Source organism: Carcharodon carcharias, chromosome 2 (assembly GCF_017639515.1).
Source record: "Carcharodon carcharias isolate sCarCar2 chromosome 2, sCarCar2.pri, whole genome shotgun sequence".
Classification (NCBI taxonomy): domain Eukaryota; kingdom Metazoa; phylum Chordata; class Chondrichthyes; order Lamniformes; family Lamnidae; genus Carcharodon; species Carcharodon carcharias.
The window spans coordinates 83,312,396-84,426,435 of NC_054468.1; the positions used below are offsets into that span (position 1 = coordinate 83,312,396).

At 43.2% G+C, this 1,114,040-nt stretch overlaps 4 protein-coding genes and 2 long non-coding RNA genes across 12 annotated transcripts; 3 read left to right on the forward strand and 3 right to left on the reverse strand.

The window, feature by feature from the left end:
- The first annotated feature begins 18,569 nt into the window (after window positions 1-18,569).
- Window positions 18,570-56,132, forward strand: LOC121287690 (core histone macro-H2A.1-like). The gene is made up of 5 exons (XM_041205621.1): window positions 18,570-18,964; window positions 35,636-35,777; window positions 37,184-37,340; window positions 55,773-55,864; window positions 55,965-56,132. Exons 1-5 carry the CDS (start codon window positions 18,570-18,572, stop codon window positions 56,130-56,132), a joined length of 954 nt encoding a protein of 317 aa, XP_041061555.1.
- A 12,672-nt stretch (window positions 56,133-68,804) lies between these two features.
- Window positions 68,805-107,451, reverse strand: plekhb2 (pleckstrin homology domain containing, family B (evectins) member 2). 4 transcript variants are annotated; one of them, XM_041215569.1, is made up of 8 exons: window positions 107,367-107,451; window positions 101,017-101,074; window positions 99,954-100,106; window positions 99,224-99,326; window positions 98,378-98,417; window positions 95,041-95,127; window positions 82,045-82,165; window positions 68,805-74,167 (listed from the first exon to the last, which is right to left on the reverse strand). In XM_041215569.1, exons 2-8 carry the CDS (start codon window positions 101,051-101,053, stop codon window positions 74,037-74,039), a joined length of 672 nt encoding a protein of 223 aa, XP_041071503.1. In that variant the 5' UTR covers window positions 101,054-101,074; window positions 107,367-107,451; the 3' UTR covers window positions 68,805-74,036. The 4 variants fall into 4 exon arrangements, with proteins under 4 accessions (XP_041071503.1, XP_041071522.1, XP_041071512.1 ...); XM_041215588.1 differs by lacking the exon at window positions 107,367-107,451 and adding an exon at window positions 107,209-107,229; XM_041215578.1 differs by lacking the exon at window positions 107,367-107,451 and adding an exon at window positions 106,791-106,811.
- A 33,762-nt stretch (window positions 107,452-141,213) lies between these two features.
- LOC121290688 lies at window positions 141,214-147,052 on the reverse strand. The gene is made up of 4 exons (XR_005945863.1): window positions 146,862-147,052; window positions 144,760-144,888; window positions 142,076-142,446; window positions 141,214-141,699 (listed from the first exon to the last, which is right to left on the reverse strand). It is a non-coding gene; the product is annotated as an uncharacterized LOC121290688 (long non-coding RNA).
- Window positions 147,053-147,073: 21 nt separating this feature from the next.
- Window positions 147,074-180,231, forward strand: fam168b (family with sequence similarity 168 member B). 3 transcript variants are annotated; one of them, XM_041211507.1, is made up of 7 exons: window positions 147,074-147,199; window positions 162,834-162,918; window positions 163,611-163,694; window positions 166,674-166,816; window positions 170,753-170,930; window positions 171,975-172,106; window positions 174,875-180,231. In XM_041211507.1, exons 2-6 carry the CDS (start codon window positions 162,849-162,851, stop codon window positions 172,085-172,087), a joined length of 588 nt encoding a protein of 195 aa, XP_041067441.1. In that variant the 5' UTR covers window positions 147,074-147,199; window positions 162,834-162,848; the 3' UTR covers window positions 172,088-172,106; window positions 174,875-180,231. The 3 variants fall into 3 exon arrangements, with proteins under 3 accessions (XP_041067441.1, XP_041067432.1, XP_041067449.1); XM_041211498.1 differs by having other exon boundaries at window positions 172,042-172,106; XM_041211515.1 differs by having other exon boundaries at window positions 163,614-163,694; window positions 172,042-172,106.
- Window positions 180,232-420,586: 240,355 nt separating this feature from the next.
- Window positions 420,587-907,039, reverse strand: LOC121288298 (rho guanine nucleotide exchange factor 4-like). 2 transcript variants are annotated; one of them, XM_041206830.1, is made up of 15 exons: window positions 906,392-907,039; window positions 818,603-818,638; window positions 594,533-599,950; window positions 587,272-587,601; window positions 585,717-585,852; window positions 505,031-505,170; window positions 471,298-471,477; window positions 469,494-469,688; window positions 467,729-467,908; window positions 455,546-455,778; window positions 452,734-452,863; window positions 449,606-449,737; window positions 447,038-447,281; window positions 442,678-442,755; window positions 420,587-427,478 (listed from the first exon to the last, which is right to left on the reverse strand). In XM_041206830.1, the coding sequence occupies exons 1-15, from the start codon at window positions 906,578-906,580 to the stop codon at window positions 427,318-427,320; spliced, it is 7,782 nt and encodes a 2,593-aa protein (XP_041062764.1). In that variant the 5' UTR covers window positions 906,581-907,039; the 3' UTR covers window positions 420,587-427,317. The 2 variants fall into 2 exon arrangements, with proteins under 2 accessions (XP_041062764.1, XP_041062773.1); XM_041206839.1 differs by lacking the exons at window positions 505,031-505,170; window positions 585,717-585,852; window positions 587,272-587,601; ... (1 more) ...; window positions 818,603-818,638; window positions 906,392-907,039 and adding an exon at window positions 478,307-478,355.
- Window positions 907,040-1,043,096: 136,057 nt separating this feature from the next.
- Window positions 1,043,097-1,055,143, forward strand: LOC121288311. The gene is made up of 3 exons (XR_005945364.1): window positions 1,043,097-1,043,145; window positions 1,054,247-1,054,409; window positions 1,054,508-1,055,143. It is a non-coding gene; the product is annotated as an uncharacterized LOC121288311 (long non-coding RNA).
- The last annotated feature ends 58,897 nt before the right edge of the window (window positions 1,055,144-1,114,040 follow it).

The following is a 1,114,040-nucleotide window of genomic DNA, read 5'->3' on the forward strand; positions in this document are numbered from 1 at the left end:
AATACTCAGCAGGTCTGGCAGCATCTGTGGAGAGAGAAACAGAGTGACCGTTTCGAATCCATATGACTCTACTTCAGAGCTGAAGAGAGCTAGAAATGTGATGGGTTTTATGCTATTGAAGGGAGGGGGTGGAGCAGGAGGAGCAAAATAGGTCAGGAATAAGTGGGAGCTAATGAGAGATTGACAAAGATGTAATGGACACAAGACAGATAGTATTAAAGTTAATGATAGTATTAAAGACTAACACAGGTTCTAATAATGGCATAAAGGTCAGATTGCAGAATGTGTTAATAACAGAACATGGGTTAGCTCTCTGAAAGCAAAACATAAGAACAAGTTACAGTGTGGCCTGTGGGCGGAGGGGGTTGGGAAATAAAATCTATAATAAAGAAATGGAGGACAGAGTTCATGATCTGAAGTTCTTGAACTCAATGTTATGTCCAGAAGGCTATAAAGTGCCTGTTCTGTAGATGAGGTGCTGTTCTTCCAGTTTGCATTGGGCTTCACTGGAACATTGCAGCAGGTCAAACCTGGAAATGTGAGCATGAGAGCAAGATGGTGAATTAAAATGGCAAGCAACAGGAAGGTCGTGGTCATGCTTGTGGACTGAGCGAAGGTGTTCCGCAAAGTGGTCACGCAGTCTGCGTTTGGTCTCCCCAATGTAGAGCAGACCACATTGGAAGCAACGAATGCAGTAACTAAATTGGAAGAAATGAAAGTGAATTGTTGCTTCACCTGAAAGGAGTGTTTGGGCCCTTGGACGGTGAGGAGGGAGGAGGTAAAGAGGCAGGTGTTACACCTCCTACGATTGCATGGGAAGGTACCATGGGAAGGGGATTAGGTGTTGACGGTGATGGAGGAGTGGACCAGGGTGTCCCAGAGGGTACGGTCCCTACGGAATGCTGATGGGGGGGTGAGGGGTCGATGTGTTTGGTGGTGGCATCATGCTGGAGTTGGTGAAAATGGTGGAGGATGATCCTTTGAATGCGGAGGCTGGTGGGGTGAAAATTGAGGACAAGGGGCACCCTATCATGGTTCTGGGAAGGAGGGCAAGGGATGAGGGCAGGAGTGCAGGAGATAGGTCAGACACGGTTGAAGGCTCAGTCAACCACAGTAGGGGTGAGGGGGATCCTCAGCTCAGGAAAAAGGTAGACATGTCAGAAATGCCAATTTCAAAGATAGCATGATTGGAATAGATGTGACAGAGGCGGAGGCCCCTTTACCTCCTCCATCCTCACCGTCCAAGGCCTCAAACATTCCTTTCAGGTGGAGCAGCGATTCACTTACATTTCTTTCAATTTAGTCTACCGTGTTCGCTGCTCACAATTGTTTTTTATTATTTTTGTCCATCACTGGCTCAGCCAATCCTTGATTGCCCTTGAGAAGATGGTGGTGAGCTGCCTTCTTGAACTACTGCAGACCATGTGGTGTAGGTACAGCCACAGTGTTGTTAGGAAGGGGGTTCCAGGATTTTGACCCAGCAACAGTAAAGGAACAATGATATATTTCCAAGTCAGGGTGGTAAGTGGCCTGGAGGGGAGCTTCCAGGTGATGGTGTTCCCATATATCTGTTGCCCTTGTCCTTCTAGATGGTAGTGGTTGTGGGTTTTGTAGGTCCTGCCTATGGAAGCTTAGTGAGTTCCTGCAGTGCATCTGTAGATGGTACACACTGCTGCCAGTGTTCGTCAGTGGTCAAAGGAATGAAGGTTTGTGGATGAGGTGCCAATCAAGGAGGTTGCTTTGTCCTGGATGATGTCAAGCTTCTTGAGTGTTGCTGGAGTTGCACTCATCCAGGCAAGTAGAAAGTATTCCATCACACTCCTGACTTGTGCCTTGTAGATGGTGGACAGGCTTTGGGGAGTCAGGAATTGAGTTACTCTCTGCAGGATTCCTAGCCTCTGACTTGGTCTTGTAGCCACAGTATTTATATGGCTAGTCCAGTTCAGTTTCTGATCAATGGTAACCCCCCAGGATGATGCTAGCTGGGGATTCAGTGATGGTAATGCAATTGAATGTCAAGGGGCAATAGTTAGATTCTCTCTTGCTGGAGATGGTCATTGCCTGGCACATTTGTGATACCAATGTTACTTGCCACTTGTCAGCCCAAGCCTGGATTTTGTCCAAGTCTGGCTGCATTTGTACATGGAATGCTTCAGTCGCTGAGGAGTTGTGAATGGTGCTGAATATTGTGCACTTCCCCACTTCTGACCTAATGATGGAAGAAGAGTCATTAATGAAGCAGCTGGAAATGACTGGGCTGAGGACACTACCCTGAGAAAAACCTGCAGTGATGTCCTAGAACTGAGATGATTGACCTCCAACAACCGCAACCATCTTCCTTTGTGCTAGGTATGACTCCAACCAGCAGAGAATTCTTCCCTTGATTCCCAATGACCCCAATTTTGCTAGAGTTCCTTGATGCTACATTCGGTCAAATGCTGCCTTGATTTGAAGGGCAGTCACTCTCACCTCAATGTCGCCTCCTCTACATTGGGGGGTCTAAACACAGAGTGGGTGACTGCTTTGCAGAACACCTTCACTCAGTCCGTAAGCATAACCCCAATCTTTCTGTCGCTTGCTATTTTAATTCACCACCCTGCTCTCATGCCTGTATTTCCATCCTTGGCCTGCTGCAATGTTCCAGTGAAGACCAATGTTAACTGAGGGAACAGCACCTCGTCTTCTGATTAGGCACTTTACAACCTCCTGGACTTAACATTGAGTTCAGCAACTTCAGACCATGAACTCTGTCCTCCATTTTGATCACTTCTTATTTTTAGATTTTTTTCCCAAAACCCTCCCCCACAGGGCCCTCTGTAACTTGTTCTTAAGTTTTGCTTTCAGGGGGTGCTGACCCTTGTTCTGCTATTAACACATTCTGTAGTCTTACCTTTATGCCACTATTAGCACCTTCCTTAGGCTTTAACACTGTCATTACCATTCCCTTTGGCTCGTGTCCATGAAATCTTTGTCATTTAATCTCTCCAGAGCTCCCAGCTATCGATGTCCTTCTATTTTTTTCAACCTGCTCCAGCCCCTCTCTTCAACAGTATAAAATCAATAACATTTCTGCCTCTCTTCAGCTCTGAAAAAGAATCATATGGACTTGAAACATTGACTCTGTTTCTCTTTCCACATATGCTGCCAGACCTGCTGAGTATTTCCATCATTTTCTGTTTTTATTTTAGGATTTCAGCCAATATCATCTCTGCTCAAAGCCTGAAGACATGCTGAAGGATTTGGAGGGCCTTCTCTCTCTCACTCTCTCTTCGCAATTTTCCCCCTCCCACCCTCCCAAAGGGTTTGACTCCTTGATGATACCACTTCTGCAGACAGCAGTTACCCTTCAGTATCACAACCAAGTAGTCTCTATTCATTTGTGGGCTATAATACTGAAAGTTAATTGACTATTCCATTTTGTGGAGCATCAAATCTCAGGATGTTCCACTCCTATTTCCATTCACACACATTTACAGTGTGGGGCCAGTGAACAGTGACTGAGAGCAGGAATTCTGGCTGATGTTCCCTTCACCACCTCAAGGGCATTGAAGCCCTTTACAACAAATTCAACCAGTGCTACCTTGGCAAAGATCAGCCACATTTACCACAAACTAGGGCTCAAATCTGCTCTCTTCATTTGGAAAAACTCAGCAGGTCTGGCAGCATCAGCGGAGAAGAAAAGAGTTGACGTTTCGAGTCCTCATGACCCTTCGACGGAACTTGAGTCCGAGTCCAAGAAAGAGTTGAAATATAAGCTGGTTTAAGGCGCACCTTAAACCAGCTTATATTTCAACTCTTTCTTGGACTCGGACTCAAGTTCTGTCGAAGGGCCATGAGGACTCGAAACATCAACTCTTTTCTTCTCCGCCGATGCTGCCAGACCTGCTGAGTTTTTCCGGGTAATTCTGTTTTTGTTTATGTTTTGGATTTCCAGCATCCGCAGTTTTTTTGTTTTTATTTTTTTGTTTTTATTTTTGCTCTCTTCATTTGCTTGTACGGCTCAGAAACTCACTTGATAAACTCTGCAAAGCACTAGGGTAACAGCCTGCATGGTTTTAACACATAACTACTGGAATGACTGAGAATGTGGCCTTTCTGTGCTGTCCAAATAGTGCACAACTGACCAAAGTTTAGGTGACATCCTTACCCTCAGCATCAATATCTCCCTTATGACAATTTATTTGGCGTCATTCAGAAAGCTCTCAGATGTGCATGATTTAAATATGCAGACATGAAATATGAGTAATAAATTCAAACAGTGCAGATCTTTTCTATGGGTATTTATATTTCTAACCATATGAGTGCGCATTAAATTCCTCATTACTATGTTATGTATCAGCCAACATTAATTTATTTAAACTACAGATGGTAAGGGACATCAATCAGTCCGAATGTGTAATTCTGCAACGTCTAAGTAGTTCATGTGGAAAATGTTGTTAAGTATTTATGTTGAGAGTTAATTATATTGTGGTGACAAATATATTTTGACTCTGAATCACCCCCACATAAAAATGACTCAAACAAGAGAAAAGATAACAGCTAACCAATAATATGATTATAATGTAGCTCTGACAAGAATTACCAGTTAACTCTTATTTCAATTGGGAGGCAGCAAGGCTTTGCCTGGATCTTCATATGCTAATAAATCCCGATGAATTTAATTGCCATTTTTATATCTGTGATTGTGTGAGAAAAGCAAGGCAATAATTGTGACTTATTGTGGCCAGTCTGAATGAAGGGCCAAGATCCATAATAGGGTCTAGCAGTAAGGTTGAAAAGAGAAGAGAAGGCAAGCTGCATCGACAAGGAGTAATTAGGTGTTGTCGAGTTTGGCTTTGAAGGCCTGAAATATAGGGGAAAAGAGAAGATTGAGGGAGGTCTGGAAATGCAGACTTTCAAGGACCCCCGGAGAAAAATTCAGAGACTGTGAAAATAGTCTTCTTTTCAACACAGTGTAGATGCAAGAAAGAGAAGGAACGTGTTGGATGCAAATTGGAAAGATCGGGAGAGGAATAAGAGGGGAACTGCCTGTAAAAGAATTTAGGGGAAAAAGGTTAAGAAGAAAGAGATTTGGAGGCTTGACCTAAGAGAATTAGGCCACTTAGAATCATAGACCAAGATCAGGAAGAGAAGGTTGGAGTTTCTTGGGCGTATAATAAGAAATCATAATTTAGAAAGTCTTATGCTGATGGGAAAGATTGATGATAAAGAATGATCTTTCCAAAATGCCTTGCGAGCTGGATGAATGTACCACCAAAAAAGTTGATCCACGCCTCCAGAGAAAGATTAACATGGAGATCCATGGTCGCCAGTGACCTGTTAGGGCATGGTGCCTGAAGACACAGAGAGAATCATACAACAATACTTTTGGCCCATTGTGTCTGTTTCAGCTATCCAATTAATAACAATCCCCTGCTCTTTCCTCATAGTTCTAGCTTTCCCCCTTCAAGTATTTATCCAGTTCTTTCTGATATTGAATCTGCTTCCAATACCTTCTCAAACAGTGCATTCCACATCATAAAAACCTGCTGTCTTAAAAAAAAATTCCTCACATTGTCTCAGGTTCTCTGCCAATCATAAATCTATGACCTCTGGTTACCGACTCTTCTTCTTTACTCTATCAATGCCGTTTGTGACTTTGAATACCTCCATCAAATCTCATTTTAACCTTCTCTGCTTCAACATGCTAAAAACAACTTCAATTTCTCCAGTCTCTCCACGTAACTTCATGCCAGTGAATGAAAACAGAAAATGCTCAGCATGTCAGGAGAGAAAAAGAGTTAACCTTTCTGATAAAGGTCGTTCATCAGAACTGGAAAGCGCTAGGGATGTGTAGTAATTAGACTGGTTGTCCCTCCCTCCTGTCAATCAACCAGAGGTCAAAAGCTAAGGGAGGGGCTCCCGGTAGAAAGATGGCGACAAGCGTTTAAGCATCATGACATCTGTCCTCAGTAAAAGTTAAGTTTATCTGCACAAAACCCACTCCTTCCTCAAGTTATTACAGGATGTAACAGGTTTTAAGCAAGTACTAAGACAGGGAAATAGGGAAGGTGAAGAATTTGGAAAGACCTGTGATAGGGTGGAAAGGCAGGAGAGATTAAATGACAGAAGGGATGATGGTGCAAGGCAAATGTAAGTGGCAATGGGATGGGAAAAGAAATAAAAAATGAGTCCAGAGGAGCTGAAAATGGCAAAAGCAAAATGCAAGAATGCCAAATTTTAAAGGGATCAACAATTTATATGGCACGAGAAAAGGGTGCTAATTAGTTGGCAAGTCGTCTCTAATTATTCAAGGCGTTGCCATGGAGAGTGCACCAGGGATCTATTACTCCCCATGCGTTTGTTTAATTCGAAAATGGTGCAGTGCCTGGCCATGTTCCTTTTTTCCTGCAGAGGATAGGTCCCTGATTTGGTTGACCTTATCCCCATTCCGGTGTCAAGCTTGCATGGTGAGCAAATGGCTCAGCAATGATCAGGTCATGAATAGGCCTAAGGACACCAACTTTCAGACCTGAAAAGTGCCCAGTCTACCTCAAATTACTCTGGAAAGGTAAGGCATCTCAAATAGTTGAGCAACAGGTGAAGCTAGCCATTTCACACTGCTACTATGCAGTAGCAACACAAGTGGTGTTTTCCACTAACATGATGTTGCTGTCAAGCCAAAAAGATGTTCTGTCTACCATACAAGTGAGTAATGTGGTAAATGAATTTTAGTGCCAGTGCCAGGACAGGTACTTAGGCCATACGTCCCATGATTGGTGGATTGTATCAAACAGCATGTCCCTTCGGCTGCCCGCAATAGGCAAAGTACTGACAGTACTCAACCAGACCATGCTTGGTAAAACTCAGAACATAATGCCTAGCATTAGATGTGATTCTGTGATTGGACAGCACTTGCTGAACAATCCCGAGTGTACTAAGAATTACACTGACAACAAATTTAAGATTATCCATCAGGATCAGAATGTGGCTCACTTACACTTGCTAGGAGTTACATAGATTCATATATGGGACCTGTCCTCTGCAAACAAAAGGAACATGCCTAGGCATTGTGCCTGTTTTGAATTAAACAAAAGTGTGAAGGACAATCACTCCCTGATGCATTCTCCATGGCAACGCCTCAGCCAATCAGAGTAATCTTGCAAACCAATCAGCACCCTCTTGCAGTACAAATTGTTGCCCCCTTTGAAGTTTGGCATTCTTGTGCCTGTCCTGATGAATGCAAGACAAAAATCTTTGAAAGAATGTCTCTTTTTTCAGCAATTCTCAAGATCTGTACTACCAAGCAACTAAATGTAAATCTTCTCTGCTCCTTTGTCAGCTTTCCTAAAGTATGGTGCCTAGAACTAAACACAATATTCCAACCGAGGTCTCACCAGTATTTTATTAAGGTTTAGCTTATCTTCTTCACTTCTGTGTTCTATTCCTATACTTATAAAGTCCAGTACCCATATGCTTTCTTAACAGCCTCTCAGCTTGTCCTGCCTCCTTACATCTCTCTTTTCCTGTACCCCCTTTACAATTGTACTTAGACCAATTTAAAATTATACAATTTAGTTTATATTGCTGCTCCTCATTCTTTATACCAAAATGGATCGCCTCACACTTATCTGTGTTAAATTTCATCTGCTCATTTCCCTGTCTATCTATGTTCTTCTGAAGTCTGTTAACATTGTCCTTACTGCATTTTTGAGTTTCACGTTACCTGCAAACTTTGAAATTCTGGCCTATACACTCAATTCCAGGCCATAAATACATATCAAAAAGAGCAATGGTCTCAATACTAGCCCATAGCCAACACTACTGTATATTTCCCTTCAGTCTGAGAAGCAACCAACACTACTCTCTGCTTTCTGTTCAACAACAACTTGCATTCATATAGCACCTTTAATGGAAAAAACATCAAAAGATGCTTCACAGGAACATTATAAAACAAAATTTGAGACATATGAAGCTTTGTTAAAGAGATTGGTTTTATGAAGCATCTTTAAGGGGGAAAGAGATGTAGAGAGGCAATGAGGTTTATCATAGAAATCATACAATAGTTACAGCATAGAAGGAAACCATCCTAAAAGCAATGGCTGTTGTTTAGCCAAATTTGTATCTCTGCTGCCACTGTCTATTTACTCCCTTGGGTTTTATAATTTTTCTAACAAGCCTATTTTATATGGCGTTTTGCCGAATGCTTTCTGAAAATCTGAGTGGACAACACCAACCACAATATCCTCATCCTTCCCCATCAGTATTTCAAATAATTTCTTCAAGTTTGCCAAACATCATTTGCCTTTAATAAACCTGCTATTAAAACATTCTGTTTTGCTTTCAGGCATTGTTGACCTTCATTTGACCATTAACACCTACTCTGGACCAATGCTTTGTGGCTTTAATACTACTGCTGCCACTCCCTTTGCCCTGTGTTCCATGACATCTTTGTCATTTAATCTCCCCCGACCTGACCTTCTCTTTTGCTCCACCAGCCCCTCCCACTTTTATCAACAGCATAAAACCCATCACGATCCTATCTCTCTTCAGTTCCGAAGAAGGGTCATGCTGGGCTCAAAACCTTAACTCTGTTTCTCTCTCCGCAGATGCTGCCACACCTGTTGATCTGTGTTTTCTGTTTTTATTTCAGATTTCCAGAATCCGCAATATTTTGCTTGTATTTCAATAAACCCATATCTACTTCATTTATTTGCCCACATACTTCTAAATGCCAATTCATTTTGCCTTAGCTTATTGTTCCTAAACATTTCCCCAACAGTAATAAAGGGCTGAATGGCCACTGGTTGTTAGGTTTAACCCTTTCCCCATTTATAAATAAAGAAGTGAAATTTGCAATCCTTCAGCTCCGCTATCATATTATAACACTTCCTTGTATCCTATGTAAATCTTACAAAGGAGCAAAGAAAATGATTCCCAGAAATATGAATAAGATTCTCGTTAGAGACTTTAGATTTTATAAGTGAAGGAAATGTTTTTTTCTGTATATTAGGTTTATCACACAAGCATGTGTCAGGATGACTTTCCCTTTGGGACAAATGCAATGAACAAAGGATTTTTTTCCCGTTGAATCAAAGGTTATTGAGGGTAAATGAAGTTTATAGAATTAAAGGGGATTCAAAGGGCGAAATTATAAAGAGACGTTACACAAACCAGGGTTGCATTCCCCCTGATTTAGAATGTTAAGAGGTAATTTGATCCAAGTTTTCAAGATATTGGATGGGATATTCTGATCCCGCCAGCAGTGGGCATCACGGAGGGCAGAACTAGAAAATTTGGAGTGCAGCCATAAGTTAGTTTCCCACCGGTGTAAAAATAGTTTAAAATTTTCCACTCACAACTGTCACGGCAGATCGGGTTGCCTGCTGCCCCATGTTAGGAACCTGTATTTGAATATCATGAACACTCATTAAAAACCTAGCTCAGCAGAATCACCCTCCCCACCCCCTCTACTCCGGGTCAAATAGCTACGCTGACCGGCATGAATCACAACCGGACATAAGTGACGTGCACCTGGTGTACAGCACTTCACTCGCGACCTCGAAGTGTATGCATACAGTACTCGCCTGCCTATTAGTGTGCTGCAGCCATCGATGCTCCGACTCCATGCCAAGACTGCTCAGGCAAGACCAGCATGAAGCTGGAGAGAAGGGGCGGTGGCAAAGGCTTGACTGTGTGGGGTGGAGGTGTCCGCAGGGGAAAGGGTGCAGAAAGACACATGACTGGAGGGGATGACTGAGAAAGAGAACACAACGACACATGACTGAGGGGATGACTGAGAAAGAGGACACAGAGACACATGACTGGGGGGCATGATGACTAGGGATGAGAGAGCACTGAGACACATGACTGGGGTGGGTGGATGACTGGGAGAGAAAACACGGAACAAAGACACATAAGCTGGGGGGTGTGAGGAGGTTGGGGGGTGGAATTAGTTGGGGCTAGAAAGCATAGTCAGTCCTGGGGATTTGTGTCACAATTTTGGGGGCTCTGCTTGGCACTCCTGTGTTGGTCCCAGTCCAGGGAGGAGGAAGATCTGTCAGTCCTGTGTCAGTTATGCCCAGCAAGGTGTGCAGGGCATGATCAGTCCCTAGTACATGTCAGTCCTGGCAATTAGTGGATTCATACTGGGCCGTAGGCGGCACATTCATTCAGGGCAGGCATTTGCAGCCTGTAGATGGGGAACAGGTAACGAAGAGGGGATGGTACTCGAAGGTCTCATGGGGGAAGGGGGGACAGGGGTGGGAAGCAGCCTAGGTAAGTCACAGTGCAATGGGCCTCAAGGTGGGGAGGGGTCAGCTCTACATGGGGCATTGGGACATCAACATAAACCATTCAGGGCGGAGGACAGGGATATCAATGACAATGACTATGGGATTAAAGATTAGAAGGGGAGGAGGGGAGTGATTGGATGGAGATAAACCTGCACATGATGCTCTTCAAGCACAACGGGTGGGTCTCCAATGGTCACGGGAGGGGCTGGAATCTGGTCTTGTAATAAAACCTCAGCAACACCATTTTTCAAACTGATCCAATGATACAGTCAGGGGTTGTGGAAGGAGTCGACTGCAGCAATTTTGGGCCAATTGAAGGAGTACCCGACTAATTTCCGCTTTACCAAATGGGGAGGAAGGCACAGCTGAGAAATGTTAGTAACAGTCAAATGCCAATTAAGTGACTGTGCCACCTTAACTCATGTTGCGCATTCTTGAGAGAGCCTATTCCGAACTGGGGGCATTTTTGGATTGGCTTCCAAAGATCCTTTCTCCCTCTCATGGCAAGGGTCAGAAGGAACCACCTATAAAGGGGCAATAGCCAAATGCATATACCTAATGGCCCAAATACCTCACAGCTGCCAGGTTCAGGCTTTACCCACACCTACCCCACCACTAATACCCCTCCCCCACCAACCTCCAAATACTGTCATAATATTACTGCAAGTTAGGGCTGCTGTGTGATCCAAAGGATACAGTCTGACAGTGCCCTGACTGCATCAATCCTGGTAATCATGCAAGTGAGGAAGAGGGGAAGAAGGACCTGTCACCGCCTGGCTGGGCAAAGGGAAGAGCCTTGCCCTGGTGAATAACCGCCAATGGGATACCCTCAAGACCCCGAAGTTGGGGCTCACTCACCCATTCAATGGAGGTGTTTGGCATGACCAAGGGTGTGCAGGAGATGCTTCTCACAGCTACAGATGAGCGAGAGACAGTGCCGTAGATGCCTTTACTCATCAAGGGGTGTGGTGTCTCACATCTGCCACATTCTCTGGGAGAAGCTGATGCCAGAGGAACTGGGAGGTCACCCAATGCCAGTGGCTGTTAAGGTGAGCACTGCGCTGAACTCTTTTGCAAGTGTCTCATTCCAGGGCTCCACTAGGACCTCTGCAGGATTTCTCAAGCATCTGCTCATAAATGCATCCAAGAGGTTATCGACGCCCTATTTAGCAAGGCACACAATTGTTCCTAGTTCTCCCTAGATGAAGCCAGCCAAGCTGCCAGAGCAGTGGGATTTGCAGGATCTCTGGGTTCCCACAGGTGTAGGGTGCCATCAACTGCATACATGTGGCTTTAAGAGCTCTCTGGCAGCAACCACTACGATTCATCCATAGGAAAGGGTTCCACTCTCTTAAGGTGCAGTTGGTCTGCAACCACCAGATTATACAGGGATGTGTGAGATACCCCAGAAGATCCCATGACTCCTACATCTTCAGTCACTTGCAGATGCCACAGATTTTCAAGGGTCCTTAGTGCATCCAGGGTTACTTCTTCAGTGACAAAGGCTACCCGCGAAAGACGTGGCTGATGACACCCCCGTTCAGTGGCCACAAGGTGTTTCAGATGAGAGGTACAATGCGGCTCATTCTGTAACACGTTCATTGATTGACAGACCATTGGCATCTTTTAGATGTCTGGACAAAAACATAGTAACATAGAAAATAAAAGCAGGAGTAGGTCAGTCAGCCCTTTGAGCCTGCTCCGCCATTCAATATGATCGTGGCTGATCCCCTATCTCAACACCATACTCCTGCTCTCTCCCCTTGATGCCTTAAGAGTCCATTAATCTATCTATTTCCTTCTTAAATATATTCAGTGACTTGGCCTCCACAGGCTCACCGCCCTCTGAGTAAAGACATTTCTCCTCAGCTCAGTCCTAAATGGTCTACCCCGTATCCTGTGACTATGACCCCTTGTTCTAGACACCCCAGCAAGAGGAAATATCATCCCAGTATCCAGTCTGTCCATCCCTGTCAGAATTTTATACGTTTCAAAAGATTCCTCTCATTCTTTTAAACTCCAGTGAATACAGGCCTAATACAGGCCAATCTCTCCTCACAAGACAATCCTGCCATCCCAGGAATCAGCCTGGTGAACCTTCGGTGCACTCCCTCTATGGCAAGCATATCCTTTCTTAGGTAAAGAGACCAAAAATGCACACAATACTCCAGGTGTGGTCTCACCAAGGCCCTGTACAGCTGCAGTAAGACATCTTTGCTCTTGTACACAAGCCCTCTTGCAATGAAGGCCAACATGTCATTTGCCTTCTTATTTGCTTGCTACACCTGCATGCTTTCTTTCAGTGATTGATGTAGAAGGATACCCAGGTCCCTTTGTACATCAACATTTCCCAACCTATCACCAATCTATCACAGGTCAGATGGCACTTTCCAGTACTCTCCCCAGGCAGTCTCCCATAGCATCGTGGCTTGCTGCACTCTACACAATCTGCTCAAAAGGGGGGATGACTTGGCAGAATAAGAGATGGAGGAGCTGTATATCTCCTCCAATGAGGGTGAAATCAAGAGGGCTGAGCTCAATGAGGGCGAAGAAGCTGAGGCTGTAGAGGAAGAGTCCATAGAATGGGCCAGATGAGGCATCATGCATGTGAGATATTTACATCCATCAGGTTCCCTGAGGATGATGATGACTAGCTCATACGAGCTTCATTCACCAGCTCCTTCCATGTTGGGTCCACCTTATCACCTTTGTGATCCTCATCAATGCACTGAAGCACATCAATATCTGAAAAAGTAGTTATACTCTTGCGTCACAATGACCTCATCCTTGGAAGGCATGACAACCTTTGGAACATGTGGCCTTTCTATTATGGGATAATAACTCCAGCAGCACTTTTTGTGAGCAGGGTAGACATGGTGCAGCCTCTTCAAGCATCTCGCCAACATTCCAAATGTCTAAGGCAGCATTCAAGAAGCAAGATCGAGGACCACTGAAATCCTCATTGCACTCATAGCAGTATGCCTGCAGTGATGCAAGGTGCCTCAAGGAGGACAATTATCACTCAGTAGTTCTCGCCTTGATGTCAAATCTAAATCTGCACTGCGGTATTTCTGCACAGGCAGTCGTTCATGCAAGACAAGTATTCAGGCCTCATCATCATACTGAGCACCCAGCTTGAGAATGATCTTCAGGGCACAGCCATCTGTAACTCTGTAACTACCTGCTCTTCAGTTCATCTTTCAATGGACTGTAGAAGCTTCAGCAGCATCTTGGTCCGATCTCCATCAAGCACTCATGACCATGCCTCCGTTTGGCATCTACCAAGCTCCTGTACAGCCTAGCCTTGATGCCTGTGGGCCTGAAAATGCTGCTTGTGACATACTGTAATGTTTGATAACAAAAAGCACATATCAAATGTACTGGAGCTTCGCTCTGATCCCATCTGAGGCCTCCACATTTTCATCCCACTAGTCTGAATATCCACACAGAAACCAGGCAAACCGATGCTATTGTAATGACCTCATAACCATGGCGACTGACCACCTGAGAGCTGGCATAGGGTTAATGTCAAGAAACACTAGCCTGACCTTCTGGCCCAGCGCGGCGTCTCCCATGTCAAAGTCCGGCAGCTGTGGCCTTTACGCATACCTCCGACCTTACACAGTTTCAGCCCTCTAGCAGGAATCACAAGGCTCAACATGTGTCAGCAACATAGCTCTGCAGCGTGCAGGTGGAAAAGTGGAGACCACTATTGGGGTGATCTTTAGATGTACGTACAGACATGAGATAACATGCCGCCAGGAGCACCTGAGAGCCCTGAGTTTTGGTGGATATGTAAACTACACTCAAGGCTGATGGACACTACATGAAAGCCAATGAAAGATGCACTGAATGTGAATGACTGCAATGCGCATCGCCATTCAATCTTTAAGATCCCCATTGAGCACTCTTAAGCGCAGAAGCATCAGGAGACTAAACCAACCTGCAGCTTCTAAACTCATGATGCAACATGATATGAATCTCTGAAGCAGGTCTCAGAGATGCAATGCCCAGCCACCAAGTTCTTAGAGCCAGATGCATCATTCATGCCGCTACTACATATAGAACGGTCAGGCACTGTAATGAAATGGTGCAGAGATAGTGCGAGACACCATAGGCTGGGGTACAAGATGGAACATCTGTGAGGAGCAGGGGGGCGTTGGTACACTTAACTGGCCACAGGGGATATCATCAGATAGAAGAGATATATACTAGATGAGAAGTTGACAGGAACAAATTCTATTTGCAAATTATATACAGATTGTGAACATCTGTGCCACCATTGTGTTCTCAATATTTCTTCATTTTTCTTGCTCTACCATTATGTCTGGGTGCATCCCCAATATCCACAGCAGAGGTGGAGGCAGCCTGCTGATTGCTGCGCCCTGTTGTCGTGATAACTTTGGCAGGCGACCTCTGGAAGGCCGAAGCCTGGGGGCCCTTGGCCTGCTTTGGGTCTCCTGCTGTGGGGTGGGTGCACCCTCCCTGGCCAGTGGAGCTGGTGCTGATGGGGTCACAGGCAGAGGAGGTTGGGAGCAGTTGGACACTCTCAGAGTCACCTGGGCAGGTGGCCCTGGGATGACCGGTTAATGCTCCTCCCCGCTTTGGGTACTCAATGGGCCCCTGCTTGAATCCTTGAGGAGAAAGGACACCTGGAGTGAGGTCAAGGTGCCCTATCCCCCTCCCACTTAGCCACTGATGGATCCCACCTATGCCTGAGCGACGGAGTGCAGGTCCAAGCGTAGATCTGGCACAAAGTTGTGAACCATGGCAGTCGCCCTCCTACCAATGTTGACCTCAGTGTGCTGGCATGTCAACACAATGACATCAGACTGAACGCGGATGGAATCCTCCATCCTCTGTTCTAATCTGGTGACGGCACCTGACAACCCCGCCTGATGCTCCCACGTCTGTCTTTGCAGCTCCAACATTTGTGTTCGGGCCGAGTCCCGAGGCTCATTATCTGATTGAGACTCAGCAGAAGTCTGGCCTTCAGCAGTCCTACGAGTGCCAGTGACCTTGGATGACCCTGCCTCCACCTACTGTGGACCCGAATCTGTGCTGTGTTCACAAGATTGTGACCCCAAGCCTGCTTTAAAACTAGGTCCCACCGAAGTGTGTGTCTCTGCGCTGGTGGAGGGCACAGATGAACACTGTGATGGCTCTACATCTGGTGTGTCCTCAGGATCCTCATCCAAGGTGGTCTGGGGGCTGGGGCTGATGAGCTGGCTGCCAGTGGCCCTCTTCCTCTTCCTGCTGCTGCCTATTAAAGAGAGAAGAGATAATGAGTCATTGGCTGCATAGTGACCAACATTACAAAGCGCTCACAGTTTCTGAGGAGCTGCTAATGGGTCGTCACTGTCTTGGGAGACACCAATCTCACCCTTGGCGCAGGCACGGTCCCGATCCTTGCCAGCCAGCTCTGCCACCTGCTCTTCAAATCTATTGAGTGGTCTGAGCTCCGGCATCCCCCTTCCAGTCTGGGATCTCTCCCTTTCGTTGTGGGCGATCTTCTCCTGCATAAAGATATATTGACAGACTGCAAGCAGGACAGATGCCACAGCAGATGATAAGCTTGCCTGTCTTCTGTGGGTGCTGATTGGACCTCTGTAATTAGGGCTGTGGGTGTGAGACGTACAGGATGTGACAAGAGATGAAGATGTTTGTGAGAGAAGCAGTAGTAATGTCCCTTGTGCTGGCAGTGTGTGAGATCCCTGCAGACTGCAAATGCCTGATGGGATTGCGAGAGTGAGTGAGAGATTGAGGAGAGGTTGGACTTACCCTAGCGGAGCAGATGAGATCATTCATCCTCTTCCTGCCCTTATGTTGGTTCTCCTCTGGAGTGTATTAGCACTGACCACACTGGTGACCTGACCCCAAGCCAGCCTGGTGAAGTTGGTGAACCTCCGGCTCCCATCGCAGGGAAAAAGTATGTACCGCCGGTCCCCTACTGCCTGGAGGAGTGCCACTACTGCGGTGTTGCTAAACGTCGGAGCAGCGTACTTTGTTCTCTTACAGGCCATTCTACTGGTTGACACAAGTCCTGGGCTGCAGACAGTGATGTATGCACTAGTGTGGTTTAAATATAGTGCCTGGAAATATGAGTTGATGAGGTAATGGCAGAGTGGACAAATCCCACCCATTTTATTTAATAAGCTGAAAAGCAGCCAATCTGGTGTGAAAACCCACCACAACGGCTGACGGGTTTGGTGCGCTTTTCCCGCCCGCCACCGCACTTAGTCTCCAGAGCGGAAAATTCCGCCCATTAAGGGAAACAGGTGAGGCAGATAGAGATAAACTATTGACCTTAGTTGAGGAGTTTGGAGCTAAGGGTATAGTGCTTCTTTGCATTAAAGTTGCTTTCAATATGCAAATAGAACATCCTACATGCTCTTCCTCTTCCTTGCAAAAGCTTTGAATCAAGGCCCAGAATCCAACGCAATTTATTCTTTCCCAGGACTTCAACTTGTAGAATTTCTTGCCTCCCTTACCTGCAATTTCATCTACAATCTTTAGACATTTAGGTTCCACACTTAGTGCCAACTAATTACCACTTCCACCTTTCAGCCTTGGAGATGTCCAGCACAATGGGGCTTTATTCTTTCCCTATGTTCCTTAATATAAAGTAAATTATGAGCTGAGAGGTAGTTGCGTCAGAATGAATACAAAGTTCAATAGGCTGAATTTTTTTCGATGCACGGTAAAATAGCAGGTCTGACTGAATCAAGGTGTAGAAGCAAATATGGGAGAAGGGGATGAGTGAGTTTAGAGACCTTGAATTTCAATTATAACATCAGATATTTCATTGGCACAAATAACAGAGAGTGAAAGCGTCAGTTTAGCAACTCAGAGCTCTCAGAAAACACTGTCCAAGATAACTGCTGTATAGTACAAAACAAAATGGCATGTGATTGACAGTAGGATTAAAATGACAACAATCTACATGTATCACCACAACAAGAGAACAGGGCAGCAGTTCCTTGCAATCCCCCCCAAGCAAAGGTTCAGTTCGGGGCCCCTCCATTTTCCTGGGCAATAATACGACTTGCTTAATCAGGTATCAGATCTGCTCGGGGTTACTGACTAGTGCAAGCCCCTGTGCAATTGGATATGCCCAACTGCCCTCACACTGCTCCTGCATCCTCTGCTGAAAGACAAAAGATTTGTTGGAGCAATTCCAATTCCCTGGCAGTGATTAACAATTAAATCCATTTGTTCCCTCAACATGATGTTAAAAATATCACATGGGAATCATTCTAAAAGCAAATTCTTCAGTCTTTTTTTTAAGGAGGCTGTAGTTATCTCAGTGATGTTATTAATGCCTTTCAGATTCAAATAAAAGGCATTTTAGATGCTGCAATGCAAACTGGTATTCAAAGGTATTTAAACCTGTTCTAACTGGAACTGCTTTTGTCTACGGTGAAACAAACCCTCAAAAGGTTGTCACTCAATTTAATAAAAGAAAAATCACAATTCCTGGCTAATGAAGGAAACTGAAGACAATGGCATCCACCTGATAGCTTCTCACCTGCTCTGATTGGCTGTCAAATAAACTCCATGAGAGATGCTTGTACAATGGATGGCAGTATTGGAACAGTTTAATCAAGAAACTATGTGCAGTGTGTGAGCTAATTTCATCAGGAAGGTTCAATGCCAGGTTGTAGCATGTTAGCTGAGTTCAGACCAAACAACAATCTGTATTTATATGACGCCTGTATCATGGGAAAATTTGCCAAGCGGCATCACCAGACCATAATCAGATAATTGGTATTGTGCCAGATAAGAAGAGGAGGTAAATTTTAAAGGGTTTCTTAAAGAAGAGAGGTCTAGGAAGGGAATTACAGAACTTAAGGCCTCAGGAGCTAAAGGCACTGCCACCAATAGTAGGGCGAAAAGAGTAAGGGCTGCACAAGAGGCCAGAGCTGGAGTAAAGCAAAGTTCTTGGAGAATTGTAGAGCTGGAGGAGGTTATCGAGATAGGTAAGTCAAGGTCATGGAGGGATTTGAGCACAACAGTAAGAATCGTAAAATGAAGATGTTGGAGGAACCAGAACTAATGTAAGCCAGTGAGTATGGGGATAATGGATGAGCTGGACATGGTATGCGTTAGGATATAGGCTGTGAATGAACTGAGGTTTATTGAAAAAGTCAAGCCTGGGGGTAACAAAAACATGGATGAGGGTCTCAGCAGCAGATGGGCTCAGCCACAGGTTGAGAAGACTGATATTATGGAAGTGAAAGTAGGCAGTTCATGTGATGATGAAGAGATGGGATCAGAAGTTGCCAACCCTGAAATATGTCTGGACGCAGTAAAACTGAAGGGAAAGGGCAGGCCAAGACCAAGACTTGCTCCTCCAGAACCGGTCTCCAGTTCCCCGTCGGCCGCATCCATTGGCTGCTGCGCAAGGGTCACTATGCTGAGTGTTTCAGGGCCGGAGCCCCTGTCTACTTGGCCGCCGTCCTCGAGTACCTGACGGCCGAGATCCTCAACCTGGATGGCAACGTGGCCCAGGACAATAGGAAGAACGGCATCATCCCCTGCCACCTGCAGCTCACCATCCACAATGTCGAGGAGCTCAACAAGCTGCTGGGGGGGGTCACCATACCCCAGGGTGGTGTCCTGCCCAACATGCAGGCTGTGCTGCTGCCCAAGAAGACCAGCCACCCCAGCGATCAAACAGGATGCCGAAGGTGCAAACAATTTTGTTTCACAACAGATGATGGGCAGGGAGGGGGATAGAATCACTGGGGCAGCGTCAGAGGCTGGACGAAACTGAAGGCAATGGCTTCCTCAATTGCGACTCCTTCAGGACTGAATGTCATACAAGCTGTCTGACAACACACAGGCAGTGGGGGGGGAGGGTGAAGGGGGTGATTGTGAGATAGAGCTGGATGTTGGCAGTATACACCTGATTCCTCATATCAGACCTTTAGTGATAATGATGTGTGCAAAGGTAGGTATGGAAAAAAAATCAGTCACATTGCGATTGCTGATGGGCATTCAATGAGACTTGTTAGAAAAATCATTTATATACCTGTATCAAGCAAGATCAGATTCATTTTTTTATATCACACAGACTTATTTCAATAAAAAACCTAGAGCTTAAGATTGAAGCTGTATCTCCTCATCAAGATAACTGGACAAACACCCAACAAATGAACATACTATATTGGTAGGCAAGAAAAGACCAGCTATCTCATCAAGCCCCACACTCATGTTGATTGGACAATCACAATTAAATACTTAGAGATAAAAACAAAAAGATTAAAAAGAACTGCGGATGCTGGAAATCCAAAACAAAAACCGAATTACCTGGAAATTTTCAGCAGGTCTGGCAGCATCGGCGGAGAAGAAAAGAGTTGACGTTTCGAGTCCTCATGACCCTTCAAAAGAACTGAGTGAATCTAAGGAGAGGGGTGAAATATAAACTGGCTTAAGGTTGGGGGGGGTTGGGTGGGGGGAGAGAAATGGGGGGGTGGGGTGGTGTGGTTGTAGGGACGGCAAGCAGTGATAGGAGCAGATAATCAAAAGATGTCACAGACAAAAAAACAAAAGAACACAGAGGTGTTGAACATTGAAAGTTTAGATAATATCATCACCTTCAACGCCTCTGTGTTCCTTTGTTCTTTTGTCTGTGACATCTTTTGATTATCTGTTCCTATCACTGCTTGCTTGTCCCTACAACCACACCACACCCCCCCACTTCTCCACACCACCACCCCCCCCAACCCCGCCACCCCCCAACCTTAAACCAGCTTATATTTCAACCCTCTCCTTAGATTCACTCAGTTCTGTTGAAGGATCATGAGGACTCGAAACGTCAACTCTTTTCTTCTCCGCCGAGGCTGCCAGACCTGCTGAGTTTTTCCAGGTACAACTAAATACTTCCTTATGTCAACCCCCAAACCTCCACACTTTGTGGGCTCCGTGTTGAAGAGGCAGCCACAATTGAAGCCCCAACCTCGTTTGCGTTGAGATGGAAAGCTGCTGGTTACCAGTGGGGTGTCCTCAATGCCACTCACTGGATTAAGGCTGGACATTATTGGTCTAGCTCATGAGTAGCAAAGTAAGTGTGGTGGAATGCTGGGATTGTGGATTGGTGGCCCCACAGTGGCAGCAATCCAGATAATAATTCCAAATTTACCTTTGATGGTGTATGTTTCAACTAGTTCCAGCCTACAAGTTGCAATTGGGGTCGTAGGATTTCGTAAACTCAAGATAGATGGGCACTTTGGCCACTGGGGACATAAACACTCAGGCCCAAAATCACTGAATGGTTTCAAATGTTGAAAGCAAGTGATTTTACACTTTTGCCAGCCAATTTTTTTTCTCAGCTGATACACAGGATCTCATGATCCTGTTAACCCAACAATATTACTAACATCAAAGGATTTCCCCAAGGGGAATTCTCTGGCCCTAGCTGAAATGTTCAGAACACTAGGAGTTATGAACAGAGGCTGGGCAAGGCAGTTAACCCAGAGGTGAGTCCAATCCCTCCCTCTGAAACCTGCACAAACTCACCTACAAACTCGGTGTTGATGGAGGTTCATCTTCTCAAAGGGAAATTCTGCCAGCAGGTCCTCACACCACATCCCACTCCCCACAATGATGGCATCACTGCAATATGTGATCACCCAACTAATCATTAATCTTGAATATTTCTTCAGAATCACCCAACACAGAAGGACATGTTTTACATGATATGTGCACATGAAGCCATGCCAACCTCATCAGGAACCAGCACTGCCGAATTCACCCAAGTTGCCATCATGGCATAGCCACCTCCTGCCATAGACCTTGAGGACAAATTTTACAAGGCCTGGATCAAGAGAGACACAGAACAGTGACATATGCTGCACAGTGACCAGCAGCTCAGGGTTTGCAAATGCGATGGGAATGGGCAGCTCGGCATTGGTGCAGCTGCTCGTAAGTATTATGCTGCCCTATGAGGATGGTATCGTAGAGCGGCAGAGAGGGGAACTCTACACATAGGCATCACGTTCAGTACCACCTCTAATTCAGCAGTCACCAAATCAGGAGTGGAATATTGGCTAGGTCTGCCAACGTTTGTCTGCAAACTCTTGCCTCCATCTCAGGTCTCCTTTTCTTATCTTTCTCCCCCATCACTTTTTCATCCCTTGTTTCTTCAGACTTATTGGCTCCTAATGGATGAAGATGCCTTTGGAGGTTCCCCAGAAGGAAATTTTTTTCCTCTATTGTTTAGATATTAATTGTTCCTTCAAATTTGATTTCAATGCAATGTTTCTCCCACATTACCTAGTATCCTCCCTAGACCCAATCGATCATTATACAAATGGTCTTCTACTGGAGAACTGAGTCATATTTGCCTTTGGTCTTTCAGATGGAATTTGCACCAGTGCTGAAGAACTAAAGCTGACCTGTGAACAAAAATGAGACCCTGTGTGTAATGATAAACAAATCAAATGCCTTTGCTCAGAAAGCAATTAATTGCTTTAGTGGCTAGAATGGCTTATTTGAACTAATTTATGCAAATGGACGAACAACAATATAGATGATTCTATTCTTTCTGAATGCTAAACCATTAGGGGAATTGATTGGAGTGTGAAACTCAATCTGGAGAAATGCATAATGGAAATATGCGGACAATAAAACTTCACCTCACAGTGTATAACTCTGCCTGTTTCCTTAAAAAGAAATGTCTGTAAACTGAAAGCAATTGCCATGGAGTGAATCATAGCTCAGGATATTAAGGTTTTACTTTGACAAAGGCAGTGAGACTCAATGGGCTTGTTGGAATTGGGGGCAGTTGCTTGAAAATCTGTGAAGATCTACAAAGGGACTATTTAATACAATAACCCTGCAGTTCATCAAGCTCCAAAATATACCAATACATTCTTTAAAATAGTACAAGAACAGAGTTTCTTTCTGATTATAAAGTATTGTGACATTTAAGACCTTGCTGGGTTTTTGGCTTCTGTGTATTTTTTCATGCGCAATTAAATCTGATCAAGTAGATTTAGCCTGCACACATTGATTTGTTGTCACTGGTTCTTCTATCTGTGGACTCTAGGCATGGTAATTTGTTAGCAGACAGACTGTAGTCATACTCTGGTATCTGCTTAACACTTGTTTATTAGTACTATTTTAAATAGGCATGCTGTTCCTTGACATGGTGTTCCAACCTCTCTCTATTGAGTGCAACACATGACCGACTGATGTCAGTGGTTTATCATCATCTACATCATACATTAGCATATCGCATCTGTTAACCCTTTATCCTATCGTCAAGATACTTTCCACCTTTCAAAGGCACTGGAGAATGTGAACATTCATATATTGTCTAGTCAACAAGACAGCTTAATTAGAGAGTAATTATCCCATGTTTAAAAGGTGCAAGTTCTGACTCATCAGAGTTGCAATCTGCACAGTGTTGGCTTTCACAGTTAAAATGGGGGAAGGAAAAGCTGGAACTGTAAGTGAAAATTGGTAGAATTAGAATCAACCCTTAGCACAATGGACACTTAAACTCCCACCTCTACATCCAGGAATAGTTGGCCAAGGAAACAGCATGACTAGATTGCCCTGCAGCCAGAGATTTTTTTAACCTTGCTGAATGAAGTTGGTAACATTGAACTTCATGAAGGGGGTGCTGAAAACTAAAGCTAACAGATTGGCCATCCAAACACCCACCCTCGGGCAGAATTTCAACCATGTCAGGCAGGCTTGGCAGGGAAGGGCAGGGGCAGTCAGGAGCCGACTGCCGCCCACGATCACGGTCGGAAGGCAATTTCATGCTGGCAGGCAAATTAAGGCCCGCCCGGCGTGAAACACGAGATTCAGTGCTTGGCACTGGCTATGTGGGCCGGGGGTGGGGGGAGTGCGAGCATGGCTAAAAATTTTACCCCTGGTTTCAGACAAATATGGGTGAATGCGATCCGATTGCACCAGTTTTCTGACACCACTAAACCCCGGACTGACATCTTGGGGCCACTTCAATTTTCAGCAATAAATATATATGATCATGATAGGAATTTTCAAAGAATATAATCAACCTACATTATAGTACTTCTAAAGTACTTTATTAGCTGTAAAGTCCTTACTATTATTCTAAGGCCATGAAATGCATTGTATAAATTCAAGTTCTTTCTTCTAATTAAAACTGAAACCCAAGGAACAAAAAAAGGATTTGCATTTATATAGCACCTTTCACAACCACAGGATGCCCCAAAGCCCCTCATGGACAACGATTCAAAGCATTATCACAGTTGTAATGTAGAAAATGTGGTTGCCAATTTGTGCATTGCAATTAATGTCCCACAATAGATAATAACCAGATAATCTCTGATGTTGCTCGAGGGATAAGTTGCATCCCGGCACCTGAGAGAACTCCCCTACTCTTCTTTGAAAAGTGGCACAGGGTCTTTTGCTTGCTGCTGAGTAAACACACAGGCCCGACTCATCTGAAAGACATTAGGCATTGGAATTGAATAACCGTACAATGCTGTTAAACTAACAAAAGTGAAAATCCCCTTTTCTCCCCCCTCCCTCTTCTGAAACATTATGTAGTTAGATTTCAATATAGGTGGAGCCATATCCTCTGTATCTCATTCTAAATGAATAAAATATGATTGATCTGGCAAGCTTTGTTGGTGAGTATCCAGGGTTCTAACCTCATCCAATGTCCACAAAAACATGCTGCTACAGAGGTCAAACCCACCCTCGGTGGGGGTCACTTTGTTCAGCAGAGGCCTCCTTGATTTTCTTCTTGCCAAATCCAGGGCTGCTGAGGCCAGTTTCATCTGAGACCAGCTGAAACAGGCACAGACCATGGATCAAAGCTGGAATTTGCACATTTTGTGTGGCTCAGCTACTCACTGGATAATCTAGGGGAACTCTGGTTTTATGGATTTTTATTGTCCTGCTGCTGCTCACTTCTTGGATTGTTGCTTCCACCGAAGAAAATTTCCACCGATCTGGGTAGTGTTTTGCTGACACCTAGTGTCAGTAGTGGGTATACCAATAGAAATACCAAATCATACAGTGAATCAGTGTTATGTTTTACTATGGGATCGCTTTACTCGCAAACCGGTTGTACGCTTATCTGTCGGCAGGCGAATCAATTACGATATACTGCAATCGTGGAGACCAATATGAAATGAAGCACATGTTATTTATTTACACAAACAACAGAGCATCAATATAATGTGTGCTTCTCTAACCAGACCCCATGTGAGACTAACATTAATATGGTAGCCGCGTTACACAGCTATTGGGTCTTACAGTCACGTGGTCAATCTGCTCACATTCTCTTAAAGGTATATTACACCTAAGATTACCACAATAAGGGTAAAAATGTGATGTTGTCACATAGTGATGAACAATTCATATTGTTTTCTTCTTTTATCAGCGTTCTTTTTTTATTCGGTCATGGGATGTCAGCTGTGCTGGCAAGGCCAGCAATTATAATGCATCTCTAATTGCCCTTGCATTGCAAGAAGTGAACCACCAACTTGAACATCTGCAATCCATGGGGTGTGGTATATCCACAGAGCTGTCAAGTAGATAGTTTCTGAGTTTTGTCCGAGGGATGAAGGGAGACTAGTAGTTTAGGTTGAAGTCAGGAAGGTGATTGACTTGGAGGGGAACTTGCAGATGGTGGTGTTCTCATGCAGCTGCTGCCCTCATTCTTCTAGAGGGTAGAAGTCATGGGTTTGGTAGGTGCTGTCAAAGGAGGCTTGATGAGTTGTTGTAGGGCATCTTTCAGATGGTACACACTGCTGCTATTGTGCATGGGTGTTGGAGTGAACGTTTAAGGTGGTGGATGGGGTGCCAATCAAGCGAGTTGCTTTGTCATGAATGGTGTGGAGCTTCTTGAGTATTGGAGCAGCATTCATCCAGGAAAATGGAGAGTATTGCATCACAATCCTAGTTTGATGTGAAACTATGTAAACTTATATTTCTTGCAGGAATTTCTAGGCTATGTTTTACTGTTATGTGTATCCAAAAATATCCTTCCAGCTTTCATATCATGCACTTTGTCATGTGTATGTTAGTTTGAAATCATTCTTTGCAGACAAATTGGAACCTTACCTGCTGGATATTGAGGCCCTGCCCTGTTGATCTGATAAATTCCACATAAAATTTCAGGAAATAATTCACATTACAAGAATAAAATAGACACACAAGGTGGTAAATAGATGTTTAAGTTCCAGTGATATTAGGAAGCGTTTAGGTCAGCAAAAAGCCCCCTCACCAAAAAAAATAATTACTGCTGCATATCTCATTGCTAGACATCCATTGTCAACCTATTTATAAATCTTATGTAAAGAGGATGAAATAAAATGTGCCACGAAACCTGTTTTTTAACATTTTATCTGTCCAGTTCACTTGTAAGAAAATATCTTTTTTTAACTTTTGTGACTTCTACAAAAACTGATCGGGCCCCATAAGGAGGAGAAAACTCAGCATCAAATTATTCCTCTAACTGTGGCAAAAGATGTGTTAAAGGCCCAGAGGAATCCACCTCCAGTCAAGTCCATATCAACAAGGCTTATAAAGACATTGGTTTAAAATCTCAGCAAGGGGCAAATTCACCAATCTCCCCCTTTTGGAGAGGAGCTGTACTCAAAGGAAGCATGGGCCAGATTTAGGACCACAATACTGTTCCATCAATTCTATGACTCACATCACCTCTAAGCTTACAGAGCCATAGGGAACCCACTGTTGGTGATCTCAGCACATGAATGCCAACCTGAAGATGCAATCTTGCAGGTTTAAAAATATAAGTGAATTAAGCTGAAACACTGACAAAGAGATAAAAACATACAGAGAGAATTAAAATAGAAAAAAAATAACTGTATGCAGGAATAAAAAATGAAGCAGGCAAACATTGAAGAAACCGAACGAAAAATGAAAAATCAAGAAAAACAGCTTCCAATAAATGTTTTGATAAAACTATCAAGAATTCTGGTAGAGATCTATATCCAAGATGTTAACGAGTTCCTCTTTCCTCAATGTACACTTCCACCATTTTCCAGATTTTAATTCAGATATTTTGAATATCTGCCCCAGCATTTCTCAGTTCACTCACATTTGCTCATTGTGGCTGTTCTCTGGGAGCCACTCAGAGTTATCATTGGTGACAAACAAAGACAGACTTGCATTTATGAGCACCTTATCTGTCCTGAAGTGCTGCATGATAAGTTATTCATTAAGCAAATGGGCCATTGTTATGTGGGCAAGTAACATTCAATTTGCACCGACAAGATCGGAAAAACAGCGACTGAATAAGTAAGTAGTTGGTTTTGCTTTGGGTGGTGTCCTTTTGAGGGCGAAATACTGGTAAGCCACTCAGAGTTTTCTTGGCATTCCTTCAGAAACTAGTACCGTGTCACGTTGAACAGTCAGACAGGAGCTGAATTTATCACCTCACCCAAGTGATGGCACCTCCAATAAACCATCAATATTTCACTGAATCAGCAATTTAATTTATCTGCCCAAGTTCTAGAGTAGGACTTGAACTTATAACTTGCTAATACCAAGCCAAGAATGCTACCTAATAATCCAAACTGGCACATCATCCACATTCCTCCCTTAGCCCTCAAGGATTTGTACCACATTTGACTGCCTTAGAAAACTTTATGTTCCCCCTGGAGTTTCACAATTCCCATGACAACGCCAATTGTGTTTCTGTGTTGATGCAATGATAGTTCTTCCAAATTAACTATGCCACGGGGTGAATAGTGGCCCTATTAATGGATCTATCCCACCTATCACCTCACAGCTCCACTTCAGGAAAAGCAGCCATTTGGAACAAGCTGAGATGCCTTTGCTGCTGCTGAAGTAGAGCTCTAGAGACTTGAGTGAAATCATTAATCGGTTTGTCTCCTGCTTTTGGCACACAAACATGAGCAAGCTTGAAGATTGTGCACATTGAATATGCAGGGCTTGGCTATAATCACACTACATTTACCTTCCCCATCCACAACCTGCTGTATGTCAACAACAAATCTGCTTCTCTCATGTTCCTTTTGGGCTGTAACTTAAAACCTGATGATCTTAATCCTGAACTTTATTTGTTAATTATTTAAAGAATTGCTTTCTGATAATTCTAAATTGTGCATGATCAAGAATGAACATCAAGCTGCCAGTTAGTAAAAAAGGACAGCTGATCATTTAAGACATACTACTATTAAGTACTAAATACTAAGAAAATGAATTCAAGATATTTTTAAAAATCAAGTGACTGTAAATGTGTGGTAGGGTGCACTTGATGTGCATTTTTGCTTTATAGAACACTGCAAAAAGCCTTATGCCTAGGGCTTGGTTGGTGAAAAATGCTTTCAATTACCTACTTAAAACGGAACAGTGCACAGAAAAGCAGCCAGTTCTTGAGATGTCTCTGCGAGCGTCTGCAGAAGCCTGTGGCATAAAAGATGAAGGCAGTAGTGAGCTACAAGGTGGTCATGCAATGAAGGTGGCTGGCTGGGTCTTTGTGGGCCATGAGGCACACTTTGATCACAGTCTCTCTGCTTGGCCTGCCAGTGAACAGTCTGAGCAAAGAACAACAGTTGCTTGGCACCTCCTACTCATGAACTCAGCTAATTTCAGTGAAAAAGCAAATTTGAATGAAAAGAGGGAAATGTTACCCATCACTTATGATTGCATTTTGGAAGTTACTCTGAGAGTCAGTGATTTACATAGAAATTACATCATGGAAACAGATAAGTTCTGCTCAATGAGTCAGTGCTGCTCCTTGTCCTTCACAAAAGCAGTGTCTTAACTTGAGGTGCCTCCTCTGTCTTATATCCTCTTTACACCCAATTCCATCAACCAACTTGCTTCTTAAATGTCTCTTTTTCAGTCACTAACTCAGATAGTTCAGCAGCCAACCAACTCTGCAAAAATGGTTTCTCAGCCCTTGTTATTGAACTAAATTATTAAAGTAAATGGAACTATTAAATGTCTGCATTTAAACTGAGTGATGTCCTCCCTCTGGCCCTCAACCACTGGAAATGACAGAATTGTTACGGCACAAAAGGAGGCCATTCGGTCCGACATATGTGGGAAGACTCTCCGAATGAGCAACACACCTGGTGCCAGTCTTATGCCTTCTCCCCGTAACCCTGCACATTCTCCCTTTTCAGTTAATAATCCAATTCCCTCCTGATTGCCTTGACTGAACTTGCCTCCAGCACCCTCTCCGACAGTGCATTCAGGGTGTCCAACTGTCCTTTCTTTTCCGGGATTGTCCTGTAATTGAGCCCAATGTTCTGTGTCCTGGATTGTATGCATCTGGGTTCTGTTTTTCACCTCATTTTGGCCTTTAAATCTCACGCATGTGTTGTAACCACTCTCCTCCAGCTTTTGCCCTCTTACAGCTCTGGCATCAACCCCTATACCCTCACAACCCCCCCCCCACTCTCTCACAGCTCCAGCTCTCCATCCCCACCCCTTACCCCGGAACCCCCCCCCTCCCTGCCAGTTCTCACAACTCTTGCAGCAACGGCCCCACAATCCCGATCCCTGCAGCCCCACTGTTCTCACAGCTCTGGCAGCACACCACCGCAGCCCCCAACCCCCACAGCTCCACCAGGCCCCCATGTCAGAGTGCCCCTTATTTTTGTCTGTGAGAGTTGGCAATACGGAGTGTATTCCAGATCTTAACCATTCGCCGCCTGAAAAAGTTTCTCCTCATGTCGCAACTGTTTCTTTTGCCAATTACCTTAAATCTGTCCTCTTGCTCTCAATTCTTCCACCAATGAGGACAATTTATCCCTCTCTACTCTGTCCAGATCCCTCATGATTTTGAATGCCTCTCTCAACTCTCCTCTCAACCTCTTCTTTTCCAAGGAAAACAGTCTCAACTTTTCCAATCTATCTAGGTCACTGAAGTTCCTCACCTCTGGAATAGTCTGTTTCTATCTATGCTGTCTCATCCCTTTATAACTGGTTAACAACAACATAAAGCACAGGAAGATCCGAACTCAATTTGTGATTTGCATTAAGTTTGCTGACTTTAGCTAGGGGAGTTGGTGGGTGCAAGTTATACAATAATGATACTGTCCTTGGCCTCAGAACCCTGGATTAGAAAGAAAAACTTGTGTCATCTCCCTGTTGCTGATCACTCTCCACTGCTGGAAGCATGTGGAAAGGGTCAAGATTGGCTGCAATTCCCGTTATGGTCAAACCCACACTCAATATCCAGGCGCATGTGCAAAAATAGCCCCTTGGGCTTGGTAATGGATGATGTATAATACATGTGGATCAGTACCCCAGCCAGCAATCACCACTTTGAGAAAGAGAGAATAAAAAATTATTGGGAACAATATTAAGTTTACAGACAGCCCACTCAAAATTATGGACAGAATCTTGTGCCCCCACAGAAGGCATGGAAGGAGGCGGGAGGTCATGAAAATTAAGTGGGTAGGTGTCAGCGCCGATACTCAAAGCCTTCCTGCCTCCACCAGATGTATGTTCTGGGCGGGAAGAACCATGGTCCACCTTCCTGCCCTGCCTTCACTTGAAAACTTTAAGTGGCCAATTAACAACCACTTAAGGGCCTCTTCCCAACTGCACTGCAAGTTTTTCAGCTCCAGGCATGCCAGCCAACATGCAGTCTGCACAACTGGTTAAACTAAGTGGGTTGCATGTCACTTGGGGTGAGTTGGGGGGAGGCGGGCAGGGTGTCCCTTGATCTGCACTAATCTGTGCATGTTCAAGGGCATGGGACAGAGGGATGGCCGCAGACAGCCACCCCTCCTGCTCTTGCTGCTGACCCCCATGCAGTCCCTCTCCCCGCGACCCCTGCCCCACGAGAACCCCCTCAACAGCACTTATCTTTTTCTTTGGTCACTCTGCCATCCTGGGATTGCAGAGGGTTTTGTTCCTGCAGCAGCCACAGCCTCTGTGGCACAGCCAAGTGCAAGAACTCAGCCTCTGAATGGCCGGCAACTCTGGGCAGGCAGAATGTAGTATCCCAGCATCCTCAGTTAGGAGGAAGGCCTGTCACTGCCATCTTAACAGCCTGATGAGTAGGTGGGCCTTCCTCCTTAGAGTCAGTGTGAATGTCTCACCGCTTTTTCAGGCAACATGTAAGATACCTGCCAAGAATGGAAGAACCCTATATTCCCTGCTTCACTGGTGGTTAGGTAGCAGCATTATTTAAAGCAGCTTTGAATATTTTTTATTTAAGAGCTCAGAAGATTGTTTCACACCGAATGCAATCTGGACCTTCACCTTGTCTCTTTTTATACAGAAGAAACTTAGTTTTCATGAAGCCAGTGCCCCTTTAAGAAAATAACTTGCACAGAGCATGGCAAGTCTGAAAAATTGAAGACGACTTTTATTTGAAAGCAGCCAAGCATCTTGTGCTAAAGATGACTCATTGCCAGCTTCCTGGGGATTATAAATAGCACATTTTAAAAGCTATTGTCGTGAGAGTGAGTCATTAATGGGTGATTAACTGAGGGGTCTACCAGACTAAATTACCTGCAATGCAGTTGAGAAACAACTTTATTTCCAAGTATGTAGTAGTGGTTAGGTTACTGCAGTAATCAAGAGAATGTGACAAGCCCATGAAGTGGTCAGATTGTCATATGAACCCAACTGTCTCATTAATGTCCTTTCGGGAAGGAAACTCGTCTTCCTTATCCAGTCTGACCTATTTGTGATTGTAATCCCACACCAAGGTGTCTGACTCTGAAATGCCCTCTGAAGTGGCCTAGTAAGCCACTAATCACTATAAAATATAGCATTGGCAGTGGCTGGAGCAGGCCAACCGCCACCTTCTGTGAAGAATCAGGGGTGGGCAATAATGCTGTTTTCAACAGCGACATCTTTATCCCAAGAGTGAACAAAAGAAAATTGCGCACAGTACAATTAAAACTAGACTTGTGCAAAGTAAAACAACCTACATTTTCCTTTTTACCAAATCCTCTGTTCGCAGCTGTTATTTGGCAGCACATGATAAGTGGGTAAAGGGGAAGCGATGGGACCAGGAAGGGAAAATGATAGATAGGTGCCACCCATTGTAGCATCTCATGCCTTTACTTTGAGGTCTCAGCCCAGTGAGGTCAACACATCATCTTGAAGCTTGACCTACAGTGATTGCTATGTTGCGGCGGGAAATCCAGAGGATGAGAAAGGCAATATATAAATGCAAGTTATTTCCTTTTTCTCCTATCACAGTAAATCCATATCTGAACCATTCAGTGATGCAGCCTGAATGTCATGGCTCCCTGTCAGTTAGTGGCAGCACAAATTATGGTCCAACATTGGCTGTATATCTACTTTCACTGGATAATTAAGTAAATTAATTATAGTAAGCAATTATGTATCATATACCAGTGGCACCAAGGATAAGCTGTCCCATTGAAAGATGGGGCTTTAGTTAAGTTCTGCAGTAATGGAGCAATGAAGGCCATTCAGGAGCGAAACTAGACAAAATATTTTGAAGAGAGAAGGAAGCGCATCCAAAACTAATGTGCCCTCGATGAAAATGAAGCAGAGGTTTAAATAAAATGGAAAAAGTGAGTTTATGACAAATATCAGGAGCAAAATTCAGTCAATAACCAGGAAGATTGTGGAAAATACAGAAGGGAATTTGAAAAGTTAATGTGGAAAGCAAAGCAAGCTTACAAGGAAAGATTAGCAGGCAACATTAAATTGAACGGGAAAATATTTTATAAACATATGGGGTGATGTGGGGAGAGGTTGGACAGGTTGCTGGGCTCGTGATGCACGATTAACTCACACCTGTTCATTGTGATTCAAGCAGTACACAAATTTTGTGTTGCCTGTTAATTTAAATAATAGTAGCGACAGCCCAGCACCACACATGCTGCTGCAGGGCTGCGTGCCTCATCAGGGGGCCCAAGGTCATGTTAGGTTAGCCCCAGCTAAAAACTAACCTACATGACTTAAAGCCAACCTGCGTCTCTTGTAGGAAAGGTGTATCTGGCTGCAGCAGAGGCTGGAACTGATTACAGAAGAATTTCTGAACAGGAGGAGGAGTGGAAGTGGCACAAGCTGGAGAGATTCAAGGTTCCCCAAAGCATTGCTCAAGGCCTTGGTGCAGTTGTACAGGAGAAAAGGTGTCTTCTTTCCTCAGTGGGGTGATAAGTCCTCCAGACAGACCCTATAAAGTCAGTGGAGCAGATAGCTGTCACTGTCAGCACCATCAGTCTAGCTCAGAGGACCTGAATGCAGTGCCACAAAAAGTTCAATGATCTCACATGAATGGTCAAGGTCAGACGAATGCGTCTTCAAATGCCATAAAGCTTCCCAATAAATGACTAGCCTTACACACTGCTCCATTCACCCTCCTCTTCATTCACTTACCAACAATCCCTATCAAGCATGACACAGATACATGGTAGATGTTGAGAAGATGTTTCCACTCATGGCGGAATCTCAGGATATAGTTACAGAATAAGGGGACACTCATTTAAAGCTGAGATGCAAAGGAATTGCTTGTCTCAGAGGGTAGTGAATGTCTTGAATTCTCTACCCCAGAGAGTTGTGGAGACTAGATCACTGAAAGTATTTAAAGAGGAGGTAGATAGAATTTTGAAATATTGGGGAGTTGAGGACTATGTGGAGCTGGCACAAAAGAGGAGTTGAGGCCTGGGGCAGGTCAACCATGATCTTATTGAATGGCAGGGCAGGCTTGAGGGGCCAAATGGCCTACTCCTGCTCCTATAGCTTATGTTCTTACGTTCTAACATTCATAGCTTCATCTCACACATTTATCTCTGCTGCAAGTCTCACTTAAATCCCACAGCTTTGCACACACTGCAGCTATTCAACCATGACAGGTAGATCACTCAAACACATTGCACCACACACAGGCCACATAAGAACATAAGAAATAGGAGCTCCTTTGGAGCTAAATTAACTGCTTTGTGTGTGCCAAGAATGCAAGTATGTAGATTCTGGAATTTAAAAAGGGATCATATTTGATTCATTATTTTTTCTCTCCAATTCCTCACCTATTTATGCCTATAAAATGTAACTTGCTGTTACACTTGTACCGCACCCGGCAAGGAATTCGGAATTACATTTTGAAACTAGTGGGATTTTTTTTATATCATTCAGACAACACAGTACAGTGCATTTAAGAGATCCTGGTAGGTAACTGTTGATTGTGATCTTACAGACTTAAATTTAAAACATGCAACTTTGAAAGCCCTCAATGGAACGGTTCCCAATACTAAATGAAAACAGTTCTTTTTTTTTAAGGAAGTGAATAACTGATCCTTGGGCGATTGCTGCTGTTCTTTTATACATATGGATGGTTTGTGTTATGGGAGCATTTTATAAAAGCCAAGCAGGGTAACACAGGCCATTGTTTAATGAATAAAAGTGCACTGCATTCCCCTTTGAAGCTGTGGTACAGTTAATCATAAAATTCATTACATGGATAATTTATCCGATGTAGTAATCCACATTTTAGATTTTGTGGGGTATGGCTCTTTTTGCGTGGAAGGATTGTTCCTGACTCCAAATTACAAAGGTTTAATCTTATAAATTACAGTTTTTTAAAAATTCATTCCTGGGATGTGGGTGTCACTGGCTAGGCCAGCATTTATTGTCCATCCCTCATTGCCCTAGAGAAGATGGTGGTGAGCTGCCACCCTGAACCGCTGCAGTCCATGTGGTGTAGGTAGAACCACAGTGCTGTTAGAGAGGGAGTTCCAGGATTTTGAACCAGTAACAGTGAAAGAACAGCGATATGTTTCCAGGTCAGGATGCTGAGTGTCTTGGAGGGGACCTTCCAGCTGGTGCTGATCCCATCTATCTACTGCCCTGGTCCTTCGAGATGGTAAAGGTCGTGGGTTTGGAAGGTGCTGCCTAAGGAGCCTTGGTGAGTTCCTATAGCGCATCTTGTAGATGGTACACATTGCTGCCACAGTGCGTCGGTGGTGGAAGGAGTGAATGTTTGTGGATGGGGTGCCAATCAAGCGGCTGCTTTGCCCTGGACAGTGTCAAGCTTCTTTAGTTTTATTGGAGCTGCACTGATCCAGGCAAGTAGGGAGTATTCCATCACACTCCTAACTTGTGCCTTGTAGCTTATGGACAGGCTTTGGGGAGTCAGGTGAGTTACTCGCCACAGGATTCCTAGCCTCTGACCTGCTCTTCTAGCCATAGTATTTATAAGGCCAGTCCAGTTCAATTTCTGGTCAATGGTAACCAGGATGTTGATAGCTGGAGATTCGGCAATGGTAATGCCATTGAATTTCGAAGGGCAAAGGTTAGATTCTCTCTTGGTGGGGATGGTCATTGCCTGGCACTTGTGCAGCATGAATGTTACTTGCCATTTATCAGCCTGAATGTTGTCCAGGTCTGGCTGCTTTTTGGCATGGACTGCCTTGTATCTGAGGAGTCGTGAATGGTGCTGAATATTGTGCAATCGTCACTGAACAGCCCCACTTCTGATCTTATGATGGAAGGAAGGTCATTGATGAAGCAGCTGAAGATGGTTGGGCCTAGGACATCACCCTGACAGATGGAATACCATTAGCCATCCTTTGAGGATATGAAATCAAAGATTCAATTGTTCAAATGATTTCCAGAAAGACTTTTGGAAGTTACACAATGTGATCAGTAGGCCCAGAAACAGGAGAAATACTAGGGCCTATTATTTCTTTCCCAGTCTCTGCAGTGCACACTCATAACATCCCCATTAATGAGCTCAGCAAGATGGCATCCAGTAAGGGCTGCACCAGACATGTTATGTAGTTTTTTTTTTCTTTTTCATTGCTAATTGATTATTTGGAGCTGGAAGTTATGGCCAGAGCAATAGATAATAAAAGATACACTAAAAAGATTACTGGAAGTGTTATAAATGCAAGGTTTTGTGGATGGCTATGTTTTGGGACTGCCTCTTTAATTCAAGATTATTATTATTCATATGGCTGGGATAGCAGTTATAGTTCAATGTTGAGGTTAACAGTCCATTCAACAGCTTCAGCTGATGCAGTGTGAATGATTGTGATGCTACCAGGAATGGATTCTCAGGACAGGGGTTCAAGTTTGTGGGCAATGGTCTGACTTGGATGCCCACAGTCACAATTTGAGCTGTTCCTCATGTTCCACTCAAATTGTGACTGTGGTCATCCAATTCAAGGTAAAATGGAGTAATGAAGAGGGTCATGTGATCTGTTATGAATTCTGCTTGGTGAGCCGGGGCCGCTGGGTTACTGTGGGGACCGCAGGCCAAGGTGAGAGCAGATGCAAAATGTTCACACCTGAAACAAAGGCAAGAATAAGTGGACTAACTGTGAACAGACTTTTTGACTTGGAGGTTTTTTTGGACAGAAATACAGAGAGAGAGAGATCTCAGAAAGACACAAGACTATAGCCAGTGTGGTCAACAGAGAGGAGTATGCTGTCTTTCTGTGGACTATCATGCAGAATGTGGGAAGGAACAAGATCTCTGGTCAAAGTGACGCATCCTGTGGCAAGTTAAAGTCTCAGGAAGATTTGTCCTGGCCTGGCTGGGGGAAGGAATCATCGGCAGTAAGCCTTACTGCAATATTCAGTTTAGGATTTTACCAGAAACTGAGAGAAGCACCTTTTGATGGTAATTCAACATTGCAATTCAGCAAAATGGGAAGAAGCAATGCCATTAGAAGCTAGGAGTGATGTTGCACTTGTAAAAAATGCAATACTGTGGGAAGTGGTAGTCCGTAAGGGGAAAGTGGTGGTATAGGTCCCAGAGTTGGCTCAGTATCATGGAAGCAAAGGATGTTGGTGAATAAGGGCAGAAGTTTCAGCCTGTCAGGTGGGCGGAACAGGAGCGGCTATGGGTGCGCACGGACCTGATGGGCGCCCACGATCAGGGCTGCGCCAACATTTTGCGCAGGCAGGCCAATTATGACTCACCCAGTGCATTTCTGACTCCCGTGGGTAGCAGGAGTGTGCGGCTGCGGCAGGAGTGCACAAACCGCCGGGTCCAATTAAAGGAAGGCCTGGCAGCCTCCTGTAGGCTGCTCACAAAAGCCACTTACAGGTCACATCGCAGGGGGTCGGCTGAGCAGCGCACGCTGGAGGGAAGGGCAGAGGAGCAGGGCAGGCTGCAGGGTAGGCCAAAGCGCCCCTCATTTTTCTGATGACGGCCTTGCTGCCCTCCTCGAGGAGGCAGCACAGCAGAAGGTGTTGGTTCCCCAGGATGGGAGGAGAAGACCCCCTCACATGACCAAACATGCCTCGGAGGAGGTGGCAGAGGTGGTGAGCTCCCGTGACGTGGTGCAGTGCACCTGGATCCATTGCCATAAGCACTTCAATGATTTGCTGCACTCTGGGAGGGTGAGTACCATGTTGGCATCGGGCGTTTAACCCAGCAGGTAGCCTTAACCTTTGAGGCCCCCCCCCCACCCTCCAAGTCTTACTGTCATGACTGCGTTGAATCCTGTTGGGCATTTCTCATACGCTGGGTGAGCAAGCAGATAATGCCCATACTTACATCAGCCTCAGTGGTTCATGAGGAGATGAGTTTCTCCACCGCACCATGTGTTGCTGTTAGTCGCACATAGCTAGTCTGGGGGCAACCTGCAGGAGATGCAGCTAGGCGCATACTCAGAACTCCAGGACATGTCCTATTCACGAGGATGAGATGGTGGAAGGGGAGCCTCAAGGTCTCGTGGCCAAGAGCCATCTGCTGACCTTGACGCCGCATCTAGTTGCGCCTCCCTGCTATGGGCGCTAAGACCGTGTGTTTCTGAAAGTGATGGACGCAGAATGTGTCCAAGGTGGCTGTTGCAGGGGGTTGGGAGCCAGCGTACTATATTTGTGTGACTGATCAGCAGTAGCAGGGAGAGGGAGCGCTGAAGGCCTGATATTGGCCACTATGGTTGGGGTGTGGCGTGCGCGTGCAGAGTCCATGTGCGAACTGCCACAATGATTGGTCTTCTCTGTTTTTTCAGGAGAAGAATGCTCACAATGCCTGTGAATGTTCATGGACTGGAGGTGGCCAGGCCAAGCTTATGATGTTAAGTTGTTTCAAGCAAGAGGCCCTGGAGCTTGAGAGGTGCCATGTGCCTAGGTCAACTGGCGTTGGTGAGGCTGGAGTGGAACGGCCAGGTATTTGAGGCCAGCAGTGAGATCCGCAATGTCCTCCCAACATCCATAGCACTGATGATTGTTTGATTTGTTATTGTTGTAAAATTGCTCAGTCACAGACTGATAGGGCAGAATTTTGCCGTCGGCGAGCAGGGGGCGGGGCCCACTCGCCAACACATAAAATGATGCGGGATGATGTCAGGCAGAACTCCCAACGTCATCCGCCCCATTTAAATTTTCAGGAAGGTGGGGGCTCAGCAAAATCAGCTGCGGGCCCACTGACCTGTCAATGGCTAATTGAGGCCATTGACAGGATCATTTATACAATTAAAGGACCTGCCCATCCAACCTTATGGTTGGTGGACAGGCCAGGAGCCCCAGCGGCAAATAGAGAAAACATGAAACCTCATCCAGCAGCGGGATGAGTTTTTATGCAGGGTTTCAAAAATTTTAATAAAGATATTATATAAATGTAAATTATGAACATGTCCCATCTCATGTGACATTGTCACGTGAGGGGGACATGTTAGGGAATTTTTTTTTCTATTTTTAATATAATGCAACATGGAAGCGATCACCCTGAGGCAGTACGTTGACTCAGGGAGATGTGCGCTCTTTCGTGCACTCTCACTTTCAGGGAATCCAAATTGAAGAAAATCCAAATCCAGCATCGAACTTCATCACGTGCGCGCCAGCTCGCCCGACGGCACCGCGCGGCATTTTACGCGCTGACATGTGGGGCCCGCCTCCCACACGTCAAGCAGAAAGTTCTGCCCTAAGCGTTTTTCAGACTGAGAGGTGATTTGCAGCTGTGTTCCCTGAGGGTAAGTTTGTGTCCATTACTCTTCAATTTTTTAAAATTTAAACTGATTCCTGGGATCAAGGAGCTGTCTTATGAGGAAAGGTTGATCAGGCTGGACCTGTACTCATTGGGACTCAAAGAAATGAGAGGTAATCTTATTAAAACATTATTGAAACATATAAGATTCTGAGGGAGCTTAACAGGGTAGATGCTGAGAGGATGTTTTCCCTCAAGGGGGAGATCTAGAACTTGGGGCCACAGTTTCAAATTTAGGGGATTCCCATTTAAGATGGAGATGAGTAAGAGCTCCTTCTCTCAGAGGGTCGTTTATCTTTGGAATTCTCATCCCCAGAGAGTAGTAGAGGCTCGGTCATTGAATACATTCAAGGCTGAGTTAGACAGATTTTTTGATTTACAAAGGAGTTAAGGGTTATGGGGTCAGGCAGGAAAGTGGAGTTAAGGCCACATCAGATCAGCCATGATCTCATTGCCTTGCAAAGCAGGCTTGAGGGGCCGAATGGCCTACTCCTATTTCTTATGATATTATGTAGTTATATTCTTATGTAAATGACCTAGACTCAGTTGTAGGGCCAGCATTATAGATCATACTAAGCTTGGCAAAGTAGCAGATCATGATGAAAGTATCAACCTGTAAAGCCCTAAGGGGGAAGTAGGATAAATATCAGAGGAGGGAAGGAACAGATCCGGCTTAACTACTTCACAAGGTAGTAGGTAAATGCTTAGAATGGCCTGCCGAGAAGGTAATTGAGCCTGGCAACAACAATAATTTTTCGAGGGAGTTGGGCCAGGATTTGGTGAGAAAATCAGTTGAACTCTGGGGCCAGTGAAATGGTCTGGCCCATTCCAATCCTTAAAAATAATCACTTCCAAAAAGATAAAAAGTGCGCCAAGCTTCACCTTATCACAAAAGATAATGAAGCAAAAACTGAAATACGAATCTCATATCACATCGTACGGTACTCAGTCTTGACCAATTACATTTCATAGTGGACATGATGCCTGCAGCACAGGAACTATTGTACTTCAAAACAATTTACATTTATATATCACCATTAACATGTTAATAAAACATCCTAAAGCACTCCATAGGTACATTAATTATCAAACAAAATCTGACACCAAGCCAGATAAGACGATATTAGGGCAACTGTCCAAAAGTTGCTGAAAGAAGAGGTAGGTTTTAAGAGGTGCCTTTAAAAGGTAAAGACAGCACGTGAGGCAGACGTTCAGGGACAGAATTCCAGAGCTTAGGGCCAAGGTAGCTGAAGACACGGCCTCCAACAGTGAAGTGATTAAAACTGTTGATGTTCAAGATTGGAGGAAGACCAGTATCTTGGAGGGTGCAGGACTGGAGGAGGTTACAGAGGTAGGGAGGGGCGAGGCCACAGAGGGATTTGAAAACACCATGTATCCTGCCAATGCAAAATGGCCATGCAAGATGGCCACCAATACCCATCTTTACCTGCATGCGCAGAAAACCAAAGACATCACTCCACTATGCCCAGCCTGAGGCAACGCCAGCAAAAACGTTGGGAAAAGGACAGCATTGTTGCCAACCAAGGCCCAGGGTGAGACTGTGAGTGGGTTAAACCACTGAATCAGGGTAAGGGTCCACTGTGGGACAAATGTTGTTGGGCGCAGTGGGAGTTTTTTTTACTGGTTTGGAGACATGGTCTTGTCTGGTGTTTTCTTACAGCGTCGGCATTTGCTTAAAATATCTTTCAAAATTCATGGGAAAACATCCTTAATTACTGTTGCTAAGCATCTCTGTTCCTGGCTGCTGCCTACTCCATCACTTGCAATGATGTAACAGAGTAAACTGTATGTTTACAGCATTGGCAACAAAGTGAAAAATCTGAAAACAAGGACAAGGCTTTTAAAATCGAGGTTCTGTTTAACTGGAAACCAGGTCAGTGACCACAATGGGTGAATTGGACACGAGCAGTAGAGTTTTGGGTGATCTCCATGCCAGCTAGGGTTGCATTGGAATAGTCATGTCTAGAGATAACAAAGGCATAAATGAGGATTTCAGCAGCAGATGAGCTGAGGCATGCACGAAGAAGTGATGTTGCAGAGGTGGAAATAGGCAGTCTTAGTGATGGCTTGGATATATGGTCGGAAGCTCATCTCGGGGGAAAAAATAACACCAAGGTTGTGAACAGTCCAGTTCAGACTCAAGCAAGGGAGTGTGCCATGGCTAGAATCAAAGACAATGGCTTCATTCTACCCAATATTTGGTTGGAGAAAATCTTTGCTCATCCAGTCCTGGATGTCAGACAAGCAAACTGACAATTTAGGTGACAGTGTCTCTCACCACCACGACCATAAGCGATGTGGTGGAGATGTAGAGTTGGGTGTCATCAGCATACAAGTGGAAACTGAGACTGTTCTAGGACGATGCCCGGAGGGGCAGAATGTAGATGAAAAATAAAAGGACACAAATGATGGCTGCTTGGGAGGGGCACTAGAGGAAAGAATGCAGGGGCAGGGAAGAGAAACCATTGCAGGTAATACTCTGGCTATACTGGATAGACAAGAATGGAACTAAGCGAGTGCAGGCTCACTCAGCTGGACAACGGTGGAGAGATGTGGGAGGAAGATGATCTGGTCACCCATGTCCAAGGCTGCAGGCAGGTCAAGAAGAATGGGGAGGAATCGTTCATTTTCATAACAGTCACATAGGGTGTCATTTGTGAGTCTGATGAATACCATTGTGGTACTGTAGCAAGGGAGGTAAGCTGATTTCAAGCAGTGATTTCCAGGAAAGTTGGGCACAGATTTGAGGAGTAAAAACACACTCAAGGGAAGGAAAATGAGCTTGGAATGGTGGAGGTTGCGAGGATGGAGGGTCAAGGATTTATTTTTGAGGAGAGGGGCGAAAACAGCAGATTTGAAAGAGAGGGTGGAAGTGCCTAGAAGGGACAACAATATCAGTTAACATGGGAATCAAGAAGGAAATTGAATTCCCAGCGGTTTAGAGGGAATAAGGTTAAGCGAGCTAGATATGGATCTCATGGACCAGCTGAGTTTAGAAAGGGCATGGGCTAAGATAAGACAGAAATGATGGAATGATGTGAGTTCAGAGATAGGGTAGAGAGGAAACTTCAGGGAAGTTTGACATGGTGAGCTAGTGGGGAGGCTGGAAAATGGCAGGGGAAATCTGATTGAATGGTCTCAATCTTTGTGACAAAGTGTTCATGAACCACTTGCACTTGTTGTAGGTGAGGGTTGAGGATACAGAGGTGAGAGGTTTAAGATTATCTGCAGTAGACTAAAGGCAGCAGAGGTTATATTGGCATTCCACAGTGATCCTGGAACAGTAAGCAGTTTTTGGCAGATTTTTGGCAGGACCTGATAGTGCTTTATGTGATCCAGCTAGACCTGTTGATGAATGGATAAACCAGCTGCCCACCTTATGCATTCCATTCTGCCTTTCTTTGAGCCAAGGCAGCAGGGATGAGGACTCTACCGAGGCACGGCCAGGGTCAGAGAATGTAATGGTTTTAAAAGGGGTTAGGGAAAAGGTTGAGGTGAGGTAATGTTTGAGCAGATCGGTAGAAATGTTATGCTGTATGGAGGGCCAAAGGTTAGATTTTTGAAAGTATTGTTCTAAGTTCATTGTGAGATTTTTTTTCAATGTACACACAGAAGTAAGTAAAGTTTGGAGTGGGAAGGGGCATGTGAATGGAAAATGATACAAGGAAGTGATCAGAGATAGTCTGATCTGTGATTGATATAGCGAGATGGCAAAGTCCAGCTGATGACTATGAATGTGGATTGTGGGGTTTACACAGACAGAGAGTTTAGGGAGGAAAAGAGACCAATGAACTCAGAGGGTTGACAGCATGATGAACTGAGATGGGGACTGAAATCACATAAGATGTGAAGTGCAGAGTCTGAGGGAGGTAAGCATAGGAAAGTGAAGATATCTCAGTGAGAAAATGTTTTGTGTTCTTAGGTGGGTAGGAAAGAACAAGGATTTTAAATGAGAAGGGCAGAACAAGGTGAGATGCTCAAAGGCGGAGCAAGCCCCAGAAGTGTAGCGGACAGACCAAGGTCTGACCTGGTGATAAGAGCCACACCACCACAACAGTCTGACAAATGGTGGAAGATATAGCTAGATGGGGAGGCGTCATTAAGGGGAAAGTCATCACCCCTCAGCCAGACTTCCGTTAAGGCCATGATGTTGATGCAATAATCCACAATAAGCTTATGGATGGCATAGGCCTGGTTCCCAAACAAACATGCTAGAAAGAAATGCAGAGATGGGTAGTGAGCGCTGATCCACTGGCAGAGTCCATGCAATTAGCATTGGGAATGGATTGGCAAGAGCAGCCCCAGTGGGCATACTGGGTGGGAACGTCAGTGAGAGGATAGAATGGGGCAACTGAGATTGCTGCTTGTTGTAATGTTTTGGGAGTCTTTGTACCTCTTTAAGGCAGGAACAGACTTGGCAGTAAAGCTATGTTCTAAATCCATTTTATTGAGACAATGTCAGGCCAGCTTATTAAGTTCTCAGATAAACTATGTCAACAAACTTGGATGGTGATTTACAGTTTAATGTGGAAAATGTCTTAAGGTCTGGACATCAGAGTGTACAAAATGGTTTCTCTCACAGCGTTGGTCTTTTGGTCTTTCAGCCTTTCTCTCCCTTGTCTCTTGTCTTGTTTTGTTCTTGTCTCTGGTTGGTTTTTCTCTCTGCCATGAAGAAGGCAAACTCAGGGCATCCTTTACTTTGGCTGTGATCTAATTAACCCCTCCTTCAATTCAATCATCAGCCTGTGTGTGAGCACACTCTCCTTGACCAAACCAGGAATAGTTTGTGTGGCTGACCTAACATATTTACGTAAGAAATGTCCATTGTATCTCAGTGCCTTTACACGTTATGGTTCCCTAAGAAAGATATCTACATTCCATTCTCACACAAACAGTTTTTCCACAGGCAGCCTTCAAGTTCTTATCCATTTTTGCTGCTCCTTATAACTTGACATAAACTCCCAGAACCTTGGCATCTTTTCCATACTGTGCCCTACATATAAGTTTTCTGACTGTACTATCCTGCAAAGAAGCTAGGGTATCTATAAAGTCAAGTATTAGTAAACTACAAGGTTACATGTTTGTTTCTTATAATAAAGTTAGATTTTAACACTTCGTATTCTTGTAAGTAACCTAATAATCTTACGGGAGACAGTGACAAGGGCTTCAATGGCTGCGCCCTCTGAAGGGTGCCAAGAGAAGAACAGAGGTAATAAATAGGTTTATCTAAGAGGGAATCAAGCCTGGGATGGTGGCAGGAAAATAGAGAAGTCAAGGAATACTGAAGGGTTGGAATAGAGATTTGGAAAGATAGAGTATCCAAGAGGGAAGAAATGAAAGGAGGCATGATGACAGGAGAGAGGAATGCAGGAGCGATAAAGAGAAAAGGAGCGAAAAGCTTGGTAGAAAAAAAGTGGAAATAAAAGTGATGGGCTCAAATCTCGAGTGGCAGCCAAAACAAGCACACAAACAGGGAAAATTCATGCTACATAGGTCTTCTTACATAGTAATTATTAGGATACATGATCATTCATAACTAACTTATTTCAATAATCATCAATTCCATTTATTGCCAGGTATTCATTAAACTTATGTTGAACGTGTTTGATCAATACAACATTAACTGCACTTGAAGTAAATCTATTCTGCAACATCAAAAGAACAAATGGAAGAAAAAGGCCATTCACTTCCCTTTGTTTAAATGCTAAGTGCATTGCAACTTCTAACAGTTTGGATTACATTCCACATAATATCTGATTACTGCTATTTTTAATCTTTTAAACCTGCTATTACTCTGCAGGAAAAATCAAACATTTCTATTCTCACTTAATACGCATCACATTCTTTAGTTCCAATGACTGCATATGTTCAATCACTTGGCCACTATCTACATGATTCATGAATTTTTGGATTTCAAAGATCTGGGTCATGTTTTCTTCACAATCTTTGATCCAATGAGAACACGTCCAATATTGTCAATACAGCCTCTTAACTTTTCCAAGCTTCAAATCCCTGAATATTTTTGTTACACTTCTTTATTTCTGCTTCATTGGTTTTGAGTTCTGTCGAATATACTGCATCCAACATTCCCAACAAGACCTCATGTTAGAGAGTTAAAACAAATGGGTTTCAGCATACAATCAAAAACCTATGAAATACATCAGTAATCGATTAATCTCAGTACAATACATTCCAATTACACTCGAAGACAAGAAGCTCTGGATCTATAATCTACAAATCTATAAGCTTACAAGAGGAGCAAACTTCAGCCACTGATATTTTCTCAGTATAAAGTGCAGAATATTCTTTTAACATATACAACAACTGTTCTTATTTTGGGTAGATCGTCCAAGTTTTCCCATGTTTCCCCATTTTAAATCCCATCTTACACCTGCCACTTCTCAAACATTAAACCTTTGAGCATTTCCTTTTCCTTCCATCCCACCAACTTGAAATATTCCCGCTGTTTGGAACAGTTTGCCACAACTCCATTCCTCCAGGTTGCTTCAAACCTCTTCAAAAGATTCCTTATAAGATGTACCTGCCTCTTCAGCCACCTGTGCTAGTATCCCTTCTCCTGCTCAGGCCTGAATATTGAATGATATCTTTCCTATATTATAAACGCAACATCAATGTGATATTTTTTTACAGTATAGTGTTAAAGGAAAAGATAGGTGCAGGTAAATATTTTGAATGCAAATTATCCTATTGGCTGAACCATCAGTTTTATCTGTAAAAAATATTTCCATAGAACAAGAATAATTTCTTTTTGTATGCTTTTTTTTTCTCCTGTGTTGTATTTTATGTTCTTCCCTCTCCTTGCATTCTCTTAAACACACATCAGTCATGGCCTGTTTGAGAAAGGCAAGCAGTTTTTCAATGCTGCTGTGCGGCTGCCTGCTGAAAGGTCACCTGAATGTCCTTCCCTGTGGTGAAGCACCTGGCCTTCAATCAGCAGCTCTTCATGTTAGGACAGTCAAGATTAGGAAGTCATTCTGTGGCCACTCCATTTTTTAAAGGGCTCTTCCATGTTCAGTGTGTCATTGAAGCAGACAGGTAGCATTACTGACATCAGGCACTATCCTTGTAGACTGTGGTGTTTGTTATTAAGCTCAGTTAGTAACAAAATAGAAAAGACGGCAAAGCTTCAAAATTTATGCTTTATGTACTCATCGAATTTCTCTGCAGCTGTCAGTCCTACAGGTTATTTCGGGCCAGAGGAAAACAAACAGTCAGAAAACTTCATGTTCTTAACAATAAACTGTTAAGGTCAATTTACACACATATGATTTCCCTATCCACCCTCATCAGCTTGCCATTGCCTAAAAGAGACAAAATAAAGAGATAGCAAAACTCCAAGCCAATTTAAGGGGAAAGAAACGTTTTAAAATTCCCCCCGATCACCACCCCAACCCTCCAAACACCAAAAGAAAGACTTTCATTTACATAGCCTCAAGACGTCACAAAACATTCTAAAGCCAATGAATTACTTTTGAAGTAGGGTCACTGTTGTAAAGTTGACAACATAGCAAGCTGTCACAAATAATAATGTAAAATTACCAGATGATCTTTTTTGTGTGATGTTGATTAAGAGCTAAATATTGGGGGGGGCGCAGAGGAAAACATTCAGCCCTACCCCCATTCTTCTTCAAAATAATGCCACTGGATCTTCTACATCCTCCTGTGTAAGAGACTCAGTTTAACATCTGATCCGAAAGATATGCCCCCAAGAGTGCAGTACTTCCTTGGTACGGCACTGGAGTGTCAGCCTAGAATTTGTGCTCAAGTCTCTGAAGTGGGAGTTGAATCCACAACCTAGTGACACAGAGGTAAGAGTATCATCAACAGAGCCATAGCTGACACCAAGCTTATTGTTAAAGTGTCAATAAACCACAGTGACAGGGATATAAATTCCTTAATACCAAAATTACCCTTTATGCACTGCAATGTCAGTGACTATAGGGAACATTCAATTTCCCTTTCAATGTTTACAGCAAATCTGTATGAACTATCAAATTCTTCCAAAGGTTAATATATCTCTGTGAACAGAAAAGCCTCTTGGCATCTAACCTAGTCTATGCTTCTATAACTTAAGTGCATTTTCTCTGAACTTCCCTGACCTCTGTAACTCAAATGGACTTAATCTAATTCTTTCATTAGTTTAAAGATCTTAAGCAAATTTCCTCAAAGTCTACACTTTTCTAAAGGAAACAAAACAGCTCTGTATGGTGTGAATGCTAACTTAGAACGTTTTCATTAGATATCAATCTATCAGCCCTGCTCGGAATCTTTTCCAGGGCCCCAATATCACCCATCATATGAGTGAAACTAAACTGGACACAATATTCCAGTTGAGGCCTAACCAACATCTTAGTCACAGCTAATACAGTATTTTCTTAGCAGTACATCTTAGCAGTACATCCGACCACTCCAGTTCTTTTTGCTATAACCTGGTTGTGACACTGCAGAGATTCATGGTCTGTGACACCTAGGACTTGCTCCTGTTCAGCAGCATTAAGTACTCAACCCTGCATGTTGTACAGATGCTTGGTATTAACCTTAACCACATGCATAACACTACACCTTTTCTACATTACCATAGTGATGGCACTTCAAAAATCCTTCACCAGCTGTGAAGTCCTTTAGGACGTGGTGAGGTTGTGAAGGGCATTATATAAATGCAAGCTCACTCTGTTTACATAAAATGGCACCTGCAGACATGGGGTCATTTCCCTATCACATCTCAGATGTTTTTGGAACTACTTTTTCACCCATCTTCTTAATGCACACACAAACCATTGTATCATCCCAAACAGCTTTCAACCAGATCATTAATAAAGATGGTGAGCAGCAATGGCCATAACAATGGTTCCTACAGGACTTTGTCAATAACAGCTCTCCACAAGGGCAGCAGATACATGCGAACACCACCACCTGGAAATTCCCCTCCAAGCCACTCACCACCCTGACTTGGAAATATATCGTCATTCCTTCACTGTTGATGGGTGAAAATCCTGGAACTCCCTCCCTAACAGCACTGTGGATGTACCTACACCACATGAACTGTAGCGGTTCAAGAAGGCAGCTCACCACCACCTTCGCAAGGGTAATTAGAGATGGGCAATAAATGCTGGCCTGGCCAGCGATGCCCACATCCCCTGAATGAATAAATAAATTTTAAAAAACAAAATCTTATGACCACAGAAATTAAATCAAGTCCAATATCTGCCCACTATTCTCACAGGACTCTATCTTACTGAATAGGCTATTGTGTGGCACTTTCCCATCTCAATTTCCAGAGACCAGCAGCATGTTTACCCACTTATTTGGCAGGATTTTCTGCACCTGCCCGCCTCCGCGATCTTCCGGTCCCACCGCAAGTCAATGGACTTCTGGCTGGAGCACTGCCTTGCCCACAGTGGGTCCCACCCACAACAGGTCCAGAAAATCCCGGCCCTTGTCCGAAACCAGCAGGTTAATGAGGCCTGGTAGTTAAAATCCCCATGGCTTCATGCCATCATTGGCAAGTGAAACCAGTGGTTTCCTACCAGAAACCTGCTGGCTGTCAGGATTCCAACTGCTCCTCCAGTCACCACCCACCACCCCCTCCACACCCCCACCACCCTACCCACCCACATACAGTTGCATAGGGTCAAGGGAAGTTCCTGGCATCTCTCTTCCTTGGCACCCCCCCCCCCCCCCCCCCTACTGTGCTGTCCTCAATCAACACGATTTCTCTTCCAAATGGCTCCAACTACACCACCTAAGATTTCATTTTTGAAATGTTCTGTTTGAAATACAATAAACCTGCAGCAGAAGACCAAAAGGTCAAGTATTCAAATGATTTACAAAATGTATACATTTGTCTGGGGATTAGATTGACTTGTCCCAAAAACCATGAAAATACGTGGAAATACCCGAGACAGGTGTGGATTCCCAACCCACATAAAGATGATTTCATCAAAGAATCTGTCATAACAGCAGGTGCCTATAGAGGAAATTCCTTATTGCACAGTTAATAGCATTTATCGCATGCAGCAACACATATATGGAATATCCTGTGAAACATGTTCGAAGAATGTATGCAATACAGTAATGGATGGCCAAACTAGGCACAGGGTCACTGAAATTCAAAGAACAAGCTTGAGCCTGCTTGGAATTTTGGTTAATTATGTTTCCCAACAATGCACAAAAGAAACATCACTTTGCTGTGGCCAGGACTAACTGGTGGTGAGGAGAATGTTTCTTTGTAACCTCACTTTGTTTTCAATGCACATTCATGTCATTCATTTCCCACAGTGAGCGTATGATTTTCATAACAACCTAGCGGTTATTTTTCAACAAAATGCATTTCCACCTGTAGAGTAAGGACAAATGAAGGCTTTAAGTTAAGGGCTTATCTACAATTCTGTTGTCAGCTCGTATTATTCATTATAATGTATTAGGGAAGTGGTTCCATTTGATGTCATGAAAAGCACCTGAATCATCAAATCATGTTAATAAATTTAGCTTCCATATTTAATCCAACAGGACTAACTAAACAAATAATATATGCAGGTGGCTGAAGATCCTCCAAATTATACATTTGCAAGTCTAAAACTCCAGCAATTTATAAAGGATTATTGAATTGATATAACCTGTTGGGGCAATTCATTCTCTATGTTTGCCAATATGTAAAGCAGGTATTTTCTCGTACAACTGGTTTTAACAGGGGGAAATGGGGTTGTCTTCAGTTGTTCAATATATTGCCTTTAGGAATATTACTCCACTGCGCTATGAATGGAAACATTTTTTTTCTCCTTAAAGGGAACTGCTTTCATGAAAATCTGTTCAATGCTTGCAAATGAACAAGAGGGACATTGATCAGGAAGACCACTGGCTTATCTGTTGGTGCAATACTTCTTTAATTTACTTGACAGAAAACCTTGCATCCTGGTTTCATTTCAACCCTACCATGACTCACTGAAAGACTATAATTAAAGAGCTTCCTAGCATCGATCTCTGTTTCTCAACAACGAGTTTTAACCAGGTGCAACATAGTTTCAAGAAAGATTTGATTTGGTCACATTCAGCAATTGCTAATTTTATCTGATACATTTATCAATTGTGGAATGTTACAAAATGATCAACTCACACTTTGTTGCCCAATTTATGATTAAATTAGGGTTTTTCTCCTTCCCCTCTTTCTGCTGATGTCCTGATTTGCAGTATCCTATAAAAATTTCACAACCCCAGGACATCCCAAAGCACTTCACATGCAATTAAATGTTTTTGAAGAGTAGTCAGTGTTGTAATGCAGGTGTTATAAAGCCATGCTTTATATCAAAAATGACTTTATGTATTTACTGGCTGAAAACCACTGTTGAGTTTTAAAATATGTCAGGAAGATATAATAATTTTCATGTTATTGGAATTTATTTTAGAGTAATAGTGGTGTGTGTGTGTGACTTAATTGAATTAAAGGCAGCTGGTCTGAAGGCTTTGATGTATCAGAAGATAAGCTAGGTTTGAAATGTTAAGTAGGTAAGCATGGGGGAAGTTTTAGAATGTAAGGTGTAAAGGGAAAATTTGCATTTTTAAATAAACCAGGCGAGCTTGATTTTAAAAGGGGGAGTGAAATGTTACACCTAGCCAGGAGCAGTTAAGAAACAGTGGGCAGAATTTTATGGCAGCGGGATTTTACGTTCCCGGTGAAGTCAACGGGGATTATAATGGCTTGCCGCATTTTACAGCCCCATCCCTGCCAAAACGAGGCCATAAAATTCTGCCCAGTGTGTTTATTTTTCCCAAATATTATTGGTAAAATTGGTACTATAATTGATTTTATTATTAGACAGGTAAAGTCCAAAGAAATAGTGAAACAATGGGAATTTGCATTCAAGGGGGAAAATTTGTACAAAGGAGCAAAGGTTGTGTATAAGGACAGGAATTCTAAGATGTAACACAAGTGTGGGAAACCTCCAGCATCTAAGCCTCAAGATGCTGTCTACAAAGAATGAAGCTGAGGAAAAACTCACTTTGAATTTGACTGTTCAGGGTATTGCATGTTACTTTGCCTGGGTCTTTTAGAATCTATGTGTATCACTGTTGCCTTAACGAAAGTATAAATGGGGTTTAGATTAATTAGGGGATTTAGAAGTTTTAATAGTGGTAATTTGTAGATCTATGTATGTGCTTAAAATCATTTCTTCTATTAATAATGGTTTAATTTGGTTCTGTCAGAAACCTATAAGACTTGGTGGCTTTCTTTTCACTGAATTCAAAGCCTGCATCTCAAAATAAGTACAAATTGCAACAGTTGCGGCAGCTGCTTCAAGTCTCCCTCTGGGATTCAGGTAGCTTGGCATTTCCATCCGTCTGCCATAACAAACAACATTTCAGTGACTTGAAACAGCAGGCTGAACATAGGGGGATAGTGGTATAGTGGTAATGTCACTGGACTGGTTGTCTGGTGACATGGGTTCAAATCCTGCTGTGGTGGCTGGTGGAATTTAAATCTAAATTCAATTAGTAAAATCTGGAATTGAAAGCTATCCTCAGTAAGGGTGGCCATGACACCATTGTCAATTGTCAAAAAACTAACCTAGTTCACTAATTCCCTTTAGGCAGGGAAATCTGCCATCTTGTTTACATATGACTCCAGCTCCACAGCAATGTGGTCAAACTTTAACTGTCTTCTGAAATGGCCTAGCAAGCCACACAGTTCAAGGGGCAATAATGGATGGACCACAAATGCTGGCCTTGCTAATGATGCCTGCATCTCATGAAAGAGTTTTTTTAAAAGTTGCATCACTGTACCTTACAAATTCTAAAGCCATTAAAATGGAGTCAACCTGTCTGCTGGACCCCAAAGATAGTCAGCTGAGAGGAATGTGAATGAGTCACATCTCCTGACCCATTCACAGAACATCCAGAAAACACCTGGAGTGGGGTACAAGCTATCAGATGTAATCACTTCAGACTATGGATTCTGGCTAAGATATGAGCACTTTCAGCCATAATTTAATCAAGTAGAAACTATGCACCTGGAATTCACTAGCCATGATCATATTTAGGTAATTGATTAGTTGACGAGAGAGGGTCAAGTGACAGCCCACTAAGCCGCTACTGTGTTTAAGAAATTACTTTTCTCTAGGCCACAGAAAATAAGCAGAAGAGATGCTGAAGAGGTGGGACCACCAAGAAGGACGAATCTCTCTCTCTCTCTCCATCCCGCCTGCAAGTTTTAAGCCCCATCTTTTGTTCAACCACCCACATGCCACAGACAGATTTTTAAGGACCAACTAAGTGGCTGACAACTCCATCAGAACAGAGAAATCATCCAACAACATGTTTAAATTGTATCAATGCCAAATCCAGAGGGACTCTCAGGCTCAACCTGAAACCATCCATGTCATCAGTCTACAATATCCTTATGGCTTTACTTTTCATCAGACTCTAAAAAGATTGCTTAATCTAGCCTTCCATTCTGTAACTTACTTGAGTGTGTGTGTGAATCTGAATGCATGTGTGCATGAAAGTCAGATCACTTTTATTATTTTTATTGGACTGATTTAAGCACAATAACTACTATTCTCTTTTATTTTTTAAAAAAATGAAACCGGTGTATCTTTTACAGTCACAGCATGTAAATCATTAAACACTCACTGAATTGACAAGCAAATCGGTTTTTTAAAATTATTGCAATCAAATGAGGAGAGGGAAAGGATTGGAGCCATTCTACCCCTCCTCACCTGATTGTAACACTAGAAATACAACAATCAATTTGCACACAGCAAGCTCCCACAGGTATCAGTAAAATAAATGACCAAATCATCTGTTTTACTGATGATGATTGAGGGAAAAATGTTGGCCAGGCACCAAGAGAATTCTCCTGCTCGTCTTCAAAACGTGCTATGGGATCACTAGTGTCCACCTGAGATGACAGATGCGATCAGTTTAACATCTCATCAAAAAGATGGATGGGAACAATAAGATACGATCGTAAGAATTAGGAGCAGGAGTAGGTCATTTTGGCCCATTGAGCCTGCTCCACCATTCAGCATTATCATGGCTGATCTGTTTGGCCTTAACTCCACTTTCCTGTCTTCTCTCCATAACCCTCGACTCGCTTGTGGATCAATAATCTAACTCAGCTTTGAATAAATTCAGTGATTCCAAAGATAGCCGGCCCTCTGAGACAAGCAAATTCTCCTCATCTCCATCCTAAATGGGAGACCCCTTAAATTGTAGTTCTAGAATCCCCCACAAGGGGAAACACCCTCTCAGCATCTACCCTGTGACCTCTGTGAATCTTACATATTTCAATAAGATCACCTCTCATTCTCCTGAACTCCAATGAGTATAGGCCCAACCTACTCAACCTTTCCTCATAAGACAACTCCTTCATCCAGGAATCAGCCTAGTGAACCTTCTATGAACTGCTTCCAAAGCAAGTATATCCTTCCTCAAGTAAATAGACCAAAACTGTACACAGTAGTCCAGGTGCAGTCTCACCAATGCCCCATACAGTTGTAGCAAGACTTCCCTACTTTTATACTTAATCCCTCTTGCAATAAGGGCCAACATTCCATATGCCTTTCTAATTACTTGCTGTACCTGCATTCTGACTTTTTGTGTTTCATGTACAAGGACACCCAGATCCCTCTTTACTGATGCATTCTGTAGTCTCTCTCACTTAAATAATATTCCTTTTCTATTCTTCCTGCCAACGTGGACAACCTCACACTTCCCCACACTGTGGTCCATCAGCCAATGTTTTTCCCACTCACTTAACCTATCTACATCCCTTTGCAGACCCTTTGTATCCACCTCACAAGTTACTTTTGTACCTATCTTTTTATTATCTGCAAATTTTGCTGCAATACGGTTGGTCCCTCCATCCAATTCATTAATATAGATCGTAAATAATCAAGGCCCTAGCCTTGTGGCACATCCACCAGTTACAGTCTGCCAATATGAAAATGGCCCATTTATCCCAACTCTCTCTTTCTTGTTAGTTAACCAGTCCTCTATCCATGCTAATGTAACACCTGCAACATCATAAGCTCTTATCTTGTGTAGTAACTTTTTATGTGGCACCTTATCAAGTGCCTTTTGGAAACAAGGAAAATACGTGGATGTGTTTTCAACCTCCAGACCATTTCATTCTGATTAATTGGTTGACATTTTTGTAGTTCCCTATTAACTACTCAAGAGCTTGATGACATTTAAGGGAACATAAATGTTTTTGAATCCAGAATATTACTGTCAACCTCCGAAATTTTTAAAACAGATGCAAGTGCAGCAATGTGAACTTTTCCAATCTGATCCAATAGTCCTGAATGGGAAATGCACATGGAACTGTTCTATAAACAATGTTTGGAGCCCAAGGTCATTCACATAAAAAGCTATTTGTGTGCAAAAATACTGACTTGCATATTTCCCAGCATTGGGAGTAACTGATTATAAATCAGACTTGACAACAGTGATGTATGAGCAGACTTGCTTGCTGCTGTTTTTCTGCTGTGCATCAATAGATTTAACAATACAACCTGCCCTTCATTACTATCATTTGCTGTTTATTGTTACTTATTTTTTTAAAGCAACAATTCTTTTCCATTTTTTTTCTAAATTGTCAACTCTTGCTCAGAACACTTTTTAAATGAAACATTCAGCCTAAAGTGCACTCCATCATTTTGTCACAGCAGCTTTCAGATGCAAGTGATGCTGCAATTTTTGAACGGCCCAGTGTCATCAGGAACACCACGACTCTGCGGTATCAGTCACTGAAAAGACTGTCTGACTTGTCGCATCAATTTTAATACAGAATTGTTCCGCTTGAATGTTGCTTCAGAAGGAAAGTGAGATAACCTAACCAGCCAGAATGCCTTTTACCCCGAACGCGAACAGCCAGAATTAGACACAACAAAAATTGTTTCATTTTGTCTGCTAAATGACCTGAGCCAGTGCTAATTCTCTGCAATTGATATCTTTGGAGACCAGAACAAAAGGCAGAGCATTTCCACTGCATGGACTAAAGCATTTTGGTTTCTCAAAGTTGAGGTAATATTGCACTTCAATACTGAAAAAAGCGATAAAAGCTTTCCTTAATGTTGCTTAATTTTGGCCAGTTGCACAATGTATGTATTGACTGCAAGTTTTCTAATTGCAATTAGTAAATGATGATCCCTCAGCTTATAGGCATGAGCTCAAATAGGCTTTAATGGCCTCAGCCTCTAGTTTTATACATTACTTCATAAAACATGTTGACTTCTCTAATACCTGGTTTGACGATTCAATCCCTACTTTCAATTGTTTATTACAAGGGGAATTCATCAAGGTAGCATCCAACAGAAATGTGATTAACCCATGAAGTTTTTCAACTGACTGTGAGCTGAAATGTGATAGCACTCTCATTTCTGAAGGTTGTGGGTTGAAGCTTTACTCTGGGTTTGACTTTATAATCTGTTGTATTTCTATGTTTACTTAATACAAACTTACCAATCTCACACAGGACACACAAACTAAACATCAGTTTGGTTTATTTGAAGATGTAGTACACAATTGCTCACCAGACAGATTGACTATCAAGAATCAACAGCTATTGTTAATAGGAAAGCACAGCTGCAACTCCTTCACATCACATGCTGCTAGCTAAACTGAAAACTACTCTGAACAATGCCTGTTGGTCACATGGTTTACATCCTGGCTGCTTACTCACAGCATATTCTCACGAAGTGATATCACAACATCCCCTTTTTTGCCAAGATAAAATTACATACAATAAGAGTAAAAATACATAGGCGTTAGGGTAATAGTAAAAACTATTTACACAAAAAATAAAGTTCAAGAATTTAAGGATTTATAAACTTAAGAGTTTAAGAGTCCATTTAACATGTAGATGATCTAAAAATCCTCCTGGATCTTGTAATTGTATGACCTTCCCGAGATCTACACTTAACACATGGGTGTTCTTGACTTGCAGGTGTACTGGTATCTTGTGTTTTGTTGGGGTGCTGATTGTTTTCATGGTGATCTTCCAGAATTTTATTCTGAGTCCATCTTTGGATGTATTCTAGACACAGTTGGACTGCTAGGCACTATACAGTTGTACAATTCCGTCAGCTGGCCTCTGTTCCTTCATAACATCACTCCACTCATTGTTGGTTCTAGGCTCATTGACACTTCGCATACTTCTGCGGGTAACCAAGTTCCCTGGGTAGGATGTATCATTTGAACCTTTTATCCTATGTGCAGACTAGATAGTTCTGCACCTGGATGTTGGTCGTACACCTTCTTCATTCTCCGTTGTTTTGCGAGATGTTTCTCTTGCACTCCTGAGAAATGAGACAGGTGACAGTTTGGTAAAATTGTCCTAACCAGCCTTCTGAACTTGATTTTCATTGGTGACGGTAAACCCATGTCTAAAGGTGTTGCTGTTAAATGTAACATGACAATACAGTGATCTTATTTTCTTTCCCTGCACTTTATGATTAATGACTTAATAGTGTGAACCATTCACTCAGCAAGACTGTTGGTTCTAGAATAGCATGGTGAGGCTGTCACATGGTTTATGCACCATTTAGCATACATGTCCTTAAAATGTCTACCAGTTTACTGTGACCTAGTGTCTGATATGATCTCTTCAGGCATACCGAACAAGCTGAAAATTGAACTCGTTGTGTCTGCCGGGGGCACACTTGAGGTATCCTTCAAATGTTTGATGATTGGAAACGTGGAAAAGTAATCAGTGAGTAGGAGAAGGTTGTTGCCATGGATAGTGAATAAATCTGTTGCGAATTTAGATCAAGGCTACCATGGAGCTCCGTGAGGGTGCAAAGGTTCTTAGCGTTGATGCGGCTGTTGTCCCTGACATGCGTCGCACATCCTCACTGCCTTCTCAATATCGTTGTCGATCCCTGGCCAATGCACAATACACCCTTCCAGGCACTTTGTTTGCTCTATGCCCATAGGCCCCTGGTGTAACTATGACAACATGTCCTGGCAGAGAGCTTCAGGTACAAGCACCTGTTTCCCCTTGAAATGCCTAGTTCATCTCTCTATGGCCAAAAACATCCAAGGGTGTCTGGCACTGCTTGTATCTTATCAGGCCAACCTTGTACTTTAATTATCCATAATGCCTTTAGTCATGGATCATTTGTTGTTTTCTCCTGAGGACAGTTGCACTCGTGTTAACCAAAATTCATCGAGCTTGAGTACATCTTCTATGTTAAAGTCTACGTCGTCTATCTGTAGGTCTAGTGAGACATCAGCAGTTCTTTTGGATTGGGTAATCTGTTCGTGTGTCTGAAGTAGACATTTTGCTACCAGGTTTGTAATGGATTTCAAAGTCATAGCCCTGTTTTTTATCAGAAATCATTGTAGTGCACTTGTCAGTGACTTGCGCCAAATCATTTCCAATGGTTTGTGGTCAGTTTCCATAATGAATTGTTTAGCAAATAGGTACATGTGGAAGCTTGTAATACTGAATATCAGAGCGAGCGGCTCACACTCAATGTTCAAATAATTGGATTATACTTGTGATAAACCTTTGGAACCAAATGCAATTGGTTTGCCATCTTGCATAATACAGGCTCCCAGCCCTTCTTGAGATGCGTTGATCTTTAAAATCATCTCCTTTCTTGGGTCATAGTGTTGTAGAACACATGTCTCTCCTGACAATGGCTGTTTAAGTGACTCAAACAGATGTTGATGGTCTTCATGCCATACATATGGAACATCCCTCCTTAGCAGTTCTCCAAATGATGATGCTCCAGCAGCAAATTTGGTTATGTTTGGTGCTAGTTGAAAAATCTAAGACATCTCTGCAAGTCCTCTTTGTCCTGGGGAGCAAGTGTATCTTGTACATCTTCAGGTTTGCCTGGGTCCGAATGGATTCCAGAAATTGAACATATCGGACCGATAAAGTCAATCTGACCCACATTCACCTGGCATTTCTTACTGTTGAAGACAAGGCCTTCACAATGAGCTGCTGCCATCAGTGAGTGTAGATTTTGATAATTCTCTTATTTGGTTTTGTCCATCAACGCAATATCATCAACAATGCATACACATCCTGGGATATTTTTTGTAACTCTGTCCAAATACTGCTGGAACGATTCTGACTGATGGGTAAACCAATGAAAGCAGTATCTTCTGAATGGTGTCCTGAAAATAGTGATTTTTTGAGATCCCTCTGCCAGATGGAAAGATCCATATCTGCGTTTGGTGTCCAACTTGGAGAAAAACAAAGCTCCTCTAAACTTGGGATTCAGTTCCTCTAATATTGGAATCTTGTGGGGGCACCCATCTAGTGTGCGCTTTAGATGTCTTAGGTCTATGCATACCTGAATTGTGCCATCTATTTTCAGTATGCACGTAATGGAACTGCACCAGCTGGTACTCGACAGATAATGCCATTACGCTCCATGTCATCCAACTCACTCTTCAGCTTCTCCTGTAGGTGCACGCTGAACTTTCTAGGCGAGTCAATGGATGGAATTGCATCTTCTTTGAGCTGTTGTACAGCATCAACCCTGAAGTTCCCTATGTCATCAAATCTGCCTGGGTACATCTGTGGTAGGTCGTGGAATGCAATTTTTCTTGGCTTCTTCTGCTGCGGTTGATATCTTGATGATCTCATGTTTGGTCACAATGTTGAGTTCTGTATGGCAGTAACCATGCTACTGCTGGTCCGCTCATGTCCACCAGGTAGAATACGTGAGGTTTCCATGTAGACTTGTATTGACAGCATTTCAATGTCAATGTACCTATTTAATGAATGGGTGACCCATTGTACACAGTTGGTTTGTCTGTGGTAGGTTGTATCATTGACTTCCAACGATCCAGATGCATAACCTTCAGGATTCCAACTGGTAAGATATTCGTGCTTGCAGCCGGTGTCAACTGTAGCTATGGCTGTGTGTTTGCTACTTTTGTTTGGGTATATTATGTTGATAGTAACTTAAACTTCTAACTGTTTAACTTCAGTCACACTTTGTGTTGCATTCACAATGTGGGATGCCAGTTCATTTTCTAATTGACAATCTTCCACTCTGAGTCTTCACCATGGTCTGTCTTTTTGCTAATCCCATGTTTGTGCTTGTGCTTATGTGGGCCTCAGGTGCACTCCCTGTTATTATTGCCAGTACATGACACATACTTTGTTTTGTTGCATCTTATCTCTCGTCTCACCTCCTGTACTGGATTTCCTGCATAGGTGAGCCCAATGTCCTTTTACAGTATATAACGTACAAAGATTTTGAAACACAAATGAAGTTAAGGGATAGGTCAATAGAGAAGCAGTGGCAGATATTTAAAGGGATATTTTAAAATACTCAGAAAAGATACTTCCCAAGGAGAAAGAAAAATTCCAAGGGGCAGATCCACCTTCCGTGGTTAACTACAAAAGTTAAAGACAGTAACAACATAAAGAAAAAGCATATAATTGCTCAAGGATTGGGTGGCAGGTCAGAAGACTGGACAGATTATAAAAAACAGCAAAGAAAGACGAATAAGGAGGGAAAAAAATAGAGTATGAGAGGAAGCTAGCTAGAAATCTAAAAACAGAGGGCAGAATTTTTCATATGACAGGCGGGCTGGGTGGAAGCATGCACGCGAAATAGCACTTCAATCTCCCTGTGGCACAGCGCTGCCTCGGGGAGATTGAACCAATATTAAAATTATTAAATAAAGGTGCAAAAATTTATTTAAACATGTCCCCTCAAATGATTGTGTCACATGAGTTGGGACATATTTTTATATTTATGATAATTAATTTATTTATTTAAAAAGGCCTTCGGAAACCTCATCTGGCTCATGAATGAGGTTTTGTAAAAAACGCAAAGGCTGCTTAGACTTTTTGCCTGCCCACCAACCTTAAGGTTGGACAGGCAGCGTTCACATGTACGTCAATTAATTTTTTAATGGCCTTAACAGGCCAATTACATTTCAGCAGGCATGCAGCCGACTCCACGCCGAATGAAATATCCCGGGACTGCGCGATGACATCAGAACGTTCGCCCCAACATCATTGCATGTAATTTTACGCGTCGGCGTGTTGGATCCACCCCCGCATGCCGACTGAAAATTTCTGCCCAAAGTTTCTATAGATATTCAAACACGAAAAGAGTTAACAAAGTGAGCATTGGTCCTATAGAAAGTGAGTCTGGGAATTAATAATGGAAAATAAGGAGATGACAGGTGAATTGAACAGGTCTTCACTATAGAGGGTAAAGGTAACATCCCAGAAAAAGCTGGAAATCAGGAAATAGAAGGGAGGAAAGAACTCAGGAAAATTATAACCACCAGGGAAGTGGTACTTAGCAAATTGTTGGAGCTGCGGGCTGACAAATGCCTGGGTCCTGATGGAATAAAGAAGAAGCATGTTATCTAGATGGTAAGAGATTGCAGAGCTCTGAGATTCAGAGGGATCTAGGTGTCCTGGTGCATGAATCACAAAAGACTAATTTGCAGGTACAAAATGGTCTGCCCAATTCGCCATTGATCTGGCTACTCCACAAACCAGGTGTTCATTGCTCTATAAAACATTGTAGATGGAGCCTGTCTTCTGGGGACTTCAATGCTTATATGGTTTTTTTGCAGCACAAAATCTGTGGCTTTTCCTGTGATCTTCAAATCTTCATCATTTTGTTCAAGAGGAGCTGCTGCTGCTCACCATGTTGTATTTCAATGTTTGCTTAATGCAAACTTACCAATCTCACACAGGTTTGGTTTATTTGAAGATGTAGTACAGGATTGCTTAGCAGATAGATTTACTACAAAGCATCAACAGCTATTGTTAACAGGAAAGTTCAGCTACAACTCCTCACGCCACATGCTCCACCATAGAATCGGATGAACAAGTGGCAAAAATAAAATTAGCTATGAGGTGTTGCACAGAGTCAACATTCAGGGCCTGTCTGAGGAGGGTCGGAGGGATCCTGCCAAGCTGTGGAACATGCTGGAGGATCAGCTTCATCAACTGTTGTCAGCTCACAAACAGCAGCCACAAGAATCAATCAATCAGCTTCTCAGCAGGTGTCATGATCAGGGCATGGGCTGTGAATTCTCGGAAGCTGAGCTGTCCAAATGAATAATGGAGCTCATTATAGCTTCAATGCCAATTGAAACATTCCAGAAAGATCTTTTGGAGAATAAAAAAGGTCACAATATTGACATGCTGCTAAAAGATGGCAGAAAATATGAAGCCATTGTAGCTGGACAACAGCACCTGCAAGCATTAGGTACAACTACCAGGATTGGCACAGTAACAGGATGCAGAAAGCAAGCAATGGTGTGGGATGTGTGATCTACTGGACGTACTGTGAAGCTGTCCTGCATTATGAACATATGAAATAGAAGCAGGAATAGGCCATTTGGCCCCTTGAGCCTGTTCGGCAATTCAATAAGATCATGGCTGATCTGATTGTAACTTCCCGCCTACCCCCAATTACCTCTCTATCTAACTCTGCCTTAAAAATATTCAAAAACTCTGCTTCCACGGCCCTTTGAGGAAGAGAGTTCCAAAGACTCATGAACCTCTGAGAGAAAAAATGTTTCCTCTTCGCTGTTTTAAATGAGCAACCCCGTATTTTTAAACAGTGACCCCTAGTTCTAGATTGTCCCACAAGAGGAACCATCCTTTCTACATCCACCCTGTTAAGAACCCCCCCCCCCCCTCCCCGCCACCAAGGACCTTATATGTTTCAATTAAGTCGCCTCTCACCCTTCTAAACTCCAGTGGGTACCAGCCTAAACTATCCAACCTTTCCTCAAAAGGCAACCCGCCCATTCCAGATATTTGTCTAGAAATACTTTCCCTGAACTGCTTCCAATGCATTTACATCCTTCCTTAGTAATGAGACCAAGACTGTACACAGGACTCCAGATGTGGCCTCACTAATGTCGTATATTACTGAAACATTGTCGCCCTACTTCTGTATTAAATTCCCCTCACAATAAATGATAACATTCTATTAGTTTTCCTAATTACTTGCTGTGCCTGCATGCTAACCTTTTGTGATTCATGCACTAGGACACCCAGATCCCTCTGCCTCTTAGAGCTATGTAATCTCTCACCATTTACATAATATGCTTCTTTTTTATTCTTCTTGCCAAACTTGGGCAATTTCACATGTTCCCACATCATACTCCTTTTGCCACATATTTGCTCACTCACTTAGTCTATCTATATCCCTTCATAGCTTCCATATGTCCTCGTCACAGCTTCCATATGTCCTCTTCACAGCCTGTAGTCCTGTTAGTTTCGGTAGTATTTTTCTCTAGTGATAATGATTTTTTTTAAGTTCCTTGCTCTCTTTATCCTCCTAATTTTCTACTTTTATTGGGATGCTTTTAATGTCTCCTACCATGAAGACAAATATCAAATAGTTGTTCAAAATCTCTGGCGTTTCATTGTTTTGCATGATTAAAACCCCTAGTGCCAAGCTCGCTGGGGCAAACATTTGGGAATGCTTAAGGATGTGAAAGACTATATGCAAATGCAAATTATTTCAGCTTGAAAAGTGAAGTATGACCATAATTAGATTGAGACCTACCAACATTCCTGTTTTCTTCATGGATCTGACACACTCAGTTGTTAAGAAACACCACTCACCACCCTCCCCTCACCACCCTCCGCCCAACTGCACAAACTTGAGTTTTCCCAAGTCTTCTCATCACATCCCTGCGAAACATAGGTATTCGTAGGGGAGAGATGGTGACATAGCAGTAATGTCACTAGACTAGTGATTCCAAGGCCCTGACTAATGCCCTGGGAACAAGGGTTCAAATCCGTCAGAGCGCCTGGTGGAATTTAAATTCGATAAATTGAACTTGAATTGAATTGAAAGCTAGTCTCAGGAATAGTGACCGTGAAACTATCATCGATTGTTGTAAAAACTCATCTGGTTCACTGATATCCTTTAAGAAAGGAAATCTGCTGTCCTTACCCACTCTGGCCTACATGTGACTCCAGACCTGCAGCAATATGGTTAACTGTTCTCTGAAATGCCCTTGCAAGCCATTCAGTTCAAGGGCAATTATGGATGGGAAACAAATGCAGGCCTTGCCAGCAATACCCACATCGAATAAAAGAAAATTTGGGCAACAACAACCTTTATCTAGCAAAGCATCTCAAAACACTTCACAGGAGCATTAAGAATCAGACTTTGACAGCGAGCCACATAAGGAGATATTAGGGTTGGTGACCAAAAGCTTGGCTAAAGCGTAGGTTGTAGTAAGACTGGAATCAATTTTCACAAAAACTTACTTGCTTGTATGCTAATCTTCTGTGATGTCAACAGCTCATCTACCACAGCAAATAATCAGGAAATTTCTAGGCAATGATTCATCCAGACTGATTTTCCGCACGTACAATGCTAGACATTAAATGAATTTATGTAGAGATGTACTCTCCCAGAATAGGCACAGAGGTTAATGGACAATCTTACCAGGACAGGTCCTTCAAGTCAGTTGCTGGTCCTCAAGTGCCTACCTCAGTTTAGCTGCAAAATTGCCACTCAGTCGCACTTGTACACGTTTAAAAAGTTTTGACAACTGCATCAGGACAAGAAGAAAAATGGATAAAAAAATGTAATTTTGTTAGGAGAATCACACTGTAGTCAGTTTAGACCTGGACAGTACAGTGAGGCACTGGTTCCTAAACGTATCTTCAATCAAGCTAGAAAGGCTAGGAGCCAGCTGTTAAAAGCAATGCTTACTGACAGTTTGATTTGAACGTAGAGCATTAAAGGAATACAAGGAGCGATCAATCATTCCTAACTTTATCGTGTTGTCCAAATAAGATGAAACGTTTTAATCTTGGGTCACTTGTTCTGCTCCAGAAAGACAACTGATGTTCTCAAAAGTATTTTTTTTATTTACTCCTTCACAGCGTGTGGGTGTCGCTGACTGGGCCAGCATTTATTTCTCATCCCTAGTTGCCCTTGAGAAGGTGGTGGTGAGCTGCCTTCTTGAACCACTGCAGTCCATGTGATGTAGGTACACCCATAGTGCCTTTAGGAAAGGAGTTCTGGGACTTGGACTCCATGACAGTGAAGGAACAGGATATAGTTCCAAGTCAGGATGATGAGGGACTTGGAGGGATGCTTGCAGGTGGTGGTGTTTCCGTGCTTCTGCTGCCCTTGTCCTTCTAGGTGGTAGAGGGTACTGGTTTCGAAAGTGCTGTCAAAGGAGCCTTGGTGAGTTGCTGCAGGGCATCTTATTGATGGTGGAAAGAGTGAACTTTTAAGGTGGTGGATGGGGTGTCCATAAAGCAGGCTGCTATGTCCTGATTGGTGTTGAGCTTCTTGAGTGTTTTGGGAGCTGCATTCAGGCAAGTGGGAAGTATTCTATCACACTCCTGACTTAAGTGCTTTGTAGATTTGTAGATGGTGGACAAGATTTAGGGAGTCAGGAGATAAGTTACTTTCCGCAAAATTTCCAGCCACTGACCTGCTCTTGAAGTCAGAGTATGTATATGGCTGATCCAGTTCAGTTTCTGGTCAATGGTAAACCCCCAGCATATTGATAGCAGGGGATTCAGGGACGATAATGCCAATGAATGTTAAGAGGAGGTGGTTAGATTCTCTCTTGTTGGAAATGGTCATTGCCTGGCATTTGTGTGGCAAGGACATTACTTGCCACTTGTTAGCTCAAGCCTTAATGTCTAGGTCTTACTGCATATGGACATGGACTGTTTCAGTATGTGGGGAGTTGCAAATGGTGCTGAATGTAGAACAAGGAGCAGGAATAGGCCATTCGGCTCCTTCAGCCTGCTCTGCCATTTAATAAGATCATGGCTAATTGGATAGTAACCTCAAATCTGCATTCTGCCTACCACCAATAACCTATCACCCCCCACATCCTTACCAAGAATCTATCCATCTCTGCCTTAAAGATATTCATAGACACTGCTTTCACCGCCTTTTCAGAAAGAAAGTCCCAAAGACTCACTACCCTCAGAAAAATTTTTGCCTCATCGCAGTTTTAAACAGGCGGCCTAGTTCTAGATTCTCCCACAAGAGGAAACATCCTCTCCATGTCCGCCCTGTCAAGACTCCTCAGGATTTTGTGTTCAATCAAGTCGCCTCTTACTCTTCTAAACTCCAGGGGATACAAGCCTAGCTTGTCCAACCTTTCTTCATAAGACAACCCACCCATTCCAGGTATTAGTCTGGTAAGCCTTCCAACGCATTTACATCCTTCCTTAAATAAGGTGACCAATTCTGTACACAGTACTCCAAATGTGGGCTCACTCATGCTCTGTATAACATGAAGCATAACCTCCCTACTTTTGTATTCAATTCAGCTCGCAGTAAATGATTACATTTGATTAGCTTTCCTAATTACTTGCTGTACCTGCATACTAGCCTTTTGCGATTCATGCACTGAGACACCCAGATCCCTCTATCTCAGAGCTTTGCAATCTCTCACCATTTAGATAATATGCCTCTCTTTTATTCTTCCTGCCAAAATGGACAATTTCACCATTTCCCATATTATACTCCAGTTGCTTGATCTTTGCCTACTCACTTAACCTATCTATATTTTTTGTAGCCTCCTTATTTCCTCTTCACAAATTGCTTTCCTACCTATCTTTGTGGCATCAGCAACCATCCCATCAATCCTTCATCCAAGTCATTTATATAAATTGAAAACAGTTGAGGTCCCAGCACTGATCCTGTGACACACCACTCATTACATCTTGCAAAACTGAAAAAGACCCATTTATGCCTACCTCTCTGCTTCCTGTTAGCCAGCCAATCTTCTATCCACACCAATATGTTACCCCCCATACCATGAGCTTTTACTTTTCGCAATAACCTTTGATATGGCACTTTATCAAATGCCTTCTGGAAAGCTAAGTACATCCACTGCTTCCACTTTATCTACACATGATATTTCTTCAAAGAACTCCAGTGAATTGGTTAAACATGATTTCCCTTTCACAAAACCATCTTGACTCTGCCTGGTTACCTTGAACTTATCCAAGTGCCTTGCGTTAGCTTCTTTAATAATAGCTTCTAATGTTTTCCCTATGATAGGTGTTAAACTAACTGTCATTTTCCACTTTCTGTCTCCCTCCCTTTTTGAATAATGGAGTTTTGTTTGTTATCTTCCAATCTACTGGAACCTTTCCCAAATCTAGGGAGTTACAGACAATTAAAACCAGTGCATCAACTATCTCACTGGTGGCTTATTTTAAGACCCTAGGAAGAAGTCCATCAGGACTGGGCTCTTGTCAGCCCATAGCTCCAACAATTTGTTCAGTATCACTTTTCTGCTGATTCTAATTTTCCCCTAGTTCCTCCCTCCCTTCCATTTCCTGGTTTAGAGCTGCTTCTGGGATGTTACCTGTATCCTCTATAGTGAAAACTGATGCAAAATACCTGTTCAATTCATCTGCCATTTCCTTCTTTTCCATTATCAATTCTCCAGACTCACTTTATATTCGGACCAATGCTTACTTTGTTAACTCGATCCATTTTAATATATAGAAACACTTACTATCTTTTGTATATTGCTGGCTATCTTTCTCTCATACTCTAATTTTTGCTTCTTTATTAATCTTTTAGTCATCCTTTTCTGTTCCTTATATTCTGTCCAATCATCTGGCCTTCCACCTACCTTTGCACAAGTATATACTTTTTCTTTAAGTTTGATACAATCTTTAACCTTTCTAGTTAACCGCGGATGTTGTTGTTGGAATGTATCTATTCTGAAACACCCCCTTAAATGTTTGCCACTGCATCTCTACTGACCTGTCCCTTAACCTAATATGCCAATTCACTTTAGCCAGCTCAGCTTTCATGCACTCATAACTGCCCTTATTTAAGTTTAAAAACAGTCTCGAACCCATTCCTCTCTCCTTCAAACTGAATGTAAAATTCAAGCATATTATGGTTGCTGCTACCTAGGGGCACTTTCACTATGAAATCATTAATTAATCCCATCTCGTTGGCTCAGAACGTGCTGTTCTAAAAAACTATCCTAGAAACATTCTATGAAGTTTTCATCTAGGCTACCTTTGCCTATCTGATGTTTCCAGTCCATATTTGGATTAAAATCTCCCATGATTATCACCGTGCCTTTCTGACAAGCTCCCATTATTTTTTCCTTTATGCTCCATTCTACCATGTGGTTACTATTAGGGGGCCTGTACATGATTCCCACACGGGACTTCTTGCCTTTACCATTTCTCACCTCTACCCAAACCGTTTCCACATCCTGGTTTCCTGAACTTAGGTCATCCCTCTCTATACTACCGTCATTAACTAATAGGGCCACCTTTCCACCTTTTCCTCGCTTTCTGTCCTTCCTAAATGTCCTAAACCCATTAATATTCAGGTCTCAATCTATGTCCTTCTGCAATCATGTCTCTGTAATGGTTTTCAAATTGTACTTATTTCTGTGCACTTTCAGTTCATCTGTTTTGTTTCAAATGCTTTGTGCATTCACAATCTTTAGTTATATCCTTTTATTCTTTTTCTAACCTCTAGTCTCATGTTGATTTACTGTTAGATTTGTACTCTCTGTCCCTTCCTGTCTCCATCTGTTTTTCATTTCCCGTAATAATACCTTTTTCTTTTGCCTTATCTCTGCTCTTTGATTTACCACATCTTCCCAAATTTGATCCCTTGCCCCCACTACTTAGTTTAAAACCCCCTCTACTTCCCTAGTTATGCGGCTCACAGGAATACCAGTCCCAGCATGGTTCAGGTGTAGACCGTCCCAACGGTACAGGTCGTACTTTCCCCATATTGGTGCCAGTGCCCAATAAACTGGAACCCACTTCTCCCACATCAGTTTTTAAGCCACACATTCATCTCCCTAATCTGATTTGTCCTATGCCAATTTGCACATGCTCCGGTAATAATCCAGAGATTATGACCTTTGAGGTTCTGATTCTTAATTTGGTGTCAACTTCCTCATACTGACAATGCAAAACCTCCTCCTTTGTCCTGCCTATATCATTGATACCAACATGGATCACGACAAATGTCTCCTCCCCCTCCCACTGCAAGATCCTCTCCAGCCCCAAGCAGATATCCTGAACCCTGGCACCGGACAGGTAACACAGCCGTCTGGACTCATGCTATTTGTACAATCACCAGAAAAGTTCTGACTTTATGATGAAAGGAAGGATATTGATGAAGCAGCTGAAGATGGTTGATCCTTGGACACTACTGAACAATATCCTGGGACCTCTAACACCCTTAATCACCCTCCTTTATTTTAGGTATGACTCTAATCAGCGAAGAACGATCGCCCTAATTTCCATTAACTGATTTTGCTAGGACTCCTTGATGTCATACTCCATCAAATGCTGCCTTGATGTCAAGGGCAGTTTCTCTCACCTCACCTCTTTTTGTCCACGTTTAGACCAAGGCTATAATGAGGTCAAGAGTTGAGTGACCCTGGCGGAACCCAAACTGGGCATCAGTGAGTTGGATGAGAACTTCTTGCTGTGAAGCAAATGAGAAACTATCATCCAGATCTAGTTATGTACATAGAATTTGCAACACAGGATCAGGCCATTTGTCCCAACTGGTCAATGCTGGATTTTATACTCCCCATGAGCCTCCTCTCACCCTAAAAAAGGAAGCAGATGCTGCAAATAGGAACAAAAGGCCATTTCACTCCATGAGCCTTTTCCTCCCATTGAATGTGATCATGGCTGATCTGTCGCCTAACTCCATATACCTTCTGCTGTCCCTTTTCACTGAATTTGAAATGGAAACAGCAGAGAGAAAGAGAGTGTTAATGTTTCAGGTCAACAATTTTTCATCAGAACTGCATCACCCTACTTCAACTAACCCCATCAACATATCCATGATATTGGAAGAGAGCTCAGGAAAAAAGCTTCTTTGTGGTCTTGTAAAAAGAGACCAAGTGTATAAAGTACTAATACAAAGGAGGGAACGTTTCCAATTCTGTGCAAGGCCATCAACCTGAAACATTAATTTTGTTTCTCTCTCTCCACAACTGCTACCTGACTAAAGATTTCCAGCATTTGCAGTATTCTGTTTTCATATTAATTACATCTTTTCATCAAGAACACTCCATGTTCAATAGTTTTGGTTTGCAGCCTAAACATTGGTCTGATGGTGGATGTTCAATCCATTCTTTCGACTGGAAAAGAGGAAAACGCAAGATAACACCCAAAACATTCTGGCAAATCAAAGCATTATGGCAAGGCCATCCCCTGATCTCGCTTTTACTTATCTAGATAACGGACATATGAAGGCACATTCTGGATCATGCGAGACACTTATGGGAGTAGTCAGTGATGTTGACTGAAATGAAACACTTAGAGCAATGTCCATCAAGAGCACACAGCCTCCCTATAGTTGAACCCTGCCAACACTCAGCAGCAAAGCTCAGAGGTGAAAAATGACCATTTGAACAAGGTGCTGGGATTTATCAACACCCAACTGCACTGAATCCCTGCAACATGCCAATCCGTTCACGAGAGAGGGAAGAGGAAAAAAAAATAACAGGTGAGAATGTTCTAGTGCTTATGCTGATGTACATTCTGTGGATGGGAGTCTAACAGTTCACCACCGGAATTACCACCATAATTAACTCAATTTGTTAAGATTTTACCTCTAGTTTAGAAAAACTAACACAGGACAGTTACACAGCAATTAAATCAGTTTATTTAAATACGCAATCTCATTCTACTGAAACAATTTTTATGGTACAATTAGCAATATTGAGCCACAGAACTTAGAATGTATCCTATTGTTTTTGATGAAACATTTTTAAAAGCATTTTTAGCAGCTGATCATTAATCAGAGTTTAAATAAAGTATTAAAAATTAACATCTACACACAAAGACATTCTATAATTTCACTGCAGAGATGTGTCTCTAAATATCAGTGCAGCAAATAGGAGTAAGGCAAATAAAGGAGTGTCCTGTTATTTGATGGAGAGAGAGAGAGAGAGAGAGAGAGAGGGGAGAGAGAGAGAGAAACTGCAGTGAGCACTCAGTTGAGGAAAACTGCCAGCAACAACCAACTAAAATCATTCTCCAAATCCACACACGATTCATTTTAACCACTTAACAGTTCACATCACTGCATCATTTCACCCAATCTTGGCTACGTTCAAAACCAAAATTCACTTCAACTTCTAGTGCTTCCCTCACTCTCCCAGTGTTTCTCCTCTGCTTACATTCTCATGTCTAACCTATTTGTTCATCTTATTGCTCGTGACTCACTGCTCCACACTTGATTAGATACTTTTTTCCTTCTCCTTCAAGGTGGTCATTAGCCGACCTTTATAGGCTATGAAGATTTTTTCTTTTAAAATACGTAAAAAGCTGCTATGACTGGGCAACACTGGTAACCTGCTGAATAAGAGAGAACACACTGGGCAGCTATGAGTTAGAAATTATTATAATGGGTAAGACTGGGTCACAATGTCACCAGTACTTTAAATTCATTCAGATAAATCACAGAAAAACAACCCTTAGCAGCTTCTCAGTTAACAAAACTGCCTCGAAGAGGAACATCAGGCCTGAGCACCATGTGGAATCTTCACATACCTCCACGTTTCCCCCAGCCCTCAAAATAACAAGTGGCTTCTTCTAGGTTGTTAATTTCTTGTGGGCAACACACCAGTACCAATCCTCTCCTCCACAACTATTCCAAACCAAAAAGATGTATTGTCTGATGAAGAGTCATACAGATTCGAAACGTTAACTGTCTTCCTTTCCACAGATGCTGTCAGACCTGCAGAATTTTTCCAGCAATTTTTATTTTTGTTTCAGATTTCCAGCAAACGCAGTATTTTGCTTTTATCGAGATGTATTCTCTGCTGGTTTTGTACATGTTTGCATAGAAACACATGAAGAAACAAGCTCCATGGGCACTCCATGGAACAAAAAAGGATGGGGCCAAGGCACGTGGTGGGACAGCAAGTGTCATTCTCTTGGTTCCTTCCTCATTGATGAAGACATTAGACAGCAAAAGCCAAGGTAAACTCAAGATCTAATAGGTGGTAAATTCAGGAGGCGGAGACATGCTGCTCAGCATTAATCAGCAAACACCAAAGACTCCCTACAGTACTGGAACAGGATCACGCCAATATAAATCCAGGGCTTTCCCACACAATCTCCTAACATGGAAAGAAATGCTTGGAGGGGTACAAATTTGCCTCAAAAATTAGATTTATTTTTGATTCCCTCTGGGGTAAGCTGACTAGCCAGCTTTGACAGCAGAAACTGAGATGTACAAAATAGGTGGGATCCATTCAACTTTACCCTACCATGCTGAGGGAAGAGAGATTGCCAAGTTCTCAGTTGATTCCAGTCACAAGGTAGCAAGGTCCCCTAAATACACCAGACTTACTGAAAACAAGAATTACAGGCAGCCTAATACAAAATACATTTGAATACCCAAGAATTAAAGACCACCCCCCATCCCCACAATTAGCACCAACTGTTTTTTCCTTCCTTCATGTGTGTGGAGGGCAAGTGGATTAGATCAATAAACTTAGCCTTCACTCCACACCTCCTGATGACAAACAATACCTCACCCAGAGAAGAAAGTTCCAGGCACAAGGCTGCTTGCATTAACGTGATTCAGTGCTGAGCTCTGAAGTGCTACAACAAGCAAATGAACTGTTAAAGCTGTATGCAGTTGAAAGGGGATAATGCTTATTACTAACAACTTCGTGATGCTGAAGTTCAAACTGCTGCTGCACGTTTCCTGTTTTATGGACGGGTTAAAATTTCCAGGTTACTTTGGATAAACAACATTCCAATGCAACACTTTAAACCAAAACTCCGATACTGACAAACAGTTTCAAAACCAATAGCACACTGCATTATCCAGAAGTAGTTTAAAGTTCAGTCAATTCAAGGAGAGGCAGGGCAAATTCAAAGCAATTTTTCTCTTTTATGGAAATGCTTTCCCCATGGCCTGCCTCCTTCGTTTGCTTTGCTTCATGTAACAACACCCTTCTAACCTCCTGTTCGGGCATCTCCAAATACTCCAAAGCAGCTTAGGAATGCACTTGGATATACTGGTAACCAATTTATTCTTTCATTGGTGCAGGGGTGGGAAGGGAGACAACACCATTGCCCAGTTTGTCTGGAGAATACCATGCAGGAATCAATAGTCTGGTCTCAGTCTCCAGAACTGAGTGAGAACTGCATGGAGTTGAAGCTTCATACTTAAAATAGAACCTGAAAGTTACAGGCTACACAAGTAAAAAAGAAATGTATTTGATTGGTATGTCAACACCCAATAGATGACACAGGTGAAGCAACTCAACAGTTCCTTTAAAAATCTTATATCCTACCACAGCTCTGAAATAAAATGCTTCCTAGCCAGAATAAGTATTCACCAGTTAGCTTTGTACGGGCCACGCTAATCTTTCAGGTCCAATGTCAGCCCTATTGATTTCCACTAAGTTTGCTTCTGGATTTACTGCATCCTTACATTCAAGGATACATTCAGCACAAACCGCACAGCAAGGCTCAGGTCAAAGACAAAAGTATGTATATTTGTTAACAACAGTATAGACAGAATTGTGGAAGTGGAGGCCAAGGGTTGGTCCCAGCTGACAGAGAGCAAGAGAGGGGGCAAAGCAAGCAGGGGGAGGGTGGGGGTGAGAGCGAGTGCGTGAGCGAGAATACTTATGAAGAATCCGTTCAAACAGCAGCAAATTAAATATAGGAAGCACAATACAGGAAGGTGAAAAATAAGACAGCATAATTTCAGACTTCAAAAAGGTTGCACCACTTTTGTAGCCTCAAATATTTAATGCTATAGCCATTGGCTAGCTCCAAAGCTTCAGATTGACATAGAGGTGTCAAAGGTGGAAGCTTCAGAAGGGGAAGTAAGGAAAGTGATTAACTGAGACCTCATTGATCCAATGCTCATGAAATGGCTCCATTCAAACAAGTGAAAAGTAATGCAATTTAGCTGGCAAATGGTAGCTGAAATTTAATTTGGATAGATGTAAATTATATTGATGTAAAAGTTGTGCATTTTAGGTGTCCAGCAAATAGAACCGATTTGAAACAGGGCCACGTAGACACAGATTTTTAGAAGCTACTTTTTTATGTTGAGGCAAAGTGGTGAGCTAACTACACAGTAAATTAAACACTGGGATGTGCAGTATGAACAATTGGACACAAGCAGTGCAGTCTTTATGATGCTATTGTTGGAATCCATGCACAGCACTGTCTTCATGTCAGGGGGCAATGACACAAGGGAAAACTAGCATGCATTGGAAATGATTAAGTATTAAGAAAATCAACAAGAATGATCCCAAGTATAAAACTGTGAGGAAGGATTAGAGAAGTACAAACTCCACACACTGCCAGGAGGCAGTTCTAGTGGAAATCTCAACTCTTAGAAATCTATAACAGTGCAGATTAAGAAACACAAAAGATTAATTTTAAGCAAGCCAGGGAAACAGAATCAGAGGACATTTGAAAGGACTCAAAATATTGAAGTGCACAGGATCTGTGAACAGAAAAAAAAGATTGGTCAACAGGTTCAAGTGTAGAAGGTCCTTTTGTGCAGATAGACTTCTGCTGTTTTTTCAGCACCTTCTGTTTTGGCTGAGTCAAACCATAAGTCTGAACTCGAAAAGAAAGTGTACACCGATGAGAACTTCTTTATTCAGTGATAAATGCTTGGCCTCGATGAAGGTATACACAATTAGGGCACTCAATTAGGTGCCAAAGTGAGAGAGTTAGGGAAATGCAGAGATGGCTTTCATCAGACTGGATGGTCTTTCCTCATCCTTGATTTTACTCATGTTCTACAAGGTGTTTATTTGGGATAGGAACAAGCATTAAAATAGAATATGGACAACCTGCACATTTTTCTGTTAACATTTCTCGGACAGAATTTTCCAGTGCCTCACATCGGCGGAACCTTCCGGTCCCACTGCTGTGAAAGGAGATTTCGATGGCTCGCCAGCCCCACCATGGAGAAACCTGCTAGGGCGGGAGGAGAAATGCATGCTGAACAATTCCAGCCCTTATGTTTTGTCCTGGTGATGGAATCTACAGTTGGACTGCAACTTGCTGAGATTTTTTTTTCTTGGGGTTAGTAACTAATGCAAGGCATTTGAATTGGTACCAGTGCAATTTTGCAAATATAAAGAACAGCCTTAACCGCAAAATTCAGGCAGAGAAGTCTGACAATGCTTGAAAATCCATTTTGTAACCATGGCAGTAACTTTGCAATACCCTGGAGTACAAAATAGATTATCCTTGCTAACTAGCTGCTAAACAGACTGGTAATGTAGCTTGAAATTGCATTTTCCACCAAAGCATCATTTTTCACATGTCACACCTGGAACCGAGATGGGCGCAGGCTAATTTGCAACATTCACTCGCAATAAACTCAGATTCAGCTGAATTTATGCAGAAGAAACATTGGATTGTTGCAAGTCAAAAAGGGAGGGGATGCAAAAGCTCTCATCCTAACATCCTGGACTGAATTCAAAATCGGGGCTCCAAGGGAGTTACAACCCATTCCATCAACTTCACTACAAATCTTTCCTAGCATGCTGTCACATTTTCAAAAATAATTTTGGAAGCTATAAAATTAGAATTAGAAAAACACATGGTGCTTTTATTCATGGCATTCTTGAAATAAGTTAATTATAATTTTGCAATATATATTATATATATATTAATAGATGTGCTATTTAACTTTGCTGCAGAAATGTCATTGAAGATCTCAGGATTTGCTTTAATAAGACTAAAGTGCCATGTAATAATGAAGCAAGTGTACAACTGCAGTATGTGTTAGGGACGTAGAGTAAAGTGCAAGCTGCAAGGAGCGAGTCTACCAGGAAAGTGACGGCGATGTAAACAGCGGATGAACTCAGCTATTGGGGTTCTAGAAGGCCCAGAACAGTGACCCCAATGCCATGCCAGTGGCAGCTCCTGCCACCATACCCAGTGCAAGGTCCCCATCATCACGCCGTCGGTCTTGAATAATCACGTGATTAGTTGCTGGTGGGTAAGGACCTGTGGGGGAAAGAGGAACACAATCAACAACTTGCATTTAACGAAGTAAAACATCCCATGGTGCTGCACTAGAGGAAGGCAATCAGATAAAATTTGACACTTGAGCCCCGTAAAGAGGTATTATGACGACAGATCATAGATCCTGAAACATTAGCTCTGCTTCTCACTCCACAAATGCTGCCTGACGTACTGAGCAGCTCCAGGATTTTGTGTTTTTATGTCAGAAGATATTAGTACAGGTGACCAATAGTCTAGTCAAAGTGGTAGATTTTTAGTATGCCTTAAAGGAGGTGTGTGTTTGGGGGTGGGGGTGGGGGTGGCAGCTGTGATGTTTAAGAAGGGACCAGTGTTCTGGCAAATCATATAACTAGGGTGGTAAAGAAGGCTTTAAATTAAACATTGGGGGCAGGGTGGGGAGAAGGGATCATGCGAGAGGAAATATGATAAATTAAAGGGAAATGGCAAGATAATAGAGCAGATTAGTAATTTGGGTAATGATTACCGGAATGTGGCCAGAAGGACAGCGTATACAAAGAGGGTATCAAAAGATAAGGCCAGAGATTGCAAAAATAGTAAAAAGACAGAATTCAAGCATCTGTATGTGAATGTTTTCAGCACTTGTAACAAAATGGATGAATTGTTAGCACAAATGGAAATAAATGTTTATGCCCTGATAACTATTACAGAGACATGGCTGAAAGGTGATCAGGGTTGGGACCTGAATATTGAAGGGTATTTAACAAATGGCCATTTGGGCAAATCAGATTGGCAAAGGTAGCCTCGAAAATGAGTTCATAGTGTATTTGGGACAATTTCTTGGAGCTATTCTAGACCTCAAAGTGCAATGAGACCGAATTCATCAACCACCTTATATTAAAGGAGCCTCATGGCGACAGTGATGATAACATGACAGAATTTCATGTTCAGTTTGAAGATGAGGAGTGTGTGGATCTAAGATTAGTGTTGAAACCTAAATAAAAAGGTAATTATAAGGATATGAAGGCAGAATTGTCTAATGTGAACTGGGAAGCTAAGTTGAAAGGTAGGGCATTAGAGATGGAGTGGCAAACTTTTAAGGAGATATTTAATAACTCTCAGCAAAGATTTATTCCAGTGAAAAAGAGACACTCTGAGAAGGTGCATCACCTGTGATTAGGTAAGGAAGTTAAGGATAGTGTCAAACTGAATGAAACCACTGAACAATTCTGTAAAAGTTAGTGATAGGCCAAATGGATTTTAAGAACCAGCAAAGAAAGACTAAAAAAAGGAGAAATTAAGATTATGTGAGAAGGCTAGTTAGAAATAAAAAAGATAGTAAGAATTTCTGCAAGTATTTAAAAAGGAAAAGAGTAAGCAGTGAGTGTTGGTCCTCTACAGCGTGTCTATTGAGAATTAATCATGGAAAACTAGAAAATTTTGGAAGCATTGAATAGGTATTTTGTATCTGTCTCCACTGTAGAAGGCTTAGAAGATTGTCAAGTATCTTTGGGAGGTTAAGATATGAAAAGGAGGAAGGAAGTTAAAACAATCACTTTCAGAGAAAAGGCACAGGGAGAACTATTAGATCTAAAGGCTGACAAGTCCCCAGGACCTGATGGCCTGCACCCTGGAGTCTTTTTAAAAGTGGCTGCAGAGATAGTAGCGGCATTGGTTATAATCTTCCAATATTCCTTAGGTTCTGGAACAGTCCCAGCAAATTGGACAATAGCAAACATAACACCTTTATTCAAGAAACAAGGGAGGCAGAAAGCAGGACACTTATATGCCAGTTAGCTTAACATCTGTCATAGAAAACTGCTAGATTCCATTATTAGGGAGGGTATAGCAGGATACTTAGAAATTCATAATGGGATCAGACAGAGCCAACATGGCTTCCACAAAAGGGAAATCATGTCTACCTAATTTATTTGAATTCTTTGAGGAAGTAACAAGCAATGTGGATAAAGGATATACTGTATATGTGGTGTAATTAGATTCCAAAAGGCATTTGATAAGGCATCACATCCAAGGTTACTACAAAAGAGAGCGTTCATCCAGGTGAAGCAGCAATTTACTTGTACTTATTTCAATTTAGTCTATTAAATTTGCTGCTCGCAATGTGGTCTCCTCTACACTGGGGAGTTCAAATGCAGACTGGGGTGACCACTTTGAGGAACACGTTTTGCTCAGTTCACAAGCATGACCCTGACCTCCCAGCCACTTGCCGTTTCAATTCACCATCTTGCTCTCATGCCCACATCTCTGTCTTTTGCCTGATTCAACATTGCAGTGAAGGTCAGTGCAAGCTGGAGGAACAGCACCTCATCTTCCGATTAAACACTTTACAGACTTCTCAATTCAATATTGAGTTCAACAACTTCAGACCATGAACTCTGTCCTCCATTTTGAATTTATTTCCCCCAAGTGCCAATCCAAAGCTGGTTCTTTGCTTTCTGAAAGCCAAAAACATATGACCTTTATTCTGCTATTAACACCTACTCTGGACGTACCTTATGTTCTTTATTACTATCATTACCACTCCCTTTGCATCATGTTCCATGACATCTTTGTCAGTTAACCTCCCCTGCCCTATAATCTAGCCCTGTCCTTCAATGTTGCTCCACCTGCCCCTCTCCCCGCTTTTTTATCAGCATAAAACCCATCACATTTCTGCTTCTCTTTGGTTCCTAAGAAGAGTCATATTGGGCTTGAAACATTAACTCTGTCTCCACAGATGCTGCCAGACCTGTTGAGATTTTACAGTACTTTGTTTTTATTTAAGAGCTCATGGTGTAGGGGTAAAGTATCAGCATGGATAGAGGATTGGTTAGCTAATAGGAAGCAGTGAGTAGGGATGAATGGGTCATTTTCAGGTTGACAAGCTGTAACAAGTAGAGTGCTCCAGGGATCAGTGCTGGGGCCTCAACCATTTACAGTATACATCATAACTCATTGATGTGCGAGGGGATCAAACGCATGGTAGAAAAACTTGCTGATGATACCAGGCAGGTAAGCAAGTTCCCAAGCAGGTTGAAAGTCTGCAAAGGGATATAGATAGGTTAAATGAATGGGCAAAAATTTGGCTAATGGAGTATAATGTGGGAAAATGTAAACTTGTTCACTTTGGCATGAAGAATAGAAAAGCAATATACTATTTAAATGAAGAAAGATTGCTGAATTTGGTGGTACAGAGGGGTCTGGGTGTCCTGGTGCACGAAATCAGGAAAAGTTAGTATGCAGGTACAACAAGTGATTGGAGGCACAATAAACGCCAGCATTCTATTTAAGGAGAATTGAATATAAAAAAGTGGGTAAGTGTTACTGCAGCTGTACAGGGCATTGGTGAGCATCAGGAATACTGTGTACAGTTTTGGTTTCCTTATTTAAAAAAGACTATAAATGCATTAGAATTACTTCAAAGAAGTTTCCCTTCACTCATTCCTAGGATGACGGGCTTATCTTACGAGGAAAAACTGAAGAAATTGGGCCTATGCCCATTGGAGCTAAGAAGAATGAGAGGCGATCTTATTGAAACATATAAAGATCCTGTGGGGACTTGATAGGGTGGATGCCAGGAGGATGTTTCCTCTTGTGCGGGAGACTGGAACTCGAGGACCTAGTTTAAAAAAAGAGGTCTCCTTTTTAAGATGGAAATTAGGAGAATTTTTTCCTCCGAGGGTCCTCAGTCTGTGGAATTCTCTACCCCAGAAAGTAGTGGAGGATGAGTCATTGAATTTATTCAGGGTAGCGTTAGATAGATTTTTGAAAGACAAGGGAGTCTAGGGTTATGTGGGAGGGGGTGCGGCAGGCAGATCAAAACATGGATTAGAGACCACAAATCAGATTTGCCATGATCTTACGAATGGTGGTGCAGACTCAAGGGACCAAATGGCTGACTCCTGGCTCCTCAGTCCTATATTCTATGAATTCCAGAGCAAATACAATGCTCGAAGCTGTCTAATATGCTTCCGATTGCCTCAGCTATTACTGCAAAATTAGACTTCTTACCAAACTACCTTCCATTTCAAATAATATTTCTTTCTTTATATAAAAAAAAAATCAAATTAGTCTTCATTTATGACTTTAAGCTTTCACTTGTTGAAACACGGTTTTGACGTGTTACTACAGTCTTACCCTGCTTAGAAGCACAAAGCAGTTTACAATAATTTGCCCCCAGGAATAGTTCCACATCAAAAGCGTTTTGATAGCTGGTTTCCAACAAGTGTTTTTAGTGGTAGCCTTCTCGCCTCATAGGGCTGTGGAATCAAGCCAAACTCCAGATACCTCAGCACATAATCCAGGCTGGTGCTTTAGTGCAGCACTAAAATAGTGCTACATGGGTGGAAGTGCTGTCTTTTGGGTGAGATGGGATCCCATTACTGCTCAGGTGTATGTAAACTATTTCATTTGAAAAGATACAGGCGATTTTCTCCCCCTGGGGGCCAGGCCAAATATTTCTTCCTTAACCAACACCATACAAAAAAAAACTGATGACTCCTCTCATTGCTGTTTATGGGACCTTGCTGTGGGCAAATTGACAACTGTTTCCTAGATTACACTTCAAAAGTTACTTCAGTGGCTAGGAGGCATTTCAGAACCTCATGAGATTAGTGAAGTACTATATAAAAAAGGTGCTGTTTAGTTCAGCACCTATATTGAATAACAAGAGTAGTCAGGCCCAAGTTACTGGCCTGACTCATGAAAATTAACTGCAGTGCAATGTTGGCATTTCTGAGAGGGGGTGGGAGCAAACAAGAGGGGGTGAGTGAGGTGGACGGCATAAGTGAAAGGGAAAGAGACAGTGCAAGCCGTTAAAGCTCACATAATGACAAGATGGGTGTGACTGGAAGTTTCAACAGTGAGAACAGCTAAACTTTCATGCAAGTCACAGTGGGTGTCTTATGGGGGCAGTGCTGCTAAGGAAAGGTATGGCAGAGGAGGAGGAATAGACAGGCTGTTGTCAGCAGACACAAAAGAAAACAGCGCTTCACGAACAGGAACACCAACCAGTGCGCGGACAACTCTGTGACGGAGTGCACGGTCAGCATGTGAGGGCTGGGGCTGCATCTAGGAATGGGGCACAAGCTAAAGGAAATGAGAAGGATCGTGGCAGAATGGCACTGTGTTGACTATGGCAATCATCCTGGATAATGTGGTCAAGGTGAACAGAGGAAGGGAGTAACCTCCTACAAAAGGATAGTGGTTTGACCTCAGCACAAGGCAACTATTAGGCAACAGCTGAGACATAGCTGAAAGTATTTGCGCTACAACACAAGGTTGAGAGAGCAGTAAGGTTATTAGTTATGTGAATCTGGAATCTGGTAATGTCAACCAAACTCTCATGCACCACTATTGTGCCCATTCATAACTGCAGCAAATAAAAAGGCAGCCTTTTTTTCCATCCACAGAACATGAGAAATTGTGATTTCTTTCTTACAGCAGGGAAGATTAATAGGAGATTTAACCGAGGTGTTCAAAGTAATGAGGGGGTCAGATAGCATAAACGAGGAGAAACTGTTTTCACTGGCAGGCTCGGTAACCAAAGGACTCCGATTTAAGATCGGTGGGAAAAGAACCAAAGAGGAGAAATGAGGAAAAAAAGATTTCACACAGCGGAGATGTCAGCAATAATGTCGGAAAGGGAATTGGATAAATATCTGAAAGAGAAAAAATTGCAAATCTATGGAAAAAGAGGAGTGGGACCAATTGGTTCTCTCTATCGAAGAGTTGGTACAGGGACAATGGGCCAAAAGGGATCCTCCTGTGCTATTAGCGTCTAAGAGTCGAAAAGCAAATGAAAAACAGTATTTCACAGCAGTGCCGGTAGGTTTGGCAGAAAGCCACCTCGACTGGACCTAAAGACACTGGCAAACGCAGGTGCCCCCTACAAGCGAACACAGATGAGAGATGAGAGGTGTACACGGCAGATGAATGAAGGAATGGATTGGAGCGGTGTAATGTGAAAGACCAGATGCCATGCTCCTAAGCATTTCCTCAATAATGGATGCTCTCCATGGTCAGCTCATATTGACAGTTTACATGGCTCATTTGTGAATGCAAAACTGATTCAGCCCAGGAGGGAAGGACACAGTCAAGTGTACGGCCTGCATGTGAATGTAAACAAAATCGAGAAAGCTTTGGCAGTCACACCACAACACGGATTTACTTGGGAATTTATAACTAATATCAAACTAAGAGGCTGGACAGCCTCAAACCCCGCAGTGTATATCGGACACGTAGCAGATCAGAACAGGCTCAATTATTTGGGATATTTGTAAAAATGTGGGATCTACAGAAACATGGATGGAACTGAGGGTTTCCCAGCAGATCAAATCTCTCATTATTCATCGTGGACAAGGGATTAGGCCTGAATACTACAATGCACTTGTTTTAATGGCGAGAACTTATCCCAGAACCCATGTCGGCTTCTTTTTTAATATATAAAATGTTGGGAGGGTAACGGGATTTTCGACAGCTATCAAGGAGCGTGTTATGAATTGTACAGTTCTCATTACAAAATATCAATTGAAGTCATCTCTAACATTGAACATTTGTGTTGTCTGTGGATTGGAAAAAGGACTTTGGAAAATTGCCCAATGGTGCCATCATGTGCCCAGAGCCTGCATCTACATAACTCTCGACAGCAAAATTGACAATATTGCAGATGCTGGAAATCTGAAATAAAAAAAAAAACATGAAATGCTTTAAATACTCAGCAGGTCTGGCAGCATCTCATGCTGCTTATAAATTTCAATGCAATAGAAGGAAGAACAGGGAGTTATATGCAATATGATAGCACAACATCCATCAGTTTCATTAAAATCTAAATGTGTTAAACTAATGCTATCTACAATAATGTAATGATTGCAAATGTTAGATGTCTAATGAAAGAATGCTTTGTTAATGGAGTTGTGTTTAATGTAGCATGCTCTGCCAATTCCACTGCTACACTGTCCAACATTAAGACCTGGCTATGAAGTTTTCATCTAATTGTCAAAAAAAAAACCGAAGCCAAACTGCCCAAGTCCCACCTACACCCATTTCTCTGGATTTAACCCCTCCAATCTTGCTGGCTGATATTTCAGGCCAAATTCAACTGTATGGAACCGCGACTTGCAGTTCAACCCCTAGCTCAGGCTCCTTCTTCCACATCAAGTCTTGTACTGACTGCTTGGCTTTCTTCCAGCTCAATACTGGCCACCTCATCCTCAGCACATCCACTGCTAGTCTCCTAGTGCACCATTTCATCACACCAACTTCTCCAATGCTTTTTTTTTTAAACTGGCATCTACAAATTACAACTTCACCAGTAAGCCGTGGCATGCACTCTCACCCACGCCAAGTCCCACTGCCTAACCATCACCCACTGCCCTGGGAACAAACTTCAAATTCCTCCGGGATCTCACTCCTACTGACAGCTCTGGCTAAGGATCATCACAGCCCAAAACGTTAACTCGGTTTCTCTCTCCATAGATACCATCTGGCCTGGAGTATTTCCAGCATTTTCTGTTTTACTTCAGGATTTCCAGCATCTACAGTACTTTACTTTGGTATCTGTGAACTCGCAGCTGGTTCTTGCCTCGCTGCCGGATTTGGCTGACCTCCGAAATCCATGGAGAAATCCATCAGCTTCCATGCGGCGGGCGGCACATTTCAGTTTTCATGTGCCGCAGACTGCCAGCCACAGCTTTCTTTTGAAATGACAGAAGTCACAAAATGTTATATTGAACAAGGGTCACCTCCTGGAACTGGGAAGCTGCACTTTTAGCCCATGATTTTCATTCTCAAATCAAACAGCTTTGCCTTCCCACTAGGGAGTATCTTACAGGCAACTCGGAGTCATGACTTTTGTAAACATGAAGCGAATGGAAATCACTGCTGCCGATACAGAGACTCACCTTGGTAGGGATACTGATAGGCCACGGCATAAGGCTGTCCATTAGATGTGTAGATTACTTGCTGCGAAGCAGAGGGCGGCTGTGCAGTATAAGCATCACTATACGAATTGTAACCATAAACCTGAAAAATTCCAAGCCAATTGTTCAGCACATCCAGTATTAGCAACCTACAGCACCAGCAAAATGACGCACTGGCATTACAACAAAAGACAAATATCTGCAGCATTACCAAATACAGTGCCATATCTACAACTCTCATCCCCCTTTTTCATTCAACCCATACCCTCCAAACGGGAAGGGGAAGATGCTGAGAAAAATCACGGACTGACAACTACATTTGCTTCTCAACTACTCATCCCTCAGCAATCAAATAAGGCACTCAAATGTAGAGTGAAGTTACGTTTCCCTAAACATCTGAAGGTACAAAAGAATAACAATTTTTTTCTATATTATATGCTCAATGAGACCACAGGAAGCTACCTGGTTAAACAACTGCTCCTTTGGTCTCCTCATGCCTTGACTGGTAAAGACACTGTAATTGAATCACACAGTGAAATCCTAGGTTCAATTCCCAATTGGTCATCTGGCCCTTGGTGCAGGGGACAGTTGGAGATGGGGCAAGGTAGAGGTCTGGGGCCGGCGGGGGGTTGCGCTTGCAACAACAGACGCTCCTTTCCAACACTCAACTCACGCAGGAGAAACATCTTTAAGCAGACGCACACATCTGCCCTTTCCGAAGAATGGGAAGGTATCACATTATCAGAACATGAAGGCAAATTTATTTATGAGAATTAAGGTCATCACTGAAGCAAAAAAAAAAAGACACAAATGAACTCAAAACAGAGGTTGAACACAAATAGTTAATATATTGAATGAATACTTCCTCCAAGTATTCAGCAGGGGGGACACGACTGCATGTCCTCTGGAGAGAAAAGCAGAAATAAATTTAAAGAGATTATAACCAAATGGTCAAGTTTCTGGATGATAGCAGGCAAGAGGGGCAGTTAAATCTGAGCAGGCAGCTCAGAAATTACAAAACATCTAAGTGGGCAGAGCAACAGTAGATTAAAATTTAATGCAGAGAAGTGGGAAGTGCTAGACATAGGAAGCAAAATGGATGACATGCAGACTCCACGAATGGTGCTGAAATCAGAGCATAAAACTGAAAGGCTGAGGTGTCCTAGAAAATTCAACAGTAAACATCACCAATCAATGCAGAGCAATCAACAAGAACTTATATTTATATAACAACTTTAATATAATGAAATATCTCAAGGCACTTCACAGGAGCATTACAAACCAAAGTTTGACACCAAGCCACAAAAGGAGACACTACATCAGATGACCAAAAGCTTGGTTAAAGAGGAAGGTTTTGAGAAAAGTATCTTAAAGAAGTAAAGCAAGGTAGCGAGGTAGAGAGGTTTAGGGAGGAATTCCAGAGCTTGGGGCCAAGACAACTGAAGGCACAGTCACTAATATTTGGAGCAATAAATATTTGGAATTCACAAAAGGCCAGATATTAGAGGAGTGCAGACATCTCTGAGGGTTGGGAAGTTGGAGGAAATTAGAGATAAGGAGGGGCGAGCCATGGAGCAATTTGAAAACAAGGATCAAAATCTTAAAATCAAGGCATTGCTTGACGGAGAGTCAATATAGTTCAGCAAGAACACAGGCAGTAGGGCAACAGGGCTACAAGTTTAGACATGGACAGCAGAGCTTTAGATGATTCAAGTTTATGGAGGGTACAATGTGGGAGAGCAGCCAGGAGGGAGTTGGAATAATCAATAAAGTGAACACGATATTGAACAACATTAGTGAATATTAGTGACATTACAAGTTAGAGGTGGTTATCATCAAACTTCCTAGTTTTCTAGGCAGACCAACACCTTGAATGTGTGTCCAGTTCTGGTCACTGAAAATTAAGAGGCAACCAAGCTCTGGTGGCAGCACACAAAAGATCCAGAGCTAATCCCAATTTCTGGAGGATAAGCTATGAAGCTTCTTTGACAGCACCTCCCAAACCCAACCAACTTGCAACAAAGTTGAGTAAATGGAGCTCAGGCACAAACCAACATTAATTTTAATTGAATGATGAAATAGGCTTGAGGGCTGAATGGCCTGCTCATATGTTTGCAAAGTGCTTTGTTTCATGTCAATAAATGTCTTCCAAGAAAATGATGGGCTGATGTGCACCCCTGTGCTTTCCACTGATAGAAGTAATTATTAGAATTGCTGGCCTGTTGAGAAAGTGCCAGAAGTTTCTTCAAAGGATAGGCTGAGTGTTACTCAACCAACTAGAAGGATAAGGCAGTAGGGAACACCATCATCTGTAAGTTCCCCTCCCAAGTCTCACACATTGTGACTTAAACATACATAGTCATCCTTCATTGCCTTCAAAATCCTGCGGCTTCCTAACTAAGGGCACCACGGAAGGACTGCAGCGATTCAAGGAAGACCACCACTACTGACTCAAGGGCAACTAGGGACAGGCAATAAAGCTGGCCTGGTCATTGACAATCATACCCCAAGAATGAATGAAATAAAGACTGGAAAATCTGGGGTTTTCAATCTAAAAAGGAGGCCCCTGGAAGATGCTCTGCCAGAGATCATGTTCACCCAGGTTACTACTTTAATTAAAATACAGGGGCAGAACTCAGACTGACTTCAAACTAATAAAATGTAATTTTAGGACTGATGTCAAGAAATTCTTCTCACACACGGATCAAAACGTAAGGGGCAAGAAGTTACAATTTCTTTGGATTCATGGACTAAGATGGGATGGGTGTATAATTAACAGTAGTCAGGAATTAGCATTACTGATGCTTATAAAAAAAAAAGAAAAAAAAATACCTGAGCCCACAAGAATTTAAAACAATCCATACTCTGAAGCATGTTTCTTCACAGCCCAGCAAGTTGCCAAGCCTTCCTGATATGGCGTCTGTACGTGAGCCTGGAGGCAGTTCATGCCTTTGCCTTGCACTCAAGTGTAGTCTTTAACAAACTAACCAACAGCCTGCGGAATGTATTTAACCCGAAGGCCTACGGAGCACAGAGCTGTCAATCACGTGGGATCAAGGGAGTTTTTTTTCAAACGCTCAGCCTATCCTTTGAAGAAACCTCTGGCTCTTTCTCAACAGGCCAGCAATTCTAATAATTACTTCTATCAGTGGAAAGCACAGGGGTGCACATCAGCCCATCATTTTCTTGGAAGACATTTATTGACATGAAACAAAGCACTTTGCAAACATATGAACAGGCCATTCAGCCCTCAAGCCTATTTCATCATTCAATTAAAATCAATGTTGGTTTGTGCCTGAGCTCCATTTACTCAACCTTGTTGCAAGTCCCTGAACACCCTTCCAGAAGAAAAAGCCATTAACCTCAGTATTGAGATTTTCAATTGACTCTGGAAACTACTGCCCAATCTGTCTAAGATCAGTAGTGCAAAAACTTTTTTTTAAAAACAGGATGTGAGCATCGCTGGCTGGGCCAGCATTTATTTCCCAACCCTAATAGCCCTTGAGAAGGTGGTGATGAGCTGCCTTCTTGAACCATTGCAGTCCCTGTGGTGTAGGCACATCTGCAGTGCTGTTCGGGAGGGAGTTCCAGGATTTTGACCCAGCAACAGTGAAGGAATGGCGATATACTTCCAAGTCAGGATGGTGAGTGGCTTGGAGGGGAATTTCCATGTGGTGGTGTTCACATCTATCTGCTGCCCTTGTCCTTCTTGATGGTAATGGTCATGGGTTTGGAAGGTGCTGCCTAAGGAGCTTTGGGAGTTAGAGGCCATTGTTAAAGAATAAGATAAGTCTTACTTGGGAGAAATATGGACTACTAAAGGACAACCAGCAAGACTTTTGCTAAAGGCAAATCACATCTAGCTAACCTGATTTGAGTTCTTTATTGAAGTAACAGAGAGGCTCAATGAAGGTAAAGCAGGAGATGTATATAGGGAGCTTCAAAGGCAGTCGTTAAAGTACCACAAAGCAAGATTTCATGAATTGTACACACAAGCACCTAAACACCTTTGCTCCTTCACAATTCCATGTCTCTCATCTTTAGGAAAACAGTACAATTGGTCTCCCAGGTCCAGTGGATGACCTCACAATTCTCCACACTGAACTCTTATTTGGCATAGGGATTTTGATCACTCCCAGTTTGGCCAGACGTGGGTGGAGGTGGATGAAGAGATCAGAACAGATTAGCTCTGGCTGCCATTTCCAATCACAGCTCCTGTGGTTCGGTTGGACAATGTACATCTGTGGACATCAGACAGAATGTCTCTTTTTCATTTTCTCCATTCATGTGACATAGGCGTCAATGGTAAGGCCAGCAGCATTTATTGCCCATCCCTACTTTCCCTCAAGAAGGTGGTGGCAAACCTTCTCAAACAGTTGCAGTAGGTACACCTATAGTGCTGTTAGAAAAAGAGTTCCAGGATTTTGACCCAGTGACAGTGAAGAAACAGTGATATAGTTCCAAGTCAGAACAGTGTGGGGCTTGGAGGGGAACTTGCAGGTGATGGCATTCCCTTGCATTCGCTGCTCTTGTCCTTCCAGGTGTATAGGTCCCAGGTTTGGAAGATGCTGTCAAAGGAGCCTTGGCAAGTTGCTCCAGTGCATCTTATAAATGGTACACACTGCTACTACTGTGCTGGAGGGAGGGAGGGAATGTTTAAGGTGATGGATGGGGTGCATTGTCCTGGATAGGGTTGAGCTTCACAAATACTGCTAGAATTGCACAGAGGGAAGTGAGGAATATTCCATCATACTCCTGACCTGTGCCTTGTTAATGGTGGGCAGGTTTTGGGGAGTCAGGGAGGGAGTTACTCGCTGCAGAATTTTCAGTCTCTGACCTGCTCTTGTAGACAGTATTTACATGACTGGTCCAGTTCAGTTTCTGGTAAAATTCAGCGATGATAATGCCATTGAATGTCAAGGGGCAATGGTTAGATTCTCTCTTGTTGGTGGTCGTGTTTGCCTGGCACTTGTGTGGCACAAATATTACTTGCCACATATCAGCCAAAGCCTGAATGCTGTCCAGGTCTTGCTGCACATGGGCATGGATTACTTCAGTATCTGAGGAGTTGCAAGTGGTACTGAAGACCAGCAAACATCCCCACTTCTGACCTTATGATGGAGGCAAAGTCATTGATGAAGCAGCTGAAGATGGTTTGGCCCAGGACACTACACTACCCTGAACTCTCGCAGCAATGTCCTGGGACTAAGATGACGGACCTCCAACAACCGCAACCATCTTCCTTTGTACTAAGTTTGACTTCAACCAACAAAGAGTTTCTGTCCCACCATCTTGCATCCACTTCCTCTCACCAGTCTCCCGCTGATTTCAATTTTACTTGGGTGCCTTGATGCTACACTTAATCAAATGTCACCTTGCTGTGAAGGACAGTCACGCTCACCTCACCTTTGGAAGCTGTTTTGTTCACATTTGGACCAAGGCTATAATGAGGTTTGGAGTTGAGTGTTCCTGATGAACGCAAACTGAAGTTGTTGCCAAATAAGTGCCACTTGATAGCACTGCTAATGACACCTTCTATCACATTGCTGATGAATGACAGCAGGGTGATGGGCAGTAATTGGCCATATTGGGTTGGCACTGCTTTTTGTGGATAGAACATACCTGGGCAACTTTCCCACATTGTCAGGTAAATTCCCAGCGTTGCAGCTGTATTGGAACAGCCATGCCTGCGGTATGGCTAGTTCTGGAGCATAAGTCTTCAATACTGCAGCCAGGATGTTGTCAGGGCTGATAGGATTTGGTGCATCAGTATGGTCAGCTGCTTCTCAACATCACATGGAGTGAAATGAACCAGCTTAAATCTAGCATCAGTGCTGGTGAGGACTTCAGAGGAGGCAGAGACAGATCATCCACTCCACACTTCTAGTTGAAGATAGTTGCAAACATCAGCCACTTCTTTTTGCACTTGTGCTCATACCCACCACCATTTAGGATGGTGTTGTTTTTGGCGCCTCCTCCTCGTTAGTTGTGTAATTCTCCTCCACTATTCACGACTATATGTCCAGACTCCAGAGCTTCAATCTGATCTGTTGTTATAGGATTACTGGCTCAGCCCATAGCATGCTGCTTCTGCTGTTTAAATGCATGTAGTCTTGTGCTGTGGCTACACCTTGTTTCCAAGTACATCTGTTGCTTCTCCTGGTATGCCCTCCTCCATTCAATGAACCAGGATTGATCCCCTGGCTTGATGGTTATGGAAGTGGGGGATATGCCACACAATGAGATTACAGGTTATGGATGAATACAACTCTGCACTTGCTGATTGCCCACAACGCTTCATGGATGCCCAGTTTTGAGCTCCCCACCCAGAGTACATTCTGTGCCCTTGGCGCTTTTTCTAATTGGTGTTCAACATGATTCATCAGCTGAAGGAGGGCAGCAGATGGTAATCAGCAGGAGGTTTCCTTGCCTTTGTTTGGCCTGTTGCCGTGAGACTTCATGGCATCCAGATTCAATGTTGAGGACTCCCAGGGGCACTCCCTCCTGACAGTAAACCACTCTGGCGCCACCTCTGGTGAGTCTGTCCTGCCGATAGGACAGGACATACTCAGGATGGCAATGGAGTAGTGTGTGACATTAGCTGCAAGGTGTGATTCACTGATTATGACTTGCCAGACTGGTGTTTGACGATGGTATACGGTGTTAGATCAGTCTATGAGGCAGCTCTTCTAATTTTGGCAGAAGTCTCCAGATGTTGGCAAGGAGGACTTTGCAGGGTCGACTTGTCAGGGTGTGCCTCTGTTGTGTCCAAATTCAATGCTGAACAGTCCCTCAGATTTTATTCTCATTAATTTTTTGCAGCTGTTTAATATAACCGAATAGATTTTTAAGCTATTTCAGAGGGCAAGTAAGAGTCAACCACTTTTCTGTGGGTCTGGAGTCACATATAGGCCAGACCAGGTAGGCTTCCTTCCCCAAAAGCATTAGTGAACCAGCTAATGTTTTTTTTTAAAACAACAATCCAAATAGCTTCTCTGTCATCATTTCCAATACTGCCTTTTTATTTCAGATTTATTTAATGAACAGAATTCAAATTCAGAAACTGCTATGATAGGATTTGAACTCCTGTCTTTGGATTATTTATTCAGACTTCTGAATTACTAGTCAGGTAACATTACCACTATGTCACCATACCCCGTAACCTCAACTCTGATCCCCGCATGGTCAAATATTTTATTTACGTTCCCCCTCTTGGCACACACAGGATGACCAGTTGTTGAGTGCAACCTGATGCCTGTAGAATGGCAGAGAAGTCAGAATCAAAATATTGATGAGAGAAAAATTAAAACCCACAAAAAGTATGATTCAGTTGCGCTATCAAAATGAACCATTTTATGAGTACTACTTTAAAAAAGAACACAATTATTTAAAAAGGCAGCAAAGAAGAGAAACATCAAGAGGCTCTCTTTAAATAAAGGTGAGGAAAGTTCGATCCATTTGCTCAAACTTTTAAATAAGCAAACGTGTTGTCCTATTTTGTTCAGAAACCTATCCAGGAGCTGATGGTTGCTATTTAACGGCTGGAAGCAGAATGTCCTGCAGAATTTGTTGAGCATCGAGAAAGGATCGCAATCTTTGAAAAGTATTAACTTGGGACAAAAACTACACTTCAGATCTGTTCAACTGGACTGTTTCACTTGTTTGATGCTCATTCAATAGTGTACTCAAAATACATGTGCAATCACTCAATACAGATATTGGATTATTTCATATTTATAAATCTGGTTAACTTTTATTGACTATTAATGCCAAGTGCACAGAAAGCAATAATCAGCTATTTCTAATGCTGAAAAGCAAAAGTATAGACACTATATATACTCATGCTTAAAGTGAAAAACGCAAATAGAATAACAGCTATGTTTTACATGTGCTGCACATTATACAACTGAAACTAACTTAGGTTATAAGAACTTGCCTTAAAAACATGAGAGGGGGAGGAGTAAGTCATTTGGCCTTTAGTGCCTGCTCCAGGATTCAATAAGATCATGGCTGATCTTCTACCACAGCTCCCTCTTCCCCCAGTACCAAAAATCTATCCATCTCAGACTTAAACAGACTCAAATGGCTGACATCCACAACAGCTTGGGGGAGAGAATTTCCAAAGATTCACAACCCTTTGCGTTAAGAAATTTCTCATCTAAGTTCTAAATGGCTGACTTCTTATTCCAAGACTATGACCCTTCATTCTGGACTACATGGCTAGAGGCAACATCCTCCAAACACCTACCCTGCAAAGCCTCTTCTTTGAATTAGATCCCCTTTCATACTTCCAAGTATGTCCAACAGGCTGATGTGATCTGTCTAATGTGTGGGTGAAGAGATTTAGCATGCTTCCCACCTGTGGTAGCTTGCTTCTCATTTTCACCAACGCCACTGGCTAGCAGCAATGCGAAAAAGAGAACCAAGTCTATACCCCTGTTCATACTCAGCCTCTCCATCTGCACCTGCAGCCCCTCAGCTGTGCCTCCTTGTAGCAACACATGGAAACTGGGTTCCTCGGAGTCCAACCTAAAGTTTCACAGGAACTTCGAGAAGGTTTGGCCCCCAGATCAAGTGTGCATCTCCCTTCGACCTCATCAGCTGTCTCCAAAGGAAAGCAAAGCACTAAGTTTTTAAGTTTGGTTGTAAGAGTTGCCTGAAAGAAGACATATTTAGATATCAGTCCATATTTGGGCCCCATTCCAGACTTTTTTTGGTCAGGGTTAGCCTTAGCCTTCAACTCTCGAGGTATCAAAAAGACACAGTGGGGCTATTCACTATTCACATGGGAGTTTGGTTCATGTGTGCCAGGGTACATCCACATGCCAGTGGGACTAAGGGCGTAAACTCTGAAAAGATCTGGAGTACAGTCCAAAGGTGGACTAATGCCCAAATGTCATCTTTCCAGCAACTCCTGCAACCAAACCACTTGCCTGGATGAGAGCAGCTCCAACACTCAAGAAGCTTGACACCATCCAGGATAAAACAGAATCACAGAGCAGAAGAGGCCCTTCAGCCCATCAAGTCTGCACCGACACGTGAGAAACACCTGACTAACCGACCTCATCCAGTTTACCAGCCTTGAATGTTATGACGTGCCAAGTGCTCATCCAGGTACTTTTCAAAAGGATGTGAGGCAATCCGCCTCCACCACCTTCCAAGGCAGTGCATTGCAGACCGTCACCACCCTCTGGGTAAAAATGTTTTTCCTCACATCCTCCCTAAACCTCCTGCCCCTCACCTTGAACTTACGCCCCCTTGTGACTGACCCTTCAACTAAGGGGGACAGCTGCTCCCTATCCACCCTGTCCATGTCCCTCATAACCTTGTACACCTTGATCAGGTTGCCCCCTCAGTCTTCTCTGCTCCAACAAAAACAACCCAAGTCCACCCAACCTCTCTTCATAACTTAAATGTTTCATCCAGGCAACATCCTGGTGAATCTCCTCTGCACCCCCTCCAGTGTAATCACATCCTTCCTATAATGTGGCGACCAGAACTGCACACAGTACTCCAGCTGTGGCCTCACCAAGGTTCTATACAACTCCAACATGACATCCCTACTTTTGTAATCTGTGCCTCGATTGATAAAGGCAAGTGTCCCATATGCTTTTTTCACCACCCCACTAACATGCCCCTCTACCTTCAGAGATCTATGGACACACACGGCAAGGTCCCTTTGCTCCTCAGAACTTCTTAGTGTCGTGCCATTCATTGAATACTTCCTTGTCAAATTACTCCTTCCAAAGTGTATTACCTCACGCTTTTCAGGGTTAAATTCCATCTGCCCATTTGACCATCCCGTCTATATCTTCCTGTTGCCCAACAACTCAACCTCACTGTTAACCACCCGGCCAATCTTAGTGTCATCCGCAAACTTACAAATCCTACCCCCCACATAGTCATCTATGTATAAATGACAAATAATAGGGGACCGAGCACAGATCCCTGTGGTACGCCACTGGACACTGGCTTCCAGTCAATAAAGCATCCTTCTGTCATCACCCTCTGCCTCCTACAACTAAGCCAATTTTGAATCCACCTTATCAAATTACTCTGTATCCCATGTGCCTTTGCCTTCTTTATAAGTCGCCCATGTGGGACTTTGTCAAAGGCTTTGCTGAAATCCATATAAACTACATGAACTGCACTACTCTCACCTACACTTGATTGGCACCACATCAACAAACATTCACTCCCTCCACCAACACAGAGTAGCAGCGTTATGTACCATCCACAAGATGCACTGCAGGAACTCACCAAGCCTCCTTAGACAGCACCTTCCAAACCCACAGTCATGACCATCTGGAAGGACCAGGACAGCAGATATACGGAAACACCATCACCTGGAAGTTCCCCTCCAAGCCACTCACCATCCTGACTTGGAAATATATCGCCGTTCCTTCACTGTCGCTGGGTCAAAATCCTGGAACTTCCTCCCTAACAGCACTGTGGTGTAACTACACCACATGCACTGCAGTGGTTCAAGAAGGCAGCTCACCACCATCTTCTCAAGGGCAATTAGGGATGGGAAATAAAATGGCCTAGCCCATATCCCATGAATGAATAAAAAGTTATGAGTAAACCACAGGACTCGAAGCACTCGATGAGAAGGATGAACCAACCTGTGGTTAACCTGTGGTTAACAAAGGCTGTCAAGGAGAGAGTCCAATCAAAAAATAAGGCATATAAAGCGTCAAAAACTAGTGGTGGGCCAGAGGATTGGGAATTTTTTTTTTTAGGAACCAGCAGCAGATGACTAAAAAGCTAATAAAGAGGGAGAAAATTGATTATGAAAGTAAATTGGCAAAAAATATAAAAACAAACAGCAAGAGCTTCTACAGGTATATAAAAGAGAGTAACGAAAGTGAGCGTGGGACCCTTAGAGAATGCGACTGGAGAACGGATAACAGGGAACAGGGAAATGGCAGATAATTTAAACATCCCAAAGATATCAGACAAGCAAGGAGCTAATAGGAGGAAAGCTCTTTTAACAGTCTCTATCACGAGGGACGAAGTATTTTACAAACTAATCGGACTAAAGGCAGACAAGTCACCAGGACCTGATGGCTTGCATCCAAGGGTTTTAAAGGAAGGGCTGCAGAGGTAGTGGAGGCATTGGTTGAAATATTCCAGAACTCTAGATTCTGAGAGGGTCCCAGCAGATTGGAAAACCGCTAATGTGATCCCCTGTTCAAGAAGGGAGACAAAAAGCAGGAAAGTATAGGCCAGTCAGCCTAACATCTGTCATTGGGAAAATTCTGGAGTCCATTATTATGGAAGAAATAGGACATTTAGAAAAGTTTAACACAATCAAACAGAGTCAACATGGTTTTGTGAAAGGGAAATCATGTTTGGCAAATTTACTACAGTTCTTTGAGGATAATAACAAGTTGTTAAAGGCGAACTGGTAGATGCAGTGTATTTGGATTTCCAGAAGGCATTCGATAAAGTGCCACATAAAAGGTTATTGCACAAGATAGGAGCTCACAGTATTGGAGGTAATATATTAGCATGGATTGAGGATTGGTTAACACACAGAAGACAAGAGGGTTGGGATTAATGGGTCTTCTTCAGGTTGGAAAGACATAACTCGTGGAGTGCCACAAGGATCAGACCTAAGGTCTCAATTATTTACTATCTATATTAATGACTTGGGAGGAGGAGGAAGAGTGTAATGTATCCAAATTTGCTGATGATACAAAAATAGGTGGGAGGACATGTTGTGATGAGGACATAAGGAATCTGCAAGGGGACACAGACAGGTTGAGTGAGTGGGCAAAAACTTGGCAGATGGAATTTAATGTAGGAAAGTGTGAGGTCATGCACTTTGGTAGGAAGAATCAAAAGGTAGACTATTATTTAAAGAAAAGAGAGACTCCAAAAAAGTGTAGCACAGAGGGATCTGGGTGCTCTTGTGCATGAAACACAAAGTTAGCATGCAGGTGCAGCAAGTAATTAAGAAGGCAAAGAGAATTTTGACCTGTATTGCTAGAGGGTTAGAGTTTAAAAATAGGGAAGTCTTGTTACAACCATACAGGGTGTTGGTGAGACTGCACCTGGAGTACTGTGTACAGTTTTGGTCCCCGTATTTAAGGAAGGATAAGCTGGCATTGGAAGCAGTTCAAAAGAGAATCACTAGGCTGATTCTTGGGATGAAGGGGTTGACTTATCAAGAACGGCTAAACAGGTTAGGCCTTTATTCATTAGAGTTTAGAAGAATGAGGGGTGATCTTACTGAAACGTATAAGATTCTGAGGGGACTTGACAGGGTAAATGTTGAAAAGGTGTTTCCACTAGTGGGGGAATCTCGAACTAGCGGACAGTCACAGAATATGGGGACACATTTAAAATTGAGATGTAAAAGAATTTCTTCTCTTAGAGGGTAGTGAATGTCTGGAATTCTCTACCCAAGAGAGTTGTGGGGACTAGATCACTAAAGTATTAAAAGAGGAGGTAGATAGATTTTTGAAATATCAGGGAGTTGAGGGCTATGAGGAGCTTGCACAAAAGAGGAGTTGAGGCCTGGGGCAGATCAGCCATGATCTTATTGAATGGCGGGGCAGACTGGGGGGGCCGAATGGCCTACTCCTGCTCCTATTTCTTAGTCCTTTGTTCTTACATTGCTGTGGATCTAGAGTCACATGTAGGCCAGACCAGGCAAGGACGACAGATTTCCTTCCCTAAAGGACATTCGTGAACCAGATGGGTTTTTATGGCAATTGATGATAGTTTCATGGTTTCCGTTACAGAGACTAGCTTTGTATTCTAAATTTTTCATCAGCTGAATTTAAATTCCATCAGTTGCTGTGGTGAGATTTGAACCGATGCATCCAGACCATTAGCCTGGGCCTCTGGATTACTAGCCCAGTGACATCACCACTACATCACCATCTCCACAGCAAAAAAGCATGCGCGAAACAGAGATGAGCGTCCAATGCAAAGGGCAATGCCAGTTTGTATGGTGGCTGCATTTACCTGTGCTGGTGCTGTGGGATAAGTTGTGTAGGGTGGGGGAGCAGAGGCATAAACAGCATCATCCAACAGAATTTCAGGACCAGGGTTCTGTAATGAGTCACAAGGTTTATTCTTAAAATTCGTTAAGAGACTAAAATTCCATTAATGTAACAAATGCTACAACAAAAAAGTGCTAAAAAATAACAGTAGTCTGATGATTTTTAACCCTCTATAGGATCCTCTTTAAAAACTACAACCAGTCATTCAGAGCCATAAAAACAAAAAAACTGCGGATGCTGGAAATCCAAAACAAAAACAGAATTACCTGGAAAAACTCAGCAGGTCTGGCAGCATCGGCGGAGAAGAAAAGAGTTGACGTTTCGAGTCCTCATGACCCCTCGACAGAACTTGAGTTCGAGTCCAAGAAAGAGTTGAAATATAAGCTGGTTTAAGGTGTGTGTGTGGGGGGCGGAGAGAGAGAGAGGTGGAGGGGGGGTGTGGTTGTAGGGACAAACAAGCAGTGGTAGAAGCAGATCATCAAAAGATGTCAACCGCAATAGAACAAAAGAACACATAGGTGTTAAAGTTGGTGATATTATCTAAACGAATGTGCTAATTAAGAATGGATGGTAGGGCACTCAAGGTATAGCTCTAGTGGGGGTGGGGAGAGCATAAAAGATTTTAAAATATTTAAAAATAATGGAAATAGGTGGGAAAAGAAAAATCTATATAATTTATTGGAAAAAAACGGAAGGGAGAAACAGAAAGGGGGTGGGGATGGGGGAGGGAGCTCACGACCTAAAGTTGTTGAATTCAATATTCAGTCCGGAAGGCTGTAAAGTGCCTAGTCGGAAGATGAGGTGTTGTTCCTCCAGTTTGCGTTGGGCTTCACTGGAACAATACAGCAAGCCAAGGACAGACATGTGGGCAAGAGAGCAGGGTGGAGTGTTAAAATGGCAAGCGACAGGGAGGTTTGAATCATTCTTGCGGACAGACCGCAGGTGTTCTGCAAAGCGGTTGCCCAGTTTACGTTTGGTCTCTCCAATGAAGAGGAGACCACATTGGGAGCAATGAATGCAGTAGACTAAGTTGGGGGAAATGCAAGTGAAATGCTGCTTCACTTGAAAGGAGTGTTTGGGCCCTTGGACGGTGAGGAGAGAGGAAGTGAAGGGGCAGGTGTTGCATCTTTTGCGTGGGCATGGGGTGGTGCCATAGGAGGGGGTTGAGGAGTAGGGAGTGATGGAGGAGTGGACCAGGGTGTCCCGGAGGGTGATAGACTGTCCACCAATATCCATTACAAATCCACCAACTCCCACAGCTACCTCGACTACAGCTCCTCACACCCCGCTTCCTGTAAGGACTCCATCCCATTCTTTCAGTTCCTTCGCCTCCGTCGCATCTGTTCCGATGATGCTACCTTCAAAAACAGTTCCTCTGACATGTCCTCCTTCTTCCTTAACCGAGGTTTTCCACCCACGGTCGTTGACAGGGCCCTCAACCATGTCTGGCCCATCTCCCGCGCATCCGCCCTCACGCCTTCTCCTCCCACCCAGATACATGATAGGGTCCCCCTTGTCCTCACTTATCACCCCACCAGCCTCCGCCATTTCCGCCAACTCCAGCATGATGCCACCACCAAACACATCTTCCCTTCACCCCCCCTATCGGCATTCCGTAGGGATCGCTCCCTCCGGGACACCCTGGTCCAGTCCTCCATCACTCTCTACTCCTCAACCCCCTCCTATGGCACCACCCCATGCCCACGCAAAAGATGCAACACCTGCCCCTTCACTTCCTCTCTCCTCACCGTCCAAGGGCCCAAACACTCCTTTCAAGTGAAGCAGCTTTCACTTGCATTTCTCCCAACTTAGTCTACTGCATTCATTGCTCCCAATGTGGTCTCCTCTACATTGGAGAGACCAAACGTAAACTGGGCAACCACTTTGCAGAACACCTGCGGTCTGTCTGCAAGAATGATCCAAACCTCCCTGTCGCTTGCCATTTTAACACTCCACCCTGCTCTCTTGCCCACATGTCTGTCCTTGGCTTGCTGCATTGTTCCAGTGAAGCCCAACGCAAACTGGAGGAACAACACCTCATCTTCCGACTAGGCACTTTACAGCCTTCCGGACTGAATACTGAATTCAACAACTTTAGGTCGTGAGCTCCCTCGCCCATCCCCACCCCCTTTCTGTTTCCCCCTTCCTTTTTTTTTCCAATAAATTATACAGATTTTTCTTTTCCCACCTATTTCCATTATTTTTAAATATTTTAAAATCTTTTATGCTCTCCCCACCCCCACTAGGGCTATACCTTGAGTGCCCTACCATCCATTCTTAATTAGCACATTCGTTTAGATAATATCACCAACTTTAACACCTATGTGTTCTTTTGTTGTTGACATCTTTTGATGATCTGCTTCTATCACTGCTTGTTCGTCCCTACAACCATACCCCCCCTCCACCTCTCTCTCTCTCCGCCCCCCACACACACACACACCTTAAACCAGCTTATATTTCAACTCTTTCTTGGACTCGAACTCAAGTTCTGTCGAAGGGTCATGAGGACTCGAAACGTCAACTCTTTTCTTCTCCGCCGATGCTGCCAGACCTGCTGAGTTTTTCCAGGTAATTCTGTTTTTGATTCAGAGCCATAGCCAACTCACTCATCAGTTACCCTCTGTTTCATGCACAAAGCCCATACAGATATATTGCACATAAACCACAGTGGAGCATCAAATCCCCTAAAGATCGCAAGTTTATAAGATATTTGAGCTACTGTATAAAATTACTCATGATCAGTGGCCAACAGGTCCTATGTACACACACCAGTGCTAGCCACTCCCTTGTGTACACTGTTATGACTCATGCCATTTTGTTTCATCCCAACTGAGGCCATGACTGATTTCACAGTCCCTGCACTTAAGATGGAAAAAAACAAGCCCAGGGCTCCTACTTACAAAGCATGGATGTTGGGAGAGCACAGCCTCATATTCAGTAACTATGGTAAAAGAGCTGGCTGACACCCATCAAGTAGCCTAGTGAATGAATTGTGGGCACTTGGCAAAAGTAGCGTGTGCCGGAGTTGCGTTGATAATGGAGCCATATGCCTGCCGCTGTGTGAGAGGTAGAAGGAGGAAACAAAATATTCAAAGTATTCAAAGCTAAAAGTATTTTGCTACTCTGGCACTCCTATATGCTATATGAGCAAAGATGGCCAACCAAACTGCTTGAAAGAGAAAAGGTTTAGGGGGCATTTTTGTGTCACAAGCAAAATCTTTGATGGTTCCCACATACTCCTATTACTCAAAGCTCTGCCCAAAGCAGATTATCACGAGCCCAAATGATTTTCAACTTACTGAGTTTGTCTGTGCCTCTTGAAAAGCAAGTTTCCAGGCCCTGCATAAACCATGAACACAGGCATTAGCAGAGAGTTCAAGAACATTCAAATCAGTTTCTATTTCACAAGCAACTAAAATACAAGTAATTTGTGATTGAGTAAACCCCTGCTTCATTAATGCAATATTCAGAAGTTTTAAAAATTACAAATTAAGTCACATATCTCCCGTGGTGTAGCTCAAAGTTAGTCAGAAAGGGTGCAGCTTCTTAATAGGTATGGAATGTTATGCTATTTAACACAATGTGCACTTCTGCTGCACAGCTGTCCCCTTTGAAAGTCACAAAGTCTAACCGCTGCAGATACACAGAGCTTTTAAAGAAAAGCTCGAACTGAAGTCCACTAAAGATCGCAAGTTTATAAGATACTTGAGCTACTGTATAAAAATACTCATGATCAGTGGCCAACAGGTCCTATGTACACACACCAGTGCTAGCCACTCCCTTGTGTACACTGTTATGACTCACGCCATTTTGTTTCATCCCAACTGAGGCCATGACTGATTTCATCCTGATCGCATAACAGTCACTCGCCTACAATTTTCAATATCCCTCTTCAGGGAAGAGGCGAGAGGGCATGAGCAACACACGAGAGAGAGAGAGAGAGAGAGAGAGAGAGAGAGTAGAGTGCAAACAAGCGAGAGTGACAGCAGTGCGAGCGCGAGCTACACAAGGGAGGGGGAGAAGAAACAGAGAGAGAGAGAGAACTCAAAAAAGGAGAGATTTTGTGTTGAGATTCCAACACAGAACAAATCAAACTTTTCACAAAAAATGTTGAGAATAGGGGTAAAATGTAAAATAAAACTTACAGGCAATCATCAGCACTTTCAGCACAGAGATTGATGGTTCTTTCATCCCTGCAAAGAATCTGGAGTAAACAATCTCTTGGTTTTCCTTCTGGAGGGTGGAAGTCTAATTTGGGAACAAATAATAGCTGAAACCAATGCACAATCCAAAGAAAACTAAATAGAAGTGAACTACTTCACTTAAAAGCTACAGCAGGCAGTTCAAGGCTCTTCCTGGCTGGTATCTACTTAAGTGTTTACACTGTAGCTTAGTCTTTTTTCATTGAAAATCTGCAGAAAACGCACGATCAAAACTCTAGGGAAATACAGTCCCACTGACTTTCAGTGACACTAGTTACCTTGTTTTTCAGAGTAGGCCTGAAATCAACCAAAATCCAAGCGTTTAATGTGGCAAAGAAAAATCCTTCCAAGTGCCTAGCTGGACCAGTCCCAAAGTAATCCAGACTCAGAGGTAGCTTTTGAGAGTAACAACTTCAAGTTCACAGCAGCTAAGCTGCAATTGGATCATGTGGCAGAGATGCCAAACTGATTGTCCGGGTTGTGTTACAAATGGGTGACACCTTGACTGAGCTGAAGGCGATATCAAGCGATATGGGAAGATGCATGGCATAAAACAAATACAGATGGGCAACTTTCTAATAAACTTAAAAATGGAAAATTAATGGCAAGTGCAGCTTTAACACAGGACTGACTAAACACCCTTGTCATGTTGAAGTCGATAAACTGGAAATACCTCTGCACTCATATCCAGACCGGATGTTAATACAATCCACTTTCATATGGATCTTATCTTCCATGTCTTCCCGCAACTGATCATCATAGTAAAAGAGCTGGCCATTGGACCACAGGTCAAACCAGTTGTTCTTCCATCGCTTTAAAATAGTACCTGAAACAAGTTAAAATAGAAAAATCAACTGCTGACGTTTTTCTCATCAGTGTTGCTTACTCAAGACCAAACAGCCATAAAACATTTATTTGGTCCAGGAGGACGTGAACAAACCTAACAAGCATTACAATGGCGGCCCCATCCCAAGTACAAGAATATTGATCCAAACCAACTTATCACACGCATCCATGCCAACCTCTACAATGCCAAGATTCCTAAGAACGCTACATGCCTATGATACTCCTGTTCCAACAGTCATTTAAACAACATTCAAAATACAGAAAAACACCGTTGTCAAAAAACAAATAATTTGTCGGATTGTTAGTAACAAATTGCACGAGGGGACATATGGGCAGCAACTTGTTGTAGAATAATAACTATCTTTATAATGTGTGCCTTTCAGCATAAGATGTATCACACAGCTGCCATTGATAAACTATAATATCCCACATTCAAACAATATCTTTCCAAAGGTTCCAAGAGAGGCAATTGCAAATAGTACAAAAGCAAGTTCATTTCCTAACGGTCCTCCAAATAACCCAACAGGAAAGGCTGGCACGGATAATGCAATAGTACAGAGGGGCCTGAATAGCATAGGTTTTCAATTAGTGTTGACTTCCAGAGCTATCGCAAGCGTGGAAGTGTCTAATGAAGGAGGGAAAGAAAGAAGGAAACAAAGATTTCCAATAGAAATATTAGATATTGAATAGCATCAAAATAAACATGTTCAAGCTATAAAACCTCTAATGCCGATTGAGCGGTTTAAAATGGTTGGTACCAGTCAAATCTGGTTTAAATTTCTCTCCAACTACATTTGCTCTTTCCAATCAATCCTACCAAAGCTCACAATCTACAGTTAAACATCAACATCAATCACTTTACATCATACAGGTTGGTAAGTATAACTCACTCTGCCGAAGCAGCCATCCACTCTTAACGTAGGCCATGTCTGGAATAATAAAAAGGGTCTGTGGAAAGAAATGAGAAAGATTGAAAATGAGAAACATAAAAGCCCCACCTTGCCATATAATGTTTACTAGGCACATGAAAATATGTGGCATGGAGAAGCGTGCATTCTTATAACAAACAACTTGTAGCTTTATCTCAAGTTAATCAATATGGAAGCTGAAAAGCTGCAAATAGCAGAAACCAGGACAAAAATCAGAAGATGCCAGAGATGCACAGTACAAATAAAGAGGAGAAGAAATGCAAGAGACATAACACTTGCCCTTTTACGCCCTCATCACCCAAGGCCCCAATTACTCCTTCTAGGTCAAGTATCTTTCAATTTAGTATAGTATATTCACTGCTAACAATGTGGTCCCCTCTACATTGCAGAGACAAAATCCAAATTTGGTTCCAGTTATGGGACACCTCAGTTTTATTCGCAAGCATAACCGAGTTTCCGATGGCCTGTCATTTTAATTCTCCATCTTGCTCTCACGCTGACATCTCTGTCCTCGGACTGCTGTACTGTTCCAGTAAGGCTCAGCATAAGCTACAGGAACAGCACCTCATCTTTCAATTATAGCCTTTTGGATTCAACATTGAGTTCAACAATTTCAGACTGTAAACTTGGTCCTCCATTTTGTTTCCTTTTCTTTGTTTCATTTTTTTCTTTTTCTTTCAGCCAAAACCACACCTGCTCTAGGCACATTTTTTGTTTTTCTTTTCCCATCACATTCCCTTTGGCCCTGTCAGATCTGCTCTTCTGTCATTTAATCTCTCCTGTCTTCCACACTATCGCAGACCTTCCTTTTGTCTTTGCCCCACTCACCCCTTGCTCAAAACCTTACACGTCTCTAACTTTTCCAAGTTCTGATGAAAGATCACAGGCCCGAAATGTTATCTCGTTTCTCTCTCCACACTGATGCTGCCTGACCTGAGTTTTTTTTCAGCATTTTCTATTTTTATTTCAGATTGCCAGCATCTGCAGTATTCTGCTTTGCAAATAAAGAGAGCATGGCTAAGAGAGGTCAGCCTCATTATATGTGATATCAACACTATCTGTCCAAAGTAGGTAAAGAAAGTCTGGCTGCAACATATTGGACGCCTTATAACAACAGTGACCACCATTGATACTGATTGAAACAATAGTGATTGTGTAATTCCATCCCCAGCTTGTTTCTGTGATTGAATACAAAGTCCAATTTCTTTAAAGCTTTGAAGAAGCCAATTTAGTCAAAACTTATTTGATGGCAAGAGAACGAGGCCATGGTTCCTTCAACTGAGATATGGGAAACAGGGTCAAGTCTACACTATTTCTAGCAGTCATTCCCTTCCTAACAGCACTGTGGGTGTACCTACATCACATGGACAGCAGCTGCTCAAGGCAGCAGCTCACTACCATCTTCTCAAGGCTAATTAGAGATGGGCAATAAATGCCGGCCTCATTAGTACACCCACATCCCATGAAAGAATAAAACAAAATTAGTTTTGCAACTGGGTTGCTTGCCAGGTCATAACAGAAGGGATTAAGGGTCAACCATGTGATATGGGGTTAAAGATGCATGTCGGCCAAGCCTAGGAGGGATGACAGATTGCCTGCCTTGTTGAGCATCTTTCTTGAGCACAAGTCCTGATTGTCATTTTGACGTCTTCCCTTTTGTGTTTTTTAAACTATTATTTACACTACCCTTTCCATCTGACCCTCCCCCTAAATTTAGGAAGAATTGCAGGTTTGTATGAAAGTTAAAATCCTCCCAGGTGCAAATGCAATCTACAGGATATGACATGGTAGACATTATTGAGACATGCCTACAAGATAGTCAGAACTAGGAACTAAATATACCAAGTTATAAAGATCAACAGGAAAGATAGGGAAATGGTAGAGGGGGAGGAGCAAGTAGCCTTAGTAATTAAGGATGAAATCATTTTGAAGGCGGGTATAACAAGATGTAAACAGGCAGTGGAGATATTATGGACAGAATTAAGAACAGGAGAGGATTTAAGACTGTAGTGGAAGTTGCATATAGGCCCCCAACAACTGTACAATAGTTGATTGTATAAATGCAGAGATTAGACAAGTAAAGGCAGAATGGTTTTATGGGGGGGGGGGGGGGGGATTTTAACTTTCATACAAGCATGCAAATGAGGAGGAGTAGGCCATTTGGCCCCTCGAGCCTGCTCCACCATTCAATATCATGGCTGATCTGATTGTGGCCTCAATGCCACCGTACTGCCTAACCTCAATATGCTTTGACTCCCTTGTCACAGTTTGGAACAAGTAGACTTCAACATGCCCGAGAGGTAGTGAATTTCCTGAGTGTGCCCAGAGTAGTTTTCAGTAACAATATATCTCAGAGTCAACAATAGGTCGGTTAGATATTAGATTCAATGAGTAATGAGCCAGATTTAGTTAACAGCCTTTCGAAGCATGAACTTTTTTCAAACAGCAATCACACGATCGATTGCAACAGTGTTTAAAAAGGGACAAACGCAAAACAGCTACTAAGATTCTAGATTCAGGTTACGCTGACTTGTATTCAATGAGACAGAGACTACCCACAGTAAACTAGAAATGGACAAAATGTCAGATCAGTGAGAGGTGTTCTAAAAACAATGTAGATGATACAAAAGTAGGTTAATATTTGTCTATTCACAAAAAGTGAAAACTCAATTCATCCCATGGCGAATGAATGTACTTATCAAGTTCGTATTGGAGAATTTTGCTGTTCAAAAGAATGATGTTTGTGCAGGCGAGTTGCCAACACAATTCTAAACTAATCCCATTGTCCTTTGCTCCTCCCTGGAGTCTTAAAGCATCATCTGTTTCAACTATTTATCCTCTAAAGGTTATGACAGTTTCTGCCTCAAAATACTCCCCAAGGCAAAGCACAACTTATTCTGATAACCTCTGTCTACATAAATTCCACAACCCCAACAACTTCTCCCTTCACTCGGTGAACTCGTACTTCAACAAGAAATAGTATTTCCCTATTCACCCGACCAAAGCTCAAATTTTAAAAATCTGTTAGATCTCCCTTTAGCCAAATCCCTTCCGGTGCAAGGAGTCCCAATATCTAACTCTTCAAACCTGTTGTTTCTTAACTCAGATTTTGGGATTCCCTACAGTGCTCTATGGATTAACAGTGTCCTTGTGCAGGAGTTTATCAACTGCTTCACTAAAAGATTTGCCTTTATACTTTCCTGGACCACCCATAAAAATTCTGTAGTAAGTTTCAGACTGAGGAGTAACTCACCTCCTGTCAGCCCAAAACCTGTCCACCATTTATAAGGTACAGTACAAGTCAGGAGTGTGATGAAATACTCTCCACTTGCCTGGATGAGTGCAGCTCCAACAATACTCAAAAAGCTGGACCACATCCAGGGTAAAGCATCCCACTTGATCTGCACCCCATCCATCATCCTAAACATTCACTCCCTCCACCACCAGCGCACACTAACAACAGTTGTGTACTGTCTACAAGATGCTCTGCAGGAGCTCACCAAGGCTCCTTAGACAGCACTTTGTTAACCCACAAACTCTACCATCTAGATGGACAAGGGAGCAGGTGCATGGGAACACCACCACCTGCAAGGTCCCCTCCAAGCCACTCACCATCCTTCTCTGTCACTGGGTAAAAATTCTGGAACTCCCTCGCTTACAGCACTGTGGGTATTCTACACCACATGGACTGCAGCAGTTCGAGAAGGCAGTTCATCACCATCTTCTAAAGGGCAATTAGGGATGGGCAATAAATGCTAGTCTTGCAAGCGACGCTCTCATCCCATGAACTAATTTTAAAAAGCACCTTTCACAATTTCAGGACATCCAAAAGCACTTTACAGCCATTTAAGTAATCACTGTTACAATGGAAGAAACACAGCAGCCACATTGTGCACAGCATGCTTCCACAAACAGCAATGTTAATGACCAGATAACCGGCTATAGCAATGTTAGGTGAGGGATACTACCACTTTCAAATGATGGGAAAAGCTCATAACGAGGTGTCTGGTTTTTCCATCCGTTGGATGGCCACTTGAGATGGTGAATGATAAAATGAGATGCCTTCTGAAGAGATCTTAGTGGGCAGGTTGTTGTAATGTGTTTTATAGTTAGGAGCTCATGGCCACCATGCACTTCGGGCGATTCCCCATCTTCCACTTATGCAGCAGGTGGCTGCACCATCCATACCCTGTGCACATTAGGTTGACTATTCACTGTTGAAGGTGGTCAACCAGAGACCTTCGCTTTTAGGTCAGTGATGAGGTTTTTTTATGCAGTTCTGTCCATCTGGATAGTGGCTTGTTACCAGCTGTATGACTACTAACTGCCATTTCCCCAGAAAGATCAGTACAATTTTAAGCACTTTCTTGGTATGTCCAGTTAAAAATTAGCCCCTGCTCTTCTTTGGAAATTGCAGAGGAATGTTTTACATCCACCCGAGTTGGTGGTTGGGTTAAACGTTCATCTGGAAGGCAGCACATGTCACAGTGCAGGACCTGTTCAGAAGTGCACGGCATTATGTCGTCAGATCTCTAGACTGGGACTTGAACACACAACCTTCTGACACAAAGGCAAGATTGCTATCACTAAGCCAAGGTTAAAATCCCTCTCCCTAATTCTGAAACTAAATATGCTGCTGTCTGGGTCTTTATAAACCTATACACTCAAAGAAAGATGCATCTGACCTCCTGGGACTCTCCATCAAAAGCCTTCAGCACCGCCTCACAAGAGTATACTTCAATCATATTTTCGAACCTCAGTCTCCCTGCATGTGCATACACAAGTTGTGTTTTCAATGTGTTAGCCAATCTACATCCTCCTGAAGCCTTTTGTAGTTTCCCCCCTCACCAGTTATCAAACCTCCAAACTTTTGTAGTTGCAGATTTTGGCACCGTCAACCCAACATATCTGACACAAACCCAAGATTCCAAATTCAATATGCAAGTGCTGAACAATAAACTTCTAGCCTGATGCTTTAAAGATATTTTTAAATATGTAACTGATTCTCAGCTCGAGCATTCAGCCTTGATATCAACCATTGATAAAAGTGCATATTCTATTGCTCCAACATCACAGATTTATTCCAACTAATGCTGATGTTCAAAACCGTACTAACATAAAATGCCGGTAGGTCACTGTTACAGGATGTGTGCGGTAGTTGATTTTTTGAGTTCCGGATTAAGTGTGGAATTTCTAAGGGATGAATGCATGCAGTAAAAAGCGATAAATTAACAGTTGCTTTTGTGACACTGGGGATAAGTCACATTTGGGTCTAGTGATGGGTAGTTTGGCTCTGCATCGGCCTGGATCACAAATGATCTACGAGTGACTCATGCTAGCATTTGGTGCCCAGAGTCAAGGTGCCTTCATCTCCTTCCACTTACGTTATTCAATCATCTCGATTAAAAAGCTGGCTTGATAATGATAAACAATTATAATGGTTATGAAGTTACACTGTGCATTAAATAAAACAAAACCAGACTGACAACTATTTATTCCGGGAGTGAATCTATAAACTGGTCTAGGTGACACCATGGTGAACTGTTCGTTCCTCACAGTTTGCACCCGATTCCTAACATTACATCAATTTCTTGAAATATAAAAACACAAAAACATCTACATCATGTGGTATAAGAAATAAACACTACATTTACAGTTTACTTTTTGGGGGAAGGAGGAGAAGAGGTGGTGGGGAAATTATATTTGTTTCTGGGAGAAAAATTATCCAGACTCACATGACATCGTCACATGACGACAGTCACACAAATAGAGCCAAGCGCCTTCTTCCTCCTCGTCCTTGTGTCATAATAAAGCTCCATCAAGCCTGGGTCAGTATTTTTTTAGAAGCGTAGGAGGAAGTCAATCAGGCCCTGGAGCCTGTTCTGGGACCGGATAGCCCATTTTAAAGTACACACAGAACGCGTAAATCCAAAAGGGATCAGTTCGCATGTGTAAGAAGTGAAATCAGTCCGCCTGCTTTACGAGTCGGCTGGACGAACAGATACGTAAATACAAATTCTGGCCTCTGACCCCCTCTTATTGCTGTCGATTTGCAATGATGATGATGGAGGTGGGGGAGGGGGGAAGAGAGAGCGAGAGATACTAGAAGCAAAAACAATAAAATCTCAATCCATACATTAAAGACCCCTTTACCAAGCCTTGAACGCGCTGCGAACCCGGCGCGCTTTTGATACAGTAACAGCTGCGAGCCCGTAATTGACACAGGCAGGAACATTCCAAATTAGAACCCTAATACGCCAATGTAACGCCATTCTGTTGCCGCCGCTTCCCCTCATTCAGCTGCTCCTTACCCTGTCACAGCCTAATGCAGCCACTACCACTCTCAACCTTTAGCTCAACTTGTGGCGTTTCACTTATGGCAAGTCACGTTCCCCCCCCCCCCACCCCCCCCAAGGCCGCAGTATCCTCTGGGAGTTGTAGTCTGCTCCACCCAGTTCCCCCCTCGCCGCCAGGGATAGAGAGACTACATTTCCCAGCCAACGCCGCGAGACCTTCCTCCGTGGTTTGAGAGGGTGAGGGAAGAGTGCTGATGATGTTTCCAGCTCAATGTTAAATAGCTGCCCTCTTTTGGCGCCTCCAGGAGGTGTTTATATTTTGGGACGGATATTTCTCCTCTTCGGAAAACTTGCCTGAGGCCTCTATCAATTTGCCTATAGATGCATTTCAGGACAAGCTAGACAAGCATGTAAGGGAGAAGGGAATAGATGCTTCCAATGGTAGGTTTAGATTAGGAAATATGGTAGGGGCTCGAATGGAGCATAAACACCAGCATAGACTGAACAACAAGTTTCTGTGCCATATTTCCTGTGTAATCTAGTAAGAACCTGGATCTGGGTTCCAGGTGTTTATGGGCCAATTAACACACCGCTATGGATATATGTGTGAACCGCATACATTCAGATTCAGCCTCCTGTCCGTATTACAAGCGACCTTCGTGATTCCATGGGATAAGAGCAAACCATCTTCCTGACCCGGTGGTGCTGATCCATTTAGATAAACCAGGTGTAGAAGGAGAGAAAATGCCATTAGGTATTTTAAAGTTCTTATTGAATAGTGGGAATGCTATCAAAAAGCCCCAATTGGAAGTCTTGAGGGATACTCATCTATATTCCAGTACCAAGCCAGAAAAGACAACCTTTTCCAATGTCACCAAGGCACTATGGTGGCAGTCTCAGCTTCTGTGCCAGATGAGCAGCCAGAGGCTAATATAAAAAGCAGAACCACAAAGGTAATGATCTCCGGATTAATAGTTGAGCCAAGGCCGAATTGGCATAAAATCAGAATGTGTGGCTCAAAGATTAGGGAATTAGGAAAAATCTTGGGAAAGAGGGAGTTGTACCATTGGTACACACCTGAACCGTGCTGGAGCCAGTTTACTGGCGGATCGAATAACTAGGCAGGGCATTAAACTAAATACTGGGGGAGGGTTCATGTGAGGGGAGATTTAAGTTAAAGTGAAAGGACAAGGCTATAGTGCAAGGTAATGATATGGCTAATGATAATCAAAGTGCGACAGGAAGGGACAGAGCATACAAACAGGAGAATGCACCAGCAAATAAGGTCAGAGTAGAGAAAAATGTAAAAAGTCAGAATTAAAGGCTCTTTATCTAAAGGCACACATCATTCATAACAAGATGGGTTGAATTCATAGCACAAATAGAAATAACTGAATAAGATATGATAGCCATTATAGGGACGTGGTTGCAAGGTGAACAAGGCTGGGACTTGAATACTTATGGGTATTTGATATTTCAGGAGGAAAGGAAAAAGTGGTGGGATAGCTTTGTTGATAAAGTATGAGATCAGTACAATAATGAGAAATCTTATTAGTTCAGAAGATCAAAATGTCAAATCAATTTGGGTGGAAATAAGAAATAGCAAAGGAAAGAAGTCATAGGTGGGAATAGTTTATATGTCCCCTGACAGTAGCCCGCTTGATTGGCACCACATCCACAAACATTCACTCCCTCCACCACCGACGCACAGTAGCAGCAGTGTCTACCATCTAAAAGATGCACTGCAGGAGCTCACCAACCCTCCTTAGACAGCACCATTCAAATCCATGACCACTACCATCTAGAAGGACAAGGGTTGCAGTTGGTTGGGAACACCACCACCTGGCAGTTCCCCTCCAAGTCACTAACCATCCTGACTTGGAAATATATCACTGTTCCTTCACTGTCGCTGGGTCAAAATCCTGGAACTCCCTTCCTAACAGCACTGTGGGTGTGCCTGCACCACATGGACTGCATCTGTTCAAGAAGGCAGCTCACCACCATTTTCACAAGGGCAACAAGGGATGGGCAATAAATGCTGGGCCAGCCACCGAAGCCCACTTCCCATGAATGAATTAAAAAAAAGACAGAGTATGCATCAATGCATCAAGAAATAATGGGGCCTTGCAAGAAAAGTACTGCAATAATCGTGGGTGACTTTAATCTTCACAACGATTGGACAAATCAAATTGGCAAAGGTAGCCTTGAAAATGGGTTCATAGAGTGTAATTGGGACAGTTTCTTAGAACAATACATTCTGGAACCTACCAGGGACAGGCTATTTTGGACCTGGTAATGTGTGATGAGACAGAATTGATAAAATACCTCATAGTAAAGGATCCTCTAGGCAAGAGTGATCATAATATGATACCATTTCACTTTCAGTTTGAGAATGAGAAATGTGGATAGAGATTGGTTAGGTGAGTAGGCAAAAATGTCGCAGATGGCATATAATGTGGGAAGAGATAAGGTTGTCCATTTTGGCAGGAAAAATCAGGATATTATTTAAAAGGAGAGAGACCACAGAATGCTGCAGTGTAGAGGGATCTGGGTATACTTGTGGAATGTTAGCCTTTGTTGCAAGGAGGGTGGAGTTTAAAAATAGGGAGGTCTTGCTACAACTGTATAGGGCATTGGTGAGACCACAACTAGAGTAGTGTGTACAGTTTTGGTCACCTTACCTAAGGAGAGGCTTTCTTGCATTGGAAGCAGTTCAGAGAAAGTTCACTAGGCTGATTCCTGAGGGCTTTTTGTTTTGAGGAAAGGTTGAGCTGGTTGGGCCTATACTCATTGGAGTTTAGAAAACTGAAAGATGATCTTATTGAAACATATAAGATTCTAAGAGGGCTTGACAGGTTGATACTGAGAGAATATTTCCTCTCATGGGGGAATCTAGAATTAGGGGACATAGTTTCAAACAAAGAGTCTCCCACTTAAGGTGGAGATGAGGTGGAATTACTTCTTTCAGAGGATTGTTAATGTTTGTAATGTTCTTCTCCAGCAAGCAATGGAGGCTGGGTCACTGAGTATATTCAAGGCTGAGTTAGAGTTTTGATCGACACAGAAGGTAAGAGTTCTGGGGGACAGGCAAGAAAGTGGAGTTAAGGCCGTAATCAGATCAGCCATGCTCAGAATGCAAGCTTGACACTGAAATTGGGTGCATCGAAACTACCCTGCAGGATAATAGCTACCCTGATCAGATCATTGCTCCCTGTGTATAGCAGATACTCCCAAATGGGCCTAAGACTTGAAAAGTACCTCAAATTATCCTGGAAGGGTAAAGTAACTCAAAAATTTGAGCAACAGGTGAAGATCACTGTTTCACGCTGCTACTCTCCAGTGGCAACAGGAGCTGTGTTTTCCTCTAACAGGATGCTGCTGTCAAGCCAAAAGGACATTCTGCCTACCACATAAATGAGTAATGTGGTATATGAATTTCAGTGCTGGTGTAATGCCAGGTATGTAGTCATATGTCCTAATGACTGGCCGGATTGTATCAAACAGCACACCCCTTCAGCTGTTTGCAATAGGCAGACTATTGACTGTACTCAACCAACCCATTCTTGCAAAACTCAGAACATAATGCCTAATGTTAGGTGTGATTCAACGATTGGACAGTATTTGCTAAACAATCCTGAGTGTGCTAAGAATTACACTAACAATCAATTTAAGATTATTAGTTGGCTCAGAAGGTCAGGCTCGTTTATACTTGCTAGAAACTACATATATCCATATGCAGGGATCTGTCGTCTGCAGGCTAAAGGAATATGTCCAAATGTTAGACCTTTATTTGAATAAACAAAACTATGGGGAACAATAGCTCCCTGGTGCTTTCGCCATGACAATGTCTCAACCAATCAGTGCTGAATCAACCAATCAGCATCCCTTTTCTCGTGTAGTATAAATTGTTATTTCCTTTGAGATTTGACATTCTTGTGCCTGTCCTGATGAGTGCAAGACAAAAAGCTTTGACAGAATGTCTCTTTTTTTCTGCAATACTCAAGTTCTGTACCACCAAGGGACTATTTCTTTTTACCAACCCTTTCTTTCTCCTCTCCTTCCTTGATTTGATGAACACATTTTGGCCTAGGACCATACACCCCTCTTCAGTTTCATTCAGTTCTACTCTCCATTATAGAAGAATACAATAGGTACACAGCACAGAAGGCGGCCATTTGGTCTGTCATATCTGTGCTAGCTTCCTGCAAGAGCAACTCAGCTAGTCCCCATAGCCTAGCATATCTTTCTTTTCAGAAAATTATCCAATTTATTTTTGAAAGCCATGACTTACTTTCCCTCCATCATACTCTCAGCAAGTGCATTTCATATCCTAAGCACTCGCTGTGTGAAAAAGTTTTTCTTCATTATGATTCTGGTTCTTTAGCAATTTCTCTACTGAAACACTTCACACCACCACCACCACCCCACCCCCCAACCCCCGATCCCTCTCTGCCCTTTGTACAATTGCAATCATAGATTTTATTAGGGTAATTAAAATTTCCCCTTAGAACTACACTCTCATTGTTGCACCTCTCTGTAATTCCCTTGCAAATTTGTTCCTCTTTTTCTTTTTCAAGAGCTGGTGGCCCAGTGAATACATCCAGTAGTGTAATGCCATCTCTACTGTTACTTAGCTGTAATCTAATGGCTTCTGTCCTTAACCCCTCTAAGACATCCGTGTTCTCCAGCACTGTAATATTTTCCTTGATCAATACTGCTACCTCTTTTCCTTTCTTCCCTTCCCTAATTTTCCAGAACACATTGGGCCATAACTTCGAAGCTCCAGGGCAGCGTGTGCAGAGGGTACCCCAAGGATGCTCTCGGGAACCCCCCCAACTCCAGAAGCTCCCAGGTAAGGATTGCACAGCAATTGCCTTGGAAGTTTAAACTTCCTTTGGGCAATTGCCCTGCATTGGGAATCATCCAAATATACAATTTAAATATGCAAACTTGTGATGGGTCTGACCGTCATTCAGGACTAGTTGTTCAGAAAAAGTTAGAAGAATTAAATTCACTTCTATCTTCTGGGGAACTATAGCACTAACCCACCCCGATTCCCCACAGGACAGCCCCATGCCCCCATGGGGCTCCCCCCATGTACCCAGCAACCCCCCACTATCAACCCCAACTACCCCCACTCTCCCACTATCCCCCAATGACTTTCCCAACTACCACACCCCCCTTCACAAAGCCCCAATGGGACACCCTCCCACCCCACCCAGACTACTTTCCCCAGCAACCGCCCAAGCCAACTCCCACCAGCATGACCCATCCTGCCTGCATCCCTGGGCCCAACCGGACCCCATCCCCCTCACACACCAGCGCCCCCCCCGGCCCCACGTTTGCACCAAATCCTACACTTACCTTCTCCCTGGCTTGTAAAAGTGGCTAGACTTTTAAACTTATCTGCTTTATGGCAGCTAGTGCTGTAAAAAAGGGGGAGTGGCTTACTTGTCTTCGACTCAGCTGCCCTTGACTGTAGACCTCAGGAACCCACTGCGCTATACAGATCTCACCTGGCCTGAGTCGGAAGGTTGGGTGAGATAGGATTGGCTGTATTTCAAGGTAACTAGTTATGAGTGAAGTGGCAATCCGACTCAATTGCCACTCCACTGCAAGTTACGGGCCATTGTATCCAAGAAAATCTAGTACCCATCCTGCCCCATATTGAACTAGGTTTTTGCCATGACATTATATTTCCAAGTGGCTACCTGTGCCTGCAACATGCCAGCCTTATTTCACCACACTCTGTATTCTCACATACATGTATACTAAGCCCTTATTGCAGTCCTTCTTACTCTAACATCATCTTAATATTCCTTACTCTAGTGCTTTCTGTCTCTCTTGATCCTTTGGGTATCGTATTTTCTTCCTTTTCCATGGTTAAATCCTGCTTCTAAACCCCTACCAAATTAGTTTAGACTCTCCCCGATAGCACTAGCATCTCTGTTGAGTTGCAACTCTTTTTTATTCATTGATGGGATTTGGCCGGCACTGGCGATTTATTGGCCATCCCTAATTGCCCTTGAGAAGTGGTGGTGGGCTGCCTTCTTGAACGCTGCAGTCCATGTGGTGTAGGTACACCCACAGTGCTGTTAGGATGGGAATTCCAGGATTTTGCCTCAGTGACAGTGAAGGAACGGTGATATAGTTCCAAGTCAGAATGGTGAGTGACTTGGATTGGAACTTCCAGGTGGTGGTGTTCCCATGCATCTGTTGCCCTTGTCCTTCTAGATGATAGCAGTCATGGGTTGTCTAAGGACGGTTGGTGAGTTCCTGCAATGCATCTTGTAGATGGTACACGCTGCTGCTACTGTGCGTCAGTGGTGAAGGATGTTAATGTTTTTGGATGGAGTGCCAATCAAGTGGGTTGATTTGTCCTGGGTGGTGTCAAGCTTCTTGAGTTGGAGCTGTACTCATCCAGGCAAGTGGGGAGTATTCCATCACACTCCTGGCTTGTGCCTTGTAGATGTTGGACAGGCTTTGGCGAGTCAGGAGGTGAGTTACTCACCTCAGGATTCCTAGCCTCTGACCTGCCCTTGTAGCCACAATATTTATATGGCTAGTCCAGTTCAGTTTTTGGTCAATGGTAACCCCCAAGATGTTGATAGTGGGGGATTCAGCGATGGTAATGCTATTGAATATCATGGCGTTATGGTTAGATTCTCTCCTGTTGGAGATGGTCATTTCCTGGCACTTGTGTGACGTGAATGTTACTTGCCATTTGTCGGCACAAGTCTGGATATTGTCCAGGTCTTGTTGCATTTGGACACGGACTGCTTCAGTATCTGAGGAGTCGCGAATGGTGCTGAACATTGTGCAATCATCAGCGAATATCCCCACTTCTGACCTTATGATGGAAGGAACGTCATTGATGAAGCAGCTGAAGATGGTTGGGCTGAGGACACTACCCTGAGGAACTCCTGCAGTGATGTCTTGGAGCTGAGATGATTGACATCCAACAACCACAACCATTTTCCTTTGTGCTAGGTATGACTCCAACCAGCGGAGAGTTCCCCCCTGATTCCCATTGACTCCAGTTTTACTAGGGTCTCTTGATGCCACACTCAGTCAAATGCGAAAGCCAATCCCAACGCCCCAGGAAGCTAAAGCCTTCTCTCCTGCAGCATCCCTCCAGCCACATATTTATCCTCTCAGCCACCTCAAATGGTATCCACAGTTCGAAAGTTCTGTTACTTCCTCCCACAAAAGTTTACTCTGCCCACACTGCAAGTTTGTGTGTGTGTGAAAAGAATGGCATCATTCTTCTGGAAGTAAGTTTTTATTTGGAGCCTTGTTCAGATCTCAGTATGACAACAATATGTGCTGCAAGCTGCAGTTGTACTATGCGCTCTGCTGCAGTATGGCCATCTACAGTCAGCAATCTCAGAACTGTCAAAGTGTTTTACATAGATCAACAGTTAATGCATTTCAGATTTGGAGGAAACAATTGGGACATTTATACTTTGCTCTGCTCGGTACAGGGAAACACCATACAGCTTGACGTTCAACAGCATTACTATCACTGAATGCTCCAACATAATCATCCTGAGGGTTACCATTAATCTGAAGCTTAACTGGGCCACATAAATACTGTAGATACTGGAGCAGGTCAGAGGCTAGGAATTCTGCAAAGAGCAGCTCACTTCCTGACTCCCTAAAGCCTGTCCACCATCTACAAGCCAGGAGTGTGATGGAATACTCTCCACTTCCATGGATGATTGCAGCTCCAACAACACTCAAGACAATTGACACCATCCAAAACAGAGCAGCCTGGCACCCCATCCACCGCCTTAAGTATTCACCCCCTCCACCAACAGCGCACCATGGCTGCAGTGTGTGCCATCTATTACCATATACATCGATAGCTACTTGCCAAGCCACCTATGATAGCAACTTCAAAACCTGCAACCTCTACCAACCAGAAGGACAAGGGAAGCAGGTGCATGGGAACACCACCAACAGCAAGTTCCCCTGCAAGTCACTCACCATGCTGACTTGGAACTAAATCGCCATTCCTTCACCGTCACTGGAACTCCCTTCCTAACAGCGCATGAACTGCAATGATTCAAGAAGGCAGCTCACCACCACCTTCTCAAGAGCAATTTGGGATGGGCAACAAATGCTGGCCCAGCCAGCCACACCCAGATTCCGTAAAAGAATTTTAAAAAGCTTAACCTCCGCAGCCTTTATCAAATTGTGAAACCATTTGATAAATTACTCCCATATTCTTATTATGTTTCTGTCCCCTCTGCCCCAACCCATCATGATCTGTGCCGAATTAACTGATCTCATCTGGGGTTGGAGAGGTAGTAATACCCTCAGCTTCCTGGATGAAGGAAGAAAACACCACTCTGCTTCCTCCCTTGATCACTGTTTAGTGACCCCTTCTGGAAGTGTGCTGCATGAATGCCAGGAAATGACAGCTCAGGCTTGGCTCTGATTCCAATAATGGACAAATCTATTACAATTAATTTTATATCACTGTCCCCCCGTTTTAAACCCTTCAACTGTTGGAAACAACCACAGTCCTAGCCCTTCATAATTTGAAATGCTTCTATTATAACACTATAATATTCTCTGTTTTAATAAAAGCAGTCACAATTTTTCAAGTCTGACTTCGTATTTGTATTGCATTGCCTTCTGCCAAGCAGCATCTTTGTGAATCTGTGCTGTTTTCTGCAGAGAAGTTACTTCTGGTCTACTTGAGAAAATTTAACTGGACCATTCATTGGTATTATTTACATGTACATTTATACTTTGCTCATCTGCTTGATTCTGATTTACAGCAGTTTTCTCTTTCGCTTTCCTATATTTCCCTTAGTTCTGGATAAAAATTAAGGCTGATCTCATCTGGGGTTGGAGAGGTAGTAATACCCTCAGCTTCCTGAATGAAGGAAGAAAGCTCCAGTCTGCTTCCTCCCTTGATCACTGTTTAGTGACCCCTTCTGGAAGTGTGCTGCATGAATGCCAGGAAATGACAGCTCAGGCTTGGCTCTGATTCCAATAATGGACAAATCTATTACAATTAATTTTATATCACTGTCCCCCCGTTTTAAACCCTTCAACTGTTGGAAACAACCACAGTCCTAGCCCTTCATAATTTGAAATGCTTCTATTATAACACTCTATAATATTCTCTGTTTTAATAAAAGCAGTCACAATTTTTCAAGTCTGACTTCGTATTTATATTGTATTGCCTTCTGCCAAGCAGCATCTTTGTGAATCTGTGCTGTTTTCTGTAGAGAAGTTACTTCTGGTCTACTTGAGAAAATTTAACTGGACCATTCATTGGTATTATTTACATGTACATTTATACTTTGCTCATCTGCTTGATTCTGATTTACAGCAGTTTTCTCTTTTGCTTTCCTATATTTCCCTTAGTTCTGGACAAAAATTAAGGCTGCAGCTCCAGCCTTTATAACTTACCAAGTGTGAGAAATGTTTCATAAACTCAGAGAGTCACCTGCTGGTGCAACAAGGAATTAGACTGTTACCTGAATAAACTATGGACAAACATCTAGATAACAACACAGTAGCAGCACAGCTGTTATGCATGCCAGTCTCGCACAGGTCTTGTTTTTAACATCATTTTAGCTCTTTAAAAATAAAGACTTGTAGCACCTTTCACTATATCTCAAAGCAGTTTATAGGCAAAGAAATATTTTTTGAAGTGTAGTCAGTATTGTAAAGTAGAAAACGTGGCAATCAATTTGCACGCAGCAAACTCCCAAAAACTACAATTTGATTACGGTCAGATAATCTGCTTTCATGATTTGGCTGAGGGATAAATATTGACCAGGACACCAGGGAAAATTCACCTGCTTTTCTTCGAATAGTGCCAAGGAGTCTTTTACGTCCACCTAAGGTAGTAGACAATGCTTCAGTTTAACATCTCACCCAAAAGCCAGCATCTTTGACAGTGTTGAAATCCCTCTGTAGTGCACAGGCAAGTTAGCCTAGATTTTGTTCTCAAGTCTCTGGAGTGTGAACTGAACTCACAACCATCTGACAGATACAAGAGTGCTATGCACGGAGTCATAGCTAATGGCTAATACATAATTTTGATTCCAAGTTTTGTTTACTTGAGGTTCCAGCAGACAAAGGTAATTCACAACCTCAAAGCACTTTGTCAAGGTCTGGAAAGTGCATCGATTGTACTTGTGGTTCATGTTACAGATGGACTGCTGGGAGGGTGCTGGATCATTATATCTTAAAGAAGTCTCCATAATCTTCTATAGGTTAAGTGCAAGTGTGAGAATAGATGCTTTTTAAAATAATACTTTTAGGGAGTATTGTGTTATTCTGTGAAGAAGACTGTCTGTGTGTGTAAAAGATTTAATTAAGCTGGGGAAAGGTTAATAGACAGGTTGTCTGGAAGGTTAAGATATGAAAGGATACAGGCATTGAGTGTGCATTTGCAATAAGATATCATGGTGGATTTGAGGCACAAGTAAATAGGTTGGATCTAACATTTGTATTTTTAGATAAGTTGAGAGTTCGTTTGAATATCAAAGGGAAGTCAGAGATAACAAGAAACATTCTTGCATCTTACAGTAAACAGAAGACTTACGTTTTATTGACCTGAAAGCAGAGACAAAATAGAAACATGAAAGATTTTATATTTGGAAGGATTTGGGTTTCAAAGAGGTGTGAGAAAAATTAGAACCTGAAGTGAAAGGAGGGGGGGGGGGGGAGGTATTTTAGAGTTACTGTTGAGAGTTTAGGGATTGGCTGTTGGTGGTGTGAGGAAGATCTCCTGGAAACAGCTCTAGGCTGGAAGAAGATGTAGTTTGAATCAGCCATCCAATCAAGACAGAAAAGTCTTTGGCTGCAAAAAGTAATCTTGTTCTGAAGTCTTGGAATTCCACAGCAGAATGGAAGAGAGTTTAAGAGGTTGTGTGTTATGCCTTCAGTAAAGCTACAGCAGTATGCCTTGGGTAATATTACAGGGCTTTTATAGTTAAACATCTATAAGGGAGTATTGTCTGGAAGGTGCTTACTTTTGGGTCTGACTAAGTAGGGGGTCTTTTGGGTGAATGCTTTGTAAGACTAATTTTAACTGTGTAACTGTACTCTTGTGTGTTTAAGTTTTCTTTTCTTCTTGTTAATAAAACTTTTACTTTTAATTTTCTAAATCCCAAAAGTGTCACTGGATTTCTTGCTGCCGAGATTTGTACATTTTCTTCTCGTTTTCAGAATATAAAAAAAAGAGTATGGCCTGTAAGCCAAGTTTTGTTCTGGGATTTGATTTGCACAGCAATTAACATCTGCTGTGGTCATAACATAAGGCTTTATTAACTACTAGAACTATTTACAAATGTACCGTAAAGGGTACGGGCTAGGAGTTGTCTCCATTCCGAGGACTATACACATCTCTGCTCAACATCACACTGACTCCTGGGCCTGGGTCATCTGTCTCTTATATCACTGCATGAGTGATACTGTACTCCCACGATAACCCTGTATGTGCCAGACCCTTATACTACGGGGACAAGACTGCAACTGTTCACTCAGCAATAATCACAACACATCATATTGGGACCTGGCTCCTTATAACATCCATACTATTTACGAATTTTCAAATGTCTCTAGGATGCTCCATAAATCAGTCCCATCTGTCACCAGAAAGTGGAATGCATTCTGAAATACTGTTTTTTGGAAAAAGCAAACCATAGGATTTGGACGCTAGGTCTAATTTATACCAAGGACTTTTAAAGGTGTTCCATGTGCTCCAAACAGAATGCAACTGATTGCATAAAGCTTACTTTTTTCTAATGACAGTCACTACTGTACTTTAAAAATTATCAATGTCTCTTTACATGCTTATTTTACAAAATGTATGTATGTATGAATGGAAATAGGCAACAGCATCCACCTTTCCTCTCCCCACTTCCAAACATGGTGCCCTGTACCAGAGAAACATCTGGCCTATTGAAATAATGTAAACCTGGAAATTCATGGAAGGAGGAGGGAAAAGAAGGTGGAAATTCACCCCCATCACATTCAATGAATATTACAAAAGGTTTCAGTTCATCAGTGTGTCCCAACCAGCCTAGATGTTCATTAACAAGATCAAACTGGCACAGGATATTATTGGCTCTGTCCTGGATCCTTAGCTGCCCAGAGGCAAGCGGGAGATTGGTGAAATTGAGCATATCTTGATTGAATTATGTTTAGATAAACAATGTCTTCAGTAGTTTCTATGCTAAGTATGAGTCACTGTTGTTGAATAAAGCCCTAGAATAGTGTTCTAATGAAGATTTACAACCAAACATTAGCCTGTCTCTTCTGCTGTGAAACATTTCAAATATTTTTTGTTTTTAAAACCATAAAACAGATTAAGCTGGAAATTATGGTTGGCAAGAATAGCAAGTGTGTGATTAACAGGTTGATCTGACGTTCCTCCATCTGCTAGTTTTACAAATACATTAATTCATTTAAAAGAAATAGGATAACATAGACAGACAAATCTCATACAAACATCATTTTAAGCAGTCATCCGCTGTTATCACCAAGAGTAATGTCTAACTCCTTGGATCCTGTGAAAAATCATTTTACGTTCTAGAAAATCCCCTACAGATTTTTTTTTTAAAACTCAAATGTGCCTGAAAATATAGTTTGCAGGAACAGTCATGAATTTTGTGCTCTCAGGTAGATTAAGCTGACAGCCTTTAGTCTGGTTTTGCTGCCTATCACACTCTTATTGATTATTAATGTTGCTCCTCAGATTGCCTTGTTGAAATTGTCTATGTTTATATTCTATGCAGGCTGTCTCCTGGATACAGCATGGTAAAAAAGTGATCTCTACCGCATGTGCAAACGCAAACTGAAAACACTTTCAAAGTGACAGAAGAGAATTGGGTTCCATAACTCACATCATGTTTCATACATCACAATCAGACAATGCAGCAAATTAATAGATAAAAGAATGTCAGCATCGTTTGAAAATTATGAAAAACCCATGACCATCTTAACCCCAATCCCCACCATTTTGTTCCCAAACCAACAATTCCACAAGTCCAGTGGCAGATAAGCTTAAATAAAACTAGTCAATGCATCCTCACCCTCTCTCTCTCAAAAAATAAACCCCTTACTTTAGGTAACAGCCATGTGTGCAGAAAAAGTTACTCTGAGGAAAGTAGGTAGCACTTCACCAGCTTATTTTCAAATGCAACATCCTTGCAAACACAATGGGCTAAAATTAACTGCCAAAGAAACAATGAGGCTAACAGCATTCACTGTTATTTCTGGTGAGGGCAGATATGAAATTCCAGAAGGCGTTGTTGAGATGTGCAGCTCCACCATTAGCATCCCAAAAACTGTCTGATTCACTACTGAAAAGTATTGAATGGCACAAAATTTCTGTACTTTTATGGCAGATATGAACAAAACTCAGTTAGGTTGGCTGAGTTAGAAAAGTTAGGAAAATTAAGTTTGGATGGAAGGTCATCAGCCTGAAACATTAACTCTTCTCTCCATAGATGCTATGTGCCCTGCTGAGTACTTCCAGCATTTTTTTTATTTCCAGAAAGGACCTGTCCATTTCAGTCTACATACCCTTTGTAATGATGTGATGGATGTTAATTACTGCCATACTCGCTGGCACTGAAAAGAAACAATGGAGTCTCATTCTTCATTGTTATTGGAGGTTTTTTAAAAAATAAAACATTGGGGCAGGTTTTTCTGGTCAGCGAGCAGGGGCGGGGCCCGCTCTCCGACTTGTAAAATGACGCGGGGATATGTCGGGCGTGCGTCCCAGCGTCATCCCGCGTCATTTAGATTTTCAGCTCGGCAGGCATGCGGTCGAATTGGATGCGAACCCACCAAACTTTCAATGGCCTTTTAAGGCCATTAGAAAACTAATTAACCTCATTGATGGACATACCTGTCCAACCTGAGGGTTGCTGGGCAGGTCGGGAGCACTGGTGGCTTCGGAAAAGCACAAAGCCTCATCCACAGCCAGGATGAGGTTTCATGAGGATATTTAAATCTTTAAGAAAGATTTCAATAAAACTTATGGACATGTCCCAATTCATGTGACAGTGCCACATGAGGGGATATGACAGGGGAAAATTTTAAACATGTTTATTTTAAAAGTTTTAAATTGGAGCCAATCTCCCTGAGGCAGCACTTTTGGCTCAGGGAGATCTGTGCACTCTTTCACGCGCATGCGCAAAAGAGCGCATTCCTGGCTGAGGGAATCCCCCGCCCGCGCAGGGAGCGCATAGCACTTCCTGACGGACGTCACATTGGGTGGGCCAAATGGCTGCACACCCCCCCGCCTCTCCCCACCCACTGGGGGCGCCGATTGGAAGGCCGCCTGCCAGCGCCCGCTCCCGCACTTCCCCCACAACAGGGGGAAAATGTTGCCCATTATTTTTGCTTTCTGTCTCTTTCTTCTCTCTCACATAATCAAATATTTATTTCCTGCTTTTTATTTCGCTTTCTGCTCCTGATTTGAACCTGACTTTGCTATTCTAATTTACACTTTCATACTCCATACTGGTCATTCCCCAACCTGTGGCACCAATTTAGGAGGTGAAACTGGTTGGTGTCTCCTCCCTCTGATAGTGATATGGGTTAACACATACTTCATTCTTTCTAAAATTAAAAGCATATTTGCAAATTTTAATGGCTTGAAGCTCATGGTGACTGTGAAGATCAGGCCATCACCATAAGTGACAGTAAATAACATGAGGTAAGCCTTTGTGATGTGAAACCTGCAATTGACCATCAAGTGATCTGGTTTGCTCAGGAAAGCGGAAAGGCCTGTTGTATCCCACTGATCTGGTGTCCCAAATTTCAGAGCACATGCTAGTGGTGAGCACACACATAGGCCAGAATTTTATGCTGTCTGTGTGGACGCATGCCCGACCTGGAATTGCACGCATCAGGCACGCATCCTGACATCATCGCGCTCGTGTGCAACATTACAGTCGGCGGGCACGTGCGGGAGTCAGGAGCGCGCCCGCCAACAATTAAGTGGGCAATTAAGCCCATTAAGGAGCCACTTGTCAGTGATTTTACATGGCCTGTCCACTCTTATGATTGGCAGATAGGCCAAATGGCCAGGCAGTCTTCACATTTTCATTACAAACTACATCCATGATGAAATGTGTGGGGTTAAATAAGATACAAGAAGATGTTTGAGGGATGATCTGCTACGTAGTCTGCTACCAGGTGCTTGCATTTACAATATTGTCACAGTTTGCAACATTTTATTGAGCTCCCTGAGGTAGCTCCACAGCAACAGTCAGCCTTCAGGGAGCGCAAGCCCACGGCCTCCCTTCGCTTGGCACCCACCCTCTTCCTGCACCCCCCGGCAACGCTGAGCCTTTCTCAGCGCGCATTTCATGCTGCCTGGCCGTTAAATGGCAGCCATTGTGAAATTGCATTCAGGGGCTGATAGTGAGCAGAAGCGCATTTCACATCGCTTCCGGACTTGCTGATTGCGCACACCCTACAAATGTAACATTCAAGCCTTAGTGTTGCAGCTCTGGATAGTGATGGCCTTCTCCGGCTCATCCAGCTGCCCCATTTTCTTGAGCTTCTTCACCAGGCTCTTGGCGGTTTTCTCACACCATTAGCCATTCTCCCTGTCCTCCCTACTCACACAGATCTCAAAGGTTCCCTGTACAGAGCACCTTGCCATTTCAATCTCCTACTTGTAGCAACTTGCAACGCAAAGTCTCATGGAAATCAAGCGAACAAGGGCCGTCCAATGATCAGTGACTGCTGTTTGTTCACAGGCTACAGTAAATACGGGGAGGTACAGGCATAGTGGTATTGTCACTAGACAAGTATTCCAGAGACCCAGCTTAATGTTCTGGGAACCTGTGTTTGAATCCCACCACAGCAGGTGGTGAAATATGAATTTAATAAAAATCTGGAATTAAAAGATCCCAGGTCACCTGCTGATCATCATGAAACCACTGTTGATTGTTGTAAAAACCCAGCTGGCTCACCAATGTCCTTTAGGGAAGGAAATCCGCTGTCCTTACCTGGTCTGGCCTACATGTCACCCACAGCAATGTAGCTGACTCTTAAATGCCCTCTGATCAAGGGCAATTAGGGATGGGAATAAATGCTGGCCTAGACAGTGATTCCCACATCCCATGAACGAATAAAAAAAAAATTCAGACCCATTACAGATCAGCAGCTGTGATTCTTTGAAAACATCAGATTGCCTGAAACTTCCCTGCCTGAGACTTATATACAATCAAAAGTGAGATAAAGGGTGGGACTTTCCCCGCCCACCCACCGTCACGATCTTCCGGTCCTGCCACTAGTCAATGGACTTCTGGCTGGGGCGCCGCCTCGCCTGCAACGGGGCCAGGATATCCCAGCCAAAGTAATGCTTTATCTATGTCTCCTGGTTCTCTAAATTACAACTGTGGCTGCATTTGAAAAGTAAGCACTTCATTAGCTGTAAAGCACTTCAGGATATCCTGAAGTCATGAAGGATGCTATCTAAATGCAAGTCTTGTTACAATCCACATTGAGACCTTTAAGAAAAGGAATTCAAACTCCCAATGAATGACTGAAAAGATCACATTGCAAAATTTCAAGTTTTAAGACTTTTACTGTAACAAACAAGCTAAATGTAACAATGACTAAACACTATTTCAGTAGGCAACTTATATGATAAACTACAGGAAATATCCTTATTTAAAATGACCAAAAATCTCTCTCCATTATTATTCTTTACTCTATCCCTTAATTCATTCTCAGGAACCAGATCAAAGCTATCCTGAGCTCCTTTTTCCCTTTTCCAGCCAGATAACTCCTATTCCCCAAACTGTCTTTCACAGTGAGGGTCGAAAATTGGAGATCCCTCCCTCTAGCCAAAACTAGACAAATCTCCCAGCTTCATTTAACCCCTCACAAACTTGGTCTCTTCAATTTGAGCATTGAGCTTCCAACTGCATCCTGTGTTGTGAGCAATAGAGGCTTGCTGCCTTTATCTCTGCTCTCTCTCAGATTCTTGCAGACTGATCCTAAATTAAAGAAATGCTCCCAAAACATAACAATCCTACAAAGTCCATATTTGTAACAGTCTTTTGTTTTACATTACTTCTCAAAACTTACTAATTGGTTCCAATTGCCTGCTGTTTTTTGCCTTTCAAATAATCTCTTTTGACCACCTCCAATCTTATTGAAAAAGTTTGATTACTTTTGTGAAACATTGGCAAACACCCACTGGGATTGAGGTTCTGGCTGTCAGTTTAAAACAGTAATGCTTGGCATGAATACTGCAACATTATATTTAACGAAAAAGATAATTACAGAATCAAAGATTTTTCTTGACAACCATGACAGGGACTTAATCACGCATAATATTCTGAGCTCATGATTAAGGTTTTCCTATATTCTGCATAGATTTTCACTGAATCATAGAATGGTTACAGCACTGAAGAAGGCCATTCAGCCCAAAGAATCTGTGCCAGCACTGTGCAAGAATAATTCAGCTAGTCCCACTCTCCTGTTCAATCTCAGTTGCTCTGCATTTTGCTTTGCTTCCTTCAGGTTTTTATCCAATTCTCTTTTGAGAACCTTTATTGACCCTATTTTCAGGCAGTGCATTCTGGATCACAACCACTAATTGCATTAAAAAGCGGTTCCTCATGTCACCTTTGTTTTTATTGCCAGTCGCTTTAAATATGTGTCCTATGGTTCCCAACCCTTCTGCCAATGGAAACAGTTTCTCCCTATGTACTCCAGACCCCTCATTACTTTGAACACCTCTGTCAAATCTCCTCTGCTCTAAGGAAAATAACCCCACTGCCGTCTAGTACCACTCATTCAAGTTCTGGATTATTGCACTGCTTCCTTGTAGAAACAAATAAAAATAAGCACAGAAACAACAAAATTTGGATATTTTTGAATATGGCACCATTTTGCTGTTTCATTCTCCTGCCATCTATACTCATTTTTTGTGCTGCCCTGCAGATGTAGGTAATAGTGTATGTACAGTAACGTGGGAAACTATGTGATTATTCACTTGTGGCACAACACTTTTCTACTTGGTGTCAGGCTAAACTTGCCCCTCCATCACATTGGAGATATAAAGTGCAAAGTGCCTTAGTAGACTGGCTGCAGTTATACTGTAATTTTTGCATTGCGCAGTGCAAAACTGATAGTTTAATTCCAGAGTCATTTATTACTCCAACGTGGAGATTAAAAGCAGATTTAAAAATTCATTCAAGTGTTTTTAAGGCACAGTTGTTCCTGTTTGCATTCTCCCAACAGTTAAAATTTTACATTTGGAATTGGAGATCTGCAGCTCCCAGTCTCAATTGAATATAAATGCTGCATACTTTGAAAGGGATAGTATGTTACTCCAGCGCCCTTTTGTTTTTAATGGACCCCTTGCCTTCATTCCACAGTTTTTCTGTTCATTACCCTTTGTTGGTTAAATCTACCAATCCCTTTTGTCAGTCTATGTTTGTGGTGACCTGATTTTTTAACCAACATTAAGATCTTGTGCAAAAACAATTCCACCTTATTTTCTGAGAAAGTTCATCCACTGGCAGTTCTCCTCTGCCTTGAATAAATGGTCCCCATATCTGCATAAACTATACATACAAATGGCAGTAATTTGCCAAACATACCTGCAGATTTTAAAATTTGTTGTAAAATGTTGAAGAAGGGTAAAATAATCAGTAAAATAAATTTGTGGGCTAGAAATAGAGCCTCCTTGTGTAAAACATGGACAACCAGGGCCAATTTCAGGGATCAGTGTCCTGCATCCCAAGAATGCCCCAAAACTTCCCTTGGAAAATTGTGCTGGGCCATTTCTCAGGCACGCCTGGCTGCCTAAATGATTCCCTTAAATAATTAAATGATGCACCATAATGCCTCACTGAAATTGCAGATCAATGAGCCAATTAGTTGTCAGTCCTCTGCACAATATTCTTCACTGGCAGTCAAAGAAAACACAAGTTTATTTTTAAAACAAATGTACTACGGAGCTACAAGGAGCGGGAGTGCTCCTGAGACACTCCACTTGTGATCACCAGCATCCAACCTCTCCTTGCCCACTCCAACACACCCTCATGAGATTTACCTGTGGGTTGTTCCAACAAGAGAAGTGGCCTGACATTTGTGCTGTTCATGTGTGTAAGCTGCCTGTGGAAGCACAATGACACTCGCATATAAAATGTTCATGAGGTTCACGCCCAATTTCAGGCCAGCCACAGGCACTCAGCCAAGCGATATTCTGCCTTTCTGGCACTGAGTCTAAGCCCTGAAAACAGGATCAGATGTATTTTTCCCGTGTCTCTTGCATCATTTGAAGAATTGACAGACATAAGCACATTTCTAAGAAGCATCTCAAAAATCTTATCATCTCAAACAAAATATGGTGACTGAGACACCATGGCCCATTCACAATGTATTCAAACACATTTATTCACTCTATGCACATTTGAAGGACATAACTGATGCACACTCACAAACTGATTAAGTCTGGCATCTGATGGATTCATACAACAACGAAGGACCATTAGGTTTGCATTGCTCCCTGTGAAGCAATAGTTACATTTTTAGATTTAAAATGAAGCTGAATAATATCATGCAATAAAAACTCCTTGGCCAAGCTTGGGCTGATTGGACTTCCCTCAGCATCAGTGAATATATTACATTGTTAATGATCATGTTGTGCATCTCTTGGAGATTTACAAAGGATCAATGTTGTAATATGAATAATTTAAGGATGTAAAATGAATTTAATTCAAACCAAAATAAATACAAGTGAAAAGCAAACTAATAAAATTAGGAATGGGTATGAGCAAATTACCAGAGACATTTGACTTACCTTTTCCAAAGGCCACCTGAAAGATCAGTGACAAGCGTTAATACAAAAAACTTGACAGCAATGTATACAAGGACAAAGGTTGCCTAGTGTGTAATGTCTCAAAGAAAACCAGTGAATGAATTGCACTCTTGTTTGCTCCCAGCAGCGGAAACATAGCCAAGGCAGTTCTTGTATTTTTAATTGGTACGTAGCAAGTTAAGTCAAGATCCAACATAGCAGGTTGTTAATTAACTTCAAGCCATAAGTCCCCTTCAATAATTCAATGCCTTACCGGAATGTGAAGAAGTCCCAGCTTATTTAATGGGGCAACAACAGTAGCAAGTCCAGTTCTCATGTGTCAAGATAGGAACCATTATAAATATTTGACTTCTGGCCTTATGTTCCTTTATTAGGTTTTTCCTTGTACTCTATGACTTGTGGAGAATTGTATGCAGCTACACATATGCATATATATTTGTATATTATATGTGTATTATATATATATATATATATATATATATATAAACCTATTATATATACACACACATATATAGATACAGATATAGCTATATACATACGTACTATAAAACCTGGCAGCCTCCCACCCACATCCCACTCCACCACTGGTGGTATTTTTCCACTGAAGGCAAGATCTGTCAGAAGATTATGAATTTTAGATTAAATACTGCAATCTGCTCAATTTAAAAGATTTTTTTAACTTAACAATTAACAATTTTTAAAATAGAACATTATTGTTAAAATAAATGAAATTTGGATTTATCTATCCTCATTAGGCAAATAGACTATCTTTTCCCCAAAAGCCACTTTAATGTCAGTCATTTCTTCATGGAAGTACTTCCCTCACAATTGATAAATGCACCTTTCCCCTTCACATAGAAATGAACTTCTTTTCAGACACTTCCTTCCATCATTGCCTCCTGCCTTCAGCTGATGATGACACACTTCCCCCTACAGCACACGTCCCCCCCCAAATTAGTAGAGGCACTAGTCTCTGCTCCTTACATTGCTCCTATCTGAGATTCCTGCTGCTTTCCAGAATTGGTTTTGGTGCTGTAGACGTGAACTCTTAGAAAAGTCCAGCACCAGGAATGAGCCAGCAATATCAGGTCTGAGTTGCAGCCAGAATACCAATGAATGGATCAGTGCAGTAATTTCCCAGCCACGTGAAATGGGGCAGCAAATCAGCTAATGTTGGGCAAGCTTATACTTCATCAGTTAATATCCTGCAATTTTTAAGTGCTTTGTTGTAATCGGATGGGAGTCTGAATGTGTTTGTGATTATTTTGCTGTTAGAAAATTTACATTTTCAGAGGCTGCCAGGTTTTATAGTACGTATGTATATAGCTATATCTGTATCTATATATGTGTGTGTATATATAATAGGTTTATATATATATATATATATATATATATAATACACATACACAGGGTCTGTGAGGTAGAGGGGAAATATCCTCATAAAGTTTTGAAGTACTGACCATCGTACTGTTTTATTCACTTTTTAAGAATAGATATGCCATAGATATAATTCCCTTGTGGACTGCTTTTGTTTTGATTTGTATCTGCGTACATGTAACCAGGTTAGGCACACCACTCTGGATTAGTCAGAGTGTGATGGACAAGCTTGAATCCATCTTATCCATCATTTACAGGCAGGTGATCTGTGAAGTTTGGTTATGTTCCGAGTGAGCAGGAATGTGTAACTACAGCCCGTTCACTCCACCTATGTCTAAAAATAGTTCCCCTTATAAGGAAGCATGCATGCCAACCTTTTGGACACTTATAATGTTATTGTTATACATATATACTTCTGCCTACAGGTGCAGCACTGCAATTTAAATGATTGCTGACTATGACGAGGGATTAAACAGAACATTATGGATGGTGAAAGTGTAAAACCATAGTACCATAATTTAAAATGTGAGCCTTGTTTATGACTTTCCACCACACTCTTTAAAGCAACATAGTGCATCATGAAATTTTAATCCGTACTAGTTGCATGTCACTTTTATTTCTATTTTCTGAATCATTCTGAGCTCTAAAATGTGCTGTTCATATTAACAAAATACTCAGGAATTATAATTAGAAGTCTATTCTACGGGCAGAATTTTTTGGGTGGCGGGGAGGCGGAGCAGAAGCTAGTGGGCGTGGACCTGATCGTCACCCCCGATCGGGGCCGCGTTGCTATTTTACGTGGGCGTGCCAATTAAGGCCTGCCCAATGTGACGCACACCTGGAAACGTTGTGTGCTCCCTGCATGGGTGGTGGGGGGGGATTCTCTGAGTCGAGGCCTGCACTTTCTCACGCATGCATGTGAAAGAGTGCAGAAATCTCCCTGAGGCACATCCGTGCCTCAGGGAGATTAGTTTAATTTCAGAAAAACTTAATAAAGGGAAAAAAAAAATTAAGCACACGTCCCTTCATGTGAAACTGTCACATGAGCTGTGACATGTCCATTAAATTTTTCAAAATTTTTTATTTAATTAGTAAATCCTTCATGAAACCTCATCCCACCCGTTGATGAGGTTTCATGAAAAATGTGAAGGCCGCCAGGGCTATAAGGCTGGACGAGCAGCATTCTTAACAACTTTAATTACTTTCTTAATGGCCTTAATAGGCCTTTGACAGTTCGGTGGGCACACAGTTGACTTGGCTGCGTGCCCGCCGAACTGACAGTTACGTTGGGATGCATGCCCGACATCACCACGCATCATTTTACGTGGAAAATTCTTCCCTATATATCTGTCTAACAGCTAGACATACCCAAATGCACTTGTGCTTGGTTTGCTCAGGTCTGCCCATTAATGTTTCAATGCCACCTCAGAATGGTCCTCTTTACGCCAGGTTGGCTCTGATTGCTGCAATTGTGCAATCCCCAGGACCAAATAAGTAGCACCGCTCCTTTAAAATTCAGGTGATAGGGTCTTATGTGTTCCTAAGGTATGACTCTAAGTTGACATGACGGACTACAGCCAAACTAAAGATTATAAAAACAAACTTTTCTCCACCTCCATCCCAAACTCTCCCCTCCCCACCCCACCACCCCCAAACTCTGAACCCCCCAGTGCTGGCATCACCTCTGTGTTTCAGTTTGATCAATGTTACAGCAAAGATCTCATTTTGCCATTGCATGCTGACCGGCACGGACTCATTCAAATTAGTATAAAATCACGATCTTTTAAAATTTTTGACAGCCGCAAAAGCAACTCAAATTAGTATATGCTATCTGAAAAAGGACAAGATATTTTACATAGATTTTTTTCTGCTCCAAAAACTCAGATGCCCACTGAGGCACAATAATAAGTAGACATATGGATGGCACATTTTCATTCTCCATCCTTGCCAGGCACCCAATAGAAAGCATTTGAAACGTCTCCAGATGGAAAATAAGTGCTGTTATTACAGTAAATTAATGTGATAATTTGTATTCAGAGAATGAAGATCAGTGATCAGTAAGGAGACTGAGCAGAGAACCTATTTGATTTGAGTGACCACAGGATTACTGGCTCTCTAGTGACAATTTCTGCCAATGATCACGCAGAACTGTGAGCTCAATGTCACAAACAATTTTTAACCCCTGATTCTGCACTGCTGCAAGGCAAACCTTTTCAGACCTGTTTTATTTTTCTTTTAAGTCACGCCATGTTTACCTTATCCACAAGGGAAGAAATAATTATGGGCTATTGCAGTTTTGAGACATGCCCTGTGCAGCATCTCAGTGTATTGATGCACTGCATCAAGGAGTGTCGAGTGTCAATCCTCAATCAGCAATTGCTCATGTGGGGAAGTCTTAAGCTGAACCAAGTCGCATAGAAAACAGGGGACAGAGAAATAAAAAAAACAATCAAAGGACACGTCATGATAATTCATGAGAGTTTCTTACTGATTTTATACAGAAAAAATAGCTTCCACCAGCTGTGCCAAGGGGGAGTGGAATGGGCATCCCATTTTTCTGTGGCAAATTTGGTAGTATTCAAGTGTTTCACCTGAATATTTTCCAATAAGTGAACTGCCAACATTTAACATGTATAAACACTTAATGTGCTTGTATTACATTCCACTGTGCATCAATTCTTTTTCTAGGCATTAATCTGTTTATTTCAATTCATTTATATCAGCCTGCAGATAGCTGACAATCAGACCTGGTCATTTTGTGCAATAGAAAATATCTGTCCTAGATCAGTTTTCTTTGTTGTTTTAAAACCATTATTCAAAAACAAATTACTTCAAAAGTGGCATGGTAATTGGAGCAGCTAAGTTCAAAAGTTAATATGTGAAGATTGTCAGAGAGTGAAAAGGAAGATTCTGATGTTATTGAGTGTTAAGCCAATAGTGGAATTTACAGATGAATGGTAATATCTTGACAGCAATAACTCACCCCACAGGATTGAAATATTACTTGCAGTCTATTTGTTTACTTTGAAGACATCACTAAACTATAAAAACCATCCAATATCACAGCTCTGGTTACAAAGCTTTAGTTCTGTCAGGAAATCTGAGCGTCATAGATAAGCTGGATAGATGTAAGACAATATTGCACCTTCAAAAGTCTATTAAGAGACAAATTTTTCCATTTCACCTGAAAATCCTATTGCTTGACAGACCCTGTAAGGAACACGTGCTACAAAGAGACTGGTTTTATTTTAGTTGTATTTTAAGTATGTTGCAGTTTCAGTAACTGACTGAGCCGTAACTTCTGAGCTCGCCAGCGTCAGGTTGTAGGGGTACTCCAAAGATACAATACAGAATCCCTCTCGGAACTTCACAGATAAGCATTAGCACGGCAATTGTCCAAAAGTGCCAACTTCCTCCGGGCAATTGCCCTGTGCTGTGAACCACCCCAAAAATGCAATTTAAAATGCAAAATTCAGATGATTCCGACAGTGTTACACCAATAGTTATTCAGAAAACGTTAGAAGAATTAAAACCTCTTCTAACTTCTGGGTAACTATTGTAGAGACCCAATCCGATCCCACCACAGGACTCCCTCAACACCCCCGACCCCCGAGAGCACTCCCTCACCCATGACTAACCTCCCCTCATGGTATTTCCCACCCCTGACTCCACTGTGGCATTTCCCCCCAACTGCATGGGAGTCCTCACCTGACCCCCCCCACCCCGTGCAGGCCGAACTCTCACCCCCCCGACCCGACCATACCCTGCTCCCAGCAGGCCCAATCCTTATCCCTGACCCGACCCAAACCCCACACCACAGGCCCAATCTGACACCACCCCCATCCCCGAGGTCCGAACTCCACATTCCCTCAAATGTCTGACCCCCCCTACCTCCCTGAATGTCTGATGCCCCACCCACTCCCGATGTCCAACCCCCCAGCACTCCCACCCCTCCCAATCTCCGATTACTCACTCCCTCCCAATGTCCTAAAATCCCAACCCACCACCCCTCCATCCCAACTGTCTGGCCTGTTCCACCCCCTCCTGATGTCTGAACATACCAAAATGTCTGACCCCCCCAACCCCCAATGTCCGACCCCTCCCGCCCGATGTCCGACTTCTCCCACAGCCCCCGGATGTCCAACATCCTCCCCCCATCCCCACCCAACCTCTGATCCGCTTCACCCCCCAATTCCTATATACTTACCTTAGGCACTTACCTACTCCCTGGCCTGTCAATTTCAATCGGACCCTTAAACTTACCTGGTTTACAGCAGCTAGTGCCGTAAAAAAGAATCGTGTCCTCATTCAGTTCAACTCTGCTGGACTGTGATGCTGGATTTCAGAGACAGCTGAGCTGTTTGGATCTTGCCCGGCCTGAATCGGAAAGTCGGGCAAGACAGGCATGGAATAAATTTGGCGTAGGTAAGTGGGCACAGAATGGCAGTCCGACATTGATTGCCGCTCTGAGGAAGTTATAGCCAATTGTATTTAAGTGCTTCATTGTATCATTTAACCTATAAATAAATATTACCCAGTAATTTTAACCCATGTGCTAATCTAACGGCATGTTATTTTCTGCGTTTGGGACGAGATAAGGGGAGATGCTGGACATCATGCAGTGATGTTTTTTGATTAGTCTTAACCTAAGAATGCTAACCCTTGCACAGCATATAACAGGACAAGGGTTCCAATTCACAGGAAACTGCCTTTCATTCCTGATTGTTACGAACACCAGACTTACCTTAAAATCGAGAGCAAATGTCAAGAACTCCAAGTCCCAATGAACCTCAGAGTTGCCACGAATGCACAGACCAGGAGGGGCTGCACATGCATAAGTCGGCATTTTGATTCTTTTGGGGTGAGGACTGGCCCAGCGTGCCAGCGTATGAAGAAAAACGGTGAGAAAAGCAGGGTCATATAACTGGGAGTGAACACCATTGAAAACAAGTGTCCCAAGCAGGAGACAGAGGTTCAAAAGGGAGAGGTCCCAAAAGAGTCGCTGACAGGGCAAAGGGACAGGAGAGGTCTCAGTTCAGTTAAAAAGTAGGAAAAATGCTGCAGTTAGCAGACTTTAAATGAACTGGGCTCAGGAGAAGCTCTGGCAATTGAAGAGGGCTCGGCAGAAACCCTGGCAAATGAAAAGGGTTCAAGAGAAGCCCTGAAGATCCAAGAAGGCAGCAGAATGTTGGTGAATCCGTGTTGCAGCTTTTGGGGTGAAGGTACTCTTTTAGAGTAGTAATGTTGTGCTCTGCGTGGTGGAAGAGCTGAAGTTGGGCTTGTAGTTGGTGCTTTTGAGTGCAGGTTCATGAATCCAGAGGAATGGAATCTCAGGAGATGAGGTTGAAACCCTGTGAGGTGCAGTATCTTTAAGGCCACCTGAGTTAGAGCAATTTTTGGGGAGAATTCCCAGGCTAGAGCCTAAAAAGTGAAGACTAGAATCCCTCATGAGAAAGAGACAGAGTTTCAGTGAAATTGGCTGACTCGTGGTGCTTTCTGACGTCTGGGTGGGTTGTTGAGAAATATGTGAACTCCGCCTTGGTCGCATTTGCCATTTATTGTGCAGTGTGGTGTGTTCGACTACAGTTTGCCTGTTAATTCACAGGTACTTCATATTAGCCATGAATGTTAGAATATAAGATAGATATTGTAAATAGTTTTATCTTTCTGTCCTTGTATAGTAAATTTTATTTTTGTTTGTTCAAAACCTGTGAAATGTTGTAACTTTATTCATTGAGAAAGTGTCTTGAGTCTCAAACTTTGTCTATTTTAAACAAAATGTTATCCAGTTCTTATCAAAATCTTGGGGGTCTGGTCTAGGATCATAAGGCAAAAGTGTTGGGAGAAAGCCCAAACGATGAGGTGGTGGTGAGGTTGGCGGGGGCGGGGAGGGGCGTTGGTGCGGGGGGCATGGAATCAATGAGCAGATCAACTCATGATATTCAGTCTTTCTGTTTGCCTTAAATTTCATTTTGGCTAAAACAACTATTTGGTCTGTTTTGCACTCCATATGCAACATTAGATTCTTTACCCTATGAAAGTTGGACATTTACCTCAGTTCAGACAAATGCTGGATGTAAAACATTGAAATACACTGCAATTGTCACACAGTTTGTCTTCCATAATGCTACATCATGTTAAGATTTTCCTGTATATAGCAGTTTTGCCACCTCCAATCCTTAACACGCAAATCACTAGTTACTTAAATTGCTGGTTTGCTCAGTGTACCCCAGAATTAAAAGAACGTCAAAGTTATTTATGTTTGCAGCATACAAGAATTATTTAAATTCAGGAAAAGCTACCCTGATGTTCTGCATTCCCAGCTGAGCTTGCATCTTTCTTACTCATTCATGCTGAATTTCAGTAATGATAAGTAGTCAGTGGCTTACACATTCATAGTTGAAATTTCAAACCACAATGTGTTGACTTGGATCTTCTGGTGGCTCATAAGCTACATGGTATCTCTGGCATCTCAGGTACCATAATGCATCAATGATATATTATCTGACTTGTAATGAGGAAATCAGGTTGACCATCATTTCCATTGAAGATTCACCAGACTTATCCCCGGGATGGCAGGATTGACCCATGAGGAGAGATTGAGGAGACTGGGCCTATATTCTCTAGAATTAAGAAGAATGAGAGGTGATCCCATTGCAGCACACATAATTGTTACAGGGCGCGACAGGGTAGATGCAGGAAAGATGTTTCCCCTGGCTGCAGAGTCGAGAACTGGGGACACAGTCTCAGAATAAGAGGTAGCCAATCAGGACTGAGATTAGGGGGAGTTTCTTCACTCAGGGGATGGTGAATCTTTGGAAATCTCTACCCCAGAGGGCTGTGGAGGCTCAGTCATTGAGTATATTCAAGACTGAGAGAGATAGGTTTCTAGATATTAAAGATATCAAGGGATAAGGGGACAGTACAGATAAATGGCACTGAAGTGGAAGATCAGCCATGAGAGAGTTGAATGGTGGAGTAGGTTCAAGGGACCAAATGACCTACTCCTGCTTCTATTCCCTATGTTCCATCGTAAAAATATTGAAATAAAAAGAGATGCTGGAAACACTTGGCAGGTTAGGTAGCATCTGTGGAGAGAGAAAGAGTTGGTGAGCAGAAGCTTCCCGTTGGCGCACGGGGACGGGCCCCGCATGTCGACGCATAAAATGATGCACGGTGACATCAGGTGTGCATCCCAATGTCACCGTCCCCCATCGTGATATTTCGGAAGGCAGGCATGCTATGAGTTTGGAGGCACACCTGCCATCAATTAACAGGCCAGTTAAGGCCCTTGAGACAGCAATTGATCTTGATTTTTTGCAGCCCATGCGATCTTCAGGACATTGCACGGGCTTATCGGGCAGGCGGGTAGGAGAAATTTGTAAAACCCTCATCCACAGGCAGGATAAGAGGGTGAGTGGGGTCGCAAATGTGATCTTTCAGGTATTTAAGTGTGAAAGTTACTTATACTTGTCTGTGTGGGCAGGAAAACTTCAAAACTCATACCAGCTGCTTGAAGTAAAGGCCTTGGTCAGGACTATACAGTAAAGTGCATTATTGGGGCCTGCAGCTTTCAGGAATCCTTCCCTTGGCCTGGGAATGGTAGTCCTGCTCTCCACTGGAGGCACCTCCTCTGCTGAGGAAGGGTGGGCCGGAAGGGTGGGCCAGACGGGGGAGGAGGCCAAGAGTCCACATTCAGCTTCCAGGGGAGCCACCTTTGGGAGGAGAGGTGCAGGCACAAGGGGCGCAGGGCCACATGAAGTCCAAGGCAGAAGTGGCTGCAGAAGACACCACTATCCTGCTGCCAGGGTATACAGGCGGTGAAGCAGCTACCTCAATATGTCTGAGGTGCAGTGCCAAAGGAGGCTTTGTCTCTCAAAGGAAACAGTCACCTCCATCTGTCAGATGATAGGCCCTGAGATCTCTGCTAACTGTGTGGGTGGGTACCCCATGCCAGTGCTCTAAAGGTCACAGCTGCCCTCAACTTCTATGCCTCCGGCTCTTTCCAGGGATCAGTGGGTGATCTTTGAGGAGTCTCCCAATCAGCTGTCCACAGTTGTATCAAGCAGGTGACGATGCTTTATTCAGGCATGCATTGACTTTCATTCACTACCGCTGGGACCAGGCCAGCCAGACAGAGTGAGCCTGAGGCTTCGCAACGATTGCTGGCTTCCCTTGTGTCCAGGGTGCAATAGACTGCACATATGTGACCATCAAGGTGCCAGTAGGTGAGCCCAGTGCCTTCGTCAACAGGAAGGGCTTCCACTCCTTGATTCTGCAGATAGTGTGTGATCACAGGATTCAGATTCGGTAAGTCTGTGCAAGATACCCAGGCAGCTCCTATGACACTCAGATACTCCCAGATGCCGAGGCTCTTCAGTGCTCCAGCCCGGCTTGATGGATGGCTGCTGGGTGACAAGGGCTATACCCTCAGAAGGAGGCTCATGACGCCTCGCTGCCATGCCATCCAAGAACAGAGCCTGAGCAGCAGTACAAGGAACCACACCTCCACAAGGGCTGTGGTGGAGAGAACAATCGGTCTTCTCAGGATGCGCTTCTGATGCCTGGACCGCCCAGGGGGTGCACTCCAATAGCCCCCAGATCGTGTGTCGGTGATAGTGGTTGCACGCTGTGCTCTCCACAATCTTGTGCTGGAAAGGGGCGATGCAGTGGAAGAAGCCGTTGACGCAGTTGCTCCGGATGCACACGATGAGTCCAGCAGTGAGTCTGAGGGTGAGCATGCACAGGAGAACACTGAGGGGGTAGATGCTGACCCAGGTATGCTCCACGGAGGCAGATACACCTGGGAGGCTTTAATCCAAAGAACCTTCGGCTAGCACACCTTCAGCCAGATGGACCTTCAACATATACGAGGGCTGCAGGTTCCATACTCGATACCTGAGTGCTGAATCAGCCTGGATACTAACATTAACTAAGGCCCTTGTCAATAAAGCTCAATGCCAAACAACTCACTCATAACATCATGGGTTCCCGTCCACTTGCAGAAGTAACTTATCAACCTGAGGCATGGCAACATGTCAAAATTTATTGAGGGAACAAATGTAACTTCATAAACCAAAAAAAAAGGTGTCGGGCATCACACCAAGTCTTCATTAAACTAATATGGGCCAACATAACAGCTCCAGTGAGAAACCCATGGTATGCCTAAGGTGCTTTATATTTACGCTTAAGGGTGCTACGTCTAGGTGCTGTCGCCTCGCTGGCACTGGCATCTGAGACACTGTGCTGACGTGCTGGCCTTGATGATCTTGGCGGACATCCTATGGCCCGTGGAGCCTTTGATGGCCCTGCCTGGGAGGGAACCACCAGTTCCACAGCTGGTATCTCCCCAGTGGCTGCAGCCTCATCGGATACCACAGTCACTGGCAGAGGTGGGGAAGGAGCTGCCACCCTCATCCGGAGCACCCTGAAAGGAGCCCACAGAGATGACAGGCAGCTGCTACGCTGATGTGAGGTCGCTTCAACCTCCTTGCTCACCGTAGATGGGTGGGCACTGAGCTGGGGTACTTGGTGCCCAAACCATCTCCCACACTGGCACTGACCAGCTGAGGTCAATGCCTCTGTGAGGGCTTGCAGGTCCGAGCGCAACCCCAGGAGGCCCTGATTGTCCTCCTGGAGGAGCCTTTCCACGAGTCGCTGCCCCCTCCATGCAGGAAGCATCGCACTCAGCCATGAGGCTCATTGCATCGGTGAAGCTCTGTGTGGACTCCTCAAGCATGAGCACCATGCCACACATAGCCTCATGTATCTCCGCCAGATCGTCCTGCACACCCTGCTGCACTTCAGCATCTGCTGCCTCACGGATGACTCCAGAGTACCTGGTCCCCAGCCGTGCTCCTACTGCCAGCACCCTAGGCACTCTCTGTCTCTGCCTGCACCTCAAGTGAGTGGGAAGTTCCCTCACCGCCATGCCCTGGAATACTAGCCGAAGATCTAATTCCCACCAAGATGCTAGTATCTGCACTGGTGCCTGCCTGGCTGAGATGGTGTGACCTGGTGAGTAGATTTCCTCTGGGGCCTCAGGGTTGAGAGATGGGCCCTCCGTCTCCTCCCAGCCCTGCTCCGGTGATGCTGAAAGGAAGAAAAAGGACATTTGATTAGTTACAGTGCAGACAATGTCAACTTGCACGTCACTCCTCCATATCATTATGCGCTCACCCTCCCATAATCAATGGTCAACCCATGTTACTAACTTCAATCACTGAGCATTCAGCAGTGCCATGGCTTCTGGGACATACATGGTGACCTGAATGCTCGCCAAACATACCTCCCTGTGGCACCCCAGCCTCATTGCCACCGGTGGACCTGGGGACATGACGCCTCTCCAGATCCATGGCTTGCTGCTCATAAAATGTTAGGATTACCTACTGGGCCTGGCCTCTGCCAGTCCGCATCCGTTCTGCAGAATTGTGTACAGTCTTCTCCTGAAAAGGAGAGAGGAGCATTGATTAGTCCAGCCTGCTCCTGAATTCCCATCGCATCCCTGCCAACCCAGCCAGAGTGGGACATTGCAGGACTCCAGTTCTTCATCACCCCGCAGCTGCTGCACACTCACCCAAAGAAGGCAGGGCTGAGCCACCCCATTGCCCAAATACTGCCTCCTTCACATGTGGCACCACAAGGCATTACTTTGCTAAGCAAGGAGGCACAAGCACTTGGAGCACAAAGACCAGCACATGGATTGGTGCCCCGCCAACTGGAAGCTCCCCTCCCAGCATGTTAGCACCCTGACTTCGACATGCTTCCAAGTTTCCAAGTTCCAGTTCTCTGCCTAGGTGCAGATCCTTGAGTTTCAATCCCTTTCTGTGCTCTGGGTGTCGGTGTCACACATGCTGTGGGTGGAGAACCCGTCCTAGTTCAATCCTCTCAGTGTGAACTAGGCATGGGCAATATCTGCTGGTACACCCAGTGAGGGATCCATGCCAAGAAGGATTCAATGCTGTTACTGTACTCAGAGTTGGTAGGGGTGGTGGTTGGGTGGGGGGGGAGTGTGGTGGGGGTGGCTGGTGGAAAGGGTGATGGCTGCATGAAGTGACCTGAGGCAACATGGTACTCACCCTTCCCGAGCACGGAAGGTCATTGAATCTTTTGTGGCATGGACCAATGTGCGCCGCACCACATCATGGAAGCTGACATTCTCGGCCACCTCCTCCCATGCATGTTTGGTCAGGTGGAGAGGCCTCCGCCTCCTGTCCCTCGGAAGCAGGACCTCCCACCGTGCTGCCACCTCCTCCAAGAGGGCAGCTAGTCACTCATCGGAGAAACGAGGGGTACACTACCCCGCTGCCCTACCCTCCGGCCTGGCCTGCCCCGATGGTCTACCCTCCAGACTTGCAAGGTGCACATTACCCCTCTATGCTTTTCTCCTGGCCATTGACAGCAGCCTTGCAAAGGCTGCCAGGCCATCATTTAAACAGGCTGCCAGGTCACCATTGGACCTGGTGGTCAGTGCATACCCGCTGCCACCCACCCACTCCTGCTATACTTGGGAGTCGTGAACTACACTGGGCGAGCCTGAAATTGGCCCACCCGTGTAAAATGGCGGTGTGGATCCAAACAGGGGCAGCGATCGGGTCCATGCCTGCCCACGCCCGCTCCTGCATGGCCCGCCCGACATGGGGAAAATTTTCCTCAGTGTTTCAGGTCAATGACCTTTCATCCGAATTTTGCTCATGTCTACTGTCCTGAATTTGGAAATCAATTCCATCAAATTCAGCACTGCTTTAACAGAAACTGTATTTTTGGTGGCTGATGGGGGTGGGAAGAGAGGCGGGTGGGTGCACAATTTCACACCAGTGGCTGGTGTATCAGTTTCACTCCTCTGAGCTGGCTCCTCAGCAATCAAAGTAATCTGTTAGAGGGCAGGTTACTGGACCTCTGTGATATTTCACGAGCCATTTTGAACTGTGTTTCACAGCCTTGATGGCGGCAGTGTGAGCTTGCATGGCAGCAAGCTAACCTCCACGACTTCAGCCTGATCTTTCACCGTGGCACTCAAAAATTGAGTGGCTGCTGTTTGTGCTACAACTGAAGTTGAGACATCGCCCATCAGACAAATTCTAGCTGTGTCCCCAACTGTGTGAATTCAGTTGGCTACATTTCAATGCCAGAAAAAACTGGTCTCTAAGCTCTGCACAAAGCCCTATACCAAGTCGGTTCGGGACTCTTTCATGCACCTTGAATTGTTGCAGATTTTCTGGCAGGCTTCCCAAAGCACGGAGCATATTATTGTGCTCTCAGCCTTGTTTTGTAGGCTGTCCCATCAAAGTGCTCATCTGATTCCTATGCAGCAGAGCTTGTATGCGACCTCACCCTTGATTGAGCTGGCAGCTGAGCTGTATTTTCCCCTGACTGGCTGCAGGTCTCAGGTGCCTAATTTCTCACCATGTGCATATCCCACCTCTATGTTATTCTCTAAATTATGTGCAGTGTCAGAATCTGAGCTGGCGGCATCAAGTGTGTGTTTCACGGTGTTGCAGACAGGGGAGGAGAGATAAACTAAAACCCCCAATTCCCTTCCCTTCTGTTTGTAATGACTGTGATTTTTTTTTGAAAAGGTAGATGTGTGTTTCTAAGCCCCCATTAGTTTGTGGTCAATTTAAAAAATACTAGGAGTAGACTTTCATATGTTTAGAGGATTATTTATTCACACACTAAGAAAGATCTAAATGCTACATCAGTTACACAACACACTTAAGAAAGATACAATTAAACAATATACAATACAAGAAATTGTTGAACAAGTGCACTTCTACAAGTATTAAACCAAAAGAATGGTTAACAGTTCACGTCTTTGAGAGTCTAGGGAAGCTTTTCCCACTTTTAAATTGTAGGTCAGGTAAATTGAGATTGCTGGGATCGGACATTAGGATTACTGCTTTGTTCCTTCGAAGAGGAAAACATTCAGCAGGTCATGAAGTCAGGCACTTGTGACTGTTGTAGAGGAGGTCCAATTTCTTTACAGTTGAACTCGGAGCATTGGAGTCAGGCTGAGAGGCTTTTAAAAAGGCTTTTAAGCCTCCCAGGTCTTAAAAGGCAAAAGGTGGTACATCCTTTCTCTGCAGCTGTTGTCTTGTTGGTTTTATTCTGCAGATTGCCCTAGGTCTCTTCTGACTTTTGGGATGAAAGAATTTCAGTATCAAAGAACCAGTTTTAGTCACATGGACAACAGCCATTAACATACAATAGAAGGTAGATGGTGCTCTTTCACACTTAACTTGTGGAAAACTGGTCTCATCAGCTTTTCTTTGTTACATTGCAAACCTGGAGACATAGCGTCTAGGAGTCCATTTACTCTGTGTTTTGAAGTAAGGTTTGAACAATGGCAGGTGTGAATTCCACAAAGAAGTGCTGTCTAGGCATGTCCATTCAAAGGGGGGGGGGGGGGGGGTACCCAGTATGATCAGTATCCATTTTTAAAGAAATAAAGGCAATTCCAGAAGCTTCCATACAAGTACTGTCATTGTTTAAATTTATGAAAATGACATACCTTTACTGGCATGACAACTGCTTTCCTGTTGCTCCTGCACTGCCTGGCTGGGCTGTATATCTTCAGTGTCTGAAAGGAGAAAGGCACTAGAGTAAGAGTAGTGAGAGGATTGGGGCAGGTAAGCTGTGGGTGCTTACACCATCTGCAGCTTGTAGATTAGAAGAGATTGTGGGATGACAGTGAGGTGGGATGTGAGAAGGAGGATTATGTATGGATACTGATAATCTTTGATGATTTCAGCCCCACTGCTGGCCACTGTCTCCAATGGAAATTCCAATAATGGTCAGCACTATTTCGTCCATGACTGTCAGGATATGCAGGTCTGCTTGTCCCCCTCTGATTAGCTCTTGCTGCCTCCGATTATGCACCTCCTGAAAGAGAAAGACAAGTGTATCAGTGAGTGTCATGCGTTTTCTTTGGGTGGCTGTCATGGTTGAATTGCTGACACTGTATGCAAGCTAAGAGGTGTGGGTGTGAGGCTTACAGCAGTGCTAAGTGTATGCAGATGTGATGTATCTTATGAATTGCAATTACATTATGAGTCGGGGTTGATAGAGATTGCTGGCTCTTGGGATTGAATCTTGGCACTGATCTCCATAGTTAGCTATTCTGATTGCCTCCTGACCTTGTGCCTGGAGGTCATCTCCTCCCTTGAACCTCCTCCACCAAGGCCTCCAGTGCAGTGTCCAAAATCCTTTGGAGCCTGCACTTTCACATTTTGTGTCATTCTTCTGTCTTTCCCAGGTCAGATTCAGCTCTCACAGGACTAAACACCTGCACTAGCCACATTGCACCTCACTTTTAAGAAGCACAGGCTAGCTTTAAACATTTTGGGCTAACTTTAAGTGGTACAACCACTCGTGATGTTGGCCCTCAGCACAGGCATTCAGCCAATCAAAAGTGTGGTTTTCACTGGCTGGACACTTAATTTAAAACTGCAGACAGCATGAAGTTCATGTGCTTCTGTGTTTCAGTCAATGAACGCATGTTAATCACGCCAGTTTTGGGAGTACTGAATTTTGCTCCTAGGAACACCAGAGAGACATTTAGTTAATTGGGACAAGCACAATCCATTCTTGAGACAAAAACTGGTTGGAAGATGATCAATATTGTGTTTTACCACTTCCCAACTTGTTTTAAATACATTAAAATTTTACTCTGAAAAATTATGTACAAAGAATAAAATAAGTGATTTATTTGGAGTGATATTCTTTTCTGCTAAATTCCCCCAAACCAGTTAACATTATAAAGGGAAAGACTTGCCACTTTTCTGGTGTATCTCAATCACTCCTTTTACTGCAGCTGATATTTAAAACGTTGAATTGGTGGCAGCCAAGGAGCATGCATTTGGGCATATTGCCCTTATGTTTCTTGTTGTTCAAGAGCAGCACCATAGAAATAATAAGTTACTTCTGGAGTGATATGGATTGCAAGTACGATTAACCAAGTGGGTTTCATTTTTAAGGAGCAAAATGCCTGAAAATAGAGCATTTTAGTTCCAAATAAAGCAAGGATTTTTTGTGCTAAGATTATTGGTACATCTAATGACCAGTTGAGTATACATGATATAATTTCCAAGTTAGCAGATGATACAAGGCTCAGAAAAGTATTTTACAATGAGGATAGTAACACAGTTTAGAAGGGCAAAGACTGGAAAAATGGGCAAACATGGATGAAATTTGATACAGAGAAGTGATATGGTTTAGTGGGGAGAATGAGAAGATGGGTCCAATTTTAAAGGGGGTGCAGGTATGTACAAAAATCTTTGAAAGTGGCAGGATATGTTGAAATGAGTGTTAAGAAGGCATATGATTTTGTGGCTTAATTAATAGAAACATAAGAGTAGAAAACAAAGTTACACAGGACCTTCAGAAAACTGATTTGGCCTCAGGTGAGTACTGTGTTCAGTTCTGAGCACCATACTTCAGGCAGGATGTCAAGGCCTTGAAGAGATTTACTAAATGGTACCAGGGATGAGGGTCTTCAGTTATATGAAGAGACCGGAGGAGTTGGGATTGTTCTCCTTAACCAGAGGTTTAAGATCAAAAGAACCAGAGGCAACATGAGGAAATGTTGGTTTATGTGAGTTATTGTGTTCTGGAACACACTGGCTAAAAGAATGATGGAGGCAGCTTCAATTGTGACATTCAAAAGAGAATGGATAAATATTTGTAGGGACAAACCTGAAAGCCTACGAGGAAAGAACAGAGGAGTTGGATTAATTGGATAGCTGTACAAAAACCTGGCACAGAAATGATGGTCCAAATGGCCTCATTATGTGATATACCATTCTTTAATCTTGGTGTAGGATTCAAAGGGGTTTTTCTTTTCAGTAAACTCAGTAACATTCTATGTTAAAACCACCTCCTGCAGTCTACCAGGAACATTCATTGTAAAAGTTATATAAGAACTGAAAAATGTTTGGGAACAAGAATGGCCATGAAACCCCAAAACATTGAGTACCTTTCAGAGTCCATTTACACCTATCCACCTGGCCATGTGCATCCCTGCTAACTGAGGTGTACAAGATTATACAAAATTTTGACAGGTTTGGAGAAGGTAGACAAAGAAAAACTGTTCCCATTAGCTGATGGCACAATGACTAGGGGGCTTTAAGGTTTTAAGTACGAGATGCAGGGGCAGTGTGAGGAAAAATGCTCTTTTACATAGTGAGTGGTAATGACCTGGAACTTGCTGTCCATGAGGTTGGTGGAATCAGAGACGATAGGGTTGCCAGCTCTGGCCAGACATATTGCAGGAGATGTCGGCAGATGTGGCGTCACAGAAAGCTGGCGGCATGGCACAAGCGGATTCTAAGGGAGCATGAAAAAGGAAACTAATTAGCTTTAATTAGGCAAATGGGCCAAGTTTGCAGCGAGCAAATGATAAGTGTTTAAAGGGAAAAACAAGCTCTGCTCATTCTAATGCAAGATCCAATGCCATGGTTTCAAACAGGGATATTAAAAGCTGCTATAACTGAGGAGAAAATAATTTTTTCTCTCTTGCTCTCCATCTCCATGCTTTTAATGAAATGAAGTGATCCGGATTTCAGCTGCAACCATTACACTCAGATTAAAAACAAAAAACTGCAGATGCTGGAAATCCAAAACGAAAACAGAATTACCTGGAAGAACTCAGCAGGTCTGGCAGCATCGGCGGAGAAGAAAAGAGTTGGCGTTTCGAGTCCTCATGACCCTTCAACAGAACTGCAGTTCTGTTGAAGGGTCATGAGGACTCGAAACGTCAACTCTTTCTTCTCCGCCGATGCTGCCAGACCTGCTGAGTTCTTCCAGGTAATTCTGTTTTTGTTTTACACTCAGATTAAAACTTGCTGCTCGTGCACAATCCCTCAACTTCAAACTCCACTGATCCCATCGCAGCTGCCAAAGTCTCAGCCAACCAGAGTCCTCTTGACATTTTTAGTTTAAGGTTTTGATTTGATTGGGTGGCGCTGTACAGGATGTGATGTCACCATGTTGCAGTGTCTCATAATGATGGGAGTTGCAGTTTCTTCTTCTAGCTGATTGCTGCTAACAAATTATGGGATTGATTTGTTTAAAATATTGTTTTAAAATCTCTTGGATTGCATTCTTTGGCCACCGGGAGATTGATGCTGATTCTGGTAGACTCCTGGCCATTTTGTGAGGGTTGGTAACCCTAAGAAATGGTCAATGATTTCAAAAGGAAATTGGATGAGCACTTGAAAGAAAAAAAAGACTAGCTGGGCTATGGGGATCAAATGGAGGAATGGGATTGACTGGATTACGCCATGGAAAGCTGGCACAGATTCGAAGGGCCAAATCTCCTTGAGTGCCATAAATAACTTAATAACTCTGGCAGTTATCAGATTGTCAATGAGCCTATGTGCTACAATGGGCTACCATCTTCAAGTTCCCCTCCAAGGGAATTTGAACTTACAAAAGCATCCTGACTTGGAATTATATCCTCCACTGTTGCTGGGTCAAAACCCTGGAACTCCCTTCTGAACAGCACTGTGGGTGTACCTACACCATAAGGACTGCAAGCAATTCAAGAAAGCAGTTCACTACCACCTTAAGGCCTGCACTTAGGGTTGGGCAATAAATGCTGGCCTAGTCATCGACACTCACATGCCATGAACGAATAAATCAAACAAAAATTCATCATCTGAAAAATACATCCTATGCATCCTGCTCCCCTTGATTTTTGACCTGTTGGATACAGGTTAAGCCATGAAGAAGCCCGGTTGTTGTTGCTGTCCGCAAGCATTACCCAGACCTCCCTGTCCCTTGGCATTTCAACACTCCACCCTGCTCTCATGCCCACATGTCCGTCCTTGGCCCGCTGCAATGTTCCAGTGAAGCTCAACGCAAACTGGAGGAACAACACCTCATCTTCCGACTAGGCACTTCACAGCCTTCCAGACCGAATATTGAGTTCAACAATTTTAGATCATGAACTCTATCCTCCATCCCCACCCCCTTTTTTCCGATAATTTATATAGATTTTTCTTTTCCCACCTATTTCCATTATTTTTAAATATATTTCCATCCATTGTTTTATCTCTACCTTTCAGCCTATTTCGATCCCTTCCCTCCGCCCTCACTAGGGCTATCTGTAACTTGCTCATCCTGCTTTCTACTTTTAATGTCACCTATTATCACCTTCCTTAGCTAATATCACCAGCTTCAACACCTCTTTGTCCTTTTGTCTATGACATCTTTTGGCTATCTCCACCTATCAGTGGCCCTCTATCCAGCTTCTACCTGTCCCACCCCCCTCCCCCTTAAACCAGCTTATATTTCACCTCTTTTCTATTTTTCCTTAGTTCTGTTGAAGAGTCATACGGAATCGAAACGTTAACTGTGTTCCTCTCCGCAGATGCTGTCAGACCTGCTGAATTTTTCCAGGTATTTTTATTTTTGTTTTTATATTTCTGTTGTTGCTGCTATCGCCCTCCCCACTAGCTTCACCATCCTGACGTCTTCATGCCGCTTGCGTGGTGACTTTGCGGCGTGACCGGAAGTGAGGTGCGGTCTGCCGGCCGGAAGTGACGGCGTGGGCTGGCAGTTGCTGCGCAGCGTCGCTGATGTGAGGCGGAGAGAGAGGGAGTAGAGGCTGCATCACTGGAATCGCTCAGTCAGGGTGGGTGCCGTTCCCCGGGCCGCGGCTGCGACTAACCCCTCGACACCCCTACCTTCCTCCGAGACTCTCACCTGCGCCCCCCAAGCCATCCCGTGTCGCCATTGTTGGGCTCGGGCTTTATTATCATCGTTTGACGCCGAGGCCTGGCGAGCTCGGCCCCCTTCCCTAGGAAGATGGGCCCCGGGCTCTGCGCATCGCTGCACCCCGATCCCCGGGGAGGCGTTGGCGGCAAAGCGTTTGCTAACTCCCCTCTACTTGTTTTGGGAGGTGGGTGGTTGTGTCGGCCCGGCTGGAGGGAGGTGGTGGGTGGGTGGGGGTGGGGTTGGTGTTTCCCTGCAATATCCGCGCTGCCTCCAGAGTCTGTTGCAGCCATTGACAAACGGCTGCCTCCTGCTTGTCACATACAGACCCAGAGCAGCATCGGGCTCGCAAGCTGCGACCAGGTGATGGGTGAAATAAGAATGACGAATATTATAGGCGCTTTCAAGAGGGTTTTGTAGTTGCAGCATGAATATTGGCCCCTGGTTTTTTGTGTGTGCGCTTTGCTTTGCTATTGTCAACAGTTCCATGTCTTGTAAAGTGAGATTTTAAGGCGCATATTCGATATTTTAATCACATCGCTATCTTGATCCTCTCTGGTTTTGAAAGAGCACTGCTACTTATAGTAACGAGGAAAACACTTAATTTACTGTCGAGAAAAAAGGGCAATTTGAAAGCTCAGGCATAAACTTGGAACTGGAACAGAAAATGCTGGAAATAGTCAGGTTTGACAACATCTGTGGAGAGAAACGGAGTTAACGTTTCAGGTCAATAACCTTTCATCAGAATGTTCAAAATTGTTTCACACTTGATAATAAAATCCCCTCCTTGAGATTTATATACCATTGCTTTTCATTGTGATGCATTCTTGATTCAGGTAAAGGGATGGATTTATTATTTTATAGCAACTGCAAGACCCTTTTTAAAAATTGTGTAGCCAGTTGTGTCTGCCATTAATAGGTTTGAGATATAAATTGCAACAATAGTGAAAAATAAGTTCAGAATGTGTTCTTCCTGAAAACTCCTCTCAAAATTGTGGGCACCCCACCAGTACTCAAAATTACTCAAAATCCAAGTTCTCAGTTTGGTGTTGCCCTGAACCCTGTATAGGAACATGGGCCTGTCTGTCATCCTGTCAAACAATCTCCACTATTCAGTTTGATCCTGGCTGATCTGTACCTCAATTCCATCTTAACTCCATATTCCTTAGTACCCTTACCTAACACAAAACTATCAATCTCAGTCTTGGAAGCTCCAATTGTCCATCATCCACAGCCTGGCAAATTTGAGATTTTAGCTTCCACTGGGTTCATATTGTGTTGCTTATTTACTCTTGTTTCATCACCACACATTTCTGCCATGACTGGAGACAACTGAAACCATCAATACTTTGCTTTTGCCTTGGTGCTGACTTCAAACAAATTCTGTAGTTTTTCTACAGCTCTAGTTGACATAATGCCACACACTGTTGTGTGCCACTGAAATCCCAGTGGCAATGCGCGTAATTCACGGTCAATTTTAAATTCAAATTCTCCCTCATCCTCGTAATTAGCAAGCTTATGTGGTAAGAAAATAAGAACTCTTGTGTTTGTGTCTATGATTTGACTCTTGGGCCTATTTATTGATGTAATGTAGAAGGCAAAGTGAAGGGTAGGTTGCCTTTGCGATATGACTTGATTTTGTTTTGTGTGCTTTGGCCCCTTCTCTCTTCCCTGAAAATATTTGATTTCCAACCCACATTCATTGAGGCCTTAAATAACAGTATTCCCTGAAAGTTTAGATGATGCTTGGAATAAGTTGATTGACTTGTGTGAAATGTATATTTGTAAAGCTTCAGTTTCACAGGGCATTTGTGAGGCTGCATCTCGAATACTGTGTGCAGTTTTGGCCTCCTTATTTAAAGAAGGATGTAAATGCGTTGGAGGTAGTTCAGATGAGGTTTACTAGTTTGTAACCTGGAATGAGCGGGTTGTCTTATGAGTATAGGTTAGTAAGCTGGGCTTGTTTCCATTGGAGTTTAGCAGATTGATGTGTGACTTGATTGAAGTATATAAGATCTTGAATGGTCTTGACAAGGTGGATGTGGAAAGCACATTTCGCCATGTGGGTGAGTCCAGAATTAGGGCTCACTATTTTAAAATTAGGGGCTGCCCTTATAGGACAGAGATGAGAATTTTTTCTGAGGGCCATGTGACTTTGAGACTCCACTTCAGAAGGCAGCGGAGGTGGGTTCACTGAATATTTATAAGGCAGAGGTAGTTAGATCCTTGTTAGGCAAGGGAATCAAAGGTTATTGGGGATAAAAGGGAATGTGGAACTCCACACATGATCAGCCATGATCTTATTGAGTGGCGGAGCAAGCTCAAGGGGCTGAATACCTACTTCTGCTATTTTGTGTTTGTATGTTCATAATTTAGAATAAAAATGTGAAGAAATTATCAGACTTGTGTATTCAGTGTGTGAGATAGGTACTGGCTGGTTGACTTGAATTGTATGCTCTAACATTTAGTTTCCGTATGCTATTACTTTATTGAATATAGTAGTCATACTTAGATTATGTGGCAAGGTGCAATGGGCAGACTTGCAGCCTTTGTTTCATTGGTATTAGTTTTCCTGCTGCCAACAACAATGCAATAAGTAACTAATGTTCAGTATAAATGTAATAATTCTTTTTAAAAATTAATTATGCTAGGCTGCAGTTAAACTAGGATTGGCTTTCGTGACATAATATGTTGAATGTGTAGTACAGAACCATAGGCTTTGCATCATAGTTGAATTGTGTTCATTATGCAAGTGGCTGGCACTGAATTTTGAAATTAAAAAAACAAGGAAAATGGTCCAATCAGGTCTTTTTTCTGGCAAGTGAAATTTCACTTGCTGATAGAGGTCACTGAAGAATGCCCTGTGCATGGCTTGATGATGTGTGCATTGAGTTCTGATTAATCTCAACAGCAATAAGAACAATATATAACTTTATTTACTTGCTTAGATTGTTACTTAGGAGGCTTAAGACCATGAACTGGGACTTTAGCTGTACCGTACATACTTAAATTACAGACCCACTTTAAGTTGTAAAATTCCAATTGTGCATCCACATCCCATTTATATTATGTACTCAATTGATACAGGAGAAGGACGTGTTTGAGTTTGCACAATTTTAGATTGTGACTCAATCTACCCAGTTGCTGAGATTCAAATTTTGATATGGGTGTACATGGCTGAGTGACCCTGTGCCATAAAGCATTGCTGGCATCATTGCAGTGTTTATATTGTAATTAGAAGGGATATCTACTGTTTTTGGAGTTGTCTGCAAATTGCCTCTCCTACCCAGTCTTGGGTCCTCAAAGCTGCTTTGTTCATCAAGCCACCAGTATGACCTGGATCTGATGTGCACTTTGCATTTGATTAAATACTGCATGGCATTGGGTATTGCCTTACCTTACCACTGACTTCATATTCACAAAGATCTTAATGGCTTCCTATTTAGTATCTTTGTGTTGCAGTACAGTGATACAATGAAACAAGAAGTGACATGGGTTGTGCATTAGTGATTTGCATCCCAAATTTGTTAAAGTGGCCATGTTTGCAAAATCTCAAGCTGCAACAGTTAATTCCTTTGTTTTCCCCTGTCGTATCATCCCATAAATCTACAAAGCTCCCTTACTAGAAAATACCAGTCATTGCTGAGTATGCATTTGGTCTGTTTTGCACAATGTAATTGGCAGGAGTAAAGCAAAAATGAATGTCTTACTGAGGGAGAGTAGTAGAGCCTTCATTATTACAGTGGGCAAAAAATGTGTATGTGACTTCCATTTGAAGTATTATCCATACCGACGTGAAGTGGACTTGTTTCAGGATTGCTGTTTTCTTTCAAGTGCAGATGATGACTGCCTTGAATTCACTATTCATTCTTATTCACCTTTATAAAAGATGAAAGCTACTGAGTTGTGTTCTTATTGCCATTGTACCTGATGTAATTTTATCAACTATGACCTGTCAGTCATGCGGAAGGATTTCAGTTGTTGCTTCCCACTGTAATAATGGTTGGATGTGTGGCACCAGTTCCCGACATTTGAAGTGAGCTAGACTATGGGAGACCTTGGAGCACTTGAGTGTAGATAATTTAATGGGCAAGCATGAAATACCAAATCTTATGATTGCTATACTTCCCTATTGTTATAGCCTCTCCCTAACCATTATCCCAACCCTTGGTCATTCTGTAGAGTGTGCTATCTGGGCTAGTGTGCAAATGGTTCACTGTGAAAGCTAATAGTCATATGGAGTTTAAAATGTATGAACCAATAAATACCATGGAAATGTTTTCATTTTCTTGGATCCTCTTTATGGGTATGGCGCCTCACTTGAACCAATTTAACTAGCAGTTGTACTACACAGGTGATGCTGTTTTAATTTGGAGTTGTGAAAAACCTTTGAATTCAAGGATTATAAATTGACTTGCCTCCCTGTGTTAAAGAAACTGGTTGTGAATGGGAGTTCTCATACTGAAATTCCATTTAATGACTTAAAAATTCAAATCAGCAGACAGCAAAAACTGCCAATACAAAGAGTGGAAGGGTAACCAAACAAATCATTTTTTTTAACTCAAACAAATCATTTTTTTTAACTAAAACAAACTTTTTGGTCACAATTTACTTAGCTGCTATGTGAATGCAGTATAAATGCATGAATAATGTAAAAAGCTGGCCTCAGGCCAGATCGGTTAGAACAGTGATTGTGTACCTACCTCTCAGCACTGCCAAACTACAAAATCCTTCTGACCTCATATTCTAGTGCTGCCAAGTTCTGGAGTTTCCCTACTTTCGGCATGTGGTCTGTGAACTCTTTTTTTTTCTAGACCAATTCCGCAAAACCAAGAACCTTTCTTGAAACCCTGCCACATCAAAAAACCTTTTCTCCAATGGCATTAACCCAAGAGGCACCAACTCCCACTCTCAGCATTTAAAACTGAGGTTGCTAACCTTTACATTGCACCGTACTGTAATGCACTTAGCGTAAGGAAAGACACAGCAAATTAAAAGCACAGCTTCAGTTCAAGGGATATGGTGTACTAGCGCCACTGAGACTTGGGCACAAGCTGGGCCTGACTTGTATTAAATAAATCAGCTTATACGTATTTCGATAGTATGAGGAAATTGGAATGGTTAAGACCATTAGGCAGAGTAACAATTTTGATAAAGGATATTATTATAGCATTAGGAAGTGAAGATATCAAAGGCAGCCATGGACTTTCTCTAGGTTGAACTGAGTGGTAGAAAAATATTTGAGTTTGCTGGACCAGACCTGCTAGTAGTGATGCAACAAGATGTATATTTGTGGAGATCAGAGGAGTTTGTTGCAAAACCAGTGGTTACAAAGGCAGACTTGAATTTTCACAGTTTAGAAGAAAAACAGCTCGAGTCCCAAAAGCAGCAAATTCCTTAAACATTTTTGAGAAAGTTTTCTTGACAAGAGATTGGATCGTATTAGAGATACTAAGTCTGAATTAGTCAACAATCTAATGGAAAAGGATCTCCATAAATAATCGCAGTAACCGTAACATAATTGAATTTGATATTAGAGTTAAGGGTGAGTCACTAATTAAGGTTTTAAATTTAGTTATTCCTGTCATCCTATCATTTATTATGGAACAAGTCCACCTTGTGTTGCCGAAACCAGAACCAGCCACCAATGTTGTTGAAGCCTAACTCTGCTTCAAAGCCCCACGATCCTGTATCTGTTACTCCAAAACTCCAACTGTCTCTCCACAGAATGTTATCTACCAACTTCTTGTGTATCTTGACATTTGAAAATAAGATAGTTCAAATGGCTGTGATAGCTTACAATTGTAATACTGGAGTAGCAACCCAGAGACTGAGAGTTCAAATCCCACCCTGGCAACTTGTGAAATTGAGTTCAGTCAATGGACTAACAACAAAGTGACAATGACTACTGCTGAATTCTTGCTACAAGCCCCCTAAATCTTTAGAAAACACAAAAGAATAGATGAATGTATTCCAATCAATGCCATTAATTTACAATATTCATAAGTTGTCATGCAGAATTTGATCTTTATAGGGCTGGTAAATGTCCAAATCTGGTACACTTTTTAAGTGTCGTACTTCTTTGACCTAACTACTATGCTACCATACTGATTTAGTGTTATGTTACTCAGCTAGTAATCCAGGAAATTGGACTAAATCCAGAGATGTGAATTCAAATTGTATGTGGCAGCCGGGGAACTTAATTCCAGATTTATTTAATGAATTTTTCTTTGTGAAAAACTTGTATCAGTAATAGTGACCATGTAACTGCCGAATTGTAGCTAAAAACCCATCTGGTTCACTTAATGTTCTTTAGGGAAGGAAACATAGGAACAGGAATAGGCCATTTGAGCTCTTCAAGCCTGTTTCACCATTTGGAGATCATGGCTGATATACGAACAAACTCCATGTACCCACCCGTTGCCCATATTCCCTATATCTTTGATTAATGTAAATCTGTCAATATCAGATTTAAAATTTGCAATTGATCTAGCATCAGTTGTAGTTTGCGAGAGTTCCAAACTTCTGCCACCAATGATATGTAAAAATGTTTCTGAATTTCACTGCTAAATGTCCTGGCTCTCTTTTTTAAACTATGCCTCATGGTCTTAGGCTCCCCAACCAGTGAAAATAGTTTCTCTCTGTGCTTCTCTTAATACCCTGAAAACTTCAATCAAATCACCCTTAATCTTTTAAATTCAAGGAAATATACTCCTAATTTGTCTAATCTTTCCTTGTAATTTGACTCTTAGAGTCCAGGTATCATTCTGGTAAACATATGTTGCACTCCCTCCAAGGCCGATATAACTTTCCTAAGGTGTGGTGCCCAGAACCAGTCACAGTACTGCAGGTGTGGTCTAGCCAGGGCTTTGCATAGCTGAAGCATGACTTCAGCTTTGTATTCTAGTCCTCTGGATATAAAAGCCAACATTCCATTAATCTTTTTGATTATTTTCTGTACTTGTTCATGGCATTTTAATGATCTATATAGCTGAGCTCCAAAGTCACTCTGGACCTTCACTGTTTCTACCTTTTCACCATTTAGAAAGTGCTCTTCATCCATTTTGGACCCGAAAAAGATAAACTCTCATTTGCCTACATTGAAATCCATTTGCCACAGTTTTGTCCATTCACTTAACTTATATCCTTGTAATGTTTTGCTTCCACCTGCATTACTTAAACTGCTGCCTATCTTTGTGTCATTGGCAAATTCAGAAATGTGGATTTCAATTCTACCACGTTGTCATTAATAAATATGATGAATAGTTGAAGCCCCACCACATCCTTGTGTCACACCACTAGTCACATCCTGCCACTTAAAGTACCTGCCAATTATGTGTACTCGCTGAGTTCTTCCTACCAAGTCAGTAATTTGCATTCAATTCCATGGACTTCAACTTTATCTAACAGTCTCTTGTGAGGAACTTTATCAAATGTCTTCTGGAAGTCCATGCAAATAGCATCAATAGACATTCCCCTGTTCACTACTTAAGTCACCCCTTTAGAAAATGTAATTTGGTTTGTCAGGCATAACCTATGTTAGTTCTCTCTGACCAGCTGACATTTTTCACTGTGATCATTCCTGACATTTTTCACTATGATCATTCACCATCATCTTAATTGCAGACCAATAGCTTCCCAAGGACAGTGTCAAAATAACTGGTCCATAATTCCCTTGGTTTTGCTTTGTCACCTGTCTTAAATAGTGTAGTTCTGTGTGCAGTTTTCCAATCTTAAGGGAACATTTCATGAATCAAGAGAACTTTGGAAGATTATAGATGGAGTATCTGCAATGTTCTCACTATTCCTTTAAAGCCCTGGGATGGGAACCATCTGGACCTGAGGATTTAGCACTCTTTAGTGTCATTTTTTTGTGATTGTTATTTTGTTTATGTTGATTTTGATGAGCCCCTGTATTTGATTCAATAATAGTTTCTTTGGCTTTTTTGGCATGCTGACCATCTCCTCTACTGTAAATATTGATGCATTGTAATAATTCAGCATGTCTGCCATTCCTTATTTTTATTGATAATCACTGTTGTCAGTTTTTAAAGGGGTCTCACATTGCTCCTGATCATCATCTCCTGAATAAAAATTGTTTTAGATATCCATTGCAATTTTTTTTTTATACTCCCTTTTTGTAGGTCTTACGATCTGTTTTGTCACCCTTTTCTGTTCTGTGTGTCTTTCCCATTAGCTAGGATCTGCACTACTTTTTGCATTTTTGCAGACTTTTCCTATTAGTACTGTGTTGTCTCCTGCCCTTTGAGTTGTTTATGGCGTTTTAATGGCAAGTAGAGCTCTTGCCCCTTAGCCTGGTTAAACACTAAATTATTTTTTTTAGCACCTCCCACTGACCTTCTGTTACTTTACCCATTAATAGCTTTGTCTATCTTAATGTGGACAATCTCTGGCCCGGCTCATTGAAATCAGCCTTGTGTAAATCTAGAATGTTAGTAGTTGTTTTGTGCTTCTTCCTTTCAAACACTAAGTTGAATTGATCATATTATGATTTACTCTGCTGTTCCTACCCCGCCTGGCTTATATGTGTCTCCAGATTCACAGCGATGACTCTTAATTGCACTCTGAAATGGCCTAGCAAGGCATTCGTTTTAATCAAACGCTACGAGAAGGTTGAAGACTGGAACCAGATTGACCACCTGGCATAGGCCTAGGCACACACAATCTCACCAACCCTGCAAAATCCTCCTCACCAACATCTGGGGGCTTGTGCCGAAGGTGGGAGAGTGCACCTGCAGACTAGTCAAGCAACATCCTGACATAGCCATACTCGCCGAATCTTACCATAAGATCAATGTTCCAGACACCCATCAATATCCCTGGGTATGTTCTATTCCATCAGCAGGACAGATTTCAACTTCAGACCATGAACACTCTCCTCTATCTTTACCCGTTTAATCCAATTTTTGAAAAAAAATAATTTTTGTTTATTTTAATTTATTTATTTTTATGTATTTTTTTTTAACCCTTTTCCCAAAACACCCCCCCCCCCCCCCCCAAAAAACAGGGCCATCTGTCGCTGGTTTCTATGTTGTGCTTTCACAGAACACTGACCCTTGTTCTGCTCTTAACACATTCTGCTATCTTACCTTTATGCCACTGTCAGCACCTTCTTTAGTCTTTACCACTATCATTAATACTCCCTTTGCCTTGTGCCCAGGACATCTTTGTCAATCTTTCCTTAGCTCAGCTACCCCTGACCTAACTTGTTCCACCTGCTCCACCCCCTCTTAAATATTATAAACCGCATTTCTACTTCTCTTTAGCTCTGAAGAAGAGTTATATGGACTCAACTTTAACTCCGTTTCTCTCTCCACAAATACTGCCAGATCTGCTGAGTTTTTGCAGCATTTTTTGTTTTTATTATAGCAGGACAGACTTGCCAGAGGTGGCAACAGTGATAAACAGTCAGGAGGGAGTGATCCTGGGAGTCCTCAACATTGATTCCAGATCCAAAGAATTCTCACTGCAACAGGTTAAACAAAGTCAAGGAAACCATCTGCTGATTGCCACCTACTGTCCTCCCTGAGCTGGTGAATTAGAAAACATGCAGAATATGTTCTGGGTGGACAGGCTACAATGTCCATTATCTGGAGTTGCTTGGCAGCATCATTACTGACTGAGCTGGCAGAGTCCTGAAGGATGTAGCTGCCAGACTGGGCCTGCAGACACTGTGCTCCAGGCATAGTCTCACCTCGAACAAATCTGTTCCAATACAGCTACAACATGGACATCTACCCAACAATGAAAAACTAAAATAAAAAATGCTAGAAATGTCCACAACTGCCAACGTCTGTAAAGAGACAAACAGTGTTAACATTTCAGATCAATGACATTTCAACAGAGCAGGAAAAGAATCAGAGATGTAACAGGATTGATGTATGTGCAGAGGCAGGGAAAGGAGGGAAAGAACCAAGGGGAAGGTCTGTGATAGGTTGGAATACTCTTCACTTGGCTGAACGATTGCAACTCCACTAACACTCAAGAACTCAACACCATCCTGGACAAAGCAGTGTGCTTGATTGGCATCCCATCCACCCACCTTAAATATTGACTCAATCTGTTGCTGGTGCAACGCTGCTGTAGCCTGTAGCAACTTACCAAGTCGTCTTCAACAGCACCTTTCAAACCTGCAGCCTACAATCTAGAACAATAAGGGCAGCAGGTTCATGGAAGCACTACTGTTTGCAAGTTCCCCTCAAATCATTCTGATTTGGAAATATATCACTGTTCCTTCATTTCACTTGGTCAAATACCTGAAACTCCTTAACTAACAGCACTGCGGGTGTACCCACACCTCACGATTGTAGAGGTTCAAGAAGGCAACTCACCACTTTCCTAAGGGCAATTAGGGATGGGCAGTAAATGCTAACAATGCCTACATCCCATGAATGAGTAAAATAATGTATCCTGTTGCACAGAACTTTTAAGCCCAATTTCATTCACAGATACTGTTAGGTTAATATTTTGGAGAATTTCAGTTTATTGAATTTCTGGCTTACAATTGAAATGCAGAGCTCCTGAGATTAGACTTAACCGTGTCAGACAAATTTAGACCTAGTTGGAATATTTGGAGTTTATAGCATTAGAGACAGTTATCAGTTGAATTGCTCTGGTAGAGCAAGTGCAGAACAATTGAAAACCAATCCCACTATCCTCCGAGGTCATATTTTTAAATAGATAAAAAAAGTGGTTTTACCTTAGATATTTTCGATTTATGTATTGAAGCTTTTTAATTAATATGAAAATCAAATTGTAATTTGCTGAAAATGAACTTCAAAGTATTTTTTTATTAATTCATGGGATGTGGGCCTCACTGGCTAGGCCAGCATTTATTGTCCATCCCTAATTGCCCTTGGGAAGATGGTAGTGAGCTGTCTTCTTGAACCCCTGAAGTCCATGTGGTATAGGTACACCCACACCCACAGGGAGGGCGTTCCAGGATTTTGACCCAGCTACAATGAAGGACCGGCAATATATTTCCAAGTCAGGATGGTGAGTGGCTCGGAGGGGAACTTGAAGGTGCAGGTGTTCCCATGCATCTGCTGCCCTTGTCCTTCTAATGCATTGTGGATTGTTTTAATAGGTATTCATTGGAAGTAGCAGTCAAAAGCAAGTTGGGTTCCCAGGGAGCAAAATGGTGAGGGGGCGGAGGCTGAAAATTGAGGCATCAAACCAGTTGTAGACAACCCACGGCAATGGGTAAAGGGATTTTGGTAGAGACCTAGAAGCTATTAAATATAGCACTCGTGGCTTTTTTCCCCTTTGAGGGGAGAATTATCGATGTAGAAAAATATATTGCGAGTGCATTAAAAATGCACTTATTTAGATAAGCTGGACTAGTTTTAGAATTTGGTATTCCTTTCACTGCTGTATAAAAAACACGTATTAATTTTTAAAATGCACTCAAAATTGCCAAGTACACTGTAGCTCACATTAAATTGCTATATTCAATTGCAATGAACCTTGGACCTGCTTGTAAACTCAGTTAAGTCAATGAAGTGTTCTTTGATCATGTGCTGCAATAATTGCTCTAAGATTGCTCCTGACTTATTACTCCAAAGTGATTGGAAATGGCGCTAGTAAATCTCCCCCAACCTGTCATTCTGATCAGACAGTTGATTGCCCAAGAGGGAAGTTTTGATTTATGATTCAGTGACGCACTGTACAGCAATGGGAATAAATGTCACTCATAAAACAAATCATTGTAATATATATCATGAATTAGATTTTAACTTTTGGTGAATATTGACACAAATAATAATTCATGAGGCTTTCCATGGAATTTCATGTGCAGTTTTAGATCCTGGAGGGCAAACAAGATGCACAGAGAACTGGGAGAGACAGATAGCATTAAAGAAATAGTAAAGTGTTAAGTAGGGTCAGAGTAAGCGCGAGTGTAATAACTTCTAAACTAGGTTTACTATTCATGTACGTCAACGCATAATAGCGTGGTGGACCGCAGGCACTTCTAGGTGGCAGAGATCGCGGGTTTGGAGAGTGATGTCAAAGAAAGCTTGGCGAATTGCTGCAAGTGTATCTTGTCGATGATACTGCTGCACTGTGCCCTGGCACTCATGGGAATGAATGCTTAACGTGGTGAATGGGGTGCTGCTGAAGCACGCTGCTTCGTCCTAGATGCTGTTGTGCTTCTTGAATGTTGTTGGAACTGTGCTCATCCAGGCAAGTGGGGAATATTCCATCACACTCCTGACTTGTTCCTTGGAGATGGTGGACAGGCTTTGGGGAGTCTGGAGGTGAGTTACTCACCATAGAATTCCCAGCCTCTGATCTGCTCCTTTAGCCACATAACTTATGGGGCTGGTTCAGTTAAGTTTTTGTTCAGTGCTAAGTCCCAGGATAGTGATGGTGGGGGATTCAGGGATGGTTGAATGTCAAGGGGAGGTGATTAAACTCTCTCTTGGAAATGGTCATTGGTTGACACTTGCGTCATGCAAGCGTTACTTGCCACTTAGTGGCCCAAGCTTGGATGTCCAGGCCAGGCTGCATGCAGGCATGTTCCACTGCAGCATCTGTGGAATTACCAGTGGAATTCAACAATTTGCAATTCCCACTTCTAGCCTTATGACAGAAAGAACGTCATTGATGAAACATTGATGATTGGACCTAGGACCTTACCCTGAATAATTCCTATGATGTCTTGGGTCTCAGATGACTGTCTTCCAACCACAACTACTTTTCTTTGCACTAGGCATGACGAGTGGAGAGTTTTGCCCCAATTCCATTGTTTTCAGTTTCACTAAGGCTCCTTGATGTCCCACTCTGTCAAGTGTTGCCTTGATGTCAAGGGCAGTCTCTCTCTTCACTTTTGGAATTCAAACCCTTTATCCTTGTTTTGACCAAAACAGCTATATGATGGCAGTTTGGGATTTGCTTTGGCAATCCTGTTCACAGATGGTGATGCATTTTCAATGCGTTACTATGTAAGTGCATTATTGTGTGGTGCATTACAAAAACGTATAGACCAGGAAGGACTTAGTTGCTATCCATTTTTTTTGCAGAACATTTTTTCTTGGTCACAATAGTGCAAGGACTTTAAGTGACCCCTAACTCTGGGCTAGCAAGGGAAGACTCAGTCAGGGTCAGTGTTCCTGATAATCCAGTAATGCTGGGAGGAATGCATTTGTCAAATGACAATCAGCTCAGGTTCTGCTAAAGGTGTACTAACTTGAAAAATGGTTCCTGAGACAAATGTTAGAAGGCATCTGGAGATCTCTCAATTCCAGGAGGAGATTGCACAGCTAAGCTGATGTCCCTCAGTACGAAGTTTGCACCCAGTGACTGACTATTCTACCCTAATTCCTTGACTCCCCTCCCCAGCCACTCCCCTTTTTAAAAAAAAGAGAGAAAATGAATACTTAAATCATATTTGCTCCAAACTGCATGTGATTAGCTGGTATTAATTTGAAGTTTTAATTTTAAAATTAACAGGGAGCTACACAGAATAAAGATTTCAAGTTGTACTGCAGCAGACTTTTGCTATCTTGGGGAAGAAAGTGTCATAAAATTTAGTTGTTTATAATGGGAAAATAATTTCATTGCAGGTCAAGGTTATCTCAAGAAAATTTGGCAAGCAGTGTGCTTCATTTTTAATGCCTCCTCCTCCTCCAAGCCTGTTGTTGGTACTGTAGTTTTTGATTTGATGCACTCAGTCCAAACTTAACAAAAATGTCAAAAACATGTTTTTGCCAAGTGCTATTACAGTCCTGTTGCCATTATCCACCTTCTGTGTAAAAGAAAGAAGTGACATTTTTAGTGCATCCTCAACAGAGCAAATCCTAGTTCATTAAATCTGGAGTTGGGCTTTATAATACTTAGCTGAACATTCTGCCTACCTTGAGAATAGTGCACTTAAATGCACTTTTAGATTTTTAAATTTACTGATCCTGCAGTAATTCATAAGGATTTGGAAATTAGTTGCAGAGTTGACCCTCAATCTATAATTGCTCACTACACTGAAATTCTACTTCAATTTTACTTGAACTTGACATGGCAAAAACCTGAGTCTGATTGTATGTGGTAGCTATTTAACAATTGGCAGAGTTTGTTTTGTCATACATATATTCACACATTATGTATATATGCATATATAAATACATATATACACACATGTAGACACATGCTTTAAGAAATCAGTCTTTTGTCAAAACACTTTTTGTATAGAAGTTTAACCCTCGCAGTTATCTGAACCAAAATATAGTGAAGTTGCTGACTTGTCTGTTGTCACTTGCTGGTTCTTTATATTGCAGCATCATATGGATTTTCAAACCTTACTGGAAAAGGGGGTCCACTTGTTAGTGTTCTCCTGGGTTCCTTTCTCTTACAGCTTTTCCCATGTTACGTAGGGTCGCCACAATGCTGGTTTATCACCTTCATATCAATCATCATTTTCGGATTTAATGGATGTCCTCTGTCTTTCCTGCCGCTGACCCTCCCCATTTATCCAGCCAACATTGATATATGCTGGCTTGCCTGCACCAGTGGCTGGGTTTTTATTATTATTCATTGGATGTCAGTGTCTGGCTGGGCCAGCATTTATTGCCCATCCCTAATTGCCCTTGTTCAGAGGGCATTTGAGAGTCAACCACATTGCTTTGGGTCTGGAGTCCGTGTAGGCCAGCAGATTTCCTCCCCTAAAGGACATTAGTGAACTAGATGGGTTTTTATGACAATTGGTCATCGTCAGACTTTTAATTCCAGATTTTTATTGAATTCAAATTTCACCATCTGCTGTGGTGGTATTCGAACCCAAGTTCCCAGAGCATTATCCTGGGTCTCTGGATTACCAGTCTAGAGACAATACCACTATGCCACCACCTCCCCTTAAATTGAAGTCCTGGAGTGGGCTTTCAGACTCGGAGGCACAAAAGCTATGTGTCCCAATCTTTGAAAATTGTCAGGTACCCAAAAGAATACATTGCAGAAAGTAACATCTTGGCATACAGCAACTAAAGTAACATCCTGGTCAAGCAACAAAAATATTTGAGCATCTCATATATCCCATCGGGTTTGAGGACCCCTAGTTTCGCAACATAATTTGAAACTGCTTTGTAAGTCAGGCTTTATGATTAAATTAAAAGTAACCCTCCATCTTCCTTTTTTTGTTACTTGAAAGTTATTTTGTGCCGTTTTTAAAAAAAAGTTATTTTTGTGTTTGAATGAGCCAGTCATTGTTTGCTATAGATGGTGAGAAATGGGTTAGCCATAGCCCCATCATTATGCCAGCTCCTACTAATAGTGAGATTTACTTATTCTAAAACTTATATTTTTAAAGGACAAACCATTTTGTTTTGCAACTGTTGCTCATCTGAAATTGTTTCACTTTGCCTTGTGCTTTGCACATAGAGGAACAACTTACAGGAAACAGTATCACAGGAACAAGAAATATATTTTTTTCTATTTTGGTTTAGTTTTGACCAGAAGTTTTGTTGTTTGAAAAAATGGATACTCCATTGTTTGCATTTTTACAATAGGAACAGAAAAGTGCTGAATATGTATTTTTTGTTGCACAGCTCCTGAGAAACACCATGAACCCAGTATACAGTTCAGCTGCCTCGGGGGTACCATATGCAAATCCAAAAGGAATTGGATACCCAGGTAAATTGATGAATTAATGTTTCAAATATGACTGGTTAGGAAGAAATATAGCTAATTATTGTTGGGAAGTGAGGGCGACTAATGGAAAAGATTAGATGATGTATTGAGTGCCCATGACTTTCTTTTAGGAAATACATTGGACCAATTAAGCAGCCTGACTGCAGGAGCATCACATTCATGTGTCCTGTTGAAAGACTGGATAAAGTACTGTTGTTACTGTTGTTTCTGGGGCTGGATTTGAAACAGGCTATTACAGAGTGAAGTTTCATCGCTGTGACTTTAATCTTTCCATAGTCATGTTCATGGCTCATATTCAAGTGACCTTGACACTGTCAACTTCAGCTATTTCCTCCAACCTCATCTCATTCTAGTCCACCCTGTCATCAGCACTTGGAGTTGGAGGAAATATGCTTGAAAACAAGGATGTTAGGTGACGATCATTGAAATGTTTATTAAGGGGAACTGATATTCATTTTTAAATCATTGTTCCTCCTCAGTCGGCAGTGATTCTGAAATTGTTCGAATATAGTAAGTGGCATAGTCTAGTTTTATATTGAACAGTATTTAAATTTTGGGTCTGTGGGAAATCAGTTTCTGTGTAATGAGTTTGTGCGTACGCATAGCTATTGGCTCTTTGATAATCAGTCTGATTCTTTTGGCTAATTTCAAATTTGATCTCTTTTTAAACAAAGCAGGTTTTCCAGTGGGTTATGCGGCAGCTGCTCCTGCCTTTTCTCCTACAATGTATGCTGGTACAAACCCAGCCTTCCAGACAGGTATCACACTTGTTAATGATTACATTATGCAAAAGTGGTCACGTGCAGCAAAAATACCTGTATAACATTGCAACATTAACTGACTTACAAAACAGATAACTATTTCTTAGTACAGACTGGAGCTGAGTAATTTGAAGCATTCTGCGAATATGTAGGTTCAATCTTTAAAGATTAAAAGCAATGAGTAAATGGTCACATGTTTCCAAATCATTAAAGGCAGCATTGTTTGTGAATTTATGTACCAATTTAGTTGAGGAATGTCAGCTCAGTTTGTTCTGCTTTGACATGTAGCTTAGCCCCAAATGTAGGAGGCCTCTACCTCATGAGTGAAATTAAAAGTTTTCATCCAAAACAAGAATTATGGTGAAGTGCACTAGCAGCTCTGGGCAGAAGCAGCAGCAATTTTATATAGTCATAACCCACAAATAGCAGTAATGTGTGATAATGGCCAGTAAATTTTATTTTTGACAGTAATGGTTGGGCCAGTAATGTTAGCAAGAGCACTGGGAGAACTCTCTGCACCTCTTCAAATAAATGTGCCGCTTCCTTCCTACTTTGCTGTAATTTAAGTCTTGATTATGTTCTGAAGTTGGGGTTTGAACCCACAACCTACTGATTCAGACCAGAGAGCAACCAATGAGCCACATGAACACACTTCAGAGTTTTTCATTTCTTACATCCTTGGATCATTGGGTAACTGCAACCATTGCTGAGTAGAAACTGGGTTGAGAGCACTCCCAGTCAGCTTGCTGAAGAAATTTGCAGCAGTTAAAGGAATTTCACCCTAATTCAGTTGTTGGTTCTGCTATTAAAAGGACTAACCTACAGTACCCCTTGGTGAAGTTTATATGAACCCCACATACATTAGAGCTGTGTACTCCGAAAGGAGAAACAAACAGTTTTGTGAATGGGTATGTGTTCTGAATTTCCAAGCTGAACGTTTCTATAATTCCAATAATTTGGATTTGTTTAACCCTCTTAAATTGGTATATATACTGAAATATGGAGGTACTGAGCAGTAAACAAGAATTAGGGAATACAGATACTTGAGATCAGGGAGATATTGAAATAAGTGTTGAGGGTAAAACATTGTGGTTTTAGGAAGTTAAAATGTAAGATTTGTTAGAGATATTAGGTGTTTCTTCATCCCAATGTTCATTTGGATAGATGAAATGAGAGTTGCCTACTTGTTTGTGTACAAGGCAACTACATGTGGCCGCATAATAGTTTGCAGACTTATGATCTAAAGCAGTGTGTTATTTGCTTTGGAAGGGGGGAAATTGGAGAATCGCTGTATATCTTCATGTCTTTACAAAAGAGGGAACGATGCAGACATTGTGGTTGAGTGTGAAATATCGGATGAAATTAACATAGTGAGATAAGACATATTAAGGTGTTACCTTTCGAAGTAGGTATATCACTGGCCTGGCTGAATTATATCCCAAGCTTCTAAAAGAAGCAAGAGAGGAAATGGTAGCACCTCTGAGCATCATTTTCCAATCCTCTCAGGCTACATGATGCTGGAGGACTGTTAACCTTGTGCCACTGTTTGAAAAAGAGAGGAAGGGATGGATCAGGTCAGTCAGTCAGCCTAGCTTTGGTGGTGGGCAAATTCTTGGAAAAAATTTCTGAGTAACACCATAAATCATCATTTAGAAAGACAAGAATTACTCAAAGACAGTCGTAGATTTGTCAAGGGAAGGTCGTGTTTTCCTAACTTGATTGAATTTTTTGAGGCACCAAGAGAGGTTGGTGAGAGTATTGTGTTTAATGTATGGATGCCTAGATTTTAGCAAGGATTTCTACCTAGTCCCAGGTCCCTCAGCGATCCTTGGACAAATGGAAGGTTGGATCCAAAGTTGGCTCAGTTAGAGGGAGCAGTGGGTTATGGTTGGGTGCCTTTATGACTAGAAGGCTGCTGCTTGTAAGGTTCTGCGGGGATCAGTACCGGATCCCTTGCCTTTTGTGATTTATATCAATATTTTAGACTTAAATGTAGGCAGCATGATTAAGAAGTTTTCAGAGGATATGAAAATTTGTTATGTGGTTGATAGTGAGGAAAAAAGTTGTAGACTGCGGGAAGATATCCATGGATGGGTCAGGTTGACAGAAAAGTGGCAAATGGAATTTATTCTGGAGAATTGCGAATTAAAGCATTTGGAAGGGGAAACAAACACAAATAGGGTACTGAGAAGTGTAGAGTAACAGAGGGACCTTGGAGTGAGTGCCTGTCCACAGATTGCTGAAGGTAGCAAAACAAATAGACAAGGTGGTTCAAAGGCACACTTGCCTTTGTTGGCTGAGGCATAGAATATTAGAGCAAGTTGGTTATGCTAGAACTATATAAAACGCTAGGCCACAATGAGAGTACAGCTTACCATTCCGGTCTTGGCATTGTAGAAAGGATGTGATTGTACTGGAGAGGGCACAGAGCAGATTTATGAGGCTGTTGCCAGACATGGGGAATTTTAGCTGTAAGATTGGATAAGCTGGGGTTGTTTTCTTTAGAATAGAGGCAGCTGAGGGGAGATTTAGTTGAGTTATGCAAAATTAGGTGGGCCTAGAGTGGATAGGAAGGACCTATTACCCTTAGAGGAGAGGTCGATAACTAGGGGGCATAAATTTAAAGTAATTGGCAGAATGATTAGAGGGGAATTGATAATTTTTTTCCAGAGGTGGTGGGGATCTGGAACACACTGCCTGAATTGGAAGTAGAACCAGAGATCCTTATTGTAGCTAAAAAAAAAATGTGGATATGCACATTAATTGCTGTAACCTACAGGGCTATGGACCAGGGGCTGGAAAGGGATTAGGCCTGGTAGTCATTAATTAACTGGCACAGACACAATGAATCAAATGGAGGCATTCTGTGCTGTAAATGTTTAATGTTTTTATCTCCACCACAAGCTTTGCTTCTTAGAGTTACTTGTGAGCCCCGGCAGGTAATTGTTCTAACCTTACTGGATTGTTTTATTTCAGGTTATACACCAGGCACACCTTATAAAGTCTCATGTTCTCCAACCAGTGGAGCGGTGCCACCTTACTCCTCCTCTCCCAACCCATACCAGACAGCTGTATACCCGGTTCGAAGTGCCTATCCACAGCAGAACCCTTATGCACAGGTCAGGAGTAAGCCATTTGCTTAACAAATCTATTAGAAATGACATGCCATTCAAAATCAACTACTTAGGCTTTGCCATTCAATAACATAATTAAGATCTCTGTTAAAGAATGGACCAATTATTTTGCTGTGGCACTCTCAAAATACAACTTGGTTTGTGCAGGCTGGTCATCTGTTGCTGTAATGCACATATTCTTGATTTGTCCTTAGTTTTGAAATCTGCATACAGGCTTAAAAATATAATTTTGTTTTCAACTGTATAGATTTCCAGCTAAGCATTTTTTTCACCCCTTGGTTTATGCAATTTAGAAATGTTGCAGAAATCCTGAACATTTAATTTGTAAATTCAGTTCCAACACATTACCCAAATTTTCAAGAGATGCTTCTTAAATATTCGTCTCTCAAATCTGTCCTACTTTGTATTGTTAAGGTCTAAGGGAATAAATCATTGTGCTCAAGGCAGGTATATTACTAAAGACTGATAAAATGGTCACCTGTAATGGTGTTATTGTATTACACACGAGGTCTTGAGTTCTCACCAAACGTTAATTTATTCAAAGTTAGCTGATTAACCAGTATCTGATTTTAAAATGCTTCACGGTAGACCCCAGAACGGACCACATGCTTTGACCATTGGAAGATGAGGAATGTATTTAATTCGTAAATAACTGTATTCACCTTACTGAGAGTTGGCTGGTTGTGTGCTGCCTGACATCATCCTTGTGGTTCATGGCTGGGATGTAGAAATGTGAGCAGCTTCAGACTCTCAATTCCCAGTACATCTACTTATTGAGATTTTCTACAATCAGGAATTCAGGAATATCTTAATGTGTTTTTTTAAATAGAGAAGTAGCCAGCCAGCATATGTTCCAACAAATGATTTAAGCTAAGCCTTTGGGCATTTCTTCAAATCTATTTTGGGTTGTACTGAGTTAGTAGAATTCTTGAGTAGATTTAATCCACTTACGTTGAAGACTCATTTAATGAATTTTCCTTTTGCATTAACTTGGGTGGAAAAAAGACCAGGCAGTGTCTGCAGCTTAACTTATTTAAGTTGCTGTGCAGGATCATAATTGATATTAGCAAAATACTACAGATGCTGGAAATCTAGAACAAAAACAAAAATACCTGGAAAAGCTCAGCAGGTCTGACAGCATTTGACAATTCGAGTCCGTATGACCCTTCATCAGAACTAAGACATATAGAAATGAGATGAAATATGGGGTGGGACAGGAGAGCTCGATAGGGGGCCAGTGATGGGTGGAGGCCAAGAAGAGACTGCCAAAGATGTCATAGACAAAAGGACAAAGGGATGTTGACGGTGGTGATATTATCTAAAGCAAGAGCTAATGGGGACATTAAGGGAAACAAGCTAGTGGCAGATGGCCCTTGTGCGGGTGGTTCATTGCGCACTAGGGCCATCTGCCATTAGCTTGCTTCCCTTAATGTCCCCATTAGCTCTTTAGATAATATCACCACTGTCAACACCCCTTTGTCCTTTTGTCTATGACGTATTTGGTAGGCTCTTCTTGGCCTCCACCTATCACTGGCCCCTTATCAAGCTCTCCTGTCCCATCCCCTTCTACCAGCTTATATTTAATCTCATTTCTATATGTCTTGGTTCTGATGAAGGGTCATATGGACTCGAAACGTCAACTATATCCCTCTCTGCAGATGCTGTCAGACCTGCTGAGTTTTTCCAGGTATTTTTATTTTTGTTCATAATTGATTTTGTTGGCTGTAACCATTGTATTTGGAAATTGGCAGTGTTTCTGCCCTGATTCTTAAAATTCACTGATGCGGAACAGTGGTGGGGCACTACAAGAGTTAGCAAAAATATTCTGGGTGTGCTTGCACAATTAGCTACGTCTACAGTGGTATAGGCATAGGCCTGCCATCAAGGCATATGTCTCCTGTGTCAAACCTAGTAAAGGCATTTAATATTCATAACTTTATACATGGACCGAGCTCATAAAGAAGCCTTTTGGAACTGCCTTTTATTTGTTTAAAATGGGCACTGATGAGTTGATAAGATAGCTGCCAATGGGTCAGCTGACCTTTGCTTATTCAACATAGACTATCAAACTTCTGGAAAGTTCCAAAGTGAATAACCATGAGTGGGGTGCCTTGCCCTTGAATGGACATACCAAGACAAATGTTATGTGGATAACCTGCCATTGTTTGAATCTTACGCAAAACAGAGTCTTGGAGTCCATTAACTCTGCCTCCAGGTTTGTAGTTAATAAAAATAAAGCTGACAAGACCAGTTATGCATCAGTTAAGTGTGGAAGACCACCATCTAACTATTATTGTCTATCAATGGACTTAGCTTTTAGCCATTCTGGGAGAACAGTGGTTGTTGACCATGTTGCCGAAACTGACTTCTGAGACTGAAATCCTTTATTATCCCAAAACCCAGAAGAGAACTGAGCAGACGGCAGAAGAACCCCAACAAGACAACAGCCGCAGAGAAAGTCTGTGCCACCTTTGCCTTTTAAGAACCATTAGAGGTCAGCCTGTCTGAGAACCAGACTCTAAAACTAGGTATAAGTCATCAGGCAGCCAAATTAGCTTGTTGCAATTTCAAAGTTCATCTGAGAACCAACCTCCTAGATATTTGACTACAAGAAGCTTTAGGACTTGCAATGAACCCATTGCTTATAAGACCCTCACTTCAGCCTTTAAATACTTGAATCCCTTCAGGAAACAGTGGACCTGCCACGTGGGAGACCAGAAGTTGTAAATCAGCTGTAATCTGTATAAGTGCACTATCTGTATCTAAACTTTGTGCGTATGTGTGCATGCGTGAGACCAGGTGTGTGACATTGAGAGATTAAAATAGCTTTTATTTAAAACTCTCAAAAGTTTGCTGCTGAATTATTTAATTGGAATACACACTCCAAGAGTAAGAAAAGATACACCTCTTTCAATAAAAAACATACTGTTTACGAATAATAAGAGAGCAAATACATTCTGTCCATGACACCTGCCCAGGTCAGGAATTCATGCTGCTGTTCATGGACCTAAAAGTATGTTGAACAGAAAATCAAGTTAAATAGTTCATAGTAAATCACCTTACTGTAACCAAACGCAGTTACCCTCCTGAACCAGAGGATTGTAATAATCCCTGGATCTGAAAAACACAGAAGAATACCGAATCTTCAAACCATTAGGAGCATTAAGCCATTTAAATCCTGAAATCCAATTTTACAATGACAGGTGAAATTTAGAATCTATGATTAATAAAACAGGATTTTAAATGACACCTGCTGAATTTACTGTTCTGATTTGAGAATGAAACGTGTTAGGAAATGACTGTTCTCATTTCGTTCCTGTTGCTGATAGGAACTGAACCAATATTAAGGTGTGGTTTACATACCTCCAGATTAAAATTCAAAACATTCCATAGAATTTGTGAAATATGAAGTGTTTGCAAAGAAATGGGATAAACAAGAGCAGCATCATTGAAGCAAAATAAAAACTATCCACATACAATTCGTTATGTAGTTCCTAGACTTTGAAGCTGATCAGAAGTGGGTTTCTCATCCAATCCATTCTTCTTAAGCTGTTCAAATCGAATGAGAACAAGAGTATGAGGAGTTTAATTACAGATTAGAGGCACTTGTTAATACAAACATTCCTACCTTCAAAAGCACCTCTATGCTCCAGAGTATAGAATTTACTCTCTGTAGACTTTTTTTCTGGTTGAAGTAGCTGCATTAGAGTATCATAGTTTAGAATGCGACTGGGAAACAGGTTGTAGTTACAAACTTCGCATGCTTGTGTTGCACTGTCTGCAATGTAACATTTCTGGTTTTTTTGTGGCAAGATATTTGAAAGATAATTGTGTAGTTTGGGATGCAGTTTGAAGTTTTTAATGTATCATGAATTCCACCCGTTGTGCTAATTTGTTTACTTTTTCTCCTCCTCATAACAGCAAGGCACTTACTACACACAGCCACTATATGCAGCACCGCCTCATGTAATTCATCATACCACAGTTGTTCAGCCGAATGGAATGCCTGCTGCCATGTACCCACAACCAATTCCATCACCCAGAGCAAATGGTGTTGCCATGGGAATGGTAGCTGGGACCACTATGGCAATGTCTGCAGGTGAGTGTCAGCATAAGCCAGACTGTTTACACCATGGTTATTAAAAACAAAAAAACTGCGGATGCTGGAAATCCAAAACAACAGAATTACCTGGAAAAACTCAGCAGGTCTGGCAGCATCGGCGGAGAAGAAAAGAGTTGACGTTTCGAGTCCTCATGACCCTTCGACAGAACAAAGTCTGTCGAAGGGTCATGAGGACTCGAAACGTCAACTCTTTTCTTCTCCGCCGATGCTGCCAGACCTGCTGAGTTTTTCCAGGTAATTCTGTTTTTGTTTTGGATTTCCAGCATCCGCAGTTTTTTGTTTTTATCTCTGTTTTTATCTTAAAATCTACATCTTTGACGAAGCTTTTGACCATCTGTCCGAATATCTCCCTTAGTGGTTCAGTATCAAATTTTATTTGTAACCCTCTTGTAAAGCACCTTGGGACGTTTTACCATGTTAAACACTTTATATCATGTGAGTTGCTGATCCGCTGTTGTAGTTGGAATTTGCCATATGAATATGTATGAACTGCTTGAGTTAGGCTTCTGGCTCCTGATAGGAGTGTTTATAATCTGGTATGTCAGATTTTGCTTGCATGTGCCAGCTTGTTTCTGGAAGCTGAACCAGCCTGATTTCCTGACTCTGAAAAATTGTGGCCAAAGATAGTTAAGACAATTGCTTACTTTAAAAAACTAGCCATATAATTTTTGAGTGATAAACGCAATTGGTTTCCATCAAATCATTTAATTTTCTTAATCCTTGGGCTTCAGTTCTTGATCACTTTGAAAAGCAGGATTGATTTAAATGTAAGACTTATTTCTCTTCCACGCTCAAGGATATGTCAGTACGAAACCTATGTTAAAAGTTTGTTTGTGGAGGGAGGTAAAATGTGTAGAAATGAGTATTCATTTTGTTTTACAGTTGTATTTTCTTAAATTTATCCATCATGTCAGCTTTCTGAAGGTTAAGATTTTTTTGTAACGCACTGCTTGAGCACTTTTGGTGCTTGAACTGAATCTGGCATTGAGGCTAAACTTCATTTAAAATACTTTCTTTCAGGCACTTTGTTGACGACTCATTCCCCAACTCCAGTAGCTCCTCATCCCGTTTCCTTGCCTGCTTACAGGACTCCAGGAACGCCTACCTACAACTATGTACCCTCGCAGTGGTGATCAACCAGTCACTGGAAATGCAAGTCTGCCTTCTTTCATTTCTTTTTGAACTTGAGCAATAACAGCTGATTAAGAAATCGAATGCTTATGGTTATACTAGATGTCAAATCAGATTTGGGCTTAAAGTTCATTTGAAATTCAACTTCAAGAGCAACTCATTCAGCCAGAAATAGATAATTCTTGGAATTTTGCAATTCTGCCTTCACTGTTGTGTCTGGACATTGAATTGACAAGAGATTCAGTTCTGTTGTTGGTCTGTCTCTTTTTGGTAGACTCTAAGCTCACTCTATTAAAATGAGAATGAGCACTTCCCACCTGTGGCTCCGTTTTCCATGTACACTAGTTGATTACCAGTGCCGTTGCACACAGGGAATTTCAACCAAGTATAGACATCAAGTAAAATGGGGTTAGAGGGCAGGGGATGAGTGGAAAGGACACACTGATAACATTCAGTCCTCCATTTTTAAGTCCTACATTCTGAGAACTGGAAATAGTTGAAAGCTCATGCAATAGTAATGGTACATGTATGGCTTACAGCATAACTATAATGTGGATTTTCCAGGACATGGGGCATGAATGATTCAGGCTGTGACTTGTACCAGCTACACCAATATTTCTTGGGTGGCCCTCCTGTGTGAACCTTGTCAAAGTGTGAATAGAATTTCCTTAACTCCACCCCCAATAAAATCAGTAGTGATGCCCAGTTTGCTGGATTAATACACTTTTGGTCATGGCTGCCACTTGAATTGAACCAGAATGTTGCTGTTCACCTAGCAGATGTGTATTTTATTGTTCCAAAATTGCTTCCCCCTGAATATATTTGGCTTTTTATCAAGCTTTGCTGATTTATTTAGCTAGCAGAAAAGAATTGACTTTTGAAAATGCTGACTGAATGTGTTCAGTGAAGTGACATTTAATTTTTAATATCTCTAACATTTGTGTCCATTCACTGATCTCTAGTTCCTTAACATTATCCTTCGCTAATTTAGAATATTAAACTATTCAAATTAAGATGACAGAGAACATACAGCTGCTCTGAAGTTAAGGGCAGCGATATCAGAAATTAGCTGCATTCAGAGGCTGCATTAAGTTTTTAATATATTTCCCCTGAAATTAATGTACCCATTAACATCTGGAAATGATTACAGTTTAGAAGCCTTAAGTTACCTTGGGTACCTGCAGCTATTAGTGCTCCCCGTATTACACCCAGAAATTGCATTTACCCAGCTTTAGAAAACAACATAAATAACCTATCAGCTTTGTAGCAACTTCATATATTGGGGCCTGCCAGTCAAACACGTGCTTTTATAAACCAGAATAAAAATTGGGCGAGTACTGCACTATTGCTCACATCGTCAAAATCGTAGATGATGGTGAACAGTCTCAATTTGGCACTTGCAAATCATCACTACCCTCACTGTGGCATATCCTGATGATTTCTGAGGCAAATTCTGCCACAGATTTGCTGCTAAAGAATCAGGGTGCTCAACAATGTAGCAGCGTGCAGGGCTAAATTCACCACTCAGGCAAATTCTATGCTTCTGTTTCTATTTTTATAATACTTGAATTTACATTCTTTAATTAAACAGTAGATTTTGATATTCTTGGCAACAGAGCATTGGAGTTTCTCTAGGGCATAATTTGAAAACCTGGAAGGTACAAAACTGAAACAGCACTACTGCTGGTGTAAGGGTGCAACTACAGCAAGACAAATTTACATTGGCACTTATTGTTATAATTGTGGACATCGAAATTTTAGTGGAAAAATTTGATACCAAAGCGTGGGAAGTATGTGGCAACACAAAGGAAGGGTTGGTGAGACGGGAAATAGGCACATGTACAATTTTAACACGGTTCACACACAGGATATTCTCCTCCCCGAGACATGAGCTTCATTGTTTAGAGGCATTAGCTGAGTTAAATTCAAGCTTCAGAACAATTCTCCTGTTCAGCAAAGTTAGAGATTATTAATTACCTTGCACTTTCTGAACCTTTCTTAAGCACTGCCCTTCTTCAATTTGATATTTTCAAATATGCAAAGGAAAACCTCAAGTGTATCTAAGATTACGCAATTCTAATTTACCGCCCACTGTGATAGCCAATTCAACATAGCCTGGGAATCTAACCTGAATTTTGCTGATCTATATGGCTTGTTGCTCAATTAAACTATTTGAATATACGCCAGTTTTAAGAGCCTTATTTTTGGATGGCAGCGATCAATCGGTATAGAAAAAATTATTTGCTAACAGACAAAGATTTGTATATCCAACAAATATATTTTGCTATTGTTGGTAACTCTACCTTGTATTTGCTGACACAGCCTTCTGACTAAAATGTAACTTCACTGGTTGACATTTTCTATACTTAAGATATTTGTAATGTTTACTGAGTGGCTTAGTTAACTATTTAATCCCTAAAGTTTGGCCTTGTGAGCTGGCTTGTGAGAAACTCTCTAGTGAGAAGTTCACATTTCAGTTTATTAATATACCCTGATGTTTTTAGTATTGCAACATGTGTGTGATTAATGTGGATAGATAAATTCGTGTTTTCTCAAATGGTGTTGCGTAGAATATTTAGATGAGAGTCACCCATACTAGGGATTAACTACTGTATTTCAAATAAATCAAGCTCTGAAAATTTTTCAATAAGTACTTAACATATAACAAGTAATGTAACTTCATAATACTTTTCAAAAGGTGGCCCCTATGTACAGTGGTTGTGGATCAACTTTGACTTGGACACTGGAAGAAAATTAAGAACTAAGTATTTAAAACTCTCTTTTCACAGGTTGAAAGGTGGGAGATATGCAATCAAACAAGTCTTAACACTTGGTGCTGATTCCCACATGCCTCCAACCAGGATCCTTCCTTCCAGTACATCAATGCTCTCAACACTTGCCAAACACTACCAAAAAAAAATCTCGAAAGATTATCATGGCTGCATATCTTGCATCTTGGAACTCAGCAGTACTCAAAGTCTTATGGCAAAACCTGTTTTGTGGACTGTCTTGCAATTTTATAGATTACACGAAAGGGAGTATAAGCATATTTGGATTCATATCTAGTTCAATGCATGTTACAAAATGCTTGCTCAAATCTACCTGCAGTGACTAATGCAAAGCACCATATGCAAAATCCAAAGGAACTGAGGTTCAAAAAATATTTTGCAACTTAATTTCAATAATACGGAGTCTTATTGTATGTAATGTTTAAAAAAAAAGAGTTGTGCAAGTGAATTTCTATAACTCAGCAGAAAAAAAAACCTCCTGGCTGATCTGTCTGACTTGATGTTTTTTAACGGGAACAGTTAAATTTCTTTAGCCAGATTATTCATTTACATTCTTGAGTAGCAGATGCATTTACAGCACAGCGCCTGGAGGTGGTGTTCAGGTAGGCATGAAATGAAGCCTGCAGGCATTGACTTGACAGTCCTTTTTTCATTTTAAACTGCATTAGATTCAGTGTAATAGAGAAAAAGGCAGCAGTAGAGATTAAAGTGAGATGAATGGAGGAAATGTGCAGGCATTTTTTTAAATGAATTTGGAACAGCAGGTAGTTGTTGGGGAAAATAGAAGTATTTTTATATTCTTTGATTTAATATTGCAGTAACATGTTATGAATGCCTCTGACTTAAAATCATGACATTTGATGGCTTATAGGCTTTTAGTTCGGCAACCCATTATATTTACATTTTTCTCCATATCTCAAGTTTTCCATAGGTTTTTGTAGAGTCCAAATCACTGATTATCATTTGGGATAGTAGAATAAAATATAAAACATTTTTTTTCAAATTTGTCTATTTTTCACAGAATAGGCCTCATTTTTTTAAGCATTGGATGTGTGATTGGATGCTTCCCAGTAGTGGACACATGTAATATAGGTGACATTATTTTTAAGTCAACAAACAATTTTCATCATTGTCTTATTTGATTTGTTCCAGGTTGTGTGTCACATAGGATGACTTCATTGGTCAAGCAAGGTTGAATAACATTTTTGAAGGCATTTATGCTAATGCTTTTGAATATTCAAACTGTAGTATGAAACCAAAGGAGATAAATTTCTTAATATTGGTTTAGGGAATCTGTCCATTACATAATCCCATAATTTTAATTGGATTTTTATAGGATTTGGTTTCTGCAGCAGTCATGTTTGAATTGTGTAACAGACTGCTCCTTAAATGGGAGAAGAGGCAGATCCCCTTTATTCAGCATATGTTCGGAGCTTTCTCCCCAATCTCTACATGCATTTTACTGAGAAATAGCTGTTCTTAGTTCCCAGACCCTGGGTAATGCCATTCTTGAGCTTGCTGTTAGGAGATACAAGCAAATAGTGTAGGTTGACTTATCCTTCAGCTTTTCCTATTTGGGCTTATTGCCTTACCCAGGTGGCTTGGCTAAGATCTGACCTCGCTATATTGGATGAGGAATTGCAGGGAAAACAACTTGAGAAGCTTGAGTTATGGTATCCAATGTAAAAATCCCATGTTCCACTTGCATTTTTTTTGCGTTCTTTGCTGTAAAAAGAAGTCAATAATGTAGATTGAAAAAGTCAAGTGGGCAAATTGGCTGGTATTTGTTTATAATGACCAGGTTATTTTGGTTAGGAATCTCTTTAGTTTTTCTTTTATGTTTCATAGCCCCTAAATACTGCACAAAAATTTTAATGTATAGGATGCTTATTCTTTTGCAACAATAGGAAACAAGTTGATAAAAGGGAGTAAGGCACTGCCCATCTCAAGTTCGAGTCCAGTTTAGAAATTGGTAATAATCACAGCCTTCAATTACCGTGAAAGTTCATTGCAGAAACGACCCCTGATCTGTGGTGAAATCTGATTGTGTCTGTGGATTAGGATTGTCTAGCAGTGCAGTTGAGAGCATTCAGTTGTCTTCCTGGCCGTGTTTGTGATATGAGTAATACAAGGAGTATTTTGGATTGCTGCTGGCACCATACATGATGCAAGAGGGTCCAAATTCTCGAGTTACTTTTTTTTCTAGACTCTTGTCAAATTTTATCTGAATTAGCACAAATTGAGGAAAATAGTTGTGGAAACCATTGAACAGCTTAATTTAATGTAGAGGAACTAGTCAGTCTAATGAATTAGAATTGTTTTTGATAGTAGCTAGCAAAGAAATATTCAAGGGGAACAAGCACACAACTTTTAGAATTCGTATATTTCCTATTCCATTTTTCTATATTGAACTTTTATAATGGATTTAGCAAGTATGTTAACTTCATTTTAAAATACTCCCACGACCAATTATTAACCCATTTTTGGATAGCCAGCAGCATTATTGCTGGGAATAGTAATGGTCAAGACATTTAACTTTAAAAAATGGAGCAGTCTGAAATTTACTGGGTTGTTTACTGAACATAAACTCCTTATATCAGGTTGCACTAATTGCAATTTGTGTGTCCAATGTAGTAGCTTTGCAAAAGGTTTCACATAGTGGTGTCCTGCAGGCCCATAGAGTAGTTCCATTTCAGAACAGCAGTGTGTGCTTCGACTGGCACTTCTGAGGATGTCTTTTGCAAACCCTGCATTAAAATAGCATGAACAAGGAAGGAGTTTTAAAATTGAAAGTGTGTTCATAATCTTCTGATTCCTCTTCAGTTTGAAGTGAGTTAGGTTGTGAATTCTTCACTCATTTTCAAAGTAAAATTGTGTCCAATGTTACATCTGGAGGGGGTTGTTTTCTGACCTGGCATTTACAGAGCTTGGAAAATTTCAAATGCTTAGGAGTACTGTAATATGGGTTTTCAATCTTCAAACATACACTTTGACAGACTACATTGACATTCTAAAAGATTCCCAAAAAAGACACAGGTTGCAATTTTAACACAAGTTATAAACATGACTATAAGAGAGAAATTTTAAAGAACAAGTGTATTTGTTGATAGCTCCTTTAAAGATTTACAAGTTGCAAATCAGGGCTTGGTATTAAATGAAAATTGAACCTAAAGTGAGTAACCTATAATCAACACTGTACACTGGACTAATGCTATTTGTTCAATTTCCTTTTGTAAACTTGATCTTTTTACATTCTTCTCCCTGCTTCAGCTCGCCTGCTATGCTGTGATGTACACTGAAATATTTTCAATACTGGCATCAGTGTGGACTGTGTAACTGAGTGCAGCATGGAAATTTTATTGATCAGTGGTTTTTCAAATATGCAGCCCTTACTCACGTCACTTGGAATCAGTTGTACTTCTGTACTGTAGCATTACGGAAGTTAGTGGGTGATCAAGCAGTGAAGGCTAAATCATCAGTGCAAAGCTGCTGAGACAGCATTCGTAGCCAGCTTGCACAATTCCTTTTCTTTTAATGAATGTTTTAAGGAGAAAATAATGGGTACTGAGAATAAGAAAAATCAACCATGGAAACCTGCCATGGACAATGTTTAATATAAAGCACTGTTTAAATCTGGGAGTTTCTTCATGTTACACTGCTGTACATGCACTCATTTGAAATACAGCAATTTATGTTGAGTTTGAAATTTAGTTGCTTTTTGTATTTTTTAAAAAAGACTTGGTAGACCAAATTATGCTTTGTTGCACAAATTATGATGAATCATTCATTTGCAAATCACTCATTTGGTGCTTTAGCCACTTAGTGTTCATACTGGTTACTTTTTGCATTTCAAGTAGTTACTTGAGATGACTACAGTTTTGTTTCTTAAAATGGGTGGAAGAGAATCCAAAATTTCGTCTCTTCACATCCAGAAACTTGTGGGTGCCCAAGTTTGAGATTCACAACTGGCCATCCAACTTTCTGCACTTTGCAATGGGAGACATGCAGTCTGGGCTGGTGTTGCATTTTTGAAGGAACATGCAAGCTTGGCATACTAATTCTATTTGATCTCTCTTCCAAAAGCTCAATTTGGAGAAGGTAATTAACTGATTTGTAGAGTTACATTAGGGATAAAAACGTACTGAAAAATCTGTAACCTCATGCAATTTTGACAGTTGCTTTAGAATATTTCCAAGCTGCTTAGGGGGCAACATATGCCATATGCTCAGGGACTGATTGAGAATGACCAATTTGTATTGAGCTAAAGAGTGTGCATTTCACCACGGTCCATAAATACTGCTTGTAATTGAAGTGTATTTTCTATTAAACCTAACACCTCAACAATTTTCACACTCCATGTGTTCCTTCAGTGCAATTCAATGTTCAACTAAAGTAATTTGTAGTGACAATATCTGTTTTGAATATTGGGTTGGGGCAAAGGAAAAGAGCTGTACAATAAACATAGCAATCAGTATGGATCAATGTGCATGTTTGCATGTTCTTTTAAAGCAGTTAATAACTGGGTTGACTAACCTTGCAAATGTTAGATCCCTGCCAAGCAACAAAATGCTATTTTTCTAATTCTTTTTGCAGGGACGTAGAGGTTCTGCTTCTCCCCCCTCCTTTTACATTATGAATGTTTATTGGGAAGCAAACAACAAAACCTAATTTGAATTGAAGGATCATTAAAACACCAAAACATAAAGGAGCTACCCATCTGTTCTCAGAATTCTCAACAACCCCCACCCTCTCCCCCAGCTTGCATTCTCATCAGACCCCAGTGTGAGTCAGTGTACTCGGTCAACTGCTCAGCAGTAGTCTAGGTGGATATAATCTGTACTATTTCCCTGTTTAATAAAAAAAAAATTGGGATTTTGAATTGCAGAATCTTACAGGATGAGTAGATTGTGTTTGTTGGTGTGCAGTGTAGTTCTGTATGACAGCTTTTCTGTTCAAAATAAAATGAGCATATGCAACACATAGGCACAGCAGAATCACCCCAGTGAGAGTTAAGTACATTTTTGTTAGAGGCACACTTTTTAAAAAATTTGACTTTTGAACACTATGCTTAATAAAAAATATTATTTTGGTACTTATTTAGTCTCGGTCAGTGTTGTCTTCCGGAAATCAGTTATAAAGCACCGTTTTACATTGGATAACATAAACCTGAAATTCTGACAATTCCTTTCTGAGCCAATTCAATTATGTGTAAATTCATACATTGTTATTTTTTTAAAAGCAATCTGACAAGTAGATGAGCTCAGATTTAAAAAGAAACTTCAAGGCATGTTTATTGTAACAAGAATTGTTATGTATTAATACTTAAGTTTTCAATAAAGATTGACTTGTGTTGCTTATCTTGTGTTGTGAACTTATTAATGCTTTGGTTCACAGAACTGACTTACAGTCCATTAGATGGCCTTTGCAGTTTGAGGACAAAACTCATTACAAGTCGTTAGATCAATCAAACAAAGTCCAGATTGTATAATTTCAGATACCAAGGATAAGTCAACTTGTTGGTTTTATTAATAGTAATCGGGGATAGAAAGTATAAGCAAGTTTAGCCTGCACACTTAGTATAATATTGGATCTGTGAACGAATCAATCCAGTTAAGTTCTTGGCATGAAATGCCATAAACCTTAAATGTAGAACCAAGAAGCCCATTCCATTTCTCTGTCTTGTGTTAAATTTGTCTTATGCCAGTTTGGATCTTTGCCTCCTTGTTCTGCTGTATAATTTAAATAGGTATTGTTGTAGATTTACCTTTTCCATTACATGATTCCTGTGTTTCAATCTTGCAATAAGACAGGAAGGTAAAGACTTTCCCCGCTTTGGTCTTTGGATTTTCAGACAAAAACTGACGCAATAGTCAGATATGGCACAATTAGAGCACTATGGTTTGAGCATGAATTCCTGTGACGTGCTCAGATTTGGCTAAGTCAGTGAGCATTATATTTGCTCCTTTGCAATGGCAGTTTTCAGTTCTAAATATTGTGAGAGTAATGGTTCTTCTGCAGGCAGAGCCAATTCCAAATAACACAGTTGGGTCAGCTGTACAGGGGAGCATGAGAAAGAATGGGAAAGCAATAGTAATAGGGAATTCTATAGCTAGGTGAACAGACTGGTATTTCTGCAGCTGCAAAAGTGAATCCAGGATGGTATGTTGCCTCCCTGTGCCACGGTCAAGGATATCACTGAGCAGCCGCAGAACTTTTTATGGGGTGGGTTAACAGTATGTGCTTGTGGCCCATATCCATTCCAATGAGACAGGTAGAAAGAGGGAAGAGGTCCTGCTGTTAGATTTTAGGGAGTTAGGAAGGAGACTAGGGAGCTGGGAAGAATTCACAAACAAGACCTCAAAATTGGTAATTTCTGGATTACTGCCAATGACGTGCTAATGAGTATAGAGAAAGGAGGATAGAACAGATTAATGCTTGGCTCACAAGATGGTTTAGGATGGAGGGCTTTGAAGGAGAGGTGGGACCTGTACAGACAAACTGGGTTGCATCTCAACTGGGCTGGGACCAATGCCCTTGCAGGGGTATATGGTCGTTCTATTGGGGAGGATCAGGGTGCAATGTTAGAAAGGAAAAACAAGGTGCACAATGTGAGAGATAGAACTAGATAAATTGGAACCAAAGATTGGCAGGCAAAACTTTAATGGCTGCCTTTAAAGTGGAGATGGTTCAAGTAAAATCTCCTGAGGGGAAAGATAGGACAGAGCCAGAATTCCCTGGATGAGAAGAGAGATGGCGAATAAGATGACGAAGAAAATGAGTGCATATGATAGATGTCAGGTTGATAATACAAATAAGTGGCTGAATATGAAGTTCAGAAGGGAGTTGAAAAAATCGTAATGAGAAGTGAAAAACTGAGATGAGACTGGCAGCTAAAATAAGAGGGAATCCAAAAGTCTTCCACAGGCATATAGATGGTAAAAGGTTAGTGAAAGGAGGGATGAGACTAATTAGGGTCCAAAAAGGGGATTTAGGCAGAGGATATGGCTGAGGTACTAAATGAGCGCATCTGTCTTTACCAAGGGAGAAGATGCTTCCAAAGTCATAGTAACTGAGACACTGGGCTAAAAATTGATAGAGGAATTATTAGGCTGAATGTACTTGAGTTCATATGTTACTAGAAGTGGACGAGATGCATCCAAGGACAGTGAGGGAAGTAAAGATGAAGATTGCAAAAGCACGGGCAATAATCTTTCAAAGCTCCATAGGTACAGGGGTGGTGCTAAGGGATTGGTGAATTCAAATGTTACACACTTGTTCAAAAAAAATAGAAGCCTAGCAACTACTGGGCAGCCAAATTAACTTCAGTGGTGGGAAAGCTTTTGGAAACAATAATCTGGGACAAAATTAACAGTCACATGGACAAAATGTGGATTAATTAAGGAAAGACAGCATGGATTTGTTACAGGCAATCATGTTTAACTAATGAGGTTTTTTTGAACTAACAGGGTTGATGAGGGTGATGCAGTTGAAGTCGTGAAACTCTTTTTGAGAATAGAAGAGGATGGTTTTGATTCATCGACCTTTGGGCTATGGGCCCAGCATGCTTCTGCTATGCCACTGTGCTGTGTGGTCTTTTGGAAGTCCACACAGTTTGATAGTGTCACATAATTTGTGAACAAAATCCAAATCCACGGAATAAAAGGGACAGTGGCAGCACTTGGATGAGTGACAGGAAACAGAGTAGTGGCGAACAGTTTTTCAAATTGGAGGAGGGTATATAGAGGGGTTCCCAGGTGTCAGCGATAGGACCACTGTTTTTCTTAATCAATATTGACCTAGACTTGGATGTGCAGGGTGCAATTTCAAAAATTTGTGATTGGCACAAAACTTGGATAGTAATAGACTTCAAGAATATAGACCAGCTGTTGGAATGGGTGGACACATGGCAGATGAAACTTAATGCAGAGAAGTGGTGAGTGATACATTTTGGTAGGAAGAATGAGGAGAGGCAATATAAATTAAAGGGTACAATTCTGAAAGAGGTGCAAGAGCAGAGGGACCTTTGGGTGGCAGGGTAGGTTGAGAAAGTGGTTAATAAGGCATATGGCATCTTGAGCTTTATGAAAGAGGCATAGAACACAAAAAGAAGAATGTGATCATGAACCTTTATAACCCTATTATCGGCTCAACTGGAGTATCGTGTCCAATTCTGGACATCACACTAAGGATGTAAAGCCCTTGGAGAGGGTACAGAAAAGATTTATGTATGCAGGGATGAGGGACTTCAGTTACGTGGATAGCTTGGAGAAGCTGGAGCTGTTCTCTGAGAAGAGAAAGTTGAGAGGATATTTGATAGAGATGTTCAAAATCATGAGGGGTCTGGATCGGGGAAACTTCCCATTAGTGGAAGGATCGAGAACCAGAGGGTACTGATTTAAGGTGATTGACAAAAGAAACTCAGGAAATATGAAGAAAAATATTTTTTAAGCAGTGTGTTTAGGATCTGGAATGCACTCCCTGAGAGTGGTGGAGGGAGATTCAATTGTGGTTGTCAAAAAGGAATTGGATAATTATCTTTAAAAAAAATTGCAGGGCTATGAGGAAGGGGCAGGGGAGTGGGGATAGCTGACTTGCTCTTGAAGAGAGATGGCACACCCCAAATGCCGTATGGTCCTCTGTGCTGTAGCCATTATAAGATTCTATGAATCTTATAGTATGTCTAACCCTAGTAATTTTCACCTGCTTTGCCTGTCTGCAAGTTATATGAATTCATTTTGTAAATTACTCATTGCCTATTCTAGTTCAGTTTTCTCCCATCCAAGTTTGACCACTTTGCAATGAGTTTAAAATCTAGGTTGTTAATATGATTTAGAAATACTTGAGTGTTACAATCAAATGTATCCTTGTAGTCAAATGGTCCCATATGGGAGAAAATATCAAATGTTGTATTGGCAGTAAATCTCCCATTATCTTTGGGGGCAGTCAGGTGAAGAAAGAAGGAAAGCTAAATACAGTTTTTTTAAGTGATTGCATATTTCTAAGCTGAATTGTGTATACGACAACTTGAATTTTGCTTGTGGCATGACTGCCTTGATGGAAAGAAAATGGGAAGTACTTTTTCCTGTGCTTGGATGCGTCTCTATTTACTCCTTGATGCAGTGCAATGAGTCTATTTCAAGTTTTTACTCCCAACTCTAATAACATCTGAAGTATTGAACTGAAAACTGCCATCTGGAACTGAATATTAACCAGTAGTGGTGTGGAAGGATATAATTAATCTTCTGGGATTCTTGTGATGGTGCCAGATGCCTGGCAACACACACATTACGGCAGCCTTGAAATATTTTATAATTTAAAGATGCTATATAAATGCAAGTTGTTGCACCTCTAGGTTTGAGTCTTAGATTCTAAACATTGAGTCAAAAGACAGTGATTACTGCTTAATTTCATGTGTGTTTATTTGCACGCACGTTTTAGCTACCACTCCAGATCCAAGCGCATTGCTTATAGCTCCTAATTTTTTCCCTTCTCTTGGTCATTCTTGGCCCAGCTTTCCTGTCTCCTTCCCTTCTTATCACCCAATCATGTCCCCTTTTCTTACCCAAATCCTTCCTATTCTGTTGCCACTATTCCATGCTTGAATCCCCTTTAGGAACTTTTTGTTCCTCAGCTTTCTTTAAAGGTCCTAGTAAGCAAGCAACCCCAACCATGCCATGCACTCTCCCGGTGTGCATTTTAAAAGCTTCTCTTGCCAACTTTTCTGACTCACAGCCCAACCTTCATTGGTTTTGAACTCTGCCAGCAGACCGACAATCACCACCCCACCCCCCCAACAAAATGTCCTCCACTCAGTAAGGCACTTGCCATCTACAATCTTGATGTGGATATTTGCATCAGCATCCTAACTTTGGCAAACTTCAGTCACAAATGGCAAAATTATGACCCTTTCTGAAGCAACTCCATCTACTATACTATTTCCCAAATCACTGCTTGTGGCCATTTCACCAAATCACACTTTTGTCACTCTCTCTACAGCTCTTTATAATCTCCTTTGATCGCTATCTTTTAACTATTGCTCCTCCCTTCTCATACTGTCCCTTAGTTTGAAAACTGCTGTTATCAACCCCCCTCCACGCACCACCACAGCTCCCCCCCCAAACAAAAGGCCTCACTTCCATCTTCAACCTTTGTGCCCACCTCTCATTATTCTATGTTTGAATCCCTCATCAGGTTTTCTTCCCTGCACAGCGCTTAAATGTCCTTAATCAAAGTTGCAAATGGCATGCTTTGACAGCAGTACATCACTCTCCTCAAACATAGAGAATTGATGGGCTGAAAAAAATATCAGCTGGTTCTAAACTCATGATGATTGGAGCATTAAGATTAGACACAGCCCGCATTCCTCTATCTATACCTCTTTGCATTCTCCTCTCAGCTTCCTTTCCCACAGAACTTCATATTATCAGCAGTCTTAAATACATTACATTTGGTTTTCTCATGTATATAATTGATGTATAGTTCAAATAGCTGAAGCCCAAGCACTGATCCTTGTGGCACACCACTAGTTACAACCACTAACCTGAAAATTATCCACTTTTCCCCCACACTTTTATATAAAATTTAATTTATATTTATTTATGTAAATTTACATATATAAATTGAACTTTTTATATTTTATATTATACTCCTATATTTCTAACTTGTTAATTGACACCAGAACCTTCAATATTCAGTTTGTATCTGTGTAGTACCAGGATAAGAGAGCTCTGTTTCATAAATTTCAGTGAAAACCTTTCTCCTGTATTTCTACACCTTTAGTATGAAAAATATCCCAAGTCACTTCACTGAGGCATAAGCAGGAAAAAGATGGACATTGACCAAAGAAGGAGATGCTAAGATTATCAAAAGCTAGGTCAAAGAAATGAGTTTGGAGAAGGAGGTGGAGAGAAACAGGGTTTGTGGGAGACAATTTCACAGAGTGGGACCTAGGCAGTTGAAGGCAATTGGTGGGGGGGTGGGGGGGGTTGGTGGATGCGAAGAGCAGGTAATGCACAAGGGGCTAGAGTTGAAGGAACAGAATTTGGATAAGGCTGGAGAGGTTACAGAGGTATGAAAGAATGAAGGCTAAGAAGGGATTTAAACACAAGATGAAAATGATAAATTTGAGCTATTGGCTGGGAACTTCTGTAATTCAATAATCACAGGGGTGATGGGTGAGTGGGGTAGGAGATGGACAGCAGTGCTCCCGGTAGTTTATCTTTGCATTGTACAGCCTGCTGGTTGTGTTGTGTGGGCCCTTTTATATTACCATGTGGATGTGCATGAGTGCAGCTTAGAGGGAGGATATGAGCTGATGTTTATGGAGCTCGAATAATGGGAAACCAGCCAGGAGGCTATTGAAATAGTTGAGTTTAAAGGTGGCAAAAGTCATGAATGAGGGTTTTAACAATAGTGGAGTTTGCTGATGTCGTGGAGTAGGTAATATAAGAAACTCAGCTTAGATTGGAAAAGGATGGCAAGATTGTGAAGGCTGGTTCGGCCTGAGACACTGATCACAGTTGGACATTAGTGGCAGGGGTATGGAGGAACAGGCAACGGCTTCAGTCTTCCTAATATTTAAATGAAGGAAATTTTGGTGCATCCAACTCTGGATGTTGGATGAATAGTGTAACAACATTGAGACAGTAGAGAGGTCAACAGAAGTATTGGAAATAAGAGCTGGGTGTTGTCAGTGTACATGAGGAAGCTAACCCCAAGTCTTGGGATGATGTTACTAAGTGGCTGCTTGTTGATAGGAAAAAGAAAGGACCAGGGTAAGCTTGGAGAACTCTGGAGGTATGCTTGCTCTGTCATGATTGAATAGGACAGTGGAACAAAGGAGATGGAAGTTGAAGTCACCTAGAATGTCTAGTCTGAGAAAGAAAAGGAGGAAGGTTACCTTGGAGAGAAATTTGTGGGCTGGCAGATAATGTGGGTTTTATAAAGACTGGAACAAGGTTAGGGATGCCAAGGTATTAGAGGAATAGGCAGAGAAACTGAGTTGTAGCTTGAAGGGCAGGTCCACATCACTGCAGCAGTTTGGGTGAGGCAGCTGATGGAAGGTTTTGTCAGACAGGGAGCAAAGTGTAAGGCGTTGCCACTCATGAACCACGTTTCACCCAAAACCAAAATAGCAATGCAATTACCCACACTAAGATCAAGAATGGCAAAAGCCATGTACATGAGTGAATGGACATTCTGGAGTGAAATCCAGACTAGTTATTTGACTGGATGTGGATGGCCTAATCATATGCCTTGATAATCAACTTATCAAATGCAGTGAACATCAGAAATTACTCTCTGGAATATCTCATGTTGCTGGGCTGCCATTTCTTCAAGGGAACTTTAAGCATACAACATCATGAGCCTTTGAATACCAGCACCTGTTGTGGCTAAGTCACTTATCCATGTTCATGCCTAAAAGATCTGTAACTGGAAGAAACAATAGGGGCACTAGAAGCTCAACCAGTGTTTCTCCTGTATGTGAAATTCCCCAGGTGCTAATTTGAATGTATTTTGTCACTTGCTGGATGATCGATAGGGTTTGGAAGATGAGAACTGTCTGGTAAACCAGCATCTCTCTGCTATCAGCAATGATTGGGCATCCAATTCAATAGACTTCTGCTGATATTATCTCAGATTGTGTACATTTAATTGCATGACAACAATGTGAAATAGCCAACTTCTTTTGCATAGGTGCAAAAGCAAAATGCTGCAGATGTTGGTAATGTAAAATAAAAACACAAAATAGCTCCAGTTTTGATGAAGGGTCATCGATCAGAAATGCCAACTCTTTCCCTTCACAGATGCTGCTGACTTGCTGAGTATTTGCAGCATTTTCTGTTTTTATACCTTTTTACACAGTTTCAGCTGCACTACCACTGATGTGCTGTGGGTGTCAGCAAATAGTTGGCTGATTAGCCATGTTACAGGGTAGAGATACTGTACTGAGAGACAAGCAGTTATCTTGAATCCACCATCATGTCTAGAAAATGATGGCTGCAGAAGCTGATGCTGAGGAAAACCTGCTGAGAGTTGTATAATTCATAGAGTGGCATCATTTAGCGTTGCATCTAACATACATCTTTGATAAATATGACTAATTGGAATTGTAGCTGTGGAACTGACTGCCAAACTAAACAACAACTATTTCCGTTTACATAGTGCCTTTAACATAGCAAGAAGCCTGAAGGCACGTCACGAGTGCTATTTGACAAAGAGTCATAGAAGGAGGTATCAAAACAGATACTTAAATGCTTGGTCAAAGAGGTAAATTTTAAGGAGCATGTTAAAGGAGTAGATAAGGTGAAGAGAAGAATAAGTTTAGGGAGGAAATTCCAAAGCTTGGGGCCTGTATAACCAAAGACACATGCCAATTATGCAGCAATTAAAATTGGGGATGCACAAGAAACATAGAAAATAGGAGCAGGAGTCTGTCATTTGGCCCTTCGAGCCTGCTCCACCATTCAATATGATCATGGTTGATCCTCTATCTCAACGCCAAACTCCTGCTCTCTTCCCATACACCTTGACGCCTTTAGAGCCCAGAAATCTATCTATTTCCTTCTTAAATACATTCAGTGACTTGGCCTCCATAGCCTCCTGTGGTAGAGAATTCCATAGGTTCACCACCCTCTGAGTGAAGAGGTTTCTCCTCGTCTCAATCCTAAATGGTCTACCCCAAATCCTGAAACTGTGACACCTTGTCCTAGACCCTCCAGCTAGAGGAAACATCATCCCTGCATCCAGTCTGTCTGGCCCTGTCAGAATTTTATATGTTCCAATGAGATCCCCTCTCATTCTTCTAAATTCTAGTGAATACAGGTCTAGTCAGCCCAATCTCTCCTCATGACAATCCTGCCATCCCAGGAATCAGTCTGGTGAATCTTCGCTACACTCCCTCTATGGTAAGTATATACTATCTTAATAAAGGAGACCAAAACTGCACACAATACTCCAGTTGTGGTCTCACCAAGGCCCTGTACAGCTGCAGTAAGACATCTTTGCTGCTGTACTCAAGTCCTCTCGCAATGAAGGCCAACATACCATTTATCTTCTTAGCTGCTTGCTGCACCTGCATGCTTGCTTTCAGTTATTGGTGTACAAGGACACCCAGGTCCCTTTGCACATCAACATTTCCCAATCAATTACCAACTCTGCCATTCTGGTTTCCCTACCGAAGTAGATAACTTCACACTTATCCACGTTATACTGCATCTGCCATGTATTTGCCCCCTCACTCAATCTGTCTAAATTGCCTTGAAGCTCTTCACACTTTCCTCACCGCTCACATTCCCACAAAATTTTGTGTCATCAGCGAACTTGGAAATATTACATTTGGTTCCCTCATCTAAATCATTGATATATATTGTGAATATTGTGAATAGCTGGGCCAAGTATTGATCCCTGCGGTACCCCATTAGTCACCACCTGCCACTCCGAAAAAGACCCATCAATTCTTACTCTCTCTTTCCTGTCTGCTAACCAATTCTCAATCCATGCCAATATATTACCTCCAGTCCTATGTGCTTAAATTTTACACATTAATCTCTTATTCTGAAAATCCAAATACACCACACCCACTGGTTCTTCCTTATCTATTCTGCTAGTTACATCCTCAAAAACCTCCAGTTGGTTTGTCAAACATGATTTACCTTTCATACATCCATGTTAACTTTGTCTAATCCTGTTGATATTTTCTAAGTGTCCTGTTATCACATCCTTTATAATAGACTTTAGCATTTTCGCTACTACTGATGTTAGGCTAACCGGTCTGTAATTCCTGTTTTTTGTCCCTCCCTTCTTTTTTAAATATTGGGGTTACATTTGCCACCCTCCAAACTGCCGGGACTGTTCCAGAATCTTCAGAATTTTGGAAGATGACAACCAATGCATCCACTATTTCCATGGCCACCTCCTTTAATACCCTGGAATGTAGATTATCAGGCCCTGGGGATTTATCGACTTTTAGTCCCATTAATTTCTCCAGCATAACTGTTTTAATAGTACTAATTTCCTTCAATTCTTCCTTCTCACTGGACCCTTGGTTCCCTAGTATTTCTGGAAAGTTACTTTTGTCTTCCTGCATGAAGACAGAACTAAAGTAATTATTTAATTGCTTTGCCAATTCCTTGTTCTCTATTATAAATTCTCCTGTTTCGGACTGTGCCTCCACTATATTTGCCTTCACTAATCTTTTTCTTTTTGCATACTTGTAGAAACTTTTACAGTCCACATTGATGTTCCTTGCAAGTTTACTCTCATACTCTATTTTTCCCCTCCTAATCAACCTCTTGGTCCTCCTTTGCTTAACTCTAAACTGTTCCCAAACCTCATGCTTGCTACTTTTTCCACAACTTTATGTTTGATTTTCTGAGCCAATATCCTCTCTCACTATCGCATTGATTTCATCCTTAGCTAACAATGCCATGCCACCTCCTTTTCCTTTTTGCCTGTCTGTCGTAAATATTCAGGACCCTTGGATATTCAGTTCCCAGCCCTGTAACAATGTTTCCATAATCTCAGTCATATCATACTCGTTTACATCTATTTGCGCTGTTAATCCATGCATTCAGATACAGTGCATTTAGACTTATCACTTACCCATCTTTTGTTGTACTATGTCCCTATTTACTGCTAGCTCTTTTTCTGCCTTCTACTTTTCTGTCTTTCTTTCCTATCTTTATTTCCCTCTCTTGTGTCTCCCCTCTCAGGTTCCCATCCCCCTGCCACTCTAGTTTAAACCCTCTCCCACAGTACTTGCGAATACCCCTGCGAGGATATTGGTCCTGGTCCTGCTGGGGTGCAACCCGTCCAGCTTGCACAGGTCCAATCTTCCCCAAAATCGGTCCCAATGCCTCAGGAATCAAATCCCTCCTTTCTACACCATGTCTCCAGCCACACAATCATCTGGCCAATTCTCCTATTTCTGATCTCGCTAGCTCATGGCCCTGAGAGTAACCCTGAGATGACCATGTTTGAGGTCCTGCTTTTTAATTTATTTCCTAGCTCCCTTTATTCTGCTTTCAGGACCTCATCCCTCTTTTTACCTATGTCATTGGTACCGATAAGGACCATAACCTCTGGCTGTTCACCCTCCACCTTCAGAATGTCCTGCAGCTGCTCAGTGACATCCTTAACGCTGGCACCAGGGAGGCAACATACCATCCTGGTGTCACATCTGCAGGCACAGAAATGTCTATCTGTTCCGCGTATGTTGGAATCCCCTAAACTATTGCTTTCCCATTCTCACCCCCCCACCTCCACTCCCCGCCACCCCCATGCAGCCAAGCCACTCATGGTGCCACAGACTTGCCTCTTGCTGCATTCCCCTGAGAAACCATCTCCCCAGCAGTATCCAAAATGGAAAACCTCTTAGAGAGGGAGATGGACCCAGGAGACTCCTGCGCTATGTGCCTAGTGTTTTTACTCAGTCTGATGGTCACCCATTCCCCTTCTGCCTTTGCACTCTACCTGCAGTGTGACCACCTCACTGCATATGCTATCCACGAAGATCTCATCGTTGCAGATGCTCCACAGTGACCCCAGCCACAGTTCCAGCCCTAAAACACTAATTTCAAGTAGCTGGAGACACTTCCTGCACACATGGTTGCCCTGGACACTGGAAGTGTCCCTGACATTCCACATCGCACAGGAGGAGCATTCCACTTAACCGAGCTGCCCTTCCATGACTTACCCTTAAATTACTTCCTTTACTTTAAATAATATCAAGGAAAAAAGATGGCTCTTTTTACTGAAGAATGGTGAAAAGTGAAAGGATCACCTCCTTCCCTCTTCACCGAACTCCCTCTCTCACCAAATTCCAACTGAAGCACTCTAATGCAACCCAAAGCAGCACTCCAGTGACTTGACTAGAATTAGAACAGATGAGAGATATTGAAGGGTTGTATGGCTAGAGGACATTACAGTGAGGAGGAGGGGCAATTGAGGAGAAGGAGGAATTTGAAAACAAAGATGAGAACTTTAAAATTGTAGCATTGCCAGACTGGTAGCCATTGTTGGCCAGCACTTGCAGGGTTGATGGGTGAATGGAATTTGATGCAAGTTATGATGAGAGCAGTGGAGTTTTGAATGAACTTTGGTTTGCTTGGTAGTAGGTGGGTGGCTAGCAAGGAGAGAATTGGAATAGGCAAGTCTAGCCAGAGGCAACAAAGTCATGGTTGGGTTTTTCAGCAGCAGATGAGCTGAGTGAGGGGCAGAGTCAGATATGTTATGAAGGTGGATGTGTGCAACTTTGGTTGTGAAATGGAAATGTAGTCAGAAGCCCATCTCGGTGTCAAACACAACACCAAACTTGTGAAGGGTCTTCTTTAGCCTTAGACTGTTGCCAGGGGGAGGGTTTGGAGGTGGTAGCTAGGGAATGGAGTTTGTGGTGGGAACTGAAGACAATGGCTTTGGTCTTTCTAATAGTTAGTTGGAGGAACTTTCTGCTCATCTAACACTGAATGTTGTGTCAGGCTGTGCGGCATAATTGGTCAGCACGTTTGGCTGTTTAGCAAAAGATTGGTGGTTCGAGACCATTCAGGGATGACACCCTCACTGCTTTCTCTACATCAGCATTCATTACCCCATAGTTCTATGATGTTTATGAATAGGCAGTACAAGAAGTCAGAGATAGTGGAGGGGGCGGGAGAGGTGGTGTTGAGGTAGAGCAGTGTCATCAGCGGATATGTGGAACCTGACGTTGTGCTTTTGGATGATGCTGCAGAAGGACAACATGTAGATGCAAAATAGAAAAGGGTTAATGGTAGCTCCTTGGGCAACTTCAGAAATAACGGTTTTAGAGTGGGAAGGTGAATCTTTGGCTTCACGTGAATAGTTAAGCAAAGGCACTCTCTTAGGGGAGCCAATGGCATAGTGGTATTGTTACTGGAGTAGTAATCCAGAAACCCAGGGTGATTCTCTGGGGACCTGGGTTCAAATCCCACCACAGCAGATGGTGGAATTGGAATTCAATAAAAATCTGGAATTAAAAGTCTAACGTGAAACTGTTGTCAATTGTTGTAAACACCCATCTAGTTCACTAATGTCCCTTAGGGAAGGAAATCTGTCATCCTTACCTGGTCTGGCCCACATGTGACTCCAGAACCTTAGCAATGCAGTTGACTCTTTATTGCCCTCTGAAATGGCCTAGCAAGCCACTCAGTTATATCAAACCACTACAAAGGAACAAAACCGGACAGACCAGCATCGACCTAGGCACCGGAAACAAAAACGGCAATCTCAGCCCTGTCGACCCTGCAAAGCCAAAATTGGGAGAGCTGTCTCACAGATGAGTCAAGCAACAACCTGACGTAGTCATCTTCACGGAATCATGTCTTACAGATAATGCCCCAGACATCACCACCCACTGGCAGGACAGGCCCAGCAGAGGTGGCGACACAGTGGGTATACAGTCTGGAAGGAGTTGCCCTGGGAGTCCTCAACAGTGACTCTGGACCCCATGAAGTTTCATGGCATCAGGTCAAACATAGTCAAGGAAACCTCCTGCTGATTACCACATACCACCCTCCTTCAGCTGATGAATCAGTGCTCCTCCATGTTGAACATCACTTGGAGGAAGCAATGAGTGTGGCAAGGGTGCAAAATGTACTCTGGGTGGGGGACGTCAATGTCCATCACCAAGAGTGGCTCGGTAGCATCACTACTGACGAAGCTGGCCGAGTCCTACATGACATAGCTGATAGACTGGTTCTGCAGCAGGTGGTGAGGGAAACAACAAGAGGGAAAAACACATTTGACCTCATCCTCATCAAGCTGCCTGCCGCAGATGCATATGTCCATGACATTATCGGTAGGAGTGACCACCGCACAGTCGTTGTGGAGACGAAGTCCCACCTTCACATTGAGGATACCTTCCATCGTTTTATGTGGCACTACCACTGAGCTAAATAGGATAGATTTCGCACAGATATAGCAACTCAAGACTTGGCATCCATGAGGCTCTGTGGGCCATCAGCAGCAGCAGAATTGTATTCAAACACAATATGTAACCTCATGGCCTGGTATATCCCACACTCTACCATCAAGCCAGGGGATCAACCCTGGTTAAGTGAAGAGTGCAGGAGGGCATGCCAGGAGCAACACCAGGCAAACCTAAAAATGAGGTGTCAACCTGGTGAACTACTTGCATGCCAAACAGCATAAGCAGCAAGTGATAGACAGAGCTAAGCGATCCCACAACCAACGGATCACCTCTAAGCTCTGCAGTCCGGTCACATCCAGTCATGAATGGTGGTGGACAATTAAACAACTCACTGGAGGAGGAGGAGACTCCACAAATATCCCCATCTTCATGATGGAGGAGCCCAGCACATCAGTGCAAAAGATAAGGCTAAAGCATTTGCTACAATCTTCAGCTAGAAGTGCCGAGTGGATGATCCATCTCGGCCTCCTCCGGAGGTCCCCATTATCACAGATGCCAGTCTTCAGCCAATTCGATTCACTCCAATGTAATATCAAGAAACGGCTGAAGGAACTGGATACTGCAAAGGCTATGGGCTCTGACAATATTCCAGCAATAATACTGAAGATGTGCTCCAGAACTTCCCACACCTCTAGGCAAGCTGGTCCAGTATAGCGACAACACTGGCACCTACCCAGCTATGTGTAAAATTACCCAGGTATGCCCTTTACACAAAAAAAAAGGACAAATCCAACCTGGCCAATTGCCGCCCCATCAGCCTACTCTCCATCACCAGTAAAGTGAAGGAAGGGGTCATCAGCTGTCAAGTGGCACTTACTTCGCAACAACTTGCTCACTGAGGCCCAATTTGGGTTCCGCCAGGGCCACTCAGCTCCTGCTCTCATTACAGCCTTGGTTCTAAAATGGACAAAAGAGCTGAACTCCCAAGGTGAGGTGAGAGTGACTGCCCTTGACATCAAGACCCCAATTGCCCGAGTGTGGCATCAAGGAGCCCTAGCAAAACTGGGATCAATGGGAATCAGGGGGAAAACTCTCCGCGGGTTGGAGTCATAGCTAGCACAAAGGAAAATGGTTGTGTTTGTTGGAGGTCAATCATCTCAGCTCCAGGACATCACTGCAGGAGTTCCTCAGGGTAGTGTCCTCAGCCCAACGATCTTCAGCTGCTTCATCAATGACCTTCCTTCCATCATAAGGTCAGAAGTGGGGATGTTCGCTGATGATTGCACAATGTTCAGCACCATTCGTGATTCCTCAGATACTGAAGCAGACCATGTCCAAATGCAGCATGCCTGGACAATATCCAGGCTTAGGCTGACAAGTGGCAAGTAACATTCGCACCACACAAGTGTCAGGCAAAGATCATGTCCAACAGGAGAGAATCCAACCATTGTTCCTTGACTTTCAATGGCATTATCATCACTGAATCCCCACCATCAACATCCTGGGGGTTACCATTGACCAAAAACTGAACTGGACTAGCCATATAAATGCTGTGGCTACAAGAGCAAATCAGAGGCTAGGAATAATGCAATGAGTAACTCACCTCCTGACTCCCCAAAGCCTGTCCACCATCTACAAGGCACTAGTCAGGAGTGTGATGGAATACTTCCCAATTGCCTGGATGAGTGCAGCTCCCATAATACTCAAGAAGTTTGACACCATCCAGTACAAAGCAGCCTGATTGATTGGCTCCACATCCACAAACATTCACTCCCTCCACTACCGACACACAGTAGCAGCAATATATACCATCTACAAGATGCACTGTAGGAATTCACCAAGGCTTCTTCAACAGCACCTTCTTAACCCACAACCACTACCATCTAGAAGGACAAGGGCAGCAGGTAGATGGGAACACCACCACCTGGAAGTTTCCCTCCAAGTCACTCACCATCCTGACTTGGAAATATATCGCCAATCCTTTATTGTCACTGGGTCAAAATCCAGGAACTCCTTTCCTAACAGCACTGTGGGTGTACCTACACCACATGGACTGCAGTGGTTTAAGAAGGCAGCTCATCACCATCTTCTCAAGAGCAACTAGGGATGTGCAATCAATGCTGGCCCTGCCAGAGAAGCCCACATCCTGTGAATGAATAAAAAAAGACTCAACTGGATGATTCAGAAGGAGAATTGTGTGATCAACTCCATCAAAGGCTGCAGATTAGGAAGGACAAGGAAGGATAGTTTATATAAAGAAAGGCACAATCAGAGATTGTGCCATTTGCGGCTTTGTTAAAGGCCGTTTCAGTACTGTGGTTGGAGCGGAAACCTGATTGGATGATTCAGACCATGGAAATGCAGGAAAAATTGGTGTGAATTTGGGAAGCAACAACACGTTCAAGGACTTTCGAGAGGAAAGGGATTTGGATATGAGGGCCATAGTTTGCAAGAACAGAAGGGTCAAGGAGTGGATTTTTTAAGGAGAGGAGTGTTGATGAAATGGTCTTTTCATTTTGGACTCTAGATGTGGGACTTGCTTAGACAGACTACAGATGTACTCTGGTATCTGCTTAACACTTGTTTAGACATGGTATCAATAAACAGGGTTCAGAGTAAGCAGTTGCTCTTGGGCATGATTCGAAACTTTCTTGAAACTATCACATGACTGACTATCAGTAGTACATCATCATCTATGTCATACATTAACATATCCCACCTGCTAACTCTTTATACTACACCTCCCCACAAGTTTGCTGTGCACTTTTCAACAGCAACATGAAAATATATCTTTTATTATTTACATTGGATCTCTGTACCTCCCCTTTTACAACTCCAACTCCTATTCTTTCCCCCCCTCAAATCACAGTCCTGGAGGGTTCAATCTTCCACAGTATTCTTGGCCTTCAGGGAAGATGTCTAAGAAACATGAAGGTTTTCTTCTGCACCTGGAAGGACAACATTTTAGCAGCATTGCTGGGAAGCAAAGTGTAGGTTGCAGGATGACTGACTTCAAGGACAACAAATACTTTTCAATAAAGGACTGATCCAAGACATGACTGAAATAGCAGTAGGGAAAATGTTAGGGTCTATTGCAAAAGATGTGACAACAGGACACTTAGAAAATACAATGGGATTAGACAAAGTCAACATGCATTTATGAAAGAGAAATCATGTTTGACAAACCAACTGGAGTTTTTTGAGGATGTAACTAGCAGAATAGATAAGGGAGAACCAGTGGATGTGACGTATTTGTATTTTCAGAAAGCTTTTGATAAAGTCCCACATAAGAGGCTAATGTGAAAAATTAAAGCACATGGGATTGGAGGTAATATATTGGCATGGATTGAGAATTGGTTAGCAGACAGAAAACAGAGAGTAGGAATGAATGGGTCTTTTTTGGACTGACAGGTGGTGACTAGTGGGGTACCGCAGAGATCTGTACTTGGGCCCCAGCTATTCACAATATATATCAATGATTTGGATGAGGGAACCAAATGCAATATTTCCAAGTTGCTGGTGGCACGAAACTTGTTGGGAATGTGAGTGATGAGAAGGATGTTAAGAGGATTCAAGGCAATTTAGACAGGTTGAATGAGTGGGCAAATACATGGCAGATGCTGTAAAGTTTGGATAAGTGTGAAGTTATCCACTTCGGTAGAAAAAACAGAGCGGCAGAATATTATTTAAATGGTGATTGATTGGAAAATGTTGATGTACAAAGGGACCTGGATGTCCTTGTACACCAATCACTGAAAGCAAGCATGCAGATGCAGCAAGCAGCTAAGGCAGCAAATGGTACATTGGTCTTCATTGCGAGAGGACTTGAGTACAGGAGCAAGAGTCCCTTACTGCAGCTGTACAGGGCCTTGGTGAGACCACACCTGGATATTGTGTGCAGTTTTGGCCTCCTTACCTTAGAAAGGGTATACTTGCCATAGAGGGAGTGCAGCGAAGGTTCACCAAACTGATTCCTGGGATGGCAGGATTGTTGCATGAGGAGAGATTCACTGGAATTTAGAACAATGAGAGGATATCTCATTGAAACATATAAAATTCTGACATGAATGGACAGACTGGATGCAGGGATGATGTTTCCTCTGGCTTAGGGGGTCTAGAACAAGGGATCACAGTCTCAGTATACCGGATAGGCCATTTAGGACTGAGATGAGGAGAATCCCCTTCACTCGATGGTTGGTGAAACTATGGAATTCTCTACCACAGAAGGTTGAGGAGGTCAAGTCTCTGAATATGTTTAAAAAAGAAATAATCCTGCCTTTTATTGGAAGGTCTATGCCACCTGGACCTTGTGACTTGATGTCTGATGAATGTAGGTTCATTGGCTGAAGGCAGTTGAGGTCATCTGGTCATCAGCTAATATGCCAACAACAATGCCAGTATCAATTTTAAAAGTAGTATTGAGACCTTGAACTTGAATTGTCATGGACCAATTGCCTGTATTAAGACTATCAACTTCTCCTCCTAGTTCCCCTAGGAACAGCATAATTTCATCTTTTTCTTGACTTTCCATTTCTTGGATGGAATGTGTTTCATAAGTACTTGTCTTCAAATTCGATTAAAATTTCTGGATTTACAGAAACCTTTGAAATGTACAGTTTTGCCATGCTACATTCACAGTCCTCTTGGGCGATGTTGGCTTCAATGCTGGGTTTTCCTGCCACAACGCAAGCATCTCAAAGTGGCTGCGGGTGTGATGTTTCCCACCCTTTTGCCCAGTTTTGCAGGGTGGGGTCACTGTTCCTTGGTCTACCCAGTCAACAGAGTCATTTGAAACCTCAGAGTCGTGCTGAATTACAGCCCTGATGCTTTAAGCTCGGCCTGCCTTGCACACTGGACTGCTTGATCCAATGTAAGATCATCTTTAGTCTGCAAAAAGTCAGAGAGTTCCAGATCCTGGACACCCATGATTATGCAATCACAGATAAACTCATCCTTCTGTGCCCTATTTCCACAAGAACTAGCTGGACAATATAGGTGGGTAAAAATAATTGAAATCATTCCCCAGGTCATTACAACCACTGGTTAAAAAGTGCTTGCCCAATTACCCAATTTAGCTTTGGGCTAAAATAAGTGTCAAAGGCTTTAAGAATGGACTCAAAGTCCATGATGGACTCCTGGACCCTTGGATCCCTTGCCTTAGAAGAACAACATCTGCTACTGGACCTACTACGTAAAGAAAGGAACTAACTTAAAGCTTCTGCTCCTTTTTGTGAAGACCTGATTCTGCTTAGTACTGGAGAAAATGGCATTTCCAGAACTCCCTCTCTGCGGGCCCTCAAGGCAGTCAAACAGGTGAGCCAAGGGCAGGGTCTGCTCACCAGATACAGTCATTGTTACCTCTCTCCAGTGTGCCACTTCCTTCTGCTGAATTTTTTACGAGCTGCTTTCAAAGTTTTTTTCACTTTGTGGTTCATTCAATAACACCGATGTGTTTTTTACATCGATGTCTCCACTGCTACCACCGTGTTCTGAGGTGCATCCTTCCATCTTGAACTGTAGACGTGGGAGCTAGTTAGTAGACAGACTGTAGACATAAGATAAAAGCAAAATACTGCAGGTGCTGGAAATCTGAAATAAAAATAGAAAATGCTGGAAAAACTCAGCAGGTCTGACAGCATCTGTGGAGAGAGAAACAGAGTTATCATTTAGAGTCTGTATGACCCTTCTTCAGAGGTAAAGAGAAGTAGAAATGTGACACATTTTTACTTCTCTTCAGCTCTGAAGAAGGGCCATACAGACTGTATAAGTTAACTCTGTTTCTCTCTCCACAGACTGTAGGCATACTCTGGTATCCGTTTAACATTTGTTTATTGGAACTACATCTAAGTGGAATAGGCTTGTTGCTCCTTGGCATGATTCCAACCTCTCTCCCGAGAGAGAGAGTCCAACACATTACTGCCTGATGTCAGGAGTTTATTAGCATATCCCGTCTGTTAACCCTTTGTACTTCAATGACAGATTTAAAGATGGAGAGATACTTCCTGAGGAGAGGGAACATCTACAGTATCAGCTAACATGGGAGACAGGAAGGGAAGTTGGGTGGTCAGCAGTTTAGAGGGAATAAGGTCAAGGGAGCAAGAGTTGGGTCTCATGGACAAATGACCTTGGAAGGGGTATGAGGGAAGATAGGAGAGAAACTGGAGAAGGATGCAAACTCAAGGCTAGGGCAGGAGGCAGCTTTAGAGGAAGTTTGGCCCAGTGGACTAGGGGATGGGAGGGATGCAGCAGAGGCAGCTGAAGACATGGGCTCAATATTTGTGACAAAGGTGTCCAAGAACTTCTCATACTTGTTGATAGAGGTGGGAGATTTCAGAACACTGTAGTGGAGAAGAGAAGCCAATGGTTCTCTTCAACCCTGCATGATTTTGAAAAGTGAGCAGATAAAGCAAAGGAGAGCAGGATCCAATAATGTTTTGTATGGTTCTGCCAGACCTGACAATAAATGGTTAATCCAGTTGTCCACCAGACAGGGGAAGTCTATATCCCTTCAACCTAAGGGAGTGAAGATGAGGGCTTACCGGGGGGAAGGCCAGGTAGGGAGTAATGGTGTTAATGGGAACAAGGGCATCCAATGTAGAAGAGTCTGCGATTAAGCAGATCGCTAGCTGCAGAAATATCATAAATGTAGAGCCATCGATTCCAACAATTCAGATTTTGAAAGTATAGTTGTAAGTGACTTGAGGGACGATATTTTCAGGCTGGCAAAAAATGTAATAGATGATAGATTTTCCCATCAAGCTGCATCAAACTTTGAGTTGCAATGTCTTAATGATATGGCAGCAGAGAGGAAAGAAAAAGAAGCAGATCCTGCACATTGGATCCCACTACTTCATAGAGCATCCTGCCCCAGCTGCCCAAAGATCCACATGCTGAGAATCAGCCTCATGAAGACTCATGGCAGAAATTAGCAACCCTGAGTAGACATCATCCTCAAATCAAGGGGTAGCTGCCAATCATGCATACTTTCTGAGCTGAACTTTCACCACGGTGGTGGAAAATGTGAGCCAGGATTGTTTTCAGGTCAGAGACCTGCCTTGCCTGCTGGAAAACTGATTAAAATTGAGGTTTTCACTGGATGGGTGGGGGGGCGGGTGGAGGTGGGACCTCAATCGAGTACATAGAAACTGTTTCGCAGAAAAGGATTGTGCTCAGATACTGTTTGAAGGATCTCTAATTCCACTGTACTCAGAGAGGTCAGGTTGTTGCTTGTGGTCATTCTGCAGACTTCTCCATTGTAACTGGTTGGTGATAAATAGGGATCCCTGGTCATCATAATAACATTAACCCTGCACACAACAAACTCAGCAAGAGGAAGCACAAAATGTTTGTAGTTTCTCTGTCTCAATTTTAAAATGTCTCATCCCTGTTTTCAAATCCCTCCTAGCCTCTCCCCTCCCTATCTCTGTAATCTCCTCTGAGATATCTGGCCTCTTACAGTCCTCTGTTTTTAATCACTACACCATTGGTGACCATGCCTTCCACTGTCAAGGCCTTTGGAATACTTTTCCTAAACCTCTTTGCCTCTTGACTGCTCTTTCTTCTTCAAGAGAGTCCTTAAAACCTACCTCTTTGACGAGGATTTCGGTCATCTGCCTTAATATATCATTAGGGGGCTTAGTGTCAAATTTAGTTTGATAGCACTCCGGTGTAGCATCTTGGGGTGTTTTTCTACTTTAAAGGTGCTACATACAATGCCAATTGTTGTTGCAGGACCTTGGGTCAATGTCACATTCTAGTGTTCTACTACTTGCTGCTGGAGGAGCAAGAAAAACAAAGACAGCTACTGTGAATCTTACTAATAGATGATCTGAAGATTGTACACCCAACACAGAAGCATATCTGTGCTTACCACAGGTACTGAATGACCTGTGACACGGTCAAAATATTTTCTCATTTTTGTTTCAGATCTACAGTAATTTGCTTACTGTAATTTTCCAGATATGATACATCCAAAATATAATATGCACTCAGTCTTTCATCAATGAGATCAAAATTGCCTTATCACCATGTATGCACCTAGACCTTTGCAATACGGCAATCGAAGTCTTGTTATTCCTGGGCCCATGGCAGGCCAGTTGCAAGTGACACATGTCAGCTGCAGCAGGCTGGGGGAGACCTGCTTGGGAGGTCCAATCTCCCAGAGGATTCCTGCACTGCCTGTCTCGTACATGTTTTATTATATTATATACCAACTAACAGGCCTGGAACATTAGTTTCAAAATAGTTATCCCATAAAAGGTTTAGGATGACATTCTACTCTTTATGATGCCAGTTGGGTCCTTTGGTGGAAGCCTTGCAATCTTCAGATGGTAAAGGAGTGAAAGAAACACTACAGGCTACACAGTTTAACCCTGTTGCAGTCTAGACTTCCTGTTTCCTTGTGAGGGTTTCCATCCTTCTCCCCTTATAGACTCTCAGGCAGAGAGACTGCAATCTGACCTGAGATGCTCTGTGGATCCAAGAAAAGGACCTGAGCCTTTGCTAGGGGAAGATAGTTGATCCCAAACAGCATTTACTACATTCCCCATGAGGCTAACTTACTGGATGCAAAAAAAAAACCTTGACTTGTCACCATGTATACTATGCAGCCTAACTTTGAGATTAATTTTTAGGGAAAAAATATGTATTATATTTGGAAAATTACAATATTAATGTTACACCAATATCTTGGTGTTCCATTTTTAAAAGTTGCATTTATTTCTGCTGCAACACTACAGGGAGAAGGTCTTGCACATGTGCAGCTGCAATGTCAGCCCCTAGGATATCAACTGACAGTGATGTCCTAGGCTGCTGCCTGCATTAAAATGAACAAAGGCAGAAAAGAAGACCCAACAATATCCTGGTGTACCCCCATGCCACCATTCCCTGCAGATCCCAGCACCTTGCTGATACCCCTCACTGCCTCAGCCTCTGCAGCCTCCCACAGCTTCCCCTTGCATTTCCTCATGACCCCTCAACACTCCCTCTCATCCCCATTCCCTCCCGCTTCCCCTGCGAAACCTTGGCACTCTCCTCTCTGCTTCCTTGCATCCCTCAGTAAAACTGTGGATTTGATCATTTACTTAATTAGTGAGGTTGAAAGATTTCTGTTAACAACTTAACCTATAAGGAATATTACTGCAGCAGATTTTAGCTAGTTGCATTATCCTTTATCTGGATTGTATATCTCACATGGTTCAGAAATTCATGTAAAATCCTTGGTGACATCACAAAAGGTGTCTTGGTTACCATTCTGTCTTCATCAATGGGTCAATAGCTGCTTTATTTTATTGTTGTATATAAAATGGACCTAGTTGCTTTCAATAAGTTCATCTGCAGGACAAGCATATGGATATTTTAACAAAGACCAGTTTCTTAATAGCAAATTTGGCCCTTTTTAATAATCGAGCGAAAAGGTAAGATGGCAAAACTGTAGTATTATTTGATGGAATGTCAAATGATGAAGTCTTCAAACATTGGGAAAAATCACATGTTTCCTAAAGTAAAATGAGCATATTTTAAAGGACAGTTTGATATTTGAATTGCAGTAAAATGCCCATGAGTACAAACAAATAAATGCTTTGCTCAATAGAAGAGCCATATTGGAAAGAATATGGAAAAGGTACAAAAGCCACTGCTTGTTAAAATTAATTTTAACATATAAACCACCTGGTTTGGAATGTTTCCTCTGTGCATGAAGTCCAGATAAGTTGTAAACACAATAATGAAATACACATTTGCAATTTCACTGCACATTGATCACAAAATTCAGCTCCGCAGCTCCCATCTTGTGGGTATTTTTGCCTGGCTTATTGCTCCAACACAGTGCAGCCCAGTGGCTACACCATGACTAGTGGAAGGCTGTTGACTTTGATTGGAGGAGATTGCAGATTGTGTCTTTAGCACAAGACCAGGCTTCGGACTGCACCATCTTCAGCAGCAACAACCCGGGCTGGCTGGCTGACAGACAACGAGAAAGGGCACAGGTGGAGTGGCAGTGGTTGGCTCACGAATGCTATCATCCTGAAAGAGGACAATAGGTTCCTGCTTCACAGAACCACTGCCACTCCCCATGGCAGCCCCTTAGCAATCTTAGTTATCTGCTGGAGCACTGACTGCTGGACTGTTGTGAAAGTCTGCATGTGCGTTTGAGCACAGATACCTGCAGCCATGATGGCAGCTGTCTAAGTCTGATGGCAGCAAGCATGGCTATTCCAACCTCAGCCTGAGTTTCCATTGTAGCACTAAAATGTTGGGTGGCTTCTTTCTACCTGTGCTGCAATGGAAACTGAGAAATTGGCCACTAGCTGGGTCTGCAAGTGCTGTCATGGAGTTGGCTGCCACTTCCCTGCTTGAAAGACTGGGCTCTAAGCTCTGCATGAAGCCCTGCACCATGTTACAGCCAAACTCCTCCATGCTTCTTGACAGTGACAGGTGGCTCTATGGCAGGCCTGCCAATGCATCAATCATCTCAGTGTACATGATCAACAGTGTTCTCCTGTAAGCTGTCATTCTGAGAGAGGATAGAAGGTTTGCATTCTGTGGAGCCACTGCTGTTCTCCTTGGGCAGTGCCTCAGAATCCTAACAATGTATTAGGGGACAGATTGCTGGTCTGCTGTGACATTATGCAAGCTTCTTTGAGCATTGGCATCAGCAGCCATGATGGGAGCACTCCGAGCTTGCCTGACAGCAAAGCATGTCCTTGCATTACAGCTTCCACTGCAGCACCCAGATGTTGGAGAACTTCTCCTGGTGCTGCAATGAAAGCTCAGACATTCGCCTGTAGACATTGGTTGGGTCTGCAAGTATGCAAAGGAGATTGGCCTCACTTCCACATTGGAAAGGATGGACTCCAAGCCCTGTGCAGAATCCTGGGCCAAATCTGTGCTGTTTCCTCAAAGCACATTAATGCAGGCTTTATGGCAGACGTACCAATGGGCCAAGCATTTTATTGTACCCACCTATTAGCCCATGTTGTCTGCCTCATAGATACATAGAAACATAGAAAATAGCTAGAGTAGGCCATTCGGCTCTTCAAGCCTGCTCTGCCATTCATCATGATCATGGCTGATCATCCAACTCAATAGCCTGCTCCCACTTTCTCCCCATATCCTTTGATCCCTTTCTCCCCAAGAGCTATATCTAATGCCTTCTTGAAAACATACAATGTTTTGGCCTCAACTACTTTCTGTGGTAGAGAATTCCACAGGCTCACCACTCTCTGAGTGAAGAAATTTATCCTCATCTCAGTCCTAAATGGTCTACCCCATATCCTCAGGCTGTGACCCCTGGTTCTGGACTCCCACACCATTGGGAACATCCTTCCTGCATCTACCCGGTTTAGTCCTGTTAGAATTTTATAGGTTTCTGTGAGATCCCCCCTCATTCTTCTGAACTCCAGCGAATATAATCCTAACGGACTCAATCTCTCCTCGTATGTCAGGAATCAGTCTGGTAAACCTTCGCTGCACTCCCTCTATAGCAAGAAAATCCTTCCTCAGATAAGGAGACCAAAACTGCACACAATATTCCAGGCATAGTCTCACCAAGGCCCTGTATAATTGCAGCAAGAAGTGATCATCTGCAGGATCATTGAAGCGCTCATCTGCAGCAGAACCTTGTTTGTAACTCCATCCCAAGGTGATCTGACATTTATGCTTATCCTCTATACTGGCTGCAGGACAGTCATGCCCGCTAGCTCACCATGTATAGGAGTTATCCTCTACATTATGTGCAGTTTTTGTAACTATGCCAATGGCTACGAGTGTGAAATCAAGTGACAGTGTTTCTTCTTCTTTGCTGTTTTCCTGCTCTTCCACCACTTCCTGGCCAGGCTGCAGTTCTAGGGTAACTGAAATGTGAAGGTCTCAAGGGTAGGGTTGTGGGGAAGGGACGGGGAAAGTAAGAGGTGCCTGTTTCCACCATCTGCAGCTTGTAAATCAGAAGAGATTATTCTATGAGGGGAAATGGAATGTGAGAAGGAGGATTAGGTATGAGGATACAGTTATCTTCAATGGTTTCAGCCCTATTGCTGGCCACAGTCTCAGCAATGGTCACTCTAGTAATGCGGTCATTGTCTCCTCCATCTCTGGGTGCTGCAGTGGAAGCTGTAATGCAAGGGCATGCATTGCTGTTATGCAAGCACATGGCTGTGGATACCAATGTTCAAAGGACATGCAGCTGGAGTCTACAATAAAGGATGTAATAGCAGAGCATTTAGAAATACATAATCTAATCAAGCAGAGTCAGAATGGCTTCATAAAAGGGAAATCATGCTTAACAAATTTATTAGAATTCTTTGAGGAGGTAACAAGCAGGATAGATAAAGGGGAACCATAATATATTTGGATTTCCAAAAGGTGTTTGATAAGGTACTACATATAAGGCTACTTAATATAATAACAGCCCATGGTGTTGTAGTACATTAGCATGGATAGAGGATTGGCTAATTAATAGAAGACAGAGAGTTGGGATAAGGGGGGCATTTTCAGGATGGAAACCTGTAACTAGTGGAGTGCCATGGGGATCAGCGCTGGGGCCTTACAACATATATTAATAACTTAGACGAGGGAAATGAATGCACTATCGCCAAGTTTGCAGATGACACAAAAATAGATGGGAAGGCAAGTAGTGAGGATGACACAAGGAGCCTACAGAGGGACATAGGCAGGTTAAGTGAGTGGGCAAAACTTGGCAGATGGAATATAATGTGGGAAAATGCGAGGTTATGCGCTTTGGCAGGAAGAATAGAGGAGCTGAATATTATTTAAATGGAGAAAGACTGCAGAAAGCTGCAGCATAGAGGGATTTGGGAGTCCTTGTGTATGAACCCCAAAAAGCTAACATACAAGTTCAGCAGGCAATAGGAAAGGCAAATGGAATGTTGGCTTTTATTTCAAAGTATAAAAACAGGGAAGTCTTGCTAAAACTATACTAATTAGACCACACCTAAAAGACTGAACAATTTTGGTCACCTTATCTAAGGAAAGATATACTGGCACTGGAGGCAAATGTTCACTAGGTTCATCCCGGGTATGGAGGGGTTTTCTTATGAGGAGAGGTTGAGTAGATTGGGTCTGTACTCATTGGAATATAGAAGAATGAGAGGCAACATTATTGAAACATATAAAGTGCTTGGGGGGCTTGGCAGGGTAGATGCTGAGGTTGTTTCCCCTTATGGGAGAGTCTAGGACCAGAGGACATAATCTCAAAATAAGGGGGTGCCCATTTAAAACAGTGAAGAGGAGGAATTTCTTCTCTCAGGGGGTAGCCAATCTATGGAATTCCTTTCCACAGAGGGCTGTAGAGGAAGGGTTGTTAAGTATATTCAAGGCTGAGATAATCAGTAAGGGAATCAAGGTTTATGGGGAAAAGGCAGGAAAGTGGAGTTGAGGATCACCAGATCAGCTATGATCTCAATGAATGGAGGAGCAGACTTGATGGACCGAATGGCCTATTTCTGCTCCTACGTCTTATGGTCTAATGCATTATCAGAGAATTTTGGAGCATGCTTTCTCCCCTATTGCACCATAATTCACTCTTCCTCCTTCCCAGACTCCCACAAGCAATTCTGCTATCTGTTTCAGCCAGAATGCATCTCCATTTTAGGAGTTAACATTCTGACACTAGCCTCACACTAACTTGAGCCCCATGCTCAACGGTGTATCTAGCACTAGCTGCACACAGCAAATTAGAAACACTATCTACAACTTGGTAGCAGCATTCAAGACTTTTTGAAAAATTGAGGGTCCATTAGATACAGCAGTGTTGCAATTGGAAGACTTTTCAAGATTCTACATGTTTGAAGATCGCAGCACAAGAACAGCACTTTGAGTTAGAAAACCTACAGCTTTTCAAAGTTGGGAACTTCAAGGAAGCAGAGAACATCAAAAGAACATCAGATTCAACTTGGGACTTCATCAGCAATCAGTGAGGGAAGCAGAATCTGCCAACAGAGCTCCAACAGGTGAAACATTATCTGTAGGAAGCAGTGAGCAATGGGGACACTGGATCGATAGCAAAGGGGTGCAAAGAGTCATTTTGGATCAGGCTAGAGCAGGTCAATTCAAAGACAGGCTGAAAGAGCCACTGCAACCATTACAGCTATTTGGAGTGTCATGGTGCCATTCATGCCAAAATACCGCTTCTTGGGCAGGGCCTGAAAAAGCACCCACAGACCCGCAGTGCCATAGAGTCCAGAAAGAGGTGTGGCAAGTGAAAGTATTGCAGGCAGCTAGATCTGAAATACATTGAAACATTGCTGTGGAGGAAAGCAGGAAAGCTTCTTCTTACTTCAGAAATCATGGAAAATCCCCGGAATGTCAGCATGCTGTTTGTAAAACTCCCGTGTATGAATTTGAAAGCAGCATATATTGTTTCTAAATTCAAAATTTTCAAACAAAGGATAGAGCTGTGGTTCTTTGATTTGGTCATTTGAGCAAGGTAAACAAGCAATTGGAATTAAGATGGCTTTCAGAAATGAAGGGCTTCTTCGGTGGTATGCCTCAGGTTTATCTGAAGATGATAAGGAAGACACTTTGAACATACGGACAACACTAGAAGACCAATTACGTGTGAAAATCAATTTCAGGATACATCCATTGGAATTTCTGACATAAAGGCAGCAACCAAAGGAATCAATCAACCAATTTGTCAGTCACTGCTGGGACAAAGGCAGGGACAGCGACTTCTCAGAAGCTGAGTTATCTGAAAGAATGACAGAGCTGGTAATGGCAATGATACTCACTGAAGCTTTTCAAAAGGATCTCTTAGAAAAGCCAAAAAGTCATGACATTGAATCTTTGTTAAAAGATGGACGTAAGTATGAAACTAACCTTGCAGACCAAGTTTGCAAAGATGAGGTGAGGCTTCAGCTATTGGCACGGTAGACAAGATGGTGAAGCTGAAAAAGCTGTGTGGAGAATGTAGACTTCTTTAACCACCAAGAAGCTGTCCAGCTAAGGCATATGGTATTAAAGGGCATTGGGCATGCATATGTAAGAAACCCAATTCAGGGGAAGAGGACACAGCAAGCCGCAGCTGAGTAAATAACATACCCAGCACACTGGCAGCAACAAAGAACACGCCAGGGATAGAAGTGAATGCATACACAGTTGCCAACAAATGGAAAATGATAATGGCCAAGTTCTTACAAAGGAGAACAAGCAAGCATTCCACATTGTAAACATTACCAGGTCCAAAGATGCGATCACACGACTAGAAACATTTGCAACCATTAATATTGTGTGTCCTAGGAAGATTGGAAAGCACACATTGAGGGCCAAAACTGATACCGGAATGAGAGCCAATGTCCTTCCCCTAAGGATACTAAAGAATATGTACCTCCAACATTGGAAGGCAATGTTACAACCAATTAAAGCTAAGTTAATTGCATAGTATAGAATGTATTGGTATGATAACACTGAAATTCAACTACAACCATTCGGCATGTTCATTTCAGGTCTTTTATCTCATTGACACACAAGATCCAGCTATAGCAGGCTCACCAGCATGCAGAGACCTTGGACTCATTATTATTCATGGGGCCAACAAGGTACCAGTGGGGATACCAGATATCAAGAACAACCCTGTTGAGTCAGTCCTGGAACTTGAAATCTAAATACTCAGACTGGTTTGAAATAATCGGCAGTATTAAAGGGGATGCAGATTTGCATCTATGAAAGTATGCAATTGTGCCAATAACCCCTCCAAGAAAATGTAGCATTCACATCCAAGACAAATCAAAAATCGAACTGGACAAAACGAAGCAGAATTTCCAGGTGGCAATGCTACATCCAAGAGCAACACCACTGAATGCAAGTTTACCTTTACCAGCTGAGCTTATGTTTGGGAGTCAAGTCTGAAGGACTATTCCAAGACATCACCTATCCAAGTTTCCAGTTTGCGTGATGATTTACTGGAAAAAATGGGAGGATGAAAGATATGCATGATCAATGTGCAGGTAAAGAATTGCCAAGTTTGGCCATAGCAATAACAGTTTGGTTTCCACATCGGACAGAGGGAACCACCTGATTTCCAGCTGAAATAGCAAAGGTTTGTTGAGAGTCAAGATCGTATAAAGTGGTGATGACACCAAATGGAGCGACATTATGCAAAAAGCGATGGGGGGATGTCCCATTATGCAACACCCAGTAACCATATTGCAAATGGAACACATTTAAAGGTGAGAACTGAACATAGCACTGTGGAAGGTAATGGTGAAGACAGGCACTGCAATTTCGTCGTGCAAGAAAGCAACTCACCTACAGGTCAAGACCATTGTGATAACAGTTAGAGATCTCAAAGAATTTCACTATGACCAGATTGGGTCATATTAGCAACCCACCTTTATGCTTCAGAGACTCATGGCAGCTGCTTCCGGCACGGTCCACGCAGCCTGCTATCTTGAGAAGGGTGCCCAGGTGAGTGCCTCTTTCATGCACTGGAACAGCTGAACTGGTGCTATCCTGGTGTCATGTAGCCCGACTGGCTGACATGTAACCCCATTGCTGAAATTTGCTCAACGCAGGCCCATTGTATGAATTTGCGTGTCACTCAACCAGGATCAGGCATTCCCTTGCATTAGGGGCCCTGCATTCGTGTTACTTAAGGGGTAAATACCCAATTTGGTAAGGTGATCTAAAGTGCTGTGGAGTGTGTGGCCCGGGTTGCTGCATCCTCACAGAGAGGGAAGAGGGGCAGGTGAGTAGGGGTAAGGGAGTACTGCAATAGGTATGAGGACTGCAGGGCGGTGGAGCACAGGCTGTGGAGAAGGTAAACTTTGCATGATGCTTTCCGCCAAGTTGGAGCCAAACTCCTCCGCACTCTTTGATAGCGATAGGGTCCTGTCTGGCAGACCAATCAATGCACATAACATCTTGGCATGTATGCCCATCAGTACTTTCCTGTATGTTACCCCATTAAGGCCCTCATCCGAGTCTCCAGAACAGGACTGCTCTATGACATCATCCTCTGATCAGCTGGCAAACAAACCATCTTTTACCCCGGGCCTGGTTGCAGGCCTCATGCCCGGTAACTCATTGTGTGCTGATCCCAACTCTAATACCAATCTCCAAGAAATGTGAGGTGCCAGTATCTGAGCTGGTGGCTGCGAGTTTCAGATCAAGTCAGACCAAATGAAGATGATGCATCTTCATTCGTGCTGTGCTGTTGTTTTCTCTGCTCCTCCTGGAGCTCCTGTGGCTGGACAGGCAGCAATTCTTAAGTGTCTGAAAGCGGGATGGCAGAAGGGGTAGGATAATGTGATGGAAATAGGTTTGGAGTGGGAAGCAAGAGTTCCATCGTCACACCATCATCAGCTTGTTCAACATGCCAAATAGCAGAGTGAGATTGAGCTGGCAGTTGAGAAGCAACATAACTCAGGAACTTACCATCATCATCAATGTTCTCACTGATGCTAGATGTCACAAGTTCTGTTGTAGCTGGCCTCATGATGAGAATCATCTGCTTCATAGGGTTTAGGTTTGCAGGCATCTTTGTCCTTTTCTGCTCATCTCCCTTCTATTGTGTACCACCTTGTCTTGCAAGAGACAGGGCAGAAACTCTGATTATGTAGCACTGTGCTTAAGTAATGTACCTGCTGTAGCTGAATAGCTAGAGATATTTGTAGGCGACGGAGGGTGGATGTGAGGCTGACAACATTGGTTTGTTTATGAGGGTGAGTTGGAATATCTGGATGTTAGGTGTGACTCCTAAGTGCCAAGCAATGCTGTTGGGTGAGTATTGAGATTTTGGTGTGGTGAGCAGCGAGAGGTTGGTTGTGTGGTAAGCAGGAGATATCATGAAGATGCATTCATTACATATGGCCACCCATGTGCAGACATTAAACTTGTGACACTGCCAGGTCCTCGACTAGACTCCAGAATTTGACCTTTCTGATCACCTGCTCCCTCTACATTCTGAGGAAGGTGCTTGAGGGGCTCCTGGCACCCCGTGTGACAATGATATCTCTCCAGCTTTCTGGTCTGGTTGTGGAACATGTTTCATTCTTCAGAAGGTCAAGATCAGCGACCTGATCGTTGGAATGCTAGTGATATAACAGTCTGAGAAAAGTAGGAAAGTTAAAATTGTGGGAGACCATGGACTGAAGGGAAATCAAATCAGATCACACCTAATGGGGTCCAAATCCCTTAGCAGCATTACTGTCTATTCTCTTGCTTCATGTAGCATCTTTGCTGTCTGAGGGTTGCTAATCATGGCACATTTCTATGCCATAAAAACACAATGAGGCAATCAGGAGAGGTAGGCCCCAAAAACTACCTCAGCTGGCATGGGGACTGAACATATGCTACTGACGTTTATTAAGCATCACACTCCAGCCAACTGACCTAACCAACCCCCTGACTGTCTACTCATATGGTTTAAATTTCCAGGTGCCTTATTTGAATTTGGATGTCACTTCAAGTTTATAAAATAGTTCCTGACCTACAATCAATGATAGGCTGCAATAGCAGCCTTCCCGCACCAGCTGAATTGTTTATGCATAAACAAAGATAATCCTGCTTTGTTTTGTTCTGGGACCTGCCCTTTGTTGGGAAAATATAATAATTCTCATAATATTATTGGAATTTATTGTAAAATAGAATAATAGTGGGATGTGCCCATGTGTCTATGTGTGTGAGACTTAATTGAATTAGTTTGGGTGCTTTGATGTAAGAAGAGAAGTTAGGTTTGAAATGTTAATTAGGTAAACAAGGGAAAATTTAGAAGCATAGGTGTCAAGGGAATGTTTGCATTTTTAAATAAACCAGACTAGATTGTTTTCGAAAGAGGGAGTGAAATGTGTCACCTAGCCAGGTGAAGTTTAGAAACAGTGTGTTTATTTTTCCCAAAGATTATTGGTAAAACTTAGTGCTATGAGAGGGTTTTATTATCAGGAAGATAAAGTCCAAGGACATAGTGAAACAATGGGTATTTGCATTCAAAGGGGAAAATATGTATAAAGGAGTGAACACTGTGTGTAAGGGTAGCATTTAAGATCTTAAAAGTGTGAAAAAACCTTCAGCATCTATGCCTAAAGCTTCTGTCTTCAAAGGACTGAAGTTAAGAAAACTCACTTTGAATTCAACTTTTTCAGGGTATCATGTTTCTTTGCCTGGGTCTTTCAAAATCTATGTGTCTTACTGTTTGCCTTAACAAAAGTGTAGCTGGGAGTTAGATTGATTAGGGGATTTAGAAGTTATCATAGTGTAATTTATAGATCTATGTATATGTGTTTAAAATCATTTCTCTTATTAATAAATGTTTAATCTAGTTTTGTAAAAACCTATAAGACTTGGTGGTCTTATTACTACTGAATTCAAGGTATGCATCTTAAAATTTATACAAGCTGCAAAACAAGTAGTGGCAGTTGTTTCAAGTTTCCCTTTGGGATTTGAACTCATCAGTTGTGTCATAACACCTTTATTATCAGGTATAGTATTTTACAGTTTACAAGATATACCCACAGATGTGGACTAATTTGAAGTTTGTTATTGCAGTCTCCATGATAACAGAATGGAGAGACACCAAATTCACGTATGTGCAGTTACTATGATTGGTTTAATTATGGGCATGACAAACTGTTAATTTTTTTTTTGAATGAAGATTGGCCAGACCCCTGGTTGTGGGGGAGATCTGGTTAGGGACCAATAATGTTTTGTTTAAAGTATCAAAGTTTGAGATTCAAGAACACACACAAAAGTAAATTTTACTATACAAATTCAGAAAGATAAAACAATTTACAATATCTATCTTATACTCTAACAATCAGGGTAAATACACAGGAGTTAACAGGCAAACTGTGGATGAACGCACCACACTACACAATAAATGACAGATGCAAACAAACCCAATTACATGGATTTCTCAACAACCCATGCAGATGTTTGTCAAATTATAAACCAGCTAATCTCACTGAAACTTTGACTTTCTCACAAGGGTTTCCAATCTCCACCTTTGAAGATCTTGTCTTGGAATTCACTCCAAAAGTTGCTCCCACTCAGACAATGCAAACTTTGCAGGGTTTCAATCCTGCCTTCTGAGATTTATTTTCCCCCTAGATTTCTAAGTATGCTCAATCATCCTCTTACAAGCACACTTTCAGATCTATGGCTAGGCCAAGCAGAGCACCACTGCTTCAAAGGGGTACCCGTGCCCCAACAGCCTGCAGCACAGAGCCACCAGCCTTCAACTGCCTTCTTGGCTTCAGGGCTTCGCTTGTGCTACTTCACTTAAAGTCTGTTCCCTTAGTTCTTTCTTTAAATTGGAGCCTATTTTTCTGCTCCTTTCTATTAACTCAACAGGACCTATTTCTTTCCCCTGTTTTTGTGCCTTGCCTGGGACTTCCATTTGTGGACCTCTCTCTGTCCCCCTCCCTAGTTTGGGACCTTTCCCTGTTCATCTCCTGTGTCCCATTCCCTGGGACACTCAACAATAGAGCTCCATACCAGCCCATCTGACCTGCCCTTTCACACAGGTGTGCAGGGCCGGTTCCCAGCATGAAGAATGTAAAATACCCGGACTGCCAATGTGCAACTGGTTCCCTGCCATTGCAAAAGGCCTGTGGTTTATTGGGAATCCGAGTACCCAACCACCAAACTCAGCAAGCTAAGTACAGGTGTCATCACAAGGTGGCAGCTATGAATTTGTAGGTAGCCTTGGCATATATGAAAAGGAATAAACTGGAAAGAACTTTTGAGTCAAAAAGATTAATGTCTTTGCAGGAAGTCGAACAGCTATCTCCCACAACCCATTAAGGATATGAAAAGGATGGAAGCTGAACATGCAAATTTTGTTTATGGAAGAAGGGTTTAAGATATAGATGGCAATCTTTTGCAGCTTTCCCTTTCAAGGCAATGGATAATAGAATTTCTCGCATAAATACAGGTAAAATATCATTACTAATTCACTTCATTATTCAATTTGCTTAACATTTGTAAAACTTTACAGCAAAAATTGCAATTCTATTATCAGAACAGAAAATGTTGAAGCCCAGCAAATCAAGTTAACAATAGTAATGTAGATATTTAATTTAGTAAAAGCACTTGATAATAAGAAGGCTAACTAGAATGAAAGGATTTTTGAGAGAACTTTTGAAAAAAGGGAAATAGGCGATAAGTAATTTTGTAAGAGAATGCCAGAAAGTAATAATTTGAAGGTTTACCCCCTTAGGTGGTGAGGTTGAATAACAGTTCAGAGTTGGAGAAACGGTGGGTGCAAGTGTAACAATTGGGCAGAATTTTTCCGGCGGCGAGTTGTGGGGGGGGCCCACTCGCCAATGCGAAAATGACACGGGATGACTTTGGGAGGAACCCCTGACGACATCCCACTCCATTTAAATATTCAGGAAGGTGGGGCACAGCGTGATCAGCTGTCCGCCCGCCAACCTGTCAATGGCAAATTGAGGCCATTGACAGGATCATTAAGCCAATTAAAGGCCCTGCCCGTCCAACCTTAAGGCTGGTGGGCAGGCCAGGAACCCCAGTGGGCTTCTGAAAAAAACATGAGACCACATCCACTGGCGGGATGAGGTTTCATGTCTGTTTTTAAAAAGTTTAATAAAGTTTTTGTCATTTATTTACATGCCCCAAGTCGTGTGACATTGTCACATGAGGGGGACATGTTAATTTTTTTATTATTCTATTTTTGAAGTTTGAAGCACTGTCAGTGATCTCCGTGAGACTAATTGCTGCCTCAGGCTCTTTCGCGCAAGCGGGAAAGAGCGCGCTCTGACAGTTGGGGAATCCCTCCCCTGCTGCACAGGAAGTGCATAGCGCTTCCCATTGGGCAGCCCACTGGGTGGGCCTTAATTGCCCTGCCCACTTAAAATAGTGGCGGGGCCCGTTTCGGCGGCGGCGATCGGCTGCCCGCCCGCTGCCGAGCCGGTGGGGCCCGCCTGCCCATCAAGGGCAAAATTCTACCCAATAGGAATTTGAAAAACAGGATAGGAATTTTGAAATATTTGCTGGGTCAGAGTGGAGCCACAAGGATGTGGCTGAGAATGTGAGGGTTTTGTGCATGACAACTCTTAGCATCTGAAGGTGAAAGGTACCAGGACTGTTCATTTGATCTGCCTGATCATCCTGCTGTGCATGTCTAGTGTTTTCTGATGGTGAAACAGGGCCTGAAAACCCTGGACAGAGTAGGCCAGTTTGCAGATTTCATGAAGTGGCTGATAAATGTGCCTTGTGCATCCCCTACTTCCTTTGCCCCACCATTTCCAGCCCGGCCTTCAGGCCCCAAGCATTGGAACTCCTTTCCCAGATCTCTCTGCCTCATTCCTCCTTCAAGGTCCTCCTTATAACTTAGGTCTTTAACCTAGGATTTGGTCTAATGTCTAATGTTCAGTTGGCTTCTTTCATCTTCATTTATTGTTGCTGCTTTGTTGGGTTGTCAACAATTTGCTTCAATGACATAGCTTAACTGTCAGAAATAAATAGTAATACATGGTAAACCAGACTTGATTTTTATTGGTGGCAACAGATGGAGAATTGCATTCATTAAGACCTTTGAAGCATAAGCTTAAAATGGAAATGTACTGTACTGAATTACCACATAATAAATGTTGCTATGAGGGAGATTATGCTGAATTCATTAATGTGCACTCAGGTGTGAGCAACACTGCCAATTCTTGATGTAGCTGGAGTAGAATTTCAGGAAGTCACAGGTGGGGATATCTGCTCTTAGGCTGTTTCTTAACAGTAAAGTAAGTGTACAGGCATCTCTCTGCAGCATTTGTTATGGGCGATTCATTAGAGTACATTTACTTTGTAATATTTGTGAAGAAATTGTGGAACTGAAACAGACAGATGTGAGCTCATGATAAAACCTCCACAAAGTGGAAATCAAAATTACAGAGTAAAAACTGCCCCAAAACGATAAATAGATTGTGTGTATCAAGATCACTGCAAATATCTGTACTTTAGGATGTAATATTAATTAGGGGCAGCAAGAAAGGAGATGGACCACATTTAATATATTTGGGAAGGACAAAGATAAACAATGCACTGTGCAAAAATTACCAGCAGAAGGTAAAGTAGATGAACTGCTTCACCTGATAAGCAAGGAGAAGAACACATCCATGCAATTCTGATATGGCTCAACAACTTTGTTTTACCTTGCATGCCATTCACATTATTGAACATGCTAATTCCCATGTACTGTATTCATTTCCCCTTTTATCTGCATTCAGATATTCAGGCAGACATTCAATACAAAGTATTTTGGTGTCAATTTTTTAAAGCAGAGCAAAACTTCCTTGTTATTGAACACTGCGGTTTTAAATCGCATCAGATTCTGTTTCCAGGTCTAACGATGTTGACGAATCTGTGCTGCTTGTGCATGAAGAGGAGCTGGAGGAAGAAATCTGGGCCGACACTGAATAATTGTGTTGATGAGGGCAGGTTGAAGCTTTTACTGACATTTGCTCACATTCAGAATCCAAATGGCAAAGGTGGGGCTGTTCGGCCCTTCCTATTTATGAAAGACACAGGTAAAAGCATTAAGTCAAAAGATACTTCCTCATTATCTTTGTTACCCACTTACCCATTCTAAACATATAGGTCTTGAGACAGAAGATCAGGGAGTATGTCAAACTTCTCACCATAATCCTTCAATTTCTTCTCTACAAATTGATCAATTTTGCATTCCAAACTATTTATAATTGTTTGAACCAATTTTACTGATAACTTATTCCACAATTCTTTTATCCAATGTGTAAAAATAAAAGTTCTTCCTGATTTTCTGCTCATTCCTACCTTAAAAGTTTGTAAGTCCTAAATGTCTGTTCATCGTGGCAAAGACTTGAATTTGCTCCGAAAAGCTCCTTCAAAATGTGGAAAACTTCAATTAGGTCAATTGTAATTCTCCACTTTTCCAAAAACAAAAAGCTCAACTTTATCTTCCATCTAAACAAATTCCTTGTAACTGAGAACACCTTTGCTATTTGCCTCTGAATGCTCTTGATAGCAATGATAATGGTCCTATATACAGAGAACAGAATGACGCACAGTGCCCTAAGATGGGGTCTCACTAGTGCTTTATATAGCAGTAATACAATGTTGTTTTATATTTGTAAACTGTGTCACTCACCAATGTAACCAAGTAGCTTAACTGTCCTTTAAAAAAATGCAGCCAAACATTGATTGTTCCTTGTGAAAGTAAGTGTTTGAAAAATGTCTAATACCACAAAAAAATATATTTGAATAAACAATGGGCCACATGGTTTAAAAAATTATTAATTCAATTCATTCCATTGATGCAATAATTCAGCAATAAAGGTAAGTACACTTTATTAAAGTTGATACTTATTATTCATGTATCACGCTAACACATGGGAATTGGTTTTACAGGGAACATGTATGCTATTTGTAATGTATATTCCTTGAATGACAGTTATAAACTGAGGGTCTGGCTAGATGAGTGCAAAGACTACTTGTCTCCAACACTGACTTCATTGGTATGAGGGGATTACACAATTTGTGGTCAGACAAACAGTAGGGATAAAGATCATGATGTAAGTAAGGCTTTTACACAGTAGGGGGTGTAATTGAACTGAATTAAATCAGAATGGTAAAAACAAAAAAACTGCGGATGCTGGAAATCCAAAACAAAAACAGAATTACCTGGAAAAACTCAGCAGGTCTGGCAGCATCGGTGGAGAAGAAAAGAGTTGACGTTTCAAGTCCTCATGACCCTTCGACCGAACATGTTCGGTCGAAGGGTCATGAGGACTCGAAACGTCAACTCTTTTCTTCTCCACCGATGCTGCCAGACCTGCTGAGTTTTTCCAGGTAATTCTGTTTTTGTTTTAAATCAGAATGTGTTTGCTTATTTCTCCAAATTGAAGAAGGCTTTATTTTGTAAAGCCTGGCCTCAAAAAGAGAGTGCAAGATAGGTTAGATTTTTAATAAAAATGAGTATGTTCATCGGGTATGATTCTTAACTAAAAACTGCAAATTATGGCCAAATTGTTCTAAGTAGACATGGTTATTAATAGCTTATGGCTGGCAGATTTTCCTGGTCTTTCAGGTTGGATCACTCCATGATAACCTGGCCAACCACTAGGACAATACCTAAAGTTAGAGGATTAGCTCAGCAATCCTTATGGATAAATAATCATGTCAATTAATAGTACAGATGAGGGATATATGCAAAGACAGAGTGCACTGAATCTTCAAGGCCACCTCAGTAAGTAAGAACTAGTCCTAATTAATTTAGTTTAGTGTAGCATTATAGATCCAAGTATAGTAATGCTATAGGAGCCAGGCAAAAGTTCCTTACAATATGCACAATGTGCATATATGTATGATGAGTACATAATACACCAGTGAGTTGTGTTGCTGAGGGAGAGGAAATGCTGAGCTAGAGGAGCAGCTGGTCACAGTCTGTCACGTATTAGAATTGGAAAAAGTTCTAGAAGACAAGTTCCAGAGAGATGGAAGAACGACATAGGTCTTGGCATAACTTACTGGTTACCCTGTTCAAGAAAAGTCCTGGCCTATGATGTCCAAACTCTTCAATTTATGAGAAAGAGAAGATGTATTGATTTGAGTAGCCTTTGTTTAGTCAGTGAAGGCTTGTTTGGAAATAAGCAGAACTCCTCACCATTAGTCAGAATCGTGATCAAAATCTAAAACTTTGATTGTCAGGGCTGGGTGGGTCTTTGTCTAATTTTACAATCAGCATTTGGATGACACTGTAACTTGATTAAGATATTTAAAATGCTGAAAAGCATAGAAAATTGAATTCATAATTGAAAATTAGGAAACGTGCTTACAATATTGGCAACTATTTTCCCATAAAACATTTGAACAGAATTCCAATAAAAGTAGCTCATGTTGATATTAATGTCAGGTTAAATAATAATGACCATTCAAAGAGTGACTTGGCAGAGTACCTGTACTGTGACAACTTTACAAGAAACAACATAGACTCAGGCAAGAGGATTCTGTTTGACAAGCAGTTCATATTCCCTTAGGTATTTCAAATAAAGTAAATGATGGAGCTTTGTGTCATGTGCTTTATTTGCACTTGGAGAGGTTCAATTAAATGGGAAGTTATAATAATCAGGAATGGAAATCAAGACATAGTTTCCTTTTCTCTCCATATTTTAACCAATATTAAAATGTTGATGGGTTGGCAGTGAATTATGTATCACAGGGGTCGATGCTTTGACATCTTTGGTTTTTAATCTACATAAATAATCATTGTCAAAATGACTAAGCATTTCAGACATTTGTAGACAACATTAAAGTAGAGAAACAGATGATGCACATAATGACTTAGAGAAGAATTTAGATCAGTTATACAATTGGAAAAACAAATGAAATTAATTTTGCTATCAACAACTGTAAGGTATGTAAAATTGTAAAATATTTCAACAATAAATGGTAAATAAATAATGGAAACTTGGAAAGGTACTTGGGAATAAAAGGCTTGGTAGTGTCAATGCTCGATTATAAGCTCCCAAACTGGGGAGTGCTCCCTGTGAAAGGGCATGACAGGGTTATCTTGAGGTGTAAAGACAATGCTGGACATAATGGCAGGGAAATTCCTCCAACTCGCTCCCACTTTACCAATGCTAGCTTTGCCACAAATACACCGGAAGCCCCATTTACACTGCAGCTTCAAATATGTGTGTCATCCTCTGGGGTTAAGTGATGATCTATTCATTCAATTAATTAGTGAGAGAGCTACATACAGTGTTCATTTACATTTTAGCAATGGTAAGCATTCAATGTTCCACTCCTCTATGAATTTAGTATTTTTATTGTGTTCAACTCCCATGTCATTCAAGTATGTACTTTTCCCACTCACTTACTTTTAATTGTGAGGGATCTGCACATGGGACATGAGTATCCCAGGAGGAATCTAGCAAAAAACCTAAAAAATAGGTTTAGGAATCTGTGGTCCAGACCATATGGAGGAGCTAATAGATTGTTGTGATGTATAGCCAGGACAGTGGAGTACAAGCTAATGCTAAGCTTTTTTGTCCACCGGTCAGGCTATACCTGGACTACCATGTTCAGTTTTGATCACTACACTCTATAAAGGATTTGCAGTCATTGGAAATTGTGCAGGGAAGAACAACAGGTTTGATGTTAAGTATAATGGGGATGAGCCATGAGGAAAGACTACAGAAGCTCAGGTAAAAGCAAAATACTGTGGATGCTGGAAATCTGAAACAAAAACAAAAATAGCTGGACAAATTCAACAGGTCTGACAGCATCTGTGGAGAGGAAGACAGAGATAATGTTTCGAGTCCGTATGACTCTTCATCAGAAAAATCATCATCAGAAGCTCAGGTAGTTCAGTCTAGAGAGAAGATTGAGATGGACTTTTTCAAGTTGTTTAAAGGAAGTGACATTGATCTAGGCCAGCAAGGTGAAACCTGCTTGCTAGCGAATCAGCAGTTGATTTTTCACCATGTCTAATCTATTTTCCACTAAGGTTGACAGAACGATGGTTCAAACTCTTTGGTGACTGGTTTCCTAGTCCCACTGTCACTTTTACTTGGTTTGAAATTAGAAACCGTGGCAGTATTTTCTAAGTCAATGGAAAATAAAAACTGGCACAGTGTATAAGGGGCTGCCAATTTATCATGAGCCCATAACGAGCTGCTGGTCTAGACCAATTCCATGTCCTAAATGGTTAAGATAAAAGTATGGTGTAATTTAAAAGTAAGCCAAGTTAACATCACTAGAGAACATAAATTTGGAATAATTTTGTTTATAATAAAGTAATAAGATTGAAAACATACAATTAAATGTATGCAAATCGAATGCTATTCTATATTAGAGAGATAAGCATCAGTGGACCCAGTGACAATTTTCTTGTCCATTACTGTTCTTAGGTTCGTATAATTAAGGGGAAATGATTGTCATATTCTGACAGCAGCACCGCAAAATAAGCCAAGCCTTATGGGCCAGAGTGGGTCAACCTGCACCTCTTCTTGGTCAGAATAGAAGGTTGTAGAAGGTAATTCTACAAGTGCCTTTTCTTCTCTCCCAAAGCGACCATCCATTTCAATGAAAGAGTGAATAATGAGAATGAATTGTAATTCTTAATACCAATCTTCAAAGACAAACTTTCCCACACCCCTTATCGAGCTTTCATAGTATTCACTCCAGACACTGGAAGAGAACGTTAACTGTGCTTTTTTTTACCCCTGGTGGAACAGGCTCTCCTGACTACATGGTGTCATAGGCAGACAACTTTAACTGTCCATGTCACTCAAACCTGGTGGTAGTATTGCTTTTTTGCGTATTAATAATAAATTGCTTTTGTTTCTATAGCATAGCTCTTGAGTACTTTAATATAGCAAGCAGTGGAGAAAGGGCTTTATGATGAATTTGACCAAAGCCTATCTTGACAGGAAAAAAAAATGCCAGCCTTCTTACTTCATTTTCTGCAATTGCTTCTTTGTACACAGTAATATATTGTCCAACATGATTAAATTTGACTTTTGCTGCTTTCTCTGTTTCAGTTTTGGTGGTTGTTTAGCTCCATCATTCCTGTTCCTCCTTATACTTAATTGTTTTTAGGTATGGATTTCCAAGGCAGTTGTGTATCTCCTGTACTCATCATGGGTTAGACGGTGTAGTCTGAGGCTGGGCCTGAAAGGCAGATAGCAAAGGGTGGTGCTGCAATGGGAGGTGTCAGTGTCACCAGCCAAGCCCCATATGGGTTGCTTTGGGGGCTGCTATTATAATTATTTAAGTGGGACTTAGAGGAGAGAATATTACTTCAGGTAGTTAAGTTTGCAGACGACACATAATAGTGTAATGCTCAATGGAAATTCAGAAATTGGCTATGCCAATTGGCAGAGGTGCGAATGGAAATCAACAGGCAAGTCTAAAGTGGTGAGATTAAAGAGGGGAGATGTGAGTACGAAATACACTTTAAATAAAACTTAAAACAAAAATCAGAGGTTAGGGAGTTTTGTTAACTAGGTTATTAAATGCCAGTTCATTGCTAACAGGCAGTCATGAAAGCAAATAAAATGTTAGAATTTGCAACAGAGACTGAGATTTATGTCAAAAGGAGTGATATTGAAATTTTATATGGCCTTGATGAGAACACATCCAGAGTACAGTATTCTGTTTCGATCTCCATTGTACAGAATGCTTGTAGAATTATCGTAGAGAGTTGAGAGATAAGCAATGAGGCTGATTATTGAAGTTGGAGGCTGAGTTATCAATCTCTCAAGATTTTCAAAGGTATCAGGGAGTTAGGCCCAATAAAGTTGTTTGTAGAATCAGGCACCATTGAAATTTCACTGTTGAAATTTACAATTGCATGCACATTTTTGATTCTATTATGTCAAATAAAGACACACAACGTAGATCGGTTGTATGCAACTGACAGATGTAAATCGCTGTTAAGTTTCCACCAGTTTGGTGCCACATCCGCTTTTTCACACAGGTATCAAAAGTGTCCATCAGACTGCAGCTAACAAAATTAAAAGTATTCCCTGTAACTTTATTTAAACATGCGCAAAGTTTCCTTGTCCTCTGTATATAGTTTGCTCTAGTTTGTCTACCCATTATAAAATGGCACTCCAGGAGGATAGGGTGTGCTGCCCATGGAAGTGCATTTAAAAAATCACAGTAAAATTTGGAACAGCACTTTGAGATTATTTACTAATCCTTTTTCTTCATTTTTTTTGGTTCCCTTCCTACTCCCATTTTGTTGCTTAGAAAACTATTACAAATGTTATTTTTGGACAATCACACTATTTAAACCATGGATTTTCCAGTGGAAGTTAATCTTTACTCCATTCATAAAGACCTTCTGTCACCGTGCACCCAAACAATTTTCATATCCACCTACAAATACAATCTCTGCTGGTCTTTTGCAAAGAATCAACAAACAACTCTCCTAGATTTCTACAAAGTATCTTATCAAATACCTTACTAAAACCCAAATGATATCACATCTGCATTCTTATCCCTATTCTGTCTACAAAATATCCCATTAAACACCTCTTCCATGACTTCTTTTAGCAAACTCATTGACTCTTTTCAATTAGATTTCAATCTGCATGAGTTTTTTTTATCAGAATTCAGGGAGCCGAATATGCTCTGTCACACCAAAACCTGGTTAACCTTGGACATTTCAGACAACACAGTTGATATTGATGGATTTGATCTATTATGCCAGGATGGATCCACTACTGCTACAAATAAATCCCGTGGAGGGGGACACATGTATGTGAATAAACGTCGGTGCCGAAATTTGCAGGTTAAGGAACATATTTGCCTCACTAACATTGAATCACTGTGATTTTAGATCCTTCTATATGCCCTGTGAATTCAATCAATTACACATTACTTTGTTATGCATTCCATTGGATGTCAATGCGAAGAACGCAGGAGTTGTTTATGAAACAGTCCAAGAAATGGTAGCTGCTTCTCCAGATTCACCACTTTGCACTGGGTGCTGTCTTGGGCTGCATTTGAGTGCTTCAGTTAGAGTTTAGTGAGTTAGGGAGTCTTAAGGGTTAATTTAATTTAAGGGTTAATTTCTATCTACAGTCTAGTCTTTCTTTAATTAAGCAATTAACTAAAAGTTGATCTTTGGGTTGGGAGAAGATGAGTTTTAGTCCAGCTTTGAAACAGGGCTCAAACAGGCTCTGCTTGCAGCTAGTTAATTGGATAACTGGCTTATACATGTTTTCAGAAGCTAGATAGCAGAAAGGGAATGGGTGACTGCCAGATAGAGTAACGGCACTAAGCAGGTAGTGCAGGAGTCCCCTGGGTCCATCTCCCTCTCTAACAGATTTTCTGTTTTGGATACTGCTGGGGGGAGATGCTTTCTCAAGGGAATGCAATAAGAGTCAGGTACGTGGCATCACAAGTGCCTCAGCTGCATGGGGGTGGAGGTGGGGGGGAGAAAAAAGAGTGGGAGAGCAATAATGATAGGGGATTCTATCATAAAGGGAACAGATAGGCATTTCTGCGGCCACAGACATGATATCAGGATGTTATGTTTCCTCTCTGATGCCAGGGTTAAGGATGTCACTGAGTGGCTGCAGGACAGTCTGAGGGGGGAGGGTAAACAGCCAGAGGTCATGGTCCATATCGGTACCAATGAAATTGGTAGAAAGTGGGATGAGGTCCTGCAAACAGAACATAGGGAGCTAGGAAATAAATTAAAAAGCCAGACCTCAATGGTAGTAATCTCAGGATTATTCCTGAATAATTGGAACAGCATCCAACAGAGGGCACTGGTGAGAAGTGACTGAAGCATTCTGGGAGAAGTCACCGCAGCCACTGTGACTCAGGAGGTAATCGAGGAGACGGACTCTTGCACTCAACAGGAGGAAGAGCATCCAACAGAGGGCGCTGGTGAGAAGTGACTGAAGCATTCTGGGAGAAGTCAGCGCGACTCAGGAGGGAATTGAGGAGGACCCACTGTCAAAGAACAGAATAGCCCCAAACATTACATTGTTGTAGTGTTTCCATCCCTCCCGCCTCCTCAAACCCCCCAAAAAAAGAGAGAAAGAGGCAGTACCTTCAGGAGTGCACAAGACCTGCGGGGGACACTCTTCTGAAAGTGGATTTTAAAGAAAAAGCAGCTGATTGGTGAGTAAATCCTGGGAGCAGACTTGGAGGGAGGAGCACCAGAGTGGTGACCTCGGGGCACAGAGTAACTGAACCCAAAACTGAAAAAGTGACATCACAGGAAAGCTGTGACCTGATTGGTTGGTAGGAAATCTGCACCAAATTTGAAAAAAAACACTGCAAAGCTAATTAATAAATTAATTATCTAAGTAGAGATGGCTGGGCAGGTGATGTGCAGTAGCTGTATGATGTGGGAACTGGCAGATCCCATTGCGAGCCGCAGTGACCACATCTGCAGCAAGTGTTGGTTGCTGGAGGAACTCCGGCTCAGAATTGATCAGTTGGAGTCCGATCTCCGGACGCTGCGGCACATCCGGGAGGTGGAGAGTTACCTGGATGCTTTGTTTCAGGAGGCGGTCACACCCGGTAGATTAAGTACCTCAAGTTCGGTCAGCGGTCAGGGTCAGCAGGGTGTGACTGCAAGTGAGGCAGGTAGAAAGATCCTGTTCAGGAATGGAGCAGCCTCAGTTCTTGACCTTGTCCAAGAGGTAGAAGGTTCTTGCTCCCTATGTGGATGAGGAACAGGGCTGTAGGGAGGATGAGCCAGCTGACCATGCCACCGTGGCACAGGAGGCCATTCAAGAGGGGGGAACAAAAAGACAAGTGGTAGTTGTAGGGAATTCTATAATTAGGGGAATTGATAGCATCCTTTGTAAGCAGAATCGAGAGTCCCGCATGGTATGTTGCCTGCCCGGTGCCAGGGCGAGGGACATCTCTGACTGGCTTGAAAGGATATTGGAGAGGGAGGGGGAGGATCCAGTTGTTGTGATCCACGTCGGGACAAATAACATAGGTAAGACTAGGAAAGAAGACCTGTTTGGGGATTATCAGGAACTAGGAACTAAATTAAAGAACAGGTCCTCAAGGGTTATAATCTCTGGAATACTACCCGAGCTACGTGCAAATTGGCATAGGGACGCGAGAATAAGGGAAGTAAACATGTGACTAAAGCAGTGGTGCGGAAAAGAGGGGTTCCATTTCGTGGGGCACTGGCATCAGTACTGGAACAGGAGGGATCTGTACCGTTGGGATGATCTCCACCTGAACTGATCTGGGACCAATGTTCTAGCGAAAAGGGTAAATAGGGTGGTCAACAGGACTTTAAACTAGAAAGTTGGGGGGGAGGGAAGGGTAAAACTCCAAAAGTATGACTAATGGGAAACAAAGCAGCAGGTTAGTAAGTGGGGGGTTGGATTCAACTTCATGGAAAATTATGAAAAAACTGAAAAGAAAGGAGAGCCCAGGAGAGGCTATTAAAGTCCCCAGAACACAAAATAGGACAGAGTGTTTGGAAAGGGCTAGGAATCTAACTTCAAGCATATCAGATAAAGGGACGACAATGAGAAAGGGGCGGGAAATACATGACTGAAGGTGTTGTATCTCAATGCACGCAGTAAACGAAATAAGGTAAATGAGCTTGTGGTGCAGATTGAAATTGGCAGGTATGATGTGGTGGGCATCACGGAGACATGGCTGCAAGGGGATCAGGACTGGGAGCTAAATATCCAAGGATATACATCCTAACGAAAAGATAGGCAGGTTGGCAGAGGGGGTGGGGTTGCTTTGTTAGTAAGAAATGAAATTAAATCGATAGCAAGAAATGACGTAGAATCTGTATGGGTAAAGTTGAGGAACCGCAAAGGTAAAAAAAACCATAATCGGAGTTATATACAGGCCTCCGAACAGTAGTCAGGATGTGGGGCACAAGAAACACCAGGAGGTAGAAAAGGTGTGTAAGAAAAGCAAGGTTACAGTGATCATGGGGGATTTCAATATGCAAGTAGACTGGGAAAATCAGGTTGGTAGTGGATCCCAAGAAAAGGAATTTGTAGAATGCCTACGAGATGGCTTTTTGGAGCAGCTTGTGGTGGAGCCCACTAGGGAACAGGCAATTCTAGATTTAGTGATGTGTTATGAGGCAGATTTGATAAGGGAGCTTAAGGTGAAGGAACCCTTAGGAGGAAGTGACCATAATATGATAGAATTTACCCTGCAATTTGAGAGGAAAAAGCTGGAATCAGATGTAATGGTATTACAGTTGAATAAAGGAAACTACAGAGGCATGAGGGAGGAGCTGGCCAGAATTGACTAGGAGATGAGCCTAGCAGGAAAGACAGTGGAACAGCTTTGGCAGGAGTTTCTGGGAGTAATTTGGGAGACACAGCAAAAATTCATCCCTAGGAAGAAGAAGCATACTAAAGGGAGGACGAGGCAACCATGGCTGACAAGGGAAATCAGGGACAGCATAAAAGCTAAAGAGAAAGCATACAATGTGGCGAAGAGCAATGGGAAACCAGGGGATTGGGAAGCCTACAAAGATCAACAGAGGACAACTAAAAAAAGAAATAAGGAGGGAGAAGATTAAATATGAGGGTAAACTAGCCAGTAATATAAAAGAAGATTGCAAGAGTTCTTTTAGATATATAAAGGGTAAGAGAGAGGCAAAAGTGGACATTGGGCTGCTGGAAAATGACACTGGAGAAGTAGTAGTGGGGAACAAAGAAATGGCAGGGGAACTGAATAGGTACTTTGCGTCAGTGGAAGACACGAGTAACATCCCCAAAATTCAAGAGAGTCGGGGGGCAGAGGTGAGTATGGTGGCCATTACCAAGGAGAAGGTGCTAGGAAAACTGAAAGATCTGAAGGTGGATAAATCACCTGGGCCAGATGGATTATACCCCAGAGTTCTGAAGGAGATAGCTGAAGAGATAGTGGAGGCGTTAGTGGTGATCTTTCAAGAATCACTGGAGTCAGCGAGGGTCCCAGAGGACTGGAAAATCGCTAATGTAACCCCCCTGTTTAAGAAGGGAGTGAGGCAAAAGACAGGAAATTACAGGCTGATTAGCCTGACCTTGGTCGTTGGTAAGATGTTAGAGTCCATTATTAAGGATGAGATTTCAGAATACTTGGAAGTGCATGGTAAAATAGGGCAAAGTCAGTATGGTTTCATCAAGGGGAGGTCATGCCTGACAAATCTGTTAGAATTCTTTGAGGAGGTAACAAATAGATTAGACAAAGAAGAGCCAATGGATGTTATCTACTTGGACTTCCAGAAGGCCTTTGACAAGGTGCCGCACAGGAGGCTGCTCAGTAAGATAAGAGCCTATGGTGTTAGAGGCAAGGTACTAGTATGGATAGAAGATTGGCTGTCTGGCAAGAGGCAGAGGGTGGGGATAAGGGTGTCCTTCTCAGGATGGCAGCCGATGACCAGTGGAGTTCCGCAGGGGTCAGTGTTGGGACCACAACTTTTCACTTTATACATTAATGATCTAGATGAAGGAACTGAGGGCATCCTGGCTAAGTTTGCAGATGATACAAAGATAGGTGGAGGGACAGGTAGTATTGAGGAGGTGGGGAGGTTGCAGAAGGATTTGGACAGCTTAGGAGAATGGGCAAAGAAGTGGCAGATGGAATACAACGTGGGGAAGTGTGAGGTCATGCACTTTGATAGGAAGAATAGAGGCATAGACTATTTTCTAAATGGGGAGAGAATTCAGAAATCTGGAGTGTAAAGGGACTTGGGAATCCTAGTCCAGGATTCTCTTAAGGTTAACTTGCGGGTTGAGTCGGTGGTTAGGAAGGAAAATGCAATGTTGGCATTTATTTTGAGAGGACTAGAATATAAAAGCAGGATAAAAGCAGCTGAGGCTTTATAAGGCTCTGGTCAGACCACACTTAGAATATTGTGAGCAATTTTGGGCCCCCTATCTCAGGACGGAGAGGGTCCAAAGGAGGTTCACGAGAACGATCCCGGGAATGAAAGGCTTAACATATGAGGAACGTTTAAGGACTCTGGGTCTATACTCAATAGAGTTTAGAAGGATGAGGGGGATCTGATTGAAACTTACAGAATACTGAAAGGCCTGGATAGAGTGGACGTGGGGAAGATGTTTCCATTAGTAGGAGAGACTAGGACCCGAAGGCACAGCCTCAGAGTAAAGGGAAGACCTTTTAGAACAGAGATGAGGAGAAACTTCTTTAGCCAGAGAGTGGTGAATCTATGGAATTCATTGCCACAGAAGGCTGTGGAGGCCAGGTCATTGAGTGTATTTAAGACCGAGATAGATAGATTCTTGATTGGTAAGGGGATCAAAGGTTACGGGGAGAAGGCAGGAGAACGGGGTTGAAAAACTTATCAGCCATGATTGGATAGTGGAGCAGATTTGATGGGCAAATGGCCTAATTTCTGCTCCTAGGTCTTATGGTCTTATTCCCAGTGCCACAAGCTAGCGAGATCAGGAATAGGAGAATAGACTAGATGAATGTGTGGCTGGAGAGATGGTGTAGGATGGAGGGGTTTAGATTCCTGAAGCACTGGGACCAATTCTGGGGAAGATGGGACCTGTACAAGCTGGATGGGTTGCACTCTAGCAGGAACAGGACCAATATCCTCACAGGGGTATTCGCTAGCACTGTGGGGGAGGGTTTAAACTAGAGTGGCAGGGAGATGGGAACCTGAGTGTGGAGAGACAAGAGAGGGAAACAAAGGTAGAAATGAAAGACAGAAAAGTAAAGAGCAACAGTAGAAGGCAAAGGAAACAAGGGCTAGCAGCAATAGGGCCATAGCACAAAAACAATGTGTAAAAAGACAAATCTAAAGGCACTGTATCTGAATGCACAGAGCATTCTCAATAAGGTAGATGAAGTAACAATGTAAATAAATGTAAACAGATACGATGTGATTACAGAGACATGGCTGCAGGGTGGCCAAGGCTGGGAACTGAATAACCAAGGGCACTCGATATTTAGGAAGGACAAGCAAAAAGGGAAAGGAAGTGGCATGGCATTGTTAGTTAAGGATGAAAACAGTGTTATAATGAGAGAGGATATTAGCTCAGAAAACCTAGATGTAGTCTGGGTGGAGCTAAGAAGGGAAGGAAAACATTAGTGGGAGTTGTCTATAGGCCTCCAAACAGTAGCGATAAGATAGTGACAGCATTAAACAGGAAATTAGAGATGTATGCAGCAAGGGTGCTACTGTTATCATGGGTGACCTTAATCTACATACAGACTGGGCAAACCAAATTAGCAATAATACTGTGGCAGATGAATTCCTGGAGTGTGTACAAGATGGTTTTTCAAACCAGTACATCGATGAACCAAATAGGGAACAGGCTATCCTAGATTTGGTTTTGTGCAATGAGAAGAGGTTAATTAATAATTTTGTGTGTGGTTCTTTAGGGAACAGTGGCCATAACATGATAGGTTGGAAAATGAAGTAGCCCAATCCAAAAATTGGGTCCTAAATGTAAACAAAGGAAATTATGAAGGTATGAGGCATGAGTTGGTTAAGAAAGATTTGGGAACTTCATTAAAAAGCACAAAAGTGGATAGACAATGGTTAGTATTTAAAGAATGAATGTATGCATTGCAACAATTATACATTCCTTTTTGGCACAAAAACACAACAGGAAAAGTGGCCCAACTATGACTAACAAAAGAAATTAAGGATAGTATTAGGCCCAAGGGGAGTCATATAAAGTTGCTAGAAAAGGTAGCAAGCATGAAGACTGGGAACAGTTTAGAATTCAGCAAATGAGGACCAAGAGATTGATTAAGAGGGAAAAAATAGAGTATGACAGCAAGCTTGCAAGGAACATAAAAGAGGACTGTAAAAGCATTTATAAGTATGTAAGAAGAAAAAGATTGGTCAAGACAAAGGTAGGTCCCTCAGTCCAAAATGGGAGAATGTATAATAAAGGAGAAGGAAATGGCAGAGAATTTAAACAACTACTTTAGTTCTGTCTTCACAGAGGAAGTCACAAATAACTTCCCAGAAATACGAGGGAATCAAGGGTCTAGTGTGAAGGAGGAATTTAAGGAAATTAGTATTGCTAAAAAAAAAAGTGCTGGGGAAATTAATGGGACTAGAAGCCGATAAATCCCCAGGGTCTGATAATCTACATCCCAGGGTACTAAAGAAGGTGGCCAAGGAAATAGTGGATACATCGTCATCTTCCAAAATTCTGTAGATTCTGGAACAGTCCTGGCAGTTTGGAGGGTAGCAAATATAACGCCACTATTCAAAAAAGGGTGGGAGGGAAAAATCAGGGAATTACTGACCGGTTAGCCTAACATCAGTGGCAGAGAAAATGCTACAGTCTATTATAAAGGATGTGATAAAAGGACACTTAGAAAATAACAATGGGATTAGAAAAAGTCAACATGGATTAATGAAAGGGAAATCATGTTTTAGAAATCTACTGGAGTTTTTTGAGGACATAACTGGCAGAATAGATAAGGCAGAACCAGTGGATATGACATATTTGGATTTTCAGAAAGCTTTTGATACAGTACCACATAAGAGGTTAGTGTGCAAAATTAAAGCACATGGGATCAGGGGTAAGATATTGGCATGGATTGAGAATTGGTTAGCAAACAGGAAACAGACAGTAGGAATAAAAGTATCTTTTTTGGAATGGCAGGCGGTGACTAGTGGTGACCGCAGGGATCAATGCTTGGGCCCCAGCTATTCACAATGTATATCAATGATTTGGATGAGGGGACCAAATGTAGTATTTTCAATTTTGCTGATGATACAAAACTTGGTGGGAATGTGAGCGGTGAGGAGGGTGTTAAGAGGTTTCAAGGCAATTTAGATAAGTTGAGTGAGTGGGCAAATACATGGCAGATGCAGCATAACGTGGATAAGTGTGAAGTTATCCACTTCGGTAGGAAACACAGAATGGCAAAGTATTATTTAAATGGTGATAGATTGGGAAATGTTGATGTACAAAGGGGCCTAGATGTCCTTGTACACCAATCACTGAAAGCAAATATGCAGATGCAGCAAGCAGTTAAGAAGGCAAATGGTATGTTGGTCTTCATTATGAGAGGACTTGAGTACTGGAGCAAGGATGTCTTACTGCAGCTGTACAGGGCCTTGGTGAGACCACATCTGGAGTATTGTGTGCAGTTTTGGTCTCCTTACTTAAGAAAGGATATACTTGCCATAGAGGTAGTGGAACAAAGGTTTAACAGACTGATTCCTGGGATGGCAGCGTTGTCGTATGAAGAGAGATTGGGCCAACTAGGCCTGTATTCATTGGAGTTTAGAAGAATGAGAGGGGATCTCATTGAAATATATAAAATTCTGACAGGGCTGGACAGGCTGGATGCAGGGATGATTCCTCTTGTTGGGCGTGGGGCCGTCTAGAACAAAGGGTCACAATCTCAGGGTACAGGGTAGGCCATTTAGGACTGAGATGAGGAGAAACTTCTTCACTCAGAGGGTGGTGAACCTGTGGAATTCTCTACCACAGAGGGCTGTGGAGGCCAAGTCACTGAATATATTTCAGAAGAAAATAGATAAGGGGTATCAAAGGGTATAGGAGAGAGCAGGATTATGGCGTTGAGATGGAGGATCAGCCGAGGTCATACTGAATGGTGGAGCAGGCTCGAAGGGCTGGATGACCTCGTCCTGCTTGTATTTTCTATGTTTCTAGATCATCCTAGGTGATATCAGTCACTGACCTGGCTTTGAGGGACACACTCTATAACTACAATAAGTGTGTTGACAAACCAACTTGGAGATTCAGAGCATAATTTTATGCATCTCATCCCTAAATATCGACAAAAACTGAAAACAGTGAAACCTGGCAGGAAAGTAATTAAAATTTGGGATAATGTGGCCATTCAGGATCTGCAAATTTGCTTTGACAACACTAATTGGGATATTTTTATGGAGGATGAAGACAAATATAAAAGCATAGATATCATAAATGATTATATCATCTTCAGTGAACAGCTTCATGTCCAAACTAAAACAATTAAGATCTATCCAAATGATAAACTCTGGATTACAAAGGACTTAAAAAAGAAATAGTGAAGGAAAGACAAATTGCATTAAGGGGACCAAGCCAAACTAAGAATCCACGTGGGAAAGGAAATTCAGAACGTGAAAGATATAGGGAGAGGCAGCATGACTGTTTTCAGGAAAATAATCCCAAAGTTGGATGGAAACGTAAGCATAAAATGTCAGGGTTCACTTAGTAAAAGAGAAATGACCCCTTTTTGCTCACAGATAATCCTCGTGACATGGCGAATGAATTGAACAGATGTTTTAGCTAGTTTGAAAACAATGAAGTTGAAGAACATGTGGGCCAGAATCTTCGGGTCAGTGAGCGGGGGTGAGCGTCATTCTGATCCTCAGTTCGGCGGGCACGCAGCGGAGTTGACGCGCACCCGCTGAACAACCAAAGGCCTATTAAAGCCATTTAAAAACTAATGAAAGTTATTAACTGAGCTGCCTGTCCAACCTAAGGGTTGGCGGGCAGGCAGAGAGCCCAGGCGGCCTTCATATTTATTATGGAACCTCATCCACAGGTGGGATGAGGTTTCATGAAGGGTTTATAAATTAAATAATTTTTTAAATTAAAATTCATTGATATGTTCCAGCTTATGTGGCACTGTCACATGAGGGGACACATCTTAAAAATTTTTTTCATCTGTATTAAAATTTAAAAAAATCAAACTAATCTCCCTGAGGCACCTCTGTGCCTCAAGATTTCTGTGCTCTTTCGCGCACATACCCGAAAGAGCGCAGGCCCCGACTCAGCCTATTATCCCCGCCTGCACAGGGAGCGCTCAGCACTTCCGGGTGTGTGTCACGCTGGGCGGGCCTTAATTGACCTGCCCTCACAAAATGGCAGCACCCCGCCGATTGCGGGCAGTGTTCGGCTGCACACTCGTCCCCGCCCAACCCTCTGGACGGGGACAAAATTCTCCCCATGATTGTGCAGCAGGCTTCACTTTGCAAATTAGAAGGATCTTGTGTTACTATCAACAAATGGGAGGTAGAGAAGGAATTCAAGCAAGCAAATCCAAGAAAGCATACAGTCCAGAATAGATCACCAGAAAAATTCTGAAGGAATGTGCTCATCAGTTGGCAGCTCCTTTCTCTCTGGTCTTTCAGAAATAATTTGACATTCACACTGTTCTTTGCTGTTGGAAATCGACCATCATCATTCCGTTTGCTAAGAAGTCTCAGCCTGCTAAACTGAATAACTACCAACCAGTTGTTCTTACATTGATGGGCATCGATAGAAGTGTTCTGAGTGTATTGTGTTAAAGCATCTTTTAAATCCTTTTGTCCCACATATTATTCAGTTACAGTTTGCCTACCATACTCATAAGTCAGTGGACGATGCTATTCGGACCTTGGTCCATTTGATCCAACAACAATGGATAGATGAGGCAATTATGTTCATGCTACCTTTGTTGGTTTCTCTACAACTTTTAATATCATGCAAACATACAAACTTATTGAAAATTTGAAAAAATGTGATGTCAATCCTACTCTCCTACTTTGGATCAGTGATTTCTTTCACAACAGGACACAACAGATATTAGTTTCTGGGATTTACTCAGAGCCCATGTTAATCAATACTGAATCTGCTCAGGGTTGTGAATTGTCAAATTTGCTTTTCATCCTCTACATGAATGATTGCCAATCAGAGTATGACAACATAATGTGCCTGAAGTATGCGGATGATATGGTACTTGTGAGTCTCATAAGGAATAAGGAAGGAAACTTTGGAAACTTGGTGGAGAAGTTCGTAAAATGGTGCATAACAAACAGAAACAAGCCAAAAGAACTAGTTGTGGACTTTAGGAAAAAGTCAGCTAATGATATTGGTCCAGATCTTCTGACCGCTGGATTGCTGGAGACCAGATGTATGACCCAAAGTTCTTTATGGCTATAGTTGAGAGTGCCATGCTCTTTGGATATCTCTTCTGGTACTGTTTACTTAGGAAAGGAGACTGTTTAAGAGTACAGAGATTATTGAACAAGGCAGGAAGGGTATTTGAAGAGCAGAACTCTCTTGATGAAACCTGCTCTTGAAGAATTTTGACAAAAGTTGAGAATGTCATGAATAATGAGAATCATCCCTTGTTTCAGTATTACAGCTGGTTGATTCAGAGAGGATACAATCCCTCAGATGCAGGACAAATCAGTTCCTGAACTTGTCTGTGCCCTTATCTATAAGAACTTTTAGCAGGCATTTGATGTATGGATGAGGATATAAACTCATGGTGGGACTCACAGATTATTTTAATGTGTTGGAATAGTTTTTGATACATATTTTAATTAAAGTTAGACCTCTGACAAGGTAATTTTCTTTCATTTATTATTATTCGTTTAAATGTACATTTTTTAACAAACAGGCAATGTACCCAAGATCAATTTCCATATGGACAATAAAGTGAAATTAAATTGAATTGAATAGATTTGCAGTCTGTAAGGGCAGGATTTTGCCCTCGTCGGGTGGGCTAGGCAGGGGCAAGCGAGAGCAGTCGGGAAGCCAACTGCCGCCCACAATCGGGCTGCACCAGTGATTTCACGCTGGCAGGCCAATTAAGGCCAGCCCAGCATGAAACATGTGCTGAAGCGCTCAGCGCTGCCTGTGTTGGGGGGAGGAGGGCGAGCATGCAAGTCAGTGCATGCGCACAGGTGCATGCAGGAAAAGCACCCTGAGGCACAGAGCTGCCTCAGGGAACTGAAGGTATTTAAAATTAAAAATAAAGAATTTAAAAATGTTTAAAAAAAACATGTCCCTCATGTGACTCTGTCACATGAGCAGGAACATGTTAGAAATTAGTATGAAGATGTTTAATTTTTTTTAAATGATGGATCGAAACCTCATCCTGCTGGTGGATGAGATTTCACAAAAAATGCAGTCTGCTTGGCCTTTGGTTGGATGGGCAGCAAAAAATTTAATTCAATTAGATTGTTAATGGTCTTAATAGGCCTGTTAATTGTCGGTGGGCGCGCTGCCAACTCCCATGCGCACCTGCCGACCAAAATATTTTACACTCGTTTGGGTCGGGCACGCGTCCGTCGAACGAACAGAAAATTCTGGCCTAAGTGTTCTGGTCTGAGCATACAATCCTACCAGTAACTTCCCTTTACTTTCCTCATTTAGTAAAAATTCAGTCTCCCAGGCACCTCCAATGTCCTGCCTTCCTGTAACTTTATTTTTCTCTCATTATAATGCAACCCCACCTGCTCTAAGCACTCATTCATCTTTTTTGTTCACTCTTGGCCTTGATAATTGCTTCCAGAATTTTACCTGGTACTATATCAGAATAATTGTTCCTTTGTGACCCTGATTCCCTCAGTTCCATTTTTAATTAAGGACACTACACTTCCTATTTTACAATCCTCTGTTATTATTTCCTTTATTAATCAGATCAGAAATATGTTTATTTTTGACATTGTTAGCTCATTCCTACATTCTTTAAGAGCCTATGAGTGCATCCCATTTGGTTCAGGTACCTCAGTTGAATCTCATGCAAATATCCAGTTATCCGCTTAACTATGTGTCAATTTATTGCACTGCCCACTTCATGTGTCTTGGAACATCAATCTTGTTACTGCCCCAAAGCTTGTACATATTGACTGAAGAACTTGTGCAAATTGGCTACGTCTGTATCTTCATTAATTGTGGTTCCTGACTTGTAGTCAATAGTTGAAGTATCTATTTCTTTTTCTACATTCTATATTGCTTTAATTTCCTTAGTAATTCAAATTCCAGATGTTCACCTTGCGCTTTCAACAGTCTTTTTGTACGCTGGCTTTCTTCTTATAATTATCCTGCATTTTGTCTAAGACCATGTTAGTATCTGAACTTCTTTGTTATCTCCAATAACATTTCTATCTTCCCTGTTTTCAATGGCTGTTCTTTCCCAACTCCTAGTTACACAGTCACTGAATTCTTATCATTTTAAGTCAATTCATCTAGTTGCTTTTGCTCCATTCTCCTATTACCCTTGTACATATTATTAAAATGTGACTTCCTAAATTTCAGTGATCTATTCTTACTGCTGTTATTTTCCTTTCTCTATTCAATCAATTAACTCTATGATCACTGTTCACCAACAACAATAACATAATTGTTGGGCAATACTGGATTAAGTCCAACAGCTCCAAAGATTTTTGTCTCTCTTCCCATGAAACTACCCAAACACCATTGCATATTCGAATAGTTAGTTTTTCCAATAAAACACTATTATTGATGAATACTTTCCTTACTTCACTATAAAATAAACTGGTTAATGTCAGTTGTTTGATTGGTGCGAAGGGTGGGGAGGTCTGAGCATACAATCCCACCAGTAACTTTCCTTTGCTTTCTGCATTTAGCAAGAATTCAGTCTCTCAGACGCCTCCAATGTCCTGCCTTCCTGTAACTTTATTTTTCTCTCTTTATAATGCAACACCACCTGCTCTAAGCACTCATTCATCTTTTTTGTTCAGTGTATGCTCTTTTTGGCATGTTCATGCTCCATGCCTCAGTGGCTTTTCATTTTGCCGCACTGTCCACATATCCTTTATACACTAATCTTCCTCTTCCTGACACCTTTGCTGTAAGAATTCAACAATTTTGGGCAACTCCTCCCATCACATTAGTTTCATCCTATTCAACAACTTATATAGCGCTTTCAGCCTAACGAAATGTTTGAAGGTGCTTCACAGGAGCATTATAAAACAAAGCATGAAATCGAGCCAAATAAGGAGATATTAGATCAGATGACCAAAAAGCTTGGACAAGAAGAAAGGTTTTAAGCAGTGCCTTAAAGGAGGAAAGCAAAATAGAGAGGAGGAGAGGTATAGGGAGGGAATTCCAGAGCTTAGGTCCTAGGCAACTGAAAGCACGGCCACCAATAGTGGAGCAATTATACTGGGAAATGCATGAGAGGCCAGAATTAAAGAAGTGCAGATATCTTGGAGGCTGTGGGACTGGATGAGATTGTAGAGATAGGAAGGGACAAGACAATGGAGGGATTTGAAAACAAGGATGAGAATTTTAAATTCAACGAGCATAGGGGTGATAGGTGAATGGGACTTACTGCAAGTTAAGACACAGGCACTAGATATTTGGCTGACTTCAGTTTATGAAGGATAGATTGGGGGAGACCAGCCAGGGGTGCATTGGAACGCTTGAGTCTAGAGAGATAGCCAAGGCATGAATGAAGGGTTCAGCAAAAGATAAGCAGAGATAATCCCGCTCAACTTTTTTGTTTATTACTTAACTTGTATGAGATTTTTCTTGATTCTTCATTGCCTTCCTGTAATGAGTCTCTTCTTCCTATCTCAACCTTTCAGGCTGTTTTGTACATCTGTACTAACCTTAGTCCCTTGTCCTTCCTAGTTCAAGTATTCTGATATCAGCCAGCCATTTATCTTGCCTGACATGCTGTCATCTCTTATCTGTTCATTTAGAACTACAGCCTGATTGGTACAAACTTCCCCTTTTTCAGAGGTTTCCCACTTCCTAAAAATTATAAATCCTTATTGCTGTCCCATACTCTTAACTGCAAGTTCACAGGGTAGTCTTGCTTATGATACTGGACTAGAAACCCAGAGGGGTTGCAGAAGTTCAACATGTGACAGAAGGTCGTGAAGTTCTACAAAATCGGTAATCTGAACTTCACTCCCCAATAAACCATTAGTGTGAGTCAATTTCAATATTGAGATTGACAGACTTTATTTGGTACAGGGATCGGTCATGATCCAAAAGAACGGTGAAACAGGTTTGAGATGCTGCCTGGCCTTTTCCTGTTTCTATGTACACAATAACTGTGACATTGACCCCAATCCCAATAATTTTGAGATTAGCTAATTCTGCATGTCAAAGCTGGTTGCAATAAATGTACTCAAATTTTAAACTCCTCATCACATTGGCTTTTTGAGTCTGATATGAACAACAAGGTATTGGAGGATAATGTGGGTTTTGTGCTGTGCCAATTTGGCCCTCCCCATTCCCAAATCGTTTAACCTTAGCTCTACCCTAGTCATACTTTCCATTAAAAACTGTCATGTCCACATTTCTAATTGAAATTTTCTATTTGAACTTGTCACACTGCAATTACACCTTCTAACCAATGGTGGCACCATAGTTCTCAGTTTTACATCTCCCAGCTACTCTTCTGTAAAGCATCGATAAGCTCGAACCAATTGCACTTCTCTGCTTCCCAAATTACGGTAAGTTTTGCTATTTAATCATAATGATGTAACATCAAAGAATTATAAAGAATACAGAATCGGGTGTGTGGTTTTAAATTGGGTACCAAATTATACCGCGCAACCAGGTCTCTAATCTCATTTCAGCTGCAAACAACATTGATTTTGATCTCAGGTGCAATTCCAAGCGTGATTGACTTCATGCAATGTAAACTTAACTATGGTCACACTCTCTTGTTCTAGGCTATATTATTCCTTTTTAATTATCCGTGCTTAGTTTCAAAAACTACTAAGAATATGCATGACCTATGTGACTAAAGGACGTTTAGAAGAATAAACCTAAGCATAACAGTAAATAATTATTTTGCCTTGTCTACTGTTATAATTAGACGTTAAACATCAAAACTCTAAAAAGATAGCATTAAAGGAATAACCTGCAACTTTTAGGAATCATAAAAAAACTCAAATCTTCTCTCAAAAATAGGGAAATGATTTCTTTGGTGCGTTGTGTGTAATAAAATCATAAACCTATTCTTCAGATTTAATTGGCTTAAGATTTAATTATACATAACACACAGAGGAAATCTCTCCCACATGATCCATAATGAACATTGTAAAATAGAGATGTACTGGCTGTTCCATGGCTTGTGTTTTATTTCCAGAATGGATGCTTACGATTTATATATTTAATATCAGCAAAATCACCTCTTTTCTTCTTCATTGGCATTTTTGCAAGTATTTTCGCCTTCTGCTTTTGGGCTTCTGTGATGACAAATCCTTTAAAAGTAACATAATGTAATATATTAGCACAACTCAAAGCAGTTGAAACTAGGTTTCAAATGTCTTTGGTTTTAATCATTGCAAATAAATCATATTCAAATTGTACTATATGCATCTGAGTATTCAATATTTGAACTATATTAAATGGGGAAGAAAAAGGAAAGTCTCATTAACAGTTTAGTGTTTTCCTAAACTTTTAGCCAGGAAATGCGCTGTAATTGCTGATCTGGGTTATTTACCGTTAGAAGATATTTGTTTTATTTTCTCCTTGTGAGTGACAATTTGGAAAAACAGTGATCAGCAGTGTACTTATATACATTTTCTCATTGAAGAATGATGAGTAATAATGAATTGTCAGCTTAAAGGATGGAGACATATTTGTCATCATTGTATTCCACTGTTCATCATTACATATTTTACATGGAACACTTGCAATATGTCTGGAACTAAATTATTAATTTAATAACTGTGTTCCAGAACTACCAAAACATTAACACATTCACTAAAAAGTCACATGATATCAAACAACTATCAATGATTGGAATATGCGTCCATGTAAGATGGCAGAAGCCCCCATTGTGTACAGCCCTTATGCCACCACTATCGCCCCATTTCCTTTTGTGACTCTACATCAAACCTTCATAACCCACGTGACACAACTAGCATGTTCTCACTATGTCTTAGATGGATAACCCAGTTAACAAGATCAGCTTGTGATCTTCAGGTTTACTGCTATTTCAATTATCTAGTGTCATACTCCATTTATATGGCAACTTGAATACTCTAGGAACAGACTTGCCCCCAGCACTGTTACAAAGCAGCCATGCTGGCAGTATCTATTTACCTTAGCTCACAGTGTTACTATTTCTCTAGAGACAGCGAACAAAAAACCTCTTTGAGAAGTTGTGTTCCCTGCCTCTAAAGGCATACACAACATTTTCAGGCACTGCACTATAACACAAGTGTTTCAAGTAAACTAGTAGCGTTTTGAGGCAGATGTAGCAGCAATTTTCAGGCATTTAACAGTGAAACATGTCCTGAGGAAGCAAAGACGAAGACATGGAGGTCAGCAGGATAAGAATCACTCAGGAATTCAGCCCAGTTGGCTAAAAACTTATGATACAAAATATTTTCTGAAATATTGTCAGGATATGCTGCTTGAAGAAACTCATGTTTTTAAGAGCAATAAAAATAAATGGGGAGATATCACCAAATCTTTAATCTTAATGCATTATAATTTTATGGACAGAATTTTATGGCCCCACTGCAGTGGGAGTGGGGCTGTAAAATGTGTTGAGTTGTTCAAAAGTCATTGACTTCGGTGGGACCCTAATATCCCGCTGGCATAAAATGCCGTCCAATGTTTCAAAGAAGTATCAGAGAGGAAATGTCTTAAACCCTTAGACTGATAGAATTTCACTGTTTTTATTATGGAGCCCTTATCTGGAGTTCACTATGCATGTTCCCATGTACACCCTTACATGGTATAAGAACGGCAAACTGAAATGGACATGGCAAAGGCATGCAGGAGACTGTGACATCAAAAGACAAGGCCACCAACTATCGGAGATGCTCTCTCAGCATAGTCAGTGTGTTTATGTCTAATCGTCTGCAGACCACCCACTTCCTTTGATGTCTCAGAAGTGGTCTACTTAAAGGAATAACAATTCATTAAGGAGGGACTAAAGGAAGACTATTCTCCCTTTATAATGTAACCTGCAAACATCCTCTTAAATACAGAAATAAAATCAAAGAACATAAATCCTTCAGAACACAGATTTTACTTTCATAATTTGTTATCCTGCGCACACGAAAACTTACAGTAAGTGCTCCTTGTTTCTTTGCTGCTTCTCTGTGCAGTTCTTAAACTTGCCTTGGACTGTACTGAAGAGCAACATGAAGGATAGTGATGCCAGTGGCACTTGACTGCATTGTGAGCCAACAGCCTTTTGGTACCAAAGTGGCTCTCACCCCAGGCTTCCTTGTCCAAGGAGGACTTTTCATCGACTGTAGATACATCGGCAGCCAGATTCTGCATCTTGACAACTATATGAGGTGGGTATCTGAGAGGGTTAGCTAGTAAAGACACATTGGCCATCACTGGAGGAGAATGGCAGACCCAGAATTGAGGGCAAACCATAGCCATACCACTTGTGTTGAATCTTTGACCTGAGTGTCCACTTACCAGCAGAGAGACTGGCCCAAGGATGTCATTTAGGTCCTACAGCCTCTTACAAACATTGCTTCACAGTTCTCAGAAAATTCTTCCCATCTTTTCCCCAAAAGGTTCAACAAGTGCTTTGGAGACAGATGGAGAAGTTCACGGTGTCTCCACCTGTTTCAATTCATTCTGCATTGTGTCGAATCCTTCTGGGATACTGGGGCTGAAGATGTCATTGGACTTCACCATGATATCTGTCCTAATTTCTCCATAATGGTCCTCAGTATCTCTATGCCATTGTCAGGCTCATCCAGCATCATTTGTTTTAGAGCAGGGTTTCAGACATCTTTGTCCCTTGGTAGCCAGGGACTGACTTCTACAGAGCCTCTGCTCTCCAATGTTTGTATCCACGTTCACCTCTGGCTTTGTGAAGGTAATGAATGAAGGAGTGTCACACATATAACATAATTGCAAGGATTAGGGCAGGAAGATAGTTGACTTTTTCTACTCCGTTGATATCATTAAACTTCTTCTTGCACTGTCAAGGAATTCTGGGGCTCAAAGAGTTGGCACTAACTTTAAAAAGCCACCACCTCCATACAGTGTGTGCTACCTTCTTGGCAGATGTCTAACCCCTGGCCTGTGACTCCAATCGGACTGTCTCTCCCGTTCATTTACAATAACGTGCAGGTTCATCTTCTTGATATTTGCCACTCTTTTTTTGACTTGGCTGATATTCAGTGGCATTCCCCCTTTAAGCAGTAAGATATATTCCTGCTGCTGCAACGTGTCTCTCTTTCTCTCTCCTCCAGTTATTTTTTGACATGTTTCCCCATTAACCATACCCCCCAAACACTTCCCATCTCAACATCTGCCTCTAGGTATTTTATGAGCTCCCAGACAGTGGAAACATGCTCCCTATTGTATTTATTCATGTCAGCTAATGTAAAGAAGAGGTGTTCAAGTTCTCTAAAAATGGGCTAGGATTTTCCAGTCGTCGGGCGGGCTCGGTGGGAGCGGGCAGTCGGGAAGCCACCTGTGATCAGCTCGCACTGCGATTTCGTGAGGGCAGGCCAATTAAGGCCCACCCTGCGTGGATCATGAGCAGTAGCGCTGAGCTCTACCTGTGCGGGCGGGGGGAGGAGGGAGAGCTGGGCCCATGTCACATGAGATGGGACATGTTTTTATTTTCAAAATAAAGATTTTATTTAATTTGTATTAGCTTTAGGAAACCTCATCCCGCTCGTGGATGAGATTTCCTAAAAAAACATAAAGACCGCTTGGCCTTTTCGCCTGCCCACTAACCATAAGATTGGATGGGCAGCGTAAAATTCAGGTTAATTACCTTGTTAATGGCCTTAATAGATCTTTCAATTATCAGCGGGAATTAAATGAAATATCGTGCAAGTGCGCGATGACATTGAGACGCACGCCCGACGTCATCGTGCATCATTTTATGTTCTGGCGTCTCGGGTGCGCACCTGTACGATGAGTGTAAAATTCTGCCCATAGATTCCATAAATTTCATAAGGAGGTGGGGTGGGGTGGGGGGGGGGCGGTGGGGGATGATGTTGGTGGTGGTGGTGTGTTGGGGCGGGCACAGGTGAGAGTAGGGTAATGTTAGGGCAGCATAAGCATCACAACTTGATGGTGAGTGGAATTTTTCTGTGCTTCAGTGGTGCTATCAGAATTTTAGACTCCATAATTTTTCTAACTTACATGCAATAGGAGAGTTTTGATTAAATTATAATAAATGAGACCCTAAACTAAGGGTCCTAGAGGCAGCTTAGTGCAGAAAATGTACACGTTTTCGAACAATGAGCCACTTGAGATACACAATTAAGGATTTTCCAGCTGACATGGACATAAGTGGAGCAAAGTAGAGTCAAAATAAGAAAAATGCTTGAAAGTCAAATTCTTCAGGTTGGTCTGAAAATTCATGCAACTGAAGTCAAGATTTTTAAAAAATTGTATCAGAAAGCAAGCTCCTTCACTGTGAGATCTAGGAAGTGGCTAACAAGTTATATGAAAAGAATTTCCTGGGTCAGATAGGTTGGAATACTCATATGTGCACTTATCCATTAAAATGGTGATCACAGACCCTGGAAAATCTCTTCTATTGTATCAAAAATTCTCACACACAGCAAAAAACTGTCAATGCATGACAGTAATCTACTCTGAGTAACTCAACTACAACAGTTTCTAACTAAAGAAGGAAATGAATTCCCAAAACACAAATCTGTCCAGACTATTAAGAAAGAGTGACTGCAATAGTACACTTTTGTGGGACAGAGTAGCCCCTGTTACTGGACAGATTCTGGTGAGTGTTATTGAAATAGTTAATCAATCCATCATCTGATATCCACACACAAGTGTCTCAGGAGTTGTCACAGGTTAATAAAGTCTGTAATGAGGTAATATAGATGCAATTCCTTTACAATAATATTCACATTCTTGGTTTAATGTTTTTTTTTAAATATTTATATCAGATTCGATATTTCAATACCATTGTAAAACTTGATAATAGTTTTTAGTCTCTGGCTAACCTTACAGCAAATGAATAAAATCTTTTTCTCTTCTCTGAGCAGGTGAGCCTCTTTCATTTACTCTTTGATCACAGTGGGAAGATACTTGACTGCACAGCACGGAGATAATCTCATGTGTATGGATGTCATGTGATGGGTTGTCGAGCAGGAGTGCAGTCAGAATTCCCAGGCACTGTGTCCAGCACAATCCCAGAGATGATGGACGAGAGCACTTTTATGAGATACTCAAATGGATGCCAGGATGGTGCTGCCACATGCACTGGGATGTGAGCACATTTTGAATCCAGTGGCCTTTCTCTATCAAGAGGTTGGGACCTTTCAGACTTCATGCAGTCACAAGTAAAGCTACCTTGAGAATAATGTTCAGGCCTGCAGGAGTATGGTTAATGTATCATTTCACTCATGTAGACGAACTACCATTGAAGATTTTATCTTAAGTTTCAAGTTGTAAATAAAAGAATCACAACAAAAATAATGAGAATGTTTTCATTTTATAATGATAAATGGAAATATCAAAGTAATATGCGTTACAATTTAATGCAATTTTTTGACATTTCATATATGCCAATTTTTGGGTAGGTACTTCAAAATTTCAAAGAACGATATATTATTGACAATCATGATTTCACATTAAAAGTGACGTAGTGAACACAGATTAATTTAACTTCTTATTAGTTAACAATGCAGATATTCTTTACTGACCCAAAGTGATTTCTGTTCCCTTGAATAATATCATTGTGTTTATTGCTTCCATATCCAGTACCTTTCTTCTGTTGCTATATCTTTCACAATTGATATGGAAGTGGCAAATCAGTGCAGTTTGGATTGCAACCAGATGAGTGACTTAGGAATAGTTTCTGTAATCAGCTCTTCAAGTTATTCTCTTTGCGGATTCTGCCTTCCTTATATTTAATCACTAACTTTATCTTGGTGGGTAGCTCTGCGGCTGCTTGCAAACATTGGTAAGATGGATGCCGTCCTGTCTTGCTCAAGCCTGCTGGCATTGTGGTTGGGTTTTCTTCCGGATAAAATGACAGAAAAGGAGACAAAGTACTGGTTCCAAAGTACACCTTCAAAGGGAGTTTGATGTGTGTTGTGTTTGTCTGATTCTGTGTTTGTCAGAGTGAGAAAGACAAGGTATCATAAAAGCCCGAGGGAAGATGCGAGCTTCACCTTCCCCCATTCACTTGGGGGCAAAGATGCTCCAGGGTGACAACCTGAAAGGGGCTGAAGACCTTTGTAGCCTCTTAAGGTTCTCCTATTTACTGGTACTATGAGCTCTTTTGTCCTGCAAGTTAACCTACAGTGTAAATTGAAGAAGCAGATACAGTAACAGGTTTGCAACCTGCAACCCATCACGAGGGTCAATAAGCGGCCATGCATTATATCACAATAGTTGAGTAACAGTAATTTGTATGTAAATACATCAGTGTGCAAAGCTTTCACTTGTAAGCTTCAGTGTAAGGGTGTGCCTTGTTGGAGTATGAAAATACTCTAAATGGTGAAAGAGTTGTAAGGTTGCTGGAAAGTTTGCATGGGCCAGCATTAATTGCACAACAGGCATGTGGCATTTCTACTAGGGTAGCTAAATGACACTGTTGCATAGCCGCATAGGTTACATTAAGTGCCATCATTTTTTATATGTCCACAGGTTCTGCGGGTAAGTACTGCACTGCCTGCCACTTTGCTGTCTTTTAGGGAGAACCCAAAGTGTCAACCCTCCTTGCACTTGATCCTTGCAGCAGTATCTCTATTTCACCTTCTTTAGAAAAAGTTTTAGAAAGTGTGCTGTTCCATCATTTGCCCATAGAATCCAATTTTTAGTCCTCTTTTTCTGCCACTCTTTTAGCCCCACATATATTTAGAAATGCAGTTAAAACCTCTTATGCTCCATTCAACCTTTGGAAAGAGAGACACAAATTCTACCTTCAAATGCAGCTGCTTATGTTTACCAGCTACAAGCATGTTGAATATTCAGTGTGCCCCAAACTTTGATTAGCTTCCAGTACAAAGCCCCATCCAGACCAGAGTGCATATATTGCATATATAATTAGAGTTAACTTCAGGTGAAATTAGTCATTCCTGTTTTGAGTGAACACACTCAAGCTACAGTCAGGAATCAGCAAGGGAAGCAATCCTTTCAAAGAACAATGCATTGTGACTGATGGAAAATGCCTTCCTCCCTTCTCTCTATTGTATTTTAATATATATTGTTCAGAACCACCAATTTAGCTCAATGACCAGAAGAGAGGACTGTTGCCCAAGCGAAACAATCTTAGCTAATACAATAATAAAAGTAAAGCATCTCCATGCAACACTGTTCTGACAGTGTTGAGCCTCAATAAAGGATCAATCCAACATATTGAAACTTTGAACGTCAGTTCATTATAAAACCTTCATGAGACATCAAGGGTGTCTAGGACTGCTGCTTGGTCTCATATCAACCAATCAATAGATATGCTGCACAGAATTCTTGTTTGCCACAACCCAACCTACAAATTCTGAAATCAAGTATAATGCATATTTTACCTGTTTCTTCATCATTTCTAACAAGTTGTCTTTCATCCTCAAAGGCATGAAGCCACAACACTTTCTCTGAGGATTTCCTTGCACAGAGCAGCTGCACGTCATCATCTACAAGCTTGTTTTGAAGTTTGAAAGCATGTTTAACCTTGACATTGAATTCCCAGTCTTTTCCATCTTTTATGTCTACCACTAGCACGTTGTCCATGTCTATTCTATTCTTGTAGTATAACATGTCACGACGTAGAAGATCCTATGAAATATGGCACACAACGCAATGAATTATTTAGAATATCACCTAATGGTCTGTTAAATTGGTCTGGCATCAGGAACAATGGAAGTGATAGCCCCTTAAAGGGGCACTGCAACAAAGGAGAAAATTTAAAGGAAACTTATCTAACTAAATCAAAATATCATTTTATGGGGTGAGGGAACACTTAAGCCTCCGCGGTGCCTGCTGGTCATGGAAGACCTCAATTGTGCCAGTGGACACTGTGTGCCAGTCTCCCTTTATAAGTGCTCTAAGTAGTTAATTAACTAACGCCCTTCACCTGTGTATCTTAACAATATAATTAACATATCATTAACACACATTGCTATTGTACATGCTTAGATTTCCTCATTGCTATTCAGTCCTGCTCTGTTCTGGGTTCCTGCTTCCCTCAGATCTGCTACATCAATATTCATTGCTTTTAGCTATTGTGCATGTTAATGAGTATCACATTAATGGATGAAAGGTGGGCACACAAAGTTTCCAAATGAGTGAAAACAAGTTTTTACTTTACATTAGTATAATGCTTCAATGTGGTCAGCATCGTTTAAGTGTTTCCATAACAGGATATTGTCTTTAATTGTTTAAATTTTCCTTCTTCTTTAAAACAATAATTAAAACCTGATTGTAGCAGAGTAGTGTGATGTCTTAATGTCATTGTGTGTTTATGTCTAATTGTCTGCAAAGCATTATTCCAAGTGATAACTAATCTCCAGCTATGTCTGGGAAAACACCAGTTCAGATTAACTTCCACATGGATAATCATTTTCCTGCCCCCCTTGCACTAAAATGGGAATTTTAAACTAGAGATAAGGAAAACTCTCCTGATCCTTCCCCCTTACTTTTCTCTTTTGAAGCTGTTCTCTTTTACATGAAAAAATTGTCTGAGTCCATTGGCAACCCTATGTTTTGTGTTTTCAGGTTGACAGACATTTACCAGATCTGTCCTACTGTCCTACTGTCAGGCCAAACCCGTCCTCTCACAATCACTTGGAGTGCTATTGCTCAGGAGCAGTGGATATTACATGTTTTGAACTGGATTTCCTAACTGAATTTCAAATGATTAGAGAATTTTTTTTGAGTAAGCTGATTTCTGGACTGTGGAGACTGCCTGAGTTTCAATTTCCCCACCAAGAGATTGCTATTCCTCACTTTGGGATAGTCCATTTGAGGTTGAACAGACACAACTAATTCTCTGAGCCTCTCAGAACCTCAACATACCTACCTCAACGCTCCACCACCAACTGCACCACCCTCCCCAAAACATGCCCCCCTCCCCCCCCCCCATCATTAAATATTTCCGATGTGCTAATGAGATAGGCAGCTCGCATTTGAAATCTTCAGTTGGGAGAGCTGGCTGTGGAGCTGCAACCTTATTTATAAAATGTGTGTTGCTATGGCAAAAAAATGTAATCAGATCAGCCATGATCTCATTGAATGCTGGAGCACACTCGAAAGGCCAAGCGGCCTACTCCTGCTCCTTATTCGTATGTAGATATGTTCGCATGACCCGCTTTCACAGTGTATGATAATGAGGCCAGAGGATTAATTTCTGTCATCCTTTGGGCCTCTTGCAATGGGCACATGTGAATCCTTCCTGCCCCCTTGTACTCAATGACAACTGAATGGACGATCAATCAACTTTAATGTTAATCTTGCTTCTTTGCATCCTACTTCCAACTAGGCTCACCGATGTTTCAATTAACCTCAATGGGGATCTCCTACAAATATTGGGACCTTCCTGGTGACCCAGTATCCTCACTTTTATTGGCCAGTATCAACCACTTAAAGGAAAGCTTTGTTAAAGAATGCGCATTCTAATGTTATACAGCAATAAAATATAATTTGCAAACCAAACACAAATGGAAAATATAAATTATATAATTCTTTAGGCATTTCTAGCTGTCCACTGTATTTGTGGCCCCAAATAAGCAAAACACACATAATCTTGTAGACTCCACAAAATTCTTTTGTGACTGTTTTTGTAAGTAACAATGGTGGCAGAACTCTCCTTTGAGCCAATGTTATTGCCTGGCTGTGAATTTACCTTCTTACACAAGATTGCTTGATGATCAAAGAGGAAAACTATCATATCTTTGCTCTTGCCTTGTGGCTTCATGACCACAATTAATTCACCACTTTGGATTAGTTCTGAGCTACGATCCAAAACATCTTCTCCCTAACAAAAAGAAGCCTATGAGGAACAGTTTACCATAATGGTTAACATACAACACATCATTTTGTATTGAGAAGAACGGACAGAAGCAACTGAATGTTTTAACCAAATGGATATTATAGAGGGGAAAGTTTATAAATACGATTTTGAATTATTTGTGTGAATGAGAAGTCTAATTTTGCAAGATGACAGGATCTAAACCCAGGGACATATTATAACCAGGGATTGTGAGGCTCTATTGCTGACACACAACCTTGCTAGTCACAAATATGTGGCACAGCATTGCAGCCCCGTCTGTCTTGTGTTTTTGACTAAAGAGGTTCTGTTAGTGGAGCCCCTAATATTCTTTTCTGGTGTGTAACAATTTGCATATATATAACATGTTTAACATAAGAAAAATGCTAGTGGGGCAGCACATATCCAGGGATGGTGAAGGTGGCATCTGGGACATTGTAAGATATGATTCTGTGAGTATGACTATGTCAGGCTGTTGCTTGACTAGCCTGTGAGACAGCTCTCCCAAATCTGGCACAAGCCCCCAGATGTTGATAAGGAGGACTTTGTAGGGTCAACAGGGCTGCTTGTGCTGTTGTTGTTTTCAGTGCCTAGGTTGATGCCGGGTGGCCCATTTGGGACAAACAAATTAGAAGCAGGAGTAGGCCACTCGGTCCCTCAAGCTGGTTCCATCATCGAATAAGATCATGGTTGATCTGATTGTAACCTCAAATCCACATTCCCACTTACCCCGATAACCCTTCACCCCCTTGATTATCAAGAATCTATCCAGCTCTGTCTTAAAAAATATTCAAAGGCTCTGCTTCCGCCGTCTTTTGTGGAAGAGAGTTCCAAAGGCTCACAACCCTCTTAGAGAGAAAATTTCTCCTCATCTATGAATTAAATGGGCAGCTCTTTATTTTTAAATAGTGACCCCTAGTTCTAGATGTTTCCACAAGAGGAAACATCCTTTCCACATCCACCCTGTTAGGACCCCTCAGGATTTTAGGCTAGAAAATCCCCCCCATCAGGGCGGGCGCGAACCCGATGGGCACCCCCGATCAGGTCCGCGCTGCCATTTTACGCAGGTGGGCCAGTTAAGGCCTGCCCTTTGTGACGCATGCCCAGAAGCGCTGAGTGCCCCCTGTGTGGGCAAGGGTGGTGGGAATTCCCTGAGTGGTTCCCTGTAGTCGTGCACACGGGAGAGCGCAGAGATCTCCCCGAGGCCTCAGGGAGATTTATTTCAGTGTTAAACTTTTAAATAAAGGGTTTTTAAACTTTTAAAACATGACACTATCACATGAGCTGGGGCATGTCAAAGAATAAATGTATACATTTTTATTAGGTTTTAAAACAGTTCATGAAACCTCATCCTGCCCGTGGGTGAAGTTTCATGAAAATTGCAAAGGCCACCTGGGCTCTTTGCCTGCCTGCCAACCTTAAGGTAGGAGGGGCAGCTTATTAAATTGAGTTAATTAGGTTTTAAATGGCCTTAACAGGCCTTTGACAGTTCAGCGGGTGTGCAACCAAGTTGGCTGCATGCTTGCTGAACTGAAAATCTAAATGATGCGTGGTGACATCAGGATGCCCGCCCGACGTCACTGCCTATCATTTTACACATTGGCGAGTGGGCCCCACACCCCACTCGCCGCTGGGAAAATGCTGACCTATATGTTTCAATCAAGTCGCCTCTTACTCTTCTAAACTCCAGAGGATACAAACCTAACCTGTCCAACCTTTCCTCCTAAGACAACCCCTCCTATTCCAAATATTATTCCAGTAAACCTTCTCTGAGCTGCTTCCATTGCATTGCATTGACCAATACTATACACAGTACTCCAGATGTGGTCTCACCAAAGCCCTGTACAAATGAAGTATAATCTCTCGACTTTTGTATTCAACTCCCTTCATAATAAATGATAACATTCTATTAGCTTTCCTAATTACTTGCTATACCTGCATACTAACCTTTTGTGATTCATGCTCGGGGACACCTAGATCTCTCTGCATCTTGGAGCTCTGCAATCTCTCACCATTTAGATAATATGCTCCTTTTTTATTTTTCCTGCCAAAATGGACAATTTCACATTTTCCCACATTATACTCCATTTGCCAGGTCTTTGTCCACTCACTTAACCCAGCTATATCCCTTTCTAGCCATCTTAGGTCCTCTTCACAACTTACTTCCTATCTTTGTGTCATCCACAAATTTAGCAATCATGCCTTTGGTCCCTTCATCCAAGTCATTGATATAAATTATAAAAAGTTGAGGCCCCAGCACCTGATCCCTGTGGCACACCACTCATTACATCTTGCCAACCAGAAAATTACCTATTTATACCTACTCTTTTTCCTGTTAGCTAACTAATCTTCTATCCATGCCAATATGTTACCCCCTACACTGTGAGCTTTTATTTTCCACAATAACTTTTGATGTAGTACGTCGTCAAATGACTTATGGAAATCTAAGCATAGTACACCCACCACTTCCCATTTATCCACAGCACATTACCCCTTCAAAGAACTCCGATAAATCAGTTAAACATGATTTCCCCTCTCACAAAACCATCTTAGCCCTGCACAATTACCTTGAATTTATCTAAGTGCCCTGCTATAACATCTTTAATAATGGCTTCTAACATTTTCCCTATGACAGATCCATCTGGTTTCATTCCTTTTGACTTTGTAGGGTTTATTTGATACCATTGAGCAGTATGCTAGGCCATTTCAGAGTCAACCACATTGCTGTGGGTCTGGGGTCATGATTAGGACAGACAGGTAAGGATGGCAGACTTCCTTCCCTAAACGACATTAGTGAGCCAGATGAGTTTTTAACAACAATTGAGGATAATTTTGTGGTCACTATTACTGAAAGTAGCTTTTAATTCCAGATTTATTAATTGAATTTAAATTCCACCAGCTGCCATGGTGGGATTTGAACCTGCTTCCCCAGAGAATTAGTCTAGGCCTTGGATTACTAGTTTAGTGACATTACCACTATGCCACCAGCTCCCCCTGATGGACAATCAATGGCCTGGATTTTGCACTTAGCAAAACACAGGTGGCTAACGGTAACCTATTGATGCTAAGTCAAATGGATATCATGGTGTGGAGCAGCAGCGATGTCAGCAAGGAGCTATTGGTGGTCCAAATTGTTGTGGCAAGATGCATTTATTGTCTGGAGCTATAGATAGTGATGGTCAAGGCTCCAATGTTCTTTCCATCACATGACTGAGCAGGAATTTCCCTTGCTCTTACCACCTGCCATTGATGTGTAAAAACAAAAAACTGCGGACGCTGGAAATCCAAAACAAAAACAGAATTACCTGGAAAAACTCAGCAGGTCTGGCAGCATCGGCGGAGAAGAAAAGAGTTGACATTTCAAGTCCTCATGACCCTTCAGCAGAACTGAGTAATATCAGAAGAGGGGTGAAATATAAGCTGGTTCAAGATGGGGGGCGGGGGGGGGGGAGGTGGAGAGAGAAGTCGGGGGGGCGCGGTTGTAGGGACAAGCAAGCAGTGATAGAAGCAGATAATCAAAAGATGTCACAGACAAAAGAACAAAGAGGCGTTCAAGATGGTGATATTATCTAAATGAATGTGCTAATTAAGAATGGATGGCAGGACACACAAGGTACAGCTCTAGTGGGGGTGGGGTGGAAAGACTAACAGGGCGTAAAAGGTATAGATTTAAAAATAATGGAAATAGTTGGGAAAAGAAAAATCTATATAAATTATTGGAAAAAACAAAAGGAAGGGGGAAAGAAACGGAAACGGGGTGGGGATGGAGGAGGGAGTTCTTGCCTACAAGTCTGTCCTTGGCTTGCTGCATTGTTCCAGTGAAGCCCAATGCAAACTGGAGGAACAGCACCTCATCTTCCGACTAGGCACTTTACAGCCTTCTGGACTGAATATTGAATTCAACAACTTTAGAACTTGAACTCCCTCCTCACTAGAGCTGTACCTTGTGTGTCCTGCCATCCATTCTTAATTAGCACATTCATTTAGATAATGTCACCATCTTCAACACCTCTTTGTTCTTTTGTCTGTGACATCTTTTGATTATCTGCTCCTATCACTACTTGCTTGTCCCTACAACCCTCCCACCCCACAACTTCTCTCCCCCCCCAGCCCACCTTGAACCAGCTTACATTTCACCCCCTCCTGATATTACTCAGTTCTGCTGAAGGGTCATGAGGACTCGAAATGGCAACTCTTTTCTTCTCCGCCGATGCTGCCAGACCTGTTGAATTTTTCCAGGTAATTCTGTTTTTGTTTTGCCATTGGTGTGTGTTGGATGGATTTGCAGATTGATAATCAACCTGTTTGGTCACATTATGAATGCACCTTCTTTGGCCATCAAGTCCTGAGGTGCGACTTGAAGCTGGAGCTTCTAGCTCAGGACAGGCACACTACCTACTGCACATATGACCTCAAGCAGGTTGGTATTCAGTCAAATTAAAGTACTCATGCACACAGCAAATCAGGAAGTTAAATACACTTAAAATCACGTTAAATTTATATTTTCAAACAGTGAAATGAATGTATTACATATTAAGGTAAGAGCTCAAATAATCAGACTTTTAAAACCGGTAAAATTTATACGTTTAAAACTGTGAAAATCTTAATCATTGGACAAATATAAAATTAGCTTTTCAGGATTACTGAGGGTGTTTAATGGTAATTGTGAAGTTAGTACATCATTAATACCCAAGTTACAAATTATTCAATGAAGTGTAACATTTTCCAGGGTTTTTGCAATGAGACTAATAGTATTAGAGTGGAAAGTCTCACAGTTCATGATTGCAAGGAAGTTTGCAGTCTGTGGGAACCTCTAGCGGACTCTGTGAAGAAGCGTGACCTCACTGACAGCAATTTCTGGATTTCCACGTTAGCCTGCACATGTCTAAAATCCCAAAGTTGCTGTCAGTTTCAGTGGAGTCATGACAGTGACCATTGACAATTTCACCATCATTATCATTGCAAAAACAAAAGAATTAAGTGGAGGATAAGGAACCAGTGTGGTTCTGTGAGGATGGGAGTGATGGCTCAGTAGGAAAACAGTGACTGTGGTTCAGATGAGGTATAGCTATGGAGGATGGAGGCGAGCAATAATTAAGTACAGAGATGTCAAAAGTATGGGTAAGAGAGATCCATCTGGGTAATGTTAAATAGAACTGGGCAGCCTTGACGACGTGATGCTTTAAAGCTCAATTCAGGGTCCAGTAGGTTAACCAAGGTTAACATGTCTTTCTTCAGTCTGAAGAAGCAGCGAGGGAAGGGGTTGGAATCATCAGGAAAGGAGCGGAGTTAATGGTGATGACCTGAAACAAAGTTTTGGTTTCCCTGATGTCAAATCTGAGGATGCTGTGGCACATCCATGATTTGATGTCGAGAAGACACCTGATAGCATGGAGTCAGTCACCAGATCAAGAGAGACAATGGATGGGTAGAACTGGATGCCACCCAACCCTGTGTGGATGATGTTACTGAGGGAAAGCAGGTAGATGGGAAAGAACTGGGGGGTCAATGATAAGGGCTCCAGAAGTGACAGCATAGGTGCAGGTGCCATTGTTGTGCTGGCTGTGTTCAGGTGGATAGAACTGAAGCCATTTAAGATTTGTCCAACAGAGCTGAGCAAGGATGGAGAGGTGATAGAAAGGGTTGGTGAGTTCCAGTGCTTCAAATGCTACAGCAGGGTTGCAGTGGACAGGGTGGGCTCATACCCCACAGTCACAGGCAATCAGAGGTTTTCAAGTTTGAGAAAAGTCATAGCAGTGCTATGAGCAGAGTAAAAATTTGAAAGAATTGAGACAAGGAGATTGGGAGCGATGGGCATAGATCTTAGAGGTGAGAATTTGATTGAGAATTTTGATGGGGTGGGGCTGGGGCTGGATGGTGGCAGCAGTTTTTAGAGACAAAGGTGGTATCTGAGAAGTCCTTTACAATCAGCATCAGAACCAGGAGAGCTGGTTAAATGGTCTGATATTGCATGGGAAAGAGATCAAGTGTACGGCAAAAAGTCTCCTGGTGGATTCGGGAGATGGAGGAGAAAAAGCAGAGGACTGGCGATCAAAACTCAAGTTGGTAGGGAACTCCGTGGAGATGGGCAGTGGTGGAGGGGGTGGAAAGCAGCATGGGAGGTAGGAGTGGAGGGAACTGCATGAATCTTGTCAACAAAAGAGATCAATGATTTCTGCACACTTGGACTTACAGCTCAGGGCCAAGCAAACAGACAGAAGTTCTTTGAGGAGCTGGTTTGATGTAGAGGAAGGAAGATCCTGGGGCAGTAAGAGGAAGTGGTGGTGTAGTGGTATTGTCAGTGGACTAGTATTCCAGGGACTCATGGTAATGCTCTGGGGACCTGAGTTTGAAACCCACCATGGCAGATGGTAAAATCTGGAATTAAAGCCATTGCTGATTGTTGTAAATAGGTCACTAGAGAAGGAAATCTACTGTGGCCCCCATGTGACTCCAGACCTACAGCAATGTGGTTGACTCTTAAATGCCCTCTGAACAAGGGCAATAAATGCTGGCCTAGCCAGTGATCCCTGCATCCCATGAACAAAAAAAAAGTGTTTTTTAACTGAAGTTTTGAGCCACAACAAAAGTTGTTATCATCAGCATAACATTATCAACATTTCTACCTCTCTCCAGTTCTGAAGAAGAGTCATGTCACGGAATTACAGAATTTTAATGGCATAGAAGAGGACCATTTGGCCCATCTTGCCTGCACTGGCTCTCCAAACGAGCATTATGACCTAGTGCCATTGCCCTGCCTTTTCTCCATACCCCTGCACATTGTTTCTATGTAAATAATCATTTAACGCCCTCTTGGATGCTTCGATTAAACCTAACACCACCACGCTTCCCGGCAGTGCATTCCAGACCCAAACCTCTCATTGTGTGAAAAAGTTTTTTCTCACGTCACATTTACTTTTTTTGCAAATCACTTTAAATCTGTGCCCTCTTGTTCTTGATCCTTTTATGAATGGGAACAGCTTCTCTCTATCTACTCTGTCCAGCCCCCTCATGAACTTGAACATCTCTATCAAATCTCGTCTTAGCCTTTTTCTCTCCAAGGAGAACAATCCCAACCTCTCCAATTTATCCTCATAGCTGAAGTTTCTTATCCCTGGAACCATTCTTGTAAACCTCTTATGCACTCTCTTCAATGTGTTCAGATCCTTCCTATAATGTGCCCCCCAGAACTGTACACAATACTCCAGCCGAGGTCTAACGAGTGTCTTATATAAATTCAGCATAGCCTCCTTGCTCTTGTACTCTATGCCCCTATTAATAAAGCCCAGGACACTATATGCTTTATTAACTGGTCTCTCCACCTGTTCTGCCACCTTCAATGATCTATGCATGTATATACACACAGATCTTTCTGCTCCTGCACCCCCTTCAATATTTCACCATGTTTTTATATTGGACTCTGTTTCTCTCTGGCCAGATCTGCTGAGTTTTTTCAGCACTTTCTGTTTTTATTTCTTATCGTCAGGTCTGATTGGGCAACGGATGTGTCTCAGTTACCTTCAAATGTACCTTCTGATTTGAGGCAATGTTGTTAATAGGGGCACAGAGCACAAGAGGTAATAACAGGGGTGAGAGGAGGTGAATGGTTTGGTGGGAACAGGGCATCAAAGGTAAGAGGACAAATAAGTAGATTCATGCATGGTGGGTGGAGAGTTTTAAAAAAGGAATTGTAAGATTGAACATTAATGGAGGATCCAGGGGGAAGTATTTTTTGTGAGTATTGGGAGGTAAAACAATGTGGCTGGTATAAAATGATGAGGAAGTGATCTTTTCAGTGACCAAGATCTTGGGATGGTTGAGTGGGCCTCTGTGCTTATGGATAAGGGATTTTATGCAAGGATGAGATTGGCTGTAAATGAGAAAAGAAATGAGAGGAGAGGGACCAGGTTGAAGTCAAAAAGAATGAGAAGACAATGAGAAGAGGCAAAATAGGGGATCTCATGGTAACCAAGTTGACATGAGTCGTCACAGGAAATTGGAAAGGATTTTAAAAGATTGGCTGAAAGGATGGCCGGCTTGAGGTGTTGGAAGATGTGATTTGGTGATAATGATTACATTATCACTGTGATGCCCTGAGCGGGGCAAACGTTAAAAGATATAGCTAGGTAGTGAAGTTTCAGGGACGGAGAAAGAATTGGTACCTGAACCATGTTTTGGTTATGATCAGGCTGTCAATGGATTTGTCTATAGTAATCTCCTGAGTTGAAGAAGTGTTTTCTCCTGGCAACGAAAATATTTAGTTGGCAAAATGGAGGGAAGCAGTCGAGCAAGATCAGAGGTGGAGGCTGTGAGAGACATGAGTAGGATAAGGAGGAGTTAGAGATGACTCTGAGGAGTGTGCTAGACAAGACTCTCATTGAGAGGGACAGATGAGATTGTTAGTGCTGCTGCTTTGGGAGACTCAAGTGTTGGGTGCCAAAGGGAATAATGGAGGATGCCAAGGGAGGGCGTGGGATTATTGGGAAGGACTAAATACTTGAGTAGTGATAGAGAAGCAAGTTTGGGAGCAACGGAAGAACAACTGAGGGAGGCTATATAACCTGAAAAAAGACAGCGATAGACTGATGTTGAGCAATTGGCAAGTCATTGAATAAAGAAATGTAGTAAGATCAGACTTTTATTAGTTATTGATTCAGTGAGGAATAAAATAGGATTTTGAAAAGATATTACAGGTTACTTAAATTTACATTGAAATAGCTTGGTGTATTGAATTATATTGATTAATACTATTTCAGTGAAAATGAAAATATTTGCATCCCTATAGTGTTAGTAATGTATCATTTATAAAAGACAATTAATAAAATAATCTTACTCAAGCAATGGGACAGAGGGTAGGGAGAAGGAGGAACAGGAGATATTGAATTCTCCCATTTAATACCTTCCAATTCACAATTGTATTCTGCCACCTTGGGAGCTTATCAAGGTTTTCAATTCGTCTCTTGTGTTCGTTAAGCACATTGGCAATATTCTTCATTGCTGCCATTGCAGTTCCCAGGTTTTTGTAATCCCTCAGGGAATGAAGAAGTGACAATTACTACATTGTATAGCTCAGAAAAGTATTGAAGGCAAAAACTGTATTTAAACATAACAATTAAAACAGAAATTTGATGATGCCCACTTGCTTTTGGGGAGTCTAAGCCTCCAATATGGCAGGTAGGAAGCACATTCTCATTGGGAACTGGAAATGTGCCATTAATAGAAGCTAAGGAATATGTATCAAGGGCCCAAGCCTCTAGCAAGCATTAGGCCTTTAGAATATACAAATAAAAGGTATAATATCTGTTTGAGGGCCCCTGTGCAAAAACGCATTGTCTTGAATGCAGCCATTCAGGTAAACGTAGTCTACATGTATCTTTAATGACTGCTACAGCCACTACAGAAAAGTTAAGATTGTTAAAAATCCACCCCTGAATGCAGAGTTGGGAGGTGCTAGAGTGCTCTTCTTGAGCCCAGACTGAAACCATGGAACCCAGAGGGCTGAAATCAGAATTTGGAGGCCAAAATCTTCGTCGAATTGCCCCTCTTTTTTCTGTCCCTTGAACAGCAAATTACAATGGGTAGATTATCTGCTTCTGAACTATTACACATAAATGTTCAGCCAGTAGAGAAATGCCCTGATTTTCCTTTCCATAGATTTCAATGACATAAGTTAGTCTATCTCATTAAAAGCTCTGGAAACATTAAATGGTCTAGCACAGATCATGTTGAGATGCTGAGAGTTACTTCATTTCTGGATCACGAAGCAGAGTCACAATTCGACAAATTTGCACTGAAATTATGTGCGGTGAGAAAGACAGAGTTAACATTGTGAGTCCATATGACTGTTCTTCAGAGCTAAAGGGAAGTAGAAATGTGGTGAAATATATACTGTTTAAGGGGGGGGGGGGTGTTGCGGTGGAACAGATGAAGCTGGAGGCAAAGGAGAGATTGCAAAAGGTGTCATAAACAAAAGGTCAAAAGGGTTGTCAATAGTAGTGGTACTGGCTAAAGGAGGGGCTAATGGTGACATGGCTTTATGGCACAAAAGTAAAGTAGGAAAGGTGGCCAAACCATGGGAAAATAGAGATAATATTAGATCTAAGGAAGAGACATACAAATTGGCTAGAAGAAACAACAGGCCTGAGGATTGGGAGCAGTTTAGAATTCAGCAAAGAAAGACCAAAGGATTGATTAAGAAAGGGAAAATAGAGTACAAGAGTAAACTTGTGGGGAACATAAAAACCGACTGTAAAAGTTTCTATCGGTATGGAAAGAGAAAAAGGTTGGTGAAGATAGATGTAGGTCCCTTACAGTCAGAAACAAGGGAATTTATAATGGGGAACAAAGAAATGGCTGACCAACTAAACACATACTTTGGTTCTGTCTTCACAAAGGAGGATGCAAATAACATACCAGAAATGCTGGGGAACACAGGGTTTAGTGAGAGGGAGGAACTGAAAGAAATCAGTATTAGTAGGGAAATGGTGTTCGAGAAATTGATGGGATTGAAGGCCGATAAATCCCCAGGGGGCCTGATAATCTACATCCCAGAGCACGTAAGGAAGTGGCCCTAGAAATAGTGGATGCATTGGTGGTCATATTCTGAGATTCTATAGACTCTGGAACAGTTCCTACAGATTGGAGGGTAGCTAAGGTAACCCCACTGTTTAAAATGGGAGGTAGAGAGAAAACGGAATTATAGACCAGTCAGCCTGACATCGGTAGTGGGAAAATTCTAGAGTAAAATTATAAAAGATTTAATAGCTGAGCACATGGAAAACAGTGGCAGAATCGGACAGAATCAGCATGAATTTATGAAAGGGAAATCATGCTTGACAAATCCACTGGAATTTTTTGAGGATGTAACTAGCAGAGTTGATGAGGAGGAACCAGTTGATGTGGTTTATTTGGACTTTCAGAAGGCTCTTGATCCCACATAAGAGATTAGCATGTAAAATTAAAGCATGTGGGATTGGGGGTAGTGCATTGAGATGGATAGAAAACTGTTTGGCAGACAGGAAACAAAGAGTAGGAATAAATGGGCCTTTTTCCGAATGAGGCAGTAACTAGTGGGGTACTGCAGGGATTGGTGCTGGGACCCCAGCTATTCACAATATATATTAATGATTTAGATGAGGAAACTAAATGTAATATCTCCAAATTTGCAGATGACAAAGCTGGATGGGAGGGTGAGCTGTGAGGAGGATGCAGAGATGCTTCAGTGTGATTTGGACAAGCTGAGTGAGTGGGCAAATGCATGACAGGTGCAGTATAATGAGGATAAATGTGAGGTTATCCACTTTGGTAGCAAAAAGAGGAAGGCAGACTATTATCTGAATGGCTATAAATTGAGATAGGGGAACATACAATGAGACCTGGGTGTCCTCGTACAACAGTCGCTAAAGGTAAGCATGCAGGTGCAGCAGGTGGTAAAGAAGGCAAATGGTATGTTGGCCTTCATAGCCAGAGGATTCGAGTACAGGAGCAGGGATGTCTTGCTGCAATTATACAGGGCCTTGGTGAGACCACACCTGGAATATTGTGTGCAGTTTTGGTCTCCTTATCTGAGGAAGGATGTTCTTGCTATAGAGCGAGTGCAGCGAAGGTTTGCCAGACTGATTCCTGGGATGGCGGGACTGGAGTTCAGAAGAATGAGGGGGGATCTCAAAGAAACCTATAAAATTCTAACAGGACTAAACAGGGTAGATGCAGGAAGGACGTTCCCAATGGTGGGGGAGTCCAGAACCAGGGGTCACAGTCTGAGGATATGGAGTAGACCATTTAGGACAGAGATGAGGAGAAATTTCTTCACCCAGAGAATGGTGAGCCTGTGGAATTCACTACCACAGAAAGTAGTTGAGGCCAATACATTGTATGTTTTCAAGAAGGGATATAGCTCTTGGGGCGAAAGGGATCAAGGGATATGGGGAGAAAGTGGGAGCAGGCTATTGAGTTGGATGATCAGCCACGATCATAACGAATGGTGGAGCAGGCGTGAAGGGCCAAATGGCCTACTCCTGCTCCTATTTTCTATGTTTCTATGTTTACACTGCTATGTAAAAACCTGAGGCAGTTTAAGGTAGTTCCAATTATTCTTTTGTACAGCAACGTTTTTAACTGCTTTCAAGATACAGGTCAAACATTGCTTGATTGAAAACAAGAGTGATCAGAAATGCCAGTATTGTTTTGCTGAGTGCATGTAGATGATTGCGATCACTTTCTATGTATTTAGATGAGAAACCAGTGGCATAAGATGATCTCTCACTTCAAAGGTAAAAGCACATGGCATGATATTATTTTATTTTTCATTTCCTAACTAATTGCCAAGATAACAACTAAAGCCACAGATCTGACAAATCTTGATTGATCAGTTAATCTATAGGCCCCCAAATTGTGAGACTGATAACCACCTCAGCTACATCCAATTCTGATTGTTTAGAGATTAAAAAGGTGGCCTGGGGCGAATCTCTCCCATTTGTTCTCTTTGTAGCTCTTTGACAATAAGGCTGATTTCAGGCAATCACTGTGCAGGAAATCACGGGAAAGTCTTTGAACTGTTCCTTTTAAAAGCTTCAGCAAATGTTGCAAAAATAAGCAAACCAAAAGGGAAACTTTAGATGATCATTGATATAACTGGAAGGGAGAATAAAAAATCTAGCTAATAGATTGAATACCGATCCATTACATGGGATTATTCCCTCTGCTGTGATAACACTGTTTAGCATTTTGCTGCTTACGTGTGACAGGTTTCAGTGGCCTTTTGCAGCTCCATCAGCTGCAATGGGTATTTACAGATCTTCTGCACTGGCATAATCAGATATGCATCCATTGAGAGGTTCAACATGTGCTGGTGCAGTCGGCAGGTCTCAAAAAATAACGCATATTCTTGCGTCTTCAGGAGCTTGGAGGCTTCAGAAATCGCATTGAGGTGATTGTTGCAGTAATCAGAGTAGATCAGGAAACCTTCGTGCTGCAAAGAGGAAAAAAATGTAACAGAGATAAGATATACTTAAAGGAAAAATGACAGCTGTTTTACAATTGGTCCTGAGGCAAATGAAGCAAGAGCAAAATACAATCTTGCTGTATAGACTACAAGGCTGACTACACAGTGTGATACAGCCCTGACTGGGTCTACTTGGTCCTTTCTGTCTCTGTAAATGACCATATTCAGGTCATTAATGATTGGTTCCGTTAATGATTATGATCTGTTTGATCATTGAAGCAGCAAGAGCAGTCTATGTTCAATTTTTTTCTTTTCTATTAAACTCATTGAGACAAAAATAACACAGGAGTCTTGACAATTTTATTTTACCCAGGCTTTCATGTATGCATCAGGCTTTCAGCTGCAACTCCCCTCACTTAAATTGAGCTCAGCCATAAAATTGGAGCAAGCAGACAATCAGTGGCAAAATTCTGCTTCATGCGCAATTTACATCTTCCTCTGTTCTGAAGAAGGGTCATATTGGACTTGAAACATTAACCCTGTTTCTCTCTCCACAGATGCTGCCAGAACTGCTGAGCTTTACAGCACTTTCTGTTTTTATTTTACATAGAATCGTAGAATGGTTACAGCACAGAAGGATGCCATTCAGGCTATCATGTCTGCTGGCTCACTGAAGGCACAATTCACTTACTGTCACTCCCCCATCTTCTCCCCAAAAACTGCACATTCTTCCTTTTCAAATAATAATCCAATTCTGTCTTGAATGCCTCGATTGAACCTGCCTCCACCACACTCTCAGGCAGTGCATTCCAGATTCTAATCACTTGTTAAGTGAGTGCCACTCTGGTGAAGCTACAACAGAGGAATACATACATGCTCAGCTTTGGTAGCAGCATGTTATAGACAGAGCAAAGCGATCCCACAAGCAATGAATCAGGTCAAAGCCCTGTAGCCCTACCACATCCACTCATGAATGGTGTGGACAATTAAACAACTAATGGGAAGAGGAGGTTCCACAATGATGAGGCAGCCCAGCACATCAGTGGGAAAAATGGAAACATATGCAACAATTTTCAGCCAGGAGTGACAAGTGGATAATCTATCTCAGCTTCCTCCTGAACGCCATCTTTCTAATGTGTCATTTCGAGTGAGACAAAAATCAGCCTCATTATTTTTTCAATGCTCAGAAGGATGCAATTATTGATGAATAATCTTAAAGCCAATCCCTCACCACACTGATACAAAGACGTGACTGACTGAACACTTTCAATGACTTGTCAAAAATCACATCAAATCGTTTCCGTTTTGCAGGCACTGTCATCATATTCTTATTTCTTGTTCTAGTATCTATCATTTCACATTTACCCAGAGGATGAAGTCCAACAGACACCTTGTTAATGAGAAAAATGCTTGGCTTAGAACTTCACTTTTCAAGTTGGGAACCCAACATCAGGCACCAATCGGAGTCTCAAAGGCACTTGGGAGGGCGCTGAGACTTCCACCTCAGTTTTACAGGAGGCAGCCTCGCGAATAAGCTACCACTGGGTTTGCAATACTGTGCAGGTTGGCCGCTTTCCCCCTAGAACTGCTGGCTTAATCAGAGGGCCGGTAGCTCAAGAGCCTCACCACCAGGAGTGGGGGCTCCGGTGGGGTGTGCAGGGGCCCTGGGGCCAACACAAGGTAAGCTGAAGAAACATTTCTTTTTTCAACTTGAAGCAGTGAGAGCAGTCTATGTTTAATTTTTAATATAATTGATGGAGGGGAAACTCATGGCGGAGACTGCTTTCCTTGCTTAAGCCCCCCCTTTCCTCCTCCTCCTTCATGTACCACACCCTAAGAGGGCATTTGTAACCATGGACTTCTATTGGATTGGTCCATAATTATGCTTGGCAAAGTACTGCAGTAGTTAAGGGGAGGTGGTGGCATAGTGGTATTGTCACTGACTAGTATTCTAGAGACCCAGAGCAATGCTCCGGGCACTCAGGTTTGAATCCCACCACGGCAGCTGGTGAGTTTGAATCCAAAGTCTGATGATAAAACCATTGTTGTAAAAACCCATCTGGTTCACTAATGTCCTTTAGGGAAGGAAACCTGCTGTTCTTATCCTGGCCGGGCCTCCATGTGACTCCAGATGCATAGCAATGTGGTTGACTCTTAGTGCCCTCTGAACAAGGGCAGTTAGGGATGAGCAATACATGCTGGCTTAGCCAGCAATGCCCATAATCCCATGAACAAATAAAAAATATTGCCATTTCCCATGAACATAATCCCATGAACAAATAAAAAATATTTGCCATTTGCTTCTGTAACGTGGCTGACCAGGAAACTCTCCCACTGTGTTCTTGGTGTATTGGAAGGATTTACAGACTGATAATCAAACATTATGAATGCAACTTCGGTGGCCAAGTCCTGGAGTGGTACTTGAACCCGAAGCTTCTGCCTGAGAGGTAGGGACATCACCACTGCACTGCAAGACCTGCCACACACCTCCCTGACCTGTGAATGAAAAATTATTGCCCCCACTACAACATCCACTGCCCCCAAAATTGGATCTGCATTCAGCTGGTGGCCTCCCCATCTGGTGGCCATTAAAAGGCCATTTCAATATTCCGCACTGTGGCAGGGAGCTTGTCGGAAGTCAAATGCCCCAATGGCAGGACTATGTTGAGGCGCCGAGCCAACCTAACTCCCTGTAATTATGGCCCTCTTCACCATAATACCAACTCCCTGGGGCTGGTAAAATTCTCCCCTTGATGTCTAATTTGAAGAGCCTATGTCAGGTTACAAGCATCACCAGCTGAGATATAAGGCTATTCTATGTGTAACCCTCCAGGTTAACCCTATGCTACGATCCTCAGCTGAGCTTTCCACTGGACAAGCCTGATCCCTGGGTGGAACCCAGCTTGATAGATCCTAACTTTTATTTGTTTGTTTGGATATGCAGAGAGTAGCTACTGAACTGAGTCACTGAAGTCAGCTGGTGAACTTATAACAAAAAAAACATTTATTCAACAAGAAAAGGTGAACTATACTCCTGCAACCATAACTATACCTTTACAGATATATACAGATTTGTAAGGATAACACAAGTTACAAAACTTATCTTATACTGTAATGTCCACAGTAAGTACACAGCTCATGTATCAATAGGCACCCTGTGGTCGGACACACCACACTCTGTAACCAAGTGACAGATGACACCTCAAACAGATGCAATGGATCTCTCCTCAACTGCCCCCAGATGCTTGTCACACTTTGAGCCAATCAGTCTCACTGAACTCCGTCCTTCACACGGAGGATTCCAATCTCCACTCTCCAAGAACTCGCTTTTGAATCTTCTCCCAAACCAATGCTTTCTCTCAGATGCCTTCCGCAAGGGTCCATCTCTAGGGTTTCAAACTCTCCTTCCGATGCTCTCCTTCCCTAGGTCACCATATGCATTCAAGCTGTCTACCAGGCACTCTCTCTCTCGACTCAGCCAACAACAGTACACCACTGCTTCACATGCACATAGCAAAGAGTTACAGACTTTCAGCAATTTCTTTGGGCTTTCTTGCCTCTTGCAAACTGTTCTTGCTCTAAATTTGCTTTCTGTAGCTTTTGTCTCTTTAAATCTGAAGCTTGGAGCCTTTCTCTCTGCCCCTCACTCTTAATTTCACTGAACAGGACCTTTTCCAGGTTCCTGTCCTTCCTTCGACTATAAGGTCTTCTTTGGACTTTCCCCTCTTCCATCCCTGGGGTATCTGGGGTTTTCCTTAGCTCGGGAATCCTTAGCTATCTGTCCCCTTTGCTCCAGTCTCTCCTGACAGCAACTTTCAAAGAAACCAACTGAACTCTGCAACTTCCAAATTAAAACTGCTGTTTCTCTTCTGTGTGTGTGTCTGTGAGAGGGACCCTCCTCTCTGGCCCCCTGTTTCTAGGCAACAATTTAATGTATCTACCCTTGCTTGTTTAACTTAGCTTCAACAGTCGCAAAAGACCTCATTAGAAATGCAAGCACTCTTTTAAAGTGAAACTAAAACTTCATTTGACCTTTCTTAACACAGACACAGAAATACAAATCAAACATAAACTTTAAAGCTAAAACTCATTCCTAACTCAAATACCAATATAACTTACTTAAACTATCTCTATTTCCTAATAACCTAAAACATTGTTATACTGGCATCCTACATCCAAATCCTTTTAAAATCAGCACCTTCCAAAGAATCCATTAGAAACCAGACAGAAAAATGTTTCTTTCATAATGCAGTCCTACCCCAACTACCCAGCAATTGATTCCTTCTTGCAATCTTCACCAAAGATTTGGATGGGAAGATCTAGCTGTATGTAATGCTCCACCGTAAATTGGAAAGGAAATCATCTCAGATGCTTGAGACAGGACTCACTATTGCTCACAACTATCATTAACAGTTCACATAAAGGTCAGAGGGACCTTTTATTCAACTTATCTACAACCTCAATCTAGTGAATTTTCTTATTTCCTATGTAAACAGCCTGCTGACTGCAGTAGCCATGAAGAGTTCTGTGAACTAAACAAGTAAAAAGAAAGATTTATACTCTTCAAGGCTCCTATTACAAAGTTTGAACTAAAAGGTAGTGGGGATGAATTTCACCTTCTTCATCTGGATGTTAAACTAGTTGAGTGGATCAGACACCCATTATAAAGCCCCTGCCTGATTTCCATTCCTGTTATGACATAGCAGTTGGTAAAGGCTGAGTTGTCATAGCCTATACTTTCAATTGGTAAGTTTGAGATGCAGCTCTGAATTCAGGAATAAAACCACCAAGTCTTAAGGGTTTTTTTTATATAAACTTTATTAATTTAACAAGAAATTAAGCACATCCACATGTCTAGAAATTACCACCATAATAACTTTTAAACAAATCCCCAAATTAATCACTCTCATGTAAACCTTCAACAAGACAACAATAACCAGCAGATAATTAGCAGATACCAGGCAAAGCTCAGCTGACTTTACAAATTCAAAATGAGGTCCTTTGCAATTTGGTTCCTTTGTAGACACAGTTGCAGGGTTTACAGAACAAAAATAAAAATAGCTGGAAAAACTCAGCAGGTCTGGCAGCATCTGCGGAGAGGAACACAGTTAATGTTTCGAGTCCGTATGACTTCAACAGAACTAAGTAAAAATAGTTTTTACTTAGTTCTGTTGAACAGTCATACGGACTCAAAATGTTAACTGTGTTCCTCTCCGCAGATGCTGCCAGACATGCTGAGTTTTTCCAGCTATTTTTATTTTTGTTTTGGATTTCCAGCATCAACAGTTTTTTTGCTTTTATCATAGGGTTTATAGGCTGCTTACATCTTACATGCCTCTGACTGCACATACAAAACGCTTTTCTGTTTATACCTAGCCTTCCACTTGAATATAAATTCTCATTGTATCACTAGGTCTTTGAACTCCACCTCTTCTAACAATAAAACCCCTTTCATTCCACCAATTTTATTAGTAATATAAACACATTGCTAGGTGCAAGATTTTACTCCCTTTTTTTGAATGGTTTATTCAACAAATGCAAATGTACTCTTTACCTTTTAGCCTTACATTTATCCAATTAACATCTCAAACTATTACACATCAAAGCACCCAGACAAGCTGGCTTTAATCCAATTAAACCACACACAGACACAGACACTACTACAAGTCCAATTTAAAAATAATTTCCAATAACATTATATACATCAATATCTCTTCATGGCAATTCTAGTAAAGTCAATGGAAATTAAAATTGATCTGCTTCTATAAAGGATTTGAGATTGAATTTTGAGTTTACCATCTAGATGGTGAAAGTGGAAATTATACACCAGCCACAATTAAAGGAACAAAATGAACTATTCAATTGATAGGAGTCTGTTAATTATGTTTACATCAGTGAAAGCAAAAAAAAATTAAAAATCTTCTTTCTGCATAAAATGTCAGTTCTATTTAGCTTCACACTTTTATAATGATTTCATTTGTCTATTTGTTTGTCGCATTGTGGAGTGAGCTTTTGGCTTAGTCGTAGCATTCCTGCCTTATGGACAGCATTGTGAGCTGAATTTTCTACCTCACCCTTCTGGCCATGTTATTTTTTGCACTGCAATTTGCCAGGAGTGTAAGTTGACAACAGCGAGGGGAATTCAATGGGGACCTGGGACCTCCGGAACATTATCTATCTCCTTAACTATTGAAATTTAAGAACAGAGAAATAAAACAGGAGTGATGGAGGTGCAAAAAGGATGAATCAGAGTCAAACTAGATACAGATAAAGAACTAAAGAAAGGGAAAAAAACAAATGGATATTGGAGTGAGGTAAAGGCAGAAAGAAAATATAATTTTAAAGAATAATAAAAAAATTAAAGAAAATAATAGGAGACTGAGCTCACCTTTTCGTATGGTATGCATGTAAATCAACTCAGCGATTTGTGGTGATTCCCAACTCATGATGTATCTTTTCCTTGCTACAAACTGCAAGGCTTTTTATACGTTAATAATGATGGGTGCTGCAAACTTCCTGGTTACTTTCCCAGCAATTTCTGATTAATGTTGTTCATTCAACTTTGAAAAGAGACACCCCTTAAGATGAAAATTTCAAAGTTACAGTGCATTGGTGCATTGGTTCATTTTGAGATTTTTGTCACATCGGGAGTACTGTGTGAAGTTTTGGTCTCTATATTTAAGGAGGTTGCATTGGAGGCAGTGTAGAGAAGGGTCACTAGATTGGTCTCTGGGATGGGAGCTTTGTCCTGTGATGAGAGGCTGAGTAAATTAGGTTTATATTCTCGGTAGTTTAGAAGAATGAGAGGTGATCTCATTGAAACCTGCAAGATTCCGAAGAGGCTTGAAAGGATGGACATTGAGAAGTTCTTTCTGCTGGCTGACGAATCTAGAACAAGGGGCAAAGTCTCAGAATAAGGGGTCAATCATTTAGGGCTGAGAGGAGGAGAAATTTCTTCACTCAAATGGTTGTGAAGCTTTGGATTCTCTATCCCAGAGGGTTGTGGATGTGCCATCATTGAATATATTTCAGGCTGGGATAGACAGATTTTTGGTCTCTCAGGGAATCAAGGGATATGGGGAGTGGGTGGGAAAGTGGAGCTGAAGCCCTAGATCAACCATGATTGTATTGAATGGAGGAGGGATGGGCAATAAATGCTGGCCCAGCCAGCAAAGCCCACATCCTATGAATGAATTTTTTAAAAGTAGGCGCAAGAGCTGTATGGTCTACTCCTGTTCCTGGCTCTTGTGTACTGATGTTCGTGTCTTATATATGTCATGAACAATGTATAATTTTAAGTTGAATTAAGAAAGGTAAAAATGGTTTCAGTTTCATTTAGGATTTGTCTATGAACCTTGGTGCCTGGGTGTCTGGATAGTCTTGTGACTAAGGTTTCAGGTCTTTTAGGTTTGTTTGTATACATACATTTTTAATGAGGTCTTACAACCCTTGAAGTGAAAGAGATGGGTTAAAAGGGGTTAAAAGTTTGGTGATTCTAAAGACAAAACACATAGTAGGAAAATGTTACTGTTGCCTAGTGATATTGATCCAGGGACACAGACCAGGAAAGACAGAAGTTGGGACAGGAAAGTTCATTAGTATAAAAACAAAAAAACTGCGGATGCTGGAAATCCAAAACAAAAACAGAATTACCTTGAAAAACTCAGCAGGTCTGGCAGCTCGGCGGAGAAGAAAAGAGTTGACGTTTCGAGTCCTCATGACCCTTCGACAGAACTTGAGTTTGGGACTCGAACTCAAGTTCTGTCGAAGGGTCATGAGGACTCGAAACGTCAACTCTTTTCTTCTCCGCCGATGCTGCCAGACCTGCTGAGTTTTTCCAGGTAATTCTGTTTTTGTTTTCCATTACAAGCCTACCGACTCCCACAGCTACCTCGACTACAGCTCCTCACACCCCGCTTCCTGTAAGGATTCCATCCCATTCTCTCAGTTCCTTCGCTTCCATCGCATCTGTTCTGATGATGCTACTTTCAAAAACAGTTCCTCTGACATGTCCTCCTTCTTCCTTAACTGAGGTTTTCCACCCACGGTGGTTGACAGGGCCCTCAACTGTGTCCAGCCCATCTCCTGCGCATCCGCCCTCATGCCTTCTCCTCCCTCCCAGAAACATGATAGGGTCCCCCTTGTCCTCACTTATCACCCCACCAGCCTCCGCATTCAAAGGATCATCCTCCGTCATTTCCGCTAACTCCAGCATGATGCCACCACCAAATGCATCTTCCCTTCACCCCACCTGCCGGCATTCCGTAGGGATCGTTCCCTCCGTGACACCCTGGTCCACCCCTCCATCACCCCCTACTCCTCCTCCCACAGCACCTCCCCATGCAAACGCAGAAGATGCAACACCTGCCCCTTCACTTCTTCTCTCCTCACCATCCAAGGGCCCAAACACTCCTTTCAAGTGAAGTAGCATTTCACTTGCATTTCCCCCAGCTTAGTCTACTGCACTCATTGCTCCCAATGCGATTTCCTCTACACTGGAGAGACCAAATGCAGACTGGGTGACCGCTTTGCAGAACACCTATGTTCTGTCCGCAAGCATGACCCAGACCTCCCTGTCGCTTGCCATTTAAACACTCCACCCTGCTCTCTTGCCCACATGTCTGGCCTAGGCTTGCTGCATGTTCCAGTGAAGCTCAACGCAAACTAGAGGAACAGCACCTCATCGTCCGACTAGGCGTCTTACAGCCTTCCGGACTGAATATTGAGTTCAACAATTTTAGATCTTGAACTTTCTCCTCCATCCCCAACCCCTTCCCGTTTCTTCCCCCTCCTTTTTGTTTTTTCCAATAATTTATATAGATTTTTTCTTTTCCCACTTATTTCCATTATTTTTAACTGTATTTCCACCATTGTTTATTTCTACCTTTTAGTATTCCCCCACCCCCACTAGAGCTATCTGTACCTTATCTATCCTGTCTTATACTCTTAATTAGCACATTCCTTTAGATAATAGGAATTCAACACCTCTTTGTTCTTTTGTCTTTGACAGCTTTTGGTTATCTCCACCTATCACTGACTGCTTGTCCCAACAAACCCCACCCCTTAAACCAGCTTATATTTCACGCCTTTCCTAATTTTATTTAGTTCTGTGGAAGGGTCATGAGGACTCGAAACATCAATTTGGTTCTTCTCCGCCGATGCTGCCAGACTGCTGAGTTTTTCCAGGTATTTCTGTTTCTGTTTTTGTTTTGGAATTCCAGCATCCGCAGTTTTTTTGTTTTTATCAGGGATACACAGGTCTGCTAAGGGCAGTTAATTGGAAAGGTGTAGCTTCTGAATTGCAGAGAACTAAGTAAGCTTACAGAATTTCTTTTGAACTGTAAGAGAGGTTCCATTAAAAGCTGTTTGTAATTTGTAATTATTGCTGCCCGAGTAATGGGTGTGTATCCAAAAACTGCTGAAAGGTTGAATTACGTCAACTGAAGTGAAAATATCGTAGCTTGTGTCAGATTTTTTGCCTGTTCATACTGTTGTAATAGAAGGAATAGCCAGAGCAAATCCAGCACTACCATTAACTTCTTTACATAAAACAATCTGTGGGTTGAACATCAATTCTACGCAAGAAGACCAACAAATGGGCACCAGCAGACAAAGAAAAAAACATCTTTTCCGACAGTAACCTTGGAAATTGACGTAATTATATCACCAATGGTATGAATCATAGAATCCTGGAATGATCTAGCACAGAGGGAGTCCATTCAGCCCATCAGGCTTATTACAATTCTTTGGTGGGGCTTTCCAATGAATCCCACTCTCCTGCTTTTTCTCCATAGCTCTGCACATTTTTTCACTTCAAGCATTTGCCCAATATCCTTTAGAATGTTACTATTGAAATTACTTCCACTAGCCTTTGAGGCAGTGCATCCCAGATCACAACAATATGCTGTGTGAAAAAAAAAATGTTTCCTTGGGTTGCCTCTGGTTCTGAATGAAGCTCATTCATTTTTAACCAACCATGGATGGGAAACATCTGTGAAGATAAAAGCTATCGGGCAACTAAACTTTATGTTTGTCTGGCTTTAAATAGAATTTAGGTCTATTGGCCCAGAATTAGTCAGGCAATGAAGACTTCAGTGTCTATTCTCAGTAAGAGGCGAGGGCACCCAATTCTTATGTAAAAAATGTTAAACATTTCTACGTGTTTGGGTTTAACTTGCAACCTTGATATAATGTGGGTGATTGGTTAAACTTTCTAAAACAATGGCTGGATTTTGCAAAGGGCTAGGTCATGTTTGGTGTGGGGGGTGGGCGGTTGTTGATGGTGAACTGTCAATATTTGCCAAGAATACCCTTTTGAAACTGACTGCATTGTCAGAATTTCAGAAATGCGCAGATTAGCGCAGAAATCCTGAAATTGCTGTCTGCCTCTCAGGGTTCCATCACAGGCTGCACTGTGGGTGCTCCAAGAGTGGGCAATCATTGAAATCAGTGGGAATTTCAACTTTCCTGCTCCAACATTCCCATTTCAAACCCTTTGCTCAATCAAATGTAATTTGGTTTTAGTGACAATGCAACTAATAAAATTTGATTAACAGAACTTGTCCTCAAAAATATAATTTTATATTTGCAGAGACTTATTAAATGATTAATTAGTGGGTTTTCTAAGCTAAATTGTAATGGGCAGAAAACTGAGAGTAGCAATAAATCGATTTTATCAGGTTGGCAGGCTATAACTAGTGGGGTATTCTAAGGATTAGCCATGTGCCAGAATTCTATATCAGTGACTTAGGTGAGGGAATTGAATGTATTGTATTTTATTCTTTCACAGGACATGGACATCACTGGCTAGGCCAGCATTTTTATTGCCCATTCCTAATTGCCCTTGAGGTGGTGATGAGCACTTTCTGGAACCACTCTAGGTACACCCACAATGCTGTTAGGGAGTTTCAGAATTTTGACCCAGTGACAGTGAAGGAACGGCAATATCGTTCCAAGTTGGGGTGGTATGTTGCTTAGAGGGGAACTTGCAGATGGTCCCGTTCCCCTGTCTGCTGCCCTTGTCCTTCTATGTGGTAGAGCTGCAGGTAAATACATTCAAATTTGCTGATGATACAAAATTAAGTGGGAAAGTTTGCTACGGAGGCGATTCAAGAAGGCTGCAAAAGGATTTAGAAAGGATAAGTAATTGGGCAAGAACATGGCAGATTTTTTTCTTTATTCTTTCATGGAATGTGGCCAGTACTGGCAAGGCCAGCATTTGTTGCCCATCTCTAATTGTTCTTGAACTGAGTGGCTTCCTAGGCCATTGAAAAGGGCAATTGAGAGTCTGGAGTCACATGTAGACCAGACCAGGTAAAGATGGCAGATTTCCTTCTCTAAAGGACATTAGTGAACCAGGTGTGTTTTTACCATTACTGAGCATAATTTCATATTCCATATTTATTGATTGAAATTCCACTAGCTACCATATGGAATTGGAACCCATGTATTAACCTGGAGTCTATGGATTAGTAGGTCAGTGAGATTACCACTACGCCGCCAGCTCTCCTAGAATGTAATGTGAAGTTATCCACTTTGGTAGTATGTCATATCCATAAGCCACGAAAGAGATCATAAACTGTTCAAATCAAACCTTACTTTCTGCTTATTTAAAAATGGATTTTGTTAGACCAAAAGCATGGCTGCTACAGGTCACATGATTTGCAAGTTTGCTACAGTTCTGGATACTTCCAACAGTAATTATAGAAGAAAGCTCAGCTGTTGTCCTTGTGGAACCTCAAAACTGTCTTGTGAGAAACCATTACAGACAATGGAACAAGAGAACAGCAGGCGGTCTGTCTCCCCAGCCTGGATTTATAACAAAGACGGACATCAACACTTGTTAAAGCTGTGGAGGAATGAAAAGCCACCTTCTATTTCCTAAGGTGAATAATGGATTTTGACCAGAGGAATAGAAAGTGATTGGTAAACTGAAACTGACTCACCAATGGGAACCACCACATGGCTTTTGGCTTTTGGAAAGTGTTAATATTACATCCCATGGCAGCCTGCTGTTAACATCCCGCCTGTCAATGCTAAAGCAGGACTCCAGGCTGAGAATAAAGCCTGCCCAAATCTAAACCTCCTTGAAGCCTGGTTTTCTGGAAGATTCCTGCCATCGCTGCAGAGTGGACCAAGTGTATTTATACCAATAGATAAAAACAAAAAAACTGCGGATGCTGGAAATCCAAAACAAAAACAGAATTACCTGGAAAAACTCAGCAGGTCTGGCAGCATCGGCGGAGAAGAAAAGAGTTGACGTTTCGAGTCCTCATGACCCTTCGACAGAACTAGTTCTGTCGAAGGGTCATGAGGACTCGAAACGTCAACTCTTTTCTTCTCCGCCGATGCTGCCAGACCTGCTGAGTTTTTCCAGGTAATTCTGTTTTTGTTTTGTATTTATACCAACCTCATCTTACTGTGTCATCACCAACTTTGAAGGGATTCAGCTAGCTTTCAGCCAGCTACCAGCCAGGCCCTATTGATACCCTGGATTTAGCTTGAAATCCAACTCCCCAACCTCTTCTTTGGGTTCCAGCTGTAGTCCCATCAGTGGCCACCACTCGAGCCTGGCGCTGCTGGGACTACAGATTGGCAGGCATCTCTCTCAGGCGTGGCTTCCTCCCAAGATGTTGGTACAAGTCTTACCCTTAGCCAATTAATGCCCTATCGAATGTAAAATGGCTTTTTGGTGGCCTCCCTACTGACTTTTCTGTCGGGTGTGGGAGCATGGAATATAGCGCACTGTAAAACCCCAAACCCGAATATGTGAAAGATTGAATCCCTCCTCTGAATTGTGGTTTTCAATGATGGGTGAGTTTTATACAACCTGGATGCTGTGGCTTATCATCAGCTGCGCAGTGAGGCAATCTTTAGGCAATTTTAAAAAGGAAATCCCAAATTAAAGGAGCAGGCATATTGTTAGCAAGAAATACCAAATAACTACTCACGAAATCAAGGAAGCAGCGGCCAAACTCAGTCAGGTGTGGTTGTACAGAATTGTACGCATTCTCCACGCATTTCAGGAACTTCTTCTGGAATTTGTAAATGTCCTCGACGTTTGAAAATAGGGTGTACAGCCGATCCGGTGAGAACATTTCAGGTTTTTTCCGACACTGCTTGTAGTAACCCTGAAGAATACAGATGGCAATAATTATTTCACAACTTGCCCTTTTCAAAGCAGAACTGACTGAAGCAGGTGAACATTTACAAATAATTTCTTGAATGGTTCTCGTTACTGACCTCAACTAAATTAACAGAATTATTGTGAACACACAAACATCCGACTGTTTATTTATATATCTCTGCCGTTGCCATGTTGCGTGGGAAGACAGCTTTTGCTGATAATTAAGTGTAAAAAGATAATATTTACTAAATTCTGCATTGTTTAACAATCAAATTGAGCAACCTTGGAGTTTTTTTCTGTTCATTTATTTTGGGGGCATAAACGTTCTTGCTCACGAAAGAGTATCGCGGCTGGGAAATGAAAAGCATTTATTCCTTGCCCGTACAAACTCTTGTAGATCTGGTGTGCCGTTGATTCAATTCTCGCCAAAACATTATAAACCCAAACTCAAAAGAACACTTGTAATACATCACTGTCACGCTTCCTTTGTACCTGCCAAATGCCTTTGAGTGCATGTGTTATGATCTACAAAGGCAGTTATTACGTTGTGAACGTGTGCGATTGAGAATAAGTGGGCTGAAATTGTTTCATTATGACCTGACTAGCAGATAGAAGAAAATTTTAATTTAGCCTTGATTCAAGCAAAGAACCGAAAGCTGTTGTAACCCATTGCAGCTCCCATGCGAATACCACCTCAGGCCTTCTACATGGCATCAACTATAAAAAGCTTTGTGTTCAGGGCAATCTAAAGTGTTTTAAAATGACTGGATTACCTTTTCACAGCCAATTTCCAGTCAGTAATGCCCAACAAGCAGTAAATGATCAGCAAACCTGATCCACTTACCAAACCAAATAAAAGGTGTGGCTATGGGTACCCGCTTGGACCCCAGCTTTGCCTGTCTCTTTATGGGGTATGTGGAACATTCCTTGTTCCAGTCCTACTCAGGCCCCCTCCCACAACCCTTTTCTCAGTACATTGATGACTGTTTCGGTGCCGCTTCATGATCTAGTCCAAACCTGGAAATGTTTATCAATGTTGCTTCCAATTTCCACCCCTCTATCATCTTCACATGGTCTCCGACACTTCCCTTCCCTTCCTGGCCTCTCTGTCTCCATTTCTGGAGATAGACTGTTCACCAATATTCAGTACAAGCCTACTGACTCCCACAGCTACCTCGACTACAGCTCCTCACGCCCTGCTTCCTGTAAGGACTCCATCCCATTCGCTCAGTTCCTTCACCTCCTTTGCATCTGTTCCGATGATACCACCTTCCAAAACGGCAGTTCTGACATGTCTTCCTTCTTCCTTAACTATGGTTTCCCACCCACTTGTGGTTGACAGGGCCCTCAACCGTGTCCAACCCATCTCCCATGTCTCTGCCCTCATCCCTTCCCCTCCCTCCCAGAACCATGATAAGGTCCCCCTTGTCCTCACTTTTCACCTCACCAACCTCCACATTCAAAGGATCATCCTCCACCATTTCCGCTAACTCCAGCACGATGCGACCGCCAAACACATTGACCCCTCACCCACCACCTGTCAGCATTCCATAGGGACCGTTCCCTCTGGGACATCCTGGTCCACTCCTCCATCACCCCTAACACCTCATCCACTTCCCACGGTACGTTCCCATGCAACTGCAGAAGGTGCAACACCTACCCCTTTACCTCCTCTCTTCTCACTGTCCAAGGGCCTAAACACTCCTTTTGGGTGAAGCAGCACTTCATTTGCATCTCCTTAAATTTGGTCTACTGCATTTGCTGCTCCCAATGCGGTCTCCTCTACATTGGGGAGGCCAAACACAGACTGGGTGACCACTTTGTGGAACACCTTCAGTCTGTCTGCAAGCATGATCCAGACCTTCCTGTCGCTTGCCATTTCAACACTCCACCCTGCTCTCATGCCCACATGTCCATCCTTGGCCTGCTGCAATGTTCCAGTGAAGCCCAACGCAAACTGGAGGAACAGCACCTCATCTTCCGACTAGGCACTTTACAGTCTTTCAGATTTAACATTGTTTAACAACTTCAGACCATGAACTCTCTCCTTTACCTTCACCCTTTTTAAAAAAAAAATTACGTTTTTACTCTTATTCATTTATTCATTGTTTCCCCCCCCTTTTTTCCTTTTATCTCTTTTTCTATCCTTTTTCCCCATCCTCTCTCCTCCCCTCCCCTCCAAAGCGGCCTTGTTCTATTTTTCTTTCACAGAGAGCTGACCCTTGTTCTGCTAGTAACTCATCCTGCTTTCTTACCTTTATGCCGCTATCAGCACCTTCTTTAGTCTTCACCATTACCATTAACACTCCCTTTGTCTTGTGTCCATGGCAGCTTTGTCAATCTCTCCTTAGCCCCCACATATCGCTGATCTATCTTGCTTTAACTGCTCCACCTCCTTAAACAGTATAAATATCACATTCCTACTTCTCTTTAGCTCTGAAGGAAAGTGTTAACTCTGTTTCTCTCTCCACAGATGCTGTCAGACCTGCTGAGTTTTTCCAGCATTTTCTGTTTTTACTTCAGATTTCCAGCATCCACAGTATTTTGCTTTCACTAAACTATTTTGTTCTTCCACCCTCAAAAATGTTGTATCTCTGGCAATTGTTCTATATTTTATTCTCATATAATTATGCTGTCACCTCCTTCATCTTCTGTAAAAACTGCTGTAAAATATTTAGTGAACTTCCCTGCCACATTGTGATCCTAATTCGATTACATTCACCCTTTCAACTCTGAGCAATCCTACTTTCTCTTGAAATATTATTTTCCTTTTTACATGCTTAGATAATTCCTTACTATTTCCTTTTATAATATTTCATGTTCCCTTTTTAATCCACTTTATTACTTCCCTCGTATCCCTTTTATTTTCCTAATTATTATCTTCAGTATTGTTAGCTCCAACTTTTTCCAAGTGGCTCGGTTTTAAATTTCTGTTTAACCTTAATCCACTTATCCACAAAATTCTATGATTTGATGCATTCCCTTTTCACCTTATTAGAATATTTTACTTTATACTGTGTTCATCTTATGTCTGAAGTTTTCCCACTGCTGATCCATCAATCCTGTTCTCCAATTAATTTGAGCCAGGTCTTTTCTTACCTCATTGAACTTCTCTTTTTTGTGGTCCAGTACCCTTATCTTTATTACTCTTTCTTACATTTAACCTAACCATGTTGTGGTCGTTATTAGCTTTTCTCCTATTTTTACATCAATTATTTGTCCCACTTCATTTCCCAGATTAAAGTCAGGCAATGCTTGTTTCATTGTTGAAAGAGAAACATACTGAACTAGGAACCAGCCCTGGATGCAGTTTAAAAAAATGTCCCCAACTTGGACCACATGCATTGCCTTTATTTCAGCCGACCTTATGATATTTGAATTGCTCAGTATTGTTGACCTGTTCTTAAATATCTCAGTCCATAGAACTCTACTTCCATCTCATCTCCACTGTTTGATCACCTGTACTGCACACCAAGGATTGTCCTATTTCCCCTTCTGTTCTTAACCTAATTGACTTAGATTCTGTATTAAGGAAGCCTCCAGAATGTCATAGTGCTGCTCAAATTCTTTACTGTCATCACATGCACCAATTTCCTCCCTATCTCTCCTAAAAATGTCATAATCAGGAATGCCCAAGCCTAAGCTATTTCTTTGTTATACTTGCTATATATCACTCCATGCTTAATGATGCTTCTAAACCATTCAGCTAAGTTTTGAATGCTTTCATGTCGCTCAATCCTGACCTTAATGTTTTCAAATGTTAATGATCACCCATTCTCTTCATTTTCTCATTAGTTGTTTTGTATATTTCTTGTCCCTCTGATGTAACATTTTCAGATTGCCTGCTGGCACTTAATGTGCAAAGGGCTACATCTGTTTAATGGGCAATTGGCTGCCTGACTGCCATGGAACTGATTTCCAGCACAATGGTGGCAGTTTTGACTTTCTTCCTGTCCTGACTACAATGAAAGTTCCTCTTGTCCAGAATTGCCTGAAAGAGATGGGATCTGATTCATTTAAAGAAAAGGCAGAAAAGTAAGGAAAGGAAGCAGGCTGGTGGTATTGGTTAAGGACAGTTTGCAGTGCTGGAGAAAGAGCATGTCCCAGAGGTCTCAAGGACTGAATCAATTTAGCTAGAGCTAAGGAACAAAAATGGTGCAATTACATTGCCCGGTGTATTCTATAGACTGTCAAATAGTGAGATGGGCATGGAAGAACAAATCTGCAGGGAAATTGCAGAGAGATGCAAGCATTATAGACTAGTTATAATGCATGACTTTAATTGACAGTGGTAGTGTAAAGGGTGGAGAGGGGAAAAAGTTTCTAGATTGTGTTTGGGAAAAATTTCTTCAGTAGTATGTGTCCAATCCGACAAGAAAAGACGCACTGTTGTACCTGGTTCTTGGAAATGAGGTGGACCAAGTAGATCAATGGGAGAAGATTTAGGAGGCGGTGATCATTGTATTGTATGTTTTAGAATGATGATAGAAAAAGATGATAGGCAACACAGAGTAAGAACAATTAACTGGAAGAGAGCTGACTTCAATGGGGCAAAAATGGAATTGGGCCAGATCGACTGGAACGTAAGATTGGTGGGAAAAACTGTAGCTGAACAATGGGCTACCTTTGAGGAGGACTGTGTAGAACTTCAAAAGAACTAGATAAGTTGGTGGAGTGGGCAGATAGATGGCAGGTGAAATTTAATGCGGAGAAGTGCGAGGTGATGCATTTTGGTAGGAAGAACATGACTGGACAATGCAAAATAGAGGGTGAAATTTTGAAGGGGTGCAGGAGCAGAAAAACCTGGGCGTATATGTGCAGAGATCATTGAAGGTGGCAGGACAGGTGGAGAGCGCAGTTAATAAAGCATATAGAATTCTGTGCTTTATTTATAGGGGCATAGAGTATCAGGGCAAGGAGGCTATGCTGCATTTATATAAGATATACGTTAGACACAGCTGGAGTATTGTGTACAATTTTGGGCACCATATTATAAGAGGGAAGTGAACACATTGGAGAGAATGCAGAAGAGGTTTACAAGAATTGTTCCAGGGAAGAGAAACTTCAGTTGCGAAGATAGATTGGAGAGGTTGGGACAGTTCTCCTTGGAGAGAAGGCTAAGAGAAGATTTGATAGAGATGTTCAAAATCATGAGAGGACTGGACAGAGTAGAGAGGGAGAAGCTGTTTCCGTTCGTAAAAGGATCAAAAACGAGAGGGCACAGATTTAAAGTGATTTGCAAAAGAAGCAAATATGACATGAGAAAAAACTTTTTCACACAACACTGCCTGGAACTGTGGTGCAGGCAGGTTCAACTGAGGCATTCAAGAGGGCATTAGATAATTATTTAAATAGAAACAATGTGCAGGGGTAAGGGGAAAATAATGCTCATTTGGAGAGCTGGTGCAGACACGATGGGCCGAATAGCCTCCTCTGTGCCGTTGGAATTCTGTGATTCTGTGCACAGCCTGTTCAAAAAATGCTGTGCAGCTTTAAATTTGAATAACTTTGCACATACACAGGACAGAAGCAAACTATAAATGGCATACAAAATCATAATACATAAAGTTTTAACACAATGCAGTGGGCTGGGTTTTACAGCCCTGCCCCTTCCCGCCTGGGTGGGATATGTTTTCAATTGGGGGGGTGGGGGTGCAATATAAAGTATGTTGGGTGTGCAGCTTCCCTCCTCCTGCCCACCCCCCCTGACCTGTTCCCCACGAATACAGGGTTGGGGAGAGGGAGTGGGGTAAATCACCAACTAGGCTGCCTGCTCTTAGGCCCATTGAGGCCCTTAACTGCACAATTAATTGGCAATTAAGGGCCTCAATCCGAGTCCATTGCCATAAAATTCTGAGCAGTGGTAGACAGGCCATAGTGCAAATCCATTTTTGAAAGGGTTTCTTTGAAAAGATGGGAAGACTCATCAGTCTGGGAGTGCCCTGTGCACATCAGGGGCACCTCCCCAAATGTCACCACCATTCATTCCTCTCCACTTGCCCTCCAAACACTGTTCCCCACTGCCCTCTGCCCCCACCCTAGGCTCTCTGAACCCTCACCAGCCTAAAAGCCTGGGACTTGCCTCTCTTCGGTTCCCATCGCTCTTCTTCCCGAGAATTCCTTTCAATCGCGGCAGCACCCACTACTGAGCTCTGGAAATGCTGGGACTGCTAGAGTTGCTAATCTAATCTAATCAGATTGGCCAGCAGCACTCGAGGGTGGGACTTCCTGTCCACTGTCGGGTGGTGGTCCAACCCTAAACTGGTTTTGCCCACGCCCAGCATGTCATCGCTGTGGGGCAAGCTTTTTAAAAGTTCGGAACCTACTTTTCTTCCAGTGGGTGGGGGCTGTGGAAGTGAGCAGTCTGCCTCCCACTCCACCACTCCCCGCCCCCCACCCCCCACCAGCTCAGTTTATCCAGCTTCAACTTCATTGCCATCTTTTGTGATACATTGTTCAATCTGATTTTCCAGCAGTGCAACTTGTCTTTTACCTTTGCCATTTTCAACCAGTTTTAGCAGCAATAACACAGCAATAGCAACACTAACTTTCATTGCAATTTACGGTTTGCTTTCATCACGATGACATCCAAGTTATTACTGTTTAAAGCTGCATATGATGTCTTTATAAACACTCTGGATGAGAAGTTGCCATACGCACAGCCAATGCAAAGACCTTGTGCCACTCACTGTGTCTCCCAGTGCCACCTGCTTCTGCTTGCATGGCCCATGTGGCATTCTGTTAGTAGAAGGACTTACTTGTGAGCATCGCCTGTGTGCACCAGAAGGTCGTGAATGGATGATATCCTGATGTCACCCAACCCAATTCACTGACCTGATGCCAGGATTCCTAATTTGGGGATCAAATATGTAGGTGGTGTAATACATTTGAGCAGCATGAGAGGTTGGTGTTGTGATGGTTAGGAAATGTCATGTGAAGATGCAACGGACATTGACTACCCATGTGAGGTCATTAGGCTCCTGTGTCACTGCTACCAGGACCTCATGTCCAGACTCCAGGTATTGACCTCGCTGGTGACCTGCTCACAGGTCGTTCTGTGGGTGGTGCTTGAGGGCCTCCCGACACCAGTGGAATTATGACATCCTGCTGGATTGAACCACTAATGTCTCCAGTGCTGCAGCTGTCATTCTGGAACCCTATGTCTGTCCTGATCTTCACATTGCAATAATTTACACTGCAGCAATATTTTCATGCGGCTTCGTTTTCAGGTGCAGCCTGCCTTTACAGCTCTGCTGCTGCCCTGCACGCCCCTGCCCCTATGATATGCAAATGCCACAGGCAGATTGGAGAAGCAAGCAGCAGCATGAGAGCCACACGGATCAATGCTATGTTGATGCAAATGGGTACATGAATGTTACACAGTGCCTAACTCCATCTGCTTGGATGTGCACAGGTCACAAATCATAATCCCTGCACGCAAAAACCAGGGCAATCCAATTTTTAGCCCCCTGTTTTTAAATTGGGATCTGACAACATTATTATGATAGCAGTGTTATTTTTGATCTAACTACCTAATTTACAGCACTAACAACCAGGGGCTGTACAAGTCCTGAAGCTACCCTCAGATAAAGCTTGACATTCAATTATATTACCATTGCTGAATCGTCCCCACTATCAACATCCTAGAGTGACTATTGACAGAATTATAACTGGGCCAACCATATAAATATTGTGGCTACAAGAATAAGTCAGATATTGGAAATTCTGTAGCAAATAACTCACCTCTTGACCCCCCAAAGCCTATCCACCATCTACAAGGCACAAGTCAGGAGTGTGATGGAAGACTCTCCACATGCCTAGACAAGAGCAGCTCCAGCAGCACTCAAGAAGCTTGACACCATCCGGGACAAAGCAGCTCTCTTGATTGGCACGCTATCCACAAACATTCATAACCTCCAACATTGACGCACAGTGCCAGCAGTGTGTACTATCTACAAGATGCACAGCAGCAACTTGCCAAAGTTCCTTTTAACAGCACCTTCCAAACTTATGACCTCTACCACCTAGAAGGACAAGGGCAAGAGATGCATGGGAATACCACCAACTACAAGTTCCCCTCCAAGCCACACACCATCCTGATTTGGTAATATAGTGCTGTTCCATCACTGGGTCAAAAAGCTGGAACTCCCTCCATAACAACACTGTGGGTGTACCAACACCACCTGCATTGCTGCAGTTCAAGAAGGTGGATCACCATCACAATATCAAGCAGAATTATGAATAGGCACACCCTTGCAGTGATGCTCACACCCCAGGAATGAATAAAGGAAAGATGTTCTTTGTCAGAACTGGGGGAGAGTCATATTTGACTTGAAATGTTTATTCTGTTTCTCTTTCCACAGATGATGCTAGGCCTGCTGAGTATTTCCAGCACTTTCTGTATTTATTTCAGACTTTTGGCATCCGCAGTATTTTGCTTCCATTTTTCTTCCAGTGTGTGTGGGTTTTTTGTTTTGGAAGCACTTGAAATTACGTTCCAGGCTTTAAGTTGCATTTTAATGCTGTTGTTTCTTGTTGAAAGATCCTGCTAGGAATCCTGGGAAGAAGAGGCAGTGGAAGGAATATACAGAGTTGCATATGAAGGGGCATGTTCGGGGTGATCCTTACCCTCTCCACATGGCTTGTCAGCACAGAACATCCTACCTCCAGTTCTCTAAGGAGCAAAGCATACTAACTTTTTGATTCTCTAAGGCAGCATTGAAAGACTTGGGTCCTGTCCTTCAAGAAAGCCTGCAGTCAACTATTGCAGGCAGCAGAGCATTGCCTGTGGCAGCCAATGTTACTGCAGCCTGAAATCTCTTTGCCACTGATGGCTTTCAGGCTGCCACAGAGGTCGTCAATAGCATCCGCCAATTTGTAGTCCATGCTTGTACAAAAATAGTGACTGATGCCTTGTTAGCTGGGGAAAACACTTTCACTATTTTCGTCATAGACAACTGAACACTGCAGGATATTGCTTTTATTGCCCCTAATCAAATATATTTGTGTGTGGATGTGTGTATTTTCTACCCTCAGAATCAATTTTAAGTAACCCAAGAGCAAGCTTTTTGTATTTGTTTTCCCACATCCTTTATCCAGGAGGTTGAAAAAATAATGACATCTCACTCACACACACACATGCACACCAAAATTAGTCATAGAAGAGGACAGAAACAGTAATTATAAAAATGGAATTTAATTCAGATTCTGTTTTGGTGCAGGCCTGTTGTTTCGTAGTCGCGTTGTTATGTTGTCTGGAGCCAAGGCTTTGAAATTGCAGAAATGACTCAGCAGCTGTGACAGCTTCTAAAGTTGACCTGCCGGAGGCTGGTTTCTCAGGTAGGCTTGAAAACTGCAACAGAGTAGAGGAGAGAGTGTCCTTGTTCCTCTTTCAATATATTGTGGTGAGGCACTTTTGCTCCCCAATTGTCCACAGCAGTCCAATGGGTTCGCTTGCCCTGGACTCCTCTCCAACTCTGATGGAATTCTGGCTGTGTCTTTGAAGGTATCTCTGAAAAACAGTTTGAATTTCCTCTGCTATATCTTTAGCGGAAAGCCAAGATGGCCACAGTACCATGAGAGTCATGGTCTAAATAAGGTATTGTGGTAATCCCATTAGGCCATTGGATTCTGGTTCCTCCTTTGGTTTCAGTACACCAAAACCTTTTGTTTCTTGAAAAGGCAAATTTGCATTGTTACAATGAAGGTGTCAGTGGAGCTTCATTTATAGTCTGACAAACATTGAATCAATATCAGAAAGGGTCCCTTTGTCCTCTCAAAAGTTAACACGTGGATCCACAAAAACTATCTGGTTGCTTGGAACAATTTTGATGTGTAGTCTTTTAAAGTGTAGATTTTAAAAATATATACTTTTTGTAAAGAGTCATAATACTGTCACGCTAGTAGAACAGTGATAGGTTTGAACATTTTAGAATTCTCACAAATCTAGAGCATCAGCAACTGCACTCAACCCCAGACATCACAAGCACCTTCACTAATTGTAAAGGGATTTCTGCCTATTAATATGCAGCACATCATTTACCTGTGCTTGCTGTCCAAACCAGCTGCAATAATGCATTTATATTGTGGCAATCTTCCACCCCTACAGTTTACCATTGCACAGCATGTATGAGGCTGGCTGGTGGCAAAGGTTATTTCATGGCTGCTTGACTTATGACTATGTTTCAAGAACCCTTACTCATGTGTTGAACTAACAGATCCATGAATTTTAGAGCCCTTAGTAAGCAGACCACTGGAGTCATCAAAGAACAAGTTAGGTGCCTGATCAGGCCGAGTGGCTTCCTGCAATGCAGTCCAAAAAGACACTTCTACTGTCTCTAAATTGTCAGGTTGCTTGTTCAACATCCAGTACTGGATGTCCAACTATATACTGGGAAGGCTGAAGGCATTGGCTTTGGTACCCACTACCAACTTGACTCCCTAGCTGCCAACTACATCCTTTGCCCTGGCAACTGTCTGAGGCTTAACCAGACTGTTCTAAACCTTCGTATTATATTTGACCTCAAGATGAGTTTCTGACCACATACACACTCCGTCACCAAGACTGCCTACTTCCACCTCCTTAACAACACCCACCCTGCCCCTGCTTTAGCTCATCTGCTACTGAAACTCTCACCCATGCCTTTACCTTTCTCCTGCCAGCCTCTCATCTTCCAGCCTCCATAAACGAGCTCATTTGTTGCTATATCCTAATTTGTATCAAGTCTCGTTCACCCATTACCCATCTACATAATGACCCAGAAATTCAGAGTCCTGGGAGGGCTCCTTCATGGAAAAGCTACAGTTTAAGTAGTTGAAGCAGGATTTTTCAGAATTCCTCTAAAGTTAATGGTGATGCAGTGAAATGAGGTAAGTATCCAAAGACTGGGTCTGCTCGGCAGGCAATGGCAGGAATCTTCCAGAGAAACAGGGCTCGAGGAGGCTTCAACTTGATACAGACTGTTGGTCCACCTGGAGTCCTGCTTTGATGTTTGCAGGCTGGAGTTTAAACAGCAGACTGAGTGACAAGGCCAGAAATGTAATATTAAACTTTCCGAAGGCCAAAAGCTTAAATCATGTGATTTTGTCCATTAATGAGTCAGTTGCAGGCTAACAAACATTTTCTATGCCTTTGGTCAAAATCCATTGTTCACCTTAGGAAATAAATGGTGACTTTTAGTGCCTCTGCAGGTATAATGAGTTTTGTTGACTTCCCCTTTGTTGTAGGACCAGGCTCGGGAGACGGACTGTCAATTGTTGATTGTAAAGTGTCCTCACAATGAGAGGTGTGAGATTCCTCAAGGATGAGGGTTGAGCTTTTGCCCTGTAACTGATGTTGGAAATTTCTAGAATCTGTAGTCAACTCATCAGAATTATCTGACCATAGCAGCCATCTTTTGGTTCAGCAAAGTCCACTATTTTCAATAAGCAGCAAGGTGAGGTTTGATAAAACAGTTTATGACCTCCTTCATGTCTTAGGGAAATGACACCAAGCTTTTGGTCATCTGTCAAAATATCTCCTGATGTGCATCAGTGTCAAACTTTATTTTACAACACTCCTGTGAAGTGGCTTGGAAGGTTTTAGTTCATTAATAGCACTATTTAAATGCAAGTTGTGATTATTTTGCATAATTTTGCTCTATAAGGCGGAAACACTTTTGGAGGAAGGCCTGTCAACAGTATGGGGGAAGAGGGATGTCAAGGAAGTGAGAGTAGTCGAAGTTTCCTGCAACTAGAGCTCTTTGGCAGCAGTTCACTGAAGCAAAATGAAGCTGAAAAATGGGTTCCCCTAACGTAACAGTCACGTTCAATATCTATCCCAGAACTTCCAAATGATAAACAGCATCCGCCCAAAATAGCAAGTCTGATATTCATATTACTCAAAGCTGCAAGATTACTAAGGATATACTTTGCATGCAAAATTTTCTAACAACATTGTGGTTTTAATGCGTTACAGAAAGGCCTACACAAGATTTATCATCTAGGCCAGAATTTTTCCCTCATTGGGCGGGCTCGGCGGGAGTGGGCGGGGGCGGTCGGGAAGCCAAGTGCTGCCTGTGATTGGCTCCGCACCACGATTTCATGCGGGTGGGTCAAATAAAGTCCGCCCTGCGTGGATCGTGAGCGGCAGCGCTGAGCTGTGCTGGCGGGAGGAGGAGGGAGAGCCGGGACTTGCACGCAGTCCGTGCATGCGCACGATAGAGCGCTTAAATCTCCCTGAGGCACGGAACTGCCTCAGGAAGATTGAAGCGCTTTTTAAAAATATTAATAAATGCAATAAAAATTTAATGAAACATGTCCCCTCATGTGACTGCGTCACATGAGATGGGACATGTTTTAAAGCTCAAACCAAAGGTTTTATTTAATTTGTATTAGCTTTAGGAAACCTCATCCTGCTTGTGGATGAGGTTTCCTAAAAAATGTTATGGCCACTTGGCCTTTTTGCCTGCCCACTAACTGTTAGGTTGGATGGGCAGCGTTATTTTCAAGTTAATTAGCTCGTTAATGGCCTTAATGGGTCTTACAATTATCGACGGTTGTACAGCCAACTCCAGCATGCACCCGTCAAGCAAAATATTGCACGAGTGTGCAATGACATCGCGTCGCATGCCCGACTCCATTGCATGTCATATTACGCTTGAGCATGTCAGGCGCATGCTCGCATGCCGAACTTAAAATTCCGGCCCTATTTTCAGATGCCCATTGCCTGATTGAGTTGCTCTTTTACCTATTGTAGTGTTTCTATAGCGAGATTTTTTTTATTCGTTCAGTGAGTGTCACTGGCAAGGCCAGCATTTATGGCCCATTCCTAGTTGGCTTTGAGAACTGAGTGGCTTGCTACACCATTTCAGAGGGCATTGAAGAGTCAGTCGCATTGCTGTGGGTCTGGAGTCACAAGTAGGCCAGACCAGGTAAGGACAGCAGATTTCCTTCCCTAAAGGACTTTAGTGAACCAGATGGGTTTTTTTACCACAATCGACAATGGCTTCATGATCACATTAGATTTTTTTAATTGAATTCAAATTTCACCATCTGCCATTTGAACCTGGGTCCCCAGAGCATTACCCTGGGTCTCTGGCTTACTAGTCCAGTGTTGATACAACTATGCCAAGACAATGGGTAGCATCCCTACCTCTGGCCAGAAGCTCCATTTTCAAGTCCCATTCCAGGACTTGGTGGCCATGGAAGGTGCATTCATTACTTGGCCAAACGGGTTGATCATCAGCCTGTAAATCCTTCTGATATACCTGCTGGCAGGCAGTAAGAGTGGGAGAGTTTCCTGTTCAGCCATAGTGCAGAAGGCAATAATCATGGGCCAGTCCAATGGAAGTCCATGGTTACCAATGACCATCCTGCTGGCCTCCGGAGGAGGGGTGGAATGTTTTTTTGAGGTGATTGCTCAGGACTGCAACATGGGACAAAAGAGTCTGCCATCGATCATTCAACAGCTTGTGAGATGCCCTTGTTCCAGGAGTTGAGGCCTGAGAGAGTCCAGCTGGGGAAGTTTACCCCACTGGTATTTCCACTGCATAACTGCCCATGCGACCACCTGTGGCTCAGCATTTTAACTCATCTGGGAAAGAGCGGGTTTTCAGATATCAGTGATCCAAGCTGGCAGGGTTGAGAGCATCGGTTGAATGGAGGAGTGACCAAGCAAGCCTTCAGGACATCACTTATTTGTTTGAGTGAGGAGAGTCGTGAAACATGATGTGTGCTCCCTTAAAGACAGCTCACCTAGGAAGCGAGAAAGTGGCCATTGCTGCAGGTTCTTAAGGGCTTGCAGCAGTTTAAAGAGGAGGCACATTTTTCCTTGCCAAACCAGGGAAGCAGTGTTGTGGAGCTGCAGAGTGATATCGGGGTTGTGGGGGTAAGGAGGGCCCTGTCAGGGCCGTGGGAGAGAGATGGGGTTTGATTCGTCTTGAATGACCAGCAGCTGCCAAAGCAAGTTGGTGAATGGACATGGTGGGACATCACACAACATGTGAATATGGACAGCATTATCTCCAGGACAGAATCTAACTCCTGAGAGGAATGTAACAATCTCATCCACCACCAAACCCCTGCTGGGAATCCAGAATTGCTCCCATTACCTTTTCGATGGGGGAAGAAAAAAAAATGGCAGGAAACAAAATCCACATTTGTGCAATCCCAGACATAAAAGAAACTGCCAACTGCACCTTACCTCACAGATGTCCTTTAAGTTCTTGACATAGTCTCTCTCTTTGCTTAAGAACTCATTGACAACGTCGATCCTGTGCTGATTTTTTTCCCCCTGTTTCGGAGAAGCAATCATTTTTGTTGGATGCGGTAATGGGAGAGATTGGCTCTCACTATATTCTCCGTAGAAAACATAATCATTCTTTTCTTCATCGTACCCTAACTTTAAGAACAGAGAATAAGGTTTTTTTAACATCCATAATAAATATAATCCTCTCAAACCAGGTTCATATTGAGATCAGAGAACACACTGAAACTGACAGCACTGTTTATTCTCATAATAATTTATGATAATATAAGCAAGAGACTGTACCAGAAACCTTGGAGCTTATAGTTGTCTTTTAGTAAGGAGGGCGATGGCCATTTGATTACCACTTTAAACAAATGGTAACCTCAATCGATATATGCTATTAATGGGATATCTAACTATCTTATTGCAATCAACCCTACAGATAGCCCAAAAGGACCACATCTATATGATAATCATGATCTTACATTCACATGCTTTTCCTGTCTGCACAACTTAACTTTCTGTTGCTAATCGATTCCATATTCTAGCAATAGTTGATAGGCAATGTGGAGGCTTTTACAGCCTAATTAACACTGTCGTGCACACCAGGTTACTAAAACATTCAGGTGGCATTTGTTTAACGTCAACATTTCATCTTTTTAAATTTATTAATTTGTCACTGGTCCTTACATTATCTCTGCCAACTTGAGCCCATTCACGTGCTTCCCTCTCTTCCTCTCCCAGCTTTTGCACCATTTGACCTCAATTCCTAGGCTTTCTCTCCTCTCTGCCTTAGCACTCCACCCCGCTCCTCCACTCATCTAACCCTGGTATTTCCTCACACTTCACTGGGTTGAATTCCAATTGACACTTTTCTGTCAATCAGACCAGTCAATCGATATCTTCTTAAATGGAACTGTATAAATTTGTAAATGAAGGAAAGGTGGTTGAATGGGACTAAGTGGATGGCTCTTTCAAAAACCCAAAACTGGCGCAATGACCTGAATCATTTCCTTTGGTGTTCCTGTATTACAAGTGTGACTACACTTCAATAAATGCTTTGGGATATCCTGAGATCATGAAAGATGCTACATAAATATAACACATTCCATTCAGTGCTGTATAATACTAGGATTCTAGGGACATAGCTGTGCAGAGTATTAGCTGAGGGGACAAGAGAGATAAGAAAGGAGATTGAAGGGGAGACAAAGTCCAATTTTAGGCACCCCACTTAAGGATATAGAATTGTGAAATGTGCAGAAGGAACTCACTATGGAATGAGAGAGATGAATGTTACAGGTAAAAGAAAATAGAGAGCGGAGAAGGTAAGTGTACTGAAAAATGGAGAAGGGAGTAGATTGATCATTGTTTGAAGGGGGAAGATGAAGGATGAGTACGGAGAATTAGATAGTGCAAAGGTAGGAGATGGAGGGCCACAGGGAATGGAACTCAGGAAAAACAAAGTCTTATGGCCTTCATAATGCTCCACCTTCAAACACAAAAATTGCAACCGTTTCCCCCTGTACACATCTCAAAGTATCACAAAACTTTTCTCTTTCACCCTGCCCACATGTTCCCCACGTGCCCTGTTCTCACTACCATTATCCTCCTAGTCTGCTGCCCCCAAAAATAGCTTCCCATTTGTCTGTTGGGGCAACTGGCATAGATGAATAACATGAGCAGATTATTATATGGAGGGGAGTAATAATTCTCTGTCAATTTACCATTTGAGCAACTGCCTTTGTGATTGGTATCCTGTAATATCTATAACACTCAAAAAGTGCTTCAAATTTCCCAAGAAACAAACATTTTGATGCTTCACCATCTTTGAGCACATCTCTTAAAAAAAATTCTTTCTAAATCTTTTCAGTAGCTACAATGTCAGAGGGTAAAATGGTTTATCCTCTGATTCACTGTTAGGGACTCCTGGAAATCCATTAGCATGTATTCAAGATAGTAATGTTGACCTGATCGACAGTTTACCAGTGGCAATACTTACAAATGAATTTAACCTCGATTTGACAAAGCCTATTGGTCCGGCCATTTTAAGTGGTTGTCAAAATTGACACTGAAAAGGCTCCAATTCCCCACATTAGGCTTCCAATTGTACATCAAATCACAAATTGTTGTTCTGAGTAAACCAGTTTTGGTTCAATTTTGCTTCGTGCCAGCTTTGACTGAAATTATGCACTATATCAGTAAGCCATTCACTCAGGGTTGTAGCTGTACATTAAATGTGTCATAATTGTATCATACAATGGCTGATAGGTAGGTCACTTCTGTAACTTGAAGTAAATAGTTTACCCGTCATAACCTGAAAACCTCAGCAATAGTATTTTCCCACGTAACTAAACTACTTTGATTTCAAAAATAATCAATTTTACTTGCTTTGGTTCTGAATTTCATTTTGTATTATGAAACCACTCTTGTTTTACCTGCTGAATGTTGCTTGGAAGAGGGGTTTGCTTAACTGTGAAACCTTATTGAGAAAATTGCTTCCCAAGTTTAGCTGAAGTATATTTTAATAAAGTGTACAATGCTACAGTATGGAGCAGAACACAACACAGCATTCTTACTATCAAGTTCTAATGATGTCACACACAACAGAGAATGATGCTCTGCCATGTGTCCATCCTAGCACTTAGAATGCTTTTTAACCACTATCTCTGATGTTTCTTTGTTTTTAACATATAAACTCTTTAAGTTGAGATATAGATCAGCCATGATCTAATTGAATGGTGGAACAGCTCAAGGGACTAATTGAGCTACTTCTATTCCTATGTTTCCCTGCTGGTTAATTTTAATGAATAAGTAAGTAGAATACAGGATAAAACAGCTTCACTTTATGCTTTACTTGCACCCATGTCCTGATAATACTGCACTGCATAAACCTGTGCGATGACCAAATTGACACAGCACCTTCTAGAATATTGGAACTGTGTGAAGATAGCTCAGGATTTAATATTAAATTGCATTACAACCAGGACATCACAGAATATCTAGTTTTTCTCATGTTACAAATATTGCATATGCTTGTGTCCATCATACATTAGGCAACATACCTTTTCAAATGCAAAATTTCCTGCCAAATCTGCACCTTAAGCTTTATATTCATAAAACAATAAAACAAATCACAATTAATCTGGTGAATCAATAATCACTTAATAAAGATAGATAAAAGCAGAAAACAGATGGAAATTTCCCAACCGTCAGGCCACATATGTGGAGATGAAAAGAGAACTAACATTTCCGATGAACTTTTATTAGGATAGCTCTGAACTAAGGGGTTGTTGACACCAACTTAATTCACTGCCTGAGGAAGAAGAACTATGAGTGTTAAAAAACTTTTATTTTAGTGTTTAAATTGCAGGGTCTCTGTCGCTTACCCCACCCCATTGAGAATACTGTTGAAACCAATTATTATATCCTACTAGAATCAAGCCCTAAGAAGTGGTGTCAGATCTTTGGCTGCTGGAGTCTTGCATCAATTCTCCTCCATGTTGGACCTGTCATTTTATTATCAGTTAAAGCAGAAACTGCTTGGCAGCAGTTAGAGCCTCACATGAATTGCAATGCAACTATATCCTTGAGCCCCCAACATAAATTAGGACAGTACTATTTTTGCCCCAACTGTGATGCAATTCCAGGATTCTATACAAATGAGAGTCAGATAAACCCTTGAAGTAGCATCTCTCAATCTTAAATTGTAGCTATTGGCACTCATCTCTTCCTTCACTATTTGTCATTCCGATTTTGGAATTTCTAGCACATTTTTAGTTATAGTTTGACAAATTACTTCCTCCTATGTGTAATTAGAATACAATACTACAAATTGCATCCATTGAAGTGTGGTAGGTTGGATGGAGTCATGTGGAACATAGGAAACAGGAGCAGGAGCAGGCCATTCAGCCCATCAAGCCTGCTCTGCCATTCAATTAGATCATGATCTTTTACCTCAATGCCATTTTCCTTGATGTCTTTACTACCTAGAAATCTACCAATCTCTGAATTGAGCATCCTCAATCACTGAATCTCCACAGCCCGCTAGGGTAGAGAATTCCAAAGATTTGCCATTCTCTGAGTGGAGAAATTCCTCCTCACCTCAGTCCTAAACGACCGACCTCTTATTCTGAGACTGTCTCCTGGCTCCCGCAGCCAGGGAAGACATTCTTTCTGCATCTACCTTGTCGAGTACTGTCATAATTTTTTATGTTTCAATAAGATCACCTCTTATTCTTCTAAGCTCTAGAGAATAAAAACCCAGTCTCCTCAATTTCTCCTCATAGGACAAGCCCCCCATGCCAGGAATCAGTCTGATGAACCTTTGTTGCATTCCCTCTATCACAAATATATCCTTCCTTAGGTAAGGAGACTAAAACTGTACACAATACTTCAGGGCCAGGATTTTACCTATGGTGGGCGGGCTGAGTGGGAGCAGGCACAGGCAAGTGCAGAGCCGATTGCCTCCCGCAATCGGCTCCGCACCACCATTTTATGCGGGCAGGCCAATTAAGGCCCTGCCCAGCATAAATCACGGTTCCCGAGATCAGCGGGAAGGGGCAGGCAGCGGCGGGAGGCCAATGTCCGCCAGGTCCAATGGCGACCCAGTGGCCTATTCAAAAATGGCGCAGGAAGCCGTCCTAAGGCTGCCACTGATGATGGATAGGAGGATGTCAGATAGTGTCCTTGGAGAACAGGCCAGGCGGGAGGTCAGGTTGGCGGGGCAATCGACCCCAAGGTTTTTGGATGAGTGCCTCACTGCCCTCCTCAAGAAGGTGGCAGCATGCCACGAGACCCTTGTGCCAAGGGACGGGAGGAGGAGGCCTCCCCACATAAAACGTGTCTGGGAGGAGGTGGCAAAATGGGTCAGCTCCCACGACGTGGTGAGACACACCTGGGTGCAATGCTGCAAGCGGTTTAATGACCTCTTGCAATTGGGAAGGGTGAGTACCATGTTGCCATGGGTCACTTATAACAACAGTTATGTTGCCCCCCCCCTCCCCACCACCAACTCAGAATTTTGTTTTTGTATTCATTCATTCACGGGATGTGGCCTTCGCTGGGTGGGGCAGCATTTATTGCCCATCCCTAGCTGCCCCTGAAAGGGTGGTACTGAGCTGCCTTCTGTATCCACTGCATGTGGTACAGGTATACCCACAGTAGTATTTGGGCGTGAGCTTCAGCATTTTGACCCAGCCACAGTGGTGGAGCACCGAAATATTTCAAAGTCAGGATGCTGAGTGAATTGGAGGGGAACTTCCAGTCGGTGGTGTTCCCATCTACCTACTGCCCTTGTCCTTCTAGGTGGTAGTATTTGTGGGTTTGGAAGGTCTTAGAGTGTGAGTGGCAAATGTGATGGAGGCAGCATCTGGGCAAGGGGGTCAGCCCTGGCTGCTTGGAGTGAGTGTACGGCAGCTCCAGGGTCACCAATCAGACGAGCCCTGCAATGTTTCACTCAGATGGGGGTGGCAGGGCTGCAATGACAATGCAGGTACAGGGTGGACTAATCAATGCTGCTTCCTCCTTTCAGGAGAAGACCGCACACAGTAACGCTGAGCGGCTGTGGACTGGCGGAGGGCAGCCCACCTTCTCATCATCGCCAGATACTAGTAGGAGGCACTGGAGCTGGAGAGGCGCCATGAGCCCAGGTCAACTGGCCGTGGTGAGGTAAGAGTGCTGTGCACAATGTCTGTCAGTGCAAACATTCCACTGTTGACTGTATACTGATTTCAGCATCCAGCATGGGTTTCCCATTGATAATGGAAGAAGGAACCCATCCTGATCTGGGTGCCAGGCATGCACATTGACAGTGTAATGACTTCTATTAATTAAATGTCCTTGTTCTTCCTTTCAGCCTCACCAGAGTACACCAGACTCAGGAGGCAGAGGGACTGCCGCTGACCCCTGAGGGCCCAGAAGATATAAATACACCAACATCACACCATCTCAGCCAGGCAAGCACCAGCACAGATACCACCACCTCGGTGGGGATAAGATAATTTACTAGTGTCCCAGGGCACAGTGGTGAGGACACTTCACACTCACTTGAGGTGCAGGTGGAAACAAAGAGTACCCAGGGTGCCGGCTCTCGGAGGTCTGCTGGGGACCAGGAACATGCTCAGTTGGTGGCTGATGATGGGCCTCTGGAGTCATCCCTGTGGCAGCAGTCGCTGAAAGTCCAGCAGGGTGTGCGGGAAGATCTGGTAGAGATACATGAAGGAATACGTGCCATGGTCTCCGTGATGGAGGACTCCATGCAGAGCATGAGCAATGCAATGACCCTCGGGGCTAAGCGCACTGCCTCCTGCACAGAGAGAGTGGCAACTCTCATGGAGAGGCTCCTCCAGGGGCTCAATCAGGGGTTCCTGGGGATGCACTCAGACCTACAAACTGTCACAGTGGCACTGAAATGAGGTGGTCAGTGTCAGTTTGGGAGATGGATTGGTCACTCAGTATCCCAGCTAGGTGCCCATCCATCAATGGTGAGCAGGGAGGTCCAAAGCATTGGTGCACAAGCTGCCTGTTGTCTCTATAGGCTCCTCTCAGAGTGCTCCAGATGAGGGCAGCAGCTCCTCCACCCCTCCGCCAGTGACCGTGGCATCCGATGAGGCTACGGCGACTGGGGAGTTGCCAGCTGTGCCACTGGCCGCTGCCCTCCCAGGTGAGGCCAGCACAGGCTCCACGGGCCAGAGGATACCCATCAAGGTCATCAAGGCCAACAGGACAGCAGAGTGAGCAGGGTGTCTTCAATGCTACTGCCAGCGAGGGGGGGAGCACCTAGACGTAGCACCCGCAAATGTAAACATAAATCACCTTAGGCACAACATGGACTTATCACTGGTGGTTTTCTTTTGCCCCATGTTTAAGTTGTTTTTAAGTAGGTGTGCTGTTCAACACCTTTTAATGGACCTTGATTTCTGTATGCAAGTTTGCAATCATTAAATGTTTTGGTTCTCAACAAGCCTCTGGGTGCTTCATTAATTCTGCAGGTGGACGGGAACCCATGATGTTATGAGTGACTTGTTTGTCATTGAGCTTTATTGACAAGGCACATAGTTAATGTTCCTAACCAGGCAGATGTTGCTCTCAGGTATCAAGTATGGAGCCTGCAGCTTTGGCATGTGCTGTTGGTTTATCTTTGGTGGGCTAGCTGAAGGAACGTTGGATCAAAGCCTCCTGGGTGTCCCTGCCTCCCTGGAGGTTGCCCAGGTTAGCGTCTATCCCCTCAGCGTTCTCCTGTGCATGCTCATCTTCAGACTCACTACTGGACTTATTGCCTGTTGCCAGTGCATCTGCATCAATATCTTCCTCCTCCACTGCATTCCCCCTTTCCAGTACCAGATTGTGGAGAGCGCAGCATGCAATCACTATCAGCGACACACAATCTGGAGGGTATTGCAGTGCGCCCCCTGAACAGTCCAGGCATCGGAAGCACATCTTGAGAAGACTGATGGTTCTCTTTACCACAGTCCTTGTGATGCATTGGCTCCTGTTGTACTGCTGCTTGGCCTCTGTTCTTGGATGGTGGAGAAGCATCACTGGCCCACCTTTTGAGGGGATAGCCCTTGACACCCAGCAGCCATCCATCCAGCCGAGCTAGAGCACTGAAGAGCCTCGGCACCTGGGAGTGTCTCAGAATGTATGCGTCATGGGAGCTGCCTGGGTGCCCTGCACAGACTTGCAGAATCTGCATCCTATGGTCACAAGCATTCATGGAGTGAAATCTCTTCCTGTTGACGAAGACTCCCAGCTCACTTACTGGCATCTTGATGGCCATATGTATACAATCGATTTCACCCTGGATGCTGGGGAACCCAGCAATTGCTGCAAAGCCTCTGGCTCGCTCTGCCTTGCTGGCCTCAATGCACACCTGAACAGAGCATCTGTCACCTGCTTGACACAAGTGTGGACAGCCGACTGGGGGACCCCTGGAAAGGGCCGGCAGCATAGAAGTTGAGGGCAACCGCAACCTTCAGCACTACTGGCATTGGGTGTCCACACACAGTTGGAACTGATCTCAGGGCCGATCATCTGACAGATGGAGGTCATTGTCTCTCTTGAGAGATGGTCCTTCAGCACCGCACCTCATACATATTGAGGTAGCTGCACTGCCGCCTGTCAACCCTGGCAGCAAGATAGTGGTGTCTTCTGCGGCCCCTTTTGCCTTGTACATCCTGTTGGCCCTGCGCCCTTGTGCCTGCACCTGTACTCCCACAGGTGGCTTCCCTGGAGGCTGAATATGGACTCCTGGCCCTCTCTCCCTCTTCAGAGGGGGTGCCTCCAGTGGAGAGCACAATCCCCATTCCCAGAGTAAGGGAAGGCTGTCTGAAACCTGCAAGGCTCCAAGTGTTATGATTCCTCCAGAATCCTGAACTGAAGCCAGTTCTTTCTGTCAAAGCAGCTCTGAAGAGAATTGAAGTTGTCCTGTTCACACATGCAAGTAGCAGTAAGTTTAAAAACTGAAGTTATAACTACTTGCATTAGTGAACGCACTCAACCCTCTTAACCTGCCCGTGAATGAGGTTTTTAAAAATGTGGCCTACCTGCCTGCCCATTGCACCCATGTGACACCATGAAAATCACAGGGGCTGCGAAAAATCGTTCTCAGTTGCTGCCTCCAGGGCCTTAACTGGACCATTAATTAATGGCGGGCGCACCTTGGAACTCATAGCGTGCCTGCCTTCTGAAATATTGCGATGGCGCGCAGTGACATCAGGGTGCAGGGCCAACGTCACCGCGCGTCATTTTATGTGTCGGTGTGTCAGGTCCGCCCCCGCATGCTAACCTGAAAATTCTGCCCCAGGTGCGGTATGTGAACAAGATAAGATCATTCAACTACAAGCAAAATTATGCTTCTTGCACGATCGATTTTATTTTAAGAGTAAATGATAAACACCCAGGGAACTCTCGTGGTATTGAAATCTCAGGTTTTCTATGTATTGCAATGTAAACAATAATTTCAATTGTCAATGAAGAGAAAATATTTTCATATTATGAATAGGGGAAGCAGAAAATAATCAGAACAACCAATTAATTATAATGGGAGGGGATAACTGGGTTAACTCGCAAAGAGACAACAAATTCTGATTAACTCTTATGTAACCCCAGATGAGTTAAAGTGTTCCTGTACTCCTATAATCCTGTACTCCTATAAACATTAAAGGCAAATGTTATGTGGAAAACCTCCTGTTCAAAGTAAAATTGCCCGTGTTATATCTTGAAGATATATGGTATTCCTAGAAACCCGTCAGACTAATAGAAAAAAAGCAATAACGAGCACTGTTAGAGTGGGTAGGAAATGGAATGGTTGCGGTGAGACAAGGATGCAAACAGTATTCTGATTTGTTTAATTTACTACTGGGAGCAGTAATGAATCTTGCAGCTAATACTGAAGAAAACTTCTTACATGGCAAGATTTCTAACAGTCTCAGATTTACTGATGACATGTGCATTAATTTCAGTTAAAAAATCTTTCAAAATTTAAAATCATTCATGAAACCTCATTTCACCCGTGGATGAAGTTCCATGAAAAATTCAAAGGGCTCTTTGCTTTCCTGCTAACCTTAAGGTTGGAAGGGTGGCTCCATTAATTATTTTAATTGACAGTTAAATGGCCTTAATAGGCCTTTGACAGTTCGGCGGGTGCACAGCCAACTCCAGTGTGCACCCGCCGAACTGAAAGTCTGAATGATGCGCCGTGACATCGGGATGCACCCCCACCCCCGCTCACCGAGCTGAAGATTCAGCCCCAAGTTTTCTGACCAACATTCAACCAACACCATGAAAAACAAACTGACTGCCCATTCATCACATTTGCTATTTATGCCATTCTGCTCTGTGCAAGTCGATGACTGAACTTGTCCACTTAATAGGAGTCACTACACTCCAAATGTAATTCATAACATTTTGGAGCAACCTGAGGATGTGATGAGGTGCTATATCAATGCAAGTTCTCTCATTATGTTTTTTAATGTTTTCTCCTTATGACGGTCTTTACCTGCTTCTCCTGTGTTTTAGTACCCTTTGTTGATTTCTTTGGGATATTGCTGTGTGCTCCTGTTCTTTCATATATGTGTTTTTCTTGCCGATTTGGGTATCCTGCCACTCTATCGTATATGTGTTCTTGCCGATTTGGGTCACCTCTCACTGTATCATATATGTGTTCGTGCCGATTTGGGTATCCTGCCGCTCTATCATATATGTGTTCTTGCCGATTTGGGTCACCTCTCACTGTATCATATATGTGTTCCTGCCGATTTGGGTCACCTCTCACTGTATCATATATGTGTTCTTGCCGATTTGGGTCACCTCTCACTGTATCATATATGTGTTCCTGCCGATTTGGGTCACCTCTCACTGTATCATATATGTGTTCTTGCCAATTTGGGTCACCTCTCACTGTATCATATATATGTTCTTGCTGATTTGGGTCACCTCTCACTGTATCATATATGTGTTCTTGCCGATTTGGGTCACCTCTCACTGTATCATATATGTGTTCTTGCCGATTTGGATCTTCTGCAATTGTCTCATATATGTGTTCTTCAGGATTCAGCTTCAAGAACAAAGGCAAAACAAGTATTTAAGTATCTGAAATTACTTCAAACCCCTCACTACAGTTATTGCTTTCATAGTGAGATCTTATTCTGCCCTCAGATGATGGTCTCACATTCCAGCAGGCGCCACAAGATAATGATCAGGAATAAAAAAGGGGAGAGATGGTACTGTAGTGGTTATGTAACTAGTAAGAGGCCCATGCTCTGGGTACACATGTTCAAATCCCATTTAAATTCAATTAATTAACAATCTGGAATTCTCTCTGCCCCAGAAAGGGGTGGAAGTAGAGTCATCAAATATTTTTAAGGCAGAGGTAGATAGATTCTTGTTAGACATGGGAATCATAGGTTTTCAGGGGCAGATGGGAATGTTGAACTTGAAGCACTAACAAATCAGCCATGATCTTATTGAATGGCAGAGTAGGCTCAAGGGGCCTTATGGCCTACTTCTGCTCCCATTTTGTATGTTCATAATTGAAAGCTCGTCTCCCCAATGGTGACTATGAAATTATCCATCTGGTTCACTGATGTTCTTTAGGGAAGGAAATCTGCCCTCCTTACCTTACCTGGCCTACATGTGCCTCCAGGCCCACAGCAATGTGGTTGACTCTTAACTCCCTTTGAAATGACCCAGAAACACTCAGTTCAAGGGAAATTAGGGATGCACAACAAACGCTGGCTTTGCCAGCAACACCCACATCCCATGAAAGAATAAAATTACTCTGGTTTGTATAATACCTTTCCAGTGTAGCTGTTGTGATGCTACCACTATTACTTAGAATGGTGTTAGCTCAATCTGTGCAAACCATACTAGAATCTGACCTATCTAAATTGAAAAACATCTGTTAAAAAGCACATAGAAACAATGATCTGCTGTTAAGTATCTACTTTCCAGAATTTATGTCACTGAAGTTAATGTCTTTTTGCCAAATATAAACTTTGATAGACGTGGTGTCATGCCAATGTGTTGTGTGTGATGTGGACTATGAATCTTTAATTTTATTGACTGGTCAGATATACATTGAACTTCCTTAAAAGGACTTTTTGCCAAGAAAATATGCTAACTTTAAAATGGCTGCAGAAGTCACCTGACCAACAATTTGGCCAAGCCTGGAAACTTCTGAACAATTAATTTGCTAGGAGACATGCTATAGGCATGGACTTCACACCTGCGATTGTCTAACTCTTTCCAAAACATAAGGACAATGGGCCACCAAACTTTGTGACTACAGAAACTAGCAGGCACAATGAGAGACTAGCAAAGCGTTTATTCATGGAGGGTGCTAAGGACACCTGTTTGTTTTGATGGCATCTTGATTCACTGAGACATTAATGTTCAATCATCTTTGGCTTTCACAATAGCTAACAGGATACAAGGAATTAACTGTCTGACTTGTTAGGCCACTATTGATCTATAGAGTTTCTAACAACAGTTGAGAGCGAATCCCACAGCCAGAGAGGAAAAAGACTGTGCCATGAAGGCCATTCGCATTGACACAGCAGCCATCCTGCCTGCTGCAGAGATAGAAAAAAATACAGTCTCTGGAGCAGTCCCTGCTGTCCTCAAGTCCCCTGCCCTATCTCTGTTACAGTTTGGAATCCATATCAGAGATAGAGAATTTCAATGGAAAGGAACTTCAGGTGCCATAAAATCCACTCTGGGAAAGGACAGATTAAAGTTTAAAAGAAACTGTCTCCAGAAATTACAGTTTACATCGGCCACAATCTCATTGGAATTTCAAGACCACCAGAGACATCAGAATGTATATTTCTTTATGTTCTTATGGACTGTATATCTTATCAATTCCACCTCCCCCACCCTGTAACTTGTTCTTTTTCCATGCTCATGAGTGTGTGTATGTGTATGTTGTGGCGTTCAGCATGTGTGTTTACCTTTTTAAATATTTTTTATGTCTTTACCTGAGTGGGTTTTTAGCACAATAAAAACTGACCCTTTTTGTTTTAAACTCAAGAAAGTCTGTCAGACTGAGTTCTTTGCAAACAGCACGTAAACAGTTAAATACATTCGCTGAATTGATACATTCACCCTTCTATATCTTAAAAAGTCTGTTAAAATTAATCGAGGAGTAGGAAAAGAAGGGGAAGTCCTGGCACCCACCCTCACTTGGTCGTAGTAGTGGTTATAAGATATAGAATTATACAGAACAGAAAGGCCATTCATCCGTCTCTGCTTGTGCCAACCCCTGCTCTGTCCTAATAGTCCTATACATTTTTTCCCTGCATCCAATGCCATTACTTGTTAATTGATGTCCTCCTGTTAACACATGAAAGAACTTAACAAAGTTAGCCAAACATAATTTGTCTTTTGACAAAGTTATGCTGACTTGATTTATTAGCCCATATCTTTCCAAATGCCAATTAATTTTGTCCTAATTAATTTTCTCCATAAATGTCACCCCACCACTGTTGTTAAGCCTTCTGGCAAATCTGGCTTATCTCTCTACCCATTTCAGCACATTCAAAAGATTTCAAGTTCCCACATTAGGGGTTGCATTTTACAGGAGGGTGGACTACTTGCTCCCCCACCAGAAGAAATCTCAATCGGAAGCTGATTTGCTCCATGCCAGCCTTAATATACAGCGGGCGGGCTAAATTGGTGAACAGTAGGACTTCTGCCCCTCACTCAGGAAGAAGTCCCACCCTTGGGAGCTGCTGGTCAATCCGATTGATTGGCAGCTCCATCACTCCCTGCCATGCCAGAGGTGAGTAGTGGGCACTGTCGTGTCTGCAGGAAGAAGGCTGAAGAGGAGCATGGCTGCCCCAAGAAGCTAAGTCTTGGGGTTTTAGGGCAGGGAGAGGGGAGGATGGAGGGCTGTGTTCTGTCAGGCAAGGAAAGGCAGGTGACATCTTGGTGGTGGTGGGGGATGTGCTGTCAATGCATGCAGGGCACCCCAAATGAGGTGCCTCTCCTTCCTTCCTGCCTTTGTTCATGCCGGCCTTTAAAAATGGCACCTGACATGTGTTATTTGCATGTGCTTGAAAAGGTGTGAGTCAGCTTATATTATGATCAAAATGCATCTATGTTCAGTTAGCCAAATTAAAAAAGCAAATTGGTTCAGAAGTTATTGTTAAGAAAATGATTTTTGCAAATGAAAGTAACAGCATTTGAGAACTGTGTATTTTGTCTTATCACCTGCACCTGACTATCACCTAATGTTTTCATTTGTCTCTCTTTCTGGTTAAGATTATGGTTCTTTACCTTGTTTGTGGATGGTTCAGGTTTCTTTGGTAAATTATGCCTGGTCTTTGCTTTTTTCTTAATATTTTCATGTTGCTTAACATCATATTCCAGCTTTAAGAACAGAAGTAAAGGTTATTTTAGTAACTGAAATAAAAATAATTCCCTTATTAAAATCATGCTGTGTAAAGTCAGAGAAAATACTTGCAACTCATTTTTTTTTCACGGGATGTGAGCATTTGTTGCCCATCCCTAATTGTTCTTAGAAGGTAAGCTGTTACCTTGAACTATTGCAGCCCATTGGGTACAGTTCATCTTGTCACTTCTTTAAATGACTTGATCAGTTTAACTCCAGGATGGGCGGGGGTTTGAGGCCTGTACAATTTCCTTTCAGAGGAAAGAAACTGGGGAAACCCAGAGAATAATTGAAAACTAGCACATCCAAGTTGATTTGCATTAGGTGATACTGGAAATAATAAGACCAGTCTCGTTTCAGTCACAACAATTGTACAACATAAAAATAAAAATATCTCAGCAGGTCTGGCAGCATCTGCGGAGAGGAACACAGTTAACGTTTCGAGGCCATATGACTCTTCAACAGAACTAAGTAAAAATAGAAAAGAGGTGAAATATAAGCTGGTTTAAGGTGGGGGGGGGGGTAGGTGGGACAGGTAGAGCTGGATAGAGGGCCAGTGATAGGTGAAGATAGCCAAAAGATGTCATAGACAAAAGGACAAAGAGTTGTTGAAGGTGGTGATATTACCTAAGGAATGTGCTAATTAAGGGTAGAAAGCAGGACAAGCAAGGTACAGTTAACCAAGTGGGGGTGGGATGGGGTGAAGGGAAGGGATAGAAATAGGCTAAAAGGTAGAGATAAAACAATGGATGGAAATACATTTTAAAATAATGGAAATAGATGGGAAAAGAAAAATCCATATAAATTATTGGAAAATAAAAGGGGGATCAGAAAGGGGGTGGGGATGGAGGAGAGAGTTCATGACCTAAAATTGTTGAACTCAATATTCAGTCCGGAAGGCTGTAAAATGCCTAGTCGGAAGATGAGGTGCTGTTCCTCCAGTTTGTGTTGAGCTTCACTGGAACAATGCAGCAAGCCAAGGACGGACATGTGGGCATGAGAGCAGGGTGGAGTGTTGAAATGGCAAGCGACGGGAGGTCTGGGTCATGCTTGTGGACAGACCGAAGGTGTTCTGCAAAGCGGTCACTCAGTTTACGTTTGGTCTCTTCAATGTAGAGGAAACCGCATTGGGAGCAACGAATGCCGTAGACTATATTGAGGGAAGTGCAAGTGAAATACTGCTTCACTTGAAAGGAGTGTTTGCACCCTTGGATGGTGAGGAGAGGGGAATTAAAGGGGCAGGTGTTGCACCTTCTGCGGTTGCATGGGAATGTGCCGTGGGAGGGAGTTGAGGTGTAGGGGGTGATGGAGGGGTGGACCAGAGTGTCCTGGAGGGAACGGTCCCTGTGGAATGCAGCCGGGGCGGGGTGAAGGGAAGATGTGTTAGGTGGTGGCATCATGCTGGAGTTGGCGGAAATGGTGGAGGATGATCCTTTGAATGTGGAAGCTGGTGGGGTGATAGGTGAGGACAAGGGGGACCCTATCATGGTTCTGGGAGAGAGAGGAAGGTGTGAGGGCGGATGTGCAGGAGATGGGCCGGACACAGTTGAGGGCCCGGTCAACCACCTTGGGTGGAAAACCTCGGTTAAGAAAGAAGGAAGACATATCAGAGTAACTGTTTTTGAAAGTGGCAAGATCAGAACAGGTGCGACGGAGGCAAAGGAACTGAGAGAATGGGATGGAGTCCTTACAGGAAGCGGGGTGTGAGGAGCTGTATTTGAGGTAGCTATGGGAGTCGGTAGGCTTGTAACGACTATTGGTGGACAGTCTACCACCATAAATTGAGACAGAGAGGTCAAGGAAGGGAAGGAAAGTGTCAGAGATGGACCATGTGAAAATGATGGAGGGGTGGAAATTGGAAGCAAAATTAATAAATTTTTCCAGGTCCAGACGAGAGCATGAAGCAGCACCGAAGCAATCATTGATGTACCGGAGAAAGAGTTGTGGGAGGGGGCCGGAGTAGGACTGGAACAAGTAATGTTCCACATACCCCATAAAGCAACAGGCATAACTGGGGCCCATGCGGGTACCCATTAGCAACACCTTTTATTTTGAGGAATTTAACAACATACAATGACTTTCATAAAACAAGCTTGTCAAAAAACTTTGCAGGAAATTGGAGGTCACCAAGCAAGATATAGGACAAAAGTTATCAGAACTAAGCAAAGGGGTGGAGGCTTTTATTGATGGAGAAAGAGGTGAGCAGGTTGTTTTATTCAAGCTACAATATTTTGTTATTCAAGTTTCATTCTCAAGCATTCATTTTGGTGTTCATTCAGGTGAATTTACCTTGTTGTACCCAATTTCATTATTAAGCTCATGCGGGTCAGCTCCACTATGGATCAAATGCACTTGAGGTGAATCAAAGGTACTTTTTTGCCTCCCATCATCTCAAATAGTCATAATCTATTGTCTCTAGGGGGATAACGGTTTAGCAACAGGAGTCTGTATTTTTAGGCATGAAGACCCAAGTCTCTCTCTGTAATATTGAATGTCTGATGCGCTCAGCACTCTAGATGTCAGACTAATGCCTAGTATGTGCCAAACCTCCACTCAAACTGGGCACAAGTCTCATTAAAGCTTATGGGATGTTCAAATTGGCTCATTGTCCCCTAGTCACGTGACTGGAGCAATTGAGCCTCACTCGCCTCATTGAAGCATTGATTTGGGACACAAACTTTGACCTGGAGTTACCCTTTTTCTCATGGTGCAAGATCAACTGACTTGTGTGCATGTGTTTTGACTTGTGTAAAGCATAAACATTATCACCTGCTGAGCCAAATGGCCTGTTCCTCCTGCTCTGGGATTTTGTGTTGGACTATGCTTAACTTTTCCATTAGATTTATGTTGCTTGCCTGCTTGATCTACCTTTGGAAAAGAAGCAGAGGTTATTTTAGTATCTGAAATAAATATGATTCTCTCATCACATGTTGCTTTCATTTGAAATGTCAGAGAAATTATTTTCACTTGTACTTATTATCACAATGTGTTTTGTTATTAGAAAGGTCTTTCCTAGATATTGTGGCCTTTTACAATTAGCTTTTAGGATATCAGAACATCCATAACATTGTCAACAATGATTCAGAGGTTATATACCTGAAATGATAAGTGGGCATGCTCATGGAATACCTTTGGAAAGATGTCTCTGGGAGATAGGCTCACAAAGGGTGACAGCAATATTCTCTTTGAATAGAACATGATCACGAAATAATGGTTTCCATAATCACATCCAAGTTTTGAAGCAATACACCAAACAATATAGTAGGTGGAATTTAATACCCTCCTTTGTGGCAAGTTTGGTAGCGGGGTGGCATTTAATCAGGCGCAAGGCTGTGGAGTAGGGACCCCACCGCCTTTCTGCCCTGCTGCCAATTGAGGCCCTTAAGTGGGCAATTAATGGTCAGAGAAATCATTTTCACTTGTACTTATTATCACAATGTGTTTTGTTATTAGAAAGGTCCTTAGGACCTCATCCCACTACCGCGGGCATTCACCCATTGGCTGGCAGGAGGCTCACCATGTGGGGAGCCCTAAAAGCAAACCCTGTCGGGGTTGTTTGTTGCTTTCAGGCTCCTGGGGACAGTGGTGGGAGTCCCTTGTTCAAAGATACTTGATGCCTGATCAAAGGACACAACATGGGAAGAAGGGGACCTGCTGAAAGCCGCCATTTGCATTTTCTGCCGACATCCGTACCCAGTTTCCCTAGTGATGCTGTCGATCAATGACGAACTGTTGGTCTCTGATTGACTGGCAGCTCTCGGCAGGTGAGACCTCTACCTCGGGGTCCTTGATCCTAGGAAGGCCCAGTTAAACCTGCCCAGTTAAGTACCTGGCTGGCATTTAACATGGCAGGCCTTCCATGAAGGACGTTACACAGAGCTCTCGCCAGGTCTCTAGCCGGCAGCCGAGACCCTGTCTCCTCCATTAAATACCATCCATCGTGTCTTTGATTGTGGTGCAATACATTCGGGTGATATGGCTATTATGGTGAAATAGCTTGGACTGTGTGGATGTGATTTAAGGCTGGTAGCAGCGCTATGCATTTGAGGGTGCTGTGAAGCTATTAATGTTAGGTCTGAGTCGTGATTAATAGAAATTGTTGGTAGGTGAGTGATGGGGTGTGATGCATTGAGTAGAAAGAGCTATTGCTTCATTTGTTTTTTTATTTATTCATAGGATGTGAGCATCACTGGTAAGGCCTACATTTATTACCCATCCATAACTGTCCTTGAGAAGGTGGTGGAGAGCCACCTTCTTTAACCACTGCAGTACAAATGGCGTAGGAACACCCACAATGCTGTTAGGAGGGGAGTTCTAGGATTTTGACCCAGCGACAGTGAAGGAAAACGATAAAATTCCAAGTCAGGATGGCGTGTGTGGCTTGGAGTGGAACTTGCAGGTGGTGCTGTTCCCATGCCCTTGTTCTTCTAGGTGGTAGAGGTTGTGGATTTGGAAGGTGTTATTGAAAGAGCTTTGGCAAGTTGCTGTAATGCATCTTGTAGGTTGTACACACTGTTGTCACTGTGCGCACTGGTGGAAGAAGTAATTCTTAAGGTGGTGAAGGGGGTGCCAATCAAGTGAGCTGCTTTGCCCTGGATGCTATTGAGCTTCTTGGTGTTGTTGGAGCTGTGCTCATCTATACATGTGGTCAGTATTAAATCACAATCCTGATTTGTGCCTTGTAGATGGTGGATATACTTTAGGGAGTCAGAATGTGAGTTACTCACCAGAGTTTCCAGTCTCTGACCTGCTCTTGTAGCCACAGTATTTATGTGTTAAGTACACACACAGCACTGTTAAGTTTCTGGTCATCCTGGTAACCCCAGGATGTTGATAGTAGTGGATTCAGCAATAGTAATGCCATTGAATATCAAGGTTAAATTCTCTCTTGTTGGAGATAGTCATTGTCTGGTGAGATGAAATGTTGTCCAAGTCTTGCTGCATATAGGCACAAACTGCTTCCATACCTGTGGAGTTGTAAATGGCACTAAATACTGTACTTTAGCGAACATCCCCACTTCAGACCTAATGATGGAGAGAAGGTCATTGATAAAGCAGCTGAAAATGGTTGGGCCTATGATGCCACCCTTAGGAACTCTGGCAATGATGAACTAGGTTTGAACTGATTGGCCTCCAATTAACCACACCATCTTCTGACTCTAACCAGTGGAAAGTTTTCCCCCAATTGCCATTGACTTCAATTTTGCTCAGACTCTTTGATGCCACACTTGTTAAAATGCTGCCTTGATGTCAAGGGCAGTTCCTCTCACCTCACCTCTGGAATTGCGCTTTTTTGACCATATTTGGAAGAAGGCTGTAATGAAGCCTGGCAGAATCCAAACTGAACAATGATGAGCAGGTTAACAGAGATAAAAACAAAAAACTGCGGATGCTGGAAATCCAAAACAAAAACAGAAATACCTGGAAAAACTCAGCAGGTCTGGCAGCATCGGCGGAGAAGAACAAAGTTGACATTTCGAGTCCTGATGACCCTTCAACAGAACTAAGTAGAAATAGGAAAGGGGTGAAATATAAGCTGGTTTACTGGGGGGGGGGGGGGGTGGGGGGGAAGGGGTGGGGGGGGCGGTTTTGGGGCAAGCAAGCAGTGATAGGAGCAGATAACCAAAAGAAGTCACAGATAACAGAACAAAGAAGTGTTGAAGGTGGTGATGTTATCAAAAAGAATGTGCTAATTAAGATTGGAGAGCGGGACGAGCAAGGTAGCTCTAGTGGGGGTGGGGTGAAATAAACCATGGGTGGAATACATTTAAAAATAATGGAAATTTCCTCTGACATGTCCTCCTTCTTCCTTAACCGATGTTTTCTACCCATGGTCGTTGACAGGGCCCTCAACCGTGTCCAGCCCATCTCCCGCACATCCGCCCTCACGCCTTCTCCTCTCTCCCAGAAACATGATGGGGTCCCCCTTGTCCTCACTTATCACCCCACCAGCCTCTGCATTCAAAGGATCATCCTCCGCCATTTCCGCCAACTCCAGCATGATGCCACCACCAAACACATCTTCCCTTCACCCCCCCGGCGGCATTCCGTAGGGATCGCTCCCTCCGTGACACCCTGGTCCACTCCTCCATCACCCCCTACTCCTCAACCCCCACCCACGGCACCTTCCCATGCAAACGCAAAACATGCAACACCTGCCCCTTCACTTCCTCTCTCCGCACCATCCAAGGGCCCAAACACTCCTTTCAAGTGAAACAGCATTTCACTTGCATTTCCCCCAACTTAGTCTACTGCATTTGTTGCTCCCAATGCGGTCTCCTCTACATTGGAGAGACCAAAAGCAAACTGGACGACCGCTTTGCAGAACACCTTCGGTCTGTCCACAAGCATGACCCAGATCTCCCTGTTGCTTGCCATTTTAACACTCCACCCTGCTCTCATGCCCACATGTCTGTCCTTGGCTTGCTGCATTGTTCCAGTGAAGCTCAACGCAAACTGGAGGAACAGCACCACATCTGCCAACTAAGCACTTTACAGCCTTCCAGACTGAATATTGAATTCAACAACTTTAGATTCTGAACTCCCGCCTCCATCCCCACCCCCTTTCTGTTTCTTCCCCCTCCCTTTTGTTTTTTCCAATAATTTAAAAAGATTTTTCTTTTCCCACCTATTTCCATTATTTTTAAATGTATTCCACCCATGGTTTATTTCACCCCACCCCCACTAGAGCTACCTTGCTCGTCCCGCTCTCCAATCTTAATTAGCACATTCTTTTCGATAATATCACCACCTTCAACACCTCTTTGTTCTTTTGTCTGTGACATCTTTTGGTTACTTGCTTGCTTGTCCCAACAACTATCACCCCCCCCTTCTTTGCTCCCCTCCCCCCCACCATAAACCAGCTTATATTTCACCCCTTTCCTATTTCAATTAGTTCTGTTGAAGGGTCATGAGGACTCAAAACGTCAACTTTGTTCTTCTCTGCCGATGCTGCCAGACCTGCTGAGTTTTTCCAGGTATTTCTGTTGTTGTTAATGATGAGCAGGTTATTGTTGAGTGTTCCCGAATCACTGAGGATGGAGATAGCTGTGGAGTCTTCTCCCCCAGTTAGCTGTTTAATAGCCCACCACCATTCACAACTGGATGTGGCAGTATTGAGCTTTGATCTGATCCATTAGTTGAGGGATTGTATAGTTCTGGCTAGAACACTTCCACTGTTTAGCAAGCATGTAGTCGTGTGTTGTAACTTCACCAGGTTGGCAGTCCTTTTGCGGTATTCCTGGTGCTGCTCCTGACATCTTCTCCTACATTCCTCTGGCTCGATGGTAATGGTAGAATGAGGTATATGCCAGACCAGGAGGTTGCTGATTGTGGTTGAATACAATTTTGCTACTGCTGATGGCCCAGGGTAATATCATGACTGATCTGATTGAGCCTTGACCTCTTTTTGCCTCTGCCCCATAACCCTTGACTCTCTTGTAGATCAAAAATCTGTCTAGCTCAGCCTTGGATATTGACCCAGCCTCACTTCTCTCTGAGGTAGAGAATTCAAAGTATAAATGACCTTTTGAGAGAAGAAATTCCTCCTCATCGCTGGCTTAAATGGGAGATCTTTTATTTTGAAACTGTGCCTCCTAGTTCTAGATTTCCCCATGAGAGAAACATCCTCTCAGCAATTACCCTGTCAAGCCCCCTCAGAATCTGATATGTTTTAATAGGATCATCTCTCATTCTTCTGAACTTCAGTGGGTCTTGGCCCAACCTCCTCAATCTTTCCTCGCAAGATGACCACTTCATCCTAGGAATAAACTAGGGAAACTTTTCTGAATGCCCTCCAATGGAAATGTATCCTTCCACGACACGATGCAAGGTGTTCTCAGTGTGAAAATAGGGCATCATCTCCGCAATAACTGTGCAGGGTTACTCCTACCAATACTGCCATGGACAGATGTATCCGTGATAGATAGATTTGATAGGAAAAGTTCAAGTAGGTTTTCTCCTTTATTGGTTCTCTTAGCGCCTGCCCAAGTCTGGCAAAATGTCCTCCTGAACACGGCAAGTTCTGTTGGTAGTGGTGCTACTGGGACATTCTTGGTGATGAACATTGAAGTCCGCCCACCCAGAGTACATTCTGTGCCCTTGCTATCCCCATTCTAATTTGTGTGCAACATGGAGGAGTGCTGATTCATCAGCTGAGGATGGGCAGTAGGTGGTAATCTGCAGAAAATTTTCTTCCACATGTTTGTAATGATGCAATGAGACTTCATGAGGTCCAAAGTCAATGTTGTAGACTCCCAGGGCAACTCGCTTCTGATTGTGCCAGCACCCCTGGTGGGTCTGCCTTGACAATGAGGATGGTGATGGAGGAGACTTGGGCATTGGCTGTAAAGTGAGTATGACTGTATCAGGCTGTTGCTTGACTAGTCTTTAGGAAAGCTCTCCCAATATTGGCACAAGTCCCAAGATGTTAGTGAGGAGGACTTTTCGGGGTCAACTGGGCAGGATGTGCCTTTGTCATTTTTGGTGTCTAGATCGATGCTGGATTGTCCTTCTGGTTATATTCTTATTCTAGAATAGGATATGGCATTTGAATATACATCCACTGACCCTGACCACTCGTGTGAGGTCAGCAAACCTTTTGCAACATTGCATCCAGGTCCTTGGGGCTAGACTCCTGGTATTGACCATCACAGCTATCTGATCCCACTGCCTTTGCAAAGTTTGCCTGGAAGGTTCCCTGGCTCACTGTAAATTGAGGACGTCCTTCCTCCTCTATCTCTTCCATAAGGCATCCAGTGCTATGTCAGAGTACCCAAGAGCATGCTCTCGCCCTGCTGCACCATAATTCACTCTCCTTCCTGCTCAGACTTTCTTCTACAAGCACTTCCAGCACCTTCTCCCGCCTTTAAGAGGTGCAGGTCGTCTTTAAGAAGTGTAGGCTAGCTTTAAGTAGTGCCAACCTCGCACAGCCTTGGGCCCCCTACTGAGGCATGCAGCCACTCAACCATGTATTTACACTGGCTGCACACAGCAATCATGTAAATTAACAGGCAGCATGAGATTGGCCTGCTCGACTGCATCTAAAGCGATGGACATGGGTTATTTGCCCATTGTGATCCCTATACTCGTTTTTGGGGACAGTCCAGTTCCCAGAGTATTTTGAAGTCATTTCTGCAATTTATTGGATTAAGTTGTTAGTGCTGAATCCTATTATTAGTATAAAAGTGTTATGATTTGTGAATTGCCTCCTGGATCACAAATGACATGTACCCTTTAGATTTTTGCTACTGTCTCTTTCGTCTTTTAAAAACTACCATTTACCTTTTGTTCAGATAGTTCAGGTTTTTGTATATCCTTGGTTATGGTTCTCGATTTAATCAGTTCATACACATGGTCCTTATACTTCAGCTTATATGGGTCGTCCATGGTTATTGGCTTCAAGAACAGAAACATATGCTATTTTAGATTCTGTAATAAATATAATTCTACACCCCACCCTAAGATATGATCAAAGTGATATCGGGGAAAGCTCACCACTTATTGCTTCTTTGGATGTTTTAGATGGTCTCTGGCAAATAAGAGTAGTGATGGCTGATTGATAGATAGGCACTTCTTTTAAGGCAATTGGTTGTGGGGTAAGAGCGGTGGACCAGTAATTATATATTCAAAATAACAGTTGATATCTGTTTCACTACACCTCTCAATTAAATATGGATTAAAATTTCAATTAGAGAAGCTGCCTCACTGATATCCTGATAAAACTATGCTGGTTGTTCAGAACCTAAAGGGTATCCACAAAGGAAATCTGTAGGATGAGCAATAGAATTACAGAATGATATTTTTTACCAAAGGAGGCCATTAGTCCTATCATGCCTATGTTAGCACTTTGTTAGTTACCCGATTAACCCCACTCCCCTGCTCTGAACAGCAAAAAGAGGACCTGAAGGCAGTTACAGCCACCTACAAGAGCAGGTGAAAAGAGGATCCTGAGGCAGTCAGTAGTACCCAGAAGAGTTATCCAATCTGGTCCAGTCTGTGGCTCGCGAATGGAGCTGCCGTGTTCTGACGGAAATCAGTGCAGTGTGTATGACATCACAGGAAAACAGATAAGTGATTAGTTGGTGAATATTTTGGTGGTTTATCTTCAAAACCTGTGCAACTTATTAGTAATTGTAAGGTTTTATCAAATGTAAGGTTTATTCGCCGTGGTAAAGGTTATTGGGAGTAGCAGTGTGTATTAATTATAAATTAATTAAATAATAAAGATGGCAGGGGTAGGTGATGTGTTACAACTGCAGAATGTGGGGATTCCTCGATGCCATGGTGATGATCTCCCTTCCCCAAATACTATCCCACTGAAACATATTATATTTGCTCCATTTCATTCCCCAGAACTGGATCTGACATTCTTCGTTTCTTAATTGGCTGGAAAAATACTGACCAAGAAAGTTCTCTTGCGCACATCTCAGGAGCTCTACCACTTCTTTACTCTTTACACTGCTACTATTCCCAGTCTATATTAGGATGTTGAAGTCCTCCATTATCACTGCACCTTTCTGTAATTTGCCTGCAAATTTCCTCCTCTATCGCTTTCCCAATATTTTGTGGACCATTCCATACACCCAATTGCATAATAGCTCCTCTATTGTTTATTTATTCGAATCAAATACTCTGGCTTTGGACCCTCAACTGCATCATCCCTCTCCAGTACTACTGACACCAATGATGCTATGCTGTCAGTGTCTATAGCATTGACAGCTTGTTACCCTGGCTTTCTTTCTCCCCTTCAACAACATGAAAAATACTTCAAAAGAATCTGAAAATTAACAAGCTAGTGCAGCCTCTTCATTTATGATGTCCACGCCATATTTTCTCATTTTATTCTGCACTCCCAGCAACATTATTAGGAGCCCCTATTTTAAGGCTATTTATGTTCCTCCCTAGCCAGCCTGGGCCACCTACTACTTATCATTGACCCTAACTCCTTTCACTGTTCCATTCTCCCTTCGTATTCTTCTAGCTCCAACATATGGTCCAAGGGAAGTGCACGTGCTTATTTTCATCCTGTAATGTGAAGGCGGTGGCATAGAGGTAATGTCACTGGACTGGTAATCCAGAGACATAGGGTAATGCTCTGGGGACCCAGGTTTGTATCCCACCACAGCAGATGGTGGGATTTGAATTCAATAAATATCTGGGAGAGAATATTCCCCCTGCCAGAGGGGTTTGTGCACAGGCAGGCGGGCGGACCCGTTCGGCACCCCTGATCGGGCCCATGCAGCCATTTTACATGATGCGTGCCCGGAAGTGTTGTGCGGTCCCTGTGTGGGCGGTGGGCGGTGGGCGGTTGGGGGGGAGGGGGGCGATTCCCTGAGTCGGTAATGCCAGAGTGAGTGACAGAGGTGCCTCAGGGAGATTAGTTTTAAGTTTTAAAAATTTTAATTAAAAAAAATTAAGATGACACCTCATGTGACACTGTCAATGAAATTTAATGAAAAATTTATTTAATTTATAAACCCTCCATGAAACCTCATCCCGCCGTTGGACGGGCAGCTTTCTCAATAGCCTTAATTAGTTAATTAAAGGCCTTAATAGGTCTTTAACAGTTCAGTGGGCACAAAGCCAACTCAGGTGCATGGCCGTCAAACTAAAAATCTAAATGATGTGTGGTGACATCGGAATGGAAGCTTCGCAAAGCCGAAAATTCTCCCCCTGGAATTAATGATGACCATGAAAGCATTGTCAATTGTCATAAAAGTACATCTGGTTCACTAATGTCCTTTAGGGAAGGAGATCTGCTGTCCTTACCTGGTCTGGCCTTCATGTGACTCCAGACCCACAGAAATGTAGATGACTAGCCAGCCTGGGCCACCTACTACTTATCATTGACCCTAACTCCTTTCACTGTTCCATTCTCCCTTCGTATTCATCTAGCTTCAACATCTGGTCCAAGGGAAGTGCACGTGCTTATTTTCATCCTGTAATGTGAAGGCGGTGGCATAGAGGTAATGTCACTGGACTGGTAATCCAGAGACATAGGGTACAAGGGCAATTAGGAGTGGGCAATAAATGCTGGCTTAGCCAGCGACGCCCACATCCCATAAATGAAATATTTTTTAAAAAATCACCCCTGCTCACCTTTGTATTAGCTAATCTTGGCCTCCTTTGACTAAAGTATCTCTTCCTCAGCTAATACAAATAGTCTTCCATCTCATTTGCTCACCTCTATTTGAGTAACTCCCTGGAATTTCTCTGTTTTTTGTTAAACACATTCAAATCTAATCAACTCTAACTTCTCCTTTGCAAAAATCAGTGGCAACCTCAGTGGTCACCATCAGAAGTGTCTGATTCTCTTCATATCAGAATTAATGCTAATGTCCTTTCTTATGAGGGAATCAGCAGATTGGAGCTGCTATGTTTTTAGCTTTGGTGGGCAGTTTGCTGTGGAACCACCCCAAAGATCCATTAGGAGGTCTGCATCATCCTTTTGATGAACCAAATCGCCTTTTGTTATACCAAATGATAACATTGCGAGTGAACAATATCTATTCCACCTAAGGAAGTTGCAGTTACAGCCGCTCAAAATGTTTCAGAGATTTCACTTATCAAACTTACTCAAAGACATGCACAAAGGTTAAGGAAACCTCCAAATCTGAAGAGCTTGGAGCTGGTTTTGAGTGTTGTGGCCCATTTAGACAGGAAGAATAAGGAGGTCACATACACTTTGGAAAATAAGAGTCTAATTGTCATAGAAGGGCTAAGTGATCTGGGATACAGATGCACAATGTGGTAATCTAAGTGAATAAGGCCATAAAAAAAGAACACAAAGCACTTTGGTTCATACAGTCGGAATAAACAGGTCATTTTCAGGATGCAGGAATGCCGCAAAGGATCAGCACTAGGACCTCAGCTTTATCAATGACTTAGATGAGGGGACTGAGTGTAATCTTCCAAGATTGCTAAGGTTAGGTGGGAAAGTAAATTGTAGGAAGACTAAAGGCTGCAAAGGGATATCAATCGGTTAACTGATTGGGCAAGAAGGCAACATATGGAATATAATGTGGGTGAGTGTGTAATTATGTAATTTGTTAGGAAGAAAAGAAAAGCAGAATATTTCTTAAAAGGTGAAAGATTAGTAAATATTGAGATTCAGAGTAATCTGGTGTCCTTACACAAATCACAGAAAGCTAGCATGTAAGTATAGCAAGGAAGTAGGAAGACAAATGGTATTTTAGCTTTTATTGCAAGGTGGTTGAAGTATAAGGGTAAAGAAGTTTTGCTGCAATAATATAGGGTTTTGGTAGGACCACACCTAGAGTGCTATGTACAGTTTTGATCTCCTTTCCTAAGGAAGGACATGATTACCTTAGGGGGAGTGCAATGAATGTTCACCAGATTGATCCTTGGGATGAGAGGACAATTCTATGGGGAGAGATTGGTTGAATGGGCCTATGTTCTCTGGAATTTAAAAGAATTAGAGGTGATCGCAATTTAAAAAATGTACAGCCATTAAAGAGCTTGGCAGGGTGGATGTTGAAAGGCTGTTTCTTCTGGTAGGAGAGTCTAGAACGAGGGAACATAGCCTCAGGATAAGGAGTGTGGCATTAGAACTGTGATGAGGAGAAATTTCTTCACTCAGAGAGTTGTGAAACTTTGGAATACTCTCCCCTGGAGCATTGTGCATGCTCAACTGTTGAGTATCCAAGACTGAGATTGATAGATTTTGGGCACGAAGGGAATCAAGGGGTACAGGTGGGAAAATGGAACCAAGGTAGAAATTCGGTCATTAGCTTATTGAATGGTGGAGCAGACTCGAAGGTCATATGACCTGTTCCTGCTGCTATTCCTTATGCTCTTATTTCTAAAGTGATTGAATTAGGAAGCAGAGAAGTTCTGTTAAACTTGTATGGAGCCTTGGTTACACTATACTTAGAAGTGCATGGTAAAATAGGGCAAATTCAGCATGGTTTCATAAAGGGGTGGTCATGCCTGACAAATCTGTTGGAATTCTTTGAGGAGGTAACGAGTAGGTTAGACAAAGGAGAGCCAATGGATGTTATCTACTTGAACTTCCAGAAGGCCTTTGACAAGGTGCCACACAAGAGGCTGCTCAGTAAGATAAGAGCCCATGGTGTTAGAGGCAAGGTACTAGCATGGATAGAAGATTGGCTGTCTGGCAGGAGGCAGAGAGTGGGGATAAGGGGGTCCTTCTCAGGATGGCAGCCAATGACTAGTGGAGTTCCGCAGAGGTCAGTGTTGGGACCACAACTTTTCACTTTATACATTAATGATCTAGATGAAGGAACTGAGGGCATCCTAGCTAAGTTTGCAGATGATACCAAGATAGGTGGAGGGACAGGTAGTATTGAGGAGGCAGGGAGGCTGCAGAAGGATTTGGACAGGTTAGGAGAATGAGCAAAGAAGTGGCAAATGGAATACAACGTGGGGAAGTGTGAGGTCATGCACTTTGGTAGGAAGAATAGAGGCATAGACTATTTTCTAAATGGGGAGAGAATTCAGAAATCTGGAGTGCAAACGGACTTGGGATTCCTAGTCCAGGATTCTCTTAAGGTTAACTTGCAGGTTGATTCAGTAGTTAGGAAGGCAACTGCAATGTTGGCATTTATTTCGAGAGGACTCGAATATAAAAGCAGGGATGTGCTGTTGAGGCTTTATAAGGCTCTGGTAAGACCATATTTAGAATATTGTGAGCAATTTTGGGCCCCATATCTCAGGACGGATGTTCTGGCCCTGGAGAGGGTCCAGAGGAGGTACATGAGAACGATCCCAGGAATGAAAGGCTTAACATATGAGGAACGTTTGAGGACTCTGGGTCTATACTCAATGGAGTTTAGAAGGATGAGGGAGGATCTGATTGAAACTTACAGAATACTGAAAGGCCTGGATAGAGTGGACGTGGGGAAGATGTTTCCATTAGTAGGAGAGACTAGGACCCGAGGGCACAGCCTCAGAGTAAAGGGAAGACCTTTTAGAACAGAGATGAGGAGAAACTTCTTTAACCAGAGAGTGGTGAATCTATGAAATTCATTGCCACAGAAGGCTGTGGAGGCCAGGTCATTGAGTGTATTTAAGACTGAGATAGGTTCTTGATTGGTAAGGGGATCAAAGGTTACGGGGAGAAGGCAGGACAATGGGGTTGAGAAACTTATCAGCCACGATTGAATGGCAGAGCAGACTCGATGGGCTGAATGTCCTAATTTCTGCTCCTATGTCTTTTGGTCTTATGGTCTAACATAGTGCACAGTGCTAGTTTCCATATTACAGAAAGGATATAGTAGTTATTTGGATGTTCCATTTATTATATATTATTATTTATTATAGTTATTTACCATGCCTATAGGGGATGGGGGTCTCGGTGCTTTCCCTTTTTTTTTCTTCAATTCTGTCACCCATACCCGTTCATTTGGGTTATTAGCATAATCTAGCTTGAGAAACAGAAGAAAATGTTATGTTAGCATCAAAATAAATGTCGTCTTTCCAGACAGAACTGTATTGAGCATGGCTTCAGGGAAAGCGCTGTGGACTAGAAATTTTATTTAAACAATTTTTAGATCTGAAGCAAACATCACGCGCCAAGTAAATGGCCGGAATCTGGAAGGCAGATGCTTATCCCAAATTAAGCCTCAGACCTCATCAGAACTTGTCTAATAAGCTGTGGTCATCATTTCTGTGTCCAAAGACAGCTCTTTGGGTTAAAGAGGTCCAATTTGTGCTAGCAGTCTTGCCAGTAGGTCCTAGGATGTGGATGGAGATTGGGCGCTGCATAGGCTAGCAATCCTGCTGTCCCACTCATAATTCCACATAAAGGTAAATTTTTAAAAATATGCTTACCTTTTGGTGGGGCATACTCTCAAGGACCACTTGCTAGGCCACATTAAGAACCAAAATATTCCACCCAGCACCGACAAATTTCTGGGAAAAGTCCTTAAACAGGTGTTATGTTAGAGGATACTTTTTTATTTATGATTCGATGCACTGTTTGTCAGAACAGTAAGGTTCTTGAGATTAAGCATTCATAAATTAATTAAATATGTAGCATGCTCAATAGTGTTTAGGAATACACTTAAAACAATACAAGCTCACACGGGACAATGTAAGCAGGCTCCTCTAATGCATTACAGTGCTGAGCTCAATATTCTGTTTGATTGAATTGGATTCTTAGAATCCCATCTTTGATTAACATTTATCAATCTTATACCTTTCATTCACCATTACTTTGTGACAATTGGTACATTTTTATATTATGTGATTATACCAAAAGTGAGAAGACGACTCTATATAACAAATAAAAACTTTTGACTGAAACTTGTACGTCATCAATACTTTTTAATAAGCTAAGTCCCTAACTCTCAAGCTCTCTTTCCATTGGGCTAATATAATTAGATAACTTTTATAAAGATATTTGAATTCCAGGGACCAACTGAAAAGAAAACACAACATGATTTCAAGTTGTAAGTCTTTTACTATAACAAACAAACTAAACACAACCTTGTATTAACACTATTCGGTGGGCAACTTGTAATCTAAGCTACAGAAAAGAACCCTCATTTAACTATTAAAAAGCGCAAAATTCTCCTCCATGGGAAATGTGTCCTTAAGTGGACTCTTCATTCCCCAGAAATCAAGTTATTTTCAGTTCCCAATGGCTTGCTTTCTTTTTCCTGTTAGATGACTGCTAATCCTCGAACTGACTTTCACAGAGAGGGTTAACTTGGAGATTCCTCTCTCTAGCCACAGCTAGGTAAATTTTCCAACCTCATTTAAAGCCTCAAGAACTTGATCTTTTCAATCTGCGCAGAACTCCCACCTACATTCTGTGAAGTGAACAATAAAGACTGGCTGCCTCAATCTGTCTGCTTTCGCTCTCTCTCAGGTTCTTGCATATCAACCTGTCTGTGAGATTCAGGGATATCTTAAGAAAAATCCTGCAACCCAATACTACAGTGACTTACTATGGATTCTTCCCTTTTCAATGCTGAACTCCATGGCAAGGTGAATCACATAGGCCTTGTATCCAGGTAGAAATGCTAATTAGCTACCCTCTAGACCAAATTCCGTTCAGCTTTGGAATTAAATAGACAGTTTAAAGTATAACCCTCACAAAACCTGACATTCCTAACACCTCCTTGTGACTTGGAAATTAGCAGTCTATCTACTATCAGCACAATTGCTCTGATCATTGTTTACAGGTATGAATATCCTGTGCCTTCTTCCCAGTAAGACAATTGCCCCGCCCCCTCCCCTTTACCTTTAACAACCAAGCCACCCAAGCTTGTTATCAAACAGAATTCATAACAGGTCACATGATCCCTTTCATTCCACCATTTCACCCTAAATTGAAGAAACAGTCCAAAAACATAACAATTTTACAAACCTCCTATGTAACACTTTAAAAGTTCAGTGCCCCCACCTTAGAGCTACTTAAACCGAAGCAAAACACTGAGGATGCTGAAAATCTGAAATAAAAAATGAATGGCATCAACACTATCTGACCTGCTGAGCATTTCCATTATTTTACCTTAGAGTTACTGTACTTTTATAATTATTTTAAGATATTATAAGTTAAGATTCATACTTCCTTATTAATGAAAGGAGGCTAAAAGATAATGTGACTATAATATAAAGAAAAACTAATAATGTATTAAATTAGGTACATGTACGAGACAGACTTTCTCCTATTGAGTCTGAGGGCTTTCGGTTTACATGATTAATCAAAAGTCCTGGGGTAGCACTTTCCTAAATCTATTTACAGCATCTGCAAAGCCATTTTTCACTTTTCTACTTTCAGCATTACTACCCACTTTTGTTATTCATCAGCCCTTTCATCATTTAAATCCCTCCTGCCATCCACCCTATCATGGACATACCCTTTTGTTCTTCACCCATATCTCTCCTTGCCGATATGCTTGCTTAAAACCTGTCACATTTGTAGCCTTTTTCAGTTCTGACAAAATGGCACTAGCATGAAACTCTGTTTTGCTTTCTCCAGATGCTGTCTGACTTCTGAATATTTCCACCATCTTTTGTTATATTTCAGATTTTTAGTGTCTGCAATATTTTGCCATTTGGAAATCAGTTTATTTGCATAGACCCAAATAGTCCTGTTGCCTTTGAGCTAAGATATAGACATGGTATGATATAATTTGGACCTGATCTGGCGGGTGCACGTTCAAGATTTGGCATTGGCCATCTGATTATTATTGTCAGTACCTGTTTTCCTGACTGTTGCATGTTTGGAAATGTTTCAACTGGGATCTCATTGGATATGTCAGAGGATTCCTGTTCTAATTCTTCAGCACTCACCTTAAAAAAGCAAGAGTAAATGGTACTTTAGTTTTTGAAATAAACATGCTCCTCCTGTTTAGAATTGTGCTCATAGCAAAATCAGAACTTGCATTTTCACTCATAGCAATCTTGTAATTCTTTAAATGGTTGTTTGTTCCCAGTAGTATGTGAACCAGATGCTGTGGTCTTACCTTTTCTTTTTAGGAGCACAAGTAGGAGAACAGTGACACTGTGGAAGAGAGTTCCTGGCTGCCTCAGATATCTAGGGTCCTCTTTCGAAAAGAAGGATGTTGAATGAGCATCACCCTCATATGGAGGCTCTAAGAACCATTATGTGGTCCTGTCAGATGGCAAGGATCAGAGCAGAGTCCAGTGCCACCATCAATGTCAATGTCCAAGTGAGACTGGTTGCAGTAGCATAATCTCTGATTCACTAGAAGCATTGCCACAGATATTAAAAAACCCTGTACTTTTATCATATTCTCAATAAGAGTCACATGTAATTCCAGTTAGTTTCCTGTCACACTATTTCCATCATTCTATTTCTGTTGTTTCTGCTTGTTATGCTTAATCTTGCAATTTTAAACCCTGATCATTGGTAAAATTGCCTCCAATTATTTTTCCCTTTTTACATGATTTGCACTTCTTAGCCAACCATCTAAGTTGTGCCCGTGATGTTCGTCCCTAATCATCTACTAGTCCCCACCGATGCTGTTTCTCAATCATCATCTAAGCTGTGCCTGGTCAGAACTAGTCAATGAAAGGTCATTGATCTGAAGTGTTAACTCTGTTTCTCCTTCCAAAGATGCTGGATGACCTGCTGAATATTTCCTACCACGAAATTCCCATCCATTAGCTCATCAGCAACAATGGTTATTCTTCAGCTTGTTTTTATTGTTTTAGTATTGTCTTAAATTAATTATTTAATCTTGAAAGTATCCACTGTGCAGGCTTCTCTTCACAGGGATCCCTTGTAACACTTGCTGCAAGTTCCTGGCATACTCTCTCACTGGTTCCCACTCCTACTGTTTCTCCATCACCTTCTAAATTGGGCCCGTGATGTTCGTCCCTGATCATCTACTGTGAGGCCCCTCCCCCATCGAGCCACTTTAATGCCTTCACTAGGTGCTGGTACTTAGCTACGAACTGGATTTTTATGGTTTAAAATATTATTTGGGATAAAAATTGAACATAGGTAAAGGAACAGCATATTCTCTCACTTCGCATGAGCAATGTCATGGAATATCACCTGATATATAAATATGATATGTTATGTATCTGTCATACAAAATTGCTCAGAACCAACCAATAAACACTTTACTCTCTAGGAATAAACCTCTCACAAACTTCAGTCCAAATCATTACAGTGTCCATGTACACCATATAGCCATTCCCAGTGCTTCCCCTAGCAGCAACTTAATATGCAATAATTCACAATGAGAAACAAGACAGATCTAAAGGGCAAGAAAGAAGTTAAACACATGTAGGCCACTTTATGACTTACCAAAGAGGTTTCTCGCCTAAATTCTCAGTATAGTCAGCCGGTATAATCAAGAGGTCCTAGTTTAACACGCTGAGTTCTAAAGTGATCAACTTGGTGGGTGCAAAATTGATTCTAGCAATATACCAACAGGAAGTGATCTCGACAATTGTGGTAAACCATTGGCTTGAGTTTATGGATGTGAACATTCTGTGTCACAATGCTTCACACAAACACTATTGTGGAGGTCACATTTGTAACCAGAGGGACAATAGTTCAGTAATTGTGGCCCAAAAATAGTGATTAACAGCTGATTTCTGACAGACTCGGATGAAGTCGACCTTAAAAACAACACCATTTTCCTTGCTTTAAAGTATTCACTGCGCAGTCTTGTCTCCATTTGGGCCCTTTGTATCACTTGCTGCAGGTTCCTGACACACACTCTCACTGGTCCCCACTGTTGCAGTTTCTCCATCACCATCTAAGCGGTGCCTGGTCAGAACTGGTCAATGAAAGGTCATTGATCTGAAATGTTAACTCTGGGCAGGATTTTCCCGTCGGTGAGCGGGGGGTGGGACCCACTCGCCGATGCGTAAAATGGCACGCAGTGACGTCGGGCAGAACTCCCGGTGTCACCGCGCCCTATGTAAATTTTCAGGTAGATGGGGCACAGCAAAATCAGCTGTGCGCCCACTGACCTGTCACTGGCCAATTGACAGAGCAATTAAACTAATTAATGGACCTGCCCGTCCAACCTTAAGGTTGGCGGGCAGGCCAGGAGCCCTGGTGGGAATTAGAAAAAGCATGAAACCTCATCCACAGGTTTTAAAAAATTTAATTGAAGTTTTTAATAAAATTATGGACATGTCCCAAGTTATGTGATAATGTCACATGAGGGGACATGTCAGGGATTTTTTTTTCTACTTTTAAAATTTTTGACAGTAGAGCCAATCTCCCTGAGGCAGCACTTAGCCTCAGGGAGATGAGTGCGCTCTTTCATGCGCAAAAGAGCGCAGTTTCAGGTTTAGGGATTCCCCCTCATCCGCACAGGGAGTGCGTAGCGCTTCCATGCAGACGTCATGCTGGGTGGGCCTTAATTGGCCTGCCCATGTAAAATGGCACCACGCCCCTGATCGGAAGGGTGCCTGTGCGCGCCCGCACTTCAACCTCGCTCCCAACGGGGGGGAAAATCTTGCCCTCTCTTTCTCCCTCCAAATATGCTGGATGACCTGCTGAGTATTTCTAGCATTTGCTGTTCCTGTGTCAGATTTCCAGCATCCGCAGAATTTTGCTTTTATACCATTTTAGTTGTCTTTATCTTTTTGGCTTCAGCATTATATTCCGATACCAATGGGAAATATTTATATAGAGTAACTTCCCAATGAGCCCTCTGGTGTGGTTAGTGGCAAAGGTCATCAGTGTACACAATTGGAACATAACCTTACCACATTTCTGAGCCTACACTTCATGTTTAGTAGGACTCTCATGGGAATGCTCAAACACAATCAAAGCATACACTTTTATAACAACAGGGGTGTTATGTAAATTATCCATAATGTATTATCACAGGAACTGAACAGGTCTAATATATTACATTCCCGAACTTTTACCTTTGTTTGGGAACTCGAATTCCATGACTGTCTACTTTTCAGTGAAAACTATAAATAAGTAGCTCTTTCCTAGTTACACTGTTACTTCAATTTTTGTCACCTAAAATCTCAGGATATGCAATAAGATGGAAGGTAAGATGTAACTGGTTGAAGGTATCTATCTGACACCACTGACAGCATGCTGTGAGGATTAGCAACAACATAGGAAAGCTGGTCTTGGACTTTTTGTTGCACTGGAAGGGGATTGGGATGTTTTTGTAACATGAGGGGTTGCTGGGGTTTAGCAGCATTGAAGTCAATGGGAATCTGTGGAAAACTCTCCATTGGCTACAGTCAGACCTAGCACAAAGGAAGATGGCTGTAATTGTTAGAGCCCAATCACGTCAGTCCCAGGACAAGCCTGCAGGAGTTCCTCACAGTGGTGACTTCCCTCCATCAAAAGGTCAGAAATGGATATATTCACAGATGATTGCACAGTATTCAGTTCCATTCACAACTCCTCAGATAATAAAGCAGTCCATGTCCACATACAATAAGACCGCAACAATATTCAGGTTTTGACTGAAAGATGACCATTAGACCATAGACCATAAGACATAGGAGCAGAAATTAGGCTATTCGACCCATCGAGTCTGCTCTGCCATTCAATCATGGCTGATAAGTTTCTCAACCCCATTCTCCCGCCTTCTCCCCATAACCTTTGATCCCCTTACCAATCAAGAACCTATCTATCACGGTCTTACAAGTGCCAGGTAATGACCATCCCCAACAAGAGGGAATGCAACCCATTTCCACTTGGCATTCAATGGCATTAACATTGCTGAATTCCCACCAACATCATCTTGTGGGGTCACCATTGACAAGAAACTTCCCTGGAACAGTTACATTAATACTACGGCTTTAAGAGTAGGTCAGAGGCTGGGGGTTCTGTAACGAGTAAGTCACTTCCTGACTCCCCAAAACCTGTCAACCATCTGCAAGGCACAAGTCAGGAGTGTGAAAGAATGCTCCCCACTTGCTGGATGAGTGAAGGGATATTCCGTACTTGCTGCAACAATCTTCGAGAAGCTCAGTACCATCCAAGACAAAAGCACCCCTATTGAACATCACCCCATCCACTAACTTAAACATTCACCCCCTCCATTCAAATCCACCGTGGCTGCAAGATGAATGATATAGAAGATGCACTGCAATAATTTGCTAAGGCTCCTTCGGCAGCACCTTTCAAACCTGCAGCCTAAAAAGAACAAGAGCAACAGATGCATGGTAACACCACCACCTGCTAGTTACCCTCCCAAGTCACACATCATCGTGACTCAGAAAAATTTGCCATTCCTTTATTGTCGCTGGGTCAAAATCCTATAACTCATCTCCTCACAGAACTGTGGGTGTACCTACACCACATGGACTAGAGCAATCCAAAAGAGCAGCTCAACACCAACTGCTCAAGTGCAATTAGGAATCACCTTGCCAGTGATGCCCACACAAAATTAAAAATATGTGATGCAGTAACCTGAGATTTGGTCAGGTACTGGAGTTTGATGATATGGGAGATGGCCAGGTATCACTGGAGCTCTAGCACCGCAAGGCTAAGGACTGCTCCTGGCATTTGTCAGCCTTGAACTGGGTTAGATTTGACAGCAGTGTGGGGAAACATCCTGACAGTTTTGGAGAGTAAGTTGAATGGTATGATGACATTATGCTGTGGTCCACTGCATTAACAGGTAGGTCTGTTTCAAGTAGTTACCAAGGATGCTTGATTGTTGCCTGACCTAATATTGGATCAGACAAATTTCAGGCATCTTTGGGGCACAGGACCTAGTCTTGCAAAATTGGAGCTTTTTGTCTTTTTTTTCCAGAAAAGGGAACAAATGCAATGAGGCCCAATTTCTACCCCTTCATTCTTACCTTTCCAATTGCTTCTGTTTTTTAGCAGCAATATGGGATTGTATCAGTCGCTGTAGTCCTGGGACTTTGCGTGCTATGCGGGTAATGGTGTACATGACCTAGAAGTTTGCTGCTGCAAGTGATGCTGAACTGAAGAAATCCAAAAACATAGCAACCACAACCTCAAGGAAATGGTAGCTCTATGCTAAGCAATATTAGTAAAGATTTATCCATTGGTAGACATGGTGGAGTAACACTGTGCTGCACTGACCATGAAGTCAAGTTACTGGTCTGTACTGATATATAAATCCAGTCTATATTTCTTTCCCTATATATTGTCATGAATGTCTAATTTTATGATTCATATGTTTTAGAAGCATAGCTTTTAGTTTGGCAATTTAATTTTTTAAACATAAGATAAATGAAAACACCTGGTTTAAGAAGCTAGTAAACAAGCCTAAAGTAATTGCAATTCAAAGTGAAGACATGTTCAAACAATTTTTTTTTCCTCCCGTTTTTTCCCCATGCATCTCCTTTCCTAACAGCAGGCCTGACAGAGCTTCACCCTTGGTTAAGACTCTATTATGTCCCACTTGTGCAACCTTATGTGAACCTGAATTATGAGTTTTACCAGTCAAGGGTAACACAGTTAAGTAAGATCTCATCGTTACCCAATATCCACACACAAACATTGATAGTTATAGTTAAAGTCTAGATAAAGATATTGTTACAGTCTTGGTAGAGACCTGTAACTTTAAAAAAGAAATTCAAACTCCTAGCTATTAATTGAAAGAATTATGCCATAAAATTTCACATTTTAAACAAAAACTTTTACTATACAAGCACCTATCTAAGATGACTGGCGAATTGAGTGAGGTCCTTTCTGGACTATAGCTAATTACCAGTCATTTACTCGAGTCTGAAGGTGCTCATTGAAACCGTACTCTTGTGTAAATCATTGGCATCAGGAAAAGAAAGGCATGCAGAGAAACAAAAAAAATGTCTGACTCTGTCTTTCAAAGATTCTCACTGGCGGATTTAATATCCAATTATGGATAGTCTACCACAGCTTTTTGGCAGCTTATAACAGCAACTTGAATTTCTCTTAATTCCAGAAAGGTTCCCATGGATTTCAAAGTGAAAAGGAAAGAGAGAGAAAACAAGGAACTAAAGGCCAGTTAGCCTGACATCACTGGTAGGAAAACGTTAGAATCTATTATTAGTGAGGCAGTAATAGGTCACATTGAAAATCAAAATAAAAGCAGAGTCAGCATAGTTTTATGAAAGGGAGATGGTGTTTGACCAATCTATTGGAGTTTTTTGAGGGGCATAAGTGACAGATTAGATGGGGAAAACCAGTGGATGGAGTATCTATGGCTTTTCAAAGGGCATTTGTTAAGGCGACAAACAGGATGTTATTACAGAAGATTAGGATTTATGGGATTGAAGGAGCGCAGAGATCTCAGGTGGTTTTAGGACTGGAGGAGGTTACAGAGATAGGAAGGCCAAGGCCAATGATGAATATTTTAAAATCAAGGCATTTGCTGGATCAGAAACTGCAGTAGGCCATCAAGCAGAGGGATGATGTGTGAAGTGGAATTGGTGCAAGTTAAGATCTGGGCAACACAGCTCTGGATGAGTTCCCACTTATGAAAAGTGCTATGCTGGCAAGAAGATCAGTTGAGTCTGGAGGTAACAAAGTCAAGGAGGAGGGTTTAAGCAGCAGATATGCTAAGACAACTGCAGGTTGCCAGGGTGAAAGTAGTGTTGTGAACCCAACTGACGTTACTACTGGACAAATCAGATCCTTGGGTGGAACCTGGCTTGATAGACCCTAACTTTTATTTTTTGTTTGGAAATATGGAGGACAGCTACTGAACAGAGTCACAGTAGTCTGCTGTTGAGCTTTTTACAAAAGAAGAAAACGTTTATTAAACAAAGAGGAACTATATTACACTGCTCTTTCATCCACAACCATACTTTTACAAATATGTACAGATTCATAAGTATAACACAAGTTTAAAAAATCTACCTTATACTCTAATGTTCACAGTAAGTATATTGTCCATGTCAACCAATAGGCAACCTGTGGTCAGACACACCACATTCCAAGATTAAACGACAGATGCCACCTGAAACATGTGGTATGGATCTCTTAACAGCTCCCCCAGGTGCTCATCACACTGTGAGCCAACTGGTCTCATGGCAACTCTGTTTTTCACATGAGAGTTTCCAATCTCCACTCTTGAAGAGCTCATCTTAAAATCTTCTCCCAAATAACTCTTTCTCTTGGATGTCTTCAACAAGGATTCACCTCCAGGATTTTGATCCCTCCTTCCGATGTTCCTCTCCCCTGTATTGCCACATGCCTTCCAGCTTTGCCTTCCATGCACTCTCCCAGATACTCAGCCATGTCAAACACCATTGCTTCACAGGCCCATAGTAAGGAGTCACCAACCTTTGGCTGACTCTTCAGATCTTCTGGCTTCTTGCAAGCCCACTTTGTTCAAATACTGCTCCCTGCACCTCTGTCTGTTTAACTTAGAGCCTTTTCCTCTGCTTCTCATTCTTAACAGGACTTCTTTCAGATTCCTGTTCTTTTCCTTTGATGAACAGGTCTTCTTGGGACTCCCTTTCAGTCTCACTCCCTGGTTTGGGGAATTTTTTCACCCTGTGATTTCCACATAATAACTGAACTGAAACTGCTAAGATAAAAGCAAAATACTGCTGATGCTGGAAACCTGAAACAAAAACAAAAATAGCTGGAAAAACTCAGCAGGGCTGACAGCATCTGCAGAGAGAAACACAGTTAACGTTTTGAGTCCATATGACTCTTCATCAGAACTGAACTCGAAACGTTAATTATGTTCCTCTCCGCAGATGCTATCAGACCTGCTGAGTTTTTCCAGCTATTTTTGTTTTTGAACTAAAACTGCTTTCTGTTTCTCCCTGCATCTCTGTAGGTCTCCTGTTACTAGGCAAAAGCACAGTTTTTCTATAGCTACCTGGAAGGGCATCATCAAAATGGATAATGACTCCATTAGAAGCTAATGACTGAGACATTATAAGTCATAGGACAAAAACCAGGTTCAGACATCAGATAAACAAACATTGTTTGAAATCATTGTAGAGAAAGAAGGTCATGTGACCAGTAACCATTTCTGAAATCTCTTCATACAACTGCTAAACTCAGAAAGCAAGAGTAATCTGGAGAAACTACCAATGGAGCAGTAAAGGAGTTCCCTTCTCTGTAACTCCTCAAGTCAAAGCCCTGTCTTTTCCTAATTCATTCGTGGGATGTCGGCATCACTGGCTAGGCCAGCATTTATTACCCATCCCTAATTGCCCTTGAAAAGGTGGTGGTGAGCTGCCTTCCTGAACCACTGCAGCCCTTGTGGTATAGGTACGCCCACAGTGCTGTTAGGGAGGGAGTTTCAGGATTTTGACCCAGAGACAGTGACAGTATCAAACAGATGAGAGAGAATTTGGGACTTTAAGTGGTCCAGAGTGGCTAGGGGTAGGCAGTTGATTGACAAAATTCAGTAGAGATATTGCAGATCGAGTATTAAATACCTTCATCTTTATTGACATGGTTAGTAAAAATACTGTAAAGAGCAAATGCTTGAGATATTGTCCCATGTGCGTATATGAGCTTGGAGCGTACTTTGTGACATCACAATGGCTGGCGAGCTTACTGATGTTTCTTGTTTAAACAGTTGATTATTTAAACAGCATCAGAGATTCACATTGTTGACTCAAAGGTCAAGTTAGAGGACTGGCAAATCAGCCACCCACTGCAGGCGCTGTGAGAGGCACAAATCGTTGGAAATAAAACTAAGTGAGAAAAGTATCCATAAAATGAATCCTGAGGAAAGCGGAGACAACTTCAATGGCTAAGACTAAACCCCACAATGTGAACTAAAGCCTGCTATATCGTGAGCTTACGAATATTTAAGTACTACTGAATAATTGTAGTGTGTCTTCAAGAATAGATCCAAGGAAGGTCAAGAAGGGCAGTAATTTATGTTCAAAAAACTTTCCAAATTGTGGACGTAATGATATCACAGCAAAGGCCTGAGAGAACTGCATAAATCAGGAAGAAAATTTGGGCTGGTTTTTTTCTGCTTCCCACCCCAAATCTAGTGGGATAGTCGTGGAACAGGTGGGGAAATGAAGTGGTGAGGCCTACACTAGATTTCCCTGTCTGCCACCTGGCCCAGAACGCTGCTGGCTGCCACTCCCCACCTCAGTTGCAAATTCCAATCCTCAACTATCTGACTCCGGAAAGCACTGCAGTCTGGATATTGCCACACCTCAGCTACAGTGTTTTCCAGGGCGAGGCAGCTGCTGTCTGATTCCCAAGCTGCTCCTAATTAAGTCAAAGGAAAAGTATATAGCTCAGTCTTTTTTTTAACCCTTCAACTTGTGATCACAGCCAAGAAGCATTTTCCATGCACAGAGTGAGTTCCCACAGACAGCACTTTTCCTGCGCAGAGTGACCAAGATGAAAACAAAAGTACCTGGAAAAACTCAGCAGGTCTGGCAGCATCTGCGGAGAGGAACACAGTTAACGTTTTGACTCCGAATGACCCTTCAACAGAACTAAGTAAAAATAGAAAAGAGGTGAAATATAAGCTGGTTTAAGGGGCGGGGGGTCGGGTGGGGGTGGGACAAGTAGAGCTGGATAAAGGGCCAGTGATAGGTGGAGATAACCAAAAGAAGTCAAAGACAGAAGGACAAAGAGGTGTTGAAGCTGATGATATTATCTAAGGAATGTGCTAATTAAGGGTAGAAAGCAGGACAAGCAAGGTACAGATAGCCCTAGTGGGGGTGGGGTGAAGGAATCAAAAAAGGCTAAAAGGTAGAGATAAAACAATGGATGGAAATACATTTAAAAATAATGGAAATAGTTGGGAAAAGAAAAATCTATATAAATTATTGGAAAAAAAAGTTGGAGGGGGGGAAATCGGAAAGGGGGTGGGGATGGAGGAGCAAGTTCATGATCTAAAATTGTTGAACTCAATATTCAGTCTGGAAGGCTGTAAAGTGCCTAGTCGGAAGATGAGGTGCTGTTCCTCCAGTTTGCGTTGAGCTTCCCTGGAACAATGCAGCAGGCCAAGGACGGACATGTGGGCATAAGAGCAGGGTGGAGTGTTGAAATGGCAAGTGACAGGAAGGTCTGGGTAATGCTTGCGGACAGACCGAAGGTGTTCTGCAAAGTGGTCACCCAGTCTGTGTTTGGTCTCTCCAATGTAGAGGAAACCGCATTGGGAGCAATGAATGCAGTAGACTAAATTGAGGGAAGTGCAAGTGAAATGCTGCTTCACTCCTCCATCACCCCCTACACCTCAATCCCCTCCCATGGCACCTTCCCATGCAACCACAGAAGGTGTAACACCTGCCCCTTCACTTCCCCTCTCCTCATCGTCCAAGGGCCCAAACATTCCTTTCAAGTGAAGCAGCATTTCTGATTTCACCCTCCCCCCTTTTTTTCCAATAATTTATATAGATTTTTCTTTTCCTACCTATTTCCATTATTTTTAAATATATCTCACCTTTTAGCCTTTTTCGATTCCTTCACCGCACCCTACCCCCACTAGGGCTATCTACTTGCTTGTCCTACTTTCTACCCTTAGTTAGCACATTCCTTAGATAATATCATCACCTTCAACACCTCTTTGTCCTTTTGTCTGTGACCTTTTGGTTATCTCCACCTATCACTGACCCTTTATCCCCTTTGTCCCACCCCCCCCCCCCCACCCCCCACCCTTAAACTAGCTTATATTTCACCTCTTTTCTATTTTTACTTAGTTCTGTTGAAGGGTCATTCGGAGTCGAAACGTTAACTGTGCTCCTCTCAGCATATGCTGTAAGACCTGCTGAGTTTTTCCAGCTATTTTTGTTTCTGTTTTGGATTTCCAGCATCCGCAGTTTTTTGCTTTTATCTTAGTGACCAAGATGGTTTACTGCAGGGCTGCCAATTCACATTAATCTATATCAAGGAAATTTGAGCAGGTCCCTTGAGAGGTGGGCATTCCAACCCACCTCTTTTCCAATATTCTATAGGCAATCTTGTGCACTTGGACACAGTCCCATGAAAATCCTCCAGACAAAGAATGAAACACAGAAGGAACATTTTCGAGAATTAGAAGTGAAATCTGGTTGAAAGGGAACTTCAACTTGGTCCATATGTATTAGTTTAATAGAGATTTTAAAAGATAGATTGGCTGACCACCCAATGAAGTTTTTGATTTGCTGAGCGATAGCCTATTTAAATAATTGTCCACTTGCTTGGTATTTGTAGCCAGCAGTGATGCCCTGGTCTTAGTTAAATCACTTCAGTGACTGAATACAAGGTTTGACAGAGACTTGGGTTTGTACTGAATTACATGCCAAAAAAGCTACAGGAGCACTATGTAGAGTATATATGTGAAAATGATTATCAGAATGTGGAACTCTCTTCTCCCATTAATTACCCTGGCTTTTCAGTCTCAGCATTTCAAACACAGAAACATGGCAGAATCATGCCAGATTTGCACAAAGTGCAGTAACGGCTGGAAAAAAGAATGTTTTACCTGCAGCCGCAGTGGTGGGTTTTCGTGCTGTATCGTCCCATTCCCAGTGCATCTCGTCTCATTAATAATGCATTCCTGGGAAACATGCCAGGCCCTTGGCAGGGCATCCTCTGATTCGCCTGCCCTGCGGTCACCTCAGGCCTTCAGTAATCCGGGCGCCATATTTAAAGGGCACCCCTGTACAGAGCTAGCACTCTCTAAGAGATCGGAAGCTGCTGGAAAGTCATAATTGCCAAAGGGAGGAAACATGCTGCCTCAATTTTAGCGACGCCTCCCTCAGGCACCTACTGGATGCAGTGGAGGCCCGCTATGAATTCCTCTGCCCCTGCTCTGGGCGAAGACCAGGCGGTGGCAGCAGTGGTCAGCACCAACGCCTTGCAAAAGAGGACAGCTACCCAGTGCAGAAACAGGATCAATGGTCTCATTCGTTCCGCCAGGGTAGGTCACTCTTCTCATCACTCACAATTCTCACACAAACACACATTCACAGGAATCTCACTCACTGACAGTTCAAGGGACCATTCACTCTCTCACACACACCTTTATCTGACCTGTGGATCATGTCCTCATTCCACCCATGGCACCACTTACTACCCACACAAGCCATGCATCCTTATCATCCAGCCTGGCAGGCATCCTGCTTACGCTCTCTCCATCTGTATTCACGTAGAACAACCTGATACACAGCAAAGGAGAGAGGTTGCAGACTGGTGGAGGAATGCATCACATCAAAGTCCTCACAGACTTTGAAAATAGAGTCATTCAGCTGGCCAGTGATGACTGGGATTGCTCCTGTGCTGATGGTGAGGTCGGCAGTACTCAACCAAGTGAGGACCAGCAGTGCAACATCCATCTGGTAACCATGCTGTGAGTCTTTTCCCCTGTTTGCAGTCCCCCACCATGTACTAATTATCTCTCCTTGCTGTCGCAGACACATCTGGGAAGCAGCCAAGGGGTCCACGAACCAGGTTCCCGACTCAAGCCCCGAAGCAACTCGGAAGAGGAATCTGATGACACCCTAGTTGAAGACCCATCACAGCGCTCACCCACACCTTCCACCAGCGCAGAGACACACACCTCGGTGGGACCTGGTTCTAGAGTAGCCTCTTGGTCACAATCTGCTGAGCACATCGCACTGTCTGATCCATAGCAGGCAACGGCAGGGACTTCACAGGTTTTCAGCACTTGGATGACTGCAGGAGACCAGAAATCTGCTGATTCCGAATCAGATGAGGAGCCTAGGGACTTGGTCACAACTCAGTTGCTGGAGCTGCAGAGGCAAGCTCGGGAACATTAGGAAGGGATGTCAGCTACACTCCTCAGATTGTAAGGCACGATGGAGGAGTCCATTCACTTTCAGTCTGAGATGATAGCACCAGCATGCCAACACACCAAAGTCAACACTGGTAGGATGGTGGCCATCATGGAGACCTTGGTCTTGGACATCGGTTCTGCACTGCTGCGTGGGTTGAGCTCCATCACTGATGATAGCCTAGTTGAAACATAGTTGGCCTCCAACTGTGTCAACGCGAGAGGGATGTGGGGCATCTTGATCTCACTCCAGCTTCCCCTTCTCCTCAAGGACCCTCGGGCACCCATAGGGAGGAGGATCAGCAGGTGCACACCCCTGAACCATCCACCCAGGTGACTCCAGGAGTGTCCATCCCATCTGACTCGCCTCTTCCTATGACCCCAGCAGCTCCAGCTCCACAGGCCAAGGAGGGTGCCACTGCCACACAGCAGGACCCTGAAAGCAGGCTGGGGCCCTCCAGGTCTCGGCCCTCCAGACGGCACCTGCCAAGGTCATTACAGACAGGGCGTATCAGTCAGCAGGCTGCCTCCACCTCCGCTGTGGATATCAGGAGAGCAGCAGGGTTAGAAAGGTGAAGAAAATGTAGTTTCACTGCATGGGCATGGGCGTTAAACACTTGTACATAATGTCGACTATTGTAAATAAACTCCCAACAATGTGACCCTGTCTGTGGCTTCATGTTATGATGAGCAGTGTTTGAGTCAGTCTGAAATGAAAGCTTGGTTCCTGCACAAGATAAAGGCAGGTGTCTCAGTCCAGGGCCTTTTCCCTGGGCTTTTTGCAACCTTCTCAGCACACTGATAATGCGCCTTCACAGTTACTGGACACAACAGTCATGCCTGCGCCCCGATGGGGCTTATTATTGCTGCCAGAATGTCCTGGGCCGGTGGCACAGAGTTCTGTCATTCTCTCTGTGTGCTCCCAGCACCTTTGAGGTGTGACTGGCCCCCATCTCATCAGCATCTGTGACTGGTGACAATGTGGTCCTGAAGGGTTCAGCTCACAAAGGGTGCCATAGGATCAGGACAAGTTAAAGTTTCTCCACTGCATCTCCATGGTATGACCCTGTTCACAGAGCGCAACCGAGATGCCATCAGCCAGACAGGAGTCAAACATTCACAGATGTAATGTGAGGATCCAAGGTGTCTCCTCACTGCATCTTCCATGAATCGTCATCATCTTGCACGTATCTAGCGGCTATGAGGGCCTCCCAAGCGTGCCGGCCTCATCTGGACAACACAATGGCCTCATTGCCATCATCCTCGCCTTTGAGGACCTCATCACCCTCATCCCCATCAACATCCTCCTCATTGGAGGAGACTTGTAGCTTCTCCATCTCCTCCTCAGGCAGCTCCTCTCCCTATTGCAGCACCAGGTTGCAAACGGCACAGCAGACGACAACTATGTGTGACACCCTCTTTGGACTGTATTGCAGGGCTCCACCAGACTGGTCCAGGCATTGGAACCTCATTTTCAGCATCCCGATGATCTGCTCCACCAAGTTGCGAGTTGCAGCCTGAGCCTCATGAAACCTTCGCTTTGCTGCAGTCTGAGGCCACGGCACTGGTGTCATCAGCCACAGCCTCTGTGGGTAGCCCTTGTCCCTGAGGAGTGAACCCTGCAGCTTCTGTGGACCCTGGAAGAGGTCCAGGTTCTGAGACCAGCTAAAAATGTAGGATAAAAGCAAAATCACTGGCCCTCTATCCAGCTCCACTTGTCCCACCCACCACCCCCCCCCACCCTCCCCCAGCTTAAACGAGCTTACATTTCACCTCTCTCCTATTTTTACTTGGTTCTGTTGAAGGGTCATTCGGACTCGAAACATTAACTGTGTTCCTCTCCACAGATGCTGCCAGACCTGCTGAGTTTTTCCAGGTATTTTTGTTTTTGTTTTTGCTTTAAAAATGTAGGAGCTGTGCACACTCCCTGGGAACTGTGAACAGACCTGCAGGATGCGTTTGTGGTAGTCGCAGACCAGCTAAACATTCAGCGAATGGAAGCCTTTGCTGCACTGCTTTGCTGCCACGTGAGTGCAGTTGATCACACCCTGCACCTGTGGAAAACCAGAGATTTGCACAAATCCCAGCACTCTTGCATCCTGACTTTCCTGTTCCTTGTCGAAATGCAGAAAGTTGTCTGCCTGTGAATATGGCATCTGTGATCTCCAGGATGCACTGCGTATGTGGAGGCTTGCAAGATCCCACACAGGTCACCTGTGGAGCCCTGGAAGGAGCCACTGGCATAAAAATTGAGCATCGCAGTCGCTTTCACAACCACTGGCAGTGGACACCCTTCAGGTCCCCATGGCACCAATTCCTGCAGCAGGTGACATATGTGATCGACCAGTTCCCTAGACATATACACTCTTGGTGGCACTGGTTCTCAGACATCCACAGGAATGACAAGTGCTGTCTGTAGACCCTGTGTCTAGCTAGGCTCTGACCCGCGACGGCTTGCTGTGACTCTTTGGCGTGCTCAGGAGTCCCAGCAACCTTTTCTTCTTGAGGGTGCTCCCTCCTCCCTCTGCCCAGCCAGGCGCCTCTGTCGCCCTCTTCTTTTGTCCCTGCTCCCTATAAGCCATGAGGCATATAGCTAGGTCACCAAGCTCCATTCTCTTGATGCACTCCTCCTGCATGATGAAAGAGAGAGTGAAGCGTGGGTTAGCATGGGTCTCCAAGGGACCTCTCATGGTTACATGTGCAGCTCCGGCTTCTTCTCAAGGCCCCTTAATGCATACCAGAGAGGGCTGGCTACCACTTGGATGGCCAGAATTTAGTACGCTGCATGGCTGCCTGAAATCCCATTCACCTCTGCCCCACTTCACCTGACCAATTGGCAGCAGCTTTGCCCACTGGACTGCATGCTGTGCTCTCAGCTCAGGTGCAGGCATTCTCCTAACCCACACTGCAAGGCTGCACTTTTAGTTTGAACCATGGGGGAGACTGGTCCAAACCGGGATGCTGACATTGCAAGGGGCTGTGAGCACCTCCAGCAGTGACTGCTCCACGGCCAGCTTTGGCAAGGAGATTGTACAACGTGCCCAGTCCTCCAACTGTTCTACAGTCCACTAAAATGCTCATTAAATTGCAGTCGGTGCCCAAGGGGTGAAAATTTTAGGAGCATTTGGTGGCACTTTAATGCCTCAACCTTGCTTGAGTGGGCAGATAATTCGAGAGACTCCAAGCATGTTAATGTGGCTGTGCCTGAACTGTCTCAGCTGCGGAAGAATTCTCACTTTTACACAAGGTGTCCCTAATGCATGGCCGCTTCCCTCTATCACCACCACCAACCCCAGCCCCACCCTGACCAGCCTCCTCCAGCATGGGCTTGTGTACTACCACCAGGCCACACTGCCCTTGCCTGGCACTGCATTGGCAGCCAGCTGGGAATAAGTGACTTGCCTGTGCCCTCGCCTGAATGCATAGCGCCTGTTGCTTCAAGTTGAACGGGCAGTCCTCGCGATTGCTGCGCAATGTTAGTGTGTGCTGACCTCTGACTTCCCCCTGAAGTTTAGCTCACCAGGTGCATGCCTTTTAAATGTTGTTGTGAATCACGTCTTATGAAGTCATATTGATGTGGGAGGTAAATTCGACATGCGGCGATGATTCTGCTGGGCAGGCAAGGTGATGAAATACAAATGCATTGAAATTATGTCCCTGCCTTGGATGGCGAGAAAGGCAGCCGTCATTGACAGGTGGAGTAGATGATGGCTAACTGGTTTCCTGCCATATTGTCCCCCTCAGCACGTCATGACGTCCATCACCAACGGGGTCATAAAGTTCCAGCTGCAGTCTTGTATAATAAAGATGTCTGAATAGCAAAAGTAAAATTCTGTCATGATCCTCGCTTAAGTGGTTTGTTCGTAATTTTTTCTACTAAAGGTATTTGAAGTATAGCTATGATAATGTCCTTTTTACATTTTTAATAAATAGGTGGGGTGTACTTTGGATGAATAATGTTCTCCCAACTAGACGACTTTATTTTTTCCGCTTCAAGGTTTATTTAAACACTTGGATAATTATGCCTTATCAATGTTAGTCTGGATATCAGCGGCTGGATGGAAAGATAAACTTAAGATCATAAGGTCATAAGAAATAGGAGCAGGAGTCAGCCATTCAGCCCATCGAGCCTTCTCCACCATTTGATAGGACCATGGCTGATCTGATTGTGGCCTTAACTCCACTTTCCTGCCTGCTCCCCACCTCCATACCCCATAACATTTGACTGTTTCGTCAATCAAATGTCTGTCTAACCTAGACTTGAATATATTCAATGCCCCAGCCTCCACTGTTCTCTGGGGAAGAGAATTCCAAAGACTAACAACCCTCTGAGAGGAGGAATTCCTCCTCATCTCCCCTTTGAATAGGAGATTCCTTTTTAAACTGTGCACCGTAGTTCTAGATTCCCCCTTGAGGGGAAATAACCTCTCAGCATCCACCCTGTCAAGCCCCCTCAGAATCTTATATGTTTCAATAAGGTCACCTCGAATTCTTCTAAACTCCAATGGGTATAGGCCCAACCTACTGAACCTTTCTTTAAAAGAGATACCTTTCATCCCAGGAATCAGCCTCGTGAACCTTTTCTGAAATGTTTTCAATGTAAGAATATCAATGTTTAATTAAGGAGACCAGAACATTACAGAATACTCCACATCAGGTTTCACCAATGTGCTGTAAGCTGTACAAGATTTTGCTACTTTTATATTGCATCCCCTAGTACTAAAGTCCTACATTCTATTTGCCTTCCTAATCACTTGCTGTACCTGCATGCTAACTTTTTGTGATTTTTGTAGAAGGACATCCAGATCCCTCTGCACTGCAGCATTCTGCAGTTTCTCTTCATTTAAATAATACTTTGCTTTTCTAATCTTCCTGTCAAAGTGGACAACTTCACATTTTCCCACATTATACTCCATGTGCAAATTTTTTGCCCACTCACTTAACCTATCTATATCCCTTGGCAGACTTTTTGTATCCTCCTCACAACTTATTTTCTGGCCTTTTAAAAATTCATTTACAGGATATGGGTGTCACTGGCTAGGCCAGCATTTGTTGCCCGTCCGTAATTGCCCTCGAGAAGGTGGGGGTGAGCTGTGTTCTTGAACCACTGCAGTCCCTGCGGTGTTGGTGGTGGAGGGAGTGCATGTTTGTAAATGGGGTGCCAATCAAGCAGGCAGTTTTGTCTTGGATGGTATCAAGCTTCTTGAGTGTTGTGGGTGCTGCACTCATCCAGGCAAGAGAAGAGTATTCCATCGCACTTGTGTCTTGTAGATGATGGACAGGCTTTTGGGAGTCAGGAAGTGAGCTACGAACTGTAGGATTCCTAGCCCTTCACCTGGTTTTGTAGCCACAGTATTTATATGGCTATTCCAGTTCAGTTTCTGATCAATGGCAACCCCCAGGATGTTGATAATGGGGAATCAGTGATGGTAATGCCATTGAATGTCAAGGGCCAATGGTTAGATTCTCTCTTGTTGGAGATGGTCATTGCCTGGCATTTATGTGGCACACATGTTACTTGCCACTTGTCAGCCTAAGCCTGGAAATTGTCCAGGTCTTGATGCATTTGGAAATGACTGCTTCAGTATCTGAGGAGTCATGAATCATGCTGAACATTGTGCAATCATCAGCAAACACCCCCACTTCTGATCTTATGATGGAAGGAAGGTCATTGATGAAGCAGCTAAAGATGGTTGGGCCTAGGACCCTATCCTGAGGAACTCCTGCAGTGATGCCCTGGAACTGAGATGACTGACCTCCAACAACCGTAACCATCTTCCTTTGTGTGAGTTATGTCTCTAATCAGCGGAGAGTTTACCCCCTGATTGCCATTGACTCCAATTTTGCTAGGACTCCTTGATGCCACACTCAGTCAAATGCTGCCTTGATGTCAAGAGTTGTCATTCTCACCTCATGAGTTCAGCTCTTTTGTCCATGTTTGAACCAAGCCTGTAATAAGGTCTGGAGCTGAGTGACCCTGGTAGAACCCAAACTGAATGGCTGTGAGCAAGTTATTGCTAAGCAAGTGCCGCTTGATAGCAATGTTGATGACTCCTTCCATCACTTTATTGATGGTCAAGAGTAGACGAATGGGGCGGAAATTGGCTGGATCTGTCCTGAGTTTTGTGTATAGGGCATAGCTGGGCAATTTTCCACATTGCTGGGTAGATGCCAGTGTTGTAGCTGTACTGGAACAGCTTGGCTAGGGGTGCAGCAAGTTCTGGAGCACAAATCTTCAGTATTATTGACGGAATTTTGTCAGGGCCTGAAGCCTTTGTAGTATCCAGTGACTTCAACTGTTTCTTGACATCATGTTAAGTGAATCGAATTGGCTGAAGACTGGCATCGGCGATGCTCAGGGGAGGTTGAGATGGATCATCTACTAGGCACATCTGGCTGAAGATTGTTCCAAATGCTTCAGCCTTATCTTTTGCACTGATATGCAAGGCTCCCTCATCATTGTGGATAGGGATATTTGTGGAGCCTCCTCCTCCAGTGAGTTGTTTAATTGTCCACCACCATTCACTAGCCACACTATGCTGGCAGGTGCCATAGTGCTTCCTTCTAGTTCAGGAAGACCTTTAAAAATCCAAAACTATTCCAAAATGCTCTTATCGTTCAAACTATTCACAAATCCTTGCATTCCTCACTCAGCCTAACATGGTTGACTACTGGTTGATTTGGAGATCAACCAATTGCATCAGCAGCTGAAACATAGGTGCTGCCTTCTGCACCACAAAAGTACCAAGAAAATGAAAAAAAAAAACAAAAAAAAATTCACAAGTTCAATCCATCTCATCTCCAACCATATCTCAGCTTCAACACTTATCTGTGCCAATGTCAGAGTGTCAGAGGAGGGACCTCGCTTAGAATTTGAAGTTTCAAGGCAGCTCTGCTCTTGGTTTAAGAGTTTAACATACCCTACTGCAGTGGTTCACAAATTGGGGCTGGTGGACTCCAAGGGTCTGCAGATACTCTCTAGGGTCTGAGTTGCAGGGCTAGCAATACAGTTGGACAACCACCTAATGCAATGTGGTCAAGAGTAAGCGATTACACAGAGACATGCTCTGCTCCTCCAGGGCTGCTGCTCTCCCGTTGCTCCTCTAGTGCTCTCTCTGTGCTCTTTATCTCTCCAGGTTCCTGCGCACACATTGATCCTGTCTTCCCTCTTCTCCTGTATGTTTTCTCCATTCTCGGTCAAATGCTGCCTTGATGTAGTCACTTTCACTTTGCCTCTGGAGTTCAGCTCTTTTGTCCATGTTTGAACCAAGGCTGTAACGAGGTCAGAAGCTGAGTGGCCCTGGCAGAACCCAAACTGGGCATCAGTGAGCAGGTTATTGCTAAGCAAGTGCCGATTGATAGCACTGTTGATGACCCCTTCCATCACTTCAGTGATGATCAAGAGTAGACTAATGGGGTGGTAATTGGCTGGGTTGGATCTGTGCTGTTTTTTGTGTACTGGACATACCTAGGCAATTTTCCACATAGCCGGGTAAATGCCAGTGTTGTAGCTGCACTGGAACAGCTTGGTTAGGGGCGCGGCAAGTTCTGGAGCACAAGTCTTCAGTACTATTGCCAGAATGTTGTCAGGGCCCATAGCCTTTGCAGTATCCAGTGCCTTCAGCTGTTTCTTGATATCACATGGGGTGAATAAAATGGGCTGAAGACTGGCATTTGTGATGCTGGGGACCTCCGGGGGTGGCCGAGGTGGATCATCCACTTGGCACTTCTGGCTGAAGATTGTTGTGAATGCTTCAGCCTTATCATTTGCACTGATATGCTGGGTTCCTCCATCATTGAGGATGGGGATATTTGTGGAGTCTCCTCCTCCAGTTAGTGCAGCACCATTCACGACTGGATGTGGTAGGACTGCAGAACCTAGATCTGATCCATTGATTGTGGGATCACTTAGCTCTGTCTAATACTTGCTGCTTATGCTGTTTGGCACGCAAGTAGTCCTGTGTTATAGCTTCACCAGGTTGACACCTCATTTTTAGGTATGCCTGGTGTTGCTCTTGGCATGATCTTCTGCACTCTTCATTGAACCAGCGTTGATCCCCTGGCTTGATGGTAATGGCAGAGTGGAAGGATATGCCAGGTTATGACATTACAGATTGTTTTTGAGTACAATTCTGCTGCTTCTGATGGCCCACAGCGCCTCATTGTTGCCCAGCTTTGTGTTGCTAGATCTGTTCAAAATCTATCACATTTATTACAGCGGTAATGCCATACAACACAATGGAAGGTATTCTCACTGTGAAGATGGGACTTCGTCTCCACAAGGACTGTGCGGTTGTCACTCCTACCGATACTATCATGGACAAATGCATCTGCAGCAGGCAGGTTGATGAGGATGAGGTCAAGTATGTTTTTCCCTCTTGTTGGTTCCCACACCACCTGCTGCAGATGCAGCCTAGCTGCTTTGTCCTCTTGGACTCGGCCAGCTCAGTCTGTAACGATGCTTCTGAGCCACTCTTGGTAATGGACATTGAAGCCCCCACCCAGAATACATTCTGCACCTTTCCCATCCTCAGTGGTGTTCAATGTGGAGGAGTATTGATTCGTCAGCTGAGGGAGGGCAGAAGGTAATCAGCAGAAGGTTTCCTTATCTATGTTTGACCTGATGCCATGAGACTTCATGGGGGCCAGAGTCGATGTTGGGGACTCCCAGGGCAACTCCCTCCTGACTGTATACCTCTGTGCCGCCACCTCTGCTGGGATGGCGATTGTGGTGGCGGTGTCTGGGACATTATAAGACAGTTCTCCCAATTTTGACACAAGCCTCCAGATATTAATATACCTGGTGGTCCACCTGGTTTCATTCCTTTTTATTGGTTTTTTAGTGGTTTGACACAACTGAGTGGCTTACTAGGCCATTTCAGATTCAACCACATTACTGTGGATCTGGAGTCACATTTAGGCCAGACGAGGATGGCAGATTTCCTTCCTTAAAGGGCGTTAGGGAACCAGATGGGTTTTTATGACAATTGACAATGGTTTTATGGTCATAATTAGACTTTAAATTCCAAATTTTTATTGAATTCAAATTCTACCATCTGCTGTGGTGGTATTTGAACCCAGGTCCCCAGAAAATTGCCCTAGGCTACCAGCCCAGTGGCAATAGCATTCCAACACCACCTCCCCTCCTACCTTTGTATCATCAGCAAATTTGGCTACAATACAGTCAGTCCCTTCAATCAAGTCATTAATACAAATCGCAAATAGTTGAGGCCCACTGATCCCCGTGGCGCTACACTAGTAATAGTTTGTCAGCCCGAAATGACCCTTTTATCCCGACTTTTTGTTTTCTGTTAGTTAGCCAAACATCTATCATTGCTATTATATCAACCCCAACACAATAAGCTCTTATCTTCTGCTATAGCCTTTTACGTGGCACCTGATTGAATGCCTTTTGGAAATCCAAATACACTACATCTAGTGGCTCCTCTTTATCTGTCTTGCTTGTTACATCCTCAAAGATCTCTAATAAATTTGTCAAACATGATTTTCCTTTCATAAAACCCATGTTGACTCTGCCTGATTCCATTGTGATTTTCTGAATGTCCTGCTACTACCTAGTATTCTAGTATTTTCCCAATGATAGACGTTAGACTAACTGGCCTATAGTTTCCTGCTTACTGTCTTCCTCCTTTCCTGAATATTAGTGTTACATTTGCGGTTTTTCAGTCAGCTGGAACCTTTCCAGAATATAGGGTATTTTTGGAAGATTACAACTAATGTGGCCACCATCTCTGCAGCCACTTCCTTTAAGACCCTACGCAATTTGTCTTATCAACCATTAGTCACAGTAGCTTTCCTAGTATTTTTTCTTTAGTAATCATGATTGTTTTAAGGGGAGGCGGTGGTGGCATAGTAGCATTACCAGTGGACTGGTAATCCAGAGACCCAGGGTAATGCTCTGGGGGCCTGGGTTCAAATCCCACCATAGCAGATGGTGAAATTTGAATTCAATGCAAAAAAAAAATCTGAAATTAAAAGTCTGATGATGACCATGAAATAATTGTCATAAAAACCCATCTGGTTCACTGATGTCCTTTAAGGAAGGAAATCTGCCATTTTTACCTGGTCTGATCTACATGTGATTCCAGACCCACAGCATTGTGGTTGACTCTCAAATGCCCTCTGAACAGGGGCAGTTAGGGATGGGTAATAAACACTGGCCCGGCCAGTGACACCCACATCCCATGGACCAGTAAAAACAAGCTCCTCCGCCCTTTTTGCCTCTTAATTTTCTACTATTCCTGGGATGCTTTTTGTGTCTTCAAATGTGGAGGCAGATACAAAATACTCATTCAAAGTCTCTGCCATTTCCTTGTTTCTCATTATTAATTACCCAGTCTCACCCTCTAGGGAACCAATGCTTTCTTTAGCTACTCTCCTCCTTTTTTTATATATTTGTCGAAACTTTTGCTGCCTGTGGTTATATTTCATGCCAATTTTCATTCATATTCTTATTTCTCCCTCTTTCATTTTTTGTAGCTATCCTTTGCTGGTTTCTAAAATTTACTCACCCCTGCAGTATTGTACATCCTTCCTTTCAATTTTATATCATTCCTAACTTCCTCAGTTAGCCATAGATAGTGCATCCTTATCATAGAGTCTTTCTTTCTCAATGGAATATACAATTGTTGACAGTTATGAACTATCTCCTTAAATGCCTGCCACTGCCTCTCTACCATCTTACCTCGCATTATTGTTACTAAAAGTAGTTTCGATGCTACACCTGGGCCAGGATCTTCCTGTTGGTGAGTGGGGGGGTGGGGCAGAACTCCCAACGTCACCGCACCCCATTTAAATTTTCAGGCAGGCGGGGGCTCAGCAAAATCAGCTGTGCGCCCGCTGACCTGTCAATGGCCAATTGAGGCCATTGACAGAGTCATTACACTAATTAATGGACCTGCCCATCCAAACCTAAGGTTGGTGGGCAGGCCAGGAGCCCTGGCGGGCATTAGAAAAAGCAGGAAACCTCATCCACAGGCGGGATGAGGTTTCATGTAGGTTTTTAAAAATTTAATTAAAGTGTTTTTATAAGTTATGGACATGTCCCAAGTCATGTGACAGTGTCACATGAGGGGACATGTCAGGGAATTTTTATCTTCTATTTTTAATATTTTTCAATGTGCAGCCGATCTCCCTTAGCCTCAGGGAGATGAGTGCACTCTTTTGTGCGCATGTGTGAAAAAGTGCACTCTCTGGTTTAGGGATTCCCTAAGCATAGCACCTCCATGCGGATGTCACGCTGGGCGGGCCTTAATTGGCCCACCCAAATAAAATGGTGGCGCGCCCCCGATCGGGGGTGCCGATCAGAGATGCGCCTCTGCGCGCCCACACTTCAACATCCCCCCCTGACGGGGGGATAATTCTGCCCCTGAGGAAGTTCCTTGTTGACTCACAATCCTTAAGTGGGAAGGAGAAATTAAAAAAGCACCACTTTATACACAAAAATAATCCAAACTGAATTTTGGTTTCCAGGATTTGCTAAACAGGTTGACTTCATTGATACAGTGACTCATGACTTGGGTTTCCCTCATTACTTGTTTCTCTGTTGCTGCTGCTAAAGTTGAGCATCCTGGTACTGCTGTGTTGTAAATAGTGGAGTCACCAATGAAAACATGCTGATCTGGTCCTGTCTTATCCTGAAAAAACATACCATAGATTGGGGATTCAAACTTCTCAAAATAATTTTGAAAAAGTTCACTTGAATTGCCTTCCTTTAAATTAGGAAATATTTTTCTTCATCTTTAAGCAGACATTTCTGAACATCAGCTGGTACTGTGTTCATAATTTGGTCATTATGTGTTTGTTTTTAAAACAATGAATGAATAGAAAATTTTTTCCAATGTCATTGAAGTTTAATAGGGAACTATTTGCAGGACAGGTATATCATGGACTAGATTTGTGACCCATTCTTAGCTGTAGTAAGTAAGTTTGTTTTTGTGGCTGATATGACAGTTCATATTCAGAGTTGGTGTCATCATCATAGTTGCTAATTGTTATAGTCAGTCAAACTTTTTCAATATTTCTGCACTTATAGACAAAGAACCTTTTAAACTTGTTGCTTTCTCCAAAAGCTTAACAATGGTCATTCTGTAATTGGGCTTTCCCAGTTGGAAGGGACACCCGTGGGGAGTATATCTCAGGCTATCCCAGTCAGGCACTTTGTGATTTTCTGTCCATTAAAATGAATGAAAATCACAGGTTGCCAGCCTAATATTTTGCCATATGTAACCTTGGTTGGTGGGGGGTGGGGTCAAGGTGGGCAGGGGCAGTGATGAGGTGGAACGGCATTAATTCTCAGAAAGCAGGCATCACATTGTCCAGAAGTAAGACAAATCAACCTGGAAATGCATTAACTCGTCCAATGTCTATCAAAATGAATCACTGAAATGCTAGCCATAACTTCAGAAAAAGTAGAGATTCCCTTTACAAAAATAATTTATTGAAAAAGATGTGCTTGAAGTAAAATGCCTGTAAGCCAAGCACAAACATTAGGCATGTGTATTACTCAATGCTGCAAGATATGAATTAGCACATGTGCAGAGATCATATAATTGCACACAACAAATTGGTACATCGTGTTTTCTGTATGCCAGAGAGCATCCAGAATGATTGTGGGGATTGGCTTATGAGGAGTGATTATTGGACATAAATTGGTCAAGTTCTCACTGGATAAGGGAAGGTTGAAAGGTGATATGGTTGCTGTTTTTAGGATTCTACAGGAACTCGATATTGTGATCATGATATTTCAAATTGGAGACGTGATGAGTGGCAGGTGTCACTGGCTTGGGAAAAATAAGGTAGCTTTGGGCCTATGTTTCCCAAAGCTCTGCACCACTGATGTTTTCTTTGTGTCATTTCTGAGTTTGTTTTAGACTGCTAGAGATTGGTTATTACAATTAAACCACAACTCCATTATTGTTGTATCCTGTGACTACCAACTGGTAGAAAGTGAATTAGATGGGCTGTGGGATTTTTTTTGGCTTGAAATTCCTGTGTTCCTATGCATTGCATGTTTACTTCTGTGTTGTCATGGACATAATGCTGTGAGTGTTTGCTAATGGATCACAAATGTTTTCTTTCAATCATTCGTAGGTGTTGGGCTGACAACTTATTTTAGTTAAGTTCAGTTGGCTGTTACTTGTGTGATTTTGTTTTCGTGAGGCCATTCAGTTTTAGTTGCTCTAACCTCACAGAGACTTTAGACCCTATGCTGAGCAAATTGCTTGTTGCACCAATTGGGGAGAAGGAAAATCTTCATCCCACTTGTCAATGCAAGGACGATACCTAGACAGTAAAGATGAAAGTGTCAATAATTGGATACATTCATTGAGTTGTCCATTCTTTTCTTAGCATATATAGTTCTCCCCATTATTCCACCAGAAATTGATGAGTCAAGGTCAAGGAGGCAACAGAAGTTGTTTTCTTCATGGTTTTTGAGGTTTGTATTTGGACCTCCTGATAGTTGATGCATGGGAGACAGTCAGCAGTTAGAATTTATACAGCAAATACAGTATACATTTTGTTGCACTCTGAGGTCCAAATTTGAGTCAGATGGTTCCAGATTTTAGCATTAGCCTGAGCCTCTGCATTACTAGTCCACCAGCAGTACACCGCCATCTCCCCCTGTAGCCTGTAATGTGCAACAAGAATTGTACCAATTCCCTTCCCTAATTCTTAACTCAACCCTTATGATTCTCTCTCAATGCAACCACCTTATAACTTGCAGCACACACTATACATCAGATTTAAATGTAAATTTTCAGATCATCAAGTTTAGCATTTCTCATTAGGTTAACTGTCAAATCTGAGCAGAACACAAGAGAGTGTAGCAAAGCATTAATGCAGAAACATAGAAACATGGAATATTTACAGCACAGAAGGAAGCCATTGGCCCATCATGTCAACACCAGCTGAAAAAGAGTGATTTAACCTAATCCCACTCCGTAGGTCTTGGTCTGTAGCCCAGAAGGTTGGCACTCCAAGTGCATATTCAAGCATTTGTTAAAAATGTGATGACGATTTCTTTCCCAATCACCCTTTTGAATAGTGAACCTACCACCCTCTGTGTGAAAAAAATTCTCAACACCTCTAATCCTTCTACCAATTAATTTAAATCTATCCCTCTGCATTGATATTTCTGTAAGGGAAATAGGCCCTTCATATCAATTCTATCTAGGCCCCTTTGTAAACCTCAATTAAATCTCCCCTTAGCCTCCTCTGTTCCAAAGGAAAGAACTCCAAGCTCTTCACTCATAGCTAAAATTCTCCATTTAAGACAATATCTTCATAAATCTCGTCTGTACTCTCTCAAATCCAATCACAACATTTCTGTAATTCAGTAATCAAAACTCTAGCTATTGCCTAAAAAACTAGCGTTTTATACAATTCTAACATTAACTCCCTGTTATTGTATTGTATGCCTTGGCTAACAAGGGAAAGTATCCCATATGCTTTCTTAACACCTGTCAATCTGTCCTGCCACCTTCAGGGATCTGTAGATATGCTCTCCTTTTTTTCCTCTGCATGTCTCAGTACCTTACTATTTATTATATATTTCCTTGCTGCGCTTGCCCTCCCAAATGCATAACTGCACACATCCCTGGATTGAATTCCATTTGTCAACTCTCTACTCACCTGACCAGTCCATTAATAACTTTGTGCACTCTACTTTCTTTCTCACTATCAACCACACAATCAATTTTTTGTATCCTTAGCAAACTTTTTAACCATGCTCCCCACTTAAGCCTGAGTCATTGATATACATCACCAAAAGCAACACACCTGGCTCTGAGCCATGCAAAACCCCATGGCCTTCCAGCCATAGAATCAATGTAGACTGCATCAAATACGCTACTCTCACTGACCCGCCTTGTTATCCATATGAATAATTTATATTTCTAACAGATGTAATTGCTCTCTTTTCAACCTCGCCGGGTCCACAAATAAACCTCTGTGTTTACAAAGCTGTTTTCAGCTTCTTTCAGTGAGATAACGATAGATATCCAGGCTTTACTGAGAGGTCCAAAGATGGGTCATCCATGGTTCAAGTCCTCTCCCTTCTAATCTGACCTCATTAAGCAAACACTTTGAACTGTTATGACCTGAGGTCTAGTTGAATTGCACTTACTTCAGAGTTCCTTATCAGTTTCTCAATCAGATGTTTCCATTTAACATACATATAACACTTAATTCCTAAAACCTATCAATTCCCTGGTGCATTGTCCACGGCAATGCCTCTGCCACTTAGAGTCCACTTGCCAACCAATCAGCACCACCTTTTCATGCAGTATATATTGTTCCCTTTGGATTTGGTATTCTTGTGATTCTACCCTGATGAGTGCAAGACAAAAAGCTTTGACAGCATGTCTCTTTTTGCAGCAATAAATATCTGAACTATGAACCAGATTTTGACAACAACATGTAGAATCCAATTGCCACAATGCTGCCACGTATTGTTTTATTGGCTCAATATTGCCCAACCCTGGCATCTCTGACAGAATGTTTATAGTTCAATCACCACACTTTTCTTTGGCCCAGAGTATTTTCTGAGAGCACTTACCAACCTGTGTATTTGCTCAGTTTGAAGGAGAGGTTTGGGTCCAAGACTAGAATTTTAAACTAAATAAGGGCAATTATGAGGCATGAAAACACAGCTAGCTAAAATGAACTGGCAAATGAGGTTAAGGGAAAGGTCAAGAGAGATGCAGTGGCAAACATTTAAAGGAAAATTTAAGAATACATTACAACAAGAAAGAAAAATTCCAAGGGGTGGACCTGCCTTCTGCTGTTAACTAAATAAGTTAAAGACAGTATCAAACTTAAAAGAAAAAGCATATAATAGAGTAAAAATGGGTGGCAGGTCAGAAGATTGGACAGAATATAAAGAACAGCAAAGTATGACAAGGATTAATAAGGAGGGAAAAATTAAAGTATGAGAGAAAGCTGGCTAGAAATATAAAGACAGATAATAAGAGTCTCTATATATATTTAAATAAGAAAAGAGTTAACAAAGTTCTATAGAAATTGAGACTGGGGAATTAACAATGGAATTTAAGGAGATAGCAGATGAATGCACAGGTGTTTTGCTTCGGTCTTCAGCATTGGGGATACAAGTAACATCACATAAATGGCTGTAAATCAGAAAATGGAAGCGAGGGAGGAACTTAGGAAAATTACAACCACCAGGGGATTGGTATTTAGCAAATTTTTGGAGCTGTGGGCTGACAAGTTCCCAGGTCCTGATGGAGTTCATCCTAGGGTCTTAAAAGAAGTAGCTTGTGAGATTGTTGATTTGTTGGTTTAATTTCCCAAAATTCCCTAGATTCAGGGAAGGTTCCACTAGATTGGAAAAGAATGAATGTAGCTTCTTCATTCAAAAAGTGAGGTAGACAGAAAGGAGGAAACTGCGGGCCAGTAAGCGTAACACCTGTCTTAGGACAATGTTAAAAGCTATTACTAAAGATGTTATGGCTGGGCACTTGGAAAAATTCAAGGTAATCAGACAGAGTCAACTTGGCTCTGCGCAAGGAAAATCATGTTTAACCCATTTATTTGAGTTATTTGAAGGAATAACATGTGCTGTGAATCAAGGGGATGTACTGTACTTAGATTTCTGGAAGGCATTTGAGAAGGGTCCACAATAAAGGTTATTGCAGAAACTAAAACCTTATGGTTAGAAGGCACTATATTGGCATTAGTAGAAGATTAGCTAGCTAACAGGAAACAGAGAGTAGGCTTAAATGGGTCTTTTTCAGGTTGGCAGGATATAGCAAGTATTGTGTCACAGGGATCATTGCTGGAGTCTCAACTTTTTACAATTTATGTAAATGACTTGGACAAAGGGACCAGGGGTATGGTTGCTAAATTTCCTGATGACACAAAGATAGGTGGGAAAGTAAGTTGTGGAGAGGACATAAGGAGGATACAAAGGGATATAGATAGGTTAAGTGAGTGGGAAAAGATATGACAAATGGAGTATAATGTGGGAAAATGTGAAATTGTCCATTCTGGCAGGATGAATAAAAAAGCATATTATTTAAATGGTGAGAGATTGCAGAGCTCTGAGTTTCAGAGGGATCTAGGTGTCCTAGTGCATGAATTGTAAAAGGTTAGTATGCAGGTGTAGCAAGTAATTAGGGCCAGAATTTTACCTTTTGCGTGCAGGCATGTGCCCAACATGCCGGAATGTAATATGATATGAAATGACGTAGGGCGTGCATTCCGATATCACCATGCACCGTCAAGATATTTTGCTAGGCAGCCACACGATGAAAACAGAGGTGTGACCATCATTATTTAACGGGCCAAATAAGGCCCTTGAGGCATCAATTGTCTGTGATTTTACATAGCCACTGCAATTTTCAGGGCATCGCACTGGCGCAATGGGCAGGGTAGGCCACATTTTCAAAAACCTCATCCATGGGCGGGATAAGAGGGGTCAGTGGGCTAATGTGAGTTGTTTGTACTTTAGCTTATAAGTTACTGCTGTTTGCTTGTGTGAACAGGACAAATTCATTTTGCTTCAGAGCTGCTTTGACAGAAATAAGGGGCATCAGTTCAGGACTCCGGAGCCTTCCAGGTATCAGCTAGCCTTCCCTTACCCTGGAATGGGGATTGAGGTCTCCGCTGGAGGCACCTCCTCTGAGAAGGAAGAGAGGGCCAGAAGTGGGAGGAGGCCAAGTGTCCCTACTCAGCCTCCAGAGGATCAACCTATGAGAGGAGAGGCACAGGCACAAGGGGCGCAGGGCCAACAGGAAGTCCAAGATGGAAGGGGCCACAGAAGACGCCACTATCCTGCTGCCAGGGTTTACAGGTAGCAATGCAGCTATCTCAATATGTCTGAGGTGCAGTGTCAAAGGAAACTCCACCTCTCAAGGGAGACAGTGACCTCCAACTGCCAGATGATCAGCCCTGAGATCAGCTCCGACATTGTGGATGGACACCCCATGTTAGTGGTGCTGAAAGTCACAGTGTCCCTCAACTTCTATGTCTCTGGCTCTTTCAAGGGGTCGGTTGGTGATCTTTGTGGAGTATTCCAATCAGTTGTCCACAGTCATGTCAAGCTGGTGACAGATGCTCTGTTCAGGCGTGCATTGACTTTCATTCACTGCCGTACTGGCGAGCCAGAGGCTTTGCAGCGATTGCTGGGTTATCCTGCAGCCAGGTGCAATTGACTGCACACATGTGGCCATCAAGGCACCAGTGGGTAAGCGGGTGCGTTTGTCAACAGGAAGGGATTCCACTCCATGAACTTGCTGATATTGTGTGACCATAGGATGCAGATACTACAAGTCTGTGCAAGGTACCCAGGTAGCTCCCATAACGCTTACATCCTCAGATACTCCCAGGTGCCGAGGCTCTTCAGTGCTCTAGCCCGGCTGGATAGATGGCTGTTGGATGACAAGGGCTATCTCCTCAAAAGGTGGCTCATGACGCCTCTTCGCCAACCAAGAACAGAGGCTGAGCAGCGGTACAATAGGAGCCGCACCTCTACAGGGGTTGTGGTAGAGAGAGCCATTGGTCTTCTCAAGATACACTTCCGGTGCCTGGACTGTTCAGACGGCGCACTGCAATACCCCCCAGATCGTGTGTCACTGACAATGGTTGCATGCTGCTCTCTCCACAATCTGGCACTGGATATGGGGGGATGCAGTGGAGGAAGAAGAAGGAGACACAGATGCTCTGGCAACAGATAATGAGTCCAATAGTGAGTCTGAGGACGAGCATGCTCAGGGGATAGATGCTGACCTTGGCAATCTCCAGGGAAGTAGGGATACCCAGGAAACTTTGACCTAATCCTCCTTCAGCTAGCCCACCAAAGATGAACCACCAGCACATGCCAGGGCTGCAGGCTCCATACTTGAAACTTGACAGGAACATTTGCTTGGTGAACAACATGCACTATGTGTCATTTCAATAAAGTTCAAAGACAAACAAGTCACTCATAACATCATGGATTACCCTTTACCTGCAGAGCTAATGAAACACCCAGATGCTTGTTGAACAGACACACATTTAATGCTGTGGTGCCTGGCATACAAATTAAAACAAATTAAATGGAAAGGTGTTTTCCATCATACCAAATAGTATTTAACCTAAAACTGGGGGAAAAATATATCACCAGCAAAAAGCCCGTGCTGTGTTTAAGTTTTCGCTTGCTGGTGCTATATCTAGGTGTTCCCTGGCACCGGCATTGGGGACAGCCTGCTCACTCTGCTGTCCTGTTGGCCTTGATGATCTTAGTGGGTGTGCTGTGGCCCATGGCCTGTGCTGGCCCCACCTGAGAGGCCAGTACCACAGCTGGCATCTCCCCAGCCGCCGCAGCCTCATCGGATGCCATGGTTATTTGCAGAGGGGCGGAGGAGCTGTTGCCCTCATCTGGAGCACCTATGAGGAGCTGGCAGCGACGACAGGCAGCTCATGCACCAACGTGAGGTCACTTTGGACGTCCCTGCTCATCATTGATGGATGGGCACCGAGATGGGATACTGGGTGACCAATCCATCTCCCAAACTGACACTGACCAACTGAGGCCACTGCAGGTGAGGGCTTGCAGGTCCGATCGTATCCCCAGGAACCCCTGATTCAGCTCTTGGAGGAGCCTCTCCATGAGTGTTGCCACTCTTTCCATGGAGGAGGCGAAGCGCTCGGCCATGGGGGTCTTTAAATTGCTAATGCTCCGCATGGACTCCTCCATCACAGAGGCCATGGCACACATTCCCACATGTATCTCCCTCCGCCAGATCCTCCTGCACACCTTGCTGGACTTCCAGCATCTGCTGCCTCAGGGACGACTCCAGAGGCACATCATCAGCCACTGACTGAGCATGTTCCTGGCCCCCAGAAGTCCTCCGAGAGCTGGCGCCCTGGGAACTCTCTGTCTCTGCCTGCACCTCAAGCGAGTGTGAAGTGCCCTCACCACTGTGCACTGAGATATCCAACAATCTAATGCCCACCGAGGTGCTGGTATCTGCCCTGGGTGCCTGCTTGGCTGAGAGGGTGTGACCCAGGTGCATTTCCATGGTTGCTGTCCTCAGTGGTGGACTTTCAGGCTCCTGACCCCGATGGACTGCTGGTGAGCCTGAAAGGAAGAACAAGGACATGTCATTAGTTGAAGTTGGTACAGTCAGTGTGCATGCCTGGCACCCGGATCAGGATCCCCTCGTCTTTCCATTATCAATGGGGATTCCATGTTCGAGACTCACATCAATATAGAGACAACAGTGGAATGGTTGCCATTACAGACATTCTGACTTCAGTACACTGCACTCTTACCCACTTCTGGCACCCCAACCTCACCATGGCCGCTTGACCTAGGCACATGGTGCCACTCAAGCTCCAGAGCCTCTTGCTCATACCTACTTCGGCTTAGAAAGTGGGGCAGTCCTCTGCCTGTCTGGAATCTCTCTGCAATGATGTGGGATGTCTTCTCCTGAAAGGAGGGAGGAGTATTGCTTAATCCACCCTGTACCTGCATTACCATTGCAGCCTGGCCAACTCCACCTGAGGAACACCTCGAAGGACTCAGCTAATTCCTGACCCTTGAGCCGCAAAACACTCATTCCAAACTGTCAGAGCTCACCCCCTTGCCCAGATGCTGCCTCATTGACATTTGCCACTCACAACCTAAGACCTCTGAGGTCCAGGGCAGGTGGGGGAGGTGGGGGGGTGGGGGCGAGGCGCTCCTATCTGCTGTGCTAAGTGACCCATGCCAACATGGTACTCATCCTTCCCAATCTCAGGAGATCATTGAAGCACTTTTGGCACTGCACCCATGAACGTCTCAACACATCATGGGAGCTCACCCTGGATGCCACCTTCTCTCATGCATTTTTGGTGAGATGGGGCAGCCTCCTCCTCCTGTCCATGGGGACAAGGATTGCCCTGCGTGCTGCCACCTCCTCCAGGAAGGCAGTGAGACACTCATCAGAAAAATGCGGGGATTACTGCCCTGCCAACCTGCCCTCCCACCTGCCGTGTTCAGCACTTATGAGCTCCATGATGAGTTGTGTCTGCTTCACTGGCAGCCTTCGCATGGCTGCCCCGGCCGCTTTTGAATTGGCTGCCGGGTTGCCATTGGACCGGGCGGACATTGGGCTCCTGCCACCACCCACCCCTTCTCCCTGTTTCTACTGACGCGTCTTACGCTGAGCAGGCCTTAATTGGCCCACACCTGTAAAATGGCAGTGCAGAGCTGATCGCGGGTGGCTTCCCGCGTCGAGCTAACCGTAAAATTCTAGCCTAGGAAAGCTAATAGAATGTTATCATTTGTTGTGAGGGGAATTGAATACAAAAGTAGGAAGCTTATGCTTCAGTTGTTCAGGGCCTTGGTGAGTCCACATCTGGAGTACTGTGTACAGTATTGGTCTCATTATTTAAGGAAGGATGCAAATGTGTTAGAAGCAGATCAGAGAAGGTTTACTTGACTAATACCAGGAATGGGCAGCTTGTCTCGTGAGGAAAGGCTGGACCTGTTAGGCTTGTATCCACTGGAACTTGGAAGAGTAAGAGGTGACTTGATTGAAACAGTTAAGATCTGAGGGGTCTTGACAGGGCGGATGTGGAGAGGATGTTTCCTCTTGTTGCCCATTTAAGACAGAGATGAGGAGAGTTTTTTTTCTATCAGAGCGCAGTGAGTCTTGGAACTCCCTTACCCAAAAGGCAGTGGAAGCAGTGTCTTTGAATGTTTTTAAGGCAGAGATAGATAGATTCTTGATTAACAGTGGGGTGAAAGGTATTTGGGAAGTAGGCGGGAGGTTACAATTAAATCAGCCATGATCTTATTGAATGGCGGAGCAAACTCAAGGGGCTGAGTGGCATCCTCCTGCTCCTAATTCGTATGTTTGTATGTAGGATTGTGTGTGACTTTTTTTTTACTTTGAAATAAAATTCCCGCAGACCAAAGAAAAGCAATGGGTAATTAATTATATTGCTCATTAAGGAAAGTGTACTGGAAGATTGTGAAGAGAATAAGTAGCAAGTACAAGTACAACATTCAATGTAGGAATCATTTTGTTACAATTTACACAAGTCACATTACTACACTTAACAACAGATCGTGTTGACACCTTGCTTCATGTACTCTGATTTGAATTTGACTTTATTGTAAAATTGCAATTTCGAGCACAAAATTATTTGGATTGCACTCTTGATGGTGCCCAGGATTGTGTATAGTGTTGCTTACCAGCACTGACTCCGCTGGTCACTGGGAAAGCACTTCGTTTTTAAGTGACATATGGATGTGAGCACCACTTCAGGCACACATCCAGTGCTCCCCTGTCTCATGCCTTTGGAACTTCAGCTGCCCTTCTGCCTTATTGGTGTTGTCCAACCACAGCACTGTCTCCAGAGGGTGGGGGCTGATTCAATAATTTATTTCTAAGATAGAATTTGTTCTGGGTAGGGGGTCCAGGCCAGTTGATGGGCCTGAAACCTGCTGGTGGGGTCCACGTGCATTCACATAGAGGCCAGTGCACCTAAGCTCACTGGGCATGCCACCTAGAAGTGCTATGCTGTCTTCAAGACTTGGACAGCCTACAGCAGACACCTCAAGCACTGGAGAAGTACAACTAGAGGTGCCTTCACAAGCTCCTCCAAATCTGATGGCAAGAAAGGCGGTCCAACAGCACCATCCTCTCCCAAGCCAAAATGCCCAGCGTCAAGGTGCTGATCACTCAAAACCAGCTCTGCTGGGCAGGACATGTCATTCAAATGCCTGACACCAGATTTCCAAACCAGCTGCTCTACTCGGTACGCAGTCATGGCAGGAGACTCTCAGGAGGGCAATGGTTACGCAATAGGGATGTCCTCAAAGCATCCCTGAGGAGCTCAAACATTCTCACTAACTCATGGAGGTCCCTGGCTTGTGATCAACCAAAATAGAAAAGGTTCATTCAGGAAGGCACCAAACACATCAAGAGACTTCTTCGGGAATGTGCAGAAATGATGTGGAGGTGTTGAAGAGAGCGCACAAACAATTCACCTGCCTGACACTCCAAGCACCACCTGCCCCATGTGTGGCAGAGTCTGGAGATCTCACATTGGACTTACCAGCCATCTCAGAATACATCAAACCAGAGTGGAAGGAAGTCATCCTCGATCCCAAGGGATTGCCTAAGAAAAAGGGAGCAGTTTTCTGAAGAATAGAGCAAGACTGGGAGCTCCCAGCTTATTGAGTTCCCTGCCTCCGGCTCAACATTTACCTTCAAAGCAGGTGGAGGAAAGTTCAACACTGTACAAGTCTAAGCAGAAACTGTGGATATCCAAGTTAACCAAATCTCTATTATTTCCTTGGCTGTTCTTCTGACATTTGATCAAAGCTATAGCAGGAGAGCTTTAGAAAGCCACTGCCATTCTCCCCCCACAACTCCATCCCGCCTCATCACTAACACCCTAACCACCCTAAGTTATTCCAAGACTGTCTTATATGGTGAATATTTGCATTTCACACATCACATATCACATAACATACATTATCCAAACCAAGTAGGAATAGTTATTCCTATTCTATTGACAATAAATTGAAGCTATCCTCAGAAACAGCATATAAGGCAATTCGGAAGTTAAGGAGGTATTTTAAAAATTAGTTTTGATGCAGAATAGTGAGATTCTTTACAGTACATCATAGTACAGAGGAGATATTGCAGCTATTGAAAGAATACAGAAGAGATCAACTGGAATGGCTGTGGGAGATGGAGAGTTTGGTTTATGAAGTGAGATTAAATAATTTAGGCACGAATAAATTTTGAAGTAAAATGCCTGTGTAATAAAGCAAACTTCAGGTATGTATACTGCTTGATATTGCAAGGAATGCAGAAAAACCAATTAGCAAGTAAGAATATAGAAATTCAATGTACAGAAATTGTGCAATTGACTTACAAATCTATTACTACACAGTAATGTGATGCATCAATCTCTTGCCACCTACACCCCCCGTCTAGAATTCCCTCCTTAAACTCCTTCACCTCCACATCATCTTCACCTCATTTATGTTCATCCTTAAAATCCATCTCTTTGAACAAGCCTTTTATTCTGTTATGCAGCTTAGATTTGCTTTCTCGTTCTGTATCTGTGAAGTGCTCAGGATATTTTTCCACATTAAAGGCACTATATAATTATAAGTTGTTGGTGTGGTGCCATAGCTCATTATTCCAAGTCATTTGCAAGTGCCATGCTACAGTATGAACTTGTTTTGGCTTAGGAAAGCTGGTTATAAGACAGGAGAGAGATTTTTATTGTACATATTTCCACTCAGTTGAAGCTTGGGTGCTATTTGTAGGAAAGAATTGCCTATAGGAGATGAAACCCACATTGGGTGCAGGCCACGAAATAGATGTTGGTGGATTAGCACCCATTATGCATCCTGCTCAATTTACCAATCCACTATAGTTAATGGAAAGGAAAAAAATAAAGCTGGGTTTATAATGGGCAGCCAATCCATTGCCTCCTGTTTTTCAATCTTGCGGAAATTGAATTTCACCCTGTGGATTTCTAAGAACCTATAGTGAAATACATTTGCAGCTTCTTCCGTATACCTCTGACATAACTTCCCATTGTAGGGCAACAGAGTGTTCTATTTGTAACTTAAGAATCCTGCATGATTTAATTGCGTGCAATAAATTTGACCATTTTTTACTGAAGAATTGGTAAAATGACTTTGAAACTCCAAATTACATTCCCCGCCTGATTAAGCAACATTTAAGTATAAAAGATATTAACATAATACTGTACTTGATTCCAATGAAAGTAATGTTAAACAGCAACAAGTGAAAGTCGTGTGATGACCGTGTTTATAGTCTTTTGCTGTTTCTTTTGATGAGAGCACTGTACAAACAGCGGAGTGCCCAATAAAAATCTATATTCTCTAAAGATACAGGCAGAAATTTCCTCTGAACAGATGAGTCTCTAACACATTCTCGGTGCACTGGTTACAGAACGTGCCACCACATCCTGCTGAAATTACCATTATGGTAAGTGTGACTTTCGTTGGTGTGCATATCAAGCAAATGTTCATTGCAAGTGCAACTAGTTGGCAAACTGCTCCTTGGAATAGTGTGCTCACTCTTTAATTGGCATTGGTTTACTCGAGAATTTGCGCCAGAAGCTCGATTGCCTGCGTTTGGGCTGAGCCAAAAAAGACAACTGTTCCTGTGTGACAGTCGAAACGTTCAGTGCCGGAAAGTCATAATAGCTTTCTTCTGTGATAGGGAAAAAAGAGAATTATTAGAAGCATCACAGAGAACAGAATATTCACATTATTACCTTCTGAGCCTCAGTTCACAATGTTACTTGGATACGCTTTTTGATTTTCTTGCTTTTAGCTGAGAAGGATTCGTGACCACAATGTCTCTGTCTGGTTATGGTGTACTATTACTAGGGTTATGGAGATAGTGCGGGAAAGTGGCATTGAGGTAGATGATCAGCCATGATCTAATTGAATGGTGGAGTAGGCTCGATCGGCTCAATGGCCTACTCGTGTTCCTATATTCCTATGTTTCAAAGTAATTTCTTTTCTAATTATGCAATCTCATCTCATGAATCCCTTAAGCGTAGTGGCCACCTGCAACTTAACCATACAGATGCACAATATGCAGCACAAAGTCAAGCCTAAAATGAAAGTAATGTGGTAAAATGTAACTGGGGATGGCATGCTTCCATCCAAATCACTAAGGGATATTTTTCCAGCTATGAGAATGTTACTATACCTCAGGCTGCATCAGCAATGGTATGGTTCTTTGTGCTCTGCCTGAAGGCTGACGCTTCATCCTGACCTGTTTTCTTGGCAGCTTTTTGCCAGCGGTGGCTTGCCATTGCCTTCCGCTCAGAGGGTGAGGAGGCAGGATCCAAGTCTATGGGAGCCAGAATGGGAATTGAATCTGCACAGTTGATATTATTCTGGTACTATTGGGCTTATTCTGGTACTATTGGGCTAACCAGCCTCTTTACCAGCATTAGTGACCAAAATTCTCAAGATCATTGCTGCAAGCTTGCATTCCCCACATGCAGTTCAGCTGACTTTTGAGGGCATGCCACATTGTGAAAAAAAACTTAGTCAATTATCAGAGGGTCAGGTGTGACTCACATAAAGTAGGTCAAACAAGATGGTGCACACTGAAAGAACATGATTCAGAATCTTGTGCTTATTCCATAAATCTCTGTAGTGTATTAATCCAATAACAAATTAGAAGGAGATGGCAATTCTGGTAGTTTGAGGGCATAGCTAGCCAATGGCTAGGAAAATATATGGAACCCATAACCTTGGACCAATTTTTGAATTACAAATGGCTTTAAAATACAAAAAGAAACAAAAGCACCTCTCTAAAATAGTTTACACACGACCATACATGCAAACATACAAATTAGAAGCAGGAGTAGGACTTTTCGAGCCTGCTCCACCATTTAATAAGATCATGACTGATCTGATCGTGGCCCTAACTTCACATTCCCACCTACCCCAGATAACCTTTGACTTCCTTGTTAGCCAAAGATATATCTACCGCTGTCTTAAAAATATTCAACAACCCTGTCTCCACTGCTCTCTGGGGAAGAGAGTTTCAAAGACTCACAACTTTGAGAAAAAAAAAGTCTCCTTATCTCCATCTTAAATGGGAGACCCCTTGTTTTTAAACTGTGTCCTCTAGTTCTAGTAAAAACCTCAAAAAATAGCTGAAAATCAAAACAGAAGCAGTTAGTTGTTGTTCTCATTGTTTCCAAAATTGCAAATTCCAAACATGCTTGCCTGGCATTTTTGCTCATCGGTTTTCTTTTGGCACAACTCCCCCAATGTTGGCATAACCAGTACAAAAGATCGTGGAACTTTAAGAACTTTAAAATGATGTTTAGAGAAACTTGAATTTCCATAATTTTTTGCACTAATTTTAAAAAACATCACTCTTGAAGCAGTTGTCACCCACAAAACTGGCCATGACTCCAGTGTTTATTAATCATCACTGGAAGTTTCCACTAATTGTGTTCGTTTGCAGGTCTGAGAAGAATCTCCAAAAATAAAGCTGTACATTTTGGGCACAAGTACATGGTAGGTACATTCTAAAAAGTTTTGAATGCTTTTTAAAAAAAAAATTAAGGTACTCACTAACTCACCTCAATCTAACTGGAAAATAGTTCTGTATATTTTTATGATTTATTTTCAGCAAGTTAAAATTGGGTCACAACTGCTGAATTGACTGTTTTTTTGTGGTAAACCCATTTTCAGCGATATTAATTCGACTTTACCAAGTTACCACCCTTACATAATTAAACAAATTCTTTAAAGAAAAATTAAATAAAAAGCATTATATATTAAAAAGCTGCTGATTGCACTGGCTCATGACAAAATATGCAATTGGCGGCTTGCAAATGTGTTTGAAGGAAACTTGAGATAAATCGCTTTTCAAAACTGGTGCAAATCTGAGCACAATTGCAACCCAGAATTGTCAATTGCATCTAAAGTGGAAACGCTACCCTTTTTAATTTATGCAAGCAGAGTGATGTTGAAAGGTGAGCTACTTTATGAAATGCAGCAGGACAGTGGTTTTCAAACAGGTTAGGAAGCACATATAATTTTTTTTTCAAAAATATACTTTATTCATAAAATATCTGGAAGAACATTCCAAACCATTTCAAAATCGCCATTACATAAGTACAATCAGATTGAACTTTTACACATGTATCACAAGGTGCCTCAATACAATCAATTAATGTTGCAATCATTTCAATAAGGTCAATGCAGACAATCAGACAATAGTATTGGAGTTATCAACATACATCATGTTGCACTCTGAGGTGTTTCAATACAATTATAATACAATTAGTATTCAATGCATAGATTCATGTTGAGCTGTACAGCCTGAGGGGGTCTCAACAGTTGCCAGCCCCTCGGTGCACTATGGCAGAAAAGTCTTAGACAGCGACCTTTCCCCATTGGGCCTTTGTGGCAGCTGCCCCAAGCTTTAGTGCATCCCTCAGCATGTAGTCTTGGACTTTGGAATGTGCCAGTCTGCTACATTCGGTTGAGGACAACTCTTTGCGCTGGAAGACCAACAAGTTTCGGGCAGACCAAAGAGCGTCTTTCATTGAGTTGATGATTCTCCAGCTGCAGTTGATGTTTGTTTCGGTGTGTGTTCCATGAATGAATAAAAAAAGAACACCCTCCTGGGTTGCAGTAAAAAAGAATGCATTGGTGTCATTCGTTTAGTGTTTCTAAGCAAAGCTTTGTCCCCTGCCTTAACAACACTAGGAAGCAGGGACTCACTGGAGTTTCTAGTATCCAACTGCTGACTGAAAATATATCACATGATATATTCCTGTCATTAGTATTTGAAAATATCCCCTCAATTACGAATGAGTTGGCACTCAGTGCCTGCCATGTCTTCTACTGCATAACCCTGTTGTATTGACTATCAAGCTCTAACACAGGTCCACAGGACAATTTCCCCCATACTATTTGAATTATGCATATGAGCTCCTTTTAACATTCCAATGAAAAGATTATGCGAAAAATTTCAAATGAAAAGCACTTATTTCCCATTCTCTCCCCAAACCCCTAAGTCCACATCTACCTTCTTACCTGCATCTAGCTCGCCTTCGGATATTTTTCTCTCCTCCTCAAAGGCGTGAAGCCATAACTGCTTGTCTGCAAGGTTCTTTGTGAAAAAAAGTTTGCTAGGCTCATCCTCAAACTTGCTTTTAAGTTTGATAGCATTCCTGACCCTGCAGTCAAATTCTTCATCCTTTCCATCATCCACATCCTTCACTATGCTGTTGTCTATGTTGATCCTGTCTTTGTAGTACAGTGCATTGCGATGTAACAGGTCCTGTGAAATGTGCCACAACACACCTGATTAAGCATAATATTGGTGTTAACCCATTTAACTGTCAAGTCATCAATTAATTTTAATCCTGTAGCAATCAGCAATGCGTGCACACATTGCGTTCAAAATTGCACTAGTTTTCTGAATTGAAATTTTGTTCCAGTTATCTATTTTCATATCACTGAGCGTAAAATCTCCATGAGCCAGTTCAATCGGGCAGTGTTTTGGAATGTAATTGTTTATTTTATTTTCTTGCATTAAAAAATATTCCTTGACATACCTGGTGTCTGGTATTAGAACAGCTGAAAATGGGTTTACCTCAAAAAATAAGCATTTTTACTAAGGTATCTCAGAGTGTCTAGTCCACTGTCTGTAAGTATCTTGTTCTAAATAGCTAAAAACACTTAAACAAAACTATATATTTATTAGTTTTATTAAAGGATAATGGTCAGTGTCATAGTAAATTAGACAATTTTTTAAGGCCTAAAAGCTTTTAAAAAGTGTCTCTTAGTATCCTTGTGTTTAATAAAAAGCTTAACTTTATGAGCCTCCTCAAAAGTCCGCAAACGGGCAATTTGCGGAATCTCGCCACGGTGATCAATTCAATCTGGGGCTGTGGCCAAATTTATGGGCAGGGCCAGATTTCTATGTGATGTTTTTTAAACCAATGTAAAATATTGCGGAGGCACTTTGATTTGGGCTGGCTGTAACTTGAGCTTGAAATACCTTGCTCTTTTGGTCTGATCTTGGGCCAATTGCACTAGAAAAAGCAGTGCAATCTAGAGGTACCTCCTGTCCATAATTTACATTTTTCCTCATCCATAACACAGGCACTAAACTCATTCTTCTACTGCACAACAATACTATTGAAGACTGTTATGATGTATTCATTATTGCTTCATGTCTTCAGTTCCTCCTCCTTGTTCCTACATTACAATTGTGCCTACATTTTAAACGAAGTACTTCATTGACTGTTAAGTACTTGGGAATCTCCTGAGGATGCGAAAGGCACTAGAATTGCAAATTCTTTCCTTCTCTCAATAGTGGGAACAGCTTCCTGCTCATTACATGGAAGGTATGGCAGCTTCATGGATGAGTAATTTAGAAGCTCAGGCTAATAATGCAGATTCGCAAGTTCAAATCCCACCCCAGCAGAATCTGAATCTGAATTCTGTTAATTAAATTAACAAGGAATAAAATTATAGCAGTAATGTTCACCATGAAGCTATCAGGTTGTTCTAAAAGCTCAACTGGTTCACTAATATCCTTTAGAGAAGAAAATGGTGTCTTACTTGGTTTGGCCTACATGTTCTAGAACCACAGCAATGTGCTTGACTCTTCAATGGCCTAACAAGTCACTCAACTATATAAAATGCTATAAAATTCACAATAAGGATAAAACTGGATGGACCACCCACCATTGGATTCAGACATGACAAAGACAACCAACATCTGCGTACTTGTAGGAAATGTGGGTAAGTTATCCCACACTAGCTAATCAGTGTGATACAATTACATCATCATACTCACAGAATCATACCTAGCTGTTAATGTTCTGGAATCGTCTATCACCATTCCTGGGTCTGTCTTCTGAGTGAGACACCAGAGGTCGTGGCACACAAGTATACAGTCAGGAGGTTATGAACTTGGGAGTCCTTAATATTGATACAGGATGCCATGAATTCCCATGAAATCAAGTCAAACATGGGAAAGGAAACCTCCTCTTCTATGTCGGGCATCGCTTGGAAGAAACACTGAGGCAAAGGCATAGAATGTACTCTGGATGGGATCTTTAATATGCATTGCCAAGAGTTGCAGGTAGCACCAGAACTGTTTGAGCTGACTGAGTCCTGATGGATATATTGGTCCTACTGATCTTGCAGCAGGTGGTGAGAGAACTAACATGAGGTAAAAAATCTGCTTGACCTCACCGTTATCAATCTATCTGCTGCAGATTCATCTATCCATGGTAGTACTAGTAGGAATCGTCACTGCACAGCCCTTGTGAATTTTCCACACCAAGTTCATTCTCTCGTGTTGTGTGGCACTGCCACCATGCTAAATGGAATAGATTCAGAATAGATCTAGCAACCCAAAGCCAGGCCATCAAGCCAGGTGACAAACCTGGATTGAGTGTGGAGCATACAGCCTTACAACACCCTCATGGTGCTGAAGACTTGTCCTCCAGAATTAGAGGTGCCTCAAGCCAAGCTATTCCAGTCCAGCTACAAAACTTCATTTACCCAGCAAGGTGGAAAATTGATCAAGTTTCTCCCATTTGCAAAAAATAAGCACAGACCTAATGGAGCCAATTACTGCTTAATCAACCTATTCCCAATCATCAGAGAGACATCAATAGTGCTATCAAGAAACACTTACATATTAATAATCTGCTCATCAATGCTGCGTTTGTGTTCCACCAGAACCACATAGCTTCACATCTCATTGCAGACTTAGTCCAAACATGGACGAAAGAGCTGCAGTTCTTCATGGCAGTGTCCTAGGCTCAACCATTTCAGCTGCTTCATCATTGGCCTTCCTTCCATCAGAAGGTTAGAAGTGGAGATGTTTGCTGATCATTGCTCAATGTTCAGATCCATTCGTAATTCTCAGAAAATGAAGCAGATTGTGCCTGCAAGCAGCAAGGCCTGGACAACATCTAGGCTTGGGCTGATAAAATGGCGGGTAACCTTTGTGCTCGACAAGTGCCAGGCAATGACCATCTCCAACAAGAGAGGGTCTAATTACCTCACATTGACCATGGTATTACCATCATCAAATTCATCACCATTAACAGCCATTGACCAGAATATTAACTAAACCAGCCACATAAACCCTATGGCTAAATACACAAGTTAGAATATGAGTGACTAACCTCCTGCTTTTCCAGCATCACAGGTCAGATGTGCATGGAATACTCTTCACTTGCTTAGATGACTGCAGCTCAAACAACACTCAGGAAGTTCGATACCATCCAGGATAAAACACTTGAATGGGACGCCAACCACCACCTAAAACGTTCACTTTCTCCACCACTAACACAATACTATTATGGTGTGTACCATCTAGAAGACGTAATGCAGCAATTCGTTAAGGTTTCTTTGACTGAACCTTCCAAGCTTTTTGATCACTATCACCTAGAAGGTTAAGGACAGCAGGCATATGGGAACACCATCACTACCAAGTTTTCATTCAAGTCACACATTGCTGGAATATTGCCATTCTTCACTGTCGCTGTGTCAATATCCTGGAGCGGCTTTGAAGGAGCACCATTGGTGTACCTACACCACGTGGACTGCAGCACTCCAAGAAGGTGGCTCACCACACTTTTTCACAGTCAGTTAGGATGGGCCTTGCCAGAGCACCCACATCTCATGAATGAATAATGTTAAAAACAATTACGTATTGACTAGGGTTCTGGGAATCAGGTATGGTAGGTGTGTTGTCACATAAATGACAGATGCATATGTTTGCTACAGACAACACATTCACCAATTTCCCTGTTTAAAGAAAAATTTCATTTTTGGTTTAAAAACTAATTTTATTCCAAATGGAACAAAACTCAGCATTGCGGAAGAGAAGCAGGGCTTATGCGGAGACAGATTTACAGGACCTCCATCTCCTATACTCGAGGGGATATTAGCCATGTTTATGCCACCTGTTTTAATAATTTAACCCACTAAGTCCAATATCATTCTGGTGAATCTCCAAATTCAGTATATCTTTTCTGAGGTGCAGATCCTGAAACTGAACATAGTACTTCAGATGTGATCTGACCAAGGCTTTAGGCAACTGAAGAATAACTTGTTTCTTTTTGTAAACCAACCCCTTGAGACAAAGGCCAGCATTCCTTTAGACTTTTTAATTACTTTTTGTCTATTGGCTTTAAATGATTTGTATAGTTGAACTCCCAACTGCCTTAGCTCTTCTACAGTTACGAGCTTCTAAGCATTTTCAGAATAAATTTTCAGAATAAATCTCTCTTGAATGTGTAGGTACCAGTAAGACTATGGCAAAAAAAGTGATAAAAACGGTGGCCCTATGGACATGAACATTCTTTGAAGGATAGTACTTCTATCGAGCTTGTTGCTTACAGTAAAATGCGTTTCAGTAATTTCACAGCAAGGGGTGAACAGGGGACAGTGAAAGATCAAGACAGGTGCTAAAATCATAGTAGAAAAGGAGGTTTTTCCAAAGTGGGAAAGTGGTGATACAGGAATTAGAGAGAGTTCCATAGGGTAGAAACATAAAGATAGAAGATCAGGCATTGCTTGTGGAATGGACAGCATAGATAACTTGATGCCAGAGGAGTGGAGGTTTTGTTTGTGGAATGTACAACTGGAGGTAATTGCTGAGGCTGTGGACGGACTTGAAAATAAAAATTGGAAACTTTGGCCTGGATTTTCACTCCTGAGGCAAGTGCCCAGTCAAGAGATTTCCCAGCTCGGCACCCCCACCTTGGGAGAAATAGCAAATAATAAGATTTTGTTCCAATAGGATGGGTGCGTACTGGAGTTGGAGTTCGGCCTACCTCTCCTGGAAACAATTTGCGGAAAGCCATAGAGGCTGCTCAGTGCCAAGGCTAGTTGGTTAAAAGGCCCACCTCAGTGCTCTGAGACTCCATCCTTGTTTTAATAAAACCAGATAGGCCATCTAGCCTTCAATCCTCACATCCCCTCCACCTATTTCTCATGCCCTGTTCATGCCAAGTCATGCCTCCACCCACCAGCCCATGGTCTCTCATACCCTCCATGCCAACCTATGCCCCTCTATCCACCCCCATGGCCGCTTATTGCTAACATGCAAACCCATGACTCCCACTTATCCCCATGGCCCTTAAAGCCCCTATGCCAAATCATGCCAATCCATGCCCCCCACCCACCACCCTTTGCTGTTATACCCTCCATGCCAGCTCACTCATCATCCACCATGGGCAGACATCAGGAACCATGCTGAGGTGAAATGAATTAAAGTTCTAAGTATCTACTGCACACTTCACTATAAGAGAAAATACTCTCAACGATAAAAGCCCATTCAATATATGTAACTCTCTTCAACTACTTAATCCCATATAAAAACAAATGTTTGTATTCATAGCCCCGCGTCAAAGGCAGCTAATCTATTAATAACTCTTGCAGCTGTCAATAAAATTGCAAACTTACAAGGCCCCATTGTTAATATGATAGGTTATGGAAGCTGTCAAGAAATAATAATACTATAATGAAACAACTATCGAAATTTCAAGCACCGATTTTTTTTAATCTCAGAGACACAGCAGGCTGTTTCTCTTCAAAATTTAATGAGCAGGGTATTTAACTTGACAGCTTGACAGTTGCACAGCTCTTATCTGCCTATTACATACATTCATGGCTACCCTTAAAAATTGTAAGTTACACATTGTGGAAAACAGACTTTGTTCTAGTGAAAATGGGGTCTGTTTGAACTTAGCACCAAGTTAAAATGGCCTTACTAGATTTGGATATCCCCTTTGTCTGAATCATACTTTGCCATCTACCCCCCACCTTCACCACCCCATCCCAACCCACCCCTGAACCTGCTAAAATAGAACCTGTCAAAATAGGAGTGGGGCGGGAGTTCCAAATCCAGGTTCCTGGTGCCATTTTGGATAAAGCATGCAGTCTCCCTGACTTCATGAGTATCTGGGCCTTGGAGTCAGTTTGCTCAAGTTTGCTGAAGGCTGAGTTAATTAAGACATGAGGTATTCCTGAGCATGTAAATAATGGCATTCCAAAGAAGTTGCAATTTATAAAGGCTTGGGCCCTCGTGGGTGGGGGGCAGGGGGCTGTAACATTGCTACAGAAGTTGAGCCTTGAGGTGATTATGGTGTGGACACAGTGAAGAGAGGACTGTAGGGTGGACACTGGTAGGTTTATAGAGGTGGAAAATGTTGTTTTTTGGAACGGAAAGGATGCGCACAAGGAAACTCATCCCAGGGTCAAACAATATCCCAATATATTGTCCCTTTGAAAGTAGTCAGATGTGGTCACCAGGAAGACTACTTCGAATCAGAAAAGGTGGCTTTGGTTTTGTTAACATGAAGTTAGAGGAAATTTCCCATAGACCTTAGTGTCAAGCTGATAGTTGGAGCAACAGCATTTAACTTGATGGAGGAGAGAGGCAATAGTTGGGTGTCAATGGTACACAAGAGGAAGCTAAACCAATGGGAACCATATAAGTGATGAAGTGAACAGGGCCAAGACTGGACCATTGGGATTTAGCAAGGGTGACTTTGCTGCCTCAGGAGAAAAAGATATTGAAGGAGGTTTTCCTCTTATGTCAGGAGCATAATTCAGGCTGTCATGTCCCCATGTATTATGAGTGTTCACTCAATGCTTTTAAGACTGGAGACAAACAGACTATTAAAATGATTGCTGCAAAAAATGTCACCTTTAGCATTTGAGCTTCAGACAGTCCTAAATCTCAAGCTGTTGGGTAATTAATATGGACCATTCACAGCCATCTGAGGAATTCAGACATCCCTTTGTTTAAGGATGAATCAACACGAAAGGATTCTAACCAGCCTGTTTCTCTGTTTCCCCCTGGACAGAAGGGGACATCGCAACTCAATGTGTGTAAGGAGGATATGAATGGATCCTATCAACCTTCCATTGTATCCTGATGGTTTCCCTCATCCAAACTAGACTGGGTGAATTTCAAGGTGTCAAACAATAATACAGTATGATTGGAATCAACTTACACCGTACCCTTTGTTTAGAAAAAGAACTTTGAACTTGTGGAAGTCAAATGTTGAGGGAACCATTTTGTCATTTTGTTTTAAAAATCAGCAAATTGCTGCTTGCAGAGAGAGTTCCATCGAAAGCCATCAAGCTATATGAAGTTACCCAAGCAACCAAGTTAATAAACAGCAATACCTTGAAAGTGGAGGATCCTAACAGAGAGAAGGACTCTCCAACCTGTTCCAACTTCATGTTTACCTGAGAACCAACATCCTGGAAATTCGACTACAGGACACCTCACAGCTTACTGAAAATCTTTCACTCTGCCACGCTTTCACTTCAACTTTACAGCATCAACCTTATCTAAGAAACTAAAGCCTGTCATGAAAGAGACTGAAATAATAAGCTTTAAGAGTTATTACCTTCATCTGTATCTAATCTTTCTATGTGTGAGAGTGTGTGTGAGATGTTTGAATAGATTGCATGTGAGATAAGTGAGAGAAATGTTGCGGTATTTTTGGGGTAATTGGGTGAAAATAAATTATCTTTATTTTAAAACTCACAAAAAGCTTGCTGCTAGAATTATTTAATTGAGACAGTCATATTCTGACGGCAAGAAAACACACATCTCTTACATACAAATATACTGATCACAAGCCGGGAACACAAATATTCTGTCTGAGACAGAGGCCCACCTTTGTGAATTGGGTAGAAGCTTGATTAGAAGGTTCCAAGTCTGGAGGGATGGTGCTCAACAAAGCATGGTGGAATTTTAGAAAAATTGAAAGGTTAACTTTAGAGCAATTGTTGAGCAGCATGGAATTTCTGAGATTCAATCAGCTTTGATTGAAGTAGGTGGGGACAGTGCCTGAAGTGCAGATTTTACTAAGGAGGCTTTGAAGAGGTGAGGAGGCAGTGTGGGACAGGTTGTGGGCCCTTCTTGGATGAGGAGAATGCACTGAGAGTATGGAAGAATATTGAAGGAAGCAGGAGGAGGGCTGGGAGTGGTTTGGCAGAGGAAGAAAGAGGGAATTAGAGAAGGTCCCAATTTTGACATGATCGGAATTTTCCTTGACTTGCACTTAGTGCGATGGCGAGGGTGATAAAAGACATTTTTCCCATCAGCTGCACTGGCGGATTTTTGCGCTGTATTGTTCACTTCCTGTGTCATTAATTATGCAGCCACAGGAAACATGTCGTCTTGCTGGTGAGCAGCCTATGAATTGCCCACCACATTGTTACCTCACCGTTTCCTCACTCTGTGGGCCATATCTAAACTGCAGCTGTGCACACTGTTCTCAATGCTTGCAGCCCAGGACTGCTCCAGCCAGGAATAGTTCAGTTACCTCTCCCTGGAATGTCTTTTGGAGGTCCACTGTGACATCCTCTACCCCCACTTTAGCTGCAGAAGGTCCAGCAATCTCACCACTCAGGGGTAGTGGTGGTCAGTGCCAACACTACACAAAAGAGCTTGGCCATCCAATGCAGAAAGACAATGAATGATCTCATCTATGTTATCAGAGTAAGGCAACCATCTCACCACACTAAACTCACACACTCAGTAAAGTGATGGAAGGGGTCATCAACAGTGCTGTCAAGCGGCATATGCTTAGCAATAACCTGCTGACTGATGCTCAGTTTTGGTTCCACCAGGGCCACTCAGCTCCTGAACTCATTACAGCCATGGTTCAAACATAGACAAAAGAGCTGAGCTCCAGAAGTGAGGTGAGAGTGACTGCCCTTGACATCAAGGCAGCATTTAACCGAGTGTGGCATCAAGGAGCCCTAGCAAAACTGGAGTCAATAGGAATCAGGAGTTGGAGTCATACCTAACACAAAAGAAGATGGTTATGGTTGTTGAAGGTTAATCATCTCAGTTCCAGGACATCACTGCAGGAGTTCCTCAGGATGGTGTCCTAGGCCCAGCCATCTTCAGCTGCTTCATCAATGACCTTTCTTCCTTCATATTGTCAGAAGTAGGAATGTTCGCTGACGATTACACAATGTTCAGCACCATTCACAACTCCTCAGATACTGAAGCAGTCCATGTCCAAATGCAGCAAGACCTGGACAACACCCAGGCTTGTGCTAATGAGTGATAAGTAACATTCGTGCTACATAAGTGCCAGGCAATGACCATCTCCAACAAGAGAAAATCTATCCATCTTCCATGACATTCAATGGCATTTCCATCGCTGAGTCCCCCACTATCAATACCCTGGGGGTTCCCATTGACCAGAAACCAAACTAGACCAGCCTAGTGGCTATAAGAGTAGGTCAGAGGCTAGGAATTCTGTGACGAGTAACTCACCTCCTGACTCCCCAAAGCCTGTCCACCATCTACACGACACAAGTCAGGACTCTGATGGAACACTCTCCATTTGCCTGGATGAGTGCATCTCCAACAACATTCAAGAAGCTTCACAGCATCCAGGACAAAGCAACCTGCTTGATCGGCACCCGATCGATAAACAGTCACTCCCTCCACCACTGATGCACAGTGGCAGCAGTGTATACCATCTACAAGATGTGCAGCAGGAACTCACCAAGCCTTCTAAAACAGCACCTTCCAAACCCATGACCATCTGGGAGGATAGGGGCAACAGATAGATGGGAACAGTACCACCTTGAAGTTCCCCTCCAAGCCACTTGCCATCCTGACTTGGAAATATTTTGCTGTTCCTTCACTGTCACTGGATCAAAATCCTGGAACTCCATCCCTAACAGCACTGTGGGTGTACCTACACCACATGGACTGCAGCAATTCAAGAAGGCAGCTCACTACCACCTTCTCAAGGGCAATTGGGAATGGGCAATAAATGCTGGCCTCGCCTGCGATGCCCATACCCCATGAATGAATAAACAAAACTCACAAGGCTATCACACATTCACTAGCATCTCACTCACTGTCAGCTCAAAGGACATCACCACTCCTTCACACACTCCTTCTGGCCTCAGCTTCGTTGGAGACTGCCTCCTCAGCTCTCACCATCTTGCATCCACTTGCACATGTCAAATTGTGACCTCCCCACACACACCCTGGGATACGCCCCTTCCCCAAACAAGCCCTAGCCCTGCAGCCATTTAAAAGCCATGCCCGCCTTGCTGCAGGTCTGGTAGGTGTTAGAGTTAGAGTTCTGCCTCTGAGCCCCCCTAAAAGTGATGTGATGCAGCTTGTGAAACCTGGTACTGATGACCGTGAGTGCTGCCCAAAGCAAAGTAGGCAAACAACATCAAAGTCCCGAGTGAAGTGCAGCTCGCCAGGTGCACGTCGCTTGTGTACAGTTGTGAAACACAATGTTGTGCAATCATACCGCCATTGATGGGTGGAGCGGACGATCGCAAATTGGTTTTACAGCAGTGTGAAACCAGTTTTTGCAATCTCCTGATATCTTCCACTCCCACCCGCTATGATGCCTGCTGCAAACCGAAGTAGAAAATCCTGGCTACTGAATCGAAAGTAAGAAGCCAGGGAAGGTAAGGGGCTTTAAGCAACATAAATTTTAGCTCAGCTCCATTGTACTCTTGCCTTCAGTTAATAACTCTCACCTAGTTCTCCCAATAACTTGCTTTCAAACAACAGTAAGAAAACAAAAGCAAATACATTTTATTTAAGTGGTACCTATGGTGGGCATCTTTTATGTTAATTATTTTAAAAAGCTGTGTTTTTACCTTCTTGCATAAAATCATCTGATGGTCAAAGAGAAAAACCAAAAATTGCTTTGCCCTGGTACGCGGACGAGGAATAACAATTAGGTCGCCACGGTGGAGCAGCTGAGTGCTAAGGACTGAAAGATCTTCACCCTAAGGATAGAAAGGTTTCATGAGGAGCAGCTCCACTTTATTTTTCCTATACGATGCACATTCATTTTGCCAAAGGAAAAGCTGGGAGCAGATTTTCCCCTTTCCTGACAGCAATTTAACTCTGCCACCAAGTCATGGTGTGCAGCAGCAGTGATGTCAGCAAGCAGGTAAGTAGCCAATCACATTGAAGTATTCATACACAGCAAAGCAACAAGTTAAAAGTACTTAATATCATTCACTTTTAATATAAATTTTCAGATAGTGAATCAAGTGATTACGATGATTAGAATAGAAGCTCAGATAAAGAAAAAGAAACATTTTTTAAAAATTTAAAACTATGTGCATTGTTTTCATTATAATGGAAAATTTTAACATTGCACAACCATAAAATTAGTTACTTAGGGTGAAGGTGTTTAGCAGTAATTCTGAAGTTAGTGGACTCTTAAAAACCCATTTATGCTTTATTCATCAAAGTGTAACTTTTTCAAGGATTTTACAATGTGACTAACATCAAAGAGTGGAACTTCTCATCACTGCAATTGTTTTTCATTGATTGGACTGTGAAGGGACATCAACAGTGCACCCCCTGGAGAAGGAGAGATTCACTGACAACAAGTTCTGGATCTCCAGGTTATTCTGCCCATGTGCAGACTCCTGAAATTGAGGTAATGACAGTGAATACTGACAGTTTCACCGACATTACTGCGACAAAATCCAGGACATTGCTTTCATTTATTTTAGGCGCATTAGCTCCTTAATTGGACAACAGGTTGTCAGGTCAAACTTCGCCCACTCCACCATGGATGGAAATTCAGTCAGAACCCCATTTAAACATATAAACAGAGTTTCCACTAATGTAAACAATGGTGGAGGAGAGAGAAGCCCTGAGGAAATTTGGCCCATTTGTGGTTACCTGCTATTAGTGCAGCAGTAATTTCTCTCCCTCTAAGTATGAAATTTTAGAAATGTGGACTTTTTTCTTTGTATTTAAGGTGCACCAGTTTGCTACTTAAGCTCTGATGTGTTACATGCAATTTTTAAACAAGCATTCTATCTTCTATCTGGAAAATCAGCAACAATTGTCCTGCTGAATGTGAGATGGGAGGAATATGCTGTGCTGAATTTGTCAGCAGGTGGCAGACTAATGCAATGATGCATCAACAGGCCAAATAACAAGCCAAAAGACGGAGATGAGGACAGCGTTTTTTCTCTCAGAGGCTCATGAGTCTTTCCCAGATAGTGGTGGGGGCAGAGTTATTGAATATTTTTTAATGCTGAATTAGATGGGTTCTTGATTGACAAGGGAGTCAAAGGGTATAAGGGTAGTCTGAAAGTGGAGTTAGGCCACAATAAAATCAGCCATGATCTTACCGAATAATTGAGCAGGCTCGAGGGGCCAAATAGCCTACTCCTGCTCCTAATTCATATGTTCATATGTTCGTATGTGTTGATCAGAAATCTGCAAGTACAATGATAGAAACCATGCAGAGATGTGGTTTGACCTTATCGGATTGTCGGATTTGTTAGCGGAATGAATTACGGATTCACTCAGCAATAAATCAAACACTTGGAAAATATTTGGGCTGAAGTTGTCTCACCAATGACTTGCATCTAAACCGTTTTGATGATTCCATGTATGGGGCATAACAAATGAAAAGGGAAAAGCAGCAAGAGAAGAAATGGTACATTTAATGTTGAATGAAAAGAAAAAAGCAAACCAAATTGCATGATTTAACATAGACTTGGTGGGGTTGATTTGTATGCATGTTACATCGTTATCCAGTAAATCTCTGTAAAAAGGCAATGCATAAAACAACTTCTAGGTTTTATCTCAAAGTGGGAGGGATTGAGAAGAGTAGAGGGAGGAAGCAACAAAATGTTCTTGAATTGTCTGTTTTTACCTGCCAATTTAAAATGATTTTCTGTAATTTTAAGATTTTATCTTCAGTCTCATCCTCTCCCTTCTGAGTATTAATTGCATCAAGGACTTTCCTCATGGCAACCACAGCAGCTTCCACATTCTTCATATCCCTTGGTGAATGAAGAAGAGACCAGTAGTAATACTGTTCATGTTATAACAGCACTAATACATCAGGAGGGAAGCATGTGGGTACAGTACACAGGGTGTTCATTTCCCAAGTGTAGCTGTTGTGTCATTTAGTGCCACATTCTCTGTATCGCATGGTAGCAAATGAAATAGCAGTTCCACTTTTTCTTCACTTCTAATGAATGGTAGGGGGCAAAATTTTTGGCTTCACCTCCTCTGCATTTAGCCATTGTGGAACCCACCTGATTTTCCTTCCAGCAATGTTTCACACCTCTGAAATCAATGAAAGGAAAATCAGACTGCTTCCACAAATGGGTTGCTAATCTGCTCTGCCAGATTGCCGCCCACAGTGGGAGAGTTGAAAGTTTACCTTTTTGTACTTTCCTCCACATTTAAAGAAAAGACATGCTTTTCCTTGTCTTGGTCTTCTCCACATACTTTGGCTCAATCAGCAGCGATAAGAAACAAGGCAATTTTATACAAAATTCATTTCAGCAGAGTACACTTTTCCTGGTATTTAAAATTGCTAAACAAACTCCCCCTAAGTTAAAAAAAAAATTGTAGTATTGAAATTAGTTGGTCGGATAACACATTTAATGAGCATTTAATGTCTCCCCCTCATTGTTATTAAGAAGAGATGGTTAGCCCATTTATTTCATAAAAAGTGATTGGTATGCTGCAATACTCATGCTTATTGATTCCACAGCACATGTACTGGGACCCAAAATAACGTTGGGGGATCCAGGATAGCCTGTTGTGCACAGCAGAGCCATAAATGGCGTGTGTTTTAATTTATCTACCTCTCTTTCTCTCCCATTGGCATTGATTCTTTGCTGAAGTACAGGTCCATCAGTGCCAGTTGCCATTCAGTGCTTCATCCATGTTACTAACATTAATTTGTGAGCTTTAATCACAGAAACATTAAGAGTCAGCATACTGTTGAACTGTGGGGGCACAATGACTGAGTTCAACCCTGCCTTCGTCTGAAAGTTATGCATCTGCATCTTCTAGAAGAGTGACCAGATGGTGGGAATTTGAGGAAAAAGATTTCCCTCTTCCTAAATGATAGCACTGAAACCAATTGAAGAGTTCTTCCTCCCAATCCAGCTAGATCAGTTAACGCAGATAATATCAAATCTGTACCTTTACAGTTGTGAATAGTCCATTTAAGCACTGGATAAACCAGTTAGAAGTCAATGGGCAGGATTTTACAACCTGTCCCGGCACGTCTCCCACCAACGGATGAGGCAAGCCATTTAAATCTCCATTCAGTTTGGCAGGACCGTAATATCCCACAAAATGTGTTTTTGCTTCCTAATAAATTCTGTGATTAGTAATTATAATCAGTGGTGAGGTGAATCTGTGTGAATTATTTCCCACTGTGTACCATTTTTCCAGTAAAGCAGCGCCCAGCCTTTTCTCAGGACAGTGCTGATGACGTAAGTTACATAGAGTTTTTAAGACTGGCCTGAAGTGACTCACCCTCCCAGTCCTTTTCCTCCAGAAAAGTGCTTGGTTCACTGCTCCATCTCTGTGAAGCAAAGCTGAGATTGGGAACTCACTGTATGGGATAACATTTCACTATCATTTTGTAATTTATTGTAACAATGAACAAAGTAACAGGTGAAACTTTATGTGATAACAGATCAGCACATACCACATATTCAAATAATGATCTGCTGTACTCCAAGTCTGTACATGCAAGGGTTGGTGCATGGGTTTTGCCCTTTTTCACACTTGTACCAACTGAAGTCACGAGGCACCAACTTTAGTGCTTACCTGTGTTCAGGTGGGGTGGCTTTAAGCAGCTCCGTCAACAGTAATGGATATTTACAGATCTTCTGCACTGGCATTAACAGAAACCCATCAAAAGGAAGGCTCATCATCTGCTGATGCCTTCGACAGACCTCAAAAAAGTAGGCATATTTTTCTACTACTATGAGTCTAGCCCATTCAGAAAGAGCATTGACATGGTTGTTACAATATTCAGCATACTGCAAGAAACCTTCAGTCTGCAAAGAAAAAGTGAGAGGCATGTCAACAAATGATAATTAGAAGAAATGGATATCAGCAGAGTCACTTAGATGCTACCAATCACAGAGTTATTAGCATGTGGTTTGCAGGAAACTACAATAACACTTTTAAAATGCCTTTAATAGGGTAAAACGTCCCAAAGCGCAATCAAAAGAATGGACACTGGTCCAAAGGAGGACATTTTAGGAAGAGTAACCAAATATTTAGCCAAACAGTTGAATTTTAAAGAATGACCAAAATGAAGAAAAGGAAGAGAGTACGGGGCTTTAGGGAGGGGCTTTCAAAGCATTGTGACTGGAAGCACAAAATCCAAACATGGGGGTCAGATGACAAGGGGTTGGTCAAAGGAACAAATTTTGGGTGGGGTTGTTGGGGCCAGACCAAGAAGGGATTTAAAACACTAGGTTGAGAATTTTTTTTTAATAAATGCTGAGAATGTAGGCACTTATTACCCATTCCTATTTGCCCTGGCTTGCAGAGTCAACAACATTGTCTGGAGTTGACGTTTCGAGTCCTCATGACCCTTCGACAGAACTTGAGTTCAAGTCCAAGAAAGAGTTGAAGTATAAGCTGGATTAAGGTGTGTGTGTGGGGAGCGGAGAGAGAGAGAGAGAGAGGTGGGGGGGGTGTGGTTGTAGGGACAAACAAGCAGTGATAGAAGCAGATCATCAAAAGATGTCAACAACAATGGTACAAAAGAACATATAGGTGTTAAAGTTAAAGTTGGTGATATTATCTAAACGAATGTGCTAATTAAGAATGGATGGTAGGGCACTCAAGGTATAGCTCTAGTGGGGGTGTTTTTTTTTAATAATGGAAATAGGTGGGAAAAGGAAAATCTTTATAATTTATTGGAAAAAAAAGGAAGGGGGAAACAGAAAGGGGGTGGGGATGGGGGAGGGAGCTCGCGACCTAAAGTTGTTGAATTCAATATTCAGTCCGGAAGGCTGTAAAGTGCCTAGTCGGAAGATGAGGTGTTGTTCCTCCAGTTTGCGTTGGGATTCACTGGAACAATGCAGCAAGCCAAGGACAGACATGTGGGCAAGAAAGCGGGGTGGAGTGTTAAAATGGCAAGCGACAGGGAGGTTTGGGTCATTCTTGCGGACAGACCGCAGGTGTTCTGCAAAGCGGTCGCCCAGTTTACGTTTGGTCTCTCCAATGTAGAGGATGCCGGAAATCAGAAACTAAAACAGAAAATGCTGGAAAATTCAGCAGGTCTAACAGCATCTGTTGGGAGAAAGACAGAGTTATGTTTCGAATCTGTATGATTCTTCTTCGGAGATGATGATGTATGATTGACCTGCGCCTGTTGACTGCAATGCAGGTAGCATGCAACTTCGTCCTTTAAATGATTTCAACATCCAACTAGCACTAACTGTGGTGTTAATTGGCTGGATGCCTAAGCAAGAGCCAATATGTTGACTGGCTAGCCCCATGCAGGAAATGAATCTGACCTGGGAAATATTGAATAATGGTACGACATGGGAGGAACAAAAGCTGAGGTTTTTGGATGCTGCATTTGAGGCCTTGGCAGGGGATTTGGAAAATAGAAGAGATGTCCTCATCCAGAAGGGGCCAGGAGGCCCTCCAGAGACATGCGTAGAAGGCAGTGGGGGGATGGAAGTCAATGCCAGGAATCAAGTCCCAAGAACTGGATGCAGTGCCACAAGAAGTTCAGTGACTTCATGCAAGTGGTCAAGGTTAGTGGATGCATTTTCAAATGCTATATCTCACCACTAGCCTTAGATAGTCCTTCCTTCACCACACCCTCATCATTTACCTACCGACATCTTGAACAATTAGGATCATAGCTAGAGCTGATATGCTCCATCACACTCCACAGATATTGAACACTGCTAGAAGCCTCACATCCGCACCTGACAGCTTGCACACACTACCAGCTATTCAGCCATATCATCCACACTGAATGCATGGCACTCACTGACACTACCCTCTCTCTTGCAGGAAAAAGTAGCACACAACTGTGGGCAGCAGGAACTCACTGGAGGAGGACAGGCACACCTGCATGTCCTAACCACAATGTAAGAGACAGTGCTGACCATTACTGAGATGTCCATTGTTGCAGCTGTGGCCAGTGGAAAGACCAGAACCATGGGAGATGACAGTATCCTCATAGCCAGTCCTCCTCACATTCTGCATCACCCTTTTCCCACAATCTCTTTTAATTTACAAGTTGCAGATGATGTAAGCATTACACCTCTTCCACAACCCTTCCCCCCAAACCCACTTCTCCATTCCGCAACCTCACACTTGTGTTTTCTTCCTTTCAGATACCCAAACGATTGCATCTTGGCCAGGCAGTGGAAGAACAGAAAGAAGAGAGTGATGAAACATCATCGCTTGATTTTAAATTCACAGCCACCGGCTCAGAAATTGACACTGATTGTAATTGAGAGAATAGCACAGAGGCAGGATCTGCCTTTTACAGGGCGAGATACCTGATGTGGTACCCTGCAGCCAGGGCAGGAGGAAAAGATAACTCCAGGGAGTGAGGTTGCATATAGGTTCCTCTGTGTAGGACTCAGATGAGGACAACGATGGGGCAGCTGACAGAAGAACACTGCTGGCTATGTACAACAAAATGCATGATACATTGCACAGGCCTTTGGGCTGAGCTTGGAGCCCATTCTTTCCATCATGGAAGAGCATAAGGAAGAGAAGACCACACGGCCCATCAAGCCTACTCTAACATTCAGTATGATCATGGCTAATCTTGGGCTTCAACTCCACTTTCCTGCTTGCTCCCCATACTCTTTGGTTCCCCTGAGAGACCAAAAATTTCTCAATCCCAGCCTTCAATATATTCAGTGATGACACATCCACAACCCTCTGGAATAGAGCATTCCAAAGATTCACGACTGATTCTTGATTCTGAATCTTCTCCCCATTCTAGTCCTAAATGGTCGGGCCCTCATCTTGAAACTATGCCCCCTTATTCCAGACTACACAGCCAGGGCAAAGAACTTTTCAATGTTTACCCTGTCAAGCTCCTTCATAATCTTGAATGTTTCTCCTTCTTCTAAACTCCAGAGAGTACAGATCCAATTTACTCAGCCTCTCAACCCAGGGACCAATCTACTGAACGTTTGCTGGACTGTCTTCAATGCAAGTATATCCTTCCTTAAATAAGGAGACCAAAATTGAACACAGGGGGTAGAATTTTTAGGTCGGCGGGCAGCCGCTATCCGCAGGTCCAGGAGCGACCGGGGAACAGACCGCCGACCACGATCAGCCCCCGACCGTGACTTCACACTGGCTGGCCAATTAACGGTCAGACAATGCGAAATGCACGCTTAAAGGCTCAATGCTGCTGGGGTGGGGAGGGTGAGCACTGATGTCTGTGCAGGCGCAGGGTAGTCAAAGATCCCTGAACACAGAGAGCTGCCTCAGGGAACTGAAGAATTTAAAATCAAACACAAAGATTTGGAACTACAGAAAAAAATGTTCACACATCAGATGCACTCACTTGAAAATATAAATGATAAAAATTCTGTCCAAACACTTTTATTTTTTAAAATTAAAAGTGGAAACCGCATCCTGCCCTTGGATGAGGTTTCATCAAAAAGGCAAAGTCCACCTGGCAGATTCACCCACCCGCCAACTATAATGTTAGAAGGGCAGTGAAAAATCGTGGTCAATGGCTCCTTTAATGACCTTAATAGGCATTCTAGTCATTGGTGGGCACGTTGCTGACTCTCACTCGCGCCCGCCGACCGAAATATCACGTGAGAGCATGATGACGTTGGAATGCTCGCCCAACATCATCGCACGTTATTTCACGCTTGAGTGTGTCGGGCACACGCCCCATACGCCAAATGGAAAATTTTACTCAGTAGTCTAGTTATGGTTTCACCAAAGTCCTGTACAATTGTTGCAAGACTCATTTATTCTTGTACTTCAACCCCTTATAATAAAGGATAAATTGCCATTTGCTCTCTTAATTGCTTGCTGTGCCTGCATGCTAACCTTTTGTGTTCCTTGTACAAGTACACACTAGTCTCTCTGAACATCAACATTTACAAGTTTCATGCCTTTTAAAAATATTCTGCTTTTCTATTCTTATGATCAAAGTGAATAACTTCACACTTACCCCTTTATACTCTATTTGCCTTGCTGCCAACTCACTCAACCTGTCTGTATTTTTGCAGCCTCTTTGTGTCCTCCTCACAGCTTGCATTCGTACCTATCTTTGTATTTTCAGCAAAGGTAGGTTTATTACTCCCTGTCTCTTCATCTAAGCCATTAATATAGGTTGTAAATAGCTGAGGCCCCAGTACTGATCCATGCAGCACTCCACTAGTCACAGCCTGCCAACTTAAAAATGGCCCACTTATTGATACTCCCTGCATCCTGTCTATTAATCAATTCTCTATCCATGCTAATATATCACCACTCCCCCCCCCCCCAATTCCATAAGCCCTTATCTTGCATATTAATCTTTTGTGTGGAACCTTATCTAATGCCTTTTGGAAATCCAAGTATACAACACCTACTGGTTCCCCATTATCTACCCTATTAGTTACATCCTCAAAAAACTCTAATAAATTTGTCAAACAAGTTTTTCATTTTGTAAAACCATGTTGTCTTGTTCTAATCATACTATGTTTTTATAAATCCATTGCTAAGACTTCCTTAATAATAGATTACAGCTCTTTTCCAATGATTGAAGCCAGGCTAACTGGCCTGTAGATCCCTGGTTTTTCTTTCCCTTCTTTCTTGAATAGTGGTGTCACATTTGCTAATTTCCAATTTGCTGGGACCTTTACAGGGAATTTTGGAAATTAGAGCCAGACAATCAACTATCGCTGCAGCTATCTCTTTTAGAACCCTAGGATGTAGACCATCAGGTCCTGGTGATCTGTTAGATTTTAGTACCTTGAGTTTCTCCAGTACTTTTTCTCTGCTGATATTAATTACCCTAAATTCCTAGTTCTTATTCATCCCTAGGTTACCCTCATTTCTGATATGTAACTTGTGCCTTCTACTGTGAAGACAGACACTATATATTTGTTCAATGTCTCTGCCATTTCTCATTCCCCATGATAATTTCTCCTGTCTCTGCTTGTAGGGGACCAATGTTTACTTTAGCTACTCTTCCTTTTTATATACTTGTAAAATGCTTTTTGAGAAGAGATGGTGGCATAATGGCAATGTCACTGGACTAGTGATCTGGCGGCCCAGACCAGACCTGGGGACATGGGTTCAAATCCTACCATGGTGGTTGGTGGAATTTAGATTCAATTAATAAATCTGGAATCTAAAGCTAGTCTCTGTAATGGTGACCATAATAACTATCATCAATTATCCCCATCTAGTTCACTAATGTCCTTTAGGAAATTTTCCATCATTCCCTGGCCTAGCCTACATGTAACTCCAGACCCGCAGCAATATTGTTGACCTTTAATTATCCTCTGAAATGGCCTAGCAAGCCATTCAGTTCAAGGGCAATTAGGGATAAGTGACAAATGTTGCCCTCATCCCATGAAAGACAAAAAGTGCTCTCACAAAAATTTTTTATATTTGTGGCTGTAGTATGTTCTCATGTTCTATTTTTTCCCCTTTTTATCAACTTTTTGGTGGTCCTTTGCTGGTTTCTAAAACATTCCCAATCCTCAGACTTACTGCTATTCTTTACAGCATTATCAGCCTCTTCTTTTAATCTACTTTCCTCAACTTCCTTAGTAAGTCACAGATGGATCTTGCTGAGTTTTTGTTTTTCAATGAAATGTATTTTTGTTGGATATGTCGAATTGTTTCTTTAAATGTTTCCCACTGTTTATATACCACCATACCTTTTAGTCTGGTTATCCAATCAACGTTAGCCAGCTCTCCCCTCATACCTATCTTAAGTTTGGTTAAGTTTAAAATTCTTGTTTGTAATTGGAATATGTTGTTTTCAAACTGAATATGAAATTCAGTTGTATTATGAGTGCATCTTTTATTATGACATTACTAATTCCTGTCTCATTGTACAATACTGGATCTAAAATAACTTTATCCTGAGTTGTTTACACACTTATTGCTCCAGGAGACCATCACAAAAGTATTCTACAAACTCATCTTCCAGACAATCTTCGCTAATTTTACTGGCCCAGTCTGCATTAAGAATAGTCCCCACAACAATTACAATATATTGTCTTTGTTACAAGCTCCAATAATTGCTTCTTTCATGCTCTGTTCCACCTGCTCCTAACTACTGTTAGGGGGCTATAAACTACTCCTACCTGTGTTTTTGATACTTGCTATTCCTCATTTCCACCCAAAATGATTTTCTGAGCCAAGGTTTTTTTTCTCACGAATGTCTCTGTCATCGTTTATTATCCCTGTTTTCAGCACTACTCCTCCTCCTTTTCCATTCTGCCTGTCTTTTCAAAATGTTGTAGATCCTGGAATTTTTATTTCTCAACCTTGGTCACCTTGTAACTATGTCTTTCTAACGCTGATTAGACTGAAACCATTATCCCTATTTGAGCCCCTAATTCATCTGTCTTACTGAGGATGCTCTGCATATTCAGATTAAGTGACTTCAATGTTATTTTATTACTATCAATCTCTGCATGGACCTTGCTCTTTGATGTGCTATTACCGTTAAACTCTCTGTTCCTTCCTGACCTACTCAGCTTGTCTTCTTCCACATCGATATACTTTTCTATTGCCTCAACTTTTATCTTTGGATTTCTAAGTTTAATTTACCTGAACCCTCCTTCCCCTCTGTTAGTTTAAACACATTTTTACCTACTCTGATGGTACTTTCTGGTGCACTCTTATCTTGGTATACAATGCCCCTGTCACACTCTGGTTACCATTACCAGTATCACTACTCTGCACTATTGTCTTGTCTTTTCTCTTTAACGTTCCAAATCACCCCTTACGTGAATCCTCCCCCAATCCCCACCACCCCCAACTATTTAGTTTAAAGCCCTCTCTAGAGTCCTAGTTATATGTCTTGCCAGGACACTGGTTCTAGGGTGGTTCAGGTGAATGCCATTCCAATGGTACAGCTTCCACTTTAGTACTGGTGTCAATGTCCTATGAATCGAAACCCATTTCTCACACACCAGTCTTTGAGCTACACATTCAATTCTGATCTTATTTACTCTATGCCAATTTGCTTGTGTTTCAGGTAGTAATCCACCTTTGCGGTTCTGATTTTCAGTTTTTTAGTTTAGCCCTCTAGTTGTTCAAATAACATTAGCAGAACCTTTTTTAGCCCTGCCTATGTCATTGGTTCCCCTCCCACTTCAAGTTCCTCTCCTTAGGATGTCCTTAACCTTAGCATTGGACAGGCAACACAGCCTGTGGTAGCCAACTCCATCAGTACACTTGTGGATCTATCCATGATCCAGAGTCTGATGTCTCAGCTTTCTCTGTAGCACATGCAGCCTCTACCAGAAATCTGAGTGCTTCAATGGAAGTTCACACAAGTCATGCAAGATCAGCTTGCTGCCATGTTAGTTCAGACTGCTGCCATTATACCTGAGGATTACAGGATGCACATGAGCTAGCAAGATATCACATCAGACCAGCAGTCTGTCTTCCAAGAGATTACTTGAATTGCTGAGGTGCTACCCAGGGGCAGTGGCAGTGGTTTCATGGAGCACAAACCTACTGTTTTCTCTCAGGAAAACAACATTTGTCCCCCCCACCACTGCTACTCAACCAGTGCCCTGCTGTTGTTTGTTGGTCAGTCAGACTATACTATCCCCACCACTTACAGAATCTTACATTTTCAATGAGGTCACCTCATTCTTCTAAACTCCTGGGAGCGTGCACTCATTCTCCTCAATCTCTCCTTGTAAGAGATGGATATTCAGACCTCTGTGAGAGCCTGAGATTAGAGACACGATACAACTGGAGCCAACTGTTCATTAGAACCAGCATTGAGCAGGCCACTGGGCTTCTGACAAAACAGTCCTGCTGCCTCAACTGGTCAGGTGGTATCCTGCAATACACATCTGCAAGGTCTCATTGACTGTAGTGGTCTGCTACACACACCATCAGAGAAGTGTGGACGTTGAGGATGGTGAGGCCCTGAGAGGACTCAGCTTATCGGAGGAAGAGGAAAAAGAAGAGGAGTTGGAGTGGAAGGTGAGGAACACTGAGGTGCTCTAACTGCACAGGGAGATGGCCCAACCTGACACAGGGCTCAGGGGTCTCATTAGCAGCCATTAATATCAGAGATTGATTCAGGCACTCTTATGGCTGGCATGGTATGGAACTCACTCTCAGCTGCTTGTGCAAACACTTCCATTGAATTTGCAGCCTGGAACGTGTCAACTCTTACTGCCAATGAAGGACATGCATCTTCCCAGAGGTTTCACCGTCACCATTGATGAACCCTTGTTCTCCTTCATCAATTCATTCCTCTTTTCTTGCCCCACCATTAATAAAAGAAAGCTCACATGCCTGGTTTCAGGTGAAAATATTTACCTTGTGCTCATAAAAGAAAACAACGCAGTTTCAGTATGAAGACACTCCAGTGACCCACTCAGTGCTTTGTGTGACACAGTGGCCTGTCTGCTCTACCACTTCTATGTAATGCTTTCCTTGTGGCCTTGAAGGATTAGGTGCATGTGGCAGTCATCCTCATCATTGAGGTGTTTGTGGGGATATCTCCAAAGGCTACTGTACCTGGATCATTGCAGGGTCAGCCTCCATCACTGCACTCTCTATCTCCCTCTGTCAGAGGGGCCAAGGAGGCCATGGATGATGAAGGTACCCCATAAGCAGTGACACCCTTATCCTCCTCAGTGACATCCTTAGCCCTTGCCTGGCACTCCAGATGCCTGGAACGGATTGCCAGCTGGGGCGCCAATGGCATCTCCTCCAGGTATCCCTTCATCATCAGTGCCACTGATTAATCCATGCTAGATAGTGTGGCATGCTTCTTGTGTATGTAAGTGTGCAGTTCCTGCATGCACTCCAAGTGCTGTTGCATATAGCTCTTCATGAGGTTGGCCACTGTCTCAATGGAGGAGCTCATGTGCTCAAAGCCCTGAGCCATTATGGTGTACATGTGCTGGGTGGACTTCTGCATTCTCAGTCCATAACCCCGGACTGCCCGATGGAAGCTTGACGTGTGGGAGCACATCTGTTGCTGCTGGTCTAGGTAGAACCTCTTCTCCAGTGATGCCTGAAGCTCTGCATCCTCACCCAGCTGAATGAGATTCCTAGCCTCTTCTGGGCCAGGATCTGAGGTGGAGAGTGAGAAAAATTCTCCGCTACTGGCCTGCGTACTGGTTTCCCATCTCCATCCTGCCCCCTGGTGATTTTTCTGGAGGTGGGATGTGAGGTGGGGGCAGTGGGACTGCTTGCTCACAAGTGATAAGTAGCCAATTGACCCAATTAAAGGACTATTAAGGCCTGTTAACAGTGGTAGACTGGGATCCTCTAGTCAGGGTCCAGATTTTGTGGATAGTAGGGAACAGTTTAGCTGCTTGGAAGCGGCCTTCAGTGGCAGGCCTGGGCATCCAAGGTTTCAGGCGGTTTAGATGCCCTCACTGCCTGCCTGGGTGCAGCAGTGGCTACAGGTCACCCTGTGGAGGAGGTTTTAATTTAATTATTGAAAAAGTTGCAGAAAGGATATCTCGGTTTATTTACCTCCCATGGCATCCTGCTGCTCCTTTCAAGCTAAATGTCTCTGATTGTCCTTCTAGTTTCAAGAGCCCAATTTCTTATTTTCCTCCCTAGCTCCTGAAAATCTGATTGTTATACCTCAATACCTGTCCTCTGTATAAGACCATAAGACTTGGGAACAGAAATTAGACCATTCGCCCCATCGAGTCTGCTCCGCCATTCAATCATGGCTGATAAGTTTCTCAACCCCATTCTCCCGCCTTCTCCCCATAACCCTTGATCCCCTTACCAATCAAGAACCTATCTATCTCGGTCTTAAATACACTCAATGACCTGGCCTCCACAGCCTTCTATGTCACTGGTACTGATGAGTAACACAAATTTCTGCACCCATGCTGTGATGTCCTTTACCTTAGCACCAGAAAGACAGCACTCCAGGTAAGACTCACAATGACAGTTCTGGAAATACCTGTTTCCTCTAACTATGAAATCTCCTATAATAAGGACTGCATTGCTAGTCTTTGCTGTTCCCTTCTGGACCACACCCTTAAAGGTTTTGTCACTCTCAGCAGTCTGCAATGCTGAGTACTGTTGTAAGTGTCACACATTCCAAAGACTCCTGCATCTCCTGCCTCTTCCTACTCTTCTGAATGGCCACCCATCTACTGTCCTGAACTCTTGCTGCCTGTGGTGTCACCACCTCCTGGAACGTGCGACCCAGGAAACTCTGATGCTCCGCAGGGACTCCACCTGCCCCTGAAACTTGGAAATCCTGAGCTTGAGCTCACGCAGCTGGAGTCATTTCCTACAGATGTGATTCCTTAAGACACATGAATTATCCTGAAGTTCCCACATGGCACAGAAATTTCAAGTAACAGGTCTTAGCTGCCGAGCTATGTTGTTCGAAAAATCTATGTTTCCTCTTTTAGAATCTAGTTAACATATCTTGTTTCAGCTATTAATTTCAATTGATTCAACAGGTTCAAGATATTCAATAGGTTCAAGAAGGTAGCTGACCATCACCTTCTCAAGGGCAGTTAGGAATGTGGGCAATAAATGCTGGCTGAGCCAGTGACACCCACATCCCATGAACAGGTAAAACAAAATAGATGGTCCTAGACCTGCTGTGTGCTATTACTCTGGATATTAATTCACTTACGGTTATGCTTAACCTACTCATGCTGATGATACTTTTAGTTTTTTCTTACCTTGCTTCCTGATGCACACACTCACTCCACTCTGCTGCTCTGTCCACAACATCCTTCAGTGACATACTCCTCACCTTCTGGCTCTCAAAACAACCAATCACCTGCCTGCTGTCTTTGGAATTAATTTCCTGTTTTTCTTTCCTTGATTTGACCTCACAGTGTTCTCTTGCTGAATAGCACAGGCTCGCAGTCTCTTACGCCCACCGATTCTCCACTGCCCCTTTTGGTCTCTGGCACTATTTTGCCTCAGGTTCGCTCTCTCTCCTGCTGAATCTGCACCATCACTTTTTTTCTGTTGGTTTCCAGCATTGTTTTCCCTCAGGCTCTCTCTCTGACTCCCGTTGACTACCGATTTTTATCTGTGGGTTCTTGGTACAGTTTTCCCTCATAAAATTAGGTTGACTCTTCCTAACATGATTCCCTAAGTGCCCTTTAAACTTCCTTAGTAAAGGTTTCCATCATTTTCCTGATGACTGATGCCCAGCTAACTGGTCTGTAGCTTCCAGTTTTCTCTCTCCCCCATTTTTTGGATAACCGTGTTACATTTGTTACCTTCCAATCCACCAGGACTATTCGAGAATGTAGGGATTTTTCACTCTCATTAGTCCCTAGGTTCGTTACTATTTCTGATATGTTCATTGTGTCTTCTGGTCTGAAGGCAGACACGGTGGGTAGAATTTTGACTGCCAAAGGGAGCTGGGCTCTTGCAAGGTTAAATCCCTGAAGACTGCTGATAGGTGGGGGCCTGATCCTGCTCACTTCTGGATTTGAACTGGTCAGGTTTGCAGGCAGGAACCCCATTGCAGCTGTCAGAAAAATCATTCAAACATTGGAAACAGAGAGTTGGTTTTGAATTTAATCCCTTCATTCTGGCTTTAACAGCTCGTGCATAGATTCCCCAATCCCTGCAAGGGGCCAGGCTCACTGAGGTGAGTGCACAGCAGAGAGTGAATGCTTAATGAAATTGATGTGCTGGGAAGATTTTAGGCTTGTGGCCAGCCACAGTGAAAGGCCTATGCTTGCCTGATTGGTCTCAAGAGCCTGAAATCACTACTTTGCTTGTCCATTTCAACTTTTGGGGGTTACTTTCAAGTGCCTTGGAGTTTTCTCACCTTCATCCCAATTCCCCTGCTGTCAGCCCTCCCTGCATCATGGGAGCAACTTATGCAGCAGTAACCTGGACCTCTGATGGAAAGCAGCAGAGGTAGTCATGCCTGCAGCAGCACCGAAAGCTGCTGCCTTCTCTGCAGCCACATGGCTGGACGGGGGGAATGGGCAGAGGGCTGCAGCACAAAGGAAGCCAGACTCCCAGCACAGGGTCTATAGACAAATGGTGAGCTTCCACAACATGCCAGAGCAACATACCTCAGGAGGCTCATCTTTTGCTACAACTTGTTGTTGGCATCTGCAGCCTCCTGGAACAATTGGACTAGGTCAGCCTGTGTTGTCCATGGCTGTCAAGCTCACCACATTCCAGAATTTCTTCACCTCTGGCTCCTTCCAGGGATCTGGTGGAGACATCTCCCAGGTCTCTTAATCTGGTGCCCCCCAACTGCAGCACCCAGCCCATGGATGCCTCATTTTCTGAGGCCATCAATTATATGCACTTTGTCAAGGATGATGCTAGTTAAACACAGAGGACTGTCAGCATTCCCACAAGTGCAGGGCTTGCTTGACAATTAAAGTGCCCCCAAATCAGCCAGCCATCAACATTAATCCCAAGTGATTCCATTCCCTCAATGCCTAGCCACCACCAAAGACATGCCCCGCAGGCATCAACATTAGCTTCCATTCAGGGACTGTATGCCTCCACCAAAACCACAGAAGCAGTAATCAGAGAACTTCCATCTGCCCACAAGACATCCAGGCTACGGCAAATTCTTGAGTGCTGCCAAAAACTTTGGTCTCCAAATCAATGACTCCAAGAGCAGTCCAAGTGTTTCAGCCGGCACCAGGCACATGCAATGACCCATGAATGGCACCAGTCTCAAGGTTGTAGAAAAATTCTTATACCTTGGTTGGTAGTGTGGACTCTGGGGTTGCCACTATTGATGAAGATATCCGTTCAAATATCCAGAAAGCTAATTCTGCCTATGGTCAAACTCCATGATTGTGTCTGAAAACAGCATGGCATTAAGCTTAAGACTAAAATCAAACTCTACCAGGCCATCGGGCTTACCACCCTGATATATGGCACAGAATCCTGTTTCTGCTATAGGCACCACATCAAATCTCTGGAACACTTTCACCAAAGATACCTAAGGTCCATCATGAGAATTTGATGCAGGACAAAAATCACATCCAACAAGGTCCTTCGTTGTGCTGGACTCAAAAGCACGGAGACCACCCGCCAGAAAATGCAGCTTAAATGTGCAAGACTTGTCTCCCACATACATGAATACAGAATCCCAAAGGAGATCTTCTATGGGGAACTGTCTCAAGGAAAACAATATCAAGGTAATCAGTATGAATGATATAAGGATACCTTAAAAAAACAAATTTCTGACTTGTGGACCACATGGAGGCAAGCACTGAAATTTGATTCAGCATCTTTCGAGGATCATTTATGCCAAACTCATAACATCTGACAGGCCCATTAGCAATGGCAGATGTGGAAAGCAAGCAGGCGGCTGAAAGCGCGGGTCTAACTTAGAGGAATGACAGCAGCCATTGTTGTGTCAGCCGCCTTGCAACACAATGGCAGGCTGAAGCAAGGAGGAGGAGAAGCGGAGACCACTCATTCATGACAGGGGAGCTCCAAGGTTTAGTGATGCTGCCCTTGAGGTGAGGCTAGAGGCTAGTGACAAAGTTGAGGTGTCGTGTTCCTGAATGATCAGCCTCCAGGTCTATAGTCATCAACAGGCACACCACCCTAGCAGCCTGAGGGTGCATGAGAGACCATGAGAGAAATGTGTGCCCGGGATAATTACTGACCCATGAGCAAGGCTCAAATCACTAGTGCGACTGAGGAGCGAGCAGCACTGATAAATGCAATATAAATGAGTCACTGGAAGTGGCAAGAGAGGCCAGCATTGGCTTATCTGTCTCCCTTTTGCCTTTGCAGAAAAGGATGCACTATGTTAAGGAGAGGGCTCACACATGAGGAAGAGTGCCGCAGCTCACCATCTTTACTGCAGTGGAGGAGGTAGCAATGGGCATAGCTAGGGTGGCATTGCATAAGGAAGTGGGGGATGAAGAGATGGGAATATCTGTAGAAGAGGGTGAAAAGATATTGAATTCCACTGATAAAGGGCAGAGAGTGCACTGCTCCCTGTTTGACAACATGTGAAAACTTCAGCTGCATTGGGAAGCCTCAGCTGTGCAGAGGCACCTGCTGTCAGAGGTGAGCTCTCATGATCTTCACAGGGTCAATTGTGGAGGGGGAGCAGTCAATGCCACAGCAATGTCATCTGAGCCCTCAGATGAGATGGAACCACAGAGCCAGCATTGTCACCTCATTCAAACGCAGCCACCACCAACACAGATGCTCTCACATTAGAAAGGCTGTACATGGGTGAAGAGCACAACACAAGTGTACAGAAAGTGGTGAGAGAGGCAGGGGGAAGTCCCCTTTGGAGGACAGAAGACAGACACAGCCATGCTCAGCTGGACACAGATGTACAGTTTTGGGAGTCACAAGCAAGGCGGCTCTACTTTGGCCAGCCGTGTGAGATGTCTGCTCACAAGTTGGAATTCCCTGAAGCAGTGTGGGTTCATGGGCTGAGACTGGAAGAGTCCATTCAGTTCATGTGCACCACCAAGCTCAGGGATTTGAAATCATGAGCTCCTCCATTGAGAGAGAGACAAAGATCGTGGAGTGCACTCTGACCAGTCATTGGCACTAATGGTGCATATATGCATGGAGTGGACACCAGTTGCACCCCAGCTGATGGTCCTCCCTAGTAATCCAGATTGCCACAAAAGAGTTAAGGCAGCCATGAGGAGGATAAGGGTGCCACCTTAATGGAGCAGCAGCATCATCAGCATCAGCCTCCTTGGCCTTTCTGAATCAGGGACCATCTATGCAGCAACACCTACGATGGAGGCTGCACTTGTATTGATGCTGGGGTAGCAGTGTCTGGAAGTGGCCCCATTGGAACCTCCACGATGAAAATGACTGCTACTGTTGCAATATGCCTTTAAGGGATTTCAGCATGACAACACTGGAAAGGAAGTGTGTCATGTGATCAAGTTTTAGTTTCACTTTTGCTTTTAGGAGAGCACAGGATGGACAGCTTTGTCGCTGGTGCATCTGTTCACATGTGCATAGAATTAATAAAAACCCACAACACGTTTAGCCAATCCCTTATGAGCAATTGGTACTTTTACATCATTATAAAAACATGACAACCACGGGACTCTCAGCCACAACTAAACACACACAAGCAGGAAGCTTTCACTTCACCTGAGACGACAACAGGATCACCGCGTAAAAGTGGCTGAGATCACAGTTCACCTTGTTCATTGCACTAAGTGCTTCACTTGGGTAACTTTCATCTGTGATTGTGTAAATTGTTAATTATATTGGAACTATTAAGCCATGATCCCAAACACGTGAACTCCCATTCTTTACTGGTGAAACTGGAGAAGAGGGAAGGAGTGGTGAAGGGAAACAATGGTTTGAATGTGGAAACTAGGACTGCTGGAGAGGTGTGTACCATACATTATCAGCAAGACTAGATCTGATCAAAATTTAATGTTTGATAGATGTGTTCTCACAGACAGATCAAAGTGAGTGCCAGAGCATGTAGTCCTGCTGGATGCATAATGCCCAGGTGAAATGTAGCTGGATTAGAAGTAGCCACATGTCCCTGCCATCCTGATCTGTGCTTTGACTTCTGAGATGGCCCCACCTCCTCCCTACACAACATAGGCACCTCCCTGCTCTGCATCTTCCTCCTCCTCTTCCGATGAACTTTATTGGTCTAGCACTTCACCCTTTTCAAGGTCCAGACGTCTCAAGAAAGCCTTGTTATGGAGAGTGCAGCAGACCATCACCAAGCACAAAACCCTTACAAGGAGTGTACTGGAGGGCATCACCCAACTGGTCCAGGCACCAGAACTGCATCTTCAGAAGCCTGATAGTCTGTTCAGTGATGGTTTTTGTGAGCAGCTGGCTTTGATTGTTACACCTTTGTGAATCTTTCTTGGGGTCACGTAAAGGTGTGAGTAACCATCTCTGCAAGAAACATCACTTGACCTGAGAAGCCATCCATGGAGTTTTGGTGGTGACATGAAGATTTGCAGCACCCTAGACTGTTAGAGATTGAAGGTATCATGGCAGGTGTCTGTACAGCAAGTGCACACATGCAAGAAGCTCTTCTTGGTGTCACAAACCATTTATGGAGTGGAAGCCCTTCCTGTTGAGGAGCCTCAGTAGCCATGCACTCGGTGCATTAATCACTGAATGGTTGATGGCCACATGGGTGCAACCAATGATGCCCAGCACCTATGGGGATCCAACCGATGGAGGCAAATCCCACTGCCTTTTGAGTCTGTGAGGCCCCATCTGTTTGAAATTGTAATTGTCCTGCATTTACAAATAGAGCATAGAGTGACCTAACAAATGCAATGGTGAGCTGCTGCTCGAGAGACACCATTAAGTCCACTGCTTTGAATGAGCCAGAGGCAAAGATGTCCAAAACCACAGTGACTTTGACAGTGGCTAGCAGGCCATAGCAAGCAGTACTGTGAGGTTGGAGATCTTCCTCAATGAAGGCACAAATCTCCATTACCCTCTGCCCAGCTAGACACAGTCTCCTACAACAGATTCTCTGACGTGTTCAGATAACTTCTTCTTCAGTGGTGCACTCAATGTTGAGGGTATGGCCTTCATTACCTTCCTGCCCCTCACTTCTCTCCTTTACTCTCCTCATGTCCAGGCTGCTGCATCTGCTTCTGAGCATTTTGATCTTCATAGTTACTCAACCCCATCATTGACTATCTCAATGCCATGTCCAGTTGTTGCCTTGCTCGTGGTCAACTGCACTCACAATGCTCACTGTAGCTTACTCTTATGCTTACTCTTATGTTCTCAAAGCCCTGGAGGGTCATAACACCCTCCGCTGACCAAGTGCGCAAAGAACACTTGCTCCGTTATCTCCGTTCACCCAATGGCAACATGTGTGCCAATGGATGAATGCCCCTGCTAGTCATGCAACCTTTTATGTGCACATCTCATTGAATGACACGGCCACAAGAGGTTCACCGCTGTCTTGTCCTTGTACCTGATCGGTTTCCAATCCAGCATGAATCCCATCCCTTCCCACAAGAATTGCAGACTAGCCCTTCTAGAGCTACCAACGAGCTTGTTAAACAGGCTTAATTAGTCATTGCTCAGAATTCTGCTGCAAATTTCCAGGCCCTGCCTTCCCCACCATGTCAAAAAAAATTAGTGACCATTGTCAGAGTAGTTTAGGGAAATTACACGCCTGCTCTCCTCAGATCCCAGTAGAATCGTCCCATATTTAAAGTCCAGCTGCGTGCACATCTCTCAGTGCTTTGAGGCAGGACCTGCTGCAAAGATAACATGGCCCTGAAAGGCAAAAAGACTGCAGCTCTCATTTTTTAGGAAACCTCATCCACGGGTGGGATGAGGTTTCCTGAAGCAAATAAAAATAAAAATTTCACACTTGAATTAAAAACATGTCCCTGCTCCTGTGATAGAATCACATGAGGGGACATATTTTATGACATTTTTATTTTGTTCATTAGGTTTTTTAAACAGCGCTTCATCTCCCTGAGACAGTTCCGTGCCTCAGGAAGATTGAAGCGCTCTTTCGTGCACAAGTGCGAACTTTGCGCTAGGCCCTCTCACCCTCTGCCCACTCATGTAAATTCACGGTGTGGTGTCGATCGCGGGCAGTGGTCGGTTTCTTGACCGTCCCACCTGCCCCCACCGAACAACCCCACCAGGGGCAAAATTCTTTCCTGTGTTTTTCTCTCCACAGATGCTGCTGAGTATTTCTAACACTTTCCATTTCTCTTTCAGATGTTGTGTTTGCTGTCTCTTGCCTTTGCCCAAATCACTTTGTCTTGTTTCATATTTTTATGTTTCCTGAATGAGTTAAGGCTTTTCTTTAACTTATTTCAAACTTTGGGGTCTCTCGGATTTATGAGCATTTTACACTTGTCAAAAAAAGAATTGCTACATCTCACCACTCACCTGAGCAGTGAAACAAGCACCAAACTCACTCAAGTGTGGTTTGCTTGGCCTATAATTCCACTCCAGATTACGAAGCAATTTCCTATGCATATTGTAAATGTCCACGATGTTTGAAAAGAGTATTTTCAGTCGAGCATGAGGGAACAAGTCTTTTGCTTTCCGACATTGTTTGTAGTAACCCTAGTGGAGAGGGAGAAACAAAAAGCAATGGTTTAATTGAGATTCCTGGTGGGGCGGCAGGAATATTTCTTGAACTAACAGTGGTAGCAATACTAAAATTAAATACTGTCGCATTAATGTTCTGTGGTGAAACTGTTCCCCTCTTCGCCAGTGGCTTATTGGAAATGTGGGCATGAGCTCTGTGTGCCTCGCCAACCATTCATTGAAATAGAAGAAAGCAGGCAGTGTATGTCCAACACATGATCCCACCAGGCAAGACACCCTGTGAGAGGTGCAAGTCAGTAAATTACCCCTTCAAATCACATTTCAACTGCCTTTGTGGAATGATCTATGAAACTGCCAACCCGTGATTCTGATGAGTATCTGATTGATTTAGCTGAATACTTTATGAACCACTTTGTACATTCAACTAAGCTGTTGATTCCTCCTGTAGGTTTCGCTGCACTTTGCAGCAGGACCTCAATACATATTTAAAATTATAAATATAAAAGGCTGGGGGGTGAGAATCCTCGTTGGTGATATAACTGTTTATATATTGAAAAATGCAATGACCAGAGGAAGTGTCAACAGGCAAACTGGGTCTATAATTGGCAATGCAAAACTGATAGTGCATCTGGAAAGTGTAAATATCAGATTTCCAACATCTGCACGATTTTGTCTTTGAATTGGCAGAGTGATAACAGGATCAGTGATAGTGCCATCAGGCAGCACCTTCACACTGCTGAGCTATGCACCAATACTACATTTGAGTTCCCAGGAAATCAAGTCACTGCCATTCATCCAAGTCTGGGAGGAGGGGAGAGGCAAAATGTGGTGTAGGTGTAAAATTAGTTGGGTATGACATGGGGGTATTGTTGGGGTGTTGGTGCAGAACATGATTCAGGTGTAACAGAAGGGGAAAGAACATGATGCGTTTTAACCATTTGGATCACTCTTTCACTCTCAATTCCTGCTTTAGATCTGGACCATATTGTTCCCATTTCCCAACCCCACTTTTTGCTCCATGCTCTACTTGACTGAGTTCCCGATCTTTTCCTCCCTCCTACTCCTAGTTCCTTATCTTCTCTCCCCCCAGTTGCTGAACTTTCCCCCTGACCTCCTGACCTGAGGTGTGCATGCTCCTCTCTGGTGGGGAGGGGTGGGGTGTGACTTTGGTCTTGGCACCACATATGTTCACATATGCAGAAAGATGGCTGAGAGTCTTTGCAATTAGTCACTCTGGCAGTAAGAAAAGTCAGTACTACAGCAGTTATGACGTGTTAGTGGTGAAAGAAGGAAGTGAGGGAGGCAAGTCCAGAAACAGAGGGCTTCAGAAAATCACAAGTAACATCATTAATAAAATGTCACACCAATCTTACAAGGTTGAATGACCTACACCTGCTCCTCTTTTCTACTTCCCTTTTACTCTAAAAGAAATAACATGCATTTACATAGTGTCTTTCATGTTCATAGCCTACGGACTTTGCAGTCAATGATTTACTTCTACAGTATTGCACTATTTTATAATCAAACATTGTAGCTAAACACAGCAAGGTCCAACAAACACCCAGTAGATAAAAAAACTGTATTTTGGTGGTTTTCGGATCTATTCTTGGTACAACATAAGAAGATAAGAAATAAGAGTAGGAGTAGGCCATTTGGCCTTTTGAGCCTGCTCCGCCATTCGATAAGATCATGGCTGATCTGACTGAGGCCTTTCCACTTTCTTGCCTGCCCACCCATAACCCTTCACTCCCTTGTTGATCAAAAATCTGTCTAACTCAGCCTTGAATATATCCAATAATCCAGCCTTCATTGCTCTATGAGGAAGGGAATTCGGTTCAAGCAGCAGTTCAAGAAGGCGGCACACTACCACCTTCTCAAGGGCAATTAGCATTGGACAATAGATGTTTAACCTAGCCAGTGATGCCCACGTCCTGTGAAGGAATAAATTTAAAGAAAAACTATTCCTGGTTTTAAGCTCTCCCATATCAAGCCTAGTCTATGTCAACAACAATTAACATTTGTACTACTTGAGCCAGAACTTTAGTTTCCTTTGTTCGATGTAACACAAAAGTAAAAAGCAGCTCTACATCAGTGAAAATATTTCTATACTTTATAAAGGAGATTAAAAAACAATGTGCTAGGTGACAATTGTGTTGCCAGCAGACAATTCTTCCCAGCAGAGGCACAGGCTCCTGAAAATACCTCCCTTGCTTTCAAACTGAATAGCGCTGTGTGAGTGTTATTTCTTATGACTTGCCATCAACAGCATACCTCATAAATGTCACGTAAGTTTTTGACATACTCCCTCTCTGACTTTATGATCTCAGTGACGATATGGCCTCTCTTTTGCTCCATTGGTGTAAATCTGCTAGCTGGTACTGCTGCAGGAGGTGGCATATCTTCTGGAGTCACATCCAGTAGTTCAACTGTTCCCCGCTCATTACTATCTAGCTTCAAGAACAGAAGCAAAAGCTACTTTAAATGCCTTAACTAAGCACAATTCCATTGTCTACAACTACAGTTAACATGAGGTCAAAGAAATGCACTTTCAATTGTGTTTTTTGGTTTTACAAAATGTTCTTGGTAACAGCAAGGAGTGGTTCCTTTAAATTTCTCTTTTAATATTAACTTTTGAATGATGACCATCATGTGGCTATTTTTCAATAATTTCAACAATAAATATGCAGTGCTGAGAAAATATTGTGTTAAAATTAAATGGTAATGTGTGGTTATTGTTAACTTTGACTTGTCATCTGTACATTACCTCAAAGACTTCACTTAATCCACGAATCAGTTTGTTGCCATGACGCATGGCACCGAGATTTTTCACTACCTTGGTTTCCTTCTCTTGTAAAATTGACAGGGATGCCAACATTTCAGAAATTATTAGGTTATTGTGTGACTCTAGAATATCTTTTGATCTTTCCAGGGACAGAGTTTCAGGTTGTGATATTGATTGACTGGGCTGTTCCATACTTTCGTCCAGGGTTTCATTTGCCTCTTCTTTTTGTCCATACTGCAAGGATAGGAATAAAAACTTGCTTTAATATATACAAACAATATAATCCTCCCATCCAGCACCATGGGGTTAGTTCCATTGTTCCATTAAACCAATTGGGAGTTGTGCTTAGTATATGAAGTGCAGATTCAAGTCTGCATTACTCTACCCCCGAACTTCTCACTCCATGTCAACACCGGGAGTATGAAATGTTTCATTCCATTCTAACAGTGAGATCAGTGGTATTATTGTTCGAACACATTTATCAGTCTGTATAACATTTCTGTTCTAATGAAGGCATTGAAACCATGGATAGAAGCATTCCATGTGTGCATACTAATGAAGTGCATATAAACATATAAATAATGAGGGACAGGAAGAAAACTCTTTGGGGTCCATCCAAATGCCCCACACAACTGCTATGCTTTACCCATCACAATACTCCTACTCTGCCTGAAAATCATATCATCTCCTGCTAGAGGCAAAGGACCATGCAAAAACACAAAGCAATTTACAAAATGCAATCTGGAAAATTGCTCTACATCAGCCAATATTGTACAGTGCAGCTTCATCCCGTGTTTCTGAGAACTAGTTGCACTCCACTTGTCTGCTTAACTAAGTGACTAAATATTCAAGTTGGTAGGTGGGTCACAATATTCCATTCCGAATTGGGAACAATGAAAGCAGAAAGAATTGCGGAGCAGTAAAAGATGAATCCTTCCAGAAATTGGAGGCTGTAATTCTTTCTAGAAGATCTCTAAAATTGGGCAGTAAGAATTTGAAGAAATTGATAGCAGTGAAAGAACACAACAAATCAATAGCATCAGAAAGTGGTTAAAATCGGCTGAAGCAGAATTCATAAAAATTTCAGAGCTTTAATATGTGAGATAAATTTGACGAATTTAAAAAATCAAAACCACTAGAAATCTTAAAAATCATAAATCACACCAATGAGCAGTCAACAGACACAAAGGGAAGGATTTTCCCCCTCTATGGGGGGGGAAGTTGAAGTGCGGGCGTGTGGAGGCAAGCCTCCGATTGGTGACCCCGGTCAGGAGGCACACCACTATTTTACGTAGGCGGGCCCGGCCCTGCGTGACGTCTGCACAGAAGCGCTATGCACTCCCTGTGCAGGCAGGGGGGAATCCCTAAACCTGAGAGTGCGCTCTTTAGCGCATGCGCACCAAAGAGCGCACTCATCTCCCTGAAGTTAAATGCTGCCTCAGGGAGATCGGCTCTACTGACAAAAATATTAAAAGTGGAGGAAAAAAAATTCCCTGACATGCCCCCTCATGTGACACTGTCACATGAGTTGGGACATGTCCATAACATTTTTTAAAACTTTAATTAAATTTTTTAAAATCTACATGAAACCCCATCCCACCCATGGATGAGGTTTCATGCTTTTTCTAATTCCCGCCAGGGCTCCTGGCCTGCCTGCTAGCCTTAAGGTCAGACAGGCAGGTCCATTAATTACTTTAATGACTCTGTCAATGGCCTCAATTGGCTATTGACAGGTCGGCGGGTGCGCAGCTGATTTTGCTGCGTCCCCGCCAACCTGAAAATTTAAATGGGGCGCAGTGATGTTGGGAGTTCCGCCCAATGTCATCCCACGTCATTTTATGCATCAGCGAGTGGGCCCCACCACCCCCCGCTCACCGATGGGAAAATCCTGCCCATATAATAGAACATTGAACAACTAGGTACTAAGAGTGAGAAGCAACATAAACTAAATGGTACAATTTTAAAGAGGAAGTGGGAACAAGGAGAGCTGGCTTGGCAAGTGGGGAGTGTATGCAAGAGTTTGAAAGTGATTGGACAGATTGATAATGGCATCGAAAAGGCCTATATTGATTCCTTATCTTTTTAAATAGAGGCATACAGTACAAGAACAAGATGGTTATGCTATGCCTTGATTAGTCTCTGGAGGGAGAATTGCGGTCAATTCTGAGCAGACTTCAGGAAGAGTCCAGAGAAAATTGAGTAGAATAGTACCATGAATGAAATGCTTCAGTTATGTGGAGACAGTAGAGAAACTGGATTTGTTTTACTTAGAGCAGAGAAGGTTAAGGGGAAATTTGATCGAGTTGTTGAAAATAAAAAAGGGTTTTGAAAAAGTACATAAGGAGAAACTGTTTCCAATGGCAGAAGGGTTGGGAGCCTGAGGACACCGATTTAAGGTACTTAGCAAGATAAAAACTACAGGCTTTCCTACATGGAAAGGAATTATCAGCAAATTGTTATGACCTGGGATGTATTATCCGGAAGTATAGTGCAAACATATTCAATAAATAATAAGTTTCAAAAGGGTATAAATTTGAAGGGGGAATGTTTTCAGGAGTATCAGAAAAGAGCAATGTAGCGGGATTAACTGGAAAACTCTTTCAAAGAGTCAACATATGCATGATAGACTGAATGGTCTCCTTCTGCAACATATCATTCTTTATGATTCTGTGATTAAAGCTGTGAATTATATAGCCAATTAAGTACTTTGTGGATTGTAGTCACTGTCATAATGTAGAAATTCCCCAGAAGGAAGAAACAGTTTGGACTAGGACTCTTATTTCCCAGTTTTAACTTGTATTCCATTTTAAAGTATTTAAGACCAGTTTTCCAGTTTTTACTGTTTCTTTCTTCTGGAAAGCAGGCAACCATTTTGCTTACGATAAGTTCCCGCAAACAGCAAAAAGATAATGTAAAGAAAATCTAAGGCATTAGCTGAGGGATGAAAAATAGGTAGGACACCAGAAAGAAATCCTCTGCTGTTTTTCAAAATAATGCTCTGGGAAGGTGACAGGGCTGGGATTTAATGGAGCCTGTCAGAACAGGCCTGGTGATAGGCGGACACACATAATCGTGGGGGAGGCCATGAGGCCCATTCTTGCTTGCAGAAAAACTGACTCCTATTTAGTCAGCAGCAGGAGTTGCCAAGACAGGGAATCCGACCAGTGGCTAATTACAGTCATTATCGATCCACTTAAAGGCCATTATCCTTGAGCTAACTGGGATTTAGTGGGTGCCCAGGAATTCTCCCAAACTCATGCAGATTTCCTGTGCTTCCTGAAGGCCACCCAGGAGACCCTGTTGGGAAATGGGCTGCCCGCTGAGAGCCACGCCCTTACCCTTGTAACCAACACCCCCTCCCCTTCCTCACCAGTGACCTCTCCCCACGACCCTCATCCTGCCCCCATTCACCTGAACCAGGGAACCAGCGATGATCCCTGGTGAAGGTCCCACTGAATTACCAGCAGCAGCCGCCACTCCAGTGGCACTGCTGGCAATGGAGAGCAGCCAGCCTCTAATTAGCGGGGGGCAGTCCTTGGGGTGGAATTTCCACACCACTGGACCTAATTCTGTGGTGAACCTGACGCTGGCCTCTAAGGTGCCTGATTGCAACTAAATAGCGGCAGGCGGCCCTTGGAGAGATAACACGGATTTTCCATTGGTTCATCACCAGTGGGCTGAACCCATGTCACTTACACTAAATTCCACCAGGGTTTCTGTTTAAAGTCTTATCTGAAAGACAGCATCTTTGACAGTGCAGCACACCCTGAGTTCAGTGCTGGAGTGTCAGCCTAGATGCTATTCTTATTTCTCTCAGGTGAGAATTGAACACAAAACCTTTTGACTGAGTTGCGAGTGCTACCAAGTGGGAAAATAAAATCATGTTTGCATAAGGGTGATTTGTGACCTCACATGTAACTGGTGCTGATTGGAAATTGGCTGATATACTATGATTTCCAATATGCATTGATTGCACAGGCTTCATAAAATTTGTACCCTATGCTGTCATTAAAAGTATTTGGGTTCTAACTTGCAAAGATTCTTTTAGTTTGACTTGTTAAAGCCCATTGGTACTACATGAAAATAGAAGTAGGCCAACGCTGGCTGCCCAGTACCCTATCCACCTTTGCTCTATGTTCCTCCTTGCCCAATAATAATCTATCAGTCTCAGTCTTGAAAACTTTAATTGTCCTGCACCCACAGACATCAGAGAACAAGTCCTTCATTTCCACTACCTTTCGTGTAGAAAAATGATTCCTGGTCTTGCTTCTAAATGGCCTAATTCTAACTTGAAAATTGTGACTTCTTGTTCTGGATTCTTCCAACAGAGCAAATAGTTTCTCTGAAGCTATCCGAATCCTTTTCATAATTTTAAATGTCCTTCTAGACTCATTCATTTACTTAAAGTATTTGGTTGAAGTATGTCTTCTTTTTTGTTTCTTTTTCTAATGATGCACACAGGCCGTTGACATTGTAGCTGAGCTAACCTTACTGATAACACATTTTCCTAACATGAGCACATCTCTGCAGTGTCTGAGTTCTATCAAGACTGGCTCCAACATGTGCTATCGGACCTTCAACCCCCCACCAAGGGCAGGTGACCCCGTATACATTACAGAGTACTGTATAGTATCTAATACTGGAGCCCACAACCACAATCAGCTATTATTATCATGACGTTTCGCTTTTTAAAAAAAGCTTTCATACAACCCAAGTACACAAAGTCTCTTATCTATTCTTTCTGGGTGTTTTGATCAGTCTGTTTTGTCTTTTACTCAGCACTGTATCTCTGTGGGTTTTTTTTCGCAATTCTTCCACTGGATGTTCTGAATGATGACAGAGGTGATTTTGAAGGACAAGGAGCCTTCTCCAGCTCTGTGTCACTATCACCCCTTGGATAGTTTTCAGGACTCTCAGGCTGTGTCTGGTTATCTGTTGCTTCACTGGTGCATTCTGGTTTTTGATCTTTAGCAACACTTTCTGGTTCAGAGCAGGGTTGCATTTCATTTGTTTTCTGTAAGAATTTCTGGTTTCTCCTGTACTCTTATCCGTTTGAAGTCTGCACTATGTAAGACCTTGGTTCTCCTGTGATTCCTGTAACAACAGCAGGATTTCAGATCCCTTCATGCTGATTCCTCACTGTCTCTCCCATGTTCAGGTCAGGCAGAGGTTGGGCACCTTGATCAAATACTGTTTCTGCCTCTGCTGTCTCAGTTTGATTGGGTCCTGCATGCTGTAGCTCACTGGCTGTGGAAATTACAGTTAGGGTGCAGTTGGAAGCTTGGTTCTTAGTCTTCTCCCCATCAGGAGCTGTGCTGGAGATGATCCAATGCCCTCTAAAGGAGTAATCCTGAAATCCAGTGGAGCCAGGTAGGGGTCTCTTCCATCCGCCTTTGCCTTACAGGTGTTTTAAGGTCTGCACGGCACGTTCCTCCATTCCGTTGGCTTGTGGAAATGTGGGACTAGTCGTAGTGTGGCAGAACTCTCAGTCCTGTGCAAATTTGTGAAACTCAATGCCTGAGAATTGTGGACCATTATCTGAGGTTAGCACTTCAGGTATGCTGTGCGAGCAAAAATTGATTTTAAATGATTTATTACAGTGATGGTCTTACTGTCATTTCTCAGCAGCATAAACTCAATAAACCGTGAGTAATAATCTACTGCGAGTAGGTACTCACTGTTATCAAATGTGAACAAGTCTACTCCAATTTTCTGCCAGGGCCTCTCTGGAACACTGTGTGGTTGAAGTAGTTCTTTTTATACTGTACTTTTGGCACACTGCACATGCATTCACCATTTCCCTGATTTGTGCTCCCATTCCAGGCCATTGCATTACATCGCGAGCTCTTCTCCAGCATGTTTCTATGTCGATGTGACTTTCATGTATGCGCTGCAGCATTTCTTTCCTCAGTACAAAAACAGAAATACCTGGAAAAACTCAACAGGTCTGGCAGCATCGGCGGAGAACAAAGTTGATGTTTTGAGTCCTCATGACCCTTCAACAGAACTGTTCTGTTGAAGGGTCATGAGGACTCAAAACGTCAACTTTGTTCTTCTCCAACGATGCTGCCAGACCTGCTGAGTTCTTCCAGGGATTTCTGTTTTTGTTTTGGATTTCCAGCATCCACAGTTTTTTGTTTTTATTTCTTTCCTCAGTGTTGCAGGAATTATGATCTTTAGTCCCCTGAAAAGTATTCCTTCTGCTACATGAAGTTCCTCATGAAAGTTCCAGTACTCTTGTACAGCAGAAGGGTCTCGGCTCCGGTGTGTGGGCCAGCCAGTTTGCACAATCTGCTGCAGTTTTCTCAGGATGCTGTCATTCTTGGTCACTTCTCTGATCTCATCCAGTTTGGTAACAGTCACAGGTGAGTTCTTTGTCAGCATGTGAACCTGTGCTTCCATTTCTTTATCCTCTTCCTCCATGATGGGTAGGAATGCACATCAGAGTGTCTGCGAAATACATTTCCTTGCCTGGTTTGTATTTAACTCTGACTTGGTACTTCTGCAGGCGCATTAGTAATCTTTGGATTCTTGGCGGTGCACATTTCAGGGACTTTTTAAATAGCTTCCAAAGCCTTATGATCAGACTCTACCCCCACATCGTTGCCATAGACAAATTGATAGAAACATTCTAGGCCAAACACAATTGCGAGCATTTCTTTCTCTATTTGGGCATATCGCCGATGTGTTTCAGTCATTGCCTTTGAAGCGTATGCCACTGGTTCACTATCATTTTGCAAGAGGACAGCTCCCAGGCCAGTCTTTGAAGCATCCACTGAGACTTTGATCGGCTGACTGACATTGTAATACTTTAACACTGGTGCCTGGGTCAGAGTTCTCTTCAGACTGGTCAAAACTTCCTGGTGACTTTGTGCCCTGTGCCATTCCAAATCGTTTTGTAGAAGTTCTCTGAGAGGCGCTGTCAGATCTGACATGTTCAGAATGAATTTCCCAAGATATGTTACCATTCCCAAAAACCTCTCCAAGTCTTTCTTACATTCTGGGGTTGGCATGTTCACGACTGCTTCAGTTTTATTCGGGTCCGGCTTCAGCCTCTCACTTGTTAGCAGATGTCCCAAGTGCTTGATTTCATGAAGAACTAATTTGCACTTTTCCTTCTTCAACTTGAGGTTCCTTTTTCTAGTTCCGGCCAGTACCTGCTTCAGTCTGTGGTCGTGTTCTTCTCGTGAGGCTCCTCAGACCAGCACATCATTGATATCGGTTCCCATACCCTCTAACCCTTCAAACAGCTGCTTCACTGTTCTGTGGAACACCTCCGAAGCTGAATTAATACCAAAAGGTAAGCGTAAAAATCTGTACCACCCATATGGCGTGTTGAAGAAACAGAGATAGGAGCTGCATTCATCCAGATTAACTTGCCTGAATTCACATCCAAGACTGAATAATATTTAGCATCAGCTAGTTTACATGTGATCTGTTCTACTTTGGGCAGTGGTAATGCTCTCTTTGTGCTGCCTGATTTCGATCTCTGGGATCCAGACAGTCTCGCAGATTCCCATCTGATTTTTCTACAATTACAATTGGATTAACCCACTTTGTCAGTTCTTCAATTTTCTTGATGATGTGAAGTTTCTCCATTCAGTCCAACTCTGCTTTCAGTCTGTCTCTCAGTATTACAGGTAGTTTCCTGGGCAGATGTATTTTGGGTGTCACAGTTTCGTCAACCTTGATAGTGTGTTCTCCTTTTAGGCAGCCAATCACCTGGAACACATCTTTATACTCACTCAGGATGTCGTCAGTGGTGACAGTCATTATTCTCTCGATTAGCTTCAGATTTTCACAAGCTTTGAATCCATGAATGGATTTGGCATCAGTTTTTACCACTATTAATAGAAGTGCTCGAGACTATTTTTTGTCATTCACTTTAAATGTGCACTTGCCTTCTGCTGCAATTCTTTTTCACTTGTATAAGTAGACAGCTTCACCTTTGTTTTAGTTATTTGTTTTTCTTTGTTGTTCTTACGACACAGGCTTATGAGAATGACATTTGCTTGTGCACCTGTGTCAAGCTTGAAATTCACCATCATGTTGGCAATTTTTAAAACAACCTTCCATTCATCTGTTTTGGAATTTATTGTTACTGCACCAACAAAAAGTTCAGTTTCAGTGTCTCTGTCAATTGTGTACACTTTCTTCGATTTACGCATCTTAGTGAAGTGATTTAGTTTATCACAGTTCTTACACTGCTTTCCATATGCTGGACAGCTACATGGTAAATGTTATGTTCTGCATTGGCTACATTTAAATGTTTTAATAGCAGTTTTGTTCTTTTTACCTTCAGGCTGTCTCTTTGTTCTTTCCTGGGATTGGTTCTGTTTGACTGCATCTAACTGCTTGACCATGTGCAGTTTATTATCTTCTGTCATCTGTTTAATCTGGTATTTCATTGTCTCTGCTGCTTTGCAAGTATTTATTGTTTTCTCCAGCGTGAGAGCAACTTCTCCCAAAAGCCGTTCTCTCAGATAGTCATTTGCAATCCTGCATATTATTCTATCTCAGATGAGTGATTCCTCAAGCTCTCCAAATTCACATGATTTAGCTTGTTTTCCCAGCTCAGTTATGTACTGACTAATGTTGTCACTGCCTTGCGTGCATGTAAAAAATCAGCATCTTTCATACACGATGTTTTTCTTAGGGCTGTAGTAGGTTTCAAATTTTTCCATTATTTCTTTCAAGTCATTTTGTTTCTCAACACTTTCAAACATGAATGTATTATAGATTTCTAGGTCTTCTTCCCCTGCTATGTGAAGAAAGATGGAAGACTTTACATGAGGGTCTTTTTTATCCCTGCCTGTCGCTGTGAGATACAGCTAGAATTGCTGCCAGAATCTCCTCCAGTTTTAGCTGAGATTACCCTCCAAACTGAGCTCTGTTAGTGATTTCAGAACCTCCATTGTTGCGTTTAGTTTACTTCTGACACCATGTCTTGTTTTTTTTTAATGATGCACGCAGGGCATTGACATTGTAGCTGAGCTAACTTTATTGATAACACATTTTCCTAACATGAACTCATATCTGCAGTGTCTGAATTCAATCAAGGCAGGCGCCAACATGTGCTATCTGACCTTCAACCCTCAGGTCAGGCGTCCCCTTATATAGTACAGAGTACTGTATTGTATCTAATACTGGAATCCATAACCACAATCAGCTATTATCATGACAAAGTGTATTTTGCAATGTATTTTGTTTAAATTAGTTGATGTCAATTAAAGGGGAATATTTACATGCGATGAGCAAGAATTTCTGCCATCAAGTCCATTTGCTGGTTCTGTGTTCCCATGGTCCAAAGGTCAATGTGCACAAAACATTCCTGTGTATCAATCTTTCTTTCTGGGTTTGTGTGCTGCTGTTATGCATTGATAAACAATAGCTCTGGGTAGGTCTTCCAACATTAATCTATAACTTAACTTTCATTTCTGGTACCTTTATGCAGATATTTCAGTGTTGAGCATTTGGTTATCGTTTTAAGCAGATAAAGGAGTGTCCATCCATACATCATACTCGCACTAAGGGGGATCTCTTCACAGATGTAACCCTCCCAAAAAACTGCTCTACTGATAACAGACCAAAATGAATATTTTACAAAGGGAAGCAAATATATGCTCATTAACCATACTTACCCATGCATTTACAATCAACTTGATACAGTTAAAAAGGCTGCTCATTCTCTGTGATAGTCAAAATAGATGTTAAAAAGATTCCAATTTTCCATATTCAACTCCCAACTGTACATTTAGATGGCCAAACTGCTGGGATCAGGAAATCAGTCTTAGTCAACATTAGTATCAAACAACCTTGAACCGTCATTTGGGCTATATCAGTCAGCTGTTGACTTGGGTTACAGATGTGCAAAAGATGTCATAATGCATCACACAAAGGCTGAGGTAGAGGTCACTTCTGTAACTTGCAGTACAATGGTTTACCAATTGCAACCTAAAAAATCAGCTATCGTCACTTTCTTTCTCACTTGGACTGTATTGCTTTTAAAACAGTAACTATTTTTACTTGTCTTGGGTTTTTTTGGATTCCCATCCCAGTCAGAGGCATCTGCTACTTTTCAGCCTGCTGGGAAATGAAGAGAAGCATTTGCTTGACATTTTGAGACATTAAAACATGCTCAAAACTGTCTTGATGTTTAGCCGCAATATGTATTAAATATCAAATACTGGACTGGTAAGAATAGAGCACCACTCAGTGTCATATCTTGAGGGTCCAGTGATGTCACAAATCCTGAGAGTTATGTCTGCCAATTCTCCAGCATTTTCAGTATTCAAAACATTTTTCTTATTTGTTTTGATCCATAGTGGGCAATTTTAACCTAAGTAACTGAATGGGTAAACCATGGGATTAGGTGGAATGCTAATTTTAGATCCCATCCAATATTATTTGTTGATTGCAATGGAGGTAAATTCAGAGGGTTATCAACCTAACATTGCACCCAATCCCTTCAGTATCTTGACTGGTTGAATAGACTTAAATTACTCCTGTTGGGTGGAGTATAAAATCATTGTTCCATCTGATCCCATGGGCTTCCCACTCAATGGGTTGTTAAAATTTCGCCCTTATCTCTAATATTGTTTCTTTGATACTAACATCTTTGGGGTGAAGAATTCAAGATTGGTGACACAAAATAGCTCAGAGTCTCACAGGTAACTGGATGATGATTGTAAACCATAAGGTGTCCTAGAGAATATTGCACCTTGTTGTATGACCTCACAGAAATTAAATTTAACAGCAAATGCAAGAACACTGTATAATGTTTTTCTTGTTCATTTTTTGGCAAATAAAAAATAAGTGTTACTGTTTGGGTGATGCCATCGAACTTCTGGCCCTGTATCATTAATTACCTGCCTATTCAGAATCCACCAATCTGCCTTTCCCTAAGGTCTTGTTCCCGCAACTAGATGATTCACCATGATACTGGGTGAGGTTTCCAGGTCTGGTGAGATAATCTGAATGAAATAGAATTCTGGTGTTAGAGGTAAGAAGGAGTGAGAACTGGTGAAAAAGGAATGGGTAGGAAGTAGACGTGTAGAACCAGCATATTAGCACCCAACCTCATTACAGTGTCTTTTAGTAATATCATAGACTTATCTAAATTGTCCCTTTTCTTGCTGTCTAATGATAAAGGGTTTTCTTTTCCTTCTTCACTAATCTAGTGAACATTTTAAATAATTGGTCATTTGCTTCTAAGAAAATTAATAGTTTGTTGAATGTACAATTATTTGTTAAGAATAGATAAATTGATAATCACTAAACACATTAAAAACTCATTGGGCTGAATTTTCCCCCCGTTGGGGGGGAAGTTGAATGGCGGGCGCGCTTCCGATTGGCGCCCCCCGATCGGAGGCATGGCGCCATTTTACGTCAGCACCAGCGTGGCATCCGCACAGCAGCGCTATGCACTTCCTGTGTGGGCGGGGGGGAATGCCTAAAGTCGAGAATGTGCTCTTTCATGCATGCACACAAAAGAGTGCACTCATCTCCCTGAGGCTAAGTGCTGCCTCAGGGAGATCACCACGACTTTCAAAAGCACTAAAAATAGAAAAAAAAAAACCATTCCCTTACATGTCCCCATATATGCCAATGTCACATGAGTTGGGACATGTTCATAATTTCCAAATAAACGTCATTAAAATTTTTAAAACCTACATGAAACCTCATCCCGCCGGTGGATGAGGTTTCATGTTTTTTCTAGTTGCTGCTGGGGCTCCTGGCCGACCCGCCAACCTTAAGGTTGGACGGGCAGGTCCACTAATTAGTTTAATTGATGTGTCGATGGCCTCAATTGGCTAGTGACAGGTTGGCAGGCACGCAGCTGATTTTGCTGCACCCCCAACTTCCTAAAAATTTGAATGGGGCACGGTGACATCGGGAGTTCTGCCCGATGTCACCGTGTGTCATTTTATGTGTCGGCAAGCAGGTCCCGCCCCCTGGGTCCTGCCCCCCCCCACTCGCCACGACGGTAAAATCCTGCCCATTAAATGCAGGTATTGGTTATCTCATGGGATCCTTAAAAGAATCACAATGTATAGAGATTATATCTTATAGAGCAATTTAACTTGGATTTCAAGTTATGTGGACTTAAAAATATTTCCCTTCCTTAGAGATATCTCAGTGACAATTATGATCCTGTTTCAGAGAAAGTCTGATGTTTTCAAATGTGTCACTAGCTATCAAGCCAAAAAGTGGATCTACTAGTTGTCGTCATTGATCTGAAATTATTTATCAAGAACAGTTAATTTTTATGAAGTGCACTCCCATCTGTAACATTCATACCTGTTCACTTGCATGCAGCAACAGACTATTTTGTTTGGTTTACAGTCACTTTCATTTTTGATTGGACTATTTGTTGCCAGATGTTGAAAACTAAATATTGCATTGTGAATACGGCAGCTATGGTTCTAGGAACTGTACTTGTGTTGAGCATCACTTCCTGGTGTTTTATGTTAACCTGTTGGTGTATCCTGATTATCACCTACTGGAATAGCCACGTAAGTGTCAAAGTTCTGGAATGATCATGATAAAATCAAAACACTGCGGATGCTGGTAATCTGGAATAAAAACAGAAAGTGCTGGGAATATTCAGCAGGCCTGGCAGCATCTGTGGAGAGAAACAGAAAAGTTAACTCTGTTTCTCTCTTCACACATGCTGCTAGACCTGCTGCGTATTCCCAGCACTTTCAGTTTTCATTTCTGGAATGATCAGTCTGGGCAGCTAGTGGGTTCCTTTATCACATTCTAACTCTGAGGGTCCCATTTGTTCTGATTCTGTTGCTCAACACAATAACCACCAGGCCACCATGTTAGTGGCCTGCAGGGCCTGCAGAATACTCCAGGCTTACAACAGTGAGGAGACGCCCAGCTGTCCAGCAATGGAAAGCTAAATGAAATCCATCATTTTACTGTTTGTCATATCGGGGAATTTCATACTGTTATGGGCGCAGTTAATGGTGGATTCTAATATGTACATGGCTGTTTGATTTGGGATATTTGTATGTATATTTATCTCACTGCGTGGAACTTACAATTCATGCTTTAACTCCTGAGCTGCCGCACGAACACTTGTCTTATGCTGAGACCCAGACTAAATTCAGACATCATTTGAAGAATGTGGCAAAACAATATTCATCTGTCAAATCCATTAAATAATGAGAAGAACCAAAACTATCCAGCATTAGAACTCAATCCTGCCTCACATTCGCACGTAATGAAAGTAAAATATTAAAAAATAAGAAATAATTACCTTGTCTTGGTATTTACTACTTTAAACCACTCCTTGTTGGCCTCCACACTTTTTTCAATAACCTGTGACTCCTGAACCAAAAAGTCTAATAGAGTGGACATGATATTGGAAGAAGAGGTCAAAAAAAGTATCAAGGCATATAACATGATAAAGGGGGAAGAATTGTTAAACTAGTCAAACTTAGAGAGGATAAAACGGTTGTTGCAGAAGGATTTCATCTGTGCATATTAAAAGAAGCAAGGAATGAGCTAGCAGAGGAACAGGCCTCTCCTGCCCAATGGGATATTATGGTCCCGTCAAACTGAATGGAGTTTTAAATGGCTCGCCGCATCCACCAGGGAGAGACATGTCACGGCGGGGCCGTGAAATCCTGGCCTATGAATTCATTAGAAAATGGAAAAATGCCAGAGGACTGAATGCAGCTAATGTTATTCCAATATTTAAAAAATGAAATAAATCAAGTCCAGGGACTAAAAATGAATATCAAGTCCAGGGAATCAAAAACCAAAATCACTCCAATCTCAGTCATTGAGCTTCAGTATGCAGATGATGCTTGTGTGTGCACTCACCAAGAAACTGAGCTCTGGGTCATTGTCGACTCTCAAAAGTGTACAAAGAAATAAACCTTTCACTAAACACCTGGAAAAATAAGGTCCTCTTCCAACCCGCTTCCACAGCAAAACACTTCCCCCCGTCAATTAAGATCAACAGCAAGATCCTGGAAAACGTGGGCTATTTTTCTGTATTTTGGAGACGCCTCTCGATGAAGGCAGGCATAGACGATGAAATTCTGCATCGCCTCCAATGTGCCAGCTCAGCATTCAGTCGATTGAGGAAAAGTGTATTTGAGGAGCAGGATTTCAAACCTGAGATGAAGGTGAAGACTTACTGGGCACCAATGATCTCCATGTTCCTTTATCTTCATAGACTTGGACAATCTACAGCAGGTGCCTCAAAGCAGTGGAGGAATACCACCAGCGGTGCCATCACAGGATTCTCCAAATCTGGTGGCAAGAAAGGTGCTCCAATAGCAACGTCCTCTCCCAAGCCAACATACCCAGCATTGAGGTGCTCATCACTCAAAACCAACTCCACTCAGTGGGACATATCATTTGTATGCCTGACACCAGACTCCTGAAGTAGCTGTTCTTTCTGGAACTTGGTTGAGGCGGGGGACTCCCCGGATGACAGCAGAAACATTGTACAAAGATATTCTCAAAGCATCCCTGAAGAGATCAAACATCTCTGCCGATTCATGGGCAACCCTGGTCTGTGACCAACCAAATGAAGAAGGTTTATTCAGGAAGTTATGGAACACATTGAGAGGTTTTGTTGGAAGCACACAGAGGCAAAGTCAAACACCTCCAAACACCTCATTTGCCCTACCCTTTAAGCACCATCTGTCATGCATGTGGCAGAGTCTGTAGATCGCGCATTGTGATTATCAGCCATCTTAGAAACCATTAAACTGGAGTGCAAGCAAGTCATCCTCAATCCCGAGAGACTGCCAATGGAGGTGACTCATGACTATGGCCAGGACGTGTCAAATCAGGAGACAAGTATTAGAATAGATAGCAAACTGGGTACAAAAGTGCTAAAAGCAAAATACTGCGGATGCTGGAAATCTGGAACAAAAACAAAAATTGCTGGAAAAACTCAGCAGGTCTGACAGCATCTGTGGAGGGGAAGACAGAGTTAACGTTTCGAGTCTGTATGACTCAAAAAGTGGGTACAAAAGTGATGTCAGAGTAGGGGTTAAAAATTCTCACGGCAGTTACTTCTGTTACTTGCCTCTAAAGAAATTTATTGCAATTGTAAAATAAATTTGGTGGTGAATTTATTTCCACCTGGTGGAAAAGTTGGTTGGCGACTCGTTGACTTTAAAACAGGCTGCCCCGCAACACTACTATGCTGGGGTTGGCCTTAACAAGGTGAGAGTGGAACTTCCACCCCTCAGGGACAGGAACTCCTGACCTCAAGAGCTGCTGATCATCTTGTAGTCTTATCAGTGCCAAAAGCATGTAGTGGCCACTGCTGGAACTACGAGGAGTCCTGAGAAGGAGAGAAGATGGGTACTGGTGAGTTGGGTTTTGGTTGGGGAGGGATCCGGAACCCGAATGAGGGGCTGGATGGGTGGAGGACAGAGAAGAAGGCACACATGGGAGGAGCCATTCTGGGAGGGGGGTGGGGGTGTGCAGTACCCCCATTGGTACAAAAGGCCAACAAGAGGAGGTATCCCCCCTTCCTTCACACCTTTAAGCCTGATCAAGTTGCGGGCTGGTCACCTATTTTCCTCCTTCCCCCACCCAACATATTATAGTGGTGGAGGCACTTAAGTAGCCTTTAATTAGCAACATAAGGGCCTCAAGCCTAAGAGCAGGCAGTCTAGCTGAAGCCTCACCTGCAACCCCGTAGGTGGGGGATAGCTGGGGGGTGGGTGGCAAGTCAATGGGTTGGCCACTCACTTTATTTTACATGCCTGCAGTCTTCAAATATGCTGGATCTCTGCCTCCTTTTGTGCTTGGAAAATTGTTTCCTAATGACTTGCCAAAATGCATTTGTAAACGTGCTTGAAATCATGGAGTACATTATACTCTTGGATTGATTGGTAGGCCTCAACTTTGTTTGTCAGACTACATGGATAGGAATAAAGAAAATGAATACTGCAAATAATCGTTTGGTAGTACAGAACTTGAATATTGCTGAAAAAAATAGACATGCCTAAGCTTTTCATGTTGTACTCATCGGGACACTCGCACGAATACCAATATGGGGGAAGGCAACAATTTATACTGTATGTGAAGAGAATGCTGACTGATTGGCAAGTGGTGTTGCCATGGAGAATGCACCAGTCTTGGTGACTGACAGTTAACTGCCAAGCATTGTTTGAAATTTAAATCAGGCAGCTTGTCCCTGATTGGTCAAGGCATTGCCCTGAGGAATGAGTCAGCGAATGGCTGGCACTTATTTTGTTTAGCTGAGATGGGCACGATGTATGTACATGTTCTTTCTGTCTGCAAAGAACAGGGCCCTGTGTATTTTCTTTTATTCATTCACGGGATCTGGATTTCACTGGCTGGGCCACCATTTATTGCCCATCCCTAGTTATCCTTGAGAATGTGGTGTTGAGTTCCCTTCTTGAACCGTTGTAGTCTATGTGGTATAGGTACACCCACGGTGCTGTTAGGGAGTTCCAGGATTTTGACCCAGTGACAGTGAAGGATCGGTGATATATTTCTAAGTCAGGTGAGTGACTTGGAGGGGAACTTGCAGGTGTTGGTGTTCCCATGTGTCTGCTGCCCTTGTTCTTCTAGATGTAATTGGTTGTGGGTTTGGAAGGTGCTACCTAAGGAGCCTAGGTGAATTCCTGCAGTGCATCTTGTAGATGGTACAGACTGCTGCTACTGTGCGTCGGTGGCGGAGGGAGTGAATGTTTGTGGATGTGGTCCCAATCATGCAGGCTGCTTTGTCCTGGATGGTGTCAAGCTTCTTGAATGTTGTGGGAGCTGCACTCATCCAGGAAAGTGCACAGTATTCTATCACACTCCTCACCTGTGCCTTGTGGATGGTGGACAGGCTTTGAGGAGTCAGGAGGTGAGTTACTCGTTGCATGATTCCTAACCTGTGACCTGCCCTTGTAGCCACGGTATTTATGTGGCTAGTCCAGTTCAGTTTCTGGTCAATGGCAATCCCCAGAATGTTGATAGTAGGGGATCCAGTGATGGTAATGCCTTTAACTATTAAGGTGAGCTGGTTAGATTCTCTCTTGTTAGAGATGGTCATTGCCTGGCACTTGTGTGGCGCAAATGTTACTTGCCACTTCTCAACCCAAGCCTGGATGTTGTCCAGGTCTTGCTGCATTTGGACATGGACTTCTTCAGTATCTGAGGAGTGTATATTAATATATGTAACTTCCAGTACATGCAAATATGCCACATTGTGAGCCTGACTGACAATCTTAAATTGATTGTCAGCAATAATGTAAATCTTGAATCTCGGAAGGTATGAAGTGTTGTTCCATAAAGATTGTTGCCGTTGTTCACCATTTATGTAAACAATTTGGACTCTGGAATGAGAGGGACAATTTCAAAATTTTCAGATGGCTTCATATTTGGGGGCATAGTTAATACAAAGAAAGACTGGGACAAAATATACAAATGTAAATGTAAATGGTAAATTCATTTCAATATAGATATGTGTGCAGTGCTGCTTAATGGTAGGTGGAATACATGGATGGGAGAGGTCTGGAGGGTTATGGACTAGGTGCAGGTCAATGGGACTAGCGGAATAATATTTTGGCACAGACTAGAAGGGCTGAATGGCCTGTTTTTCTGTGCTGTAGTATTCTATGATTCTATGGAATAATGAAATCACATACTCCTTGGGGGAAAAAAGCGTTCAGAAGGAAAGAAGCAAAGGGGCATAGGCATGCAGATTCACAAGTCATTAAAAGTTGCTATACAGGTTAAAAAACTGCAAAATGCCATAAAAATGCACAAATATTTCTAGAGAAATAGAATTGGAAAGCATTGAGGGTGGGTGGAATTTTCCCAGACAAGGGGAGGTAGGTTTGGGTGCTTATGTGGAGTTAAATCTCCTAAAACTGCTGTCGAGTTGGGATTCCAACTATTGTCCTCTGGGTCTCACCAGGGTGGGATTGAAGGCAAGCGGGGAACTCCTGCACAGCTGTTGGGTAAGTAATTAAAATAAGCAAATGGTTCATTAAGCCCTGTTTTAACCTAACTCTCAATTCTATCTTTAACAGCCAGCTTCCGTGAACCTGAGAAGCTGGGAAGCCTTTGATCAGTGAAACTGAAGAGCTCTAGTCATGTCCAGGTGAGAGGCTGCTCCTTATGGCACTTCTCTCAGAGCATGCTATCACTGCTTGACAGGCAACTGCTAACTTCAGCTGTCTAGCTCTTCACTCACTTTCAGCTACTTGCCTTCACCAACAGCACGGCAGCAGCTAATATATCTCCACCTTCCACCTATGATGAAGGGCAAGAGGAGAAGCAAGACTGACAGCAGCAGCAGCAGCATGAACTGCTTCCTCCTCAACCACGTGTCCCTCCACAGGGCAAATGGGATTGACACTGAGATCCAGCTGGAAAGAGGCGAGACCCACAACACAGAGTCTGAAGGTAGAAAATTAGCTCTCTCAACATTTTTGAGCAGCAGTGCCTCAGGAAGTTCAGGCTTTCACTGCAGGTTGCTGCAGCTCCTGGAGCGGTAAAGCAGGTGGGCATTCTTTGACTCTGAACAAGGTGCCTCTTGCTGTGGGGACACCCCCGCCCAATCCCATGTTTCTGCTTCACACCAAGTTTTTAGGTTCCAGCTCTTTTCTCCTCCAAAAAGATAAAGCACGGATGCGTTGAGTGTTCATAATGGCTTGTGTGCAGAGCAGGGCAACTGTGAGGAATGAGTCCAAGAGGGCAATAGGATGAGGGTTAGTATGGGTGATGGCTGCGCCGATGGGAATGTGAAGTGCCGGCACAGAGAGGAATGAATGGATTTGTAAGGTGTGTTGTCCTGAGGAATGCTGAATAGGCGAATGTCAGACAAGTCAAAGTGCGTGGATTGGAACAGCAAAGTGTTTAGCCACTCACCTGTCATGTTCTCCTGAGAGCCTGGATCCATTTGGTGTACTGGTTCCAGGTTGGAAGGACCATACACGTGCTGCTGACTTCCTTGGCCACTTCCCAGGTCTCCTCTCCATTCCTGTGGTTGCTGCACCTTCAAGAATCCAAGTGTTGATGAGCCTGTGTAACCCAAGCTGTGGCCCCCTTTAATTAGAAATCCTTCCTTTGACAGATCCAGTGTGTCACCCCACCTGTCCTCCCTAATTTGCCAGGGAACCCGGAGGCAGAGTAGCATCATTTAGGAGCTTCAGGAAAACCCACTCCAGCTGTCAATGGGTTCCTGACCTGCAAATGGTGCCACTCCCAAACCAACCCTACCCCTGCCCCCGCCCGTCCTCACACACACTACCAGGGACTGAATTAGGAAAATTCCACCAGTTATATTACACTTGTGTAGAAACTACCCTGGTTAGACCACACTTACAGTTCTCATCTCTATGATACAAAATTACATAGAGGCATGGGGAAAGGTGCAAAATAAATTTACAATGATGATACCAGAACAGATATGCCAGGAAAAACTGAGACTTTCCTGTCTCAGGAGACTACTCTTGAGATTACTTTTTATAGAAAAGAGAAGGCTAATGGGTAGCTTGAAAGAGGTCTTCAAAATTATGAAGGCATTTGATAAGGTAGATGAAGAGAAGATGTTTCCACTTGTGGGGAATCCAAAAGTCAAGGTAAAATAATCACAAATAAATCCAATAACAAATTCTGGAGAAATGTCTTTGCCTTAGAATGTAGAGCTTATCATCACATGGATTAGTTGAAGCAAATAGCATAGTTGTATTCAATGGGAAGCTAGATAAGTATGTGGAAAAAAGCAATAGAAGGATATCCAAAGAGCAGTAGCTGAAGTAGGGAAGGTTGGAGGCATGTGTGCAGCAGAAATACAGGCATAGATCAGTTGGGCTGAATGGTCTGTTGCTGTGCTGTAAATCCAATGTAATACTGCCTGGAACATTATACATCCCCAAGGGTGGATTGGCAGCTGGGGTGGATGTAAAATTGGGCACCATGGTTGCTGCGCCTTGCCCACTGCATACCCTTCTGCCTCTGACCTGTGGATATTTTCCCCCTGGTGGGGGAGGCTGGCATCTAGTGTCCAGGCTGCCCTGTAAAACATACCTAGCCTTGTGTCCAGGCTGGGGACGGCTCCGTTGTGCCCATTAGAAGGCCCCCGCAAGGTATTTCACCCTCCTGTGTTTCCCCCTTCCCCCCACAATGATCCCAGCCCCCCATTCCCCTCACTGGATCCCGCCAGCCAGGCCTTGGTGAAACCCCAGACTTACCCCAGGCTCCATGCTGCTCATTTTCAGGGACAGTACTCCAAGTGACACTGCTGAACAAAGAGAATTGCTGGTCATTTCATTGGCCAGCAGTTCTCAGAGGTGGGACTTCCTCTTTGAAGGGGGTGATGGCCCACCTCAAGGCAATTAAAGGCCCAACAGCAATTAAATGGCTGAAGGGCGAGTCTGCCAAATGCAGGTATGCTCGCCTTTTACATTGACTTTTACATCAAGGGAGCAGGGGTAACTCCCCTCCCCACAGAAAATTCAGCCCATTGAGTGGATTAGGTGAACCCAGTGTATTGCTTTGAGCCAAGAAGATGGGACCTAAGCTCATAGGTTTATTTGAGTGAGAAGTGGACTTGAAACAGATATGAAGAAGGGACATCGTGACCTTTATTTAAAGAGTGACAAATGTTTAGATGATATGTCAGGAAGGGTAATTAAAAGAAAAATACACTTGACATATTCAAAATGCTAAAATAGAAGGCCCAAGATACAAAGGGGCTGTACTTCAATGAGCTAACGACCTTTTCCTATCCTCAACTTGCCTTATGTTCTTAAAAGGGTGCAAGGTTTCACTCAAAGTGACAGCATTGATTTTCACCAATACATCCATGAATAATGTTAGCAGCCTAAATATCAGAATTCAATTCGATGAGAGGGATAAAACTGATATTTCCATTTTTGCAGAGTCACTCACTGCAAAAACCCTTCATTTCTCATTTGGCTGCTGATTGACTTGGTGTGCAATTCCATTATTTATTGTTGTTCACCTAAATTTCAGAAATATGGTTCTCAGAAGTGAAGGTCAGCACTTTGGTGTGAATTCCAGGGACATTTTTGAGATGACTTTGGAATAAGCAGACATTTGGTAAAGTGCATTATTATGTACTGATTCAGCCTTTAGATACCAAGCAATAATTTCTTGACACAATGAAAACATTTTATTCCCCATATCGTGCTTGAAGTGCTTATGTAAACAACCATCCACGTACAAAGAGAGAATTTATACAAACATGTATTTTTCAGCAAATTCTACTTGCATATCACAAGTGTCTAGCACACAAATCAAGGAAATAAAAACTGGATCCCTAAACTCAATTGCTCCTGGAACACAAGAGCTACAAAACTGGTTGACAAATCAAAAGAGAGTTGTATGTACAAAAAATTACAACTGGTCTTGGCGGCACAGAATGAACTAATCATATTAGTACTGTAGTCATTTGAAAGCTACACCATAGATTTCAAAAATACTGTTAAAACATTATAATGTTGATGGTTATTCCAGAGCCACAGATGAAAAAAACAGGAGTTTGCCATGTGTGTATGAACACAAACTGGTATCTCCTGACCTTCAACTCCTAATGCTTCCAATTACAGGGCCTTTAGGAAGCTTGGCACTCTTGATTTTTCCATCGATTCACAAAAGGTATAAACAGATACCACATATAAAACAACACAGCGCCACGTGCTTGTTGCCATGACATGGCACATCTCATGTAACACCTGAGCTGCAGCAGGTTGTACTTAAAAAGCAGTCTCTTGATAACAGTGGGCCCATGTTATATGCAGTGTACAGACTGTAGAAAGTGAATTCATTGTAATTCATTGATCTGAACTAGATCATTGTAAATCAACTCAACTTAATGTGCTTTACCTTGTTGTACATTGACATAAAATTGGTTTAAGCACAACCTTTTTGTTGAGCCAAGTTCAGTGGTTTAATCTGGTATTTAAATACAGGAAACAAACCAGACTACATATCATTGCTATAAATCATGAACGGAGAATCTTTCACTTAAAAAGGATAGCATAGTAGGGGGATACATCTTGTTTTCATGAAAGCTTTTGATCAGCAATGTTTGAGACAACACCAGTGAAGGACCAGGCATGTTGAGAAGCTCAGTGCCCAGTTGTCAGAAACATTACGCTAAGTTTTGAGAGCCTTGGGTTAGGCCTTGCTTTGCAGCAGCTTTGCTTGCAACAGTGAGGCCCCACTGCAGGAGTCAGGATGCAAAATCCCACATTGCCTTCAGTGGTACAGTGACACAATCTGAATGAATTAGGTAAGAGAGGACTAAACCCACAAAGATTTGCTGAACAAAACAGAATGGGCTAACTCCTGACTTTGTGCCATAGTGCATAATAGCTGATAGTGAGTCATCTGCCCTTTTCATTTCTCTCTCGATTCATTGAAAATAAAGATCAGGAGAGATGTAAAATGGCATGCTGACACGCTGTCATCCGTTTTATATCTCTTGCACAAAGTTTAGGTCTACCCCATTATGTCTTCCATAGAATGGTACCAAAATAATTACGCACTGTTGTATCACAGTGCAAGACGATGACAGACTTTTGGTGAGAAAGGCAACAGAAATAAAATTCTGTCTGTAACTTTCCATGAGGAGAGAAATACAAAAACAGTATGGCAGTACTTGTAACTACAGAGCATGGTGTGCAAAACACTGTGGCACCAAAAGCTCATGGCACTGTAAGCTTAGTCAGTTGAAAAGTTCATTTTTAAAAAATGTTTATTTGTGAGGGAGGGCTTTGGATTAAGTGAGATGAAAGGTTTCTATGCATTCAGCCCCAGTTTGCTGGTCAGTAGTGATGACATACTAGCTACTTAACATCACCTGCCACATTGGAGTGTCCTGTGAAGATGAACTTGAATCGAAATTCAAAGCATAATCAATCAAATTGTTGCCTTCAAATTATGTGGAGAAGATTGTTGACCAAGATTAATGAGTTGGTTTTTCATGGAATTCATCTCATTAAAAGTGGTTCTACCCTTTAGTTGAAACATTTAAAAATATATAAATGGGTTAATTATAGTGTACACTACCAACCATCAGAATGTATAGGAACCGCATTGTTTTCAAACAATATTAAATTAATTTTCTTTTCCAAGAGTCATTCCTGTTATATTCAGAATTTTGGTAACATTAATTTAAAAAGGTGTGTTTAAAAAGCTAATATAAAATTGCTAATGCAATTTAAAGAAATAAAGAAGGATAATTTTGTGTTCTTAAATTCAATTGCGTTTGCCATTCAAAAACATAGTCATGAGGCAAATTAGTGTAATGTCTCAAAAGTGTGTGTCCTAATGTAATTCATTTTGCTAACAGCTATAGCATTCTTGCTCATCCCAACAGGCTGAAGTTCAGCATGTAATGGCTTTACATGGCAACAATGGTCAAAAGCTTTAAATATCTAACTTTCTGAGGAAAACACTATCTTATTCAGCACCTCGGTTTACACTGCGCTATCCTTCAGTGAAACACGGATGAGATCAACGTTTTTTTTATCGTATTGTAAATCTCAAGTTTTCAGTTAGTGATACTCATTCCTGAGTAAGAAGGAAGCTTTTTACAGTTAACAGATGTCAGCAAACTCAAATAACAGGAGTATCTGTTTAACTGTGGCAAATGGAGGGAATGTAAAGCAGCCCTTAGGGAAGAAGGAACTTGCATTGATATAGCGGTGAGAATTAAAAAAAAACAAATCTAGGAGCTGCACATCCAAGCTAAGTGCACAAGATAATCCTGTGAAATATGGTAGGTGGACTTTGGTCAAATATGCAGGTTTTTACATGAAATCTTAGCATGTCTCAGCTTTGCTGTGTGGGCATAGTATGTCCTCGGCTGAGATCTGATGGTGCTCGGTGGTGATGTTGTTTAAACAGCTGATTTATTTAAACAGTACCAGAGATTCTCAACCAGTACCTTGGAACCAAACTTGAGGTTGAGTGGCTAGCTACATTTCTCCCCATCCAAAGATGGACATGGGGAAAGGATGTTTATTCGGAGAGAGTTGAGGGAGGACATGGAGGATTCACACTATAAATGCAGACCCTGCTGCACATCAGCATGAAAATGTTTAAATCAATTGGTTTCCTCCTAGACAATATCACTGTTGTACAAATGGCTGAAATTTTATATTTACCTTGTGCATATGAAAAAATCTTCGGAAGCTTCCAGAAATTGGGCTTTTTCTGGTGGTTTTTAAAAATCATTTCAATTTGCCACCTGGGTGTAAACCTATCATTGTGGATTGGCTGCTCGTCATCAAAGTGACTAACTTTTTTCTTACAAATTACTGAAAATTAAAAGGGGCAGCTACTATGATGGCCAGCCTATCTGTGTCGTCTGTTTGATGCCTGCGCATCATGTTGAAAATCTATCCATTAGTATTTCATCAGGTAGTTTGGCCCAAGACTGGACAATGTAGTCAAAAACTAGAAGCGGGGTGTAGTTGGGGAAGTTCATCCACTGAGAAGATGAGCTATAAGAAAAGCTGAGTGGAAAACAAACTGAGAGAACTAAACAGAAAGTGTCTGAATCATGAACTCATAAGTATTTGAGCAGGACCGAACGAATGTGGCCTATACACTAGAATAAGTTATAAAGAAAGGGAAGTTTGAGGGGTTCAAAGTGCTTCTCCATTTAAATATGTGGACCATGTACGTTCCTCTATTTTTGTTTAATATGGTCAATATTTTGCATTTCAACTTCCGCCTAAGTCATTCAAGTGACATTGATATTGTTCATAACCCCTCCTAGAACCATTGAATTTTCTGGCACAGAAGGTGGCCATCGTGCTCACAGTATCTATTCTGGCTCGTTGATAAAGCTCTTCACAGTCCCCTTCCCTTGCACTTGCCCAATATCCCTTCTTTCATCTTCTTCTTCAAATTTTTTGTGACTTTTTACAAATCGTAATTATTTCTGCTTTCACTGCTGTTTCTGGTAGGGCATCCCATGTCCTAACAAACCAGCTATGTAAAAGCAATCCCTATAACCTCTTCCTTCACTATTTTTAGTGATAGTAAATTTATGACATTGATGCTCTCTGACCAGTGGAAATTATTTTTCCTTTATTTACCTTACAAAAATTCCTTATAATTTTGAATACCAGCTATCATATCTCCTTAGTCACCAATGGACACCATTGGCTTGAAGGGTAAAAAGGCCTAATCCTGGGGCCTAATTGAAATTGATAGAACTGGTGGGGGTATGTAAAACACTCGCTTCTGCCCTGCTACAGTCAGTGTTGAGCAGTTCTAGATGACCCCTAATCATTCTGAAAGGCTAATTCCCATTTTAGTTAATAGATCCTCTTCCTGGAGTAGCTTTGGAGGGAAGCAGAGATACCAAATGACAATCTCTAAGAGGATTTAAAACAAAAAGATGGAAAATCAAAGATATTGCTATGACTGACAAGTTAGAATAGGATGTTCTCCCAGCAAACTTTCCTTCTCCTTTTACTGTTGATTGAAATAGTTCAGTAATTGTTCTGCATTGGCACTGTGCCTGTAGTGGAGACTTAAATCCAAGAATCCACAGTCATTTGGGTTACTGTGAAGTGTATCTGGGAGTATTTTAGCGATCAATGCGGAAGGGGGAGATTGATTATCATATTATCTTTTAAAGGAGAAGCATAGAAAAATAACACTGGTGTTTTATTTGTTGTTTTTGTAGCACTGTCGATGTTCCTAAGCAAGTGGAGATCCTCAGTCCTCTCGTTGCTGAACTACTCTGGTCATATCACCGATAGCAGTGCCCATGCTGGTCACTGAGCTGCTCCTTTGCAATTGACAGGAACTGCAAGTCATGTGATCTGTGCAAGTCCACACCAGCAGTGGGGAAGTCGACCTCTCAGTTTGTATTTGGATTGTTCAGGGTTCCACAGCTTCGGTCCATTTTAAAATTGCAGTCCCCACTGTTGGAAAAGGGACCAACCCAGGGTATGCCAGCAAAGTGGTCTTGCTGAAGGGAATAAGACTGATGCTACTACAAAATGAAAAACAAAATTAATAGGGATGTGAATATTTTGTTCTATTTACAATAGGGAGGGGGAGAATTATTTCCCTTGACACTCCTTCCCTTTTGACTAGAACCTGTTGGCTATTAAATGATAATTTAATTACATCAATGCATTTGTGCTACAGATTACTGGCTGCTATGTGTTTCTTTTTAATTAAAGTGTCTGAACAATTATTCTGTTGCCTTTGAAAGGAATAATGCAAAATATTGCTAGAACTCAGTCTGTTGTGTTAGCCCCAGTCTTCAGTGCATTGGGTTTTACAGTTTGAATGGATGTTACTGAAAATCTTGGTGACATTACAACACGGCCTTGTGGTCAACTGCTGCTTTCATCCTCCTGTGCTCAATAGACCCAAGTGTGTTCATTTGCTATTCAGATTTACAGCATTTGAGTTGATATTTGTCTAATAAACCAACATTTCTTTACAAGAAATTGTCTCCTGAGCTCTGAAGTCTAGCTAGAAGGCAGAGCAGTAAACTTTGGAACTGTATCATCCAGTCTTACCACCACTCAAAACAAATGACTAAAATCATTACGTTTCTCAAAATGTCTTTTAAATTTTTTCTTGGAAAAAGAAATTAATTATTCTGAAGTAAAATTGCTTCCACACCAGGGGAAAACAAGCAAGCAATTGGGTAAGTGCATTCCTTAATAAGGCATTTGTACCAGAAAGAACATGGAGAAGCCAAACAGCAAATACAATAAATTCAATATACATAAATAAATCATTTTGTTAATATTTACACAACTCATTTATAAACATTAGCACATAACAATTTGGTATGTCACTCTCTCCTCCTATGCACTGATTAAATTTAACCTTATCTTTTATTTTGTGATAAAGGTAATACTGTAAATATTTGAGGAGCTGACCACACACTATCATTATTTCAGTGCCAATTATGAGTGCAGTGCTGACCTCACTGCGCGAACTAGTTTTGCTCAGGAGCCCTGTAGATGTGAGAGGGAAGAGATCTTCACCCCACCCATCTGCAATGGGTTAAAGCCTGGGTACAAGAGATGAAAGGAACAATTGTAGACCCTTGGTTTAATTGTAGATGCTGCTTCTATTTCTGCATTGCTGGCACCAACTCAGACTGTAGTCTAGCAACACCAGTGCTGTTTGCAATTTAGGAACCCTAAATATTTCAGTTTTGCGTAGTTAATTCAGCATCTTCTTCACTAAAAGATTGACAAAAAGATTTTGAATAGCATGATGCAAGTTCACCGACTGTTTTAAATAATTTGAATCCTTTGCACATAGGCACACACTGTTTCATTCCAGTGAAAATGCAGAGGAAGGCCAAACTGCTGCAATCAAGAAGTCTCCGGAAACCTGTTTGTTTACAGTAGAGTTTTTCTGTTTCCTGATGCTTCCACAGTTTTACAAATTCACCAAACCATTCAATAAAAATCTACACTCTGTGCAGCTACAGGATGCACCTTCCCTATATAAAAACTCACAATGCTTTCCAACCTAAATAGAAAGCAAAAAATTTGTTTTGTGGGATTCAGAGAGAACATGGAACCTGACTCTATTTACCTATGTGATTATGTATTTAGGCAACTCTTCTGCTGACAATTTTGATGGTCAGATTAGGGTGGTGTGCTCTGACTGTAAAGATTACTGGACTCAGGATATGCCATCTCCTCCCAGTGAGGAGATTGCCGTGATGTAATAGTACATACAGCTTGTGTTGGTGTGTGAGCACACACACACACACACACACACACACACACACAGAGCAGACGATCATTCTGATTGCAACTGGTCGCTAAAGTGCTCCCTTGGAAAGGCATTTATTCGAGTTCACTAAGCTGTCCCTTCACTTCTTGAATGGTGTCAGTCTCCCGATGTTCTGCCAGAAATTAGATGGTTTGCGTTTGGACTCAGCCAGCATGTAGACCTGCTGTTGGGGGACGGTCGAGGGCAGCATTGGATGTTTCTGTCGCAATGTCAGAAAGTCATAGTAAGGCCTGGTGACAGCTGAGACAAGGAAGAGAGCCAGCAGTTAGAATTTACACAGAGGAGGACATACACGTCATTGGTTTCTAAGCCTCAATTCAAGCATGAACTGATTCTTTGTTATGTCTTTAACTTTAGTTCAAGGTTGAAAATGGTTCATGACTGCAGTCTACCTGTTTCTGTATCATCTGTAGCCAAATTTAGTTAGTTGTATAAAAGCAAAAAATTGCGGATGCTGGAAATCCAAAACAAAAATAAAAATACCTGGAAAAACTCAGCAGGTCTGGCAGCATCTGCGGAGAGGAACACAGTTAACGTTTCGAGTCCGTATGACTCTTCAACAGAACTGTTCTGTTAAAGAGTCATATGGACTTGAAACGCTAACTGTGTTCCTCTCTGCAGATGCTGCCAGACCTGCTGAGTTTTTCCAGATATTTTTATTTTTGTTTTAGTTAGTTGTACTTCCTTTAAATTAATGAACTAATATAAGGTCTAACATTTCTTCGACATGAGGAATTTAATGGACGTTGTCTCCTTAACAATGGTATCGTAAGATCTGTTGCCGTATTTATATAAATTGCAAAGAATTAGAATTTGTTTTTGTCTAGAATATACAGCACAGAAACAGGCCAGTTAGCCCAATAGTCTATGCTAGTGTTAGAGCTCCAAAGAAACCTCCTTTCTGCCCACTTCATCTAACCCTTTCGGCATATTCTACTTTTACTTGCTTACTTGTGTACCTATCTAGCTTGCCCTTGAATGCACCTGTGTTAGTCACCTCAACTACTCCATGTATTAGTGAGCTTCACATTCTAACCACTCTCTGGGCATTGTTTCTTATTTCCTTGCTGAATTTAAATATTCATTTGGCCATACAGAACTTGGAAATATATTGCCGTTCCTTCATTGTCGCTGAGTCAAAATCCTGGAACTCCCTTCCTACACCACATGGACTGCAGAGGTTGAAGAAGGAAGCTCACCACCACCTTCTCAAGGGCAACTAGGGATGGGCAATAATTAAGGCTGGCCCAGCCAACCACACATCCTATGAATGAATTAAAAAAAAACTTGAGTATTGCTGAAAAAAGAAACATTTTTTGTTAAAGCTTTTCATCTTGCACTCATCAGGACAATTCTATGCACACAGGAAGAACATGTACACACATTGCACCTGTTTGGGCTGAACAAAATAAGTGACAACCATTCACTGGTTCATTCCCCAGGGCAATGCCTTGACTAATCAGAATCAAGCCGCCTAGTTTAGATTTCAAACAATGCTTGGCAGTCAATTGTCAGTCACCATCCACTTGTGCATTCTCCATGGCAATGCCTCTACCAATCAGAGTCAACGTGCTAAACAATCAGCACTCTCTTCTCATACAGGATATATATATTATTTTCTCTGGCACTGGTATTTCCTTGCGAATTGACCTGAGTGCAAGACGAAGAGCTGCAGCAAAAAATGTTTCTTATTGAATTTATTTATGTTGATGAGCCCTAGTTTTAGATTCTCCCACAAGTGTAGAAGTCTTCTTTACCTCTACCTTATCAAGACCCTTCCTAACTTAAAAGACCTCTATTAAGTCACCCCTCAGCAATGTTCATCCAAGCTGCCGGGCTGCTGAGCAACCACCCCAAGGTTTCTGTGTAGGCTGCACACAAGGTGGCCCCTTTAAGTTAACACGTGCCTGGCCACGTAAAAAAATTTAAAGGGACTGCATACTTAAACAAATCATCTGTGGTCTCCAAAAAACATCGATGGTACGTTGCCCCTCAGCATTTCTTTTCGAGGGAAAAGAGCCTCAGCTTGTTCGGTCTTTCCTGGAGAATGCAATGGGACAATCTACATTCATCCTGGAACTCAACCTGCACTGGATCTATCCAAATCAACAATGTTCCTTTTTCATACTTTTGCTGAATAACCATAGTGGCATTGCACTGGAAGCCCACAGTGAGTGCCTGTATTTCAATTCAGAGCACAAATATTATTTGAATTTGTGATTGATTAAAGCTCAGTGAACTCAACCGTCAGCCATAGCAGGAAGCTTCGTAATGTTGAAGAAAATTCAAAAGAGGTACTTTACTTGCACAGAAATGCACACAAAAGGAGGTGCTCCATTCCAGCTGTACCAAACTATCCTGCCCTCTTGTATGTGGAGACATAGTAAAGGTTGGGACTATCAATGCTGGGGATATATCAGAAAGATGCAGGCTGGAAGCATTTATCTTTAGTGCTGTAACTACAGTGTAATGTCTGTAAAATCCATAAGACAGTACTCCTTTGGCATCAATTAAGGCAACACAGAAATACATGATCAACTATTATTCCATGAGTACAACAAAGTTCACGCAACTATTGTATATTTTTAAAATTAACCGACTGACCTGAAATGAAATTAAGTAACATCGGTTTTAGAACTCCTGCTACTTTTTAAAATAGTGGAGTGCACAACAATGACAGCTGCTAACTGTCAAATAACATGTTATCTGAAAAAATTAACTTCTATATACTATAGTTTTAACACTTCTAATGAAATATTGTCATACTCAGTTAAGATTTATGTTACAACAAAAGATAAAGTAAATCGCCACGACATACTTGAAGCAGTTCTACTTGATTCTATATATACCTTCATCTCGATTCTACATTACTGCACTGTAGGACAATGTGATAATTTGTGATATTAAGACAATGTATACCCGATGAAAGCCAAAAATGCCTTTGATACATGAAATGTAAAGGAGTTACATGAGCTGAATATATATAAGTGAATCATTTAAACTGGAGGAATCACTGAATCACTTTCCTGAAAGAAAATACATTGCAATAGCATTAAGTTCAAGCTTGGCTAACCTATAGCTGTTTGTGAACCCGGCTGCATGACTGTCACTTCTGGTAATCTTGGGAGAGAAAGGGGTGTTGTTTTTTTTTTAAAGGAGCAATGTAAGTGTTTCCAAAAAAGAAGTGCTCAAGCTCAGATTTTTCAGGAAGTTTGAACATCAAGAGTGGATTGTCTACACATCACTGTGGCTGTTTCACAGGTAAATGAAATCATGGTTTGCTGCATCATCAGCTGCAAATTTAGATGAATTAAACCAATTGATCTGATCATGGAAATTCAATAGCTTAAAGGAGTCTGAAAGAGGGCAAAATGTTCTTTTCAAAGCTTTATAAAAAATAATACATATGTTCAAGATTTGTTTATGTAGAAAAAAAATACGTAATTTTATTGACAAAGACCCTGGGAGAAGGGGGCATGACTTCTACCTCTACTGGCCATGCAAGTGAGGTCCCAGGCAAAGGCCATCACAATGCATTCTGCAGCAGCTTCACAGAAAATAATGGGGTTTGTGGGGGATGGGTCACAGCGTCAAAGCAACTAAGATCACTCCTGATCTGACTGACACTGGTGAAAAGACACTACTAAGATATCAAATATTTTTCTGATGCTTAAAGTGTCTAATATCATAGAACATAAAAATGGATCTTCTGTGGTGTTCTTCACAGTGAATTAAAATGGAGTTTTCCATATAACTATATAAATAGTTCACTCATAATAAATTTTGAGCTGCCACCACAGATGTAAAAGGTAAGTTGGAAAAAAGTCTATTTATGATGACGGAGATGAAAAATAAGAAATTCTTAGTTTGCTAATAGCTTCAATACTTAATATAATATGTTCGAATAGCTTCAGATGCTTGTAAAAGACACATTCTGTCAGACTTCAATGCTGGTGTAGCATATCAATAGTAATAATTCAGAGAACAGCTCGAAGCACTAAGCACAGCTGCTGATAAACATGGAGGAGAAGACTCAGGTGAGCGGGGATCATGAGTTTGGAGGTTTCAATGCTGGGAGGAGTGTGGGATTGGGTTGGGGTGGGGGTGGAAAGAGATGGCACCAACACCAAGCTGGCAGCCAGACGTTGGACGCTAGACCAGGCCACTGTTACAGAATAGAAGAAAGGAAACTGGCCAGGTAGGGAATGGGAATTGGGCAGTCATATACATGTTAGGTGAGTATGGTGATTCTGGCTGCTTCTAAAATCAGGTAACCTTCCAAATTTGGGTTGAAGACATAAAAGAAGTTGGGGAAAAATAATCACATGAGAATTGAGGTGAAAGTGACCTGTACCATGGCATGCAGACCTGCAATTGCAGCATGATAGTCAAATGTTTGCACAGGCTTTTCCCCTTCAAAATGTTTGGTAAATGGTGAAGTAGGATTTGCCCATTATAGGGTTAAGTACAGACGTTACTCAGAAATCAATACATTGCAAATAATATGTGCAGGAAGTGCATATCAAATGAGGATTACATTGTTTTTTGCACGTAGCACACATTCCACTAGTCCAGACATTGTTAAGAGAATGCAAATCATTGACCTGAAACCTGAAATTTACAAGCAGCTAACTGCACTCAGTTTAATGCCTGGAAATTATAAACAGCTATTGTGGCTTGATTTGATTATTTATATCACTTCTCCACTAGTAAGCTTTTGAGTATTGGCCTTAAAGGGGAAAGCCTACTAGTTTATCATCAGTAGTCTGCTTCATATCCTGAACATCATATGTTCACTGCCAAAGGAGATCTGCTAGCTGCCTTGTCAATGAACGTACCCAAACCAGTACAAAAAGGTACTGCTGATGAAGTGCCTATAAGTGCCACACTGCAATGTCTTCCTGTACCTTTAGCCTTCACCATCTTTAGACACAACAATGTGTACAGTGCCTTTGGCTCAGCAAATGTACCAAGGTGTTCCAATGTTGGGGTCAGTCTTGAGCAGGAGCAAGAGAGGAGTCGGCTGAAGTGGAAATGGCACTGTTAGGAAAAGGTGGCTTTTGATGGTGAGGAGGGGTGTAGCAAGGCAGAGTGGTTAAGGAGCATATTGAAGAAAGTAGGGTGAGATGACTGAAGGCTCTGTCAATGATTTGGGAGGCTGAGCATCTCAGCCCAAGGACACCGCTGCAGGAGTTCCTTAGGGCAGTGTCCCAGACCCAACCATCTTCAGCTGCCTCACGAATGGCCTTCCTGCTATCTTAAGGTCAGAAATGGGGATGTTTGCTGATGATTGCACAGTGATCAGTTCCATTTACAACTCCTCGGATAATGAAGCAGTCCATACCTTCATGCAGCAATTCAGACTTGCGTTGTTAAGTGGCAGGGAACATTCTCATTAAGCAGCAGGCAATGATCATGTCCAACAAGGGCGAGTCTAACAACCTCCCACTGACATTCAATGACATTTCTATTGTTGAATCCTTCATCATCAATGCCCTGAGGGGCACCATTGACCAGAAGGCTAACTAGAACAACCACATAAATACTGTTGCTACAAGATTCCCCAAAGCCTGTACACCATCTACAAGGCACAAGCCAGGAATGTAACAAAATACTCTCCGCTTGCCTGAATTAGTGCACCTCCAGCAATACTCAAGAAGTTCAAAATCATCTAGGACAAAGCAGCCCAGTAAATTGGCACCCAACCACCACTTTAAACATTCACTCCCGCCGCCAGTGATGCACTGTGTTTTCAGTGTGTAAGAACAGAAGAAATAGGAGGAGGAGTAGATCATTTGGCCTATCGAGTATGCTCTACCATTCAATCTGATCATTGCGGATCTTCTGCTTCAACCACTTTCCTGCCTACCCCTTGATTCCCTGAGAGATCTAAACTCTATTGAACTCAGCCTTGAATATATTTAGCAATGGAACATCCACAATTCTCTGGAGTAGACAATTGCAAAGATCCGCAACCTTCTCTCTGAGTGAATAAATTTCTCCTCATCTCAGTTCTAAATGATTGAGCCCTTATCCTGAGGCTGTGTCCCCATGCTCTAGATTCCCTACCCAGGGAAAACAATCTCTCAGTGTACCACCTACAAGATGCTGTGCAGCAACGTACTATGGCTTCTTTGACAGCAGCTTCCAAATTTATGATTTCTACTGGAAGGAGAAAGGAATGCATGGAAACACCACAATATACAAATTCTCTTCCAAGTCACACACCCTCCTGACTTGGAAATATATCACCAGCCCTTCATTGCTGCTGGTTCAAAATCCTGGAATTCCCTCCCCAACAGCACTATAGGAATACCTTCTGCACATGGACTGCAGAGGTTCAAGAAATCAACTCACCGCACTCCCTTCTTAAGGACAGTTGGGGATGGGTAGCAAATTCTGGCACTTCCAGGGATTCCCACTTCCCATGAACAGATGAAAAAATAAGTAATGTGAGACATTAAATTTCACCTGAAAAATACTGGGTATTCTGTGGAAAAACCGGATGCTTTAGTTTATTTTTTTGGAAACACCAACCTCTCTTCATTGATTTGGATCCTGATGGTTTATCTGATGCTCTTTGAAATCTTGCCACAAGTCTACACCATAGCTTCAACTGCTGAGACTCACAACATGCAAAACCCATAGGAATAAAATTTGCAGTTATTTTCCTTGGCTTGTTTCAACAGTGAAACCTGTAATATATGGTCACTTCCAAGACTCCAGAATCCAAGTTGGATGCTAATCAAAGCTGCCTATTACACTGGTAACCACTGCAGGCTTATTGCATCAGCAGGGTCATTTTGTGTAATGTAAAGTAATGCAGCTAAAAGGGTTTAGACCTTAATAGATTTTCTTTTCCACAGTCCCTTTTAGTGCACTGATTGTATGGTCCATGCAAATTTTATCTTTAATATATTAACAGAATCCAACATTGTTCTTTCATTTGCAAATTAATGAAATATTAAGTGTAAGTAATTAATTGAATAGCAATTATAAAATGTCCCCAGCTGGGTGACTGTGGCCAGATGTGTAAGATGGCATAGTGGTAATGTTGCCAGGTTAATAACCCAGTGAAGCTTAGTGCAAAACCCACCAAAGCAGTTTGAGAATTTAATTCGAGGTCTACGAAAGTGCTGGATCGTTGGAAAAACCCAACTGGTTTGCTAATATCCGTAAGGGAAGGAAACTTGCCATACTTTACTCTGTCTGGACAAGTGACTCCAGCCTTACAACAGCTTGGTTGACTTTTTGGATGGAATTTGATACCCTCTCTCATGGTGTGGTTGGAGGAGGGAAGGGCATTTATCTAGGCAAGATGGTCATATGCCCGAACCCCTCCATCAGAATTAAGTCAGGGGCAAACTTCCCATCCTACTGCCAATTGAGGCCCTTAAATGGCCAAGGGCCTCATCTTGCCACTGCTGGTATTAACCCAGTAGTGGGTGGACTTGTTGACATGCAATGTGCACAACATGTAAAACTGTGCGACCAGCTTGTGGTCTCCCAGGATGGGGGGAGGGTAACCTTGTTCAAGGACACTCAGTGCCTGAGTAGCAGGACATCAGGAAAGGGGAGGGGCTGCTGAGAGCCACACCCCTGCTCTTACTGGCAACCACCTTCTCCATGTGATCCCCACCCCACGAAACTCCTCCTGCCATTACTTACCTATGACTCGGTTGCTCCTCAAACCTGGGCCTCCGGTAGGTGCCATTCCAGCAGCGTCCAAGGTCTCTCCAGTGATGCAGCCATTCAAAAGCCGGCATTCTATTTTCCAATAGCTCTTAGTAGACAGGTCTCCGTCTCTGGGGTCCTTGGCTACCTAAGTACTTGAGTGGCACTTAATACCAGTGGGCCTTCTGGGAGGAGGTAATGTAGGTCTCTCGCCGACACACCTGCCAACAGGCAAGGCCCCTGATGTCTCCATAAAATACAGTCCTTAATTTGAAATGACCTACCTCCCTATTCAATTACATCACCACCTTCTCAGGGCAACCAGCAAAGAAAAATAAATGCTAGCCTTGCCAGCAACACCCCTGTCCCAAGAATGAATATACATTCTTTCAATTGACTTTTTTTTAAAACTTTAGACAACACACCCTATTAAGAAACAGTTTTTATGAGAAATGAACAATGGGATCTAACGAAGAGAGGTTCTGGTAACATTTAACTGCTCTGCTTTGCTTTTATTGAACTCCAGTATGCTACCATTAGTGGGCAGCATCATTGGTGTGTACAAGTGTCTGGGATCCTTAAGTGAATGAGATCTGAGGTGTATGAGAAGATGGGGTGGGGAGTGAAAAGGGAAAGCACTGTGATCCTCATTCAGGCAGATGGGAAATTGAATCTGGGATTAACAAGAAATGTAGTCGAACATTTCCTCTGCAGATGATATGTAATAAAATCATAAAGCCTTTCATCAGGCATAAATTCATGATTTTGCTACACGAGCCGGACAGAGCAGCTTCCATGTGGTTATTAAACCAACTGGAAATCAATTCTTGTAGGAGTTCAGTTATGAAGTTTCAATGAAACTGACTTCTCCATTACTGCAGTGACAGCCTGTAATGGTCAGGGACTAATTGAAACGCTCTAGCTACGTGACATGCTGCTTCTTTGTGGGTGATTTTTTGTTTAACGAATGGATTTCTTGTGCATCATTCATGGGAATTCTTAGATTTGGAGTTTGAATGTCATGTTCGGCTACTAACCTTCTCCTTTGAAGGTTATTGTTCAGTTACTCCCTAGTTCTGAGATCATTTTGGGATCAATTATTATTGTTGTTGGAAGTTCCTCTGGATTGGAAGCTCCTTGAGTTCACTTTACTACTTGACTTTTGCTCCTGAGGCAGATTGCATGAGTCGAAAATTTCCCAGCTCGCCATACCTGCCTAAGGAAAAGGACCCGATTTTCTCTCTGACATAGATCACAAGCAGCTGCAGGGACTGCCAAGTGCCAAGATAGGCTGTTTAAAAGTTTTGCCTCGGTTCTCTGGGAATTTGTCCAGTTGTTTTGTTAAATATTAAGTCTTCTAGCCCTCACCACTCATACCCCAGAATCACCCCTACTCCCAATGCCCCTCCATGCCAACCCACACCCCCAGCCACCACCCTTTGCCCTTACACCCTCCATGCAAACTCAACCAGTATGCACCATGGGCAGACCTCAGGAGTCATGTTGAGATGAAATAAAATAAAAGTCTAAATATCTAATTGAACCTTCATCATAGTAAAAAAAAAACTTCCATTCATGAAAGCCCTTTCAAATCTCTAAAAGCACCCCAAGTACTTAATCCCTTATAAAATAAACAGGCGTGTATTCATAACTCCACATCAAAGACAGCTGATACTTGAATAACTTCATACTTGAGCTTCAAGCAAACTGTGAACTTACAATCCCTCTGCTGAGATAACTGCAGGTTGTGGAAAGCAGCCAAGCATTAATAATGATACAATGATAGCCCTTGGGGTAACGTCAGCAAACAAATATTGTAACTACCAGAACAGATTTTTTCCCCATTCTCACCGACACAGACAAGCTTTAAAAAAAAAAAATTAAGTGCTGGATTTAAATAATTTCACAGCTTGCGTTTTTTTTTTAACTTTCACTGACACAGGCAAACTATTTTTTGAGGATTCAAATAACTTAACAGCTTGATAGTTCTACAGACTTTATCTGTCCTTCATAGGTCTCTTCTATAAACTTGTGGGATAAGGCTCTCTTGCTATTTAAGCTCAGCACTATGAGAGTCATACCTTACCCTTATTCCCCTACTGGCAAAAATGGGATCTGTCACAAATGAGGACGGGACATCTAAATTTGGATATCGCCCGTCATTTTTAAAGCTCCGCGGAGTCTCCATGTTTCTGCAAAAATCTGGCCCCACATGTTGGGAGAAGGTATATTACCTCAAAATAAGAAAGGGCTGTCTTTGGTTCTCATTTTCTAAACTAATTAAGATTTGACTAGCTTATTTTTTTAATGTTTTGTACAATGTGATCAGGAAGACATTCCCTGAAAGGATGTTGAAAGCGGATTTAATGGTAATCTTTAAAAGGGAATTGAATGCATGCTTGAGAAAGATAAATTTACAGGCTAACAGGGAAAGAGCAGAGGAGTAGGACTAATTTCAAAGAACTGGCACATGCCCGGTGGGCTGAATATCGTCTTTCTGTATCATTCTATGATTATCACATGTCATGTTTGGACTGTAATGAAAATTCCATATAGATAAATCTAGATAAAATTGTATATTGGACCTCAGTTGCAAATGTGGAGCAGAGGATTTGATTGGTGAATGAACTACTTAATTTAAGGAATCTGCTTGGTTCTGAGTGAAGCTGTGTATGACCAATGAGATAAAAATTGAAGGTGACCAGAAAGCCAGGTTTCACTGGATTATCAGCTCTCAGGCAACTACAAGCTTGTATTGGTTATGTTGGATAGAGTCAAAGGGCAATAGGCTGATCACCTTATCTGGCATTATTGAAACAGGTCTCGGCTGTGAGTGGACATCCAGGACATAGCCCTACGTAAAATGCTGGGAGTCACATCCCCCCCTTTCTGCAGCAGAAGACGAGCCTGCGACATCCTTGGGGTCTCGAGGAGTTTGGTAGCTGGTGGGGGTTTTGGATGCTGGGGAGAAGGTTCGTGCAGACATGTAGTGGACTGAGACAGAGATGAGGTCACATTCAGCAGCTGCTGGAGATCTTGTTCAGGAAACAGGGATAGAAAAAAGTGAGTGGAAGAAAGGAAGGAAAAAAAAGAGACAGAACACACAAACAAAGTTACAGACATGCTAGGCAACATTCTTTTTTGAAAAGTGCATGAATTAAGACAGGATGAAAGAATGGTAAAAGAGTATCTGCTAGCATTTAAGAAACAAATTAAACTAAGTATGCACTGTGTAAAAGCAAACATATTAAGAATACACCACATATATCTTGAATGAAAATGTTGCCCCTTTTTACAGGGAATATTAATTCACCATCTCTCATACAGGTGAATGCCATTGTGCATTTGATTCACTTACCTGAAATTTAAGATGTGAATGCAGATCACACCATCAGTAATTAAATTGCTACAGTTGAGTATATGCCCTGCCCAATTAGAAATATAGGACAGCAGCCATGAATAGCCAGATGCAATTAAATTACCAGTATGGAGTGCTACTGAACTGAATTAAACCCATCTTACGATTGTTTCATGAGCTTCGATTTTCACTTTCATTGCTTAGCAGTGGAGCTGTCTCTACATTTACATTAATAGAACATGGGACAAAATAAGAAAAATACTGTTAAAGTGTATTTTGACACGTGGATTCCATGTTCTTATTTTGTCATTGGTTTACCAGCATTAGTCACCTGACAGCAATCATTCACTTTGAGATAATTTAGGATAAGCGAATGCATGAATTTTTAACTTCTGTAGATTATTAAATACGATTTAATTTGTTTAAATTGACCACGAGATGCTGGGTCTTTCCTCGGGCAGTAAGTGAAGTCCTCTTTGAATAATTTAGATTCAAACAAATGATCAGAAACAGAAGTCTAACTGCATGACTGTTCTGTTCTGCAGGCTGCTGCTGCTGGGTTAATCTGCAGCAGGTTATATAGTTTTATGTGTTTAAAAGCAATTTTAAAACATTCTTTCATGGGATGTAGTCGCTGCTAGCAAGGCCAGCATTTGTTGCCCACCCCCATTGCCCTTGAACTGAGTGGCTTGCTAGGCCATTGCAGAGGACAGTTAAGCGTCAATCACATTGCTGTGGTCTGGAGACATGTGTAGGTCAGACCAGGTAAGGGTGGCAGATTTCCTTCCCTTCCCTAAAGGACATTAGTGAACCAGATGGGTTTTTATGACAATTAATGATAGTTTCATGGCCACTATTACTAAGACTACCTTTCAAGTCCAGATTTTATTAATTGAATTTTAAATTCCTTCAGCCATTTGAACCCACATCCTCAGACCATTAGCCTGGTCCTCTGAATTACTAGCCCAGTGACATTCCCATTACGCCACTGTTTCAGCGGAATGGGTTATACTACTAGTAACTCATCAATCTCAATTCAAATGAAAATTTTGACAGGGATTCCTCTTTCCATAAGAACCTGAAAATGAGGGAACTATAATGCCCAAGATGTTACAAGTTTAGATGTGCTGAGTAGCAAAATGGGGACCAATGTTTGTGACATTCACACATGAGTGATAGAAAAACAGATGTAGCTGAGACAACTATCCTAGCCATCATACCACAGCTGGAATAGTGGCATAATGTCCACTGATTTTCTTCCACACTCATTCATTCAGCACGTTAGCAATACACACAATGGTAGGAAATGGATACTGCAGCTAACTGATTTATGCCTCATTTTCAGCAACATTCTATTGAAGTAAGTTCACTGGCTAGGAATGTTCAAAATGTCTTTCGACACTAACTGCATGAAATACTTCCCTTAAAGATGCTTATTTTTAAAATTTATATCTGGGATTTTGCTGTCATTTGGTGCTGTCAAGAAAGAAAGACTTTACATTTATATGGGGCATTTTAGAACCACAAGACATCACAAAGCCCTATAGCATCAATGAAATCCATTTTGAAGTATAGTCACTGTTGAATCATGGAATGGTTACAGCACGGAAGGAGGTCATCCTGTTCTGGCTTTCTGAAGGAACAATTAACCTAGAATCATTTCCCCCGTCCCCTCCCCATAACCCTGCACATTCTTTCTTTTCAGTTAATAATCCAATTCCCTCTTGAATGCCTCAATTGAATCTGTCTCCACCACACTCTCAGGTAGTGCATTTCAGATCCTAACCACACGCTGCATGAAAAAGTTTATTCTTATGGCACCATTGTTTCTTTTGCTAATTAATTTAAATTTGTGCCCTCTGGCTCTTGATCCTTCCACCTATGGAAACAATTTCTTCCTATCTACTCTGTCCAGACCCCTCAAAAATTTGAATGACTTTATCAAATCTCTACTCAACCTTCCCTTCTCCAAGGAGAACAGCCCCAACTTCTCCAATCTATCTATGCAACTGAAGTTCCTCATCCCTGGAACCATTGTTTTGAAGCTTTTCTGCATCCTTTCTACTGCCTTCCTAAAGTGTGGTGCCCAGAACAGGATGCAATATTCGACTCAAGGCCGAACCAGTATTTTATACAGGTTTCACATAACTTGCTTGCTTTTGTACTTCAAGTCCCTATTGATAAAGCCCGGGATGCCCTATGCTTTATTAACCACTCTCTCAACCTGGCCTGCCAGCCTTCAATGATTTATGCTCATATACACCCAGGTCCCTATGCTCCTACACTCCCTTTAGAATTGTCCCCTTTATTTTATATTATCTCTCCACATTCTTCCCACTAAAATGAATCACTTCACACTCCACCTCATTAAATTTCATCTACCTCTGACCGCCCATTCCACCAACCTGTCTATGTCCTTTTGAAGTCTCTCACTAGTCTTCCTCACAGTTCACAATACTTTCAAGTTTTGTATCATTCTCAAGTTTTGAAATTGTGCCCTATACACCAAGGTCTGGGTCATCAATTTATTTTAGGAAGAGCAGGGGTCCTAACACCAACCCCTGAGGGACCCCACTATAAACCTTCCTCCAGTCTGAAAGACAACCATTGACCACTACTCTGTGTTTCCTGTCACACAGCCAATTTCACATCCACGTTGCTACTTTCCCTTTTATTCCATGAATTCTAACTTTGCTCATAAGTCTGTTGTGCAGCACTTTATCAAATTTCTTTTGGAAGTCCGCGTACAACACATCAACAGCATTACTCTCATCAACCCTCTTTGTTACCTCATCAAAAAACTCCAGAAGTTATTCAAACATGATTTACCCTTAACAAATCCATGCTGGCTTTCCTTAATTAACCCACGTTTGTCCAAGTGACTATTAATTTTGTCACAAATTATCATTTCTAGAAGTTTCCCCACCACTAAACTGTCTGGCCTCCAGTTGCTGAACTTACCTTTACATTCTTTTTTTGAACAGAGGTGTAACATTTATAATTCTACAGTCCTCTGGCACCCCCATTGAGTCTAAGGAAGATTAGAAAATTATGGCCAGTGCCTCCACAATTTCCACTTTCGCTTTCCTTAGTATCCTTGGATGCATCTCATCCAGTCCTGGTGCCTTATCAACTTTAAGTACAGACAGCTTATCCAATCCCTCCTCCTTATCAATTTTAAAGTCTTCAAATGCCTGAACTACCTCTTTCGCCATGATGTATGCAGCATCTTCATCGTTGGTAAAGACAGATTCAAAATATTCATTCAATACCTCAGCTATGTCCTTTGCCTCAATGCATAAATCCACTTTTTGGTCCCTAAGCGGACCACCTCCATCTTTTGCCATCTTATTACTATTTATATGTCTATAGGAGACTTTTGAATTCCCTTATATTTTAGCTGCCAGTCTCTCCTCATACTCTCTCTTTGCTTCTCTTAGTTGCTTTTTCAATTCCCCTCTGAGCCTTCTATATTCATCCTGGTTCTCAGCTGTACTATCCACCTGATATCTGTCATAAGCGCATAAATAATATAGGAAGTATGGTAGCCAATTTCCACATAGCAAGATCCAACAAACATCAGTGAGACCATAACCCAGATAATCTGTTTTTAGTCATCTTGTTTCAGGAATAAATATTAGTTGGGACACCAGGGGAACTCCCCTGTTTTTCTTCAAAATAGTGCCAAGGGATCGTTTGCACCCACCTAAGAAAGCAGCTTAAGCTCCAGCTTAACATCTCCTTCAAAAGATGGATCTTCTGACAGTGCCGCACATCCACTGTACTGCTAGCCTAACTTATGTGTTCAAATCACTGGAATGGGAACTGAACCTGCAAAAGCTGATTCATCAGCAAATATGCTATCACTGAGCCACATGATCATACTATAGTTTTGCTTTTCAGGATACACTACTTAACCAGCTTTTCAATTTGTACTTTTCTCCATTTTGCCTCTCCAATATTTTTATTGTTTTTTCCCCCTCTCTCTTGGTCTATCAGTGTTTTTCAGCTTTCTCCAAATAGGCATGTAACCTGATTTCAGGCTTCTGTCAGCAATCTTCTGCTAACCTATCACAAGGAGGGACAAATAGTTGCTAATTTGATTTTCTTCCTTTCTCATTGGGAAGCCACCAAGTGGCATCACGTGTCAGTCTCCTAAAACAGTATCAAATAATCTTTTGGATCTTTCCTAGCTCAAAAATGAATTAATTGGTACTTCAAATTTTTCTGGACAAATTGTATTTGATCGATTTGTGCTTCTATTATATCTAGAAAAGTTTCTCTACTAAAATATAAATGGCATCATATATGGCATTTATAATGAATTTCTAGAGCAAGCAACTGAAATTGCAATGTCTGTTTCATGCTTGACTGATCAGTGATATTTTATTAAATTAGAAAAATCACCTTTAGGTTTCCCAGTTGGATGTGATTTCTTTGCATTCATCATGGCCTGCTTCTTTTGAACTTCTGTGATAGCAAAGCCTTGAGAAAGAGCACAATACTACAGGTGAGCATAGTTTTAAGAACAAATATGTCCCATTCAATAACAATGGAGAAAGTTAATGAAATACGCATCTGAGTGTTAAATCTGGAGGAAAAATGACCTATCATGAATAAAGCAGAAAATCTTGTTAATAACGATATAACTATGTTAACTGGGGAGTCTGATTTGGTTGTATTTTTGTGCTAGTAGCTGAATAACAGACTGAAGAATGACTCATCTATGATGGAGTGTGACAACTCCACCGCGGATAATTGGAGGCAATCAAAATAGCTCATGGTTGACCTCAGTTGTGGAAACATTTACAATATGGTATTTTAGATGCTATGTACTATTGTGCCCACTTTCGAATGGGGTAAACTGGCAGTTCCAAGTTATAATGCTGCTCTCCATGATTCTGTTCATTGGAAAACTGGGGTCTATGCATTCTTAAATTCAGGTATGCAAAGCAAACAGTCCTATCAGCATTCTAATAACATATAAATTATAGAACTATTTAGTGGATTCCTTGATATCCTTTTTGTAAAGTGACTTGCCACAATTTGCAGTTACATCCAGCCAGTGTGAAGTCTTAGTCATAAGTGAATAATCCCTTGAGATGGTTTGTTACCAGTTGTTCCACCAACTTAATGTAAAATTCCCTTTGCACTTTGAACCGAAGCCTAACAAATGGTATGGTTTTGAGACCGGATGAGAAGGGAGAGATGCCGACGATAGAACACTCTCCCTCTAAAAAGGGCATCAGATGGTCTTCCAATGTTACCTCGGGCTACTGCCACCTTTCCCTAATTCCTTAGGGTCAGTAAAATCAACATGACTGGACCAATCACTACCTGCATTCAGTGGCGTTCATTTGCACTCATTTGACATCAATTGCCCTCAAAAGCCTGAATTGGGCATCTGATAAGGATGCCCCTGTTAGGCCCCCGCTGGAGTTATACCAGGCACTGAGGAGACCTTGAGGCTGACCCAGGACACGCTGGAAGGATTACATCTCTTAGCTGGCCTGGGAACACCTGGGAATCCCCGAGGAGGAGCTGGAATCTGTGACTGAGGAAAGGGAAGTCTGGTCGGCCCGCTCAGTTTACTGCCATCGTGACCTGCACCAGGAGGAGTGGTGTGAAAATGGATGGATATGCTCAAAAATTATCATTTAGCTATCATTTAACATTACAAGTAGTGTCACTGACATTAATGTAATCAAATTTCCCAAACAGCAATGCTCAAACATTTGCAATTAGCAAGATCACATACCTTAAGCATTTTGAAACCAAAAACTATAATGGAGTTCATTTTCCATCTTAATGAATTTTGATAGCTTCAAACGTCCAAAAGCTGAGCTAACTTTAGAAAAAGCAGACCCTGTTTTAACATAAGCTTTAGTGAACTAGATTTATGTTTTTCTTCAGAACCCATGACTAGAGAAGCAGAACCCTGCAAGTCCATCCACCCGCAACCCCCCACCACACCACCCCAGATTGCAGCAATTTTCTCCCACAACCACCCCACCTCTCGAGTGCAAGTTTATCCCCTACCATCTCGCCCCCAGCATTTTTCTCCCCCACCAGCCCCCAAGAACAATTTTCACCCCCACCCACAGCCCGGAACAATTTTCTTCCCTCCCCACCCTTGTGCAATTCTCTCCCTCACTATCCTCCCAGAGCAATTTCCTCTGCATCCCCCCCAAACCTCCAGACTGCAGCAATTTTCTTCCTCCCCCACCTCACTCCCTCCTTCCCCCTCTCTCCCTCCCCCTCCCCCTTACCCCCTCTCTCTTCCCCTTCCCAACTCTATGTCCACTCCCACACCCCTCCATTTCCCCCTCTCTCACCCTTCTCCTGCTCTCTCCCCCTCTCTCTCTTCCCCCTTCCCCCCTCTCTCTATACTGCCCCTCTCCCCCCTCCCTTCCCCACTCCTCCCCCACCCCAACTGGAGAGCTCAGTTTGCAGGGCTGCTGAAACTGGAAGTGATGGTGAGGCTGGCCCTGCTGCACTGTTCAGCTGGCAAGGGAGCAGCAATGGCACTGGAAATGAGTAGGTATTGAAATGGGGAAGTCGGGTGGAGGTGGTGCAATGGGGCAGTCAGAATGGGTTCTCCAGGGGCAGGAGGGCCAGGAGTTTGGCAGCAGCCCATGGGTTCAGTGGCGGCCTGGAAATCAGTGGCAGCCCGGAGACTTGGAGTTTGTCGGGGCCCCGGAACTGGAGGAAGAGGGGGAGAGTTTGGAGACTGGAGTGAGGAGCTGGTGTGTAGTTTTGGAACTGGAAAGAGAGAGTGTGTGGTAGAGTTGGGAAACTAGAGAGGAGTGGGAAGAGTTTGGAGATTGGAGGATGGAGAGGAGGCAAGAGTTTGGAGACTGGAGGGAAGGGGAAAGAGTTTGGAGAGGAATGGGGAGAGAGAGCTTAGACCCTGAGACTGTAAGAGAGCGGTGGGGGCGTGGAGGTGGGGGGAAGGCATTGGTGGTGTGGAAAGTATGGACCTGAGATTAAAATGAAATAAGAGCTGATGAGGATCTGCTGGTGCTCTCAAGCATGTATATAGGGGAAAGATTTTTTGGACTAAATGAAAAAACTGAATAAATTTAGATATTATTTAAGTAATTAAATCCCTTGTATTTTTCAATGCAGGCTGTTGAGTGCATTATATTTCATCTCATTTCTATATGTCTTAGTTCTGATGAAGGGTCATACAAACTCGAAACGTCAACTGTATCCCTCTCCGCAGATGCTGTCAGGCCTGCTGAGTTTTAAAGCTATCTCAGGGTTGGGTTTGTGCCAGGATTGAAGATCTATAATCCAGCATTGGAATTAATAGTCAATTATCCCAGTTCTAGCCACCAAAATGTTTGTTGTTTCCTCTCCCTGTGCTATGGACTGGACTCTTTCCCCTCCTTACTTTTTCCATTAAATTTTGCTGTAATTGCAATCTGACTGAATCATTTTAAAGGGCTAATTTAATACCCATTTTTAACTTGAGCATTTCAACATTTGGGGCATTTCAAATCTGTGCTGGTTCAACTTCTGGATAGTGTCTGGTGAATTAACTGTTAATCCTTTTCATGTTGTCATCAGACTTGAAAGATGAAACAAAAATGATTTCAAAAGAACTAGGCTTTTTCTTAAATCTCAAATGATGTCAAAATCAATTCAACTTGATCAGAGAAGATTGACCTTTAGAAGTGGAAGCATGCTGAGACTCTGGGCTAATTTGGCCTACATCTTCCTCAAGAGGTTCAGGCACATTCAATACATTGGCCAGGATTTTCCGGCCCCGTCATGGCAAGGCCCATCACGGGAGATTCGGCGGCCCAGCCAAAAGTCCATTGGCTTTTGCTGGAACCGGATGATCCTGGTGGTGGGCGGGGTCAGAAAATCCCACCCATTGCCTCAATCCCTCCCTTCATTCAGACCTAGATTCTTTCCTGGGCCTCATTAACTATGTGAGGTGAATTCCTGGTGAGTACAAGAGGAGGGGGACATGGAGCTACTGCAGTCACAGGACACAGACTGTAAAGGGACAGCAGAGAGCCAAAGATGTAGGAGAAAATTTAAGGAGCCAAGGTTTAGTTTTTGGAGCGTGGGGAAGTGGGGGGTGAGTATCCGCTACAGGCTCTCTCACTCCAATAGAAGCATCACTGGACCTTTTGCTGCTACCCAATTTTCCCACCAATTCTGCTGCTGTACCAACATAGCAAAAATATAAGAACTTCATGACTAATTTTTATAGCAGATATTATCCAAGGATCCTATTTGGGCAAATATTGACTCACGGTATCTAAACATTTAAATTTATATGTATTTGCTCCCTGAAATCGGGTCCTGGCGAAGCTACATTTTGCATTTGGTCCGGCAGTATATTTTCAAGATGGGTGAGGTAGAACCTGTTCCACAGAGAACCATCCTATTTCTCAAACCACCTTAAGCAATTAAATACTTTGAAAAGTTCACAGTGATGCTGAGAGCCACTCAGGTTGCAACTAAAACAACAGCAACTCCATTGACAGGGAAGGTGTGAGGCAGAGGGGAATGTTGTGTGTTGAAGCCACTAATATGTGTGGAACACAGTATTGAATGCCAAGCAGGATCTCCCATCTTCAATGAAGGCAGGGTACTGCCAGACACAATTATAGTTGCAAGTTTATACCTACATGAAGCTGACCCTATGGAATTTATATTCAAAGCAACTTAAAGCTGGATTTGCTTGACACCAATAGCCATGTTAACATTATTTCACCCTGCCAAATTGTTTCACAATCATGACTTTTACCCGTCTCTTTGTCGAGTTGAACCTGTTTTCTTTCATTTTCAAAGGCTTGAAGCCAGCGTTGTTTCACTGAGGACTTTTTTGCACAGAACAAGTGGACCTCATTTGTGAACTTGTTTTGAAGTTTGAAAGCATTCTTGACACTAATGTTGAAGTCCTTGTCCTTCCCATCTTCTACATCCACCACTTCCATGCTGTCCGTGTCTATCCTGCTTTTGTAGTACAAGATGTCACGTCTCAGGAGGTCCTGTGAAATGTGCCACATGTCAGATTATATAATCCACTAGATTTTGATCCATTGGGTTCTATAGTATTAGAATACTTTTCCAACTTGTCTGACCAACACAACATCAGTACACTTTATTGTACTACAATGACAACAGTAACTTTCATTTTATATAGTACCATTAACTGAGAAAATATCCCAAGGCTCTTCCTCCTCCTCCTTCAGGTACCATGCCCTAAGAAGGCATTGACAACCATGGACTTCCATTGGACTGGTCCATGAAAGTACTGCAGTGGTTTGCCATTGCCTTCTGCAGTATGACTGACCAGGAAACTCTCCCACTCCTACCGCCTGCTATCAGACATATTGGAAGGGGGTGGGTTGTATTTGCACATTTGTGGTTCATCCAGGCAGCTGCACACGTTAAAGTGTAGCTGCCTTCATTCAGATCCAACTTTGGCTAGTGGGACGTCTGAAATACCACTTGTGCACTTCAAAACTACCAAGAGAAAATCTAAAGTTGGAGGGGTTATTTGGAGAGGTAGGGTACGCTTTTGGATAGTCCAGGGACACCTTTGGGAGAGGCAAAGTTCCTATTTGGGAGAGTTACATTGCACCCTGGGGTTGTTAAATGTAGGCATGAATGTGCACAAAAAGTGGATGGACTCAGTGAAACCATCAAGTTAATTGGAACTGTCAAGCTGTCAAGGGATTTAAATCTCCTGGCCTTTAAATTAAAAAAAAGTCTGCAGGTTAAAAAACAATCAATGCTTGCTATTTCACTCCATTTGTTACCATAAGCCTGAGAGGTAACATTATAGGATTTATACTGCATAACTGATTTCACAACCTATTATTATTACAGTGGGGTGCCTGTCAATTCACAGTTTTAATTGACAGCTCCAAGTGGTTATAAAGTCTTTGATTTGGGGCTGTGAATAAAAATGATTGTTGTCTTAAGGGATTAAGTAGTTGAAGGAATTTAAATGCAGTGAATGTGTTCTTATCAATGAGAGTGCTTCTTTTTTAGTATAGTGAATTCATCAATAGACACTTAGAACATAATTTTATTTCCTCTTAGCATGGGCTCTGAGATATGCCCATGATGGATACTGGGTGAGTTGGCATGGAGTGTGTAAGGGCAAATGGTAGTGAGTGAGGGGCATGGGGTCGCATGATTTGGCATCGGTTCTACAAAGGGCCATGGGATGGGTAGAGGAGCATAGAGGATATGACGGGCCATTAGGGGTGTTTATGGGGGCATAGCTTGAAATGAGTTGGCATGGATGGGTCAATGGGAATGTGCAGAAGGTGAGGGCTGTTTTTTGTTTTGAAACAAGCTTTATCATAGCAGTCAGTATCATCACCAAGTATTCACCAGGCTGAGTCACTCCTCATAGGTATGGAAGAGATAGAGGTGACAGCTGAAGAATAACTGGTTGTTCCTGAGTGGAGGCTTAGTATCACCATTAGCCTTGTTAAACGGTATTCTGATTCCAACTTTACAGGATCCGATACAAGTGACTTCTTACAGATAACGCAGCGACCTTCATATCCTACCCTGTTAGAGATGATGGCCATGTGGACTACATAAAGCTCCATTTCCAAGGGAAGTCACAGGAACCCTGGTAGCAGTACCATTAGAATATCTCTCAGGAATGGTCCCACTGAAAGATGATGCAGCAATGAGGTCTACATGGTATGACATGTTAATGATCAGTTTCAGCTGGCTCCGGAAGCCCATTTGCAGCTGAGACAAAGTGTCGGTTCACCGAGGCTGGACTTACCCCAGCCCAACTCTACAACCTGCAGTCCCCTTTCCTGCCTCCAACCTGTTTCTGGGGTCGGCAGATCCGACTCACTTTATACCCCGGAATGAAAATCGGAACTTCTGGGGCTGTTTTTCAGGAGTTGGATTCATGGAGCCGGGAATCCTCACTACTCTGTACTCCCAGCCAAGAATGAAAATTCAGACCCATGATTCTAAAGTAGTTAATTGGCCGTGAAGCACATTGGGATATCTTCAGGCCATGAAAAGTGCTATATCAATGCATGTTCCATCTTCTTTACTGCAGCATGGAGGAACAGGTGATTTTGGACCTGTGGTTCCCAGTGTTTATTGGAGCTTTCTTCGCATCATGTTTGAGCCTACAGGAGACTAATCAATAGTGATTAATTACTATTGATTGCTACCTTATGACTACCAGGATGGTGGGAGGAGAACTAGATGGGTATTGGTCTCTTTTTCATTAGCCAATCCCTTTGTTTTTAAGTTGCTGAGATGTTCTCTACAAACAAGAAGGTCAAAACGTTAAGGCTTATGTTGCTTCAGATGGCACTTTTACCTTCTTGCAAAAGACCACCTGATGGTCAAAGAGGAAAAAGATTCGCTGTTTGCTCTTGGCTTGAGGCTGGGAGACCTTTGTTAATTCGCCAGAGTGGATAAGCTCTGAGCTTCGTGCCAAAACATCTTCACCCTGAGGTAAAAAAGGAAGATCTGGTCAGAAGCAGCTTTACATGCCTCGACTACCAACAGGTTGCAAACCAGGAACTCTTGAGAGAGAACTCATCGAAATAGAACAGAAAGTATTGCTTAGCCTGTTGAGCTTCCTACATACTACATAATGGAATGGATATCATACAATGGTGGTTGTATTGGGAGCTGTGTGGTGTCAGTAATGATACACAAATGTCTCGTGTCCCTTGGAAAGGAAGTACCTTTGTTGTGCTACTATATCTTAAAACTGATTTGGGGCAGTGGGGAGGAGGGTGGTGCGGCTGGGATGCAGTAGCAGCCTATATTTAATCTAGAGTATTATGCAACTGATCATATCACAGTTCATGCTGCGAATACAAACCAAGTTTGCACTTGTTAATATCTTAAGGGGGCAGGGTTGTTTTTCAAATTTAATGGTTTCCTCAGTAAATGTCCTCTGATATTGGTTGTGCCGGCTGGCCTAATGTCCTACTTTAGACAGTCAGTCACAATTGTCGAATGGCTATTTTTCAGTTGCTGTTCAAATGAGCATTTTGCTGATGAGCTGGCACCTTACCAGTGTTGACCCATTAGGTTACGATGTATAACTGAAATCACCGGCTCTATATTAAAAATGCTAGAAAGCTATACCTAATTCATCTGTAATCAATGTCACTTCTCTGCTGACAGGCATCTAATTTATCAGCTTTACAAATCAGAGCAATTTTTTTTTTTGTGATTGATTTTCTGCACCCTGAAACTAAATTACAGGCTTGAAGAAATTCTCCAGATTGTTTATCATGGGGACATCTATACAATTATTGAGTGGTGTTAGTTGCACCATGTGCCTGCTCCTAAATGGCATAACTGTTTCTGATGAGTTGAGGGATCGACAAAAGTGTTTTATTTCACTGTAGCTTACAAGCATTTAGCACATCAAACAACGGAGTGGTGTATTCTTCACAGTTTAAAAAGAGAGATTTGAAGATGCCTATGGGGACTCCCCTTAAAACAGAGCATCATGTAAAAAAGAGTAAGAAGTGTTGCATCACGTCAAGTGCTGGCTATTTTCAGCAACAAAACTATATTTTGTTAACATGACACTATGAAGTTGCATTCTAATCTTCTTGTCAGAGAGTTTACCAGAATGTACAGGTTAGCGATTTAAAAGTCAAAGCAAGTACTCAGCCAAAATACAAATTACAATCAGTTTCATCATGCAAGAAGCTTTGGGAAGCTTCACGTTTCCTAAGTTATCTATTACAAGGTGTAGGTGGGCCACAATCATAAGCTGGGCAAATTGGATAAATTAGCTTTTTGTATTATTTAATCTAAACATACAAGTGTGTCGTCCCATCAAAACAATTGCAGGAATATTATTGAATGTGTCGGCAGATGGCAGAAAATGATAGCATGGCTGACTTCAAGAACTTGGATGTCCAATTCTTGAAAAGTAGCTGCAGGTTTCTTGTCTTTTGCCAAGACGCGAGACTACACAGTGGTCAGGCCAGGTGGCCCATGGCTGGAGTTCTTGATGGTAATTCACTGAAAACTTTGAGTAAGTAATGTCCCCATAACAAGACATATTAACTAACTGCAGGAAAAATGAGTTCCTATCTCGACAACCAGACTTCAGGTATCCAGTTTACATGGTGAGAAGCTCCAGGCAGCTCCCTGGAAAAACTGGAACTTTCCAATTCAAAACCAGGCAGTGTCCAATCTTACTTTTAAACATAACATTATAAAAGGGCTGTTCGCTCCACATCAGACAAGTGGAATCTGTATTTATGTGGATTTCTCCAAAATTTAGTTCACGGTTATGAGAAAAAGACTTGAAACTTTTTTGTAGATCAATGACACAGAGGTAGTAAATTTTTGTAAGGTTTTTCAATTGCAATTATGTGAAATTGTTTCCACTAGTGCATGAATCAATAATAAGGAGATGTGGGTGGAATTTTTCTCCTTGGTCAGAGTAGCAGGCTTCCTCAAAACCTTCCAACTACAACACAGCCTTGAGTCATTTCCCTGGTCACTGGATATATCTACACTGGGCTCCTGTCAGGTTTCCCCCTGTCATGAATAAACATAGTCATCCCAGCCAAACAATCCTTCCTGTGCTGCAACAGTAGAGGTGGCTGAATACTTGCAAGGGCAGAGGATCCCAGCAGATCAACAGAACCTGAGCCTTGTAGGCCTCAGCAAAGGCCAAGACGGGCACACATTAGTAAATGGTAGCCTATATGGTGCAGGGATATGGGGCTGGGCCCTGTCCTGTTCTCCTCCACCACCCACTCAACCCTGCCACTTCCACACCCCCATTAGCATTGCATGTGCTGGGTGGAGGAGGAAAAACTGAGATAGGATTGGTGAGGTGGCACTAGGCCTCACCACCAAAATTTAGCATATTTTCTGCTGCTATTCTGCCCCAGATTGAGGAGGATTGCACTGGGGAATCTAGCCCGACGACTCAAGATTATCACTGACACAATAAAGGGACAAACACTGAGAGGATTAGTGGAACCTAAAAACATAAGAAATAGAAACATGAGTAGACCATTTGGCCCCTCGAGCCTGCTCCGCAGTTCAATCAGATCATGGCTCATCTTGTGTTTTGATATCCACGTTCCCATCTAACTCTGTTAACATTTGATTCCCTTGCCTAACAAGAATCTTGGAGTGCTTTACCACATGGGGCAACTGAGGCAGAACGTATAACATTATCTAAAAGGAAATTCAATAAATATTTGACAAGGAAAAATATAAAAGGATATTAGGGAAAGGATAAGTGGGTTAGAGTAGACAGCTCCAGCTGATGAACTAGGACCGGCACACTTAGGATGGGCCAAAAAGTTTTGGCACTGATTAAAACAGATGGGCACATACACAAAAGAAAATAAGAAAGAAACAATTTATATTTTGTTGAAAAGGAAATTCAGCTAAATCTATACAGCAAAACCTGTCATGGCAGACAAGAGTTCATAGTGTCCAGTCTCCTACCTCCCAATTCTCGATTGAACTCTGCCACTGAGCAATTTTGTCGAGGTTTTCCAGCCGCCTCTTGCGCTCATTAATCAATTTGGCAACATTCTTCATGGCATTCAGTGCAGCCTCGACGTCATTATAATCTCTGGATGAAAGATGTCAATTATGATACACTCCAGGTGAGAATGAGTGCACAATAAAATAAGCAAACCTGCTGTAAATACAATCTGAATGATTTTCAATGGAAAACTGCTACCTAGTTGGCATGTTGTAGATGAATTTTGTTTATACGTGGCAAATCATACACTGTGTGTAATTCTTAATTGTATTTTTTTCTTCCATCTGTCCTAAATTTGTAATCCATGAATTGTGCCTACCAGGATAATATAACTTCCTAAATCGTACCAAACTAATTTTAATCTAAATTGATTGGTATTGCTTTGCCAATTACATAGGTATGATATGCAACCATTTTCAGCCTTTAGGCTGATGAATTAATGTCTTGCCTTCTGATAATGACTCTTTCCATGAGGGTCCCACTTACCTTTTACCTGAAAAGCTTTTCAGTTTTTTTACCTGTCAAAGTGAGGATGTCCATGTTGAGGAATTTAACTTCTTCTCACCCCATTATCAACTATTGGCACAACTAGTTTAGATATTGCATGATCTGGTTGTGGGCATGGAAAAAAGACTCAACAAACTTTTGTTTGATTTATATACGCCTCTCCCAGTCTGTAGTTAAATCCTGTGTGTAATAACATTATTACCTGGATATCTTTGAATGAAGAAGCCTTTATCAGCACCAAGCATTTAGTGCTCACATGTGGCTTCTTTGGTCCAATTTGCATCAAGGAACCAAAACAGACAAATAATTAATAAGAACAAGAGTGGGCCATTCAGTCCCTCCAGACTGTTATACCATTCAATTAGGTTTTGGCTAATCTGTAACTGAAGTTCATTTGTCTGCCATTACTCCATATACCTTGACACTCTTTCCTAACAACAATCTACTGACATCATTCTTGAAAGTTTCAATTGTCCTTGCATGCATAACCTTTTGGGAGACAGAGTTCCAGATTTGCAGGACCCATTAGTTGAAGAAATGTTTCCTGATTTCACACCTAAATGGCTTGGCTCTAATTTTAAAGTTATGCACCCTTGTTCTGAATTCTTGACCAGAGGAACCAGTTTTTCTGTATCCACCTTATTAAATCCTTTTAGCAATTTAAACACCTCAATTAGACCACCCCTCAACCATCATAACTGAAGTACAATTTCCTCACTTTTATATCCTTTTGAGAATAAGGTCAACATTCCATCAGCCTTTTCGATTGGCACTGGCTTTTAGTGATTTTGCATCCACCCAAATCCATTTGCTCTTGCACTTTTCCCAGTCTCTTGCCACCAAGAAGATATTTATCCTTCTTTGGATTCAAAGGCTGGGGTAAGTCCCGATGTCAGGATCCAATGCTGGTTTGGATCCCACACAGAAGGGCAGCAGGATCACAGCAACCAATTAAGAGGCTGCCACTGAACCCACATCCAGTTAAGGACGGCGACTGGCTCTCCACATTGCCTCTGATAGAGCTGCCAATGTTGAGGTTGTAAGGGGAAAGAGATTGCACCTCCATTTGAGACATCCCTGCAGGAATTTCTGTCGAAGGGTCATGAGGACTCGAAAAGTCAACTCTTTTCTTCTCTGCCGATGCTGCCAGACCTGCTGAGTTTTTCCAGGTAATTCTGTTTTTGTTTTGGATTTCCAGCATCCGCAGTTTTTTGTTTTTATTTTTGTTTTTATCCCTGCAGGGAAGGTGGCAAATTTACTTCCATGCCAGGGCCAGGCAGGTAGGCCCTAGAGATTGGAGGGATGACAGCTCCAGCAGCAGCGTTGGGGCCCTGGGGGCAACCATTGTCACCAAAGGCCCTATCTTCGCGGCATCGATCCTTTGGAAAGCAAGGCCCCGAGCTCCCCTCCTCTCCAGGAAACTGCAAGGAGGCCACCATCATGCAGATGGTGGCCCTCTCCAAAAGGCAGGTGCCACTGCCAGCAATGTGCCAACATCCCAGGAAAAAGGCCGTCATTGGCCTTTATATTATTTAATTATTATTTAAATTAATTATTATCACTAATTATTATTAAATTATTTAAACTGGCTTTCCGTTCCCAGTTGGCAGGTGTCTGAGCCTCAGCCATATCCGCCACTGGGGAAATGGCCCAGCCACAGGTCTGCCTCAAGCTTTCTTCCCAATGCCTTTTGCTGTCATTTTTCCGCCCCTCCCCCTTCCCAGCCCATCTCCAATGTGCTGGCAAAATCCTGATCAAAACATCACACTTCTCACAATGATCGCCAGCTATTATTTATTACAGGTTAGATCAGAGGACTGCATTCGCAATATGCATGTTATGAATAAAAACGCTACGAGAACTTAGTAATCCAAACCTTTAAGTGTCTCACCATTGCATCATTTTATTGCTGTATGCAAAAGGTAATATTCCTTCTAACGAGAGGACATACTAACATTGGTTCTTAGAGGTTTGACATTGCCATTCCCAAGCCAACTAATAGAAGGGACACAAGGGCAGTGCAAATTAACTTAGCCTCCCATTCTTTCCTTCCTCCGTGTGTTAGCATCAGCACAATGAAATTGCATTGAGATTAGGAACCTGCTATATAACAACTGCTAACTTGAAATTTATAGGCTTTGTTGTGAGTCAAGCTATTCAGCTGAAACTGACAACAAGAGAATCAAAATCCAGCTAGTGTGCTTAGGTGCTGGTTACCTGACTGAGGATCTATTGTACAGTGTAATCTCTCTTGGTCTTTACCTGTGCTCAGGATTGGTGTACTTAAGCAGCTCTGCCAGCTGGAGTGGATATTTGCAGATCTTCTGGACTGGTGTGAGCAGAAACCCGTCCAGCGAGATGTCGATCATCTTCTGAAGCAGCCGGCACGCTTCGAAAAAGTACACGTACTTGTTGATCTTCATGAGTTTGGAGAGCTCAGTGTAAGCATTGGGGTGGTTGTTGCAGTATTCTGAGTATATCTGGAAATCTGTCTGCTGGAATGAAGGAACAGCACAGGAAAGTCAGCGGCTGATGAACTGGGGAAAACCAACTGCTAAGTTGGGAGGATTTTGGTTACCAGCCCCATTTTCTTTCCCCACCAACCCTAGCCACTCCTCAACTTGCAGGTATTGAGCTCTCTGGTTTGAAATCCTAAACTGTGTAGGGTCAACTGATGCCTCAAGACCGAGGTTGGCTCTACTTTTGAATTCAGTGTCCCTGGGTTGGTGGGGAAATCCTAGCAGAGGTAGTCGCTAGCTGCTGATCTCAGCTGGGAAAAGTCCCCAACTGTGGATGCTGAGTGGTTGGGCAGGTAGATTTACCCGGCGATGGTGGGGTGGGGCTGGGGTCACCTGATGGCTGCTCCAAATATGGAGGGAGACCCCACACCCATTGTCAAGGCGTGCGTTATCAGTACAACTTGATGTGCGGCGTGGGCTTTGAATCAGCTGCCTCCAGGTTCACAGCCCAAATAAGGAGGGTTGGGATGGGAGAATTTCCAAAGTGAGAGGCTCAATGAGCGGTCCTAAAGCACTGGATAACCAACAGTCCCACCAAGAGATGTGAGCACTGCCAGGCAGAGGACAAGATAAATAGAGACCCACTAGGATGTTTGCTGAAAATTTAAAAGTAAAGAAGGCCGCCAATTGTTAGGGCCATCAGTGTTGAGGGGAAACCCCTCCACAGGAATGGGTTTGACCATGACTGCTGCCATGGCCTCTTCATACTTGAAGCTCAATCATTGGGCCAGTGAGAGGAGGCACCGATGATCCTCTGGCACCAGGATGGCACCAAGTTGCTGCCTGCCTCCATACACAGAGGGACAGGGGTTCGGGGAAAAGAGTCTGATGCCCAGAAAATGCCCCCAATGTAGGGGTTTAATTGACCTAATGGGATGCCCATTTCTATGCAGCAGGTTGCTGATTCCTGTGGCTGCCTGGCCCTAGGAAACTTGCCCAGAGGTGGAACAGTACGGGGAGCCATTCTGATGCGCAATCCTTGAATTCTCCTGTCTCGCCACTTCTGAACCCACCTCTGCCTCTGTGGCACAAGTTTGTCCCCCAGGACTGACATAAAAAGTTCCTCACAATGCGAGTGCCCTCCCTGTAAATAGTTTTCAGAAGAGTTATCTTTTGTGTGGCACCTTATCAAATGCTTTTTGAAAATTCAAATATGGTTCATCCATTGGTTCCCCTTTATCCATCCTATCAGTTACAACCTCAAAAAAACTCCAAAAGATATGTAAAAAATGGGGCAGCATCTTCTGGTCGGTGAGCAGGGGCGGGCATCCTGACATCACCCTGCGTCATTTAGATTTTCAGTTAGGCAGGCGCGCAGTGGAATTGGCTGCGTGCCCGCCAAAGTGTCAAAGGCCTATTAAGACCAGTTAACGAGCAACTAAAACAATTAACAGAGCTGCCCATCCAATCTTAAGGTTGTCGGGTAGGCAAAAAGCACAGGCGGCCTTCAGAAAAAACATGAAACCTCATCTGCGGCAGGTTTCATGAGGGTTTTAAAATTTGTATAAGATGTTTAAATAAAAGAAGTTAACATGTCCCAGCTCATGTGACAGTGTCACATGAAGGGGCATGTCAGGAACATTTTTTTTCTGCCTTTGATGAACTTTTGAATCTTGAGTCGATCGCACTGAGGCAGCGCTTTGCCTTAGGGAGATCTGTGTGCTCTTCCGCGTGCACGTGCGAAAGAGCACACTCTCGGCTCAGGGAATCTCCCTCCATCCCCTCGCCCGCACAGTGAGCACACAGCGCTTCCAGGCGGACGTCACGCTGTGTGGGCCTTAATTGGCCCACCCACGTAAAACGGTGGCGTGCCCCCAATTGGGGGTGCCGATCGGGAACCCGCCCGCTCACACCTACTCCCACACAAGCCCCCCCCCCCCCCCCCCCCCCCCCCCCCCCAATGGGGGGGAAAATGCTGCCCATTATGATTTTCTAAGTGCTCTGTTATTGTTTCCATCATAACAGATTCTAGATTTTCCCAACTATTAATGTCAGGCTAACAAAAGAATGGTTCCCTGTTTTCTCTCTCCCTCCTTTATTGGGGTTCTCTTTGCCCTCTTCCAATCCACAGGAATCATCCTAGAATCTAGGGAATTGGGGAAGATCAAAACCAATGCTCTCTCTCCAGCCACCTCTTTAAAACCCCAATGTGTAGGCCATCAGATCCAGGGGATTTGAGGCTTTTAGGCCTATTAATTTCTCCAGCACTATTACTTTACGATACTAATATCTTCAAGTTCCTCATTCTTCGTAGACCCTTGGTTTCCCTTACTGTCGGAATGTATTTTGTGTCTGTGTACAGTTTTAGTCTCCTCACCTAAGGAAGGATATACTTGCTTTAGCGAGTATAGTGAATGCAACAAAGATTTACTAGATTGATTCCTGGGATTGAGGGGGTTGGGGAGATTGTTCCATAAAGAATGATTGAGTGGAATGCTCCTGTATTCTCTAGAACTTAGGAGAGAAGTTATCTCAATGAAACATATAAAATTCTTAAGGTGTTTGACAGGGTAGATGTTGGGGGATGTTTCTAAATCTAAAACTAGGGGTCACAGTCTGAGAATAAGGGCCATTTAGGAATAAGATGAGGAGAAATTTATTCATTCAAAAGGTTGTGAAGCTTTGGAATTCACTACCGCAGAAAGTTGTGACTGCTCAGGCATTGAGTACATTCAAGTCAGAGATCGGTAGACTTTTCGATACTAAGGGAATCAAGGAATATGGAGATAGTGCAGAAAGGCATATATAAGGCAAAAAGTCAGCCATGATTTTATTGAGTGACAGAGCAGACTCAGGCTGATTAGCCTACTCTTGCTCCTATTTCTTATGTTCTTATATAATAATCATTACAGCACTATTGTGTAAATAGGAAGTATTGTGACAAAACGTGTAATTCAAATCTTGAGGACAACACTCACAAGTTTTTTGTTACTGTCAATTGTGAGCTACCAGATATTCAAAGTCATGATACATCCTGGGGAGATACCATTGCTTTTTGTACCATGTGACTGATTTTACTTTTCTCATGAAAATAACTCAAATCACATTCATACGACAATCTCATTTCCTTGCTTTCACTCCTTAAATTTAAATAGCTATAAAGGAATCTTTTCTTTTTGTTTTAAAGACGACTTGCCACAAAGAATAGCAAGAGAGGAAAAATACTGATGAATCTATCAATGACTGCAGGAATGTGAGGTGTAAAACAACACTCTCACATGGGTGAAAACATTATTAATGTTGGATTTGGAGAATCCTGCAAATGTACTGGGATGGTTGTTGCTGTTGTAATATGCCTTTAAGGGATAGCAGCATGACATCACCAGAAGGGAAGTGTGCCATGTGATCCAATCTTAGATTCACTTTGGCCTGTGAGCATCGCACAGCATACACAGCTCTGCTGTTGATGTCTTTAACCTTTGTATAATTATTCTTAGATGCCTAGTGTCATGATCACAGCTGATGTCACTATTGGACAAGTCAGATCCCAGAGTGAAACCTGGCTTGATAGATCCTAACTTTTATTTTTTTTTAGAATCCGTGGAGGTAAGTTACTGAAGACATTCACAGAAGTCTGCTGATGAACTTTTAACAAAAAAAAGACAATTATTAAACGAGAAAAATGAACTATATTGTACCAGACAAAAAGGTTAGAAAGATCTCAATACAGACAAAAAGATTCAAATATTCACTAATCCTTCACCCCGACTATATCTTTACAGACACATACAAATTTGGAAAGATAAAACAATTTACCATATTTATCTTATACTCTAACATTCAGGGTAAGTACGCAGTACATGTGAACCAACTACCGAACTGTGGTCAGACACACCACACTCCAAAGTAACTGACAGTTGCGACCAAAGGAGATTCTATGAGTTTCTCAACAACCCAACCAGATGCTTGTCACACCATGAGCCAACCCGTCTCACTGCAACTATGTCTTTCTCACAAAGGTTTCCAATCTCTACATTTGAAGAACACTCCTTGGAATTCTCTTCAAACGTTGCTCCCATTTGGACGGCTTCAACAAAGATCGACCTCCAAGGTTTCAGTCTCACCTCTGAGATTCCTTTCCTTTGGATCTCTGAGTAAAAACTCATGTCTCACCTTCAAAACACACTTTCAGATTTTTGGGCATGCCAAGCAGAACATCACTGCTCCAAAAGGGTATCTTTGCCCTTATGGCTCACAGCACGGATTCACCAATCTTCGGCTGCCCTTTCGGTCCTTCATGGCTTCTATCGAGCCCACTTAGTCTGCTCCCCGCAACTCTTTCTTTAACTTGGGAGCCTTTTTCTCTGCTCCTGTCATTTATCTTGGCTCAATGGGATCTATCTCTGATCCCTGTCTTTGTCCTTGTCTGGTTTGGGACCTATTCCCTGTCCTCTGCCCCGCATCCTGCTCCCTAGGACACCTTCTCAATGAATCATGCACTGCTTCAGGTTACTTGACCCTCAGTTTCACATCCTTTCACTTTTTTTTTCCTTCTGTAACTGTGTGCAGGGTCAGTCCCCGACCGAAAGATGTAAAAGAAATGAACCGCACGTGTGCACAGGGCTGGTTCCCAGCCTGAAGATGTGAAAGACACCAACTGCACTTGTGGCCCTTTTCTGGCTGGCGCATATGCGTAAATCCTGAGGCCTGCTGGGAATTGTGGTTCTCGAACTCCAAATTCCTGATTTAGGTAAGTATTTTGGGTTTCCTAACACTAGTCTAAATAAATGAACCCACAACGTGTTCCTGAGTTATTGCCTTTATATCATTATAAAAAGACAACAGTTGTGATGATAAAGATGTCAGCCTTCAGTAGTACCTTTAGCTCTGAGCAGAAGGCTGCCATTTAAGCACCATTCCTGAGACCTGAGCACATGATAGCCGACAATCGATTACGTCACTATTGAAAGAGTCATACTTAGATGGGATGCTAAACAGAGGCCTTGTCTGTTATCTCTGGTGGAAGTACAAGATTCCATGGTACTATTCCAAGATGAGCAGCGGAGTTCTCCCAATGTTAGAGAATCATTAGAGAGATTGCAGAAAAGATTCATGAGCACGGTTCAGTAAGAGGCGCATGGTCAGTGAAAGGAGACTTTGGCCTGAGTGAGACAGAGATTGAATGGGTATATTTGGGAATTTGGTTCAAAGTAAGAACTCAGGGCATAGAGGGAAAGAGGTAAGGTTTACTCCAAGAAGTAGAGTGTGCTGAGTGGGGAGTGAAGGGCGGGGAGGAAGTGTTTTTTTTCTTCTGCTCTTTTTCAGCCTCAAATATTTGATTTCCAATTTGCTGCAGCAGAAGGAGCAGGTAAATCTGTGACTGATATTATTAGTTTTATTAATATTGTAAGTACTGTGTTGTTTTATCAGCATTGTACACTTTACTAGCAGCGGCAAAGCCTATTGGGAGGTGTTGGCTTTGTCACTTATAATTAATTAGCAATTATTAATTAATTAACTCATATTGGAGATGGCAGGGCAGGTGACGTGCTATGATTGCAGGATGTGGGAGCTTCTGGATACCAGTGTGATTTAGGGTAAAGGCGTCTGCAGTAAGTGCTTGTGGCTGCAGGAACATTTGCTCTGAGTTATTGAGCTGGAGGCTGAGCTGCAGACACTGCGACATATCAGGGAGGGGGAAGGTTACCTGGACACTTTATTCGAGAAGGCAATCACATCCCTTAGGATGGAGTCTTCTGATTTGGTCAGTGGTCAGGGACAGGAGGGTGTGACTGCGAGTGAGACAGGTAAGGGGACTCAGAGGTAGGAGTGCAGGAGAGGTAAACCTTACCTCTTTCCCTCTATGCCCTTGCAATTGTCAAACATTTTGAAGTTTTTTCAGCTTGTTTGGATGAATGTGGGGGCTGCAGGGTGGATGAGCTAACTGGCCATAGTGCCGTGGTACAGGGAGCTATTCAAGTGGGGGGAGTTACAAGGAATGTAGTGGTAGCCAGGGACAGTATAGTCAGAGGGATTGACACCGTTCTTTGTAGTCCAGGTGGCTGTGTTGCCTGCCTGGTGCCAGGGTTCGGGACATCTGCTCGGGGCTGGAGGAGAACTTGCGGTGGGAGGGGGAGGATCAAATTGTTGTGGTCCATGTTGGTACCAACGAAATAGACAGTTATTAAATAAGTTACAACAGGGCACTTGGATAAGTTCAAGGTAACCAGGCAGAGTCAACATGGTTTTGTGAAAGGGAAATTATCTTTAACCAACTTACTGGAGTTCTTTGAGAAGTAACGTACGCTGTAGATAAAAGGGAACCAGTGGATGTACTGTAATTAGATCTACAGAAGGCATTTGATAAAGTGACACATCAAAGGTTATTGCTGAAAATAAAAGCTCATGATAAAGGGGGTAACATATTGGCATGGATAGAGGATTGGCTGGCTAACAGGAAGCAGAGAGTGAGCATAAATGGGTCTTTTTCAGGTTGGCAAGATATGATGAGTGGAGGGATTAGTGCAGAGACCTCAACTGTTTACAATTTATAGAAATGACTTGGATGGAGGGATGGATGGGATAGTTGCCAAATTAGCTGACGACACAAAGATAGGTAGGAAAGTAAGTTGTGAAGAGAACATAAGGAGGCTACAAAAGGATATGGATAGGTTTAGTGAGTGGGCAAAGATCTAGAGTATAATGTGGGAAAATGTGAAATTGTCAATTTTGGCAGTAAGAATAAAAGAGAAGCACATTATCTAAATGGTGAAAAATTGCAGAGCTCTGAGATGCAGAGGGATCTGGGTGTCTTAGTGCATGAATCTCAGAAGGCTAGCATGCAGGTAAAGTAAGTAATTACGAAAGCTAATAGAATGTTATCATTTATTGCGAAGGGAATTGAATACAAAATTAGGGAGTTTATGCTTTAGTTATACAGAGCACTAGTGAGACCACATCAGGAGGATTGTCTACAGTATTGGTCACCTTATTTAAGGGAGGATGTAAATGCGTTGAAAGTAGTTCAGAGAAGGTTTACCAGACTAATACCTGGAATGGGCGTGTTGTCTTATGAGGAAAGGTTAGACAGGCTAGGCTTGTATCCACTGGAGTTTAGAAGAGTAAGAGGTGACTTGATTGATACACATAGGGCAGAATTTTCCACTTGGCTGCGGGCACACACCTGACACTATCGAGCATGAAATATCGCGCAATGACATGGGGTGAGTGTCCTGATGTCATCACATACTCGCGCGATATTTCAGTCGGCAGACACACGCGAGAGTCGGCAACACACTGGAGGACAATTAAGGCCATTAAAAAGCACTAAAATTGGCACCAATTTTTCACTGCCTGTCCAACAATACAGTTGGCGGGTGGGCTAATCGGCCAGGCTGCCTTCGCATTTTTGAGGAAACCCCATCCAAGGGCAGGATGAGATTTCTGTGATTAAGAAAAAGATTAAAAGGCTTTGAAAATATTTTTGTCTTCTAAATTTTTTTGTAAGTGAAACTGATGTGTGGACATTTTTCTCTGCAGCTTCAAATCTTGATTCATCGGTTTTAAATTTTTCAGCTCCCTGAGGCTGCCTTCAGGGAGCTTTCCTTCTGCGCTCTCTTGCGCCCACGCTGACTTCAGTGCTCGCCCTCCTCCCGCCCCAGCCCTGGCAGTGCTGAGCCTTTCAGCGCGTGTTTCACGCTGGCTGGTTGTTAATTGGCCAGCCAGTGTGAAATTGCAGTCTGGGGCCAATCATGGCTGCCCACTGTCCTGAAAATTCTGCCCTTAAGATCCTGAGGGGTCTTGACAGAGTGGATGTAGAGAGCATGTTTCCTCTTGCAAAAGAATCTAGAACTAGGGGTCACTGTTCAAAAATAAAGGGTCGCCCATTTAAAATGGAGATGAGGCAATTTTTTTTTTCTCTCAGAAGGTCATAAGCCTTTGGAATTCTCTTCCTGAAAAGGCGGTGGAAGCAGAGTCTTTGAATATTTTTCAGGCAGAGGTGGATAGATTCTTGGTAAGCAAGGGGGTGATAGATTTTTGGGGGATGCAGAAGGCAAGTTGCAGATTTGAGGTTACTATCAGATCAGCCATGATCTTATTAAATGGCGGAGCAGGCTCGAGGGGGCTGAATGGCCTACTCCTGCTCCTTGTTCTAATGTATGTTCATATGTAATTTCAATTACATAAAAAGACTGGAGAAGTTGGGATTGTTCTCCTTGGAGAAGGCAAAGTTAAGAAGATATTTGAAAGAGGTGTCCAAAATCATGAGGGATCTGGACAGAGTGTATAGGGAGAAACTGTTCTCATTGGTGGAAGGATTGAGAACCAAAGGGCACAGATTTAAGGTAATTGGCAAAAGAAGCAATGGCGACATGAAGAACTTTTTCATGCTGTGAGTGGTTAGGATCTGGAATGCACTACCTGAAAGTATGGTGGAGGCAGGTTCAATCAAGGCATTCTAGAGGGAATTAGATTATTATCTGAAGAGGAAGAATGTGCAGAGTAACACAGAGAAGGCGAGGGAATTGAGCTTGGTGAATTTCTACTTTAGAAAGCCATCACAGACATGGCAGACTGAATGGCCCCCTTGTGTGCTGTCACCATTCTGTGTGTCTGTTTAGCCTGGCTAATATTTATTCCTCACCCAATACTTAAACTTATGGGCCCAAGTCTTTCGGATTGTTGGAGACCAGACGCACATGGGGAAATGCGCATCGGGGCCCTATGGAAGTCCTAACGCACGGATATACATGGGAATTGCCTAGGAAGTTTAAACTTTTGATGGGCAATTCCCATGCTGCCCAGGAGACTGCTAGTGTTCGAGTCAGAGACTTGGGACAGATCTGCAGTATTTACCTGGGTAGTTACCAGGAAATGTTACACAGATTAAAACTGGGTTTAATACCGGGGTAACGCCACAATCAACCCCTCCCATCACCCCCGACAATTACCCTGACTACCCCTGACCAATCCACCAACCCCACGCGACTACACCTCTTCGACCTGACTATCCCTGATCACCCTGCCCCGAATACCCTGCCTCGAACTGACTATCCCAATCACCTCCCCAAATGGACCCAACTACCCCACCTCAACCTGACTACCCCTTAACCACCCCCCAAACCAACCCGATACCCCGCCCGACTTGACTACCTCTCCCAAACCAAGCTGACTACCCCCAACTACTCAACTGCCCCCGACTACCTATTCCCTGACCATCCCAAATGCCCAACCTCCTCCAAAGACCTGACTCCCCCTACCACCGAACTACGCCCTGACCCAACCCGGCTACCCCCCAACCACCTTTCCCCAACCCGACTAACGCACCACCCAATCACACACCAACCACTCGACTAGTTCCCCCCAACAACCTGACCCGACTAGCCCCCCCAACCTGACCCAGCTACCCTCCTTCTCAACCCAACCACCATGCCTAACCATCCCGACTACTTCCTGACCCAACTACCCTCCCCACTCCAACCAGACCCAACTACCCCTGACCACCTGACTGCACCCCGGCTCAACCTCATTACCTCCTGATCCAACCCGACTACCACCCAACTACCCACTCACCACCTCACCCACCTAACCAGTCACCCCTACCCACTTATTGACCTCCCTACTCTCCCACCTACCCATTTTACTCAACCACCCACTCACCCACCTACCCACTCATCTGTCACCCCTCTTCACCCACCAATCTACTCACCTCCTACCCACTCACCCATCTCCCTACCTCACCCACCCACTCACCTCCTACCCACAGCCACCTGATCCACTCACCCATTCACTTATTAATTCACTCATCCATTCACTAACCTACACTCAAAGGCGGAAATGGCGGCTAGTGCCCTAAAAAGGGAGCATGTTGTGTCTTCCTCTGACTACTCCATTCCAATGGAGTTCCCTGGGGGACGCTGCGCTGTGCTGCGCATTTCTTTGACAACAGGGGTGATAACATTGTAGAAGAACTGCTCAGCAGCGCTGGGAGAATCTTCACACCCAGCATTGCGGTTGCTCAGAAGATTCAGGCCATGACCTGTCATTCACTTTATTGTTGTTGGCAGTTGGCATGAAAGCATAATAATTCTCATAATATTATTGTCATTTATTGTAAAAGTAGGTTAATCGTGGGGTTTGGATAGTTTCTGTGTGTGTCTGTGTGCGTGCGTGTGTGTGTGTGGGATTTAATTGAATTGGAGACTTTGACACATCAAAAGAAGCTAGGTTTGAAATGCTAAATACGGCAAACATGGTTGAAATCTTAGAATGTCAGGTGAATAGAATTAGCATTTTTACATAAATCAGGCTAGTTTGAATTTCAAAGAGATGGTAGGATGTTACACCTAACCAGAGAAGCTACGCCAAGCAGTGTGTTTATTTTTCCCCAAAGGTTACTGATGATAATAGCACCATGAAAAGAGTTATATTATGAGAAAGGTAAAGTTCCAAAAACATATGAGAGTAATGGGACTTAAATTAAAAGGGAGAAACATGTATAAAGGAAATGAGACTATGTGCTGGGAAGGCATTGTAAGATCTATCAGAAGTGTGGGAAGACTCCAGTATTTGTGCATTAAGCCTGCTGTCTATAGTAACCGAAGCTGGGAAAAGCCACTTTGAATTCTACTGTCCAGGGTATTGTGTTGACTTGCCTCAATCTGTTTAAATCTATTTTTTACCGTTGCCTTAATAGGGGTGTAACTGGAAGCCAGCTTAATTAGGGGCTTTATGAGTTATTATAGTAGTAATTTGTAGACCTATGTATGTGCTTAAAATCTTTTTGTTTGTTAATAAATATTTCATTTAGTTTTCTAAAAAATCTCTAAAGTCTTGGTGGATTTATTACCACTGAATTCGTGGCATGCATCTCGAAATAAAATACAAATTGCAAAACTGTTGTGACCGCATGATCAAGTTTCCCTCGTGGATTTGATTCGCCTGGCACACATCATCTGCTGCGTCATAACTGTGGTGCAAATTGACTACTGCATTTCCTTCATTAAAACAGTGTTAAGTATGCCAAAGTATCTGTTCCCTAGACACCTCTATTGCTCTCCTTAGCTTCTGTCTGAGGCTGAATGAGGTATCCTATTTGACCTTGAGCTGAACATCCTACCCTATATCCTCTCCACCACCAAAACTGCAGATTTTCACTTTAGTAACATTGCCTGAATTGCCTCTGCTTCAGCTCATTTGCTCCTGAAACCTTCATCTTTGCCTTTATTCCCTCTAGACTCGACTATAATGATGCTTTCTTTGCTGGCCCCTTATATCCTCTCACCCTCTGTGAATTTGAGGCCATCCAAAGCTTTGCTGCCTATATCTAACTTTCCCCAAAGTCCTAGTCACCCATCACTTCTATGCTCACTCACCGGCAACACCTCAATTTAAAAATTCTCATTCTTGTTTTTTAAATCCATCTGCAGCCTTCCCTCTCCCTATCTCTGTAAATTCCTCCAACCCTATCACCTTCAGAGATTTCAACATCCCTCCAATTCTGGCCTCTTGCGCGTCCCCGATCTTCTTCACTTTACCACCACTATCGGCCATGCCTTCTGTTTCCTATATGCTATGTTCTGGAATTTGCCCCGAATAAAGTTTTATGCCTCTCTCCCTCCCTCTCTTCTCCTTTAAGATGCTCCATAAAACCTAATCTTTGGCCAAGCCTTCGGCTTATTTTTCTAACAGATGCAGCTCAGCATCAAACTCTGATAACTGCTCCGGTGAAACATCTTGAGACGTTTTACAATATTAAAGGTTTGAAGGTGCTATATAAATGGAAGCTGTTGTTTTTATATAATTCAAAAGACCTTTGTGGACTATGGAGCTCTTTGCCATGTCTTAAGGCTGTGAAAGGCATGAGATGAGTTCTCATTGCACCCTTGTAATATTTCAGTGTCTCTGAATCTAACACTTGTGGTAGAATCAAATTTTAAAAAAACAAATGTCACCTGTAATCAGAAGAATGGCCAAAACTACTCACATATTCAAGGAAGCAGGAACCAATCTCACTCAGGTGGGGCTGATCTTTGTTGAACTTCTTCTCCAGACCTTTCAGGAATTTCTTCTGGAATTTGTAAATGTCTTCAATGTTCCCAAAGATGGTGCGTAACTGCTCCTCTGTGAACATGTCTGTCCTTTTTCGGCACTGCTTAACATAACCCTGTGGACCAAAACACCCAAGGTTTAACAAAGTGGTGGGGTGGGGGAATGGAGGGTGGTGCTATGTGGCAGAATGGATCCTGTACTTAGAGTTTGATGGATAACTCCCTCATATTTGCTTCAGCCACACTATAGTGCTCAGGCCCAAATGCACAGCCTCCTTGAATTTCTACAGCAATCAATGCCAGCCAATATTGCACTGTTAAAGCTCATGCACTGATGCTGCAACAGGTTGTTCCACAGAATAGTTGGATGTACGGTCATCCTGGGAATTTTCCATGTGGCAAATTTATCAGTTCTACCTATACTATCAGCATATAGTGCCTTTCCCCAGAGAGGAAGGGAAAATCAGAGGGCAGACCACCTAGGCAAACTTTCTACATTAACAGAGTGTCCATCTACTGTCTTGGCTAGGATCATTGTACGACACAGGACTTAAAGAAGGAAGGAGAATTATTTTTAACATTGGGCAGTCAAGCACACACCAACAATGCCGCAGTGAGTTTAACCAGTGAGCTGACCAGGAAGATCCCAGATTTGGTTCCTTTCAGTATTACATTCGTAAATCTCAACCAAGGCAGTGCTAGGTATGATATAGCTGGTGCTCGGTATGGCGACTACGTGAGCTGACGCTGAGTGAGGGCAAGATCAGACTTGACTGTGATGCCCCTGTAGTTGAAGAGCCAACATTTGCTACCTGTCAATATGAACAATGGCCAATTGGGCAAGATATCAGAGGTAACTGGATCCCTTGGAACCATGCTTCAACATATGCCTTAAGGAGAGAAAAGACAACAGGAAAAAGAACACAAGAAATAGGAGCAGGAAGAGGCTGCTATATTGCCTATTGAGCCTGCTCCGCCTTTCAATACAATCATGGCTGATCTTGGGTTTCGACTCCATTTCCAGGCCCGCTCCCCATATCCCTTAATTCCGAGTGGTCAAAAATCTATCTATCCCAGCCTTGAATGTATTCAACAATGCAGCATCCCATAACTCTCCGGGGTAGAGATATCCAAAAATTCAAATCCACTGAGTGAAGTAATTTCTCCTCATCTCTTCTCACCTCACTCATTTGAGAAAATGAAATGACCATTTTGTAGATCAACTCAAGATGACAAACTTGCACAATCATGGGGGGATACTTAAACATCAAGGCCAGATATGAACTTTAAAGATCCTTCATTCAACCAGATGAATGATGTCAGTGCAAGGAGAAAATCTTTGCTCTTCTTTTATGCAATATTGGTATTAATCACATCCACATCAGGTTTTGCACAGGTTGGTGAAGAGCATTCCATAGCCTCCAACCTCGGACAATCAGTAATCACCAAAGCTTGTATTGCCCAGACTGCCAACCTCTTGCAATAAAACCTTAAGCTTACTGCAGCTTGAAGCTGAAGTCATGTCAACCGCTTTGAAGAAAGTGGAACCTGAAAGTCTTTGAAGCAGTATTTCCATATTTCTAACAATATATTAATGCTTTGTAACAAGAAATTTAAAATGACTGACACTTGAACAGAAATCATTCTCTTCGAAGCCTGCACATGAATGGCACATTTGTAATGCGTCATCCCAGCCCTTACCTCACAGATATCCTTTAAATGTTTGATATAATCATTCTCTGTGCTCATAATCTCACTGATGACATTGGTCCTCATCTGGTCTTTCTTTGATTGGCCTGTGGCCAGGCGGCGGTTGGCACTGTTGGCATCATCGGGTTTTCCGTCCTCAACCTTGACTGGATATTCTTCCATGGGTTCATCCTGGTTGACCCACAACTTTAGGAGTAAGAGGAAAGGCAATTTTACATGGAATTTACAGTCTTTCCAAGTGGAACTTGTGTTCATAATGAGATCTGAAATGTTTGTGCACCAGGATGGTGGCCCTATTATTCCATTTCATTATCTCTAAAACTTCCTCTGGCTCCCAGTCCTGAATTTTAGTCTCTTGTACATCACTCATTTTCCCTGCACCCCACCATTGTGGAAATGCATCCAGCTAGCTAAGCTATTCCCGCCTTAAACCTTTATACTGGCTACTCCTCTTTTAAGATACCCCTTAAAGCCCACCTCTTTGACCATCCTTCCTTATATCAGTTTCTTTGGCTCAGTCTCCATTTTTTTTAACAAATGCCTCAGCAAAGCATCTTTTCTCTACATTTAAGGATGCTCTATGAATCCACGTACTGGTTCCACTTCTTATATGATGACTATCAATTAGTAACAACCAAGAGGGAATAACTCTGTCAGTCATCTTAACTGTAAATCACCATCAAAGTTGTTCTTTTTTAAACTAGTTTAACTTGAAAATATTCATGAGTATGGACTCATCATCTTTATATCACTGTGAATTGTGCTCAGCAGTTTCCATGTAGCATCATGATGTGATGTTCCTGAGGTATCGCCAAGGCAAATACAGTTCAAATCTTAATTAGAAGTTGTTAAATTCAAAAGGTAATCATGGCTAAAATCAACTCCTGTATCATTTGACTAAAACTGCTTAATTCAAATTACTGGATAATTAGATTTTTTTTCCAAACAAAGAATAATTGGCTTAACCAGCATAGATTGTAATGGCCATTGAGCAAAACTCTTAAGGTCGTGATCTTAAATTGGATAGAGAGTCACACAAAATGTCTGCTTGCTGTAACCAGCATTTTTAAAGCATAGAAAACAGCAATATTAATGTACTCCTGTCAATTGGCGACACATCGGGATTTCAGATTAGTCTGGTCTTCTTCAAACCCAGAAATTACACAAAAGGTGGAATTTTATAGCCCCGTTGTGGTGGGGGTGGGGCCATTAACTGCAGCGAGCCGTTCAAAAGTCAATTGACTTTGGTGGGAACAGAAAGTCCCGCTAGCAGGAGGGGTCATAAAATTTTGTCCAAAGTGCTATTGTGAGTCACTCATTGTCGACTTACGTGTTAATGTCAGGTAGTGAGTAAGCCTGAAACCCACTGTACATTTGGCAACTACCCTTTTTTATTTTGTGTTCACACTGAATGTCTGCCTACTCAAAAAAACCAATATTTTATCAACGATTAACTTTTTAGACAACCATTTTTGCACTAGTAGCAATCAAGCGATATCTTGTACCTCAAGGTTTCGCGTATTGCAGTTTAATCTGCATCGTGCTAACTATACTGTTAAAAAAATTGAATTAAATGTTGGACTATTCAATGTAATTAACAGCAAAGAATGCAACTGAGACAGAGCTTCAGCATTGCAGTCCTTTTGGCAGTCATAAACTGCTTGTGCTTTGCTCTCAGTTTGTGATGTCAACAGAAGTGCTCAATTCAATAGCTTGTGAACTGCCACTAACCCTGCCCCTCATGCCCTCTCCCCCCATCCTGTCAGTCTTCCTTCCTATATGGAATGGTCCTTACCCGCACAAAGCTGGCAGGAAACCAGCCTTCACTGTCCGCGATTCTTCCCCACCACCACTCTTTGTTGGTAGCATCCACTACTTCAATGACATCACCAGCTTTGAAGCCCAGCTCCTGGTCATCCATAGTGACATGGTCCCATAGAGCCTCTGCATACACCACACTGCCATCGCTGATGAGCTGCAAGGAATCAGAAACATTTTAATTGAATTACACTTCCAATGCAGGTTACAAATTTTAGCTTCTATCTTAAAAAAAACTTCACAATGGCTCATTGCCCCCCTGAATAAAATTTTCCAGATTTAATTTGGAGTGCTGAGCTGGTCTGTGGTGGGCTTTTTAGTAATGTGCCATGTTACCCATTTCAAGGAAAGTGCTACAAGATGGCTCATACCTGCGTGAAGCAGCACCGTAAGCACTCTGGATCAGATATCACTTTTAACTGGATTATTCCTCAGATCTAAGTGCGACAAGCTTCATGTGAGGCTCGACAGTAAAAAGAGTGAAATAAGTGCTGCTAGGTAACTGAGCATGAACAGGCAGTGACGGGCAATGCGCGTAGGTTCTTAATGCTAGGTAACCAGGAGAGAAAAAGGGCACAGTATAATTGTAAAAGAACGGTTACATAATACCAATTATTCTTTTAAAAAATTCCAAAACAGAACACTTCAATATATAAAAAGACAGATGAAAAATCCAAATCAATTTGTGCAATTTTGCTCAAATGAGGGAATTATCTCAATCAAGTAGAATACATATTTTTAAATAAAAGCATCGATTGGTAATGATACCTGTCTTGAGTCTATTTTCTGCCTGTTGATGGCAGTAGCATCAAACTACCATCAGGGCTCCTCCTGTTTTATGTGTTTCTCTACAATTCTGAAAAATCAATGTGATTGGAGAATGAACCACCATGGAATAGAAAGACTTATCCACCAACCAATTTTTTCCAATGACTTTCAACCAAGTTAGGACCGACAAGTCACTACACAATGTCCTCCACCTAATAGTTAATACTAGTGTTGTGTGCTTCTTACTCTATTAACTGGGGTTGAGTACCTTGTATAGCAGAAAATGATGCGGTTTGTAAAAGTGGGTTCTCAAATAACATCCAGCATCACATTAACTGTCTATCAAGATACTGAGAAAAGTGAACTTTGGAAAGAAAATCCCAGTTAAGATTTGATCACTACCTGCTGACAACCTTTCCATTATTACTCAGGATAGATGAGAGATGGAGATTATGCTTTATGGAAAGTTACAAATAACAGTTGGAAATATATTAACCCATTTTTACAGGGTTGAGTAACAAATAAACTGATTGTGTATTGTCATGAAGACACGATTTATGCCGAATAAAGATTTTTACTCCACCAGTGAGAAATCTGAATTGAACTTTAAAAAAATTTTGAAAGAAGCTAAAGTGATTTGAACTCACAACCCAAGATGGCTAACCCCAATTTGCAATTCATTGGAATGGAGTCAGTCTGTCTGCAAAACCCATCAAAGATATTGACTTCAGGGGATTGTGAAGGACTCACATCTCCTGCCTCTTTAGCGTGACATTTATGGCAATCACCTGAGGTATTCAATTATTGGAGATGGGCTTTTAGGACTAATAACTTGGACAATGGGACCCTGGCTTGGTTAGCTTCCAGACATGAGATAATCAACTTTTGGAATACTCTTCTTATGAATCCCTCTGGCAGTTGGAGAAGAAAGGGCACATGACAAGCCAACCTTTTGTATGTTTTAAGCACATTTTCTCAGCAGAACTGAGACCAAGCAGCTTAGGGAGAAGACATAATTGGGGTCTCTCCTGCCTCATTTTTCTCCAACATATCTGGCAAGACTCGAGTCCTGTTTGTTGATGGCGATCATCCAAGGGTGCCTTGCTGCAGTCACAAATTTTTTAAAAGAATCCAACTCAGCACTACCATCTCTTGAAGGACAACCAACTCAGCCACCTACATCTTTAAATCAGAAGCATAAAATTCAGCTTGAAGCTAGCTGAGTCATCAAACCACCAGCTGTTTACTCTTTTACCATTTTTTTATGGATTCTAATTCGGTCAACCTATCCTTCCCAACTCTGTAATCTGTGTGTGTTTGAACTTTGAGTGTGTGTGTGCGCGCAAAAGTCAGTGCGTCTTTTATTACTTTACTAGATTGGTTTAAGTATAATAAAGCTAACCACTTTCTTTGTTAAACTTAAGAAAACCTGTCCAATTGGTTCTTTCATGATCATGGCGTGTAAATAGTTAAGTACTCAGTGAATTGGCAAGTATATAATTTTCAAACAAAAAAAAATGTTACGGTCAAATGAGAAGAGGCCAAAGAATGGAGCTGTTTGACCCCTCCTCACCTGGCCTATCTTGTCCCAATAAAAACTTGCTTTTAGGCATGGTTGTCAGATGGATATAACTGGCTTGGTTGATATGGAAATGAGTGGATATTGAACAATATGGTATGGTCAGGTTAGCTTAGATGGCCAGTGTGTGGTTCAGAATAACATCAACTGTCATGGGTTCAATTCCTGTTCTGGCTGAGGCAGATCTTCCCTCTTGCCCTGCCCCACAGAGTGGAAGGCAATGGCAAATCACCACTGACAAAAAATCGCCAAGAAAATGGCTCAGGATGAAGCTTCAGCAGACAATAAGCCAAGGGCCTGCCTTTGGACAGAGCACACATGAATAATGGTATGGTCACATATCCAATCACATAACGTAAACAAACCTATAATTTAAAAAAGAAATATCTTTAAAAGTAACACCTTGTTGCACACATCATTGTATCAGTAGCTTGAACATCTGCTCTCTGATGGCCAAAATGACCAATAAGTCAAAGATGTAAAAGGATGGTTGGAGTATGCAGCAGCATGGTGTGATACCCTTCAAATGCAAATTATTACCACTGATAGTCTTTGTGTCAGTTGGTCATGCAAAACCCCATGAGAAGGGAAGCTGCTCAGAAAAAATATGATTGGCGGACATTCCATCACTAAAGGCTCTACAGAGGTTTAATGATTGAACTTCAAAAAAGATGTATGAGATAATTTCATAAGATTTGCAATAAACTATTCATTTAGCAGGCAACTTGGTGACATTTAATGAATCTTGCAGAAATACAATAGGGTTATGATGAGCATTGCAAGACTAGAGTTAAATGAGTCTGAAACATTCTTTACAGTATAGTTCAGTGCATGAATGTGAAATCACTTTCCACTGTTCTTTCAGTAATGCTCAACCCACTGGTACACAACACAAAAGCAAAATCCAGTGGATGCTGAAAATCTGCAACTAAAAGGGAAAATGCTGGAAATACTCAGCAGGTCAGACAGCATCTGTCGAGGGAGAAAGATTTCAGATCAGAACTGGACGAAGTTAGTGGTGAATCAGTTTTTAAGCAAGTACAGAGGCAGGCGAAGTGGGGAGGTAGTAAAGTACAAAAGGGAAGGTCTATGATAGGATGGAAGGCAGGAGACATTACACAATAAAACAGGTGATGGTGCAAGACAAAAGGAGATGGTAATGGAACATGTACAGAAAAGAAAGATGGGTCTAGAAGAGCTGTTAAAGGCGACAGCAGATTCATTAGAAACACCTGCTATGGAAGCAGTGGTTAAGATCTGAAACTGTTGGACTCATTGGTGAGTCTGGAAGGTTGTAAAGTACCTAATTTTAAGCTTGAAAATGGTCGAACCATACTTGATTGTTGTGATCTTACATTTCCAGGAACTGGTATCAAGTGCACACGTTACCAAAGCAACCAGGTGCTATGGTGATATCTGGAATGTGTGCTCCAAGCTGCTTCTGTTAGTAACTAGAAACATTATTGTCAAATGAGCAAGTTGGATCAAACCAAAACAGAAGCCATGGTGGGTAATAACCATAGAAATTGCCAAAGAATGACTTGAGTACAAAGACCAAGAAAGAGAAACATTCACCATGTTGTTGTGGCATCTCCTAGTGGCTCAGTTGATAAATCATGTTCCTGTGTGAATTACACAGACCTAGAAGGTCCCAAGTTCAGTAGCAGGTCTGAGCTGAATTACTCAACTTTACTTGGGTTCAAAGTAGAGGTGGCACAATTGACTATAGCAACTCCTGGGGTAGGGATGGGAAAGTAAACCAGGTTCCTTTTTGCTGTCCATTCACTCCCGCTCAAAATGTACCCTTTTTTCAGCCGAGGGCCAGATCAGTGTTCCAGCCCTCCCTTAACCCCCACATTGTGGTCCGCATCTCAAGAGTCAACAGTAGCCTTGCTGCCCCTCTCTGAGCTCATGGGAACAAGGATGATTTGGGTGAAGCCCTTTAGAGAGACTAGGCCTGTGGCATTGAATTCTAACATGAGCCACTACGTTAAAGAATGAAGGAAGACTAGTTTATATTGCTTGTGTAAATTTTGCTGGTAGATTTTCTAATTGATACATTTATTACCAATGAATTGTTTCTGATGTCCATTTAAAAGGTTAACTGAGGGCCATGAAATTTTTTTCAGAAGTAACAAAGCCTGCTGTTTGCACATGATTTGGTTGTTTTCACTCTGTGGCCTATTCTCTCATTCAACAAATCAGTTAATGAAAAAGAAAAAAAATGCCCCAAGGCAGAAGTGCCTGAAATGTCACTAGGACTACAAAGGTAGTTAACAGCAAAATTGCTGTCCAGCTGGGTATTACAGGATCAGGAAAGCTAATTTTGACAACCTAGGCTATGTAAATCCTGCTGCTAGGAGTCAGGAGGTGGATGGACTGATGCTATATTCTGAGCACACAGCAACCAGAAGCCTGAGGCCCAACTTGTAGCAGCCTCAGAGGCTTGAGGCACATTACTTTCCTGACTCCTATCATTGGCGCTCGGCAATGATAGCTACAACATTGTACCAGAACTGCTCCTAGACCATGTTAATGGCATTTCCATATCATCAAATGATAAGACATCAAACCGAGGCCTTGTTTAACCTCTTGGGCAGGCAGAAAAAAATCCCACAGCACTATTTGAAGAGCTGTGGAGTTCTTCTAGTGCCAATGTCAACATTTACGCTTCAACCAACACCAACCACACCACTTTAATTGTTCTTAATCATTGCTGTCTGTTGGGATTTGTTGTATGCAAATTATCTGTCAGGTTATCAACGTAACAGTCATTATGCTTTAAAAATGATCCATTGGCTGTGAAGCATTTTTGTAAGAGGTGCTCAAGAAATCGATTGTGAAGGTTTCATATTTTGATCTGCAGGTTATCAAGCAGAAGCCTTGGACCTGAAGATTATACTGGCACGAGTTCAAACTAAAACAGTTTACCTTTCCTGCTTTATCTTTGAGCTTCCCCAGAATCCCAGATGCTTGTCCCAGTGTCCCTTCTTCAACTTGGGCATCCCACTGAATAGATTATCAATGGGCCAGTATACTTGGAAGCAAAGTGGGAGGTCAGGGATGTGTCCCTACTCCTTTTGTTCATTAATATCCTTACAGTGGATCCACAGGAACTGTGGGTGCAGACTCAACTCTGTCCTTCTGGAACAGTTCTGTAAAGTCAATGGCAAAGTAAAGATGGTGGAAGCTGCTTCTGCCTGACTTATCTGCCCAGTGACAAAGATCAGGAAAATCTACGCTCTCAAAAGTTGTTGGCATGGATCGAGCATAAAACATTCTTATCTGTTGCATATTCAGTATCTTTATTACTGATATGACCTTAGGGGTTTCACTTATTCATGGATGCCATCTCCTCAGTTGTGGGCCCACAGTCAAATAGCAATTGATCCCTATGGCACTGCATTAGACAACACTGCTTCTTGCAGGTGGGAATATCACTATATTTAACAGGGGGTATCTGGGGGAGCTGGGATCTACTTTGAGAAGAGGGATTGAGACAGAAGGCTTAAGAAGCAACCATCCCAGCACCATATCATATTGTCATAGAACCTTGGAAACCTGGTGGAGATGGACTTCACTCCAAACTCCGAGCCCTTGCTCACGGAACGTTTAATTTATGCCCCAAGGAATTCTGTTCCCCATTCTCCGTAAGTGAAAAATCAACAGCTCTTTAAACTGCTCACTGCTAATTTTCAGATAGACTTGACTGCTGCGAACGCAGATTCATAGGGCAGGATCTTCCAGTAGGCGAGCAGGGGTGGGGCCCGCTCGCCGACGCGTAAAATGATGCGGGATGACATCGAGTGGAACTCCCGATGTCACCTGCGTCATTTCCATTTTCAGGTCGGCGGGGGCACAGCCAAATCAGCTGTGCGCCCACCAACCTATCAACGGCCTATTGAGGCCATTGAAAAACTAATTAAAACCATTAATGGACATGCCCGTCCAACCTCAAGGTTGGTGGGCAGGCCGGGAGCCCTGGCAGGCTTCGGGAAAAGCATGAAACCTCATCCACTAGTGGGATGAGGTTTCATGAGGGTATTTAAATTTTTAATAAAGGTTTCAGTTAAAATTATGGACATGTCCCAACTCATGTGACAGTGTCACATAAGGGGACACGTTAAGGAAATTTTTCAATCAGTTTTATAGCTAATTTTAATTCGGAGCCGATCTCCCTGAGGCAGCACTTAGCTTAGGGAGATCAGTGCACTCTTTTGCGCGCATGCTTGAAAGAGCACACTCCCGGCTGAGGGAATGCCCCCCTCCCCCCCCCACCACCACCCCAGCTCACACAGGGAGCACATAGTGCTTCCTGGCGATGTCACGCTGGGTGGACCTTAATTGGTCTGCCCACGTAAAATGGCGGCGTGTCCCTGATTGGGGGTGCTGATTGGAGGTGCGCCCACTTGCACCCGCTCCCACACTTCCCACCCAATAGGGGAAAAATTTTTCCCAAACAAAACAGTCTGCTACCGAGAAACAGAATTAGATAAAACAAAATGTTCAGCAAAATCAAATGCAGAAAGGACAGAGAGATCATTAGAACCACAAAGCAAAGATATATGACAATGATCCTGCACAAATCTCTACAAGATTGAGCAGTTTGAAATTTGAAAGAGGAAAATAAGATTCTTACTAATCTGTTCAGAACTGCAACAGGATCTCTGTTTTATATCCAAAACAATGTAAAAATAGAGTGGCTATTTTCTTCAGCGAGTGCTGTTACGAGATGTTCCATGCATCTGCACTTTGTTCCAAATGCATTCTGAGAGATTCTGCTTTTTGTTTTTGAGGAGAATTTTAAAAGGGGGAGAAATAAGTGGAAAATATGTTCACTGGCAATATCCCTGTCAGCCTTAGAGGATTCAAAACAGAGAAACTATTCAGTGCAATGACAATGATTTGACATTCTTTTATAATAAAATCATTTGGCATCATTAGAAATTAAGTGCCTGGCACTGGATCAAGAAAGGAAAGGTTAACGCTTAAAAGGGCGTCAAAAAGAAACAAATTACTCAAAGCATTTCTGGCTAAAGCGACTGTCAAAAATGTACAGAATGGAGTCCCATTCACATATTTTTTAAAGGTCTCATACTTAACTAGTGCACTGTGGTCAAGTCCTGTTCCAGAGGCTTGAGCACAAATATCCAGGCTGACACTCCATTGCAGTACGGAGGGTGTAGTGCACTGGCTGAGATACCAGCTTTCGGATGAGATGTTAAAATTGCTGCCCCATCCAACCTCTCACGTACATGCAAAAGATCATCTGGCACAATTCAAAGAGAAGCAAGCAAGTTCATACTAGTGTCCTGGCCAAAATCCATCCCTCAACCAATATTACTAAAAACAGATTATCTGGTCTTTATCTTACTGCTGTTTGTGGGAGCTTGATGTGTGTAAATTTGGCTGTAAAGCATATTCGGACCTCTTGAGGTTATAAAGGTGCAATATAAATATGTTTTTTTTTCTTTTGATTATTTTTGTTGAAAGGGGGAATAAAAGGGGAAATGAAAGCTTACTGACCTTACTTAGCTTATGAGACACTGGCATTAGTTAAGAATGAAGATATGATGGAACTAGAAGCTTTATTAATTACATATGTTTGCATTAATTACGGGCAACATTCAGAGAACACGAAATAAAATATGCCATTTGCAGTTTAAAGCAATACCAATTCTGTTTGTGTCAAGCATAAACTAATTATTTAGCATAAATGTGTGCAAACCAAATCTGTGAAGCAGCACTGATCTTTCACTTCAGAATGTTCTAAAAGCTGTACCTTACTTCATCTTTTTGATTGTTTTCAAAGGCCTAAAATCCATTTAAAACATGTCAAATTCAGTAAGAATTTGCTTTACAACATTGAATTGAACCATGTATTGTAGCTGATTATCTACAAGGATGAGCATTTTACATTGGAGGCACAGGGAGCCAGCCAATATAGGCCAGGGAGCACAGGGCTGATGGACAATTGATCCTTGATGCAGAGTAGGATACAGGCAGCAGGATAAGATTAAATGTATAATGCATGGAGGAGGGGTGTACAGAGCAGCAGTTGAGTTTAGAGGTGACAAAGATATGGAGGAGACTTTGAGCAGCAAATACGTTGGGACAGGTGTGGAATGGGCAATGATCTGGAGGTGGAAGTAGGCATGTTTCGTGATGCCAAGGATATAGGTCAGAAGCTCAGCTTGGGTTTGAATAGGATGCATAGGTTGTGAACATCTAGACCAAGGCCATGGAGGGGGATGGAATCGGTGGCAAGGTATGGAGCTTGTGGTAGGGGCCGAAGACAATGGCTCCAGTATGTCCAAGGTTAAACTGCAGGAAATTGTGAGCTATCCAGCTCTAGATGTTGATTACAGTCTGACAGCACAGAGGCAAGTCCTGGAGAGAACAAGGAGGCCTTAGTGGGGAAGTTGATCCCACATCTACAGATAATATCACCAAGGGACAGCATGTAGATGAGGAAGAGAAGAAAGTTAACTATTGTGTCATGCCCAGAAGACATGAAGCTGGCTGGCTACTTTACCCTGGCTAGTTTATAAAATTATTTTTTTAAATGGACAAAAGGCTTACATTGACTGAGACCTGACTAGCTACAGCTCACACAAACGGAATTTTTAGCCTTCAGAAAACAGCAAGGATCTCTATCTCTAAAGAGGTGCTAATGTCCCCGGTGACTGCAGAAATCAAATGCCAAAACCCTTTACATTTCTAAGCAGAGCTCTGGCCAACGGAAACGATATGTCTGAGGACAAAGGGGCGCTGAAACTGCTGAAACTTATTAATGGATGCAACATGAACGTCTGAAGAATCCAGACCAGGAATATCCGCCCTTTGTCCAAACCAAGGCAAAGAAGCGGGAGTTATGTCACATGACACCCCCACCCGAAAAACTGCTGGAACCTGTAATATTGCCTTGTGGAGCTGAACCCAGGCAGTCTGCCACCTTCCATCAACAAAGCATCAGCAGAAACAAAGCTCTGTCTGGGTTTAAATTGCCTGGCCCTCATCTACATTGTTTTCTACTGGAACATCTGAACTTCGGTACCAGCGCCTAGTACAAGACTCAATGTGCTTCTCCCATCGTGGAAGTCAGTGCTACTGGAAAAGTAGATCACCCTGCATCAGTTTTAGCTTGCTAACCTCTCTGAAGGAATATACCAGTGTATTTTTGATTCTGGACACTGGACACACATGAAACAATAATTCTTATTTTGTCTATGGTCTTTGCCCTGTACCTCTTTCTTTCCCTTATCCCTCTTTTATTGTGTGAATGCACAGGAGGCTGTGTGTGAACCCCCTTCCCATGTTTTTTTTTTGAGTGCTTGTAAAATAAACTAACCATCTGATTTTACTCTATGTCAACTTTGCTATGGGGCATTAATAGAGGATTGGGTCACTCCAAAGCTGAAAGGTTGGAAAAAATACACCACAACTTATAAAGGGGGAAATCAAACATCCAAAAACCTTTCTGTTTAAGGATGGGTGGTGAGAGGAGAAATTGGAGCTGTTTAAATTAAACCCCCTCCTGTCCATAACAATAGGCACCAGAGGGGTTCCAGAGGTAATGCTAGGAATGGGGCAAGAGAAGACAATGTTGAAGATCCTCTGCCTACTTCAGATAGGTAAGCATGGAATCAATACAGGGCAGTCCCACCAAACTGGCCTGAAAGGAGAGACATTGTGGGTGAACAAATTAAAGGCTGCAGAGGTCCTAGAGAATAAGATGGGGAAAATGCACTAAGGTTGCAATCACAGAAAATGCCTTTTGTCACTTTGAATATAGCTATTTAGTGCTAAGGCAGAGGTTGAAGCTGGTTTGCCGAGATCTAAGCATGGTTTGGTAAGTTGAGCTTTGATTTGGGAGATGACAACATATTCAAGGACTTTGGAGAGGGATGGAATGGTAGGTTGCTAGGATAGAGATGCTGTGAATGTTCTTTTTTCAGGTGGGAGAAAGATTTTAAATATTGGCTAGTGTGGGAGCCAGAAAGAGAGGTTGGATGGCGAACACTTTAGTGGAATTTGTTAATCATTTACAAGATGTGGGCATTTATTGTCCATCCCTAATTGCCCTTGAGACAACTATGTGTCTCGCTAGGCCATTTCAGAAAACAGTTAAGAGTCAGCCACATTGGTGTGGGTCTGAAGTCATATAGACCAGACCAGGTAAAATCAGCAGATTTTTTTCCCTAAAGGTCATTAGTGAACCAGATGTTTTTTTTCCCCAGCAATCTAGCAGTTTCATGGTCACCACTACAGAGACTAGCTTTTTATTCCAGATTTATTTAATTAACTGAATTTAATTTTCCCAGCTGCCGTGGTGGGATTTGAACTCATGCTTCTGGATCGTTAGTCCAGGCTTCTCAATTACTAGTCCATAAACTTAATCATTGTACCTGTAAATACAGTCAAGTAAGCAGGAAGTGGATCTCTTGAATGAGATGGGCTTAGCTAGGACATGAGGGGAGCTGTGAGAGAAGCTGGGAAAAGATGGAGAGGTTGAGGGAGGAAAGAAGAAAATATATCAGTATGGAAACTCAGATTGATGCTTGGGGTAGAGGCAAAGAAAAGGATTGGATGAGAGGGTTGGAACAAGGTGAGATGCTTGGAGAGATGTCAGGACACTACAAGGGGTGTCTAAGGTATAATTTGGAGATAAGGAACACAGGATTAACCACCAGAAGATAGAGAGGATTCTGGAAGGGGCATGGTGTTCCCACGGATGATAAAAATTTCAGTCAAAATCATGAAGTCAATGTAATCAATGGCAAGGCTTTGTTTACGAGTGAACAGACATACTGAAGGAAAATGTGAAGAGATAGATATTGTTAATTAGTTAGCAGAGTAACTCACCTCCTGACTCCCCAAAGCTTGTCCACCATCTACAAGGCACAAGTCAGGAGTGTGATGGAATACTCCCCACTTGCCTGGATGAGAGCAACTCCCACAACACTCAAGAAGCTTGACACTGTCCAGGACAAAGCAGCCTGCTTGATTGGCACCACATCCACAAACATTCACCCTCTCCATCACCGATACACAGTAGCAAGCACTGCAGGAATTCACCAAGGCTCCTTAAATAGCACCATCTAAACCCATGACCATTGCCATCTAGAAGGACAAGGGCAGCAGATAGATGGGAACACCAACAACTGGAAGTTCCCCTCCAAGTCGCTCGCCATCCTGACTTGGAAATATATCACGGTTCCTTCACTGTCGCTAGGTCAAAATCCTAGAACTCTCTCCCTAACAGCACCTACAACACATGGACTGCAGTGGTTCAAAAAGGCAGCTCACCATCACTTTCTCAAGGGCAACTAGGGATGGGCAATAAATGCTAGCCCGGCCAGCCCACATTCCATGAATTAATTTTAAAAAAGAATCCAAGGGAGAAGTGATGGATGGGGTGACCAGAAAAGGAAAGCCCCAGCAGCTATCTTGAGTAGGAAAGTAGGAGAGTGAAGAAGATAGGATAGTTGGGGTTGACGTTCAGAAGAAAGTAATGATGGGCTCTTCAGAGAGTTCTGAGAGGCACAACAGGGAGATGTGAGCTCATTTAAAGGAATTCAACCATGTGATAGTGGCAGGAGAGTATAAGGTAGAGGAGTAGTGATGTGTTGAAGTAGGGGTGGGGGAAGGATAGTTGTACTGAGAAAAGAGAACATGGATGTCAAAATTTGAAATCTGGGGTCTGGTAGTGGGTGTAGATAGGATAGAGTCTTGGAGAATTTATATACCAGCATCTAAGAGAATGTGAAAGATAAATATATGGATAATCTCCCAGTGGCTGGTTTCAGTGCTTTTGGCAGGACCACTGGGCGTAGCCTTGATGCCAGGGAACCTGTGTCACATAAGGAGAGGCAAGATGGGTAAATGTGCTACACCCTCAAAAACAACTAAACTATTTTATATATTTGAGTTTTCCTGAAAAAAAGACATTTTTTGAAGCTTTTCGTCTTGCACTCATCAGGACAATCGCTTGACAGTTAACTGTCAGTCACCATTAACTGGTGCATTCTCCATGGCAATCAGAGTTCACTTGCCAATCTTTCAGGACTCTCTTTTCATACAGTATAAAGTTGTTGCTTCCCCTGACATTGATATTCTTGCAACTGTCCTGATGAGTGCAAGATGAAAAGCTTCAACAAAATGTATTTTTCATACTCAGGTTCTGTATTACAAAATGACTAATTTTATGAATGTTACTTTGAAAATCAGTTTATAATTCATAACAATACTCATTCACATTTCACATTCAAAGCCTTATAATGAAGAATGTGGTTAGAAGAATTCTCCTGCATAATTCTTGTGGGTATTAAATATCCTGATAACTATATTAAGCTTTGAAAGTTCTTCATTGGCCTTTAATGCTTAAACCAACTTACGATGATTAGACACCATCCTAGACAACCACCTATAAAAGCAATGATGATGTTTGACCATGTCGATTAGCAAAAAAACAGCATGAACATCAGTAGCCCATTAATCTGCTGTGTCTCAGATTCCGTGGAGCAGCTCAAAGACTGACAATTCCTCGGCTCTTCCTTATCCCTCACCATGGTGCAATTCTCTCAGTCATGAATCAGCCCTGCAAATGAATGCAGCAGCTTTTGGCTAATTCTACCATTTTGCGGTGCTGCTATCAGATTGAGAGAAGAACAGTTTCATGGAAAAGCAGTATTTAAGGTTGCTATATTTATAAGAACAATCTTCAGTACCTATCACACTTGTCTCATTATTGCAGTGAAGTCACTTGGCAAAGTTCTTCTATTTCACTGTGCTTCTATCCTCTCCACCTTAGTGAGCCCCAAAAGGCTTTCACTCACATTCCGTTTTGCATAGCAGGTACGAATCAACTCGAATATTGCATTCAGGCAATTTACTGTGGTTGTGTGAGAGGCTAAGATGAATCAGGTGATCAACACAGTATCTAAGCTGCACAGCGATCCGCAAGCCTTAGCAACATGGAAGGATGAGCAAAAGTATACAGCTATTCCTTGGTAAAGCACATAATTGGAATTTGAATAGCCAACATTTAATTAGAAAATCACATTTGGAGTCTTCTCAGTGAATTATATCTTTCAGAGGCTTGCATTATTGGCAAACAGATTCCATTCAACATTACCACAATTAGCTTTAACATACAGTCTCTTCGCTGCCAAAACATAATAGAGCAATTTGCTCCATTTAGGTTTCTTTTGATACCCAGGTCAAAAATCAATGATAACACACCACAGCAGAAGGGATAATATTTAAAAGGAATATTTGCCGAGTGGAATTACCTTGCAATGCAGTTGTCAGGGCTTGAATGCATCATTAAGTTCGAAGCCCAGGCTTATATACATAACTGCCCAACAGTTGTTTCTAGTGTATGCTCCTTTCAAATATGCAGATTGACTTAACATTTGACTTTACAAGCTCTGCTGCACCTATACTAACTGGCCTACAATGGCTCCCAATTCATCAGTGCCTCAAATTTAAAATCATCACCCTCATGTTCAGTTGCCTCTTCTTATCTCAGTGATCTCCTTAAGTCTTGCATCCATCTTGAGAACTCTGCATTCCTCCAACTTTACCCTTTTATCCAGCCCCCACTTCCTTTGGTCTACCATTAGCAGCTGTGTCTCCTTCCCCTCTATATCTATTCTGCTGCTCCACCTCCCTCTCCTCTTTAAGGCCTATCTCTTTAGCAACTTTGTGCTCACCTGTCCTCCTTGTGCTTTGTGTCAGTTTTTGTTTTTCCCTGATTATACTTCTGTGAAGCCCCATGGGTCATTTTACAATGGTAATGGAACTATATAAGTGCTAGTTGTTGTTAATATCTGAGGCATATCTGGGCTTTAATTCAGAACTATCAACTCCCACAGAAGCTTTCATTCTGTACCAAGCTTTCAAATGCTGTAATAACCAAGGTCACAACATTACCACAGTGAGATTTCATGAGAACAACAATGAAGCAAATCGTAAACTCACTGGATTTAATAAAAGCCGTGGTATGAAAACAAGTTCCTTCGTTCCCCACACAGGATCAAACACAGTTATTGAAGATAGAAGTGATTCGTGACCAGTCTGAATTGTACGCATCCAAAAGTCCCCTGTTAATACTGTCAGAACTACTTCTATGTGCAAACTTGTGCCCAAACTGGGAAGCTCTAAATGTTACTCAGGCAACAGTCTAAAATTATCATACTCACAGAATCATCCTTTTAGCCATTATCCCAGAACTGTCACCATTCCTGGTTATATCCTGTCTCACCAGCAGGACAGATCCACAAGGGTGACGGACAATGGTATACAATCGAGAAGAAGTGACCCTTGGATCCTCAAAATTGACTCTAGATTCCATAAAGCATCATGGCATCAAGTCTAACATGGCCAAGGGATCTCTGATAACTGATGAATCAGTACTCCTCCATGCTGAACACCAATTGGAGGAGGAACTGAGGGTAGCAAGAGCAGAGAGTGTACTCTGGGTGAGGGAACTTCAATGTCCATCACCAAGAGTGGTTTGGTAGCACCACTACTGACCAAGCTGGCCGAGTCCTAAGGGAGGTAGCTGCAAACTGTGCCTGTGACAGGCTTTGAGAGAGCCAACATGAGGGGAAGGCCTATTTTCCCTAGTCCTCACCAATCTACCTGTTGTAGATATATCTGTCAGTATTGCTGAAAAAAAAGAGACATTTTTGTCAAGGCTTTTTGTCTTGCACTCAGAAGGATATTTTGCAAGAATACAAATTCAAGGGAGATAACAAATTTATACTGTATGAGAAGACAGTGCTGATTGGTTGACAAGTGGACTCTGATTGGTAGCGGCATTGCCATGGAGAATGCATCAGTTGATGGTGACTGACAGTTAACTGCTAAGCTTTGTTTGAAATTTAAACCAGGCAGCTTGACTCTGATTGGTCAAGGCATTACCCTGAAGAATGAACCAGCAAATGGCTTACTTTGTTAAGTTGAAACAGGTGCAATGTTCTTTCTGTCTGCAAAGAACCAGGCCCTTTATATTAACATATGTAAGCAGTGCCTTTCAGCAATACTCAAGTTCTGTGCTACCAAATGACTGTTTATATATCTGTCAATGGCATTCTTGGTGGGAGTGACAACCACACAATCCCTGTGGAGAAGAAGTCCTGTTTCCATGCTAAGGACACCCTGCATTGTACTGTGTGATGCTACTCACTGTCCTAAATGAGATAGATTGAGAACAGATCTAACAGTTCAAAATTGGACATCTGTGAGGTTCTGTGAGCCGTCAAGAGCTGCAGAACTGTATCATTAAACATAATTTTATGATCAACATACCCTTCACTTTATCATTACCTACAAGCCAGAGAACCAACCCTGGTCCAATGGAGCTGCACCAGACGTACCTGCAAATTAGTTGCTACCCTGCTTATGCTACATTCCTGTATGGCAACAGAAGGAGAGACAGAGCTAAGCAATTCAACAACCAACAGATTAGATCAAACCACTATAGTGCTACCACATCCAGTCGTGAATGATGATGGACAATTAAACAACTAACCATGGGAAGAGGCTTCATAAATATCCTCATCCTCCATGACAGTGGAGAAGTGAGTGCAGAAAGACAAGGCTGAATAGTTTGCAACCATCTTCAGCCAGAAGTGGCAGGTGGATAATCAATCTCAGCCTCCTCCTGAGATTCCACCATCATAGCAACCAATCATCAGTCAATTCAATTCACTCCACATGATATCAAGAAATGGCTGAGCACACTGAATACAGCAAAGTCTAGGGGCCTTAGCAATATTCCAGCTGTAACAGTGAAGGTTTGCACTCTAGAAATAGTTGTGCCCCTACCTAACTGTTCCAGTAAAGCTACAACACTGGCATCTACCCCACAAAGCAACAAATTGCCCAAATATATCCTGTCCACAAATTCAATCCAGCCAATTACTGCCCTATCAATGTTCTCTCAAATCATCAGCAAAATGGTGGAAAGTGTTGTCCAAACAGTGCCATCAAATAGTATTTACTCAGTAATAATCTGCTCATCAAAGCTTAATTCAGGTTTTGCTAGGACCATTCAGCTCCAGACCTTGTTGCAAATATTAGTAATTAAATTCCAAAAATATTAATTACTTAAAGCTGTTAGTGGAGATCTCAAGAAACCTCTGTCCTGTAGATCATCCAAGTTTCGCCAATTAGCATGCTGCAATGTTTTATTTGCTGTAATATATTGAAGATCTATCCGGGTTCATCACGTAAGGTTGCTTCATCACCAAGAAGCAAGCGACGACTGTCAACTACACATACTTCAAGAGGTTTACAACAACTTTGTTCTTTTTGTAATCGCTAGTAGATCTTTTACAGCATTGCTCAAAGTGAGTCAGAGAATTTACTATTTATAACAATAGGGGTGTTTATGCATTTAGGGTATAACATCAGGGAACATGCTCAGATGGCACAATCTGCACTTAGCTCATAGACTTACAGATTTGGGGGAAAATATCAAGCTCAGGCAGCTGGGAGACACTTGAGCCTTTAAATAAAAATGTTGAAGAAGGCATTAAAATATTAGGCGTGGGGGAGGCAATGGTATAGTGGTATTGTCACTGGGCTAGTAATCCAGAGGCCCAGGGTAATGCTCTGGACCGGGGTTCGAATCCTGCCACAGCAGATGGCAGAATTTGAATTCAATAAAAATCTGGAATTAAAAGTCTGATGATGACCATGAAACCATTGCCAATTGTTGTAAAAACCTATCTGGTTCACTAATGTCATTTAGAGAAGGAAATCTGCTGTCCTTACCTGGTCTGGTCTACATGTGACTCCAGCCCCACAGCAATGTGGTTGACTCTTAAATGGCCTCTGAGAAGGGGCAATTAGGGATGGGTAATAAACGCTGGCCTTGTCAGTGACACACACATCCATGAATGAATTAAAAAAAACTTAAGACAGGTCAATGGGTAATCACACTCAGGTTATTTATGAAATATGTACTTTTTATTTTTTTAAATATTTTATTCCTAACTATATTTTGGAAATTAGAAATTTTGGTCATTCAGAATAAAATGGTCAATAGTTTTTTTCAACAATCCTTTTGTGTGGTTTGTAGGGAAAAGTTAATCTTGCACCATCTAGTTGCTACAGTCTATTATTACATTGTGACAGGTAACAGCTGACAATGTAATAACAAAATTGGACAAAGGAAATTATATTGAGGGAAAAGATGTGAACAAAAATCATGACAATGTGATCTAAGAGATTTTTATGATAATATATTAAGAATATTACTTCTAATCTACTAAACTTTACAGACTGAGCATATTTTATGACGTTATACCTTAAATGGCATGCTTCCAGTCTACTGAACCTTACTTTCTATTGTCACATTTTAGTTTTATTTTAGCATTATATATTTCTCCATCTACATTTATGTAATAACAGAATGTATCCACTCATCACCTGCAGTTTCATCATTTGTTCACTGGGTTCCCAAAAAACATTCAAAATGTTTTATTTTTTCCTCATTCACTATTTTTTTGCTAATGGGGTGGGTAGAAAAGTGGAGCGAGAGAGAGAGTGGAACATTGAGACTGAGACTGGGGATTTCCATTACTTCACTCTCAAACCCACAGTTTTCTGCCAGATTGGTGAGCAGAAAGTTGAGTTCTAATGGGTGCTGAAGTACAAAAAAAAGTCAGAGTAAAGTCCTAAGCAGAAATGTTAATTCACCTTTTTCAAAACAAGCACTGATTGAACTTTGATTAATTATCTTATAACACAACACAAAAACAAAAATACCTGGAAAAACTCAGCAGGTCTGGTAGCATCTGCGGAGAGGAGCACAGTTAACTTTTCGAGTCCGAATGACCCTTCTGTTCTGTTCAAGGGTCATTCGGACTCGAAACGTAAACTGTGTTCCTCTCCGCAGATGCTGCCAGATCTGTTGAGTTTTTCCAGGAATTTTTGTTTTTGTTTTGGATTTCCAGCATCCGCAGTTTTTTGCTTTTATCTTAATTATCTTATCTTTGTTTTGCTGACAGTTAGAAGAGATAATTATGCTTGTGAAATTCCCCATTGTATCACACCCATGTACCATTCACTACCCACTTGAAGTGGAAGAAAGGCCAGGACAAGGAGCAGGATAGGACAGAGGAAGCAAAAAAAATGTTCAGGAAAGAGATTTAGGCAGAAGATGAAGAGGAAAGAAACAGCCACTACAGCAATATAAAGCTAACAAAGTGAAGCAAGAGGCCATATTTTTCAGGCTACCATAGGCAGCACAAAGGGAAGATCAACTGGTAATAATGTGAATGTATTATATTATAAGAAAAAGAATGGAGTGACTTGAAAATGGAAGCTGAATTACATTCTGGCCCACTTACCTCCCAACTTCTAATTTAATTTCATATGAAGACTACGGTCTTGATTTCCTGTGTATGGATCAACTAATATAATTAATCAATCTCACTCCCAACAGTTATCAATGTTGACATCACTGGGAGAAATGCACGGAAGTATCTTTAGCCAACTTCCCTGGGCTGAATTTAAAATCTATTCTCTTAGGCAAATGTAATGTACTGCAAATCGCTGATTATGATTATGCTGTCTTAAAATGAGGTCTGATCTCTTTTTTAAAAAACCTAAAACATCACTTTGAAACTTCTAGCCATCCAATTTGGAATGGTTAAGTTATCATTTCCCTCCAACTTGCTCTGCTCATCAGTTTTTCACACTTGCAATTTCCTATTCCAAACGCCTCCACATCAACAGCAGGATGACGAGAGAACAGAAAATGTGCAACCCTGTGGGAGTGGAACTGACACATTGTCAAAACCCAAGTGAAGGAAAATGTATATTGATGGCCCATGATACCACAACACAGAAAGTGGGGGGTGAAATTGGTCTGTGACAGTAGTTTGAAACAGACTTGTAACAAATCGGCAGCCTGTATATGTTTTCATTTCCCATTAACTTGAGCAATATTGCCACAATTTTTAGTTTTATACCAAGTAAAAGTAACAGTGAGACTAGGGAACCAGTCTCCAAAAAAAGTTTGAACTATTGTTTTATGAACTTCGGTAGGAAGATCAGGCAAGGGGGAAAATCAATTGTCAATTCTCTCCAAGTGCAATACGCCCTGCTGGCTTAAATCAATTTCACCTTCAGCAAATTTATAGCATTACAGATTGAGATTCTGTCAACTGCTGCAGTTTCTGTTCTAAAACAGAAGTCATGAAAAGTTTGACTTTATTCTCTAACCCCCTCATATATAATCATGCATCTGTTGCTAGCATGGAGTAAATATAACAAGTATCCATAATATATGTAGTTGACCTTTGCAAGTCCACAAAATTTATAATAGACCGATAGACGATTGGGTGAGGGAGTTGGGGAGGTGGGTGAGGGAAGTGGGCGGGGAGGGTGGGGGTGAAGGCTTCCTCCAATTGTTATTATTCCTGTAATATCAAACCCACACCAGAGATGTTATGGGCTGAAGTAATGAAAATATACATTCACAATTACATGAAAAAGATAAAGCTTCCCAAGTTTTGCAATGGTAAAATAAGCAATAATTGTATCTCGGTGCAATGAGCAATGCTGTTATGGGGTTAATTAGCCTTTGGGAAAATGTCTCCCATAGTTCTGAGAAAGTCCTTTGAAAACAACACAAATTCTATTGGCAAACCCTGCCTAACCTTGTCTACCCTGACTCCTTGTAGTCTCTCTTCTGAATGGAATTTGATTCCTGGTGCACATAATGCCAGCTTTCATGCTAGAGAATCCACCTTTCTGATTTGATCCCAGAATTCAGAATGAACTGGAAAGTTACAGCAAAAGGCCAGTTTTTCAACTTGTAACCATCTTTTGATGTTGATGGATTGGCTGTAATATAACAAGACCAACAAAGCATAACAGGAGTGTCATGGACAAACAAATGCTTCCTAGTGACATACAACAACATTACAAAGTCCAGTGTTTAATTACTGCTATAAATATCTGGTCACTCAAACGGTTCCTTCATATGAGCAATCAACAGGAGCACAAAATTGTGTCCGTGTGCTTTGCTCACAATATCTCTTTCCAGACACTCACACGAGATAAGCCATTCCTTGTTTAGAAAACAGGACGGCAATGCTGGTTCCACTCTGTGTAGGCCATTGGACCTTAAAATCAATAAGCCCACTGTCTCCAGCAACAAACAGGAGCTTCTACGTAATGCCCAAGACTAGCCTCTTGGATTTTGAGTGGCCACAACACATTTTTAATGTTTGCCACAGTTCTTATGTCTGTAGTACATGAACTTGAATTAAAGCTGCAGGAAACAAGCCCTGCCTTTGTTGCATCTGTTAAAAATGTATGAAGATGAAAAAACTTCCAATGAAATCCAATTTCCTATAGACAGAGCGCACAGCACAGCACTGCCACTAATGTCACACTAACTAAACAATATTATTCAGGCAGGCCTTAAGTATAAGTGACGTGGAGGATGAAAATACTGCATTGGTGTCGAAAGGTGGTTTCTCCTGAGGCTGAGGGGATTTGATGGTTGGAGCAGTACAGTTCTTGTATCTCATTTTGACTCATGACATAACTGACCTGTGAATGATGGCATCACAAAAAGGCTAAAGTTCGTATTAATTGCCGAGCCAGCCTGGCCTGTCTGCTCCTAATCAATGTACGCAAAAATAAATAAATAGTTATAAACTCCCCCAGGACAGAAATCTAAGTACTGCTAAGGATTCAAAAACAGAAAATGCTGGAAAAACTCAGCAGGTCTAACAGCATCTGTGGAGAGAAAAAAAACAGTTAACATTTCAAGTCTGTATGCCTTCTTCAAAGCTTAGGATTCATTTGTAAGTGTTTTAACTTCCCTAAGGATATGGATAGTGGGACAAAAACATTGAGAATCTGTGATTTTGTCAGTGTGTTTTTCAGCTGTGGATTTAACAGAAGAGCAATGTTAATACTCTTAAAAAGATTAAAGAGCTCTGAGGAAGTTATGTGATGTCCTGGGGCTATGATTACTAGCCTTCATTAATGACAGCCATCTTTGTGTCAGGTATGATTGGCCACTGAAAGGTTTCCTTTTGACTTTCCTCACTCCTCCTCACCCCACCTGACCCATTATTGACCTCAGGTTTGCTAGGGCTTTTTGATGCAATAATCTGTCAAATGCTACCTTGAGTTCAGCTACTGTCATGTCTCCTCAGGCATTCATATCTTGTGTCCATATCTGGATCAGAGCTGTTATAAAGTCTGAAGCAGAGTGGTTCTGACAGAATCCAAACTGAGCATTGGTGAGCAGTTTATTGGTTAGCAGATACTGTTTGATGGCACCACTCTACTTTGAATGGGAGGAGCCTGATAGGGTGGTAATTGGCCAGATTAGATTTTGTTTTCTTGTAGATGGGACATGCCATTGCAATATTCAGTATTGTCAGGTGGATAGCAGTGTCCCAGGTGAACTGGAACAGCTTGGCTGGGGGAGCAGCTAGAACTGGTAAAGGGCCATAGCTTTTGCTATGTCCATTGTACCCAATCATTCCTTCATATCATTTGCAGTGAACCAAATTGGCTTGGCACTGACATCAAGGAGGGTGGGTGCTTCGAGAGGTGTTGGGTATGATCTGCCACTTTTGGCTGTAGTTCATTCAGCCTTGATTCCTGCCCTTGAGCTGGGCTACACTCTGATTGAAGATGGGGTGTTCAGTAGCATCCTGTTGCCTGGCTGTCCATTACCATTCTCGACTGGGTGTGGTGCAGCAACAGAGTGATACATTGTTCTTATGTAATGGATCAAGTGCTGCTTATTTCTGTGTGTAGCATATTAGTTTTGGTATTCAGCATGCTGATGGTCCTGTGTGGTAGTTTCAACAGGCTGATACTAAAGTATGCCTAGTGCTGCCCCTAGCACTCCCTTCTACATCCTGTGTTGATTAAGGGCTGATTTTCTGACTTAATAGTGATCAAAGAGTGAGAGGTTTATTGGGCTATGAGGTTATGGATTGTTTTGTTATGCAATTCTACAGCTGCTAATAGCCTACATCGCCTTATGGATGCTCTGTATTTGGACTGTTGGATCTAATATCTACCTTAGCACAGCAATAGTGTCACTTCCACACAATGGAGGGCTTCCTCACAGTAGACACCAACTTAGCCCAGATTTTTGCTCCAGGATCAGATGTGCAGAGACAGGAGAATTCCTGGCTCCGCAAACCCGACCTTTAAAAATGGCTGCCTGGACATCGGATTTTTGGTCCTGGGGTGTGCTGGATTAGAAGTTAGGGCAGGTGACCCAGGAAGAGCGGACAAGGGTGCCAGGTGTGGAGGTGGGCTGGGCGGAGGACCTGCCTCAGGCTCCGGCACTGCATCCAAAGTTTAAAAATAAAGACTAAAATATGAAACATCCCTCCAGCCCTTACCCTTCACCCTCTCCCCATACACTCCCCATGCCCCACCCATGCCAACCCGTGCCACATCATGGCCCCCACCCACCCCTGATAACCCCTCATAGCCTCCATGCCAACCTATGTCCCCACCCATTGGTTGACTTTGACAGTTTGTTTACAGTTCCAATGAGCTTGACTATACTGCATTTTTAATGCACTTTTTGCACAGTTTTTTGCACTTTTTACATAGGTTTATGCCTACTTTTAATAATTCCAAAGGGCATCTGATCTACCCCACAGGATACCTGACCACCAAAGGCACCTTACCTCCCCAAAATGTGTCCTGGGACCAGATCCAAAGGGATACCTTACCTCTCTAAAGGGTTCCCCTGGCTATCCAAATGAATATACAAAGTTCAGACCTGCTCCTACCTGGTTTAATCTGCACACTTTGGGTTTCACACTCCTGGCCTACCAAAATCCCACTTCAGTGGAGGCAGCTCAAAAAAGGCTGTTCTTCACTGTTTCCTACATTACAACAGTGGCTACACTTCTAAATTACTCACTGACTTGTAAAATACTTTATGACATGCTGGCAAGCACTATATAAATGAGATATGCTGTCGAAGCTTTTCATCTTGCATTCATCCGGACAGGTTCATAAGAGTACCAATTGTAAAGGGAACAACAATTTATATTGCATGAGAAGATAGTGCTAATTGCTTGGTAAGTGGACTCTGATTGGTTGAGGTGTTGTCATGGAGAATGCACCAGGGAACAGTTAAATGCCAAGCTTTTGTTTAAATTCATACCAGACAAGTCGGTTCTGATTCAAGGCATTGTGATGGGGAATGAACCAGGGAATGGCTGTCCCCCAAGCTTTTCTTTAGTTGAAAAAGGTGCAATTTGTGGACATGCTCTTTCTTTCTGCAAAGGACGGGGCCCTGTGTGTGAATATATCTAGCACACATAATCTTAAATTGGCAAAGTACTAACCGTACCCAACCAGCCCATGTTTGCAAAATTCAAAACATGGTGTCCGACATTAGATGCAGTTCCGTGTTTGGACAGCACTTGCTAGACAATCCTGACTGTGCTAAGAATTACACTGACAACCAATTGAAGATTATCAGTCAGGCTGGCAGTGTGGCTCACTTAAGCATGCAAAATGAAAAGCTTCAACAGCATGTCTCTTTTTTCAGCAATACTCAAGTTTTACTACCAAATGACTATTTTTATCACAATTTTCTTTTAATTCTACCAACAACAACTTGTATTTATCTAGTATTTTTAATGTAAGTAAACGTCCGAAGGCATTTCAAAACAAAATATGACACTAAGCCACATAAAGAGATATTACAGCAGGTTATCAAAGAGTTAGTTCTAAGAAATGTCTTAAAGAAGAAAAATGAGGTGGTGGGCTTTATACAGGGAATTACAGAGCTTAGGGTCTAGGCAACCAAAGGCATGACCACCAATGGTGAAGCGATCAAAATCAAGGATGCTCAAGAGACTAGAATCAGAAGAGCTCAGATGAGTCATGGGCTGAAGGAGATTAGGGATAGGGAGGAGTGAGACCATGGAGCCATTTGAAAACAAGGATGAAAATTTTAACATCAAGGTGTTGCTTAACCAGGAGCCAATGTAGGTCAGTGAGCAGAGGGGTGATGGGTGAATGGGACTTGGTGCAAGTTAGGACAGCTGGCTTTTGACAACCTCAAATTTATGAAAGGTCGGCATTGATATGTCTGCAGCAGTTAGATTGGTGAGTACGCTATTGGTGTCTATCCACTTTCTACCTAATCTCAGAGAGCACGATGTTCAAATGCCTGAAATAAAAGATGTTTTTTTTCATAACATCTTTCACATGGATGAACATAAGTTCAGAAAAAAATACCCAGAGTAGAAAGAGTACAATTTCAAAAATATTTTTAACAGCTGCAATTCTTGATGAACTTATTGGAAATATAGCCCCAATAAATCAACAAAGTGAAAGACTGCAGCTGTGAGAGGTTTAACAATATTCTCCATTCACAAGCTGAAGCTACAACAAAATGTTACTGGAGAACACAGTACAATGCAACACAGCAAGGGAAAAAACTAATCAATGCTTGAAGCTTTCAAGGCAGATTATATAATTCATTTGCGCCCACTTACTGTAAATGTCTTGAGCTGTCTCCTGTTTGCATCAACAGAAAGCAATGGCGGTCTTTATCCTTCTGGAAAGTGCAGCTTTGCTCACAAATGGCTCACGGATGCTCAGTCCTTAAATAAAATGCCAATTCTGGTAAATGACATAGCAGCCACTGGTAAGATGGATGGATCCTGCCTTGGTATCCTGGGGTGTCAGGGATGGGAGCACTGCCCATGAGGGCTTAGGGAAACAATGGTGCTCATTACTACACGGTACCAAAGGCAACTACTGATTACAGCTGTTCTTCTAACCAGATAAGCCACTTGTCGTTGTTTTAATGCTTCACTGAAATGGAATTCTAGGTCTATTCATTTTTTTTTAGGGGGGGGTGGTTTCCAATGTACTGCTTCATTTTTTTTTTGGAAATTATATACACATAATTTTGTTAACTGTTTCAATGCCTTGTTTCTTTTTTTTTAATACATCTTTTTCATTGAATCTTGACCAATGGAGTGAGAGGCAAATCTGTGTGATTTAACCCATTGAGGGCCATGTAGAGTTTTTGTGTTTCAGTTAGGTAAGGGGCCAGGCAGTTGGTCTGAAAGCTCCTTAAATGAGTGCTGCTTACTTTCATAACCTGACTTCTGGAAAGTTCTGATTTTACTTCCGTTACTTTTCCCAATGCAACCAGAACCTGGTTGAACCTCTCAGAAACTGCAAGGCCATTTGTGCAAAATAAAAAGTCAATTATATTTTCCTGTTCCAAAAGAATCGCCAAGTTGCAATTTTTCAGTTTCATAAAAAGGTGGGCAACTTGCCAACTCTGGCAGTGCTAATGGATTCTGAATTTAAGGGTCTGAGCTTGAGTGTGACTTGTGATTAACACTTAAATGTGCCTCCTCTAACTATCTTTCAGATGGTAATTACACCACTCAATCTAATGGAAGCAGTGAACAGTGGGACTAGGTCAAATGCCCAGTAGTGAGGCTGAATTCAGAGGGAGGGGAACATTTCAGAGACTGTCATCAAAGTACCATCGGACAGGAGCAAGTGACAATGGCATAGATCTCGGCTTAATGCGATAGCATAAGACAGATGACAGCGAGTTGACAGTCCATTTTTCATGTCTCCAATTATTTAGTTCTATTGATATCAACAGGACTTGCACTATTTTGTTTACGTGACAGTGAGTGCTTGACACAGTTACACAAATCCCATCCTCAACAATGGAGCGGTGCTGGATGCTTGCATTGTGGCATTGTTCCCATTTGGGCAAAATCAGTTCAATCATAAGCCTTGGCTCAGAACTAGCACCCTCACCTCTCAGTCAGAAGGTAATGGATTTAAGACCCAGCCAAGGATTTGAGCACATAATCTAGGTTGCCACATAAATGCAATACTGAGGGAGTGCTGCACTGTAGGAGTTGCTGTCTTTTGGATGAATTGTGGCCCAGTCTGTTCTCTCAGGTGGATGTAAAAGATCACAAAGCAGTTTTTGAAGAAGCGCAGGGGAGTTTGCTCAGTGTCCTGGCCAATATCTATTCCACACTTAAAATCAGGTTATTTGGTCATTAATCTCAATGCTGCTTTTGCAACCTTGCTATATGCAAATTAATTATTCAGTTTCTCTGCAAAGCAACAAAGTCTATACCTTACAAAATATTTCTTTGGCAATAACATACTTTGAGGTGTTCGGAGGCCATGGAAGGCACTACAAAATGCAAGTTATTTATTTTCTTTACTCAAGTTGACTGAGTTGAGCAAACCATTCAGCTTTGCATTTGAAGTGTCAAAATTGTGTTATAATTATTGCTTCATAGTATATTAACATTATTACTAAATAAAGTTGTATTTTTTGTTGTACAATCAATAGTCTGCATAGTTCAGTGTGCATATTCCCACATATCAAATTTAAGGAGCACAGTGCCCTTTTATATTTGCTGCGAGACTCATTGACAAGAGAAAACAAACTAACCAGAAATGGTACACAAGTATGACACTTAGCTCTATGGTACATATATTATTATAATGAAAAGACAAATGAGAGGTAACTTTCACTTTCACTGCCCAGTCTAGCTAATTGGATCATCCACCCAGCCTTGAACTCACAAGGTTTTGGTCCCATTGACTTCAAACCAGGTGGGTGATCTGCTTTATCAGGACACCAGCCAGCCAGTGAAGGTACGAGTTACCTCCATTGTTGATGTGGCCAGTGAATCAGTAAAATTATGTCATATTGCTCCTCCACGTTATTCACTGCAATCTATTATCCTATATTTGTACCATAATACTGCTGTCTGCTATTGGACCGATCAATGCTCAAAAGCAGCAAACATTCTTCAACTGCAGCCTGATTCCAACCACAAAACTAGATATTCCCTGCACAGCTTTGACGCCATTAAAGAAACTAATACATATGTATTTTAAAATCATTAGTATAATTTTTGTATTATTGTCGTGGAAGGAATAGAATATACTGAACTCAAAAAATATTTCACCCTATGCAACCATTAAAAAACTGGACTTCACTTGTTACAGGTTTAATACTTGTGCCAGTTACTGAATGACATTCAGTGGTTCACCATTACATATCCACCAAGCATGGCACACTATAAAGACCTGGAAATGAATCCATGTAAAGGAATCCAGCCATCCTGAGGAGTTATAAGGTTAAAGGAGCTATTTTCCTTTAAATGAAAGCTTAACAAATTGAAAGGGTTCATTTCTTTATAAGAAGTAAAATAAAAGTTTGCACTGCCTTATAACAATAAGAGAATCCCTGATTAGAGAGTTGCAAAGGCACAAAGTTGCAGAGCAGCACTTTTATTTGTTTTGCAAACTGCCAGGAGGGCCACAATAGTGTAATATTTAATAAGATGAGTTATACTGATAATCCTAGACCACGCCAACCGGAACTTTTACAACCAAGCCCAGCCTAAGATATAATCCTAGAACAGACACTCATGACTAATTAAAAGTTGATCACCATGAGTCTTTGCAGATTAGCTTCCCTCGAATCGATGAGGCCCAGACCATTAAGTGGAAAATAACAGTTATATATGCTTCCTTAGATTGGAAATTAACAGTAATCAAAACCATATTTGGAACATAAAAGGGCTGAACCTAATTAAGATACTGCCCCTATAATCTAAGAAATTAGCTGTGCAGCCTCAAAACATACTATAAAAAAAATCAAAGCACATATTGGATGTTTTAAGATTAGTTTACCTTATTTCCACATCTCTCAAGGTAAAGGTGCAACTATTAGGGTGAGGCGATGATGATTCTCTCCTTAACTGAAACAGTCATCTCACTAACTCTGTAGTCTTCTACTCAGGGATTAAGGTAAATACTAATTTAATAATTGATGGATATCCTACTTAAAACAAACTAACAATAATTGAATTTAAAAACTGGATTCTCTAATAGAAATAAGATTTTATTTTCTCTCTTTTCCTAGAACATTAATATTGGCTTGACAGTTTTCACTTCACTGTGAGTTGCATGTTCGGTTCTTTTATATTATCCTACATAGACTTCTTTATTGCTAACTCATGAACCTGACTCGAGACCATCTTTGGTTGGGGGTACATTACTGACGAGTTACACCCGGACCCTAATAATATTCAGGATAATATAATCTGGCTGAAACTTAAGGTTAAGGTGGCTATCTTGAGGGCGGTAATGGTCTCAGCTACGTTTCTTCTTTGTGGAAAATGGATCAGTTCTTCAGATCCATTTTGCATCTTTAGGATCTGTCTTTATGAACTTAAAGTTGACAGGAATCATCTGAGAGGTATGTCTGGTCTGGGATTGTCTCAAAAGGGGGCTCAGATGATAATTCACCACACACTGATCACTTCCTTAATCACGTTCCAGTGTGCCAAACAATTTCCCATTTGCATTCATCTAACAGAGTTCTAATGTACAAAAGTCAATTCCCATTCAAACTTATTGCATAAAATTCTGATATATCAAGACATTTCTCATCCATTTCTCATCCATCATATAGAATTTCCAATGGTCTCAACAATTTTCCATCCATTTCCATTGTATAGAACTTATAATTTATATTAATACATAGAATTTATAATAATGAACTGAAGAATGCTTGTTCAAACACAAAATGTTTTTGACATTGTAGGGTAAATTCAGTGGACCTGAAGTCCTGACAGCATATCGTGCTAGATGGGAGCACAAGTCGCAGATAGTGCCACATTCCTGAGGCAACCATTTACCAATGGTTCGTTCTTCAAGCACAGCTTCCCATGCTGTATAGTATATACCAGTATATTTTTAAATGTCAGTGCAGTAAATACAATAAATCATTTGACAAGTATCACCCGGAGACTAGAGCACATTTGAGAAGTGTAAGCATCCCTGGGTAAAATGTAGTTTTGCAAGCAAACACAAAAATTTGCTGCTGTCATTTAAATTGAGCCTAAGAAGGAACGATTAAATGAGCTGTGACAAAGATTTCTCAGTTGGCTATTTTTATCTTCCAAGTTATACAAATATTGATCAAGCACATAGTTTATTGGCAAATGGGCTATCAGTTTATCAAGATTTGGCTGTGCAGCCTGCTGAATATTTGATGAGCAATATATTTATAATAGTGGAAGTGTCACCCTAATTGTCAATAATTTTGATGCATTACTCTAAAGATGATAATACAAGACTTGACTGATTGATTAATTGATGGATTTGATTGATGGACTTGATTGATGGACTTGAGTGATGGACTGCAGCAACTCTAGAAGGCAGCTCACCAATACCATCTCAAGGGCAGCTGGGGATGGGCAATAAATGCTGAACTAGCCAGTGCTGCCCATATCCCATGAACAAATGAATAATTTTTAAAAAATTAGCATGAGGACAAAGCAAGTTAGCACTAATCCAGTTTTCTGAGCTTACAGGTCGAAATTCCTTTATCCAAAACCCTCAGGGCCGATTGCATTTGCATTTCAGATAATTTCTCATTTCGGAAACTACATATAAAATTACATTACAATAGCCCAAGCCTAGGCTAGCTATAGTCTAAAGTAATGAAAATGGCTAGAAAAGTAAGATGGATCACTGAATAACAAATAGAGGATACCTGTAATAAGTTTCTTTTTGACATGTTCACCACAAAAATCGCAAGATAAACAGTGCAGACAAACAGCTAGAGTTCCCGTGCTAAAGGTCGATGAGGTTCAAAAAAAGTGAGGCTTTTGAATGTGTGCGCCTTGTGGACTTACGGGTAAAGGATACTCAACCTGTACAATATTCTAATAAAAACAAAAAACTGCGGATGCTGGAAATCCACAACAAAAACAGAATTACCTGGAAAAATTCACCAGGTCTGACAGCATCGGCGGAGAAGAAATAAGTTGACATTTCGAGTCCTCATGACCCTTCAAATAAACTGAGTAAAATTAGGAGAGGCGTGAAATATAAGCTGGTTTAAGGTGGGGGGGGGGTGGTGGGGGGAGAGAAGTGGGGGGGATGTGGTTGTAGGGACAAGCAAGCAGTGATAGGAGCAGATAATCAAAAAATGTCACAGACAAAAGAACAAAGAGGTGTTGAAGGTGGCAATATTATCTAAACGAATGTGCTAATTAAGAATGGATGGCAGGACACACAAGGTACAGCTCTAGTGGGGGGGGTGGGGTGGAATAAGACTAACAGGGCATAAAAGGTATAGATTTAAAAATAATGGAAATAGGTGGAAAAAGAAAAATCTATTTAAGTTATTGGAAAAAACAAAAGGGAGGGGGAAGAAATGGAAAGGAGGTGGGGATGGAGGAGGGAGTTCAAGATCTAAAGTTGTTGAATTCAATATTCAGTCCGGAAGGCTGTAAAGTGCCTAGTCGGAAGATGAGGTGCTGTTTCTCCAGTTTGCGTTGAGCTTCACTGGAACAATGCAGCAAGCCAAGGACAGACATGTGGACAAGGGAGCAGGGTGGAGTGTTAAAATGGCAAGCGACAGGGAGGTTTGGGTCATCCTTGTGGACAGACCGCAGGTGTTCTGCAAAACGGTCGTCCAGTTTGCGTTTGGTCTCTCCAATGTAGAGGAGACCACATTGGGAGCAACGAATGCAGTAGACTAAGTTGGGGGAAATGCAAGTGAAAGGCTGCTTCACTTGAAAGGAGTGTTTGGGCCCTTGGACGGTGAGGAGAGAGGAAGTGAAGGGGCAGGTGTTTCATCTTTTGCGTGGGCATGGGGAGGTGCTGTAGGTGGGGTTTGAGGAGTAGGGGGTAATGGAGGAGTGGACCAGGGTCTCCTGGAGGGAACGATCCCTACGGAATGCTGCCGGGGGGGGTGAAGGGAAGATGTGTTTGGTGGAAGTTGGCGGAAATGGCGGAGGATGATCCTTTGAATGCGGAGGCTGGTGGGGTGATAAGTGAAGACAAGGGGGACCCTATCATGTTTCTGGGAGGGAGGAGAAGGCGTGAGGGCGGATGCGCGGGAGATGGGCCGGACACAGTTGAGGGCCCTGTCAACGACTGTGGGTGGAAAACCTTGGTTAAGGAAGAAGGAGGACATGTCAGAGGAACTGTTTTTGAAGGTAGCATCATCAGAACAGATGCAACGGAGGCGAAGGAACTGAGAGAATTGAATGGAGTCCTTACAGGAAGCGGGGTGTGAGGAGCTGTAGTCGAGGTAGGCTTGTAATGAATATTGGTGGACAGTCTATCACCAGAAATTGAGACAGAGAGGTCAAGGAAGGGAAGGGTAGTGTCAGAGATGGACCATGTGAAAATGATGGAGGGGTGGAGATTGGAAGCAAAATTAATACATTTTTCCAGGTCCCGCGAGAGCATGAAGCAGCACCGAAGTAATCATCGATGTACTGGAGAAAGAGTTGTAGGAGGGGGCCGGAGTAAAACTGGAACAAGGAATGTTCCACATACCCCATAAAGAGACAGGCATAGCTGGGGCCCATGTGGGTACCCATAGCCACACCTTTTATTTGGAGGAAGTGAGAGGAGTTAAAGGAGAAATTGTTCAGTGTGAGAACAAGTTCAGCCAGACGGAGGAGTGTAGTGGTGGATGGGGATTGTTCGGGCCTCTGTTCGAGGAAGAAGCTAAGGGCCCTCAGACCATCCTGGTGGGGGATGGAGGTGTAGAGGGATTCAACGTCCATGGTGAAGAGGAGGCAGTTGGGGCCAGGGAACTGGAAATTGTTGATGTGATGTAAGGTGTCAGAGGAATCACGGATGTAGGTGGGAAAGGACTGGACAAGGGGAGAGAGAAGGTAGTCAAGATAACGAGAAATGAGTTCTGTGGGGCAGGAACAGGCTGACACGATCGGTCTGCCGGACAGTCCTGTTTGTGGATTTTGGGTAGGAGGTAGAAGCGGGCCGTCCAAGGTTGGGCAACTATCAGGTTGGAAGCTGTGGGAGGAAGATCTCCAGAGGAGATGAGGTCAGTGACAGTCCTGGAAACAATGGCTTGATGTTCAGTGGTGGGGTCATGGTCCAGGGAGAGGTAGGAGGAAGTGTCTGCGAGTTGACGCTCAGCCTCCGCGAGGTAGAGGTCAGTGCGCCAGACAACAACAGCACCACCCTTGTCAGTGGGTTTGATGACAATGTTGATGATATGTCCTCCTTCTTCCTTAACCAAGGTTTTCCACCCACAGTCGTTGACAGGGCCCTCAACCGTGTCCGGCCCATCTCCCGCACATCCGCCCTCACGCCTTCTCCTCCCTCCCAGAAACATGATAGGGTCCCCCTTGTCCTCACTTATCACCCCACCAGCCTCCGCATTCAAAGGATCATCCTCCGCCATTTCCGCCAACTCCAGCGTGATGCCACCACCAAACACATCTCCCCTTCACCCCCCCGGGTGGCATTCCGTAGGGATCGTTCCCTCCGGGACACCCTGGTCTACTCCTCCATCACCCCCTACTCCTCAACCCCCACCTATGGCACCTCCCCATGCATACACAAAAGATGAAACACTTGCCCCTTCACTTCCTCTCTCCTCACCATCCAAGGGCCCAAACACTCCTTTCAAGTGAAGCAGCCTTTCACTTGCATTTCCCCCAACTTAGTCTACTGCATTTGTTGCTCCCAGTGCGGTCTCCTCTACATTGGAGAAACCAAACGCAAACTGGGCGACCGCTTTGCAGAACACCTGTGGTCTGTCCGCAAGAAGGACCCAAACCTCCCTGTCATTTGCCATTTTAACACTCCACCCTGCTCTCTTGCCCACATGTCTGTCCTGGGCTTGCTGCATTGTTCCAGTGAAGCTCAACGCAAACTGGAGAAACAGCACCTCATCTTCCGACTAGGCACTTTACAGCCTTCCAGACTGAATATTGAATTCAACAACTTTAGATCTTGAACTCCCTCCTCCATCCCCACCCCCTTTCTCTTTCTTCCCACTCCCTTTTGTTTTTTCCAATAACTTTTATAGATTTTTCTTTTCCCACCTATTTCCATTATTTTTAAATCTATACCTTTTATGCCCTGTTAGTCTTATTCCACCCTACCCCCCCACTAGAGCTGTACCTTGTGTGTCCTGCCATCCATTACCACATTCGTTTAGATAATATTGCCACCTTCAACACCTCTTTGTTCTTTTGTCTGTGACATTTTTTGATTATCTGCTCCTATCACTGCTTGCTTGTCCCTACAACCACACCACCCCCCACTTCTCTCCCCCCACCACCCCCCACCCCCCCACCTTAAACCAGCTTATATTTCACCCCTCTCCTAATTTTACTCAGTTCTTTTGAAGGGTCATGAGGACTCGAAACGTTAACTTTTTTCTTCTCCACCGATGCTGTCAGACCTGCTGAGTTTTTCCAGGTAATTCTGTTTTTGTTCTGTACAATATTCTACCTGATTCCCTAATGCTTGATACCTCATTGATGGCCAGCTGTTCTCCGCCTCCTCCTTGGTGCCCATACCGGTGATTTCCACTCCGATAGTCCTCATACAAATCCTCCTCACTCCCTGCTTCATCAGCAAAAGCAGTTTTATCTGGTGCGCCATCATTGATAACTAGAGTGTGAATAGAAACAAGACAACTTATATTCCTGTAATCAACAAACAACATTAAAAACTTATATTTATATAGCATCTTTAATGCAATAGAACATCCCAAGGCATGTCCCATGAGTGTAATCAAACAAAAAAATTGATACCAAACTGAAGGGGGAAGCGTTAGGACAGAAAAAACAACTGCTTGATCTAAATGGTAGATTTTAAACCTATTCTTGAAGGAGGTGACAGAGGTGGAAAGACAAAGGGCTTTAGAGAGGGAATTCCAGAGGTTTGGGCCCGCATGCCAAACACATGGCTGCCATAGATGGGACAAATAAAGTGAGGGATGCACAATAGGCCAGAGTTAGAGGAACAAACATCTCGCAGAGGTTTGTAGGCCTGAAGGTAGTTCAGAGCAGCGTACTTAGACAAGAACATTCCTGTTGCTACTGCACGTGACATTCTTGTAGCCGTCTTTCTGGTGTTTTGTGAGAAACACTATGGGCCAAATTTTCAAGGGCCCATGGAAGCAAGTCTGGAGGCAGGGGTCCCAAAATGAGAGGGAAATCTCATTGGGCAGGCTCCATGGGCTGCATCTTCCAGTCGGCGAGTGAGATGCGGGGCCCATTTGCCAACACATAAAATGACACAGGGTGACATCGGGTGTGCGTCCCAACATCACCCCACGCCATTTAGATTTTGAGTTTGTCAGGCACGCTGCCGATTTGGCGGCGTGCCTGTTGAACTGTCAACGACCTATTAAGGCCATTAAAAAAGTAATTTATATGATTTATGGACCTGCCCATCCAACCTTAAGGCTGGCGGGCAGGCGAACAGCCCAGGCGGCCTTCAGAAAAAGCATGAAACATCATCCATGGGCTGGATGAGGTTTTATGAGGGTATTAACATTTTTATAAAATGTTTAAATCAAATAAATTGACATGTCCCAGCTCATGTGACAGGAAAAATTTTTCCACCCTTCAAAATATTTTCATAACTTCCACTGATTTCCCTGAGGCAGCACTTGGCCTCAAGGAGATCTGTGCGCTCTTTCACGCATATGCACACAAGAGCGCACTCCCAGCTCAGGGAATTCCCCACCCCCCGACTGCACAGGGAGCGCACAGCGCTTCCGAGCGGACGTCAACCTTAATTGGCCCGCCCACGTAAAATGGTGGCAATCAGGGGTGCTGATCAGGAACCTGCCCGCCTGCACCCACTCCCACACATCCCCCCCAACCTGGGGTGGGGGGGGAATGCTGCCCCATGCAAAATTTCCACCTACATGGGATTTTGCAGAGGGCAGGATGATAGCGGCACTGGTTGCACACCTGGCTACAGTGTATAGCTAATTGAGCCCCTTGAAGGCTTAATTAAGGGTACTCTCCCAACATCACCTGCATTTTCCACCCAGCATCGGCGATACCCTTTTAGCCAGGAGGACATCAGTGAAATGCGATGGTATCCCAACAGCAGGCCATGTAGCCACCGGGGCCAGAGGCTTCAACCAATAGGGAAGGTGCTGTGCAACTAAATAGCTACAAACATGGTAACACCTATTACAATGGTGAGCTTTCTCCCTCACGTCCAATGGCACTAATTCTTTTGACCCATTATATTTCCCCCACTTGTGGCTAACGACAATGGGTAGAGGTGTCTATGACTATGGAGTTACCAATCTTTCAGTGCTGGTTGGCCTCCTATTAACCCTCCAACCTTTGGAGTCTACCTGCCATCTTTAACTGGACAGAGCTCCATGAAATGGCCATTTAATTGGGTAACTCCTCCAAAATCTCCCTTGAGATCCCGCTGCCAGCATTTCTGGATTCTGGACCTGCATTTCATTCCAGAGGCAGGATCGATACCCAGGAACAAAAATTCTGCCCTATGGGTGCTCTTCACACTACCTAACTCCCTAAACATGGGGTCATGAGCGTTAGTTACAGATCATCATCAAAGGTTGATAGTTCATTCTGCAACGGAGAAAAGCATTTCAATCAAACATATCAGACTTCCATCGCCTCAAACAAGGCTAATGATAAGATGAATATGTTGCCAGTGGCAGAGAATTGCTGATTCTGGTGCTCCAACTCCTGGCCTTGAATGATGATTCCATGTAACAGTGGCAGTGGTGTGATGAAAAAGATGTGATATAGTGGTTTCTACAAGGGTATACATAGGTCTCATCAGTGAATTCCAAGCTTGGCACACAGCATGCACCCTTGTTTGGAGCCAAGTTCCAGGCAGCTGGGTTGCAGAGACGTACAAGAAGTGTCCCAAGTGGCATTTGGCTCAATAGCCCCTTTAAGTGAGGCACCTTATTTTATAACATCAGATTGGACTTTCAACAGTTTGTTGGGCACAAATATATGGTGAGATTGTGGCTATTTATTTTTAATTATGTCCTCAGTGCAGGTGGAGCTGCTGCCTTCCGGTCACTTCTTGGTTTACGTAATACATCAGTACAGTTTAAAGGTTTGCTTGAATTTGAGAACCATTACTGCTGAATCTGACTTTAAATTACCTTGAACACTCAACAAATAACTGCAGACTGGCAGAATCTATTTTGCAAACATTATCTTGTGAAAAAAAGCACATTCTGAGCTAGGTGGTGGACAATTAACCAACACAATTTTGTTCATGCTTCAACAGCAGTGTTTTCTTAATAAGGTTTCTGTGGTGGTGGCAGCTGTCTAAAGATAGTCATGCAATTACATTCTTTGACTTCTTGGAACCATATTGTCAAATACACAGAGGTCTCTGTGGAGATTATAGCAGCAAAACAGGAAAAAGAAAAGAATATGCTGGAAATGTGCAGTTTCTATGAAGAGGATATTAGTTTTCACAATACATTAACCTTTATTTCCATTATTTAAATTTCTATGCTAGCCGTGTCTCAGGTGATAGCAGTCTTGCCTCAGAGTCAGAAGGTTATAGGTTCAGGTCCCATTCCAGGACCTAGTACAAAAATCTAACCTAACATTCCAGTGCAGGACTGAAGGAGTGCTGTTGTGTCAGAGATCACGCCTTTTGGATGAAACATTAAACTGAGGATCTCTCAGGTGGGTGTTAAAGCTCCCTTGGTACAATTTTTGAAGACAAGCAGGGGGGTTATTCCCAGTGTTCTGGTGATTATTTATTATACAGTCAACATCACAAAAACAAATTATCTGGGCATTATCACATTGTTGATAATGTGTGCAGATTGGCTGCTGTGTCTCCTACATTATAACCGTGACTACATTTCAAAAGTACTTCATTGGCTGTCAAGTGCTTTAGGATGTCCTGCTGTGAAAGGTGAAATATCATAAGATCATAAGAAATAGGAGCAGGGGTAGGCCATTCAGCCCATCGATCCTGCTCTGCCATTCCCTATGAGCATGGCTTATATGATTGTGGCCTTAACTCCATTTTCCTGCCTGTCCCCCTTGACTTCCTTGTGAATCAAAAACCTGTTCAACTCAGCCTTGGATATATTCGATGATCCAGCCTCCGCTACTCTCTGTGGAAGCGAATTCCAAAGACTAATGACCTTCTGAGAGAAGAAATTCCTCCTCATCTCCATCCTTATTGTAAGACCCCTTATTTTTAAACTGTGTCCCTCTAATTCTACTTGCTGCATGAGAGAAAGCATCCTTTCAGCATTAACCCTGTCAAGCTTCCTCAGAATATTATATGTTACAATAAGATTACCTCACATTCTTTTATATTCCAATAAGAATAAGTCCAACCTGCTCATCCTTTCCTCATAAAACAAACCCCTTTATCCCAGGAGTCAGCCTAGTGAACCTTCTCTGAACTACTTTCAATGCAAGTATATCCTTCTTTAAGTAAGGAGACCAAAACTGTACACAGTATTCCAGGTGCGGTTTGACCAATGCCCTGTATAGTTGTAGTAAGACTTCCCTACTTTTGTACTCCAAGCACCTTACAATAAAGGCCAACATTCCATTTGCCTTACTAATTATTTGCTGTATCTGCATAGTAACCTTTTGTGATTCATGCACATGAACATCCAGATCCCTCTGTACTGTAGCATTCTGTAGTCTCCCTGCATTGAAATAATATTCTGCTTTTCTTTCTGTCAAAGTGGGCAACCTCACATTTTCCCGTATTACACTCCATCTGCCAATTTTTGCCCAACTACTTAACCTATCCATATCCCTTTGCAGATCCCTGTATCCTCCTCAAAACTTGTTTTCCCACCTATCTTTGTAGCATCAAAAAAATTTGACAACAGTAAATGCAAGCCTTTCTTTCTTTCTATAGACAAATTGATAGATTTTTGCCTTTATTTGGCAATAAGCACCACCTCTGGTGGGGAATATTACACATTTCCACTTCAGTGTCCTGAGCTTTACTCAGTTGCCCATAAGCGAAATGGAACTATAAACCACGGCAGTAATTGTTACAGCCTGGCTTTGTGGTTGTATGACCTGTTGTCTCATGACTTGTAGCCTAATCGTGCATTTTTGTTTAAAGATGCTTCAAAAAATTTTTAAGATAACTAAATATATTTTTTGGAGTTACTGTGCATTTTTTGTCACAAGCCACTTGAAGGAGAGTAGAGAGGAAAATTGAGTGTGCATATGCTAGGGTCATTGTACTATTCGAGGGTCAGGCTGACTTCATACAGTTGCTGGGCTTGGCATGGTCAAGGCAGATGCCAAGAACTCTGTTGAGTTTGAAAACCATTTCAGACCTGAGCTGCTGTCAATTGTGGGATGTTGGAAGAAGGTTCCCAACCTAAGGTCCTCTAGGGCATGGTTTGGATATATGCAGGAAAGATAGAAAGATCGGGGCTTATGTGTCGGCCAGAATCGGTAATATGCAGATTCATTCTATTACTCAGGAGGGACTCCACTGGAGGCCTTTTCCTGAGAGGCCACATAACTCAGATACATCCCTTACACCCAGACTAATAATTTCTATGCCCAGACTAATAATTTCCAAAGCTTCACTTGTTGGAGGGGTTAATCTGTTGAAGAGATTACACATTGGCAGTAATCTGCAGAAACTAATATTCTGTACCTAACGATTACATATTTGAAAATTGTTTTACTGCTAAATGTGCATTTTCCAATCTCTTGTTAGAAAAGTGTCCTATTTATAATAAAGAGTACCTTGCAAAGTTGCAATTTCAAGAATAAATAGTTCTAAAAAAAGAGTTTATTCCTCATCGCTTCACTCAGAACTCATATTTAGGTTCTGTACTTTTACCTAGCAACATCTTGTGGTCTCGAGTAGAGATGTACCAAGCCTTGAAGTTACAGGCTTCTGTGAAACTCAGTACAAATATTTAGTCACCCAGGCTACAACAAGGTATGTAAGTGCGAAATGGAAATACAAACATGATAATAAAAGAAATGCCAAAGTGTTGTGTTAATGTGTATAAGTTGAGTTACTATAAACAATATTGTTTTGCCAATGTTCTTATTTACAATAACCCAAATAAATTTTGAAGTCATACATCTTAGGTTATGAAATTGGGTCATCACTAAGCAACGTACATTCCAGTGGGACATACAGTCAGAATGTCAGGCTGGATATTTTCAGCTACTAACAAGTCAAAAAAATTGCACAATTTTAAAATGAGGAGCTGAATATCACAGTAACCTTCAATAATCAGCAAAGTATTGGAAGGTGTCACTGACAGTACCATCAAATGGCATTTACTCACCAGTAACCTGCTCACCGATGCTCAGTTTGGATTTTGCCATGATAATTGGCTCCAGTCCTCATTACAGCCTTGATCCAAATATGGACAAACAAGCTGAATTGCAGAGGTGAGGTGAGAATGACTGCCCTTAAATCAAGGCAGCATATGACCAAGTGTGACATCAAGGAGCCCTAGCAAAACTGAAGTCAATGGAAATTGGGGAAAAATTCTCCACTGGCTGAAGTCTTGCCGAACACAACGGAAGATGCTTGTTAGGGACCAATCATCTCAGGGTAGTGTCCTAGGCCCAACTATCTTCAGCCGCTTCATCAATGACCTTTCCTCCATCATAAGATCAGAAGCAGCGTTGCTTGCTGATGATTGCACCACGTTCAGTACTATTCACAAACCATCAGATACTGAAGCAGTCCATGTTCAAATGCAGCATGACCTGGGCATGACTTGGCCTGATAAATAGCAGGTAACATTCATATCACACAAATGTCAGGCTATGACCATCTCCAATAAGAGAACCTAACCATTTTCCCATGACATTCATGGGCATTATCATCGGCTGAATTCCCCACCATGCATATCTTGGGGTAACATTGTCCAGAAACTTAACTGGTTCAGCCATTTAAACACTGTGGTTACAAGAATAGGTTAGAGACTAGATATTCTGTGATGAGTGACTACCTCCTGACTCCCCAAAGTGTTCCCATTAGCTACAAGCCACAAGTCATGAGTGTGAATGAATACTCCCCAGTTGCCTGTTTAGGTTCAACTCAAGAAGCTCAACACCATACAGGACAAAGTAGTTTGCTTGATTGGCACCCCATCCTTAAACATTTCATTCTCTCCACCAACAGCACACAATGGAAGCAGTGTATACAATTTAGAAGACACTGCAACAACTTGTCAATGTTTCTTTGACAGCACATTCCAAAACCACAACCTCTACCATCTAGAAGGGCAGCAGGCACTTGGGAACACCACCAATTGCAAGCTCCCCTCCAAGTCACTTCTCAGTCCTGGCTTGGAAAAGTATTGGTGTTCATCGTTGCTGAAATTCTAGAACTCTCTCCCAAACATGGAGTACCCTTCACCAAATGGACTGCACGATTTAAGATGGCAGCTCACCACAGCTTTCTTGGCGGTGGTTAGGGACCGGCAATAAATGCTGGTCTTGCCAGTGACAACCACACCCAATGAATGAATCTAGCATGGATCAGCATTATCACACAGAAGAGTTGGAGCTCGTTACTGGGATTTTGTTTCAGTTGTATATTTATCTGTTGGTGTTAATTAGATCAAGTCAGGGTTGCTAAAGGTTAGAGTCAGAAAGAATGTGGCAGTTGGAAAGAAGGGAAGGATTTGAGACTTTCTTCTTTCAGGAAAAGATGAGCCCAGTTTTGTATTCAGTGCAACAGACACACTTCCTCTAATGCTCTGCTCTGCTGTCTGACTATTATGGTCACCTATTCTAAAGAACTGAAGTAACAGACACAACCAGCACAGAAACATCAACATCAGTTAAAAGTATTATATACTTTATGCAAATGAAACATTTGAAGGGGTCAGCTGATGTTAAAACCCATAAAAGCAAAGCTGGAACAAATCCATACGCAGTATCTGTCAAAAACTGGTTGATGGTGTTGTAGCTTTGAGCACATATCAAGCTTTTTACATAACTTTTGCAATTTATACAGCATTGTTTAGGACCCTTTTCATGAATAAGTTCAGTTTAAATTTTCTTTTCCGTATCCAGTTTCATTAAGTATGGTGCCATAAAGATATAAGACCATTGATGATGAGGAACACAGCCTAGCCTAATTTGGAAAATATTAATTTACCATTGCCTAATGGTCCACCTTTATTAGCTTGACATGGAAACACAGGAAACATGATCAGATGCAAATAATTGCAATTATTCTAATAAGTAGAGTGATTTTGTCCTTTTGAATACATGAGATTGTTTGAAATATCATTAACTGCTGTCTAATATATACAGTAGCAAATCAGGGAATGTATTGCAGAGTGAAAGGAATTCTTACTTCTTCCAACATGGTTTCCCTGGTTACAGTACAGATGGTTTCCTACTGCTCCCCTTCACTCTCAAGACCCAATAGACATCCCTTCAAAACATCTTATTTTTAATAATGAGATCAGTAGATTAAAGCACTGTCCATGTACACAGGGTGTAGCAGCTAAACATTGGTCTATGCCTGACAAGTCTGAAAAATAAAAACAAAAACAGAATTACCTGGAAAAACTCAGCAGGTCTGGCAGTATCAGCGGAGAAGAAAAAAGTTGACGTTTCGAGTCCTCACGACCCTTCAAAAGAATTGTGTTGAAGGGTCATGAGGACTCGAAACGTTAACTTTTTTCTTCTCCACCGATGCTGCCAGACTCGCTGAGTTTTTCCAGGTAATTCTGTTTTTGTTTTGGATTTCCAGCATCCGCAGTTTTTTGTTTTTAAGTCTGAAAGATATGTTTTTTGCTGACTGCTAATTTGCTTTTTGCTGATCAGCTTTTTCCCTTGACAAACAGAAAGCTTATATCACAATCACTAATCCATCAGCTCCTGTGCAAACATGTTGAAACTATACGAAAATGTGAATTAGGAGCAGGAGTAGGAATTTCTGGTCCCTCAAACCTGCTCTGCCATTCAATAAGCTTATTACTGAGCTGATTGTGGCCTCAACTCTACATTCCCCTGATAGCTTTTGATGCCCTTGTTAGTCAAGAATCTATCTACCTCTGTATTAAAAATAATCATTGACCCCCACCTCCACCGCTGTCTGGCGAAAAGTGTTCTAAAGAAAAAATTCTTCTCATTTCTATCTTAAATAGAAGACCCCTTATTTTTAAACTGTGTCCCCCAGTTCTAGTCTCTCCCACAAGGGGAAACATCCATTCAGCATCCACCCTGTCAAGTCCCCTTAGGATTTTATACGTTTCAATTTGATCACCTCTCATTCTTTTAAACCCCAATGGATACAGGCCCACTCTGTCCAACTCTTCCTCATTATATAACAGTCCCCCCATCCCAAGTATCAGTCGGGTATATATATATATATATATATATAGAGAGAGAGAGAGAGAGAGTTATAGAGAGAAAAATAATCTAAATTACCTCAGTGCCTGGATGAATAGAAGATAACTGTTGATTCCTTAAGGTAATGAAGCAACATGTTTCCTCTCATAGTTCATTTGATAATACATCAAAGGCCTGGAATCACACTTTGTCCATAGAACTGTGTGAATTCCTTGCAAGCTGTTCATTCCACAATACAAGCTTGTGGATGTCTACTACTTTGATACAGATTTCAGACATTCAGTATGACCCTCTTGTCTGTATTGTTACTGGTGCTTTCAAGTCTGCAGCTATAAAATCAGCTTTCTATAAGGGAGGGCATGAAATTAACCTTAAGAGGGGAAAATGATGTGTATTCCTTTACATTCAAATTAACTTTCTTTCTCTGTTATTAATTAATTAAAAATTGCCTCTACCCGTTTACAGTCTATATTATTGGTAAATTTGTCATGAAAGTAATGCTGAAGTCAGAAGTTGAAATAGCTGACTATGAATTGGCTCAAGCTGATGCGTATATTGTTGGAAACTGAAGTGACAGCTTGGTTCAGTGATAATTTCTGGTCTCTCTCAAGGTTGTGGGTTCAAGCCCATTGCAGGACTCAGGCAGCATGTCAGAGGTGCCAGGTGAGATGTTAAGCCTCGGTCCCATCTGCCTGTTCGGTGGATACAAAATGGCATTATTCAATCTTTAAAAATACATTCATGCAATATGGACATCACTGGCAACGCCATCCCTAATTGCCCTTGAGAAGGTGGTCGTGACCCACCTCCTTGAATGCAACTGAGTGTCTTGCTCGGCCACTTCAGAGGGCAGATACAAGTTAATGCTATTGCTGGTCAGATCGAGCAAGGATTGGAGATTTCTTTCCCTAAAGGACATTAGTGAACCATTCTTTATGACAATCCAATAGTTTCATGGTCATCATTACTGATACTAAAGCTTAGTTCACATTTACTTAACTAATTGAATTTAAATTCCCCAGCTGAAATGGTGGGATTTGAGTTCATGCCTCTGGATCACTCGTCCTGGTCTCTGGATTATGAGTCCAATAACAGAACCACAATGCTATTGTACCACTTAATTAAAGCCAGAGAATATGTTCAGTGCCCTGGCCAACATTTATTCCCATTAACTGGCCACTGACTTCACTTTTTATTTGTGGGCCATTGCCATGGGTAATTGGGCTGCTGTGTTTGCCTGGTCTGCAGCATTACACTTTAAAAAAAAGTTCCTTAGCTATAATGCGCTTTAGGAAATGCTGAGGATACAATTCATGTGAGATGAATGCAAGTTCTCTCTATGCACTGAAGTGGTTACTTTATTGTTAATTCTGAAAGGCTCATGTACAAACTGTGTTTCTGTGGCTTTGAGGTGCGGATTAGCCATGACCTCATTGAATGGCGGAGCAGGCTCAAGGGACTGAATGGCCTCCTCCTCTTTCTTATTTTTCAAAGTTCCTGCATACATTATTACCTTTGTATTGCATTTGGAAATAGGTAACGAATTATGCCTTTCCAGCATTGCTCAATATGCTGTGATTAAGTAATTGTGCAGTTTCTCTTCTGGTCCTCTAATGATGCAGCCTGTGAGCGAGCCGTTTAGGAAGACTTATCTGGCCCCTTCTGCCAGCCACCCCTCATGAAAAATGACTTGGCCTCTCAACACCTTTCAAGCCAGTATGGCTGAACACTGGGAATCAATCTCTTGAGAAATTAGAAGCCAAAGCCATGCCCTGATCCAGCACACTGGAATTCTTATAAGGCCAATTCCCCATGATCCCTACTTTTAATCCATGTTCAATTAATTCTACAATCTGTAATGTGTCACCAAAACTAATGCTGAGCTGAAAATGAAATGAAATGCTTTCCAAGTGGAGAATAGTACACGAGTATGTCTCATCTTGATTATGACGACCTTGTACACATTAAGTGAGAGGAAACACTGAGCAGGAATCTTTCGTTGATCTCTGACATATTGCTGCCAGGTAGAGATGCAAAGACGTTCGGGAATATTAAGGTAACCATCCATTTGTGAGACAATCTCGCTTCCTTTGATTAAAATTTCACAGATGCATCTACAACTTTTGACATGCTCCCATCTCCTTTTCTTCCCTTTCCCTCCCCACATACGATCTACTCATGAGCCCTCATCACATGTTATCACTGAGACCCAACTGAGATGAGGTCAAACCCATTACGCAGAACTCTTTTGGATTAACTGCAGTTCAACAGATTCTATAGTTACCATTCAGAAATAGCACTGAAACACTGTCGTGACTGAGCCATTATGAATCAATTCAGCCCACAGATTTGTTTGTCACTTCTCACTGTTGAAGAGGCATTATCTTCATGAAAAATTGTTGGGCATTTTTGTCTGTTTTATTGAGGGTAAAAAGGGCAAATTGTTTACTCAAAGTGGCATCCTAAAAAAATATTTTTATCTTGTAATTTATACCTTGTCTCATCTGGAAATAAATGTAATTTTTTTTTCCAACGATTGCTGCCAGCTATCACCACAAACACAAGTGTTGTTTTGTTTACTCCTTCACAATGTCAGATGTAAGTGAATGTCAGGTGTAAGCGAACGCTCGCATTTTGCCGTACACTGTACAGCCATATTAGCAAAACAATAATTACTTAAGCATTTTGGTTTAAAAATTTGTTGAGGTCTATTTCAGGTGTAGGGTTCCAGGTTCATGGATGTGATGCTGGAGGACTTGGTGTGTCAGTTGACAGGAAGGGAGAGGTCGTGTTTCTGCCATGGGACAGGAGACCCTCAAGGCAAATCCATAGAATGGAATGGGAGCAGGCGACAAGGGAGGTCAATGTCTGGAGTCTGACCCCAAGCCAACTGGCAGCAGTGACACAAGAAGTTCAATGGTCTCAAGTAGGTCCCAAGGTCATTGAATGCATCCCCACATGTCCTCTCCTACCCAAACCACTAACATCTCATGCTGCTCAATGCACCACACACGCTTCACTCACCCCTCAGCAGTCCCTAGCACTCAGGACTCAGGCCTTACATCCTGATGGTTGGCCTCACGTTCACACTCATTCAATGATGCCCACCTCATACCCAGCTCCCGCTGCTTCCACATACCTTCAGCTACTCAGCTGTAGCAGGCACATCACCCAAGCACAGTGCAACACAATCACTGACATTCTTCCCTCTCTCTTGTAGGACAAGGTGGCCCATAAGCAGGAGAAGAGCAAAACCTGGAGGGGACAGGAACCTGGAGGAGATGCTTCTCCACATCATGGGATCAGCATCAACAGAGCCTGTGGCATCTGGAGTTGCTGACAGCATTGGAGATGACAGTATGTTCCTGCTTTATGCTCCTTCTCAACTCCCAGCTCACCCTCACCCTGCTATCTGGTATGATGAGCAACCTGGTGTCACCATGGGTCTCTTGCTTTCTGACTGACTACCTACCATTTCCCTCCCCGCAACCTTCTTCTATCTGATTTTCTGCTTTCAGACACCCAAGCACTGCCACTTTCCCAGTTACAGGAGCCTCAGGAGAAGAGAGAGAGAGAGCAACACCACCTAGTTGGGTACAAAGGTCTGTCACTTGATCTCACACTTGGATCCATCAGCTCAGATATTGGCCCTGCACATACCTTAAGAGGATTGTATAGCATCGGTATCTCTTGTACTAAGTCACCGGGCACATGGGCTGTAGCGAAACTGACAGAAAGGATAGCTTGTGTGCCAGCTCACCAGGGAGCGAGGTTGAAGACGAGTTCTGCTGCAGGGAATTCAGATGAGAACTTTGATGGCAGTGGCATGCAGGAAAATGCTGATTTGGATGCACATTGAGATGCTGGGTACATTAGCAGACAGCCTCCTGCCACTGTCAAGGAGCATGGAACAGCCCGGCTCCAACTTGACCGAGGGCATTGTGCAGAGCTTGTACACTTCACAGCCTCTGCTCCATCCCCCTGTCATGCTGCAGACCCAGATGCATAGCAACTACAGCCCCCCTGTATCTGTTGCAGCCTCTGTACAGACAGGTCACCTAAGCTTCTGCCCTCCCTCTGAGAATGCAGCAACACTCCCGTTCAAATCCGGCAACACACCACAACACCTCAAAAAAACACTCTCCAATACTTCCACAAACTTTGCAACAGCAGAAGTTAGTCTAAATCACCTTAGAGGCAAGTCGGATAGCTGACCCTTTAAAAAAAACTCCTCCATGTAGCTGAATGAATGTTCTTTGGTAAGTGTCTAGAGCATATGTTCAAGGAGCTACGTGATCCAAGTTTGGGATAAATGTGTCAAATCAACGGAACGGTTGTTTGAGTCATAACCTGGCCAGCTGGGAAGATTCTGGTATGCACATCATGCCCATTCAAGTGCTATTCACATCTTGGTGCGCTGTGCAGACCATGCCTGACATGGCTGGAAGAGCTGCTGCTCCACTCGGAAAGTCTCCAGCTTTCAGTGCAGCTCCAGTGGCACAATGAAGCTGAATATTTAAGCCTTGATCTTTAACGGTGGCTTAATGCTGACTGTTGGATGCTGATGTCTCAGTGAGGTCGGCAAGATTAGTATTTTCTCCTGTTCAGAGATTGCAACTGCCCTCAATTTCTGGATTGTCCCCAGATCTCTAACAATTTCTTAGCAGCTCTGACTGCATAATGGAAGGACACCTAAAACGCCCATGTATTCCTGTAAAGGTCATCCATGATTCAATGGTAGCTCTCTCATTTTCATTCAGAAGGTTGCAGGTTCAAGTCCCACAGTGGACACTAGGGTGACATTCATGTGCAATACTGAGGGATGCGGCATTAAATGGGTTAAACCACCTTTCAGATGCACATAAACAATCCCATGGTGCTAAATGAGGAGTTCTTCTTGATGTCTGGCCAATTTTTATCCTTCAACCAACACCACTAAAACATATTATCTGGTCATTATCATTTTGCTGTTGTGGGACCTTGCTGTGCGTTAAATTGGCTGCGTTAAATTTTCTACATTTCAAGGTTCCTTAAATCCAAGAGATAGACTTGAGAGTACCTTTAATGAACAATTGGTTTACTTACAGCATTATCAGGCAATGCTCTCCATCACTAAAATTACTCACTTTTCAAAAATCATTCTGGAAGATAAAGATAATGCCTGTCTTCTCCCCCCCATCTCTATGCTTGTAAACTACCCTTCACTACCTCCTCCACCCTCGCCTCCAAAGTAATTGTGAGCAGCTTTCTTCAAGACCAGTCATTCAGCTGCCTCTGCTGCTTCCCTAACTCATCATGCATAACTTTCTCTAAAGCTCCCCACATCCCTAAACATGAACTTTCATCTATCTCTAGTTTATCTCCTATCTCCCTCCCCTCATGCCCTCTCTGAGCTCATTGTCCATGAAATCCACCTCTTTCCTAATAGACCCTATTCCTACTAAATTGGTGACCACCCAACTTCTGTTGCTGACTCCAACGTTTGCTGCCATTATTAATGGTTCGCCCTCCTCAGATATAATCATCCCTCATCACCCATCATCACCCTCCTCCTCAAAAAACAACCTTTGACCCATTTGTCTTTGCAAACTTCCACCCCATCTCAAACCTCCCTGTCCTCTCCAAAGTCCTTGAATGTATTGTTTCCTCTTAATTCCTTGTCTATTTGCCTCTGAATTTCATGTCAGGTTTCCATTCCCTGTCAGAGTATCAAAATCACCAACTGCAAATGACTGTGACAATGGTAAACTATCCCTCCTTGTCCTCCTCTGCAACCTTTGACAGGGATGACCAAGAAATGCTGCTCTGTCATCCAGCTAGATGGGACTGCACATGTGTAGTTCCATCCAGTCAGAGCTAGTGAATCACTTGCAATGGCTTCTCTTCTGCTCCCACACCATTACCCCTGGTGTCCCCCAAAGATCAACCCTTGGTTCCCTACTTCTTATCTACTTGCTGTCCCTCAGAGACGTCATCCAAAATCATGATGTCTGTTCCCACATGTGCAATGACTATACACAGTTCCACCTCTCCTCCATCTGTCTTGATCCCTCCTCTGTCTGACTGCTTGCCTGATATCCAGTATTGGATGTGGAGAAATTTCCTCCAATTAAATATCGGAAGACTGAAGCTATTGTCTTCAGTCTCTATCACAAACTCCGTTCCCTAACTGGTACCAACTCCATCCCTCTCCCTGGCAACTGCATGAACCAGACTGTTTACTACCTTGGTAATTTTACTTGACTCCAACATGAGCTTCTTATCACACATCTGCACCATCAGTAAGACCATCTAGCTCCACTTCCAAAACAATGCCCAACTCCATCCTTGCTCCAGCTCATCTGCTGCTGAAACTCTCATACATGTCTTCATTACCTCTGGACGTGTCTATCCCAATCTCCTGGCTGACTTCCCATGTTCTCCTCTTTGTAAATTTGAGGCTATTCAAAATTCTGCTGCCCATGTTCTAAACTGAATCAAGTTCCAATCACCTATTTGGCTCCCGGTCAAGCAGTGTCACAGTTTTAAAATTCCCATCCTTGTTTTCAACTCCCTCCATGGCTTCTCCCCTCTCTATTGCTCTACAGTTCTCTGAGATACCTGCGCTCGACCAGTTCTGGCCTCTTGAGCATTCCCAATTTTAATCACTCCACCACTGGTGGATGCACCTACAGTTGATATGGTCCTAAGAACCTGAATTCCCTCCCTATGTATCCCCAACTCTCTACTTCTTGTTCCTACTTTCAGAGGCTCCTTAAAATCTACCTCTTTGACCAAGCTTATTACCCCCTTGTGTGGCTTGGTGTCAAATGTTGTTCTATTATCCTCCCGTGAAGTGCCTTGAGATATATGATTATAACAAAGGAGTGATATAAATGCAAGTTTTTGCTGTTATTTCAACAATCACTACACTTTTCAAAAAATTCTTAATTGGTTGTAATGGGCTTTGGGACATCCTGAGGTCATGAAATGCACCGCTTAAATGCAGGTTCCTTATTTTATTAATTTTAGGTGCACTGTAAATGTCCCCTTTGATCGAGTACTTTGCACCCTGGTGTGGACAATATCTCTGAGGTTGTTCCCAAAGCGGCCTTAATTTTTTTTTTAAATTGGGAAGCCTAGGACCAATTAAGTGGCAAAAGGTCAGTCATGATGCAATGAACAAATCCGGGTGACAGCTGGTCCCAAGGTTCAGGGGTCCCACCTTGTCAGGAGCCAAAAATTTGGGGTTTCAAGACAATGTGCCCGCTCCCCCCACCTCCGCCTGAAGGTGTCAGCATGATATTAAATTTAGCCAAACAAGCTGAGAAACTCTTTCTAAATCTCTAACTCTCAAACAATTTACCTCTTTTTTTTAAATGCAGCTGTAAAACAGCCATGGGCTTACAATTTTTGCACAAGGTCTTTTCCCCTCAATTGTTTTGATCGTTGAGAATTCCAATCTGGTCTGAGGCTGGAGGAAAGAGACTTTCAATGGAACCTTTGTCATTTAGTCCACTGCAAAGCTGCCTCCACTGTGGTCCCACCACTGGGTTAAGTAAGGAGAGATAAGAACCATAGATGAACTGAAGCGTGGCCTCAGCAAGATGCAGACAGACAGCCTCCAGCTTTATCTGCTAATAACCCATCTGCTGCTTAATTCAGTCACTTTGAGAAGCCACCAATCAAACCGTGTGGTGTGTGGGAGTCTGAGAAAGCTTTATTATTAATACACTTTTCCTTGGAAGAACCATTCATCTTCTGCATGGTTTTATTTTTCCGATTGAAGCAAAACACATTTTTGCTGCATATTTCAGTGTCAGGAGCATAATTTTTTGTAACAATTTTTTTTTTGAACCGACCTGAATTTGGCTGCCATGAGACCTCCATGGAATGCTGAAAAAAGTCCTGATAAATTCAGCAATGGAACCAACCTCTGCTCAGTTTGGGCGCAGGTCATCCCATTGCTAAGTTGGTATACTTCGTGCAAAGAAGCAGACATATCAATTTCAACCCCAGCAACTCTGAAGCCTAGCTTACAACATTTTTCATAAGGGATGGCCACAATGATGCACTTTGGCAATCTGATAATTTAATTGGATTTGCAATTGCAGATGTTACCTCCCTATATCATCTGGAAAATACTTATTCTTTGTTAAATGAAATCACACTGTACAACATGAGATAAACAATGAACAAGCAACAAAGCGGAGCAGGTTTTGTTTAAGTTCCTCAAGGCAGTTTTCAACAGTGTTAATTTGTCACGATATCTGTAAAACTAATTAAACCACCCTACCCATTACGATTATTCTAACTAGCAGATGCACTGCCAGAAAGGCTGGTGGAACCAGATTCAGTTGGAAATTTCGATAGGAATTTGGATATATTCTTGGAAAGGAAAATTCCAGTGGGCTATGGAGAAAGAGCAGGGGAGTGGGACTGATTGGTTAATTCCTTTAAAGAGCCAGCACAGGGATGATGGACCAAATGATCTGTGTTGCACAATCCTATTATTCAAAGAACCATCTTTTTTTTTGCCAATTCAGCCAATTTTGTATCCATTCCAAAGATTCAACTTGAAAGTCCACAGCTTTGAGCTTCTCTAATAGTCTTGCCTTTGCAATTCCACTGAATGCTTACGCCTTACATCTTTTCAAATAATTGAGGAGAAAATGTTGTGCTGAATATTTTCATTTCTGAAGACAGTGCCTGCCTGAATATTATTTTTATTCCTTGTTTCTTTTCATTTAAAGAGTACCATGCTTGTTAATTTAGTTACTTCACATCATCACTCTTGCTGTTAGTGATCTTATTTATTCATTAGCTGCTTTTCAGCCTATCATCAACTATCTGTACTCTAAATAATTCATCATCTATCTTCATTACAATAATTCTGATGGTGTCTTGCAATACCATCAAACATACAAATGTTCACAGAGTTCACAAGATTGTTACGGTGCAGAAGGAGGCCACTCTCCGAATAAGCAATTCACCCAGTGCCATTCTCCCAACTTCTCCCCGTAACCGTGCACAATCTTCCTTTCCACTGAACAATCTGATTCCCTTTTTAATGCTTCAATTGAACCTGCCTCCATCACACTGTCAAACAGTGCATTCCAGATCCTAGCCACTCTCTATGTGAAAAAGTTTCTCCACATATCACTATTGCTTCTTTTACTTATGACTTTAAAGCTGTGCCCTCTCATTCTTGAACCGTTCATGAGTGGGGACAGTTTCTCCCTATTTACTCTGTCCAGACCCCTCATGATTTTGAATACCTCTACCAAACCTCCTCTGAGCCTTCGTTTCTCTAAGGAAAACAGTCCTAATTTCTCCAATCTAACTTCACAACTAAAGTCCCTCATCCCGGGAACCATTCCTGTGAATCTTTTCTGCACTCCCTCCAATGCCTTCACATCCTTCCTGAAGTGCGGTACTCAGAACTGAACAACTCAGAACAATATTCCAGCTGAGGCTCAACTAGTGAATTACACAAGTCCAAGATAATCTCCTTGCTCTTGCACTCTATGCCCCTATTAATAAAGCCCAGAATACTATATGTTTTAAAAACCAGACTCTCAACCTGTCCCACCACTTTCAATGACTTATGTACATATACACCCATGCCCAACTGCTCCTTCACCCCCTATAGAGTTGTACCCCCTATTTTATACTGTCCCTCCATGTCCTTTCCACTAAAATAAATCACTTTCCGTTTCTCTGCATTGAACTTCATCTGCCACCTGTCCACCCATTCCACCAACATGTCTATATCCATTTGAAGTTCTACATTATCCCCCTCACAGTTGATAATGCTTCAGAGGTTTGAATCATCTATAAACATTGAAATTGTGCCCTGTACACCATGATTTAGGTCATCAATATATATCAGGAAGAACAAGGGACCCAACACTGGCCTCTGGGGAACTCCACTACAAACTTTTCTCCAGCCCACAAAACATTTAGTAACTACTACTCTCTGTTTCCTGCCATATCCACGTTGCCGATATCCCTTTTATTCCATGAGCTATAACTTTGCTCACAAGTCTGTTGTGTGACACTGCATCAAAAGCATTTTGGAAGTCCATGTATACCACAACAATCACATTGTATTGTATAGTGTTATGACACAGCAGATGGTAGATGCTGAGCTGTTCAAATCCCAGAAGGAAGCTTGAAACAACTGTCACAACTAATTTTCAATTTGTATAATTTTCGAGATGCATGCTTTGAATTCAGTAGCAATAAGACCACCCAGTCTTATAGGTTTTCACAAAACTAGATTAAACATTTATTAATACGAGAAATTATTTTTAAATATGTACATAGATCTACAAGTTACTACTTTGGTAACTTCTAATTCCCCTAATCAATCTAACTCCCAGTTACACCGTCGTTAAGACAACAGTAAGATACATAGGGCAGAATTTCACACATGTCGAGCGGGCTTAGCAGGGGCAGGCGAGAAGCCACCCACCAACCGCAATCGGGGCCGGACCGCGATTTCAAGCTGGAGGCCCAATTAAGGCTCAGTGCTACCTGTGCAAGCAGGGGGGTGGGGGGGTGCAGGGGAGAGGGGGGTGGAGGGTGAGTGGGGCGAGCGTAAACTACGCACATGCACGCAAGTGCGAGCTTCATAATCTCCCTGAGGCACAGAGCTGCCTTAGGGAGCTGAAGAGTTATAAAAAAAAAATAAAGAAAATAAAAATGTAATCAAGCATGTCCCCTCATATAACTCTGTCACGTGAACAGGAACATGTTATTAATTAAGTTTCAAAAATGTTATTTTATTTTTATTTGTTTTAGGAAACCTCATCCCACCCATGGGGTGCCATGCAGGTCACTCATCTCTGGCCATGCGAGGTGTGACTAGCACTCTCTGGGAAGCATTAATGGGCGGTCACACAGGGCAGGAAAGGTGCTAAGTACACCCATGATAACCTCTTTCATGCTACAGGAGGACCATGTCGGGATCATGGATCCTGGTGACCCAGCTGTCTGCCTGATGGCCGACAGAGACCATAGAAGACGGAGAAGACAGCGACCGAGGCACATGGCCATGCAAAGGCAAGAGCAGCAACCTCATGAAGAAGAGCCAGCAGGGGCTCCCGCACACGATACCCAGGAGCAACAGCGAGCCGTGGCTGGTCAGTGCCTAGCAACACACAGGCTCTATAGACTCCCCCTGCCATTCCTGCAGGTGTCTGAGAACCAGTGTTGCCGATGACTATGCATGTCTAAGGATCTGGTGGCTCACATCTGCCACTTGCTGCAGGACTTAGCGCCAATGAGACCTGGAGGGCATCCACTGCCAGTGGCGGTGAAAGTGACCATGGTGCTCAATTTTTATGCCAGTGGCTCCTTTCAGGGCTCCACAGGTGACCCCTGTGGGATTTCACAATCCGCCACCCACAAATGCATCCATGAGGTCGTGGATGCCATCTTCTCCATGGCACACAACTTTGTGCATTTCATCTAGAACCGGGACAGCCTGGATGCAAGGGCCATTGGATTCACCCTGATCTCGGGATTCCCACAGGTGCAGGATGCGATTGACTATACTCATGTGGTCCTCAGGTCTCCATTGCTACACTCAATGGACTTCATCAACCGCAAGGGCTTCTACTCGCTGAACGTGTAGCTGGTGTGCGACCACCAGAAACACATCCTGCAGGTGTGCGCACGGTTTCCAGGGTGTGCACGACACCTACATCCTGAGTCGCTCGCAGATCTCTGCAGCCTTCCAGGGTCCACAGAGACTTCAGTGTTGGCTCCTTGGGGACAAGGGCTACCTGCAGAGGCCGTTGATTATGACACCCGTGTGGTGGCCTCAGACTGCAGCAGAGCGGCGCTATAAAAGGCTCATACTGCAACTCGCAACTTGGTGGAGCAAACCATTGGGATGCTGAAAATGCGCTTCCAGTGCCTGGATTGGTCTGGTGGAGCCCTGCAATACGGTCCACAGAGGGTGTCACACATTGTCATTGTCTGCTACACCCTTTACAACCTGGTGCTGCAATGGGGAGAGGAGCTGGCTGAGGAGGAGATGGAAGAGCTACCTGTTTCTTCCAATGAGGAGGACGCCGACAGGGATGAGGGTGACGGGGTCCTCGGTGGATGATGATGACGGAGATGAGGCTCTCACATTGCCTAGATGAGGCAGGTGCACTCGAAGGCCCTCATAGCTGCCAGATTTGTGGAGGATGATGATGACATGCAGTGAGGTGTCCCCGTAGATCCTCACATCACAGTTGTGAATGTTTGATTTCAGCCTGGCTTATGGCAGCGCCAATACCCTCTGTGAGAATGCTCCTGTCATGGAGATGGTGTGGAGGCCCTAATAGTCACTCATTCACGGACGGATGATGATGACACGCAGCGAGGACACTCCATAGATCTTCACATGATGCTGAGAATGTCTGACTCCTGTCTGGTCGAGGGTAGCTCACTTGCGCCCCATGATCAGGGCCATCTCAGAGATGCAGCCATGAAACTTTAGACACATCCAATGTAGTGTCCGCCTTCAGCACCTCAGCCCTTCAGGAGCTGGTGCACAGCATCACTGGTCACAGATGCTAGTGTGATAGGGGCCAGCCCCACCTTAAAGGTGCTGAGAGCACACAGAGAGTATGAAAGAACTCTGTGGTGCCTGTCCACGACATTCTGGCAGCAATGACCAGCACTGCCGAGGTGCAGGCATCAGTAATGTTTCCAGGGAGTGTGAGGCTGGACCAGCACAGTGGTCTGAAGGCTGCACAGAGCAAAGGGAAGAGGCCCTGGACTGAGAACCTGCCTTTTATCTTCTGCAGAAAGGTTTCACATCTGAGTGACACGAACACTGCTCATCAAAACAAGGAGACACAGACAGGGAGACATTTTTGGGAGTTTATTGACAATAGTGAACAGTATGTACAAGTGATCAACACCCATGCCCAGGCTATGCAACTACTTTTACCTAACTTTCCTAACCCCGCCGCTACATTTTGGTGCTTCCCAGACATCATCCATAATGGAGGTGGAGGCAGCCTGCTGACTGTGATGCCCTGTCTGTGATGACTTTGGCAGGCATCCTCTGGAGGGCCGAGACTTGGAGGGCTCCAGCCTGCTTTTGGGGTCCTGCTGTGTGGCAGTGGCACGCTCCTTGGCCTGTGGAGCTGGACTTGTGGAGGTCACAGGAAGATAGGATTCAGATGAGCTAGTCACTCCCAGAGTCACCTGGGTGGAAGGACCCAGAGTGTGCACCTGCCGATCCTCCTCCCTAAGAGTGCCTGAGGGCCCCTGGCTGACTCCGTGACCAGAAGGAGTAGCTGGAGTGAGATCGAGCTGCCCAGCACCCCTCTTGCGTACACACTTTTGGAGGCCAACTATGGCATCAACGATGGAGTTAAGCAGCACTGCAGGAATGACTTCCTGCACCAAGGTCTCCATGGCAGCTGCCATCATGCCAGTGTTGACCTTGGTGCATTACAATGCCGTCGCTATCACCTCAGCCTGAAAATGGATGGAGTCCTCCATCATGCCTCACAATCAGAGGAATGCAGCAGACATCCCTTCCTGATGTTCCCGAGCTTGCCTTTGCAGCTCCAGTAACTGTGACATGACCGAGTCCAGAGGCTCGGGGACCAGGAAAGTACTTGCCTCTGCCTGCTGTGGATCAGAAAGTGCAATGAGCTCACCAGATTGTGATCCTGAGGCTACTCTAAAGCTAGGTCCCACTGAGATGTGTGTCTCTGCACTGGTGGAGGGTGTGGGTGAGCGCTGTGACAGGACTTCAGGGAGGGTGCCTTCAGATTCCTCTTCAGATGTTTCTTTGGAGCTTGATTGGAGGCCCTGAGTCATGGACTCTGTCGGCTGTTTGACAAATGTGCCTGCGAAAGCAAGGGGAGATAATTAGTACATGGCAGCGGCCTGTGAAAGAGGACACATCACTCATGACATGGTTGTCTGATGGATATTACACTGCTGGATCCTCAATTGGTAGAGCAGCGCCGACCTCACTGTCAACACAGGACCGGTCCCGGTCATCGCCGGCTAGCTGGATGGCTCTGTTTTCGAATTCTGTCAGCACTTTGATCTCCGGCATTGCTCCACCTGTTTGTGACCTTTCCCTCCTGTTGTAAGCCAGTTTGTCCTGCATGGATAGAGATGGGGAGAGTCTACCAGGACTCCTGCTGGGCCAGATGATAAGTATGCCTGGCCTGTGTGGGTGGTGAGTGGTCCCATGGATGGGATGAGGGCAATGTGTGTGAATGAGTGAATGGTGATGTCCTTTGCACTGGCAGTGAGTGTGGGCCCTGTGGATGTGTGTTGGGTTTGTAAGTGTGTGAGTTGGGAGTGATGAAAAGAGTGACTTGCCCTGGCGAAACAGAGGAGATCATTCATCTTTTTGCGGCACTGGGTGGCTGTTCTCCTCTGCGAGGCATTTGCGCTGACCACCGCTGCCACCGCCTCCCAATCCGAGTTGGTGACATTGCTACCCATCCTGTGGTAGAGAAAATCCAGTCGGGCCTCCACGGCATCCAGCTGTCGCTCAAGGGACCCGTTATTGAAGTGGGGGGCTGCAGTTTTTTTGCCTTTGCTGGCCATGTCTCCTGGACAGTGGTGGTGAGCTGGTGGCGATGAGTGATTTGCTGATGGCTGCCTTTTAAAGATGGCGACTTGCGTGATGCAACAGCAGGGTGATGGCGGGCGAATGAAAGCCCGCCGGCCAAGGAAATGGTGTGTTTCCTGGGAATGCATAAATAATGAGGCGGCCTAGGGAACATACGGCGTGAAAACCCACCATTTTTGTCAGCGGGTAGGGCTCCAATTTACCCACCCACTAAAGCACTTTGTGTAATTTTGGGAAAATTCAGCCCACTGTTTCTAAACTTCACCTGGCTTGGTGACACATTTCATTCCCTCTTTTGAAAATAATCTAGTCTGGTTTATTTAAAAATGCAAATTTCCCTTGATACCTATGTTTCTAAACGTCCCCATGTTTACCTAATTAACATTTCAAACCTAACTTTTCTTCTTATATCAAAGCACCCAGACTAGCTTCCTCTAATTCAAATAAGTCTTACATACACACACAGACACATATAGACACATCCCACTATTACTCTATTTTACAATAATTTCCAATAATATTGAGAATTATTATATCTTCCTGACAATAGTGGCACTTGTACCTCCACAATGTTGCATTCAGCAGACTGAAACATCAGTGACCCAGCCATTGCAATGGTTTGGAAACAATTTAATGATCTCATCCAAATTTACACAAAGCAGAACATACACAGCAGCATCCTCTTTAATTAATGTATGAAATATTTAGTCTCAGCTTCTTCCATTTTAGAACTGGTTCCTTGTTGTACAGTATGCAGAAAGATGCCTGCAGAAGTATTTGTTTTACGCTGGAACTTTTTGGAAACAGTTACAGTGGACTCTCAATTATCTGTCATATTGAATGGGACCTTCCTTCACTCCGTTGAACTTGACAGTCTATAATCTTTTTCCTCATGTATATGGCACAGCAATGCCCCAAGCACATGAATGAAATCAAATGCAAATAACAAGAATTGCATGTAATTTGTCTACTGGGGGAGATTCATGTCAATTGGCTATGCAACGAGGTGATATTCTTGCACATATTCAGGTAGCCATTGGGCAGGCAGATAATTGAGTGTAAAAATTGAGGTTTCATTGTAACTAAAAACTGCTCAAACTGTATTACCAACTTTCTCTACATTCTGAGCACGTAAGAACATACAAACATACAAATTAGGAGCAGCTAGAGGCCACTCGGCCCTTCAGACATTCAATAAGATTATGGCTTATCTGCTTGTATCTGATCCGCATTCTTGCCAAACTCCAATAACCTTTCACCTCCTTGCTTCCGCCTCCTTTTGAGAGAGTTCCGAAGACTCACTACCTTCTGAGAGAAAATATTTCTCCTCATCTCTGTCCTAAATGAGCAACCCCAAATCTTTAAACCTTGGCCCAAGTTCTAGATTCTCCCACAAGAGAAAACATCCTTTCCATATCCACCCTGTCATGACCCCTCAGGATCTTATATGTTTTAATCAAGTCACCTCTTCCTCTTCTAAACTCAGGCGGATACACGCCTAGCCTGTCCAACCTTTCCTCATAGGACAGCCCACCTATTCCAGGTATTAGTTTAGTAAACCTTTTCTGAACTGCTTCTAATGCATTTACATCCTTCTTTAAATAAGGAGACCAATACTGTACACACAACTTTCAGATTTGGTCTCACGAATGCCCTGTATAACTGAAGCATAACCTCCCTACTTTTGTATTCAATTCCCCTCGCAATAAATGATAACATTCTATTAGCTTTCCTAATTACTTGCTGTACCTGCATACTTGCCTTTTGCAATTAATGCATTAGGGCTCCTAGATCCCTCTGCATCTCAGAGCTCTGCAATCTCTCACCATTTAGATAATAAGCTCCTTTTTTTATTTCTCCAGCCAAAATTCAATTTCACACTTATTTCACACTTTCCCACATTATACTCAATTTGCCAGGTCTTTGCCCACTCACTTAATAATATATATCCCTTTGTAGCCTCCTTTTGTCCTCTTCACATCTTACTATCCTATCTATATTTGTGTCATCAGCAAATTTGGCACCGATACCTTCATCCCTTCATCCAAGTCATTTATATAAATTTTAAAAAGGAGAAGCTCCAGCACTGATCTCTGAGGCGCTCCACTCATTACATCTTGCCAACCAGAAAATGACCCATTTATGCCGACACTCTGTTTCCTGTTAGCTAGCCAATCTTCTATCTGTGCCAATATGTTACCCCTATACCGCAAGCTTTTATTTTCAGCAATAAACTTTGATGTGGCACTCTCTCAAATGTCTTCTAAAAATCAAAATACAGTGCATCTATTGGTTGCCCTTTATCCACAGCATATATTGCTTCTTCTAAGAACTCCAATAAATTGTTTAAACATGATTTTCCTTTCACAAAACCATGTTGACTGTGCCTGATTATCCTGAATTTTTTCAAGTACCCTGCTATAATATCTTTAATCATCGCTTCTAATATTTTCCCTGGATCACACTGGCATCCAGGAGTTGCCATGTACTGCAGCCTTGACATCACTTGTCCTGCCATTGTTAATATGTTTTAATATTTACTTAGTTATATTATTCACTTATTTATTTTGCTTTTTATACATTTTATTAAATTTACCACCAGTTTGCATAATATTTTAAGCCTTAGGACTGGAATAGACCTTAACCACTTAGCAGATACTCACCAAACAGTTAGCTCCTTTCCCTGTAGTTGAGTAAGGACCTATTCCTTCAGAGTGAAATAGGTAGAAAAAGCAAAAGGAAAGGAACACCTCCGTCCCCTACTCACCAAACCTCCCAATCACCAAACTCCCAGGTGTGCACCCAGTTCCAAAGCTGCATTCATTTTGTGTAAAATAAACTCCATTAATTGCTGTATTTTAAGTACAAAACTGTTTTCTACCCACACATCTAATCCAGCATTCTTTACTAAATCATCATTTTAGGAACATCAGCCCAAAGAGTAATGCATCTATTAAATAATATTAAAATGCTTATTGTATTCAGCCTGGGCTAGTGATAGCATTCTTGCCTCTGAATCAGAAAATTGTGGGTTTAAGCTTCACACCACACCATTGTGCACACAATCTAGGCTGACTCTCAGTGTGCTGCAGTATTAGATGAGCCACTGAACCGAGGCCCTTTCTGCACACTCAGGTGGATGAAACAGATGTCATGGCATTATTTCAATGAAGAGCAGGGGAATTCTCTTCATGCCCTGGTCAATGTCCATCCCTCAACCAACACCACTAAAGACAGAAAAATAGAACAGATGCAGGGAGAAGAGGGAGTGTGGGGAGGATAGTGGAGGCCAAAGTGCTGTGACAAAAGTTGGTGCCTGATTGAAAACTTTATGCCACCACCTCAATATACAAAGAGGTAATTTGATTTCTACATGCCAAGTTTACAAACTGGGAATTTTCAGTCTATCCTATTCAAAACTGAATGAGTGACAACCTTTTACTAACTGAAGTCTGATGAACATCACAGAGCTTGCTGTCTAAACATGGATTACACTCCTCCCAAAAAGAAAGTTCCTTGTATTTTTCCTACAAATATAGTATTTTCTAAACTCTTCTCCAGTACTTCAAGCAATAATTCCAATTAATGGGATGTGGTTGTACTATGCTTGGAGATTACCATACTGTCAACATGGTCGCAGGGACATGACCCTATTTTTCAATTTTCACTGGGCAATGGGGCACGTCTAAAATATTAATCCATTTGTAAGGACAGGTTGTTTGCATCTGTTCTGGCCTCCCCAGAGAACATTCCCAGCAAAGACCAGGCCTTGTGGCTTGGCAGCTGGTTGCATTGTCATTTAAATTCTAATTACCTGTGCTTTCTATACTATTAAAATCATGTTTTGCAATTGTATGTAGCTTATCGGAATGTAATTCTAATGCACTCATTAATTTTGTAAAACCAAATAACATTTCTACGGTCTTTGACGTTCATGGTGGTGTTTTGGTTTGATGGTCTTTGTGAGTGTTAGGGCCTTGAGGATCAGGTGCTTCTTAGCAGAAGCCTCTTGCTACAAATAGTGCTGGCTGCCCCTGTTACCTAAAATGCATTTGAGGCATCCACCCTATAAACTGGAACAGCAAGTGCAACAGACATGTCTCTGTTGTGGAGGTGTCAGGACCCCCTCATGGAAATGCAGCAGATGTAGCTGACTCTTCATAAAGTGCTACAGTGCAGCCATGGAAGATATCTCCACTAGCCATACACCAGGTCTCACTGAAGCCACAAGACATGGGAACTCCTGATGTAGGGAATTCTGTCCTCTCAACTCCTTTACAACTAAAGCTATGTTTGAGACAGGCAAAGGCTCTGCCCCCGACAGGTCTTCCTGGATTCTTGAGCACAGGCTGGGATCCAGCATAAACAGGCCTGGACTTAACTTCCAGAGTAACATCAGGAGTATGTGCGACTCGCTTTGGTACTCTGAAGTTGAGAAAAACAAGGAGAAGCAAGGATGAAATGGAGAGAAGCAGAAAAGGAGAGATAAGCAATAGTGAAGAGAGGCCAGCAGGGCAAAGGCAACATCCTTCTGCCGTGTCACTGGAAATGTTAATTGTCTTTCCCACCTATGAATAAAATTTACTTCAGTGGTCCCTGGTAATTTACTTAAAATATCTGCTGATGTCCTCATGCAAATAGTTCTGGCTCAATTCTCAGTTTGTTTTGAAAATTTAAATACCCTCAGAGTGGACTATTTGTTGGAATCAACTTAATAAATCCACTTCATAACTTTGAAAACTTCTACTAGGTACAGGGTTTATGGTAAGCAAGCAGGGAGTGGCACTAATTGGGTAGCTCTACCAAAGAGCCTACACAGGTACAATGGACTGAATGGTCTCCTCATTTGCTGTCTCATTCTACTCAACTTTACTACACCCACTAGTCGGACTGATAGCTGGTAATATGGTAAAGCAGTACCTCATTTATATGTCTGGCATCCTCCTGCTCAGGGAGGGGCTGTAGATGCTTCCCCTCCTAGAAATTATATTTGAAATATTTTGAGAGCATAGGCAGGAATTTCTGCATCTTCTGAACACTTAAATTTAATTTTGGTCAAGATTAAAGTAAAATACTCAGGACGTCGATTGGAACAGTTGACTGCTTTTCGACCTGGACTGGCATGGCCTTTTACAGGGGGTTACACATTAATGTGCTCCAGTCTTCTTTTGTATTGAGCTGACCTTGGTTCAGCATCTTGTCTGAAAGATAGCAGCTCTGATGGCACATTTATCCCTCAATGCTGAAGTGCTTGCCTACATGATGTGAAATCTGCATGGGGCTTGAATGCAGAGCCTTCTGACTTCAAAGACAAGAATGTTACCAACTGTGCTAAGCTGATACATCAGCTTTCTGCTCCTCACTGACACATCTCAATGGAAACAATCAAAAAGTGCATCAGAAAAAACAGGTGATAGTTGGGAAAAAATAAGGTTAAATGAAATAACTCAACAAATCCATCTGAAGTCCAAAACTCTAATGCAGTCTCGGCCTGTTCTCCCACACAGATTCTGACATTCCAATCACCCCTAACCTTGCCAAGCTCCTTTGCTTTATTGAAATGATTTGTAGCACCATATCACTGCTGTCAAATCTCCCCATGGTCTCACTCCACTTGGCTCAGTGATTCCATCCCCCCACCCAGTTGTATATCTTTGCTTTTACTCCTCATTGCTCACTCTACAATTACAACTAGAGTTCTTCCATTCCTGCCCTTCTGAACTCAGTCACAATGTCTGCCATTCCAATTCTCAACTTCCTTTTAGGCCATGTTATCAGCCCTCCCAAGCCATATATTTTTCCCCTGCACGGCATCCAGTAATAATTCCTTGCAAAGGGTTTCAAGGAATTTCCTTTAAATGAGGAATGCTATAGAAATGCAGGTTGGTTCTGTGGACATTGTGAAGGGGCATGAGGAGCAAGTCATTATTTGAACAGGCCCGTAGTATTCATTTCAACTTGTAAATAAGATGAAAGCAGTTAACACAATCTATCACTGCCACTATGTTTAGCTTCTAATATCCTGAAAGAGACAGAGATGTACAGAATAATGGAATTGAATGTATTTCCCAAATTTAAAAAATGAGGCTATCCAAGATCAGATAGTTTAGGAGATTGACACAGGATATCACTTTTGCATGCCTGGAACTCCACTTGAACTATTTCTACCCCCCACCCCCAATCCCCCCCCACCCCCACCCCACCCCCGCCCTACAGTTGGGAACTGGAAATTTGGAACTGAGTCAAACTTCCACAATGCTGTTAACATACAGCAGGACAAACAAAATTCATCCAGATAGACAAAGGGTGGTTACTTGCTAATCCACTGTCAAACTCTGATTATCTTCAAAAGCATGGTTGAAATTCCACTATCATAGGGGCAAATTATGTCACTTCACCAGGCATGTTTCTAATGCACGGAACTGAATTTTGGTAGGAAGATCAAAAATGGACAAATGAGTATGTAGTATGAGTTTTATTTCATAAAGCTGATCTTTCTTGTTTTCTCTCTCTCTCTTTCTCTCTCTATGCTGAAAGAAAGCTGGAAAATGAAATAAGGACACAAAACTATTGACAGCCAAATTGATGCAGTCAGTAATTTCAGAAGTCCCACACTCTGGAATCCACTTTCTAGACATTTCCAAAGTTCCTCGCCCCCGTGTCTGCTTCTCCTTAAACCTAGGACTTTGAACAAGCTTTTTAGTCATCTCTCTTACTGTCTCTTCCAAGGCATCCATTTTTATCTGATTATGTCTTGGGAAGTAGTTGTTTCTAGGTTAATGGTGCTCTATAAATGTAAATCAATGTTGCTAAATCAATTATCATTTTTGGAAATGAGGTTGCATGTGATGACAAGCTCCAAAAAGCTGGTTGTGTATAGGGTGAGGTCAGAGTGGAGAATGAGATGCAACAGCATAGAAATTGTCTGTGGTGGGACATGAAGAGTTTAAAATCATCAAAGATAAGGGGCAGGATTTTCCCATCAGTGAATGGGGTGGGGGGGTGGGGGGGGGGGGGCGCTCGACAAAGCGTAAAATGATGTGGGATGACAGCAGGCAGAACTCCCGACGTCACCCCTCCCCATTTAAATTATCAGGTAGGTGGGGGCTCAGCAAAGTCAGCTGTGCGCCCGCCGACCTGTCAATAACCAACTGAGGCCTTTGACAGAGTAATTAAAGTAATTAATGTACCTGCCCGTCCAACCTTAAGGTTGGCGGGCAGGCCAGCAGCCCTGGCGGGAATTAGAAAAAGCATGAAACCTCATCCATGGGTGGGATGATGACTCATGTAGGTTTTAAAAATTTTATTAAAGTTTTTAAAAAAGTTATGGACATGTCCCAACTCATGTGACAGTGTCACATGAGGGGACATGTCAGGGATTTTCTTTTCTATTTTTAATACATTAGAGCTGATCTCCCTGAGGCAGCACTTAGCCTCAGGGAGATGACTGCGCTCTTTCATGCATATGCGCGAAAAGAGCACAGTCTCGGATTTAGGGATTCCACCCCACCCACACAGGGGGCGTATAGGACTTCCATGCGGACATCACACTGGGTGGGCCTTAATTGGCCCGCCCACATAAAATGGCGGTGCGCCCCGATCGGAGGAGTGCCTCCACGTGCCCACACTTCAACTCGCCTCCACCCCCAACAGGGCGGAAAATCCTGCCCAAGGAGTTTCTTAGTGTGAATGTTGGGAAGGAAACCGTTTTACAGAAGTGAGCATGAACATGAATCCTGGGTATCATTAGTGACATTCTTCTAGGGCAAGATATGGATGGCAAGAATCTTGTTTGAGAGTAGGCATATTGAAAAGAAGTGCAGAGGAAGAGAAGGAAGGAGGCCATTGTCTGAATAGGAGAATCAATGCAAGGGTAAAAGAAGGGAGGATAGGTTTGAGATCGGCTCTAGGGGAATGAGATTGGTAGAGGAGATAGTGAGATTGGGGCTTTAAGAATATTTTCAAGTTTCAGGTGAATATTAGATTGAGGCAGAGGCAACCCCTAAAGCTATCCATGAAGGCGTTTGATGGGGATGCAGCAGTGAATGTGGTAAGGGATTAATCAGGGTTGATGATAGTCACTTCAGGAGTTTGGAAGGGTATGAGAGGCACGAACGGAGGGGATGCAGTCGAGAGGTAGACACGGGTTAGAGAATGAGATATGGAAGATGAAGGTGAAGAAGCAATGATGCTGAAGTGTTGGGTGGCAACTGTTACTCATTCCATGCAGATATTGCAGGATCGTTGATTACTGACATGTAGAGGACTTTTACCTAAGCTAGATTCATTGCAATTCTGTTGTTTACTAGACTGTATGCTTCTGATCTGTGCAATAACGCTTAAGGGTGCAATTAATTTACTAGATAATTTCAGTGCAAAAAGTGGAAAACTGCTTTTATTGAGTTTTTATGAGGAAGAACTTCAAACTTTTAATCCCAAAATAATGTCTCTCAATTGCAAAGGTATAAATAGCACTTCCTCTTTTGCATGCCTCGATCTGTTTGTGTCAACATTGAAATTGCCAGGTACCAAGGACGAAGGTTCCCTCAAAACTATGTCAATGGACATGTTTAATGATGCAGCTTGACAGTCCATCAAACAGTGTATTCTAACAGAGCAGACTTTTTATTTAAGGGATAATCAAAAGAGGAGTATTTTTCCTTGCTGAATTTGGATGAAGGCAAGCAGCAAGAAAATTCTTCATGGTTGGTTTTAATTATAAGTTCACTGTTCTACTTCAAGTCACTGTGCCTAAACACACTGTTGAGTCCTCACTGTGTCTACATTTCTCATTGGAGATGAATGTATGTGTGATTGAATAGCTTTGGTTGGTTGTGCACAGATGTCCATAAGACCATAAGACATACGAGCAGAAATTAGGCCATTCGGCCCATCGAGTCTGCTCCACCATTCAATCATGGCTGATAAGTTTCTTAACCCCATTCTCCTGCCTTCTCCCCATAACCTTTGATCCCCTTACCAATCAAGAACCTATCTATCTCGGTCTTAAATATACTCAGTGACTGGCCTCCACAGCCTTCTGTGGCAATAAATTCCATAGATTCACCACTCTCTGGCTAAAGAAGTTTCTCCTCATCTCTGTTCTAAAAGGTCTACCCTTTACTTTGAGGCTGTGCCCTGGGATACTAGTCTCTCCTACTAATGGAAACATCATACACTCTATCCAGGGCTTTCAGTACTACGTAAGTTTCAATCAGATCCCCCCTCATCCTTCTAAACTCCATTCAGTATAGACCCAGAGCCCTCAAACATTCCTCATATGTTAAGCCGTTCATTCCTGGGATCGTTCTCGTGAAACTCCTCTGGACTCTCTTCAGGGCCAGAATATCCTTCCTGAGATACGGGGCCCAAAATTGCTCATAATATTCTAAATGTGGTCTGGCCAGAGCCTTACAAAGCCTCAGCAGCACATCCCTGCTTTTATATTCTAGTTCTCTTGAAATAAATGCCAACATTGCATTTGCCTTCCTAACTACCGACTCAACCTGCAAGTTAACCTTAAGAGAATCCTGGACTAGGACTCCCAAGTCCCTTTGCACTCCAGATTTCTGAATTTTCTCCCCATTTAGAAAATAATCTATGCCTCTATTCTTCCTACCAAAGTGCATGACCTCGCACTTCCCCACGTTGTATACCATCTGCCACTTCTTTGCCCATTCTCCTAACCTGTCCAAATCATTCTGCAGCCTCCCCATCTCATCAATACTACCTGTCCCTCCACCTATCTTGGTATCATCTGCAAACTTAGCCAGGATGCCCTCAGTTCCTTCATCTAGATCATTAATGTATAAAGTGAAAAGTTGTGATCCCAACACTGACCCCTGCAGAACTCCACCAGTCACTGGCCACCATTCTGAGAAGGACCCCCCTTATCCCCACTCTCTGCCTCTTGCTAGACAGCCAATCTTCTATCCATGCTAGTACCTTGCCTCTAACACCATGGGCTCTTATCTTACTGAGCAGCCTCCTGTGCGGCACTTTGTCAAAGGCCTTCTGGAAGTCCAAGTAGATAACATCCATTGGATCTCCTTTGTCTAACCTACTTGTTACCTGCTCAAAGAATTCTAACAGATTTATCAGGCATGACCTCCCCTTGATGAAACCATGCTGACTTTGCCCTATTTTACCATGCACTTCCAAGTATTCTGAAATCTCATCCTTAATAATGGACTCTAAAATCTTACCAACGACCAAGGTCAGGCTAATCGGCCTGTAATTTCCCGTCTTTTGCCTCACTCCCTTCTTAAACAGGGGGGTTACATTAGTGATTTTCCAGTCTTCTGGGACCCTCCCTGACTCCAGTGATTTCTGAAAGATCACCACTAACGCCTCCACTATCTCTTCAGCCATCTCCTTCAGAACTCTGGGGTGTAATCATCTGGTCCAGGTGATTTATCCACCTTCAGACCTTTCAGTTTTCCTAGCACCTTCTCCTTGGTAATGGCCACTATACTCACTTCTGCCCCCTGACTCTCTTGAACTTTGGGGATGTTACTCGTGTCTTCCACCATGAAGACTGATACAAAGTACCTATTCAGTTCCTCTGCCATTTCTTTGTTCACCACTACTACTTCTTCAGCGTCATTTTCCAGGGGTCCAATGTCCACTTTTGCCTCTCTCTTACCCTTTATATATCTAAAAAAACTCTTGCAATCTTCTTTTATATTTCTGGCTAGTTTACCCTCATATTTAATCTTCTCCCTCCTTATTCCTTTTTTAGTTGTCCTCTGTTGGTCTTTGTAGGCTACCCAATCCCTGGTTTCCCACTGCTTTTCGCCACATTCTATGCTTTCTCTTTAGCTTTTATGCTGTCCCTGACTTCCCTTGTCAGCCATGGTTGCCTCATCCTCCCTTTAGTATGCTTTTTCTTCCTAGGGATGAATTTACTCCCAGAAACTCCTGCCATTGCTGTTCCACTGTCTTTCCTGCTAGGCTCATCTCCCAGTCAATTCTGGCCAGCTCCTCCCTCATGCCTCTGTAGTTGCCTTTATTCAACTGTAATACCATTACATCTGATTCCAGCTTTTTCCTCTCAAATTGCAGGGTAAATGCTATCATATTATGGTCACTTCCTCCTGAGGGTTCCTTCACCATAAGCTCCCTCATCAAATTTGCCTCATAACACATCACTAAATCTAGAATTGCCTGTTCCCTAGTGGGCTCCACCACAAGCTGCTCCAAAAAGCCATCTCGTAGACATTCTACAAATTCCTTTTCTTGGGATCCACTACCAACCTGATTTTCCCAGTCTACCTGCATATTGAAATCCCCCATGATCACTGTAACCTTGCCTTTCTTACACGCCTTTTCTATCTCCTGGTGTATCTTGTGCCCCACAGCCTGACTACTGTTCGGAGGCCTGTACATAACTCCAGTTATGGTTTTTTTATCTTCGCGGTTCCTCGACTCTACCCACACAGGTTCTACATCATCTGACCCTATGTCATTTCTTGCTATCGATTTAATTTCATTTCTTACTAACAAAGCAACCCCAGCCCCTCTGCCAACCTGCCATCTTTTCGATAGGATGTATATCCTTGGATATTTAGCTCCCAGTCCTGATCCCCTTGCAGCCATATCTCCATGATGCCCACCACATCATACCTGCCAATTTCAATCTGCGCCACAAGCTCATTTACCTTATTTCGTATACTGCGTGCATTCAGATACAACACCTTCAGTCATGTATTTCCCGTCCCCTTTCTCATTGTCGTCTCTTTATCTGACGTGCTTGAAGTTAGATTCCTAGCCCTTTCCAAAGACACTGTCCTATTTTGTGTTCTGGGGACTTTAATAGCCTCTCCTGGGCTCTCCTTTCTTTTCAGTTTTTTCATAATTTTCCATGAAGTTGAATCCATCCCCCCCACACCCTAACCTGCTGCTTTGTTTCCCATTAGTCATACTTCTTAGAGTTTTACCCTTCCCTTCCTACCCCACCACCCCCCCTTTCTAGTTTAAAGTCCTGTTGACCACCCTATTTACCCTTTTTGCTAGAACATTGGTCCCAGATCGGTTCAGGTGGACACCATCCCAATGATACAGATCCCTCCTATTCCAATACTGATGCCAGTGCCGTACGAAATGGAACCCCTCTTTCCCTAACATGTCTATAAATCATGCAGCAGTATCTCTTAAATGAGATCTCTTAAATTGATCTATTATGAAAAAAGGGCTGAAATGTCTCCAGGTAATGCTTGTCAGTAATTATTTTGAGAAAGGTAGGAAAATCAGAAAATGCTGGAAATACTCAGCGGGTCTGGCAGCATTTGTGGAGGGAGAAACAGAGTTAACATTTCAAGTCGAATATGACTCTTCTCCAGAACTGCAAGCAGTCATATTCAACCCGAAACATTAACTCTGTTTCTTTCTCCACAAATGCGGCCAGACCTGTTGAGTATTTGCAGATTTTCTGTTTTTGTTTCAGATTTCCAGCATCCACAGTTTTTTGCAAAGGTAATGTCTGTTCTAAAGAATCATTTGTTCTGCAAAACGTGAATTTACTTTCTATTGCAATGCAGCAAACTCTTACTTAGTTAAGAACATATGAAGATTTTTGTACCTTTTGCTGGAAGTGCTATCATGGATATGGAGTTGCAGACATGGGTGCCTTAAAGAACAGCAATTGTCAGACAGTTGCTTGGCTCCAACAGAACAAGCACTGGGTTAGTTTGTGATTAGAATCAGTTGCGTGATTATTTAAGCCACTGACTCCATCTCTCTCCTTGGCCACTGCCTGATGCTGAACAGGACAGTTTGCAACCTTGGCATCCTAGTTGAACTTCAGTAGAGCTTCTGACCCCATATCCTTTCCATCACCAGGAGTGCCTGCTTCTAACTCAGTAGCATTGCTTCATCACTGTTCCTGCCTCATCTCCTCTGTTAAATCCTCATCCAAGCCTTGTAACATTCTGACTCAATTATTCTAATGCTCTCTTAACCAGCCTCCACTCTCCCAACCCCTTGAGCTCATCCAAAACCCTGCCGTCTAAATCTTAACTCACACCAAATAGTGTTCATCCCTGTGTCTATTGGCCGACAGTGCCCCCACCCCCACCCCCACCCCTCCCTCCTCCCTGATGTGGGCAACATCTTGATTTTAAAATTCTTATTCCTGTGTTAAAATCCCTCACCCGTCTCTATCTCAGTAACTTTTTTCCAGCCCTATAAACTACTGACATCTCTGTGCCCCTCCAATTCAGACCAATTGCCCATCCCCCATTTCTTTTGCTCACCATTGGCAACCATTCCTAAGCTCCGCAATGTCCTCTCTTCACCTCTCTGTCTCTTTATCCCACTTCTTCTTTTAAGTCGCTCCTTAGAAACTGTCTTTTTGACCACAGTTTTGGTCACCCATCCTTGTATCTCTTTAAGTGGCTCAGTGTGAAAAGTTTTCTGATATTGCTTTTGTGAAGCACCTGAAGGCATTTCACTGTGCCAAAGGTGCTGTAAAAATGCAAGTTGTTGAAAAAGCTATCTACATCCTTTTTTTTCTATACAATTGATCCAATCCTAAGGAGCTCGGCAGCCTATTTCCGGATAGTTTTGCAATTATACTGCAACTGTAAGGTTTAGACTAGTATCCACAGAATATATTGCACAGTTGGCAAAGAAGAATAGTTACTGACTGCATCTTCAGCATGTAGTCGATCATAACGGAGCTGTACGCATGCTAGGGCTGCCAACTCTGGCTAGACATATTCCGGGAGACATCGGCGGAAGTGACGTTATGGAAAGCCGGAAGTGTGATGCGAGCGGGTTCTAAGGGAGCGGGAGAGAGGAAAACAAACCAACTTTAATTAGGCAAATGGGACAAATTTTCAGCAAGGGTGAATAATGACTGAGGTTTAGAGGAAAAAAAAGCTTTCCTCACTAATGCAAGACCCAATGCCATGGTTTCAAACAGGGATGTTAAAAGCTGCTAAAACTGAGGAGAAAATATGTTTTTTTTCTCTCTCTCTCTCTCTCCATCTCTGTGCTTTTAATAAAATGAAGTGATCTGAACTCCAGCTCGCATCCATCACACTCAGACTAACACTTGCTGCTCGCATCTGGTCCCTCAATGAAATTTAAACCCCGCCAATCCCATTGTAGCCCCCCCAAAATCCCAGCCAATCAGAGTCCACTTGGCTTTTTTTCAGTTTAAGGTTTGAATGTGATTGGGTGGCGCCGCACTGGATATGATGTCATCATGTGGCAATGCCTTATAATGATGGAAGTTGCAGTTTCTTTCCCCTTCTTGGTGGTTGCTGATGACAATTTGTTCAAAATATTGCTTTAAAATCTCACGGATACTTTGGCCACCGGAAGATTGATGCCAATTCCGGTAGACATCTGGCCACTCTGGGGGTTAGCAACCATAAAGCATGCATTCTTCAACGTGGACACCTCTGGTTCAGGCAAATTTTTTCAATGATGAGAGTGAACCAGTGGGGGCTGACTACTCTCATAACATTGACAAGATTTAATAGTTTCAACAGATATGATTCCCAAGTTGTATTGATACATGCCTGAAACCACACTGTGTCCATGGGAAAGTGACAGCATAACCTTAGGCTTAGACCCTTTAACACCTATTGCAGTCCTATTGTGGAAAAGGGTCAATGAAAATTGGTCCAATAAAATTCTAAAGGAAAGTTCCATTTCAGTGATCCCAGTCAGGTGTAACTCTGTACACTTCAAGGGGCACTGCTGCCATCTGGTAAAATGAGCAGTGGACACCTACAATTAAAATAATGTTACACCAGAGACAGTTTTAATGTCTGTTAGGCTTGTCTACAACTCAATTTGGAAACTAAGAAGACAATGGGGCTGCAAATTTGGGCAAGTTTAGTCCTCCTGTTGTCCATCCATTTTGCACTCACTAGATCTTGTGGTCAAGGGGTAGGAGTGTCTGTTCACAGCAGGTGAGATCTTTGTTTCAATATTAAAATATTGCTCAGTTTCCTGGCTATGAGGACAGCAAGTCTGAAGCAAAGTCAGGAAATCTAGGGGTTAATTTTCGCTGGATGCTTTGGACACTAAAGGGCTCTGAGATGGCCACAGATTGGTCTTAAACTCATACCAGTTTAGCTCATGTTTAGCGCAAGATGCCATCTTGGTAAAGGAATTGAAGCCAGTGTTAGGAATGACTGCCGAAAGGCTCATTAAACAGCTAATTGCCACCTTCAAATGCCTGCTTGCATTCATTAGACACTGCACATTATTGTTAGTGCTTCAGCTGTTTGGTAGTAAACATGGCGATGTCAATTTCAAGCAGTACTTAAAGGGATACTCACCAATTCATGGTCATTGCTGCTGGAACTGTGTAAAGGACCTCAGAAACACATCAGGAGACTTTCTGGGACACTTTGTCAAGACTCTCTCGAGATTTATTCTGGAAATTCTCTAAGGAATTCATCTAAAAAGAGTAAATCCTGTGCTCCGTTTTCTGGGCAACTTTTAGGAATCGCTAGGAGAAAGGCAATACTAATTTGTCAGCATCTTGCGAGGAGTTCCACCTGCCTTAGATAAGGCATGTGAATAAGAGTACATTGACCAGGCAAGAGCAGCACCAGTGCCTTCAGGAGGGCATTCCTCAACCAGAATCTCCAGTACCGCATCCGAGAACCTGTGTGCTCTCTCCCTGCATTCCTGAACCATCCTGCAATGTGAAAATTGTGTCTAATTGAGTGTGAAAACTGTAGGGTTTTGGTTTAGCACCAGAATTCAAATTATGATTATGAAAGCAACTAGGACCAAAATTGTGCGTTAAACCCAGACCATCAAATAGGCTAGACTTATTAGAACTACATCTGTTTGGTACCTGGCCATAATAACCCCCTAATATCCAGGGTTAGGAGAAGCAGACATTCTGGGTGCGAGATGATTTAAAGGGCACTGAACTTAAAAAAAGTCGTCTTAAGCTCTTGTTGACAGTTTGGCTTTAATGAGCCTTGTGCCACTTTTAATCATGCAATTATTTTTGTGAACTCCCATTCCTGCCATCAATCCTGTAGATAGGAATCCTGTGTGCTGGCGCGGTTGGAGATGAAGACTTGTGGAGAGATGCCAGCCAAGTTGGACAGTCAAGAGGTGCTCTGTGCCCTTGAAAATATATTTCGTACCTGTCCCTATGGAAATGTTCTTTGATTCTCATGCAAGTATTTTTTTTTGATGAAGAATATAACCTATGGATAGTGATGGTAGAAGCTCCAATTTCTTTCCAGAATCTCTCCCGCTCTTACCGCCTGCCATTGGCGTATGTTGGAAGGATTTACAAATTGATACTCAGCCTGTTTGGCCACGTTATGAATGCACCTTCCTCAGCCATGGAACCCTGGAGAGGGATATCAAACCCAGAACTTCTGGCTCAGAGACAGAGACATACCCACTGTGTCACATGACCTCCTCATCTGCCTTTAATCCTGTTCATTTTAAAAGGTTTGTACTTCCTTATCCATGTGGCAGAGGGATGAATTTAATGGCATAATGGATGCCACAATTAGATGAAATGGTGCGTGCTCAAAACAATGCACAAAATGGTCATTTTCCTATTAAATGTAAAGTTACAACCATGCTTAGATGAGTTATTGTACTGAGGCAAGTTTAACTTTTCAATAATGCTCTGTTCTTGTCACCTGATCCTATTATAATGTTTAATACTTTGTATTTCCTGTCATGTCATGTCAATTCCTCCTTTATATTACATCCCCCATCCTGGCTCTAATATACCATTCCCAAGGCTGGATTCCCATCCATAATCTGGCAGTCTGCAGAGGCCCTGTAACCAATTACAGCATTTCTGACAGAGGTGAGCTACAACAACCACTTTATTTTACCTGCTATCTCCATCGAAATGCGAGCCTTATTGTTTCAGTGCACTATCTTTATCACTGCATATTATTTCAGGCATTTAGGCCCAGTGCTCTAGAATTCCCTTCTGAAATGCTCCTTACCTCTCCATCCCTTTGCTCACCCCTACAAGACTGAATGCTGTACACCCGCCTGGCTCTCTGTCGCACTAGAGCCGCTGGTATCATTTCTCACAGCTTGCAGTCAGTGACTCAAGAAGCAGACACCGAAGCAGCGTTTTGGTCCCTAATCAACTGTGGTAAAGATGTCATACTGGATTTGAAGATATTTGTGCCATAGGCACTTTTCCATCCCATTTAATTAGCTCCATGTAGGATCAACCCCTGATCTACCAGACCATTAATTGGATACTGCCACTGGAGCTGTTAAATATAGAATTATTTGCCACTAGTCAGGAATTAACAATGAGCATTTGTCTCTGAAGTGCAATGAAATGTTTAATCAGCTTCTTCCCAGACTGCTACTGAAACAACAAAAATAAAAATGAATGGATTTTGATGAATAAGCATCACCTTGTGCTCTTGTATCTAGACACGCCAACATTGACTGGGTATCCAGCAACTGTGCAATAAAAACTAACTATAACCAGGAATTTCCTTTGAGCTTCTTTTGCTTTGCTGCTATAAATTTAGCAGAAGTTTGGCGGTCAGCTCATGTGTGCAGCGGCGGAGTGAGAGAAACTCCAGAGGAAATTCCCAATGGAGTTTTCAGTTAGAGTAAATCATGCAAGAGCACAAGCAAAATGGCCTTTTCCTATCTCATATTTTATCAAAATCAGATCCTTATTTCCTCTGACTGTGTACAGGTTTCCCTCTCACATTTACACTTTTGAAGGGGGTGGCAAATCACAGCTGAATTGACAAACTAATGCTTTATGAAATTTCTCCATATCTGCCCACTATCCCTAACTTCCAGCAGGTCAATCCACTATTTCAGTCTGCACTATTGACTCCTGGCCAAATGCATTCTGCAGACTTCATTTCCACAGTAATAGAAAGACAAGGACAAAGGGCAGAATTTTCCATTCCGGGGTCCAATGGCGAGTGGGAAAGTTGGTGTGATTCCCACTGGGTGGCAGGATGGGTGAACATGCCTGACCTTTTGCTTTTGAGCTCATTAAATATGCATCAGCAAGGAGTTCGGCAAATCTCATGGTGGGGCAGGCAGGAAGTCTCCCACCCTGCTGTTACCTCAAAGGGTCAAAAGTCCTGGAGCCATTTTTAAAGGTCACCCGGACAGACTTGCACTCATTGTAGGACAGGAGATCCGCATTACTCCTCCAGAGCCCTTGCAGCTGCAGTTTGTACTGGAGAAGCTGGCAGATGTGAGCAACCACATCCTGGGAAATTCAAGGACACCTCTGGCATTGCCTTTTGCTCATCTCTTGATAAGGGCACTGCTGGCGATACACCCATGGGTCAGTCCAGGGCTCGACATTGCAGTGGTTCATCTTCGCCAGCATCTTGACCTTCCAGAGGCCCCACTCCCTCTTGCTGCTCAGGCCCTGTGCCAACCTGCAGTAGGTCCTCCTCTTTATCTGATGAGAGCCATTACCAAGGCAGGGTTGCCTGCAGCCTGCATCGTCGACACCTCAGTGGATAAATCGAAGTGATATATTTAGTGAGCATGTCCTTTACAGATTTCCCTCCATCACAAAGCCAGCTTAGCAAATGCTAAGCCCTTCACCTGGCCTCCATCTAGATATGGCATCCCCAACTGACCCCTTCTAGGTAAAGGACATCCTAAAGGACTAGAAATGGGTGTTCCTCCCGTTTGTAAATGACTGCACAGGGAGACATTGCTCTTTGACCAGGGTGATGAGAGCCAAGTGCAGGAAACCTCGTGCAGACACATTTCCTCTGGTTTCCACTACCCTCGAATCTCTATAGAGCAACCTTTGCCTTGGCAGCATAGAAAGGCTAACCACATGATCCCTTGTCAGCCAATACCATTCACCGAAGAGGATGGAGGTTTGGAGTCGCGCTGGCTGCCCTACACGAGCTGTACCCCTTGGAGGCACCCACTCCCTGCCTCTGACTGCAGCTGATGGCAAATGGCACAGAACAAACGGCAGCTTCTTGCTGGGATCTTGATGTTATGAGACCCATGAGTTGGGAACAAACCTGCTGCCCTGTAGGCTTTACCTTCAAGAGAAGGACACAAGTGAGCATCTTTGACATCCAGTTGCCTCAATTGTCGGCCAATTGTGCGGACTTTGAATTCCACCACTCAAAAAGACCCTTCTCCCGCCTTGAGGGATTTCACTCACTGACTAACTGCGTGGTCAAGTTCAGTTTGGAAAAATGGTGCGCGTCACCTTTCGAACTCGCTTCACCAACTTCTACTCTCCAACTGTCACCCACCAACTTCCCCCTATCGCCACAGACCCGCCCAATATCACCATTCCTCTCCCTTCTGTCACCCTTGAACCTCCCCCTGTTACGCTGGATCCTATCACGATCTAGCTCCACATGCCTTTCCTCGCCTCAGAGTCGACACCTGTTGCTGTCCCCATGCCCACCCTGACCCTGTCCCTCCCATTATCCGAGCCACCTGTCTTGTCCCCCTCTGTGAATCACCCAATGAGACCTTCACTGACCAGCCTCTCACCCTGGACCTGCCACCCTACCGCATCCCACTCCCCTCTCTGACTGTGACCATTCCCCCCTATCACCAGTAACCTGAGTTCACCTTCCCAAGACCCCACCGTTGACACCACTCTAAGGCACCCCAACCCCATCCCCCTGCATCCCCGGACAATCTCCCCATCCTTTCCCTGTGAGCCTGCGACCCTGTCCAGCCTTTACTCCAACGTTCCAACCTACACTCCCACAGCCTTTGCCTGCCTCCCGTGTCCAGCCTTGGTGCAGCGTTTTCTAACAACACCCAAAATAAGTGAAGTTATGCAAGGTCCCCAAGAAGGAGAAAGCAACATCTACGGACCTCAAAGTCGTGGAAGAGGCAAAGCTTGCCAGGTGCACACCACTTATATACATAAAGCTGAATGTTCCAAATTCTTGCTGGTGGGGAAATTGATTTGGAGGGGGAGCTTAATGCCAGTGAGGTGGCCTTTTAATGAGCGTGCATGAGATGCTAATGGAGTTCCCGACATTGCTCATCCAAAAGTTCGACCTACCTTGAAAGTTGAGGGAACAAAATTCCAACAGTTCATCCCGACCAGTAACCTGAGTCGCCTCCCGCCAATTTAAGTGATTCCCGCTGCTGGCAGGAGGGGGAAATTCTGCCAAAGTTTCCTTTGAAGTTTAGACTTTCTGTGCCAATACCTGTGTTTAACATCTGCAATCTTCTTCTAAATCAGTAATTTATCCAATTCTTTTCAAGGTGAATTAATCAGAGTGTGAAAAATGTCAGATTTCTGCCTCTTGAATACTCTGCAGTGACCCCTGCTGGAAAATGCACATGGGTGCTCATTGAATGTGGGAAGCAGAAGGCTGGCCATGATATTCTCCCATGCATTAGTGTGTACCAGCACCCATTATTCAGGAATACACATGAAGAATAGCCACCCTGGTACTGGAAGACACCCTGCCCTAAACTACTGTATGTCAGCATGAACCGTCACCTGGGGGAGGATGGAGGGGAAAGCGTGGTGGGGGAATAAGGTAACAGTTCCCCCCACCCCCCCCCCCCCCAAGGGTATTAATTAGCTAAGTTTTTATTGGATCGGCATTGAAAAGCTCCCTGCCATTTGTAAATACAGTAATAGCAGCAAGTCACTGAAATTTGTCATATATTATGCATTAGGCAACTGCAAAAGAACAGACACCATGTAAGAATGAAGTTATCAGGAAGTGACATTCCTTATCGAGTAATGTTGATGCTTTAGCTAGAATACATAATCCTTTCTCTCCTGGCCTCTGACATCAGGATATATTTGTGCATCTACAGTGTTTCAGCTGAAAAAGAGAGATAAGAAATGCCACAGGCAATGGGTGATACTTTATGATATATATGGGATTCAATTATTTTTTCTTTCACAGTGATAATTTCTTCAGTGTCCAAGCTTGCACGTTACACAAAAGCATTAAAAATTTAGCTGAAAAAGCAGAAAAATGGAGGTTGCCTAGTAACCAGAGTACCTAATAAAAGTGTGCTTCTCAGCATAAAATTATTTGCTTAATGAAGCACTCGGTGTCCTGTTTATTATCACTTTACTTTCACCCAATAATTTATGATAACTATTGCCTCCTAGTCCTATAATTAGTATATTTAGAATAACTTCTATGATTCAGGATTTCATGAAAAACTTCTTCCAAAGGGAGTCTGAACTTTGTGTCTCAATAACAATAACATTCCCACTGCAACAAATTGGCTCAGAAGTTGCCATCTCTCAAATATGATGAATGTTAGCTTACAGTGAAGCAGTTTTCACAGATGTTTGTAAAGCCACATTGGCAATCTCTTGTTTTCATTAATAACTAGGCGAAGAGTTGTTTAATAATTGGTCATCAATGTTCTGTACTATTTTACCATACATAGAAAACATTAACTATGAAGTATTAAATGTTAACTTTGGATCTTTGATCAAACTTGAATCTACCTTTGATACATATATACTGCATGGGTTTGTGAGTTATCTCTGAACTTGGCTCAAAATGACTTCTTATTGTATGAGGTAAGCTGGGGCCACTCTCCAATTCCTTTCTATGTGCTTAACAATGTGTGAAACAAAATAATGCAACATGATTAAAAGATAAAAACAAAACCATAGCCTAAAATTTATGTGGAATCATTTTCAAATCATGATAACTACTTGCATTTATGTAGCACCTTTAATGTAATAAAATGGCTGAAGGCATTTTACAGGAGCATTATCAAACAAACTTTGACAAAGGATTCACTTCAGTTTCTACCTTAACCTAACTTTGGATAACAGGCCCTGTGAGTCGTCCATTGAGCTACTTCAAGCTCTCTGATCTGTGACAGTCAGATGACCCATGCCTGCAATGGTCTTTTAATTGATTTGGTTGGTTACTAGGAACCCACACGGAGACCTTTGTAGCACAGGCTGTTACAGTATTTCTCTTCTTTTTTTCCCCTATAATGGGAGCTGCTGTATTCCCGAACTTGGCCTCATTGGCCCAGTTTTGGTGTTACGAGCCAGGCTACTCTATAATTATTTATCTTTTTAATTTAAAAATATAAATACTATTTTACACTCTGCCTCCAATTACCTGGCTATTTCCCTTCCAGCCCTTCCAACTCAATTACTCCCAGTGGCAACTTAAGGTCCCAATCTCTGCAGGTAGCGTACCCTCACCTGCCACTGAGCCCAAGTGGCTCAGTCAATAGTGCTCCTGTTATATGTGCTGAAAGGCTCTGGGTTCAAGACCCAGTCCAGGGCTTGTGTGTTCACATGGCTGAAAAAAATCCTTCTAACATCCCACACCACTCTCCAAAGGAGAAAAAAGTGTGAAAATATGAACACCACACCACTCTTGAAAAGAGTGTGAAAATATGAACACCAATGAACTATCATTCTTGACCTGGAGTAACTAAACGGTGGAAGCAGGGACAAGTAGCTCAAAGCTGAACAGGCCAGAGTTCTGCCCAATGTCACCCTATCAGCCTAAACAAAATACTCACTCAAGAGGATGAACTATGTAAATATTGAGGCTATATTGTTATAATTTATATCAAGCTAACAGAATTGTAATTGCACCACCCACTTCACATGTGCAAATGCACTTGCACACATATGACAGAGGGATGGGGAAGAATGGATCTCTGACAGTGATCTTGAGCTGGGAAGTCTAATTAAGAGATTCAAAAGCAATAAGAAGAAAGCTTGAAAGATTTATTGCTGGTATCTGAACTCTAAGATTAGATTACAGATTTGAACCAGCTCTCTTGAAGGTGTTATTCATGGTGAGCCCAATTACAATGCCACAGGAAATCCACTAGTACATTTAAAATTGGTTTATAGAAACTGGATTATGAATATGTCTGTGACATAATGTCAAACATAGAGGTTCCTACAGGGTGGCCTGCATTATCCAGCTTCAATTATACAGAACACATTGGTGTGGGTACCAGGGCATGGTTGTGTGTCAGCTGTGGCTCTGTTGATAGTGCACTTTGCTGTGCGTTAGAAGCTTGTGACTTCAAGTCCCACTCCAAAATTCAATGCTAATACTCCAGTGCAGCACAGAGGGGGTGTTACGTTGTCAGAGCTGCTGCCTTTCAAATGATGGTGTTAAATGTGTTAAACTGAAGCCCTATCTGCCCTCTCAGTGATCTCATTGCACTACTTCAAGGGCAGTTATCCAATATTTATCACGGAATAAAATTTTAAAAAACATTATTTGATCATTACTTCACTTTTTGTGGGAGTTTCCTGTGCACAAATTGGCTGCCTTATTTCCTACATTACAATTACTCCAGAAGTACTTCACTGGCTGTAAAATACTTTGAAACATCTGGTGTTCATGAAAAGCGTTACAGAGAAATGAGTCTTTTTTATTTTATATGAGACTGCAATTAAACCACAGGGATACAAGAAGTGCTGACTAAGTCTTTGGCAGCAATAAATGTCCACTTACTTGTGTAATATGATCCGTTAATTCGTTAATTAATAAGATGATATACAAACATTGGTGGATCAGTGCATTCCAAATGGAATCCAACTGATAGTTACATGATCTGGTATTGTTGGCATAGTCAGTCAGCCTCCTTGTTAGAAACAAGCAATGGTAAAGGAAATTACTTAAGCATTGTGTGTTTTTGAAAAAAGTAATGCATAGCTAAGAAAAGTGTGAAAACAATGAGTACATCTCACTTAAGCACATGATGTTTCCCTAATGGACACCATATTTTGCAATGTTGAATTCAGTGAAGCCTGGTTACATCTCTAACGGACAGTGCTGTCTGCTATTTTTTTCACAAGCAGCTAGGTTTAATGACCTGCCTACCAGAGCAAACCATGGCTGACTGGACTGCCAGTGTTGGGGCACAGAATATCTTATCAACTTTAACTGTTTCAAACCCTTTTGCTGAATCATCAGACTGATGGAAAATCACAGAATATACAAGAAACTGAGCTGCGTTTATAATTATTGGAGGCATTCATCCTATCTCTCTGTAAGTCATCCAGTTCCTCTTCTTTAACGTACATGACTTTCATGTGGTTTGTAGTTCATGCCTATGCACAGGTTGTTCCCTGCTTTCGTAAATTCGCTGGTGACCTACTGTAGAATACAAAGCAATTGCATTGTGTGGCTGCCTTATTATGCACGTTCAACATCATGCTGGTTAATTAAACCTTATTGCTATTTAATTAAACAACTGACAAACTTACAAGTTATTCACAGTTCTCAAGAGCAAATCAGTATGTAATGATATGAGGGGATATCACACTTTGGCAATTCACATTTGGAGCACAGAAATGAAGCAGTGCCAAACGTTGCATATGTAATGATGTTATCTTATGTAAGTGATGTGATAATAAATGTTGATACATTGCTTTCTACCTCTGTCACATTTTTAAAGAAGTGCTTCTTTAAATTTATTTTTTCAATAAACTTGTCATTTGGATAAAATGACAGACGCTGAGGAGGGAGCTGAAGGCTATATTTTAATCTCATCATCATCTGAGGCATGACTGCATTTAAAACCTTATAGCCCTCCTGAGCATCCATTATTCAAACTATCATGATGATTAATACTCAGGTTGCAAGACTGAAAGCAATTGGCCAGAGCAACTGGCCTGAGATAACTCGGATAACTCAATTGTCAATATTTCTGCCTTCAGCCTAGTCCCAATCCTACTTACTTCACTTCCTTTCAAGGTCAAAAGACAAGATTTGAACCCATGCACATTTGTTAAAAACACAATGAAAAGTTTAAAAATGAAGTGCCATGATAATTTTCTTGTAACTGCCTATCCTTCATTTGAACTTTCTAAAACACGCCCCAAGACACATATTGACCATGTCACACAGTAGGATTTGGTTAAATTGCAATCTTTATTAATAGGACCCTTGAGTTCCTTATTAAATATGAATTATTTGAGTTCCTATAAGCTGCAAAGGAATATACTTGAGATAGCATTCTTTTCAACACTACTTTTTGCAATTGTTGTCTTAATATTTATGCTACTGTCTGAGGAGATCAGACTCCTGAAAGTGTTTTTTTTTTATTCTAGTTTGTATAATTTATTTGGCTGTGTAGGAACAGACAAAATTATGCTCAGCCCCTAGCTGATCTAAACTATATTTTCAAGAATGCTGGTTGGAATTAATTTAAATTTGTAAACCAGCCACAGTAAATATAGATTACAAATCAGTAGTTCAGGAAATAGTTCCTATTCATAGCTGTCATGGTTGTCACCAATTGGTTTCTGTGGTAGATCTGCGCACTTTCAAAATGAAAACTCAAATGCCATAGGGTTTGTTTTTTTTATTGCCGATACGATGACAGTGGGTGGGGTGATGTCTGGTAGTACATAAGAAACCCGCAAGCTGTGGAGTTTTAACTCGACTTTTGCCCGACAGGTTCACCACCCAGAAAGATGGGAAGATAGTGGCAGAGTGGTAATGGCACTAGGTTATTAATCCAGTGGCCCAACCTATTACTCTGGGAACATGGGTTCGGGTACCACCATAAACTGGTGGGATTTAAATTCAATTAATAAATCTGGAACATAAAGTAATGGTGACCATGAGAACGAATTGCTGATTGTTGTAAAAACCCATCCAGTTCACCAACTCTTTTAGGGAAGGAAATCTGCCATCCTCATCCAATCTGGCCTACATGTGGCTTCAGACCCACAGCAATGCCCTCTGAAATGGCCGAGCTCAGCTCAAGGGCAACAAAGGATGGGCAACAAATGCTGGCCTGCCAGCAATCCCCACATCCCAAGAAAGAATAAAGAATCAAATAACCAGCCTGATTGAAAAAAGTGGGCTAACATAGTCCAGCCCCGCCACCGCAGGGGATGCAGCGGGCCAGCCAAAAGTCCATTGACTTTCAGCGGATTTCGAAGATCCCGATGGTGGGTGGGCTGGAAAATCCCAGCCCTGGCTTCCAGTTGAGCAGTGAGCATTCTGGGAAAGCCTGCAGGACAAGGTAGGCCCAATCCCTAACCATGGAAAGCGGGTTTCCATTAGCCAGAGGGTGGTAGGGGGGCAGAGTGGTGGAGAGAGGTTTGTATGGGGTGGGCAAACTAATGGTAGGGGGATTTTGGGAGGCTGGGAAGAAACATTCCTGTTCATTCTGGACCACAAGGGGTGCTATGAAGGAATTTGTCCTTTCCCCTATTCGTCTTCATAAATTGTTGTGCGTGCAACCTGCCACCTGCAGCCAGACCCACCTGCTCCACCTTATTAACTTGCCAACCAAAAGTCTGTTTGTTCTAAAGCCAATTATACATTGACTTTTATTCCAATACTTAGGGATGTGCAGGCATTACAAGCTCATGTTAACAAGGAACTGCCTCGATACTGGCATATCTATTCAGGATCCTTACATCTGGAGCAGCTGTTGCATCATAGTCCCAGGACATTGCTGCAAGAATTCCTCAGGACAGTGTCCTAGACCCAACCACCTTCAGCTGCTTCATCAGCTTCCTTCCATCATAAAGTCAGAAATGGGGATGTTCACTGATGATTGCACTGTGTTCAATTCCATTCACAACACCTCATATACTGAAGCAGTCTTTGCCCCCATGCATCAAGACCTGGACAACATTCAAACTTGGGCTGATAAGTGGCAGGCAATGAATCCCCAAATGGGAGTCCATCACAGAGTCCATCACGTTCAATGACATCACCGTCGCTGAATCACCCACCATCAACAGCCTGTGGTTACCATTCAACAGAGATTTAACTGGGCTAGCCATATAAATGCTGTGGCTACAACAGCAGTTCAGAGGCTGGGAGTTCTGTAACAAATAGCCTACCTCCTGACTCATCAAAGCCTGTCCACCATCTACAGGGCACAAGTGTGATGGAATGCTCTCCATTGCTTGGATATATGCAGTTCCAACAACACTCAAGAAGCTCAAAACCCTCCAGGACAAAACAGTTGGCTTGATCAGCACCCCATCCACCATGTTAAATATTCACTTCTGCCACCACCCGTGCACAGTGCCAGCAGAGTGTACCCTCTAAAAATCGCACGGCAGCAACTTGTCAAGGTTCCTATAGCAGCAACTCCCAAACCAGGGAGCTCTACCATCTGGAAGAACAAGGACAGCAGATGCATGGGAACACCACCACCTTCAAGTTACCTCCCAAGACACAAATGACACATAAATGTATTGTTACTATTCCTTCATCATCACTTGGTCAAAATCTTGGAACTCCCGACCTAACAGCACTCTGGGTGTTCCTATACTAGAAGGGCTGCAGTCGTCAAGAAAACAACTCACCACCACCTTAATTAAGGATGGGGAATAAATGTTGACCTTGCCAATGATGCTCATATCCCAAAACAAATTCAAAAAATCTATACTTTTTTCTCCTCAGTTTGGGCTCAACTCAGTCAAAATCCAGAGGGAAGTACATGAGAGAGGATTCTTACATTAGTAAGACTTAAAAGTGTTCATTATATATATATTTTTTTCTATATATAGGTTGGTTGAAGTTTAACAAAATCTGCCACATAAGGGAGAGATGGACAGGTCGTAGTGCCGCCTTTTTTAATGATTAATGTATAGTATGGCCTTGTATATTATTTACGCAATTCTGCATTTGATATGGATACACTGAGACATTTGCTTAATAATATTTATGTTGGGCATTAATGTATTTTCCAGCATTAGCACAGTACTTGTGACAACCTCTTACCTCAAAAAAATTGTCATATATTCCTTGGTAATTCGTGTTGCATTGCACATGTTGGAATGTAGACTGGCAGCAGTCTGAGCGAATGTGTTTATTAGTGCTGTAGTCAATGAGACCATAGGAAGTGATCTCACTATCTCTGGCTGGGGCCAGATTGACTATCGCATCAGGGTTAGGATGAAGAATTAACTCCACTGTTAAGCTTTGCCTGCTGGAAAACCAAAAGTACAAGTTTAAATTTTTTAAAATTCTTTCACGGGACATGTACATAGCTGACCAGGCCAGTATTGGTATTGCCCATCCCTAATTACTCTTGAGATGGTGATGAGCTGCCTTCTTGAACCGCTGCAGTCCATGTGGTGTCAGTACACCCACAGTGCTATTTGGGAGGGAGTTCCAGTATTTTGACCCAGCGATAGTGAAGGAACGGAATTGTATCTTGGGAGTTTGAGGTCAAAATTGGAGACCAAGAAATAGTACAATCACAAGGATTTTAAGCTGGCATTGCTGTTTCAATTTGTGTGCCAAAATGCTTGTGTTTGAAGAGAAAAATCAGCTTTGTCCAATCAGATCTGGAGTTAGTATCGACTTGAAGCAAAATCAAAGGACAATCATTTGGATGTTATATTCTTCTGCTATTTTAGGGCAGGAATGTTTTGCGATGAGATGATGCTTTTTGAGGGTCACAGCTACAGGTTATTTAGTTTACGTTCTTCCCCAGTGAAGCTACAAATAAGTTGCTAAAACTAACCTTTAAAAACTTATTTTCCTCAAAGGCTATTCTGTCATATGAAAATTGATGCATAACATCTTTCTCTTCAGAAAAAAGCAGTATATTATTTGAATGGAGGGACACTGTAGAACTTTACACTACAGAGGTACCTGAGTGTTCTGAGATGGTCCTTCCATCTGTGGACTCTAGGCATGGGACTTGGTTAGTAAATAGACTGTAATCATACACTTGTTTATTAGTACTACATTTAAAAAGGTTAAAGGCTAGGCATGTTGCTCCCAGGCATGATGTTCCAAACCCTCCCTCTCAAGAGAGAGAGTCTAACACCAGGTCACACAGACAGACTGAAGGAAATACTCAAGCACATGCTGTGGGGATCAGGGAAGGGGGGGTAAGGGAAGCAGCCATGCACTTAGAAAAGCTTGTTAAAAGTGCACATTCTGCTGCAGCTGAGACCGTTCAGCTGCAGGCCCATTGACAGGCTTGGAATCGGGCCTCTGAAGCTTTTCTGCCCACTCAAGCAACATATAAGCATGAAAGTGCCCCAAATGCCTTTGAACTTTTCACCTCTTGGGCGCAGACTGCAAATTAATGTGCCTTTTAGGGGGCAGTAATTGGCCAACTGGCTGACTGTATGAAAGGTGGCCCTGGCGCAATCACTGGTGGAGGCGCTCACAGCCCCTTGCAATGTCTTCATTAAGGTGTGGATTAGTATTCATTATGGGTCAAGCGCAGCCTTGCAGTGTAGGTTAGGAGAATGCCTGCTTCTGAGCTGAGAGTACAGCATGCAGCCCAGTGGTCAAAGCTGCTGTCAATCAGCCAACCAGAGGTGGGTGAGGTTTCAGACAGCCAATAAGTGTACTATACACTGGCAATCCAAGTGGTGGCCAGCAATCTCCTGCATGGGTGAAGGGGCCTTCAGACTTAACCAAGAGAGGTTCTTAGTACATCCATGCTAACCCATGCATCTTTTTGTTTGATCCTGCATGAGGAGAACATCAGGATTGTGGAGCCTGGTGATTTAGCATTTGCCTCATGGCTTACAGAGACCAGAGAAGAAGAAGAGTGTGGCAGAGATGCCTGGCTTGGCAAAGAATGAAGAAACTCCCTCAAGATGAAGGGGCGGCAGGGCCTGCTCACACGTAGCTGATGATCCACAGTAAAAGACATGCGAGGAGCCAGGCGACTAATCTGGAGTGAGATGCAGACTGAGTGAGCGAGTGAGTGAATTTAGGCTCACGTGGGAATTTGGTGATTGGGAGAAAGAGGCGTGATATACAAAGGAATTATTCTAAGTTAATTAAGTGAGTAATTAAATTAAATAAACTAAATAACATAAGTAACAATGGCAGGACAGGTGTTATGTTGCAACTGTGAAATGTGGGAGCTTTTGGACACCTAGGTGATCCATGACAAACACGTCTGCAGAAAGTGTAAGCAGCTAGCGGAATTCTGGATCAGGATTATTGATCTGGAAGCCAAACTGCAGACACTGCACAGCATAAGTGAGGGAGAGATATACCTGGATACTTTGTTCCAGAAAAATTTTCTTTTAGAATAGGGTCATCTGTTTTGGTCAGCAGTGAGGGACAGCAGGACCATGCGTGAGGCAATGGGACTGAGCAGACAGTATTGGAGCAGCCTCAGACTTTGTAATTGGCAAACAGGTTGGAAGTGCTCACAACCTGTGTGGATGAAAGTGAGACCTGCAAGATAGATGAGCAGGCTGGCCATGCCACCACTGTACAGGAAACTGTGCAAGTGGGGGGAATAAACAGGAACGTAGTGGCAGTAGGGCACAGTATAGTGAGGGGGATTGACACTGTTCTCTGCAGCAAATAGCGAGAGTCCAGAAGTCTGTGTTGTCTGCCTGGTGACAGAGTTCAGGACATCTGCTTAGGGCTGGAGAGGAACTTGCAGTGGGATGGGGAGGATCCAGTTGTGGTGGTCCATGTAGCTACCAATGACCTAGGCTGGACAAAGAAGGAGGTTCTGCATAGTTGGTATGAGGAGCTAGGTACCAAATTAAAAAGCAGAACCTCAAAGGTAATAATCTCTGGACTATTACCTGAGCCATGTGCAAATTGGCATAGGGCAATTAAGATTAAAGAGATTAATGCGTGGCTCAAGGCCTGGTGTGGGGGAAGTGGGTTCCAGCTTCTGGGGCACTGGCACTAGTACTGCAGAATGTGAGGGCTGTATCGTTGGGACGGTCTACACCTGAACTGTGCTGGGATAAGTGTTCTAGTGAGCCGCATGACTACGTACATAGAAGGGGCTTTACATCAAACAAGGGTTGGGGGGAGATGAGGGATCAAGCTTGGGTAGATGTGGCAAATCAAGGGGTAGATTCAAGGCAGGAGGCCATCATAGTGATATGGGAAATGAGGGTCATAGAATAGCAGGAAGGGTCAGAGAGATAAGACCTAAGAACACACCAATAGTAAAGACTAGATGTTACAAAGATAACAAAAAGACAAAACTAAAGGCTCTGTATCTGAATGCGCATAGCATTCATAACAAAGTACATGAATTGCTATCGCACAATGTAGTAAATAAATATGATCTGATAGCCATTACAGAGACAGGGCTGTTGGATGATAAGGATTGGGACTTAATATTAAGGAGTATATGATATTCAAGGAGAATAAGAAGCTAGGTAAAGGTGGAGGGGTAGCATTGTTGACCAAAGATGGCATTTGTGCAATTGTTAGAGATGACATTGGTTCAGAAGATTAGGATGTAGAATTGGTTTGGATGAAGATGAGGAATAGTAGGGGAAATAAATCTCTAGTGGAAGTGGTCTGCAGGCCCCCTAACAGTAACCACAATTTAGGACAAAGTATACAAGAAGAGATATTGGGTGCTTGTGATAAAGGGACAACAATAATTATGGCAATCTACATATAAACAGGGAAAATCAGACTGACAGTAGTAGCCTGGATGAGGAGTTCATAGAATGCTTTTGAGATAGTTTCTGAGAGCAGCAGGTTCTGGAGAGCAGGTTATATTAGACTTGGTATTGTGTAATGTGACAGGAATAATTAATGACCTCAGAGTGAAGGGACCCCTAGGTAGCTGCGACCACAATATGATTGAATTTTACATCCAGTTTGAAAGGGAGAAGAGTGTCTCTAAGGTTAGTATTTTAAACTTAAATATGTGAGCATGAAAGCTGAGCTAGCTGAAGTGAAGTGAAGTGAAGTGAGGTGGAGTGAAAGTGCCCCACAAGCTGAGAGCCCACGAGGGAACAGGCAATTCTAGATTTAGTGATGTGTAATGAGGCAGATTTGAAAAGGGAGCTTTGTGTGAAGGAACCCTGAGGAGGAAGTGACCATAATATGATAGAACTTATCCTGCAATTTGAGAGGTAGAAGGTGGAATCAGATGTAACAGTAATTGAATAAAGGCAACTACAGAGGCATGAGGGAGGAGCTGGCCAGAATTGACTGGGAGATGAGCCTAGCAGGAAAGGCAGTGGAACAGCAATGGCAGGAGTTTCTGGGAGTAATCTGGCAGATACAGCAAAAATTCATCCCTAGGAAGAAGAAGCATTCTAAAGGGAGGACAAGGCAACCATGGCTGATAAGGGAAGTCAGGGACAGCATAAAAGCTAAAGAGAAAGTATACAATGTGGCGAAGCGCAGTGGGAAACCAGGGGATTGGGAAGCCTACAAAGACCAACAGAGGACAACTAAAAAAGAAATAAGGAGGGAGAAGATTAAATATGAGGGTAAACTAACCAGTAATATAAAAGAAGATTGCAAGAGTTTTTTAGATATGTAAGGGGTAAGAGAGAGGCAAAAGAGAACATTGGGCCGCTGGAAAATGATGTTGGAGAAGTAGTAGTGGGGAACAAAGAAATGGCGGAGGAACTTAATAGGTACTTTGCGCCAGTCTTCACAGTGGAAGACACGAGTGACATCCCCAAACTTCAAGTGAGTCAGGGGGCAGAGGTGAGTATGGTGGCCATAACCAAGTAGAAGGTGCTAGGAAAACTGAAAGGTCTGAAGGTGGATAAATCACCTGGACCAGATGGATTACACTCCAGAATTCTGAAGGAGATGGCTGAAGAGATAGTGGAGGCATTAGTGGTGATCTTTCAAGAATCACTGGAGTCAGGGAGGGTCCCAGAGGACTGGAAAATCGCAAATGTAACCCCCCTGTTTAAGAAGGGGGTGAGGCAAAAGACGGGAAATTACAGGCCGATTAGCCTGACCTTGGTCGTTGGTAAGATTTTAGAGTCCATTATTAAGGATGAGATTTCAGAATACTTGGAAGTGCATGGTAAAATTAGGCAAAGTCAGCGTGGTTTCATCAAGGGGAGGTCATGCCTGACAAATCTGTTAGAATTCTTTGAGGAGGTAACGAGTAAGTTAGACAAAGGAGAGCCAATGGATGTTATCTACTTGGACTTCCAGAAGGCCTTTGACAAGGTGCCGCACAGGAGGCTGCTCAGTAAGATAAGAGCCCATGGTGTTAGAGGCAAGGTACTTGCATGAATTGAAGATTGGCTGTCTGGCAGGAGGCAGAGAGTGGGGATAAGGGGGTCCTTCTCAAGATGGCGGCCGGTGACTAGTGGAGTTCCGCAGGGGTCAGTGTTGGGACCACAACTTTTCACTTTATACATTGATGATCTAGATGAAGGAACTGAGGGCATCCTGGCTAAGTTTGCAGATGATACCAAGATAGGTGGAGGGACAGGTAGTATTGATGAGTCGGGGACGCTGCAGAAGGATTTGGACAGGTTAGGAGAACGGCCAAAGAAGTGGCAGATGGAATACAACTTGGGGAAGTATGAGGTCATGCACTTTGGTAGGAAGAATAGAGGCATAGATTATTTTCTAAATGGGGAGAAAATTCAGAAATCTGGAGTGCAAAGGGACTTGGGAGTCCTAGTCCAGGATTCTCTTAAGGTTAACTTGCAGGTTGAGTCGGTAGTTAGGAAGGCAAATGCAATGTTGGCATTTATTTCAAGAGAACTAGAATATAAAAGCAGGGATGTGCTGCTGAGGCTTTATAAGGCTCTGGCCAGACCACATTTAGAATATTGTGAGCAATTTTGGGCCCCATATCTCAGAAAGGATGTTCTGGCCCTAGAGAGAGTTCAGAGGAGGTTCACAAGAACAATCCCAGGAATGAAAGGCTTAACATATGAGGAACATTTGAGGACTCTGGGTCTATACTCGATGGAGTTTAGAAGGCTGAGGGGAGATCTGATTGAAACTTACAGAATACTGAAAGGCCTGGGTAGAGTGGACATGGGGAAGATGTTTCCATTAGTAGGAGAGACTAGGACCCGAGGGCACAGCCTCAGAGTAAAGGGTAGACCTTTTAGAACAGAGATGAGGAGAAACTTCTTTAGCCAGAGAGTGGTGAATCTATGGAATTCATTGCCACAGAAGGCTGTGGAGGCCAGGTCATTGAATGTATTTAAGGCCGAGATAGATAGGTTCTTGATTGGTAAGGGGATCAAAGGTTACGGGGAGAAGGCGGGAGAATGGTGTTGAGAAACTTATCAGCCATGATTGAATGGTGGAGCAGACCAGATGGGCCGAATGGCCTAATTTGTGCTCCTATGTCTTATGGAAATGAGATACTAGGCTAGGGGATGGATCAATAGAGAAGCAGTGCCAAACATTTAAGGGGATATTTCAGAAAATTCAGAATAAGTATATTCCTACTATAAAGAAAAATTCTAAAAGGAGGATCTGCCATCCGTGGTTATCTAAAGAACTTAAGGAAAGCATCAAACTTAAGGAAAAAGCATATAACTGTGCAAAGATGAGTGGCAGGTCAGATGTTTGGTCAAAATATAAAGAACAGCAGAGAATGACTGGAAGGTTAATCTGGAGAAAGAAATTAGAGTATGAGAGGAAGCTAGCTAGAAAAGTAAAAATGGATAGCAAGAGTTTCTACACGTATCTAGAAAGGAAAGGAATAAATAAAGTGAGTGTTAGTCCTCTAGAGAGTGACAATGGGGAGTTAATTGTAGATTATAAGAAAATGGTGGATGAAATGAACAAGTATTTTGCTTGTCTTCATTTAGAGGATACAAAAATCATTCCAGTCATAGCTGCAAATCAGAAGGTGGAAGGAAGAAGAGACTTGATGAAATTACAAACATTAAGGAAGTCGTACTGAGCAAGCTGATGGAGCTGTGGCTGACAAGTCTCTTGGTCCTGATGGACTTCATCCTACGTTCTTAAAAGAGATGGCTAATGAGGTAGTAGATGCATTGGTATTAATTTTCCAAAATTCCCTGGATTCTGGAAATATTCCATCAGACTGGAAAGTAGCAAATATAACCCCTCTATTCAAGAAGGGAGGGAGACAGAAAACAGGAAACTATAGGCCAGTCAGCTTGATGTTTGTTGTGGGGAAGATGTTAGAATCCATCATTAAGGAGGCTATAACCGGGAACTTAAAAGAAACTCATGATAATTGGGAAGAGTCAGCATGGCTTTGTGAAAGGGAAATCATGTTTAACCAATTTACTGGAGTTCTTTAAAGGAGTAACATGTGCTGTGGATAAAGGGGAGCCTGTGGATTTCCAGAATGCATTTGATAAGGTGCCACATCAAAGATTATTGCTGAAAATTAAAACTCATGGTGTAGGGGGTAAAATATTAGCATGGATAGAAGATTGGTTGGCTGGCAGAAAACAGAGAGTATGCATAAATGGATCTTTTTCTGATTGGCATGATGTGATAAGTGGAGTCCCACAGGAATCTGTGCTTTTTACAATTTGTATCAATGACTTAGATGAGGGGAGTTAAGGCAGTGTCCCCTGGTTAGTGTGCAGGTACTTAAGAAGGCTAATGGAATGCTATCCTTTATTACGAGAGGAATTAAACATAAAAGTAAGGATAATATGCAGGGCACATCTTGAAAATTATGTGCAGTTTTGGTCTCCTTATTTAATGAAGGATGTAAATGTATTGGAGGCAGTTCAGAGGAGGTTTTCTAGATTGATACCTGGAATGAGTGGGTTGTCTTATGAGGAAAGGTCGGACTGACTGGGCTTGTTTCCACTGGAGTTTAGAAGACTGAGGGGTGACAATTGAAGTATATGAGATCATGTACGCTATTGACAAGATGAACATGGAAAGGGTGTTTCCTCATGTGGGTGAGTCTAGAACTAGGGAGCACTGTTTTAAAATTAATGGTTGCCAGTTTAGGGCAGAGATGAGGAGAATTTTTTTTCTCTCAGAGGGTTATGTGACTTTGGCATTCTCTGCCTAAGAGGGCGGTGGAGGTAGGGTCATTGAATATTTTTAAGGTGGATGTAGATAGATTCTTGTTAGGCAAGAGAATCAAAGATTATCGGGGGTAGGTGGGAATGTGAAATTTGAAACATAAACAGATCAGCCATAATCTTAATGAATGGCACAGCAGACTCGAGAGGCCGAATAGCTTCCTTCTGCTCCTAATTCGTATGTGTCAGGAAGATATAATAATTTTCATAATGTTATTGGAATGTATTGTAGATTAATAGTGGGGTATGTGTGTGTGTGTGTGACTTAACTGAATTAAAGGCAGCTGGTCCGGAGGCTTTGATGCAACAGAAGATAAGCTAGGTTTGAAATGTTAAGTAGGTAAACATGGGGAAAGTTTTAGGATTTTAGGTGTAAAGGGAACAATTGCATTTTTAAATAAACCAGGCTAGATTGAATTCAAAAAAGGGAGTGAAATATTACATCTAGCCAGGAGACGTTAAGCAACTGTATTTATTTTTCCCAAAGATTACTGGTAAAATTGGTACTATGATAGATTTTATTATTAGAGAGATAAAGTCCAAAGGCATAGTGAAGCAATGGGAATTTGCATTCAAAGGGGAAAATATGGATAAAGGAGAGAAGGCTGTGTGCATGGGAAGGCATTCTAAGATTTAACAAATGTGAAAAGCCTCTAGCATCTAAGCCTCAAGCTGCTGTCTACAAAGAACAGAAGTTAAGAAAACTAACTTTGAATTTGACTGTTTCAGGGTATTATGTGCTACTTTGCCTGTCTTTTAAAATTTATGTGTCTTACTGTTGCCGTAACAAAAGTGTAACTGGGCGTTTAGTTTAATTAGGGGATTTAGAAGTTATCATAGTAGTAATTTGTAGATCTATGTATGTACTTAAAATTATTTCTTCTATTAGTAAAGGTGGTCTTATTAATACTGAATTCAAGGCACTCATCTCGAAATTTATACAAATTGTTACACAGTTATGTTTCAAGTTTTGAGTTCCCCTTTGGGATTTCAGCAGCTCAGCATTTAAATTGGCTGTGCCATAATATATGTTCTTGAGCATCTCGCTAGACTCAGGGTCAATAGATGGCAGCTGTCATTCCTGCAGATGACTAAAAACGAGTGTCACCAAAGACTGTGCGTGTCTAGGGAAATAACCATGTGCCACCTGCTACAGGATTTGGTGCCATGGGGACATGGAGGGCATCCGCTGCCAGTAGCCGTGAAAGTGATCATGGCACTCAATTTTTACACCAGTGGCTCTTTGCAGAGCTCCACAGGTGACCTGCGCGGGATCTCACAAGCCTCAATGCACAAATGTATCCAGGAGGTTACAGATGCCATCTTGCGGAGGCACAGAACTTTGTGCATTTCACCTGGGATCAGGAAAGCCAGGAAGCCAGAGTGCTGGGATTTGTGTGGATCTCAGGTTTTCCACAGGTGCAGGGTGCCATCGACTGCACTCGGGTGGCGCTTAGATCTCTGAGGCAACAAGCTGTCAACTGCAGCAATTGCACGGGCTTCCACTCGTTGAATGTTCAGCTGGTGTGTGACCAGCATAAATACATCCTGCAGGCTGCACACGATTCCCAGGGAGCGTCCACGACTCCTGCATCCTTAGTAAGTCTCAGATCCCTGACATCTTTCAGGGTCCAGAGATGCTGCAGGATTGGACCCTGGGGGACAAGGGCTACTCCACAGAGGACGTGGCTGATGACACCTGTGCAGAGGCCTTGGACTGCAGCAGAGTGACAGTACAACGAGGCTTTAGTTGAGCAAATGATAAGCATTTTGAAAATGAGTTTCTAGTGCCTCAACAGGCCCAGTGGAACACTGCAATATAGCCCCCAGAGGATGTCATGCATTATGATCACTTGTTGCGCACTCCACAACCTGGCACTGCAATGGGGGGAGAACCTGGCTGAGGAGCAGATGGAAAACATCGAAGGGCTGATGGTGATGATGATGAGGTCCTTGAAGGCGAGGATGCTGGCGAGGAGGCCAACACACTGGCTGGATGAGGCAGGCATGTTGGGACACCCTCAGAGCCGCAAGATTCATGGAGGATGATGATGAGATGCAGTAAGCACAGTCTTGACATCCTCACTTTGTATCTGTAAACGTTTGATTCCTGTGTGGCTGATGGCAGCGCACATACACAAATGGCCTACTTCTAAGGGCTCACAATTCTTGTGTTCTTGTGTGTTCAATGTTATCGATGTTCTTTTGAATAAGAAGGATATTCCCTCTTTCAAAAAAATCAATTAGCTTTATTTGAATGTGCTATCACTACGAAGACCTTAGAATAAAATAAGGATTGGGATGACGATGAATTTTACTTCATCTTAAAAAGTCTGGTCTGCTTCCCACCTTTGGGATTTTACAATAGTGTCCTTTATCACGGGAATTGGAGCATCCATTTATCTTCTGCTATATTGAAAGCTATTTGCTATTTGTCTGTGCACTCATAGTGCAAGTCTCTTTGTTACTATGCAGGAACCAAGAACAGAGCCTATACTGTCTGCAGTAGAAATGGTCAACACTCCTGGGGAAATCAGAGGAGTGACATTAATTACCTGTAAAAGTGTAATGAATTGTTAAACCTCGACTGAGGCTGTCAGCCAATTTTAACTGAGAGCACAAACTTCAGCTCCTATGGACTGTTCCTGCAAACCCAGGAGGCTAAGTTCGATAGCCCCTGAAAACATGATTAATGCACACCAAGTGACTATGATGCAGGGAGCATGCCAAACTTGTGCTCCCTGCTCAGTTCAATGATGTCATGTTCCAACTATTGCTAACCGTGCTGCTGACTGGTTGAACCCATCACTGGGAGGCAGGTATCATAAGTAGTTAGCACCAGTTAATACTAGCCTGTAGCTCTTAAAGGGAGGAGTCGTTTTACTGGAGTGGGTGATGGTAGTCATACAGGAAGTGATTCTGACCTGAGAAATATTGAAGAATGGCTGAAGATGGAAGAGAGTGAGCTCTGAGATTTTTGGACACTGCAGTGGAGGAAGCAGCACCTAGCCAGATGTGGTCAGCATGTTCTGACCCCCATGGAAGAGATGGTGCTGATCATTATTGGAACAGTGCCAATGACCTGACTATTGGTGGTCAGAAACTATGGAAGGTGGTGGTATCCTCATACTTAACCCCCCTTCTCACATCCCACCTCATCCACAATCTCTTCTTTAAGCTGCAGAAGGTGTAAGCATGCACCTCTTACTTGCCTCTGCCACAACCTTTCTCTTCAGATACACAAGATGTGCAATTTGACCAAGCAGTGGAGGAAAAGGAAGAAGACAGTGATGAAGAGGATCCTTGATTTCACACTCGCAGCCACTAGCGCAGCTACTGACATTGCGTGCAATTCAGAGGATAGCACAGAAGCACATTCGGTATGGGTTGAGACACTGGGCACCAATGACCAGCAGCTAGGCCAAGGGGCAATGACAGCACAGGTGTCAGCTTGATGGAGGGCCAGGTTGTACACAAATTCTGCCACTGAGGACTCAGTTGAGGACTTCAATTGGGCAGCCTACAGAAGAATGCTAATGAGTATGCACAATGAAATACTTGGGAAGCATTGGGAAGCCTGCCAGAAAGCCTGTGGTCACTGTCAAGGAACATGGAGGAATCCAGCACATCTAGGCACAGGGCTTTACGCTGAGCTTAGAGCCCATCCTTTCTGGCATGGAAGTAGTGGTCAACTCCATTTGCTCACTTATGGACCCGACCATGATGCAGAGTCTGATGGCCAATGTTCATTCCAGCAGCTACCCAATGTCTGAGGACTGCAATGGAAGTGCAGACTATAGTCATCCTGGGTGTAGATGACAATGTGCAAAGAAACTCTCAGGGTATCACAGCAGCCCCATACTTTGTCCTCCAACAGATTCCAAAGATTGCCGAGGCCCTGGGGAATGGCAGTGCCTCCATAGAACACAAACATGAATGACAGCATTTATTATCCCACCACTGCCAGTCTACCAGCACCCCTGCTGTTGCCTATCAGCTACTCAGAAAGACTTCTGCTGCCTATGTCAAAATGGTGCTCTCCACGACCGGACCTTCTACAACCAGAGTTGCTCAGGGTTGTCCTCGAAGGCCACCTGCAGTCTTGTCCATTGAAAGTCAGCAGTCTTCCACCAGCCATGCTGCTCCCACCGTGTAGGAGCACTAGGCCAGGCAAAGGTACATGAAAGGCAAGGGACGGAGTCCCGTAAGCAATATGCATGATTTCATTTCTGGATTTAGTTTGGAGTTATTATTTTGTGGTGAGTTTTATTTTTGCACTGGGGCTTAGCAGACACTGTGATGGTCAGTGACAGAGGGAAAGTAAAGGTTTGGGACGTTCTGGTGAATGGGGAGTTGGGGGTTGCGATTACTGGTACTGGCTTTGGATGAGCTCTTCACAGACACCTCAGCCAAAACAAACCATCTAGGTTGCCTCTTCTCTCCTGCCACCTCTTCATATTCCTAATCCTAAGCTGCTCACCACATAGCTGGAGGCAACAGCTGTCACCTCACAATAGTGAGACTGCACAGGATGCAGCAAACTACCAGGAATCTTGACACCCACTCTGCCAAGCAGTGCAGGGCTCCCCCAGTGCAGTCCAGGCAGCAGATGTATTATTTCAGTATTCTAATGGTCTGCTCTATTACATTTTATGTGGCAGCATGGCTTTCATTGTATGTATGCTACATCCATGTGCATGGGTTACGCAGTCATCAGCCATGTGAGCAGGAGATAGCCCTTACTGCTCAGTAGCCACCCTTTGGTTTGTTGTGGTGTCTCAAATACAGCTGGCAAAGTGGACTGCTGCAGAATGAAGAAATCCTAACTGCTGTCAAGGTACCGGGTACTGACCTTCATGATTTGCTGCCTATGGTCACACACCAACTAGACATTGAGGGTGTGGAATCACTTTCAGTTCTGTTGCAGGGCAAAGCTGGATGAGTCACCTGCATGAGGTATATGATGTTTGCATGCAGTCAATAGCAATCCTGCAGCATGAGGAAGTAGGCTACACTAGTGAAGCCACATGCTCACTCTGTCTGTCTCTCTCTGGCAAGTAAATGTAGTTAACTGTCATTGAACAGAGAACTTCAGTGATCCCCCTTATGCAGCAACAGATGGCAAATGCTCACATGTTGAAAATATCTCCAGCTCCAGCTAGAGGAATCAGATGCATAAAAGTTCATTGCTATGGTCACCTTCACAGCACTAGCAATGTGATCCTTGCTCTATCCTAAGATTGCAGTTGTGGCTGCAGTAGATGGCAGATTTCAGTGAGAACTTTACTGAAGTGCATATGTCTCTCAAATTGTTACTTGCTGAGGTTCAGTGAGGAGAAGAACCTGGACAGCTATACCCTCCTGCTGAGAACCCTTTGTCCCTCCTCCCTCTTCCATCAGCTTGTCCTTTGTTCATTCTATTCCAAGGGGAATGCCTAGTCAGGCACCAATGACTGGTTTTTGCCGAAGACTTGATGTCACTAAAAACTCCTTCAGCACCTGCTATATCACTCCCTCTAGTCTTTTGCAACTTTAAACAACTATTAAAAGCCCCAAACAATCTTAGAATCAAACAACAGCCAGAAGAAATCAACCGGTAACCAAACTGTAAATAGTTAATGATACCTTTAAATAGCTTTGGTGGGTTTGTCCTTCCTGCTGCTGAGCAGGATAAGAAAGGGTATTAGCTGGCACACTGAAAATCCAAAATGGAAGCATTGGTCCCAAATCAGTGCTAAATGCTAACTGATGCCATGATGTGTCACTCACTGCATGTGGGCCATCACACTCACCAATAAGCCATTTGGAGCATTTATCCAAAAATGTGCTTATGCCAAGGATGCCATTTAGGTACTCTAAGCCATCATAGTACCCAAATGATGGCTGCAATCTTTCACAATTTCATGCCCCTTTTTATGCACACTTATTGTTGCTTCTATATGCTGTGCATAATTATTTTTATTTCCAAAGCATTAAAGTTAAGTTGGCAGAGTAAAAAGAGCAGTCAGCATGGGCTACAATTGGTTGTGATGATAGCAGGCAGATACTTAATATGTACCACTGAGTTTTCTGTCTGTTATTTTATGTTGGTGCTATCTTGTTTCCTTTGAGTGGACATTGGGTCATTCCCCTGCTCCTATTTCTCACTACATGAGCCCTTAGCAACATCATCTGAAAGCACATTAGTTTTCACATGTACCCAGTTCTACCTCACCAACACCTCTCTGGACTCCTCCACTGTTGCTAAATTATCAGACTGCTTATCCAACATTCTGTCCTGGATGAGCAGACATTTCATTCAATTAAATATTGGGAAGACTGAAAGCATAGCTTTTGGCACCTGATCTAAATTCTAACCACTGATTCTATTAACTATTAGCTACTAACATGTTCTCCCTGGTAACAATCAGACCTTAAAACAGTCTGTTCACAATCTTGGCATCATATTTCATCCCTAGATGAGCTTCCAACTACATACTCGCCTACTTCCACCTCATAACATCACCCGACTTCACCTCTGTCTCAGCTCATTTGCTGCTGTAACCCTTATTCATGCCTTTGTTGCCTCTAGACTTGACTATGCCAATGCATTCCTGGAATATGGTCTTTCACATTCTTTACCCTTCATAAATTTGAGATAATCTAAAACTGTGTTTCCCGTGTCTTAACTCGCAGCAAGTCCTATTTCCCTATCAACCCTGTGCTCACTGACCTACATTGGCTCCCAGTCAAGCAACATCTTGATTTTAAAATTTTCATCCTTATTTTCAAATACTTCCATGGCCTCACCCCTCCCTATCTCTGTAATCTCCTTCAGATCCACAGCCCTATCTGCACTGCTCTAATTCCAACCTCTTGAGCATCCCTGAACTTAATCACTCTACCAAAGGTGGGTTCTGCCTTCAGTTACCTCAATCAAAAGTTCTGAAATTCCCTCTCTAAACCTCTCTGCCTCTCTACCTCATTTTCCTCCCTTAATACACTTCTTAAAACCTACCTTTCTGATCAACCTATTGGTGACTGAACCTAATATCTGCTTATGTGGCTCAGCGTGATGTTTTGTTCCATAGTGCTCCTGTGACGGATCATGGACATTTTATTCCAATAAAGTGGCAACATAAATATAAGCTGTTGCTGTTGAGGAGGTTAAAATAGAGGAATGCCAAATTAACACATTAAGACTTTGGCCATTATTATTGGCAACAGAGGACAATATCTTGTTCTCTGTTTGAAACCAACAGCAACTTCATCAGGTGTAAATAGGGCCCTGAGAATAAGACAGGCTATTGTGACACTTCTTCAGATCTCAATTCTGAGGCTTCTGCTTGATGATATTGACTCATCCTTTTCCCTCTTGAAGCTCACTCTCACTCACTTTTCTAGAACCACTTCATCCAGTGCAGGGTGATGGGGAGTCAGAGCCTATCCCAACAGGCAATGAGCAGTAGGTAGGGTACACCCAGGACAGGACAGCAGTCCATCACAGGGTGCACACACTCAGGGATAATTTACTGTAGCCAATCCACTTAACCAGCATGTCTTTGGTCAGTGGTTGGAAACCAGAGCAAACCCACACAGACTTGGGAAGAATGTGCAAACTTCACACAGAGGGCAGGATTGAACCTGGGTCCCTGGAGCTGTGAGGCAGCAGCACTAACCACTGTGCCACCATCCCACCCTCCCTGTTGAAGCTACTTTAACCAAAAAAACAAGTAGTTTATATAAAACAGTTGCATCTGCATATCTTAGATTCCTGAAATCTCTTGCCTCTCCCTCCTGCTTCTAGGCTTCCACGTGGTCCGTGACATATAGGGAGCCAGTTCTGTCCTGAAGTTGGGATAAGTGTAGATGCTTGTTGTGAAAGATTTCAGTTCACTAATGAACATGTCGGGGTGATTTTCAATTGATAGCCACTTGCTTCTTGTCTGAAAAGTGGGTGAGATGAAGCTGGCAGGAAAAAGGGCAATGCATGCCCACCTGATGCAATTTTTAGGTGAGTCTATAAATAGGGCCCTGAGTTATTATTGGACCTTAATTGCAATTTGGAAGTATAAAAATGCAGAGACATCTGCATTTGAGCCAAGGATTTTTTTCTTTCATCCTTCTCTTTGCTTCACAAGAATACTGTCAGCTCACAATCAGACTGTCTTGAAATAAGCTCCATGTCCCTTCCCAAAGCCCTACCCACCAGCCAGCTTATATTGGAAATGTGAATTGCTCATCCTTCCACAACTGGTGAGCTTCTGGTCCCTTTAAAATGATACCTCTTTTGGGTGGAAGTTTAAAATTCACTCCCCCTATATATGTAAGGGTACAGTTTCAGTTCCCCCACACCCCCACCACCCCCATGGTTACCATTTCAATTCCCCACCCCTGTTGTATCTAAGGATATCCTATCAATTCACCCTCTAATGTATCTGAGCATACAGTTTCAATTCCACACCGCACCACCCCTGCCCATCTATCTAAACTAATAAAACGTAACTTCTATATTTCTCATTACAATATACACTTCAAAGATATTTCATGGCCTTAAAGGGGTTTACTCTATGTAGTATAAATCTGATTAAATTGATGCTGCCTTCTTCAAAGATCTCAGGCTGGTTCTCACTGGAGTTATGCCTGGCTCCGATTTTGAACATATTGTCAAAAGGTCGTTAAAGTAAATTTAAAAATATCAACCCAAAAATAAGTTTAAAAAATTCTCAAAATTATTGGAATTGATACTAGAAGTTTAGCATTGCTACAAAAGGCAAACCACTTAATGGCTTCAATCTAGACACTACCTCATTGGCTGTAACGTGCCATGGGACACCCTGAGGATGTAAGTTACCTGCATGGATATCTTCAGATCTAAGTTTAATAGGATTCGGGTTATTAGGATACTCAAATAAATTTCACTATGTTGGCATTTTTCTTTTGGGTTCATCAAGGTGAGGGATGTGCTTGCTTTGGAATGTCTGTAATTCCTAGTTTCATGCTTTCACATCCAGATTATTGAGCATTAATAAATATTTGTCAAACCTTTTCTTATTTGGAGAAGGAATGCAGTGTCTTGTTATCAACATGATACATATAAATGATGTGAAAAGACATTTTGACCCACTTTACATTATTGCACTGTGTTGGTAAAGGAGTGATAAAAGTGTTGGCAAAGATTCTCATGAAGAGGAGGCACCTTTTGCACAACACACATGAAGTAGAATCTTAACTTTGTCTGAACAGAGTTTAAACTTAGTTGGCAATATTAAATATGATGTTACACTTTACTTCATAAAATTTAACTGGAGTTGTTCTAACAACATTGAAGGTTTTACTTCCTCTGGTGAAGCATTGATAAATTAAGCACTAATATGTTGTGAGGGTGAGGTGAAGAAGTGGAATGGGGGAAGGCTCTTGTGGAGCATGAACACTGGCAAATGAGTAATATTCCTTTGTACACTGGCATAACCCATTTATTTTCAAAAAGTAATTAATGTTAAGATAGTACATAAAGGAATTTTACACAAATGTTTAACCATTGCATTACCAGTTGGAAACTAAATCCCTTAAGGGGTTCCCTATGGGTTGTAAATTAATGTATTTTAGAATTCGATTCAGAATGAATTCTGTCCAACCTTTCCTGTGAATTCTTGCTGACAGTTTGAGAAATGCTAATAGTCACTGCAACAATTTATTCCCTAGCCATAAAAATGGCTTTAAAGAAAGCAGAGAGAATATGGAGAAATCACGTCACTTAAAATAAAACATGCAGAAAAAGCTTTTGGTCTGCCAAAAACCTTTTGAAAAGAGTTGCTTCCAATGACACAGTATATAGTTAAATCCATCGCTTCTCAAATTGGCAACATTCCAGTTACCCATGTTTGAAATTCATTAGATTCTGTGAGAGTGTCACAAACTCCCACTAAGGAAAATTATGAGCAGGCTAGGATTTTCTGGGATTTTGCAAACTGGGCGATTGTAACTCAACCAGAAATTAAAGACATTAAAAGCTTCCTTTTTTTTTGGAAATAACTATTTGATAAAATAAAACTACCCTTGTCACGTTTATCCCTTCAACCGTAGGGAGAAACTGTCAGATAAAATGTGCTAGCCAAATGATCTGCTTACTAAAAGAAGCAACACGTCAACAAAAGGGACAGTCTCCTCATTCTATGCCAAGGATTAATCATTTTTATCCCCCAATGTTTGTAGATGATTTCACTCAAGGTCAGTCAATAGCACAGAGATCAAGAGATGCTTACCACAAGTAGAGTGCAGACTCTCCAGGCTCCAATACCTTGACAGAGCTCCCCTTATACCATAACTGCTGTCAGACTCCGAGCCAGGAGACAGCCCTGAGCTGCCACTGCTGCTGCAGCTGCCTGCCGTGTGTGGCCCACTTGACTCGCCGCATTGTTGGGTCCTCATGCAGATAGACAGGTCAGGGAGAGGTCTCCCCTGTCTTCAGTGCTTACAGTCGGTGACAAGCTTGAGCTGGAGACGTCGCAGTCAGCCTTTGGTGTGGTACCTGCTACTGTCTGGTGATAGACTGACTGCGAATCCCTCAGTGAACACTAGCTGCATCAGTCTCACATACACACAGTGATGTCACGGGGGTCCACTGAAGGGGGCTCCTTGACCTACTGTAGCACCAGTCAAGATGATGTACATGACACATATACATGAAAAAATTTTAAAAATCAGGTGGATTTTTTTTAGTTTGGTGAACCTTGTCATATTTCAGAACTATAGAAACCAAACCTACTTTGAACATATATATATATATATACATATAAATAGATAGGTACAGATAACTGTGTTAATTTTGAAACATTTACGGAGTCTTAAAGCCAGCTTGCATGCTTTTTATTGCTATTTTTGGGGAGAGTGAACATGAGCTTTTTGTTGATACTTAAGCATGCTCTTGTGCACCTTTATCCATGCATTTTACCAGTGATATAATAAAAATATCCTTTTTTAAATTTCCTTCACTATGGGAAAGCATTAGTTGAAGTTAGGAAGCCACCAACTGTAGGGAAATTGCAGATGTGAACCCACATCTTTACGGCATTGGGAACTTGGAGTCTGCAGCACATTTTTACCAAATTTTAAGGGTAAGAATTTGGAAGCCAAAGATCGACCATAACTTTAGTTTTTAGCTTTCTTCAATAACTGGCGACTTAAAGATTTTAGTGATGCTTCTTATAACGTTATGTTGAAATACTGTGTTTTAAAAAAAATTGTATGTGTGCAGATTTCAAAATATGGCCACAGGCTGCAGGCATGGAAGTTGTGTATTAAACCTGGATAAACCTGGTGGAGTGTTGTGACTCACATTCTACTTCAAATGGATACAATTAATACAGGTCAATTGCCTCATCCAGGGCCCAATTAGTCAGGTTGGCCTTTATTCATTTTGAGGATGGTGTCTTTTATCCCATACCTTAAAGGGGGAGAAGAAATGAACAGATTTACTGGCAGTGGTGAACTAATGAATGGAGCAGAAGTTAGAAGGACAGCCACTCATCTGCTGGAAATGGTGAGTAAAGGAGAAAATGGTCAAATGGGTGATTAGCTATTTTGGCCTAGAGCCTGGTCTAATGATGGAAAATTTACATATCTCATGGCCAGAGTCAGTTAGTATCCAAAGGTTGACCAAGAAAGTTGTGTGAGCCCACATGTGGGAATAGTATGCTATATTTATATAGCTTTAGGTATTCTCTGGGGAGAGTCCTTGAGTTAGCTGCATGGAGGTGAGAATTAATTATTTCAGTGTGTTCACTGGCTGCCAATAAAATAAAGCAAATTAATAATTTATATTTTTCTGCATCACACTAACTGTTTCAGTCTACCTTTGGAAAGGTTGTAAAAGCCCAATTAGGGCAGATGTAATGTCCAGTTCAGATTACTAGGGTGTACTATTGTTACACCACTGTGTTACATACCTATGTAGTTAGATATTGGGTTGTATAAGTACACTCTTTAACATAAGATTGGGACACTTACAGGTGAGTGTTGCTGTATCTAAAAGGGCAGTTGTGGCAGACCAGAAATTTGTGATGGTTAGTAATGATAATAATAGTTTACAGTAAAATTATGGTCTTGGCAGGTGAGTGAAATGGATTAAGAAAGCGCAAAAATCCTCTTCTAGTGGAACAGAACTGGTTTACTCAAAGGGATATAGGGAAGTACAGGCTGGCAAGAAATTTTTGGACCTTCTGACAGGTGCCAAGAACTAAAACAATAAAATATATGTCCAATTCTCTCTTAAAAGTTTTCACACTCCTTCCACTTCTTCTCTGTGCTGTGTTCAGTTTGGAAAACCTACTGAAGAAACAGTGAAAGAAGGAAAAGCAACATCCATAGTAAGATCAATAGACAGTGAGCGAGAAAGTAAGAAGAGGAAAGAGAGTGAGAGAGAATAAGATGAGAACGGTTGTTACAGGAAGAGTTTTGGGAAGTTAATGATGAGGGAAAGGTCAGCCAACTAATGATCCATACGTAGACTGCCAGATTGCTCTAGGATAATAATACTTTAAAGTGGTTACACAATTGTGGATTGGTCTACACAATTTCACTGCATAAGGCATTAATTGATTTATTGTTTCTCACCAGCAAGTTGACACAACAAAAAAAAAAATCATACTGTACGTAATTTTCAGTAAGCAGGTCTTCATCCTTGGCGCTAATTCCCATGCTTCACATATAGCAGCAAACAGAAGCCGAATTGATACGCGATTAGTGTCCCACTGCCTACAGTGAACACTATGACTTCAAGCAATCCCACCTGGACCAAAACGGTCTCTTCAATGGGCTTCCATAAGTCAGCAGCAGACAGTATGGCTTTTAATTTTGATCCTTCACCTTTAGCTTGTAAATTAGAAAACAATGTTGAAGGTGGTCAAAACATGTTTGAATTCTGTCTCAAGGCTTTCAGTTGCAGTTGCTTTGTGAGCACTTGTTGGTTTATCTACTGCACAGCAAAAAACGTGCTACAGTACAGAATATGTTAAGAACTATCTGTGCACCCACATTACTACATTTCAAAAGTAATTCACTGGTTGTGGTGTTCTGGGATATCCTGAGGTTGTGAAACACGCTATATAAATGCAAGTCTTTTTTCACCCGCATAGTATATACACTAACAGTACTTTCCACTCTACTGGTGAACTCCACAACTATAAGACTGAATTAGAATGGAAGACATTGACCTGAAGGAAGTCCTACACTCTATGAGAAGGACCTGATCCTAACTGCTCCCTGTTACCGGTGCTATCAGTCCACGCCCTGTCCCACTGAGGCAGGCAACACATAAACTTCGTACTTTGAGTGACTAGTGTTCAGCTGAGAATAAGTCATACTGTTGGCTGGCTGAATGCTTAATAGGGGCCCAGCAGCATGAATGATTTGCATATGTCAGCTAACTTGTGCCACTTTGTGTTCAGTTCCCGGTCAGGGAATGAAAATTTAGGCTGCCCTGGTCTCACGGTTAGGATTCGGTGCTTTCACTGCCATGGCCCGGGTTTGATTCCTGGTCAGGGAGTGATAATTTAGTGACCTAATCCAAAGTGTGAAAATGACCATAAGTTACTTTGGCAGGAAGAATAGAACAGCAGCATATTATTTAAATGGAGAGAGATTGCAAAACTCTGTGGTACAGAGGGTGTCGCAGTACATGAATCACAAAAAGTTAGTAGGCAGATGCAGCAAGTGATCAGAAAGGCAAATGGAATGTTGTCATTTATTGCAAGATGACTGGAATGGAATATAAAAGTAGGGATATTTTGCTACAGTTGTACAGGGCATTAGTGAGACCATAACTGGAGCACTGTGTACAGTTTTGGTCTCCTTATTTAAGAAAGGATATAAATGCTTTAGAAGCAGTTCAGAGAAGTTCACCTAACTGATACCTGGGATGGCTAGGGCAGGCGGGGTGTTTGGTGGAGGGGGAGGGGGAGGGGGGGGTGGAGGAATGTTGTTATCCCATGAGGAAAGGTTGGATAGGCGAGGCCTGTATCGACTGGAGTTGAGAAGAATGAGCGGTGATCTTATTGAAACATATAAGATCCTGAGGGGACGTGACAGGGTGGACACTGAAAGAATGTTTCCCCATGTGAGAGAGACTAGAACTAGGGAACACAGTTTAAAAATTAGGGGTTTCCCATTGAAGAGAGAGATGAGGATAATTTTTTTTTCTCTCAGAGGGTCTTGCGGCTGTGGAACTCTCTTCCCCAGACAGCAGTAGAAGGAGGGTTATTGAATATTTTTAAGGCATTGGCAGATAGCTTCTGGACTAACAAGGGAGTCAAAGATTATCAGGAATAGACAGGAATGTGAAGTTGAAGCCACAATCAGATCATGATCTTATTGAATGGTAGAGCAGGCTCGAGGGGCTGACTGGCCTACTCCTGCTCCTAATTCGTCTGCTTAAATGTTAACGATAGCCTTCCCCTCCTAAAGGAGAGCTGCACTCATTACACAAACGCTCCTGTTGACTGCCCATAGTGCAGGTAGCTGTAAGGAGAAACATCCCAAATGGAGCCACAGGCCAGAGACAGCTCCCAGATTCTTGGATGCTGTGCTAGAGGTCCTGGTTCAGGAGGTCAACAGGAGAGAGACCATGTTTCTATGGGGGGGCCAGGATCATTAACACCACCCGCCCCCCCCCCACACCCCCAACACCCCAGCAAAAGGAATGGAAGCAGGTGACCAGTGAGGTCAATTCCCAGAGTCTGGCCCCAGAGACCTATCAGCAGTGTCATAAGAAGTGCAACAACCTCACGCAGGTTGTCAAGGTTAGTGAGTGCATCTTCAAATGACATCGCTTATTCACCACACCAGCAAACTCTCACGCTGCTCAATGCAACAAATCCCCATCACCTTTACCCATTAGCTTTCTCTGGTATTCAAAACTCAGGCCTAAAATCCAGCCACTCCCCCTCACCCTCACACATTCCAATGCTGCCAGCCTCACGCCTCTCGCGGCCTCCACATACCTCCTGCTATTCCGCTGTGGCAGGCACGTCACCCAAACATGGTGCGGTGCAATCACTTACATTCTCTGACATTCTTCCGTCTCTCGCATCAACATTCAGGATGATGGTTTCCTCCTGCCTCATGGCCCTTCTCAAATCACACCTTATCTTCATCCTGAAACCTTGCATTAAGTGTCAGCTACAGCTTGTGCCACCATGGGCCTCTTCTACCTCACCTCATGTCCCTCACCCAACTCTTCCTTTCTGATTTTCTGCCTGGTGTTAGAACTACTTGACTAGTCACTGCAGCCTTCCAAGGCCAAGAGCTACAACACACCTCTCTTGATCTGATGATTGCAGCCACCAGCTCAGATACAGGCACTGTGAGTATTTTAGCATGCAGCAGAGAATCTGGAACTGCATGTGGTGAGTCACTGGGCATGAACGGGCTGCAACCAAGCCAGACGGACAGGACAGTTCATTTGCCAGTCACCAAAGTTCCTTTGCTGGATGCACAACAGTGCTTCCAAATACTCTTCAAAAGCAAAAGTAATTCAAAAGCTCTACACCTGGTTGGTCCTTTAAATAGTGCCAGTGGGAGCGTCCCTCATGCAGTTGTAAGTGACTAGAAGAGGGCATCATTGGCCCTGCATGGTCCACATTTGCAGAACGTGTCAAAACAGCCTGAGGCGTGATTTGAAGTCAAGGTCTACTCAATTAAAAAGCTTCCGGCACATGCACAGCACTCCCATACACTTGTCCGTCCGAGAATGGGGCTCTCTGCCAGTTGTGGCCAGATGTGCTGTACCAGCCATTTTAAGGGCTAAATTTTGTGGCCACATGGGCTATAAAACAACTGTGATTCTGAGATTGCCTGCCTCCTATAGATGAATTGCAGTAAATATTTTTAATAAATATACTGAAGAGATGAGTGTCAGACAAGCCTGTTCGCTGGTTTGTGACTGAAGTCAATGGCTCCCACTAAGTTGTGGAGCACATTCCTCTACTCTACGAAATGGATGATCAACACACAAGAATTTAGCTGCAAGCAGGAAACAATTCCTTTGTGACACCCCTGTATTTGCACAGCATCTACTTTTTACAACTGTCAATATCAATCGAGAGTCACAGAGCAAGTGGATCGAGCAAGGATCTAATAATATTTGAAGAGAAAAAGTTAGTGTTGTTGTGATTCACCAATGGAGAAAGTCACACAGTCTCGTGTCTAATTAAAGCTTTCATCAAACTGACTATTCTTGACTTTTTCTTTCCCATTTGCACCAGTTTTCAAGACGTTAGATCATTCTTCCTCAGGTGAGTAATGGAAAGGTGCAGTATAAAGTTGCTTTATAAATCATGTCTGGAGTGCAAAATGATCAGGTTTAGCTTGTTCATGTGTACATTTTTTGAACTATTACAACAATAGAATCCCAGCACTTCAGGTTTGCATTGTGCTTTTTTTTATAGTAGCGGCATAAAAGGTTGTGACAGTCTTTGTGAAGGCTGCTTTGATGAATCTGAGTCTTTATTGGAAGGCTGTGTATCACCATGGCTGTTACTGCCGTAGAGGAGGGATAGTTTAGAAACATAAAAATGTTTAGTACACAAAGAGGGCATTAGGCCCCTCTTACAACTACTGAAAGTTGGTCCTGTTCATCAGAAGAATTGAAGGATCAATTATTTAAGGCTTGGAATCAATGTACATTTCAGGCAGGCAGAGGCAACAAGGATATTTCAAAATTTAATAGCACCCTCAAATAGCAGTCAATAAATATAGCAGACAATAAAGCAGATAATAAATCTCTGATTTTACAACAGCTGCTCTATTCCAGCACCTTCTTTGTCACCTCATAGAGAAGTTTTATTAATTTTCGTTTTTAATAGAGTTCAATCTTGTACTTCCTTGCACTCTCAATCTTTGTTATCTACAGTACCTTGGCATCTTTGTAACTGCAATATATCATGGAGCTGAGAAGGATGGGGTTTAAATTAGATGGAATTTGCCTGACACACTCTTAAAAGAGCGATAAATGCTGTGACATTGTTCTCTACATAATGTAACATTTCAATTTATTCTTTTGGTGGGCCAGAGTTATTTAAAATCAGATTTCCTTGTAATTGTATCCCTAGTATTATTGTGATACATCACAGCATCTTTCATGGAAACAGTCCTTTGGTAGTGCAGAATTGAACACTGCTAGAGAGACATGTTACCGAAGCTTTTCAGCTTGCATTCATCAGGACAAATGCACGAATGCCAAATTTCAAACAACCACAACAATTTACACAGCAGGAGAAAAGGGGCATTGCTTGGTTGGAAAATTGACTCTGATTGGCCGAGGCTTTACCATGGAGAAAACAACGGGGAGCTAAAGGCTCCCTAAGCTCCTGGGTTATTCAAAAAAGGTGCAAGACTTGAACACGTTCCTTTTGTTTTCAGAGAATAGGTCCCTGTGTATGAATACATGTCACTTTAGCAAGGGTAAAGGAGCCATGTTACAAACTTGACTGATTATTGTAAATTGGTTATTAGTGTAGCTATTAGTGCACTTAGGATTGTTCAGTATACGGTGTCCAGTTTCATAGAAACTTACAGTGCAGAAGAAAGCCATTCGACCCACCCTGCCTGTGCCAGATGTAACATTATTCTACTCTTTTAGGCAGTGCACTACGTTTGAGATTTCTTTGGTAAACTTTAACGAGCGCACGTCTCATGAATCTAGATTGTAGGAGTCTCTGACTGGCTCACCAGTTCTAATGTTTCCCACATTCCCACAGTTAAATTGACATGGCATCTATAGTTCCTGCAGTTTCTCCAGCTGTACTGTGTGGTCTCACCACCTAAATAAAGAAAAGGAGCTGCACTTAATTACACTCAACTACAACGTAGTTGGAGGTGGATGGCATGTCACTGTCCAAATAATCCAGCTTTGTAGTTGGGCAGTGGATCAAAAGATAGTGGACTGCAATTGTATTTCAATTGAGTTAAAAGCAAAATACTGCAGATGCTGGAAATCTGAAACAAAAACAAAAATTGCTGAAAAAATTCAGCAGGTCTGACAGCATCTGTGGAGAGGAAGACCTGCTGAGTTTTTCCAGCAATTTTTATTTAATTTGAGTAATGGCTGTTTAAAATGACTACTGTTAGAACCTATCAAGCATCATTATGTCATTTTAAATGTGATTTTAATAAGCAAAATATAACATGAAAGGAGGTGCAGGTAAGGAAGACAAGGATGACGAAATAGGAATGCTGTGATATTTGAAGGAAAGCCAAGCACAACTAACAGTAAAATAAGCCTTACTCTCTGCAGTAATGTTTTTCTGCTTTTCAATTGCATGTTTTGGGGATATTATTACACTTTCATTTTTACTTTCCTGCTCAGTGCTTAGCAACAAAACATTATTTCACTGAATCCATTAGTTTCTTGCGGTCTGCACATTCTATCCTTGTCAATAGTGCACCACCTACTGGTGCTTAAGCACATTACCACCGACAAAATATTCCCCAACACAACTGAGGCCAGGATTTTCCGGCCCTGTCGTGATGGGACCCACCGTGAGAGATTCGGCGGCCCAGCCAAAAGTCCATTGCCTTTGGCAGGCAGGGCTGGAAAATTCCACCCTGAGAATCAAACTGGAAACACAACTGGGAACAGGAGCATATTGTTTATCTCTCCAGACTCCTGTATGTTTATGACTTACTATGGATTCATCTCTGCCGCATTGCTCCTGTTCCTCTGCTCCTATACCCCAGATTAAAAAGTAGACAAGTAACCTAGTGTTGTCTGTGGAGAGACAAACTGAGTTAATATTTCAAGTCTGTATGCCTCTTCTTCACAGTCATACAGACTCAAAATGTTAACTGTTTTTCTCTCCATAGATGCTGTTTGAACTGCTGAGTTTTTCCAGCATTTTCTGTTTTTGTTTCAGATTTTCAGCATCTGCAGCATTTTGCTTTAATCTAGTGTTGTGTTTGACAAAATGTTGCACTTGTGCTACACAGTTTGAATCATGCAAAGCAGTTTTACATGGAAACATTCATAATTTCATTTTAATGGCTAATAATACTGCCAGGGAAATGACAGAAGAAAGCCACTTGACCCACCCTGCCTGTGCCAGATGTAACATTACACTACTCTTTTAGGCATTGCACTACGCTTGAGGTTTCTTTGGTAAACTGTAATGAGCACATGTCTCGCAAATCTGAATTGTAGGAGTCTCTGACTAGCTCACTGGTTCCAATGTTTCCCACATTCCCACAGTTAAATTGACATGGCATCTATAGTCCCTGCAGTTTCTCCAGCTGTACTGTGTGGTCTCACCACCTAAATAAAGAAAAGGAGCTGCAACTAATTACACTCAACTAGAAAGACATAGGAGGTGGATGACATGTCATTGTCTGAATAATCCAGCTTTGCAGTGCAGTGGATCAAAAGATAGTGGACTGCAATTGTATTTCAATTGAGTAATGGCTGTTTAAAATGATGATTGTTTGAGCCTATCAAGCATCATTATGCCATTTAAAATGTGAGTTTAATGAAGCAAAGGATAATGTAAAAAGAGGAGCAGGTAAGGAAGACTTTGCAGTGGACTTTTAAATGTGGATGGCGGAATCCCTGGCAAGATAGAAATGCAGGGCCAGCAGTATAACTTGGGTCTTCTGGTCCATTACAGCAAGTGCTGGCCTCAAGCTAGTACATGCAGCGTAATTCTTCCCTTCATTGAGTTCACATTCCCTCCTGATGCTGCAATGATGAAATTTCTCTGATACTCTGATGACGCCCTCATGGTTGTTTCCCCAAATAACAAGGTGTAAATTGAATTCTGTGACTGCACTAGAGATCATGTTGTTAGGAGTAAGTAAAGAAATTATGCCCTTGAAATTATACTATCTGAATGTTAGTGCTGAAACCCTTGATCCGTTCACACGAGAATTTTTTGTTGGTCATTGAATCTGTATAAAATTCCAAGTCAATACACTTAACATTATTTTGCTGAGCAACTCATTGAAATCTGAACAATAGTCTTCAAAACTGTTTTCTTTCAGAAAATAACATTTTTGGTTACAGTATGTGAGTAATTTAAGACATGACATATGGTAAGTATAGCATGCTTGTGGGGAAAGGGCGATCTTTGATCTAAGGTTCCCACAGCTCGCCCGCAGTGGGGTTTTCCTTATGTCATTTCTGAGTCTGTTGTAGACTAGTTGACAGAGATTGATTCCTGCTATTAACATCCCTACTATCAACAATTCCATTAGGAAGGCCATTCAGCCCAATATGATTCATCCATCCAGAGAGACTATAGCATGTAGCGTGCAGTTGTTTCTTGAATGATTCCAGAGCTTTCGCCTTCGTTGCTCTTTTGGAAAATTTATTCCATATGTTGATCACTCTTTACATATCTGCCCTAAGAGCTTCCTCCTGAAGTTTGAACCTGTGTCCCCTTGTGTCTTTGTCTGCGTAGCCAAAGCTGTATTCTCAAAAACTATACCAATTCCAAAATAATATTCAAATAGTTAACACCGTGCTCACTTGGAACCCCGATATATCTTCCAGTCATCAATAAGGAGTCTTCTCTTCAGGTCTTAGCAGTACCATCATAGTGGTTCTAGTGTACTTTCATCTTTACTTCCTTTCCAGTTTGCTTCTCCTCTAAAGACAGTGCCCTGAAATTCCAGGTCCTGGGCAGTCTGGACAGCAACATAAGTCAGATTGCTGTGCTGGACATTGAGGCAGAACCCAATTCCTTTAGGTCTCTCTAAACCTGTCTATCTCTCCCTTCCTTTAAGAAGCTCCTTAAAATCTACCTCTCTGACCAAGCTTAGGGTCGCTGTCTTGGTATCTCCTGCTTTGATCTGACCTCTGATTTTATTTTATAGTGCTCCTGTGAACTGCCTTGAAGTTGCTTCCTAAATCCTGGCTGTTTTTGCATGTTACTGGGATGCTCTTCCAATGGGCCACTGGATTGTGATCAGGAGTGAGAAACCTGTCTGATTCTATATCTCTCCATCTAAACCAAGGGCACTGAAGCCAACTGGAGCAATAATATCGCCCTGGCTGAGAGTGTTTTCAGTGTTCCAATATGTTTATAAAAATCCTCAGTCAGTTGTCACTTGCTCCTGAGGTCCGGGTGCTCCAACTAACACCTTTAATTAATCATTAGCTTTGAAAAAATAATTACAAACAATCATAAGTAAAATTAGTAATGACTTTACACTAGAAATTAAAATTGTGAGGTGAGTGAACCATTGCCACTCTCCAGATTGAAACACCTTCCGCATTCACACAAAACCCACAAGGACTAGGGTGAGTCTGACTTCACTGAGAAAAGGAGCCAACTCCTGGTCAAGAGTTACGAGTTAGAAAAATGAGGTCAAGTATTTTATTCCACTGAGGTATTCATAGACCTGGCTCCTTTCAAATGCGTCACAAAAAATATCACCAACAATACATAAAAAATAATCTTAAAATATCAATATAGGTCAGAATTGTGCTCTTTTTCAAAAGAGGTTTGTCAAAGCCTAGACTGAAAAAATGTAAAAAAAAATCTTTCCCCTCCCCTAATCAATGGGTGTTTTAATTACTTGTTCAAATTAAAACAACAGGAAATAAACTTGGATTACATACCAGGAGTTGCCATCCACCGTTTATATCCTATGCAGTCGAGTCCTGTCGGTGTGCTCTGGGAGAATGTAAGAAACTTCAGGGGAATATCTTTGAAGGTAGCAGAGAGAGGTGATAGAAAGGAATATCTCCTTCTGACCTAGGGAAAGGATGAAGCATTCAGAATAGTTGTATTGTCTAAATAACCAATGCACTAGTGCAGTTGTGCACAACTTCTCTGTCCATCAGTCCTGTCTCTTCAACAGACAAAGGCCAAACACATAGTTTGCTAATCCAAATATGTTTAGGATGTGAGAATAACAGGACAAAAAATTAATCCCGTTTATCAAAGTAATGCAAACTTAATATTGTGACAAAGATTATTTTGTTTTTAAAATATAGCAAAGTTTACAATGTAACACTGCTAAATGAAAGGCTATTTTGAAAGTTTTTATGAAATGTTTGTTTAGCTACTTTGAAGGATTAATAAGAGGACAACATTCCCAGGTGGGTAGAATTCAATCTGCAAGCTTTACATTGTGCACTCCTGTTCTGGTATTGAACACCTTTTGTAACTGGAAATATTTTGAGGACCAATGCCCTAAACAAAGAGAGGCAGTTAGAGTGAAAGCCAAGAAATGGAACAAAACCTAAAGAGAAAAAGCATCAATAGTTAAAGAAAGACACATTGAGGTGTAAACTTGCTATCTTAGCATCATGTAAGCACAGAAGGAACAAACTAAATTTGCTTTGGTGCACCATTGTTGAAAGATGAGTTATGAACTGGAGGCATTACAGGAATCTGCTCCTTATGCTTTATGGATAATGTTGTTCAGTAAAACAAAGATGAAATAAGATTCAAAAAATTAAAAGCAGAAATCAAGATCTCTCTAGTTTCCATGTGTAGTGACAATGTAAATATCTTTGTGGACATTTCCCTGTCTGATATTTAAAGTCAGGCTTTAAACACGTTCTAAAAGAACATACATTTTCACTAGGAATTACAAACAGGAGAAAATTTAAACCAAGAAAAAATATGCAATCACAATAAATCGCAACCAGGAAAATTCACACCCCCACAATGAGTTATACCTCTGTAACTTGTAATAAAGTGATATCAACACAGTGTTCACAGTTTGCTAATGGAAAGGATAGCGATGAAGATCTCAAGTCTGGGGTTTCATTGGAAGTCAACAACAGGAGAACTTCCTTCAATTGTGGTAAGTCAAATAACCAGTCATTGAATTGGCTAATGTAAATGGAATCCTTTTGAGAGTCATGCACTATTTGCACATCCTCCTCATGTCACCTCCTGTTACTTATCTCCAATCTTCTATCCTACTTTTGAAATCCAATGAAACTCCCAATAGCCTTGGAAGGATGGCGATATGCCAAGGTGACCCAACCAATCTGAACTGCAGGGTCACCCACGAAGCAAAGATAATACAGAACACTAATGATTGAAAGGACAGTTTGTGAAGTGAAGTGCCCAAGAACACAGCTACAAGAAGAAGAAGGCTGAAGAGCCGTAAGAGGCAGCAGCTCACACTACTTCAGAGGGCTTGTCGCTTTATCTTACTTCATTGCACAGCTCAGCATTGGTCCTGCCATGCCTTGTTCTGCCGTTCTCAAGATCTTCAACCAACTTTCTCCGTCTGGTCCTAGCTTCTTCCAACAGTAATTCATCCAAGCTGCAACGTTTGTAAGGCGGTAAAGATATCTCTTCTGTCTCATCCTCACTGTCTAGTTTACATTTCCCTTCAGGTTCAGTGCGATCAAATAGCCAGGCTGCTTGCCCAAGGTCTGAAAAAGGTCGCTGGCGCAGATGGTTCTGGTGGTGGTTTCGCAGAACAGTTGACACGCTTGAATTCCTTTCCTGTGCTGTCTGGTTTGGATGTTTACTTACTTCCTGTGTGGCAGTGCCAGGTAAAGAAATGTTTCAGATTCAAACAATAAATGAATGAACATGAACACGTGTGACATATTGATGGAACATAAGTTAACTGATGGAATTAAAATTCCATACATCACGGAGAAGTATTAGGACTATCCAGGATAGCAGGATTGACATGCATCTTGTTATGGCTTTCATGGGCAATTAAAACAGGCCACTGCCAGTGGTGACTGACGTGTCTGGTTTTTAAGCTTGTTGCAACAATCTGTCTGATTCCTTCCACCCCTTTCCCCATCCTCCTCCCCCACCACCACCCCCACCCCTTCCTTCCCAATAATGGTGGTTCATTAGAACATTACAACATAGTGTATTGGAATACAGGAAGTATTTTATGAATGAAGCCACAGTTCACCAACTGAATATTTTACATAGCCAGTCACAGCCAGTGATATTCCGGTTATATCATTTCTCACTAATATTTTATGAATGTAGATCTTTACAAGATGGTTATGTTTTAAAATGTTTCCTTTAATTTAAGGTTAAATAGAGTTTCCTAAATAGGGGGATGGTGATTGTATTACACTCTAGCTGGAGATAGGCCCAGATGATCTGTAGCCAAAACCTATTGGAAACCAATTGACAAATTTCACACCTTGGCACAAAAGAGGGGCAGCTGATTTTCTGGACACAAAGACATATAGGCACAGGGACACAGAGAGTGAGGCAGAAAGAGCTACTGCTGTGTAAACCAGAGGAAAAGTCTGATTTGTGTTAGCCACCAAGGAAGATGCTCATGAGAACTTGTTCTCTGTTCAAAGAGACAGGGCTTGTGGAGATTTAAGGACCAAGGAGGCACTGGAATGGGTTTTCTGGTGGAAATCAGTTTGGGATACTCAGAAGACTGAGTGCAATAACTTTCAAATGACACTGGAAGATTCATCCTGACATGGCAGGGAGAAGGGAGCCAGCAGAAAAGCTGGGAGGAGTTTGGAAGTTAATGCTCAAGGCTAAATATCTTCTGGAAGCATGGTTTTCAGATCAAAGTATTTTGGTTGTGTTAGTTAGTTAATGGGGAAGTACCTTTTCTTTAGTTTGGTATATTAGTTGCCTGTTAAGCAATGTTTAGTCTAGTTTGATTTTAGTTTGTTTGTTACAGTAAATGTCTTAAATCACAAAATGTTGTCCTGCAATTCTTTGGGTTGGTCACTGGGAAATTAATCTCCCTTTTTTAAGAAGTTATTGGTCTCAATGGGATCATAAAAAATAGTTGTGGTTTTAGACAGTTCAGCTATTATACAGGAACTGGAAGATTACAGTATGCACCTTGTAGTGGCAAGCGCCCTCCTTGTGAGACCAATGATTTTCAGAGTAGACTGATTGTTTGAGCCAGGATCTTGGGCTGAAATGGATCTGACATGCATTACTCTACTGTGCTGATTTTACACTGCAGGGAGGTCTTTTAGGTTGGTGAAGAGTAGTGGGAAACCAGGGGATTGGGAAGCCTACAAATACCAACAGAGGACAACTAAAAAAGAAATAAGGAGGGAGAAAATTAAATATGAGGGTAAACTAGCCAGTTAAAAAAAAGAAGATTGCAAGAGTTTTTTTAGATATATAAAGGGTAAGAGAGAGGCAAAAGTGGACATTGGGCTGCTGGAAAATGATGCTGGAGAAGTAGTAGTGGGGAACAAAGAAATGGCGGAGGAATCAAATAGGTACTTTGCGTCAGTCTTCACGATGGAAAACACGAGTAACATCCCCAAAGTTCAAGAGAGTCGGGGGGGCAGAGGTGAGTATGGTGGCCATTACCAAGGAGAAGGTGCTAGGAAAACTGAAAGATCTGAAGGTGGATAAATCACCTGGACCAGATGGATTACACCCCAGAGTTCTGAAGGAGATAGCTGAACAGATAGTGGAGGCGTTAGTGGCGATCTTTCAGGAATCACTGGAGTCAGAAAGGGTCCTAGAGTACTGGAAAATCACTAATGTAACCACCCTGGTTAAGAAGGGAATGAGGCAAAAGACGGGAAATTACAGGCCGATTAGCCTGACCTCGCTCGTTGGTAAGATTTTAGAGTCCATTATTAAGGATGAGATTTTAGAATACTTGGAAGTGCATGGTAAAATAGGGCAAAGTCAGCATGGTTTCATCAAGGGGAGGTCATGCCTGACAAATCTGTTAGAATTCTTTGAGGAAGTAACGAGTAGGTTAGTCAAAGGAGACCCAATAGATGTTATCTACTTGGACTTCCAGAAGGCCTTTGACAAGGTGCCGCAAAAGAGACTGCTCAGTAAGATAAGAGTCCATGGTGTTAGAGGCAAGGTAGTAGCATGGATAGAAGATTGGCTGTCTGGCAGGAGGCAGAGAGTGGGGATAAGGGGGTCCTTCTCAGGATGGCGGCCGTGACTAGTGGAGTCCCGCAGGCGTCAGTTTTGGGACCACAACTTTTCACTTTATACATTAATGATCTAGATGAAGGAACTGAGGGCATCCTGGCTAGGTTTGCAGATGATACAAAGATAGGTGGAGGGACAGGTAGCATTGACGAGGTGGAGAGGCTGCAGAAGGATTTGGACAGGTTAGGAGAATGGCCAAAGAAGTAGCAGATGGAATACAACATGGGGAAATGTGAGGTCATGCACTTTGGTAGGAAGAATAGAGGCATAGACTATTTTCTAAATGGGGAGAGAATTCAGAAATCTGGAGTGCAAAGGTCCTAGTCCAGGATTCTCTTAAGGTTAACTTGTAGGTTGGGTCAGTAGTTAGGAAGGCAAATGCAATGTTGGCATTTATTTCAAGAGGACTAGAATATAAAAGCAGGATGGGCTGCTGAAGCTTTATAAGGCTCTGGTCAGATCACATTTAGAATATTGTGAGAAATTTTGGGCCCCATATCTCAGGAAGGATGTGATGGCCCTGGAGATAGTCCAGAGGAGGTTCACAAGAACAATCCCAGGAATGAAAGGCTTAACCTATGAGGAACGTTTGAGGACTCTGGCTCAATACTCGATGGAGTTTAGAAGGATGAGGGGTGATCTGATTGAAACTTACGTAATACTGAAAAGCCTGGATAGAGTGCACGATGTTTCCATTAGTAGGAGAGACTAGGATCCCAGGGCACAGCCTCAGAGAAAAGAGAAGAACTTTTATAGCAGAGATGAGGAGAAACCTCTTTAGCCAGAGAGTAATGAATCTATGGAATTCATTTCCACAGAATGCTGTGGAGGCCAGGTCATTGAGTGCATTTAAGACCAAGATAGATAGGTTCTTGATTGGTAAGGGGATCAAAGGTTATGGGGAGCAGGTGGGAGAATGGGGTTGTGAAACTTATCAGCTATGATTGAATGGCGGAGCAGACTTGATGGGCCGAATGGCCTAATTTCTGCTCCTATGTCTTATGGTCTTATGGAAAGACTTTAGCTGCACTGTTTATCGTGGATAGACGGAGTTGAGTAAATTTTACTTCACATACGTTGTGTGGTATCAATCTGAAGCAACATTCACTCTGACTGGAGACATCAAATGCCATAAGAGGTAGTTTGTGGCAGCCAGTTTGTCTCTACACCTCCTGGTCACATTATTTTGGTGTGGTTTGAAAGGGAAATCATGTTTAACCAATTTATTGAAGAAGTAGCATGTGCTGTGGATGAAGGGGAATCGGTGGATACAGTGTACTTTGATTTCCTGAAGGCATTTCATAAGGTGCTACATCAAACGTTATTGCGGAAAATAAAAGCTCATGGTGTAGGGGGTAACATATTGGCATGGATAAACGATTGGCAAGCTAACAAGAAACAGAGAGTAGACATAAATGGGTCATTTTCAGTTGGAAAGATGTAACGAGTGGTGTGCCACAGGGATGTGCTGGGGCCTCAACATTTTATAATTTATATTAATGACTTGGATGAAGGGACCAAAGGAATGGTTGCTAAACTTGCAGATGACACAAAGATAGGTTGGAAAGTAAGTTGTGAAGGGGACATAAGGAAGCTACAAAAGGATAGCGATGGGGTAAGTGAGTGGGCAAAGATCCATCAAATTGAATATAATGTGAGCAAATGTGAAATTGTCCATTTTGGCAGGAATAATAGAAAAGAAGCATATTATCTAAATGGTGAGAGATTGCAGAGCTCTGAGATGCAGAGGGATCTGGGTGTCCTACTGCATGAATTGCAAAAGGTTAGTATGCAAGTATAGCAAGTAATTAGGAAAGCTAATAGAATGTTATTGTTTTTTGCAAAGGGAATTGAATACAAAAATGGGGGGGGTTATGCTTCAATTATACAAGGCATTGGAGAGACCACATCTGAAATACTGTGTACAGTGTTGGTCCCCTTATTTAAGGATGTAAATACGTTGGAAGCAGTTCAGATAAGTTTACTAGACTAATACCTGGAATAGGCAGCTTGCCTTAAGAGGAAAGGCTGGACAGGTTAGGCTTGTATTCGCTGGAGTTTAGAAAAGTAAGAGGTGACTTAATTGAAACATATAAGATCCTGAGTGGTCTTGACAGGGTGGATGTGGAAAGGATGTTTCCTCCAGTAGGACAACCTAGGACTAGGGGGTCACTGTTTAAAAATAAGGGGTCACCAATTTAAGATAGAGATGAGGAGAAATTTTTTTCACTCAGGCGGCCATGAGTCTTTGGAACTCTCTTCCTCAAGAGGTGGTGGAAACAGAGTCCTTGAATACTTTTAAGGCAGAGCTAGATAGATTCTTGATAAGTAAGGGGGTAAGGGTTATCCGGGGGAGGCAGGGATGTGAAGTGAAGGTTACATCAGATCAGCCATGATCCTATTGAATGGCTGCAGCAGGTTCGTGCAGCTAAGTGGCCTACTCCTTCTCCTAATTTGAATGCTTGTGATGCCCCATCAGTTGCTCTCTTTGCCTGCAGACCTGGCACAAAGTTATTTATTTTGTACTATATTAAACAGAATTGAAGACTGGTGGATCAGGAAATGCCCCCTCACCAGCTAAGGTACTGAGGTGAAGGAAATGCAAGAAACAGGAACAGAGTGGACCATAGCATCCATTAAGCCTGCTTTGCCATTCAATATGACCGTGGCTGAGCTCCTACACTTTCCTATCCTGTCCTCATATCTGGTGCCAAGGAACCCAGTTCTGGCAGCAAATGATGATGATGTTGGTTCCAAAATCTAAAAAGAGTATTGGTGCTTTGACATCAAGGTAATATGACATGATGCCTGTTATATGCTTCATTTATAGAACTATGAAACTATCTGAAGGGATAGGATTGGAAAAGTAGCATTATATACAAACTAACTACCCCCAATCTGCATTGTACAGTAAGTGCAAGTGAATAAAAGAATGGCTTTCTCAGGACTTAGCCCATTAGATATTACTTACAATATTTAATACTGCGCTGTGTCCCCCTTCCTTTTAAATAGATGGTTCTATTTAATAGCTATTAACAAGGTTACTGGACACAATTACCACACTGCCCACTGTAACTATCTGTTACATAATGTGTTCTCCAGTGGATATGTTTATGTAAAAGCAAAGGTCCCCCTTTAAAAAAATAACCAGGGTCCAGGTTGGCCCAAGCTACTGGTGAAGGTTCAGGAGTAGGTTTTGTGTAATAGTCACCATTGGCCAGTAGATGGTAGATTCACCATTTCAAAACAAAATATCATCCACATGTGTTTTTAATGCTGTATATCCTTGTTCTTTGCAATAAATATTTTATACAGGTTAATATGTAGGTTCAACAGATAATTAGGAAAGCTAATAGAATGTTATACTTTATTGTGAGGGGAATTGATTAGGATTATGCTTCAGTTGTACAGGGCATTGGGGAGACCACATCTGGAGTGCTGTGTACACGTTTGGTCTCCTTATTTAAAGAAAGGTGTAAATGCGTTAAAAACAATTCAGAGAAGGTTTACTAGACTAATACAAGGAATGGGTGGGTTGTCTTATGAGGAAAGGCTGGACAGGTTAGGCTTGTATCCACTGGAGTTTAGAAGAGTAAGAGGTGACTTGATTGAAACCTTTAAGATCCTGAGTGGCCTTTACAGGGTGGAGAGGATGTTTCCTCTTATGGGAGAATCTAGAACTAGGGGCCACTGTTTAAAAATAATGAGCCGCTCATTTATGACAGAGATGAGTAGAAATTTTTTCACTTAGAGGGTTGTGAGTCTTTGGAACTCTCTTCCACAAAAGACGGTGGAAGCAGTCTTTGAATATTTTTAAGGCAGAGCTAGATAGATTCTTGATTAACAAAGGGGTGAAAGGTTATCGGGGGTAGGCAGGAATGTGGGGTTGAGGTTACAATCAGATCAGCTGTGATCTTATTGAATTACAGAGCAGGCTTGAGGGGCCGAGTGGCCTACTGCTGTTCCTAATTTGTATGTAAAATGACAGTTAATCCGTTATTAAGCATTGGTTGAATTCCAGTTTGGGAATCTGTAGTCACCTGCCTCAAGGTGACTGGAGTGTCAGTTAAAAGCGCTCCACACATTTTGATCAATATTGTAGCATTCCTGATGACCAGCATCTAATCCTAAACAAACGGGAATGTGGTTGTTAATTTGTCCCCATATAGATTTTCTTATTGATTACAATTAAATATTAATACTTAAATTTTAGGTATTAAATTTCTTTTGCTTTCCTCTTTAAAAAGGTTCTTGCAATTTCCAGGGGCAGAATTCACGCAAACATGTTAGCTCAACATGTTCTTCACCAAGTTTCCATCTGCCTCAATTATTTCTAAAAATTTACATTAATAGACCCACATCATTGTTTTGTAGTGATGCAAAATTTTAATTCTCTCACACAACCTTGCACTTTTTTATTATGTGTATTGTCAATCATTCATGAGCTTGCAGTTAATAAGAATACACATTGAGGAGATGCAATTATTAAGGTGATCAGAAAGCTGACCTTATATCTGCAGTTTTGTACAATACTTCCCAAACCACTCACCTCATCTTTGGCAATATCAATGGCTGAGGAAGTTGTATTTAGACTTGTCTGTGATTGACTAGTAATGCCACTGTCTTCTTTCTGGCATTCATAATTCAGCGATTGCACTGAAAGAAGAAGATTTCCTCTTGGTTTCAATGCTGTTGGTCTTTCAGGTCCTTCTAACACTCCATCTACTGTCCTGCTGGAGTCAAGGGAAGTCCAGGATGATGTACTAGCTCTGTTGCTGCTGCGGAAGCTTCTCCGAAAACTTGACCTTGGACTTTGGGGTTTAGGACTCATTGGCCTCGCAGGGAAAGTGGCATCAAAGCATTCTGAAATCACACCAGGTCTATTCCATGTTGGGCTTAACTGATTCCATAAGGCATTTGGAGTAGATTGATTTGGTGTGGTTTTGAGACCATCTTCAGTTTCTAAACAACTGTCAAATGTCAATTTAAGTCTCAATCCGTTTGGAGATGTCCTTTTAACCCTCTGTCCCACCAGCTTCATAATGTCATCTTGCTCAAGAGAGCTATCAGAAAACTGGGCTTTACTTAGTGCCTGAGGAGATGAGGGTGATGAGGCCACTGAAAAGGGTTTTTTTTCTACCTGATCCATGGAGATCCTCTTTGCATATTCACTGTGCACCTGAGACTGTGTCCTTACAGCTTGATTTTCCCCACCGGTTGTATTTGAAGTGCTCAATGGACTTGATGCCTTTGTGGACTCTGATTCACTCGGTTTCATAAATTTTCTCCAGGGCAAATGCCTTGACTTCCCTTCATCGCCATCATTTCTCTTATGAGATTTAGAATTTTGATTAGCATTTTCTTTGTCTCCAGATTTTGTTTCAAAAAACACGGAAAGCGACTTATTGGCAAAAGCCCGTTTCATTCTAAGATTAAGGCTGTCGGCACTTTTGCTTTTTTTGCACTTGTTTTCTGTCGCAGGAGGTATTTTGATGTTTTGCTCCTCAGCATTACTATCATCACCTTCCATGGAGTCTGTACTCCTGCTATGGAAATGTCGGCCATTTTCTGCCACTCTGTGAACTTCTTCCATGTCTTCTGCATCCTGTAGGCTATCAGTGCCAAATGTACTTTTCACACTTTGACTCACCAGGCTACTTATTTCAAAAACCTCATCATCATCATCATCATCTGATCCATCTAATGTAGGGCATTCAGTCTTGTTGCTACTCCTGAACTGATAAGACAAGTGAGCTTTATAACTAGGGTAATGCACTTTATACATCAGAGTACCATTTGTGTTGTCCTTTGTTTGTGTTTTATTCTCATCTGCATCTCTGGCTAGTTGACTTCGATTTCCACCCTTGCTGTTGCTTTCAGTTTGACGCTCTTGCATTGAGGCTTTGCTTTTCCTGAATGATGCCATTTTGGTGAAAACTGAAAATTTGGAGTTTTTGAAAGATGCACTGAAAGAGTTTAATGAGGATAAAGACCCAAGCCGGTCATCTCCTTTAGTGTTGGTCTGTTTCTGTAGTGCTTTGTGAAGACTGCTGTTACTTCCAAATGGGTAAATATTTTCATCTATTTCCTCACTAGTTGTACTGTTACCATCAGTATCATAAACAATTTGTCCAATATCACTGGATTCAGCATCTAGTTTTACTGTCTCTTGGCTTCCATTTTCACTTCTGTCTAGATGTTCATCTAGAATGTCATCATAATCCAACTGATCATTGCCTTCACCTTGCAGAGTTCCTGCCTCTGCTGAAAGGGCCATATATCTTCTATCTAGATTTCTGATTGAAATTCCAGTGTCTTCTAACTCTGCCTCTAAAGGAAGGTCACTTGACTTTGATCCAACATCACCAATACAGAAATGACCATTTTCTGTACCATTTTCAGGAGCTGTATTACTATCCCTTGATGCCTCAACAAGAAAGAATGTTGACACTAATTCAGTATCGATTGTAGTTTCTTTCTTATTTGTTTCTGCTGTGCCACCCAATTGTTGAGAAGAAGTATCATGTGATACTGATAATCCTTCAATGAAAATCTCCTTTTGCTCAGATTCTGAAACAAGACTGGCCTCACCTGGTTCTACGTTAGTTTGAGAAGAGAACTCTTTTGCTCCTACTTCTTCATTAGAAACATTCCTTATGTATGAGTTTTGTTTTGTAGTTTCTTTAAATGAGGGACACGATTTATTTGTTTCTGAACTTGTTCCGGTGCAACGTTTAAAAGATTGTTTAATCAGCTCATGTGGACAATCACTGCCCTGACCAGTAAACTTAACAGAATTTTCCCTTTTAGCACTGGGGTCTTCAGGATTGATTTCACTTACTTCTGTTGTCCTTTCAGCTAAATCCTCAGTTACTGCCTCAGAAATGCAATCCTCACCATCTGAGCTTGTATCAACACAACTCCCGGTGTTAGCAGAAGATGTGTTTGTTTCACTGTCTTTTCTACGATCAATCTCACGTGGTTGTATTTCTAGACTTCTGGCCTCTGGTGCAGTGTGCAATGAACTGTTATCTAGGCCTGGTGCTTCAGTGTTCTTTTGACTTGGCTCAAATGTCTCAAAATCTCTGTCAAGAAAATTCTCATGTTCTTCTGTTTCTGTTAATATAAAGTTAATGATTTCCCCTCGCTTATCCTTAACAAAATCTTCCTGTGATTCTGTTTGGCTCTTTGGAGAACTCTGACTGAACTTTAATTCTCCCTCCTGAGAATCTGCTATACGTTTTTCTATGGAATTTGTTCTTTGTGTCCTGGCAGATAATTCCTCACTTGTCCCTGATCCTGTCTCAAGAGAAACTCCCACAGTTCTTTCAAACCTGGTTTCAACAGAAGAATTGGTTGATTCCAGTTCTGCTCCAATGCTGTCGCTTTGTATGCTTTCTACATTGGAATCACGTGAAATTTCCTCGGTCTTGGACCTCTCTGTGAGTGTTTCACAACTAATTTCATCATGATCTGGTTCTGCTTCAAGTGAATTATGAAGAGCCTCTGTACTTCCTTCACTAATATTGTCACTTAGGCCTCCTTTTACTTCTGCAGAAATTTCACTCAGGTCTTGATCTGTTTTGTGGCAAACCACAGTGGCAATAGTCTCAATTTCAGTGATTTCACTAAAGTCTGTGCATTCACCTGACTCCTGAAAAGCCCTAGTTAGCTCTACCTGGTTTTCAACAATGAATCCAGGTTGGTCAGAGTTTTCTTCACTAGTCCTCAGTTCTGTTACAAGATTTGTTACAGTGATCTCTTGTTGGCTCTCATTAGAAATTCCAAGTGGCTCTAGATTGGCCTCTGATTCAGGAGCACTTGTATCCAACTTTGCGGAGCCCCCTTCAAGTAGGGAAGAATTCTTTTCCTCTGAATTAATCAGAGCAGAGATTTTACTTATTTCTGACCTGGTGTCAGAGCAGCTCTCAGGGGGCCCTGGTTCTATTTCGAAAGGAGTTTCAGTTAAATCTTGGCCTGTATCCACCAGAGGAAACCAGATTGACTCTGACTCTGAGATAATCCCAGCAGAAACCACATTTCCCTCAGGACTGATTGCAGTGGGAAATGGCTCGGTTTCAAATAGAATCTCACCTAGATCTTGCTCCGTGTCCAATGAAGTCCAGATTGGCTCTGATATAAGCCCAGCAAAAATTTCACTTGCTTCAGGACTTGTTGCAGTGGAATCTGGTTTTAATTCAGAGGAAAATTCAATTTGATCTTGGTTTGTATCTAGCAAAGGCCAGACTGACTCTGATACAATTCCAGCACAAATCTCACTTGTCCCAACAGGATTCCTCGTGGCATGTGGTTCAATTTCAACAAGAATTTCACTTACATCTTGATTTGCATCCGGAGAAGGCCAGACTGGCTTTGATTCAAATCCACAGCAAATCTCACTTGTTCCAGGTGTGGTCCCATTGGAATCTGGTTCTCTTTTAGTGGGAATTTCACTTTGATCTCGATCAGCACCTGGGGAAGACCAGGTGGATTTTGTCCCAGCAGAAACCTCACATTTCTCAGGATCAGTTTCAGTGGGATTTGACTGCACTTCAGAGGAAGTTTCACTTGGATTTTGGTTTGCATCCAGAGAAATCCAGGAGCATTCTAACTCTGCTATAATTCCATTTGAAATTTCACTTTCAGAAAAAGCCTCAATGGATTCTAATTCACCTTCTATAGGAATTTTATTTAGATCACGGTTTGCATCCAGAGAAAGGCAGACTGGCTCTGATATAAGTTCAGTAGAAACCTTGGTTAGCTGAGGACAAGGCTCAATTGGATTTGATTCTATTTCAAGGGGAATTTCACTTCCGTATTGGTTCACATCCAGAGGAGTCCAGATTGACTTTGAATCTGTTACAGTAGCAGGAGGAATCTTATTTGTCCCAGGACAAATTGCAGTGGAACCTCGATTTATTTCCAAGGGAATTTCACTTAAAACTTGGTTTCTGTTCAAGAAAGTCCAGTCTGACTCTGTCAGAGAGATTTTACTCGGATCTGGTTTAATTCCATCGGATGTGTGACATATCCCAGGACAAATCGCCGCAGACTCTGATTGTTTACCTAGGGAAATCCTTTTTGGCTCCACTGCCTCTGATGAAAGAACACTTGGCTCTATGTTAATGTCCAAAGGAATCTTACTTAGCAATGCTTTTGTTTTAGGGAAAACTTCAATCCGTTCTTCTGTACACGGTGAATTCTCATTTGAGTCCCATTTCAAATCAGGGCAACTGCTGCTTGCATGTGCTTCAAGAAAAGTAGTAGATAGAGTTTCTGACCAAGATGCAATTACATTGTGGCCTGTTTCTGTTTCAAAAGAACTAGTGTATTTTTCAGAATTTAATTCATAAGGAAGTTCATTTATCCTTGATTTTGTCAGAAAAAATAATTCACTTATCTCTGATTCTGTCTCAGAGGAAACGTCACTTGCTTCAGATGCTGTATCGAGTGCAGGTTGACTAGTTCTTGAATGAACAACACTTGATTCAGAGGGTGTGCTGAGACAACTGCTGAAATTCACTTCAGATATCTCTGCTGAAATGTCACTTATCTCTGATTTCAGCTCTAGTGCAGTTCCATTTTCCTCTTGTGCCTTGCAGGATATGCCATAAGGCTTAGAATCTCGACAGGAGGCACTTTTCTGAGTCCTTATCTCTGGTGTATATAGTTGTGGTGTTGTATCAGAGGAACTAGTGTTGAGCTGCGGTTGAGTTGACGCATGAATTAGCCTTTCTAAGTTATTAGGATCAATATCATTTGCCTCGATCTTTATTTCAGGATGAGAGAGATGTGTATGCTCTAATTTTGTTTCACTTGTTGCTGGTGTCTTTTCTATGGTAGTTTTATTTGACTCATGTTGTGCATCAGGAGAAACTTGGCTTGGTCCTGGTGGTTCTTCTTCTGAACCGTCTTCCTCTTCAGATTCACAGTGGCCAGAAAGACTCTCTATGGACTCAGAAACCTGCTGGAAGAAAGGAAAGGGATATTCTTACTCAAGTCCTCAAATAATAGGATGATTCAAACATCGGTTATTAGTTTGCTTTTTAACCTTAGAAAAAATTATTCATTATGTCACCATAGTCTACCTTTCAAACATAGCTTGTGCAATTATGCAGTGTACCAAAGCATGCAGTACCAGTCCTGTTTACACCATGATAGGCACAGTGAGCTGTGATTTACCTGCCCATATGGAGTGTCTGTAAAGGAGGAACAAGATATGGAGAGGTGGAAATGACAGCATTTATTGCCCATCACTAGCTGCCCTTGAGAAGGTGGTGGTGAGCCACCTTCTTGAACCACTGCAGTCCATGTGGTGTAGGTTCAGGAGGGGGACTCCGTTGCTCTGAAGAAGAGTCATATGGACTTGAAACATTAACTCTGTTTCTCTCTTCACAGATTCTGCCAGACCTGCTGAGTTTTTCCAGCATTTTCTGTTTTTATTTCAGACTTCGTAGCAGCTTGATACAACTGAGTGGCTTCCTAGGCCATTTCAGAGGGCAGTTACAAGTCAACCACATTGCTGTGGGCCTGTTGTCACATATAGAACAGACCAGATAAGGACAGAAAATTTCCTTCCCTAAAGGGCATTCATGAATCAGATGCCTTTTTATGACAATTGCTTCATGGTCACCATTACTTTTAATTTCAGATTTGTTGATTGAATTTAAATTCCAGCTGCAGCAGTGGGACTTGAACTCATGTCCCCCAGACTATTAGCCTGGACCTCTGAATTACTAGTTTAGTGACACTTCCACTATGCCATCATCCTCCCCCAATTTAGGGGCCGGGAGCCAGTGCAGGTCAGCGAGATGAGTAAATGGGACGTGCACAAGTTAGGACAAGAGCGGCCAAAATTTGGATGTTTTTTTCCCCCAAAGCCATTAAATATTTTGCTTTCAGGAGAGTGGCAGGAGTTCTATTAACTAGTTAATAAACATGTTGTGAGATGAAGCAAATCATTTTGTTTATGTCACTGGGGCTCTTTTGGGCTGAGAGGCTGGAGGCACTGTCCTTGCCTGCCTTCAGGCAGGTTTGTGTAATTGCTTCATTTTCTCCTCCCGAGTAGTGTGTTGGAAATTTCATTGAAGCTTCTGGCACTTCACTAGAGTGGGAGCTGCTTCGAAAAATTAATCTCTATGGTTTCGGGATAGATTGCAGAGAGGATTTTCTGTGTGTTTCTCATTGAATGGAAATGACTAACTGCATAATCAGTAATTTACACTCATTATAATGAGGATACGAGTGCTACAAGCTGTGATATATTGGCCTGGATTTTCGCTGAGTGAGGCTGACTTGGGAGCCCTTTAAAAATAGTGGGTGGGAGCCGATTCCAGGATTCCCGACCCCATTCCCGTTTCTGGCTATTTTTGCCAGCATGGCATTAGGGCATGTGTAGCCGGCCATCTGTTCCACCTGCTTTTGTTGATACAGTTGCTAGATAGCTTCACTATGAATGCCTGGGTGAGCTCCAAGAATGGCAAATAGACTTAGATCTCAGAAAGCAATGATTATATTGCTGCAGAGGTGAGGGAAAGCTTCATTTGATTGGCATCTCTGTTAACGTGCTGCTGTTCATTGGATGAGTTTTTTCACTGCCATGTGTTTATTTACATGAGATAAAGCAGTCTGGAGTGGATAGAAGCTTCTGCCATCCAGCCGCCTCCATTGCCACCTCCCGCCTGCCTCCAGAAGCAGCAGGCCAAACTCCATAACCACCCCACCTCCCTCAGAATGAGAATATGGTGGGCAGGAGCCCCCTTTACGGAGATAAGTTTGCAGAGTCAGGAACTTTCCTAACTCCCGATACCTATCTCTTTCATGAAAACCTGGCCCTGTGTGTTCTGATTTAAAAACCCATCCATTTTCTGGTATGGCTTTGAATAAGCTGCCCTTATATTGTTGCTGAATATCAGTACAAGATGTTATCCAAGTGACCTGGCTACCAGTGAACTAATTGTTTTATGCAACATTTGGGCTCAGGTCAATGGCCAAGAGACCCCAAAAGTGCTGTGTGGAGGCACTATTATATCATATACATTACCTCCAGGAAATGGGCTTCACTGCAGTGATTTATTATTAAATAATCATTTCAACTGAATATCATAGTTTACTTAGCATAACTTCATACTCTTTTCTCCCCTAGCAGAATGTTGTGAAGCATTGGAAGGGTTTTGCAGGCAGATTAACAACCTGCGTTGGGCTATGTAAACACTCCTGCCATGGTCAACTAAGCCTGCAAGTGGGACTTGAACCCAGGCTTTCCAACTCAAGAGGTAGGAGTGCACTACCAACTGAGCCACTCAGGCTTCTACTGCATGCCCTTTAGGGAGTGATAAATGAATTGTGACAAAACAGAGGCTTTGTAGGCAAGGTGTTGATTAAAACTTTTTTATTCTTAAGCTCGCTTCCACTCTGCTCTTACACCTTTAGGCACTATCGTTTATAGAGGTGAATTCCTCATGTGGGTGGTATATGGGCGTGAAATATGTTTTGCCTGATCGAGGATATCACCTACGTTAACCAGCCAACATTTCTGGAAGCTGACTTCTTTCAAAAATCCACAAAATACCAGTGAAGGGAGTTCCTTCAAGAAATGAAAAGAGCTGTTTTGGGAATGCAAATGCTCAAGAAAAGCTGTACATTATTATTGATTTTGAATCGTTGTAAGTTTTTTTTGTGTGGTTGATCTCCAATGTTAAATTTTATTCCATTGCAATCATTAATAATGACTGGGAGGTAGAGACACCTGGTTTGGAAGATATATTTTAAATCTGTGAAGAGTTAAAATAAAAGAGCAAGTAGTTTTGTTATGGTACACTAAGTTCTTAAGTGTCACTAAGAAGAGAAAGGTATACCTAAAATAAAACTGGGCACAGGGGAATTGGGGAACGCATAAAAGACCAGAATTGGAGGCTCCACCAGCAAACATTAACTCACTTCCACCAGCAGCGCAACACTTTTCCTGTCCACAACTGGGTGAGCTCTGCTGATGTATGCAGGAGATCCACTCATGACAATCTCTCATTGCAATCACCATCCTTCCCAGCTATGAATGCCCTTTCAGGTTTACAGAATGATACAACACAGGAGGAGGCTATTAACAAAAAGCCTGTTATCAGTATTCAGAGAGAGATAGTAAGTTTCCTGGCCCTTCAGCAAAGGTCTCCATTCTGCACCTTTTGCTTCGTTATATAAAGTATTACAATGTTTCTATCCAAATAAAATGGTGCTAATATGGAACAAATCTGTCGTGTCACTGAGCTTATCCTGGGATCCTCTTTGCAGAGACTGAAGGCAGAATTGTTCCACGTTTGCACTAAGTGGGGCAGCCGGCGGGAAAAAGCGCGTATTACCTGCCGTCCGCAATGGCGGCTTCTCGCACTATATCGTCCCAACCCCGCCGCATTGATCATGCATTCCCAGGAAACACGCCATTTCAATGGCGGGCTGTCTGTCATTCATGCGCCACACTGTCACCTTGCCATTTCCACATGCCGGGCATCATATTTAAAGTGCAGCTATGCACACACCTCTCAGTGCTTCCAGCCTAGAACTGCCCCATAGAAGACATGGACCAGAAAAGCAATAAATCTGCAGCCCTCCAATTCAGTGATGCATCCCTCAAGCACCTTTTGAATGCCATAGAGGCCCACTGTGATGCCCTCTACCCCCACTCTGGGCGAAAAGCAGCAAGCATGGTCACCAATCCAGCAAGGTGGCAACGGTGGTCAGCACCAATGCCCTACAAAAGATGATGGCCACCCAGTGCCACAACAGGATGAATGGTCTCATCCGTTCTGCCAGGGTAAGTCACTCTTCTCATCACTCAGCTCACACACTCATAAACCCATCACACATCCACAGGGATCTCAGACCTCAAAGAACAACACCACTAACTCTCACACACACCCTCACATCTCCATCATATCCCCTCGAGCTCGCATCCTCATCCTGTCCATGGCCCCGCTAACCACACAAACATTCCACACAGTGCCAAGCGTCCTGCTTACACTCTCTCCATCTGTTTTCATGCAGGAGAAGCTGGCTCACATCAGCAGGGAGAGGTCCCAAAACTGGGGATGGAGTGGCCCACATTAGGTCCCTCACTCACTTTGAGGAGTGTGCCATCGTGCTGTCTGGCGTGGACCATGCCTGCGGTGATGGTGAGGTCGGCAGCAAACACCCACATGAGGATCTTCACCACATCATCCCTCTCTCAATGCAACTGTGAATGCTCTCTCTCCTGCTCTTGACTCTGCTGACATGCACCAATCATCTCTTTGGTTCACAGGGAGCTCGGCCAAGTCACTGACACCCTCAGCCAGCCAGTCCCTCAGCTCCATCCACGTCCTCACCTCCAGCCAAGAGGATGCCTCCTCCATTGAAAAGCTGGAAATAAGCAGCCTAGAAGACCTGTCATAGCGCTTACCCACACCCTCCATCAGCACAGAGATACACACATCTCAGTGGTACCTAGATCTCCAGCAGGCTTGGGTTCAAAATCTGGTGGTCACCGTAAGGACACGTGTTCGCAGCAGGAGGAGGCAGGTTCAGCTGAGCTCCCCAGCACTCGGAGGACTGCTGGGGAAGAGGCATCTGTGAGGTCTGAGTCAAATAACGAGCCTCTGGATTCGGCCTTCCAGCTCATCGTGGAGAGTCAGCAGAAGGTGGGGGAACATCACGCAGAGCTGTTGGAAGCCCTCAACAGAGTGGCACATGAGTTGGAGAAGTGCGCCAGCCTGCTCTCAGGTGAAGTGGTGCCCACACATGCGCTTATGGAGGTCTCCATGGGGAGGATGGCAGACACCATGGAGACTCTGATCCAACAGAATGAAGAGATGCACGCAGACCTGTGCTCCATCACGGTAGCCCTGAGTGAGTTCCTAGAGTGGTAACACGAGGGGGAAACGGGGCACCTTGACATCCCTCAAGATGCTCTTCCCCCTCAAGGAGCCAGGCTGGGCCCCTGGGCACTCGATGGGAGGGGGAGCAGCAGCTGGACACCACTGAGTCATCCACTCAGGAATCTCAGAGGCTGTCCTTTCCCTCCCTTTGCCTGTGACCCCCTCAACTTTGTCCTTTGTCAGTGCAGAGGGAGCAGCTGGTCCAAAGGAGGACATCCCTCAAGGCCTCAACGCTCTAGAGGACCCATGCCGAAGTCATCAGAGGCAACGGGGCCAACCATTGCACAGGCTGTCTCCATCCCTGCTGCAGATGTTAGGGCAGCACCTAGAGGTCTAAGGCCTAGAAAAGTTAAGAAATTCTGATCACAATTGGTTGCTCAGGTGAACATATGTTGTCACTTTATAATCTGAAAGTGTATTCACTTTCACTGAAAACTGTGTAATGGCGTCTTTCAGCTTCATTTACATGTTTCGCAAGTCATCCCCCTGCATTCCACCGACCCCCACCACCAACTAACAGTTCAGCTGCATGCAGCTGGCCAAAAGTAATTCTGGGGTTAGAAGCGTGTGTGTAGTAGGGCCTTTCAGAGTCTTGTGCAAGCATTCTTCTACATATATGATCATTCCCCCATCACTTTTCACAATGTCCTAAGCACTTTCAATGCTGCCTGCTGGGGTTCGCTTTCAGTTGTCCATCTGAGCTGACCTGCATCTGCGCCCAACCACTGATCACACTCCCATGCAGCACCTGTTCCCGGCCAACATGAGGCTCCGCTCACTTTCAGATTTGCAAGCATGACGCATTTAACATTTTTCTTCAGCTGCCCCGTCCTTTCCCCTTCCCCAATCACGCGTGTCCCTTCCCCCATCAATGTCGACCCACTGAAATCACCTCCCATTTCCCCACAGTCACCTACCAGCCACAATCCTTTTCTCTCGGGGATGTCCAGGTGAACGTGCATGTCCCCTACCTTCCCAAAAATCTCACCTCCATCCACATTAACTCACCCGCCCTCCTCCTTCCCACCCCCAGGGTACATGTCTGCCTCCGGGTTCCCAGGAACCACCCTCACCGTTCCTTCTACTGACACCGTCGCTTCTCACCCTCCCAACCTAACGCCTCACTCTACATTTGGACATTCTCACCATTCCCTTCTACCATGCCCACCCTCAGTTCGCTCCCCAGAAGGCATTCATCAACTCTACAGACACTTCCCTTGCACGTTCACCTGGACATCACACCCCCCGGACTCTTCCCCTCCTTGGAACTCCTTCCCCGATGCCCACCCACACCCCACCCCCCCCCCCCGAGTCTTCCCTCTGCCTTCTCCACTTTACTCATTCCCCTTTCTTAACTGCTTCCTCCACCCTTACTCTTTCCCCCTTCCGGACTCCTTCCTCCACCAGGACTCCTTCCTCCCCCTGGACTCCTTCTTCCCCCTGAACATCTTCCCAGACATCTTAATCCCTCCTTACACCTGCCTCCCCAGTTGTCAGATTCTCCCCCATTACCACCTCCTCTTCCCCATACTCCTTCCTACCTCTCAACCTCATTGCCCCGACACCTTCATTCCCACCCAACCTCACACCCTTCCGATATCTTTGTTCCCCCCCTCCCAAACTCACCCTCTCGCCACACCTTCCTCTCCCAGTCAAACCAACACCTTCCCCTCTGGTTCATCTTACTCTCCTACTCACAGCTGGACCTTCCTCTCCCCCACCTCAACCATCATCCGTAGCAGACCATGGCCAAGACACTGACGTCCCAAAGTAGACCCTCAACGGTAATTTTCCACCTTCTGCGATCTGCTTTGTGACAGAGCTATGTCCATCAGAATCCACCAAGCATGCGATGGATGTTCCTCCAGGGTCCCGTTGCTGTCTGGCTCCAGCATCTTCTGCTCCTTGGATGTCCATGATGTAAGCAAGGCCCTGATGGTAAATCACGACTTCTGCATGACACACTTGTCAAGACGCGTTGTGCACCGACGTTTTTTCCTGTGACATGGGTGGTAAATTCGATGTAGGGAGTGATTCCAACGAGCAGGGCTTAAAATGATATGCAGATGTATTACAATGAATTTCCCAACATTGGGAAATGCGGCCCATCATTGACGAGCAGAGCGGACGATTTCAAACTGGCTTCATGACGTAGTGAAACCAATTTTTGGCCTTCTCCTCATATTGTCCGCTCACACTGCCAAACATGCTCACTGCTCATGGGCACAGAAAATTCCAGCCCTGAGATATCCAGCCCTTCACTGGTTAACACAGCTCCAACAGCATTAGGAATTTCAAGGGCAATAGGAAATGGTACCAGAAACAATCCTTGCATTATTCTGCATCGTAATTAAAGTCTGATTTTGTATGAGACACATCATGTCACAAATTACCCAAATAAAAAGATATTTACTAATGTTATAAAAAATACCAGATCGAGGTAAAGGGAGCAACAAATCATATGTTCCCACACAGAAATGATTCATCAAGTCTGCTTCTCCACAATGAGACTTAAGACGGAATTTTCCATGCCCGCTGGTGTTGGGTATGATTGGCGGCATGAGCAGACATTATGGTGAGAAGGCCACAAATTGGTTTCACGATGTCATGAAACCATGCATGCAATCGCCTGCTCCGCCAGTCAATGGTGGGCCATGTTTCCCACTGTCAGATGTTGGGAATCTCATTGTAATACATCTGCATATCAGTATAAGGCCAGCCCACTGGAATCATACCCCCACACTGGATCAACCGAGCACACTGGCGTGATTGCACACTGACGTGTTTCATGACAGCATGTATAAGGCATGCACATGGTGGGCTGCACTTTGAGGGGAACTTGGAGGTGAGAGCAGAAATGTTGTGCAGTGATCGCCAGGGTCGCCTATTGGACTTCAAGGTTGAAGCGAGTTGATGGGAGCAAGGGCTGCACTTGCGGTTGAGGTGACTTGGGGATAGGTGAGGGCAAGGGCTGCACTGCAGTAAAGCCAATTTGAGGGGGGCAAGGGCTGCACTGTAGTCGAAGCGACTTGATTGAAGTATACAAGATCCTGAATGGCCCTGACAGGGTGAACATCGAAAGGATGTTTCCTCTCGTGGGTGAGTCCAGAACTAAGGGGCACTGTTTTAAAATTAGGGGTTGCCCTTTTAGGACAGAGATGAGGAGAAATTTCTTCTCTCAGAGCGTTGTGTGACTTTGGAACTCTGCCTCAGAAAGTGGTGGAGGCAGAATAGCTTTAAGGCAGAGGTAGATTGATTCCCTTGCCTAACAAGAATCAAAGGTTATCGGGGTTAAATGGGAATGTGGAAATCAAAACACAAGAAGATCAGCCACAATCTTACTGAATGGCAGAGCAGGCTTGAGGGGCCAAATGGTCTTCTCCTGTTCCTATTTCTTATGTTCTTATTCAGTGGGAGGCAAGGGCTGCGCTGCGGTTGAAAGTAGTGCACAAGCACGTGCGGGGCAGGGGAGGGAAGCAGCCTCGCATTTGAGAAACCTTGTATAAAATGACCATTCTTCTGCAGCTGAGACAATTCAGGCGCAGCCACATTGATATTGATTGGAATCGAGCCTCTAGCATATCTGACCACTCAAACCACGCACTGGCATCAAAGTGCCACCAAGTGCTCCAGAGCTTGTCACTCCTCAGACACAAACTGTAAACTAATTTTAGTGGACTGCAGAACAAGTGGATGACTGGGCATGTTGTACAATCTCATTGCTAAAGCTGGTCATGGAGCAGTCACGGGTAGAGATGCTCACAGCCCCTTACAAGTCATTACTCGGTTTGGACCAGTCTACCCCATGGTTCAAGTTAATAATGCAGCCTTGTAGTGTGGGTTAGGAGAATGCCTGCACCTGAACTGACAGCACAGCCAATCGGTCGGGTGGAGGGGGCGAAGACAGGTGGGGTTTTAGTCAGCTATGCAACACATTAAACCCTGGAGTGGTGGCTAAGAGTCTCCGGGATACGGTAAGGGGCCTTCAGACTTAATACACCCATGCTAACCCACATGTCTCTCTCTTTTATCCTGCAGGAGGCGTATACCAGGAGCATGGAGTCTGGTGAACTAGCTGTATGCCTCGTGGCTTACAGAGAGCGAAGATGACGGAGAAGAGAGTGATGGAGATGCCTGGCTGTGCAGAGGAAGGAGCAGCACCCTCAGGAAGAAGTGGTGGCTGGGGCTCCCACACACACTGCTGAAGAGCCACAGCGAGCCGTCGCTGGGCAGCGCCTAACTCGACCCAGGATAGACACCGTCTTTCATTCCTGCAGATGACCGAGAACTAGTGTCGCCGAAGACTGCGAATGTCCAGGAAACTGGTCAGTTAAATCTGTCAGCTGCACGGGGACATGGAGGGCATCCACTGCCAGTGGCTGTGAAAGTGACCATGTCGCTCAATTTCTATGCCAGTGGCTCCTTTCAGGGCTCCACAGGTTGACCTCTGTGGGATCTCACAAACCTCCACCCACAAATGCATCCATGAGGTCACAGACGCCATCTTCGAAAAGGCACAGAAATTTGTGCATTTCTCCGGGGAGCAGGAAAGCCAGGATGCAAGAGCACAGAGATTTACCCAGATCGAAGGTTCCCCACAAGTGCAGGGTGCCACTGACTGCACTCAGGGGGAACTCAGATCTCCACTGCAACAAGCGGTCACCTACGTCGACCGCAAGGTCTTCCATTGGCTGAATGGTCAACTAATGTGAGACCACCAAAAACAAATCTTGCAGGTCTGAAAATGGTTCCCAGGTAGTGTCCACAACTCCTACATCCTTAGCAGGTCTCAGGTCCCTGACGTCTTCCAGGGTCCACAGAGGCTGCCGGGATGGTTCCTCGGGTGCAAGGGCTACCCGCAGAAGGCATGGCTGATGACACCCACGTATCGGCCTCAGACTGCAGCAGAGTGATGCTATAATAAGGCTCATGCTGCAACTCGCAACTTGGTGGAGCAAACCATCGGGATGCTGAAAATGAGGTTCCAGTGTTTGGACCGGTCTGGTGGAGCCCTGCAATACAGTCCACAGAGGGTGTCACGTATCATTATCGCCTGCTGCACTCGTTATACCCTGGCACTGCAACAGGGAGAGGAGCTGGCTGAGGAGGAGATGGAGGAGCTGGAGGTCTCCGATGAGAAGGACGTTGATGGGGATGAGGGTGAGGAGGTCCTCGAAGGCAATGATGAAGGCAATGAGGCCATCACATTGGTCAGATGAGGCGGACATGCTTAGCTGGCCCTCATAGCTGCTTGATTTGTGGAGGATGATGATGACACGCAGTGAGGAGACACCACAGATCCTCACATTGCATCTGTGAACATTTGACTCCAGTCTGGCTGAAGGCAGTGCACATACCGTCTGTGATAAGGCTCCTGTCATGGGGACACAACGGAGGCCCTAATAGTCGCTTGATTCCAGGAGGATGATGACAACATGCAGTGAGGACACTCCATAGAACCTCACATAGCCTCTGAGAATGTCTGACTCCTCTCTGGCTGAGGGCAGCTCACTTGCGCTCTGTGATCACAGTCATATCATAGAGACTCAGCTATGAAACTTTAAATGCATCTGAACCTTTGTCCTTCAGCATCTGGTCACAGATGCTGATGAGATGGGGGCCAGTCCCACCTTAAAGGTCCTTAGAGCACACTGAGAGAATGACGGAACTTTGTGACGCCTGCCCACGACATTCTGGCAGGAATGACAAGCACCATTGACAAGGTGCAGACATCAGTAACATCTCCACTGAGCGTAAGGCTGGACTGTCACTTTTGTCTGAAGGCTGCACAAAGCACAGGGAAGAGGCCCTGGACTGAGACATCTGCCTTTATCTTGTGCAAGAACGAATACTACTCATCAGGACAAGGAGTCATAGGCGAGGAGACATTCTTGGGAATTTATTTACAATAATGAACATATTGTACAAGTGATTAACAGCCACACCCAGGTTGTGCAACTACCTTCTCTTAACCTTCCTAACCCGGGCACTACATCTTGGTGTTCCCCTGATATCCACAGCAGTGTTGGAGGCAGCCTGCTGACTGCTACGCCCTGCCTGTGATGACCTTGGTGGGCATCCTCTGGAGGGCTGAAACCTGGTGGGCTCTGGCCTGCTTTTGGGGTCCTGCTGTGTGGCAGTGGGTCCCTCCTCGGCCTGTGGAGCTGAAGCTACTGGGGTCACAGGAAGAGGGCATTTGGATGGACACTCCCAGAGTCACCTGAGTGGAAGACCCCAGGGTGTTGAATTGTTGGTCTTCCTCCCTATCAGTGCCCAACACCCCATGGCTGACTCCTTGAGGAGAAGGGGCAGCTGGAGTGAACTACCCTGCATCCCTCTCGCATAAACACTGTTGGAGGCCAACTATGAACTATGGAGTTCAACTCATGCAGCAGCACAGGGCCGATCTCCTGCACCAACGTCTCCATGTCTGCTGCCATCCTACCTGTGCTGACCTCAGTGTGTTGGCATGCTGGCGCTATTACCTCAGCTCCAGCAATTGAGGTATGACCGAGTCCAAAGTCTCATCATCTGACTCGAACCGATTTCTGGTCTCCAACAGTCCTCCAAGTGCCAGGGACCTGGGGAGTCTCTGCTGCCACCTGCTGTGGATCAGATAGTGCGATGTGCTCACCAGATTGTGGTCCCGAGGCCCCACAGGTCCCACCAAGGTGTCTGTCTCTGCGCTGGTGGAGGGAATGGGAGAGCGCTGTGTTGGATCTTCAATGAAGGTGCCTTCAGATTCGTCTTCAGAGGTTTCTTCGGGGCGTTATTGGAGGTTCTTGGTCATGGACTCCGTCAGCTGTCTCCCAGATGTGCCCACGAAAGCAAGGAGGGATAATTGGTGCATGGCAGGGAACTGCATAACAGGGGAAGTGACTACAGCATGGTTGTCTGATGGATGTCACACTGCTGGATCCTCACTTTGTAGAGCACCACCGACCTCACTGTCAGCACAGGAACGGTCCAGATCTTCGCCGGCCAGCTGGATGGCTCTGTGGACCTTGATTTCAGGCATTCCTCCACCAGTCTGCGGCCTCTCTCACTTGTTGTGTGCCAGCTTGTCCTGCATGAATAGAGATGGAAAGAGTGTAAGCAGGACACCTGCCAGACCAGATGATAGGTATAAGTAAAATACTGCGGATACTGGAAATCTGAAATTAAAACAGAAAATGCTGGAAAAATTCAGCAGGTTTGAAGGCATCTTTGGAGAACGGAACAGAGTTGACATTTTTAACCGTATGACCCTACCGGACTTGAAAGGTTAATTCTGTTTCTCCCTCCACAGATGCTGTCAGACCTGCTGAGTTTTTCCAGCATTTTCTGCTTTTATTTCAGATGATAGGTGTGCCTGGCATGAGTGGGTGGTGAGTGGTCCCATGGACAGGATGAGGACAGTGAAGGTGTATGTGAGAGAATGAATGGTGATGTCCTTGAACTGGCAGTGAGTGAGGGCCCTGTGGATGTGCAATGGGTTTGTGAGTGTGAATTGAGAATGATGAGAAGAGTGACTTACCCTGGCAAAACAAAGGAAATCATTCATCCCCTTACGGCACTGGGCAGCTGCCCTCTTTTGCAGGGCATTGGCACTGATCACCGCTACCACCACCTCTCAAGCCATATTGGTGTTGGTGCTGGACCTCCTGCAGCCAGAGCAGGAATAGAGAACATCACAACGAACTTCCACTGTGTCCAAAAGGTGCCTCGAGGGATACATCACTAAACCGGGGGGCTGCAGTCTTCTTGCCTTTTGGGGCCATGTCTTTTGTGCAGCATTCCTGATCTGGAGGCACTGAGGTGAGTGCGCAGCTGTACTTTAAATATGGCGCCCAGTTTGATGAAGCAGCGAGGTGATGGCGTGGTGGGAAAATGACAGCCTGCCCGCCATCGAATTCCCAGGAATGTGCAATTAATGAACCAGGATTGAGATGATATGCCATGAAAACCTACCATAGGAGCTTGGCCTAAATAGCCAAGTGGTTATGGTACTGGGTTTGTAACCCCAAGATCAAGAGTTCAAATCTCACAATGGCAAAACTATGAAAACCTACCATTGCGGCCGGCAGAAAAATCATTCTTTTTCCCACCTGTCACTGCACTTAGTCTAATCACACTCTAACAGCTAATACTGAGGGTGTCACTAGGAAGGCCAATATTTATTGCCCATCCCTGTTTGCCCTTGAACTGAGTGGCTTGCTCAGCAGTTAAGCATCAACCACATTGCTGTGGGCCTGGAGTCACGTGCAGGCCAGACCAAGTAAGGACAGCAGATTTCCTTCCCTAAAGGACATTAGTGAACCAGATGGGTTTTTACAACAATCAATGATAGCTTCATGGTCACCTTTACCACAACTAGCTTTCAATTCCAGATTTATTAATTAAATTTAAATTTCAACAGCTGGTGGGATTTGATCCTGTGTCCCCAGAGCATTAGCCTGGGCCTCAGGATTACAAGTCCAGTGACATTACCACCACGCCACAATCGTCTCGCTTTTACATGCACACAAATAGCATTTCTTTTTAAATTACAAAAGGTCTCTGCTTCAACAATGTATGATGTGGGGAAGTGTGAGATTATTCATTTAGTAAGAAGTGAAAAACTGAATATTTTTAAAAGACGTGAAACTTGTATATTTTGATGCTCAGAGAGTCTTGGATGTGCTTATACAAGGAGCACAGAAAATTAGCATGCAGGTATAGCTAGCAGGAAGGTAAATGGCATGTTGGCCTTTATTGCAAGGGGATTGGCATAAAAGAACAAGGAAATCTAACTACAATTGTACAGGGCTTTGGTAAGATCACACCTAGTGTACTGTGCACAGTTTTGGTCTCAATACCTAAGGAAGGATATATATGCATTGGAAGCATATAGCAAAGGCTCTTGATTGGCTCCTGGGATGAGTGGGTTGTCCTATGATGAGAAGCTGAGTAATTGGACCTACACCATAGAACCATAGAAAAGTTACAGCACAGAAGGAGGCCATTCGGCCCATCTTGTCCATACCAGCCCGAGGACACCCAGGTGCCCTTTCTAATCCCACCTTCCTGCACCCAATCCATAGCCCTGCAGCTTACAGCACTTAAGGTTCAGATTCAGGTACTTTTTAAAAGAGTTTAGCGTTTCTGCCTCTACCACCAACTTGGGCAGCGAATTCCAGACACCCACTACCCTCTGCGTAAAAAAGTTCTTCCTCATGTCCCCTCTACACCTTCTGCCACTTATCCTGAATCTATGTCCCCTGGCTCTAGAATTCTCCACCAAGGGAAATAATTTTATCCTGTCCACTCTATCTATTCCCCTCATAATTTTGTACACCTCAATCAAGTCACCTCTCAGCCTTCTTTGTTCTAAGGAAAATAACTCCAACCTATCCAATCTCGCCTCATAGCTACACTTTTCTAACCCTGGCAACATTCTTGTAAACCTCCTCTGCACTCTCTCCAGAGCTATTACGTCCTTCCTGTAATGTGGTGACCAGAACTGCACACAATACTCCAGTTGTGGCCTCACCAGTGTTTTATACAATTCCAACATTATATCCTTACTTTTATATTCTATACCTCTGCCAATGAAGGAGAGCATTCCATATGCCTTCTTTACAATCTTGTCTACTTGAACTGCTGACCTCGGGGACCTGTGTACTTGTACACCAAGATCTCTCACTTCATCTACCCCTCTTAGTATATTCCCATTTATTGTGTAATCCCTGTAACTGTTTGACCTCCCTAAACGTATGACCTCACATTTCTCTATGTTAAGATCCATCTGTCACTTTACCACCCACTCCACCAACCCATCTATATCATTTTGGAGATCATGGCTATCCTCTCCAAATCCACTACTCGGCCAATCTTTGTGTCATCTACAAATTTCCCAATCATGCCCCCCACATTCACATCCAAATCGTTAGTATATAACACAAACAGCAAGGGTCCACACGCTCTGGAGTTTAGAAGAATGAGCGATGATCTCAGTACAACATGCAAGATTCTGAAGGGGCTTGATAGGGTAGGCACTGATAGGTTGTGTTCCCTTGCTGGCGAATCTAGAACATGGGGGCACAGTCTCGGGATAAAGAGGTGATCATTTAGGACTGAGATGAAGAGAAATTTCTTTGATTAGAGGGTTGTAAATCTTTGGAATTCCCTACCCCAGAGGATTGTGGATGGTCTATCGTTGTCTATATTTAAGTCTGAAATGGATAAATTTTTGATCTCACAGGGAATCAAGGGGTCGGTGGAGTGGGTGAGAAAGTAGAGTTGAGGCTAATGTTCCCTCATGATCATAACGAATGGTGCAGCAGGCTTAAGAGTCCACATGGTCCACTCCTGCTCCTATTTCCTATGTTCTCATGTTAATGGTTAATCACAGAAAATTTCACATTCTATTCACCCTCTGCGGAAAGATTTATTTTTGCAGTTACTGTAAGTTTGTCTTCTCTATTTCTATTTACCATGTCATAACCCCTCGTAATCTTAAAGACCTCATTAAATCACCTCTCAAAAATCTGCCTCAATTCCACTTCCCCACCCACTCCACCTACCCCTTGATTCCCTGTGAGATCAAAAATCTATCCATTTCAGACTTAAATATAGACAACGATGGACCATCCACAACCTTCTGGGGTAGAGAATTCCAAAGATTTACAACCCTCTAAGCAAAGAAATTTCTCTTCATCTCAGTCCTAAATGATTACCTCTTTATCCTGAGACTGTGCCCCCATGTTCTAGGTTTGCCAGGCAGGGGAAACAATCTCTCACTGATGGAACATAGGAAAAGTGACAGGCAATTTTTGCCCAGCAGGCTGTGAATTAAGTGAGCAAAGCATCTGCTCTATCTGTTGTTTGAGTGATAAATACTGGCCAGGTCACCAGGAGCAACTCCCTTGATATTCTTTGAAACAGTGCCATGGGATCTTTTACATTCATACAGAGGGCAGATAGAACGTCGCTTTAATGTGCATTCAAAATATGGTGCCTCCAATAGTGCAGCACCTTCACTGCAGATGTGCTCACCCAAGACTGAAATGATCATCTCTTGATCTTATCCTGAGACTGTGCCCCTACTGAGGGGCTTCAACCTGCAAGCTCTTTCTCAGAGGTAAGGATGATACCACACAGCCATGGATGACAAAGATGTTATCAGAGATGAGGAATTACAATTATTAAGACAGGTTTGAATTTTGAGACCACACTGGAAAAGCAAAAGCAAAATACTGCAGATGCTTGAAAATCTGAAATAAAAACAAAAAATTGCTGGATCCACTCAGCAGGTTGGTAAACGTTTGTGGAGAGAAGCAGAGTTAATGGGCAGAATCTTCGCTCTTGCTGGTGGTGAGCTCGGATGTGGGAGGACATGTAATTGGATGGGATGGTGGTGTACCCAAACCTCGCCGCCTTCCCGGTTCTGCAGTCCACTAAAACACTTAGTTCGCAGTCTGTGCCCGAGGGGTGAAAGGCTCGGTGGCACTTTTATGCCTCTGCATTGCTTGAGTGGGCAGATAAACTAGAGACCCAACTCCATGCATATCAATGTGCCTGTATCTGAACTGTCTCAGCTGCAGAGGAATGGTCATTTTATACAAGGTTACCCTAATGCATGGCCACTTCCCTCTACCCACCCCCCCCCGCCCAACCCCCCACCCACTCCGCACATGCTTGTGCACTACCTTTAACCGCAGGGCAGCCCTTTGGCCTTCTGACCATATTGTCCCCTCATGCTGCCAAACACACTTGATGCCCTGGGCTTAAAACCCTATGAAAACGGGCGACAACAATATTACTCATGGGAAATGGAAAAGCATACTGTTTGGATACTTAAATAAATTGTTACAATTATAAGGTCAGTCAGGACAAGTCAAGGAATTAGCCTGAATATAATTTTCAGTACAATGCACAATCTGAAGAAGCACATATTTTAAAATAAATTAAATATAGTTTATACTCAGCTTCCGATATGAGGCTAAAGTAATCACATTAACAAATTCTTTGACCCTGGGTTTTGTGAATGGTGTTTAGGAGTTTTGGACACAGGCACACTGGGCAGTTTTAGCATCACACTGTGCGTATTTTTTCCAGCAAGTTCCCCACCTGGACAGGCTAGAGTCCCTATCGGGCGGGAAACACTCTACAGCAGGCTGTATCCTGGAGCGTGCGGCTGGGTTAATGATAGTGTGGAGCTGGAGGGTCTAGATCTTTGGGGCAAAGGTCAGCAATCCCAGAAGCGTTCCGAGTATTAAAATCATCCCCTGTGATTTTAATGCCATCAGTCAATCTTAAAATCCAGGAATGACCAGGCTGCTGAATTGGGTTGTACAATTTTGTTACTTTGCTTGCTTTCCTATAGCGTCCACTTCGAGAGTTGGACTAATGTCCTTGGCCATTATTCAATTAGCCAAGTGGCTGCCTGATAGTTGTAAATTTAGTTTTATTGCAGTCAAATTATAATTGGTCAATGCTGGAAGAGCTGACAAAATTTTCTAGAATAATCGCACTCGGTAGAAGATTTGGCATTTCTGCTCACTACATTCAGAACAAGTTAAAAGTTGGAAAGCTAGCACCCTGCTTTTAAAAGTGAAAAAAATTCCCTTTGTTGGTTGAGGTTTCACCTACATTGACCTGCAGTAAACCTGCAGTAAATAGTCAAAGAGCTGAGAAACTGTCTCTTGTGGTTGTGTTTAGTCTGATGATTGACGGTTACACAACAGGGAGGCTCTGAGTTTGGCAGGGTAAGAAAGACTGAACATAAAAGGAATAAAACTTCCCAATTCCACAAAACAGCAGCTGGGAGAAGAGAAAAAAACTGATTACACGACGAGTCTGGACACATTCGAAATCTTCAGTGTGGTACTGAATAATGTGTCAGTTAATGATAAAATCCATCTCTGTCTGCAGTCTTACACACATTATAGAAGCTTGTTTTCTGACTTTGCCCTCCAATGACACTCTCATATATATCACAACCACTGATACAATGTACATACTTAAAGTTCTTTCAATGGGGGACTGTTTTCATGAATTCAGTGTTCCAGGGAACGCCATGAAGCCACATGAACGTGTTAAAATGCATCACTGCATCACTTTGGAGCAAGAGCGAGAAGCAAATGAGTCTTTGCTGACAAACTTTTGTTCTCTAACATTGTGCCTCTTTTAAGTTATAAATTGTTTTGAGTTGTCTGCATGGTGGTACAACTTCCCACTGATGCCTACCTAGTTACTCAATGCATTTGGTAAACATATTTCTGCATGAGATGCCATTTTTTTCCAGTCTTTAATCTTGACACATAATTGTTTCCTACTATTTGTTTGACTTATTGCTGCTTCAATTACTGATAGAATTATACTTTTCGTAGCAGGTATTTTGGGCTGTTCTGTGTGCAGACATGCCAACTCTTGAATTTATCACGAGACACGCAATTCTTAAGTAAAATTAAGCCTCATTTGTGATCAAATGATAGCACCCTCAAGATTTAAGATTTTTTTCTACATGAAACTTGTGGTCCGGTACCTATCCCTCAAAGCCACCAGTAATAAATGGGAGTAGATAACCAGGATTCTCTCCCTCTCCCCTCACTACACACCTCTCATTCCACTGGGGAATTAAAAAAATAAAACTAAGGAGAAACAGGAGAACAGCTGCTTGTAGTAATTACAGCTTTTGGAAATGCAGGACCATTGCTTTAAGAATAATCCTGTGTTGTAAGATCACATGATCAGTGTAAATCAATGGGTTAGCAGCACGGGGAACCTCTACAAGAGAGAGTTCTTCTTTAGTTATGGGTTTTGATGCACATGTAAAGTTGCTGCTGCTGCCTGGTAAATAAAGTTAAATGTTTCCACTAAGAAAAGTTGTCTGAAGATCAACCCTATAACACGGGTCAAGTGAAGAGCCAATTACACCCTACAAACAGACATGGCGTCCATTCCTCCATCAGTCTCACTTTCTTACAGGAAGTCAAGCTCACACTTTGCTGGCATCCTGGTACACAAAACAAAAACAGATTTACCTGGAAAAACTCAGCAGGTCTGGCAGCATCGGCGGAGAAGAAAAGAGTTGACGTTTCGAGTCCTCATGACCCTTCGACAGAACTTGAGTTCGAGTCCAGGAAAGAGCTGAAATATAAGCTGGTTTAAGGTGTGTGTGTGGGGGGCGGAGAGATAGAGAGACAGAGAGGTGGAGGGGGTTGGTGTGGTTGTAGCGACAAACAAGCAGTGATAGAAGCAGATCATCAAAAGATGTCAACAACAATAGTACAATAGAACACATAGGTGTTAAAGTTAAAGTTGGTGATATTATCTAAACGAATGTGCTAATTAAGAATGGATGGTAGGGCACTCAAGGTATAGCTCTAGTGGGTTTTTTTTTTTATTTTATATAATGGAAATAGGTGGGAAAAGGAAAATCTTTATAATTTATTGGGAAAAAAAAGAAGGGGGAAACAGAAAGGGGTGGGGATGGGGGAGGGGACTCACGACCTAAAGTTGTTGAATTCAATATTCAGTCCGGAAGGCTGTAAAGTCCCTAGTCGGAAGATGAGGTGTTGTTCCTCCAGTTTGCGTTGGGCTTCACTGGAACAATGCAGCAAGCCAAGGACAGACATGTGGGCAAGAGAGCAGGGTGGAGTGTTAAAATGGCAAGCGACAGGGAGGTTTGGGTCATTCTTGCGGACAGACCGCAGGTGTTCTGCAAAGCGGTCGCCCAGTTTACGTTTGGTCTCTCCAATGTAGAGGAGACCACATTGGGAGCAACGAATGCAGTAGACTAAGTTGGGGGAAATGCAAGTGAAATGCTGCTTCACTTGAAAGGAGTGTTTGGGTCCTTGGACGGTGAGGAGAGAGGAAGTGAAGGGGCAGGTGTTGCATCTTTTGCGTGGGCAAGGGGTTGTGCCATAGGAGGGGGTTGAGGAGTAGGGGGTGATGGAGGAGTGGACCAGGGTGTCCCGGAGGGAGCGATCCCTACGGAATGCCGATAAGGGGGGTGAAGGGAAGATGTGTTTGGTAGTGGCATCATGCTGGAGTTGGCGGAAATGGTGGAGGATGATCCTTTGAATGCGGAGGCTGGTGGGGTGATAAGTGAGGACAAGGGGGACCCTATCATGTTTCTGGGAGGGAGGAGAAGGAGTGAGGGCGGATGCGCGGGAGATGGGCCGGACACGGTTGAGGGCCCTGTCAACGACCGTGGGTGGAAAACCTCGGTTAAGGAAGAAGGAGGACATGTCAGAGGAACTGTTTTTGAATGTAGCATCATCGGAACAGATGCGACGGAGGCGAAGGAACTGAGAGAATGGGATGGAGTCCTTACAGGAAGTGGGGTGTGAGGAGCTGTAGTCGAGATAGCTGTGGGTGTCGGTGGGTTTGTAATGGATATTGGTGGACAGTCTATCACCAGAGATTGAGACAGAGAGGTCAAGGAAGGGAAGGGAAGTGTCAGAGATGGACCACGTGAAAATGATGGAGGGGTGGAGATTGGAAGCAAAATTAATAAATTTTTCCAAGTCCTGACGATGATGCTACATTCAAAAACAGTTCCTCTGACATGTCCTCCTTCTTCCTTAACCGAGGTTTTCCACCCACGGTCGTTGACAGGGCCCTCAACCGTGTCCGGCCCATCTCCCGCGCATCCGCCCTCACTCCTTCTCCTCCCTCCCAGAAACATGATAGGGTCCCCCTTGTCCTCACTTATCACCCCACCAGCCTCCGCATTCAAAGGATCATCCTCCACCATTTCCGCCAACTCCAGCATGATGCCACTACCAAACACATCTTCCCTTCACCCCCCTTATCGGCATTCCGTAGGGATCGCTCCCTCCGGGACACCCTGGTCCACTCCTCCATCACCCCCTACTCCTCAACCCCCTCCTATGGCACAACCCCTTGCCCACGCAAAAGATGCAACACCTGCCCCTTCACTTCCTCTCTCCTCACCGTCCAAGGACCCAAACACTCCTTTCAAGTGAAGCAGCATTTCACTTGCATTTCCCCCAACTTAGTCTACTGCATTCGTTGCTCCCAATGTGGTCTCCTCTACATTGGAGAGACCAAACGTAAACTGGGCGACCGCTTTGCAGAACACCTGCGGTCTGTCCGCAAGAATGACCCAAACCTCCCTGTCGCTTGCCATTTTAACACTCCACCCTGCTCTCTTGCCCACATGTCTGTCCTTGGCTTGCTGCATTGTTCCAGTGAAGCCCAACGCAAACTGGAGGAACAACACCTCATCTTCCGACTAGGGACTTTACAGCCTTCCGGACTGAATATTGAATTCAACAACTTTAGGTCGTGAGTCCCCTCCCCCATCCCCACCCCCTTTCTGTTTCCCCCTTCTTTTTTTTCCCAATAAATTATAAAGATTTTCCTTTTCCCACCTATTTCCATTATATAAAATAAAAAAAAACCCACTAGAGCTATACCTTGAGTGCCCTACCATCCATTCTTAATTAGCACATTCGTTTAGATAATATCACCAACTTTAACTTTAACACCTATGTGTTCTATTGTACTATTGTTGTTGACATCTTTTGATGATCTGCTTCTATCACTGCTTGTTTGTCGCTACAACCACACCAACCCCCTCCACCTCTCTGTCTCTCTATCTCTCCGCCCCCCACACACACACCTTAAACCAGCTTATATTTCAGCTCTTTCCTGGACTCGAACTCAAGTTCTGTCGAAGGGTCATGAGGACTCGAAACGTCAACTCTTTTCTTCTCCGCCGATGCTGCCAGACCTGCTGAGTTTTTCCAGGTAAATCTGTTTTTGTTTTGGATTTCCAGCATCCGCAGTTTTTTTTGTTTTTATCTCCTGGTACACTGATGTTTTGATTGTCATCTGCACAAACCAATCACCAATGGCCATCCAAAAGAAGCTGGGTCCAACTCTGCAAGCTGGGCTTTGTCTCGATTCCTCCCCCCAGCTTTGCAATTCTTAAAGGGGCAATGCATTATTCAGGATGCAATGTGCATTACTGTGGCTGCAGGTTGCATAAGATCTTTTTTGTTGCTTTTTCTGTGAAACCAGAAACATTGAGACATTGGGGCCAACCCACCAAACAAAAGTGCCCTCCGTTTTTAGAAAGAGCTAATCTGTGAAACAAAATAAAATTAAATACTATATCACCCTCAACCAGCTATTGTCCCAATCCCTATCGTTGTAACCTTAAACTTAGATGCACAGCAATGTAGTAATATCAGGTAGGATTTTTTAAAAAAGTTTTGTGTAAAGCATTTTCAGATATAATGATCAATATTGTAAAAAGCACTAATCTGATAGAAATTAGGAGGTTTATAAACCAATTGCTTTCTTTTTGAAAAAAAGCAATGAGGATTTACATACCAAAACTCTTGATTCTCTTGCCTCTTGATTTATGAAGCAGTGGGGTTCGCATTACTTTAAGTGAATCTCTAAATGCTCCCAAATCTGAGTAAGTTTGATAGTATGGCCAGAATATTGATTAGAAAACAACAGCTATTTGAATTTATTTAGCACCTTTAATGTAGCAATAGGTCACGAGGCAATCAGAAAAAAAGGAGACATTGCAACAGGTCATCAAGGTTGTTTAAGCATCTCCTTAGAGGAAGAAAGAGTGGTAAAAAGGTGAAGAGGTTCAGAGAGGGAATCTCACAGATGAAGGCAATGCTGCCAGTGGTGAGGTGAAGGAAAGGAAGGTGTACAAGAGGCTAACTTTAGATGAACACAGATTTCTCAGGGGAATGCAGAGAATTGAGGCCACTAAAAATTATGAAAAACAAGAAGGCTAAAACTGGGTAGACCGCCCAATATCGACCTAGACGCCAGACACAAAAAAGACACACCCAGGGCCGTCCTCCTTATTGACATCTGGGGCCCTGTGACAAAATGGGGGGAGCTACCCCACAGACCAGTCAAGCAACAGCTTGAATTAGTTACATTCACAAAATCATATCTTACAGCTAACATCCCAGCCTCCTTCATCATGTCCCACTGGTAGGATAGACCTGCCAGAGGATACAGTCACGAATGTAGGAGCAAAAGGTCTTGGGAATTGTCAATGTTGATTGTGTACGCTATGAAGACTCATGGCAACAGGTCAAACATGGGTATGGAAACCTCATGCTGATTACCATCTATTGCCCTCCCTCAGCTGATGAATCACTTCTCCTTCATGTTGAAAATCACTTGGAAGAAGCACTGACAGCAGCAAGGGCACAGAATGCACTCAGGGTGGGAGACTTCAAGGTCCAAGGATAGCTCGGTAACATTACCACTGACCAAGTTGGCTGGGTCCTGAAGGATGTAACTGTCCATAACAGTATCGGTAGAAGTGACCACTACAAAGTACTTTGGAGACAAGGTCCCATTTTCACACTGAGGACACCCTCCAGCATATTATGTAACACTATTCACTGTTCTAAATAGGGTAGATTCAAGACAGACCTAGCAGTTGAAAAGTGGGCATCTATGAGAGGCTGTTAGCCATCAGCAACAGCAGAATTGTATGCAACCACAATCTGTAATTTCATGGTCCAGCATTTCCATCACTCCATAATTACAATCAAACTAGGGGATTAACTTTTGTTCAATAAAAAGTGTTGGAAAGCATACCAGGAGTAGCCCCAGTCATCTCTAAAAATGATGTTTCAACCTGCTGAAGCTTCAATGCATACAAGTAGGCTAGACAGTAGATGTAGCAAATGAAATACAGAGCTAAGCGATTGCCCAACCAATGTCTCTGATCAATATTCAGCACTCCTGCCACTCCCAGTCACAAATGGTGGTGGACAAAACAACGAAAGGGAGGAGGAGGTTCCAAAAACATCACCATCCTCAATAATGGGGGAGCCCAGCACATGATTGTAAAAGACAAGGTTGAAGCATTTTAAACTACCTTCAGCCAGAAGTGCTAAGTGGATGATCCATCTTAGTCTCCTCCTGAGGCCCCAGCATTACAGTTGCCAGTCTTCAGCTAATTCAATTCACTCCATTTGATATCAAGAAAAGGCTGAGTGTGCTTGACAACAAAGGCTATGAGAACTGATAACAAACTAATTGTAGTGCTGAAAGCTTGTGCTCCAGAACTAGCCAAGCTATTCCAGTACACATAAAACACTGGCAACTACTAGCCAATGTGGAAAATTGCCATGTTTGGTATGTTCTGTTCACAAAAGGACAATCCAGCCAATTATTGCCCTACCAATCAACTCTCAATCAGAAAGGGCCATCAATCACGCTATCATTCTGTATGCTATACATACTTGAACAAAAATAAACTACTCCCCAATGCTCAGTTTGAGTTCTCCCAGGGCCACTAGGCTCCAGGCCTCACTACAGCCTTGATTCAAACATGGAAAAAAGTGGTGAATTCCAGAGGTGAAGTAAGAGTAATGGCCCTTGACAAAGAGGCAGCATTTGACTGAGTAATGCATCAAGGAGCCCTAGTAAAATTCAAGTCAATGGGAATCAGATGGTAAACTCTTTACTGGTTGGAGTCATACCTCACACAAAGTAAGATAGCTGTTGAAGGTCAGTTATATCAGCCCCAGAATATTGCTGTAGGGTTTCCTCAATGCAGTGTCCTAGGCCCAACCATCTTCAACTGCTCCATCAATGACCTTTCCTCCATCACAAGGTGAAAAATGGGATGTTCACTGATGATTGCAGAGTTTGTCTCCATTTGTATCTCCTCAGATACTGAAGCAGTCCATGTCCACATGCAGCAAGGCCTGGATGACATTCAAGATTAAATGACAAATAACACTCACACCACATGTGTGCCAGGTAATGACCATCTCCAACAAGAGAGAGTCTAATATTGACATTCAACGTCATTACCAATGCCATATGCCCCATCCATTAACATCCTGGGGTCACCAATGACCAGAAACTTAACTGGACCAGGCATATAAATACACTGGCTAGAAGAAGAGGTCAGAGGCTAGGTATTCTGTGGTGAGTTACTCACCTTCTGACTTCCCAAAGCCTTTCCACCACCTTCAAGGCTCAAGTTGGGAGTGTGATAGAATACCATTCACTTGCCTGGGTGAGTGCAGCTCCAACAACACTCAAGAAGCGTGACACTATCCAGGACAAAGCAATGCGCTTGAATGGCACCCTATCCACCACCACAAACACTGACTCCCTCCAACACTGGCACACAGTGGCAACAGTTGTGTACCATCTACAAGATACATTGCAGTAGCTTGTCAAGGTTTCTTTGACAGCACCTTCCAAACTCGCGACCTCTACCACACAGAAGGACAAGAGCAGCACGTGCATGGGAACACCACCACCAGTAAATTCTCCTACTAGTTGCATGCCATTGCTTCATCGTCGCTAAGTCAAATTCCTGGAACTCCCTATCTAACAACACTGCAAGAGTATCTTCACAACACACAAATTGCAATGGCTCAGGCAGGCGGCTCACTGCCACCTTCTCATTGATTCTTATGGATGAGCAACAAATGCTGGACTTGCTAGTGACACTCACATCACATGAATGATAAAATTTATTAATTCTAGCCCTTTCACATGGTGCAATACCTTATCCTGTCCTGGCCGATATTTGTCCTTCAATTAATATCACAAAAAAACTGATTATCTAGTCACTATAGTGGGGAGGTGGTGGTGTAGTGGTAATGTCACTGGACTAGTTTTCCAGAAAGCCAGGTTAATGCTCTGAGGACATGGATTAAAATCCCACCACGGCAGCTGGTGGAGCTTAAATTCAACAAATAAGTGTAGAATTGAAAGCTAGTCTCAGTAACAGTGACTATGAAACCAGTAGCTGTTGTCATAAAAACCTATCTGGTTCACTAACGTCCTTTAGGGAAGGAAATCTGCCATCCTTACCTGGACTGGCCTGTATATGACTCCAGGCCAACAGCAATGTGGCTGATTTTTATTGGCCCTCTGAAATGGTGTGACAAGCCACTTGGTTCAAGGGAAATTAATGCTGGCAGCAACGCCCACATCCCATGAAAGCAAGTTCTGTCGAAGGGTCATGAGGACTCGAAACGTCAACTCTTTTCTTCTCTGCCGATGCTGCCAGACCTGCTGAGTTTTTCCAGGTAATTCTGTTTTTGTTTTGAAATAAATATCACATTCTGTTTGTGGGAGTTTGATGAGCACAAATTGGCTGCTGTTTTCCTGCATTGCAGCAGTGACTGCACTTCAAAGAGTACCTCACTGGCTTTAAAACACTTTGCAACATCCAGTGATCGTGAAAAAGACCATATAAATGCAATGTAATGTGTCATCTAGAATATATTAGAATTATGAGGGTCAATATTTCACTTCATTGCCCAGCCAAAGCCTCAGTACCCCCTGGGACTGCTTAACAGAAGATTTTCTGCCCATTTCTGGGTAGAGGATCCATGCTCCTGGCTAGCCAGGTTCTGTGTTGGGACAAAAGAGCTGTAAATTGATCATACGGTCATCACCTATTCTTTTCTTCATGTTTTGCTGTTTTTACATCCACCCAAACAGGCTGATGGGGCCTCGGTTTAACATTTCATCCAAAGGATGGCACCTCCAACAGTGCAGTGCTCCATTGTCTTGATCTCTCTATATAAGTAATTTAATTTCCAATTTATATTACACCATTGCCTCTGGAAGCAAAGAGCAACTGTACAGGAAGAACACAACACTGTTGAAGGTAACCTTCAGCCACCAGCCCTGCTTTCCAGCCTCTGAATGTAGGTGAGCTATAAAGTTTCATCCCATAGACTCATAGAGGTCTACAGCACAGAAGGAAGCCATTCGGCCCATCATGTCTGCACCGACCAATAAAGATCTGACTACACTAATCCCATTTTCTAGCACTTGGCCCACAGCCCTGGAAGCTATGGCAACACAAGTAAATATCTAAATACTTCTAAAAGGTTATGGGAGTTTCTGACTCAACAACCCTTTCAGACAGTAAATTCCAGCCTCCCACCATTCTCTAGGTGAAAAAATGTCTCCTCTCCTCAATTCCCTTCTTAGCATTCTACCTCTCACTTTAAATCTATGGCCCATGGTTATTGACCCCTCTACTAATGGAAAAAGTGCCTTCCTATCCACCCTATCTATGCCCCTCAGAATCTTATACACCTCTATCAGGTCCCCTCTCAACTTTCTTTGCTCCAAGGAAAACAACCCCAACCTATCCGATCTTTCCTCATAGCTCAGGCCCTCCAGCCCAGGCAACATCCTTGTAAATCTTCTTTGCAGCCTTCCCAGTGCAATCACATACTTCCTATAATGCGGTGACCAGAACTGCATGCAGTACTCCACTTGTGGCCTAACCAGCATCTTATACAGATCCAACATAACCTCCCTGCTCTTGTATTCTACGCCTCGACTAATAAAGGCAAGCCTTCTTAACCACCTTATCTACCTGCCTGCTACCCTTAGGGATCTGTGGATATGCACACCAAGGTCCCTCTGATCTTCAGTACTTTCCAGCGTCCGGCCATTCATAGTATAATCCCATGCCTTGTTAGCCCTCCCCAAGTGCACTACCTCACACTTTTCCGGGTTGAATTCCATATGCCGCTTCTCTGCCCATCTTGCCAGTCCATTGATATCCTCCTGCAGTTTACGGCCATCCTCCCCAGTATTTACCACCCTACCAATTTTTGTGTCATCTGCGAACTTCTTGATCATACCTCCTACGTTTAAGTCCAAATCATTTATGTACACTACAAACAGCAAGGGCTCCACCAATGAGCCCTGCGGAACGCCATTGGAAACAGACTTCCAGTCACAGAAACATCCCTCTACCATCACCCTCTGCTTCCTGCCTCTCAGCCAATTTTGGATCCAATGTGCCACTTTGCCTTGGGTCCCATGGGCTCTTACTTTCTTGACCAGTCTGCCATGAGGGACGTTATCAAAAGCCTCGCTAAAGTCCATGTAGACCACACCAAATACATTACCCTCATCAACACTCCCAGTTACCCCTCAAAAATTTCGATCAAATTTGTCAAATACAAAATTCCCTTAACAAATCCATGCTGACTATCCCTGATTAATCCATGTCTCTCCAAGTGCAGATATATTTTGTCCCTCAGGATTCTTTCTAGTAACTTCCCCACCACCGAGGCTAAACTGACTGGCCTGTAATTTCCTAGTCTATCCCTTCCTCCCTTTTTTAATAGGGAACAACGTTAACAGTCCTCAAGTTCTCTGGCACCTCACCTGTGGCCAGAGAGGATTTGAAAATTACTACCAGGGGCCCTGATATCTCTTCCCTTGCCTCCCTCAACAGCATGGGACACATCTCATCTGGGCCTGCGGATTTATCCACTTTTAAGGCTGCTAAGCCTGCTAGTACCTCCTCTCTATGTTAATTTCCTCTAATATTTCACAGTCCTCCATCCTGATGTCTATAACTGCGTCATCCTTTTCCATTGTGAAGACCGACACAAAGTATTCATCAAGGACTGCACCAATGTCTTCTGATCCACACACAGATCACCTCCATGGTCCCTAATTGGCCCTACTCTTTCCCTTGTTATTCTCTTGCTCCTTATATATTTTTAAAAACCACCTAGGTTTTCCTTTATTCTACCCGCCAATGCTTTCTCATGCACTGTCTTAGCTTTCCTAATTTCCTTTTTAAGTTGTCTTCTGCACTTTTTATACTCTTCTAAGCACTCTGCCGTATTGAGCCCTCGGTACCTGTCATAAGCTTCTCTTTTTTTCCTAATCCTAACCTTTATATCCCTGGACATCTAGGATTCTCCAGATTTGGCCCCCTCCATTTGTCTTTACGGGAATATATTTGCCCTATACTCTCGCTATTTCCTCTTTGAATGCCTCCCACTGCTCTGACCCAGTTTTATCTGCCAATAGCTGCTCCCAGTCTATTTGGGCCAAATCATATCTCATCTTAGTAAAATTAGCCTTTCCCCAGTTTAGAGCTTTTATTCCTGGCCCAACCTTGTCCTTTTCAATAACTCTTCTAAATCTAACTGAGTTTTGGTCACCGTGTGTTATGGGCCAATAATGTGAGTTTAACATTGCCAGCGTGGATGGTGATCAGCAGCAAGGAGTACACAGTTCTTCAAGGTAAAGTTGCATCTGCAACTTGATGGAAACTGCTTCTGTGCCTGTTCTCAGTCCCCTAAGTACACCCCACAACATTTAGAACTAGGACGATTTGCATACCCAGTGCCTACAAAGGACTTCTCAAACTCCCCCATCATTTGCCTACTCCATGTTGCAGGAATTACATTATCTCAGGTAATCTGTGTGAAGTTCAAAGCTCTTTAAAGGTGAATGAATTATAAATTTTAACTCAGTGCTTAAAAAGAACAGCAATCACACCATTGCATGTGGAATAAAACTTATATAATGATAGGAGACTTGTTAACTAGACTTGGAAGACAATAATGCAGCTCCTTTGTTTATTAGTCATGTAACGTCAGCCTTAAACCTGATTTCCCCCATCGTAAGCAACAACCTATTCCTTTTTCATCTACAAGTTAAGAGTTTATCTGGTCCAAACACATTTTTTGAAACTCCTTGAACTGTCCTACTGAGGTGAATATAAAGCAATGTTTCACCGAGTTACATGGCATGGTACAGTCAACAGTTAAACAAAAACTCTTGGGTGACACTGTTCAAAAGAATTTTCAACATAGTTAAAACAAATGTCTCGCTAGTACGTGTCTGATTTACAAATGTACAGTCAGTCATTCTTGAACTCCCAGATTCTCAGAATAATCCAGCACTGCTAACGTTGTTCAGAAACAAGTTTGAATCAAAAAATGTCTTTGGGTTAGCCCCTCCGTTTTGTGTCATAGTTATCAGTTAGTTGATATCCACCTCTCACCAAAAAACAGCTTTTGACCACCAGAGACCTGCCCATAATTGTTTTATCTTGCAGAAAAGAATCACAACAAGAATCTCTTAGGAAGGAGAAAGTAAAGTTTGAAAATTTTACCTTCGTAATTCATGACTCAGTGCGAAACTGTCAGGGCTAAACTGATATTAGCGAAGCCATAAAAAATGATGTAAACTAATAGAATATTAGGGCATCACCAGAAGCCCGCAGCCTTGAGCAGTCATGCAGAATGCATTAGTGTTGTTCAGCAAGTTTCTAGTGAAGTAGCCACCAAAAGATGTAATTTGACAAATGGCCTGCAGAACCTGTACGGTCACTTGTGTTGCAATTTTGGGACTGACAGACATTTGACTCCAGACAGGAAGGAGTTCCTCACTTCCTCTTCTCCCAGTTCATTAATTGGCCATGTTAGACTCCTCTGCTTGCCTATTCTATTTTATTATTTGTGGAGCTTAGGGGAGAAGTTGTGCCTCTTTGAAGGAATCTGAATACTTAACATTTGACTCCTTGAGGCCAATTAACTTTCTTGTATTGAGCTATACGCTTCATTTCTATTGCACACCTGGCCCTAAAGGCATTGGGGGAGATTTTGTCAACAGTGTGCCATTTCCGATAATGTAACCGGAAGTGTGCACCGCTTCTGCTCTCTTGCTTTTTCCCGTTACTCATGCGATTACAATTAAAATTTAAAATGCGGGTGGCATGCATGGGATACACGTGCAATTCCATGGTGAGGGAAGCTTTTCAGTGGTGAAATCTGCCGTCAGCTGACAATGTAGCAGGTACGGGTGGGACATAGAAGTGCTTCCTGGACTCTTCATCATGGCCAAAACTTACCTGCCCCACACAACTGTCATTAACATAAGACCTGAGAGCACAAAGGGTGTTTTTCAAATAATTTCACTTGTAAGTATTTCACATTACATTGGTTTCACTTTATTCATATCATCGTTATTTGTTGAGACTAGCTTAGTCAGAGTTAAATATACTGACAAGCCTCATGGTTGGCATGCATTGCTGGTTAAAGGGGAGTTAGGGATTTGCTTTGTTGTGGAAGATACAATGTGTTTTTTGTTCACCCTTTATTGAATGCTCACATTAGTGTTGAATGTTGTACTCACTAGTCTGTGGGCTGAACTTGCAAGCTTAGCTGGCCCTTTCTTCTATGCATCGTAAAGGACATTGTTTGAGATCACTTTCAGCGGAGTTAATTGAAATGTAGGTGAACTCAAAGCCCTGTAAGGACACTACCAGCCAACAGTCTGAGAAGTGGACTGTACAGACTCCACCCTTTAGGCCCCTCATTTTCTTACCCTGACTGGTTGTTCCCACCAACACCTCTGCCCTCCACACCCAGGATACCAGGCCCTTTCCTCTTCCCCTCCTCCATGCCCCAACCCTACCCTCTGTCCTTCTCTGGATCTGTCTTCCACTCCTCCAAGCCTCCGAACCCATTCCACAACACCATAACAGCTTCGCCACTGATTGACCTTTGCCAATCGCAAGCCTCCATGCAAGCTGCCATTCTCCTGCACCCCTCCTTTGTGCCATAGAGTTCCACAAAAAAAAAATTGCATCCGGCCTAATTAAGTAACCCTGCACAGCATGTTTCCTGCTCTTACAGGCTCCATAAAATCCCCTCCAATATGAGCAAGAATGTGAACTTGTCTTAAAAAAAAAGCAGAGAACAGCTTGGAGAAGGTATCTCCTACTTGTTACTTATTTTCGGGAGTCGGGCTCATTTCTGAGTCCCGAACCTGCACTGGTCTGCAGTGCGTATCCGGAGCAATCTTCTGTGAAGCGGCCTAGTTGACTGCCTCTGCATCCACCGTCCAATTAAGGATGGTGGGTGGGTTCCTGAGGCTGCAGGCCCAATCAGAGTACCCACAGCTTGGGAAGACTGGTAGCCCCACTGGGAGAGGAGCTGCTGCACCTGAAGAAAGGGGAGTGCGAGGCTGTCTCAAAATGGAGCAACAAAGCTGGGAGCCTCATTGGGGTGAAGAGGAAATCCCTCTGGAGGAGAAATTTTGGCTGCGGGTATGCCCTTTCCTGCCTGTGGCTCTGCCATTGGGGCATGAAGCCTCTGGCTCCGATGACCACCAGATCCGTGGCCAGGATGGAAAAATTCAGAATGTGACAGGATTAAGTATGGCAATTGTATTAAAGTTGGCTTTGTGACTTTTGAACAGCAGAAAATGCGCAATTATTGCAGTTGTTGCAACAGTAACAAATACACCCCCCATATGCAAGCAGGTTTGCACAAGGACTCAATCAAATACAACATAAACAGCATATAAATGTTGCCACGATAAGAAATACAGCACTAAAACCCGATGATCGTCTCAGCCTCATGGTCCAGCACTACAGGAAAATTCGACAGAATTTTACAGTGGTAAATTGCTTAGTCAGCCCCACACGATACAAACGGCAGCCCAAATATTGGTAAATTTTACTATATCGAAGGCAGGAAGCTAAATGTGACAACAGAATGTCAAATGTCAGTCAGAGGCTATTACCTTGGCATTAGCTTCAGGGAAGGTGTGGACAAGGTGGTGAATTAATGTATGAACAAGGGGTAATGAATATGATGAAAAAATGGTCAGGTAGTTACAATTGCGCAGTCACAGTCACCTACTATATCACTGAAGCATTGTGATGTGTCGCACTCTGTTTCCACAAATGACATTAGTACTTCTGCAGCTTTGAAACTGGAGCAGGCTATTATATCAAGGGAGGGTTGGAAATGCAGATGTGTTGCTCATTGAGTGCATGCCAGCATTTGAATATAATGGGACATTGTTAAAGAGGGAGGGCAGAATCATCCCAGATTTGCACTAAGTGCAGTAGCGGGCAGATGGCGGGCTCTCATTTGCCCACCACGCCATCACCTCGCCACTTCTTCACGCCAGGCACCATATTTAAAGTACAGCCACATGCATACCTCTAAGTACTTCCAGCCAGGACTGCTGCAGAGAAGGCATGGCCCTGAAAGGCAAGAAGACTTCAATCCCCCCAATTCAGTGACGCATCCCTGGGATGCCCTCTGGACACTACTGGAGTCCGCCACAATGTCCTCTAGCCCCTCTCTAGCCGCAGCAGGCCTATCAGTGTCACTACTCCGGCTTGAGAGGAGGTGGCTGCGATTGTCAGTGCTGTACAGAAGAGGTTCGTCATCCAGTGCAGAGAGAGAATGAATGATCTCATCCATGCAGCCAGGGTAAGGCAACCATGTCATCACTCTAAGCTCACGCACTCACACATTCATCCCACATTCACTGGCATCTCACTCATGGCCAGCTCAAGGGACATCACTCACTCTCTCACACACACACTCACATCTCCATCTGGCCTTACCTCCTCTGGATACTGTCTCCTCAGCCCTCACCCTCTTGAGGCCACTTGCACAGAACGACATGTGTCCCTACACAAACCCAGGGATAACTCCCCCCCACCCTTGCTCCAAACTAATGCACTAGCCCTGCAGCCTCTTCCCTTGCCTGAGGCCACTTCTCCCCCTTCCCCAAGAAAGCCATAGCCCTGCAGCTGTTAAAAAGCCACCCCTGCCTTATAGCTGGTCTGGTAAGAACAGGCCTACCTATGAGCCCCCCTAAAAGTGATGTTGTGCCACCTGCAAAGCCTGGCACTGATGACCACAAGTGCTGCCCGAAGCAAGGCAGGCAAACAAACCTCGAAGTCCCAAGCGAAATGCAGCTCACCAAGTGCATGTCACTTATGTTCAGTTGTGAAACACATCGGTGTGCAATTACACCAATTTGCCCAGATGATCCAGCGTGGAGAGGATGATTCCAGCGAGCAGGGCTTATAATGATATTAAAATGACATTCCCGACATCTGGTGGTGGGAAACGTGGCCCACCATTGACAGGTGGAGAGGACAATCACAAACTGGTTTCACAACGTCATGAAACCGATTTTGTGGTCTTTTCGCCATATTATCTGCTCACGCCCACCATGACACCCAATGCCAATGTGCACAAAGAGTCCACCTGGAGTGTCATGATGAGTACCTTTCACATATTTACAACATGAGAAAAGCATTTTGCTTCACTTTAACACAAATACTGCCGATGCTGGAAATCTGAAATTAAAAATGCTGGAAAGCAGATCTGTGGAGAGAGAAATAGCTGACAATTCAGGCTGATAATTTTTCATCAGGTGTTCCATTTGGGAAGGAAATTTCCATCTTTACCCAGTCTGAGTGATATATGACTCCAGTCTCCACACCTACATGGGTTAACTGTTTAAATGCCATTGCAAGCCACTGAGACGTATCAGAAATTGCTGCCGTGGTCACTGACCTGAAATGTTAATCCCTTCTCTCTCCACAGGCGCTGCCTGACCTGCCGAGCATTCCAAGCATTTCTTGTTTTGTTTTAGTTTCGCATCCCTTGGTTAATTTTTTTTCTAAATATATATTTTGTTTAGAAAGAAACTGAGTGTCAGTAAAACGGCTGAGTCATACTGGGTGGAACTGAAGAGGAATGCAACAGGCTAATTGTAATCCTGTAATAGGCAAACAGGTTTTACTAGGGTTGCCTCGGATCCATCAGAACAAATAATATTCAGCTGTGCTGTGTGCACCCAATATTACAGGAGAGGCTGGCCGAGAGAAAGAATCATGCTCCCAATCACAGCAACGATCCTGGAGTGCAGGCTACCTACGCTGAATGAAACTGGGCAGCAGGGCCTTGGTAAATTAATCTGCTGGTCACATTATAGTACCAGCAAGTTGAGGCATCAGTTGCAGCCCCACAAGCAGTTCACCAGTTACAAGGGAATATAGCAAGACCTCATGTTGTGCTGCTGAATGAGAGCTCATGATGAGCATGGGAGGGGGAGGGAATTGAGAGGAGAGGGGGGGGAAGCGATGGGCATCAATGGGCCCGAAAATTTAATGGCACTCCTGCTCCTCCTGTTTCCACATTAGGGTAACAGTTTTTAAAATTGTATCTTTTTGGTGGCAGGCTCCAACAGTGCCTTCAAGCACTACTGATTAGACTGCATGTAAAGCAGGTAATCGTGAATGCGTCAGACCAATATCCTCTGCGTTCGAGGTCAAGCAATTCCTGGTTTTGATGCTAAATCAGGTATTAGTCCTCCTTTTTTTGCATATTCAAGGTGACTAATGCTTGTTTAGGTTACTGCCAAGGATGTCTCTAAAACACCACTATGGCAATATGCTATTGAAATCATGCAGCTGTGACAGCCAGACCCCAAAACTTGGACCTGGAAAATTGTAACAACGAGGTCCAATTTCATCCCCAGTATACAGCGATTGCCTAATCATTTAAAATATTGAAACCACAATTGGAAAGATTCCAGATGTATCAAGAGACACACATAGGGGTTTATGTGGGTCCAGATTCTATACCTCAGTGAAAATAAAGTTGAAAAGCAGGCCCATGCCTTTCTTTCTCTATATCTTCGCGCTTTAAAAAAAATCTGACAATCAGTAATGTGCCATGTTTAATTTCCCAATGTGCAGCACCGTGAGGGAAGAATTTTGACATGCTTTATTTATTGAGAATAGTACAATTGCCACCGAAAGCCAATGCACCTAGGCCCATGGTGCAACTGAACGCGATCACTGCAAAGCAAATGATTCCATACACTCAATTAGGGTTGCAAAGCTTCCAGGAATTAATAGGTCAGCCGCCAGCACACCACTGCAGATAATCAAAGAGAAAAATCACGGGAGCATAAATAAGTTTGTATGTCTCTGTCATTTTCTATCAACTCTTTGGCTGGAATTTTCCAGCCATCCCGTCGATGTGAACGGAGATTTCAATGGCTCGCTGGCCCAGCCGCAGGTGGGGTAGTGTGGGGGCTGGAAAATTCCAGTCTTTTTTGAATGTAAAAATAGTGGAGATGAAGAAAATGAGCTGTCCAACTGCTTGAGGCTGTTAGAGGCAGGAGTTCATTCCACCCAACAGACTGTCACTCCAGCTCCACCTGGAAGTGCTCTCGTGGAGAACTGTGCTTGCACTTTGGGCTTTTTGTATTGAACGGGGCATTGTGCAGTCAGAAAAAATAACATTGTTACTTGATACAGGTGTCCATTTCGATATGGTTGAGATTCAGACTCCAAAGTGGTCTGGATTCGATTAGATTCATAAATTTCAGTATCTAATACACAACTATCCTTTGATACGCAAAGGGTTCTTCTTCCGCCGCCTTCGTCTCCGTGCTCACTTCTTTGGACAGGAGTCCTCTCCCCGTTCAACGGATCCTTTCACCTGCCTCCAATATTCTCCCTCCACCTGGACCCCTCCTTCTCGTTTCTTACCTGCTCTTGATCTTTCATTGAGAACTGTCGGTGTGACATCAGTCATGTCAATTTCTCTGCTCCTCTCACCCACTCTAACCTGTCTCTTCCTGAACTTGCTGCCCTCCGTTCTCACAGGTCCAGCCCTGACTTTGCCATCAAACCCGCTGACAAGGGTGGTGCTGTTGTTATCTGGCGCACTGACCTCTACCTCACAGAGGCTGAGCGTCAACTCGCAGACACTTCCTCCTACCTCCCCCTGGACCATGACCCCACCAATGAACATCAAGTCATTGTTTCCAGGACTATCACTGACCTCATCTCCTCTGGAGACCTTCCCTCCACAGCTTCAAACCTGATAGTATCCCAACCTCGGACAGTCCACTGCTACCTCCTACCCAAAATCCACAAACAGGACTGAACCACCAGACCGATCATGTCAGCCTGTTCCTGCCCCACGGAATTCATTTCTTGCTATCTTGACTCCATTCTCTCTCCCCTTGTCCAGTCTCTTCCCACCTACATCCGCAATTCCTCTCACGCCCTACATCATATCAACAATTTCCAGTTCCCTGGCCCCAACCGCCTCTTCTTCACCATGGACATCCAATCTCTGTACACTTCCATCCCCCACCAGGATGGTCTGAGGGTTCTCTGCTTCTTCCTCGAACAGAGGCCCGAACAATCCCCTTCCACCACTACTCTCCTCCGTCTGGCTGAACTTGTTCTCTCACTGAACAATTTCACCTTAAACTCCTCTCATTTCCTCCAAATAAAAAGTGTGGCTATGGGTACCCACATGCGCCCCAGTTATGCCTGTCTCTTTATGGGGTAGGCGGAACATTCCTTGTTCCAGTTCTACTCCAGCCCTCTCCCACAACTCTTTCGCCGGTACATTGATGATTACTTCGGTGCCGCTTCATGCTCTCATCTGGATCTGGAAAAATGTATTAATTTTGCTTCCAGTTTCCACCCCTCCATCATTTTCACATGGTCCATCACTGACACTTCCCTTCCCTTCCTTGACCTCTCTGTCTCAATTTCTGGTGATAGACTGTCCACCAATGTTCATTACAAGCCTACTGATTCCCACAGCTACCTCGACTACAGCTCCTCACACCCTGCTTCTTGTAAGGACTCCATCCCATTCTCTCAGTTCCTTCGCCTCTGTTGCATCTGTTCTATTGATGACACTTTCCAAAACAGTTCGTCTGACATGTCTTCCTTCTTCCTTAACTGAGGTTTTCCACCCACGGTCGTTGACAGGGCCCTCAAACGTGTCAGGCCCATCTCCCAAGCATCCTCCCTCAAACCTTTCTCTCCCTCCAGACATATGATAGGGTCCCTCTTGTCTTCACTTATCACCTCCATGTTCAAAGGATCATCCTCCGCCATTTCTGCCAACTCCAGCTTGATGCCAGCACCAAACACACCTTCCTTTCACTGCCCCTCCCCCCGGCGACTTTCCGCAGGGATCGTTCCCTCTGGGGCACCCTGGTTCACTCCTCCATCACCCCCTACACCTCAACCCCCTCCCATAGCACCTTCCCATGCAACCACAGAAGGTGCTACACCTGCCCCTTTACTTCCCCCTTCCTCACCGTCCAAGGGCCCAAACACTCCTTTCAAATGAAGCAGCATTTCACTTGCACTTCCCTCAATTTAGTCTACTGTATTCGCTGCTCCCAAAGCGGTTTCCTCTATATTGGAGAGACCAAACACAGACTGGGTGACTGCTTTGCTGAACACCTTCAGTTTGTCCGCAAGCATGACCCAGACCTCCTTGTCGTTTGCCATTTCAAAACTCCACCCTGCTCTCATGCCTACATGTCCGTCCGTGGCCTGCTGCAATGTTCCAGTGAAGCTTAACGCAAACTGGAGGAACAGCACCTCATCTTCCAACTAGGCACTTTACAGCCTTCCGGACTAAATATTGAGTTCAACAACTTCAGATCATGAACTCTCTCCTCCATCCCCACCCCCTTTCCAGTCCCCCTTTTTCCAATAATTTATATTTTTTTAAAAATATATTTTTCATTTCCCACTTATTTTAAAATTTATTTCGATTTATTGTTTTATCTCCACCTTTTAGCCCATTTCGATCCCTTCCCCCCACCCCACCCCCACTAGGGCCCATCTGCCACTTGCTACCCTTAATGTCACCATTAGCACATTCTTTAGATAATATCACCACTGTCAACACCCCTTTGTCCTTTTGTCTATGACATCTTTGGCAATCTCTCCTTTGCCTCCACCTGGCCGTCTATCCAGCTCCACCTGTCCCACCCCCTCCTACCAGCTTATATTTCACCTCATTTCTCTATTTCCTTAGTTCTGTTGAAGAGTCATACGGACTCGAAACGTTACATGTATTCCTCCCCGCAGATGCTGTCAGATCTGCTGAGTTTTTCTAGCTATTTTTATTTTTGTTTGGGTTCAAATATTTGTTTGGCACATTGGGGTACACAGACCGTTTCTTAATCAAGTAAAACAAGCACATTCAACAACTTTTAAAAGGTGCCTATTAGTGTTCTTGTGCCAAAAGATCTAATTTAATTTTAAGAATCTCTTGAAGACCCACAAACAGTGCAATTAGCAGAAGTTTTCAATAGTGATTAAGTAGAGTTGGGGGGGTGGGGTGGGCGCTGTCAGTTTTGTGGGTGGGGTCTGATTCTAATATGATGTGTGGGATTTTCTGTCCCCTCCCGCTACTGGAATCATTTGGTCCCACTGAAAGTCAAGGACTTTTGGCTGGGCCGCTCAATCTCCCGTCCTGCCCACGGGGTCAGAAAATCCCAGCCAATATTTTTTAGACTGATGTAAAAGATCACAGAAACATTTTGCGTTAAACGTACTTTACATTCAATAATTCACAATCGTTTGCGCCAGTTACAGCGACCTCAGCACTGAAAGGTTTAGTGCAACCATGTAGAAACAATCCCTCCACCATGTTTGTTGCTGTTTTGTTATTTAAAGGGGAAGGGTTGAAATAAAATAAATAAAAAAAAACAACATTTCTGGTCTATTGAGGTGCAAATATTCATGTAATGGTTGTCTGCACACGTGAAGGTTTGACCATCCCTACCTTTTTTGCTTAGTATAGAAACAGGAGAAAAGTCACTGTATGGAAAAGACATGCTGCTTACATTGTGAGAGATCCATCTTGCTCATTCACTGTGCTACTGAACAAACCGAGGAAGGTTTGTGTCAATCAGATGTTGTTGGCGCAGGTTTGTCTACTCAGCAAAATAGATCACACATTGAGATAAAGTTACCCCCAGTCCAATATCCTTTCTGTAAGCAAAGGTAAGAACTACCCGTGCAAGAGTACAAATCTGTAGTTTCACATGATTTTAGACTACTTTTACTCATGCTGAATAAATCATTAACACTTCAGCGAAACCACTGGTCCTATAATTTCAGTCAACTTCTTTTGTCCCATATGCATAATTACTCTTGAACAGAGTAAACCATTGAACCATAGAAAAGTAACAGCACAGGAGGCCTTTCAGCCCATCTTGTTCATACCAGCCCGAGGACACCCAGGTGCCCTTTCTAATCCCACCTTCCTGCACCCAACCCATAGCCCTGCAGCTTACAGCACTTAAGGTTCAGATTCAGGTACTTTTTAAAAGAGTTTAGAGTTTCTGCCTCTACCACCAACTTGGGCAGCGAATTCCAGACACCCACTACCCCCTGCGTAAAAAAGTTCTTCCTCATGTCCCCCCTACACCTTCTGCCATTTATCTTGAATCTATGTCCCCTGGCTCTAGAATTCTCCACCAAGGGAAATAATTTTATCCTGTCCACTCTATCTATTCCCCTCATAATTTTGTACACCTCAATCAAGTCACCTCTCAGCCTTCTTTGTTCTAAGGAAAATTACACCAACCTATCCAATCTCTCCTCATAACTACACTTTTTTAACCCCGGCAACATTCTTGTAAACCTCCTCTGCACTCTCTCCAGAGCTATGACGTCCCTCCTGTAATGTGGTGACCAGAACTGCACACAATACTCCAGTTGTGGCCTCATCAGTGTTTTATACAATTCCAACATCATATCCTTTATATTTATACCTCTGCCAATGAAGGAGAGCATTCCATATGCCTTCTTTACAACCTCGTCTACTTGAACTGCTGACTTCAGGGACCTGTGTACTTGTACGCCAAGACCTCTCACTTCATCTAGCCCTCTTAGTATATTCCCATTTATTGTGTAATCCCTGTAACTGTTTGACCTCTCTAAATGTATGACCTCACACTTCTCTATGTTAAAATCCATCTGCCACTTTACTGCCCATTCCACCAACTCATCTATATCATTTTGGAGATTATGGCTATCCGCTACACTATCCACTACTCGGCCAATCTTTGTGTCATCTGCAAATTTCCCAATCGTGACCCCCACATCCAAATCGCTAATATATAACACAAACAGCAAGGGTCCCAACACTGAGCCCTGTGGAAAGCCACTTGAGACAACTTTCCATTTGCAAGGGCATCCATCAACCATTACGCTTTCTTTCCTGTTACAAAGCCAACCTTTTATCCAGTTTGCCACATTACCCTGAATCCCATGGTCTTTTACTTTCCTGACAAATCTGCCATGTGGGACCTTGTCAAATGCCTTGCTGAAATCCATGTACACAACATCCACTGCACTATCTTCATCAATCCTTCTTGTTACTTCCTCAAAGAATTCAATCAAATTTGTGAGGTGAGACCTTCCTTTAACAAATCCATGCTGACCATCCCTGACTAGTCCATTCCTTTCCACATGGCAGTTAATCCTATCTCTCAGGATTGATTCTACTAATTTGCTCACCACCAATGTAAGACTAACTGGCCTACAATTGTTTGGCACTTCCTTTGATCCCTTTTTAAACAATGGAACTACATTTGCATTTCTCCAGTCCTCCGGTACCTCCCCTGTATCTAGTGAAGATTGGAAAATCATTTGATTTTTGTGAAGGCACTTTTATTGGGACAAACAAGGTTTTCCACTTCCAACCACCATTCAGTGCAGACATAGACAAACCTGTAATTTGAGACTTTTAAGAATGAAGAATCCAGGAGGAAATATGTACTAACTAAAGATAATCAAATAAGTTCAAATAAGGTTATGACGCTGATTGATTGAGAATTGGGAATTGAGATTGAGGCCTGCCTCAGAACTGGTTGCTGTCTAATGTTTCACCGTGAGGGTAAATGGATTACAATAAAAATCCAACTTGAATTATTGGGAACAGAAATGTCTGGTGCACAGTCATATATTTCCCTTGGTACTTAGCTTTGAAGTAATTTCCTTCCTCCCTGCACAGGACGGTTGGCTGAATTTTTAGGAAGGTGACAATGTCCCGCCACCAGGGAAGAAGGCAGCTGCTGGCCCCACTACCCTGCACCGGAATTTTGCTGGAAGTGGCCAATCAACAAGCCACTGACAGCACTGCTATCCAATTAAAGTTGGCACCCTCCCACCCCCAGCCCCCACACCCCACCAACCTGCTAGCGTTGGTCAATGCTGAGGCTGGATCATGAACGAGAGGGCATCTCAATGCCGAAGCATTCTTGAAGACGCGGGAGTTGAGAAAGCCAGGGCCAGCATGCAGGCCCTAGCGATCGAGTTGGGGGGAGGGCCAGAGGCAGGAGTTATTCTGGCGGCAGTACCTTGGATTCTGGGTGGCGAATGCCACCAGGTTGTCCCTCTATGGGTTATGGAACACCCATCGAGGATGGTCGCTCCCCTATCCCTGGGAACTCATTGTGAGACTGCCGGTCTCCCCATATGGTGACGGGCACACCTGAGGCAGGCAAAGTGCCAGCAGATGTGGGAGGTAGTCCACAGTTGGGCTATTAATTGCCTCAAATGGCCATCAAGTGGAAAGCCGCACCACTGAGGTTCCTGCCACAGGAAATATGCCATGGTGGTGGCAAGATATTGGACTCCTCTCCTGATGTCTCCTCCACAAAAGCCCTTCCGCATATTGCCAGCCCCCCCTGTCTTCAACCCGTCTCCATGGGCTGGGAAAGTTCAGCCCACCTCAATGCAGAATGCAGAAAGCAACTCCTCTATTCCTTCTGCTATTCTTGATGAGGCAGCTAGGTGGAAACATTGTATAATATTTCTTCAATTTTCCCTTGGGTCCAGAGCATAAGATTTGCACAACGGCACAAGAGGAAATATGGTATGGAGCAAAGCATGAGGGGAATTGCAGAAAGGCTATGACAGGTTATGGAGTGGGCAATTATTTTTGGCAGCTCAATACAGATAAAGTAAGAAAGTAAAGGTGAAATTAGCCTCAGTAGCGCCTGTTTTATGGGTGCTACGAGTCCTCTTAGGGTTCCAAAATGATGTCCGTGGCGCACGCGTGGCACAGTTCTGATGTGAAGGTGTTATATTAATAAAGTGGCCAGTGAATGGCCACCAGAGATTTGCAAAGCAGGCAGAACATGACATCAATCAGCAATAATTTGATGCCAGCACTGCTATTTGGAGCTTCACACTCCAGCTAATGCTGTCTCTTAACCTCACTCAGCTGAATATACATTCAGAAGCAGGAATGACAACCCCACCAGCGCTACTTAAAGGGCTCATCAATGTTGGTTGATTTGTTCTGGCTGTTGTTTCGATTCTACACCTGCTTGGTGCTTCCTATAGTTATTTAAAGTTGCTGAAGTCTACAGGTGGTAACGTGGCAAACGCTTAAATATTTTTGCTGACTTGAAGGCTTCTGCACAAATCAGTCGTTCCCAGACATGAGTGCACATGTGTGCCTTCTTCTCGAGATCAAGTATGACTGGGAGAATGAGCAGTGACCAAGCAGAGCAGGACAAGCTGCTGGAAGAGGGAGCAGCAGAAGGGAGAGAAGGGGGAGAAGCAGGAGACCATATCTGCCGAGCATGCTCATGGAATAATTCTTTTACCTGAACAACAATAAGGAACAATGTGTCAGAGGTCTGTTCTTTAGGAAGGATGTCCTCACTGAAATCTGCCACCTGCTGCAGCTACAACTGCAGCTTCGGATCGCATTGCCAGGGCTGTGAAGGTGACCGTAGCAATGAATTTTTAATAATCCTGGTTTCCCTCAGGCTGGCGATGGAGATATTAGGAATATCTCTGTTTTTGCAGTGCAACGTCACATAAAGTAGGACAATGAGCTTCTCTTCTCAAAAAGAGAAAACTTCATTTGATTCTCTCTTGCCAGAGAGAAGTAGGTGGAGTGAGAACAAAGGTTCACAAGAATTGCAGGCTTCCCCATGGTGCAGGATGCCATTGACTGCACGCACATTGTTTTGTAGGCACCATATGCCAACTCTGTCATATACCGGAACTAAAAAGGTTCCGCTCCCTCAAGGTCTAGATGGTAGGCAGCGCATCATGCAAATCAATGCCTGGAATCCTGGCAGAAGTCATGAGATGGAATAGGAAGAAGAGGAGGGAGGCTGCAACCTACACAGTCCCTTTCTGTCTGGCATATGGAAAGAACTAATTCAAGTGTTATACCTATAAACTCAACTCTAATTCCTTATTCACCAACCGTCCCATACTTCATCCCCTTCCCTATCTCTGACAATCACATCATCCTCACCGCTACAATATAAAAACAAGTGAAGAGGGCACTCAGTAGAGAACATATCAACGCCACATTGTGTTAATTCAATGTTATTATAATTACGCCGCTCTTTCTTGAAGCTTTTTTCCTGTCTGATTGATGCTTTGTAACTACAAAGCTGAAAAAAAGAAATCTTTTTATTAAGAGCTTCACTGAGGAGGCTTTAAGTCAATCCGCATCTAAAAGCCTGCTCTGAAAACCCTGCTCACATTTTAACAACTGCAACAAATTCCACCACAACAGCTAAGGCAATCCATAACATTCTAAAACAATCTATAACATTCTAAATAAAACAACACACAACATTCTTAAAAGAAAAAGTAAATTTGCCCTATCTCTCAGTGTTAACAGGTCCTTTAAAAAGTTTCAGGGTCCAGGACCCAATCTTTCCCAAAAACTGATCTTCCTTGGGCCTTACTCTATCCATGTACCACGTTTTGTTGAAATCCATCCATTAGTTTTTGAGATGTATTGTTTATAAATACACAAACAGACTAACAAACAGGGGCAAAAGAAATTATCACCACCCACCGTCAGTGGCGGAGGTAATAAAAGCCAACACAAAACACAGATTTCAAACCAAATGTACAAATTAAATCAAGCCATATTGTATAAAAAATTAAACTATTTACCCTTGTGCATTCCTTTAGTGCCTACCTTCTATGTACCTTTGCCTAGCCTGGTGTTCCTATGCGGTACTACCCTGGTGGCTGCACCATGGCTTGAGGCTGTTGACTTTCAGTAGTGGAGACTGTAGATTGCCTTGGAGGATAACCTCGAGCAGCTCTGAGCTACCTCCCAATGGGCAGCAGCCATCTGGGCTGACTGACAGGCAACAGCAAGGGCACCGGCAGAATAGCCGGGTGGGAGGATGAATGCTGTCATCCTGAGGGAGGACAGCAAGTTTCATGCTCCATGGAGCCACTGCCACTCCACCAGGGTGCCACCTCAGCAGTCCTAGTAACTTTGTTGGACTGCTGTGAGAGCTCTCATGCCGCTTTAAACGCTGGTATCCACAACAATGATGGCAGTAGTCTGAGCCTGCATGGCAACAAACTGAGATTTCATGACCTCAGCCTGAGCTTCGTCTGCAGCATTCTGGCTTTTGGTGGGAACTGTTTGTGCTGCAAAAATTGGGCTCTAAGCTCTGCACAAAGCCTTGAGCCAAGTTGGTGCTGGACTCCTTATTGCTCCTTGACATTGAGCATAGTCTTTTTAACAGGCTTTCCAATGCGCCAAGCAGTTTTATGCTGTATAACCATCAGCCTTTTCCTTTAGACCCATCAAAGTCATCATCTGAGTCCACTGCAGTAGACCTCATGTGAAACCTTGCCCTCTGGTCAGCTGGCACCTGTGATATCCTTGCCCCTGCCGATGGCTGAACTGTTCTTTAAAGCTATGGGGACAGTTTCAATAATTATCTATTGATCTGATGCTAGACTATGCTTTCCATATTGTACAATGCAGAAGAATACTTCATCTAGTGGATAACCTATTCTAATGCATTGAAAGACTTTTCCACTTTACAATGCTGTTCCTTCACTTGATAGCTTGCCAATTGTCAAAAGTAACAACCTGGCAACTACGTTATTTAATGTTCACTTACTTTATCAAATTGCAGCACGGTTATAACTCACTTTAGTAAACACAGATATAACTGAAGCGACAGCATTTCAACTGTAAAGAGGGCAACACAATTTTTGTTCACCATTTAGACTATTCCCACTTACAATCCGTGGTTCACATGTACTTGCGTCTACACTCATGAGGTATGAAGTAGGAAGGCTTCTAAAACATGGCAGCCTTGATAAAAATTGCAGCTGTTCTGAAATGCCCACTTCCACAATTTCTAAACAGTAGTGTGTGTGGTTCTCGACCCTCCACTGTTTCCACACCACTGAAAATCACCAGAGAGGGAAGTAGGGGCGTGACTTCCATATCTGCTCTCCATTTTTGTCTGCCGCCTTACTCCATGCAGTCCCAAATTGCAACCACAAAATCTGGCCTTGTGTGTCAGGTGGGCCTCCTGCCTGCCTGCGGATGCAGGACATCTCTCCTCCTTTCCACCTCCTCCACCAAGACATCCAGTGAAGCATCCAAAAAACTTGTTGCACACTCTATCCCATGCTCAGCCACCATTGATTGTTGCACAGCACTATCCGAATGATCTCACAACCCCCAGCAGCCATGTCACATCTTCCCCCTAAGAGATGATGGCTAGCTTTAAGCATGGCAACCAGCTTTAAGTTGGGCCAGGAAGAAATGATATTGGGCCTCCTGCTGATGCTAAGGAACAATGTGATTAGCAGAAACCGTTATAATGAACAGTCAGGTTGGTATACTGTCTGCATTACACTGAACAGGTACAGGGTAGTCATGCATCGTAATCCCCATGCTCATGCCCATCTCCACTCCAGGACATCACTGCAGCAGTTCCTTAGGGTAGTGTCCTAGGCCCAATCATCTTCACCTGCTTCATCAATGACCTTCCTTCCATCATAAGGTCAGAAGTGGGGATATTCGCTGATAACCGCACAATGGTCAGCACCATTCACAACTCCTCAGATATTGAAGCAGTCCATGTCCAAATGCAGCAAGACCTGGACAGCTTGGACTGACAAGTGGCAAGTAACATTCAAGCCACATAAGTGCTAGGCAATGACCACCTCAGGCAAAAGAGAATCTAACCATCTCCCCTTGATATTCAAAGACACTACCATCACTGAATCCCCCATTACCAAAATTCTGGGGGTTACCATTAACTGGAAACTGAACTGGACTAGCCATATAAATGCTGTGGCTACAAGAGCAGGTCAGAGGCTAGGAATCCTGTGGTGAGTAGTGTACCCCCTCACTCCCAAAGCCTGACAACTATCTACAAGGCACAAGTCAGGAGTGTGATGGAATACTCTCCACTTGCCCGGATGAGTGCAGCTTCTATAACACTCAAGAAGCTTGACACAATCCAGGACAATGTAGCCTGCCTGATTGGCACCCTTCCATAAGCGTTCATCCCTCTACCACCGATGCACAGTGGCAGCAGTGTGTACCACCTACAAAATGCACTGCAGAAACTTACAAAGGGTTCTTAGGTAGCACCTTTCAAACCCACAACCACTACCATCTAGAAGGACAAGGGCAGCAGACACATGGGAACACCACCACCTGGAAGTTCCCCTCCAAGCCACTTACCATCCTGACTTGGAAATATATCACCGTTCCTTCACTGTCGCTGGGTCAAAATCCTGGAACTTCCTCCCTAACAGCACTGTGGGCGTACCTACACAATGTGGACTGCAGCAGTTCAAGAAGACAGCTCACCATCACCGTCTCAAGGGCAATTAGGGGCGGGCAATAATGCTGGCCCAGCCAGCGAAGCCACATCCTGTAAATGAATAAAAAAAATACAGGGGCTATCCAATTTATCCCCCAGGATATTCTAAATGTGAGCATCATGATCAAAGTGGAAGTACAGAAAAATTCAGGAGTATAGGCACATGGTTTGGGTGCATAGGAGTGTAGGGGGAAATTACCTTACAAAGGAGAAATCAACTTGATTTTTTATTGAAGGACAATCAACAATAAAGCAAGAAACTAATGTGAATTTGTACAACGCATTAGGATAGTTGACATCCAGTTCTGGGAAACCCAATTACAAAGCCATGGGAAAAGTACAGTAAATATTGACCAGAATGTTACCAGGAATGAAAATTTTAATTATACAAAAAGTCTAAATCTAGGCTTTTGCACTATTAGCCGTTTCAAAATCCTGAAAGGTTTAGAGATGTCACCTTGTGTGAGATTGATAAGTAACAAGTGGCAATTCTCAGGATTATCACAGGAAGCATTGCCATTAGAGGATTATCAGAAAATGGGATGCTCCACCAAAGATACTAAAACATAGTGGGAGTGAATTGGATGAGTATTTGAAAATGGAGAATATAAAAGGGCACAAGGAAAATGGAAATAGAACAGTGTTACAACCGGTCCCCGAGTGAGGTCCCTGAATTTGTTATAATCTCGGTTGAGATACTCCAAATTGTTAACTTCCCAAACGGGACCCCAATTTTGTTATGTTCCTGGGTGAGGAGGAATGATCTGGCTCCCTTTCTTTATTCATCCTCCTCAGTTGGTCACAACAATGTTAATTTCAGTCCAAATGTATTTATGTTTTAGAAGGAGCCAACTTAACCAGGTTTTCTTGAGTCTAAGAAAGTCAGTTTCTTAGTTACTAAAAACACAAGAAAAAAATAATAAAGTGCAACACACATACACGCAGATCAGAAATTAGAAGTTGAGTCCAAAGATAAAAGTTAAAAAAATATACGAATCAGCCTTTGGTTTGTCTGTGAAGAGTAGATGGCGAAACACTGCGGCCATTAAGTTGGGTGATCCCAGTACAGGTGACATTGACAGTGGAGTAGTTGGTTTGGAGACACTTGGTTCTGCAGGTTAGCTGAAAGAGCTGTCCTGTTTCCTTTTGACTGTAGCTTTGCTGACTTGCCTCCAGCCACATAGCAAGAGAGAAAAGGCTTTTACCTGCAAGCTGCAGGGATGCCTAGCTGATGTTCTTCTGCTGTGACCCTCACAGCACACACTAGTACACCAAAACTAGAACACACATATAGGTTGGCAGCTGGCTTTTTAATCAATTTCCTTGTGTATTCCTGGGAGGGAAAAAACAAACATGTCTTTTGCTTAGAATCTGCTTTCATTCAACTCAGACTATTTCCACATTCTGAGATATAACTCAACAGGAGATGGTTTCTGCTGAGTTGTGATTATCAGTCTCCATTGTATCCACAACCACAGGAGTCAAAGTTCAGTCTTTTGCATTGCATCTCTTCCTTTCAAGTGTCTCTGTCTGAAATAGGCCTTGACAGCTTTTTAGGTACGACGTTCCATGTTCTCTCTGGGCTGGTCGGTCAAGTACAATCCACATATGAATTTTCCAGAAAGTGGTTACTTTACATTCTCAGCCAGCTTTTGTTTATGTGTCTTGTTTTAAAAAACATATATCTCCTTGAAAAGTTCAATATGCCCATAAATAATTCAGGGCTGTGATCCGCTGTCGTACCAATAGATAGCTCCAGATGAAGAGGTAACACTGGCAGAGGCATGATAGATTTAATGGTCTCCTTCTGGGCTGTAATTTCATTTAATTGGTTGATTACACTCAACTACCCAAAACTCAATTTTGTTTATAAAAGCAACCATGAGACACTTCCCAGGAATGCTGGACAAGTATTCAAATTACATCAAAAGATTTCCTCATCTTATCTTAGAAACTAGATAAATGTAATTGTAGGCATTCCTAATTTGTGTGTTGATACTTCTGAAAGGATGTCAGCTAACGCTTTTCAAATACAATATGGTAAACAAACAATAAGAAAATGCTTACACTGCTTTAGTGAGCCAATAACCTGATTCAAGGGAACAAGAGAGCAAGAGCATTATGAGGCAGTGGGTAACTAAGAGTGGGGGAATATGAAGAGGTACCCATATTTACAAAACAATTTATATGGATTTTGGGACCAGCATTTCTAACTTAATCTGTGGGCATCCAATAATGTCAACATGGCCATGAAGCTGCATCCCTCCATGTTCATAACAGTATCAACTGCAATCAATGCCATGAGACATTGAAGAGAATAGCTGCCTAAGTAAGATCCTAGGAATAAAATGGAGAGGCAGCAGCACCAACAAGGAAGCACTACAGAGGACTGGTCAAAAGTGCCTGTCAGACATCGTAAGAGAGAGATGACTGATGCTGGCAGGGCACATCCTTCTCCTCCTGAATATATACCCCCAAGAGTGGCAGCAGCATGGATACCACCAGTGGTAGAAGAAGATGGAGTCAGCTAAAAAAAAGACCCAGCAAATACATTTATGGAGGAACTCTAAGAATGACTCCAAGAGCGGGACACCACCGGGGCTGGAACAAAAGAGATTGCAATGGACAGGGTGAGTGGTGGAGTCTTGCTGCCCATTGTCCCACATGGGACTGGAGGAACTAAGTCTAAGTAAATACACCTTGGGCAGAATTTTGCCCTTGATGGGCAGGTGGGTCCCACCGGCTCAGTGGCGGGCGGGCAGCCGATCGCCGCCACCAAAACGGGCCCCGCCGCCATTTTGAGTGGCGGGCCAATTAAGGCCTGTCCAGCAGGCTGCCCGACGGAGAGCGCAAAAGAGTGCACTGCTCCCTGAGACTAAGTGCTGTCTCAGGGAGATCGGCGAAAGCTTTATAAACATCAAAAATAAAAAAATAAAAAATAATTTAAATGTTCCCCTCATGTGACAATGTCACACAAGATGGGACATGTTAATAAATATAACTAACACTTTATTAAGCTTTTTAAAAACAGACATGAAACCTCATCCCGCCAGTGGCCATTCACAGGTTGGCGGGAGGACAGCTGATTTTGCTGTCTGCCCGCCTTCCTGAATATTTAAATGGGGCAGGATGACGTCGGGTTCCCCCAACATCATCCCGCATCATTTTCGCGTCGGCGAGTTGGCCCTGCCCCCAACTCGCCAGTGGAAAAATTCTGGCTCTTGTGTTACATAAGCAATAGAACAAAATTCCACAAAATGGCATTTCCAAAGTGTAACATTTATCCGTGACAATGATCTCCAAGAAACTTTTCAACTGATTTTCATTTATTTTGCATCTCTCCTCTTGAAGGGCATTGACAATGAATCCACAAGCACAATCTGGTGCTATTCTCACATGGGACTTATCCATGTCTGGCTCATGATGGTGAGTATCGTCAGATTATTTAAAGGCAGCAGTCAAGTCTGATCCTGTGCTGATCTAACAAGCACACACCCACAATTCCAGCACAGGTCATTGGGCTGTAACCAGCCAATTTTTCCATTGCTGGTCCATAGACACTAAGCCAAATTATTGCATCCCTCTCACTGCCCTAACTAGGATCAGCTGACTCATATTCTTGAGCAAAGCTGGAACCTCGGCCCATATGGTTTGCATTCAGGAACTGCTCTGTTCCAGAAAATTCTGGACATAGTTCAAATTTCGCACATTGGAGGCCGAATGACTTCATGAAATGAGTTAGGAAGAGGAAAAGCAGGAAAGAATGGTGAGTCAGCCTCAGCAGGGTGGGGTGGGGAACAGACTTTTCAAATGTAACAGTGTATTCAGTCTGTCCATTGTGTACTGACCAAATCCTTCATGCTTCCAAACTGTTCTAAGTTTGAATCTATTTCTTTTGATGAGTTTTGTTACCTCAACAGCAACTTGTAGATGGACAATTTAACAAATGGACTATTTATATTGGCAACTAAGGATTGGAGCTTTTTACACAGTAAACTTCCATTTGCAGCTATGCATATGGTATTACTAATCAGTCAGTAATAGTGAAACAAAGACATTGACAGTCAACTTAAGAGAATCATCCAGGGACAGCAATTGTAATCTGTCAACACCAACGGTTACTTAACAAAGGCTGAAAAACCCTGAAGCAGCTAAACACATGAGGTGATTATCTTATGACGTCAAGGGATCTCTGGGAGTGGTCCTTGCTGCTGAGTACAAGGGAATTATCTATTGAGGCCAGAAAAACATACCATTCATATATAAAACAATAGGGTCTGAAATATGGGTAATAACCTGGCTAAGGGAGGAGACAATAAACCTGCCAAACTGGGCTTTGTACAAAACCAGATCCCATTGCTAAGAAGAATACTCTTACACCATCTAACCATTTGTAATCCAGCTCTCATTAAGTTGATAAGCAGGTGAACCACCACAGAACTAGGGCCAACAGAAAGTTAGTTTTATTATTTGTTCTTGGAATATATGCATTGCTTGCTAGTTCACATGTATTGCCCACTCCTAGATGCACTGAGAAGATAGTGGGGCCCACTTCAGAAGATATTTGGAGTCAACTGTATATTTTGGGACCAGAGCCACAAACAGGTCAGACCAATAAGGATGGCAGGTTCCCTTCCCTGAAAAATATGAGTGAACCAATACAAAAACAGAATACTGTGGGTGCTGGAAATCTGAAATATAAACAGAAAACACTGGAAATACTCAACAGGTCAGGCAGCATCTGTCGGGAGAGAAGCAGAGTTAACGCTTCATCAGAACAGGGAAAAGTTTGAAACATAATAGACTTTAAACAAGCAATGGGGGAATGTGAGATTGGGTGTTTTTTTAAATATTTTGGGGAATATCGTGTTATTCTGTAAAGGAGGTTGGTTATCTGCGTGTGTGTGTGTGTGCGCGTGTGTATGTGATTTGATCAAGCTGGACAAGAGGTTGAAAGGAGTCAAGCTGTCTGGGTGTTTGGAAACATGAAAAGGTTAGAGATGTTTTGTTTAAGGTACAAGTAAATAAGTTAGATCTAACATTTGCATTTTTAGATAAGTTGAGGTTGTTTGAATTTCAAAGGAAAGTCAGAGGTACAAAGGAAAATGTTTGCATCTTGAAGGAGCCCATAGGTAAATAGTAGTGAGAATATTATATTTTCATCGACCCAAAAGCAAAGACAAGATGGAAACATGAAAGACCTTACATTTGGAAGAGCTTGAGTTGTGAGAACAATTGAACTGAGATGAAAGGGGAAAAGGTATGTTAGAATTATTGTGGATAACTATTGAGGTAGAGAGAGCTATTGAGCTGGATAGCTATCAAGCCGTTAAGCTGGAGATGGCTGGGGATAGCTAGATCTGTTAGAGATGTTGAAAAGTCTTGGGCTGCAGCAAGCAGTTTGATTCTGAAGTGAATTCCGTAGCAAAGTGGAAGAGGGTACAGGTCCTGTGGTACACCTTTATTGAAGTTACATCAGTTTGCCTTGTGTGATATTACTGAATTCCATATTTAAATATCTATAAGGGAGTGTTGCCTGGAGAGTGTTTACTTGTGGGTTTGGCCGAGTAGAGGTTTTGGAGGAATGTTTAGCAAGATTATCCTTAATTGTGTAACTGTAATCTTGTATGCTAAGTTTTGTTTTGCTTTTAATTTTTAAAAACCCAAAAGTATTACTGGACTTCTCACTGCTGAGATTGGTAATTCTTCTTCTCACTATTAGAATACAAAAATAAAAGGTTGTGGCCTGCAAGCAAAGTTACCCTCTGGGATTTAGTTTACACTGCAATTAACACTGGCTGTGGTCATAACAGGGATTGGGGGTAGGGGGGTGAGGGGGCGGAGAACAGAAGGGGAGGTCTGTGATAGGGTGAAAGACAGAAGAGATTAAATGACAAAAGTGTTGGTGATGCAGGGCTAAAGGGAGTGGGAATGTGACAAGTAAAGAAACAAAAGATGTATCAGGCGGAAGGGTGAATGGCAGAATAATGAACAGCTGCTGTCCAAATGCAAAAGCTAGAGAAAGACCAAAGCATGCAAAGAGAAAACAAAATTGAGGCAAAGATTACGGTCGGGAATTGTTGAACTCAACATTCGGTCCAGAAGGCTGTAAAGTTCTTAACTGAAGGATGACGTGCTGTTCTTCAAACTTGCCTTGAGCTTCACTGGAGCACTACAGCAGGCCGTGGACAGAGAGGTCAGCATGAGAGCAAAGTGGAGAATTAAAATTAGCAGTGACTGGAAGCTCAGGGTCATGCTTGTGGACTGAACTAGTTATGTTTTTATGACAATCCAGCAATTTTTATTGTCATTCTCTGATGCTTAGCCCACAAATTACTAGATTTATCGAGCTCAGTTTCACAACTTGCCATGGTGGGATTTAAACTCTTGACTGCTGGTCCTGCACCATAACTGCAACTACAACTAGGTGGCTTAACAAAAAACAGAATGTCATCAATGTCTTGTAGTTATTCAACCAACATAAATTTCTACAGCTAATTCAAAGAAGGGTCAGTTTTTCTCAGTGTCGAAAGAATAGCTTAGTCGGTCGTTGTTCCAAAACATGGTGTAATTGGAAGTCCCTCTGTTTTTCAGCTACTCATTGTGACATGGCTTTTGGAAGGATGCACTTAAGTAAGAGACAGGTTCTTGGAGCCTTCCCCAAAGAAAAAAATCAGGAGATAATTTAACTGGTATGCCTCCCACTAGCTATTGAAAGACTGGATAAAAAAAGGCCAGGGAGCAGGTCACCTTCACACCATCTTGGTGCATTGAATACAGACAAGAGTGAGAAGCATGTGGAGGAAGGGAATATAATCCAAACATGAATAAAAGTTAAATAATCTGAAATTGCAAGGATTTGTCTAACAGGAAACAAATGCCAACATCCTGCAGTTTAAACAATGGAAAGTAAGTCTTTATATGGAGGATTTGAATGCCAGTTCTGTGTAGGAGTATTAAGAACATACGAATTAGGAACAGTAGGCCACTTGGCCCCTCAAGCCTGTACCGACATTCAATGAGATCATGGCTGATCTAATTATAACTACAACTCCACATTCCCGATACCCCCAATAACCTTTCATCCCCTTGTCAATCAAGAATCTGTCTAGCTCTGCCTTAAAAATATTCAAAGACCCTGTTTCCACCGCCTTTTGAGGAAGAGAGTTCCAAAGACTCATGGCCCTCTGAAAGAAAAAAAATTCTCCTCATCTCTGTTCTTTTTTTTAAACAGTAGCCCCTAGTACTAGATTCTCCCACAAGAGGAAATATCCTCTCCACATCCATCCTGTTGAGACCGCTCAGGATCTTATATGTTTCAATCAAGTTGCCTCTTACTCTTCTAAACTCTAGTGGATACAAGCCTAGTCTGCCCAACCTCTCATAAGACAATCCATCCAATCCAGCTATTAGTTTAGTAAACCTTCTCCGAACTGCTTTCAATGCATTTACATCCTTTCTTAAATAAGGAGATGAATACAGTACTACTGGCAATGGGTCATTAAATATAATTTTAGACAGCAGAGGGCCTTTTGAAGATTACTTAATTCTAATATGAACAGGTGAAAGGATGAGGGCAAAGCCAGCAGCAGCAACTTAAATGAGATCAGTTGCTATTCTGTAGTTTTGAAATGATTCTCTCATCTCTCAACTCTCCCTCTCCCCAGGGTTAAAATAGGAATACAAAAGCAAAATACTGCAGATGCCAAAAACTTGAAATAATGACAGAAAACGCTGGAAATGCTCAGCCAGTCTGGCAACAACCATGAAGAGACAAACAGAATGGCAGTTTTGATGATGAATCACTGATCTGAAAAACTGGATGGAATTTAATAGTCACAGTGATTGGCTCGTCTACCAGTTGGAGGGTTGCTAGCAACAACACTGTGGCCATTTCCGGAAGCCCTGTTGGGATTAAATCCCAATTAGGCAGCCCATTGGCTGCAATCAAGGATCTTGGCTCCACCAGGGGCAATTTCCTACCATATTTTCAGATGCGAGGTGGATATTCCGCCTCCAAGATTTGCCAACCAATCAGGGGCTGGCAACTTTCCAGTGCCTGCAGCACCACTGGGAGCAGTGGCCACTGCCAGTACTTCAATAGGCCTGAGACTGAGGATCATTGCTGGATCCCCCAGATGAAGGTGAGTGGGGCGGCATCACTGGGGTCAGTCAGTGATAGGGGGAAAGGATCATTGTAAACGGCAGGAGGTTGGTTCCCAGTTGCCCCTCACTTGCACTGGTGAGTCTCCATTGGATACAGGATGCCTCAAAAGGCATCCCCAACCAGGCCACATGTATGCCCGCCAGGGTTCATCTGATTGCCCACATGGTGTAGTCCCCACCTGCCACTAGTTGAATATCACTTAAGGGCTTCAATTTGCCTTCAGGTGGGAGGCTGAACTTGGATCTTCCTGCCTGTACTTAATTGCAGACAGTAGGATAGGTGACCCGCCAGCCGCGATGGTGACTTATCACGCTATAACTTCCCTAACCCGCCACATTAATTATGCATTCCCGGGATTCACACCGTTTCAATGGTGGGCGGGCTCCGATTCATCTGCCATGCCATCACCTCAGCGTATCACCACATCAGGCACCACATTTAAATGACAGCTGAGCTCAGTAATTCCAGCCCCAGGACTGCATCAAAGAAGACATGACCCCGAAAAACAAGAAGGCTGCAGCCCTCAAGCATCTTTTGGACATTGTGATGCCCTCTTCCCCCGCTCTGGCCACAGGAGGGGCAGCTACATTGCCACTCCAGCTTGGTAGGCAATGGTGATCAGTGTCAATGTTGCACAGTGGAGGTTGGCCATCCAATGCAGATAGAGTCCAGCAGGCTGGCTTTATAATCATATGCAGGTGTATTACAATGAGGTTCCCGATGTCCACTCTCGCCACCGAACACGCCCGATGCCAGCAGGCATGGAAAATCCCGACCATTGATAGGTTAAGTGAGTGGGCAAAAATTTGGCGGATGGAGTATGATGTGGGAAAATGTGAACTTGTTCATTTTGGGCAGAATCATTCCAGATTTGAACCAAGTGTGGTAGCAGGCAGGAAAAACGACATTTTACCTGCCCACTGCAATGGCAGCTTCTCACGCAATATCATCCCAATCCCACTGCATTAATTATACATTCCTGGGAAACTCGCGGCTTCCTCACACTGTGCACCATATTTAAAGTGCAGCCACACGCACACCTCTCAGTACTTCCAGCCCAGGGCTGCTGGACGTGGCCCCGAAAGGCAAGAAGGCTGCAGACCCCTGGCTTAGTGACTCGTCGCTCAAGCATCTTTTGGGGGCAGTGGAGTCTCACCTTGATGTATTCTACTCCCCGCTCTGGCTGCAGGAGGACTAGTAACATCACCAATCCGGCTTGGGAGGCAGTGGCAGTGGTGGTCAGTACCAATGCCCTGCAAAAAAGGACAGCCACCCAGTGCCGCAACAGGATGAATGGTCTCATCTATTCCACCAGGGTATGTCACTCTTCTCATCACTCTCAACTCACACACACAAACCCATCACACATGCATAGGGATCTCACACCTCAAGGGACAACACTACCAACTCTCACACACAACCTCACATCAATCTCAGGCTCATATCCACTGGAGCTTACATCCTCATCTCATCCATGTCTCCGCTCACCACAAAAACATTCCATGCAATGCCATATGTCCTGCTCACACTTCTTCTTTGTTCCCCCCACTCAACCATCTTCCTCTCCCAAACATAGCTGGACCTTCCTCTCCACATAACTCAACCATCACCTGTTGTGATCAGTCCCTCAACAGAGACTTTCCATCTTCCATGAGCTGCTTTGTGGTGGAGCCATGTCCATGAAATCCACCCAGCATGGCACAGACATTCCTCTGTGGTCCCGTTGCTGGCAGGGTCCAGCATCTTCTGCTCCTCGGATGTGCACAATGTGAGCAAGGCCTGGCGCTAAGTCCCAACTTCTGCACATCACACTTGACAAGACATGTTCTGCACCGGTGTGTTTTCCCGCCAACATGGGCAGACGATCCAGCAAGGGGGGATCATTCCGGCGGGCTGCATTATGATGCTGCACTGTTATGGCGCAGCTGATGGTAAATGCTGAGCTGCTCAAATCCCAGAGGGAAACTTGAAACAACTGCCACAACTGTTCTTGAAATTTGTATTTTTATTTCAAGTGCATGCTTTGAATTCAGTAGTAATAAGTCCACCAAGTCTTAGAGGTGTTTTACAAAATTAAATTAAACACTTATTAATAAAAGAAATGATTTTAGGCACATGCATAGGTCTACAAATTACTACTATGATAACTCCTAGCTCCCCTAATTAACCTAACTCCCAGTTACACTTCCATTAAGGGAACAGTAACACAACATAGATTTCAACAGACCCAGGCAAAGCACACAATACCCTGGACATTGATATTTAAAATGAATTCTCTTTGCTTTGGTCCCTATAGGCAGTATTTTGGTACGTAGCTTCAAACTTGTTAAATCTTAGAATGCCTTCTTCCTTGCACATAACCTCATCTCCTTTATATATGTTTCTCCCTTTCTAATGTAAATTCCATTGGTCGAATGGGCAGAATTTTCACCTCAGTGGGCGGGTGAGCCCGTTCCTGACCCGTTCGAGCGTGAAATGATGTGTTATGGCATTGGGCAAGCGTCCCAACGTCAATGGGCAGTCACGCGATAGTTCGGTCGGCAGGCGTATGTGGGAATCGGTAGCGCGCCTGCCAACAATTAGAAGGCCTATTAAGGCCATTGAAGTATTAATTAACTTAAATTTTTGGCTGTTCGTCCAACTTTACAGTTGGTGGGCAGGTGGAAAGGCCAAGCAGCTTTTGCCCTTTTTACTAAACCTCATCCATGGGCGGGATGAAGTTTCCAACAACAAATAAAAATAAAATTTAAAAATTCACATCTCATTCATAACATGTCCCTTTGAGGGGACATGCTTTTTAACATTTAAAAATTCATTATTCTTTGTTTTTCAGAACTCTTCATCTCCCTGAGGCAGCTCTGTGCCTTAGGGAGTTTATCCAGTGCACACTTGCTTACATGTGCCAAGTCCCCCCCTACCTCCCCCAACCCCTCCACCCACACAGGCAGCACTGAGCACTCCAGCACATGTTGAAATCACGGTCTGGCCCAATTGCAGGCGGTGATCAGCTGCTGGCTTCTCAACCGCCCCCACCCACCGAGCCCAGCCAACAAGGACAAATTTCTGCCCAATATGTCTTTGCAACTTTAATTTTTTCCTAATATAAATCTTTCACAGTACTCAAATTATCAGTAATCTTTGGGAAAAATAAATACACTGTTTGGCTTAGCCTCTTACGGCCAGGTGTAACACCTTGCCATCTCTTTGAAATTCACAACTCTGTTTTATCTAAAAATACCAATGTTCCTCACACCTCACATTCTAAAACTTCAGCCATGTTTACATATTCAGCATTTCAAACTTAGTTTCCCTTCTGATACATCAAAGCACCCAAACCAACTGTCTATAATTCAATTAAAACCCACACAAACACACACACACACACATACACACACACACATACACCTACACACGGAGAAACTAATCCAAACCCCGCTATTAACTTACCTTTGCAATAAATTCAATAATATTATGAAAATGATTATATTTTCACGACAATACAGATAAGTAACAATGAGATTCCCGATGTCCAACGCCAGGAAACATGGCCCGCCATTGAAGGGCTGAGCAGACAATTGCAAACTTGTTTCACAACATCGTGAAAAGGCTTTTTGGCCTTCTCGCCATATTGTCCAATCGCGCCGCTGAATACGCCATGCCAGTGGGCATGGAAAATTCCGCGCTTCTACAGGAAGAACAGAAAAGCAGCATATTATTTAAATTGAGAAAGATTGCAGAACTCTGTGGTACCGAAGGGCTCGGATGTCCTTGTATATGTATCACAAAAAATTAGTACACTGGTACAGCAGGTGATTAGGAAGGCAAATGGGGGCCAGAATTTTTACCTTGATGGGTGGGTGGGTCCCACCTTCTCGGCGGCGGGCGGGCAGCCGAACTAAATGGGGCCCGCCACCATTTTGAGCGGCCTGCCCGACAGGAGGTGCTATGCGCTTCCTGTGCAGTGGGGGGGGGGGAGGTATTCCCCATCTGTCATAGTGTGCTCTTTCACGCATGTGCAAAAAAGAGCACATATCTCCCTGAGACTAAGTGCTGGCTCAGGGAGATTACTGACAGTATAAAAATCTTTAAAAATAGAAAAATATTAAAATTATTAACATGTCCCCCTCATGTAACAATGTCACACGAGATGGGGCATGTTAATATGAAGCACTTAAACTTTATTGAAGTTTTTAGAAACAGACATGAAACCTCATTCTGCCAGTTGATTTGGTTTCATGTATTATCAGAAGCCCGCTGGGGTTCCTGGCCTGCCCACCAGCCTTAAGGTTAGACGGGCAGGGCATTTAACAAGCTTAATTATCCTGTCAATGGCCTTAATTAGCCATAGACAGGTTGGCGGGTGGACAGCTGATTTCGCTGTCCGCCCGCCTTCCTGAATATTTAAATGGACCGGGATGATGTCAGGGGTTCCTCCAACGTCATCCCATGTCATTTCCCGTCGGCGAGCGGGCCCCACCCCCAAATCGCTGACGGGAAAATTCTGCCTGGGATGTTGGCGATTATTGCAAGGGGAATGGTATATAAAAGTAGAGAAGTGTTTCCACAGCTGGTGCAAAACTTTACTGAGACTGCATCTGAGTTTTGGTCTCCTTATTTAAGAAAGGTTAGAATTGCATTAGAAGTTGTAGAGTAAAGGGTTAACATTAGAAGCACACATGATGTTAACGTAATGATGATGTCAGATCACATGACTGAGAAGTAAGAGAGATCTCAAAGAAGGCTGGTATCTCGTGTGGTGGTCCAAATGTGTAAATACGTGCTGTAGATAAATAGTTCTGGTTAAAAAGACAATGGAGTCAAGCAGCATACTTTTGGGGGATTAGACAATAACGGTCTAAATCCCTGCCAGACAACAAAACAGAAGCAGTTCAGAAAGGTTCACTTGACTGATTCCTGGGATGATGAGGTTATCTTATGTGGAAAAGTTGAGCAGTTTAGGCCTATACCCATTGGAGTTGAGAAGAATGAAACAAGACCTTATTGAAACATATAAGATCCTGAGGAGACTCAACAGTGTGGATGCTGAGAGGATGTCTCTCCTTGTGGGGTGACTAGAACGAGAGCCTCAGTTTAAAAATTAGAGGTTTCCTATTTAATACTGAGATAAGAAGAATTATTTTCCCCCCAGAGAGTCATCAGTCTATGGAATTCTCATCCCGAGAGAGCAGCTGAGGCAGGTCATTATATATTTTCAAGGCTGAGTTAGACAGATTTTTGATTGACTAAAGAGTTAAGGGGGGGTAGGTGGGGCAGTGCAGTTGAGACCACATTCAGTCCAGCCATGATCTTATCGAATAGCAGGGCAAGCTCGAGAGACCAAATGGTCTACTCCAGCTCCTAATTCTTGGGTTTTTATGTTCTTGGAGGAGGGCAGGGACATGTTAATCTTTTGTATGATTAGGGGTATAACGTTCAATTCTCTAACTAAAACCTTGAAATTCAGTGTAAAAAAGAGAAGGCAACAATGACATTTAATTTCCTTAATTTTAGCAGTATCTTTTTTGACCTTGTGGCTAAACATACAAGTACAAGTAAAATTTGTGGATGGGCAGTATGTTCTTGATGTAAGATTTTTACTAACTAGTATTTAACGGGCCAAATTTAGCTGTGGTAGGGATCTTGTAGCATTAGTTACCATTAGTTACTACCTGTGCCTTTCATTCAAAAATATCTGGTGTTGCAACTTGCTTGAAGTGTGGGCTGATAATTTACAATAGGGCACCAGGGACCACAGTGGGCAGTGGGACCAATGTCAATGAGATTTAAGGATTAAGAAAGGGAACATGGGAATGATGGAGATGGAAATAGGATGAATTAAAGTTAAACCAGGAAGAGAAGGAGAAAGAGAGAGAGAGAAAAGATTGGAATGAGAGAGACAGAGAAGCAAGAGACAGAAAGGAAAAGTAAAATTCGATTTTTTTTTAAATATCAAAGAAGAATTTACTACTCACAGGAAAGAGCTTGAACTATTTAAATTGCTCTCTTTTAGGGCCTGATAGATTAATTGGCACTGCATTAACAATTATCACATAATTAATTACTAGTATGTGGTGTACTTAATGGCAATTAATATGCAAATTCAGCATGCTCTTCAAAAATAATGAGGAAACTAAAAGCAAAATACTATTTGTGTGAAACAATTGGTGCAGCAACATAAATCAACCAGCAAATTCTAGAGATTTGCAACTCACGTCATCTTTCTTAACCCCTTGAATTTGCTGGGTGATGCATGTGAATACCACATGCAGCATTAAAATATCATTATGTGCCTGCAAGATCCAACCCAATATACTTCTAATTATCTTTTTTTTATTCATTCATGGGACGTGGGCTTCGCTGGCTGGGCCAGTATTTATTGTCCATCCCCAATTGCCCTTGGGAAGTTGGTGGTAAGCTGCCTTCTTCAACCACAGCAGCCCATGTGGTGTAGGTACACCCACAGTGCTGTTAGGAAGGGAGTTCCAGGATTTTGACCCAGCGACAGTGAAGGAACAGTGAGATATTTCCAAGTCAGGATGGTGAGTGGCTTGGAGGGGAGCCTCTAGGTGGTGGTGTTCCCACCTATCTGCTGCCTTTGTCCTTCTAGATGTTAGTGGTCATGGGTTTGGAAGGTGCTGTCAAAGGAGCCTTGGTGAATTACTGCAGTGCATCTTGTAGATGGTACACACTGCTGCTACTGTGCATCGGTGATGGAGGGAGTGAATGTTTGTGGGTATGCCAATCAAGCAGGCTTCTCTGTCTTGGATGGTGTCAAGCTTCTTGAGTGTTGTGGCAGCTGCACTCCTGACTTGTGACTTGCAGATGGTGGACAGGGTCTGGGGAGTCAGGAGGTGGGTTACTTGTCGCACGATTCCTAGATCTGTTTTGTGAGAGAATTTATTTTACTTTAAATCTTATTTGGAATAATGTGCATGAGAAAAATGGTAAAACAGCACACAAGTCCATAAACAAAGCCTTTGATAATGGCCGTTTGAGTGCTGGACTGTCCAGTCATTCATATCTGCTATTGTGTTTGTTAATTCCAGGGGCAACTTGCCATTTTGTAAACTGTTTGCAAGAAGCATTTTTGACTTTTCAAGGTTTTTTGGAAACATTATCACTTTTGGCTTCTGAGAAAAAAGTTCACTACATACCTACAAATTTCAAGTTACTGAAGATGGTTCAAATTGTCCATTGAATGGATGGGCTCAGTATTAAAGATTCTTCCCCTCTATTGAAACCAGCACAACACCAGATTGTTCCATCAAATTCATTGAGCTGGTCAGGGTATTTATCCTGCAGTTGAGTTTCAATCCATACTAGGGAAAAGTGGCACAATACTGCTGAAGTAGATTGTTTCACTCAATAGTGCCAAGTTATTTCCTGATCATTAAAACATTGAATATTAAAATATCTGTCTGTGTATTAGTTAGAATCGTGCAGTGAGTGAACCATAAATTTTACTCCCATGGTACTAGATCATAATGCGTATCTGGAGAGCTGGTGCAGACATGATGGGCTGAATGGCCGCCTCCTGAGCCGTTAAGTTTCTGTGATTCTGTTGTCACTCTTTTTTTGTGTTCAATTTGCAATGTCAACTGTCACCATGTAATAGCAGTGTCTGGCCACAAGATGGCTCCATGAGCCAACTTTCTGAGTCTCTCGGCTAACTGCCCTCTCAAACACCTGTCATTTAGGTTTTCCTGTGTAGAAACAAATGCTGGCCTATAACCCAGGCCTGTGTCATTCTAAGCAGGTACTTGGCTTAAGCTGGTAGGTGCAGTATAATAGGTGCAGCAAAAGAGGGAATTTCAACCTGGGGACTTCCTTAAAGACAAGCTAATCCAAATAATGCATTTAAACATTTATTTGCTCTGTTGGCTTTTCTTCCCAAATACTTTAGTGAGCACTGATGATTATATTCCAATAAACAGGCTGGGAACAATCCCTGAGCTCATCAGTCTGGGGGAGCACATTGCATCAGCACCAGTAGATCCAGCCTTTAATCCAGCCACAGTTCAACTTTGTGTGTAATGGTTTGACTGTCTCACACAATCAGACTCAATAACTCCTGGTCCAATGATATCATCAGCAATTGCTCTTCGAACAATAAAGTATTTTAAAATACGCTAAATAATAAGGATGTTGAAGCTCGGTGCATTTTCATTGCATTTAAAGAGTACCAAAGGCATCTTTAAACATATGAAACTTGTTAAAGGCTTTGGCATAATTCTTAAAGTGATTGAGTCAAACCACAGCCAGGTAAAGCATCAACTCCAATTTGCTGATTTGAATTCATGGTGAAAAGGGCTATTAGCAAATGCTTATTTAGGACAAATCTCCATGTGTACTGTACTAACTATTAGATCAAATGACTTGTTTTTGGGTGGGTTATAAACCTTACCGTGAAGAGGAACCAGTTGAAGTCAAACAGTTCCAGACTCCCAAAGGAAACATGGGATTAACATTGCTTGTCACAATAATCATTACAATGGGCTACAGTCACTGCAAAAATGAATTTAGGTTCTCCAGTACATTATTACATTAGTTGCAATTATCTTTATTTTGTTCTCTTCCTGGCAGTCTTCTATGTCAATACCCTGATTTAATAATATTCCCAGATCTTAAAACTCTGGTGGCACAGAACACCCTGAGGGCATGGGTGGTATTTCAGGAGGAAAGATGACAAAATGGAAGTGGCTTTGGGTAATAGATTAATAGCTGATGACACGATGAAAGACTTCAGGTGCCCAGGAGCGAGTGAGCATCTTTAATGATTAAAGGTAGAGGTGCCTGTGCAAAATAATCCAACAAGAGCATTGGCAACAAATCGGGAGAGCAGGAATAGCCTGAGATAGAGTGGCCAAGAGCAGAAAATAGGATGCCAGTGACAGATTAAGATGGAGAATGCGGGGGGGGGGGCGGTGCACTGTTGGTGGGGGGGAGCGGTGAACACTGCAATAGAATGTGTCCCACTGAAATCAAGGGCAACATACAAATTGTAGTTTAGTTACAGTAATGATGTAACAAAAGCATCTTGTATGGTTGATTCATTGCTTATTTACCTCTGCCACCCCAGAATGCTGTATCATAATAGCAACAGCTTCAATTTATATCGAACATTTCACATAGGCTTCACAACTGCATCATCAGACAAAAATGGACACAGAGCCAAAGACACAGACATTAGGAGGATGGCTAAACGCTTTCCATTGTGGCAGAAATTTGAAATATTATCCATATGCAACAAAATGAGGGATCTGGACAGAGTAGATGGAGAGAAACTATTGGCGGAAGGATTGACAACCAGAGGACACTGATTTAAGGTGGTTGGCAAAGGAAGCAACGGCGACATGAGGAAAAACATTTTTTTTTACACAGCAAGTGGTTAGGATCTGAAATGCACTGACTGAGAGTGTGCCAGGGACAGATTCAATCAAGGTCTTCAAAAGGAAACTGGACAAAAATCTGAAAGTAAAAATTTGCAGGGCCACAGGGAAAAGTTGGGAGAGTGGGACTGGGTGAGTTGCTCTTGCAGAGAGTAGGTATGGATATGATCGGCTGAACCTTCTATGCTAACCATTCTATGATTTGAGAAACACAATCTATGAATTTATGTGACAATGAATCAAAAGATTTGAATATGCATTATTCAACATTCTAAATTATATTCAACCCTCAAAAGAATAAAGATGCAAAGCCAATAAAAATGGCCACCTTATAATTTGCTGGAGAAATAAGATACTGCAGCCTTCAGCAGAAGGTGAATGAGAACATAAGCAGCTGTGAAAAGTATAAGTGATGTATAAACATGACCCAAGGGTGAGTTTAAGTGTAGCATTCCTACAGATCAGCTTCAGTTTAGCAGCGCTTTTTGGAATCTCCCCTAAATATACCCTGGGATAGAAAAATCATCAGGTACAAAAGGTAAAATACCCTCGGCTTGTTAAGATTCTGACATAAGGGAACGCTATGTAAGGTAAAGCAACACAAAATTTCAGTAACTCACAAAGATTGGACAGCCTCTCTGCAACAGTGAGCAGTAAAGTATAAGTGTTTTCACAAAAACCAAACCTGAGTGAATAGTGACTTATTCTCTTCATGGCAAACTCTTGAGGATCACTGTACTAGCCCTCCTCCTCCTTTAGGTACCAGGCCCTAAGAGGACATTGGCGACCATGGCATTGGATTAGTCCATCATTATGCTTGGCAAAGTACTGCAGTGATTTGCCGTTGCCTTCTGCAGTGTGGCTGACCAGGAAACTCTCACGCTCTTACCACGTGCCATCAGGTGTACAGGAAGGATTTACTGGCTGAGAATCAACTTGTGTGGCCACATTATGAATATATTTTCCATGGTCATCGAGTCCTGGCATGGGACTAAAATCTGCAGCTTCTGGTCCAGAGATAGGGACATGACCACTGCACCACAAGACATCAGGTACTGACATTGAAGTGGTGAAATGAGGTGGGAAGGGTAAAAGGTCCCATATTGCTTTAAATCCCAATTCAATCCTTTCCTGATGATGTGCTCTCATGTGACTTGCATTAGAGATAGTTGGCAGGTACCATCCCAAAAATGTATTGTGTGTTCCTGTATAAGATACAATTCCTTAAAGAAATACTGTTAATGCTCGTATTATTTCAAAGCAGTGAATATATAGGCACCTAGAATTAGTACTACATTTATTTGCATCTGATGTCTCCCTAAACAAGTAGTGCATTTAGCTCAGCACTTTTCTAAACTATTACCCAAACATTTACTTAGTAAACACAAAGTAAAACAACTCACTGCATTGTGGAGTCTGGAAGCTTTTCCTCGTGAAAGTTTTTAAGTTAGAGTCAGCAGCACAAACACATCAAGACAAGTAACATGCTTTAACGTAATTCAGTGAAGGGTTGGCAGGCATGTTTTAGCTTGTTGCAATCAGTTCCCAAGTGCAGTAAACTTGTGTTTTGTCAACTTGAGCAGTGACTGTCAGCGTTGACTTTTCCCTAAAAAGTTCTGTAATTAATCTGTGCTAAATCATCTTTGGTTCCAGGGACACTACAAGCTGGGGAAGGAATATGGTCTGCTAGGTGCACATCAACGTGTGGCTTTCTTATTTGAATGCTGTATATGTATTCATAGAATGGTAGAATACAGAAAGAGGCTAATCAGCCCATCATGCCTGTGCCAGTATACTGGAAGAAGTCAAACTGGAAAAGATGCCAGGTATATTTTGTTCTGTTGGAGGATGTTCGTCAATGAAAAGATGTGTCATCAGGACAGGACAGAGAGCTGGATCAATATGTGCCCCATTCAGCTTGCCCCAGTATTGCAGTTCTGTCATAATGCTCACACTTGTTACAACTGTAATTGAGATCCTGTGACTATTCCCACTGCACCAGATAAGACTAAAAATATTAAGATGCTTAATAACAGGAAAAGACTATTTCTTCTGGCTGGGAAATCAGCGATGACAGGTCATCAATTCACCAAGGGTAAGGGGAGAGTGTAAGAAAAATTTCTTTACACACAGGGGGGAGAACTTTCAGCATGTTGGGCGGGCTGTGCGGGAGTGGGCAGGGATCCAATCGCTGCCCGCGATCGACTCCGCGCCATTTTACGCGGGCTGGCCAATTAAGGCCCGCCCAGTGTGAATCGCGGTTCCCGAGAACAGCGGGAGGGAGCAGGCAGTGGCGGGACTCCAATGACCGCCGGGTCCAATGGCAACCCAGCAGCCTGTTTAAAAACCGGGCAGGCAGCCGTTCAAAGGCTGGCAATGATGGCGCACAGAAGGGTTCCCGAAAGCGCTCTTGGACAGCGGGCCAGGCAGGAGGGCAGGTCAGCGGGGATTGTGCCCTGAGATTCTCGGATGTGTGCCTCGCTGCCATTCTCAAGGAGGCAGCAGCAAGGCGCAAAATCATCACGCTGAGGGATGGGAGGAGGAGGCGAATGACGAAACGTGCCTGGGAGGAGGTGGCAGAAAGGGTCAGCGCACACAATGTTGTGCAACGCACCTGGGTTCAGTGCTGCAAGCGCTTCAATAACCTGTTGCGATCGGAAAGGCTGAGTACTGTGTTGGCATGGGTCACTTAACACAGCAGTTAGGTTCACCCCCCTGGCTCCACCTCCCAACTCTGAACGTAGTTACTGTATTGAATCATTCACGGCATGTGGTCTTCGCTGGGTGGGCCAGCATTTATTGCCCTTGCCTAGTTCATCCTGAGAGGGTGGTGCTGAGCTGGGATCTGTATCCGCTGCATTCGGTACACTAACACCCACAGTACTGTTTTGGGGACAACCTCAAGGATCTGCACCTAGGCACAGTGCTGGAACTCCAAAACATTTCAAAGTCAGACTGTTGACTGACTGGGAGGGGAACTTCCAGGTGGCAGGGCACCCATCCTTCTGTTGCCCTTGGTGTTCTATGTGTTAGTGCTTCCTTGCTTTGGAAGGTCATACAGTGTGGGTGGCAAATGTGATGGAAGCAGCATCAGGGCAAAGGGCTCAGCCCTGGCTGCTTGGTGTGAGTGTATGGCTGCTCCAGGGTCACGATTCACATGAGCCCCGAAATGTTTCACTCAGGTGGGGGTGGCAGGGTTGCAATGGCAATCCAGATACAGGGTGGACTAATCATTGCTCCTCTCTCCTTTCAGGAGAAGACCATACGCAATAACTCTGAGCAGCTGCAGACTGGCGGAGCGCAGGCCCATCTACTTATTGTCACCAGATACAAGCAGGAGGCTCTCGGGCTAGAGAGGTGCCACGCGCCCAGGTCTACCGACAGCGGTGAGGTTGGTGTGCGAGTGTGATGTAAGAGTGCTGTGCACTGAGGTTACAATTTCTGCCTTGCAACCATTCCACTGTTGACTGTTTAGTAAATTCAGCATCCAACATGGGTACATGAGGGAATGAGTGCCATGGTCTCCATTGTGGAAGAATCTATGCGGAGCATCAGCAATGCATTGATCCTCATGGCCGAGCGCAATGCTTCCTCCATGGAGAGAGTCGTGACCTTCATGGAGAGGCTCCTCCAGGAGAACAATCAGGGCTTCCTGGGAATGCACTGGGACCTGCAAGCCCTCACAGCAGCATTGACCTCAGCTGGTCAGTGTCAGTGTGGGAGATAGATTCGGCACTCAGTATCCCAACTCGGTGCCCATCCATCAATGGTGAGCAGGGAGGTCCGAGACGACCTCATGTTGGTGCACGACCTGCCTGTCGTCTCTGCGGGCTCCTCTCAGGGCACTCTGGATGAGAGCAGCAGCTTCTCCGCCCCTCTGCCAGTGGCATCTGATGAGGCTGCGGTGACTGGGGAGATGTCAGCCGTGCCACTGGCCGCTCCCTCCCAGGCAGGGCCAGCATAGGCTGCACGGGCCAGAGGATGCCCGTCAACAGGACAGCAGAATGAGCAGGCTGTCTCCAATGCCAGTGCCAGCAAGTGGGGAGCACCAAGATGTAGCACCCGAAAACGTAAGTGAAAGGCACACCACGGACTTCTCAACTGGTGGGTTTCTGTTGCCCCGGTATTAGTTGCTTATTAGTCGGTGTACAGCTCAACACCTCTGAATGAACTTTCATTTCTGTTTTTTTTTGTGAAATCATTAAATGTTTTAGTCATGAACAAGCCTCTGGGTGCTTCATTAATTCTGCAGGTGGACGGGAACCCATGATGTTATGAGTGACTTGTTTGTCATTGAGCTTTATTGACAAGGCACATAGTTAATGTTCCTAACCAGGCAGATGTTGTTCTCAGGTATCAAGCATGGAGCTGCAGCCCTGGCATGAGTTGGAGGTCCATCTGTGGTGGGCTAGCTGAAGGGTCGTTGGATCAAAGCCACCCAGGTGTCCCTGCCTCCCTGGAGGTTGCCCAGGTCAGCGTCTGTCCCCTCAGCGTTCTCCTGACCGTGCTCATCCTCAGACTCACTGCTGGAATCATCGTGTACAGCCAGAGCATCTGCATCTACATCTTCTTCCTCCATTGCGTCTCCCTTTCCAGCACCAGACTGGGGAAAGTGCAGCATGCAACCACTATCAGTGACACACAATCTGGGGGGTATTGCAGTGTGCCCCCTGAACAGTCCAGGCATTAGAAGAGCATCTTGAGAAGGCCGATGGTTCTCTCCACCACAGCCCTTGTGGAGGCATGGCTCCTATTGTACCGCTGCTCGGCCTCTGTTCTTGGATGGCGGAGAGGCATCATGAGCCACCTTTTGAAGGGATAGCCCTTGTCACCCAGCAGCCATCCATCCAGCTGGGTTGGAGCACTGAAGAGCCTTGGCACCTGGGAGTGTCTCAGGATGTAAGCATCGTGGGAGCTGCCTGGGTACCTTACACGGACTTGCAGAATCAGCATCCTGTGGTCACACACTATCTGCATGTTCATGGAGTGGAATCTCTCCCTGTTGACGAAGGCACCGAGCTCGTCCGCTGGCGCTTTGATGGCCACGTGTGCAGTCGATTGCACCCTGAATGCGGGGGAATCCAGCAATCGCAATAAAGCCTCTGGCTCGCTCTGCCTGGCTGGCCTCATCCCAGTGGCAGTGGATGAAAGTCAATGTACACCTGAAAAGAGTGTCTGTCACTTGCTTGACACAACTGTGGACAACTGATTGGGAGACACTGCAAAGATCACCCTCCGAGCCCTGGAAAGAGCCGGAGGCATTGAAGTTGAGGGCAACCATGATCTTCAACACTAATGGCATGGGGTCCTCACCTGCACAGTCGGAGCTGATCTCAAGGCCTATCATCTGACATATGGAGGTCACTGTCTCCCTGGAGAGTCGGAGCCACCTTCGGCACTGCACCTCATACATATTGAGGTAGCTGCATCACTGCCTGTTTACCCTGGCAGCAGGGTAGTGGTGTCTCCTGTGGCCCCTTCTGCCTTGCACTTCCTGTTGGCCCTGCACCGATTGTGCCTGCGCCTCTCCTCCCAAAGATGGCTCCCCTGAAGGCTGAATATGGGCTCCTTGCCTCCTCCCCCTTCTGGCCTTCTCTTCCTCCTCCGAGGAGGTGCCTCCAGTTGAGAGCACAACACCCATTCCGGGTAAGGGAAGGCTTCCTGAAACCTGCAAGGCTCCAAGAATTATGTTTACACCAGAGTCCTGACCTGAAGCCTGTTATTCCTGTACAAACAACTCTGAAGAGTTTTGAAGTTCTCCTGTTTACACAAGCAAGTAGCAGGAAGTTTGAAAAGTAAATAGCATTCGGGAGCCCACTCACCCCTCTTATCCCGCCCATGGATGGCCTACCTCCTGCCTGTTGTGCCTGTGCGACGCTCTGAAAATTGCACGGGCTCCAAAAAATCTCGATGTTTTAATGGCTTAAGTAGCCCGTTAATTAATGACGGGCATACATCGGAGCTCAAAGCGCACCCGCCCACTGAAATATTGCAACAGCGCGTGGTGACATCGGGACGCACACCCAACACCATCACGCGTCATTTTGTTTGTCAGCATGTCAAGCCTGCCCCGCATGCCGACATCAAAATTCTGGCCAGGGTTTTTTTTGAGAGCATGACTTGCCACAGGCAGTGATTGAGGCTGAAACCATTGCATCTTTTAGTTGAAAAGCAGAGAAAAATTCAATGCTACAAGGATAGAATTCTGTATTGCTCTAACAAAGAGTTGGTACCAACATGACCGGTCGAATAGACCTCAATCCATGCTGTAAACCTCCAGTGTTGTGCTTCAAAAACTTTGAGAAAATAATGATGCTATTTTCATTTTGACAAAAAGATGTTCTACTGGGGGCGTTTGAAGTGTGTATTGTATGAAATATGGGTCATGCTACAGAGTCCGGAGGTCTTCTATGCACCACTTGTACTGAGATTATTATTCACAGAAACTGTCAAAGGATCACGAGGAGTCAAACTTGCAGTAAATTCAAGCACTCTGAACTGTGCACTAATCATATTTTGCTCCATAATGAAAAGATGTCTCGATAAACTTTCCACAATTACATCAGCATCATTGACCCTTCTGTATGGATCTCACCATCTGTCGTGGCCAAAGGGCACTCAGCTATCACTGAGAAAAATAAAGCCAAGACCAATAAATTTCCACCGTCCAGTGCACAGTGCAATATATGATAAAAAGATACAGCATGATTTGAACGCTGGAACCTAATATTCTAAGTTCGGGCATGCTGTCAATGTTTGCAATAACGCCTGATGCTCTGAATGCTTTTACTGTCTCCGCAGTCACCCCAAGCCTCCGTCACTCCCAGTATAAATTGTTTTTTATTGTCGCATAAATGATTCGCGAGCCTGCATTTTTAATTTCACTGCCAGGGTGGCTGCTGGGGAATCACACGTGAAACCATCCCCCGCCCTCCCCACCACCCCTGCAATTTTGTTTGGTGTTTGCTTTGTGCAGATGTGAAGCAGATTTCCAAAAAGTAACACAGTTATAGTCACATATTTTACAGGTAAAACATAAAAACAGAAACCAAAGGAGTGTCACTGTCTGAAGAATGAGAGGTGATCTTATTGAAACTAATATGATTCTGAGGGGGCTTGATAAGATAGATACTGAGAGGGTGTTCCCCCCTCATCAGCGAATCTAGAACTAGAGGGCACAGTTTCAAAGCAAGGGGTCTCCCAGTTAAGACTCGGGTGAGGAGAAATTTCTTCTCTCAGAGGATTGTTAGTTTTTGGAATTCTCTTCCCTGGAGAGCATTTGAGGCTGAGTCATTGAATGTAAAGGCTGGATTCGACATTTTTTTTATCAAAGAGGGAGGCAAGGGTTATCGGGGGGAGGAATGGTGGGCTAAGGTAGGAAAGTGGAGCTAAGGTCACAATCAGATCAGCCATGATCATACTGAGTGCCAGAGCAGGTGAGGGGTCAAACGGCCCATTCCTGCTCCTATTTCTTCTTATCTTACAATCTATTTATAGAAAAAAACTTTTATCAAAGGGTTTTGTCAGTCACCACAGCAGCAAGGCTACAGCTTAAAAGATTATTGTGAGTATCATTGGTATTTGGTTGGTGATGCCATCCCCTCTAAGAAGAATGTGGGCACAAGCCCCACTCCATACTTGACTGCTTAAGCTAAGTGGTTCCATCCTTTGGATGAGACTATTCAACCAAGATCATATCTGCTCCTTCTGGTGATTCAGGGTCGAGATTCAGGGTGGACATTAAAGGTTTCATGGAACTATTTGAGAAAGAGCAGGGAGCTGTCCCAGACAACATCCAATGCAAGTGAAACACATCAACCAGTCATAAATCTTTTGCTTTGTAGGATTTTGCTGTGGGCAAATTAGATGCAGATTTTGCCTACAAATCACTCTCTGCTCTTGAATGTAATTTTATTGTATGCAAGAGACTTTTGGGTATTTCTGAGAGATGTGATAAGAGGAGGACACAATTCCACAGTATGTTTTGCTCATTTGTATCATGGAAAATCAGATTTATTTGCAGACATGCCCCCCCAAAATTTTGCTGCTTAAAATGTACCTCTTTGTCCACCTGTCCTGATAACTCTTTACGTGGCTCAATATCAAATTTTATCCAATTATGTTATTGTGATGTGTCATGGGACATTTTTATTATGATAAAGGCACTATATAAATGCAATATTTTATATCCTGGAAGATATTCACTTAATTTCTACTTGCTTAAAATGGAAGTTTCCCTTCAGTAAACCCTCTCTAGTGTCATTTCACCAGCTCTACAAATGGAAATTGTGCAATGATGCAAATAAGGATATGATAATGTCCTAGCGCTTCTGTCTGTCCACTTTTTTTTTCTATAAATAAAAATTGCAGAGTTACAACTTCAGCACATTAATAAATGCTACATTTTAATATTGAAATTCCAGGGATTGAGAATGACTACAAATAGCAGAAATTAAATTTGTTAGCATTTAACAAAAAATATTTTAACAAAGCAACAGGACTGAGTTAAAAAAAATTGAAGGAACTTTGAAACAACTTCTAAGTTGTTTTAACTGGCAGCTTTTTTAAGGGTTGGATGGCAGAATGCACTCTGTAAAATACTCTGCTAAATGTGCACCATTTCAAACTTTCAACCAACCAGGCCAAAGTAATAAAACTGGGACATAGTTGACATTTTGACATTTGAAGTATTATTTCTGACTCAACTCATTTATTAAACAAGAGCAGTGTTGAGCTTTGAACGAATATTCATGATAATAAGGGAATTCCTTTCTTCTCCCACCTCTCTCCCTATTTTCAGTAACTGCTGTGCTGTACAGAATATTTGACTCGCTGTATGTGTGGCACCGTTCAGCGGGATGTATTCATTTGTGAGGCATGTGCCCCATAACAACGAACTAATTATAAAACCACACGAAGAATTACCATACAGAATGCTGTGGATGGCAGTTTAATGCCTAAGTGTTTCATGGACTTTTTCAGTGGAATCTTTCAGTATTCATATCCCTTTTGAAAGGGGCAGCAAGTTCATATAAAAACAAGTGTCTGACACCCAAAAGAAAGATTCCACATTTATATAGCACCTTTCACAACTACAGGTTGTCTCGAAGTACTTTACAGCTAATGAAATACCATTTGAAGTATAATCACTGTTATAATGTAGAGAGCGTGGCAGCCAATTTGCACATAGCAAGTCCCACACAATGACCAGATGATGGCCAGGATTTTCCAGTAGTTGGGGAAACTTGATGAGAGGCAAGCGGGAGCGGGCGCGAAACGGACCGCCATCCACAATCAGGCCCCAAAATCAATTTCACGCTAGCTGGCCAATTAACTGCCAGCGTGAATCACACGCTGCAGCACTCAGCACTGTCAGGATGGAGAGGCACAGAGCTGCCTCAGCAAGCTGGAGATTTTTTAAATAAAAAATTAAAGAATTTAAAAATGTTAAAAATATGTCCCCCCATGTAACTCTGTCACATGAGCAGGGACATGTTAGAAATTAGTTTGAGAAATTTTTATTTCTTTTTAATCACTGATCATAACCTCACCCCACCCGTGGACGAAGTTTCGCACCAAGTCCAAAGTCCATAAGGTTTGCCGGGCAGTGAAAAATTTCATTTAATTATGACTTTAATGGCCTTAACAGGCCATTTAATTGTCAGTGGGCGCGCTGCCGACTCCTGCACATGCCCGGCGACTGAAATAACGTGCGAATGCACAATGACGTTGGGATGCTCACCCGATGTCATCACACATCAATTTACGCTCGTGCAGGTCAGGCGCACGCCTGCCCAATGTGCGAAATATTCTACCCAATCTGTTTCTGTGATGTTGATTGAGGGATAAGTATTGGCCAGGACACTGGGGAGAACTCTGCTGCTCTTCTGCTGAATAGTGCCATGGAATCTTTTACACCCACCTGATAGAGTGAAGGGGTGGCAGGTAACATTTTATCCAAATGGCAACATGTCAAACAGTGCAGCACTCCCTCAGTACCACACTGGAGTGTTAGCCTTGATATTTATCCACAGGAATCAGACTTGAACCAAGATCTTCTGACACAGAAGGGAGAGTGTGGCCAACTGAGCCATAATCAATACCCAACACTGATAATGTATTCTTCTCCACCAAAGCGTGGATCTGGATCTCGAATCACTAATTTGAGATCACTGCTTTGCCCCACCAAAGATCAATCTCATGCCAATATTGTTCCTCTGGTGTTAGGTAGGGAACATGAGGAATTTGACCCAGGCAGGTATGGTAAGTGTCCAGTTCAGGGTGGGGAGTGATGTGGAAGGCAACAGAGGGGATGGTGTGGCCAGTATATTGCTGCTCTTGTTCCTCTTGGTGGTTAAGATGACAGATTTCAGAGGTGCTGTCAAAGTGTTGTGCATAAGAAATGCAGTGATGTGTTTTGCTATGACATAAATAGTTACACCTCATGTTTAAGACACTAAACATTTTGCGTCATGGGCAGAATTTTTTGCTCAGTGTATGGGTGTGCACCCGACATGCTCAAGCATGAAATAGCGCGTGATGATGTCAGGCAAGCTTCGTGACATCATTGCGCACTGGCGCGATATTTCAGTCGGCGGGCACATATGAGAGTCAGAAGCGTGCCCACCAATAATTAAGAGGCCAATTATTAAGGCCATTAAAGCTGTAATTAAATGTGATTTTTTGTTGCCCATCCAACGTTACAGTTGGTGGGCGGGCAAATCGGCCAGACAACCTTTGCATTTTTCAGGAAACCACAACCATGGACAGGATGAGGTTTCGATCTGTCATTAAAAAAATAAAAAATAATTCATCCTAATTTCTAACATGTCGCATGAGGGGACAAGTCTGTTAATATTTTAAAAATCTTTATGTTTTATTTTTAAAACTGTTCATCTTCCTGAGGCAGCTCTGTGCCCTAGGGAACTTTTCTAGTGCGCACCTGCATGCATGTGCAAAATTCACGCTCACCTTCCTACTCCCCCCCTCCACACAGGTAGCGCTGAGCGCTGCAGCACAGGTTTTGCACTGGGCAGGCCTTACTTGGCCCACCAGCGTGAAATCGCGGTCCGGCCCCAATCATGGGCAGTAGTCGGCTTCCCGCCCACCCCTGCCAAGCCCACCCGAATAGGGCTAAATTCTGCCCATTGTGTCAGTGCTCTGTTACCTGGTCTCAGCGTCTGCAGTATATTGTTTGCGAACTCACGCACCGGCAGATAGGCGTGCAACCATGTTCACGAGCAAAGCGACCCAACATAAGGAACATAACAACTGCCGACGAGGCAAAATGCGACCAGTCGACGACACCAAGGAAAACCATGAAAATTCCTTTGAAGTGAATCAGCCGTGCCTTGCAGGCCGAGTGTAAGTCCAGCCCTCACCATAGTCATCGACGTTATCTCCGTCCAGTAGCCACAGTTTGGCCGTATTGAACTGTTTGATCAGACCACCGATGACTGGTATTGAAGGCCTTGTGTTCTTCTTTTTGGCCAACAACAAATCAGGGGAGGAGAAGAGGTGGGCTTATCAACATGTGGCAGTAAAGCATACAGCCTAATTCATCGTCTAACAGCACCCAACACCCCAGATTCCAAGAGCTTTGATGAGTCGGTGAATCTTGTGAAAAGCCACTTCCAGCTGAAATCCTCGGTAACAACGCAGCGTTTTAAATTCAATTTGCGGTGTCGCATCCCTGGAGAGACAGTCACTTGCTATGTAGCAGCCTTAAAACAACTGACAGAGCGCTGTGAGTTCGAGAAGTCGATTAACGACATGTTAAGAGACCGATTAGTATATGGGATGAACAAAGATGCCATCAAAAAAGGTTGTTGTCAGAAACAAATTTAGACTTAAGCAAGACTCTGGAGTTGGTGCTCACAATGGAATGCACAGTCAGGGATTCAGAAGCAATAAAGGGAACACAAAATGGTGCCGTCCATCACGTCGGGAGGGAAGCACCAGTTAGAAATGGCAGGAAAGTGCCGGGCTCCACGGAGAGGCAGGAAACAGCCACCTTCAACAGACCCGCAAAAACCAATGGTTTAAAAGAGAAAACCCACATTAGTAATGGCAGAAATGGAATCAGACAGCCTGCAAAAGAACAACGATTTAAAAGGATCGAAGGTTTCTACCGTAATCATAATGGGCACATTATGCGATCGTATAAAGACAGATTGAGACAAAATTTTAAACAAACAGGTAGAAATCGTGAAATCCACATAATAGAGGAATCAGAAGGAACGGAGTCAGACATTTACTCACTGCACAATTTAAAAATGGGTAAAACAGAGCCAATCTACGTGACAGTGGAAGTCAACAGAAAACCCGTGGAAACAGTTGCAATATATTGGCCTCATGCCAGACATATGAAAGTTGAATGTTCTGGCATTTCATTGACCTCTTCCCTGAGAGTGAAACAGGAACCTAGCAGGTACAATAAGAGGTTTAAATAAAATACTTGGCACCAGCAGTGATAGTTACACTGAGCCAGGTTACGTAAACTTAACAAGTCTGTGTTTTATTTTTGGCACCTTCAGGTGGGCAAGATTTAGAAGTGTAGAATATTGATTTTTCAGTCTCCCTATTTACTAAAAAGTATATTTAAAATAATGTCACTGGGTCAATATCCCACCCTCCCTGACAGCACTGTGGGTGTCTCTACACCATATGGACTGCAGTGATTCAAGACGACAGCTCACTACCACCTTCTCAAGGACAATTAGGTATGGGAAACAAATGCTGGTCTAGCCCATGACACCCACATCCTGTGAAAAAATAAGAAACAAACCAGGATTTTAATTTTAAGAAGCCATTCAGCCATTTTGTCTCCTTCATCATACACCCAAGAAAATGTCATTTTAGTCATGAAGCTCACACCTTCCAAACCATGACTTATTCCCAGCTCACACCACCAACAGCAACAACAACTTGCATTTATAGAGCACCTTTAATGTAAGAAAATGTGAGCCTGAAGGAGACGAATCACTGGAGAGAGAATTAACAACATGAGAAAACTCAAAAATATCAACTTAAGCGTATGCATCGTGAAGCTGTGTCAATTCATAGCCCATGTTAGGAAATTGCACATCTTCAACCCCTGATGTTAGATGGGCGATCAGGGATGGTAGATGTGGAGCTTCCCCATATGTGTGTCAGTCAGCTACTGTCTCACACCAGGGCAGAAATTTACAGCCCCTCCCGCCGGCGGGATTTTCCAATCTGCTGAAGCCAACGGGCTTTTGAATGGCTCGCCACATTTTCTGGCCCCGCCCCCACCACAACGGAGCTGTAAAATTCATCCCAGGAGCACCAGATCAAATGGCAGGAGACTTGGTTATGAGATCGTGATCACTTCCTACCTGATCTTTAAAGTCATGACTATTCCAACATTTAAGATTATAATTACTATGAGGTCCAAATCCTCATTATGCAGGGCAGCACAGGGAAGGCATCTTGTAGAATATGTATCAATCTTCACAATGGGAACACATCAGCATATGTATGAAGCTTAAGTATAGATGTCTGAAAAGTTTGATTTTCCCTGGAACTGTTGCACTCCTCCCCCTCTTTCTCAGGAACTCACTCTCCTTTCCTCCACACTGATTCCACGGGCATAAAAAGTTCACGATTCACATGTAAGCCTTGATAGGCTATTCCACTATAGGGACGTTAAATTCAAACTTAATCCCAGTCTCGCCCAATGCCAACAGTGTGCATCTCTATCAAGGTCACTCATTCCCAACTTCGCCTGATGTCTTTCTTCCCCAATGCTGAGGTACTGAGGCCAGTTGAAGGGCATCTACCTTCATCCCATAAAACTGACTCCACGCAAATTAGGGGCCAAACCTGACACCTCCTTGTGGGGTTGCCAACTCTGGCTGGACATATTCCGGGAGACGTTGGCGGAAGTGACATCATGGAAAGCTGACGGCGTGGCGCCAGTGGGTTCTAAAGGAGCGTGAGACAGGAAAACAAACCCCTGGTGAAAGATTGCTACAGTGGACGACCCTATTTGCACAGAGTGGCAAATGTATCCCTTTTATACAGCGCAGAGTTGAGAATTCAACATGTCCAATCACTGCAGATTTATGTAAATTAGCAATAATGCAACATTTTAATGGACTGCCCTGAGGTTCACCTCGTCCTATAGCAGAAACTTGAAAAACAAGTAAATGCTTCCAATTCCTGTCTGGATTCAAATCCCATGAAGATCAATATCTTGCCTCTCCCCAAAATAAAATCCCATTCGCATCAGCTTCTGCCCAAGAGATAAAGACAGGGAGACTTGTTCTACCGACACTGCAGATTTACATCGATTCCCAGGGCACAAAACTCATTGAAACCATTGAAGATTGCCTCATAGCGTCTGTCCCCAGGGAGTCGATTAAATCTGCAATGCCAGTAGAACAGGTTTCTCCCCCAAAATCCCATTAAAATCTCTTTCCCCCAGCCCAAAAAAGAAAATCTCATTCGGATCAACCTCTATCCCATCTCCATCCTGGGATCATACCTGCAGCAACTCAGAGCCCCAGCCTCAAAAGGCTGAGCTGTGGGCAGAAAGGAGGACGAGGGTGAAATGTCCCAGAATCAGCACCAATTCTCCAGCACCGTGTGCAGCTCAGCACCCCGCTCTGCTTTGTGGGGATTGCAGGGGTCAGAGAGCCCCAGCCCCCACACACACAGTTAAAAGCAAACAGAAACTAGGGACAAATGCTATAAACTTTCATCATCAGTGAATCCAATTTAACTTTTTGGATATTTCTCACATTGCTAAAACAGGACATCCGATAGAGAAATCAATCAGACAATTAGCAATACTGTTAGGCTAGGTTGCCCTTGCAGAAGCATTCACTCCTGGCTTTACCTCCTCCTCTCCTCAAGGTCAAGGCTCAGCATTGATGGGAAAACAGCCAGCGCAGGGACATTCCTGAGCGCAGTACACTTATGCATTGGTTTACATTTTATGTCATTGCACTGCGAACACAATCAGATCAGCGTTTTCAATGAATCACGACAGGCCAAAGATTCTGCATGAATGATGAGCATTATTTGCTTGAAATATCATTTTAAAATCTCCCGAATTGCTTTTAGTAACCTCCGGGAGATTGATGACTAATCCGGCAGACTCCCTACTGTTCCCGGAGGTTTGGCAACCCTACCCTCTTGGCATGTAGGTCAGCTATGCGGCTAACTCCCAAACCTTTCTGAGGAGAGCCATGGCCAGTCCAATGGTTTCCACTTCCTCATTTTTCAAACATGGCAAACAGCTTTAATATGCCTGCTGCTCATGGAGTTTTAACTTTACCAGCTTCAGCTTTCTGTGCTTTTCTTCTTGAGAATGAGGCAGTTTGATCAGAGGCTCAGGGACTAGCAGTTCTGTTTTGAACATGCAAACTGCAATCTCAGAGTTCCTTAATCCATACACACAAAAGGGGAACAAACATCAGAATGGAAAACATTTCACACTGATATTATCCAGTTCCAGGCCAGCTGCTAATACCACTTGGCTCAGCACTACTGGCATTGTCACTGCATTCCTCCCTTTAAGAACATTTGATTGGAGGCAATAACATTTATACTTGGCACAAAGGCTTAATGTGAGACTGTATGTTTATACAAAGAACTACAGTTACAGAGATAGCATTGAGTAAATAACAGTACCCAAAGACAGACAGTGGTGGTGTCTATTAAAATTAGAGATATTTAAAGGCAAACAGGGAAGACAAAACTGTGCAGCTCCATTGAAATTAAACAAAGAGCTGCACAAAACCTTCCATAAGTTGCACTTGCACAATTAGAACAAAGTTCTGCTCATAGCTTTGTCATTCTACCAAGAACTTTCCTATGAGCTCAGCCCATCCCTTGCCAGATCAAAGGTATCAGAATCAATGTAAACGCTACAGTGCTGATGTTGGATAACAACCAATGTACACCAACTGGTCAAACCAACCAAGATGGTAATAATCATTATCTGCAGGTCATAATGCATGATCGCAGGGAGCTGTCTTCATTGGCTTTGGGTAATCAGAGAGCCAATTAAATATTGTGCCTGCTGCAAGGCTGCCTGCAGTTCCCATGCAATGTAAGGCTGGCACATCATTGGCTGTATCAGTGAGCTATGGCCTAGAATTTGGATCCATTTCCTTGCTGGCATACTGCAATTGGCCAACATGGATGGTGCTACAGATGACACAGAGGACCACCCACCTTGTAACCACACATGCAGCATCACATCCACTTCAGCAGGAGGATGAATCTTGGTTCTTCCATCAGTTGCCTTCAGTCTCATAACCATATCTTTCCTTTCCTTCAATTTTTGATTAGATCTGCTTTCTAAATTCTTTCACCGGTGAAGTATATCTCCTCCTCACTTTAAAAACAAAAGCTCTTGCTTTAGAAATACTGAGCCCCCTCATTCAGGGCAACATGTGAAGTTATACCAAAGAACTACAGTTTTCACTAAACAAACTGGGTCATATTTTGATTAGCCCAACAAAAAATTAAAGATTAATTTACTGTACGAGAGACAAACATAAATGCTTTTCATTAATCCACAATGTTCTCCAAATTCCAGATGGATGTAGTTTATCACGCCATGGTGAAGTGTCTGAGGGAGTCAGGCACCAGAAATCTAATCCAACAGATAGAGAGAAACAATATACTATAAATGAGGGAAATTAAAATCCTTACAGTTCACATTGAGTTTAATGCAAAACTTCTTGTTTTCATAATACTGTCACAGCCACAAACAAGACTTCTGAGTAATTAAGATGGATGGAACGGAACTGTGTTGTGATGGAAATATTTCTTCTAATGCCAGCAAAAAGAACTTCTCTGAGATTGTGACCCTCGCCTGCTGAATTGGCTTGGATGAGCTTTCTTCCTTTGTATTGTAGTACCATGGTTCTAAGAAGCTGTAGAAACGGCCAAGACCACTTCTTTTGCTGGGCAGTGGACAGTCTTTCAGAAACTTTCATTCCACCTGACTCCAGATGACTCCCCACTTAAAGCACATTCACCCCAGTAGGACATGGTTCATGACACTCAGGTCTAGAAATGGGGGTCATGGTGTTGTGGGGTTGGGGGAGGGATTTCAAAGGGCAAGGGGACACAGTTGGGCTCGGGTGCAAGTAGGGAATTAATTTCTCTAGCGGTGACTTGAGGTCAGGATGCCAACTTCAGTTCATCCATTTCCAGGATTCACCAAGGCAGGTTTGCAGTGCAGTGAGAGCTACTTCAGTGAAACTGCTAGGCTCAGAAGATTTGGATCAGTGAAACTGAAGAGTTGCAGCCACGGCCAGGCGAGGCTGATGCTCACAGCACTCCTTCTCCCTGACTGTCAGCTTCTTGGAAATCAATTCATCTGCCTTGACTTCACTTCCCTTCAGCTGCAATTCTCTGCTGCCAGCCCTCACCCCAGCATTGGAAAAGCTTATGCAGCTCTATCCATCTTGCACCTCCAATGAGGGACAACAGGAGTAAGACCAGCAACAGCACCAGCTGCCTCCTCCTTAGTCAAATGCTGCGCCACAGGACAGAGGGAATGGACACAGCAGTCGAGCTCAAAGAGTCGAGAATGCCAACTCAGAGTCTACAGGCTGAAGATTAGCTCTCTTAACATGTCTGAGCACCCCTGTGCCTCAGGAGGATCAGGTTCTCAAGGTAAGTGACTGCTGACATCTGCAACCTGCTGACATCTGCAACCTCCTTCCTATTGCAGCAGATGAGCATGCATTGCCAGAGCCATCAAGGTGCCTGTAAGGGAGGGTCCCCCAACCCATGGGGTCTCTGTCCTCCCGAAGTAGTGTGGTCTCTTCTCCTGCAAGGAAAGAAAGCATTGAGTCATGAGTGTTGAGGTGAGAAAAAGGTGCCATTTGTGGAGGGCGACTGTGAGGCATGGGTTTTAGAGGGAAATAGGATTAGGCTGAATGTGAGTGTTGTTTGTTCAAATAGGAATAGAGAGAGGAATGAGCGGAGCTGCAGAATGTGTTCTGAGTAGTGTTATCGGAGGAGAATGCTGGGAAAGTCAGAATGTCAGGCTTGGCACCTGAAAGTGTTCAGTCACTCAACTTCCCAGGATCCTCTTTGTGCACTGTCCCTAGGTTGGAGGGAGCACACTCCTGCTGCTGACTTCTTCCACCTCTTCCAACCATGTCTACTTGGTTTGAGAGGTTGGCCTCTTTTTTTATCCTTGGGAAAGATAACCTCACTGCAGCTCCTCAGCTCCCACAGGATCTTCAGGTAACTATGAAAGACCTGTGGAGCAGACTTCCCAGGCCCCCTCTCCATTCCTGAGATTGCTGCAGCCTCAAGAATCCACGTCCAGTTGAGCCTTTTGTAACCCATGTCAGGATCTCTTCAATTAGAAATCCTTCCTTTGACAGAATCGAAGTGTCATCCTGCCTTCCCTCTCTCAATGGCCAGAGACCTTGAAGGCAGGATGCTAAGCTGTGGTTCAGTTAAGGCACCTCGGCAAAGACTGCTGAAGCTGACGATAGCTCCCCGGCCTGCTAATGATCCCGCAGTTTCAGCTGGAACCATCAGTTGAAAATTCTGCCCAGAGTCTCAAGATAAAGAGTTGTGCATTTAGGACTGAGATGGAGAGAAATTTCTTAATTCAGTGGGCTGTGAATCTTTAAAAGTATCTACCTCAGAAAGCTGTGGATGCTCAGTCCATGACTATATTCAAGAATGCGATCGGTAGATTTTTGGGCACTTAAAGAAATCAAGAGATATGGGAACAGGGCAGGGCAATGGAGTTAATCTAAAAGTTCAGTAATGATCTTACTGAACAGTGAAGATAGCTGGGTGGGCAATGGGGCCTATTCCTGCTCCTATTTCTTAAGCATACAAGTCAACAGCATGAATTGTGAGCACAAATTGGCAATCTTACTCAGGAATCCCCAAGGTGTCTGGTGAGAGAAATGGAAATGCCAAACTATTGCAGTGAGAAAATTCTGTTTCACTCTGCTCCCAACAGTGAGGGTGAAATTGACCAATACCAGTGATGCAAAGCATCAACTGAAAAATAAAATGGGGCACAGTGTAACACAGGCTTCCAATTTGCTACCAACTGGTTTTTAGTTACTGACCAATTTCACCTTCACAGCAATCTTGTAAGATTAACCCATAAACCTGAGATATTGAGTATGTATTGTTTTAGTTGTGGTGTTAACCTGTTGAAGAGATAATCTTATTCTTAAGATCACTGCCCAAAGGAAGGTCTGACCCACAGCACTGTGACCATAGGTAGGACAAGAAAACAGGTCCCGAATCCATCCCAGCCAGAAGAGTGTTCAAACTCAATGCTGTTGGCACCAATCTGATCCAGAGCAGCAATCCAGCCAATTGGCCCTGCAAGGAGTCCAAGTTGCTGTGGCAACATACACTTCTACATGTTTGTTGTAGCCTGGAGCTATAGATCGTGATGGTACAGGCTCCAATTTCTTTCCATCACATGGCTGACCAGGAATCTCTCCTGCTTTTACTGCCTACCATTTGGTGTGTGTTGGAAGGATTGACACTCAACCTGTTTGGCTGCATTATGAACACACCTTCCTTGGCCATCAAGTCCTGGAGTGGGACTCAAACCAGGAGTTTCTGGCTCAGAGGCAGGGAGACTAACACCGCACCACCAAACCTCTCCAGATGGGATAATACTAAACAGAAAACCTAGATGCTACTGCGGCTGTATGACGCTGCCACTTTTTGTACAAGCTATCTTTGTAGCTTTTGGGAGTAAAAGACTGCTTTCCGAGTCGGGAACAGAATTGATATCACGTGGACTTCTTTACTTCAGACTCCAAATCCTATCAAAACGAGGCTCCCTCCAATCTGTCTGGGTCTCAGATTTGAAAGAAGTGCATTGTAAATCACTGTGCCATCCAGTCACTCATAAGGAAACAAGATTTCAGCATCCAGTGGGCAGCAGGAATAACCCTATCCTGCAGTGTTAGTTCTAACTCCTGATGCTCTGCTGCTTCTCCTCTTGTATACTCCCTATCCATTATTTTGTGAAGCAAAAATCCAAAGCATCTAGAATTTTGTGATGCATGAGAAACCCATCAATGACCTGCACAGATTTAGCAGAGGGTGGGCAATCAGCCATTCTTAGAGGCTTAAAATAAACTTCATGTATCCTTATTAGTCCTGTACCCTGATCCATATTGCCAAAAGAGAAATGCAGATATTCTGATCAGAAGCCCAGATGTTGAGTTATGTAACCTCCTCCATTCTGCAATGAGCATGCAAAAGCTTGCAATTACACACTTTAAATAGGCATTTGGCTGTGTACATGCTTATGTCCACTTCAGCTGATATTTGGTAATGAATCATTTATTTTTGTGATATGCATAGAAGCTGAAATATCCCAAATCTTTGACTCGTTGGATTCACTCCTTGGAAATGGAAAGTTATTAACTGTGAATTTTTGTCATGCAAATATTATAATTATTCAAAAAACATTTATTGTCTAATCACAGAATCAGAGAATGGTTAAAACACAGAAGGAGGCTATTCAGCCCGTTGCGTCTGTGCTGGCTCTCTGAAGGAGCAATTCACCAATGCCACTCCTTCGCCTTCTCCCCATAGCCCTGCTCATTCTTCCATTTCAGATAATAATCATGATATTGAAATATTCAGATAATAACTATATGCAGTGATCTCCTGCATAACATGCTGTACAACTTCTGTGATTTCAACTGTCTGGCAAAGTGATGTCATATTCAAATTAACAATTTTGTCATAGGATAGTGGAAGTGTTGGGGGCTTGAAGAGATTTACAGCTAATTAAAAAGAAAATGGAAAATCTTTGTCTTCTTACACATTTGGGAGCCAATCTCTGTGCAAAGCGATTGTGCACATGGATGTACAACAAGATGAAATTGCTCTACACAATTAGTGCAAATCAGCATCCCATTTTACACAATATGTCCAGTTCTCTTTTCCGTTGAGATTAATTTAATCTGACTGAGTATAAGGGGTGGAAGAGTATTCTATACTTATTTCTAGCATCATATTTAAAAAAACATTTGAATAGGCACTTGAGATGTTGTAACCAACAAGGCCACAGACCAAGAGCTTGAAAAGTGGAATTAGACTGGATAGCTCCTTTTAAACTGGCCTGAACATGATGGGCTAAATGAGCTCCTCCTGTGCGATAAAGCTTTCTATGTTTCCATGTATCTATGTTTACACTTCATTAAAATTAATGAGTAGAGGAAAGTGCAACCTAAAGTAGTCCACTTTGACCCATTTCTACTAAGTTAGCTTCAGCTCTGGTTTTCAGTCAGGTTTGGTGTTTGCAGTTAACATGCAACTAACACATGGCTAAACAAGTAGTTTGTTGCACATTCTGAAAACTGCTGCTCTAAATCTCCTACTTGGTCTGTTGATACAAATCATTTTCTCACAAATTTATGTACATTATTACTCATACTAAGAATTGCTCACACAGTTCGCCCATGCTGGTACTGCTCTTTACAAATTAAATAAAGGAGAAGTATGTTTTCAATATTTCTCAAGATAATACATTGGCTTAATTGTAGATTTGAATGTGGTTTCATACTCATTCAAAAGATGTGGGTCTGTAATTCATGTATCACAAGAGCTCTTCCTCTCTCTTTCTCATTGTCTCAATTTTTTCCACTACTTACTTTTCTCATGTCCTGTTTCATTCTATTTACTTAATCTGCTCTTTCTTGTGTTCCCTGAATCCACAGCTTCCAGCAAACACTCTCCTCCTCTCAAGATGATTAAGTGTGATTTGCAAGAGAAAATAGATACTGAGATGTTATTAAATTCTTTGAGACATGTGGTTGGCTTCCTACTGGAGACATTATAAACTTTCTTCTGCTTTCTCATCCACAAGTCATACACATCCTGTAGCCCTGAGCAATCCCAGGCCTTGACACATACCATTTGGAGGCTGGAGGTAGTGACTCAAGGATTATAGTCTCGTTGATTTTCCATTTTCCCTCTCTGGATTCTACTCCCTTTTTTTCTCCAAGGCAACACAAGTGAGATTGGGACCTCAGTGAAATAGCAGATAGAACTAGTGTGTCCCATTATCATGGATTCCCGTGACTGTACTACCAGGCTATTGTGCTGAGACAATACATGCTTCCAGTAAATGTATTTATTAGTAACAGAAGCAAAGACTCATTGATGTTGCATGCCTTCATGAAGATGAGGATTTTTTTTTAAATAACCCACTTGGGCAAATTTAATTTGGTGTTACAATGTTTATTTACTGAAAGCCATATTATCAACATATGGGCCAGGATTTTCTGATCATCGGGTAATCGCAGGGGGCTGGGCCCAGGAGCAGCCGGGAAAAGGTTCCAGATCGGCCCCCAGCCACGAATTAAGCTGGCTGGCCAATTAACGGCCAGCAAGAAGCTGCTGAGCTGGGGGTGGGGGTGGGGTGGGGAGGGAGGAGGGGGGTTGGTGAGCGCGGAAGTCTGCGCATGCACGGTGGAGTGCGCACTGAAAGCTCCTGAGAGCACAGAGCTGCCTCAGGGAGCTGAGGAATTGGAGAAACAAAAATGAAGATTTAAAAGATGATATAAACATATCCCCATATGTGCCTCAGTCACATGAAGAGGGACATATTTAAAATTAAGTTGAAAATTTTTTTTCGCTTTTTTTATTTTTTTATTGGAAATCTCATCCTGCCGGTGGATGAGGTTTCATAAAAAATGCAAAGGCCATCTGGCCGTTTTTTTATTCATTCATGGGAGGTGGGTGTCACTGGCTAGGCCAGCATTTATTGCCCATGCCTAATTGCCCTTGTTCAGAGGGCATTTAAGAGTCAACTACATTGCTGTGTGTCTGGAGTCACATGTAGGCCAGTATAAATCATTTCCTTCCCTAAAGGGCATTAGTGAACCAGATGGGTTTTTACAACAATCGACAATGGTTTCATGGTTATCATTAGACTTTTAATTCCAGGTTATTATTGAATTCAAATTCAACGATCTGCCACGGCGGAATTCGAACCCAGTTCCCCACAGCATTACCCTGGATTTCCTGGATTGCTAGTCCAGCAATAGACCACCTTCCCGTGTTTGCTGCCTGCCAACCAAACAGTTAAGTGGGCAATGAAAAACACAAATTAATTACTTGCTTAAGGGCATTAATGGGCCTCTTAATTGTCGGGGGGCATGCTGCCAATTCTCGTGCTCGCCCACTGACCGATAGATTGCAACAGTGCGCAATGACATTGGGATACTTGCCCGACACCATCACGCATTAGTTTACATCCGCTCGGGTCGGACACCAAGTAAAGTCCTATCCGTGGAAATATTCCGTTAAAAGTGTTTAAATAGTACTGTCAGCTACTGTCAAATAAATGGGGCTTCCATTATCGATTGAAACATATTCCAGTATAAATCATTTGTTCAGAAAGGGAAGAATGGGGGAGTGGGGGGGTTGCACTGCACTAATGTGCATGCCCTCCATTCCAGCAACTTAATTTTGGAATAGTTGTGTTTGTTCATATAGTTGGAAGAGACTCGTTCAATTCACTTACCAGGTGTCTGTAAATACCAAATAATTCACTACAATCTGTTGCACTAACCATAGGAATAGCTAGCTGCAGAACCAAAATACATCAGCTCCTGGAGCAGCCAGTAGCAGCTTCAAGTTATCGACCACTGTGATCCCAGCTTGCCTGAAAGCAGGTGGAGCTTGCTGGACATCACTAATTGAGGCAGCAATTTTATTTACAGAACATGTTATATTAAAAGTAAGTTTGTAAAATAAGCCAGCCTGAGGAAGCAACTTGTATACTTTTGCAGTCATGATGACATTGCATGCATTTTATTTTGTTATGGGAGGAGAATTTTTTTGTCCACGACTAGACACATGATCTCCTTTCATGGAGAGAGAATTTGAAAATCATTCCTGGTGCTTTTCTAAAATGAGCTTTGGAGATACAGAGCTCTTTATTCCTGTAATGCAATGTTCTTTAGAGACTAATGAAACAAAGGGATAGATACCATCTGGGAACATGTGCTTAAATAGTAATTCTTAGGTGTTTGCTTCTGTTAAATGCCTTCAGATGGCCATCTCTAAGTTGTATTTTTTTATTCATTCACAGGATGTGATCTGCATTGGCTGGGCCAGCATTTATTGCCCATCACTAATTACCCTTCAGAAGGTGGTGGTGAGCTGCCTTCTTGAACCGCTGCAGTTCATATGGCGTAGATACACCCACAGTGCTGTTAGGAAGGGAGTTCCAGGATTTTGACCCAGTGACAGTGAAGGAACAGCGATATATTTCCAAATCAGTATGGTGAGTGATTTGGAGGGGAACTTCCAGGTGGTGGTATTCCCTTGTATCTGCTGCCCTTGTCCTAGGTGGTAATGGTCATGGGTTTGGAAGGTGCTGTCTTGTAGGTGATGCACACTGCTGCTACTGTGAGTTAATGGTGGGGAGAGTTTGTGGAAGGGATGCCAATCAAGCGGCTGCTTTATCCTGGACGGTGTCAAGCATCTTGAGTGTTGTGGGAGCTGCATTCATCCAGGCAAGTGGGGAGTATTCTATCACACTCCTGACTTGTGTGTTGTAGATAGTGGACAGGCTTTCAAGAATCAGGAAGTGAGTTACTTGTCACACGATTCCTAGCCTCTGACCTTCTCTTGTAGCTACATGTCTAGTTATATGTCTAGTCCAGTTCAGTTTCTGGTCAATGGTAACCCCCCAGGATGTTGATAATGGGGGATTCAATGATGGTAATGCCATTGAACATTGAGGGGAGATGGTTGGATTCTCTCTTCTTGGAGACAGTCATTGCCTGACACTTGTGTGGAGCAAATGTTTCTTGCCACTTGTCAGCACAAGCCTGGATATTGTCCAAGTCTTGCTGCAATTGGACATGGACTTCTTCAGTATCTGAGGGGTCTGAATGGTGTTGAACATTGTGCAATCATCAGTGAACATCCCCACTTCTGACATTATGATGGAAGGAAGGTCATTGATGAAGCAGCTGAAGATGGTTGGGCTGAGGACACTACCCTGAGGAACCCCTGCAGTGATATCCTGGAGCTGAGATGGCTGACCTCTGACAACCACAGCCATCTTCCTTTATGCTAGGTATGACTCCAAGCTGCGGAGAGTTTTCCCCCTGATTCCTATTGACTCCAGTTTTGCTAGGGATCCCTGATGCCACACATGTGGCCTTGACATCAAGGGCAGTCACTCTCATTTCAACTCGGGAGTTCAGCTCTTTTGTCCATGTTTGAACAAAGGCTGTAGTGAGGGCAGGAGGTGAGTGGCCCTGGCAGAACTCAAACTGGTTGTCGGTGAGCAGGTAATTGTTAAGCAAGTGTCGCTTGATAGCACTGTTGATGACGCCTTCCATTACTTTACTGATGATCAAGAGTAAACTGATGGGGCAGTAATTGGCCGGGTAGGATTTGTCCTGCTTTTTGCATACAGGACATACCTGGGCACTTTTCCACATAGCTGGGTAGATGCCAGTGTTGTAGCTGCACTGGAACAGCTTGGCTAGGGGTGCGGCAAGTTCTGGTGAACAAGTCTTCAGTACTATTGCTGGAATATTGTCAGGCCCCATAGCCTTTGCACTATCCAGTGCCTTCAGCCATTTCTTGATATCACTTGGAGTGAATTGACTTGCCTGAAAACTGGCATCTGTGATACTGGGGACCTCCAGAGGAGGCCGAGATGGATCATCCACTTGGTACTTCTGGCTGAAGATTGTTGCAAATGCTTCAGCCTTATCTTTTGCACTGATGAGCTGGGCTTCCCCCATCATTGAGGATGGGGATATTTGTGGAGTCTGCCCCTCCTGTGAGTTGTTTAATTTTCCACCACCATTCACGACTGGATGTGGCAGGACTGCAGAGCTTAGATCTAACCCATTGGTTGTGAGATTGCTTAGCTCTGTCTATCACTTGCTCCTTATGCTGTTTGGCATGCAAGTAGTCCTGTGTCATAGCTTCACCAGGTTGGCACCACATTTTTAGGTATGCCTGGTGCTGCTCCTGGCTTGCTCTCCTGCACTCTTAATTGAACCAGAGTTGATCTCCTGGCTTGATGGTAATGGTAGAGTGGGGATATGCCGGGCCATGAAGTTACAGATTGTGTTTGAGTGCAGTTCTGCTGTTGTTGATGGCCCACAGTGCCTCATGGATGCCCAGTCTTGAGTTGCTAGATCTGTTCAAAATCTATCCCATTTAGCACGGTGGTAGTACCACACAACACAATGGAGGGTATCCTCAATGTGAAGGTGGGACTTCATGTCTATTATGACTGTACAGTGGTCACTCCTACCGATACTGTCATGGACAGATGCATCTGTGGCAGGCAGGTTGGTGAGGATGAGGTCAAGTAAGTTTCTCCCTCTTGTTGGTTCCCTCGCCACCTGCTACAGACCCAGTCTAGCAGCTATGTCATTTAGGACTCGGCCAACTCGGTCAGTACTCTTGGTGAACATTGAAGCCCCCGATCTAGAGTACATTGCCACCCTCAGTGCTTCCTCCAAGTGGTATTCAACATGGAGGAGCAATGTTTCATCAGCTGAAGGAGGGCGGTACATGGCAATCAGCAGGAGGTTTCCTTGCCCATGTTTGACCTGATGCCATGAGACTTCATGGAGTCCAGAGTCCTTGTTGAGGTCTCTCAGGGCAGCTCCCTCCCAACTGTATACCACTGTGCCGCCACATCTGCTAGGTCTGCCCTGCCGGTGGGACAGGACATTCCCAGGGGTGGTGATGGTGGTTTCTGGGACATTTCATTAGATATAATTTCATGAGGATGACTCTGTCAGGCTATTGCTTGACTAGTCTGTGAGACAGCTCTCCCAATTTTGGCACTAACTCCCATATGTTAGCAGAGTCAACAGGGCTAAGATTGCCGTTGTCGTTTCCAGTGCCTAAGTCGATGCCGGTTTCATTCCTTTTTTGCAACTTTGTAGCAGTTTGTTACAACTGAGTGGCTTGCTAGGCCATTTCAGGTGGCATTTAAGAGTCAGCCATAATAGACATGAAGTCCCACCTTCACATTGAGGATACCCTCCATTGTGTTGTGTGGTACTACCACCGTGCTAAATGGGATAGATTTTGAACAGATCTAGCAACTCAAGACTGGGCATCCATGAGGCACTGTGGGCCTGGAGTCACATGTAGACCAGACCAGGTAAAGACGACAGATGCATCTGTCCATGACAGTATCGGTAGGAGTGACCACTGTACAGTCATAATAGACATGAAGTCCCACCTTCACATTGAGGATACCCTCCATTGTGTTGTGTGGTACTACCACCGTGCTAAATGGGATAGATTTTGAACAGATCTAGCAACTCAAGACTGGGCATCCATGAGGCACTGTGGGTCTGGAGTCACATGTAGACCAGACCAGGTAAAGACGACAGATTTCCTTCCCTAAAGGACATTAGTGAACCAGATGGGTTTTTACAACAATCGACAATGGTTTCATGGTCATCATTAGACTTTTAATTCCAGGTCTTTTTATTGAATTCAAATTCCACAACTGCCATGGTATGATTCAAACCTGGGTTCCCAGAGCATTACCCTGAGTCTCTGGATTACTCATCTAGACCAGGAACAGACCACGAAGTCTCATTGGCAGGGTCCAAGTCAGGTTTGCCCAAGTCTCGAGTGGCAGGAGCAAGTGCCTAAAAACGCCCACATCAGGGTTGACTTGGAGGGCTAGGAGACTTTTTCCACAGCTTTGACTCCCAAAGCTTAGAACTGGGGAACGGATGACGTGGTTGGCAGCTGCACAGGAAGCCTGTGTGGAACCATAAACACTAGAAGGTATTTCAGGTTGCTGACAATATTTGGCCTGTGTTAAAATTGCTTTGGGTAATAAAAGACTAAAAATGTAAAGACAAAAATATTTCCGCTTGTTTCCAAGAATCCAGTGTGAATTACATTACATTACACTTAGAAGGAAACATTTGAGGGTGACTAAGTGGAAGCATAACGTTCTCTCAGTGACTAAGAATTTGAATCTTCTCCAGGTTCAAAGTAAAAATACATCATCGTTTTTCAAGGTCCATAATTAAATGACATTTTGGCCATTTTTCAATAAAATTCCTATTGGTTACTGTCCAAAACTGCTCAGTATTTGGCACAAATTGGTGCTAATTTGGTGCAGCCACTCAAAGAAATCATAAGGCTGAATATAGAGTGGTGAATACACCATAGTGCAGACCTGAGATCACAGTTAAGGCGCATTTTTGAAGCAGCATGTTTGAATGTTTGCTCCATACCTTGTCAGTGCTATACTTTATCTTGAAGAGCTTACAAATTGGTGCAAAAAGTGGGAATAGATCTCCATTCTTGCTCATTCTTACCCTGGATTGTCAGTCTTGGCTCGCTTAGTGGATCCTAGTCTTTGCTGACCTCAGAAATGAACTTTTCTGTATACAAAATATCAATATTACTAAGCGGGTTTAATATTTTAGTGTATATTTTCTTTGTTAACTAGTTTGAATATTGTGAATAAAACAATTAATGCAAACTATAATTGGCTCTGGTTAGTATTTCCTTGACAATGCTTTCACCAGCTCTCAAAATTACTAACATTTTTACCTGAAATCAGAAAAACTAACCATGAATAATATCTTATGATTCCTCTTGTTTCTGAATTTGATAACACCACTTTTTTATGTAATTTAGCTGATTATCAAGTTTGTCAAACGGAGCAGTTTATCAGAACCTGATCTTATCTGACCTTGATCTGACTTCATTCAGAAATCAATCCTTTTTTGTAAAATTGCAAAACCCAGCAAAGCATCTGGTAAAACAAGAAAATGAACTGATAAATTAGTTGATTGCAAAATTGCCGCATGTGTTCAACTGTCAATTTATGCTGACTTCTTTTCCCAGCAAATATAGAATGCCTGACATACAAGAACAGCAGCTGAGACTGTAACCCATATGCCTAGTACCACGACATCTGAGTAGGAGAGAGCAGGCAAGGATACAGGCAGTGATATCATCCTCCCCGGTTGCCCAAGGAACATTTTGAATCATGTGAACCCTCAGGCTGAATTTTCCCAGGCCAGTGGTGGCAGGCTTGGAGTTTGCGGGTGGGGATGGTGGACAGGAAAGCACCAGGGAGCTACTTAGGGGACAGTTCCTATCAGCTTCAGCAGTGTCCACCTCTCCTGGTGGGGCTGCTGAGGATTTAGAGCTGTCAGCTCTCTGATTGCACCAACAGCTTCAGGACCCCACTTGCCATACTTAATAGGATAGGATAATTAAGAGGCCGCTTCCAGAAATATTGCAGAGCTAGTCTCACTGCAGGTTAATCACAGACTCAGTACTCCCAATTGTTCATGACACAGGGTCCTACAATCAAATCCTGCCCCGACAGCAGTACGAGTATGGTTGTAATATACCTTTAAGGGATAGCGGCATGCCATCACTTTAAAGGAAGTGTGTCATGTGATTCAGCCTCAGTTTCACTTCGGCCTGGAACAGAACAGACACACAGCTCTGATGTCCACAAGCTTTCTGTCCACGTATATCTGTTCATATGCCTAGAATTAATATATGAACCCACAATGCGTTTGCACAATCCCTTATGAGTGATCGGTGCCTTTATATCATTATTAACACATATGACAAGTATTGACGGTAATGAACTGAACTAATTAGACTAGTCCACCCTAGTAGACTTTTTAAGTATCAATGACTCCTCCTGTCAGAGTGATCTAAGCGAGAAGATGATGGTTTTCTCTACTCAGTGAAACTCTCTCACTCTGTACTTCTAGAGAACTACAGCCAGAGAGCTTGTAATATTTTTATACTTAAATAACCTACTTCCATTAATTAGTTAAAGGCAAAATACTGCAGATTCTGGAAATATGAAACAAAAACAAAAAATGCTTGTGAAGAGTCTGAAGAAGAGTCATACAGATTTGAAACGTTAACTCTGTCTTTCTCTCCACAGATGCTGTCAGACCTGCTGAGTTTTTCCAGCATTTTTTGTTTTTGTTCTGTTAATTAGTCCCTGTTCAGAACATCTATTTAGATAATAGATTGGGTTCAAGGCTCAATGGAAGGGCTGTTTGAATCTGGTTATGGTATTCTCAATTGCCTATCAGACTGATTAAGTGAAGCCAGCCCTACCTACAGCACAATAGTATGTTCTGTGATAAAACATGATGGACCTAGAGGACAGGCAGATAAAATTCTCCTCTTATTTTTAATTCTTGACACCATAATTACTTTGCTCTACTTCCCGTGGCACATTTGCAGTATTTTCGCAAGATACGTGTATTTATTTATTCCCCCCCTCTCTGAAGTTTCTACTTTTTTTTAGATCAGGTGATTTTTAGCAAATAACTTTCCCAGAAAGTGCACCTGCCTCCCACAAGCAGCTTATCCGCTCAAGTTAAATCAAAGATTTCTGCCATCAGAGCAATGACAGAACCAGTTTAAATAAAAACCATTGCAGATATGGACACAGTGAATGAAACATTATAACATGAGTGTATAGGCATACAGAACATGTCTCTATTTATAGTAGATGCCACTGAAACTGGAGAAGTCTATAAGTGAGCCAGTAATCCAAGTGGCAGAGGCTGGGAACCCCTGAGAATGGCATGGGAGAGTGCCTGTTTGACAGGCTCACCCTGGGGGAGAATGACTAAACTGAAATTACTGTATGGATCAAGGTTGTTAATATAATTGTATCCAAAGGAAGGTCGCATCCCAACTTTGACTGACTTTTGAACTCATCAGCTGCTATTGTGTCTATCCCTTTCTAAGCTACCCCATGGAGTATTTAGTGTCCACACCACACTCCAAGGAGAACACAGGAGAAAGAAACCTCAGCACCTCAGGAAAACTCCTTTTCTAGGCCTGCATCCGAGCTCCATCCCATTGACTTCCTCCACTGTTTGAAGAAAGGTAATGAGAAGCTGTTGTGGAAATGCACCAGTATCCTCCCACCTATAATGTGTGAAAATGGTGCTTTGTATTCACAGTTCAGCAAAGGATGATCTCTCAAACTTGTCTCTCCCAGTGGTGAGCGGAGGTCAGGCATTTCATCATGGAAGGAGTTGAGCTTGAAGATGAGGTGACCAGTGCCACTGATTGTGTGTCTCCCAATGGCCTTTTCAAGAACAGGGGGCATTGAGACTCCACAGAGGAACTCTTGTGCGCTTTTCCATCTCAAGTATGGTATGAGATAGAGAGAATAAAGTCTTCTAAGACTGAACTGTGTTATTTCTAGAAAGTATCACCAGTTCCCTTATCCAATAGCCATGCAGAGAATGGCTGCTGTATTTCATTTCAGTGTCTTGCCTTGAATCTCCTCCCACAGTGAAAGTATGACTGGGCGACCTTAGTCATGCAATGAGTATTTTTGAAGGATTCAAGATACTCATTCCAGAAATGATGTTATAATGGTTAAACTCCAAATTCCAGCCACATTATAAAGTTCACTATCCATCTGTCTAGCATTTATATTGCCTTGCCAGGAGATGTGTTACAGAAGACACAAAGAAATTAGGAAGCACTGGCAATTCTTCCAGCCTCGACATATATATAATCCCCACAGTATTGTCTGCTTTTTTCACATCTGTAAGGACCTTTTAATCATGCAGAGAAATGTACTTATGTAACATTTCTATTTTTTCTCCTCAGATTGAAAAACACTTTTTCCCCCACCTCTGTCACCAATTGTACACTATCTAGTCAGGCAAAGAACAGACCAGGTGCAGATCTAAGATTTTCCTGCTCTCCCCTGACTATGTGTCCCAACCCCAATTTTCGACAGTCATCTGTCACCACACTGGTACAACCTTTCACACATCCCTAACAAATCATCCTGTTTCCCTCTCATAATGAAGACACCTGTGCTATGCTGTGCAGCTATGCTTTCTTGGAACTGCATTGAAATGGCTAAACTTGGTGTCATTGGACCATAAAAGTTGTTTCATGCCCAGTACAGGCACAAAGATATTACAAATTTTAAAACTGTATTTTTCTTCAATTGACACCAATGAACTGTTAAGATGGCTGCCAAGAGGGTCAGGTGACCTTTGCAGCTTCAATACAGGATATCAAGCTTCTGGAAAGTTCAGAATTGAATCATAATGGGTGAATGTGTGGTGCTCTCTCCCTTGAATGCACATCCCTAAGCAGCAATCCTTTATGGAGTTCATGCCCACTGTGGTCGAAGCTTCCTCCAAAACACAAAGTCAATAGACTCCTAGATTCTGTCTCCAGGTTTACAATGTAACAAGGGAAAGCTGATGAGACCAGTTACCCACAAATTAGGTGTGGAAGGCCACCATTTACCTTCTGTTGAATATCCATGGGCATTGACTATATGATTAAAACTGGTTCTCTGACACTAAAATCCTTTTATCCCAGGACTCAGAAGACACCTGGGGCAGCCTTCAGAATAACACCAACAAGACAATAGTTGCAAAGAAAAGCTGTGCCACCTTTGCCTTTCAAGAACCCAGAGGCTTAAAAGTCTTTTAAAAATCTCCCAGCTGGAATCAGAAACTCTGAGTTCATCTGTAAACAAATTGGACCTTCTGATACAACTGACATGAGTGTTTGGATTTATCGCCTGCTGAGCAGTCTTCTCTCTGAAGGAAGCCTGCAATAATCCTGATATCGGACCCCCAGCGATCTGAATTTACATGAACTTTAATTCAAGAGTGGAAAAGTGTCCTCCCTCACTGTACTCTCAAAGGCAGATGAACTGTTAAATATTCCTTTGGTTTAATACTTGTAGAAGTGCACTGTTTGGCGGAATTTTACACTGGCGGGATTTTACGGTCCTGCCAAAGTCAATGGGCAGACCATTTTGCTCATCGGGGGGGCCGTGCACCCGACCTGAACGAGCATAAAATGACATGCAAAGACCTCAAGCGAGCATCCTGATTTCATCGTGCATTTGTGTGATATTTCAGTCGGCGGGCACGCACAGGACTCGGCAGCATGCCTGCTGAAATTAAGCAACCTATTAAGGCCATCAAAGTCATAATTAAAAGACCTTTGGATTTTTTGTGAAGCCTCATCCACAGGTGGGATAAAGGTTCAATCAGTGGTTCAAAAATATAAAACATTTTCAAACTAATTTCTAATAGAGTCACATGAGGGGACATGTTTTTAACATTTTCAAATTTGTTACTTTTTATTTTAAAAAAACTTCAGCTCCCTGAGGCGCAGAGTTACCTCAGGGAGCTTTTACTGTGTGCACCCGTGTGAACATCCGTGCTTGCCCTCTTCCCCATCCCACCCCAGCAGCGCTGTGCAGTCCAACGTGCGATTCACGCTGGCTGGCCATTAGTTGGTGGCTGCTCCCGTTTGCCCCCGCCGAGCCCAGCCAATGACCGGAAAATCCTGGCCAATAGACTTTTGAATGCCTTGCTTCATTTTACAGTCCCCCACCCCCATCCCCGCCACAATGGGGCCGTAAAATTCTGTCTTTCGTCTCTCATTGTATCTTTCTGGGGTATGTAGCCTAAAGTAGTGTTTAGATCTTTCAGTGTGTGTGTGTGAATAAATAATCCTCTTTGTTTAAACACATGTAAGTCTGCTGCTGGTACTCTTTAAATTGACCACATGCTAACTGGGGTTTAGAAACACAAAAATCTACCTTTTCAAAAGTAAATCCACACTGATTACGGACAGAAGGGTAGGGAGGGGAATTGGGGGTTTCAGTTTATCTCTCCTCACTTGTCCATAACACCACAGAGAGTAAAATTAATGCTCTGCACACCATTCACACATACTCTGTAGGAATCAAATTATTCTAATCAAAGAAATAAGAATTCCAATTAAAAATGCAATCTTAAAATGGACAGTAATAATGCATTGTCATCACATTGTTTGTTATTCAAGCATGCAACCAAAATACAGCTGCACACTTTCAAAAACTAGAAAAAGTCAAGTTATTGTTATTACTTTCAGTCAAAATGATACCAGTAACACACAGGATAGATCACACTGCAGCAGTGAGAGCTGACAAATATCTTCACACATGTCAGATTCAGCTGAGCATTGATGCTTCCCTTGTTTTAATAGGATGTCAAATGGTGACATTCACTCAGGTAGATCTAGACTTTGTTTGATGAAGAACCCTGGGTGATGCAAATAAAAATTTGGGAGTGATGCAAAATGGGATGTTGGCTTGCTATTAACCGCTTTACACCAGTACGCAGTTCAAGGCTTATGCCACTGTGTTTTGCTCATTAAGAATGGCAGTCAGGTTGAGCATACTGAGGTACTATATACCTGCAGGGAGTCAACATTTTCAGGGGGGTGGAACAAAGTAGGAGAAAAATTAGAAAAAAAAAGGAAAAGCCTCCTTGAGGGAGTTGAGGAGACTAATGGTGAGTAAAAAACAAAAAACTGCGGATGCTGGAAATCCAAAACAAAAACAGAATTACCTGGAAAAACTCAGCAGGTCTGGCAGCATCGACGGAGAAGAACAAAGAACAAACTGCCAGACCTGCTGAGTTTTTCCAGATAATTCTGTTTTTCTAATGGTGAGTAACTTCAAAATGAATAAGAAGGGCCCTTAGGAAAGAAAATGGCCTGGAAACTGTTAATGTTCGCTGTCAATATTCTCGCACCCATGCAGACGCAGTTAAAAGTGGAAAGCCAGAAGCTGCTGTCAAGGACTTACCACTTGGCCATAGGGTGCACTGCTGAAGTCCTCACAGAGGGAAACCTTAAAAATCACTTGACGTGAAATTCCATTATCTGTGCTTTTTGTCTTGCTGTGAAAACCCTTGAAAAAGTTATGCCTCTTTGAATGAGGTGAATTCAATGGTGTACTAAGTAGTAATTACTATTGAGCAACCTCTCTGGCCCTGAAAAACGACTTCTATATTTATAGAATGTCAAATTTCTCTGTTATTAAAAATAATTCATAGATTTTTAAAATAATAAAAAGTTAAAATGGATTTATGATATTTCAGATTTTACCTTAACCCCATATGAATGTCCCAATATTTATTTTGTTCTTTTTAAAATGATTAAGAAGTGAAGGATAATCAATGCTTTTAACTTCCTGGTTTGCTGTCTATGAGAATTTTTAAATGCAGTTGGCTACTTAGCCTGCCTAATGACTGCTGGATGCTGGAGATCCTCTACAGTTGGTGCTTGAACAAAGTTAACATCAGCAAAAGTGAATTCTCACCAAGAGTATTCACTAGATCTTTGTGGAATATTTCTTCAAGGACTGTAGCGAGTGTCGTCACTTTGCCACTGGCTGCAAAATCCAAAATCAGCCATGATTGTTTTTTTTTACATTGCAATCCATTGTTTTCTCTTCTATCTTTCAGGTTCCTTCGGGTGCTACATTATTTTTCACTTGAGAGGACCATTGTGTGACAGATCTCCAAGTGTCTGTAATGTTCCGTGTATATGGCTACTTGAAGGTATACAAAAGATGCTTGTATATCATGTGTTTTGCCTTTCTTACTGTCTCCAAGCATTGTTTCACTCTTTGCTGGCTCCTGCTCCCAATAAGAACATGAAAAAATTGGTGCTGCAGAATGCTGGAGCACCAACTGCACAATGTAGTAGTGGGATAAAGGTTTTACACCCCTGCTCTACTGAGTCTCTTATCTCAACTACACTGCAATGGGGAGGCAAAATGGAGGGAGGCACACCTTGTTGCACAGGCAAAAACACAATCTGTGTATAGCTTATGGAAACCAAGGAATTGGAGAGGACTTGTAAAAAAAAGGAAACTTGATCATCAGCGAGGAAGAGATTAAATTCAAAATGAAAATTACATTTTCCTTTAATTTTTACCCAAGTCAAATCCTCGGCTTGCTCATCATTTCACATAGAAACACATATAAAGTATTAGCCTCATTATACTTTCTGTCTTGGTTATATTGAAGAATTCTGCATCAGTTAGCAACCTTCCCTATTATTAAGTAAGGCATCATTATCATTAACAGTATTGAAGGGAAACATGATGCACTGTATAATTGCTTCCATAGTGATTAATATAGCTTAAGGTGAAGCAATCCTTAATAATAATGTGGCAGGATGCAGATTCAGTCTTGTTTTCAAATTAAAAACACAGATGTATCTCTTAGTGAATTCTCTTTTCTTTCTTCAGAGATCTTGTTGCTTAGATTCGAATGTTTTTTTTTTCACATTTGGCAATTAGTAACACTCTTAAGCACTCCCAGATCATTTAGAGCACAGCTGGATGCTGAATAATGTTCTCTCTATATTGTCTTGACAATGTGCCTTAACTTAACATCAGAAGAAGCCCTTCAATATCACATTTCAATTTCCCACACTTGCTTATGAACCCTCTCCATGAGACTGACAACTCGTTCTATACTGCTGGGCTGTGAAAACTACAAACACAAATCAGGGCTTCCTGAAATAACTTCATAAAGGAATTTTACGACTATCAGAGAGCAAAAGAGGAATCAATTTTCTGCAGGCTGAATTCAAGTGCAGGTTCCAGGGTGAAAGGTCATTTTTAATTCCTTGTGACAAATTATACAGACTTGAAGCAATAAAGTGGTAAGAATTCTTTGAGCTGACTTATTCAGAAGAAAAGGAGAACCTATGGAGTGATGCCAGGCAAGCTAGTCTGCCTCAGAGATACTCTTACGTCCTTCCATTGGCACTCACATACTCCTATCTGAAGACTGACGGAATTGCACTGCAATGAGTTTTGCATTTGGCCAAACTAGTAAAGCAAATGCCACCAGTTTTCTAATATCCTTATTTCATACACCAACAACTCTTGGCGTAGGCTGTCTCTCCCACTGGGAGCTTAAGATAAGTGGTCGCACATGAAGTCAACAATTTCTGGGATGATTTCCAAGGACTGTTTGAAGCAAAAGAAGTGGCAGGCAGATGCAAATCCATGGTCAAACAAACACAGAGGTAAGAACCTGAATCTGTAAGCAAGTACTGGCCTGGCAAAGTCTCGACCTTCTGCTAAACACATGGCAAAGCTGAGAAGGTACTGCATGAGGTGAGTGAGAGGACAGTTGGCATTGTTGATATTCCAGGGCAGCACTACCGCCCCCCCCCCCCCCCAGTACTGCCCACCCACAGGAGGTGGTGGCCAGTAGAGTACCCAGAGGATTGGGAAGAGTTGCAGAAGATGTTGGAAGATCATTTGAAAGGGGCAAGGATATGGTTACCCGACAGTGCTAGGTGGAAGGGCCAAGTATGCATGACACAAAATATTGGTCCCATACTAATCCTTTCTATCATGCTCACCGTACAGTAGGGTGCACACTGAATAAAACCTTTTGCATACTGACATTTCTATAAAGGTTTCACAAAGTGTATTGTTCTAAAATAACGTAGCTGCATGATGCATCTCCAAAGTTCTTCACAAAGACCACACTTCCGACCATGAAGACTCTTTCCCGACCATGACCATTGTGACTGGCCTTCTGCTCCTCTTGATTTTTCACCACCCTCCCCTCAATTATCGGCTGGATATGGGTCAGGGGAGTGCGGAGACATCTTTTCATTAGTACTTCTGCAGGGGCAATGCCGGTCGTTGTATGTAGCATGGTCCAGTATGCAAGCATGAACCAGGGCAATATCGTGACGATAGAATCCCCTTCCATCTTTGTCAGCCTGGATTTAAAGGTTTGGACTGCCTGCTCAGCCCTGCCGTTCAATGCTGGGTGTTAGGGATGAGGTTTTGATATGGGTAATGCCATTAAGGGTCGTAAACCTGTGAAATCCCCTGCTGGTAAAAGCAGTCCCCTTGTCGGACATGAGGACCTCCGGCAACTCATGCACTGAAAAACTCCACCTCTATGGTGGCAGCCGACACAAATGACTGGACTTCATAGACGTCCATCCATTTGAAGTGGGAGTCAACCAGTAAAAGGAACATTGTGCCCAAGAAGAGTCCCACGTAATTGACGTGGAGGTGCACCCATGGCCATCCCAGCCATTCCCATGGGTGCAATGGAGCTAAGGAGGGAGAGCTTTTGCACCTGCTGGCACTGAGGACATCTTTTGACCAGGGTTTCGATAACCAAGTCAAAAGCCACCACAAATAACTGCGTGCGAGCATTTTTATTCTGCTAATGCCCGGGTGAGCACTATACAGCTCAACTAATAACGGCCTTCGCCCCCCTCAAGGGCACGATAACCCTTGCTCCCCAGAGTAATACGCCGTCCTGGCAGGAGAGTTCATATTTACAAACAGAATAGTGCTTCATCTCCTCAGATTTAGATCCACCTGACCAACCATTCAAGATCTACTCCCGGACGTTAGATAATAGTTGTTCCCAGCTTGTCCACGCACAGATTTGTCTGGTCTGAACAGTTGGCGCGGGGGGGGGATCCAGAAAATTTAGCACTAAGACCAGTTCCTGGGGAATCAGAGCCTTCCTGTTATTAGCTGGCAGGGGGAGTTGGCTTAGTGCATTGGCATGTGCGATTTGAATACCCGAACAGTGAACAAAAGTGTATTCGTAGGCGGCTAATATTAGTGCCCATTTCTGGATGCGAGCCGATGCGATGGGGATATCACTTTACCTTCTCCAAATAATCCCAGCAGGGGCTTGTGGTTGGTTATAATGTGGAAATGGCGACCGTGGAGATATTGATGAAACTTCCAAACGTCAGACCCAATAGATAAGCTTTCCTTTTCAATCTGGGAATATCACCAAACTGCGACACTGAGTGTGCAAGATGTAAAACCAATACATCAGAGTCATCCACTATCCAATGTGAAATGGCAGCCCCTATTCCATAAGGGGATGCATCACATGTTAAAATTAATTTCTTCTTGGGGTCAAAGTGGACCAACAATCGCTTCACTTTCAGGAAGGCATCCTGGTGCGGGGCTTTCCAACTCCATTTCTGGTTATTCTTAAGCAGGCCATACAATGGGGCCAGCACAGTTGAGAGGTTTGGGAGGAATCAGCCGTAGTAGTTTACCATGCCTAAGAAGGCCTTAAGCTCTGTGATATTTCTTAGGGCAGGTGCCTTGCGAATGGCCTAGACTTTTTCTTCCACAGGATGCAGGCCCTGCGCATCAATCTTCTGACCCAAGTAAACTACCTTCTTCGCTTGGAATAGACACTTCTCTCGTTTCAAACATACCGCCCCCACCCCCCCCCCCGACTTGTGCGAAACGTTTGAGCACATCTTCTAGATTTGCTAAGTGTTCATCGTTGGTCAGTCCCGTGACCAGTACATCATCCAAGTAAACGATAACATGGGGCAATTCTTGGAGCAAGTTTTCTATCGTTCTTTGGAAAATAGCACATGCCGAGGAGACCCCAAAAGGTAGACGTGTGTATTGATACAATCCTCGGTACGTATTAATGGTGATAAATTCCCTAGAGTCGTTTTTCCAACTCTACCCTGCTGGTAGGCATGGTTCATGTCTAATTTCAAATATGTGGTGACCCCTGCCAACTTCGAATACAATTCCTCAATCTTGGGCATCCTGTGTCTATCAAGTTTGGCCACCTTATTGACAGTTAGCTTATAGTCACCGCATAGATGCACACTTTGGTCCAGCTTCAGTACAAGTACCATGAGTGCCGCCCACTCAGAAAATTGCATTGGTTGTAGGATGCCCAATTTTTCCAGCCCAGTTCAGTTTCAACTTTGCCGCATAGAGCATAAGGGACTGGTTTGGCTCTTATAAATCTGGGGCTTGTGTTTGGGTCTACATGAATCCTGGACTGTAGCCCTCGAATCTTTCCTAACTGGTCGCTGAAAATGGAAGCATACTTTTGCAACAATTCCTGTAAGTCTTTCATTGTAATTTCAAAAATTTCGGCCCATTTTCAATTTAATCTTTTTGAGCCAGTTGCAACCTATTAAACTGGGGCCCTCTCCAGCTACCACTAACAAGGGCAACTTTTCAAATTGATCTCCATGTCGCTGAGATTTGACATAACCCTTTCAATCTTATTTATTCGCCCGTGTATGTCCTCAGCTTTGTGTCCAAAACTTCTAACTTCAAAGGATGGGTTCCTCAGATATCTAAATGTATGCTCTCCAATGGCGGACATCGATGCTTCAAGTATCAACTTCCATCTTAATGGGTTGTCCGTTAACTGTAATAACTACTTGGATTGGCTCGGTTCTGCTCACCTTCAGGTTATATAACAAATGGATGTCTGATTCTACTTTTTCTGGCTCTTCCATGAGGCATATTTCACGATTTTTCTTTCTGTCTTTATAATGTTGTTTTAGCCTTTCTCTGGAGTGCCACCTTATGTGGCTATAGCTATGGCAGAAAAAGCACTCAACTTGTTTGCGTTGCCGGTCGCTCACTGGGGGCCTGGATATATTTCTCTCGTTCATTTTGTGGGTATTCACTGCAGAAACATTGTTTTTCAATGGCGCTAGAGAGCGTTCCCTGCCTTTCCAACGAGTTCGAAGTTTTTGCGCATTTTGTTGCTGGGTTGTCCCACTCAACCAGATGGACGGCGCCATTTTTTGTATCTTTTATAACTTTGGAATTTTTAACAGCACTGTCCATCGTGGTAGCTAATTCTAATGCCTTATTGAAGTCTAGACTAGGTTCGGCTAGCAAACACCTTTGGATAGTATCATCTCAATTTCCACACATCAGCCGGTCTCTCAACATATCACTAATGGACATTCCAAATTCGCAAAGCTCAGGTCGGCCACATAATCAGCTATTGTCTCCTCTGGGATCCTGTTCCTTGAACTGAACTTGAAGCGCTGCAAAGTAACTGAGGGCTTTGGTCTCGGGTGGCTCTGTACAATTTTTATTAACTTGTCAAAAGTCTTCCAGTCGGGGGCGCTAGGTGACATAAGGCTGCGGATCAGCCCGTACGTTTTACTCCTGCATGAGGATAAAAGAATCACCCTCTTCTTCTTCTCTCCATGATGGCATTAGCAGTAAAAAAGAATGCTAGGCATTCTACATATTGAGACCAATCATCTGCAATGGTGTCAAATGGATCGACACACCCGACACAATGCAGCATTGTGAATGACAGCAAAGGGACTGCACTTCCGTTAGGCTTTCCAAGTAATGACGAATTTAGGTGTTTGGCTTGCCACGGAGTTGCGCTCTCTCTGGGGTCTCTTATAATTTTCTGTCCATAGACATTTTTCATGGGCCAGGATTTCCCGAATGGCGAGTGGGGGGGAAGGGGGGCAGGGCCCGCTCGCCGACGCGTAAAATGACGCTGGATGATGTCGGGCAGAACTCCCGATGTCACCGCGCTCCATTTAAATTTTCAGGCAGGTGGAGGCTCAGCAGAATCAGCTGTGCGCCTGCCGACCTGTCAATTGAGGCCATTGACAGAGTCATTAAAGTAATTAATGGACCTGCCTGTCCAACCTTAAGGTTGGTGGGCAGGCCAGGAGCCCTGGCGGGCAGTAGAAAAAGCATGAAAGCTCATCCAATGGAGGGATGAGGTTTCATGTAGGTTTTAAAAAATGTAATTGAACTGTACTTAAAAGTGATGGACATATCCCAACTCATGTGACAGTGTCACATGAGGGGACATGTCAGGGGATTTTTTTTTTTCTATTTTTGACATTTTTTACTGGAGAGCTGATCTCCCTGAGGCAGCACTTAGCCTCAGGAAGATGAGTGCGCCCTTTCGTGCACATGCGTGAAAGAGCGCACTCTCAGCTCAGGGAATCCACCCCCACCCCCCCGCCCGCACAGGGAGCATTTAGCGCTTCCGTGCGGACATCACGCTGGGCGGGCTTTAATTGGCCCACCCACGTAAAATGGCAGTAGGCCCCCGATTGGGGGCGCCAATTGGAGGCGCGCCTCCACGTGCCCGCTCTTAAACTTCCCCCCCAAAATGCATTGTCGTTTTAAGAACGGTCACCTTTTTTTAACTCTGTCTCTGCATCTGTTGGCTTTTCTTGCTGGGTTTCACACTCTTTTCGAGTTTTTGGTGTGATCCCCGCCATTGCAATTCTGCAGGGTTTTATTTTTATTTCAAACTGCAGCATTGCTCCAATTGCCGGCTGTCACCTATTTAACAAAGTAAGAATAGATGCTCTTTCCAATTCTTTGCTTACCTGTCTTGTGGACTCACACTCAGAGGTCTTGCAATGTTTTTATCTTCGTCACCACTTTTATGTCTTGTTCTTATCAATTGCTGCTTGCAATCAATAACGGGGAGAGACTGATGTAAGAATAAACAGTGATGGTTTATTGAGACATAGGACAGAGCACCCGATCATACATGCTCACTCAGAAACCTCAAGAACTAGACTTACAGTTCCCAGTTACCCACGCTGTATAGTCATTCGTCAGTGCTGTCACATGATCAATACACGTGCATTCTCTTAAAGGGACAGGGTACCTCACTTTACCACAAAGGCAAATAAGGCATTTCGGCCTTTCTTGAGATTTGAGTGAAACACTCGTGAGCCTGTACTTGAGGCAAGTGTCATCATTTTTATGAACACGTTTCTTACCTTCTTGCTTTTCGTTTGCAAGTCAGAAGGTTTGCTGTTGGAGGTGGAAGCTCTGCTAAAATACTTGTCCATAGTGTGACCTGCAAGCAATTATCAAATCACTTTCAGACTGTTCAGCTGCAGATTAGAGAAGCATCATGCCAATGAGGAGCCCACAACTTTTATGCACACAGGGGCTACTTCTTGGCCCCACCCCCTCATCACAACCCTCCAATTGCAGCCTGTCCTCCCTTCCCATGCTTGTTCCTCCTCCACTCCGAATTCCTGTTGAGGCTACCTGTTGGTCACTCTCCAATAACGTGCTGCAAGGTGCGAAAAATTGTCTCATGGGACATCAATGCCGATCCCAGGTGGAACCTCCTCTCCACAGCCGCCATTAAGGTCTCGGAAATTACGTAGCCCAAATTTCATTGGGGTCATGGCTCACAGTTTGGGAAGCCCTGCCATGCAGGAATATTTCCTGATATGGAAGCTCAAGACAAACCCTCAAAAATAATAGTCACTGCATTTCATCTTGATAACTGGAACGGTAAGCACACCTTTAAAGTGACCTTCTGTGGCAGTACAGTGCAACGCGATCTCTCTTCGGTCTGTCTCAGAGTGCTTGACACCAACCTTCCAAAACCACCGGACGATGGTAGCCACCCAGGTGAAAACAATGGCTCACCTGCTCTAGAAAATAGCAAGCGCAAGCTAGGGAGAATCAGTCCTTCAGACATAGTGATAACACTTGTGTACTTTGTAACCAGGTACTGTACATCACTATGGACCAGAAGTAGCCACATTCAACTTGTTCAACTAAATACAGCAACGTGGTGTATCACTAGAATCCTCTTGCCACCCCTAGCACCCTGGCTGCCTGAGCAGTTGCACTTTGCTTCCCCCATCCATTCGCCGTAATGCTACAACCCCCCAGAAAGTCCAAGAATCAAGGAAAATTAACATCTCCCCATTCACCAGGACCTCAACAACATCCTTTAACGCTGCCTGAAGTCACACAAGACCTTTTTGGGTCCATACGCTTAACCTTTGTTATGTCACTTTAACTCTGAAGCAACTTGGAAAGCCAAATGGAGTTCACAATTCGCAAACACCTAGTGAAAAACTTGATGCAAAGGATCCCTGGCTTCAATCTTCTACAAAACTCATGAAGTACTCTAAACCACTACCACACAAAACTGGGCAGATGTACAAATAGAAAATTAAAAGCTCCCCAGTGTGTGACTGTGGTCACCCAGAACAAAACATGAGACATATAACGACTTGATGCCCAATTCAGAAATATGAAGGCAGTGTTACAGTGGTACACTCCACTACTCCTTATATAATTACCTGGCTTAACCACTTGAATATAAAATTATAGCTGTTGCTCTAGCTTTACATTAGCCAGGAGAAAACGAGAGAATGCAGCACTATAATCATTGAGCAATCTTTGGAAAATGCAGCGGTTTGGTGAAAGTAGAGAGCCAGTTACAGCTCTTAGCATTGAGTGGGATATGAAAGTACAAACATGCTGGCAAGTCATTCGTCATGTATTTGCTTTACATAGGCAGCAAGATGGCTAATGCTTGGATGATCCAGATGTAGTATGGAAAAAGGCAAGGGTTAAAAATTTGAGGGTACTGGTTGTTAATTGCATATTGATTGTGGGCATTGACTGTGCATTCGCTTGAGCCTGTATAAACAGTCTAAAATTGTGGTTAATAAGAACAGAAAATGCTGGAAATACTCAGCAGGTCTGGCAGCATCAGTGGAGAGAGAAACAGAGTTAATGTCTTGGGTCCGGATGACTCTTCTTCAGAGCTTATAGAAGCGGGTTGTGTGGACTAAGAGGTTGAAGGCTGTGGAGGGAAGATCCCCAGAAGAGATGAGCTCTGAAGAAGAGTCATACGGACTCAAAATGCTAACTATGTTTCTCTCTCCACAGATACTGCCAGACCTGCTGAGTTTTCCAGCATTTTCTGTTTTTATTTCAGATTTCCAGCATCTGCAGTATTTTGCTTTTATCTGAAACTGTGGTTGTTGGATTATGGGGTAGATGCTGGTAATGTATAATTCTGTAAACAAATATAAAAGCGTGTAAAGATTGGATCCACTTTTATCCCTCACCAACTGGCTTTCTGGAGTAGATCACTTGTCATGTGATTGCCATTGACAATTTTGTTGCTGTGTTGCAGGATGGCTATACGCCTCCTGGCAACAAATGGCACAGCTGTACTCATGGCTTCTTGCTAATCCCGAGCTATGGAGCAACTGCTTTTGGTCATTGCCAATGAGAGCTGCCAGTTCCTGCAGGTCACATAATGGCAACTGTGGCTACTCCAGGTGTCAACTGACCACCCTGATATACCTTATTTCATGCTGTGTAATTCTAACATTTAAATATTGCAATTGGGCTGCTTTGGAAGCAATTTACACCGCTTCCCCAATCAAGCTGGCCTGGATAGAAGTGGCTGAGGAAGTGACGGCCAGGATTGTGTCCCTTCCAACTTGGAGACTTTCAAAAAATTTGGTCATGGGGTGTGAGCATTTCTGGCAAGGCCAGAATTTAGTGCCCATCCCTAATAGCCCTTGAGAAGGATGTAAGCTGCCTTCTTGAACGCTGCAGTGCTTGTGGTGTAGGTACACCCATGGTGCTGTTAGGGAGGGAGTTCCAGGATTTTTACCTAGCAACAGTAAAGGTTCCAATTCAGGATGGTGTGTGGCTTCGAGTGTGGGACTGTTCCCCTATGGAAAAGAGAGAATCAACCTTGCTCTTAATTACCTTTGAAGTGATTTGGCCCCCCCACCTCAGCCTTGAGGATTTCCCACCTCACTTAAAAGCCTCCTCTGGGAAAGATGGAAGAAGGTAGGAACACTTTGGGGTGTCAACCCGATGCATTTTCTATAATTTTCATGGCACCATGCTGCCCCAAACCGCTTCCAAACCTGCCTTCACTAGCATGGGAAAATCCCACCCAATGGAGCCAAATCAACTACAAACTCGTTATCTGTCTGAAAATAGAACTGTTAGGTATCATAATGAACCTGAGCTGCTGAAAATAGCATTTTATATTTCACTAATATAAAATCATCACCTATGATATGAGACTATAAGATTTGGGTTTCTGGAGGTGAACCACAACCACCATCGCAATGCCCAATAAGGCCTGAGGGCCAGTAGGAGACCCTCCAAAATGGAAGAAGCAACAGGTTTTTTTTTCAGCTATGAAATGGAGACGCCCTCTTTGCAACTTTTAAAAATTTTAAATAAAAGATGCCCTCAGCAGTCAGGTCACCATTGCGGAAAGAAACCCCTCCACAAGATGGCCAGCTGCAACTGAAGCTGGGCAGGCAGGGGAGGCCTCAAAGCTTGCCTGGCGCGATGACCAGCACCCCCGTCTGCATCCGGGATGCCGTCTCCATACAGTTGTCCCCGATGCTTCCAGAATCCAGAAGCCATTTCAAAAATTCAGCCAGCCTCTGACAACAGGCCTTAGGTGGCCATTTAATTCCCTTAATTGACTACCTGTCACTTGCAGGCAGAGAGCTCTGCTGTGTCCCCATATTGCCTCCAGGACCCGAGGATGGTCTGGCAAACTGACACACGGGCTAGCAGCATGAATTTGCCCACCTCCATGCTCGCCCTCATGGGGGCTAAAAGCCCTGCTCATGATATTTCTACCAAACTCAACAAGTGCAGATACAGTTGCGACTATACACAGGTAATACAACTAGGATATTTCAACAGGTTGTTGTGAGAAGCAACTCTGCAATACCATCCTACTAGTCATGTGACAGATGTTCAGACATTTACCTATCTATGGAAGGCTGCTGTTTGGCATTCATTCATTTAGTGGGCTTGCGAACAACTAATTGTTTTTATATTGTAAAACTGAAATTTGTACAGGAACACAAGAGTGACGAACAAGTTGCAGGACAGGTTCGCAACCTCAAAATTTGCTGACCAACAAAGTGCATGTTTCTGGCACCATGCAAAATCCGTGCTGTGCTCCCTCAGGTGAATCCAGCTTTAACGTTGGACAATTGCCTTTTGCAAATGGATAAAGAAGTCCTTTCCACAACAGAGCCCTCTGCTTTCATATGGAAGCTCTGAATGACTACATGTTAAGTAAAAGAAATAAGAATGAATCCGAAAACCAGTAAGAGATGGATATTGGTTTGCAATTTTGAACAAAAAAAGAACAAAGCTGTTTCTGAAGTGCTATCATTAGTATGCCTGTCACCCAACACTTCAGCTCCAACTGGTGGGACATAACAGAAACACACAGTGTTCAAAAATATTTCAAATCAACTGAGATGCCCCAAGAACTTGATGATTTTTCCAACCTACAATCCCACAAATTATCAAGTTAACTTTGACCTTCAGAAACTGCATCAGTTGGTGGAGATGCTGCATACATTTCACATTAGAGCTTCTGGGTCATGGATTTAGAGCCATGCTTCTAATAGTTACAATAGGCCTGGGTGTTGTGATGGTTAGGAAGGCTTCACCCTCAAATAAAACAGAAGGGTGAAAGTTATTTCCCATCATTGAATTCTAAGTGAAGTGAGGCAAGGTTAAATCAATCTAGTGCTGCAAAGAAGATTGCACAACATAAAGCTTTGCTTAGAACTGCTACAAATAATAGCATGCCCTTACTCCCAGCCCTGTATCAGAAAGACATTAAGACTTTCATGGGGGAGCTAGCACCCTATATGGATGCTTCAACATGCTGTGTGAATGGTACACAATGATAGGGTCAGGGTTGGTACCCATTAGATTCAGATACCATTATCGTAGTGGTTTTGATACAACCTTGATGTTACGAGTTCAAGTTCCACCATAGCTAGTCATGAAACTGAATTAAATAAATCTGGTTATTTTTAGACAGCACGAGAAAAATGATAACATTCAAGTGACAGGCCACCACCGCCTTCTCACGACAACGATGGGCTGGGCAACAAAGGGTTGATAGTGGCCCAAATCTGTGGTAGGGACTATCACAGAAGACAGGCTATGGGACCCCTCAGAAGTCCCAACACAAGAACTCCATGGGAATTGCCTGGGAAGTTCGAACTTCCAATGTGCAATTTCCTTTCTCTCTGGGACCCTCTGAAAAAGTCTCCAACTCTGAGCTGGGGTCAGAAACTCTGGACCGTTCCAATTTAGCTAACTTACGTACCTGGATGGTTACCCAGGAAATATTAGAAAGAAACCTAGTCTAACTCCTGGGTAACCATACAACTGAACCCCCCACTACCTCACCCCTGCCGACACCCCTCTTGAGGCTCCACGGCTAACCCCTGACCCCTGACTAGCCATCCAACCCTGCCAACTACTCCTCCGACCCAGAATGACCCAATTAGCCTCACCATATGACCACCCCCCAACCCAACCTGACACACACCCCACCCCAACCTGACTACCCCTTTACCCGATCAGACTTGACTCCCTCCCAACCCAGCTCCGACCTGACCCCACCCGAATCTCCCTCAACTAAACTTGACCTGACTAGCCCTCAACCCGACCCGACTCCCTCAGAGGCTGACCGGACTAGCCCCTGACCCGACCCAACTCCCTCCTAGCCTGAACTGACTAGCCCACATCCCAACCCAACTCCATCCTAACCCAACCTGACTAGCCCCCAACCTGACCTGACTCAACTCTGTTGAGGGGTCATGAGGACTCAAAACGTCAACTCTTTTCTTCTCCGCCGATGCTGCCAGACCTGCTGAGTTTTTCCAGGTAATTCTGTTTTTGTTTTGGATTTCCAGCATCCGCAGTTTTTTTTGTTTTTATCTCCCCCAACCCAACCTGACTAGCCCAGGACCCAAGCTGACCTGACCTGACCTCACTACCTGGCTCCCCCGACCCCTGACTGCCCGCTGGTGCAACCTGCCAACACCTCCCAACCCAACCCAACTACCCCCAACCCACCTATCCATTCACACACCTGCTGCCCTCCCACCTCAGCCACCTAACACCATGCCACTCTACCATCTGTCACTCTACCTGCTTACTTTACCCACCTTACCCCTTTATCTATCCTACCCCCTTACATCCTTACCTTCTCTCAGTGGCTTTTCAAGGAAGTTTTGAGACATTTAAACTCTTTACTTACCAGAAAATGGCAGTAAAAGGGGGGGGCATAGCTTCTACACAGATTCTCTGCACTGCTCTCTGCAAGATTGGTTGCACTGAGCCAGATGTGAAGGATCCTCCATCAGAAAATTGCTCAGAAAAATCGGAGGAAGGTACACGTGCATTTTTTTGTAAAAAGGGTTTCTGATTCTGATTGGAAGATCCGGGCCAAAGTTGCAGTGCAGACGACAATTTACTAATTTTAGGCTTTTGCAACAAGGGAAGGTGCTTTTTGCTCAATTCCCATACATCGCCAAGGGAATTGAACAATCTGCTGAGAAAGCCAGAGTCTTGGAAACTCTAGGTTAATTTTTGGATGCGCTACTGAAAAGGAGATGACCAGCTTCGTGTACCTGAAAATAGTGGCAACGGTGCTCCTAATTATCTACCCACCTTAGGAATGCACTGTAAATCATATCTATTATTTTATTAAATTTATCGCCACACTGTGAGCATTCTTGCACACAGGAATTTGGCTCTTCAATTTAAAATGGGACGGAATGTTAATAAGTTGTTGAAAAGAGAGATATTGTTGAAGCTTTTGCACTCATCAGGACAAACAGAAGAATGTTAAGTTTCAAATGATCACCACAATTTATACTACAGGAGATAAAGAGTGCTAATTGATGGGCAGGTTGACTCTGATTGGTGAGGCGTTACCCTGCAGAAAGCAACATGGAACAATAGGCTCCCCATGCTTCCAGGTAATTCAAAAAAGGCACAAAGCTTGAACATATTCCTTTCGTTTGTAGAGAACAGGTCTCTGCAAATGAATGTATGTCACTTCTAGCAGGAGCAAATGAACTACTGATTATCTTAGATTGGCTGTTAGTGTAACTGTTAGCATGCTCAGGATTGTTCTGCAAGTGCTACTCAGTCGCGGAATCACAATAAAACAGTTTTTGTTTCAGGTTTTGCAAGCACAGGACTCTGCCTATTACAAACAGTCAGAGGAACATGTTGTTTGATCCAATCAGCGAATCACTGGGATGTATGGCCTAGATACCTGGCATCACAGTGGCACTGAAATTCATACATGATGTTGCTCATTTGTGTGGTTAGCACAACATCTTTTTAGATTGATGGCAGTGTCCTATTAATGGAAAATACCGCTCAAGTTGCCTCTGCATAGTAGCAGCGTGAAATACATTGCTTAACCTATTCTTCAATTTTTTGAGATACTTTGCCCCTCCGGGGTAATTTGAGGTAGACCCAACATTTTTCATGTCCAAAAGTGGTGGCCTCTGACCCACTTGTGAGTTTTCTTGATACATAGCGAACAATGATCCAATCAGGGCAGCCACTGTCCTGCAGGATAGCTTTGATGCGCTGTGCTTCAGCATTGAGCTTGCAAGGTGAGCAAATGGTTAGGGCCCTACTTACAAGATTACAAGGCCAATCTTATAGTATATGGAGCTAAATGAATCCCAATGCATTTATAAAACGGTGAAAGTACGCTTGCAGTAGACCGTAGTGGAGAAACAATTAATGAATTCCTCAACGAGCCCATCGAAGAAAGGGAGCATGTTAGACTGTTCTATTTCAAAAGTGAATTTCAGCATGGGATAGAGCGCATTAAGGTGAATAAGAAAATCCTTACACATGGCTGCAGATTGAAGAAATTTAGCATTCTTGCATTTGTCCTGATGAGTGCAAGACAAAAAGCTTCAGCAACATGTCTCTCTTTTCAGCAATACTCAAGTTCTGCACTACCAAGCAAATTTTTATATGATTGTGAGGTATTAAAGTAGTTCAGATTACACGTAAGAATACTTTCATGGCTTTTTTTTACATCACATTGTCTTATTTGGGAGCTGTATGTCATTTTTGGAGAGATCTATATTGCTCGGGCAGGGAATATTACAAAATAAAAAGTGGTCATTTGACTCACCAACTCTGTGCTGATGTTTTTCTCCATATCAGCTACCTAACCTAATCCCACTTTATTGCTCATTCCCTATTATCTGCAATATTCCTCTTTTTAAGTAATTCCTTTTTTCAGAAGAATTCATGGACTTTGCTTCAACACACTTTGCGGCAGAGAATTCTTTTTAAAGACATGTTTCTAACCTTCCCTTTAATTCTTTTTGCAATTGCCTTAAATTTGTGTCTCACCAACCAGTGGAAACAATCTATCACTATTTAGCCTATCCTAACTTTTCTTGATCATAGAGGCCTTTTTAAGGTCACCCCTTAACCTTTCTCAGTGCTGGTGATAAATGCACTTGATTTATGCTACTGCTCTTATCTGATTAAGATGATGTGTAACTACTGGCTACTTCATTTCCAACTCGGTTTATCTTACTCATATTCATTTCTTTTTTGTCCTTGGATGTCAGCTTTGGCTCAGTCATAGCACTCTCATCTCTGAAGTAGAAGGGTGTGAGTTCAAGTCCCTCTTCAACACTTGAGTATAACATCTAGCCTGATACCTCAGTACAATACTGAATGAGTGATGTGCTGTCTTTTAGATGAGACCTTAGACCAAGGCTCTGTCTACTCTCTCAGGTGGTCACATAAGACCCCATGCAACTACTTGATGAGCTGGAGAGTTCGCCTAGTTGTCTAACACCGAGACAGATTACCTGTTTGTGGGATTTTGCTGTGCATAGATTCACTGCCACATTTCTCTACATAATGGCAACTGCATTTGGACTGCTAAGGGCTATGGATCTACTGCAAGGTGCAATATAAATGCAATGGTGATTGTTACAAGTCTGTTTTGCTTGTTGTTTGTGGGGCTGGGAAGCCCATTTAGAAGATCTGTCATTTCAAGCTCTATTTGAAAAATCTGACAACTGAATCATTTCAGAATCCCCTGCCCTGTTTCCCACAAATGGAAGGCATGAAATTTCAACCCAATGTCTCAAGATATATCCCTCAGGTCAGTGTTTTTCCAGGACTACTTCAGGATGGCAAATGTTCTCAAACTCAACTTGTTTCAAACTGAGGGAGAAATGTTAAAAATCTGCAGCCAAAAAATGGATTTATACCCCACCCCCCTCTTTTATGCCCATATGAGCATGCCAGCTTTAGCACAATGCCCTATCCGAAAAGCGCCAATTTACAACAACACACCATTGAAAACGTCCACAAGACAGGGTCTGCTTTCAACATACCTTTGCTTGATTGTTTAACCAGCTAAGGTGGAACCAGCAGTAAATTTGCTTAAAAAGCAATCACAGACAAATAAAAATTAACATTTAAACATACACCGTAAGGAGACACCACTGAATGAGCTGATTGGAACATATCACCTGACAGCTTTCAAGCTCATTACTTACCAAACAACTGAAATGCATTTATCTCCGATTTGGGTACTAAACACTTTTGAAATCTAGAAAAACAATGCCTCATACTTGGGCCAATTTGCAAAGCAGTATCCATTATCACAAACACAAGGCAGGACCTGATATTAACACAAAGCACTTTAACCTAACAAACTAATCTAATTCACAAGAACAAAGGTAACCCATTCCAAGTATAGAAAAGAGCCAACACATGTTTAACTCTGTTCAGGAAGAATGCTGCTGGTGATTTTTTTTAACTAAAATAAAACAGCATAAATTTGAGACTATGTGCCAACAACAGATTTGTAACACTTCATTTGCACAAGAGCTGACATGCCCACTGAGATATCCTTGAGCTATCGAGTCTGCAATGTGAATAAATTGTCAGGTTAGGAGGCCATGGTGTGTTGCAGATCACTCAGGGAGTCTGATTTGCTGTGGTAGCATGCACTTTTCCATGCATGTTTTGGTCTGGACCTATGGATAGTGATGGAAGAGGCTTTGGGGGGCTTCATTCATTGTTTGTTTAATAGGTGAAATGTGTCAGACACTGAATCAGTTTTGATTTCACAATCACAGTCTTAAAAACAAAAATCTAATAAATCCCAATTACATAATTTCTGTAAGGCTAATTTCTTTCACTTTCTGCTCTCATTACAAATTTCTCTTTGCCCATCAACATGTTATTCATTAGGATTATGGCAGAGACCCATGCTGTGCATGCCTGACCTGACGTGTGTTGAGTTTGCCTGACCTGACATGCATTGTGTGTGCCTGACCTGATGTATGTTGCATGTTCTTGACCTGACCTATATTGTGCACACTTCACCCACCGTATGTTGTGCGGGCCTGATCTAACCAGTTACACGTATACCTGACCAGACTTGCCTTATGCATGTCTTGCCTGAAATGTGCTGTGTGTGCCTGACCTGATTTTTTTTAAATTAATTCATGTTGCTGGCAAAGTCAGCATTTATTGCCCATCCCTAGTTGCCCTTGGGAAGGTGGTGATGAGCTGCCTTCTTGAACCGTTGCAGACCCTGTGGTGTAGGTACACCCACAGTGCTGCTAGGGAGGGAGTTCCAGCCTTTTGACCCAGTGACAGTGAAGGAACGGTGGTATGTTTGGATGGTGTGTGGCTTGGAGGGGAACTTCCAGGTGGGGATGTTCCCATGCATCTCCTGCCCCTGTCCTTTTAGATGGTAAAGGCTGTGAGGTTTGGAAGTACTGTCGGGAGAGGCTTGGCAAGTTGCTGCAGTGTCTTAGATTGTACATAAATGTAGTTACTGTGCACCAGTGGTGGAGAGAGGCAATGTTTAAGGTGGTGGATGGGTATGTTGTGGGAGCTTGACCAGTCCCGGCATGAACAAACCTGTTTTAACATTGACAGTCTTTCTTCAAAAGCCCTGCCCCCGCGGGCAAACTACCACCCGACATGCAACAAAGTAAATCAACATATAGCACACAAAGGCGTTCATATTTCCGCAGCGAGCTAACGAAAACCAGCATACCTTCCAGTATCTGCTGATAATGATAGATGGGCGAGGAGAAACCGAACCTATCAAGTTTATGGGTGTACTGGCATTAATTCTGGTTCTCGAAGGAGCGGCTCTCCAGATGTGAACTGTTGCCAGTTTTGTTAACAAGACAGACACTCTGAGCCCATTACCCCAAATTCTCAACAGCCAAACTCGCCCAGCTTGAGAAAAGGAAGCAGTTCAACAAACAAGATTTAAATTTATATTTTGTCAGTGGAATCAATCAACATGTCACACCAGAGCAACGAGAGAGCAACAAAACATCGCAACTTAAATCTCCGCGTCTGATGGGCTGTCACTGCTGAGAGTCGAAAGCTAAAAATCAAGAAAGCAACTTCCCCGTCCCGACTCTTTCTAAATGCAATCTGGGCGGCAGTCCCTGCCAAAGCCCGATTCATACACAGCAAGTAAACATTAAACACAAACTTACCTTGAGGAATGTCCGCACGAAATAAATTACACTGAGCATTCTCTTCCTGCGAATCTTACAAAGCCTGTCTGAGAAACATGCACGGCTTGTTTCAGCTGCCGAGCTCCTGCCGTGCTTTAGTTAGATGATGTTTATTGTTACTATTTTGGAGGGACTTAGCCCTACTGCTGTACTTGAGCTCTGCTAGGAGTTTACATTAAGGAGTTGCATAATGATTAGAGCTTATCTGTTTCCCCTTTGCAAAGCAGTTGCTGTGTGCAAGCGATGTAGGGCTGGAAAAATGTGCTCAGTGTAATCTTATACAAATTTAAGATTGTGGTTTTGACTGAGCATATCATTCAACAGAAGAAAATACAATCCGATGGAATGTTAAACAGCCCCGTCAGATGGAGTCACTTTTATATAAATGTGAATTTCTTGTAGTTACATTTCCTTCTAGCCATTTGATTCATGCATGCAGTTGCAAAGGAAGCTTTGTAAGTGTATAATGAGCTTGGGATTGATGCTGCAGCTTAATGTGAGTGATTTTTTTATATTTAAACTTTTTATATTTGGGGAGACATTGAATATAAACGCTGGATTCAGAGCATCCAAACTAATCCTAATTAAAGGCTACAATAACAAAGACTTGCATCTAAATAGCACCTTTCACAACTTTAGGATGACACTCAGTGCTCTTACAGCCAATGAAATACTTCTGAAGTGTAGTCACTGTTGCAATGTAGAAAATGCAGCTGCCAATTTGCACACAGTAAGCTCCCACAAACACATGGCAGACTGATAATCTGCTTTGTTAGGTAGATGGAGGACACCAGGGATGACAGCCCACTCATTTTCAAGATAGCATCATGGGATCTTTTATATTCACCTCAGAGGGCATGCAGGTTTAAGTTTAACATCTCATTTGAAAGACAGCATCACTGACAGTGCAGCACTCCCTCAGTTATGCACTGGAATGTCAGCCTAGATTTCATGCCAATGTCCTGGAGTGGAACTTGAACCCACAACCTTCTAACTCAGAGTGCTAACAACTGTACCACAGCAAACACTAATAAGAAATAAATCCCAAATGTAGTAAATGTCTTCTAAATAAAAAACTTTGAAGAGTTCTACAAAAAACACTCATATTAATCTCCTCACTGCTGCCCATTTCCAGGATTTTTTTTTGTTCTAATTTGGCTACTCAAGAACATTATGTGGTGATGCCCTTTTCAACAGTACTGTGTGTTTTACTGAATGAGTTCCCATATTCAAATAGTGGTAGCACTGCTTCATCTCAATAGCTGTTATTGTTGCCACGGAATTGCAGACAGGTGCCAATTTTGTAAACAATATCTTTGTTGTGAGATTTAAAAGGGATCTTCAAAATGATCATGGGATTTTATAGAGTGGATAGGCAAAATACTGCTCCCACCGCCAGGAGGCTCAACAACTAGAGGGCAGAGATTTAAGATAATTGGCAGGGATAGATGAGGTGATTTCTCTTTATGCAGCAAATTGGCCTGATCTACAATGCCCTGGCTGAAAGGGTGGTGGAAGCAGATTCAGTCAAAGACTATTGGGTATAAGCTGAAGAAGAAAACTTTTCAGGGCTATGGGATACAAGTGTCACTAATTGGATAGCTCTTTCAAAGGCCAGTGGGTCTTGTGGTGCAATGGGTAGTGTCTTTACCTTGGAGGTAGAAGCTCTGGGTTCAAATCCCAATGCAGAACTTGATAACCCCAAATAGGTGCATTCAGTGTGGCCAAACAGGTTGATTATAAACCTGAAAACCCACATAGCAAGTGGGAGAGTCTCCTAGTCAGCCAGAATCCTATAGTGTAACAACCCCATGTTAAAGGATTCCCCATAATGGCAAGTGCCCTCCTTGCTTTGAGGGACTACCAGGAAAAAATAGACTCCTGCTATGCTGCATGATTTTTATGAACATCAGCGTTGGAAAAGTTGCAGCCAGAGAGTCAATCTGAAACTAGCTCCTTATATCCAAAAGTGGGGGTGGAGGGAGGTGAAGCCCTCAGTCAAAACTGTGGTATCGGGGAGGTACAGTACAAATATGAAAGCTGAATCTGTTGAAATGCTTGCCAGTTTGAAATTTTAAACGCCCACAGAAATTGACATAAAAATATGTTCACTAATTATGTTCTTTACAGCTGTGTTAATTAAATACTTTGAGCTATAGGTCACACAGTTAAATACAGAATGGATAAGGAGCAACCCCATGGGGAAGCAAGTTGGTGCACCAGTGCGCTGCTCTTCAGAGTTTGTGAGTCTGCACCCATCCTGTCCCACACAACTGTTCGTGACTTTGGCTAGGACACCTGGGAAGGTGCCAAGCAAGGCAGGGGAGAGTCACGTCTCCTTGCAGAGAGAGAGAGAAAGAGAGAGAGAGCGAGAGACAGAGGACATCAGCAGGCAAGTCACGCCAGGCAGCCTTCACACACCTTTCTGCAGATGATTACAGATTCAGATTGGCAGAGAGCCAGGGGCAGGTTTCCCATTTTCTGTCTTGGATGGCTGATGAATGGTGAGTGGAAAGAAAAGATCAAAAAAAGGAAGTTACTTAGGTTTAATGTAAGGGAAACAAGACTTGTGTCTCATTCTTTCAAACATTTTTTTTTAATTCCAAGGGGTTTCCCTTTTAAAAGGGGTGTTGGTTAAACTTGCCCTTTTCGTATAATTGCAAAAGAAACTTATATTTGTTAATTTTTTTGCACTCAGAGAAAGTTTCCTATTAAGCTCACGCTGAGATTTTAGTGTCAACTTCTATTAAGTTAATGCTTCTATTTTAGAAATCGACTTAACAAGAATTAAAATTGGATTGCAGGAACTCATTTTGTACTCAGATTTGTTGTCTATGCAAGTTACTCAATTGCTAATACAAATCTACAGCCATGCAAAGTTCCTATTCCATGAACTGAGCTGTATATACAGCAGCTCTGCAGTCAATGCTGTAGAGCGAGAGATTAATAGTGCCACCACCAGGCTGAGAGGTGATACTGCAATGCTGCTCAATTGCGAATGATATCCATTTCTTTTAGATGCAATTTCATACTTGATGCTATTTCAATATAACAGATTCACGCCATTTGAAAGAAACTTCCAATCTGTCCAAGTACAGACTATGGTTTTTGTAGTGTAGTGAATAGGAGAGAGAATTTGGTTTCATTAGGGAAAAGAAAAACTTGGTTTATATAACGGCTTTCACAAGCTCAAGATATCCCAAAGCACTCGACAGCCAACGGAGTACTTTTGAATTACAGCCATTGTTCTAATGTAGAAAATGCAGCAACCAATTGCACCCAGCAAGGTTCTGCAAATAGCAAGTGATTACGACCAGATAACCTCTTTTAGTGAAACAAAAGCAAAAATTGCTGGAAAAACTCAGCAGGTCTGACAGCATCTGTGGAGAGAAAGATAGAGTTAACGTCTGGACTCGAAACGTTAACTTGTCTTTCTCTCTGCAGATGCTGTCAGACCTGAGTTTTTCCAGAAATTTTTGTTTTTGTTTCAGATTTCCAGCATCCGCAGTATTTTGCTTTTAATCTCTTGTTTGAGGGATAAATGTTGCTCAGATACTGGGAAAACTGCCCTGTTCCGACATCCTAAAATCTGGAAATTTGAGAAGTCAGATGTAGACACCCAATCACACTTCTGCTACAAGACACACCAAATGGAAATGAAAGCATTCTGTTCCTAGTCAACCTAGTGGAAAAAATGGATGGCAGTGAGTGGCATTAGCATCCCCTAAAGAAAAGACAAAAATGCACTAGACACCCAACTGGATTATCAGGGAGCTCGTGCTGCTCCCAACCCGGCACCTCCTCATGTCACCCACTATTCCCAATGAAGAATATATCTGGGCTCATAAGGGTATTTAACCCTGAATATCTTAAAAGTCAACAGTCATCTAGCACTGTTCTAATAAAACCTAAACCACTCCAACTTCAACTCTGAAGAAGAGTCATACAGACTCAAAGTGTTAACTCAGTTTTTCTCTCCACAGATGCTGCCAGGCCTGCTGAGTTTTTCCAGCGTTTTACATTTTTATTTCAGTCATAAGTGCTTCAGTATGCAAATGATGCGTTTGTGTGCACTCACTCAGAAACTGAGTTCCAGGTCATTGGAATATAAGAAAATGGGCCTGTTACTGAATATCCAGAAATCAAAGGTTCTCTTCTAACCAGCTCCCACAGCACACACCCCTCTCAATTAAGATCAATGGCGAGATCCTGAAAAATGTGGGCCATTTTCCGTATCTCGGGAGCCTCATCTTGACAAAGGCAGACAGAGACGATGAAATTCATTATCACCTCCAATGTATCTACTCAACCTTCAGCCAACTGAGGAAAAGAGTATTTGACAGCCAGGGTCTCAAACCCAAGACTTAAGTCATGTTTTACCGTGTAGCAATGATTCCACAATCCTATATGATTTGGGGACTTGGAGACCTATAGCAGACACCTCAAAGCACTGGAGAAGTACCACCAGCAGTGCTTTTACAAGATCCTCCAAATCTGGTGGCAAGAAAGGCAGTCCACCAGCAATGTCCTCTTCTGGGCCAGAACTCGGTCACAGAAGGAGAATCCCTGGACAACAGCGGAAATGCTCTAGACATGTTCTCAAAGCAACCCTGAGCAGGTCGACATTCCCAACAATTCAGTCAGAGACCCCAGCTTATGATCGAACAAAATGGAGAAGGCTCATTTGCTAAGGCACCAAACACCAAGAGACTTGGTTAGGAACATGCAGAGATGAAGTCGAGGCATCAGAGGGAGCACACAAACCCCTAACTAATCCGTCTATCCAACCCTGCATGTGGCAGAGTCGACAGGTCGCGCATGGATTTTTCAGCCATATCAGAGCCCATCAAGCCAGAGTGGAAGCAAGTCACTCTCATACCCAAGGGGACTGCCTAAGAGAGAGATAATAAAATGTGCCTCTTACACATTTTAATACACAATTTTAAAGGAGTACCACTATTCTGTAAAACGTGCTTGGTGATCTATGTGAATTAATTAGCAGACCCATACACAAGTGAAATAAATTGCAACAAAACACATCATCCGATTATTCCACCTAATTCCATCATGACAAAAATCTTGCACATTTCTTTTGATCCTCATTACTCACACAATGAAATACTTGCCAGAAGTTTTCATGAAAGAAATATCCAGAAAGGACCATTTCATCCTGATTAAAAGCATGGAGAAGCTTCTTAAACTGAATTGTGCTTACAGCTAATTTGTTTTTATGGAGTAGGACCTCAATGAACAAAGCTGCTTGTGTTGCAAATGACTGGCACCACATCTGAGTTTTTTTTGTGCAAAAGCTGTTTTTCTTCCCAGTATTTCAGGAGATTTCTTTGCATCAGCCCAGGTTATCCTTTTATTGGAACAGCCAGTTGAAAATTGTTAGCTTTACAATTGAAGTAAATAGTATGGTTCTGGTAACAGCAAGTGGAGCAATGACATTTTATGGGTAACATGTAGAAGAAGGGCACAATGGGCTCAGAAAGACAGGAAGGAGGAAAGAAAGAAAAGAAGGCCTGAACTTGCAGTTATATAGCATCTTTCACAGCCTCAGAAATTTCCAAAGTGCTTTACAGCCAATGGAGTACTATTGTCAACTACTGTAAAGTAGCAAAGGATTCCTTTCTATTTAGTTTCTCCAAAATGGATATATAGATAAAATGTCCAGTGAACGTGTGAAAAACTGTTCAACCTTTATGACTATACTGCTGCAAGTGAAGAAAATAAATGTATGGGAATGTTAATCAATTCTGGCCAAAATTTAAAATATCAATGGAAGGCTATTTATTTCTTGAGGAAACTGCTGCCTGAGTACCATTCAGCTTCTGGAGTGCCCTCTCTTTGACTTACTTAGTTTGTTTTATTTCTTGCTCTGTATTGGGATTCTGCAATAGCCAATTAGAATGGCCTGCCTAATCATTTCTCTGCACCATGAATACAAAGACATGCAACTGCTATTATACTGGATGGAGTTGAAGACTTCTGACTCCAAGATCTTTGGTCCTTCTGTTAATTCACTTCACAGTCTGGTGTGGTAATACTGTTTGGACATTTGTGGCCCTCAGTATAACTGTATTAAAAAGGCTGTGTCAATTATCTACACATTATAAAGCTTGTCCAGAGAAGCGAGTAGTATACTGATAGACAGGATTCTACAGTCTTTGACACTTTTTCATATCTATTAAGTGTCCACATGACAGATAATAGGATTAGAATATCTTATTACAGGTTAAAGTTACTTCCTGCTAATAAGGAAATCCCTACCAGACTGAGGAAGGTAATGATACGCCAAGGCTAAAGAAGCACATAATATCAAGTCACAAGTCTCCTGTACAGTGACTGTGGCAATATAACTGAGAAAATAGTCACAGATTTTTCTGTTGAACTAGATTTGTGCCAGGCACTTATTCAGCCATAATTATGAGTTATGGCCCTTTAATTGTGGGTTTTAGCTCACTCTTATGTGGAATAGAATGCCTGTATGACAATCCACTGTTGTGTACATGGGAATGTTGACATGACTCACTAGCGGTTTAACATTATAGGGTGTAGTCATAAACAGACATTGGAGAGGAAAGGGAGACTGGAGTTTGCGTAATGGTTTGCAAGGATGGAATTGCCACCAATTTCAACCCATAGCAAGTCATCTAGTCAGCTATGATCTTAACCCTGAGTGTTCTGGCTGTAGGGCTGGAGAAGTTTACAGAGTTAAGGAGAAGTCAGGGTATTAAGGTCCCACAAACAGCAATCAAATCGTAATCACATAAAGAGATTTAGTGATTTTGGTTGGAGGATAAATATTGGCTGAGACACCAGAAAAGCCCTCTGCTCTTCATTAAGTAGTATCATCAGATCTTTAACATCCACCTGAAGGAGCTTACAGAGTTTAACATTTCATCTGAAAAATGGCACCACCAAAAATGCAGCACTCCCACAGTACTGCAATGAAATGTCAGCCTGGTTTATGGGCTTAAGACTCTCAAGTGGGACTTGAACCCACGATCTTCTAAAGTGAATTTGTTAACACTGAACCAAGGCTGGAACTTAGAAATTACTAAACACTTAGTGAAAAATCCATTTGTTGTCCATTTTTGTATGTATCCAAAATTGAAATTCAGTCCCTGGTGAGGGGCCATCATCGCAGAGATGGGGTTAATCTTACAAGTTGGCACTATCAGCAAGAAGTCTCACCCAGTGACAGTGCAAATAAGAAATCTGGATGGGCATTGCCCACATTTTTCCAATAATATAGTCCTCCTTGCTTCCCACAATCATCATGTATTGACCAAACCCAGTATCTAATGTGACCGCTCAGAATCCTGACCTGAATGCTCTGCTCTGACAGAGAGTGACCCTGCCTGTTTAATAAGTAAAGCCACACAGACGTACAGAGCTACGTAACCCATCCAGTCAGTCGCTTTTGAGAAGTTGGAGGGGGTTTTGGAGCAGCAGGGAGAATTTAGGGTTGAGAAACACACAGGTGTGAGTTTGCCTGAACGCCATGGAGTTTTAACTCTATGGCATGTGTGTTTTGTTTCTTATAAAAAAGATTCCCCAACCAGATGCCAGCCTGACTGACAGTGCGATTGATGGGCTTGACTGTCTGTTGGACGAGGGAGGCTCCAGAAAAATTGAAACCCAGGATTAGGTAAATATTGTGAACATTGGGGTAGAGATCAAGGGAGGGGGGTTTGGGGGAAAGTGGATGGGTTCTGGGAAGATTGCAAGGTGATCATATTGGGGGGTTTCAGTAATTGTAAGGGTGTAGGTGATTGTGAGAGGCATCATTGATCACAGTGGGATCAGAAATGGGGAATGGTTCAGGGAGAGGTTGTGGAGGTGGGGGGAGCATTTACTGTTTTGCTTTTTGGGCCAAAAGGAAGCACTCCTCCTCTTCCTCCTCCACAAGCAATGCTGTAGAGGCACTTATTTGATGGATCCCGCCGTTCTCACCCCCTTTCACCTGAGATTTCCCAAGCTGCAAGAAACAGGCCATGGGTTGGAAATAAAAAGCATTTAAAAATGCAGGCATGTACTCTCCTTAAAAGGCTCTAATGACTGGCAGCCTCCTGAGAGTGGATTCGCCGCCCGCACACTCCCCAGCACCATCCCATGTCCCACCTCTGTTAAAACCAAACCATGTGGGTTCAAGCTGGGTTGGGTTCCTGTTTCAGATTTTAACATCTCAGCCACCCACCTACACCAAACCACCCATTTTGGGGAGTTAAATTGCCCCGTTATTTCAGCAAGTTTGTATTCCAGCATGGTGTGAGAAAGCATGCATTTATCTCATTTGTAACATAACGTGACCTGAGAAAGAATGTAGCATTTTATGTAACTTGATTGAGAAAACAAATGTTGGGCAAATTTTATTTATTTTGTCAGAAAAGAAACCAGAAGAATCATACGTGTTTCATCAAAATAGTGTCACCCAGAACTGATGCAGGACATGGTACACATCAGACTTGGGCTTGTGAAGAAAGAGGAATGGTTTGCAGACTCTCTTTGAAAGCAAGGGAGGATCCTAGAGATGAGCAATAATAAGGGCATTTGTATTAAAGGCAGTGGGGACACCTTGTTCCTTTGATCATACACACAACTATTATAATGCTAACAGAGTGGACCTTTTCTAGATATTACTGAATATATCAAGTTTAATGGTTAAATGGAGTCAGAATTGCTTGAATATTTATCAGTTGTTATTGCATCGTGAGTTTCCACTATCTCATCACTCACTCAAATTGCAGTGTTTGATTTACAAGTGCTGACAGCAACCACTTTATACGCTCTGTAAAGCAAATGGCTGCAGTCGGTGCAAGTTGCTGGGTTTCTGCTGACCTAATAACCCGTGAAAGTGAAGCATCCACAGTTTACTTGTCAAGAGGAGAGGGAAAATTAAACAGCAACTGGCTGATATCAAGCTTGGTTTTAAGAAGAATGTACATGGCATGAAAAGAAAACTTGGGGCTGAAAGTTATTGAATAAGTTGGAAGACTCATGGATAATAATTATACATTGGATAGATATAAAGTAAATCTTTGAATTTATATAATATCTCAAAGGAATATAATGAATTATTTTGAAGTGCAGTTGGTATGAAGGATAACATGGCAACCATTTTGCATACTGCAAGATCCCCACATGCTACAATGGGACAAATTCATTGAAATTCCTTCTCTAAAGTCCTCGGCCTCCTCAGTTCCCTCTCCTCTTTTATAACTCTGATTTAAACCAAACTCTTTCCCTTCCTAATATCTCTCTTCTTTGGGTCATCATCTTATGACATCTCTGGTGAAGCACGGTTGAACTTTTCTACATTATAGGCACTATGTAAAGGAAAGTTGTTGTTGCTACTCAGTAGGTGTTGTTTGTTTAGCCTGAAGGAGGATTTGGGAGAACAGTCTGCTCATGATTGAAGAGTGAGATGAGATCTTATTCACATGGACCATTGGAACAAACAAAGGAGCTTTAGCTTAACATCTCATTCGAGTGACAGCATATCCAATGTGAATCTTCCACTGTGCATCTGGAGTACCAACCGAGATGTGTTGAAGTTTTGGAGGCTACTAACTGAGCCAAGCTGAAAGGTTGTTTCATCTGGTGAGAATATAAAGAAAAATATTTTGGTAGGATTGGATGTCACCGTTTAATTAAACTTAGCTCCTCTTTCTCCACAAATGAGCTGTCATTGCCATGAAATCAATATGCTTCAAATTGGTAAAGAAGCGAGTACAAGGGATCAAAATATCAACTGGCAGTTTTTAAGGTCGACAAGTGGTTAAGATGGATTTGCATCAATAATGCAGAAAGTGGAGCATGTGCTGTTTATGCTCCACAGGAGCATCCTCTAACCCTTCTTCACCTAACTCTATCATGAGCTTATGTACTTTCCCTTAAACACATCTATGCTATTTGCCTCAACTAATGATTGCTCTCCATATTCTAACCATTCTCTTGGTAAAGAGGTTTCTCCTGAATTCTTTCATGAATTTATTTGTGGCTATTTTATGTGGCTATTTTGGACGTCCCCAAAAGTAAAAATATTTTCTTCATATTTACCCTTTCAATCCATTTTATGGTCTTAAAGAAACCTATCAGGTCACCCTTTGGCCTTTTCTTTTCCAGGAAGAAGAGCCCCAGCCTCTTCAATCTTTATTGATACTTATAACCTCTCAGTTCTAGTATCATCCTTGCAAATCTTTTATGCACCTTCTCCAATAAGTCTACATCCTTTTTATATAATAGAGATCAGAACTGTGCACAGTATTCTCAAGTGTGGATGAATGAAGGTTCCATACAACTGATGTATAAAAGGTGGATTTAATGGTGAACATTAATATTATGCTGTGGCCATGTGTATGTGAAACCAGTTTGTGGTTGAATACAATTCTGCTGCTTCTGACGGCCCACAGTGCCTCATGGATGCCCAGTTTTGAATTGCTAGATTTGTTCTAAATCTATCCCCATTTAACACAGTGGTAGTGTCACACAAGACAATGGAGGGTATCCTCATTATGAAATCGAGATTTCGTCTCCACAAGGACTGTGCTGTGGTCACTCCAACCACACACCACATGCACTGCAGCAACTAACCAAGCCTCCTTCGAAAACACCTTCCAAACCTATGACTTCTACCACCTAGAATAACAAAGGCAGCAGATGCATCGGAACACCTGCAAGTTTTCCGCCAAGCCACACCAAGCTGATTTGGAATATATCGCCGTTCCTTCACTACCACTGGGTCAAAATCCTGGAACTCTCTTCCTCACAGTACTGTGGGTGTACAGACAACACATGGACTGCAGCGGCTCACTATTGCCTTCTCAAGGACAATTAGGCATGGGCGACAAATTCTGGCCCAGCCAGCGACGGCCACATCACGTGAAAATTTTACTTTTAAACTTCCTTCGCTGCAAGAGCTTGTTTCATGACAGTCTCTGCCTGATAACTCAGTTCTACATCGGACAGTAACCACTTGCATTTATATAGCACATATAAAGTAGAAAAAATATTCTAAGTCTCTTCACAAGAGGCATGATAAAGAAATAAAAAATGATTGCCAAGCCAAAGGAGGAGATATTAGGATGGAGGACCTAAAAGCTTGTCAATGGGGTGGGTATTAAGGAGGGGCTTATGGACATGAGGGAACTTGGAGATGCTCAGAGCAGTGAATTGATCATTGGAAACACGAGGAGAATCATGAGTTTTTCAAAAAGCGATAAAGTTCCCTTTATGTTTAATGGATGATAAATGTGGAATGATGTTATGAAGAAAGATTTTTTACTGGACTCTTCTTGTGAAGGATGCATATTGAGGGGATTACTAATGCATGTGGCTGTATGGGTCATTTAGAAAATATTGAGTTACAAATTTAAATAAACAGGATTTCCAATTTCGATAGCTGACTTTCAGTTGGGTTTTGCAGTTTCTCACATCTGCGGAGGGCTATGTTACTTTGCCTCAACATCTGTTTCTATCTTATCTTAAATACTACAGAAATGTTTTGCCTTCTGTGAGCTGACCTGTAGTATGCTCAAGAAGCTGTGAAGTTTGTGGAACTGCAGCCCCAGCTTTAAACTGGTTTCATAAATGGGCTACGTGATAAGGAGTTTCTGGCTCGTGTGTCACATGCTGCCGTTTACAGAAGTGCTTGTGTTGTGACGACATTGCTTTTGGAGCTGAGCACTATCAAAGGTTTAGTTCTCCAAGGTTTATGATTCTGGGCTTTGAAATCATGATCTTCTAAATAAACACATGGTTTACGAAGGTCTCAGGGAGGAAAGATGCTGTAACCCTTGATGACACAACTGAGGGGTGACCTTCTAACATTATAAACTAGCAGAGACCTGCAAAACATCTGCAGTCAAATTAGTTATCTTCACTGCAACAGTAATTCTTAAATTATGGGAGTTCTTAGCTATCCTTTCACCGAAGACTTTAACATAATCAAAACTCACTCTGGAAAACGCTACATAAAGCTGTCAATGTATAAAAACAGGTCTAAGAATATAAATACAAATTTTGTCAAGAATCTGGCCTTGTGACTTGTTTATATTGTCTTAGAATATGAAAGTCTAATTGGGAACTATTTTCTCCTGAGTTGAAATGACAGGTTTACATGTGATGGGGTCAATTGGATTCAAGGAACAATCACTCATTTTCCTTGAAATCAGCCTCTTATAATTTCCACATCTATCTTCAAAGAAAACAGCTTCCTAACTATCTAAATAAAAGCAAAATACTGCAGATGCTGGAAATCTGAAACAAAACAGAAAATGCTGGAAAAACTCAGCAAGTCTTGTAGTATTGATGGAGAGAGAAATGGAGTTAACATTTTGAGTCTGTATGATTCTTCTTCAGAGCTGGCACACCCTTCTTCAGAGCTGAAGAAGAGTCTTACGGACTTGAAACGTTAACTCTGTTTCTCTCTCCACAGATGCCCCCAGAACTGCTGAGTTTTTCCAGCATTTTCTGTTTTTATTCTTGACTACCAATCTTGTTCCATGACAAACTCCTTGTTTAGGATTTAAGTTTTGTAGCAACATTATAAATGCTTCTTTCTCGAGTCTAAGTTTGTCTGTGCAAAGCCCCTAGGAGTTAGACTGTGTAGAAGCTCTAGAGGGTATAGATTGTCAATCTTCTTCGCATATGGAATCAATGCTAATGTATTCTTTTAATTTGCCTGACAGCTTTTCTAAAACTTTCTATTCAAATTTAGTGAATCCTCATTTCTAGCACAAAGAACGACTTTTGAATAATAAGTTGTATCAAATAATTGTCGCCATTTTACCTCACTTAACTACTTCCATCATCTCATCCACCCCCTCCAATGCTATCCCCTCCTCGCATGTCATTCCCATCACATGTGATTCCATTGATTCCATTCCATCCCTCTCATGCCATCTCCATCCCATTCCATCCATCTCTCCCATGCCATCTCCATTCTGCCTATCAATTCCATCCCACCCCTAAAGGAAATGATCTCGCCAGCCATGGTAATTGTTGTTGCGCTCCCCTCACCTTCCGCTGTTTTTGTTCTGCACCAAGTTCCCACCCTGTCCCACCCCACCATGACTGCCATTAAATGTTGGCAGCTACACATGCATCACACCCTTCAATCCTCCACAAGCCTCGTGTACTGCTGCATGTGCCAGGCACTGTCCACCAAATAAACCCACAAACAGAAACTACCCCTTAAAAGAATCAGTCAAAACACTCCAGAAAGACAAAAACTGACTATTATTATTATAAATGGTAAAGAAGGATATCTAGAACACTGCTTCACACTAAGCCATGGCAATAAGAAAGGCAATAGGAGTATAAACCAGTAAAGGAAAGATTTGAGAGTGATGTCAGGAAGCACTTCTTTACTCAACATGTATGTCAACCTAGAATACCAGAAAAATGTTTGGCAGAATTTTGCCCTTGGTGCACGGGATCGGCAGGGACGGACAGAAGCAGCCGAGAAGTGTGAGATTATTCACTTTGGCCGAAACGCCGAATATTTTTAAAAGGCGTGAAAACGTTTAAATGTTGATTTTCAGACAAGCTTGGTTGTACTTGAACAAGGACACAGAAGGTTAGCATGCAGGTACAGCAAGCAATTAGGAAAGCAAATGGCATGTGGGCCTTTATTGCAAGGGATTTAAAGTACAAGAATAAAGAAATCTTCCTACAGTTGTAAAGGGCTTTAGTGAGACCACATTTGGAGTACTGTGAGCAGTTCTGATCTCTAGATTTAAGAAAATGTAAACTTGCATGGGAGATGTTACTGCGATTCACATTGCAGATCACTAGATTGGTCCCTGGGATTGTGGGAGCTGTCTAATGATGAAAGGCTGAGTAAATTGGGCCTATACTCTCTGGAGTTCAAAACAATGAGAGGTGACCTCCTTGAAACATATAAGATTCTGAAGGGGCTTGACAGGGTAAATATTCAGAGGCTTTGCCCTGGTTTGGGAATCTAGAACATGGGGGCACAGCCTCAGGAATAGGTAACAAGCATTTAGGACTGAGAGGAGGAGAAATTTCTTCAGGAGATTGTGAATGTTCCATTGTTGAATATATTTAAATATTGAATATATTTAAAGCTGAGACAGACAGATTTTTTGGCCACTCAGGAAATCAAGGGATATAGGGAGCAGGTGGGAAAGTGGGGTTGAAGCCCAAGATCAGGCTTGACAGGCCTTATGGTCTTATCTTGCTCATATTTCTAATGTTCTTATGGTCTTATCCTGCTCCTGTTTCTAATGTTCTTATGTGCTGGTTACATAGGCTTTGTAACTTGTGTTGCAAGTTACCCAGCTTTGTCCACTTGCATTAGATGAAACAGTAGGACTTGAAAGTGCAGGGACTTGGGGTAGAGAGCCCAGAAAATGATTCTAATATATTCAGGAAAATTCTTTTTCACAGTTAATAGATTTTTCAATAAATAAAAATAATGGATAACAGAGTGACATTTGGATTTTCCACAGGTAAACCATACCTTCATTCTCCAAACCATCAACCCCTTACAAGCCCAAGTTACAGAGGCACTCTACCTCCTCTGGACTCAGTTCAGAGATACTGTACAACATCCCAACCCTCATCCATTCACTGTTGCATTCTCTCCTTCTCCAGCCTTTCCAATTCAAATTATACTGTTCACCCTTTCCTTCTCACCCCTCAATTCAACCTGGTACTCTTTTTCTCTCCCACCAATTTCAAACCGCTATTGTTTTGCCCTCTTCCTCCATCAACCGAACTGATATACCTCTGACCGTTCAGTTCAAACTGGCACTCTTACCCCCTGCTGGTCAATGCTGGCATTCTCTCTTGCCATCACTTACAGTATTAATTCTGCAACCTCCTTCCTACACCCAAAAGGCATCCAAAGATTCTCTCTTCTTCTCCCCAAAATATTACATCTTGATACTTTCCCTTTCCTGACATTACCATCCACTCTATTGCCACTTATCCTCCCTTAATTTACAGTCTTTCCCCATTTCTCCCGATCCCACAAGGATTTCTGAAAACAATATGCAGTAGTGCGGATCAATGTAATTAGGTTCAGGTTGGCCTTGAAGAGAGAGTGGCCCATCTGCACTAATCTTTGTCAGCAAACGTTGACAATCTTAGCCCCAAAACACTGACTGCCTGTTTGAACTGCTGCTGGATAGCAAATCTGACGCAGAATAAGCAACAACTAGGCAGGATAATGGAGGAACAGTCTTGGAGTTTTTGAAGGAGGAGTGAATATGATTCCAGGGTCTTTTGAGATGCAAAGATTTTTTGAATATAATCTATAAACTTGGAAACTGTGTAAACAGTAGAACATTGAGCATTAAAGGAATTGTTTTGATGCCCGAATGAAAATGTGCCTCTATTAACTGGAAAAGTCAATGTATGCACTCAGTGCACGAAAGGGTAACCTTTTTCCCTCCATGATCCTTTTGCATGCTGGGAAATTATGTACCATAAGTCAGTTATTTTCCAACAATTGACTTTACTTGAAATCATCTTTCCCAACTCTCTTCGATCATAAGACCCCTCTCCCAAATGATTGCAGGTCCTTCCTCCCTTGCTATGCTCTCAGACCCTGAGACTTTCTCAAAAATACTGCAAGACTCTGAGACTTCCTCATTTCTGTACTATGAGACTGCAGACCCCATTCCCAATGCTCCCAGATCCCAGGGTCATCCCCTTTGCCAATAAATCAGTGCCCCAAAAACAAGCTATAATACTAGAGTTCTTATGAACCCTTAAATTTGCAGTGAGTAATGCCAAGTAAAATAGATAAATAACTTCCTGATTTCACATTGATTAAAAAAAAGACATGCATGATGGCCTGATTCTTGATTATCTTCACTGTTGACATTTTCATGATAATCAGGGTAGAATTGGGTAGCGTAACATAAAATTGATGTGTGGTCTGGCACATCTTCTGTACCAGAGCTCGACTGTAGAGATGTAAAGATACTTGTGATCTCACTCACCCCTTTGTTTTTTACTGGATCTGAGCCATGACAGTTGAACAAACCACTACCCAAGCTAAATAATCTAACCTTTATTACGTCAATGATGTTCTTCCGCATCTTAAAACATCTATTTGTTGTTAAGAGGAAATTAACTGATGGTTGCCTGGTTTTGAAGCAGTAAGATTAAGGTTGGTGGAGCACGGCAGTACATGAGTGAGCCAATTTATGGCAAGACAGACAGTTGGGATGTGGATTCATCTCATTCATTCATAGGTACCCCCGAGTGCTTCATCTCTTCCTTATTGCTGTGAGAAAGTGCCAAGTTGAGCTCAACTGTTTTTCTAGAGTGAGGAAACACAATCAGTGGAAGGTTCAGCGGCAAGCTTCCTTTAAATGCCTCTGGTTGGTCAGTTTAGCCTTGTATTGGGAGTGGGGAGAAGTGAAGGGGGAGAGGAAAAATGAAAGCTCAATAACCATTTGCTCACCCTCTTCACTGTGAATGATACATTGCATAAAGACAGAATTGAGCTAAAAGGACATTTGTTTTGTATTTGAAACAAAGAACTTGATGTAGGACCTTTCATATTACTGGGACATCACCCCAAACCCAAAGATCTACTTTTAAAATGCAATCGCTGTTGTTTTATAGGGAAACATAGCAGCCAATTTGTGAACAGCATTGCTCCAGAAATAGCCAATATGAGGAACGCCCAGTTAATTTGCTTTGGTTGTGTTGGTTGGGGGATGAATCTTGGCTGGGTTGCAGGCAGACTGTCCAAAAAAGTGCTACAGGATCTTCTATATCCACAAAAACAGACACAATCCATGGTTTAGCATCTCATTCAAAAGACCTTGGCCTGCATTTTCAGAGCTGGGCTGACGCAGGAGCCATTTAAAAATGGCAGGTGGGTCCCGATTCCAATATTCCCAACCCCATTCCCGGGCTATGCAATTTTTGGGAGTGTCTTTAACGGGTGCAGCCTAGTTCCTGTCAAAAGCCCGCATCCGGCGCTACTGAGCTGGCTGGCGCCAGTGCGGGGATAGGCCTCTCATACCCTTGCACAATTTTCATGCAGTCGGGCCAGGTTTTTAAAGAGTCGTGGTTCAAAGCCCCTCGGAGGAGTCGTGCACCCTAGTGTGCATGAGGGGACTTTTATAAGGTAAGTTCAAAAGGTCCCCCTCATGCCCTCTATACTGAGTTATGCCCCCCATCCACACCCCCCACCATGGTCCCTCATGCCCCTACTCCAACCTCTACCCTTCCAACCATCCGCTATGGCCTCACATGTCCTTTATGCTAAGCTGTGCCCTTCCACCATACAACCCCTCAATTCCTCCATGCCAAGCTTTGTCCTTTTATTCACCCCCTATATACCCCATGCCACTATACCCACCCCTTTATGGTTCCTTATGCTCCCTATGCCAAGCCTTGGCACTTCCATCCCCATTGACCCACTATACACTTTTTCTAGAACCAATGAGCCCTATAGTTAAAGAGCTATGTGTAAAAAAAAACCTTGAAAAAGTCATTCATTAGAAGTTTTTCCTATTGAAAAAAGTGTGAATTACAAGCTAATAAAAGTATCGATCAGCCAGGTCTCAAAAACTACAAACCTTTAAAACTACTTAACTTGTGTAAACAAACATTGTGAAATTGACAGCAGAGATCAGGAAGGCTTTGAGTATTGCTTTCAGGAGCACAGGGGGAAGACATTAGTGCTCATAACTGCAGTGTGAAAAAGTTGCACAAAAGGGGAAAGTGAAACTCAATTGCTCAGGCAGTGGCACAGAGTTTCGATCACTGAAGCTGAGAGGCTTGATTTTGTGAGGAGGCAATGTTTGGATTCTAGAGATGAATGTGAGGTAGCTGCCACCTGTGGCCACTTCTAGCCATGCCTGCTTGGTATGGCTTTCTGGAACTCTTACTTATATCTGGAGGGAAGAATGCAGCTCTCCTGTCCACCACAGTCTTGATCATGGCCTCAAGGGAGGAATTAGATAAATGTGGGCCACCTGGGAATGGCTGCCCAAACCACAGCTAGCCCTCTGCTCTCCCTGCTCATCCATTTGCAAAGACAACAGCAAGCCCAGTCATGGCTGCCATTTGCCTTTTAAATTATCCCTCCGTGCCAAGCTTTCACCTCTTGCCCATGCCCAACATTCATAATTGGGCACCAAACTCACCTCTGGACCAATTAGTAACTACCACTTTGAAAACTGCATCATGGCCCTGCAGTTGGCACAGTGCAAGGCCAGGATTTGGAAATGTTCTGGGCATTGGGTTGCCAACTCTGGAATGAAATTTGCCCTTAGAAATTTGAAAGAAAGAAAGACGTATTCATTTTCATTTATGCTTTGCCATAAGAACTGTTCTCCCAAAACTGTTTTGATGTATTTTATTAAAATGAGGGTGTGATGGCAGAAAATCTGAAATACCCTTTAACTGGTAATTTTCTGTGCCGATAACGAAGTACACGGATGGACTGCTTTAAACCATCAATGTGCTGTCTGTATTGATCATAGACTTTACATGTTTTCCTCCTTCTGTACAATAAATCATATGAATGTCTTTCTTTCCAGTGACCCAGACTCTCCAAGCACTGCTTAACCTTTCAAAATATTCACACAAATCAAATGAGTAAGTACAGTTTTACATTTCCTTTTGATGAATCACAGCCACCAAAAATATTTCACTGTGGGGTAGTGGTTAATTGAAAAGAGGGGGAGAGAGAGAGGGGGAGAGAGAGACATTATTTGAAATGTCAGAAGTCATCTTTGAACAGAAAGTTTGCTGCACTGTGCTAGTTTTGTATGTTGTGGCTCAGTTGGTAGCACTCTCATCTCTAAGTCATGAGGTTCCGAGTTCAAGTCCCACTGCAGAGCTTGAGCAGAAAAACCAAAGCTAACAGTCCAGTGCCATACAGTACTCAACTGTTGGAGGTGGCATCTTTTGAATGGGATGTTAAACTGGGGCCCCAAACACTTGGGGTTGATGTAAAAGACCCCATGGCACTACTTTGAAGAAGAGCAGGCGAGCTATCCCCAGTGTCCTAACCCAATATTTATCCCTCAATCAACATCACAAAAGCAGAATATCTAGTCATTATCACATTACTGCTTGTGGCATAGTTTGCTGTGTGCAATTTGATTGCTGTGTTCCCAGAATTACCACAATGGCTACACTTCAAAAACGTTCTTTGTTTGCTGTAAAGTGCTTTGGGCTGTCCAGTGGTCATGAAAAGTACTATGTAATACAAGTTCTTCTTTTATTAATAGTTAACTGCATATTATTTGTTTAAAACCATTGAACAATCAATTAATATTTTCAGCCATGATGTTTGTAGGAGGATGTGCATGAAGAATTGATGATCCTATGCACATTGATGTAGATCCATATCTTCTTCAGAGAGTAAACTATGCTATCCTCAAAATCCTTTGGAATACTGCTGCATAAGCGTGGTCTCATTATGCAGTGATTGTAAATCAACAATCTGTTTCCGCCTTGTCCGGGACAGTAGGACCAGAGGACACAGTTTGTGTTTGGCATGGCAAAACTAATCTTCAGAAACAGTGAGCAAGTGGTTGATCTATGGAAGCAGGTAGCGTATTTCTTTCAAATGCAAACTAAATTTCTTGCAGAAAATAACATTAAGTGTTATTGTAGCGGGGAGTCATCGGGAGATTAGTACTGTCTGACTGACTCCCAGCTTCTGACTTCTGGCTTCTGAGGGGGCATTCCTGGTGCAGGCTTGGATGCTGGACCCCGTGCTTGCCATGGTAGCTGTCAGGGGCAACCCTGCTGGCTGGTGGTGGTAGCAGTGGGGGCAGCGCAGGGTCAATAAACTTTTTCTGTGCTCAAGGTTCCCTTGGGATTGGGAGCTTGTGTCGGGGCAGGGCTAGTGCTATGGGTGGAGCCAGGGCTTTAGATGCAAAAGCAGAAGACGGTCCAGCTTGGAATGTTCAGATCAGGGGGTGAGCTCTCAATATGTTTGATTTTTTTGTACCTTTAAAATAACTTTTTATTTAACATGTCTGATACCATATAGTCACTGAACTGGAACCCCAATTTGTTCAGTGTGCTTTTTCTTGCATTACAACATAAGTGAGTAATTTGAGACATGACATGTGGTAGGTGTAACAGGTTTAGGAGGAACAGGTGACTTTGCATCTATGGTTCCCCAAGACCCTCCCCGCTGGGCTTTCCTCACCTTATTCTGGTTCTGTTGTGGACTCATTGATAGAGATTGATTGCTACGATTAGTCAACAACGTCATTATCATTGTGCCATGCAACTACCTGGGCAGTAAAAAGCAAAATGGATGAACCATGATCTTATTTCATCCAGCAATTTCCATATTCTGATGGTGAGTGTTGACATGTTTCAATAGCATGGGAGCAAGAGGAGAATTGCTCCAGTTATGTCTGTATCAGTATTGTACGTATGCTCATGATAATTTCTTCTGAAAAAGAAAGGCAAAGTACTTCTTAAATGGTGAGAGGTTGGGAAGTGTTCAGGTCCAAAGGGATCTGGGTGTCCTTGATCATGAGTAACTAAATGCTAGCATGCAGGTGCAGCAAGCGATTAGGAAGGCAACTGGTATGTTGGCTCTCATCGCAAGGGGATTTGAGTACAAGAATAAAAATGTCTTGCTACATTGTACAGAGCCTTGGTGAGACCACATCTAAAGTACTGTGTACAGTTTTGGTCTCCTTACTCAAGGGAGGATATACTTGCAATGGAGGGAGTGCAACAGATGTTTACCAGGTCGTGTTGTCTTACGAGGAGAGATTGAGGAGACGAGGCCTGTATTCTCTAGAGTTTCAAAGGACGAGAGGTGATCTCAGTGAAACATACAAAATTTGTACCTGGCTTGACAGGGTAGGTATGGATAGGATTTTTCTGCTGGCTGGTGAGTCTGGAACCAGGGCACAATTTCAGAATAAGGGGAAGCCCATTTAAGACTGAAATGCGGAGGAATTTCTTTCACTCAGCGGATGGTGAATCTTTGGAATTCTCTCCCCAGAGGGCAGTGGAAGCTCAATCATTGATAGATTTCTGAACACTAATGACATCAAAGGATATGAGGATAGTAAGGAAAAATGGCACAGAGATATATGTTCAGCCATGAATATGAACTGTTCTATGCCAGAGCAGGCTCGACAGGCTGAATGGCTCCTATGTTCTGGTTGATAATTCCAGTAAAAGTGAAATAGGAAATGAGTAAGTTTACAACTTTGCTATAAACGCCAAGCAGGAAAAATCTTTGAATGCATCTGCAGCTTTACTACACATTCTGACTGGAGTAATTCCTCCCTTATTTATAATGCATTGTCTGTCATAGCTTTTCACAACACATTATATCCTCAATGAATAGCTCAAAACACAATAAAATGAACTCCCATAATCTTTGACTGTATTTTACACAAATAATGGAAATGCTCAAGCAATCTCAGGTCTGTGATCTCGCCCCAATGTTCAGATAATGATAATTAATTCCTCAAACTTTGCTGTTTAGAAAATCATTCGAACTCTGGGTATATTACTGATTTCCAGTTGCCTCTTTGAATATGGTGCTTTGGCACGTGAATTTAGATAAATTGAGATCAGTGTGGGCCCGAGTTCAAAGTATAAGTCAAGTGGGAGGATTTTCAGGTAGCCTCCCAGTTCTAGTATCTGCCCTGGACTGTCAGGTATTCAGGCCAATACCTGTCCTTAGACTGCTAGACAATGGAATAAATGCTTTCATTTAGACAGACAGATAATGGGACAAACAAATGCCAAGGAATAGGATAATCATCAAGTACTTAGACTGCCAGCAACTGAGACAAGTACTATTGCTTAAATTGGTAGGGAATGGACACAAGTCATTTGCAAGGCCAGTTAATCAGTATAACAACTTATCACTTCATGAGAGAATAGGCAAAAGTCTTGCTATACTGTCCAGGACCGAGACTATAATATTTACACAGTGCTAGGGAAATGGATATGTCTTAACCAGCCTGGTAGTGAATCAGATTAATTTTTGTCATCCAACTGTCATTAGACAGAACAAATGCATTGACCAAACTGCCAAGTAATGGAACAACTGTCTGGTACCAAATTGTCATGAATCAAAGCAGGGATGATCTATTTGGTTATGGTAGCCTCGTGGTTATGGTACTGGGATGGCAACCAATAGTTCTGACTTCAAATAGCAAGTTGTAAATTGAATTCATAAAAAATGGCAGGCTACTAAAATACAGTTATGAAAGGTCATCAATCTGAAACACTAACCCTACATTTCACTTTCCACTGGTGCTATCCCTGCCAGTTGTATGTTTCCAGCATATTATGTTTTTGAGTAAAAGCCCAACAGTTTCACAAATATCCTTCAGTGAAGAATCCCTACCTGGTCCAACCTAAAGGCAATCCTGTTTCATGCTACTTGGTTTACTCTTAATGCTCTCAAGGCAAGTAGTAGTGAGCAATTAATATTGCCTTGTCAGTGTCACCAACAAGGGGCCAGTAAGCTCAGTTGGCTAGATGGCCAGCGTGTTGTTCAGAATAATGCTAACAATGTGCATTTAATTTCCATTCTGGCTGAAGTAAACTTGGGACTTGCTTCCTCTCCCTGCCCTCAAGAGTGGAAGCCAGTGGCAAACTACCACTGACAGAAACTGCCAAGAAAACGGCTCAGGATAAAGCATCAACAGACAATGAGCCAAGGACCTGCCTCTGGGCAAAGCACGCGTGGAATGGAATAGAATGTCACTCATCTCTCAAGAACAATAGGAACATTTGCATTTACATTGCACCTTATCTGATCTTCAAGATGTGCCAAAATGCTGCAGTCACTGTTATGTTGGGAAATACAGCATCAAATTAATGTCCTTCAAAAAGCAATTGGGATAAATAACCAGTGGTCCTGTATTTGATGATGCTGATCATGGGAAAGAAACAATGATTGAAAGACTTTTGCTTGCATTTATATCATGCCTCAGGACATACAAAAGTGCTTTACGGGCAATTGAGTACTTTTTGTAGTGTAGTCACTGTCATAATGTAAGGAAACAGCAGAAAACTTGTGCACAGCAAGCTCCCACAAACAGCAATGAAATAATGGCCAGATAACCTTCTTTTTAATAACGTTGTGTGAGGAATAAATATTGGCCCAGGCAGCAGGGAGAAACCCCTTGTCTTTCTTTGAAATCAGATCTTGTACACTCATCTGAGAGAGTCCTCATTTTAACGTCTCATCCAAAAGACAGCTCTTCCAACAGTGCAGCACTCCCTCACTACTGCTGTAGCACACAAGCCTAAATTTTGTGCTCAAGGGAATCAAACCCATGATCATCTAATGTCAGATTCAAGAGCATTACCACTGAGCTACAACTGACAGCAAAGACTTGGAGGGACTGCCTACCCTACAACATGGGATCTTTCATGTTTATGTGAATCACCAAGACAGGTAGATAAAGCCTCTGTTTAACGTTTTATCTGAAAAATTATACAGGGCTCCCCTAGTGTCCGTTGTACTCAAGTAAGTGGTTAGTGGTTCACGAATGCCTTCAGAGAAGGGAATCTGTCGTCCTTGCCTGGTCTGGCCTACATGTGATTCCAGACCCCCAACAATGTGGTTGAATGAGGGCAATTAGGGATGGGCAATAAATTCTGGCCTCACCAGCACTGCCCACATCCTATAAATGAATTTTTAAAAAGTAATGACTTATGTGTTCTGGGGAATTAGATGTCTGTATTTGCCCCTGCTGAAAGAGGCAGGGTCAATTGAAATGGAAGAAAATCAACTTACAGAATTTTACTCCTTATTTGTATGATACTTGGACTGAGGGAAGACTTTGGTTGTTGGAGGTCGATCATCTCAGTCCCAGGACATCACTGCAGGAGTTCCTCAGGGTAGTGTCCTAGGCCCAGCCACCTTAAGCTGCTTCATCAATGACCTTCCTTCCATCATAATGTCAGAAGTGGGGATTTTCGCTGATGATTGCACAATGTTCAGCACCATTCACGACTCCTCAGATACTGAAGCAATCCATGTCCAAATGCAGCAAGACCTGGACGACAGCCAGGCTTGGGCTGACACATGACGAGAAACATTCACACCAAACAAGTGCCAGGCAATGACCATCTCCAACAAGAGAGAATCTAACCATCACCCCTTGACATCCAATGGCATTATCATCACTGAATCCCCAACTATCACCATCCTGGAGGCTACCATTGACCAAAAACTGAACTGTACCAACCATATAAATTCTGTAGCTACCAAGAGCAGGTCAGAGGCAAGGAATCTTGCAGCGAGTAACTTAAATCCTGACTCCCCAAAGCCTGTCCACCTTCTACAAGGCAGAGGTCAGGAGTGTAATGGAATACTCCCCACTTGCCTGGATGAGTGTAGCTTCAACAACACTCAAGAAGCTCGACACCATCCAGGACAAAGCAGCCCACTTGATTGGCATCCCATCCACAAACATTCATTCCATTCACCACTGACGCACAGTGGCAGCAGTGTGTACCATCTACAAGATGTTCTGCAGGATCTTACCAAGGGCTCTTTAGACAGCACCTTCCAAACCCATGACTGCTACCATCTAGAAGGACAAGGGCAGCAGACACATGGGCACACCATCACCTGGAAGTTCTCCTCCAAGCCACACACCATCCTGACTTGGAAATATATTGCTGTTCCTTCACTGTCACAGAGTCAAAATCCTGCAACTCCCTCCCTAACAGCATTGTGGGTGTACCTGCACCACATGGACTGCAGCGGTTCAAGAAGGCAGCTCACCACCATCTCCTCAAGGGTAATTAGGGATGGGCAATAAATGCTGGTCTAGCCAGTGAAGCCCACATCCTGTAAATGATCCAATACCCAAAAAGGAATCCTAAAAACCAAAATACCTCTCATGATTTGGACAAGATGTTTGCCTACTCAGTAGCTTATCAGTTTCCCATCAAGACAGCGTCAGGCTGTCAGATGTGAAGGAGCTTCCTTATCAAACTGACCTTCAGCTGAGAAACATGCAAGCTTCTGAATTTATGTCTAATCACTGAACAGCATACAGCATATTGAAATGTTAGTGTTTTAAAATCAGTCTGAGCATGCTTTCTGAAACTATTCACGTGGAATGTAAATTGAGTCAGCGCAGCTCATCAAACACTCAGCTAAAAGAACAGCTTCACACATGACTGACTAGCAACTTTACAGTTCAACTTACCTTCTTCAACTTCCTAATACTGATCTCAGGAGAAATGAGCATGGTGCCCCTAGTATCTTAATTGGGGGTATAATGTAGGCTCCCAAAGCAACAGCACTCACACAGAATGATATTGTTCTGCTCTTCACGTTGTTAGTGGTATTTATTTGTAACAAATCCAGTTGTCCTGATAACTGACTTTATCTCCAGCAAAGTCCCTACATCTACCAGCAGATTTTTTGCTAGGTTCCGAGCCACATTCTGTAAGTCTGGGAAAATGTCTTTATTGTTTTCCAAACAGTAGGCCGCAGATTAGCATAGTAACCATGGCAACAATTCACTGGATCACTGATCAAGCACTTTTGAATTTTAGTTGCAGAACAGCTATAGGCCCTGGGCTTGTCCAAGTATGGTGCGTGAGCCACTGAAGCACAATGTTTATGTTAAGTCCGCAAAGAAAGTGGTCTGTGAATTCAGAAAGGGTGAGAAAGAGAGAGAGAGAGAGAGTAGCGATGAATTTTAAAGCAAGACAAACACTGAAGCTGTGGAGGACAAGGGACTGTAAATCTGAACATCAACAGAATTCCTGAGCAAATTCCATTTGCCTCATCCTTCAAAGTTTTGAACAGTGCTCCTGTACATAAAGCAGCTGCGATAGTTCTAGCTGTAAAATAAGCCTATTAAACGGTTGCAATTGGAGACATTGCAGTGAACATTATAAAGCGAAAACTGAAAAAAAAAATCATTAACTACTTAATGACAGTGGTGAGAACTCGGTCCTCAATGAATGGTGTGACCCCAGGTCCTCAGCACAACAGCAAGATTTTAAAGGGCTAAATAGTAAAATACTGCAGAATCTGAATCAGTAACAGTGCAGCAGATCAAATAAAAGGTGTTGCTATGTGGCTCTTAGCTATGCCTGCCTTTTTGTGGGGTATATGTAATGTTCTATGTTCCAGTCCACCACAGGACCCCTGTCTTTTCCAGTACATTGATGACTGTATCAGTGCCATTTCCTGCTTTCATCCCGAACTGGAAAATTTCGTCGACTTTTCTTCCAGTTTCCACCCTTCACATGATCCATCTCTGACACTTACCTTCCATTCCTAGACTTCTGTCTCCATTTCTGGGGAGAGGCTATCAACAAATATTCTCCACAAGACCGCTTTGACTAAACTTCCTCACACCTCGCTTCATGTGAGGACTCTATTCTTCCAGTTTCTCCATCTCCATTGCATTTGTTCCTACAATGCAACATTCCATACTAGCGCTTTTGATTGGTTTTCCTTTTTTGTCAACAGAGGATTCCTTCCCACTGTGGTTGACAGGACTCTCAACCATGTCCATTCTATTTCACACACTTCTACTCTCACTCCTTCCCCTCCCTTCCAGAATCATGGTAGGGTTCCCTTGTCCTCACCTTCCACCCCACCAACCTGCATATTTGACAGATCATCTTCTGCCATTTCTGCCACCACCAAATGCATCTTTCCCTCCCCTCCCCTTTCAGCATACAGAAGGGATTGTTCCCTCCATTACACCCTGGTTCACTCCTCAGTCACTCACAACACCCTCCTCCCCTTCCTCTAAAACTTTTCCATGAAAACATGGGCGATGCAACACCTGCCCTTTTCCCTCCACCCAACTCATCGTCCAAGGCTCTAAACACTCCTTCCAAGTGAGTCAGTGATTTACTTGTACTTCCTTCAATTTAGAATACTGTATTCAATTCTTATAATGTGGTCACCCAATATAGAGGAGATCAAACACAGACTGGGGTTCAGATTTTCATCCCCGAGTTAGGAGTACAGTCAGGTGATGTCCCAGCTTGGCAAACCTGATCTTTAAAAATGGCCCTCCACAGGTGGGATTTTTGGTCGGGGTTTGGGGGGTGGGTTTGGGAGGTGGTGAGCTGAATTAGGATTCTGGGTGGGTAACCCCAGAATGAATCCACAGGCTAATGGACACAGAGGTAGGCAAGACCTGCCTCTGTACCCCGGCACTGGGTTTAAATAAATTTTTTAAAAATTCCTCCATACCTCACCCCTCAATCCCCATACACTCCCAATGCCCAATTCATGCCAACTTATGCTCCCAGCCCAACCCCCAATGGGCCCCACACCCCTATGCCAACCTATGCCTCTCACCACTCTTTGCTCTTTACCCCCTCCATTCCATACTCAGCTAGTATCTTTGGACAGTTCCTTGACAGGTTTGGCACTTCCTGGATAGCTTTGACAGATTTGACAGCTGGACATCTCCTTAACAGCTCCTGGACAGCTGGACAGTTCCTGAACAGCTGGACATGTCTTTTACAGCTTGACAGTTCCAACAGGTTTGTGCGTAAAAAGTGCATAATCATGTTCACTTTTAACAATCCCAAAGGGTGACTTACCTCTCCCAAAGGAGTACCTTACCTCTCCAAAGGGGTACCCCTGGCTATCCATAAGAATGCACCAAGTTCAGACCTCCTTTTCCCTGTCCTAATCTGCACACTCCAGATTCCATACTGCTGTTCTTCCAAAATCGTACTTCAGTGGAGGCAGTTGGTGATTTCAATAGCCAGCTGCCTTTGCAAATTGCGCATGTGTGAACCCAACCCAATTCCAGTCCAGCTCCCATGAAGATGGGAAATGTTGGGTTTGGGGTAAGAGTCGGGGATTTAGAAATTTCAGCCATTTCTGGGATTATTGCCATGACAAAGAGGTTTTTTGGGCCTGGATGACCGCTTTGTGGAACACCTCCATTAAGTCTACAAGCATGACTATGAGCTTCTCTGCCTTACTCCCACTCTGACCTTTTTGTCCATGGCCTGCTGCAATGTTCCAATGAAGCTCAATGCAAGCTCAAGGAACAGCAACTCATCTTTCAACTGGGCACCTAATGCCCTTCTGAACTCAACATTGAGTTCAACAATGTTAGATCATAAGCTCCTCCCCCATTTTGTGTTGTGTTTCTTTGCTGCATTTGGCTTTTATTTTCTCTTTTGTTTCCTTTACAGACTGAAACCTTTTATCATTTGACCTCATTTACCCGGTCACAAAGCTTCCATTTTGTTGCTCTTCCCATTCTACCCCCTTTCGCTTGCTCAAACACAATTACATTTTAAACTTTCCCCAGTTCTGGTAAAAGGCTACAGACCTAAACTTTGTTTCTCGCTCTGCTGATGCTGCTTCACCTGCTGAGTATTTTCAACATTTTCTGTTCTTATTTCAGACTTCCAGCATCCACACTGTTTTACTTTTTGTGTTGTTGTAACATAGCATGTCAGTCAGCTTCTGTGTGTTAACAGACAAGCTGATATTTTGGGTGCAGATCCTTCTTCAGATCTAAAATGTAGGAGGCAGATGGAAGGTAGAAGAATGAGAGTTGATCTCATTCAAACACAAAATTCGTACAGAGCTTGACAGGGTAGATACAGGAAGGATATTTCTCTTGGCTGGGAGTTCTAGAACCAAGGGATGCAATAAGGGGCAGGCCATGTGGAACTGAGATGAGGAGGAATCTCTTCACTCAAAGGCTGATGAATCTTTGGGATTCTCTGCCCCAGAGGGCTGTGGAGGCTCAGTCGTTGAATGTGTTCAAGGCTGATATCGATAGATCTCTACACATTAAAACCGTCAAGGGATACCGGGATAGTGCAGGGAAATGGGGTTGAATTAGAAGACCATGATCTCATTGAATGGCGGAGTGGGCTCGAAGGGCTGAATGGCTTACTCCTGCTCCTATTTCTTATGTTCTTAAAGAAGGACTGTTTTTAAAATTAGTAAAAGAGGAGGCTGGAAATATATATGTGTATAAAATAATAGGTCAATACGAAGGAATCATGAATGGAATGTTCTAAGAAATTGTTTCAGTTAATGAATAGACAAAAGTATTAAAATTCTTAAGAAACAAAGGCCTGAATGTTAACTTCCAAAAATGGGTGGGTTGGTGTTGGGTGATATTTGAAATTTAAAAATCTGAAACTAGAACCCAATTCTCCTCCCACCCACTCACTTCTGATTTTCATGGAGTCAAGAGGCTGGTTGGTCATGCAAATTTTCTCATGATGAAAGATTAACTTTGAAATATTAACTTTGTTTCTCTCTCCAGAGATGCTACCTGACCTGCTGAGTATTTCCATTGTTTTCTGTTTTTATTTCAGTTTTCCAGCATCTGTAGGATTTTGCTTTAATATTATAATAAGTCAACATACACCCATTTTAACAGTCATTATGTTCTTAACTTGTGTCGGCTGGGTTCCCTGTTAATGGCAGATCTCAGGAAACCCGACAGGTGAAAGGAGGCAAGAATGGCTGAATCCATGAGGTAAGTGTCTTTACAGCACTGAGGACCTGGAGTGCTTCTTCCAGGCCCAACAAGCTGCACGGGAAAACTGCCTTGCCTCCATAAGCAGACCTCCAGGATATCATCGGATCCCCCTCCCACCATTGGACTCTTACACCCTATGATCAGAGCCTCTCCCACCCAATAACCATTAGAACTCCTCCCATGACTAGGACGTCATTCCCACAATCAGGAAACTACCCCTTCCCTGATCCCACGGTACCTGTTGGTTTCCCAACTCAAAACAAACCATCTGCATGGAGCCCACGTCTCTGCTCAAATCCAGGCCAGAAGATGTGTAACTATCTAAGGAAGTAGGAGGCCCCGTGAAATTAATTGGATGAAAAACCTGTGAGATAGGCATAATGTTAAAACATATTTGAAAATGAAAATATGTGAAGAGTTTCCAATTTGAGCAAAATTGCAAATCTGGGCCCAAATTGCACTCAATCCTATTAGTTTCCTAAATCAAACTCTTTGCTCAAGTTTCTACATAAAACTCATTTGCATTTCACTCACATAAAATCTGCCATGAATCAGTGCAATTTGAAAGTGTTTTACAATGTAATTTGAATTATAAAATATTCTATTTAAGAATGGCAACCTGCAGCAGTTGTATTAATACTACGGAAAATGGATTTACCACAAAAATAAGCAATTTTAATCAGTGTCTAGTCCACCACCATTGAGAAACTCCATGTATAAATAACAGAAAATAACTTTAAAATCTAAATAGAGTCATTTACTTATCTATTAGAGTCCTTGCTCTAATAGAGTCAAACAAAAGCTTAATTTTAAGACCCTCTTGAAGGTCCGCAAATGGGCCTAATTCACAGAAACTTGCCATGGGGATTAATTCAATCCGGGGACGTGGTCAGGGCCAACATCCAGCAGGATGTTTTTATTTAAACCAACACCATCCCAGAAACTCAATCTGGGCTGAATGTAATTTATGTCTGAAATTCCGTAATCATTTGTGCTGATTTGGCCAATGTCAGGCTAATTGTATTGGAATTGCCAATTCACAAACTATCAGAAGTGCCACACCATAGTCTAAAGTCACTGAAGGCAGTGTTCAGGTCAGACAGATGGAGGAGGCCGAGGAGAAGAATGAGATTCTTGTTCGGAAGGTTGTATTGTGCTTCATTGTAGCAGCATATTAAGTCCTAGATGAAGAGGTCAGAGTGGAAAGGGGAAGGAGGAGTTAACATGAGGAGACACAGGTAATTCAGGACCACACTTGTGAACAGAACCAAGTTATGTTAAAGCTTATAAAACAAGTTCATCCATGGAATGGGAGTTTCCTTCCACCTACTGATTAAAACCACAAATTTCAAATATCCCAAGACGAAATGTAGAGCTTCAGTGTTATTACCAAGCGTATATTGCTTTCATTTGCTGTCAATAACATTTTCTGCTGTTTACTTTATGGTTTGGATCTCAATCACAGCACCCACTGTCTATTCAATTTGATGGGATGAAGATTACAAGAGAAGCAAGCAAAACCTTTCTAAAACACAGGTGCATTGATATGAATACTTTAAAAGGCCATCCACAAACAGCTTTCAAACTGTTTGTTAACTGACAATTTACTGATAAGGTAACATTGAGATCCTCGACAACAAGGCCACTTATGTTTACGTCTTGGCAGCGAGTCCGGACCACCTTTAGGGATCCTAGTTAGAAATGTCTCTGTTAAACAATGCATAAAAATATTTAATTGTATGGACAGAATGTTACCCTAGGCAGGCGTGCTCGGCAGGGACGGGCGGGAAGCCAACTGCAGCGCTCTGCGATTTTACGTGGACGGGCCAATTAATGCCCTCCCAGTGTGAGGCGTAACCTGTGAATGAGTGCAAAGGGGCGGGCGGGGGCCTAATGTCCGGCAGGTCCAATGGCAACGCGGCAGCTAATTCAGATGCGGCCTCGGCAGCCCCTGGAAGGCTGTCACCGAAGGATGCGGAACTCCTGTGAACGGAGACCATAGTGGGTGGACACGGCAGGCGTGAGGACAGGCCAACGGGGCAGTCGGCCCTGAATTTTTTGGATGAGTGTCTCGCTGCTCTCCTGGAGGAGATGGCAGGGAGGAGAGAAACACTTGTCCCCAAGGACGGGAGGAGGAGCCCGCCCCCCCTCCCTCCCCACCCTGCCAAAAAGGGCTGGGAGGAGGTGGCATCTAGGGTCAGTAGTCATGATGTGGTGAGGCGCACATGGGTGCAGTGCCGGAAGCACTTTAACGATCTCCTGCGATCGGGAAGAGTGAGTATCGTGTTTTTTTGGGTCACTTTGCAGAACTGTTCAGAGCTCCCCATCCTCCCGTGGGCCTCAGAGGTGTTAGATTGCGAGTGCCAAATGTCAATGAGGCAGCAACTGGCCAAGGGGGTGAGCCCTGGCTGCTTGGACTGAGTGCCTTGTAGCTCCAAGGTTACGAATCAGCTGAGCCCTGCAAGATATTCCTCAGGTGGGGTTGGCCAGGCTGCAATGGCGCTGCAGGTAGAGCGTGGACTAATCAATGCTCCTCTATCCCTTCAGGAGAAAACATCCCATAACAATGCTGAGAGGTTGCAGACTGACAGGGGACCCCCACACCTCCTAATCCTCAGTCGATACAAGCAGGAGGCCTTGGAGCTAGAAAAGCGCCATGAGCCTCGGTCAAGCGGCCGCAGTGAGGTTAGGGTACCAGAGGGAGGTAAGACTGAGTTGAGAATATGGGTTTTTGCAACCATCCCAGTGTAGCCTCTATATTGATGAGAGCCTTGAACATGGAACCCCCATTGATAATTGAAAGATGAGGGCACCATGATGCAGATCTCTGTCTCATCAGGGTGCCAGGCATGCACAGTGACAGTCTAATGAGTTAAACTAATGACATGTCTTTCTTCTCCCTTTTAGGCTCACCAGCAGCCCTTCATTCTGAGGAGCCTGAAGGCCCGGTCCTGATCCCTGAGGACCAGCATGCTAAGCACACAACAGCGTCGCACTCTCTCTGTCAAGCAGGCACCAGCGCAGATACCAGCACTTCGGTGGCCATTAGATCGCCGTCTATCTCGGTGCACATTGGTGAAGGCACTTCACACTCGCTTGAGGTGCAGGCGGAGGCAGGGAGTGCCCAGGACGCCAGCAGTCAGAGGATTGTCTGGGACCAGGAATATGCTCAGTCAGTGGCTGATGATGTGCCTCTGGAGTCTTCTCTGAGGCAGCAGATGCTGGAAGCCCAGCAGGGTGTGCGGGACGATCTGGCAGAGATACATGAGGGAATGTGTGCCATGGTCCCTGTTGTGGAGGAGTCCCTGCAGAGCATGGGCAATGCAATGACCCTCATGGCTGAGCGCAAAGCCCCTCCAGAGAGAGTGGTGACTCTCATGGAGAGGCTCTTCCAGGGACTCAATCAAGGGTTCCTGGGGATGCACTCGGACCTGCAAGCCCACACACCAGCAATGATCTCAGCTGATCAGTGGCAGTGTGGGAGATGGTTTGGGCCAGTATCCTGTCCATCAATGGTTAACAGGGAGGTCCAAAGCCTGTCATCTCTGCGGGCTCCTCTCAGGGTGTTCTGGATGATGGCAGCAGCTCCTCCGTCCCTCTGCCAGTGACCATGGCATCTGATGAGGCTGCGGCGACTGCGAAGATGCCAGCCTTGCCACTGGCTGCTCCATCCCAGGCAGGCTCCACGGGTCAGAGGACACCCGCCAAGGTCATCAAGGCCAACAAGACAGCAGAGTGAGCAGGCTGCCTCCAATGCCAGTGCCAACGAGGGAGGAGCACCTAGACATAGCACCCGCAAGCGTAAACTTAAAGCACCTTAAGCACAACACGTTAACCAGTGTTTTCCATCACACCATTAAAAAAAGGAAAGAAAAATAGGGGCACCAAATATCATCACAGGTGATATTTGGTGCCCCTATTTTTCTTTCCTTTTTTTAATGGTGTGATGGAAAACACTGGTTAATGTTAATTTCTGCAATGTTTAACATTCACAAGTTAATGTTATGTTATTTAAGCAACTGGCCTCTGGATGCTTCATTTGTTCTGTAGGTGCAGGACAGGCCATGATGTTATGATGGACGTGTGTCTCCTGAAACTTTATTGCAAAGGCACATAGTGTTTGTTGTAGAACAAGGAACTGATCCTGTCAGGGTTCAAGTACAGAGTCTGCAGCCCTGGCATGTGGTGGTGGTGGTTCTTATTTAGTAGTCTAGCTGAAGGGCTGTTGGATCAAAATGTCTCATATGTCCCTGCCTCCCTGGAGGTTACCCAGGTCAGCATCTATGCCCTCAGCGTTCTCCCCAGCGTGCTCGTCCTTGGACTCACTGCTGGATTCATCGCCTATTGCCTGGACAGCTGTTTCAAGATCTTCTTCCTCCACTGCGTCCCCCCTTTCCAGTGCCTGATTGCGGAGAGCACAGCATGCAACCACTACCAGTGATATACGATCTGGGGGGTATTACAGTGCACCCCCTGAATGGTCTAGGCATTGGAAGTGCATCTTGAGAAGACTAATAGTTCTCTCCACTACCGCCCTTGTGAAGGCATGGCTCCTATTGTACCTGTTGCACACCTCTGTTCTTGGGTGGCGGAGAGGCAGCACAAGCCACTTTTTGAGCAGATAATCCTCGTCACCCACAGCCATTCATCCAGCTGGGCTGGAGCACTGAAGAGCCTCGGCACCTGGGAGTGTCTGAGGATGTAAGCGTCATGGGAGCTACCTGGGTACCTTGCACAAAGTTGTAGAATCTGCACCCTGTGATCACACACTATCTGCACGTTCATGGAGTGGAATCCCTTCCTGTTGATGAAGGCACTGGGCTCACCCGCTGGCTCCTTGATGGCCACATGTGTGCAGCTGATTGCAACCTGAACGCGGGGGAAGCCAGCAATGACTGTGAAGCCTCTGGCTCGCTCTGCCTGGGCTCGGTCTGTGTGGTAATTAATGAAAGTCAATACACGCCTGAACAGAGCATCTGTCACCAGTTGAACACAATTGTGGACAGCTGATTGGGAGGCTCCACACAGATCCCCTATTGATGCCTGGAAAGAGCCGGAGACATAGAAATTTAGGGCTACCATGACCTTCAGAGCCACTGGCATGGGGTGTCCACCCACACAGTTGGAACTGATCACAGGGCCAATCCTCTGACAGATGGAGGTCACTGTCTCCCTCGAGAGATGGAGCCTCCTTTGGCATTGCACCTCAGAAATATTGAGGTAGCTGCATCGGTGGCTGTAAACCCTGGCAGCAGGATAATGGCATCTTCAGTGGCCCCTTCCACTTTGGCCTTCCTGTTGGCCATGCGCCCCTTGTGCCTGCGCCTCTCGCTCCTCTGTAAACTAAATAGGGACACCTGGTCTCCTTCCCCTTCTGGCCCTCTCTTCCTCCTCAGAGGATGTGCCTCCAGCGGAGATCACAATCCCCATTACCAGGGTAAGGGAAGGCTGTCTGATACCTGGAAGTGTCCACATGGTGTAAATCCTCCGGGAGCCTGGCAGACAACACTGAGTCCTGAACTGAAGTCTCTAAGTGCTCTCAATGCAGCTCTGAAGCGAAATGATGCTGTCCTGTCCACAGAAGCAAGCAGCAGCAAGTGATATCCAAAATAGCTCACCAACTGCTTTGTCAAGGTCACTGACCCCTCTTATCCTGCCTCTGATGAGCCTTTGCAAATTGTGGCCTGCCCGCCTGCTCGTTTTGCCTGTGTGACAGCCTGAAAATTGCATGGGCTATATAAAGTGGGAGCCAATTGGTCTTTCAAGGGCCTTAACCAGCCACTTAATTAATGGCGGGTGCGCCTCCATCTTCATCACGCGCCCACCTAGCGAAATATCGCAAGCGCACACATTGATGTTGGCATGCTAAGCCAACATCAACATCAACGTGCTTTATTTCATGCTCAGGTGCATGCCCATATGCCAGGGTTAGAATTCTGCCCTACGTGTATATAAATATTTTACTGATGATATCCTGAGTCAATATTTTGAAAAGGTTTCAGATGTATCTTCCTGTAAGTGAGGCAGAAGGAACATGCTTTAACATGCTGCCAATGGTGATTTAGAAAAATATTTTTTCAGACACGCATTAGAAGACTACATTGTTTTTGTGACTTGAGCCCAAAATCTAGGCCAACACATCTGTGCAGTACTGAAAATGTGTTGCACTGTCAGGGGTGCCAATGTTTGGATGAAGTCCTTCAAATGGATATAGAAGATCTATATTTTGAAGAATATTTTGAATCACTATTTTGAAGAAAAACACATAAGTTCTCCTCAGTCGATGTTTAGTCCTCAGCCAACATCACTAAAATAAACAAATTATCTGGTCATTATCATTTTGCTGTTTGTGGGAGCTTGCTGTGTGCAAATTGGCTGCTGTTTTTCCTGCATTACAAGAGTGACTACGCTTGAAAAGTTCTTCTTTGGTTGTAAAGTGCTTTAGGACACCCTGAGGTCATGAAAGGCACTATATAATTGCTAGTCTTTCTTTCATGGTGAAATGTTTGGAAGCTTTTTGCAAGCAGGCAAATTCATCCAGCAGCCTAATTTACCTAACTTTGACTATTAAGATGTCATTCATTCTATGCTTTCTCCTCAGGCACTGTAACCGAATACAGTTTTGCAAATTTTGCAACTCTGTTTTTCAGTTATAGATAAAATCTTGCAAGGCACAAATGCAGACCTTCACTGATCCACATGTCACAAGAGATAGTTGATTTCCCAAACATATCACTTACTGCCATCAGCATGACTGAAGGTGATGCTGGTAACAGTTCACTTTGTAAATTAGTGCTTGTTCAGAAATGTGCATGAGTTGTACACAGCATGGCCATAATCAATATTAATGCAGCAAGATGGTAATATAGCCAGACACACGTACAGAGTATGCAAATTCGTAGCCTCTTTATTCCGCCTGTGGCAGCAGATCAGCTGTTGAAGTCCATAATCACGCTTCAGTTGTCTAATTTGTCTTTTCAAGGGATCAGGCTGGAAAATTGATGCTTTCCTTCGACTGACAATTATAGGAAAAATATTTGAGCCATGGAACAGATGTAGGCCATTCTGTCCCCCTGAGCCTGTCCTAGCATTCAATCAGATCATGGGTGATCTGAATCTCAAATCCATTTATCCACCTTTGCCTTTATACCTTGATACACGTACCTGACAAAAACCTATTATTCTCATTTGGCAGAATGCCAATTATCCAAACATCTATAGCCTTTTGTGGAGCGGGTTCCAGATTTCTACTACCCTTTGTGTGATGTGTTTCTTGATTTTGCTCCTGAATATAAAGGGCAGAGTAAATAGTGTCTAAAATAACATTGGGAATGAGCAGTTGTAGTTATGAAGGAATGCTTTGAAAGCCCTTGTTTTTTTCATTGGAACAGAGAAATGGTTTTAAAATTAGGAAAAAACATCAAAGGGTAAATAGTTGGAGAGTTAGAACAATGTGCTGTAAATTTAGGGTTATTGGAAAAGGTTGAAAAATTTTTTCACACTGAGATTTATTCAACAAGGAATGCCTGACCACAAGTGGCCACTGAGCCAGACTATAATATTATTCAAAGAGCATATGGTTAAGGATTAAAAAGGGAATAATTATAAAAGGAAAAGGGGAAACAACATAGAATGGGATTAGGTCATTAGAATAAATAATTCCACTTGAGAGTTGGCTGCAGGTTGTACAGTACCTGGACTCACAATAGAGCACCATATTACTGCCTTCAGTTGAGCACTGATCCAGAAGCAAGTAGTAACAGCAGGTAAGAGCATAGCCAGGACAGGCAGGAAACTGCATTGCCAAGAGGCAGAGTGCCCCATTCAACTTGCATATTGGAGAGAAAGCAATGGCCTCTGTGGATGACTGGGGTTGGGGGTGGGGGGGTGTGGGTGGTTGCGCAAGCAGTATGGGTGGTGGTTAGAGGGATGAGACTGTGTTTCTGTGACTCATGTTACAATTGGTCCCCAGGCGAGGCTCCCCCAATTTGTTATGCTCCCAGGTGAGGAGGAAAGAACTGGCTCCCTTTCTTTATTCACACCCCTTGGTTGGTCGCAACAAGTTTAATTTAAAAAGGATCCCTTCCCTCGTGGATAGCTTTTCCTAGTCCAAATGTATTTATGTTTTAAAAGAAGCCAATTTAATCAGGCTTTCTTGAATCAAATGAAGGGTGAGTTTATTAGTTACTAAAATGCATGAAAAAAATAAAAACGCAACATGCTTAAACACAGATTAGAAATGTGAAGTGAGTCCAGAAGTAAAAGTTAAAAAGATAGATGAATCAGTCTTTGGTTGTTCCGTGAGGAGTAGATGATGAAACATTGTGGCCGTTAAGTTGGGTGATTCTGGTTGAGCTGACTTTGGCAGTTGAGCAGTTGGTTTGGAGATTCTTGGTTCTGCAGGTTAGCTGAAAGGAGTTGTCCTGTTTCCTTTCCAACTGTGGATTTGCTGACTTGTGACTTGCTTTCAGCAATCAGAGGGATATTTCTTTACCTGTAAGCACAGAGATGCCTAGTTGCTGTTCTTCAGCTGTGACCTTCACAGCACACCCTCGGACACCAGGCCCAGGGCACCAAAACTAGCACACAGGGGCAAAGGTTGCAGTTGACTTTTAATCCCTTCTCTTGTATATTTCTGGAAGGGAAAATACAAACATATCTTTTGCCCAAGTCTGCTTTCTTTGCAGCTCACGTCATGTCCACAGTCTGGGGTATAACTTATAGAAGATGGTTTCCGCCTTCAACAGAGTCATACGGACTCAAAACATTAACTGTGTTCCTCTCCGCAGATGCTGCCAGACCTGCTGAGTTTTTCCAGGTATTTTTATTTTTGTTAGAGATTTTAATGAGCAAGGCTAAATTATTTATTTCCTTCTGATTGTTTTCCTCTTCAAGGGAGGAGCATTGTTGGTGGGCTGCAAGGGGACACTTTTATTTAAAGAAACAGGGTTAAGCAGAAACATCCTTAAGTTGGAAAACAATGTAAAAAACACAATCACTGCCCACCCATGACTTGTTTGCCTGACTGCACACACCTTTACTGTTCACAAATTATCAGTTTTCAAAACCCCCTTCAGGCAGTCTCTTTTGCCAAAGTTAAATTCTGCCCTCTTCAGGCAGTCCACTGTGGTCAGTGAAAAAAAAATTGCTCTTCATGGATGAAATTTGACAATGGGTGGGCTAGGAGATTAGCTGCTTGGTGTCCATTTTCTTTGATGGCTCCTCTATAGGATGAGCTGGGACTTTTTTGACAAGCTTTAAGTGCTGTATAATTGTAAGTTGATGTTGCTGTTGAGATAGACAGGAATGGTACAGTCGTATTTCCACATGCCTATTGAAAAGAGACAGGTTTTGGAACTCGCAGGTGCACAGGTTCTGGATTCAATAGCTGTATGGAGTTTCATAATCTTGGATTTAAACACAATATCCTTCTTATTTTTATGGTTTATGACTCTGACCATATATTTTGCAGAAGAGCCAGATTTGGATTATGTCTACCCAGATTCAGATTAACAACTTTTAAATCCTATGAGAGTAGACTTTAATCCTATTTGCCTAAATTGGATTTAAATCCAGAAAGTATAAAAACTCACATACCACCTAGCCCTATCCTTCAAACAGAGCAAGCTATTCTCTATTTTGCAGATCATCAGTCCCCAAAGGAATGAAACATAGAATAGTAAGACATCAAACAGCTGTTCATGTGTTTGTATGTGTGGTGAGCATATACAAAACAGTTTTCTCCTGTCACAGTAAATTCTCCTATTTCCACAGTTACATAGCAATTCCTTATCGAGAGAATGGAGACACCCAGGACCTGAGAGTTTCAGGGAAGGTGTGGGGAGGGCACAGGAGAAGCCAAAACTATTAGTCAAGTCATTATGGCACAGAAGGGGGCCATTCAACCCATTGGTTTTTCTATATATGTAAATATATCTGCAAACATAAAAAAGCTAGGCTGTAACATATTGTTGGTGGGGGTGGGGGGGGGGGGGTTGCATTTCCTTTATTTAACTCTTTAATCCACCCAAAAACCCAACGCTCTCTGCCCATCATGGCTGGGATTAATATCGAGGCCGCCTTTGAACAGGGTTACTTGCAGCATTTAAACTGACCACTAGTAGGTGCTGTAGAACAATGATGTTTGCTGCAATTCAGATCAGTAAGATGCGTTGCGTGGGGACACTTCATACAGAAAACTGTGCCACGAGAACATTCTTACACGTAAGGGAAGAGGGTGTGTCCTAAAAGCAGTAACAGTTCAAGATTCCTGCAAAGTAGCTGCTGGAAATCCAGGAGGCAAGATATGAATTAATTCTTACACAGCAAAGTAGAACAGAGAATAACAGCTTAGACCAGCACTGCACATTAGTGCCAAACATCGGCCAAGTAATCTTGGCTGGGCTACAGTCATGAAGGAATTCTGTTTCTCAAACAAACCTGTAGTACCAGAGATCTTAACATTCGGCTCTGAATAGTTCACGTGGGAAAGATAGCTCTGATGCTCATAAATCTCAGTTAGTTGATTGTTCCACCCTGTATAACCCCCCATTTAAACCAAGAATAGTACAAAACTCCAATATCCTACGTATATCTATCAAATGAAATGCTGTCTAAGATACACAAAACATACCAGCTGCAAATAGTGACAAAGAAAACTCAGGGTTATTTCTTGCAAGGGGGCCACTGTTCATTTTATTCTTGGCCTATCTGCTGTAGCACAGCACATATAGAGTTAAGACCAAGTGCATTCTTCATGTGAATGAGTGTTAGAGGCTGGGAGATAGTTGGATCTGAGTACACAGGCGTAATTCAACCCCAATTTAAAGTTGTACATTCTGTCTCTTTACTTTTATATTACTATGATAAGTTCCATTAGAAATGCACCTCTGCTGGTGGAAGGGTGCAATTACAGCGTGACAAGGCAATTTTCATTACCTAGGCATAGGAATTTGTAATGGAAAGTGTCAACAGGAACTGCATGTAGATGCAATTTTTAAAAACATATTATAGACAGATTTTACTTATAAACCTTAGTGAACAAGTATGTGAGATATAGGTCAGGATACTGCTTCACAGCAGTAACACATTTAGGGTTTGGATGAAATCAAAAAGCAAACATGGCTTATTTAAGTCATCTGCACCACTAAGGTGCAGGAGAGCCTTGAACTAATCTGCACTGTGCTTGGGAATGTATGTGGGGAATTTCTGGACACAATTCTGTTATAATTGGGAACAGTTTTTAATTTTGTTGCAGAGCACCATTTGTTTTATTTCAGGTAACCTAGGTGCTAAAAAGAGTGAGGAAATTAAGTTAATTAAAATCAATGCAGAAAAAGTACTGGAGAAACTCAAGGGACTAAAATCTGTCAAATCCCAGGGCCTGATGGCCTACATCCTAGGGTTCTAAAAGAGATAGCCAGCACTTCCACTATCTCTGCAGCTATGATTTCCAAAAATCCCTAAATTTTGGAAAGTTCCCAGCAGCTTGCAAGTCAGCAAATGCAACAATTCAAAAAAGGAGGGGGAGAGAAAACAGGGAATGTCAGGCCAGTTAGCCTAACATCAGTCATTGGGGAAGTGCTGGAATCTAAATCTTAACAACACATTTAGAAAAGCATTGTATAATCAGACAAAGTCAACGTGGTTTTACAAAAGGAAAATCATGTTTGGCAAATTTTTCAGAGCTTTTTGAGGATGTAACCAATAAAGTAGGTAAAGGGGAACCAGTAGATATAGCATGACCAAAAGTCATTCGAAAAGGTGCACGCAAAAGGCTAATAAGAAAGCTAAGGGCTCCTGGAGTTAGGGAAATATATTAGCATGCATTGAGGATTGGTTATTGGATAGGATGCAAAGAATAGGCATAAATAGGGCATTTTCAAGTTTGCAGGCTGTGACCAGTGGAGTGCCTCAGCTATTTACAATCTATATTACTGAGTTGGACTATGGCTAAATTTGCGGACAATACAACTTACAAAGCTCGGTGGAAATGTGAGAAACAGACAGAGAGGCTGCGAAGAGATATAGACAGGTTAAGTGAGTAGGCAACATTGTGGTAGATGGAGTACAATGTGGGGAAGTGTGAGGTTGTACATGTTGAGAGATACTTTAGGTATATTTAAGAATGGACATATTTGTGTTGGAGACCATACAACAAAGGGACAGATTTTTGATCTCTCAGGGAATTAAGGGATATGGGGAGTGAACAGGAAAGTGAAGTTGAAGCCCAAGGTCAGCCGTGATTTTATTGAGTGGCAGAGCAGGTTCGGCAGACCATATGGTCTTCTGGTCTTATCTCTTGTATTCTTGTGACAAAAATTACATATTATACTTGTTAGGAAAATTGAAGCCCATGGGATAAAAGAGGCAGTACCGGTTTGGATTCAAAATGGACTAAGGATTAGAAACAGAGAATTGTGGTAAATGGTTGTTTTTTAGATTGAAGGGTAGGTTTTGCAGGCTCCTGTAGTTGGACCGCTGCCATTTTTTATATATATAGACTTGGGGATACAGGGCACAATTTCAAAGTTTACACATGACACGAAACCTGGAAGGGTAGTAAACAGAGAGGAAAATAGGAATAGATTTAGAAGGAGTATAGACTGGCTGATAGAATGTTAGAAATTCAATGCAAAAACCATGCAAGGTGATATAGTTTGGTGGGAAAAATGAGGAGAGACAATACTAACTAAATGGTACAATTTTAAAATAGAAGGGCTGCAAGAACAGTGAGACCTGGGGGTGTTAGTTTACAAATCTTGGAAGGTGGCAGGACAGGGTAACAAAGCATTGGGTTTGATAAATAGAGGCACAGGATGGAAAAGTCAGGAAATTATGCTAAGCCTAAATAAAACAACAGTTTGGCCCTAACTAGAGTATTGTGTTTCGGAAGGACATGAAGGCTTTGCAGAGAGCACAGGAGAGATTTACTAGAATGGTTCCAGTGATGAAGGATTACAGGTGCATGGATAGACTGGAGCAGGGAAGGCCAAAGTGATCTTATAGAGATGTTTAAAATCGTGAAGGGTTTTGATAAAGTAACTAAAGAGAAGCTGCTTCTAAGGGCTGAAGGATCGATAACTAGAGGGCCCGGGTTTATGGTAAGAAAAGCAGAAAATGCTAGAAATACTCAGCAAGTCAGGCAGCATCTGTGGAGAGAGAAACAGAGTTAACGTTTCAGGTCGATGGCCCTTCATCAGTGACCGTTCTGATATGAGTACCGACACAGATACTGCAGACCTGCTTTTGTTTCAGATTTTCAGCATTGCACTATTTTGTTTGTGCACAGATTTAAGGTGAATGGAAAAAGAACCAGGGTGACATGAGAAAAAACCTTTTCATGCAATGAGTGGTTTGGATTTGGAATGCACTGTCTGGTAGAGTGGTGAATACAGAATCAACAGTAGCCTTCAAAAGGGAATTGGATAAATACTTGAAGGAGAAAAATTGCAGGGGTATGGGGAGAGAATGGGGTGTGGGACTAAGTGAAATGCTCTTCAAAAAAAAGGCGACACAGACTCAATGGGTTTAACAGCCCTCTGTGTTGTACTATTCTATGATTCTATACCCAAGTTCAAACCATTTCAATATACTGGGAACAATAGTGAATTCAATAATGAGCCCAAGGATAAACTCCTTAATACCTTTCTCCTGACTGGGCAACACCCACCTAATCTAACTCTTGTCTCCTGTCCATCAATCAACTTTCAATCTATTCTATTATATTTTCCCCTATTCCATGTACTTGAATTCTACCAACAAACCTCTTGCGAGACACCAAACTGAACACATTCTGAAAGTTTTGGCTAAATCTCCTTATTGGGCCTCCTTTAGCCCTATGTCTGTAAGCAGCTCATTATTCTGCAAGCATTGATGTCCATAATACATGGGCATAATTTTGAAGTGGTGTAGATTTGGCATGATGACTGGAAAATAATGCAGAAGGGATTATTACTTCACTTCTGTGTCATCATCCTCTTGTAATGAAACTCATGTCTATGTCAGTTTGGAATATTCCGTGCTAGCACCACTCTTGGTCCATTGGAAATTATAGATATTCAACTGTGTGTGTGTGCTGTTAAGCTGCTTGAACTGGTTAAAATGGGGCAAAAGTGAGGGTTATTGACAGTAAAACAAACCATTCTGTTCATATAGCCCCTGAACTGGAGATGGGTTATTTTTGGAAGAGTTTATTCACCTTTTTCTATAGTACTTTTCCTATAGTGGTAGCATTTTTGGAGAGACACACCCAAAGAAAATCACACTCCATTTCCAAGTGTCTGATATTGACGTGACCGCAGTTGAATTTTTGTTTCCGTCACTGCTTCCCACCGTCTCTTCACATGTTGAAACCAGAAGTCAGACTGCAAGCAGGTGAGGCTTTGCCGCACATGGGCTGTGCTCTTAAGAATAATCTGACTTTTATCAAAGTCCAAAAAAATTCATAATTGCCCAGTTTAAAACTTTTTGTGTAGGTAGTTCCATTTTTTGAGGGCACTATAAGTTCCTGTTGAGAATCTTCCCAAAACCACACGTGCAGTCAAGAACTCATCTGGATACTTGTCATTTGGACAGTGAAATCCAAGTGATCAGAAATTCAGTGTCACTTTATATAAATAACAGTCAGGCTCATTTATTCTCATAGAAGATAATTTTGCCAGTTTCTGGCTCAGCTACTGTATTGATATGAAGAGGGTAAGTGGCAAAGAAAAGAAACTGTATGGATCATACAGTGCAACACCAACAATTTGCATTTGTATCATGTCTTTAACATAGTTAACGACGCCAAAGTGCTTCACTGGAGCATTGTAAGACAAAGTATGACACAAAGGCACATAAGAAGGTATTAGGTCAGATGACCAAAAGCTTGTTCAAAGAGATAGGTTTTAAGTAATGACTTAAAGGAGAAGAGAAAGAGAGGGAGAGAGAGAGAGAGAGTCAGGAAAGGATTTGCAGAGCTTAGGGCCGAGGCATGGCAGCCAATGATATAGCAATTAAAATCAGAAACACGCTATAGAGACCAGAAAAGATAGAGCATTGAGACCTTGCAGAGTAATTCAAGAAAAGAGGGAGAGATGAAACAGGGAACCATGGACCAGTCGCCCTGATGTCAGTTGTTGAGAAAGTGCTGGACAGGAATGCTTAACAATGCATTTAGAAAATCATTGTGTGATGAGACAAAGTCAACATGGTTTTACAAAAAGGAAATGTTTGACAATTTTATTTGAATATTTTTAGGGTGTAACTAGTAGTATAGATAAAGGGGAACCAGTAGATGTAATATACTTGGGTTTGCAAAAGACATTTAATAAGTGTAGGATCGAAATCCCCTCCAACTGGGAAATTTATGGAACATAGGCCTGAATTTTTCCTGCGTTGGGCAGGCTCAGCAGGAGCGACTGCCACCCGTGATTGGCTCGGTACCACGATTTCACCTGGGGCCCAGTGGGGATCGTGAGCAGTAGCACTGCGCACTACCTGTCTGGGCGGGGGGTGGGGGGGGAGGGGAAGGAGTGTCGGGTCCAGCATTGCATGCATGCGCGCGAAAGAGCGCTTCAATCTCCCTGAGGCACGGAGCTGCCTCAGGGAGATTGAAGCGCTTTTTGAATTAATTATTAAAAACATCAAAAATTTAATGAAACACATGACTGTATCACGTGAGATGGGACATGTTTTTATTTTTCAAAAAAAGTTTTTATTCAATTTGTAATAGCTTTAAGAAACCTCATCCTGCTCATGGATGAGGTTTCGTAAAAAAAGTAAAGGCCGCTTGGCCTTTGTGCCTGCCCGCCAACCGTTAGGTTGGACGGGCAGCATTAATTTCAAGTTAATGAGGTTGCTAATAGGCCTTTCAATTATCGGCAGGCGCGCAGCCGACTCTGGCATGCACTTGCCGAATGAAACATCGCGAGACTGCGCGATGACATCGGGATGGGACGGGACTCACACTCAACGTCATCGTGTGTCATTTTACATTCCAGCAGGTTCGGCATGCTCCCGCACACCAAATGTAAAATCCTAGCCATAATTTCAAACCCACAGACATGTTTTGACCTCATAATCGGAACTATACATTTCAAAAAGATAAGCGCAGTCAGCAATACAGAGCTGGGCAGCAAGGGATAAATTCAGACATTTAGTGAAAACACAGTGACTCATCAAAAGGGTTTGGACATTGACTAAGACAATCAAGAAATATGATTACCCAATATAATGGCACAAAGGACATATCATCAATACAATACACTCAAGAAATTATTCAACCACCACAGACAATAGTACTGGAATAGAGTCATTCAAATCCTCATTAACTTTGGAGCCAGGTGCTGTTACTATGCCACCTCAAGCAGTAGGAGAACTGCACATACAATAAGAACTGATAACATTCAGCTGGATACATCTTCCATGGAAAACCCTGTATTGTTCCAACCAGCAGGAGCAGATGACATTTGTCTGGACTTTGCGTGGAATCAACTAAATGGATGTTGGAACAACAGGAAATATGTTTTGACATAAAAGCAGAGCAGATCTGAGCATCTCGACTGCAATTGGAAGAAGAGTAGAGTTTGGTCACCTTGACTCAGGCCTAGGGTCAACACTGGACAGACCAGCCATGATGGGGACTGTAAGTTTCAGCCAAATCATAGTGATATTGGTCCAAAGGTTTTGTCAAGGTTTTGGGCGCAAACCTGGTGTTTTTCTGCCGGTACCTTGTAACTTGTTCCAGCCATATATTGGTGATTTTGGTCTGATGGTTTTTTCTTAAGGTTTCAGGACATTACGTATTTTTGTAAGTTTTAACAGAGTTGTGGTGACTTTGTGTCAGATACTGGGAATAGGTTGTTTTAAATTTTGGGTTTTGTACTGTGGGGTTATGGGTGATTCAATAAAGCAATTGTAAATTATCAGAAGAACTTGTCCCACTGGTCATTCTGTTCAAGCCATACACTTGTGAATCTGGTGTCATGAACGTGAGTGTGGGGCGGGTGTCTGAGGGAAAAGGGGGAACCCTTACATAAGCTACCATATAAAAGCTTAATGGGAAAGATAAGGGCTTATAGAGTTGGAGGCATTAGCATGGATAATTGGTTGATTGACAGACAGAAAGCAAATAGTAGAGTTAAACAAGGCATTTTTAAGCTAGCAGACCGTAACTAATGGAGTAACACATGGATCAGTGCTGAGCCTTAGTTATTTACAATCTACATACAAATGACATAGGCAATGAAATAGAGAGTAATGTATCTAAGATTGCTGATGATGCAAAGCTAGATGGAAGCTGTGGAAGACAAAGAAACTTCAAAGAGATATAAACAGGTTAAATGGGTGGGCAACATGGTGGCAGGTGGCATATAATGTGGGGAACTGTAAGGTTATTTACTTTGGCTTTTTTTAGTTTGACAGGCAATATAATCGGCGCAGGTTTGGAGGGCCAAAGGGCCTGTTCCTGTGCTGTACTTTTCTTTGTTCTTTGTTCTTGTTCTTTGGTTGTAAGAATAGAAAAGCAGAATACTTTTTAAAAGGCATGAAACTTGTAAGTACTGATATTCAGAGGAACTTGGATGTACATTTACAAGGAACACAAAGTCAGCATGCAGGTACAGCAAGCAGTTGGGAAGGCAAATAACACGAGTGTCTTTATAGCTAGGAGGTTGGAGTACAAGAACAAAGAGGTTTTGCTACAATTACCCTACCAGAAAATTTTGACATCAATTTCATTCAACAGCGTTCCAGAGGCATTGTTTGCACTCATTTGTGATCATCTACTCTTAAAAATTATGATTTAGCCATCATTTGACATCGGCCGGAATTTGCCATGAGGCATCATGGCAGGCGGGGGACAATATGGCGAGAAGGCAAAAAATTGGTTTTACACCATCATGAAACCAGTTTGTGATCATCCACTCCACCCGTCAATGGTGGACCATGTTCCTTGCCGCTGCACGTCATGAACATCATTTTAATACAGTCGCATCTAATTATAAGTCCTGCTCACCTGAATCATCCCCCAGCTTCAAATTTACCGCCCACATTGGTGTGACTTCAGAATGGCGTGCTTTACGACTGTATATAAAAGGCGTGCGCCTGGTGACCTGAACTTTGAGGGGAATTCAGTGGTGAGTGTACACAACCTTGCATAACACTAGCAAGCATCGCCCGCAGGACATCAAGAGAGGCATTTGCCTGGGGGTACAGGCAAGTTACTTTTCCCTGTCTGACTTTCAGTGCGTGGCAGGGACAAGGGCTCCAGTGCAGCTCAGACGGTGGAGGGGGGAGTGGAATGGTTAGTAGGGGGAGGGGAGGCAGCAAGGCAACACAGGCTGAAGGAAATACTCAAACACATGCCTGCAGTGGGGGGAGTGGGGTAAGAGACGCAGCCATACACTTAGAAATTCTTGTCAAAAGTGAGCACTTTTCCACAACTGAGACCGTTCAGCTGCAGTTCCATTGACAGGCTTGGAGTTGGGCCTCAAACTTTTCTGTCCACTTAAGCTACGCAAAAGCATGAAAGTGCCACCAAATACTCCAGAACTATTCACCCTTCAGTCGCACACTGCAAATTAGTGTGCATTTTAGGGGGCAGCAGGACAATTGGCCGACTGGGCAAGTTGTACAATCGCATTGCTAAAGGTGGCAATGGCGCAGTCACTTGAGGAGGATCTCACAGCTCCTTGCAATGTCTTTCTTAAGGTTTGGACCTGTATCCATTATGGTTCAAGCTAACAGCAAAGGCTTGCAGTGTGGGTTAGGAGAATGCCTGTGCCTGAGCTGAGAGCACAGCATGCAACCCGATGACCTAACCTGCTGCAAAGTCAGTCAAGCGGCTTGGTGTGGAGGTGGGTGGGGCTTCAGACAGCCAATGAGCGCACCACACACTGGCCAAGTGATGGCCAGCACTCTCCTGAATGCATGAAGGCGTCTTCAGACTTAACCAAGAGAGGTTCTTAGTACGCCTATGCTAACCCCTGGACCTCTCTTTGCTCTTGCAGGAGGAGAAGATCAGGATCATGGAGCTTGGTGATTTAGCAGTAGGCCTCATGGCTTACAAAGGCCAGAGAAGAAGACGAAGTGGTGGAAGCACCTGGCTTGGCAAAGGTTGTGGAGCACACAACAAGCGACGATGATGCGCGACACCCTGTGGGGACTGTATTGCAGTGCTGCAGTGGACCTGTCAAGGCACTGGAACCTCATTTTCAAAATGCCTATTGTTTGCTCCACCAAAGTCCAGATTACAGCATGAGACTTGTTCTGCCATCCCTCTGCTGCAGTCTGAGGAGCACCTCCCTCAAGATGAAGGGGTGGCAGGGCCTGCATCGCACAGCTGAAGGTCCACAGTGAGCCATCGCTCGTAGGCGCCTCACTAAACCAAAGGTCTATAGTCCCTGTTATTCCTGCAGATGACCGAGAACCAGTGCCACCAAAGACTGCGCATGCCTAGGAAACTGGTTGGTCAAATATGCCACCTGCTGTAGGATTTGGTGCCACTGGGACATGGAGGGCATCCACTGCCTGTTGCCATGAAAGTGACCGTGATGCTCAATTTTTACGCCAATGGCTCCTTCCAGAGCTCCACAAGTGACCTGAGTGGGATCTCACTAGCCTCAATGCACAAGTGTATCCAGAAGTCCAGGGACACCATCTTCGCAAAGGCACCAAACTTTGTGCATTTCACCTGGGATCGGAAAAGCCAGGAAACAAGAGCACTGGAATTTGTGCAGATCTCAGGTTTTCCACAGGTGCAGGGTGCCATCGAATGCACTCATGTGGCGCTTATATCTCTGAGGCAACAAGCAGTCAATTACATCATCCGCTGGTTCAGCTGGTGTGTGACCATCACAAATGCATCCTACAGGTCTACACACAATTCCAAAGGAGTGTCCATGACTCCTACATCCTTAGCAGTTCTCAGAACCCTGACACCTTCCAGGGTCCAGAGAGGCTGCAGGATTGACCCCTCGGAGACAAGGGCTACCCCACAGGGGATGTGGCTGATGACGCCTGTGCGGTGGCCTCAGACTGCAGCAGAGGGATGGCAGAACAAGTCTCATGCTGTAATCTGGACTTGGGTGGAGCAAACAATAGGCATTTTGAAAATGAGGTTCCAGTGCCTCAACAGGTCCACTGCAGCACTGCAATACAGTCCCCAGAGGGTGTCGCGCATTATCGTCGCTTGCTGTGTTCTCCACGACCTGGCGTTGCAACAGTGGTGTGTGGGGGGGAGAACCTGGCTGAGGGGAAGATGGAGGAGCTGCATGTATCCTCCGATCAAGAGGATGACAATGATGATGTCCTCAAAGGCAAGGATGCTGACGATGAGGCCATCACACTGGCCAGACGGGCAGGCATGTTTGGGAGGCCTTTACAGCTGCAAGATTCATGGAGGATGATGACAAGATGCAGTGAGCACAGTCCTGACATCCTCACCTTGCATCTGTGAATGTTTGACTCCTGTGTGGCTGGTGGTAGCGCACATACCCTCAGTGCTCAGGTTCATCACATGGAGACGCAGTGGGGGCCCTAATAGTTGCTAGATTCATCAGGATGATAACGACATGCAGTGAGGACACTCCAAGGATCTTCACATAGCCTCTGGGAATGTTTGACTCGTCGCTAGCTGAGGAAGCTCACTTGCGCTCTGTGATCAGGGTCATATCATGGAAACGCAGCTGTGAAACTTTCAATGCCCTTGATCCTTTGTCCACCTTCAGGACTTGACCCCTTCAGGAGCACAACATCACCGGTCACAGATGCTGAAGAGATGGGTTCCAGCCCCACCTCAAAGGTGCTGAGAGCACACAGAGAGAATGACGGAACTCCACGACATTCTGGCATCAATGACAAACACCATCAGTATTATGTTCAGTGGCTGTGAAGTTGGACCACACTTTGTTCTGAAGGTTACACGCTGCACCGGGAAGAGGCCCTGGACTGAGACACCTGCCTTTATCTTGTGCAGGAACCAAGGTTTCACATCTGAGTGACACGAACACAGCTCATCATAACAAGGAGCCATAGGAAAGGAGACATTCTTGAGAGTTTATTTACAATAGTGAACATTAAGTACAAATAATTAACACCCGTGCCCAGGCTGTGCAATTAATTCTTCTTAACATTCCTAACCCTGCCACTACATCTTGGTGCTCCGCCAACATCCACAGTGGAGGTGGAGGCAGCCTGCTGACTGCTACGCCCTGTCTGATCACCTTGGTGGGTGTCCTCTGGAAAGCCGAGACCTGGAGGGTCCCAGCCTGGAGGGTCCTGCTGTGTGGCAGTGGCACCCTCCTCGGCCTGTGGAGCTGGAGCTGCTGGAATCACAGGAGGAGAGGATTTGGATGGGCTGCATGCTCCCAGAGACACTTGGATGGATGGCCCCAAGGTGTGCACCTGCTGATCCTCCTCCCTATGGGTGCCCGAGGGCCCCTGGTTGACCCCTTGAGAAGAAGGGGAAGCTGGAGTGAGATTGAACTGCCCCGCACCCCTCTCGCGTTGACACTGTTGGAGGCCAACTGTGGCATCAGCAATGGGGTTCCACCTACGCAGCAGTGCAGGACCGATGGCCTGGACCAAGATCTCCATGGTAGCTGCCATTCTACCCCTGTACATTGGCATGCAGGTGCTTTCACAGCGAGAGGAGAAGCAGGATTTCTGCAGTTTAAAACAGCGAGAGGAGAGCGGGTTTTTCACAGTTTAAAACAGCCAGAGGAGAGCCGGGAGCACATGGAGAGCAGACCTGCGTGAGAGCGGCGGTGGGAGTTAAAAACTGGTGGCAGAGAACTCCATCAACCTGTTTCTACCTGTCAGAGCCAAAGTGTACCGTCACAGGAAAACAGGTAGGTGATTAGCGGGTGTCTCTTCCCTGTCTCTTTTGATTGGCCAAGTGGTTTAAATCAGGAGACGTTATTACAGCTGAAGAATACAGTTAAGAAATTCACTTTTAAAATATTTAACATCCAAATTAATTAATTAAATAGAATAGAGATGGCTGGGCAGGCGATGCGTTGAAGCTGTAGTGTGTGGGAGCTGGTGGACACCGGTGCGGTCCACGGTGACCACATCTGCAGCAAGTATTGGCTGCTCAAGGAACTTTGGCTCAGAGCTGATGAACTGGAGTCCGAGCTGCTGACACTGACACATCAGGGAGGGGGAGAGTTACCTAGACATTGTTTCAGGAGGTAGTGACACCCCTTAGATTAATTACATAACATTTGGTTTGTGGTCAGGGACAGGAGGGTGTGACTGCGAGTAAGACAGGTATGGGGATGCAGAATTTAGCTTTGGAGGAGCCTCAGCCAGTGCCCTTGTCCAAGAGTTGCCTCACTGTAGGACAAAGTATAAATTGGGAAATAATGCGGATGTGTAGGAGGGTATCCAATCAAAAACTAAGGCATACAAAGCAGCGAAAACTAGTGGTAGGCCAGATGATTGGGAATTTTTTTAGGAACCAGCAGAGGATGACTAAAAAGCTAATAAAGAGGGAGAAAATTGGCTATGAAAGTAAATTGGCAAGAAATATAAAAACAAACAGCAAGTGAGGCTTCACTAAATTTGGGGGCAGCATGTTTCCTCCCTTTGACAGCCATGACTTTGCAGCAGCCTCTGACAGCTTAGAGAGCGCTAGCTCTGTGCAGGGGCATTCTTTAAATATGGCTCCCAGATTACTGACAGCCTGAGGTGATGGCAGGGCAGGCAAATAAAGGCTGCCCCACTTCCTGGGAATGCATTATTAATGAGGCGAGAAACATTGGGAATGGGATGACACGGAGCATAAACCTGCCATTGAGGCCAGTGGGGAAAACATCTTTTTCTTACCCGCTACTGCACTTTGTGCAAATCTGGGATGATTCCACCCTTCATCTAAGCTCAAAAGTGATCATTTGGCCATTATTTGACATCCCAAATAGCGATCAATTGACATCGTTAGTCATCAATTGACATCAACAGTGCTCAAGCAACATCATTTGTGATCATTCATAATTTCTTTGAAAGCATTCAGAAAAATTCAACTGACATCAAAAGCAATCAGACGTTGGTCATGAGGAAAAATTCTAAACTCTGGCGATCACTACAAAACTTCACCAAGTTCAGCTGACATCAACAATATCATGCCATGGGTTTTTCTAAGTCCCACTGATGCAGTGTGTTATGCATGCATTGTGTACATTATTTTACATTGCACAAATCACGAGTGAGGTTGCAAACACGCAGCCCCCTTTCCCCTGCAGCAGTGATTTTAAGAAACTCCCTTCCTTTCCAATGATAAAAGTTTTGTCTCATCTTGTCCATGCCAATCAGGCCCCCTCCTCACCTGCTAAGATGCCTTGAATAATCATGTCTCGTACTGGAATCCTGGCAAAGCCATTGCACATCTTCTTTTCAGAATTCTCCTGGCTCCATTGAGTCTAACTTACAAGTAAGCATAAAATTTAGAGGTGTAATTAGTGTTTATGTAGGAGCATATTCAACATTGGTATTTTTTGCAAAATTATCATGACGGGGTGAATACTGGGCCAGTGTTAAGACTGTTAAGAACTATGGTATGTTGTGTAAAGTCATTTTTGCAACTCCTGCATATGAGTGACCATGCACGTACATGCAGTTTCTAACAACTCATCCCCTTCCACACAGAATAAAATGTACTGGAAATAAAACAGTTTTGCACTTGGAGTTAATTCACAGTACATGTTTTTAGTTTTTGGTTACAAGCAGTTTGGTTTAGCATTCAAAATTCTGGAAACTCAATCATATGGGTAACCAGAGATAAGTTACTCTCCCCCTCCCCCCAACCCCCCGAAGGGGCCCCAAGGATGAGAGCGGTGGTGGTGAGTGAAGCCTGAGGGTAATCAACTGTCCCAGATTTCCTGGGACTGTCCCACATCCCTGATGTGCACTTCCTGGGTGGCCCCTTTCTCCTGGTTTTCTCTTCTCTTGTCACTGCCAGATCAGCGTTGGGTGTCTGTGCATGCACAGTGCGTGCAGTACAGAGCCAGAACAGTGCATGTGGGCAGACACAGCCATGACAATACAGCACCCCGCTGCCCTCCAACACCACTACCCTCCCGACTCCGGCACAGGTCCAGGGATGTGCCCAGCAGTCCTGGGGAGAAAGGGGAAGACAAGTGGTCAGAGGAGGCCAGCTGCCCAGGTCTCTTCAGCAGCCCCTCCCATGCCTCTCCAGTGATTTGTCCCTTTATTTTGCAAAGCTGTCTTGCTCTCCCATGTGTGAGTTTCCCAGAAAATCCAAGTGTTCCTCTGGGCAGCAACTGGGAAGACTGCTTCAGACCTTCTCTTACTGCTGCCCAAGAACCTTTGGTGTCTGAACTTGCATAGATCACATTTAGTGACCAACAAGGAGCAGCCAGGAACCAGCACAGGACAAAGCAGGTAAGGAGTCGTTGGGGTTGGGTTTGGGGTTGGTGGGGTGGGGATGTTGGGTTGGGATCGGTGGGGATTGGGGGGGGAGGGTTGGCATCGGTGGAGATGAGGGGTCGGGGGTTGGGGTCAGTGGTGATGGGGGTTTGGGATCGGTGGGTTGGGGTGGGGGTGATGGGGGGGTTTGGGGTCGATGGGGATGGGGGGGTTTGGAATCGGTGCGGATGAGGGGTCGGGTTTGGGGTCGGTGGGGATGGGGGCTGGGGGTCGGTGGGGATGGGGGTTAGGGGTGGGGCTTGGAGGTCAGTGGGGATGGGGGTGGGGGTTTGGGGTCAGTGGAAATGAGGGTTGGGAGTTGGGGGTCGGTGGGGATGAGGGGTGGAGATGAGGATGGGGGTGGGGGTTTGGGGTCGGTGGGAATGGGGGTTGGGAGCTGGGGGTCGGTAGGGATGGGAGTTGGGGGTCAGTGCGGATGAGGGGTGGAGATGAGGATGGGGGTTTGGGGTCGGTGGGAATGGGGGTTGAGGTGGGGGTTGGGTGTCGGTGGGGCTGGGGGTTGGGAGTTCTGCACACAGCGGGATAAATCAGGACATTGCTGAGTTTGAATGTGCTTCCGTACGAGCGGTGGACCGGAATTAAGAAGAAATAGCTCCATTTAGCCCAGAGTTGTCCGACACATGACCCGTGGACCACAATCCAGCTGCTGGCTGCCGCAGTGATCCTGCTAAAAATGGAAGGTACTATACTGTCATCTTAAAGTTTGAGTTTTTCCGAAGATTTGTGGATTTTCTCACCAGCTTTTCCTGACGCCCGTACTTAAAACTGGAGAGTGGGCACAGTCTGTGCTGGAACCCGGTTAGTGACTGGAGCAAAGATCAGGAACCAGGATGGAACAGTCTGGAAAATGGCCCCTACCATGAATAAAGTGGTCAGTGGGAGAGAAAAGGGAGAGATGTGTGGGGGTGCTGTGTTGGTGAGAGAGAGAGAGAAAGAGAAGGGAGTGAGAGAGAAGGGGGTGAGGGGGGAGAGAGAGGTGAGAGAGAAGGTGAGAGAGAGAGAGAGAGAGAAGGAAGTGAGAAAGAGAGGAAAGGGGGTGAGAGAGATGGGGGGTGAGAGAGAGAGAGGGGGTGAGAGAGAGAGAGGGGAGTGAGAGAGAGAGGGGGTGAGGAGAGGGGGAGAAGAGAGGGGGAGAAGAGGGGGAAGAAGAGGGGGAAGAAGGAAAGAGAAGGGGGTGAGAGAGAAAGAGAGAGGGGAGGGAGAGGGATGACAATGGAGAGGGAGACAAGGAGGGAGAGAGAGAGAGAGAGAGAGAAGGCGGGGTAGGAGAGACAGGGGTAGGGGTGGGGCTGGGAGGGGGGCGGGGGAAGAGTCACCACAACCCACGCCCCAGCCATTCAATTCCTTCAGCAACATCCCCCCACCAACAACCACATCAACACCCTCCCCCCACCCCACCTCACTGTTATGAACCCATCAGCACCTTCCTGTCTCCTATAGTTTAGCCAGCACCCTCCTCCCCTCAGGTCTTTTCATCAGACTTCCCTCCCTCCCCCATGCACCTCCCCATCCCCGGTCAAGTGTCATCAGCCCGTAATTGTGAAAAAGATTGAAATGTAGCCCCTACTTTGGACTGTGTCAGTTCAAAAATAAAATGCCTCTGAAGAGGAAGGTGACTTTGAACACAAAATAATCAGGAGTAATGGTGCTGGTGGTAATTTTTGGAGGTCACAAGGTTAATTTTTTGGCGCATGTTGCGCTAATTTACATGAGTTTGGAACTGTTGGCGGAATCTCCCCAGATTTGCACTAAGTGCAGTAGGGGAGCAGGATAAAGGACATTTTACCCACTGGCCGCAATGGCAGCTTTTCACACCATATCGTCCCAATCCCACCGCATTAATTATGCATTCCCAGGAAACACACCATTTCCATGGCAGGCGGGCTCTCATTCAACTGCCATGCAGTCACCTTGCTGCTTCATCACACCGGGCACCATATTTAAAGTGCAGACACGCTCACACCTCTCAGTGCTTGCAGCCCAGGAGGGCACCGGTGAAGACATGGCCCCAAAAGCCAAGAAGAGTGCAACACTGCCCAATTCAGTGACACATCTCTGGAACACCTTCTGGATACCGTTGGAGCCCACAGCAACGTCCTCTACCCCAGCTCTAACTACAGAACATCCATCAGTGTCACCATTCTGGCTTGGGAGGCAGTGGCAGAGTGATCAGTGCCAATGCTGCAGAGAAGAAGTTTGTCATCCAAAGCAGAAAGAGGATGAATGATCTCAACTGTGCAGCCAAGGTAAGGCAACCATATCATCACTCTCAACTCACACATTCACCAGCCCATCACACATTCACTGGCATCTCACTCACAGCCAGCTGAAGGGACACCACTCACTCACACACACACACTCTCACATCTCCTCTGGATACTGCCTCCTCGGCCTTCACCCTCTTGACGTCACTTGTCCAGATCAACATGTGTCCCCACACACACCCTGGGATAACCCCCTTCCCCGGTGCAGCCCTTGCCCTGCAGCCTCTTCCCTTGCCTGAGGCCACTTCTCCCCCTTCCCAAACAAGCCATAGCCCTGCAGCTGTTAAAAAGCCACCCCTCACCTTTGGTCTGGTAGGTAGACACCTGCCCATGACCTTCCCTAAAAATGATGTGGTACTGCCTGCGAAGTCTGGCGTTGATAACCGCGAGTGTTGCCTGAGGCAAGGTACGCAAACAAGCCTCAAAGTCCCTAGTGAAGTGCAGCTTGTCAGGTGCAAATCGCTTATATTCAGTTGTGAAACATGTCGGCATGATGCTCAGACGAGGGGATGGTTCCAGTGGGCTAGCTTTATAATGACATGCAGACGTATTACAATGAGGTTCCCGATGTTCTTTGGTGGGAAATGTGGCCTGCCATTGAGGGGCTGAGTGGACGAACACAAACTGGTTTCACGACGTCATGAAACTGATTTTTGGCCTTCTTGCCATATTGTCTGCTCACGCCACCGAACACGCCCAATGCCAGCAGGCATGGAAAATGTGTATGTGTGCCTGTGCATGCGTGCCATGAGAATGAGGCAGAGAGTGACAATGTTGGGTACATATTGTGGGGTGTTGGTTACACCTAGGTAGGTTTGATGAAGTCTTCATAATCTTTAGAAAGTTAATTGCAAGCCTTCATTAACAACTAGAACTATTTACAAATATACAGTGAGAGTTACAAATTAGGAGCTGTCTCCTCGCTTGGGTCTGTCTAACCCTACCGTAACCCAGGGTGTGGGTCATGCGCTGTCTTACATCACTGTGTGGATGGTACTGTACTCATCCCACATTAAACCTATACACGCCAGATCTTTATACTGACTCTCACAGGGAGGAGGGTTCCACAGGTACAGGGGTATGGGTCCCACCATGAGGATCGGCCAGGACCAGTGAACAAAGCAGGTAGGGGTGTAGAGCCCGGCTGTGGCTGTGCTCCACGCCGTAGACCTGAGTCAAGTGGCAGTGTTGGGTAGTTGGAAGGGTCCAACCAGGGTCCTGGGTGCAACAGCTGGTGTTAGACTCGAGTCAATGAAGAGTTGTGGGGGAGGGGGGGGGTGAGGGCAAGGTCCCGGGTCCAGTGACAAATGGCTGGTGGTAAGCTCAAGTCAGCGGCAGAGGTGTGGTGGGAGCTCTCCCACATCTGGCCAAGATGAGAGGAGGGTGGAGAAGGAGGAGAGGATGGGAGGGAGGGTATGGGTGAGTGTGTGAGGAGAGAGGCTTAATGATCACTTTTGATGCCTAATGATCGTTTATGATGCCTATTGATCACTTGTGATGCCAGTGATCACTTTTGATTGCATTTGCTGTCAAAAGATGGCAATGAGCACTGAAGGCTGATGGAAAACTTATTTGAAATTACACCTTTTGATGTCAAATGACTACTGATCACTTTTGAGTACATTTGAATACAAAATTATGTCAATTTTCCAGTAGGGAGGGTTTTAGTGAGATCACTTCTAGAATATGGTGTGCAGTTTTGGTCTCCATATTTGAGGAAGGACATAATTGCACTTGAAGCAGAACAAGGAAGGTTCATTAGATTAGTCCGAGGTGAGAGTGTTGACCTATGATGAGAGGCTGAGTGAATTAGGTCTATATTCTCTAGAGTTTAGAAGAGTGAGAGGTGATCTCATTGCAACCACACAAGATTCTACCGTTAGTTTATGTGATATGCAATGTTGCAACTTAAGTGGCATGATAAGCAGGAAGTTTGTGCCCACAGTCCCCCAGCAAGTGATTTACTCACCTCACCCATGCTCTGCTAGGAATGTCCCAGAGGCTTGGCGAAAGTCAAAATGGTCCCAATTCTGTAGTTTGTGAATCCAATTTTCAACTGTCCTCTAAGGCCTGCTGTCTGTGAGTGGATTTCAATACCTTCTACCCAACTATCAGAAGCTCATTGGAAGATTTTCAGCTTACCAACTGGAGTTGAGGGTGGGTCACAAGTTATAAAATGGCCCAATTTTCACTTCTATTCATTTCAATGGAAGGGAATATAGGGCAGTTGAAAATGTAACCCATTCACTGGAATGAACACCTCATTATCAAACAAATGTGTGGATTCTGGACCCTATAGGAGTGAAATGGAAGACCAAAGAAAATAACACCATTACATTTAATACTATCTCACAGAGATATCTAATAAATATTGTACTTGCACACAATCCCATATAAGCATTTGGCAATAATAACTCAGTTAAATTATACACTGCAAGCAACGCTGTATGTAGTTCACAAACAGAATACCAATGGCAGAATACAGTCAACATAGGTTAAACATCCTCTGCATGGTTTAGCAAAGACTGGAATTTAATTAAACTGCATTATCCAATGCGGTTACCTTAGCACAAGAAAAAATTTAATTGTCAGACATTAAGAATGAGGCAACAAGTAACAAAATTAAGATCAAACTGGGAAATTATTCAGAGAGACATTTGTGGTTAGTAAAGATGTGGGCAGTGGCAGGATAAAAATATCCCACTTCTCCCAGCCTTGGACTTGTATGAACCATGTGGAAAAAAATAGAAATAAAAACACTCCAATTGCCTGCAGCTTCTCGCAGTCAGGAGACACAATGAGCACAGACTGTAGAAATCCAGCTTTAAGCAAAATAACATGGACCTCTTAGAGGAGGCATCATTGCAACCTTCCCCTGCACCCTCCACCAGCACAAAGATAGTCACCTCAGTGGGAACATATTAGCACTTAGTCTCGGTGTCACAATCTGGTGAGCACATCAGACACATTGCAGCGGCTGAGGGAGGATGTGACAGCAGATGATCCTGACAATCAGAGGACTGTTGGAGACCAGGACCATGCTGAGCCCGATACTGATGACATGTCTTTGGGAACAGCTGCAAGAAACCTGCTGGAGATGCAGAGCCAGGCAGGGGAACATCTAGCAGATATACCAGAGGCTATGCAAAGCCACAAACGAACAGTGCAGGCATTATCAAAGCCATGTGTTCTACCATGTCTCAGGTATGTGAGCGAGTAATATAATAATTTTCAAAGTATTGTAATTGATTGTAAACGTAGATTAATAGTGGGGTTTGGATTAGCTTCTTTTTGTGAAGGTGTGTGGGTGTGCGTGTGCGTGTGCGTGTGTGTTAATTGAATTACAAACAATTGGTTTGGGTGCTTTGATGTATCAGAAGGGAAACTAAGTTTGAAATGCTAAATACGTAAACATGGCTGAAGTTTTAGATGTGAGATGTGAAGAACATTTGCATTTTTAGATAAACCAGAGTAGTGAATTTCAAAGAGATGGTAAGGTATTACACCTAGCCATAAAAGGCTTACTCTAACAGTGTGTTCATTTTTCCCAAAGATTACTGATAATATGAGTGCTATAAAAGATTTATATGATGGAAAAAGTAAAGTTGCAAAGACATATTGGAACAATGGGATTTACATTAAAAAAGGAGAAACATGTATAAAGGAGATGAGGTTATGTGTAAGGAAAGAAGGAATTCTAAGATCGAACAAGTGTGAAAAAACTCCAGCCACTATGTACCAAGCTGCTGTCTTAAGGAACCGAAGCTAAGAGAATACATTTTAAATATCATTGTCCAGTTAATATGTGCTTTGCCTGGGTCTGCTGAAATCTATTAACAATTAAGGCCCGCCCAGCATGACATGTGCCAGGAAGCACTATATACTCCCTGGGTGAGGGCGATTCCCTCAGCTTGGAGTGCGCTCTTTTACGCATGCACACGAAAGAGCGCACAGATCTCCCTGAGGCAAAGAGCTGCCACGGGGAGATTGTCTCAGATGTAAAACTTGAAATAAAGAGGTTTGAAAAATTTCTCTGCCATGTCCCCTCATATGACACCTTATTGAAACCTTTTGTAAAAATTTAAAGACCCTCATGAAATCCCATCCCGCCCAAGGACGAGGTTTCAGGCTTTTTCTGAGGCCCGCCTGGTCTCCCGGCCTGCCCACCAGCCTTAAGATTGGATGGGCAGGCCCGTCAATCACGTTAATTGGTTTTTTAATGGCCTTAATAGGCCATTGACAGTTCACTGGCAAGCCCGCCGAACTGACAATCTAAATGACGCGGGGTGACGTTGGGATGCACGCCCAACGTATCCCCACATCATCTTTTGTGTCAGCGAATGGGGCCCGCCCCCCACTCACCAACCGGAAAAACCTGCCCTATGTTGCTTTATGTTGCCTTAACGGAGGGAGCTAGATTAATGAGGGGATTTAGGAGTTATCATAGTAGTAATTTTTAGACCTATTTATGTGCTTAAAATCATTTCTTTTATTAATAAATATTTAATTTAGTTTTGTAAAAAACCTCCAAGACTTAGTGGACTTATTACTACTGAATTCAAGGTATGTATCTCGAAATAAAAATACAAGTTGCAAAATAGTTGTGGCAGTTGTTTCAAGTTTCCCTCTGGGATTTGAGCAGCTCAGCATTTATTGTCCACTGTGCCATAACACATTGCTTTCTCATGGAGAGGTTGGTGACAATCATGGAAAACCGGGTCCAGCAGAACACTCAGTAGTTGCCAGATGTACGCTTGTGTTATGACCTGGATGGGAGGAGTGCACTGTCTGTCTGCCTCTAGTCCCACTACTCCACGGGTCACAACATATATTCAAATGATATTTCCAGCTAATTATACAACCAAATATGTGCTTTAATTAATCACAAAATAACCACTCAATAGCCTGGTTTCTTCAGTAAACAAGATTATTAGTTTATTATAAAAACAATCTTGCCAATTAGAAAGGCAAAATTTATTAAATATGAAATATAAAGTATAATAATGACTCTTTGAAATACCTGAAGTCTCCCCCCAAAAAAATTAATATAATTTTAAAAAAGGAATTCTGCCGAAAGTTAAAAGTCAATGATTCAAGAGGATAGACAGTGGAGTCTTTGAAATAGTGTTTGAGTTATACGGTAGGTCTCTCAATGCTGATCCGTAAAACAATCGATGACTCTTGCACTGCTTTTGAGACCCAAGGAACACTCGAGGGTACTTAATTCCAGCAAGTAGAACAACTTAGGGGCAGCTGATATTTGCTTTCGACTGTGGACTGGCTCTGGACTGCATAGAGGCTGCTGTCTTCTTCACAACCAATTGCTCCTTCTGTCTTCAAAACCAAAACCAAAACCAACTTTTAAACACAGTTCCAGGCATGGTTTTTTTTTCAGAGCTGTAAGCTACCATGTGACTACTTTGTACACAGTCCAACAGGGTCAAGAGGTTCTTTACAACTGCTTAATTACCTTTTCTTGCAAAAGGTTTTTTTTTCTCAGAAATAGCAATCGGAGTCCTGCATTAACCCTTTAAGGGACAGCGTCTTTTAAGGCACCAATTTTTCCAGAATGTTCTCAGTCCTTGAAGATGAACCATTTTCTGTGATTAAATTGTTCATGAAACTTGAACCAGTATTCTGTCGTTTTGGCCACAGACTCTATACAGCAATGGCTAGGCAAAAGGGAGGCGAGGCACCTTGACCTCCCTCCAGATGCCCCTTCTCCTCCTTGAGTCAGGGAATCCTCATGCACCAACAGGGAGGAGGAGTGCCAGTCAGCTGCCTCAGGGGCGTCATCTCAGGGCATTCTAAGAGTGAGCTGTCACTCCTGATTCCTTCTGCCGGTGACCCCAGTGCCTCCATTGGTGAGGCCAAAGAGGGTGCACTGCAATCTGTGCAGGAGACCCTCAACAGGCCAGAGCTGTCTGAGCCTGGGACCACCAAAGGGCAGCAGCCAAGGTCATCTGAGGCAACAGGGCATAGTACCCAGCAGGCTGCCTCCACTTCAACTGTGGATGTCAGGGTCGCACCAAGGTGTAATGGTCAGGGTCGCACCAAGGTGTAATGATAGAAAACGCAAGTGAAAAAGCTTCTAATGGCACATAGGTGGCACAGGTGTCCAACATTCTATGATGTTGTAAGTTTTTGTGTAAATATATGCTTTTGATCACTTTATTCATGTGTGTTGAATGGGAATTTGCAACCAAAAGGGTGCTTTTAAGGGCTTGGCGCTTCATTGAAACACAAATGATAGCTAGGGTGGAGGTTATGGACACAGCATTTATTGAGGAGCCTCAGAAGTAGTTGCACATTGGAGTTTCTTGACATATGGTGGTTTTTATCTTTGTCAACCTTTGTTAGATTTGGGGATTCGAGCCTCACTGGCAAACCAATATGTTGCTCACACCTTTATCACCCCTCAGCAGGTGCACACAGATCTCAGCAAGGCCTTGACAGGATTGTTGCTTGTGTGACTGAGTCATGTGTGACGTTTGGCTAAGTCAGAAGTGCATGTAGCTTTGATGGGATCATGCATACTGGCTTGTCCATGCCAAGGGCCTGAAGCCTTTTCACTTCTGGGTGCCAGAGGTTGTGGTGCTAGTTATCTGGAGAGAATTTGCTGGATCTGGTGGCACTTCCACTGTGACATTTCTTGAGGCGGAAATCAAGAGACCTTGCAGGGGCTTCATTCTGACTGAAATCATTATTCAGTGCGGGAGTCGCAGGCTGGACTGGCATGTCGCTCCATCGCCTTGGCATCTGCAGCTGGGACCACACCATGCATCACTTCAGGGTTTTCTGATTCTTTACCTTCATCCTCATCTGAGGATGAATCTGGCTGCTCCATCTCCCCACTGCCACTCCTCACCCTTTTGCTGCACAAGTTTGTGTTGGGTGTAGCAGACTACAGTGATCCTGGAGAGACTCTGTGGCACACACTGCAGCGCTCTGCCTGAGCAACTGAGGCAGCAGAACCTCATCTTCAGCAGTTCAGTGGCCTGTCTATTGTTTCCCTTATTGAGGCATGGATGGCATTGTACCCCTCTGCTGATCTTTGTGGGTCCCATACAGGTGTCATGAACCAGGTATTCTCTGGATATCCTGTCACCCAGGAGCCACCCCTGCAGTTGCTCAGGAGCAGAAAACAGTTGTAGCACCTGGGAGTGACTGAGAATGTATGAGTCATGAGAGGTCCCTGGGAAGCGAGCACACTACAGGATTCGTTTGCAGTGATCACAAACCAGCTGCCCATTGAGTCAGTGAAACCCCTTGCAGTTTATGAATCCTGCTGGCTGTTCCCAGGGAGCTCTCAGTGTCACATGTGCTCAATTAATTGCCCCTTATACTTGGGGAAATCCAGCAATGGAGCCAAATCCAACAGCTCCCCATGCCTGGCTCTCACGGTCTGTGGTGAATCACACAAAATCATTGCCCCTTTTGAAGTCCCTTATGCAACAGTGTGGCTGACCGCGAGAGGCCACAAGCCATCCTGTGGAGCCCTGGATCAAAATGGTGCGATGGAAATTCAATGCCACATTGACCTTGACCACAACTGGCATGGGATTGCCTCCCATTCAACAGGACTGTAGGTCCTCCACAAGGAGCTGACATAGGTCAGTGACTCTCTGTCATAATATCCTCAGCCATCTCTGACAATTTACAGGTAAATACTTCATGTATGGTATATTTGGTAGCATCATACTGGCCCCTGGTTGCCAGTATCTTGAGCTGCCTCGGCTGCCACCGTCCACTCCCCCCACCCACCATCGGTGTTCTGGCTATTGCTATACCTGGCCCTGGGCCATCCTCTGCCAGTTCCTCTCCTCCTCTGTCACAACATCAAAAAGCACAGGGTGCACAAGACCCATCCTGTCTGCTTGAAGTGAACTGTGGACAGAAGGCCAGCAAAGATCCAGTCAACACAATCTATACGGCCATCCTTCCTGATTTGAGGACTCTGGATCAATGGGGAGCCCACTGCTGTGCATGACCATACCTTGATCTCATGCCACCCACCCCACTGTGACCAACTCCCTTCTTGACTTGACACAACCATGATGGACCAAATGGCCTCTTTCTAAGCTGTAAAAGTCTGTGGTTTAGTGGCTCTCCCTCAAAGTAATTGCAGTAAAATGAGCTTTCCTATGACAAATTTGTAACAAAAACTATGCACGCTGTTCGTTGGATACAGCATTCAGAGCATGAATCCAGATGCTCACACAACAGAAAATCTGGCACCAGCCATCTTCCAACATAAAACAATGCCATGTGACAGCAAGTGTGGCCAAACATGGTTCTTTCATTCCCACTAACAAATAAAAAGCCAGTTTTAACAGTTGGGAGGATCTCCTTGGAGGATAAGCCAACTCACCAAAAACTTACACTCCCATCTTACCCAGAGGACTCGAACATGTGCTGTCAAATATGGCAAGATTCCTTTTCTCCACATGATAAACTTAAATAGACACAAGCATTCCCATTTAAGAGTGTCAATTGCACGAGAGCATCACCTTGTATCAATCATGCAGATCTCACTGCTGTTAGCACGGCAATTTGAAGATCGTGTCTACAGAACCAAAGCTTATTTTTTTTAATCAGAATGTGATTTGCAAAGGTTTATTGCCAAACTGTTCCAAAAATGTTCAAATTTAATAACTGGTTTCTCTAAGGACACTTCTTTGAATATGACCCAAATCTTAGGTGAACAAAATGGCTTGATATCAACCACCTTGGGTAGAGGGAGGGGTAAAGATTTACATATGGGACACATTCCTCCAACATGCTGTGCCAGTTTTACTATTACAAAATTTTACAGTTATTGCCAGGGTCAGTGAAAGAGGAAAGGAGACAAGAGCTGCCTGCTTTTCCTGCACTCCTTATGGGTTAGGAGCAGCAGCAGGATTGCACCCAGGCCTCCCCAAGAAGCATTTGACCACCCCCAGCTCCGATAGCCAATCATCATTGCCAGCCTTTACCCTTAACCTTCCCAATTACTGAATACTCTTTTCCCCTCCCCTACACCAACCTTCCCCAAGCACCACCCACCCTCCCTCATCTCACCATCCACACAGGTCCTGCTACTGCTTTCCCTTCCAGGTGCCATCCAGGCTGTCAGTTTGCTTGTCTGGCAGGCAGAAAACGGATCATAAAATGATAATGAGCTCCTACCATTAAGTTCGGCAGGACTCCACATCCTCGGCTTCATCAGGTCCTTCGGCCATTTTCAGACTCCCCACCCCCTTCCTATCTCCCAAAAATATCTGGGCCTAATTGTTGACAGTTTACTCAGCCTCAGTCAAAGCACAAGTAAGAATCGATCATCATAAATAAATATTTCTCTTGGGGGCGGTCAGTGACACCTTTTATCAAAAGTCATGCAATTTAATTAAAAATGATTTTTAAAATTTCATTTGAAAGTGATCTAAAATTAATTTTATTTTGACAGCCTTGCTTTTGGTGGGTTTGTTGGTCAGAACTGAGGGAAATGTGGATGGGTTTTCCCTTGAGCTGTGGTCATTCCCTTTAAAAAGAAATATTGTCCTTTAGCTGAAATAAAAAGGAGCGAGACTAATGAAGATCAAATGAAAAGATGGATGTCCTGCTGCACATGACGTTTATACAACAAATGAGTCCCGATGGTCATGGGTGTTTGATGCCTTTGGTTCAACTTACTGAATTTGCATCATAACCATCAAGCTAGGCAGCCTTTGTATTTATAGTACAGCTCCTTCAATAAATGCTTAATTTTGCAGTTTGATTTTTGCACCCAATTTTTTAATTGACAAATGAATTGCCTGTATTTTTCAATTGTACTGTGATTGATTATGCAAGTCTGTTTACTATTGATGCTCACTGTGCTTGATTTGTTAAGCCTAGGTGTGGACTCAGGGAAAAGTAGACAAACTGTGGAAAGAGCTGGAAGCATGGAGTAGGCATTTTAAAGCACTGTAAATAAATCCTGTTAAACACATAGGGCGGACATCCCCTCCTGCCAGCAGGCAGAGGCGGAAGATATGGAGAGTTTCCAAAAAATTGGTTTCCCGATGTCAGAAAATGAGGTTGAAATCTTGTTCTCCCAATTTTCATGGTGGGTTAATGGCAGGTCAACTTTTCCACTGTTGTGCATCAGAAAGCCCTTTTGTAGCTCATGAATGTTCATTAAAACCCCAACAACAACATCTTGTTACCCCATTAATTTTCCGCCCAGGCAACGGGAATTTTTCAAGTTCCAGTTTCCTTTTGCTTATATTTATAAAGCCAAGGATCCCCTATGCTTCTTTATGATTGCATAGCTGAGAATGGGAACCGTCACGTTGGAAATGTGCATTCCCACACTCTGGCCTAGTATGTTAGAGCTCTAGTACACTCCGCCCTCACATCTTGCTTGGTCTGTCACAAATGCATGTCAAAACTGTCCAAAAAGCTTACCCTTCATATCCAAACACCCAATCTCTTACTTGATGCACTGATATGATTGACATGCCATAGGAATATGAAATCAAGATTAGGTCATTTTAACAAATTACATTGCGAAAGCAACTCAAGTCACAAAATGGTGAAGTGATTTAACTATTAGTCAAAGATAATAAGGATGAAACTAAACCAAGCACTAGTAATTAATTGCTCCCAAAACTGGTGTGCTTGCTTTCCATACACATATTTTCTTTCTTTAGCAGGATGTGGACAGACAAATCGCCATCAATTGTTAGGCCATTTTTAAATATCATTCATGGAACATGGGCAGCGCTAACTAGGCCAGCATTTATTGGCCATCCCCAATCGCCCTTGAGAAGGTGGTGGTGAGCTGCTTTCTTGAACCGCTGCAGTCCATGTGGTGTGGGTACATCCACAGTGCTGCTAGGAAGGGAGTTCCAGGCTTTTGACCCAGTGACAGTGAAGGAACAGTGATATATTTCCAAGTCAGGATGGTGAGTGGCTTGGAGGGGAACTTCCAGGTGGTGGTGTTCCCATGTGTATGCTGCCCTTGTTTTTCTGATGTTAGTGGTCGTGGGTTCAGAAGTTGCTGTCAAAGGAGCCTTAGTGAGGTTTTGCAGTGCATCTTGTAGATAGTACACACTGCTGCAAAATGTGCATCGGTGGCGGAGGGAATGAATGTTTGTGAATGGGGTGCCAATAAAGCGGGTTGCTTTGTCCTGATTGGTGTCAAACTTCTTGAGTGTTCCATCCAGGCAAGTGGAAAGTATTCCATCACACTCCTGACTTGTGCCTTGCAGATTGTGGATAGGCTTTGGGGAGTCAGGAAGTGAGTTACTCACCACAGGATTCCTAGCCTCTGACCGGCTCTTGTAGCCACAGTATTTATATGGCTAGTCCAGTTTGGTTTCTGGTCAATGGTAACCCCAAGATGTTGATAGTGGGAGATTCAACAATGGTAATACCATTGAATGTCAAGGGGCGATGGTTAGGTTATCTCTTGTTGGAGATGGTCATTATCTGGCACTTGGGTGACATGAATAGTACTTACCACTTGTCAGCTCAAGCCTGGATATTGTCCAGGTCATGCTGCATTTGGACATGGACTGCTTCAGTATCTGAGGAGTCGTGAATGGTGCTGAACATTGTGCAATCATCAGCTAACATCTCACTTCTGACCTTATGATGGGAGGAAGGTCATTGATGAAGCAGCTGAAGATGGTTGGGCCTAAGTCTGAGGAACTTCTGCCGTAATGTCCTGGAACTAAAATGATTGACCTCCAACCACCACAACCATCTTTCTTTATGCAAGTTATGACTCCAACCATCAGAGAGCTTTCCCACTGATTCCCATTGACTCAAATTTTGCTAGGGCTCCTCGATGCACCACACTGTCAACTGAGGCCTTGATGTCAAGGGCAGTCACTCTCACCTCACTTCTTGGGGTGAGGTTACAAAAACAGCATTAAATAAAAATATACACCGGTAGCTATAACACCTTATGTTACATCCTCTGTATATTGCTAAAGTATGTTGGAAGAAAAAGAAATACTTATATTTATGTAGCATTTCAAGGCATTCCAAAGCATTTAAATAGTCACTGAAATTGTTTGAAGTGTAGTCACTGTTGTGATGTAGGATATACAGCAATCAACTGCGCACAGCAACCTCTACTACGCTGGAGTATTGGCCTAGATAATTTTGCTCAAGTCTCTGTAGTGGGACTTGCACCCACAGAGGCAAAAATGCTTACCCATTGAAGTAAGGCTGACCGTCACAGTTCCATACATTACAAGCAGAAAGAAACATGTAGTTCTGGATTTGTGTGGAGTAACAATGACAGTGAATTTTTACAGCTTCTGCACTTGTCATTAAAAAATTGCCAACATTTTGGATTCTGGTGATGGTCTGCCCCTGGAGTTAATGATAAAATGCAGGATATCATTTTGTCAAAATCAAAGACAGAAGACAAAGAAGCATGTGGGACTGAATGCAGCACAGATGCTTGACTGAATCTGATCTTAGATAGCCTTTAATCTTCAAACGTATGTAGAAGCTATGGAAGTAATAATGAGTGCATTATCAGATGGAATTTGTATGGAAATTGGAGAATATATTTAACAAACTGGATCAGTTGATGAATAGCTTTGTTATATTACTTCAGTTTGATATATTCTAATAAGCATGAGGCACACAGTCTTTTACATCGTGTACCTATGTTAATGCCCATGTACGTCACATTTCATGTATTCGTGTTAATACCCATGTAAATCACATACAAGTATCAGCCACAAATAGGAGGGATAAAATGTACTCAGCAAAAAGTAAGTTATCATATGTTCTGCACCTTATGGGCACATTGTTCATTCTGGATGACTGTGATAAAAAAAATTCAAATTGTTGAGTTCATGGCATAAAATTATTATATCATTGTTATGACACAGCAGTTGGAAAAGCTGAGTTATTTAAAAATCCCAGAAGGAAACTTTAAACAACTGTTCATAACCTATATTTTTAAGTGGTATATTTGAGATGCAGTTCTAAATTCAGGAATCAGACCACCAGTTCTTGAGAGGTTTTTATATCAAATTACATGAAACATTTATTAATTTACACAAGTTAAACATATACACATGGCTACAAATTACTACTAACATAACTTTTAACAAATTCCCAAACTAATCTCCACTAAGGCAACAGCAACCCATAGACTTTAAGCAGACACCAGGCAAAGCAGTTTCACCTTACAAATTCAAAAGGAGGTTCCTTTCACTTTGGTTCCTTTGCAGACACAGTAGAAGGCTGACAGGCTTTGATCTTACGTTGCCTCTGCCCTGCACACACAAAACTGCTATACCCAGCACATCTCATTGAATGTAAATTCTCATTGTATCACCAGCCCCTTTGAACTCCACCTCTTCTAACAATAAAACCCCTTTCATAGTACCAATTTTATTAGTAATATAAACATTGCTTGGTCTCTGCTGTTAAGTTCCAGATTTCACTCCCCTTCTTGAATGTTCTATTCAACAAAATGCAAATGCACTCTACTTCTCTTACATCTCAAAACTAGTATACATCAAAGCACCCAGACTTGCTGGCTTTAATCCAGTTAAGACACATCCACAGACTAAACCTCTATTTTAAAAGAAAAATAATTTCCAATAATATACATTAATAGCTTCATGACATTATTAATTGGAGGTTTGGTCCTAATACTTTTTTGGTGCCTTAGGTTAGGATACGAACCAAAGAGGCTCTATTTAGTACTGTCTTCAGGCCTGGTTCAAGTCTTGATTTGACATTTTCACTGCATACTCTGCATCAACTGAAAGGCTATAGTTGATAGGAATCCCATCAATATCTTGCAGGAGCATAGCACCTGACTTTCTGCATCATCAGTTGCATTTTATCATGCTTCACTTTAGTTCAGTTTTGCTTTTGGCTTTCTTCACCTAAACTAAAATGGGGAGGAAATTGAGCAAAAACCCTTGAAGTTTCTCAAGGTTGTGTCAATCTCAAAGCCCCAAAGACTGTTGAAAGATAACAGAATCAGCTGTGATATAATGGGAATAAAAGAGTATCAGGATATCCCAAATGTTTGATAGTTAATAAAGTACTTTTTGAAGTGTAGTTGCTGTTTTAATAGGAAAGGCAGCAACCAATTTACACACAGCAGGATCCACAAATAGAAAGGAGGTAATGACCGGGTTTATCTCTTCTTTAGTGATAGTCGAAGAGTGCCATGGGATCTTCGACATCCAACTAATAGAGCCACAGGTTTAACATCTGAACCTCCAACACTACAGCAGTCCACCCAAGCCAGCCCAGATTATGTGCTCAAGTCTCTAAAGTGGGACATAAACCCAGGACCTTTTGACCCAGAGGCAAGGAGGCTACCACTAAGCCAATGCTAACAAGTTGAAGGATGTGCCTGGCTATCTTTACCCAAGCTTCAGTTGCTCAGCTATCCTGCCTGAAATTAAAGCAATTGGAACAAAGAAAAATCATTTTCTTTTCATGGCACAAATGAGCGACACAATGACCCCAAGGGCTGAAAACAATTAATCTCTTCTTCTGGGGTTGAATTCTTGAAATAACCCACAGCAGTTTAAGTGCGTCACTTTATGGAGGAGCACAGTGCTGCTTCAGAATCTGAAACATTTCACTCACTAAGGAAAGAGGAGATTTAAAAACATCAAGCCTACCTTGTCACCTGCCTCTGACATTGCTGGCTGATCAATGCACACAACATCTTCAGGTTCAAACTCCAAAAATTACCAGTAACTTTTCCCAACAATTAGAATAGCCGTATGCTGCTGCCCTTCATATCCTCCTTCATGTCATCATGCCAGGGAATTTTACACTGTTTTTCACTTTCAACAAATATGCACTCACTGGGTGGGGGGGGAGGTGGGGGTGGGGTGGGGCGGGGGGTGGGGGGAGACCCACCCACAATCAGAAGTGAAAGCTGTTTTTCTTATCTGAGAGAGAGAGAGAGAGAACACACCATGACAGTCCTCAGGCAGTTCAGGTAAGCCAATGAGCAGAATTCATGCCTTCGAGTCAGGAACTGATCTTGTCATCTCTTTGGCTTGACAAAAGCTACAAGCTGAGAGAAACTCTTAGTTTCACTTGTGACTCTGTATAGAACACTAAACACTGCAACTTTCCATGTTAATGGACAAAACATTTAGCATATCAGTCTTCATTTTCTTTCTGTTTGTTCATTCATAACCTTGCGCAGAAGGGGCACTTTTTCACTCATGACAATTTAAAGTTTATACAGTTCTTGTAAAATTCAATACTGCTCACAAAATTTAGAGATACCCCAAAATAAACCTGATTCAATTTTTATTTTTGCTCTGCACTAGGAATTGGAGCTTTTAATATTTTCAAAAATGTTTGTTCCCATTGACGGGCTGTCAATCAGCAGTTACAAAGCATGATAATGATGTAATGCCTTTACTATGTGCCTGTGAGCTCCAGAGCGATTCGATGGCAATGAGCATTTGTGCTTGTTTTGGCAGGTAAGCATTTGTATTCAACAAGGCAAGGGATGTTAAAAATCTTTGTTAAAGGCACATTGCTTGATCTTTGGACATCCAACATAGGGTCGCAAATTCCCATGTCAGTAATGCTTCTTCCTTGGAACAAGTCTGACAAGAGGAACTTAACTGCATCCCATGAGACATTTCCCACACAGCTGCCTAGTGGCCAATCTAACTGATTCAAAACTGTCTCAAACTCAAGTCAGGTATGACCTTTGCAGCCAGTAGATAAAGCATTTCCATCCCATTAATCCCACAGCTGCAAGGACCAGGGACTAGCCCTCTATACCACCAGTTCACAGACAATCCATTTTACTATCTTGTTCCCTATGCCTCTAATGTTTTTGCAATATTTTTTGGACAGCCCTGGGAGGGTTGCTGAAGTGACATAGATTACATGATGAAAATCATTGCTCTGGTTAAAAACTGCAGTAGAACAAGGCGCAGTAGTGTAATAGTTATGTAACTGGACGAGTAATCCAGACATCTGGAGTAAATAAACTACTGCAATTTGATTTTTTTTTAAAATCCAGCAATAAAATGCTAGTATCAATAAGAGTGCAATTTTTATTAACACCACTATATAGCCAATGAGTTGGAGGCAGATGGGGTATATGGCAGGGCTCACAGCAAGCAGCGTATTTTACTGCCTGCCACTGAGTGTGCCCCTCCAGACAGTTGATCTGACCCCCATTGCATCAGGAAAGTAGAGGCTGACTATCTCAGCCAACTTTCTTCAACAACAGTTAAGAACATTCGAGGACTCTGGATCTATACTCGGAGTTTAGAAGGATGAGGGGGGATCTGATTGAAACTTACAGAATACTGAAAGGCCTGGATAGGGAAGATGTTTCCATTAATAGGAGAGACTAGGACCCGAGGGCACAGCCTCAGAGTAAAGGGAAGACCTTTTAGAACAGAGATGAGGAGAAACTTCTTGAGCCAGAGAGTGGTGAATCTATGGAATTCATTGCCACAGAAGGCTGTGGAGGCCAGGTCATTGGGTGTATTTAAGACCGAGATAGATAGGTTCTTGATTGGTAAGGGGATCAAGGGTTATGGGGAGAAGGCGGGAGAATGGGGTTGAGAAACTTATCAGCCATGATTGAATGGCAGAGCAGACCCAATGGGCCGAATGGCCTAATTTCTGCTCCTATGTCTTATGGTCTTAACAAAGCTCTTAGTGAGTCTAATTGACTGCCCATTTTGTGAGGGGGAGGGGGGGGTGCAGGGAGGGGGGCTGGTGGACAGTCTTGCCAGGCCTTGAACCTGCCTTCCTTAAAATGGCCATGTGCCAGGAGCAGTATCAGGAAACTGGCTCATGAGCTGGCACCATTATTTTTAAGCCTTGTACACCTGCGATCCCAACCATTGCAGGGCCCGAAAACTTTGCCCTAAATTGAGTTTCTCACATTTCCCCACCATCAGCATGACTGCCTACTTTCACTTCCATAATATTGCTCAACTCCAACATTCCTTCAGCTCATGTGCTGCTGAAACCCTCATCCATAGCTTTGTAACCTCTGGATTTGACTATTCTAATGTTCTCCTGACTAGTGCCCAATCTTCCAACCTACAGAAATTTGTATTCATCTAAAAAAACTTTGCTGTCTGTGTTTTTTAAAACTCATTCTATGCCTCATTCACCGATATGCTTGCTGACCTTCACTGGCTTCCCATTCACCAATGCCTTAATTGTACAATCCTCGTGCTTGTTCAAATTCCTCCATATCTGTATAGCTCTGCAAGCCTTTGTAATCTGTGTTCCTCCAATTCTGACTTCCTGCACATCTCTAACTTTAATTACTCCACCATTGGACGTGCTTTAAGCTGCCTTTGCACTAAGCCCAGGAATTCCCTCCCGAAACCTCACTGTCTCTACAGTTTTCTTTACAAATGCTCCGAAAGATCTGCCTCTTGGATTAACCTTTTGGTCATCTTTCCTGATTTTCCTTCCATGATTCAGTGCTGAAAAACTTCAAAATGAGTTTTATTGATAAATAATCTGGTTAAATTGCAAAATCAATCCCACTTACAGTAGTGCCTGTCTCCAGGCATGATTGATGGGGGATTGATAGGGAAAATCAAATGTGAAAATATTCAACTGGAGGGATGGTTAACTGGAGGAGTGAGTTGAAAAGAGATCAGACTCAAGTGGTTAGGAATTAAAGGTGGACAAGAAAGACAGTAAATGAGCAAGGAGGGTTACCTGGAAGAAGAAATAGTTCAGGTATAGACTCAAAACAATCTTACAATGGAGCGAGGATGGACACTCCCTCGATGACTAATGGAGATTAAAATGAAACAGAAAAAAGTAGACTTGTGCTAAGTTTGATGTTGCAGTAGAGACCCAAGCAGAATACAGGTGAGAATTATGAAAGGAGGGTGTTTCATAAATCTTTGAATGATTAAAGATCTAATTAAAAGACCAAAAAGGAGATTTTCTTCCAGAGGCAGAGGGCATGGCTAAACTACAAAGTGATTGCATCTAACTTCACTCAAAAAGTGGATGTTGCCAATGTTATAGAACAGGAAGTAGTGGAGAAATTGGACATGATAAAAATGAAGAGGGGGTACTTAACAACTTGGCAATGCTCAAAGTAGAAAAGCCACCAACTCCAGGTGGGATATGTCCTTGTTCATTGAATTAAGGATGGAAATTGCAGAGACCCTGTGCACAATCTTCCAATTCTCCTCCGATATTGGTGTGGTGTCAGGGGACTGGAGAATTGCAGATATTACATTGATGTTTAAAGAAGGGGAGAGGGATAAACTCAACAATTAAAGGCCTGTCAATGTGATATTGATGGTAGCGAAACTCTTTGAGACAATAACCTGGGAAAAATGTAATTGGCACTTTGAAAAATGTACCACGTAAAAGGTATTTAACTGCTGCTACAATGTAGGTGCGTGTCCCTTTAAAGCTATCAAGTGTACTTAATGTTAATTAAACACTGGGCAAGTTCATGTACAGATCAAGAGGCTGGAAATGTTGTACATTCCTTACGAATATGTTTGCCTTTTTTGCAATCTTTAGATTGGGTATGAGATCTGAAGTATGATAGAAGGTTTGTGCAATAAGGCATTTACATATAAAAATAGGGCGTGTATTTCCTGTTGTCAGCAAATATTTACCATTGTAAATTCCTATGTCAACAGTTTCCATTTACTTTTACAAAACTGTCAAGTGTGGTTGTATTTTCTTGCTGCTAGGTGGCAACATGGAGCATGTTTTGGAGATCTCTCCAAGCTTGTTGCCATATTGTACATAAAACACATTATATTGATCAGCTGACAGTAAATAATCCTATAGGCAATTTAGCAACATTATTGATAGATAAATAAAGGTAAATTGGAAAATACACCCAATATGTTCATGTCCTTTCTACCGTTGGGTCCTCAGTGCTCATCAATTCTCACACTCATTAGTGGCTGCAATATCACTACTGTGATTTATTGAGTATGAGGAAGTCTGTGATGAGTAAATGATTTAAATGATAAACCCGTTGGTTTTATGACAAACTCCTCCTTCTCCTGTGTGTATTGCTGTAGCCTCTGACAGAGTTTTAAAGTGAGATATTGCAGAAAGTAGCTTGGCGACAGGGATGTTAAGTTTAAACCATTGATGCACTCAACTAAAAGATCACTCCTGTTTGATGAATCAGGGCTGGTGTGATGGCTTGTATTAATAAATGTGCAATATTTTAATTTTATAAGATGTTCTTACAATTTCCAGGTTTTTTATCCAATGAATATAATGGCTGTGGATCATGAGTTAAAATTCATAACGAGTCAAGCCATTTCTTGAATGAGTTTTAAAGTGAATTAGGAAACATTATTCTATTTGAACTCCTTGACATATTACTGACTTGTCTCACTTATGTGTTGTCCTGTTTGTAATCTACTGTACTGGTTGGCTGCATCACTACATATAGAGTTACCAGCTCTACATATTCCCGGAGGTTTTAACACATGTGCTACAATCTCTCACCCAGTCAACAGCCATTACTCCCCAATACCACCAAAATGCATTCAAAAGAATGAAAATAAAAAAGCACCATTTTGTTTTCAATGCCCTTATGCTATTTTCTCGCAGGTTGTTCATGCCGGTGTCCGGGAGATTTAATTTTTAATTCTTGGAGATTTAAGACAATCCTGGAAGGTTTGCAACCTGACTCCTAGACATAGTACATGATACTCTCTCACTGAGTTAAAAATATTCCTTTCATATAATGTTTTAATTAATTTAGTGGCTAGAAACTGCATGTTTGTTTTGGCTCACTGTGTATCTGTGCAGAATAAATAGTCAAGTGAGGCATCGCACGAGCGTGTGATCAAAGAAATCTGGTGTATGGATCAAGCATGCTAATAGGCCTCTGCCTGTAATGCAGCTGTTCATACCATTCCGCTTAGAGAGAGCATGAAAGAAATACTCATAACATTCAAATCTGCTCGTCTTGCTGCTCCTTGTTTAAACCCGTCTATCTGCAGACCATCAGCATGTTTAATCTTTAACCTGGCTCATCCTTTCATTTTTAATTCTGCTTTTAAATTGGGTTTGGGAATGGTTATCAGTGATCATCAAACTCGTAGAGGACACTGGCAAGGTAAGAAAGAGCTAGGCCTACTTTATGCACTGGCCAAGAGTCACCTGATTTTGTGAAGCATTTCATCCAACACCTACAAGGGTACAAAAATAATTTGATAGAGCATCAGCCAGAACATCTACCAGGTTGAAACTTTTCACGGCTGAATGTTTGGTTCTGTACAGCTCCGAGTTCTATCATCTTCACGCTCTGCAAATATCCTTAAAGGTTCTGTTACAATGTGAAGGAGGTCATGATAAGGTTGTCAATATATTTTCTAATTTTTCCTGGCTATTGTTTCTATGTTCTACCTTGCCTAATCTAAACTAAACTGCAAACATATTCAAAGCAATTCACCCTCCATTGTGTGGTCGGTCCCCAAATGCCACTTATTTAAAATTCTGATTCTTTAGCTTGAATTCCTTCATGGCCTTGAAAGCTTCTCACTAATCCTGACCATCCCTGTGTCCCTGAAAACCCTGTATTCTCCAATGCTGGCCTCTTACATAAACCCCACACCCTTCACCCCTTTGGTGGCTGTGCCATCAGCCATCTGGGCCTCAAGCTCTGGAATTTCTTCCCCAAAATCTCTGTCTCTCACTCCTCAACTAAGAGCTTAATACTGACCTATTTTACCTCTTCTAGTATCTCCTTCTTTGTCTCTGTGTCAATTTTTGCCTGTTTGTGAAGCATCTTGGTACATTTAGCTATAAATATTGTGGCTACAAAAGCAAGTCAGAGGCTGGAAATTCTGTGGCAAGTAACCCACCTCCTGACTCGCCAAAGTCTGCTCACCATCTATAAAGGCACAAGTCAGGAGTGTGATGGAATACTCTCCACTTGCCTGGGTAAGTGCAGCTCCAATGACACTCAAGAAGCTCAGCAGCATCCAGGACAAAGCAGCCCGCTGTATGGACACCCTTTTCACCACCTTAAACATTCACTCCCTCTAAAAGCGATGCACAGAGGTAGCGATATGTACCATATACAAGATGCACTGCAGCAACTCACCAAGCCTCCTTCGACAGCACCTTCCAAACCCATGACCTCTACCACCTTGAAGAACAAGGGCAGCAGATGCATGAGAACACCACCACCTGCAAGTTCCCCCCCAAGTCACACACCATCCTGACTTGGAAATATATCTCATTCCTTCACTGCCACTGGATCAAAATCCTAGAACTCCTACTCTAACAGCACTCTGGGTACACTACATGGGCTGCAGCGGTTCAAGGCGGCGGCTTACCACCACCTTCTCAAGGGCAATTAGGGATGAGCAATAAATGTTTGCCTTAAGCAACACTCACATTCAAAGAACACATAGAAAAAAAATAAAAATGCCACCTAAATGCAAGTTTTTTTTGTTTTAATTGGAGATTTATCAATATATTATCAGACAATGATCAGGTATTTAGTAATGTCATGTGGAAGGCCAACTGCTGCCCAGTTAAGCATGGCGGGCCTTCCCTAAAAAAGATGTTGTGGGACCTTACTGGCTCTGCAGCCAGTGGCGAGATCCCAGTCGCCTACATTAAATTCTGCCCCGTTTCTCTCTCTCTTCCTTTCCACAGATACTGCCTGACTTGCTGAGTATTTCTAAAAGATCTATTTTTATTTCCAATTTGCCTTAAGCCTGACCTAAAAGCTAAGTGTGGAAACCCCGGCTCCACTAGAGCATTAGGTCCTGGGGGACACTGAACAGAAATTCACATGAAGACAATAAACTCAGTGCTGTCAGAGGGTCACTGCTGAGTGAGGGCTGCACTGTCGGAGGGTCAGTACCCATATTCCACTCTCCCCCAATGTATATTCTTGTGGCTCTGATATTATGATGGATGACACCATTCTCTCTAGCTGTGTCTGCAAGCAGACATTCACCAGAACTGGATTAAGTTTTTCAATATGTATTTGATAATTTATCATTTGCTGAGTTTTATGTTACATATCAGAAATAATAACTCAGCCATAACACTTGTTCAAGCATTGCTTAGCAACCCATTCTGACAATGAATCATTTTCAAATCTAGTTGAAATTTCAGGTTAAACCAAATGTTGCTCATTTTAGCCCGTGAAGGACTTTTACTTCTCCATTGTCACACATATTGTTATCATTTGTATCTGTTTCATTCACTACCATTGTTTTCTGGGCTTGTGTGTAGCCTATATTTGTCAGAAGTTGGCACTGAACAAGGGAAATGCCACTATTTGTGGAGTCATGCTGGACATATGGCCTTGACCCCTGGATTTTAATATTTAAATTGCAAAAGTAGTTTGTAACAAGCCACGTTAGTTCAAGCTGACCCAAGAACAATGTATATCGAGCTAACAATATAAAGGTGCCAGAAGTAGTGAATTTGGTTTCTCAATGAAGGTAAACTCTCAAGAGTTAAACCTGTCTGTTCTCTTCCAACTGCTGACTGAGCAGTGTGTTTCTCACCTGTTCTGTTTCAGATTTCCAACATCTACATTATTTTGCTTCTTGTTGGCCTAATAAAGCCAGGATGAGATGGCACATTACATTACAATGAGACAAACTGCACTGTATGGAGCTAAAATTAGTTGATCACAAATTGAAATACTTGTATTTGTATAGCACCTTTCACAACCTCAGGAAATCCCAAAGCGTAATACAGCCATTAAAGCATTTCTGAGGTGTAGTTATTGTTGTAATGTAGGAAACAAAGTAGCAAAATTGCACAAAACAAGATCCTACAAAACAGCGATGTGATAACAACCAGATGATCTGTTTTAATAACGGTGGTTGAGAGATAACTTATGGTTAAGACACCACCCTGCTCCTCTTCAAATAGGGCCATGAGATCTTTTACACCCATCTGCTCAAAATGGGAAAGCTTAGGGTTTCAGGTAATTCTTTTTCACTGCAGCAATGGAGGTGAGATCGGCCTCTCCCATCAACCCAATACAGATGAGCCCTCCATGAGTTGATCACATCCTGATATTCTCAGTGAGTGACATACAATATTGTATTCAGCCTGTTCATGAACCAGATCTATCTCCTCTCCCTTACAGGCAGCAGCAGGTCCAGACAGACGAGCACAGGCAACATAAGCCCCAGCCCATTTCAGAGGAGAATGATGAAGATCCATTTGAAGAAGATCCATCACTGTGTTCACCTGCATCCTCCAAAAGCGCAGAAACACACATGCTGGTGGGTAACAGATCTAGAATAGGCTCAGGGTCACTTTCTGGAGAACACCTCACTGAAAAATTAAGAAACTTTGACATCGCTTCTGGGTCACAGGTGTTCAATAACTGCATATATCATGCAACTTTATAAATGCATTCGCTGTTCATGAGAATGGTCTTGTCATTTCAAAACATCGTGCATATGCATCTATGTGCTCTCTTATTGCGAGGGTGAGCCATGCTTCCACTCAGTGATCACCTCCCTTTGTGAGCCTCGCATTCACATGTAGCTGCCTCATGATAGTTATTCTATCCCTTTTTTATGTCAGGGAGATGTGTCAAACTCTTTACAGGAGGTGCTAGCAAAATGCATTAGTAACCTCAACTCCTTACAAGACAACATGGAGTTAGACACGTTCAATAGCCTTGGAGGGTTAGCTGTAATTTTTCTCAAAATGAGATGACCATCTTCATTGGTAGTGACAATTCACAAGACCTGCAGGTGTGATGGTCTCTCCACCCCTGCACACATCTCAGTGTCTGCTAAATGTTTCTCATTAAGATGGCGATGACTGAATCAAGTCCTTTGATGCAGTGTTTGCGCTGTTGTGCCGACTTTCACTTCCCAAAGCGCACAGATACAGGGTTCACCATTGACCTTTCCAAAGATTAGGGCCTGGTGAATCACGAAGGTTGAAGGTACAGGTCTGAATGCTGAACTTGCTCTCAATGATACTGGTTGTAAAGGCCTTTCAATGCACAGGCACAGCAGTAAGAAACAGAAGGAATGTAGCTGTGTTCCATTGCCTGCACCTTACATCTCCTTGAATCTCATGGCTATCAGTGTGGCACGGGCATGACTTCCACATTGTACCTATTCGATAGAATACTCACATGAAAGCTGACCCTCATCTCCTGCTTCAGTTTCTTCCCTTCCTGCTCTTCATTGTCCGAGGAGTTCTCAGCCTCCTCCATGTCTCACTCTGGTAAGGGATCCCCATTTGAAGTGTAAGGTTGTGAAGAGCGCAACAGACCACGATGATGCCGGACACCCTCTGTGGAGAGTACTGCAGAGTCCCGCCTGAGCAGCCCAAACATTGGAAGCGTATCTTCAGGATGTCAATGGTCTGCTCAAATGATGAAGCGTATCGAGCTATGTGCCGCATTGTATCTCTCCTCTGAGGCACTATGAGTTCAACGCACAGGTGTCATGAGCCACCATTTGAATTGCTACCCCTTATCCGCAAGCAGCCAGGCCTGTAATCGCTGAGCCGCTTCAATTATGTGAGGCACCTGGGAGTGACTCAGGATGGGAACTCCAAAGGTACCTGGCACAAATGTGCAGGATATGTTTCTGATGCTCGCACACCAGTTAAACATTCAGGGAGTTGAAACCTTTCCTGTTCATGAACATCAGGAGCTGCTGCCATGGAGATCGTAAAGGCACACGTGTGCAATCAATTGCACCCTGAGCTCTAAGGAAGCCTAAGAGAACTGCAAACCCCAGAAATCCTGCAGCCTGGCTAGCTTCGAGTGAACTTCAATGATGAGCCTTATTATAGAGGGAATCAGTCACCTGCTTGATACATTTATGTCTTGAGGACTGTGAGATGTTGCACAGGTCCCTGTAGATGCTTGGAACGATCCCCAGGCAAAAAAGGTTGAGCTCCACATTGACCTTCAGGGGCACTGGCAGGGAATGTTCTCCCAGCCCATAGGGGGTTATATCCTGCTGCAGAGTATGGCAGGTATGATCCACCAACTCTCTTGATAAGCGCAGATGTGTGAAGCATTGCCTGTTGCTCATCTCCAGATAGGAAAGTCTTCTTTGGTAGAGTCTTGGTCGTGCAAGTCGCCTCCATAGGATGGGTCTGACCCCCTCATCCTCAGTTTCTTGCTGGGGCTCCCCTGGACCACGAACCTCAGGCTGGGCCTCATCGTGAAGCTGGGCTAGGTAGTGCCAAGCCCTTCTTCTCCTCCTCAATCGGATCACTGCCATCAAGAAGGCAGCAGTGAGTGCATGCTCCATTATTCAATCCTTCTTCTCTCTAATACATGCAACAGATTAATGAATACTGGGGGAAATATAATAGACCTCTCACTCGCAAACAGAACGCCACTGTCATGCCCTAGAGCTGCGTCTGTGCTACTCGCTTTTTGCTAATGCAGCCTCGTAGCTGAGGCGAAAACTCACTGATCGACGTGACCAAGATGCCAACCTGATACTTATCATCCCAATCCCACAGCAGCTGGAAGAAGTTTGAATGCATTCATGAAATGTGCCACCTTATCAAAGGCACTCGTGCAATCTCTGATCTAGTATGCTGATTAAGGTCAGCTTGCACCTGAGCAAAGACTGGATGCCCTTTGGCCCGTTATCCATGCCGATTGGAGAAAACATATTAAAGGCTTTCATTGATGATCTAGCAGATATGCAGCAGGTGTGCCTCCTTAACGCTTCCCTACATTTTCCATTCTCACATTCCTCTTTGTTAATTCTTAAATGGAGCAATTGTATTGTGAAGCCTCTTGTTAAAGCGCACCAAAAGGCATTGTTTCCAACTTCTCAAGGAAGTCTTCCTGTTTTTTTCTCAGCTCTGCCTGTATTTCCGCACTGTGCCTCCAAGCAGTTTGAGAGTGCTTCCTGAAAGGGCCCCTTAGTCCAGAAATGGGCTTCTCCCACACTGCCTCAGACATCGCTCCCGTGCAGATTCTTTTCCAGTTTCGATTTCAAACTGCGCCATTACTTCGTGCTTTGAAGATGGTGATACTGCATTTTTATTTTGAGACCTGCTTCAACCCTCTCCCTGTCAGTGTTCAGGTTGCTCCAGTTTTTCTGGAGCCTCACACTATGCAGGTAGACCTCCCTCCGGTTATTCTCCAGCCTCCCCCAGTAACCCTGGATCCATTGTCATTGTAGTGGGCATCTCAGCACCCCGCCCCCTCCCCGAACTCATCACTGTTGATGTCCCCATGTGAACCTCACCCCTCCCCATCTCGTGGCTGTGTGCACGATCACAAACAGAGGACAGCGCCCCATCCCCCCACCCACCCTCCAGGAGAGCATCGAGTACCTCCCAGCTTTGTTATGTTTTTCCCCATCTACAGGCTGCAAATGCCACTTATGACCTTGACCATCCCATTATCTAGCAAGAAAAGCCTATTGCTACCGACTGTTAACATGCCCTGCAAGCTGTGCCTTATCCCAATTGAGCACACTAGCCTTGACCCTCCCTGGAGTGGGACTACGATGTCCAATGTCCCAGGACTGCTTCTAATCACTCACCCCAATTTGTTGGCTGTCTTTCAGTGAGCTCTCCTGTTCACTCGTGACTAATCACAAAACAGTCTCCCTTCCCCACCATCTCCCTATGAGACTCTGTGCAACCCATCCTTCTTGTGACAACTAACACAACACCCTCTTCCTATTCCAGAGTCTGAGTACATCCCCTTTCATTCATAAAGTTACAATCCCATCCAGCCCCTTCTATGTCTGGGTTTTAGTCTTCCATGTCAGGCTCTAGCTTCCCCACCCTTGGTCCCCCCTCCGCCTGCCATAGTCTCCCACTCCCCCTTTCCAACCCCACCATACCCCATTGCCCCACCATGTCTCTGTCATCCTTACCTCCCCCCTCCTCCAACCCCACCATACCCCATTCACTCTCTTGGCTCTGTCATCCTTCCTCCATCCAGGTTGTAAAGCTGATCTCTGTTTCAGACAACAGCCCTGCCTGAGACCCAGAGCACACACTGAGTGCTGTCCTCTCAGCCTACAGAGGCACTCACACTGCATTTTTACAATGCATTGTTACACTGCCAACACAGAAACTGGAGCAGCGCTGTTGTGGGTAGACGTTGAATGTTGCACTCGAAGTCATGAGTGAAATGAGGGCGGACAGCTGCACACCACTCTTTTCCAAAACTGTTTTCGACCAGTTTACTTTCCCACTGGCAAGATTGGAAGGGGGCACGTGAATCCAGCAAGTAGTGTTTTTAATGAGCATTCATGACATGGTAATGTATGCAAATGACGTTCCCAATATGGATCAACAGGAAACCCGACCCGCCATCAGACTTCCATGAAAGTGGTGAAGGGAAAATTCCAAACTGATTTCCCACTGGTGGAAATCTGATTTTTGGACTCTTCTGAATTTTCCGCTCCCACCTGCCACAAAACATGCAGATGGCAGGAACGAAAACTTCTGCTCTAAGAGACACAAATGTAAGGCTTTGGGCAAGAGCCAGAAGGGACTTGAAGAACTTATCTTTTAACCCAATGACTGGCAATGAATTGGAACTCTCTTCCCATGAGGCTGGTGGAAGCAGAAGTGATCAATGATTTCAAAACGAAATTTGATGGGCAGTTGAGGGAGATAAACTTTCAGGGCTATAGTTTTAAGCGGGGGAATGGACTGGCTAGATTTCTCTACCAAGAGCTACTATGGACTTGATGGACTAATTGGCCTCTTTCTGTGCTGTAATGACTCTAATGACTATGGTTCTACAACCTAGAACCTGGTCTTTGTTAGCACTTGCTTATAACCCATTCACAAGTCAGTTTTCCTATTGCGCAGGTGATATTTGTGGTTATTTAGTGTGGTATAGAAGAGCAGCTGTGAATAATATGAAGCGAGATAACATTTCTCCCATAACTGTTCAGTTAAGAGAAAGAGAATAATTAACAACACCTTTCTTTAACTGTTTGCAGTTCATTGTAGCCACCGAAAAGCACTAGACACTTTCAATTATGTTTGTGGATACACAATATAATTTCACAGAGTTAACTCTGATGCAAAAGATAGAAAAAGGTTCTGATGGGTCCCAAGCCAACTACATTGCAAAAGTCAGTGCTACAATGGATTGCACACCAAACGCCCTACAATCCTTCTGAGCTATCGATATTTTGGCTCCACAATGATTTCTGGAGCAAACTGTTCCAGAAATCGAAGCATCATTGCCCTTTTTAAGATATCTGTATGCAGGCCACCCAGTTGTTGACTGGCTGGAACTCTTACACAGATCCAAGTCAATATCAAAGAACTCTCACTAAATGTAATCAAGTAGCTCAAGGTTGTGATTATAATTAACCTTGAATAGCACCATCAAGACTAATACTGGCTACCAGACAGACTCTCGTATGAAGACAACAATCGTGTCAAATCTATTTCAATTACGCAGCTTCAGAAAATTGCAGTGGATGGAACTTCCAACCACTGAAGTTGCAGGACTATTCTTCCAAAATGGAAAATCCATCATATTTTTAATGATTCTTTATGCAAATTTATGCTTTTAGCTTTATGACAAGTTTAAAATGCTTCCCCGATATAATGGAGACTGTTTCTTTGTGTCATGAGAAATAAGCATCAATGTACTTCAAAGGAGCATCCCTGACACTGATACGGTGAATTTATCAATAAGCATCGCACTTGATCTGATGCGGCTCAGCACTCTCATCCGAGTTGTGAGTTCAAGACTTTGGCACTTCAGTGCAGCACTGTGGGAACACCGCACTGTAGGAGGTGCTGTCTTTCAGATGAGATGTTAAACTGAGGCCCTGTGTTCTTTCTAAGGTAGATGCAAATGATCTCATTTGACTATTTTGAAGGAGAGCAGGGGAATTATTCCCAGTGTCTTGGTCAATATTTATTCCTCAATCGACATCACACAAACAGATGAACTGGTGTTCATATTGCTATTTGTGGGAGCTTGCAATGTGCAAATTGGCTGCTGTGTCACCTCCATATGAATAGTGAATATGCTTCAAAAGTACTTTGGTGTCTTGTAAAGCGTTTGGGACATCCCGAGGTAGTGAAAGGCGCTACATAAAGTGTGTTTATTTAAGTGGTGGCCAAATCTATAACAAGGAGGTCTTGTGGCTTAGTGGGTAGCCTCCCTGCCTCTGAACCTGAAGCTCTGGGTTCAAGTCCCATTCCATCATGACTTGACAGTCAAGCAAGGCATGTTCATAATGCTGCTTTCCAACATACGCCAATGGCAAGCGGTAAAAGCGGGAGAGATTCCTGCTCAGTCCATGTGATGAAAAGAAATTGAAGTCTCTACCATCACTGTCCAAAGCTCCAGGCTACAACAAACATGTAAAAGTGTATGTTGCCACAGCAACTAGGACTCAGGGGCTGGTTGGTCCAGTTGGCTGGATGACCAATGTGGATCAGACTGGTGCCAACAGCACAGGGTTTAAACAGGCTGGGTGGATTCAGGACTTGTCTCCTTGCCCTGCCCATGTTGGGGTTTTGGTGCTTTGAGTCAGACCTGCGCTCAGACAGAGAACTCAAGAAGAAGAAATCCATGACAGCATTTGTGGACCCAGCTGTGATACAGTGTCTGGTGTAAAGCCTCTGTACAACTTCCACTGCAGCACAAGCAGAAACCACCTAATATCTGTGCTTCAATGGAAGCTCACACTGGAGGTCACGAAATCCATGCTGATGGCATACGGGCTCAAACTGCTGTCATTATGGCTGTGAATAGTAATGCTCAAAGGGGCTTGTATGGTTGGTAAGGAATGGGGGACCCGGGGTGGGTGGGGAGCATGGACCGGGGCTTAAGGAGCAGGAGGTCCGGGAGAGTGGAGGAGTGTCGGTGGCCTGAAGTGGAATTGCGGGACCCGGCACTGGGAGTGGTGACTTGGGATGAGGGGAGATCACAGTAACTGGTGGGAGGGGGTAGCAGGGACTGGGGCAGTGAGAAACAGGGACCAAGGTATAGAGAGAGACCATATCTAAGCAGGGCAAGGGGGGGTGGAAATGAGTAACTGAAGTCAAGGTAGTCAAGGGTTATGGGAGGCAGCCAGGAAAGTAGAGTTGAGACCACAACCAGATAGGCCATGATCTTATTGAATGGCGGAGCAGGCTCAAAGGGCCCAATGGCCTACTGCTGCTTCTAAGTTCTATGTTCCTATGTAAGCTGACTGCCACAGGATGATGCCGTTGTGGCCTCTGCCAGGATAACAGGCATTCACCAACATGATGCTCTGTGCATGGTCACACGTCAATTGCTCATTCTGGGAGCAGCAGCCCTTTCATTTGCAGTACATCTCCCCATTGGCATATGGCACCTGCAGGGCCACCATTGGGAATCCTGCTATGCTGGCAAAGCCATTTGCCTGCTTCTCCCGCCTCTTTCTGGTAATCAAGTCTATGAAGTTCCCTATCCTGGTGTGCAGGGCCCCTGTCACTTCCCTAATGTGAGGGAGGCACAACAAACAGGGAGATGTTGGTAATGTTTTTGGCTCCCGTCGAGAAGGATTCATTGGCGTAGACGTTGTGGGCCACAAGTTTATCAGAAGCACCATCTTCTTACTTTGGTGTGGGTGTAGGTCTGGCTTCAAAGGTCTGTGAGCATCTCCTTGGTGAATCACAACCAACTCAAACACTGCTCCAGGTGGATGGAGGTAACAGAAGTGCTCCTGAAAATTCTTGATAGGGACAGCTTCTATTGAGAGCTCTTTTCCTCCTCCTTCTGCACACAACTTCCCCTCTCAGCTATCTAACTATGCTCTATGTCTTTGTTGCGCTGCAGTCCAAGGGAGACTATCGTTCCCATTAGTGAAGGCAAGCTCTCTGTTGACAGGCTGTCAAGCTCCTTGGAGCTCCTTAGAAAAGTCCAGTATCACTCTCTCTGACTAAAATTTTTTCAAACTCCTCCAACACAGTGCTTCCACTAACCCTGCAGCAGAAGAAAGTCAAAAGCACCTCACCTGAAAGACATGCTGATAACTTTAAATAGTGCAAGCTGGGGAGGTTTGGGGTGGGGGTGGGGGGGTGGGGGGTGATCACTCTTCTGCAACTAAACACATGTACAGGTGGAAGTGTTTAAGAGAGAGCATTAACAGGACTCACGGTCCGAAACAATAGATCAAGCACAAAATCAGTGTTAAACACTGTTTAATGTTACAATCTGCCCATTCTGCAAGCTTACAGGACATGCATGGTGTGCCTGTGCTAGTGCCTTTACAAGCATGGCACTTCATTTAAGCTGCATGCAAAATAGATGTAAATGGTTTGTCCCCCATTTTACGAGCTCTGGACTTTGATAGCACCCACACTAGCAGTACTACAGAGCCAAATTTTGAGTTGTTAGGAACTAGAGATAGTTTTAAATAAGTTGTATTTGTATTTGTGGGTGCTAGGAACAAGATATAGCTTTACGTTTAATTTATATCCCTTTTTATTTGTGTGTTAAGAAAGGTGAAACCTGGGTTTGGTTTCAGTTTAGAGTTTTTTGTGAGATGAAGCCAGCAAGTCTGGGGGCCTGTTTGTATATATTCATTTTTAATCAGGCTTTATGACTCTGAAAATGAAGAGATGGGTTACCAAGAGGTTTAGGGAAGTTAAACAAAAAAAAGTAGAAAAAACTGTGCTTTTGCCTGGCAACAGGGTTTGATCAGAGACCCACAGAGATACAGGAAGAGACAAGAAAAACAGATTTCAGTTCAGTTGTGTATATGACACAGAGTGAAGACAGAAAAGGTTTAAGACTCTTTCTAGCTGGAAATAATGCCAGACTGTTAAGGAATTCATATGTATTGCTCTAAAGTTAAAGTACTAGTGAATTTAAAGTGAGTTTTCTGGATATCTCAAGGAGATACCAATTGTGGAAGGACTTCTAGTGAATGTTCAGAAGTTTACCTAGAAAGAAACTTCTTTGCAACTGAACCAGCTCCAGCTTTGGTGTGGAAATAGTGGTACCTCTTCACTGGAGTGTTGGGTCTGTAAGGGTATTGCTGAATGTAGTTAATGTTTCTTGTTTAATAAATGGTACATCTTTTTGTTAAAACGTTAACAGCAGGCTCCCATCAATCTGTTTCAGTGAGTACCATCCCCAGTTTAAAAAAATAATAAAACCCCCAGTTTAAAAAAATAATAAAAAAGAAATTATGATCTACCAAGCAAGGTTCTATTCTGGGATCTGACTTGTCCAGTAATAACATTAGCTGGGATCATAGCAAAATGGGGGCATTTGAGGGATTTAAAAATCCTTGAATTTAAGTGGGGTCCGTGAATCCTCAACGAAATAAGGATGTGGAATTTAAAAGTGGCTTTGACTGTTGCTTAGCATTTTCTGGGAGTAAAAGGTGTAATAGTGGATTATTTGAAATCTTTGACTAAAGCTACATTGAGAGAGCTAGCAGATAAATTGAATATAGAAATAAGAGTAGGATTCCATAAGAATGATGTGATGAAAGTAATTATCCAGCATTTAAATTTAAAAGGGGAGACACCTGACATTAACATATCACAAGAGTTAGCTAAGATTCAATTGCAAATGAAAAAACTTGAATTGGAGAGAAAGAAGAAAAAAAAGGAAATGAAAAAGCTTGTGCTTGTATTTCAGAGACAGAAAGAAATCAGACAACAAGGTTTGGCTAGAGAAAAGCTTAGAATAAAGGAAGAAAGAGGAGATAGTGGTTCAGAGAATGAGTCTGGTTCCCCTGAGGAATTTTATTCAACTAAAAATCTTCATTTAGTGCCTACATTTACAGAGAGTGGAGTTGAAAGATATTTCACCTCATTTGAAAAGATAGCTGTGATGTTGAAGTGGCCAAAAGATGCTTGGACTTTAATGTTACAAAGTATCCTGTCAGGTACAGTTATGAAAGTATACACTAGTTTGTCAGAGGAACAATCTGAAGACTACGAAGTAGTTAAAAAGGCAATACTCAATGTTTATGAGCTTGTCTCTGAAGCTTATCAATTAAAGTTTAGGACCAAAAGAAAGAAACTTAATCAGACATTGGTGGAATTTGCAATAGATAAAGAAGCACTACGGGATCAATGGTTTCAATCACTGAAATTAGTGAAAACTTGAGGACATGCTGGAAATCATGATTATGGAAGAATTCTAAAATAGCACTTCAGTAACCATTAAAACTTACCTGGATGAGCATCAAGTAACAAAGATCCAAGAAGCGGCAATTTTGGCTGATACCTGTGATATCTCACACAGACAGTTACTTGTGGGGAAATAGTCATGTGAGAATCAACAAGGAAACTGGAGAAATAGAAAATTTGGTGATGGAAAAGGTACTAGTTCTGAGAACAAACACCCAAATAACAAAGGAGATAGGCTAGAACCTAAAAGTGATGTAAAGAAAATAATATGCTTACATTGTAATAAAGCTGCACATATGAAAGTAATCACTGGAAATTAAATGGGAGACCTATTGCAGTAATAGGAACACATAAGGAAAAGGTTGTACCAGGAAATGAAATGGATATTAAAACCTTAGCAGTGGTACAGGTGAAACATGTCCCTTCAGAACCTAATAGGAATGAGAATATGGCTCAAGATGGTCAAGAAAATCTTTCCTCGATTATTGTTAAAGAAAGTCAGGCTACTGAAGGTTCTGGATGTGTTATCTCAAAGCGAGCTGTGTTCTCTTACTCCTCTAATAAAATAAGTAAACAAATTATGGAAAAGTTTAAAGATTTTGTTTATATTATTCTTTTAAATCAAGGAGGCAACCAATAAAGATATTGAGAGACATTGAAGCAAGTCAGTCGCTGATGTTGGCTGATGATACAATTTTTCTTCCAGAGAGGCTAATGAGGGAAAATATATTAATTGGAGATATGCATGGAGGTTATAAACTCATCCCATTGCATAAAAGAGTGACAGAGGAAATGGGGAAATTGCCGTTAGAGTAGTGCATCAAATCCCTTTGGAAGGAATTGACTTTATCTTGGGGAATGACTTGGCTGGCTTAAAACCATTAACCTCACTGAGGGTTTTGGAACAACCAGTGGAAGTGAGAGAAACTGAGTTGCTACAGAAGAAACACTTTGGATTATTTCCTGACCGTGTCGTGACTAAGGGTGGAATCGTCCCAGATTTGCACTAAGTGCAGTAGCAGGTGGGAAAAAGGATGATTTATCTGCCAGCCACAATGACAGGATTGTGCATCGTATTGTCTCAATCCAGCCTCATTAATCATGCATTCCTGAGAAACACGCCACTTTGCTAGCAGGCAGCCTCTGATTCGCTCGCCATGCCGTCACCTCGCCATTTCCTCATGCCGGGCGCCATATTTAAATTGCAGCCACACGCGCACCTCAGTGCTTCCGGGCCAGGAGGGCACCGGTGAAGACATGGACCCAAAAGCCAAGAAGAGTGCAGTCCCTCAATTCAGTGACGCATCCCTGGGATGCCTTCTGGAAACCATTGGAGCCCACCACAATGTCCGCTACCCCCGCTCTGGCACTGGAGGCCCATCAGTGTAACCACTCCAGCTTGGGAGACGGTGGCAGAGGTGATCAGTGCCAATGCAGCACAGAAGATGTTGGCCATCCAGTGTAGAAAGAGGATAAATAGTATCATCCATGCCACCAGGGTAAGGCAACTATCTCATCACTCTAAATTCACACACTCACAAGCCCATCACACTTTCACTAGCATCTCCCTCATTGCCAGCTCAAAACAACACCACTCACTCTCCCAAACACATCTTCACATCACCATCTGGCCTCATCTTCTCTGGAAACTGCCTCCTCAGCCTTCAGCCTCTCAAGGCCACTTGCACAAATCAACATGTGTTCCCACACACAACCTGGGATAACCCCCTTCTCCAGTAATGCCCTAGCCCTGCAGGGTCTTCTCTTGCCCGAGACCACTTCTCCCCCATCCCAAGTAAACCATAGCCCTGCAACCTTCAAAAAAGTCACCCCTGCCTTACAGCTGGCTTCGTAAGTAGTGACCTGCCCGTGAGCCCTCCTTGAAGTGACATGGTGCTGTCTGCGAAGTCTGGCGGTGATGACCGCAAATGCTGCCTGAAGCAAATAAGCCTCAAAGTCCCGAGTGAACTGCAGTGCACCAGGTGCACGTCGCTTCTGTTCAGTTGTGAAACGTGCTGGCATGCAATCATGCCAATGTGCCTGGATGATCCAGTGTGGGGGGATGATTCCGGCGAGCTGGGCTTATTATGATATGCAGCTGTGTTAGAATGAAGTTCCCCATGTGCGGCAGCGGGAAACACGGCCCACCACCAATGAGCGGAGCGGCCGATTGCAAACGGGTTTCAGGACGTACACTCACGCCGCCAAGCATGCCCGCCACCAACGTGAGCAGACAATTCCGTCCTAAGTCTCAGGCCCATAAAACTAGACAGGAAGAAGAAGCAGCAGCAACTTTAGTCTAGAAATTAAGTTATCTGATGCTATTTTGAGAACTTAAGCAAATCAGGGGAATGTAAAGAGAATGAAGTTGACATGGTTAGTCCATATTCTCTAGTAGAAATACAACATCTTGAACTGAAAGAGCTGTATCAAACAGCCTACTCAAAGACTGAATCAGAACAAATACCTAAGTTATTATTTAAAAGACAAAGTGCTAATGAGGAAATGGAATCCACCTCCAATACCAACTGATGAGGAATGGGCAGTAGTTCATCAGTGTTAGTCCCATTTAGGTATCATATTGAACTTTTGCAAGTGGCTCACGAAATTCCAATGGCAGGTCATTTAGGCATTAGCAAAACACAGGCCAAAATACTGAAACTCTTTATTGGCCAGCATTGCATAAAGATGTGGTGAAATTCTGGCAGACGTGTCATACATGTCAGATCATGGGGAAGCCTCAAACATTGATTAAACCTGCACCTTTAATTCCAATACCAGCTTTTGAAAAACTATTTAGCAGCGTGTTGATAGATTGTGTAGGACCCCAACCTAAAACCGTTAGAGACTCAATCCAGAGAGGTTAGCCCAAGTGGGGAAGAGATCAAGTTCATGATGGAGAATGACATTATTGAACCAAGTCACAGCAGCTGGAGCTCACCTATAGTAATGATACCAAAACCAGATGGTTCACAACGATTGGCTATAGACTATCACAAAATTAATATAGTCACAGCAGTGAATTCATATCTGCTTCCATGATTAGAACACAGTATTGAGAAGATTGGACAAGCAAGTTTCATACAAAAATTGACTTATTGAAGAGATATTGGCAAGTTTAATTGACCGATACGGTCAAAGAAATTTCAGCTTTTATAATCCAGAATGGACTTTATCAATATAAAGTCATGCCTTTCAGAATGAAGAATGCACCAGCAACTTTTCAAAGATTAACCAACAAGTTCATTGAATGATTATGCAAGTGCGTTGTCTATATTGATGGTTGTGTTCAGCCAAACTTGGAAAGAACGTTTACAACACTTGAACAAACTGTTTGATAGATTACAAAGAGCCAATTTGGTTATAAACTTGGCAAAGAGTGAATTTGCCAAAGCAAAAGTGACTTATTTGGGCCACATTGTGGGATAAGGCCAAGTTTTTTTTTAAATTCGCTCATGGGATGTGGGCATCACTGGCTAAGCCAGCATTTATTGCCTATCGCTAATTGCCCTTGAGAAGGTGGTGGTGAGCTGCCTTCTTGAACCACTGCGGTCCATGTGGTGTAGGTATATCCACAGAGTATTAGGGAGGGAGTTCCAGGATTTTGACCCAGCGACAGTGAAGGAACGGCGATATATTTCCCAGTCAGGATGGCGAGTGATTTGGAGGGGAACTTCCAGGTGGTGGTGTTCCCAGCTTTTTGCTGTCCTTGTCCTTCTAGATGGTAGCAGTTGTGGGTTTGAGAGGAGGTTTGGTAAGTTCCTGCAGTGCATCTTGTAGATGGTACACACTGCTGCCACTGTGCGATGGTGGTGGAGGGAGTGAATGTTTGTGGATGTGGTGCCAATAAAGTGGGCTGCTTTGTCCTGGAACTATAAATTCTGGAAATCTGAAAGCAAAATAAACGCAGAAAATATAAACCAGGCAAGTGTTGTTGGAGCTGCACTCATTCAGGCAAGTGACGAGTATTCCATCACACTCCTGACTTGTGCCTTGTAGATTGTGGACAGGCTTTGGGGAGTCAGGAGGTGAATTACTGTGTGCAGGATTCCTAGCCTCCGACCTGCTCTTATAGCCACAGTATTTATATGGCTCGGCCAGTTCAGTTTCTGGTAAATGGCAACCCCCAGAATGTTGATAGTAGCACCTAGAGAAGCAAAAATAAAGGCTATCTTGGATTTTTCAGTGCTTAAGACAAAACAAGAGATTTTATAGTATATAGGCATGAGTAGATTTTATCAGAAGTTCGTTCCAACTTTTCAGCAGTGTAGCGGCTCCACTAACAAGCTTGTTAAAGAAAGGCAAAAGATTTAAATGGACGGAATAGTGTCAAAGTGCCTTTAATAGCTTGAAAGCTGTACTGAATACTGCAGTGGGTTTTGATTGAATCAATTAAACTAAGTTGATGGGCAGGCAAAGAGCCCGGGCGACCTTTGCATTTATCATGAAACCTCATCCACGGGCGGGATGAGGTTTCATGAAGGGTTTATAAATTAAAAGTTCATTGAATGTCCCAGCTCTTGTGATACGGTCACATGAGAGGACATGTCTTAAATTTTTTTTTTCTTTATTAACATTTTTAAAAATCAGACTCATCTCCTTGAGGCAGCTCTGTGCCTCAGGGAGATTTTTGCACTCTTTCGCGTGCTTGCACGAAAGAACGCAGGCCCCAACTCTCTCTCATCCCCCTAGCCCGCACAGGGGACGTTCAGTGCTTCCAGGTGCACATCACGTTGGGCAGGCCTTAACTGGCCTGCCCAAGCAAAATGACGGCGCCAAGCCAATCGCGGGCACGCTCGCCCACTCCTGCCCAACACCCCCAACGGGGAGAAAATTCTCCCCCATGAATTTGAATCATTTTTTCTTGCCATCCGTGTTGAAACTTTTCCAAGTTAATGGGGAGGATCTTCCAATCTGCGAGCGGGGGTGGGGCCTGCTCGCCAATGTGCAAAATGACATGGGATAGCATTGGGCGGAACTCCCAACATCACCCCGCATCATTTCCATTTTCAGGTTGGCGGGGCCGCAGCCGAGTGCACCCGCCGACCTGTCAACGGCCTAATTGAGTTCATTGGAAAACCAATTTAGGTAATTGACAGGGCTGCCTGTCCAACCTTAAGGTTGGCGGGCAGGCTGGGAGCCCTGGCGGGCTTCAGAAAAAGCATGAAACCCCATCCACGGGCGGAATGAGGTTTCATGAGGCTTTTTAAATATTTAATAAAGGTTTCAGTGAAAGTGATGGACATGTCCAACTTATGTGACAGTGTTACATGAGGAGACATGTCAGGGAAATTTTCTAAACATTTGTCTTACAAGTTTTAATTCAGAGCTGATCTCCCTGAGGCAGCACTTAGCCTCAGGGAGATCAGTGTGCACTTCGCACACATGCACGAAAGAGCGCACTCCCGGCTGAGAGAAATCCCCCCTGCCCGCACAGGGAGAGCATCGCGCTTCCGGCGAACATCGCGCTGGGTGGGCCTTAATTGGCCCGCCCACGTAAAAAGGCAGTGCGCCCCCCATTGGGGGCACCGATTGGACGCACGCCTGCCTGCACCCACTCCCACACTTCCCCCTCAACGGGGGGAAAACTTAACCCAATGTTTCTTGTTTAATAAATGTTTTATCTTTTTGTTACAAAGTTAACAGCAGAGTCCTGTGAATCTGTTTCAGTAAGTACCCTCCATGGTAATAGTAAAAAAGACATTGCCCAAGATTTACGCCTTGTCGGGCGGACGTGGCAGGCAGGCCCAGGAACGAAGGCAACCGCCGCCCACGATCGGGCCTTGGCATCGATTTCACACTAGCTGGCCCTGGCATCGATTTCACACTAGCTGGCCAATTAAAGACCAGCCAGCGTGAAATGTGTGCTGCAGCACTGCCTGTGTGGGAAGCAGTGGTGGGGGGGGATGGAGGGGGGGTGTTGGCGGGTGGAAGGAGGGCATGCAAGGAACTTTGCACATGCGTGTGATGCGCGCAGTAAAAGTTCCCTGAGGCATAGGGCTGCCTCAGGGAGCTGAAGCTTTTTGAAAATAAAAAATAAAGAATTTGAAAATGTTAATAACATTATCCCCTCGTGTGACCCTGTCACATGAGCAGGGACATGTTACAAATTAGTTTGAAAATTTTTTTGTTTTCGCCTATGAGGTTTTGCAAAAAAAATCCAAAGGCCACTCGGCCTTTTCGTCTGCCTGCTCACCATTAGGTTGGACGGGCAGCTAAAAATTTCATTTAATAAAGATCTTTAATGGCCTCAATAGGCCTGTTAATTTTTGGCAGCTGGGCTGCCAACTCCCGCCCGTGCCCACCGACCAAAATATCGCGCGAGTGCGCGATCATGTCAGGACGCTCGCCCAACATCATTGCGTGTCATTTTACACTCTTTCAGGTTGCGCCCGCACCCACCCGAGTGAATATTCTGCCCATTATGATCTACCAAGCCAGGTTCCATTTTGGGATCTGCCTTGCCCAGTAATAACGTCAGCTGGAATCATAACACAGTCCAGGACCTCTCCTGGTCCCCTCCTTCAATCAATAGTACCTAAACCACATTCATGGTTCATTCATCTCATAATTGTTGGAGAAATCTGGATGGGTGAAAATTTAGCAGCATTAGCTCATAATGCACTTCAAAGTCATTTATTATACCTGAAATGGTTGGGTATGTCATAAAATTGTAATGAAGCACTGGATAAACGTGAATTAATTAGTTATTTCCTTCTCTCTCAAAGACTTGGAGAAATGTCTGATTGATGGATAAGTACAGATGGAGATGATCTATCTTTCCTGAGCAGCTGGTGTCATAACAAAAAGTCAACTGGTCAAGGACATAAATAAGGTAAGATTAGATAGATATTCTGGAGCATTCCTCAATGTATTCTACAGATCCTTTCCTCAGGAGGTTGGATTAGACAGAGGCAATCACTGAAGCGATATGTACAGTTTACATAATCTGTGGAAGTAATGAGATTGCTGGGCTAAATTGCCTTTTCTCATTCCATATAAATTCATGTTATTGAGGTCCTCCAGATCAGGCACCATGCATGTGAAGGTTACTACCGTAACTATTCAAGATGACCTTAGCTTTCATGGGCTGGATTTTTCAGTCCCCATCTGCGCGTGTATTCAGCAGGGGTTTATGTAAGATATGCCTGATGGCTAGCCCACCACATTCCCACCTACTGCCAACTCAGTTCCCATGATTCGGGGGGTGGGATATAGTGCCCACTAGCCCGCCAGCCCATAGGCCTGTTGAGGGCCTTAAGTGGCCAAATATTGCCCACTCAAAGTCCTCAGTCCACCTCCACTGCTATAATGCAGTGGGTGGTGGCAGGTCAGCAACAGTGGGAAGGCCATTATTTATACAACTTTGGTGAAAGGGCAGGAAGGAAGGGGGGCACATCATTTGGTGGTGTGCCCCGTGCACATCGGGGGAACCTCCTTCCATACACCCTTGCCCTCTTTCCCAAGATGTTACCATCCCTCACTTTGTTCTTTCCCACCTGGCCTCCAAAACCCTCATATCCCTTGCCCCGTCCCTCAGGTGCTCGATCCCTCCCCACCGTAAAAGCCCAGGACTGGTCCAGTGTCCATCTTCAATACCAGTGGGCCTGCTTGCAATCCCAGCTGCATCCATTGCAAGATCTGGCACTGCTGGAACTGCTAGAGCTGCCAGCCAATCAGATTGGCTAGAGACAGGACTTCCTCCCATCGAGCGTAATCATGCAGCATGTTTTTGGATCATTGGGATCGCTCACACACACATACAGACAGTGTTGTGTAGTGATATTGTCAGTGGACACAGCAGATGATGGAATTTGAATTTGAATTCAATAAAAATCTGGGGGGAAATGCTCTCCCTGTCAGGGGGGTTTGGGCATGCAGCCGATCGCCACCTGCGATCAGCGTGCACTGCCACTTTACATGGGCAGGCCAATTAAGGCTGAGTGCTCCCCGTGCTGGCCGGGGGCATAGGCTAAGTCGGGGCCTGTGTTCTTTTGCACACGCACGTGAAAGAGCGCAGAAGTTTGATTTTTAAAAATGTAAATAAAGGAAAAAAAAACTTTTAAGACATGTCCCCTCATGTGACAGTGTCAGATGAGCTGGGACATGTCTGAATTTTATTAAAAATTTTTGTTAAAGTTTAAAAACCTTCTTGGAACCCCATCCTGCCCGTGGATGAGGTTTCATGATAAATGCGAAGGCCGCCTGGGCTCCTCCTTATGGTTGGATGGGCAGCTCAGTTAATTATTTTAATTGGAATTTAGATGGCCTTCATATGCCTTTGACAGTTCGGCGGGCGTGCAGCCGACTCCGCTGCGTGCCCGACGAACTGAAGATCTGAATGACTCCGGGACACGCACCCGACACCACTGCGCATCATTTTACAAGTCAACGAGTGGGACCCGCCCCCGCATGCCGAGCCAAAGATTCTGGCCTTGAAATTAAAAGTCTAATGATGAACATGAAATCATTGTAGATTTTTGTTGTAAAAAACCATCTGGTTCACTAATGTCCTTCAGGGAAGGAAATCTGCCATCCTTACCTAGTCTGGCCTACATGTGAATCCAGACGCACAACAGTGTGGTTGACTCTTAAATGCCCTCTGAAATGGCCTAGTGAAACACTCAGTTGTATCAAACCACTACAAAGGCTCAAAAAAAGGAATGAAACCAGATGGACCACCTGGCATCGACCTTGGCACTGGAAATGACAATGGCAAACTCAGCCCTGTCGACCCCTGCAAAGTCCTCCCTATTAACATCTGGGGGCTAGTGTCAAAATTGGGAGAGCTGTCTCACCGGCTAGTCAAGCAACAGCCTGACATAGTCATCCTCACGGAAGCATATCTTACATATAATGTCCCAGACACCACCCTCATCTTCCCTGGGTATACAAGTAGCTCATCCCCTGACTCCCCAAAGCCTGTCCACCATCTGCAAGGCACAAGTCAGGAGTGTGATGGAATACTCTCCAATTACCTGCATGATTGCAGCTCCCAAAACATTCAAGAATCTTGACATTATCCAAGACAAAACAGCCCGCTTGATTCGCACCACATCCACAAATATTCATTCTCTCCACCACCAACGCAGTGGCAGCAGTGTATATACCATCTACAAGATGCAGGAATTCACCAAGGAACCTTAGACAGCACCTTCTAAACCCACAACCACTAACATCTAGAAGGACAAAGGCAGCAGACAGTTGGGAACACCACCACCTGGAAGTTCCCCTCCAAGTCACTCACCATCCTGACTTGGAAATATGTCGCTGTTCCTTCATTGTCACTGGGTCAAAATCTTGGAATTCTCTCCCCAGTAGCACTGTGGATGTACCTACACCACAGGGATTGCAGCGGTTCAAGAAGGCAGCTCACCACCACCTTCTCAAGGGCAACTAGGGATGGGCAAAAGTGCTGGCCCAGCCAGTGAAGGCCACATCCCATGAAAGATTAAAAAAAAATTTGCTTACTCCAGTACTGAGTGAACAAATGTTTGGTAAGCTACATCTGATATTCTTGTAGAAATAATAAAGATTCCTCCTCAGATATCCAAGAAGCCAGTTTACTTTGGATGTTATCTGCTGAATTTGGAATCCCCATTGAAGATTATTTTTAAGATGAACCCCCAGCTATGGTTGTGTATTTATGTTGGAGAATTTGATTACAGAACTTCAAGCTATCTGTTGGTGGATCCTTATCATTGGTAATGTGCAGGACATGGCATTTTTTTGGAATTGAATGCCATCTCCCATTGGTCCTGCCATTTTTGCAATTCCAGAAGGTCATCTTGTGGTCATTGATTTGATCTTGAGTTTTCCCTGATGCGTAAGTCATGCAGTCACCTGCAAATGGTCACACCTTATTTTCTAACTTGTTGGGAAGGCGATTTATATATGTTAAGAAGAACAAAGGTCCCAACACAGCTGCCTGGGGACTTTGGAGAGGATTATTCTCCAAGACATACCACTCTTTGTCTTCTGTCAGTAATGTAGTGCCAGATCCAATTTAATAATGCCCCCTGATTCCATAGCAGTGGAGTTTGGACAAGAGCTTTTCAGGAGGGACTTTATCAAAGGCTTTTGAGAAACCTAGTATTGCCATGTGGGTAGTTTCATCTCTTTCAAGACTTGAAACCAGGTCATTGACAGTATGCAAAAGCTATGTTTCAGTAAATCTTTTCACCCGAAAATCATGCTGTTTATCTTTGAGAATATTGTGAGCTTCAAAGTGCTTTGTGACATGAGGATGAGCAATATGTTCAAGCTATTTGTGAATGATGCTGGTGAGAGATACCAGTCTGTAGCTTTGTAGCTGACTTTTAATTGCTTTTTTTTTTGCATATACCACAAATGTTAGCTTGTCTCCACTGGTCTCATAAGTAGCCCATGTTGATTGACTTTGAAAGAGATTGGTCGATATTGAAGCCAGTTCATCAGCTGCTAGCTTTAAAATTCAGGGGAGGATTTCATCTGGACTTTGGATTTATTTCTTGCAGTAATTTCAAAACACACGACAGATACAAATCATTGCAGTTAAGTGTGAAGTGATGCATTTTGGGAGGGACAATATGGAGAGGCAGTATGGTACTATTGTGAGTCCGCAAAACAGAGCAGAGCAATCTGTAGGTATATATTCACAAATCTTTGAAGGCGTTAAGCAGGGTGGAAGCACAATCAAACAAGTGCTCGAGCAGTTTAATTGTGTACTTTTGAAAAGTGGAGTAATTACCTACGGCTGTTACAATATTACAGTGCATTTTTAAAAAAAGTTGTTGGTAAAGACAAGCCTTTACGTAACAGTTTAAAATTAATGAGTAGTTTTTACATCAATACACTAAATTTATAACATGATTAAGCAGCTTGTGGGAAATTTTGCCACTCTGTCACTAAATACTTGAGCAGGGCAGTCCTCCTTTAAGACTGAGATAAATATAGACAAGCAACAACCAAGCAAAATTAAATTCAAAGAACAGATCCACACTGGCACTTAAGAGTTTGGATACATATGGGACCACAGAAACTCTCAACACCGAAATGAAGGAGAGAAAAAAAGACCTCTTACCTGGGGCTGAAGGTTTGAGTTTCTATCCAGTGCTCGCTGTGGGCAGAAAAATCACCGCATTAGATTTTCAGAGAATTCAATCGATAAACTGATTTCAAAATAACTAACAATGGAAGGAACATTGAGTTGGTCATGATCAGGCTGACAGTCTGTTGTACATGCTTAAGCTTAATAAGGCAAGTGGTTTTTCCACATTGGTTTGAGGGGGTTCCATTATATAAACAGTTCCACTTGCTGGTGAAACACCAAGTGAAGTTAAATTTTGATGTTTCTGTTATTTTGCAGCATTGAAAGAGAGTAAAACAAAATAAGCTATTTTGATGTAAATAATTTGTAAAGAAAGAACTTGTCCTTATAAATCATGGAGAAAATCTTCTTGCTCCTGAGCCGAATACAATAAATAGAGGTACATTGAATAGAGAGAAGATATGCTGTGACCAGAATATCTAATGCGGTCAAGTACAGGAACAAGAATATCTGTTTCTCTCCTCCCCTCCCGAATATCTCTCAAATATCCCAAATATTTTACATGCACTGAATTACCTTAAAATATAATTGTCTTTGTTATGCAGGTAAAAAGCTGTTCCCATTTGTGCACAACCATGAGATAAAACTTAACAGCATCTGGCTGAGGAAAGATCGCTGTTTTTTTTCAAGTGGGTTTGTGGGATTCTTAATATCCATGCTTTAACATCTCATCCAAAGCGCAGCATGTCTGGCAACGCAGCACTCCCTCAGTCAGTATTAACCTCAATATTGCGCTCAAGTTGGAATAGGGTTTAAACTCACAGTCTTCAGATCCAGAGAGGGCAATGGTGCCAACTGAGCCAAGCAGACACTCAAAAATAGCTTCTAAGGTAAATCCCATTGAAGCTGCTTCAACTTCCTTCATTTGAAGGTAAATATCAGGGGAAAGAAAGACACAGTTAGTCAATTTAGACAACACTCACCAAACAAAGGAGTCTTACAACTAGCAGCTGTTACCAGTTAATGACTGGAGTTGGGTTAGACCCAGACTTGTCAGGGTCACAATTAGAGAACAGGGAGGTTATGCTGACTGAGTAAGATAAGGAAAATCAATTTTATCTGGTCTTGTCCAGCTTGCCATTTTTAAGGGTGAGAATAAGGTAGTTTTATCAGTTAATGAGGAAGCTTGGCCTCCAATTATTAAAATGTCTTCACTGTATATGCTTAAAGTGCCTGTTTCAGGGGATCGGCACTTAAAATAAATCCTATTTGCAGTAGGGTGTCCTTGATTGGTCAGATATTGAAACAGCTAGGAAAATGGGCCTTATTTTGGGCAAATTATGTTTGTGTTTTTTGACAACCAGACCAGAACTGTCAAGCAGTGTCAGAAAGATTCAGAAAGTTAAAAAGAGGACTGAAGAATTGAATCATCTAAGCTGAGCTGTTTGGGTGAAAGTCGAAAATTTCAGTCGTTTAATCAAACATAGAAGATTGAAATGACAGTTCAACAGAGGCAGAAGAATTGGAATTAATTGATTGAGATAAAACAAGTACAGTACATACAAGTGAGAAAAATAAAATATTGCAGATGCTGGAATTCTGAAATAAAACAGAAACAGAATTCACTTTCTTTTAGTTATAGTGCATACAGTGCTGCATATAGCAGCAAGGCGGCAGATGATTGAGCAGTGAGGGAGTAGCCCTGCCAATGTTTGGAGGTTAACCCCGTCAGAGTATCCAGTACCGAATATGAGTATTCCACACTAAGGCAGCTCTGCCCAAATCTCCTATAGCCGACCCAGAGCGAGGGATGGCAAATGTCGCGCTGTAAGGTTGATTAGAAAAGCCAAGGTGGGACCGGGTTTTCATTCCTCTGACCATGTTGGAAGGGAGTTGCAGGGTGGAGTGGGATTTAAAAATGGTGGACGGGACCAGATTCCAGGATCCCCAGCGTCAGTGCCTCCAATTTTTGCTAGCACAGGGTAAGGGTGCAGTTAGTGAGCCTGCATCCTGCACTCCAGACCTGGCTGGCTCTAACGCGCGAGTAGGCATCTCCTAGACCCCCCACAATTTTTGTGCAGTTGGGCCAGATTCTCCATGACTCATGGTTCATGAATCTCAGGAGTTGTGAACCATAGTCTAGATTCTGAAAACTGCATGGTAAATTCAAAACATATTATGCTTGCTCTGCATGCCTCCTCCACACCAACTCATGCTGCCTACCCATACCCACTGGTTCCTCATACCCTCTGTGCCACTCATGGCTCTTCCATGCCCATTCACCAGTATACACTATGGACAAAACCAATGAAGACTACAGTAACAATGGGAAGTGTGAAACTGATTAGAAAAAGAAAATTCATAATTCTTGGTGGAAAAATGGTGTTCCTACAACCCTGTTAAAATGTCATTAAAACTAACCCTTAACGATCAGTAACAGCAGCATTAAGTACTTCACAGCCCTTAACCTTGTGCAAATAAACATTGACACCTTGAGCAAAGTGATCACAGAAAGAACAACCCATTATAACCACAAAAATATATCACTCAAGCAAAGTCAATAGTCCTGTCCAGCTGTGAAAACAACCTCCCACTCACACAATCCTTCTATGGGGCTGGGTTCTCAGCCAAGCATGCATAATGAGGCAAAATGTTACGAAATAACCATGACAAAGAGCCACAGAAGCAAGGCAGGCCTTCCAACCAACCCACCTCGGCACACAGCTGCCCCTGTGGCCACCTCCAATCTACTTCCAGGGGCAGTGGGCTGGACTCTATCCTGCACCTGAATACACCTCCTTCAACCCCCTCCCCCACCCCCAGTGCCCCACAATGAACCAAAAATTGGGTCTGAAGGGGTGCTTTCTACTGAGGCATGTCTGCTGAGTCAGGAAATTTCTCAACACGAGTACCTGTCTTGAAGACGAAAATCCAGCCGACAGTGTTTCTTCTCTCCCTAGAGTTGGAGTCAACTTAGACAAAGCTAATTCATTGCTACTCTATCCTTAGCACTGGCTTGTCACCGTGAGAAATTGAGGCTGAATTTTCCAGAGTTTTCTGTCTTTGGCCAAGATAAAGTTTTTCTTAATTTTATTATTGTTTCCCCCCTTCCGTAAATCATTATTCTTCTATACCTGACATTGTAGGTGATTTTTTTTTTAAATTATCTTGCAGTCATCTGTCTTCTATTCCTTGTCTCCATGATGCTACAAATAGTACTGGATTCCACACAAGTTGAGGCAGTGTTGGTATGTTAGTCACACTGTTTATTTCACCTTGATTTCTATCAATATGTATTGCACTTCCATTGATTTTAAATTGTTCTATGTACTATTGTGAGGAATTGACCCCATCTGTTCTAGAGTGTTAGATGGTACTTCAACTCCGCTATACAGTCAGTCTCTGTATTTGGCATACAGAAAGAGATTGTTTATCCAAAAAAACTGTACAAATAAACTCCACGCATCAATGGAGCCCCTGTCACGTTTCCCCTTCTATTGAAAAGAGAGTACCTTTTGCCCACTCACTTCAGACTTGTGGGCAGCACTGAACATACAGGGCTGAGAGAAAAGGGGTTAGACATTGGTCTATATTGGCCCGTTTTCAGGTGCAGTACAGGGGCAAAGCATACCAATTTAGCAGACTAAGCCCAGTCTGCTCAGGCGTTGGGCCCACTGCTAAATACGTGGAGTCTTTTGCTTAGGCATTCAGGTCAGCAGCCTAATTCCATAGAATAGCCCTGAAAGGGATGGTGTCAGTGGTGAAGATGTGGAGTTTATAAGCAGGCTGAAGTCAATTGGCTGTGGTCTTCCCAATGATTAATAGCATGAAGTTACATCTCATCCTGAACTGGATCTCTGACCAACAGTATTGCAGCATGGAGGCTGTGGAGAGGTAGAAGTAGGTAGAGCTCTGGAATAAAATCTGATGAAAGCTCAAAGGCCTGAAAAGTTGGGCGGAATTTTTAGTCCCTGCCATTGGCGGGTTTGGTGTAGGGTGGGAGTGGAAAATACAGAGAGAGGCCAAAAATCAGATTTCCGCCAGCAGGAAATTAGTTTGGAATTTCCCCTCACCACTTTCACGGAAAGCTAATGACAAGTTGGATTTCTTGCTGATCCATGCAATTTGCATGCGTTACCATGTCATGAATGCTGATTAAAATCGCTACTCACCAGAATCACCTGCCCCCTTCCAATCTTGTGCCCCACCAGCGAGAAATTAAACTGGTCTAAAACAATTTTGGAAATGAGTGGCAAGCCACTGTCCGCCTTCACTTCCGTGACTTTTAGGTGAGTGCAACATTCAAAGCCTACCTGCTACAGCACTGCACTAGTTTCTCAGCAATGGCAGTGTAATGCCACAATGGTGGGGGTGTAAGGTTGGTCTTCTCATGATGGGTGCTTCCATACTCCAGGATGACAGCACTCAGTATGTGCTCCGGTTCTCAGGCAGGGCTACACCCTGAAACAACCTGGGTGGGGGAAGGATGACAGAGACAAGAGGGTGAATGGGGTTGGAGGGGGTGGGGAAGAATGACAGAGTCATGGGGGTCAATGTGGTATGGTGAGGTTAGAAAAGGGGGAAGGATGTCGGAGATATGGCAGACAATGCGGTATGGTGGACTTGTGGGGTGCTATGATGGCAGGCAGAGGGGAGACTGAGGGTGGGGAAGTTGGAGCCTGACATGGAAGACTAGAACACAGGCACTGAAAGTGGTCGAAGGGAATCAAAATTAATGAGTGGGAGGGGATGCAAGCAGACTCTGGGGAGGCCTATGTTAGTGTGGCACAAGAGGGATGGGTTCCACAGAGACTCATGGAGGTTGGGGGCAAGGGAGATTGTGTGTGATCAGTCATGAAGGAACAGGAGAGCTCATTGAAAGACGGTCATAATCCCTGGTATGAGGACAAGATGTTGGAGTGAGAGATTAAAGGCAGTCCTGGGGCTTTGTGGACCTCATAGACGGGGTAAGAGATTAAATGTAGTCCTATGCATGGCACGCACATTGTAGTCCCGCCTCCAGGGAGTAGCAAGGCCTGCATGCTGTCTTGGGATAAGGCACAGCTTGGTGTGCAGGGTATGTTCATTGTCTTACAGTCAGTGGTGATGGGCTTGTCTTGCTTGGTAATGGGCTGCAGATGGGATGGTTATGGTTCCAGGAGGTACCTGCAACTTGTAAATGGGGAAATGTGATGGCGGGGGTGGTATTTGAATCTCTCCTGGGGGGTTTCTCCTCTATATGTGACCATGCATACAGCCTCGAGATGGGGAGGGGTGAGATTCACATGAGGTATGGGGACATCAATAGAAATGTGTTCAGAGAGGAGGGCTGGAACATCCTCCACAATGACAATGGATCCAAGGTTACTGGGGAAGGCTGGAGAATAACCAGAGGGAGGCCTACCTGCCCATCGTGACATTCCAGGAAGACTGAAGGGACCCAAACGCTGACAGGGAGAGGGTTGAAGCTGGTCTCAAAATAAAAATGCAGCATCACCATCTTGAAACCCCAAAGCTATTGTACAGTTTATAATTGAACTGGAAAAGAATCTACACAGGAGGGATGCCTGAGGCATTGTAGGAGGAGCCCATGGCTGGACTAAGGGGCCCTTTCAGGAAGCACCCTCAAACTTCATAGAGTCAGAGCTGAGAGCAAATAGGAAGACTTCCTTGGGAAGGTGCAATTGGAGACATTGCCTTTTGGTACACTTTAATGAGAGACTTCAGGAGTCACTGGCTTCACCATACAGTTGCTCCATTTGAACATTAACAGAGAGAAATGCGAGAATGGAAAATGTAGGTAACCATCAAGGAGGCACAGCTGCTGCGTATCTGCCAGATCATCAAGAAAAGCCTTTAATGTGCTTTCTCCAATTGGAATGTTAATAGGCCAAAGGGCATCCAGTAATTGCTGAAGTGTAAGTTGAGCTTAATCGTATACCAGATCAGAGATTGCAGGAATGCTTTTGGTAAAGTGGCACATTTCGTGAATGCGTCCAAACCTCTTCCAGCCGCTGTGGGATTGAGATGACAAATATAAGGGTTGGCGTCTTGGTCACCTAGATCTGTGAGTTTTTGCCTCAGTTACAAGGCTATATCAGCAAAAAGCTAGTAGCACAGACGGAACTCTAGGGCATGACAGTGGCTTTCTGCTTGCGAGTGGAAGGTCTACTATATTTCCCCAGTATTCATTAATCTGTTGCATGTATTAGGGAAAAGAAGGATTGAATAATGCTGCCTTCTTGATGGCAGAAATCTGATTGAGGACAAGAAGGGCCCCACACTGCCTAGCACAACTTTGAGAGCATGCCCGGCCTGAGGTCCATGGTTGAGGAGAGTCCCAGCAAGAACCAGAGGATGAGGAAGTTGGACCCATCCTATGGAGATGACTTGCATGACCAAGAATCTACCAAAGAAGAATTTCCTATCTGGAGATGAGCAACAGCCAATGCCGTGCAAGTGCACACTTGTCGAGGGATGTGGTGGATCATATCTGCCACATTCTGTGGGAGGATCTAACACCCCGTGGAATGGGAGAACATCCCCTGCCCATGCCTCTGAAAGTCACTGCCGCGCTTAATTTTTTTGCTTGCACATCATTCCAGGCACCCACAGGGGACCTATGTGGCACCTCACAGTCTTCAACACATAAATATATCAAGGAGGTGACAGATGGCCTCAATAGTAAGATTTATCATTGTGTTAGGTCCACACTGGATGAAGCCAGCCAGGCAGCTAGATTTTTGTGGTTTGCAGCTATCTCAGGCTTCCCTAGAATACAGGGTGCAATCAATTGCATACATGTGCCTTTGAGAGCTCCATGGCAGCAGTCCCTGATGTTCATTAACAGGAAAGGTTACCACTCCCTGAATCTTCAACTGGTATGCGAACATCAGAAGCACATCATGCATGTTTGTGCCAGGTACCCTGGGAGTTCCCATGAATCATACATCCTGAGTCACTCCCAGGTGTCTCACTTATTCAAAGGGCCTCAGCAATTACAGGGCTGGCTGCTTGGGGATAAGGGGTACCTGTTCAAACGGTGGCTCATGACACCTGTGCGTTGTCCTCAGAGTGCCTCAGGAGAGATACAACACGGTGCATGGTTGACACGATTCATCATTGAGCAGACCATTGGCACCCTGAAGATGTACTTCTGATGTTTGGACTGGTCAGATGGGGCTCTACAGAGAGTGACCTGCATCATCGTGGTCTGTTGTTCCCTTCACAACTTGATGCTTCATAGGGGAATCCCTTGTCAGAGGGAGATATGATGGAGGCTGGGAGCTCCTCGGACAATGATTAACAGGATGGGCAAGAAACTGAAGAGAGAGATGAGTGTCAGCTTCCACGTGAGGTGGCTATTAAAGAAGCACGACGTGAAAGACGTTCCCGTGCCACACTGATAGCCACTAAATTCCAGGAGGAGTAAGGTGCAGACAACAGGACATGGCTACATTCCTTCTGTCCCTTACTGCCATGGCAGTGCACTGAAAGGCCTTTACAACCAGTAACATCGAGAGCAAGTTCAGCATTTGGACTTACACCTTCAACCCTTATGATTCACCAGGCCCTAATCTTTGGAAAGGTCAGTGGCGATCCCTGTATCTGTGCGCTCTGGGAAGCAAAAGTCAGCACAACAGCGCAAACAGCGCTGCGTCAAAGGACTTGATGCTGTCATCGCCACCTTAATGAGAAACTTTTAGCAGACACTGAGATGTGTGCATGGGTGGAGAGACCATCACGGCTGCAGGTCTTGTGCTTTGTCACTACCAATGAAGATGGCCATCTCATTTTGAGAGGCAACTACAGCTAACCCTCCAAAGCTATTGAACATGCCTAACTCCATGTTGTCTTGTAAGGAGTTGAGATTACTAACATATTTTGCAAACACTTCCTGTAAAGAGTTTGACACATCTCCCTCACATACCACAAGGGTAGAGTAACTGTCATGACTGAACTACACATCATTATGCCGAGGACATAAGTCATTGCAGGAAATGTTCCCGCTGTTCATCACATGTATAAGAGTGGAACCAAGCGAGACTGACCTGGATAACAGAGGGGTGACGTTGGAGGAGGATGGTAAGGTCAGCTTTGTTAAAGGCTGCAGAAAGCTTGAGGAAGATGGGCAAAGAATAATGCACCTTGGTCACAGTCTATTATGCTAAGTGTTTTCCCTAGAATATGGACTATAGACAAATTGTTCTCGATTGCAGTTCATATGATGACAGTTGCTAAGGAAGTTGGCTGTACTTTCCTCTCCTGTTGACTAGGTTAAATTAATCTGCAGTACATCTATATGAGGTTTTCTCAATGCAGAAAAAACAATGTTTTACTCTGACTGAAACAACATGACTGTACATGCTCATTTCTTCGGTATGTATGTTGTTTGATTTACCCTTACATGAGTGACCTGCTTTAGGCATGAGCCATATTCAAAAATGTGCGTTTACTAATAGAACTGTAACCCTGGAGATTTTTTTTTTACAGTAAAGCTGGACACTGAGGTGTGGAAATTGAATTGCATTTCACCTGCTTTTAGGGTATAAAATTGGGACAAAGGATACCAATTTAGCAGCCAACCTGTGCCCAATATGCGTAGGCATTCACCCCACTGTTAAATGCAGGGGGCCCAGTGTTTTGGTATTCAAGCACATATGTCTGAAATAGATGTTAGATCCCTTGAATGTGTTAATGAGGGGACCCCTGTTGAAGGAACTCTTCCTGAAATTAGGCTGTCGTGAATGCAGCCTAACCAAGCCCACTTTGTTCAAGATGAGCAGGTCTAACCAGCAGTTCTTGCAGGAACAACAGAGGGCCACCACCAAAAACACAAATTTTTAAAAAAAACTTACCTGAATGTGAAACAAGCTAGAATTTATTCCTCATCCCTAATTGTGCTTGAGAAAGTGGTGGTGAGACACTTCCTTGAACACAACTGAGTGGCTTGCTAGGCCATTTCAGTGGGCTATTAAGAGTCAAGCACATTGCTTTAGGCCTGGAGGCACAGATAGGTCAAATTTTCCTCCCTAAAGCACATTCATGCAGCAGACAAGTTTTTACAACATTCCAGTAGTTTCACATGGTCACCATTACTGATACTGCCTTTTTATTCCAGGGTTACTTAATTGAATTTAAATTCCGCAGCTGCTGTGGGGGGATTTAATGCACAGGAATAACACCCGGAAGTGATGCACGGAAATGATGGAAGGAAGCAATGGAACGAAGGAAAGAAGTAACACACAGAAGTAATGGATGGAAGGAAGGAAATAAGACACAGAAGTAATGGAAGGAAGGAAGTAACAGAAGAGAGGAAGGAAGGGAGAGAGGGAGGGAGGAAGGGAGCTCCATTTTCACATCCTCAGGATGTCCCAAAATTCTTCATGGCCAATGAAATCTTTGGAGGTCTGTAATCTGGGAAAATGCTGCAGCCAATTTATGCACAGGACAATCTCACCAGCAACCATGTGATAAATGATCAGGTGCTGTGTTTTTATTGATGTTAGTGAACATTAAATGTTGGCCATCTTGGCCAGAGGTTCTTCCCTGCTCTTCTTCAAATTGTGTCATGGGATCTTTAATGTACACATGGGAGGGCAGATGAAGCCACAAAACATCTCATCTGAAAAGCAACGGTGCAACATTGCAGCATGTTCTCTGCCCTGCATTGAATCGATGGCATAAATAATATGCACAAATCCTTTGACTTGGAGGTGAGAGTGCCAACACTGAGACAAAGCTAACACTTATGAAGCCATTTTTTCTAGGTTTATGCTCCCAGTGTACATGAATCTTGAGAAATCTCAAACATTAATCTTAATGAATAGGAAATCACGAGCAGTGCTGCCCCAGTTTCCTGACATGTGTAACCAGTAAGTGAGACTAGCCATGGATAATTTGAGCTTGAAACATTGCTTCTATAGTATACAACTGGTAATTTAATATCAGAGCTGGCAAGCAAGATTTGGAAAAAAAAATGCCAATTTGTATTAGGAATGATCAAGCCAGTCTTTATTTCTGAGGGTCATCATCCCTTCTCCCTTCAGTCAGTTACCTCCTCCAGGAATGTTGGCCTTTATCAGGAGAGGGCTGGAACACAAAGGGGTGGTACCGAGATAGATAGGTTCTTGATGGGTAAGGGGATCAAAGATTACGGGGAGAAGGCAGGAGAATGGGGTTGAGAAACTTATCAATCATGATTGAATGGTGGAGCAGACTCAATGGGCCGTAAGGCCTAATTTCTGCTCCTATGTCTTATGGTCTTATTTATGTTACAGCTATGCAGAGCTCTGGTGGGCAGTCATTACATTTGTTCTTTCTTTTTCCTTTATCCCAATGTGGAGGAATCAATATGCCCCACTTCGTATTTCTCCAATGTAGTGGGACTGAGATTCAGAACATGAAGGGATCATTTGTGAAAGCTCATGTCCCACCAGGTTGGGCAGAGCATGCTGGAGCTCCAAAGAGCTACGTACCACACTGCATCAAAATACATCTTAATAACTGCACCTGAATTATCCTTCATAAGAACACATCAATTCAAATGGGGGAGAAGAAACAGGAAAAGTGAATCATAATACTTGCATTGATATAACACATTCTCACCACAAAACACTGAAATGAATGATTCTTAAGATGCAGTGACTTATTAAGCAAAGGTATCAGCAGAAAGAGTAACCATCAGAAAATAAATTTTGCCAGATGCCACTCCCACTCCTCAGCATCCATCCCCGCTACTCTGGTTTTGGCAGCAGCTCCCCCCCACCCCCGCACCACCTCCTCAGATCCCACCAACAGCCCTGTTTCTCTTGTTTTACCAACACCGTCCACCCCACCTCTCCTCCAGAGAAGCGTCCTTTATTTTTCCCCCAGAGTTGACCACCCTGAGAAAATCTCTTCTCACAATATAAAGCTGCAGGCTATGTTGCCTTTGTTGAATACATGTCAATACCACAGATCCTGCAAGAAGAAAAGGGAAGGAGTTCATTGGTACAAATATATGAACACCCAGAAACATGTTAAGAGGGTGTGTACAAAGAGAAGGGTGGAGAAGAAAGCAAAGCAGCAGACATAATACAGAACAGCAGGAGATTTTTTTCAGCATTCAAGATGGAAGAAGGCAGTCAAAAATGAGGCGAGAATCATAAAAGGTGCAAATGAGGCTGAAACAAAGAACTATCACAGAATAATTAACGTGCTGAATAATTGCTTCCTCTAAGTATTCTCAGTGGAAACACAAACAACATGCCCAGCCCAGCCCAGCTAAAGATAACCTAAGCAGAATTAATTACTTTGACAAAGTAGAACTCTGAGACAAGAGATAAAAACAAAAAAAACTGCGGATGCTGGAAATCCAAAACAAAAACAGAATTACCTGGAAAACCTCAGCAGGTCTGGCAGCATCGGCGAAGAAGAAAAGAGTTGACGTTTCGAGTCCTCATGGCCCTTCGACAGAACTTGAGTTCGAGTCCAAGAAAGAGTTGAAACATAAGCTGGTTTAAGGTGTGTGTGTGGGGGGGCGGAGAGATAGAGAGAGAGAGAGGTGGGGGGGGTGGAGTGTGGTTGTAGGGACAAACAAGCAGTGATAGAAGCACATCATCAAAAGATGTCAACGACAATAGTACAATAGAACACCTAGGTGTTAAAGTTAAAGTTGGTGATATTATCTAAACGAATATGCTAATTAAGAATGGATGGTAGGGCACTCAAGGTATAGCTCTAGTGGGGGTGGGTTTTTTTTATTTATTTATTTTTTATAATGGAAATAGGTGGGAAAAGGAAAATCTTTATAATTTATTGGAAAAAAAAGGAAGGGGGGAAGGGGGAAACAGAAAGGGGGTGGGGCAACTCTTTTCTTCTCCGCCGATGCTGCCAGACCTGCTGAGTTTTTCCAGGTAATTCTGTTTTTGTCTGAGACAAGAGGCCTCAAAACAAACATCCCAGAGTGGTTAAACAGAAGAAAGGGAAGATTTATCATCAGTGGGTTAGAATGGTGCTCATTTTCCAGAAGGGTAACAAAGCAAGTCGAACAACCACAGCTTCAATGTTGTTACTTTAGTTCTGTGCATCGTAATAGAATTGATTATCAGGGGGATTATCTGTATAATCCCCTTGAGAGTACCAATCACCACAGATTGAGAAATTGAAAATCCTGCATTACTGACCACCTTAACATTTTTTGTTTGGGTGACATCCCAAATGGATTATGGAAAGCCTGACAACATGCCAAACCTGGAATTCCATAAGGGACTTGGCAAAGCTCCACACAAAAGGATATTAGTTGCCTCATTGTTTTTAAGTTCCAGAGTAACTATTAGGAATGGAAAATAAATAGGCTTAAGGGTAGAAAAGAACAGGTACTTAGGATAGATAATTTGAGGAGAAATGCTGAGTGGGGTGTCCCTGGGATCGGTGTTTGGACGATTACTATTACTAATTTATGGTAATGCCTTTGACTCAGTAACTCAATCAGCTATCAAAGCTGCTGTGATAGAACCCTTGGAGCAGCAGATAGTACAAAATGAGTTTGACAAAATATGTACATTGATACTTAAATGGCAGATTAAATTCAATTCAAGTGTCAAGTGTTGCAACAAGAAGAAAAATCGGGCCTGACATATACTCCAAGAATGATATTGAAAAAGCTAAAGATGAAAAAGTTAAAGATGGAATTAAAGAAATTGTTGAAAAGAGAGACATGTTGCTGAAGCTTTCTGTCTTGTACTCATCAGAACAAATGCAAGAATGTCACATTTCAAACAATCACAGTTTAAGCTACAGGAGAAAAGGCTGCTAATGTGTTGGCAAGTCAACTCTGATTGACTGAGCCATTGCCATGGAGAAAGCAATGGTGAAACTCTAGGCTCTCTGAGCTCCAGGGTTATTCAAAAAAAGATGTAAGACCTTAACATATACCTTTTGCTTGCAGAGAACAAATCCCTGCATATGAATGTCTAGCAAATGTAATTGAGCCACTTTATGAGCTCAACTAATTATCTTAAATTGGTTATTAATGAAACTATTAGTACACTCAGGATTGTTCAGCAAGTAAGGCCCAATTGCAATACTCTGCCTTTTATGAACAGTCAGAAGAATATACTGTTTGATTCAATCATCCAATCACTGAGGCGTATGGCCTACGAACCTGGCATTACACTGGCACCGAAATTCATACACAACGTGACTCAATTGTGTGGTAGATGGAACTCCTTTTCAAACAGATGGCAGCATCATGTTAGTGCATTCGCATAGCCACTGCATAGTAGCAGTATGAAATGTCTTACTTAACCTGTTGTTCAAAATTTTGAGTTATTTTGCCTTTCTAGGATAATTTGAGGCAGACTGGGCACCTTCCATGTTACTACAAGCTTACACTTCCTTCTGGGAAAGAAATACATTTTCCATTTGTTCGGTCAATAAAAACAAAAGGTCCCTGCTTATCAATTTACAACATTCTAGAAATGTTGCAAGATTTCCTTAAGGGTAGAGTTGTAGCAAATACATTACTAATCATTAACTTATTTGCAGTGAAGGACGTCCTATCTTTTTTCATCCTCCCTGCTCATCCCCACCCCAACTCATACTAACATTAAGCCAGGCTCTTACTTACTGTTGCCTTTTGAAAAATAAAAACATTTGGAAACCTAAATCATTGCCTGTGCTACAGGTGTTTAAACCATTTTTACGAAGTGCTGAAGTGGTTCAGATCACAAGGGGCTACTTTGGCACAAATGAAAGCCAAGTTCTAAAGTAGAATTGCATTAAACACATAACTTTTGAGTTCATCATTGCCTTTGGGTTACTGTTAACTGTACGTGCATTTCTGTATTTATGTTGTATTAATTTTTGTAAAACATGTGTGCAATCATGTGTGCACATTCCAACTGTTGCCCCAGTAGGAGATCTGATATGGAACAATGAAACAAACTTTACCTCTAGTGCTGAGTGGGCTTGTGCCAAAATAGATTGTAAAATTTTTGTCAGCTGATTAGCACTTTCCTTTTATCTCTATGATCATACTTTTAATTAATCTTTTTGCCATAACAGCCATGACCAACATACATGTATAGAATAAAATCATAACGTGCAAAATATAGAACAGACTGCCAGTTATGTGCCATCATGACATATAGTATATTCAGCCCATGAGATCATCTGCTGAAACACTCATGCATGCCGTCGTCAGCTGCAGTCTATTATTCCAATGCTCTCCTGGCCAGTCTCCCTTTCTACATACTCTGTAAACTTCAGCTCATCCAAAACTACGGTGCCCTTGCTGTAGCCCAATACAAGTCCCACTCATCACTGTCCTCACTACCCTACATTGATCTGCAGTTCTCCAACACCTCAAGTTTAAGATCCTCTCATATTTGAAGTCCTTCATGACTTCACCCCTCATCACGTCTGTAACCTCCATCAGCCCTACAAACCTTTCAGAACTCTCCATTCCTCCAAATCTGGCATCTTGTGCATGGCCACCTTCCTTTGTTCCATTATTAGGTTTCCTACCTTGAGGTGCTTAAGCACCCACATTCTAGAATTCCATCGCTAAACCTCTTTATGCCTCTGCTCACTTCTCATAGAGTCATAGAGGCATAGAGGTCTACAGCACAGAAAAAGGCCCTTCAGCCCATCAAGTCTGTGCCAGTTAAACAAGTACCTAACTATTCTAATCCCATTTTCCAGCACTAGGCCGATAGCCTTGTATGCCATGGCATCACAAATGCACATCCAAATACTTCTTAAATGTTATGAGGGTATCTGCCTTTACCACCCTTTCAGGCAGCGAGTTCCAGTTTCCCACCATCCTTTGGGTGAAAAAATTCTTCCTCACATCCCCTCTAAACCTCCTGCCCCTTACCTTAAATCTATGCCCCCTGGTTATTGATCCCTCCACCAAGGGGAAAAAGTTCTTTCCTGTCTACCCTATCTATGCCCCTCATAATTTTATACACCTCAGTCATGTCCCCCTCAATCTCCTCTGCTCCAGAGAAAATAACCCCAGTCTATCCAACCTCTCCTCATAACTAAAACTCTCCAGCCCAGGCAACATTCTGGTAAATTTCCTCTGCACTCTCTCTAGTGCAATCACATCCTTCCAATAATGTGGATTCCAGAACTGCATGAAATGCTCTAGCTGTGACCTAACCAGCATTTTATACAGTTCCAGCATAACCTCCCTGCTCTTATATTCTATGCCTCAGCTAAAAAAAGGTAAGTATCCCATTTGCCTTCTTAACCACCTTATCTACCTGTTCAGCTACCTTAAGGGACCGGTGGACATGCACATCAATGTCCGTCTGATCCTCGGTACTTCCCAGGTTCCTACCATTCATCGTGTATTCCTGTGCCTTGTTTGTCCTGCCCAAGTGTATCACCTCACACTTATCCGGATTAAATTCCATTTGCCACTGACTAGCCCATCTGACCAGCTCGTCTGTATCCTCCTGTAATCTAAGGCTATCCTCCTCACTATTTTCCACCCCACCAATTTTCATGTCACCCACGAACTTACTGATCAATCCTCCTACATTCAAGTCTAAATCGTTTATATATTTATAAATCACAAACAGCATGGGACCCCACACCAATCCCTGTGGAACCCCACTGGACAAGGCATCCAGTCACAAAAACACCCCTCAACCATCTCCCCTTGCTTCCTGCCACTCAGCCAATTCTGGATCCAATTTGCCAAATTGCCTTGGATCCCATAGGCTCTTACCTTCGTTATCAGTCTCCAATGGGGGACCTTATCAAAAGCCTTGCTGAAGTCCAAGTAGACAACGTCAAATGCATTGCCCTGACCTGCACACCTGGTCACCTCTTCGAAAAATTCAAATTGGTCAGTCATGACCTCCCTTTAACAAAACCATGCTGACTGCCCTTGATTAATCCCTGCCTCTCCAAGTGTAGATTAATTCTGTCCCTCAGAATTGCTTCCAATAGTTTCCCCACTACTGAGGTTAGACTGACTGGCCTGTAGTTCCCTGGTTTATCCCTTCCTTCCTTCTTGAATAACAGTATCACATTGGCTGTCCTCTGGCAACCCTTCTGTGGCCAGAGAGGTATTGAAAATTACTGCCAGTGCCCCTGCTATCTCCTCCCATGCCTCACTCAACAGCATGGGATTTATTTCATCCGGGCCTGGAGATTTATCTACTTTTAAGCCTGCTAGACCACTTAGAACCTTTCTATGCTAATTTCTTTAATTATATCACAGACCTTCTGCCTGATTTCCATACTCAGGTCGTCCCTCTCATTTGTGAACACTGACACAAAGTATTCATTTAGAACCCTACCTACGTCTTCCAGCTCCACACACAGATTACCACTATGGTCCTTAATGGGCTCTACTCTTTCCCTAGTTGTCCTCTTACTTTTAATGTACTTGTAAAATAACTTTGGGTTTTCCTTTATTTTACCGGCCAATGATTTTTCATGCCCCCTTTTTGCTCTCCTAATTTTGTTTTTAAGTTCCCCTTGCATATTCTATACTCCTCTAGGCCTTCTGCTATTTTGTGCCCTCGGTATATGCCATAAGCCTCCCTTTTTCTCTTTATCCAATCCTGTACATTCCTCGACATCCAAGGTTCCCTGAATTTGTTGGTCCCACTCTTTGTCTTTACTGGAAAATTTTGGCCCTGTACTCTCCCTATTCCCTTCAACCCTCCTGCAATACCCTCTTGTTTTTGGTCACCCTTACTAGTATGTCCTTCTTTGCTTCCCTTTATTCTCTGGTTTTTTTTGGTTATGTTTCTGTGTAACTTTTGGAACATTTTCCACATTAAAGGTGCAATATACAGTAAAAGCAAGTCTTTTAAATGTCCTGCTGCAATCTTTGAGAAACTGAGCAGATGTTGAAGTGACTTCAAAACTTATTTGAGGACACTTGGTGTGAATTTGAATTCCTGGCTTGTAAATTTAAACGTGAAGCTGAATTAGTGAAGGTTACCTGTTTTCTGATCAGACATACCCTGACTTATTGAGTGTCACTGAATGGAAAATTTACCCTCGTTTGTACAGCTTGAGGCTGAGTTTCATTTTCTGATTGTCCTGCTTGCTTTTTTTTATTATTCATTCATGAGATGTGGGCGCCGCTGGCTAGGCCAGCATTTATTGCCCATCCATAGTTGCCCTTGAGAAGGTGGTGGTGAGCAGCCTTTTTGAACCACTGCAGTCCCTGTGCTGTGGGTACACCCACAGTGCTGTTAGGAAGGGAGTTCCAGGATTTGACCCAGTGACAGTGAAGGAACGGCAATATATTTCCAAATCAGGATGGTGAGTGCCTTGGAGGGGATCTTGCAGGTGGTGGTGTTCCCATGCACCTCCTGCCCTTGTCCTTCTAGATGGTAGAGGTCATGGGTTTGGAGGGTGCTGTCTAAGGAGGCTTGGTGAGTTCCTGCAGTGCATCTTGTAGATGGTACCCACTGCTGCCACTGTGCATTGGTGGTGGAGTGAGTGAATGTTTATGAATGGGGTTTCAATAAAGCAGGCTTCTTTGTCCTGGATGGTGTTGAGCTTCTTGAGCGTTGTTGGAACTGCACTCATCCAGGCATTGGAGAATATTCCATCACACTCCAAACTTGTGCCTTGTAGATGGTGGACAGGCTTTGGGGAGTCAGGAGGTGAGTTACTTGTATTTAAATGGCTAGTCCAGTCCAGTTTCTGGTCAATGGTAACCTTCAGGATGTTGATAGTGGGAGATTCAGCGATGGTAATGCCATTGAATGTCATGGGGCAATGGTTAGATTCTCTCTTGTTGTAGATGCCATTGCGTGGCACTTGTGTGGCGTGAATGTTATTTGCCACTTGTCAACCCAAACCTGGATATTGTCCAGGACTTGCTACATTTGGACATGGATTGCTTCAGTGTCTGAGGAATCATGAATGGTACTGAACATTATGCAATCATCAGCAAACATCCCCACTTCTCACCTGATGATGGAGGGAAGGTCATTGATGAAGCAGCCGAAGATGGTTAGGCTGAGGACACTACCCTGAGGAACTCCTGCAGTGATGTCCTGCCACTGAGATGATTGACCTCCAAGAAACACAACCATCTTCCTTTGTGCTAGGTATGACTCCAACCAGCAGAGAGTTTTCTCCCGATTCCCATTAACTCCAGTTTTGCTAGGACTACTTGATGCCACACTCAGGCAAAGCTGCCTTGATACCAAGGGCAGTCACTCTCACCTCACCTCTGGAGTTCAGCTCTTTTGTCCATATTTGAACCAAGGCTGTAATGAGGTCAGGAGCTGAGTGGACGTGGCAGAACCCAAACTGACCATCAGTAAGCAGGTTATTGCTAAGCACTTCTTGGCACTGTTGATGGCCCATTCCATCACTTTATTGATGATTGAGAGTAGACTGATGGGGCTGTAATTGGCCGGGTTGGATTTGTCCTGCTTTTTATGTATGGGACATACCTGGGCAATTTTCCATATTGCCGGATGGATGCTAATGTTGTAGTTGTACTGGAAAACCTTGGCTAGGGGCAGCAAGTTCTGGAGCACAAGTTTTCTGTATTATTGCTGGGATATTGTCAGAGCCCATAACCTTTGCAATATCCAGTTTCTTGAGCCGTTTCTTGATATCACGTGGAGTGAATTGAATTGGCTGAAGACTGGCATCTGTGATGCTGGGGACCTCTGGAGGAGGCCAAGATGGCTCATCCACTTGGCACTTCTGGCTGAAGATTGTTGCAAACGCTTCAGCCTTATCTTTTGCACATCATGTGCTGGGCTCCTCCATCATTGAGGATGGGGATATTTGTGGAGCCTCCTCCTCCAGTGAGTAGTTTAATTGCCCACCACCATTCACGACTGGATGTGGCAGGACTGCAGAGCTTAGATCTGATCCATTGGTTGTGAAATTGCTTAGGTCTGTCTATCACTTGCTGCTTATGCTGTTTGGCACACAAGGATTCCTGAGTTGTATCTTCACCAGGTTGACACCTCATTTTTAGGTATGCCTGGTGCTGCTCCTGGCATGGCCTCCTGCACTCTTCATTGAACCAGGGTTGATATCCTGGCTTGGTTGTAATGGTAGAGTGGGGGATATGCTGGGTGATGAGGTTACACTTTGTGCTTGAATACGATTCTGCTGTTGCTGATGGCCCACAGCACCTCATAGTTCCCCAGTTTTGGGTTGCCTAATCTGTTCACAATATGTCCCAATTCTACACAACATGACAGGGGGTATCCTCAATGTAAAGACAGGACTTTGCCTTCACAAGGACTGTGCAGTGGTCATTTGGTCACTCCTCCAAAAATTGCCATGGACAAATGCATCTGTGGCAGGAGGGTTGATGTGGATGAGGTCAAGAATTTTTTTCCCTCATGTTGGTTCCCTCACCACCTTCCGCTGACCCAGCCTAGCAGCTATGTCCTTTAGGACTGGACGAGATTGGTCTATAGTGGTGCTTAGTGATGGGCATTGAAGTCCCCCACCCACAGTACAGTCTGTGCCGTTGCCACCTTTAGTACTTCCTCCAAGTTGTGTTCAACATGGAGGAGTACTGATTCATCAGCTGACCGGGGGTGGGGGGCAGTAGATGGTAATCAGCACGAGTTTTCCTTGCCCACGTTTGACCTGATGCCATGAGACTTCATGGGGTCCAGAGTCGATGTTGTGGGCTCCCAAGGCAACTCCCTCCCGACTGTATACCACTGTGCTGCCACCTCTGCTAGGTCTGTCCTACCGGTGGGACAGGACGTACCCGGGGATGGTAATGGTGGTGTCTGGGATGTCATCTGTAAGGTATGATTCCGTGAGTATGACTATGTTAGGCTGTGGCTTGATTACTCTGCAAGACATCTCTCCCAATTTTGGCACTAGCCACTTTGTGCCTCTTTCCCTGCTGCAAGATGATAGAAAGGGAAGAGAGCTATGAAGTTGGGTTTTTGCCTCTTTCTCATTGGATACGTGTTCCTGCTGAGGCAGAAACAGGAGGTAGAAACTCTTTTTTGTTTGCACATCTATTACGAATGTTTACTGTGTATCTAGCATAGAGTCCACTTTGATGGAGTACTGCTTCTTCAGAGTACTTAATTTGGGAATATGGTACGTGAGGGAATTTGGTGCAGTGAAGGAAGAGGTGCTGTTCTGGTATTATAAAAAACAAGGGATGGTCCAAGAGACGAAGCAAGAGACGGTAAAACCTAAGAGTTTTAGGATTTGGAAACATGAATTAGGTGAGCAGGTAGGTGATTAGTTCAGTTTTACGGGGCTTTTTTCTCTAAACTATGGCAGTAGTTTAAAGTAGGAACAGGGTGGTATCAGTATTGTATTAAATTTTTAGCCTAACTAGTTAAACTACTGAATATCATGACAAATAATCATTGAATGATATTTCAAAATTTGAAAACCTAATTAATTATGCAAAATACAATGGAAATGGCAGGGAAGGTGATTTGTTGTAGCTGTAGCTAGTGTGGGCTGGTGAATACCAGTGTGATCCATTGCAATCACATATGCAATAAGTGTCTGAGGTTCGAGAGTTAATAACCTGGAGTCTGAACTTTGGACACTGTATTGCATCAGGGAGGGGCAAAGTTATCTGCTCACTTTGTTCCAGGAGGCAGTCACACCCTTAAGATAAGTGCTTCCAATTTAGTCTGTGGTCAGGGACAGGAAGGTGTGACTATGAGTGATGCAGGTATGGGGGTTCAGAAGATAACATTAGAGGAGACTCTGCCCTTGCACTTGTTCAGCTGGTACAAGATTCTTGTTGCCTGTGTGGACGAAGAGCAGGGACTGCAAGGAGATGAGCTAACTGACCATAGCACCATGGTACAGGGACCATTCAGCCAAATGCAGCTAAAGACTGACAAGTTCTATGGACCTGATGCCCTGTATCCTGGGGTCTTAAAAGAAGTGGCTATAGAATTAGTGGATGCATTGGTTATAATCTTCCAAAATTTCCTAGATTCTAGTAATGTCCCAGCGGAATGGAAAGCCACAAATGTAATTCCACTATTCAAGAAAATAGGGAGACAAAGCAGAAAGCTTTAGGTCAGTTGGCTTAGCATCTGTCATTGGGAAAATGTAGGAATCCATTCTGAAGGAAGTTGTAGCAGGGCATTTAGAAAAATGATAACACAGTCAAGCAGAATCAACATGGCTTTAAGAGAGGGAAATCATATTTGACAAATTTATTAAAGTTCTTTGAAGTGTTATGAACAGGGGACAGATGATAGGCAGGTCTTCCTTTTTTCCTTCAGCTATCTACTGACTGAAGATGGCATTTTTTTAAAATGTTTTTTAACTCCTGCATGTTTAATTGTCATTAAAAGGCAAGGGACAGGTTTTTGCAAGTTTTCAAAGATAGATAAATGTTTATTGTTCAACATCCGAATATACATGCTCACATTCACACAGATACACACGCAATCAGGAAAAGAATGTGATTATAAAAGTGGCATGCATTTATACTCTATGATATTAAGAGTTCTTTGTTACATTTGTTTTTCCCCGGGGTGAATACTTGAAATGATGCAGGCCTGTAATTCTTTCTGTTCACTGAAGAATTAGCTCTGGTAGTCTAGAAGGACAGATTCCTTGTTGTTTTATGTTTGCAGTAACAGATCTCTCTTATCACACTCTAGTCAAGGTGCAACAGTGGATGCCTGGCATTGTTCCTCAGGTAGAGAGTTCAAGGCTAATTTGAGTCTCTATAAACATGTGGCTTAAAAGCAGTTGTTCTTAAGCAGGGCCTTTTCCATTTATTGGCAAAGGCATTTCTGCCTGTCTGACCAGAATATGCCTTATTAAAACCCTTAACAGAAATCTTGTCTCTGTTGTATGAGCAGAGCATCTCTTCCCATTGCCCTCATAAATAGTTCCTGATGGTTAGGCCATTATCAGTCAACAGAGTCTGGATGTCACACATCCACATACCATCTTGATAAAAATAGAGGCTGGGATTTTCTGGCCCCATCATTGTTGGACCTGCTGTGGGAGATTGGGCAGCCCAGCCAAAAGTCAATTGACTATTGTCAAGACTGGATGATCCCAACAGTGGGCAGGCCGGAAAATCTCGCCCAGAATGTTTTATATCCATTGTTTATGGATCTCAAATTTGGAGTTGAAGAGGCTGCAACATTATTGTGAACTCAGTCTTTTTAATTAGTTGGAGAATTGTAGCCATTAATTCAAGAAGGGTTTTTTGCATTTTAATGACTTAGCCAAGACTTGTCCAGATATGAAAATTAGCTCAATGTTCTTAACAGTTCAATGGGCGGCATTTTCTGGCCCCACGACCACTGGACATTGTTGCGGGCAAGACAGGAAAATTTGGAGAGCCATTAAAAGTCAACGGCTTTCAAATTTTCTGGTCCAACCCATGATGATGCCCACCTGTGGCAGGACTATAAAATCCCAGCCAATGTGTATTGGCAAGGGAACAGGTCACCTGACCTTTAAATTTCATTTTGTATGACAGGAAAGTGTTCATTTTGGGTTTATACTTAATATGTCCATATTTATTGTTCATACGTTCAAATTACGTGAGAGTAACAGAGGATTTAACAATCATAGTGGATAAAGAGGAACCAGTAAATGTGGTGCATTTGGATTTCCGTTAGGCATGTGATAAGGTGCCACAATAAGACACAAGATAAGAGCTAATGTTGTTGGGCGTAATGAACAGCATGGATAGGGGATTGGCTAGCTAACAGGCAACAGGAGTCAGGACAAATGGGTCATTTTTAGGTTGACAAACTGTAACTAATGGCTTGCCACAGGGATCAGTGCTGGGGTCTCAATTACTACTTCCATTCTGTATTAATGACTTCAAAGTAGGGATTGAGTATATTTTGGCCAAACTTGCTGACAATACAATGATAGGTGAGAAGCCATTTTTTAGGCGGACACAAAGGGCGGAATTTAAAGTTGGTGATGGAAGTCTCTCCTGCCAGCTGAAGAACCAATGGGTGACTCATTGGGCACTTAACTAGCTAGCATTGGGTTTTCCCCAGTATTTAAAACCCCAGCAGTGGAACTCCCTACCCGTGAGAGCTGCCGGTAAATCAGAGGACCCCCCTCCCGTAAGCCTGTAAGCAAAGCCAACAGAGGTTTTTGGATTTCCCATGTGGCAATTACCCCACCTGCCACTTGTTGAATACCAGTGGCGGTGGAATGAAGCCTCTAAATGGGCATTAATTGCCCATTTAAGGGCCTTAATTAGCGTCCGACCAGGAAGGCCATCCACGAGCCTTCCCGCCTCAGACTTAATTAGGCAGAGGTGGACAGGTGGCTAGGACACCACCCAAACCCCCTTGCCTGATTAGATGCCCCCCACCTCCAAATTCACCACCAGGGTAGCATTAAATTCCACCCAAAGTGTCTGCAAAGGGAAAAAGGTAGGTTAAGTGTGTGAGAAAAGTTGGCAGATAGAGTATAATGTGAGAAAATGTGGGTTACCCGCTTTGATAGGAATAATAGAAAATCAAATATCATTTAAATGGTGGGAGACTGCAGAATGCTGTGGTCCTCGTACATGAACCATAAAAACTTAGCATGCAGGTACAGCAAGTAATTAGCAAGGAAAATGGAATGCTGGCTTTTATTGCAAGGGGGATTAGTTATGAGAGTAGGGAAGTCTTGCTACAATTATGGTGTTGGTGAGACTGCACCTAGAGTACTACAACAAAACAGAATTACCTGGAAAAACTCAGCAGGTCTGGCAGCATCAGCGGAGAAGAAAAGAGTTGACATTTCGAGTCCTCATGACCTTTCGACAGAACTTGAGTTCGAGTCCAAGAAAGAGTTGAAATATAAGCTGGTTTAAGGTGTGTGTGTGGGGGGCGGAGAGATAGAGAGACAGAGAGGTGGAGGGGGGGTGGGCGGTGTGGTTGTAGGGACAAACAAGCTGTGATAGAAGCAGATCATCAAAAGATGTCAATGACAATAGTACAATAGAACACATAGGTGTTAAAGTTAAAGTTGGTGATATTATCTAAACGAATGTGCTAATTACAAATGGATGGTAGGGCACTCAAGGTATAGCTCTAGTGGGGGTTTTTTTTATATATAATGGAAATAGGTGGGAAAAGGAAAATCTTTATAATTTATTGGAAAAAAAAGGAAGGGGGAAACAGAAAGGGGGTGGGGATGGGGGAGGGAGCTCACGACCTAAAGTTGTTGAATTCAATATTCAGTCCGGAAGGCTGTAAAGTCCCTAGTCGGAAGATGAGGTGTTGTTCCTCCAGTTTGCGTTGGGCTTCACTGGAACAATGCAGCAAGCCAAGGACAGACATGTGGGCAAGAGAGCAGGGTGGAGTGTTAAAATGGCAAGCGACAGGGAGGTTTGGGTCATTCTTGCGGACAAACCGCAGGTGTTCTGCAAAGCGGTCGCCCAGTTTACGTTTGGTCTCTCCAATGTAGAGGACACCACATTGGGAGCAATGAATGCAGTAGACTAAGTTGGGGGAAATGCAAGTGAAATGCTGCTTCACTTGAAAGGAGTGTTTGGGTCCTTGGATGGTGAGGAGAGAGGAAGTGAAGGGGCAGGTGTTGCATCTTTTGCGTGGGCATGGGGTGGTGCCATAGGAGGGGGTTGAGGAGTAGGGGGTGATGGAGGAGTGGACCAGGGTGTCCCGGAGGGAGCGATCCCTACAGAATGCCAATAAGGGGGGTGAAGGGAAGATGTGTTTGGTGGTGGCATCATGCTGGAGTTGGCAGAAATGGCGAAGGATGATCCTTTGAATGCGGAGGCTGGTGGGGTGATAAGTGAGGACAAGGGGGACCCTATCATGTTTCTGGGAGGGAGGAGAAGGCGTGAGGGCGGATGTGCGGGAGATGGGCCGGACACGGTTGAGGGCCCTGTCAACGACCGTGGGTGGAAACCCTCGGTTAAGGAAGAAGGAGGACATGTCAGAGGAACTGTTTTGAAGGTAGCATCATTGGAACAGATGCGACGGAGGCGAAGGAACTGAGAGAATGGGATGGAGTCCTTACAGGAAGCGGGGTGTGAGGAGCTGTAGTCGAGATAGCTGTGGTAGTCGGTGGGTTTGTAATGGATATTGGTGGACAGTCTATCACCAGAGATTGAGACAGAGAGGTCAAGGAAGGGAAGGGAAGTGTCAGAGATGGACCACGTGAAAATGATGGAGGGGTGGAGATTGGAAGCAAAATTAATAAATTTTTCCAAGTCCCGACGAGAGCATGAAGCGGCACCGAAGTAATCATCGATGTACCGGAGAAAGAGTTGTGGAAGGGGGCCGGAGTAGGACTGCAACAAGGAATGTTCCACATACCCCATAAAGAGACAGGCATAGCTGAGGCCCATGCGGGTACCCATAGCCACACCTTTTATTTGGAGGAAGTGAGAGGAGTTGAAGGAGAAATTGTTCAGCGTGAGAACAAGTTCAGCCAGACGGAGGAGAGTAGTGGTGGATGGGGATTGTTCGGGCCTCTGTTCGAGGAAGAAGCTAAGGGCCCTCAGACCATCCTGGTGGGGGATGGAGGTGTAGAGGGATTGGACGTCCATGGTGAAGAGGAAGCGGTTGGGGCCAGGGAACTGGAAATTGTTGATGTGACGTAAGGTGTCAGAGGAATCACGGATGTAGGTGGGAAGGGACTGGACAAGGGGAGAGAGAAGGGAGTCAAGATAACGAGAAATGAGTTCTGTGGGGCAGGAGCAAGCTGAGATGATCGGTCTACCGGGGCAGTTCTGTTTGTGGATTTTGGGTAGGAGATAGAAGTGGGCAGTCCGAGGTTGGGCGACTATCAGGTTGGAAGCTGTGGGAGGGAGATCCCCAGAGGAGATGAGGTCAGTGACAGTCCTGGAAACAATGGCTTGATGTTCAGTGGTGGGGTCATGGTCCAGGGAGAGGTAGGAGGAAGTGTCTGCGAGTTGACGCTCAGCCTCCGCGAGGTAGAGATCAGTGCGCCAGACAACAACAGCACCGTTTTTACCTAGAGTACTACGTTCAGTTTTGGTCTCCTTATTCCAGGAGGGTCATACTTGCTTTGGAGATGAGAGAAGATTCGCTAGGCTGATTCCTGGGATGAAGGTGTTTTCTTATGAGAAAACGTTGAGCAAGTTTGGCCTACACTCATTGAGATTAGAATGAAAGGTGATCTTTTTGGAACATATAAGGTTCTAAGGAAACTTAAAGGGTAGATGCTGAGAGGATGTTTTCCTTGTGGGGGAATCTAGAACACTAGGACACAGTTCAGAATAATGGGTCTCCCATTTAAAATGGAGATGAGGAGTAATTTCTTCTCTCAGAGAGTTGATAATTTTGGAATTCTTTACCCCAAATAGCAATGGGTCATCAAATATATTCAAGGCTGAGGTAAGCCAGATTGTTAATCAACAAGTCAGTCAAGGGTTATGCGGAGAAAGCAGGAAAGTGGAGGTTGAAGCCACAATCAGATCAACCATGATGTTATTGAATGGTGGAGCTGGCTCGATGGGCTGAATGGCCTACTCCAGCCTCTAATGCTTATGTTCTTATTTTATGTTTATTATGCTCAAACTGTTCAGCAAGATAAAGATGGTCTGCACTTATATTAATAAAGGTTTCAGATGCTGACTGATCTGATCTTGATTTCTTTCAACTTCTATGCTTTTTTTTAGTAAAGTGATTTTTTTTAAGTTCTTGATGCTGTGTCAGTTGCTCCTGTGGCAATGAGGTTTTTGGACCTAGTTTGCTACTGGTGTTTTTTCCTTCCTGTGATGTAAAGCTGTGGGGACATTGACTGATGCTTTCACAGATGTGTCATATTAACCTTTGATCTCTTTGCTGCATAATATCAGTGAAGGAGATTTTGAAAAGGACCTTAATGGATGTTTAATAGTTGCATTCATTCTGTTGACACAGATGTTGGTTTGGAACAGTGCTCTGTTCTTTATTTCACAGAATATAACACCCATGTTGAGGCTGAAACAACTGCATCTTTTAAGGGATGAGGGGATAAACATTTGAAGCAGAAGAAGATGGAGGGTTTGTGAAGAGAAAGGAGGGCAGTGAGATTAACTTTGGATTGCCCCTGCAAACAGCTGCCACAGATACGATGGGCCGAATGGTCTCCTTTTGCCCTGTAAACCTCTGTCACTCAATGGAAAATACCAGCTTGCTGTGCTGCCTTGTCAGTCTTTTAAGCAAGTACTGGACAGGTCGCCAGTCAATGGAGATTTCCTGTGGTACTGAGTGATGTAAAGCAATGATTCGTAACTGTTGAAGTGATGTCAATGGAACAATCAGGCACTCAAGTTGGGATCCTTGTGTTACAGAATGCAACTTCTACAATGAAAATCAGAGCTTAATGATTCAGAAGTATTTATGTTTGTCACATTTTTATTAGATTAGTTTCCTTAGAATAAACATATATGATTTCCAAATTATTTGGTTGAGTTACATCTTGATTGAAGTAAATAATGCATTGGCACCAGTGCATCATTCTATATAGTCAGCTCTAACTACTGGCCCGTAACACACTGCTGTTAATTTACTGTGAAACCCGTTAAAAAATTGGTGGATACTATGCAGTGTACCAGCAACAGGCTCCAGTCCAATCCAATCGAAGTAGTGTGAGGTCATCTTCGACTTTGCACCAGGTACAATATAACTGCAATCAGTGTAATGCAAATTTTAAAATGTTTCAAGACATTCTGAACAAACTTCAATTAAGAACTTTAGAATGTCAGCAAAGAGCACTTTGTCCTTTCAACTTTGGCATTAAAGACTCAACAAGCTTTGGATTCTGGGACATTAAGGTAGTCCCGGATGGTTGACTCAAGTCATGAAAAGTGCTGTATAAATGCAAGTTCTTTCTTTTTAAACATTTCTAGAAGTGAATTAAAATGGCAAGAACTTCTATCCCACAATTCCACCTACATTGACTGGTAATATTTTTATTCTGTAAGAGGAGGTAATTTAATAAGTTTATACTGTCATTATTGTAAAATCACAGCACAACGTCCTCTCTGAATTTGCTTAGATAAATGTCCTGGTGAGTTCTGAGATAGAGGCTAAATTGTAAAGTTGCAGCAATGTTGAGGGTGTTTTACCCTGCATCTAGTTTACGCTGTGCCTGATCTAGGCATTCTCAAAGTGGGAACATGCTGCAGTACTGACATGTCTGAAATTGCATGGGAGCATACCCCAGAAAATAAACCCTTTACCAGTGATAAAAACACATTGCAAAGTGAGCAGCTTGCAATTTGCCTGGCAGTGTTTGAGCAGAGTTGTGGAACAGACTGTCCTCAGCAAGTGAACCTACCCAAACATCCCCCACGACATCCGCCTCCTGATTGGCCAATAATAATCCTTCAGACTCTTGGCTTTGGTACTTATTCTGCTGGCTGGTGTCTGTGGAAAGTTTAATGCTTACAGCACAAGTTCTCGATTCAGTGCCATGGTTAAATTAGGATAAATATGAAACAGAGGAACACAAAATTTGAGGGGGCTTTACATGTCACCTTGGGAAGTGTTTGGGAGCTGTTACATCATTCATCTTCATTCCCACAGTTTGCCCACCCAAGAATTTTGTGGAGCCGAACATTGTGCTAGGATAGCTAAAGGTCAACAATACAAATGGCTGAGTTTCCAGCACTGGAGAACTGAGGGAGGGCTTAAAACATAGAAGATCCAGGGAAAGTACGAAAGAGTTAGTAAGTATCTGTATCCTAAGGAATCCCCTGTTTGAAAGCAAGAAACTTAACTGGCTTTTTTCATGTCAACAGTTTTATGAAGAGTATCACAGCAATTTTACAAGGATTTTTTTAATCTAAAAGTGAATAAAGGGCAAAGGTTCTACATCAGTTTAGAACAGCCCATACATTGTGCAGTTTCCCCAATCCTTTACTCCTGGCTTTGCAACCATTTCCCTTCAACTTTCTGTCATAATTTTGCTTGGACATTTTACTCCTGTGCTATGGGTGATGCTGGCAAACCAGTTTATATTGCTCATCTCCGGTTACCCTTAGGACATTGAAAGGTGACAGGGATGATTTTGACTTCATGCGAGACTGTAAACAAATGATGGAGATTCTGCATCCCGTTTTACATCTCTTCAGAGCTTAAAACAAGATGCCGATTCGTTATGGCCTCTTTTACAATATTGTTCAAAATTAAAGTTACCCCTAACCACATATTATGTTGGCCATGCCAGGTAGAGGTGGCTACTATCATTCCCTCGAGGACATCAGTGAACAAATTGCACTTTATAGCAATCCAGTTTGGCCTAAATAGCCAAGTGGTTATGGTACTGGGTTTATAACCCCAAGATCAAGAGTTCAAATCTCACAATAGCAAACAATGTAACTTCATCTGAATAGGAACAGATGGAAACGGGTTTGTACTTGAAAGAGTTACAGCAACTTGCTTGCTTGTTTTTTGGCCTAGCCCACAAATTACCATATTTATTAACTTTAATTTCACCAATTTCCACGGTGAGATTTGTACTTACGACCTCCAGGTTGCTCACCAGATCCTAAAGCACTAAGACACCATGGCTCATAAAAAAAAAAACAATGAAATGAATTAGTCCCAAAATGTAAAATAGAGCATAAGAATATTTATCATAGAAAATGGAATGCTATTTGTCTATGTGCACTTCACAGGGATGACTCCAGAGCATGCAAGAGATCTCAAATGTGTTTCACTGTTCCTTGACTATCACATTCCCTGTAAATCAGGAGAATAGAAACTATGGGCGGAATCTTGTGGAGGCAGCAGGGGTCTCAGTCGCCGGCTGGAGAGTGAGACCCCTGCATTGCTTCTTTTCGAGAGGGCCCACCGCATCTTGTGCCACTCAGGCACTTAGCAGGCCAGCAATGGGCCTCCTCCCAGGATCAAAAACCCATGGGTGGAAGTCCCATCCACTGAGAGTTTCCGGCCAATCAGACGCCGGTAGCTCTTCTGTACTCAGTAGCGCCACCAGGAGGCGATGGCTGCTGCCGGTACTACACCGATCCAAGGCCTCAAATCAAGGAAGGATCCAGGCACAGGTGAGTGATGGCGGGAAGGGCCTCGCAGAGTGGGGGGGTCAAGGGGCAGGGGCGTTGGCAACAAGGGCAAGAGGTGGCTTTCAACGAGCCCTCCCTTCCCAATGCTAGGTCCCTTGATCAAGCATTGAGTGCCATTCCCCAAGGATCCCCATTGGGAGCCCATAAGCAGCCCCACATGGGTTTGTTTGTCATACTCCCCGCATGGCTAGCCCCCTGTCCGCCTGCTGATGGATTAATTCCAGCAGCAGTGAGATGAGCCTCTTAGGTGGACATTAATTGCCCACTTAAGGGCCTCAATTGATGGCAGGGTGGGAAGGCCATCCACAGGTCTTCCACCCATGGACTTAACCAGGATAGAGTTGGGAAGATGGCGGGGCCTTACCTGCCACACTCTCGCCTGATTAAATGGCCCCGTCACCAAACATGTCCAAGCAGTGGAAGGCACAAGATTCCACCCCATGAATGGGAGGAGGCTATTCCACCCATCAATCCCTTCCTGTCATAGCTTGAGAATTGATGTTACCTTGGACTCTTAAGTTATGAGAAAGTGTTCTATTTCTCAGCACTACGAGACAACATTGTCTGAAAATCATTCAAAAATTATGAAAACACAGGGGCCACGTACCAATAATTGTTGGATTTGGAGCTGTGAACATCCCTAATCCTCAAGTAAGCAGAGTTAAGTGCAAAGAACAGCCAAAGGAAACAAATTAGAGCAGCTAAAAGGATAATGGAAAAGGGAATTGAAGACTATTGTGGAAATAATGGAAAAAGCTATTTCAGTTTTGTGAAGAGTCAGAGATATGTCAAAGACTGTCATTGGGCCATTGAAGAAAACTTAAGAACATGTTACAAAGCACTTAATGGCTATGGCCAAAAGACTAAATTAGAACTTTGCATCAATTTCTACTCTTGAAGATGATACTCACCAGTTAGAATTTAATGATGATGCTAATAATAAAAGCTAGCGTTACTAACAGAGATGAACATATTGTTTTAGAATTTAGATAGGATTAAGAGCAGGAAAATAAATTTGAGTAGCTGGGCTGGATCATATCTGCCTGTGGATCCTCAGGGAGATGAGACACATGCTGTGCCCCTTGCTCATCATTTTGAAAGCTCTCAACCTCACTCCAGGAAGGTTTCATAGGTTGGAATGAATGGATGTAGCTCCCATTTTTAAAAAGGGTGAAGGGAAAGGCATGGCTAATTATCTGTCCATTTTTTTTGCCATCATTAATAGGAAAGATGCTTGAGCAAGTCCTTAGGGAGGCAATATTTGATTTCATACATCAAGAGGGGCATATCAGGGACACCCAATATGGCTTCAAAAAAGGATCATGTCTTACCAATTTGATTACATTCTTTGAAGAAGTCACCACAATGGTGGGCAAGGGAAGCCTAGTGGACATTGTCTAATTAGCGTTCCAAAAAATTTTGACAAAATACCATACAAGAACCCTCTGTACAAGATTGAAGCCTTCCATTTGTGGTAATATATTGAGCTGGATTGAGTATAGGCTGGCAAGACATAGGCAGAAAATAATTGTAAATGACTTTGGACTTGTTTGGAGACAGGTGTACTGCAGGAATCAGTGGTGGGATCAAAGATCTTTCATATTTCATTTAATGATCACAATTAGGCACATTCTGAAAATTTGCAGATGATCAGTGCGAGTGCTGGGACTGTAGACTTTGCCCAACTACTTCGGTTGAATCTTCATGAGTTGGGGAATTGGGCTAATGATCAGAAAATGATGCTTAATTTGGAAAAGTGCAGTGTTAAGCATATGGGCAGGGTAAATTAAAAACAGAAAATACTGGAAACGCTCAGCAGGTCTAACAACAACTGTCGAAAGAGGAACAGTAAATATTTAAGGTTGAAGACTTTTCATCCGAAAGATAGAGAGGCCTCTTATACGGTACCTTGTCAAAAACATTTTGGAACTCTAAGTAGATAATGTCAACTGGGCTTTCCTCATTGAACATCTTGGTGACTTGTCCAAAATTTATAATCAAATTTGTGTGGGCAGGGTGAATGCTCAAAATGGGTAAACTCTTCAAGGGGAAGCATTAAAGAAGTCATAGAGAGAAAGATAGTTGACCTTTTTAGTGTAAAGCTCTCTAATGTCTCATGAGCGATGCCATGAAGTGATAGCTAGAGTGAATAGGGTGTTGGGCCGCATTCATAAGATGGTTGACTATAAGACAAAACGTACCATTTTGTCCTTGGTTAAAACATTGGTCAGGCCACAATTGGAATACTTGGTCCAGTTTTGGTTTGGACACATGGTAGATGGTATTGAGGCTTTGAAAATGGTGAAACAGAGGTTTACTAGACTAATTCCCAGTTTAAAGTTTCTGAGTTATCCAGATAGGCTGAAAAGGTTGGGACTCTACTTCAGAGAACTGCAGACTGGGGGGTGATCTGATCATATTTACAAGATAATGATGAGAATAGATTGTATTCCAGTTTACAGTTTGTTCCAATTAAATAGGTTCGGAAGGACTGGGGGTCACATTTTTAAGCATGTAAGGCCAGATCTAGATTAGATATCAGGAGGTGTTTTTTTTCCAGAGAATGGTGGTCCTTTGGAACAAGCTGGCATTTCATGCGATGGACGCCCATTCACTGATTTCCTTCAAACAAGACCTGGACCAGTTCCTGGATGGGGTGGGAATCACTTCTTACTAAAGGGAAGTACTGCAAGGAAATGTCAGAGCCAAAATGATATTTTGGAGGAGTTTAGATCGCTTGAGCATTGGGTAGGGACAGGGTTGAGGGTGCAAGGGTAGTGGTCAAAGAAGAATTTCCCAGACATTTTTTTCTCAAACTGGCCTGGGTTTTTATCTGATTCTGTGGCTCTCTGAGGAGATCGTGTGGCTTATGGTTGAGATGGCCAGTGTGTATATTTGAATACACGAGTTATTACAATTGCATGGGGCAGGCTGAATGAACAGAGGGTCTTTTCCTGTCTGTCATTGCTCATAAGAAGTTCTGAAAATTTGTTCAAACAAATTATTTCCTAAAATAAATGGATAGATCTAGTCACCTAACAATGATGTCCAAAGATTTTTATATCAACTGAATTTGAACAGTGAGAAACACCTCGGGGGCTAAATTTGATTGCCTGTGTAAACCGTCACAGGGATCATGATACATCCACTCCCTGCTACCTGTTAATTTCAGCGATTTCAGCATCCAAATAGCACTAACTGGGTATCTGGAATGGCAGAGCAGACTTGATGGGCCAAATGGCCTAATTTCTGCTCCTATGTCTTATGGTCTTATGGTCTTATGGACACATGAGCAGTTGACACATGAACAATATTGTAAGTGGCTGGCACCCTTTAAAACTAGCCTGCCCTGCTTAAAGGTCTTCTGCATCTTTTAAAGGTGCAATGTATCGTGGCTTAATCAAGAGCTGGCGTTCATGCAGGAAGTAAAAATGGTTTAGAGACCATTGAATAATGACCCAATATAGGAGAGAGCAGGCTGTAAGTTTTTAGACACTGTATTAAGAGATATCCCCTTTCCTGCAGGGGGCCAGGAGGCCCTCTAGGCATGTGTTCAGAAGACAAGGGGACCAGATAACCAGGAGTCAAGCTTGGAGGACCAGGATGCAGTACCTCAAGGAATTCAATAACCTCAAATGAGTGGCCAGGATCAATGAAGGTTTCTTCAAATGCCATATCCTACCAACCACACCATGAGCTTCAATTCATCACGCCCTCATCACTCAGTTACTAAGACACAATCAATCATCTCCAGGGGGCAGACAATAAAGAGTTCTCCAGTCTCACACATTTGGTTCTGCTACACGCTGTCACCACATATCACAGCTTGCACACAGTGCTCACAATTCACCATGAGAGCCACACCACCCAAACGCATTGCACTCCACACACTGATATAATTCACTCTCTTTTACAAGACAAAGTGACACAGATCCAAAGGCAGCAGGAGCTAACCAGAGGGTGACAGGTGCAGCTGCATGGCTGGCAAGGGGGAAGGCATCTAAAGTCATTCTAGTTATAGCAGCTGCCACTTGTGCTATTACGGAACTGTTCTTATGCTGCTGTACTGACTGTGGTTTTGTTCTTTATGAAATAGAAACATTTCAATGTAAATCCCTGATTCTCAGCTACACCCACCTTGGCAGAAAGAAGTTAAGATCTAATCAAGTTTGATTTAAATTTTATTTTGTTTTTAAAGAATGGTTCTTTAGTTTCTGCTAATTTCCTTATTCGGCAAACTATCCTTATGTCAGCAAAGCGATTCTATCCTAACTTGAAGTGCATCTTATGTATGCATTCTTTAAACTTATTTTTTGGACGTTGGTCCTGACTGAAGAACTCTTTATTGTCTACTCCGTGGGGGGTTACAGTGCTCACCACTATGGGGATGACCATTGATGAGGCTGTGGCTAGCTTGGGCACTCAAACCATCAAAGATGACAGTATCCTCATATCTAAGAGTCCTTCTCACATCCCACCTCATCCTCACTCCCCACTTTCTTATGATTTACAAGTTAAGGATAGAGTAAAGGATGGTGTAATCTCTTAATTATAAACCCCACCCTCCATATATCACAACCTTACTCTTACTCTTGTGCTTCTTCTTTCGGATGCACAGGAAGTTCAACTTGGCCAGGCAATGGAGGAACAGCAAGTTGCCAGTGATGTTGAAGATGCACACTCACCTCATTTCACAGCCACCAGCTCAGATACTGATATTATCCAAAATTTAGGGGATAACACAGAAGTGGGATGTGCAGGCAGTGAGATACTAGCATGGATGAGCTGCAGCCAGGGCAGGGGTAAAGGATAACACATATATCCCAGCTCACAGGAGTGCAGGTTGCACACAAACACTGCTGCAGAGGAAGCAGATGAGAGCTTTGATGGGGTAGCCTACAGAATAACATTGAGGAGTATGTACAACAAAATGCTTTGTGCATTGTAAAGCCTGGCAGAAGGCCTGCAGTTATTGTCAAGGGCCACAGAGGCAGCCAGCAGGTGGTGGCATAATGGTATTGTCATTCACTAGTATCCCAGAGGCCCAGGGTAATTTTCTGGGGACCTGGGTTCAAATCCCACCACAGCAGCTGGTGAAATTTCAATTCAATAAAAGTCTTATAATGACCATTGTTATAAGGCCCATTAGTAAACCCACTGATGTCCTTTAGGGAAGGAAATCTGCTGCTCTTACCTGGGTTGGCCTACATATGTCTCCAGATCCACATCAATGCTCTCTGAACAAGGGCAATTGTTAAGCCTTGCCAGCAATCCCCACATCCCATAAATGAATGAAAAAAAACCTGGCACAGAGCTTGGAGCCCAGCTTCTCCAGTGTGGAAATGGTAACCAATTCCTTTTTCACCCGTCTAATAGCCGATGTCTGAGCAGCACAAGCAGCAGTCATCAAACCTCTGAGTGCTGCAGTGGAAGCTCAGAATGCTGTCGGGTAAGTTCAGGCTATCGTGGCCGTGGGTAGACAGTGTTCACAGTGTCTTGCAGGGTGTTACAGCAATGCATCAATCTGTGCTCCAGCAGATTACTAGAACTGCTGAAGCATCACACCAGGGGAATGACAGTGGCTCTGTAGAGCATGACCCTGCTGTTCTCTCTCTTTCATCCTCCCACCACTGCCATTCCACCAGTGCCCTTGTTGTTGCCTGTCAGCCAGCCAACCCGGACTGCTGCTGCCCATGTTGAGATGGTGCAGCCCGCAATCGGACTTTCTAGGGCTAGAGCAGCTCGAGATCATCCCCGAAGGCCATCTGCAGTCTCTGCCACTGAATGTCAGCAGCCTTCCACCAGCCATGTTGTAGACACTGAGGTAATATTTTGTAGGAGCACCAAGACAGGCAAAGACACACAGATGATGGGCACTAAGTGAATGTGCAAGGGTGATTAGATGACTTTTATGTGCAACATGGAATGATTTCATTTATGAATTTGGTTTGGAACGTTTATTTTGTGGTGGATTTTATTTTCGCATTGTGATCAAGCAGAAGCTGTGATGGTCAGTGACAGATGGAAGGTAAGATGTGGACTATTGGTAAATGGGGACTTTGGGTTATAGATACTAGTATCAAACTTGGCTGAGTTCTTCACACTCTGCCCAGCGAACAAAGGCATCTCTAGATTGCCTTTTCTCTTCTCCTTCCTCCTGCTGCTGCTTCTTCTTGTCATCTTAGTCCTCCTGCTCCTCAGCTACTCACTATCTAGCTGGTGGCAAAGACCACCTCATGATGGTGAGATGGTGCAGCATGCAGCAGACCATGTTGAATCTGGACACCCGCTCTGCTGAGTACTGAAGGGCCTCTCCAGAGTGGTATTGGCGGTAGAAGTATTGTTTCAGCATTTCAATTTCTTTCACATTTCATGTGGTAGCATAGCTTTCATTATATGAATGTTGCACACATGTGTGTGGCTTGCACACCAGAGTCACTAGCCATGTGGTCAGCTGATAGCCCTTGTCACCCATTAGCCACCCTTTGATTTGTTGTACTGCCTCAAAGGCAATGGACTGATGCAGAATGAAGGCATCATGACAGCTGTCAGGATAGCTGGTGTTGACCTACCTGATTCCCTGCATATGGTCATACACTAGCTGGATGTTGAAGGGTTGGAATCTCTTTAAGTGCAGCATTTGCAAAGCAATGTGTATGCAATGAAGGGTACCCTGGCTAACAATGCCACATACTCATTTACCTCCTTCTCTCTGGCAAGGGAAAAAGCATAGTTAGTGCTCAATGAATAGAGAGCCTCATTGATCTTCCTTATGCAACAATTGATGGCTAACTGTGAGATCTCACAAATATCTCCAGCTCCAGCCTGAAAGGAACCAGGTATGTAAAAATTCACCACCACAGTCATCTTCACAGGCACTGTCAATGTGGCCCTACCCTGCTCTGAGGTTGCAGTTGTTGTTGTAGCAAGTGGCAGATTTGAGTGACAATGCCCGTACTGAAGTGCAGACATCTGACATGCTGTTCCTTACTGAGGTTCATGTAGGAGAATTGCTTCCTGAACACCTTGGATAGACATGGCCTCCCATTGAGAAGCCTTCTTCTACCTCCTTCTCTCCCTCTTCCTGCTTAGATCCTGCTATGTGTGCCCTCTGTTCATTCTCCCAGTCATGCTGTATTCCAAGAGGAATGTGTTTTAGTGCATGCTTGTCTGGGAACAACAAGTTCACGCAGAAGCCCTGAAGTCAGCGAAAACTCTTTCCTCACCTCTCCCTGCAGACTACTGAACTTTAGACAACTACAGAAAGCAGCATAGACTTGTAGAACTGAAACAACTGCCAAAAGAAATCAACCAGCAACAAAACTGTAAGTTGTTGATGATCCTTTAAATGGTGCAGGTGGGCATCCTTCCTACTGCTGAACACATGTTCAACTGTGCAGGGGGCTGGAGCATTAAGCTGCAAAATTGCAGCGCTGATATCAAATCAGAGTTGCATGCTGACTGACATCATGATTTGTCTGCTCTGCATAGTTCCAGAAGCCAGTCAGTGCAATATGGCGCCCTGCAAGTCTTGCCCCAAAAGTGTGCATGTGCACCTCAGGCGCCATTGCGGAGGTATAAGGGCACTGGTAGCACTCACAAAAGTGGCAAACGATCCCGAATTCAAACCCTTTTTGTTTCTCTCAGGTTTTATTTACAAACTGAAAATCTAACAGATAGCAGAACTGAATATGCACCCTGTCTGAAGATTGAATGTAGCTTCAATATTTACTGCTTTAATGTCCTGTTAAATCACATATTTAGATAACTCAAGAGATACTCTATTTGCTGTTCTGATGGGAAGCTTTGTATTACCATGTGGATATTTATCACAGAAAAGATCTTCATTAATCAACCCAAGTTTTACTTCCTGAGGTTGAAATACTCAAAAAGGGCCCCAGACTGAATTTGAAAATATTTTTTTAGTAAATTAAAATGGAGTCAAGCTGTTGTTTTGTGGGGTTTTTTGCCAGGTTTCATTTATATGATGAATGTTGAAGGATTTTACACTTTGTCAATGATAGAATGCAAGTCTAGGCACTGCTTTGCCCCGAGTACATTACTGTCATCAACTGTTTGGGTTTGTATGGAAAGGTTAGAAATTTGCAGGGTAAGTTGACTCCTCACTTCCTTGTCAGAGTGCAGATGGTTTTAATTAACTCGTGGGTGTTCTTTCAGCTCCCAGCACCTGTAGCTTCCAGGCTGCAGTATATAAAGAAATTGACTTTCCAGCATTGTATCTGAGATGCCCCAGTCCAGGGCAGAAACCTTTCAGAGTAAATGTATCTGTTCCTCACTTATTCCTTCATTTTAAACACTGATAACAATTTGCAACTAGTGGCATTGGAGTATTGTTTTGATACTGACCCCTTTTAACAGGCATACAGGTTAAGCAAACCTGAGTGATACCCCTGGCTCTTCATGTGGGCAGGCAAAGCATAGCTGTGAACAGACACACTCACTCACATGCACTGAACTTCACCTGAATTAAACTTAAATTTAATGCAAACATTGAAAAAGACAGTCAGCCACTTGCTAACTTCAAAACTGAAGTTTAAAAAGTTCCTTGGTGTAGTGAGCAGTGGCCAAATTCGACTATTGATGGAGCTGATCCGCAGACACTTCCTAGGTGGGAACTTTAAGTTTATTTACATGGTACTCAGCAGCTACTATATGTGTGCTTTCAACTCCAGCTCTATTTCTATACTACTGACTACTGAAGAAGCCTGCGCTATTCTCCTATTGGTTACTATAGATCATGTGATCTTCCTTAACAAGCTTTATTTTTAAAGGTGCATTTCACACTAAATAAAACCATAATTATTACATTCCTCCCCTTTTAAATTGGCTATACATATTATATTTACAAGTACAAATTTTTCAAGACAACATATTTACACTGGGTGAGGAATATACAAGTTCAGTCTTTCAGGTGGTATCCTGGTATGTGTGGAACGTCTCATGTCCACAACTTCAGATTCTTTGTCAGGAACCTCCTTTTCTGGAGTTGCCTGAACATCAGGTGCTTCAGTGGGCACTTGTAGTTCTGTATCCTCAACTCTTACAGGAACAACAGATATATCTGTCCTGGGTTAAGTACTCTCAACAGGAAATGCAGGCCCGGTCATGGTCACCGGTGGAACCAAATCTGGGTTGTTTGTCTCTCTCTTCCTTACATGGTCTACATGTTTCCATATGACCCGGCCTTCCACCTCCACGTGGTAAGATAGAGGTCCAGTCACTGCACTTATTTCACCTGGTAACCGCTGTGCTCCTTCTCCAAAGTTCTTCACGTATACTGTCTCTATTATGGTAAATTTCCTCTCACGACTATGCCAGTCATGTTTTGCGTTATGGCTTCTCTGACTCTTTTCCACCTTCCCCTCTAAATTCAGCATTATTAAGCTCAATCCCGTCCTGACATGCCGTTTCAACAATAACTCAGTAAGTGTGGCACCTGTTGTTGTGTGAGTGGCGGTCCTGTAATGAAAAAGAAAGTGTGCTAGCTTGGTTGCTAAGGAATCACCAGTTAACATTTTCATGCCTGCCATGAATATTTGAACCTCCCCTTCGGCCAGTCCATTTGAGGAAGGGTGGTACGGTGAGGTTTTTACATGAGTGCTACTGCTGAGGCTGATTAAAACATTGAAATTCAGCACTCATAAATGCCATGCCGTTATCAGAAACGACTATTCCTTGTGGTCTGTGAATTGCAAAACTTTGACGTCGTTTCTCAATTGTAGCAGTTGACATTTGTGACCTCATATATGTCCAACCATTTTGAATGGGCATCGACAATGAGCAGAAACATTGTTCCCAGGAAAAGTCCCACATCATCAATGTGTAACCATACCCAGGGTCTACCTGGCCACTCCTAAGAGTGTAACAGAGCTGTCGATGACAACTTTTGCAGTTGCTGACATTGCACACAGTTCTTCACTAAATTCTCTATTTCGCTATCCATCCCAGGCCACCATAGGTAGCTGCTTGCTATGGTCTTCATTCAGGAAATTCCTGGATGTGTGCTGTGTAGTTCAATTAAAAGTCGCTCCCTTCCCTTTGGAGGAACTATCACTTGTGCACCCGACAATAAGATGCCATCCTGGCTGGTTATTTCCTGTCTTCTGTTGAAGTACGGTTTCATTTAATCAGATACAGGCTCCTGTGGCCAACCATGAAGCACTTGTTCTCGTACTTGAGATAGGACTGGGCCCCAACATGTCCAGTCTCTGATCTGTTGAGTACATACCAAGGAGGAATATAAGAAATTTAATAGTAAAACTGGATTCTGTGGAACTGGGATGTGCTCATCATTTTCTTTTAAAGGCAAACGACTAAGGGCATCGGTGTTTGCGATTTGATTGCCAGGAGTATGTACAAAAGTGTATTTGTATGCTGCCAGAATTAAAGCCCTATTAGTATTTCTGTATCTTCTTTCCACATGCCTTCTTCTTCCTAGCGCAGACTTTAATCTCGGCCTTCTTTTTGACTTCACTATTGGCCAGACTTCTCTCAGATGCCAGCTCATCTTGACTGAGCTGAGTGGTTGAGTCTCCCAAAATTTCATCATCTATCTGGTTCTTAGAAAATGCTATGACTTTTACTTCCAAAGCTTCTTTGGCTTAATTTAGCTGATTATTCAACTCTTCCGTCTCTCTTTTGTATTTGTTTGCTGCCTTCTGGAAAATTGAGCATTGGTGTGTCTTCCCTGCCAACTCGTTCTTCAGTTTATTCAGAGAAGTACTGAATTCTTTCTGTTTCTCTTCATACTTTTCCAGAGGTACAAACTTTGACCTGAGGGAATCTTGTGAGTGGAGGTCTTTCAGTAGATTTTCTTTTTCTTTTCAAAGGTTGTTCATGTCATCTCGAACTCTGTCATCAAGCAAGGTCCCTTCACGTTCTTTCTGCTGTTCTTCCAGGTTTTGGCAGAAGGCAGCCTGCATTTCTTGAGGTTGTTGAGTCCCTATAAACTCCTTTTTCAAAACAGGAAAGCTTCCAGCTTCCTTTTGGAATCTCAGTGGCCAATCAAGGTTGATTTTCCTTAGCCAATTTCATCCTAGAAGGCTTGATCCTCTGTCTCTCAATACCAACATGCTTTGCCAATTGGCTTCCATAATGGATAATCACTCTGCTTATGCCTTTTCCTTGAATGTCTTCACCTGTGTATGATTTTAGTTTGACAGCGGTTTCTTCTAAACTTAATTGATGTTCGCCATTATTTGGATATCTGAAGGTATGGTCCCCAATTACTGTAGTGTCCGCTTCAATTCTAACAGGTCCGCCATTTACTTTCACTATGACAAATATTGGTTCTGTCTTTCTAACTTTCAAATGAAATAAGTAAATGTCTCAATTTGTTGTTTCAGGCTCTTCTACGTTGTAGATTTCATTGGGCTTCTTTTGTTTACAAGCCTGCTTGAATCTTTCCTTAAACTGTCTCCTTTTATGTCCATTTCTGTGACAATAATAGCACTTGATTTTTTTAAACTGCCAATCATTAAAAGATTGCTTATTTCCACCTCTATGGAAACTATTCTTTGATTTCACTGCTAAGTTATTTTTCCTTATTCCTTGGTTAGCAGGGCTGTTTCCTGCTTCTTGTCAGGGTTTTGCATTTTTGTGCCCTTTTCGGCTAGGATTTCCCACCCGATGTGGAGGACGTTGCCATTTTGCGCACCCTGTATTGCTTTTGAATCTCTTACTACGCTTTCCATGACCAGCACTATCTCTAATGCCTCCTTGAAATCCAAATTCACCCAGGGCTCTATTTCTTAAATTAAACTTGAAAATCTGCATCGTTACTGAGGGCTTTCGTTGATAATGACCCTTCATGAGGTCCACCAATTCATCAAATTTTTTTGAATCTGGGGCACCGGGTGCCATCAAACTTTGAATTAAGCCATAGGTTTTATTCCTGCATCTACCTAAGAGGATCACTTGCTTCTTCTCATCCTCCATAATCTTGTCCACTTGAAAAAAGAACGTGAGGCGTTCTATGTAATGAGACCAAGCGTCTGTGGCTAGATCAAAAGGATCAACTCTTCAGGATTGTGGCATTTTGAGAGGGAATATCTTTGTCAATTCTAATGGAGTTTTCTACTTACAATCACTGGGGAAGGTACAGTGCCGATTTCTTAACAACTTGATTTCCTCTCTTATCCTTGTCGCCAGTTTGTTGTGAGTGGTGACCCAGTTGGTACTATTGATAGAGCTGATCCACAGACACCTCCTAGGTGGAAACTTTGGGCAGAATTTTCTGGCTGGTTGTTGGGGGGGGGCGGAGGTGTAATGGGAGCGGGCGTGGGTGGGCGCAGACCCCAATCGCCACTCGCGATCGGATCCGCGCTGCCATTTTACGTGGGCGGGCCAATTAAGGCCTGCCCAACATGAATCGCGGCTCCCAAGGACAGCAGGAGTGGGTGGGCGGCGGCGGGACTGCAATGACTCCAGGGTCTAATGGTGACCCGGCAGCCTGCTTTAAAAAGTTGCTGCAGCCTTTGAAAGGCTGTGAATCATGGCCAGTGGAAGGGCTGCCCAGAGCGCTGCTGGTGAGTGGGCCAGGCAGGAGGGTAGGGCAGGGGGCACTGTGCCCCTCGTTTTTCAGATCATTGCCTTGCTGCCCTCCTCGAGGAGGTGGCAGCATGGTGGGAGGTCCTTGTACCTCGGAACAGGGGGAGGAGGCCCCCCCCACATGACCAAACGTGCACGGGAGGAGGAGGCGGAGGTGGTGAGCTCCTGCAATGTGATGCAGCACACCTGGATCCAATATCACAAGTGCTTCAATGACCTGTTGTGCTCAGGAAGGGTGAGTACCAAGTTGGCATTGGTCACTTAACCCAGCAGGTAGGCTTTCCCCCCGGTGCCACCCCCTTCCCACTGCAAAGTCTGAGTGCAGTGACTGCATTGAATCATTGACGGCATGTGTCCTTCGCTGGTTAGGCCAACAGATATTGCCCATGCCAATGTTAGCCTGAGAGGATGGTGAAGAGATGGGTTCTGCCCCCGCAGCATGTGATACACTGTGATCCACATTACTGTTTTGGGGGCAACCTGGAGGAGCTGCACCTAGGCGCATTGCTGGAACTCCAGGACATGTCAAAGTCAGGGTGATGACATGTGTCTGTAACCTGCTTGGCATAAGTGTGGGCAGCTGATTGGGAGACACCACAAAGATCACCCACTGACCCCTGGAAGGAGCCAGAGAGATAGACGTTGAGGGCAGCTGTGACCTTTGGAGCTACTGGCATGGGGTGTCCACCCACACAGTTCGTGGTGATCTCAGGCCCAATCATCTGACAGATATAGTTGAGTCCCTTGAGAGACGGAGCCTCCTTTGGCACTGCACATCAGACATATTGAAATAGTTTCTTCGCTGCCTGTATACCCTAGCAACAGGATAGTGGCGTCTTCTGCGGCCCCTTCTGCCTTGGACTACATCTTGGCCCTGCAGCCCTTGTACCTGCACCTGTCCTCTCAAAGGTGGCTCCTCTGGAGGCTGAATGTACACTCCTGGCCTCCTCCCCCTTCTAGCCCTCCTTTCCTCCTCAAAGGAGGTGCCTCCAGTGGAGAGTTCAGCTCCCACTCCCAGGCTAAGGAAAGGCTTCCTGAAACCTGAAGGTGCAGAGTGCTGACCTGAAGGTTGTAAGTCCAGACCAAGCAGCTCATATGTGTTTTGAAGTATTGCAGATCACACAGGCAAGTATCAGTGACTCTGAGAAATTAATGGCCAGAATTTTTACCTTGATGGGCGGGCGGGCCCAACCTGCTCGGCAGCAGGTGGGCAGCCAAACTCCGCCGCCGAAATGGAGCCCGCTGCCATTTTGAGTGGGCGGGCCAATTAAGGCCCACCCTGCAGCCTGCCCAACAGTAAGTGCTATGCGCTTCCTGTGTGGGGAGGGGAGGGATTCCTCATCTGTCAAAGTGCGCTCTTTCACGCACGCGCGAAAGAGCACACTGCTGCCTGAGACTAAGTGCAGTCTCAGGGAGATTACTGACAGTATAAAAATCTTTAAAAATAGAAAAATATTAAAATGATTAACATGTCCCCCTTATGTGACAATGTCACACAAGATGGGGCATGTTAATAAGAAGCACATAAACGTTATTGAAGTTTTTAAAAACGGACATGAAACCTCATCCCGTCAGTGGGTGAGGTTTCATGTATTATCAGAAGCCCGCTGAGGCTCCGGGCCTGCCCGCCAGCCTTAAGGTTGGATGGGCAGGGCATTTCATTGGCTTAATTATCCTGTCAATGGCCTTAATTGACTGATTTCGCTGTCTGCCTGCCTTCCTGAATATTTAAATGGACCGGGATGACGTCGCCCCGCCCCCAAATCGCCGATGGGAAAATTCTGCCCAATATTTGACAGAACACACTCACGACCTTGCTAAGCCCTCTTATCCTACCCATGGATGAGGCTTATACAAATGTGTCCTACCCGCCTGCCCATTGCGCCCATTCACCGACCCAAAGATTGCACCAGCACCGAAAAATCGCCATTGATTGGCGCCTCAAGGGCCTTCAGCGTCGGAGATCAACGCGTGCCCGCCCAATGAAATATCACGATGGCGTGCAGTGAAGTCTGGATGCTCGCCTGACGTCACCGCGCATCATTTTATGTGCAGACGTATGGGGCCCAGCCCCGCACGCCAAGGAGAAAATTCTACCCTTTAAGTTTAATTACATGGTACTCAGCAGCAACTACATGTGTGCTTTCAACTCTAACTCTATCTCTACACTGACTGCTGAGGATAGCCCTGGCTTCTCTCCTATTGGTTACTATAGATCATGTGATCTTCCTTAACAAGCATTATTCTTAAATGTACATTACACACTAAATAACTACATTTGGTAATCCAACTGACTGTTTCACAACCACCTGAAGTTTGTTTCACACCCATTGTAGATATACTGCAGTCATTGCTAAGCTGAAATGATTACATTCCTTAGGTCTTGCACACAATTTCCTGCTTCACATCATTAGAAACCACATCATTAGAAACTGGCCTGTGAGAACATGTTTATTCTGACATAGAATTGGAAAATATGTGTTCCTGTTGGGCAACCTGCTGCTTTTTGTCGGCACTCTGAGATATAACAATATGGCCATGTTCAGTGTATTGTTACAGAAACCATTCTCACTGTATTTCAGGTTTGATTAACCTTGCTGGAAATTTTGGGAGAGCCTGAAGCAAAAGGAGAATGAGACACAACAGGCTATGAAATTCAGATACTATAGGCACATGTGTCTGTTTACGCAATTTGTCTTTTTGCTGTGAATCCAAGTACAGGGCATTGGAGAATAGCCTTAATTTTAATAGCCAGCTCATCCTGTAACTGCAAAAAGACAAATTGCGTAAACAGACACATGTGCCTATAGTATCTGAATCTTATAGCCTGTTGTGTCTATTTGACTGTTTAGTGCTAATGATTAAAACAAAGCATGTTGGGACTTTGACTAAGGGATACTCTTCTGATCGCTTTAACAAACAAAAATAAGACTCCCTCGCAGTCCCCACCCACTCCACCCAACTGTCCCCAAACTGGCAACTTGCATGCATCAGCATTTGAAGGACCTGGAGAATGGGGGTTGAGGTCATGGGAAGATTTGCCTGCTGGCACAGAAAGTTGCACAGACTCATGGGAACTCTAGTTATCTCCACAGGCTTGCTAGACCCTGCCCCATTACTCCCCAATCTTGTCACTATCTACACCACAGGCCTACCTGACCCCATCGCATCCCTCCTGGGCCTGCTAGATCCCCCACCCCCTTGGGCATGCCAGAACTCCTCTAAGTCCCTCCAGGCCTGCTGGCTGCCACACCCCTTCAGACCTACCAGACTCCACCCTCCCCCCCCCAACCCTAGTCTGGGCCTGCTGGGACTCTTGACTCCGCCAGACCCTTGGGCTTGCCAAACTACCCATCTCTTTGCCCCCAACAGACACACTTACCCTACTGGGTCTGTCAAATCCCCCTGAAGTCCCGAGCTCGCCCTGCATCCTTGGGCATGCCAGATGCCTGCCTCCTCGGTCCTGTTAGACAACCCCGTCCATCCCCAGCCTGCCAAACCCCCTGTCACTAAGGGCCTGTCAGAACGCCCCAACAACCACCACCCCCCCACCCACCCCACCCCCGGGCCAGCTGGACCACACTGCCCCCCTGTACATTCAAGACAAACCCCATTAGACATGCTGAACCATTCCCTTCACCTGCTGCCCTGGCCCTGAGTGTGCCAGGCCCTCCCACTCCCGGGGCCTGACTCAGACCTGAGCCTGGAGCATCTCCGGCACACCAACCTGGGCCCCAACTTGGGCCTGAGTCTTGTCAGAACAGCCCCGGCCCCTGGACCTCGACTCAGGCCTCTCTGAATGATTGAGTCGTCGTCTGGAGGAATCCAGGGCAAATGGCATCCGAGGCAATCAACATCTAGGACACAGGACAGCAACGCAAGATCCAGGACAATCCCAGAAAATATGGAATGTTTGGTCACCCTGGGTGGAGACTCAGGAAAGATTCTGATTATACCTGGCAAAATTTGATAACCAGCACATGGGCTGCAAGAGTATACAAACTCTGTCCAATCTAATAACACACAAGAATGGAGGAACGTTATAGTCTGATATGTGACACAGACTTCAGCCAGTCAATTCCCAGTTCACAAATCAACTGTCCTCAGTAAATCACAACGGACCACATCCAAAGTTAGCTGAAAAAATTGAGGGCCAACTTTCCAGTTGGATTTCCCAGTTGTTCTGGTTGCTCCCAGTGCATGGCAGTTATTCCAGTTAGATGTCGGTTAGATATAGTTGCGGCCTTCAACTGGTTTCAACTGATTTTTCCTCAAGCAGTCAGGCTAGATGTTCCTCTCAGCCCCAGAGGTAGAACTGTTTCTCCAGAAAACTTTAGTATATTATCTTTCTCTCCTAAAAAAAATTGTAGAATACGGAGAACTGAACTCAGTTTTAAATTGACAATACTTTGATCAATCTTAAGTTTCGTATGAGAGAAGGAATTTTGTATTATTTGAGGCATGAGGAAGTTCTTCTTTCATCACGTAATTCTTCCTCCTGCGAAGATAGACATTCACTGTTGCCAGTTACACTAATGTGAACCTGTACACAATTTCTCTATCTCCCTGTGGGATTTGTTAAGTTCTTTCTAATAGAAGTGCTTTCCCTGTTCATTATGCTCCATGTAGTCTTGAATAATACGTGACAGGGTAAGCTTGGCTGGCATTGCACTGCCTGTGTTTTCCCTTTCAAAGAACGACTTTACTCAGACAGATTTGTCTGGTGTAAGGACTTTGCAACCATTGTGCCAGCCCATATGACAACCAGCTAACTGGAGAAAGCTTTCCTACCGAGGAATACGCTCTTCTCTTTGATAATGTGCAAACCTGCCTTTCTTCTCCATTTGAGCAGGCAGGGCCCTGAGACAGCCTTATTTGTGAATGACGTTTGTGACATTGATCCATTATTGCACCTCATCGGATGCCCCTGGGAAACTGATATGTTCTCAGGTTCAAATGGTCCTGTAAACTCTGAAATTGCGAGGCCAGTGCTCTCCACTTGTATCCACACAGTTCCCCACTGAAACTTATCAGTTTGACATAGCTCACATTGCCCAAACTCCCCCATGTACCAAGCGACACATTGCAGGTGACTGACTGCTTCTTCACATGGCTTTGCTGTGCTGGGGCTTGTACACCTCCAAACCTCCAATCAGACACATTCCTTAACTTTGCTGAGCTTGGTGAAGACTTTGCCCCAGTGTAACAAAGTTCACCATAGCTGCCGCACTTCTTCAGTGTTGTCTTGTGCCTGTTTTCCAGCCTCAGGCTACTCAATATTAATTGCTCCAGACCAACAGATTTATCATTATTTACTTTATTGATGCATCATTTGCTAGGGCGCTAAAGCCCGTTTTTCTTTTCCAGCCATTTAAAATGAGCTCTCATGCCATGTTTTGTTGGGATACATCAACTCTCCTCAACATCATAAACAAGGGCATTCCTGTCTTTGGGAAATAATTGTCCTCACTATGCATGCATCGCACAAGCCTTTTGATGGTCAGTCATTCACAGTGATCGCAATAAGGAACTGAGTCCTATTGCCTGCATTCAGAGTCACTAAACGCCTGGAAATTTCATATTCCACAACAGCAATTGGTCTCCATGACTGTGCTGTGGACTCCCTTTTAGATCAGCAATTGCTTGCTTAATGTCCCATGGTAATGCATCTATAAACACCTGATTTCCCTTGAATTTTGTTTTTGCAACCTACAGCATCATCACAGGCTCAATAGGTACTGTTGTAATATGTGTTGTAATATGCGTTTAAGGGATAGAGCATGAAATCACTAGAAGGTGAGTGTGAGGCAATGCACTTGGGGAGGGCTAACAAGACAAGGGATTACACTATGAATGGTAGGACCCTGGAAAGTACTGAAGATCATAGGGACCTTGGTGTGCATATCCACAGATCCCTGAAGCTTGAGGGACAGGTAGGTAAGGTGGTTAAGAAGGCATATGGGATACTTGCCTTTATTAGCTGAGGCATAGAATACAAGAGCAGGGAGGTTATGCCGGAACTGTATAAAATGCTGGCTAGGCCACAACTGGAGTGCTGTGTGTAGTTCTGGTCACCACCTTATAGGAAGGATATGATTGCACTGGAGAGGGTGCAGAGGTGATTTACCAGAATGCTGCCTGGGCTGGAGGGTCTGAGCTATGTGGAAAGATTGGATAGGCTGGGGTTGTTTTCCTTGGAGCAGCAAAGGCTGAGAGGGGAACTGATAGAGGTGTATAAGATTATGAGGGACATAGATAGGATGGATAGGAAGGCACTTTTTCCATTAGTAGAGGGGTCAATAAACAGGAGGCACAGATTTAGGGTAAGAGGTAGACGGCTAAGAGGGGAGTTGGGGAGAATCTTTTTCACCCAGAGGGTGGTGGGAGTCTGGAACTCACTGCCTGGAAGGGTGGTTGAGTCAGAAACTCTCGTAACATTTAAGAAGTATTCAGATATTCACTTACATTGCCAAGGAATTCACCAAGGCTCCTCCAACAGCATCTTCCAAACCCACAACCACTACCATCTAGAAGGACAAGAACAGCAGATAGATGGGAACACCACCACCTAGAAGTTCCCGTCCAAATCACCCACCATCCTGACTTGGAAATATATCGCCGTTCCTTCACTGTCGTTCAGTCAAAATCCTGGAGCTCCTTTTCTAACAGCACTGTGGGTGTACCTACAACACATAGACTGCAGCAGTTTAAGAAGGCAGTTCACCACCACCTTCTCAAGGGCAACTAGGGGTGGGCAATAAATGCTGGCCTAGTCAGCAAAGCCCACATCCCATGAATGAATTTTTAAAAATAGCCTCCAGCACTAAGGGCCAAGCGCCAGAAAATGGGATTAGTGTAGTAAGATCTGTGTCAGTTGGCATGGACATGATGGGCTGAATGGCCTCCTTCTGTACTGTAAATGTCTATGAGTCTATAAGGGAAGTGTCTTATGCAATCCAGTCTGAGTATCACTTTTGCCTGTGAGCAGAACACAGCACAGCTCTGATGCCTTCAAGTTTTCTACCTTTATATAAATGTTCTCATTGTCTAGTCTAATTAAATAAACCCAAATGTACACAATCACGTACGAAAGATTGGTGCCTATATCATTATAACAACATGACAGGTGTTGTCTACTACTGGTCAGTTGGTATGAGATCACTGACTTTCCAACTACCCAAAACTTCCCAATGCTTGATCTCTTGATAATCTTTTAAATGAAAACAATTAAACCAAATCAACAAAATTGGGATAAATCAGGCACAGCCCCTAATTCAGGTCAGCTGTAAAACCAAGGACAAAAATTTAAAGGAACCTTACAAACTTTAAATCAAAATGTGATTAAAGGGGTCAACAAAACACCCCAGTCCCCGCGGTGCCCACCGGGCACGGAAGGCCTCGAGAGTGCCAGCAGACACCGCGTGCTCCCTCTCCAGGGACATCCGGCCGCGAACGTAGCCGCGGAAGAGGGATAAACAATCGGGCTGGACTCCTCCGTCGATCGCCCACTGCCTGGACCTGTTAATGGCCAACTTGGCCAGGCCCAGGAGCAGGTTCACGAGGAGGTCCTCCTCCTTCCCGACCCCCTTCCGCAGCGGGTGCCCATAGATCAGGAGCGTGGGGCTGAAGAGCAAACAAAACATCAATAAAAGGTTTTTCAAATAACTAAAAAGGGAGTGCAGCCTACCACACCCTATATATGTATGGTCCACGGACTCCACAAGACCGCAAAAAGGGCATGTGTCCTGAGAGTTTCCCAATGCTTGATATAGGACAACATGCTCAGTGTTCTATATCTTAACCAATCAACCATGCTGTTAAATCAACTGGAGCCAACTCCAGAATCAAATTAGTATATTCCCCAATTAGCAATAACCCACTTAACACAAATGGGTTACCATCATGTTAAAATAACATTAGATGAACAATCCAGGTCACAATCAATCACACTGTGCCATTAATATCTATTGTCAACTGCTGTTCTGAACTTTACATTACATTTTAACTTTATGCCTGTATGCTTCTGGTGGCAAATTAAAAGCAGCAAGAATTAATAATTACAGTGACAATCTGTAACCCTTTTAACTGCTGCGTTATGCACTGAAGACCAACATGGCTATCACACTACACACCCAAGCCTATTTTGAAAAGCAATAAAATGCCAATTGTTAAACTTGGCCATTGGCTAATAGTCAAATTTATTGTTAAACAGGCTAATTACTTAGAAGCAAAACAAAATGGCAAGTAATAAACACATTTGGCTTGCACAGTACTTAAATGATTGCAGAAACAGTAACAGAGTTCAAAACTCAGTGCTTTCCTCCCAGAATATTTTGGCTAAACTGAACATAGTGTAAATTCTTGGTGAGCTCCTCCCACTGCTACAAACAAAGAACTGAACATCTGTGAAGTGCTGTCCAGAAATTATCTGCCTTTGAATTGGGAGTGTGGTGCTGGGAAAAACAACTGTACCTTACACTACCAATCAGACAATGAGGGTATTAATTCTGGCACTCAAGTGGGTAAGGTGCGAACAGTATTCTATTGGCTGCCTTTTCAACTGTTTACCTGACATAGGCCTTAGCTGTAGAGTTTTAAAATTTTGACTGATGTGACAATACTTCGATGGTTGAAGCAGAGATATTTAATTTTGTCCCAGCTGGTGACCTTGAATATGTCAGTATTTCAGGGACTAGGCCAACCAGTTAAGTTAGATGCCTCCCACACCCCCTCCCATGGAGATGTGTCTGTCTCCAAACAATTAATATATTGTCTTTTTGTCCTGCAAAGATAGAGGGTCTAAAGTTAATTTTAAATTCACAAATCAAATGGGAATAACATAATGTGGAAATCTTTATTACACAAGGTACAACTGAATAACAATGAGGTAGATAATTTTCTACCTTTGACAAGTAACGGGGTTAGTTATATATTTGCATCTTTCAGACGTTTGTGTGAAATTAGTCTCTGTAGCTCCATTTTTGGGGCACTACAAGGCGTATTAAACTAGCAAAATGATATCACCAACATCCATGCACACTTCTGACAGAGAGTGCACTGAACATATGTGGAAAGGGGTTTGTGCACCTAATAATTGCTGACAACATTAGCCCTGTACAATTGAACATGCATTCAACAACATGAAGGCCAGGCCCCCACCCCACCCCTCTCCCCCCCACCTCCTCCACCATCACCACCCCACTCCCCCAACAGATGCTACTTTAAGGGCACATCAACTACTTACAGTTCATTTGATGGATTATTTCTTCTGGTTGTTGCTGCAATTCAGCACGTTTTAGGTGCTTCTTAAAAATTCATTTATGGGATGTGGGCTTCGCTGGCTGAGCCAGCATTTGTTGCCCATCCCTAGTTGCCAGAAAAGCAACAACACAGCAATACCATGCGTTACATATTAAAATGCACTGGTTGAGAGTAAGAAGGGAAGCCAAGTACAACTTTTTCACTCAAAGGTTCATAGCATTGTTGAATAAATTACCAGAGAAAGACATTTGAAGCAGATGCAATTAAGGAGGTAAAAAGGCCAGGACATGCATTTGTGAATGATCAGGTGCATTAGGGAGCAAAGCAAAGATTGACAGATAGATGAAGAAGTGGGTAAGTGTGGCTGACAGATTTTTATAGGGATTAGGCATTTTTTTAGGCCAATAGGTCTCACTCTGCTTCTGAAAACTCTTGTGTTCCGGAGACAGATTTTTCTGTTTAAAATTATTGGCATAATGGGGATATGTTCCTGGATGGAAATGTTGCTCCTAAAAAGCAGGAATGTGGAGGAAGAAATAAAACAGGCAACAGGAAGGTTCTTCAATGCAGCTGACAGATTGGAATTTTATACCCAGTGTTTGTGAATTTGGAGCAATTTTCCCAGCACCTTGCTGAAAGCTTGTGGGCATGTCACACAAGATGTAAGATGCACCATGTGACGATGTCTACGGTGCGAGCTGTTGCCAGTGATTATGTCTATCCTGATCTTCCTCAAAACCCACTGAGTGAGAATCCAGGATCTTTCAGCTGTTCTCTTGCTTCTGTTTTTTGTGCCAATTGCAAACAAGCTCAGGGGCTTTGCTCAGTATTGCTGTCAGTATGAAGACTATTAGTTATTGCCAAGCTGCGAGTGATCACCCAGGCCTGTTCTAATACTTTTACACAAATTTATTCTTGCAGTGGTTTCCACCAATCCTGTGCACCAAAACCAGCAAAATACTTTGGTAAGTTGACTTCAGAACAGATCCGGCCAACTAATAGAATGATGTAAGCCGATGGAATAATGTATGCATTGCCTAATTTAGAAGAAATAGCCAATGTATATACAATCTTCAAATAAAACTATTAATTAAAAGCAATGGGATTCAGTTGCATTGGACTGGGTGAAGCAAAGGGTTGAATATTGTCCATTTACATTTGGAACCTTACTTAGGATATAGCACGAGCTGAACTGGCAAAGTTATCCTCTTCAATCAGTGAAAATGTTTAAACTCTTTTACAAAAGCAGCCTTGGTTTAAGTGGGAGGCAAGCGCCGCAATGTAAAGAGGCAGTATTGAGGCCTTTAGAGGACAGCGATACACATTGCAAGGTGGTGGTTGTCAGTTCTTCAGAGGCTCTCCTCTTTGGTGGAAGCAATGATAACATCGGAGAGTTTAAAATTTTTATTTCTCCGCAGGGAGGTTGGGTACTCGTATTTGAGTTGCCAATAACTCAAAGGCAATAAAGTCAGTGTTGGCTGCTTGATACTGCAGCAGGATTATTAGAGAGCTCTAGATTTCAATCTGTGGTCATGTTGCCTTGCCACTTGAACACTGCCCCTGAAGAGACCCAAAAACACAGAAGGGGATTAAGTGCAAAGTAATTCTCCCATCTCCAAAGGAAAATATCTCACTTGATGCAAGAAAGTAGGAGTTTTATGGTTGTAACATATTATACCAATAAAAATTAATTTACAATTAAAACGCTGTTAATTTGAAAGTAAATTTTCTGGGGAATGGGACGAGACAATGGGTGAGTCATTGGTCTTTCACCAGTGGGGACTGGATTCAAGTTTAGCTCTGAATGATGGACAATAAGCCTTCTTTGTCTTCCAGCTGTAAGAGTCCTGTGTTGAATGGAGCTTGGGCAATCTTATTACAGTTTTTTGTAGTTATGGATGTATAGTGTAAAACTGCTCACAGTTTGGTTCTAAGAAGCAATTTCATTCAGAAAGGTCACAGGGTACCTATGGCTAGATTTTTAGCTCCCACCAGGGGTAGTAACACAGGCAGGCGGGCCAAAATGTTACACCACTGGCCTGTGTGCCAGTTCCCTGGGTCGATCCCACCCTTAGGCCATTTTCCCAGAAGCAGGATAAGTAGTCAGCGGCAGATTAATGGTCACTTAGGACCAATTGTCGAAGGCCAATTAGTTGGCTTCCAGGTCCCCACAGATAGCGGGGGCCAGTTTAGCTGCCAGGAGGCCACCACGTGGTGACAAACTTGGGGGCTAGGGGGCAGGGGTGAGGGGGTGAGGCGCACAGTGCTCCAGGCAGGCTTAGATGCCCCCCCACCCACTGAATGCAAGAATCCTCAGCAATGACCGCAGGCCATGCTGTGGAGGGGTTCCCCCACACCTGTGCCTCCTCCCCCATCTCCTATAATGATGACCAGGCTGTTGAATCTATTTTTTTACATTACATTTGGAAAGCTTGAAGGAGGGTGCCTTCATTTCGGGGTACCCTTTCCCTCATTTACATGTCATTATAGCCTGCTGCTCCTTTAAAGCTGGAAGGCCTCTGATGATCCTTCCAGCTTCAAGAGCCTGCCCACTATCCCTAATTGGAAGGTGAGCCTGCCTCCTGACCACTAATTGGCCAATCTGAGGAAAATCAAGGTGACTGAGTTTCCTTCATAGCGCAGGCTTCTGACAGCCATTTGAGCCTGATGGTGGAGCAGTAGAATGTTGTGATGGAACCCGTGGTTTCAAAACTTGTATTTTTTGAGACAGACTAAAATTGAAAAGGGAAATTGAGAAAGGAAACTGACTCTCCTAGTCTCTAAGGAAATGAAGACTGAAACTGAGATTGGAAACCAAAATCTCTAGGGGGTCTGGAATGGGTTCAAACCCGTTCAAGCCCTAGAAAAGGACAGAAAGCCATCAGCACTGAGATGATGATCCTGGTGGGTTTTTTTAATATTCGTTCATGGGATGTGGGCATCGCTGGCTAGGTCAGCATTTATTGCCCATCCGTAATTGCTCTTGAGAAGGTGATGATGAGCTACCTTCTTCTACCATCTGTATGGTGTAGGGGCAGCTACAGTGCTGTCAGGAAGGGAGTTCCAGGATTTTTACCCAGCAACTGTGTAGGAATGGCGTTATATTTCTAAGTCGGTTTGGTGTTCCCATGCATCTGCTGTCCTTATCATTCTAGGTGGTAGCAGTCATGGGTTTGGAAGCTGATGTCTGAGGAAGCTTGGTGAATTCCTAAATGGCATCTTGTAGATAGTATGCACTGCTGCCACTGTGCACCAGTGGCGGAGGGAGTGAATGTTTGTGGGTGGGATGTCAGTCAAACGGGTTACTTTGTCCTGGATGGTGCTGAGCTTCTTGAGTGTTGTGGTTACTGCACTCATCCAGGCAAGTGGAGAGTGTTCCATCATACTCCTGTCTTGTACTTTGTAGATGGTGGACAGGTTTTGAAGTTCAGGAAGTGTGTCACTTGTGTCAGGAAGATATAATAATTCTCATAATGTTATTGGAATTTATTGTAAAATAGTGGTATTTGTGTCTTTATGTGTCTGTGTGAGACTTAATGGGATTAAAGGTAGCTGCTCTGAAGGCTTTGATGTTTTAGGAGCTGAGCTAGGTTTGAAATGTTAAATAGGTAGACATTGGGATGAAAGGACATTAGCATTTTTACATGAAGCAAACTCGATTGTTTGCAAAGATGGAGAGAAATGTTTTACCTAGCCAGGTGAAGTTAAGAAACTGTGTGTTTATTTTTCCCAAAGATTACTAGTAAACTTAGTACTATGAGAGAGTTTTATGATTGGAGAGGTAAAGTCCAAAGATATAGTGGAACAATGGGAATTTGCATTTAAAGGGGAAAATACATATAAATGAGCGATGGCTGTGTGTAAGGGAAGGCAGTCTAAGATTCGACAAGGGTAAAACGCCTTCAAACTGTATGTACCAAACTGTTGCCTCCAAGGACTGAAGTTAATAGAACTCACTTTGAATCTGACTGTCCAGGGTACCATCTACTTTGCCTCTGTCTTATAAAATCTATGTGTTTTACTGTTTCCTTAACGAAGGTGTAACTGGAAATCAGATTAATCAGGGGATTATAAAGTTATTGTAGCAGTAATTTGTAGACATATGTATGTGCTTACAATTTTTTTTACTAATAAGTGTTTAATTTAGTTTTATAAAAACCTCAAGACTTGGTGGTCTTATTTTTACTGAATTCTAAGCCCACATGTCGAAGCATACAAATTGAAATTAGTTGTGACAGTTGTTTCAAATTTCCCTCTGGGATTTGAACAGCTCAGCATTTATCATCTGCTGTGTCATAACAAAAATTGGGGGCTCATCCAGGATATATTTGAAATCCCTTGATTGGTTTGGAGTTGGTGAATCTTAAGGTTATGTGTATGAGAAGCACTTTGACTTCAGGAGTTGGTGTGAAGATTTTTTTGTAATAGTGAGTCTGCAACATAGCTTTGGCAATTGTCTGGGAGTTGAAGTTATAATTTTGGCTGGTTTACAATAAAGCTAGATTAATGGAATTGGCAGGTAAATTACAATTAGGATTACCTGCACGGGTAAGGAAATCAGGCATAGTTGAAGGTATAGCACAGCATTTAAAATTGGAAGGAATGCCTGAGAGACCAAGGAGTGGTTCATTGGAATGGGCTCAGATTCTGTTGCAAATTAAAAAAAACTTGAGCGAGAGACAGCAAAAAAAAAGGAAAGTGAGAGGGCATTTCAAAAGGAGTTAGAAATTATAATGTTAGACAGACAGAAAAGAGATGAAGAGAACTAGAATTCTAGCTTAAAATGCTAGCAGTTTAAAAAGAGACACCCGGCTCTTCCAAAGTTTGAGGAAAGAGATTTGAAGTATTCTTCATTTCATTTGAGAAGATAGCTAAACAGATGAAATGGCCACTGGAAAACCGGACATTGTTACAATCCAGGTTGGTGAGTAGAGCAAATAAGGTTTATGTTTAGCTCTCAGAAGAGCCATTAGTGAATTATGAAGTGGTAAAAGAGGCTATTTTGAGTGCGTGTGTGTTGGTTCCTGAGGCATACAGGCAGAAATTTAGGAATATGAGAAAACAACGTGGGAAAACTTATATTGAGTTTCAGAGAGTAAAACAAAGTAATTTTGACCAGTGGATACGAGCATTAAAGATAAAATTGACAGCTCTTAGAGGAGTAATTCCTTTGGAAGGATTTAAGGATTCAATCCCTTTGGTAATGAGAACTCATATGGAGGAACAGAGAGTTGAATCTGTAAGGCAAGCAGCAGAGATAGCTGATAATTATGAGTTAGTTCATAGAGCTAAACCTACTTTCCGTCGCCCTTTCAAATCAGAAAAGGATAGAAAGTGGGAAGGTGAAAGGGAGGTGGGTAGTCAGTGAAGAGAAGGAGTAGGTGGAAATTCACAGGAAGTTTTTTTCTCAGAAAAGGAAAGTGCTGATGGTTGAAGTGACATTTGAAAATTGAGGTGTTTTCATTGTAACAAAGTTTGACACACGAAATCAGTATGCTGAAAATTGCATGGAAAATCTGTTGGAATTATAGGGATGCAGAAAGGTTCTGGAAGTAAAAGTACTGTGCGTTCTGAGGTTCAAGCAAAGGAAAAAATAATGGTTTGTGTACACATAAAACAAGAAGAATCAACAATAGGTAATGAAGTGGGAACGTGTTCACAATTTACCCAGGACAATTCAGAACAGCAGGTTGCAGAGGTGTTTAAAGATTTTGTTTGTGAAGGGAAAGTCTTTCCATGTATACAGGGTGGAGCAGATAAAGATGTTAAAATTTTAAGAGACACAGCAGCTAGTCAACCTTAATGTTGTCAGATAGTGATATTTGTTGTTCAGAGGGGGTATTGCAGGAACAGGTGATAATAAGTGGGGTTCATGGAGATGCTAAACATATCCCTTGTGGAAGGTAAATTTAAAGAGTAAGTGGAAAACAGGTGAAGTGACAGTTGGAGTGGTGGAAAAATTGTCCATTGCAGGAGTTCAATTTATCTTGTTTGTGCACTGCTATTATTTGGGGATCATATTAAATCCTAGAAGAAGAGGAGCTGAAATTCTTTGTGGAGGAAGACAGAGTTTTGAAGGACTTTGTGTGGAATTTTATGGCCCTGGTATGGTGAGGCCGGGGCCATAAGATGTTTTGGGCCATTCAAAAGTCCATTGACTTTGGCGGGACTGTAAAATCCCGCTGGTGTAAAATGTAAAATTTGTGACTGAGATTGATGGCATATATGCTAAGTGGATTACCAATCAAACCAATTTGTAAGACCTGCCTTAGCTGTATCTTCCACTTATTACATAATTTATAGTTTACAATCAACCATAATTTATCTGTTAGTTCATGTTTAACTTATATTGATTCTGGGTTTTAGAGTACAGGTGGTTATCTAAGCTAGTATTTAGTGTTTGTTTTGTTCGACATTTGTATAATAAAAATTCATTTTTTTAAACCATGGATTCTTGTGGCTTTGTTTCTTTCATAAGTAACCAGAAATTCAGGTTTCTTCTCTTATTAAAAAAGGTACTTTCTGTTCATGTGTTTGACATAATATTTTAGTCAACCACAGATCACAGCAAGCAGTTCAGCTCATCTCAGATACCGAAAGCATGAAAGGATGACTCAATCTGTGAATATTTGCTGTTTAGTTTTGTGGAACAAAGACATCAGGGGAACCTGACTTATTTTATATTATTATCAAGGCTGCATCCATCACCAAAAAGAGTGTCAGAGATTTTTAATTGCAGCCAATATGGCCCTTTTATGCACATTAACCCTTAACTCTCTACAGTGGACTGAATATTCATAGAGGATGTCACAATAAGTGATCCATATATGGTTAATATTGAAGTAAGATTGCCCATTTCTTACAGTGGGTAGAGAAATAACTGAGTTTTAGAACTATGTTTTCAGGACAAAAGCAAGATAGTGTGATATACTGTGATAATTCCTTCAAAGACACTCTCAAGTATGTTAATCAATATAATTAGATCACTTAATATTTCCAATTTCATGATTTTTGCTAGTAGAAATGTCATGACTGATAATCATGGCCAGCTCCCACAACCAAAAGAAGTGCCAATAGAGTATGGTGGTTATGGCACTGGGCTAGCAATGCAGAGATTGTGAGTTTAAATCCTAATGTGCAAGTAGAATTTAAAATCTGGTTATTTCAGGGTATTATAAAGCCATGCATTGTATCAAAAATAGTCTTACTTAATTACTGGACTGAAACTCTCCTTGTTGAGCTTCAAAAGACTGAAACAGCATTCCAGTGACTTGGAAAGTTTCTAAGATGGCTGTACATTTGCATCACTTTACCTTACAAATTCCAAAGCCATTAAAATGGATTCAGCTTCTCTACAAGAACCCATCAAAGATAATAACCTTAGAGGAATTAATAAAGCATTTAGGCAGCATCTAGATATTCAACTGGATGGGGAAACAAGCTATTAGGCATAATCACTTTGGACAATGGACTGGCTAAGAAAGGAATTCATCCAACCATAGTCTAATCATGTAAGCCACGGACCTAGAATTAACTAGCTATGACCATGTATGGGTAACTGATCAGGTGGTGAGAGGGGACCATGTGATGGTCTAACCAACCCTTTTTTCTATTTAGAAACTGTCTTTTTCCAAAGCCACTGAACAAATGCAGAAGAGACACTGAAGAAGTTAGACCCTGAGTGGGGCATTCTCTCCCTCTTTCTTTCTCTCTCCACCCACCCTCAAAGCTGCAGTCTTGCCTGCTGTTTGACCATCCATATGCCACAGGCAGTGTTTTAAGAACCAACTCAGCAGCTACTGCCTCAAGAAGAAAAAATAAATTATCCATCAACATATTTAAATCATCCGAACGCCAAATCCTGAGGGACCATCAAGTCCAACCTGAAACCAGTGAAATCATTTATCTACAAGATCTGTATATCACTAACTTTTATTGGCTTTTTAAAAACTGCTTAATCTATTCTCCCACTTTGTAACTTACTTTTATGTGTGTGTGTGTATGTGTGTGTGTGAACCCTTGAAAGCACGTGTGTCTGGATGTCAGAGTTTTTTTATTATTTTTATTTCGACCAGGTGTTAAGTACAATAAATACTATTCTTGTTTCTTTTTAAAAACTTACAAGGAAACCTGTCTGTGTGTTTCTTTTACAGTCACAGCACATAAACAGTTAAATACTCATTGAATTTCCAAGTATGTCCTTTTAAAAAGAAACCTGTTGAGGTCAAACAAGGAGTGGGAAAAGAGGGGAGCTTCCCCTCCTCATCTGATTTTAACACCCTGAGTCATGATAATGATGACTTTCTTGATTACAGTTTTACCTATAATATACACTGTGACAACAGGATACAGTAGATTGGAAATCGACTAGTAGATTGTAAAGGGCATCCAACAGAGGGCACTGGTGAGAAGTGACTGAAGCATTCTGGGAGAAGTCTTCACAGCCACCGCGACTCAGGAGGGAACCGAGGAGAAGGACTCTTGTACTCAACAGGAGGAAGGGCATCCAACAGAGGGCACTGGTGAGAAGTGACTGAAGTATTCTGGGAGAAGTCATCGCAGCCACCGTGACTCAGGAGGGAATCGAGGAGGACCCACTGTCAAAGAACGGAATAGCCCCAATATGTTGCTGTAGTGTTTCCATCCCTCCCTCCTCCTCAAACCCCAAAAAAAAGAGAGAGGAAGAGGCAGTGCCTTCAGGAGGCACCAGACCTACGAGGGACACTCTTCTAAAAGTGGATTTTAAAGAAAAAGCAGCTGATTGGTTAGTAATCCTGGGAACAGACTCAGAGGGAGGAGCACCGGAGCGGTGAGTATACATCTAGCTTACCTCGGGGATTCACGACCTTGTCTCCAGGGAGGAGCACTGGAGCGGTGAGTATAAATTTAGCTTACCTCAGGGATTCGCAGCCTTGTCTCGAGGGAGCAGACTCGGAGGGAAGAGCACCGGAGTGGTGACCTCGGGGCACAGAGTAACTGAAGCTAAAACTGAAAAAGTGACATCACAAGAAAACTGTGACCTGATTGGTTGGTAGGAAATCTGTGCCAAATTTGAAAAAAAAACACTGCAAAGCTAATTAATAAATTAATTATCTAAGTAGAGATGGCTGGGCAGGTGTTGTGCTGTAGCTGTATGATGTGGGAGCTGGCAGATCCCATTGCGAGCCACAGTGACCACATCTCCGGATTACTACCCGAGCCTCGTGCAAATTGGCATAGGGACGCGAGAATAAGGGAAGTAAACACGTGGCTAAAGGAGTGGTGTGGGAAAGAGGGGTTCCATTTCGTGGGGCACTGGCATCAGTATTGGAACAGGAGGGATCTGTGCCATTGGGACGGTCTCCACCTGAACCGATCTGGGACCAATGTTCTAGCGAAAAGGGTAAATAGGGTGGTCAACAGGATTTTAAACTAGAAAGTAGGGGGGGGTTGGACAGAGGGAAGGATAAAACTCCAAGAAGCATGACTAATGAGAAACAAAGCAGCAGGTTAGCGTGTGTGAGGGGGTGGGGGGGAAGAAAGGGTGGGGGGTTGGCGCGGGGGGTGGTGGTGATGGGGGGGTGGGTGGATTCAACTTCATGGATAATTATGAAAAAACTAAAAAGAAAGGAGAGCTCAGGAGAGGCTATTAAAGTCTCCAGAACACAAAATAGGACAGAGTGTTTGGAAAGAGCTAGGAATTTAACTTCAAGCACATCAGATAAAGGGACGACAATGAGAAAGGGTTCGGGAAATACAGGACTGAAGGTGTTGTATCTGAATGCACACAGTATACGCAGTAAGGTAAATGAGCTTGGGGCGCAGATTGAAATTGGCAGGTATGATGTGGTGGGCATTACAGAGACATGGCTACAAGGGGATCAGGACTGGGATCTAAATATCCAAAGATATACATCCCATCGAAAAGATATGCCGGTTGGCAGAGGGGGTGGTGTTGCTTTGTTAGTAAGAAATTAAATTAAATCAACAGCAAGAAATGATGTAGGGTCAGATGATGTAGAATCTGTGTGGGTAGAGTTGAGGAATCGCAAAGGTAAAAAAACCATAATGGGAGTTATGTACAGGCCTTTGAATAGTAGTCAGGATGTGGGGCACAAGATACACCAGGAGATAGAAAAGGCGTGTAAGAAAGGCAAGGTTATAGTGATCATGGGAGATTTCAATTTGCAGGTAGACTGGGAAAATCAGGTTGGTAGTGGTCCCAAGAAAAGGAATTTGTGGAATGTCTACAAGATGGCTTTTTGGAGCAGCTTGTGGTGGAGCCCACTAGGGAACAGGCAATTCTAGATTTAGTGATGTGTAATGAGGCAGATTTGATAAGGGAGCTTAAGGTGAAGGAAACCTTAGGAGGAAGTGACCATAATATGATAGAATTTACCCTGCAATTTGAGAGGAAAAAGCTGGAATCAGATGTAATGATATTACAGTTGAATAAAGGCAACTACAAAGGCATGAGGGAGGAGCTGGCCAGAATTGACTGGGAGATGAGCCTTGCAGGAAAGACAGTGGAACAGCAATGGCAGGAGTTTCTGGGAGTAATTTGGGAGACACAGCAAAAATTCATCCCTAGGAAGAAGAAGCATACTAAAGGGAGGACGAGGCAACCATGGCTGACAAGGGAAGTCAGGGACAGCATAAAAGCTAAAGAGAAAGCATACAATGCGGAAACCAGGGGATTGGGAAGCCTACAAAAACCAACAGAGGACAACTAAAAAAGAAATAAGGAGGGAGAAGATTAAATATGAGGGTAAACTAGCCAGTAATATAAATGAAGATTGCAAGAGATTTTTTTAGATATATAAAGGGTAAGAGAGAGGCAAAAGTGGACATTGGGCCGCTGGAAAATGACACTGGAGAAGTAGTAGTGGGGAACAAAGAAATGGCGGAGGAACTGAATGGGTACTTTGCATCAGTCTTCACAGTGGAAGACATGAATGACATCCCCAAAGTTCAAGAGAGTCAGTGGGGCAGAGGTAAGTATGGTGGCCATTACCAAGCAGAAGGTGCTAGAAAAACTGAAAAGTCTGAAGTTGGATAAATCACCTGGACCAGATGGATTACACCCCAGAGTTCTGAAGGAGCTGAAGAGCTAGTGGAGGCGTTAGTGGCGATCTTTCAGGAAACACTGGAGTCATGGAGGGTCCCAGAGAACTGGAAAATCGCTAATGTAACCCCCCCTGTTTAGGAAGGGAGAGAGGCAAAAGCCGGGAAATTACAGGCCGATTAGCCTGACCTCGGTCGTTGGTAAGATTTTAGAGTCCATTAATAAGGATGAGATTTCAGAATACTTGGAAGTGCATGGTAAAATAGGGCAAAGTCAGCATGGTTTCATCAAGGGGAGGTCATGCCTGATAAATCAGTTAGAATTCTTTGAGCAGGTAACAAGTAGGTTAGACAAAGGAGATCCAATGGATGTTATCTACTTGGACTTCCAGAAGGCCTTTGACAAGGTGCCGCACAGGAGGCTGCTCAGTAAGATAAGAGCCCATGGCGTTCGAGGCAAGGTACTAGCATGGATAGAAGATTGGCTGTCTGGCAGGAGGCAGAGAGTGGGGATAAGGGGGTCCTCCTCAGGATGGCAGCCGGTGACTAGTGGAGTTCTGCAGGGGTCAGTGTTGGGACCACAACTTTTCACTTTATACATTAATGATCTAGATGAAGGAACTGAGGGCATCCTGGCTAAGTTTGCAGATGATACAAAGATAGGTGGAGGGACAGGTAGTATTGAGGAGGTGGGGAGGCTGCAGCAGGATTTGGACAGGTTAGGAGAATGGGCAAAGAAGTAGCAGATGGAATGCAATGTGGGGAAGTGTGAGGTCATGCACTTAGGTAGGAAGAATAGAGGCATGGACTATTTTCTAAATGGGGAGAGAATTCAGAAATTTGGAGTGCAAAGGGACTTGGGAGTCCTAGTCCAGGATTCTCTTAAGGTTAACTTGCAGGTTGAGTCGGTAGTTAGGAAGGCAAATGCAATGTTGGCATTTATTTTGAGAGGACTATAATATAAAAGCAGGGATGTGCTGCTGAGGCTTTATAAGGCTCTGGTCAGACCTAATTTAAAATATTGTGAGCAATTTTGGGCCCCGTATCTCAGGAAGGATGTGCTGGCCCTGGAGAGGGTCCAGAGGAGGTTCACGAGAACGATCCCAGGAATGAAAGGCTTAACATATGAGGAACGTTGAGGACTCTGGGTCTATACTCGATGGAGTTTAGAAGGATGTGGGAGGATCTGATTGAAACTTACAGAATACTGAAAGGCCTGGATAGAGTGGACATGGGGAAGATGTTTCCATTAGTAAGAGAGACTAGGACCTGAGGGCACAGGCACAGAGTAAAGGGAAGACCTTTTAGAACAGAGATGAGGAGAAACTTCTTTAGCCAGAGAGTGGTGAATCTATGGAATTCATTGCCACAGAAGGCTGTGGAGGCCAGGTCATTGAGTGTATTTAAGACCGAGATAGATAGGTTCTTGATTGGTAGGGGATCAAAGGTTATGGGGAGAAGGCGGGAGAATGGGGTTGAGAAATTTATCAGCCATGAATGGCGGAGCAGACTCGATGAGCCGATTGGCCTAATTTCTGCTCCTATGTCTTATGGTCTTATGGTAAATGTTTAAACGTGTTTAACTTGTTACTATTTTTTGTTATAGGCTTTTTAAGCAGGCGACTTACTGTATGCTCCTTTTTATATTATAGACTGTTCAAGCCAGTTTACTTTATTAGAGTAAGTTTTTATTGATAGCTTCTCACTAACTAACATTAATGCAAGTTTCCAGTATGTTCCATGCAGTAGCTACTTTGAGCTTTGCAGTATTAAAGTTTCCTAGTCTTTTGAAGTTTTTGACATTTAAGGATTCAATATATTTTACATCTTGGTCCCTTCAATAACGATATATTTGCAACTTCACTGTTTATCTGTGGAGTCTCTTTCATGTTTAAATAAATAGATATTTAAAGAGATATCTGTGTGTTTGTTCACACCAGCTGTCCTTCGCAGTTCACAGGTGTCTCTGTCTGTGGTTTCATTTTTCAAAATAATATTTTGGGCCTGAACTCCTTCGGAGTGGCAATCAGCATCAAATTGCCACTCTGTGCCCAATTTCTTAACTTACTTTTTTTTTCGATTCAATCTCACCTGACCTTCCAACTCAGGCCGGACGAGATCCAAGTAGTGAAGCATGTACTCAAGAACCAGCGTCGAAGTCCAGCTGAGTCAAGGGGAAGGAGGCCACACCTCCTTTTTGCAGTACTCTCTGCTGTAAACCAGATGAGTTTAAAGGTCAGGGGGAAATCAGGCCTGGGTGAGGGTGTGATGATAGTCCCATGGTGGGGAGGAGGGGCGTTGATCCTTCTAACGTTTTCTAGATTACCGTTGGTGAAACCCATTTGGAACCATCCAAATTTTGCGATTTAAATCATATATTTGGATGGTTCCTTGTGCAGGATAATTGCCCAAGGGAATTTTACACTTTTGGGCAATTGCCATGCAAGCCTTACCTGGGAACTACTGAAGGGGATTCCCCAGCGCTTCTTGGGGATACCCTCCCCCCGACCCAAATACAATGCTGGGGTGCTTAGAAGTTATGGTAGCTGCTCCGGGCAGTGCTTCACAAAAGTACAGGTTGATCTGAACCCATGGCGGAGAATTTTCTCCCTGTCATGCCCTCAATTGGCTGCGCGCCACCATTTTACTTGAGCAGGCCAATTAAAGCCCGCCCAGCATGACACGCACCCGGAAGCGGTCAGTGAGAGTGAAAGTAGTCAGAGGGTCGGGAGGGTAGTCAGGACATCAGGAGGTTGCTGGTGGCATGGGAGCTAGTAGGGATTGGGGAGAGTAACCTCAGGGTTCAGGAGGGTGGTCGGGTTTTAATCAGGGAGTAGGGAGGGTAGTCAGGTGGAGAGTGGACGGTAGTTGAGGGTCAAGGGCAGACGGTAGCATATTGGTAACATCACTAAACTAGTAATCAGAGGCCCAGGCTAATGTTCTGGGGACAAGAGTTCAAATCTCACCATGACAACTGGTGGATTCGAATTTAATTAATAATCTGGGGATCAATTTTTGTGTCGGTGTGCAGGGATGGGGCCCGCTCGCCGACGTGTAAAATGATACGCGGTGACATTGGGCGTGCATCCCAGCATCACCTCGTGTCATTTAGATTGTCAGTTCAGCGGGCATGCCGCCGAACTGTCAGAGGCCTATTAAGGCCATTAAGAAAGTAATTAAAGTTGTTAAGAATGCTGCCCATCCAACCTTAAGGTTGGCAGGCAGGCAAAGAGCCCTGGCGGCCTTCATATTTTACATGAAACCTCATCCACGGGTGGGATGAGGTTTCATGAAGCTTTATTAAGTAAATAAAAATTTTTGAAAAAATTCATTGAAATGTCCCAGCTCATGTGACGCTGTCAGACGAGGGGACATATCTTAAAATATTTTCTCTTCTTCATTTAAATTTTTTAACCTTCAACTAATCCCCCTGAGGCACTTCTGTGTAAAAAGGTGGTGTGGCCCTGATCGGGGGCGCCGATCGGGTTCGCCCCCCACCAACCCCACAACCCCTCCCCTCCCCGACAGGGGGAAATTTCTGCCCCTGGAGTTGAAAAGCTAGCCTCAATAATGGTGAACATGAAACCATTGTTGATTGTCATATAAACCTATCTGGTTCACTAATGTCCTTTAGGGAAGGAAATCTTCCATCCTTGCCTGGCCTGGTCTATGTGTGACTCCACGCACACAACAATGTGGTTGACACCTAACTGCTCTCTGAAATGGTGTGGCGAGCCACTCAATTCAAGGGCAATTAGGGATGGGCAACAACAGCTGGCCTTGCCAGTGATGCCGATATCACTGGTAAAGAACAAAGAAAGAAAAAGTAAGGGTATTTGGGGATTGGGGAGGGTTGTCGGGGAATGGGGAGGGTTGCCGAAGGGTCAGGAGGGGAATCAGGGTGTTAAGAGGGTGGTTAGTGCGGATGGGGATTGTGGTTGGTAGGTGGGAGATAGTTGAGGTGTTGGTGGGGGTTTAGTTGGATGGTGGATGAGAGTAGTCGGGGTGTTGGTGGGGTAGTTGGGGTGTGCAGTGAGGGCTTGGCGGGGGTTTAGTACAATAGTTACCTAGGAGTTAGAAGTATTTTTAATCCATCTAACTTTTCCTGGGTAACTATTCTGGTAATAGAGTTGGAACTGTCCGAAGTTTCGAATGGTTCCTGGTGCAGGTTAATTACCCATCGGAAGTTTTAAACTTGCTGGGCAATTGCTGTGCTGTTCTTGTGTGGGGACTTCCAGACCCCCCAGCACATCCTCTGGGACACCTCCTGGGTATGAGCCCTCCCTAGAGATCGGTCAATCACATAACCTGAGGTGTCGCAACAGCACTTAGATAAAAATACTTGTAACACTTCTAAGTGTCATAAGAGGTTAAAAACAAAAAAACTGAGGATGCTGGAAATCCAAAACAAAAACAGAATTACCTGGAAAAACTCAGCAGGTCTGGCAGCATCGGCGGAGAAGGAACAGAACTTCTTCAAGGAGGTAGGCCCTTTCTTGGACTCGAACGCAAGTTCTGTCGAAGGGTCATGAGGACTCGAAACGTCAACTCTTTTCTTCTCCGCCGATGCTGCCAGACCTGCTGAGTTTTTCCAGGTAATTCTGTTTTTGTCATAAGAGGTTGTCAGAAGAAGACCATTTAGCCCATTGCACCTATTCTAGTTTTCTGAAGGACCAATTCACTTAGACTCACTCATCTCTGTCTCCATCAAGGGAGCATTTCTATCAGCTTGGCTCATCTTCTAGTCCGCTTATCACTGAGGCAAAGGGGGATAGTTTCAAATTCCACACCAGAACCTGAACACATGATGTAGGCTAACACTCCTGTGCTGAACTGAAGGAATGCTGCATTGTTGGAAGTGCAGTCTGTTGGATCAGAAGTTAAAACTTCAGATGTGGTTGTGGCATGATTCGGACATTGAAGATTATTCTGAAGAAGAGTGGAGAATTCTTCCAGTATCTTGGCCATTGCTCCTCCCTTAGCCAGCACCACTGAGCATGAATTAGCTGGAAACTCATTTAATTGCCTTTGTACAATCTTACTATGTATCAAATTGTTGCTGCCTTAGCCCACACAACAATGACTGCATGTCAAAGTTATTCACACAAAGGACTTTGGGATGTTTTGCAAACCTGATAAAGTGCTATATAAGTGCAAGGCTTATTTCCTTAACTGTTTTGTCCTTTTGGTGTGAATAAATGTTGTAAGTTAATCTATTTTTGTAAGAGAATGAATAGTCCTGAACTTGCATTCTTCATTGATTTTTCGCTTGTTTTTAGGAGGCATTGGCAATAGTCCAGCTGACTAACAGTTTTTCATTTAGATGAACCACGACTAGCAGTTTATTAAGGAGGAAATAGAAGTTGTTGTGCAACAGCAAAGCAGCTTTATTACAGTGTTTTTCATCATTGTTTAGGTTGTTTAGTATTTGATAGTGCAGAGGGAAATGATTCAATCTGTATAGGGCTGTTTAAATAAAAATTCAAACTATGTGACATTATTTTAATGGCTTATAAAGAATTCAATCCTTGTCTCATAGCACATGAGCACAACACACAGCCATCCTGAATGAATTAGCCTCTGTCATAGATGGAGGCTTTATCAATGTGATTAATAACTTCTATTCTAAAGGTTGAGAGCTTGTTTTCCATAGAATTATGCCAGTGTGTATCTTTTAGTTGGCCCATAGATCAATGTCAATCTGACTGATGAATCTTAATATGGGCAACTCATAAACATGGTGCTGCCTGATTCCAGTTAGGCAATCTTTCCAGTCATATGTTCACTGCTTTGGATCAAGTGAAGCTTTTCATAAAGCACTTCGGAAGTGGCACCTGCGGAATTCACAGTGGATTTGAAGGACACTGGGATTCCTAGGTCGAGTTAAAAGAGTTCTGTTTGTATGAATTGAACCACGATAATTGATGCAAAATATCCACCACGCATTTGGAGAAAATCACAGGCACTTGATGTAAGCATTGAGCTGTAGCTTCCCACCATGAAGAATCAGACCCTATCCCAACAGAGAGATTAGATAGAGCGAGGTTTATTACCTTTGACTTTGCAGATCAATGAATTTGTCACTTTATTTGATGATTGTTGCAGAATGACCTCTGGTTAATAGCATGACAAGGCAGCCATCTGCCCAGACAGAATTTAATCTATTGAGAGTGATTTCTTTCCTTCTCCACTCCATACCCAACAAAAAATTCATTCTGCTCCAACGCCAGTTCCAGTACTGTGAAGCACTTTAAATAGTTTCCCATGAGAAAGGAGCATGACTTTGATGATGTTTTAAGCATTACGCATGACTCAAAATAACATGAGGAACAAGAAGGGTTTCTTAGCTTGGGGCATAAAAAGACGGACGCTTTCTCCTATGTTACACTAGTAGGGGAACGTAAAATTCTGCCCATGTGCTGCTGTGCTCTCCAATAATGCTTCTCAGTTGCATTAAGTTTTTGTTCTGTTTGTTGGCAATCTGAAGAATTGTAGGTACAAATCCAACTGTGCCCATTCTATTTATAGTATCAAATTTCTCGATTGTTTGTTAACTGACTTTTAAAGTTTCTATATAAATCATGCACTCACTTCATTCTCCCCACCTGCCCCTGATTAAGTCAGGAGGTGAGGCTACATCACCTATGAACCATTCCTCAGCTCAGATATTCTACAAAACTGAAAACGTGGCCACAGGTAAAATTCTTTGAGGATTTCCCAATGAAGTGATATTTGAAATTCCGCATATGGAAATATTTATTCGTTTTTTTAAAAGATTTTTTATGGTGCAGAAACTTTGCCCGTGTGCACTTGGCAGGAAACTCATCTCAGGAGATTTTGATCCCCATCTTGGGACGCAATCTGGTTTGTATAAATTGTGCCGTTAATTCTTGTTGCATTTACTTGCTAGGTGATTTCATGGAGGCAGGTTTAGTCCACTATTTGAGGCAGTGATAAAAGTCCTCTAATATTAACAGGATTCCGGTTTTAATTGAGGGCCTTCACTTCTGCTATGAATCCTGAGATAGTCCACCTCAATAGCTTCAAAGGAAGTCACCTACTTGCAGCCCCTACAGATTGTGGAGAGAAGGATTATCAGCTTTTTGCTTCCACTGGGTCACACCTGGAGTACTGATGTTCTGGTCAGCGCACTACAAAAGGGATGCACTAACACTGGGCAGAGTGGCGAGCAAGGACACCAGAACAATTTGAAATGTGACAGAGGTTAATCCTGGAGGAAAGATTAAAAGAGCTCAATGTGTACCAAAAGGAAGGGTTAAATGGGTGATTTAGTTGAAGTATTTTTAACATGACACACTAGGTGCAAAGGACAAAAGTAAAATCAGTGAGAAAAAATACATGTGGAATAGATTTTGGAAGGAATTCTTTCACAAAATTCGATGATCAATGTTTAGAATCAATTTCCATTCAAAGAGACATTGACTGTAGAGACATTAAGAGACCATCTGATCCTGTTAGAAGTGTTCGAATCCTTGAATTTTCTCTTATAAAGTGAACAGCATTAAGCAAACAGGCAGTAACAAATGTGGCAGATTTCCACTCTCCATTATTCCTAATGAAGTTGCAGTCATGAGTACAAGCAACCACAAAGGAAATCTCTTTCTTCACTTGCCACCTTCCCCATGCCTTAATATTCAGAGATGTATATCAAAAAGGAACATAGGAAATAGGAGCAGGAGTAGGCCATTCAGCCCCTCAAGCCTGCTCCACCATTCAACTAGATCATGGCTGATTTTATTTCAATGCATTTTCCTGCACTATCCTCACATTGATATCTTTAACTAGAAATCTATCTCTGTCTTGAACATACTCTATGGCAGCCTTCTGGGGCAGAGAATTCCTAAGGTTCACCACCTCCTGAGTGAAAAAATTCCTCCTCATCTTGGTCCTAAATGGCCTGCCTCATATTCTGTGTTCCCTGGTTCTAGGCCCCTCAGCCAGGGGAAACATCCTTCCTACATCTACAGTATCAAGCCCTGTAAGAATTTTGTATGTCTCAATGAGGTAAAGTAACATTGATTCCAACAGTGCATTCTCCAAAATAAATACTCTCCTATTAACATTAACTGAAAAACTCCCACAAGGTTACTTCTGTTTCCATGACTATTTGTGGGACATTGTATTTCCGCACCAAACAGATTTAGTTTCCACATCTGTCATCTCTTGAGTGCCATCGAAGTATTATGATTTCACAAGTCTCACTGGCACACTGGAGCACTCTACACTTAGCTTCTCTATGGAAAGTGCTTTATAAGGTCAAACAGAACACTCTGCAGGTTACTGATCCTCACAGCAAAGCTCTAAAGATTAAATCATGTCTCTCTGTTAACCTCATGTTCACATCATGGTTATGTAATGAACAGTGGGGATTGTGGGGTGTGAGGGACATGGGTTTATCCTGATTCTATAAGGTAACTTGGTTCACAGTTTCTGTGTTGTACATCTGTCATCACAAATGACCCTGCTGTTGGAAGATTGCATGGTTACTGGGGAAGTGTGTGTGCATACGATTGTATTAGGAGTGTTGGTGTATTATAGAGACTAATATGGGATAAGTTGAGGCATCCAGGCAAACTTTGGGTTTATTTTGATGGTGTTCACTCGATCAAGAGAATTATTTCATGCATAGAGCTGTCATATAGTACCTCACATCTTGAGCACAACACCCTCCAAATGTCATCATTATTATCTCCTCATGTTAGGGATTGTATAGTGTAAACAAAATGCTCCTGTAAATGTTTTGTAGAATTACAGGTCGAGTATCGTTTATCTGAAACCCTTGGGCCCGATTGTGTTTCGGTATTCAGATATTTTCTGTTTTTGGATGTGATATAGCTACCTTATATAGGGTAGGCCTAGGCCTAGTCTAGCTATAGTCAATAAATACTAAGTTGTTTCTTCATTTGCCAACTCTCTCATGGTGAAATAAAAGCATAAAAGCAATAAATAACCAGAACAACAACACAAAGGAGTGTCTGAGTGAGACTATAAACAGTTCAGAAAAAAATGTTTGGTTTTTAGATGTGTTCGTTTTTCAGATGTACGAATCAAGGATATTCGACTGTACGTAGAAGATACAGCACAGAAACAGGCTATTTAACTCAATTGCTCTATTTATTGTCCATTCTAGTTTCTTCCCGTTCTATTGCAACCTATGAGCATATCCTTCTATTCCTTTCTTCTTCACAAACTTATCCAGCTTCCCCTTAAATGCAAGTATGCAATTTGCCTCAACTATTTCATGTAATCATAAAGTAAAAGAAACGTTAAATTAAGTGTTAGCATCAAATTTGTTGGACATTTTGAAAGTTAGAAATTGGAAGCAGGCAGGGCTGCAATTTATGCACCTCGAACGCTGACCTTCTTAAACTACTGGAGTGCGTCTGGTGGAAGTACTCCCACAGTGCTGTTAGGTAGGGAATTCCTGGATTTTGACCCAGTAGCGATGAAGGAACAGCATTATCGTTGCAAGACAAGGTGGTGTGTGGTGTGGAGGGGAGCTTGTAGCTGGTGGTGTTTTCCTCTACCTGCTGGCCATGTTCTTCTAGAGGTGGTTGTTTTGGGAGATGCTGTTGAAGAAGGTTTGGCATGTTGCTGTGAACATTTTGATGTATTTTTTTGCATTTATGTGCTGGGCTTCTCCACTATTGAAGATTGGGATGTTTGAAAACTTCCTCCTCCTCTTGTTCATTGGTTAATTGTCCACTACCATTCACAGCTAGATGTGGCAGGACTAAAGGGCCAGGACTTTTAGGATGGCAGTATTTCCCTACCCACAATCCGAAGAATGGAGAACACATCCCCACTGATACTGCCTGCCCCACAGCCACTTAACACTCCAACAGGCATTAATTGGCTGGAGATGGGACTTCCGCCCCTCACTCAGGAGGATGTCATGCCTGAGAGAGTATCTGGCCAATCTGATTAGCTAGCAGCTCTTTAGTCCCAGCAGCACCAAAAGCTGCAATGGACAGGACTGGGACTGCATGCAGTCCCCAGAGCCTAAGTCCCGGTGCTCTGACTGGTCCCCAGTTGAGGTCCCCCAATTTGTATGATCCTGGACGAGATACCACAAATTGTTAACTTCCCAAATGGGACCCCAATTTTGTTGTGCTCCCATGTGAGGAGGAATGAGTTGGATCCCCTTCTTTATTCAACACCTTTGGTTGCTTGCAACAAGATTAATGTAAGAGTGATCCCTTCCCTCATGGATACCCATTTTTAGTCCAAATGTACTTATGATTCAGAAGTAGCCAATTCAACCAGACTTTCTTGAGTCAAAGAAAGAGTAAGTTTATTAGTTATTAAAAACCTAAGAAAAAGTAATAAAAACACAATGCACATACGCACGGATCAGAAAAGAGAAGTTAAGTCCAGAAATAAGCATTAAAATAGATATACGAATCAGTCTTGGCTTGTCTGTGAGAAGTAGATGGCAAAACGCTGTAACTGTTAAGTTGGGTGATTCCGGTAGAGCTGATTTTAGCAGTTGAGCAGTTGGTTTGGAGATACTTGGCTCTGCAGGTTAGCTGAAGGAGCTGTCCTTTTTTTTTTGACTGTGGCTTTGCTGAATTGCCTCCAGCCACAGAGAGAGAGATACTTTTGCCTGCAAGCTGCAGGGATGCCTAGTTGATGTTCTTCTGCTGTGATCCTCACAGCCCACACTACCCCACCAGAAGTAGAACACACAGATCAGGTTTGCAGCTGGATTTTTAACCCAGTTTCTTGTGTATTCCTGGAAGGGAAAAACAAACAGGTCTTTCTCCCAGAATCTGTTTTCCTCCAACTCAGACCATTTCCACATTCTGAGATATAACTCAACAGGAGATGGTTTCTGCTACGATGTAGTAATCAGTCTCCATTGCCTCTGCAATGACAGGGGATTAAAGTTCAGCCTTTTGCATTGCATTTCTTCCTTTCAAGTGTCTCTGTCTGAAGTGGGACTTAGCACCTTTTTATGTGCGACATTCCATGTTCTCTCTGGGCCAGTCAATCAAGTATAATCCACATAGGAATTTTCCAGAAAATGGCTACTTTACATCTTCAGCCAGCCTTTGCTTGTATGTCTTTTTTTAAAAAAAACACCTTACTTAAAAGTTTTAATATGCTCATAAGTAATTCAGGACTGTGATCCATTGTTGTGACACCAGGATTCCAGGATCAGGTGAGCTTTGAAGGTCACGGGGCAGGGTGGGGTGATGAAGCCCACGGGGATGTGCAGAGTGGGATGGAGGTTTTGGTGGAGGTGCTGGGGAGGTTTGGGGAAGAGAAGACCCACAGGGGACACACCTTCTGTGGGCAAGGGGTGTGCCCCATGTTAAAATGAGGCTGCTGATGGAGGCACCACCCCCTCCCCGCCCCCCACACTTATGCCCGAAGCCTGAACATGGTTAATTTTCAGGCTTCCCCCACTATACCTGAACTCCTACTGCCAGCTTGAAAATTGTGGCTGGGTGGAGAATGACCCTCAAGTAGTCAATAATTAGCCGCTTAAGGGCTTCAATTGGGGCAAGGGAGAGCAGGCCGGCCGAGGCCTCAACCATCCAAGCTTAAACTTGCGGAGACGTCAGGGCAGATGGGATCCTGGTGGGAAAGTTATCCTAAATATCTTACGGTCCCCTGTTTTGCATCCCCCCACCTAAAAACTCACTAGTGGGGGAAGGTAAAATTCTGCCCATGATCTTTGATCCAATATGTTAATTGTGGGATAATTTGGCTTCATCTGTACCCTGCCACATTCACTGTTTAGCATGCACGAAATCCTGTGTTGTAGATTGACCAGGTTGACACCTCATTTCAAGGCACACCTGATACTGCCCTGGCACGTTCTACTACACTCCCCAAGTAACCAGAGTTAATCACTTAGCTTGATATAATGGTGATAGATTGACAGACCATGAGATTACAGATTATGGTGGAATACAATTTTGCTGATGCTGAAAACTCACCACACGTCATTAATCCAGACCCATTGGGTTACAGACTCCTAACTTTGATCTGAATTAGTGTCAAGGTAGTGCTACACAACTCAGTGCAAAGACTGTCTCTGTGGTGTTACATACAGATGCAACTGTGAAAGGTAGGTGAGGAGAAGGTCAAATAGGTTTTTCTCTCACATTAGTTCTCTCAACATCTACTGTTACGACCGGTCCCAGGCAGGGTCCCCCAATTTGTTCACTTCCCGAATGGGACCGCAATTTTGCTATGCTCCCGGGTGAGACGGAATAAGCTGGCTCCCCTTCTTTATTCAACCCCCTCGGTTGGTCGCAACAAGGTTAATTTAAAAAGGATCCCTTTCCCCGCAGATACCTTATCCCAGTCTGAATGTATTTATTCTTTTCAGAAGGAGCTAATTTGATCAGGCTTTCTTGAGTCAAAGAAAGAGTAAGTATATTAGTTACTAAAAACCTGAGAAAAATAATAAAAACACAACTGACATATGAACAGATAAGAAATGAGAAGTTAAGAATCCGAATTAAAGTTAAAAAAAGATGTATGAATCAGTACTTGGCTTGTCTGTGAGGTGCAGATGGCTGTTAAGTTGGGTGATTCTGGTCACTTTAGCAGTTTCACAGTAGGTTGGAGACATTTTGGGCAGAATCATCCCGGATTTGCATTAAGTGTGCTAGTGGGTGGGAAACACAATGCTTTACCCAACAGCCGCTATGGCGGCTTCTCACGCCACATCATCCTAAACTCGCCGCATTAATTATGCATTCCCAGGAAACATGCCATTTTCATGGTGGGTGGGCTGTTATTCGCCTGCCATGCCATCACCTCGCCACTTCATTCCACCGGGCACCATATTTAAAGTGCAGCCATGCGCACACCTCTCAGTGCTTCCAGCCCAGGACAGCTGTATGGAAGACATGGCTCCGAAAGGCAAAAAAACTGCAGTCCCCAAGTTCAATGACCAGTCCTTCGAGTGCCTTTTGGATGCAGTGGAGGCTCACTGTGATGTCCTCGACCCCTGCTCTGGCTGCAGAATGGGCAGCAACATTACCAATCTGGCTTGGGAAGCAGGAGCAGTGGTGGTCAGTTCCAATGCCCTGCAAAAGAAGACAGCCACCCAGTGCCATAAAAGGATGACTGATCTCCTTCGTTCCACCAGGGTAAGTCACTCTTCTCATCACTCCCAACTCACACACTCACAAACCCATCACACATCCACAGGGCCCTCACTCACTGCCAGTTCAAGGGACATTACCATTCATTCTCTCTCACTCACCTTCATTGTCCTCATCCCACCCATGGAACCACACATGTCAGGAATACTTACCATCTGGCCTAGCAGGCAACCTGCTTACACTCTGTCTATCTCTATTCATGCAGGACAAGCTGGCATATAAAAAAAGGGAGTAGTTGCAGACTGGTGGAGGAATGCCTGAAATCAAGGTCCACACGGACTTTGAAAACAGAGCCATCCAGCTGGCTGGCGATGACCGGGACCGGTCCTGTGCTGACAGTGAAGTCAGCGCTGCTGTACCAAGTGAGGGTCCAATAGTGCAACATCCATCAGACAACCATGCTATGAGTGATGTGTCTTGTTTCACAGGTCACTGCCACACACTAATAACTTCTTAGTTTTGCAGGCACATCTGCCAAGCAGCCAAGAGAGTTTACAACCCAGGGCCTCCAATCAAGCCCCAAGAGAAGCTCAGAAGAGGAATCAGCTGAAACCTTCCCTGAAGACCGGAGTGCTCAACCACACCCCTGCCACCAGCGCATTGACACACACCTTGGCGGGACCTAGTTTTACAGTAACGTTGGGATCACAATCTGGTGAGCACATCGCACTTTCTGATCCACAGCAAGCAGCAGCAGGGACTTCCCAGGCCCTCGGCACTTGGAGGACTGCTGGAAGCCAGAAATTTGATGAGTCCGAGTCAGATGAGGAGCCCGGACTTGGTCATGTCACAGCTGCTGGAGCTGCAAAGGCCAGCTAGGGAACATCAGGAAGGGATGTCTACTGCAGTCTTCAGGCTGCAAGGCACGATGGAGGAGTCGTCCACCTTCAGGCTGAGGTGATAGCGCCAGCATGCCAACGCACCAAGGTAAACACTGGTAGGGTGGAAGCCCGCCATGGAGACCTTGGTCTAGGATGTCACTCCTGCACAGGCTTAACTCCATCGCCAACTCCATACTTGGCCTCCAACAGTGTGTATGCTAGAGGGGTGTGGAGTGGCCAATCTCACTCCAGCTATCTCTTCTCCTCAAGGAGTCAGCCAGGGGCCCTTGGGGACACATAGGGAGGAGGATCAACAGGTGTATCCCCAGGGCCATCAATCCAGGTGATTCTGGGAGTGTCTGGCCCATCCGAGTTCCCACTTCATGTGACCCCAGCAGGTCCAGTTTGACAAGCAAAGGAGGGTACCACTGCCACACAGCAGGGCCCCAAAAGCAGGCCAGAGACCTCCAGGTCTCAGCTGTCTAGAGGACACCCGCCAAGTTCATCACAGACAGCTTGTGGTAATCAGCAGGCTGCCGCCACCTCTGCTGTGGATGTTGGGGGAGCATCAAGTCATAGAGGCAGGTTTAGGAAATTTAAGAAGCTGCAATTGCACAGCCTGGGCACAGGCACATCATTTGTACACACTGTTCACTATTGCAAATAAACTCCTAAGAATGTCTCCCTGTCCCTGGCTGAGCAGCGCTCGTGTTCCTCAGATGTGAAACCTTTCTGCACACGATAAAAGCAGGTGTCTCAGTCCAGGGCCTCTTCCCTGTGCTCTGTGCAGCCTTCAGACCAAATCCATGGTCCAGCCTCACACTCCCTGGACACATTACTGATGCCTGCACCTTGATGGTGCTTGTCATTGCTGCCAGAATGTAGTAAGCGGACGTCACAGAGTTCCATCATTCTCTCTGTGTGCTCTCAGCACCTTTAAGGTGGGGCTGGCCCCCATCTCTTCAGCATCTGTGACCACTGATGGTGTGCTCCTGAAGGGGCCAGGTGCTGAAGACGGACATAGGATCAGATGCTTTTAAAGTTTCACGGCTGCATCTCCATGACATGATCCTGATCACAGAGCGCAAGCGAGCTGCCCTGAGACAGACAGGAGTCAGACATTCTCAGAGGCTATGTGAAGATCTTTGGAGTGTCCTCACTGCATGTTGTCATCATCCTCCTGCAATTAAGCGATTATTGCGGACTGCACTGCGTCTCTATGACAGGAGCATTATCACAGAGGGTATTCGCGCTACCATAAGTCAGACTGCAGTCAAACATTTACAGATGTAATGTGAGGATCCATGGTGTCTCCTCATTGCATGTTGTCATCACCTCCACAAATCTAGCAGCTATGAGTGCCTCCCGAGTGCACCTGACTCATCTGGCCAATGCAAGGGCATAATCATCGTCATCATCACCTTTGAGGACCTCCTCACCCTCATCACTATCAGCATCCTCCTCATTGGAGGAGACCTCCAGCTCCTGCGTCTCCTCCTCAGCCAGCTCCTCTCCCCATTGCAGCGCCAGGTTGTAAAGGGTGCAGAGGCAACGACGATGCATAACACCCTCTGTGGACCATATTGTAGGGCTCCACCAGACCGGTCCAGGCACCGGAACCTCATTTTCAGCATCCCAGTGCTTTGCTCCACCAAGTTGCGAGTTACAGCATGAGCCTCGCTATACCTTCACTCTGCTGCAGTCTGAGGCTGCCGCATCAGCCACATCCTGTGCGGGTAGCCCTTGTCCCCTAGGAACCATCCATGCAGCCTCTGTGGACCCTGGAAGACGTCAGCGATCTGTGACCGACTGAGAATGTAGGAGTCATGCAAATTTCCTGGAAGCCGTGCGCAGACCTGCAGCATGCATTTGTGGTGGTCATACAACAGTTGAATATTCAGTGAATGGAAGCCCTTGTGGTTGACATAGTTGACCCCTTGTTGTGATGGAAATCTGAACATCACATGAGAGCAGTTGATGGCACCCTGCATCTGTGGGAAACCTGAGATCTGAGCAAATCCAATCACTCTTGCATCCTAGCTCTCTTGGTCCCAGGCAAAATGCACAAAGTTGTGTGCCCTTGCGAAGGTGGCATCCAAGAGCTTATGGATGCATTTGTGGATGGAGGCTTGCAATATTCCACAGAGGTCTGCTGTGGAGCCCTGAAAGGAACCACTGGCGTAGAAATTGAGCACCGCGATCACTTTCACAGCCACTGGCAGTAAATGCCATCCATGTCCCCATGGTGCCAAATCCTCCAGTAGGTGGCGGATGTGAGCAGCCTAGACATGAGCAGTCTTCAGCAACACTGCTTGTCAATCATCTGCAGGAAAGAAAGGCAGTGTCTATAGACCCGGGTCTAGCTAGGTAACAACCAATGATGCCTCACCGTGGCTCTTCAGCAGCGTATGCAGGGGCCCCAGCACCCATCTTCCTGAGGGTGTTGCTCCTCCCTCTGTGCAGCCAGGCGCCTCCATCACTCTCTGCTCCATCATCTCTCCCCTCTGTATGCCACAAGGTGGGGAGGCGGTAGGCAGTGGCGTAGTAGTATTGTATGGACTTTGCTGGACTTGTATTCCAGAAACCCAGGGTAATGCTCTGGGAACCTGGGCTTGAATCTCACCATGGCAGATAGTGGAATTTGAATTCAATAAAAATCTTGAAAAGTCTAATGATGACCATGAAAACCATTGTTGTAAAAACCTACCTGGTTCACTAATGCCCTTTAGGGAAGGAAATCTGTCGTCCTTATCTGGTCTGGACTATATGTGAATCCAGACCCAATGCCCTCTGAACAAGGGCAATTTGGGATGGGCAATAAATGCTGGCCTATCCAGCAATGCCCACATCCAAAGAATAAAAAAAAAATTCAGCTAGTTCACCAGGCTCCATGCTCCTGATGTACTCCTCCTGCAGGATGAAAGAGAGAGACGCGTGGGTTAGCTTGGATGTTCTAAGAACCTCTCCTAGTTAAGTCTAAAGGCCCCTTAATGAATCCTAGAGAGTGCTGGCCACTACTTGGATGGCCAAATCATAGTGCACTGCATGACTGCCTGAAATGCCAACCACCTCCACCCATTCCACCTTACTGATTGGCAGCAGCTTTGTCCATTGGACTGCATGCTCTGCTCTCAGCTCAGGCACAGGCATTTTCCTAACCCACACTGCAAGGCTTCACTGTTAGCTTGAATCATGGGGTAGACTGGTCCAAACCAGGATGCTGACATTGCAAGGGGCTGTGAGCACCTCCATCAGTGACTGCTCCATGGCCAGCTTTAGCAAGGAGATTGTATGACATGCCCTGTCATTCCAACTGTTCTGCCGTCCATTAAAATGCTCATTAGTTTTCAACCTATGCCCAAGGAGTGAAAAGCTCTTGGAGCACTTGGTAACACTTTTATGCCTTTGCTTTGCTTTAGTGGGCAGATAATCTAGAGGCCCGACTCCAATCATATCAATGTGGCTACGTTTGAACTGTCTCACCTGCAGTGAAATGGTCGCTTTATACAAGGTGTCCCTAACGTGTGGCCACCTCCCTCCCCCCCCAACCCACACCTGCTTTTGTACTACCTTCAACTGCAGGGCAGCCCTTGCCACCTCCCCCCACCGCCACCATCTCCCACCCAAAACCCCTCACCCATAGGGTAGCCTTTTTCCCCACCCCCAAGTCACCTCAGTCACAGGGCAGCTCTTGCCCCAACCCCTCCAACGAGCTTCAACCTTGAAGTCCAACAGGCGACCGAGGTGCACATTGCACAACGTTCCTGTGCACTCACCTCCAAGTTCCCCTCAAAGTGCAGTTGCCAAGTGCACGCCTTATATATGCTGTTTGTAACATGTCAATGCGCAATCACGGATTATCCAGCAGGGGTGGATGATTCTGGCGGGCTGGTGCTATAATGATATGCAGTTGTATTACAATGAGGTTCCAACCGTCCGATGGCAGGAAATGCGGCCTGCCATCAACGGGCCGAGTGGATGATCGCAAACTGGTTTCATGACATCATGAAACCGATTTCTGGCCTCCCTGCCATATTGTCTGCTCACGCCACCAAACACGCCTGACACCAGCAGGCATCGGAAATTCCGCCCTTGCTACTGCAGGATAGCTGAAGAATCTGTCCCATTTCCTTTTTGATTGAGGCTTCTGCTGAGCCTTGCCTCCAGCAACAAAGAAGAGAGTGATAGAGACTTCAGCACCAACTGCAGAGATGACTAGTTGGTCTTCTTCTTGCGTTCATACACACTGCACACCAGTACACACTGCACTGCTCTGCAGCTAGCTTTTTAACCTTTTTTTCCCTGTGTATTCCTGTAAGGGAAAAAAAACCCATGTCTTGCGTCCAGATTCTGTTTTCTTTCATCTCTGACTATTTTACACATTCTGAGATATGAATCAATAGGAGATGGTTTTTTGACACGCTGAGGTGTGGTAATCAGTTTTTTGTCTCTGCAACCACAGGAAATTAAAGTTCAGTCTTTTGCATCTTTCCTATCTCCCTTTTAAGTTCTTCTGCTTGAAGAAGGCCATGATGCGACATTCCATGTTCTCTCAGGACACGTCTGTCAGTATAATCCACATAGGAATTTTCCAGAATGTGCTCACTTTACATTATCAGCTCAGTGTCTTTGCTTGTATTTCTTTAAAAACATACAAGTCTTCCATAAAATGTTCAGTATGCCCTTAAGTAATTCGTGGCTGTAATCAGCTTTTCATGAAACTATCCTGACCCCAATCTGGCAGCTATGTCCTTCAGGAGTAATGCTACCTTGGAGTCTCCCACCCAAGGAGAGTGATCCAGGATGTTTGCTAGCATGTCCATTTCAATGAGTATGGCTTTGTAGGCCTGTGGGCCAGCTGTCCCCATTCCGCCATGTCACCAGATGTTAAGAGGAATTTGCAGTGTTGGATGGGCTGGGTCTGCCTTTGTTATGTTTGAGTTTGAATCCTAGGTAAATACTGAGTGGTCCACCTGGCATTATCCCTATTGAAATATTTTGTAGCAGTTTGACATAATTGAGTCACTTGTTAGGCCATTGCTGAGGGTCTCGAGTCACATTTACACCAGACCAAGTACAGACAGAAGGTATTAGTTCACTAAAGTGAACAAGTTGGGTTTGCAATAACATTCCTTCATGGTCACCATCACTGATCCTTTTTCTTTAAATTCCAGATTTAGTTAATTAACCAAATTGAAATACAGAAACCATGGTGGTGGGATTTGAACTCATGTCTCTAGATTACTAACCATTAGCATAATCACAATGCCACTCCTGCTATTCCTCGCTAACCTCATCGCTCACTCTTTCATGATTCTGCTGGTATTTATGATGTTTTCATATACTTTCCTCTCTCCCCCCAGTCTCTACTATCCCTATCAGTGTTTAGTTTTATTTAGTTTTAAACTATTGCTGTTACAGAAATCTTACTTATTTGCAAAATACCTCTCCATTACACTCTTCTGTTCTTTTTATGCTGAGCTCTGAAACTGTTTTGAGTATATTCACTAACAGATCAATTCTTTTAATTGAGGAAACCTTTATATTTTCATTGAACTTTAGCCATTGCAATTCTTCACAATGAGTTTTATTCATTAATTTAAATGAGGCAAATATTTAGAAGACAGGGTTGTGAGAATGGAATTGAAGACTAGCCACAAAAGCTTGTCAGCAATGTAAGACATTCTTCCCATCAGCTTGGGTTGGATTTGAACGCAGGTACCAAAGGTGAAGAGGCCATTTGCTAAGTTGCTGTTTCATCCAGTTCCAGCATCTGTTTTTTTTTAATCATTCCAATGTTAACATGCTGGTGTAACTAAACACTGCAGTTTCTCAGTCAGGCAGTATTTCATGGCTTTAGTGTAACCAGGGAATTTCATTGCAGTTCATCTGGAGGATTGATTCCATTTGTAATCCTTCGTGGCTGTAAGGAACCCTTGTTCACTGAATAGATAATCCTTCGGAGTTTGTGTTCCAGAGTGCATGAATACATTATTTTATACATTTCTGGATTTTTGGCATAAGCTGGCAGCTGTGTTTCTGTAGCAGCAAACAATATACCTAAGTGTTCTCTGGAATTTCACCAGGTAGCTTGTGAAGTATTATAGATTAATTGGAGAATTAATTAGGATAGCACGTGGAATTTTATATGCCTTTGTGTCTGTACGATTAGGAACATTGAAACATAGGAACTTGGAGTGGGCCATTCAGTCCTTTGGGACTGTACTGCCATTCAATTAGATCATGCCTCATCTGTATCTTAACTTCTTCTAGCTGCCTTGGCTCCATAATCTACTGAAAATCTTTTGAAATTTTTAAAACTTAAAGCTGTTGACAGTTAAAATATAAACTATGTAGTATAAATATGAGCTAAAAGGAGTTAGAAAGTGTTGGTGGGATTTACAAAGCAAGTTCACAAAATACTTTTCAAGTTTAGCTTTTGCTGTGTCCGACTACACTTGCAGAGAATGTATTAATAGATTACCAAGTGGTGAATAGTGGGCTTTGGCCAAGATTTCATATTCAAGGCTTGAAGCTGTTATTATTCCATGGCAACTGTGTAACCCTTTGACAGCAGTTTCTTTTTCAGTGACATAATAGGTTTTTCAAGCTAGTTAAGTTATTTATAGTAACAATCCGCAGAGGTTTATAGTTTAAGGACACATGGCCAGTGTTTTTTGAACTTTATAAATGATTGTAAGAGCTTACAAAGTGCCAGTATAAAGGATTACATTTGTTGTGTGTGTTCTGCTCATTTTACAAGAGTTACAGTTTACGGAAATATTTGTAACTTCTTATTATGTCACAAGTGCTTCTTCTTAGTTTTGTTAGGATGTAGTTTGCTTTCCATTTACGGCAGTTATGGCAACTCCTAGAGTTGCTACTTTTTTTTTGGAAACCTAGAAGTATAATTTTTGTCCAGCAGTTGCATCTTCTCTCCCCACCTCCGCTAATGATTTCACTGAAGCACAACATACTCAGTAGTTTGTTTTACTGTTCCATAACTCTTTGTCACTGCTTTATAAAACATTCAACTTTAATACCGGGACTCTGATTTTAACTGCCATCTCCCCTGCCCTGGCACAAATCAGGCAGTGGGGGCGCTTAAAATGAGAGGATTAGTACTACCTGGTACTTGGTATGGTTTCCCCCTGTAATCTCCCATCAGCAAGCTTTCACAGGAGGTGCATAATGAGTGCAATCAATGGCCACATTAATTTAAAACGTTCAACAGATTTTCCTTAAATGAATCCTTAGAGGGCATGGAGATTAAAGTTTGTGGAAGATTGTTCCGCTACTTAATTGTTCTTGAGGAAAAAGGAGGCAGCAAAGGAAGCACATTGGAGTGTATACAGTTGGAGCTGTTAGTTATGAACTCTTTGAACACGGTCATTTTGGGGCTTAATGAACTGCTTAGAAATATTTAATTGTTCATTCAAAGTTTTATGGAGGCACTTCAACCTATGGGTTTTCTTTGGTTCTGGAGACTGTTCCAGCCTAGTGATGTGACTAACCAGGAGACACTAGAATCTCATAAGTAATTGTTTGCAACAAAATGAGCTGCCGGGCTTTGAATTTTCTCAAGGAGAATAATGTTTTTAGCAGTATATGGGCCCCAAGCGGCTATGCTGGACTCTAAGTGTGGCCTAACCAATGTCTGGTATGGAAGTTCTTTTACTCTAGTTGAAAAGTGATGGAAGTTCCATTTCACAAACACAAGCATTTTGGATGCCTTAGAGGCTGCGTGTTGACTTTGCATATTCAACTTTAAATTATCTTGGATGTGATTACTAGGTAACGGCATTCTTTAGCAATATTAAGGGGGGAATCATGCATTGTGTGGTTGAGTGCTGATGATTGACTTACCTTCTCTGATCCTGCAGATTTCTCTACAGACTTGAGTGTTAGCCTGCTCTTTTGAGCAGAAAACCTCATCCATGCTGGCAGGATCCGCTTTAAACATACTGATCAGGATCTGCTGATCCTTCACCCCCTCCCCACCAGCTTTCTTACCACTTATTTGACTGCTGGGTACTGATCCCAAGGGACCCCAGCTCAGCCTCCTGCCTGACATTTTCTTTTCCCGCCTCTGGCCAGGTGGTGTGCTTGGCTGGGTTTGGGTGGTGCTTGATGTTATGGTAATGAAGTGCAGTTGTTCAGATCAGCAGGGCCTCCACACTCCTGCACTCTCCATGTGCACCGCTCATTACAGGCTCATGGCACTTCCACACCTATGCCTCTCACCCTGCTCCACACCAATTGAAACCAGGGCCAGTATCTTGAAGAAATGCTTCCATTTAGCTTAGTGTTTGACTAGCATTTGTAGGAGTAAATGTTTGCCTTCACAACCTGGAACTCACCTGGTTTTCATCCCATTGCAATAAATAGAAAGAAATCACTGCAGAACTCATCAACCGGGCTCTATAAAGGGTGGGGAATCTATACAACCCTCCAGGTGGTGAAGACAGAAATTTACCATGTACTTAATCTACAAAGAACATAATAGTCCCAAAAGGCTGTCTGTTTAATCTGTGTATTATGTACATGTCATTACATGCATATGGTACTGTTGACTTTGACTAAGAATGATTCAGGACAGCTTTCATTTCATTTGAAACATTTGCAGGAGGATAAATGGATTAAGGGTTGTTGTCTTTTATCATTCAAAGTCTACAGACTACGTATGCCGATGATAATATGGTATAATTATACACACTGCGGTAAACCTGCAATGCATACACTGCAATGTAGAAGGTTATGGCAGTGCAATGGTTATATTTGTGGACTGGTACTCCACTGAGAGCGAGAACAATAATCCAAAGAACATAACTTCAAATCCCACTGTGGCGATTTGAAAACTGAATTCAGTTTTAAAAGCCTGGAAATAAAATAAAAACTGGTATCAGTAAGAAGTCTCTATAAAGCTGTCGTATTTTCATTAAAAATGTTCACAAAAGTCCTTTTGAGAAGGAAATTTGCTGCTCTTACCTAGTCTGGTCAATGTTTGACACCAGTGCCACACCAATATAATGACTTTGAAGTAGCCTAGCTAACAACTCATAACAAACCAAAACAAGCAATTAAGGGATGGGCAATAAATGACAGCCTTGCCAGTGATGCCCACATCTTGAGAATGAATAAAAAATAAATTTGCTTTGTGCATTGGATATAGCAACATGTGATGCATATGGTTTAGAATGAGATTCGATAGGCTGATGCACTCACTGGGAACATTTAAACAATGTGGGCACAGAATTCCCTGGGGACTTGAGCCATTGGAATGACAGCAACATTTGGAGAGAGATGTGACAACATGGTCAGGAGACCTGATTCAAGTCAGAACCATTGCTCTTTTGTCTAGAATTAGGATCAAATTGCTTTGACACAAAAGCAAATATTTTTCCCTCTCTTCCAATTTTCTCACCTCCTCTCTGTAGACTGTTGGAATAGAAGGTATAAACACAGAAATGGCTATAATGCCTTTCCCAATTGGCCAGTCTTCATGTGTGAATCTAGGCTGCAACTATTACCAGCCTAGCTGACTGTGGAGGCATAATAATTTATCCTCTCTTGACAACTACGCATCTGGGAATCCTAGTTGATTCTTCATGTCTATCCAAGCTCAGGCACACTGAGGCCAATTGTAGTGCCACTACTATAGCCTGAGCTGAGATCAGTTACCTTGGACACAGACCAAGAATTGAACCTAGGATCTTTTTGCTCCAAATGATTAAAGTACAACAATGTTTACGGTTATTCAGGCAGTATCCATGATGTTCCTGACATCATCCATCACTGTGTTTACCTGGCACAGTCAGGTGCCATCTAGAGTCCAGACTGACTGTGCTTTAATAAATCTAAACTGATTTCAACTTTACTGATGCAAAAATGACCTTGAGTTCATTGCTGACTCTGATGCTATTGTGCTGTGTTATGTACTAAATGGAACACAATAAAAAGCAAGCACTGAGCCAAATTTAAACTGAAGAGGAGAAAACACATGAGGGCCACAAAAATATAATTAACAGCATAACAGATTTATAACAGCAAGCAAGTGTACTTTGCTTCCAGTATGCCATGTCTGATTTATGATTGATTTGGTCTTCCCCTACATAGTGTGAAAAATAAATTGTATTTACCACAGGGTGGAATTCTGTATTCCGACTTGAAAGTCATACTTAATGTCAACTGCAGCTCAGTTGGTAGCACTCTTATCTCTGAGTCAAGAGGTCATGGGTTCAACTCTCGTACACCACACTTGTGAACATAATCCAGCTTTACACTGGAGTGCAGCACTGAAGGTGTGCTAGACTGTTGGAGGTCTTGTTGCCCTCTCAGGCAAATGTGATAGATCCCATAAAAATTACCAAAGGGGCATTTTCCAGATGCTCTGCCCTACAATTATCCCTCAACCAGCAGCTAAAAACCAGCTGAGCTGTTTAGTATGTCATTGCTGTTTGTGAGACCATGCTGTGCACAAATTTTCCACCATGTTTCTTTAAAGTACAATAGTGGCTACATTTCCAAAGTACTTCTTTGGTTATAAAGCACATTGGGATGTCCTACAGTCATTAAATTCACTGTACAAATGTAGATCTTTCCTTATGTATATATATTCCAGCAAGGATTCACCAAGGCTCCTGAGACAGCACTTTCAAAACCCACGGCCACTACCATCTAGAAGGACGAGGGCAGCAGATAGATGGGAACATCACCACCTGGATGTTCCCCTCCAAGTCACTCACCATCCTGACTTGGAACGATATTGCCGTTCCTTCACTGGTCAAAATCCTGGAACTCCCTCCCTAATAGCACTGTGGGTGTATCTACACCACATGGACTGCAGCGGTTCAAGAAGGCAGCTCACCACCGCCTTCTCAAGGGCAACTAGGGATGGGCAATAAATGCTGGTCCAGCCAGCAAAGCCCACATCCTGTGAATGAATAAAAAAATTCAAACATCACAACATTCTAGTTCATAACATATTTAAAATTCCTACCTTGCAAAGAAGTACAAGGGCCCAATCTATGAGGTAGGCTGCCAGGCTCATTTTTGCCTTCATGTAGCGGTCAGGTAAACAGGATAGGTACATCCGATACAGGTTAGGCTCAACACTGGCTGGTTCCACGGATTCAGGCCTTCCACCATTATCTCTGTTCAAAAGATGCTGTCCAGAGCCTGCCTCCATTTTGATCCAAGATATTTTCGTCCCTATCCACAGTGATCGCCAATTGTCCCTCCGTTTAGCTTTTAGGACATTGGTGTATGCTCCCTTCTCAGAGACAAAAGCTCCCGAGTTCAAAATAAATTAGCATCTGCAGAATGATTTCTCTGATGAAAATTCAGCAGCATAATTCAACTCTCTGTAGAAACTAATTTGAATTGAAAACGAGAATTCAGTATCTATTTTAAACAGTCTGATGTATCCTCTGCCACAGACAGACTGCCCCTAGATAAATATAGTCATAGTTTAGCACACAGCAACTCAGGAATAGCAATTCCATTATTAGAAGAGGGGGAGTCATTCTTTTCATGCAAAGTTTTTGAAGCAATGTGTACAGTGGTTAAGCACAATAAGAGGAGAGAGGAACATATCCTGAGCCTTGTAAAGCGAACATTGATCCCTCGTTGCCTCACGTTACTTTAAACATGAATTTATTCACTTAAAGTTAGTCTCCTCAATACAGTCTGAATAGGTTGGTGATCAAACCATCTGCCTTGTTTTTCAAGTTTTACAGTGAGCTGCTGAGAGAAATTAAACAAATGCCTCGAAGTTTGCGGTACTAGCCAGACATGCAGTGACTCCTGCAGGCAGCATACTGCTGTTCACTTTCACAACAGGAAAAATAATGCTTCCTTTATTTTTTTGCAGAGATTGAACTCATCTCGTACAAAGACCATAATCCCCGCCACCCTGTCTCACCCACTTAAGTAAGTTACCTCCAGATGACTAGGCATCAGGTAGTTAGTCACTGACTGGTAAGTGATAAATTGCCTTGTCTGTTTTGTCCTCTCCTCTGTCTTTATGTGGTTTGATGTCTCTTGCTTTCCGTGACTGAGCTGCTTCTCCTTTTCACCAGAATTCAACTTAACTGAAAAGCCTGCAAGTTGCTCTAAATTCACCTCAGGAACTCTGGCACGTAGCAACCAAGCCCCCTGCAATGGAGACTTTTTTGTCTTAGTAGAGCAGCTTTTGAAATCCAATTCTTGCACTAACACCAGTCTTATTCCACTTGTTCAGAACCTTGCAACATGCCTCAAAGACAAATATTATCCACTTTGCTATTAATTTACTGGCCCCGTTTCAACCATTTGTAGAAAAGAGAGAGAGAGAGAGAGGGAGATCGCACTCTTAAGTCTGTATCATGCAGAGCAGAACCTCTTATGTCAAAACGAAAGGGGTGCCTCCCTCCTGACTATACTAATCCATTAAAATTAATAGCACTTCGCTTTCTTCTGCTTAGTGTGACCTTGTATTTTAAAACTTCAGTCCTGTGTTTCAGTGTGTTGTTTAGGTTTAACTGGGGTCTCTACATCTGTAACAGGTCATCGGGAACAGCTGGTGCGGTGGGGGATGGGCATGCACTCCAGCACCTTAACCCCCTGAGGTCTACACAGTGGCTTTTTTTGAACTGTGTGCGATACAGATTCCACAGTACAAGCATTCTTTCCTACCCTAATAGTGACTGATGGGCTTTGTTCTTATTGAGCACTTCACTGCAATAGGCACAGTGATACAAAGCCCCGGATTTTGAAGGCACAAGCTGTTTTGGCCCACAGTGTATTAGTCATGAATGTCACAAATCATTCCTTTGTTAAATCCTTAAATGACGATGGCCTCATTTATTCCTCAATTGACTCTTTGACAGCTGGGTTTCCTGAGAAATCAGTTGCATTAGGGCACATTGTGAGCATAAACCTGTTACATTACATATTTCCTGAAATCCAGGTGACCTAAAATGACAAGTTAAAGAAAATCTATTGAACATTGTGGAATCCTACAGTGAAATTATGCCGTTCATCCAACACAGCAAACAGAATCTAGGCCAGTTATAACCATTGAAATAATGACACACTTGGAGTTCTGAATAAATTCGACTTTCAATGACACCAACCTAAAATCTAAATCTGTCAAATCTAAAACTGGATCAAACAAGATAAAATGCTAGGTCAGTGGTGACAGTACAAGTGGAGGCTTGTCTCGTCTCATAAAAGTGGGAACAGCAGTTGTGCCATGCGGGAAGAGTAATGCATATATCTCAGTTTCAGTGCAGCTGGTGATTATTTTCCACTCACTTGCAAACTTAAATAGAATCCAGTTGCTTTTCCTGTCTCTGTATTTCTGTGTGTGTCTGTCTATTCGTGTGTGTTTTGTATGCCACAGGGCAACAAATGCGTGGATTTCCCTCATTACCTATAAGATTTCGGGTCTCTAGTCAGCTTTGCAGGTTCTCTTTAATCAGCTGACAGGGTGAGCTTTTGCCACAGAACTTATATGTGATGACACTTCATTGGCTAGCCCTTCCCGGTGTGCAACAAAATGTGCATGTCTGGTATTTGACGGAAACGTGAAGCAAGTAGCTAAATGCTATTTTTCACTTTGTCAGGCCAATTTTTATTTTCTGGTAAGTGAATTCTAACCTCTTCCCTGCAGCCCCTAAAGATGGCCGTGATGCCTCAGCTGGGCAGTTTGAGCTGTGTGAGATTGTACTGGAGCAAATATAATTCATGACAGTCAGTGAACTTGTCATGCAGCCATTGTAGCCACCTTCTAATGCATCTTATCACTCTACATCACAACGCTTTGATGTCCCAATATGCTGCAAACTATTCAATTTCTGTTCATTTCCATTTAAATCAGATAGAACCGAATGCTGCATGAATCTGTGACAGATGCAATCACACTATCGCAAAATATTATCGCAGACTTAAAAATCCAATTTATGACAGCACAAGAATGGTATAGTAACATCGTGTGTTGGAGCAATGGGACATGGGATTGTGCCCCTTGATTAGTGACCTGGCTGACCTGCGGAGGATGCGCGAGTGCCAGGAGGCCTACTCTGCCGTGTCTTCTGCCAGGATCAGCTGGGGTAAATGTTCTGGGCTCCTGGTCGGTCAGTGGCAGATGGGTCTCCTACCCGAGGAGCTCAGGCGTTTCACCTGCAGCAGGACCAGCCTCCTCTACCTGGGTGTCCACCTCTGTCCTGCTGAGGAATCCTGGCCGGTGAACTGGCAGGTCTGGAGGCCAAAGTCACTACTCGCCTGTGGCTCTGGACAGGACTGCACCAGGTGCTGTCTTACTGGGGTTGAGTTCTGGTCAAAAACCAGCTGATTGCCGTCATATTGTGGTACCGGCTGGTCACTTTGACCTCTCCCCCGGACTTTGTCACAAAAATCCAGAGAATGCTCATCGGCTTCTTCTGGAACAAAAAACTGCACTGGGTCGCTGCTGAGGTTCTGAGTCTTTTGCTTAGGGAGGGCGGCCAGGTGTTGGTGTACCTACCCACCCAGCTGGCGACTTTCTGCCTTCAGGCCCTGAAGTGACACCTTTACATCGAGCCCCCTCCTAGATGGTGTGCCCTGGCGATGTATTTCTTCCGCCAGGTGCATGGCCTGAATTATGATGTGCAGCTCCTGTTTATAGACCTGAGGGGTCTGCGTGGCTCCTTGCCGGCGTTGCCCGTCTTTTACCAGGACCTGATCAAAGTCTGGAACATGGTCACCTTGCAACGCAGCTCTCTGTCGACAAGAGTAGCAGCTATCGTCAGAGAGCCACTGCTCAGGAATTCGCCCCTCTGTCCTTTTCAGTGGCTGGCAGAGGGGAGGGCTGTGGCTGCTGGGGTGACCAGGATCGGGGGCATGCTGGGTGGTGGAGGAATGGGCTGGATGCTTCCACAGGAGTTGGCGCATTGCACGTCCATGGACATCCGGCTCATGGCCAATGCCATTCAAGACTTCAGGATGGTTGTGCTTGGCCCCAACGTCATTCTAGGTCTCGAGGTGGCGCAGGTGCGTGGTGGTCTTCCATCTGAGCGCGCCCCTGTTTGGGCGGAATTCCACATTGGCCCCAAGCCCTGAACCCTCCCTCAGGACCTGGTGTCCTGCAACCTGAGCCACCTCACGAAATGCCCTCCATGTCCTTTAGCATGGCACGGAGGGGTTTCCTGTACGGGCTGCTGCCGCACACCCTTCACTCCTTTGCCCTCGCCCACTGCCTGGACACGCCCTGGCGTGTCTTGTTGCCATCCGGCAGCGGAGGTCCCCATTGGGGGACCCCTCTACGGAAGTGTCCTGCCGCTTCCCATTAGGAACCTGGGGTGGAGGGCTTTGCATGCAGCAGTCCCCTATAATCGCAGAATTATCTGGGATAGTTCTCAGACTATCTAGAGAGTACCCAAGATACCTCCCTTTTTGTGGCCTTGTGGAGTCCTTGGACCACATTTCTATAGGGCATTGTAGGCTGCACTCCCTTTTCAGTTATTTGAAAAACCTTTCATTAATGTTTTGTTTGTGCTTCAGCCCTACACTCCTGATCTACGGGCACCCGGTGCGGAGGACCTCCTCATGAACCTCCTCCTGGGCCTGGCCAAATTAGTCATTACCAGGTCCAGGCAGCGGGCAATCGAGGGGGTCGTCCAACCCGACTGTCTACCGCTCTTCAGCGGCTACGTTCGCAGCCGGGTGTCCCTGGAGAAGGACCATGCGGTGTCTGCCGGCACTGTCAAGGCCTTCCATGCCAGGTGGGCACTGTGGGGACTGGAGTGCTTTATCAACTCTCTTAATACATTTTGATTTGATGTTTGTAAATTTCCATTAAACTTTGTCTTTGGTTTTGCAGTTACCCTAATTTAGGTGCTGCATTTATTTTGTCCCACATTTTGTTAATTCAGTTTATTTGGTTGACTCCAAAAAAAGTTGATTCCCACGCAAAGTTCCATATTTCAATTGTATTACTGTGGAGGGCTGGGAAGCAGAGGCTAGATGCACTTCCACAGGTTGGCAGCAAAGCTTGAAGGAAGAGTATTGGGTGTTACCATCAAACACCTACATTTGGCCGGTAAAAGAGCAGCTTCTGTTGAGCCTCAGTAAAGGTCTTCGGCTTGTCCTCTTGGCCAAGGAAGATGAAAGCCACGAGGATACAATAAGAAAACATACCAGATTTAACAAAATTGTAGAGCCTTTCCAACATCAGAAATTTGAGGTATCCATAAGGAAGAGCTAATTGTTTTCAAATTTGAAGAGCACAACACACAGGGCGTGCCTGGGGAGGAGGGGGGTCCTTTAAAAGGGGATTTATTTAGAAGTTGCTTTGATTGATTGTCAGAATTATAGATTGTGGATACTTATACTTGTCCTTGGTTCATTTTCTGACTGTGGTGACTGAGATCCAGGGCATTAAAGCGAATCCAGTATCTGTTCATGCTAAACCTGTATTTCTCCTCTTACAAGACGAATTTAAAAATAAAAGCTTCCAATTGCTCCCTTACAAGTATCTGTCATTCTTTTGCTGTGGGAAACGAGTAAGGGGTCAATGAGCCAGTACTTGTAATACTGCTCGCTGTTGATAATGTTGATGGTTATCCCTCTAAACCTTCACCCTCTGTGGGACTAGCAACCAGTCTTGCTCAGTCCAACTCCTCAGCTCCTCGGAACCCACAGCAACATCATTGAATTCAGTAATTAGGTGGAGTCAGAAATCCAAACTATTTACACTCACTATAAAGCATTCCACATGGCCACTAAAGCACCAATATTTTCAAAATTGCTGATAACATAACGTCAAAAGACCTTTGCTTCTCCACTGCTAAAGTAAAATATTTAATAATAGTGTCACAACTTTTCCATCGTTGTCTTGGCTTGGTGAATAACACTGTTGCCTCCAAATCAGAAGCTTGTGAGTTCAAGTTTCATCTCAGGATTTGAGCATGTAACCTACAACTAGGTTCAGTGCAGCAGTGAGAGAACGCAGCATTGTTGTGGAGGTGTAGTGTTTCAGAAGTGTAAAGCTCCATTCACCTAACTGGATGCATAAGATCACATGGGATAATTTCAAGGGAAAGAAGGGAATCCTTTGTGTGCCTCAACCGATGATCACCTATTAACCAACACCACAAAAGAAATTACCTGGTCATTCATAACACTTATCTTACTGGCTGTGCAGAAATTGGTTCCATATTTGAGTACAAAACAAAGGCTACATTTCCAAAAATGGTCAATCTTCTGGGAAGTGCTCTGGGATAAACCACATTCATTCAGTTGACAAGACATTGTTAGTGGACAGGCAGACAAATCACATTCATTCCATGCACAAGACATCTGCGGTGCTATACATGTATATAATGTATCTGAGTTTTCAGTGCTGTCTTATGGCTATTTCCAAGCCAACCTGTAGCATCAGGAAGACCTCTGTATGGTTCTCTGTTCTACTTTCCTAAGTATTAACACACAAGAACAAGTCACCTCTCCATTACACTTACTGTTTATTCTATAATATTCTAAAACAATTTGTACAAACACATTCTCCAGTTACATAAATAAATCAATTTTTTTACATAAAAAACAGTATATTACAACTATTTCAAATGACTACATTTCAGAAAATCTAATGGAAAAGGAGCGACCACTTTGCCAAAGTTGCAATAAAAGTCAGAAATATTAATTTAATTATTAAACCATCCAGTTACCTTACAAAAACTACTCATTGAATTTACAGTCTGAAAGCTTGCTGTCTCTACTATATCTAAGATTGAGGTGAAAGTCATGGGAATGAGAATGTCAGGGGTATAGGATAACAGAATCTTCTAGATCAAACAATATTAAGTCTGAGGGTGAAGGTTGGTAAAGCTGTGCTAAAATATGAGTTAATTTTCTAAAATTAAAACTCCATAGTTATTCAAACTATAAAAGTGAAAAATATACCTACTTTGTATTCAAATAAATTTGGAATATGCTGAACATGATTTTTCAAATGATCTAAATTAGCCTGTGTAACACTGCAAGGTCAACGATTGGTCGCAGTAGTTTTAGGAAGGGCGAGCTGGATGGGCCAAATGACCTCCTCATCTGTATTTATTTTTGTCAAGAATAAATTATCGATATGGTGCATGCCAGGGAGCAGTGGTCAAGTCTGCAAGTCCCAAAAGAATGGTTTCATACTTCTATCATCGTTAACATTTGAATGTGAAATAATGATGGTCTCTACCCAATAATGTGAGCTTTAAAGTGCCTGGAATGTCGGTCACAGTTCAGTAGCCTTTCCCCAGTGCCTCTCATGGATTTTCTTGAACTCATTTTCCATTTTTTTTATTGTGCCCATCAAAGTGGGGAATATCTACAAAATGTACCTTTCCTCTCTCATCTGGTGATGCAATGTTGGCAGGTACTGAATAAAGTAAATATGGGGTAGAGCTCCCATTGTTGCTAAATGTAGTTCTTAGTCTAACTCAAAGGAGCTTGCTTTGCAGCACGTCTGGCATTTTCTAACCTAGCAGCGTTAGTGCTACCTATGATGTGGACTGTCAAATTAGCGATCAGTTATCTATTAAGTGAATTTTAAATGAAACCCTTGATTCAGCACTATCCAACAAGCTTGTGAATTGGAAAATTCAGCCACAAACTCAGTTTTGATGTTAAATAAGGAGGTCAAAATTAGATTTTTTTTAACCGTATTCCATGATGATGCTATTGCTGTCAAGCAGCTCTTCAACAGCTGTCACAGTGTTAGAAATATCCAAAACCTCCCAGTCTGCACTGGATTTAAAGCCAATTCTTAAGTTACAGTGTTACAGATGAGTGTAAAGTGTCCAGATTGCCAATGGCAAAATCAGATGCTGTTACTGTTTGAAATCACAAGCCTTCAACAAAGTCTGTTTGGGTTTATGTATTTAGACCAGGTGCTCTGAAAATAAGTTGTGCTCTCAATGTATGAGAGAGGTTGGCCCTTTCTTATTGCCACTAGGATGATCCAGCAGAGTGAACAATCTCACTCTCTAACTCCCAAGACACTAAAGTGAGATGAGTTTGGAGTGTCTCCAACCACCCTGCCCCCTGTGACTCTGAATTGATTGTTGCATATTTCACCTTCTAGTAATGGCCATTTCCCAAGTTGTACATTTTGCAATAATATTATGCATAAAATGATACCTGGCTTTGGTCTCAACTTTTAGATAATTATACATACCAAACACATGTGCATAACATCAATATACTACATAAAGCTACTTAAAGGGGACACAGCTACCTTCAAAAATTATTTTGCAAGTCAATTTCCAAAAGAAGATCTGGATCACTTCTTCAGAAATTGGGATTTGGAATAAAATACATTACAGATTCCATAACACGATTATCATGCTGATTTTGTGCCACTTGGAATTGCAAGAAAATTGTAGTTCACTTAAAAGGAGCAAGCAAATAAAAGAAATTACAAAAACTTGCAAACAGTTCAATTAACTGAATGATCAAAACCAGTGCTACCTATAAATCTCTGACTCGCAATTGAAACTTTCTTGAAGTCTTCTGTTCTGAAAACCTCATTTGATTCATTAAAGAGACAGGAAGGGTAGTGTTGTATAGTCATGATAGATTTGTCTCAATGTAATGTTCATCCTCAAGATAACGTATAGCATTATCTGCAATGCTGAAAGGTGTTTGTTTATGTGAATTTCTGTACACTGGGATCCATTTTATTACTATGTCTTGTGCCAAAACTGCAGCCAGAGTTTAGCACAAGAATAAATATTCACCACTGGTGTCATCATTATATTACAATGTTCCTTTCTGTGGTCTTCTGTGGTTGTTTTTGCAAATCTTCACACACAGCGTTCAAAAACACCATTGTAAATTAGCTGAGTGCTGTATTATTAAACCATACTGCAGATTGTTCAGTACAAATGGAAGATTGCAACAACTAAGTCTTCAATTAGTCCTCTGCTTCGGTCAGTTGCAGGCAGCAACAGAAAGCTTTCTGCTGCTTGCTGGCTGACTATAGTTTGAGATAATGCTTTTTACTGCAAAGGATTGGGCAAAAAGTGGTTAAACAGTGACTAAGTGGTGATGCAAGTCTCTTGAGGCCAGTGTTGCGATGTGCAGTCAAATATCACCTCATGCAGTCTGCCCATCCTCAACTTTCCAGTACAGTGCAGGCAACCATTCATATAGTTTGATGGAAACTGTAATGTACCATGCTTTATTCCACCATTGTGCTCTGTTGTTGTACTACACCATGTCTGTCATTTAGAGCCAAGCATTGGTTTTTCAAGTATAAATGTCTTTAGTTGTGGACTTTTGTAAAAATGAAAAATAAAATAATTCCGCAGTGCTTGAACTGTGTTTTTCATGGAAACCACATGAATCTTTTCCAGAAGGTTAGTAGTATTATTTGAAGGATTTAATTTCCAGCAGATGTAGCTGTGGAGTAGGTCTGGCTGTGGAAAGGAACTCTCTTTAAATTTGCAAAAATATTTTTCCCCTGTTGCACACTCTTGTAGATGTAACTTGTTCATCTGCTCAGAATGGACTTTGAACTCCATCTAAAACCACAAGTGAGGGAGAAAAATAATCTGCAGCCCTGGAATGAGTGAATGGAGTGAGTGAAAGGAGATGGAGACTGTGGGAGAGAGAGTGACAGGATCCATTGCAAAGAAGTGGGGAGGCAATGAGGATAGAGCAACCCCAATTTTAATCAGGCAACCATTGGTGGTTATGCGTTCAGATGGCAAGTCCCAAAGCTCTAGAATTCCCTCCTTATATCTCTCGGCCTCTCTACTTCTCTTTCCTCCTTCAGGATACTCCTTAAAACTTTTGACCAAGATTTTGATAATCTTCCCAAAAGGCTCAGTATCAAATGTTGCTTTATAATGCTCCTTGTGACATTTTATGAAGTTAAAGACACTATATAAATACAAATTGCTGCTGTTGTTCTTCAGAGTGAGAGATGAGAGAATGAAGAATGTGAGAAGAGAGACAGAAAAGCAAGAGGAGAGACTGGATGACATTACGAGAGAGGTGGGGAGAGGTGAGACAAGGCATTTGAGAGAAACAGTGAGGGACAAAAGAGCAAAGAAAGAGAGCAGAAAGGAAAGAGAAAATGAAATGTAAAAACATGAGTATTTCTAATGTTTCAAGCAAATTGTTCAATTTATTTTATGGTTCTAAAGCCTTGAATTTTTATTTAACATGAAGCTTGATTCCAGAGCAGTAAAGACTGATGTTTCTGTTGTGTTACCACTGAGGCAGGGAAGTTTCATGCTGGGGACAAGTCGGTTACCAGGCCTGGCCAGCTTGTAAACGAGGTAACTCAGTGGTTTTTGAGTAACATTGGTACATGTTACACCTTTTGTTGCTGCATTTGCTGTCTCTCGCTGGACCTTACTCTTCAGGGCCTGTGACAGATCCCTTCAACTCTTCCTCATGATGCCAAAAGATCTGTTTTAAATTTTTTTTTCAGGGTCTATTTCCTAATCTTAACCTCAAAGTAATGGTTTTTGGCAACCAGCTGGTTAACTTGTCCAATTTTAAATAGGGTCCTATGCACCAATCAGCAAATGAAGTGGCATTAAACATCTAAGGGATACTTTCACAAGGCTTGCTTAATGGGCATGGGATTAAAGGTGGAGTTGATTCTGTAATAAGTGCTCCTGTCCAGTGCTGGATTATGTCTGGAGCAGGACCTTGCAGATTGAGGCCTATGCAACACTGCCTTTATGAGACCTACGATGAAGAAGGTTTAACAGTACAATTTAGTTGTTTCATTCGAACTGACCCATAAAGCATTTTATGGAGTGATAAGCCACAGCAAATGTTTGCATGAGTATCCCATATTAAAGATTGAAAGTTGCTTGTCTTTTACTTTTGTGATGTTAACTTCTTCCCTTCCACCAGCAAGCCTTTTCAGATGAAAGGTCCTGTTTGATTTGAAAGAGTGACGTGTAAAATGTCTAAATTTCATTTCAATGTCTCTGCCTCTTTTGCTTACCAAAGTACAGGAGAAAGAAAGGCTTGCATTTATATAGTGATTTTGAAACCCTCAGGAGGTCACAAGACAGTTTAGATCCAATGAAATATATTAGAAGTATCAGTCGCTGTTGTAATTTGGGGAATGCAGCAGGTACTTTGCACAAACAGCAGTGTCCCACATAAAACAATGTGATAATAACCAGATAGTCTTTATCTGGTTCAGGGACAAATGTTGGCCAGGACACCAGGAAGAACTCCCCAGTTCTTCCTCAAAAGAATGCCACAGGACTTTTTTTGTATCCACCTGAGAGAGCAAATGAGGCCTAGGTTTAGAATTTCATCCAAAAGTTGGTACCTCTGACACTACTGCACTCTCTCAATGCTGGGTTATTTGCTCAAGTCTCTGTAGTGGGACTTGAACCCCCAACCTCACCCAAAGGTTGTGGGTTTTAACAGTCAACTATTACTGGAGATACACTGCATTAAACGGTTCTATCTGGCTGGCATTAGGACTGAATAAGAATACTTCTGTCCTCCATTGCTTATTACATTGAATTGGTTTCTGAGTTGAAAGAATGGGCGGAATTTTACGCCGGTGGGATTTTACAGTCCTGCCAAAGTCAATGGACTTTTGAATGGCTCACTGCATTTTATGGCCTCCACCCCTGGCACGATGAGACCCTAAAGTTCCATCCAGTGTTTGGTCTTTCTTACTTGGTGAACTGGAATATTTCACCAGTAACCTAGAAATCAACATAAAAACAATTAATTAAAAAATTAAGTTTTATTAAAGTAATTTATTTTTCCTTCTTGAAGATCAGATTATTGATTATTAACTAAGTTAGTTTTCTCATTTTGTGTGTTTGAATAATGATTATAGCATAAGTATTCAATAGCATAGTGACTTGTTGGCAAATCAAACAAGTAGCTGAGTGAACTGGATCAGGAAGGGGGATAGTTCAATCCCAGGTCTGTGTTGATTTGCCATCACCATTGGGATGGTGATAAATACTTAATTTGATCTCTGAGTCAATTAGCTAGAAATCCCATTCCTAATAATGATATTGTAGCCTTTGTCAGGTATGTGCAAGTGAGAACAGCACTAAATTCATCAGTGAAAGTCTTCTGCAGTCAGAATGCTTGTGGAAATTCAGAAATGGGCAGTTTGACAAGCATGAATGATGTCCACAAAACCACACACCAGCAAGCTGCCAATGTGTTCACCTGTGAAATAGGGAGTTGAGGACACAATGAATTGTTGGACTTCGAGGGGCTGATGCTGGTTATTGCCATCTGTGCACTTCTGATGGGTGTCTTGCTGGAGTGATCCTAGCCATGCTTTTGACAAAATGAATTTGTTCTTCAAGGGTTTATTCACATAAAGGTGGCAGTAATTGACCAAATCCTGCAACAGCCCTGAAAACTGGCTCCCAAGACAAATGGCAGGATCAGTTGGCACACAATAGACCAGTCCTTCCAAAACTTTTTCCCCATTTTAAAACTTGAAAACTGGTGCAACCGCAAAGTGAGATTGGGCCTGATGGGAGAAGGGTTATTGGGTGGGGAGGGAGGTTTTTGGGTAGGGAGACGTTGGGCTGGAAGACGGGGGAGTTGTTGTGAGAGGTGGAAGATGGTTTTGTCCACAGTGTTTTGAAGACTCTGATGTGGCCTTGGAAGTTGGAATCATGCACGCATGAGTAATGGAGCCTTGGCACCGATCCCAGAACTGTCCATCCATTTGCCACAGCATGCATTCTAAGTACCTCTTCCATGATGAGCGCATCCAAGGAAGTTCCCGATTAGCCAATCGGAGCACTGAACTGAACAGCCAATCAGGGCACTGAAAGAACAACAAATCAGGGCAGTGAAAATCTCTCCCTTTGATGAACCATTTGGGGAAAAGAAAATTCACATCTCAGCCAGAGCCTCCATTCAATAGCCTTGGCACTCGTAACCCCAAATAATCAATCCATGACCCCAACAGTGGCCACGACCCAAGGTTTGGGAATCCCTTCCAATAAACACTCCTGTGCACATGGATCACCCATTAAAAGTCTCAGCCATCTAATGCATTGCCATTGAGTGTCAATGTAGCTCCTTTGGTTGTACTCTTGCCAATCTGCATTTGGTCTCCCCAGTGTAAAGGAGACTACATCTTGAGCAGTGAATACACTATACTAAGTTGAAACTAGTACATGTAAATTGCTGCTTCACCTGGTAGGAGTGTTTGGGGCCCTCAATGGTGAGGAAAGAGGAGGTCAAGGGCAAGTGGTATGTTTCCTGTGCTTACATGGAAAGGTACTTTGGGAGGGGGCAGGGTATAGGGGTGCTATAGGAGTGGACCAAGTGTTGTGGAGGGAACAGTCCCTTCAGAATGCTGAAGGGGGAGGGGAGGGGAAGATGCGTTTAGAGGTGGCAGAAATGGAGGAAAATGATCCGTTGAACATGAAGGGTAATGGAGTGCAAAGTGAGCACAAGGGGAACCCTACCATGGTTCTGGGAGGAAGGGGAAGAGGTGAGTCCAGAAGCATGGGAGATGGGTTGGAGAAAGTTGAGGGCCATGTCACCCATGGTAGGAGGAGAATCCTTAGTTGAGGAAAAAGGAGGATATACCAGAGGTTCTGGTATGGAAGGTTGCATCATCAGAACAGATGCAACAGAGGTAGAGAAACTGGGAGAATGGAATGGGATCTTTACAGGATGCAGGGTGTGAGGGTTGGAAGCAGCTGTGGGAACCATTGTGCTTACAAAGGATATTGAGAGCTTACCCCAGAAATGGAGGCAGAGAAATTAAGGAAACATCAGTGATGGACAATGCAATGGTAAGAAAAGGATGGAAATTGAAAAAAAAATGTTGATGAAGTTTTCCAATTCAGGGTGAGAGCAGAAAATGGCACCAATACAGTCATCAACAATTATCCTTGATGTCCTGGACAATATTTATCCCTCAATCACATCAGAAAAACTGATGATCGCATTGCTGTGTGTGATAGTTTGTTGTGTTCAAATTGACTGTCATATTTCCTAAGTTACAACAATGACTAAATTTCAGAAGTACTTTAATGGCTGTAAATGTACTTTGAGACATCTGGTGGCTGGGTAAGGACTGCATTTCCTAGCCTAAAAGGTATTGATGAATCAAATGGTTTTTTATACAAATCAATGATACTTTCATAGTCACCATTTCTGAAACTAGCTTTCAATTCCAGATTTCATTAATTGAATTTAAATTCCACTAGCTGCCATGATGGGATTTAAAGCCATTGCCCCAGAGCATTAGCTTGGGCCTCAGGATTACCAGTCCGGTTGCCACTGTGCCACCCATCTCCCCTTAACAGGCTGATGATATCAATAGATCTTTTTTGTTAGTTAATAGTATCGAGAGATACAGAGGCAATTAAATGGAGTTGAGGTACGGATCAGTCATGGTCTAATTGCAGAACAAGCTCAAGTGGCTGAACTGTACCACGAACACAGAATGTCATTGTGACATATAACACCATGCATGATTCTTCTGTAGTCTCTACTTTGAGAAAACACTGACAATCCAACTTTAACACCGGTACAAAATGTTATAAACATGGCGAAAAGGATCCCATTTAGGGATCTGTGAAATAATTTGCCAACATTATGGGTGGCCCCGCCCTAAACCTTTGTTTTGGTTAAGTGATCAATCAGGTCTGAGGGTGCCATGGGTTCAGCTTTAATTCAGGAAAAGGTTAATGCTTCATGGCTTAGCTGAGGGTTTGTGACAACCAGCAGATCACTTAGAGGACAACTTAAATGACCTGTATAAATGACGGACAAGTGTGAAGCATTTTAAATGCCATTCTGTGTTCTAGAGTATGGCCGCTATTGTGAATGTACAGCCAATGAGTGGGATCGAATGAGTGTTCAGCTGTTACATCCCATTCATGAATAAACTAGTTTGTCAGATTATATTGGGAATGTGCAGTAGAATTAACCCCAATTAGAAGCAGATCTCCAGGTGATGCGAACAATTTTGTCTAAAACACAACCTGAATTGGTGATTTCTTGCAACACTGCAACAGAGGATGAAATTTAATCTCTCTCTTGTAAAATTGCCAGGAGTCGAAGCAAGATCCTTCCAGTCGACTCATGCATTTAATAATAGCTGTTGTTATTCTCAGCCAATGCCAGATGCTATGGTAATCATTCCAGATATGTGGTTTTCGTGCAGCAGCTTGCCTGGAACGTGTGGAGGGATCCCAACATTGCTGGGCTGAGAGGCCAGTGATTGGGGCTGATCTTGAAACAGGAAAGAAAAAGGTTATTACTTTCTCTCTGCAGCACGGTCCTATCACTTTGCTGTCTTTGTCTTTTGTGGGTCAATGATGAGTGCCGGCCCCTTCACTTCCCTTGTTGGTAGCAGGCGAAGCCTGGAGATTAAACTGCAACAGAAAAACAACAAATGGTGTTAGTCATCTCACTCAGAGAGCAGGAGTCCCACAGAAGCCATTGAAGCACTTTGCTTTCATGTCAAACACAACAAACATTGAACTTTATATTTAACGAAGGGACTAGCGCGTAGTGGGGATGACAATGGAAAACCACCAGTGACAAAAACTGCTAAGAAAAACAGTTCAGAATGAAGCATCAGCAGAGAAAAAACCAGGATCATGGCTTTGAGTAGAGCACATATGAAGGAAGTAAGGAATAGTACATACCTGAAACTAAATACAAAACTATGATTTCATTGAAAGAATCAGATGGCTTATTTATTGCAGACAAGTCAATTTTAAGGAAATGTTAGGAATAATATTGATAATAGGCAATATTCCTTTGTACAATATTAAATTTAACATGGATCAAAATAATTTCCCACTTAAATGAGTGATCATTGAACCTAATGAGCGACACTTGCCGAGCCAGATAATGAAATGGGATACTGGATACTGATCAACGTCTTCTTTTGAGAGTTAGAATCAAGGAATGGTTACAGCAGAGAAGGAGGCCATTTGCCCATTGTGCCCCTGTCGGTTCTCTGCAAGAGCAACTCCATAACCCTGAAATTTTTGCTGTACAGATTGAATCTGCCTCTATTGTCAGGCAATGCATTTCAGATCCTAACCACCCGCTGTGTAAAAATGTCCGTCCTCATATGGTCGTTACTTCTTTTGCCAGTTAGCTTTGACTAAGTGGGACCACTTCCATATTTGAATCAGAGGGTTGTGGGTTCAGGCCTCAATCCAGAGACTAGAAGACATAATTTAGACTGACAATTCAGTGTGGTACTGAGGGATGTTACATTCGTGGGGTTTCATCTTTCAGATGAGATGTTAAATTAAAAGGCTACATATCCTGTCATGTGGGCATAAAAGATCCAATGGTTCAATTCGAGGAAGAACAGGATATTTCTCCCAGAGCCTTGGCTACCATTTATGCTTCAACCAAGTAAAGCAGAATATCCAGTCATTAGCACATTGCTGTTTGCGGGACCTTGCTATGCATAATTTGGCCACTGCATTTACCCACAAAATATTGAGGACTACACTTCAAAAATACTTTGTTGTTTTATAACATTATGGGGTGTGCTGAGGACTTGAGCGCTGTATAAGTGCAATCCTTTTCTTTTTGCTTTCTGTGAATTTTGTACTTTTCAAAGTGTGTTAGTTCTGAGGGATGGAACATTGCCATTTTCAGCTCTGGTGTAGCATGATGGGCATAATCATCCCTGATTTGCACTAAGTGCGGTAGTGGGTGGGTAAAGCAACATTTTACTCGCCGGCCACAATGGTGGCTTCTCATGATGTATTGTCCTAAACCTGCCACATTAATTATGCATTCCCAGGCAACACGCTGCTTTGATGGCAGGCGGGCTCCGATTTGCCCGCCACGCTGTCACCTCACCGCTTCATCATGCCGGACACTACATTTAAAGTACAGCCGTGCGCACACCTCTCAGTGCTTCCAGCCCAGAAAATAAAACATGGCCCCGAAAGGCAAAAAGACTGAAGCCCCCAGGTTTAGTGACACAGCCCTTGAGCACCTTTTGGATGCTGTGGAGGCCCGACATGATGTCCTCTACCTCCACTCTGGCTGCAGGGGGAGCAGCAACATTACCTCTCTGGCTTGGTTGGCGATGGCAGTGATCAGTGCCAATGCTGCATAGAAGAGGTTGACCATTGAATGCAGATAGAGGATGAATGATCTCATCCGTGCTGCCAGGGTAAGGCAACTATCTCTTCACTCTAAACTCACACACTCAAGCCCATCACACATTCACTGACATCTCACTCACTGCCAGCTCAAGGGACATCACCACTCACACTCACACATACTCTTACATCTCCAACTGGCATCATCTGCTCTGGAGACTGCCTCCTCATCCCTCACCATTTTGAGGCCACTTATACAGATCTACTTGCGCCCCCACACAAACCCTTCCTCAGAACAGCCCTCACCCTGCAGGCTCTTCCCTTGCTTGAGGCCACTTCTCCCTCTTCCCCAAGAAAGCCATAGCTCCGCAGCTGTACAAAGCCACCCCCGCCTTATGGTCTGGTAGGCAGAGAGCTGCTGGTGAGCTCCCCTAAAAGTGCTGTGCTGCTGTCTGTGAAGTCTGGTACTGATGACTGTGAGTGCTGTGCGAAGCAAGGTAGGCGAACAAACCTCGGAGTCCCGAGCGGAGTGCAGCTCGTCAGGCGCATATTTCTTTATTTGCAGTTGTGAAACATGTTGGTGTGCAATCATGTCGACATGAGCGAATGATCCAGCGTGGGGGGATGAGTCCATTGGGCTAGCCTCATAATGATATGCTGATGTATTACAGAGGTCCCCGATGCCCCGATGTCCAATGGTGTGAAACGTGACCCGCTATTGACGGGCTGAGCAGACGATCGCAAACTGATTTCTTGGCGTCATGAGACTGAATTTTGGCCTTCACGTCATTTGTCCACTCACGCCACCATGTGTGCCTGATGCCAGTGGGCGTAGAAAATTCTGCCTAATGTTTGCAACTTTCTGTACTCTGCCGCAACAAGTTTAACAGTGTGACTTCAGAAGATTAGCCACCTGTGCCTAGTTGTGGCAATTTTCTGTTTTCCAGACCTGCCATCCTGTGGTCTCTTTGAGATTGTCAAAAGGTGTTGAATTAAAGACAGCTTTCCACTGTAGACCCTTGCTCCTTGGGGCCTGGACTGCCCATCTCATTTCACATACAATCCTTTCAGGAAATAGGCAAAGGAGACTGTTCAATTTGAACCCATGTCCCAGAACTGTAGAGCCAACCCACCACAAGACCCAATCCACAGCAGGAATCTGATAAACAATTGACGTGGCTTGTATAGAAAGCAGAAAACAGCTTATACATTGGAGTGATGGATAGTTTATTTATAGAGTACTGGATAACTAGGAGCCGCAACAAGGCTTAATCTCATTGAGGGGTTGCAATATCATATAAGATATGAGAACAAAGCTGAAGTAAGGCCTCAAATTACATCAGAGTATTAAGCATTGGAAAGAATTGGTGTGCATTCAGTTAAGGGGATGATGTCCTGTTTATTCATAGTGAACACTGGCTCAGTGGGGCAGACCAGATAACACTCAACCTCTGCAGCAGGTTATGTGATCTGTATTACAAGGAATTTATTTTTCACAAGCCAGTTACGCTGTCTATTAAAGTCCATCTCTGTTTGTCCACACACATTTCATTAAGTATTGGTCTAAACCCTTGATTTGTTTTTTCAAAAAGTCTTAAATTCACGCAAAAAAACAATTAGTACTCAGTTGTTGAAGCGCTTCTTTAAGTGATCTTGCAACAATACTATTTCAGCAGCTATGTGCAGTTAGTTAAGGCTTTTAATACACTCTGAGATAGTGCATACTGATCAGCAATGAACAGATTGCTCATGCTGTTAATGTGTATGCCATGAGCACCCTGAAAAGTTTTTTTCATTGGCCCAGTGCTAAATGAAAGCAGGACAATTGAATTGGTGATGGACGAGCTGACTATTCAACGGTGTGACAGCAAGTGCACCAATGGATCTGTCTTCATATAAATGGAGAATTACGTGGAAAAACTCAGCAGGTCTGGCAGCATCGGCGGAGAAGAAAAGAGTTGCCGTTTCGAGTCCTCTGTCCTCAGAACTCTGTCGAAGGGTCATGAGGACTCGAAACGTCAACTCTTTTCTTCTCCACCGATGCTGCCAGACCTGCTGAGTTTTTCCAGGTAATTCTGTTTTTGTTTTGGATTTCCAGCATCCGCAGTTTTTTTGTTTTTATTCATATAAATGGATACCGGCTTCGCTGTTCCAGTCCCTTCCTGTTGTACATTTATTTCCTTGTACTTTCAATAAGTTTGTTCGGGAATTTACCACATAGATATGAGCACTAACACAGAAATGTGAGAAAAGGGAACAAAGCTCCCAACTTTTCATGGAAACATACAGTTCGGCAGCATCTGTGACAAAGTCAGTAAGTTAACAATTCAGTTGTGGACACTTTGTCAAAAGTGAGGAAGGCTCTTGACCCCCAAAATTAAATTGTCTGCCCTTTGATTTGAAAGTTTTCAGTGTTTTCTGCTCTGTCAGATTTGCAGCACCTTGCATTTTATCTGTTTTTGTTCCTACTTTTATTCTTTTATTTATTCATTCATGCAGGCCTGGCATCTCTGACAAGGCCACCATTTGTTGCCCATCCCTAATTTCCCTTCAGAAGGTGGTGGTGAGCTACCTTCTTGAACCATTGCAGTCCATGTGGTGTAGGTACACCCACAGTGCTGTTAGGAAGGGCTTTCCAGGATTTTGACCCAGCGACAGTAGAGGACCTGATCAAATTCTGAAACATGGTCACCTCGTGCCACAGCTCTCTGCCGTCAGCAGTAGTGGCTAATGTCAGAGAGCCGCTTCTCAGGAATCCAAACCTCTGCCACTTTTGGTGGCTGGCAGAGAGGAGGGCTGTGGCTGCCAGGGTGACCAGGATTGGGGACGTGCTGGGTGGCAGAGGAGTGGGCTGCATGATTCCACAGGAGTTGGCGTATCGTGCATCAGTGGATGTCCAGCTCGGCCAATGCCATTGTGCTCGGCCCTGATGTCATGCTGGGTCTCGAGGTGGCACAGATGCGCGGTGGTCTTCCGTCCGAGTGTACCCCTGTCCAAGCGGAATTCCACACTGGCCCCAAATCCCGAACCCTCACTCGGGGGCCAGAGCCCCACAACCTGAATTGCCCTGTGGAAATGCCCTTTATCCCCTTTAGCACAGTGCGGAGGGGTTTCCTATATGGGCTGCTGCTGCACACCCTTCACTTCCTTGCCCAGACATGCCCTCGGGTGCCTTGTTGCCATCTGGCAGCAGATGGCCCCAGTGCGGGGGCTCTGTACATGGGAGTCCTCCCCCCTTCCACTGGGGACCTGGGGTGGAGGGCGTTACACACAGCGGTCCCATACAATCGTAGGATGTGTTGGTTCATGGGCTCCCAAGATGCTTGCATTTTTGATGTGGAGTCCGTGGACTATGCATATGTAAGTTGTTGTAGGCTGCACCCCCTTTTAGTTATTTGAAGAATCTTTTACTGTTGTTTTGTATGCACTTCAGTCGCACACTCCTGACCTATGGGCACCCAGTGCAGAGAGGGGCGAGGAAGGAGGAAGACCTCCTCATGAACCTGTTCCTGGGCCTAGCCAAGTTGGCCATTGACAGGTCCAGGCAGCGGGCAATCGAGGGGGTCATCCGGCCCAACTGTCTGCCCCTCTTCCGTGGCTACGTTCACAGCCGGGTGACCCTGGAGAGGGAGAACGCGGTGTCCGTGAGCAGTGTTGAGGCCTTCCATGCTTGGTGGGCACTGCGGGGACTGGGGTGTTTTATCAAGTCTTTTGATCACATTTTGGCTTAATGTTTGTAAGTTTCCTTTAAACTTTGTCTTCTATTTTTGCAGTTTCCCTTTAAGGGGCTACCTTTTACTTTGTCCTTGATTTTGTTAATTAGGTCAGGTCTAGGTCAGCATTTTCACAGCTTTCTCCAGTCAACAGAGCTGACCACCAAAACAATTTCATTCTCTGGCTGCAGGTTTCAAAGGAATACAAGCAGACAGGAACATGAAAGGGAGAGAAGAGAAAATGGAAAGAGTTCAAAAACGTCAAAAAATTAATAATTACTAACAAGGAAAAGAGTAAAGCCTGAAACAGCAAGGATATTTTTTATATATATAAACATATATAATGTGGTGAGAATGTGGATCTTGGTGCCATAAGTGATTGAAACAAATAGCGTTAATGGATTTAAAGGGAGCATTAAAGCATATTTATGAGAGTTTAGAAAAAGGGAGGTACAGGGGATTCAGATTGGGGAGGGGGATGGGGTGGGTGAGGTGTCAGGATAGGAAGAGACAGTTAGAGTAAGAGGAGGTTTATGTATAAACCCGGGGTTTAGGCCAGTCAAGTTAAATGGCTGTTTCAAAGCTGTAGATTCCAAGTAATCGTTATGCGCACTTTAAGGTTTGGACCATCAGTTTCTGTCCATGGTGGTTCTACACCAATATCCCACAGAAATATCTTCAGCTCATGGTATTCTTGCACTGGAAACATGCCATTTTTCATTGTATTACATAGAAATAATTTCTCATATGAAGGAGGAAAATAACTGGAACTACAATGCAGCCGTAGTTTACCTCTGTCAGTTCTTGAGCCAAAATCTGTCCACCAGCTGTTAAATCAATTTTGTTTCTAACAGCTGTTCTGAACATTGTAGCCCACGGCAACAATAATACTTGGGTTCTAGAGATGGTATTCAAAACTCTGATTCAAATGAATCCCAGCAGCCCTGTTACTTAACCAAAACATGTTTGGTAGCCTTGCTACTGAGAGTTCAGATTGAAGACAAAAGTATTTGGTTACAAGATTTTTACAGGGAAGAAATAGTCTTTGTCTTTTTGACCATTTTCAGTTTGGAAACCAGGGGCCTTAATGGTCTTTTAAATGCAAAATGTGACTTGTAGGCACGATGAAGACAGTTAATGCTACCATTTCTAATTTGTGACCTAGGGCGGAATCATCTGGTGTCATTGGTGGTGGGCATCATGGCAAGTGGTGGGGGGGAGCAATGCAGCGTGAGGGGCAGAAGTTGTTTTTATACGGGCGTGAAATCACATCCCATGGTGTCTGCCATGACACGCGAATCCCGCTGGAGACCGACGCCAATCCGGTTTGTATCCTGACCCAGAACATGCCTGGACAAGTGTGATGTGAAGGAGTCAGGTCTTACTGCCAAAGCCTTGCTCAGATCGCGGATATCTGAGGAGGAGATGATGCTGGAGCCCTACAGCGACTGGACCCTGGAGGAACACATGCATTGCATGCTGCGTGGATTCTCATGGATGTGGCTCTGCCATCAAACAGCTCACAGAAGGTGGGAGGTCTCCGTTGATGCTTTCGGTCCGCTTCAGAACATCATAGTCTAGGCCATGGGCTGCTATGGATGATCGGCATGGGGAGGCTCGGGAAGGTCCAGCTGTGAGTGCGAGAGGAAGGTCCACCGGGACGGCGGGGGAGAGGCAGAGGAAGGTCTGCATATGAGTGGGAGAGGAAAGTATTCCGCGGGGTGGTGCGAGGGTGGGGTGGTGAGGTTGGGAGGCAGGGGACGAAGGTGTCAGGGGGTGGTGAGGTTGGAAGGTGGTAGGAGGGAGTATGGGGCGGGGTGGGGAGGAGGGCGTAATGGGGGAGAATGCAGCAAGGGAGAGGTAGGTGTAAGGGAGGGAGTTCAGAGGGAGAAGATGTCCAGGTGGGGAGGAGGGAGTTCAGAGTTGGAAGGTGGCTGGGGGGGGGAGGGGGGTGGGAGGGGGGGTGGTTCTGGGCGGAGGAGGAGAGTGTTTAGAGAGTAGAATGCGTCCAGAGGTTGGAGGAGGGGGTAAGGTTGGGGGAATGCCAGGTGAAGATGCAAGGAAGGGGTCTGTGGAGTCAATGACTGCCTCCTGCAGAGCAAACCAAGGATGGGCATTGTAGGAGGGAATGGTGAGTGTGAGAGAGGGCAGACAGAGCTGGTAGGGTGGGAGGGTGAGGATGCGTCAGTCGAGGTAGAAGGGATGGTGAGGGTGGCTGGTGTGGACTCGGAAGCAGACACAAACCCTGGAGGTGGGAAGGAGGAGGTCGGGGAGATCAATGTGGATGGGAGAGAGGTTCTCAGGAAGGTGGGAAATGTGCACATTCACCTGGACATCCTGGAAGGACAAGGGTTCGGGTTGGTAGACGACTGGGTGTGCAGGGCCACCCAACAGTGATGGGGGAAAGGGCATGGGTGACTGGGGAAGGGGAAGGGACGGGCCAGCTGACGATATACTTGAGCAGGACCATGATTGTCGAAATCAAAAGTGAGCAGAGCCTCATGTTGGATAGGCACAGGTGCTGCATGGGAGAGCGATCACTGGGTGGACAGAGATACAGGTCAGCTCAGATGAACAGCATTGAAAATGAATGCCAGCAGGCAGCTTTGAAAATGCTCGGGACAGTAAGATGAGTGTGATGGAGGAAGGCTCCATGTACATGGGAGAGTGCTTTCACAAGGCTCCAAAAGGCCCTGCCACACACACACTAATCCTTCCAGAATCACTCATAAGCTGGGTGCATGCAGCTGAACTCCTAGTCGCGTGGGTGGGGGGGTTCAGTGAGAACACTCGTGGAGTCTGTCAATGAAGCTGAAAGACATCATTACACATTATTCGGTGAAAGTGAATATATTTTCAGATTATAAAGTAACAAAATGTGTTCACCCATGCAAGTGCTTGTGGTCAAAATTTCTTAACTTTTCTAGGTCTAGCACTTCTTCTAGGCCTTGAGGGTCCCGGCTTGCTTTGGCTGTCCTCCTGGGGCCACCTGCTCCCTCTGCGGTGACAGAGGATGAGGTTGAGGGGGTCACGGGCAAAGGGGACTTGGAGGGAGCATACACTCTGAGATTCCTGAGTGGGTGACCCTGGGGTGTCCAGTTGCCGCTCCTCCACCCTTCGGGTGCCTGAGGGCCCCAGCCTGACTCCTTGAGGGTCAGAGTACATGTAGGGTGCCCCCTTTCTCTTTTGCATTGCCACTGCAAGAACTGACCCAAGGCTACCATGATGGAGTGCAGGTCTGCGCGCATCTCCATGTGCTGCTGGACCAGAGTCCCCATGACATCCGCCATTCTTCCCATGGAGACCTCCATACTTTCCCATGTGGGCGCCATTTCATCAGAGAGCAGACCCATGTGCCACTCTGTTGAGGGCTTCCAACAGCTCTAAGTGATGTTCCCATGCCTTCTGCTGACTCTCCAGGATGAGTTGGGAGGTCGACTCCAGAGGTTCATCATCTGACTCAATTGTTAGACCATCAAAAGAGAAGGCAGTATGGATCAACTCAAATTGCATCAATTACAATATCAAACAAAAGTACTTCTGAAATAAAAACAGAAAATATCAGAAATACTCAGCAGTTCAGGCAGCGTCTGTGGAGAGTGAAATAGAGTTAATCATTTTAGGTCGATGACCTTTCATCAGATGACCTTTTGGAGTTCTGATTCACAGATCTGAACTATAAACTGTACGTCTGAACTGAGTCGCAATAAACAGTGACATGGAAGATTGCATAGTTTATGGACTTCAAATTGTGCAGTGGAACTCTTAAATGAGCCTCCTGGGCTTGTTTGCATGTCCCATGCAGCAAGCAATTTCTGGAAATTCTATGATGAATGCAAAATACTGCAGATGCTGGAAATCTGAAATAAAAATAAAATCTGTGGAGCAAGAAACAGAGTTAACATTTTGAGTTTGTATGACTCTTCTGCGGAGCTCTGAAGAAGAGTCATACAGACTTGAAACGCTAACTCTGTTTCTCTCTCCACGGATGCTGCCAGACCTGCTGATTTTTTCCAGCATTTTCTGTTTTTATTTCTGGAAACTCTGTTGAACCCCACAGGCATCCACATAAAGGATGTTTCCCTACTAGTACAAGTTCAACATCCTTTTTGACCATATCAGTGAACCTTCTACCATGTGAATGAATAGTTCAGGAAGTTAATGCTGGGCAAGCCTGTTTTGCTTTAGTTGGCACTTGCATGCTTGCACTAAGTGAACTGATCTGAATGCCAGAACACCAGCTGAATTATTGGAGACCATATAGTAGGCAGCCTTCCATCTCATAAGACGATGGTTGCGCCATGGTGGGTGTCTCTATGTCAAGCATCGCCTGGTGCGGCCACTTTTGCTGCAGAGGAAAGACAGTGGGCTGGGAAGGTGCGCGATTCTTTGGCCCCTGTTTTCTCTGGACCCTCTTCTCGGTCAGGTGAGCGTTTTGTTTCTGCTCGCCTCTTCCAATGCTCTTCCAAACAGTCAGCCTCCAGAGGTTATTGCTGTCGGCAACTGTCTCCCAGTTTTCAGTGTCAATGTCCGCCATATCTCACATGAAGATGCCCTTGTAATGGACGTATGGATGTCCAGGAAATCATGACCCGATGGCCAGCTCAGCGTACAGAGGAACTGTGTCCATTGTCAAGTTAAGAAAAATGAATTAGCTGTAAACATTTTAGGAAATGGAGCAAGCCAATTTCTCTGCGCTTGGCATAAGAACTCACTTTGCAGAAAACAAATCAAGTATTTAACAACAATTTATGTTTGGCAAGTTGCAGCTGGGACATGAGCATATCAGAGCTTCTTTCCTCAGTGGAAAATGACCCAGTTCACAACATCTGTGCTCCTGAGTAGGAAGAGAATCCTATACAAGGGTGTCCTCCTCTTACGGAAGGAACACTAAAGGGATCAGACCCTCATGAAAAGTGCGTTGCCAAGGAAACAGAAGAAAGGCCAAGTCTCTCATCTGCTTATTGATTCACTTGTTCCCAGGAGGTTACTTTGACGATAGGCTAATTTGACTGTATTGGGGTCGTCTGCTGCTTAGATCTGTTACTTAATTTCCAATCTGAAACATATAACAATGAGGATAGGTAATAGGATTTTTAAAGTAAATATAGGGCCTTTTTTACAAGCAGACAAAAACCTGTAAAGTGCCACTCATAGAAAAAAGTGACAATCATTTTTGATTAAAAATATGATGCATGCCACTCTTTTAAAAAATCATGGCTGTAGCTTATTATATAGTTATAGTGGTCACAAATCTCACTTAAACATTTTCTCAGTGTTGTCAGGCCTGCCATGTGTGGAGTATAAATCATATAAACGTGTGATGAAGCACCATCTTTGCTTCCTGCAGCAATCTCATATGTACCCTCCACTATAATTTCTGAAAGGTTATTTCAATACTTGCATTTATCAGTGGCTTTAACATGAAGAAATACCTGAAGCATAGCTACAAAAATGGACGAGCAACCAAAGAAGGAAAGAGATGGGTGGGGGTATCAAAATTTCCATCAGAGGGGTGGGTTTTACAAAGGGTCTTCAAGGAATACTGTAGTTTCTTTTCCCAATCCTACACTGTTACATCTGGAGTTACCAAGGATCCAACATTGGACCTTCCTAATTCTCATCTGCATGTTGTTCCTTGGCAACATCAACTGAAACCATATCAAATTCCATCGGTACTCTGTCACCTATCTCTACCTCATCACCACCTCTCTTGACTCCACTGCTGTGCCTGATTTGTCATTCCACTTGCCTGACATCCAGTGCTGGATGTGCAGAAATTTCCTCCAATTAAATATTGGGTGGACCAAAGCCATTGTCTTCGACTTCTGCTGCAAACTCCGTTAGCTAATGACTTCATCCCTCTCTCTGGCAACTGTGTGAGGCTCAACCAGATTGTCTGCAATATTACAGATATCAAATCCTCTCCATTACCAAGACTACCGACTTCCACCTTCATAGTATTGTCTGTCTCCATCCCTGCCTCAGTCCATCTGCTGCTGAACACTCAGCCATACCTTTGTTGCCTCCAGATAGGACTAAACCATTGTCCTTCTGACCAGCCTCCCATCTTTCGCCATCTCATCCTAAATTCAGCTGCCCGTAACCTACCTTAAGTCTCTCCAATCTTTTAACATAACTCAGACTTTTCACAGTAACGTCGTGAATTATCCTACACAAGTGTTTCACAAAGCCTTTCTTTCCGCCTAAAGATCAGCTATAGTCGACTTTTCTTCATTATAAATTCTTGAGCCAACAGTTATAATGGAAGGCACCTACTGGGCGTTGTAGTTCCACAATTTATCCACCAGGTGATGTTGTACAACACATTTCTGAACGTTCTCAATCTGCTCTGCCACCATCTTGCATTCTATTTAACTTTGCAGAAGGGAAGTGTTAAACCTTTTTGCTGAAGATTTCAACTTTCATTTTACAATAAAAAGTTTGTTCAAGAGGTTAAAATCTTTCTGAAAGTAACATGAAGATTGTGTAAAAAAATTATACCAATCTGGCATCAATTGAGCCTTCCTGCTCTCTATACTGCATCTTGTCACCTATGGGCCTCCCTTTCTGGCTCCCTGGACTTTCCAATGCTAGTCCCTTAAAAATGTTGCATGCTTGTGGCTAGGGCCTATTTTACTGTACCAATTCCCGTCTACTCAGTCTGTGTGGGGGAGGTCAGGTACCATTCTGTGGCTTAGCCACTCTTCCCTGCTTGTCCACCAATATCCTTCACCCCAATATGTGTAAGCGCTCTGTGATTATTGATCTGCCTCCTCCCTCCACCAATGTGATTGGCATCCTCCACTTCTACTTTTTAACCTTTATTGTGCAATCTGTCGCCAGCTCCTCTCTCCAAAGGCAGAATTTTCCCCCTGTCGGCTGGGGGCGGGGGGGGGGGGGGGGGGGGGGGGGGGGGGGGGGGGTGGCGGGTACGGGCGGGAGTGGGCACAAACCCGATCGGCGCCACCAATCGGGTCCATGCCGCCATTTTACGTGGGTGGGTCAATTAAGGCCTGCCCAGCGTGATGTGTACCTGGAAGCGCTGAGCACTCCCTGTGTGGACAGGGGGGCATTCCCTGAGTCGGGGCCTGCACTCTTTCATGCATGGCTGCAAAAGAGTGCAGAAATCTCGCTGAGGCACCCATCAGTTAAAGTTATTAAAAGCTAAATAAAGAGAAGAAAATATTTTAAGACATGTCCTCTCATGTGACAGTGTCACATGAGCTGGGACATGTCAAGGAGCATTAATGGAAGACTTTATTTGATTTATAAAAACTTCATGAAACCTCATCCCGCCCATGGATGAGGTTCCATGAAAAATGCAAAGGCCGCCTGGCCTATTAACCGACCTGCCAACCTTAAGGTTGGACGGGCAGCTCATTTAACTGTTTTAATTAGTTTTTAACAGGCCTTAATAGGACTTTGACAGTGCAGTGGGTGCACAGCCAAGTTAGCTGCGCACCCGCTGAACTGAAAATCTAAATGACGCACAGTGACGTCGGGATGCACGCCCGGCATCACCCCACATCATTTTATGTGTTGGCGAGTGGGCCCCGATCCCATTCACTGATCGGAAAATTCTTCCCCAAGAGATGGAGTGGGGGTGGGGAGGGAGGGGTGATTGAGGGGCGGGGAGTGTTAAAAGGTGGAGGAATACAATCGGTGCCTGGACAGAAAAATTTGGTTCATTTGCAAAACATTTGCAGCTCAGTCTGTCTTGATAAATGAATTGCTTTTTCTAAAAAAAATGTGAAAATGGTGCCTTCTTATTTAAAATTCCTTTATTTTGAGGCAGAATTAGTTCTCACAGAAAGTCCACCAATGTTTATGAAATTACATCTGAGTGCTCCTTACACTCAAAACTAAATCGAGTTATTTGCTGAAAGATATATTTTGATAAGTCATTATTGTCAGATGTACTGTAACAAGGAATTTGGTGCAAAGAAGGGAACAAATTATGCTTTCTTTAATGAGAATTATTGTCTACATTTTTTCCACTTCAAATGTTCTCTATTATTGCCCACAAGACACTTCAGATTAAATGTTCTTCAGTACTTTCTCCAAAGACCTTCTCCCTCAGACCCCACTCTCCATAGGGCAGAAATATCCCCCCACCAGGGGAGTTGTGCGGGAGCGGGCTGGAGCGAGTGTGAACCCGATCAGCGCCCCCGATTGGGGATGCGCCGCCATCTTACATGGGCAGGCCAATTAAGGCCCGCCCAGTGTGATGCACACCCGGAAGTGCTGAACGCTGCCTGTGCGAGCAGGGGGGGATTCCCTGAGTCGGGGCCTGCCTCAGGGAGATAAGCTTAAAGTGTAAAAAGCTTAATAAAGTGGCCCCTGCTCACCGACAGGAAAATTCTTCCCATAATGTTAATAGGATCCAAGCCAATTGGTAAAGCTGAAATTCCCCCATGGGCGGGCAGGCGCACCACCCGGTCAGGCATAAAATCGCGCAAGAAGACATTGGGCGAGCATCGCAACATCAAGGCGCACACGTGCGATATTTCGCTTGGTGGGCACACGCATGATGAAAGCGCGCCTGCCGACAATTCAGAGGGCAATTAAGCCCATTGACAGTGAAACAGACTCCAATTTTTCATTGTCCATCCAATCTTACGGTTGGCGGACGGACAAATCGGCCTGGCGGCCTTTGCATTTTTCATCAAACCTCATCTGAGGGCGGGATGCAATTTCTGTGATGGAGTAAAAAAGTAAATATCTGCGGACAGAATTTTTATCAGCTATATTTTCAGATAATTGATTATGATGCAATGACACTTATTCAACTTTTAAAACCTTCATTTTAGCTTTTTCAGGTCTCCCGCCCACTGAGGCAGCTGTCTACCTTCAGGGCGCTTGTTCACAGCATTTACCCATGCCCGCAGAAACGTCATCACCCGCCCTCTTCCCCCCCCCCACCCTAGCATCGCTGATCTTTTCAGCACATGTTTCAAGCTGCCTGCCTGTTAATTGCCAGCCAGCGTGAAACCACAGTTGGGGGCCCATTTCCCGACCGCTCTCAGGCCTGCCATTCAGGTGTGCCTACCAGAGGTAAAATTCAGGCCCAAGACACAGGGTTTTTCTTTATCTAGAGTTTACTGACTTGTTCAGTCTTGCAGCAGTCTTCCCATTCCACCCAGTATCCCAGCTATCCCCTATTTTTATGTACTCAAAGACAAATAATAACCATCAACTGTGTCTCCTAACCTTCACAATGACACCAACAAACTTTAACAATGTAATTACTAAGACATAATTCTCCCCTTCCTATCTTTGCCCCACTTCCCCTCCCCCTGTTGCTCTATGCTCACCCTCTCTCCTCCTCCTTCTTCCCTCCACAATAGCTAGATATAGCACAAAGTTTTAACTGAGTGATAGTGTTCCCTCAAGTGCAAAGGTGTGCATATGGTAACCATGTTAGAATTATGGCACTTTTTACATCCTTGCCTTTCCCAGGTACAGCTTAAAACATGGAAACAAAGGGTTGTTCGCAATGAGAAAATGCTGTTTCTTAATTAAAAGACAGGCAGGAAAGTAATATGGCTGCCTGAAGGATGTGTTAAGAGTTAGACATAGATCTAGGAGGCAATGTTAATGTGCTTTTGATTGTTTACTGAGAAACTGAGGCATTGATTATATGTGACGCATCATCAGATGGATCCAGGCAGAACACAAAACAATTAGGATTATCCCAGAATTCATCAAGGTCCTTTCTTACTATGGTACCATATTTTAAAGCATCAAATCAAGGAAAACAAAATATGTAGATATGAACAGGTGATTAAATTGTTGACCAATTCTGTAGAGTCAAATCCTGTGAAACTTCCAACTTTAAAATAAGTTAAAGCTATAAGCTGATATTCTGACCTTGATTCACACTGGTGAACCCCATGACTAATGCTGTCCTATTTTAGATCTGAACCCTTGAGATGGATTTTACATTCAAGTTCCCACTATAAACGCTAACCCTCTTGAATGCTTATGAGGAATTCAGGGCATGGAGTCTGTCATAGCCTATGGGACTTTTTGACAACATAAATTCTTCAAATTTGTCTTTGTATCTTTGTTTATCATTGACTTTCTGATAAACAATTTAAAAAGCAATTTTAAAAAATCAACCCACAAATGATTGACTCAATCAATGGCCAACTAACAACAACTAGTACAGTCCACATGCAACAGCTTGAACTGCAGACCACCACAATAAACATTCGATTAAAGTGGATACACTGCCATGATAAAATTGCTTGTTGCTAGGACGTACAACAGTTAATCTTTGGGTTTAACCATGATGAGCACCGTGAAAGTATTTCTGTTATGACCCACAGCTGAGGTTACCCCTGGACAAGCCTGCTCCCAGAGTGGAACCCAGCTTGGATAGATCTTAAATTTTATTTTGTCTGTGTAGAAACATGGGGAGTAGCTACTGAACAAAGGCATAGAAGTCAGCTGATGAACTTTTAACAAAAGAATAAAACATTTATTCAATAAGAAAAGATGAACTATATTTACAATACTCCTTCACCCACAACTATACCTTTATAGATGTATACAGACCTGTAAGGATAACACAAATGACAAAAGCTATCTAATGATCACAGTAAGTACTCAGTCCATGTAAACCTATGGCACCCTGTGGTCAGACACACCACACTCTGAAACCAAGTGGCAGATGCCACCTCAAACAGATGCTATGGATCTCTCCTCAACTCCCCCAGACGCTTGTCACACCATGAGCCAATCAGTCTCACTGAATTCTGTCCTTCACATGAGGGATTTCAATCTGCACCCTCCAAGCCTTTGCCCCAAACTGATGTTTTCTCTCAGATGCCTTCCACAAGGGTTCACCTCCAGCGTTTCGAACTCTGCTTCTGATGTTCCTCTTCCCTGGGTCACTATTTGCACTCAAGCTGTTTTCCATGCACTCTCACTCTCATCAACTCAGCATTAACGGTACACCACTGCTTCACATGCCCATAGTAAAGAATTACAGAAGTTCAGTTTTCTCTTTGAAGCTTCTTGCTTCTTGAAAGCTGTTCTCACCTTAAATCTGAAGCTTGTAGCCTTTCTCTCTGCCCCTCACTTTTAACTTCATTTACCAGGACCTTTTCCCAGGTTCCTGTCCTTCCTTTAACTAGAAAGTCTTCTTTGGACTTTCTCTTCTTCCACTCCCCTGGACTTTTGGGGTTTTTCTTAGCTTGGGACTTGCTATCTCTCCCTTTTTAAGCTGCTTCTGCTTCACAGCTGCCTTCAAACCAACTGAACTCAAACAGCTTCCAAAACAAACTTCTTCTTGTGTATGTGTGCCTGTTGGAGGAGCCCACCTATCTGGCCCTCCCGTTACTAAGACTCAGCACTGTTCTTCCTACTCTTGTGTTTACTTTCACTTTATATGGGGCGTAAACTTCTCATTAGAAATGAATGTAGCCTTTTGAAGTGAGAATAAAACTCCATTTGACCTTTCTTAACACACAGATAGAAGTACAAATCAAACTTAAACATTAAAGCTAGAACTCATTCCTAATGCCCACAAATACAAGTATAACTTACTTAAGTTGTCTCTATTTCCTTACAGTTTCAAAAACAAATCAAATAAATCCTTTACTAAACATCATTCAGGATAATCGAAACAGGAAAATTTATATAGTGCTGACAAATATGCAGTGAGACTATACTTAAAATATAGAGAAAAAAGTCAGGGTGTAGGAGCTGAACAAAGTCAAATCTGAAAGAGTCAGGGTCAAAACGAAATCAACACTTGGGAAGACCTATGAGGACCAGCTGAGGGCTCTGAGCCATGGCTTTTGCTGTGATTTTAATACAGGGAAGGGTGAAGAGACAGGTCCTAAGTCTACCTCAGCTGGAATGGCAATCAAACACCACTTTATTCACAATATTCTGAACCACATGCCAGCAATCTAGCCAGTTGAGCTAACTGGCTCCCTTTGGTTTCAAAATTGACAATTGTAATCAAAATCCAATCTGAGGAAGACTCTGCATAGGATTGGAAGCCCTGTGCAGCAAGCAATTTTACAAAGCATAATAGAGAGCTACCCTTGAATTGGAGATGAAAAGAGGTCTAGATCATAAATAAAACAAAACTTCTGTAATCCATCAAATCTTGTGAAGAAATAAAGTGACCTCTATATCTCTTTCAGCCAGTGTGTTCATCAAAGTTAGAGGGACTTGGGAAATACATAGATTGTTGTGAAATAGAATTGGATAATAGGAAATCCCACCAAAATCACTCATTTTGGAGCATAACTGTTTTGTAAACAAAAGGACCTCAAATAAAACAATCATAAAAATTCCTGAGGAAGAGAATAAACAAGAATGGGAATCCTGCTGTAAGAATCCAAGACAAGAGTGATTGCTACCAACTCAGTATCCAGGAGCTGTGATCTCTTGGAATTCTGAGTGACATTAAGTAAAATGGCACCACACAAAAAAGAAACTTTTCTGACAATGGTTATAAATGTGCCTTTGGATGATGGTGGCTTAGTTAGCCATGTGTGCACGCTGCAAGAATGAGGAGGCACTAACTGAGAAGTGGCTCTGTCACAGCCCACCACAATTGCCAGTGGTACACAGCTCTGCTCTATTACGGTCTATAGCACAGATAAATAGTAACTTAGATCAAGGAAAGGTTTTAAAAAAACTCATTGCTGTCTTCAGTGTAAATAGTCAAAACAAAAGGGATAATAAGCATTAGGAAATTGCAAGTAGCCCCCTATTTAGTCTGGGTCATTGGTTTGTCAAGCAAGTTTTTGATGAGGTGCTGTCAATATTCCAACTAAGGTTGCAGCCATATTTCTATACACTGCAAATACCTGCCAATCTATGAAAAGAAAGCCTGCATTATGTTACAGTCTGTCTTGTGTACCATCCCTTCTTTAATTTGTGAATTCTCTTTTGCTTCAAGGCTTTTTAAGGAAAGCATTCTCATACCTGTTTGATCGAGAGAAGGCCCCGCATCCTACAGTTAAGAACAATTTATTTTTCCAGGAGTTCTCTCTACTTCTCAATGTGTGATTGCCCATGAAAGAACTCAATGTAAGTACAGTAGTAATAGAAACATTAGGCTACATGACCAACCTGATATCCTGTGGCAAACGAGTGAATTAACCACCCAAGTTAATTCCAACAATATAGGCAATGACCTTGAGTGAGTTTGGTTTCACTCAGGGTATGTAAGTCATAAAGAGGAACAGGAATTGTTAGTGACACAATTAGGCAATCTGCTGATCAATTTACACGATCAGATTGTTATTGCAATGAATGAACTCACTGTTCCATTTTCTCAGAACGAACTCCTTTGCCACTTCAAAGTCCTAACTCCTGCCTTTAGACCGTAGAACGAGTTGACAATCAATATTGTTCAATATGAAGAGAGGCTGGATAGACTTGGGTTGTTTTCATTGGAGCAGAGAAGACTGAGGGGGGACCTGATCGAGGTATACAAGATTATGAGGGGCATGGACAGGGTGGATAGGGAGCAGCTGTTCCCCTTAGTTGAAGGGTCAGTCACAAGGGGGCATGGGAGGGGCGGGAGGTTTAGGGGGTATGCGAGGGAAAACTTTTTTACTCAGAGGGTGGTGACGGTCTGGAATGCGCTGCCTGGGAGGGTGGTGGAGGCAGGTAGCCTCACATCCTTTAAAAAGTACTTGGATGAGCACTTGGCACATCATCACATTCAAGGCTATGGGCCAAGTGCTGGTAAATGGGATTAGGTAGGTAGGTCAGATGTTTCTCACGTGTTGATGCAGACTCGATGGGCCAAAGGGCCTCTTCTGCACTGTGTGATTCTATGATTCTGTGAATAGCGACTGGGATTCCTTAATTCCTTTGTCAATGTTTATAATGGAAATCCCCAAAATAAAATCTTTAATCTTCAATGACCCATTCTGGCTGTTAAATGGTTTTCCTCCACAAATCGCTCAACATTATTCTTGTTAATTTTTCACTTGGGAAATCGTGTGTTGTTGCAGGCGATAATGGTCTCCCTGGTAAAGTCTCAATGTGCATCTTCTGTTGTGCAGGGGTATTCCTTATGGCCTGTAGATTCAGTTGGAGGGGAAAAGTTGCATCCAGGTAATTCTCTTCTGAAGGCCGGGAACTGTTGGTCAGGGATTTTCCAAGATGTGGGAATATCATGGGGGAAAATTTTCACGTCGGCGTGCGGGAGCAGTCCCCAAATGCCAACGCGTAAAATAACACGTGGTGACATCAAGCGTGCGTCCCGACGTCACCATGTGTCATTCAGATCTTCCGCTTGGCAGGCGTGCACCGGAGGAGGCTGCATGTCTGCCAAACTGTCAAAGGTCAGTTAAGGCCATTTAAAAACCAATTAATGTAGTTATGAAAGCTGCCCATCCAACCTTAAAGTTGGCAGGCAAGCGAAGAGCCCAAGCGGCCTTCACGTTTTTCATGAAACTTCATCTACGGGCGGGATGAGGATTCATGTAAGTTTAGTTAAATTAATAAATACAATTTTCACATTTCATAAACATGTCCCAGCTCATGTGACACTGTCACATGAGGAGACATATGTAAATAATTTTTAACTTTCTTTATTAAAAATGATCAGTATGTTCTGAATCTCCCTGAGGCAGCTCCGTGCCTCAGGGTGATTTCTGCGCTCTTATGCGCACATGGGTGAAAGAGCGCAGGCCTAAACTCTCCCTCCTCCCCCCAACCGCACAGATAGTGCTGAGCGCTACTGGCTGTGCATCAGCTGGGCAGGCCTTAATAGGCCCGCCCATGTAAAATGGCAGCGCGGAGCCGATCGCTGGCGGTGATCGGCTCCTCACCCACTCCCGACTGGTCCGCCCAACTGGGAGAAAATTCTCCCCATGATGTTTGGACAGTTTTTGTTCAAAGCATTGGAAGGCTGAATCCTTCAAGCTTCCCTTCTCAGGAAGCCCTGGATGATTCCTTTAAGGAATGATTTTATCATGGTCTTCATGGTCAATAATTATGTCCTGAACTTCAACATCCCAATGCCTTAACACCTGGGCCAGGATTTTTCAGTTGGCGTACAGGAGTGGTCCTGGCATGCAAAATGACACATGCTGATGTCAGGCATGCGTCCCGACATCATCGTGCTATCTCACTATCTTTCATTCTCCTGGTGCGCGCTGGAATCAGCTGCGTGCCTGCTGATAATTGAAAGGCCTATTAAGGCCATTAACTAGGTAATTAATTTCAAGTTTACACTGTCCATCCAACCTTACAATTGATGGGCAGGCTAAAAGGCCAAGCAGCCTTTACGTTTTTTTAGGAAACCTCATCAACGAGCAGGATTAGCTTTCCTAAAGCTTTTACGAATGAAATAAAAGGTTTTTCAGAAAAATAAAAACATGGCCCATGTCATGTGACACAGTCAATAAATTTATATTACATTTATTTGTTTTTCAAAAGTGCTTCAATCTCTCTGAGGTAGCTCCATGCCTTAAGGAGATTGAAGCGCTCTTTCACACGCATGCATGAAAGAACGCTGGCCCTGACTCCCCTCCTTCCCCTGCCTGCACAGGTATCGCTGAGCGCTACCGCTCACGCCTTACACTGGGCGGGCCTTAATTGGCCCGCCTGCGTAAAATGACGGTCATGGGCGGCGGTCAGCTCCATGACTGCCCCCGCCCGCTCCCACCGAGCCTACCCAACGCAGGAAAAATTCTGGCCCTGATTTTCAAGTCAGGGTTTTTGATAGCTAACATATCACAGGGAATCATAGTTTGAAAGATAGGATACACAGCTGTGAATTACACTTTTTATCCATATGATCATGCCAGCAACTTCAAACACATCCTTCTTTACATCCTTCCTCCTTCTCTTCTTCCAAATATGCTGAGGGCCTATTGTACACCAACGATTCTCATTGAGGTTTTACTGCAGAGATGTTGGGCTGAATTTTCATCTGAGGTGCTGAGGTGCATTTCGGTGCACGAATGGCCACACTTTGATTTTTTTTGAAGGAAATCCGATTTGCTCCACATACCCCATCCCATGCCATTTTCCTCTTGTCTTTTTTCACATTGGGAATGCCTGGTGTGTAAAATGCACACCTGGCCCCAATGAAGTCAGATTCCTCATTTTAATCATGGATGAAAATCAATTTCCTCCCACACACTATTTTCTTCTGGTGGTGTGGGATTTTGGAAGCTCTTTAAAAGCATGCTAGGTTTGAGAGTTAATGAAGAAATAGCTGCTGAAGAATTGGGAGCATTCCGAAAGGTAAGTGAAAAATGTTTTGATATCTTCAAATATCACTAGTAGTTACTGTATTGTAATGTAGATGTGTTTTCAATGCAGTGATTCACCATAAGAATCTGTCCTTTAGAAGGGTTGACTCTTAAATTAATCAGCATTGTGTAATCAGTATTCTTTCAATGAAGAAAGCACCACAATGTATTAAAAAAATGTAAATAAAATTATCCCTGCTGTCATGTTTTGTGTTCGAATTTAATTGGATTGGCAGGTCTGGCTGTTTGAACAACGATCTTGCTTCTGAGGGTTGAAAAAGATGGACCATACCTACCTAGCCTCTATTGATCAATAGACATGCTACTTTGAAATAGAAACAGATATCTGTTTTGTCAATGGAGCTTGAAGCCTTTATTATGACAGCTTTCCTTTATGAATGCTTGGCTAGGTTTCAAAAACTTCAGCTCAGCAGGTGGTCATATTGATCCAAGAACTATTGAAAGTTTTATGAGCATATAAGAACAGAATATGCTTTTGACGTAGTTTCTTGTTTGTTTACAAACATAATGGCAAGAGTTTTACGTCCCACGAGGGGGCGCATGCCCGAGCCGAACAGGCGTAAAATTGCGCAAGATGACATTGGTGAGCATCCCAAAGTCATCGCACACTTCCGCAATATTTCACTCGGCAGGCACGCATGGCAGTCAAGAGCGCCTGCCAACAATTAACTAGGCAATTAAGCTCATTATCGGCCCAATTATAAGCGATTTTTCATGGCCCATCCAACCTTACAGTTGGCGGATGGATCAATCGGTGAGGCGGCCTTTTACATTTTTGATGAAACCTCATCCAAGGGTGGGATGAATTCTCCGTTAGAATATAAAATAAAAAGAAATATCTGGGGGCAGCATTTTTATAAAGTATGCTTTCAGGTGCTTGATGGTGCTGCATGGACATTTTCTGCAGCATTTTTGTGCTTTATTTTATTATTTGGAGGTCTGAAGCTCCTCGGGGCTTCTGTCTGCCTTCAGGGAGCTCAGTGGAAGCACTCACCAGCACCCACGGTGATGTCAGCGCCCGCCCTCTTGCCACCCCCACCGGCAGTGCTGAGCCTTTCTCACGTCAGCCAGTGTGAAATTGTGGTCGGGGACCAAATGCGGTCGGGGGACCATTTCCTATTTGCTCCTGGGCCTGCCGATCGCACATACTCGACGAGCACAAAAGTCAGGCCAGTAGGCATTTAAAGGATTTAACTTTTTTTTCACTTGGGTTTTATGGTCCAGTAACAATGATAGTGAGTTTGAATTCAGAGTTTCCTTAGATTGTTCCTTAGGTTTAATGTTTTTCCAAAGATTCTAAAATAATTCCCCATTGTTATAGGATGAATCTGAAGAACTGTACATAGTGCATAATAGGTGATTTGCTATGGAGGCTACATTGGGGTGCTTCAAGATGGCATGGGGTGGCATGAGGAATATAAAGTGGCAAGGGGAATCTGAGGGGGCATAGGGTGGCATGAGAGAATCTGAGGGAGCACAAAGCAGAATAGGGAATGTAGGATGACATGGAGGAATTTGAGGGGGCATGGGGCAGCATGCGGAATGTAAGGGTCTTGAAATGGCATGGGGAAATGTGAGGGTCATGAGATGGCAGGGGGAATGTGAGGGTCATGAGATGGCAGGGGGAATGTGAGGGGGCATACGTGGTGTGGGGTTTGGTGGGGGATGAGGATGAGAACTTTGGTGGTATATTCCCGGTCTCCTACCTAATATTTATCCCTCAACCAATTCCACCAAAATTTAAATTCTGGTCATTCATCTTAATGTTGTTTAGGGGGCCTTGTTGTACACAAATTGGTTGCTGTGTCTTGCCCTACAGGATAAATGTGGCTGCACTTCAAATGTAGTTAATTGCCTGTGAAGCACTTTACAGTGTCCTGAGAGTGTGAAAGACATGATATAAATACAAGTGGACTTGATACCTGCAGTGCTTAAACACCGTTAGCCTAACTGGAGTAGGGAAAGATATGGAGGTGGTTCCAGTGGAGGTGAGAAATGAGCAGTAATCATTTATACATCCTGCCAGATTTTCTCTTCCTCATCCACCACAACAGAACATGAAAACAAATAATCCAAAAAGATTCCGATGGAGTATATGCAGAAGCCCACCAGAATTGTTGCTACTTTCCAGTTTCAGTTTCTGGACCTTCATAAAAAGGATTCTGGCCAGATTATGTGAGAATCAGGGCTCTCTCCAGTTGGGTTTGAGATCCATTATGGCTTGATGCAGCATGAAATAATACGTATTTGGTTTAAGGTGCTGGTGTTGCCATATCTGTAGTAGACTTCATAGCCAGCAGCAAACTACAATTAGTATATTAAGTGTCTCCCATTTGAGCATAGTTTCATCACAACTCCATGCACTCATTACCAACTGGAAAAGACCAATAAAAAGGTCCTCATAATTTTAGAACTGACCTGAAGAATCCCAAGGACATTCCAGAATGAATTCTGAGGTTTTTTTAAAAATTAATCACATTAATTGATTGTTCATTATCGACCTAGAGTAACCCTAACATCCTCTGTTTGATATGGGGCATGACATGATGCAATTTGGATAGAATCCTGACAATCATATATAACCTGGCCAAAATGTAATAGCCTGATGGCCAATAAGAATTGTGGGAGATGAGAAGGACAATAGACAGTTTCGCTATAATTCAAAGAGATAAAAACAAAAAACTGCAGATGCTGGAAATCCAAAACAAAAACAGAATTACCTGGAAAAACTCAGCAGGTCTGGCAGCATCAGCGGAAAAGAAAAGAGTTGACGTTTCGAGTCCTCATGACCCTTCAGCAGAACTGGGTGAATCCAAGGAGAGGGGTGAAATATAAGCTGGTTTAACGTGGGTGGGGGGGGGTAGATTGGGTGGGGGGAGAGAAGTGGAGGGTGGGTGTTGTGGTTGTAGGGACAAGCAAGCAGTGATAGGAGCAGATAATCAAAAGATGTCACAGACAAAAGAACAAAAGAACACAGAGGTGTTGAAGTTGGTGATATTATCTAAATGAATGTGCTAATTAAGAATGGATTGTAGGGCACTCAAAGTATAGCTCTAGTGGGGGTTGGGGCATAAAAGATTTAAAAATAATGGAAATAGGTGGGAAAAGAAAAGAAAAATCTATATAAATTATTGGAAAAAACAAAAGGAAAGGGGTAGAAACAGAAAGGGGGTGGGGATGGAGGAGGGAAGCCAAGATCTAAAGTTGTTGAATTCAATATTCAGTCTGGAAAGCTGTAAAGTGCCTAGACGGAAGATGAGGTGCTGTTCCTCCAGTTTGCGTTGGGCTTCACTTTTCCAGTGAATATTGAATTCAACAACTTTAGATCTTGACTTCCCTCCTCCATCCCCACCCCCTTTCTGTTTCTTCCCCCTTCCTTTTGTTTTTTCCAATAATTTATATAGATTATTCTTTTCTTTTCCCACCTATTTCCATTATTTTTAAATCTTTTATGCACCCCCCCACCCCCACTAGAGCTATACCTTGAGTGCCCTACCATCCATTCTTAATTAGCACATTTGTTTAGATAATATCACCAATTTCAACACCTCCTTTCTGGTTCTGAATGTGCGGAACAGAAATTGCTGGCAAGTGGCTCATGTTGATGCATGGAGTACCATACATCCACCTGGAGGCAACACTGGAAAAAAGTGCATGAGTTTACCAGGTAAAGAAAGCCTGCCACTGCCTTCTGTTAATTCATCTATAGCATCAGTGGCACTTACCTTTCACACTGTCTTAAAGTATTTTAAATTCTGGTGTGAATCCTCCATTATATTGTACAGCTCACTTTGATCCATCAGCCTTTCCCTAGAACTGTTTCTTTACTTAAATCATGAATACATCCTGCATAAAGTAATCCTCCCATGTAGTTCTGCAATTCTATCACATGGGAGTCTTGATGGCTGCTTTTGAGGTATAGCCATCTTTCCAAACAGCTGGTGCACATTGGGTTTCCCCATTGGAATTGCTCTTCTTTTTAGAGCAAGAAGAATTGCATATTGTCTGAAATGAAATTACAAATGGCAAATACGTTTGCTTAACTAGTCACCTATAAAAGTTTAAAAAGATGTAAAGGCTTGATACTACCAGAGAAGAAGCATGTTAACCTGATATAATCAACTGTCAAAGGCTTCAGTTTTTCAACTGGTCTCTTCTTGAAATAAATGTATATCCTGGATTTTCAGAGACTTTTTTCATCTCTTTGCGTTTCAGATGTCAAATTATACATCTGACCTTTATCTCCCCACCCATCCTCCTCCATGATAGTCATGGTGGATGGGGGTGGGAAGGTGCAGTTCATGTGTCTTGAGCAAACCTTCGGAGGTTTTTTGTCGTGATCTTGATTTCATTTAAATGACAAAGGCTCACAGTTATCTGAATAATTTATCACTGAAGTGAATTTACTTCCAAAGCTGTTGAATAATTTACTGCTTCCCTCTTTTCAATGCTCCTTAAACAGAAGCTCCAAAGTAACAAGTGTCGCCCGGAACCATACAAAGTATAATGACAAAATCCAATTTGGACAGAAAAACAGCTATATAGGGGAAATGATCAGTGCTGTATAATTCTTAAATATGAAAGTAAATTATTTGATGTGTCCCCCCACCTTCCCCCGCAGATGAGCTGAATTTTTATTCTGTTCCTCCTTCAGTTTTCTCATTCCTGTCGATGATTGAATTTAAATAACCTCTAATGTTTGTTGTCCTGAACTCAAAACACTAAATGTGAACAAATTACACAGAGCAGTCCATTATTAGAGTTCAGTGAATAGGATTAGACTCAAGCTTTGATAGGCTTTATATAGTGCTGTAGCGAAGAATGCCCCTGTTGTTGAATGATTTCTTCCCGACCAATAAATCTTCTCTTTAATTACATTCTGAAATTACTGATATAAAAATGTACCTATAATTATTCTATTGCTAAACAATTTTATGGATAAAATAGATTACTGATATTAAAAAAAGAAATTATCCATAGGCACAACCGCAATACAACGATCTTTAATGCATGTGGACAAAAATCCCATTTTGCATAAGGCCATTTGAATCAATATTGTGTGAATTCAATCCATCTGTTCATCCTGTACGTTGGACTCCAAAACAATTAAGTAGTGAAGCAAATCTCCGTTGAATTACAGGAAGTCAGAAAGAAGGATTTTGATTAGCTAAGAATTGCATTATTCTCTCCTCTTCAGAGTTTAAAGAAACCTGCAGCTTAACCTTGATTGAGCTCCAGTGCTGCTTTTATTGGCTTCACAGAAAGTGGCTGTTTTGTAATTTTAAAAAAGTACAATACAAAGGCTTGGACTATTAAAGGGATCCTGCCTTTTTGAAAAGATAGTCAGCATTTTTTTTGCCAGCTCATGAGACTGCACCATAAAATCACTTGAAAGATATTGGGAGAAAATTGGATAAAGTCTGAAAACGGCTACAGGGAACCTGGTGTGTGATTAACACTCTCCCTGTTCAATGCTGGTAGCATGTAAATCTCATGCTGCCTGCTAATTTAAACGTTTGTGCTATGTAACCCAGTGTCGAGCGTGCTGCTGGATGACTGCACTCCTCGTCAGAGGGGCCCAGGTTTGTGTGAGGCTAGCACCTCACACCGCATACTTAACGTCAGCCTGCACCTGTTAAAGGTGAGCTACATTCTGGCTGCGGGAATGGAAGTGGCTGGGGAAGAGTAACTGACTTGCAATCAAAGCAAAAATTGTACAATAGGGCAGAGAGCATAGTCCAAGATTTTCTGATGCAGCACTGGACGTACTGGTGCAGTGAGAGATGTCCTCTACCTGCAGTGGGCCAGGAGGAGGAAGCCCTCCAGTCAAACACTGAGAATGTATTGGGAGAAGATAACTATTGCTGTCAATGCCAGCAGTGTAACCCCAAGGACCTGAATGCAATTTAGGGAGAAACTTATTGACTTCCCATTAATGCTAAAGGTCAATGAATGCATCTTCGAAGTCATATCCTTCCACCTGAGCTACTATTCTTGCACACTGCCAACTGTACCACCTCCCTTCAGTTAGATACCAGCAATCTCTACAAACTACAACTTACACTTAAATTCATAGCCTCAGTTCACCCTTAAGCACTTGGCACTGCTGTAAGCCTCACCCTCACATCTCACAGGTTGTTCACATGGCATCTATTCAACCCTGGCGCATAACTGCAGAAAGCAACAACTAACTGATGGGGGCAGGCATGGCTGCATGTTGTCTCCCTGAGACGGTGCTGGCCAACAGTGCATCCATCACAATGAGGCTGTGCCCAGCAACATTGTTGAAATAATTGAAAATAACAATATGTTGCTACCAAATTCACCTTCTTCCAATCCACTTCCTCCTCATTCCACAATCTCTTCTGATAAAAGCTGCACAGTTTGTAAATATACACCTCTTGCTTCCCTTCCTTTCCTCACCCCAACCCTGATGCCTTTGTCCTTTCAGATACCCAAGAACTGCTACCTGATCAGGTAGGAACATGAAATGGAAGAGGAGAAGACTGATAGTGGAGAAACACTGTCACTCGGTCTCACATTTGCAGCCACCAGCTCAGATACCGCATGAACTTCGGAGGGTAGATTAGAGGTGAGATCTGTACGTGGTGAGACATTGAGTACGAATGGCCTATAACCAAGGCAGAGAGAAAGGGTACTGCAGGTGCCATCTCACCCGAAGATGAGGTTGCACATGAGGTTCTCTCTCAGGATGAAAGCATTCCTCCACCCACCACTGCTACTCTGCTGGTGCCTCTGCTGTTGCCTGTCAGCTGGCCCAGCCTAGACTGTTGTTGTTCATGCCAAGGTGATGGAATCCAAGGCAGGGCCTTCTCAAGCCAGAGCTATAAAAGATCAATCCCCAAAGTCATCTACAGTCTCCCCCAATGGAGGCCAGCAGCTATGCTGCAGTCATGGTGGGCAAGGACAGGGGGGTAGTGTTGGTGGTGGATAGCACTGCATAGGGGCACTTGGCTGGCAAAGGTACCCTCAAGACAAACACCAAGGGAATGCACAAGGCTGATTAGACTTTTTTGCAAGGAATATTGAATGACTTATTTGATAGGTTGATGTGGAATATGTGGAAAGGGGATATATTGGTTGCCTCCTCCCATTCTCCTCGTCCTCTTCCTCATCCTCTTCCTCCTCTTCAGGTGTGTATTGTATCGCTAGTGGCAAGGGCTGTGCCATCATGATGACAAGGTTCTGCAGGATACAGCAGACCACAATGTATCATTGCACACACTCCTGCGAATACTGCAGGGCTCCTTCAGAAAGGTCCAGGTAGTGGAAGTGCTGCTCGATGATGCTTCATTTGCCAGCCTGACATCTCCTTTATGCAACAGTGGACAGTGAAATGGGAACTGTTGGAGGTGTCGTCTACTTCAGCCTGGAAAGATCCCAACATGAAGAAATTCAGCACCATTGTCACTGTCACAGCCACTGGCATGGCTAACCTCACCCTGCTCTGAGGCTGCAGGGCGACCTGCAAAAGGTGGCATGGCAGATATCAGTGAACCTCTCCTCTGTAAAATGGAGATGACACACACACTCTGTTTCTGGTTTAGGTTGATGTAAGGAAATTGCTACCTGAAGACCTTGGATGGATAAATCTGCTGAGACCCCTTCTCCCTCTCCTCCTCCCACTGTGAGCAGCCTGTCTTTTTCTGTCTTGCCTCTACTCAATCTCCATTTCATGCTGCAGGCCAAGGTGGATGGTAAACTTCAGCCACCATGACTGGCAGCAAATGGTCTGAGCAGAACTCTTGAAGTCAGAAACAAGGCCATCACCACATGCCCACACCACTCTCTGTCAACTTCACCAACTTTAAGAAGAAGTACAAACCTGTAAACACATTTGCCAACTTCTACTCAGAATAGAAACCAACATATTTAAATAGCGCTGGTAGTGTGGTCCTTCCTGTTGCTGATGCAGGTTAAGAAGGGTGCTACTGAGGTTAAAACTGGCACCCACTACGGCCAAATCAATGTTCCACACTGAGTGAAGTCACAATCTGCCTAGTCTGGTGCAGCCAGTATCAAAAGTCTGAAATTACGCACACTACGGAGCTGAATTTTGTAGCCTTGATCTTAATGCTCAGAGTGCTCAGCACATGGAATGGACTCTAAGGCCTGAATTTTCACTCCTGGGCTGGGAGCGCAGAGTCAGAACAATTCCCGGCTTCGCAAGCCCAACCCGGGAGAAAGTGTCCCGGAAGTTTGGACTTTCGTTCTGGTGGGCAGGGGAAAATGGGAGTTGTGGGTGCTGCCCCCTGGAAAGATTTTGGAGGCCGCCAGGTGTGGAGGCAGTCTGGGTGAAAGGCTTGCATCGGTGATCCTGCAATTTGTCGAAGATATGGAATAAAGTAATAAAATAAAAGCCAGCCACCCAACCTTCATCCCTCATGCTCCCTCAACCCCACACACTCCCCATGCCCATCCATGCCAACCCATGGCCACTCCCCACCCACCTCCATGGCCCCTCACACCCTCCATGCCATCCTATGTACCTCTGCCCATAACCATGGCCCCTCATACCTTTAATGCCACCCGCTCACCACCCTTTTTCTTTACACCCTCCATGCCAACTCACCCAGTATCCACCATGGGCAGGCCTTAGGAGCCATGCTAAGATGAAATAACGTTCTTGGGTGTGTCACGACTCACTGGGGATAGCACACTGTAATATCAAGCTCCACTATTCCCCGAGCCATGACAAATATGAAGAGTTTGACTAAACCACCAGTTTGCCCCAATTCTACCTAACTATTTAATTTAGGTTAGCAGAATACAAGTACCAGGTTTGGAAACGTAATAAGTAAATAACTGTTTATTGAACAAATTGTCTTTAATTAGTGGCAAAAGAAAGAAATATAAACTGCTAATTTCTAACATTATAAGTTAAAGTCTACCCCCTTCTTAAATCCCTACACACACACACACACACACACACACACACACACACACACAAACACACGCATACATACACACGACACATAATACACACAAAACATGGATTTTAAGGGTGGGATAAAACAGTTCAATAGCACCTGTCCAGAGTACAGGATTCGATGGGTTGATTTTGATCGGTGTTTTCCAAATTCCTTTCAGTTCTTTTTGATGACACGAGATGGTCTTCCAGCACTTTCAGTATTTAGTTCACTAATTGAGAACTTGTTTTTCAATGTCTCTAACAGTGGTTTTTCCCATTTTCTTTTTTACGGGGGGTTTCCTCAGAGAGAGGGTAGGTTATAGAGATATGAGAAAAAGAGATTTTAGATGTTTTCTCTTTGCAGGCCAGGAACTTTCTGCTGCACTGTTACCACACAAAACCCTGATCACCTGGTCAGGAGCCAATTAAAATGCTGTTGTCAATCAGCTTCCTTTGTCCAGGGCTCCTTTCCGACACCATCCTGTCTTTCATGGCACACTCTGTTCCAGGACTGCAACATTGTATATATCTCTCATCCTGTTCCAGTGGACATGTCCTTTAAACTACAGCCATTGTAATTCTAATCCACAGTCCACAGAAAATAAAAAAAATGTTCTTGACAACATTCCAACCGAAATAAAAAGAAATGTTGCTTACAGGCTTCCACCCTTAAAAGAGATGAAATGCCATTTCAAAAATGAATTTCGTCACAAGATATGTGACACATGGACAACAAAACACCAGACTTACTTTCATTCATCCTTCCTCCCCCTTATACAATCTTATACAATCTTCAGCATTTCTTACCCTTTAACTTATTTGAGTATTTTACACCTGGGACAATGCATCTGCGATCACATTATCTTTGCCGGCAATGTGAACAATCTTTACATTGAATACCTGAAATATTAGACTCCATCCAAACAGTCTCGCATTTCAAGTCTTAAACTTTTCGATAAACGCCAGCGGATTATGGTCAGTGTAGATTAGTGTTTCTTTGTTATCGTGTTGGACATGAACTTCAAAGTGTTGAAGAGACAACAACAATGCTAGAGTATCTTTTTCCACTGTAGAGTACTTCCTCTGATACTGTTTTAGTTTCTTGAAAAAGTATCCCACTGGCTTCTCTATCCCTAATTTATCATCTTGTAATAGGACTGCACCTACCCCCAAGGCGCTAGCATCAATTACCATTTTAAAAGGCTTGGTAAAGTCAGGGGCGGCCAATACTGGTTCATTTATTAAGATTGCCTTCAGCTTTTCAAAGGGTGCTTGGCATTCTGCTGACCATACCACTTTTAGCTGATTTCTTAACAAATTGGTGAGAGGTAGAGCTATTGTGCTGAAGTTAGGCAAGAACTTCTTATAAATCCCACAAATTCCCCAAAATGTCATGATTTCCCTTTAAGTTTTAGGAATGGGAAATTCTATTAGAGCGTTCACTTTTGCTGTTCTTGGCATCACTTGCCTTTATCCTACAATGTGACCTAGGTAAGTTGCCCTTGCTTTTGCAAATTCGCTTTTGGCCAGATTTATGACTAAGCCAGCCAACTGCAATTGATCAAACAGGTCCTCTAATTGCTTTACATGTTCTTCCCATGTGTTACTATATATTATGGCATCGTCCAAATAAACCACACAGTTACATGCTCCAGCTACGACTTGATTCATAAGTCTCTGAAATTTAGCTGGAGCGTTTTTAAACCCAAACAGCATGACTCAGCATTGAAACAACCAACTTGGTGTAACAAAGGTGGATATTTCTTTAGCCCTTGATGTTAAAGGTACTTGCCAGTATCCCTTCAATAGATCAATTTTAGAAAGAAATGAGGCACTGCCAAACATATTGATGCAATCTTCTAGCCAAGGAATTGCGTACAAATCTAACCTCATTACTACATTCACTTTCCTGCAGTCCATACAAAATCTAGTGGATCCATCCGGCTTAGGAACCAATACTACTGGTGAACTCCAGCCACTTTGGCTATGCTCAATCAATTGACTGCCTAGCATATATTGGATCTCTGCTTCTTATGAGCTTATTTTTCTGGGCTCAAACGATAATGATGTTGTTTTATTGGCACTGAGTCTCCCATGTCCACGTCATGTTTAGCTAACATAGCACATCCAGGTGTATCCCTACATATCCCCTTATACTTCCTAAGTAACCTTATTAGATCTTCCCTTGGTCCTCCTTCTAAATATGAAAACACAGTGTCTAACTGGCCCAGTATTGTATTGTCTTGTTGAATTGTAGGAGGTTCACTTTGGGCACTGTCTACTTCTCATTCTATCTTGTCCTTATTGTCTCTGTCATCCTCCACTACTCCTACCACCTGGCACACTTGCTCTGTCTTATCATCTTCTTTGCAGTGATATTGCTTCAGCTTGCTTATGTGACATAACCATTTCTTTTTCCTACACTCATGAATAGCTATCAGATAAGTCACCTTACTAACTCATCTAACTATCTTATGGGGGCCACTGAATTTCACTTTCAGGGGTTCAACCTGCAAAGGTAATAATACCAATACTTCACCTCCTGCATGGAACATTCTAGTTGTAGCATGTTTGTCTGCCCATTCTTTCATTCTGGCTTGGAAAATTTTTAAATGCTCTCATGCTACTTTACATGCTCCTGTGAGTCTTTCTAAAAACATGGACACATAATCCAACATGGATGATTCGTCATTCTGCTTTAGGAACTTTTCCTTAATCACTTTTAATGAACCTCTTATTTCATGACCATAGATCAATTCAAATGGACTAAGCCCAGTAGATTCATTGGGAGAATCTCTGGTAGCAAATAGTAAGAAATCTAATCCTTTGCCCCAATACTTTGGGTATTCATGGCAATAGGTCTTAATCATGGTTTTGAGAGTCTGATTGTATCTCTCTAAAGCTTCCTGTGTCTGTGGGTGATAAGCGGTAGACTTTAGTTGTTTGATACCCAAATTGCTGATTATGTCCTGGAAAATTTTAGACATGAAGTTAGAACCTTGGTCAGATTATATTTCAATTGGTAGGCCATAACAAGTGAAAAGATGAGTTAACTTTTCCACTACCACCTTAGCTGTAATTGTCCTTAAAGGAATAGCTTCTGGAAATTGGATTGTCACATCCATGACTATAAGGATATACTGATGTCCTGGGTAATGGTCCTACACAATCTACTAATACCTGACTAAATAGTTCTCCAAAAACTGGTATGGGTATTAAAGGTGCAGGTTTGATTACATGTTGAGGTTTACCTACTACCTGAAATGTATGACACATTTTACAAAATTGCACTATATCCTTATGCAATCTTGGCCAGGTAAAATGCTTGTTTATTGATGCTTGGGTTTTCCATATTCCTACATGTCCTGCCATAGGGATTTCATGTGCTATTTGCAATTTCTCCTTACGATATTTGGGCGTTACCACTATCTGATAAACAACCATCCATTACTCATCCACAGGATTAGATTTCTTACTATTTGCTACCAGAGATTCTCCCAATGAATCTACTGGGCTTAGTCCATTTGAATTGATCTATGGTCATGAAATAAGAGGTTCATTAAAAGTGATTAAAGAAAAATTCCTAAAGCAGAATGACGAATCATCCATGTTGGATTATGTGTCCATGTTTTTAGAAAGACTCACAGGAGCATGTAAAGTAGCATGAGAGCATTTAAAAATTTTCCAAGCCAGAATGAAAGAATGGGCAGATAAACATGCTGCAACTAGAATGTTCCATGCAGGAGATGAAGTATTGGTATTATTACTTTTGCAGGTTGAACCCCTGAAAGTGAAATTCAGTGGCCCCCATAAGATAGTTAGAAGAGTTAGTAGGGTGACTTATCTGTTAGCTATTCATGAGTGTGGGAAGAAGAAATGGTTATGTCACATAAGCAAGCTGAAGCAATATCAGGTCTGTGATAGTGTCTCCACTTCCTCATGAGAACTCCATTTCTAATGTAATTGCACTCCAGAACTCCTTCTGCCTCAGTTTCAGTGTGAGCTGACTGCTAACTTGTTTAAGTCTGGATCTGTTTTCTGAGCCTCAATTAATGAAGACATGCCAAACACTTCCTTTGAATTATCCTCATCCTTAAGGAAAGTTTCGGCTACTCTAACATCTGCTTGTGGTATTACTTTGACCTCTGATGATGGACTTTGTTTAGCCATTGCTCTGGTCACCACACACGATGCAAAAATACCAATATTGTAACTGTTCTGTCTCTTTAGCCTCTCTCGGACTTTCCGTAATTATGGGCGAAGCTACAACCTCACTCCTGCCAAATCGTTCCCCGGGAGTAAATCAACTTCATCCACCGGTAATTTCTTAATCACTCCTACAACCACCGACATAGATAACAAATCACACTCCAATTGCACTTTGTACAATGGAACTGGGATATACTCTCCACTTATCCCATTTACCAATACTTTACCTTTCATTGAACTCTCTGAGGGAAAACTAGGTCCTTTTCCAGCAAGAGAGTTTGCATAGCTCCTCTGTCTTTAATATAGTTATGGGTTTAGCTACATCATTTGATGAAAAAGGGGCTATCATTCCTTTAGATAAAATATTTTTATATCTCTCATCTACCTTATTCACTTTACCTGCATTCATAGCAGTGTTTACCTCCAGAACCTTATTTGTAGTTAAAGCTACAATTTGATCCTTGGCATTTATTTTTTTAATTCCTTTTTCAGACTCACTCTTATGAACTCCAATAAGTCCCATGGGTTTCCCTCGCAACTTCCAGCATTCTGAACGAACGTGTTTCACTTTATTACAATGGAAACACTTAGGCCTTTGAGTTTCACCTCCACCCTCAGTACCTTCCTTCCTGATCTGGGGAGGAGATCTCAGGTAATCCCAGCTATCAATTCTTTACCCTGGCTACTAGCCTTCCTTTCAATCTCCCACTTTCTATCCTTTTCAAATTTATGGGGTGATGGAAAAATGGTTTAGTTTTATGGATCAGCTCATAATTGTCAGCCATAACTGCTGCCTGTCTAGCAGTTGCAACCCTTAGGTCTTCAACATGGGTTCTTATTATAGGAGGTAGGGAACTTTTAAATTCTTTCAAGAGAATGGTCTCTCTGAGAACTTCATAGGTAGTTTCAACTCCTAATACTCGTATCCACCTGTCAAAACTACTTTGCTTAATCCTTTCAAATTCAATATAAGTTTACCCAGGCTGTTTTCTTAAATTTCAAAACTTTTGTCTGTATGCTTAAGGGACCAATTCATATGCACTCAAAATGACCTTTTTCACCACATCATAATCCCTAGAAACCTCCTGTGACAGTGAAACATAAATTTCCTGGGCTCTACCTATCAATTTGCTCTGCATGGACAATGCCCAGTTTCGCTTTAGCCAGTTCATCTGTTTAGCTACCTTCTCAAATAAAATAAACAATGTTTCAACATTCCTTTCCTCAAACCTTGGAAGAACTTGTACAAATTTAAACATCTCCCCACTGGATTCTAATTTGGAAATAAGTCCTGCCTCACCTCACTTTGGTGTCTCCTTTTTAAATGTCAGCATTTTAAGCTTGAATTTTCCCTCCTTTTCTCTTTCCTCTTTTCTAACTTCATCATTTCTAACTCCTTTTGAAATGTTCTCCCTTTCCTTTTCTTTTTATTTCTCTGCCCTTTCTTTGTCTGCTGCCTTTAGTTCCATTTTTTTTTTATTTGCAACCGAATTTGAGCCTATTCCAATGAACCACCCCTTGGTCTCTCAGGTATTTCTTCCAGTTTTAAATGCTGTGCCATCTCTTTGATTATCTCTGCCTTCCTAGCTCTGGCAGGTAATCCTACTCTTAATTTACTTGCCAATTCGATTAACCTGGCTCTTGGGATCCCTTGTAAAATCGTCAGGGACATCTCTTCCACTTGCAGGAAAGCTTTAGCAGTTTCCAGTGCCATCTTATTTTTGACAGTACAAACCTGTGTTTTCTTTCAGCTTTTATTACTTTCTAAATCTACACCCAAATCGTCATTGTCTTTTGTTCCAAAATATCACTGACCCAAACCCCCAAACTTAGTTACGGCCCATTGGGGATAGTGTGCTATAATATCAAGCCCCACTGTCGACTGAGCCCCAACTAATGTGAAAAGTTTGATCACACCACCAGATTGCCCCAATTCTACCTAACTGTTAATTTAACAGAATACAAGCACCAGGTTTGTAAACTTATTAAGTAAGTAACTGTTATTGAACAAATTGTTTTTAACTAGTGGCAAAAGAAAGAAATATATACTGCTAACTTCTAACATTATAACTTAAACTCTACCCCCTTCTTAAATCTCTATACACACATACAAACACACACACGACACACACATACAAAACATGGATTTTAAGGATTGGATAAAACAGCTCAATAGCACCAATCTGGAGTACAGGATTCGATGGGTTGATTTTGATCAATGTCTTCCAAATTCCTTTCAGTTCTTGTTGGTGACACGAGGTGGTCTTCCAGCACTTTCAGTATTTAGTTCAGTAATTGAGAACTTGTTTATCAATGTCTCTAACAGTGGTTTTCCCCTTTTCCTTTTTACAGGGGTTTCCTCAGAGAGAGGGTAGGTTACAGAGATATGAGGAAAATAGATTTTAGATGTGTTCTCTTTGCAGGCCAGGAACTTTCTGCTGCACTATTACCACACAAAAGCCTGATCATCTGGTCAGGAGCCAATTAAAATGCTGTTGTCAGGCAGCTCCCTTTGTCCAGGACTCCTTTCCAACACCATCCTGTTCCAGGGCTGCAACGTCGTACATGTCCCTCATCTTGTTCTAGTGGACATGCCCTTTAAACTACAGCCATCGTAATTCTAATCCACAGCCCAACAGAAAATAAAAAGATATGCTATTTACAACAGTCCAACAGAAATGAAAAGATATGTTTCTTACAGGTGTCCATTGATTAATTCACTATTTCAAAAAATCACTCTAATTGATAAACACCCATTCCCTACATTTAACTTCCTTTAATCCCTTATAAAAACAAGCATTTGTATTCATAGCTCCACTTCAAAGACTTTATAAGCACTTAGAGCTGCAATTCAAAATGTGGACTGACAGGCACCCCACCGTGATAATGACAGGTTGTGAAATCAGTCATGCAGGACTAACCTATAGTGGTAGCCCTCAGGCTTATGTCATCAGACAAAGTGAAATAGCATGCACTGATTTCTTTTATCACTGCAGACAGTTTTTTTCAAATACTTAAAGTGCAAGAGATTTAAAAGCTTTAATAGCTTGACAACTCCCTTTGACAGTTCTTGCGACAGCTCTCTTCATAGCACTCTTGACAGCTGAACTATTCTTTTGACAGTTCCAATGAGTTTATGCACTTTTTACACATATTTATGTCTACCACCACAAAACGCCCTTGACCTCTCCCAAAGGGTACCTTACTTCTCCAAACGGGCACCTGACTTCTCCCAACGATGTCCCAGGGCCATACCCAGAAGGATACCTATCTCTCCAAAGAGCCCCAGTGAGTTTAGACCTCTCCTGCCAGGTCTAATGTCCACTAACCAAAATCAGATCTGACTGAGGCAGCTGCACTTGAACACGTGCAATTTCCCCTGTGAACCACAAATGGGTTATTTAGAACCCTGCCCCAATACCTGCTCTCTGTGAAAATGGTGGGATCCGAGTTTGGGGGCAGGACTTCTGGATTTGAATCTCCTTAGCCATTTTGTGCAAACGGAGAGCCTTTCTGGCTGCGTGAAAATTCAGGCTTCGGATACAGTGGTGGAGATAAAAGCCCTGGAATCATTTAAGAACCAACAGGATGCTGCACAGGGGGCTTAGTCAGGATGGCTAAGTTTCAGTGAGCTAAATTGCATTCCTCATCCATAATTATCTATACAGATACAATATATGATTTGCCACATATACTGTATTTGTATTTATTGGTGCTAAAACAGTGGTAGCAATCCACTTATTCTGCTTATCTGATCTTGGGAGCTTTCAGAATATAAATTTTATAGCACTTAACCACTTACTGTGGCTATAAGAGCAGGTTAGAGACTGGGAACTCTGTGGCATGTAACTCAACTCCTGACTCTCCAAATCCTGTCTACCATCTACAAGGCAGAAGTCAGGAGTGTGATGGAATACTCTCCACTTGCCTCCATGAGTGCAGCTCCAACAACACTCAAGAAGCTCAACACCATCCAGAACAAAGCAGCCTGCTTGACTGGCACCCCACCCACCACCCTCAATATCCGCTTCCTCCACCACCACTGACTCACAGTGGCAGCAGTGTGTACCATCTACAAAATGCACTGCAGGAACTCACCAAGCTTTCTTTGACAGCACCTTCCAAGCCTGTGACCTCTACCAACTCGAAGGACAAAGGCAGCAGATGTATGGGAACACCGTCACCTGCAACTTGCCCTCCAAGCCACTCACCATCTTAACTTGGTTACTATATTGCCGTTCCTTCACTGTTGCTGGGTCAAAATCCTAGAACTCCTTGCCTAACAGTACTGTGAGTGTACCTACACCACATGGATTGCAGCGGTTCAAGAAGGCAGCTCACTACCAACTTTTCAAGGGCAATTGGGTATGGAAAATAAATGCTGACCTAACCAACAATGCCCATTCCCTGTGAAAGAATAAATAAAATCCAGGCTATTAATCATGTATGTTACTACCATTCATTAACCTGTTACATTATTGGGCTGCTTCAGTAAATAATTCAATGAAATGGTGTAGTGATTGAAGGTATAGCCTTTCCTACTGCCTATCAGGGTCATGTGATTGTTCTTGGAGATTCTGAACAATAAGCCCTAAGTGCAGGTAATCCAGGGGGCGTGGCTTTTCAGTTGAGATCCTGTTTCAATCATGTAGCTTCTGAGGAGCTCTCTGTAATAAAGTTATCTGTTTCAAGTAGAAACCTCTCCAGTAGGTCGTCATTACATGTGGCAACGAAGGTAAAATAACTCCGATGCTGCACCTCGCCTTGTGAATATGAGTATATCAAATCTTAAGAAAAAAGAAAAGAATGCTCACCAGTCATGCCACTCTTACCCAGATTCGATGCTTAAGACGTGACTATGGAAGACTGGAGCCAGTATGTCGAGCACCTTGGTTTTTATTTCAAGGTGAACAAAATTACCACAGAGGAGAAGCAGAAAGCAATCCTTTTGAGTATATGTTGTAGCAAGACATACAATCTTAACTGCAGTCTGAGTCCCAAATGCACCCAATTCTAAGTCCTTTAATGAATTAGAAGACCTCGTGAAAATGCACTTCCAGCCAAAGCCATCCATAATACAGCAGAGGTTTAAGCTTAACTCCTGAGTAAGGGCCCCAAGAGAGTCCATTGCAACGTATATACAAAGTTGAAGCAGTTGACTGGGCACTGCGACTTTGGAGACACACTCAGTGATATGCTGTGGGACCGATTAGTTTGTGGAGTTCATGATGACGCCATTCAGCATCATTTACTCACAGAAGTCAACATCGATTTGAAGCGCGCCATGGAAATAGCACTAGCCATAAAAAGTGCTGCGAGAGACTCGCAGGCTTTACAAAATGCACAACATGGTGCTGTTCTTCATGTGGGGCCGGAACCTACCACCAGGAGTGGCACGAGAACCAGAGACACAACAATGAAGCGAGAGGCAATCTCTGCTGTTGGAAAAACAAAGGCCTAGCGGAAGCATAGCAACAGCGACTCCGAGGTTAATCTGTTATAAACATGGGGGTAACCACGTACTGGATACCTGCAGATTCAAGCAGGCAGAATGCCATTACTGCCAGAAGAACAGTCTCATAATAAAGCAATGCAGCATGAAATCAAAACAGCCCATAAGGCAGCTAACCAAAATGATTGAATTGAATTAAATATCAGAACCTGAATCTGCTGATACCGACATCTATTCCCTCTACAATGTCACAGCAGCAAAAACTGAACCAAGTTAAGATTTCACCAGACAGAAATTTGGCCGACTGTGAAATCAAAATGAGGGATGAGACAAAATTCTGCAGCAAACAGAAGAAGAAAAGACAGAAATCAAATCCGAAAGGCCAATCAGCTATGTCTCCAGGACTCTCTGCAGCCGAGAAAGGTTATTCACAACTTGAAAAGGAAGGTTTGTCAGTAATGTTTGGAATGCAGAAATTCCATCAGTACCTGCATGGACAACATTTCACCAAAGTGTCAGACCATAAACCACTAATGGGTTTATTCAGTGAGGATAAGGCCATTCCACCAATTGCCTCAGCAAGAATTCAACATTGGGCTTTGACATTTTCTGCGTACAAGTATACCTTTATGCACTGTCCTGGTGTGCATATTGCAAATGCGGATGCAGTCAGTCATCTCCTGTTGCCAGATAGCATTGTACATGCTCCAGTGCCACAAGAAGTTGTACTTGTACTGAATTTCTTAGATTGTTCATTTGTGTGTGCGAAGCAAATTAGGAATTGGACGCATAGAGATCCAATTTTGTCGAATGTCCAAGATTTTGTATTGCAAGGGTGGTCGAGTTCACCAGTATCTGAGGAGATGAGACCATTCCATGCCCGAAAAACAGAGTTAAGTTATCAAGCTGGAATTTTGTTATGGGGATCAAGAATCGTCATCTGTTCACAAGGTAGGGAACCGCTCATGACAGAGCTTCACAGTGCACATCCAGGCATATTGAAGATGAAGATGCTTGCACAAAGCCATTCCTGGTGGCCAGGTATAGACAGTGACATTGGAAGCATGGTCAAGCACTGTCTCCAGTGTCATCAACAACAGAAGTTGCCTGTTTCAGCTCCACTACATCCATGGGAGTGGTCTGGTTGATGCTGGGTTAGACAACATATTGATTATGTAGGATCATTCTTATGTACCATGTTTTTATTGATTGTCGATGCGCATTGTAAATGGATGGATGTGTATGAAGTCAGGTCACTGACATCAAGTGCAACTGTTGAAAAGCTGCATCAATGTTTTGGTATATGTAGCCTACCAGAAGTCATTAAGCTGTAACCTCCAGCTAGCGTTGAAAAGTGCTGGCCCACAGAAATTGACCTCGGACACCGTCCCATGACCTCGGACGCCCTCTCCCCCAAGACCTCGAACGCCCCGCCCCTGGAACTCAGACGCCCCGACCTTGGACACCCAAACCCTCCCCTGACCTTGGCCCAACCAACCCCCAGACTTCTGACACCACCCCCCCACCCGGACATTTGAAATAAGAAAGAAATACCTACATACCTGGTCTTGAAAATAACCTTGACACTTCCATTCGCTGGAGCTGCTTGGGGCCTGCATTGAAAGGTTCTTCGCAGACCCCAGCAAAGTCTAGCTCTAGCGTATTCTAGGAGGCCACACCCTCTGTTTTACGGTACTTGCCACTTAAAGCAGGTAAGTTTAAAGGGCTGTGGAAATTGACAGGCCAGGGAGAAGATATGTGTCTAAGGTAAGCAGATAGGATTTGGGGGTTGGGGTGTCTGGGTGTTGCGGGGTGGTGGCATTGGGGTGGGTGGTGGTCCGGGGGTTGAGGGGTGGTCCGGGAGTGGGGGGCGGTGGGGTGGTCCAGAAGTTGAGGGGTTGTCTGGGGTGGTGGCGTGGTCTGGGGGTTGAGTGGGGTGCAGTCGGGGATTGAGGGAGGGAGTGGGGTGGTCCGAGGGTTGAGGGGTGGCCTGGGGTGGTCCAGATATTGAGAGGTGACCAAGGAGGTATGGTGGCCCGGGGGGTCAGGAGTGGCCCGGGGGTTGAGGTGATCCAGGGGTTGGGGGGGGTTGTGGGGTGGGGGGTGGGGGGGGGGGGGGGGGGGTGGTCTGGGGTTGCGGGAGGGGCATTGTTAAGGGGATGGGGGGGATGTTGTCCAGAAGTTGCGGGCAGGGGAGTGTGGTCCAGGGGTTGAGTGTGGGGTCGTCTCAGGGGGTGCCGGGGGAGGCTGGGGTGGGAGGCTGGGGAGGGTGGCAAATGTCCGAGCGGGGGGGGTTGGTGTCAGAAGTCCGGGGGTTGGTTGGGCCAAGGTCAGGGGAGGGTTTGGGGTGTCCAAGGTCGGGGCAAATGAGTTCCAGGGGCAGGGTGTTTGAGATCTTGGGGGGGAGGGCATCCGAGGTCATGGGACAGTGTCCGAAGTCAATTGAGGGGTGGGAGGGGGCAAGGTCTGTGCGGGGGTGATCTGAGGTCAATGGGGTTGGCCCAGGTCAGTGGGGAGGGGGATCTGAGGTTGGTTGTGGTGGGGGAGTCCGAGGTCGATGGGGGAGTTTTGGGGAGTCCGAGATCAGGGGCAGGGAGTATGAGGCTGGGTGTAGGGTGGAGACCCTTGGGGTCAGTCTGGGTCTTTACAATAGTTACTCAGAAGTTAGAAGAGATTTTAATTTTTCTAACATTTTTTGGGTAACTATTGGTATAATCCCGGCAAACCATCCAAAGCTTGCGATTTAAATTGCAAACCCTTGCCTGAGAACTTTCCAGAGGGATTCCCCAGCACATCTTTGGGGTACCCCCTCCAAATCCGGCACTGGGGAGTACGGAAGTTATGGACCAACATATCTGATAACAGCACAGTCTTTACAAGTACAGAGTTTCAGAGATTCATGAGTTTGAATGGAATCAGACATATTAAAACAGCATCATATCATCAAATGGTTTAGCTGAAAGAGCTGTGCAAACTTTCAAATCTGGAATGGAGAGGTTATCCGAAGCTACTCTAGAAACTCGACTTTCCTGCTTTCTTCTCAATTATTGTACGATGCCTCATTCAACTACCGGATCAGCACCGTCTGCATTATTGATGAAACATCACCTACTTACAAAGTTAAGTCTGGTGTTTCCAAATTTGGATGGGAAGGTAGAGAAGAATCAGAGTAGTCAGAAATTGAATCACGATATTCATAGCAAAGCTCAAAGATTCACTGTACAATTTTCGTGCAGAATCTTGGAATTGAACCTTGTTGGGTTCTTGGTACAACTGTCTCAGAAACTGGCCCCTTGTGCTTCCAGGTGGAAGTGGAGGGCCGAATTGTTCGAAAACATGTGGATCATCTTAGGAAAAGAGAGACATTCCAACAAGCAGCTACTCCGCCTGTGATTAACGTCGAACCATTAACCCCTGAGGTGACAGATCGACTTAGAATAGGCATACCTGATTTTTCTGCAGAGTTGCCACTTTCTAGTAATATATCTAATACTGCAGTTCCTGATGTCGATTATATCATTCCTGTGGAAGAACCTCTCAAGTGGGCTAGAGCTACGCCATTGTCGTCGGAATAAGGAAATCACCTTTTTAAAAATTTGTTTATGGGATGTGGACATCACTGGGTAGGCCAGCATTCATTACCCATCCCTAATTGCCCTTGTTCAGGGGGCATTTAAGAGTCAACCACATTGCTGTGGGTCTAGGGTGACATGTAGACCAGACCAGGTAAGGACAGCAGATTTCCTTCCCTAAAGGGGCATGAGTAAACCAGATGAGTTTATTTTTAAAACAACAATTAGCAATGGTTTCATAAAATCAAAATACTGCGGATGCTGGAAATCTGAAACAAAAATAAAAGTAGCTGGAAAAACTCAGCAGGTCTGACAGCATCTGCAGAGAGGAAGACAGAGTTAACGTTTCGAGTCCGTATGACTCTTCATTAGAACTAAAGAAAAATAGAAATAAGGTGAAATATAAGCTGTTTGAGGAGGGGGGGGGACAGGTAGAGCTGGATAGAGGGCCAGTGATAGGTGGAGGCCAAGAAAAGATTGCCAAAGATGTCATAGACAAAAGGACAAAGGGATGTTGACAGTGGTGATATTAGCTGAGGAATGTGCTAATTTTTTAAGATTTCCAGCATCCGCAGTATTTTGATTTTATGAAACCATTGCTGATTGTTGTTTTAAAAATAAACTCATCTAGTTTACTCATGCCCCTTTAGGGAAGGAAATCTGCTGTCCTTACCTGGTCTGGTCTAAATGTCACCCTAGACCCACAGCAATGTGGTTGACTCTTAAATGCCCCCTGAACAAGGGTGACATTAAGGGTAGAAAGCAGGATAAGCATGTGACAGGTGGCCCTAGTGGGAGTGGGTGGGGGGAAGGGATTGAAATAAGCTAAAAGGTGGAGATGAAACAATGGATGGACATACTTTTAAAAAGAATAGAAATAGGTGGGAAAAGAAAAATATATTTAAAAAAATTATAAATTATTGGAAAAAGGAGAATCGGAAAGTGGGTGGGGATGAAGAAGAGAGTTCATGATCTGAAGTTGTTAAACTCAATGTTTAGCCCGGCAGGCTGTAAAGTGCCTAGTCAGAAGATGAGGTTCTGTTCCTCCCAGTTTGCATTGAGTTTCACTGGAACATTGCAGCAGGCCAAGGACAGACATGTGGGCATGAGAGCAGGGTGGTGTGTTGAAATGGCAAGCGACAGGGAGGTCTGGGTCATGTTTGCGAACAGACCGAAGGTGTTCTGCAAAGTGGTCACCCAGTCTGAGTTTGATCTCTCCAACATAGAGGAGACGCATTGGGAGCAGCGAATGCAGTAGACTAAATTGAGGGAAGTGCAAGTGAAGTACTGCTTCACCTGAAAGGAGTGTTTGGGCCCTTGGACGGTGAGGAGCGAGGAAGTAAAGGAGCAGGTGTTGCACCTTCTGCGGTTGCATGGGAAGGTGCCGCGGGAGGGGGTTGAGGTGCAGGGGGTGATGGAGGAGTGGACCAGGGTGTCCTGGAGGGAATGATCCCTGCAAAATGCTGCCGGGGGTGGGGGGGGGGATGTTGAAGGGTAAATGTGCTTTGTGGTGCCATCATGCTGGAGTTGGTAGAGGGTGATCCTTCAAATGCAGAGGCTGATGGGGTGATAAAGTGAGGACAAGGGGGACCTTTTCATGGTTCAAGGTTGTCATCAGATTTTGAATTCCAGATTTTTTTTTATCTGTCATGGTGGGATTTGAAACCAGGTCCCCAGAGCATTACCCTCGATCTTTGGAATACTAGTCAGTGACTATGCCACCACCTCCCTGTAGAAACTTAATCTTTAATCACCTGACTTGTATATATATCTACATTGTGGGTTATTCAAATGTTCTCTGTAAATAGGGAGTGTAAAAAAACCACAGGGGGAAGAAATTTAGTAATTGAAGGTATAGTCTTTCCTACTGCCTATCAGAGGTCACTTGATTGTTCTTAGAGAGTTTGACCAATGAGCCCTAAGCGTAGGTAATCTGGGGGCCGTGTGACTTTCTGGTCGAGGACCTGGCTCAAGCAAACAGCTTCTAAAAGCTCTCTGTAATAAAGTTACCTGTTTCAAGTAAAAACCTGTCCAGTATGTCAAGTCATTACAAATGATAAACTAATAATGTACAGATTCCTGGAGTTAGAAATGGTTAATCAAACTCCTGAACCTTCTTGGTAAGAATCAATGTTGGGGCTGATTCTGTAACTGGGGTTTGAGGGAGGTCTCCCAAAGAGCACAGATCAACTCTCAATAACATGATTTTTTTCTCCATTAAAATTAACGTGCCCACAATTTCCCAATCTGCCTTGTGAATCTGGGAGCAGCTACTCACAGAGTCAGCCCTATCACCTGCACAGTCAATGGAAAGGTGGAAGGTGTAGGCTGTAGGAAGTCTGTCACGTCTGCTGCTATTTGCTTTCTCGTCTTAAGTCAAAATGGTTGCAAAAAGGAGAACTGGTTCAGTAATATTGCTGAGAAATGGTGCTTCTTACTCCAGAGCTGAACCTGACCAATCTCATTTCACATACAGTACATGTTTAGAGGGAGGCGATGATGTAGTGCAATTGTTGCTGGATGAATAATCCAGAGACCCAGGGTAATGCTCTGGGGACCTGGGTTTGAATTCTGCCACAGCGGATGGTGAAATTTGAATTCAATAAAAATCTGGAATTAAAAGTCTAATGATGACAAATTATTGTAAAAATCCATCAGGTTCACTAATCCCCTTTAGGGAAGGAAATCTGTTGTCCATGCAACTCCAGACCCCACAACAATGCGGTTGACTCCGAAATGGCCAAGCAAGTGCTTAGTTGTTACAAACTACAACAAAGCCATAAAAAAAGGAATGAACCCAAACAGACCACCCAGCATCAACCTAGTCACTGGACACAACAATGGCAATCGCAACCCTGCAAAGTTCTCCTTATAACATCTGAGGGCTAGCGCCAAAAATGGGAGAGCTATCTCACAGACTAGTTAAGCAACAACCTGACATAGTCATTTTCACAGAATCATACCTGACAAATAATGTCCCAGACTCCACCATCACCATCCCTGTCCCACTGGCAGGACAGACCCAGCAGAGGTGGTGGTACAGTGATATACAGTCAGGCGAGAGTTGCCCTGGGAGTCCTCAAAATCAATCCCTGACCTCATGAAGTCTCATGGGGAAGGAAACCTCCTGCTGGTTATCATGTACTGCCCTCCCTCAGCTGATGAATCAGTGCTTCTCCATGTTGAACATCACTTGGAGGAAGCACTGAAGGTGGCAAGGGTGCAGAATATACTCCGGGTGGGGGACTTCGATGTTCATCACTCAGAGTGGCTTCGTAGCACCACTATCGACTGCGCTGGCTGAGTCCCAAATGACATAGCTGCTTGACTGGGTCTGCAGCAGGTGGTGAAGGAAAAACTTACTTGACCTCATCCTCACCAACCTGCCTGCCACAGATACATCAGTCCATGACAACATCAGTAGGAGTGACCACTGCAAAGTCATTGTGGAGACGAAGTCCTGCCTTCACATTGAGGATACCCTCCATTGTGTTGTGTGGCACTACCACCGTGCTAAATGGGATAGATTTCAAACAGATCTAGCAACTAAAGACTGGGCACCCATGAGGTGCTGTGGGCCATCAGCAGCATCAGAATTGTACTCAAACACAATCTGTAACCTCATGGCCCAGCATACCTCCACTGTACCATTACCATCAAGCCAGAGGATCAACCCTGGTTCAATGAAGATGTGCAGGAGGGCATGCCAGGAGCAGCACCAGGCATACCTAAAAATGAGATGTCAACCTGGTGAAGCTATAACACAGGACTACTTGCATGCCAAATAGCGTAAGCAGCAAGTGATAGACAGAGCTAAGCGATCCCACAACCAACGGATCAGATCTAAGCTCTGTAGTCCTGCCACATCCGGTCACGAATGGTGGTGGACAATTGAACAACTCAATTGAGGAAGAGGCTCCACAAATATCCCCATCCTCAATGATGGAGGTGTCCAGCACATCAGTGCAAAAGATAAGGCTGAAGCATTCGCAACAATCTTCAGCCAGAAGTGCCGAGTGGATGAGCCACCTTGGCCTCCTTCGGTGGTCCCCAGCATCGCAGATGCCAGTCTTCAGCCAATTCGATTCACTCCACTTGATATCAAGAAACGTCTAAAAGCACTGGATACTGCAAAGGCTATGGGTCCTAACAATTTTCTGGCAAAAGTACTGAAGACTTGTGCTCCAGAACTTGCTGCGCCTCTAGCCAAACTGTTTTAGTACGACTACATCACTGGCATCTACCCAGCTATGTGGAAAATTGCCCCAAGTATGTCCCGTACACAAAAAGCAGGACAAATCCAACCCGGCCAATTACAGCCCCATCAGTCTACTCTCGATCATCAGTAAAGTAATGAAAGAGGTCATCAACAGTGCTATCAAGCAGCATTTGCTTAGCAATAACCTGCTCACTGATACCCAGTTTGGGTTCTGCCAGAAACACTCAGCTCCTGACTTCACTACAGCCTTGCTTCAAACATGGACAAAAGGGCTGAATTCTTGAGGTGAGGTGAGAGTGACTGTCCTTGACATCAAGGAGCCCTAGCAAAACTGAAGTCAATGGGAATCGGGGGAAAACTCTCCACTGGTTGGAGTCATACCTAGCACAAAGGAAGATGGTTGTGGCTGTTGGCGGTCAGTCATCTCAGTTCCAAGACATCACTGCAGGAGTTCCTCAGGGTAGTGCCCTAGGCCCAGCCATTTTCAGCTGCTTCATCAATGACCTTCCTTCCACAATAAGGTCAGAAGTGGGGATGTTCACTGATGATTGCATAATGTTTAGCACCATTCACGACTCCTCAGATACTGAAGCAGTCCATGCCCAAATGCAGCAAGACCTGGTGTATATGCAGGCTTGGGCTGAGATGTGGCAAGTAACATTTTTGCCACACAAGTGTCAGACAATGACCATCTCCAGCAAGAGAGAACCCAAACATCACCCCTTGATGTTCAATGGCATTACCATCACTGTATCCCCCACAATCAACATCATGGGGGTTACCATTGACCAGAAACTGAACTGTGCTAGCCATATAAAGACTGTGGCTACAAAAGTGAGTCAGAGGCTAGGAATTGTGTGATAAGTAACTCACCTCCTGACTCCCCAAAGCCTGTCCACCATCTACAAGACACAAGTCAGGAGTGTAATGGAATACTCCCCACTTGCTTAGATGAGTGCAGCTCCCACAACACAGAAGACAATGGACACCATCCAGGACAAAGCAGCCTGCTTGATTGGCACCATATCCACAAACATTCACACCCTCCACCACCAATGCACACTAGCAGCAGTGTGTACCATCTACAAGATGCACAGCAGGAATTCACCAAGGCTCCTTAGGCAGCACCTTCCAAACCCACAACTACTACCATCTAGAAGGACAAGGGCAGCAGATAGGTGGGAACACCACCACCTGGAAGATCCCCTCCAGGTCACTCACTAGCCTGACTTGGAAATATATCACCGTTCCTTCACTGTCACTGGGTCAAAATTCTGGAACTCCCTTCCTAAAAGCACTGTGGATGTACCTACACCACATGGACTACAGCGGTTCAAGAAGGCAGCTCACTACCACCTTCTCAAGGGAAACTAGGGATGGGCAATAAATGCTGGTCCAGCCAGCAAAGCCCACGTCCCATGAATGAATTTAAAAAAATGAACATGCGAATTGGAAGCGGGAGTAGGTCATTCAGCCCCTTGAGCCTAATTTGCCATCTTATAAGATCATGGTTAATTTGATTGTGGCCTCAGCTCTACTTTCCTGTCTACCCTCTATACTCTTTAACTCCCTTGTCAATCAAGAATCTGCCTAACTCAGTAAATGAGCCAACCTCCACTGCTCTCTGGGGAAGAGAACTCCACAGATTAACAACCATCTCGGAGAAAAAAAAAATTCTTTGACTCTTTCTTAATACTGTATTTGAATACAGTCCAAATGGTTGGCATGAAGGTTTCTCTCCCACTTTCGGCTGTAAAGATCTCTATGGTAAATAAGTTTGAGCTGTCTCAACCTAATTTCCAGTGGGTGCAAAGCTGTGTAATGTAAATTGTTCTAAATCATCACTGATATATTATCAGTTTCATTCTGGCCAGAAGGTTGGCTAATGTGGGATTTAGCAGTAGTGCACTGTGCGTGGGATGTTCCACTAAAACCTGGCACATTTTGAAGATGGATTAGGAAAAATAAATTGCATTTAAATAGCACTTTTCATGACCTTAGGATATCCCAAAGTACTTAACAACCATAATACTGTCATGAAAAGCAGATTACAGCCACAAATTACTTACAGGCGATTTGAACTTTTTAAATAAGACCTGTGTTTTTTTAAAAGATACAAGTAAAGGCTGAGCAAAAGATGGCTGATAATGTAAACTGACCACTTTCTGGAAAATTCCTATGTGGATTATATGAAAGACCTGTCCTGAGAGAACATGGAATGTCAGACCTGAAAAGAATTCATGGCCTTCTTCAAGCAGAGATGCTTGAAAGGAACATATGGAAGATGCAAAAGACGGGACTCTTAATTTCCTGTGTTTGCGGAGACAATGGTGATCGATTCCCACATCGCAGCACTCATCCAAAAATCCATCTCTTGTTGATTTATATCTCAGAGTGTGTAAAATGGTCTGAGACGAAGGAAAAACAGATTCTGGCACAAGAGATGACTAGTTCCCCTTCCGGGAATACACTAGAAAAATGCGTTAAAGAGCTGGCTGCATAACAGTGTTAGTGAGTGACAAAACAAGAAGAAGAACCAGTCACCCGTGCAGAAGCAGACGTTTTTCTCTCTCTCTGTCTCACTGTTGCTGGAGGCAAAGTTTTAGCAGAAACAACAAGCAAGAAGGAAGTAGGATAGCCTCTTCAGTTACCCTGCAGAACCAGGATTCCTCTCCTGGGGCAAGCCAAGTGTCTCCAACTGACTGCAAATCTGCCAAAGTCAGCTCTACTGAAATCACCCAACTTAACGGTCCCAACATTCTACCATCTGTGCCGCATGGAAAAGCCAAGGACTGATTTGTACATTTTGAAAATTTTATTTGGACTCTTAACTTCTCATTTTTAATCTATGGGGAGGATTTTCTGCATGTCGGGTGGGCCAGTCAAGAACGGGCACGGAGCTGATCGCTGCCCGCGATTGGCTCCGTGCCGCCATTTTATGTGGGCGGGCCGATTAAGGCCTGCCCAGCGTAAATCATGGCTCCCAAGGACAGAGGGAGGGACCGGGACTGCAATGACTGCTGGGTTCAATGACGACCTGGGGACCTGTTTAAATAGCGCACAGGCAACCTTCCAAAGGCTGGCAATGATGGCGACCAGAAGGGTTCCTGAGAGTGCTGTTGGAGAGCAGGCCAGGCAGGAGGGCAGGTTGGTGGCAAAAAGGATGAGCACACACAATGTGGTGCAACGCGCCTGGGTTCAGTGCCGCAAGTGCTTCAACAACCTTTTGCGATTGGGAAGGGCAAGTACCATGTTGGCATGGATCACTTAACACAGCAGTTAGGTACAGTTTGTGATTCTCACCAGATACAAGCAGGAGGCTCTCGAGCTGGAGAGGCGCCAAGCACCCAGGTCAACCGGTAGCGGTGAGATTGGGGTGCCAGTGGGAGGTAAGAGTGCTATGCACTGAGATCACTATGTCTGTCATTGCAACCATTTCACTGTTGAGTATTTAGTGAATTTAGCATTCAACATGGGTTTCCCATTGATTATGTAAGGAGGAGAGCATCCTGATCCAGGTGCCAGGCATACACATTAACAGTGTCACGACTTCAACTAATCAAATGTCCTTGTTCTTCCTTTCAGCCTCATGGGAACAGGGCCAGGCCAAGGAGGCAGAGGGGCCTGGACAAGTTACAAGCACTAGCGTCACACTCTCTCAGCCAGGCAGGGACCAGCACAGATTCCAGCATCTCGGTGGGGATAAGATCATCAGCTAGCATCCCTGAGCTCATTGGTGAGGGCACTTCACACTCGCTCGAGGTTCAGGCTGAGACAGAGAGTGCCCACAGTGCAGGCCATCAAAGGACTGCTGGGGACCAGGAATATGCTCAGTCGGTGGCTGATGATGGGCCTCTGGAGTTGTCCCTGAGGCAGCAGATGCTAGAAGTCCAGCAGGGTGTGCGGGAGGATCTGGTGGAGATACATGAGGGAATGTGTGCCATGGTCTCTGTGATAGAAGAGACCATGCGGAGAATGAGCAATGCATTGACCCTCACGGCCAAGCGCAATGCTTCCTCCATGGAGAGGGTGGCAACTTTCATGGAGAGGCTCCTCCAGGAGAACAAGGAGGGCTGCCCGGGGATGTGCTCAGATCTGCAAGCCTTCACAGCGGCATTGACCTCAGCTGGTCAGTGTCAGTGTGGGAGATGGATTGGACACCCAGTATTCCAGCTAGATGCCCATCCATCAATGGTGAGCAGGGAGGCCTGAGGTGACCTCATGTTGGTGTACAAGCTTTCTGTCATCCCTGTGGGCTCCTGTCAGGTCGCTCCGGATGAGGGCAGCAGCTCCTCTGCCCCTCTGTCAGTGACTGTAGGATCCGATGAGGCTGCAGCAACTGGGGAGATGCCAACCATGCCACTGACCAGGCAGGGCCATCACAGGCTCCAGGGGCCAGAGGACGCCCGCCAAGGTCATCAAGGCCAACAAGTCAGCAGAGTGAGCAGGCTGTCTTGAATCCCAGTGCCAGCGAGGGGGGAGCATCTAGACGTAGCATCTGAAAAAGCAAGCATAAGGCACCTTAGGCACCTCATGGGCTTCTCACTGGTGGTTTTCTCTTGCCCTGATTTTAGTTGATTATTAGTCAGTGTGCAGCTCAACACCAGTAAATGAAGTTTCTTTTCTGTTTCTTTTTGTGAATTCATTAAATGCTCTATGTGAACAAGGCTCAGGGAGCTTCATTATTTCTGCAGGTGGACAGGAACCCATGATGTTATGAGTGACTTGTTTGTCATTGAGCTTTATTGACAAGGCACATAGTTAATGTTCCTAACCAGGCAGATGTTGCTCTCAGGTATCAAGTCTGGAGCCTGCAGCCCTGACACGTGTTGGAGGTGGGCTAGCTGAAGATTCATTGGATTAAAGCCCCCTGGATGTCCCTGCCTCCCTGGAGGTTGCTCGGGTCAGCGTCTATCCCCTCAGTATTCTCCTGAGCATCCTCGTCCTTGGACTCATCGTGTGCAGCCACAGCATCTGTATCTACAACTTCTTCCTCCAATGCGTCCCACTATCAGTGACACATGATCTGGGGGGTATTGGAGTGCACCCCCTGAACGGTCCAGGCACTGGAAGTGCATCTTGAGAAGACCGATGGTTCTCTCTACCAGAGCCTTTGTGGAGGCATGGCTCCTATTGTACCACTGTTCAGCCTCTGTTCTTGCATGGCAGAGGGAGCATCATGAACCACCTTTTGAGGGGATAGCCCTTGTCACCTGGCAGCCATCCATCCAGCCGGGCTGGGGCACTGAAGACCCTTGGCACCTGGAGTGTCTGAGGATGCATGCATCGTGGGAGCTGCCTGGATACCTTGCACAGACTTGCAGAATCTGCATCCTGTGGTCACACACTATCTGCACGTTCATTGAGTGTAATCCCTTCCTGTTGACAAAGGCACCTGGCTCACCCACTGGTGCCTTGATGGCCACATGTGAGCAGTTGATAGCACCCTAAATGCGGGGGAACCCAGCAATCGCAGTAAAGCCTCTGGCTCACTCTGTCTGGCTGGCCTCGTCCCAGAGTAGTGAATGAAAGACAATGCACACCTGAACAGAGTGTCTGTCACCTGCTTGATACAACTGTGGACAGCTGACTGGGAGACTCCGCAAAGATCACCCACCGACCCCTGGAAAGAGCCGGCGGCAATGAAGTTGAAGGCAGTCGTGACCTTCAACACCACTGGCATGGGGTAACCACCCACACAGTTGGCGCTGATCTCAGGGCCTATCATCTGACAAATGGAGGTCACTGCCTCCCTTGAGAGATGGAGCCTTCTTTGGCACTGCACCTCAGACTTATTGATGTAGCTGCTTTGACGCCTGTAAACCCTGGCAGCAGGGTAGTGGTGTCTTCTGCGGCCCCTTCCACCTTGGACTTCCTGTTGGCCCTGTGCCCTTTGTGCCTGCATCTGGCCTCCCAAAAGTGGCTCCTCTGGAGGCTGAATATGGACTCCTGGCCCCCTCCCACTTCTGGCCCTCTCTTCCTCCTCAGAGGAGGTGACCTCAGTGAAGAGCACAACTCCCATTCCCAGGGTAAGAGAAGACTGCCTGAAACCAGAAAGGCCCCAAGAATGATGTTTGCTCCAGAGTCCTGATCTGAAGCCTGTTATTCCTGTACAAGCAGCTGTGAAAAGATTTGAAGTTCTTCTGTTCGCACAAGCAAGCAGCAGTAAGTTTGAAAAGTAAATGTCTAACAAATACCATTAGCGAGCCCACTGACCCCTCTTATCCTGCCCATGGATGAGGTTTTTAAAAATGTGGCCTACTCGCCTGGCCACTGCGCCCGTGCAACGCTCTGAAGATTGCATGGGTTCCGAAAAATTAGAATGCCCTCCATGTTTTATACTCGAGGGAATATAAGCTTTGGAACAATGTTCTTATAATTTACCCCATTTAGGCAAGATTATTTTCTTAACGGCACGGAGAAAACATAATTTGTTCATGTGCAATCATGTTTTGCTAGAATCTTTGGCTGCACAAGGCAAATATTGCACTTTAAACGCCATAGCACAAGTCATAAGACAAGTCTAAAGGCACCGTATCTGAATGCACGGAGCATTCGCAATAAGGTAGATGAATTAACAACACAAATAGATGTAAATGGGTATGATATGATTGCGATTACGAAGGCATGGCTGCAGGGTGACCAAGGTTGGAAACTGACTATCCAAGGGGACTCGACATTAAGGACAGACAGGCAAAAAGGAAAAGGAGGTGGCATGGTGTTGTTAGTTAAGGGTGAAATCAGTGCAATAGTGAGAGAGGGTATTGGCTCAGAAAATCTAGATGTTGAATCAGTCTGGGTGGAGCTAAGAAGCCACAAGGGGCAGAAAACATTAGTGGAAGTTGTCTATAGACCTCAAAGCAGTAGTGATAAGGTAGGGGACAGCATTAAACAGGAAATTAGAGATGCATGTAACAAGGGTGCTACAGTAATCACAGGTGACTTTAATGTACATATAGACCGGACAATAGTGCTGTGGCGGATGAATTCCTGGAGAGTGTATGAGAGTTTTTTTAGACCAGTATGTCGAGGAACTGACCAGGGAACAAATTATCCTAGATTTGGTATTGTGCAATGAGAAGATGTTAATTAATAATCTTGTTGTGTGGTGTCCTTTAGGGAACAGTGACCATAATATGATAGAATTCTTCATTAGGATGGAAAGTGAAGTAGTCCTATCTGAAACTAGGGTCCTAAATCTAACAAAGAAAACGACAAAGGTATGAGGCATGAGTTGGCTAAGATAGATTGGGGAACTTCATTAAAGAGAATGAAGGTGGATAGACAAAGGCTAATATTTAAGGAATGAATTTATGCATTGCAACAGTTATACATTCCTTTCTGGTGCAAAAACACAACAGGAAAAGCAGCCCAGCCATGGCTAACAAAAGAAATTAAGGGTCATATTTGATCCAAAGAGGAGTCATATAAAGTTGCTAGAGATAGTAGCAAGTCTGAGGATTGGGATCAGCTTAGAATTCAGCAAAGGAGAAGCAAGAGATTGGTTAAGAGGGTAGAAATAGACTGAAAGCTGACAAATCCCCAGTGCCTAATAATCTACATCCCAGGTTACTAAAGGAGGTGGCCATGGAAATCGTGGATGTGTTGGTTGTCATCTTCCAAAATTCTGTAGATTCTGGAACAGTCCTGACAGATTGGGGGGTGGCATATGTAACCCCACTACTTAAAAAAAGAGGGAGGGAGAAAACAGCAAATTACAGACAGGTTAGCCTAACATCAGTAGTAGGGAAAATGCTAGAGTCTATTATAAAGGATGAGATAACAGGACACTTAGAAAATATCAATGGGATTAGACAAAGTCAACATGGAGTTATGAAAGGGAAATCATGTTTGACAAACATACTGGAGTTTCTTGAGGACATAACTGGCAGAATAAATAAGGGAGAACCAGTGGATGTGGTGTATTTGGGTTTTCAGAAAGCTTTTGATAAAGTCCCTCATAACAGGTCAGTGTGTAAAATTAAAGTACGTGGGGGTGGGTGTAATATATCGGCATGAATTGAGAATTGGTTATCAGACGGAAAACTGAGAGTAGGAATTAATGGGTCTTTATTGGAGCAGCAGGTGGTGACTAGTGGTTTACCCCAGGGATCAGTGCTTGGGCCCCAGCTACTCACAATTTATTTCAATGATTTGGATGAGGGAACCAAATGTAATATTTCCAAGTTTGCTGACAACACAAAACTTGGTAGGAATGTGAGCCGTGAGGAGGGTATTAAGGTGCTTCAAGGTGATTTAAACAGGTTGAGTGAGTGGGCAAATACATGGCAGATGTAGTATAACGTGGATAAATGTGAAGTTATCCACTTCAGTAGGAAAAACAGTATAACAGATTAATACCTAAATGGTGATAGGTTGGGAAATGTTGATGTACAAAGGGACCTGGGTGCCCTTGTACACCAATCACTGAAAGCAAGCAAGCAGGTGCAGCAAGCAGTTAAGAAGGCAAATGCTATGTTGGCCTTCATTGTGAGAGGACTTGAGTACAGGAACAAGGATGTCTTACTGCTGCTGTACAGGGCCTTGGTGAGACCACAACTGGAGTATTGTGTGCAGTTTTGGTCTCCTTACCTAAAAACGGATATACTTGCCATAGAGGGAGTGCAGCGAAGGTTCACCAGACTGATTCCTGGGATGGCAGGAATCAGTCTGGTGAGGAGAGATTGGCTGACTAGGCCTGTATTCACTGGAGTTTAGAAAAATGAGAGGGGATCTCATTGAAACGTATAAAATTCTGACAGAGCTGGACAGACTGGATGCAGAGATGATGTTTCCTCTGGCTGGGGGGTCTAGAACAAGGGGCCACAGTCTCAGGATACGGGGTAGACCATTTGGGACTTAGATGAGGAGAAACCTCTCCACTCAGAGGGTGGTGAACCTATAGGATTCTCTATCACAGGAGGCTATGGAGGCCAAGTCACTGAATATATTTAAGTAGGAAATAGATTTCTGGACTCTAAAGGCGTCAAGGGGTATGGGGAGAGAGCAGGAGTATGGTGTTGAGATAAGTGATCAGCCATGATTATATTGAATGGTGGAACAGGCTCAAAGAGCCGAATGACCTACTCCTGATTCTATTTTCCATGTTTCTATGATCTAATTGAATAATGGAAAAGACTTGAATGGCTGAACAGCCTGAACTTATGTCTATCTGCCTATGTTATTTCCTTATAAGAAGCCCTTGTTTGATTTTGCTCCACTAAAGTTTGCACTGTCAACTGTGGCTCAGTCAGTAACAGTCATGTTTCTGAGTCCAAAGGTTCTGGGTTCAAGTCTTGTTCTAGGACTTGAGCCCAGAAATTAAGGCTGGTACTCTAGTTAAGTGCTGGAAGTACTGTCTTTTGACTGATACATTAAACTGAGGCCCTTCCCTGCCCTCTCAGGTGGATATAAAAGATACTATGACACAATTTTGAAGAAGAGCAGGGGTTTCATGGATAAATTTATCCCTCAATCAACATCACAAAAGCAGATTATGTAGTCATCATCACATTGTTGTTAATGGGAGCTTGCTGTGTGTAAATTGGTTGCTGCGTTTCCTTCATTACAACAGTGACTGTGCTTCAAAAGTACTTCATTACCTGTAAAGTGCTTTGAGATGTTTGGTTGCTGTGAAAAATGCTATATGAATGTAAGTCTTTCTTTTCTTTCATAATATCATGAAAGTAACTATGTCGAATCGGTTGTCTGTGGATCATTATTTAACTCTTCACCAGTTACATTTATCATGCAGAAACAGGAATGTCAGTCACCAGCATGCTGCCCTGTTCAGGCAGGTAACCAGATATGTCCTAAAGCCATCAGATTGGCAGCTAGTAAATTATTTTCCATCCCTTTGTGTGAACTGTTCGACAGTGTCAGGAAGATTGAATGCAGTAATTACATGATTCTGTACTGAGAATAGCGCAGTTTCTAGGAATCTGGTGACAACAGGAACATGAAGAAACTTCAACACCAGCTGTTGTGAATAGCAGCAATACAACCTTTCCAGTAATAGTCCTAATGAGTTGCCAGGGAGAAGGGCCCATTCTTTCCGACCAAGTGGGTTATACATAAAATCAGCATTAACCATAAAAAAATTAAATGTGGTAACTGGATTAAGCCACTGAGCTGCCTCTACATCTGTAATTCAATAGTATCAAGATGCAATACTGAGCATTTAAGCGTTGAATGTAATATGACACCACATTATTGCCTCTGTAAAGCGAGTAACCTACTTGTTGTAAAAATATTGACATCCTGTATTAAAAGGAATTCCCATTGAAATGTTGTTGGCTCCTTTTGAGCTCAATTTGCCAAAAGGACATCTGATGTATATGAGAAATTGTTATCAGGAATTCATTAATTTACCCAATTTTCATAATTGATACCACTCCCATAACTAATGTGTAGGGACAGAGTGTTTGTAATGAAATAAAAAGAGAAAATATTAGAAACACTCAGCAGGTCAGCAGCACCTGTGAAGACAGAAAGACAGAGTTAACATTTCAGCTCAATGAATTTTTGTCAAGTTAACCCTAATGTTGACAGACCTTTAACAAAATACAAGAGTCAAATTCATCAATTATCTTTGGTCTTTGCCTAACTGCAAGGTTGGGGAACAACAGCAATATCAAATTTGCTGACACAATTTTCAACTTGGGTCTTTTGTTTTTGCAACGTTGCTTCAATTATCAGTGCGACAATGTAAATACATTATTGACCTGCTCATACACATTCCTTCTTAAATATTTGTCCTTGCAGGACATTTTACTATGACACTGACATATGTTATTTTCATCCACAGCCACCATTACATGATGAAGTGCAATACAAGATTTTTTTGTAATTTTGTCTACACTCGATCCTTTCATTTAATTACAAAGTTCCAGCATTAATTGGTATCATCACCTTTGGCATAATTTATTATGCATATACTATTCAAATTATTTGACTACCAAAAGCCACATTTTGATTCCCAAGGGTGGAAAATTAGAGGTAACAGATGCTGAGATTTTCCCACTGCCCTGTTTTTTCCTAATAGTCCTGCAAATTGTTTTACTTAGTGTATTTATCCAATTCTTTTTTGAAGGTTACTATTGAATCTGCTTTCACCACCCTTTCAGGCAGAGCATTCAAGATCATAACCACTCATTGTGTTAAAAAGAAATTCTCATATCGCCTGTGAAAAATGAAATGGTGAAACAAAGCCACTTTGTCTTGACGTTCAACTCACAGGTTCTCTTTCCCTGAAGGATCAGCCAATTTTGTGAGGATCTAAACCATAAAATCAGGAATGTTCCTTTGCCTGTACTGAGTTTGCTTAAGCTATCCAGCACAGCAATGGGATCATTCCAGATGGCTTTGATGATATTGGGTTAAGGAGGTGAAAATCAATGAAGATTCAAACTATTAATTGCTATTCAGAGACACTTACTGGAAGTACACATGTATGTACATAAGGTGAATATTGTAGAATGTGCTAGGCCAGGATTCTAATAAGGAAGATCTGTAGGCATGCTTAAAACTAGTTTATTTACAGTATGTACAAAGTGGGTTACCAGGGAGGCACATCTCCTCCCAGAGCTATCCGACTGCTGCCTAGCGTACCTAGCACATGACTGACTGATGTCAGTGCTACATCATCATAGCCAGAATTTCACACTCCCCCGGCCAGCGGGATTTCAGTGGGGATGGAGGTGGGGGGGATGGTGAAATTGAATGAACGGGATTCCATCCGGGTTCCCGCTGGCCCCGACCAATTATTAGCCACTTAAGGGCAATTTCCTGCCTAGCATCAATTTTTAGGCTGTCAGGAGGATTTACCTGGCAATGGGGAAGCCTGATTGAGAACAGGCCTAGATCTCGGGCGGGAATGGCAGAGCGCTCCATCAGAAGCCCCCTTCTGACTTCGGGTGGCTCCCCCCCAAGGGCCCATATCCGCTGGACTTCTCTCCCCACAACCCTCTCAGCCTTTCCCTCGATACCCCAGTCACACCCCAGGCCTTCCTTACTCTCCATGCCCTGGAACCCCTTAAACTTACCGTGTCCTCCAGCCCCTGGACTAAGGCTCAGGCATGTTGGTGCACTTCTTCTTCAGTCCACTGCAGCTTTTGTCGCTGCAGGGACAACTCTCTAAGACAGGACTTCCACCTGAGTGAGGGACGGAAGTCCTGTCTGCAGCCATTTAACACTCATTTTAACATGAAATGACTGTGGGGCACTCGAAGTCGGCGAGGATGTGTTCCCTACTGATTCCTCAGATGGCAGGAAGGGAGACCTCGCCTTCTGAAAAATTCAGGCCCATCTACCTCATAGATTAGCATATCCATTCTGTTTTCCCTTTATACTACAGTGAGGACAAGACTAGACTCAGCTGAGGTGCCCTTTCTTGGTGACTCAAGCTTGTCATCGTTCACATATAAATAATAGTCATTTGGGCCTAATGCCCCAGCAGCTGGTCAATATGGTCTGAAAGTGACATGAGGGAGAAAATTAACCTGGGAAAATCCTTACAAGCCTAAAATTTTCTTCAACCTTTACTTTAATTTCTGTACAATTTCTGCCAACTTTTCAGCTGGTGTTAGTCTCCCATCCCGTCTCTTTGGCAATCTCTTTTTATCTCATGCATTCTGTGTTCTTTTTCCCTGTAAAATCATTTGGTAACCCCAACAGATTTCACATTTTTTCCTCTGCAAGATAACTTCAATAATCATTCAAAGTCTGCTCCCACACATCCAAGCTCCAATTGGAATTGGAGTGAGGGGAACAGTATCAAGGCTGCACTTCATTACATCATTGGGTAAAACTTTAAGGAGTATCTCTAATTGTTAACATCATCAATGTATATACAAGATGGCCTTTTATTTATCTCATTTCAGCCAAACTACTCAAAATTATTGATTTGTGCTTTTTCTATTTATTTTTATTTTGTAACTAGATTTTGCTGCTTATTACTAAACTGACTTTCTCTCATAATCCATTGTCCCTCCTATTCTAATCTTTCTGCTTTTATATATTTTCCTTCTCTTTGACCTCTGCCTTTTAACATCTCCCGATGCTTCTGTTTGATAAATTCTGTCACTGTTAATCCCCCCTGCTCCTTAATCTCTGTCCTTCAGTGTCACCTTCTGTATCTTTTGGGAGTTTATGGTGTCTCAATCTCTCAAATTGTTTCCTCTGTCCTGGAGAAACCCTGATACAAATCTCCAATTCCTGCAGCACTTCACGGACCTGTAAAAACTTCCATTTAGAAAAATAGTTTTCTTTTAAAAATATGTAAAGTGCCGCAATCATTATTTAGAAGGTGGTGAACCTAAATCCCTCTAAACCTTAGTGTCCATCACAAATTGCCCTTTCCGCTCTCCCATTCACTGAATAATTCATGCCGGTCATATGAATTATGTATGAACCCATCAACATTTTGAAGAAGAAATGTTGAATCAATTCAAGTGCTTCAACAGTTCTCATTTATTTGTATTGGACAGCTGAAGCAGATTGAATTATGTGTCGTATAAGGATTTGCATGCTTCTAAGTATGAAACTTTCAGACTATTCATCAATTTGTCCAGACTGAATTGAGTTAGTGCAAATTCATGGCTTGGGTGCCCCTAAGTTAATGTTTTGGTGCCTTACAGCTGCAAATGCCTTCTATAAACCATTGAGTATACTTAAATATACAGAGTTCATGACAACTTTTATGTGAAGGGTCCAATACAATATTGCCAGTCACTTTGTTAAATGGACCTTCAAATGCCACTGTCCATTTGATTACATTTTCACCTATGTAGCACAAACTCAGTTAAATCCAGCCACCCATGTACATAGCAATAGCAAAAGAGTGAATACTTTATACATACAAATAAAAATTACATCAACAACAACTTATATATGTATAGCATCTTTAACATTGATGAATGTCTCAAGGCGCTTCACAGGGTCATTATAAAACAAGGTATGACACTCAGTCACATTAGGTCAGATGGCCAAAAGCTTGGTCAAAGTGGTTGTTTTTAAGAAGTGTCTTAAATAAGGAAAGCAAGGGTGGAGGAGAGGTGGAGAAGTGTTGAGAGGGAATTTCAGAGCTTGGGCCACCGGCAGCTGAAGGCACTACCACCAATGCTGTAGTGATTATAATTGGAGATGCACAAGAGGTCAGAATTAGAGGAGTGCAGATATCTCTGGAGGGTTGTGGGGTTGGAGGAGATTACAGAAATAGGAAGAGGCAAGGCCATAGAAGGGTTTGAAAACAATTATGAGAATTTTAAAATCAAGATATTGCTTGACCAGGGGCCAATGTAGGTCAGCAAGCACAGGGGGTGGGTTGGGGAACGGGCCTTACTGTGAGTAAGACATGGGCAGCAGAAGTTTAGATAACCTCAAGTTGAGTGATGTTACAGAGGTGGAAATAGGCGGTCTTAGTGATGATGCAAACATGAGGCTGGAAGCTCATCTCAGGAGCAAATGTAACACTTGTTTGTAAACAGACTGGTGCATTCTCAGAACCTTGCCAGGGAGAGGGATGGCGTCGGTAGCTAAGGAACAGAGTTTAGAGCTGGGACTGAAAACAATGGCTTCAGTCTGCCCAATATTTAATTGGAGGACGTAAGTGGTACCAACCGATATAAGGCTGGCAGTTGCCACTTGTATTTTCCTGTTCTTAAGTTTCTAGAGCTTTATTTTTGTGTTCAATGATTTAATTGAATCAGATTTTTTAAATTACTGCCTTACAATGCTCAGTCACTCTCTCTTATACTGTTCCATGAGATTTTAGGGAGTCAGCCCATTTCAGTTAGGTGGATGAACAATTCAGCTCCGATGGGCACAAATTTTCACTCGGCAGGCAGCCATGCGCCCAACCCACTAGAACGTGAAATGACGTGCATTGCACATGCCAGAGTCCTGGTGAAGCCATTAAGTAATCAATTAACCTAAATTTTTCACTGCCTGTCCAACCTAACATTTGACGGGCAGGCGAAAAGGTCAAGTGGCCTTTGCATGTTATTGGAATCCTCATCCACGGGCGGGATGAGGTTTCCAAAAGCAAATAAAAATAAAAGTTTTACAATTGAATTAATAACACACCCTTGCTCATGTGACTCTGTCACATGAGGGGACGTTTCATTACATTTTTATGTTCTTTTTTTAACAACACTTATCATGAAGTGCTCACTCGCGCGCATGCTGAGCGCTGCTGTGAAATTGCAGTCCAGTGCCGGTCACAGGCAGTGGTCGGCTTCCTGACCGGCCGAGCCCACCTGCTAAGGACAAAGTTCTGATTCTGGCCATGGACTGGCATGATTGCACTTGTTAATTGCTGCAGGTAAGATCGGGGCCTCTGTTTGCATTTAGTGAGGACAAATTGCACTGACAACTTCTTTGGCTGGTAGCTTGGGTGTACTAATTACCAGTGTATTATGTGATTGCTCGAGGGTGGTTATATGCAATCTGTTCCACTGAATCACAGAAATCTTTGAGCAACTGTGTAAACCAGCTGCTGAAGTCATAGTTCAGAACTGGCTAGCAAAACGTGGTAGCTCACTGTCACACCGTCTTCATGGAACAAAAAAAAACTGATTATTTCACAATCTGATTATTTGTCTCCAGTAAACATTAATTATTCTTTTGGGTTTTGTGGATTCAGTGACTCTGAATTCCACTGATTAACATATTCACATTTGCATTTTGGCTGCTGCTCCGGGCTTAATTTGTTTTTATTTCAATGTTCAGTTCTTTACATTGCGCCCTATTCTCCTGTCTATCCAGGTCTCCTTTCATTTCTCCCCTCTCCATTCCCCCCACCCAACATCCCTACCACAAGGCTTCATAATTCATTGACATTCCTATTCTCTGGCCACAATTCCAACATTGAATATCTTCCTTAAATGCCTCTGGCATTCTGCAACCTGGCTGGTTCTGTTCTTGTTTTCATTTATTGCATTTGCTTTTGATGCTCATCTCTCACAGGTTATCCTATTGGGCAGGATATTTGGACCCCACTGAGATCTGCAATGATGGCCAAAATACCAGAACTGGCTGGCCTGCCGGTTTTACCAACCCCTTTTGGCCAGGAGGGGTTCAGGGGCAGGCAGCAGGTTAGGCTCATTAAAACAAAAACAGAATTATCTGGAAAAACTCAGCAGGTCTGGCAGCATCGGCAGAGAAGAAAAGAGTTGACGTTTTGGGTCCTCTTGACTCTTCAACAGAACTGTTGAAGGGTCATGAGGACTCGAAACGTCAACTCTTTTCTTCTCCGCCGATGCTGCCAGACCTGCTGAGTTTTTCCAGGTAATTCTGTTTTTGTTTTGGATTTCCAGCATCCGCAGTTTTTTGTTTTTAGGCTCATTAAAAGACTTGTTAAAGGTAAGTTAAGAATGTTGACAGGAATTTTCCAGTCAGCCTCCAGTTTTCCAATGCAACAGGGCCAGAGCAACTGTAGCAGGCCCAGGTGCCAGCCGTCCAGGCTGGTTTACAAGCCCTCCTTATCTGCCTGGCTGGGGGTGTAGCCAAAGGCCCTCCTGTAGACTCATTCCACCCCACTCCCCACTGCCCACCCCGCCCTCTCCACCCACCAACCCCCCTCCACCCCCCCAACTCCCCTTTCACAGAAGTGGCCAGGCTTCTATCTCTATTTAGCAATTAAATAGTTCTAAAAATTGGCTGAGAGAGCCCTCTCAGTTACTTACCCTTTATTTGTGCTCCGTTGAAGCTGGGGGGTCTCTAATTGGCAAGCCAGGTTTGACAGCCTGTCTACCACCCTTAATTGGACATGCCAATTAAGGAATTATTCCAGTCAAAATTCTAATGAGTGACTGTCACCCCCGGGATGGGTTCAGGATCCAGGAACAGCCCCACCTCTGCTTCCCAGCACCAGAGTGAAAATTCAGCCCACAGACTCTGAAATATTATTGAATGAATGTAAGGCAAAGCTAGCAACAAAGAGAGATGGGCTACTGCCTTATAGACATGTTTTGTTGAAATCTGGTGCATGGTTTATAATGGGGAGTATTTTACTATTGATGCATTCTATCACAGCACTATATGGTGTATCACACTAACTCAGTGTTTTTCATAACCCTTCAGGTTTGTTGGTTTGATTCAGCTGTGTATATTAATTTGGTGTAAGGCATTACATTGCACATAGTGAGAAACAATTTTGCACACTACAAGCCGCTTCTTCACTTAACTTTTATTATTGATTTGCTTCCAAATTTATTTTTTCTTCTTTTAACCCAGTTCTTATTACCGAAGACTTTGTGCGTGAGTATTTTGGAAGCCACAGAGAAAGATCAGGTAATAGAGAGAAGGCTTAATTTCCTTCAGTTAGAGCAATCACACATGGACAAACAGTGTTTTCATCCTGTGAAAGTATAAAAATGTGTTTGTATTCCTGGATTGAATCCTGAACCTCCTCCTCCACACGCCCCTCCACTAATCAAAACCTGAGGTCACCTGAAAACAGTGCAAACAGTTTTAATTCAGGTCTGTAAGGATAACTTTATCTTCAGATAACAAGTGGTTATCATTCTTTTCTCTTCTTTTCTAAATTCGAATGAAACCCAGGTCTCCACTAATGGTTCTGTACTTTTCACAGAGTTCTTCATGAAGCACTTCACACAGTGCCACAATGAAGCTTCAAGAAATTCACCTAATGAGACACATCACAACAAAATTTACAGCATGTATATAATTTAACCGGCCCTCAGTGCACAGGCGCTACCAACAGAGCTTTGAGGGCAAGTATTTATTATTTACCTTGTTCTTTACAATTTAGAGCATGCCCCACTTTCAGTGAAGGCAGCATAACCCCTCCCTGGGGTGATCTGCCTGCGTTCTGGCAGACACCTGCCAATAAAAATATACCTGTTAAAAAAATTCTTTGCAAGCAATGAATGCCCAATTCTTGTCAAGATGTGACTCTTATCCAATCATAGAATATGTGGTCTGAATTTTTTCTGGGTGAGTCAATTTACAAGGATGCAAGAAATAGTTGCAGGATTAGACCCGTCAAGCCTTTCAATATGATCACAGCTGATCTTGGGCTTCAACCTCATTTTCCCACCCACTTCACATATCCCTTAACTCCCTGAGAGACCAAAAATCTGTCTATCTCAGCCTTAAAGGTGTTCAATGATGGAGCACCCGCAATCCCCTGGGATAGAGAATTCCAAAGATTCACAATCCTTTGAGTGAAGTAACTTCTCTTGATTCAGTCCTAAATGATTGGCCCATTACTCTGAGATAATGTCCCTGTATGTTAGACTCCCCACCCAGCAGAAACAACCTCTCAGTATCTACCATATCATAATCCCTTCAGAATTTTGTAGGTTTCAATGAGAGAAGTTAGATTGTCATCTGTTTGAAGGATTGGTCACTTAAGCTAACAGAATGTTTGGAAAGTGATACTGGCATTTCAAGGCAACTTTGTGATATTGTATGCATGCCAACGCAGACAATGACATGTACCTTTAAGAAGCTGCAAAGTGACATCACTATGACATCACCATGTGCAAGGCTGGATGATAAAAGGTACAGCCTCCAGATTATATGTTCACTATTGCCTGTGATCTCTGCTGCAAATGTCCACAGCTGCCTGTGACTCTCTATCACTTTATGGGTGGAATTCTCTCCCGTCAGGGGGTTGTGTGGGGATGGGCGGGTGCGGATCCAATCGGTGCCCCGATCGAGTCCGTGACCCCATTTTACGTGGGCTGGCTAATTAAGGCCCGCCCAGCGTGATGCGCAGCCGAAAGCGCTGTGCACTCCCTTTCTGGGCGGTGGGGGGGTGGCCCTGAGTCGGGAGTGTGCTCTTTCGCGCATGCATGTTTAAGGGCGCGCAATCTCCGAGGCACAGAAGTGCCTCAGGGAAATTACTTTCATTTATGAAACATTGATTAAAGATAAATAAAAAATTTGAGGACATGTCCCCTCATGAAACTGTCACATGAGCTGGGACATGTCCATTAAATTTATTAAAAATTTCTAAAACACTTTAAAAACGTTAATGAAAACCCATCCCGCCCTGTGGATGGGCTTCCATGAAAAATGCAAAGGCCGCCTGGGCTCTTCGCCTGCCCGCCAGCCTTAAGGTTGGATGGGCAGCTCTGTTTATTAGTTTAATTGATATTTAAATGGTCTTAATAGGCCTTTGACAGTTTGGTGGGCACGTAGCCGAGTCGGCTGTGCGCTCACAGAACTGAAATTCTAAATGATGCGCAGTGATGTCGGGACGCATGCCTGACATCACCCTGCGTCAATTTGCATGTCGGCGAGTAGGCCCCACCCCCGCATACTGAGCCGAAGATTCTGCCCCATGTATAGCTTAGGGTCAGGCATATAGTCAGGGATTCAGCCTATATAACTGTTAGGACCCGGGGTAGATCAAGGCCTATGCAGAGCTGTATATAGTTGTTGCTAGTAATAAACTTCATGTAATTGTGTTTGACCAAAATCCTTGTCATTCTCAATATCTTGCTTAGCATAAAAAGCATAGAGACAGATCCCTTCAGGTCTACATCAAGACACTCAGCATGTATGGTGACAGCAGACCGTAAGAGACCATGACATGTTTGGCAGTGGTGGTCGCTTCTAAAGATCTCACAGCAGCGAAGATAATTTCTGAAGATATCACGGCACAAGGCAGAAGACTACTTAAGCAGCAACACCAACCATAGTGATTCCACTTACCCAACTCCAATCCAGATTTCCTGAGGGAAGGACACTCTGTAAGTACAGCACTTTAAGGGAAGTCACTCACAGGGAACCTCAGTCCAGATGCTTCGGTTTAAAAACAGAAAAGGTCCAGTTCTTCAACCACAAGAACTTGGCATCTGACATTAGGCACAGAGACCAGGTCCAACAAACATCTGAGATCAGAAGCGGGTGAAGACCTCACTCTAAGCTCAGCGATTTGGGCAGCAGGTTTTGTTTTATCTGAACGTCAGGATCAGTTATTTGTAAGCCACTCATCCTAACAGCTACGGTTAGAATGTCAAGTTTGTTCGAACAAAAACAAACGCACCCCAGGCTGAGAGGACTGGGAGAGGCAAGTTCCAACAGATCTCAGCAGAACTCAACACGACTGTCAGTTGGTTCCATCATTTTGTTTTTTTGACTTCAGCGCCAAACTAGCTCTCCCGCCTGACAATCGAGGCGTGGTAGCAAGCCAGCAGAATAAAACGGCACATTTTCCATATTGCAATAGAAACAACAAGCAAGGCAAAATCTCTGTAATCTAAAACTCTGCAATTTAAAAATTATTTTTTCTTATTTCAAGCCAGACTAGAAGAAGCCAAGCATCTAAAGTGCTACTTTTAAAATATACAGCAAAAGGAGAAGCAACCTTTTTCCCTCAGCAGCACATTGGTATGAGCCCACGGTGATACATTGTTGCAGCATCTGTCCTCCAACATCACGGGAAAACATACAGACAGCAAGTGCAAATTCTCATCCAAAGAGACAGCACTCAGCACTACATTTGTGTGCAGCCAATAACCAAGAACATCACAAAGGCAAATAGAGACTTGACTATGAATTGGCACACAGGAGATGTACTTGCATAATTTCAACTCTTTAGACAGAAGATGCGCTTAAACATTGTAGACCAGCAGATCCAGGAACAAGAGAAAAAGATTGCCAAATTACTAAGATAAAAGCAAAATACTGTGGATGCTGGAAATCTGAAACAAAAACAAAAGTAGCTGGAAAAATTCAGCAGATCTGACAGCATCTGCGGAGAGGAAGACAGAGTTAACGTTTCGAGTCCGTATGACTCTTCATCAGAACTAAAGAAAAATAGAAATGAGGTGAAATATAAGCTGTCTGGGGGGGAGGGGGGACAGGTAGAGCTCAATAGAGGGCCAGTGATATGTGGAGGCAATGAAGAGATTGTCAAAGATGTCATAGACCAAAGGACAAAGGGGTGTTGACGGTGGTGATATTAGCTAAAAGATATGCTAATGGTGACATTAAGGGTAGAAAGCAGGATGAGCAAGTGACAGACAGCCCTAGTGGGGGTGGGGGAGGGGGAAGGGATCGAAATAGGCTAAAAGGTAGAGATAAAACAATGGATGGAAAAAAATTTTAAAATAATAATAGAAATAGGTGGGAAAAGAAAAATATATTTAAAAAATAAATAAATTATTAGAAAAAAGGGGGATTGGAAAGGGAGTGGGGATGGAGAAGAGAGTTCATGATCTGAAGTTGTTGAACTCAATGTTAAGTCCGAAAGACTATAAAGTGCCTAGTCGGAAGATGAGGTGCTGTTCCTCCAGTTTGCATTGAGCTTCACTGGAACAATGCAGCAGGCCAAGGACAGACATGTGGGTATGAGAGCAGGGTGGAGTGTTGAAATGGTAAGCAACAGGGAGGTCTGGGTCATGCTTGTGGACAGACCAAAGGTGTTCCGCAAAGAGGTCACCCAGTCTGCATTTGATCTCTCCAGTGTAGAGGAGACCGCAGTGATCTCCCTTTTTTCTAATAATTTATATATTTTTTAAATATATTTTTCTTTTCCCACTTATTTCTATTATTATTTCAAAATTTATTTCCATCCATTGTTTTATCTCCACCTTTTAGCCTATTTCGATCCCTTCCCCCTCCCCCACCCCCACTAGGGCTATCTGTCACATGCTCATCCTGCTTTCTACCCTTAATGTCACCATTAGCACATCCTTCAGATAATATCACCACCGTCAACATCCCTTTGTCCTTTTGTCTATGACATCTTTGGCAATCTGTTCCTTGCCTCCACCTATCACTGGCCCTCTATCCAGCTTTACCTGTCCCATCCTCCTCAAACAGCTTATATTTCATCTCATTTCTATTGTCCTTTAGAAGAGTCATATGGACTTGAAACATTAACTGTGTTCCTGTCCACAGATGCTGTCAGATCTGCTGAGTTTTTCCAGCTATTTTTGTTTTTGGTTCTGCCAAATTACTAATTGCTCTTGGCAATGAGGGGCGAAAGCAAGCAAACTCATCAGGTCTACCTGATGAAGACCGAAAATAACCTGATAAAATCTTTAAGCTCATTGAAAATCAACAACAGGTCCGAGTTAACTTTTGAATTCACAGGCTGGAGTTCATCTTGTACAGACAACAGCCGAGTGAAAACATCAGCCAATTTACAAAGGAGCCGAATGCGACTTCAATTCTGATGACCTTGTGGAGACATTAATGGAGATTGTAATCACTTCTGCGCCCATCAAGTCTTTCAGGAAAGCACGATTAGACAAAGCTAAAGGTTACTCCATAGGTACATTACTGGACAAAAGTAGAACATTTGAGGCATTAGTGGCTGGCGAACTGCACCTTCAAGCCTTGATCACAAATCTACCATTGCTGTGGTAACCAAAACATCAAAGACACCCAAAACCTGCATGCAGTGTGTTCTTACACACTTAGCCAGGTATTGTCCAGCATTTTTTGGCATGTGTACAATATGCTTCACCAGATGGCACTGGGCAAAACATTTGTTTCAAACGCAACAAACCAGGCATACCCAAAATGAAAATCTCACAATAAAGAAGGACTCCATTGATATCCAACACCAATGTCAGTTCCGGGGCTCATCCCGCAAAACATAAACATGTCAATGAAATACAAGACACCCCATACACCACAATGTACAATGTACATACTGTCAACCTCACTCATCATGTGGACGGAGTCAGATGAGCTGAAGCATTTGTCACTGTAAACATTAAATAGCCACAACACTGTGGACAGTATACCATAAGTGTGAAAATCGATACCGATGCAAGTGCCAACATTTTACAATTGCACGTTCTCAACACCACACACACAGGACAATGGCACAGCGAAGTCCAGTCAACATCTGACAGGCTTACTGTCTACAATGGGCCTGACATCCCATGATTTATCACCATCACAATACAATGCCAATACGGAAGATCCAGGTGGACACTGATGACTTTTTATGTTGTGGAGACCAGTGGCCTTGCAATCATTGGTCTGCCAGCGAGCAGTGATATGCACACGGTTACTATCTACGATGTGGTAGCGGCCACTACCACTGCACAGGAAAGCACTGAAGGAGGCATTAACTCCATAAGAGACACCCGGACACCCTGAGTTAGTTACCCAACCCAGCCAACAACAAAGTTGTGCCTCTAGACCTCCACATGGAAAATATAGAATATGAGGTGGAAGACAATCTCCACATTGATGTGGTCCATTTCAGTCAAGCTGAAATTATACCACAGGCTGCCTAAGAAGACCCACGGCTTCAACAGCTGAAGCAAGTAATTATCGCAAGTTGGCCTGATTAAATTAAGGATGTCCACGAATGTATCCAGTCATTTTGGCACTACAGAGATGATCTGGGCATCTCCAGAAGTATTATATTCAAAGGCAAGCAAGTCCTCATACCTCAGGGAATGTATCAAACCATGTTACGTCACCTACATGTTGGACACATGAGTGCAGAACAAACAAAACGCCTTGCCAGGGGTACGGACTTGCCATCAAATTGTCATCAAATTGGTGGGTGAGGGTAGACCATCTCCCTGTGGTGTGCCACGAAGATCAAGTATGGTGATTGACACAAACACTGGACACTGACATTGGCATTGGACAAGGACATTGACACAAACATGCCATACCTGCCAGATGCACCAATCACAGCAGGGCAGAGAACCATTGTCATCACATGAAATCCTCTTTGTCCTATAGCTGAAAATAGCCACTGATTTACTCCATCTGGATAGTGAATATTACATCATGGTAGCTGACTACTTTACCAAATTCCCTTTCGTTTGCCAGATCAAGGACACGACCAGTTTTACAGTTGCTGACACACACACTGTGATTTTCAGCATGTTTGCTGTGCCTGAAACAATCATCTCAGACAACAGTCCCCAATATATACCGGACAACCCTTCCAGGACATGTACACAAAGTGGGGTGTAAAACACACCACATCTTCCCCACATTGCCCTCAGTCCAGCAGGTTAGCAGAACGACCAACAAGACGGTCAAAGCAACACTTCTAAAGTGTAAGGCAACCAGGCAGGCTTTCCGAATCACCATGCTCGATCTTCGTGCCACACCACAGGGAGACAGTCTACCCTCACCCACCAATTTGATGTTTGGGAGGCAAGTCTATACCCCTCTCCCATCTCATCTACTCCCAATCCAGATGGCAGCTCCTGATATTCTACTAGAATGGAGAGAGAGGATGTCCCAACAGTATTACCAGTAAGCAAAACCATAACACAGCTGAAATAGGTCAAAGCGTGCGCATACCGGATCACCACACAAAGATGTAGGCACAAGGAAAGGTACAGTGAAAGTGCACACAGCCACAGTCATATGAGGTTGAGATGCCAAATGCACAGGTCATCAGAAGGAACCGTCGGCACATTCGCATCATGCATGCTGAACTGCAGATGGAATAGACTGACGAAGGCTCAAACACAGGGAGTGTTATTTCAGTCGCAGAGGACCACACAAGTACCAACACTGTAAGACAAGATGATCCTGCAATGAATAACTAAGAAACACAAGCTGTGAATGCACAACCACAGGACACAACACAACACCCTGAAAACTGCACGTGAACAAGGTACGGTCATGCCATGTGCCCTTCAAACTGTTATCTTCATGCGTAAAGACTCTTACACCATGACTCAATCTTGTTATGCCTGATATTCAACTGCTATGTATGCTCTCACAAAGCTTTTCTTTTTCTCAAATGGGAAAAGGGGGATGTTGTGATATTGCGTGCATGCCAATGCAGACAAGGACATGTACCTTTAAGAGGCTGCATCATGACATCACTGTAACATCACTGTGTGTAAGGCTGGAGGATAAAAGGTACAGCCTCCATGTTATATGGTCATTATTGTCTGTGATCTCTACTGTAGATGTTCACTGCTGTCGGTGACTCTGTATCAGTAAGACTTTATATATACCATATGAGTCAGACATATAGTCAAGTAATCAGTCTATATAACTGTTAGGACCTAGGCTAGATCAAGGCCTGTGCAGAGCTGTTAATAGTTGTTGCTAGTAATAAAGACCATAAGACCATAAGACATAGGAGCAGAAATTAGGCCATTTGGCCCATCGAGTCTGCTCCGCCATAAACTTCATGTAATTGTGTTTGACTAGAACCCTCGTTAGTCTCAATACCTTGCTTAGCATAGATAGCATAGAGACAGATCCCTTGAGGTCTACATCAAGACCCTCAACATATGTGGCGGCAGCACAACAAATTTAGCCATTCAAGTTCACAAAATACCAATCAGCGAGTTATAGGAATACTGAAGCATTTGAAGCAGGCTGTGCCACTTTGTTATTCAATATGTTTGCATAACTGAAAGCAAATAATCAAACTAATAATCTATATCATGTTAATGCTTCCATAACTGCTCCTAATATTCACTGTTAAATGCCAGTTGTATTAAAGCAAAATTTTATTCTTTTCATTAATTTCCTTGATTAAGAGAAAAGTTCCCCTCCACCATCCCAACTTGGAACTATATTCCTTCACTTTCACTTGATCAAAGCCCTGGAACTTCCTAACAGCACTCTGGCTCTACTTATGCCACATGGCAACAAATGCTGGCCTTGCCAGCAACAGTGACATCTCATGAAAGATTGAACAAATAAGAGAAGCTAAAGAAAGTGGTGAGTTCAGCATGTGGGTAGGGGAGCTGAGGTTTTGCTTGGTTGGTGCAGGGAGGCAGGGTTTAGCTGAGCTAGCTGGTCTCAATCTTCGTGACAAAAAAACCCATGAGCTCCTCACATTTGGTGTTGGGATGAGGATGGAATGATGGGGAGATCGGTTTAAAATACCAGTAGCTAAAGTAGAAACTTGGACGAGTTCCTGTGTAAGCTTTAATTTAGAGCAATAATATCTGTATTGGAATACAGAAAGCACTTGGTGCTTTGAGGGTCCTCCAATCAGCCAGTTTATGCCCCGTTAGTATAGTTGAATCATTTGTTCATTATGCAAACCATTTATTCTGAAAAGAAGTAACCTCTCAGGATGGAAATATGTGTTAAAATATTCTAGCTTTAATTTCTGCTTGTGACAATAGCAGCTGGTCTCATTATTTTCAGATTTCCTCAGTGATTAATACAGAATTTTTGTTATTGAATACTCACGATTATACACTCACAATTTAGATTTTTTAAAGCCATTGTACATTTTAGGCTGTGGAAGGTATTCTCTGGTGCTCTTCTAGCCTAAACGTGACTCCCGTCCACATTGTGAGGTTAATTCTCAGCCTTTTGATCCAGCCAAGCAAGCTACACAACTGCTAGAAGGTCCACCACAATCTTCTCAGGGCAATAGTTGTACAAATAATCCACAGAATAGCCACTAGCACATTCTCAAGAGAATGCAACCTTGCCAGCATTACCCGTACAGAGTAAATAATAAAATGTTAGGTTTCTTTATGTTTGAACTCATCCAAATATTGTAGCTCATGTCCTTACCTACACAAAGTTCCATCCTCCTGTCACCCCAGTCTTTTTCAAATAACTCTCCAGAACTCAGCAAGTTGACGTCAAAATTCTCTTCCTTGTGCTCAGATCTCCTGCCTCACCCCACACAGCCTTTGAACATGTAGCATAGGGTTTCTTTTTGGCCATACGTCCACTATGCTCCTCCCCTATGCAGTATTCGGACTAATGCCTTACCACACTCACCTTCTTTCCAAATCTTTTTCAGAATCCTTTTCATTTACCATGCCTTCGGTCTCAGCTCCCTAACCCTCCTGCTCAGTGTTCGCTATTTGAAAATTCTTTATGATGTCCTTCTGCAGATGAGGAGCACAATAGAAATGCAAGTTGATGTTGCTTACGCTGGGAGCAATGCAGATTGAAGAATTCAGGCAGTTTGTTTCTTATTTGTCTCCTGGGGTCAGAGAATGAGTAGGGGTCCTGCCTGCAGGTTGGGTGAGGCTGCTTCTTCCATTGCGTTTGGGTTGCTATGATGAAAAGGCAGTTGGGATTGCACTGAATGGGCCTCTGATACAAAGATAGGAAGCATTGTCAACTGTGATGAGGATAATTTTGAACCTCAAAAGGGCATAGACATATTGGTGGTTTGGGCAGATAAATGGCAGATGAAGTTCAATGCAGAAAAGTGTGAGGTGATTCATTTTGGCAGGAAGCATGTGGAGAGATAGTATAAAATAAAGGGAGAAACTCTAAAGGAGGTGCAGGAACAAACAGATCTCGGTGTATATATACATAAGTCATTGAAGGTGGCAGGGCATGTTGAGAGTGCAGTCAATAAAGCGTATGGTATCCTAGGTTTTATTAATAGGGGCATTGAGTACAAGAGTAAGGAGGTCGAGTTGAACTTGTATAAGACACTAGTTAGGCCTCATCAGGAGTACTGCATTAGTTCTGGGCGCCATACTTGAGGAAGGATGTGAAGGCAATGGAAACAGTACAGAGGAAATTCACAAGATAATTCCAGGGATAAACAATTGTAGCTATGAGGATAGATTAGAGAGGTTGGGTCTGTTTTCCTTGGAGAAAAGAAGGTTGATAGGAGACTTGATAGAGGTATTCGGGATCCTGAAGGATATGGACATAGCAAATAGTGGGAAACTGTCCCCACTCAAGTGAACATCAAAAACTAGAAGGCACAGATTCAAAATAATGAGCAAAAGGAGTAGAAGTGATATGAGGAATTTTTTTTTCACCCAGAGGGTAATTGGAGTCTGGAACAAACTTCCTGAAAGGGTGGGGGAAGCAAGTCCGGTCAAGGTATTTGAAAGGGAATTGGATTGCTATTTGATAAGAAAGAATGTGCAAGGTTACGGGGATAAGGCAGGGGTGTGGGATTAGGTAGAATGTTCAACGAGCCAGTGCAGATTCGATGGGCCGAATGGCCTCCTTCTGCGCTGTTAAGGTTCTGCGATTCTGTGATAATAATTAAAAAACCAAAAATAAACAAATATAAAAATAAATTCTGGAATTGTCCTGTTTGCAGAGTTAAGACAGAGAGAAATTGGTTCCAGATAAAAATGCATTTGAACCAAGGCCAGAATTATTGTGTTCAACCCTTCACTATTATACGCAATTCTTAATTTGAGCATAATTTAAAAGTTAAAAGTTAGATTCAAGTACAAAATCTTCCGCAATTATCTAATTTAGAATTTTATCTAAATTATATAATCGATAATTGCAGTCAACACTGTGGTAAACTGCATTCAGCAAGACAACTACATTTCAGAATCCGGTCACTTTTTACGAATAAACGTCTTTATACTAAATCGATTTGAAATTGAGAATGAAAATTTAAATGGACTGTAGTGTTAAAGATTTCTATATCACCTATTTTATCCATATTTTACAGGAATTGTGGCTCATGTATATGCAATTTTGTCAAATTTGATAAATATTAGGATGCAGTGAGAATAGAGCTCCAGTATAAAATGGAATATTAATTATAATTTTTGTGGCTAACAAAGGAAGTTAAAGATTGTATTAAATCAAAGGAAGAGCTTATAAAGTTGCCAAAAAAAGTAGTAAGCCTGAGGACACGATGGGCAAGATGGGGTCTTTCTGTGCTGTAATGTCAATGAATCTATTACTCTATGAGTCATGAGGATTGGGAGCATTTTAGAATCAATAGCATCTCCAACAAGACAGAGAATCCAACCATCGCCCCTTGATGTTCAATGGCATTACCATCTCTGAATCCCCCACTATCAACATCCTGGGGGTTACCATTGACCAGAAACTGAACTGAACTAGCCATATAAATACTGTGGGAAAAGAGCAGGTCAGAGGCTAGGAATCATGTGACAAAAAACCCACCTCCTGACTCCCCAGAGCCTTGCCACCACCTAGAAGGCACAAGTCAGAAGTGTGATGGAATACTCCCCGCTTGCCTGGATGAGTGCAGCTCCCACAACACACAAGAAGCTTGACACTGTCCAGGACAAAGCAGCCCGCTTGATTGGCACCACATCCACAAACGTTCACTCCCTCCACCACTGTCACACAGTAGCAGCAGTGTGTACCATCTACAAGGTGAACTGCAGGGATTCACCAAGGCTCCGGTGACAGCATCTTCCAAACCCATGACCACTACCATCTAGAAGGACAAGGGCAGCAGATGGATGAGAACACCAGCACTTGGAAGTTCCCCTCTAAGTAACTCACCATTCTGACTTGGAAGTCCTTCAGGGAATCCTGGAACTCCCTCCCTAACAGCACTGTTCAAGAAGGCAGCTCACCACCAACTTCTCAAAGGCAACTAGGGATGGGCAATAAATGCTGACTCAACCGGTGAAGCCCAGATCCCATGAATGAATAAAAAAAAGAATTCAGGACCAAGACACTGATAAAGAAAGGGAGAATAGAATATGAATGTAAACTAGCAAAAAGCATAAAGCGGACTGTAAAAGTTTCTATATGTATGTAAAAAGGAAAAGATGAGCCAATGCAAATGTGGGTTCATTACAGTAGAGACGGGAGAACTTATAATGGATTTGTTCTAAAAGAAGGACCTACTTAGATTTAAGTAAGAAACACAAGCAATAGGGTAGTAAAGTTAAGTCAAGGTCAGGTAAAATAAAGTTCTATAAGTAAACCAAAATAAAATAAAGTTAACATAAGAAAAGTAAATTGAAGCCATGGCTGGACAGCTCGGTCTCATAATTTGTGGCAAATTGTGAATGCTACCGCTGTCCTTGATGACCACACGTGCAGCAAGTGTCACCAGCTGCAAAAACTTGAGCTCCAGGTTTTGGAGCTTGAACGGTGGCTGGAGTCACTGTGGCATTTCCACAAGGCTGAGAGCTAGGTGAATAGCACATTCAGAGAGGTGGTCACACCACAGTTTAGGAGTCTGGAGGCAGAAAGTGAATGGGTGACTGCCAGGCAATCCAAGAGAACGAGGCAGGTAGCGCAGGAGACCCCTGGGGTCCCCCTCACCAATCAGTTTTCCGTTTTGGATACTGGTGAGGGCGTTGATTCCTCAGAGGAGTGCAATCAGGGTCAAATTTGTGGCACCAGAGGTGGCTCCGCTGTACAGGAGGTACAGGAGGGGAGGACGAAGAAAGGAAGAGCAGCAGTAATAGGGGATTTGTGAGTTAGAGAAACAGGCAGGTGTTTTTGCAGCTGTAGATGTGACTCCTGGGTATATGTTGCCTCCCTGGTGCCAGGGTCAAGGATGTCACAGAGCGGTTGCAGGACATTTTTCTGGGGGAAGGTGATCAACCAGAGGTCGTGATCCACATTGGTGCCAATGACTTAGGTAAGAAAGGGGATGAGGTCCTGAAAGCAGATTTCAGGGAGCTAGGAAGGAGATTTAAAAGCAGAACCTCTAAAGCAGTAATCTCAGGATTACTCCCAGTCCCATGTGCTAGTGAGTATAGAAATAGGAGAAATGAGCAATTAAACACCTCAGAAGGAAAAAAAGTGAAAACTGGGAGATAAGAATACTGGTCCGAATTGTTTTTTTCATTTTGGGATGTGGCTGGAAAACTGGTGAAGGAGGGAAGGCATCAGATTTCTGAGGCAGTGGGGCCAGTTGTGGGGAAGGTGAGATCTGTACAAGCTGGATGATCTTTTGGGGGAGTTTAAAGCAGATTGACAGGGGACTGGGAACCTGAAGGCAAAATCAGAGTAGGGAATGGGAGATGGAGAATTAGTGAGTGACTGAAAAACAGAGGAGGCACAGGTTAAAAAATGTTCATCATAGGAATTTGGCAGTTTTAAAAGGTATATATGTAAATGTAAAGTGTACCAGCAAATAAAGCCGATGAGCTGAGGGCACAGATAGACACATGGCAGCATGATATCATCCCTATAATGGAAACTTGACTTAAAGGGCAAAAATTGCAGCTCAACATCCCTGGAAATAGAGTTTTCAGACAGAATAGAGAGGGGGATAAAAAAGTGAGGGTGTAGCATATTGTTTAAAGAATCAATTACAGCTGTGAGGAGGGATGATATACTGAATGAAGCATAAAATGAGGCCATTTGGGTTGCGCTCAGAAATACAAAAGGGGCAGCCACACTGCAAAGAGTGTACTATAGACCCCCAAATAGTGGAAGGGAGTTAGAAGAACAAATATGTAGGCAAATTTCTGAATGCAAACACAATAGGGCAGTAATTGTTGGGGATTTCAACTACCTTAATATCAAATGGGATACGAATAATGTGAAGAGAACAGGGGGCACAAAATTCTTGAACTGCATTCAAGAGAACTTTTTCAGCCTGCACATATCAAGCCCCATGAGATTGGGCACAATTCTATATCTAGTCTTAGGAAATGAAGCTGGGCAAGTGGATGAAGTATCAATGGGGGACCATGGTGACCACAATACAGTCAGTTTGAGATAGCGACCATAATACAATCAGTTTTAGCATCTTATGGAAAAGGACAAAGATAGAAGAGGAGTAAAGGTTCTAAATTGGGGGAAGACAACTGTTACAAAGCTGAGAGGTGAACTGTCAAGAGTGGACATGGTACAGCTACTAGATGGGAAAACAGTGTCAAATCAGTGGGAGGTATTCAAAAGCGACATTCTATGGGCACAGTGTAGACATGCCCCGCACAGTAAAAGAGTCATACAGTCAAATCTAGAGCCCGCTGGTTATCCAGAAGCATACAGGATAACATAAAGCTGAAAAAGAAAGCTTATGACAGTCTCAAGAAGCTTAATATTGTAGAAAGTCTAGAGGAGCATAGAAAGTATAGGGGTGAAGTAAAAAAGGAAGTAAGGAAAGCAAAGAGAGGATACGCAAAAATATTGGCAGGTAAAATCAGACAAAATGTTTTACCAGTACATTAAGAGCATGAGAATAACTAAGGAAAGGGTAGGGCCTATCAGAGATGTACATGGTGACTTGTGCGTTGATGTGGAAGATGCATGTAGGGTTCGCAATGAGTACTTTGTCTCTGTCTTCAGTAAGGAGAGGGATGATGCAGACATTCTAGATCTAGTAAAGAGGAGAAGTGTGAAATATTAGATAAAGTAATCATAATGAGAGAGGAAGTACTGGAGGGACTGACATCCTTGAAGGTGGATAAATCACCAGGGTCGGATGGATTGTATCCCAGCTGTTAAAGGAAGCCATGGAGGTAATAGAAGATGCTCTGATGATCATTTTCCAATCCTCACTAGATACAGGTGAGATACCAGAGGATTGGAGGTCTGCGGACATTGTACCATTATTTAAAAAGGATGTGAGGGATAGGCCAGAAAATTATAGGCCAGTCAGTCTGACTTTGGTGGTGGGCAAATTATTGGAATCAATTCTGAGAGATAGAATAAACAGTCACTTAGAAAGGCACGGGTTGGTCAGGTATAGTCAACTTGGTTTTGTTAGGGGAAGACCGTGTCTTAATAACGTAATCAAATTTTTTGAGGAAGTAACAAGGAGGATTGATGAGTGTAGTGCAGTGGATATTGTCCTCATTAATTTTAATAAGGCATTCAAATAGGTCCCACATGACAGACTGGTCAGAAAAGTGAGATCCCATGGGATACAGGGGAATGTGGTGAGTTGGATCCAAAATTGGCTCAGTGACAGGAAACAAAGGGCAACGGTCGATGGATGTTTTTGCGAATGGAAAGTTGTTTCCAGTGGCATTCCACAGGGCTCAGTATTGGAGTCCTTGCTGTTTGTCGTATATATTAAATGTGGGAGGCATGATTTGGGAACGTTGCATATTACACAAAAATTAGCTGTGTAGTTGATAGTGAAGAGGATAGCTGTTGTCTCCAGAATTATATCAATGGTTTGGCTGAGTGGGCAGAAAAGTAGCAAATGGAATTCAATCCAAAAAAGTGTGAGGTTATGCGGTTGGGGATTTGGGGGGGGGGCGGGGGGCAACAAAGCAAGGGAATATTCAATAAATGGGAGGATATTGAGATGGATTGAAGAAGTGAGAGACCTTGCAGTGCATGTCCACAGGTCCCTGAAGGTGACAGGACAGGTGGATAAGGTGGTAAAGAAAGCACATGGAATGCTTTTCTCTATTGGGCAAGATATTGATTACAAAAGCAGGGATGTAATGATGGAACTGTATAAAATGCTGGATAGCCATGACTGGAATTTTGTGCACAGTTCTGGTCAGCACATTATAGGAAGGACATAATTGTTCAGAGAGAGTACAGAGGAGGTTTACAAGAATGAAAATTGCAGCTGTGGAGAAAGATTGGACAGGCCAGGTTTTCCATGACAGTGTTGGTAGGAGTGACCACCGCACAGTTCCTTGTTGAGACGAAGTCCCATCTTCACATTGAGGATAGCCTCCATTATATTGTGTGGCACTACCACCATGCTAAGTGGGATAGATTTCAAAACAGATCTAACAACTTAAAACTGGGCATCCATGAGGCACTAGGGGCCATCAGCAGCATCAGAATTGTGTACAACTACAATCTGCAACTTCATGGCTTATCATATCCTCCACTCTACCAATACCATCAAGCTAGGGGGATCAACGCTGAGCAGGAGGGCATACTAGGAGCAGCGCCAGGCATACCTAAAAATGAGGTGTCAACCTGGTGAAGCTGCAACACAGGACACTTACATGGCAAACAGCATAAGCAGCATGCAATAGACAGAGCTAAACAATGCCTCAACCAATGGATCAGATCCAAGTTCTGCAATCCTGCCCCATCCAGTCATGAATGCTGGTAGACAACTGGAAAAAGAGGTTGCACAAATATCCCCATGCTCAAGATGGGGGAGCCCTGCACCGTGGTGCAAAAGTCAAGACTGAAGTATTTTCAACAATCTTCAGCTAGAAGTGCCGAGTGGATAATCCATCTTGGCCTCTTCCTGAGGTCCCCAGCAACACAGATGCCAATCTTCAGCCAATTTGATTCACTCCAAGTGATATCAAGAAACAGCTGAAGGCACTGGATACTGCAAAGGCTATGGGCTCTGACAACATTCCGACAATAGTGCTGAAGACTTGTGATAAAGAACTAGCTGCGCCCCCAGCCAAGCAGTTGCAGCACAGTTACAACACTGGCATCTACCTGGCAAAGTGGAAAATTGCTTCCCGGGAATGCATAATTAATGTGGTGGGGTTTGGGACGATACGGTATGAGAAGCTGCCATTATGGGTGACGGGTAAAATGTTGTTTTACCCTCCCATCACCGTACTCAGTGCAAACCTGGGATGATTCCATCCATTATCTGGAGATCATTCGACCCTGTAAATGTGGAAAGCATTCCCTTCCTCCCACCATGTTTGTGTACAGGTACTAATGTCATGGTATGAATGTCGTGCATTTGTCACAATTGTTTAGGGGAGGTAGTGGCATAGTGGTATTGTCACTGGGCTAGTATTTCATTGGTCTGGGAAGAGTGTCCTGCAGTCAGTTCTTGTTGAAAATAACAAGAGTGACATCACAAGACAGGGTGAGAGAGCGGCGGAGAGATCAGAACCAGTGTGATTGTGGGGAAGCTTCAAAAAGTGCGTCAGCACAAAGGTGAGAGCTGATTGGTGAGTAATGGGTAATTGTTCTTCTCCAGTTTTTCTGCAGTTTAAAATAAATGAAGCTAAGGAAAGGTAAGAGTTCTAGTTTTTATTTAAAGTACAAAAATAATTGAATGTTTTTTTTACTGTATTTAAATTAAAGTCAGGGTTTTTTTCCAACTAGAGGCATGGCAGGGCAACTCAGTCCCCCCTGCAACACGTGGGAAGTCCTAGACACTCCTTGCGCTCTGACTGATCATGTGTGCAGGAAGTGCCACCAGCTGCAGCTACTTGAGCACTGAGTTTCGGAGCTTGAGCAGCAGTTGGAAGCACTGAGGTGCAGCTGCGAGGCTGAGGGTTTCGTGGATAGCACATTTTTAGGCATGGTCACCCCACAGCTTATGGAAGTGCAGACAGAGAGGGAATGGGTGACTATCAGTTAGAAGAAAGGTAGGTAGTCAGGAAATCCCCCGGGTGCATCTCACTTGAGAACCGTTTTTCTGTGTTGGAAAACAGTGAGAATGATGGTTCCTCTGGGGAATACAGCCACGCTCATGGCACTATGAGTGGCTCAGCTGCACAGGGAGGGAGGAAAAAGAGGGGAAGAGCAATAGTGGTAGGAGACTCGATAGTAAGGGGAACAGACAGGCATTTCTGCAGCCGCAGACATGACACCAAGATGAAATGTTGCTTCCTTGGTGCCAAGGTCAAGGATGTCACTGAACGGCTGCAGGGCATTCTAAAGGGGGAGAGAAAACAGACAGAGATCATGATACATATTGATACCAACGACATAGATTGAAAGAGGGATAAGGTCCTGCATGCAGAATTTAGGGAGCTAGGAAGCAAATTAAAAAACAAGACCTCAAAGGCAGTAATCTCTGGATTACTTCCAGTGCCACAAGCTAGTGAGTATAGAAATAAGAGGTTAGTCCAGATGAATGCGTGGCTGGAGAGTTGGTGCAGGAGGGAGGGCTTTAGATTTCTGGGACATTGGGACCATTTCTGGGGGCAATGGGACCTGTACAAGGTGGACGGGTCGCACCTGAACCAGAATGGGACCAACATCCTTGTGTGGAGGTTTGCTAATGCTGTTGGGGAGGGTTTAAACTAACTTGGCATGGGGATGGGATCCTGAGAGGATGTTCAGCAGGGCGAGATGCACAGCCAAAATTAGAAGAGAGAGCAAGTGAGTCTGGATAGGCATAGAAATTATAGGCCAGTTAAGGCACAAGGGAGTTTGGCAAGGTTGGATGGTATTTATTTTAATGCAAGGAGACTGACGAATAAGGCAGATGAGCTGCGGGCACAAATTAATACATGGAAGTATGATGTCATTGCTGTCACAGAGACACGGTTGAGAGAGGGGCAGGATTGGCAGCTCAATATTTCAGGATGCAGGGTCTTCAGGTAAGACGGGGAAGGAGGTAAAAGAGGAGGGGGTATCGCAATATTGATCAAGGAATCAATTACAGCAGCAAGGAGGGATGACATCTTAGAAGGCTCTTCAAATTAAGCCATATGGGTAGAACCTAAAAACAAAAAAGGAGTAATTGCATTGCTGGGAGTGTACTATAGGCCCCCAAACAGTCAGAGAGAAATAGAAGAGCAGGTATGTAGGCAAATTTCAGAGAAGTGTAAATATAAATAATAGGGGAGTAATAGTGGGTATTTCAACTTCCCCAACATTAACTGGGTTAGTCATAATGTGATAGGTTTAGAAGGAGCGGAATTCTTAAAATGAATCCAGGAAAGCTTTTTAAGCCAGTACATAGAAGGTCCTACAAGAAAGGAGGTGGTCCTGGACTTAATTTTAGGGAATGAAGCCGGGCAAGTGGTAGAGGTATCAGTGGGGGAGCATTTTGCAGATAGTGATCATAACTCCGTTAGATTCAAGGTTGTTATGGGAAAGGACAAGGATGGGCCAGAAATCAAAGTTCTAAATTGGGGGAAGGCCGATTTTAATAAGATCAGATATGATTTGGCCAGAATGGACCGGGAGCAGCTACTTTTAGGTAAATCTGCATCAGAGCAGTGGGACACATTCAAGAAGCAAATAGGGAGAGTACAGGACCAACATATTCCAGTAAAGACAAAGGATGGGACCAACAAATCCAGGGAATCCTGGATGTCAAGGGATATACAGGAATGGATAAAGGGAAAAAGGGAGGCAGATACCGAGGGCTCAAAATAGCAGAAGCCCTAGAGGAGTATGGAATGTGTAGGGGGGAACTTAAAAAGGAAATTAGGAGGGCAAAAATGGGGCATGAAAAAACATTGGGAGGTAAAGTAAAGTCTAAAGTTATTTTACAAGTACATTAAGAGTAAGAGGATAACTAGGGAAAGAGTAGGGCCCATTTAGGACCTTAGTGGGAATTTATGTGTGGAGCTAGAAGACGTAGGTTGGGTTCTAAATGAATACTGTGTGTCGGTGTTCACAAGTGAGAGGGACGACGTGGGTATGGAAATCAGGCAGAAGGACTGTGATATAATTAAAGAAATTAGCATAGAAAGGGAGGAGGTTCTAGGTGGTCTAGCAGGCTTAAAAGTAGGTAAATCTCCAGGCCTGGATGAAATGTATCCCAGGCTGTTGAGTGAGGCAAGGGAGGAGGTAGCAGGGGAGCTGGCAATAATTTTCAATACCTCTCTGGCCACAGGAGAGGTGCCAGAGAACTGGAGGACAGCCAACGTGGTACTGTTATTCAAGAAGGGAGGAAGGGATAAACCAGGAAACTACAGGCCAGTCAGATAACCTCAGTGGTGGGGAAGCTATTGGAAGCAATTCTGATGGACAGAATTAATCTGCACTTGGAGAGGCAGGGATTAATCAAGGACAGTCAGCATGGTTTTGTTAAGGGGAGGTCATGTCTGACCATTTGATTGAATTTTTCAAAGAGATGACCAGGTGTGTAGACGAGGGCAATGCATTTGACATAGTCTACTTGGACTTCAGCAAGGCTTTTGATAAGTTCCTGCATGGGAGACTGATAATGAAGGTAAGAACCCATGGGATCCAAGGCAATTTGGCAAATTGGATCCAGAATTGGCTGAGTGGCAGGAAGCAGAGGGTGATGGTTGAGGGGTGTTTTTTTGACTGGATGCCTTTGTCCATTGGGGTTCCACAGAGATCGGTGTTGGGTCCCTTGCTGTTTGTGGTTTATAAATATATAAATGATTTAGACTTGAATGTAGGAGGGTTGATCAGTAAGTTTGCAGATGACGCAAAAATTGGTGGGGTGGTAAAAATTGAGGAGGATAGCCTTAGATTACAGGAAAATATAGACGGGCTGATCAGTGGCAAATGGAATTTAATCCAGATAAGTGTGAGATGATGCACTTGCGCAGGACAAACAAGGCACAGGAATACACGATGAATGTGTATTCCCAGGATCCTGGGAAGTACCAAGGATCAGGCCTTGGTGTGCATGTCCACTGGTCCCTTAAGGTGGCGGGACAGGTAGATAAGGTGGTTAAGAAGGCATATGGGATACTTGCCTTTTTTAGCAGAGACATAGAATATAAGAGCAAGGAGGTTATGCTGGAACTGTATGAAATGCTGGTTAGGCCACAGCTAGAGCATTGCGTGCAGTTCTGGAATTCGCATTATAGGAAGGTTGTGATTGCACTAGAGAAACTGCAGAGGAGATTTACCAGGATGTTGCCTGGGCTGGAGAGTTTTAGTTATGAGGAGAGATTGGATAGACTGGGGTTATTTTCCCTGGAGCAGAGGAGGTTGAGGGGGGACATGACTGAAGTGTATAAAGTTTCGAGGGGCATAGATAGGGTAGACAGGAAGGAACATTTCCCCTTGGTGGAGGGATCAATAACCAGGGGGCATAGATTTAAGGTAAGGGGCAGAAGGTTTAGAGGGGATGTAAGGAAGAATTTTTCCACCCAGAGGGTGGTGGGAATCTGGAACTCACTGCCTGACAGGGTGGTAGAGGCAGAAACCTTCATAACATTTAAGAAGTATTTGGATGTGCACTTACGATGCCATGGCATACAAGACTATGGGCCTAATGCCGGAAAATGGGATTAGAATAGTTAGGTGCTTGTTTGACCAGCGTAGACTCAATGGGCTGAAGGGCCTTTTTCAATGCTGTAGACCTCTATGGCTCTATGGGGAGAATTTTTGTCTCGGTGAGCAGGGGCAGGGGCAAGGGCGGGGCCCACTCGCTGAGGCATTAAATGATGCGGGGTGATGTCGGGCGTGCGTCATGATGTCACCGCGCATCATTTAGATTTTCAGTTCGGCAGGCGCGCCGCAGACTTGGCTGCGCACCCGCCAGACTCTCAAAGGCCTATTAAGGCCATTTAACTTTCAATTCAAACAATTATTGGAGCTACCTGTCCAACCTTAAGGTTGGGGGGCAGGCAAAGAGCCCAAGCGACCTTCGCATTTCTCATGGAACCTCATCCACAGGCAGGATGAGGTTTCATGAATGATTTTAAATTTTCACAAAAAATTTCAATGAAATTAATGCATATATCCCAGCTCATGCAACAGTTTCACATGAGGGAGCATGTCATAAAAAAATTTCCACCACCTTATTAAGCTTTTTACACTTTAAGCTTATCTCCTTGAGGCATAGAGGTGCCTCAGGGAGATTTCTGCACTTATGCGATAGAGTGCACTCCCGACTCAGGAAACCCTCCCCTGCCCACACAGGGAGTGCTCAGCACTTCCAGGTGTGCGTCATGCTGGGCAGGCCTTAATTGGGCTGCCCACGTAAAATGGTGGCGCACACCCGATCAGGATGCCGATTGTGTCTGCGCCCACCCGTGCCCACCCCCCGCACAAATCCCCCCCACCCCACGGGGAGAAAATTCTCCCCTATGACTCTGTGAAATGAATTCCCTGCCAACCTATAAAGAAACAGAAAAAAGTGCCATAGACCATCAAATATCTGAGCCACATCTTATAAATTTAACAATGAAAATTAAATCAACATTTAACTTCAATAGCCCGCTTTCCTGCGTAATGATTTTGAGGAAGTGTGAGTTTGTTGCCATGGAAACAGAACAATGTTGGGCAGTTTGAATGTTTCATCGGTGTGAGGGTACACGATGAAGAACTTGATTATTTATATCTCTTTCAGTCTGTTGACACTCTATTATGTTGCATCATTATCAGTAGCAATTATAGGTTTGATCTTGATGCATTGCCAGCCTAAGGGTGTCCTTGTACATATTAATCACATGTGGGCAATGTTTGTCAGAAGAAACTACCAGTTGACAAGAAAATCTGTGTTGTTTTTTAGCATTTCAGAAGTCACAATGGCAAGCCCTCATAACACCATTTGCCAATTCCTATCTAATGGACAATTAAAGGGGTTTCTTGCTCATTTAATCCCAGGGAAAAAATCATTCAGTTTCATGTCTGCCAAAACAGCAGGAGCGACCAATAGATGCAACCTGTTTCTGATTAATTACTGGTAGTATCATCATTTCCACAGCTCTTCAGCATTAATTCAAAGCTGCATCTATTTGCGTCACATGGTGGAATATGCAGACTTTTTCCTGACTTTCTCCAGGTAAGCACAAACAGAAACAGAACATGCTTTAGGCCATAGGCTCCACACTCTCTGGCTTTGAGACACACTGTCACAATGATATGATGTGTCTATGTGTGATGTTAATCTTTAATTTCATCAGTTGATCAAATATATATTGAACTGCTTTAAAAGGACTTTTAAAAAGCAAGCAAAGACACTGGCTTAAGATGGCTGTCACAAGTCACCTGACATCTTATAATACAAATTGGCCAGTTTCTGAAAGTTTCCAATGTGAATTACAATTAAGACATCACAAGGCAACTTCCTATGGAATTTCACACCTGCTGATGTTAAGAACTACTTCAAAAGATTTACTGAAACTGTACTAGACCTCACCATTTACATTTCTGTAAAGTTACCTTTCATGAAAAGACAGAAAGTCTACCGGGACAATAGCTGTATGGAAGGTGTTCTTCCTATCTCTTCAAGATGGATGATGGATCATTCAGAAGTTATTGGCTGGGCCATTACAAAATCTAATCATCAAGTCTATAAAACAATGGCAATAGTCTGTCCAGGCATGAGCTAATGAATTAATTTCTGAAATCATTATGGGAAGAGAGGTCATGTGACTAGAATAACCATTTTGAAATGTCTTTTGTTACAACAAGCCGCTAAAACAGAAGTCTGGAAGAAATCTGCCAATGGAGCAGAAACCATTTCTCTCTCCTTTCTCTCTCTCTCAAATTCCGTACTCTAGCTGTGTAACAATTTGAAATTCAGCAGGGCAAAGGAGAATTTTCAAACAAAAGGAACACTAGATACAAAAATCATCGACTTGTGGAAAACACGGATTACGTTTATTAAAAAAAAGCGACTATCTCCAGAAACTGCAATTTACATGGGCTTCAACTCCACTGAAACTTCAAGACCACCATGGAAAAATTCTGTGCAGCCACGGATACCAGCAAAGGACTCATAAACAGTGAGATCTCTATTTTTGTATTTTATCATTGAATTTTAATTTGGCTAAAAAGTAACCTCCTACTGTATAACTTGTTATTCTGCATGCTTGTGTGTGTGTATATTGCACAGGTTGGGATGTGGGTTTACGTTTTAAAATATCTTTATATCTTTACTTGGTTGGGATTTTAGCTCAATAAAAAAACTAACCCCTTTAGTTTAAAGTCAAGAAAGCCTGTCAGATTAGTTTCTTTGCAATCAGCACATGAATGGTTAAGCACAGACATTGAATTAATACCTCACCCTTATAAATTCACAAAACAAACCCTGTTATGGTCAGACCTGGAGTGGTAGAATAGGGGAGTCATTTTACCCCTCCTCATGTAATTGTAACAACACACAAAGGTGGGACGGGATGTGCATATGCAGATGTACTGATTCCGGGTCAATATTTATAGTATAATTCAATTCTAAGCACTTGTTGTTGATACTTTTGAAATGCATTGTAATTGAAGATTATTGCTCAAGTTTTTACCTCTCCTTACTTTTAACAAATTTAATGTACATCCAAACCCAGCCATGTTGCTCATGCTTTTGTCCTGCTGAAGGTATTTGAACTGAATAGGTTAAATAACACAATGCATACATCAACAACATTAAGATCTTTGGAGAAACAGGGGCCAGTATTAAGCAAAGAGGATATCAGTCCCATTAAAGGGTGATCCTTCAAAGACTGTAACTGAAATTCAGCATATATATTTGGTAAAAGCTTTACTCCCCCTTAAAATAATATCAACCAACAGCCTTCAGTGGTTTGATGGTGAGAGCCAACTTGGGGGAATGTCTCTTGCTTTTAGAAGCAGGAGCATTCATCTCCCCAATCTATTTTATTTTAAACTCAATGAGTCCTTAAGTATGATTTTATTTCTTTCAGCACCAGAAATCTGCCCAATAAGCATTCACCTTCATGGTGCACATGTAGCACTTTTCAAATGTTTAAACAGGCACTTAGCTGGTCATGTAATAGTCAGGGCTACTAACTTAGCTTCGAAGAGCAGACAATTGTAGGAAATCAAGCAAAGCAGAGAAATTGTTTAGGTGGATGATTATTTAAATAATGTTTAGTATCTCTTCATCTTAACAATCAACAACTAATCAAGTGGCAGAGCAGGTGCTATAGTATTATATCATATGCTACCACTGTCCATTTCCTAATTTGTTATGTGGATGTGCTTTTTTTAAAAAGGAAAAGAATCAGGGTGGAATTTTCCCATCCCACCCATGGCGGGTCTTATAGCGGGCGGGAGCGGAGAATCCTGCAGCAGACAAAGGCCACAAATCCACCATAAAAGTAGGTTACAATTCTCCCGATGGCGTTTATGGCGGGGCAGTTATCCCGCCGACTCGTGGCGCAAATGCAATTTGCATTCATTAACATGTCATGAATGCTCATTAAAACAGCTGCTTGCCAGGCCTTCCAACCTTGTGTCACACCAGCAGGAAATTATGTCAGTCTCAAATTCATTTGAAAAGGGGTGTGTGCACAAGTCGGACCTCAGTTTGCTGCTAACTTCGAGTCGAGTGGAACATACCTGCCATAGCGCTGCACTGGCCTTGTTGCAATGAACACCACTCTGCTGGGGCTGCAGGGTTGGTCTGATCCTGCTTTTTGCCTACATTGTCCCAAGGTACACCACTGTGCTGTGGTACTCATGCAGGCCTCCACTTTCAGAAACTAATGCTTCAACCGGGGGTGGGCTATGAGGCGAGGGTGGGGTTGATGAACACGAGAGGGCAACTGGGAAGAAGGCTGAGAATGGCAGTGAAGGAGAAGGGCGAACACAAGAGGGGCAATGGGGAGGGAAGGCTTTAGAGTGGCAGTGAGGGGCAAGGGTAAACACGAGAGTGGCCTTCCGGGGGTTGCCCTCCAACCTCTTGTTGCTGCAGGAGAAAGCAGCAGTCTGGTTAGAAAGAAAGGAGGAAGACCTCCTTGTGATGAAAGCCACTGAGAGCCAATGGCTTCATTAGCACTGTTAAAGGGCTACTCAGAGGCTTCACATCACAGTTGCTGCATCTCAAGAATAACACATAGGAATGTAGAATTTGGGAACACAGGCAATAGTGAAGGAGGCACAGCTGCATCAAGTATGGCATTCTATCAATGAAGGCCTACCACATGCTCACAAAAATTGACACTCCTAACAGGCCAAAGGGAATCCACTCATTGACCATGAGCAACTGATTGGTCATTCCAATGAAGGGGGTCCTTCTCAGGATGGCGGCCGGTGACTAGTGGAGTTCCGCAGGGGTCAGTGTTGGAATCACAACTTTTCACGTCATACATTAATGATATAGATGAAGGAACTGAGGGCATCCTGGCTAAGTTTGCAGATGATACAAAGATAGGTGGAGGGACAGGTAGTATTGAGGAGGCGGGGAGGCTGCAGCAGGATTTGGACAGGTTAGGAGAATGGGCAAAGAAGTGCCAGATGGAATACAACGTGGGGAAGTGTGAGATCATTCACTTTGGTAGGAAGAATAGAGGCATGGACTATTTTCTAAATGGGGAGAGAATTCAGAAATCTGGAGTGCAAAGGGACTTGGGAGTCCTAGTCCAGGATTCTCTTAAGGTTAACTTACAGGTTGAGTCGGTAGTTAGGAAGGCAAATGCAATGTTGGCATTTATTTTGAGAGGACTAGAATATAAAAGCAGGGATGTGCTGCTGAGGCTTTATAAGGCTCTGGTCAGGCCACATTTAGAATATTGTGATCAATTTTGGGCCCCATATCTCAGGAAGGATGTGCTGGCCCTGAAGAGGGTCCAGAGGAGGTTCACGAGAACGGTCCCAGGAATGAAAGGCTTAACATGTGCGGAACGTTTGAGGACTCTGGGTCTATACTCGATAGAGTTTAGATGGATGAGGGGGGGATCTGATTGAAACTTACAGAATACTGAAAGGCTTGGATAGAGTGGACGTAGGGAAGATGTTTCCATTAGTAGGAGAGACTAGGACCCGAGGGCACAGCCTTAAAGTAAAGGGAAGACCTTTTAGAACAGAGATGAGGAGAAACTTCTTTAGCCGGAGAGTGGTGAATCTATGGAATTCATTGCCACAGAAGGCTGTGGAAGCCAGGTCATTGAGTGTATTTAAGACCAAGATAGATAGGTTCTTGATTGGTAAGGGGATCAAAGGTTATGGGGAGAAGGCGGGAGAATGGGGTTGAGAAACTTATCAGCCATGATTGAATGGCGGAGCAGACTCGATGGGCCGATTGGCCTAATTTTTGCTCCTATGTCTTATTAATATGCTACATCAAATATTGGAGCACAGAGCTAGGTTGGGTCACTCAGATCACTGAAACTTTAGCATCCCACACAGCGTTCAAGATGTTACATATCTGCTATTCCATCTTGATCAACTCGATGTGTGTGCTAGTGTCTCAGGGACAAGGCGGCATCAGCCACCATGCAATTAGGCCAGGAGAAGCAATGGACTCTTATAGTTTCCAAACCTGTCATCTTCTGAACTTTACTTTCTGCCCCTTGCATGTCTTCAATGTTTCATTTCAGTGAGAAGGCAAAAGCACATATGGATCCAGGGCTCAATACTGCCTTTGTCAGGGTCCTAATGCAATGAAGAAGTGGAGGAAGAGGCGACTGTGTGCACAGCTTCAGCAGGAGGGACATGGTCAACTGAGCATGAACAGGAGGGTAAGGAGGAGAGACCCAGACAACTGGGGTGACTTACCAGACCTAGGGTTTATCGTAGAAGAGTTTCCTATTTACAAATGAATGAGAGGCAAAGCTGTGCATGTCTGCACTTGTCCAGAGCTCTGGTACATCACATATGCCATATTCTTCGTGAAGACCTGATGCCACATGGAGTTGGAGGGTATCCCCTGCCAGTGGCTTTGAAGGTGACCTCTGCACTCAATTTCTGGTTCTTTCCAAGGATCAACAGGGGACCTGTGCAGCATCGTTGAGTCCGCAACACAAAGATGCAAAAGGGGGTCATAGATGCCCTTTGGAGGAAGGCCCATCATTATGTCAGGTTTCCTCTGGGTGAGGGTAGCGAGGCTATGAGATTCACCAGCTTCACCACCATCTCAAGCTTCCCAACAGTGCAAGGTGCAATAGACGGTACCCATGAGGCTACACGGGCTCCATGGCAGCAGCCCCTAATGCTTATAAACCACAAGGGTTATCATTCCATCATGTACAACTGGTGTGTGATCACCTGAAGCACATACTCATGTTTGTGCATGGTACCCTGGGAGTTGCCATGACTCCTACATCCTGAGTCACCCCAGTTGCCTGAGATTTTCAAGGGGCCATTACGTCTGCAGGGATGGTTGCTTGGGGATAAGGGGTACCACTGAAACATTGGCTGATGACACTGGTGCGTCACCCTCAGAGTTGTTCCAAGGAGAGGTGCAACACTGCTTACAGCTCCACACGCTCCCTTACAGAGCAGACCATTGTGCTTCTGAAGATGCCCTTCAGCTGCTTGGACTGCTCAGGTGGCTCACTCCAATACACTCCCGACAGGGCTTCCCATATCATCGCAGTGTGTTGCATCCTTCACAACCTGGCAATGCAAAGAGGTAAACCCCTGCCAGAGGATGAACTGAAGGAGAGTGAGAGCTGATCTAGGGATGAAGATTCGGAGGCCCAGGAACCTCATGAGGCTGCTGAAGGTCAGTACGAATGCGATTACGCCATGGAGGCAGGAAGACTTGGGAGATGTGCCCATGATACATTTATTGCTGACAGATTCCAGGAAGAATAAAGTTAAGTGAGGGATACTGGCCATATTTCTCTTAATCCTCAATGCCATTTTCTTTCTACTCAGGGGATACCCACCCACTTGCAGCAATAATGAGTCCCACATTCACACTTGCACGTTCTGGCCTCATGAATTGCCAGGCTATGATCTATGCTTTGGTCTATGGGGCCCTGTGAGTGTGCTCACTCTGGAAACTGAGAGTCCACTTAGGAACAAGAGTGATGCAAGAGAAGACTTGAAGCCTTCACCACCATCTAATGATGCCAACACTGCTGTGACTGAGATGTAGACATACCTAAGGATCTCCTACTCCCTTGCATGTCTTTTCTTCTGCCACTACCACTGAGGAGACACAAATGCTGCTAGGATATCAATGCTGATGAGCTGCCCTCACTCAATGGTGTTCCTTGAGGAAGAAGGGTTAGAAACACTTATAGCACACATTTCCAAGAAAGATTAGAACACGTCTCCTTGACATCACACAAAGGTGTGGAGACTAATTCACTTGATAGTGGGACAGTATCACTGAGTGGGAGTATCAGGAAGATATAATAATTTTCATAATGTTATTAGAATTTATTGTAGAGTAATAGTGGGGTCTGTGTCTATATATCTGTGTGTGTGTGTGTGACTTAATTGAATTAAAGGCAGCTGGTCTGAAGGTTTTGATGTATCAGAAGATAAGCTAGGTTTGAAATGTTAAGTAGGTAATGGGAAAGTTTTAGAATGTGAGGTGTAAAGGCAACATCTGCATTTTTAAATAAACCAGCCTAGTTTGAATTCAAAAGAAGGGGTGAAAGGTTTCACCTCGCCAGGAGAAGTTAAGAAACAGTGTGCAGAATTTTGCCGTCGGTGAGCAGGAAGCGGGGCCCACTTGCTGATGCATAAAATGACCCGGGATGACATTGGGCAGAACTCCCGACGTCATCCCACCCCATTTAAATTTTCAGGAAGGCGGGACACAGTGAAATCAGCTACGGGCCCACCAACCTGTCAATGGCCAATTGAGGCCATTGACAGGATCAATTATACAATTAAAGGACCTGCCCGTCCAACCTTTAGGTTGGCGGGCAGGCCACGAGCCCCGGCAGGCAATTGATAAAACATGAAACCTCATCCACCGGCGGGATGAGGTTTCATGCAGGGTTTTAAAAAGTTTAATAAACTTATTATGTAAATTATGAACATGTCCTGTCTCATGTGACATTGTCACATGAGGAGGACATGTTAGGGATTTTTTTTTTCTATTTTTCATATTTTTAAAAGTGTCAACGATCTCCCTGAGGCAGAACTTAGCCTCGGGGAGATGTGCGCTCTTTTGTGCGCATGCACGAAAGAGCGCACGTTTGCTTTTGGTGAATCCCCCCCCCCGCCTGCACAGGGATTGCATAGTGCTTCCCGCCAGATGTCACACTGGGCAGGCCTTAATTGGCGAAGGAGCCCAATTCTCCGGCAGGGATCGGCGCCCCGCCCGCCCAACAGGCAAAAAATTCTGCTCTATGTGTTTTACTGTTCCCTTAATGAAAGTGGAACTGGGAGTTAGATTAATTAGGGGATTTAGAGGTTATCAAAGTAGTAATTTGTAAATCTATGTATGTACTTAAGATCATTTATTCTACTAATAAAGGTTTAATTTAGTTTTGTAAGAAACCTATTAGACTTGGTGGTCATATTACTACTGAATTCAGGGCACACATCTTGAAATTTATACAAATTGCAAAGCAGTTGTGGCAGTTGTTTCAAGTTTTCCTTTGGGATTTGAGAAGCTCAGCATTTACCATCTACTGTGCCATAACAGGGTGCAAGACTAAACCTCAGAATAAAAGGATTCCAAAGCACAAAATCACAACACCTTCAATTGACAGGAACATTCAAATGTACTAACAAAAGTTCAATTTATTTACATGTCTAGCACACTCATGACCCTAAAATGACATCAGTTTTTCTTAACTTTCCTAACTCTAGTACTATGCTTGTGTTCAGCCCCGACATCCGCAGCAGAGGTGGAGGCAGCCCACTGACTGCTACCTGATGTCTGGGATGACCTTGGAGGACGTTCTCTGATGACCCAAGGCCTTGATGGCCCCAGCTTGATAAGGGCCTCCTGCTCAGGGGGAGAAGCACCCTCAGTGGCCTGAGAAGCTGGAATGGATGGGGTCACAGGCAGAGGGGGATATGAGCAGCTACACACCCTCGGAGTGTTCTGAGAGGAGGCCCCCGGGGTGTCTGGCTGATGCCCGTCATCCCTGTGGGTGCCCCAGGGCCCCGCCCTGACTCCTGCAGGAGATGGTGCACCTGGAGGGAGGCCAAGTTGCCTCGTCCCCATGTCGCCTACATCTTGCTGGTGCCCACCAGGGTGTGTAGCCATGGAGTGCAGGGCCAAGTGCAAATCCAGCAAGACCTGCTGGACCAAGGTCTCCATGGTGGTCACCAGCCTTCCCATGGTGACCTCTAGGCACTCGCATGTCGAAGCCTTGACATCATAAGGAACCCAGATGAACCCCTCCAGCATTCACTCTAGTCTGCTGAGTGACTGTCTGATCTCTGCCGCCTGTCGTTGCATCTCCAGCATTGATTTGGCGGCCGCTTCCAGAAGCTCATCATCTGACTCAGACTGAGTGGGTTGCTGGTCTCCAGCAGCCCTCCAAGTGCTGGAGACCTGGGCTGTCCCTGCCTCCGACTGCTGCAGGGACGTGTCAATGAGGTGTTCTCCAGAAAGTGAGGCCAAGCTTAACCTATAGCTGTGCCCCACCGACGTGTGTGTGTCTCTGAGCAGGTGTAGGGTGCATGTGAGTGTCATGGCGGTCCTTCCGGAACTTCATCTTCGGATTAGACTGGGGGCTCACATTAGTGCTGGACTGGTTTGAGGGCCTCAATCTGCCTAGAAAATAGAAGATAGAGTTTCAGTTAATGAGCATGAACGAGATGAGACTGCATGTGACTCACTGTGATTGTCAGGATTTGATGAGGTGATGGAGCTGTGATCCATGCTGGTTGGTGGGAGAGGCCGATCTCCCCTTCCCCACAGGAGCAATCCCTGTCCTCCCCAGCCAGCTCAACTGCAGCCTTCTCAAAGTCCGTGAAGGCAATGATGTCAGCCATCCCTCCCCTGGTCTGCGATCTCTCGCGCCTGTTGTCTGCCAGCTTGGTCTGTATGAAGAAGAAAAAAAGGCATGTGATGAGATGGGAAGGAGCAGAGATTGGGTGAGGTGCATGTCCCCTGTGTGTGGTAAGCCTTCCCCAGAAAGACCAGAGGATGGAGTGTGAGCAACATGATAGATGGGATCAACGTGATAGATGGCTCTGGAGAAGAATCATATAGACTCAAAACATTAACTCTGTTTTTCTCTCCACACAGATGCTGCCAGACCTGCTGGGATTTTCCAGTATTTTCTGTTTTAATTTCAGACTTCCGCAGTGTTTTGCTTTTATATTACGAAGGGATGGTGGTGATGTGAAAGTCTCGGTGAGAGAATGAGTGTTGACATGTGTCTCCCGCTATTGATTGCGTGAGATCCCTGAAGAGAGTAGCTGTTTGAGTGATGCCATGATGAGAGTTTGATATTGGAGGGAGTTAAAGGATGACTTACTCTGGCGGAACGGATAAGATCATTCATCCTCTTCCTGCACTGGATGGCAATTTGGATACAGTTACCAGCTGCGCTGACCTGCTCTGCGATGGCTTCCCAGGCCAGAGAGGTGAGGCTGCTGTACTTCCTGCAGCCATCCCTGGGATAGAGCCTATGCCTTTGCACCTGCACACCTCTGATTAAGGCCTGGAGGGCCTGGTGCATGAAGCGGGGGGCTGCTTTCTTCTTCAGGCTCTCGGCCTTCCTCTTCTGGCTGCCAGAGACCTCTGGTTGCCTGGAGAGAGTGAGATTGTGTGTTGGACTGGCGTTTTAATATGGCTCCCAGACCTTTGAGCCCACCAGCTGACAGCAGCTGCACAAATCAACTCCCGACCCGCCAGGTGATTTGGACCGCTCCACGCCTTTGTATAATTAATGAGACTCCAAGAGCAGAATCGGACGTGAATTCCCGCCATTCTGGACAGCAGGGTGGGTGCTGCCAAAACTGCCAGCCATGGCACTTAGTTTCATTTATGAAAAGTTCCACCCACAATTTCTTATGCCTTTTTTCTTGGGTGGATTTTAATAAACTGTAACGTTATTCAGACAATGGGGGACTGCTGGTCAGCCATAATACACAACTTATATTCCACCCAAGTGGGATTTAAAGGGAACAGACATTAAAAACCCATCTGAAGATTGTGAAAGACCCCATCTCATGTTGGCTTTCACACTATCCTGAAACTCAGCAAAAATTTCTGAGATAAGACATCAGAATGGCATTACCTGTTGTACAAAACAATGACTGCAACAGATGCAGTAATCAAATTCCTCCGGAATATATGGCCAGCAGGACTTAAGAACTGGTTTACCAAGCCAGGAAGTGGTCATCAGAGCGGAGATCAGAAGGTATATTGAAAGGCTGCAAAGAGCCATGTTTTTCTCTCTTTCTCTCTCTCTTTCTCTCTCTCTCCTGGAAGTATGGATATTGCTGACGAACCATCCTGAGAAGAGAAAATCTATTGCAAACCAAGGTCATTCGGGGATGAAACGTGGAAATCTTGTTCCCTACAGCTGCACCCAGGAAGGCAACTGAACAAAATGGCCGCAACATGGAATCACCACATTCAGAGAGCAGCCAAAGGACGATTAACCATGTATTTCTTTGTTTATTTTCTTTGCGAACTATAGAAAATCTTTAAATATCCTCCTATTCTACCATCTCTACTAGTGTGTGTTTGTGGGGCCCAGGGAATCTGTGCGATGTATAAATGAGGGTTACAATTTATCTAGTTTTTTTAAATTCAGGAAGTAAGGTCAATAAACTTATTTTGTTCGATGATTAAAACCTGTCTGATTAATTCTTTATAATCTGAAAGCGCGCATAGTGGGACTCTTGCAAAGCGTATCCTTGCTAAGTTCACAAAAAACCCTGCAACTTGTACATTGAAGGCCAGAGCTGAGAACTTCAGATCAGTGAACTTCATGTAGAAATGCTTAAAGCACTTATACTGCATTCTTGCGGGCAACATAGTCACTCCAGCCTTAACTCAGTTAACATTAACAAGTTAGCACCAAAAATAGCACAGACAGGAATGCAGTAAAAGCATTAGCATTAAGCAGTTGCAAATGAAGCTTGCTGATGAATATTTCTAAGCTTTGTTACATGACGTATTATTCACTTGTTGCTATTTACATATTGTTGGTGTTTTGTTCTGGGCCAGGCTCTGTTTGCTCATGAGTGCACGATACAACTCATACCCGTCCCACAGCTGACCATGGCTTATTTTAATATTTTTTTTCCTAGTGGATTATCAGTTCAGTCAATTTGTGGGATATAATTAAAAATCTAAAATAAAAATGGTTTTCCATTACATGTTGGATTTTATTACTTGCAAGTAATAAGAACAGGATGTAGCTTTTTTACTTTCTGATGTGACCTGTTTCTACATTTGGTCCTGTTCTAGAGTGTCATGTTCTTTGGCGTTACTGCCGTTATTCTAAATTATCCATTACTCACTCATGAAAACATAATTCCAGCACAGAAGGAGGCCTCTCTGCCCTCTGCCAGCTCTTGAAATGGTAGTATCAACTGTACTCTCCTTTTTCCATGTCCTTTTCTGTTTCTCCTTTTCAAATCATTATCTGATTCTCTTTCCATGATGTTATTAGTTCTGTCTCGATAGCCACTTGTGCATAAGCACCTTAATAACCCCTCTATTTGATAAAAAATCTCTTAAATTCCCACTTCATTATTCCAGTGATAATGAAGTTTTACAGATTGTGCTATGATTCACCAAAAAGTTTTTTTTATTCGTTCATGGGATGTGAGCAACACTGGCTGGGCCAACATTTATTGCCCATCCCTAATTGCCCATGAGAAGATGGTGGTGAGCTGCCTTCTTGAACCACTGCAGTCCATGTGGTGTAGATACACCCATAAGACTGTTAGGGAGGGAGTTTGAAGATTTTGATCCATTGGAAACAACCTTTAGCTCATTACCTTCAATATCTTTCAAAACTTGGAAATCCTTTGGATCCACCTCCCTTTAGCCATCAGTTTTAGTGGGGGCTGAGGGGAGGCCCCAAGAGGCAATCAGAGGCCTTAGGGGGGGATTAGGGAAGAGATAAGTGTAAAGGGTTAACTCTAATGATGGCTACTGTCCATAAGGAGCTATATCATAGTGATGTCACTCACTGAGAGAACATGAGCAAGAAGCATCTCATAGAGGAGCTGTAGCTATGTCCTGATCAGGTATTTTCAACAAAAGACCATTGCCTCCAGCAAGATCTCTTCTAGAATAAGAAACCAAGGAATCCCAAGACTAACCCAGAAATGTTGGTGCCAGGGGAGTAGAAATGGTTGGGTGGGAGATTCAAAGGGTCTCAGTGGAGAGCCTTAGTGGGGAGGGAAAACGGAGGCTTCATGGGGATGATCAGAAAGCTCAAGGGAAGATCAATGTCAGGGGAGATTGGAAATGTTGGGGCAGATCAGGTGGATCGCAGAGAGATTGGAAGGACATCAGCTGAAGATATCGAAAGGGTCAGGGGACATGAGGTGGATCAGGCTGAAATCAAAGAAGTTGGGGGGAATTGGAAGAATCGGTGTCAGGGGGAGATAAGATGGGCCTCAGCAGAGGAGAACAGAAGGATCAGGGTGGGGAGATCAGAGGGTCAAGGGGGAGGTTGGAAAAATCATGGGAGGAGATTGAAAGAGTCGCGGGAGGAGATTGGAAGGGTTAGCGGACAATCAGAATGGTTGGATGGAAGATCAGGAAGATAGTTGTGAGGGAGACCTGAAGGGTCAGTTGGATGTCCGATCATGGGGGAAGAAAAAAATAGAAACAGGTTGACAACTTCGTTCAAAATGAAACCAATACATTGTGCCTTCATAAATTAACATCACTGATGGTAATTTACAAGCTTAGGAGAGCTTGAAGCAATGACCAACAGCTGGGAGTGAGTCAAGAACAGAGAGCAATATTTTATAGGAGCAGAAACTGCTGGGATCATATCCATTTGGAGCTTAGGAATTGAAACAATTCAGCTAGGATGGCTTTTGGGAGCTGAAACTCTAGCTGGTGGAAGTTTACCCATTGTGGAGCTTGGGATTTGAAACACCAATGATTGGGAGCCCACCAACATTAGATTTTGGGAGTTGAAACATAAGCTGTTGGAAATTGATCCACATTGGAGTCTAGGAGCTGAAACAGGACCTGTTGCGAGTCCATCCACATACGAGCATATAGATTGACATTTTTAACCATTCTGAATGAGACATTAGGAGTTACCCAAATTGCAATAATCTTGTTAATTAATTTAGATAATAGTAGCTAAGCTCTTCCAATATAGATAGATTGAACTAGATGTTTGGCTTTGTTGGGACAATCTTTTGCAATCCTTGTAAATTTAACGTCATCAGATGTCAAGTGCATGTATCAGCAACTCCATTGTACAGAATGTTCTTTATTCAGGCAGGTCAGATCTGTTATTGAGGAGGCAGTGAAGTGAATAACTATTCATGTTTAGCCTCTAGCATTGAAGAAAAATGTTAAATGGTAAGAAAAAATTGTTTAATTTACCGTATAGTTCTTATATTTGTACTGTCATAACAAAAGCACAGCAAATCTGGCCGACACTCACTTGTGTCCTGCCTAAAGGCCAAGGAGTCATCAAACTCAATTATGCCTTAAAGCTTGAATGTTCCTAAAACAGAAAAAATGGAGCAGGAAAAAAGAATATAGAACAAAAAAATCACAGAACAAGTCTGTGGGTTTTGTTTTTGATTTTATATCAAATTTGGGGAGTTAATAATGGTGACAAAATTAATTCTAATATTCCATGAGCTGTGAGCTGAGAAATATATATTTTCCCAGCTATCAGTGCATGGGTAAAAAGCAAGCAAAACCTGCTGCTCCAGGATGTGGCATTTCGCTGAACTAACTTGCAGTCTAAGGGTTAAAACGTTTACAAATACACTACTTCTGTGTCTGTAACAAAAAGTGGTCACTGCCATATTTCATCCACATGGATAAATTCCCCCAGAACTTTGGGTCCACATAAGAGTACCTTGTCATTCAATCCAACGTCACTACAACACCAGGGTTCTCTATAACAATTGTAAGGATATTACATAAGATCTCAAATAATTTTTAATGATCATTTCCAAATACCTGTTTAAAAGAAGCTCCTGGCCTCTACCTTGAGCTTCTGAAAGGAGGTGGAAAACAAAATTACATTCAATGTAAAATTTAACGGGATAAGCGGCTTCATCTATTAGGAATGTTGTGGGGTAACAAATTCAGCCTTTGGATCCGCAAAATGAGGCAGAAGTTGGCTGTTAAATACAAGTTGCGACCAAATATTTGTGGAATCAAAAGAATTCTCTGCATGTGCAACAAAATGCCACTTGAACTAGAGGAGTGATCAGAAACCATAGTCCTTGCATTTCCATGGAGGTGGCCAGCCAACCGTGTGTATAAGGGTTTGGAGGGGATAGGGGAAGGTGAAATAACAGGAATCCCCCAGGCACCAAACTAGTGCTCTGGGTTTTACATCTGGTCCCTTTTCTCGCTGTCACACTGACATTACACATCATACCTACCATTGCACACCCTGTTGTGAGGTGTTCACGAATCAACATTGTTACATCTGTTCTTGCCATCAGGGACCTGGAACTGGAACCTGTCAGTGCTACCAAGAAAGAGACAGTTGTCTGAATTCGTGTGTCAGTTCTCGGGTCAAAGATCAGCAGAACCCTGAGCAAAATATCACAAATGGCTAAAATTGGCCGTTTGCACAATTCTCTTGAGGGTTCTAAAATCAACTGCAAAAGTAATGAGAATAGATTAGGAGAATCCAGCAGAAATTCAAGGTCAACATTTTATAGCACTCACCACAATTTGCAGCCACCAGCACAGCTACACACATCTTGGCAACTAGAGTTAGTGAGCTTGAGAAGCTGACACCCAGTGATGGGGCAGGGTGAGAAGGACAAAATGGTGGTGGAACAAGTAAGGAACCTGCTGCCTGGATAGCCACAAGGCTGCAACAATAACTCAATAAAAAGTGCATCTCAGGAAGGTCATTCAGTGAATTTATCTTCTTGGTCCTTACAAATCTACAGTTCCCCACCCAGCCAACTGCATCTTGAATGAGATGGAAATTTTGCCTCCACTACCCTAACCAGGCCATTCCAACTACTAATAAGATAAAAACAAAAAAACTGCGGATGCTGGAAATCCAAAACAAAAACAGAATTACCTGGAAAAACTCAGCAGGTCTGGCGGCATCGGCGGAGAAGAAAAGAGTTGACGTTTCGAGTCCTCATGACCCTTCGACAGAACTTGAGTTCGAGTCCACCAAAGAGCTGAAATATAAGCTGGTTTAAGGTGTGTGTGTGGGGGGCGGAGAGATAGAGAGACAGAGAGGTGGAGGGGGTTGGTGTGGTTGTAGCGACAAACAAGCAGTGATAGAAGCAGATCATCAAAAGATGTCAACAACAATATTGTTGCTTCAGTGATCAAAATTGAATGGAGTATTCAAGATACAGGCTGACCAAAGCTCTATATAGTTTCAGCACGATGGTCTCAGACAACTGATCCAGTTCCACAACTTAACATTCTCTTTTATTTAATTTATTCTTTCACTGGTTGTGGATGTCGCTGACTAGGTCAGCATTTGTTGTTCATCCTTACTTGCCCTTGAGAAGGTAGTGAGCCGTCACCTTGACGTTATGCAGTCCATGTGGCGTAGGTACACCCACAGTGCTGTTAGGAAGGGAGTACCAGGACCCAGCAACAGTTTCAAGTCAGGATTGTATGTGACTTGGAAGGGAATTTGAAGGTGGTGGTGTTCCCATACATCTGCTGCCCTTTTCCTTTGAGGTGATAGAGGTCGCAAGTTTGGGAGTTGCTGTCAAAGGAGCCTTGGTGAGTTTCTGCAGTGCATCTTGTAGATGGTACAAACTGCTGCTACAGTGCATCAGTTGTGGAGGGAGTGAATATTTCTGGAAGGGTGCCAATCAAGCAGGCTGCTTTCCCTGGGTGGTGTCAAGCTTCTTGAGTGTTGTTGGAGCTGCACTCATCCAGGCAAGTGGAGAATATTCCATCACACTCCTGACTTGCGCCTTGTAGATCGTGGACAGGCTTTGAGGAGTCAGGAGGTGAGTTACTCATCATAGAATTCCCAACCTCTGACCTGCTCTTGTAACCACAGTATCTATATGGCTGGTTCAGTTCAGCTTCCGGTCCATCACCCCCAGGATGTTGATGGTGGGGATTCAGTGATGATATTGCCATTGAATACAAGGGGAGATGGTTAGATTCTCTCTTGTTGGAGGTGGTCATTGACTGACACTGTGTGGCTTGAATGTTACTTCCACTTGTCAGCCCAAGCCTGAATGTCGTCTAGATCTTGCTGCATATGGACACAGTCGGCTTCAGTATCTTTGCTCAGTTAACTGCTGCTTTGCAATGATTGGGCATGCATGATTAGTGTAGAGTGTATCTCTTTCAGTCTTTCTGCTTTCTAGTTCAACTCTGCTATTTATTATGTTACCCATTTTCTTTCTTCCAATGTGCATTTTGGGATTTCTGATTATTTAACCATGGGTCTGAGCATACTTGTTATTAAAATGTTGCTATTAAATTTGTTGTTGATTACAGTTCGGTTGGTGTCAATAAATGTTCGTGGTTATATGTAGGTTAACTGTAAGTCTTTATTGACTCTTAGAACTATTTACTGATATACAGTAAAGGATACAAGCTAGGAGCTGTCTCTTTGCTGGCACACATGGCTCTGTCCAACACTCGACTGTCCCTTGATGCAGGTCTTGTGCCTCTTACATCACTGTTTGGTTGGTAATGAACTCAGTCCCACATTAACCCTATATATGCCAGACCCTTATACTACAAAATTAACATTAGCTGGTTTCAATTCCTAGAGCAGTCAGTAATAGGGGATTGAATCAGATTTCATTATTATGATCCTCAGATCAAACAATCATGTGACTAGATAGTGAGTAATAAATGTAAATTCTTGAACGGAAGGAATCTAATGGCTACTTGTGCTGAACCCAAGAGCACATACAGTGTGGACCCAATATTTGCCATTTATGTTGAATTTCATCTGAATTTCAACTCTTATCCACTGACAAATATCATCTAGGGTCACCTGTAATGAATGCTTCAATAGTGCTCTTCTACCTCCTCCTGCCAAGTTCAGTATCATCTGCAGGTTTAATTAATATTGAATCTCGAAATCCCTGTTATGGAAAATTGGAAATAATAGTGGTTCCAGAGTTGATCCATGGGCCCTGCATTCTATATTTCCCCAGTCCAACACAATTCCACCATTTAGTACCTGCTACTTCATCTCTTTCAGCCAATTGCTAATTCATTTCTAAGTTCTGCCTCAGAAACCTATTGCTTTAGGATTATCTAGTACTCTGTATGTGGATTTTATTGAAAGTTTTCTGGAAGTCAGGGTACACTATATAGGAGTTTCCAAAGTACATTTAGGAAACTACTTCCTCAGAACAGTCAAAGTCTGAGACTTATAGCTGCCAGTTACTGGTTTATTTTCATAAAGTCCATCATCAAATTTGTTCCTAATGATCAGCTCCATTATTTTATCAATAATGGATCTGTCGTTATCCTGTTTTTTTTCATTGTCTTCCTTGAAAACAGATGCCCTATTGGCTTATTTCCAATCCAGTGGGACCTCTCCTCTGGTCATTGATGCTTGTCAGAACTTGATCGATTTTGTCCCAGGTACATCTTTAGCTCCCATGAATGAGGTTTGTTAGTTCTAGTCCTTTAAGCCTATTCAGGCTCTCCATGAAAATGATGTCAAAGTCAGTCAGTATAGCTGCAGTACTTGCAATAGAAGCATACTAGAAGTGTCCTCTGAAACAAATGCTTCCAGAAAATAATAATTTAGTATATTAATTATTTTGTTTTATTCACAACTTCAACTTTATTTAAGACATCGCAATGATCTTTCATAATGCCCTTGCTGTTATAGTACTGAAGAATTTCTTAATATCATGGTTACTTATTCTAGTTTCTTCTTTTCCCCTCTGACTGCCTTTTTATATTTTAGAGAATCCTGTATTCTTCCCAGTAATTTAACTCAGTGTTTTTTTCTTCCTTAGCTTTCTACTCTTACTTTGTTAGCCTATTTGGAATTCTGTTTCTCTATTTATCCAGTATGCGGTTAATGGTATTCCCTTGTCTTCAAGTGGAAATGTTCTTAAGTACTATCTCCTAGTTGAACTGTTTAAGCTCTTCCCCTTTTCCTTAAGTTGGACCTTTTAAAGATGAGTGTGGCCTTGGTCAGCTGTATTGTGCTCCTATTACTATGCAGTGGGCAAGGAAATGAAATTACTTTAACACCTATGTGTTCTATTGTACTATTGTCGTTGACATCTTTTGATGATCTGCTTCTATCACTGCTTGCTTGTCCCTACAACCACACCACCCCCCTCCACCTCTCTATCTCTCCGCCCCCCACACACACACCTTAAACCAGCTTATATTTCAACTCTTCCTTGGACTCGAACTCAAGTTCTGTCGAAGGGTCATGAGGACTCGAAACGTCAGCTCTTTTCTTCTCCGCCGATGCTGCCAGACCTGCTGAGTTTTTCCAGGTAATTCTGTTTTTGTTTTGGATTTCCAGCATCCGCAGTTTTTTTGTTTTTATCTAAGGAAATTAAAGTGCTGGGTGTGTTGACTAATGCTTTATTTGTAAAGAAAATGACCCATTTCATGAACAAATTAAGGTGTTAATTAAATTAGGGGAAGTTGAGAAAATAAAATACGCTATGCAGCATTTGAACTATTGCCAAAAAGCCAGTGAAAAACACTACACAGAAGCGTGGGAATTCATAAGAACCTTGAATACCTTGTTGGTGGAAAACAGCCAAACACCTGTGACAGAAGTTAGATGGTAAAAACAAAATGAACATCAAAGATTCACATAAAGACTGCTAAAAAAATGATTGATAAGATCTAGGGGAAAAAAAATTGTGGTATACAATGGACAATGCCAGCCTGTTTCAATGAGCCACAGAGACAAAGTACAGGTCTTAAAAAAGCCTACACCACAGACACGCAAGACCAGAGACATAGGTCAGCCAGCTTCAGGACACAAAGGGTTGAGTTTACCACCAACACCCCTTAAAGGTTTAGTATCATCTGCAGGTTTAATTAATATTGAATCTCCAAGTCCATGTTTTTGAAAATCGGAAATAGTAATGGTACCAGAGCTGATCCATGGGCCCCGCATTCTATATTTCCCCAGTCTAACACAATTCCACCAATTAGGGCCTGCTACTTCATCTCTTTCAGCCAATTGCTTATTCTGCATCACTGGCTAAACCAGCATTTATTGACTATCCATAATTGCCCTTGAGAAGATGGTTGTGTGCCGCCTTCATGAACTGCTGCAGTCCTTGTGGTGTAGATACAGCCAATTCTTCTTCTTCTCTTCTTAGGCAGTCCCTCGGGACCAAGGATGGCTTTCTTCCACTCTGGGGTTGTGGGTCCTGAGGTGACTAAAAAGTCCAATGCTGGATCTGCACGCTCTGCCACAGGCAGGGCAGATATTGTTTGATGAGGTGAGCTGGTGGGAAGCTCAGATTCTGGTATGCTCCTTCCACTGAACGCCCTTGGTCTCCACAAGGATCTGCTGAAGATGCTCGAAATGGTTGGCACTATCGCGGATTCTTCTTCTCCAGTTTGGGCAGTCTCGAGCAAGAGATTCCCACAGATTGGTGGGAATGTTGCATTTATTCAGGAAAGCTTTGAGGACGTCCATGAAACATTTCCTCTGCCCTCCTCTTGTAGGTAGAGAGCTTGGGGTAGAAAGCTTGTACAGCCACAGTGCTGTTAGGAAGGGAATTCTAGGATTTTAACCCAGTGACAGTGAAGAAACAGCAATATAGTTCCAAGTCAGGATGGTGAGTGGCTTGGAGGGCAAGGTGCAGGTGGTGGTGTTCCCATGCATCTGCTGCCCTTGTCCTTTGAGGTGGTAGAGGTTGTGGGTTTGGAAGGTGCTGTCAAAGGAGTCTTGGTGAGTTGCTGCAGTGCATCTTGTAGATGGTGCACACTGCTGCTACTGTACACAAATCTCTACATTAGCATGGAAGGAGACAGATACAGAGAATGTGTGAACAGTGTTATCCCCATGATAGTGTTCTTTCAAATGATGACACAGCTGAACAATTAACTGACACAGAGCCTGCAGAGACAGTTGGCTTTTGCCTTTGCTGGGTAGATGTGGTAGGGGCTACAAATACATTTGGGAGTGTAATGATGGATGAAAGACAGTTTGATGCTGGGGTTTTGTACAATGCATGACATAGCTTATTTGAGCTTGTACCATTTCAACCATGAAATAATGCAATTTTGATTGATTTCAAAGTAGCCCATCATTCATTCATCTTTAATATGTCCTGCAACCTGACTCAGTGACATGTATTTGATGGTTTCCCACTCATTGGGTGCAATTTCCCTGGTCCCACTTTTAGGAAGGGGCGGGGGTAGGAAAATAGGGGACTGCCATGCTAGGATTGGCTGCCTGCTCCACAGAGGCTTGCAGCTAATTTATATAGTTAAGACCCCAATTAGGGGCAATTTTGCAAGGTCACTGGTATGCAGAGTTGGCCAGATCAATGGAGGCGGCCTCCCAGTGGCAGTCGGGGGATCACCGGGGCCAAAGGCTCCATTCAATGAGGACAGTGACACACTATTAAATAACCACGACTATGGCAATGGCTGTCAGTTTGGAGTGGGGGGGGTGGGGGGTGGGGGGGGGGGGGGGGGGGGGGGGGGCGGCGGGGTGGGGGGTGGTGCATGACCCTCTCCTGCCCAACAACTAGACTTCCTGTCCCTTACATATCTCAGTGGTTCCCACTTCTGATAGTGGGGCTGCCAATCTTTAAGTGCTGGATGGTCTCCTATTGGCACTCCAGACTTGGGAACCCACCCACTGTCCTTAACTGGATCAGGAAGCTGCCTCCAGGAAAATAGCTCCGTCAGCCTGGCTCGCGGAAACTGCGGGCTCAAGACCCCCACTTGGCCGCGGTGTTGGGGTCCCAAAGCCCGAAGGAAGCCTGCCCATTGAATCAAAGTTATTAGCTTGTCTGCTCTTCAACAGCCTTTCTTTTGTGCTAAACCCTTGTAAATGCTGCAACAACAGTGTGCTTTCTGGAGATTCAGCAACCAATGTTTTGGCTCCACAGAAACATTTGAATCTGGCTCTGTTGTTGAAAGGCAAAACAAAGTAAAATGAATGCATTGCAGCAAATGAACAAAGGCACTTAAAAAGCAAAGAAAAGAAGAAAAAGAAAATTAAGTCCAAATGCCGCTACCCTTTTAAGAATGCCTTTCCACAAAAAACTTTGCTTTACATCCGTGGCAGCTGGGTGGATTTACTTAATTAAGATACTTTACTATAAATGTCGGAAATCATGTGCATTCTGATTTGCATATGTTTTGATCATTGTACAATAAACTACAGTTGTCATTCAAAATCTATACCAACACTAAGCCCAAGTGGAAAATTATGTGCATTGAGATTCTAGCAGGAATCAATTGGGTTTGCACACTGCCGAATTTCATCATCGCTGCCCATTTGAATCTCAATGCCAGGAATGATCCTACTGGTAGCGGAAAATTCACCCCCAGAAGCTGAAATGAAAGCTTTACAGTTTGCATTTGGAAAACATTAAGTCACTAGGCTACAGGCAGATTGTAAACACGTACACTGTGTCAATGGCCAAGGCAAGCACTGTCGTAATGCCAAAAATTTACCAACATCATTTGAGCTCACTTGCTCGTCTTGTGTGGTGTGGCCCCAACCCAGTTTCATTTTATTGTTGCTTTTAAAAACAACATAAATATCTCCGGTTAGGACTGAAGACGTGATCCTTTGAGGTTTAATAGTAACGTGTTTCTATAATTGAGATAGCAACAACAACTTGTAAAATTATAGGCCAGTCAGTCTGACTTTGGTGGTGGGCAAATTATTGGATACAATTCTGAGAGACAGGATAAACTTAGAAAGGCACGGGTTGGTCATGTATAGTAAGCATGGTTTTGTTAGGGGAAGATCATGTCCCACTAACTTAATAGATTTTTTTGATGAAGTAACAAGGAGGATTGATGAAGGTAATGCAGTGGATATTGTCTATATGGATTTCAGTAAGGCATTTGCCAAGGTTCCACATGGCAGACTGATCACAAAAGTGAGATCTCATATAGGGGAAGGTGGCAGGTTGAATACAAAATTGGCTCAGTGACAAGAAACAAAGGATAAGGGTCGATTGATGTTTTTGCAAATGGAAAACAGTTTCCAGTGGTGTTCCACAAGGCTCAGTTTTGGGGCCCTTGCTGTTTGTTGTATATATTAATGATTTAGACTTAAATGTGGAGGGCATAATTGGGAAATTTACAGATGGCACAAAAATTGACCATGTAGTTGATAATGAAGAGGAAAGCTGTCAACTTCAGAATGATACCAACGGCTTGGTTGTGTGGGCGGAGAAGCAGCAAATGGAATTCAATCCAGAAAAAATGAGAGGTAATGCATTTGGGGAGGTCAAACAAAGCAAGTGAATACTCAATAAACAGAAAGTTATTGAGAGGGGTTGAGGAAGTGCGAGACCTTGGGGTGTATGTCCACAGATCCTTGAAGGCAGCAGGACAGGTGGATAAGGTGATAAAGAAAGCATATGAAATGCTTTCCTCTATTGGGTGAGGTACTGAATACAAAACCAAGGATGTAATGATGGAACTGTATAAAATGCTGGTGAGGCCACAGCTGGAATTCTGTGTACAGTTCTGATCACCACATTACAGGAAGGACTTAATTGCTGTGGACAGAGTACAGAAGAGATTTATAAGAATGTTTCCAGGGCTTGAAAATTGTAGCTATGAGGAGAGATTGGATAGGTTAGGGCTGTTTTTTTAAGAACAGAGGAGGCTGAGGGGTGACCTAATTGAGGTGTACAAAATTATGTGGGGCCTAGATAGGATAGACAGGAAAGACTAGCTGAGGGGCCAATCACCATGGGGCATTGATTTAAGGTGATTGGTAGAAAGATTAGAGGGGACATGAGGAAAAACTTTTTCACCCATAGGGTGGTGGGCATCTGGAATTCACTGCCTAAATCAGTGGTTGAGGCTGAAACACTCAACTCATTTAAAAATTACCTGGATCTACATCTGAAGTGTTGTAACCTGCAAGGCTACAAAGCAGGTGCTGGAGAGTGAGGCTAAAATGAGCAACTGGTTTCTTTTTTCTCCTTTTGGCTGGCGCAGACACGATGGACTGAATGGCCTCTTTCTGCATTGTAACTTTTTTTATAGTTCTCTGGTTCATTTATGAAGCACTTGTAACAAAAGAAACAAAACCCAAGGTTCCTTCGTAGTGGACTAAGGCGAGAAATGGGTAGCAAGTCAAAGAAGGAGGGCTAACACAAACGTTGTTCAAAATGTTGGGTTTTGAGAACACTTGTAAAGGGAGGGAGGTGGAGAGAAGGGATGGCATTAGGGTGGGAATTTCAGATCATGGGGCCTAGGCAACTGAAGGCGTGATCGTAAATGATGGCAATGAGGAATTAAAGGTTAAAGGTGTCTGTAGGTGGTTTTTGCGATGAAGAGGATATGATTTGAAAGCTCAGTCAAGAGTTGTAGAACGCTGAAGTTTTGAACAGTTTGATTTAACCTGAGTTACTGTCCCGGGGGGATGGAATTGGTGGCATAGGTGAGGTGTTTCTGGGAAGAGGTTGTTGAAGATGATGGTTTTGCAGATAAATACCTATGGATAAATTGAAGATAATTGCAAAAAGTTCAGGGTGAAAAAGAGAAGGAAGTTTTACTCAGTGAGTTCTTACAATCAGTAATGCACTATCTGAAAGGTTGGTGGGAACAAATTCAATAGTAAATTTCAGAAGGAATGAAGATATTTGTAAGGCTGTGGGTAAGGAGGAGGAGTGTGGGACTATTTGGATAGCTCTTCCAAAGTGCTGGCACTGACACAGCAAGTAAGAGATGTTACCGAAAAAACATTTCTGAATACATCTACTACTTGGCTCAGCCATAACATAAAATCTCCTGACAACTTAGCTGGGTGCTGAAATGTTGTTCAATTCTTAAAAGGTTTTAATTGTGACTTCTGTAACTAATAACCACTTCAGAATTTGCATCCCAGGCAGTTTACCTGATTTGTTATGAACTGTCAATGGTTTTGATATTTTAATGATTTCTCTTTTTAAGTGCTCAAAAGTGTCAGTTATTGAGAACGACCACTAGCTTGGCTTTGTTGTATAATTTTTCATAAACCCGTAATGCAAGGAGGATTCCTGGAAAGGAAACGTTATCTCAAAAACATGTGAATTTCAAAGGAATCTCCGGAGACATCTGGAAGCTATTAAAGCCTCCAAATTCCTTCAGAATGCCACTTTCCATAATAGATTTGATCTGCCAACAAATGGGCTGCAGGAATTTCTTTTGATCACAGACCCCACATTTTGCAGTAAAAATTAACTGCATACCTCATTAAAATTGATCTACATTTTTCCAAGCAGATGTTGTGCAGTAATTACCATTTTATTAATGAGCATTCATTTACAGTAGTTTCCTATTTATTAACAAAGATTTTTTTTACAATATTGGGTGCCTAGCAGGCAGCTTAATCCTGTACTATCCTTGGATTATACACTGAAGGAGAATGGGCTGAGCCGTTATTAAACAATCATTTGGTGGCCATAGGACTAATCAGTTAAAGCATTTCATTTCATAACTCTGCACTGACAGGGTCTTAAGCAATGCCAGACCAGCTATGCACATGCACCATATTCATCACTACATGAGACCTTTGTTGTTAAAAATGGCCTTTACCATGCAGGTCAATTGATGGAAGTCCAATGAAGCTGTGAACTACCAAGTTTTCAGTTCCATTAATAGTGTTACAATGGAATTTAACAGTTTCAGTTCTAGGCCTGTATTGAATTCTGTTCTGGAAATATAGAGATGTTTAGACTTGGCATAGGGAACACAAACTTAAAATTCGCTGACAACACAAAAATAGTGTGTTCAGCATATAGAAAAAAGATTGTAAAAAGAACTTCAAAAAAAGATATGAACTAGTGCAGAATGGGCACACAGGTACAAGTTAAAGCCAAGAAATCCAAAGTAATGCATTTTTTGGAGGAAAAGCAAGGAATGAGGTATAAGTCAATGGAAAGATGATGCATGATGTGGAAGAACAGAGCTCCAGGAGTGCAAATACTTAATTCCTTGGAAATGTGAGTGCAAGTATATAAAGCCATAGATAAAATCAGTAACATTTTGAGTTTTCTCAATAGGAACATAAAGAACAACTAGGCAATGTTTTGCCTGTAACTAGAGGACAGGCTGCAGTGTGAACATCCCATTATAGAAAGGAAATCAAAGCCAAAGTAAGCGCACAGTATGGATTCATCACAATGATACCAGTGATGAGAATCTGTAGTTGAAGAGAGGCTTGACACATTGGAATTAATTCCATTGGATCAGTGGACGCTAAGAAGAGATTTAATGGAGATTTTAAATTTCTGAATGATGCTGATTGGGTGATTAAAGAAAAACTATGTCTGGGGGTCAGAGATGAGAGTGGTCATCTCCTTAAACATGGTCACTGAGAATGAATAGTGATTAGTAGGAATTTCTTTAGGCAGAGGTTAGTCACAGCATGGATCACTTGTAAGGCCCTTATAGCAATCACAATTGTATTTTTAAGGGGAAATTAGATACATATTTAAAGATATAGGGCAATGGAGAACAAGTGGGGCGGTAAGATTACCTTTTGATTGCTCTAGCAAAGAACCAGCGTGATGGGCCAAGTGGTATCTATCTGTGCAGTTATTTATTCATATTCCTTCCAAGTACTCACAAAATAATAGGAGCAAGGAAGATTGTGGGTGGGTGGGCTGGTGAGTGAGTGAAAGAATAATGGAAAGGAATGGTATCGGCTCTGAGTTTCTGGGACTCCTCCAGTTTCATCATGATCCAGTCCCTTTTCATTCTCCAGCAATTCCAGCACAGGTAGTTCATAATAACAAAGAAAACTAGTTTGAGGGTGATTTCCCAACTTCTGTTTGGCATCACTCATTTTCTGCAAGCAGAGTAGTGGTTGTCAGGCGTTTGAAGGACACAAGAATGATTAAGAACCAAATGGCCAACCTGGATCCCAGCTTGTGTATAAGGAAATGAATTCACTTGTGTGTGCTTAAAGGTCAGAAATGGAGGCGTTCGCTGATGACTGCACAATATTCAGAACCATTCACAATTTCTCAAATACTGAAACGGTATGTCCATAAGCAGCAAGACCTAGACAACATTCAGTCTTGGGCTGATAAGTGGCAAGTAACATTCGTGCCACACAAGTGCCAGGCAATAACTATCTCCAGCAAGAGACATTGACATTCAATGGCATTACCATCACTGAATCCCCCACTATCAACATCCTGGGGGTTACCATTGACCAGAAACTGAACTGTACCAGTCTTGTAAATACTGTGGCTACAAGAGGTCAGATGCTAGGAATCCTGTGGCTGGTAACTCACCTCCTGACTCCCCAAAGCCTGTCCACCATGTACAAGGCACAAGTCAGGAGTGTGCTGGAATACTCTCCACTTGCCTCGATGATTGCAGCTCCAACAACACTCAAGAAGCTCAACATCATCCAGGAAGAGGCAGCCCGCTTGATTGGTACCCCAACCACCACCTTCAGCATTCATTCCCTCCACCACTGAATCACAGTAGCAGCAATTTGCACCATCTACAAGATGCATTGCAGCAACTCACCAAGAATCCTTCAATAGCATATTCCAAACCCACAGCCTCTACCACCTAGAAAGACAAGGGTAGCAGATGCATGGTAACACCACCACCTGCAGGTTCCTCTCCAAGCCACTCACCATCCTGACTTGGAAATATATCGCTGTTCCTTCACTGACGCTGGGTCAAAATCCTGGAACTCCCTTCCTAACAGCACTGTGGATGTACCTACACCACATGGACTGCTGAGGTTCAAGAAGGCAGCTCACCTCCACCTTCTCAAAGGTAATTAAGGATGGGCAATAAATGCTGCCCTAGCCAGCGACACCCACCCACATTTAAAATGTGCATGCTTTGTGGGGACACCTTTCCATGTCACAATGCAATAAGTTAAAGTGGGCGATGTGATGGGGAAATGTTGATGATAAGCTATGATGAGAGGCTGAATAAATTGGGCCTATATTCTCCGGGGTTTAGAAGAATGAGAGGCAGTCTCATTGAAACCTACAAAATTCTGAAGGGGCTTGATAGGGGCTTGAGATGCTGAATTCTTGTTTCCGCTGGCCAGGGAATCTAAAACACAGGGGTACAGTCTCAGGATAAGCGGCATTCATTTAGGACTGAGATGAGGAAAAATTACTTCACTCAAAGGTAGTGAATCTTTGGAATTTTCCATCCCGGAGGGTTGTGGATGCTGCATTGTTAAATACATTTCAGGCTGGGATAGACAGAGTTTTGGTCTCTCAGGGAATTCAGGGATATGAGGAGCAGGCAGGAAAATGGAGTTGAAGCCCGAGATCAGCCATGATCGGAGTGAATGGTAGAGCAGGTTCGATGGGCCCTATGGTCTAGTCCTGCTCCTATTTCATGTGTTCTTGTGAAGTCAGTAATCTTGGCTCATATCATATTTCAGCTCTGACCAGAGATGATCATTCAGCAAAAGAAAGAATGAAATTGTATATATCCAACTCCTTTAACAGCCTTGGAATCTCCCAAAGCAGTTAACAGCCAATCGGATACATTTTTTGATTGAAGTATATTCACTGTGGTTACGTAGAGAAACATGACAGCCAATTTTCACCCAGTCATACAAACAGTGATGGGATAACTAACCAAATACTCTGATTTTGGTTGAGGGTAAATATTATCCAGGACGCTGTGAGAACTCCTCTGCTCTTCTTTGAAATAGTGATATGGGAACCTTAAAGTCCACCTGAATTGCAGACAAGGCCTTGGTTTCATGTCTCCTCTGAAAGACAGCACCTCTGATAGTGCAGCACTCCCTCTGTGTCAGACAGATTATGCACTATATTGAAAAACACTCAGCCAATCAAGCCTGTTCCTTTCACAGATTAAATCCAATCTTTCCATTTCATACTAAAATGAAAGCAAAATGCTGGAAATCTGAAATAATAACAAAAAGTGCTGGAAAATCTCAGCAGGTCTGGCAACATTTGTGGAGAGAGAAAAACAAAGTTAACATTTCGAGTCCATATGACTCTTCTTCAGAGCTAAATAGAAGTAGGAATCTGGTGGATTTTATACTATTTAAGAGGATGTGGAGTAGGTGGAACAAGATAGAAGGTCAGGGATAGGTGGGAGCTAAAGAGAGATTGATAAAGGTGTCATGGACACAAGGCAAGAAGAGTGTTAATGGTAGTAGTAAAGACTAAAGGAGTTGCTGATAGTGGCATAAAGGTAAAATAGCAGAATGTGTTAACAGCAGAACAAGGATCAGCGCTGTGTGAAAGAACAACATAGAAACCAGTGACAGATGGCTCTGTGAGGGGTTGGGGGGCGGGGGGAAGGATAATAAAAATGAATAAATAAATAAAAATATAAATTAACCTTAAAATTTAAAAAAACAAAAAAAAACAAAAATGTACAGTTTCTTTCCATTACATATCCTGAGGAAAAATTTTGCCAATTGTCTCCATGCTGCCCCAAAGGTTAAATCAAGAAATGCTCCCCGCCACCCCCCGCCCCGTGTCCATTAAAAACTAGGTTGGTCCCCTGCATGTGTTGATTATAATTACAATTCCAGAATTACCTCCCTTAAAAAAACACTTGGCTGGGTCGGAAATTGGAGGTACACACTCCACTGGAAGAGTCTCATGCTCCACAAGAATGTGCAGATACTTACCTTTTTAGCAATCAAATACACTATGGTCATTGTGCTCAGCTCATCCACAGCATTCCAGAGGTAACAGTGGAGTTTATCTACATTCTGCTGAAGTAAAAACAACCTATTGCAAAGTCTCTCAACTCATCCACAAATGCTGGCATAACCTGCTGTACTTCCAGCATTTTCTGTTATTATTTCAGATTTCCAGCATTAGTATTTGTTGTAGTATTTGTTTGTAGTATTGTTGCAAAGTTTCTTTTCTTTGGGAGAAGAGAACTGCACTACTCTGCTTCTGTTTGTAGACATTCAACAGAGTGTTTAAAAGTTCTACAGATTGCACCACGTTTATCTGCTTTTGAAATTATTTTGCTTCCTGCACAATAATCTGTTCCATTTCTTGGCCACTCATTGACAGGAACATGTTGTCAAGTGGCTTTCGAGCTTAACTGGGATTTCCTATAAAGTAGCATCTGCTCTTTGGTGAGGAGAAAGAAATCTGTAACTTTAAATAACTTACTAAAAAAAAACCTTCTGCTTTTTGCTTTAAACCACATGTTACTGTGCTGGGGAGAAATTCAGATTGTAACAATACACTGGTAAAACTGGGGGGAAGGGAACAAGGAGGAAAAGGATAGAAAGCCATCATTCCTTTTCCTCCATCTTAAAGGTCCAGGAAATGGTTTTATTATTGTAGCTGACTTGTGTTTTGAAGTGTGCTGTAAAACTTTCCAGAGAATCTTGGCTGTGTTTCTTTCTCAAGAGGGATTGTTTTATACTACAGCTCTGTGAGTTTTATGGTGTAACAACACAAGCCAATCATCCTGATGTCAGCCCTCCCATGATGCATTATGTCGAAGAGAAGCAACAGCACCTCCTGGAGACAAAAATGTAGTTGAACAATTATATCGCACAAAACCTACAGCAGATGATTCACAACATTGAGAATACGAGTTTGTTTCTATTAAAATAGTGAAATTCTCTTCAATAAATAAAATTCCAAAAGGTTTTTCTAATTCCACACAAAACACTATTAAATAAACTAAAGCTTTGAAAATATGTACTAAACCCTAAAAATGAATAAGAAACTCATTACATGGTAGCAAACAATAAGTGCCCATTGGAGGAGTTCTGACAGAGTGGTGAGAAGTATTGACTGAGTCAGGTGCCTTAGATCTGAAGGCTGGGATATGTACTATCTCCAGTTTAAATAAATGGGCACAGTAGCATATTGGTAATGTTGCTGGACCAGTAATCCAGAAGTGCAGATTAATCTTCTGGAGAAATGAATTTAAATCCCACCATACAGAGCTAGGGAGAATTTAAATTCAGTTAATTAATAAATATGGAATTAAATGCTAGCCTAAATAATGATGATCATGAAACTACCATTTTGTCATAAAAACCCATCTGGTTCACTAATGTCCTTCAGGGAAGGGAATCTGCTATCCTTACTGGTCTGACCTACACATGACTCCAGACCCACAACAATGTGACTCTTAACTGCCCTCTGAAATGGCCTAGCATGCCACTCAATTGTGTCAAACCGTTACAGGAAGAAAAAGCACTGTGGGCGCTGTTTTGAGTCTTGGATGGACCCCAGGACATAGGAGATGGGGGATGATTCCGGTTAAGGACCAATAACATTTTGTTTAAAGTAGATAAAGGTTGAGATTCAAGACTGCTGCTTTTGGAATAAAGCCACAAGATTTCACGAGTTTTAAACAAACAAAATGTGTGTCTTATACTCTAACCTTCATGGTAAGTATGAGGTACATGTGAATTAACAGACAAAATCTGGTCGAACACACCAGATTTCAGTGTAAATGACAGATGCAACGAAGACAGAGTCCATGCATTTCTCAAGAGCCCACCGAGATGTCAGTAAACACCAAACACCAAACACCAGTAAATCAAACAATCTCATGAAGCTGTCTTACAGGGATCCCAGCTTCATCTTCAAAGATCTCTCCTAGGAATTCTCTCCAAATGTCACTCCCACTTGAACGGATTTAACAATGACCCACCTTGCAGGGTTTCAATCTCACCTTCTGAGATGCCTTCTCCCTGGATTTCTGAATACACTCAACACTAGCTTACAAGCACACTTTCAAATCTATGGATGTGCCAAGCAGACACCATTGCCCCACTGACCCTCTTTACTTAAAGTCTACTCCCCGCAGCCCTTTCTTTAACTTAATGGGGAACTGTTTCTGTCCCTTTGTCTGTAACACTTCTTGGCTGGCAGACTCCCCAAACTAACTGCCTCAGAAGAGTTGTTCGCTGACCCTTGAGCTGATCTGGTAAACTATCAAAACACTGCCATAGGGTCCCACACTTTTTACTAGGTAGGAACCAATGTTAAAAGCATTGGAACATCCTGTACCTTACATGTTATAATCACAGACTGTGAATTTAACACACAGAACATAATTAATTGAATTCATAACAATGTGCCTACACCAGATGAACTGTACTGGTGCAAGAAGTGCAGCTCACCACCTTCTCAAGGGCAATAGGGATGAGCAATAAATGCTGGTAAAGCCAGCTATGTTCACATCCAAGAACAAATTTTAAAAATGACCTGGGTTCAGTATCTCACTGAAAAGCGATCCAAGTTGCACTTGATAACCAAAATAAGGAAGGGCTGTGGAATCAGCAACTCAGAAATTAGAGACTGAGTTGGACAAGAAAAATAAGTGACAAATGAAATTTAATGAAGTACAAGGCAGAGGAAGAAAAGATAGTTGACATGCCTACTCCATGAGTGGTGTGGCCATAGTCAAGGATGAAACTAGAGAAGACCTCAAACTCTTGGTATATTAAACAAGTCCAACAAAACTGAGCAGTGATCTATAAATTTAAAAGTACCTTTTGTGCATAGCCCAAACAGTAGAATGTAAGAGATAATGATCAAACCTCATAGTGCACTGGTCGGATATCATGGGCTTATCCCTCTCCTTCCGATTGCTCCTTCCTTTCATTCATAGAGTGGATTCGGATTTTCTTTTTTGGTCTGCCATGTTCTCCCTGGAAGTTGAAGGTTTACCTCCTTATGTTTGTATGTTCCTCATCCTTGAGCTCAACCTACAGTTCAGCTTCTAATGCTGTGCTCTGTTTCTTCATGTGCACTTGTGCCTCCCTGCAACGTCACACCCAAATGACACCTTCATTTGCCCCCCACCAACCTCACCCCCTCTTACACCTTTTTTTCCCTCCTCCTCAACCTCATGCCACCCCACCACCACCCCAACAATGCACCTTCCTCTCTCAGTCAAACCTGGACCTTTCTCTCCCAACAGCAACCCCCACCCACCACCGGTACACCTTCCTCCCCCAGTCAAACCTAAACCTTCTTCTCCCAACAGCACACCATCCCCCAACCACCAGTACACCTTCCTCTCCCACTCACAGCTGGACCTTCCTATCCCCCCTCTCGACAATCATCCATTGCAGCCCACAGCCATGATCCTGATGTCCTGAAGCAGACCCCAGACACCAATGGAGGCCTCCCACCTTCCATGAGCTGCTTCACAGCAGGGCCAGATGGATGAAAATCCACCCAGCGTGAAACACACATGTTCCTTCAAGGTCCGATAGCTGTTGGGCTCCAGCATCTTCTGCTGCTCAGATGTCCACGATGTGATCAAGACCCTAAAGATATCCTGGCTTCAGCACATCACACTTGTCAAGATGTGTTCTGGGCCACCATGTTTTCCTGCCAAAATGGGTGGTAAATTTGACGTGGGGGGATGATTCTGGTGAGCAGACAAAATGATGAGATGCAAATGCATTGAAATTAGGTTCCTGACGTTGGACACTGGGAAAGGTGACCTGACATTGGCAGGTGCAGCAGACTATCGCAAACTGGTTTGATGCTGGCATAAAACTGATTTTTGGCCTTCCTGCTCTATTGTCCACTCATGCCCAACAGTGACGCTTGACGCCAACAGCAATGAAAATTCCAGACAATATTTATAAAATTGCACCTAAGCAGTTTGACTGCTTCTTTTGTGTTATATGTCTTGAATCCAAATTCAGATTTCCATGCATTACTGAACTGCATATTTTACTACAGATCAACAAAGAAGCTGTCAACCAAATGCCAATGTGTGCTCATCTCCCAAGCTTAAATTATGCAAAATGATGAACAAATTGCATTACTGGCAATAAAACAAATGAAGCAGTTGCTTCAGCAAAAACATTGATCAATCAAAATAACAAGTTTCCTCAAGTAAAAGGTTAGTTTCACAGTCTAGATTAATCTTTTATTGTGATATTTATCGGACAGCCAAAATTCGCTCATACCCAAAAGTTTAACTCTCCTTTTCTCTTTCAGGTACTGATTGGCCTATTGTGCATTTTCAGTATTTTCGTGGATCAGATTTAACAGTGTTTGTGGGGCTTTTTTTCCCTTTTAATTCTGCTTACCCTCTTCCACCAACTCACTCGTAAGCAGCCTGCCTTGTGCTGCTCCCCAATATCTGCCAGCCTGTCTGGAGCACCTGACCACATCCAGTTACCGAGTGATTCAGAATGGAGACTGCTACTGAATAACGAGCATGGACTAAAATAAATAACAGCGCCAAGCACATGATCTCATTCAAAAGGTGATTGACACTTTATGAAAATACTAATCTGGCACATCAGGTCACCCACCCTTTGCAGAACCCACTTGATTTTAGATCAATGGTACCATTTTCATGTGGGCTTCATATTGAGTGGGCAACATACGCTGACAGGTTACTGTCCAGGAGGAGCTGTAGATTACACCCATGGCAGCAGAACAAGACAGCAATTACATAGGAAGATCCATCATACTCTAAAGATTGCCCATCTATTTAATATTTGCATGGGTATTTTCAAATGCTGTCATGAATTGCTTTAATTTCACTGCCAATGTGATGTTAGGTATGTAGGCCATACATCCTAAAGACTGGCAGATCATATCAAACAGCATGTCCAAGCCACTGTTCAGTCTTTTTTTGGAGTTTGCTCACCCTTTTGTGATCTGGCTAGGTCCTTTGATTCTACTTTCGAGCAGGTCTCGCAATGCACCTCCACGTGCTCTGGTGGAGTCCTTTTATACTGCACAGTGGATCTTTCTTCTGCCCTTCAGCCTTCATGCCTGTGATGAAGCTTCTTAGGTGATCTCCAGCTGTGTATTCAAAGTCTTCAAGTTAGGTGCACTTCTCTCAGGTCAGACTGCAGTTCCTTTACTTCTCATTCTTGGGGATTTTGGGGTCCTACACCTGCTGCCACATGTTGTAAGGTTGCATGAAGAGGTCCAGAGGCTTGTACAGTTGAACAATAACTGTATTTTTAATCACAGATAACTATATGCGTATATATAGGATAAGTCCTGACTAGGTGCTATCTTCACGCCGAAGTCTACCAGACTCACAACTACACTGTACTACTCTCATGTGACTCTCCAGAACATAATGTGGACAGTACTGTTTCCCCAGTCCCACATTAACCCTTACAGTCTTGGACACCCTAATACTACAGCATATTGAGTCTAGTTCTGCTCACCGAGACACAGGGAGGCATTCATGTGCTGGAGGCAGTGCAGGGAGGGACCACAAAGCTGGTCCCTAATGAGTTATGAAGAAAGACTGGAGGCACTTGGAATTTTCAGCCTGGAGAGGAGACACTAAAATCTTATCAAAGGATATAGATTATTAAGGATATAGAAAAAATTACTTTAAATTAAGCCTCAGGAGTTGAGCAAGAGGACACAGCTTCAAACCAGAGATGGGTACTTTCACTACAGATATTCAAAATCTGTCTTCACAAAAAGTGAGGTTGACATGTGGAATAGGCTTCCAGATAGAAACGAATACCTTGGGATCAGTTGAGTGTCAATTAGGATCTCTCCAGATGAATGAATTAAGATAGGCTGAATGACATCCTTTGCCCATAAGCAGTTTGTGACCATGTCACATTTAGTTCTTCCATAAATAAATAATTATAAGAGGGCTTGATGAAATCCACTTTCAGACAAATACGGCCTTTTGGTTTGTCAGGGTTTACTCATATCAGAGTTGGGTCTATGTTGTTACTCAGGTCTCTCTGATGGGAGATTAAATGCTGTGGAAACCAAAACTTCAGCTGTGGATTGTCTCTTCAGGGTCTCTTCATTAGCTGCTACTTTAATCACTTGTTTACACTGTCGCCTCAGAATGTTGTCTAAACTACAGGAAATTACACTTTTGTTGCGATAATTCCACTGCATTTTTTGAGAAAAATGAACCCTTATCAAGGGTCAATGTATTGCCATTTCACAAGACTACTCAAATCTTTAGTTTTTTTTCTATTGCTTATTCATGGAGATGCAAATTTGCAATTCTCAGTCTCAATGCCTGTGTCATCTGTACTGGGCAAATTTGCTGAAAGGCAGATGTCAACTAATGTGCAACTGCTGTATTTGCTGAGGGATGAGCTTCCCCAGTCGGAATGTTGCAGCCATATAGCTTCACTTCCAAATGTGTATTAACATTTACCCCAACAGCCATTTGTGTGATATCATGATACCTACATGTAGACAACATTAGTGTTCCACATGAAACCAACATGCTACCATTTCTGAAATAAGGGTGGGTAAACAGCAAGCTGGCTGATCTAAGAGAGTGTGTAAAGTAAAGGGTTAACTCTAATAAGAGCATACTGAGCGTGTACAAAAGAAGCTATGTCACAATTATGTTATTCACTGAGAAAGGATGTCTGGGTAGCATCGCAGAGGCCAATTCTAACTATATGTTAGCCTTATTTAAGCTTTGCAAATAGTTAGCATGTAAATAAATCTTTTTTGAACAAAGACCATTGCCTCCAACGAGATCTCTCCTAGAATAAGAAGCAAACAAATCCTAGGACAACCTTTTGATAAGAGTGTCCATTGCATTTTGTCTCAGTGAATCTCCATCTCACTGACCATGTCACTCCATCTGCAACGATGTAGGTAAAAATGTATGGAGGGTTGTTGGGGCTGGGTGGGTGCAGTGGTGGTGGGGGGGTGGCAGGGGTGTGCGGAGGTGTTGGTGGTTGTGGGGAAAGGATAAGCAAACTCAGGTCAAAGAGAAAAAGAAAAGCTGATCCAATCACCAGGGAGAGAGAGAGGTGATAAAAAAGAGAAATGAAAGAAAATTCATACCACCATGTAGGAATAAAGAGAATGATTGCCAATAAAAACAAATGTGTTAACAACTGCCACTTCAAGAAAACAAGCAAAACCTCCCTGTGAACCCGGAGGTAGAACTGAGAGAGGGTTCAGAAAATCTTTTACATGGCTGCACTGCTTATGTTTGGAAGTATTTAATGGATTGGTGTAGCTAAAGTAATAACTGTCTAAGTCTGTATACAACAAGGAGAGGAAGGAAAATAAGAAGACAAAATAGAAACACCAGGAGAGTTAAATGTTATATGGGAAATGTCATCCTTTAATGCAAAACACATTTTGCCTTGTATTTTCGTGACAGGATTGAAGGATTTTAACAGTGTAATTGTTTACATTCTTGCCTCCCCACATTCTCATTTGTGCACAGACAAAGCATACAAAACATAAACTGACAAAGGGCAAAAATCTATACTATGCAGAAAAATGTCCAATCTGGAACAAACCATTGTAGCCCCTTTAAAAGTTACAATGGCTTAGGGGAAAAGAAAAGTGATGTTTGACATAGCATTCAGTGCCAATTACTGAATATGAGAACAGTGCAGAGAGCAATTCTTGATAAGTGCTAGCTTTGATTTCAATAAGACAAGACAAAGAATCAATAGTTGGATTGGTACTGAGTACACCTTAGCTTTAGCTATTAGATGCTGAGCCCAATATGCATTTACTCAATGCTCACTATTTGCAAAGTTTTTAAACTCCCATTAACCTCAATTATAACAGTTGATTTTTGGACAAAGGAATGACGAAGTGCTTGTTACTCTTCAAAGTGACATAATGATTATGGGGATGGCTGAACATTGAAAATGGCAAATGCAATGTATTTTGTAAGTAATGGGATAGAAGCAACAAGCACTTCAAATTGATAGCCAACCTCCAGCAAAATTTAGCCAATTTGTGTAACTTTCTAAACATCCTCCCAATGCGCTTTACAGAGGAGGCACGGCTAATGAAAAGAGTAGATTGGGAAATGACATCAAGCCATAGAGATAGGTTAGGAGGAGTGGCCAAATGGCTTTTGAAATTTCAAATGGTGAAGCGGAAATGTGGTAGAGTATGGTGAGAGAGTTCCTGTGGCAGCCAAGACCACGTGTGCAGAGAGATATTGTGAGCAGAGGAACTGGCATGATAATGCAATTGATAAATGATGACTTCACCCTCTCCATTCACCTGTGCATCAAGATCACCAGTATTTTAGAAAAATGCAGCCAAACCTCAATGACATTGGTAGCAGGTGACAAACTCTGCAGTGAATCTTAACTGAAGATGTCAATAAAATGCTAAAGCCAAAGGTAGGTTGGGAGAGGTAAAGAAAGGCATCATTCTCAATGAACTTGGCCAAAATGGTCTGAGGTTTCACCAGCAGCTGCGAGCATTCATTTGGAGCTATTGCCTGTGCACTGTTAGTGAATTGTGTAACATTGCACTTCAATTGAACAGAATGTTGGGGATTTAGGGTACAATTATATTATATATACTGATTTCAACAATGCCAGACTGACAGAACTGAGTTATACTGCAGGGTCCACAATGCTCTCTGGCTGAGGAAAACAGTGTTTTCTGCTTGCATGCACTCTACTTGCTCTACTTTTGGTAATAGTTAAATTTGGATGTTGGGAAAGTGCTGATAGGTCAATCAGCTCTCCAATATCATTTAAAAATGCTTCAAGGATTGCTTGGGAACCTTGTAGGAAAGAAGGCTAAGAGGGGTTTTAATAGTGGGTTTTAAAATTATGTGCAGTTTTGAGAGATTGGGTAAAGAAAGAATATTTCCTCTGTTTGGATAGTCAATAGATAAGCAATTCAAAGTTGTCAACGAGAGGAGGAAGAGAGAAGTTAGAAGACATCCCTTTACACAGAGGGTAGTTGAAGATTGAACATCACTCTTTCATGACCAATCATCCAGATGGGAATAAGTCTAATCAATGTGTTTGTGTAATCAGATAATTTGTCCCTGTTATGACACTTTTGTCTAATAGCTGTTGAATTGACTATTCAAAATTTATGTTGCTGCTTAGCAATCCTCACAATTATATTTACTGCAAACACTGACAGACAGATTTCTTCTTAAATAATATGGTTATCTTTAGTAAATGCAAACAGCAATCTTAATACGAATGCTAGGAGATGATGTAAAACTTTTGTAAATCATTCAGACAGACATGGAAGATAGAAAAAGCTAGTCAGGGAAATGAAAGAGCCAAGAGGCTGTAAACATGAACAGATCAAAAATGTAAGAAGAATTAACACTGGTGGGAAAATCAATAGCAATATTGTATGAATGTGTGGGTGGAGGGGGAGATGAGGCAGAAGGACGACAAGGAGATAGAGATAAAGAAAAGCAGAAAAAAGATTTCAATTAAGGACCAATTGTGATGAAGATGGGTAAAAATGCATGAAAAGGAGACACAAGGAGAAAAGGAGTTTTAAATGTTAACCATTCCTCACCACAGAAAGAAATGGCTCAGTTTGTACATCTGTTAACAGATTTAGAAATGAATATGGTAAATAAGTGATTGCAGCAAAATAAACCATAGTTTTCTCAATATCGCAGTCTCCCTGAATGCTAAATCCTGAGCAAAAATCAATACTATATTTCGAGTTGCCTGTTACCTTTGACAGCTATCCCCTGGGCCAGCTCAAAGAGCTACTAACATAATTTGAATGCAAATTGAATTGTCTGATGGCACAGTTACCTCTTTTCTCAGTTCTTGTGATGTCCACACAACAGAAATGATAGATGCAAATCCATCAACTGAACAGCATGGTTGCATCTTCAGCGATGCTTTGCTGTGACTCTAAAACAAAAGTCTGCTTGAAGCCACTGACTGGCAATGAACTCATTTTCAGAGTGAATAATTTGGCTTATCATGAATAACAAGAATAACAACTTGCATTAACATAGTGCCTTTAACATAATAAAACATCCAAAGACATTTCACAGAAGCATTAACAGAATTCTATACCGAGCCGCACAAGGAGATCTGAGCCAAGCTGACATGTATAAATAAAAATAAATAACATATATGTAAAGGATCAAAAATAATCAAGGCTACTTATTTCCTCTTTTCAAATAAATAGAGACAATCCCAAAAATGTTGGTAGGAATCCGAGAGTAACGTAAAAAAACGGTAAGGTTGCATTGCAGTTCCTATCTCACTTAATCAAAACTATATTAAGTAAAATCAAGCCAAATCTCTTGCATATTCATAATTGAGATTTTATATTTATAAAAGAACAAGAAACCTGGTTATTATGGCTGCTATACAAAAGTTCTTAAGCCAACAGTGAACCAACTAAATCACTCAAAAAACAATTTTTAAAAATTCCAACTATTTTGTTCTCTACTCTGGGTCAACCACACACAATTTTAAAAATGGCTGAATAGTGTGATACTATAGGCCATAGTCATGAAGAAGACTGGGTAATTTTCCCGTCAATCATGCCTGGAGGCCACAATGCTGTAAGTGACTGGGATTGACTTCACACACAAACTTGTATTATGTAGCTATCTTCCATTCATTTCACCTTACTGGAGAAATAATCTTGATTTTGTCAGGAGGCTCTGCTGTAGATTTGCTCACAAGTTCTGTTCATTGAAGTTCATAGAAATTCAGAGCTTTTTCCTGCAAGTCCCACCCAACCTCCAATTCACTGGCTAGCACAGTGATGTCAATCTTCACTCCATAAAAAAAATACAATTGGTGAAAGAACAGATAAGTTAAAAGCTGGGAACATTTGCCAGTTATCCACACAAGTAAAAATATATGGACAGAATTTTCATCATTTATATGTTCAGGTGACTGATTCTGGTGCATGGACATTTTTTTTCGGATTTTAAAATCTTTCTTCACTGGTTTTAAAGTTTTCAGTTTCTTGAGGCAGCTCTCTGCCTTCAGGTGGCATTTATTCCATGCTCGCGCTTACGTCAGTGCTCATCCTCCTCCTGGCACCATTGTGCGCTTCACGCTGGCTGGACGTTAATGGCATGAAACTGTGGCCAGGGGCCAATCATAGTTGGCAGTCCATTCCCCGGCCAATCCTGGACCCGCCAACTGCGCCCACCTGCCAAACTGAAAATTCTGCTCTTGGGCACGACAGAAGACTTCCAGGAAGGCAGTGGGAACGCTTTCAGGATGTCCTCAGAGCAACCCTGAAGAAGGCAAACATACCCAAGGGCTCATCGGAGACCCTGGCTTGAGACCGACCAAAATGGAAAAGATTTATTTGGGAAAGCACAAGCACCTCGAGAGACTTTGTTGGAAACATGTGAAGGTGACGTCGAGGCATTGGAAGGAGTGCACAAACCTCCAAACAAACCATCTACCAACCCTCTAAGCACCAACTGCCCCACATTTGGCAGAGTCTGAAGATCACGCATTAGACTTACCAGCCATCTCAGACCCCAATGAACTGGAGCAGATGCGAGTCATCGTTGATCCCGAGGGACTGACTAAGAGGGGAGAGATTCCATTTCAACTCCCATCCATACAATTTTGTATTCTTGCCTTGATAGAAAAAAAAATTGAATTCTGTAAGTGTGATGCAATGGGCAGAATCGTCCCAGATTTGTACAAAATGTGGTGGCAGGCGGGAAAAAGGATATTTTACCACCCCCCCTTCCCCGGCTGCAACGGCAGCATTTTGCATCACATTGTCCCATTCCCACAGCACCCGTCTCATTAATTATGCATTTAAGGGGAACACGCCAGCTTGTTGACGGGCAGGCTCAGATATGCCCGCCACTCCATGACCTCAGCCCTTCCTTGCTCCAGGCACCATATTTAAAGCGCACCAGAGCACACACCATTTCATGTCTTCAGACCAGGACTGCTCCAGGTGACAGATGGCCCCAAAGGCAAAGAAGGCAGCAGCCCCCAAATTTAGTGATGCCTCTCTGGGGCATGTTGCTGGATGCAGTGGAAGACCACTGCGATGTCCTCTACCCCGCTCTGGCCGCAGGAGGTCCACAAGAGTCACCAACCTGGCCTGGGAGGCAGTGGCAGTGGTAGTCAGTGCCACGGAGCACAGAGGAAGTCAGCCATCCAGTGCAGCAAGAGAATGAATGCCCTCATCTGTTCTGCCAGGGTAAGTCACTCTACTCATCATTCTCAACTCTCACACTCACAAACCCATCACACATCCACAGGAATCTCACATCTAAGGGACAACACCACTGATTCTCACACATACTCTCACATCTCCATCAGGCTTATACCCTCTGGAGCTTGCATCCTCATCCCGTCCATGGCTCTGCTCCACCACACAAACATTCCACAGTGCCATGTGCCCTGCTCACACTCTCTCCATCTGTTTTCATGCAAAAGAAGCCTGCTCACAACAGCAGGGAGAGACCCCAGACCAGGGATTGAGGAGCATGCCATCACACTGGCTGGTGAGGATGTTGACCATGACTGCAGCAATGGTGAGGTCGGCGACAAACACCCATGGAGGATCCTGCACCACATCATCCCTCTCTCAACACAACTGTGAGTGCTCTCTCTCCCGCTTTTGACTATGCTGTCATGCACTAATTATCTCTACTTTGGTTCACAGGGAGCTCTGCCAAGCGACCAACACCCTCAGCCAGCCAGTCCCTCACCTCCAACCAAGAGGACACCTCCTTTATTGAAGAGCTGGAAATAAGCAGTCTGGAAGTCACATCGCAGCGCTTACCCACACCCTGCAGCAATGCAGAGACATACACCTTGGCGGGTCTTAGATCTACAGCAGGCTCAGGTTCACGATATGGTGGTTACTGCACAGACACAGGTCCCCAGCAGGAGGAGGCAGGTTCAGCCAAGCTCCACGGCACTCGGAGGACTGCTGTGGAAGAGGCATCTGTAAGGTCCAAGTCAGATGATGAGCCTCTGGATTCCAAATTATCCTGGAGAGCCAGCAAAAGGCAGGGGAACATCATGCAGAGCTGTTGGAAACCCTCAACAGAATGACATGTGAGTTGGAGGCGTGTGTCCGCCTGCTCTCTGATGAAGTGCTGTGCACATATGGGAAAGATGGTGGATGCCATGGTGACCCTGGTCCAGCAGAACACAGAGAAGTACGCAGACCTGCGCTCCATCGCAGTAGCCATGGGTGAGTTCCTGCAATGGCAACATGAGAGGGAAACGGGGCACCTCGATGTCCCTCCAGGTGCTCCTTCCTCTCAAGAAGTCAGTCCAGGGCCCTCAGGAACCCAAAGGGTGGAGGAGCGGCAACTGGACACCCCAGGGTCATCCATTCAGGAAGCTCAGAGGATGTCATCTCCGTCCGGGTCCCCTTTGCCTATGACCCCCTCGACCTCATCCTCTGTCACCTGGTCCAAAGGAGGACTACTCTCAAGGCCTCGGCTCTCCTGAGGACCCACACCAAAGTCATCAGGGGCAACAGGGCCAACCATTGCATCGGTTGTCTCTACTCCTGCAGATGTCAGGACAGCACCTTGAAGAATTGGTAGGCCTAGAAAAGTTGAGAATTTCTGATCACAAGTGGTTGCACGGGTGAGCACATTTTGTCATTTTATAAAAGATATTCATTTTCACTGAGTAATGTGTAATGGTGTCTTTCAGCTTCATTTACAGGCGTCATGAGTCCTCCCCCTGCCTCCCAGCGCACCACCCTCCCCGACTAGCAGTTCAGCCACACGCAGACAGACCACAAGTGATTCTGAAGGGAGAAGTGTGTGTGTGGCAGGTCCTTTCGGAGCCTCATAAAAGCACTCTCCCACCCACGCAGAGCCTTCTTCCATCACACTCATCTCAATGTCCCAAGCATTTTCGATGCTGCCTGCTGGAGTTCTCTTCAGTTGTCCATCTGAGCTGACCTGCATCTCTGCCCACCCACTGATCACACTCCCATGCAGCACCTGTGCCCACCCAACACGAGGCTTGCTCACTTTTAATTTCAAAAACATGGCCGCCATAAGGTTTTTTTCTCAGCTCCCCCATCCTTTGGCTTCCCTCAGTCACCCATGTCCTTTCCCCCATCACTGTTGACCCCCCCGGCATCAGCTTCCTACCGTCACCTATCAACCAGAACCCTTTTCTTTCTAGGATATCCAGGTGAACATGCACGTTCTCTACCTTCCTGAGAATCCCAACCCCATCTATATTGACCTCCCTGAACTCCTCCTTCCCACCCGAAGGGTCCGTGTCTGCCTCTGAGTCCTCACCAACCACCCCCACTGTCCTTTCTACCGCCACCATCACATCCACACTCTACGGTTTCCTCTGCCCCCTTTCATACTCAGCATTCTCCCTTACCACACCCACCCTCAGTTTGCTCCCCAGGAGGCAGTCATTGACTGCACGAACCTGTCCCTTGCATGTTCACCTGGACATACTCCCATCCTTGTTCTCTCCTCCACCCTTACTCTCTCCTCCACCCTTACTCTCTCCTCCACCTTTACTCCCAACTCCACCCTTACTCCTTCCCAGTCTGAACTCCCTCCATCCCACTGGACTCTTCATCCCCCCACTGGACTACATCCCCCCTCTGAACTCTTTCCTCCCCCCAAAGTCCCGTCCCCCTCCCAATCCTTTCCTGTCCCCCCTCCAAATTCCTTCATTCCACCCCAGACTCCTTCCCTGCTCAGAACAGCTTCACCCCTCCCAACTCCTGCACTTACACATTCCTCACCCCTTAAACCTACTTCTCCAGTTGCACCCCCCGTTACATCCTCCTCCTCCACAACCTCACACCCCACTGAAACCTTCATTCCCGCCCCCCCCCCCACCTCACCCCCTATAACGCCTTTGTTTCCCTCCCGCTCAACCTCATGTCCCCCCACCACCCCAACAATGCACCTTCCTCTCTCCGTCATACCTGGACCTTTCTCTCCCAACAGCAAACCACACACCACCACCCCCCCCCCCAACTCCGTACACCTTCGTCTCACAGCTGGACTTCCCCTCCTCCACTCTCGATGATCATCCATAGCGGCCCAGGGCCAAGCTCCTGATGTCCCGAAGCAGACCCCAGAATACCTCCCACTTTCCATGAGCTGCTTTATGATAAAGCCATGTCCATGAGAATCCACCCAGCATGCAATGCACGTGTTCCTTCAAGGTCCGATAACTGTAGGACTCCAGCATCTTCTGCTGTTCGGATGTCCACGATGTGATCAAGACCCTAAAGATAAGTCCTGACTTCAGCACGTCACACTTGTCAAGATGTGTTCTGGGCCGCCATGTTTTCCTGCCGAAGTGGGTGGTAAGTTTGACGTGGGGATGATTCTGGCAAGCAGACAAAATTATGAGATGCAAATGCATTGATTTTAGTTTCCTGACGTTGGACACTGGGAAAAGTGACCTGCCATTGACGGGTAGAGCAGATGATCACAAATTGGTTTCACAACAGCTTAAAACCAATTTTTGGCCTTTCTACCCTATTGCTCACAATGCCTGATGCCAACAGGAATGAAAATTCCAGAAAATATTTATAAAATTGCACCTAAGCAGTTTGACTGCTTCTTTTGTGTTATATGTCTTGAATCCAAATTCAGATTTCCATGCATTACTGAACTGCATATTTTACTACAGATCAACAAAGAAGCTGTCAACCAAATGCCAATGTGTGCTCATCTCCCAAGCTTAAATTATGCAAAATGATGAACAAATTGCATTACTGGCAATAAAACAAATGAAGCAGTTGCTTCAGCAAAAACATTGATCAATCAAAATAACAAGTTTCCTCAAGTAAAAGGTTAGTTTCACAGTCTAGATTAATCTTTTATTGTGATATTTATCGGACAGCCAAAATTCGCTCATACCCAAAAGTTTAACTCTCCTTTTCTCTTTCAGGTACTGATTGGCCTATTGTGCATTTTCAGTATTTTCGTGGATCAGATTTAACAGTGTTTGTGGGGCTTTTTTTCCCTTTTAATTCTGCTTACCCTCTTCCACCAACTCACTCGTAAGCAGCCTGCCTTGTGCTGCTCCCCAATATCTGCCAGCCTGTCTGGAGCACCTGACCACATCCAGTTAACAAGTGATTCAGAATGGAGACTGCTACTGAATAACGAGCATGGACTAAAATAAATAACAGCGCCAAGCACACGATCTCATTCAAAAGGTGATTGACACTTTATGAAAATACGAATCTGGCACACCAGGTCACCCACCCTTTGCAGAACCCACTTGATTTTAGATCAATGGTACCATTTTCGTGTGGGCTTCATATTGAGTGGGCAAAATACGCTGACAGGTTGCTGTCCAGGAGGAGCTGTAGATTACACCCATGGCAGCAGAACAAGACAGAAATTACTTATGAAGATCCATCATGTTCTAAAGGTTGCCCATCTATTTAATACTTGCATGGGTATTTTCAAATGGTGTCACGAATTGCTTTAATTTCACTGCCAATGTGATGCTAGGCATGTAGGCCATACATCTCAAAGACTGGCAGATCATATCAAACAGCATGTCCCAGCCATTGTTCACAACTGCCATGGTACAGACCGTACCCAACCAGCCCAAGCTTGCAAAACTCAAAACACAGTGTCCAACATTAAATGTGACTCCGCCATTGGACAATATTTGCTACAAAATCTTCAATGTGCTAAGAATTACACTGACAATCAATTTATGATTCTCAGGTTCACAATGTGGCACATTTGCATGTACTGGAAGCTACATATATTAATACACAGGGTCCTGTTCTTTTCCAACAGAAAAATCATGTACATACATTGCTCCTGTTTCAGCTAAACAAAATAAGTGACAGCCATTCGCTGACTCATTCCTCAGGGCAATGCCTTGACCAATCAGGGTCAAGTTGCCTGGTTTAAATTTCAAACAATGCTTGGCAATTAACTGTCAGTCACCAACAGTGGTGCTTTCTCCAGGCAATGCCACTTGCCAACCAATCAGCACTCTCTTCACATACAGCATAAATTGTTGTTTTCCCCTTGTATTCGTATTCTTGTGAATGTCCTGATGAGTGTAAGACAAAAAGATTAGACATGTCTCTTTTTTCAGCCGTGCTTTAATTTTTAGCTGTTTCGTTATGATGCAGGTTGATCTAATACAGCTTTTAAACTAAAGTTCATTTCACAGATCCTGTCATTCATTTTGAATAAGTCTTGTTTAAAAATAAGTCTAGTTTAAAAAATATCTAATTGTCTTTGCTTTAATAAAGTTATGTTTCTGCAAAATTGTTTAGTAAAATCTAGAATCTTTTTTCACCCTTTGTTCTTGTAATAAACTTAAGTTTTGTCCATTCTGATTCAGTTTTCCCGTTTTCTTTCATTCCTGAGTAAATGTGTGAAATCTTACATTTTGAAGGATGTTTCAGTCTTTTTCTTTTGTTCCAACAGAAGGGTAAATTTAATATGTGTCATTCTTTAATGCTTCCTTGATCCTAGTTTAAGTACAATAATGCCATTTAGAAAGTGTCAAATTTACTGGTACGCTAGATTTATGCTTTCAACTTTTAATGCTATTTCAGCCAGTCAAACTGCACATTCGACATATATGTTGAGTGTCAGAATGTCACAGCTGATTTTCCCTACACATGTCTGATTTGATTTGTGATCAATACACCCAATGCCAATAGTACACAGGTATCACTTCTCAGTCCATTTATCTCCAAGTGTATTTCTTCATGCCTGAAATAACAAGATCACAGTTTGTGGCTGTGGATTACATTAAACTGAAGGAATATTCAGCACCAGTTTGCTTGTAAACATTCATAAATGTGACACAGACCCACTAAGTCTTTTTCCTCACCCACACACAAAAGTCACACGGGAATATCAGCAGAAACTCTAAGCTAAGATGCTGAAAAATCTCCAAAACGCCGTTACATATTTTTATTTGAAAATATATAAAACAAGAGACTGCATATCAGAGACTCACCATCAGTACAGTTATTTTTGTATTTGGCTTAAAACAATAGACAAATGTCATGACAAAGAAGCCAGCCTAGAAGATCGGAGTCCAATTATAATCAGTACCAACAGAGCTATGAGGTTAGATTTTAATTATTTGAAACTTAGACTAGATGAGGGATGCTTCCACATTAATAGCGTGGGACCTTTACTAATTTATTGATGTGTCTAATGTTTTATTGTCGTATTTGATGGAAAATGTCACAATTTGTGTGTAATATAAGAAACTAATTGCTACCGGGCTTCGAATGAAATGGTTAATGCCTATTGTTATATAAATTTCCCATCCAAAGTAATAAATAATAGTAAGTTGTGCATCTCTTTCTTCCCCTGCATCCCATCCATCAATTTATATCTTCCCTTCCCCCTTCTGCCCCGAAGGCATTGCCTCCTTTCTGGTACAGTTTGATGGACATTGGTTGTTCTCTGGTATTCTGCTCAACTCTGAGGACACTGCAGTAAAGAAAGGATATGTTTTTTGACAATATTGCAAGGTAGATAAATGTGTTCGATAACCATGCATAAAATATGATAATTGTTAAGAAAATGAAGCTCATCCCATTCCTCCAAAGCTCGCTATTTCTAAACCCTAATGGCACATGATTCTGAATGACTGTGAGACTTAGCAGAATTACCCAATATTGTACCTTCACTCTATATACATCCGTGGCACAGTTACAATCATGATTCCTGGCACATAGCAAATGACAGCTGGGGCACTAGTGCATAACTAGCCCTGAGCACGTGCCTGTCAGTATTCTTTACTTGCTGCTCTCCTAGGAGTATTACTGTGTAGAACAATTCAATGTTTCTGTGCCCTCCAGCTGATATGTATGAAATTGATCAGAATACAGGCAGGACACCTAATGTTTCTCTCAGCAAAAGACACCTGAATTGTCAATTATTAGCAGGGCACTTATTTCAAGTCCCTTGTTAGCTGTAGCTGTAATAGAGAAATGGGTATGCATGAACAGCTCAATGTAATAAAATTATATTACTAAATGTGAACATCCTGACAAGTATTATTCGTATGGTTATCTTGGTAGATGCGGAAAAGATGCAAACTGCTTGGATCTTTCAGGTTTCCCAGTCAGGATGGGAACAATTCTCATTCTGATCTTGACTTTAGAACCAAATGCATCAGTATCAATGAGGAAAATTTTCATATATTTTTGGTTCCTTTATAAAATACATTGCATTGTCAATTCTTCACTTTAATGATGATCCACAGGCCTGAACCCTGACATACATTTAAAAGCAGAAACAGATAGACAGCCATTGAATGGTTCCTTAAAAGACAAAGAAAAGCTATGATTGTGAAGGGCTACTTTCTGTCCAAAGGACCTTCACTTGTGTTATATGAACAGCTATTGAAGAATTCCCAACCAATTGCTTTAGGTAATACTTTGTCTGCCGTAAATCCCGAGTAAAGTGTATCACAGTCAGGGTGTATCCTGGAGTGTTGCTATTCATTTGCATGAGAGTTGGTGCATCAAAAAATAAGAACATAAGGAATAGGAGAAGGAATAAACCTTTGACATCTCAAACCTGCCCTGCAATTCAACATGATCATGGCTGATCTTCTACCTCAAATTTACTTACCCGGCAATTTCCCATATCCCTTGATTCCCTGAGAGACCAAAGACCTATCAATCCTAGCCTTGAATATATTCAACAATGGAGCATCCAAAGCCCTCTGGGGTAGACAATTTCAAAGATTCCCAACCATCTTGAAATTTCTCCTCATCTCCTGATCAGCCCCTTATCTTGTGTATTATCTAATACACAAGATAAGATCATACGGAGTTAAGGGTAATATAATAGCTTGGATAGAGGATTGGCTAACCAACAGAAAGCAGGGAGTTGGGATAAATGGGTCTTTTTCTGGATGGCAAGCTGTAACTAGTGGGGTGCCACAGGGTTTGGTCCTTGGGCCTCAACTATTTACAATCTATATTCATGACTTGGATTCAGGAGTAGAAGGTACTATAGCTAAGTTTGCAGATGACACCAAAATAGGTGGGAAAGTCAGTTGCAATGAAGAAATAATAAATTTACAAATGGATATGGACAGGTTAGGCGAATGGGTCAAAATTTAGCAGATGGAGTTTAATGTGGATAAGTGTGAGGTTATCCATTTTGGTTGAAAGAATAAAAGGCGACTTATTATTTAAATGGAGAGAAACTTCAGAATGCTTCAGTGCAGAGGGGTCTGGGTGTCCCCGTGCATGAACCGCTGAAAGCTAGTATGCAGGTACAGCAGGAAATAAGGAAGGCAAAATGGAATTTTGGCATTTATTGCTAAAGGAATAGAATATAAAAATAGGGAAGTGTTGTTACAACCATACAGGGCATTGGTGAGACCGCACCTGGAGTACTGTGCACAGTTTTGGTCCCCTTACTTGAGGAAGGATGTTGTTGCACTGGAGGTAGTTCAGCGGAGGTTCACTAGATTGATTGCAGAGATGCGGGGCTTGTTTTATGAGAAGTGATTGAGCAGTTTAGGCCTATACTCGCTAGAGTTTAGAAGGATGAGAGGAGATCTAATTGAGGTACATAAGATGCTAAAGGGGATAGACAAAGTAGACGTGGAGTGGATGTTTCCCCTTCTGGGGCATTCTAGAACGAGAATTCACTGTGGAATTCACTACCTCAGAGTGCAGTGGATGCCAGGACGCTGAATAAATTTAAGGAGGAGATAGACAGATTTTTAATTAGTAATGGGTTGCAAGGTTATGGGGAGAGGGTGGGAAATTGGAGTTGAGGCCAAAATGAGATCAGCCATGATCATAATGAATAGTAGGGCAGGCTCGAAGGGCTGAGTTGCCTACTCCTGCTCCTAGTTCTTATGTTCTTACACCAAATTGATGTAAGGTCTGTTGGAGTTTGGAGCTACATTTTCAATTTTGTGCACCTTCTGGTCCCTGGGATGAAGAGATCATCTTATGATGAGGAATTGAGTAGACTAGGCACATATTCCCTGGAGATTCAAAGAATGAGAGATGATTTCATTGAAACATTTAAAATTATTAAGGGACTTGACAAAGTAGATGCTGAAAAATTGTTTTCCCTCATTGGGGAATCACAGCTCTGAACAAGGGATCGTCTTTTTACGATTGAGGTGAGGAGAAAATTCTTCATTCAAAGGGCTGTGAATCTTTCAAATTCTTTACACCTAGAGAGCTATTCAGCTCAAGAAAGAGGTTGAAAGATTTTTGGGCACTCAAGTGAATTAAGGGATATGGGAATAATGTCGGTAGGTGGAATTGAAATACAAGATTGGCCATGATCTTATTGAATGGTGGAGCAGGTACGAAGGGCCCAATGGCCTCCTTCAGCTCCTATTTCTTATTTTCTTATGTGCGGCAATTCTTCAAGTCTTCAATGCCAATTTTAAATTTCCTCTCACACCCCTGCAATAGTTTCTTACTAATTTCTCTCAGGCACAGAATGTTGCATGTCAGAGGGTGACATGCAAATAGGGTAGGTCATCTACATTTAATTTGCCATTTCAAAGCAGAAATTTAAAATTGGCAAATTATATGTTAGTGCTAATTAGTTAATTGAGAGAGAAAAAAATTCATAATGTTATTTAGACACAGCTTAACTCAAGTTACTAAACCAAAACAACATCACTGTTACCTTAATTATACTGAGCCCTTCAGTAATTTTTTTAAATGAATTTAAATCTAAAAGTGACACAATGCTGCATAAAATTGTACAAGTTTTTTCTGCATTCATTCTGCGCCAAATCTATTTTTCTTCTTTCTTTAGTATTTTCTCTCATTACAATTTGCTTAGGTTCGAAAAGAAAGCAGCTTTCAAAACAACAATCATTTCAAGTAAGTGATCATTACTTACTGATATGTTTCCATTCTCAGGATGTTTCCCTCGTTCCTTGTGATTACAATGTTCTTGAGATGGAATGAAACCACATGTAGCCTGCAACACAAATAGCTTCTCGCTGGAAGCTGAAGGAAGGGGAGGTGAGCTGGGAAATGAGGTAAAGCAAAGGCCTCCTTGATGTGAGAGGGATTTCTTGCAACCTTTAGCATTGTCCACTTGATGATAATAGCTTTGGAGACCTGAGCAGACAGACTTTGAAAGAGGCAGATTGGACAGTTGAGAAGATGAATATGCATTTTCGCTTAAACTTGTATTATATCCATTCCTCTTGGGGCATGTAACTCTGGCTGTCCCACGTGGGATGCTTTTATGTTGCGGTTCTTCAGAGTGATTGTTTGTATCCAGACACAGTGACCGTGCATCTTCATTCTCTGAAACCATAGTCCCGTTGCATTGACTTGACCTTCTTGACACAGATTTCTCTTTGGCTTTCCTGTTCAAGGGCCGAGACTGATGATTACCTGTGATGGGGGGTGTTATGTTAGTAATTTTAGGAGATGATTCCATTTCAATAAGCTCAGGGCCTGGAAGAGAAACTTCATCTTCTGTCTTCTTGCTGATATGTTGCTCACAATTATTTAGTCCTTCATTTGTTTCTTTAACTTTGTGGTTATAATATTCATTGTTTCCAGCAAATCTAGTACCCGTGACTCTAGCATTTTTGCCTTGTTGATTTTGTTGATCGACTTGCAAAGCAAGAAACAATGGACAGTCTGCCATGGCAGCTTCATTACAGGACTGCCCAGCTTCACTGTTGTTCATCTTCAAGGATGCCACATGATTAACACAGTCCTCCAGAAGCTGAGCCACATAAATATCTGCCTCTTGTGGCCTTGAATTGTTGGAATTACTCTGATGATCTTTATTTAGTCCTGAATGGCAATCTCTTTTGCTCAAATTGCACAATACACCACATGTGTTATGGGTGCCAACCAATGCAAAGCAAGAAGGACACAGCATTACCTCAGCAAGATTGGATTCCACTGATTTCCTACAGGTCGGACAAAGACTGGTCTTACTGATTTCCATTATTATTATAGATTTCGATGTTGCTGTAGTCTCTCCTGTTGAAGCCGGTGTGCTCTTTAGATCTCTGTGTTGGTAAGGTGTCAACAAAGGCTGCTTCTTTAATAAAGTAACTGGGAGAACTTTGCTTGTAGAGTTATGTTTACTCTGCAAGAATCCAGGATCATCATGCCCAGACATCAAATGCGTTGACAAGGAAACATCATCATTTGTTGATTTAACAAATGGGGAAGTTGCATTTTGATAATGAAAATTCCTTCTGTGTTCATTTTTTCCATTCTGTCTCATTGATGTGGCCTTGGCTGAATTGCTTGCACTATTGTCTTCCAATACTCCTTCTGTATCAGCACAGGAAACAGAATGACTAGCAGACATGTTTGTTGAACTAATTATATCTGTCCTTGACGGATCATGACTTTCAGTATTATTTTGAACATTGAAGCCAAACATATTTGTTTCTGTCTTTTGCCGAAGCCAGTTTACTAGGCCCATGGCCAATGAAAGTTCAGTATCACAAAGTTTTAGCAAGCATTCTTTGCCTTTCCAACTGCCCTGGAAGAACTCATGGCAGTTGGCATCCACTGTTGGAGATGGAGCCATGTTTTCTTCAGCTCCTACATAAAAACTGTACATAGACATAGGAGTCTGGGGTTGAATTTGCAATGTGGACATTTCTTCATCTAATATAGGACTCATCCTAGGTTCTTCTGGATCATAAAAAAGTTCATAGAGGGCATCACCACTGTAACTATCTCTGGGAAATTGCCTACTCACACATGGACTTTGTGAACCCTTGCTTTCGTCCTCTTCTTGCCCTGGGGAAAATGAATCATAGTATCCCTCATCACTGGTTGATGTTGACTCCTGATGGTCGCTCTGTGGTGTCCCCAGGTCCATGGAAGCATCTAAATTCTTCTCAGCCTCCTCAACCTCTTCCTTCTCTGTGATTTTTTGAAATTCTAAAGGTGAAAGAACTAACTGTTCATCCTCAGCCTTGAGTGCCACAGAGTTTGTGCCTTCTTCAATTATGGTTGTCTCATGAACAACTTCAGGTGCTGCATCAGAGTTGTTAATATTTTTCCAAAATCCATTCAGCTCCAGGCCGTCTGTTTGTCCTGGTGATGCGAGTTGTTCTCCTCCACCTTGGAAAGATCCATTTGAAGGAGCCTGTTTATCTTCACACTTTTCAGTTACATGTTTAAAATTGTGACCTGTCTCTAGTTGGTCAGTGTTTTCCTCATCAGCAAAGATCTCCCCACAGCCTGTGAGGGAATCAAAGCTCTTTAAAGAAGCAACATCTTCACAGAGTGTGCTGCTACATTCATGTGATGAATCTGAGGGTGGATCACTATCAGTAAAATACTGTGCTAAAGAATCACCAGCATGAGTTAAAATCTTTGAACTTTTGTATATGCCTTTATTAGGTCTTAATGTCACTCTATCACTGAAAAATTTAGAGTCTAGCTTATGGGCCTTGGTTCCCATTGAAGTTACTTTCTCTTGCCTGTTTCTCCTCATGGTAAATAAACCCCTGAAGCCCCTTTTGGGTTTTCTCAGTGAAAGCCGTCTGTTTGTAATGCATTTTGTAATTGATGGTAATGATTGAGAGGAAGGGCTTGGAAGCTCAAGTATTGAATGGTTAGTTTGGCACTTGGCCCTTCTTTCACGTAGCTTATTCATAACAAAAGGCCCAGAGGACATTGCAATTTCAGAGAAATTTATGGTGTTAATAAATTTATCCTTATCTTTTGCAAGTGATGTTGTGATCTTATTATCTTGCAGTTTCTCCCATTGAGTACTTTCTGAATCTTGTGCCATAGAAACAACACAGTCATGAGTCTTGCTTTTTCGTACAGACCTCTGCACATTCCAAAATCCGAGCTGTTCCTCCTTATCTCTTTCAGAAGTGGTTGTAATGCTCCGAGATTGCCCTGATTTCAAGAACAGTTTCTTCACTTTTTCATCTTTGCAGCTGCCTCCACTCGTAACTGAATATTTATTGACTGATCTTCGTTCAAAGTCGAAATCAATAAAGGTCTCTGCATTTCTAACAGCCTGTTGCAGGCTGTACTTCCGAAAATTTCTAGATCTTCTTTGCTCCATTGGCACGAGTCACAAATGGTCTGTTAAAAAGAAAAATATTTTATTCATCTCCTTCAAATTCATACTTTCATACTGAAGTAATTGTCTTCATTCATAAATAAGGAAATATGCATTCGGCAGTTTGATTTTCTGATCAGCAGTTTGAAGGACTGAGCTGAGAAAAAAAACATTTTCCCATCCTGGGTGCTGAAATTGAATGGTGCAGGTGTTAAGTTTGCAAAGGTTTAACACATGTCTAAAAATATCTTTTGTCTGCTACTTTAACTGAGCCATTAACAAGTCTGTTTTAAAAACGTGCAATAAATCTGGCAAAATAGTTAAAATTAATTTCCTATAAGCTTAGTTAAGTGTTTACATACAACATAATTTCAATATTGCAGCATCAACATTATGCACTCCAAATATACCACAGGAAGTGGCAGAGTAAAAATCCCTCTACTCAATCTCAACAATATTCTAATCCCATGCTCAGAAGGATATGCTTTTCAGCAACTTAAGATCATTTATCAACCCTCGCACCAGCCATCTGCCTCAGATTGATAATCTGTACCAAATTGTAGGCAGGAAAATGGTGTGAGCCCATATACAAGGAAATTTCGATAAGACATCAAGAACTTATTTTGCATGCAACCTCTAATGACCCAAGGTTTTCATTTCAACATTCAAAATTCAACCCAGGTCGCACTGGTGAAAGCTAATACACTGGCTTGGATTTTTGCTCCTGGTTCGGGTGTGCAGATTCAGGATATTTCCCGGCTCCATGAGCCTGACCCAGGGACAAGAGGCCCAGAAGCTGGGATTTTCATTCTGGGGGATGAGCTGGATTTGAAGTTGGGCCTGCTGCACCCACAATGAGTGCAGAGTTTACCGGGTGTGGAAGCAGACTGGTCGGAAGGACTGCCTCTGTGCTCCGGCACAATGCAAAAGACTAAAAAAAAACCCAGTAAAACGAAAAACATCCCTCCAGCCCTCAGTCCTCACACCCCATACACTTCCCATGCCCCACCCATGCCAACTCATAACCATCTACTCACCCCCATCCCCTCCATGCTAACCTATACCACTGTACCAATGGCAAACAATTTTTTTTAACACGCCAGACATTTTTTTTAACATTTAAAGGGCAGGTATTTTAAATGCCTTGACAGTCTTGATGAGCCCTCTTGACTGTTTTGATGAGTTTTCTTGACAGTTCTGACAGTTTGTTTTGACAGATCCCTTTGACAGGTGCTCCTGGCAGTTTTGACAGTTGATTTTGACAGGTCCACTGACCGTTCCAATGAGCTTGATAGGGATAGGTTTATGCACTTATTACTGCATACTTATGCCTATTTTTAACAATTCCAAAGGGCACTTGACCTGCCCCAAAAGTGCACCTTAACAAAGGTGGACCAGATCCAAAGGCGGACCTTACCTCTCACCATCCAAACAAATCCACCAAGTTCAGACCAGCTCTTACCCGGTCTAATCTGCACACTTTGGGTTTCACACTCCTGGACCTGAAGTTTTAGCTCACGGGCAGGCATGGTCGGCAGGCCTGGGATTGGCCGAGAAATGGACCACTGACTATGAACTGCCCTGACCGTGATTTCACACTGGCTGGCCAATTAACGGCTGAAAAGCTCAGCGCTGCCAGGTTGGGAGCGTGAAGAGGGTGGGCAATGACATCAACACGGCTGCAGGCGAATGCTGAGAGAAAGCTCCCTGAAGGCAGAGAGTTGCCTCAGGGAGCTGCAGAACCGAAAAAGTTCCAATAAAGCTTTAAAAAGCAGAAAAAAAAATATCTAAGCATCACAATCAGGCGCCTGAAAATATAGATGATAAAAATGCCACCCACAGATTTTTATTTTTATTTTATTTCATAACAGAAACCTCATCCCACCCTTGGATGAGGTTTCATGAAAAATGTAAAGGTCGCCTGGCCAATTCACCCATCTGCCAACCATAATGTTGGATGGACCACGAAAAATAACAGACAATTGCATCATTAATGGGCTTAATTGCCCTCTTAATTGTCAGTGGACGCGCTTCTGACTTTTGCGCGCACCCGCCGAGCGAAACATCACGCGAGTGCGCAATGACGTCCGGTGGCTTGCCCAACATCATCTCATGCGATTTCACACCTAATCAGTCGGGTCGGGTGCGTGCCCACCCGTACAACATAAAATTTAGCCTTTGGTCTACCAAAATCCCACTTCAGTGGAGGCAGCTTATGACTTAAGTGGCCACCTGCCACTGTAAACCACACATGCGCAAACCTCGGTATGACTCCATTCCCACCCTCGAGGAAATAGGAAGTGGCTTGTGTATGGGGGCTGGACTTCCAATTTTTCACCATGACGGAGAGTCTTTCTGTTATGGTGAAAATCCAGGCCACTGTGCCACATAGTACAAGGGTTTTTGCAGTTAAGTGGCATTGATTGAGTATTAAGTGGTAGAGAATACAAGAAATGAAGACTTGAATATGGGAAGACCTTTCTAAACGAGCAGATTATTTAATAGTTACAAATGTAGATAATGATTTAGTAGGAATTTTTGTACACTAATTATGTCATTGGACTGATCTAAAAAAAACAACAGAAAGAGTGCTCAAATTTCACGTAACAAGTAGCGTTGTAACATCATTTGGTGATTAAAGTTATAGGCAATAAAAGTTCAGGTGATCTGATGATGCATGTCTTCAAAGTTATGAAGGGCTATGAAGAAATAATGAAAGATTGTTTACAATGAGAAGAAAGATGGTAAAAAGAGGGCACAATTTTAAAATAATTGCTAAAAAAGAATTAAAAGGAGGGTTAGAAAAAAATCTTCATACTATGGATGATTAAAATGTTAAACTGCCATGGAAAAGCATCATTGAAGCAGAGTCAAAAATATTTTTAATGGGTACAAAGAGCAAACAGGAGGGTGGGTTAGACTTGGTGTCATACAGGAGAACAACACTAACATTAACTGCATGACTAAAAGTCCTTTTTATATGCTTTTACATAAGAGTGTTTATAAGGTTTTAAACTGTCTTTACAGGAGAGAATTCAACCTGAAAAAAAACAGCCATATTAGTGCTACATTATACACTGGTATAATTATTAAATATTACTCTGATCACAATTGGAGAGTTGGTTAGTAATCATAAGCTGTGATATTCAGCTATACACTCCATCTCTTGCCCCTGTTTAAACTCATCTGCTGTTGAAATCCTCATCCATGCCTTTGTAATCGCTAGACTCAATTCCTCCAACTAGCTGACATCACACCTTGTGCCCTCCATAAGCTTCACTTCATCCAAGCTCTGCTGCTCCTATCCTAAAACGCACCAAGTCCCATTCATCCATCACGCCTACATTTGCTGACCTAGCTTGGCTCCCAGTTCAGGAATATCTCAATTTTTAAACTCTCATCATCACCCCATCTTATCCATGTAACCTTCTTCAACCTTGCAAGCCTTCAGGATCTCTGCTCTCCAATTCTGATCTCATGTGCTTCCTTGATTTTCTTTGCTCTAATCTAGTTAGTCAGCCAGAATTATCAATAATACAAGAAGAGTGATACCCTGAATTTTAGAGATGAAATTTGCAAAATAATTTTAGAGTTTAAATATAATTTATATAGTAAATCTACAGATATAATGTTTAATGCAGGTCCTTTCTATAGTTGAGTGTGAGTAGAAGATAACTATGTGAATAGTACAATAAAACACATGCATGATATGTTCTGCAGACATGTATGATTCCAAGTCCAGTACGCTCTTATTTATGAATGGAACGCATGTCATCCTGCTGTTCAGAAATCTCTTTTGTGGTTTACACAATGTTGTTGCAGTTTATTAATTACCTTGGCAAATGTTCATGGTTGTCTGTGAATTCATAAAAGGGTTAATTTTATTGCACACCAATAAATTGATTAAGGATTATATCATAAATCAAATCAAAAGAGGAAGGCGAAACATTATACTCTTTTGCTTGCATTTCATAAAGATAGTTGGAAGTAAATATATCCCTTTATACTGGATACAAAAATAAGATAAATTAAGTTCCTGTGAATTTTGATAAACATCAATTACTTTAATTACTCCCATATTGATACTACAAATTCACAGGCTGTTTAAAAGGAAGTTCAATGGATGTACTTTATAAATGTGATTTGCAATATTTTTCTTTTCAATCCACCTTACTGTGCAATAAGGATGTATTGAGAATTACAGCTCTATTTTCCTTTCCGCTACTGGGTCTTCCCACCTCTGTGGGGAGTCAATTAACTGGTGTCATTAACCAAGTGAACAGCAACAGCTGACCAGCATCCAGACTCAACAAGTACACCCATTTACTTACTGCTACTCCCACAGCTGCTATGAACTGACTAGCTTTCTGAAAAGTAAATACTTAGCTTCTATGGGTGAATGAAGTGTTAAGTATATGATTATTTTTTTGAGGAAATAATTTGCATGATACCTTGTAGGGAAGAGTTCATTATATTGAACACAGTTCCCCCACGTCACACTCCTTGATCTTTTAATAAATTGTTTCTGTCATAAGTTAGAGGCACTAGAAATTTGCATCTTGGTCCTTGTTCCTATCCTCAAGGAAACACTTCTCTTGCACACAAAGTTTTTCCTTTTGCCCACAACTCCGATTATTGTGCCCTTTTCAGTAAGGCTGCTAACTTGCACCTGTGGTCTGGATTGAAACCATTTTACACTGCAGCATTACAGGCAAGAGAAAGATGGAGGATGAGGCTTTCAGTTTACCAGTCAGGACTGGATTTAATCACAATCATCAAATATGAAAGGTCAGATTGCAAGCAGGCAACAATACTTAATCCTCATTGGGAAACATTTGGATAATACTGGCATATTTTTGTGTACTCTTGTGTAATTTAAATTGCTTCTGATCTATTTGAAATATTGCAGCCTGTCAATGGCCAATGAAAGTGGGTGCTAAATGCTTTCTTCTGGTGAAAGTCAAGCTGACTTCTTTCCATTGCATTTTGAGATCACAATGTATCCTTTGTGGATGCATTAGGAAAGCATAATACACAAAAGTATACATTACATTCCATGTATTTAATAAATTCTCCCCTATGTTCCAGTTCTTTTCTGCAGGACCAGATGTCAAGCGATCAAACAACATCTTAAGTTAGATTCATGTGAAATTTAAAACTCTGTCTAACACCCAAACTCCAGGTTCCCCTGCAGGTATACAATTCAGTCTTTTCTGGGGATAAAATTGTTTTTGCATCACTCACTTGTTGCTGATAAACTAATGTTCAGCTATGTCAGTACAATGACTCAACAATTTACTCTTAGCAAAAGCATCAGTAAACACACATACCGAACCGTTCCAAAGTTCATTGGTTATTGTATGTAATTAATCAAATCTAGATTATAGCACTGAGTTTGAGCATTGACACCCTACACAATTAACAGATAAAGTTTAGAAAAAACATATATTTAAGAATTCACAGAAAAAAATGTCAACAATAAATAAATAAAAACACAAAAGAACCTTGTGAACTAAATTCATAAACAATTGTTAAAATATTAGCATGTCACTTCAAAAATCTCAAGAATACTTTGCATATTATTGCTGTGACTATTAAGCAGATAAACTGTGGTTTGCTTTATAATGCAGTATCAGTGGAACAATCGGCAGAATATTACCACAATAATGTTCAGCTAATACATTTTTTGACTAGAATGCCTGAACTGGTTGGAGTTCTTGTCTCAATTTGCAGATGGTGCCTTCCCTTTAGCCAGCTAGGATGTGATGCATGTGCATATATTTTTCTTACTGCTTCCTATTATCACTTAAAGATTGAATCAGTAAGAATGTTTGGACAAGCAGGGTCAATTGGTATCATGGACTAAATGTTGTTCTGAATGTGAAGCATGGGATAGATGTGAAAGGAGCTAATTTAGTGGAGATTAAATTAGGTTAGCAATAATCAAAGGTGTATATTAATTCTAAACATAAAAAGTAAACCCAATTATGTACTTCTTACCAAGTACAAAAGTGTTGCAAAGCTGTGCAGAGAAATTCACTGTGACAATTTTTTTTGAAGCAAAACACATTTAATATGGGTGTTAAAAACAGAGATAAAACATATTTCAACTCTTTCTTGGACTCGAACTCAAGTTCTGTTGGACGGTCATGAGGACTCGAAACGTCAACTCTTCTTCTCCGCCGATGCTGCCAGACCTGCTGAGTTTTTCCAGGTAATTCTGTTTTTGTTTAATGTGGGTGTGTTTGCTCTGCAACTTGTAGCAATTTTACTTTGTCGTAGGAGTTATTGCAGGTCAAATCCTGACTGAAACACCATTACATTTATGTTGGTAAAAAGACAAACCACTCCATGCTGACAATGCAGTTGTACAGCAGATGCTGTACAATATGAAAATTGTAAAATAATCAAAAGTGAAAAAAATCTGGAAGTTTGGAATGATAAGAGGAGTCAATTTTTAATATTATGAAAAATACATCTAATTCTAATCTTCGGTCCTTTAACCAATATGATAATAATAATGGAACCAATTTACATCACAAAGTATAACACCTGATCTCTGCATATTTTAAACATGAATCAAGCGAAACAATGGTTCAAGAATTGATTGCCATGTTTTCAATCTCCATACCAGTGATATTTCACAGCACTGGAAATAAAATACATCAAATCTACATGCAAGCTGTCTTTTTATCACATAATGCATTATCCCTGTCTAGCACGTACATGAGAAGACCACAACAAACCATATCATTTCCTGGCCTTTGTAAAACCTCCCTCTCTTATATACATAGAAATAAACATACAACAAGATTAGGTCATTCAACCCCTCAAGCCGGTTCCACCAATCAAATAGATCATAGCTGATCTGTACCTTACTCCAGTTACCCACCTGAATTGCACATTTGTTAATCCCCTTGCCTAACAAAAATCCATCAGCCTCAGTTTTGAAATTGTAAATTCACCGAGCCTCAATAGCTTTTTTGGAAAAGAAAGTTCTAGATTCCCACTACCCTTTGTGCAAATAACTGCTTCCTGACATCAACCCTGAATGACCTAGTTCTAATTTTAAGGTTATGCTCTCTTGTTCCGGACTCTCCCACCAAAAGAAATAGCTTCTCTTTACCTAGCCTATCAAATCATCGTAGCCATCTCAATTAAACAGTCCCTTAAACCTTTAAACTCAAGGGAGTAGAAACATAGTCTATGCAACCTGTCCTTATATTTTAACATTTTAGCCCTGGAATCTGTGCTGCTTACCAACCAAGGCAAATATATCCCACTTTCTCTTAATAAACCTGTAAAAACCTTAAGTCTTGTTAATGGAGGATTAAATAATGAAAACATTGTATTTTTGTTATGTGGGAACTTGTGAAGACCTAATGTAGATTGCACACCAAGATGTTGAAAAAGTTGTAGTTATATTGTCCAGAATGCAGGTATTTTAAACATTCTCACAAGTTTTTTTTTCAGTCATTTTTTTTTACAACTCCCTCTACATTTTTAGTACTCTTGGCCTTATTTCTGTAATGCCCTTATCTGTCCCAGTCTGTGGGATCTCTGCTATTCTTTGGAGTCATATAAGGCCTTTCTTTTAGTTTTATAATATCTCTTGTTTATTTTGTTGACTAAAGTGGTTTCATTACACAAGTAGAGCTCTTGCATTTTAGGAGTATGTATGGGATTTGTAATGTATCTAAAATGTGCTCTCACAACAAAGAAATGACACAAAGCACCACAGCAGCCACAAAGTAGCAACATGAATGTCAAAAACATACAAATATTGAAATAGATCCAACCAGAATAAGCACAGTTAACATTAGGTTCCAAACTGTTAAATTGAGAATCTCCAGTTTGCATTGTGACATCATTACTAAAGGACAGACTATTTATACATCCTGGACATAAACAATGATTTCTTACTTAATGTTGCATTGCAAGTGATATTTTATTTCCAATGTATTAGTGTTTCCCACTTGTTAAATAAACACGGTAATGTACCACTGTTGATTCAGGATTACTTATTCATTCCGAGTATATAATTGTTTTCCATACACACTTCATCCAGGGTGGATGAAAAAAAATCAAGCTGCTAGTAGAGACATAGTGCAGGATAATATTTTAATATTGTCTATCTCCTGAAGGGGATATGGTGCAAACGATCACGCAAATAGGTTTTAAGAAAGACTGATGTGGGCTTGAATTGTTTGATACGTGTTCAGAATAGCATTAAAATCTCACTAGGTAACGGGAAACAGGGTGATTGGTCTCCGGTAGATGATATACAAATAACTGAATACAAAAAAGATAATCAAATTCGTTGTTCTCAAATAAAAATAGGTGCATGTGTATTGATTGCTCGCCATTCGGTTGCCTCGCTTGAAAGTGAGCGCAAAATAAACACACAAATGCATTATTGTATTCAGCTGGGTTTAAAGGCTGCCATGACCAAAAATAAGAGGAGGATCTTTCTGCACCAGTGTGTTGGTGCATATAATTTGTAAAGTGGTGCAGCCACGTTCTAGAGGAAAGTGCAGCAAATTGACACTTGCATTGTGCTTTTAAACAATAGCTGTTTAAAACTATATACATATATTTCTCAGGAGCATGTCACATATGGTCAGTACAACTTGATATTGGGCTTTGCAGTTGCGAGCACTTTGTTGTAACAAATGGCAAGAAAGGTGTTGTTGGATCTAATTTGTTTACACACCACTATAGATGAAGTTACTTTAAATGTTCTCTTTTTAACATGGTTTGTGTTACTAAACCCGCACAGCAGTGACGCTAGTGTTATTCTGCAACTAGCAGATGAATTGCGTCTTAATTCGTCCAAAAACCTTTTGCGTGAGATAAAATATCAAGCAGACAAAGCGCACACTTTCATCTCATCGAAGCTTCTTTGACTATACAGGAACGTTTTACGATAAACAGAGCGTAGAGACATTTCCGCATTTGAGGTGTCATTCGCAAAAGCACCTTAAATCGTTGGTGAGAGGAGAATATGAAAGGAAAACGGAGCTAACCTAAACGTGACCTGAGGTAACAGCGCTGACCATTTCAGCACCAAGGACAGCGCCTGCCCCAGGCAGCACAGCTACACTGGCGACACTGCAGCAACTGGTCATTTCCTAAGCAGCAAAACGTAAATTAAATAAACAATGGTGGAAGACAACCCCTAAAACCGACTTAATTAGGAAAAATCCTAAATTCCTCAACCCTCATAGGTCTGTATGATCTACATCAGGAGTACTCTCAGTCCATTCTGCGTTATACCATCTATTTTACTAGTCCCCCGTTTGTCTCATGATTGCCATGCCTGTGACAGTGATTCATCTCCCGCGTCTATATTTCTTAATTAAAGAAGCATTTTACACGGGAACTGGGGACCGATGGGTGATCCTGCACATACCTGAAATAGCTGGGCTGCGCTTTATCAGTCCCAATACCCAGAGCAATGCTGTCTGCCGTTTCGTCGCGCAGAGATAGCTCGATTTACAATGTAATACACCCAGCGTCTGGAAATCTCCTTGCAATAAGATCCCACACCTCGTTACTATAGAAATCTGCCTGCCTTACAACACGCTGTGCCTCTCTCGATATGTGACGCCCTGACCTACAGGGAATCATCATACCTGTAAACACAGTGGGTTGATCGATTCCGGCCAGGTTATAGGAACAGGAGTAAACCATTCAGCCCATCAAGCCAGTCCTGCCATTCAACAAAATCATGACTGATGTGTATCCTAATTTCATACAGCCGCCCCTGTACATCCAATAGCCGTACCTGGAACTTAAGAGGGAAACCTTCCCGCCTTAGGAAAATGGAAGAGGAATCAATAAATTGAACCAGGAGTGAATAAATGGGCGGCGGAATTTAAATTAGAGTGACCCTCCACCCCCCAAATATCAGAATAGGAAACAGTAGCGCCCACCAGAATGATGTCACATCTATGACTTGTCTGTACCAGAAACTGCAACAGATTCACACATTTTTCAGCAAATCGAAACAAATATAAGACCCAGCAACAGTTAAAGCGTTATCTTATAACCTTGCCTTTGCATACCGAATGTCAGTAGTTAAAATTAAATGCAGCGTCCACCGCAACTGGAGATAACTCGCCCCATAATAAATGTTTATATGAATATTTATGTTGTATTTAAAGAAAGCAGCTGAGCCCCCAGTGTTAAACAAACAAGCTCCATCGATCAGGAGACCAATTGGCATAACGAATTGGAGAAATTCTGGTTGCTGAGTATTTCACGAGAATTTCTAAACGTTTCACATTAGAAACGAGGCTTCTGCAGAATGGAGCCTCTGGTGTTCCTTTAAACTGTAACAAAAGAAAATCACATCAAACAATACCTTGATTTCTTCACTGGTTTATTGTCTGGCGGAACAATCCAATTCTTCAAGTAGACAGATCGGCTGTGAGTCTGTTATGTAGCTGGTCGGTGTTTTCAATGTTGAATCAAATCCATTGTCAAATATCCGGTTCTTCTAACGTGCTCTGCAACAGACTGTCTATTGGACTGCACCATTCTGCCTTTTCAAACATAGAATCTGAGAATGGTTACAGCACAGCACAGAAGGCGGCGATTCGGCCCGCACTGTTCATGTCAGCTCTCTGCAAGAGCAACTCAGCTCTCCCACCGCCCCATCCTTTCTCCATGTATAGAAGCCTAGAAATTACAGTCGGGAAGATTTGAGGACTAAGGCAGTGTTTGCATGGCATTGCCCTGGCATTCCCTTGTTATTTTCAATGTGCCGATGCTCAGCTATAATAATAAAGGGATACCGCACCAAGATGTTAAGCATTGGCCTGATAATATCGCTGTGAGCATTTTCTAAGTGAATGATAAATAGTGTTATTAAATCTGCAAATGCAATTAATGGTCAGTCAGCTTCTTCTTGCAAGGAGTGTACGGAAGAGAAACCATCTTTTTCCTAAACCAATGTATCCAGTTAAAACTCTTGATTTAAGAACACAAAAACATAAGACATCTGAGCATGAAAAGACTATTCGACCCCTTGAGCCAGCTCCGCCATTCAGTATGATCATGACTAATCTTGGGCTTCAACTCCACTTTCCCACCCACTCCCCATGTCCCTTGATTCCCTAAGAAACCAAAATTCTGTCTATCTCAGCCTTAAATATATTCAACAGTGGAGCATCCACAACCCTCTGGGGTAGAGAATTCCAAAGGTTCACAACCCTTTGAGTGAAGACACTCCTCACCTCAGTCCTAAATGATGGGCCCCGAGACTGTGTCCCCGTGTTCTAGATTCCCCAAACCAGGGGAAATAACGTCTTACTATCTACCCTGTCAAGCCCATCATAATCTTGAATTCTTCTTTGAGATCACCTCTCATTCTTCTAAATTCCAGAGAATGTAGACCCAATTTACCTAGCTTCTCATCATAGGACAACCCTCTCATCCCAGGGACCAATCTAGTAATTCTTTGCTGTTCTGCCTCTGATACAAGCATATCCTTCCTTAAATATGGTGACCAAAATTGCACACAACTTTCTAAGTGTGCTTTCAGCAAAGCCCTGTACAGTTGTAGCAAGACTTCTTTACTCTTGCACTCCAATCTGCTTGCAATAACGGCCAACATGCCATTTGCTTTCCTAATAACTTGCTGCACTATCATGTTAAATTTTTGTGTTCCTTGTACGAGTGCACCCAAATCTCTCTAAATATCAACATTTACAAGTTTGATGCCTTTTTAATAATATTCTTCTTTTCTATTCTTATAACCAAAGTGGATAACCTCACACTTACCCACTTTATACTCTATATACACCTAGTTGCCCACTCACTTAACCTGTCTATATCTCTTTGCAGCCTTTTTGTATCCTCCTCACAGCTCACATTCCCACATAGCTTTGTATCATCAGCAAACTTAGAAATATTATTCTTGGTCTCTTCATCTAAATCATAACTATAGATTTTAACTAGCTGAGCACAAAGCACTGATCCTTGCAACACTCCACTAGTCATAGCTTGCCAACATGTAAAGGCACCATTTATCACTGCTTTCTGCTACCTGTCTGTTAACCATTCCACCATCCATAATAATATATTTCCCCCACTCCATGGGCTGAATTTTCCATTCGTTGGGTGGGCGGAGCTGACACAATCATGGGCTGCACCAGCATTTTGTGCGGGCAGGCCAATTAAGGCCCACCCAGCGCATTTCACACTCCCACGGAGAGCGGGACTTTCAAAATTGCAACGGGCATATACAGACCATCGGTTCCAATGGGGAACCGGCAGTCTTTATAAAGAAAGACCAGGCAGCCTCCTTTAGGCTGATCACCATGGCCAGCTCCAGGTGCAGGGGGTCTGCACAGCAGGCTCCAGTGGATGGAAGGCCAGAAGAGGAGGGCAGGCCAGAGGAGGAGGGCAGGCTGCAGGGTGTGCCCCTCACTTCTCTGAAGCCTGAATGCTGCCCTAGTTGAAGAGGTGGCAGCACGGTGAGAAGCGCTGTTTTCCGAGGATGGGAGGAGGAGGGCCCCCCAAGTGACGAAGCGGGCCTGGCAGGAGGTAGAGGAGGTTGTCAGCTCCATGGATGCTGTGCGTTGATCATGGACCCAGTGCAGCAAACGCTTCAATGATTTTTTGCGCTCTGGAAGGGTGAGGACCATGTTGGCCTTGGCCATTTAACCCAACAGGTGGCCTTAACCTTTGAGGCATCCCCCTCCCCCCCCTTCCCCCCCACCCCCCCATCTTAGTGTCGTTACTGCATTGGGCATTTGGTGCATGCTGGCTGGGCAAACAGATAGTGACCATGCTTACATCAGCCTTAGTGGTTGATGAGAAGATGGGTTCTACCCACACCATGTGTTGGTGTTTGTCGTACTTGAGTAGCCTGGGGGCAACCTGCAGGAGAGGCAGCTAGACACATACTCAGCACTCCAACACTTCTTATTGATGGTCATTAGATGGTGGAAGGGGAGCCTCAAGGTGTCGTGGCCAAGAGCCATCTGCTGGCCTCAGCGCCACACCTATTTGTGCCTCCTTGCCATGGGCACTAAGACCTGTGTGTTATTGAAAGTGATGGACACCAAATGTGTCCAAGGTGTCCGTTGGGGGAGGGGGTTTGGAGCAGCTGTACTATCTTTTGATGACTGATCACCAGTAGTGTGGACAGGAGCTGCTGGAGGCCTCAGATGGGCTACTGTGGTTGGGGTGCGGCGTGCTCGTGCAGAGTACATGAGCGATCAGCCCCAATAAATGGTGTTCTCTGTTCTGCAAGCGAAAACTGCGCACAACAGAGCCATGAGTGTTCGCACACTGATGGTGGACTGGCCATGCTCCACTTCGAAGAACAGGCCATGGAGCTGGGGAGGAGGCAGGCAGCCAGGTCGGCAGTGTCGGTGAGGCTGGGGTGCAGCTGCCAGGTATTTGAGGCCCACAGTCCCATCCACTCTGTCTCCCCACCATCCAAACCACTGATGGTTGCTGCAATCGTTAATGCTGCAACACTGCTCATTCACAGACTGACACAGTCACCTGTGTGGGTCATACACAAAGGTCCCTCAGCCCCTTGAGGATGCACATCTCTAGCACCTTCCAAAGTCGCCTTATCCCATTTCTGACTACTATCCCCATGGCCTAACATGCCATGGCATCGCTGCTGCACATCCAAATACTTATTGCATCTTAGGAGGGTTTGTACCTCTACCACCTTTTCAGCCAGTGCGTCCCACATTACTCTGTCCAAAAGGTCCTCAGCACCTCACCTGTCAACCTCATGGTACTCAAATTAAATAAATGCCACCACATTACTCATCACTGCGCCAAGGGGAAATGTTGCCTTTTGTCCACCTGTTCTATGCCCCTCATAACGTTATGAAGGTTAATAAAGTGACCTGTCAATCTCCTGGGCTTCACGGCAAATGTCACAAGTGTATGCAATGTTTCCTCATCACTCCAACTCTCCAGGCCAGCATGCATGCAGATCAGGAACCTCTGCACTCTCCCCACTCCAATGCCATCCCTCCCATGAAGTGCTGATCACAACTGAATGTGGAAGTGTAAATGTGGTCTCGATTGCATTTTCTGCACTTGCAACACGATCTCCCTTTTCCTACATTCTATTCCTCGGCTAAAAAAGACAAGTCTGGCTTTTACCTTGTTAAACGCCTTATGTTCCTGTTTTGCTACCTTAACAGGTGTGCACAGCAAGGCCCCTGTAATTGTCCTTACTTTCCACAGTCCTACCATTTCTCTGTATTCCCATACCTTGTTTGTTTTGCCCAATTGCATAACCTCACACTTATCCACATAACATTCCATGTGGCATTCCTTAGGCCACCTGACCAGCCTGTCTGTATGCACATGTAATTTTTGGGCCTCCTCTTGACTATTTACCACCAATGTTCACCTCCTTAGGTTCTTGAAGGTTGAGCGCATTATGAGCCTGGAGGGAAAGGGATGAATTGTGTTACTGACTGAACGCTAACTGATCCACTGTCCTTGTTGTTAATTTCAGCATGGCTGCCAGGAGGATGTCCAGAGTCCCCCTTCCACACCTAAGGGGTGTCAATTGGCATGAGCATCACATCATTTCAGCGAGCCAAGCATCAGCACAACGACTACCACATCGGTGGGGAATTTAACGTCGGCTAGTGTCCCGGGGTACAGTGGAGAGGGCACTTCACAATCACTGGAGGAGATGGCATGGACAGAGAGTGCCGATGGTGCCAGCAGCTGGAGGACTGCAGGGGACCAGGTACATGCTGCGTCAGGCAGTGATGATGTGCCTCTGGAGATGTCTGCCATGTAGCAGCTGCAGGACACAGCCGGGTGTGCGGGAGCATCTGGCAGTGTTGCAAGAGAGTGTGCTTCACTTGGTCTCTGTGGTGGAGGAATCCAGGCAGAGTGTCAGTGATGGCATGAACCTCATGTCAGAGCGTCAGGCTTCCTCCATGGAGAGATTGACGAATCTCATGGAGAGGGGCTTCCAACAGATTGATCAGCTTCTGATTGGGTCATGCTCTGACCTGCAAGCCCTCACAGTGCTAATGGCCACAGGTGGTCATTGGCAATGTCCTGGGCGCCAAGTGTCACCGCTCAGTGCCCATCCATCTGCAGCGAGCACAGAGGTCCAATGTGACATCTCGTCAGTGCAGCAGCTGCCTGTCATCACTGCGAGCTCCTCTCAGGGCGCTCTGGATGAGAGCAGCAGCATCTTCGCCCCTCTGCCACTGACCGTTGCATTCATTGAGGCTGCGATAACTGGGGAGGTGCCAGCTCTGGAACTGGACACACCCTCCTACGTGGGGCCAGTACAGGCTCCATGGGCCAGAGGACAGCCGCCATGGTTATCGAGGTCAACAGGACAGCAGAGTCAGCAGGCTGTCTCACAAGCCACTCTGAGCGATGGGGTGACACTAAGATGGGGGACCTGCAAATGTAAGTATAAAGCACGTTAGGCACACCATGGGTTTCTCACTAGTGCTTCTCTGTTGGCCCTAGATTAGGGAATTTATATTTGTCAACTTTGGAGCAACATTTTGTTTTGATTTTTGTGACACCATCTGATAGATGGATGGGAATAAAGTCCACATTTGTTACCATGGCTGAGGATGTCTCCTTTGTGATGCATTTGTATGTTTCACAGACATATCATGAAGTATTTGAGGGGACATTGATGTTTATGTACTAAGCCCTTAGTTGCAGTTGATGAAGTGGAAGATGTAGCATTTAAGTGCCGCGTATGGATGCGCCAGACAATGCTGGTCCTGCAGATCCATTTGTGTGGAGCTAACTGAAGGTTCGTTAGATTAAAGTCTCCCGGATGTCCCTGCATCCTTAGTGTAATAGCAGGTTGGCGTGCTGCCCCTTATCATTGCCCTGTGCTTCCTCATCCTCCAAACCACTGCTGGAGTCATCATGTGCAGCTGCATCCACTGCGTCAAGGTTTTCATCGTCAACTGCATTCCCCCTTTCCAGCGCAAGATTGTGCAGAGCGCAGCATGCTACCACTATCACCGAGATGCGATCTGGGGGGTACTGGAGTGCGCCCCCTGAGCGGCCCAGGCATCGGAAGCACATCTTGAGAAGACCGATAGCTCTCTCCACCACAGCCCTTGTGGAGCCGTGGCTCCTATCGTAGAGCTCCTCAGCTTCTGTTCTTGGATAGCGGGGAGGCGTCATGAGCCACCTTCTGAGGGGATAGCCCTTGTTACCCACCAGACATCCATCCAGCCGAGCCGGAGCACTGAAGAGCCCCAGCACCTGGGAATGTCTGAGGATGTCTAGGCATCGTGGGAGCTGCCTGGGTACCTTGCACAAACTTGCAGAATCTGCATCCTGTGATCACACACTATCTGCACGTTCATGGAGTGGAAGCCCTTCCTGTTGATGAAGGCACCGGGCTCACCTGCTGGCACCTTGATGGCCACATGTGTACAGTCTATTACACCCTGGACATGGGAGAAGCCAACAATGGCCGTGAAGCCTCTGGCTCACTGTGCCTGAATTGCCTGGTCACAGCGGAAGTGGACGAAGGTCAATGCCCGTCTGAACAGAGCATCTGTTACCTGCTTGACACAAGTGTGGACAGCTGATTGGGAGACACCGCAAAGATCACCCACTGACCTTGGAAGGAGCCAGATGCATAGAGGTGGATGGCAAATGTGACCTTCGGAGCTGCTGGCATGGGGTTTCCACCCACACAGTTAGGAGAGATCTCAGGGCTAATCATCTGACAGATATAGTTGACTGTTTCTCTTGACAGTCGGAACCTCCCTCAGCACTGCACCTCAGTCATATTGAGGTAGCTGCTTTGCCGCCTGTAAACACTGGCAGCAGGAGAGCGGTGTCTTCTACGGCCCCTTCCACCTTGGACAACCTCTTGGCCCTGCGCCCCTTGTGCCTGCGCCTGGCCTCCCAAAGGTGGCTCCCCTGGAGGCTGATTGTCCAGGCCTGGCCTCCTCCTTATTCTATCCCTCCCTTCCTCCTCAGGGGAGCTGCCTCCAGTGGAGAGGTAAGAATCCATACCCAGGGTAAATGGAGGCCGCCGGAAAGCTGCAGGCCCGATAAAGATTCCTGACTGCAGAGTGCTGAGCTGAAGCTTCAAAGTACAGAGAAAGCTGCTGGAATTCATTCTGAACTGCTACAGATCACACAGGCAAGTTTAAAATACTTGCTGCAATAAATACTTCACGTAAAACATTGACAAACCCACTGAGCCCAAATATCCCGCCCGTGGATGAATTTTGTTAAAAAGTCACTTGCCCACCTGCCGGTTGTGCCCATGCGCCAAGCTGAAGATCGCATGGGCTCCTCAAAATCGGGGTCGATTGCCAATTTAAGGACCTTAACAAGGCCTTTAATTAATGGCAGGCGCGCATTGAACTTCATCGCAAGCCCACCCAGCTAAATATTGCAATGGCGCGCTCTGATGTCGGGATGTTCGCCCGACGTCAGTGCGCGTCATTTTAAGCGCTGAGGTGCGGGCTCCACCACCCGCATTTCACCCAGACAATCCTGCCTCATGAGGCTTTAACTTGTGTATTATCCTTTTGTGTGGAACCTTATCAAATGCTTTTTGGAAATTCAAGTATACTATATCTACTTGTTCCTCTTTATCTACTCTACTAGTTAGATCCTCAAAAACTCTAATCAATTTGTCAAACTGGATTCCCCTTTTGTAATGCCTTGTTGACTCTGTATTTGTTTAGCTCGTGTTGGTTTTTATCTGGTTATACTACAGTAAAGTGCCTTGAAAGGCTTTTTGTAACATTAATGGTGCTCTATAAATGCAAGTTGTTGATAATCATTCTATATTTAGGGGAAAATTGTTAGTATTCTCAGCTGCATTGAATTGTACAAGAATGAGAAGATTGCTTTGGTTCTTTTGTCCCTTTTCTGTTTCTGCTGGGACTAATATCAGCAGTCTTTTTTATTTGTTCGTGGGAGCTGAGCATCATTAGCAACACCAACATTTATTGCCCATCCCCAATTACCCTTGAGAAGGTAGTGGTGATCTGCATTCTTGAACCGCTGAAGTCCATGTGGTGTGAGTACACCCACAGTGCTATCAAGAAGGCAGTCCAGGATTTTGACCCAACAACAGTGAAGGAAGGGCGATATATTTCCAAGTCAGGATGATGTGTGACCTGGAGGGGAAATTGCAGACAGTGGTGTTCCCATATGTCTACTGTCATTGTTTCTTTAAGTGGTAGAGTTTGTGGTTTCAGAAGGTGCCTTGGTGAGTTGCTGCAGTGCATCTTGTAGATGGTACACACTGTTGCCACTGTGCATCAGTGGTGGAAGGTATGAATGTTTAAGGTAAAGATGGGCTGCTGATCAAGTGGGTTCCTTTGTCCTAATAGATATCAAGCTTTTTGAGTGCTTTTGGAGCTACACTCACCCAGGCAAGTGGGGAGTATTCCATCGCACTCCCAACTTGTGCCTTATAGCACGCAAGCTTTGGGGAGTCAGGAGGTGAGTTACTCACCACAGAACTTCCAGCTCTTACATGCTCTTGTAACCACAATGTTTATACCACCAATTAAGTTTCAGGTCACCGGTAACCACACCCCCCGCCCCCCCCCCCCCCCCCCCCCCCCCCCCCCCCCCCCTCCCCCGCCCCAGAATGTTGATGGTTAAGGATCTAATGATTGTAATGTTTTTGAATGTCATGGGGAGATTGTTAGATTCTCTCTTATTGGAGATGGTCATTGCCTGGCACTTGTATGATATAAATGTTACTTGCCACTGCTTGATATTCAATGGCACCACCATCAATGAAACCCCACTATCAATATCCTATGGGTTATCAATGACCAGAAACTTACCTGGACCAGTCATATAAATGCTGTGGTTACAGGAGCAGATCAGAGGCTGGGAATTCTGTGGCAAATAACAAACTTCCTAGCTCCCCAAAGCCTGTCCGCCATCTGCAAGGCACTGGTCAGGAGCATGTTAGAATACTCTCCACTCGCCTGGATGAATGCAGCTCCAACAACACTCACCACCCTGGGCAAAGCAACCCACTTGATCAGTACCCTACCTACTTAAACATTCAATCCCTCTATTGCCGGTGCATAGTGGCAACAGTGTGTATGCTATACAAGATGCATCGCAGGCAGGGCCAGGGAGATAAATCACAGGCCTTGCTGCTTCTCCAGTTTCCAAGCCCTTCATCCCAGACCCTCCCTTTAACCTTCCCATCACATCCTTCAGGCATCCAGAGTTTGGAACAGTGGGATCGAACTGTTTTTATAGGTTTAGCAAAATTTCTTGGCTTCTACTCTACGCCTCTATTTATAAATCCATTGAGAGCTCAGGATACACTTTACAACCACGGCTTTGTCATACAGCACACACAACTTGGCCTTTTATATAATGCAACCAGTTGAATCTGGCCCTATTAAATACCTGGAGAGCAACATCAAAAAAACTTGAACCTCACAAGCAGTACAAGCAACAATCCTATGAATAAATGAGAATATCTTGAACTAACATTACATGTTATTGGCACATGACTCCTGGCTTCACTTCCAAGTTTAAAAATGGCAAAACCTTCCAGTAAATTCAAAGGGGAGGCAGTAGTGGTATTGTCACTAGACTGGTAATCCAGAGACTCAGGGTAATGCTCTGGGACCTAGGTTTGAATAAGCAGATGGTGGAATTTGAATTCAATAAAAATCAGAATTAAAAGGCTAATGATGACCATGAAATCATTGTTGATTGTTATAAAAATGCATCTGGTTCACTAATGTCCTTTAGAGAAGGAAATCTGTCGTCCTTACCTGATCTGGCCTACATTTGTTGGCTCTTAAGTGTCCTCTGAAATGGTTGAGCAAAACACTCAGATTTCAAACACTACTGAAACTGGACGGACCAATGGTCATCGACCTAGACATCAGAAATGACGACAAACTTAACCCTGTCGATCCTCCTCACTAACATCTGGGGGCTTGTGCCAAAATTGAGAGAGCTGTCTCATAGATTAGTCAAGCAACAGCCTAACATAGTCATAATCATGGAATCATACCTTACAGATAATGTCCCAAACACCACCATCACCATCCCTGGGTATGGCATGTCCCATTTGCAGTACAGAGACAAAACCTGACTTGCTCTGACCAGAGACAAAACCAGAAATACAGATTTCACCCCCAAGGCCTCATGATCAGTACATTAGGGAATGGCAGGTTGTGCCACCTGGGTGCATCAGGCCAATTTACAGTGAAAATGAAATGAGGGATGTAGAAACACAGCGCACAAACTGATACCCAGACAGTCATCAATTATTTGTGGGGAACTTGCCTCATGATGTCGTTATGGTCCTGGCTGATGTTACCACTGGACAAGCCAAATCCGGTCAGGGCTCTTGTGTTGGGCCTTTGAAACATGAGGTGGAATTCCACTGGTAGGGACAATGCCACTAGTGGGCAGATTCTTGCTTGTTACTGAAGCCCAGGAGAACGTCCTGGAATCCTCAGCCAGGACAGCCAGAACAGGTACTGGATCGGCAGGTGGAGGGGGTGGAGATTTTACCACAGGTCCTCAGCAACTTCCTCCTTCAATACAGGCTCAGTCTTTGCTTCCTCCACAGGTGGCTCTGGTTCTGAATATGTTCTTCTAAGGGCTCCATTTTTCTATATTCCCTCCCAACCTCGGTCATCCCTCATGGTGAGTGGGAGTGCTGGTGTGAGTGTATGAGTGTGAGGGTATGAAGGAGGGTGTGAGAACATGTGAATTCTGCCAGGGCCAGCTCGGGGTGTGCAACACCAGATGTGAATGCAAGGTTGGTGTTATTTAAACCCAACTCCTTAGCTCAGCCCCAATTCTCCCCTCATTCCCTGGGTGACCAGAGCTTGGGACCTAGTCTGTCTCTCTCTAGCTCTGCTACTTAAGCAAAAAGGCAAAAAAGATTTTATTAGTTATCTCTACTGTTTGGCACTTTTAAATGGTCATTTTTTAATTAATTACTCATTTTTAAAAATTATCAATTTATTGCTTTGACATTGATTTTATTTTGTTCAGCAAGTTGTTCATTTTTTCTTGATGCCTTAACTTTTTTTGAAATTCATCTTTAATGTGTGTCAAACGAGATCTCAGGCAGCTGGTTTCTTGCCAAAGGGGAATGAGGGGAACCTGGCTGATAGTTTTCTGTGCATGTGTGTTTAGGTGGGTCTCCTTCTCTGGACCCCTGTTGCTAGGCAACAGCACAATTTTTTTCCTACTCTTGTGTTGGTTTTACTCTCCTTCAAGATTCATTAAAACATCATTAGAAATGCAAGTATACAAAAGGCTTTTAAAGTGAAACTAAAACTCAACTTTTCCCTTTCTTAACAGACAAATACAGAAATACAAATCAAACTTAAATATTAAAGATATGTCTTATTTTTAACAGCCCAAATACACATATAACTTACTTAAACTATCTCTATTTCCTAATGCCCTCCCCTTGAAAGAAAGAAGGCTTCTCAACAGTGAAAATTTCTTTACAATGGCCTTATATCCACCTCACACAAACTTAACAGCATAAACATCAAAAAACAGCTTTTATAGAACCATAGAACACTACAGCACAGAAAACAGGCCATTCGGCCCTTCTAGTCTGTGCCGAAATATTATTCCGCTAATCCCATTGACCTGCACCCAGTCCATAACCCTCCAGACCTTTCCCATCCATGTATCTATCTAATTTATTCTTAAAACTTAAGAGTGGGCCCGCATTTACCACGTCAGATGGTAGCTCGTTCCACACTCTCACCATTCTTTGAGTGAAGAAGTTCCCCCTAATGTTCCCCCTAAACCTTTCCCCTTTCACCCTAAAGCCATGTCCTCTCGTGTTTATTTCTCCTAATCTAAGTGGAAAGAGCCTACTCGCACTTACTCTGTCTATACTCCTCATAATTTTGTAAACTTCTATCATTTCTCCCCTCATTCTTCTATGCTCCAAGGAATAAAGTCCTAACCTGTTTAATCTTTCCCTGTAACTCAACTCCTTAAGACCCGGCAACATCCTAGTAAATCTTCTCTGCACTCTCTCAATCTTACTAATATCCTTCCTGTAGTTAGGCGACCAGAACTGCACACAATACTCCAAAGTTGGCCTCACCAATGTCTTATACAACCTCACCATAATATCCCAACTCCTAAACTCAGTACTTTGATTTATGAAGGCCAGTATGCCAAAAGCTTTCTTTACAACCTTGTCTACCTGTGACGCCACTTTCAGGGAACTATGTATCTGAACTCCCAGATCCCTTTGTTCCTCTGCACTCCTCAGTGCCCTGCCATTTACTGTGTATGTCCTACCTTGGTTTGACCTTCCAAAATGTAACACCTCACACTTTTATGATTTTATGATTGTATGATTTTATCTATCATACAAATAACTTTTCCATCTTGTTTCACAATTACACGTTTTATCGTATAATTACAAAACTGTACTTAAAGTCAATAAATCTAATATGATTAGCAGAATTTGTACATCATTGTATTATCATAACTCAAGTCTTATGGTTCTTTCACCTCTTATTCACAGTCTTTAACTCAGCAAAGAATGTTTCATTTTAGTCTACAGCCCAATTATTCTTTTCATTAGCTGTAGGCATAATTCCATTTTTACCCTCCTTTTCCAAACTTGATCACAGTAAATTTTCATTTTGATTCAGCAAAGTCAAAATGGCATTTTTGTACGTTAACATCTTATTTCTTCTCTAGTCAAAATCTATTTTTGCCTTTTCAAGGATGTTGTTGAGATGCATTTTATGTTCACACAAAAGGGTTTTGTATTCCTGCTTGGTCTGATCTTTGAACTTTTTATGATTTTGTTGCTTCTCACAAATCCCATTTTGAACAGGTCTTTTTCCATTTTTCTTTGAGCAGCATCAATTATGTTCTCCCTTTGGAATTTCATAGTTCGTTCCAACACTTCAACTCTTTTACAGAGCCCATGAACAATATCATTCCACTCCTTTACACGTTTTGGATGGTCTTTTGCAAACTGTCAACTTGCCTGGATTCCAACTGTTGTATCTTGTCTATTAGCACTGGCAAGCACTTGTAAATCAATGTCTGGTCATTGGCCTGGAAGAGTCATTTTTCAATTTCAGTCCTTTTTGTTGACAATTCTTAATTTCCAATTCTGAAGGCACTTGAGTTTTTTTTAGTACTGCCCATTACTGAGAGTGATACATCAGTAATGTTACTTGGATCAGATATTTGCTCAATAGGACCACAATCCAGCAAGAAATTTTTATTCACAGGAACAACTTCGGAACTGTGACACTCCATATCACATATCTTCTCCTTCACTATCTCCAGTTCGAGAATCTCTTTACTCTTTTCCTGACTAAGTTTTCACAGTTCATTAGTTTTGGTTTTTAATTCTGCATTGAACCAATTATTCTGATTTACCAGCAATTCCTTTTCTTGTTCAAGGCATTTTCCATGATTTTTTATAGAGACTACTGATGCTTGAACTTCATTAAGTTTTAACAGAAGGTTGACCTTTGTTAAATTTGCTTCTATATGTTTCTCATTTCGACATTTCAAGTCCTCAGTCAAGTGTTCTACTTTCTGTGACTGATTCTCAATTATTCTCACTAATTCTCTTTTTACATGAAAGTTGATTTTCTACATTAATCAGGTATTCCTTCAACTGCTTGTTATAATTTTTGCTTGTTTCATTTTTGGCCACAGTAATTTTCTGAAGTTTGTTAAGATCAACATGATCAACTGCCTGCTGCAATACAGTTGCTGTCATATTACTGCCTCCACTAGCCAAATCATTACCCAGAATAAAATCCAAACCTTCAATGGGTGATTTAGGAATAATCCCCACTGTAACAATACCATTTACAAAGTGACTTTGTAAGTTGACTTCACTCAAAGTTCATAAATTCCATTAATACCTCTTATAAATGCTTTTTCCTTCATAAAACTACAGGGAACACAAATTGTATCATCAACCACCACCAATGATTGATCTGGCCCAGTATCTCTCAAAATTTTAATCTGCTTACTTATTTTGTTGGAGGAGTAAGGGAACACTTCTCCCTTCAAAATAAAAAATCCAGAAACTCAAATAACCTGACTTCCAACACCAGTAGTCAAGGGATTCTCTGGCTATCCTGAACCATATCCCCTTTTCCTGTATGTTCTGAGGGAACATGTTTCACCTGTACTACTATTACAGTTTTAACAAGCATTTCCTTTTCTGATGCAACCTTTCCTGAGGATTCCTTAAGCTTTCCTACTACTGCATTGGTCTACCATTTAATTTCCAGCATTCTGCCTGAACATAACCCACTTTGTTACAATGGAAACACAAAGGCCTTTGAATGTCACTTCCATCCTCAGCAACCTCCTTTCCGTTCTGAGGAGAAATTTCCTGGGAACTCCCAACTGTCCCTTCTCTTCCCTGGCTACTTGCCTTCCTTAAACCTTCCCATTTTCTATCCTTCATGGGTTTCTGGGAATGACAGAAAAGGTGTTTAGATCTATGGACCCCTTCATAATCATCAGCCATCTCTGCTGCCTTTATAGCTGTTTTAGCCTTCTGGTCTTCAACATGGGTTCTAACTACAAGAGGAAGTGAATCTTTAAATTCTTCAAAGAGAATTATTTCCCTTAGAGCTTCATACGTTGTCTCTACCTTTAATACCCGTAACCAGTGGTCAAAACTACTTTGCTTTACCCTTGCAAACTGAATATAGGTCTGCTGAGGTTTTTTCCTTATATTCTGAAATTTCGACCTGTATGCCTCAGGGATCGATTCATATGCACTAAGAATAGTCTTTTTCACTGCATCATAATCGACTGATACCACTTCTGAAAGTGAAGCATAAACCTCGTGAGCTCTACCAACCAGCCTACTCTGTAAGAGCAATGTCCAGATTTCTTTTGGCCACTTCATTTGCTTAGCCACCTTTTCAAACAAAATAAGGAGTGCTTTCCTCAAACTTTGGAAGAGCTTGTACAAACTTAAATATTTCCCCACTAGGTTTTGCATCAAAGGTGGTTGTTTCACCATCAGAACCTTCCTCAGCATCTGAGGCCTCTTTTTTAAGGTCAAGCCTTTTAAGCCGGTATTCCCTTCTCATTCTTTCTCTCTTTCCTTTGCCTCTTTTTCTTTATTCTTCTCCCTTTCCTAAAATTCCAGTTCCAGCTTCCTAAATGCTTTTTCTATAACCTTTTCTTTTTCTTTTGCCTCCAGCCTTTTCATTCCAATTTTCTTTCTTTTTCTGCCCTTTCTCTTTCCTATCTTTATCCTCCAATTCAAGTTTCTTCCGTTCCTTTCCATGTTCAAGTTGCTTCATTCACAACTGAACCTTAGCTAACTCAATTGACTCACCCCCGGAGAACGTGGTCGCTCTGATATCCCTTCCAGTTTCAAAAGCTATGCTATTATCTCAACCATGTCTGCTTTCCTCACCCCTTCGGGTAATTCTAACTCCAATTTATCTGCCAATTCCATTTGCTTAATCTTGGTTAATTTATGTAAACCAGTCATGACTATATTTTCCATCTGTAAAAAAGTCTTGGCAACCTCCAAATCTATTTCAAATTCCAACCAGTATAATATACTTCACAGCAACTCCAATTCCTATGCCCAATAGCTCAGTATCTCCACAAAGTCATTAAAAGGATTCACAGATCCCACCAATTCAAGAGATCCCACCAGAAAAAGGATAATCCCAGACAAATTATTATTCCGCGTCCAATCACCTGCTGTCTGTTTCAAATCCCGCAGGAGCCCCCCATTTTGTTATGATCCCAGCTGATGCTACTATTGGGCAAGCCAAATCCCAGGGTGGAACCTGGCTTCACAGATCCTAACTTTTACTTTTTTGTCTTGATATGTGGAGAATGGCTACTGAACAGTCACAGGAGTCAGCTGATGAACTTTTAAGAAAAGAATAAAACATTTGCTAAACAAGAAAAGGTTAACTATATTACAATACTCCTTCACCCACAACTATACCTTTACAGATATGTACAGATTTGTAAGGATAACACAAGTTACCAAAGCTATCTTATACACTAATGTTCACAGTAAGTACATAGTCCATGTAAATCAATAGGCGACCTGTAGTCAGACACACCACACTCTGAAACCAAGTAACAAATGCCAGCCTAAACAGGTTCTATGGATCTTCCCTCAGCTCCCCCAGACATTTGTCACCATGAGCCAACCAGCCTCACTGAACTCGCCTATCACATGAGGGTTTCCAATCTCCACTCTCGAAGAACTTGCTCTGGAATCTTTTCCCAAACAACACTTTCTCTCGGACGCCTTCCACAAAGGTCCACCTCCAGGGGCCTGAATTTTTCCCATGTTGGGCGGGTTCAGCAGGAGCAGTCGGGGAGCTGACCGCCACCCGTGATTGGCTCTGCACCACGATTTCACATGGGTAGGCCAATTAAGAACCGTCCTGCATGGATTGCAAGCGGTAGCACTGAGCGCTGCCTGTATGCGCTGGGGGAGGGGGGACAGTCAGGTCTAGTGCGCAGTTCACGAACGCATACAAAAGACTGCTTCAATCTCCCTGAGGCACAGAGCTGCCTCTGGGAAATTGAAGTGCTTTAAAAAAAAATAAAGACAATAAAAATTTAATAAAACATGTCCCTTTGTCACATGAGATGGGACATGTTTTTATTGTCAAAATAAAGGTTTTATTAGATTTTTATTAGCTTTTGGGAACCTCATCCTGCTTGTGATTGAGGTTTCCTAAAAAATGTAAAGACCGCTTGGCCTTTTCGCCTGCCCGCCAACTGTTAGGTTGGACGGGCAGCATTAATTTCAAGTTACTTAGGTCCTTAATGGCCTTAATAGGTCTTTCAATTATCGGTGGGCACGCAGCCGACTCTGGCACATGCCTGCTGAACGAAATATCGCGCTAATGCGCAATGACTTTGGGATGCACGCCCAACGTCATTGTGCATCATTTTATGTTCCGGCATGTTGGGCGCGTGCCCACATGCTGAGGGTAAAATTCAGGCCAGGGTTTTGAACGTGCCATCCAATATTCCTCTCCCCGGATCACCATATGTATTCAAGCTTCCTTCCATACACTCTCTCATATTGACTCAGCCGTGACAACAGAACACCACTGCTTCACATGCCAACAGTAAAGAGCTGTCTCCTTGGACCTTTTGGCTTTCCACATGCCTTTGTCACTTTAAAACTGCATCCTGCAGCTTTCTCCCTTTAAGCTTGAAGCTTAGAACCTTCTTCTCTGCCCCTTAGTTTCACTTCCCTAGAACAGGACCTTTTCCAGATTCCTGTCCTTTGACCAAAATGGCTTCGTGGGACCCCTCCTTTCTGTCTCACTCCTTGGCTTTTGGGCCTTTCAGTTCTTTTGGGAAATCTGCTCTCTCTGCAGTTCTCTCACCCAGTGTCCAGTCTCCCTGGAATCCTAGCTTCAACTTCAGCTTGGGACTTGCTATCTGTCCCTCTGCTGTCCAGTCCCATTGGCAGCTGCTTCCAACTGAACTCAAACTGCTTTCAGTTTTAGTTTTTTCTGTGTGTGTGTGTGTGTGTGTGTGTGTGTGTGTGTGTGTGTGTGTGTGGGCCTCCCTCTCTGGACCCCTGTTGCTTGGCAACAGAAGCTTTTTCCTACTCTTATGTTTGTTTTACTCCCCTTCAAGAGTCATAAAGATCTCATTAGAAATGCAGGTATACAAAGAGAGCTTTTAAAACTCTTTTCCTAACAGACAAATAAAGAAAAACAAACCAAACTTAAACATTAAAGGCATACCTTATTCTTACACACCCAAAGACACACATAACTTAGTTAAACTATCTCTATTTCCTAACAATATTGATGAGACAATGCTGAAAATTTTTTTCACAGTGTAGGCAATGTGGTGCAACTCTGTACCAAAACCAAGACTAGTGGCTAGATGGGATCAAGAAGGACCCAGCCCAGTGGCCAGGGTCACACAATATCAATGAGCTGGAGAGGTGAAACACGAGGTGCTTGACATCTGACCTTGTACCCCAGCAGCCTCCAGCCAGGTTTAAAGAAAGAAGAGTGAAGATTAACTTGACAATGATGAAGCCCAAACAGAAGTCCATGATGCAGGCAACAAGGGACTGGGGAATCTAGTGAATCCTACTTCTTGGCCAATGATTACTGTTGTTCAGAATAACAGCAATTATCGGTCGAACAGCCTGTGACTTGGGTTGGGTATGCATCAGATAGGCTCCTTTGGACATTGACCACCCAGATTGACAGCGATGTAGTTCCAAGTCAGGGTGGTGAGTGGCTTGGAGGGTAACTTGAAGGTTGTGTTTCCATATGTCGGCTACTTGGCCAATCAGACCAGGTCCCCCTAGAGGAACGGGCCCCGATGATTAGCACCATTTGCACCCACATCTCCCGGACACTGATTGCAGCAACTCACCAAAGCTCCTTCTACAGCACCTTCCAAACATGTGACCTCTACATCCTAGAAGGCCAAGGGCAGCTGACATATGGAAATACAACCTTCAAGTTCTCCTCCAAACCACTCACCACCCTTACTTGGAAGAGTATCACTGTTCCTTCACTGTCAGTGGGCCAAAATCATGGAACTCACTCCCTAACAGCACTGTGGATATACCTACACCACATGGACTGCAGCGGCTCTAGAAGGCAGCTCACCACCACCTTCTCAAGGGTAATTAGGGATGGAAAATAAATGCTGACCCAGCCAGCTATACCCATACCCTGTGGAAAAGAAAAGAATGTTTTGGTTTCTGTAACTGAGGCAGAACATGTGGGCTTATAAGGGGGTGCAGCAGGTTGATTCATGGGATGAGAGGGTTCTCCTGTGAGGGTAAATTGAGTAGATTGGACCTAAATTCTCTGGAGATTAGGAGGATGAAAGATGATCTCATAGAAACATGCACAATTTTGAAAGGGCTTAACTGCCTGAGAGGCTGGTTTCCCTGGCTGGAGGGCCCAAAACTCAAATAGCATAGTGTCAGGATTTCCCTGATCCCATCCCTAAAGTATTGCCCCACCCTTCCCTGTTTCCTGGGGCAGGAGCTAGTATGAGTTCATGGTGAGCACGAAGCAGGCTTCCTATCAGCTGCCCCCTAGGAAAATAAAAGTGGCACTGGACCTCCTGAAGGGGCCTGAAGAAATTTTAAATGATTCCAAAAACTACAAACTCAGCCAAAGAATGCTTCAGTCAAAGTTAAGATGGTCAGCAGGTAAAACATTGGATTGTTGGGAGCAGAAACCTCTGCTACATCACTTGGCAGTCCCAGGGTGTGGTTCAAACTGGGTGAATGGAAGAGAATCAGGCATATGGCAGGCGGGGAAGAAATGCCCAGCAGAAGGCTCTCTTTCACTGCACTTCCAATCCAATTTCAGGAAAAAAATGGAGGGAAATGTATTTGAGTGTGACTTTTCACCTTCCCCCCCAAGTCTCTAGTTGAAAGAATAGTATGAACCGTCCACACATGGCATTTGACTGAGCTGGCTTTTTAAGATTTATGCATTGTAACTGGACTTAGCAAGCCAAATGAAACAATGACCTGGATTTTGGAGATGTGTGAAACCGATGGCAACTTCTGGGGCAGAATTTTTAGCTCAGCGGGCAGGTGCGATCAGCGGGTCTGGAATCAGCCGGGAACGGACCGCCAAACGCAATTGGCCTCCGGCCGCGATTTCATGCTGACTGGTCAAATAGTGGCGGGCCAGCGTGAAGCGCATGCTGAGAAGCTCAGCGCTGCCAGGGTGGGGGTGGGAGGAGGGTGAGCGCTGACGTCAGCGCGGACTGGGCGAGCACTGACAGAAAGTTCCCTGGAGGCAGAGAAGCGCTGAATGCCTGAAAAGCATCAAAGTTTTTAAAATCAGGAAAAAAAATGTCCAAGCATCACAATCAGTCACCTGAACATATACATGATAAAAATGCTGTCCACAGATTTTTCTTCTTCTTTCTTTAATAACATAAACGTCATCGTGCCCTTGGGTGAGGTTTCATGAAAAATGCAAAGACTGCCAGTCGATTGGCCTGTCCATCAACCGTAGGACTGGATGGAAAATCGGAGACAATTGCACCTTTAATAACCTTAATTGGCCTCTTAATTGTCGGAGGGCGCACTTCCCCCCCCAACCCCCCCCCCCCCCACCCGACCGAAATATCCCGCGCACTTTCGCGTCTGATCAGTATAAAATTCTGCCTCTGGAATCTGCACATGTGCAATTAAACATAGAAACCAATATGTTGCTGTCAGTAGCTCTGCAGTCCTCCACAGGGTGCACTGTTGAAGTCCACACCAATGGAAATCTTTAGGAATTACATGAATTAATAAGAACTTTCATTATTTATTTATTCTATTAGCCTCACAGTAAAAAGCTTTGGAAAAAGTTATGCCTAATTGCATGAGGTATAACTGTGTTTTTGACAACATACTAAGTTCATAATTACTGATGAACAATATCCCTGGCCCTAAAAATCTAATTTTATATGTGGATTGTCAAATTTCCCCATTATAATAAAAAAATTGATGCATTTTTAATATAATAAATATTTTTCTGAAAAGATCATTTATGATATTTCAGCATTAGCCTAATCTTAGTGTATGTCCCAATCTCTATTTTGTTTTCTGGAAAATTATTAAGAAGTGATCACTATTTTTTTACTTTCTGGTTTGCTGTCTAGATGAGAATTCTTAATGCGATTGGCTGCTTAGCCTGCTTGATTATATCACTATTGCTGGACACTGGAGGTCCCGTTTAGCTGGCACCCAAGTCAAAGTAATGTCAGGAAATCCATGCCACAGAGAACACTAGATCCTTGTGGGCAGCTCTCTTCAGGTCAGTAGCAAACATTGTCACTTCACTGCTGATCACAAAGTCCGGGTAATTATTTCTTTGTTTTTGTCATAATTCTGTACTTAACCAATTGATATATTTGTGTACAGTGTTCAGACTGCTCACGGGATCTACAAATTGTAGTAGAAGGGTTTGGTACATACAGGGTTAACGTGGGATTGAGTACAATACCATCCACAGTGCGATGTAAGTAGGCACATGACCCAGACCTAGGATCAGTATTGTGTTGGCCAGAAACACATTAAGGCCTAGGATGGAGATAGCTTTATACCTGTACCCTTTACAGAATCATTGTACATAATTACAAGTAGTTGATAGAGACTTGCTGTTAATATACAAAAGACTATGAAGACTTCTTTAATAGACATACTCCGCATCCAACACCATCCCAACACAGACCATCAGTTTTTATTCTCAACATGCATTCCCAACACACCAAACATCATGACAGGAATGTGAATTGATAATATCGCTCCTATTATATACCACAAATACAGTCTATAAACATATGAATTATGAACAAGAGTAGATCATTCAGCCCCTTGAGCTGGCTCCTCCATTTGATAAAATCATGGCTGACCTGATTGTGGCCTCTACTTTCCTGTCTAACCCCCTATACCCTTTGACTCCCTTGTCAGTCAAGAATTTATCCAACTCAGCCTTAAAAATATTCAATGACCCTGCCTTCATCAGACTCTGGGAAAGACCCTCTGAGAGAAAAAAATTCTCCTCATTTCAATCTTAAATGGGAGACCTCTTACTTTTATTCTCCATACCCTAATTCCAGTTTCTCCCACAAGGAGAAATACCCTTTCAGCATCCAGCCTATCAATTCCCCTTAGGTCTTATATGCTTCAATAAGATCATCTCTGATTCCACTAATCTCCAATTAATACAAGCCCAGCCTGTTCAACCTTTCTTCATGAGATAACCCCTTCATCCCAGGAATCAGTTAAGTGGACTATCTCTGCACAGCTTCCAATGTAATTATATCCTTTTTTAAATAAAGAGACCAAAACTGTACACAGTACTCTAAATGTGTTCTCACCAATGGCCACAAATGCACTGGAGGGGGTGCAGAGGAGATTCACCAGGATGAAACATTTAAGTTATGAAGAGAGGTTGGATAGACTTGGGTTGTTTTCGCTGGAGCAGAGAAGACTGAGGAATGGCCTGATCGAGGTGTACAAGATTATGAGGGGCATGAACAGGGTGGATAGGGAGCAGCTGTTCCCCTTAGTTGAAGGGTCAGTCACAAGGGGACATAAGTTCAAGGTGAGGGGCATGAGGTTTAGGGGGGATGTGAGGAAAATTTATTTTACCCAGAGGCAGGTGACGGTCTGGAATGCACTGCCTGGGAGGGTGGTGGAAGTGGGTTGCCTCACATCCTTTAAAAAGTACCTGGATGAGCACTTAGCACGTCATAACATTCAAGGCAATGGGCCAAGTGCTGGTAAATGGTGTTAGGTAGATAGGTGAGGTGTTTCTCACGTGTCTGTGCAGACTCGATGGGCCGAAGGGCCTCTTCTGCACTGTGTGATTCTGTGATTCTATACAATGTAACAAAACTTTCTTACTTTTATATTCCATTCCCCTTGCAATAAATGATAACATTCCATTTGCCTTCCTAATCACTTGCGGTATTTGCCTACTAACTTTTTGTGATTCATGTACCAGAACATCCAGATCCTTCTGCACCTCAGTGTTCTGCAATCCCTCTCCATTTAAATAGTATAATGCTTTTCTATTCTTCCTGCCAAAGTGGACAAATTCACATTTTCCCACATTATACTCCATCTGCCACATCTTTTCCCATTTACTTAACCTTATCTATATCCCTTTGCAGTTTCTTTATGTCCTCCTCACAACTTACTCTCCTACCTATCTTTGTGTTATCAGCAAATTTGTCAACCATACATTTGGTCCCTTCATCCAAGTCATTGATATAGATTGTAAATAGTTGAGGCCCCAGTGCTGATCTCTGGCACAGGGAATAGCAGCTCCAACATGCAATAAATGCAGTGCGTTTGGATTTTAACCTTTGTGAAGAAAACAGATGGAGACATAAAATGTAAAACCCAAAAAACCGATAAATATTTTGGAATCTCCAAAAAATCAAAATGGAAGAAGGTTTAAATGTCTTTGTACATGCTTATCATTGATGGGTCCTTTTCAATGAGACATTTAACCAAAATCTCATCTCCCCATTCAGGTGGACAAAAAACATCCTATGACAATATTTCAAAGAGCAGGAAACTTCTCCCTGGTATCCTGGCTAATATATAGCCCTCAGCCAACACGCACTACAACCAGATTATCCAGCCATTATCTCAGTGCAAATTTGATGCATGTGTTTCCTATATTACAGCAGAGACTACACTTCAAAAGTACTCGATTGACAATAAAACACTTTGGGACATCCTTAGATTGTGAAAGGTGCCATATAAATCCAAGTTCTTCCTTTTAGTTAGAATATTGAGATATAATTTGTTGTGTGGTTAGGGATTAAGTCAGGAAGAAAAAATCACTTCTGGGCTTTTGAAAACCTTGCTTTGTAACAAGCTGTTGCAGGGAAAGAAAGGAAAAGGGTGATCCCGTCTCTAACTTTACAATCATTCCTCTGACACTTCTCATCTCTCAGCAAGACTGAGATTGAGGACACAGTATGTAGGGAGGCAAGGTAAGGGAGCAGCTCTGTGATAAATACATTTCCCTCAAACTCCACATGACTAAAATATTGAGACACTGATTATGATGCAAATGTTCATGCTGAGCTGGTCACTTCGATGGTTTAAAGTTGCCTTTTATTTCATAAAATAAATTACTCCTTTCCTTGCACTGACATGCAGAATAGCAAGATCACTTCCAGCTGACGCTTGAATGGAAATGATGGCTTGCTCAAGAATAATGCGAGGTTTATTTCTTCAACCACTCTGCTCAAAGCTGTCATTCCTGCCATGCTCTGAGGCATATTGGATTGTTACTGGTGCATGCACAAATGAAGAAGATGCCTGTTTGTGACACAAGTGTAGATTGCATATTGATTTACTTGTGGTAGGTTATTTCAAAAGCTGACAGCTGTTTAACTCTAGAAGTGATGTGATGCATGGGTGTTTGCACTCAATGAAGGAAGGCTTCAAACCATCAATACCCCCTCCCCCAACACTGTGTTCTTTCATTTGCATTTTATATATCTTTGCCAAAGAGCTCATTTCTTCAACACTTCTACTGTCATAACATATCAACAACAATGACTTGTATTTATGTAGCGCTTTTAACATAGTAAAATGTCCCAGGGTACTTCACAGGAGGGTTATCAAACAACAAAACTGACATTGAGCCAAGAAGGAGATATCGGGTTAGGTGACCTAAAACTCAGTCAAAGAGACAGCATCTTAAAGGAAGAGAGAGAGACAGAGTGTTTTCCTCTGTATGACTTATTAAATAGTGCCACAGGATCTCCTGCTCCCACCTGAACATCCAATGATTCAGCACTTCATTCAGACAGTGCTTGCCTATGTTATAGGTTTAAGCCTGTCAAGGGTGCTTGGACACTCAACTTTCAGACGAGAGTGCTACCAACTAATCCAAGCTGGCACTTAACAGGTATGGCAAATACAGAGGTGAGGTTGATGAATCAATGACATAGTCAAAAAGGACGATTTTGATGTGTATTTTGAAAATTAGGGGCGTTTCTTCTCTGGACAAATATGAACAGATCAGAGAGAGCTAGCATGGATTTGCAAAAAGGATAAATCATGTGTAATGAACCTAGTTGAATTTTTTGAGGAGGTAACTAACAGCATTCAACAAAATTCCACATAAGAGATTGTTAGCAAAAGTTAGAGTGCATGGAATTGGAGGCAACCCATCGGAATGATTTAGGAGGTGCCAGAAGAGAGTAAGGATAATGGGTATGAACTCGATTTGGCAGGATATGACTAGTGGTGTCCCTCAGGGATCTATATTGGGCATCATCTTATCACTATGTTTATAAATAATTTAGATGGAGAAATAAAAAGCCATGTATCCAAGTTTTCTGATGATCCTAAGTTAAGGAGCACACTAAATAAGGTAGATGGGAGCAAAAAATTGTTATAGGACAATGATATGTTAAGTGAATGTGGAATTCAATGTATGAAAGTGTGAAGTCATCCACTTTGGACTTAAGAAAATAGATGGCATTTTAAATGGCGACAAGTTAGGAAGAGTGGATGAGCAAAGAGTTTTAGGAGTCCAAGTACAGAAATCATTCAAAGCTAGTGAACATGTATAAAATATAATTATAAAGGCCTTTATCTCAAGCTAGTTGGAATAAAAGGGAGTGGAAGTTATGTTACAGCTGTACTTAGCTCTGAGGTTATACCTCATCAGGAGTACTGCAGATTCTGTACCTCATGAAGGGTATATTAGCCTTGAGCAGGTTAAACGCAGAATCACCAGAATGAGAGCAGGGCTGAAAGAGTTAAATTATGAGTACAGGTTGCATAGACTAGGCTTGTATTCCCCTAATATGGAAATTTAAGACGCGGTCTAATTGAGGTGTTTAAAAAAAATCAAAGGATTAGAGAGGGTAAATGGAGAGAAGCTATTTCCTCTGGCAGTGAAGTCCAGAACACAAGGACCGAACCTTAAAATTGGAGCTAGGCCATTCAGGGGTGATATCAGAGGAGAAAATTTTCACACAAAGGATAGTGGAAATCTGAAATTCTCTCCTCAAGAAACTCTTGAGGCTACGAGTCAATTGAAAATTTCAAAACTAAGATTAATATATTTTTGTTAGGCAAGGGTATTAAGGGCTACATAATCAAATGAGTAGAAGAGTTAAGATACAAATCAACCGTGATCTAATTGAATGCTAGAACAGGATTAAAGGGCTGAATGGCCTTTCCCTGTTCCTCCTACGTAGGAAGGGAGCTGGTCAAAAGAGGTAACTGGTTCGAGTACTCCTTAGTATGGCAGTGTAGTAGTTGAATGAACAGCCACCAATGGGGGAGCAGAGGGAGTGAGCGACATTCAATGTTTAAAGGAGTGAAGAGGACATTGTGGGAAGGAGAATATCATCAAGGTATGAAGCAGAGAGTTGAAAAACAAAGATAGGAATTTTGTGATCAGAAGGCAGGAGCACAGTGAATCTTTGCGAGGGCGGGTGGTGGGAATGTAAGTCTCAGTATTTTGGAGGAGTGATATGAGCAGGCCAATTCAAAGAGCATTTGAGAAGTCAAGCCAAGAGGTACATAGACTGGCGAAAGATGAGGGAAATCTGGGCAGAGGATATCAATGTTCTGGCATTGGGGAAAGGCAGCTTTCATAACTTGATCTTGGGGATCAAGCAGGACAGAAGAGACAGGCGCTTTCCAATTCAGCTTGAGATGGCAGCCAGGAAGATTCCAGACAAGAGACTCAAAGGAGGTAGCGAGGATGGCCTCAGAACAGTTCTTTAGTGTGATGTGGGACAAACATTAGATAACACAGTTAAAACAAAAGTATTAAGTAACTCTCAGTCAAATAAACTTCATGGGGTAGGTTATTCCATTGTTGCATGTATTAGAAAATCAGAAAGGCTCCATTATGGGGATGTGTCCCACCCCAACCAGTTTCCCTTCACACTTAGCCCAAGTGTACTTCATACCAGATGCACCAATGAGACAATCTGCCCTCTGTCGTAAACCCCATCAATGTAAATGATAATGATCAGACCAGTTTAGACACAATGCATTGTGCTTGTTAGGAAAGCCTCTCTGTTAATGATTAGCTTTTGCAGGGGTTGGTTTTCCTCAATCCATTTCTAATGGGTGGAGCTTTGAGAAGTGTTGCCAGTCTGCAGGGCTGGCGCAGGGGTATTTGCCACCCTAGGCGAACTTTTAGCCTGCGCCCCCGCCCCTGCCAATTAACTTTCGAAAACAAATACAATAAAATGGTTCTGCTCTCACACAATTGCTAAAAATTGTCACACTCACGGGTAGTAGTCATCCACGGCCTGTCCTCAGTCCTTGCTCTTTTCTCAGCCTCCTGAGTCCCACCCTGCTGCTCTACTTCTGCAGCACCATGTTTCCTTGGTGCAACTTAGATTCACGTGCTCCGCTTCCGCACCTCCTGCAAGACCTCTACCTGAATCATGTGATCATTACCCAGGAGCTTGCCATTCGGAGTGGTTAAACTTGAAGTGCCCCACCCCTGTGCACTCGGTTGAGTTGCTCATGCTTATAATAGTGATATCGACATCATTTTAAAATTTCAGGATTCAGACATCAGTTTTTTTACCGCTGTGCCAGTGCTGGCGTGCCATGGGTACCACCACCACCCTGCCTCCCACTGCAAATCTTGCTTTCCTGGGTGACTGGTTAGTTTTCCTAGTAGTTGTGCCGGCTTTTCCAGTCTTAACTCCAGAGTTTGGTAACATCTTTTCCTGTCACTGAACATCATAGCTGATTGATTGGGAGTGAGGTCATGATTTGCAACTGCTCTGAAATGCTTCATCTACTCATTGGCACAAATATCAAGTGCAGACTTCTCAAGTGCAGCAGCCCCAAGGCAATCCTGTCTTGATCTCTCATTATTGCATTTAGAACATCTAATGCAGGGATAATGCTTACAGAGATAATAGCAATTTGATTGATGTGTGCGCGCGTGTGCATGTATGTGTGCAGGTGTGTATGTGTGCACTTGTGTGTGCAGGTGTGTGTGTGTATGCATGCATGTGTGCATGTGTGTGCTTGAGTGGGTGCATGCACGCTTGTATATGTTTGCGTTTGTGTGTGTGCATTTGTTGAGTCTTGGTGTGTATGTGTCCATGTGTGTGTGCACGTGTGTGTATGTGAGGAAATAGATGGTTATCAATGAAGAATGGCAGAATACATAGTTTAATTTCACAAATGGGAAGGCCTGATCATGCATTGGCCAGCAAAGGTTTGGCTTCAGCCCAGCCAAGCTATTTAATCCTGTATGTTTGGATAGCAGTAATCACCAGCGGAATTCCAAATGAATTGACTGGATTCCTTCGGTTTCCCTACATGGTTATTTTTACTAATTACACCAGAAGGCCAGATTTATGTACCCCATCACCATGGCCACTCCCCTTCCCCCACCTCTGGCTCCTACAACATTTTAATTGTTCCATTGATTCTCTCCAGCCATGTCCTCCTTGAGATAATGGAAGGGCTGTTAGGTAGACGACAGATCTGAATGAGATACCCTTAATGTTTTTTTATGGTTCGTTAATGGATTGTGGGTGTTGCTGGTATTTATTGCCATGAGAAGGCGGTGGTGGGCCACCTTCTTCAATCTCTACATTCTCTGTGGTGAAGGTGCCCTTATTCTTTGCAGCAGCTTGCTACAAACTGAGTGCTTCACTCATAAAAACCAGTTGGCATTTTTGTGACACTTTTACTTTTACAACAGTAGTTTTATTAAAAGTGAATTTAAATGCATGAACTGTCATTGAGATTATTAATCTGGGCCTCAGTATTACTAGTACTGTAATTTAACCACTGCTCTATATGAATGGGAATGCCAAGTAATCCTAAAAGTTTGGTAAGTTCTGTTTTTATATTGCCCTTGCCATGTTTTACAGACTGACAGCAGTATGGTGTTGTAATATGCCTTTGAGTGATAGAAGCATGACATCACTAGAAGGGAAGTGTGTCGTGTGATCCAGTCTTAGTTTCACTTTTCCTTTTGAGTAGAGAACGCACACATCTCTGCTGCTGGTGTCCTCAAGCTTTCTACATTTGTATAAATGTCCTTGTGTGTCTAGTCTAAATAAATGAAACCACAACGTGTTTATCCAATCCTTTTTGCGTGATCAGTGATTTTATATCATTATAACAACGTGACCAATGGAGCCTAATTTATCAAATATCTTTAGAAGGTATAAACTCAACCTTAATATCAGCTAATCACTACTTCTTGATTTAGCTTATTTCTCATGCTACATTTTTCAACCTTGGTAGTGCTTGATACAGTCAACGTATACGGATAGTACAGAGATGGTTGTTGTGTGTGAGGTTGATAGTTTGACTCGAGTCCAGTGAATTGTCTCTTAGGAATTTATCAAAGCTGCTGGTCAGACAGGGGTCCTTCTCTCAGAATAAGGCCTTTGTCCCTCACTTGATTTCTATTTTTGTGTTGTATTGATGTTTAAGTGAATAACTAAGGGAGATTTTCAGAGGAAAGCATCTGTTCAATGTGATGCAACATGTTTAGCACGGAGCTGGTAACATAATGATATAACATCTCAGAATGCTTCCTGTCAATAATAAAATGAGTTTAAGGTCATCAAAGAAGGAACAATTACTTCCCCCATTCCCCTGAAAGAGCCTGAATCACAGCTTCCTTAAGTCTCAGAGGCACAAACAACTGTATCAGCCCACTCACTGCCAGATTCAACCAAAATCTATTGAACTCACTTTGACCTTATTCTTCTCTGCTAAAACTGCCGAATTATCTCAAAAGATCCAGGTCAACAAGACAATTCCAGGGTCCCTTTATCTCCTAGTGACTGCCTGCTGAAACGTATCTAAGTAAAAGAGCAATAAGTGTATGTTATTACTAAGGCCTTTCATGAATAAAGTAGCTCAGGGAAGGAGAGTTTGTCCCTTACTGTGATTAGGACGAGGATGTTGTGATGGAATGTGTTTCCGTGCTGGACGCTGTGACAATTATTTTCTATTATGTTTTCATGCGACATTTAGGCCCAGGTTTTTGCCATGACGGACACAGCTCTCCATCACGGTGAAAATCCCAGAAATAGCTGAGATTTCCAAGTCCCACCCCCGAACCCAGCATTTCCCATCTATGTGGGGGCAGGACTGGAGTCGGGCTGGGGTTCGCGCATGCACAATTTGCAGAGGCAGCTGCCTCCACTGAAGGGGGGTTTTGGTAGGCCAGGAGGGTGAAACCCAGAGTGTGCAGATTAGACCAGGTAAGAGGATGAATTCTTATGGATAGCCAGGGTACCCCTTTGGAGAGGTAAGTTTCCTCTTTGGATAGGGTTCCAGGACCCCTTTGGGAGAAGTGAAGCACCCTTTGGGATTGTTAAAAGTGAACGTGGTTGTTCATATTTTACGCACAAACTCATTGGAACTGCCCAGCTGTCAAAGAGCTGTCCAGCTGTCAAGGAAGTGTCAAATCTGTCAAAGAAATGTCCAAGGATACTAGTGAGTTGGCATGGCATGGGTATAGTCAAAGAATGATGGGCGGAGGGCATGGGTTGGCACTAAATTGACATGGGGTGTGAGGGGCCATGGGTGGGGTGGGTGGGCGCATGGGTTGATCAAAGGTTGGCATGAATGGGGCATAGGGAATGTGTGTGGGTGAGGGGTGTATTTTGTTTTCTTCATTTTTTATGTAACACAGTGCTGGAATACAGAGGCAGGTCTTGCACTCAGTCTGCCTCCATTCCCAGCAGCCTTCGCACTCATTTTGGGGTCATCTGCCTCGACTCCTAACCCTGCCCAATTAACTGAAAATCTGACCTACGGGCAGGTATTTGTAAAGATTGGGTTGTCCAAGCTGCAAGATCTCTTGACTGTGTGCACTCAAGCCGGGGATGAAAATCTGGGCCTTTATCTAGAGTAATAGTACTACAGACTGTTTGGCAGCAGTTATATATATTCAGTTGCCATGGTAACATTGGGTTGTCGCCGGTAATTTGGTCATATGTCGGACAGTTTGTTTCTAACCCTTCCAGCAAAGTAATTCTCACTTGAGTTTCCAGTACAATAATTCTGTATTCGATGTAGACATAGCACGTCTCAATCACCTTGCGTTACCACCCACATCATTTCGGTGAAATTATTTAGTGGGGCAGGGAGCAGTTTTGGTGCAGCATTTACAAAATTATTGGTTCCTTTTGTTTAAAACCTGTGGCATGTCTCTGTTTCTGATTTGTGAATATAAACAGCCTAACTGTTGTAATCCAGTCCTGTTCCAGTCTGATGCTTGGAACCCTGTTAGTGCTTGTTGCTTGACTGCCAGAGACTGAGGGCGGAATTTCCCATTCCCCCCACGGTGGGTTTAATGGCGGGCAGAGGGAGGACAAGAAAAATCGGTATCACATCGGTGTAAAATGCTAGCGGAAATGTGCACTCTGGCGGGTTGCCATTCCCACCGGCTTTTCATCCCATTAATGGGGTGACGATAAAGGCCCCACTGGAATCGTCCTGCCCCCTGCCCAATCGTCCATGCCACCAGCGGGACATCACGCCAGTCTGGAACGCATCTGGACCACCGTGGCGTGTACATTCCGGACTTGCTAGCGGGGACCAGAAGAGAAGATGGAGGCCTCCAGTAACCTGAAATAACACGTGCAGGAGTGGGTAGGTGGAGCATCAACCAAGTGGATCTTCAGACTTCAGGGTCTTCCAGGGGAGGTGGATCTTCCATCTTCAACACTGGGTAGGTTGCTGTCTGGTCGCCTTTTAAATATGACACCTGGATCTGACAGTGGGGCGTGTGCCATCCAGCCCCACCGTGCGGTATGTTGGGAAACCCCTGACTGCCTAATTGATGAGGCCAAGGTCACGTGAATTCCCAGCAGCCTCTGTGGCAGGAAACTCTCCCTGTTCCCGCCCCAACCATGTGACTTAATCGCGGAAGGGAAAATTCCACCCTGAGACAGGGTGGTTTAATTCTGCTTACTATAGCCATATTGAACAGCAATGTGTTGTCCCTTTGCCCCTGTTATATCACGTCCAAATGCTGCTGCAACCACAGTATTAATGTTTGATAAGACCCCATTCAGTTGACCCCGGCCTCTTGTGCGTGCCCCTATCCTTTCACCCCAGCATTGGCGTGGTGACTTCAGCCTTTTTAAATCCTACTGCAGCTCCTTCGTCTTGTAAATATACTGTAGCATCAAATTCATGGCCAGCCCTATCTTGGCATCTATTTTTGACTGAGTTGTGCCTCACCCTGGTACTTTTCACTACATTAGAGGGGGCTAATCCTTCCCGCTTGAGGTGGAAATCATCAAGGAGGCAGGACCGATCCGGGCTCACGTTCCCACCTCTGTCTCCAGCCTGCTGGGAAGCTCGGGTCGGGGTCTTAATGGCTCTAGAGAGATTGGTCTGCTGCTGGGAGAGGGGAGGGGAGGGGGGCAGCAAGGCATGAGAGAGGCGGGTACACAAAGTGCAAAACACCAGGGCCCATGTTCTGGGAGGGACTGGGCTCACGACATTGAAGATGGTCAAAGAGACAAATGGAAAATCCTGTTGGGAGAGAGTCGCGTGTTGGGCAGCAGATGCACAGTCGTCGGTGGCAACGGAGTCACGAGGGGTGGTGCAGCGATGTGGGGTCACGGGGGGGCAGGACTGTGGTTGGTGATTGGTGGCGGCGGGTGCTTCATGGGCTGCTGCTGACAGTGGGTGGGGGGGTCACATGTTGGGCAGGACGATGCTCCAGGCGCTGCCAAGTTGGAGGGCAGGAGAAGGGAGGGTGGGGTGGGGAAGAGTAAAGGGTGGAGGGGAGGGTGGGGTGGGTAAAAGTGATGGGTGGAGGGGAGGGTGGGGAAGAGCGATGGGTGGAGGGAAGGGTAGGGTGAGGAAGAGTGAGGGGGTGGAGGGGAGGGGAGGGTGGGGAAGAGCGATGGGTGGAGGGAAGGGTAGGGTGAGGAAGAGTGAGGGGGTGGAGGGGAGGGTGGGGAAGAGTGATGGGTGGAGGGGAGGGGAGTGGAGGGTGGGGAAGGGTGATGGGAGGGGAGTGGAGGGTGGGGAAGGGTGATGGGTGGAGGGGAGAGGAGTGGAGGGTGGGGAAGGCTGATGGGTGGAGGGGAGGGTGGGGTGGGGAAGAGTGATGGGTGGAGGGGAGGGGAAGAGTGATGGGTGGAGGGGAGGGGAAGAGTGATGGGTGGAGGGGAGGGGGCAGAAGAGCCGGTAGGAATCAGACTGGGTGATGTCAGTCACCAGTCACCAAGCTGTGTGAATGTGTCACCGGTTCAGCCACTCCCAGGGTGGGATTGGACTGACTGTGGTTTCTGTTCTGCAGTAGCTTCACCTGGCGTTAATGGTGGAGGGGGTTAGTGAGACCACCAATGCCCATCCTGCGGCTCTCCAGGATTAGGGCGCCGGAAGGTTAAAGACCACCTGTCTCCAGCACCACATGGGGTAAAACCCAAGGGCCAATTCCTTCTCCTGCTGCTGATGGAAGGTGAACATCCACGGCCTCTGTTTGAAGAACATTTCCCTGGTGTAGAGACCAACATTACACTCTTTGCACTCACATCATTTCACCCTCGATAACTAAAGGGGGGGGGGAGGGGGGGGGTGATAAGGGGCCTGGGGAGGGGGTGGGGGTGATAAGGGGCCAGGGAAGGGGGGTGGGGGTGATGAGGGGGGAGTGGGGAGGGGTGATAAGGGGGGAGGGGTGATGAGGGGGGAGGGGTTGGGGGTAATGAGGGAGAGTGGGGAGGGGGTGATAAGTGGGGAGGGGGTGAGGGTGATGATGGGGAGGGGTGGGGGTAGGGTTGAGGAGGGGGAGGGGGTGATAAGGGAGGAGGGGGTGGGTTGATGAGGGGGGAGGGGCTGATAAGGGGTGAGTGGGAGGGGGTCATAAGTGGGGGGAGGGGTTGATGAAGGGGATGGGTGGGCGTGATGAGGGGGGAGTAGGAGGGGGTGATGAGGGGGGAGGGGCTGAGGGTGATGAGGGGGTGGGTGTGATGATGGGGAGGGGAGGGGGTGATGGGTGAGGGTGATGATGGGGGGGGGAGGGGGTGATGAGGGGGAGGGGGAGGGGGTGGGGGTGACGATGGGGAGAGGGAGGGGATGATGAGGGGGAGGGGGTGGGGGTTATGATGGGGAGGGGGTGGGGGTGATGAGGGGGTGGGGGTGATGATGGGGATGGGTTGATGATAGGGAGGGGGTAGGGGTGATGAGGGGGGAGGGGGAGGGGTGATGATGGGGAACGGGGAGGGGTGATGGGGGGAGGGGGAGGGGGCATTGAGGGCAGAGGGGGAGGCGGTGATGAGCGGGCAGGGGGAGGGGGTGATGAGGGGGAGGGGGTGATGAGCAGGCAGGGGGGAGGGGGTGATGAGCAGGCAGGGGGGGAGGGGGTGATGAGGGGGAGGGGAGGGGCTGATGAGGGGGAGGGGCTGATGAGGGGGAGGGGGTGATGAGGGGGGAGGGGGTGATGAGGGGGGAGGGGAGGGGCTGATGAGGGGGAGGGGGTGATGAGGGAGAGGGGGTGTTGAGGGGGAGGGGATGGGGTGATGAGGGAGAGGGGGAGGGGGTGATGAGGGGGGAGGGGTGATGAGGGGGGAGGGGGAGGGGGTGATGAGGGGGTGATGAGGGGGAGGGGAGGGGGTGATGAGGAGGGGGTGATGAGGGGGGAGGGGGTGATGAGGGGGAGGGGGAGGGGGTGATGAGGGGGGAGGGGGTGATGAGGGGGGAGGGGGTGATGAGGGGGGAGGGGTAGGGGGGTGATGAGGGGGGAGGGGGGTGATGAGGGGGAGGGGGTGATGATGGGGAGGGGGTGATGAGGGGGGAGGGGGAGGGGTGATGAGGGGGAGGGGGTGATGAGGGGGGAGGGGGTGATGAGGGGGGAGGGGGAGGGGGTGATGATGGGGAGGGGGAGGGGGTGATGATGGGGAGGGGGTGATGAGGGGGGAGGGGGAGGGGGTGATGATGGGGAGGGGGAGGGGGTGATGATGGGGAGGGGGTGATGATGGGGAGGGGGTGATGAGGGGGAGGGGGAGGGGGTGATGATGGGGAGGGGGTGATGAGGGGGGAGGGGGAGGGGGTGATGATGGGGAGGGGGTGATGATGGGGAGGGGGTGATGAGGGGGAGGGGGAGGGGGTGATATTGGGGAGGGGGAGGGGGGTGATGAGGGGGAGGGGTTGATGATGGGGAGGGGGTGATGAGGGGGAGGGGGAGGGGGTGATGATGGGGAGGGGGTGATGAGGGGGGAGGGGGAGGGTGTGATGATGGGGAGGGGGAGGGGGGTGATGAGGGGGGAGGGGGAGGGGGTGATGAGGGGGTGATGATGGGGAGGGGGTGATGAGGGGGAGGGGGTGATGATGGGGAGGGGGTGATGAGGGGGGAGGGGGTGATGAGGGGGAGGGGGTGATGATGGGGAGGGGGTGATGAGGGGGGAGGGGGTGATGATGGGGAGGGGGTGATGAGGGGGAGGGGGAGGGGGTGATGAGGGGGAGGGGGTGATGATGGGGAGGGGGGTGATGAGGGGGGAGGGGGTGATGATGGGGAGGGGGTGATGAGGGGGGAGGGGGAGGGGGTGATGAGGGGGAGGGGGTGATAAGGGGGGAGGGGGAGGGGGGTGATGAGGGGGAGGGGGTGATGAGGGGGAGGGGGTGATGAGGGGGAGGGGGTGATAAGGGGGGAGGGGGTAATAAGGGGGGAGGGGGAGGGGGTGATGAGGGGGAGGGGGTGATGAGGGGGAGGGGGTGATGATGGGGAGGGGGTGATGAGGGGGGAGGGGGAGGGGGTGATGAGGGGGAGGGGGTGATAAGGGGGGAGGGGGAGGGGGTGATGAGGGGGAGGGGGTGATGAGGGGGAGGGGGTGATGAGGGGGAGGGGGTGATGAGGGGGAGGGGGAGGGGGTGATGAGGGGGAGGGGGGTGATGATGGGGAGGGGGTGATAAGGGGGAGGGGGAGGGGGTGATGAGGGGGAGGGGGTGATAAGGGGGAGGGGGAGGGGGTGATGAGGGGGGAGGGGGAGGGGGTGATGAGGGGGAGGGGGTGATGAGGGGGGAGGGGGTGATGAGGGGGGAGGGGGAGGGGGTGATGAGGGGGAGGGGGTGATGAGGGGGGAGGGGGAGGGGGTGATGAGGGGGGAGGGGGAGGGGGTGATGAGGGGGGAGGGGGTGATGAGGGGGGAGGGGGTGATGAGGGGGGAGGGGGAGGGGGTGATGAGGGGGAGGGGGTGATGAGGGGGGAGGGGGAGGGGGTGATGAAGGGGGAGGGGGAGGGGGTGATGAGGGGGGAGGGGGAGGGGGTGATGAGGGGGAGGGGGTGATGAGGGGGGAGGGGGAGGGGGGTGATGAGGGGGAGGGGGTGATGAGGGGGGAGGGGGAGGGGGTGATGAGGGGGAGGGGGAGGGGGTGATGAGGGGGAGGGGGTGATGAGGGGGGAGGGGGTGATGAGGGGGGAGGGGGAGGGGGTGATGAGGGGGGAGGGGGTGATGAGGGGGGAGGGGGAGGGGGTGATGAGGGGGGAGGGGGTGATGAGGGGGGAGGGGGAGGGGGTGATGAGGGGGAGGGGATCAGGTTTTGAACATTTCTTTGCTGCTTAGTCGTTCCCCACCCCCCAGGTTGCAGCTGCTCAGCTTCATCCGGCTCCTTATAGACCCCCCGCATCGTCGAAATCTCGGCAAAGCCGGATGGGCAACTTCTTGCCGCCCTCAGGGAAGTCAGGGACAGCGGGCAGGCGGCACCTCGTTCGCCGCCTCGGGCCCGCTCGGGGAGAGCAAATCCCGGCCAAGGCTGGGTTGATGCCCTGGCCTCCGCTGCCATCTGCTGGTCGCTGAGCAAAGTGCCTTTCAGCGCACAAGTGTAAACAAGTAAAAAGTCGACCTCGCCAAATACGATTTTGAAATCAATCTCTGCTGAGAACGAATCCTGCAGATCAGCCGCTGAATCTTTTGATACTTTGAGCTCGAGCTTCTGCTCGCATGTGCCGATAATTTGCAAGGTAATGGTAATGTCACTGGGCTAATAATCCAGAGACCCAGGCTAATGCCTGGAGTAACATGGGTTCAGATCCCACCAGAGAAATTTAAATTTCAGTTGCTAGTCTCATTAATGGAACTGTGAATCTATCAGTTGTTGTAAAACCTATCGATTGTTGTAAAAGAGCAATAAGCGTATGTTATTACTAAGGCCTTTCATGAATAAAGTAGCTCAGGGAAGGAGAGTTTGTCCCTTACTGTGATTAGGACGAGGATGTTGTGATGGAATGTGTTTCCGTGCTGGACGCTGTGACAATTATTTTCTATTATGTTTTCATGCGACATTTAGGCCCAGGTTTTTGCCATGACGGACACAGCTCTCCATCACGGTGAAAATCCCAGAAATAGCTGAGATTTCCAAGTCCCACCCCCGAACCCAGCATTTCCCATCTATGTGGGGGCAGGACTGGAGTCGGGCTGGGGTTCGCGCATGCACAATTTGCAGAGGCAGCTGCCTCCACTGAAGGGGGGTTTTGGTAGGCCAGGAGGGTGAAACCCAGAGTGTGCAGATTAGACCAGGTAAGAGGATGAATTCTTATGGATAGCCAGGGTACCCCTTTGGAGAGGTAAGTTTCCTCTTTGGATAGGGTTCCAGGACCCCTTTGGGAAAGGTAAAGCACCCTTTGGGATTGTTAAAAGTGAACATGGTTGTTTACATTTTACGCACAAACTCATTGGAACTGTCCAGCTGTCAAGGGTGTGTCAAATCTGTCAAGGAAATGTCCAAGGATACTACTAGTGAGTTGGTATGGAGTGGGTATAGTCAAAGAGTGATGGATGGGGGCATGTGTTGGCATGACTTGGCACTATGTTGACATGGGGTGTGAGGAACCATGGTTTGGGTTGGTAGGGGCATGGGTTGGCATGAATGGGGCATAGGGAGTGTGTGGGGTGAGGGCTGTGTTTTATTTTATTTTGTTTTTTATGTAAACGCAGTGCTGGGGTACAGAGGCAGGTCTTGCATCCAGCATGCCTCCCTGCCCAGCAGCCTTTGCACTCAATTTGGGATCATCTGCCTCAACTCCTAATCACACAACCCACCCATCCCATCAACTGAAAATCCAGCCTACGGGCAGAAATTTTTAAAGGTTGTGTTGTCCAAGCAAGGAAATCTCTCGACTGTGCACACCCAAATCGGAGATGAAAATCTGGGCCTTTGTCTAGGGTAATAGTACCACAGACTGTTTGGCAGTAGTTATATATATTCATTTGCTATGGTTATATTGGGTTCTCCCTGATCATTTGGTCATATGTTGGATAGTTTGTTCGATTGTTGTAAAAACTCATCTGGTTCGCCAATGCCCTTTAGGGAAGGAAATCTGCTGTCCTTACCTGGTCTGGCCTACACGTGACTCCAGACCCACAGCACTGTGGTTGACTATTAACCACCCTCTGAAATGGCCTCAATTCAAGGACAATTAAGGATGGGCAACAAATGCTGGCCTTGTCAGTGACACCCACTTCCATGAAAGGAAAATTAAAAAAAAAAAATGCAACATGGATTTGGCCAAACAAGTGCAAAAGGTTGAAATGTAAGTGAACTACACCCAAGGCCATTAACCTTTCATTCCATCAAATGAAACTTTCAGCGCGGCTGACTGGATCCTTTGCAGTGTAAGTTCCTCTCCAGCCCTGAGCAGATGTCCCAAACCCTAGCACCGGGCAGGCAACACAATCTTCAGGACTCTCACTTTTTGCTGCAGAGAACAGTGTCAATCCTCCTCACTATACTGTCCCCTGCTACCACTACATTCCTTTTTGGTTCCCTGTCCCATGGTACCATGACCAGTCTGCTCATGCACCCTGCAGACCTCACTTTCGTCCACACAGGTTGCAAGCATCTCAAACCTGTTTGACAATTACAAAATCTGAGGCTCCTCCACTACTGTCTGCTCAGTCCCTTTACCCGCCTCACTCACAGTTACACCCCCCTGTCCCTCACTGCTGACTAAAACAGACAACCCTATTCCAAGAGGTGTAACCGTCTTCTGGTACAAAGTGTCCGGTATCTCTTCCCCATCCCTGGTGTTGCGCAGTGTCTACTGTTTGGCTTCCAGATCAACAATCCTGATCCAGGATTACCCTTTCTGCAGACATGTTTGCCCTGGATCATGTTTGCATCCAGGAACCCACATTCCACAGCTGCAACACAACACCTGCCCTGTCACTGTTGCTTATGTTATTTAGTTAATTTAGTTGTTTTCTTAATTAACTTGGAATATTTCCAATGTATACTACAAATTACTATGCTTATTAAATGCTCGTACCACCTACAACTTATATGTTTCTTAATCCTAATTGTCTTACCAGTTACTCACCAACCAGCTCCTTCTGCTGCATTGAAGGAAGAAAAAAATTGGCAAAAAGAGCACCTCCTCCCCTCACTGAACTCCCTAGTCACCAAACTCTTATAAACTCACTCTGCTTGCCAACTGCATTCCATTTGCTCCCAATGCACTCCCAAAGCCTTGTTAAAAACTACTTACTTTTGGCAATAGATACATTTTCAGCTGTATTCATAAAACTGTGCCAGGTTATCACTCTTAAATATACCAAGAGTTTCAATGGAAAAACAGAAATGATTATGTTTGATTATGCTGCCTGATTGAACTGGTTCATGCAAGATTTTACATTTGTGATTATGCAAATAATTTTAAGAGATGCTTGAAATTGTGCTGTTAAGGTTATAGTTCAAGTGAAAATGTGAGGAATAAAGTCCAAGTGAATGAGGTGAATGTAGCTCAAGTGAATATGGGGGTGACTATAATTCAAGTGAATTTGGGGTGCAACTTCTTCACTATGTCCAAGGTAGAAACTTGACTCCTTTCATTTGGAATCTCAAGCTTCCAAGCAGGTGCAGCTTTAAAATCTTTTAACTTGCTGCATCCAAGTGTGAAGGGCTTCCCCCTGGAGTGGTTTCATATTATTTGCTTGAATTAAACCTGTATCAAACCTTGGTTAGACCACTCAGGCTGCCCACAACATGGAGGTGGGAGATATCTTTGAGATATAGCTGCATTGAAGGAAGAAAAAAATTGGCAAAAAGAGCACCTCCTCCCCTCACTGAACTCCCTAGTCACCAAACTCTTATAAACTCACTCTGCTTGCCAACTGCTGGAACCTCCAGGAATTCTCCAAGCAAAGCTGGAAACCCTACCCTTGGACGAAGCCAAACCCTACAAATCACTACAATATCCTGATTAAATGTGTTTTGGAAAGGGTCAAAACCAGAGGCACATGGAAATTCCCATCTGTGTCTCATGTTACATGCACTGTACTTTATAAAACAGTTATGCTTTAAACTGTCTCCTTTAATTTAAGGTGCAATGGAGTAGTTTGGTGAGGGGGATGTGACCTCCTATGAAATCTGCGTGGAAGAAACCCATGTGACCTGGTTGCCTTAGGGACAGGGGCCCAGATAAAACTTATTGAAAGTAAGGTGCAAGTTTTAATAGCTGGAGACACAGGGAGGCAGTTGGTCCTACTGCACTCAGAATCAGTCAGGGAGATTTGAGGAAGAAGACCCACGATAGATGCTGCTATGCCACACGGAAGAAAACGATTATTTTTGTGTTAGTGTTGGTGAAGACGGATTCCTGGTTGAAAGAAACGAGGTTTGAGGAGAGTTTTAAGACCAAAGAGTCGATAAAGAGTGCCTTACTACTTAAAATCCATTTGGTTATACTCAGACGATTGAGTAAAGGATCTTGTTTAAAAGGACACTGGAAAACTCATCTTGGTGTGGCAGGGGTAAGAGATCCTGTTAAAGCCCAGATGAACTTGGGTCTTTAAACACAAGACTACATATGCTGACAGTGTGGTGTAATGTATAAACGTGGTGTGGGATTTTGGTTGTGTTGAGAAGGTGATGAGGAATACATTTTGTTGAGTGTTTTAGGTGCTTGCGAGGCAATGTT

Coding starts and splice junctions, on each gene's coding strand:
- LOC121287690 (XM_041205621.1), top strand. CDS start 18,570: ATGTCTGGACGCAGTAAAACTGAAGGGAAAGGGCAGGCCAAGACCAAG. Junction 37,341..55,772: donor GGCTGGAGTGGAACGGCCAG/GTATTTGAGGCC, acceptor AATGTCTACCAG/TTTACTGTGACCTAGTGTCT. Junction 55,865..55,964: donor CTGCCGGGGGCACACTTGAG/GTATCCTTCAAA, acceptor TTGCGAATTTAG/ATCAAGGCTACCATGGAGCT.
- LOC121288298 (XM_041206830.1), bottom strand. CDS start 906,580: ATGGAGGCAGGCTCTGGACAGCATCTTTTGAACAGAGATAATGGTGGA. Junction 471,478..505,030: donor AACAGCTGGCCATCAATGAG/GTATCAAGCATT, acceptor GATTCCTTGCAG/CTCATCAGCGATGGCAGTGT. Junction 442,756..447,037: donor TCAACTCGACAAAGAGACGG/GTAAAAGTCATG, acceptor CTCTTTCTCAAG/GCTTTGCTATCACAGAAGTT.
- fam168b (XM_041211498.1), top strand. CDS start 162,849: ATGAACCCAGTATACAGTTCAGCTGCCTCGGGGGTACCATATGCAAAT. Junction 162,919..163,610: donor AAAAGGAATTGGATACCCAG/GTAAATTGATGA, acceptor TTTTAAACAAAG/CAGGTTTTCCAGTGGGTTAT. Junction 172,107..174,874: donor ATCAACCAGTCACTGGAAAT/GCAAGTCTGCCT, acceptor CTCTTTTCACAG/GTTGAAAGGTGGGAGATATG.
- plekhb2 (XM_041215569.1), bottom strand. CDS start 101,053: ATGGCCTACGTTAAGAGTGGATGGCTGCTTCGGCAGA. Junction 98,418..99,223: donor GAAAGTGCTGATGATTGCCT/GTAAGTTTTATT, acceptor TGGTTTATGCAG/GGCCTGGAAACTTGCTTTTC. Junction 82,166..95,040: donor ATCCCACAGCACCAGCACAG/GTAAATGCAGCC, acceptor GGAATTTTTCAG/GTTTATGGTTACAATTCGTA.